The following is a 914,059-nucleotide window of genomic DNA, read 5'->3' as shown; positions in this document are numbered from 1 at the left end:
ATGAAGCCCCAGGCAAAAAGTGTTACTCCAGCTGGGTGATGTTTCATCCACAGTTGTCTCATCAAGGCTGTGGGAATACACAGCGTTTACTAACCTCGGGCCATGTGCTCTCAGTCCAGATAAAGGGTCAGGATCTTAGGCAATTGTTTGTGAAAAATCTCCTCTTTCACCGTCCTGGACTCCCTGCCTTCAGAATCCTGAGCCCACCTCCCTGCACCCTCGCCTGCATCCGCCAGCTTGAGTCGCCCAAGTATTCACATACTAACTCTACCAACCCCAATTCCCTTGCCGGCCGGCCCCCACGCAGATACCCCCCACGACTAGCAGACCGTTTCCTGGGCTTGTCAGCTTCAGGGTTGGAGTCAGGGAGAAATCCACCGAGCACCCCCTGCCGGGCAACAGGCTCCAAGGCAGGCCTGAAACCACTTTCCCAGCCCCGATTCAGCGCCGGACTCATTTTGAGACCGTGGACAAGATACTACTCTATCTAGTTTTCCTTTTCCTCTTTTGAGAAATTGGGTGTAAATATAGCTAGTTAACGTGGTTGTTGGGAGGGTTAGAGGAGATGTACGGGCCCCACACTTGTAGCAGAGAAGAAGCGTTCCGAACGTCTAAGACTGAGTGGATAGGAGGCGAAGACGATGACTCACACAAGGAAAGGAAGGTCAGCGATTTTGCCATTCGTTTCTAGAACTTTCTACCACAGTAATTCCCATGGTGGTTTGTGAGTCTCTGGGGTTTTGCTGCTCTTCCAGGAGGTGGGGGAAATTCCCCCAAAGCAGTTTCGTTGCCAGTCTCATTCCTAGTGCGGTGCCTTACACAAAGCTGGTGATCGACATGTTTAACTTAGTGGAAGCCAGGTTTCTAATTTCAACTAGATTTCCTGTCATATAAACACTAGATTTCCTAATACTAGAGTTGCAGGGATCAGTTCCCCCAAACTCCTGAGCCACTCAAGATTGTGAGACCCTTGAGGCCCCAAAAATGACCCAGAGGGGAACAGACTCCCTGGAGCCAACTCTTGGTTCAGGGCTGCTGACCAAGGCTCTTTGGGGAGGAGGAGGGAGTCATAAATTCCTGAATGAAGCAAACTTCTGGGTGTCAACTCCAGAAAAACACGAGATCTTCGTCCTCATCAAGTCAGCAGCTAAGCCCTTGCTGCCACTTGAACATGTGGACACTCGTCCCCTGTCCCTCCACCAGGAAATCTCCCTGGTGAGATTTCGTGCCAGCCACCTTCCTCCCAGCTGGCCAGTGCCTTGAATAAAGCAGCACGTGCCTTTGGACAGAGCCATTACAGAAACTGGTATGATGCCTATTTTTTCACCCTCTTTAAAAATAACCCAGCACATTTTAAACTTCCTGCTTCATAGGAAAAAAAAAAAAATAGAACTTGAAATCAGCAATCACATTGCACATGAGTTCCCATTCCTGATGAGGCAGTCAGATAACGAGTGCCCTGCAAAAGGACACGTCTCCAAGTTTAGCTCTGAATATGAAAAGACAATCTGTCTGCGTGAATAGGCAATTAAAAGAGATGCCCTGATGTCGCTGATGCGTTCTTTGGATGTTGCTTTCCAGAGTTAACCTTTGGATGAGTTCTGAATTTTAATGCCATTTCAAACCTCCGAGCCTGAGAGCTGCCAAGAGAAGAGGCAGGTGGTAAAACAGAGGGGCTCTGGGCCGGGCGCCAGATCTCACCTCTGGGCCCACTGCTGCCATCGGCTACTTGGGTGACCTTGGCAAGGCCTCTTCTCCATTCTGGACCTGTTTCCTCAGCTCTAAATGAGAGTCCTTCTGAGCTGATGTTCTGTCACCTGGACTGGCACATGCCACACACATCCTCTTACTACATTTATATATTATAAATATAGATAGATATTAGAATGGTGATGACACCATTTAGTGTGATAGAACATTCTGGATTTTATCCAGGAGGATTTAGGAAAAGGGACCTCAGTATATGACGATGTCTTCAGTAAAACAGGCAGGAAACCAAATAAAAGCCTATAACAAGGCTCCCAGAATATTTTATTATGAGGTTGCTTCTCACCAGATCATGGCCTCAGGACTGCCATCTCCTTTTGTTTTGGGGGATTTTTTTCAGTGTTTTTTGTATATATATTTTTTATTGAAGTATAGTTGGTTTACAATGTTGTGTCAATTTCTGGTGTACAGCACAATGCTTCAGTCATACATAAACATATATATATTTGTTTCATATTCTTTTTCACCGTAAGTTACTACAAGATATTGAATATAGTTCCCTGTACTACACAGGATGAACTTTTTGTTTATCTATCTTATATATAGTAGTTAGTATCTGCAAATCTCGACACATTTTGTTTTTCATAATCAGATTCACAAAAAGTTGCAAAGACAGTGCAGAAAGGTCCTGTGTACCCTTCACCCAGTTTCCCCCAACAGTAACATCTAAAGTACCTCTATAGTATAATATCATATCAGGAAATGGGCTTTGGCACAATGTGAGTTTGTAGCTCTATACCGTTTTGTGACGTGTATAGGTTTGTTTAAGCACTGCCACAACCACTCCTCCATCACCACAAAGATCTCCCTCGTGCTACACCTTCGTGGTAACTCCTACCCGCTTCCTCCACATGAACCATCCGTAAACCCTGGCAACCACTAACCTGTTTTCCATCTGTATAGTTTTGTCATTCTGAGCAGGTTATATAAATGGTATGTACAGTAAGTGGCTTTCTTCACTCAGTACAATCCCCTTGAGATCCATTGAGGATGTTGTGTATATCAAGAGTCTGTTCCTTTTTATGGCTAAGTAATACTCCCCCAGTGTCCCATCTCCTTTTTACCAAAGGCTTGAGCATGTCAGGAAGTATGGCAGTAAGACAGCTTGGCTCTGACAGCTGCCTCTCTGGTCATAGCTCCCAGGAAACAATTATGTCTCCTGAGAGCTGAACATGACTTCCTCATCCTGTAGCATCAAGGTGAGAATGTCCCCTGATGTCAGTCCAATAATTCAGTGCTGGTTATGGATCAGAGATCCATTGCCCTCACTGGGGCTAAATGGTTTCTCAGCCCTGCAGTAAGTTCCTTCTATGACTGACTGGCTTTTCCAAACACCTCACTCATGGTGTTGGGAAGTGCTTCCCAAACTTACTCTGTGTGCACATCACTGGGGACCTTGTTGACGTGCAGGTTCTGATTCAGTGGGGCTGGGTTGGGCTTGAGACTCAGCGTTTCAAATGAGCATCCAGGGTATGCTAATGCTTCTGGTCCAGGGACCACACTTTGCGTCACACAGGTGTTGCTTATGGAGGTCAGCCATTCATCTCAAACCCTTCCTGCCGCTGGACCAACCTGTGACTTCTGTCCTGTCATCTGGCCTGTCTGGAATTTCAACCTTGTGAATTATTGTGAGCCTTTCTTTCTGACCCAAATCATGAAGACATTTTAGCAATACACCTGTGGAAATCATTTCAAATTATATTTTTCTAGGCAGTTCAAACAGTCTGAATTACGCCAAAGGAATTACTCGCCTAAGGTAGAACTCTGTGCTACCCTCACTTTTTCCAGGTCTGCTTTTGGTCTAAATCCTTTGTATTTATTTCACAGGTGTTCACTGAAGGTGTAACAAAAGACCCACCTCTCTGCCATGGCATTAAGCACTCAACCTCTCCCCCTTTTATTTCCCCCTTTTCCTTTAGGGCTGGCAGTAGAAGGAAAGGAGAAATTTCTTGTTTATTTTGAGGCTGTTTTATTAGGCTTCTCTCTGCACTCACAGAAGCCCCATGGGAGTGGTAGGGACCCAGGAGGATCAAGAAGGGAACAATCAAAGACAGCTGTCCCTTCTGTGTTCGCTTCAAAACACTTTGATAGTGGAGAGGGACCGAGTGAAGCATCTGGTTCATATGGCTGCCGGGTAACCTTGAGACATGTCAGCCTGCGCTGCAGGGGAGGACACGGGGCACGATTTCACCCATAATTACTCCTTTTCCCTTTCCTTGTCAAGGGAAAGACTGCATTTTCAGCACTTCAAAGGAATCACTCTCATACATTAAATATTGTGCTTGGGGGTGGGGGGAAAGCTCAGACACCGTGTTCTGTTGAACAAGTAATAAGAAAGTACATTAAGTCTGTTTTCCTGGAAATTCCTTGAACCAGGGAATGAATCGCTGCCCCGGAAGGGTGAGGGTTTCAGTTGACCATTAAACTTCCTGTAAGTCAGGTGTGTGATGTGGGCACTTAGAAGAGTTCATTTCACTACCGTTCCAGCAATAGAAGCATGACCCCTCGAATGAGGCAGGGATGGTGCTCTCTGCACTGGAGGGAAGCCCTCTGGAGCTGTGCATCCAGTTCAGGGCCTGGATGAATCAGGGGTCCCAGCAGCCAGTCACTCTGGCTAATCTGAGAAGAAAGGGGATTTGTTCAGAGATAATAGATGATTCATACCATTGCTGAGGGGGCTGGAGAAACCATTTTAAAGGCAGAGCTTTTCCGAATAACTTACAAACCATGACACAGAAAAGGCCTGATGAGGTCATTGCTGTCAAGGCCGCCACCGGGTACTATGAAGGCAGAAATTAATAAGGCAATTCTGCAAGTACTAGGAGCTTGATTTCTGTGGCCGCTACAGCCACGAGCACCAATACCATTCCTGCATCAGGGACTCAGCCTGCCCCCAGGAGCTCAGTGCTTCTGCCTCCACCTGCAAGAACAGAGTTTCATTTCCGTGCATCCCACTGGCAGAACCTGGGTTACTAGACACAGGCGAGGCTGGGAATTTCAGTTCTTCGTGCTACATTAGGGAGACGGGACCTATACCATGGGATTTTTACAAATATAGAAAGATGATGCAAGACTGTGAACATGACACATGTCCCCTACAATTAATGAAGGTCACAGAGAAACTGTGGCCTCCTTAGAAGGAAATAACCAGAAAGTGAAAGAAGAGCTGAAGGAACTAGCATGTTTGGCCCATAGAAGGCTGGTGACCATCATGGTTGTCTTCAGAGGGAGAGATTTCATAGATAAAAGGAATGAGCCCCTTTGAGTACGGCCACAGGGATTAGAGCTGTTCCAGTGATAGACTCTTCAAGGATTCAGATGCCACCTAAGTATAAATAAGAACTTATAAAAGTCAGAGCAAAGCCTTCCCAAGATGGAATGAGTTCTCTCCGGGGTAGTGAGTTCCCCATCACAGGAAGCATTCAAGAAAATGCTGGTTAACTACTTGATAGAGACTCAAGCAATAAAGGGAGGGTATAATTTAAAGGTCTCTTGCAACTCAGGGATTTTGTCACTATTAGTTCTTTCCTTCTGATATTAATCATTCATTTGGCCACAGAAAAGAAATCAATCTTGAAATATCTGGCGTAGAATTTGTAAGGACCTTCTGGCCTTCACTTTTTTCAAGGGCTGCATTTTATTAAAGCCTGCCACCCTATTTATCTTCATCAAGTTAGTGAGGCAGCAGATCTATTCATTATTCTTACTTATCTAATACAGAAGGAAGAGAAATGTTCTACAAAACCTCACCAGCTGGGGAAGAGAAAAAGTAGCTAGAAGCAATTCAGTCACTGAAAACTGGGACTTCTTTTTAAAAAGGGGGAAAAAATGGATTTCAGTAAAGCAAGCAAGTTAGGGAGGGCCACTTTTAAGAGCAGGGAGAAATCCAGGTACATGAAATTGCAGGTGTCAACACTGCATCTGTTACGCTCTTTTTAAACCAGACTCAACAGAGAAAAACCATGAATGATGCATTAGTTTGGCCACAAGTGCCTGGTGAGTGAGCTCCCCTGTCAGCCTCAGTCTTCCCACCTACAGAATGGGAATGTCACTGCGTTGACAAAGTCGGTGGTGGAGAGGCCCTCTTGCAGCAGTGGGGGGAGGCGGGGGAGGGTTCCGTCAAAATGCAGAACACAGTGTTCCCCAAGGGCTGGGAAGCAGGAACAAGCAAGAGGGAAACCAGGGATTGTCCCTGCCCTGGAACTAGCTGCCTCCAGTCTTATCATTGATTGGTTAAATCTACCTCCCCCGCAGCCTCAGGTCCCCAAGGCCAGCAGTGGCTCCATCAACCATCCAGCCTGGGGCCACCTACCACCCCCCTACTACACTGTTGAGTTTGAGGAGTCACCCACTAGGTTCCAGTTTGATTCATGACAGTCTTTTGACAGCCTTACTCCCTGGAGCCCCCAGGGACTCCTTCTCTGAACTCTAGGGTAAGGAATTGTACTGTGTGACTGTCAACTGTTGTCATATTTCATCCCAGAGGTGATGGAAACAATACCAGAGTCTGGCGCCTCTGTGTGCATCAGAGATGCTTCTATGTGACTGAAATGCCATTTTCAGTGCATGGGAGAGTGGTGTGTTTTCCATTCCTTTATATTTTGTGTTCCTTCTTTATATCTTCAAGTGAAGAAATTGGCATGAAAGGACAGGATTGGTTTTAGAGAATGATTTCTTGACAGATAAGGGACCACAGATATACATGCCTGCCATGGAAAGACACTCTGCAATGTATATAAATATGAAAACCGGTAAAATCCAGCATTGCTCTAACTTGGACATCATGGTGAGATCTAACATTTATTGAGCACTTATCATGTGGCAGACATGGTACCAAGTACTTTATATGCATTATCCAGTCCTCAGCTTACCTGATAAGGATCTGTACTTCCATTTTACAGAAGAGGAAATTGGGGTGCAGACAGCAAGGCTAAAAAGTTAGTCAGTGCAGAGCTGGAATGTGGACTAGTGTTGGTCTGATGTCTAAGCAAGCCCTTGCTCTTTGCCACGCCTCTTCACTTACTGCCTCCCGTAAAGAGAGGCAAGAAAAAGAGGATGCTTCTCTTCTCTTCACCGCTTTAAAAAAACGACCACTCAGATAACTATTCAGAAGGGGAAGATACAGCCCTCTGGGCTACGACCAAGGTTAATCTCGTGTGCCTGTGGTGAGCTATCAGGCCAAGGTCAGCTTCCTCCAGATGTAGTTTCTGTTGTGAGTTTTGTGTGGGAGAGAAAGGAGTGTTGAGTGGTGGAAGGGTTCCATTCAGATCAGCCAATATTTAATGGGTATTGAGTTCACTGGGGACAGAGATGAGGAAGATAGGGTCCCTCACGGTGCTCCCTAACACAGCCACCTGGGCACTGAGTTGCTGCCAGGCCAACTCTTGGTGCAAAATGAGGTAGTGGGAGGTGGGCAGACAGCCTCTGAGGACTCGCCACCTCAGGATCAACCCCACGCCTCTTTGGCAGATGGGCCTGAGGTCACCAGTTGTCGTGATCATGGTCAGCTGGGCAATGGGTCAAACAGGAGACGTGATTGGCCCATTATCCTTCTGAGATCGCCCCTTTCCCAGCTCAGATTTTTGGCCTTTATTGGGCCAAGGTCCCACTGACCTGGGCCCTCAGCCTTGAAAAAGAGAGAAAGCATTGGGGAAAGTCCCCTAAAGGCTGACTCACCAGCAAACAGTGACTCTGCCATGGGCATCACTTCGTTAGGGGCACACGCCTAGAAGTCATATCCTGGCCTCCAAGTCTCACTCTCTGTGACCTCAGGGTACAGGGAGCAGGTGTGGTGTTCACACAAGGCTGGATTTATTCCTCTTTCAGGCACAGGGAACAGTCTGAACTTGGGAGGTTTGGTATTTAGTCTCTTGTTAGAACTGAGAAGGACTTCAAAGACTCAACTGCTTCTTAGAGCTTTTTATTTTTTTTTCTTTTTAAACATTTTTTATTGATTTATAATCATTTTACAATGTTGTGTCAAATTCCAGTGTTCAGCACAATTTTTCAGTTATTCATGGACATATACACACTCATTGTCACATTTTTTTCTCTGTGAGTTATCATAACATTTTGTTTATATTTCCCTGTGCTATACAGTGTAGTCTATTCTATAATTTTGAAATCCCAGTCTATCCCTTCCTACCCTCCACCCCCCTGGTAATCACAAGTCTGTATTCTCTGTCTGTGAGTCTATTTCTGTCCTTTATTTACGCTTTGTTTTTGTTTTTGTTTTTTTAGATTCCACATATGAGCGATCTCATATGGTATTTTTCTTTCTCTTTCTGTTTTACTTCACTTAGAATGACATTCTCCAGGAGCATCCATGTTGCTGCAAATGGCATTATGTTGTCGGTTTTTATGGCTGAGTAGTATTCCATTGTATAAATATACCACTTCTTCTTTATCCAGTCACCTGTTGATGGACATTTAGGCTGTTTCCATGTTTTGGCTATTGTAAATAGTGCTGCTATGAACATTGGGGTGCAGGTGTCATCCTGAAGTAGATTTCCTTCTGGATACAAGCCCAGGAGTGGGATTCCTGGGTCATATGGTAAGTCTATTCCTAGTCTTTTGAGGAATCTCCACACTGTTTTCCATAGTGGCTGCACCAAACTGCATTCCCACCAGCAGTGTAGGAGGGTTCCCCTTTCTCCACAGCCTCTCCAGCATTTGTCATTTGTGGATTTTTGAATGACGGCCATTCTGACTGGTGTGAGGTGATACCTCGTTGTAGTTTTGATTTGCATTTCTCTGATAATTAGTGATACTGAGCATTTTTTCATGTGCTTTTTGATCATTTGTATATCTTCCTTGGAGAATTGCTTGTTTAGGTCTTCTGCCCATTTTTGGATTGGGTTGTTTATTTTTTTCTTATTGAGTCGTATGAGCTGCTTATATATTCTGGAGATCAAGCCTTTGTCGGTTTCACTTGCAAAAATTTTCTCCCATTCCGTAGGTTTTCTTCTTGTTTTATTTCTGGTTTCCTTTGCTGTGCAGAAGCTTGTAAGTTTCATTTGTTTATTCTTGCTTTTATTTCTTCTAGGAGAAAATTTTTTAAATGTATGTCAGATAATGTTTTGCCTATGTTTTCCTCTAGCAGGTTTATTGTATCTTGTCTTATGTTTAAGTCTTTAATCCATTTTGAGTTGATTTTTGTATATGGTGTAAGGGAGTGTTCTAGCTTCATTGTTTTACATGCTGCTGTCCAGTTTTCCCAACACCATTTGCTGAAGAGACTGTCTTTATTCCAATGTATATTCTTGCCTCCTTTGTCAAAGATGAGTTGACCAAAAGTTTGTGGGTTCATTTCTGGGCTCTCTATTCTGTTCCATTGGTCTACATGTCTGTTTTGGTACCAATACCATGCTGTCTTGATAACTGTAGCTCTATAGTATTGTCTGAAGTCTGGGAGAGTTATTCCTCCAGCCTCTTTCTTTCTCTTCAGTAATGCTTTGGCAATTCTAGGTCTTTGATGGTTCTATATGAATTTTATTATGATTTTTTCTAGTTCTGTGAAATATGTCCTGGGTAATTTGATAGGGATTGCATTAAATCTGTAGATTGCCTTGGGCAGTGTGACCATTTTAACAATATTGATTCTTCCAATCCAAGAGCATGGAATAGCTTTCCATTTTTTAAAGTCTTCTTTAATTTCCTTCATCAATGGTTTACAGTTTTCTGTGTATAATTCTTTCACCTCCTTGGTTAGATTTATTCCCAGATATTTTATTACTTTGGGTGCTATTTTAAAGGGGATTGTTTCTTTACTTTCTTCTTCTGTTGATTTATCGTTAGTGTAAAGAAATGCAACTGATTTTTGAACGTTAATTTTGTAACCTGCTACCTTGCTGAATTCTTCAATCAGCTCTAGTAGCTTTTGTGTGGACCTTTTAGGGTTTTCTATATATAGTAACATGTCATCAGCATATAATGACACTTTTACCTCTTCTTTTCCAATTTGGATCCCTTTTATTTCTTTCTCTTGCCTGACTGCTGTGGCTAGGACTTCCAGGACTATGTTGAATAGGAGTGGTGATAGTGGGCATCCTTGTCTTGTCCCAGATTTTAGTGGGAAGCTTTTGAGTTTTTCACCGTTGAGTACTATGCTGGCTGTAGGTTTGTCATATATAGCTTTTATTATGTTGAGATATGTTCCCTCTATACCCACTTTGGCGAGAGTTTTTATCATAAATGGGTGTTGAATTTTATCAAATGCTTTTTCTGCATCGATTGAGATGATCATGTGATTTTTGTCCTTTCTCTTGTTGATGTGATGTATTACACTGATTGATTTGTGTATGTTGAACCAGCCTTGTGTCCCTGGGATGAACCCCACTTGGTCATGATGTATAATCTTTTTTATGTGTTGTTGGATTCTATTTGCTAAAATTTTGGTGAGGATTTTGGCGTCTATGTTCATCAGTGATATTGGCCTATAATTCTCTTTTTTTGTAGTGTCTTTGCCTGGTTTTGGTATCGGGGTGATGGTGGCTTCATAGAATGAGTTTGGGAGTATTCCCTCCTTTTCAATCGTCTGGAAGAGTTTGAGAAGGACTGGTATGAGTTCTTTGTATGTTTGGTAGAATTCCCCGGTGAAGCCATCCGGTCCTGGACTTTTATTTGTAGGGAGGTTTTTAATTGCTATTTCTATTTCCTTTCTAGTGATCGGATTGTTCAAATGTTCAGATTCTTCTTGATTCAGTTTTGGTGGACAGTATGTTTCCAGAAACTTGTCCATCTCCGCTAGGTTATCCAGTTTGGTTCCATATAGTTTTTCATAATATTCTCGTATGATATTCTGTATTTCTATTTTGTTTGTTGTAATTTCTCCATTTTCCTTTCTTATTTTGCTAATTTGTGCTCTCTCTTTTTTCTTCTTTGTGAGTTTGGCCAGAGGTTTGTCGATTTTATTTACTTTTTCAAAAAACCAGCTTTTGGTTTGGTTGATTTTTTCTATGGTCTTGTTAATCTCTATTGTATTTAATTCCTCTCTGATCTTTATTATTTCCTTCCTTCTGCTGCTTTTTGGGGATTTTTGTTCTTCTTTTTCTAATTCATTCAGGTGGTGGGTTAAATTGTTTATTTGAGATTTTTCTTCTTTTTTGAGGAAGGCCTGTATCGCTATAAACTTCCCTCTTAGCACTGCCTTTGCTGTGTCCCATAGGTTTTGAGTGGTTGTGCTTTCATTATCATTTGTCTCAAGGTATTTTTTAATTTCAGCTTTGATTTCCTCATTGATCCATTGTTTTTTCAATAACATATTGTTTAATCTCCATGCTTTCCTTTTTTTCTCCTTTGTTTCTCTGTTGTTGATTTCCAGTTTCATGGCATTGTGGTCAGTAAAGATGCTTGAGATAATTTCTATCTTCTTAAAATTGTTGAGGTTTCTTTTGTGCCCAAGTACATGATCGATCCTGGAAAATGTTCCATGTGCACTTGAAAAGAATGTATATCCTATTTTTGGGGGGTGTAATGCTCTGAAAAGATCCACCAAATCTAGTTTTTCTATTGTAGTATTTAATTTCTCTGTTGCCTTGTTTATTTTCTGTCTGGAAGATCTGTCTAGTGATGTTAATGCAGTGTTAAAATCTCCAACTATGATTGTATTCCCATCAATATCCCCCTTTATCTCTGTTAGTACTTCTTGTATGTACTTAGGTGCTCCTATATTGGGTGCATATATATTAACGAGTGTAATATCCTCATCTTGTATCACTCCTTTAATCATTATAAAATGTCCTTCTTTATCTTTCTTTATGGCCTTTGTTTTAAAGCCTATTTTGTCTGAAATCAGTACTGCAACACCTGCTTTTTTGGCTTTTCCATTTGCGTGGAATATCCTTTTCCATCCTTTCACTCTCAATCTATATGTGTCCTTCTCCCTAAAGTGGGTCTCTTGTATGCAGCATATTGAAGGTTCTTGCTTTATTATCCAGTCTGCCACTCTGTGTCTTTTGACTGGAGCATTTAGTCCATTAACATTTACAGTAATTAATGATAGATGTGTGTTTATTGCCATTTTGAACTTATCTTTGCAGTTGAATTGGTATATCCTCTTTGTTCCTTTCTTCTTCCTTTTGTGGTTTGGTAATTTTCCTTTGTATTATCATGGATTTTATTTAATTTTTGTGACTCCTTTGTAAATTTTTGGCTTGTGGTTACCCTTTTTTGTAAATCTATCAACCCATTACTATAACTGTTTTTATTAAACTGATAGTAACATGATCTCAAACCCATCCTACTGTTAAAAAAAAATTTAAAAAGAAAGAAAAAAATATTCTATATTTCCCTGCCTCCCTCTCCCACTCTCAGTGATTTGTATGTCTTCTTTTATAATTTCATGTTTACTTTATTTGTAATTCATGAGTTATCACCTTTCCAGTTGTGTGTTTCTCATTTCTGTAGCATCCTGCTGCTTTTCTATTTAGAATAGCCCTTTCAATATTTCTTTTAGCATGGGTTTAGTGTTGCTAAACTCCTGAAGCTTTTTTTTGTCTGTGAAACTCTTTATTTCTCCTTCTATCCTCAAGGATAGCCTTGCTGGATAAAGGATCCTAGGCTGCATCTTTTTTTCATTCAGGGCTTTGAATATATCTTGCCACTCCCTTCTGGCCTGTAGTGTTTGTGTAGAGAAATCAGCTGAGAGCCTTATGGGGGTTCCCTTGTAACTTACTCTTTGCTTTTCTCTTGCTGCCTTTAGAATCATTTCTTTATCCTTGACTCTGGCCATCTTGATTATGATATGTCTTGGTGTGGGTCTATTTGGGTTCTTCCTGTTTGGGACCCTCTGAGCTTCCTGTACTTGGATATCTGATTCCTTCTTTAAGTTTGGGAAGTTTTCAGTCATGATTTCTTCAAAAACCTTTTCAATCCCCTTTGATCTTTCTTCTCCTTCTGGGACCCCTATTATGTGAAGATTGGGACGCTTTATATTATCCCATAGGTCCCTTATGCTATTTTCATTATTTTTTATTTGCTTCTCTTGTAGTTCCTCTGAATGGGTGCTTTCTATTGCCCTGTCTTCTAGATCACTAATTCGTTCCTCTGCATTATCTAGTCGGCTTTGCACAGCTATTAGATCATTCCTCATCTCTGTCAATGAGTTTACCCATTCTACTTGGCTCTTCTTTATAGCTTCAATTTCATTTTTGACATATTTTATATCTCTAAACACTATCTCTTTTAATTCCTTCAGCAATTCGATCACTCCTTTTTTGAACTCTTGATCTAGTAGGCTATCGATGTCTATTTTGTTGATCTTTCTTTCAGGGGATTTCTCTTGTTCTTTTAATTGGGAAAGGTTTTTCTGCTTCTTCATCTTGCTCATACCTCTTTGGCACTGTGGTTTATGGAGTATCAGTTGTTTATTTTGGTCCTTAAGGATTTTATCTATCTGATGCCTATTTAGGAATAGAACTTAGGAAAAAAAGAAAAAAAAATAGAGAGAGAAAGAATTTTAAAAGAAGGGAGAAAGAGGGTTTGAAAACAGTGTATAATGAATAATAGAAGAGTGAGTTGAAGCAGAGTATTAATCGGGTTGAGACGTCCTTTTGAAACCTTTACAAAAAAAGGGGGGGGGAGATGAATAGATGTATTTGAAACCTGTGTCTAATCAATAGCAGGACATCAAAACCCAAGAGAAATAGAAATGAATTAAGAAGTAAAGATTAAGAGAGTAATAGAAAATAGAACAGGCAAAAACAGATTTAAAAAAAAAAAGGAGGGGGGTTGTCGGTGTTCTCCTGGAGTCTGTGTGCTTTTAATGTGAAGTCTTTCTGTCTTCATCCTGTTTTGGAAGCTCAGCTTGCTGTTTTCAGAGGCCCTCGGTTGGCGCCCTCTTCTGTGCTGCTCCCAGCACCTGTCGGCAAGCTGATCGCGCCTCCTCCTAACACTGGGTCAGGTGCAGCTCTCTGCTGTGGGCGGGCGGGCGGGTCGCTGCCCCTCCGGATGCCGCAGTCAGATGTTGCAGACTGGCCGGGTAGGAGGGCGGGTCGTGCCCCCTCCCAGCACCTCGGTCAGGGGCTGTGTTTCTGCCCGAAAGGCGGGGGCCGCTCTCCCTCTACCTGCGCCGCCGCTGGTAGCTCCGCTCTCTGTGCGGCTGCGCGCTCCGCCCTGGTCGGCGCTCCGCGGGTGGGCTCGGGGAAGACCGAGGGACAGCCCTGTCCCTGCTCCGAGCCAAAACCCAGCTCCTTGTTTGTCTTTGTGGAGCAAGTTCTCTGAGGGACCAGGATGGAAGGATCCTGTCTGCCCCGGGCTGCAGGCCAGTCTCAGTCTGGCCTTTGAGGCTGCTAAGCCCTTCGGTGCGGATGCAGGTTTCGCCCCTGCCCCTGCCTGAGTGCTCAGCGCTGAGGATATGGCGGCTGTGCCTGAGCCCCGCCTCTCTTCCCCCGAAAACTTTCCGCAGGTTTTCAGAGATGGGGGTGTGCACCCTTCCCCCGAGAGCACATCAACCTTGCTGTTTTATGGAGGGCCCAGGTTGTTCTGCCCTGTGCACCCACAGCCACGGCGCGCAGCCCCTTGCGTTCCCCCGGCGCTGCCTCCGTGCAGCCACTTCCGTCCTCCGCCCGGCTTGTGCAGCCTGGCCCTGCCCGCCGCTGCCGGCCCGCGTCTCAGGCTGGGTGTCGGGGGGACGCTCTGTGCCCGTTTAACTTAGTTCTGTTAGTCAAGGGCTGCTCTGTACAGATCCGAGCCTCGGAGGCTCCCCCTCCGTCCCGCTGGCCTCTCAGTTGGAGAGGGGAGACCCAGCGAGCGAGCGCCAGTCCTCCTTTGCCGCTCCCTCCCCGCAGGACCCGTCCCGCGCTGCTTTGCCTTTTGTTCTTTCTTTTTTCCTTTTCTCCTACCAGATTTTTGGCGTCTTTATCTTTTGAAGACGGCGATGTTCTGTCGGAGTTCCACAGGTGCTCTGGTTGGCTGAGTGGGTCTGTAGATGTGGGTCTTGGTGTATTTGTGGGAGAGGGTGACCTGCGAGCGTCGTTCTACTCCGCCATCTTCTCCCTGTTCTGAATCACTGCAGAAATATCCTGGAAATGAAGCTAATCTTCTAAGCCCATTTAGAAATACCTTTGAGAATCACAGAGCTCCTGTACTCCGGCTCTCCCTTCTCCTTCTCTGGTGCTCTTCTTAGAGCTTTTTAAATGGGTAAAGGCCCACAGAGCCTATGGTCTAAGGCCTCCTTTATTCCCTTCTGAGGTTGCGGGAGGCGCTTTGTGTGGCCCAGTTCCTGCAGTGCGGCAACCAGGCTTCTTATTTTGACTTCCACAGGGAGGACAAGAGATTTGTTTGCTTTCCATTGCTGAGACTGCTCTAAAAACGAATTTGGCTTTTAGCTGCAACCTTTCAGAAGCACCCCAAGAATAAACCACCAGAAACTCCTCAAGCGTGCAGAGGCATTATAGTTTCCTCATGGTGCTTGTTTGTGTTTTTGTTTTTTGATGGGCTGGCTTGAGCTGAAGCACGGTTCTGTTTCCCCCATTTCCTACTGTACTTACAGCATCTTCATCTTCAAAACGTCTGTATTCAGGAGAACAAGAGCAGATAGAGAAAGCCCAGCACCTGCTTTTTTAAGAAACATTTTTTAAAGCAAAATCAGGAAGTAAGTAAATAGCTGTGGTGTCGAGGCAGCAGGAAGTCAGGAAATGGAACACCTTTGGCTGTGGCTGTGGACTCAGGGCTAAGCCGCAGGGAGGGGTGCTCAGCGTCAGCCTTGGGTGGGACGAACTGGCCTTTGTTTCTGACTTTGTGGGGGGGGTCACTTCCCTACTTAGTGCACAGTTGTGCTAGGGGAGGGGAGTGGATGGCAGGCAGGAGGCAGCATGAACTGAGGATTTGTATTGTTGGGTGAAATCCTTTCATTGTCCAGTGAGGAAGTTACAGTCCAGCTGCTGCTCCTTCTGCTGCTGCTTCTACTTGGAGTGAGTGAAACAGCACAGGAGAGACTTGAGCGCCAGCTCCGCACTTCACTCACTCTGGCTGTTGTTGGCAACTTTGGACAAGTCTGGGAACCCTGCTCTACCACTGCTCCTCCATCTTTGTAAGCGTGTGTAGCTTTTTCTAAAAGAAGTGTTCTACTCCCTTGCTTCTCTGAGTGGGCTCCACAGACAGCAGGGTCAGCCTCATTATGTTTGTAGGGACTGCAGACTCTCACCCCCGACCCCAGACCTATGGCCCTGGAATCTGCATTTTAACTAGAGGTCCAGGTGACTGCTGAGCACACTGGGGTCTGAGATACTGCCCTAGTCTCCCAGGCCGCTGTGATTGCACCAGGCATCTTGCAAAGGTTGCTACAAAACATGCCTGAAAAGACCATCTATAGGTGGTCAGGATTTGGGGAGTGGACCAGGGTGGGACGTGGAAGAAGACCCTTAAAATGTTTTATCTGTTCAGCTCTAATAAGTCATTTTAAGACCTCCATGGTCTCAGAGACATTTTTTGATAGTCGTTTGTGCATCCTGTTACTGCCAATCACTTCTCCCCTAACTAGAGGTGTGAGATGTTTTTCAAGCCCGCTGTGAATGTCTGGTACATTACCTTCCCGCTGGGTGGCTTCTTTCCTGCTGTCTCTCACCAGGGGCACATTGTGAAGAAAGCTTTGGAATACTGTATAAGCAATTGTCCTTTCCAGCCACCTGTTTTCTGCTGACAACTTTAGGAATTAATTTCTTTACCAAGCATTAGATATAAATCACTCCATTCTGGGGCGAGATGTCACAGAAAACAAAGGGCATTTTATAAAACCACATACGCATGCATGAGGTTTGCCAAAAGCAGCTTGTGTCCCAAGTGGGACGGACAGGCCACTCAAGGGTCAAGAGCAGAGAAGGGGACTGAAGGGAAGGAAAAGTGAACAGCTTGAATGGGTATGTTTCAGTGGTATATGGACTGCAGTAATTGGGGGAAGGAGAGTCTGCAATCTGAAACGTCTTCCTTAGGAATGTCCTTTGAGAGTCTAAAAGTTATAACAAGAAACTGATGTTTGCAGAATGCCCCAAACTCCTAGGATTTCATAGATTATGTCTCTATATACCTCTTAATGAAACATGATCTTTTGCTTTTTGCAAAACTGCTTTTTTTGCAAAAGCAATTCTTTTCATCCAAAGGAGATCAAGGCCCTGCCTACAATGCAGCTTGGAGAAGGAAAATTGATTAATCTTCCAGATAATCCAAGGCCAACCTCCCAACCCAACTGCCTGCATACACAAACCATTACCATGGACTTTTCCAAAAATATCTGATCAAGGGCAATAACCATACAATTGGGACTTGGTTTAGCAAACCACCTGCCTTGTGACTCTCCATTTACCCTTTGGCGGTGGTTCTCAAAAGGGAAGGGGGCTGTGATGATGCCCCAGGGGCATTTGGCAAGGTCTGGAGGTGTCATAACTGAGGGAGCGGTGCTGCTGGCATCTGGTGGCAGAGCTGGGATGATGTTAAACGTCCTAAATGCACAAGACAGTTTCCACAGCAGAATTTTCTGGCCCTGAATGTCAGTAGTTGAGAAGCTCTGTTCTAGGGAGAGAGGTGTGAGTTTCCATTCACTGCTCAGCGCGGCGGTATGGAAGAGATCTGGGTAGTTCGTTGGATCCCAGGAAAATCAGCATGACAGACTTGAGTGATGAGTGCAGATTGCTCCATACACAAGAGCCAGGGCCGACCACCTCAGTTGTGTCACCATAAGGCCTCCTTGGAGAGCTGAGCCCCCTCATTTATATTTTAGTCTCCAAAGGAATTTCTGGGGTTTAGCTTCTTCCAATCCTGGTACTTGGCATAGATCAGATTTTCTGGAAGGTCAAAAGAAACCCAGGTCATGTCCATTCCAGAAGTTCCAAGTATAAAAATGAAGAAAAGTGAAAATAAGATTATAAAAATATCCATTTATTTTAAATATTTGTATATAAGAAATTAATACTTCCACCCCCAAATAATGGAACACAGTATACTTGAACCATTCACAACATCTATAAAATTCACATAGTACTTCATACTGCCCTATAGGTAAGGTTGTCCCATAATGGAATATGACCTTATAGGTGCACAGTGAAAGTTTTCTTCTCTTTAGTCTTGTCAGTGTGTCTTTGTGTATAAATATACTTTACTTGGAAAAATATTAAAGATCTAAATTTACAGCTCTGTGAGGTTATGTCAGGAGCAGCAAGAGTTCAAAAGCAGAAAATAATAGTTATATGTATATGCATAACTATATATTTATAGTGAAAACATATAAATATTTACTGGGTGTCCTGCATAGTATTCTGAGTTAAGTACATACATAAAGCAATATCCTTTGCTGCTGTCAATCCCATTTTACAGATGGGAAATCCAAAATGGAGAGAAATTAAGTGGTTTGCCAAAGGTTACATACTTTATAAGTAGATATGTTCTTAGAAGCAGGTAAGTGAGTAAAATCAGGATTCAAACTGAGGGGGTTAGCTTCAGAGGCCATACCCATAACTCTTGATACACAGCCTCTCAAAAGGAGAGACACAGGTTCAAGAAGACCATGGAGTGACTTTCAAAAGCACATGTGATACCAGCAGTACACACACTGGAGTCAGATGGATCTGAATTCAAATCCTGATTCTGACCCTCATTGGCCATGAGGACTTGGGCTCCTCACTTAATCTAAAACCAGTTTCCTCGGCTGTGACACGGGGTCCCTCCGTGGCCAGTGAGGCCATGTTGGGATCTGAGGATTAGTGAGGGGGTACAAGTGGTACACAGCTGTGTGATGATAAAACTGAAGCTCAAAGAGAACAAGTGCATTGCCCAAGGCTACACAGCTAACCAGTGATGGGCCTCTGGACACCTAGTTCAGCATTCTTGTCACAACATCCATGGCTCTAAGCCATTTCACACAACTGGTCCTGTCCATTCCCTTAACAGCATCTTTCTCAAATTGCCCATTTCAGAGCTGCAGATAGGCTCTGCTCACCTGCAGGGCTAGGCTGCATACATGGTGGTCTGTGCTGAACTGGGTGAAGTGGGCACTAGTAAGTAGAGAAACTATACAGTTCAAGAACAAGTGGGGGGGGGGGGGGTAGTTCAAGTTCCAGGTGCAATCCTGGAGTGTCCACTAGGTGGAGCCACACCCCTACATTCAGTAGGGGGGAAAAAAGTTCAAATTCCAGGCACAATCCTGGAGTGTCCACTAGGTGGAGCCACATCTCTACGTTGAGGGCTTTCTAAAATTGTTTTCAGAGAAGAGCGTGAATTTCCCTCCTAAGTGAGGGACGGACGGAGAAGGCTGACTCATTCACTCCCTTACTCATTCATTCACTAAATATTGACTGAGCACCTACTCTGTGCTAGGCTTGGTGATACAGCAATGAATATGTACTTACAAACCCTGTAATTAGAATCTGAAAGCTTCTCTGCGTCTGTGATGTCTCATAGCCAGGCGACAACTGCATCGTTCTACTCACTCCATCCTTAACAGGGGTCCAGCATTGTCATTCTTCCATTTCTTCCTCAAATATTTATTTTGCATGTATTCTCCACCAAGCTCTGCTAATACTAAGCTGAGCCAGGCACAGTCTGGTGTACTAGACAAACGCATGCGTTCAGCCTGATTTATGTGACAACAGACATTTGCAAAGGCTGGCTGGAGGAGCCTAGCTCGCGTCTTCAGGTGCCTATAAAGTCAAGTCTTTTCTCCACTGGCGTCCTTAAGGGGGAAATCATAACCTGTGCCCCACCAATCCTTTCTCTGCTTCTTGTGAAGAACTGGATTCTTTTCCCAATCCCTGGTCTCAGGAAAATGGAAATAAAGTTCCCTCTCTTCAAAAATCTCTTCATGCCACCTAGGCGGAGCTAGAGATGACAGGGATGTGATTGATTTCTTTCATCTGGGACTTTGGTGAAAGCATCACTCTTCCCTGGGCACACATTTCTGCCTTCCCTGCCAGAAGGGGCTGTGTGGGTGTGGGGGGAACCACATAAGACTGAAGTTGGAAGACTCAGGCTCTGACCCCCATTTTGACCCTTACATGTTGTGTGATTTTGGATCAGTCACATCCTCTGTCTGGGCCTCAGTCTTCTATGTGATAAATTAAATACAGCCACCAATTCTTTGCAGACCCTCCCATCAGGAAATGGCATCTTTCCCCATGTCTCTCCATCCCACAGTCAGCCACCCTCTAGTCCAAGTCACATCAACTCCCCCTAGATTAGCCTCCAGTACAATAGCCTCCTAATGATTCTCCCCACACTCACTCTGGCCCAATCACACATTCTACACAGAGGAGATCAAATGACATGAAAACATATGTGAGATGTGTCTGTCATGGCCCCCTGGTCACAGCCCCCAGCCTCCCTACCATGAACTGCAAGACTGTCACCCTCTGGCTGCCCACCACCTTGCCACCTGTCTCCTCGCTCACACTGCTCCAGCCTCATGTCTGGGACTGTGACCCCTGGGTGGCCACCCAGAGAGAAACTGGAGCAGAAAACTCAGGTAGAACTGGAGTTAGAAAGCTTATGGGATTGAAATTTCACTAGAAGACAAACACTGAATTTGTTCTCAGTGCTGCTCAGAAGCCAGGTGAGGCAGAACCACTACCTGAACCTGGGGAAAGGAGTTATTCTAAGAGGCGAAGATGGTGGTGGCATCAAGGAGGAGGGGACTGGGGAGATGCGGAGCTTCTGTTGGAAGTTAAGTGTTCAGAAACCTCAGTTGTCACTCAGCAACTGGACAGGGAACAGAGTGAGTCACCCATCAGGCTGCTGCAACCACATTTGCTTGCACATCTTACTTAGTTTTCCCTCTACTCTACACCTCTAATCCTCCATTAGAGAATAAAATCCTTGGGAGGCAGGGGAGGACATATTCATCTTTGTAGCTCACTGTTTCCCAGACAGAGCTCTGGGCAAGGATAGCAGAGAAAAGGTTTGATGAGTGTCGTGAGCTGCAGTTCTTCTTGCCAGCCCACTGCTGGGAGCAGCACCTCCATTTTCTTCTAAAGAACTTTCCCCACTCTCACCTATGTGCTCCGTTGAAGGTCTGACTCCTTCCCTGGGTCCTGAGCTGCACACATGGCTCAGGCCCAGCCAAGCAAAACATCACCTTCTCCTGACCACAGTGACTGGTTCAGAAATGGGCAAGTGACCATTCCAGAACTGAGGAGACAAATGACAGAAGCAGGGATAAAGGCAATGCTTTTCTGCTAGGACTGTAAGTAGTAAGGATGCTGTAAGCTGGAAGCTGCTGAAGGCCTGAAATTAGCCAACACATTGGAAGATGGAGACAGAAGATGGGAGAAAGGTCAAATCCTGATGACATGGGTTAAGCCCCTAGATCCAGCTGAGTCTGAAGCCATTTATGTCATTGCATTCTTGAGTCGTCAGAGCACCTAAATTCCATTTCTTGCCTATGGCAATTAGACTTGGGTTATTTGTCACTTGCATCCAAGAGTCCTGACAGATGAATGAATGAATGAATTTACCAGAAAATTTGCGGCATAGAGGAAAGGATTCTGTGCTAAAAGTCAGGACAGTATATTGCCATTTACTATGTGACACTGCACAAGTTGCCTGATGTCTCTGGACTTCAGTTTAGAACTTTGATATCGTTTTCTTTTATTCAACAAATATTTATTGGCATTTATTGTGCCAGGCACCACGCTACATTTTTACACTATTGTGGTTTAAGAAACAAAAAACCCCTTATGGTTCCTGTTCTCATGAAAATCTAAATAAAATTCAGTTCTAGAAAAATAAAGTTGCATTTTTAAACACCCAATTTTGTCACTGTAAAATCTGTTTGTAGTAGGAGTCTCTGGCATTTAGGAACTGGTGGCTATTGTTATTCCTTCCTCTCCTTATCAGCTAATACTGCAGGGTTAGCTGTAGGAGGGGCAAGAAACAGAGCCTTGTGTAATGGGGGAGGGGGGACCACATACTTCCCTTTTCAGTGCTTAAGGCCAATAAGAAATCATGTTTATGAGCCTAATTATACCTGGCCCTGAGCTCAACGGTGTAATGGGAGCCTGGCATCAGCCTGGGCCAATCCTCAGGGACTTTTAGCTCCAAGAATAACCAACATGCTACAAAGCACATTTTTTTTCTGGCCTCTGGCAAAGAGACTTCTTGGGGTTAAATATGCTCATCAGTGTTCCCAAGAATCAGGCTTAGAAATGGAACTACTGAAGCTCAATCTCTTTCAATTCGTGTTAGAAGGAACTAATAATGTCAACTGTAGTTAGATTTTCATTTTTAAGGGTAATTCACAGCTCAGGCTGAAATGGCAGAATGTCAAATATAAGCCCAGTAAAAGAGTATAAGTTTAGCAGGCCCAAAGTAACCAGCGCCCTGTTCCAGCTTCTATCATTTACTTCATTCATTTAATAAATATTTATAAAGCACCCACTCTGCACCAGGCACCATCAAGGACTCATGAGGGGGCAGCCCCCAGAGAGAACAGATCAGAGGCAAATACTCAAATACAAGCCCACTCCCACGTACCAGGTGTGCATCTGACTAAGCCCAGCCAGGTGTTAATAAATCAGCCTTTACTAATAAATCAGCTCGTGTGCTCTATTCTAAATATAGCCAGGGTTTTGCCTGTTCCAGTTATTACTGCTGCATTTTAAAATGACCTCAAAACTCAGTGGTTTGGTACTTAATACTACTGAACTGTACACTTAAAAAATTGTAAATTTTGTATTATGTATATTTTACCACAATAAAGAATATGGAAGGATTAAAAACAAACCTTAATGTTTTGAAACAACCATTTAACAATGCTCACAGGTTCGGGGGGTGGTCAGGCTTTTAGGGTAGGGCACAGTGGGGAGGGCTCATCTCTGCTCTGCTCCATGGTGTCTGGGCCTCAGGTGGAAAAATCAAAGGCTGGGGGTAGAGTCTGGGCACTGGAATCATCTGAAGGCTCTTTCATTTACATGTCTGAGTTGAGTCAAAAACCAGGATTGTCTACTGGAGCACCCACACATGGTTTGGCTTCCTCACAGCATAGTGGCCTTGGGATAGTCAAACTTTTTATATGGTAGCTCAGAGCTCCAAATGTGAATGTTCCAGGAAAACAAGGGAGAGGGCAAAACCTGCATTTCATTTATGACTTAAACTTAGAATTTCTGTCATACTCTATACTGGTCCAAGCAGTCATAAACCTATCCAAAGTCTAGGTTGGGGGTGGGTAGAATGAGGAGTATCAAGACCACATTGTGGAAAAACATGTCTGAAGGAAGCTATTGTTGCAGCCATTTCTGAAAAATACAATCTGTCATACTACCTTTTGAAATGGACCAAAAGCAAAGAAGCCACAGAAGAATCCATTTAGAGAAACAGAGCCCTGAAAGAGGCCTTAGTGAACACACAGTGCGTCTACCCTAAGGATTAGCAATTCACTCCTGAGAGGATCCCTCCACAGGCTGGGCAAGTGCCAAGGACATCAGATAAGTATAAGGAGTGGCTGGTGTCTAATTGTAGTTCTCTCAGTCCCCAATCATGTGTAATTCCAAGGTAGGAAGGCTTTTCATCACTGAGCTTCCTCACCTTTAAAATGGAGGTAATTCTTGATCATGTTTCACCAGTAGTGTTGTGAGAATCAAGTAAAATATTGTGAGGAAAATTCGTGGCAAAGTTGTCCACAAACTGACTCCTCCGGTGGACAGCACACTTCGACAATGCAACTGGGGTGGACCATGTGCTGCAGATTCATCTTTGCCACCACTCTTCCCCATAGCAGCCACCCTCCTGTTTTTGCTTGCCTATTTCAGAAGTAGGAGAGACAGATGGAAGCTCAGAGAGGGCACATGACCTGGACAGGGCAACACAGACAAAAAAAGTAACCAAAACCTAGATCTTCAGGCATTGCTTAGACTTTCCATTCTAAAGCCTCCAGGTGACTCTGACCTTAGCTGAGAAGCCTGACAAAGATTATACCCAGCACCTGGAGTCACACTGCCTGGGTTCATATCCAAATTACCTACTAGCTGCGTGACCTTGGGAAAGATAATTAACGTTTCTCCATATATTAAATGGAAGTAAGACCTCCCACACAGGTTTAAAAGGTAACCAAGTGAACAAAAGGCACTTAAAAAGGTGCCTCCCACATAACAAGCACTTATTTGCTGTTATTACAAATACTATTGTATATTTAGTATATAATAGGTACTAAACGTTTGAAAGTGAGAAAGTAACATCCAAAAATGTAATGAAATGTAATGGCGGAGGAATTCCTTGAAATGATACATTCATTTTGGAGAAAACTTTAAAAAATAAACCCCAAATCTCTACCATTTGTCAGCTCTAAGTCTCTGGGGGCAAAATAAAGGTCGGTGGAAACTGGCCTCTGATGCCTACGATTCCAATTTCATTTATTTTATTTAATCATTGCCTCCACGAAGCCCGCAGACACCATCACAGGCGGGACAGTCCTGTAAAGCCCATTCAAGTCAACCCACACAGCACAGCCAACGCCACGTGGATTCCTCGCCCAGCTGCAACCGCTTTCAACCCTCTCCCCACCCTTTCCTATTCGGCGCCTTCGAATGACGTCAGAACCGGGCGCCGACGCCACGGGAACCAGTGTCTGCGCCTGCGCTGCGCCCAGGTGGCGGCTCAGAGCTCGTCAGCTAGTGTGTTGGCTGGAAGGCCGTTAGGGTTCCGGACCCGCTGGGGCCCAGTCTCTACCGTGAGGCGTCGGTGCGTCGGGGACCATGAACCGCAGCCGCCAGGTGACGTGCGTGGCCTGGGTCCGCTGCGGCGTGGCCAAAGAGACGCCAGACAAGGTGAGGCCTGGTCGCCCTGAGGTGAGGGGAGCGGCCTCTTCGCAGCACCCTGGGTCAGCCCCGCCTAGGGGACCTGGACCCAGGACGCGCGGCCCAGGCGCGGCTGCTAGGACTGACCCGGGTGAGGCCGGCTGTGGCCAGACTGTCGTGACTAGGGCTGCAGCTTCTGGGGTCTGGGACTCCTGGGCCTAGGAGCAGGGGCCGCGCCTCCTCATGGTCCCTTCCCTCAAGCGCAGCCCCACCCCCTCAAAATCGCTCACACGTGGATTTCACGGGCTGGAAGGTGGGGGTGCGGCTCGGAGTGGGAACTCCCCAAAAGTCGCCTTGACGTCCGCGCAGCTTCCCCCACACCCTAGTGTGTTTTCAGGCATAACGGGAAGAGGGAGCATGTATGTGAAACTCCACTTTCCACTCCTTCGCTCGGCGTGTAGAGGAATAAACTGGATGAAAGCTATGGTGTAGAAAAACTGGTGTGGAGACAATGTCGTGAGTCTGGGAGATACATTAGGAATTTCTCGCAGTGAACCAAGTGAGATGTGGATGTGGCAGTGGGGATGAGAGGTAAACGTGACAGTTATGAAGAGGAAACCTTAAAGACTGAGCCGGTAGCAGGGAAGATTACTTAAGATACTTAGTGCTTTCTGTGTTCCAGGCATTGTACAGGATCCTGGGATAGGCATAAACAAAACAAGAAAAGTCCCTGCTTTTATGGAGTTGACGTGTATATGTAATATTATGTCATTGGGAATTAATGCTATGAAAGAAGAAAGGGAGTGTTTCAGTGTTACTGGGCCAGTTCCACCAGACACAGACGGTTTTATTTACCAGTTTTCTCCAATGTTTGGTTCACAATAGGCATTCAGTGCGTATGTACAGAACAGGGACAGGAAATAATCTCATATTAAAAATTACTGAAGGAGGTAAGATTTGTTTAAAAAGGGACATCTCGCCTTTCAAATAGTTGAAGATGGTGATTTCTAAGCATGTTTATAGTTTGGAACCACCTGGGGAGCTTCAAAAAAATACCAATTCTGAAGTGATTTAATTGGTCTGGAGTATAGCCTGATTCCCCCATGTGATTCTAATGTGCAGACAAGTATGGGAACCATTGCTTTAGGAGTTTATAGGAAGAAGAGATTTAATTTATTCTACAAAGTCCCAGGAAGGAAAATTCAAACAAATAAGAGAAATTAGAAAAACAAGTCTCTTTTTATTAAACTAAGAACCTTTTAGGTTGGGTAGGTGTGGTTTTAATTTGGTATTTAAAATATATACGTTTCAAGTCTTGGTTCTATTTGTGGACAAATTTCCAAATTGCTCTGTGATATTTTTGTTACTCTGTGTTACAAAATGAGTTGCTACAACTGGAGATTGTGATGGTGGAGACCTATTGACACATGGGGAAAAACCATATGTGCAATTAAAAAAGGACTTTTAGTTTCTGGAGCTATAGAATGTCATCACTGTAGAGGATATCCATATTATCAGAAGCGTTTTAGTACAAACTGGGTGATTGATTGGCTCATCACCTATCATCAAGCATCCCTACCATGGGCGGAATGATAGAAGCTTAGTTTAGCAGTGATAGAGGTGTTTTAAAAGATACTGAAGCATTGATTAGGTAAGGAAGGCCAGTTTTGAAGTAAAGAGAATGACTTTAATTTTAAATCAGAATATCCAAGTGGAAAGTCTTATGGGTAGTTAGAAAAATGGAACTGGATTATATGTGGCTAGAGAAGAGAAAGTTTGGAGTGATCATTTCAGAGACAGTGGTTTTACTCTTGAGAATGAATGAGCTTTGTGGGGAAATGAGAGCATGATGAGTGAATACTTGGCAGTGATAGCAAGGAAAAGAGCAGGGGATGAAGGCAAGGGTGGTTTGTTAAGGAAAATCCACAGGGAAAACTGGGAGAAGCAGCCAAGGAGTCTGAGTAATTGGAAGAAAATAAGATGGGCTGTCATAGAAGCCAGTTTATACAAGTCTGTCTTTTTTGATAAAGACTGGAGAGAGGTAGACTGAACATGATTTTTGAACAGTTCTAGGTTAGAAGGGATCTTAATTATAAGGACCTGTGAAAACTCCATTTACATTAAATTTAGAGACCCTGGATTGATACTCGATTTTTTTTTTTTTTGGCCTGTTTTTTGTGTTGAGTTTTTTTAGGGGTGGTGGTGGGGAGAGGTAATTAGGTTTATTTATTTATTTTCTAATGGAGGTACTGGGGTTGAACCCAGGACCTCGTGCATGCTAAGCATGTGCTCTGCCACTGAGCTATACCCTCCCCCCTCGATTTCTTTTTAAATTGAAGTACAGTCAATTACAATGTGTCGATCTCTGGTGTACAGCACAATGTCCCAGTCATTCATATACATATGTATATTTGTTTTCATATTTTTTCATTAAAGGTTATTACAAGATACTGAACATAGTTCCCTGTGCTATACAGAAGAAACTTTTTTAAAATCTATTTTTATACATAATAGCTAATGTTTGTAAATCTCAAACTCCCAAATTTATCCTCTTCCACCCCCTTTCCCCAGTAACCATAAGACTTATTAAGTCTGCGATTCTGTTTCTGTTTTGTAGAGATGAGTTCCTAGTGTCCTTTTTTTTTTTTTTTTTTTTTTTTAAGATTCCACATATGAGTGTTAATGTATGGTATTTTTCTTTCTCTTTCTGGCTGACTTCGCTTAGAATGACATTCTATAGGTCCATCCACGTTGCTGCAAATGGCATTATTTTATTATCTTTATGGCCGAGTAGTACTCTATTGTGTAAATATACCACAACTTCTTTGTCCAGTCAGCTGTCATTGGACATTTAAGTTGTATCCGTGTCTTGGCTATTGTAAATAGTGCTGCTATGAACATTGGGGTGCATGTGTTTTTTTGAATTAAGGTTCCCTCTGGATATATGCCCAGGAGTGTGATTGCTGAATCATATGGTAGATTTACTTTTAGTTTTTTGAGGAATCTCCTTACTGTTTTCCATAATGGCTGCACCAAACTACTTTCCACTAGCAGTGTAGGAGGGTTCCCTTTTCTCCACACCCTCTCCAGCATTTATCATTCCTGGACTTTTGAGTGATGGCCATTCTGACTGGTGTGAAGTGATAACCTCATTGTAGTTTTGATTTGCATTTCTCTGATAATTAATGACATTGAGGTTTTTTTCATGTGCCTATTGGCCATTCATATGTTTTCATTGGAGAATTGCTTGTTTAGGTCCTCTGCCCATTTTTGGATTGGGTTGTTTTGCTGTATGAGCTGTTTATGTATTCTGGAAATTAAACCTTTAGGCTTTCAGCTTTTCACCATTGAGTATTATGCTGGCTGTAGGTTTGTCATAAATAGCTTTTACTATGTTGAGGTGTGTTCCCTCTATACCTACTTTGATAACAGTTTTTGTCATAAGTGAGTGTTGAATTTTATCAAATGCTTTTTCTGCATCTATTGAGATGATCATATGGTTTTTGTCCTTTCTTTTGTGGATGTAGTGTATCACATTGATTTATTTGCGTATGTTGGACTAGCCTTGTGTCCCTGGGATGATTCCAACTTGATCATCGTGTATGATCTATTTTATGTGTTGTAGGATTCTGTTTGCTGATATTTTCTTGAGGATATTTACATCTATGTTCATCAGTGATATTGGCCTGTAATTTTTTTTTTTTTTTTTTTTGGTAGTGTCTTTGTCTGGTTTTGGTATCAGGGTGATGGTGGCTTCATAGAATGAGTTTGGGAGTACTCCCTTCTTTTCAATCTTTTGGAAGAGTTTGATGAGGACTGGTGCAAGTTCTTTGTATGTTTGGTAGAATTCCCCAGTGCAGCCATCTAGCCCTGGACTTTTGTTTGTAGGGAAGTTTTTTTTATTGCTTATTCTGTTTCATTTCTGGTGATCAGTCTGTTCAGGTGGTCTTCTTTTTTTTTTTTTTTTTCTTGATTAAGTCTTAGTGAACTACATGTTTCCAGAAATTTGTCCATTTCTTCTAGATTGTCCAGTTTGTTCCCATGTATCTATACATAGTATTCTTTTATGATATTTTGTATTTCTGTGGTATTGGTTGTAGTTTGTCTGTTTTCTTTTCTTATTTTGTTTGTATTCTCTCTCTTTTCTTCTTGGTGAGCCTGGCCAAAGGTTTGTCAATTTTGTTTACCCTTTCAGAAAACCAGCTCTTGGTTTGATTGATTTTTTTTCTATTGTTTTTTTAATCTCTGTTTTATTTATTTCCTCCCTGATCTTTATTATTTCCCTCTTTCTGCTTACTTTTGGTTTTGTTTGCTCTTCTTTTTCTTATTTTAGGTGGTAGGTTAGGTTGTTTATTTGAGATTGTCTTCTTTTTTGAGGAAGGCCTGTATTGTTTCTTTGGACTGCTTTTGCTGCATCCCATAGGTTTTGTGTGGTTGTGTTTTCATTGTCATTTGTCTCAAAGTATTTTTAAATTTCTTCTTTGATTTCATCATTGCCCCCCCCCCCCCTTTTAAGTAGCATGTTGTTTAATCTCCATGATGTCGTTTTTCTCTCCTTTGTTTTTCTTTGGTTGACTTATACTTTCATGGCGTTATGGTCAGAAAAGATGCCTGAAATAACTTCTGTCCTCTTAAATTTGTTGAGGCTTCTTTTGTGCCTGAGTACACAATCTATCCTAGATAATGTTCCATGTGCACTTAAAAAAAGGATGTATATTCTATTTTTGGATGATGTAATGTCCTAAAAATATCAACTAAGTCCAACTGTTTTATTGTGTCATTTAGTTTCTTGTTGCCTTATTGATTTTCTGTCTGGAAGATCTATCCAGTCATGTAATTGTGGTGTTAAAAGTCTTCTACTATAATTGTGTTCCCATCAATTTCTCCCTTTATATCTGTTAGTATTTGCTTTATGTATTTAGGTACTCCTATATTGGGTGCATATATGTTAACAAGTGTAATATCCTCTTCTTGTGTTGCTCCTTTAATCATTATATAGTGTCCTTCTTTATCTTTCTTTCGCCAGCAGTGGTGCCTCTGATCTGTGAAGACAAAGGCTATAGCACCCCTCCCCCCTAGCATGCACCAGCAGTGTTGCTTTCTTTTTTCTTTTTTTTTTAAATAGGGCAGTCTGGCTGTTCTGTTCTGTATACACTCCCAGCCATGGTGCGCAACACACTCCAGTCCCCTGAGGTTGCCTCTGTGCAGTCGCCCCCATTCTTGGGCAGCCTGCTCCGGCTCACCCCTACTGGCTCGCCTCTAGGGCTGGGGATTGCAGGGACCCTTTGTTCCCATTTTACTTAATTCTGTCAGTCAAGGGCTGCTGTGCACAGATCTGAGCCTCAGAGGTTCCCCCTCTGTTCCTGCTGGCCTCTGTGTTGGAGAGAGGGGGAGTCCCAGTGTGAGAGCGCTATTCCTCCTTTGCTGCTCCCTCCCTGCAGGACAGGTCTTGCACTAATATTCTCCTCCTCATCCCCCTCCTCCCCCTCCACCCCTCCACCCCCTCTTCCATCTCCACCAGATTTGTGGCAAATTTTGTCTCTTGAAGAAGGTGATGTTCTGTCAGTTCAGCAGATGTTCTGAATGGGTGGGTCCGTGGATGTCTCTCTCGGTGTATTCATGGGAGAGGGTGAGCTAAGAGCGTCCTACTCCATCATCTTGGCTGCATCTCTCCTGATATTCGATTTTTAATGTCTCTTGAGTTATATTTTACATTAGTTTACAAACTTATTTTTAATTCAAAGACTTTTGATTTCCTAAAATATATCGTAATGAAATATTTGCTCTCTTCCAGGTAGAGCTTAGTAAAGAAGAAGTGAAACGTCTCATTGCCGAAGCAAAGGAAAAATTACAGTAAGTTACAGAATGTTGATGCCTGTAGTAAAGTCAGATGAAATGTAAATCTTAAATAATGATGACGGGATGGTCTTGTTGTTGAATGGTGCCTTTTGGGTGATGTCCTTTTACTTTTCTTTTTTCATTGGTGTAGAGAAGAAGGTGGTAGTGATGAAGAGGAGACAGGTGATCCTTCAGAGGATGGCATGCAGAGTGCCCGTACCCAGGCACGACCGAGGGAGCCCTTAGAGGATGGCGACCCAGAGGATGACAGGACCCTGGATGATGATGAGCTGGCCGAATACGACCTAGATAAATATGATGAGGAAGGTGACCCAGGTGAGAACTCACTCACTTCTACTAGTTTTTAGTCACAAATTCAGTGCGTCAGATCATGCTTCTAGTGTTCCAGAGCTTTACTCTGAGGCTTTGTTGTCCTTTATGTCAGATAATCTGGTTCAAGGCTTGGGCAGACAGCGTGCTTCCTAAACTGTTTCCTGAATTGAAAATCAATTCAACCCACTAATATAAAATCTCAAAAAAAAAAAAAATTAGTATTATATGCTTTGTTGCAAGTAGTGATTATGATAATCTGTAATTCATCTTTCTTTGTCTGCAATAATTAGAGAGGAGTTATTACCTCTATTTTACAGAAGAGAGAACAGGCTTACAAAGATGAAATACCTTTGCCAATGTCACACAGCTGGTGAATAATGGAGCTGAGGTTTTAATAGTCTCTGGCCTTCATGCTTTTTCACTGTACTTCATTAGATGCAGAGGATAGTTTTTTTCATTGGACTCTGGGTTGTGGGCCTCTGAACTTGTTACCATCCTGCTAGGACAGAGTACCATGGGAATACAGAGCAATAAGAGCTAAGCAGTCTACAGAAATGGCATTCAGAAACTGCTCCCTGACATTCTCCACACCCTGCAGAGTATTGGTCCTGTCTTTCTCATCTGGTGGAAATTCCCATTTGTTGCCTATCAGGTGTTATTAGTCCTGCCTCCTTAAATATCTTTAACCTTGGCTATCTTGATTATAATATGTCTTAGCGTTGGTCTATTCGAGCTCTTCCTGTTGGGGACCCTCTGTGCTTCCTGTACTTGGATATCTATTTCCTTCTTTTGGTTTGGGAACTTTTCAGTCATGATTTCTTCAGATACCTTTTCAATCCCCTTTTCTCTATCATCTCCTTATGGGACCCCTATTTTGCATAGGTTGGCACACTTTATATTATCCCATAGGTCCCTTATATTGCTTTCATTGGTTTTTACTTGCTTTTCTATCTACTGTTCTGATTGGATGACTTTTTTATGTGTCTTCTAAGGCACTTATTTATTCCTCTGCATTATCTTGTCTGCTTTCGACTGTCTTTAGCTCAGCTCCTATCTCAGCAATTGAGTTTTGTTTTTAATTGGCTCCTCTTTATAGTTTCAATTTCCTTTTTAAAGCATTCTCTGTCTCTATTCATAGTCTCTCTTATTTCTATCAGTGCTTTTATCACCCCCTTTTTGAAGCCATGATCTAGTAGACTGTTGAGATCTGTCTCATTGTTCGTTCTTTCAGGGGACTTCTCTTGTTCTTTTAATTGGGAGTGGTCCCTCTGCTTCATTTTACTTATATTTCTCTGGCTTCTAGGAGTATCAGTTATCTACTGTGGTCTTGAAGGGCTGTTTTATTTTTTATTTGTTTTTATTTAAAGTGGGAGCATTCCTATGTAGACTGTGTGCGTCTAATAGTTTTGTTGCGAGGGCTGTTCTTAGTATGGATGGTTGCCACCTCTTTCTTCTGTGAGTGTTGGCTGTTATCCCTTTGATTGGAGGTGTGGTTGGTGGTGTGATCAGAGCCTGCCCTGATTGTTGTTGTTGAGCTGGACCTCCTTTTTTGTTCTGTGGTTGTCACAGCCTTGACAGGGGCCGGGTCTGCTCCCCTGTTGCTGGAATAGAGGCTTCTAGACCCGTTTCTGAGCTGTGACGTGTGGTAAGCAGGGTTGGAGCGCTTCATCTGGAAAGAAGTATCGCTGAGTACCTCCGCAGGAGATGTCCCATTAGGAGGTGCTCTCCGTGGTGTTGTCTGTCACTTGTTACGTGGGCGGGCTTACAAAGTATTCTTTGTTGACGCTGCCTTTGTCCCCACCTTAGCTGCGGGAATGTTGGCCACCTGCTCTGATGTCCCCCAGGTTCTGGCCCCCAGGACCACCAGTGCAGATTCACCAATGTCAGGTGATAGGACCCAGCGTAGCAAGCATGTAGTCACACACCTGAATCCGTGGTGCGCCACAGGGTCAGTGCAGTCCCCAGCCCTGCCTTTGCATACCGTATGGTATGCCAGCCTGTTGTAAATACCCGTAGTCACCCCCGCCATGCACCAAAATTCCGCTCACTGCTTATTCGTCCCAGAGGGATGGGTCCATCAATGGTCCAGAGAGAGCAAATCCACCCTCTCTGCCTGGGGTTATAAACAAATCTTAGTCCCTCCTATGAAGTTGCAGGGCCACTAGGTATAGATTCAGCTTTCAGCCCCACCTCCGTGCAGCAGCCTTGTCTATGACAGAGCCCCACTCCTCTTCTCGCAAGAACACACCAACAATGGAGCCAGGCAGAGAAAGCAGCTGTGGTGCAACTGCGTTGTACCCCTCCCCTCCATGCACACCAGCAGTGGTGCTTTTTTAATGGGGTCCCAGGCTGTTCTATTCCACACACACCCCCAGTCAGAGCTCACACCAGCCTCCAGTCCACTGAGGCTGCCTCTGGGCAATAGGCCCCAGCCCTCTGCCCAGGCTCCTCACTGATCTCCAGCAGCCAGTCCCAGCTTGTCCCTGCTGGCTTGCATCTAGGGCTGGGGATCACAGGGACACTTCATGTCAGTTTCTATTAGTTCTGGCTACCAAGTAGCTGCCACTTTCTCCTCTGACCCTCAGAAGCTCCACTTCTGTCCCCACTGACCTGGCTGGAGATGGGGCATCCCAGTTTGAGGGTGACTTCCTTTGCTGCTCCCTCCCTACAGGACTGGTCCTGCACTGGTTTTTTTCTTTTTTCTTTTTTTCTGTTACTGAATTTTGTGAGAATCCTCCTGTATTTCGAAGCGAGAGACACTGCCAGAGTTCAGTAGGTGTTGTGTGCAATTCATTGGATTTGTAGATGTAATTCTTGGTTTACTTGTGGGAGAGAGCGAGTTGTGAGTCTGTACTCTGCCATTATAGCCTGTCTCTGTGTTTTATTCATTTCGATTTATAAATTCTTACAGATACTGAAACTCTTGGTGAATCTCTTTTGGGTCTTACAGTCTATGGGAGTAATGATCAAGATCCTTATGTTACTCTGAAAGATACGGTAAATATTCGCATGGCTTTTCTAATTCTGCTCCTTAAGTGTTTGAAAAACCTTATCAAATATCTGATTCTAGTCAATGACTTTTTCTCTGTCCACTTAGGAGCAATATGAACGGGAAGATTTCTTGATTAAGCCCAATGACAATCTCATAGTTTGTGGCAGAGCTGAACAGGACCAGTGCAATTTAGAGGTACATGGTAAGTGAAATACATCCCTTACTAAAAGGTTCTCTACTTTAGTGATATTAAAATAACTATAATAGTAACTATGATGAATTTCTAAACACCAGGTCCTGCTGTATCTCATTTAGTTGGGTTACCTGGTTAAATTCTACATGGTCTGCAGACTTCCTGGTTATTGTGCCTGGGTATGTGTAGTCTGATGTGTCATTTTAGTATCTGACTTTATTTATGGAAAATGATCCCCTGGAAAGTTCTAATAGGGGTTTTTTATCTTTTATTTAAACACTTTTGCTAATTTTTGTTTTTCTTTCTCCCTTCATTGGAGAAAATGGAGAAAACCTAGAGGTAAAACTATTTTTAAATGCAAGAAAAAACTATAATCTCTTTATCCCAAGGTAACTTGTTACCTTGGCTTTTTACTCCAGTTCACTTTCTGGCTCCTTTTTCTTTATATGGTGAAGGTTATATTCTATATAATTTATCTTGCTTTTTCACAAATTCATTTCAGATATTTCCCCTTCTGCAGAACATTTTATTTTCTTCATAAAAATTCAACTTAGAGGCCCACAGGTTCTCTTCAGGAACCAAAAGGTCATGGTCACTTTTCCCAGTTCAGGGAATGTTTGCATTAAAGCCAGAGGTGAATACAGTTAGTTGACCCTTGAACAACATAGGTTTGAACTGTGAGGATCCACTTATACGTGGATTCTTTTTCAGTAATAAACACTGTAGTGGAGAAACACTGTACCAGGGATATGGAGGGTGGTCTGTAAGTTATACACGGACTTTCCACTGCATGGAGGGTCAGTGCCCTTAACCCCCCACGTTGTTTAAGGATCAGCTAGTTGGAATCTGAAGCAGACAATGATTCACATTTTTCTTTTTATTGAATTTTTAAATCAAATATCTTAAAGTTGATATTTATTAATTCAACAAACATTAATTGAATGATTATTTTCTTAAAAACACCTTCAAGATGTCTGGAATATTCTGCCTCCACATTTTCCCTTTTGTTTTTCTTGCCCCTTTCCATGCACGCAGATCCTCAGACAGGTCTGTTTTTGCCCAGATACTCTCCTTCCCCAACAGTCTTCTATTCATTTGCCTTAAAATTTGGAAGCTTTAAAGAGATGATTAGGCTAATGCCTTTTATTATAGGAAATACAGTTGCATAGTGTGAAAATTAAAACCTTTAGATTTAATGTTTATTGGCATCTTTTAGGTTACTTTGTCACTTATTTCTTTTATTAACTTGGATTTCTGTAACTCTTCACAGTTGAGGGCTGCCTGCAGGAAGCCTAATAGGCCATCTTTATCCCATGGCCCGCTGAAAGGCTTTAAATAGCAAATACATGTGAAGCTATTCTCCTAATTATCTTTGAACTTTTTATGTATTTCAAATGAAAACTTTGTTCATGGAATTTTTAAAAGACCAATTCTAATTTCAGAAAAATTGAAACTGTTACAGTTTGTCATCATTGATTTTTATGCATTTTCGTGTGAGAATTTATTGTAGTCATTCCTTTGAATCTAGTGAGTATCAGAGTGGAGTTGAGAAGTTAAAGAAAAACAGTTGTCTTCCTATTTTGTTCTAAGTTAGGTTATTAATGATATATTTTATTTGGATTTGGTCTGAATCTCCAAGTTACCCAGTGTATCTCTGTTCAAGAATAATTTCAAAATTGCATTCTGAATTAGATCTGAATGTTGATCTGACGTGGTTAAAAGAAGATTAAAGCATCGTCATCAGGGGGAGGGTGTAGCTCAGGGGTACAGTGTGTACCTAGCATGCACTAGGTCCTAAGTTCAATCCCTGGTACCTCCACTGAAAATAAATGAATATACCTAATTACCCTCAAAATAAAATAAATTAAAAAAAATTAATTAAACTCAATTACAGCATCATCATCATTTTTATTTAAAATGTAAGCTGAGTACATTGACCATAGGTGAGGTTCTTGCAGGACCACTAACTAATCATTTTGAGCACGCATTTTAACCATGAAATGATGTGCTAGAACATTACAGAGAATCTGCTAATCCCAAGATCTATCACAGGTTTAGTGATCTGAGGAATTTTAAAAAATCATTTGCTTATCTTAACATTACTTCTTTCTAGTAAAAGACATATTTGAGGGAAATCTGTGATTTCTTGGGCTCTATTTTATCAATGTTTCACTGTATAATTTTTAAAGTTCTCCTTAGTTATTGATTTTAACAATATTTTTGTTCCTTAACATTGTAACTGTGAATGATAAAGAGCTAATTTTTTTTAGTTGCCATATTCCAGAAGAGTGTTCTCAAGATCATTATTTACTTTGCTGGTCTTCATAAACTTTTTTTTTAATTGAAGTAATTTTTGACGAGCATTTAGATTTCTAAATGAGTTATTTCTTTCCAGTGCTGATTCATTCTTGACTTATAGCCAGATAGACCTTTAAAAGATAAAATTATATTGAAGTACTTCTTATGGAGACATCATGAGCATTTGTTTTCTGTAATAAATGAACCAGAAAGTAGGACCATTGTAGCTGGGGAACATGCGGATCGAGTATTCAGGCAGATGTCAGTTCTCTTGTCAGTACTGCTGTTCCTCTTTGGAGCACACCAGACAATGGGAATATGTTAGACATGCAAAACTTCTGCCTAGTAGTAAATACTTTGGAATCTCTTTAGTGCCATCAAATATGTCTCGCTTTAAGCCTATGGCTCCCATAGGTTTAGGGAGAGTTTGTTCTTTTGAGCTGGATGTGATTTCTTATTCTGATATAATAAAGTCTCTTCCCAATCTTTTCAGTTTATAATCAAGAAGAAGATTCTTTTTATGTACACCATGATATCCTGTTGTCTGCATACCCTCTGAGTGTGGAATGGCTGAATTTTGATCCTAGCCCAGATGATTCGACTGGTAATTAGAAAACTTAAGATTACTCAATGCTCTTATTCCTGTGTTTTTCCTAGCCCACATAAGTTACCTATTTTGTATGAATGTTTTCAGAATTGTTGATATTTTATGAAGTTAATGTTCTTTTATGAAGTTATAGAGTTCTCAAAACATAATCACTTAATTGTTTGGGGCTGTATGTCTCCAGATTTCAGACAGGCTGAAGAGGTAACTTCTCCACTGTAGGCAGAAGGACAGGGCCTGAAAACCATTTTGGGCTGCACAACTGTGCAAAGATCCCATAAAAACCCAGTATAAAATGGCGTAATGCACCTGATGTTACCAGCTAGAGTGTAGTGCATGACCCTTTTCAGAACCCTCAAGTAAAACCAAAATGAAGAGAGAATTGGATATCAACTACTATATATAAAAATAGATTAAAAAACAGATTTTTTCTGTATAGCACAGGGAACTATATTCAATATCTTATAATAACCTTTAATGAAAATGAATATATGTATATATATATGTATGACTGGGATATTATGCTGTACACCAGAAATTGACACATTGTAACTGACTGTACTTCAAGTAAAAAAAAAAAAAAAAGAGGAGGAGAATTGGGCTTTCATGTTAGTCACTGTAGCTGTGCTGCACACTGCTAGTTGTCCCTGTCATACTAGGGCTAAAAACTCTTTAACACTCAGTCCCTCATCGCAGCCTGTGAAGGTGGAAGGGATTTTCTCATTACATGTGTGAGGACCTGGGGACCAGGGGCCTGAGTCTTTGTTACTCAAGTGTGGTCTGAGGGCCAGCAGCACAGCATAGCCATCACCCAGGAGCCAGCTAGAAATTCAAGGCTCAGGGTCCCAACCCAAGGCCTCTTGAAACAATCTGCATTTTAACAGCATTCAGGTGATGTACATGCATATGAAAGTTTGAGAGAAACTGCTTTAAGCCATTACTCAGTGTGTCATTAAAATTTATTTTTAAAATCATAAGTACATCATTTTCTCCTGTAGGAAATTATATTGCTGTGGGAAACATGACCCCCGTTATTGAAGTGTGGGACCTTGATATAGTGGACTCTTTAGAGCCAGTCTTCACACTTGGAAGTAAGCTATCAAAAAAGAAGAAAAAGAAAGGAAAGAAGGTAAGCAAGCTAATAGATATTTAAACTCCAATGACAAACAGAGAGGTTTGGTGGGAGAGGGGACAGGGGATAAGAACATACACTTTTTCAGTTAGATAGTTTTGGTGGAAGAGGACAGGTAGTTATGAAGTTATTGTAGTTTCTAGTTTCAAAATGCCCATCCAAGGAAAAACTGATTTCTGATTACATAAAGCCTCCATTGTTACATTATTCATCTTTACACAAAACAGATTACTCTCTGGTCATGATCCCGCTTTATAGATAGTAGCTATTCACACTAATAAGCTATTTTTGAACTTTTAAAATATTCATTTAGCCTTGAGTATGTTGAAATCTAAATATCCCTCTATTAATTCCTATAGCTTTTAGAACTGTTCAGTTTTGAAAGGGAGGGATTGATTTGTAGAATTATAGCACCCACATTAAGAACTACTATAGTTTTTTTCCCTGAAAAAGAATATCATGTATCTCTATAGTAACAGAGAGACAAGGTGTTTCCAGATCTTTGAGCATGTGCGCTCAAGATCAAAACATTAATCTTAAGGTTTAAAGAATCTTTCAAATTAGTGTTATCAGTTTTGTTTGGGGAGGTAATTTAATACCAAAAATAATTAAACTGAACAATCATTACAGAATTCCTCAGCAGATGGGCATACTGATGCTGTCCTTGACCTTTCTTGGAATAAATTGATCAGGTAAAAAGAAATACCATTTGAAGGATTGTTAAAGACTAACCGTTGTGGTTTTTCCTCATGCCTGCACTTGTCTCCCTACACTGTGTGTTTCGAGTCTTTGTGTCCATGTCTTATCTTTTCCTGCAGTATATACTGCTTGAAGGCAAGAGCTCTGCTGTCTGTCCTTGCATACCCCACATCACCTGCCAGCTTTTTGCTTAGTAGAGGCTCATTACATATTTGGGGACCAAGTGCACTCCTCTCCAGCACCACTGGGAAAAACAGGATGTACCGCAGTGCCAGTGGTGCAGTAGAATTATTTCTTCACGGAAGGCAGGCCTTTTTCTCACTTCATTTAGTTTTCTCAACATATCCACATGTTTTTGTTTTTGTTTTTTTTAAACTGTGGTGAAATATATATAACATAAAATTTACCATTTTAATCGTGTTTAAGTATACAGTTCACTGGACACTGTTATACATTGTTGTGCACCACCATTCAACTCCAGAACTTTTTCATCTTCCAAAACTATAACCACATACCCATTAAACAATAACTCTGCATTTCCTGCTCCCCCCAGGCCCTAGTAACCTTTGTCTCTATGAATCATTCTACTTTGTCTCTATGAATCTACTCCAGATACCTCATACGTAGAATCATACAGTATTTCTCCTTTTGTGACTGGCTTATTTCACTTAGCTTAAGGTTCATCCATGTTACAGCATGTGGCAGGATTTCCTTGCCTTTTAAGGCTGAATGATACTCCACTGTACATGTATACCGTATTTTGTTTATTCATCTGTTGGTGGGCACTTGGGTTGCTTTCACCTCTTGACTCAGTGAATAATGCTTCTGTTATTTACATAGATATAAATAATGTGGACTTACATGTACGTTAGAGTCCCTGCTTTCAGTTCTTTTGAATATATATCCAAAAGTGGAATTGCTGGACCATATGTTAATTCTGTTTTTACCTTTTTGAGGAACAGCCATACTGTTTTTTATAGCAGTTGCACCGTTTACATTCCCATCAGCAGAGCACAAGGGTTCCAGTTTCTCCACATCCTCTTCAACACTTGGTACTTTCTGGTTTTGTTATTGTTGTTTTTATAATTGCCATCCTAACTGGTGTGATGTGGTATCTCATTGTAGTTTTGACTTGAAATTTCCTAATGATTATTGATGAGCATCCTTTCAAGTACTTATTGGCCATTTGTACATCTTCTTTGGAGAAATGTCTATTCAGGTCCTTTTGGCCATTTTTTAATTGGGTTAGGATTTTGTTGTTGTTGAGTTGTGGAAGTTTTTTTATATATTCTGAGTTTTGATCCCTTATGAGAGTTATCATTTGCAAATATTTTCCCCCATTTGATGGATGGGTTGCCTTCAACTCTCTCATTAGTGTCCTCTGATGCACAAGTTTTTCATTCCGATGTAGTCTAATTCATTTTTACTTTTTGTTGCCTGTGCTTTTAGTGGTATATCCAAGAAATCATTGCCAGATTCACTGTCATGAAGATTTTCTTCTAAAAGTCTTACAGTTTTAACTCTTAAGTCTTTGATCTATTTTGAGTTAATTTTTGTATACTCTGTAAGGTAAGGGCGCAACTTAATTCTTTTGCATGTCATCCACATATTTTTTATATTTATTTACCCTTAAACAACAGTTACCCCAGAAGGCCATTTTCCAAATAGTGTAGTTGGTTTGAGGGACTACTGTGGCAAGAAGGTAAGCACTAGGTTGAGTACAACTTATCTGGAGGGGTGAGAACAAGCTGGATTACCCAGTGCACTTTTTTTTTTCCAAAGCATTTCTGTCACACTGGACACTTCGTAATTATGAGCATTCTAAGGAAAATCCCATAGTGCTGGCTTGCCAAAGAATATGTTTGTGTTCGGACCTCTCCAGAGTTACGACCATTTGGGGAAATGCACCTGAGAAGGTTGTTTAGGTAGTATTTCCCAAACTTAGCTGCAAACCAGAAACTTCTGGATAACCTTTTAAAGTACAAGTTCCTGGAAAAAAAAAAAATGAAATTTTGCCATTTACAACAACATGGATGGAAGTGGAAGTTTTTATGTTTAGTGAAATAAGTCAGATAGAGAATAACAAATACTGTATGTTATCACTTATATGTGGAACCTAAAAAATGAAATAAGCAAATGAATATAACAAAATAAAAACAGACTCTCAGATACAGAGAACAAACTAGTGGTTATCAGTGGGGAGAGGGAGGAGAGGAGGGGCAAGATAGAGGTAAAGGTTTTTAAGATACAAACTATGTATAAAATAAATAAGCTACAGGTATATTGTACAGCACAGGAAATGTAACCAATACTTTATAATAACTTTAAATGGAGTATAACCTATAAAAATAGTGAATCACTATGTTGTACACCTGAAACTAAAATAAACTATAAATCAACTATACATCAATTAAAAACAAATAAAATGCATCCTAAAAAAATAAATTAAAAATTAAAAAGTCAGAAAGAAAAAACTACAGATTCCTTGGTTCTAATACCCCAAGATTGAGTCAGTAGTTCTGAAGCAGGGGCCCAAGAATCTGTTGGTGTTTTGGTTTTGATTTTGTTTTTAAAGCTTCCCCCAGATGAATCTAATGCTGCCAGGCTATAGGTAATTGGGTTTTGTTTGAATTGGGCCTGATCCTGACTAATGGGCATATAAATAAGAGATCTAATAATGAGTGCCCTGTGCTTTAGAAACCCACTCATATTTACAAATCTAAACTGTCACAATGATTACATATATTAAGTTCTCATCGTATAGCAACTGTTACTTTGATTAACTGAAAGGTCAGTCTAATGCAACAACCTCTCATCAGCATTCCAACTGATTCATCATTCCCTTTCCCCAGCCACAGTTCCCTAGTTCCATTTAGCTTCTTATTGGCACCTGTTCTCCCATCCTTCCGCATCTGCACTCACATCTGTTTGACTCCAGTGGCACACGTTTCTTTGCTCCTTAACTCTTATGTCTCCATCTTATTTTAGATCTTGGTTCTCCTTTCCCCTTTCTTTACTGAAAAGGTGCAGTATGTCTTGAAATATGTCCCATACGCTGGGTGCATAGAGTTTGGGACTGTGGTGAAGAATAACATGTTGGCCTTGTTACTGGTGGGACCTTGGTTTCTAGTAAAATGCTCCCAGTTAAAAAAAAAAAAAATGTCCTCTGCTGATTCATTCTCTTGTTGGAGTGCTCTTCTTGCAGGTGTAGTGTTCAGAAGTTTTGTTTTTTGTTTTTGATCTTACACAGTAAGAAATTGAATGTGGAAATAATTTCAGATATTTTTGGAATGATTAAAATGAAAATGTACTATGAAATTTTAATTTTTTGCTTTTGGGAGCCATTGTTTATTAATAAACTGATTATTGGGAATTTAAGTTAAATTTAATGTATAAAATGCCAGGGGCTTAAAACATGACCTGTATGCAGGACTTAATGGTAGAAAAAGCTAGCATGACCCAAATATACATGATCTTCTTAAGAGACATTGCATATATCAGTAAATATATAGTGACTTATAAAATGACTTATAGAACTGAAAGTACTTTGAAGTAACTTCTTGAGGAAATAATACCTAAAAATGGACCCATCAACATCTTATTTTAACAGTATGTTGATTTTCTGAACAAAAAGATTACTGTCACTAATGATGTAATTTTGTGTTGAGCCATTTTAAAGCTAGATGTTGAAGAATGAGCTTTCAATTTTAGGAGTGTCTGTATTTTTTAGACAGCATCTAACATTTATCAAGGGCTCACTACGTTCCAGTCACTCAGCCAGGTACTTGGCATAGCAGCCCTTTGAGGTTGGTTGTTTCATTCTCATTGGCAGGCAAGGAAATGTAACTTAAGTCTTAGAGCTGGTAAGAGGCAGCACTCAGGAATCCATTTTAGGTTTTCTGGGCTCTAAAGCCTGTGTTCTGTTGTGGAACTACATTATTAGCTCTTGATCCCTGACAGGTAGACATCCTGGGTTTTTTCTATTAAAAATATTTAATGCTCTTTTTTTAAGGGAAAAAAAAAAGTTGAGATGTATTTCATACTATATGACCTAGCAAATACACGTATCAAAAAATTCACTTTAAAAGTGTTTCAGTGATTTTTAGTATATTCACAGAGTTACGCAACCATCATCACTAATTCCATAATATTTTCATCAATCCAAAAAGCATGCTATGCCCATTAGCAGTCACTCTTTATTCTCCTATCCCTCCAGCCCCTGGCAGCCACTAATCTACTTTCTTGTCTCTGGATTTGCCTGTTCTGGATATTTCCTAGAAATGGAATCATAATAAATGGCCTTCTGGGTTTAGCTTCTGTTCCTTAGCATAATGTCTTTGAGGTCCTTCCATGTTGTAGCATGTATCAGTACATCATTCTTTATTGCCAAATAATATTCCCTTGTATGGACGTACCACATTTTGTGTATTCACTCACTGGATAATGGACATTTCCTTTGTTTTTGCTTTTTGCATATTATGAATAATGCTGCTAAGAACACTTGTGAACAGATTTTTGCAGGGACATATGTTTTCATTTTCTTGGGTATACACCTAAGAATATAATTGCTAGTCATATGATAGTGTCTTTGCCATTTACATTCCCACCAGCAGTGTAGGACAGAGGGTTCCAATTCTCTACATCTTGTTAGCACTTGTCTTTTTCATTATAGCTGTTCTGTGTATGAAGTGGTATCCCATTTTTTTTTAATTTCCCTAATAACTAATGGTTTGAGCATGTGAAAACATGCTCATTGGCCATTTGTCTATTCAGATCCTTTGCCCATCATTTAATTGGATTGTTTTATTATTTAGCTGAGAGTTCTTTATATATTCTAGATGCAAGCCCTTTATCACATACAATTTACAAATATTTTCTGTTCTGTGGGTTGTTTTTTCACTGTCTTGATAGTGTAATTGCAACACAAGTTTTTCATGTTGATGATACCCAATTTATTTTGTTTTATGTTTTTGTCATATGTAAAAAACCACTGCCTAACCCAAGGTCATGAAGATTTATACCTATTTTCTCCTGAGAGTTTTATAGTTTTAGCTCTCACATTTAGTAGCCCTGTGATCTATTTTGAATGATTTTTTGTATAGTGAGGAAGGGGTCTAAACGTCATTCTTTTGCTGGAGAATATCCAGTTGTCCCTGAACCATTCGTTGAAAACACTGTTCTTTTCCCCACTGAACAGTGGATAATCTTGGCACCCTTGTCAAAAACCAATGACTATAAATTTGAGGGTTTATTTCTGGACTTTTCTATTCCTAAAGTCTGTACTTACTGCCAGTACCATTGTTTTGATTACTGTAGCTTTTCAATCAATTTTGAAATCAGGAACTGTGAACTTTCTAACTTTGCTCTCCTTTTTCAAGATTATTTTGGCTATTCTGGGTCCCTTGCAGTTCCATGTCAATTTTAAAACCAGCTTTCAGTTTTTTTGCCAGAGCCATCTGGCATTTTGAAAGGGGTTGGTTGAATCTATAGATTAACCTGTAGATGGCAGTATTTCTGTCTTAACATTAAGTCTTCCAGTTTGAACATGAGCTATCTTCCTATTCATTTAGATACTCTTCAGTTTCTTTCAACAATCTTTTATAAGTTTTCAATGTCTTGCATTTCTTTCATTAAGTCTATTCCTAAGTATTTTATTTGTTTGAATGCTATTATAAATGGAATCTTTATATGTAATGCTTTTTATTTTTAAAAGATAACCTGATTTGTTTCCTTTCTCAGAAACGTACTGGCAAGTGCATCAGCTGATAACACTGTAATTCTGTGGGACATGTCCTTGGGGAAACCAGCAGCTAGTCTTGCCGTACACACAGACAAGGTATGGTGATTTAGTGGGTAAAGGGGATTCTAAAAAAATCTGGGAAGCATATTGGCTACAAATAATCCGAATATTTATATATGGCTTTTTGTGAATTACAAAGTGCTTTGACTTGGTATCTCACTGGATTGTCATAGAACCTTGTGCTTTACAACATGTTTACATAGGCTCCTAAAAAGGGCTGAGGGTGTGTCAGTCACCAAATGGGGTTAAAGAATTTAACAGATGTTACTACAGAACTCAGGGATCTAATGTGCTGATGCACCTTGTGAAAATTCCAGTGTTTGGAGTTGCCCAGTAAGTTTGATCCCCCCCCCCCCTTTTTCCTTCTGATTATACTTTAACATTTTAGGGACATACATATTCTCCAAGCACAATTTGGGGAATACTGCATTGTGTCTTTCAGGTGTCAGCCTTTACTGGGAAGCATGTTTTGCCCTTTTGATTATGCAGTACATTTATGTTTCTTTAAATAGTAGAAACAGTGCCAAATTGATTCTCACCAAGTATTAGGCAGTTTTACCAAAACCAAACAAACATTGACCTGTTCATTTATGTTTCCTCCTTTTAGGTACAGACTCTTCAATTTCATCCATTTGAAGCACAGACTCTAATTTCTGGATCATATGATAAGTAAGAAAATATCTCAGGAGTTATTGCTGTTTTTATCCTCTTGAACTAATTCAGAAAGTATCACTTGATACTCAGGTAGAATTTATTACTGAGGCTTCTGGGTGTTTAAGTTTTTAGTAGTACTTTTTCCCTTTCAACTTGATCCTTTCAGCCTGCAAAGGAATATCGTTCTATCATAATAACATAGTTCCTAACTAGCAACTGCTGTGATTTTTAGAGGATGTATGAGTTAGCCACTGCTGTGAAACAAACCATTGCAAAATTCAGTGACTTAAAGCCATGAACACTTATTGCCTGTCCTCTGCAAGGTTGAGCTGACTACTCTGGATTCAGCTGGCAGCTCTGCCAATCTTGGCTTGTTTCAGCTGGGCCCGGAGACCTGGCTCTCCTCGTGTTTCACATCTCCTGGGACCAGCAGGCTAGCCCAGGTTTGTTGTCACAGCAAGGTCAGAATTAGAAGCAGAGATACCAATGCCTCCTAAGACCTGGGCTCGGAACCAGTACGGTGTCTTCCTCTCTTGGCCAAAAGAGGTATCACATGGAGTTGGAAATGGACTATGCCTTTATGGGAGGAACTTCCAAATCACTGACAGGGGCACGTATATATAGGGAGAGGGGAAGAATCGGGACCACTGCAGCCCCCCACAGAGGGGTTTCCAGCCACATGTATGGGTTTTTTTTTGGTTTTTTGGGGTTTTTTTTTGTTTTTTAACAGATTCAGTCTGAAGGTGGGAGAGGTAGCTAGCAGAAACAGAAACCAACTTGCAGTCTTTATTTTGATTCCTTATCCTTTTGAAAAGTACTATGTTTATGTTTTTCAGTTGGGATTCATTCAGAATTAGAGAAGTATATCCATCAGTTCCCCAAACACAGTAACCTGCTTACAGAGAGTAAGCATGGGTGGCTGAGACATGAATTATCAGTCTCAGCACTGCTGGGGAAGCAGAAATTAGAAATTGGCCTGTTCTTTTGGAAATAGAAAGGATTCATCTTGGAAGTAGAGGATTCATTCTGGAGGTCAAGGCCAGAGCCACCAGTGTCTTTAGGTGACAAGACCCGAGTCTACCAATTATAAAAATCAACTTGTCGTCTCTACTTTTAGAACCTTAAAACAGGCTTTAAATAATTGGCTCTTGATTTCACAGTCTTATTACCATGTCATTTTAAATAAACTGAAAATACAGGAGAATTGAAGTCTTAAAACCCTGACTGTGCCCATATCTGTCCAGGTCAGTAGCTCTGTATGACTGCCGGAGTCCAGATGAAAGCCATCGAATGTGGCGATTCAGTGGGCAGATTGAAAGAGTGACTTGGAATCACTTTTCACCTTGTCATTTTTTGGTAAGTATGCATATTATTTGCTTACCCAGGTTGCTAATGACTTAGACTCTTACACTGCATTGTAGAGAGGATCTCTGAAAAGCTTTTTCTACGTTAACAACGTGAAGTATTTGGATTGGAGTCTTTCTGAAAAGGATTTTTAACAGAACAATGGATCCACCACAAAAAATAGTAAATATGTAAACACTTTTATTAACTTCCAACCATCCCAAAGTGTGCCACATTTTTTTAGTTGTAATAATTAGGTGATAATTGTAAAAATTATTTTGAAATAGAAAGCATGGCTAATATTGTTTTTATGCTTTTTTTAATGGTTAAATCAGTCCAAGAAAATAACCCTTTTTGTTTAAATATTAGTACTTAACTTGAGCTGCAGTGATGCAAAGCCTATTTAACAAATATAGCAGGAAAAAAGTGTATGATCTCTTAATCCCCTTAATATCTGTAAGATAACAGTTTTCTATGTAGCATCCAAAGATGCCACTGATATTTCAATCCATGTAGAAGTAAAAGCCCAGCTTTTATCCAGAGGGGAAGGTTAATTAAGGAAATTGTTATACATCCATATACTTCCTAATTTTCCTAAAGTATGTACGGAGTGTTTTGTAAAATGAGGGAAAGAATCCTTAAAAGAAAAAAAAAACTCTCTTAAATATGGATAATTTTATTAAGTTTCTTGCCATTTTGATTTTGAGAACATTTAATCTCAACTCTGCACAGAAGTGCATGCAGCTCCCCGCTGAGCTGTGTGAAGCCAGATTCCATTTTATAGTTATCAGGAGTGAGGTGCCAGTTGTATTTGAATGTGGTATTGTACTTTGGCTCTCAACAGGCAAGCACACATTTCCTGAGGTTATTAATAGATGGTCATCAGCACTAAAATCACAAATATTTAGGAAAATGGAAAGTAATCAAAATAAAATGGTTTACCTCGTTCCCCCCAATCTCAAAGGATGAGACCTCCCTCTTCAGTTTCTGTCCCCATCCGCAGCCTGGCTTCAAGACCACAACATGTGTCCTCCCCGTCCTGGCTGTTCCCTTGGCTGTCTATAGGCTCAGGTCTCTCTCCCCTCTTTGACTAGGTCTCTCTCTTAATTCCTTCTGTTTCCTCTCCCTTTCTTCAGTGTTACTGTAATCTGCCTTTCAGTTTTTATCTGATTAAATCTCTGCCAAAATATCGATAGCATTGGCACTCCTTTCTTCAGAACCCCTAGGCTTCCCTGATATTCTTTGTAATTCCCTCCTCCCTCTTTGGTTCTTACTTCTTCCTCAGCCTGTACCTTAAGTGGCTGTGCTCTCCAGGCCTTTGTCCCCAACACACTGCACTTTAATTCTGTGCACCTGGGATGTGTCCTCTCTGTTCTCATGGATGTAACTTCCACCCCTGTGCTTTCATCTCTCTAACCCTGGCCCATACCATGGCCACAGCTTCATATTCATCCTCACGTTCAGCTGCCTAATAGACGTATCAGCTGAACTAGAACTTGTCCATGTTAATTTTGTAATGAGCTCCTCAGGTAAGTCAGGTACATGGCTGACTTTCACTATGATTTATACTACTTACCAGTTGCTAAATTTTATTGTCATGTAGCGTCATGTCCATCTTTTTACTCTTTCCAGGCCAGTACAGATGACGGCTTTGTATATAATTTGGATGCACGTTCAGATAAGCCAATTTTTACACTTAATGCACACAATGATGAAATCTCTGGTGAGCAAGAATAGTGTTTCATTTCTATTATGATGAAGTAAATCTATTTCAGAGTGAGTCTTTGAGCTAATCTTACCTTCCTTTAGGTCTTGATCTAAGCAGTCAAATCAAGGGCTGTCTTGTGACTGCATCAGCAGATAAGTATGTGAAGATCTGGGACATATTAGGAGACAGGCCAAGTCTAGTTCACTCAAGGGACATGAAAATGGTAAGAATATCCTTGAGCATCTTGGTTTTTTCTGTTTCTGACTTATGTGTTTGTCTTACTCTAGGAATCACTGCATTAAAGAATATGTATTTGTTGGGAAGTTAATTTTGGGCTTAGTCAAATTGTGGGAGTTTTACAACTCAGGACAGTTTTGGGAGAAATCAAAGACTGGTTCCTTTTCCAACTCCGTAACAGTTGCCTTGTAAAAACAAGGATGATAAGGACATGGTTTCTAGGACACAACTGGAATAGCCTTTTTTTTTTTAAACTCAGGGCCATCCCAGGAAACCCTTGAACCTTTAGGGCACCGTATCTGTTGAGGTCAGTTTTTCACCTGCCTCTTTTTATAACTAGTTCTTATCACACTGAAATTGATCACTACATAGTAGCAAAAGTTTTAAAAATGACTGGAATTCATTCATCAAATATTTATTGAGCACATACTGCAGTCAGGCACTGAACTCTAAAACTGCAGATATATTTGTGTGTATGTATGTATATATACATAAATTTGTGGAAAGGCAGCTTACAGAACAATTTTTATATTTAAATACTTAATTACTTGGATGCTTATATTTAAATCTAGAAAACCCTGTCCCAAAACATGAACAGCTGATTATCTTACTGATTTTATTACATTTCCTTATTTATTACTAGATAACATATGCATCATAGAAAATATAAAGGGGAAGAATTAAAAGTTTAAAAAAATGATTTAATAGTGATCTGTGGTATCAGCATAATTACGTAAAAAGAATTAAAGTTTCTGGGACTATTGAGCAGGTTAGACTTAATAGGAAATCTCTATTAGAGGGACCTGAGGGTCCTACCTGTCCTCACAGAATGTCCATCGTGTTGAACTTGGCCAGCTTTGTATTGTAATGATAACCCTTCCAACTTGACTGAACTTTGCAGGAGGCCTGAAAGAGATACTGGTGAGTTAGTTTTAAGTAACCATTCAAATCATAGGTTCTTGTAGACAGGACTAAGGATCAAGGTTGGGGCTCTCTGGAAAGACTGGAATCACTGACTTTGTATTCTCTTCTCAGGGAGTTCTCTTCTGTTCTTCCTGTTGTCCTGATTTGCCATTTATTTATGCTTTTGGAGGTCAGAAAGAAGGGCTTCGGGTCTGGGACATAAGTACAGTCTCTTCAGGTAAGACTTAATTTCCTGCTTTCTCTGGATGAGTTCTGTAAGAGCTAACGTAGAAAGTGTGACTTGAATACATTAGAGAGTGAGCAAAGGTAGATCCAGTGTTCATCCCCTTAGTACAGCCTGCTTAGGAAAAAAGATCAAATGTAATTTGGAAATGTTCAGGTTCACAAATAAGTTTGTCTTCACGCTTTTAAATGTAGGTCATTTAAAAAATATCTTTATGGTAAAATTTGAATTTTAAAATTAAAAGATCTGAAGAGCAGCCCTCCTTTCCCAACAATGACCCGTCCCAGTGTAAATATATGTGCTTCCCACTCCCCCAACTATTTCCTATAAAATCCAGCTTTCCTGAAGGGGCTACTCTGCTGGGCTGTTTATTATTTTTGATGTAATCTGGAACAATAAAGCCCCCCTATCTGATTGATGAGAAAAGGTCCTAAATCCAAAAAGGCTCTATTCTGCTCATGATGCAGAGAAAGATGAAAGTAGGAAACAATTCTACTCCTGCATAATAAGGGAGGGACAGAGTCACTGTTATCATAGATTGGACATCTGTTAATCAAGGTGAAGTGGATAAATCCAGGACAAGGCAAAGAAAGTTTTTTTTTTTTTTTTTAAGGGGACCAGCTTAAAACAGTTAATGTTCTGATTGAGGTTAACTTTATTTTGAGTTGGTTACTTCCCATTTATAAAGTGCTAAATATATTTTCAAAACAAAATTTCCACCTCAAGGTAGAGAACCTCATTGCTCATTTCTACATTTTAGTCTCTTTATATTTTTATAAGCTAATTTTTTGATCTGGTAGTTTAACTATTTATTTATGTTTTTAGTAAATGAAGCATTTGGAAGACGAGAGAGGCTTGTTCTCGGCAATACAAGAAATTCATCTATTAGTGGCCCCTTTGGGAGCAGAAGCTCAGAAACACCAATGGAATCTTAAAAAGCTGGCCTAAAAATGTTCCCTGTGTAGCTGCAACCATGCACACAACAAACAGAACTGCCAGACATTCCTCTCTGCAACTGCGGGGGCAGCAGACAGGGCTGGTCGTTGTGCGTACCTTTCAAGCTTGTGATATGTATGCTCCACCTGCATTTCTTGAAAGGGATAATAAAAGTTTTTTTTTTTTTTTAAGTAATTCCTTAAACATACCATCTATCATAGGTCATCGAGGTTTGTAAAATAGTTACTACTTGATTGATAGAATTTTAAAAGAGGAAAATTCTCTAATCTTAAAAGATGGTGAACCCAGGCCTGGAAACTGGGTGATTAAGCCAAGACTGCACTTTCCTGAATGACTGTTCTCCAATTAATGTTCATGATTTAGAAGTGTTCTAAAAGTGGCATGCCTTTTTTTGTCCCTATCATGGTATCGTGTTATCAAACGAAACAGGCATTACATAATGATAAAAGGGGTCAGTCCAACAAGAGGACATAACATTTGTAAATAAGTATTTTAGGTGCCCCTATATTGGGTGCATAAATAAAGCAAATGGTAAAAGAGCTAAAGGGAGAAATAACAGTACAATAATACAACCCTACTTTCACCAATGGGTAGATCGTTCAGACAGAAACTGTATTATAAAGCTATAGTAATCAAAACAGAGTAGAGAGCCCAGAAATAAACCCATACATATGGTCTGTTTATGACAGCCAAGAACATACAGTGGGAAAAGAGCAGTCTCTTCAGTAAATGGTGCTGGGAAACTGGACCACTGTCTTACACCATACAGAAAAATTAACTCAGAATAGATTAAAGATTTGACCAGTAAACCTGAGACCATAAAAAACTTAGCAGACAAAGGAATTACCGCCTATAACATTGGGTATGACACCAAAGGGAACAAAAGTAAAAATACGTAGGACTACATCAAATTAAAAAGCATCTACACAGCAAAGGAAGCCATCAAAAAAGAAAAGGCAACCTATAGAATGGAAGTATTTACAAATCATACCTGATAAAAGGTTAAAAATCCAAAATACATAAAGTCGTAGGACTCAATAGCAAAAAAAGCCAAACACCAATTTAAAAATGGACAGAGGATCTGAATAGACATTTTTCCAAAGAAGACATACACATAGCCACAGGTACATGAAAAGGTACTCGGCATCATTAATAATCAGGTAAATGCATATCAAAACCACAATCAGATATCACTTCATACTGCTCACTTGGAATGACTCATGAAAAAGATGAGAAAGTGTTGACAAGGATCTGGAAAAAAGGGAACCCTCGTGCACTGTTGGTGGGACTGTAAACTGCTGTAACCACTTTGGAAAATGGTATGGCGGGTCCTCAGAAAGTTAAATATAGCACTACCATATGATCTGGCAATTCTACTTCTAGGTATTCATCCAAAGGAAACAAGAATACTAACTCAAAAAGGTGTGCACCACCAGTGGTCACTGCAGCATTATTTACAATAGTTAAGACATGGAAACAACCAAAGTGTCCATCAATGGATGGATTTTAAAAATGTGGTATACACAAAGTAATATTAGCCATAAAAAAGAAAAGTCCTATTATTTGTGACAGTGTAGAGGTACCTTGAGGACATTATGTTAAGTGAAGTAAGTCAGAGAAAGGCAAATATTGAACCATATCTCACTTATGTGTAGAATGAGACCCCTCCCCCCACCCCTCCTAAGCACATAGATACAGTAAACAGATTGCTGGTTGCCAGAAGTGGGGAGAGTGGGGTGAAATGGGTGAAGGGGGACCAAAAGGTACAAAGTTCCAGTTATAAAGTTAAGTCATAGGGCTATAAATGTACACCATGGTGACTACAGTTAATAATACTATATTACATATTTTAAAGTTGCTAAGAGTAAATTTTAAAAGTTCTAATCACAAGAAAAAAATTGTAACTGTGTGTGGATGGATGTTAAACTTTGATAATCATTTTGCAATACGTAGAAAAATCTAATCATTATGTTGTATACATGAAACTAATACATCAGATCTCAATTAAAAAAAAAAAAATGAAAAAGTAAAGATGTGCTCCCTTTAGGCAAAGACAGTATCTTAATTGGCTATGTCATAGCCTAAGTACATTACTTACCCTAAATGTTGTTTCTCCCAATGCTTAACTTCTTCCCCAGAATGAGTTAAATATCGCAAAAAAGGAATATGATTGTATCAAAAGCAAAGTAAACAGACTCATAAATGTGGTTTCCTAGAACTCTGCAGTAGATTACTTGGAGTGCTCTCTGAAACAAAACCTGTAAGGAAGTAGGGGAGCAGAATTATACAGAGGGAGAAGTTGAACTAATGGAACTTTCCACAGATGTTCCATTCAGACGCCTACCCCTAAAGCTGAAATGACTGTTCACACAAGTCCTGACTGAGATACTGTGGCAGAGCCTCTGTAGCAGTGTATCAACCAGTCATCTGGTTTAGGCTACCCCCAGGAATGAAGAGTCTTGAGCAAGGCAACTGCCAAGAGCTAAGAGCCTTCTCCAGAGAGAAACTAAGCTGTGAGCAATCAGCAGCCAGCACCTCTGGAAACAGCTTCTTACTCAAACGGATTCAAAGTGGTACATCCCAGCATCCATTACATGGTTCACCGTCTCCTACAGAGCCAGACTGAGGAATCCACATCATAGAAAATCCAGAGGAACTAAGGAAACAGTGCACCAACAGCCAGGAGAAAACAAACCCAGAAAGTTGAATCGTTTGGGACTATTCGTTCCCTAGAACATCTGTTCTGTGGACTCCAGAAAGGTGTTAGGGCCTGAGAAGGGTGTGGGTGGGGGGGGGGGGGGGTGTGTGTGTGTGTGTGTGTGTGTGTGTGTGTGTGTGTGTGTGTGTGTGTGTGTGTGTGTGTGTGTGTGTGTGTGTGTGTGTGTGTGTGTGTGTGTGTGTGTGTGTGTGTGTGTGTGTGTGTGTGTGTGTGTGTGTGTGTGTGTGTGTGTGTGTGTAGCATATATAGTATTTTAAACAGTGCTAGTGGGAAACAGCTGGTATTGAATAACCTCCCAATGTTAAGATTGAAAGCCAGTTTTGAATCATCAGAATTATAATTCATTAAGGTAATCCAGTATTCCTAATACCCTTAGCTGCCTGCCAAAACCACAGATTCTCTCTAGAGGAAGATAACATCCTATTGGGCCACATTTTTATTATAATTTGATATATAATAATCAGGGCATAAAAATAACCAGGTGCAAAACCAATAAAACATAATTGATAACTGAAGGGGGAAAAAAGGCAATAGGAAAAAGCAAGAGATCCAAATAAAGGAGTTATCAGAAATAGATTTTGCAGTACCTATCTTTAATATGGTCAAGAAAATTTAAAAATTGAGAATTTTGGCCAAGAACTAGAAATTGTATTTAAAATGTAAAATCTGGAACTGAAAGATGTAACAGAAATGACAAATTCCATAAATGGCTTTAAGAACAGTATAACTGAAAAGAGAATAAACGAAAAGATACATAATTCTCTAGAAGAGAGAAAGTGAATGTGAGACAAAAGCAATACATACAAAAATGTTAGCTAAAAAGTTTCCAAGACTAATGACATCAAACCACAGATTTGAAGGCACCACTAACAAACCTATGCAGAATACACCAAAGAAAATCATATCTAAGTACATGATGGTAAATTGCTGAAAACTATAGCTAAGGCTAAGGAGGCAAGGCAGGGAGGAGCATTTATCTTTAAAGGAGCAACAACTCAACTTATAGATGACTTCTTAGCAAAAATAATGGGAGCTAGGGGATAATAAAAATATATATTCAAAAGTACCAAAAGAAAATAGCAGCCAAATCTGAATTCTATACCTAGCAAAATGATTCTTCAAGAACAAAAATGAAAATTATTATCAAATAACACTGAGAGTGACCACACTAGAATAAATCTAACAAACAAATATTAAAATACACAAAAATAATTGTGAAGAGAAACCTAACCTAAGGAATGAAAGTGCCTAGAAAGTACTGGTCACATTTTTATTGTGATTTGATATGCAAAAATCAGGAAATAAAAATAACCAGGTACAAGATGGCCAATATGTACATAAAACAAAAGTTCAGTATTGCTAATTATCAGGGAAATAAAAATCAAAACTACAATGAGGTATCACCTCACACTAGTCAGAATGGCCATCATTCAAAAGTCTACAGACCTGGAGAGGGTGTGGAGAAAAGGGAACCCTCTTAACACCGTTGGTGGGAATGTAGCTGGTGCAGCCATTATGGAAAACCGTGGAGATTCCTGAAAAAAACAAAAATAGACCTACCATATGATCCAGCAATCCCACTCCTGGGCATATATCTGGAAGGAACTCTCATTTGAAAAGATATATGCACCCCAGTGTTCACAGCAGCACTATTTGCAGTGGCCAAGATGTGGAAGCAACCTAAATGTCCAACGACAGATGACTGGATAAAGATGATGTCATACTTAAACACAATGGAGTATTACTCAGCCATAAAAAATGAAATAATGCCATTTGCAGCAACATGGATGGGTCTAGAGATTATCATACTAAGTGAAGTGAGTCAGACAGAAAAAGACAATATCATATGATATGACATATGTGGAATCTAAAAACAATTTCACAAATGAACTTACTTACAAAACAGTAACAGACTGACAAAAAACAAACTTATGGTTCCCAAAAGGCAAAGGAGGGTTAGGGATAAATTAGGAGTTTGGGACTGGCAGATACATACTACCATATACAAAAGGGAGGAACAAGATCCTACTGTATAGCACAGGGAACTATATTCAATAGCTTCTAATAACAGAACTATACTCATTAGCTTGAAAAATAGGAAAACAATGTATATGTAACAATCACTATGCTATACACCAGAAACTTAACACAACATTGTAAATCCACTGTACTTCAATTTAAAAAAATGACCAGGTACAGAAGGAAACAATAGTAAACCATAACTGAAAATATTTAAAAAGCAGACAATAGAAAGTGCTGAAAGACAACAGTAGTCAAATTTGAATTCTATACCTAGTAAAACTACCCTTCAAGAACCATAAGGTGTTTTTTGATCACTATAACCTAAAATGCGAGTTGGCACAGTTTCAAAAAAATAGCCAGATGGTAAACATTCCGGATAGCTAGCTTGCTGCATCTGTCAGAACACTCAACTTAGCTGTAGCATGAAAGGAGCCACAGACAATATATAAATAGACATTAAAAAGAACAAGGGACTGAGTGTGGGTGAGAGACAGAGGAGAGAGGGGAAGGAGAGGCAGACTGTTCCTTCATCTTCAAACACTGAATGCCTGTTCTGTGCCTAGTGCCACACAGGCATGGGGGAGATTCAGTGTGAAGAAGAAAACTCTGCTCTCCACCTAATGGGACAATTCTAATTACAGATTAAGTCCTCCTGTTAAGTGTGAGTTTTCACAAGTGGTAAAAATTAGTTTGATTTGAGACCCAATCCTAAAGCGGCAGAACAGAAGAGCTATCAGTTCATGAACCATTAATGTTTCCTGTGAAATTCATGAATATGACTTCAATCGTTTTAGATAATTCCTGCAGAATGTCATTCCAATTCAGACACTGGTATAAAGGTACAGCAACTTGGGTTCACCAAAATCTCTCTAGAAAGGACAGCAGACTGAAGGATGAAGTGCCTATTTTGGTTTTCTTGGTTTTGATCTGGCTTTTAATTAGATTATCAAAACAAGCCCCAGATTAGTGACAGCCAGAGGGAGACTTCTGATAGGTTTAAACTCAATAGTTAAGTGTCTCTCAAACTTTATATTCTTCTGTAAAAAATAGCTATAAAAATGTATCTTTCCTGGATCTCAGGGAAGGTTGTATATAAAAGGGAAAGAACTTGCACTGTTTTTATATAGACAAGGCTCTACCCAAACATATGTATCATATAAAGAGTAAGAACTCATGTTTACTGCCTATAAAAACTTTAATGCTAAAATGGAGTTGACATTTCTGTTTCCAACTTGAAGGTACCAAGTCTGAGGAATGCTAAGCAGGGAGGTGAATTCAAAGTCAAGAGAATTTGCCTCCAAGGCTATTCATGAGAATAGCTCTGGGCACCTGGCATCCAAGAACCTAGGCTTGCAGTTACTGCTGAAAGCCAGCACAGGCAGGGGGTGAGACATCTTGAGTAGACAGGCAACAGAGGTAGTCAAACCTGGGGGACTGGGGAACATGGGGGTTCAAATACAGGTGAGGACTGCAGGTTTAAAAGGAAGCTCAACAGTGCCATACAGACTGAGAAAAGGGTTCCCCATTGCTTCCTACCATAGATACACACCACTCCTAAATGTGGGCAGATCTGAGCCCAAAGATTTGAGGCCAAGAGAGAGTGCCTACCTGGCATGGAAAGTGGGAGAACAAAATGCAGCATTATTTTCATCACTGGTAGTCTGCTGGTGACAGGTGTTTTCGTTAGGTAGTGTGTGGAGAGGCAATAGGGTTGACCATGTCTGTCAAATTATTTTATAAAGCAGAATCAACTTATTTGGGGGAGGTGAGCATTATACAGGAGTGACCATAGGCCTTATAATTGTTCAGGACAACCCCAACTGCATACACACGACATATTAAAGATGGCACATAGTTTTTTTGCCCTGGTCTTTTCAAGACAAGCAAATTAATAAAACAACAACAAAAAAAATTGTCAGAGCAAACATCCAGAATTTGGGTTCAAAAATAACTGGTTTTATATTTCCACTTCTAGCTATGACAGATTAGATCATTATGCTCTTCCAGTGAAAACACAAAAGGCTGAACAAAATGCACGCAACATCTATATGAAGTCATTGGAGAGTTTCTAAGATAGCCGAGCCTTGAGGGAAAAAGAGATCTGTAGAAGTGACCTAGACTGGTTTTCTTCTCAAGCATTTAATAATTATTACGTTATGTGAGGTGAGAAACTAAATGGGAGGAAAATGCAAGTGAAAACTACAGCAGAGCATTCAGCAGTCTCATGATGCCAGAAAAACAAAATCTGAACTTAAGTATCTCAAGGAGGGAGGTTTCCAAAAAACACTTCAGGCTTTCATTGTAACAATACCCTAGAAGGAGACGTGAGCCAGAGGTAGAGCCAGCTGTATAAAATCAGAAGCCTAGACTTGAATAAGCTCAGTGCTTGACTGGATTGAGATGTTCCTGCTCTAGTTGTTTGCGAGGCTACAGTGAATCCTCTCTGGAAGAGAGTAATTTTATCCACAGCTTCCAGTCTTTCTTATACAATCTCCAGGATGCCATCAAAAATCACCAAGCATACCAGGAAACAGGATCAGAAGAGAAACAACTCTGAAAGGAATTCACCCAATCGACTTGCATTGGACATGGACTTTGAAATAGCCAAATAAAAGAGAAAGTAAGATTGAATATGTCACCAGAACAATGAAATCTATAAGGAATCAAATGGGGATTCTAGAACTCATATATTAAACAAGGAATTTTATATATGAGATTAATGAAAAAAATTAGACACAGGTGAAGGATTAGTGCACTTGAGGGGAGGTCAGTGGGAAATATTCAGAATAAAGTACAAAGAGAAAGTGTATTATAAAAAGCATAAGACACAGATTGGACATGATGCAAACGTCTAAAATTCATGGAACTGGAATCTAAGAATAGGATGAGAGAGAAGGCAATATTCAGAGATTATAGCTAAGAATTTTTCCCAAACTGATGAAAGGTATCATGTCAATAAGCACTTGGAGGGAAAAATGCTCAACACAGGTTATGAGGGAAACACAAAGCAAACCCACAACTGGGGTGCCTCTTCACACCGTAGAAAGGCTATAATCAAAAATACAAGTGTTGGTGGGGATATGGTGAAGCTGAAAGCTTCAGATATCACTAGTAGGAATGGAAAGTGATGCAGCCACTTTGGAAAACAGTTTGGCAGTTTCTTTAAAAGTTAAACATCAATTTACCCTGCAAACCTGTAATTCCACTCCTAGGTATGTACACAAGAAAAAAATACGTCCACACAAAGCTTGTATGCAAATGTCCAGGAGCTTTATTGATAACAGCCAGAAAGTGTAAATGATCCAAAGTCTATCAACTGGTGAATGAATAGTCAAGACGTCGTATATCCTTACAATGAAATCTATTCCGTGATAAACAGGAGTGTTTATCATGCAGCATGAGTGGGCCTTTCAAACACACTAAATGAAAGAAGCCAGACACAAGAGACCACACACTGTCTGATTCCACTTATCGTATCAGAAAAGGCAAATTTATAGAGATAGTGGATTAACGACTTCCTGGGACTAGGGATGGAAATGGGAGTGACTGCAAATGGGCACAAGGGATCTTTCTGGGGTGGTGGAAATATTTTAAAAGAGGGTTGTGGCAATGGGTGCACACCTCTGAACATACTGGAAAGCATTCAATTGTACACTTTAAATGTGAATTTTATGGTAAGTAAATTACCCTCAATAAAGCTTTTTAAAATTTATTTTACTATTTTTTTTTAATAGAGGTGTTAGGGATTGAACCCAAGACCTCATGCATGCTAAGCATGTGCTCTTCCACTAAGCTACACCCACCCCTCCTAAAAAAGCTGTTTTTTAAAAAGATGAAATAAAGACATTTTAAGACAGAATGTCTTACAGAGAATACAGACTTGTGGTTACCAGGGGGGTGGAGGGTGGGAAGGGATAGACTGGGATTTCAAAATTGTAGAATAGACTACACTGTATAGCACAGGGAAATATACACAAAATGTTATGATAACTCACAGAGAAAAAAATGTGACAATGAGTGTGTATAAGTCCATGAATAACTGAAAAATTGTGAACACTGGAATTTGACACATTGTAAAATGATTATAAATCAATAAAAAATGTTAAAAAATTAAAAAAAAAAAGACAATGTCTTACAATTAATCTTTGACAAAGGACGCAAGAATATACAATGAGGAAAAGACAGTCTCTTCAGCAAGTGGTGCTGGGAAAGATGGACAGCAACATGTAAATCAGTGACGTTAGAACACTCCCTCAACACCATACACAAAAATAGTCAGAATGGCTTAAAGACTTAAACATAAGACACTATAAACCTTCTAGAAGAAAACATAGGCAAAACATTTTTTGGCATAAATCTTGGCAGTGTTCTCGTAGGGCAGTCTAACCAGCAATAGAAATAAAAGCAAAAATTAACAAATGGAACCTAATTAAACTTAAAAGCTTTTGTACAGCAGAGGAAACCATAAGCAAAACAAAAAGACAACTTACGGAATGGGAGAAAATAATTTGCAAATGATGTGACAAGGGCTTAATTTCCAGAATATATAAGCAGCTTGTACAGCTTAATAATAAAACAGCAACAAAAACCCAATCCAAAAATGGGCAGAAGACCTAAACAAGCAATTCTCCAATGAAGACATACAAATGGCCAATAGCAACATGGAGGAAAAAAAAAAAAAGCTCAGTATCGCTAACTATTGGAGAAATGAGAAATGCAAACCAAAACTACAATGAGATATCCCCTTACTAGTCATAACGGCCACCACTCAAATGTCCACAAATGATAAATGCTGGAGAGGATGTGGAGAAAAGGGAACCCTCTCATACTGTTGGTGGGAATGTAGCTGGTGCAGCCATTATGGAAAACAGTATGGAGATTCCTCAAAAACCAAAAATAGACTTACCATATGACCCAGTAATCGCACTCCTGGGCATGTATCTCGAGGGAACTCTCATTTGAAAAGATACATGCACCCCAATGTTCATAGCAGCACTACTTACAATAGCCAAGACAAGGAAACAACCTAAATGTCCATTGACAGACAACTAGATAAAGAAGTTGTGGTATATTTTATAGAATCAAATACTATTCAGCCATTAAAAAGAAAACGCCATTCACAGCAACATGGATGGACTCAGAGATCATCATTCTAAGTGAAGTAAGCCACAAATAGAAAGAAAAATACCGTATCATATCACTCATACATGGAAACTTAAAAAGAAAAAAAAAAAAAAAAAGACATAAATGAACTTATTTACAAAACAGAAACAGACTCAGACATAGAAAACAAACTTATGGTTACCAGGGGGGAAAGGAGGTGGGAAGGGTTAAACGGAAGTTTGAGATTTGCAGGTACTAACTACCATATATAAAATAGATATACAAGTTCCTTCTGTATAGCACAGGGATTTATATTCAATATCTTGTAGTAACCTAGAATGAAAAAGAACATGAAAACAAATAAATGTATGTATATGTATGACTGAAACATTGTGTACACCAGAAATGGACACATTGTAATTGCCTATATTTCAATAAAAGTGTTTTTTAAAATGTCTTAAAACAGAAAACTCATTGTCTTTAGACCTACATTAAACTTAAGAATGAAAAATTATCTCAGATGGGAACATGAAACTGCAAGAAAAAATAATGATCGATACAGGTAAATTTAAACAAACATTATAAAACAACAACAATAATGTTGTGTAGGACTTAAGATGTCTGTAAAATTAGAATGCCTGACAATAACATAAAAGGCTAAAAAGAGACTAACAGTGGAAGGTATTCTGCAATACCAGTATTCTTTTGAAAGAGGTAAAAGTACTAATTGGTATTACAGTCTATTGAGGGTGCGTGGTGTAATCTCCAGGCTGACTACCAAAAGAACAGTGACAGAACACACACCAGCCAAAGGGGGGGAGGAGGACTTAATAATAAATACTTCATTAATCCAAAAGAAGGAGAGAAAAAGGAATATGGAACGAATAAAAACAAAAATAAATTGTAGGATGGAAGATTTAAACCCAAATATATCCCTAAGTATAATACATATAAATTACCTAAATAATCCAAAGGCAAATTATCCTAATATATAAAAACCAAAACAACTATATGCTGCTTACAAAAGCCACACTTTAAAGATACAGAAATGGTGAAAATAAGAGTGGAAAAATATACACTATGCAAATATCAAAATTAATGTGATACAGCTATTTTAATATCAAAATAGACTTTAAGGAAAGACATTATAAAGACGGTGTCCTTTTTATAATGCCAAAAGGATCAACATGAAAGATACATTTCTAAATTTTTAAACATCCAGCAACATAGCTCCAAAATGTATAAAGCAACAAGGACCTACTGTACAGGTTCCTTGTAGGTTCCTACTGCATAGTTCCATAGGAAACTATATTCAGTATCTTGCAATAACTATAATGGAAAAGAATCTGAAAAAATACATACACACACACACATATATAACTGAATCACTTTGTTATACACTTGAAACAACATTGTAAATCAACTATACTTCAATTTAAAAGTATATATAGAGTTCCGATCAAGATGGCGGAGTGGTAGGACCACGAGCTCGCTTCTCCTAGTGACTGCAATGAAACCACAATTGACCGCTAAACAACCATCGAGAAAAGACTGGAACCTAGCAAAAGAGATCTTCTGAAAACATAAAAAGGGAACCACAGCAGGACGGTAGGAGGGGCGTGCCTGCGATATAACTGGGCCCCATACCCACCAGGTGGGTGACCCACAAGCTGAAGATCTGTTAAGTCGCAGAGGCCCTCCCACAGGAGTGAGAGCTCTAAGCCCCAAGTCAGGCTCCGCAGCTCGGGTCCCGGCATTGGGAAGAGGAGACCCCAGGACATCTGATTTTGAAGGCCAGGGGGGCTTGGCTATGGTAGCCTCACGGGACTGGGGCAAATGGAGACTCCATTTGCTTGGGAAGCGTACACAGAAACTCACGTGCACCAGGTCCAAGGGCAGAGGCAGTGATTTCACAGGAACCTGGGCCAGACCTGCCTGCTGGATTTGGAGGGTCTCCTGGGGACTTGGAGGATGGCTGCGGCTCACACGGGACATAAAAGCTGGTGGCGGACATTCTAGGATTGTTAATCTACATGAGTTGCCCTGGAGGCTGACATCTTGATCGGATCATTAGCACCAAGACCCAGCCCCGCCCAACAGCCTGTAGGGAAGCCTCAGGCCAAACAACGTACAGGGTGGGAACACAGCCACACCCCATCACCTGACTTCCTAAGCCACAAAGGCCTCTAGACACAGCCCTACCCACCAGAGGTCCAGGACCAAGCTTCATCCAGCAGTGGGCAGGCACTGGCTCCTCCTGCCAGGAAACCTGCACAAGCCTCTAGTACAGCCTCATCCACCAGGGGACAGATAACAAATAAGAAAACAACAATCCCAAAGCCTGTTGGAAGGAATCCACAAACACATAGAAAGACAGACGATGAGGCAGCAAAGGAATATCTCCCAGGCCAAGGCACAAGATAAAATCCCAGAAGAAGAAATAAGTGAGGAGATAGGTAATTTATGTGAGAAAGAGTTTAATGATGGCCAAGATGTTCAGAGAACTCAAGAGGAGTACAGATGTACAGAGTGAAGTTTTTAGCAAAGAGTTGGAAAATATAAAGAATACCCAGAGTTGAAGAATAAAATCACTGAAATGAACAATACACTAGAAGGAACCAAGAATAGACTAAATGAGGCATAAGAACGGATCAGTGAGCTAGAAGACAGTTTAGTACAATCACTACTTCAGAACAGAAAAAATAAAAAATAAAAAGGAATGAGGATAGTTTAAGAGAACTCTGGGACAACATGAAGTGCTCTAATATTCACAATACAGGGGTCCCAGAAAGAAGAGACCTGAGAACATTTTTGGAGAGATAATAACCAAAAACTACCCCAACTTGGGAAAGGAAACAGTCACCCAAGTCCTGGAAGCGCAGAGAGTACCACACAGGATCAACCCAGTAAGAACACACCAAGGCACATAGTCATTAAATTGACAATTAAGAATAAGGAAAAAATAACAAAATTAGCAAGAGAAAAGCAACAAATAACATACAAGGGAACTCCCATAAGGTTATCAGCTGATTTTTCAGCAGAAACTCTACAGGCCAGAAGGGAGTGGCACAATATATTTAAAGTGATGCAAGGGGGAAACTTACAACTAGGAATACTCTATTCAGCAAGGCTCTCATTCAGACTTGATGGAGAAATCAAAAGCTTCACAGATAAACAAAAGTTAAAAGATTTCAGCACCACCAAACCAGCTTTACAACAAATGTTAAAGGACCTTCTCTAGCCATCAAACCATAGGAAAAGAGAACAAAAAGAAAGAGAAAACAAAAAAAAGAGAGAGACCTACAAAAGATTACTTTTTCTGTTAGGGGTCTTTTGTGGTTCTTATAAATTCTGGAATTGTTTGTTCTAGTTCTGCGAGGAATGTCGCGAGTATTTTGATGGGGGTTGCGTTGGATCTGTGGATTGCTTTGGGTAGTGTGGCCATTTTGACAGTGTTGATTCTTCCAATCCAAGAGCACAAGAAATACTTCCATTTCTTTGTGTCATTTCAGTTTTCAGAGTATAGGTAACCTCCTTGGTTAAGTTTACTTCTAGGTATTTTGTTGTTTTTGATGTAATGGAAATGTCTCTGCCAGTTATAAAATTCTAGTTTTTGAGGTGAAAAAAAAAGTGAAAGAAGGGCTGCCACTGGCAAAATATCCTTCTTTTTTATGGTGAGTTGTATTCCACTTTATATATTTATACACACACACACACACACACTACATCTCCATTATCTATTCAGCTATTGATTTGCACTTACGATGCTTCCATATCTTGACAATTATAAATAACGTTCCTGTTAATAGCAGGGTGTATGTATCTTTTTGAGTTAATTCTTATTTTGTGGTTGGTTTTATTCCTTTGATAACTATGTAAGTTTAAAAAGCTAAAGCTCTAAACGTTCTTAGAAACAACGAACAGTACATATATGTAAATTATATGTGCAGTAAAAAGAAAAAAGATCAAGCCATGAAAGACATAGAAGAAACTTAATTAAAAGACATATTACTAAATGAAAGAAGCCAGGCTGAAAAGGCTACAAACTGTATGGTTCCAACTATATGACATTCTGGAAAAGGCACAGCTACAGAAACAATAAAAAGATCATTGTTTCCAGGGTTTAGGGAGAGGGAGGGAAGGAGGAATGAATAGACAGAGCACAAGAGACTTTCAGGGCAATGAAATTACTCTATATGATACTATAGTGGTGGCTACACGTCATTATGCATTTGTCAAAACCCATAGGATGTACAACATCAAGAGTGAACCCTAATGTAAACTATGGACTTTGGTTGATAATAATGTGCCCATGTTGGTTCATCAATTGTACCAAATATGCCACACTGATGAGGGATGCTGAGTGTAGGGGAGTATGTATGTGTGGGTGGGGAGGGCTATGTGCGAACTCTGTATTTTCTGCTCAATTCTGTTGTGAACCTGAAACTGCTCTAAAAGAATAAAGTCTATTAAAAAAAAAACACACTGGAAGAAAAAAAGTATATATATACTTTTAAGTATGTATATGTAAATCAAAAAATATATATAAAGCAAAAATGACAACTTAAAGAAGCAGAGAAATCTACAGAGTGGGAATGTTTAATACAACTTTCTCAGTAACTGACAGAACAAGCAAGACAAAAAGTTCAATATATAAGCTTAATTAACGTGATTATTGAGTTGACCTATTTGTTATTCACAGAACTCTGTACCCAAGAATAACAAAATATACATTCTTTTCATATGGAACATTTTCCAAAATTGGCTCTTATACGCAGGGCCATGAAGCAAGTATCAACAAACTGTAAAGAACTGAAATTGTTCAGCGTGCTCTCTGATCATCATGGAATTAAGCTAGAAATCAATTAGAAAAGATCAACTAGAAAAATTCTCAAAATTGCTTAATAGAAATTAAGCAATTTATTATAAATGATCCATGGGGCAAAGGAGAAAGCACAACAGAAATTAGAAAATATTTTTAACCAAATTACAATGGAAGTATGACATAAAAAATCTTATAAGGATGCAACTAAAGCCCTATTAAGATGATTTTATAGCCTTAAATGCATATTAGAAAAGGAAAACAAAATCAGCTATTCAAGCAGCCATCTTAAGAAAAAGAACAGCAATTTAAACCTGAAAATGTGGACAGGAAAAAATAACAAAGTAGAAAGTAATGTCACAGAAAACAGATACAACACAGAAAACCATCAAAGCTAAAAACTGATTCTTTCCTAGAATACTAGGAAAGTCGATAAGCCTATGAGCCTTACTGTCGTAAAACACACACAAGTTATCAACACCAGGAACAAGAAAGGGGACATTGTTAGAGATCCTACAGACATTAAATAGTTAATAAGATATGAACTTCATGTGACTAAACTTAAACATATATAAGATGCACAAATTCCCAGAAAAACATAACTTTCTAGAACTGATACAAGAAAAAATAGAAAGTCTGAATATAGAAGTACACAGTATTCATATCCAATTGCCTGACACACACACACAAGCTGGATCAGAGAACCATGGAGTTCTCCATGACTGCCTTGAAATAGTACCTTCCCTCTTATAGCTGATACAGTGATAAACCAGCAGCAGAGTCAGATCTGCAAGTTAGTGATTTACAACACAGTGTGAATTCAGTTTCAGCAGGCTTCTTAAGTGAAAATTGTAATATTTGGGGGGAAAGACCATAAATCTGAAGAGTAGACTGGTGATATCTGAGAGGACTCCAACAACTCTAAGTCCCTCCAAACCCCAAAGATTTCCCTTATCAACAGAAGCAGCTCCTTCTCTCCTAATGAGTACGGTCCTTTCTTGCATACCCTGTAATGACCACACCAAAATGAAGTTCCAGTTTCCCTCATTTACTACTACTGCCTCTGATCTATGACTCAGACAAACTCAAACTCTCTATATGTCCAAAGTCAAACCTTGGAAAATAAAGCTTACATATTAAAAGAATTACAAGAATTTCCTAACTCTTGAGGAATAAGTGTCCAAAAGATTCTAAGGGTGCTAGACAAGAAGAGGAGAAAAACAGTTTTGATCAAGTTGATTTTACTGTTTTGGGCATTTCCTTGTAAGTGGTCACAGGTGATGAGCTAACTCATGTTCCAGCCATGAGTGTCAGGTACAATTTTGTGTCCCAATCTTCTAAGAGTAGCCAGATCCCCGGTGCCTTCAAAACCCAGGCAGGTCAGACAACTAATGCAAGATCCCATTTCCTTGAGGATCTATTTCCTGCAATATTTCTGGATACCAATTATTTGATCAGAATTCTTATTTTCAGAGTTTAAGCAAAAAGAATTTATTAAGCAGTACAGACAGCTCACAGAATTGTTGGAAAGGTTTTAAATGGAGTCTAGGTTGAACTCTAGGAATGAACCCCAATCCCATACTGCAGAAGTGAGCTTGCAAGGTATAGCTGCTACTTCTACAATCAAGAAGCTACCTGACACATCCGAAAGCCTCCATCCAGCCACCAGCTCCAAAACCACATCACCCTTGGTAAGATCAACCTGCATAACAGACACCTCCGGCCCTGCTTCTCCCCGTACATAACGCAGTTCTAAACCAAAGTTTCACACAAGTGCATCTGATCAGAGGAAGTCTGGTTTTGTTTGGAATCTTAGCTCTAAAGGAGTCTGGGAAGCAGTTTTTAGCTTTCTAGATTCTATAGCACAGGAAAGCATAAAAGGGAATTGACAAGTAATGGTATATTCTTTGTGCAATTCATGTTAATATATTAGACACAGACAGGTAACAGGTGATCAGACAACGTGCTTTTTCACTTTACAATATGTCTTGGAGACATTTCTATGTTAACACATGGAACACCTCATCCTTTTTCAAAGCAGCACTGTATTGCTAAGCATGCACTCTACCACTGAGGTATACTCTCCCCCTTCCCTGTATTGCTTTGGGTGAATGCGTCATAATTTATTCAACATTTCCTTTCTGGGGGACACTTAGGTTTCTTCCATCTTTGCTGTTAAAAACACTGACGTATCCCTCCATCCTAACCACACACCTGTAAGAAAGGACTAGGATCCCGAACATATTTTTTGCCTATGTGTGTGCTTCTGGGCTTGAGATTGGATTTCCTGGTCACAAGCCACTGTTCTTCATTTATACATCTCCCTCCCCTACTCTCCTTAAAGTCTAACATGTTCCTTTCTCAAAGAGAGTAAATATATGCCGAATGCATGGATCATCCTGCTTTTCTTTTGCCTCAAAACAGTTTGCATTTGGGAATTTCAGATACACAATAGCCTGGTTTGCTCTCCTTTTGCTACAGCAAATCTGCATCAGGTCTCTTGAAAAAGTCCCTAACAGGATATTATGTCATCTCCCACGCTTTTGACTAATTCATTTTTCATAGCTGAGTCCAGTTGTCTCCAATAAAGAGTAATGGCCCACAACAGTGTTCTCAGCTTATAAAAAAATGTACCTCACAACCCCAGTGCAAATGCACAACTACTACAGGTAGCAGTGTAACGCACCCTGAAATGAGATGTCAGAACAGCAGCATGTGGATTAACATGGAAGAGATACCTGGAGGAGACATATATACATCTTAAAAAAGTGCTCCCAGAAAGCAAATCACTGAATATGAAATATGGAAAACCTTGTAATTTTTATGAACTTCAATAACCACAACATGGGGGTAAAACCTACTTTTATAATGCTCTGTGAGGACTAAACAAATGTTGAACTGAAATACACTACTGCTGTTACAGATGACACCCATGAACAACTATGTCCTAGAACATGGTAGCTAAGAAGGGGCTAGAAGTTGTCTACTGACCAGTGATGGATCAGTCAAGAAGCAGCCTTTCCCAAAGTCAGCCCCTTTATCCCTAAGTGATTTTCTCTCCTCATTCTGGCCATCAGCGGACCTCCATGTTTGTCCTGCCCCAAGGCCCATCTCTCCAGCCTGTGCAGCAGCACGAAGGGCACTGGGGGCCGCAGCAGGGCAGAAAACAAGGACCACAGCTTGCTTTCCACAAGCTCCCTAATCCACGTCTATAAATATGCTTTGTCTAAATGGAATAGTTCAGATGTTGTGCGTGACTGCCTTTAAAGACCTGTGGCCTGGATACATGCCATGGAGAGACCCCATGCGAGGCCACTACTGAGGAATCAGTAAGGCTCGGTGGGCTACGCGCAGACCGCCACTTACCATCTGTGTGACCATGTGCCAATTACTTAACCTCTCCTGTACCTCTGTCTTTCTACTAGGGATAAGCACAAGGCTACTGTCCAGATTAAATATGCTATTTATAAAGCATTTAAAACCACACCTGCCACAAATAAACACTAGCACTGTAATTAAAAATAAAATAATCAAAAAGCAGCTATTGACTTGGTAAACTAGTCATTCTAAAGTTTTCAGCCCTGTATCTCCAATGTATTGCACCAGCTTAATTCACTACATCACAGATCCAGGCTTGACTTACCCACTTTTCTTTACTATCCTTCTCTTAGAGTGACACTTTCACTTCTGCTCCTAGATTTTTATACCACTTGTACCTGTAACGCTTGCCATGGTCTGGGTCGTCTTCGCTGCAGTCATCCGCGTCTGTATCCTGTGTGGTCCCCAACATGACTCCTGTGGACGACTTCAGGATCACCCGGGAGCCCAGGAGGCATGTCAGTAGGCCTGTAGCTGACCAGGGCGCCTGACTGCTCTCATTTGCTCAGGTGATCCAGCTGTGCAGCCAGATCGCTGCAAGATTCTGAGTTTCCAGAGGGCAAGGGCATAAGCCCTGGCCATTTTTCTGTTCCCCTACAAAGCCTTAAACTGTGCCAGCACGTAATGACTGGTTTTTAAAAGAAAGTCCTTGTCTGAGGACTATACAGGCCTAGGGGCTTCATGACTGTCAAGTGTGTACAGGCAAGAGAAACAAAGGCGCAAAAGCACAGCTGACTGATCACATCCCTTTCAGTAGCCCAGACATCTGCCAGTGGCAAAACACACCACCACCGATTGTTACTGCCATTTATATCGCTCATGGTTTGTAAAACTGAGGTTAAACTGTAACCACTACTCTGGAAGCTGCTCCTCTATAAGCAATCATCATGAAGATGGTATATTCGGTTGGACAGCGTTTAGTTTTCAGGGCAACAAAGTACCACAGATTGAGTGGCTGGAACAAGAGAAATTAATTTTCTCACAGTCTGGAGGCTGAAGTCCGAGATTAAGGGGCCAGCAGGGCTGTTTCTTCCAGGGCCTCTCTCCTTGGCTTGCAGACAGCGATCTTCTCCCTGTGTCTTCCCGATGTCTTCCCTCAGTGTCTGTCCAAACTTTCTCTTCTGAAAGGACACCAGTCACACTGGATTAAGGTATGTCCTAAGAACCTCATTTTAACTTAATCACTCCTTTGAAGACCTTATCTCCATATATACTCACCTTTAGAGGTGCTGGGGGTTAGAAATTCAATGTATGGGTTTTGAAGGAACACAATTCTGCCCGTAACAGATGGCGTCACTTACATATTTTTGAATGTTTGACTAAGATGAAGCCCAGTGATCAGATAGTGTTAAGTTTACACAGCTTCTGGCAATGTTTATGCTCCTCAAGACACAGTTAAAGGAATGTTTACTAAGAAGTGGTCAACAGGCTGAAAAGGTTGAAGACTAGTTCTTTGCTCTCTGATACACTGAGGACCTCGGCTTAGCACACACATTCGAGACCACTAACAACTCGCCTTTTAAGGAAGAAAACACCAGGCACATACTGATCTACAAGAAGACTGCAAACCAGGTTCTATGCTTTGGCCTTGAAAACTCAAATCATGGCAGTTTTACTTGTATAACTAAAATCTAGGGCTTCTGGGGTCATCTATAGCCATTTTTTTTAAGGATAGAAATCTGTGCTAGGCTAATCTAAAACTAAAGAATATTAGCCAAAGTTGTTTACTAAACATTAAGCACTGTGCCAGCCCTTTATGTGAATTAACATCAAACAATATTATGAAATGGGAATTCTTATTTGTCTCTATTTACAGTTAACAGAGGCGCAGAGAGACTACGTAACTTGGCTAAGCTTACAAACCACCACGCAGCGAAGCCCAGACTGGAGAACACTCAGGGCTCCACACGCATAGCATCCTGCCTCTGAGTATGACCCTTCACTCAGCGACAGACGAGGCCACCTGCGACAGACAGAAAAGGTTCACAGTGAAATCTGGTCAAAGAGGTAGTTACTCATTTACTCACCTTCTGAGAATGGCTTAGAATGTGCCATTCAGGTCTAAGAGGTAAAAAATGGAAGACACAGTTGTAAGCAAGCAGTAGCAGCTACAGTCCCACTTCAGTTGTTCCCCAGAATCCCACTATTGTTTTGTTTGGGTTTTTCTGATAAAAGGTTTAACTATCTCATTCAACCAGCACTAGGAAATAAAATTAAGCCCAGCATGAGCCCCCGAGTTACAGGGAGAAAGGGAGCTTTGTAGTTCTAGCACTGGTGGTTTCCTGAGGACAGGGGTGGCTGCTACTAGAATGCCTTTACCACCTCAAAAGGCTGAGCTGAGAGCTGCCTCAGTCCCACCAGAGCTGCCCTGAGGAAGGCTTCACGACCCAGCGTTGGCAGCCACCTCTAACCACCAACACCTCACCCACTCCCTTAACTGCAGACCTGCCACAGTTCTCCAAGGAGCAGGCAAAGCAAAGGCACCACCTTTCGGGGGGAGAGGGCAGATGAGAGCTGGAAACACAGGAAGCACAGTCTGTCTAAGCACCATTAGGCAGATGCACATTAAAATATAATTTCAAAGCTACAGTACTTAGGAAATACTTTATCCACTTCTAACCTTAGAAAAACTAAAGTTGTACCTGGTTTTTCTCTAAAAAACATTCCTCTCCTCCCACAAAATAAGGTAAGAAGAATCTTTCATTTTTTAAAAAGTTTATTTTAATCCTTCCTAGAGGAATAGAGATTTGAATGAAATACATTCATTCCATAAATACATTAGCAGCAAAACCTCTCCACCAGAGTCTTCTCTCCTCCAGCCCAGAGGTTGTGACTTAAGAGCAGAGAGCATGTTCCATCAACCGTCAACTTAAAGATGTGTTTACTTCTTGCTGAAAGCACAATATATACGAGAGACCCGGAGAAAGATCAGATGGGCAGACGAATTAAGTGGAGACCCTGAAAGCACATCCATATGGTGACCATTAAGCCTTCTGCACCTTCCAAATCCTTTGGCATCCACCATGCTGAACCGATGAGATGCTTCACCAAAGACAAATGGAAAGGCCTAACCTTGCAAATGCACCGGTGTCACCTGTCATTCTGAGTTGGCAACATTTTAATGGTGTCTTGATCCTTTTCAGAGGGCAAGCCAGACAGAATCGTTCCCTCCTTCCTTCCATGGCTGAGATACCACTTTGTCAGCTGAGTCCACAGGTGCTTGCTGTCAGGAAACAATCCAGCAGGCATTCCTTGGCTTGCTACACCTCCGGTCCCCTTTGTCTGGGGGCTGCAGGCTTCACTAGAGACAGACAGACATGTCTAAACCTACAAAGATCTCTAAGGAACTACCACCAGGTCTCTCACCCTGGCTTCCATCAAAGCTAGTTTCTTGGACAGTGGCTCAGACATCTCTCCTTTTCTTCTCTCCATCAGGGCCTGCGGCCTGACTGCTCCTTTTTTATCTGCCCTCTAGGCACCTGTTGAAATTTTTGGAAGCAAGATCTACCCTAAACTCCCAAGCAGCCAGGAGAGATTTAAGGCAGGTGGTGCTTTAAACGTATTAGCTATAGTCAGAATAACAAGCTTACACTGCTATGTTCCAATCCACTCCAGGATGAGCTTAAGCCACCAGTCTGCATAAAACAAAACACCATAACCACAATCAGCAATCAAGACGACTGTGAGGCAGGAACCAAGTTTAGAGTGCTACCAGATCACTGTTGGGAAGAAAATGGAAAAACAAAATAATTCAAAGTAAGTATGATTTGTTTGGGCAGAGGGCAGCTCTGACTCAGGCATAAATGTATCACCCAGATTATCATGTAGATAAAGAACAGAGCTCAAAAGATGACACTATTCTCCCCACACAGCACTTAAAATTAGGACTCATGCTCTCTTCCCAAGCTCTTCTAAAGTGTTTTCACTAGGATACTCTTCCATAAGTGCTTTATCCATTTCCATTTAGTCTGTTTTGACTGTTGGCTGGAAGGAAATACAGAAAACATTTTACATAAAAATCATTGTAGTGGATAACTAACTGGTTATATGTGTTTTTCCCATTTTGCATTTTCCATCCAAAATGGGTGGCTGCTTTGTCTTCTATTTATGTGTAGAGAGAGATTCATCTGCTGAATACACAGCACTGTTAATCCGACAGTCTTCTGTCCCCACAGAGTCTGCTAGTTCTTCCTCCTCTGAGTCCTCTTCCTCCTCCTCCTCCTGTGCTGATGAACTGGAGGTGGGCCCTTTGCAGGTCTTCAGGTGGCGGGTGAGATGATATTTGGTTAGATAAGCCTTTGTACATTTTTCACAGACATAATCCCGTTTTCCTTCATGTGAATTGAGATGTTTCTTTAAGTGATTTGTTCTCAAGAACAGCTTATCACACTTGGGACACTTGATCTGGCGTTCTCTAAGAGACACAAGAAAAGCATTTGATTTGGGGTTACAAATGACAACTGAGGCACACGCTTATTCTTCGTAACTTCAGGCCTCTCTCAGAGAAGCTCTACCTGTTTAGAATCTAACTTTTTTACAGGAGATACACAGAAGAGTCATAAAACATACACATAGTTTAAACAGCACAAACTGATTTAGCCTGTTTGGGAATTCTACGTAAATGGGATCACGCTGTATGTATCTCTTGTGTTTTGCTTCCTTCACTCAATATCATGTTTCTATGCTGGTGTGTGGGTTTGCACATGCATCAGTTCCTCTAGGGCATCTACTCAGGAGCAGCACAGCTCCATCAAAGGACATGCACATCTTCAATCTCACTGGATAATGGCTAAACTGTTTCCCCATATGGTGGTTGTATCAATATACACATCCATCAACAGCCAACTGAGAGTTCCTCTTGCCCCAGATTCTCATCAACAACTGAAGACTCAAAATTTGAAAACGTTTGCCAACTGGCCAATACGTAACAGTATCACACTCTGGTGTCAATGGCAGCTGCTACAACAAAAAATTATCTGGCTCAAAATGTCAACAGTGTCAAAGTTTGAGTAACCCGGGCCTAGACATTTTAGAGCTGAAAAGAAACTCAGAAATCATAGAGAGCAGAAATTTTTCAACTCCTTTTTTGAGCAGCTGAACCCCATGTCTTAATAAAAGTTCAATATGTGAACCAGATCAAGGGGGGTTAAAACTCTTGACGGAGTGGGAGGGTGCCTGGCCTCCTTAGCATTTCTACCACCTACTCCCAGCAGGAGAGGGCTCAGAAGAATTCTGTGGAGCTACAGGACGTGGAAAACTCATTGCCTGACCTCGTGGAGCTTACCTTCTAGTGGAGGAGTTATACCATAAACAAATTAAGAATATATAACATGATATCAGGAGGTAATAAGTACTATGAAAAAAAGAAAAAAAAAGCCAAGTAAGAGTGATGGAGTCCTATTTCAGACAGGAGTCAGGAATAAAGATCCAGACTCCCTGGATATTTTAGGGAGGGTCTGGTTGCACTATGATTACGAATCAGATAAAAGAGCCGATATGAAAGCCAAGTATTTATCTAAAACCCACAATAAGAATATAAAGTTTCCATTGTTGATGGATTTCTAAATAAGAATACAAGCTAATGTTTTCTCCCTCTTCTAACACTTGCTGAAAGCTCAGTACCACAATATCTGTTCTCTTCTCTCGACTGTTACTGTGACTAACACAGGCTGGGCAATTAATTACACGTGGATTCACACAATAAATTCCCAACAGGTCTCCCTTCAATCACTCTGTCCTGCTGCCAGAGTAATCTTTATAAGGTGGACATTTCACCATGACAGTCTCTCCCTTAAAATCCTTCTTCATTGCTTGTACAACGCGACTATACTTAACATTACTGAAATATACACTTTAAAATGGTTAAGATAGTACATTTTGTGTTTTATGCCATAATTAAAATAAGACATGTGCACACACATGCAAGGCACAGAACAGCTCCTGGTACACAGGGAGGAAAAATGATTCGGTGGCTCTCCATTATTTCCAGAATGAAATTTAATTTCCTTAGCTGGATAAAAGGCTCTTCATGATGTGGCTGCTGCCTCTCTCTCCATCACTCTCTCACATGCACATGATGCAAAAAGGTTCTTTACAGTTAGCGCATCTATGATTCTAAATACACCATTTCCACGTCTAGAATACTATTTCTATCCTTTACCCTTCTTTGTCTGCCTGAATAATTCGAGTTTATCTTCTTCAACACTTAGCTCAAACTACCAGGAAGCTTTCCCAGGACACCTGCAGGCTGGCTTAGATGACCCTCTTCTATGGTCTTTCACGATCCGGTGCTTACTCTAACAGCTGCGACACAGTATGGTGATTATTTACTGTTCTGTCTGGTCTCAGAGCTCTTTAAAGACAAGGAATGTCTTCAAATCTCTGTATCTTCACCACTTAGCACAATGCTGGGCATCAAGGACATACTTAAAAACAATTTGCTTAATTAATGAAATTACGTTTTGAAAATATGAAAAAAAGTAAATATAGAGCGTAGAAGTAAAAAATAAGGAAAACAAAACAAACAAGTAAAATGTTTCAGGATAAACCAAAACCTTAGTTTCCTGAACTTTGCTTGGCTATGCGGCCCACAGGAGGCAACTAATGGGCGCCAAGGCAGAAGACAGACGAGGAGCCAGCACTAGGCCCTTGTTCACTGCCCGAGTGTCTGGGCTGTGGTAACTTACTGTGTGTGGATGAGCACGTGCTGCTTGAGGTCCTGCCTCCGCATGAACAGCTTGTCACAGTAATCACACTTGAGATTCTTCTCACCCGTGTGGATAACCATGTGGGACTCCAGGTGAGCCTTCTGGGTGAAAGACTTGTCACACAAAGTACACCTGTAGTTCTTCTGACCTGCACATTATCCCAAATTATCACACTGAGTAAAAGCACCACTAGCATCCTCAAAAGAGGCACATTGTGTGGTATGTGGCAGAGGCAGGAATGAAATAGGCCTGACTGGTAACCGTAACTTCACTTTCTAGGACTGTCTACCACAGAAACACTCAGAGACCCTGAATTTAGATTCTGCAACTAAAACTAGTGAAACGAACACATCTCAGCTCCTAGGATTGCTTAGCTACACATGCACATTTTTTTTTAATGTTTATAGCTGACATACAAAATCAGGAAAAATAACCACTTATAACCCCAGTGCCCAAATTAATTCAATTATTATTTTTAAAACCTCATGAATTCTAATACTTGTCTACAGGCAAACATATTTTTACCATCTACATTTTATAGTTTTCTTTTTTAAAACATACTATATGATCTCTAAACCATGGATGAAAAAAATCCTTTTAAGAATGCAGAAATAAGATTACTCTAAGTCAGGGGTTAGCAAACCTTTTCTTACAAGCGAGTCAGAATTTTAAGCTTTATAGGCCAGTCTGTTGAGCCTACTGTCTTAATGTAAAAGGATGAGGAAGAGTTTTACTTTTAAAGATTTGGAGAACAAATGACCCAGACAAGAAAACTAAATTAAGAACAGTTATTTTGCAGTATATATGAAAAAATAAATAAGTGCTGAGAGGAAGGGGTTGGTTGGCATGGAATTTAGAACAGACACTCAACAAACAAATCTGGGCAGTGTTCACTGGGCAATATTCAAAGGAGAGAAACTGGCTCCGGCTGGTGACCAGGGGTGAGCTGTAATGGGAGGCTCAGCTGTTTCTATAGAATCCCCTTTAAGTCCAAACACATGCATCAACTTCTTGATCACTAACTGCATTTTCCCAGTCACCTTCAAGCTTTGGTGGGAGCATCTGGAAAGGGGAGCATCTTAATCACTGGAAGTAATACTCTGACGAAGTGCAGTCATCCTACCCAATGAAGTCTTGCTGACAGCAAGCTGGATTCATTCTCTAACATCTTATCTCAACCCTACCTGCAAGGCAAGTCTTACTACGGCAATTTCTAATTTTGCAAAATTCCGTTTTCATGGTCCAACATAACTTACCTGTGTGTATCTTGAGGTGAGTACGCAGGTTGCTGGGATCACTAAAAGCCTTGCTACAGAAATCACACTTGTGGGGCTTCATACCCATGTGACCCATAAAGTGGACATGAAGTTTGGAAGGGGAGATAAAAGCTTGGGGGCACATGGAGCACTTCCACTTCCTTTCTTTGCTGTGGCTTGGCCCATGGCTGCTGCTGTGGCCCTGGCTAGGAAGATGGTTATGGATGTGGCTGGTCAGGTGAGCTTTGAACTCTGTATAGGAATTGCACTCCTTGCCACAGTTACAGAGGTGCACATCTGGGTGTTCGGGAACACCTTAAAAAAAAAAATTACTCAATGTCTCCTGGTACTTAAAATTTAACATATGTTGATACTAATAACTGTTGCTTACAATTCTCCCTTTTACCAAAATTGCCAGCTTGCCCCACTACCTGTAAAATTAAAACATCCAGTTCAATGCTCTAGTTCCAGCATCTCAAATAGTGTGCTAGACACAAAGGAAGCACCTGGCAAACTCTGGATTATAAGGCTTCTTTCCTAGGGAAAAAAACTTTAGATTCTGTAGTACACACACACACTCTGAAACATCACTTGTCATCATGACACAGTACAAAGAAAAAGCCTACCAAGGTTAAATCAGTTCAAGAGCTCTGCTTCCTTTATGAACTTAAATTCCAATGATACTGGCTCAAAAAGGAACTCAGGAACTTGAAGTTCCCCAAATCAAAGTCCTAACACAAAAGTTCATTTCATATAAATACTGCTTGGTCAGTAACATTTAGCTTGTGAAGAACCTTACAGATTTTAACATTTTAACGTAGGGAGAATATCCTGCTTTTATATACACAAAGGTATACAATTTGCTTCAGTTGACGTGTAAATCAATTACCAAAACTTTATTCCTGGTCTGTGGCGTTTTTACTATGCTAGATTAATGACAAACATGTCTTTATACATAAACTTACCAATCTGCTGAGCATAATCCCGGCTGTAATAAAAAAGCAGTTCATTTTCAGGAGGGATATCCTGTGAGGTGCAGAAATAGATTTTTCCATCATGGGGATAAGCCACCAAATTCTGTTCTTCCCGATTCCTAAGTTATCACATTTAACAGATCAAGCATATTAGTTTTGAAATACACACTTAATACATCATATCCCTATAGCAAAATCCTGTATGAAAACTTAGATGTAACTACTTCTCTCGGTCATTTCTCTAATTCCCTATACTACCTAACAGGAGTGACTTGTATAGAAACAGAATTCTTACTTCAATGTATTAATTGATTGCCTTTTATAGTCAGAACACTGGAGTCTGCTACTGGAAGCAAGAAAAGTAAATAAAATGAAGTCTTAAAACAATATGACAAAGACAGACAGAAGCTGAACAAGAATTAACCACCACAGCAGCCTGAGGGATCGACTAATAGCCAATATAAAGATAAGGTACCCATTTGCAAATTCAATGGTGACTGTACCACTCCTTACTGCATTGGTAAATTGATTAAACTGTTTATAAAAAAAGGATGGTTTTATATGTTTTGATTTATAATCACCAAAAGTCGACTACTACTGGTGAAGAAGGTGAAAAGCCTTAGGCCTTACGTAGGTTCAGATATCACTGTCATTTGGATTCTTTGGCTTTCCCCTACTTTATACGGAGCTTCCTATTGAAAAACATCTGAATGGTACTATTTCTTTCATCCAAGTCTACTCTTACCTGGCTTTGCGCACAAACATCATCCAATTACATTCATTTTCATCAGTTGTAATGATGCAGAATTCTAGGACACCATTGTGGTATATCTGCCAACAAAAGGCAAGCATACATATCAAATGAACTGACCAGTGACCCAAAGTGCTACTAAATTTAGTCTAGCAATGGTCTCATTTACTTTGCAGGAGACACCAGCTTTCCTAGTCAGTGTGAAAATACACGGTTGTCTTCACACATATTTGTCATTTCACCATCCCAGTATTTCTAGCAATGTAATTAAGACTGTTAGAGACCTACAGTTAGTGCTCAGTGGATAGAATCATGTTGCTCTTGATTATTCACATTTTGGCTGGACTAGAAAAGACATGAAAAACAGTCTACTTGTCTTCATCATCTACCACATGAATGGGTATAAAAGTCAGAGGACAACCTCTTCTCATGACTTCTCAATGCACCTAGCGCTCCTGTGTTCTCTTCTGGATACAATTCAAGCCCCAATGCCAGTGGCACTCTACCTTTCCAATTATCACAAGACCCATATCTCCCTTACTTCAATTTTGTAAGCATCATTCCTAATTTATTGGCTAAGATTCTACACAAACATGTTACAGGAATAGCTGTTTACATCAAAACTGTATGTTTCCAGCCCCTCACATTAGAAAACCAGAGAAATACTCTTAGCTTCTAATTCTAGAATTGCTTCCCAAGCTAAACATTTGAGGAGTGTTTCAGCTGATTACAAAATAAGACTTTTATCATATAAACAAAATCTATGGCCTCAGCTGCCATAAGTAATTAAAATGAAGAATTATTGGGTTATCTAACAAAAAAAAGACTAAAACAGTTCACCTTCTATATTCAATACCTGGTGTTTTACTATGTATCATAATTTGGCTACCAAGAACAGAAAGAATGTAATATTAAGGAAATGACTGAGAGGCGAATGGCACTACATGAACTTGACTAATTTTGACTTTTACATTGCTTTTAATTACCTCATAATAATAAAAACACCCAAAAGTCACAGAGAAGTTTCATAAACACTGACCTTCCAGATATGGTTCACTGGCTTATCTGTCCATTCTGCTACTTCCATGGAGTGACTCTGCTGGCCAATGAGAGGCCCAAAGCACGTCCGCACAGGAATGGTTTCCCCAGTCCAGACACCTAACAGCGAAGGACACCAACTACACAATCAGTCACTTAAGCAACTAATAAGATAGAGAAAAGAGCAGCTTAACGCATGCAAAGAATCTTATTTCAATGAACCTAAGAACCACTGATGTTCCAGCATTTCTAAGAGGTAGGTAAGTCTTATAGGTTCTATCCTGTAAATAAGGAAAAAGTAATGAACAGATTAGATGGGGACTCAGAAGAAATATGCAGAGTAAGAAGTGGTATCAAATTCCTGAACCCATTTTTATACATAAGGACTCAAACAATGTCCCTCCAAGTATGTTACTTTGGAGCTAATATATAAAAAAATGTAGAGAACATTACTTTAGTATAAAAACATTACTACAAAATAAATCAAACTTCTAAAATTGTTTGTGCTTAATGCGTTGCTTTTTATTATCTAAGCTGTTTAATGTTTTCGATTGACTCATGCCTAAGCTACACCCGAAAGAATAATGAACCTAGTTTCATATTTTCACAGAATGGCACAGTAATTCAGACACCAGGTTAAATTCAAACATGGATAAGCACACTTTGGCAGTCTAAATTCCTTACTCCTTTTTCCTAAGGAGTATTAGACAATTTGCAAACATTTGATCTAAACATCTTTTGTGATAAAAGGTCATCAACGGTGAATTTTCCATGTTTTATAAAAGAAACCAAGTTTCCATGAGTGTTTTGTCATGATATTTGTTAGTATATAATAGAGCTGAGAATAAAAGTCAAGTCTTCAAAGACTCAGAATTCTCTCCTCTATTCAATTCTAAGACAGGGGAACTTTCCCAATAAAGTTTTCAACCTGATTTATTGCTATCACCACTGGATAAGACAAATATTCCCTAAAAGGATAAATCTTCAGCCATAAATTAACTTTTGGATCAATCAAATAATGACTAAATTATAAACATCTACTTTTACAATACCCTACAAAAGAAGAAGAGACTCTGCAGGGGGCTTTACAGTTCTAAGGTTCTTACCAACTTCTGCTCCCACAATTGACTGGCGGAGAACAAGCTGCTTTGGGAGAGAAAGTCTCGCTCTGCTCTCTATTGGTGTGTCAGGAACAAAAGTCACTGGTCCATGATCGGGGCAGTCTGAAGGATAGGCTCGGTCACAGAGAGTGCACCCTGCGGATGGGAAATTTGAGACACAAATGGGGTCAGTTCAAGCAAGTGAAATGAAAGAACACCTGCTTTTCTACTTAAATGTGAATTACTAAAATGTACCCAGTACGAAGAAAGGTTCTAATAGAAATACTCTGATCACAGAACCACTTTCTTACACAAAAATATATATACACTTACATATCTCTCTTAAGAGTTGATTTTTCTTTTAATCCAACTGGACAAGTGTCCTACTCAGTGCATAAGAGAAAGACTGATCAAAAAATAACAATACATTATTTCTTACATTAAGAAGATAAGTAATACCTTCAGATGTGATGTTTCAAAGTCCAAAAGATTCCAATTCTACTAAACTATAAGAGGAAATTGAGTTGAAATGCTGTTAGTCATGTAAAGCCAAAACAGAGGTGACAACATAGCACAAAGGAATCAGAGCCAGCTGCACCACTGCTCTTCTCTGCTTCACTGTAAACAAAAAGGTCAAACCAATTTTGGTGACAGATTCTTCAGACAATTTCTTACTGTTTGCATGGTCTTTCTTTCTGCATTGTCAGAAAGGATGCTGCCTACATATACTGTTCTCTATGCTTACTGTAACTTCACTTTTACAAGCTCAGGAGTGTCCTCCTTCATAAATCTTTTGCTCTTATACTTTCCTTTCTATTAAGGAGTAGTACTCATAACCTTATTTAGTTAATGACTGTGTTCAAACTTTCCACATTCTTTCACAAAATAGTTGTAGTACATAAACTTTAGAACCATGACCTTCTAGGTGTCTTTTTTCCCTAAGTAATCCATTAGAAATTACTACTTAAATAGCATGAAATATCAGTAAGTTTTCATACTAAGGCAGAATACTACTACTTCTTCAAGAACCTCTTGATTAAAACTTCTCTGAATATCAGATTAGAGATCTCTTATACTTTATGAGAACTTATTCTCTGATGCTCTTAACAAGAAACATGTTAAACCTTCAAAGGAGAGTCAGACTTCATCCTGCAAAAAATGCCTACAGGTTTCCTTCAAAGATATATAAATGGCCAATAAGTACATATAAAGACGTTCAACATCATTAGTCATGAAGGAAATGCAAATCAAAACCACAATGAGATGCCACTTCACACCCACTACAGTGGCTATAACCAATAAAGAAAACAAGTGTTTGCAAAGAGGTAAAAAAAAAACTGAACCCTCTTACATCGATGCTGGGAATGTAAAATGATGCAGGCACTCTGGAAAAGTCTGGTAATTCCTCAAAAAGTTAAACACAGAGCAATTCTGCTTCTAGATATATATCCAAGAGAATTAAAAACATATGTTCATACAAAAACTTGCATGTGAATATTCATAGCAGCATTAAATGTAACAGCCAAAAAGGAGAAAGAGAAAGTTCATAAATGATAAATGGATGAACAAAATATGGTATATCTATACAATGGGATATTATTCATCCAAAAAGAGAAATGAAGCACTGATACATGCTACATGGATGAGCCACATTATGCAAAGGAAAAGAAGCCAGACACAGAAAGCCACTTATTGTAGGATTCCATTCATGAAATGTCCAGAGTAGGCGAACCCATAAAGTAAATTAGAAGTTGCCTAATTAGTGGTAGGCGGGGGTAGCGAGAGAGGCATGAAGAGTGACTACCAATGCTATTTCTTTGTAGGGTGATAAAAATTTTGGAATTATACAGTGGTTAAGTTGCACAACCCTGCCAACATACTAAAAATCACTAAACTGTACACTTTAAAATGTATATGGGAATTATATATCGTTTTTTAAATGTTTTAAAAAACACACTTAGAAGCAAGAGGTTTCACTTGCCCTATTAAAAAAGGATCAATAGGCTTATTTAAGCCACCTCTTCTGCTAAATTAATGAGCCTACATTAATAACATTCCTAAATTTAAATATTTTAAAATTATAAATCTAAGACTTTAAAGGGTTAACACAAAAGGTCTCTCCACTGCTTGGTGGCCTCAGAAGCTTCCTCCTGCTTTCATGACCATCCTGTTCAATCTACTTTAGAAGCTCTTCCTCTGCCACTGTATCTTAACATCCCTCGCCTTCTTGTCATTCCACACTTCCTAGAAGTTCTTGCCCCACTTCCATGGCTATGATTAATATCTTAATGCCAAGGACCCCTAAATATTTCCAGACAGATCTGAGCCCCAGATTCAAATTCTCACTAGACTCTCTAGATATCATTAGACACTGAAATCAACATGTCTGAAACCAGATTCACCATCATTCTGCAAAAAATAAAAATAAAAATCTACTCCTCCTCCACCATTCCTTATCCAAAGGAATGGTCACTATCCACCGAGCCAGAACTTCATCCCTCCCCCAACTTCACCCAACCAATGAGTTTGACTGAGTTCTCTGTAAATATCCTCTACTTTTTTCAACTGTATTACCTCTACTCTGGGCTGGAAAACCAACCATCACCTCTCACTTAAGTTATGGCATGATCTTTACCCATATGCCTCTAACAAACTAGTTATGCTCACATTGCAGCAGAACTCCCCATCCCAACCCTCCCTCCTTAAAACCCTTGACTGGTCTTACAAGAGCCTCTGTGTTCTGGCTCCTATTTCTCTCATTACAGATCCCTCACTCCATCCTCATTTTGTGCTTCAGTAATTCCGAACCACTCATGATTCTTTCAGTTCTAGGAAATCATGGGTACCAACTCCTGTCTCGGACACTGTCCTTCCTGATACTCAACTGCTGACATCTTTCTTGTCCTTCAGGTCTGTGCTAACATGTATGTTGCCCTCCCCTTCCCTGTCAGTCTTCCCTGCCCCTTGCATGGCTTGGTTAGCTGCTGCCCCTCAAGCTCCTTTAGCACCTCGCACCTAATCCCATCTTTTCACTTATCATACCATACTGCAATAGCCTGTTTACTTGCCTAAGCCTCCCATCATGCTATAGCTCCTTAAAAGCATGTGTTCTCTCTTGGAGACTGTTCTTCACCCTGTATCTAGCACAGAGGCTGGTGCTTATTTCCTGCATCAATGAAGCATGTAGTGACACCAACAAATTAACTGTTTTTATATTGCCTTTTGTTATTATTGCCCCATAAAAAGAGAACTTTTACGTGCTCAACTATGGCAATTTATACACATTCTGAGCCAAAAAAAAAAAAAAAATCATTTGTATCCAGCTACATTTTCCCATGGGGATAAAACAAATATGCATGATCTTCTAAATTTGTCTTATGTTGAAAAAGCACACAGCATGTCATACAGAATACCTTACTGAAACATACTTTCCTAACTCTATGTAACTTTGGAAAATATCCTAAGTATATTAGGCTAAGCTTACCTGTAAAATATAGAAATGACTATGTTTCCTTACTTCAGGAAAAATACTGTAAGAACCCACAAAATGTCTATACATCACTTGATTTACTTGAGGAAAAGGCACCACATTAATATAAAGGACAATAAAAAGGCAAAGAAAAGTTTCAAAGTCTAGTCGCTTTTTATACTCCCTTAACTGACACCTGACTTTGACCAACTCTGTTAGGGATGATGGCCCTTTCTACCAATATGTCCAAAAGAAAAAGGCTAAGCACACTCACAAATTGTAAACAAGGTTGCCATATTTTCCTTGTTTGAATTGGAGTCTTCCATTTGCAGTGAAGGTGGTACAAAAGAAAGACTGTCTGAAGATACATCTACATGACCTGTCCCCATAGCAACCTCCTGGGTGATGGAGGAGACAGCCACAGGTTCTAGGCTTAGGCCAACTTCATGGAGGGAAACAGATTCTAGGGAGGCGAGGTTGTGTGAGGTAGAGAGTGCCACGCTTACAGAGTTGGTGCTCATGGCCACGGTGTGGATGGAGTCACTGAGGGCACTGTCAGACATCCCGTTGACCCGACTTGCAATGTGGTCTGTCTCCATGACCACAGGGAGCTCCAGTCCATTCCCATGAATGGGTATCACTCCACCATGTCCTACAGTTTCTGCTGCAAGGTTGTTGCTCACAGAATCCACAGACAGAGGTTCATGACTTCTGGAGCCATTTGGAATTTGGGTATGCTCTCCTGCAACACCATCCATGGTAAGCTCTTCTGCCATTCCATCTGTAGAGATTGGGCTGGTAACCCTAGAGACGTTCTCCATAGTGATTGTTGTATCCAAGGCCACCTCATGGCCATCACTGGGATGAAGACTTTGGGCACCATGTGTTGTCACAGATCGAGAGTCTATTGAAACAATGCCTGGTTCTAAACCAACATTTCCATTGGACTGATAGGGATCTAGTGCTGAAGCGTTATTGGCGATAGATAATGCTGTATTACCATCAACATTTATAGAGTTAGGGTGGATATACTGAGGAGGTGGTCTGTCGGCTAAATAAGATAAAATGCCTGAGAAAAGGAAAAGATAAGATATCAGGGACTTTTCAGTACTTTGCTAAATATAAAAAATTCCAAATGCTAAAAGCTATTTTCTTTACAAATACAACTAAATTAAAATAATCTCCCACTTATTTTTTTGGTTTCATACATATATATATATACACATACTTTATAAATAGCAACATACATTTACCATTCAGTTTTTCCTGTGAAACTCAGAAATAAAAAAAATTAACTATATTCCTTTGAAGTCACTAGAAATTAAACCATTTACATGCTGTCTTTAATAAACACATGGTTGGAATTCTTGAATCGTAAAATGATGAAATTTGCTCTATTAAGAGTTAAAAGGTAAAATGATTTAAAAGCCAATCTTCCAAGTGAAGAATAAAATTTAATTAAGTTTTAACTTATTAAACTATCATAAAACATTACTCTATTCAAAATAAGTCACAATTATACCTGCTTTACTAAAACAGAAAAAAATATTTGAACAGTCATGCCTGTGAGGATGTGGTGAAATGGTACTTGCTGCACTGCCAGCAGAAGTATAAATTTCTAAAACCTCTTTGTAAAGTATATAGCATAATAACCTCAAAAATGTTCATACCTTCTTGCACAAGAAATGCCACTTACAGTAATCTTCTCTAAATGTATTTTGTAAATATTATACACAGAACATTTATATAACAGTAATTTAAAAAACTGGAAAAAACTAACCAACAATAAAGGTTGATATAATAAACCATGGAATATCCATTCAACAGAATATAATACATCATGAAAAAGGGTAATTATGAAAACCATGTAACAGTTGGAGAAAAAAACTATGTAAAAACAAAAACATTAAGTGAAAAAAGTAAGGATACACAATTGAATAGAAAGTAATATAGTAATAATTATGAAAAACAGTAAAAACCTATACACAAAAATGGGGATATAGCTCAGTGGTAGAGTGCATGCTCAGCATGCACGAGGTCCTCGGTTCAATCCCCGGTATCTCCATTAAAAAAAACAAAACAAAACATACACAAAAATAAAAGACAGGAAGGACACCAAAAAGATGGATGGAGAGACTATGAGAGACTGCCCTCCCTTCTTTTTTGCTAAATTTTCTGAAGTGAGTATATAATATTTTTAGAACAGTCAAAATTTAATAAACTTTAATTTATAATAAACAATGACACTGTAGCAGGACATGTAGTTGGTAGGAATCACAAATGCAAAATTATAAAAACTGAACCAAGGAGGCACTAGAAGAGAAAAGATTAAAACTGTTTATGTGCCATTAAGAAATTAAGCTTAGTCAAACTGCTGTATCAATAATAGGTTATCTATATATGTTCTAAGAGGACAGATACACAAACACAAAGAAAAATTTTTTCCCACATAGATCAATATGTAATAGTGACAAACAGAAAAAGTGTTACTCAAATCTTTTAAGAACTGAGATTAATACCAAAACCAGGCAAAGACACTACCAAAAAAGAGAATTACAGACCAGTATCACTGATGAACATAGATGCAAAAATCCTCACCAAAACATCAAAAAATCGAATCCAACAGCACATAAAAAAGATTATACATCATGATCAAGTGGGGTTCATCCCAGGGACACAAGGGTGGTTCAACATACGCAAATCTATCAGTGTAATACATCACATCAACAAGAGAAAGGACAAAAACCACGTGATCATCTCAATCGATGAAAAAAAGCATTTGATAAAATTCAACACCCATTTATGATAAAAACTCCTACCAAAGTGGGTATACAAGGAACATATCTCAACATAATAAAAGCTATACATGACAAACCTACAGCCAGCATAGTACTCAACGCTGAAAAACTCAAAAGCTTCCCACTAAAACCTGGGACAAGACAAGGCTGCCCACTATCACCACTCCTATTCAACATAGTCTTGGAAGTCCTAGCCACAGCAGTCAGGCAAGAGAGAGAAATAAAAGGGATCCAAATTGGAAAAGAAGAGGTAAAAGTGTCACTACATGCAGAAGACATGATACTATATATAGAAAACCCTAAAAGGTCCACACAAAACCTACTAGAACTAATCGAAGAATTCAGCAAGGTAGCAGGTTACAAGATGACTATTCAAAAATCAGTTGCATTTCTTTACACTAACGATGAATCAACAGGAAAAAAAAGTTAAGAAACAATCCCCTTTAAAGTAGCACCCAAAGTAATAAAATACCTAGGAATAAATCTAACCAAGGGGGTGAAACACTTATACATGGAAAACTATAAACCATTGATAAAGGAAATTAAAGAAGACTAAAAAAATGGAAAGATATCCCATACTTCTGGATTGGAAGAATCAATATTGTTAAAACGGTCACACTGCCCAAGGCAATCTACAGATTTCATGTAATTCCTATCAAATTACACAAGACACATTACACAGAACTAGAACAAATCTTTATGTGGAACCACAAAAGACCTAGAATTGCCAAAGCATTACACTGTGCTCTACACTGGAATTTGACACAACATTGTAAAATGACTATAACTCAATAAAAAAAATAAAAAGAAAAAAAGATAGAAAAATACCATAAAAAAAGACAGCATGGTATCGGTACAAAAACAGACATATGGACCAATGGAACAGAATAGAGAGCCCAGAAATGAACCCACAAACTTTTGGTCAACTAATCTTCCACAAAGGAGGCAAGAACATGCAATGGAAAAAAGACAGTCTCTTCAGTAAATGGTCTCTTCAGAAAACTGGACAGCAGCATGTAGAACAATGAAGCTAAAACACTCCCTTACACCATACACAAAAATAAACTCAAAGACTTAAACTTAAGATAAGATACAATAAACCTCCTAGAAGAAAACATAGGCAAAACATCTCACGTACATCTCAAAAATGTTCTCCTAGGGTAGTATGCCCAAGCGATAGAAATAAAAGCAAGAATAAACAAATGGGACCTAATGAAACTTACAAGCTTCTGCACAGCAAAGGAAACCATAAGCAAAACAAAACAACAAACTACGGAATGGGAGAAAATTTTTGCAAAAGATGAAACTGACAAAGGTTTATCTCCAGAATATATAAGCAGCTCATATGACTTAATAAGAAAAAAACAAACCACTCAATCCAAAAATGGGTAGAAGACCTAAACAAGCAATTCTCCAAGGAAGAAATACAAATGACCAATAGGCACATGAAAAAATGCTCAATATTACTAATTATCAGAGAAATGCAAATCAAAACTACAATGAGGTATCACCTCACACCAGTCAGAATGGACATCATTCAAAAATCTACAAATGACCCTCCTACACTGCTGGTGGGAATGCAGTTTGGTGCAGCCACTGTGGAAAATAGCATGGAGATTCCTCAAAAGACTAGGAATAGACTTACCATATGACCCAGGAATCCCGCTCCTGGGCATATATCCAGAAGGAACCCTACTTCAAAAAGACACCTGCACCCCAATGTTCGAAGCAGCACTATTTACAACAGCCAAGACATGGAAACAGCCTAAATGTCCATCAACAGCTGACTGAATAAAGAAAATGGTATATTTATACAATGGTATACTATTCAGCCACAAAAAATGACAACATAACGCCATTTGGAGCAACATGGATGCTCCTGGAGAATGTCATTCTAAGTGAAGTAAGCCAGAAAAAGAAAGAAAACACCATATGAGATTGCTGATACATGGAATCTAAAAAAAAAAAAAAAGAAAAGAAAGAAAGAAAAAGACAAATGAACATAAATACAAATGAGAAACAGACTCACAGACACAGAATACAAACTTGTGGTTGCCAGGGGGGAGGGGGGTGGGAAGGGACAGACTGGGAGTTCGAAATTTGTAGATACTGACAGGCTTACATAGAATAGATAAACAAGATTATAACGTATAGCACAGGGAAATATATACAAGATCTTGTGGTAGCTCACAGTGAAAAAGAATGCAACAGTGAATATATTTATATTCAAGTATAACTGAAAAATTGTGCTCTACACTAGAAATTGACACAACATTGTAAACTGACTATAACTCAATTTAAAAAAAAAATTTGAGGAAGAGCTAGCTGTATTCTTTCTTCTGACTTCCCAAATAACCATTAACACTTACCAGGTAGAATGGTTCTGAAGTAACTGCTCTCAAGGTGGGGGTAAGGTGGTGGAGGTAGGGCATAGTTTCTCTCAGGTAACCCACACATCACCCCTCGATCCCCAATACCCATTGGGAGCATCAGAGACAAAGCAGAAGGCAGAGAGCTCAGGGAGGGACCCAGGTTTGGAATTGCCACTGGCAGGCCTAAGGAAAAAAAGTTTTCTTCTCAATTAAAAGAAAGCAAGTACTTAAAAATTCTCTTTATAATCACTGGTTAAATTCCTAGGAAGGTTTCTGCAATGAGCAAAATTCTCACCTAGTAGCCCTTTACATTCCCAGATAGGCAGTATTGTGCAGACATCCACAAACAGGTCTATATTTAGTTCTTAGGTTAGTTTTAAAATGCCAACTTGATCATCCAGTTGTCTGTACTGCTCTTAAAACATTTAATTATAATTAAAAACTTAGTTTAAATACAATTTAAGAAGACAAATCATTTATAGATAAAAATAAGAAGAAACATACCAAAGTTCAAAGAAATATATCAACATTGAGAGTGGTCTCTGAGTAGTGACAGTACAAAAAATTTTTTAATGTATTTTTTATTTTACTGTATTCTCTATTTTACATGGTGAGAATACTTCACTTATAAAAAATTTAAAGATATGCTTCTACCTAGAAAATAATTTACAGTTAGATGCAAAACTGCACATACATATTTTCATACAGCCTTTTGTATATATGCTGTACTTCATGTTTTTAAAAAACTTGAGCTTTGTATCTACCTTGGATTATATCTATCTGCAAAGTGTTAAAATGACTCTAACTGTGCCTAAGTATCACAATGAACACTCATCAACTTGGGCAGTACTGATTCGCATTATCTTTGCCAGCTGCAATACTTTTTTTACCAGGTTTCTTCTCCTTAATAAGAGTGTCCATTAAATGGAATGACTAAGAGATTAAAAAAAAATTTATTCTTAACTCATCTGATTAATATCTTTTGTGGACAATAAAAGGCATGTGAAGAGACCCTAGTTTAGATGAATCTTATTTTACTGCTGCATTTTAGTAATTAAGCAGGTAATTCTCTATAGAGAACTATTTAAACAACTTGCTGATTTAAAATACTCTTAAACATTTTTATTGTGATAAACAAAGTCCATTACAACGTCAGAGACCTTTAGAATCACTAGCTTACCATTGTGAGACTCAATAGCTTGTTTCTTTTCTGTTTCAGTAAAAAGAAGAAATTAAACTAGGCAGATAAGAAGGTTTTAAATGCACAGTGATGGGGAGAAGCAAGCTGCCTCTTTTGCACTCTTATTCTTTCCGACTAGAGGCTCATGGGGAGCTCCATGCAGGAGCTCCATCTCTGAAATCTCCTCTTTAACCATAATTCTAGGCCTGGTGAATTTGCAATTGTTGCCAGTTTCAGATGTGATAGGAAATAAAGCTCAATTCCTCATGTTTTCTAGGAACAGCTATTAGAGTAACTTTGATTCTCTTCTATTAACTCCGGGACAGAGTGCCAAGGGAATGAACCAGATGCAAAGGTAATCCTAGATAAAATGCCAAGTCAACTTCAGCACTAGACGAAAGACCATTAATCCAAGGAGAGGACCATCAAAAAGAAAGGCCACTCCTATCCACTACAGCTCCAGTACTGTACAAAAATGGTTTCTTCCATTCTGCTTCCACATATGGAACCACCATTTAGACCTGCTTGGCTTCTCCCTTCCACTCTTAAAGGGGCTCTAGACCCCCTCTAGGCTCCATTTAGAGTTGTTATTACAACTGAGTGTTGAAATTCAGTCGCTCTCCCTTACCACTCACCTGGGGCAGGGATGGCATTATGAGTGGGTGAGGCAGCCAACCCAAGGTGACTCCCTGAGACTGGCAGGGCATTGCTAACAGAGGATGAAGTCAGCTGCTCCATCCCCACTGGGCTCAGGTTCATTTCATTCATCCTAAGAAAGAGCAGACACAATTAGTTATGCAAAAACTTAGTGACTGTTAAAGGGACTGAAGAACATGAAACAATAAGGGTGGGGAAATGTGCCTCGACCAATTACTACTTCATTTTTATGCCCACAGCTCTCTGATAGCCAGGTCATATTCTTTCTACTGATAAGGAAACTGGGATTCAGAGATGTTACCTCGGATGTCATATAGCAGAAACAGGATTTAACTCAGGTCTGGCTTGCTCCAAACCCTAAGCACACTATCTAAAGCAAAACCTGCAATCCTTTGAACACTTTGGCAATCAGGTTGTTGTTTTTTTGTTTGTTTTTTTTAATTCATCTAAGTTTTTTCTTCACAATATTTATTTTCTACAACTGGCTTATTACTTCAAACCAGGACTTTTACAGTTTGCTTTAACTTACTCAAAGAACTTTTACTAATTCTTTTTATACCAGGAGTTAAAGTGATACTGGGCCTGATTTAGATTATCAGTGCTGTGACAGAAGTACTATATTTTCTCCACGGACCAGCATTTTATTAAAATTCTGCACAGGTATCTTAATATTTAATCAATAATCTTAATACCATCCTCCATAAATCAAGGTTCATTATGTAAGCTTTCCTAGATGTTTTATTTAAAAAATTATCTCATATTCTCTCACCAATTCTTCAAAATAAGGTAACCAAGGAAATTAAGGCTCAAAGGGGGCTTGCCATATGCCCCAAATCACACAGCAATTAAATGGAGGAACACAGATCATGCTGCAAAATACTGGCAAAAGTTTTTCAATACACCCCTTTTTTTTTTCTTAATCATTTTGCCATTTTTGGCAGGCTGAAGAATCTGAGAATTGCCTTTTCTATGCAGTCCATCTTGTAGTGCCATTGACAACCTTGTTAAAATAAGAGTAACACTGATCTGAACAAGACACTATTGGGGGTTGCTATCAATAAGTATTAGTTGCTATGTCAGAATTTAGAGACTGCCATATTATAAACAGAATTTCAAGAGGCTAGCCAATAGGTATCGAAAGGAGGTCACTAATGACCTCCAATCCTATGGCAAGTATCAGAGTGATGCAAGTTCTTCTGTGTACCTATGTACATGGGAGGGGTGAAGTACAGGAAAGGAAATCAAATGGGTCTACACTGCCCTAGCAGGGAAAGCAAAACTTAACAGGTTTTTAGTCTGAAAAATGGAAATATCGGCTATCAATCAACACAAAAATAATAGTAACAATTAATACTTCCTTACTATATGTATTAGGCACTGGGCCTAATGATTACATGTAATTATCTCACCTAATCCTTATAACTACTGTGAGGAGGTATTATTCTTCATCCCACTTTAGAGATGAGGAAACAGACTCATCTAAGTACTTAACCCCAAATTACATAACTAGTAAGGGACAGAGTTGGGATTTAAATCCAGGTATGCCTAATTTAAGAAACTAGTAAATCACAGAATTGGTGTTTAAATCCAGGTGTGCCTAATTTAAGAAACTAGTAAATTGGCAGAATTGGGATTTAAATCCAAGTGTGCCCAATTTAAGAAACCCAAGCCCTTAACTATGATTAGAAAAAGACAATAAAAGAACCATTTTGCCTTTTCTAGTTCCAACACTTTAGGGTCTGTGTATTTATATTGTGGGCCAGGTTTAAAGTCCCACACAAACCTATTCCTGCATTATTCTATATCCATAGGCTTCAACCTTACCCTGGGCAAGGTAGCTCATAAAACCAAGCTCCCAGGCATTAAAAGTGTTCAAAGCCAATTGAGGACAGTACCTTGTACAGAGTAGGTACTCTGAAATATTTATTTGGATGGAGCAATGCAAACACATCCTTACTAGAAAGACAACAAGAAGCACATGGGAAATAAAGTACATCTTATGAAGGACAGCATAACAACACTAATTATGTTATAAAAGAATGCAAAAATCCTTATAACCAAAAGAAACCATAGCTATCTTAATTTTGAAAGTTTCTGGGTTTGATTTGGTTTAAAACAGCTTTTCCTGTAACTTTTTTTTAGATACAAAGATAACTAAAACTTTACAATCACTAGAGTAGTACTGACCTACAAAAAAACTGGTTACAATAATTTTTAAGTACAATTACGTTTGCAGCTTCAAATACCATGCTGAAGAGTCCTGAGTATTAATCTGTGCACCTAGTCTCAACATAAAAATCAAAATGGTGTTTCTAGGTTGACTCCTAGGCCTTCTCAAACCAGTTTAAACCAGAGATTAATGTGAGAGGCTCAGCAGATTTCTGCTTTGTTGTGAGTCACTAAAATGTGATGCCCTCAGCAGCCATAAACCAAAGGTAACTAGTATCCCACAGAAAGAAAGCAGATGAAGGGAATTCACAGTATGATCCTCTTAAGACTCTCCCATTCGAAAGTGCAATTCCATTCCAGCTGCTCTTCTGAGATTGCAGGAAGCAGTCTTGGGAGAAGGGCCAGAATAAGATACTAAGCTCTCTCTTCTCCACGCATTCATTGTAGAACCATTCCCCTCACATTTCTCTAGTTTACATGGTCTCTGCGTAAACGATTTGCCTGCTGCTGACCTTTATACTTTTTCTTAGAATGACATATACGAAGCTAATGGAAACGCAGCCACTTTGCAAGTAAAATGGACAGTTTCAGCAATTTGAATGGAAGTTTTTATCTTCCTTATCCTCAAAATACACCCTATGAAAGGTCCCTTCACACTTCTGTACTGACATGGTACCGCAAAGTACTTTAAGCATTAACACGAAGCCTACAAATTAAGAACCTCCTTCTCTACATTACTAGCCAAGCCAGACGGTAACCAGCAAAATTCAAAGCGAAGCATGGTGATGACCTAAAAATACACTTCAAAATCCAGATAAAAATGTTATTAAACGCGCAAATAATTCAAAAGTAATGGTAAATATATCAACGAACCAACAATCACAGTACAGCGATTTGAACTAGACACATGTGGAGCTAATCAGGTTTAATGAGAATATATTCAACTCAGCACTAGCTTCTGGATTTCTCGTTCCCTCTGGGACACAAATCCATTTACAAATCGCACCTGTAGCCTGCCCAATGGCACCAAAAGCAAAGGCACTCTAAAGTCCCACTTGCCAGATATTTTCTAAAGATATCACGACCGCTGAGCCCCACAACCTTCTTACCTGTGATGCATCTGCTGGGGGCCAAGTGTCAGAGAAAAGCGCACACGGGTGGCGGGGAACCGGCATCAGGATTTGCGTTCCAGCGTCACGTGCTACCGCATCTTGCTTACAACCGCTGCACAAGCGCGGCCACTAGTCCCCGGGGCCGTCCAGGGCCACCAAACTTCTCCCGAGGGTCGGCAGCCGCGCACCCTGCCGCGAGATGGGGCATGCCGGGGAACACCCGGGGCCTTTCCTCCAGAAGCTTCGGGAGGGGGGGCTACCCAACCTGAGGGGGAGGAAAAGGGCGGTTACCAAAATTCGGGGAGGATGCAGCCCCCGTCCCTTCGCCGCCGGCGAGCCCAGGCCTGCGAACACCACCTCCCAAGGGCGACTAAGTCGCCCGCCCGCGGGCATGGGGCCCGCACGCCGCCCTCACCCCGCCCAGCCCGGCCCGGCCCGGCCTGCGCACAGCCCACCTGCCGGCCGCGCGGGGAGCGCACGCGCCTGCCCCACCGCTTTTTTCCTCATCCGGGAAAAACTCGCCTAGGGGCCCTCCCCGCCCGCACGACCCCCGCGCCGCGAGGGCCGCTCGCCTAACGTTTCCCGCCGGGCCGGGCCCAGCCCGCACTCTCCTCCCGGCCGCACCCTCTAAAGCGCGTTTCCGGCTCCTGAGCCACTCTTGGCGCCCGCCGCTCCGCCCCTCGTGCGTGCGCCCCTCCCCACCACGGCCCGCAAGCGGCGCCTGCGACTGACTTGCGACTGACTGGCCCCTCCGCAGCGCTCCACCTTCCACGCGTGCGCATCGCGGATAACCGGGCCGGATGGGGCGGGGCCGCGAGAGGGGCCGCGTCTCAGTCCGGCCGAGCCGAGTGGAGCGCCGAACGATCGACCCCGTTGCTAAGCAACCAGGGCTGACGTGCACGCTGGGAGTGGGTTCTGAGTCCAATAAGTCTCCCAGACTTCGGGTTTCAATCTTCAGGGCATTCTCCTATTAGGAAAGCGTGGTTCTACGCAAGCCCGCAAGATTAGAAATACGGGACTTAACCCAGAAATGTTGGGGGTGTTGCCCAGGAGGAATTAGGATTGTATACCAAGTATTTGTCATCATATGTTACACCTGAAGGTTGCTCAGCTTCCCAGCTTGAAGTCATAAAGGGTGGTGTTTGGGACTTGAACAAATTTCTTTTCGCTTCTCTCTTTGCCCTTCGTTCCCTACTGCATGCCAGGCACCGCGCTAAGCCCTAGGCAAATTGAGTTGTCTTTAAAGGAAAATGGTCCCAAGTTCATGAGGATTGACATTGAAACTACAACACACTACCTAGTAGTTTCCTTAAGCTAGCAAAACGGCAGACACCCAGGAATTCCTCTTTTCGTTAAGAAACCACTTATTGAATTACATCTCAAACATAGGGATACAAAATAACCTACAGGACTTGACCGTCTACAGCTTGCAGTCTAGTGGGAACTAGTGAGTTTTGAAAATTCAATCTCATGTAAAAGACAGGCACATAACAATGTTTTCGACGAAAACCTGGAGTGGTGTCAACTCACAGAATGTTTCTCTTTCTTCTCATAAGGAGAAAGCACATTCCAAACTGAGGGAACTAATCACTGAACATTGGCAGGTCACGCTGGTTTTGCTCTCGTTGACAACAAATGGAAATCTAAATCAAAAAATCATCATATCACAAGTAAATAAGGGACAGTATTCCCTAAAATGTCACATCAAACCTGGGCCTAAGGAATGACAATGTGTCTTATAAAGGCTAAATGATTTCATTCCGGTTTTCCATGCCTGTTCTTTTGAACAATTTTATTGATTTCAGATGTGTATGTAAAATCAGGTCAGACAAATGTAAAAGCTAAAACTATAATACTTACAGAAGAAAACATAGGAGAAAATCTTTGTAACCTTGATAGGACAGAAAAATCAGGAACAACTAAAAATTTGACAAATTGAATTTCATCAAAATTAAAACTTTTGGTCTTAAAAAGATACTGTTGACAAAATGAAAAGTCAAGCCAGAGATGAGAAAATATTTGCAAAACAAATATCAAGTGAAGGACTTTTATCTGGAATATATTTTAAAAGCCCTGTATACTCAATAAGAAGGCAAACAGCCCCCCTTTTTTTCAAATGGGCAAAATACTTGAACAGCCACTTCACCAAAGAAGATATATGCATGGCAATTAAGCACATAAAAAGATTAGACTTTGTTAGTTATTAGGGACATGCAAATCAAAACCCAATGAGCTAACGTTACATATGTCCTAGTGTAACCAAAATTTAAAAGACCAACTATAAAGAGTGTTGGTGCATATATGAAGCAACTGGAACCTTCACACTTTACTGGTGGGAATACAAAATGCAATAACTATTTTGGAAAACAACTTAGCAATTTCTTATACCATAAGATTCAGTAATTACATGTCTAGGTGTTTACCCAAGAGAAAATAAAAATATATGCACAGACGAAGACTTGTCCATACAAGATTTATGTATAATGGCATCAAATTGGAAACAACCCAAATGTCCACCAACTGGTGAATGAATAAACAAATCCAAGTGTATCTACATAGTGGAATACTCCTCCACAATAAAAAGAAATAATATATTGATACATGGATGGATCTCAACAGCATTAAGCTAAGTAAAGGAAACCATACACAAAAGACTACATACTATGTGTGTCATTTATATGAAATTCTAGAAAAGGCAAAACTATAGTAGTAAAAAGCAGATAAATGATTGTCAGGAGTTGAGGATGAGCAGGAGGAATGAGACTGCCTATAAGGTGGCATCAGGAAACTTTTAGGGATGATGTAATTATCTTGATTGTGGGAGTGCTTACATGACTGCATACATTTGTTAAAATTTATCAAATAGTACACTTAACATTGGCAAATTTTACTGCATGTAAAAATACCTCAAAAAGTTGATTTAAAAAAAATGATGTTAGGGTGACCAAAAATTGAAGCATCCTAGCCCCCACTCCTCAGACTAGATTATGGTTCACTGAATGCTCTCTCATCGCTCTTATTTTTATTGTAATTGTTTAATTTTCTGTCCTGCTCAATAGATTTTAAGTTTGGGGGACAAGACCCATGTCTACCTGACTTAATGCTACATGACACAACACAATACCGAGCACGTATTTGGTTCTCAGCAAATATCTGATGAATGAATGAAAGTCAAACTGACGTAATTTGAAGCTATGCTTATAGACCCATCTATCTATTTCCTTGGAGACTTACAGCAAAATGAATTACAAAAATTTGCCTAAGGAGCTGATTTAGGGTGACTTACCACTTTAAGGAGACATCAATGTACAACTGAGACGATGAAAACAAAGGGAGAATTACCAATTAGAGGAGAAGAAATCAGAGTGTAGTGCTCTTCTCGAATCCAAGTATTAGGCTGTGGAACAAAGGTGTAGGGTTGCAATCAAAGATAAGCCTTAGAGATAATTGTATATAAGACAAACCAAGGTGGAGGGGTGTGTGGCTCAGTAGTAGAGTGCATGCCTAGCATGCACAAGGTCCTGGGTTTAATCCCCAGTACCTCCATTAAATAAATAAATAAACCTAATTACCTTCCCTCCAAAAAAAAATTTTTTTAAAAGACAAACCATTAATATTTTTGCTGGATGGCAAAAACTGAAGCAGAGAGCAAATTACTTTTAAACATTATTTTCTAGCCCTAAGGACAAAAACATGGGTAAGGGGTAAATTTGGGCCGGACTGGGTTTCTCAGGTTATCTTTCTTTCAAATTGACTCTACTTACGGTTTCAAATCCTTCTTCTGATCTCTCATGTTAAGGAGGGTCTGGAAATACTACTTTTTACATTGGTAAGCCTGTTCTTTGGAATTCTTGGGATTCTCTTTCATAAGCCTGACTTATAATCTTTTACAATATGTTTATAAATCAGGCTTATTGTTAGAATCTGATACAGTAAGTTATAATTATAAAATATAATTTAAGCTGACTCATTTCTTTATTTAATATTTGCAGAAAGGTCTGGAAAGGCTAGAGTCTGTTCAAACATATGCTGAGTGCCTACTATGTGCCAGGCATTGCTCTAGGCACTGGGGAGTCAGCAGTGAACTAAACAGGCAAAAAAAAAAAAAAAAATACCAGGACTTACGGAGCTTGCATTAGAGGAGAGAAAGAAAGATAATAAACAAATAAATAAAATATAAAATACACCAGAGAGCAATAAATACCATGAAAAAATTATGGCAAGGAATATAGATAGAAAGCGCTCAGGAGTAGGAGCTGAGATTTTAATAGGGTAGTTAGAGAAGTCATCATTGAAAAGGTGACACTTGAACCAAAGGAGGTGAGGAGTGATCCATGTGCACATCTGGAAGAGTGTTTCAGTCAGAGGGAAGGGCAAGTTGCAAAGGCCAGAGACAGGAGAATCCCTGGCAGGTCTGAGGAACTGTAAGGAGATTATTGACACTAGAACTGGACAGTCCAATATGGGAGACACTTGCCACATGGGGGTTCCAGGGGGCTATTTACTGAGCCCCTGAAATGTTCCTAGTTCAAATTGCATAATTATTTTAGACTGAGGAATTGTGTTAACGGCCCCAGTTCCTCCCTGCTCTTGGTAACCATTCCCTTTGCAAGGAGACTTTATAGCTCGTCCTAGGAAGAGGTGGAGACTTTTTCTGCTCCTTGACTCTGACTTTGCCAGGTTAGAAATATGCTAGAACTCAGCCTAAACCACTGCCCCTCAGGCTCAAGAACTAAATAAACGCTTGTTATCTTAAGCTACTGAGTCTTGGGGTGGTTTATTTGATGACCATTCTGAGAGGCTGCCTTCCTTTTCTTGGATACCACTGATTTTCTGATTTGATCTTTGGAAACTATTACATGGCTATAAAAGATTAAGTGTTAGTATTTGGAACATTATTTTTCCTGGGTTAAGTTCTAAGTATTTGATTTAACTTCTCTAAGAGCTGCAGAATGGCTTGTTTTCTAATGTAGTGGATATGGGACCAGAACCGGGATAATCTTGTGCGTTCTATGAACTTAAAAAGCAGAACACCGGTGGTGTTGGACTAATTCAATTTCTGATTTGAAGAAACTACACTGACTTCAGTGGAAGATCACCTCAGACACAACTACTGAAGGAACCCTGACTCTGCTCAGGTTTGGCAGTCTGATCCCTCTGCTTGAGACTGAGCAGAATAAGAAATTGGGAGGAATGATCTGTGGAGTTTAACTAGAAAAATTTTGATGTCGAGATCTTTGAATTTAAACCTATAGGGTAAGGTTATTTAAACTTTGGATTTTAATTTATCCTCAGCAATTTGATAATGGGAGGTATATTTTAAAATCTGAAGTATTACTCTACTGATAATTTGATTTGTATAATCTCTGGTCAGCTATATTAAAATGGTTTCCATTAGAGAAAGGAAAAGACTCAGAAATGAGTATTTGACCTAGGGACCACCAGGCTTTGAGGTTAATCTAATGTACTGTTCTGATCTATTCTACAGATTTTAATGGGGCAAAACTAAACTGGTGAAACATTAGAAGCTTTCCTATAAAAAATACAAGGATGCTAGCTAGCATTGGACTAGAGAACTTAGGCATTGAAATTCAATAAGAAAAAATAAATGAGTTATATTAGAAAAGAAGAAACAAAACTATCATTTGAGACAATATGTTTATAGTTTATGAAATCCTAGAAAGTCATCTTTAAAAAATAAATATTAGAACTATCTTGAGGTGGTGTTTCACAAATGTATACATGTATCAAATCTCATTAAATTATATATTTAATATATGAACATTTAACTTATGTAGATCTTTCAGTTAAAAACCACTAGAACTGGTAAGAGAGATCAGTGAAATGACTGGATTAAAAATGAACATGAAATAAATCAATAGCTCTGGAAAAAATTCTATTCACAACAGCAACTGAACTGTCTTGAGATAAACATAAAAGCAGCATGTAAGAACTACATGAAAAAACCTGTGAAATTTCATTAAAGGGCAAAAAAGAAGACCTGAATAAATGAGTTCTACTATGTTCATATAGGAGAGATTCAGGGTTAAAAAAAGTTAATTCTATCCAAATTAATCTGTATATTCAACATGATCCCAATTAGAATCCCAAGGTTTTCCTCTTTCACGGATATTAAAAGTGCATGTTTCTTTCTGCCTCTTTTCCATATGTGGGCATCCTTGCCCTGTAGTTATTCCAGATGAATTGCAGAGCCAGCCATTTAACTCCAGTGGGCCTGATCTTTAGTGAATCCACTTCCCTCTTTACAAGCTGACCTAAATAGGACTAGACAAACCTAGTCCCAAGCATTCTTGGGTACAGTATATCTGTAACTTGATCTAGCCAGTCTTAAGAAAGACATCTTTAAAGTTGGAGAGAACATCTGTCTGGATCAAAACTGACTGGGGAGGGATTGAGAGAATCTCCTCTTTTGATCTCCTATGTAATGAAGAAAGCAGTCCCCCACCACCCACATCATGCCGATAAAACTGCTTGTCTCACTGGAAAAGCCACTTATTTCCAATGCACATGCGCCTTCAAAAAGTGTAAGAAAGATGGTCAACACTGCTTGTGACCAAGTAGATACATCATAATATTACTTGGACCCTGTAAAAAGACCACTATACGATCAAGATCTGACCATTTTTTGCTGCAGTATTAGTAGGGGAAAAAATCTGTAGATATTTATTCATCAGAGACAGAATTTATAAGAAGCTAGAAAACCTGGTCCAAAACTTTAAATCATAATGATAAATATTTCGGTTTGGCCAGGATTAGGGCATTGTTCGAGTTTTCCATACATTTTATCTTAGTATTTTAAACTTCACTAAATTAAAGAAAAGTAAAAGTAATATGCTTTTTGTAATATTTTAAATAGTAGAAAGATCCATAAAGAAAGATGAACAACACCTCCCTCCATCCCTAGTGCCACCCTTTTTAGGGTCCAAACCAATGACAAAAGTTTAGTGTGTGTCTTTCCATTTCCTTCTCTGCATTCACACCAACATGTATAAAGACACACACATCACGAAGAATAGTTTAAGTTTGTGCTGTGTGTGTTTGCCATTTCCTTTTTTTCACTTAACACATTATGGATATCTCTGCAAGTTTTTATACATATAGATCTAAGTCATTATTTTTAATAATAGCATAATATTCTAAAAGTAGTAGCCCTTTTCCTATTGATGGACATTCAGGCTATTTCCATTTGTTTTCTTGTTTTAATCACTACAGCCAATGTTGCAATAAATGGTACTGTGCGTATAAATCTATACCAGTGCATTTATTTTTGTGGGATAAAATGGTAGGGATCACAAAGGATATGTGATGTGCACTATTAATTTTAACACTTTCCCAAAAGCTTGTCACAATTTATGCTTCTGCCCCTTCCCCATATCCTTGTCTGCCCTGGATATTACCAATCTTTAAAATTTTTGCCAAACTGCAGATAAAAAAATGATATCTTTAACTGTTCTTCCTTTTGATCCCTTCCAATCTACTCTCCACTCTGCAGACAGTGATATTTTAGAAAAACAAGTCTTACCATGTCACCTCTCTGCTCAGAACACCTCATTTATTTCCCATCATTCTTAGAATAGTAGCCAACATTTTTAACATAACCAGAAAAACTCCTTGTGGTCTAATTGTATGCCTCTCTGGTGGGCTTTTCGCCCAATGGTTTCCTCCTGATAGTTCTCAACTCTACTGAGAAATCAAGATGACATATTAGTTTGTTTACCAGTACAAGCCTCATATGCCTTTTAAAATGTGACTAAATTATGCCTGAAAGGAATAATTATTTCTAGTTTATTTGCCTTGATGTAAATGCTTTTCCAGTTGCCTTGGGCAGATAATTTAGAGTTAACAGGAAGTGTAGGACTTGTCAAAAAAAAAAAAAAAAAAAAACCAAACCAAAAAAAAGAAAAAAAAAACATGTTAGGGCGACACCTTGGCTCCCAAGGAATAAGCCAAAAGTCTGATCATATACATAGGGTTTTTTTTTTTTTTTTTGCTTCTCTTGTTTTTAAGTTGGTCTTTTAAAGTAGAAGCTGCCTTTAATGTGCTGGTTTGCAGAACAGGAAATCTGATTTTCAGTGTGATAACACATTCTTTGACATTAACCAGTACAGTTGGATTTTTAATGACACTTTCATCTTCAAAGTCCTTCACCAACATGGTGGATTAATTATTCATTTTTTGGTTGTGTGTTAAAAAGACAAGTCTTCAAAGCCATCATCATTTCCCCTTGGAACTGGGGCTCTCCATCTTTCAAATGTTGCTTTCTTACCCCCAAGGTAGAAAATTAATTACATCTTTTTTTTTTTAAGACAAAAAGAATACAATAGAAATATACTCTTCACACTACGGAAAGATGATGTCCTTATATCCTGGGTGGGATTAGAAGTGGTCTGGAAGCAGTGTTTAAACTGTGTTTACAGTAAGCACTGTGAGAAATTACTCTGGCTGAAAGTTTGTTACTGCTCAGTCTTTTGATGTGCTCTTAAAAAGTAGCACAAATACATCACGCGCCCTGCATTCAACATAATAATATGCAGATCCTTATATTCGTTGCTAAAGTATACTTTGTTTCCTGTTCCTTTCAAAAAATGTCTACTTGGGTTTTAAAAAGGTTTGGTTTTGGAGAAGAAAACCCTCAAGCCTTCCCTAGGGTCTTCCTTGACACATTTTATAACCACAAGGGAGCAGTCTTCCCTTTGATGAGGTCTTCTCTCCACCTCCCCAGAAATGAAAGAGCAAGTGTAAGTCTGCAAACAGTCTAAAAGCTCTTTCCATTAGCCCTGGACGCCGGAAACCACAAAGGGCAGTCAAGTCTTGATTTTCAAGGAGAAAGCCTCTGATAAACTTTCGCTCAGCCGCCAGGAGATCTGCTGGTTCCTGGGAGGAGCTCTTCTGAAACCTTGAAGATTCATATGCTCTTGAAGACCCAGAGCTGTGGATTATAGTAATTGAAAAGGTTTGGTGGTTTTGGAAGATTACTCTGTTTTTGGTGTGCTCTCACGTTTCCAGGCTAGGGCACCGAGCAGAGAAACCCCTTTTGTTATCTTTTGAAATAAGAATATCAGAAGGGAAGACAGGTTTGAACTGTGGATTGGGGTTGGGGGTCCTAAATCTTTGCCTATCACCTCCGCCTAGATCTTTATAAAGAGATCGAAGAGAGCAATGAAGTTAGGAAATCATGCAACGTTTCCTTGAAGCCTGTTCTGGAACCTAGCTTCCGGGCTCAGAAACTTCTCCAAAAACAGACCAGCTGCGTCGGGCAGTCTGAATGGACCAGCATCTTTGCTTTGAAGATTTTCAGTCTCATCTGCTGAGAGGGTCATCTCTGCAAAGATCTGTTTGCTTTTTGGCAAGTGATGGAGAAACGTAAACAGGCCGGATTACTGACCTTGCCGTACCACCTGCGCCCAGTGCCCCTGGCCGTGCCGGGGTCCCTGCCCCGCCTCCCTCTGCGGGACCCGTTCAGGATCTCCTTGCGCCTGGACACCGCGTGCTGGGAGAGGGCGCCGGGTGGCTGCGCCCCAAGACGGCCCTACCTGCCCCTGTCTCTGGACGGTGCCTTCGAGCCCGCCTTTCTCCGCAAGCGCAACGAGCGCGAGCGGCAGCGCGTGCGCTGCGTTAACGAGGGGTACGCGCGCCTCCGAGACCACCTGCCCCGAGAGTTGGCCGCCAAGCGCCTCAGCAAAGTGGAGACGCTCCGCGCCGCCATCGGCTACATCAAGCATCTCCAGGAGCTGCTGGAGGGCCACGCGCAGGGGCAGGAGGGCGCCAGTCCCCCGTGCAGGGCCGAATGCAACAGCGACGGCGAGTCCAAGGCCTCGTCGGCGCCCTCGCCCAGCAGCGAGCCCGAGGAGGCGAGCAGCTAATGAGCGCCCGGCCCGCCCCTCGCTGCGCCGCGCGCCTTTTCGGTCGGGTCTAAGGTTCTCTCCGGAGGTGGTTTACATTTGTAATCTGGTTTTTTACCTCCAGAACTAAATCTTAAGAAAAAGAAATGAGTGCCTTAGAGGGGAAAAAAAGATTTTGACATTCTGGTTGTTTCCACCTCCCACCTCACCCCCCTTACTGGTTATGTGCCTGTGACTTAAAGGCGCTTATTAAAGAGAAACTTCCTTCTTCTCAAATACAAACTGTACCAGATTCTGAACGCCTCAAAGGGTGAAAACAACAGGAATTTGCCACAGTCAGCGGGGTGGGTAAATTAAGGACGTAAATACTAAAATAAATACAACCTTAAACAAAGAAGAATTACCCAAACTAAATAAACGACAGCCCTTAAAATGAGAGGAACGTTTTCCTGCATCCTTCCTTTGGGAATTGAGGAATTTGATAGACACCGTGCTTTGGATGAAGGTGACTCCAAGCTGACACTTGAGAACACATTTGCCAGAGCGCGTTGCTGGACCAGCCTGTGCTGCTGAGTGTCGGAATGGCAGTGCTAGAGAAGACAGTTCATATTTGAAAGATCCTCGTTTATCAAAAAGTGGTCATTTGGAAACTTCATAGCATTTAGCAGATAATAACATGGTAGTGTCAGTGACCTTTTTTGGAAGAAAACTCAAGATTTGTACGAAAACTTATTCCTCTGAGTTCTGTCCGTTGTTTTTTCATTTTCCTTTTCTTTGCATACCCCCTTGTTCTCACTTCATGTAACATTTTGTTAAATGTGACCTTAAAAAAGAAAAAAAAAAAAAAAAAGGAAACGCTTGCATGGTCGAATGGGAGGGATTGAGGTTGGTACATTCTCAAACTTTTATCACCTTGAGGCCTTCCAGGTATATACTGAACTTGTCTAATGACTTTGGTAGTTTTTTTTTTTTTAATACTTAATTCTGGTCATTTTTTTCCCTGAGAAACAATTATAAATTCAGTAGATAAGTCAAATGCTTGTTGACATGTGAAGATAAGCTTCCTCTCTCTAAAGTTGCTTCCTAATGTGCTGAATTTCCCTTTCCACGGAGACGCTTTGGTATGGGGTGAGAGGGTATAGGGGTGCTGGGAAAAGGACAAGGAGAGAAAAGTTACAATGGTGAGAGCCGGTTCCAGGTATTATTTCACTTAACCCCTACACTGAGGTAGGTTTTATTACTCCCCTTCTACAGATGTGTCAACCCAGGGAAGCTAATGAACATTTTTGATGTGCCAGAAGTTTTGTTGTGTGCTTTACACATTTTGTCCTATTTAATTCTCATTAATCTGTGAGGTATTATACATATTTTGTGGCTAAAAACAAAAAACAGAGACTCAGAAAGGTCCCTTGCCCAGGTTAGTGTTGATAGGATTAGCTGAGCTGAAATCCAGTCCTAAGTCAGCCTGACCCCAAAGCCCAGGCTGCTTTCTCCCTGACCATGCTCTCCCTTGCTCTGTTATTTGCTAGCTAGGTGACAGCAAATGCTACTTAACCTCTCTGCAACTCAGGTTCCTCGCCCTCGTCCATACTATTTCACAGAAGTGTAGTTGAAAGGCTTGGGTAATCTGCAAGATACAATCCGATGATTGTTTGTAGTGTTACTGTTTGGAAAAAGTACTGTTAAAATGTATTAACTGCCAATATTTATAATGATGAATACACTGGGGTTCTTTTGTTTCTGGATGCTCAGTTAAATGCTGCGCAATGAACGATTCACCACCAAACTACTTTTTCTTAAGAAGCAGGCAGAGCCTTGTGGTTTGAATAAGCAAGATGTAACAGCTATTTTCTCTTACTCATTAGGTAGTTACATCCTCACAAAACTCCATTTTGTTCTCCAGGCAGGTTGTTATTCCAAATGGGGGTTTCAGTGAAGCAAGTATAAGTGACGTATATTTACTAATTAGGAAAAAAAAAATGGGGAAACATTACCTTCCTGGCTGAGTTGGAGGAGAGGCTAAATGACCAAATTGTTAATTGGGGAATCTTGAGAGACTTTTTTTCAGGGGTCTTCAATAGGTGGTAGTAACACTCTCCACTCCTTTATTCTGCTCCAGCCAAAGGGCAGTCAACTTGACATTCTCTTTTCTGAAGCAGGAATAATAAGAATAAAAGAATGTATTTTGTTTAGTCTATACAGACTATGTGGTTTCTTTTTAAAGCAGGAGAAAATGACCTTTTCTTCATTTACTTCTTTGAAATATGTGTATAAAATGTGTGAATAAATATAATGTACTCTGCTGACATGGGTGGTTTATAAAGAGAGGACAAAGGCAGTTTTAAAAGAGAACTTTATTCTGGATAAAGTGCCTTGAGAGACTTTTAATGTGGTTTTGTTTAAAGCTCTATTGAGAATAAGGCAATGATTTTAAGAAATCTTTTGGAAAAAAATCAATAAAATCCCAACCCAATCATGTAATTTTTTTTAGAGAAAAAAAATCAAGCAGTTTTCCTGGAACTTTCCTGATGGCTTACAGGAGGAGCCCCAATCCAGGAATGAGAACTTTTAAAATATTCAGGCTTCTCTTTTCCTGTGATTGAACACTTAATTAACCATAGAACAATCTGACTTAGGGAAGAACAAAATTAATTACCAAGAAGTTATGTAGAAGCAACGAAATGAGGAGAGTTTTATGGAAATAATGAATTCATTAATGGAGAAAGATTTACATGTCCTTCAAGATCTCTCCTGGTTTTTTGGACACTCAGCTCAGACATATCCATTGATTACACTGTATTGCTTTTAGAATATTCCTTGTGGTTCATGACAATGATTAATAACTCTGACACCCTACCTCTACCCTGAGGGTATAAAGAAGGAGCTGTGGGAGAGTGTGCCCTACAGCTTGACCTCTCATCTACCTGGTGACCTTGGGTAAGTCCCTAACTTCAGTGACCTCAGTTCCCTAACCTAGGTCATGTGAAGATTAGATTGCATGATCTTTCAGGCCTTCCAGCTAGAAAATGTCATTCTTCTCACATGTGCAAAGTCCTCAACTAGAGGAAACAAATGTTGGTAAGGCCTGCCCACTTCCTGCCACACAGCGCAGCAGTGGCTCAATGCGTCTGTATCATTTTTTCCCACTAGAAAGGTCCAGTCCCAGAGTTGCAGCTTACTCTTTTTGAATCCTAGTTGCTATTACAATGCTTAATTTTTAAGAAAGGCAACGTTCATAAATTTTTGAAGAATCTTACAGTCTGGAGGGAAAATGGACCGATTTCACCTCAGTATGAGGACAAAAGGTGTGTTATAGCTGGGGTCCAAAATAAAAAATACTAGGAGGATATACAGAAAGGAGGGACTTGTTCTAGCGTTAAGTGAGGAGGGGAGTAGGAGGAAAGGCTCTAGGGGATGCAGCATTGGGCAGGTAAAACTGGAATGGTCTGGCCACTTGAAGCAGCAGACCAACAGGGTATTGCAATCATTAAGAAAGAGGAAGTAAGGACTTAAACTAAGGCAGTGGCAGTGGCAATGGGAAGGAAGTAATGGACTGGGAGATGGTGTGGGAGTAGCATTGATAGGTTCTGGACACTGAGAGGATGGGGTTGGGGATAAGGAAGAGGGAGAAGTTAGAGACAACTCTAGTGAGTTCCCATCAACTGAAATCGGGAAGCAGAGAGAGAAGCTGATTCACAGGGTACCAGTCTTTCTGGAGATGCTTGCTTTAAAAATAGCAACAGGCTACTCCTGTCCATAAGCATTTGAAATGCTGATGGCACAGTCCGGAGGGAAGCCAAGGACAGCTGTAGATTGAGAGGCAGACACATGTAAGTAGTAGAGGCAGTAGATGAGATCTCCCAGAGAATACTGATGACAACAAGAGAAGAGAGCTGGGGCAGGCCTATGCTGAAGGAGTGGCAGAAGAAATGTCTTTGAAGAGGACTGAGAAGTTGGAAGAACCAGACTGGTGTGAAAGCATGGCAATTAAATGCAGATATCATTTTATAAGAAGGGAGTGGTTAACAGCATTATGTGAATCAGAGATGTCAGCAGGGAGTTTAAGTGCGATAAGGATCCATTGGATTTAACCATTAAAAGACCACTAGAGACCTTTATAAGAGCATAAAAGGGATGGGATGAGAAAGCAGAGGATGAAGACTGCCCTTTCAAGATGCCTCACAGTGAATAGAGGAGAGATGGGATGATATAAAGGGACACCAGACTGAGAAGATGGGATATCAAAGGCAGTGCTGAGCCTGAGGTCTCACAGGTGAAGCGGCTCTAGTGGATGACAAGGCCTCAAGGAGTGTGAAGTCAAGTGGAGGTAAAGATCCTAGGAATTGGAGAGATTAAAGAACTGGGAGGGCAGCAGGTTGGAAGGTAACCAACTAAGACTGAGGTGGGTGTTTATGTCACTGAAAAAGATAGAGCAGGGTCTGCCATTTGCAGACAATGGCAATGAAAATGAAAAGAGGGTTGTATGAAAAGTACAACTGTGTTGGTTTAACAGTGTTCCTTAGGTGCCATCTGGTTTCAGAAGCATTGAGTTAACAGTTCTTAATGACTTGGGCAAAAAGTTGCACTAAGTCCTCTGTGATGACACAAAAATTTAATGACATTCATATTTATTTCATATTTTACAGTTTCATGACTGTAAGTAGCTCTCGAAGTTTGCCAGTGTTTATTATATGAGGTAATGATAATATACACAACACCCCTTGCCCAAGAGTCTGGCAGCAAATAACCTATTAAGCATCTATTTATTAATATCCTTTTTCCCCCTGTGGTTTCTGGGGCTAAAAAAAAAATACTCTTCTCATATAGAATAGTTTTAACACAGCAACCAGGATAAAGTAGATTTGCAGTAGGTTAAGAGCTGGAAAGAAAGAAGAAAACAGCATTTTATTTTCTTCCCTTTGTGGAATTTTTTCTAGAGACAGGAAGAGGAATAAAACAACCTAGGGAAATAGAACAAGGTTTGGAGGCGAGTAGAATTGAGATGCCCTTCCGTTATCTGGATCTGGAGAGATGGGGTCTGTTCCTCTGGCCTAACCATTTTTGACCTGTGGGTAACATAACGTTAACTCAGGACACTTGAACATTAACTCTCATCCTCCTAACTCCAGGTGCTATTAAGCCTTAAGTGAATTTGAGAGCAAGGTCTCATCAGGCTAGGGAAAGCATTTCACAGGATGAGTCAGGACTACCCAGCTACAGCCAAGCCAACTGAGGGTCAGATGGTGTATTTCAAAAGGTTTCTGAGCTGTTTCTCTCTAGACAAAGGTTTTCTTCAAGCTCCCAAAGTTATCATTGTTTTCTCCCCAAATGGACAACAATCCTACCCTTTGCCCTGGGAATGACACTTCTGATGGAGATGTGGATAAGCAGAATCTTTCTCTGCAGAGTGATCACTGAAAAGGCAGACTCTACCCCTTCTTGCCCCTCCTCTATCAGCCATCACCAGCCCTTTCATCTCCACGTTGGCAGACAGGCTGCTGGGAGAGGGCAGAGAGCCTAGAGTTACTTTATATTTTCCTTATTGGTCCATGAAACAACAGAACTATCCCCAGCTCTTTGATTATCATGGCTGAGTTGTGTATGTGTTCTACGCGCAGGCCCTCTGGGTGGTGAGATCGGTTTTTAATCCTTTCGTAGCTATTTAGCTGCGTCCTTTGGTGAAAACGTGTCAGCGTCCTTTTCACGTTGGGTTACTCACTGTCATTAATCATGGCTTAAATGAAACCGCAGATGTGGCAGAAGGAAGTGCATCCAGACAATGAAACTCTCCAAACTGGTTTTTGCCTGCAGAGCAAACCTTGAGGGGACCACTCCTGAAGACATTTCTCATTTCCCTGAAGTGGAAACATCCCTGAAGAAGGAATCTTATCTTGGAGTCATAGGACAAGAAAGGGCCTTGGGAAATGACCTGGTTCAACCCCAGGGGTTTTAGTGAAATGAAGGATTAAACCATGCAGGGCAGAAGCGTATCTTCTCATTTTAAAAGACCTCTAATGACAGAAATTCTCCACCAGCAGACATTTCCTGAGGGCCTATCAGCAGCAGGCTAGCCCTTATATGTATTATTCTCATCTGATCTTCACAAACATCCTATGAAGTATGTATTACATATCACTTCCTTTTTTTTTTCACTTTCTTTTTTTTTTTCCTTTTTCAAATGGAGGTACTGGGAATTGAACCAAGTACCTCGAGCATGCTCAGTATGCACTCTACCAATTACGCTATACCTCCACCCCCTATATCACATCCATTTTAAAGATGAGGAACTGAAGCTTAGAGAGGTTAAGTAACCTATCATACAGGCAGGGGAGAGGTCAGAAAGGTTCTAAACACAGAAGCTTCTGTTGTTACGGAGTTTGGAGAGTGCCACCCTGTCAGCACATGGATGCTCACCAACCTGGAAGCTCTCTGAACCCCTTTTGGGTTTTTATGGAGGCGTCTTTACATAGCCATAATTGATTAAAAAATTGGTCATCGGTGACTGAAGTCAATTTCCAGCCCCTCTCCTTTCCCTGGAGGTCCAGGGTTGGGGCTGAAAGTTCCAACCCTCTAATCACTGGTTGGCTCCCCTGGCAACAAGGGACCCCTCCTCAGGGGCTTTCCAAAAATCACCTCACTAATATAAACTCTGATGTGGCTGAAAGAGGCTTGTTATGAATAATGAGGCACCTTTATCGCTCTCATCACTTAGGAAATTCCAAGCATTTAGGAGCTCTGGGCCAGAAGCCAGGGGTGAAGACCAAATTTATACCTGTTATTATAAATCACAATACCACCCAAGGACACTACCCTGAACAGCCACCAAATCAAGAAACCAACTGCTGGCCAATTTACAGATTCTATTCAAGTTTCACCAACTGTCCCAGCAATGTCAGTTTTTCCTTTTCGGCCCAGGATCCTATCCAGGAATATACATTACCTTTAGTTATTGTGTCTTTTCACACTCCTTCAGTCTGGAACACTTTGTCAGCCTTTCCCTGTCTTTCATTTCCTTGACAGTTTTAAGTGTACAGGCCTTCACACTGTACGATGACTGTCAACCTGGGTCCTTTTGGTGTTTGCGCATGACCAGACTCAGGCCATGCGTTCTCGACAGGAACATCTCAGAGACGGTGCTGTGTTCCTCTCTACCTCACACCAGGAGATGCAAATTGTCCCACCACTGGCCACGTTAACCTTGATCAGTTATGCTGGTGTCGCCAGGTTTCTCTACCTTAAATTCACCATTTTAGCCTCTGTGACTGATTAGTATCTGAAGGAGAGTGAGGTATTCTGATATTATGCCAATATCCTTTTCTTCATCAAACTTCAACCAACTTGCCTCCATATTCATTGACAGCTCTCACCTGCAACAGTCGCCTCCACAGTGGTTGCCAAATATGGATTCTCTATTTCCCTTGGTCCTTCCATATTTATTAATTGGCATTCTCCCATAAGGAAGAGCTTTCCCTTCCTCAATTCATTATTCACTTATTTTTATTAGTATGGACTCATTCAGTAGTTTGTAACCCATCAATATCATTTTTGATATTGTTCCTAAGTGCTCAGATTGTCTCCAACTTGATTGGGGGTGGGGAAGTCCCTTCAAGCTGGTTCCTTTTACATGTCCCACCCCCATCATTCATTGAGCATTTCATTATTTTTCTGGCACAAGAAGATGTTCTTTCTCTCTCGCACACACATCCTTGTGATTTATCAAGAATGATCTCAGTAAACCCCGTGAGACTTTTGTGTAATTGTACATTTTTCTGCAGAGAATCTAGCCTAGCTTTTATCAGATTCTCAAAGAAGGTCCCTGCCCTCTGAAAGTTTAAGGACCATGACTAACACTTCAAGAAATGCCTAGCGGTTCTTTCAGATTTGCCACTTTTCAGGTTCCTTATTACTGGGTACCTTGGAGGGGCTTTAGCCTTCTTGCTATCTCTATTACTTCCGTCCTAAAACAATTTCCAGCTTATAGGAAATGCTCAATAAATGCTAGCTGTTAAGATTATTATGGAGGATTCCCATGCTCTGGTGCTAGATCCTTCAGAGTCTGAGCCCGGAAAACTCTCATTTTCTCTGAAATCTAATGATCCATTTAGAGTCTCTCTTCTGCACTCCTGCAATGCATCTTCAAGTTGCCTCTTCAATGGCCTGCAGCACCTTAATTCAAAGTGTCTAATTCCAAGCTCATGACCCTTTCAAAATCGTTGAAGTTTTCAAAATTGCTAAGTTTTCCTTAGCACTTCTGTTTAGCTATCCTTTCCATGCCCCAGGTGCAAAAAGTGTGGATTCAGTTGACTCCTCTCTTTCCACGTCCCTCCATCATCTTATCACTGTGCCAGCCAGGAATCTTATGGTCTTAAGAAAATTCAAATCAAAATGACCTAAGCACAAAGATGTAATTTTCCCCCCCTCATGTAACTGGGAAGTCCAAAGGTATCCTTTTGGGCACAGATAAGTCCAGTTCAAATCTTAACATCACAGGGACTCCTGCTTTTTCTACCCTTCAGCTCTGCTTCCCTTTATGTGAGTTCCATTTCTCAGACAAGTTTGCTTATGTGGCAAGATGGCTGTCAACAGGCCCAGGCCTACATCTTATCTTCTTATCAACACCAGAGGAAGAAGGCACCTTGCTCTTGGGAAACAGAAAAGCTCCCAGGATTAGCTTTTATTCTAACTGGATCATGTGCTAATTCCTCAACCAGTTCCTGGGGCTGGAGGCTTGGGGTGGAGGCAGTGATGCTGAGTATCCAGGTCTGAGTGGCGTCAGTCCACCCAAACCACACAAAAGAGAATGGAGATCGGATGGTTCTCCAAGAAACATGGGTTCTACTGCCAGAAAAAGAGGATTTACGCAGGGCAGACTATCAGCTAATGCAAAGTCTGAGAAATGGCAGCTAAGGATCTGAACAGGTAAGTGATGTAAGCACTGAAATGAAGAGAGTGAAGTATTTTAGCAATATCCAAGATTTAGAATTGACAAGACTTGGTTGAAGGTGAGAGAGGAGGAAATAAAAAAAGACACTAATTTCTAGCTTAGGTGATTGGCCAGTAGTAGTGTCTTCCCTGAGAGTGGGAACAGATTTTTAAAGAAGGAAGAATAATGAATTGAATTTACATGTTGATTCTGAGATGTTTATGGGAACTTTAGGTGGAGCTGTCCAATAGATGTGGGTTGGTCAGGTGAACGTGGGGTCACCAGCCATGGGTGATAAGCCATGGGAGTGGGTGACAATGAGTCATGAAGAATGCACACAGTGAGAAGAGGGCCAGGATGTGGCCCAATTAAAATGTTTTCAGGAAGTGTTCTGAGAATGATTAATAGTATCAAATACTACAGAAGGCAAATAAAAACTAAAATTGGTCCACCTAATTAGCAACTACAAGGTAACTGGTGATGCTGGTGAGGAGTTTCCTTCGAGTGGTAAGGACTCAGCCGGGATTAAGAATCAAGGATGGGATGGGAGCTGAGGAAGCAGAGGCTTAGGCTACAGACACCTCTCTGAAGTAGGGTGACTATGCACAAAGATGGGCTGGGATTCAGTGTCTTTTCCCTATAACATATATTCTTCAAGGGGTCTTCTTCCCCCAGAACTTGGGCAAGTGTCTTGGTGCCTGATTATACACAGGTTTTCTCCCATTCTGGGAAAGAAACACATAGCAATGGAGGTGAGGCAAACTCCAGAAGTCTTTCTCAAGCTAACACTCTAAAGTGGGGTAAATGATTATAGGTTCCTGGGGTCCCTGGAGATGCTCAGTGTTTTGAGGGCTACCTGTCATTTACTGATTTGTGGACTAGGACACAAGGCAAAAGGAGAAACCTGTTTTACACACATTCATCAAGCAGAGTAAAGTCTTTACAGTTCTTCACAGAATCCTTACTGGTGGTCAAGATCTCCGATCTGCCTCAGCAAGGCCAAGCAAGATGACTAGTCCCGTTTAAAAGAAATTTCTGTGAGTATTCCAAATGAAAAGTTCTAGACTGGTCTTGGCTGGTTCTTGGGCTGAACAGAAAAAAGCAGCACAAGATGGCTAAATGAGGCAGTGTGACATCAAGAAAACAGCATTAAACTTGGGCATCAAAGCGCTTGGTTCTCTATGCCTGGCTTAGTCCTTGGGCAATCTGCCAGACCTTTGAGGCTATATTCTAAATTGTAATGAGGCGATAATACCTATCTTGCCAACCTCATTAAATTTCAGTGAACAACTCACATAATCCTCCCTCCCTCCCTCATTTACTAAGGACTAAAACCATATGTAAAAATGTTGGATAAACTGCAAAGCAAGAATGGTGATTTTTAATGTATTAAGCACCTACTACATGCTTGGCATTTCATTCATTCACTTTATATCTATCAGCAAAGTACAAGTTCAGTCACCACTCAATTCTCTGTGGTATGTCCCCCTTATAATATCTTTTCCTTGGATCATTGGTGTTTCAGTTATCAGTTTTAGAGCAAAAGCTTTTAAAGATCAGAATCTACTGTAACAACTTGGTATACTCCAAGGTGCTTAATTAATAATTAACAGCATCTTCATACTCAGCTGATCCAGACAGACACAAATCATATTGTCTGGACAACATGAAAATTCCATATATTCAAGCAATGGAGCAGATGCAAAACTAAGGATATAGGTATGAAATAAGGACAGAACGAATTGTGCGAGTTGTGTATTGGAATATCAGGTACAGAGAGTTGTGAATGTTTCAGCAATATAGATGATACTTACAAGTGATTTTCAGAAATAGGAGAAAGAAACTCTAATGAAGATGAGGGAAAAAGGCATCTTAAGCGAAAAAAATTGGAAAAGCTAAAAAAATGTTATCTTGTGGTTAAATTTTCAAAGGTTATATGAAGATCAAAATGGGAGCATCTTAAGATCTGCAAGATTTTATTCAATATTTAAGTCTTCAGTTCCTTGTTGCTCCAGGAAATATTCACAAAATTAGAAAATTAGTGAGTATTTTTATTTTGTTTGTCTCTTGAATTGGTTTCCCCAACCATATGCTGATGACAGGAATGATACAGCCCATCATCAAGGTGTGAATGTCAGTGCTTTTAAAAATATTAATGATAAACCTACTGACTGTAGAAGCCTGAAAAAGGGACCAAGATGTTGCACAGTAGTAAGACTCATTTTCATGCCTGGAAGAACCAGACAGTGTCTTATCAAAGGGCTTTCCAGCTGCGTCCATGTGCACAGGCATGGGGTACTTTTACTCACAGGAGTAGAAACAGCTGCTTACTTTAGCTTCACTTGAACATTCATTTTTAAGTGGCTTTTTGCCTCAAATGGAAAAATAACATCTTTAGAAGAAAGAAAACAATGTTTGTATTATTCTTTTTGAACTCAAAATATTAACCACTACCTTCTATGGTCATTAACAGGGCCAAGTTTGACAGAAATGCCACATTTAAGAGAAGCTTACAAAACAGAGACACCATTGCACAAACCATTCCTTTCTGTTTTTCTTCCTCACCTACTCCCTTCTCCCCTCCCCTAAGAGTAACTTTCAAAACATCCAATCAAATGTAACATATGTATTTAAGATGATCTGCAGCATTTCTTGCACTGACATCAGTTGGTTTTTGGAGGGGACTATGCTATGAACTGGTTTCAAATGACTTATCACTGGGGAAGCCCTGATAAGGAGGAGCCCACACAGATGCTCACTGTTGCCTCATCTCTAGGGAATCTAGCAGCACCTGCCAGAACCCTGCTTCTCATCTTTCACCAGCGTCCCAGTGTTCATAGGTAACATGCATCCTTAAGTCACCTGAGCACAATGGTCATTGGTCCAATGTAAACGCTTAAGCAATATAATTGTTGTATTAAGATTCTTAACTTACGGATAACTTTCAAACTCTACCATCAGATGACATCGGGCACGTTCAGGCTGGTATGGCCGCAGGCCAAATTCTACCATCAAAAATATTAATGTTACTAAGTGCTCTTAGTAAAGACATGCTATGCTATTTTATATCATACATCTTTCAGAGGAAGTTTCCTTTTCTCCAGCCTTCCAAATAGCATTTAGAAGATACTCCAATGAGGGGGTTTTACTGTAAGTTGAGGGATAAGTTGTAGGAAAGAATATTTTTTAGGCATGTCTCTGAAAGCAATCAGGGAGGAAAATCAGAAAACAACAACACTGTCCAAAGTGAATCAAGTGAAAATACTAACTGTCCTAAGTTTTAAAATATTAAGCACAAAATATAAACAACATATTATAATTTTATTAGATTTTTCGATTTTACTGGCTGTTTGGACTCAGCCAGGGCCTTAGTAACCTATTACTTTAATATCTTTGGGTGTCACAGTACATTAACATGAAATCTGATTAGGTGGCACAAGACTAGTCAACCTGTCAACAGAGAGTAACCATTAACATCCCAGCTGTGGCCATTTGATCCATTTATAATAATTCTATCACAAATGTAAAGATAGTCAGTATTATGTGAGGGTCCTCTGCTGCTGCTGTGCAAGTTATTATTTAAGAAAACTCTACCAGACCAGGCCTAACTAATGATAGATACCAGCTGATGCCATTTTTACAGATAAGTCAAAACTCTGCCTTATATTTAGAATGAGGAAGGTAAGCACGCTTAGGAAGAATTATTTTCTCTTCTGGGTCCCTATCCACACAACCCCACATGCATTCCCTCCTCAATCTCCTCCATGTGTCCCATTATCCACCTGTCTAATATCCTGCTATGACCCGTGGGTACGCTCCAAGTAAAAGTGGTACTGAGGGTTTTGCTCAGTGCAGGGAAAGCAGGTAGATGTGTGGACAAAGTGACAAACGGATGGCAAAAGGAAACATTCTAAAATCTTTCCATTTAATAGAACATTTTTCCTGACACCTCTCAGGATGGAAACAGAGCTTGGTGCAAAGACCTTCAATCTGATGCTTAAATGACTAAGGCAGTTTACTGACTTATCCCCACCCCCAACAGATTTTCCTAAAAATCAGTGGGACAATCAAGGAGGAAGTACATATATCCCTTTTCAAATGGGGGCAACGTGACTCCTCCCAGAAGGCCCATTAACAACACTGGCTCCTAAAGCAGGAGCCTCCCCCGCCAGCCATTTCGGAACAGGTAACTACATATGCACACCTTAGAACCTGTCAGATCTCTTGAATCTGATGTCTCAGGAGCATTCAGTCCACTTCCACTTCAGTGCGGGTCAGTGGTGTCTGGTGGCTGCAGTCAGGGTTCTATCCTTTGATAACAGCAATTGGTCTCAGTTTAATGGTCTTCTTGCTGATTCCAGCATCATGGCAGGTGTTCACCACATCGGTCACATTTTTATAGGACTCAGGTGCCTGCAGGGGAGGAGTTAAAACATTGTAAAAATCTACTTAAAATGGAATCTTTAAAGCATTAATCTTTACTTGTAATTAAAGAAATGCACATTCAAACAACACTGAGGGTTTTTTTTTCCCTATCAAATAAGCAAGATTTACAAAATGATTAAGCTCAGTGTTGGTAAGGGAGTAGTGAGATAAACACTCTCATCCTGTTTTATATTTTTTCTGTATTTCTCAAAATTTCCCCAAAGAACATATATCACTTGTACAAGTAGAAAAGCAATAAATGTAATTGAATAAAACAAATACACCAATACTCAACTGGAAGGAAATGAACAAATCATCTTGTTAGTGGTAACTGACTTTGGATGGTTGAGTTATTGGCGATTTAGAATTTTTTTCATTATGTATTTCTGCAGTTGTCAAAATTCCTGGAATAACTAAGCCAAATGGTACTTATTCAGCATTTCTTATACCCAGGCCATGATTTTTAGCCTCAGAACTTTTGCATGTGCTGTTCCTGTGGCTTAAAATGTAGGCGCATCTTTGCATGTTCAAATGCTACATATTCTTAATGGTTGAGTTCTAAGCATATGATTCCAGTGCAAGTTTTCCTGATCACCTTTTCTCCTACCCTCCCCAGATAGGGTTCACTTTCTTTGAATTTCCAATTAGGTTTCATTTGCCAAGATAAACCTGGATTTATCTCCCTTGAATCACAGTTGTGCAGTAAGATGCACTCTTCTGCTTAACTACGAGATCCTTGAGGAGAAAATCCATGTCTGACCCTTTATTGAGTCTTTCTACAGCAACCAGTACATACTGGAGACAAATAAATATATATATATACACACACACGCACACATACCCAACTTATTTCTGTGAGTTTCTAGTAGAGCTCCCCCTTCCTTCCTACCCACGCTCACTGTCTTGCCACCACTAGAACAAATCTCATCACACACATCTATGATCTCCATTCATGTCAACACAGCACAGCAAGCTTAGGCTGCTCAGACTTATTCCCACGGGGCTCTCTACAAACCCCTTTTTAGCCCATCTCGCATTCCCTTCCGATTTCTGAAATGTTTCCATGGTGGCCTCTGGCACTCCTTCCACTGAGTCAAAGGCAAAGAACTTCTTCCCTTCTTTAAACAATCTCTTCACTTCCTGTTCTTCCAGAAACACGGCTCTTCCCTGAGGATATTACCTCTGCTTCCAACTTTCTCAAGTGTCAGCTATTTTCTCTCCCAAACGGGGTCATGTCATTAGGTTGAGAAATGGGACAGGTGTCCTTGCTCTTCCCAGTTCCTTCCAGATCATTCTCTCTCCTTCCTCCCACTGTCGAATCCTGCAGTCATCATTTATACCACCTACTACACATCTGGTTGCAATTATCTGCTAGAGTCTGAATCCCCATTGCTACTTGACGATTTCTAGCTCCTGGTTCACTGACATTCTCTCCTGCTATATTTTCTGAATGATTTTAATATCCAGGAAGAGGATCCTTCCAGTACCTTGGCTTCCTAGTTCCTCGATTTCTGCTCCTTCAATGCTTCCCTCAGCCATTCACTTCCAGAGTCACACCCTAGAACTTGCCATTACCAATGATTACAACTCCTCCACAGGCTCCATTTCCAGCACCCCAGACTGGTGATCACAGCTGAGGTTTCCAGCTCACTTACCCTTGTGCTCCACCTTCAGCAATTCTTTAACCCCATGAGACTTACAATCCCTTTGCAACACCCTCAACAACCTTGTTTCCTTTTCACTGTTTCTCTTAGGTGATGATTTCATACCTTCTGCAACCTCACTTTCAGTTCATGACCCTACTTCCTATTACACTGAAAAAAAAACAGAAACAATCAGAATAGAATCTCCATAAACTCTCTCCATATCTTCCTTGACTATCTGCGTCCATACCTTGTCTCCTTTTATTAAGGATGAATTAGCAGACCTCCTACCAAAGACCAAGCCCACCAGATTCCATCTCCATTCATCTACTCAAGGACACTGCTCAAGGAATCTCCCCCTCACCCTTTCCCGCATCATCAATATCTCTTCTGGTTTCCTCTCAACAGCACACAAACAAATCAGTTAGCTCATGTTACTCTTCTGCTCAAAATTCTCCAAAGTCTTCCCCTCATCTAACTCAGAGTAAGAGCAAAAATCCTTTTGTAAAGGAAAAAACAAGGACCCATGTGATCTGGTGCCCCTACCTCTCTAGCCCCCTCTCCCTCTTGCATGCTCTACGCGCGCTGGCCTCCATACTGTTTCTCGAACATTCAAGCATAATCTGGCCTCAGGGTTTCTGCACTTGTCATTCTCCCTGCCTGGACAGCTTACCCCTAGATACTGACATGGCCTGTTCCCTCACTCCCCTTAGGTCTTCACTCAAACACTAACCTCACTGCATGCTATTTAAAACTGCATCCACTCCTAGTCTCTCCCTATCTACCTACACATTTTACTTTGCAGCACCTACTATCATTTTACACACTATACATCGTACTATTTGGTAAGTTTCACTGAAAAGGATTTATGTTTGTTTTGTTCACTGCAGTATCCCTAGCACCAGAACAGTACTTAATTATGGTGGCTATTTAATAAGTACTAACTAGATGAGTGAAAAAAAAATCATATATAAAATGTGCAAGTAAAAAAAATCCAAATAGTAACAGTGGTTATCTCTGGTTGATGGAATTCTAGATGTTTTCTGTTTTCCTCTTTATATTTTCCAAAACTTAATTAAAATTGGGTGAAAAATTATTAGTTATTAAAAAGTAATATTATACTTAATCATACTCTAACTTAGTAATTCTGCTTTTGGGGTTTCACTCTAATTACTAAAACATGGAGAAAAGTTTCATGCATGAAGACACAAATTACAACTTAACTTAGAGAAGAAAAGATTTGGAAACTACTTAAATGTCCACGATGGGCAGAAACTTAGCATATCTGGCAATCATTAAAAGGTGACACTTACAAATAATATACTGTGCTAAATTAGAAAAAAAGTATAAAGTGTAAACTATGATTATAACTAGTTTAAAAAATGGCAATAAGCATCTTAAAAAAGGAGATAATTGTGTTAGGGAACTGAGTTTCTGGATGACTATTTTTCTTTTCTCTTAAACTTTTAAAAGGAGTTACGGTGCTTCTAATTTAAATATGTACATATGTGTACGTATACATACAGGTCATTTAGACATAATCTTCGCTCCCTTTTAAATCAAACAAAACCGTTTCCTCAAACATTTCCCCCCCTGCCTTCTCAAAGTTGTTTTCAAATTTAAACCTATGTATGCAGCTGTGCAAGAGAAAGGTGAAAATGAGTCAGCTCAAACTATTTTTAAAGCTTGATATGTAGACATGAGATTATACACGAAAGGTAAATTCTTATGGACTTGCCTTGTAATTGATCTCCAAACAAAAGAGAAGACGATAAAGTATAACTGAGGTTATTTTTTAAAAAACAATTTCTACTAGCAATACTAAAAATTACTATCATTGTGCACTGGCATAAATTATAAACAGTTTTATGCTCCAACATTCATTAAAATTTCACTTACCTCTTCCATAACCAACTTGGGTGAGGCAACACGGATTGCAATTCCCATATCTGCCAATTTGTCTAGGACATCCTGGAAATCTAAATTACGTCTTGATTTTGCTCGGGACAGTGCACGGCCCTAGATTGGGAAAGAAATTAACTTCACTTATAAACTCTGAGCTCCAATTTATGTCTAATCCCAGAAATTATTTAAACCCTTAGGATTATATGGTTTTTCTTTGACTTCTTTTTAAACTAAAAAAAGAATTAAGAAACAATCTTTTTTTATCTTATCAACCTTATAATGTGCCTTTTGTTATAAGCTTCATCATATCCTTTTGGAAAACAAATTGCATCTACATTAGTTTTGTGTTCCTAATTACTATTAATGATCAATTCAATATAAATAAATATACTGATTTTAAATTGTAAACACTGTATGTATCATCACAAAAACTTTGTGCTCTTTGTGATTTAAAACAGTTTCTCAACCTTAGCACTTACTGACATTTTGGATGAGGTAACTGTTGTAGGGACTGTCCTGTGCACTGTAAGATGATCAGCAGCATCCTTGGCCTCTACCCACTAGATGCCAGTAGCAAAACCCCCTACCCCACTGTGACAATAAAAAAAATGCCCCCAGACATTGCTAATGTGTGTGTGGGGGATGGTTTTGACGGCTGGGTTAAAATTAGGAGTTGGGAGGCAGCAAGAAATGAGAAGGTATGAGAGGAAAAAGTAGAGTTAATATACTTGTGAGGGTTTTCCTGCTGAGAAGGTATCCTAGACAATTTCTATTTTCTATGCAGTCACTAGCTAAGCACTCTGATGGCTTAGAATAGTGACTGGTGAACTGGTCTGCAGGCCAACCCTGGCCTACCATCTATTTTTGTAGATAAAGCTTTACTGGCATACAGCAATGCCCATTTGTTTATGTATTATTTATGGCTGCTTTTTCACTACAACGACACAATGGAATAGCTGCTACAGAGATCCTATGGCCCCCAAGCCTAAAAGATTTACTGTCTGATGCTTTACAGAAAAAAAGTCTACCAACTCCTGGCTTAGAGGAGGCAATATGTTGAAATAGGTGTGCAGTCAACACATGGGTCCTGATTTGCAAAACAGGGCATATCCTCCAAATCTTGAGTGGACTCACCCAGTAAGGAGCAAATTACGATAGTGACTAGGTCCATGAATCATTGAGATAAACTGTGATGCTAATTTGCATAGGATAAAGTTGTATCAGTTATGCTAGTGTGACAATTTCTTAGTCTGGATTTTGTGGACTTGCAGAGTTGAGGAACAGTCTCTGGCCCTACAATGACCCCAGGAAGGTCAAGATACTAGGCGACCTCAGTTAGTTCACCAGACAGTATATATATTATGGGAATAAATTCAGGTAAAAGACAAGACAGACCCAAACCTCAACTTTGTTAATGATCAACCAAGTGTGTTTGCCTGTCAAAATACAAAACAGTAACTACAGTGAAGAGAGCATTTCTCAGTAAGTTGCTGTTTTTGTAACTTACCGCTCCATGACAGGTTGTTCCAAAGGTCTCAGTCATGCCCTGCTCAGTGCCAGTAAGAACATAGCTACAGGTTCCCATGGTGCCACCAATGAGCACTGGCTGTCCAGTGAGCTGAGGATGCACAAATCAAACATGTTAAAATTCAGAAATGCATGAACTTAAAAATTTATGCCTGAGGTTTAAATTCCCTCTTGCATTGGAGGATTGTGGGAGAAACCCAGACTTCTAAATGCACTGCTCTCACAGCTTTATTAAGACATTATTTTTTGATAATTGAGAGAGGAAGGAAAATGTTAGGACCAGGAAGGCACCAGAAGACAGACTAAAGGTAAGAGCAAAGCAAAACTCAAATGTGTACTTTTAGGAAGAGCCACCCTGAGCAAGGCACCTGCCCTCTCAGGTTTGTTGGTCTGCTCATCTGTGAAATGGCAGTAGGCTAAAGGGTCTTTCTAAATCCATCACAGCCAGGCACCAAAAGGAGAAGAGGAATGAAACAGACTGAGTTTAATCTTAATCCCGTCTTCTAATCATTTAAAGGCCTTACGAAAATAATCTTAATGTATCTTAATGGATCAGAATATTCTCCGTGCAGCACTCCACGCAAACACAGATAATGGGCAGAGTCATTACTTCAGAGACGACTGGAAATCACTGTTCTTGTGGATGACAGATTATTTTCTTTTCACAATTGCTGCTTTCCTGTTTAAATTTATCCATGTTTAGAACTGTCTAAATCATGCCCCCACTGCTTAAAACCACAAATGGCTTAGTACGTACTTGGTAATCAACAGCAATGAGGGGATGGTGAGGAGGGAAAGCACGGGTAGACCCCTTCCTGTGTACTAAAAGAGTCCGTTCCTTTCCGTCCACCACGTGCTGTTCTACTTTGGCAATATTGTGAGAAACATCATAGATCACATGCAGGTCCAAGTCATCAGGGGTTGTGTTGAAGACCTTGGCAAAAGCCTAAGAGAAAAAGCTTACATTAATAGCAGCCAGAACTGGCTCTTCAGAACTTTACTGATTTCGGCTAGTCTGTTCCTGAAGGGAGTGAGGGACTTAAGAGCTCAAAAACAGCAGTATTATTAATCCTCATGTAAAGGACAAAAACTGTCTTTAGACCCCATAGCAAATTCCACTCCATAAATTACAACTTTGGTTGAAAAGCTGCTGGGCTATTCTTGTTCCTACTCTCCAGAGTTGCTTCTTCCTCTGCATTCTGAATCTTGGTGAATGGCACTTCTGTCCTCTCCACTGCTCAAGACAAATTCTAGGAATAATTTTGGCTTCTCTTCTCCCCTCCCTGTCCCCTACTCCTGATACCCTGCTGATTTAGTTTAAGGAGACACCAGAAGCTTGGACACTTCACCAATATTTTGAATATTTATTACATACATTTCCAAAACCAAGCTTTATAGGCTCTGATTTGACTACATTATGTTTTAAAGTGCTTAACTTCATGGGAACAGAAGAGCAACTTCAACTGTACCTGGCGGGTTAAGAAGGTCATGGAAGAGCGGTTGACCCAGGCATAGTTCCCAGCTGCTGCCATTCCCTTCAGGTAGTCCTGACCCTCTGGGGAAGCAATTCGAGCACAAGCCAACTGACGGTCATTGACTATAATCTTGTCTCTCTTCATGGCTTTTTCCATAGCCACCAGTGCGTCTGGAACAAAAGAGTAAGTTCAAACCAGCCAGCTTTCCCTTTATAACTCAGATTTATTGCAGAAAGGTAGGCTACATTCAAATCCATTCTAGAAAAAAACAAGTAAAATATAACTTCCCCTTTACAGTATTTCTGAGTTCATCTATATTTACTGAGAATACTCTGCGAGAGCTGTGTGACACAAGCTATGCAGTCTCCAAAGAGAGTATCTGCCCTCTAGGAACCTGTACGGGGAGTGAGAGGTGTACAGAAATAGCAACAACATGGTCTTAGTTACTCCTTTCCTGGCATGTGACTCAATGGGAACAGAAGTAGTAAGTTCATTTTATTACCATCATGGTTTTAAAAAATATCTTCGGTGACTTAACCTAAAAGAACTGGAGACAAGTTGCTAGATCTTCTGCAGGAAAATCAAATCCATGATAAAGTGTAGAGAAATACTCAGTAGAAAGTTCAGAAATACTAGTCAATGCTCCATATATTTGCTAGACTAGAAATTCTAACAGGCCAGGTTGGCACAAATTATGAGATCCCCCCAAAATGAAATATACATACAAGAATGAACTGTAATTGCAAATTAAAGTTTACGATAATTTCCATGTGCTCATTATAACTTTTCATATATTCATAAATCCTTTCACACATCCTACAAATAGTCCAAAGTAACCTTTCTGCCACTTCCCTTCCTCCTGCTTTTGTTCATGCTGTCTTTTGGTCATGAATGTCCTATGGGTGTGATTGCCCAAACTGCAAATGTTACTTATGTGCCCATGAAGTCATCTCCAAAATCTTTTCCCTAAACACTTTATTTTGTCTATTCTATAGGATTTTAACAGTTACCACCTTGTCTTTACTTTTTCTTTTTAATGAACATGACATCTCTCTCATGAGACAATTTGAGGGCAGAGTCCCTACTATATCATCACTGAATCCAGTGTAACATCTAATTTTGCAGTACAGCTATCCAAGACATATTTGCATATACCATAATCTCTACAATTTAAGGTCTTTATTGCCCTTTCTTGGCCAGATAGTAAGAGTAATCTGCAGAGTAAACATAATAACTGGAACCTCTGACAACACCATATGAAATAATTATTATTCCCATTTTTTTCAGACAAGGAAGTTAAGGACCAATGAAGTTAATTTGTTAAAAGTCACACTGTTCGGAGAACCAGGAGAACTACATGGTACAGTTCCAGAGCTTCTCCATTAAATCTATATAGTTCCCATAAAATGTATGTTTTAACATCAAGCCAAAAATCAAGCCCAGAACATACCTGTGGCTACTTGGTGGCCCAAGCCTCTGCTTCCACTATGGATCATCACACACACCTGTCCCTTATGGTCGATGCCCATTTTCTTAGCTGCGTATTCATTGAAAATCTCATCCACAACCTGGATTTCTGCATAATGGTTGCCTGCTCCTAGGGTCCCCAACTGCAAATGCGAAATTAATAAAATAGATTTTACTCCAGTTAAAAAAACATTTAAAAAGTAAATAAGTAAAAACAACCAAAAAAACCCACACACAAATAGTGTTTTATTAAAAAAAATTTCTAAGCCTTAGAAATGCTTCATTCATTTACACTAATATTCCACATAATTAAAATACTGTAGAGCAGTTTCTGAAGTTTATTATATCATTATCTGCTTCAAGTACAACATATTAAAAGCTTCATAAACCAAAACTCAGACCATCAAATAGCTCAAAGGACAATTTAAACATCATGGAGGGAAGGGTCAAATTTTGGGATGAACTCTGATGAATACTGATTCTTACACAAGGTTCAAGTTCAAACGATTTTTGAAATATCTATGAGTTCATTGACACCTACCACTATCCATCATTGAAAAAACATACCCCATAACTAGAGCTAATAGATGATTTAGGGACCCAGAGAATGGCAGAGCTGGAAGAGTCTTTAGAGTTTGTCTAGTTATAACTATCTCAATTTTCAGATGAAAAAATAAGACCTATTCAGGTGAAAGAAGCTTGCCCAAGGTCACAGTGATTAGTGGCAAAGCCATCACAATTAGCTGTAAATTTCAAATATCTGGTATATTTTTACCTCATGAACACTATGAACTGACAAGGTATTTGTTTTCATCTCAGATGCCAGAAAACTTTCAGCCAAATCTGTAGATTGTCAAAACATGTACATATGCAATTCTGGCATATGTTTTAATAAGCCTTATAATCATAACCCATTTCCCTCCCATCCACTTCTAATTCATATCTTGTTTTACTTTATGAACATCTGCAAGCTCCTGATAGCTTTTTGAAAGAGTAAGAATGAAGCATAAACAAATTTGTACTGTTTTTGATGTACTTTGAAAAAACCTGGGGATACATCTGCCACATGGAAGACACATTTCCCCCTGCCCCAACAAAAACAAAACATGAAAAATATGAACATGTTTCCCATCCAAAGTGAGTGTTACCTGGGGAAGGCCTCGTTTTTTGGCCCTGGCAGAGACCTTGTTGGGGTCAGCTTGCAGCATCCTTCCATACTCCTCACAGTGCTCCTTGTCTTCAGCCCAGGCATAACCTTCCCTTAGGGACCAGTCCACACCCATCTCCAAGGCCTCCTCCAAGTCTCTGAGTAACAAGGTGCACATCATTTCACAGCCAAAGCAGATTAAAACCTAAGGATGACCACATCTCAAAGGACAGAGGAAAGCACTACATCTACTGACTATTGTCTGTGTATCACACATCATGCTAGATACAGATCATGCTCTCAGCAACTCTAGTTTTTCGAGGAAAGCAGTTACAAAAATAACTGCAATATAAAATAAAAAATGCCATATCAATAATATAGTTCTTGAAATTATACAGCCCCTCATAACTTTCAAATCTTATTTACAACAGATTTGCTTCTCTGATCCTGAATTCTATGAGGTAGTGATTAAGCAGTCACAGAAAATTTATAACCATAATCAAATGTCATTACCTGCCACTAACTTTACCAAAGCCACACTAACTTTTCATAAGTTATTATAATATATATGCTAATTATAATATATATCATAATGTATATATTATTATAATATATAATATAATATATAGTAACTTATGAAAAGTTACAATTAATAAATAAAGCTATCTTTAGTGTTCTCAGACAACGCAGGTTAAATTTTAAGGTCTATTCCCACCTTCACAGAAGTATTGTGTAGCTTTATCGCACCTGCATTTTGAAGCTTAGGTACATACACATTAAGTACCTAGAATGAAAAAGCTCTGATCCTCACTTAAGGTCCAGCCCTCTTCTAAAACACTATGAGATTACAATGATCAACGTGCCCTCCTCACTACAACTTATTTCAAACATTACTTATTAGGACAAAATTGTTATCTAAAATATATGTAAAGATGCTTGGAATTTATTTAGATGTTCCAGGTATTCTTTTCAAAGTGGGACTGCATGTCAGGGACCACATAAAATCCCAGAATAAGCATCTTCCAAATGTATCAATTTTACTCCAACTTTTTTTTTTTTTGTAAAGGGGAGTTATAGAATAACAGGTAATAGCTAAAAATATTTTAATATTAATGTCTGTACGTGTTTGAATAGAATGCAAAATTCACATGAACCTTAAACAGTAAATATTAAAGATACATACTTCTTAAGTACACCCTTCTGCAAAGTGTAAGGTGCACAGCTTTACGTGAGCTATGACACAGTGCAACAACGGCCATCTAAAAGGCAGTTACGCTGTAGACTTACACTTAATTCTCTACTTTGGGAGTACATGGCATCTTATGTAAAGAACATATTCAGTGCTATCATTCAAAAAGGAAGGTCATTGATAAATACTGGTTCACTAACAAAGGGCAGTGGGGTTCAGAATACAGCCTCTGAAGCCAAAGGATCTTTGGTTTGAATCCTGAGTTTACTTACTAGCTTATTTACTATTATCTCTTTAAACTTGTTTCCTTTATTGTAAATTAGGGACAATATTAGGGTTATTATCTAGACAAAATGATACATATACACTACAGCACAGTGCCCTGCATATAGGAAGTGCTCAGTAAACATGAGTGGAAATTACTCTATTATAAATTCTACTATATGTCAAAGGCTGTCATGATAAACAGGAGTTGACTAATGTGTCTAATAAATGTTCTGGACCTCATGCTTGAAAAAAAAATTCATTATCACTTCTGAAAAGTTACTGAACAACGCCCATCTCTTAAGTATCCTGCATTGGAAATGGATGTGAAGGTTATGTGGTTATTATCTCCCTCACTCCATTTATTGGAAACTTTTGCTCTTACTTGGCATTCATTGGGATGACACCTTTTGATCCCACCCCAACAGGAATGTGGTCAAACATAGCTTGGGCAAGTTGCTCCTTCACAGGCTGGACATCACTTTCATCTAAATTGGTTCTTAGCAAGCGGACACCACAGTTGATGTCAAATCCGACACCACCTATAAAACAGAGAAAAATTAGCCAAATATTAGCAAGACCAGGCAGTTGGGCATTGTTACCTGTGGTTTCCCACCATTAATATACGGTTTAAAAGACAGCCATTCTTTTAAAGATAATTATGTTTTAAAGTAGCCAACAAGGCTGCTCTCCCTTCTGAAACAGACTGCATCCTATCTATGGGATGTGTATCTTTCTAAATAAACTCGCTTTCACTTAAAAAAATAGCCAACAAAGTGTTTCTCTGTGGGTAAAGTCTGATGACACCAAAACAATTTAAATAACTTACATACTGAAGGTACTCTGTGGGCCAGGGAGGCAGTAATGAACAAGTAACATCTGGACTAGAGACAAAAATGTGAATGATGTGCTTCTTTTTTCTTGATCACTCTTGTCAGGGGTTTATGAATTCTACTAGTCTTTTGAAAGAACCAACTTTTGGCTTTGTTGATCCTTTCCACTGTATACTGTTTCATTAATTTTGCTCTTAATTATTTCCATCTTCCTACCTTTTCTGGGTTTAATTTGTTGTTCTTTTTCTAACTTTTTGAGATGGATGTTTAGATCATTGACATTACAGCCTTTGTTCTTTTCTTATTTGTGCATTGAAGGCTAAATATTTCCATCCAAGTATGGCATTAACAGTAACCCACATTTTTAGACAGGTATTTTTAAATTAACATCAGTTAAAATTATCTTATAGCTTCCATTATGATTTTTTTGACCCATGGGTTAAATGTATATTGCTTAATTTATAAACGTGTTTTTTTCCTGGTTATTATTGTTGTTGTTAATGACTTCTAACTTAATTCCACTGTGACAGGATACTATCCTCTATATTAGCGGTTCTTAGGTGTGGTCCAGAGATCCTTTCAGATCTATAAGATTAATTGCGTAAGAATGCTAAGACATTTTTAGCCTTTTAAACTTACTTTCTCTAGTGTACAGTGAAGTTTTCCAAAGGCTACATGCTATGTGATAACATGTTTGCTCTATGGATAATGAAACATGTACTTGTATATTATTGTTTTAAAAATTTCTGAGTTTTAATTTCTAATAAGGCAAACATTGATAATAAAAGCCTTTGAGATCAACCCTCAATAACTTTTAAGAACATAAAGGGGTCTTGACGTCAGAATTGAGAATTGCTCTCTACGATTTCAATTCTTTGAAATTTGAGACCTGCCTCATGGCTCAGCACATGGTCAAATTGCATGAACATTCTGTGTGTACTTGAAAAACAAAAAGTGTATTCTACAGTTCTTGGATGCACTGAAATGTGAGTGCACACACAACCACACATGTGTATTAGAGGTCAAGGTGTCGAGTTTGCTAACTGGATTGTTTAAATTATCTGTATCCTTACTGATTGAAATCTGCCATTACCTCCAGAGAAAAACAGTTCTAATAAACGCTGGGCTCATGTATGTCCATTTTTCCTCTGGATCTTGGCCTCACAAATTTTTACTGTTTCAACTGGTATGTTTTTGGTTTTTTGTTTTGTTTTAAAAATTTCACACAGCCTTTCTCATTATTCTTGGCAGAGGATTGGTCTGAAATGACTTTGTCTGCCACTGCGGAAGGCAAAACTCTCAAGATATTTTAAACTTTTGTTTTTTTTTTTTCTTCTTCCAGATTCTGAAAACAAAGATATAACTTCTGGTGTGAAATACTTTTCAGTGAAAACACTCCACAGCAGAAGAGAAGTGTACAACCAGAAGTGAATAATGATGATACTGAGAGCAAACACTTACCAAGTACCTCCTATGTGCCTAGTTCTAAGTATATTAAGTATATAATGTATTATAGTATATATAATATATTAAGCACATAAGTATATGTACACTGTTCTAAGTATAATAACACAGCTTATCTCATTTAATCCTCACAATAATGCTGTGTGGTAACATTATTAGCTCCAGTTTGCTCCAGAGGTAGCTGAAACACAAAAAAGAAACCTAATTTGCCAGGGAAGTGTTTCAGTTTGTTTTGTAGCGAATGTCTGAACAGTACCTGGCAGGAGTAGGAGCCCAAATAATTTTCAATAAATATATGCTTTACTTGATATTTTTATAGCCTCTGAGTGTCTACCATTAATTCTCTCAGCAAATGAGGAAAAAAAAATGATAGAGGATGATGAGGCTGACATGCATACACAAAAAGCATCTGTGCTCTATTTCAGAAAGGCTATGATTCAGAGGGAAGCTACACATCTGACAGCAGACATGCACAGTGACCTTACCTGGGGATACCACTGCTTCAGGGTCATTCATATCAAAAGCTGCCATATTCCCAATAGCAAACCCATAGCCTGAATGGACATCAGGAAGCCCAATGGATCGCTGAAAGAGAATTAGAAAATGATATACAGCTTTCTGAACCTGGCACTCTGGTTGCCTAATGGATCTGATACTAACACTCAAATAGGCTGGGGGCTGAAGCCTTTCCCAAATTAAGATTTTGTTTTTATGAAATCTTCTCTATTGGTGGAAATCAGGTGTAAAAACTTCTAATCATAAAGCTAAATATAGTGAGAAAAGCCTTTAAATAAAGTCTGACCATTAACTAAGAAAATTGAAAACAAAAAAGCCTCAGTACAACATGATACAGGAGGAACACATACTAACTTTAATATATTATTACATTTTAAAGATGATCTTTAGACACTGACAAATTGTGGTTGTGTCAGGTTGACAAGAGTTAAGTACCCAATCTACACAGGGTCTTAGTGTTTAAACAACCATAGACAAAGTAATCCATTTGATGGTATGAAAACTGTACACTTTCTATATCTGGGGCCTACAAAAGGATCCTGACCCAGGAATAATGGAGGCCAATCATGGTAAGGATATAAACAGTCACCTAGACTCTGAAATATCCAAGCTATGTCTTTTCATTTCTTCTTCCAAGTACCCAGGATATCAGCTGGCATAAAGACCTCAAAAAAAGTCTGTTAAATAGATTTAATGTCTACCTCTAATGGTGGAATCTGAATGTTAGACTGCGGTGGAGGCCTCACGTGTACCATTCAGTGCTAACCCTGTTACCACCACAACCCTCTTTTTCCAATCATGTTCAGAACAGCTATACTGTCCTCTCTCCCTCCCCTCAGTTTTAACCCTTAAACTTTTTCTATTCTTTCTCAATCACCCTCTGGAATGGGGCCACAGTGAAACCTTCAATGGTTGATCCAGGAACAATGTGTACTACAATAAGAAACAAGAAAATAAAATCTTCAAAGATTCTCAAACACATGGATTCCAGCCAAAGGCAACTAGAAACTGAGATGTTACCTGGACTCAATTATTTCTTTTAAATCCCATGGTTATTTCTAGATGTTTGAAGGTCACTGTCTGAATGACCACTATCAGTTAGGTACGGCTATTCATCCATTTAACAAACTTTCAGACTAAAAAAAACTGTAAGTGACAGAAGCTCTGAACATGGACTCACATGAACAATTCCAGGCAGGGCTGCCACATTGCCAATTTGTTTCATGGCTGGCAGGAAGCCACCAACACCTGAATACAAAATTTCAATATTAGCAAAGTGGACACAATTGATTTTTAGTGAAGTATATTCATAATTTTCTAGATCGTGTTAAATAAAGGATAGAGGTTAAGACTACCAAAACAACAAAGCACAAAAGGGTGCTTGAGATGAAGTGGGAAAGAAGGCAGCATACGCACAGAAAGGCAGTGAGGGCAACAGACTAACTACAAATGTGCTGTTAGTGCTCTGTGCATACCACGAGAGGGGTGCTTGCAAATACTGTACTGGGAGATATAAAACATAATTATTACACCTTGTGTTGTCAATATAAAAAAAGCATTCTTTCAACAGTTCATATTACTTATCAGAAAGAATAAATACTGGTTTTATACTAAGTGACAAAGATGGGCAATGTGGAAGAGCTGGAGAAACACTGGATTGAGAGTAGGGGATGTGGGATTCTAGTCTCAGCTGTTACTTGGTTGCATGTCATTTTAGACAAGTCAGCATACCCTGGTAGGGAGGGGAGTGGGATTTAATTTGTTGACCTAAAAAGTTAAAGGGTTAAAACCAGATTTTTATTCCACCATCACCATTAGAATGTATCAGAGTTTTATACATTTATCTCTAAACTTCTCCATAGTTCTGCAAGATAGGTGTGATATACTCTCTTTAATAGATGAGAAAACTGAAGTTCAATGAAGCTAGTCAGTACTGACTTTGTAATCAGACACTCTTGGATCTTAATCCTGGTTTTGTCACTGAGAAGCTGTGCAACATTAGACAAATTAAAATGACTCAATCTCTTTGAGCCTTGACTTACACACCTGTAAAATGGAGATATATTCCTCTTACAGTTACTGTAAGCATTACACAAGATAATCTACGTAATGTAGCTGACACATAGTAAGTGCACAACAAATGGTAGCTCTTTTTATTATTGTCTAAGGTTACATGCAAAACCAACCAGGTACACACAGCTCCAAAAGCTTTCTACAAGGCCAAGTGGCTAACAATATGATCATAAATAATTAACAGGTTTTTGATCTCATTTCAAATCTTGATTATTCCTTGACAATATTTTTGTAATTTTAAATTATAATTATTTGAATTACCATTCTTCAGGCCATAGGGTAGACAGACACAACTTGCACTGCCACATGTAAAACTCTAATCTACTTACCACCACCTCGACATGCATTCCTTAATTCTTCAAACATTAATTTTTCCAGAGCATCATTCACGTAGAAAACTCCTTCAACCTGGTAGAAAATAAAAAGAAAAATTATGTCTGAGCACATGTACCTGATATAAAATAAACACTGCATGCAATATTTATTTTGCTTTACTCTTTATAAAACACTTTCATGCCACCTTAAACAAGCAGAAAAGTTCCTATCAAAAACTACAAGATGTTCCCATCTTTAAATATATCTTAAAAAATGTGTTTTGCAATGTTCACAAATCATTTTATTCTTCTACTTTCAAAGCCATATTTAAGAGTTCAATAGGTAAAATATTTTTGGGGTGTGTGATAAAAAAAAGTCTTCCAACAATGCTCTCACTAAGGCCAAAGGTCTCAGTATTCTTGTACTTCTAAAATACCAGTAGGTTTTGGGGGGAGGGTACAGCTCAGTGGTAGAGTGCACGCTTAGCACACATAAGTTCCTGGGTTCAATCCCAGTTACCTCCATTAAAAAAAAATTAAAGTATCAGTAGGTTTTGAAAAAAATAAATGAATCAAAATCTCAGATCTAAACATAAAAATGCACTCATCTGACTGAAGTATACTTTTGCTGTGTCTGAGACAACAGCACACTACACTTCACTGTGTCCTATGCTGATTTACAAATCTGTACTTAGGTAAACAGTGAGTAAAAAAATTTTAACAGGTAGCTATATGGCTGTGTGCTTAGTTTTATAATACACATAACTTTAAGAGGATAAAAAAGCTTGATAATAGACGCACACAAAAGGTAATGAAAGGTACAATTACGTAACATCAAAGGCCAGAACATTTTCATCAGAGACCAAATACTATGTAGGATCGGCCTAGCAATGAAGAACCAAAGATTGGTCATCTGGACAAGGTCACTTATTTATCAGAAAAATGACATCTGCTTTTTACCACTCCATGAATAACAACACCAGTTGATGGAAAGTGTCTTCAACACAATTTTTGAAAGGGCCACATATATTAATTCACCATTTACTGAGCACTTATTATGGGCCAGGCAACATGCTGGGCAGCAGGGGAGACACAGAGAATAAGCAAGATCTTGCTTTTGAGAAGCTTCCAGTCTAGGATGCAGCCCAGACTAGAAAATGTAGAGTGCAATGAGGCGAGTGCTGTAATAGAAGTGCTAAGGAAGAATCTGAGGAAGAAGGGGTGTAACAGTCTAGAAAAGTGGGGCAGTCGGGGAGTGCCTTCAGTTTGTTCACTTTTTGTGAACACTATTTGTGCTGGCTCTTTAAAGGCAAGAGACATTACTGGAGCAGCAACACATTTAGGAGCTGAATGCAAAGATGGGAGAGAAGTGCTTTTAAGGAACAGAGAGGAATTTTTTAGCACAGTACATGGGTCTTACGGGGGAATGCAGATTAAGTAAGAGATATATGAGCACTATAAATGTGAAATTCACTAATCTTATGAGAATGGGAATACAACTCAAGCCTAGCATCAAAGTCAGTAACTTTTTAAGAGCCATATCAAGATTTCAACTCTCCATTCACAAGGGAGAGGTGGTAGTAAAGTGTTGTTCAAATAGTTAAACCAGAACTGTCTAGCAATATCAGACTTGCTCCTATGCAGAATTAGCAGTACGGGCATCAAAAGTTAAGCCAGAATTGCTGCAAGATCATGACAGTGTGAGTTACAGTCCTCTCAGGATGATCATATGCTTTTTATTTTCTACTCTTTCATTCAGGGAACCAGATTCCATAAACAGAAAATGGCCAAATAAAAAACAGCAGAAGGTAGCTTTACGACTATGGGCTTTTTTCGCTCTCAGTGTCTAGCTTTGCTCACAGGGGACACTCAACAAATTTTAATATTGAGTGAAAGGGTGGGGCAGTGATCAGGAACTTTTACCAAGACACAAGATTACAAACCTTCAGTACATTTGCAGGGCACCTTAAGGGATGTCAAAATCTATCTAACAATGTATGCACCAAAATCTCACAGATGTCTTCTTTCCTCGCTTTAATGGAAGATAGTGAGCACAAATGGCAAGGAAGCCCGAGAGATACAGTGAGCCCAAGCTTTCAAACTCTCTGGTTACTGAGCTCCCAAGTCTCCATTGGGAATACATCATCCTGTCAGAGAAAAAAGAAGGGAACTGGGCCTTAAGTCTTAGTTGAGTAGAGGAAGCTGTGTGACTGATCTTCAAGGCCCTTCTACAAAGTGCATACTGAAAACAAACCCTGCCCTATGAACTTTCCTTGTTGCCGGAAAAAAAAAAAACCCACCGTTTTATTAAAAACCAACGTGTCAATTAAAAAAAACAACAACATGGAGCAGTGAACGCTAAAAACTTAGTTCAGCGAATACAGGTCCGTGAACGTTACATAAATGACCAGCATGACTCAGAGGAACGGAGCTCAGTCCCAGCACCTCTACCTCGGACTGGATGTGCCACCTAGAAAAAGACCACTAACGTCCCTAAGGCTTAGGAATGTAACACATCTCACGGTGCGTTTATGAGACTTATATGCGAAAACACTTTGCAAAGGCCAATTTCATATTTACTTGGATTCCCTAGACTTGCTCCGCTTTGCGTGTTCTCACGGTTCAGGGACCGCTCCAGCGGGGAGAAGCGGCGGGTAGGGGTTAGCCATCTCCGGAGGCGGGAGGGTGGGGGTGGAAGTTGAGGGATGAAAGAAACTCTACTCGGGGCAGGGCGGGGTAGACCCCAGCGAAAAAGGAGTCAGGAGGGGTCTGAGGAGGCCCGGCCAGGCACAGCCGGGTGAGGAGGGAGGCGCCGCGGGCCCTCAGCCAGGAAGGCCCCGGCACCGGGTCCCGCTCCCCCGCCTCACCTGCATGTTGGGCACGAAGCCCTTCTTGATTCTCCAGCAGTTTTTATTGATCTTTTCCAAGAACTGCAGCTCATCGTTATAACTGCGACTCATGGCGGTGACAACGGTGGCAAAGACTCCCGGCTTCGCTTAGAAGAGCCGCTGCCGCGTTGTCCCGCTGACTGAAACTCCGCCTTCCAGAATTCAACGCGCAGGCGCGACCGGCTTCGCGGCAGGGCGGGCGACGGGAAAAGCCGAGGCTCAAAACTCGTTGCACAAATCGCTTTTTTCTTTTCTTTTCTTTTCTTTTTTTTCTTTTTGGCGTTAAGATAGACTGCCTCTAGTGTTTACATTTTTGGAAATTTACTAGTTATTCTCTTCTAGGCTAAAGCTAAGCTAAATTCAGTAGTTTTAACTATGATCTAGTTATCGTTTTGGAAGTGCTTTTCAGCACTGAAAAGCACATTGAATCTGGATCAAGTCCAACTATTCTTATGAATACAACTGCTGGTAGTTTACACCCCTAGCCGTGAGGGGAAAAAGATGTCCGCAGCCGAAAACAAGATTAAATAAATACCACTACGGAAAAAAAAAGAAAAAGAAAATAAATACCACTACGGAAAATTTGTAATGTTTCAGAATGAATTTGTGGATACACATTAAATAACTTTTATGTCAGAAAAAAAGCATTCCAAAAAGAAAGAAAGAAAAGAGCATTCCAGAGAATGAGACGTGACAGTTTATCATTTATTCCACTAACACGTAACAGATGGGGGCATCTATTATGTCCAGGTGAGCAATACAAAGATAAGTAAATCGCAGTCCCTATAGATAGTCAGGGCTTCCCAGGTTAGCCCTCTTTGATGACTAAGTACTCCATGATCGCGCTTTTACATGCAGTGTCTTTTCTTCACAGTAATGAGTGAGCTTTAACTGCTCTCAGGTTCTGCCTCATGTGAAGAACAGCGATTTTGGGATCAGAAAGGCTTGAACTGAATTTGTACCTCTGCTGTTTACCAGCTTTGTGTGATTCATCTCTTTTAATCTTTGTTTCCTCTTCTATGAAGTGGGATCATAAATCTCCACAGAGTGGCTGTGAGGATTCAGTGAAATGACCCTTGGGAAGTAATCAGCATAGGGCTTGGTAAGCCCTCCAGTAAACAGCTCTTCCACTCACTCACTGGATTGTCAGTGTCAGTCACAAAGCAAAGTTTGTGGTTTCTGTTCATTTCTTACATTATCCATACCAGTTCCCCTTTCTATCTCTTCTGTCCCAATTTTATCCCATTGATTAGGTGCTCTAACAACATTAATCAACTATGAATTATCTATGTTTAGTATTCTGCACTGCCATTTCACTTAATTTGGGATGGAAAACAGCCTAAAACTTAAAGAAGTAATACAACTTCCAGAGTTTCCTGGGATCACCCTGTTTCTCACTGGAAACATCTTGAGAGATAACATATTCCCTTTAAATTAATCCTAGAAATCTGTACAACCTCAATTTGTGTTAACATTAAGGAGATTAAATTCTCTTCCTTTTCCCCTATCTTATTTTATTTAAAAAATCAGGGGCAGGAAATTTTGCAAATAAAAAGACAAAGCTGACATTGATAGAAAACAATTTTAAATACATGGGATAGTAACAGTAAATATAAAAGATAAAATCAAGTATGCAGGGAGAGGGGAACCCTAGAGAGCTGAAAGGGCTGAAGGAATCTCCACTGATAACAACCGATAACAAACCTGTACTTCAGAGTTTCTCATATACCTCCTTGGAAGTATATGCCTCACTCTTGGCCCCAGAATCTTATGGACACAGGAATACACAACATGCCCTCAAACATGAACACACATTCAAATATGTGTTCACCCTCCACACAGATGGGGACACACACACACACACACACACATCCCAGTTTAGCTCTTTCACCCAGTTTGTCATCCTCTTTGTCCCTGAGGGCTTGAAAACAGAAAACTTTCAGCAGTTTGCAGGGGCTTTACAATTCCAGTGTGTACTGTTTTCCCGCTCTGGGTTGACAGGAGCTGTGGGATTAAGGGCTTTTTACTTCCTGGAGTGGACTCCAAACAAACAATCAAGGGGCTGGCTTCCCCCTCCACCGTCCACTCATCAGGTTCAGACCTTCCCAACCATGGAAACTTGGCTGCTGCTTTAAGGACGTTTCATACTTCAGGTCGGTAGAAATCAAAAGGAAATCCTGAAAAGGAAGAAGATGACATCAAACTTGGGGCGCTTGCAGCCATAGGATGCTGGGTTTGCCTGAGAGGTAAGGGGGACATGGTTTCTTTACCAGGTCCTACTGTGTCACATCCTCCCTTAACCCTGACCCCTTTGTGAGTGCCTCAGACATAGGAACAGGCCATTTTGGATTACTGACACGTTATGTGACTTAGTCAATTATAGAAGGGGACATAGGGAGCAAAGAGGGAGTGCAGAGTAATATATAGGATTGGAGAATTCCATCAGAATCTTATGTCCATCTCCCCAAACCAAAAAGCATCAGAAAGGAAGAAACAAGGTATTCTGAAGCTTGTAAATAATGATTAACCGGGAGACAGCTCACAACAGATCCCTGAACCCAGAGTAGGGTCTTTGGTTCAGGCAAAAGTTTGCTGAGAGAATCAGAGGAACCAGTCTGATCTCAGCTATACCCTTTTCCAGCTACATAAGCCACTTTACTTCCCTGAGTCTTACTTTCCTCATCTATAAAATGGGACTAGGAATCCCAGCCTTAAAGGTTATCTTGTGGAATGAATGAAATAAAGCACACCAGTGCATCTTCTTGTGCTGTGGGCTGAATAAATTTGGTTATAAAGGAAAATGAGACCTAATCTGATTTTTAAACTCAAGTTTAAGTGCTTTTCATTGTTAATTGTGAGCTTTAAGAGCTAAACATCTTGTTTATAAAATTCCTTGGGCTGGGAAAAAACAAAGCAGAACAAAATAAAACAAAAAGTAAGCAAAATAGGAAGAGGCACATTCTGCTATGAAAGGAAATGGGGCAATTAAGATAATCCTTACCTCAAGAACTTCAATATCTGAATTGACGAGTGAGATTTTGTGTGGGTTGGGTAGAGGAAGTCCTTGCTGCAATTTTGCTAAAATATAGAACAAGATGTAAAATAACTGGGCACAGGCACAGAAGACTTGATAATCTTTTTAGGAAGAGACTAACAAGCAGCTTTTTTATAATTAATCTTTCTATTCTTCCTGGTTCTGTGTTTTCAGTCTCTCTGATATGTCCCTAGCATCTCCCTGACAGAATGGCTAATTAATCTCTACTTAATAAAAATGCACCTGCAATTATGTGCATTTGGATGGCAGAAAAATGCTGGCAACTCATCCAATTTGTACTTTGAAAATACCTTAATTAGTGGGTCCTGAGAATATTTTGGTCTCTAATATAAAACATATTTTAACCAAGCCAAACTCAAGATGCTACAGTTTGTGAATAATTGCGGTGTAGGGAGAAGGCCTAGGATTGTCATTCATTAAAACCATGTCTGTCCAGATAGTGGTCTTTGCATAAGAACCACAGAGACACCTTCTAGGAAGCATAATCTCATTTCTAGCTGACCCAAAGGAGACTTGACTGTCTAAGGAGAGTGGTTTTAATCTCCTTAACTCAACCAGGGTTAGCCAGCCATTCTTACTGCGTCTGTTAAGTAGATTTGTTAAACAAGGCTTAGACCTGGAATATCTAATTCTGAAATCATAGTGTAGATGGTAACAAACTTTGTAAATTCTGGCCTGGATTCATAATTACTCGTTAAAAGTATAAGCTTCAGGATGGAAAGTCCCAGACAATCCCCAACAGTTAGCCAGTGTCAGAGTCACATTGTTTCCTAGGAGTCCCTTACCGTTGGCCAGTGGGAGGACACCAAAGTGGAGAATGGAGGACAGAATATTCTCAAACCTCAAGACCTAAAATGAAAAGGGAAAATGAATCAGTTACTAAATCAGGGCATTTTGAAAGTACCATACCTGGTTTGGACATGCACTCTCCCAGACCTTATCAGGATTGAGAGCAATAATTAGAATCTCCCCATAGAGATGTTCTAGCTTCCCAGACACTGAAAGCTATTTTGTGGGAAACCATTTTACAGAGTTTCCTAATCTTTTTTCCTCTTTGAGGATGGACATTTCTGCTCCTCTCTACACAAGATCATGGTGACAACAAATGCAGAGGGACCACATGGCAGCTTAGATATCCACCAGGTTAGACAATCTAGAACAACTAACAGATATCTCAGTTAGTAGTCTTCCATTAATTTATTGGGAACCCTGACCACAGTAGTTTCCTTGTATTATGTGACTCTCTATAGTTAATGGCATCACTGGAACATCCAATTTATTTTTAATAAACTATGGTAGTTGTATAATCTCAGCAAAGTGCTGGTCCTTGGGAAGATTCAGGTCTTAAAAACAAATAGACTATAATGAACATCAATTCATTCAATGAATATTTTTTGACCATCCTATTTGCTTAGCAAGAATAAGAACCTCTTAGCAGCTTAGCAAGGGTGGCTCTGAAGAGGTGACTTCCTAGGTTTATCTCTTGTTTTTACTACTTTACTGGATGATGTTGGGAAAGTTCCTTAACCTCTCTGTGCCTCAGTGTCCTCAACTACAAAATGAAGATAATAGTACTAATCTAAAAGGGTTGTTATCAGGATTAAACAAGTTAATATTATGTAAAAAAATGCCTGGTATATACGATTGCCATTTTTTCAAAAATGTCTTCAAACATTGCCAAATGTCCCTGGGAGTGGGGAGCAAAATTGACCTCAGTTGGCCCTTTGTTGAGAATCACTGCTCTAGAACATAAGCAGCACAAGAGTAGGGGCACCAATTAGTGATTTGGCTGATCCTCCTGATGCCTAGGGGGGTGGTTTCCAAGTGCACGTTGGGATGACCTTTTCTAATCAGGAGGTCACCAGGCTGCCCCTCCCCAAAGGCATCTACACAATCAGCCCTGACCTAATTTTAGGAGACAGGTAGAAAGGTTTCGAAGAACAAACCTAATCACAGCCTAATAATTCACATATAGCATCATCCTTTGGTAGTCTGAATCTTAAGTTTAACTCTAGAGGATTCTTTTATCCAAAAAATGAAATGTCCTTGAAAATATCTGTATTTTTTCCCAACATTACACAATGTCTTAACGGTCTTTTGAGTTTCTTTAAAAGTCTTTTTGAATAGGTAAAAGTGAATTGGAGAGTTCCCCTTTTGTTTAATAGTTAATGGGGTTGGTGGATGAGTAGCTACATAAATAATTTTAAAGTTAAAACCCATACTCAGAGGGCACAGAAAACAATCACCCAGTTACTGTATAGGAGAATTCTCATTTTTCCCTGAACGGGAAACTCAGAGCTCTGATTCCTACCTCAATATTGCTGCGATTGGACTCTGGCAAAGAGAGGCGGAATCTGAAAAGAAAACACAAAACAAAACCCAGCAGGAAAAGATTAAAGGAGGGAAGACTGAAAAACAACTGTATCAGTAGAAAGGAACAAAAAGGAAAGGGAACTTTTTTTTTTCAGTTCAATAAGCTGTTATTTTAAAAAAGCCGCACAAACTTGTAAGGACGTAATGTTCTGTTACATCTTTACCCCTATATTTGTTGCTTCAGAAGCAGAGCAGGAATAGCAAAAAGCTTGGATTTGTAACCAGGATGTGTTCCCCAAGTGCATTTACTATATGATACATACTGTTGGCATTTGGGAATGCAGAACATTCTTAAGAAACAGTTTTTAGGTCTTCCTGCTTTGAACTCAACCTTATAACTTCCCCAAGTCAAGCTGGTCCCTTATTAACAAATATCACAATAATGATCATGATGGTGATGACGCTGTTAGGACATCTATTGTCTTAGAAGCTTTACAAATATTTTGAGATTTACTCTTCACAATGACCCTGTGATAGATGCAATTGTTATCGCCTCTGGCAGACACAAAAACTGATGATCAGAGAGGGGAAGTAAATTTCCCAAGTCACAGAGTCAGCAGCTGATAGATCCAGATGACAACTCTCACTCTATTTGACTCCAAGTTCTATGCTCAGTTGAGGCCACACCTCTCAGAAGGCTGTATTACCTGTATAATTTTTTTGAGCTGCTCATCAGAACACATAAGGGAAACGTTAACTATGATGGCCATCTGACATGAAAGGCACTAGGGCATAGTTATTTAAGACTAGAGACTCAGCAGAGTGCCTGAGTTTGCACCCCATTTCTGCTTCCTACCATGGAGAATTACTTAATCTCTCTGGATCTTAGATTTTTCATCTATACAATATGAATAAGAATGGTACATACCTTACAAGACCATAGTGAAGACTGAATGAAATAATGCACATAAAATGCCTAGAACTGTGGCTAGCAAATCCTTAGCACTCTATCAATGTCATTACTATTACAAGAAGAAATGCTAACAGTTAGGCCAGCACTTAATGTCCTTGGTAGTCTTTGTCAAATACTAACAGAACCCTTGATGTAGGTCCCAGTAGCAGGGAACCCCTCCATCTCCCCAACATAGCCTGTCTTGATGCTTGATGCTCTGTGGGGAGCTTTCATGAGAAAGCTAAAGGCCAAGATTGCCTCTTTCCCTATTTTTCTAAGGGCTGATCCATAGGTACTCCTCCCAATACTACACACTTGGTTTTCGATGCAATAGTAAGAGAAATGTGAAGCAACAGTAATCAACAGGGAGGATCCTCCCATTTTACACTTGGGGAAACTGAGGTCCAAAGAGGGGAACATTAATGACAGATTTGGGACTGGAACTCAGATCTCTTGATAGCATCCCAAAGCTCCCTTCTCTTCTAGGACATTGCCTCATTTTGGTTCCCCCCCTTAGCTTTCAATGGCTCACTTCTGCCCAGGTCTAGAGCCTTACTTCCACTTCATCCCTCCAATGGATCTCCCTGTCCCCAGTCTTGATTCCCTCCAATCCATCTCTACACTATCCCTGGAGTGAGCTAGGTTACACACATGTCTGATGAGGACATTCTCCTGTTCAAAATTCTTTAATGGCTGTGATAATGTCTAAGTGACTTGCACAGCACATGAGGCTTTTTGTATCCTGGCTCCCAGTTGCTTTTCTGCTCTCTTCTCTCATTCTCTACCTTGAATTTTATACTTGATAACTCTGAACTGCTTAGTGCCATGTTTTATGTATTTATCAGGTACTAGATATCTGAGGTTAAAGTATTTGGGCTTCAAAACTCATTACCAAAAAGTCCTGAAAAATTAAAATTAATGTCTACAGCAAGTAACATTAAGGCCATCAGTCACTTTAACTCAACATGACTCAAAGTTAAATATAAATTATATTTACTGTGGAATGCATCTGAATATATGCAATATATTTTAGGATGGATTCTCCAAAAATTAGAGTGGATAAGGCCATAAAGATTTTGACACAACTATGAGGTATTTCTTTGCATATTTTATGATACTTCCGGCCTCCCTGCTTTGCTCATGCTGTTCCCTCCTTCTAGAATTGCCTTTCCTCTTCCTCTTTGGTTAACTCATTTTAATTGCTGAAGACTTAACTCAGGTGTTACCTCTTCTAGGAATCTTTCTGTTATTACATTTAATGAGCAGATATTCATGGAAGAGGTAAGTTTATTATCAGCCAATATCAGGTCAGTAGGAATTAGGTTTTGAGATTTCTTCAAAGTGACAGCTAAGAGTAAAATCCAGAAAGGCTGTTAATTCTGACAAGGATGTGATGGACAATCTAGAGCAGTTTAGAAATTCGGCTTCCATAAATGTGGAACAAACTTGTGAGTTTCCTTTCTTTTCTTTCATCATAACCCCAAGCCATGATTGGTAACTTAATGACCACCTGAGTTTCCCAGGAACCAACTATCCTTTCCTACTAAGGCCATATTACTTCTATCTATCTCCTAGTTTCTAGGCATATTTAGCAGGTTAGTTTACTAATGGACAAGTCTCACTAACTGCAGAGAAATAGGTGGAGCCAAGAACAAACTCTTCCTCTCCTGGTTCTGAAAAATACACAGGCTCAACTCAGACCACTAGGTGGCGACCAACTTCACTCCTTTTGTTCTCTGCCTGGCTCCTAACCTGTTACTTAAAGCCCTGCTACTAAGAGCTAATTTTTATTACAGAACCACAGAGTAGTTGGGGAGAAAGGAAGCTCAAATGGCCCTTCCTTGCAGACATATAAAAGTATAGCCTAAAAGACCTAAACAGACATTTCTCCAATGAAGACATACAGATGGCCAAAAGGCACAAGAAAAATGTTCAACATCGTTATTCATCAGAGAAATGCAAATCAAAACTACAATGAGGTATCACCTTACACCAGTCAGAATGGCCGTCATTCAAAAGTCCACAAACAACAAATGCTGGAGAGGGTGTGGAGAAAGGCAACCCTCCTCCACTGTTGGTGGGAATGTAATTTGGTGAAGCCATTGTGGAAAACAGTATGGAGATTCCTTAAAAAACTAAAAATAGACTTACCATATGACCCAGCAATCCCACTCCTGAGCATGTAACCAGAGGAAACTCTAATTCAAAAAGACATATGCACCCCAATGTTCATAGCAGCACTATTTACAACAGTCAAATCACGGAAACCACCTAAATGTCCATCCACAGATGACTGGATAAAGAAGTTGTGGTATATTTATACAATGGAATACTACTCAGCCATAAAAAAGAATGAAATAATGCCATTTGCAGCATCATGGATGGACTTAGAGATTTCCATACTAAGTGAAGTAATTCAAAAAGAGAAAGAAAAATACCATACGGTATCACTTATATGTGGAATCTAAAAAATGACACAAATGAACTTATTTATAAAACAGAAACAGACTCACAGATATAGAAAACAAATTTATGGTTAGCAGGGGGGAAAAGGGTGGGGAGGGATAAATTGGGAGTTTGGGATTTGCAGATACTATTATATATAAAATAGATAAACAACAAGGTCCAACTGTATTGCACAGGGACCTAAATTCAATATTTTGTAATAACCTATAATAAAAAAAATATGAAAAGGAATATATATAAATATAACTGAATCACTACGCTGTACACAAGAAGCTAATACAACATTGTAAATCAATTACACTTCGATTAAGTTTTTTAAAAAAGGAAATTAATAGAAAGGCTGGGACCATAAGAAAAAAGTATAATCTATTTTTTAAAGTTTTGGAGAAGGTTTATTGCCCTGATTGAAAACCAGAGCTAAAGTGCAAACTTTAAATTATGGCAAAAGATCCTTCATAATCTGGGTCAATAAAGCTAATATGACTTAATGAAGGCCAAGTGGACCAAAGCACAGGCACTCACAATGCCATTCCTCCAACCCCATGGCCATGGCAGACACTGAAAATCAATCCCTGCACTCAATCCCCTATAATAATTGCTTATTTCTTTGCTCTCTGACTATAAACTCCTTGTGGGTAAAGATCCAGTCTTAATTCCCTTTGTATTCCTAGGACTGAGTACAGAACATGGGACACTTAGCACTTAGTGTTCATTCATTTACTCATTGATCCTTCCACAGGTATCTATTGAACATCCAATATACGGTAGCCCTAGGACAGGTACCAGAGATACAGTTGTAAGAAAAACCAAACACAGCCACTGATCCCATGTAAGTTACAGCCTACTAGGGAGGCAGACATCATCCAAATAACGACACTGACGAAGGTTTAATTACAGGTTAGATAACAGTCTACAGGAAAGAAATAAGTTCACTGATGCAAATGACAATGGAACCTGATCTAACTTGGTGGATGCATGAAGGTTACCAAGGAAGGGCTATGTCCTTGGATATGAAGGATGAGCAGGATTAAAAAGGCAAAATGGGGAAGGAATAGGGAAGGGGTCTGGGTGGAGGTTGCAAAGGCCCCTTGGAGAAAACAGAGAGTTAGGGAGAGAGTGCCTAATTAGAGATTCATTAGAGATGAATCTAGAGAGACAGATCAGGCTGGGTTTCTCAGGCCATGTTAGAATTTTGACATTTATCAAAAAAGAAAGGAATCTATAGAAGGTTTCTAAGAAGGGGGAGGATGTCAGTGTTTTGTAAAGATCACTCTGGCTGCAGTATGGAGAAAAGACTGGCAGGCCCAGAAGTTCCCATGTGCTCCTTCTATGCTTGGTAATGTGCTAGGCAATGTGAAGAATTTTATTTATATCTATATTTATGAGGGATGGAGAGAAGCTCTGTGTACAGGAAGCAATTAGAGAACAATACAAAGCAGCCTGTATTCAGGTGTTTCTTTGTGGGTTTACAGCATGTACTACTTGTTGCAGGGATCCTGAGAAGATGTGAAAAGGTGATGAGACCAGGGTGGGTTGGAGGTGTGTGTGTGTGTGTGTGATATGGCAGGAAAATAAACTGCCCTTTGAGCAAAGCACTTTGTATACTACATGTCCCTTAGCACCCAGTGTTATAACTGCATGTTAAGTGCTACCCCCTCACCAGGCTGTGGACCTGGAAGGTAGAAACCATTGTCTTTCTCTCAGCTTTCTGTATGAAGAACAGTGCAGAGCACGTAACAGGCACTCAACAAATTCTCACTGAAGAGATGGATGGATAAGTGAGCAGATAAGGGATGGGTGGGAGAGTGTCTATTAGAAGTGAGGTCACCTTGAAGGTGAGCCAGCTAAAGCAGAATGTTTATTTTAGGGGAGCTTTGGGAGGTAAGATTGCCTGGCTTGAAAGATAGGACCGGAAGTTGAAGAGCTAGAAAACCCTAGGCTGTGGATTTAATTCAATGATGGAAAGTTTGGAAGAACGTGTTGAGACTGTTCCAGAATTAAAAGACCCTCTTGATGAGAAAGAGTTCCCCAGTGTCTTAACTTCATTGCCGCCTGCAGTCTAGAAGTGCCTCCAACAAGTCTGGAAGAAGGGGAAGAAGTCATTCGGGTTCTTCCTCAGATGGGGGCTCCTGGCTGTGGCATTCCTCTGCCCTGGCCTCAACAGTAGCTGGAGGGAGGGTGGAGACGGAGGTCAGCCCAGTTGCCAAGCCTAACTCTGCGGACCTGTCCAAGCACCATTCCAACGGAAACTGAAGCCATTCTTCCCAGACCTGTTTTCCTTTCTGGGTTTCTCTCCAGATGGCTCACGTTGGGAAATGCTTATCTGCCTAAGCTGTGAGAAGTGGAGTTAGGTGGTGACTCTTCCTGTTTGTAGTCAGCTATATTTGCATTCTCTGATGGTGCTGCATGGGAGGGGTTGTAGGGTGTGTGCACGTGAGTGTGTGTGTGTTTGTGTGTGTGAGTGAGTATGTGTAGTAGTGGGGTGGGTGCATTTTGGAAGCATCCAAATCCTCAATCATGGGAATATTAAAAAGAATCTTCCAAGCTCTTAATGGCTGAACAATAACGAACATTTGATTGCACTGAGCTTTGTATACGATTAAGAAAAAAGGTTAGAATTAAGTCATCTGTATGGAAGACTGTAAAAGGGAAAGTGCTGTTTAATCTGGTCTCTAAATTAGTCTCAACGATGCCTACTACGTGGATCAACCAGGATTGGAGCTACCTCCAAACAGAACTGTGTTTGGAACAAAAGCTTCAAATGTAGAAACAGCTGTAAGATCCGGTTTATGAATTTGAGGGCCAACTCCACAGCTTTTAAGACCGTCCCCTCCCCCCGCCTTCCCTTGTCCCTTGGGACCAATTTCTCCCTCTTATTTGGTCAAACTTTGATCTTACAGTGGAGAGAGAATGAAATACTACTACTAGTAGTAGCAAATATTTCTTAAGTGCTGATTATGTGCTGGGCGCTATGCTTTTCATACGCTCTCACCTCTACCCAGACAACACTCTACAGAGGTGCTCTGTTTTTCTCAGGAGGAAACTGATACTTAGAGAGGTTAATTAACTTTCTCAAGGTCACATAACTAGCAAATGACAGGCAGAGTTAAAAATCAGACATGCCTGACTCCAGAGCCTGTGCTCTTAATTGGACAGATCCAAAGAGGTCAAGTTTATTACAAGTACTCCCAGCTTTTGCTTTCTTTATTCTTTCCCTCACTCAGTTCCTTCATGCATTGAGAAAAGGGCTCTGAATTTTCCATTTCAGGACACCCAATGCCACTATCTTCTCTTCTCCTATCAATACTTAACATTGAGAAAGGACATGCTGCCTGTTTCAGTTTAGCATGACTCCCTGCTTGTGGGTTTCCTCCTCTAGGCAAGGATATTAGTAAGTTGTAGATCTAAGCCTCATTTTCTAAGTCTTAGCTACTCACCGCATCAAAGGCAGTATAAAGTAGTAGATACACAAACACACACAGCTTGGAAGAGTCTCTTAGGTTCAAGTTCTGGCTTTGCCATTCAATACTCTGACTTGTGTAAAAAGTTATCAGTAAAGAGAAAGCTCAATTAAATAGAGTCAGGAGACCAGAAAGGGGAACTCTCACACCCTGCGATAACAGCAGAGCCCAACAGAAAGAAGGAAAATGCCTCCTCTTTCCTGGCAAGGACTCAGCTAAAGAAAAGCCATGCACTCTTGGTTTACTATAGCTGCCCAACTTCCCTTTCCCCTCTCTAAAAGGGTTCTCCTTCCCTTGCCATGTGGAGACTTGCACGTGGCTCACTGTACCTGCAGACCTTGAGCTGCAATTCTCTGTGGATCCCAGTTAAACCCTTCTTTGTTGGAGAGATATCTGGCAGTCCATTTATTTTGGTCAACACTTGAGTTATTTGACCTCTATAAACCATAAAGTAGGGATAATAAGCTACCTCCAGGACTATTCATTCAATCTATAGACATTTATTGAGCACTGTGTCAGATCCTGGAGATACAGGGCTATGAGATTTAAATGAAGTAATATATGTGGGGTGCTTGGTACAGGACCAGCAGATAGTAAAGGCTCACTAATAAAGAGTAGTTATAAAAAGTAGAACAAATGCTATTTCTCTAATAGTTATCACTGGGCAGGACACAGAGGAGTGAAGTGTTTTCTGAATAGAAATGATCTAGTATAATTGAGCACATCCTTCCCTTGCCTGAGGCCAGCCCCCAAATTTTAAATAACAGCCATAGTGGATATTTCTTGAACACTCAACATGCACTTGGCATGAATTAACTCATGTATTCCTCAGAACCTCCTGAAGTAGGTTTTCTTATATCCTTATTTTATAGAGAAAGAAATTGAGGCCCAGAGAAGTTAAGCAACTTGTCTGAAACATCACAGCTAGTAAATCTGGGCTGAGATCTGAACCAGCTAGCCTGACTCCAAAGCCAGTGATCTCATCACCTCTCTAAACTCACCACCCTGGATTTGCCTCTGATTTCTGCATCTCATGTCTGTGTAGAAGCCCTAAGCAGCTCCAGAAGGAGACACACTCAGGCAGGGGATGGTTAGAAAGGCTGTGGTGTTCTGGGGAGATGTCTTTGGAGACCCTATGTTCCCTGGGTCTTCTCAGAGGTATTTCACGGCTCCCCACCCACTTTACACCTCTTCCTGCTGTGTCTCTATGTTGTCACCTAAGACCAAACCAGCTCATCCTGAAAAGCAGAGCCCAGGAGTGGAGGCATTGGCAACCCCGGCCTGTGTGGGAGGCGGGGCTACGGCTCTCGCTGCCAAAGGCTAAGGCTGCTCTTTCCACACAGCCTCTGCTCCTTTGCAGTCTTGCTTCCAGGTTTGGCTGCCTGAGGCCTGAGTGATGCCAGGCCCACCTGCCTTGCCCCGAGTCTGCTCACTGCCTGATGTGTGCAGGCTGCACCTGCTGTGGGAGCCACCCTCAGACTAAACACACACAACCTGTGCAGTGCCCAGTTTAATGCCCTGCTGTCTCCATCTTGAAATTCATGATTTTTGAACAAGGGGTCTGCACCGGACCTCACAAATTATGCAGCTGGTCCTGCTGAGACCCAACTCAGGCCTCAGGGAGCAGGATGCCTCCCCTGCACATGATTCTGAAGGGATTCACAGGGGAGTCTGGAGGAGACATCAGGTAGGCAGGAGTCCTAATTTCAGGCTTGTGTTCACAAGGTCAAAGCAGACTTGTGGACCGTAGGAAGCCAGAGAATGGATTCAAATGTTTCTTTGGATGATGTGAATTTATCATCAATTTTTCCAGTTATTCCCATATATAAACATAATGCCCACTGAACGTGCAGTTTCTGAGTAGGAGGAATGCTGGAGATAAGGGTCAACCCAATTTAAGCAGAGAAACAAACCTGGTGTCTCTATGTCTTAAATTCTTTCCTACCTGCCTGCCACAGCCTGAAGTCCCATCCTTCTTAAATCCTTTCTTCCAATCCTGCCAGTACACCAGACCCCTGCTCAAGTGCAAATGTTTCTGCCTTCTCAGAGCTTGCCGCCTCAGTTAGCAGCCCTGCCCCGTGTTCCCCATCACTCTACATCTCCCACCTCCCCTTTCCTATTAGCCCTTTCCTCTCAGTCTTCAGATGGAGGTCCTGCCTGTACCCACGATCCTGCCACTCAGGCAAACCATGTTCTAATTCTCTCCTTTCTCTCCCGGCTTTGCTCAGCTACTGCCAGCTCCTCACCTTCCGACCTTTCCATCCTCATCTCCTGCTCTCTGGCTCCATCGTCTCAATGATTAAATCTGCCACCTTAAAGATTACCCATGGAGGTTCAGAATTTCATCAGCCTTGATCTTCTAGAAAGAAGGCCACATTATGACTTCTGGGGGCCCGAGGCCTTCAGGAGCCCTTCCTCCATTAAAAAATAAACATTAAAGATTATCTCTGAAGACTGTATTGTTATAAAGATAAGCATAATCCAGTCAAGATTGTTTTCATTTTTAAAAAATTCCTATTTTAAAGTATATTAAAACATTTTCATGGGCCCCTAAAGTATTGCGGGCCCTGGGCACTGCCATTGAGCTTAGTGGAGAAACCATTCCTGCTGTGAAGGCCAGGGTGACATTGAGGAAAAAGCCTTCACAAAATCTTTTACCTCTGGGAAACCATATTACTTTTTGTTTCTACTGTTCCCTTTATTGGGAAAACAACAGTTATAAACAAAATTTGAAGAAAACAACTGACTCATAATCTCATAGTCTGACACCATGCTTCATCTGTAATTCACCTCCTTGTCCAGATGCAAAGCTATTTTACACAGCTGACCGTTGTGTTTACGCAGTTCTGTTTTCTGCTTATTCCACTTAATGTTGCTTTATTGAAAATATTTTCCATGTTTCTACAAGGGTCTTTCTAACCATCAAGTTGACTTACAGTGATTGACTTACTTTACCCCCTCTGTTGGTTTCCCATTCTTTTCAGACTCTGCTTTCTTTGTCTGTTTTTATAGCTTCCTCTTCCTCATTTCACAGATTTAGTCTGACCCACCTGATCATTCTGTATATCCTCCCTGCTCCAGGAAGTCTGATTCATGGCTGCAACTATTGGCTTTATAGGGCTGAGGAAAAAGGGCTTTGCAGTGGCAGTTAGTGTTCAGTGATCTGTGTATGTGACCCGCTCAAGCCCTTTCACACTGCACGGCTCGCACGCGGGAGCCAGCCAGGCCGTGGGGCAAGGTGTTAAACTCTGTACTCTAGTAATGGGGTCAGAGTGTCAGAGCCTGAAGGTAACAGATGATTCTGTCCCACTTCATTATTTTATAGATAAGGAAACTGAGGTTCTAAGAGGTTAACAGACTTGATCATGGTTCTGGAACCAGGGAGCAGGGATTTGGAATTTCATTCTGTGACTTCAAAGTTTCATGTTCTTTCTTCAACAGCATCCATTCTGAATTTGTTGGAGAGGAATTTTATCTTATATTCACCAGAATGAGAATTGATATTATGGAATTACACTTACAATTATTTTATTGCCAAATTTATCTGAATATTGTCTAATGTCTAATGGGAAGAAAAAGACGTCATAGCACAATTTTCAGTTAGGCCCATACTTTGAAATTGCCTGGGCTATCACAGGAGAAGTGCTTTAGTGTTTCACGTTCTGTCTACCGTAACTTCACTTGAATTGCTAACATTCACTTTGTCGCTAGTTGATTCACTTATTACTACTATCCCACAGTCATAAAAGCTGAGCTTACCTGTTCAGAGATAAAGAGCAGATCAGTCTTTGTCCCAAAATAACCAGGCCAACACTGGTACTAGCAACCTGAGGACAACAAAAGCATTCATTATTAGGATGACTGAATTTGTCCATTTTAGCCACTAATAAATTTCCTGCAGTGGAAACATAAACTTCAATTTCCCTCTCATCCCAGGAGATACTGACTATCTACAAAGAATTTTTGTTTGAAGATCTCCTTTAAATTATGTTTTCTTTCCTCCCAATCTCTCTTTTCCATGTACTGCGTATGTGTGTGTGTGACATTTTGCTTATGTTCATTGTTCCAGTCATTTTCTGCTGGATTGCATTTGGTCATCGTCTTCTCAAATAAACGCGAATTCCATCTCGATTGACTTATTTCGAGAAAAAAAGGAAATTTGGTTATCAATGTAACTGAAGCAGGGGGAAGGGCACACAAGAAGCGGAGAAGGGTGGAGAGCTATTTTACATGTTTGGGGGTATGAGCACTGGCCTCCCATACCTACCCTGTCTCCTCACCCCTAACTGAAGTATCAACCCTGTCCTCACCCCTAGTTGATATATCATATTCCACCCCTCCCAACATTTAATAGGCCCTGCTGGTAGGCAGTCTACCACAGGAACCAGACTGGTATCCATGGGAGCCCTCCAGTCCCTGTAGACTTACAAAGTCCATGGAAACGATGGTTTCAGCAGTCGAGTTCTTGGACTGGGTGAGTATCATGATGGAGGCAGGGATGTCTAGGGTGAAGTTACCTGGTAGTAAATTGATCACAGGAGGCTCTGTTGCCATGACCTGTACCATGAAGGGCTGGGACAAGATGTAGAGCTCTGCAATCTGCCCACATTCAGGGAAGGAAACAGAGATTGGGAGTCATGAGTTGAAGAGGGGAAACCATAAATTTGGGGTGGCTGGTGGTGATTAAATCTTACATCATGCAATCAGAATAGAAAAAAAAACTCTTTAATAATAATACCAATAATAGCAAAATAATAATAATAACAGCTGACATTTACTGAACACATACAGTATGTCAGGCACCATGTCAGGACTTTCAGTATTATCTCATTTAATCTTCACGAAAATCCCTGAGACAGGTTCTATCAGAATTCCATTTCACAACTGAAGAAAGTGAGTCATAGGTTAAGTAATTTTCTCAAGGTTCCAGGTGAGTAAGTCGTAGGACTGGGATTAAAATCTAGATCTGTCTGACTCAAGATCCTTCTTCTAAACCCAAGATGCTACGGGAGCACCTTTGTCCTCCAGGGCAAACCTGAGCCTTTCAGTTACTGTTTAATACTCAGGTGCTGTGACAGCATGATACTAACAGCTGCTTTACTAAAGTCACAGATGTGGGCACTATTCCTTCCTTTCCCAGTTAAGCTAATTATTTCAAGTGTGGTGGAACCTTATGGAAGGAACAGATGATTTATTTTGTGAACTTACAACGTCTTTACTAGTAATGTGTACTGTTCCGTAAATATTTGTGGATCTCTGATTAAAAGAAAAAACTCTTTAAGAATGGAAATATGGACTCCAGCTTGGACCAAAAAGGAATATAAAGAACCTACAGTGAGGAGGGTATAGATCAGTGGAAGAGTGCATGCTTAGCATGCGTGATGTCCTGGGTTCAATTCCCAGTACCTCCTCTAAAAATAAATAAATAAACCTAATTACCTCCTCACACTCTGCCAAAAAAAATTAAAAAAAAAAAAAAAAGAACCTACAAGTATTCCAGAAGTAACTGCAATGAAACCAAATACACCATCAAGGAGTCAAACCCTGTGCACTTACCCGGGAAAGCACGTTGCCAAGACCTTGAGAGTTTTGAATCAAATGGTTGGAAATCTGAAACATCAATATCATCATGTCACTATAAGGTTTTTAGCAGGGTTGTCTTTTTAGGGAAAACATAGCATTCCTTACAGTTTTTATAAATCATGAAGCTGTTGCCCCCAAAATGCCTAATGTTTGAAGGTCACCGATCATCTTATAGCCCAACCACAGGAAATCTGAGGCCGAGAGAAGTGACGTGACCTGCCCTAGGTCACACAGGAAGTTACACTGCTTTTCAGAAAGTGCCTTTTAACCTTGGGAACACAGTGTATGCTATACATATATGACCCATGTGTAAACATTTTACAGTGGTTAACAGTAAGTCTTGTGTTATTTTCCTCATTTTCAGAGATTACTGAGACATATGTTATATAAGTAATTTATCTTCACAGATGAATGGTTTTCAAGTCTGAAGCTAAAAGTGTCTAATTCTCAGCATTTATGGTATCTGGTGTTGCCATCAGTATTTCGAACATAAGATTTACAATTACCTGTATAATTAAGACCCAGAGAATGAAAAGATTCATGAGGGATGCTCAGCAAAAGTTGTGGTTGACTGACTGGAGGGAGAGTGTTCTCATTATAAAAGGGAGGGCATGGCAAAGAGAATCATTGGGCATCTATGCTATTTACTGGTCACTGTAGATGTCAGCTGCAATTACCAACAGGAGAAATCTTTATGTTGGCCTACCACAAATAATGATAATAATAATAGTAATGAACACTTACGGGGCACTTACTCTGTGGCAGGCACTGGTCTGAATGCTTTATATATATTTAAACCTTTTTAATACCTATAACAACTTTATGAGTATGGAATTATTATTATTCCCATTTTCCAAATGATGAAACTCTTGCACAGAGAAGTTAAGTACATTGAAACTGCCAGATTTTCACAGGTATTTGTCACAGGTAATAAGTAGTGGAGGGGGTTCCTGGCATTATTTAAGATCAGTCTAGAACAGTGGCCCAGTATCATTAAAAAAACTGAAACTAGCAGAACTGGAAACCCAACAACTCCCCAACTAACAGCAACATTCATTCCACAATCCCTTCATTCATAGTCCTGCTGGGAGTGATAGTCTACAAAGGCACAGGAATAGGGACTATGACATAAAAAACCTCATAATTGGATACTTATAATAATATTAAATATTGGTGCTGACTGTCCTCATCCATTAACTCTCCTCACCTCTTTCGTGGTGAGAGTGACACCGAAAGCCCCCGCTGTAAAATAAGCATAGGATGCAGATTTAAAGAAATACTTGGAGATTCCAATGTAGAGCATAGAGTCACTGCCCTCTGGGAGCACAAAAGGAACTGATGGGAAGGGGGGATCTGCGAGGTTTTCCTGTGGGTAGAATACGCCCTGTGGGAAAACAGAAAGAAAGACCAGTGTATCAGGTGAAGACTCACACGTGCAGGACTGAAGAAGGCAGACCACTCAAGTCAGAATAAGGAAAACTCAAGAAACTCAATAGGGATGAAAAAAACCATGAATCCTCTGACTCCTTAATTGGGTAGGGACTATGTTTCAAAGCTCTGATGACTTCTTGAGCGTATTTGAGTGTGTCTGTCCACCCTGGGGTGTAATCCAGTGAGAGGTTCCTTGTTGGTCCTCTTCTCAGAGAAAGGAAGGCGGGTACATGTTGCTGGAGGGGACAGCTCTGAATAGTTCTTGAGGTGCCATGTAGAGATGTCAAAATCCATGACTGTTGAGCATCGGGGGCATCATAGAAAGACTCAGAAGGACCCAGGACTCTAAATGGCTCAAAGCATTTTTTGTGGCATTCTTAATACTGCCCTTATTAGCTATAGGTTGTTATTACAAAATGGTGTCTTGTGTAACATTTAACTGATTTTAATGACTCTTGAGTGATTAAAATATAAACCAATATGCATTAAAAAAATGACATTAACTTTGGGGCAAAAGCACAGCTAAATCACTTTTCCAGAATCAGCAGACATCATTATCATATGCTAATGGTCCTGAAAGGTCAGTAGCCCTCAGTTAAACTGACTAACTATAGAGTTAGGAATAGAAGTATCAATAGTTACAATCTACTGATCTGGTGAGTTCTAATAAATGCAGACTATTCTACTTGCTGCCTTCCAGCCTCAGACCTTACTCCCAGAGGCAGACACCATGATGCTTTTCTTGAAGAAGGCAGGGATATGTTAGGTAATTCAGTCATTTATCAATCAAGAAAATGTTCAAGAGTCTTTTAAAAGAGCATAAACACAAGAAAATTGCTTGAAAGAAAATTAAATTATTGGAAGAGAATGTAGTTAATACTTTTTTTCTGCAAATAATATTTGTTCCTTGAATACTGACTGTTGATAGTCAAGATTAGGACTCTGGTGATGATAAAGTTACCTTCAAGTTCAGTTCAATGTAATTCTCAGTAATTTCTGGAGAACTGATTAGGGAATAATCCAGCAGAGTATAGTTGTCAATCTTGGTAAAAACTAAATAACAAGCAAAGAAAAAAGAAAATTTACATTCATTAAAGACATAGAATAACACACTGTTAATGTTTATCCAGGACAGTATAACTTTTTTTATTGTTGTATTATATTTACTCATTTCAACCAGAATACAAGTCTCTTCAAGCAGTTTATAGAATAGTTCAGGATTGGCTTTTATTTAGGAGGTTTGTTGAGTATCTTCTCAGTTCCTAAATATTCTTAGTAGCTAACTAATTCATACATGTTCTAACTTAATTTATTTTTATTTATTTATTTATTTTTACTGAAGTATAGCTTGATTTACAATGTTGTGTTAGTTACTGGTGTACAGTAAAGTGATTCAGTTACATATATATGTATATATATATTCTTTTTCATGTTCTTTTCCATTATAGATTATTCCAAGATGTTGAATATAGGTCCCTGTGCTATACAGTAGGACCTTGTTGTTCATATATTTTATATATAGTAGCTTGTATCTGCTAAGCCCAAACTTCTAATTTCTCTCTCCCATCCCTTTTCTCCTCTGTAAGCATAAGTTTGTTTTCTGTCTGTGAGTCTGTTTCTGTTTTGTAAATAAGTTCATTTGTATCATATTTTAGATTCCACATATATGTCTTTCTCTGTCTGACTTAGCGTCCCTTAGTATAATTTCTAGGTCCATTCCAGAACAATATAATTTTTAATCTTCTACTATTTAAAACAAGAATTAACCATTATCCTACTTCATAAGTAATACATGCTCATTTTTCAGAACCCAGGAAAAGTAGGTAAGTCAAAGAAAGTAAAAACTCTTCTTAATTACATTGCTCTGAGAGAAACATTAGTTAAAATATCGGTGTACAGTCTTTTTATGCATGCATGCACACAAACACACACACATATACAATGCATATATACTTCTTTTTTCCAAAAAGGAAATTAGACAAACAAAAGTCACTTATCAATATAAAGCTAACTATATCAGGTTAGTATAATGAGACACTTTCAAGTCCTATGTGACAGCCTTCTACATCATTATTAGAACTTTATTTTTACAATGAGTATGTATTACAGTTGTAATTAAAAATAATTTTTAAAGAGAAAGACAGATAGACAGACAGGAATAAAATTCCCTAAGTTGGAGAGGCCAAGAAAATTCTCATGCACAATGCTACTAATTTAATTCATTTTTTGGTATCATCATTTTCAAAGCAAAGCAGAAGTCCAGGGGACCAGGGGACAATAGGTAGGGTTTGCAGGAAGCGTAGATTTCTGAGTCTGTGGCAGGTTGTACATGCAGTGGTGCACAGCTTTGGTTTCCAGCCTGACCTAGAAGCGCTGCTTTCCTGACCACCACCATGTGATATGATGACTTCCTCCCTGTTCTAGAGGAAGGTACATCACTTTTTGCATCCCATGTTTGGTTTAATCCATAGACGGTGATGAGAAACAAGAGATGAAGTGACTTGCTAAGGTGAGAACAATACTACCCCGTATCACTATAGTTTTTAAAAATGTTTTCAAATTCACAATCTCAATAGATCCCATCACTATGCTGTGAGGGAAGCAGGACCATGAGGGGAGTGAGGCTCCCAGAGGTAAAGAAATTTGCCCAAGGCAAACTGGATCCTTGACTGGTTCTTTATTCACTACATCTTCTTTCTCTTTCCCTATGTCCCCAATCCATTCTTTTTTTTCCCTCATCCATCTGCATCCACTCATTGATCCATTTGTCCAGCCACCATCTCCTTCCATCCCTTTATCAATCTAATGTTTATTATGCTAGTGTGGGTTAGTGCTTGGTGTTGGGGACACAGAGAAGAGTCAAAGGCTCTGCCCTCTGGAGGAGGAGACAGATGTATAAATAGGAAATTAATACAATGTAATCAGAGCAGATCTAAAACTGAACTCCTGACAGTCCTACTACAAACCTATTCTTACAGTCTTCCCCATCTTGCTAAATGGTAATTGTATTCTTCCAATTTTCTTGTTGTTCAGTGTAAAACCTGAGGTCATCCTTGACTTCCCTCATGACCTGCACTCAATGTGTCAGCAAAAGCCACTGTCTCTACTGTCCAGGTACATCCGAACACATCTCACCACCTCCATCACTCCATCTAGGCTGCTGTCATCCTTGCTTGTAAGGGTCACTGCAGTTGCCTCTTAAGTGGTCTCCCTGCTTCTACTTTTGACTCCCTGCCTATTATTAATAGATAGAAGCCAGAGTGATCTTCTTAAAACCGAAGTTGGATCATGCAAGCTATGCTCGAAACTCTCCAAAGGGAGAACATCTCAGATGAAGAGCCAGCCTCCGTGATGACCTACAGAGCCCTGAAGACCTAACCATCTGCTTTCCCCTCTCTGACCCCATCTCCTATTACTTACCACCTTGCTTCCTCTGCTCCTGGTATGGACTCCTCCCAGTTCCTCCAACACATTTGGCATGCTCCCACTTGGGCCTTTGAGCTTACAGTTTCCTCTACCTGGAATGTTCTTTGTGCAGATCTAGGAGCGGCTCACCCACTACCTCATTCAGGTCCTTACTCTTAATGCCACTTGCTCAGGGGTACCTCTGCTGGCCTTGCTGTTTTAGACAAAAACCTCTCACCAGCTCCTTCCCTGCTTTATTTTTCTTCTTACAATTTACCACTGTGATACCACAGATTGACTTATTATCTTGCTGTCTGTCTCCTCTCACAGTCCCCTGAGGGAAGGGATTTTTATCTCCTAGGCTTGCTGTTCTATCTTCAGTACCAAGAGCAGCACCCAGACTATTACCAGTGCTCAGTACACCACTGGGGGATGAGCAGACGGAGTACAAAGAAAGAGACCCTCCCGAAGTATCATGTGAGTAATGAGAAAGTGGAAATTTGGGGTGTGGGCTGTCAGGGAAGGTTTCTTGGAAGAGCTATACCTGAGCTGAGCCTTGAAAGATAAAGAGGAGTGAACAGGACAGGGAATGGCTGAGAGTTAGGGAGAGGAGGGGGCTCAGCATAGTTCTGGCAAAGAAATAGGTATTCAGTAAATGTCTCTTAAGTGAATAGATGGATGAAAGGGAGAGAATGCTCTTCTAGGTGGAGAGGGCAGCATGACTGGAGGCAAGGGTGTGAGGCAGTAGAAGCAGTTTGATGGATGGAGCAGAGAAAGGTGCAAGATGAAGTCGAGAGAGGTAAGAGGGAGCCACAGCATGGTGGGTGGAGCTTGTAGTCCATGCTAAGGCATTTGGACTTGACCCTGAAGGCAGCTGTAGGAGCCACTGAAGAGGTCAGAACCAAAGGATAACTGGTTAGGATAAGCATTCATCATTCTGAATAGGATGGATTTAGTGCCAGAGCTGGATTCAAGCTCGTGAGAGTTTAACTCTCTGCCCTGCATCTAGTCTCCTGAAGCTACCCCCTCCTGCAGAAAAGAGCAGGCCCCACACACGGGCTGCATCCTTCTACACAGGGTGCTAGTTGGCAGAGAGGAAAGCAGACTGAAGAGCTGGAGAAAAGCAAACCTGGAGAGCCCCTGAGTTTGAAGGTGGGAGGAGAAGCACCTGGAAGAGACAGTTCTGGTACTCACCCTGCAGCATGCTGAGGTTGGCATTCAGTGCCTCCACCTCATGTATGATGATGGGACAGAGCTGGCCACAAATGAAAAAAACAAAAAACACCGCAGGTTATCACATTGTACTGGGAACCTGTAAGGGCCTAGGCCCTGCCAACAAAGGCCTTTTGGTTAGGAGACATTCTTCCTTTGGTCATCAAGACTCTCTTAAATTAGCTGATGTCTATGGGCCTCAGGTTACGTGTGTATGGGTAATGCTGGAATGCTGGCTCAACTTCCTAGCAACCTGGACTACACCCAGTTAGCCCCATAAAAGAACGAGCCCTTGGTTTTTCTTTCTGTGGCAGGACAGGACATGCGCCCCAGTCCACGCTGGTGCTGTGACACCTGGGGAACCTACTGTCGGCACAGCTGTGCCTCTCCTGACTGCAGGGATGCTGCCACCTCCCACCTCCGCTGCCAAGGAGGGTCAGAGCCCATGAGATCAGACGTCTATTTAGAGCAGAACCCCTTTTTGAATTAGAAAATCAATCTTGAATCGGACACAAGCACACCTTTAGGAAGGACAAAGAGCACCAACATTGATGCTGTGTGCCAGGCATGTGTTAAGCACTTAGTATGGTGGTTCTGAGCAGAGGCTCAAGAGCCTGGCTGCCTGGGGTTGGATGCTTTGGCAAGTTACTCATGCTGTCTAGCCTCAGTTTCCTCATCTGCAGCATGGGGTAATAGCTGTATCTACTGTATCAGTTTATTGTGAGTAGAAATTGAGGCAATCCACATAAAGTTGCCCAGCTCATAGTAAGCATTCAGTAAATGTCAGCTGTTGCTGTTTTAACCTCATTTCATCCTCACTACAGCCCTGAGAGGTGGGCACTACTGTCCCCTCTTTACAGATGGGCAAACTGAAGCTTAGAGAGGTTAAGCGAGTTGCCAGGGGTTACATCAGCAGGATCTGAAGTCTGATCTGACATGGCTAGACAGCTGTGGTCTGAGCATTCTTTTCTTTTTCCAGCAGCATAGAGGGAATCCTAGAAGCAAAGCATCTATGATCTGTAAATCATATACAGGCTTCAGGCAAACTTAACTATTGGCTTCTTGTCATGGCCAAAGAACCATGCCTTATTTCAAACAAAGGAATGATCAAGTGTGGGGCCCTTGAAGGTGACAGCACTATTTCCCAGTCACTCTTTAATATGCACGTTCACTGGCACTCAGTGCCTTTCAAGTAAGGATGGAGAAACACTGCAACGCTTCAGAGACCCCTGACCAACTGGGCAACCTTGTTGGACAAGGTGCTTGATGTTATTGTACGTTGATTTCCTCACTGACATTCATTGAACATCTACCACCTCCCAAGCACTGAATTGAGCACAAGGGAGATGGAGACAGCTGGACATCATCCTTGCCCCCCTTCTCCAGAAATAAATCTCCTTCCTTTTCCCATCCTCCTCACCCCTCTCCTTGTCTCTCCAGAAATATTAGTAAAGTGTTCAGGGAAGATAATGTCAGGATTGGAAAGAGGGCATACAGCCAATTCCCTTTCCCTTCCTTGAACACTGACTTCTGGAATTGAGATACTTGGAGGCCATCTTAACTTACAGTGTTTCAATTGGCTGGAAATATCCTTTCTTCTTTCTCATTCCTTACCTGTCAAAATCCTACCTATACTTCAAGGCCTAGTTCAAGTCCTGCACCCTCCAAAAATACCTCCCAGGATACTTCCAGGCTCTATTTATTTAATTTTTCCATTTCTCTGAATCCCTTCAGTTCAATCTAATTACCATGGAAGTATGTATGAAATTCAGTTATTGTTTCATAAGCCTGAGTTGGGTTTTCTTAAAAAGATAATAAGTTTATTCCTTTTTCATATCCTCAACAGACTCTAGCCTAGTGCTGGGCACACAGCAGGTACACAATAAAAAAACTCTTTTTGGCTGTTTGCCCACCTTATGGTGAGGACTTGAGGGAGCGCTATTTTATTTACCTCTGCATCCCCAACACCTACCATAATGTTTGGCACACAGTAGGCACTTGATAAACTATTATTAAGTTGCAAAGGATAATGTGTGTGAAAGTGCCTTGGATGGTGCTCACAGTACGTGCTCAGGAAAGGTTTACTGACTAAGAATTAATGAAAGCATGGCAGAACTGCTGCTGGCATGTTACTGTGGATGTGTATCCTCTAAAGACTTACCATTTCATTTAAGTTCTTTAAAATGGGTTTCTCCATGGGCTCAGCAAAGGAGTTATATAGGACACTATGGAAAAAAAAGATTTAAAAAGGGCTTACACAGGATGATATCTGTCAGTTAATAACCACCCCAAGGTGCTGCCTGAGACTCCAGCCCTGGACTGACCCCTGTGCCCCATGACACTCTCCCTCACCTGAACTCTCCGGAAAATGAGACGTCGGCGTGGCTCACTTGGGCATAGCAGTCTTGGAGCTTCAGGACTGGGTGACCAAAGTTATTCCGGGACAGGATAAGGATACCGGTGAAGTAGACCTCAGAGAGAAACAGGTCAGCTCCTCCTGTGTCTTGGCTGTTGAGAGAAAAAGTGCAAGGTTACCCAGGCCTGGGCAGGGGTGGAGATGGATCGTGTTTCTCTGATTACCCACAGGCTCTAAGCTCCTGGAGCTCAGGAACTTTGTCACCTCTGGATTCTTGGCATCCACAATAGGTAGGAGCAAAATTGGTGCTGAATGGGTGGATATTCACTGAGCAAATGAGGTAACGAATATGTGAATGGTGGCAGCTCTAGGGATCTTGCAGTAATTTCATCCTGAGTCTCTGGTCCTCATAGTGGTTGAACATGTATTGAACACCATTCATATATAATGCTTGTTTGGAGAGAGGACATGGTGGGGAAAGTTGACCACACCTTATTTAGGAGGGGGATGGACGGGGAGGTGACATTTAGATATAGTCTGTGAACTCCTTACAGGAGTAGTGTTATTCATCTCCACATCCCGGGGTTTAGCTTGTGGCCTGACACAGAATAGGCACTCAATCTATGGTTGATGAGTCAGCGAAGAAATGAATAATACATGAATCTACGTTTCTTACGGGGGAACATGTCATTTCTCTACAGTCTACAAGACTGGAGTTTTTGAGATGGGGATGAGTGGTACTCGGTATCATTTATAAATGGATACAGTAGGCACTCAATAAATGGATGCTGAATGAGCAAGTGGATGAATGAATGTGTTATTATGGGGCATCAACCAAAGCAGACCTAACATTACACCCAGGACAGTGACTTGCACTTAATAGGTGGTTTGTAAGCATACCTTGAATTTGATATTTTCCTTCCTGTATGAGGATGCAAAGCCCTTTTGGTAGGGAGAGAAATGGGTTCAAGCTAACTACCATCCTCCAACCTCCCTGTGAAGCCGGAAGGCTCCATTTCCCATCAGTTGGCCCTACAGATGGGGAAGTGTGTTCAAAGACTAGCTCAAGATCAGACAGTGACTCACTGGGGCTCTAAAATGTCAAGCACATGTCCATGCCCCTAACAGCCAGGAGCTTCTAGCTCTTAGGAAATCTTAGATGACATATTGATCAGTGGCTCTGCCTTTAAGGGAAGGATGCTTTTCAGCCCCTTACCCCCTGCCCTCAGCAGAGATATTCTGACTTAAATCTGTCCTGGAAAAATGCTCTTAAGAAAGATGGTTAATGGCAGAGGGAAAGAAGCCAAAAACACTGGCAAATTTATACACTTTAGATTTTTGCTCCCTTTCCCCCCAGAACAGCAGCAGACTTTTCAGTGGAATACTCACAAAAGTGGAGACTTGATATCCCAGTCTGTGCTGATGTTGGCAATGCCGTGGTTGGTCAGTGCCCTGATTCCCACCCCAGGCACAAAGGCTAGTGAAGTATTTGGAAATGAAAAGGCAGTGATTTTTATACTGTAAAACAAGAAACAGAAGAATTAGTGCAACTCTTCTAGCACATCTCTAAGTAAGGCAAAATCAGAAATGCAGTTGGAGAACTCTCGAGGTGGGCAATTGTGAATTCCTGTAGAGGAAGGACCCTCAGCGCTACAGTGCAGCCTCTGGGCACCACCCTCTAATTCCCCTCATGTCTCTCTCATACCTCTGGCAGGAAGTCCCTTGCATCTAGTTGAGGGGAGAAATGAGAAAGTTTAGAAACAAATTTGCAAATAATCAATCTGCTTCTTCAGTTTCTTTGAAGACAAAAAGAGGTACAACTTTGCTATCATTATTTTTCCTTTTGGCTGTTACACTTATTTCTCAATGGGAGAAACATTAGTATTTTGGATGGGACAACTGTTTTTTTGTAGAGGATTGTTATACACATTGCAGGATATTTGGCATATGTACCAACTAAATGCCACCCTGTCCCCATCATCAGGACAATCAACAGCATGCCTTCCTCCCAAATGCCCTCCATGTGGACAGTATCTCCCCTAGTTGAGAGATTTATTTTAGAACATTAACTCTCCCTGGGATTCTTTGAGCTGTCAATCACGTATCTAGGAGGTAGTCAGTGGCATACAATGTACATAGGTCGATGGCCACATGCATTATGACAAGCTATATGACCATTGATTGAGCGATTACTACCAGCTAGGTACTATGATAATACGTGCATTAGCTCATTTTAACCCTCACAATAATCCTATGAGACTGTTGCTGTTTTTGCAATCTGCAATTCAGAAATGAGAAGAAACAAAACTTGGCTGAAGTCATATATCAGAGGTAGAACCAGACCTAGAACCCTCCTCAATCTGTCTTTAGGCTTCTTAAACACTAGGCTATGGCATTTCATGAACTGAGCAAAGGGCACTTGACTCGGAGCCAAGTTTTGTGCTAGCTGTAAAACCTGGGGTAAGGCCCTTAGCCTCTTTCAGTCAGTCACTCAAAAGAGGTGTTACTCATGGGTAGGCTGGGGAGACAAAATGAGATCATCTGTGTGTAACTGCTGCACAGGAGAAAGCATTGCTATGAACTAAGATTAAGAAAAATTTTAAATGTTACAGCACATAAGAAATGATTATTTGCTATTCCCTCATTTCTGCATCCTTTCCTACCTCTTCTCTGTCAAATATCCTGAGTATCGCTCTGGGGAGAGGATTGTAGAGATTAACGTATCTTGGAAATATTTTCATTTTGATACATGTAGGTCTAACCCATTCTCTGTAACTGCTGCAGAGTAATCTAAGCTGTAGATGCATCATTAAAAAAAATCATCGCTTTGTGGGCGGACATCTAGGTTGTTTCCAGTATTTCTGTTTTATAAACAGTGCCACAGTGAACATATTCGTACATGCTGTTTGTGTATATGTTTCTCTAGGGAAGATGCTGAGAAGCAGAATTGTTGGGTCAAAAAGCGTGTCTTTAAAAAATCCTTGTAAATCACCTTCTAACAGAGCACTGTCTAATAGAAATATAATGTAAGCCACATATGTAATTTAAAATTATCTAGTAACATTAAAAAAGGAAACATCATTTCAACATGTAATCAGTATAAAAATTGTTAATGAGATGTTTTATTTTCCTTTTTCCAAAATAAGCCTTCAAAATATGATACATGTTTTATACTCATGATGCACCTCAATTTGGATACTGGATTTTCATCAGATATACTTGTCCTGTATTTAGATTGAATAACATTTTCAATTGAAAGAGTAAACTTACATATTTGAATTGTTCCAGACTTAAGTTTTTCAGTAACTGAGTCAAGCATGAGCTTTTAAAACTGAAATTGAAATTTAAAAAATTAAAACTTCAGTTCTTAGTTGCACTAGTCATATCTCAAGTTGCTCAATAGTCAAATGAGGCTAGTGGCTCCTGTTTGGACAGCACAAGTCTGAAATTATTATACCGGTTTATCTGCTTCCCATAGCAATGCATGAGAATACCTGTTTCTCCTCATCTTTACCATCACTTGATATTACAGGAATCACCCTGGATTTTTCTGCTGTGGCACTATTATCAGTGTAATTAGATCATTAGTTTTGTAAATATATATTTAATGTTCGTCACTCTCACTGGACATTAAGGGTATATCTGTGTCCTTCACTACAGTATGCCTTATGCCTAGACCAAAGCCTTAGTACACAGTAGGTATTCAATAAATCCTTGTTGAAGGGTCGACTGTATTACAGATTAGAGTATCTGCCATATTAAACCATGAGGCAACTTTAAAGCCAGAGGCCAGATTTAGGAATGGTGGAGCAGAAAAATACAAGAAGGCTGTATTCTGAGGAAAGTGTGGGGTTTCCATAGGATTCTTCCACTGTTTCCTAAGAGCTTATTATTTGTGAGACAAAAATGAACCCATATTTCATTTAAGTCACTGTAATTTTCTGTTATATTCAACTGAAACTTTTTCCTAACTCATACAGTCACCCGTACATGTCCTAGGGAGCTAAAAGATCTCTGCTTTAGCCTGTTTCTATTCTTGTTCCAAAACACATGATGTTTGTCAAAGATGTTTATCAGTTACACCTCAAAGGAAACTCAACGGTCAACCGCCCTGAACTGGTCCTAGCCTAACTGCAAGAGCAGCACCTGTGCCAAGGAAACAGAAGTGTCCAAAAATTGCTTCTGCATCATTACCATGCTAAGATCACTGTCCAACGAGGGGACGTGTACCTTGCTAGACACATTTAGTGCTGGGTGCAAGGGAGCCTGAGGGACTGCACATGTACGGCTGTTCCTTGAAATCTCTGCCCTTTCCCCAGTTTCTGATGATAGACCTGCCTCTTCCCCTTAAGAGTCCTTCCTCCACTTTCCTCCCATGGGGAGAAGGGGTCTTTAGAGAGTGAGCTCTCCCTTCTCCATTCCTTGATCAAGGAATAAAGTTTCTGCTCTGCAGAACCTGGTCTTGTTCAATTGGTGCAAGCGACACTGGGCAAAGGAAGGACCCAGCTGGTGTCCACCCAATCTGAGAGGTTGGCAACAATCCAATCAAAACTCTAGGTTGTGTGAAACAAGGATCTGAATCAATGTGGTAATTCCATTGTTCTTACAATGATGGCCTTACGCTGTTATCAAGGCTATCAACTAATCCATGTTTGGCAGCTTCAGTTTTATAAAGTATCTTCACATTTCTTACATCATCTGATTTTTACTGTTTACTGATTTTGACATTTGATTTTATTGTAACATGGTATAAAAGATTATAGCTGCCCCAAAATTCTTAGGAAGAGAAGTTTGTTGGTTGGAAAATTACATGGAAAAACATTTAGAGTATAAAGGAAGATTCTCTGGTACCCAGCTGTAGGTGGAACCCCTATGGATGAGACCAGGGGAAGAACTTATGTTGTGCCAGAGAAAGAGGGAGGGTCTAGACAGCAAGAGGGCAGAAGGCCATGTGCCTTGTCATCCATTTCTGTGGTCTCTGAAGTCTTGACCAAACTTTACTAAAATAAGACAAAACTTGATGAGAGTAGATTTGTTTGTGAGACTGAGATTGAATTCTATGTCTAGGTTTATGGGGGTGGGAGTAGCAATAGGATGAACATGAATTTCATTTAGAATTCTGAGGGCAACATGGCCACAGCTGATATCTGTGTTGAATCAGAATTCTCATTTTAGGAATGAGGAGAGGATACTGAGACTCTGAGCAGATTTACCGGGTGCACACAACTAGTGTGCAGCAGAGTTATGACTTGGACCCATGTGTTCTGACCCAAACGCCACACGCTTTGTCAATTCTATGAACTCTCTTTTTTGGGTGATTTATCTGATAAGCCTCTCACCAAAGGTTGGTTAACTTCTACTCTGCATGTCCTGATGTTATACCAGAACACGTGGTGGTATATCCACAACCCTGAGATTTAATTTCATTGCTAAAAATGTTCTTCTCTTTTACTTACTTTGTAAAATTGTAGTTCACATAATCAATCTTCAGAAATTCAAGAGATTCAGAACCTTTTAAATCTGAGATATTTCTTTCCTTGACCATTTGCTCAATTATTTCCATACCAGCTTGAACACCTGTGAAGCAACCAAAAGTAAGTGTTTTCTGATAACAAAGATGATGATGGTGTAATATCATTAAACATATAAGTGAAGCTTACTAAGTAAGCCATGCTCTTAGATACTTAGAAAACAGGATTCTTACAAGGGGGTATTACTGTCCCTGCTTTATAGAAGCAAACACTGGTCCTCAGAGAGACTAATGAAATTGCCCAAGACCCCAGGACAAACAGCATGAAAGATTTCATTATGTGGCTGGGCTAAAGAATATTAACACAACAGTGTGATAGGAAAAGTACAAAGTGTAATCATTATTCATCTTTGCAGATGAAGAAACTAAGCCTCAAAAGGTAATTTTCACCTATGTCACACAGCAAAGAATTGGGGTAGCCAGTATTCAAATCTGGACAATTGGGCTCCATAGTCCATGCCTGACAGCCAGTTTCAGAAAGTTATTCCACCTTGTCCTTTTCCTCCCTCAGATTCCTTAAGTTTGGGAGTTTTAGACCTGAGGTCCATGAACTGTTGGGAACTCTTGAACCCCATTAAATTCTAGTCAAAGATTGTGAGTGGGTTGTGTGTGTGTATCTATCTAACTTTTCAGGGGAGAGGATCCACATTTTCATCACATTTTCAAAGGGTCCAGTACTCCAAAAATGTTAGCAACCACTGCTTGTGTTTAATCCTGGGCTAAACCCACCTTTATATGCACCACAGAACATAGTTCTCTGAGCTCGTGGGAAATAGAGCTCTCTTCCACATTAAAGAGCTTGAGAAACATTAAGTTACACAATAAAGAAGAATGATCTTTTCATTCCTACCTTCTCAAGGAGGAAGCTTTGCCTTTACCCCCTGTTTTGCAGCTTAAGCTCATTTCCACTTATTCTACCCTTGTTGGAGAAGAACAAGAGCAGATTTTATCCTCTGCAATACTGTGAATAATACTGTAATGTTGAGATGTAAAGATAGACTGTAAAGATGGGAAGATGGAACCAGAGGCACTATCAGACTGCTTAGGTTTGAATCAACATTGTCACTTACTAGCTTGTGTGACTCTGCAAGTTACAAAATCTCTCAGTCCCTCACTTTCCTCATATGTAACATGGGGACATTAGTAACTGCGGAGGGGTCTGTTCACACATGTGAAAATAATAGTTTCCAATACTGGTTGGGTATTTGCTCTTGTCAGATTCTCTTCCAAGTGCTTTATACGCTCTGGGATGTTCACTGTATATGCATGTGCAGGAGACAGAGAGAGGGAGAGGGATTATGAATCTGTGGCTGTGTTGGATACGTCTATTGTTCAATGGGATTATTTTTTAGACAACACTTTTTTCCCCAGCCATCCTAGCAGCTCTGGATTACGCCACTAGAGCTTGTCTCAGTCATGAGACAATCCAACATAAGCTTCTGGATTTGGGTCACAGATTCCACCAAGGGAGTTTGCAGCCTGGCCTCTGAAAGCATCCAACTCACCATAGTCCAGAGCTCGCTTAGTAGCCCTTGCCTTGATTCCAGGGTAAATGGTCTCTGTGGATGAGATGTAGAGATTGCACAGGAGGAGACAACCCCAGAGGACTTGGACCATCTTTGTATGCATCTGCAATTAGCCAACATTTATGGTTCCTTTATTATTCTTGACTTTCATTAATCAATTCGATCTAGCATTTCTAGGCTTTCTCACTTTCATTGCTCGCTTTCAGAACTCCATCCATCCATCCATCCATCCATCCATCAAGTAATCATTTATTGAACATACCAGGACATATTCAAGGTGCTGAGGATGTAGAGATGACCTACATGTGGCTCCTGGCCTTTGCTTCCCACAGACTATTGGGTCAATCAGACATACACACACAGGTGATTATAACACAAGATATAATGTGATGCAATACAATGCAAGAGACTTACATTAAATGTAACAATTTGTATGCACCTTGGGAAGGATAATGGGGTGGAATGGGGGATTCTTGACAGTTTTAGAATAAATGAATCAGTAGTTTAGAAAAGTGGCCTCAGTGGATGTGAGGCAACCACTTATTTACTTAAAGACCCTTGACTCTCCTTTGCCCACAGGATGGGTTTAAGCTCTTAGCATGGCAATCAAGGCTCACAACTGGCTCCAAACTTCTTTCAAGCTCCTATCCCTTCTTTCCTGGCCAAGTGGTAGTGCTCTGAGCTGGTCACACTGAGCTATTTGCTATTTTTCAACTTGTCAGTTCTCTCATAATCGAGGGCTTTTTCTTTAGCCCTCCCAATGTAAACACGCATGCACATACATCTGTCCCTTGGTCTCTTTGCCTCTGGGTCACATACCTACACCTGTATGGTGAATGCAACCTCCAGGGCCAGCTCCAAGGTTCCCTCTGGGAAAGCTTCCATCACCATGCTATTTTGAACTGGGCTCATCACCTTCTCTCTATGCTTCCGCTGCACTTTGTACAATATGTATGAATCCGTGCTCATTTGACACATGATGAGCTTGCAGGCAGGCTCATCACTTCCTCCACTATACCTCCAACTTCTACACCAAGCCAGCATCATTTCACATGGATTTTTACAAATGTCTCCTTACTGGCCTCCTCTGTTTCCCTTGCCCCCTCCTAGCTATTCTCCACACTACACCCAGAGTGGCCTTTTAAAATGAAAGTCATCTTGTCACCCCTATTCCCTACCCCATTAAAGCCCTCCAGTGGTTCCCCATCTTACTTGTCATAAAACCCAAAGCCCTTCCACCAGCTGCAAGGCCCTGCTCTGCTCCACACCTCTACCTCCTTATTGACCTCTTTCCTTAACACACATGCCTGGCTCACCTGGCCCCAGCCCCACTAGCTGACTTGATCTTTCTTGATCACTCTAAAAAGCCTGTATCCTGGGGTCTTTGCACTTGTTGTTCCCTCTGCCTGGGAACAACAGTCACCCTCCAGATAATCACATGGCTGGGCCTTTCACTTTCTTCAGGTATCTCAAGTGTTACCTCGGTGAAGCCTCTCCTGACCACTCTATACAAAACACCCTCCCCCATGACCCTGATATTTCTCATGCCTCCCTTGCTTTATTTTTCTCCATAGCACTTGTCATCATCTAGCATTGTCTACAGTTATTTATTTATTTATTTTCTGTCCCTCCTACTGGAACTTTTAGGCTTCTCGGGGAAGAACTTCATTACTGCAGCACCTTGAACTGCAAGTGGCACATAGTAGGCAATCGGCGAATATTGGATGATTGATTGAATGAATGGATGTCTCTTCCTTGAGACCATAAAGTGGACCAGGTATACCTTTTGAGTTCCCACAGTACTCAGGGCAGTCCTTGATCTTAATATGTACCATCCTGCATTGTGATGTCTTTACTTGCCTGTCCCTTCATCACAAAGATTGTGTCTTTTCCGTAACTCCAGAGTCTAGTACAATGCCTCGCATGTAGTAGATACTCACACAAAAAAATCCTAAATAAATATCTTCTCCCAGGAGAGGAACCACATCTTATTCACTGTTATATTGTCAGCACTTGACATAGAATCAATGGTCTCAATAAATTAATGCCACACCGTTTTCCTGATGAATGAGGCATAGATACCAACAGCAACAGTGACATAGATTTCTTTTAAGGATAGTTGAGTGAGTAATCCATTTACAAGCTTTGTTTCTAGTTCTGGAAGTTTATAAGCTGGGTGAGCTATCATTACTGCATTCACACAGATACCCACTGAGTTAACACACAAACATGAAATAAATCAGGGAAGCATTTGTGGGAGTGGCCAAGGAAAAGAAAGTTCTAGGGGTCATGTATTTAGACAGAGGGAGGAATTAGGCCAGGTGGCTCTGGGAAGGATTCAAAGAGGGACTGGGATTCGGAAGCAGTCCAGATAAATGCAAAGGTCTTTGTAAGAGGTGTGTGTGTGGGGTGCGGGGGAGTGTGGAGAGAGAGTCTGTGCGTGGCCAATATAAGCAAGAGGTTGGATAAAAGGGTGTTGTGTCGGCTCTTGGGTAACACCATACAGGTAGGAATGGGATGATGTAGACAAAGGGGTGTTCCAGAGAATTTATTTGAAAGGAACAGAGCAGTCTGACCAGGAAAGGGAATGTTCAAGCAGGGTTGTTGCTAGCTTATCTTCGGCTTTTCTGTGAAATGGGAAAAGGTGCCCTTTGGAGATACACCAGCCTTCCAGCACAAAGTGGTGCCAGTATAAAGTGTTTTAGGAAAACCCCACACCAGCATATTCAGCTTGTGGGGAAAGAAAGGTCTGCTCCCTCACCCCTTGTGCTGGTATTTTGTTTAGTGCTCAAGCTGCCCAACTCATACAGTGGAACTTTGCTCAGATCAGTGAATGCTCATGACGGTGTTTTGCTAGAGGACCATACAGCTGAGAATTAGGTGCCTGTTCTGTAGTGTATAAGCCCAACTTTAGGTATGAGAAGAGGCTGGCTCAGTCAAGCATTCAACCATTATATTTCTCACTTGATTTCCCAGGAGCCCCCTCTGTGTACTTCCTGTGCAGACAAGTTCCTAAACTCATACCTTGTTTCCTGCCTAAAGCCTATGCTTATGCCATTCCCCTTTCCTTAGGCCTGCAGAAACCCTGTGTATCAAGGTCCATTGTAAACATAGCCTTCTTTCTGAAGCCATTTCTGACTCCCCGAAGCTAATCTCATTTCCTTCTGAACCCCTGGTAGAAATATATATTATTCATGTGTATGTTTATTTTCTTACTTATTGTCTGTCTCCTCTATAGAATGTAAGCGCCATGAGGGGAAAGGCCTCATCAGGTTTGGAGGTGCTAGAGCCTGGCTTGGTGTCTTGGACACAGTGAGTGATTAGTAAGTGTTGGTAGGATGAATCAATGACTCATAAATGAAGGAATTGCCCTTTCTCTGATTCTACATTGTTTATGGTTCTCTGCAGAGATGGTTAACGAAGCATTTATACACTAGGAGAGCATGTTCACTCATCAGAACAGATGTTGGCCACAGTCCTGGAGCAGGGTCAGGGAGGTTAGGTATTGGATCATGGGCAGGACAGGGGTAGTCTTTGAGGAGTGGCCAGTATGGTTGGGGTACTGGAGAGTGGGGTGGGGGACTCAGAGAAGTAACTATTTACTGTTAGATACTGAGGTATTTCAATATTTTAACACTTACTATGGCCTTATGCCTTCAGTGTGATGTCCCAGCCCTGTGGAGTTGGTTTGGGTAACACAGGAGAATCTACAGGAAGAACCTGGGCAGCAGTGCTGGGTGCCGGGCTAAGGGCGGGGGCCTGAGGATGATTAGGGTGAATACAACACTAAGGGGAGCACAGAGGAATGAGACTGAGAGACAAGGGGAAGGAATTCCAGTAGGAGAGGAGGGTCTCTAATCAAGCAATGAGTAAACTAAGGAGGAAATGTGAGGAGTGGGATAAGCAAGTGTGAAGTCCTCTACATTCTGGGAGGCAGGTTGATATTAACAACATTTATACTCAGGATGGATACAGCAGTTACACCCAGTTGCCATTTGTGCTAGGCCTTCCTTGCTCCTTTAGTTGTCTTGGGTGGGTGGTCCAGGGATCCCGAAGAGGGGGATAGGCAGAGGTGGATGGGACTATGGGAATGAGAGGAACACTCCTGGGGCTTAGATTAGTGGCTATTTATCAACTGTGCTTCCACATTTTAACAAATGGTGGAGGCCATACTGATGTGTAGTAATGCTAGTATCACTGTAGGCAAAGAATTGTAAATGGATATGTCATGCCCAAGCAGGCATAAGAGGGGTTTTTAAAAAAACTGAAGCATAGTTGTTTATAATATTGTGTTAGTTTCAGGTGTATAACAAAGTGATTCAGATCGATCGATCGATCGATCTATCTATCTATCTATCTATCTATCTATCTATCTATCTATCTATATCTATATATATACATCTATATATATATACAGATTATTTCCCATTATAGGCTATTACAAGAGAGGGATCTTTTAAAAAAGGAAGACATATACATAGTAGTAGAAAGCAATGGAAAAAAATGTCAGAACAAAAAGTCTATATCCACTAGACTGTATGCAAAGTAATGTAGAAATTATATCTCTGCCTGGCACATAGTCAAAGCATCAAAGTGCAAATCCCTTTGTATTTTTGTTGGGCACAATAAATATTTGCTAATTGACCAACTGACTGGCTTACAAGATTCTGGTTAACTAAGGAAGGTTTAAAAAAGATTGAAAAAAAAAATGAGACAACCAAATCATCACATAAATAGCTCTCCATTTCTATAGTTAAAAAGCACAATAAGCCAAAGCAGAGATATTACTTGTGAATGGAATAACAATTAAAATAATAAATTTGTGTTTCTCTACCATTTACAAAACTCACAACCATCTTTTGAGGTAAATGTTACTATTATCCTCTCCCCATTTTAGACATCTGGACACTGAGGCTTAGAGAGTCTGAATGACCTGCCCAAGTTCACATAGTAAGTCACACCTGGGAATCAAACCTGTTCTTCTGGCTCCTAATTCTAGTGTTTATAATTTTTTTCATTTAATGACTTGATAAGCTTTAGATTTTTCATTTTCATCTGGCAATTCATTTAAATAGGAGTTGCTTGATGTCATCTTAAATGTGGAAATATTCATTAAGCATCTGGAAATTTTCAAGCATCAAAGTGCAAATCCCTTTGTATTTTTGTTCGGCACAAATGGAATTTTAAATTCCCTTCCAACAGCAGAAACCTGTTTTCACTTCTTGGTTAAAGGAAGTTTCTGAAGTGGTATACTTGGAGAGCCAGGAACTCAAAACTGCACATAGAAAACATATTTTTCCTCTAGAAGTTTTACAAGTGAATTAAATTACTGGGCTATAAAGAGAGGGACTGTACGCACCTTTCACTTGAATTGTTTCATTAGGATGCTAATTTATGGGCAGGGGAGGAATGAAACCTTGTCAAGTAAGGAGATGATTCTAAAAGGTTAAGTAATTTGGCCGACAAGTAAGGGCAGAGTGAGTTGCCTGTTGAAAGAAGAGATCCAAGATGATTTAAAAACCTGCCAACAAGTTACCTATTTTGTTGCTTCTGAGGAATTGTTTCTTTCCAATATTCAAAACCACAGAAGTTACTACATTTCCATACCAATGTCTGGACAAAACAACACTTCTAAATTAGATGGCTGTTACCCGAGCCATTCTGATGACTAGAAATAAAAAAACTCAAGCACTACTTAGAAAATTCCTGAGACAGATCCACTTACCACTCATGAAGGAGAGCTTCGATAGACTATGGAAAAATTGATTAAAGGCATGATGAGTGAATGAAATGTAACCCTTAAAATAGAGGCAAAGTTTGAAAAATTAAGTTCAATTGGCTTAAAGAAGCCTGTTCTATAAGAATATTCCAACCTAATGGTTAAGATAAATAATAAAATTGGTAAGAAGTCTAAATCAACAAGTATGGAATATGGGCAGAACTGGAGAATATTTCAAGGGATTCAGCCCACACATCTGGTTTTGTACCAAGATCTCTAATGACAAAGGCCTTGAAAATTTACACCAAGTCTTTCCTCCCCAAATTCCATACTTCACACAGACCAGTTAAACAATCCAGGCAGGTGGGGAGGTCATTTGCTCTGGCAGGATCTAGGTCACTGATATGGTTTAAGAGCTGTTCCCAAAGCATGGAGATCACAGCAGTTCCTTAATCTTAACCACATCAGCTGAAAGACAAGTTAGAATTTTCTGCCACCATACTGAATTCCCCACAGGAGTGGAGGCAAAAATAAGTCCAGACTATTGAGCATTGCTGAATGATGCAAAATTAACATGTAGTCCAAACCAACTCTCATTTCTGTTTTAGAGCTGTTCACAGCCTTCCTGGTGGGCATGAGTGACATAAAACACAGAACACAGAAAAACCTAGGCAGACAATAATAATTCAGCAAATGTGACAGCTGGCTTTTCAAGCTGTTCTACCAGATCTGGGATACCTCCAGTGAGAGGGTAATTCCCACTGGGAGACTATGCACAGACAGAGACCTGAAGTTTGTTCGTGATTCTTACCTCAAGTAGAGGAAGTGTCCAAAGCTGGGGAGCACCTTCGATTCCCTCTGCCTTTGAAGTCGATGTGTTCTCCACTTGAGCCTTGAACTCAGCTGCTGCAAGGACGAGATAATTAAGTCTGAATCATCTGGTGGTGGATTTTTTTTAAATGCCTCTTTCAAAATGTGATACATAATTGCTTCACTTCAATTACCCAATGACATGAAGGAACACTTCAGTCTCTACCTAAATGAGCAGACAATGCCACCTATGCAATAATTATCTCCCTACATACACACACATGCGCACGCACGCGCACGCTCACACACACACACCTCTGTGAGTGTTATGGCTACTTTACCAGAATGGCTTAAGTCAAGAATTTCAATGTATTGAATAAGATGTTAAACTGTATTGAATTGGAAGAGGAAGAATTTTCCTTTCTGGGATAACAAGTCAGTTTCTCCTGGTCAGGGTGCCTGCAGTGGATGGCTCCACTACTGCCCAGAATATCTTTTGGACTTTTGGTGGATCAGTTTAATTCTGAAAGCATGAGGCTTGATATCTAGGCTGACCTAGTTACCATCTTTATCTTTCAGGGTAGGACCACAGATGGCATCTCTGAATGTCTGCTCCTTTTCAGGTTATTAATGACTTCCTCTCCAAACATGCCTTTGAAGTACGTTAGATAGGTTCATCAACTATTATGTAACTCCTTCCCATTCCCATTCCTCATGTTTTAGTCGTTGCATTTCACATGGCCAGGGACATGGTTATATGAAATGTCTAATGTTTTATTTACAATTTTCTGGGTAAGACAAGGTGACCAACTGTCCCGGTTTTCCCAGGATGCAGGATTTTCGGTACTAACCCCAGGACAGTCCCGGGAAAACTAGGAAGAACAACAGGCACGTTCACTTGGCATTGTCCGCACTTCTGACAAATTTTCAGGTTTCTCATCTAACGTACCTCTAAGTTTATGTACCTGTTTAACGTGAGTTTCCTTAGGGGAAGAGTGGGGATAAAAATAGTACTTACCTTGATAGGTGCTGGTGAAAAAAAGATGTTGATAGCTGTCTTAGTCTGTTTGGGCTGCTACAACAAAATAACAGGCCAGTCTAAGCTAAGCTAAGCTTATAAGCTAAGACCACATAGCTTATAAACAATAGAAATTTATTGCTCACTGTTCTGGAAGCTGGGAGGTCCAAGATTAAGGAGCCCGCATGGTCACGTCTTAGTTAGGCTCCTCTTCCTGGTTCATAGCCAGATCCTCTGGCTGTGTCCTCACACGGTGAAAAGAGCTCAAGATCTCTCTGGAGCCTCTTTTACAAGGCTTTAACCTCCAAGCCCCACCTACTAATATCACTACCTTTAGGGGTTAAGATTTTAACATATGAATTTTGAGGGGACACAAACATTCAGACCACAGCAATAACCTATGAGAATGTGCTTTTAAAACTGTGAAGGGCTGTACAATTTTTATTGATTAGTATGTGGTCATATCAATGGCGATATGAGCCTGAAGACACTCTCCTCATAGAATTATTTACTGTCAGTCATCATAGATTAATTCATTCATTAAATCCAGATATTGGGCACCTATTATGTACAAGTTTCTCTTCAGCAAAAAAGATAAAATTCATGTCCACAAGGAGTTTATCTTCTAGCAGATAGAGATATAAAATAAACAAGCAAACAACAAGACAAAATTAAACGTGTAGACTACAACGTGCTACGAAGGAAATAAGGGTGTGTAGTTGCTGCGGTGGTCTTGTAATTGGGAGGGCAATGTAACTGGGGGAAGTGGGCTTCCTCTGTTAGGATGGTCCAGGAAGGCTTCTCTAAGGAGGTGTATTTGAGCTGAGATCTGAGCATTAGAAGCCAGGCAGGCAAAGCACTGAAGGGAATGGGTGGAGGGAACAGCAAAGGTGGGCCAGTGTGTCTGGAATGTAGCAAGGGCAGAAATAATGATATTAAACATCTAAATGGCTATATCAGGTGGGTAGTTGGAGTTTCGAGGAGCTGGCTGGAAATATGAATTTCCAAGTCATCATCCTAGAGGTGGTATTAAAGCCACAGAGGTGGTGAGATCACCTGAGGCTGTTTTCCCTGGTGCATGTGCTACAGGAGGGATGTGGGATAATTTCAGGTGCAACACAGATAAACACTTGAAATTGCATTGTGACTATTTTTAGTACATTAGGGAAAAAAAAAAAAAACAGAACCAGACATGGAAGAAGATGAATGACATGACACATCACATGGGAAAAATTCATAAAGTATCTCTAAATATTTCTGTCCTTTCCTCTGAATCTTCCCCGGGTGGCAGCATCACTCCCTCTCTTCTCTCCCTCTTCTCTGTCTCTGTCTCTCTACCTCTCGTCTCTCCTCCCCAGAGCAGCTTCTTACCTCTACCCTCCTCCCCTGCTCCCCAACTCTCTCCCCACCCATTCCTTTTCTCTGTCAGAAAGACTTAGGTCTTGCTCAGCCTCCTGTTTTTCACATCCATTAACCAGCTGCATAAAAATCTGCTAGACTTAGAAGAAGCTGAATGTTGTAAAATAACAGTATTTTTCCTGGTGCACATGTTAATTTTTCATTTTGGGACACAAGGCCTGAAAGTCTAACCATATTTGGTGAAAACCTGAGTCGTTGTGTATCCTTGGGCTTTTGGCGCAGGATTTGGGGAGAGATCTTGGAAAGGATGGCCTGGATGTAGGATGAGGAGAGAGAATGAAACAGGGGGACTCCAACCCTGCAGCCCTTGAAGGGCTGGCCTCACATGGACCTGCCTGTCCACTCCAACTCTGGGACCTTGGGCAATTCACTTCATTTACTTGGGTTTCAGAACATCATCTATAAAAGCAGGGATCACATTTACTTTGAAGAATCATTATGAGAATTAAACTAAGTGAGCCAGCACATTTAAGTTTCTCCTACAGTGTCAATAAGTTAGAAGCATGGTTACCTGTATTTCCTCTATTATTATTTTCAATTATTAATTTAAAAGTTATTTTGAACAGTTTTTATTTTAAAGAAACATACAGAGCTTAATTTTCATGGTATTTATTTTTTACATTTACCCTCTATTTGGAAATTAATAAAAGCTTTCCCTTTTAAACAAATTTATATACATTTTAAGAAGGGTTGGGTTGATTTATGGGGAAAAAAAGCAAATAACAGTACAACTCATGTGGGATATGGGATAATTTTGGAAAAAGGGGCTCAAATAATTGGAGTTTAGGGAACAAAGAAGAAGAAAGTACAGATAGTTTTATTTCATTTGGGGCCTTAGAAATCAACTGAAGTCTTCCTTTCTGTTCAAGGAATCATTTCAGGGAAAATTTGCCAAATTCATCATTAAAAACAACAACAAAAGCCAGCATCACTATATCCAGTTTTGCTATTTATTTTAGTTTTTCAGATTTAACTAAAGATTTGCTGGGAACTCCTATCTATCCAGCCTACACACGATGGCAATCTAGAATGCAAGATTAATTATTTCACTTACTAGTGGCTGACAGTGTTAGTCTCTGCAGATCAAGGGACACCTTTAATTAAAACTCAGAAAGAAAAATCATAACTAGCTAGAATAATTGTTCGTTAAAGAAAAATGTCAAGATACAGTGTTAAGGAACTGAGCATCCTAGTTCTTGGTTTCTAGAATGTCTGGGCTATGCCCGTATAGAAAGAAGCTATCTGATTATGACTTGTTTTAAGCTTGGAAATGAATTATGTTATTCTTTGTGGGAGACAAAAGTGGGAGGGAACAGGGATTCTGTGTATATGGAGGGAAGAGCCAGATAAAGCAGTTTGAGGGCAAAAGATACTTTGAGCTCTTGTCCCTCACCATCCTCCAACATTTTGTAGTTGGTGAAATCTTGTTAAAAGGAAAACTTGAAGAGGGATATGAGAGGAAGAGAAAAATAAGAGCTAACATTTATTGAGCTTTTGTTATGCTCTGGGTATCATCTGTATATTGACTCATTGAATTCCCATCAAGACTGTTTGAGGTAATAATATTATCTCCATTTTATAGATGAGGAAACTGAGAAGTTAAATAATTTTGCCTAAGTTTAGGCATCACAGCTAGTTTATGGAGCCAGAATTCAGGATCCAGGTGTTCTGCTTCCGAGAGTCACTTAACAACTTTGCTAAGCTGCCTTTAGGAAGGTCATTAAAGGGCAACCCACAGTCTAGGGGATGTGGAAGGTGAGGAGAGAGAAGGATGCTGTTGTTAGGCAACACATTTGGTTTTCTGAGCTGCTAATTGAATCTGTGATACATGTGTTTGTTTGAAATTGCTAATTTATTCCTGACCAGAGGAAGCTGCCTGGAATTAGCATGGCTCTTAAGAGAGATGACCTTACAGTTCACTCTGGAAGAGCTGGAGAGACATCTGGTAGAATCACCCTATTGCCTGGCAGCCTCTCTCCCTTTCTCCCCAGTTTGGTCCCAGACCATACTCCCATTACGTCTGTGTGATGACATTTCTGGGTGGACACTGATGACTGACTCAGATCATGGCCTCCCCAACCAGTCACACTCTGGAATGATTTATGGCAGTGACTCCCTCCTGGTATGGAAAAGTAAACAAACCTATTTACCCAGTAACCTCCAGTTATTGTCAGTTATCTAAAAGGGAGTTACTTTTTTTATTTTTTGCAGTTCAAAGTGAATTTATATTCATGCAAAAATTTAAATGTACATTCATATAACTTTTATGAAACACGAGGAATATTGTGAACTCAAGCAAACAAGACAGTGTGATACAACTCTGAAACGTCTGAGAATCACTGGTGTGAGGCCAATTCAACTAGACAAGGATTTCTCTAGCTAGGCATTACTGACAGTTTGGTCACACAATTCTTCTATGCAGGGAGCTGTCCTGTGCATTGTAGGATGTGTAGCAGCATCCCTGGCACCCTGGTGTTAGCAGCACCACTCCCTTCTACTCTAATTGTGACAAAAATGTCTCCAGACTCTGCCAAATGTCTCTTGATAGGCCTTTGTTGAGAATCAAGAAAATAAAGTATATTAAACTATTCCATCTAGCCCTTGCAGTAGAAAATATCGCTCCTCTTAAGGATCAGATTCTAGTATCCTAATGATACTTTTCTTAATTATCCAATAAATATGTAAATACATTTTCCTGGTAAAAGATTCAAACAATACTGAAGTTTACAGATCAAACCTGAAAATCCTTAATGTTCCCCTACCCACTTTGCCCCTGTCTCTTGTATGCCTCCTTCTTGTTTGCTTTCCAAGAGTATTTTTATTCTTTCCTTTTAATAGGTTCCAGACATCTTCATTTGGTCCACAGATAGGGTCTTAATCATTTCAACAACTACTGAAGATTTTTTTTTCTAACTTGCATGGATCTAATTTCAACTCACAACATTTTAAAAAGCCCATTTCAATTTCTCACCAAGCACAGCTACCTCAAAAGTCTTTTCCAAGTGTGAAAAACAACCACAACCACAGCAAGATCACATGGTATAGACCAGTTCGTTCCCAAAGTGTGGTTTATGGTAGCATCACATGGAAATCATTAGAAATGCAAATTCTCAAGCTCTTGTCCAGACTTGCTAAATTAGAAACTCTGGAGGTAGGGTCCAGCAATCTGTGTTTTTAACAAGCTCTCTAGGTAATTCTGAGACACTCCAAAGTGTGAGAACTATTGGTATGCAGATTAAAGCTCAAGATTCAGGAAAATGGATTCTATTTGTAAGAAAATATTGAAACTAAGGCCAACCTGACTTTCTCTGGTAGAGACAGAATGAAGAGCTTACTTTTCCAAGCAGGTATATCAAGAATTCTGAGATAAGCATGAGTATCTTTATGTCATTTTAAATCTTGCTTAAACATTGGAGGTGGGGGTTGAGAGTTGTTGAACATGGATAAGACGTGCATTTTCTCCTTGAGAAACTCATAACCTAGGATTGGAGAAAGTCTGGTGTGCAAATAATTGCACTATGGTGTGATGGATAACATTGGAAAGTATGTTCCAGGTGCTCCTGGAGCAAAAGGAAGAAGCAGCATACTCTGCTTAAAAAAAGGGTAGGAAAGGTATTCCAGGTAGAAGGATCAGCATGTGCAAAAGCACAGAAGCAAGCTGACTTGATGGAGAGGATGTAAAGGGGAGGAGGAGAGGCTTTTTGGAGTAGCGCAGTGTGAGCAGTCTATATGTGAGGGGTCACTAGGAAGACTGAAGAAAGTGGTTTCCAGCTGGATTATAAAGTGTTTTTGTCATGTACAGAAATTTGATTTATATTTAGAAAACTAAAGGAAACTCAACAATAAGAAAACAAACAGCCCAATTAAAGAGTGGGCAGAAGATGTGAACAGACACCTCACTGAAGAAGGTATAGAGATGGCATATAAGTATACGAAAAGATGCTCAGCATTGTCATTAGGTATTTCTGAATGCTTTGAAAGTTGCAGTGCCTGTTGCTTGCAAACATTAAGGTGACATCCTTCAAAAGAGAAATAAACAAATTCTCAAGGAGGGAGATAGTTGAGAGAAGGGGTATATAATATTCTCATAGAACTTCTTTGTTTTGGAGGATCGTCCTCCAGTGTACCTTAAATCTTGGCTGTGTTTTGGAGATGCTCTGGTCCTCTTCCAGTACCCTCCTACACTCCTGTGGTTGGATTACTTCCTCCATCCCAGTGCTTATACTCTATTGGGCAAAGGGTTGAGACAAGGATTCCAGGTGGATTAGTTTTCTATGGTTGTCATAACAAATTACCACAAACTTAGTGGTTTAAAACAAAACCCAAAAGATATTATCTCACTGAATCTTTACAGCATACTTGTCTGGTATATTTTTGTTACCATTTTCATTTTTATAGATTAGTAACTTATCTAGATTTATGTAGTACTCTGAGGTGAACTGTGGTAAATGTTCTCCAAAGATGGATATCATAGTAGCCTTGCACTACTTTCTCCAAGAATTTATTTCAGAGAGAAATAAAGTTATATCTTGCTTAAGGTCACTATTATTTCAGATCTCTGTTAGAGCAGCTGACGCTGTATCCTAACTGATACAGACTCCAAATATAACCATTTTCCAAGTTCTATTATTTCTACTTCTGAAACACCTTCCCTTCTCATCCCAATGTTTTCATTCCCACTGTCATTTCACTAATTTCTTTCTTCTCCCAGTTACCAAAAGAGCCTCCTAACGGGGCTAGTCACTAATCCAGTGGTTCTCAAGGCAATTTTCCTCCTAGGGGATATTTGGCAAAGTTTGGAGATATCTTTGGTTCTCACAACTGAGGGAGGGTGTTCTAGTGGCATTTTGTGGATAGAAATCAGGGCTACTGCTAAATATCCTACAAGGTCCAGGGTGGGCCTCCACAACAAAGACTTATGAGGCCAAAATGTTAATAGTGCTGAGGTTGAGAAACCCTGATCTAATATATCCCCCACATTCTACCAGTGACAGATTTACATTTCAGATCCGACACATGCCCCTTGTGGTATACACCTCTCAGACTCACAGTCTCCTATTATCTTTTGGACAGTCTTCCAACATTTGGAGAAATACAAATATAATTCTCACTTCCCCAAGGAAGGATTTCAGACCCTATATTTCAGTCTCCTTTGCAGCCAGGGTTCAGTCTCCCTCAAACAGATGTGTCCTTTTGAGCCTTTGATTTAGAAGAGAACAAGGTGAGAAAACAGGCTCTTTTGGAAGCTTGGCATTTTGCTGGTGCAAAAACATTGGCATTTGAAGGTGGCACCCATTCCCCAGTGGTTCCTGGCAGCAGTGAAAGCAGTTTCCTCCAGTGTGGGGTGGGGTGGCAGCAACAGTCCCAGTCATGATAGTTTCCTCATCAGGCCAGTTCTTCAGCATGGATCTGGGCATCACTCCCGGAAGCTTAAGCGGGTGTCACTTCTCCAGCCCTCCCAGAACTCCTCAAGCTATTCAGTATCCTTTTGAATATGCTCCTTTTCTGCTTAGTCAGAGTTATGCTTTATTGCTCAGAACTAAGAACCCTGGTAAAGATCCCCATGCTTAAAACTCTTCAGTGGCTTCGCATACATTCTAGAATGTGTCTCAAATCCTTTGTTTAGCTCAAGGCTTTTCTTTATCTGGGATATACTCATTCTGTCCTCATTGAGCCACTGTATCCACTCTGGCCACACTGAGCCACCCTGGTCCTGCCATCCTTCCTCAATCCCATATTGCTTGCCACGAAAGAACCCTACCAACACAACAATCCTTCCCTGTGTATCCCAACCCCCAGGACTGTTCTTATCTCTATCGTAAACAGGAGACTTTTAATGCTCTACTACAAGAAGGTGATTCACTTACCTGTACACACTGCACAGGTAGGAACATGGCTTTTCAGCACTTAGGATAATATCTGGCGCAAAGCTGATGTTTATTTAATGAATAATGTTTATTTAACGAAGGTCAGACTGTGGACAAGTACTGCCACCTATTGGGAGGAACGTTAATCAACTCTTTTATAATGATGTGGAAAATAGCTATTATGCAAGGATGAAACTTGATGATACTTTCTCATCTAAGTTATCGTTATCATTATTGCCAGACCCTCTGTGGTAGCCAGTCTCCTCCCGGCCCCCAATGGTCCCTGTCTATTGGTACTCATGCCTTTGGGTTGATTCTACCACAATGAAGAGTTTTGTGATCAGTAGACCACAACTGAAGTGATGGTATGTGACTTCTGAAGCTAGATCATTAAAGGCATTGTGCTTCTGCCTTGGTATCTCTGGGATTACTTGCTCTGAGGGAAGCGAGATTCCATGTCATTGGGACACTCAAGTGGCCCCATGGGGAAGTCCATGCAGTGAAAAACTGAGGCTTCCTGCCAGCAGTCATGTGAGTTAGATCGTCTGGCTCGAGTCAAGATTTCAGGTAACTGCAGCCTTGACCAACTGAGTTAAATCTCACGAGACCAAGCCGTGCCCAATTTCCCGATCTATGGAACTTGTGGGACGATAAATGTTTGTTGTCTTAATCTGTTCAGCTTTGAGGTGGCTGTTTTGCAGCGAGAGATTACTAATATACTCTCCGACACAAATTTTGCTCTAACAGGGGGAAACTACCAGAGCCCGGGCTTGGTTTCTCAGAGCGGATGGTGCTGGAGCTGGGCGCCACAAGAAAATGGGGTAAGAACCAGGCACACCAGGGCTTTGCGGAGTGGTGAGCAGTACGGTCTGCAGCATCCCTTCCAACCCTAACGCTCTCTATGCACAACTGTAAAGAGGCGCACACAGTCACCGGCCGCAGAGCGGCGATACCCGCGCCCCGCGGCAGCTCAGCGCCTGCGCAGTGCGCTCCTCGCGCTCCCAAGGGGCGCCGCTGCATGCCGAGTCATCGATCGCGAGTTCCCGAGCGGCCTGGCTCCGCGCAGGCCGCCAGCCGCCCGCTCGCGGGGTGGGCTCTAGGGGGCGCCCTCAAAAGAGGGGCGGAGCGCTCATGTTCCAGAGACCGGCAGGCAGAGCGGCTGCCGCGGCGAGGCCTGGTCCATTACTCCGCAGCATCCCCATAGCTCCGGTAGTCGCAGTTCCGGGGCCGCCGCCGCTTGAGCGGGAGCTGCCCGACTGCTCCGTCGTCACCGTCGCCGCCTCGGGGTCCGGGCCACTGGGGCCTCTTGCCGCCGCCATGAAGCTGCGGGTCCGGCTTCAGAAGCGGACCTGGCCTCTGGAGGTGCCAGGAGCGGAGCCGACGCTGGGGCAGCTGCGCGCGTACCTGAGCCAGGCCCTGCTACCCACCTGGGGGTACAGGTACGCGCCACGGAGAGGCGGGGGCACGCCGCGGGCCCTGGAGGAGGGCCGGGTGGCGCGGGCACGCCCCGGGCCGTCACGTGTGGCCGGGCAGGGAGCGCGTTGTCACGGGGCCCGCGCCCCTGGGACTGTGACGCGAGCAGGCACTGGGGTGCAGCTCACCGGGTTCCGGCTCTGGGAGATCATGGCCCAGCGGCCCGGAGGCTCCGATCCCCTCCAGGGTGAGCCTTCGCTTCCGCTTTTGCAGTGAACGAACCCAGGCGATAGGCTAGGATGCAAAATTCTCACGCCTTTTGAAATGTAGAGTTGGAAATTATGGGCTTGTCTTGGGTTAAACCTTTCCAGGCTTTCAGCAATTTAATTAATTTTAAGTTCACCATCTCCAGCTCTCCAGCTGTCAGAGCATTTCAGTGAAAAAGTTTGGAAAGTACTGGAAGAGGTTAGAAACCCGCCCTCCATCCAAGACCACCTGTAACTTGTACCTCTGCGGTGAGGCTGCAGTAACCTCAAGACTCCGTTAAGTGCTGACTTACTAGGCGCCGCGGTGAGCACTTTGCCTTCCCCACTGCAAAGTTTTACAAAATGCAGTGTGTCGGTCTGTTTTAAATAATTTTATTTTCCCGGGGTAGATGTTGCGCCTTTTTCTTTTTAAGCTAAAAACTAAGGTAAACGTTGGCTTATGATGTCCCTGGAGAGCTTGCACTTTGGGGGCAGTGACACTGAGAGATAATGGATCAAATTGTTATTAATTTATGGGGCTGCAGGAGGCTGCTTTCTTTCCAAAAGAGATTCTGGGGACAATTATTTGGGAGTAGAAGAACAGAAGTCAGGTGGTCCTCTTCAAATACTGAGCTAGCGAATTTGAAATTTGTGCTGAGAAAAATACAAAAGATGAAGTTCCCTGGGGCTTTTTAGGTGAATTATTCAAAAGAAATCTTTCTGTTAATTAAGTGACTCCTTTCATAAGACTTTTATAAACTTACATTTTATTTTCAGTGAATTCAGTAAAATGAGGGCATATTATGAATCTCTCTTTCATTTTTCAGGTTAAGACATTATTATGTTAAAAAGTAAGCCTGTTTTCTTCCAAATTAAAAAAGTAAAAACAGGAAATGAGGATTGACATAACTCCTTTTAAACATTATATTAATTGATGTGCCTATTGTTTTTTCCTTGGTATTGAACAAAAATGAACTTCTCTTTAAAAAAATTTTTTTTAAGTATAGATTTACAATGTTGTGTTAGTTTCTGGTGTACAGCAAAGTGATTCAGTTATACATGTATATTCTTTTTCATGTTCTTTTACATTATGGTTTATTACAGGTTATAGCACCCTGTGCTATAAAGTAGGACCTTGTTTATTTTATATATAATAATTTGTATCTGCTAAAAAGTTACTTCTCTTTTTAAGGTATTTTCATACATATATGTATATATGTTTTATTATTATTATTTTTCAATTAGGCGGGACAGTCTGGAAAGGATGTGAAACCGAATATGACACTTTGTTTACCCAGGAACTCAAGTTAGTTTCTCTTTCAGGTTTGTTTTTACAGTTGAGGCTGGTTAACTGGAAGGAATGTAAGCTTCAGCTTGTGAAAGTAAATTCATTCTGAGTGTGTTCATTTTTAATAAATGGACAGTTTTAAAATGTGTCCATATGACATTATTACTTTTTAAGTGTCTTTGCTGAGCAAGTGGATCTAGGTTTGCCATAAAATAATTTTCGAAGGCCTGGAGTTTCTAGGATGGCATTCCCTGATGAAGTTCATTTTTTTTCAGTTTCCGAAAACAAGTCCATTTTTTAACCCTTCTCCTGGAAAACCATATATTACTTCAGAAATAGCTCTTCCTTTTTCCTAAAGGGAGAGGGAATGCCTACATTTTATTAAGCAGACAGTCCTTTACCTTTTTTATGAATAGATATTGAATAGACATTATACTAAATACAATGAAAAAAACAAAACTTTTGCTGTGACAAATGATCCATAAACACGTAGTTAATTTGAGGTAGGTTTTTTTTTTTCCTGTTAAAAATGGGATGGTGTTTTTCAGGGTAGTTGGCAGGTTTTCAACATTTTATCAAAACATTTGAAAACAGAAGCATGGCTACTTTTTTTCTAATAAGCAAGAGTAGTTTCTAAAACTTCAGTAATTTCTCTATCAAAGACACTTTAATTGGTAAGAAAAAATGTATTTACATGCAGAAGAAAAACATAAATGAATTATTGGGAGCACTTTTGAAAATGTAGCATTGTAAGAACAAATAAACAGAACATGATTTTCAGAGGACTTCATCCTTTGTTAACCTCTCAAAAAGTTAATGAAGTCAGCATTACTGAGTGTAAATATCTTATAAAATGTTCTACAATGGTTTGTTAATTATTCCTTACCATTATGTGATGAAATGACAGTTATTCTCTCAAGGTCAGATAATCTGTGCTGCAGAAAGAGTCAGGGTTCATTGCTTCTGACTAATTTGAACTCTTAGCTAGTTTAGCACTGGGTTTTTGGATTTGTTTTGTCTTCCATGTAAAAGACATCATAACTGGTCATCAGTAAGGAGGATGAACTTATCAGTAGGACGGATGAATTTATACCCAGCCATCTACATGCACTCATCTAACTTTTTGTGATTATGAATATTCATTTAGGACATAGGTCTAGTACTTTGGAACCGCCAAAAGCTAACTATCCTGGAAGGATATTGAAGGGTAGCCCTGATTCCAGCCTCATCTGGATTTTTCCATCTAATGTTTATGGGTTGTGTCTATTCCACAAATACTTCTTTTTGCCAGGTGCTGGAGATACAGTTTTGAATTAGACAGACAAGGTAGCCAATCTTATGAAACTTAAATTCTTGTGGTAGAGGTGGGGAAGAGAGATGATAAGCAAATAAATACGATATTTTCTAATATTGGTATTATAATGAAAATAAAACATGAGAATGGAATAGAGTGATGGAGGCTGGATGGAAGGCATCTCTGAAGAGGTGACATTTGGGTTGAGACCTGGATAGTGAGAGTCAGTCATTTAAAGGGCTTGAAGAGCAAACGCAGAGGCCCAGAGGCTGCAGTGAGGTTGATCTGTTTTTGCGGAGTGAATAGAAAGCTCATGTGAACAGAGAAGAGTGAGTGAGAGGATTGATGAGGTAGGAGAAGTAGGTAGGGGTCAAATGTTGGGCTTTGGAGGCCCTGTTAAGGATTCTATTCCAAGGTCAAATAGAAGCCATTGGAGGATTTTCAGCAAAGGAATGATGTGATATAATTTATATATTAAAAAAAACTATTTCCTTGAATCTCATTTGCCATCAATCCTAAAATGCACGTCCTTACATCACACTAAATGAAAAAATGCTGTCCATTAAAGTTGTGATATGTCATCGATTTTAAGAAGCATCCCCACATGCTTAGCATGTACGAGGCCCTGAGTTTAATGCCCAGGATGTCCTCTAAAAATAAATGATTTCCTCCCCCCGGCAAAAGTTAAAAAAAAAAAAAGAAGACTATAAAAAAAGAAGCATCCCTATTTTGAAGATGACAAAATATAAAGAACTATGTGTTTTAGACGTGATGGAAACATGGATTAACGATAGAAAATGCTAATCCTATCCCCCCCGCTAGAATCTATAACCTAGGTATTTGGTGATAAGAACAAATAATTTTGATAGTTTTTTCCAAGATTTGGCTTTCTTCTTATTTTTGTTTTGTTTTGTTTTGATTACTTAGTTCTGCTGGGTCATACAGTGTACGTTATATATGTTCCGAATGTATTATTGAGGGTAATGGTAGTAGGTAGCTCTTACTATCCTTATCCGTCTTTCTTGGCAGTTCTGATACCCGGTTTGCAATTACATTGAACAACAAGGATGCCCTCACTGGAGATGAAGAGACCTTGGCTTCATATGGGATTGTTTCTGGGGACTTGATATGTTTGGTTCTTGAAGATGCCATTCCAGCACCTAACTTACCTTCATCCACAGATTCAGAGCATTCCTCACTCCAGAATAATGACCAACCCTCTTTGGCCGCCAGCTCCAGTCAATCCAGCATACAGGATGAACAACTGAGTGATTCATTCCAAGGACAGGCAGCCAAATCTGATGTCTGCAATGATGACAGTATGGTAGGTGTTAATATCAAGACAAGAAATAGAGTAGTTGATAAATCATACTGAATAGCTCAATTGAATTCTGTGCCAGTCGGGATAATTATCATTAGTAGAATGTAGATAATATTCTTATGGAAAATTTATTTTTATTTTAATTACTTTTCTTTTCTTTTTATTGATGTATAGTTGATTACAGTTTATTACAGTATATTAGTTTTGGGTATACAGCATAGTGATTCAGTTTTTTTAATAGATTATACTCCATTTAAAGTTATTATAAAATAATGGTTATATTTCCCTATGCTGTACAATATATCCTTGCTGTTTATTTATTTTATACATAGTAGTTTTTTTAATGTTTTGAGAAGCCTCCATACTGTTTTCTGTAGTGGCTGCACTAATGTACATTCCCACCAATAGTGCACTAGGGTTCTCTTAGAAAACATTTTTTTAAACTGCTAAATGCCTGGACCAACATAGGTCTGGCATTTGAAGAATCCAGTTTTTACATATTTATTTTGTTTACACACCCACTCCTTCAGATGTATAATCCCTTGCCTTCTGTTGTTGCCTCTAACCTCATGATTCCCAGCTTTGTTTCTCTGGTCTACTCCACTCACTAAGGCTATATATAGTTCACTTATTTCCAAATGATTTGCAGGGCATTTATACCTGAATTTAAAAATTGTCACCTCAGACTCTAGATGCTAACATAAGTTTGAAAATATGTGCACTGATGGTTTCTTCTTCCTGAATCGGTGACCTTCTCTGTCAATGGCAGAGCGTAAAACCTTGGAATGATTTTTGATTCCTTATATCCAGCCCCTTAACAGGCTTTGTCCGTTTTTCCTTTCCATTTCAGGCTTCCAGTGTGTGTTTTTCAGTCTACTTTTGTGGGTTCATCTTCTCTCTGCACATTTTTGATTATGTTATTCCTCTGCTCCCTAGTAACTCTGTGTCATGGATACACCTGGGCTCATAACTTTTGAACTGAAAAAGACCAGATATCTCTAGTTCATGTCACAGAGGAGGAGAATGTTGTCTGTTCTCCTGAACCTAATTTTTAAGGCTTTCTGAAAGGTAGCCCACAACCTTTCTGGAGCTAGTTTCTGCTCTTCCCTCCTGTAAACTATCACCTCCAGTTAGACTGGACTGGACTCCTCCTCATTTTCTATCTTGCAGCAGCACATTCACCTATTCGCATGTGCACATGCACACACAACTTAGTGACTGCTTCGCTCTTTGCCCTTGCTGTTCTCCCAGCCTGGAACCCACTACCTTTCCTCCCTCTCCTGTCTACATCTCTGCCCACCTTCCAAGGCCTTGCCAACCACAGCCCAATGGTTTCCTTCAATTTCTTTTTGTTGATTATTGCCTTGTATACACTTCATTATTTATTATCCTTCCTTTTGATTTCTTGTATGGCACAAATAATCACTTTATTACTTAATATTTTCATACCAATACATATGCCATCTTGTTAGTTTTGTGTGTGTATACTTATCACTTCAACTTAATTTTTTTTGTGGGCCTTAAATATAAGTATTCACTGTGCCTATCATGTTAAGTGTAGACAGATATTAAAAAATACTTTTTAACTGATTGGTAAATTATAAAAATCATCTATGTTTAGGTTTTTAGTAATAGTATCCAGAGAGATTACATTAAAAAAGATTTTATAAACCTCAAAGTATTTTTGTGAATTTTTTTCCCCCAGGACTCATTATGTATCTCTGAGCTTCTGTCTCATAGAGGTAATCTAGGGAATGAGTAAGAGTATTTAGCCAGATATTTAAATTACATTTCTGAATTTTTTCTGCTGATAGACTCATTCAGAGATTCTGATAGAAGGACCCATTCCCTTTATTTCTGTGTACTCTTAAAATCATTAAGATGGAATTTTTCATAGGGTATATGATAGTTACTTCACTAGTTTCCTTTTGGAGAATTTTGAGACATTAATATTGACTCAAGTTAATAATTTCAGTTCTAAAAGTATGTTGTTTTGTATTCTAAGACTATAGGGTAGAAACTTTTTAGTGTGGAAACTGAGCTTGAAATCTCATAAATAATGCTTTAAGCACTTGAAACAGTATGATTTGTCAATTAGACGTAGAATGGGGCATTGGAAAAGAAAAATAGGTGGGTAATATTTGAAACAGTAGGAAAATTTTGCTCTTCTGATTAAGTGTAAATTAATTTTCTTATTTCATTATATTTGGGAATTCATCTAGTACCTGTTGAATCTTCAATGAGAAACGCATAACATGGTATCAGATCCTAATATTAGCTGTAAATTGCTTTATAGTCAACTTGTTCCACTCACTTGTAAATGACATACGACAAATGATCTATTTAGAGAGGTGGTGCTAAACTTTTTTTTTTTCATTTCCACATACATGAAGAGTATGGTAAGTATATCATATCAGGATGGCCCAGAGAATGTCAGTGGTTCTCTTCGAGTGGGTGTGAGGTTTGATAAGCTCACCAGGGGATTCTGGTATCTTCCTCCCATGTCATTATCAGTCTAGGGTAACCTTCTAATAGATTTCCCTCACATGTATTCTCTCCCACACAACTGTCAGTAAGTAGTAAATGGCCAAAAGTTAGGCACAAGAAGCAAGAGCATATATACAGGCATACCTCGTTTTACTGCACTTAGATAGTGTGTTTTTCACAAACTGAAGGTCTGTGGCAACAGTGCATTGAGCAAGTCTGTTGGTGCCATTTTTCCAAAAGCATTTGCTCGCTTCTGTCTCTGTGTCACATTTTGGTAATTCTCAGAATAGTTCAGACTTTTTCATTATTATATCTGTTATGATCCATGATTAGTGATCTTGATGTTACTACAGCAAAAAGGTTACAGCTCACTGAAGGCTCACATGTTGGTAAGCATTTCTTAGTAATAAGATATTTTAAAAATAAGGTTATATACATTGTCTAGACATGCTATTGCACACTTAATAACTACAATATAGTGTAAATATAACTTTTATATACACTGGGAAACCAAAAAATTTGTGTGACCCTGCTGTATTGCGGTATTCACTTTATTGCAGTGGTCTGGAACCCAACCTGCAATATCTCCAAGGTATGCCTGTAATTCATAATGTAGTTGGGTGTTAAGTTGTTTTAATAAATAGTTTCTCCTTGCTCAAAAATATGTCAGAGCCATGTTTTTAGATAGTGTGGATGGTCATTGGCCTCTAGGTTTTAACAAGTGAATCTGGATCTTTTCCGAATTTGGATTAATTTCCTCTGCTCCTTTTCTAATGAAAATACGAACTTAAAAAGAAGAAACATGTGCTTTGCATTAAGAGTTGAGCACATACCTAGGAAACAGTCTTTCTGAGCAAAATTAATATAGGTAACCTAGTCTTATTGAAGCAATATATGATGTCCAAACATTGGGTGGCTATAACATTTCAAATTTTTATTAGCTGGTAACATTGATTATGTTATTTAATCGGAATCAAAATTACAGCATGTATAAAAAGGCGACATCATCTGTCTTGCCTATTTTACAGAATTTTTGCATGGTGCAATTTAGGAAACACTGAAAACAAAAACACGAAATTTTAAGATATTTTCCTTCAGTTCAACAAACATTTATCGAATACTTACTGTGTGCCAGGTACTATTCTGGTGTTACAGAAATGGGTGATATGTGATCTGTTCCTTTCTAGGCCTGTGGTCATGGTAGGATATAGGCATGTAATCAGAAAATTGCAATACAGTGTAATAAAATCATCCTGCAGTAATCAAGGCCTTGGCAAAGCAGAGAGGTAGTCTGTATTACCTGGAGGGGTGGGGAATTCTAGAATGGGAAGGAAGGGACTGCAGAATTTGATACAGAGTCAGGGATCAGGTGATGAAGGGCCTTGAATGCTAAGAAGTTTAGGAGTTTGGACTTTATTTTGTAGGCCTGAATTTCTCAGCATGTCTTTTATGAAAAACTTGTCTCATGAGATTGTAAGTGTTATGGGGATACTGTGTGTTGAGGAAGGAGGAGGATAGTGTTTCTTGGTTAAATGTTATGCTCACTTAACTATTATTACTGAGCTTCTCAGAGCTTTATAATGCCAAAATGTATTTTGTGAATGTGGAGGGTGAGGTTGGGTGGCTGTAACATGAAGCATTTCCCAAACTTACTTGCTTACAGACTTCTTTTTTCCTAAGAACACTTAGGGTCACATTCCAAGGCAATGCTACTGTCTGCATTGGGGAAATACTGGCAAGTTTAAGCTGAGACATGACCAAATTCTACTGTCAAAAAATTGGCAGCAGTGGGTGGAATGTATTAGAAGTCAAGGAAGAAGAGTCAAGGGATACCTGGGGAGGCTGTTGCTGGAAATTAGGAGCTAAATGAGTCTGAAGTACCAGTGCAGTAGGGAGGGGCAGATTTTAGAGATATTTAGGAGATAGATTCAGTGGAACTTTGAGGACTGATCAGATTGAGGGTGGGGTTTTATAAGGTAGAAAGGAAAGTGGAGGATGATTTCCATGTTTTTGGCATATCAGCCAGAATTAGTGGAGATAAGGAATTCAGGATGGAGGAGCAGATTGCAGGCTCATTTGTTTAGAAGAGTTTGCTTAAAATGTGTCCTGTTTCTGAACCCAATAATGTGCTTTGGCTCTGAGCACTAATCTCAGTTCACTTTGGGATACAAAATATAGTGTGAAAAAATGAGAGTCTAATGAATTCATTACTTTTGTTATCTTTTTCAGTCAGGGCCCAGTCAGAATTTTGAAGCTGAGTCAATTCAAGATGTTGTGGATATGGAAGAGGGCACAGGTTTCTATCCCTCAGAACCAATGCTCTGCAGCGAAGCGGTGGAAGGGCAAGTGCCACATTCATTAGAGACCCTGTATCAGTCAGCTGACTGCTCCAACCCCAGTGATGCCCTGATAGTATCGATACATCTTCTCATGTTGGAGTCGGGTTACATACCTCAGGTAAGAGTACAGGCAGAAAACAGACATGTTAGGGTTTAAGTTTCCCATTAGAAAAGAGGTGGTGCTCTAGACTTCTTTATTAAATGTATCTGGGTGTTAATGTAAAGTGCCGAACACAGTGATGGGCATACAATAGGCAGCCAGTAACTGTTCCCTTCCCTCTTTTTCTTCTTTTTTTCTCCTTCATTTCCTTGTCATTTTTAGTTAGTACTATAGAATTAATGACAAGTATGGTTTTTAAAGAACCCAAAAGATTACATATACTAATACGTAGATAAAATGTTCTCAGTGGGTGTGGATTAGGCATGACTAGACAGAGGACTCACTAGGTTATTTTTGTTGTTGTTGTTGTTAATAGCTCTATGAGCCAGTAACTTAATAGGATTCCGTTAGAAAGAGGGACCTTGTTCTTATGCTGTAGTTGCTTACCTTCATTTGTTCGTTCTTTCATTCATTCCTTATCCACTTGATAAATGTCTGCCAGTGGCAGGTACAGTGCTTTGCCTCTGCTCTTAGGTAGCTTACAGTCTGAGTCAGACAGAGAGACAAGTATATAAACCATTATACTGTATTGGCTAAATTGTAGGGGGAACAAATACAATTATAGGATGCCAAAGATTCACAGAGGAGAACATTTAGAAGTTTTAAAAACTTTAACATACATAAGCATACCTGGGGATCTTACTAAAATGTAGATTTTGTTTTAGTAAGTCTGGGGTGCAGCCTGAGATATTATGTGAGCATATTCCCACATAATAACAATGCTGCTGGTTTGTGGGCCACGCTATGGGTAACAAAGACGTAGATTCAGTGATCATTAAATATGTTCACCATGCCATGCACTGAGTCAGGAATTAGAATATAAAGACATTGGGACAGTCCTTGTCCTCAAGGAGTCCATAAGTAGGGCAAAGAAACAAATACAAGGAAAATATATATTATTATAATGTATTATGATAAATAACATCATAGAAGTATGTGGCGATAGAAATACAAACAGAATGTTAGAGGGTAAAATAGAGGGAATGACAAATAGGATTTTTTTTTTGAAAAAGGCTTCACAAAGGAAGTGGTATTTGAGCTGGGGTCTTGAATAATGATACGGCTTTGCTAGGCAGAGAGAGAAATCTTTGATGAGAGAAATCAGTCCCTATCTCTGTTGTTATCTATTTACACAAAAATGTTGATGGTGGATAATGTATTGTGACATTGTTTTCTATCAAAGTTTTATTACTAGAAATATTAATGATTTGGTAAATTTTATTACCGGGACTGTATGGAATGCTTATTTGTAGACAGGTTAGAGGCCTCTTGGGTTTTTATTCTTTTTGAGAGTAACACCTTTCTTCATTATTTGTTTCCATTTCATTTCATTCCCAGGGGACTGAAGCCAAAGCTGTGTCCATGCCAGAGAACTGGAGGTCGGGGGGCGTGTATAAGCTGCAGTACACACATCCTCTCTGTGAGGGCGGCTCTGCTGCTCTCACCTGTGTGCCTTTGGGAAATCTCATCGTCATAAATGGTAATGGGACGGCATGGTTTATGAATACTTACAAGTTTCTTTCCAGACATTTTATAGCCACTTCAGTGATTGGCTATCATGATATAGTTATGAGTCTTTCTCAACTTTGTTTAATCCTGGGACCACTGATAACATGGGTCTGAAAGGTTGTAGAATGCAAGGCAGATGTTTAGGCTAGCATCCTTCACTCTTGGGACTTTTGCTTTCTTAACCTTGTAATTTTTGTTCTGGGGGAGTTAGTGATAAATAGGAGTGAGATGAGTTTATTACATATGAACTCTTTGAAGAGTACTTTTTCTTTATGCTGGTGGATGGCTTTTTAATTTTTGTTTTACTAACCCAGGTTTTGAACTGAGAGATGGTGAGAGGTGAGATTGAGCTGGGGTCACTTTTTATCTAGGTTGGCATCTCTGAACACAAATACTTGTTAGGGTTCTGAGGTCTCGGTATGTGTGTTTTATCCCTACTTCTCCACACCCTCAAGAGTCACTCTGAATGGAATTTCTTTTTCTAGTTCTCTTTCATACTAGAAATGTCAAGGGATACGAATACATTCCATTTTTGTATTTCATTTTAGGTCAGATGGCCACACAGAGATCTATACCAACTACCAGTGATCTGTGGAATAGTTCAGTCACACATTCTGGAGATCCATTTTGAGTGACTAGACTCTTTCATTTTTGTTCTGTTTTGATTTTTGAGGTTTACCCTTTTAGCTAGGTAAGATAGTATGGTAAGATTGGAATGACTTCATTTTTTATTTTTCATTGATGCTCATCTTTTGTACCACAAAGACAGGTGCTTTGATGTGCCTTAGCTTAGTGTTTTAAGATGTTCTTCAGCTACTAGTTTCTGCTGAGATGGAAGCAAAGAGGAGGCTTAATAGAACCCCTATTGCTACTTAAACCTTGAACAGCAACATGTTTGTTTTGTTTAGTGAGATCCCTAGTAAGATTTTGTTGGAAAATGTTTTTTCTGTTAAAATTTATTTGGAAGCCACTGACTTATACTGCCTTGATCTTTGAAATAAAATAGTTCTAGGTCCCTTTTTATGTAATTTCTTCTATTTCTTTGTAATCACTAGATTCTTTGAAATGTTATTTAAGAGCCTCAAAATTTTAGCTTTAACAGCTTTGGTGGTATTCCACATTGGTCAGTTTGTGACTATTTGATGGCACTGGGACCCAGCAGTGTCTCTTCAACAATTCATCACAATTAGCAAATGTAACTTTAGTTGGGCATTCTTACTCACAGAGAGTCAGCAGTTTCTGCCTTCATCTAATATTCTGCTACATCACATCATAACTTGCATGGTTGAAGTTACCGAATAATAAATGTGAGGTTGTAATTTTGGCTTCAGTTTCTTATAAAGGCACTTTAACAGCATGTGTATCCTAACCTTTATTTACTAGTTTTAAGATACTTAACATAGAGAATAGCTGCTGAATGTCTTAGTTTTTGATGTTTTGTTCTTCACTAATTCTTGGCAAATCAGCTACTTGTGGACTTGGGTGGCAGACAGCTATTTCAGGCTTAGTTCTTTGAAAAGGAGCAGTGTGTCCTTAAATCTTTCCTTCACCCAAGACATGTGCACAGGCACATCACAGGCTCTTTCATGGAGTGAGATGAAGTGTGCCTTTGTATATATGATTAAAAATGAACCCCCTGGCAATGTCAAGAATATTAGTCCTTTGGGTCTAGAGAGAGATGATACTGTGAAAACTGGAAGGATTCTTTTAATAAACAAGGGAAGACTCTTTGCCAAGGGTTAAATAAAAAGTGGAGTTTTTAGTGACCTCATTAGAAATAATGACTGCACTGTGTTTAACTGTCTCCCTTTAACCTTGTTGCATATCTTTCAACTACTAATAAACTGCTGTTGGTAATAGTTAGTGGATTTCATATAAAGGTGCTTACTGTAGTTTTTAAAAGTGGTGTTTTAGAGTGATTTGATTTAATGAGATGCAGGTTTGCACTTTGGATTTTGCCGTGAGGAAAAGAAATAAGCATAGAGCAGTTTGTTTGTATAATGTGTCCTTCATGTATATTGGGGGCAAGGGAATGCAAGTCCATACTAAAAACTGAAGGCAGTTGATGAAATTACAAAGCTTTTTCATCATCTTTCTTTTGCTTATTTACAGCTACACTAAAAATCAACAGTGAGATTAGAAGTGTGAAAAGACTGCAGCTGCTGCCAGAATCTTTTATTTGCAAAGAGGAATCAGGTACTATAACCATGATTTAACTTTTGGGATGAAGCTTTGAGAGGTACACTTTAAAAAAAAAACAGGAAGGTAATGTTCAAAAGACTTACAGTTTCTGAATGAGATTAAAGAAGTTCAAGATAATGTTACAGAATTTTGGTTTTCCTGTTCTTCTGAGGGTCTTGGAATGCTAAATTATATTTATATTGCCATTATATGATAGTATGTAATGCTTCACATACCATTGATGGTTCATAATTTCTGAATTAATCTTTGTGGATTTTTCTAGCATTGTATTTAACCAGTATGGAGAGGATCTGTGTTTGTGGAAACCACACAATACAATTTCATTATTGAAAAATATTGAAGGAAAAACTACACTCAAAATGTTTGCTTAAACTTATATAAACTTGGTTGTTATTTGATACATTGGTATCAAAGATTGAAACTTTACCAAAGTTTTCATTCTAGGCATGGTTTTGCTATATTCTATGAAATTAATAGATGTAAAGAAGACAAAATTTCTTTTTTCTTTTTCAGTTAATCCCAAAGGCAGGTAGGTAGTTGAAAGAGAAGAGATGGGATGGAGAGGGAATTAACTTCTTTCAAGTGCTTGTTTTTTGCTGGACATGTGCCTTTACTGATGTTACTCCATTTTATTCTCATAGTAAACTTAAAATACAGATAGGGAGTGGTGTGGTTTATATAGTGGGGTGATGGAATTTACACCAGTGTCTTTTAAGAGAACGCTACCTAGATCTAGATCTTTGCCTTTGGAAGCCTAGAGGTTTATTCTTGTTAGCTCCCAGGGGAGATCAGGCCCCGATAGACGAATTTATATAAACTAAAACTGATAGGAAAAGGAGACATCAGAGTGCATATTAATAAAAGTCTCTGAATATTTAATGTCATACTAGACCAGTGTTTCTCAACGCTTTTTTCATTATCAGTCCCTTAAGGAGACTTTCAACACATTTCTCCCCCCTAAATCATTCTCCCTATGAAATTTTAATTCCATGGATATACTGTATAGTTTTTTTATACTGTGGCCCTTTGGAGGGTTACAAACCAGTGTAATAGCTAGGATTTTTGCTCTGTTGGGGACAGTATTGCTTCTGTTGAGAATGTCTGAACTAGATTGATAAATCTGTAAAGATGGTCTTACCATTAACACCAGAAAAACTTGAAATTCCTTGGCTAAAAAACTGTATATTCATCTCTATATTAGGGAGGACCTTGCTATCGGGAGTAGATACACTCTACATTCTACGCAGTAGAGGTTATCATGCCCATTTTGTAGATCAGGAAACAGGTCTAGAGAAAGTTAAATTACTTCAAGGTCACAGAGCTAATAAACGGTGTAGTTTATGATTAGAATAGACTTTACTCCTGAGCCTTTTTTCAAGAACAACTTTTATAGGACTGTAGCTCAGATGATCTGGTTTCTGTTAAATAAGGAAAAAGGAAATGAAAGGGGAGGAAGAAAGTTAATACTGTTAGATTATAAGCTTATGGATTATATTAATTGACTGTTTTCAATATGTACTTTTTATATTGGGTAGGAATATGCTGCTCATTTGACAAGACATCTTAATCAGTTTTTATTGTGGCTCATAGTATAGTACCTGGTATATACTAGGCACTGTTATTTACCCTTTTATTTGTAAGTTCCTAATTACTTCTATAATAGGTCCATGAAGGGGAAAAAATTGTTTAAAGATGTTTCAGTTTTCAGAGTCACACACTGTATACTTCTTCTAATCGAGACTTTGGTTCGTTTCGTGTATGTAGGAATTATGTGTGAAAACTTACCACTTTGATTTGGTTTGGCAGAAGCAGAGGACACCATTTCGTTTTTCCACTTGATTTTGTGTTTTGATTTTTCATTTCAAAAAATATCCTAGGGGAAAATGTAGCCAAGATATACAAAGATCTTCAGAAGCTCTCTCGCCTCTTCAAAGACCAGCTGGTGTATCCTCTTCTGGCTTTTACCCGACAAGGTGAGAAATGATAAATCATCACAGGTTGAATGGCTAGAAAGAATAGTAAGTTTACACATGTTTAAGTATGAGATATGACTCTTCCCTTTTTTCTCCTCCTCTAGACTGATAAATCTGTCAAAATTTTGCTCTTTTAAGACTAAGCTTAAATGTTAATTCCTTAACTGCTATACATTTCCTGTTTTATTTCCACTGCATTTTGCACATATCTTTATTGTAGCCCTTCTTCCAGTGTATCATAATTGTTGATATGATTTCTTTCCACCTAAGTTTGTGAATACCTTGAAAACAGGAAATATGTCATTTTGTATTCTCATGGCCTAGCACAGGGTCTGGCCCATAATAGGTGTTCAGTAAATACATATATAAATAATGTATAGCTTGTAAATTGGGTCTTTTTAAAAAAAACTATTTATTGGGACTCTTCTAGGTACTTGGGATATTTCACATGCATTCTTATTTAATGCTAACAACTTTGAAGTAGATTTTATTCTCATTTTATAGGTGATGAAACTGTAATTCAGTGAGGTTTATAATTAACTCAATGTCCTTGTATTAGTCAGCTTTCTCTTATGTTGTAGTAAAAAATATTTTCAAATCCCCATGGCTTAAAGTATCTCTCACTCATTACATGTTGTGTGTGGGTTAGCTCTAGCTGAAGGAGTAGTGAGTAGTCCTGACCCAGGACTTGCACTTCTTGTGGCACAGGGAAAAGAGGGCCAGTGGCCTAACCTTGTGTTGGTTATTAAAGTTTTTGTTCAGAAATGATGTACCACTTCCACTCATACTTCATTGGACAAAGTAAGTCAAAATGGCCAAACCTAATCGTAGTGGGACGGGGAAGTCTAACTATAGGGTAGAAAATGATACAGTAGAATCATAATCTACCACAGTCTTTTAGCTGGTAAATAATTTCAGATTTATGCAGATAGATATGTGGCTTTTATCTGCTATCTGTATGTAGAAAAATAATTTTTTTAGGTCTCAAGTTACATGGTACAAGGCTATTGTAACTGTAGTTTTCTTTGGTTGGTGGTGAGGGAAGAAAATAATGTGAATTTTAAAACCCCTTGTTGGATTTTGGTTATAGCTTTGCTAGTAGAAAATAGTATCCCATATGTTCAAAGGAGCTAATAATCAAAAAATAATTTTCATTTGACTTTGGAAAAAATTATTCTTTTCCTTTTATGGTTTTGCTTCTGAATTTATCTACCCCCCCCCTTTTTTCAGCTTACTAGACATCAAATAATAGTAATCTAACACTTGAGTGCTTATTATGTACCAAATATTATTCTAAGCACTCTACATGTATTTATATGTTTAATTCTCAACTCAGTGAGGTGGGTAATATTAACCTATTTTATAGATGAGAAAATTGAGTTAGAATTTAAATAACGTATCCATAGGCACACAGCTAATAAGTGGCAGCATTAGGAACCAAATATAAAAGCCAATGAATTAACCATTTTCTGTAGTTGAATAGAGAATTTTTTGTTGCACTGAATATTGCTTGAAACAAAACAGTCCATTGGCTAGTATTTAGAAATTGTCATAGCTATTTGTTTGATTTGTATTAAGAAGTAATTTGTCTCTCTACTAAAACATAAAGGGAATTGGGGGCTTAGAGTTAGTAGTAGTAATATAGTCAACCTGGGGATAAAATTCTGTTATAGATGACATACTTAGATAATTGAGAATACCATCTAATTTATCATCTCTCTAGAAAGTTGGCAACTTTGGTTTGAATATGTGGGGAAAAGAGGATGTTCTCTACTTAGTGATACCTATTCTTTTTTTCCTTTTAGCACTGAACCTACCAGATGTATTTGGGTTGGTAGTCCTCCCACTGGAGCTGAAACTAAGGATCTTCCGACTTTTGGATGTTCGTTCTGTCCTTTCTTTGTCTGCAGTTTGTCACGATCTCTTCATTGCCTCAAATGACCAACTTCTGTGGAGGTGTTTATATCTGCGGGATTTTCGAGGTGATTTCCATGATAACATGTTAACAAGAAAAGGGTTCTTTCTTACTGAGGTCTTAATTACCCAGCTTCCCAGAAGTTTTAAGTTGTGGGCTCTTTTTTTTTTAAGAGTAGGAACTAATCATAACATAGCCTTATTGTAAAGGGATTCCAAGCTTTATATACCTTTGCCTGTGTCCTGAAAACTCTCCCCATTCAGTTTTGTGTTCTCTCCAATACAAATAGCGCATTAGACCAAGTAGACTATTTCAGGATAGGAAATGGAAGTAAGACAGGCTTAATGCTGGATGAGTAAAGCATTTTTAAATCTTTATTTTTTATTTTTTCTTTGTAGATGGTACCGTCAGAGGTCGAGACACAGACTGGAAAGAAGTAAGTATTTTTAAATATCAGGGCCAATGCTCATAGCACAGAAATAACTAGTGAATTAATACGTGAAGGGCATATTTTCCACTTTTATTATGATATAATACAATCAAATTTATTGCTAATTTTTCAGTAAATGAAAATGTTTTCAACTTTTACCTTGATAGTAAAATAAATAGTCCTTATCTTCTTGTAATTACACAGGAAAAAAATCTTAACACAATGATGATTTTTACCTTTGCTTAATGTAAAATATTCTTCCTTCTTCTATTGTAAAAAAAAAAAAGAGTTGTTTTTGTGCTGGAGTAGTCTTCATCTGTTTAGCTAGTTAAAATAGTATGCTATGAAAAGAATAAGTAACGTTTTATTTGCAGATGCCTACTATAAAAGACATTGAGAGGACTGAGAAACTTGGGATGAAGGACTAGAGATAAATTTCAGTGAGAGTCCTCAGATATGTACAAAATACATAGTACTGTTCTTTAGGAATATGTTCCATCCTCTAAAACAGTCATCTTTTTGTGTTGTTATTTAAATTGTGATCTATTAGGGACATAATTTAGGTGAGAAAGTGAACTTAAGTGCTGACCGCCCCTCCTACCCCCCCCCACCAGTACCTTAACTTTTTCTATTTTGTGGCATGATATTTTCAACAAATATTTAAATTTTCTACTTTCAAAAAAGGCTGACTTAAAATTGCATATCAGCTTGAGAGCTCTAGAATGCAGTCTTGAGAGTATATGTCACTCAGTTATCCCTCTATTGGATGTATTGTTACTCCAAGTTGTCACAATTGCTCAGTTGCAGTGTGGTTAGAGAATATAGTTCATTTGGCGTTGTATTCACAGCTACTACCTTATTCATGAAGATAGAAACTGGTAAGAGTTCTCTTCTGTGCATTGGTTTCTTTGCCTCCATAGTGTGGGAAAAGTATAGATAGATCTATACAATGAAAGCAAATTGGAACTTGGGGGAAACAGCCAACTCACTTACCATATCTTGTTCTTGTTTTTCTATAGCTGTACAGGAAGAGGCACAAACAAAGAAAAGAAGCTCAGAGAGGGCGGCATGTGATGTTCCTGCCATCGTCACCCCACCCCATTCCATTCTATCCCAACCCATTGCACCCCAGGCCTTTTCCTCCTAGTTCTCTCCTTCCTCCAGGAATTATTGGTGGTGAATATGATGAAAGACTAACACTTCCCTATGTTGGGGACCCAATCAATTCACTCATCCCTGGGCCTGGGGAGACACCCAGCCAGTTCCCTCCACTCAGACCACGTTTTGATCCAATTGGCCCACTTCCAGGACCTAATCCCATCTTGCCAGGGCGAGGTGGCCCCAATGACAGATTTCCCTTAAGACCCAGCAGGGGTCGGCCAACTGACAACCGGCTGCCATTCATGTGACTGATTTGTAATCTCACTCTGGAGCTTGTTCTGGTTTTTAAAAAAAACTACAGGTGTCATCTTGTTGGGGTGTTGATCTCTAGTGTTTTCTGATTGTGGTGGTGAGAAATGCACTCACAGAAGCCTTTTGGTAGATATATTTAAAGCTCCAGGGGTGACATGGCCCAAAGGGCATGACAGGGTTGGCCCTGGGAATAACAGGTTACTGTCATCTCTCTTCTGAATTTCCCTCTAGAATGAAGGTTGTTCACTGATAGTGTTCTACACCAGAATAAAAAAAAAATCAAGTGTAAATTACATAGCAGCCTTGACTTTTATTACAGAAAGATAAATATAAATATTCAGAACAGCTTTACAACATTACTTGGACATTTCAAAATGATGAGAACCTATTCATTGTCATCAGATGGTTGCAAGAGATTATCTGTATTTTGCAGTGGCATCCTTTCTTCAAATGAAATCGTTTGCAGACTTGATTTATAAAATGGATAAAAGCAGAGCTAGTTTGGCTGAGCTGAACTTGGGGTGAGAGCTTTGGACACTCACCAGCAATTGAATCCACCTCCTCTTTCTCTCTGCAGCTGTTCTTAGGCTCCAGGCTGAAACTTCTGTGCTCTGAAGTGATGCTGTTTGGCTGCCATTGGGTTGTTAGGGACTCTTGTTTCTGACTTCTTCTGGAGTGGAGTTATGGGTTTTTTCCCCTTGTGTTTTGAATACTTGGTGCCTAATTTGTAATCTGAGTAGATGACATCTTTTAACAACAAAGTTAAACTGCTTTGGTGCTGCCAGATACTTGTTCTTCAAAGATAGCCTCGTTATTTGAAGAACATTTTGCTTTTAAGACTTAAAATACACAAAGTTCAAGTTTTATTTTTCCTACAATAAGAAAAAGGCCAAACACAGATGTCTTAGCATAATGCAAACAACCATAGAAACATGCTATAGTGACAAATTAAAATCTGAATCACAACACAGGAATAAAACACTCAGTATCTGCAGAAAATATTTAGTAATATTGCCAATATCTTCCTGCTTTTAAAAAAATCTGTTTTGCATATAAGGAAATGGCTTGGAATGTTATGTGCTGCAAGAATATTTAGAGTCCTACATACATGTGATTTTTTTTTTTTGCTACACATCATAGTCTTTTTTTATTTTTTCCATCACAGTGAAGAAAATTCAGTCAATAATTTATTTTCCAGAGGCCATGTCACCTTTATTAGCTTAATGTATAGGTAGAGTACTGGGGCTGTTAACATTTTTTTCTGTGGTATTTTGTAATGTCTGAGCTATAGGACAGCTTTTTGAAAAGTGTTCACCAGAGGCCACATGGCATTAACTGGGTCTGGGTTGAAAGAGTCACCCTGAAACTTTGATGGGTCCAAAACATCCTGGTTCACCAGTACACCTCGTTGTGGCCGTGTAATGTTAGGTTGTGCTGTGTGTATGTGGCTGTGTGTGTAGTGGGAATGGAAGGACATAGTGATGACCAGAAGCACCATATACTATTAAACAGTAGTTTTCAAAATGCAGTCATTTTTGAGTGGTCCTTGAGAGGTCTGTGAATGGTGCTGGTGTCTTGCAGATACAGGTGCTACTTTCTGACCTCACCTCAGACTTACTAGCCTTTGTGACAAATCTTAGTTCAGGATACCAGCAGTGTGTCATATACCTAAATTTGCAGTCCTCTTGCAATAGTTTACTCTGAATTCTTAAAACTACCGTCAAAGCTTTCCTCTGGAATAACTTAATTTATAGTTAGAAGCTTGTAAAATGTACATTCTTTTCATTAGACAGACTATTGAGCTTTAATATGTGCTGGTGTATAATGAGAATGAACTCATGGTTTGGTCGTAGCCTGTTCACTGCATGACATCCTGACATCACTTTGTACTGTGACGGAAGATAGAGTGCCGTGGTGACCATGTTAATAAGATGCAGCTCCACATCACTAGCTTGTAACCTTAATGCCTTCGTCTGGCTCTTATTTTCCCCTTTCATTATTTTTGTTAACAGAACTTGTTGTCCCCCTGCCCCCCACCATTTATAAATGAAAGCTATGGTTTGGCATGACTGGAAATCAAATCATGAGAAGTGTCCTCTCTTTCCAATGTAAGATTTTGTGATTCTCTAGGTACAAGCAGTTGAATTCTGTCCCCTCTCGCTTAGCTCTAATTCCTGAGATCACTGCTTAGCTTAATAGCTCTAATTCCTACACTTTCCCTTTGCTCCCTATACTTGGCGCCCCAAGCCAAGGCTTGTCTTTTTCCTACCTTGGGCTGTAGCTGCCAAAATACAGAGCCTCAGGGAGGAGCCAGGCAGGTCCCAGTTTGCTGCTGTGCTGTAAGCATGGTTAATACCTTTGGGCAACTTTCTGTTGACTGCAGAAGATGTGGAGTGGATAAAATTATTGGGAAGTAGTAGGTAGGTGACATGACATAAGGTTTAATCTTAACTAACTTAAATGTCTCTCCTGGGATTACCCAATAGGTTATAGCACCTAACTTTCTGCTATTCCATAGCAAAACAGGTAAAATGTTAATTGAGAGGCAAGGAAATGTTAACTTGCTTCTCTAGACTCAACAAAAGACCATAGAGAGGAGATAGTTAAAATGTCAGAGTTTGGAAATTGAAATTGTAAGTGGGAGGACCAATCAGAACAGAAATAATGAAAGATATTTAGGATTTAAAGGATTCTCTCTCATACACATACATACACACAACTGTAGAAGGAATATTTAGTTTTAGATTGGTATTCCCTTAAAGAAAAAATCTTTTAAGTGTTCATCTTTTCCTAGGTCTGCCAGTTGAGGGCTCTGAATACACCATCTAAAAGCCCCATCTATTGCAGCTACACACTGGAAACACGAGGGAGCCTCTGTGCCCTTTATGTGTTGCGTCTGGTTAATGGACTGGTTTGACTTGCTTGTCACCCAGCCTTCCAATGTGTCTCCAACCAAATCAAAAGTGCCTTCTATTCCAGTCTCAGTATTAGACTGAAACTGAATCTAATCAGCGACTGCTTTGGTGTGGTTAGGAAGCAGCCCACTTGCTGTCTAGGGTAAAGAAAAACATGCGATGCATGTGCAATTGCTCTTGGGTCACGAGCTATTCCTCCAGCATAATTAAGTTACTGCTTGTGTCTGCAAGGCTGGCACTGTGACTCTAACCTGCATCCTTTCACCAATTCTAAGCACACAAAACCAAGTGAGCCACCAACCTGTTCTATGAAGTTGAATGAAGCACAAGAGCTGGGAGAGGCGGGGTTCTGAAAGGACACTGTGCCTGTGTGGTGGCTCAAGCTGAGCTCTGCTGTTCGGAGAGCTCCGCTGTGGTCCACTGGGTGGTGTGCGGTCTGGATGGGACCCCTGGGTCCTGGTCTCTGTTGGACAAGCTTTGGTACTGTCCTGGTCTGCTCACCATACCTCCTGACTGATCCTGACAATGGCACCTCATCCCTTCGGCTCCCAGCCATGGCGGCCCCATGGTCAGCTCACCTCTGTGGGGTCCATGCTCACCACGGGGGAGTCTCATGGCCCCTGCTTCTGCTTGTTCCATAGGTTTAAAGAAAGGCTACAGATTTTCTTCAGCTTCTTATCTCATTTTATTAATCTCTCTGTTGATTTGATTCTATTGATTCTGTTCCTGGGCAAGTGACTTCCTCACATTGATACTCTTAGCCTTGACTCGACGCTTTGTTTACATTTGTTAATATCATAGGTTTCTAGGAGGGCCAACCTAATGCACACCGTGCACACCTACTGTGTGCCAAGCAATGTGCACTGTGCTGTGCCCACATAGCTTGTTCACAAGGTGCCTGCACCTGCTTGCTTTCCCCTCCAGCTCCTTTCACAGCAAATTCAGATGAAAACTTCCAGAAGGTGGTTAATGTCCAGGCTTATGGGATTTGCTACTGTATTTGTTACCATGGGAGTGAAGGCCCATTACCCTTGAAATTTTGGAAAGGTAAAGCTAACTGCCCCATCAGCAGGGACTGAACTAGGAAGCAGTGTGGTAATGATGAAGAGAACACAGAGGATTGATGAAAGAGAAAGGGTATGTATATTCCAGTGTCCCTTGAAAGCTGATTTTACATTAAATTACAGTACCCTTTTATCATGCTGATAGGAAGAAGAGCTGTAAGAAGATATTTTCCCTGGCTGGTAGAGGTGTTCACAGAGGTTGCGTTTTAAATTCCGTTCACTGAACTACATGTTAGCATAAACCAAGTGGATCTTTGTTGTTTCAGCCTCACCAAGTCAGCTTGGAGGGAAAACGCTAGCCTTTTTTGGGGTCAAAATTGTGAAACAAAGCAAAAAATAAACAACCTTTCAGAATCTCTACAGAGTGACTCCCCTCCCCTCTTCTTTTTGTTCTTTCCCATTGAAAAACGTCACAATTATGAACGGGTTAAATACCTGGAGGGAACATGTACTAGCCTATGTGAGGAAACAGTCCATTTGGGGGGGTTAACGGTCTCCAAAAGACCAGTTCTTGGTCTTTACATTCACACACAGACCAATGGGAAAATGCATCTCAATGTGTTCGTTGTCAACTTGTCTTATGTCATGGATCGTCTGTGCATGGTTATAAAAGCCAGGGTGCCTCCTGGCCTGATGTAGGAGTTTGCGCTATTGTACTGGAATATCTGGGAAATACGGTTTGAATGCTGGGATGTTTTTAGGGACAAGGGACAGAATATAGGAAAGTAGGAAAATTGAAGCCATGTAATCATTGTTTACGGAGCCACTAGTTTTACTCACCAAAGGAGGGAGCCCTGGCTGTAATGCTTCCACACCAGGACTGCTTCTCATGCAGCAGCCTTCCCACACCGCTCAGCCCGGGGCTGCTTGTCTAGCTTATCACCACTTCGTTGTGTGTTCTGGGGCTGTATTTTGTTACTGAGAATCGGGAGAGTTTGATTTCTTCTTCCAATCTTAATTTCCAGTGTAGAGGAGTGACGATTGCCTCACGTATTTTTCCGTGTTCTTCATTTCCTAAAATGTCTGGCTTTGTGGTGTTACACCCTGCCCTACAAGTTTTCTTCACTCTTTTATTCAGAATATAGCTCCAGGCCAGGGACACTTTCATTTTTACCCCCTTTTCTCCTTTCCCTGTGAACAGTGAGGGGAAGACATGTCTCAAGTTGCACAGCGGGCTATAAGGGGCTAGCATGGCTATGTTCTAACAACCTGGGCTCTTTCTGGAAACAGGAGTCTGGTTCTGGCACCTACCACTGTTTCTAGCACTAGGTGCTTGGTGATTTGGGACACCCCTGCACCCCATCTGATCATGAGAGGAGTCTAATGTTGGGGAAAGAGCACTGGAAAGGGACTCAGGGCTATGTTTTCCAGTTCTGCAGTTAAGTTGGTCAAATAAGTGTGAGTTAAACAAAATTAAAGCTAATTTCTTTACTGTGGAATTTCTAAGAGCCTTTGACATGCACTATCAATCTAAAAAAATTAAATATAAACAGTGTTTCCTAAACACATTTGACCAGGGTACCCTTTTATAACTGAGTAACCTATCAATGCCTTGCTGTACACAGTCTGAGAAGCGCCGAGCTGGAAGTTACTATCACTGCACTTTCTGATCCTGTGTCATCAATCTCCTTGTCTCTGGTTTCTCATATATCCTTGAGGAGGAAACTGCATTCCTGGTGAGAATTCAGAGAGACCACATGGCGGTATAACACGGAATGGGTCGAGGAGCCCTAACCTAACTCCTTCCTTGGGAAGTTGAAGGCATCTTCCTCCTCTGGGGTCTAGTAATGATTCCTAAAAGAACCTGGGGTCTGCTCTTGGCTGTCCAATTTAGGAGAGCACTCTGGGTGTGAGCAGCACTGCAAAGTCTCCCCTCTGTTTCAGTTGTGTTCTGAAAGGACCCGCGTGTCACACAGGATCTGGATTCTTTCCATGGCCCTCAAGATCCACCGGTGGCGGGTGTGACGGGGCAGCTGCCTGCATGGTCTGCGGGGCTGTCTCTTGAGCCTGGATGTTACTAGCAAGGGTAGGCGGTAGGTTCCACTGGATGGGCTTTTCTCCTCTTGTTTGCAAAACACTGTCAGAAGGTTATTGCCTCCTGCATTGCTGAGGTCCTACTACAGTGTCTGCATTTGATGGAGGTGGGGTAAGGCTCAGAGGGGGCCTTTCCCAAAGGCAAGCAAAACACTACAAAGAAATGTCAAAACTAGCCACACACAGGCATCTCACTTGGTTATCTGAGGCAGGAAAGCAAGCATCTGGGGGCAGGTTGACGTGATGCCCACTTTGAGGCCCACCACTCAGTCAGACACTGCTGGAATGTCATGGCAAAGGGAAGTGGGAAAGTTCCTGGATCAAAGGCATTTAGAAAGTATTTTCTCAGGCCCTCCATTCTGTTCCCATCCGGAACCAAGGCTGAGATGGAAGATGGTGCAGGAGAGGTGGGGAGGGTAACAGAGCACTCCCTTCCCAGCCTGGGCAGCATTAGTCAGAGAACAGGCTGGCGAAAGACTTCCTCAGGTTGCGGATGGTTTCAGCCTTGGCCTCGTCTTCGCTTGGGGTCCCACGCTGGGAGGTGTCAGATGTGCTGAGGCTGTTAGTCAGGGACTGGGATTTGCTGAAACAGAAAGGCAAGGGGGTTGGGGGGGACAAGGCCTGGACTCCCCAGGAAAGGACCTGCAGAGGCGAGCCTGGAATCCAGCTGGGTGAGCCCCGTCACTGCAAGGATATTAAGACCAGAAACCAGGGCCTCCTTTCCCTCATGGGTGAAATGGAGGGTTGGTCTAGCCCACCCTTAGGCCTCTTCTAGCTCTGACATTCCTGGGATTCAATTCCAGCTCTTCCCTGAAGACTTTATTGCCAGTTTCGGAACTCCCAGGGTACGTACTGTTTGAACAGCAGTGTCTGAACATTCGTGCCATCCTAATGCTAGGTGACAGAGCTGTAGAGATGAATAAGGTTCAGGCCCTGCCTTCAAGGGGCTCACAGTCTAGTGGAGGTGAAAGACATAGGAAGATGCCATATAAATGTCACAAATTTCAGAGATCCACACATGGTCTTGTCTTCACATTAAAAAACTGAAATCTCTTCAAAGCAGGGACTATCTTTTACTCCTTGCTTATTCCACCTGGGGTGTTATCCAGGACTAAGTTCAGAGTAAGCCATTGGATAAATAGCTGCTGACTTGAATTGAACCAAATAATACGGTAGAGCAACAACCCAGGAGATTCAAGTATTTTTAGCTAGATTACTATAAGGTCAGTGTCCAAACCTGGCTTATGTCCCAAAGCCCTGGTCTGTCCTGTGATTAGCTGGGCTGTATCTTTCCACAGGTGAGAGGCTGTCACAGATACACCTGTATACTGCCAGCAGCATTCTAAGCACTAACTGTGCATGAACTCATTTTAATTCTTACAATAACCCTGTGGGGTAAGTACTATTGTCCCCATTTTGCAGGTGAAGAAGTTTAAGCACAAAGAGGTTAAGTAACTTTTCTGAAGTCATGCAACTTTTACGCAGCAGAGATGAAACTGAACCCAACTGTTCTAGAATCTCTGCTGTCAACCACTATACCTACTGCTGGAGGACCACTTGCTAATATCTATAAAACTAAAAATGCATTTATCCCTTGATCCAACAACACATTTCAGGTATTTTCTATACAGTTGATCCTGCACACATAAGAAACAGCATGTTTTTTCAAGGCTATTCACTGCAGACTTCTTTGTAAGAGCAAACCAAATTTCTGTTTATGATGGATTAGTTAGATAAGCTGTAGTATAACTATACAGTGGAATACTATACAGCTGTGAAAAGGAGAAATGTCAATGAACTGAGTGGAAGAGCTCCAGGACTTACTGTTAAATATAAAAGTAAGGAGTAGAATGGTATAGATAGAACTACTGACTGTGTAAATAAATGGGAACATATATTTTTGTATTTGCATGAGGAAACACTGGAGGAACAGCCAAGGAACTAATAAAAGTGGTCACCTCTGGGGAGCAGGGGGGCAGGAAAGCACTGGATGGGAATGAAGTAGGAGTAAGGTTTTTCAAGAAAAACATCAGTATCTTTTAGATCTTTGAACCATGTGAATGTACTACCTATTCAGAAAAATTATGGTTAGCATAACCCATGGGCTGGATGTCCTCTGTTCAATTCTAGCTCTTGTACTTTCTAACAGTGGAAACTTTGGCAAGTTATTAATCTCTTTCTCTGTTTACTCATCTGTAAAATGGGGATAATAATAGTTATTAACTCCTAAGCTTGTGAGAATTAAAAACAAATCAACCAGGTAAAGTGCTTGGTACGCAGTAAGTAGACAATAGATGCTTGTGATGAAATTACGATTATTAATATTAGTGTTTGGAGTTGAAGGAAGGGAGAAGCTTTCCAAAGAAAACACATTTGGGATCTCTCTTTCTGACCTCAAACCAAGAGATGGGCTTGGGAGGAAATAGGAAAGAGGATGTGTATGTGTATCAGGATGGATTTTTTACAAAATGGCAGCAACCCTTCCTCCTGTCCCTGTTGTGTAGCCTTTTACAATGTGACTTTGCAGGTCCTCCTATCAAGAGTCTATTTCCCTGGCAATAAGAACATACATATCAATAATTACCTTAAATGTAAATGGAATAAATGCTCCAACCAAAGACATAGACTGGCTGAATGGATACAAAAACAAGACCCATATATATGTTGCCTACAAGAGACACACTTCAGAGCTAAAGACACATGCACACTGAAAGTAAGGGGATGGAAAAAGATTATTTCATGCAGACAGAAACCAAAAGCAAGCTGAAGTAGCACTTGTATTAGACAAAATAGATTTTAAAATAAAGTATCTATTTCCCCACCTCTTGTTTCTGGGCTTCACCATGGAACTTGTTTTACCAAAAGCATGTGATGGGATGAAATGACATTGTGCGGCTTCTAAGGCTGGAACTGAAGAGGCCTTGAAGCTTCCACTTTTGCCCTTTTGGAATGTAATTCTACCATATGATGAAGCTGAGCCCAGCCTACTGGAGGATGAAGCGCAAGGAGAGACAGAGGCACAGCTGACAGGCAACACCAAAAACTAGATGTGTGTAGGAGGCCCTCTTGGACCATCTGACCCCATTTAAGCTGCCGGGTGACTACAGCCATATGAGTGATCCCAGTAGAGTTGGGTTGCTAGATTTAGTAAGTAAAAATACTGGATACCCAGTTAAATTTGAAATTCAGATGAAAAACAAATACTTTTTTAGTATAAGTATATCCCATACAATATTTGAGGGCATACTTATACTCAAAATTATTCACTGTTTATCTGAAATTCAAATCCAACTAGGCATCATGTATTTTATCTGGCAGCTCTACAGGAGAGACCAGCAGAAGATTCTTCCCAGCTGAGCCAAACTCAGAACAAATTACTGAACCAAAGAATTATGAACAAAGAAAATCATTATTTTCTTAAGCCACTAATTTTAGGGTAGTTTGTTATGCAGCAAGAGATAATCGATACATGTATGTATGAAGGATCACAGTGGGGCCTAATCTATGCTCTCATCTTGCTGGGCCCTGCCTGCCATCCACGTTCCATCCTCTAGGCCTCCTTCTACCCATTTAAATTCTGAGTGAGGCCTCAGGGGGTCTTCCTCTGGCTCTGAGTTCCTGAGCCAGAGTCAGCCCAGCTCCGCCCACACCCCAAGTCCACCCCATACCCTTCCCAATTTCCAAAGCACTTACTTGAGATGGGGGTGGGGTGGTGCTGGCTTCTTGGACTCTTCACTTTGTTGGGAAGTGCTGCGGCCCTGCACAGGTGGCCGGGGCTGTGAGGTAAGGGTGGTGCCCGGCTTGGAGGCCTGGTTTGGAGAGCTGCCTCCAGATGCCCGGGATAGCTGTGGAGAGCCTGGTGATCTCTGCTGCTGTGGAGATCCAGATGAGGGGCTCAGGGGCTGCTGGCCTTGTGGGGAGAGCCTCTGTTGGGAGGGGCTTCCAGATCTTGGGGGCTGAGGAGACTGAGCTTGGCGAGGGCCCCCTACAGGGAGAAAAAATTATTACATTCAAAATTCTTTCAGGATAAATATGGCTGTGCACAAATAACACTTCAAGGATGTTCATTAGAGTGTTCTTTAATAACAGAAAAACTGAAAACAATACAAATGCCTAACCATAGGGGAACTGATTAGGAGCATTAAGATACATTCACATAATGGAATATACCATGGTCATCACATATGATATGGCAGAATAATATTACATGACCTGGGATATTGTTGATAATATATGTTAAATGTATACTATTACTTATGAAACAGTATTTACAGTTTAATTCCATTTTGGCATATATATATATACATACATACACACACACATATAAAAATCTATATAAAAAAGAAAGACTGGAAGGTTATACATTAAAACCAGTGTGTCAAACTTTAATGGCATATGAATCACAGGGGCATCTTGTCCAAATAAAGATTCTGATACAGTAGGTCCAAAGTGGTGTTTTGGATTGAATTGTGTCCCCTCACAAAATTTATATGTTGGGGTCTTAAACCCTGGTGTAACTGTATTTGGAAATAGGGCCTTTATAGGAGGTAATTATTGTTAAATGGTGTCATAAATGTGGGGCCTTAATCCGATTGGACTGGTGTCCTTATAAGAAGTGAGAGAGACCAGGGACCTGCACACACAGAGGAAAGGCCACGTGAAGATACAGCGAGAAGGGGCTGTCTGCAAGCCATGCAGAGAAATTTCAATCCTGCTGGCACCTTGATCTTGGGTTTCCAGCCTCCAGGGCCATGAGAAAAATAAATGTCTGTTACTGAAGCCCCTTGGTCTATGGTATTTAGTCATGGCAGCCTAGCAGACTAACACAGGTGGGTTCTGCATTACTAACAAGCTCCCAGGTGATGTTTCTGCTTTCCATGCTCTGAGGAATGTGGCACCGAGCAATGGTTACTAAAGTGGTGGGATTGTGAGGGATTTAAATTTGCTTCCTTTTGCTCACTGATGTTTTCCACAATGAAGACATACTACCTTTGAAACAATGAAGATAATTACTCCTTACTTTTGAATAGCTCTGTAAACTTCGGAGAACTTTTAAAAGCAATATATCATTTGATTTAGAAAGAGGCCAGTAGGGAAGATACCTTTGTTCTCATCATATCGAAGTGGAAACAGACTCGCTATGGTTTCACAGCTGGAAGGGGTAACCACAGAAAGCCCACAGAAGAGCTTGGCTTCACCCTGTTGCTGCACGGAGCACACAGGTGTTCACCTACAAGCCAAGAGGCATCACTAGCTTGGGGACATTTTGGCCGCACAGAAATGACTTTGAGTGGAATTCCAAGGCCCCAAGTAAGCAAGGTACACTCTCCTCACCCTTGAACTCTGGTATCAGGACTGCTGATTGGGAAATGTATTTTGCCAAAGCAGACTAGCTGCCTGCTGGTCTCCTCTCCAGGATAAACCGGCTCCTGGGAGAGTGGGATGCACCATGGTTATTCTCACCATGCTTTGTTGAGAGGATAAGAGACTGAGAGGTAAAAAGGGTTGGGGCCCATCTCAGAGCCCTTTCATAATGTGGCTTCCATTCATGTGAGCTCCACAAATATCTACTGTGTCCTATTATGTCCTGGCCTTGGGCTGGGCATCCTCACAGCTCTGTCAGTTAAGCATTATTATCATCCCCATTTTTACAAAGAAACTCAGTCCCAGATATACTGTGACTTACTCGAACAGTCACTTCTAATAAGGTGAAGAGCCTAGGTTCAAACCTACGTCTCTCTGACTCAAAGCTCTGTTTTCTTTTGTTCTTCTTTTTTCTTTCTTTTACTATATCACACAAGGCAGCAGCATCTTTGTGCAAATTGAGAAAGGTGCTTTCCTCCTGTGGCGGCAGCTCTGAGCCAGGTGCAAAGGGAGCAAGGGCTAGATTTCAGCCGACTTCCCCCTCAGACAACCTTAGCTGGGCCCTCTGCAGATGACACAACTTGTGTGTCTGGTGGCCCTGACACCGAACTGGTACCATAGCCCCAGCTCCTGACTCAAGCCTTGCTGTTAACTTGCTATGTGACCACGGGTAAGTCACTTCTTCTCTCTGGGCTTCTGGGCTCTCATTTGTAGAATGAGGTTGTTGGAGTATACATCAAACATCCCTCCCAATTTGAATATTATTGTGAGTCTATGCAACACTTTCCAGGTTGGATTGAACTGTAGCACCAATTAGCAACTGCTTGCACGTGGCTTGATTCATCCTTTACCTCTTTCATGACTATATGTCCCAGTAGACTGGAGAACCCACTGACTGCAAAATTCAAACACCAATAGGGCCAGGCAGATACACATGTAAATAAAGCAGGTGAGTGTCAGAAAAATCATGTGGCTTTCAAAATTTTCCCACTTGAGATACACAGTTCAGAGACCTATCTCTCTAAAGAGGTACACGCATAAAGAAACTGGCCATTGACATTGTGTCACTGTTTAAGTGACAAGAGGGAGGAGTAGGGCCTGAAGCAAATAGAGGAGTCCTTGCCCTGTCCAAGGGAGCAGCTGTTACTAAATGTCAGCAAGCAGTTGCTACGTAGCAATGCAGGCCCATTGTTTCTAGAGCTCCTGCTCTACCAGGAGATGCTGGAAATCTAGATATTTATGTATAAGCTTTTGATTGATTGATTGATTTATAGCTTTTGATTTTTAAATGTTGGTTTACTTTTTTATTTTTGAAACCCCCTATAGGTCCAAAAACCCATGTTTTCTACTTTTATCTTAAATCTCCCTTCCTTCCCCCTCTGCCTCCCAAGGCTGATAATATCTTGAAAAATCTGGATGCTCATTCATTCACTTATTAACTATGTGTTCAGCACCTATTACACAGCTAGGATTCATCAAGAGACACTAGTTATTTCTTTCAGCTTTTTGGCAAAGCAAACAATTTAGTATTTTTTGTTTGAGCACATATAAAAAATATTAACTCATATGTGGAAAGTATTTGCCTAAGCACAGGATTAGTGCTAAAAAATGATGAGGTTCATTAAAAGAAAACTTTACTTTTACTGAGTTAAAAATGAGTAGTGAGTTCAAAAAACAAGTTAATGTGACCTTATTATTTTGGGAACTCAAAGAAAGCATTGTGTTTTAATTAGCCTTGTTATTTTTAATCTGAATATAAATTCAGTGAGCATTTTCTTTAATTATCTTAATTGGTTTTAAATTGATTGTTTTTCAACTCAATAAAAGTGTGTTTAGCCTCATGTCCCTTAAAATAATATCTCTTTATCAAGTGTGTCTCTACTCTGGGCCAGAGAGGAAACGGGAATACAGTAGCTCTCTGTTTTAAAAGTACTCTTTTAAATGTGGTTTAGAAAGTAAGTCCTGGGACAGAGTGGGAAAGGAGAGGGTAGGGCAGAGGCAAAGCCAGAGCCTGGCAGGGTGATGAATAAGTCGTTTTTGAATATTTATAATTACAGAATTATCGCCAGGCAGGAGGGCAGTAGGGCTACAGTAGTCATGAGGATTGTTAATGATGACAAACATTAAGAACAACATGTATATTATAATTGTTAGCAAGACACAAATTATTAATAGTGAGTTTTTAATAGTGAAGGTTATGTAAATATTATTAACAGTAAATCACCAGTAGTAAGAGCTAGCACCTACCACGCACGCTACCTCCACGCCCTGACACCTAGCTAATTGCTTCACTGCATTATCTCACGGGCAGCTGCCCATAACTAAACAGGGCAGCTGTTATTTCCTCCTTTATCAGAGGGAAAACTGAGGCTCTGAGAAATGATGTAACTGCCTAAAACTGCCAAGGTATGGAACATGGAAGTGGATTCAAACACGTGTGTGTCTGCCTGAAGAAGATAGCAGTGTTCCCTGGTACACAGTTGTATAGGTCATGCAACTTCTCTTTTCTTAGAGCTTTCTGCTTTCCCAAGAAGAGAAGCATAGACGAGAAAGATGAATGGGTTGTTTTATCTAAGACCTGTTGAAGAGGAAGCCATTTAGTGCCCAAGGTCGATTTTCCCAAGAAGCAATGAATCTGTTACTTTGATAAAAGCGACTGGGGAGGCCGCAGCATGTTATTAATGCTTTCTTTCTGATAGGTCTTAAAGCAGATCCTTAAAAGATCACCGTGCAAATGCCTGGACTGGCTTCTTGATGTGACGCTGCCCTGAGGATCCAAGCTGGCACTAGAGCAGTGAGTGTGCCCGGGATGTTCTGACTGTGGGGCCGATTTTCTCCCCAGGCCCGAGCGTGAGAACACCCGACCTGCTGGTGTCCTGAGAGAAGGTTAGTTATTGCCTCGAGTTCTTTTCATCTTGTCATCACTGATTTATCCATTCTCTAATAAATGGTGGCATTTACGTAGTAATACTATTTTTTTTGAGGAACAATTTCAATTGACAAGTTTACGTATAACGATCCATTTTTCTTTCTCACTCTAACCGGTTGGCTCATAAATCTATAATCAGGCACTACTAGCGGTTGGGAAACAGACACTTTGTAGAAGATCCTAAAGGCCAGACTTGTAAACCTGCCATTTTCTTTTGCTTCCTTGGACAAAGCCTAAGCCTCCACTTCTGTAAAAAGGAAATACTGTTGTTTTCACTGTTGACAAGTTGGGAGGCTGAAAATGAGAAAATAAACGGGAAGTCCCTAGCACAGTGCCTGGCACGTATTAGGCACTTAATATATTTGCTTTCAGTCTTCCTTTCCTCCTTTCCTGACTTTAAAGGGGTGACAAACCTCACAGTCTCATTCATTCTGCATATAGAGTGAGTACACATATGTGGGGATAAAGTATTAAGATGGAGTTTTCCAGAGTGCCTCCTGGAAGTCACATGCAGATCCCTCAGTGCATTTTAGCATCCTTGCTGGATGTTTTCTCTCGGTGGGTGGCTCCTTGTGGGTCCTACCTTGCGTGGGTGGGCGTGGCTGGGACTGTCCCAGCGGAGGCCCCAGCTGGGGCCTGCCCGGGGGATTTTGCTGGTTTAGTCTGAGGAGCCTAGAGCAGGAGAAGAGAGAAGAAGCCTGTTGTGATCACCACACCACTTACTTTCTGGGTGGGAGGGCAGGATTTATCAACATCAGTTCATTATTAAGGTAAAACTTACATGATGTGCACAACTCTTCAGTGTATAGCACAGTGAATTTTTACACGTGGATACACCTATGTAACCACCACAAATATCAAGACAGAGGATTTCCAGTGGAGAAGGTTGCCCAGTGCCCTCTCCCAGCCAACAACCCCCTTGCATATAACCATTCCAATGTCTGTTATAGGTTTGTTTTTGTGGGGAAAGGCGGGAGCAGGTTTCGAAACCTGCTTTTCCAGAAAGCTGGGGAACTAGCAAATTCTTTAGAGAATGATCCAGTAATCCATGGTGAAGACTGTGAAGGGGAGGAGCCCTGTGGAAGCTTGTCAAGGTTGGAGGAGGGGGAAATGGGACACACAATAGTCTCTATTGACGGGAAGCACACATGGGCACACACACACGCACACACACACACACCCTGCTCCAGCCGGATGTGCAGGGCACAGAGGGGACAACTGGCTTCTTATGTTAATAATCTCTGCCCACAGACACCCAAAGCCCAGTTGAGACAAGATTTTTCTCCCCAGGGTGGTAGAGGGAGGAAGGGACCTTCAGAGCCTCCCAACCTCCCCAGTCAGGAGCAGGAATACCAGCCCCATGTCCAGCCTCATCATACCACATTCCTTTCTCCCCAGGTTGGTTCCTCCCTGGGGACATCTCTTCTGGATCAGGGCTCCCACTCTCAGACAACCAGGTGTTTCTCATGGCTAAAAAATCTCCCTTGCTCCCAAGGACCTTACCCAAGGCCTCAGGGGAGAGGGCACTGTGCCCCCTGGCATCAGGAGTTGGCTCATTTTGGAGACAACTAGGTCGGCCATCAGCTGTTTGTCTTCTTCCACGTGCTCTCCAATCAGGGGCATTGAGCTGTCCATAACCTTCGGGAGAAAAAGGAGTCCTGAGGGACCCTCACGCCAGGGTAGCTGGGCAGCTGGGTAGCACATCCCAGGGCAGGCTCAGAGCTCAGGACAGAAATGACCACTAGATGGCAATGTTCTCCATGCAAACACCCAGCCCAGTACCTCCCCGGGGAATGAGCCCCATGGAGACAGTTTTCCTCAGCTCAGTCTAAATCAACTCCGTGAATTCAGTTCAGTTCAGTCTACATTTGCTAGACCTCAGACATGTAACCAAGGGCCAGGAGCCTTTGCTGACCTTTCTTGCTCTTTTCTTTGGGGGAGCTGGTCTCCACCCCTCCTTTCCCATCTTGGCCCCCACCCAGGATTGGGGTTGGCTTCCTGAACCTGGCCCAAGGTCAAGGTTTTCCACAAGGCCAGAAGCAGTGAAAGTGGGCACTCGATTATGAACAAAAAAATGACATGAGTTGGAGTCGTCCCAGGTTTCAGAGAGAAGAGGGAAGAGGCAAGGCCTGTTCTCTAGGGCTCCGGCAGAAAACACTCCTGGAGAAAAACTCCTTCCACAGGGAGCAGGCTGCTTCTCAAAGGAGTGCTTATACTGGGAGGGGGCCTAAGAGATCATATTTCAACATCCACTCTTTTTGCAGATAGGGAAACTGAGGCCTAGAGATGGGAAAGACTTGCCCAAAGTCACACAGGCCAATGGTCCAGATGATTCCCCAGGCACAGGCAGCTGTAGAAGGTCTTGAAGGGGAGTGAGGCCTTGGCTGGCCCTCTGTCACCTCCCCCACTGTAGGAACCAGCCTGTTCACCCACCCAACCCCATCAAACACACTGTCTTGTTTCCCCTTTTCCCAAGCTCTGGACTCACCAGGTTCTCTCTCTTGTCCAGGTCCTTGTGCATGTCATTCCCTCTGCCCACTCCTTACCTACACCCCCTTCTCATCCACCAGGGAACACCTAGCCAGCCCTTCCTCCGGGAAGCCCTCATCTGTTCTCCTGCTGTCCTCACTTTGGTAGTCCCATTGGAGAGCTTACCCCACAGTGCCGTCATCTCCTGTTTATGTGTGTCTCCCCAACCAGACTGTGAGCCCCTGGGTTGGGGATGTGCCCTGTATCCTGTTAGACAGGTGTGCCCTCAAAAAGTACCTGTTGAATGGAGGAATGAAAGGTTCTTGCAGTAAATCCTGCTCCTAACGATAAGGATACTAATAAGTGCTATATTTTATTACTATGTGCCAGGCACTGTTCTAAGTGCTGGGTGTGGATTATTTCACACAAATCTCAGAATAGCTCTTTGAGATAGGTATCATTATTTTCCTTATCAAGATGAGAAAGCTGAGGGTCAAAGAAGTAGCAAGTTCAAGGACAGGTTGCTAGCAAGTCATGCGTGGTCCTTCCATGTCTCACCAATCACTGAACAGCTCCCTGTGCTAAGAACTGGGAACACGAGACCTGGATTCCAGTCCTAGGTTCTGCTACGGACTTGCTGTGTGAACTTGGGCAGGCTACTTTTCCTCCGTGGGCCTGCTGTTTTCCTCAACAATAAACTGAGGGGTTTAAGCAGCTTCGAAGACCCTTCCAGCTGGGACTTTGAAGGAGACTGGGAGTCTAAAGCACCTACTGTGATTGGGAAGCTGAAAAGCAAATGCAAAGATGTGAATGCAGATGCTATCATGGTCCTGAAAACTGCCCTCAAATTGAGCTCCTTGTGGGTTTACCCTGGGTCCTTGGCATCACGGATCCCAGTGCCCAGCACAGGGCAGCCTCTCGGTCGAAGTGGGCTGAGTTAAGTTATGACTGTGGAGTCTAAGTGCACACAGGCTTGTCCTTTCTCCCCCTGACCCTGCCCACCCCTTTTTGTTCTGGTTTCTGTTTCCTACATTCCCTGCAGTGGAAAACAGCCGCCACAAGGAAACTGAGGTCATAGCATTTTGGAATCCCCATGGTGGACGCAGCCAAAGGAAGTGGACACTCTGGTTTCCCCAGGGAAACATTTTTCCAGTGAGCAATGTCGTTCTCTGGACAGGCCATGGAGGGCAAGTTCAAGGGTCTTTCCCCTGAGTATTTCACTGTGAGGATCTTCACAAAACATGTCCCACAAATTTTATGTTCTCACCATAGAGGTGGCTGAAAAAATCAGTATTTTTGGATCTCTTCTGCTTTCTTTTCCTGACTGGGGAAAAATACCTTTTATCTTCCTGGTGAAAAAACTCCCCATCTCCCTTGGTCCCACTCTAAACTGAAAAACAAGGGAAACAATTCTGCAATGTTTCTGAGAGAAAAAAATATCTGAAAAGCCATTTTCCCCCTGGAACATTTTTGAGAAGTTTTTTTCTTGTTTTTTTGAAGTCCAAACCCACTTTTTTTTTTTTTTTTTTGTGAAAGGTCTTTCATCCCTGACCCTCTCAATGTCTGGAGGCAGGGAGCCTGGGCCCACGAGTAAAATTTTTGTTTCCTAAGAGTGAAAGTTGAGAAAACTCAGAGAGGCAGGAGCTCTTGGGGTCAGAGATAATGCTAAAGCAAGAGAGAAGGGGCTATACTCACAGGAGGGGCAGGGAAGGGAGTCCAGGAGTCCTTCATCAGCTGATTGCCAATCCTCTCACTGAATGGAAGCTCTAGGAGGCAGGGTGCCTGCTACAGTGTCCACTGCTCTATCCTCATCACCTGGCTTGGGGTCTGGTGCCCAGAGTAGGGACTCAATAGTGAATGGATGAATGAATGAATGACTGTGTGTGTGCCAAAGCTGAGTTCATGTCTGGTGGTCCTGGTGAGGAGAAGCAGAGGCAGGAGGGCCAGGAAGGGTCTTAGGAGATGCAGTGTGCCAGGCATTGATCTGAAACTCCCAGACATCCTCAGGAAGGTGGGAGCCTTGTCCCTCCAGGAAGCAGCCTGGCTCTGGCTTGGAAGCATATGTACAGGCCAGTAGTTCTGCTCCAGATCCCTTCAAAGTCCTCTGAGAAGGGGCTGCTGGGGGGATTTCAAGTACAGTGACCACTGGGCTAGAGGGGTGAGCTGTTTTCTAGAGCAGAACTTAACCTGCAAATATAGATGCAACTCATCCTTGGAAACTACTTGGCCTTTCTGGTGGGGAGGGGTTTGAGAGTTGGTAGCAGGACTGTATCCACCCTGGACTCCCTCCTTTTCACCTCTAAGCTGGCCGCTCCTAGGCTCAAGTGTGAATGCCCTCCTGGCATGGCTGGAGGAGAAGAGCAGGGCTCCCACCCTACGAGTCATCTGGTCCTGCTGCGCTGTGGGTCCCAGGAGTGGTGCAGACACACGGGGCTGGAGGACTGGCTGGCTCCTGCGGTCACCCGGGCCATGTGCTTCCCATTAGCCGCCCACACCCCGGGGAGGGGGCAGCCGCAGGGCTCTCCCTCACGTGCCTTGGCCTTGTGTCAGCACCACCCCTCTGCTGTGGTTTGAGGAGAAAGCCACAGAAAGGGAGTGCTGGAAGGGGCTCTGGGGGGCCGTGAGCATGGAGATGTGAGGTTGGTGAGAGAAGGGAGAACTCCAAGCCAGAGGGGCATTTTCAGGGGGAAGCAGTGGAGAGTCATGAGTTGTGGTGGGGGGCAGGGAAAGGGAGTCAGGAGGGGAGAGGGAGATTGTGGGACCAGGAGAGACATGGGGAGCCATGGAGGGGAGAGAGGGACTGTGGGATTGGGAGAAGCATGGAAGAGGAAGTTGTGTGTTGGGGAGTGGCAGGAAAGGAAGGTAATGGAAGGACTACAGAGACCTGTAGGCTACAACCCTGAAAGGGTTCTTTGGCTTGTGAGAGGTATGGGCTACAGGAAGGTTGTGGAAGAGATTCTGGGACTCAGAGACCCTCTGACTGTCTCTCTTACAATTATATTTCCTCCATTTACACCCTTGCACGTCTGTGTTCCCTTTCCTCATGTTCAATGCCCTGCCATTACTTGTTTACCATCCTTCCCTGCTAGCCTGCATACTCCATGTCTGTCTTGTTCAGGGCTGTGTCCCCAGAGCCACCCTCATGCCAAGCCCACAGGAGCCCCCAAGTACATGTTTGTTCAATGAACAGACAATGGAATCTCTGCATGGTGACTAGGGAAGTGTGCCCTCTTTACACATTTGTACACTGAGAAAATTTAAGAGGCCCGAGGGGACAGAATCTTGCCGACTCTTGGCCTGATGCTCTTCCCCTACTGTTAGGCCCATGGGTTGCAGAAACCTGTCAAACCTCATACGCAGACCTCTCAAGGCCTTGCTCAGAGCCCCTGGACATGAAGATGTGGCCAAGAATGGGAATCAGGCGTATGTGAGGTTAGTGGGTAAGGAGCCTCTGGGAGCTGCTCACCAAGGCCTGGGCTGCATGTGCCTCGGCCATGGACAAAGACACAGCTGACCGTGCTGGAGGCCACACCTGGACTCATTCCCTCTGGCATGCCTGCCCGGGGGTGGGGGCCAGACCAGGCCTGCTCCATCTCTTACCTCAATGATGTAATCTCTTCCATCTTTGCTGTGGACGGCCTTGACAGCACAGATGTCCAGGCCACCAAACATCTCTGAGCAGCTGTCCACCCATAGCCTATACCTGCAGGGATGGATAGACAGAGAGTGAGCATATGGGACAGGGAACAGGGAGAGGGAGCAGAAGGAGAGAGAGGCAGAGACAGAGGGATGGAGAGACACAGATAGACCACAGAGAAAAACAGGCTATGAGACAGATAGTGAAACACACATGTACTCATTCAGAGATGGAGACAGACAGTAAGACAAGAAACAGAGACGCAGCAAGAGAGACAGAAAGACAGAGAGAGACAGAGACACAGAGGCAGCGGGAGAGACAGAATGGATAAAAAGGGAGGCAGAAACACAGATGGACAGTGAGAAAGAGAGACAGAGAGAGGGAGAGAGACTAGAAAGAGTGCCAGGAGGGCAGGAAAGAGGAACGATGAGGGGGAGAAGGAATGAGAGTTGGGAGAGATCTCAGAGATCTGACCCCACCCCACTAGGACTTTGCTGGCTCCACAGTATTGGGGAGCTTTCCCTGACCCCATCTGGAGCCATCCCAGACACCAAGCTGCCTCCGAAGTCCTTTTCCCTTGAGAAAGCTGCTTGAAGGGCCCCAGAAATCCCTTCCAGGCCGCCCTCCCAATCCCAGCCTGCAGGGACAATGGGTGCTTTCTCCCCCTGCCTGGGGTGCGCAGGCAAGGGAGCCTGGCAGGACTGCTCCCGTCTGGCCCTGGGGGCCTGGCCCTCTGGACCCACTGCTTTTGTTCTCTTTCCAGCCACTTGATGGCTGCAAGGCCCGTTTGCTTTGCAGAAGATCTCAGTGCTGGACTTTGACCCTGCAACAAGGGGATGGTTGTATCTGGAGAGGTCTTCCCGGCCTTGCACTTGGCTTCCCTCGTGGTGACTGGATTTTGAGTCACAGGGGACTTTGTGTCAAAGTTCTTGCTTCTCTCCCCACTCTCCAGGGTCACACGGGGCACGCCTGCTCTGAGATCTATTTGTGTCTCTGAGCCATAAGGCCTGGAATGAGGAGAGATCATCGCTGAAGTGTTCCCAGAACTTATCCGCTAATGCCCCTTGAGGCACTGAGGGTACTGCCCATGAATTTGCAGAAGGGAAAGTGAATTCCAGGCCTGAGCAGACCCACTCCCATGGTAGGCTCCTGCAGAGATGGCCTAGGTGGCCTGGGGTTGAACAGAGCCAGAGAGATAGTGACCTGCTGCAGACATCTGTGAGCAGCTTGTGAGACACTGGGGAAGGCCGGGCTCACGTTCTGGAAAGGCTAGGAAGAAAAGGGCCATGACTGTCCCATGAATGCCCGCTAGGGGAAGGTTATGACTGCCCAGACCAGGTAATTCAGTTGTGCCAGGTAATAAGCACAACTCCCCTGAGTCTCGTTAGCATAGGTGGGTATCCAGATTGAAGTGCCACCTGGGATTGACAGGAAGGGAAGGAAGCCAACATTGACAATGCCCCTCCCTGCCATGGGCCAGCACTGGGTTAGGTACTGAACATCCCTCTCTCATTCAGCCCTCTGACTTTAGTATATTACCTCCAATTTAAAGAAGTTAAAGAAGTTCAGAATGGGTAGTTAACTTACCCTGTGTAACACAGCTTGGAAGGGGCAGGACCGCTCACTTTCAGTCATGCTGCTTCCTCAAGCTTAGAGCCCAGAACCAGAAATTCCATGAGGACAGTGACCATGTTATATCCTTCCCCTAAGTCTCATTCAGTCATTGTTGCTATAGCAGGGTGGGCCCAATCCAATCTCTAAGGGGAAGAGACATGGCATAGGCCTACCTAATTGCAGCACTGCAGCTTTCTGGGTCACAGTGATTGGTCCAGGGATGGTCATGTGACCTAAGCCAGGCCAATCAGTGAATAAGAAACTCAATTCCAGGCTTTATTGAATTGGTTGGGAAAGAAGTCTCTTTCTGCTGGACTTGACACGGTCAGGATGTAAGCCTGGAGCTGACCGGAATGAAGTCAACACAGAAGCAAGCTAAACGGAAGTGGGTAGAATAAGTTTTAAAGTCCTACCTGGAGCTATAGCTCTGGAGTTTTCATTGCCACAAGCCAATAAATCCCCTCCTTGGCTCAAACCAATATGATTTGTGTTCTAAACTTGCAACTGACACAGAGTTCTTAAAGGGAAGGATTAGATCTTTTCATCTTGGCCTCTTTAGTGCTCAGCACAACATGGCATGCAGTAGGCACTCAATATATGTTCACTGAACAGATCTTTCTGACCCCAAAGCCCACATTTTGTCCACAGTCATTGAATGCTTGCATGCAAGGTCACTGGGCACGCAGGAAAGGATGTCTGTGTGCTGCTGGCCCAGAGCAGGTGACTAGCCCTTCTTGTTTAAAGGAAGGAAGACCTGAGGGCCCTTCAGCCAGAGTGCATCCCTGCCATATTCATGATTCATAGGAAATCCACCTCTCCCTCCTCGTATTGAGACAGGAATAACTCTGAGAGGAGTAGACACCCCAGTAGCCCTGGTGCCCTTACAAGGATGCTTCCATGCAGCCGTCAGAGCAGAAAGAGACTGGTGAGGACTTCCTGCTCTCTTCCAGCAGCTAGGCAGGTCCAGAAAGACCCCTGGACTTGGAGACAAGATATCAGGGTTCTGTTCTCAGCTCTGTCATTGATCAGTTCTGTGACCCTGGACAAGTCAACTTCCCTCTCTGAACTTTCTTCCCCATCTGTAAAATGGGGTTATTATAAAACCTTCCTTGCAGACTGTTATGGGAAGTAAAGGGGATCATGCCTAGGAACATGCTCTGTTGGTGGTGAGACACTGGCCAGAGGGTGAGATGGCATTACTTACAGGGTCCTTGTTGTATCCCTATCCACTTCCCATTATGGCTGGTGCATCTCCCTAAACACATTCTTTGTCTCTTACCTCTCTGTCATGGCCACCTGCTCCAGCATGGCAGAGCCTGTGTTGGCCTTCCAGTTTCCAGAGATGGAGGTTCTCCTGTATCAGAACAAGTAACACAGTGAGGGCATTAGGGATGCTTGTCACTGATATGCTTTCATTTTTTGTGTTGGCTGTTAGGAGGCTCTGATTCACATATCTGGCTTACATTATGACATGTATTCTTAGGTACACATTCTGTCCTCAGATTTATTTTTTTGTTTGTTTTTATTTCCCTTTATGTTGATTGCCTTACTTGTTGGATCATAAGTATCTTTTTCTTCGGCATGTTTAAAATCTAAAAATTAAATTAAAAAATGCCTACACCATCAGATTAAATCCTTCAAACTTTGGCCTTCTGTTTTTTTCTGAGGGGGAGATAATAAGGTTTCTTCATTGATTTCCGCTTTGTGGTGGTACCAGGAATTGAACCCAGGACCTCTTGGGTGCTGAGCATGCACTCTACTGCTTGAGCTATACCCTTCCCCCTGGCCTTCTGTGTTTCAGACGAACTAGGATAGTAGAGCTCCTGGTGACTCTGGAATTTTGTTTTTGAGAGTCCCATACAGTAGGGAAAATGATCCATGGAGAGAAGTGATTATTTTCCAAGGTGAAGAGCCCTTGCCTTTTCTGCTCCAGGAATAACTGACCTCCTTTCAGGTGCTCCAATGCCTATGGCACTTTCCTGTGTTTAGGCCTCCATTCACCTTCTTCCCTTTGCCTGGTCCAGTCTTCATCTCCATCTTTGCCTCCCTAAGTCCTACTCATCCTTCAAGTTTCATCTGAAATGTGACTTCTGACAGCACACCTTCCCCAATAAGAACAGACCCTCCTCCACTACACCCTATACCAATGTTTAATAATGCTTATCTTACTTGTAATGACTGTTTTAGTCTGCTGTCTTCTCTGAGGGGAGGGAACATATTTGACTCATCCTTCTATAACTCTAGTATCCAGAAGTCCCTGGCATGCAGTAGGTACCCACTAATTACCTACTGGCTAAGGGACTGTGTATGCTGAAGAGAAACCCAGACAAACTATCTCTAATGGATTCAGCAAACGCTGAATGGATTTAAACAAAGTGGCAGAGGTAAAATGATTTGTTTCATGACCAAGGAAAGGCACGTGGTTGAAGGGTGAACCAGGAGAGGAATTGCTATAAAAATGTCTTTCTAAAAGAGAAAAAAAATGTATCTGAGGACAGCAGAAACTAAGAATAGATGGTGGAGGAGTCCTAATGACTAAGGATTGCAGTGACATTGATAAGATTCATGTCAGTTCAGTTCAGTTCAGTTCAGTTTAGTTCAGCTCAATGCAATGCAATTCAATTCAATTTGGCAAACAATCCCTGGGCCACCCTATGTTCTGGGTACTGGACTAGTCTAGTGTGCAGTGATGGCCCCTCCTCTGGCTGCCCACTATCTTGAAGGGTAGACGATCCTAAAACCAGAGTATAGGCATGGTAGGGTTAGCAGTACACACGAGGCATGAAGCACTCCAGGGAAGCAAAGGAGAAACCAGTCACTTAACGTGACCCCAGACGGCAGTAGTTGAGATGTGCCTGGGAGGATGAGAAGGATTTGGTAGAGTGGGATCTGTATGGTAACAAGGGAAGGTAAGAACTGACTTGAGTCAGACGGATGTGAATTTGAATCTTGGTTTCAGCATTTTCTAGATATATAACCATGGACAACATCTCTGAGTCCTTATTTTCTCATTGGTAAATGGGAATAATTATAGTACCATGCTTATAAGGTACTGTGTGGATTAAAGGAAAGATTCCCAGAAATCTCTTAGTACAATGGATGCTACTATTATTTTTCATTAAGTGGAGACAAGAAAGCCTTCTAATGCCAGAGGCAGCAGGAACACAAGTCAGACTGATCTTCTAAGAAGATAATGATAGTGCTTTCTATGTTCGAGGCATGGGTCTAAAAGCTTTTTAAGCACTGGCTTATTTCAGCCTCACAAAACTTAATGAGATAGACGTTATTATTATCATTCCCACCGAACGGCAGAAGCCACCAAACCATATCTGAGAAACTCCATGCTCTTAACCATAACTCTCCACGGCAGAGCCCATCACAGATTTGAAGGAGTCAGCTGGCCCAAATGTGATGCAGCTGCTGGGATGTAGGATGGCATGCAGACTGGAACAAAAGACTTCACCTTTATGACAAATGCATGATGTTGAAGAGGGAGGGGATGAATGGAAAAGTGCTGACCTAAGTAACTCTGGAAATTAGTGAAAATGGTATGAGTGAGTACAAAAGGAACTGTAGAAAAGTCCTGTACTGTACTTGGTGAAGCTGTTTCTCATGGGGATATGGCTTAACAGTTCTGGAACTGTACACATATACTGGGATTAAACAAAGACGTACATGGAAGGGGGATGGTGGGAGCCAGGTTTTCCTCTGTTGGAGTGGGAAGTCACAGATAAGCAACCTGGGAAGGCTAAGATGAATCATGCAGTACTAGATGAAAGTCTGAGACATCAATATGAACTCTGTTTAGCTTTAGCTAAAGATGGATATATATAGAAATAATTACAGACATGCGTGTATATACAAGTTGAGATACACACATATTTCCTAGCTCTGTCTGCTGAGAGAACTTAGAAACAATGACACCCAGTAGCAACAAGCCCAAAGGCCCAAGTGCAGGGCAGAAAGTGGGCCAGAAAAGACGCTGAATGGTCAGGGGCGGAGAGGGCATTTTACACTGAGGTCTGACACAAACCCCCTCCCTCGGACATCGGCCAACCCAGGGTCCAGGAAATGTCATAACTAATGACAAATTGGAGCTGTAAGGGCAGAAAGGCTTAGCATAAAGAATGTGGCAATGAGGTAATCTTCAAGAAGAAAAACTGGGACAAGGTGTCGTCAATGTCAAGTGGAAACGCTAACAATGAGGAGAGGAGGGAAATGATATGACGGATGGTGGAGGCCTCAGGAATGCACTGGACCATGCACTGAAATGTTCTCCAATTCAGAGGGGCTGGGGTTGGGGGTGAGGTGATCTTATCACCCAGAGGGCATCTGAGAGCAGTGACAGGTCTGCCCTGGCTTGTGAGTTGGAAGAGAGCAATTGGCAAGACAGACCAGAAGTATTTCTTGGCTCCATCCCTTTCCTGGCATATTTCCTTAGAGGTCAAGTGGCTGCATCTTCTCCAGTTTCCCAGGTAATGGCAGAGTGGAGTGGTTGCAACAGAGACTGTGTGGCCTATAAGGCCTAAAATTACCATCTGGCCCTTCATAGGAAAATGTTTGCTGACCCCTCATCCAGCCAATCCAGGTAGTGTAAGAGCAACCCTAGATAATACAGATATGAATATGTATGGCTGTGATCAATAAAACCTTATTTACAGAAACAGGTGGCAGCTGGATTTGGCCTGTGGGCTGTGGTTTTCTTGCCCTGACCTAAAGCACAGCTCCATCACACAGAAGCACACAGAGAGACTTTCCAGAGCCAGCTGTGGCAGTCCTCAGAGACGGAGCCATGCAATCAGTGCTCTGTATGCTTGGAAACAGAGCACTGGTTGCCTCTCTGGGGTCTCATCATTTCAGTGGAAACAATAACATTCCAAAGTGAGACAGAGAAGACTTGGAGCAAATAATACTTCTCTGAAGACTGAGCCCTTCACCTAGTGAAGAACTCCTACTCATCCTTGTAACCATACCTCCAGTGTTAGTCATCCTTTGCCCGACCCACCCCTGGGATGAATGCGTGTTGGATTTTCTGGCATTCATTCCTTTTATTCTAGTCACAGAATTTCTATGTCCACTGGATAATGACCCTGCCCATATTGCATACCACTTTGGTGGGCCTCTTCCTACTGGTTGTCTACCTTCCTCTAACCAATAAATATGTGACCACAGTGGGACTAATCCATACTGTTTCCATGAAATCACAATCTTGAGTTAAGCCATGAAAATGATTTGGGCAGACTGACTTCCTGATGGAATGCCACGATGATTGTCTATTACTTCTAGCTATCCAGATTCTTGGGGCTTCCCTGGATCCTAATATTTCTGAAATTGGTAGTTTGGGTTTTTGTTAGTTAGTTTTTTTTTTTAGGTTTCTAATCATACGTAGGTTTCCAATAAATTCCCTTGAAAAACTCCACCAAATTAGATGTGGTTTCTACTGCTTGCAGCCAAAGAAAGCTGATATAATCTCCTACCTGATCTTATTTGTCCCAGAGAAACCCTTTTGCAGCCCATGGCACCAGAGCCATCCTTTTTTTTTTTTTTTTTTAAATAATAAATACAGGTCAGATAATGCCACTTCTTTGCTCGGAAGGAAAGAGAAGGAAATCCAAAACCCTTAGCAAGGCTTCAAGGCCCTCCTTGATTTGTCCCCAAGTCTCTCTTCCACGTTTGCCTCCTATGACATACATCCCGTATATACTTGCAAACATGCCAAGAGTCTTTCTTTCTCTGGGAGGAAATAGCCCTCATTTGGGTAGACAGATTTCTATGCTGGGATAAGCTATGATGGAACATCAGCCTTCAGTTGAACTGACCAGAGAAGAAGGGCAGTAAAGGAGACAGAAAGGGAGAATAATGATGTCCCTACGGGATCTCTGCCCTGCTGGACATGTATCTATACTCTCTGTCCCTCTCACACTCTGCTCCTACCCTTCCCCCCAGCTCCCCAGCCCTTGCCCAGGGACTCACATGTAAGCCTTGTAGTTTGATCCAATTTTCTGGATGCGAATGTCGTACTTGGAGTCGATGAAGGCCTCGGTGGTAGCATAGGTTTTGGCCATAGCCACCATGCTTGTGATGTCCTGGTAGTCATGCTGGTTTTCTACTTTGATCTGTGTGGGAGGATGAGGGGGTAAGTATCACCCACCCAGCGTTCACTAAGCACCTACCCAGTGCTGGGACCCAGAACTGCATATATAATGACCTTGAGAAGGTCAGATGCCTGGCAAATAGGAAATAATTCACTCCACTACTTCCTGTGGAAGAGAAAGGCAGCATTCCACTTGGGGGAGTCAAGGGAATCTTTATAGAAGGGGTGATCTTGGAACAGGGTTTGGAAAAATAAATGTGATTCTCAGATGGACTACAGAGTAGGTGCACTCTGTGGAGAGCATGGAGGCTGGACAATGCAGAGGCAGGAGGAACCGGTGTGGGGGGGTGGGCTAGTAATTCAGACTGGCCAACATGGCAGGAGGGGGATGCCTGAAGGGAGTCTTCATGGAATAGATATGGAGGGCCTCAGCAGCTTTGGTAGGGGCTAGGATGCTAGCCTGAAAGCTCTGGAAAGCCACTTGAAGGAGAAGAGCTTAAACAAGAAAGTCGCCTAATTTGTGTTTTAGAAAAATCACTTAAGCAGTTGCGTAGAGGGCTGGATGGAAGGGTGTGATATGGGGTAGAGAGAGACCAGTTAGAAAGAAGAGAGCGTGTATGTGTGTTTGTACATGTGGTGTGCATGTGCAAGGTGTGTGCACGTGCGCTGCATGTGTGAAGTTTTTGGAAGATTGTGTGGGGTATGTGGAAGGTATGGTTTGTGGTTTATGTGTGTGGTGTGTTTGCACATGTGATGTGTGTGGTGAGTGGTGTGTTTGTGTGTGCAGTGAGTGTGTGTATGTGTGTGTGGGAGTGTGTATGCACTGGACACAGCCAGCTCTGCTAGACCAAGGCCTGGGGGAGAAACTCACTCATACTGTTTACTGGGCTGAGGCCAGGAACATGGGGTGGTGCCCTGGGGTCAGGTAGAGGTCTCAGGAGAGCTTCCAAGGCCAAGTGCAGGGGACGAGTCCAAGACTCCGTGATAGTGATCTCAACACATAACAGAGGCTGATTCCCAGCGCCTCTGGACAGCTGGGCGGGTGCCCCCTCCCCTGTCACCCTCACCCAGAAGGCAGAGGGGTTCTGATGCTAGGCCAGCAGTGAGCAGGGGCCAGATCCCCTGAGGGCCTGGGTGGGTGCTGAGCAGCCTGTTTGGGAGGCGGTCCTGTCCTTACAACCTCTTCTATCCCTTTCCTGCCTGCTCTTCAGTCTCAGCAGTGCCCTGAATACACCATCCCTCCATGATGATGCCCATCCACATCTGCCACATCTTCACAACTTACAAAGCATCTTCACAGCTTTCCTTTGGTACCTGAAACAGAATTGTGAGGTAGACACGGTGGGCATGATTATGAGCATGTAACAAATGCAGAAACTAAGATTTCTTACTTGTCTAAGGCTATAAAACAGCTAAACACAGAGCTGGGAATGAAACTCAGCATTCCAAAAGTACAGCTGTTCTTTGAACCATCTCAGGGTATCTACAAGTGCATGTCTGCTATTCCACCCAATAGACTGTAAACAATGATGGGGAGGGAGGCTTGGAAAACCTCTCTTCTTCACTCCCTGTGCATCCCAGTTTCAGTGGCAGGGTGCCTCCTCCCACTGGAGGCTGACCCAATCCTTTCTTCTAGGTCCTCTAAGGCTATGACTGCTTGTTCCCTCCTTCCTCAGTAATAGGACCCTTAAGTTTTATCTCATCATCTGGTCTCTCAGCTAAAGATTACTTTGTCCCAGTCTCCCTTACAGATAGATGTAGCCAAGTCTCCAAGTCTAGCCAATAAAAAGATGAAGAGACATTATGTGAGCAACTTCTGGGTGGTGACTTTAAGATAAAGGGAATCTTCCCTTTTCCTCTTTCTTCTACCTGGCTGGGATGTGTACATGATGGTGGGAGTTGCAGCAGCCTTCTTGGACCACAAGATGGAAGCTGCATGTTGAGGATGGCTGACTATTAAGGTGGAAGGAAGCTGGATTCCCAACACCATGGAGTCACCGATCAGCCTTGACTGTGTGTGCTCTCAGATTCTTATGTCAGAGAGAAGTAAATCCTAATCTTGTTTAAGCCACTGTTATTGTGGTCTTTGTTAAAGCAGGCAAACTGTATTTCTGCCATATATTTTTAGTCTCTTGCTCTTCACTGATTATCCTTTGGATCAACATGATCAATGAATCCACTAATCTCAAACTGTTCCTGCTTTTCAATACCTCAGTTACCCACTGCTCTCTCTGTCTCTACATCCTCATTTCCCACTCACTCCTAAACCCACTCTCTGGATTTCACTCCCCACCATTCTAATGAAACTGATTTGATAAAGGTCATCTTTGACCTCCTCACTGATAAATCCAATAGAGTTCCCTTTGGTCCTCATCTTGTTTTGGCTCTCTGTAGTGTCTGAAGTCACTGAACTTTTCAAAATTTGGTTTTCACCCCACTATTCTCCTCTGGTTCTCTTCCTTTTTTTCCTGGCAACTTCTTCACAGTCTCTGTTGCCTCCTCTTCCTCCAGTTTCCCCTTGGGTGATCACAGTGTTGTATTCTCAGCCAACATTTGGGACCCGTAGAGAGAGTTAGACTGACCGAAATGAAACAATGTGGGTGAGAGCTTGCGGGGACAGCTTGTCTAATTTAGTTTTGTCACTGGGTGGATGTGGAAAGGACCAGAACTACTTTTGCACCTTGGTTTCCTAGACAGCACAGCATACACTGCAGGCTGTCTCAGAGATCTGGCTGTGTACAACATCCACTCTCTTCTATAGCCATGAAATGCTTTGATCTAGGGGTGCATGCCTACCCAGAATAAATACTACACTTCCCCATCTCCCTGGCACCTGTGTGTGGTCATGTGATCATGGTCGTGTAATCATGTTTTGGACAATGGGATGTGAGCAGAACTTCCAGATTTGCCGTTAAAGGGAAGTGGGTGGGGAGGTGCTTTTCACTGCCTCCTTTCCTGTCCTGCTGGCTTGAGTGGGCATCATTGTAAACCTTGTGTCTGAAGGGCAACACTCCACAACAGGATGATCAACAGGATGGAAGGAGCCTGTTATGTGACAGGGAAAGTCTTAGCTTATTTAAGCACCTCAGGTCTTTGTTATAGCAGCTGTACCTTATTCCTAAGTAAATATTTGTTAAATGAATCATGCATATATTCATTTATTCACAGGAGAGACAAAAGGAAGCAACGAGAGAAAGTATAGATGTATGGGTTTAATTAATTAATTAATTAGTGCTGGTCTCATCTCCCTTTGTGAGCCCTTCTTTCCTACTGTAGTCAGGTGGTTTGGGGGTGGGGGGCACTCATCCTGCCCTCTCCAGGACTGAGCATGTGACCCAGGTTTCTCATACATAGGCTAGTAATTTTACTCTCAAATTGTATGATGTCCAAGTCCCATAAAACCTGGCTTAACCTCTGGCTCCACCCATGTCTATCTCCCCGCTAGGCTGTGAGCTTCTAGAGGACAGAAAATGTGTCTCATTCCTAGTTGTAACACTGGTGCCTGACATATTGCAGATGCTCCAAACATGTTTGCTGGATTGATTTTAAGAAGGCTGGATAGAGATCTGCTTGTAAATTGGAAAGGGGCAGAGAGATGGAAGGAAAAATAAGGGAGCCTGGGAAAAGGCAAAGAAAATGTGTTTCAAGGAAATGTGTTTTATAAGGTGAATTTTTCTGTAAATGCTCAGGCTGGATTCCACACTTACAGCTTCCTATTGTAGCTCCAGTGGCGCAAGAGGTTAGTGCATGATACAAGAGGTTTACAGCTTCCATCGTGAACCTTGAGAACCTGATGAAGTCAGGGACCCAGGAGAAGGGAGCAGGTGGCCTGGTGAGTCGGGGCTGGAGGGGACTTTGGGCTGGTGCTCAGGCCACAAAGGTAGGTGGGGTGAGAAGGTATTAAGGACAGGCAGTCACTGGGGATGGGGGATGGCTGCTGGCCCAGGGCGGGAGTTGTGGCACCTCGCTTTATTTCACCTCGCTGGAAATCCCTGTAAGTGTTCATAGAGACAAGCTGAAAACAGGAACCCCTAAGTGAGCTGTGATTCAAGATTACCCATTTGCTGCTTTGGGGACCTGTGCTGAGGTCCCCGTGGCCTCCCTCACTCGAGACTCAGTTTCATCCCACCTCCCTCTCTCCTCTTCCCTATCTCCCCTTCTTTGCTCCTTTCTCCACCTTCCTTGACTTTTCTCCCTCTCCTCCTCCTCTCCCTCGTCCTTCCTCTCTCCCACATCCACTGCCTTCTCTCATCTTTTCCCTCTTACTTTTAATGTCTTCTGTCTCCTCTTTGTCTCTTTCCCTCTGCATTTTCCCTTTGTCACCTCTTACTTCTGTCTTTTTCCAGTCTCTCCCTTTCACTTCTTTCTCTCCCTTCATTTCCCCTGATCCCTTCTCAGGGCCCATCTCCTTCCTCCTGCTTTCTTTCCATTTTGTCTTCATCCCTGCCTCCCTGTCTCTCCTACCTCTTTTTCCTCACTGTCTCCTCATTCAGTTTTGCACACTTTCCTCCTCTCCTGCTTTTTGAACTGCTTTCCTTTCTCATATGAGTGTGTGAGTGTATGTGTGTGCACACATGTGCTCCATCTGCAGGGTGAGCAAGCAGAGAAAGTGGAAACAGAGGTAGAGGAACTGGGGAGAGGAGTCAGGAGACGATTCTAAATTCACCTCATAGGTGTCCTATTCCAAATCCCAGTCTGGGATGGGAAAACCATCTTCTACAGCCTCGGCAGACTATGCACTATTTGCTTGAACAGGATGCTCACTACTAGGCAAGGCCACTCATTCCATCTTAGGGAGCTTGTTCTACTGTACATTCGACCAAGAGTGAACAAATGGCCCCAATTATTGATCATGCAGAGTAAGTCTTGGCCCTCTGCCTTGTGTCTGCTTTTCATCCACTGGAAGAGGGCCGCCCAGGTGTGTCTAAGTCCCTCGTCCCTCTCTTCTTTATACATCCCAATGTGAGCTGGTTCCAGATCCTCTACTACCTTGAAATGCTCCCCTTTGACATGCTGTTAAACCATGTGGTGTCCAGAATTATACACATAGTTCAGATGTGGTCCTACCAACTGAGACTGGATAAGATGTCACCTCACTTTATCTGGAATACACCTGGCTTAATCCTGCCTCAGAGCCTTTGCACTTGCTACTCCTTGATTGCATGGCTCACAGTCTTACTTCATTCACGCCTCTGCTCCAGCCTCACCTTCTCAGAGCTGTCGTCCCTGACCACCACATGTGAGGTTACTCCTCCCACCCAGCACCCCTCATCTACCTTACTCCATTCAATTTTTCTCCATAGCACTCCTAATATCACTTCATTATCTATTTATTTGTTTGTTGTCTTTCTTCCCTACCATTCCACTAGGATATAAGCTCTGCAAGAGCACTGCTGTATTTCAAGCACCTATAATAGCAGGGAGCAACAGGCACTCAGTAAATTAGCTGAATGATTGAATAAATACATCTAAATATTTATAGATATATATCGAGTGCCCATTATATTCAGAGAATTACTGATCATTTTCCCAGATACTACGCTGGGGGCTGGGATGCATTTAGGGAACAAGATTCATAACTCTTATCCAAATGGAGCTTCGTGCCTATTAATTATCTTGCTCCTATTAATGCAGCTAAATAAAATATTAGCTTTTCTAAGGTCCACGTGGAGCTTGTTCTAAGCCAATATCTCTAGATCATTTTTAAACACAAGATCCTGATCTCTCCAAGCTTGGACTTGAGTGGTTTTAATACCAGAGCAGGACTTTGTGTTTATCTTTTCCAGTCTTGACTGGAATCCAATATTGATTCTGTCATCTAACCTGTTAACTCTCCCTCTCAGCTCTATGTCATTCAAGACTTTGGTGAACTCTTCCTATACCCAATCCAGCTCTTTGACCTTATCTAAGTTACTTCTCTGAGCTTTAGTTTCCTTACTTCTAAATGTGACTATAACAACTATCTTGCAGGATTATTATGATTTTTAAATGAAATTACAATGAATGTCTAAGGACCTACCTAGCATAGCACCTGGTACCTAGTAAGTGCTCAGCCAAAGTTGTTTATCTTTAATCGGATAATTGTTGAGATTCTTTGCTGACATTGAACCATTAATCAACACTTTTTTTTTACAGTTATTTATGCAATTATTCATCTGGCACCAAATCTATCTCCTGTATAATCATCCAAATTGATGAGGAAAGGTTCTTCTTTTTAGATAAATTCCAGCTAATACAGAAGGAGTAGGAGAATTAGAATGCCATCCTTCTGCAACAATTAACTTAATGCAACAATATATCTAGGCAACAGTGATCAATGCCAAGACCACTGGGAAAGACTGATGGAGAACTTCCTAATATGTAGATCAGGCAGACAACACCTCAACTCACAGATCAGTCTTAAATCCTAAAAGAGAGACAGTCAGATGTGATCTTGTCTACAGATATGCAAAGAGAAACACCCACTATCACCTATGAAGTATTTTTGCCAAAACCCAGAACTTGAATCAGATCAAGTCTCTATTTCCAACCACCAGTTATAAGAAATGCAGACAATGGTGGAACACTAATCAGCCAAATTCAGAAGGCAGAAAATTCTACTGGAAGATAAACTTTCCTTCCAACAATAAAGTGATGAGAAAAATATAACAGAAGGAAGGGAACTGTTACAGATCAAAGAAGACTTCTGTCATACCAACCATGTGAAATATGAAGGCTTTATTTGAATACAATGAAGAGAAAATCAATTAACAGAGGACTATTGAATACTGACTATGTATTAGATATTAATGAGTTATTACTAAGCTTTTAGGTGTAATAATGGTAATTGACTATGTTAAAAAAGAAGTCCTTATATATTAGAAATTCATGCTGAACTATTTACAGATCAAATGATGTGATTTCTGGGATCTGCTTTAGAATAAACTGGTGATCCACAGAGACAGAAAGTAGATGAGTGGTTGCCAGGAACTGAGGGGAAGGGGGCCTGGGAAGTGACTGTGAATGGGTGTGGGGTGATGAAAACGTCTTGGAATTATATAGTGGTGATGGTTCCTCCTTCTGAATACACTAAAAAGCCACTGAATTGTACTTTAGAAGGGCTAATTAATCCCTTGAGCCAATTCTTTAAATAGATCTCTTTCTCTCTATATATACATTTCCTATTGCTTCTGTTTCTTTGGACAACCCTGATGAATGCACCATCTCAGCAAGAGCTAAAGTGAGAAGACAAAGCTGTGACAGAGACCACCATGGCCAAGAACTGGTAGACTCACCCACTGATATAACAAGGTTGGGTTACTGGAGATCAGAGGTTCTGAGATGGTGCTTTCTTAGGAAAAAATTATGCCAGCCTACCACTCCTCCCTTGTTCTACATCTGGTAGGAGCTTCAGTGGGACACCCAGCAAGACTGATATGTGCCTGGTGCTGAATCCTTCCCAGGCCATTTGCAGGTGAGCATCCTGCCTTTGGTTTATCCAGGCTAAGGATGTGAGTGGCTTCCTGTGGACCACAGGTGGGCTGTGTGGAGAGAGCATGAATTTCTGGCTGAAGTAGAGATGCTGCCATCTGCACAGCCACCACCCTGGTCCAAGCCACCATCATCCCTCATTGGACTACTGCAATCATATCCTTTTGCAATTCCTCTTGCCGAAGCCAAACCTCAGACTAATTTCCTCAGAATCCCTGGGCGTGGGCCAAGGCATTATTATTTTTGGAAGTTCCCAAGGCAAATGTGTGCAGTGCAGGTTGAAAAGTTTCTATGATCTGGTTCCTGGTCATCTTTCTTTTGCACTCAGCTGAACTTGTCCCCGCTTCACTGCCTTTGTACTTGCTATTCCCTCTGCTTGGAGTAATTTTCCTGAATACTTTCCCACGGCTTGTTTCTTCAGGTCTCAGCCCAGAGGACCCCTCAGAGGCTTTTCCAACTACCTGATATCAAGTAGTTACTCCTTCCTGCTCACTCTGGGAAGTATCTAGTTATTATTATTTTTTCTTACCATCTTTGACTATCTGAAATGACTTATCTGCTAATGTGTTTATTATCTCTCTCCTCCACTAAAATGTAAGCCAAATAAAACCAGGGCCTCCTGTGTCTTGCTAGGGAGACAATATAACAGAGTGCTGAAGAATGCAAGCTCAAATCCCAGCTCCATCACTTACTAGCTGTGTGACCTTGGGATGTTACTTAGCCTCTCTGTGTCTCTTTCTTTGTCAGCAAAATGTGGGTAACTTGTTAATGTAAAGAAACTACTCCACATCAAATATGCATGACTTGAATTTTTGTTGAGCATTAAATGAGATACATGTAAAAGGTTTAGAAGAGCTCATGGTTCATTATAGGCATTCAGTAAATGTTAACTACTATTATCATTCCCTTTTATACCCTTAACACCCAGCATAGTGCTGGGCAAACAGTAGATCCTCAGTAAATATTTACTGAAAGAATGAATGAAGGGGTCAGTCAATGGGAATATCTGGGTGAAGAGAATCCAGGCAGAGGGGAAAGGAGGTGCAATGGCCCTGGGACTGACACTGCCTGTTGAGAAGAGACTCACAGATATTAACTGAATACCGAGCCTTGACATCTTTTTGTGGAAGCTGAGGACTAATAGGGATTTATGCTTAAAAAGGGGCAAACCTACCTCCCCTCAGAGGTGAACAGTGAGAATTGGGCAAAGATCCTTCCTAAGAAAATGGTTTGGAATCAACCTTGATACAGAGACACACAAGCAATTGAAGTCCACTGCCCTATTTCAATAGCCTAGAAAACATTTTAGGCGAGTGTGACCAGCAGCTCACCCCAGCCAAATTTATCTCCATCAAGGTTCTGTAGAAAGCTCAGTTTGGAGCATGCTCCATCTGGTGTGATGGCAGAGACACATTTGTTTTTTTCAAAGATAACTACATGAGGCAATGTACTGAATCAGGTTATTTACGAATAAGCTAAAAGCTAGGAGGAGATCTACCCAAAATAATAACTGTAGCTTCAGAGTACTTACTCTGTGGTCTCTCTTTCTGGCAACAATTAGCTGGCTGAGCCAGCTGGATATTCAGGCCACTCCTAGTTCGAGATAATAAAACCATAACCCTGGCACACAAATAGATGCTTGTTTTTCTGTTTTTATAACAGGAAGGTGTGCATCCAGCTCATTCCAAAGTGGTATACGCTTATTAAGAAACTAGTAAAATGGAGTGAAGAGATGGGCTAAATCTCTGTTTTACCTTCCAGTAAAATTTTCCCAGTCTTGCAACTCCTAGACTTTCAAGGCAGGTCTAAGTATAGATTCTGTGCTTATATCAATAACATCAGGCCAGGCTCACACAGTTTAGCTCTGAATCAATTCCTGAGCTCAGCATCAAAAGCTTTAAAGAGGTAAGTGGGAATTGCAAATGACCTAATGCAGAAGTTCCCAAACATTCTGGATTTATGACGCTCATCTTAGCAATTATTTCACAACATTCCAAAGCCGAAAGAAGTACCAAACGGCTTCATTTGTTAAGTAGTTAGAGCTACACAGCTTAATAAATATTTATGTCCTAACAACTTAGTAACTGAAAAAAAAATGAAGCACAACATATTTTTATTTCATTCTTAAAAAACTACAATTACTTACTAATGGGATGTGTGTGCTTGCTGGGCACTGCACAAATTCCCGAACCTTAGGATCAAATCAGACCCTTCACCCACATTTCCTGTTCCACACTGATTTTCATATAGTACTTGCTTTTTAGCATAACCACACCAAAACCTCAGTTTTGCAAAGATGTGACATCATTGAAAGGAACATGTTGTGATCTAATGTTGAAACTGTGAACCACTTTGGCTAGTAATTTGCATGATGTCCGACAGATGCCGAGAACTGCTGTTTTCCTCTGAAAATTTAAAATACACTCTGCTGCCCTAGGGTATTGGGTGCACGGTTTAGGATCTGTGGACCTAATGTTATTACTTTTGGCATTCTCCCCAGCAGTGAATAACACAAGCCTCTGGTGCAACATCCCTGTCTGTTCTTCATGTGAAACGTAGGTCTGAGAAACCCATGGGGGCAGGACATCCAGTAAACCAGTCCCTACTTTAGGAAAATTACAAAGATACTATGCTTTTTAAAATGATATAAATTCTATTCGAGATTGATTCATCAGGACCATGCTCTCAGCTCAAAGGTGGGTTAGTTAATGAGAGTAAGCAGACAACTTTCACTAGTCCCTAAACATATCTGAAATCAAATAAAATGTTGCCTAAGTGCTGCATTAAACAGATAATCACGGCACAGTCCCTGCCATTGAGGAGTCCACAGTCTGTGGGAAAGACAGATACATGGGCAGACAATTCAATAGATGGTGACTGATGCTGTGACAGAGGCCAGTGCAGGATGCCAGGCATGTGGCACAGGGACCCTGATGTACCTGGGGTGGGTACCAGGTTTCCCAGATGAGGCGATGGATTCTACTCCAACTTTGTTTGTCTTGATCGTAGAGGGGAGGATAAATTCAAACCCAAAGCTTCTTTTCTTTTTTAAGTCACAAAGTTACAGTTCACAGTGGGTGTTGGCATAAAGCTCTACATATCTCATTATTTTCACATGTACTCTTTCAAGATACCTATTTCTTATTGAGCACTGACTATGTGCCAGGAGCTGTTCTACACCGTTTACATATAGTATTCCATTTATTCTTCACAAACAACCCTAAGGGTGTCTAGCTGTGATGTACCCACAGAAACCCTGTCTCTGCAAATAACTATAAAACTGGAAAAAGTTAATGAGGTACCTGGTTTGAGGCAGTGGGAATAGGCTGAGACAAGGGACATTCAGGAAGTGACCCCCATGTGCATCTCAGGCTTTCTGCGCTTCCCTGGGACACTCCCACCCACTGGTCTCCTGGCACTTCCTCAACTACCCCAGCTCTTTCCTGCCTTTGAGCTTCTGCATGTGCTGTTCTCTCTCTCTCTGGAAGGTTCTTCCCTCCTGTTCTTGCATGGCCAGCTGGTTCTCATTCTTCAAGTCTGCTTACCTGTCACCACCTCAGAAGTTTCTCTAACAGCTCTCCCATGCTTTTCTCTCTTTTAGCAACCTGTTCTTCTCCTGCCTGGTACTGAGTAAAGCTTATGATTGTACATTCATTTGCTCATTTATACCCCCATCTGCCCCTCCTACTAGCCCATGATTTCAATACCCAGTGATAGCACCATACTTGGCATGCAGTAAGTCCTCAATGAAGAGCTGCTGAGTAAATGGAGGAAGGAAGGCTGTATTAGATTGTGGGGAAATGGGGATTTAGGGGGAAATGAGGAGACAGGGAATTTCTCCTCTCCAGTAAATGAAAGTTACAAAAAACCCAGAGAACACATAGGGCAGATCAGAGAAGGCTTTGCGAAGGGTCTGGGACTTGAAGACAACATATGTCCACTCAGTCAATCCTCCCAGTAACCTTGAGAGGGAGATGTTATCCTTCCTATTTCACAGATGAGGCTCAGAGAAGTGAAAGACATGCCCAAGGTCCCCCAGCTGGTAAGTAGAGGGATAGAGAATCAAATACAGCCTGGTGAGTTCAGAACCCCATGAACTGTTTGTGACACTGCCCCACTTTGAAAGCAAAGGATTGAGGCAACTCTCTCTTTCCTATCTTTTTCCTTTCCCACTTTATCCTTGTCTGGCTCTTTTGCAAGCTCTACTGATGGATGGACTTTAGCTGGCAAAGGGCAGTTTCTGAGAGCACAGTGGAGCAGGTGCCCAGTCTCTTCCTGGAAGGACCTGGGGAGGGCAAACTCTGCCAGCCAAACTCCACAGCCAAGGTGTCCCCCAGCCGGAATTGTGGCATTGATGACTCAACCCAAGGGCCCCTTGGCCAAGGCAGCCTGTGCCAGGGGACCCTGGCATGGCTGAGGCTCAGGGCTGACTCACAGGGCAGGCTGCCACCACCTGAATCACCCACTCCTCCTCTGGCTGGAGAGAAGAGGCTGGGGGGCTGGGGTGGGGCACTGGGCTGGGACCATGTGACTCATCTAGTGAATAAATTATAAGGATGATTGTAATAACAACAATGATGGACAATGACAGCTACCTTTAACAAGTGGTTTTTATGTGCCAGGTGCTATTCTAACAGCTGCATATTAATTCATGTAGCCTTCATAACAATCCTATACAGTAAGGACTATTATTTCCCCATTTCACACATGAGAAAACTGTGGCCGAGCAAGGTTATGTAACTGGCTGCAGGACTTAGCACTGACATATGGAAGCATTGAGATTCCAACCAAGGTTTGTCTGACTTCAAAGCCCAGACATTCATTCAATAAATATCGAGCCCCTACTATAAGTCAGACACTTAGAGGCACCAGGTATACAATGATGGGGTTGGGTGAGACGTTAGTAAACATATAAATATATGACATATTAGGTGGAGATGAGTGTTACGGAAAAAATAAATTAAGCTAAGGGGATAGGGCTTTCTAGGGGTTAGGGTGGGAATGTGATTTCATGTGGAATTTGTTGGAGTTTTCCCTAATAAGACGGCATCAAGCAGAGACCTGGAGGACTAGAAAGCAGAGAACTGGAGGATGTGAAGGAACGAGTCACAGGCCAACCCCGGGCAGAGAAGAACATGTGCCAAGGCCTGAGGTTGACCTTGGATTTCTGAGTGTGTTTGATGAGTAGTGAGGAGGCTGGGGTGGATGCAGCAGAGTGGACCATGACCAGAGGGGTGGCTGCGGTGAGAACGGTGGGGGAGGGGCACAAGTCATGTAGGGTCTCAGAGCCATTGGGAGGACTTTAGCTTTTACTTCAAGTGATGTGGGGAGCCAGGGAGGTCTTGGATCAGGGGAACAATATGCTCTGACTTATGATTTAAAAGGATCCCTTTGCTGCGAGAAGACTAAAGCAAGGGCTAAAAAGCAGGGAAGCCACTTGGAAGGCTAGTTTAACAACACAGGTGAGAGAAAACAGTGGCCTGAACCAGGGCAGTAGATTCTAGAAATATTTTGAAGGTAGAACTGAAGGGATTTGCTGATGGGTAGGTTGTGGGATGTGAGAGAAATGCAAGAGTAAAACATGACTTCAGGGTTTTTGGTTGGAGAAATTGGAAGGATGGGCACCTCTCCCCTTATGCCCCTTCCCTATATGGGAAAGGCTGTGGAAAGAGCAGGTTTGGGAGGGGCGGTGAAATGAGGAGCTCAGTTGTGTCCACTCTCACGGGTCCAGGTGGACATTTGGTCATACAAGTCTGGAGTTCAGAAGGGAGGGCTCATCTGGGGATTTGAATTTAGGAGTATGTAGATGGTTTAGAAAGCCATGGAACTGAATGAAACAGCCTATGGAAGGAGAGAAGGTAGAGGAGGGGTCAGAGGATTGGGCCTGAGGTGCCAGACTTTAGAATTTGGAAGATTAGATGCAACCAGCAAAGAGGACTAAGAAAGGCACAGCCAAGGAGGTAGGAAGAGACACTGTCCTGTTTGGAAAGGCAGGTGGGTATAGGCTCCCCAGAACTCTGGATTTTTCTGTGCAGGAGAGTGGGCCTGGGTGGTGGTTCAGGGGGCACACCATTGCTCTTCAGCCCTCTTCTCATCCCATTCTCTCTCCCCTTCTCCTTCCTTCCTTTCTTCTGGCCTGACTTTACCAAATACAGACTCACACCTTCTCTTACACCCCACTCGGGCCTCCTCTGCACCAGAAAGGAAGCATGTTAGGCACGGGGGTGAATGTAGTTGAGGAGAGGGGCAGACCAAATACAACTTATAGAGATCAGACAGGATGAGAAGTATAGCAAAAGTGTTCCGGGAGCTTAGAGGCTGACACAGAATTTCTTGTGCCTGTGCCTTCTACGAGGCGTCTTCACCTTTGGTTCTCTCTTGCTGAGGGGAAGGTAGGGGTGTTCATCATAGGAGGGGCTGCACGTCACCCTAGACCCCATTCTGAGTTCTCAGAAGAGACAGAGAGAGGCCAAGACAGCTCCTCTAGGATGGTTGCTGTGCTCTGCAGTGGATGTTGCGCCATCTGGATCCCCACCCCAACCCCATAAGGACAGAGGCACCCATTCCCCCAGCTGCCTGGAGTGGAGGCTGCTGAGGCTCATAGCTTCATTCCTCCCCATGAACTGCCCTCAGCAAAGGGGAGATGCCTGGCCCAGGTTTACCCACATTCCTCGGGCAGCCCACATCCAATGACTGACTGGTGCAGGAGTCCAGCGGCCCAGACCCTTGCCTTGATTTGGGACAATTCTGAAGGGCCAACTCAGCTTTGGAACTCCCTAGGAATCAGCTGAGGTCCCTGTTGTAACTACATTCTAAATCAACTACTCCTTCTGCCTAATCCTACTTCCCTTGCCTCCCAAGGGCAGGTCCTGACACATATCTTGTAGCAAGCTCCCATCTCAGTCTACTCAACACCTATCTCCCTCTTCCTCCATCCTGATAGAAGCCCAGTTTTGCTTAGGTATTTACCTACCTCCACCCAACCATGGGCTTCAGGGGAATTGAAGCTACATCCCACTCCAGAGGTGGGTCTTGATTATCTTAAGTCAATCAGAACACAGCACTCTTCTCACAATGGCCCAGGGCTGGACATATGAATAAAATGGCCCAGTCAGATGGAAGAGAACCTCTAACCCCATGATGGATGGGAACAGGGAGGCATGAAGTATATAACCCAGAATGCCACTAGCAGCCAGTGTAGGACAGAGGAAACTGCCCAAGAACAAAGCTGAGCCTGAGGCCAGCCAGCAGGGACACAACAAGCCTGGGATCTCAGTGACTTCACTGAGACCCTAATCCCCAAGCCTTCAGAGTGTTTAAGCCAGTTTGAGGTGGAATTTTTCATTACAGCCAAAATAATCCTGATACAGGGTTGATGCCCTTACTGGATACTGGCCGGCTAAACCTGCTTTGCTGGCCCAGGGGTGTGTCTGCAGGGAGGTATTCTTGCTGAGGCTCTTGTCTGAGGCAGAATTTTTCCCTCTGAAAGGAGCTGGGGGCTCCCAGTCCTTTTCTTTGGCAGCAGAACAACTTTAGGTTGGGGGTAATGTATCAGAGGAAATCTCTTATTTCTAAAGTCCTGTAGTTTCTTCCATGTGGAGGGAGCAACACTGCTGCCCTGTCTGCCCTGCATTCACTCCTCTTCAGAGGGTGTGACATATTCAGATCAGAAGGTTTGGAGGAGAAATGGGGCAAATGTAGGAGCGCAGCCCACTCTGCTCTCCCTTTTCTTTGTCTTTCCCACAAACAGCATGTAATCCGTTCTGCTTCTCAGATTGTAAGTTTTTTGGGTCAGGCTCAACATGGGGAAGCTGGAGGCAGCTCAGCAGTGCCTGTGTTTGATGGATTAAGTCTGTCTAATTCTGGGGTTCAGTATTGAGAAAACTATTTGCCTGCAATAGCTAAGCCACATTCTTTAAGACGTTTATTTGTATTCACACATGTGATATTTCAAACTTCTTACTCTTACTACACCCAGCACCTCCCATAGAGCCTACAACAAAGCCAACTGGTGAAATAAGAGTATTGCAGGAGCAAAGTCAAGCATGAGGCTGGTCAATGACCTTCAATGCTTCTTCCAAACCCAGACCCATTGATTCTATGATTTGACAAGTGCACCAGTTGTATTGAAGAGACAATGTGTTTTGTCCCCTAACACATAATTCCAAGAGGCATTTATTCAGTGGTTCTTCATAAGAGACCTTTCACCATGAATGAATAGCAGGCAGCACCTTTCCTAGTGGTTTTATAGAAGTTGCTGGAATCTTTTCTTGACCCACTGGAACATGCTCTTTTCTACCTTCCCTGAATGACCCCCTGGCTTTGTGGGCTGAAGAGAGGGCAGCAGGCTTTTTGCAGAGCTCATTAAGGTTTGCTTTTTCCTCGCCTGAAGCCATCCTTAGTAAATCTCCTCTTTGGGGTCTGAGAACTCAACCTTCAGGCAAGTCACCATCTTGGTTGGCTTGGAGAGGTATGACTCACTGTGGAATGATCATCCCCGCTCCCCCCTCCACCCGAGGGACAGGCTCTGACAGTGAGCCCATTTCCCCTGGGCCCCTGCCTAGCACCCCCTCTGTCTGGGCTTTTTGGGGAGTGTCTTGACCCTGGACTTGACTGGCTCTTCCTCCCTGTCAGCACTTCTTAGCTAAGCTGCTCCACCCCACTCTCTTTGCTGCCCAACAGAAGAATAAAGGAAGCCTTGGAGCCTCCCAGGCGGGATCAGATTCTAGACCATCTGAAATGAAAACACATCAAGCCAAGCAAACAAAGGGAGATGTTCCCTCAGCCAGGCTTATTATTTCAACCCCTCTGTGGACATTTCACTGCTTCAGGCCATGTCTGCCCGAAAGCCGCCTGGGGTCCCTCTTTCCCGTTGGGGCCATCAGCCTGTGCTTTCATGGTATGGGCATGTGACCAACCAAAAACAAGAAAAAGAACACTGAAGGCCAGCAGGTCTGGACTCCAGTTCTGGCTGGGAAGGGACCTCACTGGGTGACCTTGGGCAAGTAACCTTCCCTCTCTGACTCCTGGCTTCAAAATTAACCATGCTAGCTTGGTTATAAAAGTAAATCAAGGGCAGCATTACTCACAATAGCCAAGATATGGAAACAACTTAAGTGTCTGTCAATGGATGGACAGGCACACACACACACACACACACACACACACACAAATATTATTGAGCCTTGAGAAAGAAGGACATCCTGCCATTTGTGACAACATAGATAGACATTGAAGGCATTATACTAAGTGAGATAAGTCAGACAGAGAAAGACAAATACTGTATGATCTCATTTATACGTAGGATCAAAAAAAGCCAATCTCACAGAAACAGAAAGTAGAATGGTGGTTACCAGGGGCTGGGGGGTGGGGGAACTGGGGAGATATTGTTAAAGGATATAAGTATACAACTAGAAGATGGATAAATTCTGGAGATCTAACACACAGTAGAATGATTACAGTCAACGATACTCTAATATAAATTTCAAAGTTGATAAGAGAATAGCAACTTAAATGTTCTTACCACAAAAAAGAAATGATAATTATGTGATGTGATAGAGGTTTTTGCTATGCTATGGTAGTAATCATATTGCAATACATAAATGTATCAAATCATCCAGTGAATCCCACTCCTGGGCTTATATCCAAAGGGAACTCTAATTTTAAAAGATACATGCACTCCAATGTTCATAGCAGCACTATTTATAATAGCAAAGTCATGGAAGCAACCTAAATGTTCATTGACAGATGACTGGATAAAGAAGTGGTGTATATATACAATGGAATACTGCTCAGCCATAAAAAAAGAATAAAAGAATGCTATTTGCTGCAACATGGATGGGCCCAGAGATTGTCATTCTAAGTGAAGTAAGCCAGAAGGAGAAAGAAAAATACCATGATATCAATTACATGTGGAATCAAAAAAAAAAAAAAAAAGCACAAATGAACTTATTTACAAAACAGAAACAGACTCACAGACATAGAAAACAAACTTATGGTTGCTGATGGAAAAGGAAATGGGAAGGGATAAATTGGGAGTTTGAGATTTGCAGATACTAACTACTACATATAAAACACATAAACAACACGTTTCTACTGTATAGCACAGGGAACTATATTCAGTATCTTGTAGTAACCTATAATGAAAAAGAATATGAAAAGGAATATATGTATATATATGTAAGACTGAAACATTATGTGTAAACCAGAAATTGACACACAGTAAACTGACTATACTTCAACTAAAAAAAATTCAAAAATTAAAAAAAAAATTTAAAAAGGATATGCCAGTAAATACATATCTAAAAAAAGGTATCAAATCAGCATATCGTATACCTTAAACTTACACAATGTTATATGTCAATTATATGTTAATTAAAAAAAAGTAAATTGAGGTTGAGAGTGTGGTCTCTGAAGCCAGATCACCTGGCTTTGAACTCTGGCTCATCAAATGCCAAAAGGGGGTTACTCTACCTCTACCCTCCCACCTCCCTCAACTGTAAGGTGGTAATTAGTACCGAACTCAGATGCCCCATAGGTAAGAGGAGTAAGTTAACCCTCAGGCAGTGCTGGTGCATAGCATGCTTTCAGAAAGTTTATTACCATCAGCGTTATTCCTAAGATGCTCATGTGCTGTAAGGAGAGTCAGACATGTAACTGAAAGTGCTCTAGTGGGTTGCCAATGGGGCAGCGGAATTCTGACAGGCAGAGTATGGGCACAAAGTTGGGGTTTACATCCACTGAGGGGTCAGGGAGAAGTTCAGGGAACTTTTGAACTTGAGCTGAGTCTAGTGTTGATGAGGCTGACATGGTGTGCGGTGATCATGGAAGATGAAAGAGGGAGGGAAAGGCAGAGGAGCATGGAACAGTCTGGTACATTTGGGAACTGGAGAGGGGATGGGTGTGAGGAGCACTGAGTGTGAGGAAGCCACTGCTGAGAGAGGACCCTGGAGGGTCTGGTAGATGCTGGGGGATCCCGCAGGCTTTATTCATGGACAACATGGAGCCACTGCTGGACTTTAAGCTGAGAAGCAATGTAGCAGTTCTGGGTTTTAGGACCCGAGCTTCAGCAGACACTATGGAAAATGGATGGGAGAGGCCAGCCAGGAGGCCAGGTGAGCATTTAGGCAGTGATTGCTGCAGTTTAGACCAGAAGTGATGCTGAGCCGACGTGAGACAGAGGGAAGAGAAAGGTAGGAAAAAGCAGGGAGGCTGGTGGTGGATGTGAGGGGTCCAAGGGGACAAGCAGTAGAACTGTGTGGTCAGAGCTTACCACACAGTGGCCAGTGCTGGGAGTTCTTTACAAAACTGGGATTCTGGCCGTGTTGTAGTGAGGCCCAGGGTGGGTTGAGTAGCTTCAAGGTCACACAGCTGGTGAGCAAAGCAGAAGGATGCCTAGCCATAGTCTGGTTTCAGAGTTCTGTGCTGTGACGACTGTGCATGGCTGCCTCTCCGTAAGCATGGCTCTCATCCAGCGCCCTCCGTGCTCCAGCCATTGTTCTAAGTAACCTGCCTAAAGTCACCCAACTAGTAAGTGACACAGCTGTGATTCAAACCCAAATGGCGGGGCTCCTGAGTGGCACTCCTTATCACCATGCCAAATTACTCCAGGTGTCACTGTGATTCAGGTGAGACCACAGAAGTGGACACAACTGTCTAAGGCATTGCTGTACCTAGAGCCACATGTGAAATTCTAAATTTCCCAGGAGCCACATTTAAGAAGGTGAAAAAAGGCTAAATTAATTTTAAGACATTTTATTTAACGCAACGTCTAATTTTTTTTATCATTTCCATGTGTAATCTTTATAAAAATTATGAATGAGATATGTTTTCTTTCTTTGTACTTGAAATCTTTGAAACTGGATGTATATTCCACATTCACAGTCCTTCTCAACTGAGCCACATGTCAAGGGCTCAGCAGGCATGTGTGGTTGGTGGCCACCATATAGAACAGTGCAGGCCCCAGGAATCACATACAGTGAGGACAAAGGAGAGGCCAGGATGGAAACCCAGGGCACCTGGACAAAAGAGGGGAAGAGGCAACTGCAAAGGACGTGAAGAAAGTCTGGCTGCAGAGAAAGGAGGAAAGGCAGGTGGGAATGGTGTTCTAGAAGGTGACGTAGATGGGTCAACAGCGACAAACAGCCAAGGAGCAAAACAAGGGGCTTAGGCCTTTATCAGGCTTGTCTATCCGGAGGACATGAATGATCTTAGCCAGAGGAAGTTTCGAGGAGTACTGGGAGCTGATTTAGGGAGCTGGGGAGTGAATGGAGACAGCAACCACAGGCTCTTCTATCAGAAAGGTAGGGTAGGAGAGGCACACAGGCTCTACAAAGACATAGCCATTCTTTTCCAATCTAGTAAGACTTGAACATGCTGAAGGGTTGGGAAGATGCCAGTGGAGAAGTAGCATTGAAAACCAGGGGTGCAAAGGAATGGACAGGTAGCCAATTCTCAGAGGATATGCACGAAAGTAAGAACCAGAGCTCAGAGGGAAAACGAACTCAGAACAGGAGACAAGACACCACTGAGACAGGGAAGACAGGTGTAGGGGAAGGCACAGTGCAAGAAGGTGTATACATAACGTGTGAGGGCAGAAGGGGTGAGATGATTCTGCCAGCATCAGTGAGCTCTGTGGCAGAGGTGTGTGTCCTCTTTTTCGGGGGAAGGATGTGGGGCTTGTAGAGAGCATAGTGCAGTTCTGAAAACACCACTATGGGGATGCGAAAGGCACTGACCAGGGAGGTGTAAAAGCTTTGCCGAGACCACTGGGGGCCCCTGAGGCTGGAGACCATACAGTTGCAGCTACAGCAGCAGCTGCAGCATCAGATCAGTGGTCTTGGCTTAGAAGAGATGAAGGTCCCATGGCTGGATTGACCAAGGTTGGGAGTTCTTAGGGAAGGTGTGACAAGAGGACTAGGGAGCTCACTCATTCATTCAGCAAACACGTATTAAGTGGCTACTCGATGCCAGGTACTATGCCAGGTGCTAGAGATCATACACAGCACCAAATGAGAAAAGATTCCTGCCTCCATGAAGCTTATGGGAATGCTTTTCTCTAAACTCTCAGTAGGTTCCTAACATAGAAGGGAAGAAGTGTTCTGGGTTGGGCCTCAGCATGTTTGACAAAAAATTGGGAGGGACTGAAGTTTAACATTCCACATGTGGAGCTGATGTGCTCCACTGTGTGGCCCAAGGAGAAAGTAGCTGCTCTGGACAGTGGGTACTGATTCTAAAGTCATGGAGTTAGGGATACCATCTCCATATGCCTGGAGGGGACAGATGAAGCTCAGAGAGGGCAGGCGACCAGCCTGAGATCATACAGCCAGTAAGTGGGAAGACTGAGCCTGCTGAGCCCAGAGCCTGCTGTTTTTACTTTTTCATATTCCCCAATTGATAAAGCCTCAGAAAGAACAGACTTGTCGAGCCCCTTGTGGACATGGGTTCCCTACCTCCCTCCTTCTCTTGCCAGCCCTGGTTTGGGCCAAAGCCATGGTCATTTTATACACAGATGGAGTGTTGTCAGGGGAGGCTTGCTAATGTGGATGGTCCCCAGTCCCAGAGGGGACTAGAGAGTCAGAGATGAATAAACTCCTTTGGGTGACTTAAGGTCCTCAGGGGAAGGACAAGGCTGTTAGGAGCTTCCTGGGGTGGCCAGGACAGAAGCACAGTCAGACTTTGCTTCAAGCTGTTTTGAGGCAGCTCTGCTTCAGGGTCCTGGGTGATGCCAGCTGGCACTCTCTGTGTCTTTGCTCTGGTCTCTTTTTTTCTGGAATGCTCTCCTTGCTCCTCTACCTAATACCCACTTACCCATCAAAGTCCTAAAACCTGTCACCTCTTCCAGGGAGCCTTTCTGGTCCACTCCAGCTCATAAGGGTTCTTCCTCCTCCTCTGAACTCCTGCAGGGCTCTATATCACTTGGGTTTTACTGTTGACTTAATTATAAGCATGTGCTCATTGACTTAGTTGACAGATATTTATTGAGGGCACTGTGCTTGGCACTGAGAACATGGTAATAAACAAGACAGATGCAAGGGAATATTCTAGTGGGGGGAAGTGGAGAATGAGCAGACAGATAAAGAGGAGGTTGGGTAGATGGAAAGACAGATATAAATAGGTAGGATACAGCTAGTTTGCAAGTGCATTGAAAGACACAGCAGGAGAGTGTGATAGACGATGTATTACTGTGTATTGATTGAATTTTTAGGGACTTCCAGAAGCTGATCAATCGGGCCAGGTGTGTAGAATCCCATTTAATAGGATATAGGCTCTACTACACCACCCTTTTTTATTCTCCCCACACAAGTCACAAAGTTTGTTTTTTTCTCCCTGAAAGGCTAGTTTTATTTTTTTAAATTTTTTAAACTTTTTTTATTGAGTTATAGTCATTTTACAATGTTGTGTCCAATTCCAGTGTAGAGCACATTTTCTCAGTTATACTTGAGCATACATACATTCATTGTCACATTCTCTTTCGTTGTGAGCCACCACAAGATCCTGTATATATTTCCCAGTGCTACACAGTACCATCTATTCTACATTTTGAAATCCCAGTCTGTCCCTTCCCACCCCCTCTCCCTGGCAACCACAAGTTTGTATTCTATATCTATGAGTCTGTTTCTGTTTTGTATTAATGTTTTTTTTTTTTTTTTAGATTCTGCATATGAGCGATCTCATATGGTATTTTTCTTTCTCTTTCTGGCTTACTTCACTTAGAATGACATTCTCCAGGAACATCCATGTTGCTGCAAATGGTGTTATGCTGTCTTTTTTATGGCCGAATAGTATTCCACTGTATAAATATACCGCTTCTTCTTTATCCAGTCATCTGTCGATGTACATTCAGGCTGTTTCCATGTCTTGGCTATTGCAAATAGTGCTGCTATGAACATTGGGGTGCAGGTGTCATTTTGAAGTAGGGTTCCTTCTGGATATATGCCCAGGAACAGGATTCCTGGGTCATATGGTAAGTCTATTCCTAGTCTTTTGAGGAATCTCCATCCTGTTTTCCACAGTGGCTGCACCAAATTGCATTCCCACCAGCAGTGTAGGAGGGTTCCCTTTTCTCCACAGCCTCTCCAGCATTTGTCATTTGTGGACTTTTGAATGATGGCCATTCTGACTGGTGTGAGGTGATACCTCATTGTAGTTTTGATTTGCATTTCTCTGATAATTAGTGATATTGAGCATTTTTTCATGTGCCTATTGATCATTTGTATTTCTTCCTTGGAGAATTGCTTGTTTAGGTCTTCTGCCCACTTTTGGATTTGTTTGTTTGTTTTTTTCTTATTAAGTCATATGAGCTGCTTATATATTCTGGAGATCAAGCCTTTGTCGGTTTCATTTGCAAAAATTTTCTCCCATTCCGTAGGTTGTCGGGCCAGGTGTGTAGAATCCCATTTAATAGGATATGGGCTGTACTACACACCCTTTTTTTTTCTCCCTCCACAAGTCACAAAGTTGTTAATCAGATGAAATTATGCAGGCAGCACAGTGAAAACACAGACTATGGGGTCAAATCTTGGCTTAGGCACTTGTAAATGCCGTGACCTGGAATGAGTTCTTAAATCTTTCTGGGGTTCAATTTCCTCATGTATAAAGTGGAGATGATAATATTTATACCCATTCTCACTGAACTGGGAGACTATAAATTGTATTTCTGTCTCTATCTCTACCTATCTATCTATCATCTATCTAATCTATTAATCTATAATCTATCCATCTATTTCTCTAAGTGATGGTTATTATTAAATGCTTTAGAGTTCTAAAATACACAAAATGGCCCATATATGGAAGACATTGCTTTGAGCATGGGTTTGAGAATCAGACTTTACAACTTACTAGCTTTGTGACCTTGGGAAATTTCTTCTCTTTTCTAAACCTTGATTTTTCTCAACTGTAAAATGGGGTTTATAATAGTACATGCCTCATAGAGTTACTACAAAGATTTAAATGTTTCAAATGTAAATAGGTGAACCATGCCTGGCACAAAGCAACAAATGTAAGCTGCTTGTGATTAACTGTAAATGCCTTTATGGATAAGGTATCTAGAGATTTTGTAAAGTTGATATGTACAAACTGAACTCAAGCTATTTCCTATTTCCTGGGGGCTTATGTTTTCTGGGTGTGGAGGCCTCTCCCCCAGTCTGTAGAGTGATTTTAGTAAGGGAGATGCTGAAGGTGCGTTAGGTATAGCAAAGCCATACCTAATTTTGCTCATGTGCAGTTTCTGCAGTCCATTAAACATTGTATCTAACCCCCTCCCTCCACTCACTGCCCTTTTAGGGAGGGTTTGAAAACCTGCTGACTTTCCTCAAGGACTTGGGTGTTTGTCTCGGGCCAGACTGTGGAGGAGGACGCTGAATGCGGGGGTCCTGCCAGGGAATGGTGAGACTCCTTGTCTGTCTGGCTCCTTTGTGAAATACTGAGATAGTAAAGGCCATCATAAGCATTTTTCAAAAACAATAGAGAGATTTCTTTTGTGTGGGTTGGGATGTGAATCCCTGGCAAAGAGTATTATTCACTTCATCAAAGTTGAAGGAGTAAGAGTACTGCGCTGAGGTCTGAAAAAAATCAAAGTGTTTTTCTTCCAATTAAAACACTTAATTTTCATTTTAAGGGATCTATGTGGGCTTCTCTCCCCAAAAGATGTGCTTTGCAATAGGGAAACAGGTGAAACAGAGTGGCGGGGGGAAGCTTTGGTGGCAGGGGAGAGATAGCAGGTGCTAAGAACTCTGTCCTCAGTATGCTGCCTTCAATAACTGCATTTAGTCAGTGAACAGCTCAGACCCTTTGAATATAAAGGGACCTGAGAAGGCATCTGGTCAACCCTCTCATTTTGCAGATAAGGCAGTTGACACTTAGGGAGGGACAGATGACTTGCCCAGGGTTGCTCACAAATCAAGGACTGAGACTGTCTCCAAGTCTGTTTAGCACCAGGGTTGTCAACTTCTCTCTACCAGTACACAGCAGTGCGGTGTGCATGATGTTGGTGGTCCACAGGATGACTTAGAGGGTACACAAGTGAACATTTAAAATTTAACAGTTAGATATTCATTTCAGTGTGTATGAGGAAAAACTATCTGGCCCATAGAACTCACAATCTATGATAGTGATATAAACTGTCATTAAAAAAGACATTTATTTAACCAAAAAGAGAGGGAGTGTGTGTGTACGTGTGTGTGTGTGTGTGTGTGTGTGTGTGTGTGTGTGTGTTGTTTTAGAAATGTTGGATAAATAACAGAACAGGTGACCTGTAGGTTTGTTATAAATCATGACTACAGTCCACCCCATCTTTAGGGCTTATGGTGCTACATGGCGAATACCGGGGAGGTCCTTCTAGGTTCTAGAATTTGGTATTTTTAGTCTGAGAAGAAGAAAACGTCTGCTCCCTCAATCCCCAGCATCCCCTTTCCTTTACCTCATCCTGTCATTCGACTTTCTTTGCAATTTCTCCATTCCCTTCCATTTGTCTGTCTGATCCCCAATGCCCAGAATAGCCAGCAAGCAGTGGCAATGGCTGCCCTGGGCTGATCTGTGAGCTCTCCTCATCCCAGGAGCTGGGATTCACCTAGCTGCTGAGGGGCAGAGTCTGGGGCTTTTTTCTCATCCTATCTCCAGGAAATTTCAAGCTTACCTCATCTATTTGCCTTTTTCTCAGAGCTGCCTAACCTGTAAAGAAAACCCAGCCTAAGATATGAATAGTTGACGGTGAATAAACATGTCACTAGCAGCCTCCTCTAACAACTCCTGGTCTATGACAATGGTACGTTAATAGGCCTTGGGATATCCCAAAGTCATAACTAAAAAGCAAAATCAAAAGACTATGAAGCTACAATGACACATCATTATCACCCAAAGTCTATAGTTTACATTAGAGTTCACTCTTGGTTCACTCTACGGGTTCGACAAATGTATAATGACATGTATCCACCATTACAGTGTCACACAAAATACTTTCACTGCCCTAAAACTCCTCTGTGCTCTGCCTATTCGGCCCTCTCTTTAGCCCCTGGCAACCACTAATCTTTTTACTGTTTCCACAGTTTTTTTCCATTTTACAGAATATCATGTGGTTGGAATCATATAACATGTAGCCTTTTCAGATTGGCTCCTTTCACTTAGTAACATGCATTGACATTTCCTCCATGTCTCTTCATGGCTCCATAGCTCATTTCTTTTTAGTGTTAAATAAACTTCACCAATTGTAACAAAAGTACCATGCTGGTGGGGGATGTTGATAATGGGAGAGGCTGTGCATGTGTAGGGGAAGTGGGTTTTTGGGAAATCTCTGTACCTTCTACTCAATTTGGCTATGAATCTAAAACTGCTCTAAAAAATAAATTCTATTCAGAAAAAAAGACTATAAAGGGGGGCCCTGTTTATGTGTGGATTCTGTGCTAGGGTTAAAATAAAATAAATGAAAGCTCTCCTCTCCTAGTCTTCTTAAGAGTAGTGACCACAGGGGAAAGTCTATGAGATAATAATTTAATATGTATTGAATGTCTTCTAGAATCAAAATCCTAATGAAGGCAGGGATTTTGATTTGGTTTCCACTGTATTCTCAGTGGCCAGAACACTGCCTGGCACTTAGTAGGCTCAATTAATATTTGTTGAGAAAGCAACAAAAAATATCAAGCCTGATGCTAGGCACTGGGGCTCCAACTGTAGTTTCTCCTCTCAAGGTTTGACCCAGAACATTGACAAGCATATGTAGCAGGACAGCACAGTAAGATGGCGCAGTGAGAAGAGGAAGCTGGGCTAGGTCCAGAGCTGGCTCAATGGAAGATAAGAGGATGAAAGTCTTTAAAGGGGAGAAGTTGCTTCCATTGGGTCTGCAAGAATGAGTCCCAGGGTAAAGATACCCCGAGGTATGCTTTGAGGTGTGTAAAGGGCAGATGAGTTTGGGAAGACTTAGGTTAAGATGGTGTCACCATGCCTGTCCCTAGGGTCACACTCTGGCCATTTCTGACAACAAACCCACCCCTGGACTTAAGGATGCCAGCTCCTGGGCTTCTGCTCCTCTGCTCTCCAACCCATTCTGTCTCTCCCTGGCTCCAGTCTATGGTCTCAGGGCCTTGTGTGTCACCACAGGTGTCAGTTTTTGGGTGACAGTATTCAATGAGGTTTTACCCAGAAACACCAGCTACAGATGAGGGCTGGAAGCAGTGGTGTCCTGGAGCTGTCTCATACTGGCTTATAAAAGACAGTTGTCAAATATTTAGAAATTTTGTGAGCTTCAAATTATCCACAGTGGAAGGATTACACCCTAGAAACTGGCAAACACTACAAATTAGGGCACTCCCCGCCGCCCAGAGAGTCAGTTTGCCAGAACCACTGGCTGGAAGACCACTTATCCTGACTGTTTTTCAGTGTTCCATGGAAGGATTTGAAGTGTTGCAACAAAAATTTGATTATGTTTTGTTAAAATAAAATGTTTAAAAGCTTGATTTTGGAGCATCCAGAAAGCACACTCAAATGTTTAAAATACATTAACTTGGGCTTCCTGGGCAATCCTCTTCTGTGCAACACCCCCAGAGTAAGGCTTCTCCTTCCATCTTGGTTTAGAGAATACCTGAGATTGCAAAGCAAGTCAGTAAAACACTAGCGATTTTCTCAAAACCATGCTCTGCAAGGACACAATACATAAAGGTAGGATGGGTGCTGAGACTGATACAAGACCAAGTTCATCAAAGGAGCCCCAGTGTTCTCCCAGTGGACTTGACAATAAATGTTGTAAATTAAAAGTCACGGAAAAATCACAGGAAATACAACACTACTTTTATGTCTGTTATAATTTCAAGTTCCATGTAGTATTTCACTGGAAAGAGAGTTCTGATATCTCCCAGGCAACTCATGCTGCAGAAGAGGAATCTGAAGCCCCCCAGAGGGACAGGTGGTAAAGTTTCTGGAAAGGAAAAGGAAAGGAGGAAACCTGGAAGGAAGTAAAAGGACTTTCTGAAAGTTAGAACTCCTAGCTCCCCCATCCAGTGCCCTTTCCTCTATGAAGGAGTAACGTGTCCAAATTTCATTACAGATCATCCTTGACTTACAACGGGGTTCCATCCTGATAAACCATCATAAATTGAAAATATTGTTAAGTCGAAATGCATTTAAATCACCTCACCTACCGAACATCATCACTAGGCCTCGCCTACCCTAAACATGCTTGGAACACTTACATTAGCCTACAGTTGTGCAAGCTCATTTAACACAAAGCCTATTTTATAATGAAGTGTTGACTATCTCATGTAATTTACTGAGTGCTGTACTGGAAGTGAACACAGTGGTTGTCGAGGTACAGGCTGGTGGTAAGTGCATTGGTCATCTACCCTCTTGACCGCGTGCTGACTGGGAGCTGTAACTCAATGGGGCTCCCCAGCATCACCAGAGAGTATCACATTGCATGTCACTAGTCTGGGAAAAGACCAAAATTCAAAAGTTGAAGTATGGTTTCTACTGAATGCATATCACTTCTGCAACATTGTAAAGTAAAAAGAGTTTAAGTCAAATAATCCTAAGTCGAGGACCATCTGTATTTCAGCAGGGAACAAAATCACCATAATGGTGGGTGCCCAAAATAACTGAACTCAACCCACGCCCACTGGGTTTCATGAATGTGCACTGACAAGGGCCAGCACATCCTGGTCCTGCTGATCTCTCTGACCTCATTTTCTATCATCTACCCCCTCACTCTCTTTCGGTTCCTAGAACATGCCAAGCTCAATGCTGCCTCAGGGACTTTGTACTCATCATTCCTTCTACCAGCAAAGCTCTTGCTGCAGATGGTCTCATCGCTGGCTCCTTCTTCTTGTCTTTGTTCCGTTGTTCTCTGTCCTTCTCAGAGAGGCCTCTCCAGATCCAATTCAAAGCAGCTCTTTCACTCCCCCATTGCATTCTGTGACATCACCCAGTCTCCTGTTTTTTCGTACACTTATCTTGGTCTCTATGTATCTGGTAGTTGTCTATATCCTCCACAAAAATATAAGCTCCGTGAGATCAGGCACTTGTCTGTTAGATTCACTACTGTAAGCCTTGCTCCTTGTACACAGTAGGTGTTTGGGAACTATTTTCTGAAGGAATAAGTGAACAGAAAAACACTGACCAAGATCTTTGGGCACTTTTTTGACCTAAGGAATGGTTTTCAACCTGGATTCCATGTAGTCTTAAGGGACCTTGGAGAAGCTTGAGGGGTCCTTCTTTGTGGGCGTAGACCCATGGAAGGAGAACAGCTGAGTGGGACTTTAGATCTCCTCCCTCCATTTGAAGCTGCTCCACATAGATCTGGTTATATATTGACTGCTTTTATTGTTCCTTGGACAGAGGGCTCAGAGACCAAAGAGTAAGGTCAGGTCATTGCTGAGAAAGCATTGAATGGGAGCTTGGGTTCCATACCTTCAACTGGATACTTAGGAGTCCATGAGTGGGACACAGTTGGAGTAAGTGTTGATACTGAGGAGTGGTAGCAAGAAGAGTAGGGCCATGGCAGACATATCATAGTGGGGGGTGGGTCTTCAGGCATGAGGATAGGGCCTTTGGGAGAGTGGTGACCCGATCCTACGTTTTCCTTTCAGCTGCCTCAGCTATTTGCCCCTGAGTCACAAATTAGTGATGGGCTGGCTGATGCTTTTTGCCGAGGCCACATGTGAGACACTGGCATTTTCTGACCCCGACTTTAAACATAATGTTTGCTTCTGCACTCACTAAGAGAGCAATAGCTTTGCTCTCAGTGGCCTCATTAAATGGGACTGTATTTTCATAGCACTCATTTTTGGAACATTCTGATTTGCTGTTCCAAGCTCTTGGAGAAACAGCCCAAGAGGCTCTGCTGATAAAATGACTCTGGGCTCCATAGAGATGAGGAGATGCTGAAATGAATAGCAGCTTTGTTTACTTGGCATTGGAACAGGCGAGAGGAATTACATTTTAAAAAAATAAATAAAGTTCCCCTTCTCTCCACAAGAAAAAATCTACTCTGGCTGCATGGTCAGCAACACAATTTCTGAGATTACCAACACAAGACTGAGATTACCTTTGGGAGAAAAATTAAGGAAATAAAATAATTATGGGGTGGGCATGGGGTAGGACTAGAGAATAAGTAAGATCAAGAGGCATTTGAGATGCCTAATTAAAGAACCAAAAAAGAAAAAGCAGCAACAGATGGAGTATAGGTCTAGTGACATATATATACACTAAGGCATTTAAATATACATCTCTACATACTATATACACACATGTATACCAAGTATATATGCATCTATATAGATACACTAGGCTTCTAACTAGTTCTCCTCCCTGCAGACTTGGCCTGTGTTTTCTTCCCATGGTGGAAAAAAGATAACAATAATTAATATTACTGCCATTTTCTCAGCATTTGTCATGTGCCTAGCTCTGCAAAGTGGCATGTGCATACAATGACAGATACTGTTATTCTTCCCTAGCTTCTCCAAGCCTCAGTTTTCCCCTCTGTAAAATGGGGACAATCAGATATCTACCTTACATAGTTGTTGTGACAATTTAGTAAGGTGTATATAAAGCAAGGAGCACAGGGCGCGGGACCTAGCAAATGCTCAATAAATGGCTTGCGATTATTATTATTATTGTTTTCTACAGGTACCTCCAAGTCAAAATGTTAAAAACCAAACTGATTATCTTCTCCCTCAAGCCTACCCTTCTTGAGCTCATATTTCACTTCATTTATAGAATCATTATATTCTCAGTTTTCTTCTGCTCAGCATCCAGTTAGTCCCTAAGTTCTTTCAATTCTGCTTTCCCCATATCTCTTGACTGCATCCTTATCTCATTCCTTACTGCCTCTGCTCCTGCCTGGGTGAAAACACTTATTTCTTCTCTGAAAAGCTACAGTGTCTCCCTAATAGCTCCCAGGGGCTCTTTTCTCCCCGTCCTCACTCCTACTCCTCTCCTCTCCTCTCACGCTGCTGCCACAGTGCTTTTTCTACCTTATAAAGCCAACCATGCTCATTCTTTGCTTAAAACCCAACAGTGGGTCTCTTTCTTACCTAGAAGATAAAGTCTAAATTGTAGAGTGTAGCATAAAGTGCATCCATGATCTACCCTGACTCTTGCCTATCTCATCTACTCTTTCGGGTCTCCCTCCAGCCCAGAGTTCTGAAATACCGGCCTCTCATTAGCATCACCTGGGGATGAAAAAATGCCAAGTGCCTGGGCCCTTCTCCAGCCAATCACTGCAGAGTCTGGGGATGCGTCCTGAGTAGGGGTATAATTTCAAAGCTTCCTGGGTGCTTCTAATGCCCTTCAAGGTTTGAGATTGACTGTTCCCACCACACCTGGTGGCTTGAGATGTTCTCTTGGGCCTTTACACTTTTGTGTGTGCAGTTCCTACTGCCTTGAATGCCTTTCTCAGCTTCATCGACCTGCAATATGTCTCCTCATCCTCTGAGATGCAGCTGAAGTTTCCTGTCATGTGGAAGTTTTCCCCAGTTCCCCACAAAAGGTGATCCGACTCCCACTGACATTTCCTTCTATCACAATTTATTTGCTTGCATGGTCATTATCTCTACGAGAAAGAGAGCTCCTTGAAGGAGGGCCCATGTTTATTTGTTGCCTCAGCATAGTGCCTATGCACACTTAAAAGACATGATCTTTGGACTGATGAATTTATCAGTGGAGATTCCCCCTCCACCGTGGTTCAGTTTTATCTGGACTCCTTCTCAGCACTTGGCTTGGATTTCTGCTATAGGGCTTACTTCACTTTTCTCTGATTATGGCCGGTTGTCTACATGATCTTCTTCCACCACCTCTCCCCAGCTCTCCAGCCTTACTTCCTATCACTCAAGCACTCAGTCCTGCCCCAGGACCTTTGTGTGTGTGCATGCTGTTCCTCCACTTGTCCACATGGCTCACTCTCTCCTTCCTTCACATGTCACTTCACAGAAAGGCTTCCCTCATCAACCCCCCCATCCCCACTCTGTCACTCTTATCCTGTTTCAGTCTTCAGAACCCTTCTCATCACCAAACTTACTGCAGTTTAATCTGTTTATTCTTGTATCGTCTGCCTCCTGCCACCGGGTGCAAATTCCGTAAGGACAGGGACTTTGTGATGTTCAATATCGCATCTCTGGTGTCTTGACTATTGCCTGGTGTATAGAGAGCACTCAATAAATATTTCTTAAATAAATTAATGAATGAACCAGTATTTTTCAAACTGTATGTTTAAAGTGGGTCATCAAATCAATTTAATGGGTCACAGCCAACATTTTAAACAGTGAAATAGTCTGGAACAGAACATATCTGAATGTCTCGCACATGCAAAGGGCCCAAGTATTCATCTTTCAAACTTGCCTCTCTCTATATATTTAATATCTGGGAATCAGGTAGCAAGACAAAATGTATTACTTATTGTGATGTGCTATACAAATTTTTGGAAAAACATTACAGTAGACCATGGATTGGCAAATTTTTGTTAAGAGTACAGTGGTGAATATTTTAGGCTTTGGAGGCCATAAAAATGACTCAACTCTGATCTCATAGTGTGGAAGCAGCCATAGACAATATGTACACAAATAGGCAAGGCTGAGTTACAATAAAACCAGATTGGGAACTGGATTTAGCCTGTGGGTGGTAGTCTGCCAATCTCTGCTCTACACTGTAGTCTAATGTGAGATTTCATGTGTAAAGTTCCTGCATTCAGGAGCCATGTCTTTTTTATGTCTGCATCTTAACCAAGAGTCCTCCCTCCCAGGGTCTAGTCCACTCCCTGCACATAACAAATATTCATAAATATTTGCCAAAATACTTAATAAATATTTACTGAGTCCCTAACTCAGAACAGCTGAGCACCAAATCCATTAATGTTGGTTGAATGAACACAAGGGCCCTTGGCCTCAAATTCCCAAAGCCCTTACCCTTCCTCCAATCCATCTGAAAGCTGAGACTCAGAGTCCAAAGGATATCCTCGCCCGGGATGCCTGGGTCATGTGCTGCCAGGGTCAGAAGGGGTGGTGGGAAGTGATGGGAACAACGGAGGGTTTGATGGACTGTTTAGGGAACTGCCTAATAATCCTGCTTATCAGCTTGCTGGTTCCTTTCCTTTGCTCTTCCCCTTAATAAATCAAAACTCCTTCTGCTGTTATTGAGCTCCGGGTCACTGATTCTTTTGCCCGCATGTTTATAGAGTTACAGTGTGACCGTGAGATTGAATGGAAGGGAAGGGAGGCACCTGACAAGTGTCAGCTCTGAAAGGCAACACCTCAGCTTCCCAGGGCCCTGTGCATTGTGCAGGGTGAAGGAAGGGGCTTCCCGCTGTCCAGGGCACTGGCCAGGTCGGGAGTGAGGTTGGAGTCTGTGGGTGCAGCTTGTGCACCCAGTGAGTTTACAATCTAGTGGAGGAGTCTGACTGCCGGTTTTTGTGAGGCCCATGAATAAGAATAGTTTTTAAACGGCTAGGGGAAAAACTCAAAAGAAGAGCGATATCCCATGACACATGAAAATTAAATTAAATTCAGATTTCATTGTCCATAAAGTTATATTGGAACATGGCCACATGCATTCATTTACCTCTTGCCTAGGGCTATTTTTACATTGCAGTGGCAAGGTCCAGTAGTTGCAACAGACCATTTGGCCTGAGAGGTTAAGATGTTTACCATCTGGCTCTGTACAGAAAAAGTTTGCTGTTCCCTGACCAGCAGGACTAGTAAGACTAGCTGACATAGGCCAGCAGCAGCATTGATATCACCTGGGAGCTTGTAAGAAATGCAGATTCCCAGGCAGGCCCTCTCAGACCTAGTGAATCAGAATGTGCATTTTAACGAGATCCCCAGTTATCTGTAAGCACCAGAGAGTATAGAAGCATTTAGGATCTAAAAGAAGTGAATCAGTATCTCTTAAGTATCCAGAAATTTTTTAAAGTGCTTTATCTCAGTCAGTCTGTAGGGCAACTCCTCACCCATTAGGAAAATTTATTACGGCCATTTTACAGATGAGAAAACAAAGACTTCAAGTGAAGTGCTCACCCAAGTTTATATACCTAGGAAGTAGCTGAGCTGGGATCTAAACTCCCTGGGCTATTGTACAACCTGTGGCATTAACCACCAGGCTCCATGACCTCCTGTAAAGAGAGGGCAAGACCACACTCAGGGTCTGGAGTTGGAGGCACACAACTAGTGCCCCGGGGTGTTCAGTGGCCTACAGATGTGTTTTATTTGGCCTGTACAGTGTTTCAAAAGATTTTAAAATTAGTTGTCAATATGTTAAAATCAGGAGAATTCATATCAGAGATCCAGAGAATTGGCTTCTTATGAAAGAATCATATGATCAGGTCTGCGCAGTCTCTCAGGGTTTTGTCTGGCTGGGGCTCAGTTGTGGCTGCCCATGAAGACAGACCTGGACATTCCAGGTCATCGCTGTCCCAACTGGAGCTCTTGACTCATTATGGTAACTACCTGGACCAGGTAGGTGTCTGAGTTCACGTCCACTGGGCATGCAGAGCAGCATGCGGGTCACTGGGCATCTTGTTAAAATGCAGCATCTGATTCAGCAGGTTTGAGGACATGTCTGTATTCTGCATTTTTAAGGGGCTCCCAAGCTGCTGGTCCTTCTAACAAGTTCCTATTTCTTTTTAAGCTAACAATAATTCTTTAATAAGGCTCTTCTCTTCAGCTGTTGGCATCCTCCTCCATCGACCCCACTCAATCCTCAATACAACAATTTTCCACGAGTGTCATGATGTGGAAAAGCCTGAGCAGCATTCGCTGTCCCACATGGCCTCCCTTGCATCTTCTGGCCTCACTGGAGGATGGGGTGTTGGTGTAAAGGTTTCTTGGGGCTAGAGGCCAGGAGTGGAAGCGAGAGCGTTCATCTGTCTGGAGGCTTGATAGAGGATGCTGATAATTGTGTTTAAGACATCTGCTCACCCTGCCCCTAAACACATGGACACACACACACACACAAAATGTAATAAGCCCACTGTTTACATCCTCCTCTGACTTTCTCTCACACATAACCCTGCTGCTGACACCTGTCAGCAATGATGCCAGCTGCCTCCAAGCGGATTTATTTCCAAGAATCCAGAGATGTGGCTGGTCTCACTTACAGGAAGCTGGGTGGGAAGCTGCCCTGGGCCGTGGCCACAGTGAGGCAGGTGGCATCTGCTTGTTTCAGGACATCACTTCTCTTGCCTGCTGATAGTAACAACAGGCTGTGCCTGTACATTTCGGCCGAGCAAGGCCTCAGTGGACATAGGCTGTGTTCCAGATGGGTTGGCAGAACTCTCTGGAGGCTTCCCTCCTCTGGCATGGGCTCCAGGACCAGTGGAAAGAACATGCAGCCTTCACAGCACACAATGTGTGACTGTGTGCCAAATCACTTTGCCTCCTTGTCTCATCTGTTAAATGGGTATCATGATAACAATACCCTCATCAAAAGACTGCTGGAGCCTGTATAAGCTCCCAGCATGGATGTATTTTATAAATTGTATATGACTATTAAATGCTGGGGGAAAAGTATGGAGCTGGTCATCAAATTGTGGGAAATTTTACAGTGTGCCCCACCCCAACAGGCAATGTGTGCCCCCTCCTCTCTCTGGGGGGCCCCTAAAGGGATGACTTCTCTGGCTTTTCTTGCATACGATGCCAGGATGGGTCAACAGACATTGCCAGGAAAGCAGAGAAATAAAAAAGGAAATCTTATTACTTTTCAATGTTTGTCAGTTCAAAAATATTCTGTTTTCCATGTAGGAGTGGTGTGGTCAGTGCACACAAGAGCAGGTAATTTATTCTTTCTGGATGAGTCTGTTCCTGTGTCTCTGTCCCTCTTAACAAAATGGGGCCTGTAGGTGGCTGGGGTGTACACTGTTTTAAAAACATAGTGCCAGGGGATGATAGTCTTCTTTTTCTTCTTCTCATTCTCTTGCATGAGTGTTCTTATTCTTGGCTTCAGGCCTGGGGTGAGGTCAGCCCATCAGACAACAAGAGCAGTTCATATGCAAAGGTCAATGCTGGTCTCCAAAGTACTGACATGTTTCTTGGGTGGAGCCCTGTGAAATTCTTTATAAATCAACTCTCCAATTAAGTTGGCTGGTCGCCTTATAACAGGAAGAGATGATTCCACCAGGGCGTTCCTGAGGGTCCCAGGCAGAAGGAAGAAAACGGCTGAAGGACCTGATGACCTCAGTTTGAATCCCATTTTTGTCACTTTCTTGTGACTTTGGGCAAAACAACTCCAGAGACCTCTGCAAAGCTGGGATCAGAAATATCTCTCAGGTGCCTCTGAGTGTTAGAGGAGATGTTGAAGGCACTCACCCTGGTGCTTGGGCGCTCGGGAGCTGTTAATAACCTCCTTCTCTTCTTTTGGTCATCTCATCTGATCTGGAATTATCCCAGAGAAGGCAAGGAATTTACTCCAGGTCACGAGGCCAGATCAGAACCCAGTGAGTTCTAAGTACAAGTTCACACTCCCTCCTTTGCTTACCTCCTCTTCACATATTCACAGGGCCTTCATACTTTTTAACACACTTCTACTCACTAGCCCTTCCAAGTGAGTAGTGAGAAAAATCATATACATGATATCTGACAAACTTGATGTGTGTCAAGTATGCATTTACATGTTTCAATGACTTGCTCAGGTGGATACTGAGAGCCCCAGGAAGTGCGAGGCTGGTAGGAGGACCTAGGTTTCCTGAATCCAGGCCAACCAAGGACAGTGCAGGGATGTGAGGGCTGGCAGAAGGAGTGCCACCAGTAGATCTCAGCCTTAAGTCTTCATACAAAACAATGAGTTGATGATCCAGGTGATGTCACCATCAAAGTGACAAATGTCAGGCTGGACAGATCATAAAATGACTGTCTCATTTTGTTTCTGTTTGTGCTCAGATTCGTGGCATTTTGGCATCCAAAGGAAGAAAAAGACCCTTAGGACTCTTTACAGAATATATGTGTTTGTGTGTGTGACATATACACATATGTACAAATACTATACACACACACATAAGAGTTAGTTCTCCTTATTCACAGTAGTCATGTTCTGTAACATTGCAGCAAATAGTGAATTAGCGAATCCTGAACCACTGCTCCTAGCAGAATACAGAGTTAGGTTCCTGCAAGCTTCTGGTCACATTTTTATCAACTGATCAATATATAATCTTGTTATGTATGTTTCCTTTTACAGACACCTTATTTAACATATACAGTTGATTCATGAACATTGAACTCATTTCCAGCAGCCCTATAATTCATGCCTGAATGAAGCTTATCTAACACATGTATTTTTCTCCAAAGGAAATATCATAGCATAGTGCTGGAGTGCTGTCTAGTGTTCTTAACGCCAAGCAGGCTGTGATGTTTAATAAATACAGAATTCATGAATAAGGACGACCGATGGTATTTATTGTGCTTATAGAGAGGGCAACCTCATGCCAGAGACTTTGAGAAGCAGAGTACAGTGTTTAAAATTTTCACTAAGGTGTAAAGGATGGATGAAACCCTCTTAAGGGCCCAGTTTGCTCAAGAGAAGTAGAGAGTAAAGCAGGCAGTGGTCATCTAAGGGGAGAGGGGACATGGGGAAGGTAAGAGTTGAGAGGGAGTGTGGTAGGCAGTGCAGGGAGTGTGGCTCCCTCTCCCTTCTACTCCTTCAGAGCTCAGAAGGGAGCATGAACACTCCTTCCCCAAAACACCTTGCAGACTGGAGCCACTCCTGCTCTTACTTGACTTGGCTTTTGATAAACATGAAACAGAGTGACTTTCCTTTCCGGTGGCCTCCCACGTGCTGGGGAGCATTTTTTTTTTAGCTATTCCCCTGGGTTCCATTCCCCCATTGGCTCATTTTCTAGTCTTTTCTCTCCATTACCTGTGTTATCTGACCACCTACTCCCACTTAAAAAGCGAACAGTGCCAGGAAGGCTCATTGAGTGAGTCAGCCCGAGAGGTGAGAGCAGAGTATAGGTCGCTGGGAGCTGATGACAACAGCAGTCGTTGTCAAGAGGGAGTGTGCAAGATCCCCTGGGTGCTGAGAGCAGTGCATTTAGGAGCTGCCACCTGACTCCCTAGAACAGACAGGCTGTCTGCTGGGGTATCTCAACTCTGTCCCTCATCACTCCAGGCTCCTTTTAGTAGAATAACAGGGGGAAGTGTTAGGGTACCTGCATTTGGACTTATTAACCTGTGAACATGGCAATGCCCTTCACCTCTCTGAGCTCAGGTGCTAGAGCCAGACTGCCCACTGGTTGAACCCCAACTCTACCACTTATTCCCTATGCCTCAGCTTCTTCATCTGTAAAATGGGGATACTCATAGCATTTTCCTCATAGGGTGGTTATGAGGATAGAACACAATGAATAATTTATATAGCATTTACAACAGTGCCTGCACACAGTAAAGTCTATAAAGTATTAGCTTTTATTATTATTTTAGCTATGATTATTACTACTGTTCTTATCTCCAAAGTATAGAATGGGATTGAATAACCTTAAAGGTCTTTCTTTCCCTTCCTGTACTGTTACTGGGAATGCTTTCTTGCTGTGTGGCCCTGAGCAAGACCCTTCTCCTCTCTGGGGCCACAGGTTCTTGTAAGTGAGGTGCTGGAACTCAAGTCCTGAAAGTCTGTGAATTTATGAAATAAGGATAAGGCGACTCCTAGGGTGGGGTTTGCTTGTTATTTTGGCCTCTCCTGAGGATGCTGGAAATCTGTTTTCCTTACCTTAAAAATTTACTCAGAATTTAATCCTCCCATTTTTGTCTATTATGAGCAACTGCTTATCTCATCTTAGCTGAGACAAACAGTTAAGTAACCAGAATAATAGTTTATATTCCTAATGAGTTTTTAAAGCTCCCCATTCACTGAGTGTTGACCAGGCACCTTCCTAAGCCTGGGCTGATTGGTTCCATCATCATTACAACTCCAGGAGGGAGATTATTGTCCCCATATTAGAGATGAGGAAATTGAAGCACACAGAGACTAGGCAGCTTGCCCAAGGACACACCATTAGTAAACAGTAAATCCAGATTCAAAGCACAAACCCTGATTTCAGATTCTACAAACATTACCCCCACACTACACTGGCAGTTGGCCTTGAATTTGACTTCTGTGATGATAACAGATACCATGTTATTCCTTTCAATGAACTGCTCAGAGTACTGATTAAAACCACAGACTCTCATCATTGAAAGATATTCAGGGTGTGTTCAACTTTGGGAGGGTCATAGGGCCCTGTGAAAAGATGAAAGAAGCTATGAACCCTTCTCCTCCACTAAAAACATTCATATCACATCCACACATAAACATACACAGATGTGTCTCCATTTCAGAGGTTCAAACGTCTTAGGCTAAGAATCTCACATAATGCTTAAATTCTCTTGAAATTCTCCAGTAAGTGTTCATCTTTGCTCCAGTTTTGCATTGACGAGAACTTCCTACCCAAAGGGGTTGTCCGTTCCATTAATGTTCCCTCTGATTGTTAGAAAATTGCTCTCTCAACACAGCTGACATGTGTTTCCCGCTAACTTTGGTCCCATTTTTGCCTCCTGTGTGTTATATAGAATCAGTCCTGCCTATCTTTCCATGACAATTCTCCACATTTCTGAGGATGTTGGCCACCCTGTCTCTAGCCCTTCTAGGCTAGATGCCTCTGCCTGGCTAGATGCCATTGCTCAGTTCATTTTCCCTTGACATTTGTCAGTAGCTCTCTCAAATACCCAGAACTGGTTTATAGCCCAGAACCTAATACAGTGTTCTAGCTATGGATGGACCAGTGCAGTGCAGGACTCTCACTTTGTTTTGGATATCAGATCTCAATTAATATGTCCTCAAAGTAAGTTACATTTTTAACCTTATTTTATTTTTGAAATATAACACACATATGGAGAAATTGCCCAGTACAAAAACAAGAGTTCAGTGAGCTATCACAAAGCAGACATCCACATAACCACCACTCAAGTCCAGAGCTTGAACTTGAACTGCTGCATCCCAATGACCACTCTTCCTTCCTCCACAAAGGTAACTTATATTTTTTTATGGTAGTAATTTGCTTGCTTTTCTGAAAAGTTTTATCACCTAAATATGTATCCCATTTAACACTATAGTTTAGTTTCCCTGGTTCCGAATTTTATATAAATATAATCATATAAATAGGCATTCTTTTGTATCTGACTTATTTCACTTAATGGTTTGTTTGTGAGATTCATGCATGTTGTTGTGTATAGTTGTAGTTCATTTATTTCCATTGCTGGAATTTTTCCATTTGTCTGAATATACTGCAATTTATTTATCTGTTCTATTACTAATGGGTACATGGGCTGTGTCCAGGTTTTTAATAATTATGAACAAGATGCTGTAAACATTGGAGCACACATGCATCCATTTAGGTTGGGTATACTTAAAAAAACTGTGTAACTTCAGCTTAGTAGATAATAACAATCTGTATTCCAGAGTAGTTGAATCAATGTCACTAGCTCAGTGTGTGTGTTCCAAATATTCCATGTCCTTCCCAACACTTAGTATTATTAATCGTTTTAATTTGAGCTATTCTAATGGTTCATAGTGTTGCCTCACTGTGGTTTCCATTTGCATTTCCCTAGTGACAAATAAGGTTGAGTGCATTTTCATCTATTTATTAGGCATTTATGGATTAGGGATTTTGGCAACTCCTTACTCATCTGACTCGTACTGAACTTGGAGCCAAATGGAATAAAGTCTCTGACAAAGAATGCTGTTTAGTCATCTCTTCCCTATTGACTTCAATTGGATTTTGGGTTCCCAGAGCAGGTCCAAACATTCTTAATAATAATGACAGCTAATATTTACTGAGTGCCTACTTGTTCCAGGTGCTGAACTATGTGTTTGACATGCATAATGTCTCTTAATCTTCACATCCAGCTCATTAGGTTGATACTATTATTGTTCTTTTACATAAGACGAAACTAAGGTGGGAGAGGGTAAGTAACTCACCTAAGGACTCACCACTAACAAGTAGATTCAAATTAATACCCTTAGCCACTATAACATATTGCCTCCCAAAGATGGAAACACTTGACTATAATTTTTTAAAAAAAACTTTAAAAATGGTGAAAAACTGGATTATAAAATGGACATGTAGCAGTCAAATGGAGAAAAACCATTGCAAAGTATGACATAGGATAAATGTTCTTAATGTGTGAAGTGTTTTTACAAATTAATAAAAGGACAAGCATCTCAATAGATAAACAAGATTATACTGTATATAGCACAGGGAAATATATACAAGATCTTGTGGTAGCTCATAGCGGAAAAAAAAAGGGACAATGAATATATGTATGTTCATGTATAACTGAAAAATTGTGCTGTACACTGGAATTTGACACAACATTGTAAAATGACTATAACTCAATAAAAATGTTAAAAAAATTAAAAAAATTAAAAATGGTCAAAAGTTTCTTGGGTCAGGTAAACCTGGGAAATGCTACATGAGTTGTTATGTTCTTCTACCCTTACAACATATATGAACACATTTATGACTCTGAGAAGTTCTGCACTAAAAACCTACTTTAAGATGGAATTTTTGGCTTTGACTAAAATAGACGTTAGCATACTGGCTAATTATAATTTTTTGGAACAGATTTTAATTCTCTGATAACCACTGCTTCCTCTGGTTTCTAGTCTGGCAAAACTTTCAACAAAGGAAATGGAATTAGTTTTGTCCACGCTTTCTCAACCTTGATGCTACTGACATTTAGGGTTGGATAATTCTTTGTTGTAGAGGCCGTCTTAGGCATTTTAGGGTGCTCAACACCAATCTTGGCCTCCACCAAGTAGGTGCCAAATGCCAGTAGCACCTTCCCCACCCCCAGTTATGACAACTGAAATTGCCTCTGGACATGGCCAAATACCCCCTGGGGGAAGAATCCCACCCACCCCCTTAAGAATCATTGGTCCAGGCTTACCGGTTTCTTAAGAACTCATGGTGTGCTGCATGGTTACCTCCTGACTATTCAAGTGCTCCCCAAGCTGCACAGCATTTCACATAGTTTGATTTCTGTGCCTTGTGACGTTCACTATTCTTTCTCCTTTTTTTTTTTAATACAAGAGAGTATTGGTACATCTCTTGCCTTCAAGTCTTTCCTGTTTATTGGAATTCCTTAAATCTCCAGGCACACCAAACCACGTAGTACCCCTGTCGTGGAACTTCTCTCCATCTTTCCAACCCCTGGGTGGAATTAAGCTTCTTCCTTCAATTTCCATATACCCTGCACAGCCTTCTACCAGCCCCTACTCCCAGCACATATTATACTTAACTATTTATATGGCTGTGTCCCCAGTTCCTTAAGAGCAGGAATTGGGTCCTATTCATCCTCTGATTCTCAAAACAGAGTAGGCACCGATTAATAGGTATGAACAAAGAGGCAAAATATAGTTGTGGAGGGGTCAAAAATTTCAATCATGGGGTCCTGGATGTATTTCCAGTAAGACTGAGTTAATTGACAGCCTCTTCACCAGTTTCTTCCTAGAACATTTCTCTCCAGACAGACTTTGTTCCTTCTGGAGAGAAGGCAGAAGTACTGTAGAAGGTATCAATTTTGTCTCCCCCTCTTTCAGCCATGAATATGACATCATCTGCTCAGTTGGTATTTCCAGGCTGTTCCTGATACTTTTCTCATTCAAAACAGAAGGAGAAAAGCCCTTTTCCCTTGATCTCAGCATTTTTATAAACCCCAGTTTATTCCAACCGGTAACACTTTTTACCCTTGGAGATGTGTCCTCCCTTTCAAGTTTTGGGAATCCCTTTTGGGCCTGAGCTTCTCAGAGGCACCCCTCCCTCAAGCATTGCGTCAGTCTCTTTAAGTATTTCCTTCTTTTTGTTTCCTGTCTGGAATTATTTTAAGATTTAGAAACAGAATTTAACTCTTGGGAATCCTCTAACTTTACCAGAGCTGTCCAAAATGGTGGCAGTGAAAGAAAGGGACAGGTTTGAGAAACATTAACAAAGGGCAAGTGACAAGACTTGATGACCATTGGGACATGGGGGATGGGAGATGATTTCTGCCCAGATTTCTGTTTCAAGACAACGGAGGGACTGGTGGTTCCTGCTGTAGAGATGGTCACAGGAAGAGAAGGAGGATGGAGATGAGGAAGGGGAGTGAGCTGTTTGAAAAGAAAACAGGCATGGTTTGGGGTGTTGAGAGTCTGAGGTTTCCATGGGGGATGCAGTGGAGATGGCGAAGGGGTACCTGGATGTAAAAGCCTGATGCTCTGGATAGGAGATGCGACTCGGGGGCTGTTAGTGTGTCGATGGGAGCTGTATCTGAGAGAGTAGATGAGCACTCAGATGGTGTGTGCTGATGGAATAGACGTGGCTAAAGATGGGGCAGGAAGGGCAGCACTTGAAGGCGGGGTCAGAGAGAGCGCAAGAGAGCCAGGAGAGGGGCATGAATTTGAGTCCACTGGAGAAAGAGTTTCAGAGCAGAAAGATGGCCAGAAGCTTTAAATGATATAGAGAGGTCAACTCAGATATGGACAAAGTGCCTGCTGAATTAGAAGGGGAGGATCATTGGGGACCTTGGGGAGAAGAGCAGCCTCAGCAGAGTAGAGGGGGCTGTAGCCAGATGACAGTGGGTGGAGGAGGGGTTAGGAGGAGAGGCAGTGGGAAACAGACATAGGGTGGCACCTGAAGAGAGATTCATTCATCCACTCAACTAACAAACTGAGGGGCTATGGTGCACCAAGGACCATTCTGAGACATGGGTACAGTACAGGGCAAACAGGTAAAAATCTCTGCCCTCACAATGTGTACTTTTTAGAGAGAGGTAGTATGGAGGGAAGGTTTTTTAAGATTTATTTTTTCTTCCAGTTTTATTGAGGTATAATTGACAGAGGTTCATTTTAAAGATGGTTATAAGAAGTATCATCATTTGCCAGGTGAGGAGGCCAAGAGAAGTTAGATGGTAACTTGCTCCAATTCACACAAGTGTCTGAGCTGGGGTCATGCCCTGACTTGTCTGACCCTTTTCATTCTGTGCTGCTTGAGGGGGATGGAGTTTAGGTGGGAAGAGGTGAAACAGAAGGCATAATGAAGGGGAAGAACAAAGGCACAGGGTGCAGGGTTATTTATGGCTGGACTGGGCTACACAAAGCAAGGTGTCTACTGGTTCCTGCAGTCCTTTATCTAGGACCCCGTGTTGGGCCACGTGCTTGGGCTCAGGTCCCTCCAATGGGGATGGAAGGCACTGAGATCCACATGTTCTTACACAGTTCTACTTGAATGAGAAGCTTGAGAGGTGGTCTGTGGAAGCGCCCACCACCACCCACCTTATTTAGAAGTAAATCTCCAGAAGCTCAAGCACTGATCAATATCCTTTCATGAAATCTATATAGAGATGCTGGAAAAAGTCTTTCTTCCTCTGGGGCAGTGATCTTAGGGACCAGAGTGGGCCACCCACAGCCATCTATCTTGACTATCTGAAGAAAACACCAAGTAGAGAAAAACAGAGATGAGCTGATGATGTCATTTGAGCTCCTGGACCCAGCTCTGCCTGAAGCTATCAAGAACCATCCCATATTCTTTTTCACCTATGACTGAAGCATTATGCTGTACACCAGAAACTGACACAACATTGTAAACTGACTATACTTCAATTAAAAAATACATATGTACAACAACAACAAAAAAGAACTACCCTAGACTTCCTGATGCTGGAACCAACAAATTACCTTTTGCCCCTCCATTTGAGTTGAGTTTCTACACTTGCAACTGCAAGAATCTGATCAGCATAGTTTGTCATAATACATCAGCTGTGACTATGTAAAGTATGTTATTTACTTTTAGGAAAACTAACTGACACCTGGGGCTTCCTCCACGGAGCCCTATGCAGTCACCACCTTCTAAGTGCTAACCCTGCTGGTGATAAAGAGGTAAGTAGGACATGGGCTTACACATAGCTGTGGTGATGATGGGGGAACAAAAGAATCACCATCTACAAAATGCTTTCCATCCATTTCTCTGAATCCACAATCACAGGAACCAATTAGCTAGTAATTCCAGGTAGGGTTTGGTAAATGCAGACTGAGCTGGAGAGATGTTCCATGGGAGCTCAGAGGAAGGTGGGTAGTGGAGGGGAGGGAATGAATGTGGGGCTCCTCTCACATTCTGTTGGGGAGGCTGGGCTAATGTGGGGTGGTAAAGGATGCAGGGAGAGGGGGACAGGTAGCCTGGGGAAGCTGTGTGAGTATTACTGGGAGCATAAGTGCTGCTTCTCATACCTTTCCCATCCCGGCATGGGCGTGTCCCAGCTTGACCACCACAGGGAAGTGTGGGGCTGTGAGCTGAAAGAGACAAGAGGAAATCACTCATTAGCATCCCAGAGCATCACCACCAAGACTTTGGGTACTGCTTATTTTGTACAAAGCTCCAGCCATCTGATTCACCAGGAATTCCCAACAAGAATGCTTTGACAGATGATCATCGTGCTGTGGCTTAAACACCCTAACTGCTGGTGCTTTCAGCTTCCAAAGGTAGCGCCAAGTTCTTAAAACCAGCCTGCCTGGGGTATCCACTAACCTGGGGAGACAGCCGAGCACAGCAAACCGACTGGTTTCAAATTCTGGCTTTACCACTTGTGCAACCTCAGACAAGCTACTCCATGGATCTGTGCTTTGGTGTCCTCATCTATAAAATGGGGACGAGGAGAATCCATCCCAAAGGGTTGCTGTGAGGATTAAATGAGTTCTTACATGTGAAGCCTTTACACTGTAAACACTCAGTGCAATATTCCTGTCTCGGTTCTGCCTTATGTTATTCCCCCTCAGCAACCTTCACATATCTGGGAACTCTCATTCCCTCCCCCAGCTCTCTCCAGGCCACCCCATGAGTCTTCTTTATAGCAGTGGTCCTGTCCATCACAGGCACAAGCATTCATGGGCTGCACTGTGTGGGCACTGTGCTGAGCGACTGCCCTGGATTATCTTCTTTAGAGAGAGATGGGGCAACAGCCTGGCCTGGTTGGTTCCCTGTTACATCCCCAGCTCCTAGAACCTGACCTGGGGAAGGTGCTTGATATGGAATCTGTGCCTAATCAGGCCTCTGAGCAAGACCTATGAGACATGCATGCCTCTTCCTATGATACAGAAGAGGAGAGGGGCTCAAGTGATCAGGTGCTTGTCCATGCACACTCACTCAGCTAGGAAGTGAGGGAGCCAGATTCGAACCTAGGCTGTACATTTCCTCCTCATGCTGTTCAAATTTTGCCTGAGATGTATTTGCTCGGTGTCTAGAAGTATATTGGGAGTTGCCTGAATGCAAAAGTTATCCTTTCCCATTATTTAGTAATACTCTTATTTTCCCAACTTGGAGAAGCCCCTGCTAGAGGTAATCAAATCCCACTCTATGCCGCACAGTTGTCTGTCCTGGTGCCTGTCCCTCCATCTTGGATTGTCGCCTGACACTCTGGACACTTTGAGAGGAGAATCCAGCTCTTGCCTCTTGGTGCCCAGTACCTAGTCTTACATGTAGGAACTGCTGTAGCCACTGCAGAAGGGTCTGCTGGGGTCACAATGCCATTCAATGGACCTCATTTCATTTTACCCTCTCAGTAGCCCCATGAGGCAAGCAGGGAAGGTATTCTTATTACCATTTCATAGATAAGAGAACCGAAACTCAAGGCAGCTTCTGGGAAGGGGTGGAGCTGGGGTGTCAACTTGGGTCTGTCAGACTCCAAGCTTGATGTGAATGGTTCCTCTAAGATCTAGCACAAGGGCTTTCTGCAGTAGATGCTGAATAAAACATTTCCTCCCTGATTGCAGGCTAAAATTTATCATATCCTGGTGCCTAAAGTGAACAGATATATCTTTAAAAAAAGGTAACATGCACTCACCAAAAGCAGTATGTACTCACTATAAAAGGTTTGGAAAATATAACGAAGTGCTATGTTGTTATGTATAAACAAGACAATCAAAATCACCCTCAAAGTTTTACCAGTTTTAGTGTATTACCTGCTGGTTTTGTTCTTTTAGTGGAAATTTTTTCTTATGATTTCTTCTGCTCTTACAAAATTGAGAGTATAGTGCATACCCAATTTTGCTTCTTGCTCTTCCCACTTAATGTTAAGCATGTTCTTGGTGGTGATTATTTGTCAGCTTAAGAGTTGTTATCTAATATTTCACATATGAAAAAATACTTAAAGAGCAATATTGTGGACATCACTTAGTTTAAGAAATGAATGATTATCCAAGCAGTTGAAGCCCGTGATGTACTTTTTTCTTATCACATTTTCTTCCCTCCCATCCCAGAGGTAACCATTATATAAATTCTGTGTTTATTATTCCCCTGTGTTTATTAATATTCTAACTATTACATATGATTCCCAATCAATATACATTACACATTTTAAAACGTCATGTAAGTGGCATCGAAAGAATCTAGTACAACTTTTGGGTGCGTTATGTTTGTGAGATTCATGTATATTGATATGTAGCTCAGATTCATTTTTACTACTGCCAAGTATTCCATTTATGAACTCATTACCATTTGTTCATTTTCTGCTGATGATTTCTATTTTTCCAATTATAAACAAGCAGGGGAGTTTCTCCAGGGCACATGCACAGGAGTAGAATTGCTGGGGCTGAGCTTTGTTAGATATGGCCAAATTGTTCTCCAAAGTGGCTGTACCCACTTAGCTCTCAGGGGCAGGAAAAAAGATCCCAACACTTGAGGCTGAAAAGACTTAAATTTTACCAACCCAAGGCATGTGAAGTGGAATGAATGGCTGCATTGTCACCAATGGCTGCTGCTCCCCAGTAGAATCATCCGTCGGACCTGCTATTCACTCACAGACCTTACACACCCCGCAGTCCAAGAACTGCCCAGGCCACTGTGGGGCTTCATCTCCATCTCCCTTTAAGGTAGAGCATGAAGTGAGGGGAAATGGGTATGTTCTCTTGTCCTCTCACTCCTCCCAGCCTGATCATTTCCCCATATACTGACAGGTACTGGAGAGAACTGGATGTCAGAGTTACACTTAATCTTTGTTTAATCATGGACCAGATATTTAACCTCTATGAACCTATTATTAGTTCTATAATCTGCAAGATGGAGACAATAATGCCCAACTCACAGGATTGTTGGGGGAAGAAGAAATAAAGAACGTAAAACTGCTTAGTGCCAAGTGGAGGTTCAAAATCAAAATGTGAAGTAGAATTGAGGAGAGGAAGGAGATAGTCCTGGCTTTGTGGGGTGAGGAGAGAAATAAAGGAAGGCTGGATGATGAAGGAAGGAGAACAGAGGCTCCAGCTTGGCAGTATCTGACTGATAGTATAAGAAGGAATGAAATTAAGTACAACAAAGGAAAATCAGGGGGCTACACCAGAGGGAGGAATGAGAGGTGATTAAAATTTGATAATTTTAATCTGTAAGAACCTTAGCAATAATCTTACCTATTTCCCCGTGTTCCCATGCTGTGGTATGTAGAATTTCTAGGAAGCTCCCACAGATGCCCCCCTCTAATCTCTGAAGCCTCTAGATGTGATGAAATTGTCACACAATGTCATACAATGATTGTTCTGTTATATGCACAGGTGACCTTAAAATAGGGAGATAATCTTAATCAAATCACATGAGCCCTTAAAAGCAGAGCACTTTTTCAGGCTGGTGGCAGAAGAGGAAGTCAGAGAGATCCAAAGCATGAGAAAGACTGAACACATATTTCTACTTTGAGATGGGGCAGCCACATAAGAAGGAATGTGGGCAGCCTCCAGGAGCTGAAGGTGGCCCCTGGCTGATAGCCAATAAGGAAACGGAGACCTCAGACCTACAGCTGCAAAGAACTGAATTCTGTCAATAACAAGAATGAAATGGGGAGAGAATCCTGGGCTCCAGCAGGAGAATGCGGCATGCTGGCATACTGATTTCAGATGGATGAAACCCTAAGTAGAGTAGTTGTGCCATCCCAGACTTCTGGTTTACGAAACTGTGAGATAATAAAGAGGTTTTAAGCTGCTAAATTTGTTAGAGCAGCAAATGTCCTCCTAGGTACTGAAGCCCAGAGAGTGAAGTGATTGTTTTCATGCCACACAACAGCAGAATTAGAGTCAAACTCACATGTTTTGACTCTTTTAATCAAGCTCTTGCTCTACCAAGGCACACTTCCCCAAAATGGCTCTTTTCACTTAATATCACACCATGTTGGGAAGGGATAAATTTGGGAGTTTGAGATTTGCAAATATTAGCCACTACATATAAAAACAGATTTTAAAAAAAGTTTCTTCAGTATAGCAAAGGGAACTATGTTCAGTATCTTGTAATAACCTTTACTGAAAAAGAATATGAAAATAAACATAGGTATGTATATGCATGACTGGGACATTGTGCTGTACACCAGAAATTGACAAATTATAATTGACTGTACTTTTAAATCATACCATGTGCACCCTTTCCCCATGTCAGTAGGAACACTACTGACCTAGTTGTTTTAATAGCTTCACAGTATTCCACAGGACACATGGGCTGCAATTCTTTGGCCATTTTCCTATAATGGACGTTTGTGTCATTTTTTCTCTTTCTCTCTCTCTCTTTCTCTGCGAGCAAGACCACTGAATATCTTTGTACAAATGTGCTTGTAAGCTAGTGTCTTAATTTCTAGTGGCCAGGCCAAGAGCTTTTCAAGGGGAGGACCAGCAGAATTTGGAGACATCCTGATAGGTTTCCAAAGTCATTTGTTAGCGCTCAAGAAATAAATGTGGGTGCCATGGTACTGTACACTGTCCACCTACCACATGCCTCCTAGGCTACTAACAACTACACTTATTGAGTGCCTTGTAAGGGCCAGGGATGGTTCTAGGCACTTTATATATGTTAGCATTCGTCTCTTCCCCCATGTGATAGATAAGAAGTCAGAGGCAAGACATTTGACCAAGGTCAGGCAGTTAAGACATGGAGGAGCATCTCCACTGCCACCCAGGCTTTCTCCTCATCCCTTCCCTTTCCCTTTCCAAGCTGTTCAATTGGGTTTCAAAGGCCATTCTCATTTCCACTCATTTGCAACATGCCAGCCCCTCCCCAAACACAGACAGGTCACAGAGGACAAAAAACATCTTGTCGGCTATTTTCTCTCTTCCTTTCCCAACAATAGCTTTATTTAGTTCCCCTGGGGATGGCGGGGCCTGCACCAGTCTCTCACGGGCTCCCTGTCCCCGCTCACATGCCCCCGGGTGCTCCAGAGTTCAGCACTGCCCAATGGCGTGAGAGGCCTCACATCCTGTTAGAAGGGTCAGATCAATTTTTGAAACCAGAGATCCCCACCCTGATAAGGGCCCTATTCAAAAGTCTCCCAAGAAACCAAAATAAGTGGGGGTGGCCCAGTGCTCATGCTGGGCGTTCTCTTGAGGGGCTGGAGTCAGAGCAGTATGGGCCACTGTACCAGCTCCATCTTCAAGTCATGGAATTGGAGATCTGGGACCTGAGTTGTCTGGTGCAGCTTCCCATAGCAGGAGGCAATTCCCTCCACATTTGTGACCTTCTGGAGACATAAATAAGTAGTGTCTGGTCCATGCGCATGAGGCTTTGCCTGATCTAGTTCTTGCCTCCCTCTTCTGTTTTGTCTTGTGTTTCTCCCTTCTCCCCACCCCAACCTCTGCCTACCAGTTACATCCCAACCCATAGGCCTCTCCATTCTTCACTGAATGGGCCACTCTCCCTCCAGCCAAAGGGCCTTTGCACATGCTGCCCCCTTTTTTTCTGAAACTCTCTACCTAGCACTCTTTTCTAGGTCAACCCCTTTTCATAGTTGAGGTCTCAGTTGAAATGCTCTGTCCCTAGAGAGTGCTTCTCTGGCCACGGGTCTAAAGTAGGTGCTTCTTGTTATCTTTTTATCAAACCCTGGACTCTCCCTTCATAGAGCTAGCCACTTCTGTAACTGCATATTTATTCCCTTTGTGTTCATCTCTCAACTCCCCTGTAGGTACTCTGACAAAACAAGGTGCTCTGCATGGTTTGTTTACCACTGTATCTCCAGGCTCCATCCAAAGCCTGCCATGCAATGAACTGTGCATGCAGTGTATTTGTCAGATGGGTGTAAGACAAAGCTTCGCATGACAGGGAAAGAGTCAGAGTCAGACAGAATTTGGGGAAAAGTTGTTAATAAGGTCGGTTTGAGCAGAGACTTGTTGGGGAAGCAGTGGGAATTGGGGTGAAAATATGGTCAGTAGCAAGCTTCGGGGAGCTTTACACCAGAGAAAGGAGTCCGGATATATATTCTGTGGGCACTGGGCAGCCGTTGAAGGTTTGGGTGCAGAGGGTAGACACAGACAAAGCAGGTTCAGGAAGACTATTCTGAAGGCTGTGTTAACAACAGCTCCCATTTTGGGAGCACTTATTTACAGTGTACCAGGCATGGCGCTAAGCACTTCACATACATCGCCTCATTTAAATCTCTTGACACTTCTATGAGGTAGCTCCTATTTCTACTCCCATTTTACATACAAGGATGTGAAGGCCAAGAGAGGTGAAATTTCTTGCCTAGGATCACTCAGCAAGAAAGTGGAGGAGCTAGGATTTGGTCAGAGCCCCACTGCCTTATTGTCACATGGTGTTGCTTCTGGGTAATCATGTTATCCATCATCCAGGGTTCCCATGTGCCCAGAACTATGTCCACTCACTGACTTGGTTGGAGAGGGTGGGTGGAGGACAGAAGACTCCTTTGGACAAGACCGCTACTGTAATAACCAAGCACTCTGGGGTACAGTGGAGGCAGCACATGCTGTGGAGCCAAAGACTCTAGGGTTCACATCTAGCTCCGACACCTATGGTTTCGAGCCCCTAGGTAACTCACTGGTCACTCTGTGACTCAGTTTTCTCATCCCCTAAATAAGAATATCATTTGACAGTTTGGAATTATAATAGATGTCCATCACTAAGTGGTCACTGCCAGTGAAGAGGCTTAAATCGAGTTAGGGGATGTGCAAGGCCTGGCACATAACAGGACAGCAATCTATACTAGTTTCCATTCCCTTCACATCTGTGATTTCAGGCACATGGTGAACAGTGTGGGTAGGGGGTTGTCAAGGGCTGATGGACAGGACTCAGTCACTCCTGGGATACAGGATTGGGGAAGAGAAGAAGGCAAGGAAGCCTGATGCCATGTTGTCAGCAGGGAACATGAAGAAGCCTTTGACAGAAATGGGGCAGCCCAGAAACGGGGTTTGTTACAGGAAAATCTTTAAGAAGATTCATTTGACAGAGAGAACAGAAACATCTTGACAGCTGCTTGATAAACCTTAACCTTGGTAAATTGTATCTGATAGAATCTCCTTGGAGTTAAGCACTGCACACCAAGAAAGTCTTGTCTGGAGGGAGGAGAATGGACAAGATGATCTTTGATAATTTTTTCCAATCCTTTAATGTTGTGACAAATCTATAAAATACCACCTAGGCGACTGAAACATATCAAGGCAAAAATACGTCAAGACAAAACTTCTGTCCACAGCTTACAGGGCTCTGTGAAATCTGGCCCCAGCCTTCTTCCTCAACCCCATCTTACCCCTGCTCCCCATCAGCTTCTTTACCCCAGCCTTACTAGCTTTCTTTGTGACCCTGATACTAACTTTGTTCCCTCCAGCCGTGGGGCCTTTGCACATGCTCTTCTCTTTGCCTGGAACAGCCTCCCTGTTCTTCCTATCCATGCATCAGATCACAGCTCCAGAGTCACTTCCCCAAGCAGCTGGCACTCACCTCCCTGTCTAGGCTTGCTCACTTCTTTCTCTTTCTTAGCACTTCTGCCATTTTAAATTTGTCTGTGTGATTGCTGGATAAATGTCTGACTCCCTCACTATCTGTAAGCTCCATGAGAAGCTGCGGGTCTGTGTCTACAGTTACTCATCACTGAATCCTCAAGTCCCTCCTGGATTACAGACCTGCCTCCTGAGCCCAGCCCCTAGATGGTCCCACAGGCACTTCCAACCCAACGTTTCCAAGCAACCTCATGAACGTCCCATCAAAATGCTCTCTTCCCTTTCTGGATCCAGACCTCAGTCAGTGGTCCCACCACCCACCTAGATGCCTGAGATAGAGGTCTCGCCTGCCTTCTCCCTTCTTGTATCTGACCTAGACCCAGGGCTGGCTTATAGAAGAGGGCCAGAAAATGTTTGCTGAATGAGGCCTGTGGCCTCACTGCCCAGCTTAATGCTCTCTGCCCTTAGCACCCTACCTCTGAACCCTCTGCATCACCTCTTCCTACTTTTAGTGTGTCTTGGAAAAATACTGGTAGCATATTTAGAAAAATTAAACTAAACCTGCCCTAACAAAATACAAACATTCCTTTCTGTTACATTTCCTGTTTCCCTGAGAAACGGAATAGTCAAAAATAAACAAACCGATAGGATGGCAATATTTGTCTGCAAATACAGTTTTCTTGTTCTCACCCCTGTGATGTTGATGGCATTGAACAGACCTGGGCTGCCAGCTCTCCTCCCGTGAGGATTCTGCTGGGTACTCTCCCAGGAAAACACCCCAGCAATGTAAGGGTCTGAATGATCCAAGGTGCTGAAGACCATGCTGAATCACATGGATTTACACAGCCATGAGATTTTAAGCCCTTTAGATTTGCCATCATAATTTACTTTTATTCACACTCTTATTCTAGCTCCATCTCTAGGTGGGGAAAAGCCTCCTTTACAATCAGATGATCCCTAACATGGGAAATTATTGTCCTTCTTAGTTACTTTAGAAAATAGCTCAATAATAATTGTGCTCCTTCAGTATATGCATTTCTTTGCTTCAGTTTATGTTCATAGTGTGATGTCTTAAGATTCGAGATAAATGTAAATTTTTGGTTACAGGTACTCTTGTTGATGTTGCATAGAACTTGCTTACTTGGGGCTATAAGCAAAGGACATAATTTCCTCTGCTTCAGGGAAGAGCTATTCATGGAATGCTGTAGAATGAGGAGGAAGAGCAGGTGGAGGCTTTGAAGCCAGACAGTCCTGTTTAAATACTGTTTAAATACTGTTGGGCAACTCAGTTCTTAGTTGTTTTTTCTACAAATGGGAATAGACACACCTGCAGTTAAGGTGATTGTGAAGATTTGAGTTTGTATGTAAAATACATGCTACATATAGCTGGATCCTGGGCAGAATTCTCTGGGGATAATTTGAACTAGCATTCACTTAAAATCAATCCAAAAAGTGTCAAATTACCACCTGATGCAGTTATGGACGGGTTACCCCTCCCCTTTTTTTGTTTTTAAAGTTTTCCTTTTTATATTATGTGTTATAAAAACTTGCTTTGAAATTATTTTTTTAATTATCATTAAATTGATGTAATGGATAGATCTGCTTTTCCTTGCCTTCAGAATGATTCTAGGCACTTATTTTCCTGTGCAGAAATATACTCAGACTCTGATGATTGCATGCTGCCTGTTTTTTTTTCCTATAAACCTTGTATAACCTTTCATTTAATACTGTGAAATCTGACTTACCACAGCTGCAGTGATAGTGCCTGCCTTAAAAAATAACAGCTTAATTGAGAGAAAATCCATATACCATAAAATTCACACTCTTTAAAGGGTACAATTCAGTGACTGTAGTAAATTCAGAGTGATAATTGTACAACCATTATCAGTATCTAATTTCTGAACGTTTTCATCACTCAAAAAGAAATCCATTACCAGTCACTCCCCATTTGTCCCTCCTCCCAACCCTTGGCAATCAACCGTCTACTTTCTGTCTCTACTGATTGGCATATTCTGGAAATTTCATATGAATGGAATCATACAATATGTGACCTTTTGTGACCGGCTTCTTTCATTTAGCCTATATTTTCAAGGTTCTTCTATGTTGTAGCATATATCAATACTCCATTCTTTTTTATTGCCTGACATTTAAATATACTTGAAATGGGCTAGGTATGTATTTCCAGTGACTGCAAACCATGAAGGCAAATGAATGTCTTAGCAAGTTTCAGTGAATAAAGATAATACTTTGGTCACGCCATGGATCTGAAATAATTATAATATCCAGCTGGGCATCTTATGAATTTGTAATACTTGGGAAGGAGTAGGATTTTTACTGGCAAACCGACACCAGCTTGCAGGTATTTGCATCCTGTGTGTGTCAAACCTTGTCTACTTCAGTCCCCATTGTTTCTTCAGCCCTTACAAACAGAGGGCCTGAACCAGGTCATTAGTCCAATTATTGAAGCAAGCAAGATCTCTGCTCCTGGCACATCCTCACTCAATTTGTCGTCCCATGAACAAGTTGATAAAGAGAAAGGCTAAGAGGGAAAAATGTCTAGGGACCAAAGAAGGAAGTATTAAGAAATACTGGTACTGACAACCCACGAGCAGAGTAAGAGAGAGAAAATGATCTCTGGTGCTCCCTCCCCCTTACAAGACCAAGTGCTTACAAGTGCTGAGGGCTACATAAACATTGGGCGCTGTTATTATTACCACCACCATCGTCGTTGTTATGTATAGACTGAGCTGCTTTTAGAGGTGCCTTCTCCCTTGTACTGCCATTCCAGGTGACTGGTTTTCTCTTGGTGTCTCTATCCATATTTAGGTCCCACTAGAGCACCGCCTTTCTTTAACTTCCTCCTTACCATTTCTTTCCATCTATGGAAGAGGCTGCACTGCATAGTGAGCATTTAAAACTACAGGTGGCCTGGGCTGAGCACTACCGCTGCTGAGCTGTGTGTCCTTGGGCAAGTTACTTCACTTCTCTGTTCCTCAATTTCTGCATTTATAATTAGGACAGTATGTTTTACACAGGTTGTCTTAGGATTTAAATGTTTTAATATACAGGAAGCACTTAACTGGCCACAGAAGGAGTGCTAGAATCATGCTGGTTATTGATATTAGTCATGTTAACACAACACTATTCTTGCAACTGCTGTTCTGTCTCCATCCCTCACTGCTCTCAGCTTTCCAAGAGGACACCTGCCAAGAGGAATCTGGGCTTCCACGTTTGAGGCTGGCAGGGGTATAATGGGTTATCCATGTGGCCATAAATCTGCAGTAGATGGATGTGTGTTGGAAACAGGGAAGGACATCTTGAGGTGAGGATTCTGAGCCCAAAAAGAAAGATGGATGAGGGTCATTCCAGCTCTTTCCTGGGCTAGGGTCAGGCAGCTCTGCTTGGACACAGGGGAGGGATCTGATGACCCTCAAGGGTCACCCCAGCTACCAAGATCCCCACTCTTCTTCATTACACTGTATCAGGGTCACCTGTCTGACCCAACAGAGATGAGCCCTGCCCTACCCGAGGCGGGCAGATGTGGGAAGGGAACCCCAAATCAGTCAGTAGAGTAGAGCCCTTTCATTGCCTACAGAGGGAAACTGAGGCCAGAGAAGTAGAGACCCTGTGCAAGTCCCGTGTCCAGCTAACATCTTTATAAATAAGACAACTGAGGTGCAGACAGAAGGCACTTGCCCAAGGCTACAGAGTCTGTGAAACCAAGACTTCAATTCCAGATCGAAGGTCCCCTTCTGAATCAGAATTATTTCTGTCCCACCATGTCTTCTCCACCCATGTGGAATACATTCTGTGCCTGCCTCATGGAAGTGGCCCCTGACTCCAAGGAGCCTTTTATTTTGCAAGTTCCAGAAAAATGTCAAAAAAAATTGTTCAATGAGAAAGAAAGGTTGGAAACTTAAAAAGTACACCCACCATTTATCGGTAGTTGACTGTGTGACACTTTGCCAAGTGCTGATGAATGTTTCCCCTTGGATGTACGGATGGGGAAGCGGGTGTACACACACACACACACACACACACACACACACACACACACACACACACACATAAAGCACGAGTAATAGGCAAGGCTTTGGTTCCGTCTCAGCTCTGCTTCCTTCCGGAGGAAGTGAGAACACCCACCAGTGGAAACATTGCTCTCATTCGGGGCACGTGATACAGGGGAAAGCACACTGTAATAAAGGAATAATGCTGGTCTCAAAGGCTTGCTGTTGCATAGTTTTAAAGCCAGCCAGAGTCACCCATTGTTCAGAGAAGATATCAGACAATCTTTTCCCCACTTGTCTCAGGGCATGGAGATATGGGGAGAGGAGGGCCAACCTGGGCTCATTCTCACCCTCCCTTCCATGCTGCACAGCTGGGCTGGATGGGACCCCTCTGGCAGCTGGGGGAGAAGGGGTGGGTGCCCAGACCGACTTGGGACAGCATCTCAATGACAAAGTGGAGGGGAGCCAAAGGGGCTTCCAGTCTCCCTAAGTTTGGAGTGTAGGCAGCTGAAAGCAAAGCTGGGAGACATACCTGACACCTGGTCATGACTGGCCTGGAAGATGAGACTTTCTGGGGACTGAGGTTTCCAGGGAATGCTGGGTGACAAGAACTGGGGGAAGAGAGAAGCACTCTGCACCCAGCTGCGAGGTGGAGGGGGAGGCAGAGGGTGAGGGGTGAATGAGGCTCTGGGTCAGCACTGCAGTGAGCTGGTCCCTAGTGCTCCTCTGCCAGGGCTCCAGCTCAGGACAGGCAGGGAAATTTCCATCAGCTCTCACTGAAGGGAAAACTACCAGGACCCAAACAGACACCAGGGCCTTGTGTCAGAGGGTAAGGCATGTCTCTGGATGTAGGGGCCCGTTTAAGGAAGGAGTCATGCTCAGAGATGATAGAGGCCAACTATTATGCCGTGTCTACACGTAGTGGGCTCCACAGCAATTGAATAGACACAGCTCATTGAATCCTCATGACAGCCCTGTTGTAGTGCTACCATTACACCTAATTTACAAATGAGAACACCAAGATTGAATTAAACATCCTGCCTAGGTTGGCCAAGGCCAGAGTCCATGCTTTGGGACCAGACTACCTTTCCCAGCAGCCCCAGGGACATAGAGAGGACCCAGGCCACCCTCAAGGGGCTCACAGGCTACTGGGGACAGCAGATCTATAAATGGATGATTTCAACAATGTAAACATTTAAGAGAATTATTTGAAGAAAGTGCTTTAGAAGCAAAAAAAAAAAAAAAAGTCAATGTCATCTGTCGGGGAGGAGAGTTGCTGAAAGAGGTGTCACGGACAAGGTGACATTTGCATCGGCCTTTGCTGGTAAAGCAGCAGTTTGCCAAGTAGAGGAAAAGAGCTTCCAAGGAGGAGTATCCACAAAGGAAAAGGCACAAAGGTGTGAAAGTTCCTGGAGGACTCAGGGAACATCAAGGGCCACCACAAGGCTAGAAGGTCAGTAGAGGGTGATCTTTGGAGAGCAGGGCTGTCAAAGTTTCACAATCAAGGACCTCAAATTTGGGCTGCTCCCTCCAAATAAGGATATACACACAGTCATTGTACTCTATGTGTGTGTGTGTGTGTGTATGTGTGTGTGTGTGTGTGTGTTGAAAACGTTGGTTTGTCAAATGTACAAATTAAAGCTATACCACAAATTTGGTTATCCTGTTTTGGAATTTTTAAAAACATTTTTGGAGTCTCAAAAAAATGAAGCACTGTCCTCATCTTTCAAAAATACATACTGAAGTGTTTTCAGATAAAAGTACCTGCTGTCTTAGATTTGCTTTAAAATAATTCCATGTGGGGTGGGGGTGCAGAAGGGACAAGATCAGGCACGTATTGAAGCTGGGTGATGGGTACATGGACATTCACCATTTTACAGTCTGTACTTTCATGTATGTTTGAACGTTTCCGTAATAAAAGATTTTTTATTTTAGAGAGGGACCCCTCACTCTGAGTGGTCCTGGGGAGCCCCAGGATGTTCCTTCTGGTGAGAGAAGGATGAATGATGGACAAGGAGGGGACACAGGGCTAAAAAGTGGGTTAGAGCCAAATTGTAAATACCCTTGTAAACTCTTCTGAGAGGTTTGGACTTAATCCCGCAAATAATGGGAAGCCCAGGAAAGAATTTTTAGTAGGGGAATGACACCATTAGATTTGCATTTGGGAAAGAACACTTCTAGCTGGTGTCTGGAAGAGAGTAGGGGTACGTGTGTGTGCTTGGGGAGGAAGGTTTGGGGTCAGGTGGAGGGCCCAGCCCAAGGCCTGTAAGTGGTAGATTTACCTTCCCCTCTACACTGTCGCTAGGCTGTGCCACCAGGGAGGACTCAACCTAAGACAGGGACCAGGGAACAGAAAGGAAGGATGGGTCTGAGCAAGACCTCTTTTATCTTTGTCTTCCTGGCATCACACTCTCTTGTGGTTCCTTGTCACAACGAGTAATTATTCAGTGCAATATGTCAATAAGGATTACTTACTGACGATGTCTTGGGCTAGACTAGGTGTAGCCAGACCACAGCTATCTCCCTCCCTCCCTATCCCCAGAGCTGGCCTGATGCCCAGCGGTAGCCAGCTGTTGAGTGAATGGATAAATGTCTAGCACAGGGCTGTCCCAGATCACCGAATCTCTGGTGCATGAATGAATAAACCCAGCACAGCACCCGACACATAGTAGCCCCTCAATAAATATCTATGAGTGGGAATGAACTCATGTGAAATTGCAGGACACCAATACCCAAAGTGGGCGAGGAAGGTTCAGATCCTCCCTTAAGGAAAAAGCAGGTTCCTCTCGGCACGAGAGCTTCCAAAAAGGCAGTGGTTTCTAAGCTGAAAGGGGATGGGAAAAAACAAACCAGGCGCAAGGTTTGTCCATTAACATGTCAGCCCTTGAAACTTATGTCTCCATTTCTCTCTTGGCCCCTTGATGAGGTGCTTCCTCCATTTCAGATGGATGGTGTTTTTTCCCCTTTCTAAAAAAAGCTTATAGATGCTTTTAAATTAGGCAAATGAGCAAGGGCAACGTTCATTTCTCCCCCCTTTCATTTTGAAAATGTGTGGCGTGCCAAAAGGCAGTTGGACGGAATGTTCAGAGGCCACATAATAGAACAAGAGAGGCTGCCAAGATCCTAAATCACTAACCAGACAGGACAATCTCAGCCCTCAGGACTTAGACACCGCCGGGCCAGCACCATGAGTCCTAGACAAGTGAAAAGATGGCCCACAGCCCAAGGTCCAAGCAGGAAGGGACGCCCCTACCTTGAGGAACTGGGAATTCACAGTGGGCCACAGGTCTCTGACCTCAACTCTCTGCAAGCTGCCTAGTAATAGAGGAAAGTGGGTCCCTTCTGTGAAATTTCAGGGAGTTGGTCCAGTGCCAATAACTTCTTTGTGAACTTCAGTTTACTCATTGGTAAAATGGGTCCCAGTGAAGGGCTGCCAAAAAAGGAGAGAGGATCTAAATGCAGGTGTCTACCTACCATCTCCTCTCCGCTGGCCCCTCTTTCTGGAATCTGTGAGGTCTAGAGCCATGATACTCAGTGTCACCTGGGCTCTTGTTAGAAATGCTAAATCTCAAGCCCACCCCAGACCTACTGCTCAGATTCTGCATTGTAACAAGATGCTCAGGGGGTTCGTGTGTCTGTTACAGTCTGAGAAACACTGGTCTCCCTAACCATATGATCTTGACCTAGTCACTCTAGCTGTGGAATTTATTCATTTATAAAGTGAAAGGTATTACTTTAAATGGCTTCTAGGTCTGAAATCATATAAAGTTCAAGGTCTGCTAATAAATACCAGCCTTTGATCCCAAAATGTACATAGGAGTTCTGTCTCTGTTCTGAGACACTAGGTTTTGAATTGGTCAGATAATCGATGAACATGTGTTCAGGGGCAGTCGCTGGGCTGGGCTGTTAGGGTGATGTGGAGGTACAAGTACGTCCATGCACCCTGGAGTTTCTAACACAACCCCATTTGAAAATACTGTGTCACATATCAACCCTAAGTCCCAAATTTTGTTTTGGAAAATACAGGCTCCAGCAGCATTAGACAGTCCCAATTCATGGTAGATTAATTGCAATGATAGTCCCAATTAATGGTTTCCTTGTATCCATGTCCTTTACAATGTGATTTTACAGCTCCTGCCAATAAGAGATGAAGTCCATTTCCCCATCCCTTGAATCTGGGGTGTCCTTGACTTCCTTTGGCTAAGACAGTGCAGCAGAAGTGATGATGCCTAGTGCCTGTGAGCACAGCAGGACAGCAGCAGGGAGTGCTGCCTTTCCCAAATCACTCCTTGTAGTGGGTCCCTCTTTTCTAATTCACTCAGCTCTCCATATATGTTCATCTCTACTCCAGAGAGAAGGACAAAGGGACTACAGGGTGGCCAAGAGGGGCCTGCAGCATCTCTGGGGTACCGGCTGTTTTGAGCACTGCCTACAGCACTTTTACTTTCATTTCCTTGTGTATCCTGCCGAGTAAGTCTTTAAGTTAGGCATTACTATGGCTATTTTGCACATGGGGAAAACTGAGGCTCAGAAGAGATTAAGAAGCACACCCAAGATTACCCAGCTCAGAAGTAGGGGAGCAGGCATCCTGACATCAGTTGCATGTGACCATCTGATGCCCAGGTGAGATTTGCCAGGGCTGAGAGTGATGACAGATAGGAATGTGTCCTGGACTCAGATTCAGCTTCACCTGCCTGACCTTGACATCTCACTGCCTCTCCTACAGAAAGGATGGAGTGAGCTCTGTAAGTACAGACTGGGAAGGGGTGGATTCTGACCCTCCACTAAAGGCCCTGTTTACTTATAGTCTCACAGCTGGGCTGGATTAGTCTAGCTTCGTAAATAGCTTTCAAAAACCAGTGGGCTGGAAAAGTCCAATTTGTCCTGGAGAATGCACAGAGGCCCCACCCACACTCACCAGTGTCCCCTGCCCTGTATCCTGGTGCCTGACCTCTCTATTTTGTGGCCTATCTGTACCTCCTTCTCTGGACCCCAATCAAAAAAAAAAAAAAAAAAGCTTAGCATTTTCCCCCACCTCTATCCCCACCTTTGTCAAACTCTTGAAAGACTAAATTGGAAAGAGAAGCAGAAAAGAGGAAATTCCTTTCAGGCTGAGTTGCCTGGATTTCCTTTTGCTTCCCACCTCATTTCCGTGAGGGTTACCTTTATTGACTTGAGGTTTGGGTATGGAGGAAACTAGGGGCTGTATTTGGGGCCATTAGTGAAGTCCAAGCTCCTTCATTCCCAAAGGGCAGCTGAGAGGGGGGCCTGGGGGCGCCTCAGAGGGGGGCAGCTGGAACGTGTTTTCTCACAGTCACGCTTTGGTTAACATTCCAGAAAGTCAGAGCTGGGAGGAACTTACAGATCAGCAAGTCTAAAAGGTTCTGACCCTGGGTTCCCTTGCTGGGCTGCAAGGGGACTGTGGACCTCCAGACACTGGATGCAAAAATGTTCCCCTCTGTGTGTGAGGAGCTGCATGTTAAAGGAGCTGTTCCATGGCTTCTTTGTTTCTAAAAGGGGTCTGAGACATCTCCCCCTAAAAGTCCAGAATATTGGCTACTTCGAGTTTATCTTGCATTTTTGGTAGAAGAGGAATCAGAGTCCCAGAGAGGGAGAGTGTCATGCTCAAGGTCATTGATGGGATTGAGCTCAGGTTACAGTCCAGCAGGAGTGGTGGTGGGGGAGACATGTACCTCCTGAACACTCTTGCCGAAGTGGGGCCTTTTCAGCAGTGTTTAACCACAAAAGCTTGACCAGATAGCTGTTACAGGTAAGATTAAAGATTTTAGCAGAAGCATGAAGAAAAGATTGTGAACCATGGGAAGAAGATAGTTGAGGGGTTTAAATATATACCACACACCTGGACCAATCCATGGCAGCCCCCACTATCCCAACCTGCCCATCCAAGCCCAGCTGGCATACCTGGATATGCCCCTGGATCCCTGGAACCCAGGAGGCTACTTCCCAATCCACGTTCTTTCCTCCTAGCTATTCATTCATCCAGTATTTATTGATTTCTCAACTCCATACCAGACGCCAGGATATAGTAATGGAACTTATTCAAATTGTGGAAACTGGTGACATCTTTATAATAATAACAGGAGACTTGGGTCCAGGGTGGAGTGGCACAACTTTGTTGGAAAGAGGCTCCTCCTTGAGCTATGAAGTGCCCCCTCCCTCACCAAGAGAGGGTTCTGACAGGACGAGGTGACACTAATGCTTATTTGTTTCAGATTCAACATCCTCCATCTCAACAGGGTCCCCGAGGTTTTCCTGACTCCAAGGACACTGCAGAGCCCCAGCTCATAACAAATGATGTTCATGAGCATGCCAACCCTTTCTTTCTATGAGGCAATCCTCGGAGACCTTTGCCAAGATAAACTGTTTGGCCTTCTGCCTTGAAAGTTGATCCTTTTCTGAGTCTGATTATTGCTTTTCTGAAACACAGGGACAATGACATCATTGGTCCCTCCCTGGCTTGGAGATTTGATGGTCAGCATGAAGTCAGGGTTTGGAATGGTGCCTGCTCTTTGCCAATGCCCAGGGAGGCCTGGGGTGGGGGCCCTGGAGTGAAGCAAGCTTGTGAGGGAGGAGTGGGCACCGTGAAGTCCACAGAGGCTGGGAGGGGGTGGTTTACTTTTCATTCTGTTGCTGGCATCTGGATCTGCCTAGCTGTACGCAGGAAGGGCAGCATTCTGATGAGGGCTGAGCTGACATTCAGTGGATACACACCTGCCTCCTATACCAGTTGTTAAATTTTGAAATACCTTCATTCCCATTAGTAAGTAATCATTTGCTGGGGTGCCTTCCTGCCACTCCAGCTACCCTGGCCTCTCCCTGGGCCAACTTCCCATAATTTCTACCATCCAACTCCTCCAGGACCTATCCAGGTAGCCCTCTGATGGTCAATGCCTGTGCCATACTGTGGATGAAGTGTGGTTACTACTCACAGAGGGATGTGAGAATTTTGGCTGGCCTATTGGTCAGACACCTGCAGCAAGCCACTGCCACATGAGTGAGGGGCAAGGTCTGCTTCTCGGACTCCCAGGCCATGGACCAGCCACCAGGAATTTCCTCTTGTCACTATGGGGTGTGGTCCTCACATAATCAAGGGTTAACACTTTCTTTGCCAGAGGCTGGAAGGCACTTCAAAAGTGGTCTAGTCCAGCTGCAGAGGAGAACATGTAGCTAAGAAGGGAAGTCATTTGTTCAAGTCATAGCAAGTTACTGACCCATCCAAGCCTTCTGACTGCCCTTTAGGTCTTAATACCCAAGGGTGGAAAGGACAGGAATACTGAGGTGGTCTATCTAGTCCATCCAGAGTACAACTCTCCCTGGAACAAAAATCAAGGCAATGTTATGCTGCAGTGAGAAAACTCTGGGCCAAGGGTAGCAAACTTGAATGTTTGGAGGGGCCAGTGAGTGACTGATGACAGTGGGAGGAGGAAGACCATGAAGACATCTGAGCCGTTCTCCTGTCCTTGTTGGCTCCTTTTCTGCATCATGTTAGTTTAGCAGAACAGCCATCACTTTCTCTAGTTTGAGTGGATTTCAGACTTAGCCTCAGCAAGGAGAGTCAGACACAGCATTACTCAGTAACCCGGCAGGTGCCTGAGCAGAGGTCTTGATTTGGCAGTGCATGGGCTGAATGTGGCCTGAAGATCTGTTTCATTGGGACTACCAGTGTTGCTGATCTTTTTAAAACTGGGTAAATCTCCAAAATTTATGAAGTGGGCGATTTATATAAAGACTTGGACACAGGGATTTTCCTGAATAATTGTTAGAGATCTGGCCACCTGTGTGCCTGTGTTTCTACAGGCAGGGCCAGTTCCTTTCAGATGGGGTGTGTATTCCTGTTTGCTACCCACACTCCCATCTCTGCACTGGCTTTGGTTATTTGCTGGCCCAGGGTTTGCCAGTCCCTGGCCCAGAGTCTTCTTGCTGCATGACACTGCCTTGCTTTTTGTTTCTTGGAAAAGTTGTGCTCTGGATGGAATAAGTATACCGCCTCAGCATTCACGATCTTTCTCCCCAACTTCAGGGCCCTTTGGGGACTGGTGATTTCAAGGTCTCAGGCCCGTCACGGTTGACCAATGCTATGATTTCTGAGGTTCCTCCTTTCCTCTCTGCCCAGCTCCCTCCCCAGCAATGCCACTCTTTCCACCCAGGCTACTACACTCCTGCCATCCCATGGCTGAGGGCTTCACCTAGACCACAGCATCATACAGACATTTGCAGAACACCGTGAGAGGTCATGCACGGGGATTCAGGCATAAGAGACACATTTCTGACTTTAAGTTTTAAGGATCTCAGTCATACTGTGGGGAATATACAAAGACATGGATGACTAAAAGCAAAGGCCAAATATGAACGGTTTCAAAAAAGCTCACACTCACTGGGGAAGGGATGGGAGGAATCAGGGAGGGCTTGATGAAGGAGGAAATGTTTGAGAAGGGCCTTGAAGGATGACTAGAAGCTCAAGGGATGGGAATTGTTTGGGAGTGAGGGGAGTGAGTGTTCCAGGCAGGTAGAGGGAAGGGCGTGAGAAGAGGCTGGAGTGGGGAGAGTGTGTGTGGAGCAGTCTGTATGGCTGACACGCAGAGGCAGGTCGGGGGTTGATGTGGGACCTCAGGTTGGAAAGATGGGTGGAGCCATGTCTGGGAGGGCTGGGAACCCCATTAAGTGCAGACTAGTGAGAGGACTTGTCAGTCATTTATACTTTCAAGCAAAGGATAACTGACAGCTTGTTTGCAGAGGGAAGGAAGAGAAGGAAGAAAGCAGATGAGCATTTGGGCAGAGGTAGGAGGGAAGGGAGTACTGCTGACATGCTCCAACTTGGGATGGCGGAGATGGGAGAAGTATGGGGGCCTGGAGTCATGAGGTTGCCTTACTAAGAATCATGGAATTTCCAGTCTGGAGGAGGCTTTGGAAATATTCAGCCCAACCTCCTCATGTTGCTTTGGAGGACACTGAGAGGCCCTGAGGTGGGGGTGGGGGGACACAGATAGGGATGAGAAATCTTTTACAGTGTCTAACACATTGTAGGTATTCAGCAAATTGTGTTGAAATGGTTAAAATGATGATTTCTGCCTAGAACCAGTCTGGTAAAATGAAACAGTAAGGTTGGTTGGTAATAATTTCCATGTGAAGGTGTCACCTCTTGTCTCCCCTCCCACCACTCCCAGGGAGCCCTCCTCTTTGGGGAAGCCCCCATGATACACTTATGTCCCCACATGGGCTCTCAGTTCCCATATAGGGGCTGATGCTAGCTCAGGAGTTGGGGTGCAGTGAGCTGGGCGGCTCCCCCTTCCTGCCCACCCTCCTCCCAGGCATGTTATGTAAGTGGGCGGTGGTAGCTGGCGGGCTGGTGGCTTCCTGCAGCAGCAGCCGGGCTGGGCATCCGAGCTGGCACCCTTCAAGTTCACCACAGCATTCTGAACATTTGGGAACACAGGAAGGGCTGCGTTTTTAAGCTCCCTTTGTTTTCAAGGAGGGTCCGGAGCCCACAGGGGGGAGAAAAACAAAACCAGGAAAACAGATGACTTGCTTTGCAAAGACTGTGTACATTTGCTGCTGCTTCTGTGAATCCTAATGCACCCTGGTCTCTGTACACATATGCACATCTACATATCCAGACACACACATCCTTTACTTACACATTCCTACAACACACAAAGATGCAGACACATCCCAAAACTGAGACTTCTGTGCACACAGACACCACCCAAAACTACCAGAGGGACATCTACACATGCAGACAGCAAACAAAAACATATACACAACCAGAAACAGAGAGATCCCTATGCAGAGACACACACCAACACCCAGATGCACATCACCACACTAAGACATCCAGACCCATGGACACATGCCAAGACACTCAGAAATTCTGAGACGGCCATTCTCATAGAAAGATTCATAGACTGAACACACACACACACACACACACACACACACACACACACACACACATCCCTTCTTACCTCTGGCTCCACCTATACAAACGCAGGGGAGTATTTTTCTAAGGAGTCAGGGAGCCAGTTGGCTCCTGGGGACTCTGCATTTTTAAAGGAGATCCGAAGCTCTCGGTCCTACACAGCCCCTCAGCCTGTGGCCCACTAGGCTCAGGCCCTTAGCCCTCTGGCGAGAGTGGCAAGCAAGACAGAGGCTCAAAGGCTCCATGGTGCAGAAGGCAAGTCCTTTTGCCTTTCCCCTTTTCCCTGGAGTTCTTGTGTTTTTAGAATGTTCCATTTAGTGTCCTCATTAATTTACAAGTTTGAATTCTTCTTCCACAAAGTAAACTCTTCATGATTAAGGAGAAGTGAGGGGAGAGAGGCAGGGAGAGGCCCAGGAGGAGGCATATGGGGCTGACTGGAGCAGCCGTGTCATCTGCCCACCCTGGGGATTTCCAAGTTGGTGCCCAAAGGGGCTGGAGAAGAGAAGTTGGAAGAGAAGATCTGCGGGAGGGGGCTCCACAATTCTTCTGAAAACAAAAGGAAAAAGGACGATAAAAAGTCACTTGAATCTTTAGCTACCAGCTGGGAGAGGCCTGATTCTCTCTCCTGTAACCTGTGCTGTTACTGGGAAAGTTTCCTTTGATGTGCGTTCAATTTCACTAATTGAAATGGCAAAGTGGGGGACTTTCTCTGGAGGAAGAAGCCCTTTCTCTCTGAGGAGAGGCCCAAGTGAGCTGTAGGGCTCTCTAGGGAGAGAATTAGACCCAGCTGGATCCTGGCACTTGGGAACTATGGCACTACTCTACCTGTTAGAGAATCTGTAGCTTTCCAAGAAATCTGGGCAGGGTAAGGGGCTTAGAGCCTGGGAGATGGAAAAGGAAGTCTCCAGGTGCAACGTTTTCCAGTGTGCTCCCCAAAGCTTTTGGTGAAATCCAGTATACTCAAAGGTCACTTCGGGTTCGAGTAGGGCACCCAGATCAGTGGTAGCAGAATAGCAGCCCTGGAGGTAGAAGTGGAGGTTTCCCGGTCTTGCAAAAGTCTCCAGGGAGATTGCGAAATGGATGAAGGTCCAAGAAAATTACTTCTAGATCTTAGAGAGGCAAGGAGGGAGGCCCAGTTGATATCTGGGCAACATACGTAAATGCGTTTGTAAACTCTAAAGCACTGCCCGATGCAACGAATCATTTGCTGCCCTTCTTATAATATATACAAACCATCATCAAAATGTTTGTGTTGAGTGGTTGATAATTATGAACGTAGCTATGAAAGAGCTGACTCCCTGGGTCAGATCCCCAGGACAGGCAGCACGAGGTGGGGGCATACTGGCAGGTGGGAGTTTCTTCCAAGAGCAGCTAACTTCCCCCTAATGGCCAGGCCCAAACAGCTCCCTGTTCTCTCAGTCTTTTGTGTCATCTACAGATTTATTTAAACACATTCTAAACGTTTTTCTTCATATTTTGCCAGAGCTGCTCCCTGGGAGTCTCTGTTGCACTCTTGCCTAGCTCCTTAGTCTAAGTATCTGTTTGTATGTTATTTTTCAAAGCTCCTGGAACCATGCTGGTGCCACTGACTGGGAGTGGGAGGCCCACATGTGGGCTGGTTAAGAGCATGTGCCCTGGAGAGGACCAGGGGCTGGATCATCAGGGCCGGGACTAGGGTAAGGAAAGTGAGGCTCTTGGCGCATACAAAATTTAAGGGGGGGGTGCCCCTAAATCAGTAATCAAAATACATGTTGTAGTGTAATATTTTTAAAAATAAAAACCATTGCGAATAAGTCCCTGATGAACAACACACCAACGTTTGAAATAAAGGCAGGATTTGACCCTGCACTTGCATGATCACGCCTCACTTGCCTCACCCTAATCCTGGCCCTTTGTGGATCTGAGTCTTGGCTCTGTCTCTTCTTAGCTAGGGCACTCTTTTCTTTTTTAAGAAATTGATGCATAGTTTACATATAGTAAAATGAACATATCTAAAGAGTATGGCTCCATGACTGTCTGCAAATGTGTACAGCTGCACGACCAGCACTTGATAAAGACAGCGGACATTTCCATCACCCCAGAAAGTTCCCTCTTAAGCACCTTTTCTTTCACCCCACCTTCAATGGGTTTTTCCTGCTGCCAGAAGAAAGATCAGGCCTCTTGTCCTGACTCCTTCCCAGACTGTAGGTGTATCCCTATCTTTCTCTACGAAGCTGGACACAGGTGAATTTCACCTGAAAACTCCAGTCTGTCTAGCACACCACACTGCTGAGCCTCCTGAGGCCAAACTTGACCCAGAATTTGACAGCAACATTGGCCCCAAACCCAATGCTAACCCTAGACCGAGAGGCATTTTTAGATGACTTCAAAGGTCAGATGATGTTTGAGGTGCCATTTTTTGCACTTGTTTTGAAATCCTCAGCTCTTCAGGCCCTTAAGTCATCTAAGCACATCTGCACAGCTCTGCTAAAGGCTTATGACTGGGGATCCTGAAGTTCCCTCAGGTGCAAGGGGAAGAGAATCAGAATTCACCTGGAGTCAAATAATTCACAGATCCTTAGAGCAGGAAGGGCCTTTGGAAACCACCTGATACAACCCTGGGCTTTCAAAGATAGGCAATAGAGGTGCTGTGTCTTTCCTAAGGTCTCAGCAGTAATTATATTAAAAAAAAATTGAACAGCTACTATCTGCCAGGCATCAGAGTGCTCTTCATTTAAACTTCCTACCACCCTATGAGGTGGGCACTGTTAAGATTTTTGCTTACTGGATGAAGATGCCAATGCCCAGAAAGGGTAAGTGACTTCCCCAAGGTCACACAGCAAAAAGTGGAGATGTGGTACTTGAACCTGGAGTAATCAGACTCTAGCACCTCTACCCTAAAGTCTGCTTTGCCCAAGGCAGAGCCCTTTTAATGACACCAAAGGCAGGGAATGAATAGTCTATGAGGTGAGGAATTTGCTTTTGGCTCTTACTTTTACTTCCTATAAAAACAAGTCAGATAGTGAAGGGCCAGAATCTTGTCGCCCCTTCTGTTGGTTCACCAGGAGCCAGAGTTGCTACAGATTGGCAGATGGGGGCTGCCATGGGCAGATGAAGGTGTTACAGCATCTCTTGGACCAGTGGCTTCATTGCACAATGCAGGGTTGTTGGGGTATGTGAATGGGAGTGCTCCCATGTCATCAGGCACATCATGGAACCCTGAGTGTTCCAGCACTGGTGGCCTGGATGTGGTAGGAAGAGAGGGTGGTGAATCTCTCAGGACCCTGGAGGCGGCAGCCTAGTGTTAAGAGACTTGAACTGGCAACTTGGGCATGGGGTTCTGCTCCCCACTGAGCAGCAGGCTATGGTGGTGGGAGCCCTTGCCTGGAAATTTAGGATCCCAGATTGGACATCTAATAGTTCTGTGACCTCAGGTGATTACTAACTTTTTTGAGGTCTTGGGGTCTCATCTGTAAATGAGACTGTGTTTGTGGATGTGCAGTATTTGAGTCCTAAATTAATGGGAAATAGCAGTGTGACCTTGGGCAAGACACCTTCCCTTTGGGGCCTTAACTTTTTTATGTGTCAGCTATCAGGTATGGGCCAGATAATCTCTGAAGTTCCTTCCTTCCTTCAGATATTTTGATTGTGGATTTGTAGCTCTGTGCCCATGGGTTTGGGGCAGGACACTCAGTGCTGGGGCAGAAGACCTGTAGGCATCTGTTTGGCAAACATCCTCCTTAAACTTCTCTTTCCTATTTATATTTCAGCTTGGCTCATGGGTTGATATATTACTGGTAGAGAAATAAACCAAAAAGCCAGCCACTTACTGCTTCACTGTGTTTTCTTAATCTCATTTTCTATTTATATAATGAACACAGGGTATGTAAGACCCAGGACAGCCATGGATGTCTTTGGCACTCATTTCCATTTGTTTACTGGGTAGTTATGGATAATAACATAATATACATCATTTGGCCAGCACTTGTCAGTTTATTCAGTGCTCAAGAGTGTTGGCTGTGAAGCTCCAACCCTTGGGTTTTATCCCAGCTCTTCCACATAGAGGTGTATGACTTTAGGCAAATGACTTTGTCCACTCTGTACTATAGTTTCCTCATCTATCAAATGGGAGAAATAACAGCACTTTGCCCCATAGGGCTGTTGCAAGGATGAATAGATATGACATCCTGTCAAGCACTTAGCATTAGGCCCAGAGTAATAATGCATTGGCTATTATTTTTATGAAGCACTTTGTATTCATTTTCTGATTTAACGCACCTATTCACTCTATCAGGCTGGTATGATTTTGTTTCCCCTATTTTTAGCTGAGGAAACAGGCTCTGAGGGTCAGTGCATGCAGTTAGTAAGCAGCAGAACCCCTGGTTTCTACCCCAGGGTTTTCAAAACCAAAGCAAGTCCACCTTCTACTATCACCCAAGGATTTGACTTCTCTGTGTAAGGCAGTATGATGAAGTGCCCCGCCTCTTCCAAGGCAAGACTAGTCCCAAATGCTTAGGCATTAGGGAAAGACGCCTTGGGTGGTAACCTGAGGACAACAGGTTTGGACATCCGTGGCGGAAGAAAGAGGAAAGTCATCGCAGTCCTTGAAAAGGACTTTCAGCTAAGATCCAAAATGTGTTTCCGATCACTTCACTGCTTTGTTAAATTCACTAGGCAGCCTCCTAGAAATACAAGTGTTTGTGGTTCCCTCTTTACCCCAAGGGATTTCACGACTTCCCGAGCTTTTGCTCATCTGTTCTCCTTTTACCCTCTTCCTCATCCAACTAATTCCTCTTCATCCTTCAGAACTGCCCCCAGGCATTGCCTTCTCCCTAGGAAGCACTCCTTGGTTTCCCCAGGCTGTGTACCATGGTCTCCTCTGTGCTGTCATTGAACTGTCTGCCCACCTGTACCTTACCACCCTAGGTAGAAATGATGTCTATCAGAAGTACTCACTCTGTGCTCCCTATTATCAATCAATTGTCTACCTCTCTATTTTCTCTCTCTCTATCTTTCCATCCATCTATCTATTTGTATCTATTTACTATCTCACATCTTCTTAATTTTTCAACTTCAGAATTTGGTACTGTATTTGGCATATATTTGGAGGCTCAGTAGACACTGGTTGAAATAAATGGATCAGAATTCCCAGTGATTATGATAGAGGGAGATATTTATTCACAGCTGAGACTGCACCAACCCACTGACTTCATTTTCTCAACCCAAATCAGGGCATATCCATAGATAGTGGGGCCAAATATTTGAAATAAGGACATCCAGGGAAATCAAGGCAAATGTTTGACAGAGGCTTTAAAGGTCCCTGGTATAATCCTGGATTTCAGCTGATGAGGAATTTCCTGGCCTCTGGCTCAGTGCCTGGCTCAGAGCACGTTCTCAGCAGGAATGGGCCGAATGGAGGAAAGAGTCACCTTATGTAGAAAACCCACTGCTTGAGGATTGTCCTCTAGGAGACTGCTCCCTAAATCACAGGAAGGTGATGGACTTAAGCAGACTCCCAAACAAGCCCAGGAAAATTCCTGAATCTCCCCAAATGAACCCAAATATTACCTTTGTTTTAACTGAGTTAATGCTTTTCTTTTTTTAAAAAAAAATTTAATAAATGGAGAAAGAAAAAGAAAAATCCCTACTGGTTACTCCCCTGTTTAAAACCATTAGGCAGCTCCCTATCACCGCCAGCAACACAAGTGTTTTTGAACTTGAAACACTGCCTACATATTTTTTTCCCTAAAAGTACTGATGTAGGAGGAATCTGGAATTTCTGAATATTTTCCTAACTAAAATGAGCCATCTTTTCATTCTGAGGGAGCCTGCTGAGAACCCTGACAAGAACTGTTAGAAAGTCAACATTATTTTGCTGGAACTGTTGTTACAACCTTCCCCAGCCACTGGTGAGAGGGAAGAGTCAATTTAAAAGTGGCTGCCCCTGTGACAGACAGGCCATTGCTAAATGGGCTTGACACCCTAACCTCCCTTTGTAGTGAAGTTCAGTAATGGTGAACTTGATCTTGGGTAGGCAACTATGGCCAAACACTCGATATAGTTGGAATTGGACAAAAAGCTTGGCTTAGGATCTTTGATTTCTTTCATTTTTCTTTTCCTTGGGTATCTGGAAGCTCTAAAAAGAGAAATGGGCTCTTTCAATGGGTGTCAGGAAACCTGGACCACAGGCTCCATTCTATCCTTGATTTGCTGTGTGACTCTGGACTAGTTGCTCAACATTTCTGGGCCTTGACTTCTTTACGTTAAAAAATGAGATGGTTGGATCAGACAAGTAGCTTTCCATTTTATTTAAAAGCAATGGTTCTCTTAAAAAAAAAATCAAACTGTACCCAGTGTTCCAGTATATAAAACAGATAAACATGGAGCTGCTCTTCCCTATCCAGCCCCCACCATGAGCCTGAGTCACCCTGCAGAGGCTGAAGTGTGTGGTCTGAGAACACTGAACTAGAAACAACAACAATAACAATAATTAACATTTACTGAACACTGTTCTATTCTGTCAGGAGTTTGGGGAGCCCTGAGGTTCTAAATCATACCAGAAGTAAAGTGAAGTGTTGGGGCTAAAGCATGAGTTCTAGAGTCAAACTGCTTGGTTTACATCCTGACACTCCTGCCTGCTTGCTGTGTGACCTAGGGTAAGTTTCCTAACCTCTCTGTGCCTCAGGTTCTTCATCTGCAAAATGAAACTAATGATGGCTCCATTTTTGTAGGGATGCTGTGAGAATGTGACCATATACTATATACTATGTGTTTATAAGCATGCCAGGCACACAGTCTGTGCTGTGGACATGTCAGGCATTATCACTAATCTCCACTGTCTCCCTGGGATTTCCTTGGCTTCTGTAACGTCCACAGATCAAGTTCTTTTTCTTGGAGAAGGACTGTTGTCACAACAGGTGATTTAACTAGCACCATACTGGCTGTTGCTTTGCTTGGCTCTCAGGTGGTATAAGGTCCCACCTCCTTCCCACTTGATCTTGATCCACCTCTTCTGTCTTCTGCTCTTTAAGCCTTTCCTCTCTACAAACCGTGAGTTCTAGAACCAAAAAAACCACTTGGTCTCCACAAACACGCAATCTCCCTCTTGTCTCCTTAACCTTGCACCTGAAATACCCTCTCCCTCCTCCTTCTTTGTGATGAAGGACCATTCTGTCTTCAGGTTTCAGTTCAGGCCTCACCTTTTCCAGGAAGCCTTCCGTGGTGCTCCAGGCCACAGTATCTGCCTCCTATGACCATACTCCCAGGTAAGTACCTCTGGTATCATGCATTTACCACATGCATTGTTACCTGCCTCCCTGCTAGACTATAAGCCCCTTCGGAGTAGGAACTCCATTTTTTTGGTTGTTGTTGTGTGCCCAGAATCTATCACAGTGCCTGGCACGAGGTAGCTTTTTAGAAATATTTGAGGAATTAATGAAATGGTATTAATAACATCTAGATTAAAAATCTTCTTGAGGGATGACTTAAAGTTCCCAGACCAGAGGTTTTCAAACTGTACTCTTTAGGCACTAAGGGTTCCACTAAGGGGCCAGGAGGGCCACTGTTGGGGTGAGAGAGGGGCTGAGCAGGTAGGATTCCAGTCCCCAGTCCCTCATAGTCTCCATAAATATACTTATACCTGACAGAGCACATGGATTCATCTTTGACTTAGAAAACAGAGTCAGAAGAGGTATTATGGATAAGGACTGGGCTTCAAGTCAGGAGGCCCTGGTTCACCATAAAGCTGACAGCTGGGTGAGCCTGGGTGTTGGTTCACTTGTCTCTCTGCAGCTATATGGAGGCAATCATATTAGCCTCTCAGGCTGATTGTGTGAGCTAAGTATGGTTGCATGGCATCATCTCATACATGAGAAAAGCCTAAATAAATGGTGCACAAATGGCAACAAATGGTGATTAAAATTACAGGCAGTCAGGCAGGGCTGGCCTCCTTCTGACTCATGATCTGATCAGTGGAGCTCACATGATTGGAATGAGCATTAGCTCCCTTGAGTCCAGTGGTTCTGATACTCGAGTGCACTTCAGAATCCCTGGGGAGGGTGTCAAAATGTCTATTCCAGGCCTCCTCCCAGAAGGGCAGATTTAGAGGGTCTGAAGGCCCAGGAATTTGCATTTTAAACAAGTGCCTTTGACCCAGCAATTCCATCCCTAGATATCTACCCAAGAGAAATGAAAATATATGTCCATTCAAAAAACTATGAAAGAGTGTTCATAGCAGCATTGTTTGTATTAGCCAAAGGTGGAAATAATCCAAATGTCCACTAATGAACGAATGGATAAATGATTATGGTATATCTACACAAAGGAATATTATTCGACCATAAAAATGATGAAGTACTGATACATGCTACAACATGGATGAACCCTGAAAAGATTATGCTAAATGAAAAAAAAACAGATATAAAAGGCTACATATTGTAAGATTCAGTTCATATGAACTGTACAGAATAGGCAAATCCACAGAGATACAAAGCAAATCAATGGTTGCTTAGAAGTGGGAGATGGTGGAAGAGGGAATGACAAGTGACTTCTTAAAAGGTATGGGGTTTCTTTTTTGGGTGGGGAAACTGTTCTAAAATTGAAAGTGGTAATGTTTCACAGATCTGTGAATATGCTAAAAACCATTGAATTCTACACTTTCAGTGGGTGAATTGTATGGGACGTGAATTAAATCTCAATAAAGATATTATTAAAAAAAAAAACCCTAAATGAGTCCCTCTGAGGGAGGTGGGACCCTACTGTTTGAGAAACCCTTTTCTGGTTTTCTAAGTTAAACCACACAGGATTCACAGGGGTGAAGACTGCCTCCCCTAGGCCTCCAAAGATGGGAACTCCCTCTCCCAGAACACTTCCTCTGGACAGCCTCACACTGTGCTTCTGGTTAAGGATTCACCCCATATTCCAGATGCCTAATCTGAGACACAGGACTGTGAAGGGACTTGACCCATGGTCAGTGTCCTATCAAAACATCTGAGGATGCATATCAATATATGATTAGTTATTTGTGTTTTCTATCTATTTAAAAATTATACTATGTGGATTCATTATGAACATGATAAAATACACACACAATTTATATTTTAAAAGATGGGCTTAAAAAAAAAAAAGGAACAAGAAATCCCTCTTTGAGGCGGTGAGAGTTGAGCAGAGATTGGCATGAAGTTTATTCTCACACTTTCTTTCTGCTACCTAATCTTGTCCCTCAGGGAATGCCTTTACATCCTCTGTTGGAGACCTGGGGAGTCCTTGAAATCATTGAGCAAGGTCTCTAATAACATGTAGGAGGGAAATTAGAAATGAGTGTATGGGTAGATAAAGCAGGCTCAAAAAAGGAGGACAAATGAAGAAAAGAGATGGGCTGGTGGGGTGGGGCGGGGGGGAGCTGTAGTGGAAAAAGATCACAAGGACCCATGTTCAAATCCCAATATTTCAAAGCTCCAACATTTTACTAGCTGGATGAAACTGACCTTGAGCTTAGCTTTCTCCTTTGTAAAATGGGGATGACAATGCCTGTTTGTTCACAGCATTAACTGAGAGAATGTGCTTAAAGAAAGAGAGAAGACAGATAGTGGAAGGAAAGAAATATTAAAGGAGGGAGACAGGAGGCAGCGTTCAGTTCCACAAACATATTGAGTACCTACTCTGTGCCCAAACTGTGCTAGGCAGAAGGAATGAAGAGGAATTTGAGTTGCTACCCTTCAGGGAGCCCACAGTTTACTGGGGAGACAAGAGACATAAAGAGAGGGTCCTACAAGCCACATATCCAGGGCCAGATACTGTGGAGTTGGGGGAGGCAGAGAGAATTGAGGAGCATGGGGAGGTGCCCCCATCACTCCCAGAAGCTATAATTGAGAATAAACGTCCTTCTTCTGGGTGCCAGGTGGCAGCTGTCCTGCCAGGTGAGTGTCAGGGGCCCTGGGGAAGGCCTTTTCAGGAGCTCAGGCTCCATTTAACCCTTCCAAAGGAATCCTTTCCAGTCCAAACAAGCAGGGAACTCACTAGGCCTGCAGACAGACACACACAGACACATGCACAGGAAACAGAGTGAACCGCTAGGCAGATTATTTTTGTTTTCCCCTCACCACCACCACCGGATCAATCAATGACATTCCTTTCCCTCCTAAACAAACACGTTTGTGTACTGCAGCCTGCCAGGAAGTGAAGAAATCCCCTTTGGAATAGCACAGGCGGCCTCTCTCCACCTCCGGTCTGGGTCTGCTCCCTCCTTCCACTCCTGGGGAGGCTGTGGGGGGCCCCTCCCAGTGTCAAAGCCTGAAGACTTTCTCTTCTTTCTCTGGCTGTTCCCGGAAAGTGGAGGGAGTTGAGGAGAAACTTGGGTCAGGTCTCAGTTTGGAATCACTGAGCCTCTGTACCTCCCAAGCCCTTCTCACCTCCAACCCCGGCTCAATCCTTGAGAATGATTTCAAACATCATGGCCTGAAGCAGTTAGGGGAGAGGAGGATGACAGAAGTGACATTGTCGGGGGAGAGGAGCAGTTTCCAGGTCTGAGAAAAAATACAGGAGTGCAATCAGGTGTTTTGACAATTCCTTCCTTCAGAGTATTTTTTGTAAAATGATTATAAATCAATAAAAAATGTTTTTTTTAAAAAAAGGAAGGCACCCAGCATCCTTCCTAAAGCCAAATAATATACTTAAAAGAGAGCTAAGGGTCTAGGAATGGCAGAAAAATACCTCCTTATATCTTAAACCTGGCTGTGTTAATAAATTGCTCTAAAAGAAACATGTGCTTTCATGCTTGTTTAATGTTTGTGAGCCTGGATGATGTTTCTGAAAAGTTAACAGGTAATTATTTTTTCACTCTGGTTTGTCCTTTCTCTCTTGAGATCCTCCCTGATTTGAACCACTTGACTATGCTGTCATCACTGCCTTAGGAAAGAGATGTGATGGTAGGCAGCAGAGAGGAAGAAGCACCTCCTAGCTTTTGAGTTTCAGAAACCTAAGTCCTTAGGAAAATCCAAACGACTGTTTGCTTAGAAGGCCACAGATTTGGGAGAAATACAGTGAGTGAGAGCAAAGCTTCTCATCTCAGAGATGAGAAAAAGGATTCCCTGGTCTAAGGGGAGAGGGGAGATGAGGAGGTAAAACTGTAAAGGTGGGTATTTTCAGGGGAAGGAGATGCGGATCTGCACCTGCTTTCAGGGCATGAGCCTTAGGGTAGGTAGCAACCCTCAAGGAGGTTTTGTGGGATTCAGGTGCAGAGGGAACCAGTGCACTATTTTCTGGCAGAACTGTATCACCAGGAAGGGAGTAAGACTCTGGAGAAGAAATGGCTACATGAAATGCCTTGGTGGACAGAGCCTCCAATAGAACTTCCTATGCCTAATGAGGTGTGCAAAGAGCAGAAAGTGCATCCAGGAGGGGCACAGATGCATCAGAGACCTGAAAGGAACCCAAGGATGGAATTGATTGGATTCAACCTGTGGACCAAGGACACTGACATTGACTCTTGCCTTTCAAACTCTTAGAACAAACTTAAGCTCCAAAATTTTGGCACAATTCTGGGAGAGGTGACGGGAAGCCCAAATTGACTGAGTTTTGTTCATGCTGGTGCCTAAAATAGGAAATAAGTTGAACTCTAGAAAAGTCCATTTCCACTTCTTCCATGAGTCCTCTTGAGATGATGGTGGACTGAGATTCCTACTCACATGCCTGCTTTGTGCTGAAAATTTTAATAGAGGTTTACATCTGAGTTTTAAACATTCCTTGAGCACTTCTCTGCACTAGATCTTATAGGGATGATAGATGAATAAAGACAGAACAGAATGTACTATAAGAGGTGCTTCAGGAGGGTTGCACATGCAGCATTACAGAAGCAGGAAGACCTTGAGAAGGCTTCCCAGGCACTGAAAACTCTGGGTAAGGTTTTTTCAGGTATGAGTGAAGGATTGAAGCACTTCTGATGGGACTGCCTTTGTAAGCAGAGTCTTGAGAAACAAAGAAACGGTGGGAAGAATGGAGGTGGATATTGGCAGGAACACAGGGACAGCAAATAACAATGTCTCCTCTCCCATTATGGTTCTGTTTTGGAGAAGACATGCTAATTGTGGAGCAATTGGCCCGAGTAGAGGTCTGCTGGACTTGTGGGAGGGATTTTGGGGAAACAATTCTGCACAGACAGTAAGAAGTCATCAGGATGAAAGACAAGGGCTGCCTCCCCTGGAGCCCCTTGTCCTGCTTGGCTGGGAACCAAGTGAACCTTTCTTGGATTGGAATTAGCCCAGGTCTGTATATCCTTGTCATTGCCATAGGCTTGGGGCTCATCTGGCCACCTGTTTGGTGTGTCTGGGTTTTTCCTCTTCCACTTATTCTCTATGTAACTAGAAAACTGGCCTTTGTCCTTGGAAAAATACTCTTCTTCAGGTCTATGAAGACCAAATCCAAGGGGTCCGCAGGGGAGGTACTCTTTTCTTAGAACTTACTGAGGGTTCTTCTTATAAGGCTGCAGACATATGAGGCTGGGCTGGAGTTTCTGGTGGTTTCTGCAATGAATTCTGGTGACACTTGGATATGGCATCAAATAGACTGAAGCACATAGTGAGAAGGTGATTCCCTTTTCAAGTAATTTTTGAGCCTTCAGATTCCATCAAGGAGAGTCTCAGTTTGGTGCTCTTGGAAGTGTCTTCCACACCTGCAAACTTGTAACTTTCTCTTGGAACCCACAGTAGGCAAGAGTATCTGGCACAAATTTCACAATGTTGCTTTGTAAACCTGTTTGTGGTTCTCTTCCTTTGTTTATGGCAGGAGACAATGGTTTTCCATTTATGATAGTCATACTGAGTTTCTTTTAAAATATATTTATTTAAGTTAAGGTGGATCAAATTTAAAGACTAATCAATAATTATATGAATTATGTAAACAATACTACAGATAATACATAAATGCGGTAAAAATTGTAACGTTGGTGATTGATGATTGAAGTCTGAGGAAATTTGGACTGGAAGTTTTGGTCCCAGTGAGAATACTGCCCTCAGGGGGTTAATGGAAAGAACATAGCATTGGTGCAACATATCTGCATTTGAGACTTGACTTTGTTAGGCCTTCTTTGGGACTTAGTAGCTAAGTGACCTTGGGCAGGTTGATTTCAAAGCCTTGGTTTCTTTAGCTGTAAAATGAGAACATATTGCTACCAGCCTCCTGGGGCTGCTGCAAAGATTAAATGATATAATACACAGAGCAGAGGCTGATCACTGAGCCTGCTACACAGTAAACATGAATCCTGGTTTTGCTGTTGTTAGAAAGGCACACTAAATGCTGAGGTGCTATCCCACAGTCTTTGGTGGCTTATACAATGTGTGTGAATTTTACATTCTTTCCTCACGGTGAGTCTTGGAGAGCATGAAGTGAAACCAAGAGGCCCTGGGTGTGGAGGAAAGTTGGAAATAAGGAAACAAATATTTCCCGACCATCTACTGTACTACTTTGATTCATTGTTCCTAATTCACCACCTTTCCCTGTAGCAATAACTTTTGGCGGGTAACTTTGTAATTTCTTTCACTAGAGGAGGAGTAAATGTCTGCTGTCCTTAACCTTGGGCTTGGCCATTTGACTTGCTTTGGCCAACAGGATACTAGTTGACATGATGCAAATAGTAGCTTAACGTGAGCTTGTGCCCTTGGGTGTGGCCCTCTTGTACTTCTGCACTTGCCATACTGAGAACGTGCCCTGGCTGGCTTGCTGGTCCATGTGAAGCCAAGCCCAGATGGGCCCAGTCTAGATCAGCCAATTCCTACCCAACTAGTGAGAGCAGGGTGGTTATTTTTTAAGCCACTGAGTTTTGGGGTGTTTTGTTAACCATCATAGTTGTGGCACTAGATGCTGATGGCTCTGGCTATGTACCAGTCCAGTTGCTTTCACTTAGGCTGTTCAATTTGATCTTCCAACATTCACATTTTCTGATGAGGAAACAGACTTCTCAAGCCCTCCTGGTCCAAGGTCACACAGAAAGGAAAAAGCAGAGCTTGGAGGCGACCTTGTTCTGTCTGACTCCCAAAACATGTTCTTTCCACTACATCATGGAAGAATGGGGTGGTGGTGGGGGGGGGGGTGGAACACCATGTGACTAGTTTCACAGCTGGGCTTCAGGCCTGGCTCATCTATAGTCATCCCTGAGCCCACGCTGGCCAACATAATAAATCTAGGATTGTGACATCACAGGATGACTCGAGCAGGAGGTGGCAGGACAGGGAAGCCCTGGTGAAGGGCTAGTCAGTTATAAAACCTCAGTCTAAATAGGGACAGGGTGGTAACAGTAGACAGGGCTGGGCCACAGAATTGGGTGGTTTGGGTCAAATAATGACTTGAAATTTATTTTGGAAAATATTTTCCCAAGTGTCTCACTGAGCCTTGTGGGAATGAGAAATCGATGGGGAAAGCCAAGAGGGAAGCTTCACAAGGTTGGAAAGGCATGATCAGCAGGGCTTGATTTCATAAAATTCAGGGCATCAGATATTCCTGGGGGCAAACTCTTGCTATAGAACTCTTCCTCCAGTTCCCCTGCCTTGTGAGCTGTCCTTGTCATAAGGCAGACTCAATTGCAAATACCCCTATTAATTCTTCAGTGATTATAATAATAGCCAACATTTAGTGAGCTCTCAGTAAGTGTTCTGATATGTCACACCTTTATTTACCCTCTCAATTTTCACAACAACCTGAAGTGGAAGATATTCCCATTTTCCCCATTTTACAAATGAAGGAGAAAACAGAGGCACAGAGAAGTAAAGAGAAAAACCCAAACGTACACGGTTATTAAGAGACAGCACTGGGATTCAAAATCTAGAGAATACAGTCTGAAATACTGTGCTGTGTGTTTTTTGCACAGCATTGTAATGATCTGATCCTATCATTAAGTGAGATAATGCACATTAAGTACCTAGCTCATTGCCTAACATTAGAGGCCAAAAATATTATTATAATACCAAATATTACTACACTGACATGAATTTGTTTTATTACTTTATAATAGCTGCTTCCATAATTCTCCTTAGGGTGGGAAGTTTTTCACGGGGAAAATACCTTGGTAGCTGGTTGGGATAAAAAGAGAGCCTCTTAAGGACCAGGGTCAGTTGGAGCCAGGGCCTTATGGGTGGCAGGGAATGCCCCGCATAAGAAGATGAGAAGAAATTGGAGATTTTGGTGAACTAGGAGCAGGGCTGAGGAATGGAGATTGGAGAGCAAGGAAGGCCAACAAGATGGATGAAGTCTGTGCTTCGTGAGATGAACCTCCTTCCTGGGACCTGACTAAGGAGGTCAGCAAGTCTCCTAAATGCACCATCCTTGGTGGGAGATTGTTGCTTGTTGCAGGAGAAGGAGAAGCAGCTGAACTTGGTGCTAGAGTCCATGTGTTGAAAGATGATGGCCCTGGAGGATCCAATGCCCCTAAGACTGTAGGTTCTGGAGAAGATGAGCCCACATGGGATCAGCAACATCTGAGGGAGGCCAAGGAATTTTCCTTGGATCCTAAAGGGTCAGGAGGTCTCCAGCTGACCTCTGGGTAAAGTTATCACCAGTGCCACCGTTAACATGCCTGTCTCTCTTCAAAGAATGCATGTGCTGGGAAGGCTGGGCTGTCTCTGCTCATTCATCTTGACTTCACAGGGCCAGCTAAGTCCTTGGAGCTCAGCAGGCCTTCAACACATGGTTCTTGAGTGAATGAATGAAAGGCTCTGAACTAAGGTCTGCTGGTGTCTGCTCGCATAAATGTCAACTCAGTCATTCTTGACATCTCATCACAAGAAGGTACTTTGGACATCTCAGTTTGTTAACATCTGAAGTCATGGAACTGCTTGCTATGCTTCCAACCTGCTCCATGCTTCCCTATCTGCCCCAATGCTAACCCACCTCCACCTCTGGGCTCACTCCTTGGACTTGAATTCGAGCATAATGTTGTACAGGGCCTTGTGGCTGCCATTTTATCCTCCTACCTTGGACTGACATTAGAGCAGTGGTTCTCACCTGGGGACAATTTTCCCCTTAAGAGAACACCTGGCAACATCTAGATGTATTTGTCGCAACTAGGGAGACTCGTACTGGCATCTAGTGGGTAGAGGCCAGGGATGCTTCTAACCATCCTACAAATGCACTGGACAGTCCCCTTTCCTGGTCTGCCTGGGCTGCCATATAACAGAATATCAGAGACTGGGTGGCTTAAGCAGCAGACATTTATCTCCTCATAGTTCTGAAGGCTAGGAAGTCCAAGATCGAGGTGCTGGCAGATTTGGTTCCTGGTGAGAGTCTTCTTCCTGGCTGGTAAACAGCCACTTTCTCACTATGCGTTCACGTGGCTGTTCCTAGGTGTGTGAGTGTGGAAAGAAAGAGAAATCTCTTTCTCTTCCTCTGCTTGTAAGGTCACTAATCCCATCATGAGGGTCCTACTCTCTCGACCTCACTCAAAACTAATTATCTCACAAAGCCCCCATTTCCAAATACCATCATATTGGAGGTTAAGGATTCAGCATAAAAATTTTGGGAAGACACATTCAGCCCATAACACTCCCAAAACAAAGTAATCCAGTCTAAAATACTAATGCCAAGGGTTGAGAGATCCTGCATTAGAGTATTGTGGTTAAGAGCATACTTACTGGAATGTGAAAGAACTGGTTTGGATCCTGACTCTGTCATTTACTTTAAGACACAGATGAAAATGCTATCTACCTTCAGGGTCATCAAGAGGATCAAAATTGGGTCTGACCAACAACTGGCTCCTGCCCTCTCCTCCCCTCGGTCCCCACCCCAACACATACACTCAGTGTGGACCAGACAGCTGGATTTCTCCATGACCTGGGGACAGTACACGTTCAGGCACCTCGAGGTCCATGTGTTACTAGTTCAGAGGCCAAGCCTAGAGAAACTAGTTCTTTATTCCATGAGCCATGACATGCTCCAGCCCTTCCATGCATCCAAGCCTGAGATGTGAGCACCTTTGCTGGAAGCGATTTTGATTTTAAAAGACTTAAGTTTTCCTTTGATTTTCTTACGCCCTGGGGGATTAGTTTTGGGGCATAACAAAATTGTGAATGCAAATGATCATATGCAACTAGGCAAATTGAGATTTATAGAAATATCTGGTTTTACTAAAGGAAACACTTTTTGGGTGGAGGTGGGGGTAACAGGCCACTCTGTTCTAAGACACAGAAGCTTAGTCTCACAGAATTTATGCTACAAAAATTTATCACACGTTGAGAGAATGTCAGAGCAGGAAGTGATGTCAGAGACCATCTTGTCAAACTCCCTCATTTTACATTTGAGAAACTGAGGCCCAAAAGGGAGGAGAAATTTCCTCAGGGTCACATGCTAGTTACTGACAGAGAACAAATTAGAACTGAGGGTTTCTGACATTCTGTCCAGGCTTGTTCCACCACACCATACTCTTCTTGCTAAAGGGAGTCCCTATCAGGTTAGAGGTCAAGGAATAGATGATTTCCCCACTAAGTGTTAAGTTCAAGCTTCACACTAAGCAAGAATTTGATTTTCAGAAACTTCTCCTGCAGTGGGGCTTTATTTGTATTTCTTTTTTCTCCTGTTGGCCTGGAGGCAATATTGAAGCAATTCCCTCTGTGGGTTCCTTGCTCCATACATAAACACATGTCTACCATATACACACAAGCACACACATTTGTCATTCCTTCCCAGAATGACTTAATGATTTCCATGTAACCAATATGTTGCAGCTGTTGGCTTCCTTCAGGCTGAAGCACTCAGAAAATCATCAGTTATCAAGTTGCCTTCCCGCCACTGATTTTCCCAGCCCAGATACATTTCCCCCTTTTTCCTTTGGGGAAAAAAAAGGTAAGAAAAAAGCAAGAAAACAAGTTAAGAAAAATACATTGGGACCCTACTTTCAATCAAACCCAGAGTTAGCATCTCTGGAGGGTCTGCAGGGACCAGGCTGTTACTATATTTGGGTGGGTGGGGGGCTTCCAATAGGAACAATTTTAGTTTGCCCATAGATGGAAGGCAGCTTCCTATCAGGAGACATAGGATGTGAAACATTGGGGGCCAGAGGTGGGAAATGTGTTTAGAGAAGACAGAGTGTTAGGTGAATGCGGTCAGAAAGCCCTGGGTGCAAATTCTGACTCTGCCTTTTACTAGCTTTGTGACCTTGAGAAAATTGCTCAACGTATCTGAGCCTTGATTTTTAAATCTGCAAATCCTGTACTCATTGGGTTATTGAGGAGTAGAGTGAGTGTTTCCTGCTTTCTTTCCTACCCCTTAATCTCTTGTCCATAGAATGTTAACAAGTGATACTTGTTCCATGAACAAGTGACACTGAACCATCAGCATGTTTTTGGGAACATAATAATGAAGAATGTCCTCTCGTTTGCATTTCCTTGTGTGGAATCTCCCTGTTACTTGTCCTGCATGTGCTCATTCTGGGGAGGGTGAAGAGTGTGAGAGCAGCGAAGTATTCCAGCTGCTTACATTTACTGAGCACTTACTATGGCCTGAGCATTAAATCTACATCATTTCATTTAATCCTCTCAAGAGCCTGTGGGCTGGTTTCCATTATTTCCCCATTTTACAGATAAGCAAACTGAGACTTCCTTAGTCCAGAGTCAAAAAGCAAGCATATGAGAGTGACAGGGGATCAATATTCAGCTGTAGAAATTTTTGAGTATCTTATAGGATCATAGTATCAAGTGAAAACAGACTTTTCCAAATTATTTTTGACATTATTGACATATGGGGAGTATGATGTAGAGTTTCTTTTAAGGGATAGAGCGGGTATCTCTTCTGCTTTGTAGGCTGAACCATGAGGTCAATGCCCATGAGAGGAAGACATGAGGTAGTGATGTCCATGAGGGAGTGGAGGAAGAACAAAGTCACCTTCCCCACTTCAGGGGATCGGAGGAGGAAGACAGGGAGAGAAACGCAGAGGGAAGGGCCAGTGAGAAGTAGGGTTTGCTGACATCGCCTCTGAGCTGAACTGTCAGCTAGGGGACCTTGCTGGGTTGAGGAGAAAGCTGATAAGGAGGGTGGGGGCCTTCTGCCCCATTAAGGCACCGTTGCAGGCACGCTTCTCCACACTCTGTCAGTCTCAGCCTGAGAGAGACTGAGAGAGACTGAGTTTGCTCTCTGGAGCCATCCTCAATTCTCCAGTGACATGGAAAGGAATCCGAGGCCTCTCTAAGTACCGAGAGGAATGTAGAAGTTAGCAGGACTCAGGACAGGGCTCTTGCAGAGGAAGACTGCCGCCATCCTGCCAAGGGACCCTTCAGCAGGAGCTGCTCATATTTAAGCTGCTCAGTCTGGACCTCAGGGCCATTGCAAGCACCAGTGAGAGTGAGGTGCGGCTTGGTCAGCAAAAGTGGCAGGCCATGCTCCTGGGGGCCTTGCGGGTGCTCAGAGGAGAGATGGCCAGGAGTCATGCTCCAGTGTCACTCATCATCCAAATGCCCAGGACAAGATCAGGGTGACCGCTCCTCAATGGCCAAAGTTCAGACCCACAGCCCCCCGGTGGAGACCAGCCAAGGACCATCGTGAGGTCAGAAGACCTCCACCCCCTCTCTCCTTGCCACCCCCAATGCCCCAAAGACATAGTTGGCCCAGACACCATCTTGGGGAAGAGAAGGAGGGGAGAGTGAAAATTAGAAAGACTGAGCATTTCTCTAAAGTAATCAAGCCATCCCAAGGAGACATCACTCAGCTCTGCTGGGGAGTTAAAACTGGGATAGACTGAATTTCTGAACTGAAAAGAAACTGTTCAAACCACAAGAGGCTGAGATATCATAATTGATAGGTCCAAGTTTCTCTGCCATCTGGGAATGAGTGTAATTATGAAAATATAGAAAATAAAGCAATGACATTTTCTTTGCACATCAGAGTGTACGTATAAGCCTGGCTCCCTGATACATACTGTTATAAAAGATGAATGATAAATCCTTGTGAACAGATGGATACAAGCATGAATACATAAGAGAATGTAAGATCGATTGTAAGACTGTTTCTTAGTTCCTGCTAAATACCTATAATACTTTCTTCAGGGTCTCAGAAGCAAACAAACAAAACACACCCAACCAGAATACAAATGATTTGTATTAGAAAACAACATGCACTAGAGTGTTAGCCAATATACAACATGAGATAGTAGTAGATTAACAGTGATATTAAATATAGATTAAGTACATATTTAGTCATAGACAGGTACTATATTTGGGAGCAGTTTTTGACAACTCCCTCACATGACATCTAATTTTTAAGTTCATTACTACTTTCAGAGTCCACTCACAGTTTTCTGTGATCCCAAGCAACACAGCTCAGTGGGGAAGTAGGAAAAAATTATCAGGGTCTCCTTAGAACTTAGCCCTATGTCTGTGTCAGGGACAAGGGTGGGTGTTGGAAACTAGGGGTATGTACAAAGATGAGGGCATAATTTCCCCTGGAGGAGCCATAAAAGGCTACATAGGGGACATTGGGATGGGCCTTCAAGAATGAGCTGTTGTCCATCTGAGGGAGGGGAGGGTAGGGCATTTCAGGTATAGGGAACAGCAAGTGCAAAAGGAAATATGAGGAAGTACAGTGTATTCAGTGATAGTAAAACACTTGGCGATACCTAAGAGGACAGACGCAACTAATAATTATGAGTGTCCACGTCATGTGCTTTACATGTGTTAATCCATTCTATTTTGATGATGACTCTGGAGGTAGATACCATTATTCCCACTCTATAGATGAGGAAACTGGGGCACAGGAAGTAACCTGTTCAAGGGGATAGAGCTAGAACGTGACAGAACCAGGAATCAAACTTAAATAGTATGCCACACTATGGTAACTACCTCTAACTTACCTCATTTAATCCTTACAGTGATGCTCTCGAGTGTAGGTACTGGTATCACAGAGAGTTTAGTTAACATGCCCAAGATCACACAGCTTGGAAGCAGAGGAACAGAGATTCTAACCCAGGCAAGATTCCAGAGCCCACTTCTAACCCTGTACCCTGCAGCCTCCACCAATGGCACTATATTGAAGTCGCCAGTTTATAGCTGATTCCCCCTTTAGGCCTTGGGCTATTTCAGTGCAGGGACTATAAATAATTGCTTATCATGAATCCCCAGCATCTTGCACAATGTCAGGCTCACAGCAAGTGCCCCACCCATAGAGTATTTGCATTTTAAACCATTAAGATGCAGAACAGTAAAGTTACCAGGAGTCCAAACTCTAGAGCCAGCCTCAAATCTCAGCTCAGCCACTTCCAGCTCTGTAATCTTGGGTAAGTTCCTTCACCGTGAGGTGCCTCAGTTTCCTTATCACTGAAATGGTAACAGTACCAACTTCACTGGCTTGTTGCATTAACTGAATTAGTACATGAAAATCATTTAGCTGAAACTCTCATGTATAATTCATTTTTTAGAAGTTTTTTTTAGCATTCTTGCTGCCATTCAGTCCCCTGGTGTCTGGTTTAGGGATCAGGGAGACATCTTACAACTAAAATGATAGATGGATTTGTAGTTCACCACAAGTTTGGGGCTGAAAAATACAGAAGGGATTCAGCAATCTTGGGCATGTGTGATGACAGCTGACACAGACAATATCTGGCTTCATATTGCCTTTAAAATGCCTATCACTGGGTTTTGGATCCCACTTATCTCTGTATTACATGCCTCTGTCTTACTGTGAGATATGTTGTGTGAGGGTATGGTTTAGGAGAACGATGTAGGTTTTAAATATCTCTACCATGTAGTAATGGAGTAACTTTAGGCAAGTTTCCTAATCTCAGCTGTGTACACAGTGAAGTGGGGATTATATACTAGAACCTACCCTAGAGGTGCAAATTTCAGGGGAATAACCTAAGTATTCGGCATCATGCAGGCACAGAGCAGACCCTCAATAAATGTTTGCCCCCTCTCCCCTCACCAGCTCATTGTTTGCTTCTTATTCATCACTGAATCTACCACAATGCCTTGCAGAGAGTAAGTGCTTCACACAAAGCTTGATGAGTGCTTGAAGGAAGGGTTGTTAAGTGCCCTGAGATGGATCGAGGACATTAAAGACAGCTGCGGGGGAGGAAGGAACGAGGGAGAGTGGGGGTGGGGAGCCAAGAAGGGACCTTTCCATTTTTTCTGTAAACACAGTCCAAGCTAGTCAGAGGAGGAATAAAGGCAGAGCCTGGGTGGAGAGGAAGACAGTGTGGGAGGCCCCCAGAATCCAGGAGAAATCGGAGGAAGGCGCTGCGTGAAGAGTAGGTGGGGGTTCCTGGGTTAGCTGTGATGGCAGCACAGCCTGGGCTCTGTGTGCTAACAGCCAGTTCGTGACCTACCTAGACTCCTCTGTGGGCAAGGAGCCCAGCTGCCAGCGCCTGGGAAACAAGTGTGGGTGAGCAGGGCTGCAGAGCACGCTTGTGTGTATGAGAGGGAGGGGGCCCTGCCCTGCTGGAGGGTGGGGCTCCAGGGACAGGCTGACCCTGCCTTGTCAGGTCAGAAGCCAGGCAGCTGACATCCCTTCTGTAATTTCAAAAATATACATGCCTCATGCTTGTCAAGGGCTTTGTAATTTGCACAGCCTGTGGGATGACTATGGAGTTGCCCATCTGATCCATGAAGCATCATGATCAACAGATGCCATTACCCTCATGTGAGGAGGTTCAGGGTGTCCGTGGGACTTCTGATGAACATGCAGTACGTGTGTGTACAAAGATGAGGGCACAATTAACTTCCCCTATGACTACAGGGGACATTGAGCTGTATCTTGAAGAAAGTTGTCCGTCTGAGAGAGAAGGCAGAGAAGGACATTTCAGGCACAGGGAACAGAGTGTGCAAAGGGATGGGAACATGAGGAAGCATGGTGGATTTAGTGATAGTAACAGGAACTGTCGCTAACATACTGAGAGCATACATGTGCCAGGCACCGTTCAGAGGGCAACACATGCTGAACTCAATTGATTCTTGCAACAACCCATCCCAGGAAATGCTATTGGGATCTCCATTTTACAGGTGAGGAAACAGAGGCACAGAGAGTTTAAGTGATTTTTTTAAGGTCACAATGATTATAAGCCAGGTCTGGAAGCCACTCAAGACAGGCAGACAGTGTGATCAAGGTGTTAAGAGCTAGGCAGTTGAGGATGAACCATATGGCTGGACAAGTGGAGTGGGACCAGATGGTAAAGGGAGATAAAGACATTTGGATTCTACCCTGTGGGCAATGGGGAGCCACCAATGATCTAAGCTGGGGAGTGTGGCACAGGGCAGAGAGTGAACTGGAGAGAATGAGGTCTTTGGGGGTGTGCTGGGGAGATGGCCAGACACTTTGTTCTTACACGTGGACCAGACTGCTCTCCATGTGCATAATTATTACCATTCTGAAGCTCAAGTTCATGCACCATCAGGACATGGGTTGTAGTATTTCACGTTTTTCCTGGGAGACACTTGACCCTATGACATGATTGTAGCACCTCCTGCATCATATTCCATGTGCCCAGTGCCTGTGTTTCAGCTCTTTCTATATATTCCTTGGATTGCTAGACATTCTTTACCTCTTTACTCAATGCACGAGATAGGATTACTTATTTCCCTAGGAGCACAGGCAAGTGTTAGGGCCCTTGGAAAGGTATTTCAGAAATCCTCAGTGGAAAGCTCTTCCACCAGGTATAACTCTAGAGAAAGTGTGAGCTGACCCTGCCAGGCAAGCATAGTGGCAAATCAGTCAACATGCCCGCAGGTCCCAGACCTGAGACTAGCTGAGTGACCTTGGGAAGTCATTGTACCTTTCTGGGATGTACCCAAGAAAAAGGAGGTTCTACTAAACAATACAGACAATATCTACATTCTCCTCCAGCAAACAATGTTTGCTGTTTCAAAAACTTAACTTTTAAGTGTCTGATTTCATTTCCTTGTTGAACATATATTTGTATGGCCAGGCACTGTTCTAGGTGCCAGGGACATACTGGTGCAAGACAGGGAGAGAGCTTGCTATCATTCTGGCTAATTATGTGCAGTAATTTATTCCATTTAATATCCATGTGCTGAGTACCTACTACCTGCCTGATCTTCCAATAGAGGCTATGAGACACACAGAGAAGGTTAAGATATGGTGCCTGCTCTAAAGAAGCTTCCTGTCCAGGTCTACCTCCTCAAGCGGAAACTTCAGTCAGCTGAATGTGGACAGAGGGATTTCTTAAAATGTGTTCCCCTTACCCCTCACCTATAACTACAATCAGATATAAGCAGCCAAGGCAGACCCTGTTTCTTTAGAAGATTGCTTCCAGGTCAATCCATCTCTGATAAGTGCCCACAGAGGCACTAGCTGTGAAACGAACAAGGCTCAGGGTGCCCACAAGGTGGCGGCATTCTAGCACATTCCCAACTGCTGGGGTTATTGGGAGACAGCGCCGTCTGTTGGCATGGAGGGGAGAAACCACTTCATCTCTTAGCAGTGGCTGTGAGTGGGTCTCAGCTCCAGTGTTCAGTCAAGGTACTGACTGGGAAGGTCCTGAAACTGGCGGATAGGGGGAGGGGGCTATGGAGGCTGGACAAAGGAGAATGGTGCTAAATGTTGCCTTATTCAATTCAACAAACCTTTCTGGATGCCTTCCCTGAGCTCCCCTGTCTGTGTCTGAAGATCTCCTCTGGGTCCTTCCACCACAGCACTTGCCACATTGAATTTGCATCACTGATTTACCTGTTCTTTCTCTTTTGTACAGCTGGGAGCACATCCATTTCCCCATGGAACCCCTGGTGCCTACACAGAGTGAGGATTAAAGCTCTGTCAAATGAATGAAGCTTTTTCTAAGAACTTAGAACAGACTCTCACTTGAGTCCCATCACCCTGGTGAGGGCATTTCAGGCCATTAATATCCTTGTCCTCAAAGATGGAAACTGCAAGATGGGAGACCAAGAGATGCAATCCAAGATACCCTAATATGAGTTATGGGAGGAAAGACCAGGATCCACTTTACATCTGCCTCTGCCCAAAAGATGTCAGCCTTGTCCACATCAGCCAGAAAAGTCAAGGTGGAGAAGATGGAAAATCCAGATCTGGCTGAGTCTGGTGCCCACTGGAGAAAACTGTGGCTTTTAATCTGAGTTTCACTTCACTTCCATCTCTGACCAGGGAAGGGGCATGAGTTTTAGTTCTGTAAGTGGGGAGCATCCACCAGTTGGAACAAGCCAGTTCAACCTGCCTCCTTCCACCCAGGCTTCTCCACCTCCTTTGGCTGGAGCTCCAACAAGGAGGGAAGTAATCAGAAGCACTCTGCTTCTTGCAAGGCCCAACCTCCTTGCATTCCAGCCCTGGCCAAAGCCAGCCCGGGAACAAGTGGAGAGCCTCTCTTGGAGGAAGTGATTCAGAAACCGCGATGGCCTGGCGGCCCGCCGTGACTCACAGCACATCAATGGGGGAATTGTCTGTGGAGGCTGAGAATACCAAAGCTCTTTTCTTTCCTTCCTTTCCCTTTTTTTTTTTTTTTCTTTCTCTTTTGCCCTCCCTTTGGCAGCATTGTGCAACATCAGAGCTGCCTAGAAACATGTGTTTCTCATCACTGGCTCCAACAGCCGCCTTGGAGGACTGGGGAGAAAACAAGACTGAGAGGGAAGAGACCACAGAGGGGAACACGTAGTGGTGAAAGTAGGGTGTGGGGGGGTTCTTTTTCACTGCACTCGAGTCCTGTTTCACCTTTCCCGTCAACACCAGCATCCCCAAAGAGCATCTGGAATGGCAGAGAGTAGAATTTTGGTTCCAGGAGAAAATTTAGAGTCTGTCTTTTCTAATATCTTTGTCTACAGATGAGGAAACTGAGGGCCCAAAAAGGGAAGTAAGTGGCTTGCCAAATACCTCACAGTCACGTTACACCTTGTGTTTTGCTTTAGCGAGTGCACTTTCCTGTACCCCAAATCAGGAAATGTAGCTTGACAAAGATGATTTTTTTCCTGAATAGTGAAAAATGAGAAGTCATACTCAGTTTCATTATAAATCTATCAATTGTCTCTTTCCCCTTATCTACTATTCTCAGGAAATGGTCTGCACAAGATCACTTGTGAGGTCATTTGCAAAATCTACAGGCCTTCTTGCAATCCTCATCTGACTGGCTATCTCTGTAGCCTGTGACATTGGTGCCCACTGGCTTCCAGGTATCACTCCTCTCTTTTCCCTCCCTACATCTGCAGCTTCTTTTCAGCATCCTTTGCTCCCTACTTCCCTGCCCCACCACTGACTCTCAAATTTCCAAGTTGCACAGGGTTCTGTCCTAGGCCTTCTTCTCTTTTTATTCATACCCATGTTCAAGGTTTCAGCAACTACCAGTTAGCTGATGACTCCCAGATCTTATGTATGGCCCATTCATTTTTCTTAGCTAAGGTGTGTATATGTAGCTGCATTCTCAGCATCTTCTTTGGATGCTCCAAGCTGAACTCACCATTTTCTTCCAAAGCTCTTTGACTACTTTGATTTTATTGCCAAGCAACTATGGGACCAGTAGAGTTAGTGTTTTGAAACACAAGCTTTGGAATCTTATAGGCCTGGGCTTGACTCGCAGATATGCCACTTAACTGGCTATGGGGCCTTTGGTTAAATTACATAACCTACCAATTTCCTCATCTGTAAAATGGGCATAACAAAAATACCAACTTTATAAGGCTGTCATTAAGAGGAAATGAGTTAATATAATAGCGTTAGCACAATGCCTGGCCATAGTAAATGCTGTAAGTGCTGAGCTGTTATTTTCATAATGAGTCTCAGCATCCTCCCTACTGAGCCACACTGAATTCCTACCAGTTCTTAAAGACAGGGCCTTTCACGATTCCAGGCCATTCTCCTGGTTTAGGATGTTCTTCATACTCTTCGCTGAAGCAAACTCCATCTCACCCTTCAAACTGAGTCCAACTGTCATTGCCCTTATAAGAAATTAACAGCTCCTTCCTTTGTTCTTATAGAGCATTTTGCTTGCACCACTGCCACAGCATTTATTACACCAAGTCCTAATTACCTACCTCTCCAGCCTCATCTCTCACTGCTTCTCCTATTACACTCTGCTCCAATGGCAAACAACTGTCCCAGATAGTCCTGTTCTTACATATCTTGATGCCTTTCCATATGTTGCTCACTCTGCTTGGAAGGTCTTTCCTTTTAGGGTACATTATCCTCCAAGAAGACACTTCCTCTGAGAAACTTTCCTGGAAGCCTGAAGCTGGGTTAGCTGTGCTTTCGTTGTGCCTCCACAGTGCCTTCAATGATTTTCTATAATACAACTCACTGTACTCCATTTTCACTGCTGAATTATCTGTGTTCTCCAGTAGACTTTACTGTGTCTTACCCATAACAAATATGCACTGATTATGTGCTATGTACCAGGTACTGTACTATGTACTGAATTGCATGAATGGATGAATGAATTTTCTGTTTCAATGTCTATTCTCCCTCTGGGCTGTGAGCTTCTTGAGGGGTATACTGAAGATAATGAATGAATAAAATGAGAGGAGATGGGAACTGTCAAGGGAAAGATCCACTCATGGCCATGGGCCAGGCATTAGAGAATGACTTGTTCTTATAGTAATATTCATCCCACCAACATTTAATGAGTCCCTACCATGTATCATGCACTGTGCTAGTTACTAGTGCTATAACTGAAAGAGATGCCTCACAGACTACTGGGGAATACAGACAAGGAAAACCAAGCTTCATGGGGTAGTGTGGTCAGTGCCATGATGGTGTTTGCGGAGGGAGACTGTCATTAGGGCCAGCTTCCTGGGCAGTACCACAAGCCTCACATTCAAAAGGGCTTCATACTTGGTTTAATTCTCTGCTTGTTGCCATCTTGAAAGTCTCAATAATTTGAACCTTTGAACTTGTGTTTTATAAATAATGATGATGGGACAGTGGGGCACGTATATGAGCAAAGGAGACAGGTGCCATATGCACGTCCACTGCTGTTCCTTGCTGCCCAATTTGCATACAGCCTCTTTGATGCCCCATGAGCACAGAATCCCAATGGACCTGTGATGCATAGGAATTCAGTGAACCTCAAAGTGAGCACAAGTAAGTGTGTTACATCTACAGCTAAGTAAGCAGTGAGTGCCAGCAGCCCTGAAAGGCCATGCTTTCTGTTTGAACCAGAACTTGATTTGCTTCAAATGCAGAAAAAGGCAATGATGGTCTAAGAAAAACAAACAACCAAGAAACCCTCTCATATTCTTTCTTACCAGTCAACAAGTTATGCTGCAAATGATGACACAGAAGGAATGGGAAAGATAAGGCAACCCATACCTCCTTTTTCCAGTCCTTTCTCACTCATCAGAAAGCCAAGAGTAGAGAATGATGGTAGAATGCATGCACATAAAGAAGTGAAATGAAACAGCTGAGTTAGTTTTGAGCTGCATTTCCGCTACTCTTACAAGAAGGAAATACATATGCACATATTAGCTATGAGAAATATGAATTGTGTGATTTCATTGATTCTGCATATGAGTTAAATGCTGATATATGTATTTGCACTTAAAGTTGGTATTATACAATGTAAATGGTAAGATTCATTCTAATAATTTTAAAAATTATTTTATTTTTGTACTTAGAACAACATAAGCAGTAAGTAAAAAACACCATGACAAGTAGAGAGAGAGACCCTGGAAGAAAGGAAAATACTTCACATCTTAATACCTTTAACAGCACTCACTTTCCCTTTGCATTTTGAACAAGGGATCATGCAAATTATGTAGCTGGCCCTCACTGTGAGAGATGGATGTTTCTGAATTTTTGACTTGAGTAGCTGAGTTGAAAAGTATCTCAGTGGCCCCTTGACCAAGACTTCCCTGTTCGCCGTCCACCATATTGCATGTGAAGAAGCTGAGAACTAGACAGGTGTCTCAAGATCACCCACGACATGAGTGGATAAGCCAGGAATGGAACCCAGGTTGCCTGACCCCATTCCTTCTTAGTCCAGTGTTCCCACACATAATATGTGCTCTTCCTTCTGTTAAGAATCCCACTTTAGCACTTGGAAATAACTCCTCTGTAAGTTAAACCACCCAATCAGTATATATGGGATGATGCGCAAAGTGATATGGTTTCCATCCAAGGCCAGGGAGGCATGACTAACACTTGGTTAAAAGTAATACATTGTGTTCAGGGGAAAATCAAGTAGTCAGCGTTCTAGTCCTCATCTTTCTTGACTTAGCAGCAATGTTTAATCTCTTGCTCCTCCTTCAAACACTTGCTTCGCTTGATCTCCTATGTTCTACCTCTGTTTGTCTCCATTGCAGGTTCCTCTCCAACTTTCTGACTTTGTAACATTGAAGAGTCCCAGGGGTCAGTTCTCAGACCTTTTCTCTTTTTCTGTCCATGCTTATTCCTGTAGTGATCTCATCTAGTCTAATGACTCTTAAAACTATCTACATGCTGATGACTCATCTATTTATATTTCTAGCCCTGACCTCTCCCTGAATTCCTTCTAAAAAATCTTGACAGCTCGACTCTTATGTCTGATAGGAATCACATGTTTAAAATCCAAATCTGAGCCCTTGAATGTTCCCCCAATCCCAAACTGCTCTTTGCCTTGGTTGATGGCAGTTCAATCCCTCCACTTTCTCAGGTAAAAACCTGAGTTGTCTTGATTCCTTCTTCTCTTTCACACCTCACAGGCAAATCCTTAAGGCTCTGCCTCCAAAACATATCCAGAATCTGATCATTTCCCACCACAATCACTACCTTGTCTTGGTCCAAGTCACTGTCCTCATTCACTTGGATTACTCCTGTAACCTTTGAACAGGTCTCCCCATTTTGGCTTACATGTCTTTGAGCCAAAATGATCTCCTTAAACTATAAGTCAGACCCTATCACCCCTTTGCTCAAAACCTCCCGATGGTTTCTCATCTTCCTCTGAAAAGCAAGCCAAACCTTACAGTGACCACAGAGCCCGACAGCATCCAGTCCTGGGCCTCTCGGACCTCAGCTTTCACTTGTGCGCCTTGCTTGCTTGCTCTGCTCCAGTCACATGGCCTCCATGCTCTTCTTCCAATTTCCCAGACACTCTCCTTCCCACCTTAGAGCCTTGCTGTCCCTCTCCTGGAATGCTCTTTCCACAGAAACCTGCAAGGCTCAACCCCTCACTCCCTACAGGCCATTATTAAATGTCACCTTCTCATGAGGCCTTCCCTGATCACCTTACTGAAAACTGCCACCTGCTCCCTCCTTGTGCACGTTCTCTGTCCCCTTTCTCTGATTGTTATTCCCTATAGCACTTATCACGGTCCAACATGCCATATAGTTGATTTTACAATCTGTTGATTATCTATGTCCCCCTATTAAAATGTAATTGCTTGTTTGTTTTTGTGCATTTTACTGTGTCTGAACCTGCCATGTTGAGGGCTGAGGCCTAGGTCAACTTTTGGCCAAGAATTTGCTAAGGTATAATGGACCACCTTCCCCACTCAGCCAAGCCCCAGGAGCCTCTTTGACTTCATATTCCAGCCTCTACCTGACATGTCCTTTGCCAGTTACTCTGGGTTGAAAATCATACCATCCCTCAAAGTCTAGTTTAACAGTGTTCTCCTCTTGGAAGCTTTCTCTGACCCCACCTTCCATGACCTTTATTGACCTTCACTCTATCAGAAAACTAAGCAAAATACAAGACAGATAAAACCCATTCTGTGACTGCTCATGGAGATGAAAATGAATACACACCAAAGTATACATTGGTATATATTTGGAAGGCAATTTAGCAAACTAAAATGTGCATACCCTTTGACTTAGCAATCCACTTCAAAGAACTTAGCCTATAAAAAACCCCAAGCAAGTGTACAAGGATGTATGTGCCAAGACTTTGCAACACTTTTGTACTGTCAGCAGAAGCTGGTTTAATAAAATTTTAATTCTACAGACTACCCCATGCTGATGGAAATATGTGTCAAGATATTTGTTAGGTGAAAACTAACTGCCAAATAGTTTGCAAAATGTTTTATCCTCATTGGCATTGAAGAAAGAAAGGATAGAAGGAAAGTAAGAAGAAAGGAAGGAAGGAAAGGAGAGAGGGAGAAGAGAAGTAAGGAAGGGGTTGTAAATTATCCTGGGATTTTGGTTCTAAAGCATAAGATAAAAATGATGCATATGGTGAAAATCATCCTTAAAAACCTCTAATACCACCTATAAAAGACAGTACAAATTCCACAGTCTCTCAATGTTTCCTCTAATATTAGATTAGATTTCAGGTTTTCCCATTTAGCACTAGATAAACTAATTATTACACTGTACTTTGGGGCCATGCCGCATGAAAAATACCCTCTGTGTTGTAAAACACTAGCAGTCCCCCAGGGGTTTATCAGTTCCTGAGGAAACGGCAGGTCCACATTTCTCTTCTGGAGCCTCCCCCGGAGAATATGCTCACTGAGGCGAAACGAGGGAGGGATTCCCTGCACTGTTCAAATTGCTTATCTCTGTCTCTCCATTCTGCCTGCCTTTCCTCTGTGCATATTAGCTATGTGTTTGATGTGACTCTACTGTACGCACGCATGTGCTACTTGCCTTTTACTTTATACACCTTTCCAGTGTTTGAATTTCATAAGGCTATATCTTACTTTTTATAATGAGTAATGAGATAAATATTTGGAAAAAAATCTCTGCATAATGTAGAAATATGAAGTATACATCAAGATTCTTAACTTTTTTTTTAAGTAACCAATTGTTTAGAACTGTTAATAAGAGACTGTGGAGGGGATTAGGGGGTACCAACTACTATGAATAAAATAAATAAGCTGCCAGGATATATCGTACAGCACAGAGAATATAGTCAATATTTTATAATAACTATAAATGAAGTGTAATCCATAAAAAATTTGGGGGTTTTTGGGGGGGTAATTAAGTTTGTTTATTATTATTTTTAATGGGGGTACTGGGGATTGAACCCAGGACCTAGTGCACGCTAAGTACACACTCTGCCCCTGAGATATACCCACCCCCTGTAAAAATTTTGAATCACTACACTGTACACCTGAAACTAATACAATATTGTAAATCAACTATACCTCAATTAAAAAAAAAAGAGAGACTGTGGAAGTTAAATTGTTATTGTCCTTTCAACGAAAATGACAACTGGTGTTTTCTCTTCTCCCTCCCTCCCTCCTTTCCTCTCTCCTTCCATTTCTGTGTTGTTGTTGTTATTGTAATTGTTGCAAGCTGTTAGTTTCAAGGAGGCAGCAACTGATGTAAAGGCACTGACTGAGAGCTTGGAGTTGGGACCATCCAAACTTCAGTCACAGCACACAAAATGCTTCAGGTGGGTCTCTGTGGAGACGAGGGCAAGAAAAAGGAAGAGGAAGCATGGTTTTTGTTTCGCACATTGTTCTGCCCTCCAGGATCCCACTGTCTGCTCCATGAAAGGTCTCCGTGTTCGGATGCTGCTGCTGATAGCCCCCCTGGATCCAGAGTGGGTCCCAGCTCATGGTGCCCTATGTTTCTAGAAACCACTAGAAGGACTCACTCTTGTACTTCCTAACTTCTTGGAACACAGCAGGCCTTAAATAAAAATAGTTGGCATTTATTGAGCTCTTACTATTATATGTCCGATCTGGATTATCTGATATAATCTTTCAATAATCCTATGAGGCAGGTAGGTAGATCTATATATTTTATGGATAAGGAAATGGAATCATAGACCGGTGAAGTGATTTCCCCAGGCTTGTAGTTCTGGGATTTGCAATGAGGTTCTTAGGACTCTAGGGCTAGTTCTTTTAATCACTACCTTGCCCCTAAAAACTATGCATCAAATAAATAAATGAATGATGAATACATCAGACTTGCCCTTATGAAGGTCCTGCCAGAAGATATTTCTGTAATAAAATGGAAGTGGGAGTAGTGTGTATAGGAACTGAGTCATTCACACTTTCTAGCTTGTCATCCCTTATGAGCCAATAGGCTGGATACAGTTAGGGCCAAAAGTCTTTGGGGAATAGACAAACTGAATCATGGAGTCTGTTCTGGAATTCTCTAACAGATCCATTTGGCCCCAACCACCAAGTGAGTTTCATTCTATTCTCCCCAGCTCTGCAAATCACTATTATGGAGTTATAGACACAGGTGTGTACAAAGGAGGCAGTGGGAAAAGGAGAAAGGTTTATAAGAGAACCACTCTTTCCATTTGCAACAGTTGGAGTAACCACTAGAAAGATGGCAGAACTGTTAAAAGTAAGAATGAAAATAACGGCAGGCACACTGTTTTCTAATATCCATTCTCCTCTTCTTCCATGGTTTAAGAACTACTACTCTGTAGTTGTATATGTGCCTGCCCAGAGTCAAGGCTATATTTCCCAGGTTCCTTTCAAATTAGATGTGGCCACATGACTATGTTCTGGCAAGTGAGATTTAAGTGGAAGTGTCATATGACACGTTCTGAGAGACTTCCTTAAGGGGTTTCTTTGTCAGGATATTTCCTGACACATATCCTTTCTGCCTCTTCTTCATTCTTTCCTCCTTCTAGCTGGCTGAAATGAAGATGTGATGGCAGGGACTAAAGCAGCCATCTTGGGCTATGAGGTATACATTTTGCAGGTATGGAAACTGAGAATGGAATGAAGGCAGTAAACTAGAAGAAGCTTGAGTCCTTGGGGCTTTCATGAAGCAAAGCCATCATACTAGTCCTGAACTGCCTTTTTCTAGGCTTCCATGCACAAGAAAATTAAACTTCCATCATATTTAAGGCATATTAATTTGAGTCTCTTTTAAACCACTTAATACATACCATCATGGTTTCTTTGAAGGAGTCTAGAACTGGTAGTAAGAAGACTTGTTTTATTTCTACTTTTGACTCTGACTCATTATATGATTCTAAGTTCTCTTGTTCCTAGTCGAGAAGTTAGAACTAGATATAGCCTCTTCACATACATTAGATTTATAGTAAAATATATTTAATTAGAAGCAGAACAGAGATTTAGGAAGTTAACACCAAAAAAGTTGAGGGGAATATAATTATACTGGTTTTTTGTTTTTTTTTTTGGCTTTGGGTTACAAGGGGGAAGAGACTCTACTTTAATCGATTAATTTAAGCACAAAGGAGAGTGTACAAAATCCAAGGAAGATTTAAACATTCAAGCTATAGGAAGTCCAGAGATGAAGCTGGGCCCAGAAAAGCTGTACATAGGGATTCTCCATGTCTCTTAACCCTACTGCTCTATATTTTGGGTCTGGTCTTTGTTGCTGTAGACTTTCTTCTAACATAAGGCAAGTTTCACATCTCAACATCTTCACAAAAGTCTAGGAATTTCTATTCTCCTTTGCTCTTACTCTCCCATCTGTCATAGCTAGTGGTAATGATTTGTCCTTTCATTAGTGGTAGAAGACAAAGTTCATTCTGTAGCCCCCTAAGGAGATGTACTTGTGAAAAAAGATATATACAAGCTCTATTTATATATCACATCCTGCCCCTCTATAGACATACATATCTCTATCTTTAAATATATGTAGATTAGGAATAAATTAAGATGTATGGCATCTGTTGGTTTGGGGCCATTTTCTGAATTAACAGCTACTAAAGTAAAGAAACTGATGTGTGAGGTTGGAGAGAAATTATGATTTATCACAGAGAAGGCTGGAAATAGCTGTTCCCTGAGTTAAGCTTTCAGTCAGGAGTGCTCTCCCCGAGGGCAAATGTGTGTCTCCAGTTTGTGTGTTGCTTGGTTGGGGCAGGGACAGTCCTGCCAATGCTTTGCTACTCCCTCTGAACCCGCTACAGGACATATTCCCTTCTGCCTGGTGAGAAAACAGATTCTCCCAAGCACAAAGCCTTGCTGTCTGGAGCTGGCACCTTCATTGTGGGAACTCAGAGCCACTCTCAACAGTCCTTTTTATCTCTCTGCAGTCCAAGAACCTAGGAGGCGGCCAGCCGGGTGGTTCTCACATTGAGAAACTGGGTGAGGCCTGGGGAACCCTTCGGTCTTGGACTAGGAGCCAGACCCAGGCCCCTCCCTGGGAATTCTATATAATGCAGAGATGGATAGAGAAAGAGAGCTTTGTGGAGACAGTCCCCTCCCATCTGGCCACAGACAGGTTGGTCACTGACACTGATGTGGGATGAGAAGAGTGGCTGGTTGTCTTATCAGGGCTTGCACTTGGCTAAGCTGGGGCCCAATCCCCTTATGAGGGTCCCAGATGGTGTGTAAGTGGGGGAAAATGGATCTCCAGGAGGAGTCTTACGTGGGTCCTCTTCTGGGGAATGTAAAGAAATAAAACAAAAACCCAAGTTTCTCAGTGGATAGTTGGTGGGGGAGAAAGTAGAGGGTGATAGCTATCCATGGTCTGCTGTGTTGGAAATGGAGAGGGAGGATCCAGGTGGCTTCTCCTCCAAAATTGTCCCCTTCTCTTGAAAGGGACCCAGCAGCAGAATCAAGAGTTGCCCACCCAACATGGCTGAACAGGACTCTCACCACCATAAGCCTTGATGCAACACGTTGGCTGCACATGGATGAAATGACCAAGTCTGTCTTCCATGCTCCAGGACAATAACAAGAGATTTCCCCTGACCGCAAGGAGCTCCCCATGTAGTAGGGAAGGCAGATGAACCAACAGACGAATAGGATCAAGCACCATGACAGAGGAGTGACGGGGGCTACAGAGCCCCCAGCAGGGGCACCTCACCAGGACTTGGGGAGCCAGGGAGGCTGAGTTGGGATTAGAAAGGGTGTGGGGGAGTGTTCTAGACAGAAGGAACTGCACAGGCAAAGAAAGGCCTAGGGGCAAGAGAAAGATGGTGAGCTCCCTGAGTTCAATATGGCTGATTTTATGGCATGTAGGTTGAGGAGAGATGAGATGATGTCAGAGAAGTTAGCCTGGGCCTGATCATGCAAGATGGTACTGAGGAGTCTGAATTTATCCTGGGCACAAAGGGACCCCCTGATGAGTACTGAGCTCAAGAGCAGCATGATTAGAAGTGAGCTTTGGAAGCCTCGCTGTGGCTCCCCTACAGACATTGGATTCACAGGGGATAAAACTAAAGGCTGGAAGGCCCCTGCTGAAGCCCAGGCAAGAGTTGGTGAGGATGGGAGCTTGGAAAGTGGCAGCAGGAGATGGACACTAGATGAGGATGAAGGGCAGACTGGATGTGGGGGGTGAAGAGGGAGAGAAGGGGTCAAAGGTGATGCCAGGTTTCTGGCTTAGCAGAGATGGAGATTTTCCAAGCTGGGAACCCTTAGAGCTTGGATGAGGCCAATTCTGCAGCCCATCTGTCCCTGAGGAACGTTCTGGAGTCAGGGTCAGGGGTAGGAGGACAGGGGAAGGGATGTTCCAATAAAGAGAGTGGCCCTAATGGAAAGACTAGACCATGGTTTGCATATTAACCTCTGTCTCCCCCAGTAGAATGTTCATGCTATGAAGGTAGAGACTTTTGGTGTTGTTTTCTATTGTACCCCAGTCGCTAGAATAATGCCTGGCACATGACTGAGGCTACAGACATAGGATCAGAGGATTTACCACTCCAATCATTTGGATGAAACGACTGAAACCCCTTTAAAATGTCACAGAAATGTCTCTGGTTTCATCATTCCTTTTATCACAGGGTGATTATGATTGTGGAATTGACCAGAATGGGGAGAAGGATGATGGCATACTATGCACGTGTGAATATACAAAGTACACACCTAGATAATAGATAAGTGAACACACACACACTGTACAACTTCATATCAATTGTTTCATTATCATCAGCAGCAACATCATCATCACTAGTGTAAGACCTTAATGTGCTCCAGAAACCAAACTCATAGGCACTTTATATATTTTATGTCACTTAATTGTCACTGAGACCTTATGGAGTAGACCTTGTTGTGAACACAGCTCTCTGTGACTCTAAAGCCATCTTTCCCTCATTCTAAGAAGCCATCTCAGGTAAGAAAAAAAAATATAGTTGAAACAGAGACTGTGGGCTGAGAGACTCTGTGATGTCCCAGGTGGCCTCTGGGTTTGTCAGAATCTGAATGCGCTGGAGAACTATTCAGCCCCAGCCTGGCTGGGCACTTAGGGAAACAGCATCTTCTTGGTTAGTTTCTTTGTCATCCACCCCAGGCCTTGTCATATAGTTTCCAGGCCTGACACAACACCTAACAGAACACTGTCTCCTGCAGGGTCTCTTTCCAGAACCACCCCCAACTCAGTGCTCCACCGGAGAGAGCCGGGAGCAGGTGCCTGTCATGTTCCCTGCGGGGATCACGGGGTGGACACTTGGAGTTGTTGTGGCAGCTTAAGCTGAGGTGGTTCCGGGGCCAGGCAATGGCTGGTGTCTGGGGTGCTGTGTTAACACTGGAGAGGTTAGGAACAGTGTGCTTCATGCAACTCTGCACCCCCAGTCCCAGAGCATTGAATTTCTTCTCTTGTGCCCAAGGGTAACCTCTACAGAGATGAGTCACTGCTTTGAGGGAGGGAGGTTACTATGGAACCCAAAATCAAAGACACTACATTTGTGAGTATTAAGCTAAAAGTCAGCTAAGTTAAGTGAAGGCTGACGGATTCACTTGCCTACTTGTATTCTGTTTGTTCTCACTGCAGACTTGATGAAAAACTCCCTGAGCTAGTGGTGAGGGGGAGACGAAACCACGGACAGGGACCAACTGAGGGAAACCAGACTGCCACCTTCACCCTGGAAGCTTCAGGAGTGGCCAGAAGCTGAATCAGGGCTGAGCTGTTCTGATTTTGCTGTTCCATGAGGATCGCGGGTGGCTTGTCCAGCAAAAAATGATGTTTGTCTCTAAGACTGTTCAGTTTTTATTCAGATTACTATTATGTCATTTTCTCTACACAGTGGTCTGAGACACTCTTAAGCCCTCAGAACAGACTCAAGGAAGAGATGGGGGAGTGAAAAGGGAAAGAAAAAGGGGAAGTCCAACTTTGATCAATACCTAATGGATATCTGAGATGACACCAGCCCAAGATCTCCCCTGATCTCCCCTGACTCCTACCCAACCACTGCCACAGTTGCACCTGTATCAAAAGCAATATTGAACATCCTTTATCAGGTTAAACCTTCACAGCACAGTGTATTGGCTTAGAGAGAAGTTTCGGGTGATGTCTACAAGACTTGCCCATCAAGGTGTGTCACAAGGAATGGAAGCCAGTCATTTCCACCTGGGAAGGGCTTGGGTACTTAGAAGGAGCTGGGTAGAGGCAATAGGTCCCAGACAGCTTGGCACCAGCAAGATTTATCTGGGCATTTGTCAGGGAAATGCCTGCCGGTTCTAGGGAGTTTCCCTATCTGTGAAGCCTGGAGGTGCATAGAAGGGGCCCAGTGCCAACCCAAAGTCTCGGTCTAGCCTCCTTCTTCAAGCACATGCCAATCACAATAGAGTCCATCCTCAAACACCACCCATGTGCCAGGCCAAGTGCTACAGGATCTCATTTCATCCTTCCAGCAGCACACAGTTGGGGATTTTTCTCCCGCTTTACAAAGATGAGAAAACTAAGCTCAGAGGCTAAGTGACACAGTAGTAAATGACAGAACCACGATGATTCGAACTCCAGCCAGTCTGGTTTCAAAGCCCAAATTCTTTGCAATTCAGTTAAACAAATACCTATTGGACACATATCTTGTGACAGGCTTTATGCTAGACTCAGGGGTTTCAGAGACAAACAGCACGGTCCCAGCCCTCAAAGACCTAACTGTCTAATAGACTTTTACTAGAAATTTGGATACACCCACTGAAAATGCTATAGCAGAGACGTAAGCACACAGGACCAGGTGGCATAGAGGAGGGAGAAATTCACTCTTTCTGGGTAATCAGGGATTCTCCCCGCACCCCCAGAAGCAAGATCCTTAAACTGACTTTTAAACAATGAGTAGGAGTGTGCCGGGGAAGAAGAATCTTTCAAATGCACTGGTATGTAAAACTATGTTCTAGGATGTTTCCTACAAGATTGTTTACAAAAGACTTGGGGGGCTCACTAGTAGGGGAATGGATGAATAAACTGTGGTCCATCCACACAAAGGAATATCTTGAGATGATTAAAAGGAATGCATTAGAGTCATATCAAAACGACGCAAGATTTGTTGAGTGAAAGGCAAGTTGAGGAAAAGTGTTTTGCATGTGCGTACATCTGCACACACACATCCATACATGACGTGAACGCAGAGAAGAAGATTCCCTGTGATAGACACAGCACGGTCAAAGTCAAGGAGGTGTAAACCACTGTTTGGGGAGCTATCAGGAGCTCAGTCCTGCTGGAGGGTCACGAGGAATGTGAGCACTCAAAGGGCAGCAGGAGGTTCCCAGAAGTTGAAAAGTGGGTGTGGTTGAAGCAGGGGTTTGATTTGGCAATTGGATAGGCACCTGCTGGCACCGGCCTGAGCTGGGGAAACTCAAGCCTGGGTTCCAACAGGGATTTGATGTTGCAATGGTCACAGCCATACAGAGGGTGTCAGAACTGAATTTGCTAGAATGAGACAGAGGGATGGAGAAATGTTGGGGGAATTCAGACATCTGTGGCCTGGTCCAGTTGAGTACAAGCTCACAGGGGGCTCTCAGAGTCCCTTTCCCTCTCCAGACCTTTCCCATCAGTTCCCAGCTCTCTCAAAGTGTGGGGTCTCAGATCCCACAGGACATCCTAGCCAAACTCAGGTAAGACAGCGAGCTCCAACCGTATCTCCTTCCCCACTGCTCCACTGAAAATGCTCTTGCTGAGATCATCAATGTCACCAAAAGACCTTGTTCTTCTTCCTACATCTTCCCTCAAAAGTGTTTGACTCAGGGCCATGCCTTCATTCACAAAAAGGCTCTTCACTCTCAACTGTGTGACAGGACTCTCTCCTGGTTCTTCTTCTCCCTTGCAGGTCTTTCTTCCTTGATCTTCTTTGCTGACTTCCCTTTAACTGAAATCTTAAAGCTGCCTGCTCTAGATGTGATTCTGAGCCCTGCCCCCTCTCCCTAGGGCATCCCATCTAGTCTTTTTGAAGGAGGGCCAAATAATATTTCTTCTTTATCTCTCTCTTGCTATGAGGAGAAAAAATTTCCAGAATATCCTGAGACTCTTGTCACACTCCTTACTCTGTCCGACCGAGATGGAGTGTGCTATCTCGCGAGCTTAGGAGAGGAACTTAGCCTCCATTGTAGTTTTCTTGGTGCTTATTGCTCTCCAGAATTATCTTATTTGTCTACATCTTTCTTTTCTGTCTCACCCATTAGAGTATAAGCTTCATCTTATTTATCACTATATCCTCAGCACCTTGATACCCACACAAAATTCAGTAAACATTTTATAACTGAATGAATGAATACATAATCCTCAATCCCTCCATCTAAAGGGTCCCAGGGAGGTGTCAGGATTACTTACTTCTAAACTACAGTTCCCCCTGGTTCCTGGTCCTCATTGTTTCCTGATTTTCTGTCGCTCTAGCTCAAACGCAACCCTCTCTGTGCAATCTTAATTCTTAATGGCAAAATTACTCACTCCCTTCTGAGCCCTTTGCCTCTGCCTGAATTCTTGCAATTGTTTAATTCAACATGATAGTAGAGTTTGTTGCTTTGTCTCCCTCACCAGACTGTAAACTCCTTGAGGAGAGAGCACCTGTTCTACTTTTCCCTGTATCCCTCTAGCACCAAGCTCAGTGTGTCTTTGACTTCAATATACCTTGTTGAATGGGATGGAATCTGGCTGATGGCACTCTCATAGCATTGTTTGCAGACTGACCAACTGGTTTATCTGCTTTTCCCACAAAGCCTTCTTATGTCTAGGTTGACTCCCTGTTCCAGAAGCAATACTCTCTATTTAACTTGCCAGATGGGTTTCATCCTTTTGGATTCAGATTTTCCTATCTTTTCAGAGTTGTAAATTTCAATGGCTAGGCTGCAAGTCCAACTCCATTCATTATTCTCTCTTATGCTCTTGGCATATTTCAAAATCAACATCTAAAGGATTACCAAACTTCTTTTCCTCTCTTGAGGTTCCTTCCATATAGCTAGGCTATCGCTAACACCAAATATCCCAGTTCTAGAAATGTAGGCTGGGCAAAGTTACTCTTTCCATTTCCAGAAGAAAGTTATGAAGTTCAGCAAAATGTGGTTCCTTGTTTTCTCTATATATCTTTACTTGTTAAATTATACTCATCTTTTAGGGTAGGCACAGTGTAATCTTCTCCATATTTCACTTACCACTTTTTTAATAATAATCTTAGCATTTTTAAGCACCTACTATGGGCCTGACTATCCCCTAGATGATTTTACCTACACAACCTCTAATCTTCTCAACCATGGAAGACATATTATCCCATTTGCCATATGAGAAAACTCAGAGAGGCAGAGGTGCTCCACTACAAGTTACCCAGCTAGTATGTGACCATGGCAAGACTGGGAAGACCATGCTCACCGTATTAAGCTGTCACAGATTCCGACCTCAATCCACTATTCTCAGCGGTGCATCACTTCATTCAACAAATATTTATTGACCCCCCTAGAACTGTTCTAAACACTCAGGATACATTAGTGGGTATAGCAAACAAAGCTTCCCCATTCATGGAGGTTATATTGCCATGAGGAGAGAAATATACAAAAATGGTAGAATTAAAAAGTTATGAAGTACCAGAAAGTAACAAGTGGTATGGAAAAAACAGTGAGGCAGACAGAGAATCCTGAGGGCATGGGTGGTAAATGCAGTTTCAAATACAGTGACTAAGAGCCACAATTAGACAGCATTTTTTGAGCAAAGACTTGAAAGAGGTGAGATGGTTGGTCATGTAGGATTGGGCAAAGAGTCTGGGGAACTCAGTCTGGGGAAAGAGCATCCCAAACAGGCAGCTGGTAGAAAGGCTCTGAGGTGGGAGCTCACCTGGAAGGATTAAGGAATGGCCCAAAGGTTAATTAGCTTGGGGAGTAAAGGATGAGAAAGTATAGATTAGATCACAGAGGTAATGGGGTTGAGATGGTGTATGGCAGTGGTTCTCAACAAGGGGAGATATTTGTCAATGTCTGGAGACATTTTTTGTTGTCACAGCTTTGGGAAGGGATGTTATTGGTATGTAGTGATGTTTGTGGCCAAACATCCTACAATGCATAGGCTAGCACCCCCTCCCCCACAAAAAAAGAATTATCCAGCTGCAAATACCAATAATGTTGATAGGGAAAGAATTTGGTATAGAGCCTTAAAGGATGTTGGCTTTTGCTGTGAGTAATATGGGACAAATTTGGGGAACCTGAACAGAGGAGTGACATGCTCTGATTTATATTTTTGAAAGGAGACTCTCTGGCTGCTGTGTTGAGAATAAATAGACTGTTGGGAAGGGGCAAGGGAAGAAGCAGGGAGACCAGGCTGAAGGTTACTGCCAGAACCCAGGTGTGCGATACAGGGTGACTCATCCATCTCTTGGGTGAAAGGTCCTGGAAGCCAGGTAGGAAGGAAAGTAGCATTACTGAGCACCTAGGGGGTGCTAGGCTTCCACACTGATTTTCTCTTTAGACTTTTTCTGGTTTTTGTTAGACCCAACACTTAGATTGGGAGCTCAGTTATTTAAGTAGTTTGACACCCCTGAAAGCAAACAAGGCTTTGAGTTGAAAGAAGAGAGTGTTTTCATTTCATATCTTCTGATCATTCAGTGTTTGATCTGGATGATGCTATTTCCTCATCAGTAGAGCAGATGCCTGGGCTGCAGGTTGGCACATGTCCCTCTAGAGGCACGTGAGGTGCCCAGGTGGATGGAGCTCTCCTGTGGTCCCCTTATGTTATCACTCAGTAAAGATGCCCTCAGAAAGTGCCTCAATGAGGTTGTCTGATACACATTCTGTTAAGAATAGATGCTTGCACTGAGCACCTAAAGCCAGGCAGCTGTCATTTTTACTGGTGGAGCCAAGCCCTTGAAAATGGCTATATTAGGGTCTTTCCTCTGAAGACTGGAAGGTCATCCATTCAAGAGAAAACAAGTAGATGTGAGGGGAGTTGCAGGAGAGCAAGAAGCTGAGCCAATAAAATTCCAGAACGGTGACTCACAGTGGGCAGCGATGAAAAGTGAACATGTCTCAGTTGTGCCAACAGAGTAATTCATGGCCACATCAATACTGTGGTCCTCTCGGCCTCTGCCAGGGAGAGGGTAATAAGTGCAGTAGATGCTGTTGGTGCACCTTCCCTCCATCTTTACTGCTATCCACATTCTCGGCGTAGGTGACCGGGCTGACCAAGCTGTTCTTTCTTGGAAACCTCTCTTCTCGAGGCTTCCATGACCATGCTTTTTATTTCTTTAGCCCTTACTTATACCACTTCTCCCACCTAGAATGCCTATATTAATTTCCTAGGTTCACCTGTGACAGACTGGGCTGCTTAAAAGAGCTGAAATATATTGCCTCAGTGCTGGAAGCTAGAATTCTAAAATCAAAGGTTGTTAGGGTCACATCCCGTCTGATACTTGTAGAGGAATCCTTTCTTGCCTCTCCCTAGCTTCTGGTGGCTTGCCAACAACCTTGCGTGTTCCCTGGCTTTCAGCTGCATCACTCTGATATCTCCCTTCATCATCACACGGTGATCTTCCCATGTCTCTGTTTTCACATGGCCATCTCCTTATAATGACACCAGTCATACTGGATGGGGTCCACTCCACTCCAGTCGAACCTCATCCTAACTTAAGTAATTAATCTGCAACAACATTATTCTGAAGTTCACATTCTGAAGTACTGGGAGTTAGGACTTCATCATACCTTTTTTTTCTGGAGGGGTTGTAACAATTCAACCCATAATAATGGCCCTTCTCTGCTTTCCCCTCATGGCTAGAAGTATATGAGCAAGACAAGATAGCCCTGCAAACTGGGGAAATTCTTAGGCTCTCTGGATAGATGGGCCTTCAGTAAATAGATGGATGTAGATCTCTTTAAATTGTTGATTCGCTGCATTAGTGGTCTTCTGGGAGTTATTATTTATTCCAAAGGGGAACATCCCCTTCCCCATCCCATGTGATCCTAATGCAGCATCAAGCATGGTGGTAGATTCCTTGACAACAGTGGTCAGTCTACATGTTCCTGGGCACAATAGTTGATCCAGTGGTGGGCACGTGACCCAAGAAGGGACAGAGTCCTTCTGTGAAACTGTGAAATATGGTGTCAAGAGGATGAGTCTCCCTTTCTTTTTTGAACACAATTATACCCGGAAGAGGCTTTTTTGTTTGCCACATAAAGACTGATGCAAGGACAAGCAGAGCAGAGAGAGGACAGAGTAATAGCACCCTGACGACATCATTCAGGCCATGGATCCAGTTGTGCCTGAAGCCATTACCCCTAGGTCTTTGAGGTATAGGACCCAATTAATTTCCTTTTTCTCTTAACCACTTCTGTTACTTTCAATGGAAAGAGTTTATTAATTCAGCTGCCTTCCACAATCATCAAACTCTTTTCAGAAAGAGTAACCACATCATCATCAAACATTGCTATTAAGACTAATGACATTGATCTTTTATTTAATTTTTTTGCATTTGTGGTTATTTGTTTAATTTACATTGCTATGCATTCATGAAAAATGGTTCATTATGCAGTAGAGAAAGCTCTAAATTAGGAGTCAGAAAATCTGGTTCAAATTTCCAGGTTTTCTAATTACTAGCTGCTTGGCCATGAACAAATTACTTGGTTTCTCTGAGCTTCAATTTCTCTATATAATAAGCACACTCATTCTTGCCCTACCTCCTTCAGAAGATAAGGAGGATGGAATGAGATAAAGCAGGGGTTGGCAGACTGTGGCCTGAGGGCTAACTCCAGCACACAGACTGTTTCTGTAAATACAGTTTTATTGGGACATAGCCACACCCCTAAATTTATGTATTTCCACAGCTTTCTCACAACAGAGTCGTTGCTACAGAGACGTTAAAGCTCAAAAGCAGAAACTAACATTGTCAGGGGCATTTTCTTATTCTGTCTGGTCCAGAAGAAATCTGCCAATCCCTGCTCTCAACAAGGCATGGTTTCTACTGACAGCAGGGTTTCCTCGTGTGCCTCCTGTTTCCCACCTGGAAAGCTCCTTGAGGGAGTGTTTCTAAAGTGGTAACATCCAGTACTGGCAAGATGTGATGGATGATGGATGATGAAAATGAGAACAAAATTTCTGGAGGGCAATCTGACAACTTTTTAAAATCCTTAAAAATACAGTAGTCCCCGCTTATCCACAGGTTCACAGTGCTTCTATTCAAGTACCTCTTATTTTACCTAATAATGGCCCCAAAGCACAAAAGTAGTGATGCTGGCAATTTGGGTCTGCCGAAGAGAAACCATAAAATGCTTCCTTTGAGAGACAAGGTGAAAGTTCATGACTTAATAAAGAAAGGAAAAAACCTGTATACTGAGGTCACTGAGATCTACGGTAGGAAAGAATCTTCTATTCATAAAATCGCGAGGATGGAAAAAGAAATTCTTGCTAGTTTTGCTCCTGTACCTTAAACTGCAAAAGTTATAGGCACAGCACATGGTAAGTGCTTAGTTAAGATGGAAAGGGCATTAAATTTGTCCAATGAGATATTTTGAAAGAGAGAGAGAGAGAGAGAGAGAGAACACATTCATGTAACTTTTATTACAGTGTAATGTTCTGTTTTATTATTGGTTATTATTATTAATCTCTCACTGTGCATACTTTATAAATTAAACTTTATCACAGGTATGTATGTACAGGGAAAAACAGTATAGACAGGTTCAGTACTATCTGCAGTTTCAGGCGTCTACTGTGGGTCTTGGAACGTATCCCCCGTGGAAAATGAGGCACTACTGCACAGCATCCCCCTTGACCCTTCTAAGAAGTTGTCTTAAGAAATATCAGGTTTGAGATACATCTACAAAGCTAAGAAATGATGGCAGAATAATTACCTAAATTATCCATCATATTATACATTCAAAATCTTATTTTCAAAAAATCTTTAATAGTATGAGAAAATGGCCTGTTATGATATAGTGAAAAAACAGCATCATGAAGAGATGTTATATACAGTATGATCCCAGTTGGATAAAACAGGGCTGGCAGGAAGCACATCCAGATTTAACGGTGGTTTTCTTTGGGTAGTGGGGTCATAAAAGACTTTTATATTTTTAATTATTTCATTTTTCTTTGAAAATTCGTTTCTTTTTTTAATCAGCAAAAATAATTTCGTGGATGATTATCATTATTTAATTAAGACCGGGTAAGTTTGAAAGATAGTGATTATTTACTTCTCCCTTATCATTACCTAGAAAAAGGGTGATCCCCTGAACTGGGCCAGACAAGGCATGCACTTAGGTGGGAGGGGGCTGGTGGGTACTCGCATGAGAGAGAGCTCTCTAAAGGAGCAGCTGCTACTTCACTCCCACTAGCAATTGCCATGTGAGGATGTGATTCAGACTCAGTGTTGTGGATCTTCTTTTTTTCAAGAAAAGCCAGAAATCTGGGTTGTGTTGGGAATTTACCAAGATTAGACTCTCGGTCAAATAGAACACTCAGGTGTCACCCATTTTGAAATGCCTGCTTAAGAACCATGTGACTTTAGGGCTGGAAGGGCAGTTGCAGGCAATCTAGTCTGACTGCTACATTTGACTTTAATGTGGTGAAATGACTCATCTGGGGTCATGCAACTAAATATTAGCAGGGCCAGAACTAGAGCAAAGGGATTCTGACTCTCAAACCAGAGCTGTTTTCTGCCATGCCATTGCTGAAGTGAGATTTCCCCCACCGTCCTTGCCCACCTTCAGCTTTCCCTGTCTCAGGGAACTGGCACCAGTGTCCCATCAGGTGCCCAGGCCAAAAAGCTGGGTGTTAATCTTGGTACTGATCAGGCATGAAGACCCATTAAGTCTACCTCCTAAATATATTTTGCATCCATCCTGTTTCTTTCCCTTCCCATGGCTACCACCTAAGTCCCACTGCAATGGCTTCCTAACGACTCTGATCACCATTGTTCTGCTTAAAACATTGCCTGGTTTCCAAAATGTATAGGACCCTGCATGGCCCCACCTCCCTCTTTGACCCCATCTTGTATCTCTCTCCCCCTCACTCTAGCTTTCAGCTCCTCCAACCTGTCATTTTCCTCTCCTCTAAAGGACTTTGTCCATGCCATTCCACTTGTCTGGAATTCTTTCTCCTTGTCTTTCCTTAGTGTAAATCTCAACTAATCTTCAGGATCTCAGAACAATGCTGGCCCATCCTAAGTGCTATATGTGTTAGCTATTTTTATTCTTATCATTTCAGCCCAAATGTCACCTTTTTGAGGAAACCTTCTTGGGTCAGGTCCTTCTGTGATTCATCTTCCTAGCACCTAACACAATCATAGTTCAATAACCGTTTTTATTTGTTTTCTGTCTCCTACCTCCATGAGACTTCAGGGAACTCCCAGAATAAAGACTGTGCCCATCTTGTTGAACTCTTCATATCCCCTGTGACTGTCAGAGTCCATACTATAGCACTCAATAAATATTTGACTGATGCTGAGTAAATGCTTGCTTATATTTGTATATCTCTATCTATCAGAACATCCAGTGAAGCCTCCAGAACCACTTCCATGTTGGTCATTCAACAGATGAGGAAACTCAGGGTTAAGTGGGGCAGTAAGTGACTCCATAGGTCTGTGAGAGTCACATGAGAACATAAGCCCCCATCCCTGAGTCCTTAGCCTGGGGTCCTATCCTGTGTTTCTGGCTCTGATGGCTGGGTGGATATCTGACCTCTGTTATTTCCTGACTGAGAACTGGTACACATATATATTTTTTAGTGGTAGGAAGTCTTGCTCGGGGTAATGTTACTTGGTTAGCATCTGGGGAAAGAGGAATATTTTTCTCTTTATTAGCTGGTGCTGGGCAGCCTGAAAACACTTTATCCCCACTGTCTGCTGCTTGGGACGTAATGACCTGCTTTCAATCCTTTTTAATTATAGGATTTCTGATAGGAATTTGGAAAACAACTTCTAAATCCCAAGGCTTGGATGGTAGCCCATGTTTCATCTCCAAGTCTCTGTACCCAGTTTTTCAGAAAGACTTTTTTATACCGGGCCCTCAGGCAAAGCCCCATCCTCCATTGCTCCCATTCCTCCCAAACTCCCCACCTGGGGGCCGTCTAGCTGTGTCTGTTTCCCAATTTACTCACTGGGTGGAAGCATCCCTTTGCCTCCAGTGCTGAGCTGTGTTTTCAGTTCAGAGGCTGTCCCGAGGCAGCCTCTGGCAGGTAAAATGCCTCGGCAGGTGTCCCTTGGGAGGCAGCCTTGGACAATGGCCTGGGAGTGAGCAAAGCCAGCTCTGAATCCTTGCTCTTCCATGTGTTAGCACTGGGGTCTTGGGCAGCTGACCTAAGCCCCCAAGCCTCAATTTCCTTGACTGTCAAATGGGAATAATAACATTTAGGGTTAATGGTGGAAGCACACAGCGAATAATAAGCACTTAAAAAATTCTTTTCTTTTCTCCTCTAGCTTTTGGTAGAACTAGGGGTAGTGGTGGTGGTAGTGGGTTAAGGTAGAAGATCTTAGAGATGGGTTAGGGAAGGGAGCTAAGATTGGTAGCTGAAAAGTCCAGTCTAGGGAAATGGCCAAAGCACCACTTTTGGGGGGTATTAGTATGAGTGCCAGTGTGGGGGTAGAAAGTGAATGGCCTCTGGGCCTTAGAGCCAGACAGACCTGGTTCAAACCCCAGCTCTAACACCTAATAGTCGGGTGACTGGATGACTGAACTACTTGTAGTCTCAGTTGCTGCATCTGTAAAATAGGAACAATGATTCCCATTTCACAGGGTATCATGAAGACCATCATTAACATATAGGAAGCCATTTATTCTGACTATAACCTTTGCTCCAAGATCTCCTCCCACCCTAAATGCCTGAAGGCCACCTGGTTCTGAGTTTGTTCCAGGGCATCCTCTGGCACAAACAGGAATTGGAATTCATACCTGCTTTCTCTGTTTTCTAAATAACAAAAATTACAGTATCTACCTTTTATTGAGTACTAATTGTTCTTAACCCTTTTTTATAGATGAGAAAATGAAAGCTCAGAGAATGTCACTTGCCCAAGGTCACCAAGCAAGTCAATGGGAGAGCTGGACTGTCTGGGCCAGATTCCATCCTGACCCTCTTCTCGTTGCTCTGGGCTTCCGCTTCCTGGATTCCTGAAGATTAGATGGATCCAAGATAGCTGTTACTACCTTATTTGGATTCAGGCCACTCATACAGAGAGCAGCAGTGTCACCCATTTTCCTGCACTCTAGCTGTCAGTGCCCTTGATTCACTTCTGCATTGTTCCCAGCATGTCAAGCAGGAGATACGGGGCGTTGCGGGGGGTGGGGTGGGGTGGGCAGTTCTCCACCTGCCCTGCATCCCTCTACCAGGTGAGAGCTTTGGCAGACAGAAGGCAGATGAGGAATTCCCAGGAAGGCAGGAAGTGAGAACTTAAAGACTATCAGGGAAGGGAAGGGTGCCAGGGAGAGTTCTGATTTTGGAGCAGAGGCCATCTTGCCTTCATTTCCTCCGCCCACGTGGGATGGCAAGGGCTCATGCCCTCGCTCCCTCCAAAGAGGTGAGAGAGGCCTGCAGGTACAATACTCCAGAGACAGAGACTGGACTATCAGGAAGGAGGAGGTGGCACTGAATTTGAATATCCCAGGATGGGGAGGATGTGCGCTCAGGGTGCAGGGGAAGCCAGAATGGTGATGAAGAGGGATCTTGGGGGTGATGTCTTGGTGGAATAAGCCCCTCCTTAAAGCTTCATTTCTCAGCCATGAGAAGTTCTCTTCCAGAACTTCCCCTCCCCCTCCTGCAGCCTCACAGAGCTGACCAATGGGACCCTGCTACAGGGGCCAGCCCCCCTGTCTATATTCTGGACTTGGTGAAACATCAACACAGCTTGATTCAAAATGAAGAAGAATTTGCCAGGACTGACTTGTGCTTGTCAGACTGGCCAAGAGGATGCCACCTATGGAGGCAGCTAGTGACGCTCCTGAGCTACTGGTTAGCTATGTGGAAGATCTTCCCTTTGGGGGTGAATCCAGGAATGAATGGCCATGGGTGCTTGTAGTCTCTTACGGGAGGCTTTAGAAAGAAGCCAGGTGCTCATGTGTCTGGCAAGGTTTAGGAAAAGTCATAGTCAATAGAAAAGAAATAGATGTTTGCATTCTGGGAAAGTGTGGGCATTTCTGCATCTACGCCTGACACAAGCTCAGGCATCTCAGTGAAACCAATGATGGTGGAGATGGGGATAGGGAAACTTTGCAGGAGCACTTTAGACCTGAGGAAAATGAGGAAGGAAGGTAGTCATGGGGAAGAACAGTGGAGTTAAGCTGCCCCCAGAATGCTGTGAGCCAGCCTTGGGTCTTAAAAGGGAAATGGGATGCTAAGTACAAGTGGGGCTTGGGTCAGAGAGAGAGGGACAAATAGAAGGGACATAGCCAGCTTTTACCATGCCCACCAATAGGGACAGAGTCTAGAGGACATCTTTAGGCCCTCACTACATTTTCCAAAAACTGTCCCTCATTTACGTGCATAAAATGGGCTCCTGGGACCATATTTCTATTCCCTGGACTTCAGATCCTTGACTATAGCCAACTAGACCAGACTGGACCCTTGACTCATACTGGCCAATCATATGGTCTCTCTTGAGAATTTGGAACAAAAACAAAAACAGCAAAACTAGTGGGATGATTTGTAGCCTTGCAGCAGGGATATGATGTTACCTTAGAACTGGAGTGGTCACTTTTTTGCCATTGGTACAGAAAAGGCAAAAAACAAAAAACAAAAACTGGTCTGCAGAGAGAGAAAAGAATGAAACAGACATGCAACCGAAAGAGTCTTGGCCAAATACACAAGCTGGTCGGTCCTTCCATTCAGAAACTGCTGCCAATACCTCTGCCTGCTCCTGAGGGCGGGGGTAGGGGGTGGGAGAGAGAGGGGAGGGGCAGTGCAGCCATGGGGGTGGGAAACCAAGCTGACAAAGCACAGGAGCCCTGAGAATCCACTTCTGCCTGCCTGACATCCTGCTGGGGCTCAGAGGATGGCCAGCCTTGGTCTTCCCTCTAGGAACATTCTCTTCTTCCTTCTGTTGCATTCTCTTCAGACTTCTGCATGGCTTGTCAATTAGCATGCATTCAGTCCCAGGGAGGAGTAGACCTAAGCTTCCAGCTTGCATGCTGAGAGCTCCCACCACCTCAGGAATACTCATCATTTCTGAAAAATACATGTGTACTTTTCTGCTTCTGTTGCCTTTCCCTTGTCTGCCCAATCTGTATCTTGAAAAACGACAGTGATTCTTTAAGGCCCAGCTCACATGTCATCCACTTTCTGAAGCTTTTTCTAATTCCTTCAGGCATAAGTAGCTCTTTCCTCCTGTCACTTTCCAGAGCCCTTTGTACATTCTGTGACTATGGCATTTTTCATACTGTATTATACTTTCTTGATACTTAAGTAACATTTTAACATACAGATGTAACACACATTTTCTGTATAAAGTGAAGAATAAAATCCCTCTCCCCCTCTAATCCTTCCAGTACCACCCTCCAAAGCTAATCACTATTAGCAATTTCTTTGGAGGGAGTCCAGAAATTTCTATGTATAAGTAAGCATATATGAGGATGTGGGTATATAAGTTATTTGATCCAAAAAAGGTCGTATAAAGCTGTTGTTCTGCAACTTGCACTTTTCACTTGTTGGGCATCTTTATATATTTATAGAAAAGTACTTTCTGTTTATATTAATGCTCTACCAATATGTTTGGCCTAAAACTGGTGATTTTATTTTATTAAAAAATAATGTTTACTACGTTTTCTGTATTTTGCTATGTCTCCTCCCTTCCTTCTTTTCTCCCTCCCTCCCTCTTTCTCCCTCTGTCCTCCTTCTCTCTCCCTCCCTCCCTCTCTCATTTTATTTATGAGGTTTCTTTATTTCTCATCTCTTCTAACAGTTTGGAAGTCTGTTTTCAGTCCTTGAAGTGATCACTCTTATAACTTGAAACAGTACACCTAAACACCTATTTATGGATTTATCAATTTTATTCTATGTCCAATTCATAGATTCTCTACCACGTACCATGTAAAAATTGAGGCATGTACACGTCTCCCCACATCCCTTCTTCTGCCATTGTTGTTGGTTAAGTGATTTCTTTTTATACAATGGCTGTGGTTTAGAACATTTACATTCTGGTTTGTAACCATAATCCCCACAGCTGCTTAGCCTTAGTTCTATATTTAAATGAGTATGATGCTCATCACCAATTCATGCATTTCATAGCTTCTCCATTCCTAAATTGGTAATTTTGATATATCTTTTGGGGGACTAGATTTCATTATTAAGTTCCCTATTCCTCTCACCCCACGCTGAACTTATGAGGGCTGTGTGCTATTTTCTCTGAGTGTTCGTGAATGGCCTTCTACTACTTTTGTACATGAAAGACAACCAGACTGGATTTCAAATCTGAGAACACACTCATTACCTTCAGAATTTTGTACCTATTGCTACCATGTCTTTTGGCATTAAAGGATAGTTTCAATGTTACTATATATATAGAAAACCCTAAAAGGTCCACACAAAAACTTCTAGAGCTGATTGAAGAATTCAGCAATGTAGCAGGTTACAAAATTAACGTTCAAAAATCAGTTGCATTTCTTTACACTAACGATGAATCAACAGAAAAAGAAAGTAAAGAAACAATCCCCTTTAAAATAGCACCCAAAGTAATAAAATATCTGGGAATAAATCTAACCAAGGAGGTGAAAGAATTATACACAGAAAACTATAAACCATTGATGAAGGAAATTAAAGAAGACTTTAAAAAATGGGAAGATATTCCATGCTCTTGGATTGGAAGAATCAATATTGTTAAAATGGTCACACTGCCCAAGGCAATCTACAGATTTAACACAATCCCTATCAAATTACCCAGGACATATTTCACAGAACTAGAACAAATCATAATAAAATTCATATGGAACCATCAAAGACCTAGAATTGCCAAAGCATTACTGAAGAGAAAGAAAGAGGCTGGAGGAATAACTCTCCCAGACTTCAGACAATACTACAGAGCTACAGTCATCAAGTCAGCATGGTATTGGTACAAAAACAAACATATAGACCAATGGAACAGAATAGAGAGCCCAGAAATGAACCCACAAACTTTTGGTCAACTCATCTTTGACAAAGGAGGCAAGAATATACAATGGAATAAAGACAGTCTCTTCAGCAAATGGTGTTGGGAAAACTGGACAGCAGCATGTAAATCAATGAAGCTAGAACACTCCCTTACACCATACACAAAAATCAACTCAAAATGGATTCAAAGACTTAAACATAAGACAAGATACAATAAACCTCCTACAGGAAAACATAGTTAAAACATTATCTGACATACATTTCAAAAATTTTCTCCTAGAAGAAATAAAAGCAAGAATAAACAAATGGGACCTAATGAAACTTACAAGCTTCTGCACAGCAAAGGAAACCAGAAGTAAAACAAGAAGACAACCTACGGAATGGGAGAAAATTTTTGCAAATGAAACCAACAAAGGCTTGATCTCCAGAATATATAAGCAGCTCATACGACTCAATAAGAAAAAAATAAACAACCCAATCCAAAAATGGGCAGAAGACCTAAACAAGCAATTCTCCAAGGAAGATATACAAATGATCAAAAGGCACATGAATAAATGCTCAATATCACTAATTATCAGAGAAATGCAATTCAAAACTGCAAGGAGGTATCACCTCACACCAGTCAGAATGGCTGTCATTCAAAAATCCACAAATGACAAATGCTGGAGAGGCTGTGGAGAAAGGGGAACCCTCCTACACTGCTGGTGGGAATGCAGTTTGGTGCAGCCACTATGGAAAACAGTGTGGAGATTCCTCAAAAGACTAGGAATAGACTTACCATATGACCCAGGAATCCCACTCCTGGGCTTGTATCCAGAAGGAGCCCTACTTCAGGATGACACCTGCACCCCAGTGTTCATAGCAGCACTATTTACAATAGCCAAAACATGGAAACAGCCTAAATGTCCATCAACAGGTGACTGGATAAAGAAGAAGTGGTATATTTATACAATGGAATACTACTCAGCCATAAAAACCGACAACATAATGCCATTTGCAGCAACATGGATGCTCCTGCAGAATGTCATTCTAAGTGAAGTAAGCCAGAAAGAGAAAGAGAAAGAGAAAGAAAAATACCATATGAGATTGCTCATATGTGGAATCTAAAAAACAAAAACAAACAAACAAACAAAAACAAAGCGTAAATACAGGACAGAAATAGACTTATAGACAGAGAATACAGACTTGTGGTTGCCAGGCGGGTGGAGGGTGAGAAGGGATAGACTGGGATTTCAAAATTGTTGAATAGATAAACAAGATTATACTGTATAGCACAGGGAAATACACACAAAATGTTATGATAACTCACAGAGAAAAAAATGTGACAATAAGTGTGTATATGTCCATGAATGACTGAAAAATTGTGCTGAACACTGGAATTTGACACAACATTGTAAAATGATTATAAATCAATAAAAAATGTTAAAAAAAAAAAAAAAGGATAGTTTCAGGACAGCCTGACTTTTTCTTTAGAATATTTCCTGATTTTACTATCTGAATATTGTCCATCAAAATTCTATGACATATTGAGGCTGTTTTTTTATTCCATAGATTCAAGCATTTTGTTAGTTCAGTCAGGGTTTTCTTCTGCAATATCTTTGAATACATTTGTGTCCCACTGTTCTGTTCTTTTCTTCAGGAATGCCCAGTGTACTTATTTGAATATCCTTTGTATTTCTTAAGTATTGTCTTCTCTTATTTCAATGTCTTCATTATTTTCTCTTTTCTTTCATTTTTAATACCTACTTTATACATTACTGAATAAATGCTCTGCTCTCAACTAAATAAATTTCATATCTTCCTGATGCTAAATTTCCCTATAAGAGATTTATTATTTTTAAATTTATTGAATTATAGTTGATTTATAATGTTTCAGGTGTACAGCCAAGTGATTCAATTATATCTCTCTATATATACACACACACACATATACATATTCTTTTTCAGATTCTTTCCCATTATAGGTTATTACAAGATACTGAATACAATTCCCTGGGCTATACAGTAGGTCCTTGTTGTTTATCTATTTTATATATAGTAGTGTGTATCTGTTAATCCCAGATTCTTAGTTTATACCCCTCCTTCCCCATTGGTAACCATAAATTTGTTTTCTATGTCTATGAGTCTATTTCTGTTTTGTAAATAAGTTCATTTGTAACATTTTTTAGATTCCACATGTAAATGATATCATATAATACTTGTCTTTCCCTGTCTAACTTAGTTAGTATGATAATCTCTAGATCTATCCATGCTGCTTATTGTAAGTGGCATTATTTCATTCTTACTTTTTAAAAAAGTTTTATTGTTTAAAAAAAGAGTTTTAGTATTATTTTCAATTTTTGTTACTCTGTGTTAGAACCTGCCTGCTTATTTGTAGTTTTACTTCGGAAATGTTTTACTCCGGTTTGTTATTTTCTCAGGGATGCAATGAGGTGGAATGAGGCAGTGACGTGGAGCTGCCAGCAAATTCCCCTTGAGTTTCTTATCTCTGAATCTGTTATCAAATATGTTCTGTCTAGGTTTCCAATATTTTACCAGGAATGAAGTCAATGTGGGTCACAAGGGAGACTCCTAGCTCATGGGCCCTCTGATTGGTCATTTAACAGTTATGTGTTATCTCTTCTGGTTATTAGCTGTGACTCTGATTGTTGCTTCCCTCTCTCTCCTACCTCACATCTAAGACATTTAAGGAAGGGGAGTCAGGGTTGGAAAAAAACACTAATACGTAGTGCCTCCTTTGCCCTTGTCTCTCTTGCCCTCCCACCTTGTGGAACTGAGTCCCACTACAAAGAACCTCACTCTTCCATGGCCCACCCACACCCCTGCTCCTTTGCTCTTCCAGCAAGTGATCATTTATTCAGCCTTTAGGGAGCCTCTTTCTTACTTTCAAGGAAACCTGGCAATGTATTTGACTCCTTTTGTTGTCTTCCTTTGATGAAATCCAAGCTCCACTGAATGTGGCAGATACGGGTTTTAGCCTGTTTTAGAGTAACAGCTTTGTAACAATCCCACCTCCAATTTTCAATGATTTAGCATAAGTTCCTTTCTCACTTGCATTAGAGTCCAATGCATATGTTTCTGGTCAGTGGGCAGCCTTCCATATGGTCTTGGTTCAGGGGCCTGGACTCTTTCTATTTTGTGGGTTCTTGGAGGCCCCTGTACCCAGCAAGAAACAAGTGGGGAGAGAAGGAAGGAGGGAGGAGGAGGAGAAGGAAAAGGTATACTCATCTATTAACCTTCTTGGCCCAGAAGTGGTACAGATCACTTCTGTTCACACTGTAACTATGAGAACTAGTCACATAGCTCAACAAAATGCAATGGGAGGCTGGGAAATGTGGTCCCTGCCTATGCAGCTGTTCCCTACCCACTCCTCTTTATTATAGAAAGACAAGAATAAATTCTGGTAAGGAGATAATCATCTCAGCACCATAGTAATTTCCTAGTTTTATTGAAGATGGAATTTTCTTACTATTTTTATTCTTTATGTTGTTTTTGGTGGGTTTCAGAGAAGGGAGTACAGTAAACATCTTTTAACTTGTTTACAAGCCTGTCTCTCCTACCAATCCGTGTTCTCCTCTAAATGGGGGCCATGACTTAACTGTTTGATATTTTCCAGTCCCCAGCATAATGGCTGACAAAGAGCAGATGCTCAATAAATGCTCCTAGGATAAAAGGATGAATGAATTTCTGTCCTGAGTGGCTGAAAACTGTTTTGCCCACTTTCCTCATTCTCGACTTAATCTTTCTATACCTTCTCTCTTCTCTCTTTAAGGGAAAGGTAAGGAGAGGGATTGTCAGGCCGGCTCAGTTCTCTCTTCTCCATTTCCCCTTTCCATCATAGTTTGGCTCAAATCTTGTATCTCTTGTCTCCCACACTGATTCAACCCTCTCCTGGATGAGATCAGGTTAGCGTCTGGCCCATGGCTCAGCAGGCTTCTTGCTGCCAAGCCAACATTTAACAATGTGTCTCCTTGTAGCTTGGCTGTAAGATTTGACACTGGGGAAAGAAATCTCTGTCTAGGGAGACATAACTCACTGATGGGGATGCCAGGTGCGCTACCACTCCAGCTGGTGTTAAAAGTCATGGACGTTAAGTGGGACTAGGGTGGGATCAAACGTGTGTATGGAGGGAAGGTATAGAGCAGTGGTAGAGTGTATGCCTAGCATAAAAGAGGTCCTGGGTTCAATCCCCAGTACCTCTGTTAAAAATTAAATAAACCTAATTACCTCTCCTCACCACCCCCCCCCCCAAAAGATGTGTGAAGGAGCCTGACCAAGGAGAAAACTCTTTCCTGCTTTAAATGCCATGAACTAAGTGGTCCACTAAATTCAAATCCACCTCCTGTGGCAAGTTATTCTTCCTGTGACAGTCCCCAGGAAGGGGCATCAGTAGAAAAATAGTAAAACAGAATAGCTAAGAACTTGATCACGGGACTCCAACAGGACTGTGTTTAAATCCTGTTCTGCCATTTACCTGCTGTATGACTCTGAACAAATTATTTAAGGAATCTGACCCTGAGTTTCTCCACCTATAACATTAAGATAATAGTATCTACCCTGCTGAGTTGTTATGAGGATGAATTGAGTTCAATCTTACACATACAAAGAGACATTCAATAGTTATTGAATGAATAAATACATAAAATTCTTAACATAGTACCTGGCACATTATAAGCAATCAATATAAGACGGTTATGTCAGCAGTAATTATAGGCTAAGTTTGTGAGGTTTACTGCAGTAACAAAACCCCAAAAATCTCTTATCTTAAAACAAAGAAGGCTTATTTCTTGCTCATGTCATGGAAGGTCAGGTGGGGACTTTGCTCCAAGTAATCCTCAGGCTGACAGAACAGCCACCACCTGAAATGCTGTAAATCACTGTCCATTAACAGGTAAAGTATATTTTCCACTCCTTGATTCTGAGTTTGGTCATCTTATCTGACTTACTCTGGCCAATGAGATGTTAAGAAAGTTGAAACAAGTAGAGACGTGAACAAGCACTTGCATTTGAGCTCTCATAACTCTGCCATCAACATGAGAACATGCTTGAGCTAGCCTGCTGGAGCAAGAGAAACATGTGGAGGAAAGCCAAGATGCCCTCATCAGTTAGTCAAGGATATCCTAAATCAGCCCACACTGAGGTGACCCCAGACATGTGAGCAAGACTAGTCACAATCAAAAGAGCCTCTTAGCCAACCCCAGCTGACCCCAGATTCACAAGCAATAAAGAATTACTATTATATATTAAAGTTTTGGGATTGTTTGTTACACAACATTATTATGGCAATGGATACACCCTATCTTGGCCTTAAGCTCTCTTGGACAGAGGACTCTGCACCTCTTTACTTCCCTCAGGGAAAAAAACTAACATGGAAGATTTTAGTGAAGACTTCTGGGGGAAGTCTAAAGGGAGTCTGACATAATATAATTTCATAAATTCCCACTTAATATGGCTTTTCTCCTCTGCTTCTTTGGCTGAGATGTTAACCAGGGCTTGTCCTTTACTCTTACTTCACACAGGACACTATTTTGCCTTCGTATATCTATTCTGTTCCCCATCTCTTCATTGCCCCCCAATACCTCTCACTCTTTCTTCCATATAGCAAATCAGCCTTGTTCCAGATATTCCAGACCCAAATACTCATCAAAGTCCTTCTATTTGTGAGAACTACTCTCCTTAGAAGCCAGTGGTTCATAAATAATAATAATCCTTGTTTGTTTTTCTTCATCATTAGAAAGTCCCTCGGGGGCAATGATGCAATATTAGTTTCATTATCCTTAATACCTAGCAAAGTGACTGGATCACCTTAGGCAATGGTTTGGAAATAATACTCATTGCTATTGGAAGAATTTTAGAGCATCCATACCCTTAATACCACTCTTTAATTGGTAACTGGGAGACAACTAGAGAGTAAGTGTTATTTATCCTTTTTGTACATAAGGAAGATATGGGACATTGGACTTCTGCAAGTACCCAGTGAATTCTATGGGAGAAAGTGGATAATGTGCTCCAAGATGGGGATGTGACACTGTCTCCATTTTATCTACACAAGGTCATGAGGCCCCAACAGGTCATCTAGGTCCAAGGTCAGAAAGCCAGTAAGAGGTTGACTGGAAACAAGCATCTGGACCTCTTTTTTCTCCACTGAACCAGACATTGAGATTTGGCATTGGACACTCTGAAACTTGGCCTGGCTTCACTCAAAGCTTGGCCCAGGGTCTCCAATGGCTCCACTGAGCTTGGTGGGGCACACTGAAAGAGCTGGCCCAGAAAGCCTCCAGTACAACACTCAAACTCAGCAGTGCCACCTCAGAGCACTTGTTTTGGGGGCTCTACAGAAAACACTATGTGGACAGCCCATGGCATGTAGATTGAAGTTGGTTATGACAATGCAGGGCTGCTGGCTTCCCCTGAGCCAAGGCCTGCTGGGCTCAGTTCAGGAGAGAGGCTACTGCCAATGGGCAGGGAGATTTAGCATTCCACCCCTGCTCTTTTAATCCCCTCTGTGCAGGAATGTTCCACCGCAGAGACAGCAGAGCTTGCAGAGACAGGAGGTGGTGCCAAAGGGGAAGGTGTGGTAGAGAAACAGCTTTGTGGGGTTTAGGGTGGTGTGTCGGGGGGAAGCTGGGGTTAGGTTCAACCATAGACTCACTGTGTCACATTGGACAAGTGACATCCCCTCTTGGGACCCTATTTTTTCATCTTTAAAAGATGAGGAAAGATTGAAAATACATATGAGATCCATTTCAGGATAATGTTCTAAGATTCTGAGAGCTTCTTTTCAGTTGTAAAGTCCAAGGTGGGATTTTTGTTTTTAAACTACAAGGCCTCTTCAGATTTCTATACAAGCATATTTGTAAGAAATAGAATATCTTAGTGGGATATCAGAAGGGCAATCTACCCTTCACTTCAATTCTAGGATTTTTAAGCACCTTAAGGCAGGGTCCATGATTCATACTGGTCAGCATATAGAATTCTTTGGAATGTCAGAAACGGAAGGGCACTTAGAGGTCACCTAGCCCAATCTCTTTAGATGGAGAAACTAGAGACCACAGATGGGAAGTTATTGTCTCAACACTATGCAATAAATCTCAGGCCCAGAACTCAGGTTCTCTGATCCTTAGAAAAAAAACTCTGACAATTAAAATTTTCTGCCTGAAATTTCACACAAGGCCTTTGAATTCCAAGGCTTTCAGATGCTTCAGCTTTTAAAATAGGCTTGGCTCTTCCCTTGTCTGGGTAGCTGTCAGGGTTAACTCAGGAATTTGTCACGGAGACTGTGAAAGTCTTAGGCTCATATAAAATCTGTGAAATCCAAAGGCATAAATGTCCCCTGGGGATCCTGCAGATTTCCCCCAAGCAGCCCAAGCCTTGGACAGCAGCCACCCTGGAAGGGACGTGGCCTTCTGCACAGCTGATCCCAACTCCAGCTCCAGGATAGGACATGAGACCCAAGTTGACATGACACAAGCCCATTTGTGAACGAGAGAGTCGTGACCCTCTACCGATGACTAACGTGCTAATTTGAAAAGTCTGCCTGCAACCAGAAAAACAAACAAGAACAACGAAACTTAAAGCAATCTTTTAGACAAACAGGAGGCAATGGGAAACTCAGAAGTATTAAAGGAGTCCCCAACAGTCAGTGCCCCTTCCACAAACGCTCCCTAAAATCACCTACCACGTACAACCAATGTGCCAGGCACTTTGGGGGAATACAAACAGGAAAACAAACCAAGCCTGTCCACTGAAACCTCACAATTTAAGGGGATTAGATAAACACTCATATGTCTAATGGTTATAGGCAGAAAGTGAAAAACATCTCATCCATCCTCTGTAGCTTTAAATACTATATAAAATTAATCAGCTCCAGCCTATATCTCTCTTATGAGCTCCAGACCAGAATTTTACACATTACTGCTTGAATGTCTCACTGGCAGCATAACTTCAAACAGAACTCATGGTCTTTCACCTCACATTTCCATTGTTCTGTTAGGATAAATGGCACTGTAATTTACTCAGTTGCTCATTCCAGAAATGGGAGTCACCCTTGATAACTACTTCACCTTCACTGGCCTCTCACATGTAATCAATCACTGAGTTCTGTAGATTCAGACATTTAAAATATGACTCCATTTATCTCATCTTAACCACTGCTTCCTTGAATGTAAGTCAACACAATCTCTTGCCTAAAGAGACTCAGAATTGGCCATCTAGGATCCACTATTGCTTCTAACTCAGTCTCCACAGAGCAGCAAGACTGATTTTTTTTTTTCAAACGCATGCTTGATTCAGTCACATTCCTGCTTAGGAAAGTCTCGAAGAAAACTTCTGATTCCACCCATGGATGATTTAACTGATACAGGATTTGCCCTATCACCTAAAAGAAAAAAAAAAAAAAAAACCAAGTAGAAAACTGGGCAAAGCATATATAACAATGGTTTTCAGACACTGGACAACAAGCAGGACCGGACTGGGGTCCCCATGAGAAAAGAAGCAAACAAGGTGAGCCCTATGGTTGCCCCAGCTTACTGCCAGTTTCAGGCTGCAGTATGTGAAGGGGAAAGTGAACAGAACCTGACAGTTTCACCATGTTAACATGAAGTTAGGGAATGCTGAGACGGCTAGAATTTGTGGGCAGAACACTGAAGAGGAGGGAACTGCAGAGAAAGAGAGAGGGAGAGAGAAACAGAAAGAGAGAGGTTTCCCAGATCTCCAAAGGGGTCCCCTTGAGTCTTTGACTGAATGCCAATCTGAGCATACATGAGAAGAAATTCTCAGACATTGGGGGGAAGACACTGGAAAGCAGTAGGCCAAATACTTTCCAGGGCTCACACAAGGATGGGAATAGTCTGTATTCCCCATAGCCACAGCAAAGAAATTTTGTAGTTTAGAGGCAATAAATAGAGTCTTTAGAAGGGTAACACCTTAATAATGAAGCTCAATTAGTTTCAAAATAAAGGCTGATCTCGATATGTCATAACAAAGCTTAAAAGAAACTCCCTAAAAGATCTGATCCAAAATTGTTTAATTGCTCACCAGCACAAAACCCAATGCTCTTGAAATATATAAACAAAATCCAGCACCTAACAACATAAAATTTACAATATCTGGCATCTAATTGAAGATACTAACAACTATATATAAAATAGATAAATAATAAGTTTCTAGAGTATAGCACAGGAAACTATATTCAATATCTTGCAGTAACCTATAATGAAAAAGAGTATGAAAATGAACATATGTATGTATATGTATGACTGAAATATTATGCTGTACACCAGAAATTGACACAACATTGTAAACTGACTATAATTCAATTAAAAAGAATTCATAAAAATCACCAGACATGCAAAGAAGCAGGAAAATATGATCCACAACCAGAAGAAAAATTAATTAATACGATTATGTCTAAAAATGATAGAGATGGTTGAATTAGTAGACAAGAACTATCACAAAGCTATTATAAGTCTTATATGTATGTCCAAGGATGTAAAGAAAAACATGAATGTGATGAAGAAATAAATGGAAGATGTAAAAAGGATGTAAATGGAACTCCTAGAGATGAAAAATACAATATCTGAAACTGAAAAAAACATTAAATGTTATTAACAGCACATTATAACTGTAGAAGAAAAAATTACTGAACCTGAAGACATAGCAAGAGAATCTATCCAGTATAAAGCAAAGAAAGAAAAAGAAAAAAAGGCAGTGCCTCAGTGAGCCATGGGACAATGACGCAACCTAAAATATGCCTCAGAAGAGATGAGTATAGAAAAATTTTTGAAAATCAGTAAACAATGTTTTCCAAATTTGACAGAAAATTTACACCCAAGCAGCTCAATGAACTTCAAATAGAAAAAAAAAAAACCCATAAAGAAAACCATACCAATAAACATATTATCAAATTGCAGAAAACTAGTGAAAAGGACATTTTAAAAGCAGCCAGAGAAAAAAAAGACAACTTAAATACAAAGGAACAAAGACAAGAATGACAGCAGATTTCTTGACAGAAACAATATAGTCCAGAAGAAAATGAAACGATGTATTTAAAGTGCTGAAACAGAAAATGATCAAATTAGGATTCTGCACTCCAAAAAATATCTTCCAAAAATTAAGGCAAAATGAAGACTTGTACACATCAACAAAAGCTGAGATAATTCATTGCCAGCAGACCTGCATGAAAAGAAATGTTAAAGGGAGTTCTGGCAGAAGGGGGAGACCAAGAGGAAGAAAAGAGAGACCAAGGGGAAGAGAGGGTGCAACTGAGGGGCAGATGGAGGATCTGAGGGAGACAGAGGAGGAATTCATTTGTAGCAAACTGATACTCACTTCATTGACTTAGAGCCCTCTGGTGCTGAGGCTCCCTTTGACCTCTGCCCAGTCATTCTCATCTGCACCCTGCTCTTCCCCTTTCTCCAGGAGAGTCCTGCATTTTGTCCCATACCTTCCCCGTCTTCTCCCCTCTGCTCCAAAATCACTCAGCTCAACTCTAATAGTCCTTCCTCTTCCTCCCTGGCCCTTGTCAATCCTTGGAGGGCTGAACACTCTTGGCCTCCCTGCCTCACTTTTCCAAGAGACCATCTTCCTCCTGCTGTTCCTATGTCATCGCACCCTCATTTGAATGTCACTCTCCCTTTAAGATGATCTCTTTCTGTGACTTTTTCATGTCCTCCCTCCAGTATCTTTCGAATTTTTAACATGAGCATATATTACTATAATAATAAAAAATAATAATATTGATAACAACTCATGATGGGTAATGAATGGATAAACAAGTGAATGAAGATTTCCAGTCCCAGACTCTCTCAAGGGATGGAAACTTAGAATCCATGAGCAGATGCGGACACGCTCCTTTGTCTCCCTAAGGAGCCATGGCACTTGCCACCCAACTGATCAGGGATTCTCGTTAGTGTAAGCCAGGAAAAACCCAGGCCATATGGAGAATATTTGAGTCATCTCTTTCACCCCGAGACCTCAACTTGGAACCACTAGTGAGTCTGAGAAGCATGGGATTCAGCATTCCTTTTCCCAAACACTCCTTGCTCAGAAGCTCAGAATCTTCATCCCCTTCCCTGTCAGACATGCTGTCAAGTCTTCCTTCTGCTCAAGGCCTCTGCGATAAGAGAGAGGTGAGGGGTATTAGTCTCAAAGTGACCAGCATTCACTTTTAGGCTCTGCATCTTACTTGTCCATGTGCTTCCAGGTAAGTAAACTTTATCTTCCTGAGACGTGGTGTCCTTTCCTGTGAAGTGGGGACAATAGTACCTGCCTCTAGAGGCTTCTGAGAGGCCCAAATTAGATAAGAAATGAGAGTGCCTGGTATGAAATAGGAATGTTTCCCCTGTCTCTTCTCTCTACTAATTAGCTCCAAGTGCTAACAGTTTGGTCTGTTCTCTCCCTCCCAATAATCTTTGGAGACAAAGCTTTAAGCCCTGGGCTGGTGGGGAACAGGCTTGGAGGCATTGTGTCTAATTTCTGTAAATGCTCCTGGGCCAGTCACTCTACCTGCCCAAACCTCTGTCTCCTCATCTGTAAAATGGGCACAATAGTACCTACCTCGCAGGGCCAGTGTGAGAATATGTCTGTGAAAACATTCTGTAAATTGTCAGTGCTCTGCACACAGATGAGAAACTACAGTGTAGAGATCTGCTCAGGATCTCCACGTCTATATTACAGCTTAGTACTCACACCTGAAGAATGGGTTATTCTTGTATATGAGCTAATTATATAGAACTGTTAACAACATCTAATAGTACAAGAGCAGTATCTATCATTGATGGATGTGTAATCTGTGGTCGGCAATGGTGTGTCCAGGCAAGGGGTGGTTGGAGGGGTCAACATAAATGATGAAGAGTATATATCACCAACCCTGTTTAGGAATGTTGATGAATGGGGATCGTAAACAATGGGTTTTAGTCAGCTTGATAATGGTTTGTAAATTATCTACAGGCGATGCAGCCCTTTTTTGCCTGCACCCTATGTGGGCCATTCCCATCGCCCTTGAGACATCACTGGAGGCAAGGCTGTGCAATAGACAATTTCAGAAAGATTATTTCTTTTAATATTCATGCTGACCCTGGGAGGGAGGCATGCTTCTCCTCTCTTTGTTCACAAATAAGAAACTGAAGTGTGACTGAAAACCCTTTCCCAAGGTCACCCACCTAGAGATTCCAGGACAACACAGCTCTAAAACCATCTCAGCTGAGGCTTAGATAGTCTCTAGGAAAGCATCAGGGAACAAGGTCTTCCAGGGCTTTGGGGGGACCGTGTCTGGTGGCTGGAGTGGGTGTACTGCCCCAGCTCACCTCGCGGAAGCAGCTTGTCTGAGACAGGAACTAACCTTCATCATGCTTGCCTCTCTCTCATCTCTACATCTCCTAAGAGAAGAGTATTAAGCCCTCCACATAGTCAGGAGCACACCTTAAAATAAAAACTTTTAAAAGGAGCAAGATGCATGTTTTGTTGGTAAGGAGCTCCAGTCACCACTCACGCCATCCTCAAGCAAGCAATTTCCTGGCATGACAGCTTTGGCTGAATGATTACCTCATGCTGCAGGAATTCTACCAAGGATTGCACAGCCCAGATCAAACTGTTCTGGGTGACCACGCACAGGCCTGGCATGGAAGAGGGAAGCCCCAAGTCGTGCTGAGCAGTGGGCCGGCCCCTGTCTCGTGAGACCAAGCAGAGTTAACTTAAAAGCTGCAGTGGAGCCAAGGAAGGTCCCAGGGCATTGTGGTTCTGGGCACACCATGGTCAGGGTCAAGAGGCCTTCTGGAAATGTCTCAGCTGTGGCTTTTGTTCTGTGCCCTGGAGAAATGGCCACTTGCAGGCTCTTCCAGGCTGAGAGACACAGCAATTTTCTAGATAATTCAGGCTATAAACCTCTCTGCCTTTGCTCCAATTATTCAGGGTTATTGTGGGAATTCTGAGGAACGACTTGAACTCCACCAAATCATGAACCAAGAATAGGAACCAACCGCTTAACTGCTTGAATCCTAAACCAAATCCCAATATTAATTTTCTATAAATGCAATTCAGATGGAGTCAACGTTTCTGTTTTTAAACAAAACCAAACTTGAGTGGATCAGCTGGAACCTGAATCAAATCCCTATATGTTCTCAAATTAATGTACCAGAACAAAATTGGAAAATAAAAACATTTTTTGAATGAAAACACTATTTCATTGGGTTTGCGACCAGGATTTTTTATGTGTTTAAAAAATGGGAAAAAATACAAATATGGAAAGAATATTTTACTCATGGCAAAACATCCAGGAAAATCAAAGCAGTTTAAAGATGAATGTCATCTGCAATCTTACCCTGGGATATTTCCACAACTGTTTTCAATGCAATCTCCCCTCCCCCATTTTACATAACTGTGACGATTTTTTGTAAAAATAAATATTTAATCATCTCATTTTCTTGTTAAGACTATATTGTGGCAAAGTTCCATATCAATCCCTAGAAAACCATATTATTATTTTTAATGTGCAAAGTACTCATTGGATACAGTCTGTTTATTTTACTAATTCTCTACTGGCAGTTTTTAGGTTACTTTCATTATTTCACTTTTATGAATAATGCTTCAGTGAATGGCTTTGCACATGAATCTTTACACCCTGGGCTGATTACTTTGGATAAATTATCAAAGTGTTCCTAAGTCAAAGAATACATGTATTTTTTACTTTTCATACATATTTCCAGATTTATCCCCCCAGAAAGGTCCTAACAATTTTCAGTCCTACTGTTAGTGGATAAAAATGCTGATTTCCCCAAATCCTGGCTACCACTGAGATGCCAAAGGTGTCCGTCACTCTATTTGTCCTTCCAGAACTCCATAGGGAACTGTTCCACCCAAAACTGTAGGGTGACTAATTGTCCCAGTTTGTCCAAAACTGAGGACGATCCTAGGACATGAGACTTCAGTTCTGAAACCTGGAAAGTCCCAGACAAATGAGGATGAGTGGGTCACCCAACACAACCCGTGATAGTTGCGCAGCCAGGATTTTTATGAGAACTGCACATGCTCTACTGCAGAGTTTTGATCTAGCTGATTGGCCCAGGAATGAATTCCTGGGCCAAGCATGGCTAATCACATGGCACGAATGATGGTCTGAGCCTATCAAATTTCTTTTTTTGGGAATTTGCTTTGGGAACAAAGAAATAATTTATCAGAGAGCAGTGGGAAATAGGTCTAGAAGTTCACTACCAAGAGAGTGGACAAAAGGGGTCAGTTAGCCAAGCACCAGCCAAAGTAATATGGGAAAAAAGGAGTAAGGAAGAGGTGCTGGTTGTGAGACGAAGAGAGGAACAAAGTCACTGTGTTAACAGAAGCAAGATTCCTCAGCATTCCTGCACTTCCCTAGGGCTTTCCTGTTCTCTGGATTCTTGTGCACCTGTCCTCAAAATAATTGCTTATGCCCCCTCTCTCTCATTAACTTGCTATCACTTGAAGGAATCTCAGTTCCTTACAAACCAAGAGGCCTATTCAACAGTCCTGGGTATTACCCATAACTTTCCTCTTTGCCATCAATCTGAATGGCCAAAATGGACTTATCATGTAATTTTGTTAGAACTTGCATATCCTGAACAAGACCAAGTGTGAACATCTTTTTGGAAATTCACACTTTCAGGATTTAGTCTGTGAGCAGGTGCAGATGAGAGTGAGGTTCAGGACAAGACTTGCCAGATTCTCTGATAGAGTTTCTGATGCCTGCTCTTCAGCTTGGCAACCTGCCTCCCTTTTCCAGCATTGAATCTGGCCTGGTAACCTGACCATGGTCACGTGGGCTTCTGCCCTACTTCATGGCCTTTTTTCAGTCTGATAATCTTACCTAGACTGAACCCATCTCTATAGCTGAGAAGGAATGACTTCACCCTGACCCTCCAATCAAGATGCCTTTGCACTTGCTCTTTCCTTGGCCAGGAGAACTCTCTATTATTCCATGGCCAGAGGCTTCTTTTCATACAGGCTTCAGCTCAAATATCAGCTCCTTAGAGAAGCCTGCCCTGACTGTCTCATTTGATGCAGCTTCCTCCTCTCTCCACCTCCTGGTGCACTCTTTGTAACTATTTTATCTTCCATATAGAACTTATCACAATTTCACATTAAATGATTAACTTTATTGCTTGTCTTCCTCACTAGATGTTAGCTCCTTGGGACTTGTCTGATATGTTTTGCTCACTGGTCTGAGTCCAGGAATAGAATGCCTTGCATGTAAGCAGGTACTGACTGACTGAGTTGAATAATTAATGACAGGGGAAGAAAATTCACTGTAGGAAAGGTGTGTTGGCCCCTTTATCATGGTCAGCCTGAGGGGGATAGCTGATGACCTCCCTAGCTTATAAGACTCACATGTAATTTGGGGTCCTGATGTATGTCCCAGGACATCTGGAATGTTTGTCAGCTTGAAATCCTCCAGCAGCTTCCCACCTGCACTTAGAAAAAGGACTTGGGGCCTGACCTCTGCTGATCAACGCAACGTCATCTCCTTTCCATTGCCCCTTTTCTCACTCTGCATCAGCCTCACTGATCTTTGAGTTCTTTGAGTAAAGCTATGTCCTGTCTCTGGACCTTCACATACACCGTACTTTCTGCCTGGAATGTCCTTCCCTCTGTTTTATCTGCAGCCCAGAGATTTCTGTGACCCTCACACCAAAGTACCTTCCCCAGGCTAGGCCTCCATCACTTCCATTTGCTCGTTTTCTTCACAGCATGTGTCCACTAGTTTATTTCCTTATTCATTTGGTTATTTGCTTTTGTTGTTGCTGTTGTTTTGTTTTGTTTTCTTCTTTTGTGGGGGGAGAAGTTCTGTTTATTTATGTATTTTTAATGGAGGTACTGGGGATTGAACCCAGGACCTCATGCGTGCTAAGCACGTATTCTACCAATGAACTGTACCCAACACCCTGCTCATTTGCTTTTATGTTATGTGAGTACTCCTTGCTCCCCTCCCCATGGATTTTAAGCTTCATGAGTTTAGAGACCACCTTGCTTTTGGCTTATCACTGTATCCCCAAACCCAGAACAGATGCTCAATAAATATGTATTGAACGGGAGAATGAATGGATGAACAAGCTAAAGTCAAAGCCAGCCACTGTAATAGACCATCTCCAACATTTAACTGACTTATGGTCAATAATTCTGTACATCAAATTAACTCACTCAGTCACCAGATAATTTCCACTCTCAAATCACCTTCAAAAGTACAACCATTAAATTATATGCTCCAGATTAAATACCGCATACTTTACAGAAAATGTTTCATGGGCTCTAAACTTTACCTAAATTCAAAAAACTTCTGCTCCCAGTTTCCATGTTCTGCAGGGAGCACTTTCAGGGCCTTGTTTTGCCTCTCTTGCCTTCAGTGGGCTCCAGCTTATTTTTGGAGATCACCTAGGCCCTGTCTTTGAGATACCTGACCTTTTTTGCTCAGGTGGGTTGCCTCCATTCAGACTTAAGAGCGTGTCTCAGCAAACAAGTGTTCCAGGAAGCAAACAAAAACTGCACCAATATCAAGGGAAACCATACCATGGAAAGCAAGATGCTGCAGGACAAATCCCCATTGGGATGACCTCCCCAGTAACAGTCATTTGAGGCTGGGAAGGAGGCTTCCTCCAAGATGAGCACAGGGAGCAAAGAAAGACTATGCGGCCTGATTCTATATGCAGCTTGGGAGAATGGCCTCCTTGCACAGAAGAGCATGTTTTCCTGACTGCCCTTGGCTGATAAGGTTAGCTTTTACTTGGTGGACAAGTAACTGACACTCCTTTACCCAAAATGAGCTTGTATTTCAGCTGAAATAATCTCTTTTAAGCAATGTATTCTGAAGACCCTTCATGCTACAAGAAAAAGGAATCACCCAGAGGCCAGGAGGCCTAGGCTCTAGTCTCATGTTCTGCAGCTGACTCTTGTGTGACCCTGGATAGGCCACTTCCCATGTATGGGCCTCAGTTTCCCCATCTGTAAAATAAGAGTTAGTCTGCCTGGTCTGTAAGTGCCCTTCTCTTTCAATTTCAGTGGTTCCCAATCCTGGCTGCAGGTTAGAATTGCCCTGGAGAGAGGGTGAAGCTAAGGTACTGGCATTTTTTATAAAGTACCCAGGAGATTCTGAAATCTGGGATATTCTGCCCATGGCAGATGATAAGTAGGAAGAAGACAAGATGTGGGCCAGCTGAGATTCTTAGTAACTTTTCTGTTATTTTCTAGAAGGATCTCTGGCAACTCTAGATGCCTAGATTCTAAACACAGCTCATGACCTGTCTACTCATCATTTAACAAATTTGTCTAAAACTATTACCTAAATCTTATTGCAAACACTCCCCCATTAGACATTATAAACCCCGATTGAGATAGGCTTTGTGCTGCCACTTCTTGGCTGTGTGAAGTTGGGAAAATGCTTTAATCTTTCATTTCATTTGTAAAATGTGGGTACTATTTATATCTCTTTCCAGTGTCACTATGAAAATTAAATAATGTACATAAAGTATCAACATCTTGCTGTGCACACAGTAGACACTCAATAATCTTCCTCTCACTCTTCCCCCTTGGCATTTAGTTAAAATATCTTTGCATAGGACAACTTTCCCCAAAGGATGTTCTGTGGAATACTACTTCCTTCAAGACACTTCCCACAAGATGAGAAAGGAATGTTATGGTCAAATGCATTAGGAGAACTTGCATGCCATGGTCTCTTCTTGAAGTAGTATTCAGTGTGTGCTGGTAAGCCAGCTCTTTGAAAAAAGGGGTAAAAAAAGAAACCCCAGATCTGTAGTGTGTGCTGATTTCTGTGGTATAAATACTCCCATCATGGCTAATTTCAAGTTACCAGTGCTGCATGAATGAATGTGAATTGGGAAGAGATGTGCAGAACTGGCTCTCTCAAGCTGTTAAGAGCTGGCCTCCGTGCACCATTAAAGTAATTGTTAGCATGTTATATTCTCCGATATATCCTGTAATAAATAAACTTGTTTAGCTTTATTTAGCTTAGTGTTCCTCAAATATATTAGACTATGGAACCCTCTTTTCTCAAACACCTCTTGACATTCTATGGAGCTGGTGTTCCTAGAAACATACACTGGGAACTTCTGATGTGAAATATCTTATATATACTTTTTTTTCTGAAAATTCATCAACATGCCATCATTTAAAAACATGGAAGTGTGGTCTGCTCAATTAGAGGCAGTGTGCAAGGTGAGGAGTGCAGAGAAGAAAAGTCACAGCTCCCATCTTTAAGGAGGAGACACAACTGACACACACACAGTGATTGGTGAACAACAGCTGAGCTAGAACTAAGTAATACACTGAGGCTTTGATGCTCAGTGCAGAAAACAGACCTGAGGAGGGCTGGAGAAGCAGGGAGAGCCCTCTGCAGGCGGTGGCTGTCAGCCAAGCCTGAGAGCATGGGAGGGTCCATGAGGTTGTGGAAAGGATCAGAGGAGAGAAAGGCTTCGGCAAGTGGGCTGAGCCTGAGCCAAGGCCTGATGATATAATGAAAGTGTGGTTGGTCACCCCATCCCCACCCCATCCACTTTTCTTCAAGGTCTTACCTGGAGCAGTTGGAGCACCCATCTCCAGAGACCAAAGTTCTCTCCTAGATCATCCCCTCAGTGGCCCTTCCTGTCTGCCTCCGTGGGCATCTTTCTGTGAGTCCATCTCTTTGATATGTCTGTGTGTGTATGTGTGTGTGTGTGTGTGTGTGTGTGTCTAGCTGTGTGCGATTTGGAGGGCTCCCCAGGTAACCACATTCCTTGGTGAAACTCCTAGGAGACTGGAGCATTTAATTTTCTTCATTGGGAGTCTAAACTCAGTGTAGAATCTAAACTCCATGCTGGAGAAGACCCTTTCCTCCTCCCAGCTGGCCAAGATGCCACATTTACCCTAGAGCTCCATGAGGAGCTGAAGGTGGCCCCCTCAAGTAATAATAAGAGCTGTTACTTTTTAAAAATTATGGTAACATAGAAATAAAATGTATCATTTTAACCATTTTTAAATGTACAGTTCAGTGGCATTAAGTTGTGCAATGTCAACACCATCCATCTTCAGAGCTTTTCACTTCCCCATACTGAAGCTCTGTAGCCTTTAACTCCCCACTCACCTCTCCTGCTATTACTCACTGATCACTCCTCAGGTCCTAAGCACTGTTCTAAGGAATTTACTCGTATCAATTCATTTAATTCTGATATAACCCTAAAATGCAACTATCTCTTCTTTACATAATGAATGAAGAGATGAAGGAAAGGTTAGGCAACTTGCCCAGAAACATAGAGCTAAAAGCAGCAGAACCAGTATGTGAACTCAGCTAGATCTGATCTCCAAGCCCATGATTCGATACCTCCTGTCTACCTGAGGGCCAAAGCTGGACTCATCCCAGACCCAGCAAGGGGAAAGATTCTCCTGAGGCTCCTTGAGGCCCCCAGGTGCATGAGGGCTGGAACCCCTCGGCCTCTGGGGGACCAGTACCTGACATCATCTATCCTTCTCATACTAGAGGCTCAAGCACCCAGTAGAGCATATCTGGGGTACCTAGACCATACTGAGCAGTGAGGGCTGTGCATGCGGCTGGGAAAGATTCTGCCTCTCTGAGAGTTGTCAGCTAGAAACACCAGAGACAGAGTGTGACCAGGTCTGGCAGTCACAGCCTCTGGGGCGGCTCTCTATTCTGGAGGTATCGATGGAGGGTTAAGGGTGATGTCAGATTTGGGCAAGCTGAGGGCTGGGCCAAGGACAAGCTCTTGGCAGAGATGGCTCACTCTTCATTTGAAAACAGCTACCTCTGAGCCTCCACAAACACACAAGAATAGTCTAGATAGAGAGTGAGGACAGAGATGAAAGATTCTTGGATATGGACACAGATTTTTCGAATTATGAGGGACAAGGCCTGTCAAACACTCTCCCCTGCGGATCTGACTTGAAATTGAAGAATTGGTCTCAGTTCCTGTGTGGTGGCCTGTATGGCCTCACCCTTTTGGTGGCCTCGTCTTAAACCTTCCTGTTTGTGCATGCAAATATGTATGTATTTTTGTGGGTTTAAAACGTCTAATAATGTGTCTCTCTGTAGCTATTTCAGGCTCAATCACGTCAAGCCCAGACAAAGATCTAAGGCGACTAGCTTGTGTTGTTTCCTGTCAAATTCCTTGGCCTTCTTGGAATAAGACTCATAAGGTTAGTTTACACAGGCAGGATGTCTTTCCCAGCTGGAGCAGGGTGGAGTGGAAAGTGATTGATGCTGTACTGATCACAGTCTGGCTAGTGGGCAATTACTACAGAGGGGGCCCTGGCTGGAGAGTTCACAGCCTATCACCCACATTCTTCCACATCCCCTTTCTGAAACCCTCCTTGCTATCCTGCCCTCTCCATCACAATCTCTCCAGATTCTGCCCCACAAGTAAGTCAATCATGGTGTCCACTATGTCCCCATGCCCTTTGGAGGAACATTGCTCTGCCCTCGATGCTCTGCCAAGGAAAAGACTCTAGGCTATTTCTATGAGCAAGAGATGGTCACTGGTTTTCACCTGACCCAAAGGCAGTCAGGCATGCTGGAGACAATACCAAAAGACTGAAAAAAACAAAAGAAAAGCTATACAATTTAAACAGATTCACAGGTGAACCATATATAGTGGTGAAAAAATTGATTAATATGTTCAAGAAAATAGAAGAAAAGGTGGAAAATTTCTACAGAGAAATGAAACTGACAAAAAAGTCAACTGGAAATTCTAGAACTGTTAGATGAAATAACTCATTTTTAGTACCCAAAAGATACATTTAACACAGTTTAGACACAGCTATAGAAATGATTAGCAAAAAGGAAGATAAGTGAATAAAATACATGTGTGATTGGGTCACACTCTTACTTAGAGATCTCCTATGACTCTTCATTGCTTACCAGATGGCACCCAGAGTTCCTATAATACTCTCCAGTCTCATCTCTCCCCTACATTCACCCTGTTCTTCGCTTACATAAAAATGAGTACTTTGTTCCCAAATATGCTGCACATATTTTTTCTTTTATTTCCAGGAAATCTTTCTCTAGATTTCTGTCTGGTGAAATCAGTCTTATCTTTCAAGGAGAAGCTCAGATGGCACTTCCTCTGTGAAACCTTCTTCAGGCTTCTTCTGGTTCTTCCCTCATCTCCTCTTTGAGGTATTGGGGGAAATTCTTCCAAAACAGTTCTTAGCACCATATATTAAAATCATTTAATATATCTATTCCTCTTTCTAGATTAGGATTTCACCAAAGGCAAAGCACATGTGTCATTCATCTTTTTAATTTCAGTTCCTACATAATGCCTGGTACATAGTTGACATTAGATATTATAATGAATAATGCAAGAATAATGCAAATTACTTTAAGTATCTTCCTAATCTTTAATAAGCCAATCCCAGTGAAACTGTGACTTGATGTTTAATATTTTCCCTTGTCCATTTGTTTATTTTATCCCCCACCACCCCTTCCAGAATATAAGCTCCATGAGGACAGGGATTTTTCTTTTTCTGGTCTGTTCACTTTTATATCTCAAATGCCCAACATATAGTAGGTGTTCAAGAAATGTTTGCTGAATGAGGGAAACACTCCTTCTAACACTGTGGAGAGAAAAGAGGGCAAAGGGGACTGGCTAGGCATCCAGCTTGGACACTTTCAATCCACTGAAGACTGGGGACAGATTGAGCTCCAGCAGGCAGGCAGGCACTCAGAGGAGAGGGGAGAAGGCTACAAGGAGAAGGTTTGAAGGGTAGATGAGTGACTTAGCACATCTTCTGGAGTCCAATCTTCTCTATTTAAGTCCTGATTCTAGCTATTTAAGGAAAACAGTAGTACTTGCCCCACGTGCTTTTTGTAAGGACAGACTAAGATTCTGAGCACAGAAGATGGGACACTGCAATCACCGTACTACTGTTACCTTTATTGTATTGTTTGGCCATGGGTCCAGCCTGGATTTGTCTTTTGGTCATAAACCTTCAGGAAAACCAGGCTCCATCCTAGTCTTCAAGCACCTACTAAGTGCTAACAGTTTATGTATCTCTTCTCATTTAATTCTCATCCCATGCCCACGAGGTTAATTGTATTGGTGTTGGTTACAGATGAGGAAACAGGTTCATAGATGCCAAGTGACTCACCCAAATACTATCCACAAGGTGAGAAGAAGAGCCAGAATTTGAAGTTAGGTCTTTTTAGTTATCCAAGGCTCACTGCCCTAGCCTGCCTTGCCCAGGATCATACACCCAGCAGAACCAAGACTAGAACCCAGGTCCTCTGGGCCTCAACTTAGTGTTAGTTTCACTGCATGATGGACAATGTTGGAATTCTCAACGATCATCACCAGTGTGATCACTGGACAACTGAGAAAACTGAGGCCCAGAGTCCACAACCCAGGTCTCATGGCCTTAAAGCCAGTGGCCTTCCACTGTGCCACCTCACAGCTGGTACTTTGGAGCTCCCAGAATGAGGAAGTTATTGTTATTATTCGATATTGCCCAACTTAGCTTCCAGGCCTAAAAAGAAAAGACTGGGCATGATTGGAAAGCCCACAGCTCAAAAGCCCCCCTCCCCAAGGCCCCTCTCAATAGCTCATGTGGATTCTGCTCTTGCCCCCAATCCTACATCTCAATAACTTCTGTCCTCTGCTGCTGAGACAGCTCTGTGGCCCCAGAGAGAGGGGGAGGAGAAGGCCTTGCAGTGCAGGCGTTCAGATCCAGGTTCTTGGGGGCTTTCCTTTGCCTCCTGGGCTCTCAGAGCTGTGGTCAGAGCCAGAGAATCTGTTTCTCATTAGCTGTACTTTTGCTGTGAAATGAAGTGCTCTTTGAACCTGTGGGAGCAGGAAAGCCATTTACACCCCTGAGAGGACAGGGACGCCAGACTTGCCAGCACATTCCTTTGGTTTCTTTTATCTTCTGGGTGGAGCTCTCAGCAGGCGGCTGCTGCTGCCATCTCCCTGGTACAGCCATGAGGAAAAGTAGTCTAAGGGGTGAGCAGGAGACAAAGGAGGGGATCATGCCCCTCTCTCAACTGGGGTAGAAGAAGCAAACTCCCACTGGAGTTACCTGCCCTTTTTCCCTGTCCCCATCTTCTTCCTGATACTCCTTTATCCTGGCTGGCTTTAATAAAACCTCCAGAAATCATTCATCTGTTTGTTCATCTGTTTGTCCACCCAACCATCATCCATCCGTCTATCCATCCATTTATCCATCCTTGCAGGCATCCATTTATCCATCTATCCATCTGTCTGTCCATCCATCCATCTATCCATCATCTATCTCAATGAAAACTTGTGAGTCTAGAGTCAGAACCAGAAGAGTCCTATGATATTTCTCCTTCTCCTTCATTTTACTGATGGGGAAACTGAAGTGAAAGAGTTAACTTGTTCAGGTCACCAGCAAGTTTTTGGATTCATTTGACAAATACTTATTGAGTACTTTTCATGTGCCACATCCCTACTCCCACCCCCATTGGAGGTATATTGTAGATAGAGCTGCAAAAATATGCATGTCTCAGCCTTTATGATCATTCTAGCAACGGGGGCAGATAGTAAACAAGTGAACAAATAAATAAACACCATAATGTCAGATGGCAATAAATGCTCTAACAAAACCAACAGAGGTTCTCTTTAAGAGGAGTGGTTGAGGAGCAGGGAATACATACAAACAAGGTGGTCGGGGAAGTCTCTCTGAGAAGGCAACATCTGAACTGAAACCTGAATAATGACAAAGGGCCAGTCACAGGGACATGTGAGGATAGAGCATCATAGGCAAGGGGATTGCTGATACAAATGTCCTGAGGCGAGAACGAGCTTGGCTTGTTTGAGGAACAGAAAGAAGGCCAGTGTGGCAGGAGCAAATGAGCAAGAAGAGGGAGACTGGTACAAGATGAGGCCAGATTGTTAAGTACCTCCCAAAGGGCCTAGAAATCATGTAATGAGTTTAAACTCTATTCACATAGAAGTCTTGGGGAGTTCTAAGCAAGGGCTGATACAAAGTGTTTTGTGTGCTCAAAAGAACTCCTCTGACTCTGTCAAGAACAGGCTTAAGGGATGCAGGGGGCAAGGCATACACAGGGAGGCTGGCTGGAGGCTACTGGGGTAGACCACGTACAAGATGATCATGGTACCCCCACCTCCCACTGGCCCACGGTGGTGGCAGCAAGGTGGGCAGAAGAGGACAGAATCAGAAAACTTTGGGGGAATAGAGCCAATGAGTCAAAATAATTTGCTCATGGATTGGGTATGTGCTGTGAAGAAAAAAGGGGGATGGAAGATTTTAGCCTAAGAAACCTGGGTAGATGATCATGGCACTTACTGAGAGAGGGAAGCATGGGAGGAGCAGGAGGAAAATCTAGAGTTCTGTTTGAGTAGATTAAGTTGGAGATGCCCCTTAGATACTCAGGCAGTGCCAAGAATAGAAGATAGAATAGAATAGAATGGATAGAAGTCTGGAGGCTGCAGCCAAGGCTGGCCAAACAGGCTCCCATGCACAGGTGCCTGCACACAAACTCAGGGGAGTTGGGGGAGGCACCCTTCCCTCACAGGGCCATCTGCTCTGACTCAAGGCTGTCAAGAAGGCACTGCCCCTCCTCCCCACTCTAGGCCAGGGTAGGGGGCTTTGAAACTGTCAGGATTCCTACTGGGTCTTCCTGCTGGAGTCCCTCTCTTGTAGAATCAGATCTAGGTGATGGTGGGTAGAGGGTATGGAGATCAGAATTCTGTGGGAATAATAATAATAATAATAACAACAACAACAATAACAACAACAATAACAATAATAATTATTATAATAATAGCCTCTGTTGGGAGACTGTTAATCTTGTTTCTGAGCTTCTTGATGAATAATTATCACCTCAAATTCCCCACAGGCTCTGGGAAGTTAGCAGCCTAGGTTCAAAAGGCACAGTTTATAGATGAGAAAACTGAGGCTCCAAGGAATTTAGGGATGTCTCCAAAGTCACCCAGATGATGGGGCCAGAACTCAAACCTCGGTCCCCTGAGACCAATTTGACTGTGTTCTGCCCCCAGGGAGGTCTTACTTTGAGAGAGCTAGCAGGGTGGGCTCTGAAGCCAAACTGCCAGGGTTCAGATCCTGACTTGGCCACTTACAGGTAATGTGACTATACGCAAAGCAAATGAGCCAGCCTCTTATCTGTTTCCCGTCTATAAAATGGGGATATTTCCAGTGTTAAGAGAATTGATATTTATAAAGCACTAAGAACAGCACAGAAGGTGCTATATGTGTGTTGGCCACTACTGTTGAAATTGTCTTAATTTACACTGCACAGTCCAACCGAGAGACCTGGGCATGTCTAGAACCTAGGGGAGGATCCTCTGCCCTCATGTAACAGATGGGGAAACTGAGGCCTGGAGAAGGGAAGTGAGGCAGCCTTCTAACCAAGTTGGGTCCATGAACCTGGCTGGTGGAGGAACTCTCTCTATCTTTGAAAGCCACCACCCGCCAGACTATTATTTCTCCAGGAGACAGACTTCCAAGCTCTCTATACCCTTAATTCATGTGGAATTTCTGCTCTGGGCTTGGCTCCCAGGAGGAGCCCCTCCACCCCTTTGTGAAAATAGAGTAGAGTCATTCGGCAAAACCTCAACCTAATGCTCTTAAGGAACTGGCAGATTGAAATAGGAAACTGTTCTAACTAGAAACCACAGAAACAACATATGCTTGTGGCTGCCTGAGGCTGCCTGCTGCTGCCTGCATCCTTGCCTGAGGCCCGGGGGATGGAGAAGCTGTTGATCGTGCCACGTGAAGGGGCCTTGGGAGCCTGGCCCTGGTGCTGCTGACCATCAGTGTCCATGTGACAGCAAATGCCACGTGTTGTGGCCACATTTTCAGGTCAAAGCAAAGTGAAGTGGCTGGACAGGCCACCAGTGTTAGAAACACAGAAGGTTAGTGTCAGAGCAAACCTGCTCTTTTCTGTGTGAGCCCTTCATGTTGTTATCTGTTGAAATGGAAGCCCAGAGAGGGGAAGCAACTTTCCTAAGTTACCCAGCAAGGAGTGGTGGAGTAGGGAAAAACCCCACATCCTCTGGCACCTAATCCAATGCTCTTCAACAGTACTCACTCACCTCTTCCAGGATAGACTAACTGTTCCAGAGTATCAACTCTGATTCAGAACACCAGAGTTCAACTAAGGCTCTGCCTTTTCCTAGTTGGGTAATCTGGGCAAGTTACTTCTTAACCTCTCTGTGCCCTGGTGTCCACATGAAGCTCCTAGCATGGTGCCTGACAAGTAGTAAGAGCTCAATAAAGTTTTTATATTTTTAATGTATTAAATGCCCAGTAAGTGCCAGCCACTTTGCCCCCAAAGAGTTTAGTCAAGTGGGGGTGAAATTTGATATATTGCTAAAAATGCTATGACAGTGGGAAGCAAGGAGGCCCTAAACCAGGTGAAGGGCTTGACCTTGGTGAGGAGGAAGACACTGAGAGGATTGGAAGGGCCAAACATTCGTCAAACACCTACTACGTGGAGAGATTAAAACCCAGGCCTAAATTGCATCAGGTTTTTCACTGCTTTTGAGGACTGATGCCAGTAGAACATGCTTTGGTTTCCTAGGACGGGGGACACACTGCACAGGGCCATCCTCACTCTTTTGCCTGCCACCTGGACTGTTTGACTAGTGCTGGGATGCCATCTGAGGGCATGAGAGAGAATCTAACTATTTCTTATAAACCTTGACATATAATTTAGCTTCCAATCTCTACACCTGAAAACCCACTTACTTAATATGGTAGACAGAACTATGGTTCCCTCCCTCCAAAGATGTCCAAATTCTAATCCCTAACACTTTCTTACCTGCCAACAGGGATTTTGCAGTTGTGGTTAAGTTAAAGATCTTGAGATGGGGAGTTTATCTGAGATTATGTGAGTGGATCCAATGAGTGGTCATCATAAAAGGGATGCAGAGTCAGAGAAGATGTGATGATGGAAGCAGAAGTTCGAGTAGAGGAAGCCAAGAAATGCAGGTGGCCTCCAGAAACTGGAAAAGACAAGGAAAGAATTCTCCCCTAAAGTCTTCAGAAGGCACCACCTTGCAGACTCATTTTAGAATTCTCACCTCCAAAACTGCAAGAGTGGCTTAGACTATGTTAAGCCATTAAGTTTGTGGTCATTTGTTACAGCAGCCATGGGAAACTCATATATTTGGTCAATATTTGGCCTCACTCTGCTTTAATCTGACATTGGTCCTGTCAGCCCTGTCCTTAGATATGGGTAGTTTGGGTCTTATTATTTTTAGCCCAACCCCCAGATAGAAACAAGGGATCCTGAGCATGACATAAAATGCTCTGCTTGGCACTAGCCTCCTTTTTACCTCTCTCTTATCCTAGGACACAATCTTGGTGAAAATATGAGATCTACAGTAAAGTCTAGATTTCCCATAAATAATCCAGTGTGGATTCTTTTGGGGGTACTCAGAGGGGTTCTGAATTCTGTATCCATGTTGCCCTTAGAGTGTCATGCCCATAAGGTGTGATCTTTGCTGTCACATGGCCATGTATATGGGCAGACATGAAAGTAGAGTGTGTGACACAGGACTTGGAGGAAAGGTAGGTGACACCCAGGTTGACAATACGACATGGCATTATGGTTTGACTGCCGTTGATACATCCCACACTTCCCTCCCTCAACATATACACCTGTATCAGTCTGTATTTTCATATATGGGAGCTTATGTTTCACAAGGTGGAAGATGCTGGGGTTGGACCTGTTTAGAACAGAAGATAGAAAGGCTATAGAATGGCATCTGGGCTTGTCTGGTCTCTGTCAGGATTAGATCCTCAAAGGAAAGGGGGCATCAGAGGAAAAACTTGATGGAACTGTTTAAAGGCAACTTTGAGACTAGTGTCTCAAAGGTCACAGCAGAACTAGTGTCTTAAGTGGTTCCCCAGCTTCTTCTTTTACCATCCCACAGTATCTTCTCAACAAAGCATTCAGAGGAATCTTCTAAAAAGATAAATCAGATGAGGTCCCTCCCCTGTTTATCATTCTCCAATGATTCCATTAAACTTGGAATGAAATCCAAGCTCCCTCTCATGGTCTGCCCTCACCTACCTCTTGGACTTCATCTTCTACCAGCTCCTCTCTGTCCCAGTGCTCTGCCACATCAGCTCTCTCTGTTCCCTGAGCACACCAGCTCCTTTATACTTTAGGGCTTTGGCTTCTACTCCTCCCTTTACCTGGAAAGCATTCCCCTCCAGACCTTTGTATCTTGGTTGTTTGCTTGTATCCATCTTGCTTGCTTGGACATAATTTGGGTCTCAGCTCAAGCATCACTCTCTCAGTGAGGCTGTCCTTGACCATATATCTCAGTTTGGGTTCCCTTCAACCAGACACCAAAAGATACTTGGTAGAGATGGCTCATTTGCAAGGTGATCCCAGGAAGCACAAGCAAGGGAGTTGGCAAAGTGTAAGAGAGATGCATGTGTTAACAAGATAAGTTACTGTCACGGGCAAATGTCAGGCACCTTTGTGGGACCCTTGGGACCCTCGAAAATAGGGCAGGACTACACTGATGAGGACTGAGGTCCTACTACTACATGTTTGGAAACTTTAAGTCAGCAGTCATTCTATTAGTAAGAACAAAAATGTTCAAGGTTACCCCTATAATGACATCATTCTCACTGACTCACAATCCAGTCTACTTTCTTGAGTGGGAGAGAAGGGGTTGAATTTATAGTATGTACTTGCTCAGTAGGCATGCAAAGCATGATCCATCCTATCTCTGCTGCAGAGGCCAGTGTGATGAATGTAATTGGAATCCCTTCTCTTCCACTCACTTGGTGAGTGACCTTGGACAAGTTACACTACATCTTTGAGCCTCAATTTCTCCTTTATTCATGTGCATCTTAAGAGTGAAAACACCTATCACAATAGGATTACTGTGAGGATTTAATCAGATAATGTCAGTGGTGCTTAACAGTGTGCCCTAAATGTAGGCAGCAGTCCATAGATAATGACTGCTCTCCATAATGCTGCTACTAATGATGATGATGTTGATGATGATGGGGAAGGCTTAGCTTGTTCATGTGGGCAGTGTGCTCAGGCTCCAGATTATATTCCAGATTAAGTAACAGTTGCCTTTGGAATCATAGCACATTAGCACCATAAGAGAACTTGGAAGTTAACCTAGTCAAGTGTCCTTAGAGTGACTTGTCTAAAACAAAGAAGTCATTGTAATAGTGGCTACCATTTACTGAGTGCATAGGTCAACTATTTTCTATCCCATTGCTCCAAGTGAACCGATTGCAAGTGGCTGCATCAGATGTCTTAGTTTGATACTACTGTCAAATGTTCAGTTCGACAGATTTCCATTGCCCTGAGACTTGTAAGACACTTGCTGAACAGCCACTTGAGTATGCTGTTCTTCCTGTGTGTTTCTTCTTCCAGAGAGAGAATGGGCTGGATATGTAGATTCCAGGGTTTTCTCACTTCAGCTTATTTTCTTGTCATGAATTAGTAATTGCGTATTCTGACCTCAATTCAATTTCCTATAGATCTTGCAGGAGAAGATGAACTGGCATTGTCTTCAAGAGTGTTCTGGTCTAAGTGTTAACTATAGTTCTCATTTCACTTTTATACAATAATTTTGAGTCTGATTAACATGCATTCACCCCTGAAAGATATATTTGCTCAAGATTTGCTGATAAGTTGGGGTTTTGGCACCTCCTGACCCAGAGAAACTGTGATGTAATAAGTGGGTGTTGTCTTGAGCTTATAAATCTGTGGTAATTTCTTATGTAGCACAGAAAACAAATACAGACCGCAAAGCCTTCCTCAACTTGCCTTTGCCTACCCACCAGCCACATCTCTTGCCACTCTCCCTTTCACTCTCCTTTTCACTCTTGAGCAAGCCCCTTTCTGGTTGTATATGTAGCACCTCTGCCTGGAGCATCCTTCCCTCCCCTTCACCTGAAAAACTCTCCCTCACCCTTATGTACTACAAACACTCTCTAGAATAGCCTTTCTGATCTTCTGGACAAGGTAGGTCATGGTCCCAGAGGCCCCTGTGCTTTTCCCTTCAGGACATTCATCATAGTTGTAATGACTTGTTAACCAGCTGTCTTCCCTGCTGACCTGGGAGCTCTGTAATGGCAGGGTCACACATGTCTCATCCACTTTGGTGCCCCTGTTGCCTACTCAGGCACAAAGTAGGTGATCAACCAATATGTGCTTAGTGGAAGAATGAACGCAATGCCACACAGAGGAAAGGGTCTTAGATTAAGGGTCAGGAACACAGACTTTTCCCTGACCTCTGTGACTCATAGCTGTATGACTCAAGGTCTCTGGCCTTAAATACTTCAGATGACATGTTGGAACTGGGATTCAGGAAACCTGGGTGTTGGAGGCATCTCTGCACCGAACTGTACTAGGTGACCTTGAAAAAGTTAATTCCTGTTTCTGGGGCCTCCAGCTCCACAATCTATAAATCTGGGATGAGGCCGCCAGCCACAGTTTCTGGGGAAGTTGATAGAGGACAAGTGAGGTAATGCCCAGGAAGTTCTCAGAAAGATACAGCTTCATAAAAGCCTATGGTCAGGCTTTTAGATTCAGGACACAACCCAGGCTCTTGGCTTGGCCAGCAATGATGTAAAGGCCAGTGGTGAGGTAACTGTCAAGGCTGGGGGGCCTCACCAGTGAATGCCATGGTGCTCTGCTCCCCAGACCTGCAGGGAGCATCTGTCTTTATGTCTAAAGGAGGTACAGAATCAAGACCAGGCTTGACTAGATGACGGAGGCTTGTGGGCTAAATTCCCCACTCTTAATGATAAAGCCCTTTATAAGAGTTCCAGATGTTTCTAAATATGTTCTGAGATACAAGTAACCAGAAGCAGTAGCAAGATGCAGTAGAAGCCGTACGGCATGGTATTTAGGACTAGAGGCTCTGAAGGCAGACTGCCCAGGTTTGAAAACAAGCTCTACTGCTCAACTAGCTGTTAATTAACCACCTCTTTGGGCTTCAGTTTTCTCAAGTGTAAAGTGGAGACAAATTACGATGCCTACCTGCACTGTTTTGAGAAAATTTATGCAAAGAGCTTAACATAGTACCTGGCACAGAGAAAAATGCTTAATACATGTAAACTGTTATTGTTATTATTATTATTGTTGTTGTTGTTGTTGTTGTTTTTATTAAGTCCCTGCAGAGCAGCAGCAAGCACTTTCACTTGCTTAATACTGACAAATCTTTGTTTGGGAAGTACTTCTAAGCACACGATCTTACTCTCATTGGAGAGTAAGGCAGGGACCAGCTCCGAGACCAGCTCATGTCTCTTACTGAAAGCTCCATTCTCAGTACCTAGACACTACCTGGCACACTGCAGGCTTCCAACCACCACTTGCTGAACCAGCGGATCTAAAGGGGTCTATAAAGAACTCTTGAGGCAGAGGTTATATTTGGTGACATTTTGCAAATGAGGAAACAGAGTGATCTGCCCATGGTCCCCATCACTGTGAAATCAGAATCCAACCTACCTGACTCCAAATTCGACCCTCTTTCACCACCTTCTGCATCCTGGTGACTCCTCACACTCACTCAGCTCAGCAAGATGGTGCAGGTAGCAGAGTGAAGCGGCAAGAGCATAGGATCTGGAGCCAGAAAGGCTGATTCAAATTCCAGCTCTACTACTTTTCAGCTCTGTGGCCATGGATGAATTATCAATCTCTCTGTGCCTCTTTATTTTATCAGTGAAGTGGGGATTAAGAGTGCCTACATATCCTATGGGTAGATCCTATTGCTCTATTTACAGGTGGGGTTGTTTTGCACATGTGGGCCTAATCACCCATCTTTATAATAAAGAACCACCCATACTTTGTGATAGAGTTCATAACTTTCTTGAAGGTGGAGACCATGTCCACTTACTTCAACTTGCTTCAGACCGACAGACGGGAACCATGTTCACTGAGCATCTATCTAGCAGGTGTCAGGCAAAGCGCCAGGGTCTTCACTATGTTGTTTCATTTAACCCTGACATCAACTCTACAAAGGTGTTTCCATAAATCTTTGTTTACACATTGGACAAAAACATAACAAAACAAAAACCTGAGGTTCAGAGAGTTTAAGAAAATTGTCCAAGCCTTCACAGCTGGTAAGTGATTCAAACTCAGGGAAGTTAAACTTCAGAGGCTGTGCCTTATTCTCACACCACAATTGCCTTTCAATAGCGTCTATGCCAATTCACTTGGTGAACTGGTTGATCCCCTTACACAGAGGCAGAAAATAGGCAGTGAGATCGATGGAAGGAAGTGGTCCCAAGATTTCTAGCTCCTTGGAAAGCCAAATCAAGGCCACTGAAGGACACTTGATTGATGGTGGCCACAGCAGCTAAAGCATCAATAGAACTTTATCTTGACTGACCAGGATATGTCAAGGGGTGGGGCGGAATGAGGGCAGCCATATTACACAATTATGATGATGCACAGAACTTTCTTGAGCCTAAAATGCTTCCTGAGTCCTGAGGGGAATAGCATGAATACCTCATTATACCCAAGGAGGAGGAACTAACAAAGACTCCTTATCTTCCAGCTTCCTATCCCAGAATCAGAATTATCTCTGACATTCTGGGCTTTCGTGAGTTCTCCTCTGGTTGTCTGGACCCAGGAGAGCTGTTCCTTATAGCTGGCTCTTGGTTATTACCCAACATTTAATATGGCCATAGCCTGCCTGAGCTCCACCTTGGCCTTATCTGTGGTCTTCTTGAAAGCAACAGCCTTATGTGCTTCATCTCTTTATCCCATTGTCTGGCATAGGACTCGATGTAGAGTCCAAACTCACAGAATGTTGAACCAAGGCCCAAGAGCTTGGCCAAGTACAAATGACTAAATCCCATGTGATGTTCTTGAAATCTTCACCATGGGCATCTCAGACTGGTCCAGCCAGGCTGCTGGCTAACAAGAGCTGGAGGCTGAGTTTTAAGGCAGTGGGCAATGGCCTTCCTGATGACATTCTGAACATGAAGGAACATTACAGGATGACAGGGCCACGTTTAGTCAAAGCCTGGTTGAGAGAACAGAGATTTACAGTGTGGAAGCCAAGAACTGACAATTAATCTAAAGGGTCAGCTGCCAGGACTGCACTGAGCAAAGAGCCAAGACTCCAGAGGAGATGGCATCTGAGAAAAAAAGGTCCAGAAGTAAAGGAAGGCTGTCTAGGGCTGATGGACCATGGGTATACAGAGTGGTCAATTCTGCTTAAAGGGCTGGGCCTGGTGAACAGATTCAATCCCTCATCTGGTGTCTAAGTATCAACAGCTTGGCGGCATCACTGCACATGGGAGGAATATGAAAAATCCCTGAGCTCTGATTAGGCCAGTGACAGAGTATAGTAGATAGACATATGAGGCATATATCTCGAGGAGTGTTCTTAGCCTATGGACCAACAACTCCCCTCTCTCCACCATCTTAACTGCCCACCTTTATCTCCAATGGTGGGGATGGGAGGGGAAAGAGGATGGGCAGCTGCTGTTTTGTACAACACATCCCAGGCTGTCCAGACCTTCAAACATGTCAACTATGTCTCTGCCTTGGCTACCAAGCTCCACTAAGTCTCTGCCTGGGCACTTGGAATTGGTGGAGGAAAAGAGAAAGAGATTGACAGACAGATAGATAATTACTCTCTGAGGCTGCCCTGCATGGGCAGCCATACTTCCTGTTGTGTGAATCTGAGAAGCAAAGCAACCCCATCTTCCAGGAAGGAAAAAGGTAAAGCAAATGCATAGAGTGGAGCTGAGACCAGTGATAAAGGGGGAGTCCTGACAGTGTTTTCTGGTTCCAGAGCATTCCTAACTTATTGCTGCCTTTGGAGTCCACGAAACATTTCCCATATGTCTTAGGTTAAATCTCTGATTAAGCATGCTTACTTGCATTTAGTTGCTGATACTTCTTATCCAAGAGTCCTGCCTAATACCCCATGCACCTCTCTATGGCTTTTAACTCCTCCAGTTCAAAGCTGCCTCTCAGGGTAGACATAGTCCTCAGTATACATTCCATTCTCCTTCTAATGTGCCTACCTATTCTGAAAGAATCAGGAAAAACTAAAACTACTTTATTCCTAGACTTTTCTGGAGCTAGGGCTCCAGATGCAGTATAGGTTTCCCTGAGCCAAGTACATGTGTGCAAGATTTGGGAGGCAGAGCTGGGGAATGGCACACTCCTGCTGCCTCTGCTCCGCCACTGTGTTCTTCCATGAAAGTGTTTACAGAGGCCCCAGTTTCTGGCCATTTGCTTTGTGTGTGATGGGGGCAAGGACTCCAAGCAACTGCTTCCTGCAGGCTGATGCCTCCCAGGCATCAGGCACACTAGGTTCTAGTCCCAGTTCTGCCACTTCTAGCTGTAAGACCTTGGGCAAGTTACTTAACCTCTCTGTGCCTTAATTTCCTAATCAGAAAAATGAGGACAAAGGTGATATCTATATCAGAGAGTTCCTATAAGGGTTTGCTGAAGTAATGAATGCAAAGTGCTTAAGGAATTGCCCATGCATAGTAAGTCCTCAATTAATGCTAGCTATTATTATCACTATTAGTACCATTAGCACCTCAAATCTGTAACACCATAGTAGGAAGCAAATGAATTTGTGTAAATCACCTAGCACAGGCTAGAACATCATGCTGTCCCCTTTCCAGCTTCCTCCATATCTAGCCCTGGAATTTGGTGGCTCTGGGAGTTCTGATTACCTAAAAGGGGGGAGAGTCTGTCTATTCCCAACACAGTTGCTAATGACTAGAAAAAGAAGGCCAGACCGTGAAGTGTCACCATCAGCTGACTCCCCTGATGCCTTCCACACTGGCTTGTGAATCATGGTCACCAGACCCTAGTGGCTCAGGGTTCACTGGATCCCCCAGCCCAGTGAGGGCGGGGGTGTGGCTGCTGACATTTTCATCCCATTATGAGCCAATAATGGGCTCCCACTCCTGTCTAGGACCTTGTACTGCTCCAGCCCGCACTCTTATTTTGGTTTACTGACAAGGTAGAGAGCTGCAGTTGGCTAGCCTGAGGGTGGAGAGTGGGACCAGGATGTGCACAAGTGAGGCAGAGGCCCAGAGGAAGGGAGGACGGCACAATAAGCGCTCCTGGCCAGGAATTCTATTTGGTGGGTAGAGCAGACGGCCATACCTAGAGGGAGCTCTTAGAATCAGAGTTAGAACTCATCTATCCAATACTTTTAATTTTGTTGTTGTTGTTTTGTTAATTTTAAAATGTACTTTACCAAAGTATAATTTATATGCAACGAAAGCATTGAATTTAAGTGTTCAGGCCCAGGAGTGTTGACAAATGGATACACCCATGTGACCATTCTCACAATCAAGATATAGAACATTTCCATCACCCCCAAAATTCCATTGTGCCCTTTCTACAGCGAGACCCTGTGTTAGCCAGGGTTCTCCAGAGAAACAGAACCTACAGGATATACTTGAGGCGATTCATCATAGGAATTGGCTCACGTACTTAGGGAGGCAGGAACTCCCACATTCCACTGTCTGCAGACTGGAGACTCAGGAAAGCTAGTAGTGTAATTCAGTCTGAATCCTATGGCCTGAGAACCAGGGAAGTTGATGGTGTAAGTCCTAGTCTGAGCCTGAAACTTCAAGAACCAGGAGCACTGATGTCCAAGGGCAAGAGAAGATGGCTGTCCCAGCCCAAGTGAAGAGAGTGAACTTGCCCTTCCTCTGCCTTTTTGTGCTGTTTAGGCCCTCGGTGGATTGGATGAAGGGTGGTTTTTCTCTACTCAATCTACAGATTCAAATACTAATTTCTTTTGGAAATACCCTCACAGACACATCCAGAAAGAATGTTTTACCAGCTATCTGGAAATCTCTTAGCCCAGTCAAGTTGACACATAAAATTAGCCATTACAGACCCTTTCACTCCAGGCTTTAGGCAATTACTTATCTGTTTTTTTGCCACTATAGATTAGTCTTTTCTAGAGTTTCATAAAAATAGAATTATATGGACTGTACCTTTGTACCTGGCTTCTTTTGCTCAACATAGTTTTTGAGAGTCATTTCTTTTTGTTTTTTCACTATAATGGTATTTTAAAATTGAAGTATAGTTGATTTACAATGTTGTGTTAGTTTCAGGTGTACAGCAAAGTGATTCAGTTAAATATATAAATATATATAATTTGTCAGATTCTTTTCCATTTTAGGTTATTATAGTTATTGAATACAATTCCCTGTGCTATACAGTAGGACCTTGTTGTTCATCTATTTTGTAAATAGTGGTGTGTATGTATGAATCCCAAACTCCTAATTTATCCCTCCCTCCTCTTTCCTCTTTGGTAACCATAAGTTTGTTTTCTATGTCTGTGAGTCTATTTCTAGTTTATAAATAAGTTCATTTGTATCATTTTTTAAAGATTCCACATATAAGTGATATCATATGATATTTGTCTTTCTCTGACTTAGTTCACTTAATATGATAATCTGTAGGTCCATCTATGTTGCTGCAAATGGCATTATTTCATGATTTTTTATGGCTGAGTAATATTCCATCACACACACACACACACACACACACACACACACACACACACACCCCACATCTTCTTTATCCATTCATCTACTGATGGACATTTAGGTTGCTTCCACGTCTTGGCTATTGTAAGTAGTGCTGCTATGAACACTGGGGTGTAGGTATCTTTTTGAATTACAGTTTTCTCCGGGTATATGCCCAGAAGTGGGATGCAAGATCAAATGGTAACTCTATTTTTTATAGAAAATATGAACAGAATAATTACTAGTACTGAAATTGAATCAGTAATTTAAAATTCCCAATAAGCAGAAGTCCAGGACCAGATGGCCTTATAGGTGAATTCTACCAAACATTTAGAGAAGAGTTAACACCTATCCTTCTCAAACTATTCCAAAAAGCTCCAGAGGAAGGAACACTTCTGAATTCACTCTGTGAGGCCACCATCACCCTTTTAACAAAACCAGACAAAAATATCACAAAAAAAGAAAATTACAAGCCAATATCACTGATGAACATAGATGCAAAAATCCTCAACAAAATACTAGCAAACCGAATCCAACAATACATTCATACACCATGATGAAGTGGGATTTATCACAGGGATGTAAGGATTTTTCATATCTGCAAATCAATCATTGTGATACACCACATTAACAAATTGAAGAATAGAAACCATAAGCTCATCTCAACAGACATTGAAAAAGCTTTCGATAAAATTCAACATCCATTTATGATAAAATAAATAAATAAATAAATAACCTCTCCAGAAAGTGGGCATAGAGGGAACATACTTCAACATGATAAAGGCCGTATATGACAAACCCATACTCAATAGTGAAAAGATAAAAGCCTTTCCTCTAAGATCAGGAACAAGACAAGGATGCCTACTCTTGCCACTTTTATTCAACATAGTTTTAGAAGTCTTAGCCATAGCAATCAGAGAATAAAAAGAAATAAAAGGAACACAAATTGGAAAAGAAGAGGCAAAACTGTCACTGTTTGCAGCTGACATGATACTACACAAAGAAAATCCTAAACAGGCTACCAAAAAACTACTAGAGCTCATGAATGAATCTGGTAAAGTTGCAGGGTACAAAATTAATATACAGAAATCTATTGCATTTCTATACACTAACAATAAAATATCAGAAAGAGAAATCAAGGAAAAAATCTCATTTACCAATGCATCAAAAAAAAAAAAATACCTAGGGAGTAAACCTACCTAAGGAGGCAAAAGACCTGTATTCTGAAAACTATAAGATGTTGATGAAAAAAAAAAACTGAAGATGACACAAACAGATGGAAAGATACACCGTGTTCTTGGATTGGAAGAATCAATATTGTTAAAGGGGCCATACTGCCGAGGGCAATCTACAGATTCAATGAAATCCCTATCAAATTACCATTGGCATTTTTCACAGAGCTAGAACAAAAATCTTTTAAATGTGTAGGGAAATACAGAAGACCCCAAATAGCCAAAACAATCTTGAAAAAAAAGAACAGAGCTTGAGGAATCATGTTCCCTGACTAGTGACTACTACAAAGCTATATAGACACTTCTCCAAAGAAGACATACAGATGGCCAACAGACACATGAAAAGATGCTCAATATTGTTAATTATTAGAGGAAATCAAATCAAAACTACAGTGAGGTCAAAATGGCCACCATTAAAATGTCTAGAAATAATAAATGCTGGAGAGGGCACGGAGAAAAAGGAACCAACCCTTTCACACTGTTGGTGGGAATGTAAATTGGTGCAGCCACTATGGAGGATCCTTAAAATACTAAAGACAGAGATAGAGATTCATTTCTATTGTTGCTTGAATCAATAATTCATTCTCTTTTGTTGCTGAATAGTATTCCATAGTATAGAATACCCACCTTTCATTTTAATAATATTATCCAAATTATTGGATTCATGTTAGACAAACACAGTGTTAATATTTCATACAGATTTTCTCCCTGAGTTCCCACAACAACCCCATTAGGTAAGTCCCATTAATATGCCCTTTTCAAGATGGAGAAAGGCTCAAAAGAAATAATGTAATTGTCCCAAAACATACAATAGGTAAGAGTTAGAACCAGTATTTGAATCAAGGCAATCTGACTCCAGAATCTATACACTTTAGAATCAATCATGTGTTACTGTCTCCCACTTTACCAATGAAGAAACAGAGGCAGGAAAGGAAGCAATCTGATCAGTATCACACTAAAGTCAGAAGTAGAATATTTAGTATTTTGAGAACCCAAGAGCCCAGATTCCCAAAGTATCATGCAGCCTCCTTTGAAGGGAGCTCAAAGATCCTGCCAGCTCCTTCTTCACTTGTTTGTAGCCTGTGTATCCCTCCATATCAAAGTCAAATGCTACCCCACTGTTTATTCACCAAACATGTATTGGTATGTCATATGTCAGGGCCAGGCAATATGCTAGGCCCTGGTCACACCAGTAAACTAGTAGGCACAGCTCTCTGAAAATAAAACAATGGGTCAAAAAAATCAGCTACAGAAGCATAAACAGGGTAGAATTGCAATAACACTTTAGGGTTTTGCATGTGTTAAATTCAATACGTTCAATGATGTTTTAGACCCAAACAGCCATTTCTGACCTGAGCTCCTGATACAAATTGTATTTTTACAGAACAGTCAAAATAGGTCAGCCTGGTCCTATGTACAGTCATAGTTATCACCCAAACCTCAAAACAATCCTATGAGGTAGGTACTCTTAGTATCTCCGTTTAGCTAAAGAGGAAACTAAGGCTTAGTGGGGTTAAGTAATGTCACTGAGCCATTCTTATGAATCTTTTCTATACATGGTCTCATTGTTCTCAAATCCTTTTTGAAATGAAATGAGGGAGCAAATCTATTCCTACCTATCTAATAATTGTGGCAGAGATGGTATTAACCACCAAATACCCCACTGCTCCCTGACTTTCCCAACCTTCCCTGGAATCAGACTTGGGCCCTTGGACCAGTGCTGGCCAATGGACTATGAGCAAAGAGGTTAGGGCATCACTTCCAGGAGGAGGCAGTTAAGAGCTGATGTACCTCCTCCCCCTCTCCCTTCTTTCCTATTGTGACCATGGAGGCTACGTGTTCTAGATGGTGTAGTTACCAGATGGGGGAGGACTAGATGACCCACATTAGATGTCACATGAACATGAAATTAGCCTTTACTGTGGTAAGCCACTGAGATTTCAGGGGTTTGTCTGTTGTAGCAGCTGAGCATTAATTATCCTGACTAATATAGTAGTAATAACCACAATTACTACCATTTATCTGTTTACTCTGTACCAGGGGCTGTGTGCTAAGCACTCCACATCTGTCAATTCCTTGAATTTCTTCTTACCTTTTGAGCTTACCTACAGACATAAGAGATACATGGTCTCCAGTGGGCTCTGGATTTGTCAATGACCTACAAGGAAAAGACCTTCCCTGGGAGGCAGAATTCTCAGGCCTAAGCAACTCCATTATCAGCAATTGTACAAACAGTTGCACAAGCCTGAAAAATGCCTGCTTCCACAAATGTGGACACTATGTCACTAAATAGAATCTATACTTCATCCAGCAGAAGAAACCCAGAGCTCAAATGAGAAATAGAAACTGAAAGGCTTTTGAATATACTGGATGGGAAAGAAAAGCACATCATAGGTGGACTCCCTCTCCCCCTGCCCGTTGCAGAGCGCCGAAATGAAGCTCTAGCTGCATGAATGCAAATATGAAGAGTCCTTCTTGATGTCTGATTTCCTGTAAAAATGAATCTCATCAGGTTATTTGAAAGCTGGCTGCCTCTTGCCCTCAGGATTAAGTGTGACATCCAGAGACCCAATTTAAGCTCACAGGTAGGGTTAGGCTTTGGAGTAGGGGACATGTGAACTAGTATTAGTAAGTAAGTAGGAGTCTGTCAGCCAGAGAGGGGAAGACAGAGTGAGGCATGGGTTATCTGAGGGTTTGGCATGTTTAGAAATTGTCAGAAAGCTCAGTGTGGCTGAAACATAAGGTGTGACAGAGGTAAGGCTGGACCCTTAGGTGGTGACTGCACTGTGGGGGAGGCCAATCCTAGTCCAGTGCAGCCTTGACTTTGAAGGTGAGTGGGTTTAATCCTGGGTTCAGTTAGGAGCCAACTCACCTGCAGATACAGAGCCAAACCTTTCAATCTAAACTTCTTCAGGTAATACAGGTGATATTTTCATTCCGATCTGCTCATTATTTTTCATTATTCCCTAATTAGTTCTGAATTTTATCAGGGAAGAGGGGTGTTACTTTTGGTGTCCCTTCAAAGGCCCCAACCGTAGGTATTACTTTCAACTCTGCATCACCGATGAGGAAACTAAGGCTCAGAGCACTGAAGTCACCTGAATCTGGTTATAACCAGGATTCATAGCTATCTGGTACATACAGGTGTGGCTGTGCCAACTGTTAAAATATTCAGATATGCCTGTACTGCCCTGATTACATCCTCCCCACTGCCATTCAGTGATCCAAAAACTAAAGGGATAACACTAGGCACAGTAGGGGCTTTCTGATCTTGCTATAAAACCATAGTTGACTTGTCAACCCCTGGACCAAGTCAGTTGTTCAGTATCACTACTAGTTACATGGCTGATGGATACCAGAGTTAGAGTTTGAACCCACATCCAGCTGGTTATAATGCCAGTGTTCTCTCTGTGCTGTGAGCCACTTCATGCCCAGAATAAGTGGGCATAATCCCACTGCTCCCTGAACATGCCAGGCCACCATGGGGGCTCAGGGTGCCACTTTGGAAGACATACACTGAGAAGGATGAAAGACCTGAATTTGTCCAGAGGAGAATGATGGGGCTTAAGGTGGACTTGAAACCACATCATGTAAGAAGAGGCTGCCAGAACTGGGGATGTTAACTTGGAGAAGAGAGATTTCCAGGAAACATGAAGATTGTCTTCATATATTTGAGGGGCAGTTGTGTGAAAGGGGATGGAACTTGCATCAGTGTGTGGAATTAGTAGCCAATTCAGTTCTCCTGTGTTCACTGGGTAAATATTTTCTGGATACCTACTCTTTGCAGGTGTTACGCTGTGGACAATAAGGGGCTGCCACTATTCCAGTGCAAAATGAGAAGTGCTGGAGAAGTTTGGAGAATGGAACACTGAAATCCTGAAACACTTTAGGGAGCTGGCAAGGCTCCTGGAGGAGATGAGTTTTGATCAGTCTTAGAGAATGGATAGGAGATCGTCAGTCAGAGAAGGGAAGAGAGTGGGAACAGCATATGCAACATAATGGAGTTATAAAATGGTGTGCAACATTTTGAGACAGGTGAGCCCTGGAGTGTGGCTGGAACATAAGGCTTATGGGGAAGAGGTGAAGGGATAGAGATGGTGTGAGGGCTCTTGGGTGTGAAGGAGTCTTAGGAGTTTGGACTTAACCCTGGGACCAATGAAGAAAGAGCAGGATGTGATGAGTGCTTATTACTGGAGGCACTTGAGGGCAGGTAGATGAGCAATTTGAAAAGAAGTTAGCAAACAGACCCCAGTATCCAAAGTGTGAAATGACCTTGATGGTCCAGAGAGATAATGGTCTCTCAATGTGGAGGGTGGGGAGGGAGGGCAGTAAGCAAAAAGATAGAAGGAGAAGGTTTGGGACCCATTTGGGGGGCCCTGTAGATAAATGTTCCTGCCCGTTTGTGCCTCAGCTAACTTTATTTCCAGGTGGCTGAGAACAAGGGAGGCCCTGGCTCTCTATCCTGGGCATCAAGGACAGGTTCTAATTGTCTTCCACCAAACCACTGGGGAGGAGAGGAGAGATGCAGGGGTGATGTTAACAGGCTGGTCCTTACACAGGAATTGCTCTGAGCATTTTACTTTGGTCAGCTCATTCAGTCCCCACACAACCACATGCAGTGATATTACTGAACCTATTTTACAGATGAGGAAACAAGGCACAAAGCAGTTATACAACTTGCAAGTGCTACAGCTGGGATTCAAACCTGAGGATTCTGACTCTTGAGCCCAGTTCTTGACCGTTGTACTGTATTAGTGTGTATCCTTCTTTTACGGGATAGACTTTTAAAAAATTATTCAACAGAACTGTAAGCAAATCTTTGTTTGCCAACAGATAAAGTAGCAGAAACAGAATTTACTTTATGGGTGGATTTCTCACAGGGTCTCTCAAAGGTCTGTTATTGACCAGATTATAGCAAATGTCCCAAGCCAAAGTGCTCCAGGCTCCTACGGATACGTGAGATACAGCAGATATGAAACTAGTTTTTTTAACCCAGATGTTTACCCTTCTAGTTCAAAACTTTCCATTTTGCCAGACAGGAAGTTAAAACACCAGGCACTTGGCCACACAGCCCAGAATGGCTCCTGGCCTTGGCTTGGGCTCTCACAGGGTCTTGCAGAAACTCCCAGAAAAGCAGAGGACAGAAGGGCAGAAGACTTGGCTCAAATCAGAGGTTGGATACTTGCTGGCTGGGCAGCCGAGGGAAGAGGAGAAAGGTCTAGAGCGACAAGAAACGACGTGATAATCGCCACCATGGGAGCTGTTGTCTAAATGCCTGCTCTGGGCCAAGAGACGCAGACTCTAAGTCACTTTACAGATGAGGAAACAGGTGCAGAGGAGAAAAGCAATTCACCCAAATCCACCCAGTGAGGAAGCAGATGAGTAGGGATCTGAACAAAGCTGTGCCTGGTTGCAAAGCCCATTTCACCTCCTTGGGCTGATTTTCTCATCAGCAAAATGAGTCTCATTTACTGCCAGCTCTTCCACAACACACAGTGTGCTTTACGATCTTACATCTATTCATGAGATTAGCAGACAAAATACCAGGTCCCCACAACTGTTCGAAGCATTTTATATGTATTAGCTCATTTAATCCTCACCAGGACCCTGTGAAGTATGAAAACTTCCATTTATAGAGAAGGAAACAGAGATGTTAAGTAACTAACACAAAGTAGCACAGCCTATTAAATAACAATGAATAATTACAAACCAATCAAACCCTTTGGATTAATAAAAGACTTCTACAGTTATTAATTAGTTGATTGACATGAGATAACCAGAATTTCTAATGTTGGCTATTTCAGTAACCCCCTGCATGAGTATAAAGGTATGATTCACTGTGGCTCTGGGAAATATAGGAAATTACTAATGGATTCCTAAGGGCTGGTGGAGGGAGTGGGCCCATGCTGGAAGTCATAGTGGTCTAAGGCCAAATAATTCAGCTCTGATTCTAAACATACAATGCTTCACCAGCAGAACAGGACTTCAGGAATAATCCTTGGTTGGCCTCTGCAGACAATTCTGGGCCATCCCGGTACCCTGAGCCAGCTAGTAACCTGGATCTCCTCCGAAGCAGGGGTGGAGTGCACAGAGTAAATAAGACTGAAGGCTGAGGAGAGGGAGGGAGTATCACGAGAAGAGAGGGACAGAGGAGGGAGGCTGATGGCTGAGTCAGCTTTCATTGCTGTTTGTGCCAACCTGCTTGGGAAGATGAAAGTCTCATGGTTTCTGTGAATTTCACCAAAGTGGTTGCATGTGTGAAGATGAGAGCAGCAGAGATGAGTCACTTTCCTACCCCAGGCAGACTGAGTGGGCTGTCGGTATACCTGGGGCTCAGGTGACAAGAGTCTTCAATTCTCCCTCACCACGGGCTCCAATTAGTGCAGGTGAGCTTGAAGACCCACTTGGGCTATCAACCCCCGCCCCCAGCCCTGTGCTACCTCTTCCCTCTTGGAAACTGGGCAACCTGAGGCACCCTGGGGAGGCAGTGAGGTGGTCTTCCTGGGTCCAATCCTCCTCTTTAGGGTAATTTTTCTACTTGGTGTCATTCAAAGGCAGCCCAGTTCTGCAGACAGACCTAGGTTGGAATCCCAGTTATGGGCACCTCTAGTCATGTAACCATGAGCAAGTGAAGTTTTCGAAGAGAACAGGATGTACTTCCCCAGCTTGGAGAAGCTTGAAGGGATTATTAAGGAGATGACACATTTCATGCCCTTCCAGGCCACTCTTTGCTCTCACTCCCTCTCATCTGTGCAAACTTGCTAACAGAGGGCATTTTGTACATCACTACCTTACCCTCAGGAGTTAGGGATCAATAAAACCCAGATGCGATCTCCTCTTTGTCTTAATAGAGAACAAACAACTCTGTGAACATGTTTATCAGAAGTCTAAGGAAATCTCTTTCCCTCTTTGGGGCCTCATCTTTTCCTTCTAAATGTGGAAATGGGTGGCAGACCTGTGATTCCTGAAATCCTTCTGAGTCTGAGAGGCTTGACATCCCCAGGAGTCCCTGACCAAGCCGAACTGTAACAAAAAGTCACCAGCGGAAACAATGATTTGTGACAGCTGTTCCATTCTACTCCTCTACCTACTGAACGCCTAGCACTTTATACCAAGCCCTGTGCTAGGCGCTGCTGGAGCTAAAATGCTGTGTCATAATAGCTGGAAGTCAGTCCCTTGATTCACGGAGGGCTTCACAATGTGCAAAGCTCTTCATCATACTTAAACTTCAGAATCCAGTCTTGCACTTATTATCCTCATTTTATAGGTTAGGTCATTGCCCAGGAACAGAACTAACAAGCAGAAAAGGTCAGACCCCGACTTGGGTCTAGCAAACCGTAAAGTCCACACTTTCACCCAATATTCGATGGTGAACGCCTCCCTTTTAGTGTGAGACACTGTCATCAAGAAAGAGCGGCTTGCTGTGTCAGTAAGGAGACAGAGTATCAGCAGAAAGTGATCTGAGGACTAACAACAACAGCAATGGCAACAGCAGTAACAACAATGGTGCAGCTACTGCCCATGCAGAAAAGCAGCCTGGAGGGAGGACCGATGGGTGATGGGTCGACAAAGACCAGTAAAGTGCCGTAGGGAGCAGTGAGCAGGAAAGCAGTGGGAGTTGGGCTTGTCCAGGAAGACTTTCTCGAAGGTAAAGGAAGGCACCAGTGTGCATTGCCAACGTCTACCCCAGGCACTTTAGAGAAGTGACTATTACAGTCACTCTATGAGGGAAGAATCATGGTTCCCATCTGGCAGGTAAGGGATTAGAGGCCAGGGAAGGGGATCCAGTGGTCCAGAGGCACGCTGTTATAACTGGGAGGAGCCGGGACTGGAATCTAGCTAGTGAGGAGGAGGGGCAGGCTGGATTTCTATTCCTCTCTCTCTAACCCCCAGCACACAGCTCCCCATGCAGAGCAGATAGAGAGTGTGGACTTTGCTTTTCGTAATACTGACTCCTATTTCCCCATCCATGCCCTCTGCTCCCCCTGCTTAGTTCAGCTGTGAAGGCACTACCTCAGGCTGCATATCTGGAGGGCGGAACTCCACCCTTCTTCAAACCAGATGTTGAGGGGTGGAGGGCTGGGAGGGGGACTGTCACTGATCAATGCCTCCTGTTTGTCTCTTCAACTCCTCCTTCCTTTCTTGCCAAGGGAATGTGCAGTTTTGGGCAGGGGCTTGGTCAGATTTCTTCGTGGCTCCCTCCTCCCACTGGCCCAGGAACTGGAGCCTGGGAACCCAGAAAGTCTGCGGGAGGCAGCCATTGTGCAACCCTGGGCTGGTCAGAGCAAAGCTATGTGGCACCTTTGAGTACCTGCATAGGCTTCCTGGGAGGGGCAGGGACAGAAAGCAGAGAGAGGACAGACAGAGACTGATAGACACACAGAGCAGAGAAAGAGAGACAGACAGACAGAGGGAGAGACAGGTAGAGAGGGAGGAAGAAGGAAAGAGAGAAGAAACAGAGAGATGGAGACAGAAAGAGAAGGGCAACAGAGAAGGGATGGAAGAGAGAAAAGGGGAGGGAGACAGAGAGACAGAGGAAGACAAGGCAGCACTGGAGAGAGAGAGAAAAACACAGAGAGAAAGAGGGACAGTGAGCTATGCAGAGATGGACGAAAGGGGTGCCAGAGGTAGCACCAAAAGGCAGAAAAGATAGAGCCAGCCCAGAGACCACACTCCAGCCATGTGCCAAGAAATAATTCCTGCTTCTTAGATGGCAATTTTATAAAAGAATAATAAAGGAGAGAAGAGGAGAGGCCTAGGAAATAGTTACATTCTCCTAAGTAATAAAATTGACTTCCCAGTTTGAAGTCGAATCATGATGCTGACTCAGGGCTCCCTAACTTCTGAAATCAATTTCCCAATTTCGTATTCACATCGTAAAGATTTTGTCCAGGCTCAGCTTCCTTATCTGTAAATTACGTTAAATGATAGTTACTTTACAGGTTGCTGGGAGGACTGAGGGGCATGTGATAACCTGTATAAACTGTAAAGAGCTGTGCAAGGATGACGAGCAAAAGAAAAGATAGCTCTAAGAATCCCCCTTTGGATTTATTTTTAAGACCAGCTGGTGTCCTTCTCAGGCAGTTGCTCCGATTGGAAATGGATGCCCAAGAAGAAATACTGATCTTCACATAAAAGTTCCCCGATGTTTCTAGCAGACCTAGTTGGGTGATCTGAGAAAGTCACTTTAGGTCTCTGGGCCTTTTTGAAGTGACAGCTGGATGAAATAATACTTTAAAGCCTCCTCCAGCTTAGAATGTAGACAAATCTATGACCACCAGGATGAGGAGGTACTAGTGTGATGAAGACTTCACCATGGAGTAAGACTTTCATATTTAGACATAACTGGGTGAGGACTGGTTCCTCTCAGATGTCCCCTCCTTCAGGAAGCCTTCTTTGATTCTCCCATGCTGTGTACAGTGCCTTCCTCTGGACTCCTGGTCACAATGCTACGCTATCATATTGTATCATATTGTCTTTGTCTATGATGTGACTGTTTCCCCCCACTACACTATGAGCTTCTGAGACCATCTAGCACATCCCCAGATTCTCGGTGCCCAGGGCTTGGCACAGAGCAGATGCTCAATGAATGCTGGTGGACTCAAATGGGACTGAATTGCCAGTCTGCATTCTTCCGCATTAGGCCAGACATTTTCAAGGAGGAAGGGCTGTGGCCAGGCTGAGCCGCCCGAGGCTTTGGAAGCAACCTTTGGACAATTTGTGCTATGCTCTGAATCCTTTCTGGGAGCCGATTCCAGAGCAGCTGAGAGCCAAAAAGGGTGGGAAATAGACTTGCTGGCTAGGGAGAAACTGGGTGGGGTGGGGGACAAGAAAGGCAAACTATCTTAACACAATAGCTAACATTTCTCCAGCATTTTATGCTTTACGTAATATTTCCACATCTACTATTTTGTTTAAGCTTCATGGGAATCTTGGGGGCTAAGTAGGGAAGGCTCCAATATCACCACTTTTCTTTTTCAGATGAGTAGGACACAGCCACATTGAATGTGAATCTTTGGATTCCAGGTCCAGCGCTTTTCTTCCAAGAACAAGAAAAAGGTGGAAGGTAGTGTCCATGAGGTCTGGATTATTTTCGCCTTTCATTGATGGCTAAGTGAATTGTTCAGTCTTTCTTAACCCATGTATATTAAAAAATGATTATAATTAGGGCTGCCATTGATTGAATGCTGCTAAGTGCATTGTTCCAAGTACATTACCAACATTATCTCATTTAATCTGATCTATGAACTTATGAGATCATATTATTCTATTAGTAACTCCATTTTACAGGTGAGGAAAGTAAGGCTCAGAAGAAATGAAGAAACAACTAAAGATCATGCAGGCAGTGAGGAGCCTCAATTTGAACCGAAGAACTCAGATTCCAGAGTCTAAGCTCTCAATCATCCACCATATTGCTGAGATTTATTTCTCTGCACCAAAGCAGGAATCATGCAGTGAGTAGCCTCCAGCGACCAGAGATGAGCACATGAGCCATTGGTAGAGGAGAGGCATGTTGTTGGCCTTGTTTCTCGAGACATGGAGATTGACCTATACTGGGCCTTCCCTGGCTACTGAGTCCTGTGATTCTCCCCTGGGCCTGGCCAGAGTTTGCAGAACTGGGACAGCAAAAAGCTGACAGGTGCAAGGGAGATTCGAACTGGGGCCTTGCTCAGAACAGCCTTGGCTCATCACTAGGAGTCAACCAGACTGGACACTGCCTCAGGTCCTGGGCACTGTGGCACAGTAGAAAGAGCTTCATGTTGGGGTCAAACAAAGCCTGATTCCAGTCCAGTTCTGAAACATAGCAGCTGGATGACCTTGAGCAAGGAAGGTAACCTTACCGACCCTTGGTTGCCCCATTTATAAAAAGGGATAATATGGGTCTTATAATATGGGAATTACATAGAACAACCTACCTGAAGTGCCTTAACGCAGCAGCCTGCACATAATAGATACCAATCATTCTACGCTCAAGAGAGGGTGGCCCAGGAGGAAGGGGATGGATCTGTGGTTAGGCAGATCTGGTTTCAAGTGCTAGTTCTGCCAGCTATAAACAGTCTAACTTTGGGCAGATGACATCCTTTCTGAGCTTCAGTTTCCTCATCAATAAAAAAAAGGCTGACAGCAGTTAGGGAGAATTGTAAAAACAAGAACAAATCGGGGTATGATCGGGGTCCAATGAAGAGTATCTGCACCATCAGTAAAAAAGCTGATTCCCCCTCTTTCCTTGGAGTAGGGAATTGAGGTATTCATTTATTCATTCATTCATTTATTCATCCAACATTTAGGAATGCCGTCTATATTGCAGGCCCTGGGCTTATTCCTCAGGGTACCAAGATGAGCACGTGGGGCTCACTATCTTTGGGAAGGAGACTGATTGCCATGCAGATAATCATGATACAACCTGAAAGGTGCTTAGATTGAGCTGTGTGCCAAGTGTGCTTCCCAAACTGGGAACAGCAGTTATGGGCAAGCACATCCATGTCTTATTCTCCACCAGCAAGAAGGCAGCCCCTAGATGCCATGGGTCAACTCAGACGGAACATTAGAATTTGGATGGGAGTGTGAGAATTTCCACAAGTGCAGTGAGAATCAATGCTCACACGTGGAGTTTAAGGCAATGAGCCAGAATTGGAGGTGGTGGGGGTGGGGCTGAGATTTCAAGTGGTATCTTTCACAAATTCATTTTTTAAACACCTGCTGTGTGCTGGCTCTGTTCTAGGTGCTGGAGATACAGTAGTGAATATGTAGATAAGGAAGGAGACAGACAATAGACATACACATATGTCATTATATAGTCTTAGCTGGGATATGAGCTATAGAAAAAAAAAAAAGCAGAAGAGGGGGTTAGAGAATGCCATAGATTGGGATGGGCTCAAGTTTAAATAGTGTGGCCAGGTAAGGCTGTGAGAAAGTAACATTTGAGTAAAAATCTGAACTAGGTGAGGGACAGAGCCATGTGGACACCTGGAAGATCATTCCAGACATGGGAGAGCAAGGGCAATGGCCCTGAACACATCTGCTGTGTTAAACTTCAGCCAGTGTCTGGACTTCTTTGCTCTAAATCCCTTTCATGTAGTGGGATGAGGTTAGAGAAATAACAGAGAGCTGTAGAAACAACAGGATGTGCAGATCATGTAGCACCTGGTAGGACCTGGCAGTGACTGACTCTATGTGAGATGGGAGCCACTGGGCAGTTTGGAGCAGGAGAAGGGTGGACCCACATTTTCCAGTCTTATTCTGCTCTGTGAGAATATACTGAGAGCAGGCAGAGGCAGAAGCTGGAAAACCATTTAGATGAGCCAGGCGGGATTCTGGGTAGATTCTGACAGTAAGGATTATAGATTTGCTGATGGATTAGATTGGGGGTGAGGTGGAGAAAGAGAGAAGGAACATTCTAGGGAGACTCTAAGGTTTAGGGTGGAAGAGAGTTGCCTAAGTTAACTTAGGACGAGAAGGCTGAGAGAGAAGTGAATTTGGGGGGAAAGATTGGGAGTTCAGTTTTGGATGTGTGTACTTGAATGTCTATTAGATGTCCTCAGGAGACACTGCACAGTCGTCTTGGATACACAAGTCTGGAGTCCTGGCTTTTAAAACTATGACACTGGGTGAGATCAACAAAGGAGCAAAGGTGTGGGTATAGATAGAGAAGAGAAGAGGACAGCATTGAGCCTGACCTCAGACTCCAGCCAGAGTGAAGAGGAAGAGAGATGATTAGGGATAAGTACAGTAAATGGAGAAGGAACAGCCAAGGAGACAAGGGGAGGATGTGGCAAGTGTGGTATCCCAGGAGCCTAGTGAAGGAAGTGTTTCAAGGAGGAGAAAGAACCAACTGTAGGTCAAAAGAGATAAGACTGAGCGGTAGCCACTGGAGGTCACTGTGACCTTGAGAGGAGCAGCTGCAGTGGAGTGGTGAATGGCCAGAGCCTGGCAGGAGTCACTTAGGACCTCTGTTCTGGCCCTGAGAATTTAACTCAGACTTCTGGGGTGGAGGCAGGAGGGGGCATGTACTTTTTAATAAAAGAGCGGAAAAAAGAACAAAAAAACCCCCAAGATATGCTTCTCCAGTGTTCCTCCGGGATTGAGGGTGTCCAGGTGCTAGCAGTTACTGGGGGGACAGCACTCTGTCGGGGTCTGCCCCCTTGACTTAACCACTGTCAGGCAGCACATGGCCCTCGGTGGGCGCCCGGCAAAAGGAGCCTGTGGGCAGTTTCTGGTGCTGACCTTGACAGAGGATATTGACAGCAGTGGAATATCACCACCTTGAATCAGAGCGGAAGAGTCAGAACAAGAGGAATAATGGCACTTGTTTGCCAATAGGACAAATTCTGAGAGCCCATGTGACAAGTTCCCCAGTCAGGGGGTAAAATGCTAAAACAGTGAAAGCAGAGCAAGGAAGTCCTGCTCTGTGATGTCCATAGTGATTATTTACTCCCAGACTGGTATGGCTAGAGCTAGCTAAAATAATAGGAAACATTTACTGAGTACTTACCATGTTCCAGACAGACACAGTCTTAGTGCTTTATGTATGTTCTGATTTTTTTTTAAGTATAAATAACCCTTCCCCAAGGAAAAACAATGCATTTTATATATTCTTTAGGTTGTTTCTTCATCAGCTCTCTTCTACAATAGATGGTAAGCTCCTTGAGAGGAAGATGTGTTTACTGTCGTATCCCCAACTCCTAGAAGAGTGTTTGAAATTTAGCAGGTGCTCTAAAGAAGAACTGAATAAATGGAGAACTATCCTATTCATATATAGGAAGACTCAATATTGTCAAGATGCCAGTTCTTCCCAACTTGACTTACAGATTCAATGCAATCCCAATCAAAATCCCAGCAAGTTATTTTTTGGATATCGACAAACTGATTCTAAAGTTTATATGGAGAAGAAAAAGACCCCAAATAGCCAACACACTATGAAAGGAGAAGAACAATGTTGGAGGACTGACATTACCTGAGTTTAAGTCTTACTACAGAGGGGGAGAGTACAGTTCAGTGGTAGAGTGCATGCCTAGCATGCATGATGTCCTGGGTTCAAGCCCCAGTACCTCCATTAAAGAAATAGATGAATAAACCTAATTACCTCCCCCTCCCCCCAAAAAAGATAAAATAAATTAAAAAAAATTTTTTTAACTTACTACAAAGCTGCAGTCATCAAGGCATTTGATATTGGTGAAAGAGAAGACAAACAGATCAATGGAACAGAACAGAGAGCCCAGAAATAGCACCCCCCCCACACACCATGTATATAGTCAATTGATCTTTAACAAAGGAGCAAAGGCAATACAGTGGAGTAAAGTTAGTCTCTTCAACATATGGTGCTGGAACAACCGGACATCCACATGGAAAAAAGTGAATTTAGACACCGACTTTATGCCCTTCACAAAAATGAACACAAAATGGATCACAGACGTACATGTAAAATGCAAAACTATACAACTCCTAGAAGATAACACAGGAGAAAACCTGGATGAGCTTGAGTATGGCAATGCCTTTTTAGGTTAAATACCGAAGGCACAATCCATAAAAGAAATAGCTGATAAACTGGTCTTCATTAAAATTAAAAACTTCTGCTTTGTGAAAGATTATGTCAAAAGAATACAACAAGCCAGAGACTGGGAGAAAATATTTGTAAAAGATACATCTTATAAAGGACTTACTCAAAATATACAAAGAACTCTTAAAACTCAACAATAAGAAAGCAAACAACCTGATTGAAAACTGGGCCAAAGACCTGAACAGACACCTTACCAAAAAAGATAGACATGTCAAATAAGCATATGAAAAGATGCTCCATATCATATGTCATTAGGGAAACACAAATTAAGATGACCATGAGATACCACTACACACCTATTAGAATGGTCAAAATCTGGAACACTCACACCAAATGCTGGCGAGGATGTGGAGCAACAGGAACTCTCATTCATTGCTGGTGGGAATGCAAAATGGTACAGCCACTCTGGAAGACAGTTTGGCAGGTTTTTTTGTTTTGTTTTGTTTTGTTTTACAAAATTAAGCATGCTTTTGCCATACCATCTGGTAATTGTGCTCCTTGGTTTCCACCCAAAGAAGTTGAAAACTTATGTATACCCAAAAACCTGCACACAGATGTCTACAGCAGCTTTATTTATAATTGCCAAAACTTGGAAGCAATTAAGATGCTCCTCGGTAGGTGAATGGATAAGCAAATTGTGGTACATCCAAACAATGAAATATTATTCAGTACTAGAAAGAAAAGAGCTATCAAACCATGAAAAGATGTGGAGGAATTTTGATTGTATATTAGTAACTGAAAGCAGTCAGTCTAAAAAGGCTACATATTGTATGATTCTATCTATATGACATTCTGGAAAAAGCAAAACTATGGAGACAATATAAAGATCAGTGGTTGTGGAGGTGGGGGAAGTATGTAGAGAGGGGGAAGATGAATAGGCAAAGCATACAGGATTTTTAAAGCAATGAAAATACTCTGTATGATAATATAATGATAGATACATGTCACTGTACATTTATCCAAACCCATAGATTATACAACACCAAGAGTGAACCCTAATGTAATGTATGAACCTTGGATGATTATGATGTGTCAACATAAGTTCATCTTTTGTAATAAATGTACCACTCTGGTTGGGGATGTTGATAATGGGTGAGGCTGTGCATGTGTCGGGGCAGGAGTTATAAGAGAAAATCTCTGTACCTTCCTCCCAACTCTGCTGTGAACCTAAAATGACTCTGAAAAATAATAAAGTCTACTTTTAAAAGATTAGTAGGTGCTCAACAAATATTTGTTGAATGAGGCCATGAATGCAGGTCCCCTGGTATTGGACTTGATGCATCCTTACTAAGGGGAACTCCAAGAGTATCAGTAAGCTTTTATTATGCATTGGCTGTATACTAAGTACCAGGCTCTCTCATTATGGGTCCATGTCCCCCAGCCACCCTAGGGCTGCCCTTTCTGGACCACTGACTCAGTCTGGAACATCCCTTCTCCTCCTCCTCACAAGCAGTTGTCCTCCTCACCACTGAAACATCGCTCATTTATGAGCTCACTTCCTCCTCAAAGCTGCCTCTGTTTGAGCTCGCTTGTCTCTGGCCCCAGCCTCCCTCTGGTCTTCTCAGGACGGGGTGCAGTCTGAACTGCCTGATGGCAGTTCCTTCGGTTTTTTCTGTTCCTACATTTTTCTTTCTCTAGTGTCTCTCACTCTACTTCAGTAAATTACAAAAACTACTATTAAGGCTGTTGTTGCTGCCATACAACTACTATTACTACTACCACCACCAAGAGAACAACTACTACCACTACCGCCTCCCTTTGTACTGAGCACTGGCCATGTGCCAGGCCTCTGCTATTGCTTTCCAAGCCTCATCTCATTTAATTCTTACAGCAACCTTCAGAAATGCGCTAATATTTTTATTTTACAGACAACCAAGTAGTCCACTCTCTAGCCCAATAATTTATACTCCCTTTGGAGTCCTGATTCCTTTGTTAATCTCTCCTGCATCCAGGAGAGGCTCTGACACAGAGATGGCCATGGGGCAAGGCTGAAGTGCAGGGGGTGGCGAATGCCCTGGGGATTTGTTGAGGAAGCCTGAGCTGGCTTCTCTGACAGAAGGGATATGGGAGCAGAGAAATGGAAGGAGTTAAGCCAGAGCCCCAGGACCCATCAGGGCAGCTGAGGACTCTGGGGAAAGCCCTGGCCTCCCCTAGAACCAGGGCCATTTAGACCATGAGAAGGATCAAGGGTTGGCCCAAACAACATGGATTTCCTCCAGTAGGTGAGCCCAGCCCAAGAACCTCCAGCCGAGGTCAAGAGGAGCCTCAGGGCCCCTGAGGAACACACAAGTGATGGAGCGCTGCCCCGCCCAATCCCAGCCTGAGCTCTCCCCTCCTCACAGTGAACCAAATTCTAGAGCCTGGCAGGGTCAAGAGGCAACCGTGGAGGGAAGGGTCAAAAGTCATGAGTCCTGTGGGTGCTGACCCTGTGACTTCAAGTCAGGCAGCCATGTGTTTCATCCAAGTCTGGGGACCAACCCAAGGGGTTGGCATCTGGTCACCTCCAGAAATTCCCAATTTGTGACTTGGGCTGTCTCCAGGGGGCCTCTGGAAGACCCTGACCTCCTAGTGACAATGACACATGGGAAGCTTCCCTGGAAAGGGTCTTGAGGAGGAGGCCCTTCACCACAGGAGGAGCCCAGGCACAATCAGACTCTTCAACGAGGGTTTACATCTAGTGACCCCAGGGCTCACCAGAGACCTCCACTGTCCCCACTGCTGACATCCAAATTTCTGGCAGCCAAGGTCCACAGCACCATACCACTCTCATCTATGGAACCCCATGCTCTATGAACCCCAGGCTTCTAAAGCATCTGTATTTGTGAGCATCTACTTTGTGTCAGACACTTCACGTGCACTGTCCTTCACTCAGTCACCCATTCAGCAAACACAGATTAAGGGATCACCTGGGCCTGACATTGTTCCAGCCTTGGACTTGCAGGAGCAAACAAGAGATATAGGGTGCTAGCCCTTATGAAGATTACATTCTAGTGAGGAATTACCCCCATTTTACAGATGAGAAACCGAGGCTCAGAGAGGGTGATGAGCTGCAGGTGGCAGAACAGTGATTTGAACACAGGCATGTCTGACTCCGAAGCCGTTCTTTTTATCCCTCTACTTCCTACAACTACCTGAAGCCCGCAGACCACGGTGGTGGTCCACACTTCGAGAGCTTTGCATGAGCTGCTCCCTCAGCCTGGAATACCTTCTCACCTCTTCTCCAACCAGCAGATCCCCTTTCTTTATTCAAGACTCTTGTCAAGCTTCGCTCCCTCTAGCAAGCTTTTCCTGCTCCTCCTCCTCCCTAGGCTGGAAGAGGTGTCCCTCCCACTCCCAGACACCTCAGGCTCACGCAGATGAGTGGAGTCGCTCAAGCCCCTCTTTCACTGTTGGTTTCCACTGGGAGGTGGGTCTCTGTGAGCAGGAATGTGTCTCCTCAGGTCCGAGTCACCAGTGTCCAGCACAGTGCTGCTTAGGGTGGCCCAGGGCCTGTTGGCTCAAGCTCCCTTGTCCTAAGATGCTCAGCAGGCATAGTTGGCAAACCACTCCCCTGGAAGAAAGTTTTGATGCCTGTTGAAACAAAACGGCTTCTGGAAGAGCTGGCCTGAATCACTCGCATTTCAGTGGGAACAAGGCTTCCAGAGCTGGCTTGGATGTCAAGGAGATCAGGTCCCAAGGCCTTGCTGCCAAGGACTTGGCGGGGGGTTGGGGGAGAGGGCTGCAGGAGAAGCTGTACTGTGGCAGGTGCCTGTGCTTCCTCCCCATTCCCCACAGCTTGGTCAGCCACCTGCTCCTGGACTAGTGAACATTCATTCCCAAGAGAAATTGGGCCACCCTGTGCTGCTACAGACCTCCTACTACATGATGATTCGGGCCGAGCAAGGCAAACAGGCTCCTCCACCAGCTCCCCCTGCCCCTCACTGGGATCCTCATTATGAATCCCAGCAAATTTTCATACAGTTGCACACCTGATGCTCAAAGCAAAGGTGAGAGCATTTGCCATGGGCCAGCACTTGTGCAAAATCTTTAGGCTGAGAAACCACTCTCCTCTGCCTTTCCCAGTGGGTGTGGCCTGGGGCCAGGGCTGAGAGGACTCCAGAAATTCTCCCTGTCTTAGTCACTTTTCTCCCCACGGACCCCACAGCTGGCCAGAGAGGGCGGTGGAAACTCTCCACCATAAGGGGACTTCTAACCTCTGCTCTCTGTGTGAGGACAAGCTGGAAACTCAGCGTGACTCCACTTCCTTCCCTCCCCAGTCTGGCTCTGGATTCAAGGGACAGAGTTCAGGAACTGGTCTGAGGAGTTTGGGGAATATGGGGGAGGTTGGAAGAAGAGAACTAACATCTAACATTTATGGAGAATTATTGCGTTTCAGCACTTTTTGTACATGCTGTCCTGCTAAACCCCAAATGTTATCATAATCCAGTCAAGGTAGGACTCTTCTAATTCCTATCTTGCTGAGGCTAAACTTAAGGCTCAGAGAAATAAAATTACCTGTCCAAGGTGGCATATTCAGGTTCAAACCGGATGGATGCTCTTATCACTTCCACCCTCCTGCCTTCAGACCCACCGCATTGGCTGTTTTGGAAGCACAAGGAATCTTGAGAACCCTTGAAGACTGATCCTAGAGCCACGGGATGTTACACACAAGATCACCTTGTTCGAGCCAAGGGGCTGTGTTTACCATTAGGAACAAAGGCCAGCAAAATTTTGCCTGGTTTCAGCATCAGGAAGGGGCAGAATCAAGATTCAAATTCAGATCTTTTGATGCCAACCTCAGTGCTCTTTCCATTCAGTTATCTACTCGAACAACAAACAGCTCTCTTGGCCGAGAAATCACTCCCCAAGTCAACTTCAAGTCTCATAAGCACAGCTTCCACCCTGTTCTCAGCAGAGTGACAAAGAAGAGGTCACTGCTCTCCTGCTGTTGGTGACCTTTCACCTACAGAAGTGACCCCACCCCCCACCTTCTGACACCCAATGCCTGTTTCTATAACAAATATCCTGCAGTGTGCCTTGCACTATGTTGAAATAAAACTCATAGTTAACCTATATACACAATTCTAAAAAATTAACAGGATACCCTAATACAATATAGAGAAGAAATCAAAGATAAATAATTTATAACAAGTTAAATTTATAATAAAAAGTAAATAAAAATTATAGCAAAATAATGTGTTTCCATTTATAAGTACTCAATCATGACTATACTGGAAGACATAATGAAATAGTCTAATGCTTGCACTTATGCGCATAATCGGCATGAACTTAACAGATACAAATGTGGACTAATTTAGATGTTTCATCAGCAACTCGAAGGTCAGGAGTGGGATTGCCATGGATGACATGATTTCTTGGTAAGGTATTTGGATTTCTTGGAAACTACTCTTGGTAAGGTTCAAACAAAACAAAGTGCAGCCTTCCCTTAATTTATAAGGTGAATGCCTTGGGGATATGTATATTAAAACTGCTCTGCATCCAAATGATTTGTGTTTGTATTGAATGTGGAGCTAAGTTCTTGGTTTGGGTAACTATAAATGAGTTTTCACCTGTCTGGTGTCTGGTGGTATGGGGCAGCTCTTGGCTGTGCAGAATTTCCCAGGGCACATCACTGGCTCCTCCCACTCAGTGCTCAAGGTGCCCAGTGCTTGTGATGACAACCAAAAGTCTTCCCACCAGTTTCCAAACTGCACCCTGAGGGGTAGTACTGCTTCTGTGAAGAACCACTGGTCAGAATTTTAAGCTTTACTCAAAGGTTATATCTCAACTTCTCAATACCTTTCTAAGTTATTCAAGCCCTATACTTAGTTGCAGCATCCAGATGGAAGAGGCAGCAATAAGGAAGCAGAAGAGCTCCAGAATCAGTTGGAAACTCAGGTTACCTTACTTATGGCTGTATTTCCAGTTCTACCTGGCATATACTAGGTGCTCAACAAATATTTGTGAAATGAAATTATTAGGGTGGCCTTGGGAAAATTATTTAACTTTCTCAACCTTCAATTCCCTTACAGCAAAATGATGCTCATACTATGGGGCTCTTGAGAGGATTAAATGAGACTAAATATGAGAAAGCCTGGGACATGCAGAGTGAGCACACCAACAAGGAGTTGACAAATGGAAATCATGACCCTGGGATGATCTGACTGGGGTGAAATTTTGGATCATGGAAAAGCTAACAGAAGAGTGTTTTCAAATCAGCCCCTGACTAGACTACTTGACCTTTTGGAAAAGTGGTTCCTTTCAACCTTGAGACTCAGCAATTCTGAGGCCCTTGTCTAGAGCTGGTGGTGAGGAGTGATGTTCCCACCCATGCTTGCCTGCCTTGTCCGCCCACCACCTGCCAGCACCTCCCACAGCCCTGAGTCTCTCACAAGAGTCTCAACTTTTCATGAGAGAGCTCTCTCTGTATCCTGCTCCTCCACCCTGCCATTCAGGTGAAGGAGAAATGAACATTTGCCAAGCACCTCCTCTGTGCCAGGAGCTTTACTTTTCCCTAAACTATGCCATTAAATCTCTTCCTTCGGACGGGATGAAGTGAGGAACAGTATCCCACATGTGAGGAAATAGGGCTCAGAGACAGATAGTGACTCGCCCAGGATCTCAGAGGAAGTGTGGGGTAGCGTCTACCCAAGCTGCCTTCCTTCCACCCCCACGGGAGAGGCTGACAGAGGCACAGCCATGGGCATGTCCACCCCAGTCCACCCCCACCCCACTACCCAGGCTTTTGGGATAGGGGCAGTTCCTCTGTCCTCTACCAAGGGTTCAGAGGGACAGGGTTAAGATGGACTGGGAGAGAAGGTAGGGAAAATGTCACAGGCCTTAAATGCTGGGGATACTGGGAGTGACTGGAACTGAGGCAACAAAAGGATTTGGGGTGGGACAAAAGAGATGCTCAGTGAGATGCTTTAAAAAACTACCCACAGTGATGGACCAGGAGACTTTAAACAGGTCAGGCGGCTGCAAGGGGTCTCCTTGAGTGTTTCTCCCAGTCTCCCATTTTCCTGCCCTTTCACTCTAGCAGGGGGAGCTTCCGGAGCTCATAGAGACCCAGCCAGCTCTCCCATTCAGAGGACGGTGGCTGCTGCCAGCCTCTGGAAGTCGAGGTCTACAGAATCTCTGTCTTCAATTCCAAAGGTGCCAACCAACCCAGGATCAGCCTCTGCTGCTGTCTTGGTCTCAGTCTCCATGTTGGCAAGATGAGGGGATTAGACAAGTTGACTGTCTAGAGCACCATGTCTTTTTTATTTTTATGGAGGGGTAGCACACAGGGAAGTAATGGGACATGAATGAGAGGCAAGCAGTGGCTGGTGGAAGCCATGTGCACAAGTCACCAAAAGGGGGGGTGACCCCGAAAGGAAGCCAGGTACATTCACAGGATGTTAGGCCCCAGGGGCAGGTCACTCCTGGTTCTTCTCCTACCTCAGGGGGACGAGAGGACAATGGCAAGGCTGGGCCACCCAGAGCCCAGCTTGCCTTTGAGGGTTGGCCACCCAATTTCGAGCACCCTGTAGAGGGCTGGATGGATTCTTCTCTGGTGGGGGTGCCTAAGGATGAAGCAGAGTCTCAGGGAGGTCAGGTCCTGCAGATTCCTTTGGTGATGACAGCTGCTTTGTTTTTGGGGGGAGGCAATAGAATTCCTTTTAAGCAAGATTTCCTTCCTCCATTTATTTATTTTCTTTTTGCCAAGTGACTCAGCAAAGCAACCTCAAAACCAGTCTTCAATGGGAGGCAGGAAGAACCAAACCCTCAAACATCAGTGTCCCTGTGAGGTTTTGCCTTATGGAACTCTCCTTAAAATAACTGTATCAGGAGATTGTCAGGATAGGGGTGAGGGAGGGGGAAGACCTGGAAGCAGAGTCCTGTGGGGCTTCTGAAGGACACACATAACTGGAGTGACAACTCTCAGCAGCTGCCCTAGGACCTTTTCTCCACCATAAGGGTCTGGATGGGTGTCTTAGCATCAGTTTCCCCCAGCTCACCAGTTCCAGAGGGTGCTGTCTTCCCGAGGAAGGAATGAGACAGGGATTCTCCCGAATGCAAGAGAATTGACTTGAGTGACAGGCACTATGACTGTAGCTGTGGAATATGGATTGAACCTTCATGCCCCGTGTCCACATGCTCTTCACTCAGGCTGTAATACATTGCAATTCCTGATACAGTGATTTTGGTTCCTTTAATTCAGTGGGAAAAACAAACAACAAAGTCTTTCTCTTTGTAATAATGCATCTAAATTGGAAACAGGCCAATAAGATAAAAGGTTGTGGAGGAAATAGTGCCAGACTGGAATTCAGGAGACATGGGTTCTATTTTGGCTGTGGCGTGTTAAGCCGTGGGACCTTGCGTAGGTCACTTCCCTGAGGACATAGACAGCACCAGGGTCAGGGACCCAGTGTCTAATCAGGAAGTCGGGTAGGATCTGAGAACAGAGTTGGTGATGAGCGGAGCAAGGTAGGGTAGTAGCCCTTGTCCGAGAGTCATATGAGGCATGCCCTAATTCTGCACTTACTAGCTAGGAGACCTAGGGCAAGCCAACTCCATCTCTACAGCCTCAGTTTCTCCATCTGTGAAGTGGGGAGAGAACAGAAGCCACCTTAAAGTGCTGTTGTGATAACCAAAATAGAGAGAATGCATGGGAAAGTGCTTGGTAAACTGGAAAGTGTGAGTTAAATAAGGGAGATGATCATTACAGGAATACCTCATTTAATTGTGCTTCACAGATATTGCATCTTTTATAAATTGAAGATTTGTGGCAATCCTGCATCAAGCAAGTCTATAAGCACCATTTTTCCAACAACATTTTGCTCACTTTGTGTCTCTTTGTCACATTTTGGTAATTCTCATAATATTCATTTATTATTATTATTATTATTATTATTATTATTATTATTATTATTATTATTATCATCATCATCATCATCATCATCATCATCATCATATTTGTTATGGTGGTCTTTGACATCACTATTATAATTGTTTGGGGCACTGCAAACCACACCCATGTAAGACGGCGATGTGTGTCTTCTGACTGCTCCACAGATCATTCTCTTGGCAGCCATTCCCCCATCTCTCCCTTTCCTTGGGACTCCCTATTCCGTGAGACACAATATTGAAATTAGGCCAATTAACAACCCTACAATGGCCTCCTAAGTGTTCAAGTGAAAGGAAGAGTCAACTGATGCGGCAGACTTCATTGTCGTCTTATTTTAAGAAACTGCCACAGCCACCCCAACCTTCAGCAACCACCATCCTGATCAGGAAGCAGCCATTAACACAGGCAAAACCCTCTAACAGTAAAAAGATTACAAAACCTGCTAAAGGCTCAGACGATAGCATATTTCAGCAATAAAGCATTTTGTTAAATTAAGGTAAATTCATTGTTTTTTTAGACATAATGGTATTTATTGCTCACTTAATAGATTAAATTATAGTGTAGGAGCATAACTTTTATATGCACTGGGAAACCAAAAAACTTGTGTGACTTGCTTTATTGCAATAGTTGCTTTATTGCTGTGGTCTAGAACCAAATCTGCAATATCTCTAAGGTCTGCCTACATTCTCAGTACTTAGGAGCAAGGAATACTAGTCCTCGGAGGGACCAAAGTTAAATAATAATAGCCACTACAATAACAATAAGTATCATTATTGAGCACTTACTATGTGCCAGACACTGAGTGCTTTAAATGTATAAACTAATTTAAATGTATAGACTCATTCTTTTTCCTATGGATAACATGTATACAGTAAATTAATAAAGTGCTCTAATCTTACAAGTACTGCTTGATAAACTTTTACATTTGTATAGATCATCTGAACTCATTTGATCTTCACAAGAGCTCTACACTGTTTATCCCCATTTTACAGATATGGAAACTGAGGCAGAGCTAGGACTCAAATCCAGATAGTGTATCCGCATACTGTTAGCCATGCGGTACTGCCTTGAGGATCCAGCACACTGAGAGTGCGGCTGGAGTCACCAGTGGCTAGGAGACTGGGAGGTTTCCGTGAAGTGTGAGTTCAATGAAGGTTCTGCCTCAGCAGGAACCTTTTGTTTGCTTCCCCAGGAGAGGAAAGCCCAAATCCAAAAGGGAGGGCAAGGAAGTCAATGCCGCTGAAAGAGTGGAAGAGAACAGGGCATGAATCAAGTTCAAATAGTAGTGGAAGAATTTGAGGGGAGGGGACAGTTACTGCTATTGGCCACGGAAGGGTTTTTGATGACTGTTGCCTCCAAAATTTGGTGTAGAAGATCCAGTTCTTAATCAACTTTCCTGAAACAGAATTTCCCTTTTCTCTGTAAGTGCTCACTGTGCCCTGTCTGGGCCCACAGGAGGCAGCCCGCTCATTTTCTCAAGGACCTTGCTTTCTCTCAGAGTTTCCACTTCACTTCTGTAAAGAACAGGCAAAGGCTGTGCTGAGGAAGCAAACTGGGAGGGAGGCACCCCATGGCCCCACTGCTGATGGTGATGGAGGACTTGGTGACCTGCTCTCAAATGGACCAGAACCACAGCTGAAGGCAGCTTGGTGTCTGAAGGAACTCTGAGCTGGAGGCCAGGAGGCCCAGGTTCTAGTCTAGTCTGATTAGACTCTGGCTTCACATAACCTCACACTTAGACCTGACCTTGGGGAAGTCACTTCTGTCTCTGGGCTTTGATTCTCTGTGCTGTGGAATCAGAGGCAAGAAGAAGATGACATCTGTCTCTTCCGCTTTAAAATTCCTTTTTTTTTTTTTTAAACTTCTTGATTAGAGTCCAGTGCGACTCTGAATTCGGCCACATCGTGCAGGTAGGCTCAGGTTTACATGCTATATAAATACTGAGGGCACTGGGGTGGGGGCGACGGCAGGTGTCCGTCAAGCAGTCTTCATTCACATTCCTGCTTCTTCATCCTCCCTCAAAGTCTCTCTCTCAAAGGCTCTGAGCAGCTTGTGAGCTCATGACTGATGCCATAAACACCATCTCCTTATTTGGGAGGCAGGAAGTCGCTCCCCACCCGACCCTCTTTTGTCCTTCCAGGATTCCCATCCCACGCCCCCTCTATTCAGTTTCCTGCTTCCTGAGGGTCTTTGAGCTTGTGGGGGGACCTGGGTTACAATTACTCCTCTCTGATTTGAGTGAGAGCCAGAGACTGCGCAAGTGGGGACTGTGTGAGCCAGAGGCCGGAATGAATATGCTGGGCGGAGGGGAAAGGCGGGGGCTGGGGTCACTTAGAACAAGCCAGTCCCAAGAACCTAAAATTAGCTATGGAATGTTAGGGCTCCAAGGAACCGCAGCTGTGAAAGGAAAGCACAAGACAAGGAAGGAAAATGCACCCGCCTAACACCCACCACAAACTTCACCTGCCCACGCCATCTGCCCTGGGGTCTCCACAGCTTTCATCCCACCCCCAGAGTATCTCTGGCCAAGCCCACCAGGCTGGTTGGTAGGATTCCCCCCACCCCTGAATGCTGTCATTTTCCTCTCTGGCAACCGCAGAACAGTGTGGCCTAGGATTCCTGATAGGATGAGGTTTAATTGGAAACAGGAAAGCAGAGAAGAAATTTGGGACTAGGGTGGTGGTAATAATGAGAAAATGACAGGCCCATTCAGGCGAGAGAGCCTGGAGGAGGGTCACATGGAGAGGAGGGAGCGTCACAGGCAGGAAGGTCCCCTGGGAGTGCCACACGTGGGAGGGAGCACAGGCTTGCTGACAGAAGAAATGCCTGGGAAAAGGCTCAGGAGAGGTGGGGCTGGGAGGTGTGCACTCCTTTGCACAGATACAAAGATTTGGTGTAAAAAATCTACTGAGTGTGTGATCTTGTGTTTCAAAGTAACTGCAGCTCACGCATCAAACGCATCAAACACAAGCCATGGGGAAGATTGTATGGAGCCAAGCTGGAGGCAGGGGACCTCAGGAAGCCATCCCACATAAGTTGGGCCTGAGATACCAGTCCTGGAACTCTGGGGCCCCAGGACCTACATTTCCTCCTCCAGCTCTGTAACCAGATGGAAGAGATTGGTTTTCAAGGAATTTTGCTGAAAACTGAGGTCCCATCATTGTGGTATGGAGACTGGAGGAGAGGTACTCAGAGCCATATAATTCTGCCAACCATCTGGAGGAAGCCTGGGGATGTGGGGTCGGACGAGGAGCCTTTGTGGAAGCCACTTTGGGAAGGGGTAGGGTGGAAGTGATATCTATCAAGCACCATTTGTGCTTTTCATGCCCAGGCTCTGTGCTTGCAGCTTTTCTCACTCTACTTCTCACGAACATCTGGAGTGGAAGCTCCAGGAGGGAGAAACACGAACATTTTCTTTACCAAGGAACCCTTAGCCCTGGGAACAAAGCCTGGCACACAGTGGGCCCTCCACAACAACCTGCTGGATGCATGTGATATTCACAGAATGTCTGCAAGGGCTGTGTTATCATTCAACTTTATAGAGGAGGAAGTCAGTGCTCAGAGAAGTGGAACCATTTTCTCAGGTCTCACAGTGAACAAGAGCCAAGATTTGCACAAGATTTTAGCCAAGATCTCTGCAGCTCAGAAGACCATGCCCAGTGTGTTATGCGGCTGGTCCCACCTTTATGCAATGCTATTTCATAAAGTAACCTGATTTTGTCCTGGGTTTCCATCCCTGCCTTCATGTGGTTTCCCACTTTTGTCATGCCACTGAGAACCAAATGTCTTTATGCTTCCCCTAGGTGCCCAATCTAGGGCTTCCAGATATGCTTTAATTCATTCTTCCTCAAAAAATTATCAGTCTTATCATACTCCCTTCCTTCAGAAATCTGCTCTAGTTATGTGGCAATGAGTGATAACAGACAGCTCGCAGCTAAATGATGTGCTGACTGGGCTATGCTCCCAGATCACAGAATTAAATACACTTACACTAAAACACATGCTTTAGGTATGTGACTCTGATAACCTGTTGGATATCTGTAGCAAACTGTTTTCTCTCTCTCCTCCCCAACCCTTTTTTCCTTCTCTCCTCCTAACCAATCCTATATGTTTCTTTGCCTCCCAAATCCAAGCTAGTCAAACATCTGTGCCTTCTAGAATTAGAAGTCCTATTCTCAAATCATCAGCATTGATTTAGTCCCTACTGTATCAGGGCTGCCACACATTTGTACACCTTCCATGTCTACAACTCCTTTTCCTTGGCTTACAAACACACTTGGATTTTGCTTTATAAATAAAATCAAGTATTCCCTTAAATGATCTTCCCCTCTTGCTTTATCTCCATATTTCTTGAATAAGTATTTTCTGGATACTGCTTTTATATCCCCTGCAATCCAGCTTCTGCCCCAACTACTCTTCCAGGATTACTCCCCCAGAGGATTGCTGGTGGCTTTAAACACACACATACAACTTACACACACACACACACACAATTTACTTGCATGCTCTATCTTCCCTCATTTTGAGATCTTTGTTCTGATTGATTTTTCATTTGACTGGAGTAGATTCTTAAGTAATTCCCTCAGCAAGAGTATGTGGATGGTATTCTTTGAGTCCTTGTAAATTATAGTGCCTCTAATATGCATGGAATCATGGCTGGGTAAGAGAATCCTGAATTATATACATTTCTTTCATTAGTTAAAGAAAATTGTTCCATTGTCTTCAGACTTCCAGTGTTGAGATGAGTAGTCTGTTAGCAGCCTCTTTCTCTTCTCTTCATAAGTAGCCTGTTATCTTTTTCTTTTTTTTAAACACTTTTTATTGAGTTACAATCATTTTACAATGTTGTGTCAAATTCCATTGAAAAGCACAATTTTTCAGTTATACATGAACATATATATATTCATTGTCACATTTTTTTCTCTGTGAGCTACTATAAGATCTTGTATATATTTCTCTGTGCTATACATTATAATCTTGTTTATGTATTCCACATTTTGAAATTCCAATCTGTCCCTTCCCACCCCCCACCCCCTTGGCAACCACAAGTTTGTATTCTATGTCTATGAGTCTGTTTCTGTTTTGTATTAATGTTTTTTTTTTTTTTGATTCCACATATGAGCGATCTCATATGGTATTTTTCTTTCTCTTTCTGGCTTACTTCACTTAGAATGACATTCTCCAGGAACATCCATGTTGCTGCAAATGGCGTTATGTTGTCCTTTTTATGGCTGAATAGTATTCCACTGCATAAATATACCACTTCTTCTTTATCCAGTCATCTGTCGATGGACATTTAGGCTGTTTCCATGTCTTGGCTTTTGTAAATAGTGCTGCTATGAACATTGGGATGCAGGTGTCATTTTGAAGTAGGGTTCCTTCTGGATATATGCCCAGGAACAGGATTCCTGGGTCATATGGTAAGTCTATTCCTAGTCTTTTGAGGAATCTCCATCCTGTTTTCCGCAGTGGCTGCACCAAACTGCATTCCCACCAGCTGTGTAGGAGGGTTCCCTTTTCTCCACAGCCTCTCCAGCATTTGTCATTTGTGGACTTTTGAATGATGGCCATTCTGACTGGTGTGAGGTGATACCTCATCGTAGTTTTGATCTGCATTTCTCTGATAATTAGTGATATTGAGCATTTTTTCATGTGCCTATTGATCATTTGTATGTCTTCCTTGGAGAATTGCTTGTTTAGGTCTTCGGCCCATTTTTGGATTGGGTTGTTTGTTCTTTTCTTATTAAGTCATATGAGCTGCTTATATATTCTGGAGATCAAGCCTTTGTCAGTTTCATTTGCAAAAATTTGTTCCCATTCTGTAGGTTGTCTTTTTATTTTACTTCTGGTTTCCTTTGCTGTGCAGAAGCTTGTAAGTTTCATCAGGTCCTATTTGTTTATTCTTGCTTTTATTTCTATTGCTTGGGTAGACTGTTCTAGGAGAACATTTTTGAGATGAATGCCAGATAATGTTTTGCCTATATTTTCTTCTAGGAGGTTTATTGTATCTTGTCTTATGTTAAAGTCTTGGATCCATTTTGAGTTTATTTTTGTGTATGGTGTAAGGGAGTGTTCTAGCTTCATTGATTTACATGCTGCTGTCCAGTTTTCCCAACACCATTTGCTGAAGAGACTGTCTTTATTCCATTGTATATTCTTGCTTTTTTGTTGAAGATTAGTTGACCAAAATTTGTGAGTTCATTTCTGGGCTCTCTATTCTGTTCCATTGGTCCATATGTCTGTTTTTGTACCAGTACCATGCTGTCTTGATTACTGTAGCTCTGTAGTATTGTCTGAAGTCTGGGAGAGTTATTCCTCCAGTCTCTTCATTTTCCTTCAGTAATGCTTTGGCAATTCTAGGTCTTTTGTGGTTCTATATAAATTTTATTATGATTTGTTCTAGTTCTGTGAAATATGTCCTGGGTAATTTGATAAGGATTGCATTAAATTTGTAGATTGCCTTGGGCAGTGTGACCATTTTAACAATATTAATTCTTCCAACATAGAAGCATGGGATATCTTTCCATTTTTTAAAATCTTCTTTAATTTCCTTCATCAATGGTTTATAACTGTTATCTCTTTCTCTGAAAACTTCTCAGGTTTTCTTTTTATTCTGGAGCTCAGAACTGTCACCAGATTTTATCTTTCTATTTATTTTATCATTAATCTTTCTAGGACTCAGGATACCCTTTTATCAGATGACTCAGATCCTTCTTTAGTTCAGGGACATTTTCTTCTGTTATATCTTTAGTCTCTCTGCCAGTAACTTTTTTTTTTTTCTTTCTAAAGCTCCTATTATTTGTATATCACTCTCTTTGGTCTTTTCTTTCATGCCCCTTGTGTCTTTGCTCATGAGTTCCTTTTCTCTGCACTTCTGCTAAATGCTCTGAGATAACCCAGTACCAACTTCTTTCTGGGTAAACCCAGGGGACTTTCTGCTTCTTCCTGACCTCCCTGAATGATTTTCACTCTTTTTCTTTGAAATTCTCATTTCTAGGCTTCAGGAAAAAATGCTTCATCTAATTTTTCAGCTCCTTTCTCTGCCTCTCTTGATGGATCCTTTCCTCTTTCTACCCTCTAAAATGAAAGTGTTTCATAAATTTGTGCCCAACCCTCTTCTCTTTATACTTCCTTTCTTAGATATCTCATCTACTTTCTCAGTTTCAGTTACCACCTCTTTGCTGATGACCCTCACTTTATCCCAGACCATCTCCTGAGCTCCAGATCATACTTATAATCAGCTGCCTCCTAGCCATCTAATCCCACAGGCACTCAAGCACATGTTCAAAGCTGATCTTGCCTTCCTACTATAAATGTCACTTTGTTTCACTTTACTTTGCCCTCCAGTGCAAAGGTGATCAGAACATACTGCATGTGAACACGGCCAGAGAGAAAGATGACCATTAACTTCAGGACTCATCTGAAGCTCATCCATCCTATTATGCTTTCCTAGTCCATTCACTCTCCTGCTCTTTTAGGCAACTATTTAACATTGTATCCTTTCTTCTTATGCTTTTAAGTTGGCCTACTCCTCTAGATTCTCACTGACAATAACTTGCTTCATATTTTATCAAAAACATCAAAAACAATCAGAAGAGATTTGCCCAAGGTCCCGCCACCACATTTACCACCTTCCAGTATCTACTGCCATACACTGTGCCTTCCCTTGTTCCTCTGGATGAATTCTACTCCTACCCATGGGAACCTTTCCATTGTGCTCTAGATAGCGCTCCCCTCCCCCAATTCTAGGATATTACTCCACCAATTTCTCCTCTCTCTCCTGTATCAACTTTTCTTTTACTAATGGATCATTCCCATGATCATTCAAACATGCTATTGTAATACCTCCCTGAAAAAATTAAAAAGTCTTTCTTGACTCTATGTTCTCTCCCAATTACCATCCAATTTTTCTAATTATATTTATAGCAAAAAGTCTATACTTCTGAGCTCTACTTCTCTTCCATTCTGTCTTGAACTCATTCCTACCCCTTCACTTGTCAAGGTCTTCCATGACCTCCATGTTGCTAAATATAATGATAAAATTTCAACTCTCGTTTTATTTTACCAAGCAGCTGCATTTGACATAGTTGATCACTCTACTTCCTTGAAAAACTTTCCTCATTTGGCGTCTGGGACACCACTCTTGTTTCTCACCAACTGTTTGATCTCAGTCACTTTTACTGATTCCTCTTCATTGTCCTGACTATTAAAACTTGGAAGCACTCTGATCTCTGTTCTTGTCTATCCACACTTACTCCCATGGTGATCTCAGTCTCATGACTTTAAATACCATCTATGTACTGATGACTCCCAGATTTATATCCCAAGACAATCCTCTCCCCCTACCCTAGATTCAGTGACGTCTTCAACATTGCCTGGATGCCTAAAAAGCACTGCTAGTTAAATACATCAAAAGCCAAACTCTGATTTGCAACCCTACTAACTACTCAACCTGCAGACTTCCCCATCTCAGTCAATGGCAGCTCCTTTTATTTGATCAGCCCAAAGCCTTGGTGTCACCCTTGACTTTCCTCTTTCTCTTATACCCCACATCCAACCCATTGGCAAATTCTGTCCACCACACCTTCATAATAAAATCAGAATGGACCACGTTTTACTATGTCTATTGCTACCCACCCCGGTCCAGGTCACCAATACTTCTCTCCTGGATTATTTTAATCTCCTCCATCTGCTCTTTGTTTCTGCCCTTGCCCCCACCAGCCTCTTTTCCTCATGGCTGACAGAATAATTCTTTCAAATGTAAGTCAAGGGCCACTCTTCTGCTCAGAGCCCTGCAATGACTTCCCATCTCACTCTGAGCAAAAGCCAACTTCCTTACCATCAGCTATAAGGTTTTACACAGTCTACTCCTCCCCACCCATTCCATCTCTGACCTCATCTCCTGCCTACTCCCCATGCTCACTTACTGCTCCATGAACACACTAAGGATGCTCCCATCTCAGGGCCTCTCCACTTGATATTCCCTTGGTCTAAAAACTCTAATCCTAGATATCCACATGGCTGTCTCTCTCTTTGCCTTTATTCATGTGTCTGCCTCATTGGAGAAATCTTTCCTCACCTGTCCATATACTTTAGCAACTTCCTTATTCCTGGTACTCCATATTCCCCAAGTAATAGGTGTGTGGCCCTGAATCAAGGTTCTTAACTGCTCTGTGTCTCAGTGTTTTCCTCTGTAAAGTGGCTATAATAAGAGTACTCATAAGGATGCTATGAAGATTAAATTAGCTAATCCATATGATGCACATAGAAGGGTGCCTGGCTCATACTAGGAGCTCAATTAAATGGTAGGTGGTATTATTATTGCTGTTGTTGTTGTTATTATTATGATTATTATTATTAATTTTATATAAGCAGCCTGGCCCCCTGAAGTTGTCTACCACACAGATGATAAAATTCTGAAAATTGAATACCAGACAGAAAAAGTTCACCAACAAATTTAGTGACAGAGAAGACATCAGAATAGTCCCCTAACTCCCAGGCCAGGCTCTTGGCACCTTCCATGCCACCTTTGTTATACAACAGACTTCACCCAGGCTGTGGAAACACCAGGTAGGGAATGGGCTCCAGGACCAAATCTGCTACCTACTATTTTTCTAATATTAGACCAGTTACCTACCTGATCTTTCTGAACCCCAGTTTTCCTTCTTTAAAACGGAGAGAGTAACACCTGTCTGTCTCTCTCACAGGGAAGGATCCCATGACATCATGATCACCAGAACTTCAACGCCTATACCCTGTGTGCATGACTGGCCATTTGTAATACCCCACCAAAAGATGAGCAATGTCCTTTGTTCATTTTCAAGCTTGTGGACTGCAAAAAAAGAGGCACACTCTCCATGGAGGAGCTTACCTATGAGCTTGTGTGGTATTCATTCATTCCCTCAGCAAATGTTCATTTATTAGCATGTTTCTGCTAGTTTTACCAGCCAATGAGGACCTAGAAACTAACATAGCTCTCTTGCCACGATCAAACTTGGAAAGTGGAGGGAGAGTAAATTTCTTAGCTGCTGCTTGGAACCAGGTTTGTGCAAGGCCTGGGGAACAGAACAGTTCACCTCGGGAAGGAAGGTTGTTTGCATGATGCTGGAATAGGGTGTCAGGAGAGCAGTTGTAGACCAGAGAGGATAGAGCAAAACCCTCTGAGGACATCAGGAAAAACCATCAAGCCTGAAAAATAAGGTGAAGAAAGAATCCTACTCTGGAAAACAGAACTTCCAAAAATCTCTCATTCTTTTTGTCTCTGAGGACAGTGCTGGGCCATAGGGGAGATAAAAGCAAGACCAGAAGGTCAAGAAATGTTGCAGATGTTGGTGTTATCAACTTTTTGCAGGGGGGGCATGGGTGAGGAAAACATACACAGTCCTAGGAAGTGTTTAACAACAGGGAGAACCCTGGTGTGGGCCAGATGTAGATGCAGAGTGAGCCGAGGGGCCTCCAGAAGGCAGATTCAGAGGCTGGGAGCTGACCATTCTGGGAGGGGCTTCCCTATCCTTCTAGAACAGGAGTTGGCAATCTGTGTTTGCAAAGAGCCAACCATGTGATAGGCTGAAAAAAGATATCCACATCCTAACTTTTGAAACTTATAAATATTATCTTAATTAGAAAGGGTCTTTACAGATATGATTAAATAAGGATTTTGAGATGGGAAATTAACCTGGATTATTTGGGTGGGCTCTAAATGCCATCACATGTATCTTTATAGACAGAGAGAATTCACTCACACACACACACGTAGGCCATGTGAAGATGGAAGAAGGTGTCAGAGAGATGCAGCCACAAGCCAAGGAATGCCGGTAGCCATCTGAAACTGGACAAAGCAAGGAAGGGATTCTCCTCTAGAGCCTCCAGAGGATGCACAGTGCTGCTGACACCTTAATTTCAGCCCAGTGGTACTGATTTTCGACTTCTGGCCTCCAGAAATGTGAGAGAATAAATATCTGTTATTTTAAGCCACCCAGGGTGTGGTACTTTGTTATGGAAGCCCTGGGAAATGAACACACCCATTATCTCAATAAATACTCAAAATAAACTATGAGGTAATAAAATATGATCACTTACTATGTGCCAGATGGTGTTCATTCAATATTCTAAGAGCCCTATGAAGAAGATACTGTTATTGTCCCATTTTATAAATGAGAAAACTACAGCCCAGAGAAGAGATCTGGCTTTCCTGAGGTTATACGGCTGGCACCTGGTAGAGCTGGACTTTGAACACAGGGTCTGGCTCCAAGCCCCAGACCTTGGGCCACCTTGAGATGAGTTATCTGCCCCACAGCAGGTGTTCTTTCTACTGAGCCACATGGCCTGAAGTACTTAGTTACCACCTCCCTTTGCACTACCTTCAGTGGCCTCCTCTGGGATCCTGTGGAGATCAGATGGGACAGAGAACATGAACAGTGTTCAGTAACTGTCAAGTGTGGTCCTAGGAGGAGGCATAAGACTTCCAAGTTGAAGAAAATTTGCATGCCTGGCAGGCATAACCAGGCTACCCTGACCATTACTCTGAGGTAGGTGGGGGCCTCAGCAGCAGAAGCCACCCTTTCCCATCAGGCACACATAAGAAAGTTTCTAAAGCTGGAAGTGGCCACAGGTCACCTCACAGATGCACCACCCAGAGCAAACCCATGATGCTGATGGCAGAGATGATTGCTGAATGCCAAGGCGTCAGTTCTTCAAGCCTGAATCATCAGTACCTCCATCAGCTTGCACCAGCTCATCAGTACCTCCTCCTCTCTGCCTTCTCTGTAGGTTTCAAATTCAGAACCAATCCCTCCCAGAATCATAGAATTTCTTTTGCTGTAATGACTCCTTCATTCCACAGAGAAGAGACATTAAGGAACCTACTTAAGGCCACACAACTTGTATGACTTGTCCAAAGTGCCCTAGCTGTGGATTTCAGTATTCTTTATTCCAGGCAGCTGGAAATCCTGTCTTCTGGGAAGAATCGGAGGAGAGGTAAGATGGCACATTAGAATTCATTGCCGGGAGCTAGCCCAACCCTCCTTCTACCAATTATTATCACACAGAAACCTGTTTAGGAAGGAAAGTCCTCCCTCAGTACACTGTTGTTCCCAAGGCACCCTTGTTCCCGAGGCATTTCTGGGGTTGGAAGACCCCAACCTCAGTGGATTTGTCACAGCCCAAGATACAAAGCCTGTCCTGCCATTCACTCATCCATTCATCGTTTTTGTACCCACACATCCCATATTCACTGAATTTATTGGGCTCCTGTGTATCAGGTACTGTGTCAGTGCTTGGGATATAAAGAACAAAAGGCAGTCTCTGTCCCAAAGGAACTCACAAATTAATGGGAGGAGAGAGAAGAAAATAAATAATTGCAGCATTCCTAAAGCTCGCACATTAGCTTTTCACATTCATTTTTGCCATTTTCTATTAACAGTTTACTGTTAATATTTATTTAGTATTTTCTTTGGATTGACTTTTTTTTCCTCTTACTGAAGTGTCAGCTTTTATCTAAGCAATAATATCCACGAATTTGTGAATTTAATTTGCTAAATTTTTATACTACTTATTGTACTAAAAAGTTAACTATTAGATAAAAGGTTCATGGGGACACCACCAATCTAGTGAAAAACCCTAAATTATTGCAAAGGAAGGTGATATATGCTGTAATAGAGGTGTGCAGGCTGCCACACCAAGGAAAAAATGCTTTTCTCCTATCAGGTCCTGGCTGGTCAAGACACGTTAGGGTTAAAGGATTGATAAATAGCATCACAAGGCAGGAAGTTTTACGGCAGGAAGTAGATAATTCTGCTAGGATCTTAGGAGCATTAACTTTTCAATGTTCATGTCATCTGAGGGAAAGACAAGGCCATTCTCATTTCCAATTTTCTAGACCAGAGGCTACAGGCAAAGGGGACCTGTGACGTAATACCACATTTTTCAACCTTCTGTTTCTATCAAGACCCAATGACCAGATGACATTCCCATGGGAGACATTCTCATAGGATTATGCTGCGTGAAGTGTAATCCTCAGGGCTTGCATTGAACTATAGCCCTACCCAAGAAAACATATTGAAAAGCAAGCAAAAGAGGATGACATTATTTTAATTTTATTTTTAGTTTTTTGGGGGTTAAAAAAAAGTTAGGTTTCCTACAGTTTTAAGAATTATTATGCCATACAATGTTTGACCTTAGATCATTCTGTTTCCCGTGGGTCAGGACATGTGCTTTCAGGAGGGGAGTCAACTTTGCTAGAATGCAGTTAGGCCCCTCTGTGGCCTCCTCCACCAAAATCAAATTCAGAAAGGGACAGAAATCCCTTTATTTGTCTGGCTGTGCCCTGACCCTGCAAACTACTTCCTGTCTCCACTCTCTCAGGAAAAACACCACAGCCAAGAGGCAGAGAAAACCAGAAAGGCTAAATGTTGACATTGGCACTTATCAGAGTCCAGGTGATTTGTGAAAGGTTTAGGAGATGTTTCTGACAGTGAATGATGTTCAGTTTTGGGTGAAGTAAACTCCAGTGTCCAGGCAGGTGTACCTCACTGTGGACCATTTGGTTAGACTTGGGTGGGATTCCAGGCCCTTCTACTCACCCAGGAATATGAGGCTACAAACTTCTTTTCAAAGAGAAGCCCCTAAGGCTGAGCTTTGTGGCAAAAGCATGGGGGAGGTGGAGAGGCAGACAGCAGGAGGGGACCAGAGCAAAGAGCTGGCTTTCAGAGGGCAGGGTGGCTGGGAAAGGACACCAGGAAGGACACCTGAGCCATCTGACAATGCCAGGGAAGCTCCACATGCCTGAAGGTTCTGTTCTGGGTGGCCCTGACCCGGGCTGACCCAACATCTCCCTCTCCTTATCCTTTCCCAGGTGTGGTGTCAGCCATGGGGCTCAAAGCAGGTATCTGGCTGCCTGGTTCTATTTGTCAAGTGAATCTAATATAACAGGGCTCTGATCACCTGCATCCTTGCTTCTGGCAAAGCTTCTGTTAATGAGGATGACACTATTTTAAAGACAATCTTGAACATGCTTTAATTATTTCTTAAAAGGAAAATAAACTCAAGGACTCACTACCAAAACCAAAAACCTATTTGTAACCCTACCTTCCAAATAAGTGGAATACACCAGCATATTGAGGTACTACTCATTTCCTTCATTTACTCCACAAATATTTATTGAGCACCTATTGTGTGCCAGCCTTGTCTCAGGCATTGAGGTTACAGTAATGGCCCAAGACAGATACAGTTCCTGCCTCCATACATGGCTAGTGAGGGAGGCTAATGATAATCATATAATCATCCAAATAGATGTAAAATGTGATGTATGCTACAAGGAATTGCTACATATGCTGGCTTGTACCGGATTCTTATCTGGTCCTAGAGGTCAGAGAAGGCTGTCCTAAGGGAATGACAACGGTGCAGAACTGTAGATGTAACATACCAAGTTACTCAAATTACTCGTCACTCTTCATTAAGTTTCTTCCATGAGTCAGGTGCTGTCTCATTTCATCTTCACCGTGACTCTATGAAGTGGGCCTACTTCACAAGAAAGGAAACCAAGGATGCACAGCTGGCTAGTGGTAGAGATGGGAATCAAAACCAGGTCTGTGTGACCCTCGCGCTGTGCTTTTTCCCCCAGGACATACTGCCTCCCCAGGAAATGCATTACTAGGACAAATATGTTACCAGCTGTACGTGCTTTGCAGATTACAACTGTGATGCCATCTATATTAACTCCTTTAATCCTCTGTCTCAAGACTATAGGTTGGGCAGGTATTGGTGGCCCCATTCTGCAGCAGCATAACCAGGGCAGGGAAGTGAACCATAGTAGAGGGAGCAGGAACAAAGAGCTCCCTCTTTAGGGAAGGCTGAGCAATCCTCTGTGTTCTACCTTAGCACTGCCAAGTCCACATAGGCAAGAACCGCGTGCCTAAACTGAGCCTCCTGAGGCCTGCTGCCTTGATTTCTGTTTTCCTTTGCCTACCTGCCTGAGCACAAATTAAATAGCTGCCAGCTCATGAGTATGGGACACTGCATGTGGTTTGTGCTTTGCTGAACTAGGCTAGGATTTCATGGGCTGCACCTGGCCCTGGGCGGACGAGGCAGTAAATGAGATGGGTGTCTCAGGAGTGTGTCCTGGGGAGTAAAATTACAGATGACCAGAGTATAGCTGCATAAGACCAAGCTGCACCTGAGTGGACCAGGCCACCAAAGGGCCTCTGAGCAGTGCAGTCGGCTGGCCGGGTTTCTGTTTCACATCTCCACTTGCCTCGGCATTTTCCACCTAAGTGTTAGCTGAGAATCGCTGGCTGAGAACCCCGGAAATTTCTGTCCCCATCTCCACCCTTGGAAACCGCACCACAAAGAGTTTTGTAATCCACCAAGTACCCTGCATATGGGAGGGATTACACCTTGACCTCAAATATTTACTGTTTTTGTTACTAGCTAAGACTCTGGGTACTAAAATGACACTGCCTGTTTGGAATCCTGGCTCCTCAACTTTCCAGCTGTGTGACCTTGGACAAGCTAATGAATTTCCCATGCCTCAGTTTCTTTATCCTTCAAATGGAGGTAGTAATATTAACCATGCCATAGGATTGTTATTATGAGGATTAAACAATATGATGTGGGTAAAGCTCTTAGCAGTACAAACATTTGATAAGAGCTAGCTACTATTATAATGATTAGTTATTATTGCTTCTATTTCTTTTCTCCCTTCTTTCCTCACTCCCTCCCTCTGTCTCTCCTTTTCTCCCTCCTTCCATTGTGTTTTAATTGTATAAGGCACTGCAAGACCCAGTTATTCATAGTCCTGCCCGAGCTCCCATAGCCAGAAAGTGAACTTAGCCTACGAAACTCAACTTTTAGGGTCTTGCTCTTTCCTCATGCCTCTCTCCTCCTCCCTCTCATCCCCTGGTACCTAGCATGATGCCTTATCCACCTACCTGTTCAGTCAATCCGTGAGGGTCTGAGTAGGTGGAGGTTTTAGGGCACAAGTCTTAGAGCAAGACTATAAGGGTTTGAATCCTGGTTCTGCCTCCAATGGGCAGTGTGGCCTTGGGCAAGGCCAGTTACCTAACCTCTCTGGGTTTCAGTTCACACCTATCAAATGGGATTATGATAATCATGTTTGCCCCACAGGGCTGAGCTGAGGCTTAAAGGAATTAATAATAAAGTACTTACATCAGTCCCTGGCACATAGTAAATGCTATTTAACTGTTAGCTATTATTATTTTTGTTGATGATGGACTGAGGCAGGGCCAAGGCACAACTGCTATTTAAGGGTTTCCCAGATCATTTTCTGATGCATTTTCCTTTCTCCAGGGGCTGCATTGGGATTCTTGGGCAGAGTAGATCCACAGCAGGATATGCTTCTCTCCTCCCTTTTTCTTTTCATTCTCTTGAAGAATAGCTTTCTTTTAAAAATAGAACAAAAAAGCATCCACAAAGAACTCCTTACCTAACAATGAAGCTTTCCCTCCATGAGTCCTCCCCTTTCTATTTTCTCAAAGGGTTGGAATTTTTCCCCCTTTAAAAACTATTTCTGAAGGAAAATTCCACAATAAGAAGGAAAACAAATGGGTTTTCAGGTCTTGTAGTTCTAATACAAGGAATCTGGCTTCGCTTAGTCTATGGATCTGGGCCTCGAAGGATGTTTAGGGGTTAGTTAGTTCATTCTCCACGATCTCACTGGATCTTCCCAAGGGCCAGTGGGACCAGAAACAGCCATTGCCATACAGGTAAGGGAGCTAAAGACCCAGGGAAATGAGTGAGGGTCTTGGTCTCAGCTCACAGTGGAGGCTGACCTGCTTGATACTTGCATCCTTGTCCTATGGCTCCCCTCCTACAGCTGCTGAGCCTCTCACATAGTCACTAAGGCCCAGCTCCTCCTTTGCTTCTTCCTCCTGTGACCACAGGTTTATATTGCTCAAATGCCTGGCCTAGGAGTTCATGGTACAGTCTGAGAAATAACTGACCTATGGTCTCAGTTAAAGAGACAATAGGAAGTGGTGCAGACTGTGGTACACACAAGCATACTTGCCTAGTCTAACCTGGACAACTGCTCCTCAGCACTTGCTAATTATGCCTTAGCAATGAGGACTCAGAGTTTCTGGTAAGCCCCGAATCTACCACGCAATAGCTTTTACCCTTTGGTCTTTGATCTTTTAAGGGAAACTTAACCTTGTCTTCTAATGACTGACAGTCCTTGCTGGGCATAAACCCTGGAGGCAGACTGCCTGGGTTCAACTCCCAGCAGTACTACTCAATAGTTGTGTCAACTTGGCATATTACTTGAAATATCTGTGCCCAGTTTCCTTATCTATAAAGTGGGGATGGTAACAGTATCTACCTTATAGATATCTACCTTATATGACAGTTAAGCGAGCTAATATATAAAAAGTCCTCAGTTAAAGCATTTAAGTGTTTATTATTACTATTTTCCTCTTCTCCAGGTTAAAATTTTCAATTGCCTTCAACTGTACTCTGTACTCCATGCTTTCTAAGGCTTTTCACATTCTAAACCTTCTGTTCACTCTGTTTGAAGGGTAAGCTAATGTGGTCCCTGTGAGTCCCTCCTCTTGGTATTTACATCCTTGCATAATTTCCTTAACCCACATGCTTTCCGCCAGTATAATACAGCAAATGCGATGGGATCTATATGATTATGCATATATGATCACATTATATAAGACTGCAAGGCCCATCCTGGGAGGATACATTCTTCCCTGCTGGCTTTGAAGAAGCAAGTTGCCATATAATGAGCTGCCTATAGACAGTCACATGACAAGGAGCCCATAGCCAGTGAGAAACTGAGTCCACAGGAAATGGAATGTTGCCACAATCATGTGAGCAAGGAAGATGAAGCTACAGCCCCAGTCAACATCCTGACTGTGGCCTTACAGAGGACCCAGCTAAGCCAGGCCTGGACTTCTGACCCATAGAAACTGTGAGATTATAAAAGTGTGTTGTTTTAAGCCACTAAGTGTTTGGTAATACTGTCATGCAGGAATAGATAATTAATTTAGTCAACTAACCACAATGGTAACTCTCTCCTATCCATCCTACTTTGAAAACTCTCTAATATGTCAGTGGCTTGCTTAAAACAGGAGTCCTGAAATAGAACAGTTAGCATTATTTGCACACTGCATGAGGTGCGGCCATGAACAATGTCAACTGCTTTTCTAACTGGCGTTAAGAGAACAGTTGTATTTGTTCATAGAAGAGCAGGCTTGAGCCCCTACTGTGCACAGAGTACTAGGCTGAGTCTGGATGTTGTGAGGCAGGGGAGTCATCTTTCTCCTCCATGCCCCCTCCAAGGCAGGCCTACTCTCTGGCTCTCGATATGATTATTTGGTACAGGTGATATCTGCAGCTCATTTGTTTTCCTACTAATTCTCTTCCTTGTTTGCATTACTTTTCACTGTCAAAGAGGAGGCAGAGAAAGTAAACAAAACAAAACAAAACAAAAAAACAGGTGAACTCACCTGTTACAGCCGGAGCAAATGAGAGGGACCATTCAGTGTCATGAGGGTTACAGCAAGACTCACAGCTCATAAACAGCAGAGCTGGGGTTAGAAAAGTGCCTGTAACATCTAGCACAAAACTCATTCTTCAAATGAAAACCTGCCATTTTTTCCTTATGAGCAGAACGAGGCTGATGTTGTGGTTTTGGGTGGAGTTCTGATGCTACGTATAGTCAGAGGACCCCTTTTTACTTTCTCTTTGTTCTTGGGCAAATGAACTTGCTTCTCTGAACCTCAGTCTCCTCATCTATAAAATGAAGTGAATAATACCAACTTCACAGGGAGTCCAGGAAGGCTGACAGGATAATTTATGTAAAGTGCATGGCTCCAAGCAAGTTGTAGAGAAGTGCTTGTTCGCATGATTATGTTCTTTTGGGAGAATTTAAAACTCTCATGCATCCCCCTGTGCACACAATCAAGAGAAAAACATTTATTGAGCAACCAAATTGTGCCTGACATGCTCCCAGAAGGCATTTTCTCAGACTAAAAGGATCTACTGGAACTTTGATCTCCTCTGAGAAGTCATCTCCAGTTACCCCAATCAAAAGAGCCCCTGCCTGCTCCGTGGCTCCAAAGTCACTCAGTTTTCTCTTTTTCATTGCACTTATGACCCACTGAAGTGGTCCATCTGTTTGCTTCCATGCCCACTGTCTGTCTCCACCATGCTAACACGTTCTCTCAGGACAGGGGCTGTCTGTCTTCTTTGCTGCTTTGTCTCAATAATCAGAACAGGGTGAGATCAGACATTGGTGCTCAGTAAATAAGGGGTTAATGAATGACAGAACCTGTCTTGCTTTTTCCTATGAGAACTGGCCTGAAGAAGAAGGAGAAGGAAAAATCCAAGGAATTAATATCATTTCAAAGAAGAAAAAACATTGGCATTGCAGCAAAACATGCTCCCATTTACTTATCACGCACTTTCCACATCCCAAGCACAGTGCTGAGCCATCAAAAGGGGGGTATCTCATTTAATTCTTAGTTTGGCCTTAGAAGGTAGGTGCTCTTAGTGCCCCCAATTTATAGATGAGGAAGTAAAGAGTGAAATTTTCTGCATAAAAGCACATGGTTAGTAAGAGGTAGAGTTGGGGTTTGGAATGCAAACCCCATGGACTGACCCCAGGGGCTAAGCTGCTCCACACTGTAGAAGCTGATGGTGGCCTGTGTTTGGAAAATATTTATGGGTAAAGAAGTATCATGTCAGCAGCTGACTCGTAAACAGTTGTGTGTGTGTGTGTGTGTGTGTGTGTGTGTGAGAGAGAGAGAGAGAGAGAGAGAGAGAGAGAGAGAGAGAGAGCGAGCGAGCGTGCAGGCAAAGGAAGGAAGAGAGGAAATAGTAACATGTTAACCTTTTGGGCTAAATTCTGGGCAAAAGGTATCTTGTAATCCTTTGAACTATTCTTGCAACTTTTCTATAAATTGGAATCACATCAAAACAAAACACTTCTTAAAAAGCCAATGGTAAGGAGAAGATACAACTTGTGTCATAGTGAGGAAGGGCACAGATCCTGCCTGGCTAGGATGAAACCTGGGGAGAGTGAGGCTGAGGCAGACTCTGGGGCCAGAAGGACAGGCTGAGCAGCCAAGCTCTATCAGGGAGGCAAAGCGTGGACACTGAGAGGGGCACAGATGATGTTATTCATTTAAGTAAGTCTGCCCATCCTCGAGCACCCTAAAGACTTTAAAAGCCAACTTCTAAATCCAGCTGCTAATTCCCGAAGTTACCCACAGGCAGGGCACACGCACGTGGTCAGGAGAGCATCATTCCCCCACGATGTGGTTCCCATCCTAGTGATTCATGCAACATACAAGCCTCTCCATCTCAGGACAGGGGAGGCATTGGAATGCCAGGGCTTCAAACACTGACATGTAATTGTCCCTGGGGAAGTAGAAGCAGATACCCTTTGCCCGTCCAAAAAAAAACACCCAAAGAGGGTAACTAACTCATCCAAGGTAATATAGGTGGCAGAACTTGGACTAGAACACCAGCGTGGTGGGGTCCCATCAAGTGTTTACATTCATATTTCCTGGTACCACTATCATTATACTACTAAAGGGCTCATAGGTAGCCTTGCGTCCTGATTCTTCCCCTTGAAATGCAGGCACTACATTTCCACTATTTTCTAAAGTAGCTGTTCATGGGGGAAAGTTGTGCATACCCATCCCAAAGCATGGGCTTAAGAGGCAGAGACCTTGGGTACATCAGTTCCTATGAGATGATCTTGGGCAAGTGATTTGACCTCCCTGAGCTTCAGCTTTCTCATGGGGGAATATCAGGACAATGATGTCTAGCTTGTTGGGTTGTTGTGAAGATTCATTATCTTGACGTATATTTATTGAATACTGAGGCACTGCGGATGCACAAGAGGAAAAACAGATGAGGGCCCTGACCTCGAGAAGCTTCTATTCTAGGTGGAAAAGACAGTGAATAAAAAGTAAACAAACAAGTAAGTTTTTTTTTTCTTCTTCAGTTAGAAGTAAGTACTGAAAAGGAAATAAATCTGAAAAACAGGGCAATGGGTGGCATGAGTGACCAGGGATAGTTGCACTATTTCAGCCAGGGCAGACGTCTAAGAAGGTGACATCTGAGCTGGAAGCTGAATAACAAGAAGGAACTGACTATGGCAGGACCTGGGAAGGTCAAAGGAGGAGGTGGGGTGGTCCTGGAGCAGTGACTGAGCTGGGCTCAGTGAAAGGATGGAAAGGAGGCCAGCATGGTGGGAACACGATGAGCTGGAGGGAGAGTGGAGGATGTAAGATGGCAGGGACTACATATGCTGGAGATGGAAGGGTGAGGCATTTAGAATTCATTTTAAATGCATTATGGATCCAGAGAGAGCTTTGAGCAGGAAAGCGATGTGATCTAAGGGTTTTTCTTTTTTTCTTGAAATCAGATAATATATGTAATGTTATTAGTACAGGACCTGGCCCAGGGTAGATATTTAGTAAGGATAGCTCTATTATTGTTGACACAATTTTGTATACACAACTTTCCCCCATGGACAGCTACTTTAGAAAATAGTGGAAAGAGAGTGTTTGCATTTCACGGGGAGGAATGAGGACACTCATCATTATAGACTTCAGAAGGTGGGTGGCCTACGCATATCTTCTTTCTAGAGGTGGCGCACCTGGATACACCTGACTAGGAAAGGAGGAGAGCACTGGGAATATTCCTGACCCCTTTGACATCCTCCCTCCTCCCTGCCACCCTGCACCCCAAGGCAGATGCCAGCCTCCTCTGCCAGGCCAAGGGGCAGCCAGGGGAGGATCACTGGGCCTCCAGCTGGCTCCAGCTCCAGGCCTCTGAGCCGCCTTCACGTTGCTATAAAAATGCAAAGCATTCCAGCCATTTTAATTACTGGGTGTTGCATAAGCCAGCAACCAGTTCATACAAAGGAACAACAGACAAAAAATAATTTTTCAACATGCCTTTGGCCTCTCCCCTGAAATCAGCCTCTGATCATTGGCTCCCAGGCCTTGAAAGGCACTCCAGGTTTGTGCAATCTCTTTTAGAGTTTGTTGATGTAACATCAAGATCTTTTTTTTTTTTTTTTCTAAATATTTGAGGTAAAGGCAGTTCCAGCTACTTTCAAGCAGTTTGGAAAGTTACTGGTCATCTTCTTACTTAATGTGCTAAGACTATTATAGGGGCTTCATATTATACACACTGAAAACTTTGCTATAAAAGAGTTCACTGTGTGGTGGGTCTGTCTGGGCACCATGTCAGGGGGCTTTTAGTTCCTGAAATTCCAAAATGACCACATTACAAGGTACTCCCTAGGCATGAACCCCAAACATAATATTTCAGTAGTTCTTGGATGTGGAGAATTTCTTAAAAGCTTATAATGTGATTAGAGAAACCTCCAAGTTCCCTAATTCTGATTTTTCAGTAGCTTCTGAATGCTTTCCTCACTAATAACCTAACAGTTTGTTGAGGACATACTGTGTGTCAGGCAATATGATAAGTGCTCAGAAGAGAAAACTCAATTAGATTTTGTTAACTACCTCACTTCCTAAAGAGGGAAAATGATATGGAAACTGATAATCCCAGTGTAGTGTGATAAATATCAAGTCACAGACAATCTCTGAAGATAGAACCCAGCTTGGGTGGAAGGAAAGGCTACTTACAGAAGATGATGCCTAATAATAATAATATGGCCTTAATAATAATATTGACAGGGGCCACTAACTGACTCTGTGCCAGGTGTTCTGCTAAATCCCTTCCAAGTACCATTTTGTTCCTCACAATCCTGTGAGATAGGCACTAATGTTGTCCCTATTTTCCAGGTCAGAAAACTGAGGCACAGGAAAGTTTCTTCTTCAAGATCATACAGTTAAGAAATGGTATTGGTGTACTGGGATATACATAACAACTAGCTCCTCGGGACAAAAAGCCTGGTTTGTAGCATCTATTACTATGGTGTAAATATTCCCATCATGGCCAATTTCAAGTTACTGAATGCAGAGGTCACTTAGGAAGAATGTACAGCAGCATACAACTCTATACTATTTCAACCATACAGATACAATAGCTGGAAATAACCTCAAGAGCATAGATAAGAGTATGACATAATAAAATAATGAGGAAGTGACAAGCTTTAAGTAGTCATTACCTGTGTTGTTAATATAATTTGTTTGATTGTAAGTTTATATAATTACATCTTTAGTAATGGCTGTGTTTAACAACTGCCTGGCAAAATTCCAGAAAATTTAACAATCAGCTCTCACAAGCCAGCATGAGACAGTTCCAGAACACCAACTGGGGGCTCTGGAATCTTACTCTTCACCCCACCAGACAAGTGAGAGGTAGTCAAGTGAGAGAAGGAAAGGCACTCCAGGCCAAGGGAACAGCACGAACAAAGACTTAAGACATGGATATGAGAGAACAGACAACAATGACATTTAGTGTTTGCAAAATGTTTTCAACTGATCACTGGAGTGCAGAGAGGTGGTAAGAAGCACCGAACTGGACGCTGAACTTCTGATTCTGGTTCCATCACTTATTAACTGTGTGATCTTAACCAAGTTACTGAACCTCTCTGTGCCTTGACTTTCTTTTCCATAAAATGGGCATGATAATAACAACACCTACACTTGGAGTTTTGAGAATTAAATACATCTATATCTGTAAAGTATGTAAAACAGGATCTGGCACATAATAAATCCTCAATGTTAGTTATTTATTATTTCATCCTTAAAACTACCTCTGTGAATTAATGTTTGTCCTCACTTTGCAGAGGAGAAATATAAGTTTGCAGAGAAACTCAGTAGATGGAGGCAATAGGACTTGAATAAGTGTGCTGCTTCTAGCTCTGTGCTCATCCCAAGTCAGAAATCACATTGACCTCATGAGTATTATTCTTCAGTCAGGCCTGCTGATGTATTCAGTGCCCTACGAAGTGTCCTTTTGACAGGGACCACCGGTGATTCATGTTCTCACACACTTTGACAGGTGGGTGCAAGGCATTCTGGGAAGGAAGACCCATCCAGTGACAGACACTGGGCATCGGCCCCTTGTATCTTGCTATTTTCTGCATGTTCATTTTCCCCATGAAGAAGCAGGCTGGCTGGGTGGTTAAGATCGTGGGCTTTTGGGCCAGACTGCTTTGGATTCAAACTCTAGCACTGCAGTACCCTGGCCATGTAATCTTGAGCAAGTTACAAAATCTCTCTGTACCTTCGTTTCTATATTTGAAATAAAAAGGGATGGTGAGGATAATCCTGTCTTCCTCACAATTTTTGGTATAAGCGCTAGCACAAATTACTATACGCATACCACCTAGAAGAACGCCCTGCACCTAGGAGGCACTTTGTAAGAATCAGCTATTACTATCAAGTGTTAGTCTTTTTTCCTTCCTCCTTTCCCTCATCCCTTCTTTGGGTATTACGTACATAGTCAAAGGGGAAAGGATACGAGAATATGCTCTTCCCTAATAAACACAGATCATTAGTAGGCTACTTGATGGCAGGGGCCTCATTCGCCATCTATATCTCTGGGGTAGGGCCACACCCTGGTCCGTATAGGTTCTCAGTGAGAATTTACCATGTGCCAGGCACTGTGCCTGTACTGTATTCACTGTTCCATGAACCCAGACTCATGAAGATCCTATGAGGTATGAACTGCTCCTTCATTTTACCATTAGACATCTGATCCTCAGAGAGGTTAAGGAACTTGTTCAAGGTCACAGTGAAAAGGTGAAAAATGATCAAAACCCAGGTTTACTGACATCAGTAAAGCTTTGGTCCCTAACCCCCTTGTCAGGATATCCCATTGGGAGGGCTTGAGAGATCATAAAGTCCAAACCCCTGCTTTTACATTTGAAGAAAAGGAGTTCATTGATTTACTCATGATCACTCAGCTACTGTGTGTGGCAGAACTGAGACAAAAATCTGGTATATTGCCTCAATCTTATGCTTAAAATTTCAGGAGGAAATGATGCTATATTCAATAGCTGTTAAAATGTACTGATCACTAGTCTATCAGCTTGCCTCTGGATCATGGGCCCTGTTTTGGTAATATAAATGTAATTTTCCTTTGGCAACCATCCAAATTCAGAGTAAAGAAGGACCTACCCGTATCCCCAGATATTGCCCGCTGTATGATTTCTCCTGCCTTTTCTCCACTGCGAACCAGATTGAACAAGAGATGATGCATCTCATTTGCCTGCTGATAAATCTCCCTCAACAGCCCTCGGTGGGGGGTACCTTGTCTCCTTCTGCTTGGTTGCATCATACAATGATCAAGAGCTCTGAATATTCAATGGGAACACGAAAGATGAAGAGGAAATCACCAGCCCTTCATGAACCTATGGGTATAGTAACTTTGCGGTCTCCAGAAAGGCTGCTAGTTTGGAAAGAGACCTCTAGGTCTGAATCACAGCTCTGTCACTCCCTTCCTTATATGAAATTGGAAATGTAATTTAACTTCTGAGCCTCAGTTTTCTTGACTGTAGAATGGGCATAAATAATACCTATTTTTTAGGATTGTGAGGGGTGGAGGAAATACTGCATTGAAAGTGCGTCGTACATAGCAGGTACTCCACTAACTTGAGTTCCCTTTCCTTTCCCTTGCCTTAGAACTCTTCAGCTCATCATCCCAAAGTTGATGAATGTTACAGGGCAGGGAAATAATTATTAACTGTGTATCTCTCATGGGCCCAGCACTGAATTAGACGAGCCTAAAGTGATGGGAAGATGATGAGATACTAAGGGGTCTGACTTCTTGTCTCATGTTTGGCAATAATCCTGTGTGACCATATAAAAGCCCACATCTCTGGGTCTTTTTCTATATCTGTAAAATGAGGGGTTTGGATATGATGACCCACAGTTCTCTCCCATCTCTGACCCTCTGTCTTACAATAATCCAAACATCACGCCACTCCCTGGTTAGGCGGTCCAGCATCTCATGACACACTTGACCCTCCTGTTATAGTCCATACCACTCACTGTTGTTTTTGCATCTTTCTCTCCCACTAGACTGGGAACTCCTTGAGGGCAGTTCTGTGCCTTGTTCACTGTTACATTCCCAGCGCCTACTGGGTACTAGCGGAGATCGAGTCAATGTCTAAGGAAATGTGAAGGAAGAAGGGCAGGAAGGAGGCCCCTGCACCTTTCCTCCAAAGAGTCGATGATCACACTGACTTACAAGCTGTGAGGCAGATAGAGACTATCAGTGAAGCAATGATACTCAAGAGTCCCCCCACAACTTGGAAAGAAGGCTGTCTGTCTTCTGAGCACTGAAGCAGTAAGTTCACACACCACACATGGCCTGGCTGTCCGTGGCAGTAAATGAAGACGCAGTAAGGGGTAAGTTCAAAACCCAGAACCCAAACTTCTTGACCTGAGGGTCATTAGTGGATGGTGACTGTAACCTAAAATATAGAAACCAAATGGATATTCCCAGTGCAGAAAAAGTCTGGGCTAAAGAAGAGAGGGGTGGCAAGTTTGGAGCAGAGAAATGGAAAGACCAAAGGGGCCAAAGTCGGCAATGTATGTCCAGCCTTGTCACTGTCCAGGAAGAGGGGCTCTTGTCAGCAGGTGTGAGCACTGGCGCCCTCCTTGGCCAAGGCTTCCCCTCAGTGAGAAGGAGAATTCCATAGTATCTCAGCTGAAGATACTCATTCTTTGACTCTCTGACCTCATTCCCTGTGTTCTGACTCCATACATACTAAAGCAACTTTCTGATGAGAAACTAACTTCATAAGAAGCTCTCTATGGTTATCAGGAAAAGAAAATATAAGGTCATATTGACATGAATGCCCTACCCTACATGACAATTAAATATCTCATTGGAAACAAAGAAAATGGAATTTGGTTGGTGGGGATAGTCTCTTATGAATCATAGTGTCCCTGGGACTGTTTAACTCTGGGAGCTGCATCGAGCTGAGTTTCTGGACCCAAGAAGCTGGATTCCAGAACGTCTGTTATGGTAAATTTGTGAAGGTGATACACTGACTGCCCCTCCCCACTCCTTTCCCTGCCGTTCTTTGGTTAGTTTATTCTCTCAATGTTTGGTAAGTGCCTAAGATGTGCAGATGTTGTGCTAGGCACTGAAGACGCTCCTGGAATTGCTTGCTGTCTAAGGGAGGGAAAGATGTTTCAACCACTAGGGGCAACAGAGTGTGGGAGGCATGGAGTGGAAACCTGGGGGATATGGTGTGAGTGGGAGGGGAATGAGGGAGGAGAGGCCTCAGAGTGGTGGTCACTTCTGCTGAGGCAGAGAGAGGGTCAGGAAAACATCCATGAGGTGATGATTCAGGCTGAATCCAGAAAGATAAAGACTCTGACAGATGAGACAGAGGAGGGTTAGGAATACATTGGTTGAAGGTGGATTCCAGGCAAAGAGTGCAGCGTGAACAAGCGTCAGAGGCAGGAAACTGATAGTTGGAACGTAAAAGGTTGGGAGAGGGGAATGAGGGCATAGGTTTAGTGAGATAAGCAAGGACAGGACCTGCTGTTGTGTAACTGCAGGGGTAGAAATCACATCGTATTCTATGTGAATGGTCCCCCTCTGTGGGGCCCCAGGAAGAGTCAGATCACAGAGGGCCTTGTGTGCCTTTGTTTGGAGTTTAAGACTTTGTTCAGAAAGCCGTAGAGAACAAATGAATCATTTAAGCAGAGGACAGCATGATTTCAGATTTATATTTGAAAAATTTTACACAAGCAGCAGTTCAAAAGTTGAATTTGATAGAAAAAGACTTTGGATAGAGCAAGCAATTATATGACTATTGAAATTGTCAGGAAAGACTCTATGGGGGCCTGATCCAAGGCAGAAATGGTGGGATGGGGAGAAAGGGATGGTTAGAAGACATGTGTGGAATGAAAATCTACAGGACTTGATGAATGATGGTGCCTTTGGCAGGGATAGGTAACACCAGAGGGGACTGAGAGGAAAAGACAATGAGTTTGGACCCTTAGGGTCTGAGCAGGCACAGGACTTCCAGGTGAACTCGTCCAGGGGGACACTGGTTCTAGACAGGAGCTCAGAGGGATGCTGCTGCGTACACTGCTGATTCCAGTGCACACAGCAAAGTGGCAGGTAGATCCAGGGGAGACAGTGGGATTAGCCAGGGGGCATGTGGAGGCTGGAAGGGAAGGGAGCCAAGGACAGACGACTGGGAAACACCTACATTTCAGTGGCAGGAAGAGCCTGAAGAGTCTGCCAAGAAGACTGAGAAGGTACAGTTGGAGAGGTAGAAAGCAAAACCCCAGAGAAAGTGGAGTCTCAGCAGCCGAGTTTAAAGCAGGATGTGATCAACAGTGTCAGATCCTCTTTGGATGTCCACATTGCACAGGACAAGTCAGTTTCAATTCCAACAGGTTCCACTGAAAAGAGCTCAAGTGCCCTGGCAGAAACAGGATCTTCAGTTCAGTCTGACAGCAGACTGACCCTACGTCTGTTATCCGTCCTGTTCCCTCCCAAGCCACAAGAGCACCAGGCAGAGACACCTGTGTGTGTCTTATGTGCAAAGCTGAGCATGCAACCTTCAAAGAAACCACAAAGGAGCTACTCATTTTTAGAGGAAAAACACGCAAACTCCATGGGCATAAGGAAGACATTAAGACAGGGTTGAGGAAGGGAAGTTCTGCCTCCACTTCATATTATCTGTCACAGAAATAATCGACCAACTGAGCACACAGTCACTTTAAAGAAAGAGCAAGTGCTAAAATTTTAGCTCTGTTTCCCATCTCCCACCACCCCAGAAAACTGGGTATAAAATGTCTCCACTGTGCACATGTGTTTTCTGGCTTAAAATCCCTAGGAATAAGCTGCCCATGGAAAGAAATGCAAAAACCCTAGGATTAAGGTGACGGCAGCCAGAGACTCATACTAAGGGGTCTTCACTCCCTGGTAGGGCTAGGGGGAGAGCTGGGGCAAGAGACGCCCTGCAATTTTACTGCCATGAAATTGGCTCCATATGGAAGAGAGAAAAGGTATTTACTCCCTGCCGATGCCAGACAGAGAACCTAACGTACCTACCATCTTAGGTCCATAATTCCCCAGAGCTGGGCAGCAACCCTGCTGAGGGTCTGGCCAGGGCTCATGGTGTTGGGTGGACCAGGGCTGTCTGTTGCTTGGAAAAGGCTATTTTGAATGTAATGACTTTCAGATGGACTATGGGTTTAGGGGCAGGCACTGTGGCTGGGATCTGGAGGAGAAGGGGCAGGGAGGAAAAGAGGTGTTTGTCTTGTCAGTACCTTCTCCAGGTTTAATTTCCAGAGGCCAGCTCTGCCCTAGAAGAGTGAGACCACAGCATCCTCTCCTGTGTTCCCAGATCTCCCCAGTTCCCCCAAACCCATGATTCACAAGTATATAGCTTTCTGAGAGCACAGCTCTCCTTAGGTTGACATGTGGCCAGCCTAGGGGTGGAGAAACTGGGCAGCTGTGAACCCAGACGGGATGCTGACTGAGAGCTTTGTGGCCACTGCAGACAGGAGTAGTTAGCTTCACCCACTCAAAGGCACCCACACCCCACTGACTAGCGTGGAATTGAGCCTCTCCCACCTTCCCAGTGAAACTGTCCGGGGCTGCAGGCTGAGGGAATGGGTGTTCTCTGGCTTACAGTGCCCCCTAGCACTGGCCAGAGGGATAGGGCTCCGTGATCAATTCAAGGAGCTACCATCTGCCTACCTCAAAGCTGGGAAAGGGTCAGTGGGACCAATCAGTTTCATTCACTCAACCAATACTTATTGATATCTTTGTTACCAACACTGTCCTCAAGGGGCTTACAGTCCAGGAAGGTAAACAATCACTTTCCAGTCAGCCAAGTGATGTGAAAGAAAGAAGCACAGGGCAACACTGGAGGGGGCTGATGAAGACTGGGGATGGGAATCAGAGAAGGCTTTCTGGAGGAGGTGACATTTAAGCTGTAATCTGAAGGTAGTATAGGAGTTCAATGAATTTTTTAAATAAGGTATGTAGACAATAAAAGACATATTCCTGACCTTTCAGTATTATGACCCAGGAGAAAGACAGATAAACAAGTAATTATAATGGGGCTCTATCAGGAATAAGACCCTCAATTTCTCCTATTCCTTCACCATGACAATCTTTGTTTTCAGCATGAATCTTGAAGGAGGGAGCAGCATAGGAATTCAGTAAGTGTAAACTGAGAGATTGATGGGTGTGCTTCAGTTCCGGTCACATTCAATTTGTCTCAAATCTATTTAAATGACAAGATCTATCTTCTCTTCAGAAACATTCACCTTGCTGTTGAGAATTTTCCGTGGAATCTTAGACCTTCCAGCCAGAGGTATCTTGGAGATCACTAAATTACATCTTTCATCCAACAAACACAAAAACTGAATCTGAACAAGTGACTTATCCACACACAGAATTGTTCTGCAGCAACCTTTAGAACAAATCTCAAGTGTTTTTTTTTTTTTCACCCCAGCCTCTTTTTTGTCTCCCAGAAAGAAAATTTTCATAAGTCTTTTTGCAGCAATATGTTTGGAATGTTTTCAAAGGTATTTGATAATTTGGAAAGGGGAAAATAAACACTAGAGATAGACCTCTGAGGAGTACAGAGCTGTATTTGTTCTGATTGGCTCAGAGGTGATTATTATCATAACAGAGAACTATTTAGTCAGTGCAGGCATAATTCTCTACTTGTTGAGCACTGTACAGAGAGACCCTGAAACAAACTCATCTATAGATCTGAAATGCAGAATCAGGACTGTGAGTGGCTGCAGTTTCCACAGCAGGAGTATAAACATTAGGTCATGCGCTGCAGCTGGGGAGACTGAGGCCCAGGAGTGTGTACGAGCGAGCCCAGGTAAGGACTCAGGCAGCTGCAGCACAATCTTGGCTCTGTTACTAGCTTACCATGAGACTTTGGGCAAATTCCTTCACTTGTTTGTACCTTATCTTTCCCACCTATAAAATGAGGGTGGGTAGTCTCTGAGGTCATTTTTTAGGACCTCTAAATAACTACGAGAAACTTTCCACAGATTCCAGCATCCTGGAACTTGATATGCAGAGGGGTGAACATGGACTCATCTTTCCTAGAAAAGTTCGAGGAAAGGAAATACCAGGTCATCCTGGTAGGTTTGAGGACAGGCCAGACAGATTTAGAAACTTCTTCAATTCTTCTGGGGTTTATAAATCTATCATTGTTCTTAGCTGTCAAGAGAAAGTGGGGAGCTGGTATCTTCATTCATACCATTAGCCCCAGGTCCATTCCATCTAGCTTACAAAGTGGACTTGAAAAAGCAATTCTTACATATTATTAGGTCCATGGACACCAGGACATCCGATTGATGGCTGTAAGGTCTGCTCGCTGGAGGGGCTGACCCTGGCAGTAGGGCTCTCCTCTACAAGGATTCATGAAGCTTGCTCTTTCTCTTCCTCAGGGTTGAGGACTGAGCTGGCCTCACATGGATGGGCAGAGGGGAGTCTCCTTGGGTTAAACATTAGGGAGAACTTCCCAACTGAAAGGGAAGCTGACCTCCAAAGATGATGGCCCAGCTTAGGATAGGGAGTGAGAAGAAATAAACCAAAAGGCAACTTCATTACCTTTCAGCTGGAAAACCAATCAGGTTACTCTTACACATACATAATTAAGTAGCTGCCATAGTCAAATTCTTCAGATGCTTTCTATAAGGAATCAGCTCCTTGAAGTTCATCAAAAGTTATTTCTCTGATACTAATATTCTAGGCAAGCCTTCCCTTGGAGAAGCTACTGGCATTTTGGAAAAATCCTTAAAGTGAAAAGAAAAAAGAGAAGAGAAGGCCTCTATCACGTTAGACGCTTATCCAAAGTGGATTCGGTTTGGAAAGACTTTTAAAACCTTCCACATGACTGGCACTGTGCAGGGATAAATGAAACTCTCAAATCCCACCAAGTATGCCCTCATTCAACCTGGATCCTTGGCATGGCCTTCAGAGTATCCATTGCTTAAGACTCAATAGGCTGCTGGCCACACCCATACCCATGTCTCCTGGGACCCTATTTTGTGCTCTGAGGCCTAAAAAGGAGTGGCCAAATATCTCAGGCCTCAAAGTGTTTCCTGTGTGGTTGGGGAAATAGTACAATTATGTCCCATGAAACATGGAACAAAGTGCTGGAGTAAACATTTGAAAGAAGGAAAGAGCTCTCTGGGTCCAGCTGTAGTTACAGTTAAAGTGGGAGGGGTCTTAAAAGTTGTGAAGGGAACAAGATAGAGAAATGTGGGAACTAGATTCCCTTCCTTACAGCTTAAATTTTTAAGGGAAAAAAGGGAGTTTAAAAAATGTTTTGGGAATACCATATCCAATGAAGTTTTCTGCTCCTGCCATCCCAATGTCACTTCTCTGAGGTGTAAACAGAGGAGTTTCTGAGAAATAGGCTGAACTGCATTTCTGAGCAGTATTTCCAGTCCTTACTTTGTTCCAAACTTTTAGCATTTCTATAGCCAAATCATTTAAGTCTCTTTCCAAATGGGATGAGCTGGGATAGAAAGGAAGAGAGATGCAAGAGTAAAAAGATAAAAGACTCTAGCTGCAAAAGGGCATTTGCACTACCATTTGTTAAAGCTACTGGCTGCTAAAGTCCAGGGAAACACATGCTACTCTTAAGGTGGGAGTGAGTGAATTGTGTTCCTGGTTGGTTGCCAAGTCATGTCACATTTCTGCACCAGTTTCCTTATCTGGAAAGTGTGAATAATACTTTGTGATTTTCCTATCTAAAAGGATTATTGTAAGATGTAATGAGGTGAGGTATGAAAAATATAAGACAGAATCAAGATGTTACTGAATACTAAAAATAGTCACAGTTATTAGTTATTAACAGTTATGCATTGCAGCTAGTAGTCTCAGATCCTGGATAGTTTTCCAGGATTTCATTTTACCCCAGTTTTGGATCAGCTCACTCCCAAATTCTTTGCTGAAGGATGGAGACCTGTCTGCCCTAGGTGGGGTTACCGTTTCCTTCTGCCCTTTCTGCCTATTGTTTTTCAAATAAGCTCAGGGCCTTTGCACTTGGCTGTTCTCTTCTCCCAGGCTGACACATGGCTGCGCCTTCTTGTTCACATCTCAACCAGGATGTCATCTCATCAGACAGACCTTCTCTTACTATCCCATAGACAGCAGCGCCCTCCGCAGTCATTTCTAACCCATTATTCCGTTTTATTTTCTTCATGGTATTATCACCTTGGAAAATCACCCTATGTACTCATGTATTTACTGATATATTGCCTGCACGTTCCATAGGAGCAAGGAGTTTGTTTCGCTTATCCCAACATCCAGAACAGTGTTTGTTGAATGACTTTCACAGTTTACTCCAGTTGAGCCCAGGAAACATTTCACAGCTAGCTCCAAAAGGCAGATGGCTTCCTCAAAGTCTGGCGGGGAGGTAAGGTGGGAGTGTGTAGGGTATAGGTCATCTACTTGGTTCTTTCCTCTCTGACACTGCTCGCTCCAGAGAAGGTGGAGAATTAGCCTTTTCCCATTCTTTCCACCAGGCGCAGTCAAGGTCTCTAGGGCCAGGGCCGCCTCTGACCTGCCCAGGGGTTGGTGCTTGAGTAGGTGGTAGTCGATTCAGGTTTGGGTCAGAGGCTCCCAGAAGGCGGGGTGGGCGTATGGCGAGGGTGCAGGTGAAAGCGGGCACAAGGACGCCGCTTCGAGGGCCCCTGGGCGAGAGCGGGTCAGAGGCGCGTCCAGCCCACCCACTCGCGTGCCCACAGCCGCATTATTCCCTATAAGGATCTGAACAGTCCCGGGCGGCCCCGCCCCATCGCCCCGCGCCCCCGGCCCCGCCCCTTTTTGGAGGGCTGATGAGGTAATGCGGCTCTGCCATTGGTCGGACGGAGCGGGCCCCGCTCTCCCAAGAGGGGGTGCCCTGGGGACCCGCGCTATATCACTCGGCCGCCTGGCTGCAGCGCAGAGCGGGCAGCAGGCGGGCGGGCAGATAGCTTCTCCTCCTCCTGCTCCAATAGCTCCTCCAGCTCCTACTCCAGCTCCCGCTCCTTCACCCAGAGAGACTGCCCACCCGCCCAGTCGTGCGCCAGCGCCGAGGCAGCCTCGCCGCACCCCATCCCGTTCCACTGGGCACTCGGAGGGCAGCGCGCCCGGAGTCAAAGTTGCCCCGTAAGGCCGAGCGGGCGAGCTCAGGCTGCAGCGACCCCACCGGCGGCGCGCACCGCAACTTTGGGGAGGCGAGCAGCAGCCTCGGCAGCGGCAGCGGCAATGACTCCCTGGCTTGGGCTCGTCGTGCTCCTGGGCAGCTGGAGCCTGGGATACTGGGGCGCTGAGGCGTGCACATGCTCGCCCAGTCACCCCCAGGACGCCTTCTGCAACTCTGACATCGGTAAGCGCTCCTGATGTCCCCGCTGGAGCCCCGGCGGTGCCCGTTCGCGCGCGCAGCCCAGACTTGGGCGCTGCTCCGGATGGCATGGCGAGCCCCGCTCCTTTTCTCTGCCTGGGCTTGGGACGGGGTGGGGAGTCTCAGATTCCTGGGGCGGGGGCTCTGGCAAGACCGAGGTGGGGAGATGCCCTCCAGAGAGAACCACAGACACTGAGTGAACCCCTTGCATCCATGCTCTTCTAGGGCGTGAGGTCCCCATCCGTCCTTTTGACTTCTGGAAAATTTCCCTTTGCACTATTGCATGAGGAAGGGCTGGGGGAGAAAGGGAGAACGTTCCTAAAACTTGGGATGCCAACTAAAATGCTGGTATGTTGAATAGTTTTTTTCTTTAAGAAAAAAAAGTTGCCAGCCATGTGCATGGAAAGTTGCAGAAGAAACTTAAAGTTTTCTGAGTATGCATCATCTCCTGCACCCATGAAGTTCATTCTTTTCACTGAAACCCAACCCAGCCTCACACTCCTCAGACAAGTGCTAACCGAGCTTCTTGGACTGCCAAGTTTGGGTGGATTTAAGGGGGGAAATGAGAAGAAAGCCATGGGGTTGACCCTCCCCAGAGGAACTGTATTTGAGAGTGTTGATAGCAAGCAGGAGGTGGCGTGTGTGAGGGATCACTTATCACATAGCTGTGAGAATTCACAGGAAGGCTTTTTTCCCCCCTTGAATGTGTGTGGGGAGGGGGAGACTGAGTAAGTGGAAAAGAGATTTGTCACCAAAAGAACAAAGATGCCAGGAGTCACATCATGGTGACTATTCCAAACTGGACTTAGTATCTTGATTAGAGAGACTCAGTAAGAAGTAGAACCAGTTTTTATCAAGGGCCTTGAGAATGTCCTGGGAGAACTTGTTTGGGAGTGTTCAGGACACTTCTTGTGCTTGGATGGCCAGAGGTGGAGTAGCAGCTGGGAAACATCTCTCCTCTCCTTTACAGCTCATAAAGCATGCAAGTCCAGTGGCCCCTGCTGTGTGTGTGTTGGGGGGAAGGGTATATGTGGGCTGGGGGTGGGGTGGGACACAGCTAGCCACCTTCTGCCTGTGTCAATTCAGAAGTGAAGAATGAAGCGTGTGTGTTTTAAGTACAGTCATAAAGGGGAAGGAAATTTTCCACTGGGTCCTGGGTGAGGGCCTCCACAAGTGTGCTGCAAGGGAGGAGGGGGAGGAGGCAGGAACCTGGCAGGGGAGGCAGCTGAGGTTGGGAGGGGCTCTGCTGGTGGGCCTGGCGAGCCTAGGAGAAGTCAGGGAGGTGGCCGTGGTGACCAGAAGGTCAGTCCAGTTGGCCGGCATGGATGTTTGTGTGACCTGGGGTCACCCATGTTAGTGGTTTCCCGGGGCCTTTGTTGTGCACCCTTCCCTCTCCTTGAGGAACCTGACTGGCCCCTGGGTTTGTGGACTGCCTGGAAGGATTCTTTTGGGCTGCCCAAGGCCTAGAAGCCTTTCTTTCTCCTCCTCTGACTGTCCCCACCCAAATCCCACTTGACCTGTCTATGATTACCTCGTGGGTGTCATTCCCACGTGAGTAGTGCTAACGAGCTGCTGTTGGTGTAGCAGTAAGGTTCTGGTCCTGCTCAGTAAAGAGCACACACTTGGCGTCAAGAGTCAGGGTATCCTCCTTTGCTTGACAATGGCTCGAGTGTGTTCACTTGGATCTTTTGGTGTGTGGTGAGAGGGAGACCTCATGCCTTCCCCTGGCCCTTGGCTTTTTGGGTTTCTATCCTGGAAGTTCACCAGGGAATAGTAGAAACAAGAGCAAGGAGACCACTTCCAGTGGGGGCATTGCTTAACTATGCTCACTGCTTAGGTTTCCTGCAGTGTGTCTGGACTGATGCAGAAACTTTCTTGTAATTTCTCCAAATTTTTTCAAGAAATCCTTCCATATCCCCCTCCTCAATAGACTGCCCAGAGAAAAGCAGAGTTACCAGGAAGTACCCAAAGACCAGAACATCATGGTAGCAAAAATAAAAAAGATACAAAGAAATCTTCAATATTGCTGGCACCGATTCCAAACTGTTCTGTCTCGGTTTGGTGCACTGCACTAGCGGCAGGGATGAGATAATGCTTTTAAAAATGGGAGGTGTGGATGTCGGCTGCCTGCTTATTGACCTCCACTGCCTTACAGTACCCTGCTGGTGTCCAGTAGGTGGCTCCCAGTTTTCCTAGCTTACAGCCGTTCTGGTTTCCAATCTGGGTTGAAACGCTGCCTGTTCTCTCCCTGAAGGAAATGTGTAGACAATTCCATTCCCCTTGACCCCTACGACTCCACCAATCAATGCTGAAGCCCATGAATGATGCTCACACCAGCCCATCAGCTTCCTCTTCCATTACCTTCCTGGCTGTTTTCTCTTCATGGCCGGGTACCATGTTGCCCTCTCTAAGGAACCCTCCATGGCCTTCCCTCTCCTTTCTCCTCATCCACAGGTGTCTCTTTTTGCCTTTTCTCCCCCAAAGCCCTGGGGATTGGCACTGCCTTCTGGGTGAGGAGGAGTTAAAAGGTGTTTCTATGGCAACTCCAGGCTCTGCACCCTAGTGAAGTGTTTAGGAGAAGAATTAACTACATGCTGGCTTATAAAACATACTGAGGGGGAAAGGAAAGGACCTGGAAGCAGCCACAATGTCTGTGGCCCCCTCCTCACCAATCATTGCCCCCCAAACTCCTGACAAACCTTGACTCTGGAGGAGGGAAGCGAGAAGACTAGGAATGAAGAAGGCAACCTTGGCCTGCTTTCTGCTCCACAACTCTGTCCAGCTCAGGAAGGGGTGGGCAGTGCCAAGAGCCTTCTGGAAATTGGGGTATGTGAGTGTACATGAGTGCACGTGTGTGTGCATGCACACACAGAGGGGTGTGTGTGTGTGTGTGTGTGTTTGTGTGTGTGGTTTCTGCAGAGGCGGGGGCAGAAAAGAGGATTTTGCTTCAGAATGCCAAGCCCTCCTCTCGGCCTCTTTTGCACAGAAGAATGGGGCTGTGCAATGGAGTGCTAAGAGCCTGCTCCCCGAGCCTGTTGGGAATTCGAGAGTGAGGCTCGGCTTGAAGGCCCGCTGCCAGCCTTGGAGGATGGTCCCTGGATATCTCTGAGTTGTTTTGACAGGGACCAGTGCCAGCGGATTCCTTCAGTATCAGATCTGAGGTTGTGGTATTAGCAAAGAAGCCATTTTCAAAGAGGCCCGATATATCCCCTCTCACTCATAGACACACAATTACACTCCACACTGGGCTTTGTGACTTAAGGAAAATAAAAAGGATCAGACTTCAGAGAGGAGCCAGTCACTTGGGGAGCAGACCTGAGCTGTAGACATCTTAGTAACTTTGGAAAGAGGAGAGCTGCTCTTTGTAGGAGGGAAGGGACATCTCTCAGATCCTACTGGGTGCAGGCACTTCACAGACCCTTAAGAGTAGATATTACACCTATTTTTTTTCACTTGGAAAACACAGAGTCTGAAAGCGATTGTGCCTGCTCAAGGTCACCTGGCTGCTGCATGGTAAGGCCAACTCCATTCCTTAGTTATGCCATTCTTCCAAAACTTTTCAACTTTCATTTACCCTTGATATTCTAAGGCAGACGACCCCTCTTAGAACTAGGATGGAACAGACAGTTAACATTTGAAGAATGCTTTACTTATGGATTTTGGGAGTTTTCCTTAAAAATATGAAGACAGCCAAAATGGCCAGAGGTTTTAACATTATTTTATGGCAGTGAGAACTAATTACTATTACTACCACCATCATCATCATTATCACATGAGGGTATAAATAGAGAAAAATTTCTAATGTTCTTTGGCTATTAGAACTGGAAGAGACTCTCAAAGTAAAAAAAAAAAAGACTTGGTTTATCTCACTGGGGTGCAGGGAAAAGTCAAGCTAATGGGGACAAGAGATCTTGGGCAATACTCTTCCCCTTCTGGGTGAGGACGAGTGGAGGCCTTCTAGAGTGAGGTGCCCTTTCTATGCAGATGGCCAGTGTGGTGGGAGGCAAAACAGAGTCAGGAGACTGGGTCCTGGGCTGGCTGGAGAAGGCGCCCCTCCTACAATTCTGTGTCCCTTTCACAATCCCTGGATGGATAAGGCTAGAAAAGTGGCCACAGAAGTAGCTTGGGTGGAGGGACTTTTGTTTGTTTTGCAGGAACAGCAGGAACCATTCAGCTCCACTGCTGAATGGCACATTCCAACAGGTTCATTAATTAAAAACAAAAACAACAACACAATTCTCCATTGCATTTGGCTTTTACCATTCCAGCCAGTATGGACAAGGAGGCCCCTTCTTCTAGCCTTTGTCATAGTCAACTCCTGGGTGGCCTGGTGAGGCAGTGTGGGGTGGCGGAAAGGCCGTGGGGCAAGCAGAGCTCGCCTTAAATCCTTCCTCTGAGGCTTGTTGGCTGTGTGCACTTAAGCATGTTATTAGCTATCTTTAAGTTTTAGTTTCCTCATTTATAAAAGGGGAATAATAATCTGCACCTCCCTGGCCCTTTAATTTTTATCTACATTTTAAAAATTATAAGGATTATATGGATACATTCTATGTCCATGTATGCATGTATTTGTGTACACATCTGTATCCATTCATCCATCCATCCATCCAGATCGATCTGTCTGTCTGTCTGTCTATTTGTCTATCTATCTAAAATCAGATAAGGGTAAGGGTTTTGATCACTTCCTCTAATTCTAGTCCCTTCCCCAGATCCTTTCTTCCCTATGAATTTACATACATAGGTACCCACAGAAGTTTATAGTAGCTTTTTCCCCTTGGCAACACGAATAGTAGAACACTATAAATATTGGAATACCACATACAACAGTCTATTTTTTTTCAGTGAACTACGTGTATTAGAGATTATTCTCAGTTAATATACATACAGATCTACTTCATCTTTTTTACTGCATAGAATTCCATCAGATTGTAATTTTAAAAACTAATTATGGAGTGATTACTATGTGCCAGGCACCATTCTAAATAATTAACAAGCATTAACTCATTTAATTCTCTCAAAAGTCCTATGAGGCAGGTGTGCTACTGTTGTCTCCATTTTCCAGATGATGAAGCAGAGGCTTAGAAATATTAGCTAACTTGTTCTAGGTTGTATCAGAGCCTGTATTTAAACCCCTGCAGCCTGGCTTTAAAATATAATCAACTACTATACTATACATTACATTATAATACATTATATTACATATTATATTGTGTATCATAATATATATATTGCTATATACTATTATATTACTATAATAATATAATAGCCCTATAAGTTTAGGTATATATTTATTTAGCCATCCCCCTATTGACAGATATCTAGGTTCCTAACAGCCTTTCATCCCTACAAAGAACACTGAAACAGTCATTGTACAATTCTCTTGTTCACATGCACAAATACTTCTCTGTGGCACACATACAATTTGGAATTATTGGACATAAAGTATGTGTATTTTACATTTTAACATTTCCTGACAATGTGCCCTCCAGAGTGGCTGTGTTAACACAGTTCTTTTTGAATGTGCAACATGCAGAGATGGAGGAATTATTCCAGTCCTGTGCTGGAGATACTTCCATGCTTCTCTCAAGTGGGAAAACAATTTATGATCTTTATTGACTTTCTGATATTTTTATTTTTGATTTTCCCCTTCTCCTTTGAAAAGGAGCAAAATTAAGGCCACTCAGATCAAGCTGATGAGAGCGTTTTTGTAGGGAGAATGAGGCTTATGTACCAGGAAAGCCATGGTCCTTGAATTGTTGCAGATTTTTATTAACTTAGTTGCAGATGGTTTTATCTTTTTGCTTTAATAATAAACAATGAGTCTTTAATTACACTGAGTTGCCTGACTTTGGGGTTTGACATGAGCCTAGGTTCATGTTTTGAAGACATGTGCATTGTGCACAGGGTCTTGTTTGCTGATTCAAAGATGTCCCCTAGTTGACTGGCCCTGGCCAGGCTCAAGGTGGCAGCAAGGGGACCCATCTCTTTGTCCTGCTTCTCCCCTTGTTATTGCATTTGGATGGTGTCTGCATGGAAGTAATGGGATGGCCATGGGATGGAGATGGACAAGATGGACAGTGGTGGGATGGAGGTGGCAGGATGGGTCCTGGCCAAGAAAGATGCTGTAATCTCATCTAGATGAGAGGTAAAAGGGCTAGTTTAAAAGAGAATTTCACTGTCCTGATTAAAACCTTTCAGTGGACCCCTGCCTGCCTCCTCCTCATCCTCTCATCGCTGGCCCTTCCAGCTCCAGCTGTTCCTATTCTTTCTCTGGGTCTTGGCCCATGCTGTCTCCTCTGTTTTGAATGCCCCACATTAACTTTTCATTCTCTGGGTTTCACTTGGTTCCATTTCCCCGCCCACTCTCTGGCATTGTTGCAAAATAGTCACACCTTGCTCAAATTTTAAACATGTTGAAAAACACCACCTGTAGAGAAAAAACAATTCTCTGAAGATGCATGAGAAATTTCCAGAGGAGGTCATTTTCGGGCTGACCTAAAGGCTATACCACCCAGAGGACACATCTAACCCCTCTAAGAGGGGAGGCACTTGTTATACTCTCTGCATTACTTGATAAGCCCAGTTCCACTTTCTGGACATAACACTCTATCACCCTCCCAGAGGAAAAAATCTGGCAATTTCTAAATGCACCCCAGGAAAGGATCATCACAAAAATGATAACAGCCTTTCGCTGAAGTGCACTTACCATGCACCAGGCACTATACCAAACTCCTTTTTGCGTATCAATCACCCTGCCAGGTGGAGACTGCCCATTCTAGCTGCCTGATGAGTGATCTGAGGTCAGAGAGGTGAAATCATTTGCCCAAGATCACACCACTAAGAAACAGATGAGCTGAAACCTACACTTGCTTAGTCTATCTCCAAAACCTGTGTTCCAAATTAGTATAGACCAAGGGCTAGGACTCTGGATTTGAGAAGATGCCACCCCTTTTGCAAATTCCCCACGTTGGTTTTTTGACTCCCTGCTGTTGAGGGTTCTCCTTCGTATGCTTCTCTCTGATTTTCTTCCAGACCCAGCCTCTCCAGCTCCTGCGTCCCCTGCTGTCCCTAGTTTTATTACAGTATAGTCCCAACAAAACCAAGCTTTGCACACTATTTCTAACTCCTGACCCAGTGCTCTTTCCACTCAATCAGTGGTTCCCAGCCTTTTCAACACCATAGACTATATTTTATTAATTTTCCCTCAATGGACTTCATGTTGAGAAAAATTATCCATTACAACTTTATGTCTTGGGTGTTGATTATTTTTCCATTAAACAAAAAGAGTTAAACTATATATCTATCACTGCTGATACTAGTCAGTCATTATTCTGATTTAATCAGCTAATATAATTAATTGCAGTCCAAAGCAAAGGAACTTGGTGTTTTCTTATACCCAAGAAGCAGGCTCATGGGTTATTGGATGATGGCAGTGTATGATCTGGGCTGGCTTACTGAAGTGCTGAAAAGAGCTCACGGACCCCTTATAGATCACTGCTCTTCACCGTCTGAGAATGGTTCCTTTATACCTTCACCCCACTTTACTATCTCCCCTCCTGTGGGAAGAGCCGCACATCTACCACCCTTGCCATTTTCTAGGTTGTCCCCAGTGCTGGGAAAAGGGCTGGCGGGGGCAGCAGGTAACCACCGATCTGTCCTCGTTGAGTTGCCAACCTTTTCAGAGGAGGAGACAGGGGCTCAGGTATTTGTTTTCCTATATTAATCTCTAACAGGATGGAGCAGATGAGTATTGACTCTAGCTAAAGGGACTTATTAAATAGCATTTGACAGGAGATCACTGGGTGTCCATCCCAGCCATAGTGGAACTAAGAGGACTTTTTGCTTGGTTGCTAAAAAATTAGTATCTAGAGGAGGGGAGGGAGCCAGGAGAACCTTTCCTGATGCATTTAGAAGCCATCCGCAAGGCTGGCATGGTCTGGCTGCCACAGAAGTGACAGTCCATGCTGCCCAACACTCAGTTCTGATTTATGTTCACGTAAAGCCTATCACCTAATGGTGGCATGCATGGCGCAGAGAGTAGAGACCTTAAGTATTCCCTGGCTGTGGCCACCTGCTTTTTGTAGGGGTGGGGAAGGGAAGGAAAGCTGAAAGATTTGGCCTCAGAGAGCCCAAGGTAAAAGTTCAGCAGGTAGAAAAATAGAGTCCTTGGATGACAGGAGGTGGGGAGGGCAGAGAGAGGGGAAATTCTGAGCAGACCAGAGCTATTCTGGAAGCAAAGACCTTAAATACTGGCAGGAACTTATCCCCTCCCGTTCTGTATATCTTTGATCCCTATCAGAATGAGGGCTCCTGGCATCAGATAGCCCAGTTGCCTACAGAGAAGGACTGTTCCATTCAGAAATCTTAGGGCTTCTGCATCCTCCAGGTTAGGGCATGGGGAAGGCAAGCATTGCAACCTGGGTTCATGAGGACAGGTTTCGTGACGTGAGGGCTCAACGGTGTTTGGCTAAAGTGATTGTGGTTCATGAATTAGGATGGATCTCCTTTGGACCTAGACTTGACCCTCATGAACAGACCCATAGTCTTTGAATTTTGGAAACATAGTAGTTCTTATGAGCTCTGCTGCTCACCAAGTGTGAGTACGTTCTCCGACTTCAGTTTCCTCATCTGCAAAATAGGGGGAATAATAGTATGCACCACCTTGGGTTGGTGATTAAGTAAAAAAATTCAGGGAAAATGTTTAGTACAGAATCTGCCACAAAGCTCAATAGATATCAGCTTTTAGCAGTAGTGTTGTTATATGACAGAGTGGGTATTGTCACTTTGTTTTTGGTGAGGAAATTGGAGCTCTAAGAGGAGATGGGATGTTTTCCAGGGTCACCCACAGAGAACTGAGTTTCAAAATCTCAACTGTTTGACACCCTCTTTTGACCAAGTCTAACACTTTTCCACTTTATCACACCGCCTCTCACAAGACAGAAAAACAAACAAGTTCCCACCCTATATTTTCATGATTCTCTACATTTTAGAGTCTTAAGTTCACTTGATCTTATTTGATGATCACAACATTCCACTGAGGAAAGCAGGACAGTGGGGGTGGGGGTGGTCAACATTCCCACTGAACAGATGTGGACAGTGAGAACTGGTGTGGTTCAGGAACTCAGCCACACAATTGATACACAGAATTGGGATTGGAACCCATGTCTTTCAAGGCCGAGTCCTACATTCTTGTCAAAGGTCAGGTGCCTCCCTTCCCTCTTCAGACGGCTCCAGAACATTTGCCTCTGGTAGTCACAAGTGGTGGATGCTGGGATAGCCAATGGGAGGGTGTGGGAAATGGATCAGTGATACTGAACTTGGATGTTAAGTCTGCGGCTCCTGTGCCCATCTACCCCATCTATGCCACCTACCCCAAGGCTGGGAGATGTCAGTGTCCAGGAATAAGCATTGGCTCAGAGTCAGGACACTTGGGGTCTAGTTCTAGGTTACCTCCTGATTCTAGAATCACCTTGGTGATGTTAACTTCCCTGGATGGATTTGAAGCTCTTATTTATGAAATAGCAGGATTGGTTCTTTGTAGCAGGTATGCACTTTTCTCCACATATATTTATGGTAACTGATATTTTCCTGGATGCCTACTATGTGTCAAATTACTTCTGGCTCAAGTTTCCTTGGAAGGGGTTCTCTAATCTAGCTGAATAATTGAGCACCTAAATCCGTCAACAACACTTTTTAGGAGGTAACTTCTTTAGAAATATGGTCTATTAAGGTAAGAGCCAGGATCCCTGTGACTGTAAAAGCGGATGAGGGCTTCAACTGAACAAAACCACTAGTGAGCTGACATACTTTATCAGATGACATATTTGACCACCAGACTTCCTGTTGGAGGAAAGCTGGTGTGCCAAACAGATACCAAACTTGCAGACCCAGTTGATGGCTGGAATTAAAAATCAAGGTCACTTCAGTGTCTATCACTGATTGCTGGAAGACTTGGTAAAAATTCTTTTGAACCCCATTAACACCACTACTGAAGCTGACAGAGACGAGTTGGAACTGAGACTCAATGCTCATCAGAACAAGGCCTTCATGATCTACAGTCTACCTGAGCAGCCCCTTACTCCAGAAAATGTGGTTAATGGCTTGGCTCAAACATCTGTATCTGAGAAAACTCCCTTCATGGAAAACTAGTTTGGATGAAGACCTGTGATTAAGATGTGTGTCATCTGATGGAACCTTTGTTTAAATGGATGAGGTGGGGGTTGGAAGATCCAGCTCAAACATGTGCCCTATTGCATAATCACAGTCCACTCCCCTCTCCAACAATAGGCAGAGACCCTCAGAGATCCTGCAACTACGGCTTATTAATACAAATGCCCACCAGAAGGCAGAAGGATGTGAGAGAACCCAACATCCAGATTATTCTCTGGGATGCAGTTCTAAGCAAATGGGTGCAGTGGGAAAAGGCTGCACCTGAGGCAGGCAGGTGCAGGCATGGGTTCCAGTTCTTTCTTTGACTGATTCTCTCTTGGCCTGGGTTTCCTCACCTCTCATTCTAGGTCAGATCACAAACTCAAATGCCTACAGAGGCAAGTCACAGAAGCTGATGTCTGCATATTAAATATTACTGAATTATTATTCATGCCTACCAAAAAATACATATGTTTCCTCAGTCTCTTGTTTTCCAACTTTGGTGGAATGAATGAGTACTAAAAATTATTTCTCTGTTATAAGACAAAAACAAAACAGTGGGCAAATATGATGATAACTAGCAACAAATCTTTTGGCTTTGGAGTTGGGGAGCAATAGAGAATGGTGGAGAACTGAATAGCTCATGTCCCTCCCGAAGGGAACAGCTGCTGTCCAGCTCCAATCTATCAGAATGTGAGTCCAGTGCTGTCATATTTCCAGTCTCTTAGGATTAACTAGAAATCTAATTTTAAAATACTGGCACAATTAAAAAGAAACACACACACGTGCACATGCATGGGCCAAACAAAACATGTCCCTGGGCCAGCTTCAGCCCTGTGGGTCACCAGCCTTGTGACCCTGAGTCCAGATGATCTCCTGAATTTCCTTTGGGTTGTAGGATCTCTGAGTGAATAAGGCCAATTGCTTTTTCAGGCAAAATGATATATGTATCCTCTGTGTCCCCAGAGAACACTGCTTGTGTGCTTGTTATCACACTTTCTACACTTTTTGAGGTGGTTAAGACCACAGGTCTTGGAGTTAAGACTGCTTAGTCCAAACCCTGGCTCCATTTGTTGCTAGCTCTATAATCCTGAGCAAGGCAATCCCTCTCCTTTTTCTTATCTGCAAAGTGGAAGATGCCGTAACAGTACTCAACCTCATAGGGTTGTGGGAGAAATCATCGAGATGATGGGAGTCCTCAGCTTGGCCTGGCATGTAATGAGGGCTGGATAAATGTCAGCCACTGTATTATTATCACTTGGATGGTAATTACCCCCTAGAGGGTGAGCCAGCTGGAGTACAGAAGTCACATCTTACTCTCCAGCTCATTGCCTGATGCATAGTAGGCATGCAATAGAAGTATCTTGAATGAATGAGGACATTCAGGGAAGACAGCCTTCCAGTCTTTCAGGCAATAGTGCACTGAGCTTGTGTGTGTGTCTGAGAGGGACAGAAAAGGAAAGCCAGTTTTGACATGTTGGGCACTGACCAGTGCAATGAGAAAAAGCTGTTTTCAGCTGCTAAGATAGCATATAGCACGCTAAATAGTGGTGATTGTCTCAGAAAATACAACCAAAGCCATTGCCCATCTTCTTCCAAATAGAGAAGACAAGAAACAGTGTGGAAACCAGAGCGCAGACATCCAGCCTTGGGTGCTTACATCATGGGTGCTTTGGCAGCTTGACGGATTTTATTTACTCAGGGCCCCTTTAAGCCAGAGGAGATTCCTGGAGGCTCTTAAAATTTAATGCCCCACCTGGATAGTTAACATCTGTGTTTTATTTTGTTTAAAAAAGTTAATCCCAAATAGTTCAAATTCCTTCGGTATCCCTTGGAGAAGAGTTTCTTACTGGGCGACCCACAAGCAAGGAGGCCTAAAGGGTAAAGCTAGACCAGCACTTTCTGGGAGAAATAATACTGCCAGCCACAAACACGGGCCATGTATGTAATTTTAAATTTGCTTGTAGCCGCATTTTTTTAAAAGGGGGAAAAACCATGAAATTAATTTTAGTACTATTCCTAATCCGATATTCCAAAATATTATCGTTTCAACATGTCATCAGTTTAAAAAATTATTAGTGAGGTGTAAATTTTTTAATTAAGTTTTGAAATCCAGTATGTATCTTATACTCAGCACATTTCAGTTTGGATGAGTCACAATTTCAAGTGCCTAATAGCCACCTGTGGTTAATGGCCACCACAATAATAGGACAGTACTAGTCAAAAGAGTATTTGTGAATGCAAGCCATCTTTTTTTCTCCTTCTAGTTGTTTTATGAGATGTGTACAGAGAAGTGGGGAAACTGGGGGTGTGTCTGGGCTGATCAAGGCTCTGAGGCTACTGACTCAGCTTTGCTACAAGTAACTTTCAGGCCACATGGGTCCCTGTGTTGTGATACTGTAGAAGTCATCTGACTCATGCTCTCACTTGACAAATGGGGAACCTGAGATCCAGAAAGGTGGAGTAGTTTAGCTTAAGAAATAGATCTGGAAATGGAATAATAATAGTGGCATTTGGTAAAATCTAACATTTATTGAATTATTATTTTATTCCAAGATCTTTTCATGTATTATCTCCCAAAACTCTCAACTGTAATATTTTGCAGATGAAGAAATCTGGGCTTAGAGGAATTAAATATTAAAGTAGCCAATATTTATTGACAGCTATTCTAGGAACTTTATATACATATTATCTTAATTATACTATTTACCATAAAGTTTCATATTAGGAGTTATTACTATTGTCATCACCATCATTCCACTTTACAGATGGGAAAACTGAGGCTGACAGAGGCTAAGTAACTTGCCTAAAATGCAGCTAATATGTGGTGGAGTCAGGCAGGGTTTGAGCCCAGGCTGCCTGACTCCAGAATCTGAGCTCCTAATCACAACTTTTGTCCAACATCACCCAGCCAGACAATGGCACATCTGGTATGTGAGCTGGTATGTCTGTTCCCCGGTCCATGGTTTTTTTTTTACTGTTCCACTCTACTGCCTGGATCATAAGCCTCTTGATTCCTAGCACTTTCTGTCTCACTTTGCTGCCAGTAAGGACCAGAACAGGGAAGCTATGGACTGCAGCACTGATTGAAGGGTCCAGGCAAAACAGGCACCTCTCCTCTGGCTTGGCTGATTCCAAGGCTGCTCTAGCCCATGAAGGCCAAATTCCTGGCTCAGTGGAGATGGGTGGGAAGAACATTTGTCCTCTCTGCCTCCCTAGTTGGGCGAGGTCAGTGTACCAGGTTGGAAAGTGGTATGCTCCTAATTGCAGGGGGAGTAGGCTGAGAGGATTAACACTCTTTAAATAGACACCAGGAAACTAAGAATAGCCTTGCTGCCTGGAAATTGTTGGGTATTCCTGACCACAGGCCATCCCACTTAGTAGGTGCTCAATAAATGCAGTGAACTACAGGAATAAACAAATACTGTAAATGGGTCATTGGGAGAGCTCTTAACCAGTAAGCCTCTGTGCTCTGTGTAAAAAGAACTTTAGACTGAGGTTATTTGAGTCTTCCTGCAGGCTGGAGACCTCTGTTACCTTTACTTGTCTACTTTTGTAGTCTTGAGGCCAATGTCTTTATTTGTGGCCAAGAGAACAGCAGGCAGTTAGAATGCCAAGGAAAGACAAGTTCAATTTGCTATCCCCTTATGTCTTGTTGCCTGCTATACCACCAGGCTGGAAAGATAGACATTACTTCCTTTTGTGCTATTATGAAAATTTTGCTGCTGCCTAGAGCGCTTTGTAGATTCCAGTTCTTCAGAGAATTAAGATGGGAACCTCCAAATTTACCATCAGACCCTGATCCATCCTCTAACATAGAGCTACAGGGTCCTTACTGAAGGCTACCTCATTGTCTGGCTCAAAATAATTGAGGTTGCCTTCCTAGCAGAAATTCAGAACCGCCGCCTCTTGTAACTTATCAGGTGAGCTGTAAGGATAAGGACAGGGAAGATTTCCTTGTACTGTGGGGAAGCCTGAAGCAGTGATCCTCCCAACACCAGTTGCAAAAAATGTTCTTTCAGCCAACACACTTAGGAAAGCTGTTTACTGAACCCTCTCTTGAAGATACGCGCAATGACCATCAGCATAGGAAAGTCTCTGAGAAGTCCTGCTGCACGGTAACTTGTTTAGGTCTGTTTAACCCAGTGTTTCCTAAACATATCTGATGCAGGAACTGATTTTTCCCCAAGAAGCACCTATAAACCTCATTGGCGAGAAACTGCCCAGGTGAGGATTCTGAAAACTACTTTTGCCTGCTTGCCTACCCTGTGATTGCTGAGCAGGGAAGGAGATACTAAGAAATATCTGCATGGCATAGGAAGTTGCTTGTCTGGGGCTGCCAAATAGAGACGGCTGCATCCGTGTGAGTGGACATCTTATAAGGGCTGGAAGAGAAAGGAGGAAGGGAGGAGTGACACTCAAGGCCAAATGTTGACCAGATTTAAGGTTCCATCCTCTGTCCCTGACTTGTTCTATAATCTTACTTGGCCCAGTTCTAGGCACACATCAGATCTGTAAACCCTTGTATCTTGCTTATACCATTAAGGGCTTGATGGAAGGAAAATATGGCAGTGTGAGGTATTTACGACCTGAAGGTCCGTGGCACAAGTACTCTGGAGAGAAGGTAATAAGCAGTAAGGGGGACGTACCTATGTGCTCCCACCTCTGCTCCCCAAAGTGGTCTTAGCCTGAGCTCTCACCTCTCTGATCTATACTTCTCTTAGATGGTGTCCTAACCATTTTACCAACAGAAGCCTCTTTGAGATTCTGATTAAAGATACACACACAATTTTCTAGAGGTTCAGAGACCTTCCTGAAGGTCATCTATAATCTTCCCTCCTTCCACCCAATTCAGAGCACTTGTCTAGGGAATCATCGAGTTGGTGATGGTATGTTAAAACAAAACAACAAAAAGGGGATAACCTAACTTAAAGTGAAATTGTCTAAAATTTAGTGGCTCTGCAAATTCAGTGGTTACTTGGAATGTTTTGGTAAATGAACGGATTGGATGTTTTGCCTCAGTCCACACAGGATTTGAGGTGATCACCTGGGATTCCATCTTCTAGTTCGTGGCTCTGGGCAAAGCAAAGACGGACACTCCCAGCCTATGCAGTGGATCCAGTATATTTACACTGGTACCAAAAGAGCCTTGGCTAGCTAAGGTCCTGGGAGCGGGGGGAGCAGCATGGGATGTAGATAAAGGGGCCAGTATCCTCAAGAGATAGGGCCCCAGGCTTGGCTCTGCTCCCACTTGCTGTGTGATTCTGAGTCACCTCCCCTTTGAGGGTCCTTGATGCAGTGAATGTGAAGAAGTCTTGGATCCTAAGCATTGACCATTCCAACCCCAGCTTTCAAGAAGGAAGGAAAGAGCAGGGTGGGACTGACCGAGGTGAAAGGCTGGGCATTTGCTAGCCCCATCCCCAGGACTGGGCCCCCAGCTCCTAGACTATTAACTCCAGTCAGAAAGCCCACATGACTGGCCAGATTGAGGAAAAGCCTCAGGATGACATGGCATCTACCTGGGCCTGGGAAAGGGAACAGGGCTGGTGCAAGAGCAGCAGGTAGGACTCTGAGCCGGGAAGAATGTGGGCTGGGGAGGAATTCCCTGCCCTGAGGTTCTGACACCATGGGCCAGGCAGGCAGTGGATTCCCAGCCAGTGGCGTCACTTGGCCCCTGCCACTCCTCCTTGCCCCCTCCTTCATAATTTCCTATTTCCTGCCTCCTTCTCCTCTGACACGGTTATAAATAACCTCCAAGGTTGGCCTCTGGGCTTAAGCCTAGGTGAGCCAGAGGAAAGCAGAGGGGACGAAGATGGAGCTTTATCCTGCACTTGGCCAGGGGGTCATAGGGTTTCAGGTTGCTCAGGGGAATTTTGTTTTCTTGTTTTTTCCACTAGGGAGTGAGGTAGTGAAAGAGGAAATAATCTGTGTTGGCTTGAGGACACTTGGCCTCCCTTGGGCTGGTGCTGGGTTACGCCTGCAAGGAGCTGCTGCTCTGCTGGCTACAGATCCCAGGGCCACGAGCTGAGAGGCTTAGAGAGAAGGCATCTCAGGATACACAGAGGGCCGGGCGACAAGTCGGCAGGACCTGTGGCCTTCTTCCCAAGCCCCGGCTGGTTCCATATGGGAGGCTAATCACACAGAAGGCTGTGTCTCAATTTCTACCTTCCTCCTCAACCACCAGCCATGTCGTTCATTGAGAACACCAGGCACAGGCCTCAAGTACCGTATTCTCCCAGTTTGCTGCCTCTCACCCAGCTGGCTGCATGGTTTCCATGACTGTGTAAAGGTCAAACAACTACATTCCCTATGGACACATTCATTCCTTGAATAAAGATTTATTGAGCATCTACTATGTTCCAGGCATTGGACCAGGTGCTGAGGCCACAGAGAGGAAATGGCCATGGCTCAGCCTGTTCCCCTCTTGGCTGTGGCCTCCTTCCTCCACAATTCCAGCTTAGACAGGTGAAGACCTACAGAAAGCATACTCAAGGGCCCCCTTTCCCACCTCACCTTTTGTTTTCAAAGGTTAAGATGTGATGGCTTTCCCAACCTACCACATAGCTTATTTGGAAGCCCATTAGCTAATTTTTTTTCTGGAGCCCAAAAGCTTTGGGACCTTTTCCTGTATGGTGTGTGGTATAGGCTGCCAACACCTAGAGAGGGTATCTTTGTTTGATTCATTCAAAGATACAGTGTAGGTATTGCTCCGGGCTCCGCAAGAGCAATGAGTTAGACTTCTTGCCTGGCCAGGCCCTTTCTGAGTCTGCCTTTATACCCAAGGCCATCCTCATTCCCTCTGGACATGCCCATGGGTCACTTCCCAGAACTCCCTTCTTTTTCTCTGTGTGTGTGTGTGTGTGTGTGTGTGTGTGTGTGTGTGTGTGTGTGTGATCCCTGCTCTGCCATTCTACTGCAGCTCTTGGCACCACTTGTGGACCTGGAAAAGCTAAGCCTGGGAACAAGGCCTGGAATCATGAACCCAATAGCCACCCAGCTCATTGGCTTTTTTTTTTAACCCCATTTAATTTTAGGATGAGGGGCAGTCTTCAGAGTCAGCCTGAGATTTTTCTTGGCTCGTGTTTCATTGGACCATCTTGACTCTGCAACATGCTTGCAGGGATGGGCACAGGCCCCGGAGAATTCAAGTCCTGGCATCACCAGGACCTTGTTATTTCCAGGTGCCAGGAGACACCTGTGGGAGGGGCAGGGGGTGAGAGTTAGGGGTAGGAGGGTTGGGATACATTCCGGGATAGAGGATCCCAGAATCTCACTCATACCTATTTCTAATCCAACATCCAATAGATGTTCGTTCTTAGAAGGAGAAAAGGAGACTTACTGCTTACTTACTGTACAAGAAGTACAACGTGAGTGATAAAGAAGCCAAGCAGGTTTTGCCACGCGTTGTTAATTAATTCTCTCACTGCTTATTTTATAGATGATAAAAGTTAGGGAGAGACATATTAATTGGCTTCAGGGTCTCTTTGCCAAACATGACCAATCTGAGAAATCCAGATGACCACATGTTTTTCCAACTCTCAGCCCCGTACCAGAGAATAGTTCTGTGCATGAAGAATCCTTCTGGTAGGGCTGATTGGTGAGACAGTGGAGGGTGTTAGAAAGATATGAAGCTTAGAGTCAAATAGACTTGAGGTTGAATCTCAGCTGTGTCTTTTACTCATGAGGTAAGCCTGATGAAAATGTTATAAATTCTGAGCCTCAGTTTCCCAAATGCAGATGGGAAAGATCCCATTTATAATGCAGGGCTGATGTGAAGATGGGTGAGATATGTCAGCAATGCTAGGGGCTCTCAGCAAATGTTGAACTGAAGTTGGATTGAAAATCATGTCTTTTACTTTCTGCAAAAGATCTGCTCCCTCTCTCTCCTGCTAACCACTAAGAGGTCAGCAGTGCTATACTAATAAAAACAGAAGCCAAGAAAAGGTTGGTGTGGCTCTTCACAGAGGTAGAGTTTATAAAAATGGATATATTGGAGAGACCAAGGAAAGGTAAATGACTTTGTGAATGGAGGGAGGATGGGTGGAGATCTGTCTGCTCTGGTCCTAGGCTGGTTCTGGGATTAAAGAACAAAGAAAGTAAGATCAGATGGAAAAACAGAGGAACAAAGAGGTGATGACCTTTTCCAGGGTCACAAAGCTAGTTGGGGAGAAAATGAGGCAGCTTCCAGTGACTGGATTTCAAGGCCAGGAATTTATCACTGTCTTGAGTAGACCCTCTTGTCACCCTACACCCCACTCAGCAGAGGGACACTTTGGAAAGACAAAGGGACCTTCATGAGGCCCCTGGCACTCACTGCCCCGTGCTGCCTACTTCTGATTACTCTGAGAGAAGCTGGAGCCCTCCCATCTGTCCTTTCCTCACTGCCAGCAACTAGTTTGTTCCCTGTGCTAATGCTTTTGGGGATTTCCAGATAATGTCCCCGGTCTGGGAGAAGCTGTGTGGAGAATCCTGGCACTTGCATTCCCATCCTTAGGAGTTTGGTCTATCACTGTCATAGTTGGGAAAAGCATTTGGTGTAGCCTCTTTGGAGGACAGTCTGGCACCAAGAACCGAGAGCCTCAAAACTGTGCATACCCTTTAACCAGCAATCTCATTTCCAGAAATTCAGTCCAAAGTAATATTGAAGCAATGGAGTCCATGGCTGCATTGTTTATAACTACACACACACAAAGGATTCATCTAAATGTCTATCAGGAGTAGATTGCTTAAATTATAGTGTATTCATACTAGGTAGCCATATAATGGCTTGAATTAGTCTCTATATAATGATGTGAAGATATTCCCATGATTCATTTTTGAGTAACAGAAACCAGTTTGCTTAAAAAAATGAGATGAATATTTATATACATGCTTAAAGGAAAATCTGAATATCTATATACCAGAACATCAGCACTAGTTCTCCCTGGTTTATAAGATTTTAGGTGATTTTAATTTTGACTGGTATATTCTGGAAAATGAAATTTCACAATGGTGACACATTATTTTTATAATCAGATAACAGAACAATGGTGGGAAAGTAAGGACTCAGCGGATTCCCTGAATTTGGATGTAGAGTGCAGTTGTGGGAAGGCAGTAGCAGCCTGCCCCCTTTCTGGGCACTCATCTTTGGCTCCTGGGGCAGGGGGGACCCATGTGCTCTGTGGTGGGCTCCATGGCAGCCCCTGTTGCCCATCTGTACTGCTCCTGAGGATCTCAGCTGGATTTCCTCTGTCTCTGAGGGACCTGCTGTGGGTGGGACCTGCTGTCACTTGCCACAAGGGATGTGGGGTGGGGGGGGTGTTCCCATTGGGGGCTGTGGGTGGGGTGGGTTTCCTCTGCTTCTCTTCTAAATATGTAAGCCAGATTTGCACCTGGGGGATTGCCAAAGAGAGTCACCTCTGAGAAACCAGGATGCAGTGGGCCCTCCCTGTCCCAGCCCAGAAACAGCCAGGGTCCTGTGGATTGGTACAGAGCTGGTCAGGCATAGAGGGGTGTGGTCTGGGACTGGGTGAGCCAATACCAGTGGGAATAGCAACTGGAGGGAAGGAAAAGTGTCTCCAAGAGTAACTTGGGCCCCGAAGACTGGGCTCTGGATACTCAGCCTCGTGACTGGCTGAAGTCAGAAGAGACTTGGTGGGCTCTCTTCAGGGTGAGGAAGGAACTCTGAACTCACAGTGAAAAGACTTGGGTGGAATCCTCAGTCATCTATGCTGTCTTAGGCAAGTCAGTCCACCTCAGAGCCCCTGTCTTCACACCTATGAAACGGGCATATCCCTACAATTCCTTGTCACCTAGTGATTGTAGAGGAAGATCCAATGACACTTATGCATGTAAAGGTAATGGAGTGGCATCTTAGGAAGTCAGCACGTAGGAAGGCAAAAAAGTCACCTTTAAAGAGTCAGAGAGCCCTTAAATTCCTCTAAAATACAGTGCCTTCTTGCAATAACCCTACCTGAGCCAGGTCTTCCTTTTGCATCGGGACGAATCACTTTTTCTCTACTAGGCAGCCCTGGATGGAGCAGCTGGGTTGTTTTTGGAGAGGAGGGGAAGGCATAACCTAAGACAATCACATGCTGTATCTCTGAACCCCATAGTCACACAGGACTGAGACAGGAGGGTCTTGGCTGAAGCTCACTTGGGAATCAGGGGTGGGAGAAACTTGCCAGACCTCTCAAAATTGAAGGAAAAATATTTATAATAAAATATATGTAAGTTTATGCCAAACAGAATCACTGAGTTCAGACTGTTAGAGGTATGTGTACACAGTGCAAGTTCCCTGTACACATATAGGAGAAAGTTACTTTTATTAGTTGAATAGGTTATTATCATGGCTTTCTTCACAAGAAACCTTCTGGTCTGTTTCCTTTGCTTTCGATGTCATTCTTATGCTTCAAGACCAGTGTTTGAGGCAAATGCTTTGGGTAAGTCAGTTTGCATCCCCTCTTTGACCAAAATGGATACTCCCTATCTGTGCAGCAGACTAAAACTGCCCATTGCAAGTGGAGAGCTTTTATAAGTAGAAAGGCAGAGGCAGGAAGGAACCTTGTTTGGGGAAGTGGCCTCAACTAGTGACTTTGTGACATAAATGATTGTGCTCCTCTTGGCCCTGCCTGTCCGGGATGTTTACTCAAAGCTTGTAAAAACTCTGAAATAGCAGGCTGGGGTCCAATGGGACAGAAGAGGGATAGAACTCAGGCAGTAAGATATCTCTCAGACTTGATCACCAGCTGGCCTAGGTGGCATAAGGATAGAGGCTCTGGGTGGGAGAATGGGGGGAGGTAGGACTGAATTGTAGGACCTGAGAAACCATGCCTGATGCTTCCTTAGTTATGCTCAGTGTGAGGCTTAGGTGTCTGCAGAGTAGCCAGTTCAGGAGTGGGAAGGGTCTGCTGACTTGGATTCAATTAATATTAAAATGATGGGTTTAAAAAGTGGAACTTCTAGATTCAGAGGAAATAATCATGTAAGTATGCTAAGATGTGTGTATGTAAAGGTATACATGTTTGTATATGTATATAAACATTTATATGTATGTGTATATATACACAAATATAAACACACAAGGATGTTTATCACAGAGTTGTTTATAAAAGTGCTATATCTACACAACTGAAAACAATACAGCTATTCAAAGGGATGAGGCAGAGCCAGATGGACTGATATATTAGGACTGAAAAAACCCAGATCACCAACAAGTAAATTCTATATGATTGTATTATTGGGGCGAGGAGGAGACCTATATCCACAGGTTTATACGTGCAAAAGAAAAGGACTGAAAGTAACATAAACCTGAAGCATAGTTATAACTGGGTAGTGGAAGCTTAGGTTGTTTTAAAAAATTATAGTTTTCTTTTTGTTTACCTCTTTTTCCTCCAACTTTTCTTTAGTAAATTTGTATTAATTATATAAGAAAGAAATAATACAAGAAAATAAAAAGCATGGAGAAGATACAACATTGTAAACTGACTATACTTCAAATAAAAAAGAAAAAAAGCATGGAGAAATCCCCACAAAACTACAGGTAGTGTGTGGACCAGGAGCTGCAGCAGAAAAACAGATACCTTGATCTCATTTTGTCAAATTCCAACTGTGAGGCTTTGGGAAATTTCAGTGTCCCTACTGTACAGATGGCAGGCAGTTGAGGCCCGAGATGTTCACACTTAATTGCTTTTAACTGTATACTCAGTACACGTCATCCTATTAACTATTCTCTCTTAACTTCAGGGTATTTTAGCTGGAATATAATTTACTGTGCATCTTCAGATTCCCCAAACATTTACTAAGCACCAGCGTGTCCACTCTTCAGTCCCAAGCCTGTCACCCAGAAGGCCCATGAGTAAGTGAGTGAATGAAGGCAGGCCCTGAGTTGGGCGTCTTCACGTCTGCTCTCCTACCCGTCCCCACGACAGCCCTGAGAGGTTGCTGCCACTCTCCCTCTCTTACTCCACGTGAGGAAACCTAGAGGCAGAGATGGGATTTGAATCCAGACCTCTGGCTTCCAAGCCAGTGCTCCCAATCCCAGTGGAAGGAAGAGGGCTGGAACCCATGATGCCTCCAAGCTCTCCTGCTCTGAGCATTAGGACATTCTCTCCAGGTGTAGGGGCTTTGCTGATCACGATCCTTGCAAGGATCCTTACATAGGCCCACTATGAAATTAAAAATCCCTAAGTGAACAAACCTCCAGCTTTCCTGTTCTTTCCTTCTCAGTCCTGAAAGTGAGGCCAGGAGAGATGAGCTTCTGCCAGGAATTCAGCGAGTGCGTTTGCATGGAGTGTCAGCTTCTCCACATTGCTGGGTGTTAGCTTACCCTCGGTCCGGCACCAGCAGCAAAAGCAGAGTCAGGTGTGGCTGAGAGCAAAGCTCTCGGTTTAAATATATGAATTCATCTGGGCCTGGACAGCTGCATAGCTCAGGCAGGGCAGAACCTGCTGCCCTACCCTATTTCCTTGAAATCCACAAAGGGACACAGTTCCAAGTAACTGGTGCCAGTCTCTGCAAGCTCCTACTTGTAAAAATGGATTTTAAAACATGTGAGGATACATGCCTCCTCTTGTGCCTCTGGACTTCTCAGGTGTCAGAATGAATCTCATGGAAGCCTAAAGTGACCCTAGGAGGTAGGCAGGGAAAGTGTGGTAATGACTGTTTTAATTCCCTTGCTTTCACTGCAGCCCTCCCTCCAACTCCCTTCTCCAAAAATCAGCCAGAGTGACCTTTTTAAAATGTCATTCAGATCTTAGTAATACCCTGCTTAAAGCCTTCCAGTGGCTTCCCAACTCCTTAACAGGTTCTAGAAGGCTCTGTGGGATCTGGCCTTTGTCTCCCCTTGCCTTGCTGTGGCCACACTGGCCTTCCAGCTCTGGGCTCCAAGTTTGTCCCTGTCTCATAGCCTTTGGACTTGCTATCCCTTCTCCCTGGAACACACTGTCCCCAGATTTTCACTGGCTGGTTCCATCTTATCATAAAGGTGTCAACTTGGATGTCACCTCCCCAGAGAGGCCTTCCCTGCCCACCCTATTTTATAATACCACCCACCACCCCCATTCTCTACCTTCTTTTTTCCTAGCACCTGGCATCTTATTGGATATTTATTTATTTTTCTGTCCATCTCCCCTACTATTATTTAAGCACTAAGAAGAGTATAGAGGCCTCATTTGTCTGGTTCACCGCTTAGAACATACTTGCAACTCTAATATTTGTTAAACACAGCAATGAATGTTCTTTTGGCAGATGAAGAAATTGAGGCTCAGACAGGTGAACTGTCTTGCCCCAGTTTACCCAGCTGGCAAGGGGCAAGGCTGGACTCCAACTTAGCTCCTGTGCTCTAGCCTAGCGTGAGTGAAACTCAAAGAGAATTCTTACAGGGCCACTTAGAAGCAGACAGCCTCTCAGGACAACATTCTTCTCTATTGATGTGAAGCAGCAGATCTTTCAGAGATACAAGCCTCTGGGAGATTCTGCCATCTGTCGGCTGCTGTATTAGAGCCTCAGAGCAATCTAGCCACTGGTCGACTGGTGTCACCCAAGAAGGACCAGAATTTAAAGAAGCCTCTCCTGCCCGTCTAGACAAGCTTTCCAGACCACAGGAAGGGCCATGTGGACTCATAGATTTTTTTAAGGGCCATTATGCAATCTCTTTGCTTCCCAGTTGGGAGAACAGGCCCAGGGATGGGACTGACTTGCCCGTGGCTACCCCAGAGTTAGTGGTCCAGGTGGCTTGGCACAATGGTTTTGCGACTCAGCCGGGACTTCTTGCCTACCCACTGCAGACTTGCTAGACTGGCCCTGGGAGACAGAGTACATCACCCTCCCACACACATTGCTTCCATGTGTTTGGCTCACTAGCATGCTGGATTGAGCCTTTCCAGATTCAATGATGGGGCCAGCAGAGGGGAGTGGTGCTGAGGCCAAAGAGTCCACTGGCAAAGCTGTAGGAGATAGTCACATAAAGAAATGCACACTCTTCCTATCTTATTATGGGTCCCCATGATGGGGGAGGGCAGGACAAAAACAAGGATCTTGGGGGCCTGTCGTTCCTTAACCTCCCTACTACCCCAGAAGTAGCCTTGGGAGTGGGAAGAGACCACTGGCTTGCTCCCTATAGTGGACTTGAAATTGGCACAGGGGACCAGCTGAAACTGGCACTGTTTTCATGCTCCAGAGAGTACTGCTGAAGAATAGGGGGCAGAGATAAAAAAGGAACCGGGAAATTCAGCTCGGCACTTAACAGGCCCCTGCCCCTCACCATTGCTGACTTCAGTCCCAAGCCAGAGAGGCATGAATTGTGTTGAACACTAAAACTGGTGTTCTCTTTAATCTGAACCTTCCTTTCTTGGTCACACCTGGTGGTTCAAAGAATTGCCCCCAGCTTACTGTTCTGGTGGTGCTGAAAGAATACCCGTAATTGTTACCAAACAGTAGATGAGCATGGAGACGCCCTCTTTGCCTAGCTGGCTCCCAGTTGGCACTTCACTACAGCAGAGGCAGGGGAATGGGGCACCCTTAGCATTTCATGTGCACCCACAGCCAGGCACACTGCTTGACCTGGGGATCGATGGGTGCTAGATGCTCTATTTGGTCAGTGCCTGCACCACAGCAGGGCCACCCCTCTCCTGTTTCATGAAAAACGGCCCTGGTTTCTATCAGACCCTAATTGGACTGCATCTGGCCTTCGCTCTACCAAGGCCTCCCCACAGAATGCTGGCCGTTGGCCGTTCCTCCCTCCGGCCAGAACAATGCCGGGCTCTGGCCATTGACCCTGGCCCGAGCAGGCCTGCCAACTCCATGACTCTCAGTCCTCACTTTGCACATCAGGGCTGGCTTCCCATACCCACAGCTCCTCTGCAAGGAAGGTTTGGGGCTACCCACACACTATGACAGAACACTTTGGGCCCATCCAAACTCCCCGCCCCTGGGTAGAAAGGGACCAAGATGTGACCCTGAAGGACTTAATTATTCATTAGCCTTTCTAGCAATGCTTCCTCTCCCTGTCACTGGGCCTCTCTACACTGCTGTGCGGTGTTCATTCCACTTGGACTGATACCAGTTAATGTCCCTCATTTCAACCTGACCTGAAATCACAATGTCCTGAACAAGAGTAAGTGGGGCAGCCGACATCTCACAAGGGGAAGGTTGGCAGCTAGACTGTGAGTTTGCAATGCCCCATATGGATGCCAGCTAGTATTCTGCATTTTCTTTTCTCTCTTCTTGGAACTGCTTCGTTCTTTCTCCTACTGCCCTCTTGCCTCTTCACTGCCTTGGGAAAGGGGGCCTCTCACAAAGTAATAATCACCACCACTGTTTATTGAGAGGTTGCTGCAAGCCTGGCACTGTGTGAAGTTCTTTATGTTCAATGTCTCACTTCATCCTCACAACAACTTATGAGGCATCTCCATTTTCAAAGCTAAGAGGGGTTAAATGATTTGTCTAAGAGTCGGCACCTTACAGAATATGGAGCTGAGATTTAACCTAAGGTTCTTTGGTGCCCAATCCCCACTGCCTTGACCACTGTACTGCGGGTCCCTCTTTCACAGAAAATGTAACTTCTGCTAAACACTGGAGCAGACCCTTGAGAAGCTGCCTTTGGCCTTTCTTATTGAGTCCTCTCTGCACAGATCATGCACAGGCAGTTGTGAACGAATATGCGAGTTTAAGAAATTCCCAATGGAAAATACCAGAGGGATCTGCAACCCTCCCTCCTCCCCATTTGCGTGTTTGCCCTTCCGAGGGCCTAAAATCCCACAGCCATTTCCTGTACCCTGGTCTTGAGAGCCAGTCACACAGACCGGGTGTATCTGCTTTGCACTTCTTGGTGGCCTCTGCTTCTCCCAGTGGATTCTGCAAGGTGTTTCCTGTAGATCTTGCTGACAGTCTTTGCTGGCACGTAGCAAAATCCGCCCAGAACATCACGATCTGTTGGCCTCAGCCTGGACTGGGTTTTGTTTTTGTTTGGCCTTTTAAAATAAAACTTTTTTTCCCCCAACCAGGGGCATGACTGGCAGGACGGAGGAGGAGGGAGATGAAGGTAAAAATATTGACAGAGTGAAAAATATTGAATATTCCTTCTGTTTCAAAAATAGAAACTACCAGGGTTGGGATGCAGCTCGGCTGGGTTCAGGTTAGACTGAGGTTGAAGTTGAGATCATGGTGGTAGTTTGGCTTTTATGTCTCAAAGTATACCCTTCAGGGGGACACGGGGGCCTGAAGTTAGGTAAAAGAGAGGCTCCCTCTTGTTTTAAGGACAGCTTTTCTGATCAGCTCAAGGAGCATCTGAAATAAGCTATTCAGGGAAGACAGGAGTGTATGGTATGCTGTCCCACTCTATAGGAGAATTGGGGAGACCCAGAGAAGTAAGTTGTTTAAAGTTACTTAGAACATTGGAGTGTGTTGGAGAATCTACATGTCTAATAGATCACTGTCTTAGCTGCTGTCAGACTAAATCAGCAGGGCAAGAGGGACTGAATTTTATCTTCATGGATGTGACATATGCGCACTTAGTACATGTGAGGCCACTGGAGCATAGTCCCCATGAAGCATTTTTATTACCTTGGAATAATATGCAATTGAGAGATTAAAGTCAGAAGACTACTTCTCAGCATTTTTTAGAGTTCTTCTGTAGGTAGATATGGGAGCATTTAGAGCAGGAGACTCTATCTGGCATTAATGCCCAGTGCTCCCATAGTGACTTTAACCAATGAAATTATACCAGATTTGTTTACAGTCTTAGAAATATACTCTTTTCTCACTCTTTGCTGGACTGTCAGCCTGGAAAGTGGTATGTCACTACAAAAAATAAGATAATGGCTCATAAAGAAAACAGATCGGTGAGAGTGACTCAGTTTCTACAGCTGATGGACCACGTGAGGTGACTTAGGAGCTACTTCCACCCTTGCTATTGTCCCTAGTTTTCCCTTGCTGCTGTCTTCAGTTTTGGCAACTGAAAATTATCCAGACAGATAACAGGTCAAGAAGGACCTTTAAGACAAAGCCAGAAGAGGCACCTGAAGCATCATAATTAATCAAGTTTGATCAACTCTTCAGAAATGTGACCCTACACTCAGTAAACAGGGAGAACATGATGTCCTGGACCATTAGCAATGGAGACAGTAGAACCTAGGGGAAATGTATAAATTAGAGATATAAGGTGATGGTAAAATAATCTCACAACCTTAGCCCCTTAGGTTGTGAGGGACCCTAGAATATATCCAGTCCATCCCCTTCATTTTGCAGAAGAAGAAACTAGGGCTCTGAGAAGAAAGTGTCAGACGCACATAACAAATGAGTAGAAGAACTGAAAAGAGAATCTAGCTCCCAATTTCTGGCTCAGAGCTTTCTACTACTCAATACTTTCTATGTAATAAGACTCCTTTCCCCACATTTCTTTACTTTCACATCCAAATAAGTACAGTTATCTAGTAGAGTAGGTAGAGTTATTTATTAAATCGTGTTAAAGTTGGGAGACAGAATCTACTTTGAAAACACTAGGGGCGTTTAATGGATGGTGAAGTCTTAGACTTCACTGACAGCAGTAAAAGCATCCAGTGTGGGGAAGGTGAAGTCTCTCTCAAATTTGTACACTGATCAGCAGCCCCTGGGAAATTTGCATTCATCCTCTACCAACACAATTAGAGCTAAAGGTCCCAAGTGAAAGAGACTTAGAATCATGTCATAGGTGGGGAAAGGCCATCAAAATCCATGCAAATATTTATCCTGGAGACGACGTAGAGCATCTGACCATGCTCTTCAAATAGGCTGTTTTGTGTAAGCCTAAGATGTCAACTGGTTGGAGGAAGCCACAGAGAGGCAGTATGAAGAATTTTACAACAGTCAAAAAGAGCTCAAAATGGAACAGGCTGACCTAGGTCAGAGATGTTGCACAGCTGCCAGATTAACCCTAGGATGATGGGACTGTAGAAGAAATCCAAAAGAGATTCCACTGAGTGACTGTGAAGGTCGCACCCAACCTAGAGTTCGTGGCCTGTGAAGTGTGCCTGTCCTGCACTGTGGTCACACATGTGCTTCTGGAAGGGAGGTATGAGCCAGTCGTGAAGAGCAGCGGCTCCAGAGTCAGGCTGCCTGGACTGGCACGCTGGGTCCACCACTTCCTACTTTGATGACCATGGGAAAGTCACTTATTCTCTACAAGCCCCAGTTTCTACAAGATGCAGCTAATGACAGCCTTACTTTATAAGGTCTTATGATGCTCAAATGGGATAATCACTGAGCACTGAATGTGCACAGCAAGTAAAGCATTGAGCACTGAATGTGCACAGTAAGTGCTTGATGGATGATGGCATCTATTATAATTAATGATGGTATCACTATTAGCATTATAATTGATGACAACAGTATTCTTATCAACAGGGAAAGTTGGGCACTGCCTCCAAAGACCATTCTCCTGCTTTTCATGGCAATGTCTGGCCAAATGTGTTCATCTTTGATTCTCCCATTACTTATTTATTCTCTGAGAACACCAGCATATCAAGAAAAACTCTTGCTTTGTCATTCCAGTTGGCAACATCTATCAGCACTGGTTGGGTGTGTGCTTCAGAGACTACTTCAGCCAACCTTTTAGTATAAGCTGCCCATGTACAGGCAGAATAAGAAACTCTAGGTTACATGTAATAACTTTGAACCCCTGCCAGCCCTCAAATGTGTGGCAGAGGTGGTAGGGGGAGGTCACTTGTCCTGGGGATGCTCTGTGGCCATCCAGCATCCAGCAATAGGGCTAGCTGTAACCTGGCACATTCACTGTTTATTGGGCCAGCTCTCCTTCAGAGAATGCAGCCAGATAGATGCTCTGTCAGGAGAGGTGCACTCTGGGTGGTCCACACAACCAGAAAACATGACTGGGTCTGGTCTGGTGCAGGGTGCCATTTAGGCAGCTGGATATGGACCTACATAAAATCTGGTAACTGCCTCTGGGGTTATATCCACTTTCCTAATACTCACTGGTCCCATTTAGTCCCAGTCAACTCTGCTGGGAGGGAGTGAGCCTGCACATTGGGAAGTGACAGGGAGTTGGGTAAGGGCGGGAAAAGAGGAACTTGGGTTTATTTTGGAAAACTTGTGCCAGGTGGCTTCCATCTTTATTACTTTCCACCCTCACAAATGTGCTATTCACCTTTCTTCAGAATGAGGAAACTGAGATTTGAAAAGTTGCGTATCTTGCCAGGGTGGGAAAAGTCAGTGGGCTGGATTCAGAAGTCCATTCTCACTGATAAGCCTGAGGATGGCAAGTGTAAGGCTATCAAGACAGAACCATGTGGGGGGTCAAGGGGCTAAGGACCCGGGCACAGAGAAGCAGCATCATTGTCTAAAGACCCAGTTTATGGGACAGTCCTGAGAAGTCCCCCATTCAAGCTCCTGTAACCCAGAGAACCTGACATTTGGGTTGGAATGAGCTAATGAACCTCCTCTGTGTCTCTTCCAGCCAGGATTTTCACGGTCCCTTAGCCATGTGACCTCTGACACTCCAGGCTCAATTTGACCTCTGTGCCCTTGCTTGAACTATACCCCCAACCTGGAACACCCCTCTTCTTTTCCTTCCATGATTAAAACCCAACAAATTCTTCTTGGTCAGCTCCTGGCAGAGGAACTGGTTTTGGAAAGTTACAGCTAGTTATATGGGTGGAACGGCTGCACAGTAGAGGAAGGTGGAGTGGGAGACTCTCAGGGAGCCAGAAATAGGTGCTTGGTACCTATTCACCCAGCAACTATTTACTGAACACCTACTATGCTCTAGGCACTGTATGAGACATTGGGGAGAGAATGCTGAGCAAAATAAGACAAGATCCTAGCACATTTTAGTGTGTTTGTGTGTGTGTATGTGTGTAGGGGGCGGAGGAGGGGATGACACATTATGCAAATGAATGCACAGACATATACTTACAAATCAGGGACTATGAGAATATGTAACAGGAGTTCTGTTCTAATCTGATATTGGGGGAGGGGTCAGGGAAAGCTTTTTCCAAGGAAGTGTCCTTTGAGTTGAAATACAAAAGATAGATAAAAGGAAGTAGAAGGTCTTATGCAGAGGGAATGGCATGTACAAAGGCCCTGAGGCCTTGCAGCTGAGCAGAGTTAGACCAAAGCTGCTGATCCAGTGTCCATAAAAATTTGCTTGTTTCCTCCTTTTCACTCTCCTTGGTCCTCAGGCTGGTGTTCCCCACCCCAAACCATGGGACTTTAGGCTGACTACTGGACTTCTCTGTTTTGGGAAGTTAACCTCACCTCAAAGTTCTCACCATCTTGGCTTAGATGAGTCCTTCTCTGATAATTCAACCTTCAGAATTTTCCTTTACTCTGCATTTGATTTGTTGGCTGAAAGTTCAGATTTGTGAAGATGAGTGAACTTTGCTATCAGGTGTACGTGGATTTAATTCCTAGCTGTGCGACCTCTGAGGAGCTTCTTATCTCTCTTGAGTCATGTGTTCTTTGTCTACCCTATGGAAATCATGTTACGTATCTTGCAAGTTAGTTTTAAGGATTAGATATAACATCTGTAAGGTTTTGTTCCCTGTATGTTTCCACCACCTGACACAGTGCCTGGCCCATAGTAGTCACTCAAGAAATACTGAATGAACAAGAGGCTCAGGCACTGTGGATTGTATTCAGATGGTGTTCAAGGGGTAGATGGTCTTTTTCCTCTTTACCACTGACACCATCTCCCAATCACACTCAGGCCAGGGCAGATTTTTTAAAAATACCAAAGATTGGCTTAATAAGTCTGCCGTTACCCACTTTGACCAAAGAGGGCAGCAGTTAGCATTCTTTGCTTATTTTCTTTAAACTGGAATTGACCTCCTTACAAGGCACTAAGATCTTATCTCCAGCCATTCCTCCACACCCTCAGCATTAGCTGTCCCTGATAACTGTCTTGCAGCTTGAAGATCTATAGTCTGACTTTATTTTTCCTCGTACCTGTTTCAGCCTGTGCGCCCACTACCTGGGTACTGTGGTTGTGAGCTGGTGGGAAGGTTCTGAGTGAGCTGGGGCACGAGAGCACCTGCTTTCAATGGGAACTTTCAAGCTGTGTCCACTTGGTGTCCACAGCCCTTCAGGCTGAAATGAGGGAAGTTAAAAAGAGGAGGGGGAAGCCTTGACTGTTTTAAAAGCTACCCAAAGGGTAAGTTATAAATCTACCAGGGTCTTCTTGGCATCTGTGTTGTATAACCCTGAGAGATAGAGCAGAAAGCAGACACTGCTGCTTGTTCAAACCACAGGAAAGTCTCCTGCCCAGCCCTGGTGCATTTTGAGAACAGATTCACTGTCTGTCTGCAAAGATGCATCTGCAGGTCTGGAGACCTGCAAACAAGAGAGGTCCCTGGCTTAACAATTCCTTGGCTTTCCTGCTCCTGGACCTATCCTGGAGTCCCTCAGCTCTCCTAGCAAACAAAATCCCAATTAGCAGAAAAATAAAATAAATACTATAGACAACTCCTAAGATGTTGCCAGTTGTTCTGGTCTCAAAAAATAACCTGACCTGAAAGCTCCAAGTTCTGAGAACCATTCGTCGGCGCGGTATTTTTCTGGGCACCGCTTCAAAGGGGCCATGGTTGAAGACCAGGCTGCTATTCTGGTGGCCTCTTGTGTGGGATAAAGTTTCCCATGGGCCCCTGGGGAGGGCTGGAGCTCAGAACACCCCTCACCCATGAGCCTGCATGACAGTAAGCAGGTCGGTACCTCTGAACTGAGTGGAGTAGAACCTTCCAGAGGTTGGCATGCACTCGACTGTGGGACATGCTGTTGCTGAGCCAGCCAAAACACCCAAGGCAAAACTGCTGCAAGAGGTTAATGGGCTTGAGAGGAGGGTGTGGGGGAGATTCATTAAATTAATGAATTCATTAAATCTTAACTTTGAAGATCATAAACAGGATGTGAACTGGAATGGGATCACTGGTGAGCCTGATGCCAAGTGGGGCAAGTAAGACCTGCTCTTGTTTCTAGGGGTTTCTTGAGGCTTTGGGGACCTACCCATTTGGGAACATTTTATCCTGAAGGCTTCTGGCAGGGACAAAGTGATAAGTCTTCATCACTGCCTTCAAAGTGTAGAAACCCACCTGAGAAATGACATGTTGGAGCAAGACCTACCCTACAAAGCCAGGCATCCCTGCCTACCTCTTAGCTTCCATCGTCCCCTACCCTTTGTCGCAAACTGCTTTCTGTCACTCTAACGGGCTAGGCTCTCCAGCACCCAGACCTTTGCCTCTGTTCCATCCTCTACCTGAAGGCCTTTTCTTTCTCATTCTTGACTGACTCACGGTAAGTTCTCAGATGTCAGCTCAGGCAGATGTCTCCACCAGACACGTCCATAGCACCACCAGGGCTGAATCCAGAGCTGACTTACCAGGGGAGTGAGGACCATCTTGGAAGGGAGATGGTGTTGTGCGATCTGGGTTTCTAGGAGGCCAGTTAGGCGACTGCCCCAAGATGTTTACCAAGGATGATTAGAATCACTGAGGCTTTTGCTCTGCAAAGTGTGGTCAGCAGGGGAGCATCAGCGCCCAAAACACGGAGTGTGCCTAGCTTGGCAGTGTGTCTCCTGCACTCTCCTGTGGATCCCTGACTAGGACCACCTGCTTCTTGTCTCACAAGATAGAAATAAGCCTCCTGAAGATAGGGACTTTGTCAGCCTGCTGACTGCTGAACTCCAAGGCACAGCACAGGACCTAAGGCATGTGGTCTCTTCTGAATGAATAGCAGGAGTAAATGAATTAATTCCAAGTACTCATGATAGAAGGAGGAAGAGGAGGAGGAGGAGAAGTGAGAGGAAGGAGAGAAGGAGGAGGAAGGAGAAGGTGGAACCACCTTTCAGAAGCTGAGCCTTGGGTTTCTCATCTGTGGGTGGAGTTTGGGTGCTACTCCTTTGCAGAGACATGTTAACTAGGGCCTCCTGTAACAGGACCCCGTGACTCACCTCTTTGGATTTGAATCTTCAGTATTTGGGGATCAGGGTCCTATTTCAGCTTCTCTGTTCACATTTTCCCCTGCCCCTCCTCTTTTCTGGCTGACTCTTAGGAACTAGGACTCCTGACCCCCACTCCAAGAGCCTAAACATGAAACCATTCCTGTCTCCCTTTATTGTATTACCTTTAGTTTCCTCCTGCAGTATCATTCATTCCTTCATTCAAAAACATTCTGGGGGACCCCTGCGACATTCTAGGCACTGTGCCAGGTGCTGGAGTCCCAGATGCAGCCTCTACTGTCTAGTAACTCAGGCTAGTGAGCACCAAGGTACTGATCATTAAGAAATTTGTATGGGAAGAAAGAAAGCTGAGCAGAAGATAGGAGGGAGTAGCATGGCCTGGGATGGGCAGAAGGCTTCCTGGAGGAGGTGGCATTTCAGCTGAGTGGATCTTGCAGGAAGACAGATGTGTGGGCAGGTGCACAGGAAGGAAGTCATTCTCACAGAGAAAAGGGGCATCACAGGACAGGTCAGTGTAGTGGAGAGGGTGATGCAATGGAGGGTGCTGGTGGCTTTGAAGTGGTAGGACTTGAGGTGGGGCCTCAGCTCTAGACAGTCATGTATACATCACTGAGAATAATGAGAATAATACTGTAGATGCTGTGAAATCAGGGAGGCTTAGGTGGGCATGTGCGTGAAGTTGAAGTTCCCATTTGTTCCTGGGAGAATGAAGGGGCTATAGGAGAAGCACTTTCTGTGCTTCAGGGTGTTGACATTCCCCGCCTGACCACATTTTGCAGAGCAAAAGCCTCTGTGATTCCAATCATGCTTGGTGAACACTTTGAGCCAGGCTCCTTACTGGCCTGCTAGAAACCCAGTCACACAAATCCCATCTCCCTTCCACGATGGTCCTCACTCCACAGGTGAGTCAGCCCTGAATCCAGGAACCAGCCAGCCTTGGGATTTTGCCCTGTCCTGAGCCAAATGATCCTTATCTTTCTCCCAAATTGGCTGTGGCCACTGGAAGAAATTGAGAGTAGCCAACTTTACAAGTGGTTGGATTAGAAATGAAGTGTATTAATCCCAAGTCCAGGTATGTGCCTAGGTAGTAACTCTTAAATTTTGTTTTTAAAAGTTTAAAATTGAGGTCAACACTTTAAACAGGAAAGCAGGAGTGAGATGTAGATTTTGTTTGTGTTCTTTTCTGGATAATCTCAAAGTTCCAGGCAACTTGACCTTTCTGGGCCTGTATTCCGTTTCCTCCTTTCTCTGGCCCCTTCATTTCATATACAACAGACGTCAGCAGGGGCCCCTGTGTGTTTCCTAGCCTGCTCAAGCAGAAATTCAGTGCTTACAAGGTGAGGAGAGCTCGCAGCCCACACCAGCCCCTCCTGCCCTTTGCCAGGAGCCCCAGGACAGGACATCCCCAGGACAGCCTTGCTTGGGGGACCCCAGAACACAAGTAGGAACTGAGAAACAAGAGTCTCTGTGCAGAAAGAGATTTTAATATCCTCTGGGTTTTAATAGCTTTCCCTGAGATGGAAACTTGGGTTGAAATGATTTGCAGCTCTCCAGATTTTTCTGAGTGTGTGTGTGTATTTGGGTTTATTTTTAGCCACAAGGGTTCATTTCTTGCCAAAAAACCTGCTTAAATAAAACCAAGATTAATATTTTTACTTAACGGAAAGAGTTAGTCAGTCAGGACAGGCTTTGAACTGGAGACTCCCTATCTTGATTGGAAGTGCATCTTAAACCGTCTGACCATGGCTTTGACATCAACAAAAAGGGCCTTTGAAACTGACAGAGAGAAGTGCCCTCAGGGGACCAGGGCAGGCTGCAGGAAGAGCCTATTTGTGAGATTCCTCTGAGGAGCATTCTTCCTCACACAGGCTGCCCTGCCAACCCCGCACCCCTCTAGCTCTCCAGGGCCATCTTCCCAGAAAGGCAGAAATCAGCTCACTCCCAGATGCTTTCCTTAGCCCCTTCCCACCAAGTCTGGTCCCGATTTCTGCTTCCTCTGGATTCAGAAGAAGCAAACTGAGTCTCTTCTCCAGCATGGGCTAAGGCCCAAAACTGTTGCCACCTTCTAGGAGCTCCTGACACCCTTCCCTGGGACAACGTTCACCCCTTTTTGTGGCATACTGGCTCTTGGTCCTTGCTACTACTGCCGTGTTTGCTGCACTCAAATGCCATTCACCTGTTTACTTGCTTGACTTTCGTAACTAGCCCCTGAGTTCCTCTGGAGCCTCATTTATCTCGGGGTCCCTGGGAGCCTAGCGCAATACTTAATAAATGATCACTGGACAGATGTTTATCTGACCCTCTAAACTGAGACCTGTTATTATCCCCTTTTAATGGAATAGGGCTCAGAAAGACTTGGTCACTTGCTAGTACTTGCCCAGGAGGGTTATTTATCTATTTTTCAAATCTCTCTCCATGTGTGTGGCACTTTTAGCTTCATGTATTCAGTAAATACATATTAGGGGCCTGCTATCTGCCGGGCTCTCTTCTGATTGCTTAGATTATTATAGAACAAAGACCCTGACTACTTATGAAGCTTCCATTCTAGTGGGGAGAGACAACCAATGAAAAAACAAGGTCTGTATAATATGGCAGATGGTGGCTGGTGCTTTGAGCATAGTAAAGCTGGCCAGGGGATATAGGGAGTGCATAGGGGAGGCAGCTGGGGTTCAAGGAAGGACCCCTGACAAGGTGTTATTTGAAACCAGGCGAGGGAGGGATCCATATAGCTACTGAAGGAAGAGTGCTCCAGCAGGGGTGTTGAAAAAGCAAAGGTCCAGGGTGGGGTGGGATGTGGTGGTGGGGGGGTGGAGTGAGGATTGTTTGGGGTGAAGGAAAAGTAGGAAGGAGGTGGGGTGCTGGAGTGGAGCAAGTTGCCATTTCCTGAGATGGGGAAGCCTAGGTGGGGCTGAGGGCCATTATTAGGAGCTCGATTTTGGATGGGTTGACTTTGGGATGTCTTATTAGACTTCCAGGTGTAAATGTAGACTAAATGTAGACTCTTGGATATGTAAGTCAAAGGTCATGGGAGTTCTGGGTTGGAGGTTGCAAAGATGTGGAAGTTGTCTGTTGTGCAGGTCGTATGAGTGCCGCATGTTGGATGTGAATAAGAGGAGGATGAAGCACCCACTGCTGACTAGACTGAGCACCACAGAGGTCATGGGTGACCTTGAGAAAAGCTGCTTTGGTAGAGTGGGGGAGGGGCATTAGGTCATCATAAGAACCCTTTGGGCTTGATAATTATCACACCAATTTATAGTCTGGGATGGGAAGCGACTTTCCCAAGGTCCCACAGTGACGGGGCAGCGACTTTATCCAGGTCCCATGCACTCCATTCCAGTGTATCATGGCCACTACTCTAGAGGTTTCTTGATCTGACCTTTCAGCTTCTGAATCTTTTTAGAGGGGCTTTCAGGGTTTGAGGTGATGATGAAAAATGGGCTGGGAACCAGAAGGATCCATTAGGGTGGGCCTGGCAGGCCTCTACCTCCAAACCCTTAATTCCTAAGGCCCTTTCTTCAAACATGGACATCATCAAAGTGTCCCCAAAGAGGCAGCAGATAACTGAGGAAGAGCTTGAAAAGGTCACTGGAAGTGGATACTAAAGATCTTCAGGGGATGAGAAAATGCTGAATTGCAAGAATCGTTTTGGGTCCCTTGCTGCCTTCCTCTGATTAGTACATTTGAGAATTTACAAGTACTCATCATCAACAACATGACAGTATATCATCTGTTTAGCTTTAGGGTTATAAAATGCCTTTTTACATGTGCATTGTCTCATCTAACTAATCAGTCTAATTAACCTCAGGCTTACAGTGTTGTGAGAAACCTCATGATCATCAGGTTTTGTGGTGTCTAAGGTCTTTTTTTCCTTCCATGAAAGTCTTGCTGGGGAGCACAGGATGCTAAACAGATGATACTCTGTTATACTGCTGATGGTGATTACTTGAGGACTCTTATTACTAATCAGAGGGCTGTGTGAGTGACTGGAAAGAAAAGTAGGTGGTCAAGGGGATGGGGGAGGTCATTGGGGCATTATAAGGGGGTCTTCCTTCCTAGGGACCAGTCTTCCTCTCTGATTCTTAGCAGTGCTGACAGTGGAGGTGCAGAAGTGCAGAAAAATTATGAACTCTTTTGCAAGCAGAACAAATCTTACGGAAAGGTTTTGAGGCAGTCTGCTTTCTTGGGTGACCCACCAAATTTCTCCCCACACTGGGATGCAAAACTACCCTCAGGACATCTGTTCTTCTTTTCCATAGTTGGAAAACAGGGACAATCCTAGCCACCTCATAGGGTTTCCATGAGAATAATGAGATAACATGCACACACTGCTTGGCACATGGGAGGGGTTAACACAGTAGCTGTTAACCAATGCGTTCTAGCGCCTTCCCTCTTCCCTAGACTTACTGGTGTGATGCAACAAAAGGCAAGGAGCTAAGGGTAAATTGCCAAGTGGGCAGCTGGAGGAGCAAGAGAGCCTGGCTCTGCCCTCCTTGCTGAGGCTAAAATACGGGATCTTCACGGTACACAGTGGGAACTGCTTAGAGGCTGAGTCAGGTGGGCTGTGGACCTGCCTTGCTGTGAGGTCTCTTGCTTATTGCCTTTACTGTGAGTACTCTGACCTCAGAAAGGACCTTTCTTTTGCCATTCTGGGAGGATGACAACTGGGAAATAAACATCAAGTGACCATTAGACAAGCTGGATGATTGTAGGCATACCTCCTTCCTCATTTCTGGAGTGCTTCTATGGGAGTGGGCATCATTTTAACACTCCTAGATCCCTCTTTTCCTCCAATTCCAGGCACAAGGAGACAGGTGAGCCTAGGGTCCAGGCATTTGTGCCCACCTAGTCCTGCCTGCTGCTGTCAGAAGACCAGCCCCCTCTCTGGGACTGACACAAATAGTGACTTCTACTTTTGAAGAAATTCATTTTGTCTGCTGTCCAGATGTGCCTTACTTATCTTCACTGTCCTCCTAAAAACTATACTTTAAGCTAGCAAAATCATTCTACAGGGTCTTTGAGAGACACGCATGGGGCAGTGTGCGTGTGTGCGTGTGTGTGTGGCAGGGGTAGTATCTCATCCACTAGATGGCTGAATCAACTCTCATACAACAGAAGGGATCTGTACTGCTCTCAACAGGATGGTAAGATGGGCAGATCTAGAGTCTTAAGCTGATATACATTAATTCAGTTAAGTAATCCTTGATCCTAAACCCAACCAAAGTTGGCCTTCCAGCTGACTGGTAGAAAAGTCCAACAATCAGTTTAAAGTAGAAAGGTTTGGATTTGATTGAAGATGGTTGGACAGGAGGTGGAAGGAGAGGGTTAGAGGCAGGGGCCAGCTCATGCGTGTTTTATCCCTCTTTGAATATGCTGATGAACAGCAGATGTGCAATTGCTGGACACACCAATAAGCTGCACTGGAGCAGAATCCAACTGACATTGAAATTGGGTTTTGTTCAAAGTGTGTGCTGCTTTTGGTCTATATTACTATGAATGGGTGGAGGCAGATAGGACACAATTATTTCTGGAAGGGATGTGCCTTGCTTTGCTTTGTTTTTTTGCAAGCTCTTAATATCCTTCCTCCCAAAAAATTATTTAAAGGAAGAAAAGATAACTCTATAGAGATATACCTTTACACCTGGATCCTAAGGTGTATGATATATTTAAGAGGTCTCACACACATTCTTATATCCATGTGCCAGTTATATAAGCACACATAGCCAGGTAAATTTCTTCTTACATGCTTTTAAGTTAAAATACTGTTTACTCTGTTTTCTTTTGACCTCCACACCCCAAGAAGCCCAAGAGTGTAAGAGGCTCCAAGACTGAGATTCAGGCTGCACCTCACCCCCATTTCTCTGACTGGTGCTTCTGTACCTTGGAGATCAGCCCTCTGGCCATAAACTTTTAAACTTTGTTTTCCCACTAGACTGTACTCTGTGGAGGTGGAAAATGAGACTTCTATTTCTTGTTGTCACCTCCAACAGTACTCAACTCATTTTCCCGGACACCAACCCAGTTCACGCCCATGTTGGTTTAGCTGCTGGAGGACTCTGGAGAGACAATGTGAGGACCACTCTCCAGCATAGAGGAGAATTAAGAAAATCTGTGTCCAGCTCAGCCCATGTGTAAAGTTGGCTTCCAGTCACCACATCAAGGTGGTGGGAGCTAGCTAGTGGTGGGAGTGGCCAGCTCCAGGTTTGGAAACTGTCTTCTATTGCTGCTGAACTATATTAAACCAAACTAAAATTAAATAACGCTCTGATCTCCCACGTAGATTTGCAAAGGTGACCTCTCTGCACCTCCCCTGTCCATTCTGGTCCCGGTGCCAGCGAATGACTTGGGGGTACCCTGATAGTCAAACAAGAAAGTACAAAATAGCATAGATTTGAATTGCAGAGGAAAAACTGAAGCAAATAAAGACACATTAATTCACAGACCAAATAGACAGATTTGGGTTTGGCTAGTGATTTTACTTTGGAGAGACTTTGCAAATCTATTTGGGAGAGCAGAATGTTATTTAATTTATTTCAGTTTAATACAGTTTTGTTTTTGTAAGAAAAACACTGGTGTGGCCTCTCCACTGGGGCATCTCAGCCTTGGTCTTTCTGGACCCTGACCATGGGATCTTGTTTGGTCCTGGCAGGGCGCTCCTGGGTTACAAGTAGGGGATGAGATGCGACAAGTACCTGTGATGGAGTGGGTGCTCCAGGCCTAAAAACACTTTGTAAGTTTGTCCTGACAAGTTAATGTGTGCTCCCCCACCTCTCCCTGAAATTTTACAAGGCCAGAGTATTTTGGTGAGCTTGTCTTTCTCCTCATCCTAAGGAGAACCTCCCAGGCCTTAGCTTACAGTGCATGTTAGAACCTAAAGATGCTCAGGATAGACACATAGCAGAAATCATGACAGTGGTAATGCTAATAACTGTGACAACAAACACGTGGGGTTTGGGATGGGTCACACAATGTTCTCAGTGCTTGTACTACTTAACCCTCATGGCAACTTTATGAAGTATTGTCATATTTTAGGAAACAAAGGCACAGAGAGGTTTAGTAACTTCCCTAAGGTCACAGAGCACCAGTGCTGGGATTCAAACCCAGGCAGTCACATTCCAGAGACCAGGTTCTTCAATGCTATGTCATGTTGCTGCTCCACTAGTAATAAGTACATCATTTATAAGCCACGTGAGGGGCAGTGGGCCAAGATAATCAGAGAGATTTAGGAGGAAAGAGCACTGGGGACACAGGAGTTTGCCTGAGGCCACACACTAATGGTGGAACTCAAACTCAAATGTGGCTTCCTGATTACAAAAACTTACTCTCTTTTCCCTGAACTATTCTTAGATGAAAAGGTTCCAACCTCAGGCCATTTCAGGGTAAGAAGGAATTGGTTCACTGTGCATGCAGAAGCTTCCAGAAGTACCCAGCCTTACAGGACAGGTCTGCTTATGACATGTTATATCTAAATGAAGTCAAGCCACTTTTAAGCCAGGAAAGGGTAGACATTGCTATTTAAAGGAATCCCTTTTGCTTTTTTTCCTCCCAAGGCAAAGACTCATTCCTTGGTTTACCTTCTGTGTTAATGAAGCAGCAGAAGATGGAGCCAAATCAATTCAGGAAGAATCAATAGGAAAGTCCTGGCAGAGGTGCCTTCTGCTCAACAGTTAAGCTGTTACAACCTGCCTGTGGGAGTTAATGCAGAGGAAATAGTCCTTGGGGCCTCTGGGAGGATGGCTCCTTGCCAGCCAAGGATACTGTTTCGAAGCTAGACACAGAGGTGGAGGCAGAATATTGAGGGAGCTTGGCCTGGGATCTTGCCAAGCTCTCATTTTTACAGCAGACTTGGAAACAGACACTCACCTCCTCTCAATTTGAGCTGCCTCTGCTAAATTGCTAACTTTGCCAATGGGCTCTGTGTTTTGCCATTCCTGGCAGGTAACATCTGGAGGGGCCATTGATTCATCTGGGTCCTGACTGGGAGATTGGGCTCCAAGCTCATGTGGGGAGCAAGAGGACAGAATTCAGTTGAGATAGGGTAACTGGTTCCTAGTAAAGAAATTTTTTGAGATCAGAGGTGAATTGAGAAACAGGATGGAACATCCAACATGGGGAAGGATAACAGAGCTACCAGAATAGACAGGTGTGTGTGTGTGTGTGTGTGTGTGTGTGTGTGTGTGTGTGTGTAACAAATATTTAAACAGAGCACCTACAGTTTTTTGGGACTAAGAGCAACTTGAGGTAGGAAAGAGTAATAAGAACCTAGAGCTGGAAGAATTCATTTTGTGATTCAAAGCATGGCTGCTATACATGCAAAATCTATTCCATTCTGGTCAAAGTCCTAGCATGAGAGCATCCATTCCCCTTTGATGGAGATGCTCCCTGCCCCTATGACAACAACACCCCAACTCGCCCCAACTTTGTTGCTAGTTCTTGTTATTAGATGACTCTTTCTTTGGTTCAGCCAATGAATGCAACTTCTTTGCAGTTTTTAAATTACGTCTTCTAGACCTGTCCATTTTCTCCTCCATGTGCTGGTTTAACAAATATTTGAAGACAACTTTTGGTGCTTCTTCTTCACATAAACTAGAAAGAGAAAGTACAGCCTCTTATAATCTCTAAGTCAACCCCCCTCTTCTCAGTTCTTACTACATGTAGTAAATACCTCTCTTCCAGTCTGTGTCACACTGGGCCTGTCTAATTATTTTTGTATTCACAGTCAACTAATATTTTCTGATCAGTTCCTTCCTACCAGATGTTGTAGTAAGAAATTTCATAAGATCTCTTGTTTAATCCTCATTCCCTGATGTAGGTAAAGGTATACCTTCTTTACGGATGAGAAAATTCAAGCTCAAAAAGAGGAAGTGGTTTCACTTCTCAGTCGGTTTCCTTATCTGTGTAATGTGGATGCCAATATTGCCTTTGTAAGGCAGTTTGAAGAGTAAATAAGTAAGAAGTACTATTGCACATAATAGATGTGTGACAAACTGAAGCTATTTTTCTGGTAACAGTCTTTTCATGGTCAACCCATTTCATTTTTGTCAATGATGATGATAATAATGATGATATTAATAACATTTATCTAATATACCCTCTAAGACATGGTGCCAGAAGCGTCACACACATTATCTTGCCTAATCCCTTCAATTCAGGAGATTGGTACCATTATTATCCTGTTTTACAGAAGAGGAAATTGGAGGCCAGAAACAAAGATACTTGTCCATAGTCATAATAACCATAAAATCAGGGCTAGGATTGGAACAGTTCAGTTGGCTCCTGAGCCCCTGCTCCCAACTGTTCCCTCCTCTACCAAATCCTCATTGAGCTGCCCTCACTGCATCCCTTGCTGTCTAAGCACTGGGTGCCAAGGGCCCCATCAGAATGCCAACTGGGGCATGGAGGAAGCTGGGGTGCATCACAATCCTGCACGGATGTAAGGATGTGGCAAAATCTATGCATGTAAAGGAAAAGCCACAAATGAGGCAGAGCTCAGACAGGGGTCCTGGTAGGAAGAGAATAGGTCTGGGAGACTACGGGATTGTCAGATAGACAATGGAAGGAGGGCAGGAGGCTCTAACAGGAGAAGCAGATTTTGGATTATGGTGAAACCACAGAGTTAAGAAATTCCTACAAGGGTGAGTGCAGCCTAGGAATTTCTGGCTGACAGTTGTGAACATTTAGGGAAATTAACTCCAAAGATGTTTGCCTTCCCTTTCTCTTTCACTCCTCCCTGCCCACCCCATCCCGATGTCTCTTATCTGATTTCTTGCTCTTATAAACACAATCATCTTTTCTACTTGCCTCAAAGTTACTAAGAAAGCAATTCCAGGCACACTGTGGTCTGGACGTCCATCCTGAGATGTGGTGCCTGATGTGGTTCAGGCCTCCCTAACCTCCCTGTCTCCATCTCGCCTTTTTTTACAGTGATCCGGGCCAAGGTAGTGGGGAAGAAGCTGGTGAAGGAGGGGCCCTTTGGCACACTGGTCTACACCATCAAGCAGATGAAGGTGAGTGACAGTAGCCCAGCCTCAGGCTCCAGGAGAGATTTGGGTTTTTTTTTTTTTTTTTTTTTTTTTTTTTTTTGCTGGAAAGTCTTGGCCAATGGAGGCAAGAGGGGGTTGGACTTAGGGTGTGTGTTTGTTTAGTGTCTGAGCCTCAGCCTTAGCCCTTCCACCTGGCTGGAGAGGGCATAGCTGAGGTAGCAGAAAGGGATGGGTGGGGATGGGGGCAGCTGCTTCATCCCAGAGCCAGGGCAGGCAGAGTCCCTTGGAAGCAGCTGTTAAGAGGCTGGACTCTGGAACCAGATAGCAGATAGCCCTGTTACCTGGTAACTATAAAACCTTGGCTAAGTCACTGGCTCTTGATGGGCCTCAGTCTTCCCATCTGTAAAATGGGGGAGAGTGGACTATATCATCTCTATGGACTCTCTGGAGGTCTGACTTTTGGGGATTCAACAATGCCTACCGGATTTATGTAGTTGCTGAGGTTACAACTTAGGTTTAACCCTCAACTCTTTACATTGAACTTGTGCTGATCACAGGAACCTCAAGTCAGGGTAGGAACTTCATCCTCTTATTCCATTTTCCCTCCTTTAACTTCTTGCATCCCAGTAGTTAGCACTGTTTACTAAGTGTATTCATATTCCTGAGCATGTTAACATTATGAAGCACATTCAAGATGTACACCTTAAGAAAAAGCATATCGGATTCGAACCCTAGAGCACCTGCCTCCTAGTCTCAGCTCCATCCCTCCACTTAGCTTGCTTGCCTTACCTTGGAATTGTCCCTTTTCCTGGGCTCAGTTTTGCCATCTGTTAACAATGTGTGATTGGGCTGGATGCCCCAAGAGCCCCTCTGGCTGAGACATTTCAGGATTCTAAGTGCCCTGGGACACAAGCTATGTTACTTCTAAGCAGGAGCTGGTTTGGGTGCCTTAGCACAGAGGGCTGGGGCTCCACCCTGAATAACTCAGCAGATGGCCTATCACTACTCCACCTTTGTAAGCACCTCCTTACATGTAGCACGCTGTGCCAGGAACTGTGGAGGCCAGGAGGAAGATGTGGTTCCTATGTTTAGGGACTACAGTCAGGCCAGGAGAGGAGACACAAGTGAATGATTAATCAGAAGTTCGATACAAGGTGTGCCCAGGTTGCAGTGGACTGCCAGCCTTGTACTCAGTGCTCATATTTGCATCCTCAGCAGGTTGGGGGGTTGGGGGGACCCAGCAGGCAACAGGGACTTGGTGAATGCTTGTCCATCTATGAGGGAATGAAGGTGAGACTCCACTGGCCTGAAAACTCTCCAAAGAAGACAAGCCTTAACTACCTCAACCCGGCCAGGTAGAACTGAGACAAGGTGTGACACAGTCCACAGGTGGTATCCAACCATCTCAGAGGCAGACCTCCAGGTCTCATTATTCCTTGGTCCTGAGGCCTGAGGTTAGATGTACTGAGTTTGTGGAACCTGTTGCTTTGGATTCAATTTTGGAAACATCTACAGCCTTCTGATTATGTAATGTCCAGAGTCAGCCCTGGCCAACTGCCCCTGGCTGCCCTAGCTTGGTCATGGGACCAGCTTATGTCTTCAGACGGCTGTGGGGAGAGAAGAGTGGGCGGGGGGGGGGGGACCAACAAGTGCAGTAACAACCCTCAAAACCCACTGTGCAACCCCTGGCAGCCGGTGAGCGAATGCCAAAGCAGATTAGACAAAAGCAGAGGTTTAGGAGACACATTCCTGCCTGCTATGGAACAATCCTTCATATTTGAGCCACTCTGTGGCCAGCAGAGAGCTGGGAGGGGAAGAATTGGGGGCAGCGGTTCCTAAGCTTGCCGAGATTCTCTCCTTCCTTCAGGACCTGGATGCCAGGGTGACCCGAGGCCCCTGCTGTGGGCAGGATGTCCCATTCCCCGCTTGCTGTGTAAGAACAGTCATTGAGGGGTGTTGAGAAGCCAAATAACATCTGCTCGCCTATCCACCTCAAAGAACTCACACCAGCTCCCAAGATGCTGGTCTTGTGTTGTCCATTCACCATCCTTCACCCAGGTCCATGGATCAGGGCGCTGGGCACTAGGAAATAAAATTCCTTGTTTCACTTGTAACGGCGGCTCAAAGGGGAAATGAGTTGCCCAGAGTCATGCATTTAATTAAATGCAGATCTCATTCCCAAGTGACGTGTGTTCTTTATATGACTCCCAAAATCTCCCTGCCATCTTACTTTGATCATCAACCCCTATCTAATACCTTTTATTAACTCTGGCCCTGCTATCAGCCTAATATTAGATAACTCATAGAACTAGTCATTGCCCTTCTATCCAGATAGGCCACTGGATTCTACTGGCTTCTAGGCACCAGTCTACTAATCAGAGAAGGCACGGACTTAAGAGTGGGAATAGACCATGCCATCACCCTCCCTCTCTCCTTTCCTTTCTCTCTCCCTCCTTTCCTCCCTCTCTGTGCTGTGCACTGTGGTTTGAGCTGGGGATAAAAAGATAATTGTTAGAATGAATATAAGAGTCCATACAGGTAACAGTGAATGAGCATTTACTATGTACCAGGCACTCTGCTAAGCCTCTGCATGGATCAATCCTCACAATAACCATATGAAGCAGTACACATTATCCTCTACTTTACAGGTGAGACTTGGAAAGATTATACAACAGTCAAGATCATATAGCTAGAAAGTGGCAAACCAGAGCAAACTAGAGCCTTGCCTACAAGGAGATTACAGGGCAGCCAAGCAGCAGGCTGATTCATCATTCCCGCCCACTTCCAGGGCTTCCCTCACTTCATTTGTATCTAGTTCCCCCAGGGAACAAAAGGAAGTTAGTTTAAGTTTGTGGGTTTGTCATCCAGTATTGTAGCTCTTGACTTGCAAAGAGTGTATTGAAAAAAATCTTTGTAGGAGGGAAGAGGGAGAGGCCAGAGACGGGAGCCTGCAGGAGTGTTGGCACTGGTCCCTGAGCGCTTTGTTCTAGAGGATTAGAGAGTCTACCCCAGAGTCAGACGGGGAAAGTCAGGGCTCCCTTAGAGCAAGACTAAAGGAACTCTGAAAATGTGAGAATCTGTGCCACCCAGTCTGATCTCCCTCTTCTCTCTCAGGCTTCCCACCCCCTCCCCACAAAACTTCTTACCAAATGAAAGACAGGCAGAACCTCTCTCATATGCTAATTCCAGAGCCTCTGGTCCACCTCTCAGGCATATCTGGAGTGTCCAGAGACCCACAGGTGTGTGTAGCAGGCGGGGAGGGTGTTACAATGTTGGAGAAGCTTACTGCAAACCCAAACTTGGAGATTAGCTGGGGCTGAGGCATTGGGCTGTGGTGCAAAGGTGGAAGTTTCCAGAATTGGCTGCTCTAATCTTTGGGGACCTTATCTGCTATCAGGATCACGAGAAAGAGGTCTGCTTTGCCTGGAGTTGCTTTGTGCTGTGGAGACATGCTCTCAGGCTGACTGCAAGGGACAGCATGTGGGGGACATTATGTTTCAGCTGGTTTTGGGGAAGTCCCATGGGGAGGCCGGCTGGTTGTGTGCTGTGCATGTCCTGACTCTGGGCAGGACAGATTTACTGGGCAATCTGAATGCTTGGCCCCTGGGGACTTCCTTCAGGGCTTTGTCTAATCAAATGAGCAACAGCAGTGTCTCCAGCTAGAAGCCTCTCTGACCCCCTAGCCCATGGGGAATTTCTCTTCCTCTTAATGCCTATGACTTTTTATGGTCTGGGACTGTCTTTAGCCCTCTGCAGAGACTCGCTCCATTCTCATGTGTTCTGCCTCCCCATCCAAATAGCCCATTCTGTGAGAGAAAATGCTTGCACTCGATTCCTCAGTCATGTACCTAACGTCTCCAAAACTCAGTTGCTTACAGGAATAAGTTGAGGGTTTAAATGAGTTCATGATATAAAGCAGTATCCAGCACAGTGCTGATCTTTGGTAGTCATACCAGAAATATTTAACATAGTGGTGACATTTCATGCTGTGAATACAGAGTGAAGACCAGACATTCCATAAGAAATGGGTAAAACTCCCCAAACTGGGAAATTTCTTTCTCACATTATTTGTCCTTTTACCCCAAGGGAAGGAAACTTCCTGAAACTTTGTGTAGATACCATCATGAAGCAAGGCCCAGAGGCTTGTAGAGTCCAATATGGTATACATATAATACAATATTGCAATGGAATATTACAATGGAATATTAGTCAGCCTTAAAAAGAAGGAAGTTTTGTCATTGGTGATAACATAGATGTACCTGGATGACATTATGCTAAGTGAAATAAGCCAGACACAGAAAGATAATATTGCCTAATCTCACTTATTTGTGGAACCTAAAAAAGTCAAATTCTTAGAAGCAAAGAGTAGAATGGTGGTTACCAGGGTTAGGCAGGAGGTAGGGGAAATGGGGAAATGTTGGTGCAAGGGTACAAACTTTCAGTTCCGCAGGATGAGTAAGTTCTGGAGATCTAATGGACAGCATGGTGACTATAGTTAAGGACACTATACTGTATACTAGAAATTTGCTAAGAGGATAGATGTTAAGTGTTCTCACACACAAAAAGGTAACTATATGAGGTGGTGGATGCGTTAACTAGCTTCATTGTGGTAATCATGTCACAGTGTATACATATATCAAAATATTCTGTTGTACACCTTACATTGATACACATTTTATTTGTCAATCATACCTCAATAAAGCTGGAGGAGAAAAGAGCCATGTCTGAAGTTCCAACCCAGCTTTAAGTATTTGCACTAAGAGATGAGGTTGGGCAAGACATATAGGAAGAAGAGAACCAAATCCTTCCCTCTGCTCATTATGAACTTCAATATAACTGGCTTTAGGCTTTTACTAAATGTGTGCAAAGTGCTATTCAAAGGCATTTAATTCTCAAAAACATCTTATGAAGTAAGCGCTTTGCCCCATTTTACAGATGAAGAAACTGAGGCCCAAAGAGGGAAATAACTTTCCAAGAGGCTATTAAGTGGCAGAGACAAAATGCAGACTCTGTCTATAGAACCTGAGTTTACCATTAATCCTCCATTGCGTTGGCTGGATTAGATTAACATCCCTTCCATTTCTGAGATTCTATGATTCTCTAATTTCAGGAAATCAGGATTTATAAACCCATTATAACCCTCCTAAGTTTGTCAAACCAATTCTAGATCTCTACGTCTATAGATCTAATGATACTATAGGATCAATATTTAGGTCAAGCTGGATTATTATAAAGAAAAAAACAATAAAATGAGTAAGATCTGCCTTTACCGTACATTTACCATATTGTTATTTCCAGAATTGACCCTAAAAGGCAACTCTGTGCTTGTCAGACCCAGTCATTTTAACAATGTATTAAAATTTTGACTCTGCATGCAAATGCTAGAAACCATGTTAAAGATTCCTTCAAATTCAAAAGTAGTGGTGATGCCAAGCTGATTTCTATGAGTTGAATTCTCACTGAGCATGGGCTTGACTCTTGCCCATAAAACAGAGAGGAAATAAAGGTGCCAGACCAGCATGGAATGAACTGAGGCTCCAATAGGCTGGCCTGGAAGACCAGAGTGAGTACTGAGATGAAACATTTGCCAAAAAGTCAAGGGTCATCCACACCAAAATGAGAAGTTTTTGGGCCCAGGAATGAGTGCAAGAGGTGTTTCCTGAAGGCCACACTTGATGGTGTGCACACAGCAGCACTCTTAAAGTCAGAGAGGCACTATCCGTCACTGAGGAAGTCAGGGTACGACGTGACACCCCCTGCTTCCCCACAGCACAATTTAAAACTGAGCGAGGACAGCACCTCTTGTTACTCCTAGCTGCATTTCCTCACTCAGCTGGAGAGCCCCACAGGAGAAGAAGGTTAAGAAGGGAGACCAGGTAAATTAAATGCTTCTGCACCGATGGTTGCACACAATTAGAACAGTGCTCTCTTTAAAAAGGCAAAGACTCGAACTCCATCAGTCCAACAGACATTTTGTGGATGGCAGAGGGCCTCATGGACCACCCTACCCCCGCCAGCCAGTTACCACTTAAAAGAAGATGGGGAGAAAAAACACAGCCTATTAGACTGAATGGGAGGCACTTAGATGAGACACCAATGAGGTGATGTCTGGCTTTTTATTAATTACCATAAGTAAATTAATAACGCATGCCAGGAACTAAAGTAGAAACACTTGTCCTACTGGAAACCCTTGGGATAAGCCCAGGGACCACCAGCCGTCCAGGCCCTGTGTACTTTGAGAACTGGGGGGATAATGGGATTGGGCAACACCTTAGTGCCCCCCCCCCGCCCCCCGTCCCCACCAGCTCACACAGTTAACAGTTGTCTGGACAGATCCCGGCCTGTGTAATGCACATGGACTTGACCTGGAATCACCAAGAGGGTTCAGCCTCTGTTATGTTCACACCATTGGCTCTGAGCACAGGTTGATAAAGGAGGCACAATAGCCATAAATGGTATTTGCCTGCATCAAAGGCCCTTGGGCATGAACTTGTGAGGCTGCAGTGGGAGACAGCATAAGCTAATGGTTAAGAGTGTGGACTTGGGAGCAGGCATATTCCTCTGCTTGGATTTGTACCTCTGCCATTCACCAACTGTGTGGACTTAGACAAACCACTTAACCTGCCTGGGCCTCAGGCTCCTCATCTATAAAACAGAATGGGAGGTATGACTGGCTGGTTGGGAAGGTTTCTTGGGGAAGGCACCAACCACAGCTCAGATAAGAGGAGAACAAGTGGCCTGATCTGGAGTGAAGGCCCTGGGGTAGGTAGGTCAGTGACCAGCCACACCATAGCCTATTGGGGAATCAGATTCAAAAAGACCAAATGACAGCATGCTTTCTGAGCCCTGGTCCTCCTCTCACGATATTCCTTCTACCTACAGATGTACCGAGGGTTCACCAAGATGCCCCACGTGCAGTACATCCACACAGAAGCTTCCGAAAGTCTCTGTGGCCTTAAGCTGGAGGTCAACAAGTACCAGTACCTGCTGACAGGTAACAGCCAACTCTAGCATCTAGACCAGGGTTTGGCCAAAGTCCACTGTTCCTTCACTTAAGAAGGATGGAGTAGGAACAGTAAACCCAGCAGTGTCCTCAGGACTTTGGCCATGAGCCCACTGAATTGTACAGAGTATCTAGTGTTGAGTCCATCTTGCTTGACCAGAGCTGAGAGCTTGAGGTTCCTATAGTGAAGCTGGGTTTTAGCCTCAGCTCCACCACTGACCCTGGGGAGGAAATATCCTAGTTCTGCCTAGTGTTGCAATTTCTCAACTTTACTATAAGTAAAAAGAGATCGCCAGTACCTATTTCTCTCCACATCAGAGTCAAGTTACAGTAAAGAGTTGGTCTCAGGTCCCAGTTCCAGTGCTTACTGAGTTTGGGATGTTCTACAAATCACTTGACCTCTCTGAGCTTCATTTTCCCCATTTGTTAAATAAGGATACAATTCGTTCGAAAAGGTGTTGGGGAGGTTGAAGTAAAATCATGGGACTGAAGAGTACTTAGCATAGTTCCTGGCCTGAGGAGGTTACTCAGTAGATATGAATTCTTTCTCTTCTGGCTGGGTTCTGGGCAAAACAACTCTCCCCTTGTCATCCCTTTCCTCCTCTAGGCCGTGTCTACGATGGCAAGATGTACACGGGACTGTGTAACTTCGTGGAGAGGTGGGACCAACTCACCCTCTCCCAGCGCAAGGGACTGAACTATCGGTATCACCTGGGTTGTAACTGCAAGGTAAGACCCATGGAGTGCAGGCAGGGGAAGTGCTGGCTCACAGCCCCAGAAACATAAGCTACTACAGTCCTGGGCCCTGGGCTGTTGGGCTGGGAAGGGTGTGCATGTCAGACCTGGGCAGAGGGGCAGGTCCGAGCAGGGGTGGTGAGGAATGCTGTACCCAGGCTGAGCAGAGGAGAGGAAAGAATGCCTTTCTACTGTAACCTGCCACCTCTGGGCTGCCCACTTGGCAGCTGCTGGGTCATGAGGGCTCTTCAGCATCCCTGGCTCCTCCCATGGCTCAAGGTTGTGGCAGGTACAGGATCCTTACACTGGCAGGTCCTGCCAGGCAGCCCCAAGTGGGCTCACCTGGGCAGATGACTCGCTGGTGGCTCCCACCCGAGGCAGGCAAGCTGGCACAGAACTGTTGATACCACTTGCTGCAGAGGGTCTCTTCAGTCTGGCCCAACTGCTTGACCCAAGCACAGGGCCAAGGCACACAGCCTTGCTGCTGTGGGGAGGAAGTTGGGCCATTCTCTCAGTTATTCTCACAACAACTCTGTAAAATGAGGATAATAGTAATTAAAACTACTACAGTTTTAATTAAATAGTTTTAATTACTCTTTTCCCCATTTGCAGATGAGGAAACAGAGGCCCAGAGAGCTTAAGAACCTATCCCTAAGTCACACAGCTCACTAAGTCTGATTTCCAGCCTAGGCCATCTGGACTCTACAGTTTATGCTTTTATCTTTCAAATTCCTCAATTCCCTACAACAGCTGGGAGCTCTCATACTTGCCTGTATGACCTGGGACAAGTTACTTAACTTCTCTGAGGTTCTATTTTTTTAATCTGTAAAAGGGAGATAAATCTGTCATGAGAATTAAAGAGAATAACATAGAAGCACTTAGAATGTCTGATGCAGTAAGTGCTCAATAAGTACTGGCAAGTGTTATTTGTATTATTTTCACTAAGGGAGAGATGTGGCTGGGCTCCACCTGCAGTGGTCCCAGGTCCCAGGTTCTGAACTGAGACTTGGGCAAACATCAGGCCTAGGTCTACCACAGCAGAGTCCACCAACCTTTGGTTGTTATCTAATTGCAGATTAAATCCTGCTACTACCTGCCTTGCTTTGTGACTTCCAAGAATGAGTGTCTCTGGACCGATATGCTCTCCAATTTCGGCTATCCTGGCTACCAGTCCAAACACTATGCCTGCATCCGGCAGAAGAGTGGCTACTGCAGCTGGTACCGAGGATGGGCCCCCCCGGACAAAAGCATCATCAATGCCACAGACCCCTGAGTGCCAGACCCTGCCCCACCTCACTTCCCTCCCTTCCCACTGAGCTTCCCTCGGACACTAACTCTTCCCAGATGATGACAATGAAATTAGTGCCTGTTTTCTTGCAAATTTAGCACTTCGAACACTTAAAGAAAAATCTATGCTGTTATATGGAGTTTATTTGGAATCATCCTCCTGGCCCCACCCTTCCCCTTCTTTTTGGTTTTGACATCACCCATTCTACCCGGGAATTTTTGGTGCCATACCAGAAAGAATGAGGAATGTATACTCCTCTTCTTCGTGATAATATAATCTATATTTTTTTAGGAAAACAAAAATCAAAAAACTACCCCATTTGGGCATTGAAATATCTACCCCTCTTTCTTCTTCCCCACCTCACCATCTCCCAGACCCTCCTCCCATTGCCTTTCTCTTCCCCCTTCCCCAGCACATAAAGGACACAGACAAGGAAGCTGCTGAAAAAGCAACTGTTTCAAATCAGTCAAGGGCAACAAGCAGATAGACTCAAGGTACGCAGAAGATCTTATACACCAAGGAGATGCTACTGCATGTCCCTACCAGACTATGTCTGTCTGTGTCTGCACATGAGAGTGAGGGAGGGAAGGAAGAAACTGCAAGAGGGTCTGGATGATGGAGCACACACACAATTCCCCCAGCGCAGCGATGCTTGGTTTGACCAGGAGTTTCTGAGTCTGGAGCAAACAGCCAGGCCAGAATAACAGAACTTTCTTAGTTGGTGAAGACTTAAACATCTGCCTGAGGTCAGGAGGCAATTTGCCTGCCTTGTACAAAAGCTCAGGTGAAAGACTGAGATGAATGTCTTTCCTCTCCCTGCCTCCCACAAGATTTCCTCCTGGAAAACTCTTTTGTAGATTTGGCCAGGAGCTTGCCTTTATGTAAATTGGAGAAATACACACACAAGTACACTATCCACAGATATAGCCAAGTAGATTTGGGTAGAGAATACTATTTCCAAAGTAGTGTTTAGCTCACTTAGGGGGATGTGTTTGCATACACATTTGCATATACCCACGCGGGGACATAAGCTAATTTTTTTACAGGACACAGAATTCTGTTCAATGCTGTTAAATACGCCAATAGTTTAATCTCTTCTATTTTGTTGTCGTTGCTTGTTTGAAGAAAATCATGACATTCCAAGTTGACTTTTTTTTTCATTTTAATTAAAATTTGAAATTCTGAGCACCCTCAGCATCCCTCTAATTGGGGTCATCTGACCTCTGTCCCTCTCCTTTTCTCCTGCTTCATGTTCGGGGGCCTTCATTTAACTGCCTTACTGGCTTGGCTCAGATGGGAGATGAGAATTAGTGTGGGTCAGGGGCCTGGGCACAGGAAAGAAAGCTGCAGTGTCCTGCCTTGGTTCGACAGCCACTTTTCCTAGGTTTGGGGACAACTTGCTCCTCTTCCTCCAGTTCACACTGATGGGTGAATGCCACCTCCTGAGGTCTTCACCTCATGGAATTAAAATTGGTGGTTACTGAGAAAGCCTGACTCTGCAATCGGCTATAGGGTTTTTGCTGTTTTTTGAAATAAAACTATAATATGAATTCTCCAATTAAATAAAGTTATTTTAAATTTTAGTGTTGAAAGTGAGATGCCAAGAGTAGGTGATAACGTATATTTTACAGAATTGGGGCTGACAGGGTGGTTATATTTAACATGATTGCTCTGTCTCTTTTTTCAGATTATGAGTATTTACCCTCTATTAGTATTTGTATCTTCAGTCCATTTCACTTTAGGAAACAGAGCTGCCAATTGAAACAGGAGAAAAAAAAAAAAAGAAGAAGCAGACAACACATTGTAATGTCTCACAAACATACACACAAATGCCCAGGCAAGGTGTTTGGCAGAACCCCAGAGCAGGAAGGCAGTGTAGGCATCCAGTTTCCTTGGGATCGATTCCATTACCTAGTACTTTTCACCTTCATGGGTGTGATATGTGGCATGCAGGAAATGGGGAGCTTTGTCCTTTCAATGGGGCAGTGTGAGCAGAAGGAGGTGAGGTCAGCAGGCCAGTGGTTTTTAAGGGGTGAGCCCCAGACTTAGTGTTTTAAGAGTTTCTTTATTTCAACTTCAACTTCAAAGTCCTGCAAGGTGGAACCCCTGACCCAGCCTGCACAGGTGCCCTCCCACTATTGGACATCAGCGTGACCTCCACGAGGCATTTGGCCGTTCTTGGTCCCTGGTGGGGTCACCTCCAGTCATACAAGGAAGGACTTGGAGTGAGGTCTGAACGTGTCACTGGAAGTTTCCCTGCAGAAAAGTTGGTGGAACCACAGTCCCATCTGCCAGGTCCTGGCAAGGAGAACAGCAGGTCCTGGGCAAAGAAGGGTCCTTTGCAAAGCAATGTTGTCAGAGGGCGGTTTTTGAGCTTTCTATAAGCTATAGCTTTGTTTATTTCACCTGTTCACTTACTGTATAATTTAAAGTCATTTATGTAGCTAAGACACTTCCGTATTTCATTCATATCGTGAACATTTTATTTTGCTAAATCTTATGTCATGTGTAGGTTGTAATATGTGTACATTGTGTTTAAGAGAAAAAAAAAATGAAACCCACATGCCGCCATTTTCCTGAATCAAATTCTACATGGAATGGAGGGTAAATACTTCTGCTGTGCAGGCAGCTAGACTGGCAAATTGGGTAAACTAGAAGGAACTAGCACTTGAGATTTCCTCCAGCCTCCTCCCTATTGGCATCCTAGTGACTCCTGGAGTAGGAAGGAGGAGAGAAGAAATAGCAAGTATATTCACATCCTAGCTCTATATCGACTGGCCCTAGGCAGTCTACTGGTCATTCCCATTCCTTTTTCCCCCTCGTTCGTTTGCCCACCCCATTGGGAAGCCATGATTTCTCCTAAAAATCCACGGCTATGAGAGCTATGATTCCAAGACCGCTTGGCCTCCTCTGGCGATCTCTTCTGCCTCCCTACCCAAGCTCTCACCTCTCAGGCCAGTGTTCCATCTGGCTGGGAGGATGATACTGGAAGACTCCTGTGCTTTACCCTTACCCAACCCCAGACCCTACATCATGGTGGTCAAACTATGGCTCATGAGCATCATTTTCCATACTATGGTTCTTGAGCAATTAAAGAAACAAATGACATACTGGAACAGTTCAGTCTCAGAGCTTTATCACAGAGACACTGTGATCCCCAGGAGACAGTACCCTCCCCTGCCCCTGCCCTTCATGTGCTTGCCGATCAACAATATGGATTACCCCAAAATGATACCCAAGTGTTGGCTCCTGGCTGCTAAAGTAAAAATATCACTAAAATGGTTTTACACAAGTAAAAACACTTTAAAAATCTGAGAGTAAAAGCAAAACAAAATGGGGGGGGGGTTGGGGAGGCAGACATCAACAACTTCTAAACTGACTCTTGGGAGGCATGAGGAGGACTCATCCCCAAGGGGAGGGGCTTTGTAGATTCTCCCATGCCCCTACCATCCTCCTTAGCCGGTCTGCTGTCCTGAGACCCAGAAGTGATGGAGAGAAACCAACCAGAGAAAACCCTGTCTGGAAGGAATGTATTTGTTGCTAAATTTTGTAGCACTGTTTACAGTTTTCCTCCATGTTATTTATGAATTTTATATTCCGTGAATGTATATTGTCTTGTAATGTTGCAAATTGTTCACTTTTTATAGTTTGTCCTTTATTCTAAACAGTAAAGTGGTTTTATTTCTATCACATACCTGCAGTCTCTTGCCTCCTTGTGTCCTGACTGCCATTGGGGGTTATAGAGACCACAGAGGGCCTTGAAAGCCAGTCAGTCCTGCCTGCCTAGGTTCCTGGCCTAGAACTCCCCTCCCTCCACTCACTTCTACAGCGTGGACCCTCCAGTACTTTCACCAGGCAGGAACATTTCCAGGAGAGGCATCCTAGATTTTCCTCCTGGCTGCTAATCCAGACCTGACCTTGGTCCCTGATTTTATGGCCAGGGTTCTCCTGAGTTCTGTGGAATCTGGATCTCTATCTAATTACCTATTAGTGGTACAGGTATTCCCAGACTGGGGCCCTGACTTGGCCTTCTCTGTTTTCTTCCTAAGAATCTCAACCCAGTGGGAGTAGGAGGGGGAGGCTAAAACAGCAGTCCTTGATGCCAAATGCCTGCCTGAAAATCCGAGTATGGCTTGGCCTAGTTGGGGATGCCAGGAACTCACTAGAGCAGTGAACCCCCCCCCAGAACTTACAGCTGGGCCTGTCACCCTCAGTGGGTTGGGTTGGCTTCAGACCCCTCACTCAACTTTTATCCCATTGTTGACAATGTTCCAGAGCATAGCTTTTGTTCCTATTTTAAAGATACTCTACTTTGAGCACCTATCATATGCCAGGCACAGCACCCTATGTATATGAGCACATTAAATCTCAACAACCCAATGAGGTATTTCCACTATAATCCATGGTTTTCAGCTGAGGAAGCTGAGGCCCACCAAGACCCAAGACCTACTAAGTAGGCAGATCCAGCATTCAAACTCAGCCTGGTTTGATGATAAACCCTGAATTTTCTCCACTGTGTTCTCATTTCATTGGAACATGCTGGGTTCCACAAGCCCTTCTTATTCCAACCAGCATATCTTGGATTCAGTGACTCTCACTAGATCAGATATAAGGGAAAGCTAATTAATCAGATATGCCTCTGCTTGACTAGACTATCCCCCACCTGGAGACACCTATCAGTGTCTCCAAACAGAATTGTCCAGCTCAGCAGCCCGAGCTTGGGAGTCCACATACAGGCTGTCATCCCCCAGCTGGGATTATCGGATACTCTGTTAACCTTCCTGTTCCCCAAGACTCACAATCCTTGCAAGGCATGCATGGGGCCATGGCCCTACATTCCTTTGACCCATTTAAGAAGACCACTGACCATGCAAGCAGGCATGTCACAAGCTATTTCCAGCTGCCCAGAACTCTTTCACACAACTCCTTCTGGTTGTAAGATGGAGAGCTCTCCACCCCATCCAAAAAGACTCCGAGTGGGAGACAATCCCACATATGCCAAACTAGGCTCCAACCACTTCCCAGAGACAACCTTGGGTATGTTCAAAAGTTGGAATGCAAAGAGTACACACAAGGAAACTTCCTTTCGATGATCAATGCAAACAAAATACTATTGCTTTTATTAAAATAAGAATTGGAGCCCTGAGGTCCCTCTCAGGGCTCAAGTGAAATAACATCCTACCTTTGAAACATCTTTCACCTTTACTAACAACCTTTGGTTCCAACATGCCAGCTTAAGTTGTCTCCTGATCTTCTGAACATGCCCGAGGAGTGCTGTCCATCTTTGCCATTTGCTTTACTGCCTGAAATTTCACCTGAAGACCTGATTCTCCCTAGGAAAGCCAGGTATTCCTACAGGATGTCATGGCTCTACCTTAGAGTCCAAGTGCTCAGGGAAAAGCCCCTGAGCCCACCTCCTCCATTCAAACAGATAGAGAACATGGACATCAGTGTTTGCTCCATATCACAAAAATAAGCAAAGTTAAAAAAAAAAAAAAGAGGCACTCACCATTGGCTTATGGTTGGGGAAAAACGTTTGCTCCACAAGCGGGAACTTCTCAGGACCCAGAGAATGGAAGATCTTAATGAGCTGAGAGAACTAGGACAGAATACAAGAGAACATTGGTCAACCAATGTTACCCAGTATGGTGAAACCTCCCCCTTGATCCCAGGCCTCAAGCATCTGTCTGTTCTGAGCTAAGATCCAGTAGTTGTCCCAAGCCTATGGGATAGAGGCCAGAGTCCTTTGCTGAACATTCATCCTCTCCACCATCTGCCTGCACCAACCCCTCCATTCCTGCCAGGCCTACTAAGTTCAGCTCAACCACATTTAATAAGCACTTACTCTACTCTCAGCATTTCACACAAGCACAACCTGCTGACCTTCATGCCATGTCACCTGCCTGCAATGCCCTTCTTTTTTGAGACACATATTGTGTAGTAATTTATGGTGTAGATTCTGGGTTCAAATCCTCTACCACTTACTAGCTGAATGACCTGGGAAGTCACTTCAGGTTTCTGAGCTTCAGTTTCCCCATTTGAAAATGGAGAAAACAAGAGATCCAACCTCACAGGATTGTTGTAAGGATTAAATATACAGTGTATTAAAAGCAGGGCCTGGTCCGTAGGTATACTCGAATATTGAATAGTATTAGTAGTAAGCTTTTCTCTGCTTTTACAACCCCACTTGTTTCCAACAGCATGAGCTGCATCCCTTCCACACTGTGCTCCCCCACTTCAGCACTATCTTCTTTTGCCACAGAGATAGCTACTGTCCCCAGGACTAAGGGGTAAGCTCCTAAAAGGCAGGCCTCAGACTTACAGTCTCCTCCCCACCCCACTCAACATCTCTGGGAGCTCGCTCTGTGCCCAGCACTGAGCTTTAACACTGGGGCAGCATGCTGAACGTGCGGACCAGGCCTAGGAGAAAGACAGTCTGTGGGCAGATGATTGAGATAATAATGTCTTTCTAGAGGGATGCAAGGGGGATGTGGGATTTGGAAGAGGGCAGAGTGTGGCGAGGATGACACCCTAAAGCAGATGACAAAAGAGAAAGAAGAAGGGTACTCCAAGCGTGCAGTGAATCTACTGTGCACTGGAGACACTCGGTGGCTGCTGTGGCAGTGGCCCTCAACATGAGGGACAGTGAGAGAGGAGGCTGGAGAGTGATCCATCACAGACCACCAGGAGCCTTAAAGTCTGGACAAAGAACTGAGAATTCACCCAAAGGCAAAAGGAAGCTGCTGGTGGATATATGCAGGGAAGAGCAAGGTAGATTCTGTGCAGGAAGAAGGAATAAGCCGCAATGTGCACCCTAACGTGGATGCCCAATGGCTGGAAGATGAGATAAGTCTTCTGCCAGATTGACTTAGAGGTTAACTCAATACTAAGAGCTCACACAGAGAGAACAGGTAACTTGGGAACTTCCTGCATCAGGCCAGGATTGGTCTGGAAACTCTTGGCCTGCAGCTGTGTTGCAACATGGTGTCAGCTTAGTGGGTTTGAGGGACCTCAGAAATATGGGAAATGACGGAGGGTACCTCATTTTACAGATAAGGAAACTGAAGTCCAGAGAAGGAGAGGAATTCCATGATCAAGAATATGAGTTTTGGCGATGCCCAGCTCCACGACTTTCCACCAGCTACATAAGCCTCAGTTTCCTCATCTGTACAATGGAGAAATTAGAAATACCTACTCATCAGGGTGGTTTGAGGATTAAATATAATATTCATGGTAAGGGCTCAGCACAGCATAGTTAGTGCTAATAAATGGTAGCTGCTACCATCACCATGACTATGTGGACAAACAAGTAGGGAGAGCTAATACTACCTAGGACCTTCCTGGGACAGTGGTACTTGAATCTGAGATGTTGTAGGCCTAAAAGGTCAGTTAGGACAGAATGAGGAGATCAGAGCCATGGTAATAGTGGTTAAAGACTATCCATATCTATTAAACTAATGCATGTATGCATTCAGTAAATATTGAGTGCCAACTCTGCAGAGATCTCATTCCTAACAACAGGGACAGTAACAGTTGTCACCATTTACTGAGTGTGAACTTAATATCATCCACCATTCTAGGCACCTTATATGTATTAACTCATAACCCTACTAGGAAGGCCCTATTTTATCATCCTTTTACAAATATGGAAAATAAACTCAGAGAGGTCAAGCAAGTTGCTCAAGGCTGCACAGCTTATAAATGGAGGAGCCTGGACCTAGGCAGTCTGGCTCCAGAGCCCATGTTCTCAACCACTGCCCTACCACCAGAAAACCATGCAGAGAGACAACAAAAGAAGAGATGAGATGGCTAAGAGCTTCACACATCATATTCTACATACCCCAACCTCTACATCTGTCTTTCCCTTTTCTGCTTTGTTTTCCCCTTGACCCTTTTCATATGTCATATTATGTATCTGGCATGTTTATTAACATACTGCATGTGGCCTTGCTCACTAGAATGTAAGATTCAGGGTTTTGGTCTGATTTGCCCACTGCCATGTTCCTAGGACTTAGAACAATCCCTAGAACACAGTAAGTACTCAATAAATATTTTTGCATGAATGGATTACTTCAAGTAGGGGAGCTGGATAATACAGATGAATGGATAAATATATCATTCTATGTGGAGATAAGTATTTGGGGGAAAAAATAAAGTAGGGTAAGACATTTGAGAGTAGTCGAGGAGTGAAGGAGTTATATGCTAAGAAAAACCTTTCTTCAGGTAACATCTGGATGTAAACTCAAATCAAATGAACGAATATGAAACTAATGAATAAAAGTGAGTGGGGAATCAAGCCTTACAGGTTGGAGAGAGTTGACTTCAAGTTCCATTTTCACCCCTCCCTGGCTCCCTGACCCTGGGGAGTTCCTTAACGGCTCTTAAGCCAATCTTCCTTCTCTGTAGAGTAATGACGCTCACTTCACATGATAGCAATAGCGTGAGCACCAGGCAGCACAGTTTTGTAGTACATAGTAAGTGCTCGACACACAGTGCCAACTTTAACAAAACTAGCTATATGCTCAAATATTAGTAAGAGCAATAGGGTACCCCCTTACCACTAATATTATTATAATAATAATAGTATTAATATAATAATAATAATAACACTGTATCATAATATCTGTTGGGTAATAATTATAAGAAGGGATTTGGGATCCAAGTTGTTTATTCAGTTGCTTTAAAAAGACTCCTTTCATTACTGGGCCACCATGCTGGGGAATGTGTCCACTTGAGGGCTGGGAGGCCGGCCACTGCCTCCCCTTCCTTCTGGGTCAGCCTGGCCCGGCACCTACCACCCAGGGCTTGCTGCAAAAGTTGTAGATGGAGTAGAGGGAGTTGATGGCGGGCAACCCTCCGTACTGGAGACCGATAACCAGGCTGCGGTAGTCTTCACCCAGGGCCATGCTGTAGGCATGCTGGCGGACAAGGATGAAGTCCGGCTTGAAGGATCTGCCAAGAGAGGGGCCGAAAGCAGTGTTACATACGTTACATTGATGGAAAAATCAAGGCATCAAGCCATAGCCTGCTGAGGATAGCACCTCAGTTTAGAATGGGGATGGGGTGGGAGAGTGTGGATGAGGAAGATCAGGTGCAAACACACAGCAACTACAAAGTAAAAGGACTGAAAACAACTCACACTTTTTCATTTATTTTTTAGGCTGCTTTCTAAATTTTCTACATTGAACAAATATTTCATCTGAATCAGAAAAAAATGTATCAAACAGTTCAGTGAATATACTGTGATTTTACTAGGCACTGTAGTGGATGCTCATGTTACTAAGTCCTCACAATGGCCTTAGGATGTGGGTATTGCAGCCATCAGCTCCATCTTACAGATGCACACCCTGAGGCTCAGAAAGATCAGGTCACTTGCTCAAAAAGACACACTGAAAGTAGGTGGCAGGGCCAATCTGTGTAGCCGCACAGCCCTGGCTCTCAACGACAGTGTAGCGTGGTTTCCTTCTGTGTATTTAAAATGTGTCTTGTCCTTTCAAGTAGCAGCCTCTGGAAAGCAGCAAGAGGACTAATGAGATGGCTGAGAACACACCAGGCTCTCTGCTAGGTCCCTCTGGAGAGAAGATCCTGATTAATGTTCACATGCAGATGTGGGTAAGGTTGGGATTATTTCTCCATTTTACAGATGGGGGGGGACACTTCAGGTCAGAGAAGTCGGGAACTTCCCCAAGTCACAAAGCTGGGAAGCAGGAGAGCCATGTTTGAACTCAGGTCATCTGGCTCCAAGTCCAAACACTTTTCCCTCCCTCACGCAGCTTCAGGTAGATTCACAGGCTGTTTTATTCACACTGCCAAGGATCCACCTGTTTCTGGATTCCTCACTTCTAAGACCCACAAGAAAATCAGACTCATAGTAGATAGGTGGTTTACACTCAAAATGGTGTGATCCATTTGGCCCATCCAGAGTCAGACATTTGGCTTCAAAGAAACTACATCTCTTTAAAATAGTTCAAATTCAAATTAAAATAACTCTCAAAGGGAAAGGACTTGTCCCCAGTGAAGACAGAGGAAAGAGTGCACTGCAAATGTAGCTGCTTCTCAAATCACTCTAAACTTGGGCCTCATGGTGCCCCCAGGGGCTGGAGCCCAGGAGCAGGAGCGTAACAAGGACATGTTGAAAGAATGAATGATGTACATAAACATCACCCTTTCGTTCCCAAAGGAAAGGGCAAGGGACTCCCCGGCTAAGTTGTAACTGGCCCTGAGGGTGGCCATGTGGATGGTGACATCTGGGTGTGGGTGGCATTGTGCTCATGGAAGCAATCAATTATGTCACTGTGGTTAGGATTAGGGTTGGGTTAGAAGCTTGGAAATACCATGCCTACATCCTCATTGCCTTCTTAGGGAGGAATCAGTACCACTAGTGCATTTTACAGATGTGGAACTGGAGCCCTGTAGCCAGGCAGTGACGTGGCCCAGGTCACCCAGCAAAACCATGGCATGGTAGGAGGTCTACCCACTTCCCTGCTCTCCTCCTGCCTTTGCACTCCACTTTCCTGGGTCTTACAGCAACAGAAGGAAGGGAGGAAAGAAGGGGGCACGTGTATCTCTAATAGGGACCTGATGACAAGAGGGAGCACTGACTTACAACCATTTTCTACTTTTATCTGATTTTTAAAATAGCATATGGAGGAGAAGCCAAGATGGCAGAGTAGAGAGATTCACAGCTCGCCCTCTCCCACAAATACACCAAGAGTCACATCTACAAACCCGCTGAATCACACGGAACACCTACTGAACTCTGGCAGAGTGTCATTTTGAAATACAGGAAGATTCTCACAAAATCCAAGAAACAACAAGTTTATACTGTATAGCACAGGGAACTATATTCAATATCTTCTGGTAACTTAAGGTGAAAGAGAATATGAAAACAAAAATACATATGCTCCTATATGACTGAAGTATTGTGCTATATACCAGAAATTGACACAACATTGTAAACTGACTATACTTGAATAAAAACATATTTTAAAAAAATAATAATAAAATAAAACAACATATGTTCACTGTGCAAAAAAAAAAAAAAAACCCTTGGAAAACACAAAGAAGTAAACAATATTACCTGGAATTCTCAACTCAGAAAATCCTAAAACTTTTCTATGTATTCCTATATATATAGTGATCCAATAATCTATTTTAATGTATCTAATATGCATTCATATTGATAAATGATTTCATGCTTTCTATTATGATTTTTCTGTTTTCCACATATTATAGTGTATCTTCCCTACCAAAAGATCTTCAAAAATACCATTTCTAATGGCTACCTAATAGTGCACTGAATGGATATACCATACATATTAAGCCAACCAATCACCTTCTATTATCAAGTAGGCTATTTCCAATGTTTCACACATGCACATCTTTGCACACATATCAACCTCTTCACTTGAAACTATTTCATACTGTAAGATAGATTCTAAGAAGTGGGATTGCTAGGTTAAAGGGTATGAACTTTTTTTTAAAGATGCTCAAACAGTACCCCTTCTTAAAGATGCACATCACTGTTACTACATCTCACTACAGCCTCACCAGCACAGCAGATTTTAAAAATGTTTTTCAATTTGATAAGCCACTTTTCCCAAAGAATACCCTGCATCCCATTGCTATTTTAGTTTGCATTTCTCTGATTTTAGTGAGATTGAGTACTTTTATTAACCATATGCTTTTTCTTCTCTGTAAAAGTCTGCTCACATCTTTCCCCATTAAAAAAAAAAAAAGGCGGCCTCACTGTTTCCTCACTGACGTGAGCACTGTGTTAGGATGCAGCCTTTCATCTGTCATGTGTGGTCATGTTCTTATTAGTTGCTTGCCCTTTTTTATGGCTGTGAATCTTAACAAAACATACCAACATTTTTCCATTCCCCTCGAGTCTCTCTGTTTTGATTTCTCTCTTTGCTGTGATGCTCAGAGAGTCCTCTGGGGCTTCAGTTCTGACAGTGCGATGCCCCCTCTTCCTGGCACTGTAGTTTCTCTCTCAGACAACACGGTACCATAGTTGGTGCCTCACTAGGGCAACTCTACTCTGCTCCAGGAGGAAATAATTAAAAGCCTTGTGTTGGCCAGCCTCATAGTTTTTCACTGTTTGTGAAGAACTCCTAAGAGAGACACATAGCCTGAGGGGTGGGGGAATCTGGCTCTCTAGAAAAAGAAGGTGTCCTTCCCAGACCGCCTTCCAAGAGGAGTATCTGATGGCCTGTCTTGTGATACTCTGACACTAGTCCCACATATTATAGTGTTCTTTCTCCAGGGCATCTAGAACTCACCTCTAAATCAGATCTTTCTTACTCTTTGAAATAAAGTAGTGGTCACTTCAATGTTCATAGAAGCACTATTTACAATAGCCAAGACATGGAAACAGCCTGTATGTCCATCAACAGATGACTGGATAAAGAAGATGTGGTATATTTATACAATGGAATACTATTCAGCCATAAAACCCGACAACATAATGCCATTTGCAGCAACATGGATGCTCCTGGAGAATGTCATTCTAAGTGAAGTAAGCCAGAAAGAGAAAGAAAAATACCATATGAGATCGCTCATGGGAATCTAAAAACAAAACAAAACAAGACATAAATACAAAACAGAAACAGACTCATAGACATAGAATGCAAACTTGTGGTTGCCAAGGGGGTGGGGGGTGGGAAGGGATAGACTGGGATTCCAAAATGTAGAATAGATAAACAAGATTATACTGTATAGCACAGAGAAATATATACAAGATCTTATGGTAGTTCACAGAGAAAAAAATGTGACGATGAATATATATATGTTCATGTATAACTGAAAAATTGTGCTCTCCACTGGAATTTGACACAACATTGTAAAATGATTATAAATCAACAAAAAATGTTTTAAAAAAATAAAGTAGTGGTCACTCCCTATTTGTACTCAAGGATTTGGGAATCTCAAGCTTCCAAATTCACAAGTGCTCTTTGAAAACTATACATCATGTCCCTGCTTAAAACCCTCTGAAGGCTTCCCTCTTTCTAATGACAGATTCTCACCTCCTCTCCATGGCTACAAGGCCCCTGCCCACCTCTCCATCCTCATTTCTAATTTCTCCCCTCTCTCACCTCCACCTGAGCCACACTGACAACTGCCCCTCCCTCTAACTCTCTTTTTAGACACTCTTCTCCCAAATTGTGCATTATGCCTCATTCTTATCACTTACTTGTTGGCTCAAATTCATTTCCTGAAAGATACCTGTCCTGTTCACTCTACTGAAATTTGCCCCAACTCTCATATTGCCTTATTTTCCTTTCTTCGTGGCTCTTGTGACAACTGTATTTCTCCTATTTATCTGTTCAGTTGTTTATTGTCTGTCTCTCCTCTCTAAAGATGTCAGTTCAGTGAGAAAGGCGATCTGCCCATCTTGGACAAAATTGGCCTCATTGATGTTTTCAAATGAACGATAGGGTTAATGAAGCATGTATACATGAAAGAACAAATAAACACAAAGCGGAATGGCCACTAGAAAAAGGCGTGACCTCCTTCCTTGTGGCCCTGGATAACCTAGCGCTGATGGCCAAAGTAGCTAGGAGATAACTTGTGGCCCCTAATAACCAGAGGGCTGCCTTATAAGGCAACGAGTCCTGTATTTCTGGAGGTATATTAGCATCACCAAGAAGGTTTTAACCCCAGGGAATTCAAGCTGGACCCCATAACTGCTGAAGAGTCTCAGATACAAGATGTGAACAATAAACACTTTCCATATGTAATGTATTAGGGCAAGCCAGGCATTTGTCATGGTTCAAATTCTGCCATTGGTTGATGCACAGAATACACAATATCCTTCCGGACAGCCTAGGATGTGAGGTATTTGCATGGAAGACAGAACAATTAGTGACTTCAGTACGTGGTTCTTCCCTCCGTAACTAGCACCCAAGGTTCTCTATATGGTCAGAGAAAAGCCAAGTCCACCATGTCACTCCAGCATCAAGGATGTGGCCTCCACCAGGCCCTGACAGGCGACCAAGCACCCCTGTAGAGGCTGAAGATCCTGAGATGATTGGGACATAATCCCTGCTTTCACAAAACTCACAGTCCTAGAGGAAGTAGGTGCAACACTAAAGGATAAGGATTTGCTAAAAGAACAAATGAATAAGTGAGTGAGTGAAATATCACAGGTATGTATGAGACACTAGGGTAGCCCAACTCTGTCTGGGGAGGGTGTCGAAGAATGTATGCCAGAAGGGACATTGGGTTTTGAAGGAAAAGCCTGTGGGCAGGGTTTTGAGGGTTTCTAGGCAGAGACAACAGTGCCTGCAACTGAATGAACAGAACCTCTCAGAGGGAGTTGTAGTGGACTGTGCTGGTTTTTGTTTTATCTGCCCAGTACCCACTTTTTTTGGGGAAACAGACCCCATGTAAAATCCTCTCCAATCAGAGAACCACATTTCCCTGGGCAATAACTGGTCTAAGGATTGTGTCGCTGATGTAAAAAAGGCCTGTTATAATCCTCCTGAGTGGCCAGCTAGGCCCAGTTATGTCACCCGGGGCTGACAGACATCAATTTTTCCTGCTCCATGGAGGGGTCTCACCTAGAATAGAGGTATCCCTGGGAAGAAGACAGGGAGGGAGACAAAATCCTATCTGCATCACTGAGTCCCTGAATCCTGCTGAGCCTTATACCAGAGCCATCTTTATCTTGAGTTATGTGAGCTATTAAGTTTTCTCTTTAGCCTACACTAGGTTGAATAGTGTCTGGTGCTTGACATCACTATTGCTCTGACAGATACTGGAAGGAAGTGGGAAGACTGCAGTTAGCTACATTGCTGGAGTATAAGGTCTGATGAGGTGATGGCAAGAAATGAAGCTGGGTAAAAATTCCCAACAACTCTCATGAACCCCTTCCTGCCCTTCTGTCTCCACAGACCCACTGGTCCCAAGCCCAGTCTTTCATGCCTGAGCAAGAAGGCCTCCTTCAATCCCACACAAACTGGCACATCCTGGCTGGAGGCTGTACCTGGGTTTTCTTGTTATTTAGACTTAATATGAGCCATATTGTTTGTTTCTAATCCATGGTCTTTCTCAGAAGTGGCAGTCGGCACTGGAATGGAAATCAAGGACAACATGTAATTGCATGGTAGAGATGGGACAGGTGATGCATTGCTGGGAGATTACTGGGTGCTTCAGGCAGCATCAAGAGGCAAGGGGCCAAAGGCTGAGTGACGTCTAACCATCAGAGAAACATAATAATTCTCTCAATATGCAGAAGCCTGTGGTACTAGAATAGATTTTGACTGGACTTTGCCTAGGACTTAGATTAATAAGCAGAAGCCTCACTATTCTCAGCCATTTGACTGCTATTTTGTAATGGTCCCCTGTTCCCCAAGGGCCAGGTTGACTAAGGGTGACAATGAAGCTTATTTTGGTCACATGCTGACCCATCATACCCAAACTTGACCGTAGCCAGGCCCGGGAAGGCTCCTGACTTCCCAACATCTGCGACCACTGGCAGAGACTTCAGATGTCCTCTTAACTTCTCCATACTTCTCACAATCCTTCTCCATTCCCCTCCACCTCTGAAAATTCAACCTTAGGTACCAAATCTGTGGAAAGGAGACCAAGAGAACTGAGCAAATCAGCAAAAACAAGTGTCCTGAGGAAAAGGGGAGGGAGGAATCAAGGCATCGAAATGGTCTCCATGCTCCTTAAGGCTTAAGGACCACGATCCTGCAGCAAGGACAGATCAGAGGAGATGTGCACACTTGGCAGGCGGAAGGCTTTGAATGGGCCACATGGAAAGACTTTGGGAATTAGCGATGCTTCCCGCCAGCCCGTGGACTGCAAGAAATTAGTCCAGGCTGAAAAGAAATTAGGTGGCAGCCAACCAAGAATCTGGCGAGAACGGACAACAGGATGCTGCAGTGAGGCCTGTGGGGCCCGCCCAGCAGCTGCCAGCTGCACAGCATGATGACGGTGGGGAAGGGGCCCAGCAGGGTTTACAAACAGCCAGGCTCTCTGATGAATCCCAGGGCTCTCTCTGTAAACTATCAGGGGGTTAATAAAACACAGACACTTGTTGCTGGAGGAAGTAGGCTTCCTCATCTCCTTTCTCAGCCTCAGAATCTCAGTCTCTTTATCCCAGTCTGTTCCTTCCCTTTCATTTCAGGGAAGGAGTCCTCGCTGCTCCACCCTCACTCCATCCTCCTCCTCCGTCACCCCCTTGGATCCCACATGTTGTCGATTTACTGATTTTATTTTTTAATGGAGGTACTAGGGATTGAACCCAGGACCTCGTGCATGCTAGGCATGCACTCTCCCACTGAGCTATACCCTCCCCCCTGACGTTATGGATTTAATTGTGTCCCCACAAAAGATTTTTTGAAGTCCTGAGCCCTGTTACGAGTCTCTGTGACCTTATTTGGAAATATGTCTTTGCAGATTTAATCAAGTTAAGGTGCGGTTATACTGGAGTAGAGTGGGCCCTACTCCAGTGACTGGGGCCTTTATAAGAAGAGGGAAATCTGGACACAGACACAGAGAGGAAGAAAAGACTGCCATATGGTGAAAGAGCCAAAGACTGGAGTGATGTGTCTGCATGCTAAGGAACATCAAGGATCGCTGGCAACCATGAGAAGCCAGGTAGAGACAAGGATGGATCCTCATCTAGATCCTTGAGAGGAACCACAGCCATGCTAACACCTTGATCTCAGACTTCCAGTCTCCAGAACCAGGAGAGAATAAATTTCTGCTATTTGAGTTGCCCAGCCTCTGGTACTCAGTTACAGCAGCCTCAGGAAACAAATTCACTGCACACCCCCAATATTTCCTCTTTCTAGCGGGTTCCTGGCTTCCTTTGTTCTTGTGTGTATCTATCCACGGCTCCCTCTTCACTTCCCAAAACAACCTGACCCCAACAATAAGAAGACCTTTGCTTCAAGGTTGAAAATGAATCAACAGTTAAGCAATGTGCATATTTACGTAAAAGAGCTAACAAATCAACACAGATAAATGCATGGAGATTTGTTTGGAAGGATGTTCACCAAAATGCTAAGCTGGCTATCTCTGAAGAGTGTGATGGGAAATGGGGTTTTTTACATTCTTCTTCAGACTTTCTGGTACTATCTCCATTTAAAAAAAAAAAAAGAGCACAAAGCATTTTTACAACTAGGAAAAAACAATGAGGTTATCTTCATTTTGGAAAAATGATAAATGTGACAATGAAGTAACATCACGGAAAATGCTTAGGGAGCAATTTCACATGACATAAAACAATAGAAAAGAGAATCTGCGTTATGACTAAAGCACTGTAAAAACGATAGGCCTGGAAGGGAAGATGGAACATTGCTAATCTGTTAAGGTACTGAGGCTGCGGGTGATTTCTTTTGCTTTGAAAATCTCCATTTTTGTTATAATGTGGTTTGGGCATTAACCAAAATTTTGGTTGGCATAAATAAATAAGTGAATGTGAAACAAGTCCCCTCCACTTGGCCTGGCAGCCATTAACTAGCCATTCCTCCACTTCCTTCTGTTGCTACACAGATTGGACCAGGCAGTTTCTGCCTGCTAGCCCCAGCTCCCATGTACCCATCTCCATAACCTCCGCATCTGGCTGCCAATCCCCTTCCTAACCCAGGGAAACCGCACTGAGGTCATCCCTAAATGCTGAACCCTGAGATCAAATAGGCTCTGCTATGCCTTCAACTTCCCTGACTTCCAGTAATAGCTAAGGCATGATGAGCTTCTGCTCTAAGCCCTCCACATATCTTCATTCATTTAAGCCTGACAACAGTCCTATGAAGCAGCTGTTTTCATCTCCATTTTCCAGATGAGAAAACTGAGGCAAAGAGTGGTTAAGGAAATTGCCAAGGTTACACAGTTGTTGGTGGTGAAACCCGGAGTGAAACCTGGAAGCTGCTAGCTCCAGAGAAGGATTTCACACTCTCTATAGTACTGACCTCTGGACCTGGATAATTTTTTGCTGTGGGAGGCTGGTCTGTGCATTGTAGGGTATTAAGAACATCCTTGACCACTAGATGCAACAGCACCCCCATGCCCAGCTGTGACAACTAAAAATGTCTCAAGACATTGCTGAGAGTCCTCTGGAGGGCAAATTCACCCAGAGAGAGAGCTGTACCTTAGGTTTCCACTCATCCTCATGGCCGCTGTGGCATAATCTCCGTTCTCCCTTCCTCAAAGACGCTCTCTACCCTTGTTTCCCAGCTGCTTCCTCCTGGACCCTCACTGTGCCATCATCTCCCCTCCTATGGCTCTTCCCCCAGGCTCACTGTTGGTTCCCTGCCCCATGAAATCACCTCCATTCAGTGGGTTCACCCACCTTGTCCTCACAGGTAATAGTGGAAATGACTCAGGTTTACAGAGCACTTCCTCTGGGCTAGGAATCCTTTTAATTATGTTATTTTTAATCCTCACAATGACGCTATAAGGAGAGTATCAATAGCCTTATTTTTCAAGAAATGAAGGCACCAATAATCCATAAAAATATTGAATCATTATGTTGTATACCTAAAACTAATATAATACTGAGTCAACTATACTTCAACTAAAAATAAATAAAAGTGAGTAAATAAATAAACAAATAATTTTTAAAAAGAAATTAAGGCACCAAGACATTAAGCACAAGAATAAGGTCCACATGAGACCTGAGTGCTTCAAAGCTGATGTGCATAACCACCGTGCTACCAGCACCATCCTCATCACCTCAGATTCACTGTGCCTGGACCCCAAGTCCTCAGCCTCCCCAAGCGTGGATCTCCTGATTTCTGTTAAAGTGCCCACCATGCTCCCAGGAACCCAGGATCTGTCGCTCTGAAGTCATCTGTGATTCTTCTCTTTGACCCCCCCATATAAGGAGCCACCACCTGGAGGACTCCTCCCTCCAGAAGTGTCTATAGAGTTTCCCCCCAACACTTCCCACTCCCCTCCTTCACCCTGGTTTTCCCTCCCATTGCCTTTATGCCCAGGACATCTCAACACATCCTTAGCACCTAACCCTGGGGTCACAAGTCCCACCTCTTGCTCCTCCCTGTAGCTCAAAATCCAGACTGCTGAGTCTGTTCAGTGTGAAGTGACTTCCCTGCCTCTGCCGCAAGGCTTCCCAAACTAAATGCCAACAGGGCCCAAGCAGGTAATGTCAGGCTGGGGGAGTGAGCCAGTCTTTCCTAGCAGAGTCTCCAATAGTTTTCTAATACCCACTGTTTCCAAATTAAACACGTCAATAGTCTTCATTTCCACAATGCTCTCTCTAACCTTTTTTAGATGCATGCACATCCCTTACTCTTTCATTTTCCCACTTTTGATAACAACTTGAGCACTAGAAACATTTCGTTTTCCTGTAGGGGAGCACAACCTCTATGACAGACGGCAGGTAATGTAGGCTTTTGCGGAGAGCTAGGAGCAGTGGGGCCCGGCGAAATGGAAAACAGCCTAAGCTCTAGCCGCTGTGGCCTCATAGGAAGCAGGTCCCAGGTGGCCCTAATGACTTTTTAAAGAAGCCTAAATCCAGATATTTATAAGAAATTATTACTTAAATGCTGATAGCTCATTCAAAAGATTTTTAAAAAATCACCATGCAGACTGGCACCAAAAATAAATAAAGCAGGACTGCTATGGGGAAAACTCTAATGAAACTCAAGGCTGCATCTAAAGGGGGCAGTTGTGACCCAACTCCAGCATATGGTAGCCACGTGGAAATACTTGGTCCAGTCTCACGAAATCTTCTGATTTTCAAATGAAGGCAGAAACCTGCCTTTTGTGTGAAATCTCCCCTTTTAAAAAATATGAGTCCACATTGTGTGTGCAAACCAAACTTGTCTGGAAGGGGGATGTGGCCTGACAGCAGGCAATGCATGGTCTCCAACTTGGGGGGTCACTCTCCTGCCCCCACCCCTGTCTGCATGCCAGTCCTGCACTAATCCTAAAATTCTCCTTTAATCCTTCGATTCTGCTGTTCAAAACCCTCTGGTAGCCTCACTGCCTACAAGCACGAGTTCATACTTCTTCCCTGGGGCTCAGTGCTCCCCACAATGTGGCCTAGTTCTCCCTTTAGTGCTATCTCCTCTGTGCTCCTAGGACATACTTCTGCCCAGGTCCATGGCCCTGCTGCCCTCCATGCTCATCTTCCAACCATTTATACTGTGTTCTGTCCATGCTCTCCCCATGTTTGGAAACTGCCCCTCAAAAATTCCAACTCAAATCCCCACTTCCTCACAGTTTCTCCCTGTTCTTCATTCTTGTCACCCTAGTGTGTCTTGCTCATGTGGAAATTATTCACACAAGGTCTCCTGACAGCTCACAAATTGTGGTCTCCTACTTAACTCTTCACTTGTCCCCAGGTTACCTCCATCTGGGGGCAGGGTTCTTGCCCTACCTCTCAAGTCTCCTCTCTATGCTGCCCAGAGACATTTTGTAGAATACACACCTGAGAGTGGACAAAGGATTATGGAGGCTGCCTACCATGGGCAGATTGAAGCCCAAATGCTTTAGCACGACACACAGAATCTTGCTTCTGGTATGGTTTTAAAAGGTCTACTTGTCTGGTTCCACCGTGGCCATCCATGGTCACACAGATAATATGCACCCCTCCACTCCAACCACATGGGACTCCAGTTGTCCCCCAGAAGCCACAATCTGCTTCACATTTGTAACTCTGGGAAAAATGAAAAGGACAGCAGACAATTCAGAGAGCACTGTGTGAATTAATAATATTTCTATGTATTCAATATGGAAAAAAGTGAGTCCAGGAATGCTCTTGTCTGTCTACCTGCTCTTACTGGTCTTTCAAATCTCACTCTTAATAAAACCTTCCCTGTAGAATGGGCTGGTATTATCTACTCCCTGGGATAAATGTTAACCAAGACACACACACACAGACACACACTTTTTGAAAACAATGAAGCTCTCTGAACAACCAGGTGCGGTATGTACATCTGGATAGATCACTACCCTGAGTGCTTGGCAGGTGTCCAGTACTGGTAGGTGCTCAGGAGATGCACATGGAAATGGAGTGTGCTCTGGCTTCCCTTCTCAGGGTCCTGGCCCATCTCAAGTCAGCAGTACTTCAACAACTACCAGGGATAGAGGATCCCAAGATATCAAAAGAGCATGAGGAGTGAGAGGTGGGGAGCATGACGTAGTCTAGTCCCAGCTCTGCCCCTGACTTGCTGTGGGTCTCTGACACTGCAGCTTCTCCTCTCTGGGCCTCATTTGCCTCACTGGAAAAAGAACAGTTAGGCTAGGTGACCTCCAAGGGTCCTTCCTGGCATAACAGCTTCCAATTCCAGACTTGGAACCAAGGCTTTCAACACCCACCTCTCTGTCGTAACTGTCCGAGTTCCCCTGTGACATTCTGTCATGTAGCAGTAGTTTATAAGATCACGATCACTGACTATTGGGTACTTGCTGAGTGCCAGGCACCTATGAGGGGCCTTTCAAGCTTTATCTTATCGAATCCTTACATAAAGCCTTTGTGAAGTGGGTACTTGTCCTGGGTCCCCTAAAAGTGGTGCCGAAAACAGGCATCCAAAAGCTCATGATTCATGGAGGGAGGGTGCGCTCTTGAGGAAAATTATCAAGGGTTGAGGACAGGAAGGGGAAGGGGCTGAGGACGGATGCAGTCATGGGTAAGGTCTAGCCTTGGCTTTATCCATAGAGATTTCTGGAGCATAAATAGTCCCATGTGTTGTCCCATCTTGAGGAAACAGTCCTGGGCTTTTGAGTCCCCAATATCAGTCAGTTACCAGCTCCTCTGATGGGAGAGGAAAATAATCTTTCGGTTGTCTCAGGGCTGCTGTTACCATACGTCAGAGGCTCTGGAGATGGCCAGAGGTATAGCCATTACCAGGAACTCACAGTGCTGGGGATGGGCACACTAGCTGGCAAAGGGGGTCTGAGCAGAGAGCTATAGCATCTATATAACACTGGCCCATTTTGCAGGTGGGAAAAACTGAGACCTGGAGTGGTTAAACATGCTCTCCAGATCACAGAACCATGAAATATAGAGTTTTGTACTATTAAGTGTAAATCACATCTCCTATAAACAGTCCTCACCCCTGTGGAGCAGGACGCATGGACCTGCTTCCCCAGCACCCAGAAGCATGACTGCACCCAAAGGGTGCCGATGTGCTTGGAATGGCTGAGTTTGTAAGGTGCCGGCTTGCCGTGGCTGTGGGGCCTTGGGATGGCACGTCTGTGGGGCAGAGGGGTTAGCCCTCACTCCACACGGGGTCCTGCTCTGTGACAGCTGCCTGGGCTCCAAGTGCTGTCAGCAGCCTGCTCCACACTGGGATGGGCCTCCTGCCAGGCTGCCACTGCGGGGAAGGGGAACATTATTCATCAGGGAGATAAGGCAGCTGATGAGAGATGTGCCTCAGAGCAGCTGTTCCTCAGCAGTGGCCGGAGCGGATGCTGGAGAAGCAGAGGGGAGGGGAAGATGGGGGAAAGCCAATTTTGAGATAAGAAATGATGGTATTGCTGGGGGGTGACGGGAGAACACATTTCCTATCAAGGCTGAGTGCTAGTATATACTTATACCCCAGGCCTTACCCACAAATACCCACGCCTGACCAACCACAAACGTGCTTCTGTCAGGTTCACTATGGCACACGTCAGGGGCTTCTCTCATCAGCTCACTCAGCAAGAAGTATCCACCTGGTGGGGTGCATAGTTCCCAGAAAGACTTCTTCCCCAAGCTAATTGTTCACTGCAAGAGACCTGGGGCCAAGGGAGGCTGAATATTCCAGCCTGGGCTAAAGCCCTAAATCACTCATTTCCTGCCCCTAGGGCACTCAGGTGGCAATGACTTTAGGGGGCCTAAACCCCCTTTCTGCAGCTCCCCTGGGACTCTCCTCTGCTCTCAAAGCTAGCTCATACAGGGTGGAATTTTCCAGACTGAGGAGCAAGTGTGGGTGAGGTTTCTTTATCTTTTGTTTTTAATTTTTTGAAAGGAGACACTAAAAAGGGCCCCAAGGGTTTCCTGGGAGAGAGGAAAGAGTTGGGTGGATTCTCTGGAGGGAAATGGGTTCCCAGGCGGGACTGAAGGAAAGTGCCTGAGCTCCTGCCAGTCTTCCCTGATGCACCCTGGCCACCTCTCCAGTCTCTTCCCCTGTGCATCGGTCACCTTCCTTTCTGACCACACTGGAGGGTTTCCTCAGAAGTCAGGCTCTCCCCTGCCCCGTGCCCTGTACTGGACTTTCCCACCCTGACCTCCTGGCTAACTTTTAGTTTTCCTTATCAGTCAGAACAGGGAGGCATGTACAGAGGGGTCTTAAAAAGTGTCTACGATGTTATACTTCTATTTATAAACATGTCTAAAACAAATGGGGCAGAATGTTAAGATTTAACAAGCAGGGTCACAAGCACATGAGTAACAACAGTTAATGTTTATTAAACACACAGTGTGTGCGAGGCACTTTTGACTTTTAAAGAGTTTTACCTTAATTAATCCTGACAATTACCTTTAAAGGTAGGTGTTTAAAAAAAAAAAAAAAGACAGAGGCACAGAGAGGTTAAGTCACCTCCCCAGTGTACCACTGCAGAGCCAGGTAGCCTGGCTCCAGAAGGGCACTCCTTACCACCTCAGCATACAGGTGTTTATTATATTATTTTCCTATTCTTGAAACAGCTTAGAATTGTTTTCTTAAAGGATCTGAAGTAAATATGGCAAAATGCTAATGTTTGCTAAATTGGTGTGTTCAACTCTATGTTTAAAATTATTCCAAACTTTAAAAAATATACATGAATATTTCAAAAGAAAAAGAAAAAAGCCTAGGTGTTGTTACCACTTCATCTCAGAAACTTTATGGAGCCCCCTTAAGCCCCCTCCTCTAAGCTCTCACTTTTCAGTAATATTCTGCATCCTGGCCCTTATCACATCATATTCCAGCTGTTGATTTACTTCCTGTTTCTCCCTCTGGGCTGTGAACTCCACAAGGGAAAGGGTGATGCTAGATTTATATTTGCATTTCCAGGGCCTAGCTTATTGCAAGGAATCTAGATGCTCAACACAATTATTAAATTAAGTGAATCTACTCCGGGGGCTCCCATGGGTGAGGACTGGTGGAAGAGAGGCTGCAGAGGGTAGAACAACTGTGGGCCCTGCCCTCCCTGCTGGAGACATACGGCAATAATTTTTAGGACTATCACGCAGTCAGGGTCTCCGGCATAAATGCTTCCAGCTGCACCTTCCACTGTGCACAGGAACTTCTTAAGACAGGATCTTGGCTGCTTTCAGCTCAGCGCACAGGCCCTAATCTAAGAAGTGGAGGGCTTTCGAGGAAGACATCTGGGATTTACCCATTGTGTTTCCAACTGTGACCCTTTGCTGGTTACGCAGTTGTCAGATGAACCCTCTGCAATGTGGCTTTTTCATTCTAGCTTAGGGCTTCTCAATCTTGGCTGCACCTTGGAATGACCCAGGGAGATCTCAAAACTATTCACACCTAGTCCATCCCCTTCTTCCCCTGTCCCCAGATATTTTGATGTGATTGGGCCCAGGCTGGGGTTTGTAGAAGCTCTCCAGGTGATTGTAAGGAATAGCCAAGGTTGAGAACTCCTGTTAGATGCTCTTGGCAAAAAAGACAGCTGCCACTAGGTGAACTGTGATGCCTTCTTCATCAAGAGAAGTTATTGAGCATCTATTACATGAAAGGCATTGAGGAAGGAAGGAAGGGGTTTGTGATCTCTGTCCCATGGATCAGCTGAGTTGAGGGGAGGAATTACTTGCCAGTTTTGGCATGCACAGATCACACAGCAAACCCATCCAATCCTTGATGCTTTTGCCCTAAGACATTAATCTTGTGAGAAGTTTCCATGTTGCTGGTCCGCCACCACACTTCATAGTTTTCCTGCTACTGCCAGCAGCATGGCTTCTTATAGTCCCACCATAGCTTACTGTCCTCATTGGGTCCATCCATGGTGAAAGTTCTTCTTAGGGTCTTGCATCCACCTACCGAATTCCTTCTCTTTCCTGTACCACAACAGCCCTGGCAATGAACTTCAGATGTTTTTCCAGGACTGTGTACTTCAAAGTCTTCTGTACACTGTTCTGACTCTTGTTTTTCTTAGCAGTATATACTGGAAATCATTTCATAACAGTACAAATGATATTTTGTATCATTTTATTTTTAATTGTATCTCATTACATGGCTCTACCCTAATTTACTTAACCAATCCCCTACAGGTGGACAGTTAGTTTTTTTTCTAATCTTCAGCTATGAACAAACATTCCTAAGAATGAAACTAATACCTTAACATTCACACAATGTATAACATCAATTGCCTGCCACCAATTTTGAATGTACTGTAGTGCACACAAGTGTGTAAGAATTGTATGTACCATGGAGTTGGGTGCAAGAAAAGCATTTGACAGTAATCTGCTTATATCTTCTGTATGCAAGATGATTTTGGCTGCAAATAACAGTGATGACTAAAGCAATAAAGAAAATGTATTACTGAACATTATTGAGCCTGAGATGGGCAGTCACAGGGGTGAGTGAATCAGAGGTTCGGCAACATCCTTAAGGACTTAAATGCTTTATATTCTTCTCACTTCTATTCTCAGGGTTGGACTTTTGTCTTCACACTGCCCCTTCGTATCATCAGTAAGTCACCTCAGCTCCCAGGGTCCTATCTTCATACCTTCGAGAAAAACCCCCTTCCTTCTGTTGCTTTTAAGAAGCTTGGTAGACTTTCCAGAAGCCCCTGGCAGATGCCTCTCAGGCCTCACTGTTATAACTGCATCTCAGACTCTTTCCTAAACACATCTCTCTCAGTGGGAACAGAGTGACCACAACTGGATGAAATGAACCAAGATTCATCCCCTGGCACTAGACGGGGCCTCTGTTTCCTTGAAGTATATGGCCAACATCTGGATAAACTCAGGATTTAGGAGGCAAGAAAGAAGGCAAGCAACCAACAGTATACAGCATACCTTCTGAAGCCTTTGTTTTTATGGATGACCATATGTTGTTCTTTTAAAGAAACAGCTCATAGGATTATGAATTTTAAGAGAACAATGTTGTTAAGTATTTACAATTACACATATGGATAAATTTTAAAATGCAATAATAACTCTTAAAATCTGCTACAAAGCTTTAATGAAGTCTAGCACACCTGGTGATACAAAGACTCTTGACTTGGAATCAGAAAACACAAGGTTGAGACTCTCTGCCATTCCTACAAGGCCTTAGGCATGTTTCCTTAGCTATCCAGGCAACCATCTTCTTCTCTGTGAAAGTGGCAGCTTGGAGGAAAATTAGAAAAGCCATGCACAGAGAAAGAGTGAACTTGCAGTTATACCTGGCTCCACTAGCTGTGTGACTATGGGCAAGTTTTAGACCTCAGTTTTCCGCAAAATAAAATGGAGACAAAAATGTGCAATTTGAAAGTCCATTTAAAAAAAAAATATATATATATATATAAAATAAAGGTACAATTTGCATAAAATAAAATGTACCCATTTAAAACGTACAGTTTGATGAGCTCTGACAAATTTATACACCTATATAACCATCGCACCAGTCAAGATACATTTTGTCACCCCAAAATTGCCTTGTGCCCCTCTACAGTCAACTCCCTGACCCATGCCCTTGGCCCTAGGCAACCACTCATCTTTCAGTGACTATAGATTAGTTTTGCCTGTTCTAGAATTTCATATAAATGGAATTATAAAGGATGTAGTCTTTTGTATCTAACTGCTTTTGCTCAACACAATGTCTGAGATTCGTCTGTGTTATGTGTTATGGAGGATGGCCTAGAAAGTAATCCACCTGACCCCTGCCTTCTGGTGTTCATGCCTTTATATAATCCCCTCCCCTGTGTAGGCAGGACCTGGGATTTGCTTCCAGAATATGGCAAAGGTGACAGGGTGTCACTTTCATGATCATGTTACAAGTCTCTATCTTGCCAGCAGACTTGCTCTCTTTCTCCCTTGTGTTTTGAGGAGGCAAGCTGCCATGTTGAGAGAAGACCTATGGAGAGGGCCAGGTGACAAGAAACTTTGGGCAGTCTCCAGGAGCTAAGGGTGGCCTCTGGCGGATAAACAGCAGGAAACCAGGGCCCTCAGTCTTACAGCCACAAGGAAATGAATTCTGCCAACAGTTTGCATGAACTTGGAAGTAGTCCCATTTGCCAGTCAAACCTCCAGATAAGAACCAAACCCCAAATGATATCTTGACTGTAGTCTTGCAGAAGACCTGGCTAAGCTGTACTCAGAGTTCTGACCCACAGAAACTGTCAGATAATAAACATGCATTGTCTTGCACCGATAAGTTTGTGGTGGCTCATTACTCAGCATAAGAAACTAATATGTATCTCTCAGCAGTTTTGTTCTTTTATATCACTGAGAAGCATTTCATTATGTGGATAGGTATATCCATATTTTGTTTATCCACTCAGCAGCTGAAGGACATTTCGGTTGTCTCCAGTTTGGGGACATTATGAATAAAATTGCTATGAAAATTCTTGTACAAGTCATTTAATTGACTTTTTTTTTCTCTTGAGAAAAAAATGTAGTAGAATAGCTGGATTATATAATACGTATACATTTAAATTTATTAAAAACAGCCAAACTTTTCCTAAGAGGTAGTGCCATTTCATACTACCACTGGCAGTGTATGAGAGTTCCAGTTGCTCCATATCCTTGCCAACAGATTGCATTGTCAGTATTTTAAATTTGATATCTTATTATAGTTTTTATCTGCATTTTCCTAATGATTAATGATGTCTGGTATCACTTCATGTGTTTATTGGTCATTTTTTATACCTTCTTTTGTCAAGTGCCTATTTATTAAATCTTAAGATATTGCCATCCCATAGCGTTGTTCAAAGAAAACAATACATATATAATGTGATTGGCATTTAATAGACATTATTTATATAATAACAACATTTATTTATTTATATTATTCTTTTTAAGGGAGAGAGTGCTATGATTCTATAAAGGGCCCACAAAATATACTTCTAATAATATATCCGAAATCCTTGTCCTGAAGAAGGGGAGGAAGAAAGAGAGAGAGAGGTTAAATAACAGAGGGGATGAAGCAGGAAGGCAAGAGCCCCCAGGATTTGAGCTGGAAGACTTCAGGAGCAAAAGGTATTGCCTGGTTAAGAGATGATCAGGAGTTGTGCCTTAGGGACACTGAGGTTGCAAGGAAAGCTGGCATCCAAGTGGCTTCACCACAGAGCCTTAAACTAGGTTGAGTGCTGAGGGCCCATCTCTGCCAGACCCACCATCCAAAAGGGTGCCAAACACCTCTATTTAAAGCAGCAGAGATTTCAAGCATTTTGTTGCAATCTGAAGTCTATTAGTGCCTGTGTTAGCTCTGTAGTTACTGGGGTGGGGGCTGGAGGACAGAGCTACCATGTGTGAGGGGACATTATAGGAATCTTGGAACAACTCTCTACCAAAAATGCTAAAATTAGCACATCTCCCTCCTCACTGCTCCTCTTGCCTCACTTCTACTTACTCACCTTTGCCCCAAGCTCCATTCCTTGGTTCTAAGCAGCCTTGTTTCAGGGGCCTCAGAAGCTTGGTTTTCTAAAGCCTCTGAAGAGGCGTAAGGGCAGTGATTGTGCCCAACAATAAATACATTTATTTCTAAATAAAATGGAAATTATATATCCATGCCATCCTGTAATCTTTTTTTCACTTATTATTTCACAGGCACCTTTGCATGCCAAAATGTAAACATTTTAAAATGTGAAACCTTTCTATTGACTACATAGTATACTTGGTGTCCATTTAGATTTTTTTTAATTATTACAAGTCCTGGGAAGAATGCCTCTATAACTATGTTTTTGGACTATTTAATGTTTTCCTTATCTAAAGTCTTCAGTAAAGAACTTACAGGGTCAATGGCTACAAACATTTAAATTTACACTGTCTTCCAGAAAGTCAGATTAATTTTCACTTTTCTCAATAGTTTATTGGAATGCCAGTTTCCTCCACTCTCTGCAACATTATGTCAATCTTTGTAATCATTTTGATTCTGAAAAAAAATTGTCTCCAGGTGTCCTTTATGTCTTCTATGATAACTATTGAAATTTAGCGTCTTTTTTTACCTATTGTGCAAGGCTGTTTCTTCTTTTTAGAGAATTAAATTTATGTAATATTTATGCTTATTTTTATACTGGGATACTCACCTTTATTGATTTCTAAGCACTATTTACACATGGGAGTAGTGATCCTTCCATAGTTTCAGTATTTTCTCCAAATTTGTCTTTTCTCCAAGCAGGCTTTTTTTTTCATATTGAGGGAGCTGGGATGGCAGCCAGGAGGTGTTCTAGTTTTCCTGGCTCTTACTGTCCCACTGGTGTGAGATGTATCAGAGCTTCTTTGTGCTTCCTGGGGTGCAACAAAGCTAACACAACTTGAAATTCACCCTCCTGCTTGTGTTTGTGTGTATCTTCCTGTCCTGTAGAAGGTGGAATGCTAGAAACTTCTTTCCCAGACTCCCTTGCAGCTAAGATTTTGAATATAAAGCAGATTCAACTGATTGGAAGGATTTTCTCAACTTGGGAGAGCAGAAGCGAGTTGGTGATCATCTCTCTGCCCTCTTTGGCTGTTTCCTGCTGGCAGACAAGCTTCTGGAGGTATGAGTGTGGTTTCACGAGGGGCCTTGCTCCAACTTCTTAGGTGCCAAGAGGCAGCTGAGGTAGTAGCAGCTTCCAGATCCTGGCCTTCTGAATCTCAGTGATGGCAGAGTGCTCTTGAACTGAGACACTTGGTCAGTCACTTCTGCAGTGCTCTAGAAGCTTCCTGGAGGCCCAACCTGGAGCCCACTTCTCCAACCCTCACAATGGCATTCTAGATACCTAAATCCCTATATGAAGATCTTTTCTGCTTAAAAATTCCAGCAATACTTTCTGCTGCCAATGATGAAGGTGTTAAGTAACCTTTCCTTGTATTAGTTTGACTCTGGGCAGGATTACTAAGCCCTCCAAGACTCAGCTTCCTTTTATGCAAACTAGGGACCCTCATAACTACCTCACAGAATTGCTATGAAGATCAGAGGAGATAGTACAATCAGAAGTAAATTTTATGTCTATATAAAAGGTATTGTTTGAAGATCAGGCATTGTTTTAAGACTTTTTAAGCTACGAATAAAAGCCATATTATGCATAGTATTTTATTTTCCCTTAGGGGAAAGCGTGAATGCAGTCCCCCACTACCACAAATTATGCAGTCGAGGTTCCCACATTTGCGGAAATCGCAGGGGTCAGCACATCCGGAGTGCAATGGATAAGCCTCGCCCTGGGAAAACCACTTTTGTGATCATGGTATCTCCCCTGCCAGGTAAGTATATGCATAGTCATTTTTAAAATTCAACAAATACTTGCTGTTTACCTTTTATGTACCAGGCACCATGCTGGAAGCTGAAGATATGGAGGTGAACAGGACAGATGTGATCCCTGTTCTTATGGGATAGCAGGATAGACACAGACAAAACCCAAGAGAACACACACACAATTACAAATTGTGATGAGTGCTGTAAAGGAAATAGCTTGGGGTTGTAAGAAGTGTAAACTGGATGCTGGTAGAGGGTCAGAGAACTTTCAGTTAAAAGATGATCAAGCTCTGAGGATGTAACATACACCATGGTGACTAAAATGAACAATACGCACTATATACCTGAAAGTTGCTGAAAGAGTAGATCTTAAATGTTCTCACCACAGCAAAACAGTAACTATATGAAGTGATGGAGGTGTTAACCAATTTTACTGTGGTAATCATTTCACAGTATACATGTATATCAAATAATCACATTCTACACCTTAAACTTACACAATGCCGTTTGTCAATTATATCTCAATATAGCTGGAAAAAAATTTAAAAAGAAAAGAAGTGGTCTAGGAATCATTTCAGAGAAATGAACATTTACACTGGTTCATCACAACCACCCTAAGCTCTCAGAATCGTCTCCCACTTTGTCTCTCATCTCTAAGCTTCTGACCAGAGTTTCAGAAAGTGGAAATGTTAAGTCTTGGCCAGGAAGATGATGAAAATCTCTTTGCCCTTGGATTACCAGAGGCTTTAGGAATGCCAGCTTGTTACAGACTGGAGATTATCTGGGAGAAGCTACTCATTTCTGGAGTGGAAGGGGAGAGATGAGAGAGTAGCAAGAACTTAGAGAGATGAGTTTAAGGGAAAAGGAGAGGAAGAGCTTAGAGAATATGAGAAATGGGAATTTAGAAAGAAGCTTGGGAAAAAGTGCAGCTGCTTAGGATACCCGGAAATGGCCAGGAATCCCGATAATTGGAATCTCTTCCTGGTCCTTAAAAAATGAAAAAGATGGGCCCCACATCCTTCTGGAGAGAGCAAGGTGGAGTAGAAAGAAACTGGATCAGGGTCAGCTGACCTAGGTTCTAGTCCCACTGTCACTTACCACACGTGAGGCTGTGGGCCTAACACTCTGAACCTTAGCTCCTTCATCTAGATATGGGAATAATCCTATCTGCTATGCCCACCTCCAGGGCTTACCAATTCACTCTATCCTCAGCTACCTATTGGGTAGCGACTAGCACCAGGCACTGTGCTGGGCCCTGGGCTGTGGAGATGAACGAGGCACAGTCTTCGCTCTCACAGAGCACACAAAGACTCACATAAACACAAACACTACCAAAATGATAAGGAAATGGTAGAGAAAACATAGGAGCAGAGAAGGGAGGCTTGTACCAGCTGGGAACAGTTTCTCAGAGGAGTTGGCCTTTGAATAGAGTCTTAAAAATGGGGAAAGTTGGACACTTAAGTGGAGGATATTGGAAGTTAAGGGTTTTCAGTGAGTGAATGCTTGTGTGAGCACTTTGTAACTTCCTGATTGTACCAGTGTGGAGAAGGAATATCTTCACTCCAGAGTCAGATGAGCCTGACTGGTTCACACCTTCACACTGCGAACGCCGCTCCCTTGGCCTGGAATGGCCTTCTCTACCAGGGCTGCTTATCAAGTACAACTCATCCTTTCAGACTTGGCTCAAGCATCGCCTTCTTCGTAAGGAACGCCTTCCCTGAGCACTGCTAGTGAGCCGGCCCCTCCCTTTGCTGTGTTCCACTGTTATCTCTTACTCTTCTCTGGCATGGCCCTCAGCCCCCAATGATGCACGTTTGTTTCAAAATGTAACTTTCCACCAGGTTGGGAACCCATCCAGAGTGCAGAGGGTACCTTCTCTCCTGCAACATTATCACAACCTATTACTGTGACAGTCAGAGAGTAGGCTCTCAATAAGAGAAGGAGTCTTGTTCTAGAGTAGGGCTAGATCCTGGGCCCCTGTCACTGGTCTGCTCATGTAGAGTTTATCCTGTGAAAGTATTCACCCTATACTTTTAGGCTAGGAGCTAGGGGCTGGTGAATCACTGCTGGGAAATAGAAACTGAAAGAACTGTGAAGTGAGGGCTTCAGGCACCAAATTATAGCCTAGAGAATAAAACATCATTTTCCTTTATATTATAAAAGGAGGTAAATAGTCCAGGGTCCTACTTCTGACTTTTCTGTTACTGATTCCGTGACCCTGCACAGGTGACAACGATAAACGTTGTTGATTGCCTAATCCAACACCTCAACCTTCTCTTTTGTCATTCCACTGTCAAGGCTGGAAAGACAGGTACTTAAAAGACAACCTCCCTTTAGCCATGTGACCACTTTTACCCAATGAGGCAAAAATGGAAATCTTCAAGGGGTGCCAGGAAAGCAGCTCTTCCTCCTGACCTGAACACTGATGTGATGCCTAAGGCAGCCCAGTTGGGCCATTGTGATGGTTACCTTTATGTGTCAGCTTGACAGCGCCCTGAGGTACCCAGTATTTGATTAAACATTATTCTGGGTGTGTCTGTGAGGGTGTTTCTGAATGACATTAACATTTGAATCAGTGGACTGAGTAAAGCAGATGGCCTGCCCCAGTATGGGTGGGCCTCAACTAATCTGTTGGAGGCCTGAATAAACCAAAAGGCTGAGGAAGAAAGAATTCTTTCTCTCTGTCTGACTGTCTTTGAGCTGGGACATCAATATTCTGTCTTTGGACCTGAACTGGGACTGGAATTTACACCATCAGCTCTCCTGCTTCTCAAGCCTTTGGACTTGGGTTACAGTCCATACTATAAGCTTTGCTGGGTCTTCAGCTGAATGACTGCCGACCTTAGACTTCTCAGACTCCACAATCATATGAGCCAACTCCTTGTAATACACAATATATGCATTTATATATAACATATAACATTTATATATAATATTTATAATATATTGTAGGTATTATAAAATGAAACACAATATATTGTATTTAAATACACAATATGTTTATAGATTGCTCCTATTGGCTTTGTTTCTCTGGAGAACCCAGACTAATATAGGCATTGAAGTGTTGAGTCTGAGAACAAAAGCCAATATACTAAGGACAGGGGAACAGAAAGATGAGTAGAGCCTGGATCCCTGAGAGCAACTTCTCTCATTGAACCTAATCTGGAAACACCTACATCTAGACCATTATTATGTGAGAAAAGGAAATGTCTTTTTTGCCTGCGCTGCTACATGTCAGGTTTCCTGTTACATGAAGTGAAAACATTCCGGACCCACCCAATTATCACACATCTCTGAGCCTCATTTCCCCAGGTTACACAAGGAGAGTAAGGACACAGAGAGGAATGGCCTTAAATGAAACTCATAAGCATTTCCCAGTGCCCCCTAGATGCAGAGTTCTGAGCGTGGGGCTCCAAGGTGGGCAGCAGAGTTAGAGCCTCAGAGAGTGACTCGGGCCAGATCACCTAGCCCCGAAACCCAGCTCCACCATCCACATAGACACATAGCCTCTCTGGTTTGTAAAGCAAGGATCATAACAGTACTGTTTAAAGGCACTTAGAACATTATCTGGCATGTAGAAAAATGCTCAATAAATGCTAATCATAGCTGAGAATTAGACATAGGTCAGCCCGTGGGAGTTTAGAGTCTAGCTTGGAAGTCAAGAAACACACAAATACATATATGACACTGAAAGATGTACATTTGTGATTGAAAAAAAGAAGAATCCTTTTACTTCTTTCATTCTAAAATGAACTTAGCAGCTCCTCGTCATAAGAGATTGGAGGCTAAAAACTTAACTGCCTTCAAGGAAGATTTAGATAAATCAGTGGATGACAAAACCATAACAATATGTTAAAGAAAGAATCGAGGCATTTGGGGAACCACTTAAGGATTTGAATTAATGGTACTAATATGAGATAGCTAAAGATAATTCCTTACAGCATTTTTTTTTTAGCTTCTATAGTATTTTCGTGAATTCGAACAACTTTGTGGAGAAGGGACAAATATTATGTAAAATTCATTACAAACCTGACCTCATTTTGACTCTCACCTCATCTAATAATGAACATAATTCTCATTTTACAGATGAGAGACCACAGGCTTACTGTGAGGCTCACATGAGATGATGCAAGGGAACACACAGTCTAATTTTTCTATAACAGTTTTTTTTTAATGCATGAGATTATCACTGCGTTAGGGCTCAGAAATCATATATTCTCCAGTGATGTCCCACCCTCCTCATCCCCGAGTCCCTGGAAAGAGCCCCATATTCCTCCCAAGGGCCCTGTTTAACCCACTTCTCTCTTGGGGGCTTGGGCTGCGAGAACTGCCTCTTAGAGAACTCTTTCTGACTCTCTGGGTCTCCAGACTCTGCATCTCTGAAGCTAGGAAGGCTGTCAAGGACCTGCCCCCAATCCCATATCGGTCTTGCCGCCTGCCCATTCACTGAGCCCTCGGGCCCTTCGGGAACGTGCACCTGGACCTGGCTCCCACTTCTGTGAGACAGATGTCGGAACGTTGCTTTCCTCTCCTCGGAGGTCCAGGGTTCCTGAAGCATGAATCTCCCCCTAGTTGTCTGAGATCTGAGGCCCACCCTTGGGAAGCACCACTTATTCAGGGAGGTGCTTTTTCTTGAGCCAAGCTGTGCTGCAGGATGTTGTCTGGGGGGCCATTTCTACTCAGGGAGGGGATGCTGGCTTCCCTGAAGCAAAGCTCTCAGTGACTACAATTACACAGTTACACATTCAGGGGGTGCCCAGGAAGCCCCAAGGGGCAGGGACTGTGAACCTACTTTCACTTCTCTCCTGCAAACACAGCAGCAGGGGAGCCAGTCACATCTGGATTCAAAAGGGTTGAGAACGCAAGCTTGGGGCCAGCCTGCCAAGGTTCAAATCCTGACTCAGCCAACTCCTGGTCCTGCAACCTCAGGCAAGTTACTTTCATGGTGTGTGACTCAGAGTCCTTTTGGGAAATGAAGAGAATAACAGTACTCACTTCACAGAGTTGTTAAGAGAACTGAAGTGAGTTCATGAAAATGCTTGGCAAGTAATAAGTACACAATGAATTTCAGCTATTTTTATTATTTATCCTGTGACTCTGAGTAAGTCTTGAACCTATGTGATCCTCAGTTTCCTAATCTATATAATGGGAATAATGACACATGCCCAGAGTCACTCTCATTTCTCCCTTTGGTAATTCTTATCACACTTGTAATGACTCATCTGATGTCCGTCCACCTATCTGTGCAGCGTATGCCTGCAGCTCAGTACAGTGCCCGGCACACAGTAGGTGCTCAAAAATATTCTCTGAACAAAGGAATGGTACTGTTGTCAGGACTGAATGAAGCAAAAATAGGCAGTTCAGTCTGACTGAAAGATGCTGAATTTGTTCTGTGTGTGAGAGTGTGTGTGTGTCTTTGGGAGGGAGGGATTTGGGCTGTCAAGCAATGTGAGCTGGTGTCCCAGCTTCGTCCTTACTACCTGTGTGACCACAGGGAGGTAGCTGACCTGAATTAGAGTGTCCTCAGCTATAAAATAGAGATGGTGGTATTGACCTGGTTGGGAAGATCAACAAGGTAAGTTATGGTTAGTATTAGTCCTGTGCATGGCTCATGGCAGGTGGGGCCCACAGCAGCAGCTCCCCTCTTCAATCCTCTGATATCTATAGTCTGAGCCAAATGCACAATGAAAACTATATTAATGAACATTTATGGACCCCTTACTGTCTGCAAGGCACTGTAATAAGAGATTTACTTGTATTATGTACAGTGCAGTGGTTTTGAAATGGGACTTAAAAGAAGAAATCTTTTTGTAACCAGGTGTAGGGTTAGGAAATTGAGGCAGCATTTATATGCATTTCCACAAGATTGAGAAAATGTTAATTGTTTCTAGCAAAGAAGAGTGTGTGTGTGCGTGTATGGAGTGGGGATCTGGTCCATGAAGGAGATTATGGGCCCACCACTGGCCCTTCATATGGCTTTATCCAGGGCAGCTTGGAGTTTATCCACATAAGCTTTCATTTGGGGGTAAAAAAGGGTTCTGCTGCTTAAAATAAAAATAAATAAATAAATTGAAATGGCTTGGAAACCCCTCATATAATGGAAAGAACATAGGCCTGGAGTTAAAAGCCTGGCTTCCTGTCCTGGCTCTGACACTAACCAGCCCGAGACCTTGGACAAGTTAATTCCACTATTGAGCCTTAGTCTCTTTATGGGTAAAATGAGCAGGTTAGATGGGACAACTTCTGAGGCCTCTTCCAGCTAAAATATTCTGAGAGAGTGTGCTCTTCTGGCTCTTTCTCAAATGGAACTTTCCAATGAAAACCCAGATACCAGCACATAAAGATGGACTTGTGTCAAGAGAGGGTGGAAATGGAATAAATAGATCTTAAGTTGCCATTCAGCCCAGGATCATCTTCATAGATCCTTGTTCTGAACAAGTACTCTGCCATCTTTCAGCCCTGATGGAATTCCTTTCATCCTGGTCACTGCCAAGTTCTAGGCAAATTTCCTCACAAAATTGCATTCATCCTTAAAAAAACCAGTGTAGATGTCATGGTCATTTGTTCATTGAATGACTATTTATTGAATAGCTACTGTATGCCAGGCACTCTTCTAAGGCATGTACGATGAACAAAACAAAATCCATACCCTAAACATTCAAATGGGGACAGCATTTGCTAACCAACCAGTCCTTGGCACAGACTTCCATAATTGTATGATTATGTTTTAAATTACATGCCAGCCTCCCTATTAGACTAAGCTCTACAAGGGCAATGGCAACAGCCATGCAATAGTGCAGCCCACCTCTTAGGAGGGGCCTAGAGATCCCTATAAGAACTGGGAGGCTGCACAGCTTAGTTGGGCCAGGAGCTGGGAGTCCTCCAACTCTACTCCAAATTCCCCACCAATAGTAAGGGAAGGATGACGCATTCCATGACACTCCTGGGTTGCTGTTGTTCCCAACACACATTTACTTTGCGTAGAACTAAATTCTTGAGTAAGACATACACAACCCTTGAGTCCAGGATGTTTTGGGGAGACAAGCAAGGATACAGGGCATCTAAAAATAATGTGATGAGTGTAGCCCCTGCAGTCCCCAAATCCCAAGCTGGGCCAAGCTGAGGGAAAACATAGCCCGGGCAGGCTTCTAAACCCAAGTGAGTGTTAAGAGGGACTCAGCAAGATGGTTGGAAGCTGGCCATGCCACTGATACTTTCTGGGGGTGAGGTGGCAAAACGGGTTTTCCAGGCAAGATTGGCCAGTACATCTAAATCACAACCTTATGGAAAATAGTTATTAGCCCATTTTTGGGGGGTGAGAAAATTAAACCTCAAGAAAGTACTTTGTTTAAGTCACCCCGCTAATAAGTGGTAGAATTGTTCATTACAAACCATTCACACACAGTTCTAGGAATAGAGGTTTTTACAAAATATGCAAATAAAAGGATGATGGAGCTAGTGGGCAGATTTATAGGCTGAGCTTCTAACAGAAGATCTGGTACCCTCATCTACCATGGAAAAGTTACTTGAAATTTCTAAGCTCCAACTGCCATATATGTTGGCATCTGCTGCAGGGTCATTTTCCCTTCCACTGGTAAATAGAGTCTCTCTGAGTATGCTTCAAGTCAGAGGTTGCAAACTATTAGCCTGGACTAAATATAGCCCTTGGAGGCAAAAAGAGCCAGTGATTTTAGACAAGCTTTACACATGAGGTTTTAAGTGGTTAATGACTTGCCCAAGCTTGCACAGCTAAAATGTAGCAGAGCCAGGACTTAAACTGTAATGGTCTGGATTCAGTGTCCGGTCTTAAGCAACACATTCTCCACTGCTATTCATGCACAGAGAAGTGGCAACTGACACTCAGTCTCTATGTCTGGGAGATATTATGGAGTAGCAGGGACTACAGTAAATTACAGAGCTCATGCCTTACCTAAGGAATGCTCCTGTAATTGATCTTGGGTAAGACCAGTGAATGTTTTGTGCCTCAATTTTCTTCTCTATAAAACAGGGACAGTAATTATGCCTGTCTCATAGGGTTATTGTGAAGACTACATTGGTTAACGTGCCTGGCACATTGGTAAACATTACCTAAATATAAGCTATTACTATCGTTACTATCTGAGGAGTGACTTTTGTCTTAGACATTCATAATGCCATTTAAATATGGTATGGTGAGCTGGGCACACCACTGAGGATCAAGTTCCGACAGTATCTCTGAGGCCTTTTTCTCCTCCTTCTGAACAATACTGGGGCTCATGGAGGGGTTAGGGAGAAGAAACAAGACCCTCAAGCCACAAGCCACAAGCTTCACGCATCAGGAGCAGACTCCAGAGCTGGCTGCAGCAGCCCATCAGTGAGCTCATGGTTACCATTGGCCTCTAGGCTGAAAAGAATGTGAGGTGCAATGGGCAGCCTTCCAGGGACCCAAGAAGAGAGGCCTCATCGTTTCAGGATGTCTCAGGCTTCAGATAAAAACCCTTCCTGTGTTCCAGTTCACAGCTGGTGGGGGCAATCGGCAATGACTGATCGCAATGGGTAAATTGTTGAAAAGATGTATGTGTGAACCAAATGCCAGCTAGATGAGGCAAAGCACGCATTCGGGAGGCTGGTAGGAAGACCACCAACTGCACAGTGGTTTGTTTTACACCTACTATGTACTTGGCCTTGGGCCAGGCATTCAGGAGGTGGTGAAGTTAATAATAGTAGCAGTTTACCTGTATTTCCTTCTTCTGAGCACTCTAACTGCCATGATCTCTCTTGATCTTTGGTACAATCCTATGACACAAGCAGGCCTCATTTCCTGCATTTAAAGATGGGTAATGGAAAAGACTTGTTCAAAGTTACAAAGAGTAGCGGAGACTAGGTACTCGGCCAAACTTGCTTCCAAACTTGTTCACCTGGGAACCCAGCTGGACAATATTTCCTAGCAGCCCTTGTGTTTGGGTGCAACCACGTGACTGAGTCTGGCCAGTGGGATGAATGAAAGGCTGGAAATGATGTTGTATGGCTCTGCCAGGCCTGGCCTGTAAAAACCCTCCCCATCAATCCCCTACCTTCTCTTTCTCATCAGTTAGTTAGAATCCTGCGGAGGAGTCTAAGGATCTCAGGATGATGGAGCCACAAGATGGAAGGGGCCTGGCTGGACTCCTGAGTAACTAACTCTGCTGAAGTTCTAACACATTGAACTCTTAAATGAGTAAAAAATGGGCTACTTTTCTGCTAGGGCATCTAGTTTGTTTGTTTTTCCACAACAGTTAGCCTACCTTAATACACTGAGAAAAACCAGAACTTGGGTTTTAAAGGCATTTTCCTCTACAGCTGGTAGTTTTTCTACCCTCTTCCAATCAAGCAGACAGAGCTCCTTATGGCTGTAGGGTCTTTGGATTTTACTGAGTGCTCGGACAAGTAATAGGGTTCTTGCTTTCATACCACTAGCCACTGGGATGTGACTCTCACCCAGTGTGAAAGCTTTCAGATAGGGTAAGTTGTCTGGGCTAGCCATAGCTCTGGTCCCCATTAGCTCAGCCCTTCTCGACTACTTCTGGGAGAAAATTAATCCCCAGTGTCCAAAAGCATCCCCTGTACGTAATGAGTAAACTTATCTCTTATCCATCTTTAATGGTACAAGTTATATACCATGCCTGGAAAAAATGAAAGCAGGTACTCACATCATTTTCTGCGTTCTGTGGTTCAGATAAGGACCCCCAATTGCAAGCCACTTCCCCTCTCCAAGCCTCAGTTTTCTCATCTATAAAACCACTGGGTGGAATCATATAATTTGGAATTTCTTGCCATCTATAATCTGCAATAATCTCATTTTAAAAAGCAATATTTTGGGCCTAGGATGGGTCAGATACTTTTCCAGGTTATTTTATTTAGTCATGAAATGCAGAGGGATGTAAATAAGGATTTTTTTTCTTAAGTAAAAGAGAAACTGGAATTCCTCACCATTTAGTTGCTTTCCACAAAGATGGTATTTGATAAATTTTAGGTGGGTGGCAAACTAACACAGAGTATTACGCTAACCTGTGACTTCATTGAGACTACAATCTAGTTGGGAGGTTAAAAACCACACCTGCAAAACCAAGAAATGTCCTAGAGAGTGGGGCACAGAGTCCAGATGGTCAGGGAGAAGAGGAGTGAGCTGACAGGAAGAGATCTACTTATCTCCTCCAACCCACCTCAAATCCCTGCTTCTCTACAGACACAGTTACACTTCACCACTTGCTGCGTGCCAGACACCAGCTGGGTGCTTTGTCTTCATACTCTGTTTAATTCTCACAGAAGCTCAGCCAGGATCTAAGAGGCACATGGATATTGAGCCACTATCTAAGGCCCCATGGTTTCTGCGGCTGCAGAGAATTATTGTAAAATTCTCCCCTTTGCTCTGCCCACCTCCTAGGCACAGCTACGCTCCCTGCTTCCAGCTGCCCTTGAAGGACATGCTGGTTGTCTTTCTAAGGACATCCTTCCCTTTGACAGTCAAGAACCACAGAGCCAGATCTCCTGGGGACACCTCAGCTTGCAGGGCACCTCCGTCAGAGGGGTCCCACATTCAGCTGAGGGGTGCAGCAGAGCTCTTGATATATGATCTGGGAAGTCCCTGAGACAAGAGGGCCAGAGGTTTGCACAGCTGGAGGCCCCGGGGAAAGGTCTGGCAGCAGTTGAAGCTAACTGACCCCATCTGGAAGCAGAGCCCCCTCCAGGGACAAGGAGGGAGGAAAGGAGACAGGAAGTGGCTGATCTGCTTGTTCTCAGGAAGCTGCAAGGCCTGAAAGATGCTGTTCCCTGAAAACCTAAGATCTGGTGTTTCTCAACGTGTGCTCCTGGGACCCTTGCATCACATTCACCTGGCATGTTGGAAAGGGGGTTATGGGGACCACAAACATAATGAATCCAAATCCCGGGGAGTGGGACACAGGAATCTGCATGTTAGACAAGCTCATCAGATGGTTCTGATGCTTACTAAGGTTTAAGAGTTAACAATTCTACTTTTCTGAAACAGTTCTGCCTAGTTCTTCCTTAAATGCCCCACTCATTTCTGCCATTTTGCCCATCAGTGACTTTTAACCCCAGGAGATAAATAATAAAGAGGCCAAAATCTACTGAGTGCCCATAATGTGTCCCATACTCTTCGTACTTTAGATGGATCAACTCATTTAAAAACCTCACAGCATCCTTATAAGGTACATACTATCATTAGCATCATATTACATATAAGAGAACTGAGCCACAGAGAGGCTAAGAAACTTAAACAAGTCACACAGTAAGTAGCTAGGCCCAAATATGTACCCCAGTGGTCTGACTCCCAAACTTGAGCTCTGAGCCCTTGTGGTACATAAACTCTATGAGAGCTTCTGTTTATCTGAAGAGCCACTTTGTGCCAGACCCTGTGTCCATGCACTTCATGCATTTAGCAAACATTAACTGAATGTCTACTATGTTCCAAAACTGCTCTAAGCTCTGGCCAGCCCAGGACTAGGGTGAGATAAGTGGAGCTCTCACTTTGGGTACAAAATTTGCAGAAGAGGGGACCCAAAGTTCAGTAATCAAGATAAATAATATTTTAATGCAATATTAAAAAAAAAATGGTAAGGTGTGGCCACCTGTTTTTGTAAATAAGTTTTATTAGGGAGGGATAAAGTAAGAACAAACACTAAAAAACCCACTCCCTAATGGAGCTCACGTAAATGACAACATCTGATCCTTACTACCCAAGGTCCCAAAGGGCAGGTACTAATATCATTACTCTTTTGCATCTACTACTCTCCCTGTGGGTGCCTAACGATGATGCAGGCTAACAACAAGCCAGACACTATTTTTTAAGTGCCTTACAAGTATTATTTTATTTCTCACAACCTTCCTATAAGGGAAGGATAATTATCACCACCATCTTGCAAATGATGAAACTAAAGCGCGGAGAAGTTGTGTAATTTGTCCAACGTCAACACAGCCAGGAAAGGGCAGAGCCAAGATTTGAACCAATGTAGCCACATTCCAAAGCCCATATTCTCAACAGGAGGTTAGCAAACTACAACTCATAGGCCAAATCTGGCTAAATCCAGCCTACCACATATTTTTGTAAATAAAGTTTTATTGGCACACAGTTATATACATTCATTTATGTATCAAATGTCCATTCTCATGCCATAACCACAGAACTGAGAAGTGGGGATTGAGACCATTTGGATTACAAAGCTGAAAAACATTTGTTATCTGGCCCTTTACAGAAAAAGTTCGCTGGCCCTTGCCCTTAACCACTGTGGAATACCCTGTGATAGGCATGAAAGCGCAGAGTGAAGTTATGCCCACAATCAGAAGGGAACAGAGATGGGATATGAACCCAGGTGTGTCTCTGAAGACTGTAACTTTTCAGCTCTGCCTGGTTATGTACACCCCACCCCAATGGGTGCCAAAGCCTCCTGCCTGGCCCAGGGAAGGTGGTGCATAAATGTTCACTGAATGAATGGATGGATGGGCCTTAGCATATCATACTGTGGTGAGGCCAGTCAAGCCAGAGAAACTATCAGATGGACCTACCTGGGAATATTCAGTCTTTCTGTTGCACCCATTACCAGATTCTTGGGGTCTCCTTGCCATGGTCACCTGCCCTAACAGCCTAAATTAATTGGTAGGTTTAGAGTGTTCTGAGGAAGTCTTAATTATCTTTGTACCTAGTAGGCTGCCCTCCCAAGTTAGAATACCTCATCTCCATTGAAATCCAATGGTTAGTCTCAACACCGAGGCTAAACTGCTTTTGCCCTTGATCCTGAGACAGTAGGGAAGGGGGCAGGGCACAACCATTAAAAGAATGACACAGCAACTAGGCCTAAGATGGAGGAAGATTCGACATCCAGTAGACCTTGAGTCTTATGGCACACCCACAGGCACCATGACAGGTCCCAGGCTGACCATAAAAGGCCAAAAAGTGAGCAGAGGCCCAATTCCTGGAAAGCCCCGCCCCTTCCCCAAAATAGTTGGAATAACCCTCCTACTCATTAGTGTATGAAATTACCCGGCCCATAAAAACTAACCACCCCAACGCCTTGTGTCTGCTCTTCCGAGTGAAACAGATTACATTCTGTTTAAGGAATATGTTATCTCCTAGGGCCTCTCTTGCCTTCTGAGATGGCCGCACTCTATCTATGGAGTGGGTATCTTCCTGAATAAATTTTCACTTTACCATCTTGCTCTTGAATTCTTTCCTGCACAAGACAAGAACCTATTCTCTGACCCTAGAGGTCAGGGTCCTAGGTTTTAGGACCCAGTCTTAATCAAAAGAATGAGGATTGGGGAATTGGAGAAATTTAGTTAAATCCTGGCTCCTTCTCCTCCATCAGCTGTGTGGCCCTGAGCAAGCTCCTTCACCTCTCTGAACCTCAGATTCCTAACCTGTGCCTTACAGTCTACTGCAGCGAGAGGATCCATGCAAAGCTGCCCAGCACACAATAGGTCTCAGTGGATGGTCCCGATTCTTTGTTATGATGATGGAGACAGTTTAGGAAAGCTATCTGCTGAAAGACCCCAAATCCATTATGCATCTTTGTGCTCCTAGGGTCTTGAATAAACAATGTCTCTAATCAGTTTTTAAAAGACACTAATTCCGCCTCAGAATAACCACCGCCTCCTACCCCAGCTGAAATTTGGCCGACTGTGCCTGGCTGCTGGCCTGAATTTCCAAACACTACTGGTTTAGCATTTCCAAATGCACCCCATTAACACTATGAACCGGTCAGCTCTTCCTCCTCTCTGAGCTCAGGTCTGACCGGCACAGTGAGAGATGGAGCCAGCAGTGTGAAGCCAGCCTCCCGGACTTGCCTTTGTGAAGCCGAGTGGTGCCGGGGTCGGTCTGCCTGGGACTGGGGGCACCTGTCAGCATTTGCATGAGGGGGTGCACCCAGGTCAGACACAGACACAGGCGGTGTGCTCGGAGACTGGGAGAAAGTGCACTGGAATGAGGGGGTCTGGGAAATGTGAACAAAATACATTCTCCCAGTTGCCACTTGAGGGGAAAAAACAAGACCTTAAACAAGGCTTAACAAAAAGCCACTGCTCTGGGAATCAGGAAATAGCTCTGCCCTGGCATGGTCTCTAACTTACTCGCTGTGTGTCTTTGGGCAAGGTATTTGCCCTTCCTGTGGCACATTTATTTAAAGATATGTGGGTTAGGCTGGATCACATTTTAAAACTCTTGCCTGGCAGCGGAGTTCTTTTTCAAATAAAATTTTACTTGGAATTTTAATATATAAATAGATGAAAGTGGAACTGATTCTCTGGGTGAAGGCAGTAAAAGGGGAGCTGGAATCCTTCCCGCTAAGCCCCTCCAACAACCTGAAATCCAACAATCTGAAAGAGACAAGGAGGTACCTCTGCGGAATATGGTTTGAGAACCACATGACATGGTAGATGATCTACAAAATATCTTGTGCTGGCAGCTTCCGATCCTGGTAGCTGCAGCTGCTACTGCTGATAACAGTAATGACTTTCATTTATTAAGCAGTTTCTTTGCACCAGGGCTAGACTTGACCTCTATGTGTTTGACTTTGAGAGTCAGTAGAGAACTCTGATTCAGAGCCCTGATTCAAATCCCAGCTTCACCAATTTAGCAGCTGTGTGACCTCGTACAAGTTAGTTAACCTTTCTGTGCCTTAGATTCTTCCTATGGAAAATAGATTATTCAGAGGATTAAAGTAATTAGTCTCCATAAAAGTGCCTAGAACAGTGGCAGGCACATAGTAAGCAACTGATGTTAGCCATTTTTATCATGACTGCATAAATTATTACATCTAATTTTTACAAGCACCACTGTTTCACAGATGAGGGAACTGAGGCTCAGAGAGGTGAAGTGAGCACTCCTAGGTCACACAGGAGGACCTGAATCCAGGTTTGCTCAACTGTGCAGCCCGTGGTCTTAACACTCAGCCCAAACTGCTTTGTTCTTGACCCTAGAGGTCAGGGTCTTGTCACAGTAATTTGCTTAAGGGGTTCCAAGCCTAGATGGAAGGGTAGTTAATGATGACTACAGTGATTTATGCTTGCAAGAGTTTGGTGTCAGCAAGGTCAAGAGTCTGGACATTTTACTGAATGCAGATTCCAAGCAGAGAAGATGTTTGGTAGCCAGGGCTATCTGACAATCCTTATTGGGAAAAGGGCAGAGACAGTCTCAAGCTAGAGCACAGGTGAGCAGAGAACTGGCTGGCTTTCAGCCCCCACTTGGAGAGCACCATATAAGCGTTTGGGCAGTGCACAAACTGCACAACCTTACACAACGACCCTTACTCTTCTCCTGCCTCAGCATTTGGTGGGAATAAGCTCAGGGACAGAATGAATCTGGCTGGATGAGAAACAAAGAATGGTCTCAGCCTTGTCCTGAAAGCACGTGGGAGCCCTGAATGAGGGGAAGAAGCATGGAGGCTTTGCAGTCAGGAAGCTCTGCGTGATCACCCAAAGCAAATGCAAGCCACACTGAGTCACTTTATCTTTTTGTGATTCTTCTCTCAGCATGAAGGGTGGTAATAAAAGATGGCTGTATGGCTCTCTCTGGGGAGCTGAACGGAAGCCAAACCATCATATGGTGAACAAATGCCGTGATCGCCCAACTACAGAGCCACTGCTGCACGTTATTAAATGGCACCAACCTCCTCCCTGACCCCTAATCCCTGGAAATGGGTAGCCACCCGCCCACCCACCCAGAAAGCCCCAGTACCCTGCCACCAACAGAGGCCCAAACACCAGCTCCAGCATTAAGAAAAATCAGGAGGCGTGGTATAGTTGTAAGAACATGGCTTTAAAATCAGACAGAGCTGGATAGAAATACCAGCTCCACCCCCATGAGCTATGGGACTTTGAGTAAGATACTGTACTTTTCAGAGCCTCAATTTCCCATCTATCAATATAGCTTATGTACTGACCACACAAGGAGGATGTAAGAATTAGAAATAAGAAATGCAAAGTGCTCAGCACAGTGCCTGAGACATAGTAAGTGCTTTAAATAGCTATACATACAGTTTCTTCACTTATTCAATGACTTATTCAGGCAAGGTGACTATCATATGGGAGGGTTAAGAGGTTTCCCTAAGTGACACTTGAGCTGAGATGTGAAGGATGAGTAGGAGTCTTCTAGGTGAAATGCGGAGGAGGGAACTTTCAAGGCAGAGGGAACAGAATATGTGAAAACCTGTGACAGGAGAGAACAGATGAGGGTTGAAGAACTGAGCAAGAGCTGATGTGGCTGCTGCAGAAACAGCAAGAGGAGGCTGGTGGGGTGGGTGGGGCCAGACCACACAAGCCACAGTAAAGGGAAAAAAAAAATATATATATATATATAAATGTATAACTGAATCCCTATGCTATATAATAGAAACTAACACAACACTGTAAATCAACTATACTTCAATTAGAGAACAAAAGAGTACAAGGAAAGCATTGAAGGGTTTTTAACCGATGGAGTGACATGATCAAATTAGATTTTTAAAAAGAGTACATATTGTATGATTCCAACAACATGACATTCTGGAGAAGGCAAAACTATAGAAACAGTAAAAAAGATTAGCGGTTGCCAGGGGGTTAAGGAAAAGGAGGCATGAATTAAGCAGAGCCCAGGGGATTATCAGGGAGGGAAACTGTTCCATATGATATGATAATGGGGGATACGTGTCATTACATATTTGACAAAACCCACAGAATGCATAACACCAAGAAAGAACTCTAGTGTAGACTATGGACTCCGGGTGATAATGATGTTTCAGTGTAGCTTCGTCAATTGTAATAAACGTGCCACTCTGGTGGGAGATGTGGATAATGGGGGAGGCTCTGCATGTGAGAGGACATGGGGCGTATGGGAACTCTGTGTACCTTCCTCTCAATTTTGCTGTGAACCTAAAATCTCTCTAAAAATATAAAGTCTATTAATTCATAAAAGAGAGAGAAAAACGCAGTCTGGCTGCGGTATAGAGAAAAAAAGATTGGAGGTGGGCAGGGGAGAGCGTGAAGGACTGATTAGGTTACTCTATTGTCTCGCCAGGTTCCTTGGGGACCAGTTACATAAGCTCTGAGGGCTTCAGTTTCTCCAACTGTGATACAAGGACAAGAATATAAAGTGACGTGTGTATAGGAAGTGCCTCACAGAAAGCCTGGCTCGAGGCAGGCTCAGTTCACTCTGGGGGAACGTGAAAGGATGAGTACGACACTAGAAGAAGGGCAAACAGTGTTAGGATCTAAAGCTCTTTGTTGGGGGGATAGTGGGCGTCCTGGTTAGCAAGTAAAAAGTCTCAATGTCTATTGGTAGAGGCAAAAGTACTCATAAGAGTGTATGGCCCAGGGCTAAAGCTGTATTTCGTACTTTGGGGGAAATAAATCATAATAATAGCTAAGATTTATTGAGTGCTAACTATATGGCAGGTGCTGCTGTAAGCGTCTTTTGTATTGAATTAGCTCATTTCATTTTTCATCCTTTCATCCATACCTTGGGTTAGGAACTATTATTATCTCTGTTTTATATCTGGGGAAACTGAGGCACAGAAAGGTTCATCAACTTGCCCCATGTAAGTGACAGAGCTAGTAAACAATAGAGCTGGTTTAAAAGAAAATCAAAAGACACAAACCCAAGTTAACTGAGGAAACAGGTTGTGCAAGCATAGAACAGTTACGAAATGGTACAAAATAGGCTGGCTGTGACCAAGGACTCAATCACGTGGAGGCAGTATGTTGAAGCCCTTAAGAGCATGGGTTTAGAGTTAGCCTTCCTGGGCTTAAATCTTGGCTCTTCCACTTTCTACGTGACCTTAGGCAAGTTATTTAGCTACTCTGTGACTCAGTTTCCGCATATGTAATATGGGGAGTGTAACAGGCCATATCATTTTGAGTCAATATATGTTTCAGAGCAAAGGAGGACAACAGGAACTTCTAAAAGAGCAAGACTGGGGCTTCAAACCGGGGTGGGGCTCAAACCTAGCACCCAACCCACAGCTGACAAGTACCACATTAGATGCCAGCTGGTTGCAGTGATGAAAGCAACATGACATCTGCCCTCAAGGACCTCCTAGTCTGCAGTGGGGAGATAGGTCCAAATTCAGAAAACAAAACAAAAGGCAGGATGTAAGAATCAGTCACTCATTCAACCAAAATGGTGCCTGTCACCATTCCAGACACCAGGGATGTAGTGATTTGCACAACAGACAAGATCCCTGCCCAAAAAAGCTTATGTTCTAGTGCTAGAAACAAGCAAAGAGGACAAACAAACATGGCAGCAGTGATCATGGCCGTTAAGAAATAAAGCAAGGTGAGGGTTTAGAGATCCATGTGGAAAGTTATTTTGGATAGGATGGTCAAAGAAGGAAGTGGTAGCACTAGAGCAAGGCCAAAATATCATGAGGGGGCGAGCCACCTTCATATCTGGGAGGGAAGTTTCCCAGGCTGAAGAAATAGAGAGTGCAAAAGCTCTGAGGAGAGGAAAATACACTTGACCTGTTTAAAGAACAGCACAGAATAGGAGAACTGGTGTGGCTGATGGGGAAGCAGGTGGAGAGAAAGTGGACATATAAACGACAGGGGTCCCACAGAGCATGGTCAGGACTGTGACTTCCACTTTAAGAGGAGTGGGAAGCCCTTGGCAGGTTTTAAACATGGGCTTGGTATCTGATTTAATTTTGAAAGAATCACTCTGGCTGCTGTGTGGACAATGAATGGAAGGGAGCCATGGTGGATTAACATGTCCTCAAATTCTTTGCTGCTCCTTTTGTCAACAGGTAGGGTCTTCTTAAATCTAGTTTTCCCCTGTGCCTGCCTCTGACCACTAGAATGTGGCAGAAGCGATGCTGTGAAACTTCTAACCCTGGCCTTTAAGATATTTATACCTTCTATCCCTCCTGTAACGTGTCCTCTTGAAAACCAGCTTTTATGTGAGATGCCTGACCATCCTGAGACTACAGTACTGTGAGGACGTACACTAGCCACGTGGAGAAAGAGAGACCACGTGCAGTGCACTGAGGTACCAGAGACGTGAGCCGAAAGGTGACATGATCTTCCAGCCCAGCCAAGCCACAAGCTGTGTGCAGCCCAGCCAACAAGGCATGCAGCAGAAGAACTGCCTGCCCCAGCCCTGCCCAGATTCCTGACCACAGACTGAAAGCAGATAAAATGACTGAGGTTGTAAGCCGCTAAGTTTTGGGGTAGTTTGTTAAACAGCAATTGATAATCGAGGCAGAGGCAAATAGACCAGTAAGGAGGATACTACAGAAATTCAGGTGAGGAAGAAAAGTGATGTTGTCTACGTTAGGAATGGTGGTAGAGAATGAAAAATGCTAATGTGAGAAAAAGTTACACACACATCATCATCATCATCATCATCATCATCATCATCATCATCATCATCATCAACTTCACCAGGGGAAACTCAGGGGTCGGGAGACCTGATATTCCCCAGGGATGGTGGCACCAGTTCCCTCCTGGAGGCTCCCTCTTTCAATGAAGGGCTGACTGTCCAAGGGTTGACTTCCTTGTCAGACACTTCACTGCTATCAGGACAGACACTACAGAAGGTAAAGGGCTATATTCCAGAGTGCCAGAAAATAGGCTTAATGGCACAGAAATACTCTTTATGAGATAAATAAAGACATATCCCAGAAAAAAAATTGTTTATCTTACTATAACATGTAACGTTTATACACCATGTCATAACTTATCAAGTATGTTCATACCTATTACCTCTTTTGATTCTATCCCCTGTCCAGCTGGAATTGCCATCCTCATGTACCAACGAGGAAATACGTTCAGAAAGGAAGCAATTACTGTTCTAAAACCCCATAGTCGGTAGCTAGTAGAGCTAGACATTGAAGCTGTAACTTCTCTATGCCAAGTTGATTTTATATGACTATTGCTAAAATGTTCACATTTATTTTAAAACTACATAGAATAAAATCAAGTAATGTATCATTCTGTGTTCCAGTTGTCTGCCTGCGGCTCTTCTTCATAGGCTAGTTGTGCAATGGATTTTAAAGTGGAGCTCTTGGACTCCTGGTCTGGAACTCTTGTTGGTAGAGCTTGACAACATGCAGATTCCTGCAGATTCCACCCAGGAATCAGACTTTTTGGCAATGGGGCCTAAGTATCTGCATTTTAGTAAATAGGACAGGGGGTTCTTAAATTATTCAAACTTCAAAGTTTGAAATTGGTGGGTCAACTGACTGAACTGGTGAATCAACCAGCCCCTGGGAAGCAGATGGACACACTTAAATCAAGAGACAGAGTCTGAAAACATTTGGCAAACTGTAAATAGATCACTCTTCTATGTTGTTACCTGGGGGGGGAGGGGGTCCTAGACAGTCTCTTCCTTCCCCTCCCTCTCTCCACCAGATTCATCCTGGGAGCCAGGAAAGAAAGAGTGTGCAGGACGAGTCATGGAGTGGGAGGGTGAGGAAGGGGGCAGGCTAAACATTTAGAGAGCACTCACTATGTTTCAGGCATTAGCAGACTTCCTCTTTCAGCCCTCTGAGTAGGTAATACTTCTAGTTTACAACTGAAGAACTTGAGAATCAGAGAGTGAGGTACTTGTGACGTCACACAGTGAGTGGGGAGCCAAGATTCGAACTCAGGACCACCTGCCACCAACACTAGTGTCGTTTCCAGTATCAAGCTGTGCCCACCAGGTCAAAGGGCGGTGTGAAATAAAACCACGGGCGTTTGAACCCCAGTCCCCTACTCATTAGCTGTGTGACATTGGACCTAAGCATTACCCTTCTCAGAAAGCATCCCTTCACTTTTTTCAAAAAGGGGATCAAATTACCTACTGCTGAGAAGTCCCCAGGTACTGAGTAGTCTTTTAGTAAAAAGTGATTGCTGTTGAATGAGAAACAGGATGCCAAAGTCAGAATGGTGAAGTGACTATTGGGGCAATTTCTCCCACAGTGGATTGTATCGGGTTGAGAGCAGGTGCCCTGGGGACGGCAGAGTGGGACCCAGCAATAAAGCCATTCCTGGGAGTGGCAGCAGCTCAGGGGAAGGAAGGTGTGCGCGGGGCAGGCGGGGACTCAGTGGCCTCCCAGGTCTCTCCCATCTCCAATTTCTATGATCCTGGGAATGAGGAGCCACACTGTTTTTCTCCACCAGCGAGCCGCTCCCTCTCCTGGGGGAGTTGGCAGATCTGCCGCTGGCCTGTTGGCTGGAGACGCATGGGCAGCGGAGCCTGGCATTTCTTTACAGACTCTCACTGTCTCTTTCTTGTGCTGCTTTCTTCCCGTTCCCACGCCCCACCTCTGCAAGTCCCCAGGGATCCTGCTTTCTCCTGCAGTGCTGAGGGCAAAGGCCCTGGGCGAAGAGATAGATCGGACCTCCCCCCGCCAAGGCTGCTCTGCTGGGACCCTCAATGCCTCATTGTCCCTGGCCTCCCAGACCCCGTCCCTTCCCGGGGAGAGAAGGCGGTGGGCGGTGTGCCGGTCAGCAAGTTCGCGCCTGGTGCAAGCTGGCTAGAGTCCTCTCAGTCGTGAGCTTTTTACTTTGCAAACTTGTGGGATTCTTATTCATTCAGAGTCGGCTGGGCCTGAATGCTTTCAGCAAAGATTTCGGCACTGTGCCAAGACGCTAGGGGTACAATTTGGAAAACAGCCCTTAACCTGATCCTAAAGGAAAGTCCAGTCCAGTAAGAGACATGAGAAGTAAATAATGATTATTGCCCTCCTGAATCCATCACAATGTAGGAAGAGCACTGAACACAGAGCCATTGGTTAAGGGCTGGTTCATTCCTTCAGGCACTGAACAAACAGTTACTGAGAAAGTGATATGCAACAGGCACTGTTATAGGGGGCTGGGAATACAGTGGGAGCAAAACAAAGATCCTGCCTACATGGTCTTCTGTTCTAGAAAATAATACAATAAAATAAATTATATAATAGCATATCTTATCTATATCTGTAATATAATAATATAATAATTATATAATACAATCAATATATAATAAAATATACATTGCAATTATAATATTATATTAATGTATATATAATACAATTACATAAAGCATATCATCTGCATATATTATGATATATTAGACATTAATATAATAATATTAATTACTAGATTTTGCTAATGTATCTAATCTATCTGTCAATCAGTCAATCATCCGTCATTCATCTATCTACCTATCTATAATTGCAGGCAGTGACAAATGCTTGAAGGAAGAAAATGCATAGTTGGGCCTCGAGTGTGGGGATAGTATAGTCTGGCAAAGTCTCTGTGATGAGGTGGCATCTGATCAGAAATTTGAAAGGAAATGAGAGGTTGTGATGTGTTAACATCTGCAGGGTGTTTCCAGAGGAGTGGAGAACAGCTGCCAGGACTGCCCACCAGACATCACTCTACCTACTTCATGCATATCACTCTCAGAAGTAATGACTGCTTCTTCCCACTTTACAGATAGGGAAACCAAGAGCTAAAAAGGTAGACAGACTAATCCAGGGCCTCACAGCTTGCAGAAGGGAGAGCTGGGAACCATCCCTGACAGCCTGCTCTGCCCCTACAGGTGGGCTTCCAGCTGTGAAGCCATGCTGCCTACCTGGGCAAGTCCTAGATGCTTTATGAGCACAGAGGAAGGGAGCCAAATTCTACTTTGGGGAAGAAGGCAGAGAAGGGAACATGAGTGAGCCAGGCCAAGGGAGGTCTCTGTCTTCTTTCTTTGCCTCTTCTGGCCCCAATGCTGCCCATTACCTGTGTGCACATCCACTCAGTAGAGAGAGAGGGAAGCTCCTCTCCAAAACCCACAGAGCTCATTCTGCTCACTTTATTTAGGTTTCTTTCTACTCAAGTCATTTCTTCAGGGAAGCCTTCCCTAATCACCCGGCATTGAATACTGGTCGCTATCTCTTCTTTTGCTTCAACCTTTTCTCACTACCTGCCATTAGAATATTTGTTTTCTTATTTGTTGTCAGTTTTCTTTGGCTTAAATCTCAGCTCCACAAGGGCTATTGTCTACTTTTTTCATTGCTGTATCCTGTGTGCCCGGCATATCTTTAATGAATGAAAGAGAGGAAAGTAGGATAAGCTCCGTGTGTGTATAACCATTTAGGAGAATAAGAGGGAATGCTTTTCCAAACAGACACAGGCACCAAGAAGGGAGAGCAGAAACTGAGCTCTTTGTGACTTGCTGGAGTGAGCCTAGCACTCTGAATTTGCTCAATAAATATTTGTTGAGTGAATGAATTGGAAATTCCAAGTTCAGGAAGCTCAGAAGACTCTGAGCAATTATTTGTGAAATAAACATTACTTTATAATATTCTTGATGGGATGTTTGGAGTTCTCGGGATAGAAACTCAGGATTGAGAGCTGATCCTGACACAAAAGCTAATGTGCTAGGAGGATTCATACAAGTCATCTTCCTCCCTGGTTCCTGGGCCACAGTTTGCCCATCTGTAAAATGGGGGCACACAGAAAACTCTAAGGGACTCTTCTAAGATTTTGTAAAACAACTTCTCCTCTGGGACAGGCCCACACAGCTCCATCTTGTCCTCAAAATTATCCCTGCAAACAGCCTGAGGTGGGCACTGGGGTTAGTTTTCGAGAGCTTTGATGCCTTTCCTCAAGGTCTTGTGTTACTTATGCTTTCTGGCTCCCTCTCTTCAACCTTCCCTGAGGCCTGACCTTCTAATGAGCAGAGACACATTATCAGCCGCTGTGGTTTGAACGGGTGCCTGTAATTTAGTGTTGCCTAATGCAGGACACTGAGAGCAGGGCTTGCGTAATTAGGCTAGGGCCTCATTAATGCCTGCCTACTTGGGTGTTTTTCATTCTTGGTTTCCCCTGTCCTGTATTTTGAATCCCATCTGTCTGTATGGACACGGCTGCCCTATTTTTTTTTTTTTTTTATTGCTCCATTGTGAAGCCAGGCTTGAATTTGGGCCCAGAATGGCCACAGCCATCCACAAAGCATGAATCTTAACATGCCCTGGAATGGCCCCTGCTCTGCTCTCTAAATAGAATTATGCAACTTTACTGAGAACCTGGATTGTCTGAGTTGCTCTTGAGCACCTCAAGCTGGCTGGCAGTTCACCCTTAGTCTGGGTTTTTGACAGAAACCAGAGTAAAGGGTGCCACCAATTTAATTACCACAATTACCCATGATTTAATCAACTCATGTGTAACACTTTGCCATTTACAAAGCCTTAGTAGAATGTGACCTTGAGGAGAGATGTGGTCTGTTTTGTTCACTGGTGATTCCTAAGAGAGTTATTCTCTTTTGGGGCCCTCCTGCCCCAACCCTACTCTTCTCTGCCATGCTCTGAGCCCTGGGAGGCTGACCTCAGTGGATAGCATTAATTGGGCTTTCTTGCTCACTGGTCTCTGCTTGGCTCAGCCAAAGTGAGGTCCCAGCAGGAGACTGAAGGGCAGGGATAGAGAAGGGTGGTGGTGTTTTTTCCTAAGTGCCCACCCTGCTTCACTGCCATGATTCTGGAGATAGCTGAGTTCCTCTACAACTACTGCTCCTACGGCATGGCTCTCCTGACCAAGTGTAGGTGAAATCTACCAGATATAGTCTAGTAACTACTTCCTCACCTCGTCCCTTCACCTCTAAGGACGATAACGGCTTCCTGCTGTTGCTATTGGATGCCGCGTGTTCCCTGAGCCCCAAACACTCCTCTGTAAGTGATTCCTTCATCGAAATATCCTGATTTAAACCATTTGGGGGTGAATACTGTGTTCTGCCTAGTCCCTGTCTGATTCAATTCGTAATATCTGAAATGGAGCCTGGAACGTAGTAGGCCCTTAATAAACATTTGTTCATGAACGAAAAAACTTTTCACATAACATCTCCTTTAATCCTTACAAAAATTATGTAAAATAACACTATTACCTTTTACAGAAAAAGCTGAGGTTCAGAGAGAAGCAGAACCTCAGGTCTGAGCAACAGATTTCTAAGGAAAAGCAACCTACACATGCTTTGTTATGCTTTGAATCCTTTCTTTTTCTAATTGTGTATTTACTATAGGTTTTTGCTTTATGGTTACCGTGAAACATACAGTTATGACAATCTATTTTAAACTGGTAACAGCTTAACTTCAATCACATGCAAAAACTCCTCTTTTACTCACCCCTCCCTACATTTTATGTTTTTGATGCCACAATTTACATCTTTTTATATTGTATATTCATTAACAAATCATTGTAGCTATTGTTACATTCAACTCTTTTGTCTTCTAACCTTTTTACTAGAGTTAAAAGTGATTTAAACATTATCATTAGAAATTATTCTTACTCTAACCAAATACCTTCATCAATTAGTTTCATACTTCCATATATTTCCATTTTACTAATTAGTGCCCTTTGATTTCACTAAGTTCCCACTGCCTAAAATTCATATTCTTGTATCCCCTCAATATTTGTCTACTATCTAATTTTATTTTTGCATACTACTCATTATGAGGAATTTACTGCCTCTTTAAGCAGCTGTGACTATAAAACAATCCCCCCTTGTTAAAGAGGCAGTCCAGTAAGTGGTGACACAAAGGCTCTGGGGCCAACTGCCTAGGCTTGAATCCTAGACTTGCCCCTTACTGGCTGGAGACCTTGATTCCATTATTGGTGCTTCAGCCTCTTCATCTACAAAATGTGGATTATTATAGTACACACCTTATAGGATTGTTGAAAGGATGAAATGAGTCAATACATGTTAACTCCTTGGAACAGTGTCTAGCACATAGGAAATCCAATGAAGTGTCTGTTGAATAAATAAAAATTCATGAATTCTGTATGTGCAATTCAAGCTGGCTTCACCAAAAAGGATTTTTTTCTGGCTCCAGTTTGGAGATGAGTCGGAATCTAGGGCCTTGAATAACATCATCAGGTCATTTACTCTCTTTCTCTCTCTATCTTGGCTGTGTTTTCCTTTGCCTTGGCTTCATTCTGAGCGAATCCTTCTCTCCAGGAGAAAGAACCATGGCCACTGGCAGCTCCAGGAGTCCATCCCACCAGCTTAGCAGCCCCAGCAGAACACATGTGTTTCTTACCCAAGCATTCGAGCAAAAGTCTCACGTGAATTCTCATTGGCCTGGCTTGGGTCCAAAGGTGATAGTCTTTTTTCCCCCTAGTGTGACATTCTGATTCTAAGGCTGGTTATGTGCTGTCAGCTCTGGATACCACACAGACTGCAAGCTGTGGAAGAAATCTAGCTGCTGTTCCCCAAGGCAGGAGGAATAGATGCTGAAGAAAACCAGCAGTGGTCTGCTCTACCACCCCTCCCGGTCATCTTCCCTGAAGATATTCCCCATGAGCAAAACTTGAGAGGATCTAGGCTTTGGTCATATTGCATACTTGGAAGCACCTAAGGGCATTTTCAATGCAACACCTAAGTCTCTTTGAAAGAATATACTACAAGTCAAGAGCATTGCTCAATATTCTTGCTTTGGGAGACCACAGCCAGGGCTTGGTATGGCACTATGTACCTGAGGATGATTCTACTGTCTCCTCACCTGCAGGACAGTGTGAGTCAGGCTGGGGCTATCTGGTTTGTGTGTATGTTCTTGCAGGTGTGGCACCTTATAACCTGTGGCTTGCTGAAACAAGCTGCCTCGCTGAGATTGTAAGCAACATCCTGGGCATGGATGAAATAAATCTTAAAAGCCCTATGGACCCTTGAACCCAGGGCACTGTCCTCACAGCCCTGGCTACTCAAGGTATGGTCTTCCACCAGCAGCAGCAGCAGCATCTGGGAGCCTGTCCATACCATTTGTGCTCAAGTCAAGGTCTGCAGGACTGGCAACAGTGGCTTCATCTGAAAGTATGTAGGAAACTCAGAATTTCAGGTCCAACCTGAAGACCTAGTGGATGATAATGCAATTTAACAAGTATACATGTTAAAATTTGAGAAGCACTGTTGTATTAGTTTTCTGGGGCTTCCTTAGCAAAGTACCGCAAACTGGATGGCTTAAAACAACAGAAATTTATTTTCTCATAGTTCTGGAGACTTGAAGTCTGAAATCAAGGTGTCAGCAGTGTTGGTTTCTTCTGACAGGTGATGAAGAATCCGTACCATGTCTGTCTTCTAGGCTTGAATCCTAGCTTTGCTAGGATTGCAATCCTTGGCATTCCTTGGTTTGTAGATGCAACACTCAAATTTCTGCCTCTATCACCACATGGCTTTTTCCCTGTTTCTGTGTTTCCCACTTCATATAAGGAAGGGCCCACCCTACTCCAGGATGACCTTATCTTAACTTATCACATTTGAAATGACCCAACTTCCAAATAAGATTACATTCTAGGGTATGAAGCTTAGGACTTTAACACATCTTTTTTTTGGGTGGTGGGGGTGGGGGGAACACAATTTAATCCATTACAACTGCCTTCAAAGTTTGCCATTCCTAAATGCTGGGAGACTAGCTGATGAAGAAGTACCTGGAATAGTTTTGTAAATTTAATTTTGTAAATAAACATTTTTATAAATTCTGGAAGAAGATGGCTGGTCTAGACAGAGCTTGGGATGCCCATTTTTGTAAAGTGATCTTGTTCAGGCAGCACATCCCCAGGATCCTCAGCTTTACAGACCACCCAGCCCCAGTACAGGGCCAATGTGCCAGCAGTCTGGGGAGATTCTCCATCAGGCTACCCAATGGAATCACTTGGAGAGACTTAAAACTATGGATACCTAAATTCTACCCTTAGAGTCTAGTGTAAGTGGTCTTTCCTATTGCCTGGGCATCAAGAGTCTAAAACATTTCCCAAGTGATTCTAATCTGCAGCCAAATTTGAGCCAAATTACATGGAACAGATGTTCTCATTTCTACATATTACAAAAGAAGATGATCTAGTCCCTTCCACAGATAGGGAAGCAGGACATAAGCACAAATAATCCCAAATAGGAACATACACAGATTCCTAAATAATGCATTTTAGGTTTTTTACTGTTCTTACGTGCAAAAGGAGGCTACTGTGAGAAGTAGATAAATGTATATATGTACCACCATTCTCAAAATCTCCCATGATGGCAGACTTATTTTTTTCCCTCTTTGTAGTTTTGCCAATTTCTGAAGTACATTTTGAGGCACTTTTTGGTGCCTTATAAATTTAAAATTATTATCTTCTTGGTCAATGACTCCTTTATCCTAATGCGTTATTTCCTTTTTCCCTCGTCATGCTTTTCACCTAGAAGTCTATTTTTGCCCCGATGTTAGTACAAATACATTGGCTAGCTTTCTTCTCCCCAGTAGTTACATGGTATTTATATACATATTTCTGCTAACTTTCAAACTCTCTATATTCTTATGTTATAGATGAATCTCTTGAATAGAATATAGTTGGATCTTTAAAAATAAATCCACTCCAACAATCTTGCTGTAGATGCTCTATAAATTAGGGCATTTAGTTCATTTACTTTTAATGTAATTACTGATCTATATTGGTGATATAAATATTTAGCAACTTGTAGTGTACTTTGAGGAAGTGCAGTTCTTACAAGTGTCCATGAGAGGGCGACTCTAGGGGACACGCAGGCAAACAGCCCTGAAGGGACAAAGGGAACCAGGCATTTGCTCTCTGGGGTTCCACTACTGCTGCCAAGGTTGTATCTCCCCTACAATGTCTGGGCATCTTCTGATCATGGGAGAAATAAGGATATGGGATGGGGGACAGAAGTGTGGTGAACTGGGAGACAAAAAAGCAGTCCAGTGGCCATGCCCATCCATGGGGTAAGGGTGGGCAGAGGCTGTTTATCAACTTGTATAGAAAGAATTTTCAATATTTAGTAATCATTACTGCTGTAGACACAATTCAGAGCATCAGCCTGTTTATAATATATAGATTTACGCCTATCATCTTATTTTGTGTTATTTATCACACTTGTTCTATGTTGGTTTTTCTCTCTTTTCTTATTTCTACTTTTCTCCCTCATAATTTTTAAGAACAAATTCTGTTTCCTATTTTAAGCAATTACCATAGAGATTACATTTTATTTTTCTTTAATTCTTTAATTTTCATCTTTAACTTTTCAAAGCCCATTATTAATCATTGACTATTATCAATACATTGGCTTTCCTCCTTGACAACACAAGGGCCTTCGATTTAGCTGCAGCCCCTACTAACTTACTGTTACGTATTTTAATCCTTCATGTATTTTTTAAATACACAAGACATCATTATTATCATTATTATAGTTTTTTGAAGACCATGTTTATAAGCAGTTCCACCTTCTTTGCTCTTCATATCTTCTTGCTGCTCTATATTATTTTGCGATCATTTTCCTTTTGCCTCAAGGACTTATTTTACAATTTCCCTTAGTGAGAGGCTTCTCTTTGTAAATGTTTTTATTTTGCCTTCATAAAATACAGTTTCATAAAATACAGTTCAGTACATTGAAGGTATTGTTCCACCCCTACTGCCTGGGAGCCAACTGTCAGTCTGTTACTCCAATCAAGTAATCTACCTTTTTCCTCTGGCTACTTTTTATTTTTCTTCCTATTTCTACACTTAATACCATTGTATTTTGGTGTAGAATTCTTTTTATTAATACTGCTTGAAATTTGTTAAGCTTCTGCTTTTGGTGGTTTGGTATCCTCCTGAAATACTCTCAGGCATCACTTCTTAATACACTGCCTCTGGCCCATTCTCTTTTCCCTCTCTTCTTGAAACTCTGGTTAAATGAATGTTAGACCTTCTCAGGAAATATAACCATCTCTTCTGCATTTCTGAGCTTTTTCTCTCTGTGCTTCTTTTGGGATCATTTCTTCAGCTCTACCTTTCACTTCATTAATAGCTTTTCAGTGGTGTTGAATGTGCCACTGAACACAACACTTTCAATTTTTGGTTATTGTAGGTTTCACTTCTAGAAGTTCTGTTTGGTTTTAATAAAATTGGTTGTGTCATTTTTTGTAATTTTCTATTCCCTGATCTTCCTACCTAATTTTTTCAACTTAATGTGTATGATTTTTTTCTTTTAAGAATCTGTGTCTGGTATTTCCAATATCTGGTGTCTTTGAGGGTCTCTTTCTGCTGTCTGTTGTTCCTGTTTCTTCTCATTCACGGCATCTGTACCTGGTTATCTTTGACTATGTGCTAGCTGTTGTACAAAAAATTATTTGAATAATTATTTGAAGACTAGGATGAAAGTGCCTTCCACTAAACAGGATTTGCTTTTACCTCTGGCATGTGTGGGATTACCATAAACTAAGTGTAATGCTTGAGGTTCCCTGGAAGGCCAAAGTGCAATTCAAGCTGCAAAGACTTGTGAGGGCTCATCTACCTATAATTCACACTCCCCTTGAGACGTAGTCCCTTGGGATCTCATCTTATTTTGGGGAAGGTCTACCATTACACCTTGAGTAACCCTGGGTATTGATTTCTGTCTCCTTTGCCCCTGGTAGGCCACCAAACCAATTTTCAAATTTGCTGAACTTAGCAAATACTCTCAGTAAAAAGGTAGCTTTTGTACTCATTTATCTCTCTGGATTTTCATTTTCCTATCATTCTCTTCTTGATAATTCTTTCCTGTCATATCAACTCTTTGAAAGCCTTGAAAATTATCATTATTTAAAACCAGTTTTAAGTTGTTTTCAGATAATCTAGAGTTGGTCTGAATAACTTAGTCCACCATTACTGGAAATAGGAAGCCACAAAATGTCTTCCTTAGTACATGGCAAGCACCCAGTAAATGATGGCTGAATTAGTTGAATTATCATAATTTCCCAAATGTACTCCTTTTTCTGCTTGTCTGTATGTATAAAGACTGTTTCCTATTCTTAGAACTCACAGAATTCCCATATTCTACCATTTTGACAAGGCTAAGAACAAATACCACTTTTTCCTCAAATTTCTTCCTATTTTCTTAACTTCCCCAAATCTGAATACTATTTCTTCCCTATCTAACCTCTCACAAGACCTAGTCTGTTATCATTCTCCAAGTGCTTAACTAGATAGAAATATTTTAATATACTATTTATTTCTCCTGTAGATTTATACTTTCTTTACATTTCTGGGCCTCTAAAGAATCCCCTCACTTCCTCTCCAGCTCAGCATATATTATAAACAGATTTTTTGTAAAATATTCTATCCAGTACTTTCAGGTGTGATGTCCCAGGAGGAGGGGATTCTCCAAACATTTATTCTTCCATATTGCTGGAAGCAGGATGTAGCCTATTCTAATACACTCTTACATTTGTACAGCACTTTAGAATTAATAGGGTGCTCTCATATACGTGCCTTCTACTTACTTCCATGTTGCTATCGTCAGGGTGCTTATGAGAATCAGAGGGCAAGAGAGACTAAATAATACACCTGAATAGAGCCACAAAGCCAGAAATGGAGCCCAAGCCTTCTTTCTTCAAGCCCAAGGCTCATTCCAAGACATTCAGCTGCTTCCCCATATTATTTGTGCCACTAGTCATTCCTACGCAAACAACCCCTCAAACTCTTTGGAAGAACACATGAAAGCATGGGTAGTACAGGAATTCAGTTGTAGGCAAGAGACAGAAGGGTTGGTCATGTGAGGTACCCCATACACAGCTATCAAATCTAAGTTTTCTGTATCTCAGTCCTCCTTACCTCACAACCTTGGTCCCATTTCTCACGACTTGCATGTCCACCATACAGCCTCCAGTAACATAGGCGGCTAGGTTCAACTCTGAGAATTCAGCCTGAAAGAAAAAGTAAAATAATAAAGATTCATCAAATACTAGTGGTGCCAGGCAGAGGATATAGCTCAGTAGTGGAGTGAATGCTTAGCACACACGAAGTCCTGGGTTCAACCCCTAGTACCTCCATTAAACAAACAAACAAACCTAACTACCTCCTCCTCAACAAAAAAATAAGATAAAATAAAAAGTTTAAGAAACAAACAAACAAAACAATAACTAAAAAAAATTGATGCCGATAGCTTCTAACATTTACTGGGTAGTTGTATGCGTCAAATACACATTTAAACCTCCTGAAACTTAGAAAATTAGTAATATTATTTATCTCCCTTTTTGAAATATGAGAAAGCTGAGGTGCAGAGAGGCATGGTGACATGTCCAAGGTTACATCACTACTACTTTCTACCCACTTGAAGGTGGAAGAAGCAACTCTAGCTCCAGGACTATAAAAGGCCAAATGCTATTGGACATATCATTTTCTTCAGAGTTCTTCAGCTTCATGATATGCAGTGATATGGTATCACAGCTAGGCGACCACTTATCACTGTTAACAGAACCCTCCTCAAATTATCTGCCCATTGTCCCCTGTTACGGTCATGGCTCCTCCCCTTACTCCATCCACATAGTTACAATGGAAGTACCATGTTTGTACACAGAAATACTGTTCCCCTGGTCACAGCTGATGGGGTTGGCAGTGACTCAGGGTGGAGGAATAAGATGCCCTCTCATGAGAATTTGAAATTACAGCATGATTTATGAGTTTCTTTCTAGGGGGCAGTGTCTTCAAGACACAAACCTGGGCACAACTGGGGACCATGTTTTCTGCTACCTAGATTGCGGAAGCGTAGAAAACCGGGGCCGGGAGTGGGGGAAAGAGAGAGAGAGAGGAGGGATGGGGGAAAACTTCAAGGTTACCAAGAGAGGATTCAGAAGCAAGAGATATAGGGAGTACTTTGATGTTTACATATAATTCTGTGCTTGAATTTTATTAGACCTTCTGTATCCTTATAAGTTTACTTTTTGTTGGCTTATTTGTTTGAGCAAGCTTTCGTAAATTTCTGTTGCTCGTGATCAGAGTCTTATGGAATACATCCCCCCTACCAGATTATGTGCTCCCTAGGGATAGTGATTCCCTGTTATAACCATGTTTCCTAGGGTTGCCATAACAAAGTACCACCACTAGGAGGCTTAAACACAGAAAACTATTTTCTCACAGTTCTGGAAGCTAGAAGTCCAAAATCAGGGTATGGGTAGGGTTGGTTCTTTCTGAGGGCTGTGCGGTAAGGATCTGTTCCATGCCTCTTTTCTTGGCTTGTAAATGGCCACCTTCTCCCTATATCTCATCACAATGTTTTTCCTCTGTGCATGTCTCTGTATACCAAGTTCCCCTTTTACCAGTTATACCGGATTAGGACCCACCCTGATGACCTCACTTTAACTTGATTACCTCTGTAAAGATTCTATCTCCAAACACCTACGTCCAAATAAGGTCACATTCTGAGGTACCGGGGTTTCAGCATAGAATTTTAGGGAGACACAATTCAACTTGTAACCCCACCCCAGAAAATGCATAGTACTAAACTGCCTTATTACACAGAAGCCAAAAGCCATTTCTTTGGATTTAATGAATAAAAATAACTGCTCACATACATGAAACACTCACGATGTGCCAGGTATTGTCCTAAGTTTTATATATGTATGAATGTATTTAATCCTCGCACTTGTCCAGATGAAAAATCGAGGCAGAGAGAGATAAAATAACTTGCACGATGACACACAGTGGGTAGCAGACCCAGGATTTAACCCCAGCCTGTGGTTTTAACTGCTGCAATCCATTTTCCCCACTGTTGAGCTGAATAAGTCATTAGGTGGATTACAACTGGGAATTTTAGGGACATAAAAATAATCCACTTAAAGAGAAAAACAAGTCTACATTGAAGGGAAATGTCATTTCATGTAGATTTAAATGTAACCCCTTGGAATCGTTTACCAGGAATTACGACCAATGACCTAGCCATCTCTCTGGATGGCATTCTCTTGCTCTAATTAATAATCTCATTATGCTGTGGCAAAGTGAAAAGCAAAGGGCCCAGTTAATGAGGCAGGTTACTAACCTGTGGTAATAACCTAGTTATTAAATGTAATGCCTTAAAAATTCAATCCCATCATATTTAAGATACTTCATTGGAGAGATTACAAAGAAAAATTAGCAAGAAAAGTTGTTGCTCATCTGTGTGGAGAAAAAGAAGTTAGAAGTTGCAACATAGGATAGCAAATATATGAAAAAAGAGAGTGAATCACAATCTTGGATGGTAGAATCTCCGACTCATAGGTGGCAAAGACCCAGAGGCTGTCTTGCTGCTCAAATGGAAAAATACCTGGATAAAGACACCCTCAGGCTTGGATACACAAAGTAGAAGTTCATCTTGTTCAGATCTGGGTGTCTATAGTTGTTTCCTAGTCATGATTTATGAGTAATTGCAGGAGGTAGATGTCTGAGTTATAGGGCACCAAACTTCCGTTGGGTCAAGCACTGGGAGTTGGAGTAGCAAAGAAAAGTCATTCTTCTGTATTTAACTGTCTAAAAATTTCAACAACCATGGAAATGAACACAGAGGTATTCAAACACCTCTCCTTCAACATAGCATGATGACCCTACTGGTAGAATCCTAAAGACCAGCCAGTTTTGAAGACCCTCAGAGCTCTCACAGAAACTATAGTGGGTTGAATTGTATCCCCCAGAAGATATGTCCAAGTCCCAACCCTTGATCATAGGTATCAAACCTATGAATGTGACCTTCTGTGGAAATAGGGTCTTTGCAAATATAATTAAGGCTCACAGATGAGATTATCCTGAATTAGGGTGGGCCCTAAATCCAATGACATGTCCTTACAAAAGAAGAGAAGGGGAGACAGAAAAACACAGGAAAGAAGCCATGTGAAGATGGAGGCAGAGGTTGGAGTTACACTGCCAAAAGCCAAGGAACAACAGGAGTCACTAGAAACTGGAAGAGGCAAGGAAGGAGCCTCCCTGAGAGGCTTCAGAGGAATCATGTTTGCTGCATGACACAATGGGGCGGTGGGTCAGTGAGCCAGTGACACGCGGTTTGGTAAAAGAATTTACCAGAGATTAAGTATAAGAATAGAAAAGAGTTTATTAGAGTATACTGTCATGGACAACAGTGGGCCACACAGGCGAGGGGTGACTGCATGAGCACTGAGGGCCGGTTGTTGGGGTGTTTTATGAGGTCGGGTCACAAGGTGCCTGATCAACTTGTGCACAAGTCTCTGATTGTTTGTAGGTGAGTTAGGAGGTTTAGAGTCAGTAAAGGGTGGTGGGGTTTGACTCTGATAAGGTGGGCTGAAGTAAACCTGAGCTATTGTGAGATTAGGCATTACCGAGGGCTATTAGTTTGTTAGAGGAAACATGCCTGGTAAAGAATGTATTTTATCTGTTGAGGGATCACAGGCAGACATCTGAGAGCCCAGAAATGGGGGCTGTTGGACTTTGCAGGATGTCAGTTGGCCCAATGATGTTGACACCTTGATTTCAGATTTCTGGCCTCTAGAACTGTGAGAGAATAAAATTCTATTGTTTAAAGTCAACAAGTTGTGGTAATTTGTTACGACAGTCCTAGGAAACTAGTGATTTGGGGAATTGGATGCAATTTCAGTATTGCATGCAAAGGCATCAGGGTCCAAAGAAGGTCACCATGGTTTAGGTAAAGTTCCTTTATTTACTTTGCCAAAAACACATTTATATGCATATAAATACTACCCCTCCCCTCTACACAGGCAAAGTAATACATGGGCTATTCACCTGTATTGTAAAACACTATTATCAGAGTTGAGACAGGAGGGAAGGGGGCAGGGCATAGCCACTCAAAGAATGACAGCAATTTAACCCCAAAATGGTGGAAGATTCACCAAAATGGTGGAAGATTCAACTCCCAGTTGGCCTTAAGGATTAAGAGGTTTAACTTCTAGTAGACCTTGAGCTTCATCATATGCTCACTGTAACAGTGTGTTAAATAACATGCCCGCAGGTGCCATGACAGTCCCAAGGCTAACTGCAAAAGGCCAAAGAATGGGCGATGGCCCAATTCCTGGCAATCTCAGTTGGAAAGGTCCCACCTGTAGGCGTGTGAAGCTACTGAGCCCATAAAAACTGACAACACCATGCCTAGTGGCCCTTTTTGCTCCCTCCTCTTCAGAGAAGGCCTGCACTCTGTCTATGGAGTGTGTACCTACTTTTACTTTAATGTGAGCACCCAATTCCCACATCTCTTTCCTTGCCTTTCTCTTGCTTTACACTCTATGCAGTATGTATCTCTCTAAATAAATCTATCTTTACTCAATGGTGGCTCACACTTAAATTCTTTCCTGCGCGAAGCCAAGGACCCACACCTGGTGGGGCACATCCCAGCAGCTCAGCCGAGACCTGGGACATGGCCCTCCTCACGCCCTACACCCGTTTTCCTGCATCAGAGTCACTTAAATTTTCTGCATAAGTTAACCTTTTAACCTCAAAAACATTTGGCCCCAACTGTTTCTGATGTGATGTCTCCTTAAATACTACACATTAGGCATTGTGGTACAGATAAACAAATATTCAAAGAAACTACATTTAAATGTAAGCTGTTCAATATACTAGCTGATGAGTTTGGTCAAGTTACTAACTACCTTGAATCTCAGTTTTGACATCTCTGTAATGGGTATAATAATATCAGTAATATCTATCTTTAAATTTTTTTGGTAAAGATTCAAGATAATATATGAAACATCTATCACAAGGCTGAGACACACATAGAAGAAGGATCTCTGAAAACAGCTGTCATTATTATGTTTAAATATTTCATTGTCTTAGAGAGTAAACCAAATGCATAAAAATTGTGTAACCAGAAAAAGAGCGACCCCTTCAAATATTTATAACACAAGCAATTTTTAAAATATTGAGGTGTAATATATAAAGTGTAAGGCTTCTGCTTAATGGCCACAATGAAGTAACAGAGACTACCTTAAACAATTAGAAATCCAGACAAAATATATTAAGTAATAGTTTTCAGACAGTGGACAACAGGCAATGCAGGACTCTGACCCCTGCAGAAAGGAAACAATCCCTGTGATTGCCCAACTGACTGCCTGGAGGCAGTTTCCAGGCGTGTGAGAACGCTAACAGTCTCACTAAACAGAGGAATCAGAGATTAGAGTTGAGGGAGGCCAAGGTGGCTGGAATTTTTGCAGGACAGAGTGAAGGAAAGATGCAAATGTACAGTAAAAGACCTCCAGGCAGATCTGTTAATCTTTGGCTGAGCACTAATCTGAGCATACATAAGAGGAAACTACTCAGGGCCAGTGAAAGAACCACCATTAAACAGTAGTAGACTCAACACTTTCCAGAACTTCCACAGGGCTGTGCATAGCACATTTCTCACCAGCTAGAGTGTAAAGACCTCTTAATATGAGTTCTCAAAAATTTACTAGTGGGACTAAACTAGCCCTGAAATGCAGCATGTTCAGGATCTAGGATGACCAATTCGTCCAAGTTTACTTGGAGCTTTCCCAGTTTTAAAACTGAAAGTCCAACTTCTCAGAAACCTCCTCAATCCTAGTTGAAGCCTCATGTCCTGGGAAACTCCTTAGTCCCAGGCAGGCTGGGATGATTAATCATTCTACTTAAATTGATCCTACGAAAAGCTTAAAAGGCTTGCCCTGAAGGGATAGAGCTTATTCCAAGTAAATTAACTGCATCCCAAAACAAAGCACAGTACTATTCAAAGGAATACATCAAAATTCAGCACCCAACATGTTAAATTCACAATGTAAAATCTATGGCATTCAATCATAAATAACCAGGCATGCAAGGAAGCAGGAAAAATGAACCACATGAAGGAGAAATCAAGAATGGACCCAAAAATGAGAGACATGATGAAAAGAGCAGAAATAGAAGTTAAAACAAAACAACTATTATAAATACGTTCCACATTCTCAAGAATGTAAAGGGAAACAGTAACATGATAAAGAGAGAAATGTAAAATTTAAAAATGAAAAAACAACCTTTAGAGATTAAAAATATATCTTAAATGTAAAATGTACTGTATGGGACTAATATCAGATTAGACACTACAGAAGAAAATACTAGTGCACCTGAAGAGAAAGCAATACAAATTTATACAAAATGAAGCCAAGGTACAAAAATACTGGAAAAAAAAAAAAAAAGAACCTCACTAAGCGATGGGACAATATCAAACAATTTAATACATGTGTACTTTCAGTCCCAGAAGGAGAAGAAGGAAGATCATAAGGAAACATTTAAAGAAAAATGACCAAAATTTTTCCAAATTTGATGAAAACTATAAACTCAAAGACACAGGAAATTCAATGAATCCCAAGTAGAAGAAACATAAAGAAAAATCAAACCAAGGCACACAATATTCAGCATATTACAGTGATGAGGAGAAAATTTTCAAAGCAACCAGAGAGGGGAAATATACTTTATACAAAGAGAAGGAAAGATAAGAATGACAGCCAATGTCTTGTCAGAAGATAGTACACTAAAAGATAGTAGAACAGCTTCTTTAAAGTACTGAGAGAAAAAAAAAAGTCAACCTATAATTTTATTTCCAGCAAAGTACCTTTTTAAAAAAATCAAGGCATACTAAAGACTTTTTAAGGCAAGTGAAAGTTGAGAAAGTTTACTGCAAGTCTAAGAAATGTTAAAGAAAGCTCTTTAGGCAGAAGTAAAATAATACCATATGGAAATTTGTAATGACACAAAATGAAGAATTCTGCATATGGTAAATATATGGGTAAGTGCAAAATATATTTTTTCCTGTCTTAAAATGTCTATAAAATTAATCAACTTTTTAAAGCAAAACAATAGTACTGTATTATGTGAGTTTATAACACATGTAGAAGTGAAATGTATAACAAAAAAAACACACATGGATGGAAATGGAAATATATTGTTAAAAGGTTCTTACACTATATGTGAAATGGTATAATCCTATTTAAAGAGAGATATTGATTAATTAAAGACATATATTGAAAACCTTAGAAGAATACCTCAAAAAAGAGGGATAGCTAAATTAAATACAGCAAAGCTCACAAATGTTAAGTTTACAGCTTGATGATTTTTAACTGACTTGTACTTGTATAATCAATATCCAGACAAAGATTGGGAAGACTTCCAGCTCCCTGGGTGCTCCCACATCCTCATTATAGCCGATATCAACTCTCACACCATGATGCTGTCACTTTCATGTCTTCTATTTCCATAGCTTAGCTTTGTGGGCTCTTGAATGTCAGATAAATGGAATCTCACGGTATGTACTCTTTGGTATTTGCCTTTTTTCACTCATCACTATATCTGTGAGATTCACCCATGCTGTTGCAGTTGGAAGCAATCATTCTTCTTTTATTTCTGTGTAGTGTTTCAATGTCTCAGTATGCAATAATATATTGACCCATTCTTCTGGTGATGGATACTTGGACTATTTCTAGTCATTGGCTATAAGAAAAAAGTTGTTACGCTGCACCTTTTTGTATATCTCTTTTGGTGGACATACACACTCATTTCTCTTGGGTATACACCTAGGAATGTAATCGCTGGGTCAAAGAATAGGCATATATTTAGTTTTAGAAAATACCACTGAAGAATTTTCCAAGTTGATTTAGTCAATTTAAACACCTATTAGCAATGTAAGAATTATAGCTGCTCCATGTCCTCTTCAACACTTGGTGTTGCTAGTGTTTTTAATTTTAGCTATTCTGATGTGTTTAGTGGTAGCCCATTGTAGTATTAATTTTCATTTCTCTGATAATTAGTGAGAATGAGCACCTTGTCATTTTCTAATTAGCAATTTAGATAATCTCTTTGATGAAATGCCTATTCAAATCTTTTGTTCATATTTGTATTTTTATTTGCACTTTTCTTATTAATATGTAAGAGGTATGTTAAAATATATTCTAGATACACATTCTTTCATTTGCAAATTTCTTCCAGTCTATGGCTTGTCTTCTTACTTTCATAATTTTTAAAATAAAGACTATATATATATCTATATAGACAGATATATAAATATATAGAGATATATATATATAAAATAATTTAACAATTTCTAAGTTAGTGTTTCTATTGTATTTAAATTTTTGCCTTTCCAAGGCATGTGAAGCTTTATTGTTTTACATTTCACACTTAGGTCTATAACCCACCTAGAATTAATTTTTTGCATAAGATGTAAGGTAGGACTCGAGGTTTCATTTTCCATATGGTTACTCAAATAACTTGGTACTGTTTATTAAAAAGATCGTTCTTTCCTAATAAAACTGTATTGGTACCTTTGCCAAACATCAAGTCACTTCATATAAGGCAGTCTATTTCTAAATTCTCTATTCTGTTCTATTGATCTATCTGTCTGTCCTTAAGTCTGTCTCAAGTTGTCTCAATTACTATAGCTTGACAGTGAGTCTTGACATCATTGATTCTAAGAGGGAAGCAATTCAAATAGACCCCAGTGATAACAGGTCCAAAGACAAGGAAGGATGACCACACCTCTTATCCTTTCAACCTACTGATGAGATAAAAAGTCTTCTTACCCACTCCAAAATACATACAGACACTGTGCAACCAGACAACCTCAAAGGCTCTGTTCTGAACAAATTGATTGGATGTTTCCTTAGTGATGTAACTGACTGGACAGAATGTGTTCTACTACTCCCTAATTCAAACTGCAACCTACCATTGCAGCCAGATCTCGCAAAGGTTCCTCAGGGAAATCCCCATCTCTCTTAAAAGTGAAAAAAAAAAAAAAAAAAAAAAAAAAAAAACATCAAGCACTCAACCCCCTCAGCTTCCCTGACAGAGAAAACAATTCTCATCAGTTTATTAGTATGACCTGCCCGCTGGGAGATTGATGAATGGAGAAGTCAGCACTTCTGTTACTTTGGATCCTCACCTATACTGAGGAATGGTAGCTGTGGCATTCCACAACTGCCATGCTTACCTACACCTACAAATTTCTCTTTGTTTTGTAAATGAACTTTTAATTCAGCACAGTTTTAAATACTCTCCATTATTTTAACTTTATACCCTGTTGAAGGCTTGAGCCCACTATCTCATCTGAATTATTTTTTTTACCTATTTGTTCCTAGTAAGGGCATTTTAAAGAGCTTCCTTCCCATATTTTTAACAGAAAAAAACAATGCCATAATCCATGGCTTTGGAAAATGAAAGCCACATATAACTTTGATTGGCAAGATCCTGTTTTAGAAGGGAAAACAGCCATGTTATATGTTTGCAGGGTATTACCTCTAGACATCATTAAAGACAGGTAGGTTTTCACATCAGGCACATATGGGGTCTTTATATTTTGCTACTCTTGAAAAGCATGTGTGGGTGATTTTCAACACTGATCTCGATGATACTTGGAAGTGCTGGACTATGTGAGTTTTCCTGATTGTTTATGAATTTTGTCGAACATGTACATGGAAGAATCAAAGAACAGTGGGAAAGAAATTGGTCCTGAACTCTGGGGACCAGGGATCTAAATCTTGTATTTAACACTGACCCCATGTAAACCCCTCATTCTCTCTCCACTTAAATTCTCTTCATTTTCAGAATGAAAGGGTATATAATCAATATATATCCATGGTCTCTTTCATTTTCATCTCTTGTTCTTTCTCAATCAGTGTCTCCCAATGATCAAAGTAGGAAAAATCTATTATCATAGCATACCTTATGAAAAAGGAATGCCAAGCAATAATATTTTTATTAGAAAGCTGTTCACCACTTCAAACCCAGCTCCTGGTACACAGGAGGTATTGAAAATATACTTGTAGAATGAAGTGTTATTTTTATATTTTATAGTTGAACAGACACCTACACATGCTAAATAACTCTCTCTCTGACACTCTGTGCATTGCCAGATCCACTAGACCATAACTATGAGGAGGGTGTTTCCAGGCAGAGAGAGGGAAAAAGGCTCAATCTAACCTTCCATGAACAAAAGCACACATGAGAACACAGGGATCTTGGGTCAGTGGAGTAGTGAGATGTCTTTTGTAGCTGGGGCATAGAGTATATGGAGGAACACAACAGGACAGAGCTAGAAATGTGGGTGGGAGACCAGTTCAGGATTTTTAATTCTCTGTGAAGGAACGTGAATGTCATTCTATAGCACACTACTATTCTACTGCTGTCATAACAAATCACTACAAATGTAATCACTTCAGACAACACAAATTCATTATCTGACTGCTCTACAGATTAGAAGTTCATGTTGTTAGTTCAGTTGGTTTCTCTGTTCTGAGATTCACAAAGCCAAAATCAAGGTATCAGCCATCTAGGCTCTTACTGGGAGGCTCTGGGAAGAATCTGCTCCCAAGCTAATCAAGTTGTGCGCAGAATCGAGTTCTTTGCAGTTGTAGGATTGAGGTCCCACTTCTTTGCTGATGTCAACTGGGAGCCTCTCTCAGCTCCCTAAGGCTGCATTCCTGTCACATTGCACTCTCCATCTTCAAACTAGTAATGGCATGTCAAGTCCTCATTCTTCAAAATTTTCTGACTTCCCTTCTGCCATATCTCCCTTTCTAGACAGAGAAAGTTCTCCATTTTTAAGGGCTTGTGGGGTTACACTGGCCCACTTGGATAATCAGAGATAGTCTTCCTATCTTTAAGTCCATAATTATAATCACATCTTCAAATCTCTTTTAAGTATCATTTTCAGAGTATCCAGGGATTAGAGTATAGCCATCTTTGGGAGACCATTGGGAAACACTAAAGGCTGCAGAGGAGGGCAGTGATAGATATTTAACCACAGATATTTATGTAGCACTTTACATACAGGCTCTGTTATCAGTGCTAGATATCGTTGGAGTCATATCCATTAACAAAAATCTCTTCTACAGCCCCCTAGATTAGAAGGAAATATAAACACCTGTTTATAATTAAACACATGTCCAGTTTCAAGAAACACGTGTACACATACCCATGAGCACACACACACACACACACACGGGAATGAAATGGAATGCATTCAGTTCCTGTAGGAAACTAGATCTGGCACCTGGCAAGTATGTGATGCCAAGCAGATAATATTACTGAAAGCATGGGGTATTCATGTTTAGTTACCAATAATTGCATTTGAGATGATAATGATGTTGATGACAGAATGGAAAATGGCGACTGCAATCATCATTATTATAATAAGTTGAAGGATGCTATTAGGCCAACAGATAAATGGGAAAGAAACTGAAATTGGGACTTGGAATTAGATGAGTGACTGACAAGAAACCAATAATGTGTGTAAATGTGAAGGTAGCAGCTATCAGCCTTGACCGTGAAGCCTAACTGAAGAAGGATTTCGACACAAAGAGATGTTGTCCAGAGTTTCTGAGAAAGACAAGATGCTAGCAGACAGATTTGTTCTGGAATCCAAGGGTGGCTGATAAGATACTGGAAATTTCTATTAGTTAGTGAAGACTAATCTGTTCCAGACTGTACCCTTAAACCCTCAGAGTGTGCTCCTTTTCATAGCCTTAGATACTTACTCTTTGTAATTTGCAGATGGGGAAAGAGAGAGACAAGAGAGACATGCAGATTGGTGGGCAGCCTCCAGTACCTTTCTTAATGCTAGGACAACTTCTCACCCTCTGCCCCATTCTCTAACCTTTCTCACTAAACCTCATAAAAAGAAACTGTGATTCTAGTGGTCAGGACATCACAATGCTGCATTAAACGGTGGGCAGGGTCATTACTGGGTTGAAAAGCCAGGCAATCGTATGTGATTCTGGCTTCCACATTCTGCGTCTCTGTAGCTGAGTGCCTGCTGATCTGGGTGGGTCAGCATGTTATGGTCCTCCCTCCTGCCTTGTAGCTCCTTAAAGAAGCCAACCTCCGGATCCACCTGTCTTTCAGCCACTCTCTCTTCCATGAGTTGGCAGCCATAAACTCTGATTCCAAGGAGACCCAGATGTCCTGTTGTCTCTTTCCATGACTGTGTTTGCTGTACCTTGGAACTATTTAGTAATACATATTTAGTAAGTAACATCCACAAATGGGATTTTGGCTTTAAAGGCAGGTAAGAGGCTGCACTGCTTTGGTCTGGAACAGATTCGGATAGCTTCAGGAGACAGCCCTGCACAGGGTGGCAGGGGGTGGGGATGGGGCTGGGCCAGCTAACACTTAGTGGTATTTTGACTCTTATTTGTTCTTCCTCCTTGTATTTTCAGCTACCTTCGAAACCTGGAATCCGGGGATGGGTGGGGTGGTGACTGTCAAGGTAGGATTAGAGCATTCCTGAGTCTTCTAGCAAGTTTTCATCAAAATTCCACCCTAATCCCTAACAGATTGTTATGTTTACTCTTGGGAAGCAAACTGTGTCATTAACAAATTCCTTTTTAAAAAAATCAGCATTCTGTATGTACTATGATCTTCTTTACTTCTTAAGTTCTTTCACAGAGGCTCACAGAGTCTAAAAGACTCATTAAAAGCATAAACAACAATAGCAATAATAATAAAATACTATTAAATACAGAGAACCTAAGCCCTACATGAGCTGTGAGGTCCTAGCGTGATTTAGACTCTTTGACATAGCCTCCCACCATCCTCAGTTCTGACTCACTGTCATCAACACACTGGCATCCTTTCCACTGTCAAACACACTGAGCAAGCTCCAGCCTCCAATCCCCCAGTCACTAAACCCTGCTTCCCAGAGCTGGCAGCACATCTCTGCTCCATGGTGCCCCCAGTGGTGCCTCCCCACAAAGCACTTACTATGCTCCAAGCTCTGTTTTTTTGCTTAATCTTCCCCCATGGCAATCATCTGCCTCTGACATAAATACTTATGTCCATCCCAATTAAATATTTAATTGTCCATCTCTCTCACTAGAACAGAAGCTCCAGGGGAGCAGGAATTTTGTCTATTTTGTTCAGGGCTCTATTCCAGCACCTAAACCAGTGTCAGGGCAAACAGCACTGGTGCTCTGTAAATATCACTGAATGAACAGATGCCTATTTTGCAGATGTCAAAGGTGAGGCCCAGGGAATCAAGGGGACTTTGTTCAAAGTTACAGCCTAGACCCAAACCCAGGCCAACACCCTTCACACTGCCCTGTAGCCTAAAGTGCAGAGCTCTCATTTCTACACCTTCCTGTGTCTTCTCCACATCAGTGAGCAATGTCTGCTGGTAAAGCCCACAGGCCCCTCCTTCATCACTCTGCCTCTTCTAACTGCCCCACTGATGGCAAATACTTGGCAGGTGGCCCAAGGCCTGCTGTCGGCAAGAAATGCTTCCTGCCTATTTCCCGGCACAGGCTGTGTTTTTAGCTCTGAGGGCCTGGTGGGCTCAGTGACTTCCTTGGCTGGCATCTTGGGGCTGATCTCTTTTCCACCAGTGCAGACTCACCTTGCAGACAAAAGAGGCTTTGAAAGCCTGCAGACTCATTCAGTGGACCCTTCCAGAGGAGAAAATCTTGTGCAGGAGAAGCACTGGGCATTTCAGTGAAGGCCTAGGCCACTGGGTCAGTGAGTGCTGCCTGGCAGTGCCGCCTGCCTGCCATGCCCAGCACCCAGCTACTCAGGCAAATGCAAAGGCACCTTCTGCTCATCAAAAAATCATAATATTCCTCTGGGTGTGTGTGTGTGTGTGTAAAAGGCAGGGAAGGGAGAGATAAAATACATTAAAACATGTCAAAATATACATAAAAATATAGAAAAATAAAAAAATAAAACCTGCATTCCTAACTGTTCAAGGAATGAAATAACCAAAATTAGGTGGAGTTCACCATATTATTAAAATAAAATCAACAGCAGTGATTTGCAGTTTACAAAGTGTTTTGGTATTTAACGGTTTTCAGAACCGCACCACATGAGTTTGAGTCTGCTCTACCCCTTACTTGCCATGCAATTTTAGGCAAGTTAGCCTTTCTATGCCTCAGTCTCTCACCTGTAAAATGAAGCAAAAAATAGTAGCTTCCTAGGGCAGTTGTGAGTATTTGACGAATTAATCCATTGAGAGCCCTTAGCAAGGTGCCTAGGTGAAAATAAGTGAGGAATCCATGTTAGCTATCATGGTTACGTTATTCAATTTAATCATTACAATGACCTCTTGATTGGATGGTAGATATTAGCGCATTAGCAGATGGGAAAGCTGAGAAGCAGAGAGAGCAAATGACTTGGCCAAGATCATAAAGCTACTGAGCAAGAGAGCCAGAACTCAAACTCAATTCATCCAGTAATTCATTCATTTAACAACCAATTTTTGAGCAACTACTATGCCAAGAATAGGGACTGATGACACAGCAGCAAAAATAACAGACAAAAATCCCGGTTCTCACAGAACTTGTTATCTAATGGGGAAGATGGACCGTTAACAATAAATAATATGTGAGGAGAGTGATATGATCAGTGATACAAGCAAAATGAAGGTGACCATACCAGTAAGCAGTCAGGGGGAGATTTCTAGGCAGAGAGAACAGCAATCACAAAGGCCCTGAGGCTGAAGCAAATGTGCAGAGTTGTGCAGAGTTCAAGAAACAGCAAGGAAGTTTTGTGCATGGAACAGAGCTAGTGAAGGCGTGAGTGGAAGGAGACAATGTCAGAGAGAGGACAGTGGCCAGATTATGGTAAGGATTTTATTCTGCATGAGATGGTAAAATGTGTGCACCACCAACATTCTCATCATCAACATCATCATCTTCACCAACACCTATGAAGATAATGATGAAGATTCTTCATCATCACCATCATCATCATCATCACATTTGACAATGCAAGAAGTCAAGAAGTTGAGTTTGAGAAAAATCACCAGTAGTTGTCTCATTCTGATTTTTAAGGGATTTCTTAATGGCCAAGTTTTACTCTCCAAAGCCTAGATGTACATTTGTTATGGGTTAAGGTAGGGTTCTGCTGGCTAGTGGCCAGAGGACCCAGGTATACCCTAAATCTGTCCTGCTAGTCACTCCTTCCTATTCAGATTCCCAAGAAACAACACCACCTGAGAATCAAAGTTAAATAAATATCCATTGCCCTTTTCCTTCTGCCAGGGAAAACTTCAAGGGTAGAGAGAGCTTTCAATAATGTCTTGAGGCTAAGAAGAGTATTCACTGAAGAAGGGGGAGGGGAGGAGGGGGGAAGAGGGGGAAAGGGGGGAAGAGGGGGAAAAGGGACAAGAGGGGGAAAGGGAGGAGGGGGAAGGAGGAGGAGAGGAAGAAAGAAGGGAGCGGAAGAAGGAGGGAAGGATGAGGGGGAGAGAGGGAGGAAGAATCTTTAAGGGGGACAGAGCAGTGGGACCACCAAATCCTCATCTCTCCCCATTTCCAGAGTTTTTATAAGGTTGAGAGACCTAGGAATGAATTTTGCCACCTGCAGCAAATTTTTGCTAACTGTGACAGATCGGGCAAATGTTCGGAGATTTTAAAACCACAGCTTAGCTACACAGGAAAGAATGATGGATCACGTCCCCAAGACATCTACTTATTCTCATTGTTGAGCGGTGTTCTGCAGGTTTAAACACCATTACGCTGAATGCTCAGAAAAGTGTGTTTACAGGATTAAGCAAAGCAGGCGTGAAAGTCTTCCCACATTTCTCCAAATGGATAGTGGACAGATTTGGGGGCTTGGAGATTGGAGTGCAGAAGTAGAGTCCACATTTGACAGTTGTATCACAGGTGGGTGCAAAATTGAAGGGGAGAAAGCGACTGTGGGACTGGAGCTTTGGGAGGAGCTGCTTGGGGTAGGACAAGGCACTCACAACCCTACGTAGTATGGTGAGGGGAGACACTGGAGGAGCTTAAAGAGGGCTGATGTACTTTACATTCTGTAGATTTTTTTTTCAGATTGAAACTTACAATGTGATGACAGGAACATTTCATCTGTCAAAGCTCTGAGAAATTAAAATGCCCTGTCCTACCTTAACACACTTTTATTCTATTTTATTTTTTCATTTTACAAGTCCAACACCACTTTCAGCATTGTAGGCATGAAAAAAGCATTCAACTTTTCTTTTCTACCTACTGCTACCCACAGTATGTGCCTTACCTTCTCTTCCTGGAGCTGCCTCCCAGCGGTCTCCCCTCTCACCTTCCCCTCCATTTAATCCCATCTGCACATCCAGGAGACCAAGATAAACCCTTGTGCCAATATAAGAACTGGCCACTTCCTCCACTTGGGCCTTGGGAAACATGGCCAGGTTTGAGGCCCAGACATGGAGGCCCTGCTGTCCTCCTGCAGCCTGGGCTTGGTGCAGGACACTCTGAAAAGACCAGTACGGTTAGCATTCATGGCGCTAACTGCTGTGAAGAAAACTGAAGCAGGTTATGTGACACAGAGTCACTGAGAAGTGTGCATAGAGGGTGCCATTTCAGAGAGGGTGGCCAAGCACCTCTGAAGAGGTGACATTTGTGCAAAGAACCTGAATGAGCCATGTGGATTCCTGGGGAAGGAGGGTTCCAGGCAGAGAGAACAGCAAGAGCAAAGGCCCTGAGGCGGGACGTGCTTGCTTGAATGTTTTAAGGTTTGTTTTCATTGTGCTAAAATAACCACAACATAAAATTTACCATTTTAACTGTTTTATAAGCATCAGTGGCACTAAATCAGTGGCACTAAATACATTCACATTGTTGTGCAACCATCACCACCATCCATCCCCAGAACTTTTTCATCAACCCTATCAAAAACTTTGTGTCTATGAAACAATAACTCTCCATCCCCCATAGCCCCTGGTAACAACCATTTTACTTTCTATCTATGAATCTGACTACTCTAGGTACCTCAGGTAAGTGGGATCATACAATATTTGTCCTTTCATGTCTGGCTTATTTTATTTAGAATAAAGTTTTCCAAGTTTGTCCATGTTGTAGTACATGTCAGAATTTTAAAGGCTGAATAATATTCCATTGTATGGATACACCACATTTTGTTTACCTATTCATTTGTCAATGAACACTTGGGTTACTTCTACCTTTTGGCTCTTGTAAATAACGCTGCTATGAACAAGGATTTACAAACATCTGTTTGAATTCCTGCTTTCAACTCTTTTGGGTATACACCCAGAGGTGGAATTTCTGGGTTGTATGGTAATTCTAAGTTTAACTTTTTGAAGAACCACCATACTGCTTTCTACAGCAGCTGTACCATTTTACATTTCTATGTACAAGGCAATGTACAAGGGTTCCAATTTTCCACATCCTTGCCAACACTTGTTTTCTGTTGCTTAATTTTAAGGAACAGCAAGAAGGCCAGTGTGGTTGGATCAGAAGAAGGACAGGGGCAGGAAGAAGGCCAGAGAAATCTAACCATAAAAGGCCTATAGTCATGGGAAGGACTTTAGTTATCACTGGGAGAGAGACTGGAGGCTTTGCAGAGCCATGAGCAGTGCAGGGTCATAATCCCATTTATAATAAGAACTTTAAAACCTAATGCTTCCAGTTCCAGAAGCTGGGGCCCCTAAGGCTAGTACAACCCTCTTTTCTCCCAAGCTGCCAAAGGGTTAAGTAAATGTAAACATGGGTAAATGCAGTGAAAGGAGATATTTCCTTCCCCTGGTTGACACACCTGATGCGGGAAGCAGACTCTTGCTCCCTGGGAAAGAGAGGCCTGGCCAGACTTGTGCTTCAAGAAGAAAATGAACATCGCCTGGACACAAGATGGCTTAGCACTTCTCATGTCAGTTTCTGAGAGCTACTGAACAGCCTAAGGCCCCATCTGTTTTCAATCTTGTTAAAAGGGCCTCGTGCGCTGGCGCCTATTTAAAATAATGCACACATGGAGTTTCTAAAATGAAGAAGAAAAAAGGCCCATGCTTTCCCTGCCGGCACAGCTTATGTGTTTATTTTGGAGCAGGCTCTGGGAGTTCTGAGACAAGACATAGCTAAATTCTCTTCCTGGGGTTGATTTGCAAGTCCCCACAGGCTTTTGCTCCAAACATTTAAGGCAGCTTGGTATGAACCGGTCACTCCTTCAAAAGTCCACTGTGAAATATCTCCAAATTAAGGCTGAACTCAGGAAAAGGGAGCCCAAGGCCATTTTCCTCCTTGCAGAAGGACTTTTTCCCCAATTCCTTTTCCTCAATAGAGACTTCAGTATCTAAAGGCCTAGTTCCCCTTTTCAGACGCTCATTTTCTTCCCAAGGGGCCACAGTGGTTCCAAGATAGCATGACCCAGATAGAGGCAAGAACCAGTGTGAACCTAATCCCCAAATGGGGACTGCAAGGGGCAGAGTCAGGGAAGAAGAGCCCCCTACAGTCAATACACTTCCGTGTCAAGAAGCAAAGGCAAGGAGGTTTCTCCGTCCATGTTCCAGAGAGCAGGCAGTCCCTATGAGCTGCTGAATCAATGACATTCTTGACTTACAAAGGCACTTGCATGTCCAGTGCCAAAAAGAGCCATAACGGGTCATTTCTGACCCTGCAGGTTCAGAGAAAACACCTCGTAAACGCAGAACCACTGCACAACCTCATCAACAATGGCCCCACATGTCGGGGGACTTTATAAATAACTTCCCCTAAACCCAGAGCAAGGGAAGTGCAAAGAGGCACAAGAGAAACAGGGTGAGCATGTGCGAGGCGGCCCAGCAGGGATGGCTCCTATTGTCTTCTGCACCTTCACACCTGCTTTGACTCTAAGGATGCAGCTGACATAGTTTTCACTTAGTGGCAGCAATGTCCAGTTGCAGTGGGGGCAATGGTTCTCACACTAGGAGTAACGGCAGAAGCAGCAGCAATAGAAGCAAAGGCAGGGGAAGCAGTGGTTGTAGTGTTTGGAAGGGGCAGAGACAAGAGTAGTGATGGTGCTAAAAGCACTAAGAGCACTACTCTGAGCACCGAGTAGTAATAGGACCCGTAATTGTCTGTGTTGCCTTGGTAGCTCCAGCAGCAATATAATTACAATATAGTGTATTTATCATACAACACCATTAATTATATTTATGTTAGGATTACAATTTATAATAGTTTTTTAAGCACTTACTATGTACCAGGCACTGTTCTTCACATGTGTTAACTCAATTAATTCTGACAGTAACTCCCCAAGTAGGTCCTGTTATCATTGTGCCCACTTTATAGCTGGCAGCACTAAGGTGCAATGAGATTAACTATAATTCCCCAAGGTTACACAGCTGGGAAGTGATTAGACCAAGAATGCAAACACAGGCGACCTGGCTCCCAGATCCCTGCTCTTAACTACTCCCCAAGGCTTCTTCCAACCCATGGCAGAACCCAAGACAAGGGGAGCAGCAGGATGGAGGTCGTGGCAGAATTACTTCTGAAGAGGCTGTCTAATGAGGGGCCTCAAAGACTTTTTTTGGAGGTTCAAAGTATTCAGGACCTTCCACGCTATGCATCAAACAGAGTAGTAATTTTTATTTTGTAATTTGCTAAAATATGGGTTTTATATGAGATTTAGTTCGAAACAAAAGGGTTCTGTTTTAAAAGATTGTTAAAAAGCAGCAATGCGGTAAGGCTTTGGAGTTAGACAGATATATTACCCAGGTCTTATTTTCTGTATTCTGTTGCTCTGACACCTTGGGCACTCGCTGACCCTGGATGGACTGCTTCTCACAGAGTTAGCCATACCCAGAAAGAGTAAAAGACTTGCCATAGAGAGTACCTGTACAAATGCAAGACAACCAATCCAGAGCTCAGGTGGCAACGGCCTCCTCTACCAGGCTTTCACACTCCAGGCCACCATGCCCCTGCCCCCTAACACCCCAGGACCAGGTACCAGATAACCAGAGACGGCCCCTGCACCCCAGAGCCCGCTGAAATTATTCAAATTAGCCAATCCTGAACCTGCTTGCCCGCCTCACCCTTTCCTTCCCAAGTAACCACAATAAAGGCTTTTGTCCACATTTTCCCCTTGTTCACCCTGCCTCCTGATCAGCCATGGTGTCTCCCCATGTGACCCCCACATCGTGGTGTGCCAGCCTCCTGCTTTTAGGGGACTATGAATATAATACACTTCTTTCTTCATGATGGTCATTTCCATGACTGCATGTCTTACCATACCCAACTAAAACAAATCCTGGGTATCTTTCAACAGGCTTGGTCCAGCCCTTCAGGGTTTCAGTTGGCTCCAGATCTCTGTTGGGCTGCTGGGTGCACAGCCAGGAGACACACTTTCTGAGGTGGGCTGTGTTGCAAAGATCACTGAGCATTCTGGAACTTCCTCACTGTGGGATTTTGGGGAAATCACAGAAACCTCTGCCTCATTGTCTCTGTCTATAAAATGACAGAGAAGGTCCCTGCCCCATCTCTGTCCCGAGGCCACTGTGATAACTAAAACGGAGAGTGAAGGTGAAGTTTATTTGGAATGGTCTGGGAAGCCCACATCATCATAAACTGGATTACTACCTCCTGTCTTTAGAGTATCACAGGGCTCCCTGCACATAAGGTATAGTCTTGGAACTGTTTCAGTCTAGAACAGGATTCCCCAACCTTGGCACACTGACATTTTGAGCTGGAAAATTAATTCATTATCGTGGGAGACTGTCTCATGTATTGTAAGATGTTTAGCAAAAAATCCCTGTCCTCTATCCATAGATGTCAGTAGTAACCCCCGGTTGTGACAAACAAAAACGTATCCAGGCATTGCTAAATGTCCCCTAGAGGGCAAAATCACCCCTGGCTGAGAATTACTGATACAGAAGGGATGAGTTAAGCTCTCACCCCTCTTCTCTTTTCCCCCTTCCACCTTTCCTTCCTCCTCCTCTTTTCCCTCCTTTCTCCCCTGCCCTCTCTCTTCTTCCAAAGACGCTCAACAGTTTGCAACCCCACGTACCCCTGTGGAACACCAGGGCTCTAAGGGACACAAATGGAAAACAGTTGCTCTGTTGGACAACTCCAGAGATCGCCAGAATAGAATTCAGAGTTCTATTATTGGTGGGTCTTGGTTTCATTCCCATCTTATATTTACCAATTCAACTCATCTGTCCAGGACCAAACCATCTTATCCATAATTTACCATCCTTTTTAAGTAGGCTCATATCAAAACCACAGAATGTGAGAACTGAAAGTTCCTTTGGGGTTACCCAGTAAGTTTCATCTGGCTGCTAGCTCTGGTTGCTGTGTGAAGAATAATGAGGCTGCCCTAAGCTCAGCTGGAAAGCGTGCCTTCATTGAGCAGTGGTGTCTGCCGTGGCTGGGGGAGGGCTGGCAGGTAGACAATACTCCGTGCATTTGCCAGTTCCTCCTTTACAAATGAGTCAATCTAGTCCAGGGTCCACCCTATTTAACTAAAATGAAACAAATTATAGCAATGTGCTGAACATAGTAGTATTGTTGTTACTATCTCCATTTTGCAAATAAAAAAACTGAGGCTTAAAATACTGAGTCACATGCCCGAAGTCCCATTAGTAATAAGAGGTAGTGCCAGGATTCAATCGTTTGCTCTTCTGATCAAAGGTACAGCTCCATCCATCATATCAAACTGTCTTGAAATATCTCGTCTTTCTTCCGAGGCAACAAAAAGTTCTCCTCCACAGAAGTAAAATACCATAAAGTAGTAATCAGAATTAGTGAAATGAGCCTGTTTACTTTCAGACTCTAAATGTCATTTCCCAATAAATATATGCAAAGAGCAGTTAAAGTAAGGATTGAAAGAAACCAGAAGCCACAAAGAAGGGTGGCAGGGACAACAGATGTGTATCCCAGAAATGAGGGGTGAGTTAGCAATGGGAGTCAGGAAAATACAGTTTATAGAGTATGGGCTGCTTGGGAGCCAGGAGTTCAAATTCCAGCTTTGCCAACTGTAAGCTGCACTACCAGGCCTCTCTAAACCGTATTTCTTCCATGATAGTAATAGATAACTCAGAAGGCCACTGTGAGGATAAAGAGTATCAGGGAGGGGTGTGTGTGTGTGTGTGTGTGTGTGTGTGTGTGTGTGTGTGTGTGTGTGTGTGTGTGTGTGTGTGTGTGTGTGTGTGTGTGTGTGTGTGTGTGTGTGTGTGTGTGTGTGTGTGTGTAGCAAGTGCTTAATATTTGGGAATTATTTATTATTATTATCACTATTACTGGTATTATGAAATACTAAATTCTGTGAAGGTATTTAGCGAAAGAAGTCTAGTTCTAAACTGATTAGACACTCCTCCCAAAAAAAACGAGTGGGGAAAGAGAGTTAGGTTTTAGAGAGATGGGTAACTGGACAATCGGGTATACAGATAAATGGAAGAATGGATAAATGGATAGGTATTCACAGAAGCAATATTTTTGGGAACTAAGATGCAGAACCTAAGGGAAAGCCACTATAAAAGAGACCGTCTAAATTAAGTATTAATTTAAAACTGAGAGGAGAGATAAAAAGAGAGGTGGTGAGAAAGCCAGGATGGTGCCTGGCTGGGAAGGGCCCTGGTACTGCCTCGAGACTTTGCCTTCATCCCATAGACATCGAGAAGCCGAGGCCACAGAGACCAAAGAGCGTCAGAGAGAGACCAAAGAAGTTGTATAAGAATAAGCAAAGTGAGGCTAGTGATCAAAACCTGGTTCTGTCCAATGAATACAAAGCTGAGGTTCCTGGCACTTGGCTGGCCCAGCCATGGGAGGTTCAGCTTCTCTGTTTCCCCTGCTTTTCCTGGCAGCCGGAGTGGAGAGCTCCCTGTCTCCTCCTGGTCTGGACAGAATGTAGGCCTAGAGGTGGGGTGGGTGGGAAGTTCACCTGATTCAGTTCCATCTCAAACAGGCTGAGAATCCACCCAGAAGCTCAAGAACGGAACCTCAGGGCTGTTGTTTAGGAAGTAAAGAAAGTCCCAGAAACACAGGTAATGAATGGGAGGTCAGAAAACCTAGCTGGGCTGTCTGTGCTATCTGAGAAAACTGATCTCAAAAAGTGCTGGAGGTTGGAGGAAGCAAGCCTTTTTTCCAGCTCTGGCTGGGCAGCAGGTGAGTCAAGGGAACTGGGCTTTGGAACCAGACAGACACAGATTCCAACCACAAATCTGCCACTAGCCTCACAAATACCTACTTTACCTCTCCCAGCCTCAATTTCCTCATCTAAACAATGAGACTTATTCCTCAGGAGTTGCTGAAGAACTAAATATAGTAATATGTGAGAAGCATTAGCTCCATGAAGGGCACATAATTGACCTTCAATAACAATCTTTCTTCTTTCTTTTAATATGCACACAGAACCCCCAAAATGCAACTCTTGATGCCCCTGAATGAGACTCAGTTCCACATTCCCTCTGGCACTGCCCTCTTATTACTGCCAGGTTCTTCCCCTGAGAATTCCTGAAGCCAAACTTGGCAAGGAGGAGACAAGGGTGGGGAGTGGTTTGGCTCTACTGTAACCAGCCCCGTGATCATGGGCAAGGAATACCCAGCATCACGCCGAGGTTCTGGAGAAGAGCGAGAGCGGCAGTAAGAGCAGGGTCAGTGGTGTGGGCCCCAGGGCTTCAGGATCTCAGCTCTTCCACCAACCGATGGGTGGCCTCGGGTAGGACACAACCTCTTGAGTCTCAGTTCCATCAGCATTTCCTTAGTGGGGTCATGGTGAAGTTTAAATGTATACAGACAGCAGCTGGCATGCTGTGCTTACCTAATGTCAAGCATTCCTTTACCTTATTGTAATGTATCATTGCTTTACCTGTATCACTGGTGTCAGATTAGTGCTTTGCCTGTGTAGTTTCTCATGCAAGATGATATTTGTATGAGTCTGTTTCCTGGGATGTTCCTTTAAAAGACCCGTTATTTTCTCTATAGCTTTCCATTTTCCCCTACTTCAAATAAGTTAAACAAGTATTTACTGAGCACAGATTATGTATGTGGGTGCTTGAAGCACCTACTAAGTCCCTGAATAAGTGCCCAGTGGTAGCCTGTCCCCTGCATGCTACCATAACACTGTGTATCTTTTCTTCATGGCTCCTAATCAGTTTGTAATTATGGGGTGTGTGTGTGTGTGTGTTTGTGTATAAGAGAGAGACAGACACAGAGAGAGACAACTCAATTAGATGATTGACAACTATCTCCTCCATTAGATTTTAAGCTCTATCAGGCAGAGACTATATCTTTTTAATTGCCAATGTAGCCCTAGCACCTACCACACAGTAGGCACTCAGTAAATGTCTGTACGTTGAATAAACATATTGTGCTCTCTAAAAGCCCAGAGTCTAGAGGGAGTTGAGGTAGGTGAATGAGATATTTTAAAATAATGGTAGAAATATGCATGAGGTATGTGAGAGCACAGATTATAGGCATGTTGCCCAGCCTGGATAGAAGAGGTGGTGAGGGGAAGCACAATAGAAATAATCCCTGGCACTATTTACAACAGCCATGACATGGAAACAACCTAAATGTCCATCAACAGATGACTGGATAAAGAAGCTGTGGTATATTTATACAATGGAATACTACTTAGCCATAAAAAGGAGTGAAATAATACCATTTGCAACAACATGGATGGACCTGGAGATCATCATTCTAAGTAAAGTAAGCCAGAAAGAGAAAGAAAACTACCATATGATATCACTTATATGTGGAATCCAAAAAAAAAAAAAGATGTAAATGAACTTATTTATACGAGAGAAACAGAATCACAGACATAGAAAACAAACTTACAGTTACCAGGAGGGTAAGGGGGTGGGAAGGGATAAATTGAGAGTTTGAGATTTGCAGATACTACCTAATATATATAAAACAGATAACTAGTTTCTACTGTATAGCACAGGGAACTATATTCACTATCTTGTAGTAACCTATAATGAAAAAGAATATGAAAAGGAATATATGTATGTATATGCATGACTGAAACATTATGCTGTACATCAGAAATTGACAAAACATTGTAAACTAACTATACTTCAATAAAAAAAGAAAGAAAGAAAGAATCCCTGAGCTAAATCTTGAACAACGGTAGGCAGGTGCCAGCTCACAGAGGACTTTGTAAGCCAAGCTTGGGTCCCACAGACTAAGTCTAATGCATAAGCCAGCCCTTACACAGAAGAAGAAACTCACCAAGTCTTTTCAGAGAAGTTAGACTGAATTCCAGCTCTGTCACTTGCAGGCTGTGTGGCTTCAGGTAAGCTACATAACCTCTCTTAGCTTTCATTTTCTCATCTGGAGAGTGGGGGAACTCATAGTATCTACTCTTCATAGAGTTGTGATGAGGATAAATAAACTAATCTATGTGAAATGCTCAGCATGTGCCTGGCATTTAGAAAACATGTGATTAGACACTGGTTGTTTTCACTAATCCCTCCCAAGCCCAAGCTGCACAGCTGTCATGTACATGACAACACCATCTGTAGAAATTATCTCATGTCACTCTCTAAACTCCCTGAGAGAAGTGGTCCAAGACAGGTTCAACTCAGGCTGAATTCTATTCTAAAGGAAGCAGCGCCTTAGGAAAGCTCCTATGTGATGTTAAAGACAGACATTGTAGGGCATATAAACTCATTCTCAGATATCAGCCTCTCCTCTCTTTCCCAAGGTCTAGAAAAAGCAGCCAGACTGGGTCTGATCCAAAAGAGGCCATTTCAAAGCACACGTCCTGTTTATGTGTCGGCCCCACTCCCCTCCTCAGGAGATTCTGGTCAGGGTGGGCTGGGAGATTCCTTAGACAATCTAATAGATTAGTTTCCAGTTTAGCATAACAGCCAGACAGATTTTTGTGGTGAAGTCATCCAAGTCAATTAAAAGGCATTTTTTCCCTGCTGCGAGTTCAGAAGTCCCTTTGGTTTGTTCCAGCTTTCTGGGATGTTTCATAATAGGTTCCACCCTGGGTTAATTAATAACCCTTGATTCCTACTGAAATGCAAAGACTGAAATCCTGTGTGCGAGCACATCTGGGCAGGGGCTGCTAGCAGGGCTGGGGTGAGCCCAGCAGGGTCTCCTCTTGTCAGAGAGTGAGCCAGACCCCAAATGGTGGAGATGACAGCAGAGCTGGCAGCAAATGTAAAGAGTGACCGAGCAAAAGCTGAAGGTCAAGGCTGGAGAAGTGGTGTGGGGAGGGGCAGAAAGAAGCAGAGGAGGGAGAGCATAAGCAGTTGAAGGAATCACAAGGCCAGAGATTAGGTAGCTTGGGAGTAAGTTGGAATGTGGGTGTGAAACGGGTCAGAGCAAGTGGCTGGGAATAAGTTGGTGAATAAGATGCAGTTGACAGTGGTTTGCTTTTATGCAATGCCAGCTCGAACACACCTCGTGGGTCTGGTTCCATTCTCTCTGTTTCAAGGAAAATAGGGCATCTCTTCTACTCTCAAATGCAAGTTACAGGTATGAGAATGAAGCTTAAGCGGCTAAAGAACAGAGGCAGGGATGTACATGCATTTTATGAAGTTCTTTCCATGAACCTCATCCCCTAGTATAATATTCAAGGATAAAGTGTCTTTTACACTCAATACAGAGCTGAGTTTCTCTGCCTCCAGTCTCATGCTACCATTCCTACCCAATCCATCTTTTAAAACCACTAGCATCCTAAAGTGAAAACATGATCACAGCACTCCATGGCTTAAAAAGTCCAATAAGTATGTCCCCACTGCCTCTGGAACACAATTTCTAGTCACATGCCTTGTCATACAAAGCCCACCCTGAAGAGAGACTGTCCTCTATCCTCTTTTCCTGCTTCATCTTCCACTACCATTTTGCATGCAGCCTAGACCCTGTCATTTTCCCTACATGTGACAAGTTGAGATTTAAAACATGCTCTTTAGTGGGAAGGTCTTCCTGGCCTGGCACTCAGCTAATTCTCATCCCCAAGCCTCAGTTGAGCTTTTCTGGGAAGCCATTCCTAAGAGTGTCCCAAGGTAAAGTTGATGATCCCTCCCTCTTCTGTGCTCCACCAGGCTTTGCACGGATCTCCATGACAGCCCTCACCACAATGTATGACAGTCACTGCCCCCAGTGTCTATCTTTCCACCAGAAGAAGAACACTTTAAGAGTGGAGGGCTCTGTCAGTAAGGCCAAGTACAAAGCAGGTGCTCAGTAAGTGTTTCTTGAATGAAGGAGTAAGTTAAGATACGACAAGTTCTGTTTACTTTTTTATTACACATCCCTCAAGAAATTAAAGGGCTTACTGAGTTCTCCTTCAGAACATCTACTTAATTTCCACTGGAGTCTCATCTATCTACGATTCTAACAGAGGGCAGGGCAGATGTTGGCGGTGTGGGGTAGCAGTTAGAAAGGGTAAATCACCAAACTTGGCAGATAGAGGCTAAGGAACTGTGAGCAGGCCTTCTCAGTGCAAGAGGGACTAGCTTTTATCCCCGCTGGTCCCTTCTTCTCATTGCTGGTTAAGGTACAGTCAAGCATGGAGGTGGGCTGTGAAGGATAATTCCACTGGCAAAGCAATCCCTAAATTTTAAAACAGCAGGGGTCATCCAACCATGGCCTCAACACTTCCCCCACTGCACTCTTTGGAGTTCTCCGTTGGCTATCAGCTGTTGTCAGCATCCTTCCTAGACAATCACCCTACTGCCACCCTACTCAAAGAAGAAAGCCTCTTGTGGGTAAATGTGGAAAGTACGAACTTCATGACTAGAGAATTAGATTAATTTGTCTGCTATTAAAACCATCAGAAGGGACTAATGGGTTCTTAAAAGGGGAAGACAAAAGATAATATTGGCAAGAGGAGGAATGTAGTTGGGAAAACAATGACATGGGAGATGAGAGCCTCAGTTCTCCACAGTTTGAACTCCAACAATAATTTGATGTGTGTGCTAGGAATAGCCACTTCCCTCTCTGAACCTCTCAGCTGTTAAGGAGGTTGGATTAGATGATCTCCAAAGTCCTCTTCTGGCTCCAGTCTTCTATTACTGTGCCACATCATCCATCCACTCACACTTACTGAACATTCATTGGACACCTTGACCAGGACCTGTGCTCTCTGCTACTAAGGAAAAGTTGGAAATTCACACCAGGTACCAATTGAGTGCCATGTCTCAATAGAAAATATTATTGGATATATATAAATAATATAAACAAATAAATCAATAATAAAAAATCTATAAGCATGAACTGTTTATATTTCTTATCCCCCAACTACACAGCAAAGTTCTTTAGTGCATGGATTATATCCTTTTCACTTCTGAATAATCCCAGAAACTGAAACCTAGAAACTACTCAGACAACATGTGTTCAATGATGTGAAGGTGACTGTAAAAATAGCTACTAACATTCATTGAGCACTTTCTATATGCCAGTATCTGCTCTGTGTTCTTCACACATGGTAAATTATTTCATTCTCACAACAACTTTATACGTACATATTGTTGTTGTTGTTGTTATTTTCATGTTACATATGAGGAAAGTGAGGCCCAGAAAAGTCAAACTACTTCCTCAAGATCACTCAGGAAATGGCAGAGCTGATATTTAAACCCAGGTGGTCTGGCTCCAGAGTCTGAGCTATTAACACTATTCATGTAATCTGAAGACATATAGCTACACTTCAAGACAAATAGCAAACATTAACTCTTCAGGGAAAACAAAGAACAAGCAGAATCATTAACTATGCAGCAATAAGCCAGAAACATCAACTAATGAGTGAGAGCCAATAGGGTTGGTCAGGAAAGGAGGAGTCTTTTGCTGGAAGAACATCTCCTAAGAACTTGTAATTTATCCAGTAGATCAAGTAAGTCGGGAGAAATAGGAAGGGATGGTGGAATTATGTGCTCAAAGAGCCTGAACAAAGAGGAAAGGCAAAAACCTTGATGAAGGCAAGTTCAAGACCCAATATGTACGCTGATAGATCTACTTCAGTAAAGAAATAGGGCCATGGAGTTGGCTGAACCTGGATTCAAATCCCCCACATTCTTCCTTGCTGTGAGATCTTGCCTTGGTAATTTATTTAAGCTCTCCAAGCCTCAGTTTCTTCAGCAACAGGCATATCGTGGGGATTAAATGAATTCATGCATGGGAAGGACATAACATGCCCCTAGCATACAGTCACATTCAATAAAATTTTGCTACCATCACCATGATTATTTTATTATTTTTTTATCCATTTCCCTATTGCCTTCTTAAGTCAGTGAGCCTAAAGGCAGACCCAGGATGGCGATAAACCCACATCAATCAATGTCATGGTTAAGGAGAGAAACACTTGCTCCTCTAATGAGTTATGTTTCAGCTAATAGCTCTAGTGACCCACCTGCTTTTTTTTTTTTTAATTCCTCCAGCTGGTTCTTAGATTTGAAAAGAAAAAAAAAACCTCCATGGAGACCTGCACGCTTTTAAAAATAATACAAAACAGAACGTCTGAGGTCAGGGTAAGCCAAGCCAAACAAATAAATCTTGGAGGATTGTGTTAACAAAACAAGGCTTAGTGGATCAGAGCGGGTAGAGTTCTGCTGGACGCAGCCCTGCAGAGAAACTGGCAAGCTCTGGTGAATTTCAAATATAAGGAGGTCAAATAGGAAGAACAAATTATGGAGCACTTCAGACTTCAGCATCAATGCTTGGGCTGTAACCAAGGGAGCATTCTGTGCAGGATGGTCTCCAGAACCCATGGGTCATGTAGAGTCCTAGAAATCCAGATCCAAAAGATCCTATAGATCATCCATACAACTGCTATGGAGGGTAATTTAGCAATACCTATCAGATTTCTAAATGTCCGAGGAGGCAGACTCTGAGATGGATGTTAGCCTATGAGAGATACATTAGGGAGCACTCTGGGAATCACCACCACTGGAAGGGAAGAAAATGGAATGAAGCAGGACTGGGCATAGGGAGAAATCAGGCTGCACTGCTATCTCAGCAGAGGCTTCTGCCAACCCCACAGAGAGCTCTGAAGCTGGGATGGCCCTTCAGAGCTGTCTCAAATTGGAGTAAAGGATCTAGGTCTTTATATCTTGTATTAGTCAGGATCACAAGAGATGTCACCCTGAGTGAGTCACTTCTGAATGAGGGCTGACAGCTGATGGCTGTCTTTCAGTATCAATGCCAGCAGCTAGAAGAAAAGTCTTTTATTCCTCAAGGTGCATTATAGCACTCACTCCATGCAATACTTTTATAACCAGTTTTTCTATTCTAGAAAGGAAGCCTATGGATATTGCAAACAAATGTTTGAAATGCCATAGGTTTAGCATTGTTTATAACAGTAAAATTACGGAAAATAAATTATGGTATATCCAGATGATTACCCTCAACAATCATTAACAAGAATGAGGCAACTGTGCACATACTTTCATGCAATAAACCCTAAGATATATTAAGTGAAAAGTCAGAGTGCAGAACAGTGTGGATAAGCAGAAGGGTATGTGTGGATGATAAGCACCTAAAGGGATGGATTGTGCCTCTTACTGTCTACTGCCACACAGCCCCACGTCTATCCTTCTACATTCTCTCCTGCACTACAGGAGTGGAAAGCCTAACTCTACAATTTCCACGTTCTTTTGACATGATTCCAGTTAATTTCAACCAGTGGGAGATCTGCATGCAAGAGCTGATGTTAGGAAGATGATGGCAACCATTCCATTTCTGGGGGTAACAACAGAAGCTTCACTAACAGCAATAGCAGTTAGAGCAGGTTGGTGCAATTCCTGCAGCATCGGTGGGAGTGCAGGCTCATGGTTCTGCACTGGTGATAGTGGCATACCCAGCAGTGGCAGTGACAACAGTGAACAGAGAACTGCTGTGGCTCTGGGTTATATGATTTTCCCCTTTTGACCCATTTGGAATGAATCTTCCTTATTCAATACTCCTCTGAAATACTTACAATGCTTTATTTTTTTTCTGACCAGCTACCATGAATGAAAAGCAAAAGAAAATATACATATATGTGTATTTGACCACTGCATTTAAAATCTCTCTGGAAAGTTGCCCAAAGAACAAGGGATAATGGTTAAATGAACTGCCTAATAAACAGTGAAATGAATGGTCAAAGAAAACTAGATCTGATGGGAGCATGGCTGGAGGTAGGGTTTTCACCACATACCATTTCTCACTTTTTCAACTTTTGACTAGCTGAATATATTACCTTTATGCAAAAAAAATAATAAAAGTTATCTCCAATTAGGTACATAAATTTCCTATGAAATATTTCCCAAATTAACCATCTAGTTTCTGCTGGAGCATTTCCAGCACAGGGACTTCCTACCTACCAAAAGGATGTGGTCCATTCATCATTACTCAGCACTGCTGAAGTTTCTGTTTATACCAAGTTGAAATCCATCATGTTGTAAGATTATACCATTAGTCTGAACTCTAATCCAGGGAAACATTATAGGCTGGTGGCTCAGCACAAATGCAGATGAAACCTGGGTTCAAATTCCTCTTCTAGCACTTCTTTCAAACAGGGTTTTTAACCTTTCTGAGCCTTAGTTTCTTCATCTACCAAATGGGGAGTCATAGTACCCACCTCAAAGGGATATAGTAGGTTGGAATGAGATTAAGCATGTAAAGTGACTTACCCAATACACTTGGTTATTGTTCTTGATATCTGCAGCACTGGCAGAAAAATGTAGTAGATAAGAGGGGGACTCTTAATTCAGACTGTCTGGGTTCAAAAACAGGCTCCTGCCAATTATAAATCAGGCTACCTTGGGAAAGCCACTTATTCCCTCTGAGCCTCAGCTTCTGTAAGATAGAGGCAATGACAGTGTCCATCCCAACAACAAAAAGCATTTATCCTTATCTTGTAAGTACTCAACATATGGTAGCTATCACCCTTTTCAACCACTCATTCAGGTGGTAGATATTTACAAAGAATAGAGTGGGTCCTACCAAAGACCTCTCTTTCTCTGGACTAAACATCTCCAGTTGCTTACACTGATTTTCTTTGCTTCTCTCACTTTAGCCACTCTCTTCAGAAGTCATTCCAGGTTGCTACTACCTTCTCCCAGTAGGACGGTATAACTGGATCTCTCACAAGAGTCTAACTAGAATAGTGAGAGAGAGAGAGAGAGAGTGTGTGTGTGCCATCACCTTCCTGGACTCTAAATGCTGTACTTTGATAATGAAGCCTGCAGTGGCATTAGGTTTGGGGGGAGTAATAACCATAACTACAGTTACTGAGCTCTTAATATATGTGCCAGAAACTATGCCAAACAAAATACTTACACTGACTCATTCACTCCACACATTAACTCTAGGGGGTAGATATTATTATACTCATTTTTCAGATGAAGAAACTGATGCCTAGAGATGTTATAAGTGGAAGGTCAACACAGCTAAAATATGGTGGAGCTGAAATTCCATCTCTAATTTATCTTACTCTGGAGCCACAATCTTAACCTCCATACCATACTTCCTCTCACAAATATTAAGAATTTGTTCAACTCAAATTTTAGGTCTTCTTTTCCCTCATGCTATTTTAATAAGCTAAGTCTCCCCAATCCTGCTCCTCTTCAGCTGAGTTTTTTAATGGGACCTTATATTGTATCCCCATTCAGTTTGATCGCATCAGATTTAATCCAGTACTCTTGCTCCCATTAACTTCAAGTCATCGGCAAATGTAATTCAATAAATCACTGTTAAGAAGGAGAAACAGAACAGAGCCAAGGCAGACAGAGCTCGTTGGCAAAGCATTAGATGTATTTCTCTTAAGGTGTATTACTATCAAGTAGTCAGTTCCTGATCGGGGTGATGTCCAACCTGTTACCAATCCACAAAAATGCATTAACATCCAATCTCCATTTCTCTACCTCATTGACTATTGTTTCTTGAAATATCACATGGCCTTTATGTCAATATCTACAGTTAAGTCCACTCTAAGAAACGTTGCCCCAGAAAGAAATGTGGATGATAGGCTAAAGTGGGTATGAGAAAAAACATACACGGCGATCTTGAATGTTTAAAATATTTAAAGAGAGAAATTCCACCTTTGATTCCAGAAGACATTTTAGTTAAGGAAATAGATAAAGGGCAGAAGATGAACAGGACTCCAACCAACAGCCTTCTCTGGGATCCATACACATCTTCCCCACCCCATCTCAACTCCAACATCACACAAGGACAAGACTCCACTGTATGGAAATCTGTGCTTGCCCAGCTTCAAAAGAGAAGGATCTTCACCTTCTCTCTTCTTTCCCACCATCTGCTGGAGCAAGGCACTGTCATTCCTCATGCTTTGGTACCTCCACTAACACCAAGGAAAGACTGACTGTTGTAATTTCAGCCTTCTTTATTAGAGAAGCATGAAGCCCAAGGCTCTGCCCCACCAAGTCCTGCTAGTCTAAGAACTGTGAGTCTACTTGATATTAATCCATTCATCAATCTCATTGCCGAGTCCCACAGAGGGGTGACTTGTACCTGTGGAGAAAGAGACCCTTTGCCTCAAAAATAAACAGAGGAGAGCTTGACATGCCAACCACCCTGGCCGGAACCTCTCAGGCCCTTCTAGGACACAGCTGTGAGGCCCCGCAGAGCCAACAGGGCATTCTGGGTAATGGAATGCAACATGAGGCAGATCCCCCCACTGGCCTCCCCAGGGCTTCTTGATTTCTGGCTCTGCAAAAGCTGAGGCAAACAGTTTTTAAACTGGGGAAAGAGGGTGGAGAGAAGGGGCGGAGGCTTCCTCTAGGCCAACCACAACTAACTCATTCGTTCTGTCCAGCAAAACCCAGACAGTGCAATTATCTGGTTAATTTGGCCCTTAGTTGGGAGACAGAATTCCGAAATGTGAGGCCAACTCAGACTAAACAGTGGCTTCCATCCTAAGGCTTTTCCTAAGCACTAGAGGATGCATGTGAGATTCCTAGGGGGGATGCTTATGTGACCCACCCACTGATCCAGATGGGAGGAGACAAACAATTCAGACTCTAAAATGAGTTTAGGAAGGAATATCTTCCATAGAAAAATGCCCAAATGACCTGCTAATTGGTATCCTGGCTAATTTGCCTTCTGGGTGACATGGAGGGAGGTGACTGAAAATCAAGATGATTCTAAACTAGCCAACATTTTCCAGCTTGATTGTAGCCCTCATATACTAGCTGAGTGTCCCCAGTGTCCTGGGTGAGTTATTCTTAGAGCAATTCCCTCTGATGCTCCTGCTTATAGTTTTTGCACCCATAAGTTGGGCCAGGGGCAGCACTGATATTAAAAGGTAAAATTAAAACAAGCCCCTGAAGGCTTTCACAAATGTAATGAGACAGGGCTAGCTAAACTGGCAACCAAGCATTTACCAGATGGTTTATGGAAAACTCAAATTTTTGAATGGAGATTAAGGAACAGTGATTTATCTCCGTAGCCTGGAATCTGTGGAATCCATCAGTTATTCATTCTGCAAATATTTGCTTCCGTTCTAGTATGTGCCAGGCCCTGTGTTATTTAACAGAGTGAGATCTAAACAGCCATGGTCCCTGCCTGCATGCAAATCATCCCACATCTAACTATGTGGTTAAAAACCCAGATAAGGGCTAGAAAGGAAAAGCTGGGGTGCTATGAAAAGGGAATAAACAGGTTACCTGACTTAGAATGGAGTGGGAAAGCTCAGATAAGGAGACTTTGAGAAATGAATTTTAAAACTAACACTTTAAAAAAATCTAATTTGCTTTTTTAGAAAGGTCACTCTGGTTTTAGCACAAAAAATACATTGAAAGTGGATGAAAAGATGAAATTAGGAGGCTACTGATTAGGAAGACTGGATGAGAGCTGATGATGGTTCAGCCAAGGATGTAGGCAATGGGAGTGGAGAGAAGTGGATGGACAGAGAGATGTGGGGTGTGGAGACAGCAGCATCTGGCCATTGAATGAGTGCAGTGGTGGAGGGAGAGGGAGGTATCCAGGAGACCGTGCGGGTTTTTGGCTAAGGCAGAAGGTAGATGGTGGCACTCTTCTCTGAGAGGGACTCTGGGAAGATGTTCAGGTGCAGGCCAAGGAAAGACAGTGTCCCCACATCATTCCACACCTTGTACTTCCAGTCTCCTTATGCTGCTTCAGTCTCATACATTCTTTCCATTGCCATCTCCACTTATTGAAATCCTATTCACCCTTTAAGATCCATTTCAAATACCACCCACTCCTTGAAGCCACTTCTGACTCCATCAATTAGTTGTGGCCTCTGGTGCTTGTGGCACTAAGTTTGGACCCCTCTTTCCTGGACTCCACCTGTGTTGAGGTTCTGTGAAGACTTATCTTGCCTCCCTTCCTAGACCACAGGCTTTTTGGGACAGAGCCTCTGCTTCTATATCCTTGTTCCCCACATGTTAGTGAATAGCACAGTAGATGTTTGACAAATACTCGTTAAGTGAACAAAAACAACCTGTTCTTTGCCATGGAAGGAAAACCAGTAGACATTGGACTGACTTGAAAGCCACAGGATCAAATTGAAATTCAAGCTGTAGGTGTTTTAATACTAAGCCAATTCAAATTTGATGCCCAAAAAGGCTTTCTGTTCCTCCAACACACCAAACTCAAAGAGTGCTGGAAAAGTCACACCTCTCTATTTTCTTGTGGTGCTTTTCTGAGTTCATCTTAAAGCAGGGACCTTTTCTATCTTATTAACTGCTTGCCTTTGATAATGATGATTATGACAAATGGGTAACATTTATAAAGTATTGATATGTGCCAGGTGCTGTTCTAAGTACTTTTCATGGATGAACTCATTTGATCCTCACAGCTACTCTGTGAAGTTAATGCTGTGTTACCCCAATTGTAAGAAGAAGAAACTGAGCTTCAGAGAGCTTAACTATTGCTCAACCAACATCACACAGTTAGTTGGGATTTGAAACTAGAGTCTAGATCCAGAACCCATGTTCTGATGTGCTCTCTTCAGGCCAAGGACAGTGCTTAGCATTAAGTTGGTCCCCAACAAGTGTTAACTGAATGAATGGGAGGAGCCCTAGATCTGGAGACCTCAAATTCTCATCCTAATTCTGCAACTGATCTCATATGCAGCCTTGGGCAAGTCTGTGCTTCCTTTCCCACAAAATGAGGGGCATGGATGTTGATACTAGTAGTAACAAGAGCCGCTATTTGAGATTCTAATCTCTTTTGAGGCTTGACATAATTTAATCTCAACAACAACGACACAAGGAAAATAACACACAGAAAGAACCATTTGCCCAATACTTAGAAAATGAGGGAGCTAGGTTCAAACCCATTGTGTTCCTATATTGTGCTTCTTATCCCAAGTGGTTCCAAGGACCATGGTGGGGAATGCAGGGAGGCGGAACAGGATGGAGCAGACAGACTTTCAGGCTCCCTATGCCCATTTCCATCAGAGAAGCTCTACTTGTCTCTATTTTGAGAATGGGCTTCTACTTGAGATTTCCCTTGAAGAAAGGTTCTGTTGCTAAAACAAAAAGGTTGAAAACCATTGGACTAAATAATCCTGGATTTTAACAAGATTCCCAGGTATAAGCCAGGATTTTTCTGGTAAATTGGCTCATGACAGCCACATAGGATGGGGACCAAGGCTGCTGCTGGGAATGGCTCCAATTATAGAAAAGGTCAGGGCAATAGTGCTAAAGACTCAGTTCCAACCTACCTGTTCCACTCGGATCTCAATCTCTCCATTCATCTTCTTTCCATGGAAATACTTGGCCCTGTAAAGGAGAAGAAGAAATCCACTGAGTAAAAACTGCTTCACTCTTTTCTCCCTTCTCCCAAAGACCTTATCCCCAGAGGTGCACATTCCCTACCTTCCAGCTCTCTCCTCCCACCTAGACTGATGATTTTCCCATTATTTATATGTATTGTGCGGGAGAGGTGAAAGAGTACTGGATGGAAGGACTAGAGACTCAGGTTCTGGTTCTGCCAAGTCGCTTTATCTCCCTGTGTCTCAGTTATACCTTCCGTAAAAGGAAGACATAAATACCTGTGTGATATATTTCTAAGCATTATTTTAAGGATCAAAAGAGATAAAGAATCCTACATAAGTAAATAGTGCAGAATTATTTTTATTTAAACCCTATATAATTCATACAGGACTTATTAAATTGATCTATCCATCCACTCATTGCTTTATGTGTCCATCTGTCCAATGAAGCAGACCTCATCTGTCCCTTTGTCTGTCCACCCATCCATCCAACCATCCTTCTATTATCTTCCCTCTAAACCTCCGCTTCTGTCTTCCCATTATCAGTAAATGGCATTCCATTTACACATCACTCAAGGCAAAAACACAGACTTCATTCTTGTTACCTCTGTCTCTCTCCCTATCTCTGTTGATCCTACATTCTAATTATTTCTCAAATCCATCCACTTGACCATTTTTTTCTATAAGCACCCTAGTCTTTGCTTTAGTCATCTCTCCCCTCATATAAATTCTCTTTTCATACTCTACTTTTGTTTCACAGCACTTATTGCAATTACAATTACTTACAATAAGTAACTAGGTTTCATGCCTGTGTCCTATCAAAACTACAAAACAGCTCCTTCAGGTCATGAGCAATCTATCTTACTCATCATTCTATTCTCAACACCTATCAGAGTGCCAGGATGGAGGGATAAATTGGGAGTTTGGGATTTGAGGACACTAATTACTATATACAAAATAGATAAATAGCAAGGACCTACTGTATAGCACAGGGAACTATATTCAATACCTTGTAATAGCTATAATGAAAAAGAACATGAAAAGGAATATATATATATATGTATATGTATAACTGAATCACTATGCTGTACACTAGAAATTAATATAACATTGTAGACCAACTGTACTTCAACAAAAAGAAATTAAAATTAAAAATAAATAATAGAATAAAAAATATTTGTTCAATGAATAAATGATTGAGGAAATAGATGGGGGGAAAACACTTGTTGAGTACATACTCTGTGCTACAAATTGTACTATATGTTTTAACCTATAGTCTTTCTCATTTAATGCCTGCAGCCACCACCATGAGGTGGGTATTATTATTTCCATCCTATAGACAAGAAAACTGAAACCCAGAGAGATGAAATACATTGCCTAAGTGGCTTGAATCCTGGACTTCCACTTCCACACCTATGCTTTTGCTCAGCCCTGAGAAACAGTAGCAAATGTTGGAGTGCTCCTGGGTTTAGATCTTTTTCCTCAAAGCAAAAATAACACAAGTTTCCATTTGCTTTTTTTGATTGTTGGTCTGATGAAACTAATAGCTCTTTGTGACTTGCTGTAATCTGAGCACTGTGTTAAGCATTTCCATAAGCCTTCTCTGGGGCAGAGGCAGCTCTTTGCTCCCAACCCCCATTCTCCTCTTTTTCCACAGTAAGAGAGTTTATAGATTGGCACCAAGAAATGTATATCCCAACTATCCATTCAGCTAGGTGTGGCCATGTGATTGAGTTCTAATCAGTAATCTCACGGATTACATTCAAGAATCTTTTTCTTAGTTTCTTCTTCTATTCTTTTCCCTGGAACATGGATGTTGCTATCTCTTATTTCAACCTTCCATATACGAAAGAAAGTATCTTTGCTACAATTTCTCTGACCAAGCTGCAGTCTGTCTACTCCTGAAGGGTCTCTCTACTTCTGAAGGGTCTCTCTACCTACATTTAGCTGACAGCAGTGGAGTTCATCTCTTTCTAAGACTGCCCGAATTACTGCCTGACAGCTCTAATATTAATGCTACTTTTTCTTACAATGTTGACAGGCTTAGATGACAACTAGGTAGGACTTCAGTAGGAACAGGAGCTGTTACTGTGACTTGAAACTAAGATTTATTTTTTCTCCCAGGATGGTCTTTGACAAAATGTGTGTGCAGCCAGCCTCATGCAAAGGGAATCTTTTCACATAGTTTGTGAATTTTACTGTGAATCTTGGAACGTAGTGCTGGCAAACTCCAGGCACTGGAATAAGTTCACCTCTAATATTCGTAGAGCCTGGAACAAAAGAACAAATGGAAGCCTATGTATCATATACCTCATATTTAAAATTGATTAAACTAGCAAACATTTAAATAAAGCATGTTTGTCTTCCCTCTTTGACTAATACAACTTCATAATGACCTGGAAGGATCATAATTTAAACATCTTGGAATTCTTGGAGATCCACCCAGAATGTGGTGGCATGTGGGTTACCAGTTCTTGGTTCCCATCAACCTTCCTCATTCTCCTCTCACCTCCTCTCTGTCCTGCATCACTGGGGCTTCTTATGCATGCTTGTGGATGGCTCAGCCCATGAGGCCAAACTCCATCTCCTCGCCCACACCTATCAACGGTGTCTTGGCCATCCCTGGGGAGAATGAATCTGGGAACTGACCTACACAGGCCCTGGAACTGGGCCTGGGTCCCTATGGGCAGGGAATTCTACAATTCTGGTTACCCACTGCATGATCTAAGAGTGCAATCTGCAGGGTCCTCTTCTGCTGTCAGGAAGGGTATAGCTTTAAGGGCCAGAGTAGGACTTAAGGCGGAGGACCCTATCACCTGAGTTTAAAAGAAGTATTATATGAGCCTGGGACCTCAGGATGGCAACCAATGAGTACAATCACTGGTGTACTGGAAAAAACATGGATCTGGAATCACACAGGTTTGGGCAAAATCTTAGCTCTACAACTCACTCACTACATGTTCTAGGAAAAGTTACTTAACCCCTCCAGTCATAGTTTCCTCATTTTTCAAGTGGTGATAAGGTCTAACAGCCAAGGTGTGGTGAGAAATTCACTTGGTCCTCTATGCACAGGGCAGTGAGTAGAGTGTAGTGGACTCAGGGCCGGACCACCTGGATGCAATCCCAGCACCACCACTCACTCGCTGTCCAACCCTAGGTAACTCAACTCAACACTGAGGCTCTCCATGTGCCTGTTTCCACATCTGGGAAGTGGGGATTATCACAGTAACTATTCCACAGGGGTGTTGCGAGGATTAAATGAGACACACCATACAAAGTACTCAGAAAGGTTCCCAGCACGTTGAAAGCTCCAAAGTATACAGCCCAGGGCCCAAAACAGAATCAACAATGACAACAAAGAACCATCAAGTGTTTGCTCTGTGGCTATGGGTGCCATGTGCAGAGACCCACAAACAAACATAATCCTACCCTCTTGGAGGTTACAGATCAGAAATACCATTCACCTCACTTTGATCCGTCCCATCTGTGCAATAAGTGACTGACAATGGTGGTAAATAGGTGGCACTGGTACAGAAGGCCAGCAAGCCATTCACATCCCTCCTCCTGTTGACCTCGAAGTCGACCCTGTGGGGCAGTAGGGCCGGAAGTACTCCCGGCAGGCTCAAAGTCAAACAGAGCCTCTAAGTGGCAACGGTGATCTTGTGCTTTAAGATTTCTGGGATTCAGTCCAGACCCTCGAGGTCCTTCATAATCTGGACCCTGCTGACCTATGGCCAATTTCTTCTTCAGTTTTCTGCCCACCTCATGGACACACTCAACTTCCTGTGATTCCTATGCTTTTATGACTCTGAGCCTTTGCACATGCTGTTCTCCCTTCTCTCGCTACCTCTTTCTCATGTTCCAAGATCCCCACCTATTCAGTCAAGTTTTCCTTGAAAGCACCCCCTTAACAAGGCTGGGTTAGGTGTCCCTCCTCTGGATTCTCACGAGGTGCAGTACTTAACAACCATATGACACATATCACCCCATGCTGAAATTACACTTGTTTGCCTGTCCTCTGCCCCCATTACACCTACCTAGTCTGTGAGCTCCCTGGAAACCTGAAACCGTGTCTCAACACTCACTGGATCTCCAGCATCCGGCACAACGTGCCAGGGCACAGACGCATGTTTAACGAATGTTTGCTGACTGGGGAAATGAATAATGTCTTCCAGGGAGAGGCTGTGGGGTCTCCTGCGCTCGAGACGCTCTACTGCCATCTACTGGTACACTGTAGAAACACACCTACAAGTCCACAATGATTACGATGTGGGGGTCAGCGTTCAGGGTCCCACGCGCACCACCGGCAGCCGTGGTCAAGATTCTAACCCAGAACCCAGAACGCGCTGCACTACACCAATACCACCCAAGCAGCTCTGGCCTCCATGGGACTCACCTTCCCAGAAGAAACACTTGTTTTGCCCATCTCTGGAATGTTTACTGCAGGGCTTGCCAGACAACTCAGGCTGAAGATGAGGGTCAGGCGGTCCATCCCCCTGCCTGGCCAGGAGTCAGAAGTCTGTCTCCTGACAGGCCACACAGACTGTTGCCTCCTTGCTGGAGGCTCATTCAGGCTTCAGCTGCCTCTGAACGGTTCTGTCTGGCAGAGGGAAGGGTAGGGATGGTCTGGAATTCTAGATGCCTTGGGGGCTGGGGTTGCTGCCTCTCTAATTTCCTGGCCATTTGACCTCAGGCAAAATGGGTGACCCTCACTGTGCCCAAGGGCTCTGTCTCCCTAATGCGGACCTCTTCCTAATGCCCTGATATGTTTATTCTCATAATGAGCTCCCTGAATAAGCAAGCCAATCAGTCAAATCCTTGGCCCTGGGAAGGAGGTGGGGGAAGCTCTTGATTCCACAAAGCTTCCATCTCTGTGGGTGGTCTCATATTTTACTGCCACATCAGAGGCACCAGGAAGGAGAATATTATAAAACCAGTGCTGCCTGGGGTGGGAAATCCCTAGTTTGGGGAGGCGGGATGTGGTGTGTGAGAGAGATTTATGGGGAGCAGTACCGAGTTCTTTCATGGCTGCAGCAGAGGCAGAAGGAAGAGGAGAATTAGTACAAACAGGATCCACCTGTGTCCAAGCAGCATCCTTCTAATAAATCCATCTGGGATGCAGAGTCAGTGTAGCTGGGCCTTGGCGATGCCCCTCCCAGGGAGGAGGGGTCAGGAACATTCTGTATCAGGCACAGCCATGCCTGTTGGAGTAGTGGGAAGGGGGTACCAGGGAGGCCGGGTTCTGTCCCTAGAAACAGATTTTCATGTTTCTGATGAAACATTCCATTGCTCATTTGTGGCCCAAACAGAAACTGGGGGAGATGGATCACGGACCACACAGGAGAGCCCTGAAGGTGGACACACTCAGGGTTTTCCCAGTTAGCAAGATGAGAAGGGTCATGTGGCAGGTTGGCTGGATGGAGGTGTGGCAAAAGCAGGGCCTTCAAACACAGAGTGCCAAATCAGAGATCCAATTCTAGCTCCATTATTTACTGCCAAGAATAGCTAGCCCTCCAGATCCCCTCCCATTGCCAGAGGGGACCCTCCAATGATGGGGCAGCCTTGCTGTACCTCCTTGCAATTGGGGGGCTCCAATGAGTTAGGACAGAGGGACCCTCTGAGGGTGACAAGGACCCTTGCACCTGTACAAGGATCTGTGAAAGTAAAGAAGTGAGACCTACTAGGGCCCTGAACCATAGGATATGATAAATGTCCCTTCATAGGCTTCTGACAACAATAGGGAACAAGATTTGTGTGGGCAGGTCTGATCACAATCCGTATCATTTATTCACTCCGTCATTTAACCACTACTTACTGAGCCTCATATGGACTAGGCAACTTACTAGGCACAGGGGAAAGGCTGATACAGACCCTGCTCCTGTGGAGCTAGTACGTTCTTAGAAAAGTCAGGAAACTAACCTGGTGAAAAGGAAATGATGAGTACACTGCACAAGGTGATACAAGATAAGGTGTGGGAGCAGGGGAGGTCTGACCTAGGTTAGTCTGGAAGGCTTCTCTGGAAGACACTCAACACACTTATACTGATCACCTACTATGTGCCAGAGCCTGCAGGCTCTAAGGAAACAGGAATGAAGGCAACAGAGTTCTTTGACTCAGGGAGCTTACTACCTAACAAGAGGAAGGGACCCAGAAAGGACATGACCTCGTATGGCATTAGCCCAAAGACCAGGTCAGCCCACAGAAGAGGACCCAGGACAGTCTGAGGGCCCAGGCTGCTTCCCTGGTGAAGTGGCCCACTTCATCTATCCATCCATCATCCATCCATCCAACGTTTGGTACCTATCCTTAGCCAGGACCAAAGGCTGCAAAGATGAATGTGAGAAGGCCTGAATGTGTGTGTATGTGAGTGAAAGGCACAAAGACAAAAGAGTTGGGCAGGCACTGGAGGCGCTCATGGGGCTAATGAATTTTCCAGGGGCATGTCCCTAAATGTGCAGGAAAAATGAGAAACAGGCATAGAACAGAACACCTAGATTTGAGTTGGCAGCTCTGGCACCTGCTGCATGATTCTGGACAAGCCTCTGCTTCCTCATCTGCAGAACGGAGATGGGAATCATGATCACAGAGCCATGAGGATTAAATGAGGAGGCAGATTTGAAGGCCTCTGGAAACCTGCCAGAAATGTGCCAGCAAGTGGATTGCTCACTAGTGGGCTGCTGGGGTGGGCTTCACCCTCCAGGTAAAGAGGTGAGCGGGCACTGCTAGGGTTAGAACAGACCCAGGCCCTCTCCAGCTCTGCAATTTATTTCCCAGTGCTGCCTCATACAAACATCAACTTTCCCGAGCCCCAGTCTCATCTGCAAAAATAAGTACATTTGCCATAAGGCCCCGTGAGTGATATCCCTGACATGTGAAGGGTGTTTAATGTTCATCTTTTCCCTCCTGTCCTTCAACAACTGGACATGTACCTGGGGAAGTGACAGATCATTTCTTCTCCCCAAGAGAAGGAAGGGGGCAGTATCTCCCTTGCTCTAAATGGAACTCCTGCTTCATGTCTCACATGATGGAAACCTCCCTTGGCTGCCCTCTGGGAGCTCCTCTTCCTTCCAGCACTGACCTTTAGGGTAAAAAAAGTTATCAGCCATTCATTCACTGTGATCATGCTAGAATGTTATCTCCCAGTTCTTAGCTCTCTCCTCTCCAAAGAAATGACATTGTGTCACCCTCATTCCCACAGAATCCTGAAAGTCCATAGCCTTCACTCCACCAAGAGAGTTCACATTTAGAAAGGCAAGTTGTTCCTTCAGCAAACATTTAATGGGCATCTAATAAGAGCCCAATCTGGGGAAATGGCATGGGAAAGGTGATACACTGAAAGGTAATTTATATCAAGGTGCAAGTGACTAATATCCTGGAAAAGAGGTTTAGATGGTATAAGGAGGATGAGACGAAGGGGACCATGAGAATATTAAGTGATTTAGAAAGGGGGCATGGGACCTGCTGAAGTGAGAAGAGCAGGGCACAGGAGAAGAAGACTGAGAAAAGTCATCTTCCTTCCTCCCTTCTTCCCTTCTTCCATGTATCCAACTATCTACCCATCCATCCATCCACCCATCCACCCACCCATCCATCCATCCATATATCTAGGATCTACTATATGCTTAGCACTGTGCTAGTTCCTAGGAATTGTGCTGAATAAAACAGCCCCCTGCCATCCTGGTACTCATAGTCTAGCTAGGAGATAGACCCAGATGAGGAACTGGACTAAATATTTACACTGATTCCTATCTTCTCCATCAGAAGTTGCCAACTGGCAAATCTCATGGAGTCTACAGTCTTGTTATGTTGGACTTATATTACATTCTTTTAATTTTAAAATAGAAAATTCATATAAAAATTCAGATTTCTGGCTTTCCTTGAAAATCAATAACTTGGCAACACCAGACCTGTATTCCCACGTGGCAAAAGCTGGCTGAGTGGATGACAGCTGCTGCCTTCAGAGAAGCATCAGTTCTCACGCCAAGTAGTCCCCACAGCTCCCCGTTGTCTCTCTGCAGCCAGAAACAAGTGGCAGACACATTTGTCATAGAGCTTGTGCTTTTGTTTTCCTTACAGTGGGGAAATATTTCTCTGTGCCTGTGCCTTTTCCTAACACCTGCCCCTTCACTCACCGACTGCCTTGTCTCCTGTGAGCAGCTGCACAGGCAATCCCTAATTGAACTAATTCCATTCTGAAGATGGCAATTAGCTCAGTGCAAATCTTCAGGAAGCCCACACTCCTGCCCTTCCTGCAAACCCAGGGTGGGAGGTCAGGAAAATAGACACAAAGCACCATCCCCTCTCTTGCCATCACAGACAGCCTTCCTCCTGCCGAGGAAACATGTCCCAGGCAGGCTCCCACAGGTCCCAGGAGGAGAGACATTCTGTAATGAGGCTGGCACCTGTCCAGTGACCTGCTTCCCCCAGGGCAAGGCTGTAACTGGGTGGGTGAAGTCTGGAGGAACAGAAACAGCTATTGCTAGGAGAGCCCATTCACCTGAAGGACTCCTTTGAAAGAGGAGGACCTGGATGAGAAAACCACATTTTGGAGGATGAGGGAAGACTCACAAGTTGAACAGTTGAATGCTTCAGAGAAAAGCAGGGCAATGGCAGGAAAAGTGACTGAGACACAAAGCCAGAGAGGGAAGTGAAAAGCTTCAGGTCTGAGACTCCTTTAAGGGCTTGCAGGCTGACCCCTTTAGAGTCTGAGCCTCTTCTGCATCATTCCTCCCAAATGGCCAGCCCAGTTATGCTGGAATACCTACAAGTGACGGGGAGCTCCCTCCCTCACCGGGCAGCCCACGTGGCCTTTGGATGCCTTTCCCATTCTGTACACTGAGCTGACACGTCTCCCTCTTTATTTGCCCTGCTGGTCCCAGATCTACCAGTCGGAAAGCCACAGGAAACCAGTCCTCCAGCTCGATGGTTTCTAAACTTGACTCTTCATTATTTAAGAGAATAGTTTCCTGAGCTCTGCTCTAGATATTCTGACTCAGTAGTTCTAAGGGGACAGCTCAGTGCAGCCTGTTCTGCACCCAGTCTGACTTCTAGTAACAGCACCTCCATTTGCACTTGTGTTGATGGAACCAAGCACAAAGTCCCAGTGGGACTGTCTCCAGGTATCCCCAGGACACACTGTAGAACAAGCCAGGTTTGTTCTTGCCCAGGTATTTGATTTTTGAGCAGAGAGGCACAAGGCTGGGAGGAAACAGGCATTGACTTCTCCACAGACTGTCTCCAAGTCCCTGCCTCCTAGGTCCTGGCAGAGCTGTGGGTCCTGACCTCTCCGAAACTTGGGTCTTCACATTTTCTTTCAATTCTGTGAGCCTCCCACATATTTTCAATAAATGTCCATTTTGCCTAAGTCAGCCAAAGTTATTTCTTTTTCTTGCAAACAAAGAACTCTATCCAATACAGAAGGTACAGGGTGGTACCTGGTAATCTGAATGTCATTCTGATGGAAAGTCTCTTGGGGACTGTGATCTTAGTCCATTGTCATTGTTTGATTTATGATGAAACTGAGGCTCAAAGAGGAAAGTGGCTCCACCAAGATCCCACGGCATCAGCAGAAAGGGGAGAACCTAAGAAGAAACAGCATATCCTTCATATCCCTCCCCATATGCCCTTCTGCTCAAAGACACTTCCCCCAGATTTCCGAGCCACAGTCTCAGAGGGTGAAGACTCTACCAGGGCAAGAGACAACTCTTCACTGTTTTCCCCTCCCTCCCTCGCTCCCTGCAAGAACGGGGTAGGAAGCAGCAGGGGCACCAGGCCTCTGGATTGGATGGTGGGGAGACCTCACGGAGAGAGGTCAGCACTTGAAAAATTCCTCAAGTCAAAGGGCTCAGGGGCCTGGGTGCCACACAAGGCCCTCACTGTGTGCGTACATTGTCCCCCTGATAAAAGGGGCCGGGCCTGGGAAAACAGCGCCGGTGTCCAGGCGACGGGGCAGGCTGCTGGGGAATGCCCAAGGCCCCTCCTGCCCCAGGCACCAGGGTGGAGGGAGGGGGTATGGTAGGGGTGCCCAGAGTGGACAGACAAGTCCAGAAGTCCAGCATCACTCCAGCTTGAATGAAGGGAGTAGGAAGGTGGCAAGACCCCTCTCATCAGGTCTTTCCTACCTCCCTCTGCCTTCACCTCTGGATTTCCCCACAGCAAACAGGAAGGGCCTACCCATGTCCAAGGAGAGTCTTAGGGGTGGGGGAAGTGATGGAGAGAGGCATAAAGATGTCTTCAACAGAGAGGTGTATGTCCTGCCTTGAGCCCCTCAACCAACTCTAGGAGGCGGATACCGACTCTGGCACCCATCTTCCCATCTTTAGAGTAGAGTGTGTGCCAGCCTACCATCATACAGACACCCCTCCTCCAGGGCTTCTGGAAGACAGCCCTCAAGCTTATCCAGCTGAACTGAGAAGCATGCCAAGTGGCTTCCTTCCCCCTGGCTCCCAGTGCTATTATACTCACCAGCAATTAGTGATTGCAATTAATTGTTAATAACAGTTACCATTTCAGTGCCTGTTATGACAGCTAAGCCCGGTCATTACATTAAACACCTGCACCATCATCTCTAACTTTATGGCGATTCTTTGTGAAAGATGAGCCATGATCTTGCCTTCCGGCTGAGGAATGTGAGGCTCGGAGGTCGAACTTGCCCAAGGTCACGTAAGTGAGAGAACAGGGGCCTAGGCAATCTGCCTCCAGACTGTCAACTTGGTTTTGCTCCTGTTCTGCTGGTGACCGAGACTGTTCAGTCCTTGTCACAGGCAGGGAAAGCTGCTTCCTGGAAATGGGGTCGACTGAGGGACCTGGTTTGGCTCCCCAACCAGTAGACAAGGACATGCAAAGGCCAGCCTCTCACTGGGCCCATGTTAGTAGGGCTGGGCACTGTTTCTTGTCACCATCCTCCATAAATAGGGTGGCCAGATAAACTACAGGACACCCAGTTAAATTTGAATTCCAGATAAACAACAAATAATTTTGCAGTATAAGTCTTTACCAAATATGGCATGGGATATACTGATTCATTGTTTATCTAATTATTAACTGGGCATCCTGTATTTTTATTTACTAAATCCAGCAACTCAACCCAAAAGCCTCTGCTAGTGATGCCAGCTTTGAGTTAACTACCCCACCTCAAAGGTAGCACAGTAGGAAGCAGAAAGTCCTGGTCACCCTGGGGCCAATGAGGCCACAGCAAGGCTTCAAGGGACTGCCAAGACACCCTGCAGTCCTCATGTCTTCACTCAAGCAGCCTGAGGGAGCCCAGCCTCTAAGGTGGGGGTCAGAGCCTTGAGTTATCAGCTGGGCAGGAAGGAGGAGGAATCCTGGAGAACAGCATGGAAGTATCTGGTACTCTTCCTAAATTCCAGGAGAGCTGAGTGCTTTCTGAAAAAGATTCTCCCCCAGGGCAACCTCAATCCTAAACTTTCCCTTAATAATAACAACTGCCTTAGCAAGAGCATCCATTGCTTGTTAATTAGATCATCCATCTATCCTACTGTACCAAGTTGTAGGCACTGTGCTAGGTAGGCTCCAAGGAAATGGTGGTTAAACAATGAAGGTCTAAACTCTGCCCTCACTTATGTTTTAGAGCAGAACCATATCACAGGTAAATAAACCATCACAATGAAAAATGTCCATGAAGGAAAGGAACAGAGTGCTTTCACTGGAGCCTCATATCTGCCGGGGAGTTCAGCGGTGTGGTGAAGATGGTGGCATTGTGAGCCAACTTTACAGATGAGAAAATTGAGGCTTGGAAAGGTAAAGTGGCTTGTCCAGGCCCACAGAGCAGGTGAATGGCAGAGCTGGACTTCAGTCCTGACCTGCCACCTGCCAGCCCTGAGTTCTTCTGCATTTTATCTTCTTTCCCATTTTTAACTCTTTTGGGAAACATGTCAGCCATGTGTTAAAAAATCACATCTTTAATAACAAAACACAGGGGAAAAGAACAGAAAAGACCCTGCTGGAGCTCCCTTGGTGCTTTAAAAAGAGGAAAACAGTCTGAGGGCAATTTCTGAAAAGGGTCCAGTTTCCAAGCCTGAGCTCACAAGTGTCTGGATGGCTACAGGGACCTCCTTGGCCCCGGCACCTTAACATTCTGGCTGCTCAAGGGTGCCAGCAGGGCAGGGCCACCTGGCTTGAGGTGGGCACTTTCCTCTGAGGGTGAGGTCACCAGGATCCTGTGCTTGGCTATCGTGCTGTAACATGGAGTCCTGCCACCTATTCCCTTCTGCTGCCCTCAGACGCTGGGTGTGTGCTCCAGAGCCTTGCTCCATGAGCCAACACCCTCAGGAAAAGCACATGAGGGGCTGTGCTCAGGTGGGAGAGGGAAGAATGACAAAAGAACAGGGACCCCTAGGCTCATCAGTTGGATGGCCTGAGCTGATCCCAGATGCCACCATCGTGTGCTTTCATTCTGGGCTCAGACTCTCAGTTTTCCTTATTTATGAAATGAGGATAGTAACAGTACTCTATACAGTGGTTGGGAGGATTAAATTAGAGAACCTATGAAAACCATTGAGCAAAATGTCTGGTCATGGAAAGAGCACAAATGTTTGCCATATGACAACGATGAGGACATGACCTCATTTCCAAAGAGCTCATGGTTTATTCACTGATTTTTTCAACCAAGACTTCTCCGCATCTACATCATGCCAAACACTGAAGCCCTGGACAGTGGTCAACAGGAGGGAAGGCACCATCAGAAATGCTTTTTAAGAAGTTAGTCCCATTCAAGTCCCAGCCTACCACTCTCCTGTTTTGGTTTCTTGAGCGGATGTACAGTCTCCTGTGCTCCGCTTCCTCACCTGTAAAATGCTCCCCAGGAAAATCAGGAAGTGCAACGAGCAGTGATATGCTGGCAAATGCTTAACAACCGGCCCTCTGGGGAGACCTAAAAGCCCTGGTTTGTAGCAGTTGCGAATTTCCATGGTGTAAATGCTCTCACTGTGGCCACTGTGACTTTCTGCCGGATGGAGTAGGGTTTGAGAGAGGGAAAAAGAGAACTGAAGAATGCCACCAAGTTCATTCCTCAGTTTCACTGTAACATCTTCACCCTTGTCATTCCCAATAACATCACCTCCAAGGTCACTCATTCAATCAACAGATGTTTCCTAAGCACCTATTATCTGTCTGCCCTGTTCTAGGCACTGGGTTACAAAGACAGCATGCAGGCATGGATGGGGTGGTCGTGGTGGGGACACAGATTATCATACAGAGTTATCACTCTCAGTGAATCTAGAAATGCACAAGGTGCAGTTAACCATCACTTAGTACGCTGGTATCGCCTCACAAATTCCAGGCTGGAAGGATAGTAGCTAAGTGGTGTTTCAAACTAAGAATCCCCTTTTTGTTTGCTCCTCAACAAATAAAAGAAAAAGAAACCCTAGGGAAGGGTGGAGAATAAAAGGGAAGGTAACAATAGATCACTGATGAAAGGCAACAGCAGACATTCTGGGAACAAGGACCACTGGTGAGGTAAGAGGAGAGGAAGGTTCCGGAGGCCATTGGAAGGAGGGGTTGGGGGCCAACGCTTAGCTGCTCTATGGCCCCCCTCAACCCAACATCCCCCACTACCCAAGCCCATCCAGGCTCCTGAGACCTTGTAGGTGAAACTGAGAGCAGGGAAGTGCACCCAACCCCAATCCAGAAATAAACAACTTATTCTTTGTCATGTTCAATGTTTCGATTTTGAAAATCAAACTTGGGGTTCCAGTATATTATGTGGGCAATGGTAAAAAAATTTGCCAATTTTTTTTTACATCTCAAATAGCTGCCTTACAGTAACTCTAGCTACATACTGGAAAATAAAGAGCCAAGACTTTATACCTAGGTGAGAAAACCAGAAACCACTCAACAGTATGTACTCTATTGTTGACTCCCAAAGTAAGGTGAGTTTCAGGCCCCATGATGCCCCATAAAGGTTAACCTGATTGGACTGGGTCGGGGACAATGACATATGCTAATTGGAAACTGTGTTGAGCACCAGGGAAGAAAAAAGAATAAGACACAGATCTTGTTCTTACAGAAGAGATAGTCACCTAAAGCCAATTATAATACAGTGTGATGTGTGCTGCAGTGGCACAATGAAATATACTTAAAGTTATCAAAGGAGGGAGTTCTTAGCACTGTTGGCAGGGTAAGTGTGTCAGGGAAGACTTCAGAGAAGAAGTGACACCTGAGCAGGCTTTTAAGGATGAATGGAGATTGGCCCAGTGAGCACAATTAAGAAGGGTATTCCAAGTAGCAGTGAACAGTCTGTGCTAAGGCAAAGAGGTGTGTTTGAAAACTACAAGTTGTTTGCTGTTCTGCAGGATAAGCAGCAAAGCAGGAAGCAGAGCTGGAGGCAGAACTAGAGGGAGGGCAGACATGTTTGCGACTGTGAATTTGAACTTGAGGGCAATGATGAACCACCAAAGAGTTGTAAAAGGGGATACATGGTGAGACGTGGAAGCAAACTGATCAGATTTATATTTCAGAAAGATGATATTTTGGTGGTAACATGAAAGATAACCATGAGGTGAGGTCAAGATTAGAGGCCTGAGACCCATGAAGATGCTGGAAAGTTCTAGGCAAGGGCATGAGTGGGGAGGCAGTAGGGCTGAAAAGAACTGAGCTTGAAATCCATGTTTTATTTCTCATTTCCCTTGTGGTTCTCAAGACTGACTAATGTCCCTTCATCTCAGAGGACAGCACCGGCTTTAGTTTAGACTGAGCCAGACTTTATGGGGGGGTGACTGGTTGAATGCTCCCCAACATCCCTGCTCTGGCCAGGCTCACCTCTAGGTCAATCCCAAAAGGTGGTAGGGTCTTAAAATGCTTGTTCATGAATCCTTCCCAGCAAAGGTGACTGTGGAACCCTCTGGTGGGTCACCTCAGAAGATGAAAAGCCCTTTCCCCTGGGCCACTGGCCAGGTTTCAGATCATCCTTGGGGGGAGCCCAGGCTGGTTTAGAAAGACTTCAAGCTGGCCTCTGCCAGGAAGCAAGAGTGGGAGTTTCCTGCAACTCTCTCACCCACAAGGAAACCTGATTCTGCAGGAGGGTCTTGGACTGAGAAAGGGACGACAGAAAGAAGGATCTGGGGCCGACAAGGGAGAAAAGGGAGCCACATTGTTCCTGGTGGGTTCACTCTCAGTCCAGACGGTGGATCATCTCCCCCCCTCATTATCATCTCAAAGGAGGAAGAAAGGGCTGTGTGAGCTGGCTTCTTCCCCTTCAACAACTTCTTCCTCTCAGGAGACAGTTTGCACAATGAAGGAGGGGCTGGACAGGAGGCTGACCCTGAGAGAGCCAGGCTCTGCCAAAACTACCCGGGGACAGTGGGGCTGGCCTGCCACCTGCTGGCCACTCCTAGTATGGGGGACAGGCACCCTTCGGAAACTGCAGGGAAGGATTGGGGTTCTAAAGCAGCCAGCATCAATTTGGAGAAAGTTGGGAATGTATTTGGAGAGGTTAGCAAGTTCTTAAAGTATCTAGGATAAAGAATGGAAAATGGAAAAAAAAAAAAAGAATCTAGAATGGAGTTCTGTAGGAGAAGCTGACATGTCTACGGGTAGGAAGTCTCTGTCACAAACATCCAATGAGCGCAGAGCCAACTTCCAGGTGACTTAATGAGTCTCAGCTTCTCACTTTTTCACTTTTTCACCCGCTGAGAGGCAAGAAAAAGACTGCTGTTCTCAATACCTAATTAACCTGTGGGCATACGAGGCATGATTGAAACAGACTGGGAGAAATTTCTCTGGCCAAAATTGTGTCCCCCACCAGTGTGCACAGCCTAAAAGTCACACATTGGTCATACCTGCGGATTATAGAGATTGAAGACCAAAGTCAAAATTTAAACGTTACTTGGCTGAGGCCATTCATGACATTTCAATTCTGTGCACTGTATTCCACACCATATGGGCACTGGAGAGAAAGAGATTAATTAATAAGACCCAACTTTATCACCCGAGAGCTAACAGGGAAGAGTGACCAGTAGAAAACTGTAGCACAATGAGAGTAAATCCTAATCAACTCTGCCCGATACTGGGCATGAAGAAATTAAACAGGCATGCCTACAAGATGATTAATATTGCACAAACAGTCACAATAGTCTGCAATAATAATATACACTTTAATAGAACTTACTGTTTACTAGACACATCCTAAACACTTTTATATTAACTCAGATTTTAACCCTACTTACATATATTAACTCTACAGGAAGGTATTATTTTATTCCCACTTAGAAACAGTAACTTGTAAAGGTCATGTAGCTATTATGGGATACAGATTTGAATCCAGGTAGCTTAGCTCTAAAGTCTGAGTTCCTAACCACTGCACCATGCTGTCATTTATTAGCTCAACCTCCATACAGGAAATAACTTCCCCTGTAAATAACCCCCATCACCATATCATGGCAAACCCTGACTGAACCAGAGAAAACAGTCAGCAGAGAATACTCAAAATCAAGGTCAAGTGTTCAGTTAAAGAGAAACAGAGGACCGCAAAGACCATGCAAGCATTTTGCTTACCAGGCAGACAGATGGGCAGCAGGATTGGAAGCAACATCTCTGCAGAAATCAAACCCTTTGCTCAGAACCTAAAGATGATGCTTTACATAAGAGCATAAGCAGAGATGAACATCATATAAGAACCTTCAAGCAAGTAGCATCACTGAGGACAATTCAGACTGGATCAGAACAGAGGCCAGGCACATGACCACTCTGGTTAAGGTGAAGTGATTTCTTAGCAGGAAAATAAAGGCTGATGTCTGAACCTGCTGAACATGCTTTAATATTGACTATATTGAATATGTTATAAGCTATCTCCCACTTAAAAAGTATAGATTCAACCATTCCCAACCTGAGTTAACTTCTCAAGGAATGAATGTGAGTACACATATCCACGTTAGAATAACAGAGCATCTAGCATGCTCAGTGAAATGAATGCACTAATTTATTCATTTAATACATATTTACTGGGTGCCTACTCTATATCTACTCTCCGGCAGCTTTTAGAGACATGCACTTGCAACTTTGCCCTCCAGTCCCCACAGCCATCCATGGGTCCACTGTCAGATTTGCCCTGGATGGAGTGCTTTCATGCCTCCACATCTAGGTTTACTTCCTGGACTGCAAATTCTGTGTCTCCAACTGGACTGATAACATTTATCATTTCTCTCTACCAAAAATCTGGAGTAGAGACCTATTTTCCACCTGCAGCTACACGTGAGCAGAGCCTGTTCATTACTTACCTGAGCACCTAAGGCTGTTACTTGCACTCAATCCGTGCTCAGTAAACTACCTGTGGAACTACTGTTGCAATGACCTCGACACGTGTCCAGTCTCCGCCCCTCAGGGAGCTTACCATCTATCCAGGCGGGGCATGCCTGAGAAGAGGCCAGAAGGATGTCATTTCTGCCCAACTTTGCTGTTAAGAGGACAAGTTCTGAAACCAGACTACCAGTACATGGAAGAGCAAGGACCCAAATTCACTCTGGTCCCAAGGGTTTTGGATAAGGACTGTGGGTCTCTGTTGGTTTCTTTTACCCTCATAGGAGCCTCATTTAATGAGGGAGCATGGCTGAAGCTTAAAGAGGTTAAGCAACTTGCCAGAATTAGTGTAGATTTTAAAAGTTTTCCATTTCTAGAAAGGTAATATGATGCATATACCATATATTATGTAACAATTCCTGTGGGCTCTGGATAGCATCCCATATCTGATGTGTTAAGATGTTTGCAGCAAATCACATGAATAAGCAGTGAGTGGCACTATGAACACTATCACAGTCTCACTTTCCTTCAAATCAGGCTTTGCTGCCAAATGGGTTATAAAATATTTTCTAGTTTTCAGATCTTTTTGGATTTTGGATTTGCAGCTGAGAGATTGTGGTCCTGTAAACATAAAGCCCTTTGGACAGAGTGTGGCATGAAGCAGCTGCCATGGCGCCTGGCATGCTGTACCACATGATAAATGTTAATGTCCTTCCCTCCTACCAGACTCTTGATACCACGGAGCCTCTCACAGCTCTTATCCTCTCTCCTTTGCAAGAGTGAGATAAGCCCCATCTCCTCTCCTGCCCCTGCAGGAGGAATACCTGCAGATTCTTGCTTACCAGTCTGTGTGGGCATCATCGATCACCAACAGGACCCTGGGCCTTTGAACAACAGGCACAGAGGGACCCGGAGGCTCCATCAGCCCGGAGGGGGCCTGCGAGGTCTGCTTCATGGCACTGGAGAAAGAGCTAAAGAGGCTGGATCCTGGAGAGGAAAAGGAGGCTGCCAGGGGCTGGGGGTGCCTCCTCTCCATGGCCGGGGAGGCAGGAGAGCTGGTGGAACTGTCTGGGCGCTGCAGGTCTGTCATGTAGCCGTTAGGCAGGTTGGCCACAAAGCTGCTGTCGGAGAGGCGCCGCCGGAGGAAATTCATGGCTGTGATGGATGAGATGGCTTGTTCCTACTCAGACTGCCTAGGTGAGGCCCAGATCACAGGCTGCCAAGGAGAGGGAGTGGTAGGGGCTTGGGCCAGAAGAGCCAGGGGAGTCCCACACAAGTCGGCTGCAGCTTTTTTCACCTGAGGAAACAAGCCAACAAACACATTAGTGGAAACGACCTCAACCCCTTAAGAGAAAACAGATTAATGCCCCTCCCTGCCCTGTTGCTGGGGGCAGTATAAAATGAGACATCTTTTTGGCAAGGGATTTGGTGACATCTAATTAGAGCTTCACCTTTTAACCTACAATTTCCATTTTCTGGAATTCTATCCCAATAAAGAAATCTGAGTTACAGAAAAAGCCTCTTGTACAAATATATTTATCACAGCATTATTTACCCTAGCGAAATACTGGAAAGTATCTCAATGTTCGACCACAGAATAACGAACACATAAACTACAGCAGTCATTCAGTGAAACCTTTCGTGGTAATTAAAAAGAAGTATTTACAAAGGGATTTTAGTAACACAGAAAACATTTCATGCTGTAATTTAAAAGATCATGATACAAGATTATAGGTACAGAACGACTACAATCACATAAAAGTTGAAATAACAAAACTTTGGAAAGAAAAAGACATCAGAATGTTAACAGTGAGTATGTTTGGGTAATGTGACTACATGGCTTTTTTTTTTTTCCTTTTCTTTCCACTTACCTATACTTTCCAGATTTTCTAGAATATATATAGCTGTAGACTGAATTGTGTCCTTCAAATTGATATCTTGAAGCACTTACCAGCAATGTGCTGGTATTTGGAGATGAGGCCTTTGGGAGGTACTAGGGTTAGACGAGGCCATGTGGGTGGTGCTCTCATGATGGGATTAATGTCCTCATAAAAAGAGACACCAGAGAGTTTGCTCTCCCTCAGCCCCGTGTGGACACAAGGGGAAGGCAGCCATCTGCAAGCCAGCAAAAGCGCTTTCACCAAAAACCAACCATGTTGGCACCCTGATCTCAGACTTCCAGCCTCCAGAACCGTGAGAAAATAAATTGCTGCTGTTTGACCCAGTTTGTGGTATTTTGTTATGGCAGCCCCAGCAGACTAATAAACAGATATCTTCCTTTTCTGAACAGAAAAACTAAAAAATAATAAATTGTTCATTTGAGATCAAAATATCCCATTGAGAAAAATGATTGTTCAAATCATACAACTGGACCCCACTCATATTTTCTGTTATGATTGTATTTTTGCTGAAGTAAAATTTACTTAGAGTGAGACACAGTCTGTAAGCGGTCCAATTCTTGAAGGTTTGATAAATGTTACTGTGGTATAAGATTTATTATACTCCAATCATCTCAGAAAGTTCTCTTGTGCCCTTTTCTGGTCAATTCACACATCCTTATAGGCAAATGTTCTGCTGATGTCGATCATCATATATTAATTTTACCTATTCTTGAACTTGATATAAATGTGATTGTATGTAATTCTTTTATGAATGGCTTCCTTCCCTCAACATAATGGTTTCAAGACTTAGTTATGCTGTATGTATCAACAGTCATTCTGTTTTCTTATCTGCTGGATGAATAAACCACATATTGTTACTACATTCTCCTGTTGGTGGATGTTTGAAATGTTTCCAGTTTAGAGGGTATTCTGAAAAGACTTGCTCTAAGGAATTTTTATTTAAGTATTTTTGTGGAGAGAGAAAGGGGGAGGTAGGGAGAGAGACAGAGAGAGAGACTAAGAGAGAGTGACTTTTTCTTTGGGAAAATACATAGAAGTTAATTTTGTTAATTCATAGTGTAAGCATATGTTTAACTTTTGAAGAAACTATCCAAAAGTTTCCCATAATGGTTGTGTTATTTTGCACCCTTCATTTGAGAGTTCAAGTTGCTCCACATCCTAACCTACATTGGCTATTGTCTGTCTTTCTAATCTTAGCCATTTTAGTGGGTGTAAACAGTATCTCACTGTGTTTTTAATTTATATTCTCTGACACCTAATGAGAATAGGCAACTATCATGGGTTTACTGGCCATTGATATGTCTTCTCTGGTGAAGTGTCTGCTGAAGTCTGGTTCATTTGAAAAAAATGGGTTGTTCGTATTTTTATTGTTTACTTGTAGGAATTCTTTACAAATTCTAGATATAAGTATTTTGTCAGAAATGTATACTGTGAACATTTTCTCTCAGTCTTTGGCTCGCCATTTCATTTCCTTCACAAGCATAAGTTTGGCAGAAAAAAAATAACTCTTACAAAAAGCGTACTGTTACTTAAGATAAAAACATCCCAATGAGAAAAAAAATTATACCATAGGATGAGATCATACTTTCATATTTTGTTTAATAGGAATATTTTATATATACATACAGAAAATACATATCTACATGCATATGTATACACATTTACATATACATGTATGACATCTATTATCTATATATGCTATATTATCTATATTATCTATATATATATTATCTAGATATTTGGATAAACAGAAATTTAAAATTTTTATGAAGTCCAATTTACTAAACTTTTTTTTTGCATTCAGTCCTTTCTGTCTCTGCTCTTAAAAATCTTTTCCAACCCCAAGATCACAATGATATTGTCTTATAATTTATTTTTTCTTTTTCTTTTTAAAATCTTTATTTTTTTTTACTGAAGCACAGTCAGTTTACAATGCTTATCAATTTCTGGTGTACAGTACAATATATAATTTCTTAAAGAAGCTTTGTAGTTTTAGCTTTTCTGCTTAGGTCCACATTCCATCAAAACTTGATTTTTGAGTGGTGTGAGGCGAGGTTCATGTATCCAGTTTTCCAGCACCTTTATGAAAATATTTTTCCCCAATGAATTACTCTGGCGGCTTTGTTGGTATCAGTGGACTGCATATTACCTACTTCTGGACTCTCTATTATGCTCCACTGATCTTTTTATCCTTACACTGTCTTGATTACTGTGGCTTTATAGGAAGTCCTAAAATCAGGTAAAGTGAGTTCTCCAACCTAGATTTGCTTTCACAAGATTGTTTTGGGTATTCTAAGTCCTACTTTCATATGCATTTTAAAGTTAAGTTGTATGAAAGTCTGTTGAGATATATTGTTTGGGATAATATAGAATCTAGCTGAGTTTGGGTAGAAATAAAAATCAACAATACTGAATTTTCTATCTCACAAACATGGTAGAGCTCTGCTTATTAAATCTTCTTTAGTGTCTCTCAGAAGTGTTCTGTGATTTTCAATTTGAGGTATTGCACTCATTTTGTTAAACTGATTCCTAACAATTTCTTTGGAGCCTTTTTGCATGGTATTTTAAAATATACTGTTTCCTAAGTTTTATTTTCTATTTGTTTGCTACTAGCATCATATATTTGCTAATTATTGTCAATATATTGACCTGATAAATTCAATTATTACTACCCATGATTATTTATAGTTTTCTTAAGATTTCTATTCACGCTACCCACAAATAGAGACATGTTTACTCCTCCCTTTCCCATCTTTTACTTGTCACTTCCCTTATTACAGTTGCTAGTCCCTCCACTACTGAATAGAAATGATGAAAGCAGACACCTTACCTTGTTTCCGATTTTAGGTTGAAAATGTTCAATATCCCATGATAACACGATGTTAGCTATAGGTTTTTTGTAAATGCGTTTTTATCAGATTGGGTCAGTTCCCTGTAGTCTTAGTTGGCTGAGAGTTTTTATCATGAATGGATGCTACATTTGCCAAGTGATTTTCTAATTGAGAGAATTATGCTTTTAAAAGTCATTTATTTGCTTAATTTGGTGAAATTACAACTTATTTTTAAATTTAAAGCAAACTTGCATTCCTAGGATAAATCTCACTTGGTCGTAGTGAATTACCCTTTTTATATAACACTGGATTCAATCTGAGAATATTTTGTTGAGGATATTTGTGCCCCTGTTCATGAGAAATACTGCTCTGTAAGAGAATATGTATTTTGCTATTGCTGGGTACAATGTTCTATAAATATCAACTAGATAGTTGTTAAGTCAGGTTTCCCAGGAAGCTGACTCTGCCAGAATGATTTGGAAGCAGAAAGTTTATTGGAGAGTGCCTCCATGATCAACAACTGTGGGCAAGCATGAAAAGCAGGAATGGGCTGAAAGAGGGGTTGAACTGGAATATAGTTACCACAGAGGCCTCAGTTGATCTTATTGGGAGCATGGAGCTGGGCACCTCTTTAGAATTCCTCACTTTCCAGCCACTTTGTTACCCTGCACTCTATCTGCTACTTGTCAAACCAATAAAGCTGCAGCTTTCTGCTTTGGTTCTAGCTGCTCCATGCCATATGGACTGGGGAGTGCTTTCACGGGAAGAGCCACATAAATGTGAATCTCACTCAGTGAGTGCAGTTCCCATCTTTCAAGGGTCAAATCCCCTCCAGATTCCATCCGTTTTTTTATTTCTCTCCAGGAACCAAAAATAGATTATTTTAAAACTTTATCCAAAATTTATCTTTATTATCTATGAGAGGGTTAATCCAACACAAGCTACTGAGTTATTATTGGACCTGAACCTCTTCTACCTTTTAAATACTGAATAGAAAAATTAACTGTTAAAGTTGAATGGACCTTAGAGATTTTTTCAAACAATCCCTTCTTTAGGAATTCTGATCGACTGGTAGGAATCCCCCACCTTCAGAATATGGACCTCTTTATCTTTTGACCAACTCCAATGTTAGTCAAAGGCTCCTCTTGTAATTTCTTCCACTGCATGCCCCAGGGGGTTTTACAGTCTGGTAAAGGGAGACAGATAATGGACAAATATTTATGGACTGGGATGAGAGCTAGTAAGAAATAAACAGAGTGCCACTGTAGAGATTAACATGGGGGGTGGTCAGGGAAGGCCTCTCTGAGGAAGTGACCTTTAAGCTGAGATTAACATGGAGGGATGTCAGGGAAGGCCTCTCTGAGGAGGTGATCTTTAAGCTGAGACTTAAGGATGAGGGGAAAGAGAAGTACATATACAAAAGTCCTGAGGTAGCAAAAGACTAAAAATAGACTTACCATGTGATCCAGCAATCCTACTCCTGGGCATATATCCAGAGGGAACCTTAATTCAAAAAGATACATGCACCCCAAAGTTCATAGCAGCACTATTTACAATAGTTAAGACATGGAAACAACCTAAACGTCCAATGACAGATGACTGGATAAAGTAGTTTTGGTATATTTATACAACAGAATACTACTCAGCCATAAAAAAGAATACAATAATGCCCTTTGCAACAATATGGTTGGGCCTGGAGATTGTTACTCTAAGTGAAGTAAGCCAGAAAGAGAAAGAAAAACACCATATGATATCACTTATATGTGGAATCTAAAAAGAAAAAAATGTAAATAAACTTATTGACAAAGCAGAAACAGACTCACAGACACAGAAAACAAACTTTTTGTTACCGGGGGAAAGGGGGTGGGAAGGGATAAATTGGGAGATATGCAGATACTAACTAATATATAAAAGAGATAAACAACAAGTTTATACTGTATAGCACAGAGAACTGTATTCAATATCGTGTAGTAACTTATGGTGAAAAAGAATATGAAAGCAAATATTATGTATATTCATGCATGACTGAAGCATTATGCTATAACCAGAAATTGACACCACATTGTAAAATGACTATACTTCAGTAAATAAATAAATACACACACACATACACACACAAAGTCCTGAGGTAGGAAAGAGCTGGGCACGTTTGAAGAACAGAAGGAAGGCTGGCTCAACCAGAAAACAAGATTTTTATAATAAAATATTTAGAGAAGTAAAAAGGGATCAGATCATGAAAAGCCCTCCCACAAATAATTTGGATTTTATTCCAAGTGTGAATGCAAGCCATTGGATGGTTATAAGCAAGAGAGAGACATAATCTAGTCTGCCCGGCCACTGTATGGACCATAGAGCATGTGTTTGGAAACAGCCAGACAAGTTAGGAGGCTGTTACCATCATTTGGGTCCTTAGGTATAAAAGAAGGGAGTTGGATTATATGATTTTGCAGGATGTCTTCCTGTTCTGTGAGTCACTCATTTCTTATGCCACTAGACATTAGATATCCCTCCAATGCCAAACTTAATCTGATGGTGGGGCAAGGAAGGGTGGGAAGACTAGGATAGAATCCAGTAGGCCAGCTTAGTACTCAGCATCATGCTGCCCCACCAAGGGCCACTAGAGGGCAGGAGTGACCACACCAGACAAGAAAAATCTAAAACATTATAAAGCAGATTTGCAGGCTTGCTTCTTAGAGGCTGTTGCACAAGGAAGACTTTACTGGGAAGAACTTTTTAAAAAAAAAAGGTTGGAGGCGTCTCACTTGTACATGGAGTACAAGACAGAAGTAAAGTGTAAATCATAGGGACACAGGTTTTGCATCAAAGCGGGAACAATTCCATAAAATGAGAACCACCCCACAGCAGCACCAGCTACTTTGAGAAAAGATGAACAATTGTCCATGAACTGGACAAGAGAGGGGACATCTCTGCTCAATGTCTCATAGACACCCAGACTCATCTCCTTGCTCATCCGCATATGAATTTATGCACCTGGGTCCCCCCTCTTCCTCTGGGAAGTACCACTATCCATCCACTCACTTTGGCCAGAAACCTGAGTCTCGTGCTTTGCTCCTCCTTTACGCTCAGCATTTCCAGCCATTCAGCCATCAGGCCCTGTCCGTCTCCCAAAACATCTTTAATATTATCCTCTCCTCTCCATCATTCCTATCACAGTCTTAGTTCATATACTGCTAAAATAAAAAATGGACCAAAGACCTTAACAGAGACCTCACCAAAGATAGACAAACGGCAGGTAAGCATGCAAAAGGACGCTCCACATCATATGTCATCAGGGAAATGTGAATTAAAACAACAATGAGCCACCACTGCACAGCTATTAGAATGGCAAAAATCTGGAACACTGACAACACCAAAGGCTGGTGAGGATGTGGAACAACAGGAACTCTCATTCATTACCAGTGAGAATGTAAAATGATACACCCACTTTGGAAGACAGTTTGGTAGCTTCTTATACAACTTAACATACTCTTAACAGACTATCCAGCAATCATGCTCCCTGGTATGTCCACACAAACACCTGCACAAGGATGCTTACAGCAGGGTGTTTATTCATAATTGCCAAAACTTAGAAGAAATCAAAATGTCCTTCTGAAGTGAATTGATAAATAAACTGTGGTACACCCAGGCAACCAAATATTTAGTGCTAAAAAGAAACTGTTACTTGCAAAGCCTATTAGCAATTCCTGGGAAATAAAAATAGAACTTGGATAGTAAAATAAGGTCTAACCTTTTTTTTTTCCTTTATGCTTGGTCTAGTTTCACCTGCAAGTAGGATACACCACCTGCAGAGCCTTACACCTAGCACTTCAGACCGGAGTTCCCAGGGCAAAATGGCTATTCTCAACACTTCAGCTCAACTGGCCTTATGCAGAAGCGCCACCTCAGGGCTCCTCCAATCAAGATGGCGGTGGCAGACCGGGTGCAGGAGCGCCGCCTCAGGGCACCTCCACTCAAGATGGCGGCAGACTGTGCTCAGAAGCGCCGCCTCAGGGCACCTCCACTCAAGATGGCGGCAGACTGTGCTCAGAAGCGCCGCCTCAGGGCACCTCCACTCAAGATGGCGGCGGCAGACCGGGTGCAGAGACGTTGCGCTGGCACTTTGATCTGAATCACTAGGAGCAGCACTGCTGCACGACACATGAGAACAACACTCCCACCCTGCTGACAAGAACCCTATAGAGCAACCCCGCCAATGACGTCAGGAAAAGTGTGTGTTCCAGGGTGTGAGCTCACACCTCTCCGTTCTTCGATCAAAGAATAAAGCTTTACTTTGCTTCCGAACCAAACTCAGTCTCCTATCCAGTCAAAGGACGCTGGGCAGAAGGACCCTTGTTGGGGACGGACTTGGGAGGGTCGGTAAGAAGATGAGCTATCAAAGCCATGAAAAGACATAGACGAACCTCAAATGTGTATTACTAAGTGAAAGAAGCCAGTCTGCAAAGGCTACACACTGTGTAGGACATATCAGAAAAGGCAAAACTATGGAGATAGTAAAATGCTCAGTGGTGGCTGGAGATGGTGGGGGAGTGGGGGAGCAGGGGAGCAGGGGCACAAAGAGACCAAGCACAGAGGATCTTTAGGTATCAGTATGATACCAAAATGATGGTTACATAGCATTAGACATTTGTCCAAGCTTGTAGAATATACAACACAAGAATGAACCCTAATGTAAATTACAGACTTTGGATGATTATGATGTGTCAATTTAGATTCATCAGTTGTAGCAAATGTACCACTCCAGTGGGGATGCTGATTATGGGGGAGCTATGCATGTGCTGGGGCAGGGAGTATATGAGAAATCTCTGTACTTTCCCTCAATTTGTAATGAACCTTACACTCAAAAAAAAAAAAACAATATCTTACTGAAAAAAAACAAGGGGGAAGTTCTTTGAGCACAAAACCCCTAGTAAACCCAGATTAAGGATCACCATGGTCTTAGCACTCTGGTGCTGGACACAGTTGGGCAGAGGGAGTAAGCCTGAAGCTTACACTCATGGATTCTGGAACCCAACTGCCTGTGTCTAATCCCAGCTCTGCTACCTACTACCTACGTAGCCCCTGGTAAGTTTTGTAACCTTGTTATGCCTCAGTTTCCTCATCTATAAAATGGGGATAGCACCTATCTCATAAGGTTCCTGTGAGAAGTTAAGTGACTTCATATATGTAGTATCTAGAATGGTGCCAGCACAGAACAAGCAGTTAGCTGTTGTTATCATGAAGGAGGAATAATAAAATGGCTACATTTAGGCTAACAGATTGCTTATTCTTATGCTTGCCCTTAGAACGGTCAACAAACCTGACCGACCAGTTGCTACCCACAGCTCCAGGCCCATTGTTAAGACTAAAGTTATTGATCTTACTGTTAATCTAAAGTAATAATCACACTTGGTCTCAGAGTCGTTCTCCAAGGAGAAGTTCACAGAACTGTAACCTTACAAAACAGCCTGAATTACCAAGAAGACCACACCGTGGGTGCTTATAAGATAGAGATGAAAAGAGCGACAACCACTAGCCTCTATAGACTTGGTCACCTGGAGACATCATGACGCCACTCTGAGTCCTATGAGAAGAAAATAATTCTGTTGATTGTTATCAACGCTTTGTTGTTTGAGTGATGGCTATATAATCACCCTGTCCCATCCCCAAGATGGGCTCACAGTTTTGAAGGCACTAGCCTGCTATGAATCCCCTTTGCCCAGCAAAGTAATAAAGCTGCCTCTTTTCTTCGAAGCTCCAAGACCTGGTCTCTGAGTTATATGGCTCATCACGGACAGGGCCGATCTTTCGGCAACAATCACACTGACTGCTTTTTAGACACACTGACTGCTTTTTAGAAGGTCTGGCAATATGGTCAGTCTTAGCTTGGGATGCAGTGTGCGGTATTCATATGAGAACGGGCTTTGGATGGATCTGACTTTGAGACCCAGTCTGCCTCTTCCAGCTAACAGCTCAGCCACTGGTTCTTGATCTGCACAGTGGGGATGCTAATCTCTGCCCTCCCTACTCCACAGGTCTTTAAGCAGACCAAAATAAAATGCACTAAACTGCTTTTCAAAACGTTAACTTTTTTAAAGTTAACAAAAGGGAAAATTGGCTTTTTTGGTGTACAGTTTCATGAATTTTAACACATTCATGTAACCACGACCACAACCAGGGTACAGAACTGTTCCATTATCCTAAGGGAAATTGCTTTTTAATCTTTAAAGTGCTCTGCAAATGTTGATGGCATGGTTTTTCACAGGCTAACACCTGGCTCCCTTACAATGGGACATGAGGTAAGGAATATTCAAGCCCTGGCACATCTCTTAGAATACTCAGCGAGAAGATGAATTCCGATGATTGAACTTCCTGTTTGTCAGCTGCCTTTGCACTGGCTGTCCCTTCACCTGCAACACTTTCTACAGATACCTGCCTGGCTCACCTCTCATCTCCTTCAGATCTTTGGTCAAATGTCACCTCAGCAAGACCTCCCCTAACCACCCAACATTAAAGCATCTTGTTACTTTGGCTCTCTCCTACTCTACTCCACTTGTTCTATTTCCCCTGCATGCATCCATGTCAATAAACTATGTAATTTCCTTATCCGTTTTTCTCATTGCTGGTTCTCTGCTCCCTCTGATAGGATATAAGGACCCCAAGAACAGGGATCATTGATTTGTTCACTGATGTACCCCTAGCACTTAGAAAAGCACCTAGCATGTAGTAGGGGCTCAAAAAATACACATTGGATGAACCTGCTTAAAATAACAGGAATGAAATTAAGCCATCGTTACTCTTGTTTGTGAAGACTAAATGTGTGATTGTACAAGAGAAAGCATCCATCCCAGTGCCTGCATATAACCTGAAGTTAGAACAAAGTTGGAATAATGAGAAGGAATAACTGATTTCATTTTTTAACAAACTCCTTCCTCATGAAAAAACACCCAGACTCATAAATTCTCCATCTTTGGCTCAGTGAGCACTGGAAGAGTTTCTTTTTCCTCCCCCACTAGGAACTAGTGTTTGGGTAATTAACAGCTGCTAAAACCCTTTCTGCCGGAGCAGAAAGTTTAAAAATTCATGGAGACAACATGGGCTGAGCTTCATCCATATATGGATGAGCATAGGCAGGGTGGGAGGTGAGGGTGGGCCTGCGAACCCAGAGAGTGTGCCACTCAAGCTGCAGAGAGAAGAGATGCTTAACTTCCTGAGAAAAGGTCAAACACATATCTGCTGAGGGAGCAGCTCCATTTCCACATAACAGATCGGCCAGGTCTTTCATCCTCAGAGCACTGTTCCAGCCACATCTACATGAAAGTGAGCACTGTCTTTGATGAGTTCAAATCCACTCACAGAGGCCTTGTTCTCCTGTGAGTGGCAACCTTCTTGTTCCCACAGGTGGGACCTCAGCTAAGGATCCAGGCTTTGGAGCTAGGATTTGTAGGTGAGTGAGCTCTTGCACCAACAACTCCCTCCCTTTGTTGGAGAACACCTAGACTGTAAGGAAATTTCATGGGAGAAGGTCTCCTCGAGGTGAGATTTTTCCATTTATTAGAAACCACTCTCCCCAACTGGACATATATTCAAGGGAGAAACACCACAGCCAGGTCACAAAAAATATACATGCACATGAATATTTACATTTAGCTAATTAAAGCTTTTAACCTAAAATGATAAAGCAACTATAACTGCATTACCCACAAAATAATTGCAGGATTTATTTACAAACATTATTTATAAGGCTCTCCAGGGAGCAGCAGGTGGGATTGGGACACAAGCTTGGTGTCACTTGGCAATCATACTGGCTTATCTCTGATTTATCAAGACCTGTCTCTGAAGGTCATTGTCAAAAATCTAAACGGAAGCCTTTGATAACCTGAGGTCTGGAGCTCAGTGGTCATCTTCGACCCCTCTGATTGCTGCCCATGGTGGGCCCTTCAAAATAAATAAGGTCATTTCCAGCAAGGTTAACTTACTGTAAAATAAACCATATGTGGTTTGGGGGGGTATATTTCACAATATTATTTCTAGGATTTTTCATTCTAAACTGGAGCTGGAGAGGTGCCCACCTCGGTGATCATCTCAAACGCGGGGCCCTCTGGGCAAGATCCTAGCCTGAGGGTGAACAGCTCCACCTCGCTTACCCCCGCATATTCACAGCCATCAGGCTCAGGCCAGAAGATATCATTTCTCCTTCCTCTTCTCCCATTCCTCTGGTGCTCCATGGATTCTTGTTTCTTAACTGGCTCTGGAATCCAACCTCATCTCTCTCCTCCCCTCACTGCCAGGGCTACCTTCGCCGCTCACCTGTCAAGTGCTACAGCCTGCAGACCTGCTTCCCCCTCCAGCCCCTTCCCCACATTGTAGCCAATTGACCTCTTGGGCACTTCAGCTAGACATGATCACATCACTTTCTGCAGAAAACTTTCCTGTGCTTGGCCATGGCCTCCAAGGTGACGTCCTTCACATTCAGGCTTGAAACTCCAGCCCTCTCACCTCCTGCTTGGAACAAACCACTCCTGCCCCCAACCCCTCCTCATCTTGCTTTGTCAGCTAACTCTCACCCATCTGTCAACTCAGTCTTCAGGGTGCCTTCCCTGATCCTATGGGATTCCCTGAACATGGCCAGCCTGCTCTCAAGGGCAGCTGTTACACACGAAGCAACCTCTTCTTGGTCCCAGCTTCTCCCGCCACCGCGTGGTTCATTTAAGTCTCCCCCTCCTTCAGAACCTACATCACTTGCTCAGGACAACCATCCTGACCACCCCAGAATGCTCCAGGCTAGGTAAGGGGGTTTCTCTCCGTATAAGCTAATGGTTTTACTGATTTAAAGTCTCAAATTCTAATATGTACCCATATCACCTGGAACAATTTCTAACAATAGAAACTCTAGGCCCCAACCCTCAATGGCTCTGATTCTGTTAGGCTGGAAAAGTGGCCCAGAATCTTCACTTAACAAACTCTCCAAATGATCCGAGTGATTTGCTGCAGTTGGTCTCTGCATTACATTTTGAGAAACATTTCTCCAGACCAAAGTCTCCAAGGAGGCATCCCCTGGGACCACCAAGGAAATACACTAGAGGGCAGGGAAAAAATTGTTTAAAATTTTATTTCAAAATTTCCAATCTTATCCCTAAATTTCTTTTTTATGTGTACTTTCTATGAACACAGTTATTAGCGAAGTATTCATGATTTATAAATAAATATGCTTATGCTGGGGTGGGCAATTCTATTATTTCAATGATCAGTCACGATTCTTCACCCCTCCCAGGGTCGACACAGGCTGCCAAGTAACTGCAGTTCCTTCCACTAGGAGCTGAGTGACTTCCCCACCCATTGACTTCAGACCCAGCTGTTGGACTAGTTTTGGCTGATGGGATGAGGGCAGTCCTGACAGTGCAGTGGTTCTGAGCCAGACCTAGTAGACATCATGATGTTTTTCTACTTGCCCTCTTGCATCTCTGCCATTTCCATGAGAAAATGTTCCGTGGGCACGTTCTGTGGGCTGGCCCACGGATCCAAGGAGAAGGAGAGACACGTGGAGAAGACCTGGGCCCAAGCCGCATCCCAGAGCCACCCAGATGAGCCTAGCCAACATTAGTCGATTCTCAGCCAACCTGAATACACATAAGCAAAACAATGCTTATCATCTATGCCATCTGAAGGCTGTGGTTGTTTGTTATAGTAGTGGCTCCTTGTATAGCAATAATTGGTTTAGATTTTAGGCTCACTGAGAGTAGGGTCTGTATTTCAGTCCTGTATCCACAGCACCTTGTAGCTCCTCAGTAAATGACAGAATGAATGAATGAATGGATAGATTCTCTATTTCCCAAGAAAATCCTCACCAATATTCTCTGTGGCCTTGTTTGAAAAGATTTATGATGAACTCACGTTTACAAAATGAACTACAAGGGCTGGGGCTTTTAGGGTTCCTCAGGGCACCTTTCCTGCCAGTCAGACTAAGAACTTGGTGTCCAAGGGTACCTCAGGCTTTTGTATAATCCTGAGATCAAAATACTGCCCCTATTAACTGTAAAATTAAATCTGAGTGGTCCAGGGCCTGACCTTGGCCCCTGTTCTTCTCTTGGACCAATTAGGCTCTCCATTTCACCAGCCCCCAGTAATCTAACAAGACCCCAGTATCTAATCTCTGCCTTGAATACACAGCTGTGCCTGTTGCCTCTGGGAGGATCAACTTCCCAAATCCTGGGAGAACATCTGAAACCCCTCGAACTATGGCAGCCAGGTCCTTCTACGTGGCTGAATGCTTTGCTCCCTCTACCCTTGCCAAAGAAAACCCAGAAAGCCACTGTGCCCTGATTTTGTTGAGAAAAACTTGGCTATTGTATACACTGGGAAAAATTGGGAAATCCAAGGGAACATCTGAGTCTCTCGACACAGGGTGCATCTGACTGGAACGGCCTCTGTATTTCTTTATGCTGATCACAGCTCCTTCCTTATTAGTGTCAGGCCCAGACGTCAGCTGTGCAATGCTAATTTGCACTAGGGTCCCCAGTGCCCAAGTCTCTAGGGAGGGATCTGCCTGAAGGTCCTCTTGTCCACACTTCACTCTGCGGCAACAGGCCAGAAAATAGAACATCTGGATTGTCTCTAAATGAAGTCAGGAAGTTCTGAGGTTTGGGTTGGCCACTGGGGTCCCAAGTGTGGCTGCGAGTAGGGGAATGCAGTGGGGGTCCCTTGATGATCCGCAAAAAGGATCTGGAGTCTTCCCCCAGCAAAGCTCTTCGTGCCTCATCTCGCGTGTGGGCCTGCTCAGACAATGCAAGTGGGGCAGCATCCAGTCCATCTTTTTGTTTTTATCCCATATACTTCTGTGCTTTCTTCCCTTCCCTCTTCCCTCCATCACTTCTTCCTTCCCTTCCTCCTTCCTGATTCTTTATCTTCAATTCCTCCACTTTTTCAGGAACTAATTTTGAATTTGAAAAAGATCTGGGAGTTGATACTATCTCTTACTCGCACAGAATTCCCTTACTGTAGTGTTTCCAATTTAAAATTAATTGCCATCATTCACTGAGCACCTATCAAGTGCCAAACACTCTGCTAGCAGATAGATATTATGTATCTGTACGTATCTATATTCTGATTCAAGTTCTAGTTAAAACCCATCATGTAGGTATTTTCATTTCCTTTAAACAAATAAAATGAAAACCTCAGGGGGTTGAGTTACTTTTCCAAGATCAAACAGCCAGTCAGTAGGAGAAGCACATACTGCAATGCCTAAAATTCCGAAGTGGAATCTTAAAAGGATCAGCTCAACAGCCTCAATTTATGAATAAAGAGTCAAGAGCCTAGCAAAGAGAAGTGAGTTTCATTTTACTCTGGTTCATTTAATCATTATAACAACCTTATGAGATATAAACAATTTTTACATCATCTCCATTTTATAGATGTGGAAACTGAGGCACAGGCAGATGAAGTGACTTGCCCAAGGACTTATGTCTCCTTAAATGATGGCACTGGGATTCAAAGCTAGGCAGTCTGAGTCCTAGGTCCAGTCTTAACTACACTGTGTTGCCTTCCCAAGACGCAGACTGCATAAGAAACAGACAGGGACAGAGCACACAGGGAACCCAGCTGTGACACCCAGAAGCCTGCCCTGTCCTCTCCAGTTTCATCATGAATGGTGACTACAGGTGGAAGTCAAATTCCATGTGGGTGGAGGAAATAGAATGGCCTCAGGATTTCCCCATGCTGATTATAGCTCCATCTCTGTCAGTGCCGGGCCCGGAAGTCATTTGTGCAATGCTAATTTGCACCAGCTTCAGGGAGGGCCCTGCTGCTGGCCTTTCACATGACTCGGGGGAAAGATGACAGCACAGCTGCCAGCATGGCCAGAAAAGCATTTGAATCACTGCTGCCCAGCAAAAGGCAGATAGTCTTCTAGGGCAACTATGGGCCGATTTACAGCACTTAATTCCCAGTTTCCAGGCCCGTGATCTGATGCTTGCTGGACAGAGGGAAGGAGTAAGTGATCAGGGACTCAATGCCAGAACAGCCAACCCAAAAGTATAACAACCACCATGATAATGGCAGTGCTGGCAGTGATGGTGTTGGCTACCATTTGCTGAGCCTCTGTGAGGAGTCAGGGACTGTACACAGATGCCTATAGATAGTCCCCAAGCATCACAACAACCCTGCCCAGAAAGTGCAATCCTCTCATTTTACAGAGGAAGAAATTGAGGTCCAGAAATAATAAGTAATTCACTCAACTTGTAAATAATAATTACAGTTCTGTCAGGCAGTGTTCTAAGCACGTGACACCTATTAACTCATGCCATCCTTTCTCCAGCTTTATGAAGTAGGTGTGCTATTCTTACCTGTACTGTATGGATGTGGACACTGAAGCCCAAAGTTACAGGGCTGATGAGTGGCCAAGCTGCGGTTCAAACCTAGGCAACTTGGCTCTGGTGGGCATGGTGGTAACTACTGGGCAGCACTGCCCCTCTGTGGCATCGGTCTGTCTGGTTTTGCATCCTATTGATTTTCCACCACACTGGGCTGCCTCAGGCTTCCATGAGCCTGGATTTATCTTCTTGGGTGCCTTAAACTTAGCTCAGTTTACACAGAACTGCTTCGGGTTCCCCATCCCCTATGTCTTGCCCCCCACACAAGTTTCACATCTCCGTTCCCTCTGCCTGGTATGACCTCCCCTTTGCTCTCCTACATTCTTCAGTTGTTACTACTGTCTCAGCTCATCTCCTTCTCTTCTGGGGAGGCTTCCCTGACTACTCTCACCAAACCATTAGGACTAAGAGAGCTGTTCTGTGGCCTGCAGAGCCCTGTCACTGCAGGTTTTGGAGAGGTACCAAGTCTGGCTGCAGACTCACTGGGCTGGAGATGGTGGCAGACAGAGCTGGGCACTTGGGGTCAAGGAGAGATGCCAGCATCGCCAAGGTCTGGGAACCAGACTTGTCATTCCTGTCTGCTAGGTCAGGAAACACATAGAGCCAAATTAATAACCTTCCTAGAGACAAAGGAGACCTTTGGGATGCTTTCTCAAGCCTGCAGTGTACCTGAGGATGCATAGGAAGGGCTGAAGTGAGGGGAAACACCAGCCACTTGGAATACCTGAATAAAGATATTCACAGGTGAGGAGAGAGACAGAGAAACATAGAGATAAAGAGAGACACACACAGAAACACAGAGACAGAGAGACACAGAGACAGAGAAACACACACAGACAGACACAGAGACAAAGATACAGAGAGTCCCAGAGGGACACACTAAGAAAGTGACAGAAAGACACAGAGAGACAGAGAGAGATAGACACAGAAAGACAGGGAGAGACAGAGACAGAGAGACAGAAAGACGCAGAGACAGAGAGAAAAGAGATAGGGAAAGAGAGACAGGACAGAGATAGAGAAGAGAGAGGGCACATGGCTATGAGCACTGCAGCATTCTGTCTTATACTTTCAGTTCCTGCAGCCTCTGCCTAAGCTTTACAGGGCAGATGGCCAGCCTGGCGGTGCTTCTCGTGTCCAGGTGCGCCCTAATGAGGAATTTAGCAAGTTCACTCTGAAGAGCAAAGGCAAGCTACCAGGCATCTTAAATGTATCAGGTCCAAAACAGAATTCCTGATTTCCTGCCACCTCCCTGACACATACTGCCCCTTTTTCCATTCTCCCCATCTCAGTAAATACCCCATGCAGTGGATTAAGCTAGAAATGTGGGGAGATGCTGTGATTCCCCTCTCTCTAGCCTACCACACCCAGACCACCATCAGCTCTTTTATCTCCAACTCAGCCTCTGAATCCACCTACTTTTCTCAACTCCACGGTCACCACGAGTGTCTGAGCTACCACCATCCCTCACCTGGACCAAACCAGAAGCTCTCCTCCAGCCTCCCTGCCTCCCCACCTGCTCCCTTGCCCTAACTCCCACCCTTCAATGGCCCCACCGTACTGTGGATGGCACTCAAGCTTCTTTCATGGCCTGCAGGCTGACATCATCTGGGCCCCTCTCCCTCACTCAATTTCTACAGCCAAACTGGACTCCCTTCGACTTCCCTCCCAAAGAAGCCAGCCTCCTTCCCTAGCACCACTCCCTGCCCTCAAGCCTTTGCACCTGCTGTTCCCTCTACCCGGGATGTTCTGTGAAATCACACAGAACCATCCACTGTGGCATCCTTGCTCCCACGGCTTTGTTGCCTGATGAGGAGACGAGGTACAGACAAGGAAGTTACTTGTCTGTGGTCACTTAGCAAAGTAGAGGCCAGGCCCAGAATGCAGGTCTCCTGAGTCTTCAGCCGGTGTATTTTGTTTTGTTTTGTTTTGTTTTTTAATAACTCCATAATTATCAAAATTAAAATACAAGATTCTTAGGATGTCAGTGCCTCCTAGCTAGTCACTCACTGACTTCACCCTCTCCGGGGAGCACTTTTCTCCTAAATAACAAAATTCTAGTAACCACTATATGGCTGGCTGCCTACTCAAGCACTGAGCTATTGACAAGGATCATCTCAGTAATCTTCACACAACCCTTAATCCCATTTTACAGATAAGGAAACTGAGACTCAGGGGGTTTCACAACTTGCAGAACTTTATGTACCAGGTAAGTAGCAGACTTAAATCTTGCCTCTAGATCAGTCCAGCCTATCTCTAGATATAGCCCTTTAACCACTGTGATACCCTGGCTGGCTGGCCCCTCTGGGCATCAGTATGAATGGGGTACTCCGCGATGGCCTGGCACCTACAGGGCAAGCACTCTGTGGCAGTCTCTGCAGTGTCCTTCACCTTGGAGAGCTTGAGTCTGGGCCCTGGCTCAGAAAGGTCCAAGAACAGTGGACTCAGCTGCAATTATGAGAACACAGTACCCTCTTGCAAGCTAGGGAGGCGGGCTGCCTCATGCTCACATAAAAGAGCAGGTGTGGTGTGGGCAAGGCTTGCATGCAGATTTTCACTATAAGAGGTGGGAGCTACCACCACTGACTCGCTGTGTGACCCTAAACAATAATGATGATGATGATGATGATAGTGGCAATAATAACAATAATAACAGCATTTAATAGCAATAATATTAGCAATATAATAGCAATAGTATTAAAAGCAATATAGCAATATAGTACAGTAATAATAACAATATAGTAGCAATAACATTATATATATAATATTTTATAATGCTTCCTATGTGCTGGGTACTGTTTTAAGCCCTGTTTATATATTAAATCAATTAGTCTCAATAGGAATCCTTCATTCTTGTCCACTTTCCATATAGAGGAAACTGAGGACCAGAAAGTTAGAGTAAGTTGCCCAGTTGTCAGTGTGACTCAGTGTGGAGTCAGGATTTGGCCCAGATGACGTGGCTCCTCACCCTACACTATCAGCATCCCCCTGGGCAAGCCATTCCGGCACCCCTCCACAGATGCGCTTATTTGTAAAAGGAGGAGCTCAGACCTGAAGGACTCAGGTGCATATCTTTGAGTCTCACTTTCAAGGGAAAGAACCAGACACAGAAAAAAAGTGGTTTCTTTCTCTGTCTTCCTTTATCCTGGTTTCTAATAATACTTGTCAGACTATATTAATAATAACAACATGGACTGAATTCTTGCTAAATGCCAGACACCCAGCTAAACACTTTACCTGCACCCTCACTCTCTCCCGTACTCCTAGCAATGCTATGAGGGAGGTTCTAGCATCCTGATTTTAGAGCTGACTCATCCGAGGCTCAGGAAGGTTCAGTAACTCACCCAAGGTCACACAGCAGGCAAGCTGCTGAACTCTAACCAGGCTGGTCTGACTCCAGAGTCTAGGCCTTTAACCACTAGTTTCATCTGCTTCTCCTTCTCCCTATTCAGGAGCAACTGAGCTCGGGAAGTGGCCAGCCTTAGCCAAACAGCAGTAATGCCCCCTTAGGCCAGCTGCTATAATACCTCACGATCGATGACATGTGACAGGCAGAGGGAAGTGCCCACGGGAAGCAGAGCTTTCCTATCCTGGCATCAGATTTCCACCAAAGCATCCCCAGGCAGCTACCGTCAACTCCTTCCAGAGGGCGGCCCTCTGGCCCTCTCCAGCTGTCACTTGCAGGCAAGGAGAGGTTTTTGCACAGTCGGGATGGAGATGGCAGAGGTGGCAGCGGCCTCCTCCAGACCCTGCAGAAAACAGCCATTTCTGCTGCACTCGCTAGTCAAACTGCTGAAGAAAAGCCAGACTTACCTCCTGCCCACCAATGCTCTCTTTCACCTCCACTCATTCTTTTTAATTACAAAAAGTTTTTCTCACATCCTTTTCCAGAGGATCTGGACTGGCCGGGGGACAGAATCCATCTCAGAAAACAAGGAGACCTTCAAGGGCCACAGAACGTGGCGTAACATCAGCCTCATGGCTCCCCTGCCCCCAAATGCTGCAGCTCCTCCTTTATTAAAGAAGAAGCAGGAGTGGAGGGAGGAATCAAGTGATCCTGTAGCCCCTGAGACCTGATCTCAGGCAGCCAGTCATCCCATTTTACAGAAGAGTCAAATTAGGAATCTTAACAAGGAGTCAGGCCAGAACTCAGCCTTTCTCCCTTCCCGGGATCGTACAGCAATTAGCCGAGGTGATGAAGGATCCCTGAGCTGCTGGAGGAAGCCTGGGGCTGTTCTGGGACTCTTCCTCCTCATAGACCCAAGGCCCCAGGACCCTGTTCTGCAAAGAAGGCAGCAGCAGAGTAGAGTCCCGGTCAGGAAATCCTGCTCCAAAGAGTTCAAAGACTCCCTGGCTCACCTCCCAGGGCCCACTTCTCATAAAGCCTTGACAATGGCCGCCAGAACCATCTCCACGACCATCATATGAACCACAGAGTGGTGTTTTCAGGGTGCCAGGCTCAGCTGAGCAGTAAGGGTCTCTGTCCAGCCTCATGGCAGTCCTGTGGGATGGGCGTCACCAATCCCATTATAAGGATAAAGAAGTCCATGTTCACGGAGGTGTGATGACACATCTAAGGTCACCCAGCCAGCATGGGATAGAGCCAGGATTCAAATTTAGGTCAGCCTCGCCCCCAAGGGCCATGCTCAAAGCTGCTATAACCGCAACACCTCCAGGTAGGTGTTTTAGCTTCTACATGTTTTATGATAATTTTCCCTTGCCTCCTTTAGCTCTTTACTCAAATATCTTGTTTTTTCAATTGCCCTCAACGCTCCTTTTCCCCTTCCCTGCTTTAGTTTTCTCTGCAATACCCATCATCATTCAACATATTACTTATTTTACTTTTGTACTATATTGTTTCGGCCCCCTCAGTTTGAATGCAGTCCCCATGAAATCACAGACTTTTGTGTTTTTTTGTCACTGTCACATCTCCAGCATCAACTGAAAAGGGTTGGCCCATGGCAGACATTCGAAAGATATTTGTAAGTCAAAGATACTGAGTGAATCCATCTCTCGTATTGTCAATGGCTTCTTGGATGTCCCTACACTATAAACTTTTTGAGGACAGGGATTGTATCAAATTCACCTCCACACAGCCCCAGAACAGAGCAAAGGGGTTTATTCTGGGCGTGGGGATGAATGAAAGGGATGCTTTGACATTCCTCTCATCTCCCTCAACCTCTAGCTCAGACATGCACAATCTCCTTCATGGTCCACTGCAAAACCCTCCTCCCTGGCCTCCCTGTGTCCAAGTAGGTCTTCTCCAAATCCATTTCCATAGCATATAGTGTCAGAGACTTTTTTTTTAAACACAGATCTGACCACATCACTGCCCTCAAACACAGCAGTTGCTCCTCGATGTATGTCCAAGCTCTTCCTCGCAGCCTTGAGACCCTTTCTGCCCAAGCCAGCAGCAGCTCCAGCTTCCTCTCACACCGTGGTGCCCTTTCATAGTATCTTCACTAACTCTCATCTGCTTTCCTGCCACACGGTCTTATATCTTTGCCCATGCTGTTCCCATGTCCTGGAATTCCATCCTCTTTCAGTCTCCTCTAAGCCCTGTTCCTTATCCCATTGGGTTAGTGAACTTTACTCATCTCTCAAAACTCAGCTCAGATGCTCCTCATTCAGGATGCGTCCCTCAAACTCCCTCTCTCCCTCTGCCAAAGGAAACTTCAAAACTCTCCCAGATGACGTACCTTCTTCTGCATTGTTTGGAGGTCTTTTGCTCAGCAAACTCAATCCCCCGACCGCTATGGACTGAATGTTTGTGTCCCCCCCCCCCAGATTCACATATTGAAGCCCTGACCCCAATGTGATATTAGGAGATGGGGCCTCTGGGAGGTGATTAGGTCACCAGGGTGGAGCCCTCATGATGGGATTGTGCCCTTTTTAGAAGAGACACGAGAGACAGCTTGTGTCCTCTCTCTCTGCTTTCCACCATGTGAGGACATAACAAGAAGATGGCCATCTGTAAATCAGGAATCAGACTCTCACTGGAACCCAAGCACACTGGCACCCTGATTGCAGACTTCCCAGGTTCCAGAACTGTGAGAAATAAATGTCTGTTGTTTAAGCATTCAGTCTACGGTCATTTGTTACAGCAGCCAGAACTTACTAAGACAACCACACAGTTGAGAACCTTGAAATAAGTGGAGAAAAGGCCCCAGGCCCACTAATTTACAGCACCTTTTCTTATACTTTACAAAAGGAGAAAAGCCCTTTAGTCAGGCCCTACTGATTCTTCCTGAGGAAACAATGCATTTACATTTGGTCATTTGCCTTCCCTGACTTCAGCCAAACAGACACAGTAACTCAGGAAGAATTCTGCAGGAGGAAAGTACACTGGCTACTTGAAGCAGAGGAAGTTGGGCAGAACGACAGATTTAGAAGAACTCTAAAAACATAATAACCTAGGGTCATCTAGTATAAGGGCAAACAGTCCCACATATAACAACAACTTTTAGGGGCATCATGTATTATAATATTTTATGTTGCTCTTTCAAACCTCAAAAAAGGTGTACCATACAGTTATTAACTAGACAAGAAAGAATAAAAATAGCAAGTTTTAACCCAAAGGCTAAAATCAGAAAAGAAAAATGTTTGTAACATAAAGCTTTATTACTGAAATAATCCCTACATAAAATAACCCTAAGAATAATACACAATGGTGACACAGTAATTTTGCATGTGTGTTCTTGCTGCTATTACTACTTCTCCTCCTCACACTCTGCAGATGCCCTGGAGGGATTATGCAGCATAATAGTTAAAAGCGTGGGCTTTGAAGTCAAAACTACCTGGGTTAATATCCCAGCTCTCCTATTTCCCAGCACTGTGACCTTAGGCCTGTCATTCATCTTTCTGCATCTCACTTTCCTCATCCTAAAACAGGGATAATAATTCTATCTCATTCATAGGCTTGTTGTGAGAACGAAATGGGTTAATTCACATAAAGTGCTTTGAACAAGGCTTGGCACACAGCGAGTGTGCAATAAGTTAGCAGTTTAGCCACAGGAAAATGTGGCTCTAGCATCCTAGGAAAGCAGGTAGGTGATGTGCGGGAAGGAGATGCAGAGTCTGAGCTCTGAGGAAGGCCTGTAGTAGGACTGGGTATAGGGTACCCTGCAGCAAATCTCTGCACACTCCACCCAAGCCAGCACAGCAGGCCCTCTGCACACTGGCTCTTGGTCTGCCTGGTACATTTCACCTTGATAGGCCTCTGGTTAGTAACAGGGGAGCAGATGAGTTGCTGCAATTCCTTTAGACTCATGGAGCACAGGAAGTCACATGACTTCACCCATCACTAAGCAGACATGTATCTTTGGTCAATGATCACCATCATCACCCAACCTATATTTCCTCTTGGCTCCAGCCATTCTTTATCATTCTTCCAAGCTTCTGCTTCTGCTTTTCCCTCTGTCTGACTGCCCTTTCCCTAGCTTTCTCCAAGTCAGAATTCCGACTAAACACTGACACTCCACCTCAAACACCACTTCTTCTTTCTGTGAGGTCTCCCCAGCTAGCTCCCCCGGGATTTCTCATAGTTTGGTAGGCCAATCACCTACACAGAATGATTTCTGGTGCTTGCTGACCACAGACTTCCTACTTTGGAGGGAGCCCAGCCAACTGCACTGTTACCAACCTCCCCAGCTGACTCCAACACACACTGAAGTTTAGAGCGGCTGCCCAGAGAGCTGGCCTTGCACAAGTTACACTTAGCAATTTCTCTGTCACCTGGGGTCCCCTAGTACTTTCCATGTGACCTCTGGGAGCATACCTGATCATGTTCCAGATGAACTGCTTATAGTACATCTCCCCTCACTAGACTGTGAGCTACTTGAGGGCAGAAACCATGCCTAGATTTTATTTAAATTCTCAGTGCCTCCAGCAACGTTGCCATTCTTGACTCCTCTTTTCCTTCACATTCCATCCATCACCAAGTTCAGATGGTTCCACTTTCAAAAGAGTTTTTTGGATCACTTCTAACCTCTCCCACCCCGATGACCTTAGTCCAAACTACCGTCATTTCTGCCCATGAACTACTGCAATAGTCCACTCACTGATCCTTCTGTTTCACCCATTCTCTACAGCTTCCTTTCCACACAGCATTCTGAATGATTTATTAAAAATAAATCACTTAGGTTGTTTCCATGGAAACAGAAAAGAAAAGAAAATAGAACTTATTTACAAAACAGAGACTCACATAGAAAACAAACTTATGCTTACTGGGGGGTAAGGGGATGGGAAGGGATAAATTGGGAGTTCAAGATTTGCAGATACTAACTAATATATATGTAATAGACAAACAAGTTCATAGTGTATAGCACAGGGAACTATATTCAATATCTTGTAACTTATGGTGAAAAAAGAATATGAAAACGAACATATGTACATTCATGTATGACTGAAGCATTGTGCCATACACCAGAAATTGACAAAACATTGTAAACTGAATATACTTCAGTAAAAATATATACACAAATAAAAAATCAAACATATACAAATCACACGTTCAAGAAAGCACCAGTATCCAGAAGATACAAAGAACACTCAAAATTCTAGAGTAAGAAACACAAAAGCAACTTTAAAAATGGGTAACAGACCTGAACAGACACTTCACCAAAGAGGATATAAGGATGGCAAAATACACATGAAGAGATATTTAACATCATCTTCCATCAGGGAAATGCAAGTTTAAACCGTGGTGAGATACCACTAAACTATCAGAATGGCTAAAATAAAAAATACTGAAAATGCCAAGTGCTGACAAGAATGCAGGGTAACTGGAACTTTCATACATTACTGATGGCATTGCAAAATGCTATAACCAAGCTGGAAAATAGTTTGGCAGTTTCTTATAAAATTGAATATAAATTTACCATATGTCACAGCAATCCAACTCCTAGGTATTCATTTACCCTAAAGAAGCAAAAATGTACGTTCACATAAAAACCTGAACAGAAATGTTTATAGCAGCTCTATTCATAACTGCCAAAATCTGGAAAGAACCCAAGTAAGTGTCCTTCAAGAGGCGAATGGATAGACAAACTGTGATACGTCTATTCAATGGAATATTAGCCAGCAATAAGAATGAACAAACTATTGATATACCCAACAACATGGATGAATCTCAAAGACATTATGCCAAAGGAAAGAAGCCAGCCTCAGAAGGTTACAGACTACATGATTCCACGTATACAGCATTCTTAAAAGAACAGAATGGTAGTGATGGAAAGTAGAGCTGCAGTTGCCAAATGTAAAGTTGGGAGTCTGTGATTATAAAAGGACAGCAGGAGGGAGGTGTTTGGATGAAGGAACTGTTCTATGTCCTCACTGAGGCATCAGTTCCATGCATCTACATATCTGTTAAAAGTCATAGAACTGTATACCAAAGCAAAGTCAATTTTATCATATGTCAATTAAAAAATAAAATCAATTAAAAGAATAAGCTGGAGAGGGTGTGGAGAAAAGGAAACCCTCCTACATTGCTGGTGGGAATGTAGTTTGGTGCAGCTGTTATGGAAAACAGTATGGAGATTCCCCAAAAGACTAAAAATAGACTTACCATGTGATCCAGCAATCCCACTCCTGGGTATATATCCAGAGGGAACCTTAATTCAAAAAGATACATGCACCCCAATGTTCATAGCAGCACTATTTACAACAGCCAAGAGATGGAAACAACCTAAATGTCCACCAACAGATGACTGGATAAAGAAATTGTGGTATATTCATCCAATGGAATACTACTTAGCCATAAAAAATAATAAAATAATGCCATTTGGAGCAACATGGATGGACCTGGAACTTGTCATTCTAACTGAAGTAAGCCAGAATGAAAATAAAACTACCATATGACATCACTTATACGTGGAATCTAAAAAAAAGACAAATTAAGTTATTTACAAAACAGAAACAGATTCACAGACACAGAAAACAAACTTATGGTTACCAGGTGGGGAAAGGGGTGGAAAGGGATAAATTGGGAGTTCAAGATTTGTAGATACTAACTAATACATATAAAATAGATAAACAACAAATTCATACTGTATAGCACAGGGAACTATATTCAGTATCTTATAGTAACCTAAGGTGAAAAAGAATATGAAAATGAACATATATGGGAGGGTATAGCTCAGTAGTAGAGCGTGTGCTTAGCATGCATGAAGTCCTGGGTTCGATCCCCAGTACTGCCATTAATAAATAAATAAACCTAGTTGCCTCTCCCACAAAAAAAAAAAAAGAAAGAAAATGAACATATATATGTTCATGTATGACTGAAGCATTATGCTATACACCAGAAATTGACACAACATTGTAAACTGACTATACTTCAATAAAATATTTTTTTAAAAAGAGTAAGTCAAACCATGTAATCTCCTTGTTCAAAGCCTCTGCCTTAGAAAAGAATCCAAATCTCCCTCCACAGCCCATGAGTCCCCACCAGATCTGGTTTCAGGTACCTCTCGGGTCACATCTTCTCAAACTCTCCCTTCTTGTGCCTCTCCACCTACCCTGAGACTCACTCACTGTTCCTTCTGTCTGGGATTCTCTTCCACAGATATTTCTGAAACCTACTTTGAAACTTCCTTCAGGCCTCTGCTAAAATATCAACTTCTCAAAGAGATCTTCTTTAACTGGCTTTGCTATAATGGCATTTTCTACGTCCTTAAAACTGTTTCATTTTTCTTCATGGCACTCATCACTAACTGACGTTACACAATGTATGTGCTTTATAGTTATTTTCTGTTTTCCCACCAGGATATAAGATCCATGAGGGAATGCAGCTTGTCTATACTGTTCATCAATATACCTTCAGCATCTAGGACACTGCCTATCAGAAGATAAGAGCTCCATAAATATTTGTTAAATGGATGAATGAATAAATCCAAGAGATGAACATTCAATGATGAAATTCCCAAAGCTCTGAACTTGGAGACATACTTTGGCTTCTTTGTAGCATCCGTCAAATCACCTGCCCACTTGGTCCCTGAGTAAAGCAACCCTAGCCCAGAATATTTAAGTCAGTTATTGGTGCTTTAAAAATGAATTAAGCTCAATATTTCCCTTCTAAGTGCAGTTTCCCAGTGTTTGGTTAGGTAACTGGCATAAGGATGGGCTAGGATGGAGCAAGGCTTCAAGCACACACATTCTTAAGAGTAATGCCACTTGGGGTTTCCTAAGGGCTCGTAAAAAGCTGTCTAGAAGTGCTACAAACGTGGGCAAAGAAGTTGGAGGTGAGATTAAAGAAAGAAAAAAAGATACCACCTCTCCTCAACACCTTCCCAAGGAGAAGGAATAAATTAGCATTTATAGGACACCCACTCTACATGTTCCAGGCACCTTCTAAAGGTTCTCATTTAATCCTCCATCCACTCTTCAAGGTGGGGTCTACTGATATCATTTTCATAAGTGAAAAAACTCAAACACAGAGGTTAGGTAATGTGTCCAATGTCATACTAGAATAGGTAATGTCTGGTGCTTTGAACTCAAGTCTGTGTAGCATCCAGTCTCATTCTTTTTCCACCTTGGGTTTTAGAAGCAAAATTCAGAGGCACAAGGGTGAGCACTGTCTAGAGGAGCCAAACAGATATGCAACCTGTAGTAGGAAACGCCAACCTGGACACAGCTGTCCAGTTTCTTCACTAAAAGTTTTCAAAGACCGGCACTGACAAGTCTGTTAAAGCAAGACACTGATTACCTTCCAGTAAAAGCATACTGAGCATCTACTCTGTATCTGGGTTCAGGGTATCCACAAATATTATTTCACTTCATTTTCATTATCATTAAAAAGGGTTACATGTATGAAGTATTAGAGGTTGTTTATCCAAACACAACAGCATGAGCCCTGCAAGCAAACAAGAACACCTGAGAATTCTCTACTCCCTACTTTATGCCAGTTAGAAATTTCGCAGTCATCTTAAAAACAGAGCAGTATGAAACCCAAACAACTGCATATAAATTTCATTTTGCTACTTCTTTTAGTCTTGGTCAGCGTTTTACACACTAGTTAGCATAGGAATTATTGTTCAGAGCTGCATACACAAAAACTGTATATAATGCAATTTTTTGGCAATGAAAACATTTTCAAGGGTATTTTGTCTATGAATGATTTCCACCCCTACTATGGCCCTGGGATCTAAACATGAGTAAGATGCAGCTCTGCTCTACCTCTGGCCTCCTCTCATTTACTCCTGCTTGATAGATAATCAAGAAATCTTAGATCTAGAAAGGACGTTAGAGACTAATAAGTGCTATTCTTTGCCAGCACACCAATGCCTAAAGGTTACCACCCACCTCTGATGACAGGGGCAAGGAGGGCAGACTCCTACGCACTAGACCATCAACACAGCCTTCCTCCATTCATCTGCTATCTGCTCCCCTCCAACTTCCACCCACTGCTATGAGCTTTGCTCTCTAGCCCCACAGATTAATTATAACCCCTCTTTCCGATGATAATTGTTAGGATATTTGAAGCCTTTTATTAGGATGATTCTTAACATTATCATGATCAAGAAAAGAGTCACATATCTGCACTGTGCTTTTTAATAATTATTTGATGGTTTTTATTTCTGGGTGTACCTGTCTGCACATGCAAGATACTGACACCCACCTCCCCACGAGGCAGCTCCACCAATTAGGTTCCACATTTTGGGGGCTGTGCCCTGGAAACACGCAGCCTAGTTGGGAAGACAAAGAACAGAGATCACATGTTATGCGGTGTGTTGTTACAGTGGTACAAATTAGGTGTCAGCTACATGCAGAGAGAAGGAGTCAGGGTTGCAGCCCCTCCACTGGGAAAGACTGCTGACCTGTGAGCTAGACTCTCATGAAACACAGCTTGCACCCTGCGTCTCAGGGAAACTGACCAGGTCTCACACTTAGCTTGCTTACCACCCCATCCGTGTCTCAGACACCTGCCACAACGCCAAGCAGGGGCTCAATGAGGCTGACTCCAAACCTCTGGCACTTCACAAGGGCCTGGAGGTAAGAATAACTAAATTCAAATGATCCCAAAGTTCTCACATGAAGGTAAAAAAAAAACTCTTTAATAATAATAATACAACTTTAAACACCTAATGCAAGGAGTCTTGGTCTCCATCCCCTGCCATCTATCGACTCACTGAGTGATACAGAACAGGGAACCTAATTTCTCTAGACCTCCATTTTTCTGGCTATAAATTGAGGGGTCTGGTCCAAAGGACTGTAGGTCCCTTTCAGATCCAGGGACCATCTGCTGTCCCAGACAGTACACTGGACAGAAAATCTAAAACAATCTGGCTGAACTAGTCGATCTGAAAAATCAGTGTGTGATTTCTAATAAAATGAAGAACATGCAAGAAAGCAAAGGTAGATAAGGATTCCAGCTCCAGCCCTTCTGTTATTCTGCCATGTACAGCTGCCCCAGCAGAGGGACCAGCACAGGTTCAAATACCAGTGTCGACATTACTGAGTGATAATTTTGGGACAGTCACTGAACTCCTTCAGCCTTGATTTCCCCATGCATAGATTATTAATTCCACCTCCTCCCAGGTTAACTGGGAGGGTGACATGAGTTAAAACATGTATAAAGCCCCAGCACCCAAAGAATACATGCTCCATGTCCCTTTATGCAAACATCCTTTACGCATTCAATCCACTCAATCAACAGACTCAGATTCTGAAGGCTTCTCATGATCCAGAGCACAGAAAGCCAGGGCAGAAGGGCTCTAAAAGTCAGTGAGTCCAACTCCCTCCTACCTCTGTGACTGACAAAGTAGGGAACTGAGGATCAGAGAGGCACACTGACTTGCTCAGGAACCTACACACACTTCAGCAGCAAAGCTTGACCCAGAACAAAGGGTGGCAGAAGCCAAGGGTCATACAAGACAAGGCTCTGTTCTCCCTAAAGAAAGTGGGGACACTCCATTCATAACCAAATTCTAAAAAATAAAAGTAACAGAATCTTTTAATTATATATTTTTTGGAGGGCTGCAAGAGAGACATAGCATCACAGTTTGTCTACAAAATGCAAGGTTTCCTTGAATTCCTTGTGAAATGAAGGGCAGAGTTTCTCGCTAGCAGCCCTTCCGACTTACTCTGCTCCCCTTTTCCCTCCCCATTTTTACTTTTTTTACTTCGCATCTTGAGGCCAACATGCTGCATCAGCAACCTCTGGGCAAGGTGAGAAGTCTCAGGTTGGGGCAATAATGCAAAACACAAACAGGAAAATCCCACAACTGCACTGCTATTAATACAAAAAGGATCCCCCCCTCACCTCCTAGAACTCCAGCATGGGACAACAAGGATGTGCCCAAATTCACCCATAACTCAAGGGTCAGGGATCCAAAGGTTCTCCCTAAAAGACACGATCAAAATCCCTGAGACCATTTAGGTGTTTCTAGAGAAACCTCAGACCAGAGTCCACCAAGAGCCACTTGCTGATTTGGGAACACTGAAGAGAGAGCTCAGACAAGATAAGGAGGGGCCTGGGTTACAGCTGACTCCAGGGAGAGAGTACTAACCCAATGTTCCCCCTCTGCCTCAGATTACCAGAGAAAAGCATTTCCCTTCCAGAAGCACTGGGCTGAAAGCTACACCAAGAGCATGCTTGTGGTTAACTCCAGGACAGCACACTCCCCAGCGAGTGCTCCCTAATCCAAGCTTCACACTGAATACTGGAGCAAACAGACACAGAGAGACCCAGCTCACACCGCATGTGGGGGCAGCTTTGCCTGACCTATTCCCTCCCACTGCCCCATGGCTCCTCTCTGCCAGGCCCACTCTTCTTTCCAAAACCCTGGGCTCACCTCCTAGTTCAGAGGATCCCGCCAGGTTGAACAATACTCAGAAGCAGGTGGCCATTTAGTAATTCATCCAGTGGGACCTCTGTAGGCCAGAGTAGCTGAAGCTGTGCCAGTCCCCAGTGGCAAGGAGAGACTGCAGTGTTGAACTTTGAAAGGGTTCTCTCTTCTCTGAGCAATCCTGATCACCCTCCTCCACCTCCTCCTCCTCCTTCTCTCCCTCCTCCTCCTTCTCTCCCTCCTCCTTCTTCTCTCCCTCCTCCTCCTCCTCTCCCTCCTCCTCCCTCTCCGTAGTACTATGGAGACATGTGCTCCGCTTGGGAGGAGGTAAGGAGGAAGGTGCAGCTGTTTATTGAAAGAAGGGCAACAACCAGCTGAGCCATGCTACACACTCACACCTAGCAGCAGAGGAATGGAGGAAAAATAGCTCTATCTGCTACCACAGAGTATTAACCCTTGGGCTGCAGCTTTGCTCCCCACACAGCTGAAGCGAAAGAAACAATACACTTAACCAATGGAGTGTCAGCCAAAGACATTACATCATCGGTCAGCATCGTCATTGGCTAATAATTCCTAGAAGACAATATTCTGCTTCTAGGTGCTTAACTCTTTCATGCACATCATAGCAAAGACACAAGCATTTGATCTAAACCAATGGCTCCTGGACCTTGCTTTTATCAGGACCATCTAGGGTGCTTTCTACACATACAGATCACTATGTCCCAATCCAAACCATTTAAATCAGATTCTTCAGAGGGAGCATGGACTTCTGTATTTTAAACAGGGTACAGAGTACAGAGACCACTGGTCTACTCAGAAAGTCTTCCTTCCCAAAAGATAAAAGAGACAACATTTTTCTGAGCATTTATTATGTGCCCAATACATTGCTACATCATCTCATTTATTTCCTGCACTAAACAGTGGATGTGACTGGCTCCATTTCACAAGCATAAAAAGTAAGGTTCAGAGAGACTATCATTTACTCAGAGATGGAGCCCGGCTTTGAAAGCCAGGCTATTTGCACCGAACCTTGCTACTCCTTTGAAGCTTCCACTTGAAATAAAACCAAGCTATTTGTCTGCTTATTGCCTCTGGGGTTACAGAAAAGACAGATGCTCTGGATAAGCTGGAAAATGCCAGTAACATCAGAAGAAATGGGGAATGAAGAGAATGGGGAATTCCCATAGCAGGTGTTCAGGGATCATAAACCCTCCAGAGAATTATTCTGTTTTTTAGGCTCAATCCTTCTGCTTCTGCTGTAAATCTCTGCTTAGCTGTCACTATCTCTAGGAAGCTTCCTCCCACTTCCAAACCTGGGATAGATGCCCCTGCTCCAAGCTCCTGTAGTCCCCTGTATCAGTTGGCTGCAGCTGCTTGTTTACTAGGTAAATTTCACAAGATTAGAGCCATTTCTACCTTCACCAACATATACCCAGCTACAGTGCCTGCCACATGTGAGTACTCAATTAGGACTGTGGAAAGAAAGAAGAGAGGGAGGGAGGGAATGAGGAAGGAAGGGAAGGTCTTTGCTAAAGTTCTAAATAGCATCTGAGGTGGGAAAGGCAAAGGATTGGAAGCCAGCAGAACCACATGAACAAACTGTCTGACCTTGGGTAAGTTCATTTCTTGGTTTCCTCAACTGAAAATGAGAACAGCAGCACTCTTCTCATAGATGGTTATGAGGATCAAGTTACAGAATGATCCTGGGTTGGATTGCTCCTCTACACTCCTCCCCTAGAACTCACCCATTTTGTTGGCTGACATCTGCTGACAACTCCCTTATTGATCTCTTCAGCCTAGATGCACCCCTTAGTCTCCATGTGGATGTCTTCTGGGCATCCTTAAGAGAGCATTTGATTTTTCTCCTCAACCACAATCTGTTTCTTACCCAGGATCCTCCACTCTGTGACTGGTACTCCATCCACTCAATCTTTTTTTTTTTTTTTGATAATTGAGGTGAAATTCATATAACATAGAATTAACTATTTTAAAGTATACAATTCAATAGCATTTAGTACATTCCTAATATTGGGCAAATACCACCTCTGTCTAGCTCCAAAACATTTTCATCGCTACAAAAGGAAACAACTTACCCTTTAAGCAGTCATGTCCCATTTACCCTGCCTCTTCCCCCACCCACCAGAGCCCCCAGCAAACACCAATCTGCTTTCTGTCTCCATGGATTTGACTATTCTGAATATTTCATATAAATGGAATCATATAATATGTAACCTTTTGTGTCTGGCTTCTTTCATGCCACATGTTTTCAAGGTTCATTCACATGGTAGTATGTATCAGTATGTCATTCCTTTTTATGGCTGAGTAATATTCCATTGTAAGTATTTACTACATCCATTCCCTTGTTGATAGACATTTGGTATCCACCCAATCTTAAGCCATACACCTGAGGGTCATCCTTGCTCCTTCCCTTTCCTGTACTCCTGATATCTCAACGCATCAGTAAATTCTGTCCATTTTACACCCAAAATACAGCTCCAGTCCTTCTACTTTTCCAACACCATTGCTACCTTGCAGCGAGGACACCAACATCCCTCTCACCATACTCCTAATTTGTGACACGATCCCATTCTCCCTAATCCATTTTTCACCTGGTAGCTACATAAACTACATCATCCATTCACTTCAGCAACAGTTACTGAGCACTTTTCTTCATGGAGCTTGTCACCTAGAGGTATGACAGACAACAAATAAACAAATACATATTATAACACCAGGTCATCACTCGGCTTAAAAATCCTTCACTGACTTTTCATTGCACTTTGAGTAAAATCCAGGCTCAGCATGACCTTCCAAGGCCCCATCTATTTCTCCAAACTCATCTCGGGCTGCTCCCTAATCATGCTGGGCTCCATTCCCTGACCTCATGGTCCTTGAACAAGCTGTTCCCTCTGCCTCCTGATCTTGGCATTGCTGGATCTTTCTCATCCCTCAGATCTCAATGTAAAATATCACTTCTCGGTTATATCACTCTGTTAAGCATATCTACCCTTCATTCATTTCACTCACTCAAGCGATATGTACCAAACACTGTGCTGGAATAAAGTGATATATGATCTCCTGGAGCCTTCAGTCTAGTGGGGAGGAACAATGACAGGGAAATATATAAAGTGGATAAGCAAGTGAGATGAAGGGGGCATAAAAGGGAGGGGGTCTGCTTTGTACAAGATGGTCCAAAAGGCCTTTCTGAGGAGGTTATATTGGAAGTGAAGGATGAGAAAGAGTCAATTGGGAAGGGGGCTATCACTCTCTATCACACTGTAGCTATACAATGCCATGTTCCACCCCTCAAACTTTGCTTTGAAGGAATCAAAGCATTTAATGTTGGTCTCTGTCTCCCCTAACAGACTGAACTGTATTCCCAGCACCTAAGACAGTGCCTATCATTTAGGAGGCACTCAGTGAACAATGGTGAATTAATTATTGATAAATAAATTGATTAATTAATCAATCCACCAATGAAATCACTTCTCAGAGCATAACAAGTCATATGGTTTTTGCTGTTATTGTTACTGATATTATTTTATGACAAAAGGACACCTACTCTGTTGGGTTTTAGAAAACACTGGGTTGACGTAAAATAAGAATAAAAGTACCTAACTTGGAGTATTACTGGATAACTAGGAAAGAACACATATGCATAACAGACCCTCAATCATAGTCATTGTGCCCATTATTATGAAAGATTCTTTCCTCACAGAAACTGATTTACTCAACTAAAACTCCAAAATCCATTTTCAGATGCAGTCAGGAAGATTAACGCGTGAAAGAAATGAATGCTTTTTAAATGCCTGTGCCCAGTGCAAAGTACTTTCTGTCAGTTATTTCTTTCACTTCCCAAACTCATCCTGTGAGGTGGCTGCCATGGTACAGCTCTCAATCTCCCTCCAAGACCAAGGCACCTCTCACTCCCCCATGCCAGCTGCCAGGACTGTTGGCTGCGCACAGCTCACAGCTGAGTTCCTCTTCAGGAACTGTCCTGCTGAAGGGACACCCAAAGTTATGTCTCCTTCCCTGGGGGGCAGCCTGCACCCACTGGCTGGTCAACATGGGGTTTCAAAGGCCTGGCCCCCTGCTTCAAGAGCTCAACTGAGGTCTCCCTTGCTCTGCATCACAGATCAACTTCTCCCTCTGCCCCGTCCCAGACCATGCCCCAAGAATCCTCCTACACACAATTCTCAGAGTCTCCGAGTCTTTTCCAGGGAACCCAACCCTCTGGGGATGATGATTTCCTTTTAAATCAGAAAACTGAAGTACAGAAAGGTTAATAATGTCCCCAAGGCACAGGACTAAAGGACTTTCTGGTCTGATTCCCTGGCAAGACTGCTCTTCACCACAGCCTCTAACAGCTGAGGCTGTGTCTCTGTGAGGCAGAAAGAGGAGCCTAGGAAGAGAGGAAAACCAGAAGATCAGAAAAGACAAGCACACAACCCTCCATAGGCCATCCCTGATGACAAGGTCAAGGTCAAAGCCTCCAGGAACAATATAAAAATGACCTGCAGGTTGCAGAGGCAAGCGTCACATGGGCAACATCTCCCCCCCTAAATGATCCATGCCTGGAAGCCAAGGAGCTGGGCTCCTGGGCAGATGGGGCTGCCTTTAGGGGCCAGAGTATTTGTAGCCACATGCAAAATATTAACTACAACTTATCAGCTTTCTACTGCTCCAATCTCCATCCATTTTCCACAGAGCTGCCAGAATTCTTCCACTGTTCTCCCTGACCCCGGGTCAAAATTCTAAAAAGCCTAAGGCTGCATTTTAAGGTCTGTGCATATTTTAGCTCTTGCCATGTTGACAGCTCATTTCCTACCCACAAAAGCCCTGGTCCTATTTGATTAGCTGATAAGAGGATTGTCTGATGTTCTAAGTCAGGATACTGAGGATACTGGACTTTTTCAGTTTCTTTACCTTTGCACAAGAAAATCTATCTGGAATTCCTGCTATCCCATCACCCCACCCCACCTCCCAATCCACACAGCTTTCAGTCTGGCTAACTCTTCTACTCTCCTAGTCCCCACTCAACAGTCATCTCCTCTCTGAAGCCTTCCTGTATTGCTCATGGTTCTCTCCACCTCGTGTCCCCTGTACTACAGTGCACTATACCTATTCCTCCTTTTGTCCTTCTTAGCCCCAAGGGCTCCTGCAAGGCCCCTCTTCCTGACGATAGGGCTTAACTCAGTTTCTGGCACACAACAGAAGCCCAGTAAATGCTGAATAAATACACAGGGCGCTGTATCAAGTGCTAGTCTCTGCTCCTAGTTTGGCCAGGGAACTGCTCTGAGACTTTTTTCCCCCGGAGCCCCAGAAGGCCTGTAAATACGAAATGGCATGACAAATCTGACCACCAGCCCCGGGGCAACAGGTCATAAAGCGCCTGAAGGCCTAGGCAGAGCAGAAGTCCAAGCTCTGCAGTCGCCAGCTCCCTACAAGCTCTTCCCGGGCCCAAGCGCAGGGTGATTATCTTAGAAGCCACTGTACTGAGCCCCTCTGGCTCCCGGGCTCCTCAGGCATTCCTTCACGCGGACTTCTCTGTCCTAGCGTCTGCCCCAGGACCGGGCAGCAGCACCCGGGGTTCTGAAGAAGGGAGGCGCCGCGGCTCCTCGCCTCCCTGCAGGGCCGCTCCGCGCTCCCGCATCCCGCGGGCACAGAGCCTGAGAGCCCAGGGACGCAGCCGGGAGCGAGGACGCCACCAGCAGCCCCGGCGGGTGGGGCGGGGACTCCCCGCTGCTAGAAGCCCCACAAAGTCTACTTCGCTTCGGGGTCTGCTTACCGTGCGAGCCGCCAAGAACCCAGAGCCCGGTGAGTACGCTGACCGCGAGGCCCGCTGACTGAGCCGCTTCGTGCCGGAGCTCAGCCTCTGCACCCTCAGGCGCACGAGCTTCTCCCCTAGCGTCCCGGGCTCCCCGTGCAGCGGAGCCCTATTGGCTCGGGCAGCCAGGCCCCGCCCACGGACGGCCCCGCCCCTGCCGCCCCTACCGCCCCTGCCGCTACCCCCCCACCCCCACCCGGTTCCTCACAGCTTCCAGCCCGGGAATGTGCTTCTAGACTCAGCTCGTACCTGCCTCAGGCAGCCGTGAAAAGTAATAATTCTCGATCCCAAGAGCGTCTTAGACGCGCCTCGGGGAGTGCGAAGAGTGCAGTGTCCGTGGAAGCCAGCTTTGAGAAAATCACCTGACCTCCCTGTTCCTCAGGAGGCTTCTTCAGAAATCCCACAGCAACTGTCTGAGGCCGTGTGCGAGGCACTTAGCGCCAGGGGTGCATCAGGGAGCAAGGCAAAGTCTATTTTTCCCTCATGGAGCTTGCGTGAGGTGAGGGTCCGGACAAATAAACAAGATAATGCCAGGTTGTTACGAGCACGGAGCGCGGGAGGTGATTATAAATAAGAAAGGGGCCGGGAATGCTATAAGTGGGATGGTCTCTGAGGCCACTTTGAACTAGGAGATGAAAGGGCTGGAGGGAGAGCGTTACTGACTGGAGGCAGCAAATGCACGGTCGTTCTGAGGCCTGAACCGTAAAGACTAGGGTGGCCCAAGATAGCACGCGGAAAGTGAACCACGGCCAGAGAGGCGGACGGGAACTAAACCTCCCAGAACCGTGTGGGCCAAGGTGTACAGCTTCAGTTTTGTTGTAAGGACAAAAATAAGCCCTTGAAGGGTTGTAAGCGGGACTGTGATAGTTTGAAAAGACCACTCTGGCTCTTGTGTGGAGAATAGATTTTAGAAGAGAAAAAATAGAAGCAGGGAGGCCAGTCAGGAGGTGTTAGTCTTACTCTGCTTGCACTACCATAACAATATTATAGATGGGGTGGCTTAAATAAAGAAATTTATTTTCTCACAGTTCTGGGGGCTTGAAGTTCAAGATTGCGGTGCCAGCATGGTCGATTTCTGATGTGAGCTCTCTTCCTGGCTTGTAGACTTGCGTTCTCCCTGTGTCCTCACGTGGTGAGGAGAGAATGAAAAAGAGCAAGCTGTCTGGTGTGTCTTCTAAGGGCACTAATCCCATCATGAGGTCTCCTTCCTCATGATCTCACGGCCAGATCCTTTGACAGTTCTCCACCTCTCCATTCCCCCAAATCCTTCAGGCAGAGATGTCATCTATGTTGGGCCAATTAGATGCTCACTCCTTTGTCTCTCCAGAAAACAAGGATGGAGAGATAGCAGATGGCATGAGATTGATCAGTGATGGTGGCAGCAGCAGCAGCATCCTTAAAAGGTGGGACCAGTAGTTACTACTCTGTCATGAGTGGTGTTGGCCAGCCTCCAGAATTCCCTTGGTTTCTGCCAGTTTCGTAAGCCTATTCCTTCATGCCATCCCTGTCCCCCATCTAATTTTATTTTGTGAATCTCCCATCTCTGCTAAATTCCCTTCTTGTGTTAGCAGCCCAAATTGTTTCTCTTACTTTGAACCAAGGAACCTGATAGATCCAGGAAGGAAAAAACATCCTGCATCATAGGACAGTTTCCTCCAGGGAACAGTTCAGCACAGGAATTTGCATACATATGGATGCACATATGGTGACAGGTATACACGTTCTCTTACTGCTCATTAAGAAATCCAACTTAACAAGGCAGTGGAAGTCGTGGTTAAAAAGGATATTTGTTTTTGATAAGAACCTAGATATGTTATTCTTTAATAGATCAAAAAAAAAAAAAACCTCATCAAGCCCTTATAATAACCAAAGCAACTGCAGAAATAAGCCTTCCTGTATAAAAATTTTGCAGTTTTCAAAGTCCTTTCACATAAATTCCCTTATTTTATACACCCTCCTGTAAGGTAGGCAGATTAGGTAGTATTCATGTTTTATAGGTTATATTAATAATAGCTATCATTTGTTGAACACTTTTTGTGTGCCAAGCACTGTGCTAAAGGCTTTACATATCCATATACCAATCCTGTTAAGGAGAGGTTGTCCCCATTTTATAGGTGAAGAAAGTGAGGCTTGTGCAAAGTCATATAGATGATATGTAGTTGAAGTGAGAACTCAAACTCAGTTCTGTCTTGACGACAAAGGCCACATGTACTTTTAACACACACAGCTTGGTGTTGTGTAATATAGCTAGTGAGAGACATTGCTGTAACTAGAACCCAGGTCCTGAGTCAGGAAAGTTTCCACTCCATGGGTATGGCTTATTCAAACTTGTCAACAATGGCAGCATTGATTTGGTTGTCCACCCATGGTGAGATTTTTAAGGTCATAGAAAAATCTTTTTCTATTTCTCACTCTCTACCTATTACGATGCTTAAAAGTCCCATAGTCAAAGATGAATTACTGTGTTTAAAGATAGATCAAGGGGCACAAATGCAAATATGCCTGTGAGGGGTAAAACACTGTCTTATCAGCTAGAGGAGTAAAATGGCTTTGGAGAGGGTTAAGGTAGTAGTCATTTCACTGTGTATATTCATATCAAATAATCATTTTATAACTGCCTTAGGATCCTTATCTGTAAAATATAAAATGAGACAACAAATAGTAACAACAATAATAATGCCTTCTGGAGTTGTGGTAAGGACAAAATGTATTAAGAGATAGGAATTTTTTAGAGCATGCCTGGTATATATTAAGTACTCTTCAGGTGTTAAAATGTAAATTAATTTTAAAATTTTTTAAAAGTTTGGCTTACAAAAAATTATAAATGTAAAAGTGGGAAAACTTTTCCATTTCACCTGTTTCCTCTTTGGATTAAAAAAATTCTTTAGGAAGATGTGAAGGTGGGGCATAAAATAAAAGAAAACCTGAAAGTATTAATTTATTCCTCCACATGAAGCAATTCATTTCAGCGCTGAGCCCTAGTAAAATGAGGGGAGTGTTTAGAATGTCCTAAAGTTGATGGTTCTTTTTCAGAATCCCTAAGAAAAGACTCAGAGGTTACACGGCCTAGTCTGGAGCTAAAGCAGATTCTGAGCTAAAAAGATTTTGAGAAGATACTGAGCTAAAGATTTCATGCTTGCTTGTTTGTAGTGTAGAGCATTTTTGCTGACGTTGCAAAAGATTGTCATGGCAACTAGAAAAATATGCTTCCAAGTCCTTGGAGTCCCGGGTAAGGGGAGACAGATGTCAAGGGGTGTTCCTTTGTAGTTAAGGGTGCTTGAAGGTTTTAGCTGATGAAGCCACTTTCAAGGTAATATTCTAATACATCTGCCTCCACAACTCACTAGGAAGCAACTGCAGCAAAGCAGAAAGAACAGCCTCCATCCAATGGGATGGATGAGCATTGAAAATGCCTAGGCAGTGGGTCTCACCACTGGTTACACATTAGAATCACCTCTGGAGGTTAAAATGCACCAATGCCTGGGCCCTTGATGCCCCAACTAAATCAATTGACAGGAGATGGGGACTGGTTATCAGCAGGCATTTTTTTTCAGCCTTCTAGGTGACATCATTGTGTAATCGAGGTTAAGAACCACTGAGCTGGAATCTGAGTCTCAGATCCACAGTTTCCTGCCTGGCTACGTGGTCTTGGTCCTGCCTCTTCACTCCTCCAAGCTGTGGGTTCTTCACCTGTAAATTAGGGTGACATAACTAGCTTTATAGGATCATCATGAGGCTTAGACATGAAAGTACTGGCAAATACCAACCATGACCTCATTATTAGCTGCTTTTGAGTTAAAACCAGCATGGAATTGGGAAACCCAGAGCCAGATATTTTCCAATCCCAACCAATTATCCAGCTTAAAATTTATCTGTTCTGTTCCTTATTTCTCTGAGCCAATACTAAAAACTACATTATATCAAGTATATCTTTCAAAAGTATTTGACTTCACAAAACTCTCTGGTGTTAGAGTTATTATTGTTGGAGATGTGAACTTGTTCTTTGTTTTTTGTTTTTAATGGAAGTGTTGGGGATTGAACCCAGGACCTTGTGCATGTTAGGCACATGCTCTGCCACTCAGCTATATCCCACCCACCCCCACCACCCCACCACCCCACCACCCCCCACCCACACCACCCCCACCACCAGGAGGTAACTTGTTTGCTCAAATTTTTACACCTCTTTGTTGGGTAAACTTAATGGTAAATTAATCCATGCTAGTGAATTTAGGTGTCATCCTTCTAAGATAAGATATTTATATTTTCACAAGAGCTTTCTGGAGACAATGCTTTTTCCTAAAGGAGAGCCACTCATAAGGGGACTCTCAGGCACTGTTGCAGGCTGTGCTTCAGCCTGGGGTTGGGACTCTGGGCACCTTTCAGTTAGGGCACCTTTCTCTTACACATCAGCTTCCCTTCTGCACATTCTGTATTTTCCAGACCCATCTGTTCCTGTGCATGTGGTGTTATTAACTTGAGAAAATATTTTCTCTCATTTCCTGTTTGGTGTGGAAGGAATAATTTGGTGGGAGTGCCCTCAAGAGACTAATGTACATCAATAGAAAGGACTTGAGGCCACATTAAAATTAATAGTGCTTGTATCCCACAATCCAGCTATTTCATCTCTAGGACCCTCCCCTATGACAGGTCCACTCATGTGCGGAAGAAGGTGTATAAAGTGCAAAGACCTCCCTCGTGGCATGATGAACCACCTAACTGTTCATCAGTTTCATCAGTAGGGGGGATGGCTAAGTATAAAATGGCATATCCATAGATGTGTGATGTTATAAAGTACTAAAAAGAATGAGGTAGATCCATACTAGTATGTGCTAATAATGGTCAAGAAAAATTGCTTAGTGAAGAAGGCAAATTGAAGAAAAATGTTACAGGATATGTATGCGTCTATCAATCTATCTGTCTAGATATAGAGAAATAGATACACAATATATATAGATAATATATCTCTATATAGGCATTTTTACACATCTTATTTGTAAATATATACACACTATCTATCTATATCTATGTACACACACTGTGCACACATATATATGTATAAATACACATGTACTGTAAGAGCACAAAAATGCTACCAATAGTTATTGTTAAGGTTAGCAAGGAGACAACCTCATTATATGTGTGTTTGTGTGGGTAGGTTTCAAAGGGGTCTTTAGCCTTATCCATAATGTTCAAATTTGTGTAAGATTACATTCATATTATTTATATAATTAAAACATAATTAAAAACCCAAATCCCAGTGCCCTAGTGTTTCCAGAGGTGGCTCAGGGGTCATTGCAAACTGTGTGTATGTGAGGGAAAGGGTTGTGTAGCAGAGCTTAGAGAGGAGTTGGGGAGAAAAGAGAGTGAAGGGCAGGGAAGAGACAGACAGCAAGAGAAGGAGAGATAGAGAGAAGGAGCGCAGGAAAGAAGGAGCAAAGGAAGGCGAGAGACAGAGAGAGATTAAGAAAGGGAGAGAGGGAGGATTTCTAAGATTCCATTCAGCTCAGCTATTCTAAGCAGAAGCAAATAACAACAGAACTAGTTCTGTTTCGATTGGATTTAAATCTTAGTGTGTGTGTTGGGGGAGGCAGCAAAGAGGCTCCTGGCCGGATATTTCTACCTTGTCATTAGCAAGAACAGATTCAGCCTGGACTCCAGACATCTGGCTGTACAGCGGTCCCTCCATGCTGGACTTTGAGTCCTTTATGCTGGTCAGAGCAAACAGAATAGAGGACTAGCTGAGTGACCCTTCTATGAGTTCATGAGCCTGAATGCTGAGTTTCATCCCCTCAGGTTGGCTTAATGCATTGGAGGATGGAGCTTTCAAGCCCCTAGGAGAAGAACACAATTTAACTTTCAGAGGAAGACAATTGCTTTTCCCAAAACTATCTCTATCCAGACATCAGAGAAGTCAAGATCATATTAAGAGAGAGGATGCACATGAAAGCACTGCTTGGCCTATTAAATGCTATATAAAATTAGGTAGAATTTTCATCCTCATCACCATCATGTAGTGGCATATAATTGTTTATTCAAAGAATACATTCTTATAGCTTTTCCTTTCAAAGAAGGTATGTAGGAATGACAAAAATTTGCCATGATATTACTAGAGGTCTGGGTTTCAATCTCAGCTATATACTTAAGTGGTGTGTGTGAAACCCTAAGCAATAATAATAATAACAGTTGTGCACTTATGCACCAGCCTCTGTGTGAGTGTTTAACCTCCTTTATCTTACTTCTTTCAATGACACTTTGATATCGGTATTATTATTCCCATTTTATAGATGGAGAAGTTGAGACTCAAAGAAGCTAAGAAACATATTTAAAGTTGCATGCTTTGGAAGTGGCAGAGTCAGGAATTGAACTCATATCTACATTATTTCAGAATTACTGCTCTTAATCTTTCTAAAGTTTTCCCTATCTGCTGATTTCAGTTCTGCCTGTTTTGCAGGGTGATCATGGGGATCAACTGGGCCAATTTATATGACCTGTTCTGTAATCCAAACACTTAAAAGCAGGTGGAACAAAAGAAACAGTAGAAGGAAGCAGGAGGAGACTTTCTATTAGTGCCACTAAATGACACACCTGTGCTTGTGATTTTTGTGACAGAGTCACCTCCTTGTGGACAGGTAGAGTTGTGCATGAGAGACTGTGCACAATCCCCCAAGACTGTGCATAAGGATTTTACCACCTCTAGAATGAAAATTCTTTTTCTCTTCCCTACCCCACCAAATACTTCCCTTTAGGCTGCTCTAGCAGCATGATGAGAAAAGCACATTCAGGACAGGTGGAGTTATTAATTCTGCAGTGTACTGCTCTGGCCGTGGCCCTGTTTCTGTGTGAATATCTCTACTCATTCATTTACTGCTCTTCTGGGAGCTGGCAGGCTCCATCACTGTGTTGCCAGGCAACCAAAAAAGCACCTGCATCAGGAGATGAACAAACCAATCAGGACAGTCAGAGGAGGAGCTTTACCTGGTTGGCCTCCAAGATAGAAAGAGGGCTTTCCAGGTCGATTCAGGACTGTGGCTGCTGGAATCAGCATCAGAGCTGCTGGGACCTCAGGAAATCTGAAACCTCCCATTTTGCGAGGCCTGGTTGGGTGGAAGTGAAGTCTTCAAGATCACACAACAACTCTGAGGCAGAGCCAGGAGAACAAGTCAGATGTGAGCCCCAGGCGAGTGTTTCATCCCTTATACTTCATTGCAATCATTTCAAAACTCATGAGTAGGGCTCCATTTATGTATCAGACTCCCTGCTTGGTGGTGTAGGAGCAGAAAGCATTTAGACACTGTTCCTCAGTCATCTAACAGTTACTTATTACACCTCCATATTCGAGGGCATATAGCATGACAGTTAAAAGCACAAGCCCTCACAGTCAGACAGAGCTCAGGCACTTACTACTTATGGGAGAATGCAGGTTATTTAACCTTTCTGTGCTTCAAGTTTTCTCAAATAAAATGAGAAAAATTAAATAGCTTATTGTGTTGTTGTTATGCCTAGCACAAAGCAAGGTTTGATCAGTGTTGTCCATCCTTGGAAATAATACATGGGGCACCTGAGCTTGGATTGGGCTGCTTGGGTTCAGTTCCTGGCTCTGCCTTGTACTTGCTACATGATCATTGTCAAGTTACCTACAATTTCTATGATTTAGTTAGTTTATTTGTAAAATGGGTATAATAATAGAATTTCATAGAAGCTAAAGTTATTTAATATACATAAATGTGTAGAATAGTTTCTGGCACATAATAAGTACTCTATAAATTTTAGCTAATATGGTATATCAACAAATATTTATTGGGCACTTAGTATGTACCAGGCACTGTCCTACAAGCTGGGAATATAAAAATAAGCAAAATAGACAAGTCTGTCTCAGCCTTCATGGAACTATGATTATTATTACACTCTTAATAATGTCTGTTTACTTCTCAGTTCCTGCAACTAGATTAATACATTTGAAGGCATGGTCATGTGATTGTTAATAGTTATATTACCTGTGCTTAGGACAGACCCTGAAGTAATACCTGTTCAGTAAATATTTGTTCAATGAATGCCTGGCACTGTGCTACATACAGGACACTGGTTCTCAACCAGAGATGATTTTGTTCCCCAGGGAATATCAAACAGTGTCAGGAGACACCTTTGGTTCTCACAGCCTGGGGGAGGGGAGAAAGGTGGTGGTGGTGCTAGAGGCAACTGGTGAGTAGAGACAAAGGATGCAGCCAAACATCCTACCATACCCAGGACAGCCTCCCACAGCAAAGAATTATCCAGCCCCTAATGTCAACAATGCCAAGGTTGAGAAACTCTAGTGTCAGAGATCAGAGAGAAACAAAGCCTTGTAAAAACAAACACTCTTGGTCTAGTGAGACAGTGATAGCAGGCACACTGAATGCTGTGTGTGAGGCCAAGGAGAGAGCACTGTGAGGACATAGCGAAGAGGCACCCAACTGGCTTCTGGTGGAGCCAATGTCTGAGCTGGTTCTTCAAGGACACTCATAGCCTTCGGGCAAATTCTGTGAGTGGTGGGAGAAGTTGTGAGGCTTGGGGAATGTAGGGGGTGCATGAACAGAAGCTTGGAAGTATGAAGAGATGTGGTTTTGTAAAAGTGCAAGCATGAGAGTGAGGAGCAGAGGCTGGGGCAGGAGCTCATGGAGGCCCGGGGGAGGCATAATATCGAGTTTGGGCATGATACAGTCAGCCAGAATTTCCCAAAATCTCTTCTCTGAGAATTAATTTTTCAAGATGTACCCAAAAAGGGCCACAATGAAAGAAGACTGAGAAAGTGCTGAATACCTCTCCCTCCCCTTTTGGAGATTTACGAGGCTCATTTGTGTCACAGTTCCTGATAATTCCTACATTAAAGAAACTTGAATTCTTTTATTTCATTTATCAGAGTCTTCCAAAGTTATCTGACCATGAAAACTTCTTTCCCAGACATCTGTCTGCATGGAGCCTACAGACCCCTCTTGAGGAAGAGGAGACACAGGAAAACTATTGATGGTCTTGAAGAAATATCATGGCTGGATTTGTATTTTAGGATAATCTCCTTGGCTCCCGTTTGCGGTGGATTCAGAAGGTAAGAATTGTTTATATATGCTCTTTAAGCACTTGTCATGCTGCTGTGAAACAGCATGTCTGCCCCACTAGACTTGGTGTAGGGAGCATATTTATTAACCACTTTTGTCCCAGTGCTTAGCTCAGCCTGACAGAAGGTAAGCACTGAACATGTTTTTTGAGTGAATGGATGTGTTTTTCAGTCATTATGTTAGACACTGAGTCTGAAGAGAACATGCAATCCCTATTCTCATGTAATGAACAGACTGTTGAGCACATAGTAGGTACTTCATAATATTTATGGACTGACTGAATGGTTAACATAAATGACACAGTACGTGGCAAGGATCAGTAATGGGACAGGGCCTGGGAATGTGTATTTTAAACTGGTTCCATGGCTACTTCTAATGTGCAGGGGCTGGCATTTGGAAAGCACTATGTGGCAATCAGAGATGATATCTCTTTGATTGTCCCACTGAGATCAAGGCTCCAATTTTCTTACAGTGGCCATTCCTAATTTTGTCACTTGGGACCTTTAAATCTCTGGACCACTGCCCCTGAGCCACTACCCTGAATTCCTGATCTTCCCTGGACCCTCTGAATTGAGCTTAGAGCCATACAGGTCATTCATAGCCCAGACTCTAATGGGAGCCATATCTACTTCACATTGAGTGAGATGTTTGTTTCTGGTTTCCACCTCTCTGCACGCACCCCACCCCAACACTCACGACTCCCTCATGGCCATAACACTGCATTCCTGGCTATACAAGAATGTTTCTCACGATCTGCTTGAAGACATCTATGAGGCAAAGCACATTTATATTTTAATGTAAGCTGTGTACACACTAAAGTGCTCTTTGGTGTTTGATGTGAAATCTTTTTAAAAAGAAGATTGCATGGTCTTTTAAGAGAGACTGTAAGCATTCTCCTCATTTTGTCCTATGGTGGAGTGAAAGAAAAAAAGTCCCTGGTTGACTAGTTTGTAGCAAGTGGAATCATTTTCTTAATTGGTTAGTTGGCAAGAGAATTGTTGTGGTTGTCTTAACTAGTAGTTCTCTAATTCTACCTTGTGGATAAGGTTCACTAGAATCATCTGAAAAGCTTATGAAAAAGTCCTGCCTAAGCCTCACCTGAGATCTTCTGAATCAGGGTCTCCACAGATAAGGTACAGGAATGTGTGTCTCTAAAAATATTCCTTAGAGATTCTTATATACAGTTCAGATTGGTGGATAGAATGGGTGGTGGACCACTTCTCAGCTTGCTACAAGCTCATCGTTTCATTAAGCCAGCTCTGACTCTCTCTGTCCCAACTCTAAGTCACAGCTCAGTCACCTACCCTAGGCCACAGTGCATAGCCCCAAGATCCTTCCTCATCAGTTCTTGGACCCAGTTTAAGCCAGCCAAGGCTGTTCAGTCCTGGCTGTCAAACCCTGGCCTAAGAAACCCCAGGGCTGGCTCCCATTCCAGCTGCACCCCACCCCTGCCGCCTGTGAGTCCTCAGCACAGACATTTCTGGGCAAGGGAGAAAACCAGTTTTTCCTGCAGCTGTCTCAAGGAATATCCGTTGCCTCTCATTAGAGCTGGTAATTTCCCTGATGATGCGAACATCATGCCAGCTCTCATCCAATTTAAACAGGTCATCTATTGACTGGCTCTTCTTCCCCACAGAGAACAGGGGCAGGAGGGAACTGCCTCCTATTTCTGCTCAGGAAAAGACTGAGGGTTTTGTTTTATTCTTTTTAAAATTTATTACTAATGTTTAAATAAATTTTGCTGACATTTTCTCATTTACCTTCACCAACAGTTCTTTAGGCTTGCAGATCACAGCCCTGTAGACAACCACTGTAATAGTATTCCTGTAACCATTTCACTGCACCATGAGGGCATTCGGACCTCCTGTCTCTTCTAAGTAGTAGCTTCTTTCCTGGGTCTCACTCCTTTTCTTATCTTAAGCTCTTCCAGATCCATTTAGCTACTGATCCTGGTGATTCATGTTGTGTTTCTGTGCTCTGAATTTATGTTAACAGGAAAAAGGATGAACTGGCTGGATCAGCTGAGGTCTAGTTTAGCATTTGTAAATGTTAGGGGGAGAGAGCATAGCTTTGTTTCCTGTCTTCTTCCTCACTCTTCTTTGTAGCCTTGTCTCTTGCCCCTTCACCGGGACCCCCTTTCATCTCTCCTTCCCTTCCATAGAACTCCCCTCCTTCATGCATCATTGTAACATAGAGTAAATTATTTTTGATCTGATTTTCCCCTCATAATCATGATCACAGTATGAGTCATCATCTTAAGAAAAATAAGTAAACAAAAAATAAGATATGGTTTCATAATAAGCAGATCTGCAGAGGAGAAAGGATTCTCTGTCTTTATTCTTCTATCTGGGAAGTGAGTAAAAGGAGTACCTACCCCAAGGGCCTGGACTACTTTATGTCTGGTCTGGCATATTCTCTATATATCTGACATTTATTGAGTCCTTATTATGTGCCAGATACCGCTCTAAGTGCTTTGCACATATTAACATTTTTAATTATTATAACATCCTCATAAGATCATTGTTGGTATTATTCCTATTTTACTCATGAGTAAATCAAAGTTCAGACAGATTAAGAAACTTGTCCAAAGTCACTCAATTTGTGAATGGTGGAATCAGAATTGAAACCCAAACCACTGCTAGAGCCGGCACTGTGCAACCACTATGCAACACTGCTTCTCTACCCTTTAATCCAAGTAGTTAGTTGGATTGTTTATTAAGATATAGTAATAACCATATTCCAGTAAAAGAATTACATTTTTGTAGCCTGAAGAAGTTTGGGAAGGGGGAGGTATGGTAGCTAATATGTGATAGGGATGGAATTTGAGGTCAGTTCTTACTTCAAATCTCATGGCTTTTTAACATTTGGGTAGTTAAAGAATTTCATTTTAGAGACAAGGAAAATCCTTATGCCAATCATGAGGAAGATTTCCTTCATTCTTTTTCTCAAAAAATGTATTTAGTTCATTTAAGTGAGTTGATCATCTGTGCCTCATTTTCTCTGCTTCTGCTTCCCACTATTCTATACCAGTGGTGGCAAATTATCTCATTATTCCCCCTAAAGCCCCACTGAGGAACCATAAGTAAAACAGTCCTCATTATTCAGAAGAAGTGCCTGAGGCTCAGAGGACTTTGGTAACTTTCCATGATTACATAACTAGTAGGTAGTAGAACTTGAATAATGGTTGAAAAGATCTTGGAAGAGAAAGATATATGGTGATCTTTCTTTGTATCTGTAGAGACTTCCTTGAAGAGCTTTGCACTATTATAAGAAATATAGTCTTGAGTGATTAAATCTATAATTCTATATTCCTTCACAGAATCACATTCTTTTCCCTTTCAGCCTCTCATAGCTACTTTAATTGAATGGGACTCAAGAAGCACAGTAAATGGAAAGTTTTCCTTTCATGAGCTCTGGGGACTATCCACCTAAAATGTATCTTCCAGACAAGGTGATGTCATCCAGATTAGACATGTCCTTAGAGACTGATAACACACTCACCGTGAGTGAGTCACTTTCCTTTGGGATGTCAAATTAGGCAGTGTCAAATCTAATAAACATCGATAGGCCGGAAAGAATTCTAATGTACTCAATGAGGTCAAAGAAATTCGTCTAAGGCAGGGTCAGTAGTAATTTGGATCTGTTTCTCCTCTAATGAACCTTGAAACTTCTTTTCACCCATGCTTTCAAATATGTTAGGAAATGCACAAGAAATAGGAAATAATAAATAATAATATTATGAAATAAGTCTTCCTGACTAAATAAGGAATCTTTAGAGCTTAAATCAGAGTACCTGATTTCTTCCTTGATTATATTCAAGGAATTGTCAAAATACCCCACAATTATGTCACTGAATGTAGACACATTTCTTCTGCTTTATGGTGACAGTGCACTTGAGATGGGATGAATTATAAATAGACTAGTTCTAGGAATCTAGCTAGTTCTTGGCTTCAGCTGTGTGGCCTTGTATATGCAAATTTCCCTCTCTGTTTCAGGGATTTGTGTTCAGTAATTCTTAGGATTGTTTCTAAGATCTTTTGAATACCTAATTGTGTGTATGTGTGTGTGTGTGTGTGTGTTTATTCTGAAGAACCAGGTTTTTCTGAATTCTGAAAGAGAAACTTGAGATATATTCTAGTGCCAGTAGGGTTTGCTGTCCCTGGTGCTGAATTGTACAAGGCATTAAGGTTCCAAATGTGGACACTTTCCACTAGAGAAAAAAAAAGATAAAATAAACAAAACCAAATGTTTAGACTTCATAAAGACCTATAGACCTGGTAAATATTATTCATCAGTGTACTTCTGAATAAAATGAACATGGACAAGCATAAAAGGAATAGTACAGCTATATAAATATTTATTAAATATATTAACTTTTTGTAAGGGAAAGACCTTATTTCTCTCTTCTTTAGTAATGTATCTCAAAAGCCAGAATGTTACTTTATCCAAAGTAGATTCTCAGTGAATTTTTTGAGTGAATTGTGAGTAAATTCAGTCATAATGCTCAAGGAAGTGAATATAGACTTAATGCTCAAGAGAGAGGGCTCTGGAATCAGACTATCAGGATTCACATCCTGGTGTGCTACTCACTTCTCACTAGCTGTGTGTCCCTGGAAAAATCATTTCACCTCTACCCAGTAGGACTACCTCAAAGGCTTAATATAAAGGTCAAAGGAGTTTGTATACAAAAAATTGCTAAAAGCTGAACCTATAATATTGAAAGTGCTCTGTATTTTATTATTATTATTATTATTATTATTATTATTATTATTATTATTATTATTATTATTATTATTATTATTTCTTTACATTTTGTTAAGGATATTGATTAAATAATATATCCAAGACACATAATAATTATTAAAATATATTGAGAGCTTATCATGTATGAGACATATTAATTTACTATTTCCTTACAACAGTGCCATGACCTAGGTACTATTATTATTTTAATTGTAAAGTGAGGAACCTCACAGACAGAGAGCTTAAGTAACTTTCCCAGGGCCACATAGCAATTTTAGATCTAAGATTTGTAACTAGGTTATCTAGATCCAAAATCTGGACCCTTAAACACAGCATTTTGCTGCTTCTCAATACTTTTGACTTTCTAATATTGGTGATGTAGGAGGCAGGCTGGATATGGAAGGAGTATTTTCTATAGATGAGAAGGTGGTGGCTTAAAGAGAGTTCACAGGCCCAAAGAGAATTTTATGTTAAAAATCTCCTTTCAGTATTGGGCTGTAAGAGCCTCACATTGAGCAAGATAAAGTTCCAAAATTGTAATCTTTTTCCTTGAGGTAATAGGAAGAGAAGGGATTTTTTTCTCTTTCATTTCCAATTAGCGCAGTTAGCATGTAGATCCTAAACACATGCTATGTATATTTTATCATTAATCTTAATGAAGAGATTAGAATATGTTACGCTTTTTGGTTTACTGTCTTCACCTCTGATCAGTCCCTTAAATAACTTTTATAATCCATTTTGCTTATTGGATCAATAGTCTAAACTTGAATACTGAAGATTCTTCACTTGAAATTCCACTTGCTGTCTGAGTATAATAAACAGTAGTTCATGTCCAATCAGGATGGATGTGCTTATATACCACTGTTTTGTTTACATTTCTTTTCAAAGCTAGGCTTCTTTTCAGAGATATCTGAAGTGCATGTACTATTTTCAATTTGCAGTAGGAGACTAGCATATAAAAGAAATAATAAAAGTTGCATTATTATGGTCCCAGAAAATAGCTGGTCATGGTGTAATTGATTTTCTCAGGGTTATTTCTTTTCCTGCATTTTTGACTGCTCAACTTCGATCTATCTGAATGGGAAAAATATTAAACATATGATGATTGCTATTGGGCATGGACTAAATTACTAAAGTATAAGAGCTTTACAGATAAATTGGGATTTATACCTCTCAGTCTGCCATGTTGTCATCATTTGGTCATGGTCTTTTGAGCTGTTTTCTAATTAGTCAGTGCTAGGCATAGCTATAATGCATCTTCAGTGTGAAATGTGCCAGGATTTTCAGGCAGTAGAAGCTAACATTTATTAAGCATTTACTATGTGTCAGGACCCTGGCTAAGTTCTCTGCGACAGCATCTCATTTAATCTATGCGATGACTCATTGACATATGTACTATTATTGTCCCCGTTGTATGGATAAACAAACTGAGGAACAGGAAAATAAGTAAACATGCCCATGGTCATACCTGTTAGTTATGGAAATTGGTGGCTGGGATTTAAAGCCAGCCTATGCTCTCTGTTGCTATGTTCTGCTGCTTTCTATATACTCATATCCATATTTCAGATCCTTACGTATCAATTCAGTAATATTGAATTAGTCTTTATTTGTACCAGGGGCTGTGCAAGACACAAAGGGTGCTAAGATTATTAAGATGTAGTCTCTGCCCCTAAGGTACTCATGGCTTAATGTGAAATTTGTTGTAATATAGGCAGAGAGGGTCACACAGAAGAGAAAGAGAAAAACAAAGCGGAGTGTCAGAGGAGAGATCAGGATAAGCTCCACAATGAGATGGCTCTGGATCTAAGTTGTTAAAATTTAGAGGAAGCAGCAGTGTGCCAAGGCTTGGAAATGTGGAACTACATAACACAAAACAGATGGTAGACAGTACAGCATAGTGAGCCAGACTGCTTGGATTTGAATCCTGGCTCTACCTGGTGACCAGGGGCAAGTTTCTTGGCTTCTTTGTAGTTCAGTTTCTTATCTACCCAATGAGCATGGTAAGATTGTTAACTCCCTGATAGTGCAGTGAGGATTAAATTTGAGGGTTAAATTACACAAATCACTCAGAGCAGGGAGTGGCATTTTTATTAACAGCACTCCACTGTAGCTACTTATCACTCATATTACCAACAATTTTTATTATTTTGATGCTTATTAATTCCTCATTGTTATATTAGAGATAATACCGACTGGACTGGATTGCACACTAATTTTCTTTCAAGCCTCGCCAAGCTTTCTAGAAGCAGTTATCAAACACAGTTATCAAACCTGGTTTCCTCATAGAATGAATTGGCAAGAAATGGCCTTATCCTCCTTTCAAACCTTGAACTGTCTGTGCTGTTGAGAAGAGCCTGGCCATTTAGTGCTGCTTGGAAATTTCCCCTCAAAGCATAATTTTACTCTGGGCTCCAAGGAGAGAAGGAAAGGGAAAGATGGGCAGGGATGCTCTGCTGAGGAAAAAACCCATGAAAATGGATCACTGCCCTTCTCCCCAGACAAGGAAATAGTTGGCCAGAGTGACCTTGCTCTTCCATGTGCTCAGGAGCCTATTTTAGAAGCAATCATTCCTTCCAGTGCTGGGTTTCTTAGAACCAGAGGCAGCAGGCATGTGAGGGTGAGGTTTCTGCTCATCTTCTTTCTTCTTCCTCTCAAGTGTTTGGAATAACCAAAATGCAGTAAAAATCACATCGTAATAATAGCTAGGAATCCTGGGTTCCAGTCTCAGCTTTGACATTAACAGGGTAATGATCATTTCATCCACTTGTATAGTGGGTTATAAACTGGGTTATGCTATGATAACAAATCACCACCAAATCTCAGTGGTTTATTTCTCACTCATGCTGTATGTTCATTCTGGATTCATGGGAATTCTGTTCCACATTGTCTTTACCCCAGGATCTAGATTAACAGAGAGGCCAACATCTGGAATGTTTCAGATTTCATGTTGGGGAAAAGCAAAAGACAAATCACACATTGACTCTTAAAAGCTTCCATGTGGGAATGACACAGTCATTCAGCTCACATTTTATGGCTATACCTTACACTGAGTGGGCATGTAAAAGATGTCTTATTGTCTACCTGAAAGAAGAGAACCAGAATATTGGTAAACAGCTCTCAGGCTGTCATAATATACTATTATTATCAGCATTTTACAGATGAGAAAACTAAAGAACAGAAAGGTTAAGTTGCCCAAAGTTACATAGTTTAGAAAGTGGCAAAGCTAGAATTTGAACTCAAGTGGTCAACTCCAGAGACTGCTCTTAATCACTGAGTGTAAACCTTTTCCAAGGCACTGAACCTGTCCAAGTTTGTTTCCCCATATGTAAAAATGGAGGGGGAAACCTCTTTCTTGTATTCCTCACAAGGATACATTTAGACATTATCCAGCCAGCCAGCCAGCCATCCACTCATCCCCTTTTGTGGTAATTGGCAAACCTACTGTGTGCCAATTATTGTTCTAATTGTTGTGAGTCAGTACTGAGTGAGACTAAGTCTCTGTGCTCATGGAGGGCATATTCTTCCATGCCTCATGAGACATTGGGTAAATAGTAAAGTACATAAGGGAATGAATCAGTGGACAAGGTAAGGATTAATGCTCTGGGATCAATAAAATATAGTGATATTGCTATGGTCTCAATTGTGTCCCTCTAAAATTCGTATATTGAAGGCCTAACTCACACTCTGATGGTATTCAGATATGGGGCCTTTAAGAGATATTTAGGGTTAAATGAGGTCATGAGGGTGGGGACCTCATGATGGGATTAGTGGCTTTATAAGCAAAGTAAGAGAGAGAAGTCTCTTTTCCTCCACCATGTGAGGACACCGTGAGAAGATAGCCATTAGCAAACCTAGGGTTCTCACCAGAAACTGAACTGGCCGGCACTATGATCTTGAACTTCCCAACCCCTAGAACTGAGAAATCAATGTATATTATTTAAGCCACCTAGTCTATGCAGCCGTCTATAACAGCCTGAGTAGACTAATTACATATATGATAGAAAGTGACTAGGGGAGGTTCTTTAGATTGAGAGAACAGGGAAAGACCAAAACAAGAAGTGACATTTGATCTGAGTTTAACATGTGAAGATCTAGGGAGCAGAGTGAATGATAGGCAAAGCAAAGGCTCTGAGGCAGGAGTGAACTTGGCATGTTTGAGGAACAGAGAAGGTTAGATTAGTCGTAGTGCAATGAATGAGAAGGAAAATGGTAGCTAATGAAGGTACAGAGGGAGGCAGGAACTATACCATAAAAGAAAGCTATAGACCAGTGATTTTATAAGGTTTTACAAGTGATAGCCTTGTTTGGGGGTTAAAAAACCCTTTTGGGGATCTGCTGAAAACCATAGACATGTGTCTCAGTAAAGACCCCCATGTCCATACAAACCTCAGGTTGGTAACTTCTGAAAAATATAAAGATATTTTGAATAGTAGAGAAAGAGAAGAGAGAGACATTGTTTGCAAGCTTTTTCTATGCCAGAAACTTTGCCAGTTATGATAAATTATTTAACATGTTTTTCATAATCTCATTTGATAAATGATGAAATCAAATATCAGAATGGCTAAGCAATATGCTTTAGGCCAAACGAGTAGCAAATGACAAGGAGTTTGAATCGAGGTTGGCTTCATTCCAGAAATATTATTATTATTAGATACAGGGTCTAGCTTCATCTTGCCGAGGGTATTTTTATTATTAGGTGAAGGGTCTATATTTTAAATCAGCTAAGGCAGTATCCATTTCCTTTTCACTGGCTCTAGCTAAACAGCGGAGCAGCTCAGATTCTAAATTTCCATTTCTTTGCTGCCACACTGGTTATAATGTCAACCTTTATTACTCCCAGCAGAGCAGTGAAATATAATCCCTATACCAATATCAATTAAGGCAGCATCAACTTTATTCATATATGCTCCCTCTGAGTGAATGCCAGAAGACCTCCTCCAAGACTTCTCCAGTGGTTTAGTATTCTGCTCAAAGGAGTCAATTGCTAAGCATCTTCCTTCTTAATTAGAGACCTGATGTATTGCTGCCAATCCTTTGAACAAGAGGAGGTTGGAGACCTAAAAAGGAAGCGTGACCATTCACTTCAAGGCAATCAGCTTTGAAGCTGCTTGACAATGGATATTGATTTTCTAGTGCCTGGAAAACCTCCTGAAAGAGGTTTCTGATCTCAGCAGCCTGGGCAATCCATACATTTCCTTATTCACTCACCATACGAGGCCACAAAATGGCCTATAATGCAATGAGCAAAGAAACTATTTTCTCTGAAAAAACCACATGCATGAAAATGATTGGAAGACTCCTCCTTGACCAAAATGAAGGAGGAAAAGTTGGCAATAGACAACCAAACCCCTCCTCTCTATTTACTTATCTCTTATAGCTTTATATATTAGGTAATACCAGCTATCCTTCATAGCACACATTCTAAATAAATTACTTCCGATGTCAAAACACTGCTGGCTTTACTTCCCCTTTTTAAAAATGAAGAAATTGAGGTTCATAGATGTAAGTTACTTTGCACGGTTAGTAAAAACCTGAGCTAAGAATTGAAACCCATGTTGGTCTGAGTATGAAGTCTTTATTCCGTCACTAGGCTGCCTCATTTTTCTAGATGTGAATTCTCCTCCCTTGACTTGCTACTTGCTTTAATTTTTAAAGCCAGTTAAGTCAGCATGATTCAGAGATAATGATGCCATGTTGGTGGAATTTGACTTCCTTAGGCATCTTACCCAGGTACCTACAGATAGTGATAAAGCCAGGTTGCAATACTCTATGTTACCAGTAGGTGTCACCATCTTATCTAATGTGTTATTTATTCAAAAATACTTACTGAACACCTACTGTACGTAAAGCTCTGTTGCAGGTGCTAGGGTTACAGCCATGAACAAGGCAGAGTCTCTGCCTCATGAAACTTATATTACAATGGGGAAATCTGAGCCACAGACAAATATACAATATTCTATCAGACAGTGATTAGTGGAATAAATAAATTCTGAAATTTAAGGCTTTGGGCTCTCAAAGCTGTGTTTGAAATATGTTATATGGAGAAAGCCTGAATCTAGTGACATTAAATCAGCTGCCGTACAATATATAAGAGCTCATCTCTCAAGAAAGATCCCTGCAACTAACTCTGTTCAACCAACCAGTGAAAATGATCAGTGTTCCCACTCCCCCAATGAAACAGATTAGGAAAGAAAAACTTCCTGGGCCCAGAGTTTACAGAGTTTACTGCCTTAGTGTTCAACTTAATCCATTTACCATCACCTACAGAATAAGTCCCAATTCTAGTATGGTCTACTAGGCCTATCATAATCCAATTGACCTTTCCAACATAATCTCTGGCTATACCCACCTCACACTTTACACCCTAGTAAGCCAGATCTGTTTTTCACTTCCTACATGAGAATACTGTTTCACCCCTACAGGCCTCTGCTGATAATAACCACTCCATTGGAAAGTCATTTTTATTATTTGCCATTTATTAATCCCCACTGCTCTTTTAAGGCTGTATCCTATTATCACCTCCTCCAAGAAGTCTCCCTTGTTTTCCCCAATCTGAGTTAGATGCTCTGTCTGATACTTCTTCCACACCTTTTGGATTCTATCACTTGACTTCCACAATGAGATGTTTATGCTTAGTTTTCTTTTGAGGGAGGAAACTAGGTTTTATTCACCTGTCCTCTTTGCCTAAGTCAGCACTGCCAGTAAAAATGTAATGCAAGCCATGAATGTAATTTAAAATTTTCTAGAAGTCAGTTTAAAAAATAAAAAGAAACAAATGAAATTCATTTCCATAATGTGTTTTACTTAACCCAATATATCCAAAACATTACCATTTCAACACTTAATTGATGTGGAAAATAATCTGTGAGATAGTTTATATTCTTTTTATTACAAGTCTTCAAAGTCTGATAGGTATTTTATACTTACACATCTCAACTCAAAGACCAAAGTTTCATCAGAAATATTTGACCTAGGCTTAGAGTTTACAAAATTTCTTCTCAAAAAATACAATCATATGCTCAAGCTGTTCCAAACATGCTAGAAGTTTTCTAAAAATGGAATTAAATACGAAAAATATAATTTTCCTTTAATATTCAAATCCACATGGACAAAATTGGCTCCTCATTTTTAGAACAATTAATTTGACTTTGAAGCTAAATCATAGCCATTTCAAAACTATGTCTATCCATAACAGATTGACTAACTCTTGTGTAAACTCAGTATTAACATAAGGTGCAAAAAGATATTGTATAAATTGAAAAGCAACTCTAAATTTACACCAAAAATGTTGTTCAAATTTTTCATTTCATTTTTACAGCCGAAGTACATAATTACATTATTCTGCATGTTAATTCACATTAGAAAAATGTATAAAATAAGTATTATTGATCTGTGTAATGGAATTTTTAATTTCAGCAAATTCTCATACTAGTCTTGCTGGGTCACAAATAACTTTTTCTTATCTATTAAACTTCAAGTTTAGCTCACTCATACGTAGTATGATATTGGATAGGAAAAGTAAATCACACTGATATGTTTTGTCTTTGACTTATTGAATTTTATTTCAAGAAAATCTTCAGTTGGAATGAATAATACAGTAAATTTTTACAAAACTAGTCAACTGATGAGCACTGGCAAAAAAACCCAGAAAATCATTGATCTCATTGTCTTTGATTTTGTTGAACAGATCTGTAAACTGGCAGTGATTCACAGCATTTACATGTATATACAAAGAATTCTAATAACTGCAAACATAATACTTTTCATGAAGTATGCTTCAGAAACTTAGTCCACATACTTTTCATAGATATCACACAGTGAAATGAAACAATAAACAATCAGTCTGTTGTTTAAAATTCAAAAAAACCCAGGATTTAAAAAATCTAACATAGCTAGAGCATCATGTGTTGTGACTAAAACATTTTTTTTTCTATTCTAAGTGAAATTTTTCTTTGACAGATGTAAAAGATTCAAAAATATCTACATCGCAAGTTTCATATGTCAGGCCAGGGCTTGACAACATTTATTGTAAATTTGAGACAACATGTACCCAATTATTATTTGGGCAGGGTCGCTTATATTTCCCAACTCATTGAAAGCTGAAAAAAAACTCCCAATTTTTTAAATTTGGATTAATTGATCTTTGACGTTGTTAGAAAGGTTTTGTCATCTATAGGCTATTGTTTGATGGCTTAATTGAAGGTCTTTCTTTTTTTGTAAAATATCACTTTCACTATTTTCCTCATAATTTTCTTAAAATTTGTAGTAAAATAATAATTCATCTTATTATCTATCAAAAAATGGTTCTGGGTATGTGTGCATAAGAATCTAAGTCATTTTATAGCTAGCCAAAATTACAAATTCAGCTTCTGTTAAAAATATTTTAAATTTTTATTAGTTGATGTTTAATTGTGATATCAGGTGACTAACTTAGTCAGTTATTTTTTGACTGTTGAGGAGGAACTTCTTATCAAATTCATCATATTTGCTATAAATGTCTCTAATGTGGTCTATTATCTTTTTAAAAAACAAAACAGCTTTTTAATTCTGCTGCAGTAAATTGCAATTGCTATTCATTGTAAAATTTACGATATGTTTTCTTCCAGTCTCTTACTTTCTTTTCTATTCTGATCATAGTGTTTGCTCCTGCATCTCCACTCAATTCTGCATCAGTAATCTGCTTTTGTTTTAAATTTTAGAAATTTGTCCATACTTATTTTTATACTTAAAAAATAATTTAGTTGTATTACAATGAAGTATTATCAAGTATTTCCATTTAATTATCAATTAAAATTTACACAGTTATCACAGTGACTGAAGCTGTCAGAATAAAGTATTTCAAGAAACATATTACAATGTTGCATGCATAGAAAAAAATTATTCATACTGAATCAATCCATCAAGTCCAGCTAGATCAGTGATGTGTTTATGTGTATTAGTGGAAATATTCACATAAGTGTATTACTATCCGATAGTACTAACTTTGCAATGCCAAAGCTAAAGTGAAACGTACTTCTTCCAAAACAGTAAATCCATGTGAATACAAAAAATATTTTACATTGCTTCCATTTAAAATTTTAAATATAAAATAATAAAAATTAAATAATATTAAAATTCATTTCCTCAGTGACACTAGTCCTATATCAAATGCTCAAAAGCATACATGGCCAGTGGCTACCACACTGGACAGCACAGGCCTATAAAACACAATCAACAAATATCCTTTGAATAAATAGACCCAGATGTATATCTTTCCCCAACTTTACACTGAACCTTGAAAATTAGAGACCTAATCATAGTTGCATTATACTCAGCTCCTCTCTAATCTAAGATCAACGGTACACAGACAATATCCAATTTTTAATAGACTAGTGAGGTTGAAGTGGTATAGACAACCGTGTGTGGTAACGGCAGCATGGTGTAACGGAGAAAAGTGCTGGACCTTGGACCGAAGAACTGGGGTTTCAGTCTCCACTCAGTAGCTCATTAGCTGTGTATGTTAGATTTCTCCTCTTTAAAAGCGATTGCTTATAACACTTCACATATTTGCTGTGAAGATCAAATTAAAATATTTCTATTTATAAGTTTTAAAACAATGTCCAAATGTTAGTGTTTATGGCTTATCTGTGCCAGTGGGAAATCTGTCTCAGGCTGAAAGCCACTTCACTCAGAAACTATGCTGTCATAAAAGCAGGGCAACTTTGTTAAGTAGTTGGCAAAGCCCAAGTTGCTGGCAGAGACTACCTGGCTTTGACTCTCCAGCTGCTTAAGGGATTTAAGATTTAGGATTTAGGATTTAGCAGCTGTATGACTTTGGGTACATTAATTAATTTGCAACGCCTCATTTTTCTCATCTGTTAAATGGAGGTAATAGTAGGGCCTATCTCATAGGATTGATTAAAGAGAGACAGAACCATTGTAAGGTGTTTAAAAGAGTGCCTGCCATATAGTGAGTTCTCAGTAAATGGTTAATGACTTATCATCTATGCTGAGTACACCATGGATGAAGCATCTACAAATCTCCTTCTTTTTATTTCTCTCTGTCTACTTTCTCTGTCCTCCATACAGTACCCTGGTTCTGGCTTAAGAAATCACAAATCCTTAAGATCCAGCTCATCAGTGGAGAAGATAATAAGTCTTCCATTTTCTGCAGAATGGAATATCTGTTAAAATGACTCTTCCTGCTGACTGTGGCCATATTTCACAGCTGAATGTAGATGTGCTGTCACGCTTGGCAGTTTCTACCTCTTCACTTAGGCTTACCAAAGAACCTTCCCCCAAGGAGGAGAATGTGAATGAAAGGAAATCTCATTCATTTATTATTGCCAAAAATATTTATTGAGTACTTACCTTATGTCAAACACTGTTTATGTTCTTGGGAGTCAACAGTGAACAAAATGGGTAAAAAAAACAATCCTGCCCTTTTGGAGTTTGCATCTTAGTGAGGGGAGATAGACAATAAATAGTAACAACAAATAAGCAAATTGTTCAGTATGTTAGACAATTATAAACACTGTGAAAAAAAATTGAGCAGACTTAAAGGGGATTGGAGGTGTGGGATATAGGGGTGGGAAATAATTTTAAACTGAATTTTCAGGGAGGCTTTCACTGAGAATAGAGCACTTGGAAACTACATGAAGGAGCCAGAGAAATAACTACAGGGGTATTTGGGTGAATAATTTGCTTAGAGAGGGAACAGCTACTGGAAGGGTCCTAAGGTGGGAGTACATCTGGCCTGCTCAGAACACAACGAGGAGACGGCTGTGTCTGGAGTGGAATGATAGAGGTGGGGCCATCACATGTAGAGCCTTGTGGGACACTGTAAAAACCAGGGCTTTTACTTCCAGTGAAGTTATTTAGGGGCACAGTGTATAACTATGGGAATAGTTACTAATTGCATAGTTATTTCAAGTCCTGTTTGGGCACTGAGAGTATAAATAGACCACAAAGCTAGATTCTCTGAGCCATCAGAAGCCTTTAAGAGAACTGAGTCCTCTTGCTCATCAATCCTTGAATTTTCTCCACAGCATTACCACCAGAGAGTCAACTTGCCTATTCTTGGGCACTCTGGTGACAGGGAGCTCCCATCTTCCCAGTGCAGCCCGTCTTTCTAATTCTGCTTAGTGGAAGAGTCTCTCATTTATTGAGCTGACATCTGACTGCCTGTCACTGCCATCTATCACCTTTATTTCTACTCCCTGGAGGCCTTTCAGAATAAGTCTAATCTTTCTTTCTTCCTCATGACAGCCCTTCAAATATTTGAAGACAGTTGCCACATCCCTAGAGTGTTCTCTTCCCCAAGCTGATAGACTCCGGTTCCTGATATCTTGTTTCATATGACAAATATGTATCCAGCATGTACTCTCTCTCCTCTGACTTTGCTCCAAGTCTACTTATTTAATGCCCAGAAAGGAGCCCAGAGATGCCTGGCTGGTAAAGACCAGGCTAGAACCATCCCATCCTTGGCCTGGACCAAGTTCCAAGCTATAGCTGGGTGAGGGGAAAGACTTTAAAACCGATAGTTATGGATTCAAATCCCAGCTCTGCCCATTTAGTTTTGTGTGGCTCTGAAGAGTGGTTTAATTTCTCTGAACCTTTGTTTCTATGTCCATGAAGTTAAGATGATAATACTAATACCATGCCTTATTTTGTAACAAGTAAAGTGAGTGTTAATTCTACATCCAGGAGAGAGAGCTCTTCCTTTGTAATAGGGCATAAAGATGTAACTAAATTTATAACTCTCTCAGAGGATTATAGACACAGCTCTGCAATAAATATGACTCTCACAACTCATCTGAAGCTGAGGGGTCAGGGAAGACACTGTCCCTGAATGCTTGTAGCTATTCTGATGTGGAGAGTTAAGGAGAAGGCTGTGGTACATCTGGGTCATTATAGGACTGGCTATTTGGCCAAATTAAGCCTTTCTCTCCACCATCCTGGTGGAGAGGCTCCTCGTGTCTTGCATGGTCTATTGCACAAGGCAATCTCTTAACCAGTGCTCTGCCTCCAGTCTCAACTCCATTTATCTAGCTGTGATCTGATGATGACATTATACTCAAAGGCTCCCCTAGCTATCAGGCTCCTACATACTTCATACTCTAGTCTTAGTCAAACTTCCCAACCTCACATCCAGCTCACTCTTTGCTGTGGCCTTTCAAAATTATTTGCCATTCTCCTAAAACACCTTTCAGGTTCAAGCCTTCAATACTTTGCATGTGTTGTCAACTCTGCCAGAATTGCCTTTCTCTGTTTTTTTTTTGCTTAATGAAATCTCATCCATTCTTCAAGATCCACTCAGATAGCACTTCATTTATGAGGACTTCCCTGGTTTCTTCAGGAAGAGCTTATTACTCCCTCCCCTGTGCTCTTACTGCAACACTTGGCACATACCTGCATTGTATTATAATTGGTGTATTGTATTACAATGATTTGGTAATGCATCTTTCTCCTCCAAAAGAGGAGAAAGACTCAGCGTATTACTTTCCCAGGGGATGCCATAACAAAGTACCACAAACTGGCTTAAAACAACAGACATTTATTCTCTCACAGTCCTGAAGGCTAGAAGTCTGAAATAGAAGTGTCTGCAGGGCCATGAACCTTCTGAAGGCTCTAGAGAAGGATCCTTCCTGGTCTCTCCCTACTCCTGGTGATTGCTAGCAATCCTTGGTGATCCTTGTCTTGCAAGTGCATCACTCCAATCTCTGCCTCTGTTGTCACATGGCCTTCTTCTGTGTCCAAATCTCTCTCTTTTCTCCAGTCATAAGATTAGGGCCCACCTTACTACAATATGACCTCATTTAAACTTGATTACACCGGAAAAGACCCTATTTCCAAACAACATCCCCCTTTTAAAGGTTGGGGCAGTGTTAGGACTTCAAAATATCAAAATTTGGGGTCACAATTCAACTTACAACAGTAGGTTTTCTATGTTTGTGTATTGTCACCACCTGGCTCCTAAGTGGTGCATAAAAACACTCACTCAGTGATGAAGGCATAAATGGTGAATGAAAAGAAGAATACGTTACCCCAATACACGTTCATTCTCTGTGTGCTGCCATCTATGCTAGGCCCTGTGGAGGTGCTGAGATCACAGAGGGGAACAAAATGTGGCTTCAGCCATCATTTGCTCCCCATGAGGCACTTGAGCTCCCAGCCGTGCTCTTTTGCAGTCCTCAGCTCACCCCACATTCTTTAGTTTTATTTTTTATTTATTTATTTTTTTGCATTCTTTAGTTTTAAATAGACCTAGCAGTGTATCTGATGCCAGGGTGTTCATGACTAATTCAGGACCCTCCTGGCAGTGAGTTCAGGGGTGTGGGAATCCAGCTGGGACCCCCATTCCCCAAAGATCACTGGGTCCTGCTCCCACAGCATAGCTGTGGGGGGTTTACTCTCTGCATCTAAACGCAGAATAAATCTGTAGGCTCTTTTGAAACGAATTCCCACTTCTCCACCCCTCTTCTGCTCTGGGTTTTATTTCCTCACCTGTAAAGGGGGTTAGTACCCAGTTTCTCAAGGTGGCTGAGATAGTGGATCTGGAAGTAATTTATTATGCTACTTATTAGTTATTTAATACTCAAAATGTATTTTGGCACACATTCTTTCTATCCCTGTATTCTCACCCCTTGTCAAGTTGACCTTGCAGCTCCTCCCACCAAAATGTGGAGGCAATTCTCTTACTCCTTCATTATACCCTGACCATGTGATTTGCACTGACCAATGAGAGAGTAGTAAATATGATGCAAATGCATGTTGAAAAGCACTTGGATATTGGTACTTGCTCTGTGGTTCTTGGTAGTCTTTTAAAAAAATTCCTTGGGATCCTGAAAATGCTGGACCCCACTTTCCTTCTGAATAGTCTCCGGAGTTCATAATTCTGAACTCATAATACGTCCTTCTCTAGAATTTCATAATGTATATTATGTGACAATCTCTTCATATAACAGTGATTTTGTAATATATCCTATGGGAAATGGAAAGGGAGTTTAGTCAGTCTTTATACTAGAATGGCTGATCAAAACTTATTTTCCTGCTACTAAAGATACCAAAAAGAGTTTTAGTTTCACAAAATAAAGGTAATTTCAAGTAAATGTTTAGAGTGGTGATCAAATTTGACACTTCTATCAGTTTTTTTTTTTTGTAAATGAGCTGTCAGATTTCAGGGCATTTCAGAATTTTCTTGTGTAATGACTAGTTTTAAATACTCAGTAACCAGCTTTTCACCAATGTCCTTGTTTTAGTGAATTTTGTGTTATCTTTGCAGATGTCACTACTTTATTTCTTAAACACAGACAAGAAAGAACATTAAGTGTTATTCCGAAGTGTTAATAGTTGTGGCTATTAAGATTTTAAAGCAAAAGAGAGAATTTCCTTTCAGACGTCATAATGAACGGTGGCATTCTTAAATAACAAATATTTCATAGGATTTATCAAGATAATTGCTGCTTTTAATCCATGAGCATTGGAGAAAATACTAAAATGAAAAAAGCAAATTTAACATTTATCCAAAAGATTTTATTAAGAATTAATCAAAAGAGAAAATGTGTATAAAATTAGGTGGTAAATAAAATAAACAAATCAGGCAGCAAGTAATAGTCCATTTTTGGAGATTTTATTTCGGATATGACAGTCCTGATAATTTGTTGTTTTAGAGCAAAAGAATCCAGTTTACGCTCACATATTGATCTTTATTATCATGTCTCTTTAGTTCTTTTTAGGCTAAAACAGTTCCTTAGTCTTTTCTTGACTTTTAAGACCTCGACAATTTTGAAATCATAGTGACTTATTTTGTAGAAATGTCCCTCAATTTCAGTTTGTCTGATTTTTCCTCATGACTAGATTCAGGTTATGTATCTTTGGCAGGAGTATTACAGGTATTAGGCTGTGTTCTTCTCAGTGCACCATATCAGGTAGCACATGGTTTCCATTCGTCCCAATGCTGATGATAATCACTTTGATCACTTTGATTAAGATGGTGTCTACAAGGCACCTCCACTGTAAAACAAATGTTTTCCCCTTTATAATTAGTAAGTACTTTATGTGGAGATATTTGAAACTATGCAAATATCCCATTCCTTATCAATTCACCCATAACTTCAATTTATTTGTTTATATCTGTATAAGTTCATGCTTCTTATTTTTACAATGTGTTAAAAAATCTTTTATTATCACTTTTTTTTGCAGTTTAAAAAACTGTGGTAAAATACATACTATAAAATTTAACCTCTTAAGCATTTTAAAGTGTACAGTTCAGCAGAGTTAACTATATTCACATTGTCATGTAACAGGTCTCTAGAATTTTTTCATCTTGCAAACCTGAAAAGGTGACACCTATACCCATCAAAAAACAACTCTCCCTTTCTCTCTACCCCAAGTCCCTGGCAACCACCATTCTACTTTTTGTTTCCATGATTCTGACAGGAAATTTGGAATCATGATTTTGACTGGGGACTACTCTGGATGTTTCATGAAAATGGAATCATACAATATTTGTCCTTTTGTGACTGGCTTATTTAATTCAGCATAATGTCCCCAAGTTTCATCCATGTGTAGCATGTGACAGGATTTCCTTCTTTTTTTTTTAAGATTGAATAATATTCCATTGTATGAATACATCACACTTTATTCATCTGTTGATGGACATTTGGGCTGCTTCCACCTCTTAAAATACTGCGAATAAGTGCTGCAAAAAACATGAGCGTGCAAAAGTTTCTTCAAAATGCTGCCTTCGATTCTTTTGGATATATACTCAGAAGAGGGATTGCTGGATCATATAGTAATTCTATTTTCAGTTTTTTAAGGAATTTTCATGCTGATTTCCACAGTGGCTGCACCGTTTTACATTCCTACTAACTGTACAAGAATTCTATATCCTTGTACATATCCTTCTGTATCCTTACCAATACTTATTTTATTGTTTTGGGGTTTTTTTTTTTTTTGATAGTAGCCATCCTAATGGGTATGAGGTGATACCTCACTGTTGGTTTAATTTGAGTTTCTCTAATGATTAGTGATGTTGAGCATCTTTTCATATGCATGTTGGCCATTCATTGAAGAAATGTCTATTCAGGTGCCCGGTCTTTTTTTTTTTTTTTTTGCTGCTAAAAGCTTTATTGTTTCTGTTTGGTCCAAGGCTTGGGACAGGGTCCCAGGGTAGTTAAAAAGCTGCCTGGTGACTGCATAGAGAGGCTTCAAGCAGAAGCCCTGACACCAGAGGGGCTCCACAAGGGCCGCTGGGTTGCAGATGCTCCTAGTCATGCTTGAGAGTGAGCCTCTCGAAGAGATAACTCACCCAGCCTAGCCTGGGGACCAGCCAGCCTGCAGAATTTAGTCAGGTGGTCGCCCATCTTCTTGATGAGTTTCACCTCCTTATCCAGGAAGTGGCTCTCCCAGAAGTCACAGAGGTGGGGGTGTCTGGGCGGGCAGAACCCAGGGCATGCAGACCAAAAAGGGCCTGGTTCAGGTTTTTCTCCAAGACAACAGAAGCTTCCATAGCATCCTGAGTATCACCTCACTCATCTCCTGATGGCTTCTGCATGTCCTGGAAGAGGGCGCAGCCACCGCATTGGTTTTGCATTTTCAAGAGACGCCTGGTGCCCTGGTGCTTCTCCTCAGCCAATTTGCAGAAAAGGGGGCCCACACCCTCCAGGGCCACATTGTCGTGGTCAAAATAGAAACCCAGAGAGAGGTCAGTGTAGGAGGCCCGCAGGTGCATGTTGACCAGGCAGTTCATGGCAGCCTCCATCTCAGGGGAATAATTCTGACGAATCCGGGAACTCGTGGTTGATCAATAAGGAGTTAAGCTCAAAAAATGGTGTTGGCTGGTCCTGGAGGCCAAGGATAGCTGAGTGCATGGTTCTGAAGTTTGCGACTGGAAAAAAGGTTGAAGGGTGGTCGGAGGCTGGAACAAGGGGCGTCCTTGGGTTTGTTCTGTCCAAACACTGTTGAAGCAAGAGATCCGTGTGACCGCGGAACACACTGCCCCTCTGCCCATTCTTTAATCAGGTTAATTGCTTTTTTGTTGTTGAGCTATTAGAGTTCTTTACATATTCTAAATATTAACTCTTTATTAGATATATGATTTACAGTTTTCTCCTATTCCATAGTTACCTTTTTGCTCTGTTGATTATTTCCTTTAATGTGCAGAAGTTTTTAGGTTTGATGTGGTACCACTAATCTATGCTTGCTCCTGTTGCCTATGCTTTTTGTGTCATAGCTAAGAAATCATTGCCAAATCCAGTGTCATCAAGTTTTTCTCCTGTGTTTTCGTCTAGGAATTTTGTAGTTTTAGGTCTTACATTTATGTCTTTAATCCATTTTGAGTTAAACTTTATATATGGTGTTAGGTGAGGGTCCAGCTTTATTCTTTTCCTGCTGGATATCCAGTTTTTCTAACACCATTTGTTGAAGAGACTGTCCTTTCCCCCATTGTGGTCTAGGCACCCTTATTGAAGACCATTGGACCCTTTATGTGAGGGTTTGTTTCTAGGCTTTCTATTCTGTTTTGTTAGTCTATGTGTCTGTACCATCACTTTTTTGTTGCCCAAACTGTCCCCAATTTGACCAGGAGAGCACCCATTCTAGCTGGCTTCTGGGTAGTTTTGATGTGTCTCCATCATTCTTTGAGAACTTCCTTGCTTTCTGGCATGAGATGTTCTGTTCTCACCATTCACTTTGCCTGTGACAACCTCAAAATCAGCCACTTCTCTAGGGAGCCCTGATTCCTTTTAGTGGATGTGATATTTAAAAGCCAAGATCTAGATGCTAAGCATCCTCTTGGTATTTAAGTGTCACTGTTCCCAGTCCCTCTCAGTGAATAGAGATAGGAAATGTGTATGTACATAAAACTCCAATCCAAAACCACAGGGTTAATTCTAGTTTTCATCCTTTCTGTATTTTTAACTCTCTTCTCAGACAGGGGAAACCTGTCTTCTATTTTCCTTTTTTTTTTTTTTTTTTCCCAGTCTTTCTTTCCCCAACTATTTGGGCTGGGATGGGGGGATTGATAATTAGGTTTTTTTTTTTTTTAATTTTCTTATTTAATGGAGGTCTGGGGATTGAACCCAGGACTTCATGCATGCTAGGCGTGTGTTCTACCACTGAGCTATGCCCTGTCCCCCCACTTTTTTCCTATTTAATCAGCCCCCTCCCCAGTATAACCAGTCTCCCATCTCCATTGCTACTCTGTTACCCACACAGATACCTCTTCTCTCTGATTGGGCTCTACCACCCCACACAAGGCCACTCCCTGCATGTATGCCCTCCTCACACCTGCTTAGCCTCTGGCTCCTCAGGCTAGATTATTTCCATACATGGATACCCTCCTCATCCTACAGGCTTTGGTGGCCCACAAAGGTATTCTTCACCTTACTCAGGCTCTGACTCCCCATACGAAGATGCAACCCATCAAGGACCCCTTCCTTATTCACTTTGGGCTGTTCCTCCAATTGGACACCTTGGACTTTAATGTCTCCCTTCCCATCCTGCACCATACACACACACACACACACCCCAGACTACCCCTTCCACAGCTACCCTGCTCATGTCATTTGGGCTCCAAAAGCATATGTAAGGCTGCCCCCATGTGGGCAGCTTCATCACCCAGCTTGGGCTCTGACATACCACACTAGGCCAGCTACCTGCACGGCCTTCCTCTTCACCCTGCTCAGGTGGAGCCAGGTCATCCTTTTCTATTTTCTGGTAAGTATTGTGTAATTGGTGGCATTTCTTCCTTAAATGTTTGAAAGAATTCACCTGGTGGTTTCTTTGTGGGAATTATGGAATTTGATTTCTTTCATAGACACAGGGCTATTCATTCACTTTTCTTCTCATGTCAGTTTTGGTAAGTTGGTTTTTGCCCTAGGAGTTTGTTCATTGCATCTAAATTTTCAAGTTTATTAGCATAATTTGCTCGTTAAATCCTCTTATATTTTAAATTATGCAAACCTTGTATTAATTTCCCCCTTTTCATTCCTCCTACTGGTTTTACCTTCCCTTGTCAGTCTCCTTATCTCTCTCTCCCTTTGTCTCATTAGGGGTTTATCTATTTTAATGTCTTTTCCAAGTGCCAATTGTTGGCTGTATTGATTATCTGTTGATTCACTAATTTCTGCATTTATCTCTATAATTGTCTTCCTTCTATTTTTTTTAAAATTTTGCTGATGTTTTGGTATCTTACTGAGGTAGCTGCTTAGACAGGGGGATAGCAAACTTTTTCTGTAAAGGGCCAGATGGTAAATATTTTAGGCTTTGTGAGTCATACAGTTATCTGTTGTTACTATGCTGTTAGAGTAAAAAAGCAGCACAGATACACATAAATGAATGGGTGTGGCTACGTACCAAAAAAATCTTGATTTACAAAAACAGGGAGAGGGCCAGATTTTGCTGACGCTTGGCTTAGAACAAGAGATCCTTTATAAACTTGTTCCCATATCTATTATTTCTCTTGCCTTTTTGTTCATGTCTTGCCTTTTGGTAAATCAGGTTATTTTTGATTGAGTTCCAGAAATGCATTTGAAGGACTGTAGATAACTTGAAGCTCTGAATGATGTTAATCTTCCTCCAGATAATTTATTTTTGCTACTGCCAGGCAGATAGATTAATGTCACCTGTAGTCCCTTTAATCCAAAAAGGGATTGAGATCATTTGAAGCTGGATGAGTCCTTTTGGGTCCTAAATGAAAATTTGAGGTGTATATTTTTTCCTTGCAGCTTGACTCTAATTTTTGTCACTTCAGCACCATGAATCTGTTAAAAACTGTATTTAGCTTCTAGCTCTCTTGACTTCTACTTTCAGAAGTGGCAGAAAGAAACGATCTCAAATGCCAGACCCATATCTCCTTTCTGAGATTTCTAACCCTGAGATTCCTCATACATTGATTGATTTCTGATGCTTTCTAACAGATATATAATTTCTCCCACTTTTCCAATTGTTTGTAGTGAGAGTAACTCTAAACCATTTATTCTAAAAAAACAAAACAAAACAAAACAAAAAAAACCCACCATCTATTCTGCCATTGCTGGAAACAGACTTTCTTTGTACTTCCGAGTACACAATGTGTCTTTTCAATGTATAGATTTGAGTCTTCAGTTCAGGAAACTGTTGATTTTTCTACTTAGAACTCCAATTATGAATGTTAGGCTTTTTTTTCCCCTGCCTTTCTCCTATTTCTGTAATTTAAAAATCCTTTTTAAAAAGCAATAATTCTTTTTTTTTTCTAGTTGAAGTATAGATGATTGAAAGCAGTAATTTTTAAACGTTTAAAAGTACACTTTTCCATTTGCAACAACATGGATGGACCTAGAGGGTTTTATGCTCAGTGAAAAAAGTTAGCCAGAGAAAGACAAATATTCTACATTATCAGTTTTAAGTGGAATCTAAAAAATAAAACAAATTAACATATATAACAAAATAGAAACAGACACAGATATAGAGAACACGCTAGTGGTTACCAGTTGGGAGAGGGAAGGGGAGAGAGGTAGAATGCGGTAGGAGATTAAGAGGCACAAACTACTATGTATAAAATAAATAAGCTACAAGAATATATTGTATAGTGCAGGGAAATATAGCCATTATTTTGTAGTAACTTTAAATGGAGTATAATCTATAAAAATATTGAACTACAGTGTTGTCTACCTGACATTAATATTGTGAATCAACTAAACTTCAATAAAAAAATTTTAAAATAAAACATAAAAATAAATTGAAAACACTTTTACCTCACTGTGCTTTCAATTTTATTTTCATTTCTGTTATGATTTTGCTTTTTCTTTTATTTCTTTCCTCAGCCTGTCATTTCATATTTCATCTTTTTCTGTTATATGGCCATCTATATTCTCGTATTTTTGCATTGATTTTTTTCTACTATAGCAGTAACTGTCCCTTGTCTACTGATTTTAATTCATGGCAAATGTTTGGCAGACCACTCTTGATGGACCAGTAATGTTTGCATACAAAATAAAAAAGCACACATATTTTATAAGTTATATTACTTATTCCATGAATTTTATTTTTTGCCTTTATTTCAGCGCAATTACTAATAATGTTGTGCTATTTTCATATAATTTGCATTCCATTGACAGTAATGATCTACAAGATTACAAATTTAAACATAATTTTATTCAAAGTATACCAAATTTGTACAGAGGTGTATAAACTTTGGTATATTTTGAAAACAAAAAGAAGAAAATCAATGCCTGGCACTTAGTGGGAAACAGTACTTTGTTATGCAGGAATCTTTTGCGATTTGTGCTGAGAGGAAGAATTTGACAAGTTAATTCATCTTTTCTGTTTCCTAAAACTTCTGACACTCAAATCCTCCCTGCTCTATGAAGCAATGTCAGTAGCAGTACAACCCACAAACCTGTGTGGTATTTGGCACAGTTGCCTTTTGTTTAGAAGATACCAGGCAAAGGATTTGGATAAGTATTTCCCTGGGGCCTGAAAGAGCTTATTCACAAGAACAGAAATTTAAAGTTATTAATTGCAATGTGCTGGCACTGATCCAAAGTGACAGAGGTGCCTATTTGCTCTTTAATGTATCCATGTGCTTGTGGTACATGGTTCACTGTAAAGTGTGGGACCCAGAGCAAAGGCCTCTTTCATCTGACTCTAAATGTGGTACTGGTATTTGGTAATAATTTTCATCTTCACTATGAAATGTTTTTCTGGTTACGTTTTTGGCTGATACCAAGTTTTACTGCTCTTCCTCACTGTTTGTTTCTTTGTTTTGTTTTATTTTTCTTTAGTATCTTTGTATCAGTGCAATGCCAAATACTTCACAGCATGTATCATCGCTGGCTCTTTCTAAAAGCTGCTACTTACCCCTCCTCCCCCACCACTCCAATAGTCCTCCATCCATTTGCACCTGTTTTCAACACTCCTTCCGTATTTTATCATTTGTGGATTTTGATCTGTAACCCAGTGTTGCTGAAAATAATTTGCAGGGTGTTAGAGGTTGAATTGTGTCCCTGCTCTTCTCCTCCCCGAAAAAGGTATGTTGAAGTCCTAACTCCTAGTACCTCAGAATGTGACCTTGGAATAGGGTCATTGCAGATGTAATTAGTTAAGACTAAGTCATACTAGAGTAGGGTGGGCTGCTAGTCCAACATGACTGATGTCCTTATAAACAGACTGCAATGAAAAGTCAGAGATACACAGGGAGAGCACCATGCTATGATGAGTGCAGAGATTGGAGTCATGCAGCCACAAGCCAAGGAATGCCAGAGGTTGCCAGCAAACCACCAGAGCTGGGAGGAGACATGGATTGCCCTAGTTTTCAGAGGGAGCCTGGCCTTACCTACATCTAGATTTCTAGCTTCTAGGTCCCAGAACTGTGAGTCAATTTGTTGTTTTTCTGGTGCACTGTTACAGCAGCACTAGGAAACAAATACACGGGGTGTCCCCTCTGTCCCCTTTTTGCTCTGGTTGGTTTCTAGAAGGTGAAAGGAACTTTGGATCTAAGTTGTTGCCAAATTCTATTGCCCACTATTCTCCAGCTTTACAAAAAAAATTCTGTTACTAGAATTGCCTACATGATTGCCCCAAAAGGAATGGGCTCTTGTGCCATATGATAACTCACAAATGATCCTGAATAAATAAATATATATCACCTCATACATGGATGCAAATGAACTTCTCCATAGCATACGTGTGACTGAAATATGAAGGCTATTGAGTTATTGTGAGTTTGTGTCTTTTCTATCTGGTTGCATTGTTAGAAACGGAGACTCTTTGTAAGTAGTACACATCAAGTTCTGGTAAAAGTTCATTATACCCTCTGAGTCCTCTGTGAGGACACAGGCTTAACTATGTGAGAAAAATGGGAAGCTCCATTGTTAGGACTGTGAAGGCCTTAATGAGGTCACTATCCCAGATCTTTATATACTCACTACTCCCTGATCAGTAGTAGCTCACTGGAAGATGGATATTTTGTAAAAGTGTGTGCTTCTTGGGGGCTTCAACTTCCTATAAGGCAACAAGTGGAAGATGGCATTTCAAATGTGGCTTGGCCATTCTGAATCTAATCATGACATTTCGTTTGTGTAAGACCCCAGACATTTATTGATTCATAATAACATCTCCTCCACCTACTTCCTCATTTCTTACAATATTCTCTTAAAAGCTCTTTACAATATTCTTTTTTTGTATATATATATATATTTTTATTGAAGTATAGTCGGTTTACAATGTTGTGTCTACAATACTGTCTTGAAGACTATCTCCTTTGTCTCCTCCCTTTCCCTCCTGAATTCATTCCAATCATCCTTTTATCCTCAACACTCCATTAAAATCATTTCACTCAAGTTACCAATGAATTCCAGGGTCAAATCACATGGTCGATTTATCTTATTTAACCCCCTTAGTAGCATGTGACACACCTCACCCCCTCTTTTGTGAAATTTGGATTTGGAGACACCCTTATTTTCTTTTCCTTCCTTCCTTCTCCCCCCGCCCCCTTTCTCCCCTTCTCTCTCTCTCTTTCTTTCTTGATCCTCTTACCTCACAGGCTGCAGCCTCGCTTGTCTTTTTGGTTGCATCATTCTATTTTCACTATTTCTAGGTATAGGAGTCTCCCATAGTTCAGTCCACTGATCTTTTATCACTCTCTTGGTGATCTCACCTGATCTCACTGCTTTAAATACTGTTTCGACACTGATACCTCCCACAATTGTATCTCCAGCCCTGAAATTGTCCCTGAATTCCACATATATATATCCAAATGACTACTTGATATCTCCACATGGTGGTCTAATTGTTTTCTCAAACTCAACATACCCAACACAAAACTTTTGATTTCTGCTCCCACCAAAAAAATGTTCCCACCCCATTCTACAGTTTTCTTCAACTGAGTGGAAGATAAGTCCATTTTTTGTTTGTTTGTTTCTTAGGTCAAAAACTAGAGAGATATTATTGATTTCTTTCTCTCATTCACTTCTTGTCCATCACAAATGAAGTTGCTCTACCTTTAAAATATACTCAGAATCCTACTGCTTCTCCACTGCTATTACCTTAATCTAAACCACTTTAATTTCTCATCTGCACAAACGCAAACATCAATCCATTTGGTCTGCCTGCTTCCACAACTGCTCCCTAACAGTCTCTTCTTCAGATAGCAACCAATGATAAAATGTAGGATTATGTCACTTCTCTGCTCATATCCTTCCAGGTTTCTGTCACACCATGAATAAAAGCTAAAATCCCTGTAAAGCCCTACACAATCATGCCCCCATGTACCTTCCGAAACCCATTTCCAGCCATTCTCCTTTTCCCTCATTCTACCAGTTTTTGCCACTTTACTTACCCTTTAAGGCATTTGTACTTACTATTCCCTCTGCTAGAACGGTCTTCTTGATATCTACCTGGCTGACTCCCTCACTGTCTTTGGGTCTCTGTTTAAACTGCCCCTTATAAAAGCCTTCCCTGATGAACCTGTATAAAATTGCCCTGCTTTATTTTACTTAACATCAGTTGGTATATTTGACCATTGTTGATCTTTCCTCACTAAAAATAAGCTCCGACGGGGATGTTGTCTGTCACATTCAGTGCTGCATTTCTAGCTCTTAGATGTGTGGTCAGCATATTTGTTAAATGAATGAATGAATCCTACCTGAGAGAGATGCTAACTATACAATGTCCTGATCTGAACACCAAATTTGACCTCACATAAACCCCTCTTCCAAGACTTCCTGAATACTGCAGCACCACCTTTTTGGGGGCTAACCCTAAAAACTGCATACATAAAATCACTCAAAAAGAGAAATTCCTGAGCTGTATCTTCTTCTGTCAAGTTATCTCCAACAAGAACTCAGTTACAGTAGATTGAGAATCCTCCAAATTAATTAAAATATTTCCACTGCTTCAGAGAAAAATTACCTTTTCATTTCTTCACTAATCTTGAGATGAAGGCGTTTTTTTTTTCATTTGGCCCTAGAACAGTGTCTGGCATCTAGTGGGCAACTCAGTAATTCGTGAAAGAATGAACACACAGAACCCATTGGTAATTAAGGCCTTTCAAGTATTGGAAGACACTATTCAGCGCCATCCCCATACAAGCTTCCCCAACCCATCTTGGCCTGCCACCTAGTGGTAGTTGCTTCCAACACTGTGCTGGGACCCATTCTGTCCCAAGGATACTCTGGTTCTGGTGACCTTCATCTTAGCTAATTTCTTCAGGAAGCAAACTCCAACTGAAGTCATCAACCCAAGATTTGGGAGCCATTAGCACAAATAGCTGTTTTTCAAAACAGTTTTTGACAAAAGGAGGCACCACATACCATAAGGAAGGCAGAAATGGTTTGGCACAGGTATATTACTATCTAAGTGCAAAGGTGTCGGGCTGAGATATAGGCGCATCCAGAGTGGCTCTAGGAGGCATAAAACTCCAGAACAGTCTGCTCAGTAAGGGAGGATGGCAGTTCAGTCTACATCCAAGTACATTACTCGTATCAATCACTGCATCCCATCCAAGACAATGAATACACGAAATACACTTTCGTGTAGCCTCACCTGCAACTCAGAGTTTCTGAATCTTTATCTTGTTACTGACCATTGTTGGTAATTTGCTTCTCCCAACACCCACTCCAGTGACCTTAGATACTGTTGACCAAGCAGTTGGCTTCCCTTTGCCCAGTGCTGTTTTAAGACTAATTTTAAGGCTGTTTCAAGAGAAAGTAGTGTCATGAGCTCACTTCTGAAAAATATAAACCATATGCTTTAATTTGATGTTATTTGAAATTTTGAAATAAAACACATTGAAACAATGGTAGTTTTAAAATACATAGCTCCAAATTACACATGCCTCTTTCTTTCATGTTGCAAATCTGATAGAGCAGGGGACTATTTATAACATCTACCTGCTATCTCCATTCCCTCAATGGAATGTGCTGTCTCCCACTACAAGTCAACTGTACTCAAACAAAACTTCAGATATAAATAGGAAATTGTTTTAAAGTAGCATTTGTAATGTCTTTGGAGAAATATCTTAGGTATTATCCTAAATATTTGTTAGCAGCGTTATCTAGATATAACTGTAACTTGAATGATCTAGAATTCAGTTAGATTTACACAACAGAAAGCATATTTCTATCATTGCAGTTTTATTGTGTTAAATAAATCAGATATGGGTGTGTTAAAATGTGTATTTACAGTTCAACGAGTAAAAACACACAAATATCAACCATTCTGACTAACAAATACATTATGACACCTGAGGAGCACCGTCTGGCAGGCTTCCTTGATTGTATTCCTCTACCTCCCTGCCCCCCATAACTACTATGCTGAATTTTGCTCATGACTTCCTTGTACTACTTTTCTATTCTTTTCCTTATATAGGAAAATACACATTCAAAATTCTGCCTATTTTGGAACTTTATGTAAGTGGAACAATACTGTGTGAATTCTTCTGACTTGCTTCTTCCAGTCAACATAATTTTAAGATTCATTAATGGTGGTATGGGCAGCTAGAGTTCTTGTATTTTCAGCCTATACAGTATTTCATTGTATGGATGTCCTACTATTTATCTCCTCTATAGTTGGTGGACATCTGAGCTGTTTCCAGGTTTTTGCTATCAGAAATAACACTGCTTATTCTCCAGTGAAGACATACAAATGGCCAACAGGTACATTAAAAAATGCTCAATATCACTAATTATCAGAGAAATGCAAATCAAAACTACAATGAGGTATCACCTCACACCAGTCAGAATGGCCATTATTCAAAAGTCCACGAACAATAAATGCTGGAGAGGCTATGGAGAAAAGGGAACCCTCCTGCACTGTTGGTGGGAATGTAGTTTGGTGCAGCCATTATAGAAAACAGTATGGATATTTCTCAAAAGACTAAAAATAGACTTACCATATGATCCAGCAATCCCACTCCTGGGCATATAATCAGAGAGAACCTTTATTCAAAAAGATACATGCACCCCAATGTTCATAGCAGCACTATTTACAATAGCCAAGACATGGAAAAAACCTAAATGTCCATTGACAGATGACTAGATAAAGAAGTTGTGGTGTATTTATACAATGGAATACAACTCAGCCATAAAAAATAATAAAACAATGCCATTTGGAGCAACATGGATGGACCTGGAGAATGTCATTCTAAGTGAAGCCAGAAAGAAAGAAAAATACCATATGATATCACTTATATGTGGAATCTAAAAAAAGAAAGACAAACGAACTTACTTACAAAACAGAAACAGACTCACATAGAAAACTTATGGTTACCAGGTGGGGAAGGGGGTGGAAAAGGATAAATTGGGAGTTCAGGATTTGCAGATACTAACTAACTAATATATATAAAATAGATAAACAAGTTTATACTGTATAGCACAGGGAACTATATTCAATATCTTGTAGTACTTATGGTTAAAAAGAATATGAAAACAAATATATGTATGTTCCTATATGACTGAAGTGTTTTGCTGTATACCAGAAATTGATACAACATTGTAAACTGACTATACTTCAATAAAAATATATATATTAAAAAAAAAAAAAGAAATAACGTTGCTTGGAGGCATCTTGTAAATGCCTTGCACCCAAGTGCAGAGATACAGTCTACCTGGTGTATATATGCATATTTACTCTACAAAATAATGCTAAACTGTTTTTCAAAGTGGCTGTACCAGTTTACACTCCCTTCCAGTATTCATCATTGTACTATATCCTACCCAATACTTAGAATTAAAACTTTTTTTTTTCATGTCTTGTAGGTGTGAAATGGCACCTGTGATTTCAGTATGCATTTCTTAGATTACTAATGAAATTATCATTTCATTTATGATGATATGGGTATCCATATCATTTATAGAATATTTATTTTGTGTGAAATATCAGTTCATGTCTGTTGCCCATTTTTCTATTGGGTTTCTGTCATTTTCTTATAGATCTGTAGCTTATTATATATTCTTGATATTAGTCCTTTTTCAGTTCTTTGTGTTTCAAGTATCCTCCTCCAACTTGAGGCTTCTCTTTTCACTCTGTGGTGTCTTTTAATGAACAGATCTTAATTTAATGTATTCACATTTATCAGTCTCTTCCTTTATGATTTGTAGTTTTCTTAAGAAATCTTTCTCTAATCCAAGGTCATAAAATCATCTCCTGTATTTTCTTCTTAACACAATCTAGCTTTGCCTCTCCCATTAAGTCCACATTTAATCCACCTAGAATTGGTATTTATGTATATAGCATTAGGTAAAGACCCTATTTTTTTAATCTCAATATAGTAATTTCCATTTTAGCATAAATCTACTTTTCATATATATGTGGTTTCTGGTCCCTCTACATTGTTCCATGGTCTATTTATTTATTCCTGTACAAAGTCTGCACTATTTATTACAGGTCTTAGTATGTGATAGGGCAATTCTTTCCTCATCTCTTTTCTTGGTTATCATTTGCTTTTAACTTCCACATAAAGTTAAAAACCATACTGTCAGGTCCCATGAGACTTGACAACTCTTGAAATTTTAAATGGATTTGCATTAATGCTGGGGGTAACTGTCATATTTACAAAATTGACTCTTCCTATTTATGAATATGACATGTCCACTGATTGAGTCTGTTAATGTCTTTGGTTAAAGGTTTAAAACTTTCTCCAAGAAGGCTTGCACATCTTTTGTTAGATTGAATACTAGCTACTTTATATCTGGTTTCTATATTGATTTTGTCTTCACAGAGCTTTCTAATCTTTTGATTCCAATAATTTACTTGTAGAGTCTTTCATACCACATCCTCTGTAAGAATGACCATCACTAAGAAGTCTTACTGTCGCACTCTCTATAGATTGGCTCTTCTGACTCCAGAATAAAGCTGATTACTGCTTTGCTACTGAATCTTCCTAAATTTGTTCCCTCATCTGTAAAATGAGGAACCCCAACAGAATTGTTTTGATACTTACATGAAATAACATGGGGAAGTGGCCAGCATATTATTCTTCTCTTCAGTTGCTTGCTTTCAGACAGCATGTGGTTTCTTTCTTTGTATGCTCACGTATTTTGCACATTGCAGTCACTTTGAGTACTGAGAATAAATTATTTTACTTCCTGGGTCTCAAAGGGCAGAAAGAATATTTCTTGGCTTATTATATCCCCTTCCTGAAGGCTATATATAGCAGAGTGGGCTTGAAAAAAAAAAAAAGATAGGTTTTCACCTCGGGTTAAAAACAAAAAATGTATTATATAGCTAAGTAAAAGTAAACCCACTCTCTTACACCTACCACAAGAATTCTGAGAATGACTTTAGGACACTTAAATATATTCTCCAAATAATCTGTGTATAAATACAAAGTATGTAGATACAAAATTCCTTCCCTTCAAGTGATCCTTATTACGTGCACTGAGTAAATTTAGAAATATTTTCAGTATAAGGATAGAAACAAAGGCTTTACTAGCTGATTTTATCACAATAATCAGGATATTATTATTGTCACTATTATTTTGATCTGGTTTGACTGTACTGCTGTGACTTAACAGGGACAATGGATTAGAAAAGAATCTTTCATATTTTTCTTGGGTATCAGAGCTTGGCTTGGATTCTTCCGTTCTTGGATCTGCTTTTACTGGTTATATTACTTTAGGTCTGAATGCATACTACACTGAACTGTTTCCTTCAATTATAAAATGGAATTACTAAATTATGACTTACCCTTTTATTTCTTACATAGTTATCACTAGGTGGCAGCACACTAACATTTAAAAATATTTTTAAACACAAAGTATTTTTAAATGTTAAAGCATTTAAAACTATTTAAGCCACGGCAAAAAAAAAATCACAAAATATTTAAAAATAAGATACCAATTTTCACTTCCAAAATCGATCATTTTTAAAGCATCCATTGTTGATTTTTTTGTGAAGAAATATGCATTTTCACATACAGCTGTGGTGAAGGTAAGTAAGAGGGCAACTTGTGTCAAAAACCTCAAATGTTCATACTCATTGAATCAAGCACTGCATGAAACTACTTTTGGAAGAGATGTGCATTAGGTTTACTTATAAGGATATTCAATATAGTATTCTTTATACAAGCCAAAAATCTAATGAAATAACCTGAATACCCAATAACAAGAACTGATTAAAATACCCTCCACATAACCCACCTAAATAATCTCTGAATAAAACTGACTTACTCATGCAACATACATGTCCAAGAACTTCTGCTTACTAATTATGTTTACATGTTTACTAAGACTCAGTGTGTTCCTAAATTATATCATTTTTTCCTGTGATTTCATGACTTAATATTATGTAAACCAATTAAATATGGGTACAGAGTTGATTCACTGAAAACTAAGTTAAATGCTTTGGAAGAACTGAATAAGGATGTCACTTTAAAACTCAGTTGGGGGGGGGAAGGTATATATAGCTCAGTGGTAGAGTGCATGCTTATTAGCCTGCACAAGGTCCTGGGTTCAACCCCTACTACCTCCATTAAGGTAAATAAATAAACCTAATTACCTCCTTCCCCGAAAAAAATTTTTAAAAGTCTTAGAGGTTAAGGTTAAAAAGAAAAAAAATCACAGTTGACAATCACATACTTCACACCCAATAAAATAGCTATTATCAGAAAAACGTAAAATAACAAGTGTTGGTCAAGATATGGAGAAATTGAAATTCTCATGCATTGCTCGTGAAAATATAAACATAGAATTACAATATGATCCAGCAGTTCTACTCCTGGATATATACAAAAAAGAACTGCAAGGGACTCAGATACTTGTACACCAATGTTCATAGCAGCATTATTCACCATAGACAAAAGATGGACACAGCCCAAATGTCCATTGACAAATGGATAAACAAAATTTGGTATATGTATACAATGGAATATTCAGTCATAAAAGGAATGAAATTCTGACACATGCTACAAAATGCACTTGGACACATTAAGTGAAATAAGCCAATCACACAGGACCACATATTGTATAATTCTTACATGGGGTACCTAGAATAGGCAAATTCATAGAAGGAACAGTAGCAGTTGCCAGGGAGGGGCTGGAAGTGGGGCAGGAATGAGGAGTTACTGTTTAATGGGTACAGAATTTGTTTAGGATGAAAAAGTTCTAGAAATGTACAGTGGTGATGGCTGCACATTGTAAATGTACTTGGTGTCACTGAAATGAACACTTAAAATGGCTTAAATGGCAATTTTTGTTATATACAATTTGAAAGATGCTGAATTAGCTCTTACAACTGTGGTTGTATAAGCTTAAGCTAACAAGATAATGTGGTAGACCTAAACTTTAAGGACATTCACTCAAGTGTTTGTTGAACATCTATATGCTACACGCTGATGTAGGCACTTGGGACTTAAAACAAGATCCAGGCTTTCATGGGCCTTATAGTCTGACAACCAACATATATTGTGCTAGGTAATAACATATTATTGGGTAATAAATAATTGGAAAAAGGAAAGCAGAGTAAGGGAGATAGCGGATTCTATTCTTCAATTCAAAGGTGAAGATAAAAAATCTCACTAAGATAACACTATCATGCAGACATCCAGGCAAGGGAAATGGCCCAAAGGCTACGAAAGGGAAGCATACCTGGACTGAAAAACAAGGCCAGAATGGCTGGAATGCAGTGAGCATGGGGACAGGTACTGGGAGGTCTGGTCAGATAATAGGGGCCAAATTATGGAGGAACCTCTTAAGGACTGAAGCTTTACTCTAATACAAATGGGGAGCCATAGCAGGATTCTGAACAGACGTGATTGAACTCTGATAGCTGTGCTAAGAATATGCTAAAGGGAGGCAGAGGCAGAAAGCATGGAGACCTGTTATGAACAGGTAAAGGATGAAGGCAGTGGAAACAGTTGTCAGATTCTAGGTAATTTCTGATGGTAGACAAGATTTCCTAATGTGCTGGATGTGGAATGTGAGAAGAGTTAACAATTTCAGTTTTGGGTCTCAGTAATTGACGTTATTTGTTGGGGAAGACTGGGCTGAGCAGGTGGTGAGGAGCGGGTGAGAGTAAAATTCAGCCTTGGCATGTTATGTTTGAAGTGCCTATTAGATAATTCAAGTAGAGATGTCCAGTAGGCAGTTAAATCTCCATTTGTTGGGCGGAGGTCTGAACTGGAAATGTAAGTTTAGAAATTGACAGCATACTAATACTTAAAGCCATGAGACAGGAAGAGCAACAAGGAATGAAGGAAGACTAAGCCTCCTGGGAATACCTCACAATTCAAAGGTTAGGGAAGAGAAAAAACAAAGGACACTAAGGATAATAAAAACTTAAATTTAAATCCTCATTTATGACTCCTCGTTTTATCCGCCTATTTATGCTGATGAACCGATTCACTTCGCTAAGAGGGCATGTTCCATCCTAAATATTCACATATTCAGGAGAAACAATTGGTGAAAAGGCAACTTCAGATAGATTACCACCCAGGGATGAGTTGTGCCATTCATCTCCCTCCTCCCTTTTGCACCCATCTATACACTCAAATCATTTAGAAAGGCAAGGACTATGGAAAACTGACCACTACAGAAGTTTATAGGATAAAGTTTTTAGGAAGGCAGTTTCCCAGTGTGCAGATAAACATAGTGTATTTACAAGTAATGTGAAACATAAAAAAGCTTAAAGGTAGAATGGTTGCCATCAGTCTGAAACAATTTGAGATGTGTAAAAATGACTTCAACAAATGCTTACGTTAACTGTGAAAAGCCAGCCATCACTAAATTCAGTGAATAATGATCAGCTCGTCTCCAGTCTGTAAATCACCTTCTAATAAAGTGAGCGTGTTCTTAGGATAGTTAGATGCTTAGTTAGATCTTACCATTTTGTGTTTTCATTTAAGGTAACTTTCCTCCTTACTTGGGGAAAACTGAAGAAAGGATAATGTAAAATGACTTACCAGATTCAGGGGAAAAAAACTGAAGTGGTACAGTGATACTCACATTTCTGTACTGTACTGGGGTAGGGCCCAACTCCTGAGTCAATACCAAAATTTCCCACAAAGTTAAATTAACATTTCCACAAATGTTATATATACCCATCTATCTTATCCCTAATAGGATAACTATAGTAACTATGTAGGTAGAACCTGTGCTATTATTTATATGAAATGCTTTTTGAAAAAATAACAAGATACCACTAAGTATCTAGCATATTATCTTTTACAGAGTAGGTATGCTTGATATTTCTGGAAATGATTATTTTAAAGTAATATATTCCTAAATGTTTAGAGTTCAGGTATCAATAAAGCCTTTTAAGTTAGCACTTATGGCAGTGGGAGGCTTAGTTTGATAGCCATTCAGCACATAATCTGTGTGAATTTGGGGTCCTAAACCCTAACTTCAACTCCCCATTCTGTTAAGTCATAACCCCTCAGAGCCTGTTGGCTCACTTGTAAAAGAATACTCTTACCTATCTTACAGGGGGAAACCATTTCTAATAAAATTTCTTGTTTTGTTTTAGAAATTAAAACTAGGAGACTTGGTAAACTGTCTACAAATCTTTAATTTAAAAGCTTCCTCTTTCACCTTATCAGGCCTTGACTCCTATGGAGTTCTGTGTAGCACTGATTAAAACATGTTCCTAATAATCTTTTCTTTCAAATACTCTGTGCAAGAGTCTCAATTAACTCAACAAAGCGAGGATCAATGAACACAATCTTCTTTAAAATTTAAGTATATAGCAAAGAGTAATAGGGAAACTAACAAAAATCTGTACCACAATTTTAATGGGGTCATGCATGGAAAGGGATCCCAGTAATGGTTAACTGTATCCTATAGGGTTCTCAACTGTTTAGAATTGCTACCTTCAACATACACTGAAGCATACAGGTGAGAAATCTAGGGCCTGATTTAATACCTGACACACAAATCCGAACTGAAACCACAATGTTACTGTTTTAAAAGCACTCTAATTACTTCCAAGCTAGCTGGTGAAATATTTTTGTTGCAATCTAGGAACATTTTTACTTGATTAAAGTCTAGTAAGGTTAACAATCCCCTAAAATTAGACAAATGTTTTCTGAATCTTACATTTCAAAATATAATAGCATAGAAATCTTTCAGGTTTCTAAATCCTAATTTTAGTCAGACATCATGTGCTTTAAAGACCATCAAAATGCCAATACAAGAAAATAACCACTATCTAGGAGGCTGGTTTAAAGATAAAATATAAATGGTCCAATTTCTGTTATACTGCATATTGCCAATGAATATGAATTATTCAAACCATACACAATGGTTAACAAATCATAAATCCAACAAAAAAGGCAAACTGCAAAGTATTATAAAAACTGTGATTTATTTTCAGTACAAGATAAATACCATGCTTGTTACTAGTGCAGTTTAAAGGCCAACAATGGCCATATAGCAAACTGCTGAACAGTCACCTAAATGCTAAAGAAAGAAAAGACAGAAAGTAAACATTAAACACAAAATTTCAATTACAAACATTTTAATAAAATGGAATGAGCTTTTTAATAGAAGCTAATATGGAAGTCTAGTTCTCATGGACACCAAAAGAAGATGTTTATTTGATCAAATATCACCTTACCTTTTGCACAGAAATCTTATTGTGAAGTCACCATAGAGTCAATAGCTAAAATTTTAAGACTTTCTTTGGCCTTCTGGTATTAGACAAATTATTTACAAACCGTGGTTCAGTAATTCATGGATACTGGTAATATGATACAATTTTTTGTTAAGGGCTTTCCATTAAAAATTGTAAAACAACTTTGTAAGGCTGTACAAGGCTGTAAACTACTTTGCTAACATACCATGGAATGAAGAGGAAGAAGGAATAAGAATAGACCTTTTTTTAAGGCTAAAGTATCAATGTTATAGATGCATTCCTTAGAATACATTATGATTTACCCCAAAGGATCCTTTCCCATTAAATACCACCTGAGTACTACAATTTTCAAAGTAAAAAAATAAACATGAATTTACCATTGTATTTTAAAATAATTTAACTTACAGAATGCTGAGAAGTGTTACGCAGTAACAATGCGACAAAAAGAACACATCTTCAAAATGAAATGTTTTTACTAAATGCAGGGTCTGTCCAATTATGAAATTAATGTAAAACATTTACACCCATGGAGGAGTTTTAGGATACTCCCACATGAAAAACTCTTGGTAGTATTTACTATCCACAGATACAATTTCAAGATTTGTGTGACTTCAATTAAACTCTAATATTTTAAAAGACTCCCATTACAATATGTTAATTAATATAGCAGGAAGTCTTTAAAACATTAAAACCTGTCTATACCTAACCAAGTGTTTATATGTTCCATACAAATACCTAATAGTAGCTGCATACTCAGAGTGAATGCCAACAACCTGAAATTTTAAAGAAATTGGTTAAGACAAACCTAAATCAATCTGAACAGGATACAACTGCTTGAATATTTTGAATATTCATAAAAATTCATATTGCTTCTTTCTAATACCAAGAAAGAAGAGTATAAGAACTTCCTCCCAGAAGCCTAGACATTTTAACATTTTCTATTTCAACTTACAATAAAATACTTTAATCCTGAATCTTTATTTCTCTAAACCAAAAATCTCACATTACAAACACAAGGAATGCTATGTGTAAGGCCACATTTAATAAATTTATAATTTTTGGTTGAATATTTATTAAAAAAATTAGTCTAAGGCTTCTAAGAGTCAAGTTGCTAAAAAATAAAATACACCAGTGTTTAAACTGAAGGTTAATGTAAAAAAAACAACATACACACACACAGTAAGAACAAAAAATAGAATGTTTTGCTACAAAAATCCCACTTAATGTATTTCAGCACAAAAATGTCTAATATGTACAATGGATAAGCGTGCATTTAAAGTACATACAACTACAGGATACATTTACAGATAGCTATGGGATGCAAATGAACTTAATGAAAAAAATTTAAAAGGCAATTATCTGTAAAACAGCTAGTATCTCAATACTGTATTCTCAGTAAAAAATTAGAACATAAACTTCCTCTTAAAATAACAAGCTGAAGCTTAAAACACAAAAGTGAAGCCATCTTATAAGATACAGAAAATGCAATGATCACTCAGGTATGAAAACCAAAATGTTGAGAGCACTCCAACAGGAAGTCTTGTAGTAGCATCTCATTGTATAAAACAGTATGTATTTTTAGGTTATTGGCACATTTTAAATACATAGGGGAAAAGAAAAGTCTTTACCCTTCCAACAGTTTTCCCCTTTCACTATAAAGTGTTATACAACATTCACTGAAACCTCCATGTTTACTTTAAGAACTGACCTTAACCTAGTAGAAAACAAAGCAATATTCTCCACAGGAGAATTAACTGAAAATAATACCTTTAAGCTACAATCCATAAATTTTTTGTGAACTCCAAATTGTAGTTAACTGCTCAAGAATATTCTAGGTTAATATGCTAAACTATGATCATTAGCTACTGCAACTTACTCCATATCTTGCTTATGAAAACTGACAAAATAAACACTTCCAAATTTATACTGGAATATCCTTTCCACAACATATGTCCTTTAACTAAAAGCAGCACATTCAATTCAAAGCGTTGCTTCAAAAGTGATACCATTCAAGTACTGTATCACTGATTCATAATTTTACTGGCTGAAAGGAATTTGACTAATAAATGCTATGGTTTAAAATTAAGCTCAAGTTTGTTTTCATATCCACTAAAATTATTATTAAGAAATGAAGGGATCTCTGGGACTTTTTTTTTTTTTTTGGTGTCTAGGTAAAGATTTATCTCTTTGGATTGTTTTTAAACATTAAAAAAAGTTTCCAAATAACATCAGCCCATTAAAAAAAAAAACAAACAGAAGGGATATGAAGAATAAAACAAGGCTTGCATTTTCACCTTTACTGCTATACATTCATTTATCAGAGAAAGACTTTGCAAAAATTAGTCAAATCAAGTTATTTCCTTCTGACAACACTTAAAAATAATGGACTAACAGCAAACAATTCTAGTACACTCAACATTGTCTGCAACAAGTCACATAATGAGATCAGCCAAGAAGGAAGAAGAGTGATATAGAACGAGCAATTAAAGGGTTCCACTGATAAAAAATGAAAAGGTGAACGAAGGATTTAAATAGTACAAAGTTTCCAGTTTTCATTTCAAGTTCAAGCACAGTTAAAGATTTTATGACTCCATTTTTAAACTGTTCAGAGAAAATTTTATCCTCATGGACATTTACTTACCTTTTAAGCTTACTATTAACTAAATTCCCTTGTAATATGTTTATGTCCACACTTCTTCACATTACGGCATTGTAATATAAAAAAAGCTAAGACATGACAAAAACTAACAATACCTATACACAAAGCAAGAGAACAGATTTTGGAACAACCTCAAATAATATTAAAAAGGCAACTGCATTTTCAACAAGATAGAACACTTAAATCTGAGAGCAGACAGTTCTGATAAACACCAATGATCCCATGCAAATACTCTAATCACAGAATGTTTTAAAATAAAACTGGCAATAATATAAATAATTTGAAACAGCTAATTTTTTAAAAACTAGCGTGATAGTGGACAATATGAAAGAGAAGAACTGCAGTTCCCTGGAGGGCTTCTACCACCGCACGTTACATAATATCTAGGGTGCTTAAATACTTTAATAGCACTGCTCTAAAATTCGACAATATTTTTTTAAAAAAACAATGTGTATTATTAGAAGATCTCTCAAAGATAATCATTTTAAAAACATTTTAAAAAATTAACTTGCTTAAGGATTTTAACTCAAATTTCTGAAGTGGTGATTCAGAATGACCTTCCTATAAAAATGTCTAATCAACTTGACACTGCCGATGCTAATTTTACAATGAAGAACACATGCTAACCAGGTGCTTTTAATGTGGGCTTATATGCAAGGCAGGTTTGAAAACAATCTTTGATTAACTTCAGCATGAATTAATAGGTTTCATGAATATACAGAATTCCTTAAATTGTGGAGATGGGTACACCTATAATCTCCCATTACACATACAGGAGAATACAACCCAATGTTAATAAACATCACACCCTTCAGAAACGTACTTCCTGTTACTGGTAAATAAAACTAAGGCTTTCTTTACTCACATCTGTGTGCTGCACGGCTGGCTATATTTACATTGCCCATGGCTTCAAAAATAAACCATAAGCACTATCAATACAAAACAGCAAATAAGTGCCGCATCAAATCAGAACTGTCAAAATATTTCTTCAATGCTAGCAGTTTACAATTAGTTTCAGCACATGTGTTGTAATTAAGCTGCATTACTGTAGCAAATCATGTATGGGTTTTTACTAAAATGTTAAAACCACAAAAATTTTGACCCCTAACACATTGACTGGATTGCTACGTCGTGAAATTTCAGTTTTTACAAGTTTACATATCATTCAGCAAAGTCACAAGCTTAACTAGGTAAAAACAGCTAGAAAAGCAGAATATAGAAATATTAAATACCCATGTAATCACCTATTCTAATATCAAAATTGAGGGCAAGAGACACTTAATTAGTATGTTTAATTCACTGAACGCAAGATTAAGAGTGATGCATATCCAAAAACGCTATTGCAATGCTTTTTTAAAGGACAGTATAAATGTCATAGTAACATTATCTTTAGATATTGCTGAACACAAGACTTTCCCTGAGGTGTAAACATCAAATAACTTGAACAGCTTTACACATCAGCCCCATTAAACAGTTTATTACAACACTACATCTACTGTAATCAAAGTGGTGCTGTTTACAGACATTATCATATGAACATTTTTAACAAGAACAAACTACTATAAAACAAGCATTTACTTGACTTTTTTTTTCCAATTGCTTGCACATTATAATGGCCAAATGTAAATAACCAGTAATAAAGTTGCAAAAGCTATAACTTTTTAAATCACACTGGTTTCCTTCAAATAAAACAGTTAAGCAACATAAAAAATAAAAGTAGAGCTACTGGTTACCATTTATGCAGATTTGCTTTATTCAGATCTATTCCTGTTCATTTTATCCATGAATCCTTACAGGTTCAGTTCAATCACAAGAAGCAAACTGCTGGACAAGCGTCATTTTTCCCCCATGAAGACTGTTTTGTCTTGGAAGGTGTTCCTCTTCCTTCAGCTGTAATGTGTCAAAATTTATGATGTAGATTTTGCTATTCCCCATAATACACAGAAAAACGCTGGCTTAACTATACATATGCAAGTCGTGCATCTACTTCACTGATACGTATTCTAACACAAAATAAGAATTAACTGAAACAGTAGCTGCCTTTGTGGTGGAGAAATGCTCCCAATTTATGTGGTGACTAAAACTGAGACATTCTGACTTCATTCTTCTTAAGTATTACTGCCTTATAAATTTAATGACTGAAACAGAAATCAAAATGTAGCAGCTACTGTTTCAGTGAAGATGGAAACATTTAAGTCATTTTCTAAAATATGCATACTACAAAAATAAATGGAAAATGCTTGGATGATTTTAATGTAAATATTTTTCGTTCACCCACATAAATTCTATATAACTCATTAACAATTAAATGTGAACTAAATATAAATGCAAGAAATTATTTTACAAATTAGTTATTTATTTGACAGCATACAGGAACTTCTGCAAATGATATAAATCAAATGGTCCTCAATGTTACAAATTTATGAATATATAGCTCATTAGGCACATTTAAATAAATATGACATCCACGTACAAATCTTTAGACATAATACAAATTTAAAACATTTACTTTATTTTCACTCTATTCCACCTATATAGAAATATCTACCATAGTATGTAAACTAACCCAAAACAAGCTAAACAGGAATCTACAATGATAAATTTCATTGAAAACTCACATAAAGGAAAAAACCCCAATAAATCAGATAAAACTAAAATTTCAAGAATACATAAATATGCAAACTTCAGGTAGAGGTTCACAAAAGAAACATTTAATTAATGTGGATATAAGTGATCACTCAAACACCAATTATTTAAAATATAAACTCCAAGAGAACGTTTCAATAAGATGATGTAAGAGGCAAAGGGCACAATGTTTAGTGATAATCTTCCATAGAAGTAACTGAAAAATACGTTTTGCTCTACAATGAAGAGTAATTAATACTATGTCACAACTATAAATTTTATCTTTTATGTCCTTTCCTCTTCAATTAGGCTGTAAGCATCTTAAGAGCATCAGTACACATATGCATTCACAATGCCTACCAGTAGAAACCTAAATTTTACAACTGCAAAACGAGAAAACAGGTGTTATGTAACCCTGGACTTTTATCTTTTAGTTTCTATTTGCCCACATTTTTCAAAGAGATACTTAAGCCATTTCTAATGTTACCTTTTATTGTACTTTATCTTATGCTGGTGAAGCTTTTGGTGGAATTATTTCATGGAAAAAGAAAGGTAGCTTTCATATATTTTATCTTCACTACTTGCAAAGAACTTTAAAAAACTAGTATTGAAGTATTAAAGAGAGAGAAGGCATATGTTCTAATCTGAAAAATGGGGATTACTCAGAAATTCATAAATCTTACTGCAAAAAGATGCTATATCCCTAATTATTCTGTCATGTTGGAAGGGATGAATAATAGGGGAAATATTATTTTAAGTCACAGTGAGCAAAACAAAAATACCCAACCCTTCCAAAAAACATATGGTATACACTGCAATTTTATATCACTTATCACTCCAATGGAGAATTTTACTACTTTTTATGTAGAGAATCCTGTTTGTGAAATTACAACACATATCTTTAGGATGAATGCACTTATCTTTTGCTTGAGTATACTTTATAGATAGATCTTTACTATTAATAAGTCTCTAATTTTCATCATACAGACATAAAATCTAGGGGATAATCTGACAGTTTTTATTTCTATTTCTAAACACTTTACATTTATCCATTTGGAGATACAAATTTTACAATCTCAAAAAGAAAGCAAATTTGAAGGCAATACAACCCATTTCCAATAATCCAATTCCATATTATAGTCTCAAATTTCTAAAGTAGAAATCTACATAAACAAAGATAGCAAAAAGAAGCTTAAGTGACAAATATGACAAACAATGCTCATGTTTTCAGAATACCATGTGGTCAAATCTGTAATGTCAAAGCCACACAATTTCTTGCTTTATCTATCAGTTATAAAAGATCTATGTAGACAGTTGTTTAAAAAAAAAATAAGACATATGGAATCTATGGCTCTTTAATGAAGTCTGTAAAGTAAGCACTAAATTAAAATTTCAAACAGAAAAGCACCTGTATTTTGAGACAATGTAAGATCAAATCAATACTAACAACTCAAATTATGACTGTTTCTGTCAGAAACTTATCTAAGCAAATTTACTGGTATCAGTATCTCTAAACTCATGGCAAATTCATCTTTCAAATAAAAATTCAAATAGATATGGATGTTTTACAGGTTGTGAAATAAAATATTGAATTAAAAGGATTCTAATATAATTTTAGAGTACTTTTATTAACTCAGTAAAATAAAATTCACTTTTATCTGAAAATTTTTTCTTAATGAGAGGAATGGAGATGGGGTGGGCAAAAGAAATAGAAGTAGCTAAATACAAGTTAACTCTTTTTAAAATCAAAATCCCTTCTTGCATTGACCAGAACACATTACACAAAATTCTTTTTACTATATATGTTTACAAAAAATTCCCTTACTATGAAAACATTTCATACTTTCACCTTTCTACTTCTGGAGATAGTACTTACCTCATTTTAACTAAAGCATTTTGTTACACTAGAAAACATATACATGATTGTTGCTCTAGGCAGTTCACTAAATAGTAGAAATAAACTTCGCCACAGTTAAATACTCAGTTTTGCCCCCCCAAAATTCACAAAACGGACATTTCAAAATAAGCTGCTGTGTAATTTAAAATTCACTGTTACAGTTAAAACATGCTACCACAGGAGGCAAATTAGTAAATCTGGATAGCATATATGACACCCTTACCCCCTTTTTGGTTATTAGGTTTCCTTTAAATAATGCTTAACTGTTCATTCAAACCATTATTAATTCAAAACAATCTAATTTACAACCTAAAACAAAGGTAGTAAATTTCACACTGAGATGAAAGTGAGATCAAGGTGACTCACATTGGCACTGGACTTTTTTTTTTTTTTTTTAAACCAGGGAACATTCATCATTTGTAAAGAAAACCATATTCTTAAACCACAGTGAGCAAAACACACACTATATACATCCATTCAAGAGATCACTTCCTACCCTCTTATCACATAAGATAACTATGTAGTCAGACAGGTTTTGCAAATAATACTAAAAGCAAGGAAAATTAGAGCAAAAAAAGTGAGAGCTGGCACATCCAGGTGAGGCAACAGGGTTATACGGGAAATTGCAAAGAAACACAGGACTAGACAATATTAGGCAGATCTCAGATGACTAAGAGTTGCAGAAATAACTTTTAAATCTCATTACCACCAGTATAATTCATCAGATAATTAGAATTTAATTTTCACATAAGACTCAAAGTAACACTAACTCTTAAGGAGATAAAACATCTTAACATGTAAGAAAGAACTTTCGATTCTTTTGGGGTTTTTTTTTTTCCCAAAATAATACAAAGCTATAAACTGAATAAGGAATGCGAAACACCCTAAATCTTGTGCAATGACAACAAAATTGAAGATCATGATGTTTATGATTGAAGAAAAGTAACCATACAGCAAAGGAAAGTATAGTTATTTAACCCCCATCACGTACATGATGCTTAAAAATCTGATCAAAGAAATGGATGATTTGAGAATGTGCAAACATCATGTCAGGGACAGGAAAAGCATGAATAAATAGAGAGTATTTAAAAAAATAATTTGGTTTCATCACTCTTCAGTATACAAAGAAAAGCTGAACTACTGACAGAAATTTGCTGAGTTGGTTTGTTCCAAACAAGTAATAAGAGGAATACAGCTTAAAATAACTATGAAAATAAAATTACTTCTATGAGAAGTATATAATCTTAAAATTAAAATACTGATCTACTTTTGTTTTGCTCAGAGTGGTCTGAGAATAGAGGCAGAAATTACAGAATAAAAGGCACAATGTATTTACATGCTGAAATTTACAATACTGATATTCCTATTAGAATATTATCTATTTGAACTTTGATATTAAATACTTTTAGAAAAACTAATACATTTTTTAAATGAGAGAATGTAATTAACATTACCAACAGTTCAAACACAAAAAAAATTAAGATGGGACAGACATTAACAGCTTGCCAACATTAAGTTTCCAGTTAAATTAAGAACTTGCCTTTTTAGCCATTCATCATCACTTTAATGATAGATTACATTATTGTTTTACTTGTATACAGATTTACTACTGACATTCACTTTAGCTTCCAAATTACTCTCATTCCATTTAGTCCATTTAAGATTTACATGAAAGCTCAAAAGGACTCATAGTTAAAAACTTCTAAAAAGGTCAACAGACCTTATTATGATGGTGATTAAATGTGCAAATAATTTGTTTAAAAAAGTTTTTTTACTTGGATATATTTAATTCCAGTCCCCACCCATTTATTCACGTCTACATCCGCAATAAATACTGTTTGGTATAGCAAAGGTACAATATTCCAGGATAACAGAATTTTTTGTACTGGAAATGCTTATGTAAAATTTTGCTTGGATGAAGGCACATAACAAGATTACAACTCAATTCTGATTAATGTACAAACAAAACATGGGAATTTTGGTATGGTACATATCAGTGATTAAGAAGAAATGTCAACAATAGTTTGCAAGTTAGGAATTCATAGTTAATGTCTGAATGTAATGAAACTCAAACCATGATACAGTTAGGTGTACCCATTACTGGAATGTAATGTTAGTTAATTCAAAGTATTTAAAATTAACGATGGACTTTTTAGGAGTTTACTTGTTGACTATGCTAGTCTAACTAAAATCAGTAAGAAAACTCATTAATTAACTCTGGGTATAAACTGGTGGAGAAGCTCCTTGATGGGGGGAACATCCAATCTAGGAAATGACTGAAAATGTATGCAAGTTCCATTATCACGTCTTCAGTAACTAGAAGTTTGCTGATAACTGACAAAGTCTAAATAAAAATATAACTTGAAGGACTTGTACCTTACTATACATGAAATGGCTGACATACGTTAAGCACTTCAGTAAGTTGGCCTCAGTTCACCTTAAATAATTGATGGACACTAACAATTCTTTAAGATGGGATCAGAGCTATTCAACTCAGGGGGTGAAAAAGCTACATCTTTAAAATTTACTGTTTAGTTTTACATGATGTAACATTCAATTCTTACATCCAAAGAGCTGTTTTCAAAAAGCTTAGTTTTAAAAGTAAAAAATGTTTTGCCTCATATTAAAATAGTGTTTTGAAATTTATATTAAGTTCTAAAATATAGTACATGGAGAACTATTTTAAAGTTAAAGTTTTGATAAGTATTCAAGATGCATATTCAAAATGCAAGGAAAATATTAAAACTTGCCTTTTCACTTCAAAAACCCCTTAAAACTATAAATGTAATAGCTTACTTGTGTACCATAAAAATAAGACTTACATGCTTATTTTCTAAGTGATATTATTTTAAAAGGATCTCATTTGCTAAAATATACCTACTTTAAAGAAACTGCTATTCTATCACAGAATTATATACAAGTCTTTGATTTTGCCCATAACAATTTAAATACTAACAATTACCATAATTGAATTTTTATATTTCCCAATTTTATTTACGGAAAATAATCATGTAAAGAGTAGCTACCTATAAGGAGTTTGTTTTAGCCTAATTTAATTTGGATATGCAACCAACATAAGAAGAAAAATTTGTTTACAGAATAACCTTTGTGTCACATGCACAAGCCTTCTGTGCCCTCTCCCCACTTTTCACATAAATGCTGTTCACAAATATAAAAATAAAATTACACGTGAAAATGAAGTATAAACAGACAACTCGTCCCGCTTTATGAAAAATGTACACAAGAAATAGTTTTAAAATACAGAAAAAAAGACACAATGATTATGGCTTATGAATGAAACATCAAAGAAAATCATTTCAAGGTTATTCTAACCTGGGATGTATGATCTGATACAATTTAAAATTCTTTATATGGAATACCCTGAACCCATTTTAATTGAGTAACTTTCATATCTTCTCTGCAAATTAAAGAGTACTAATTCTTTTCTTTTAAAAACAAAACCCAGATGGCAGGAAAAGCGTCTTTTCTAAAAAAAAATTTTTTTAAGTAGAAAAGCTCTTTCAATGCTGAGAAACCACCCTCCTCTATTATAAACTATTATAGTGTTAGGTTTCTTTAAAAAAGTTTTAGGGATAAATAAAGTTAGTTCAAGGAGAGAAACTTTAAATTTATTTTTTAAAGTCCAAGCACATTGTATCTATGAATTAACCCCCTCTATTTTATATTTTACATCACATGCAAAATATGTATGTGATTAAGAGAATTCCAATTTTTAGATTTTAGAAGTAGGCAATGAGTCCTCTTGATTATTTTCTTGATTCTTAAGACCATTAATAATATGAAACCTAAAAGCTGTAACTCAAGCAAGCAATACAATAATCAAGGATAAGAGGTATCAAAATGTTTACCTGGCATTACTCACCTGTCATTTATCACAGATGTTTCCAGAAGATTTAATTCTGAACAAGTAGTTGGACCATACATACTGTATAAACAACAGCCTCGGAGTTATTACTGTTAATAATACGCATGCTAAATATAACAGGAACAAGGAATACCCACCTTCTAACGATGACGATACTCGCGCTCTCGGTCACGCTCTCGGTCCCGGTCCCGGTCCCGGTCCCGGTGTCTCTCTCGTTCTCTGCTTCTCTCTCTGTAATAATCATCATGACGATCTCTACTACGGGATTTATGACGCCGACTCTTTTCTCGTGATCTACTATGGTCCCTTTCTCTTGATCGTTCACGTCTTCTAAAAGAAATTACTGAATTAATGTTCTCCGTAATTGGATGGCCTTTAAAAAGGTATTCAATATTTTGATGTTTAAAAACACCTAAGAAGGCAAAAAATAACTGACAAATCTAGTTTAGACTAACTATATCCTGAACTGCCAATCATGATTTACAAACTTACCTACAAGTGTGAACTAGAAATCCCATTTTAAAAAATATTCACACCAAAATTGGGAACCAGACACACCATGGCATTACATCGTATCATCTATTATACCTATTATAACAGGTAGCCTAAAACAGACATGCAGTGTTTACTGAAAGAAAAGCAGAAAGGAAAAGGAGAGAAAATTTCAAAGGACCTGTGTTTCAAGCTAAAGAACATGTAAGAGGTAGTTTTTTAGACATAAAATTCATGAAATCGTTCAATATACAATGGGACTTAAACATAAAACTACCACTGATTAACACAAATTACCTAAACCTATATGTAAATATCAATTTTACATTTATAACTTACCAAAATATGGTTCATCGTTAAGTCCTACCCCACTAAGAAACTTTATAATGAAGTACATACACATGTATGCTTGGGGGGTTGGTGTTGAGGGGCATGGTGGGAAGCAGAGAAGAAACAGTAAATACGACCACTAGAAAAGACTGGGATACTATTCAGTGTTTCATGAGCTGCCTTTAAAAGAAACAAAAACAGGTACTTTGGTAACCAAAGTGTAAGCCTTATAAATCCTGCTATACTCATTTCTGAAATTCACAATAAGGAAATGCCTATTAGTTTAATCTCTATTTTGTATTTATGCACCAGACACCTAGACTTAGCAGACATTATTAAGTGCTAAGCTTCTGATCAAGGTAGAAGTTACTACTTTGGACTTTAAAAATTAAAAGAAGACTATATAAGATTTGGTCTTTAGCTATGACAAATTTGTTCAAATCCAAAGATCCTTATACTAGGTCAAAAAGATAGCAGTATAAAGTTGGGGACCATGACAAAGACAAGCTCCTTTTCCTAACTTAATGAAGAAGACTCTACCACCAGATAAAGCATACTAAAGACAGATCTAAGAATACTATAGGCAGATTAAAGATCTACCTTGCAAAAATATGGAAAATTTCATGGTTAGCAGTAATGCCAAAAAAAAGGAACTACCTAATTAAAAAAAAACCCTAAGAAATAGATCATTCATTAACTTTCTTGTTTAAGAAATACTTATTTAGCACCCATTCTGTACCAAGCACTGTTTAGTCATTACAAATATTGTAGTGAACAAGACCAGTAAGAGACAAGATCACTTCCATCTTTCCATGTGTTCTAGGTAACAGAAATGTGCTTTAGTAATATTAAATAAGAATAAATTATGTTAAGTATTATGAAAGCAATAAAGAGAACAAATAGACAAAATAACCTGGGAGAAGACTCCTAGGAAATTAGACTGAGTTGAGGCACGAAGGATAAGGAGCCAGCTAGGGAAGAGCCAGGGAAAAGGGCTCCCAGCGGAATAAATATCAAGTACAAATACAGTGAGGTGGTCGAGCGCTTGATATGTTAAGAGAAAGAGAAGGGAGAACAACATGGCTAGAGAATAGTGAGCAAGGAGAGAGGTACACAATGATGCTGAAAAGACAGGAACTATATCACACAGTATCTCAATGTTTACAGTCTCAGTAAGAGTAACTGGAAGGCTTTGAGGGGGTTTAATCAAGTGAACACCCGACATTTGACTTAGAGTTTAAACAAAACCAAAAATCACTCTAGCTGCAAATTAAAAAGTAATAAGTAAATCAAAGTTTTGTAAATCTCAAACACACAATATTTTTCTATTTGTAAAATAGCAGTTTTAAATAGGCATGAGACAGGAAAGTTTTACCTTGATCCAGAACCGTAAGATTTGGATTCAATTCCATGAAGGCAATCTTGCAAAGAGCTAATAAGAACTTTGCAACGATCATCAGCGGATACTTTGGATTGCTTAATTAAAGAAATTGCAGTTACCAGTGTCTCAATAGCACTCCCATAATCACCTGTGAGCGAAAGGAGAGAGACTGAAGTCAAATTTTGTTTTTAAAACACCACCAAATCATTTGGACTAAACATTTTACAAAAGGAATGCACTTTAAAATGACTAAAGATGTCTTAATTTTTTTCAGTGTTTCATTATCTGGGAAAGGCATTAATATACATGAAATTAACAATAATCTGTTCCTATTATACACCTAAAAATTTTATATTAGGGGTCTTTCCACTACACTATATATACAGATCCATTCAATGCTTTTTAAATATAGGTAATGATTTGGAAATATAAAAAAATAACTCCTGCATGTAGATAACCCCTCTTCAAGATTGTACTTAAAAGTTTTAGGTCACTCCTAATAGCACAAATGAGAAATATTAATACAGAAACAAATATACAAACCAGCACTGGCATCAGACACAGCTCTTGAAATAGCACTGCTTGAGATTGCCCTATTTCTATTCATGATTTCTTCAAACTCAGCTTCACTCAATGGCGTTCTTGCAGTATCCATTTCCCTATAAAATCAAAATAAACCTTAACTTGTACTCAAATGATTTCCTAAATTAGTCATAACAGTGTAAAGCAATTCTGAATAGTTGCTTTTGACAAGTGCCTTACAACTCAGTACTTACTTTGTCAGACTGAAATATGCTATTTTTCCTACAAAGAGAGTAAGTCAAAGCAAAATTATCTTGCACCATTACCTTTCAGCTGAAATAAAGTAGCAACTTAAAAACCTCATCTTTCTGGAGACTAGAGATGATCTATTTACAAATCTAAAATACATTATTTTTCAAAGTCATACAAAAACAGATACAATAAACTGTTCTGCTGTCTCTGTCTCTCTCTCTATATATATACACACATGTATATATAAACAAAAAAACGCTGAATGGAAAAAATACATCCCTACACAATCAAGGGTGAGAATTTAGTTTCACTTATGTTTGGATCCTCTAGGTGCAGAGGCCAACTCACAACAGAAGGATAATAAATGTCTGTTTAATAAAATTTCAGGAGGGATGAGATCTTAGACTTATCTTGTTTGCCACTGAATCCCTAGAAGAATATCCAGCAAATAAAGGGTAGTCAGTACCTGTAAATATTTGTTGAAAAAAATTAAATCCCAAGATTTTCTAAACCTGTTGGACAACTTTAAAAATTGTGACTACATGTATAGCACAGGAAAAGGTAAATTTTTTGCCATCTTAGTTATTAGGTAGGATGCTGAACTGAAGCAAGCAGTAGCAGCTCATTCTAATGAAATGAGGAAATAGCTAATATAACCTTATGCATGTTTTAAAAGATATTACTGTTATCCCCAAAACTTTATAAACATCCTGATGAAACTACAAATTGTTCAAAATCCATGTATGATTTTAACTAAATTCTGTGACATATACCCATCCTACCCCCTTTAAAAAAAAAAAAAAAACTTATGTAGGATGTGTTCCCCAATTTTCTTTTTTTTCAGTATTTCTTTTATTGAGTTACAGTCATTTTACAATCCAATTTTCTATTAAAAACTACTCAATAATAACAAAAATATATACATACACATATTTTTAGAAAACCTGATACTGTAGAAATTCTATTATGTTAAGAAAAGGATATGAAACTCAAATTTTAAACTGTTGAACCAAGCCACCTAACCCACTCCTATACATTAAGGGTGAACACATGATAGGTAGTTGTTCGCTGGAATTAAACTGCACAGAAGAAAAGTTGTGCTAGCCTTGCAGTTGTAACATCTTTCAAGCATTTTTGGCAGTCATAAAGACACAATGTCTATGAATAGATAACTGTCAACAGACTTTTCCAAACTCATTTCTCTGGCCCTGTGCAACTGTATGGAATTAAAATAATGCTCAATTCCATCCCTGCAGGACAATATCAAACAAACTGAAATACAAAGTAGTTCAACAGTGATAAAGAATACAAATTCAAATGATAAACTCAAAGGAAACTGAAGGGGCAAATTTAAATAGTTCTTAGAAATTAAGAATATAGCTCTCCAGATTATGATTTGAGTACAGATAGTTTTAAAATTATTTCAAAAGAGGGCTTAGTGATCACTTAGTTCCACTGTGCTTTCCACGCAGCTTTTCTCTAACGATTACCATTAACTATTTTAATTTCCATAAAGTCCGTGTTTTACAAGTCTCTGTAAATTACTTAATGTTCCCATTTTAATTAAAAGTTAATAATTTTGCTACTCAGGACTCCTGATGAGCATGAGATAATCAATAGTACCTATCTAATAAACTGATCTAATTCCTAAAATAATGAAGAAACTAGCATTCTATGTAGTGGTATCAATGGTAAATGCGATTCAGATTTTAAAATCTTAAAAATGGCTTAAGGATCCCATTTGCTCACTTAAATTATCTTTAGTAACCTCTTTTAATTTAAAAAAATGATAGAAATGAAGTGACTGGCCCTAAAAATCATATGGCTGTGTAAGTGGCAGAGCTGGATTATTCTCAACCCTGTACAGTATGTTTTTCACCATATCATACTGCTTCTTCTAAGGGAAAATAATACAGAAAATTAAGGATCTAAGGGGAAAGGTCATAATTTTTAAGAAAATTCAGTGTGAAAAATATCTTTTGCAGATCAAATACATCAAGTCCACTTTCATAGATAAATACTAACTTACCTTCCAGGAGGCCCATAGTCACCCCTATCATATGGCGGAGGCCGGCCATATGGATCTGTTGGTGGTGGACCTCGGCTATCTGATGTAGGCATGCCGCTGTTAGTTGGTGGAGGAAAAAAAGCCGGGTTCACATGTGGAGCTGGTGGTGGGGCACCTGGAGGTGGTCCAGGAAGATGCGGAGGAGGAGCAAGTGTAAGGGGTGGCCCAAGAGGGCCAGGTGGGCGAGGTGGAAAGGGGCCTGGAGGTGGAGGTGGTCCCTGTTGTGGAGGTGGTGGACCAGGAGGGGGGCCGTAGCCTGGAACTGGAGGTGGAGGACCAGGAGGAAGCGGACCCAACGGAGGCTGCCCAAAAGGTTGTCCAGGAAAAAGAACTGGTGGTGGAGGGCGATCTCCTCGATTAGGAGGCCCTGCTAAAGGAGGAGGCAGAACCTGACCAGGAGGTGGAGGACCTGGTGGACCGGGTGGGCCTGGAGGACCTAAGGGTGGACGTGGTGGAGTCTGTCCAGCTATAGAATAAAAGGGAGAGAGAGAGAAAAAAAAAAAAAAAAAAAAAAAAACAAAAAACACTTCAATAAGATTTTAATCTTCATGCCAAAATTATACTTTTAAAGCATAACTCACAGACCAAGATTCTTTCTCTTTAAATGAAACCCGTATATAAATGCTACACTAACAATTACAAAGGTGAAGTATATCCTTACACATTTAACTAGCTCAATTTATGCTTAAGGAAAATTATTGAAACAAAAACTTTAATAGATTACAATGCTTAGAGATAGTTTCCATCTTTCAGCGTACACACACTTCTTACAGTGAAATCACCCACCTTATAGTCTACTCTGATGCCAAGCTAGAAAGTGAAACAAGGAAAAATGGTCTTGAAAGGATTTTTTAAGAGGTAAGAAAATAAGACGGATGTAAATATTCTATATATAAGTCAAGCAAGTTTGGAGAAAAATAAAGACCTTTTAGGCCAAAAATGGGTATTTCCTCTATGCTGTGCCCCATATGCCATGGAATCCTAGTTTCCAGGAACAAAGGCCGAGTTCCTTTAACAAGATGCTTGATCAAATTTCCTGGATTCCAAAAATAGCATAACAAGGAGAGTAAGTCACATTAATAATGCATTACTTGAAAAAGAGAGAAAAGGAAAAGAGGTATTAGGTAGACACATTTTATCCATGGTAATTTAAGAAAAATTTTACCTGGAAAAGGTGGAGGTGGCCCTCCTGGTCCTGCTGGCCCAGGAAATCTGTCCCCACCAGGAACAGCCCCTGGAAAACGGCCCCGTCCTCTACCACCTTGTGGAAATGCTGCACGTGAACTGCCTCCTGGAGGACCAGCTTTACCTTCCCCAGACATTTGTCCTGATTGCGTAGCTGCAAATATTCAAATACTCATAAATAGCATTTATTAAAATAGTTCTCTGATATGTAACCACTGTTATTAGAAACAACTCTATTTTAAAGTTCATTTACACTATACACTAACTTGCAGATGCCTTGTGCCTGTCCAAACTACGTAAGAAGTACCAGTCAGGAAAACATTCATATCTCTTTAATTTCTTTTGAAGTCTCAAAAGATCCAGGCTTAAATGTATTTCCAATAAGCAAATATGAGTTACTTTCAAAATACCATACTCTGCAGCAGCCAAGACCAAAATTCTCCAACAGAAATCTCAATTTCAGTAAGCATAGATAATTTAAATTTTATAACATATTATCCATCAGTTAAGTGCTAAAACATTGAAAGAAAAACCACTTGAATTTCTGTTAATTACATGATCATCTTATTTCTTTAAATGATAACATTCACAAGTGTATTATGGCAAATCTTTTCTATAGTCACTTTACCAAGTGGTGAAAGGTCTTGGTGCCAAGCAGAAAATCAACGAATACTTTCTGGTTATCAGTGGTTTCTCCCCCACCATAACACACATCCATATAACTTTCCTTCAATCTAGGGATTAGAATGTAGCTTCTTCCTTTCTCTGGGATGGGAATGACAGAACAAGAACGGCAGACCTACAGAACTTGCATACTGTAGTATTATGTTGGGTCTGTGACATCTGGAGAAAAATGGGAGTAGGTTTCCAGTACACGGGACCACAGTCATAATCAGTAATTTAAATCAAATTCAAAGCATGGACTCTCTAAGATGGATTCTCCAATTAACTAAATATAAATATTAAGATGATTTCTCTAGTGTAACATCCAACAAATGCTAGCAAGATTGGTTAAAATGCACATCTTTTAATAAAAGCCTCTGAGGGGTTGCTTACTTTTCCTGGACTGCATTTCAAACTGACTCAGGAACTGTTTATTGCATGGAGTTACAACAGGATTCTGACCATGAAGTTCTCTTTTAGGCAACAGATCCATTAACTTTTTTGAGGATGCTTCAGATCCAACACCAACAAGGGCAAACCTAAAAGATGTTTAATGGGTTGAGGTTAGAAAGTGAGGACAGATTAACAACATTACCATTATTAAAAACGAAATGGTCTGAATTTAATTTTACCTAAAAAAACAGAAAACATGTCTTAGAATTATACAACCTCACTTTCATCTTTAACTTTTAAAAATAACAACACATATTATTCACTCACTTATAGTGTATATAATTCAGTGGGTTTTCTTAGTAACAGAGAATTTTACAACCATTGCCACAATCAATTAAGAACATTTTCATCACTCTAAAAAAACCCCCACACCCATTAGCTGTCACTCCATTTTTTCCATCCCCCAACCCTCATTAATTCATTGTTTCTATGGATTTGCCTATTCTGGATATTTGAATGGAATTATACAATATGTGGTCCTTTGTGCCTGGCTTTTTTCACTTAGCATAATGTTTTCAAGGTTTATACACGCTGTAGCATGTGTCAGTGCTTGATTTTTTCATGGCTGAATAATATTTCATTATATGGATATACTATATTTCCCCAAATCTGTTACCTGATGGACATTTGGGCTATTTCCACTTTTTGATTATTATGAATAATGTCACTATGAAAAAATGTTCTGTATCATTAGCCAACAGGGAAATGTACCACAACGATACCACCCTACACACACTAGGACAGCTATAATCAAAAAGACAATTAACAACTGCTGGTGAGGATATGGTGAAAATTAGAACCCTCATCCACTGCTTAATGGGAAACGTAAAATGCTGTGGCCATTTTGACATTCTGGCAGCTCCTCAACCCTACATGGTATGTAGGGCTAACATACAATGCAATAAATCTTCTCCTGTGTGTATGTATGTACCCAACAGAATTGAAAATACATACTTATATAAACTGATACACAAATATTCATATGGGCATTATCCACAATAGCAAAAATGGAAGTTTGTATTAATTTCTTTCATGAAAGATCTGAGAAAGGGTGGTTTTGGAACAGTGGCAAACCATATAGGGACTATGGTGTAACCTGTTTAGATAAAAGAAACCATTTTCTTAAAAAACAAAACGAAAATCTATGCTCATACAAAAACTAGTACATGAATATTCATAGGAGCCTTATTCATAACAGCAAAAATGAAAACAACCCAAATGTCTGCCAAATGATAGAATTTTTTAAATGTGATGTATCCATATATTACTGGAATATTCTTCATCTATAAAATTACTTAGCTATAAAAATATTATTTAGCTATAAATATTACTTGGCTATAAAAAGAAATTAAGTACTGATACATGCTACAAAATGGATGAACCTTGGATGAACCTTGAAAATACTATGACAAGTGAAAGAAGCCAGTCACATGGACCACATTCTTTATGATACCATTCCAGAATAGGCAAATCCAGAGACAGATTACTAGTAGGGTATGGGATTTATTTTTGAGGTGATGAACTGTTCTGGAATTAAATAGTGGTAATGGTTGTATAACTCTGTAAATAAACTAAAAAACACTGATTTGAACACTTTAAAAGGGTGAATTTTATAGCATGTGAATTATATCTCAATAGAAAAAATAAATTTAAAACAGAAAAAAACAAATGAGTATCAGTTCATACTGTTATTCTAAATTATTCTCAGAAGGACTCTTAGAAGCCTCTTCTCTCTAGGATTCAAAATGGCCTTTTAATTAGATCCCTTCTTCTAGTCAACAAAGTCTTCTGTTACACTCAAGATTATCTTGGGTCACAATATTTAGAAACAATTTAATGAATTCATTAATTTAACAAATGTTTATTGAGCACCACTTCCTATATGCCAGGTATCATTCTAGGGTGAGGGATACAATAAGTGATCAATGCTTTCATGGAACTTACAATCTAGTAGAGACAAGACAATAAACAAGTTAAATACACTATAATAAGGAAAAATTAAAAAAGGAAAGAGTGATGGGAGCAGAAGGTTCTATTTTTGCACAGGGTGGTCATGGAAGGGAACTCTTACACAGAATCCTGAACGAAGTGAAAGAGAGCTCCAAAATTTGGATATTTTGGGAAAAAGTAAGCCAAGAGGAGGCCCTAAGTAGGAATGTGTCTGAGGAACAGCAAAGAGACTAATGTGGCTGAAGCAGCAAAAGGAAGGTAAAGAGTAAGGTTACAGAGGGAGTGGGGAAACAGATTTTTACATAGCGCTTTGTAGGCCACAGTAAAGATTCTCACTTTCACTCTGGATAAAATAGGTGGCCATTAGAAGACACTGAGCAGACAAATACTGATGTCACTTTTCCCCATCCTCTACTGTACTGCACTACTTCTAGACTGTAGGGGATTAGAGTGAAAGCAGGGTAGGAGGCTATCATAGAAATTCAAGTAAGAGATAATAGTGGCTCAGACCAGGTAGCAGAAGTGAAGTTCACAAGAAGCAGCCAGACTGCACATGTTCTCAAAATATTCCTAGTGATTGTAAACTGATACACTTAGCACATTAGCATATTTTTTACTTTATCATTCTGCATCCAGCAAATTATCTTTAAAAGAAATTCAAAATCTGCACCTAAGAATTATATAAAACAAAGCCTGCCGCAACATCATTTATAATAGGCAAAACCAGAAGCCCAAATAATCAAAAGAATGGTAAAATAAATTACAGTAGCATACAAGGTATGGTGAAAAAATTAATACATTAGAGAAGATATATATTTACTGTAAATATTTGTTTTACTCCGTGTATCAAACATACTATAAAATATGTGAATTGTAATCCTATTGTCTTTTTGCAATAAAAATATAAGCACTAGGAAAAAACCTTAGAGGATATTCACTAAAATGTCAAGAGCAATCATCTATGGATGGTGAGATTGTGGCTTTTTATTTTCCTACTTTTGGACATCTGCATTTTATAATGATCCTACCTCATTTGTATAGTTTAATAGTTTAAAAAAAATAAAGCAAAACATGTTACATCATTCTCCAGTTGTCCATCTTCCTCCATCCCTAATCACAGGGATAGTAATACTTCTTCAAATTGTCATTTCAATAATCATTTCAACCACAGAGGGAGAACTCAGGAAAACTGGAGAGGAGATCTAATCTGTCCACACTCCCAGCTCCTCTAACTGTAGTGAGCTAGACAACAGGCTATGTGATTAAGTATGAATCGTTGTCCAAGAACCTCTTGCCAATATAGGGAATAAAATACCTTACACGTTAGTTAGCATTAACTCTAAGGAAAATTACCCCTAAACCTGTAATCAGTAGCTACTAACTTACATTAGGGAAAAAAAAAATTTAAAACAAAATTCTTACCCCTTTGACTGGCCATTTGCCCGATTTTCAAAAAATTTTATCTCCAAAATATCATTTACTCCCAAAGAATGAACTGCTTCAGTTAAGTCTTCATCTGTTGTCCACTGCAAGACATTTCCCCCTCATTAACCATCAAAACATAGCCAAGATATTTAGTTTCAATTTACTTTTTAAGGGTAAACGCAGGACAAACAAGAGAAAATTAATGCTCAGTACCAACTAAGTGCAATTACTACGAGTCAGTCTCCATTTTTAAAATAGCACAAAAGCACCAGAGGACTTTTAACTTCATTCCTTGATAAGAGTTTTGGAAATTAGAAGGTATACACTTAGGGATAATAAAGATTTTTTTTTTAACTCAATTAGTTTTTGGTCTCTTCCAGCTTTCAACTGCTATGACTTTAAATTTGCAATAAAACCAATCTCACTTGTCGTTTCCTTTCCTTAAAGGAAATTATTTTAGGAAATAATTTCCACCTGATGTTTCAATATAAAATGGGGGGAAAAATCCTAGCATATACTCAGTGCCTACCATATACTTTATATCAAGGATATTTAACTCTTAAAACATAAAAGTCCTGTATCATTCCCATTTTACATATGATGCAACAGAGAGATTAAAGAGCTTGTCCAAGGTTATAAAGCTAACATAGGTAGGAGGTAGGAGCTAAGATTCAAAGTCTTACTTAGCAACCACACTCTTTATAACTACATTGCTACTATCTCCAATATAAAGATCACTTAGCCTGGATGGCAGGAGATTGATCAATTAGTTTTTTAAAAATTTAAACATTAAAAAATGCTATTAAGGAAGTGGAATGGTGACAAGTTTTGACTTCTAGACAATTTTTAAACTTTCAAGTATGTGTAATAAATGCTTCTAAGTTGAGCTACAGAAATTCTATAGGACTGTTTTAGTAAATATTTAAGACTTAATGCTAATAAAACACAGATAACACTGAACATCCAGCTAATAAAACTCCCAACCAATAATCCTATGGCCTCATAAACTATTCAAATTAAAATACAATGTATACAGCAGCATTTCCACGAATGAGATTTCAAATTTAAGAGCGGAAATAAAACTTAACATGACTGTAACGTGAACTAATAATGAAAACTTTAAAAACCAAGAGTTGTATTGTGTCTCTCTCCTACACTTCTGAATCCTGGTTTGAGATTTTATGTGAGCACTTTTCTTTGTAAAACTGAGACAGCTGAAGTATAGGAGTAGTAAAGTAAAAAGAATTAATTAGAAGACAAAATAACTGAACTATATTTGATAGGAATATCTACCAAAACAAGTTGAATGACTACAAAATTCACATGTAGAAAATTTGGAATTTATGATGTTTTAAAGGTACTTGTATTTCCTTCCTCAATGCATATAGAACCAACCTAGTAACTTCAAATTCTTATTTTACAAAATTGGAGAAAAATATTAACTACTGGAATGTTTCAAAATCAATCATCAATAACTTAATTCACATGCCAAGTTTACGTACCCATGTTAGATTTCCAATATACAATGCAATTCTCTTTCCAGTATACGTATAGACAACATTTGGTGCTGCTCCTTTACCCACATCATCACCAACAGTTGGTGGGAGAGTATCCATGTAGTCCCGGTCTTCTGGGGCATCTCCATTATTTGCAGATGGAGAGATGACATCATCATACAAATCTATCTGATCATGCCCACCATATTCAGCTTCCTGAGATACAGAAATAATGCTCTAGATTATACAGCAGTCAGACTACTACTCAACAGATTTGAATGCAAATTCATTCAACTACTTTGTTTTAAAAATTTGGTAAAAGAAAAAAGCCTAAGATCTCAGTACAAATTTCAGTTTATGCCATAGACAATTCTTCTTGAACAGTGCCTATAAAGTGAATTTCTAATCAGTGAATTCTGTTTTCCCAGTGATTATTTATTATTATATAGGAAATAACATTCCTGTGGGAAAAGAATGACATGTAGACAAAATAAATAATACAAAACTTTCCATGGAAGTAAAATACTCTACAAGTAATACATGAATACAAACAGATGGGCTTAAAAATTTTTTTGACACAAAAATATCACAAACAAAAATCAGAGCCATTACAAATCCTTAATATTTATCTGCAAAAAAAAAATACAACTATTATTTTCCATGGAATTCAGGATCTTGTTTCCCAACCCTGTGAAAGCTATTAGTTTAAGAAAAAGCAGTGAGCTAAGCCATAGGAAAGGGATAAACAAATGTGGATATTTAAATGATTCTGAATGTCACAACAAATGAAGAGAAGCAGTAAACAAAATATAGGTTAAACTATCCAAATTAGTATCTATTAATAGTTTCATTATTCTCAGTCAAAAAACAGTTAATGCTTACCTGACTTCTTAGTCAATTAGCAAGAGATATCTACATGGTCAAGAGAAAAGGGATATGAATAAGGACCTAGTAAAGCTTTGCCATTAAGTGTCACCAGCAGAATTAAAGCAATGCTAGCGGATGCCACTTACATGCATGCCTAAATGATACGTCAGTAAGAGGAAAATGGAAAAAAAAATGTGAACAGGAAAAAAATGAAAAAGGAGGATTCAATTTGTGAAAAAAAGCACAAGAAAGGTACTGGCAGAACACTGGACACCATTTAAGTTGCCTTTGGTAACCGTTACTGGGCCACAGACGTGACTAGCTAGGATCAGAGGAAAAGCTCTACTTTTATCTTCCTCCCTTTCCACCACTAAGTACCTAAATCTTGATGTGAACTGTTTTATTCTTGAGGTAAAATATTTGAGAAAATAAGGGAAAAGAGGCAATTACATTTACAAAAAAAACAAATTTAAAAGAGTTCAGACATAACTCCTATCCTTTCCCATTAATCCATTTTATTAAGGATGAATACAAATGGCACAGGAGAAACTAACAGTTTTAAGGACTAACTACTATATGGATTTAAAAAATGACACAGAAGTTATTTCTAATATGACTGTGAACAGATCAACAAAATATTGTTACTATAGGTCCCAAAGGAACATGGCTATTGTTTCGTTATTTAGAAGAGAGCCAGAATAAGATATTGTTAAAAAGAAAGAGAAAAAGAAGAAAATCTAGAAGAGGAAATACCACTTATACACATAGCCAAAGGGACCTGAAATTTGTAAAGTCATCTTCAGATAATTATCTAATTTACTAATTATTCAACAGCATCTCTACATAACAATACTGTTAGGAGGTTGAACATCTATAGTAAGATCTCAAGATAAATCAAAAACAAAGCCATCTTTAGCAATGGACAGAAACTAAGAACACAAATCACTGAATAATACTATAATTTAATTTTGTTTGTACAGCAATACCAAAATAACCGTTGAAAATTGAGTTTTTGTTAAACAAAGTAACATGATCAAATTGCGGTGACAGTAAAAATTAGAAAAAAGGAGGGTGAGTTTTGTTATGAAGTTTCAGTGTAGCTGAAAGCTTCAGGTGGCATGGCTGCAGCAGTGATTCCACACTCCACACACCTAAGACACTAAAAAGGTTCCCACAGGGGGTAGTGGGCACTTTAAACTCTTGCAATCCAGTTCTGTACATCAAGTAGAATTATTATTACTATTATTCAAAAGGAGTTGTGTTTCCATCCTCCTCAGCAGAGACTATAATCACAATATATGGTCTGAGGGAGAGTAAAAAAGAATGCAAGGGTTATTAACAGCAGCACTAAAATAAAAAGTATTTAGATTTACACTTTCATGAAATAGGTTAACACATCATTTGATTTTTTCATTAGTTGTAAATCTAGGAGAATGTTTACATAAGTAGACAATTCACAAGCATAATTGCAGCTACACTAACCTGGTGAATCACAATCACTTACTATTTTTGTCCGTCCATGAATTCCTACGTTGACACCAACCAATTTTCCATATTGATATGATTCTACCAATATTTAGCATCAGCCATTTTGTCTGGTAGCTGGACTGCTTCCAACTGGTTGAAGTATGATGCTAATTGAGACCATGGTCCTGGGGTTTGATCTCCATGTGGACTAGTTAGCTTCACTCTGTTCCAAGGCCACAGCCTGTACTTCTAGCCCCAGTGGTATGCATTTGGACTTGGTGAAAAAATATTAATGAATCTGAATACATATGCCACCATTACTAAAATGCAACTCAAAACACACACTCTTTTGTAGTATCAGTAATCTTCCTCTTCAGCTTTAGCATATCACACCTATCCTCCAGATTAAATAAAAATATATATATAGAGAGAGAACATATCCTACCTTCTGTTCCCACTCTAAAAAGGGGGAAAACATGCATCTTCTGAAATTATGTAAAAGGTATATCATAGGTCATATATAAAGAAACTGAGCCCTGAAAGTCTATTGAACAAACTGTCAAAGAGAAATGGGCAACAATGTCAAGTTCTACTATGTAGAGTCTTTTCAGTGATTACCTTTAGGAAATTTTAATGGCATTCAAAAACAAGAACATGTCAACATTAGCCCTCAAATTATTTATAGTATTTATACCAAATACTGCCTAATTGTAACTATCTACTTTTCACAGCAGCTACTCACCGATAGGGCTGCACATTAAATAACTTCCAGCAGGCAACAACTCTTAGGGTTTGTAAAAAAAAAAAAAAAAAAAAAAAATTCACTTTTCTTTTTTCATTTCCTACATTCTAATCACTATAATCATTTTAAAGGCAAAGTATCCTCTCAATATTTTACGCTTCAAGATTATGTTCCTCGTGATATATAAGTAGCTGTTGCCAAGTGAAAGAATAACCAAAATTCAATTAGCTTCTTTTTAAAGTAATATTTCTCAACTTTTTTTCATTATTACCACTCCCTGCTTCCAAACAGTTATTTTTAGACATATTTTCCCTATCACCTCCGATAAAATTTTAGTATTACAGATGTACTGTACACCCTTATTGGAATGGCTGTGGTACAATTGTATTATACACTTCATTCTCCCTTACAGGCCTAGCCCTGCCTTTGGTGGTCCTAAAATGTATTCTATACCATGGAAGAGAAATATACTAGCATGCAAAATCCAATAGCATATAATCTATTACATATTATCTTTTTAGAAAATATTTCACTTTCTGATTTTGTTTATGTTCCAAGTAGATAATTAAAATTAGTTTGTGATCTCTATAAAAAGCTCAACTGATGGTAAGGAAGACAACTTGGTACTAAAAATATGCCACATAAACCACAAAGTGGACAATTTATAGGCAGCTCAATGAGCTACTCAAATAATTAAACTGAGTAAGAAGGGTTTTAGTGCCTCTTAAATATTTCAACCCAAGTTTCTAAATTAATCTCTACCTACCTCAGTCTCCATCTTACAAGACTTATCTTACAGGATTTTCTATTAAATATAAAATTCTTAGAAATAAGATTTTACTGATATTTGTCTAATAAACTTATCTTCCAAAATTAGCTAAACATTGGCTAGAGTAAATACTTAGAAACTAAATGTAAAGTATAATGACTTATGAAATAAAGGCAAGTTGACTTATGAAGATGTCTAAACCCATAACTTCCAAATGAATTTTTCCACTACATTTTCATTTTGGTCAGATTACTAAATGAGCACTGCTATCAGTGACCTGCCACCAGATACATCAATAACTAAATTCTCCATTATGAGCTTTTACTCCCCAAACAAGCAAAATACACACTACTTCAATGCACATGGTATAAACTTTCCTAAAGTTCAGAAAATTTGACTTTCCTCTCCACTGTCAACAAAAATTCTAAGACAGAGATACGCATAAAGGAGTGATTTCTATAATACATTACTTGTCAGTGTTATAATTAGGTAGGTGTCTCTCAACCCCGCTACAGTGCACTGTATGGTAGAGACTGAAAACTTTGTATCCCTCCTTGTTGGCATGTAACAGATACTCAAGAAATGTATATTGGACAATTGAGTTTAAAATTTTTTATTTTAGTTTTGGTCAAAATACAAGCCTATAATTATTAAATATTAAGCTACCAACTACTACATTCAAGTACAAATACCATTTCGAACTGAACTGATACACAGTACAAAGGCTGAAACGAACCACTTTCTTCTCAATTCTAAATCCAAGTAATGTACAGGGTTGGAAGTAGTTCAAATTCTTCCACTGGAGCAACTGTTCTCAATTTGGTTACATCCAAAGACCTTCAGTTTAAGAACTAAGAAGCACCTATAAAGAATAGCGAAGTCCCTTGTGCCTTCTCCCCTTCTCCACTTTCATTCTCCATTCTTAAATTCATCTAGTGAAGAAAGGGAATGATACTATAGTTTGACTAACTTATTCTCACATCATTCCCAAATTAAAGTTTATTCTAAGACAGCTGAATGTGTCACGCTTTTTGAAATAGGTTTATACTGTGCTTTACCAAACACATTTTTTAAAAAAAGCATAAAAGTATGACCATTTAAAATAGAAAACACATAGACCACAAAGAATATCAAAGTATACAGTGCAATTTAAACTGCAACTCACAAGAACAAATTTTTTAAATGTCTACAGTTTAGAAGCCAAAATAAGACCAATTATATTTTAGCAAAACATTTTACTCAACCACCACAAGTAAGAGTTCACAGTTTACTGTAAGAACCAGTAAAAACAGTCACCAGCTAATAAGAGTCCACATTAAATCAATCAGCAATAATTTTGTAGTTGCCTCTAATTCTGATAAAATTTCAGAAAAATATTTGATGATAGGAACATTTTAAAAAATGAAGGATGAACCTTAAAAACCACCAACTATCCTTTTGTGGCCATATTTTATATAGGAATTACCACAACAAGCAGTATATTACGAAAGCCAGTCATATGAAAAAATAACAAAAACAAAGCCTCTATTTAATCCCATTAATCTATTAAAAAGTAAAAAGATTTTACTGTAAAAATTATACAACTATGTGTAAGATATAATGCTACAGGTACAAGTCAATAAAAAGGCACATTTTTTAAAAAAAGATCCCTATAAAGCAGTTCCTCATGAAGGCCACAAAATTTTAAACTCTTCTTACCTCCTCCTCAGTCAGCACTAGTTACTTACTGCACAGGGATAAGCAAGTATCACTCCATCCAGCTATACAGATTAGAGAAATGCCCACCCCAAATAAAGTTATATGAAAGTCTAAAAGATATTTCATTAAAAGGTTCTGAAAAAAGTTCCAACTTCTAAAATTGTAGCCCAATTATTCCTTTATTGTGGGAAGAAAAACAAAGTAAATATATTTTCTGGTAAGAAATCTAAGACTGTCTTGAACATTTAATTGTTCCTTTACTTATAGATATGGACATTTTCGATGGAATGTTATACTCATTTGATTGATAAAAAGAAAAAAAATTTTCCTAGAGGTCTTTGTCTACAGATCTTAAAAAAGCATTAGAACCTGTGTAGCACTCAAGGTAATTTTCTAAATTATCATTGACACAACTCAGGCATCACATATCCAAAATGTAAACACAATAAAAAGAACAAAGATTTTAAAACTTAACATTTGACTACAATGGGTTACATTTAGGCATGTTGAGTCTTGAACGGAGTAAGAAACATTTAAAGCTAATTGAATTTTTTTTCTAACATTAAACGAGGAGCACAAATATTTCTTTTTAAAAAAGGTTTCTAGCTTTCCCTATTTTAAAAAAACTTGAGCCCCTAGTCACAAATAAGATTCTCAACGGAGGAAAAAGCCCCACAAAAACACATTAATTAGCTAGTAGAATTTTACTAAGCTTCTCATAGAGACCTGGAAAATACAAAAAATAAAGCTTTTAAGTGTACTGCAGTTAGGGACAATTTGACTTTTTTAAACGTGTTACTACAAAGAAGGCAGTAAAGATGTGAGCAGTAGGCTTACAGCTTAAACGTCACTACTCTAGTAACAACCTTCTCCAAGGATGCCCAACATCAGAGATCACAGCTCCGCGGCTAAGTTCTTCTAGGCAACTGTGGCCTATGAGATACCGGAAAAACCTTACATTCTCTTTCTCCAGCCTTTCAAAATCCCTTGGAGAACAGTAAACGTTTTGCTTTTGGAAATCGGGTCATAGCTACAACCCTTTATTTTAAAACTATACGGTAAGAATTTCGAGTGAACGTTCTTTAATCACTCCTCTGATCTCTAAGTGAGCTACCATCTTTTTTCGTTCCATCCAGTACCGCGCTTCCAAGTAGTCCTTTCGGCCCAGGCCACCTATCTTCATAGGTATTTCCATGACAAAGGCCGAGAACGACTGGGCCTCAAAGGCAGTGCAAGCCCTCGACCACCGACGCTGGGCCAACCGACTTTTAAACTCGATCTTTAGGTCCAAAAGTCAGAGGACTTGTTGCAAAGTGCCTGCACCTAAGCCGCCTTTGGAAAGTGTGAGGGGAGGAGGAGGAAGGCGCCACGCCGAAACCTGTCGCAAACGTGAGCAGGAGGGCCCAGGAAGCTGGGCGCGCGGGATACAAAGGGCCGTGAACGCGGCCTTCCATGCGGCGACCGTGCGCCGACAGGGAGACAAAATGGAGCGATGGGAGGAATCGGAGACCGAGCGGCAGGGCCGGGGGCGAGGCGGCCAGCGCGCGCCCCGCTGGGCTTCCTCCCCGACACGGCGGCGGGGGAGGGGACGCAGTGGCGGCCTGTTCTCCACGCCGCCCCACCGCCCCGGCCTAGCGCGGCGGGAAGCGCCCGCCGGCCGCCGCCAACAATGGGGAGCGAGGCGGCGGCGAGGGAGGGGCCCGCGGCGGCTGCACGGCGGCCCGCGGCCGCGCTCGGGGCCCCGCGGCGGGTCGCTGCGCCCGCAGCCCACGAAACGACGCGGTAGAACGAGGGGCGAGGGGGCGCCCCGACGCGATCGGGCGGCGCGGCCCACAGGCGCCAAGGACGCACGGTCTGCAGCGGCGCCGGCTCGCAGCCCGCGGCGGACCCCAGGTCCACGTCCCGGCCGCAGCGCCGCCCACTTCGGCGGCGTGGGCCTAGGTCCCCACGTACCTGGTTGAACTCTTCGCCCACATCCGCGTAAATGTCTATGTGGTCCACACCGTCCGCCATCTTCCCTCGGCCTCGGGCGCCGCCGCCACCGCCGCCGCCGCCGCCGCCGCCGCCGCCTCCTGCAGGTCCGTCCGCCGCGGCAGCAGCAGCGGATCTAGCGGTGGGGGCGGGGCACGCTGCGTCACTTCCGAGGCCCGAGGGCCGAGGCGGGGGAGGACGGGGGCGCCGGTCTCCTCCGCGGCCGCCAGCTCGCCGCGGAGAAGAAAAACTGCGCCTCCGAGGGCACCAGCGGATTCTTTTGTGTGTCTGGGTTAGGCTTGGGGGGCGGGGCAGGGGGTGGTCTCAGTTGTTTCCCGACACTGTTTTCACGTTATCTCAGCTACAGTCAAACGTTTTGTAATATTTTCATTTCTCAGTTTTTCTTGCATTTCTCACAGCCAGGGATTTTAGAAAAGTGGGAGTTTGAGGTCCACGATTAAATACAAAGTGTTACCCCAGCTTTCTGTGAGCGCCTTGAGAGCGAGAAGAAAGTCTTACCCCTGCATCCTCAGAGACCAGCAGAATTTCCTTTGCCTTGTAAACGCTAGATACCCGTTGATGGTTATCTTGAGCTATTTGTATACATGTCATATGCATGTTATTTATCTTTCCATCTGTATCTCCGGCATCTTCTTTCATCTCTTTCTTTTCTGTCGTTTATCGTCCCATTCATCGCCCTTCATTTTTCCTTCCTTTGATTTGCAGTTGGTTCTCTCTCGAATAGTTTAAATGCCTCTAACTTGAATGCAGTCCTCCAGAACCAACACAGTAAGGTGGAGGTATCCTGAGGCAAGGAGCTTCTCTCTTAGAATCATGGAATCTCAGAGAGGGAAGGGAACTGGTAAAGGTGTAATTAGGTCCAAACTGCTCGTTTTACAGATAAAGGAGGGAATTGAGGCCTAACAGACTCTAAATGATTTAACTGGGGTCACATAGTTAATAAAGAAAGCTTTTGCCACCAATATATTACTCTACCCTTAAAGAGGGTTTCAGTTAAAGGGGATCAACTGCAGTCCAAAAATGTTCAATGGAAAATTTCAGAAATAGTTCATAAGTTTTAAGTTGCTACCATTCTGAGTAGCATCATGAGATCTCTAGCAATCTGTAGTTTCTGGCATCTGTTAGGGGTTTTGAAACATAGCCTCCCCCAGGTAAGTGGGGACTGCTGTACTTTGATCAAAGATGTCTCTCCAGTTTGAAACCTTCTCCCCTTCTTTATATCTTTTTCACCCATTTAAAAACCCACCAAGTCAGAGTGTCTTTCATAAGATATATACTACCCAGAAATTATTCATAAGCCAAGCAATATCTGTACTTAATATACTAAGAAAAGCTTGGCTGGAGTCATAGAGACCAAACTGGTGATCTGGATACAAATTTCTAGTCAAATACTCTACCAGCTAGATGACCTCAGTCAAGTTACCTAACCTCTCTGATGTTCAATCTCAGAATCTTTAAAGTTGGGACAATAATATTTACCTCACCAAGGCTGAAGGTTGATAGTGTTTTAAATGAGATAATATGAAAAATGCCTATCTGCTTCTGCTTCTTGGAAACACTGATTTCCTTTTTCCCATGGGGCTTTATAGAAGAAAAAAGTCACTCATGATAAAGGGTGAGAGCATTTCTTAGATTGGTGATATGGTAGGCACAATAATGGCCCATCGTAGATGTCCACATCCCAAAACCTAGAATCTGTGACTATGTTACCTTACATTCCAAAACAGACTTTGTAGATATGATTAAGTTAAGGATCTTGAGATAGAGAGATTATTCTGGATTTCTTGGTGAGTCCAAAGGAATCACACGAGTCCTTGTAAGTGAAAGAGCAAGAGTCAGAGGAAGTGTGAGGATAAGAGCAGTTTATGTTCTTTCAGTACACTTAAAAATCATTCCAGGATTCTGACTTCTGTTGTTACCTGTGAAAACTTAGCTGTTAGTGTGACTGTTTTTTGAAGGTCACTGGTGTTTCTTCCCCTCTGGCTGCTTTTAAGATTTTTTTTTTCTCTTGGATTTTGATTTTCCACTCTTGTTCTATATATGTTTGGAAGGGTAATTCTTTTTATTCATGATGCTTGGAATTTATTGGGCCTCTTGAATATATCAATTGATCCCTTTCATGAGTTCTGGAAAATTCTCAGACATTACCTCTTCAAATATTACTTCTGCCCCGTTCTTTCTTCTCTCCTATAACCCCAATTAAAAGTATATTAGATCTTCTCTATTCACTATTTCTCTTACCTTCTCTCTTTTATTTTCCATGCTTTTATTTCCCCATGCTTCACTTTGAGTAGCTTTTTTTCTGTTTCCTGGATTGCTAATCTCTCTCCTATAGTGTTAAACTCATATATTGAACTGTTAATTCTTTTTAAATTTTAGGTTCTAGAATTTCTATTTGATTCTTTTAAATATCTATTACATTCATTTTTATAACATCAATTTTTTTTTTTTTTTTTTTTTTTTTTTTTTGCTGGAACTGTTGATCTTAGCTTTTATCTCTTTGAACATAGTGGCATCATTGGTATACAATCTTGGTCTCTGATAATTCCAATATCTGGAGTCTCATTGCATCTGTCATTGGTTCTTTGTTCTAGTTATTTATTATGCATTGTTTAAGCTGGTTCTCATTCATGTTGTCTTGTTACTTGATTGTCTTTGTAAGCTGGACATCATAATTGAAACACTTGAAGAAATAATGTGAGACCTATGATGATTTTTTTTCCATAAGGGATTTTCATTTTCTTCTGTCAGGCACCTTGAGATACCAACAAACAGGATCACCCTAACCCAGATGATTGGGAACCTTGGGAAGACTGCTTTAGTTTGGTTTGTCCTTACCTCTCAGAGTTCTGTCCTGAGAACCATCCCAAAACATGGTTTACCAGAATCACCACTTTCGACGAGTCCTAGACTCCATACTTCGTTCCCTTAAATGTCAAAAGTGCAGTTGAACCTCTCAGCCATCTCTTTTGAATCTGAAAATGCATACCTCCCCCTACCCCAGGACAAAAGCACTCTGAATGCGTAGACCCTGTCCCTTTTTGCTTCTCAGCCAGGTAATTCCTCATTCCTTGGTTAGTTTTTTTATTATTTTATTTTTTTTAATTTTTTAAAGTAGTTTATTAAAATTTTAATACAATTTTTAAAGTTTACTTTCCATTGACAGTTATTACAAAATGTTGGTTATATTCCCCATGTTGTACAATATATCCTTAAGACTAAATTACACCCAATAGTTTGTACCTTCCACTCCCCCAACTTTTTGATGATTTTAAAATGTTGTTTCAGGATACCTCCTTACTCAGCCCCAAAATGAGATATTGTAGTAGATTACAAAGGTAAATGCATAATAATAATGACAACAATGACAAACTCTACTGCTTATTGAGTACCTTCTACATAACAGTCTCTTTTGACATCTTACACTCATTAACATACATAGAAAAAAGATGGGAGATTTGGATTCTTGTTTTGGCTTTAAAACTGACTAGCCAGGTAACCTTGGACAAGTCTTTTACCTCAAGTCCTTTGCCTCAAATCCTCCATGAAGGTCCCTGTCAGTTCTGAAATTATATTGTTCAATATCTACATAGACTTGAAAGTCCAAGGTGCCTTAGGAGAAATTCCACAGTAGTATGTTAAATACTGCAGAGGCATTTCCCTTTAGCCCACCTGCATTAGTTTCCTGTTACTGCTGTAACAAATTACCATAAATTTAATGACTTGAAGCAACACAAATTTCTTGTCTTACAGTTTTAGAGATGAGACGTCTAAAATGGATCTCACTGGGCTAACATCAAGATGTTAGCAGGGCTGTATTCCAGGAAGCTCTAGAGGAGAATCCATTTTCTTGCCTTATCCATCTTGTAGAGGCTGCCCACATGCTTTGGCTATGGCTCCCTTTCAGCAATCACATCACTCCAACAATATAAGCACTATAAAATCAAAATATTTAAGAAGAGTAGCAAAGAGTCCATCAACAGGTGACTGGATAAAGAAGATGTGGTATATTTATACAATGGAATACTACTCAGCCATAAAAACTGACAACATAATGCCATTTGCAGCAACATGGATGCTCCTGGAGAATGTCATTCTAAGTGAAGTAAGCCAGAAAGAGAAAGAAAAATACCATATGAGATCGCTCATATGTGGAATCTAAAAAACAAAAACAAAAACAAACAAACAAACAAAAACAAAGCATAAATAAAGGACAGAAATAGACTCACAGACAGAGAATACAGACTTGTGGTTACCAGGGGGGTGGAGGGTGGGAAGGGATAGACTGGGATTTCAAAATTGTAGAATAGACTACACTGTATAGCACAGGGAAATATACACAAAATGTTATGATAACTCACAGAGAAAAAATTGTGACAATGAGTGTGTATATGTCCATGAGTGACTGGGGAATTGTGCTGAACACTGGAATTTGACACAACATTGTGAAATGATTATAAATCAATAAAAAATGTTAAAAAAAAAAAGAGTAGCAAAGAGATTGGAAAGGAGATAAATAATGTTCTAAGGTGCTCTATACATCTGCCTCTTCTCTGTATAGAAGGACTTTCTCTCCTTTTCCATGCACATGGCTGTGCAACAATGGCAACCTCAGCTCCAGAGTTCCAATAACCACCATTCAAGAAAATGGCCATCTGGCTTAGTTTCAGTTACAAAACCTGAGGAAAAAGCAACTGATTAGCTCAGTTTTTATAGAAGTTTACTCCTAGTCCAATCAAATTTGTCTAAGGGAGTAGGGTCACAGAGTAACAACTTGGCTTACAGCTTCTACTCTGTGAGTTAGGAAAGCATAGAGAATTATCAGTGAACGATGGTTGCTTTGAACTAAGGAGACACTCCAAAGGTTATCTAACACGTTCCACCTGCTGAATGACAACACATAGACAAATCCTGATGGTTGGGGAAGGCAAATCCAAATTCATAGATATTTAACACATGCTATCATTCTGACTTACTCTATATAAGTCAATGCCACAATCTCTGTAGGAATATGACTTTGGTTCTAACACATTACAGGCCATAGTTTAGCCTTATGGTCCCCAAACTTTGTAAAATACTTAACTCTCTTAGTATAACATTTTAAAACATGCAGCTGTAATATGTATGTGTAAATACTATTTTATTGAGGCATTATATGTTAACATTCTTATACCATGAACATATGTATAAATATAAAATTTTAGAGGGTGAAACAAATAAGATTTTAAAATGTCTTGCTAATAATACTTAAAGACCTCATATTATCATTAGTGAATGTTAATCCATATTTCAAATTGTCTTCTTGAAATTTGGGGGCTTATTCTTGTCAAATCTGATTATATCATCACTTTTTTTATCTATTATGTGGCTGACAAGAATTCATAATAGAAGTGGGTAAGTGTTGGCTCTGCTAATTTCTTGTCTTTTGCTTTTATTTTCATTATTAGTGTTAACTATGAATCATGGTTTCTTAGGAGTCTTTTTAAGACAACTGGGCATTTTGTGATGGTTAGCTTAGTTAAAGCTGGAGAATATAATCTATTAGTCTATGTAACTGGGCTTTCATAAACTGCCATGTATTGTAATACACTGCAGGTGAATCGTATTAAGTGCCTGTGTGAGGGAATCCTTTCGAATCCTCTATGTCGGAGAGGAAATCCCCCTCTTTTGCTCAGGATTGCCCCCAACAGGAGGGACTATGTAGGAAATGAAAGACGTTAATGATTCAAAGCGCCTCACCTTCATGGGTGCTTTCTGCAATTGGAGACCACGGTTCCTTTCCACTCAACTTTTCTCTCTCTGACACATGCCCACTTCGTGTTGGATAGGGGTTGGGAGTGGCAGCAGGCATCTTTTTGGATCTAAGTGGAAGTTGATTGGGGAGGTACATTAAGTTTGGGGTTAATGGGGCTTCTGTGATACTAAGATACAAGGCTAAATGTCGTATCATGATCTGGGTATGTCCGACTGTGCTAGGCTCTGGAGGTATGTGGGTTATGGAGGAGAAACAAAGTATTAGATATTATTCTTTGGAAAATTAATCTAAAGAAACATGAAAAATTGTAAGTGGAAGATTTGGTTCTCATTAATGCATAGTCAAAATAAAAGTCTTTACTGACAGGAATATACTAAATAATGAGACATATAAAATTATTAACTTACTATACAATTTTTTCTCTTTATGAGAAAAATCATGTGAAATTGAAATTCCTGTATTTCTTTTCTTCTTCTAAACAATTTGTTTTCATGCCTTACTTTGTATTCATAACCTTTTTGTCCTTTTTCTTTTTGAAAGCCCCCCAAATACAGACATTTCAGGCTCCAGAAGACCTAGATTCATGCCTTCCACATACTTTAGTGATATAAAACCATTTGACATATGAATTGAGTGAGGACACTAGTGTCAACTCATATATTAAATATTAGTTCAGCTTAGTTTTTCTATTTTTTTCATTATTTAGAGAATACTTTATTAGTTTCTGTAATCAAACCCATGTAGTTAAGACTTTACATATTTAATACAGTGTATTACCCCTGTACAAATGGAAAAAATTAGGTTCAATGTTTCTATTTTTAAAATAACCCCAATATTTATATTTAAAACAAAATATTTTTATTTTAAAAATAAAATTTTTAAAGTAAAAAACATAATACTACATGATCTAATATCTTTCCACATCCCAATGAATAGATTTGTGTACTGTAAGTCAGAGACAATTGGTTAAACCACCTATTTTGCTATGGCTAAATAAAGACTTATTGCAAGTCCAGGAAAGTGGAGCATTGCCTCCTTGAATCAGTCCGTTCCACATGTCAAGTACTGCTGTTAACCAAATTCTGTTAGACTGAATCATCTAAAATTGCAGTTTTTTTAGGTCAACAATGATCAAACTTTGACAAATTCATAGGTTCATACTAATATGCTATTTAGGATGGATTCAGCTTTAAGTAAAAGAAAGAGGACTCAAATTGACACTAACAATAAGAAAACATATTGTGTGGGTATCAGTAAACACACAAAATTGACTATGAGGCTTGAGAAACAATTTTGGAAAACAGGCAGAAAAACCAAAGGAGGCAAAGTAGAGTCAGGATCCTGCTGCAGAGATAAATTGCCTAGGAAGCTTCTACTAGCATTGTCTGCAAGAGATAATTGCTGTAACTCTACTGGACTCCACCGTTAATGGTTGCTCATTGCTAGAATGCCACACCTTTAACTGAGCTGCAGCCACCTCATACAAGCTCTAACGGTTGTTCTTTTGTACATTCCCTCAAGATTCAAAGTCCAGGGCTGGAACATCAGGCCTAAAACAAAGGATTATGTACACACTGCCAGGATGATCAGATACTGGCCAAAAAAAAAGTTAATTTTGAGTACATATAGACAAAATACTGGATGAAAATACTTCCAAATGTTAATATTAGTTTTGGGCAGTAGAATTGTGAGTATTTTTCGTTTCTTATTTATTTATACATTTCTGTTTTCAGTATTGCTAAATATGTTTACTAACTTTATAATAAAAAATTTTTAACTTTCATTTTAAAAATAGAAAAGCATAGAATTAAGATTCTATTATGCAGTATAGCTATACATTTGTACTCAGGATGGAACTTGGCATTTAGAAACTTGTAATCATAATGAGTTCACATACCTGATTAAAAAAATAAAAACATCTGAGGCTATACTGTAGTTTGCCATAAACTTTTTCAGCATTTGTGTGAAAATATGTTTAAAAATTAAAGTTTTTGCCATGATTTTAAAGTTAGTTGTTTGTTACCACTGGTCATACTTTGTACTTTGTACAATGTATTTGTCTTTGTGTTTTTGATGATTTGTTTCTGGAGATTACTGAAGGTGAAAATGGAAATATAAAGTCCATGTGAAGGACTGGACTTTGGCAAAATATAGTAACATTAGTATGAGTGGAAGACAGACAGACATAATAGGTAGCCTTCACACCAGGGAGAAAGAAGGTGGGGAGGTGGAAAGTTTTTTCTCATCTAAAAGGAACTAGGAAAGGAGAAAATAAAGAAAAAAGAAGTATAAATAGAAAATACAAAATAACATGATAGTTTATGTCCAAATACATTGGGACACAGTCAATGCATATCAAACTAAGCTCACCAATTAAAAGACCTAGGTTATCAGAGTCAGTTGCTCTTGAAATTATAGAGGAGACGTACCTAAACAAAGACTTACAGAAAGGTTAAAAATAAAGGGATGCAAAAAGGTGGAGCAAACAAGTGTACAGCTGAAGCAAAGCTAGCATAGCTATATTAATATCAGATAAAGGAAAATTTAAGAGAATTTAACTGTTAATAAAAATAAAGATAGCAATGCATTTCTTTAAAGAATGTTGGAATGCATTAAAAAAAATAAGGTAAAAGAAATACCACTGTCTTGGGTATTTTCTTTGAGTAGTTTCCTCTGCTTTTTTCCCCTGCCTGAAAGTAACTGTGTATTTTTATATGCCATAGAAAATTAATATATGGTAATTACAGAAAAATGTAGACAATGCTGAAAATTAAAAAGGGCAAAATAAAAATTAATCTTATAACCAGAGATAATCCTATTACTATTTTATGTACATCCTTCTGATATTCTGATGCACATGTATAAATATACATTTTATTTTTTAAAATGGCATCATAATATATGCCACTTTTCACCTAAGGATATAATGTAAATGTTTTACCATACCAGTAAACATTCTTTTATGTCACTTTAATGTGTGTGTATTATCCATTGTGTGACTTTACCCTAGTATTTCTCAATGTATATTTTTACAGTTGAAATAATACTGTGTATCATTTTTCATCTTGTATTTTTCACTTAATATAAAATAAGCAACAATAAGTTATTAAGATTTTTTCCTTACATTTGAATGATCAAGTAATATTTTACATCTGTGCAAAACTAACTTAGTTATTGCTCTACTGTTAAATTTTTAAGATGTTCACATTTTTTCACTTATAAGGGCTACAATAATAATTTTTCAGAAAAATTTTTAATGAAATTTGGCTCCTCTAGATTTTCCCTCAAACTTATTCTAAATACAAGAAAGGCATCAGCAAAGCATTAATAAAATGCCTAATTAGTAATTAATATTGGTATATTTAGCATATTTGCCCTAGGTAATTCAAATCTATGATTAAATAATGTTAAATTTAATATGCTGATTGTATTCCTAACAGTGTAATCAGTCTTCTTAGGGAGTCTATGCAGGTAGAAACTTTGTGTCTGTTTTATAAAACTTGAGCAGTTTATTACAATTTTTAGGTGTTAGAAACTTTTCAAGTTGTTTCCTTGCTTTTTTTGATATTTAATGGATCAAATCTGTGATTTATGTGATACTAAGTCTTTGGTAACTTTGGTAATTGAGATGTCCCTATCACAAAGTTATTCTTCCCTGAACCCCTGCTTCCCTTAGTCCAAAGGGCCAGCCAAGACAAGGGGTGGGTGTCTGTTGCCTGAAGCTGTAAATGTCACAGGAATCAAGGGCATGTGCAAAGCGTAGAGTTATCTAGAGAGCTGAGCTGATGAAGTTGGAGAAGAGAACTCTTCTGGATCTTCAGACTGAGGGTGAGGGGCAAAGGCAGATATTAGAAGTCAGAGAACTGACCAGGAATAGAAAGTCAGAGGTTTGAGAACTGAAGAAAAAGATAGATTCGGTGAAGAGTCTGTAGTCTGGGCCTGTCCACCTACCTGGTTGGAAGCAGTTACTGCTGGCTTTATTGTGTTTATCTCTCTGTGGCCCAGGAAGTGTGTTCGAAGAGACAGGAGCAGAGCTACCACCAACATGCCCTTCCTCACTCCTTACACATACCTCCTTCCTTGGGTTCAGTTGTATCACAGCTTCCCTATGTTACCAAACAGAAGGTTCTTGTATTGGTTTCCTATAGTGTCCTAGAATTTCATAAACCTAGTGTTTTAAAAACAACACAAATTTATTATCTTACAGTTCTGAAAGAAGTCTGAAATGGGTCTCGGTAGGCTAAAATCAGAGTGTTGGCAGGACTGTGTTCCTTTCTGGAGGCTTTAGGGGAGAATCTATTTCCATGTCTTTGTGATAAAAGATCAGTCTTCAGCCTTAAACAATATTTAGTGATAACCTTTGGCTGTGTGATTACTTGCACAACAGCCCTCAAGCCTGCATCATGGAAGTCCCTTTTGAAAATTAAGCAGTCCCAAGTAGAGCACATTCTACAAAGCCTACTTCAGATGCAGACCCAGAGAAGAATGGACAGGGAGAATCTCCCATAGGACAAAATTTGGGGTCATGGAGAGAAAATGGCAATGATTCAGGAGAGAGATCTCCACTTCCCACACCTGTCCACCCCCAGGCAGCAATAATAGCAACTGCCATATGGGTAACCTAGGTCCACTACCAGGGCAGGGAGTCTTTGCAATTCCTGATCTTTAGGGTTTGTTAACTACTATGAACCAGAAGCTGTTATGTCTTTCCCATTCTTCTTTTTTTCAAAATGAATGTTAAAAAAACTATATATATATATTTTTTTAAATATGTATATGTGTACATACAAATAGTCAATGCTATTCTTGTTTTACAATTTGTAACAGGATGATTGGAGGCAGATAACTTTCTTTTAGTTTATAGGCTATAGATTGTGAGGAATTATATGTGGATGTTATAAATAGAACTGAGAATTAACCATTGATTGTGAATTTAGAGCTGGATGCAGGAACTGGATGGGAATTTGGTGGTTTATGCCCCAAGAGAGGAAATAAATGTGTGGAAAGAAGGGTGTACATGGATATTTGGGTGACTAGAGGGGCAGAATGGGCCAGAGTTTATTGGTTGCCCCTCAATATGTCTCCTCTTCTTTATTAGTATTAGAAGTCTTTAGTTTGGCAAATAGTTACCCAGGAAGACAATATATTTCCCTTTAGCCTTACTTGCAGCTAAATTATTCGTATAGTTAAGTCCTGGGCAAAGGGATCTTAGTGGGAGTGATGTTTTGGGCTTCTGGGTTGCACTCTTAAAGGGAGTGGCACACTCACTTTCTCTTTTCCTTCTTGCTGGTTGAAATGTGATAAGATACGGAGTCATCTGAGACCATGAGGGCCAAGAAGACACCATAGGGATAAGGAAACAATAAGATGAAGGAACTTAGGCTCCTGACACTGTGGAGCGATATACCAGATTTTCACATGAAAGAAAAATACCTTTCTTCTGTAAAGCCAGTATTATTTTAAGTCTTTATTTGTGTGGCTGAAACCATAACTTAAGTTTCACAAAAATGTTGAGTTTGAGGTGCCTTTAAAAAAATTCTTATGAAAAGTGTCAAACATACACAAAAGTAGAAAGAATAGTATGATAATCTCATACTCATACTCAACTTTAACTTCAACAACTATCACTTCATCTATCTGATTTGAGCTAAACCCACACTTTTCCCTCTTTCCACTGAAGTGTTTTGAAGCAATTCCAAACATCATATTTCTTCTATAAATATTTGAGCATGCATCTCTAAAAGACAAAGATTCTTTTTTTAAAGAAGAATTTCAAATGCTTTTGAGTAAAACAAATGTAGATATCTAGTAGACAGTTGGGCATATCTCTTTAACATTCAGGGGAAAGTTCTGGCCTGAAGGTACTGCTTTGAGAGATGTCCTCCTGGATGGTATTTAAGGCCTTGGCAGTAGATGAGATAACCAAGGGAAAGTGACCTCCTGAGTTGAAAAGAGAAAATGTCTATCAGTTTAGATGAATAAAATTTCTTTCACTGGTGTCAGGTAGCATGGGGTATTGTGAAAAATAGGGTAAATGCACGTGGGTAGGAAACTTGTAGAGACGTTGCTTTCACTGCCCCAAATCCATTCCTCATCTTGCTTTTCTTTGGGGTAGAAAGTTCCAATCTTATTTCCTCAGTACCAGTTATTTGCTCAGGGGTGGTCATATATCTTAGTTGCAGCTGATGAGATCCAAGGAATGTTTGCTGGGACTTTTAAGAAACCCTCTCAGTTCTTCAGGAACTACTTGCATCTGCCTGGATGGTGTGGTGTGATGGAATCTGCTGGAACTGCTGTAGCCATTTTGTTATCATGAGAGGATTCTAGAACCACTGAGGGCCTTGGTGTAGAGTCTAAGGATGAAGTCAACACTGAGTGGAGAGAGAGAAAAGCAGTCCTTAATGACACAATTTGTGCTGCAGCTTAAGCCTCTTAGAGCCAGCCTTCAATGAGCTACCAATTTGCCGTCATTGTTTAAATTGTTTGAAATTGAATTTTCTGTCACTTGTAATACAAAGTGTTCTGACTAGCAGAGTAGGCCATCAGGTTAATGTTTTTTAAGACCTGGGAGAACACCTGTGCTGGTCATCTTAGTTTTATCATCGGGAGGCAATTTGTTTGTGTAAGAAAAATAACTAGATGACATCTTCCACTCAGTATATTTCCTTGACGTTCAGTAGCAATAAACACAGATTGCTTTTTGGCAGATAGCAGGATTTCCTGCAGGCTTTCTCTAGTGGCTTACACCTTGTACAGATACTGGCCAGTTGACAGGGGTAATGGTTGTACTTAAAAGTATGGGTAAATAGCAAATGTGGAACCAGCTCCTATGAAAGAAAATGTTCTGCATAGAGAAATACAGTGAGTTGTGTATAAAATTTGCTTTGGTTATGTGATAGACCTAGTTCTTCTCTGTAGAAAAATAGCATGGAGTATTGCTCTAAGACTTACCTAATACACCCAACCAAGTGGACAGGAGGAGGGAAAATTATATCTTTTTGAACCATATCCTTCAAAATTGCAGCCAAAGACAGCAATTCTTGGAGGTGGACATTTCTTTGACAAAATATTGGGAGGAGGGAGGGTGGGATGGTGTTAATGGAGGGCTAAAGCAGATGAAATGTACTGTACTGATGAGGGATGACCTCAACCTTCAAGAGTATATTGAATTCCTAGGGCCATCATCAACTGAATGTGGTTTCATTCTGCAGCACTGACACTTCAAGTAATCATAAGCAAAGAGTGCTCAGTGGCAGGTGATGTGGACAATCACTAAAGTCACCTTTCAATGATTTTTTAATATGCAACAAGGGGGATCCCTGTTCCTTTTTCATGCTCCATTGAGAAAAAATGGCAGCCCTAGGACGATTTTCCAGGAAGAGTATTCACACTTTTTGACAGTGATTTGTGGGGGAAATTAGCTGAGGTGACACATCTCTTACTAGGTAAATGGAAGACAGCATATGAATGTTTTAAAAAAGCAATTTACATCTATTTAAATTTAACTGAGAGGACTACAGCTTGTTAAAACTCCATAGACAAGGGCCTATAGAGGACGGGCTTATTTTTATTTTTGTTTTTAGTACCTAAAACTCAGCATGTAGAGAAGCCAAACTGGATTTATTATTTTGTTATAAACTATGTATGAATATTTGCATTAACAAATCAAGTTTCTTCTTTGGAGTGCAGATTCTAGGGTGACAGGATTAATAACCTATATTTGCCAATGTTAGAGCAGGGAGAGGCAGCTCCCTTAGAAGAGAGCAAAGTATCTCAAGTGTTTGCCAGAAACTCCTGGAGACAAGAGTACAGACCCCCCTGCTGGCAAGGACTAGCAAAGAAAAACAAAGGCCAAAAAAAGTAGACGCATTCATGGAAATAGTGTGAAAAATAATGAGGTGAGTCAGACCTTGAAGGTTTAAGATTGACAAGATTAGGCTTATTGTCATCCTTGGCAGGAGAAGCTGAGAGTTTGCAGGGTTGGAGGACCTTGGTGTGTCCTGAGATATAGGTGTAAAAGTTGACCCAACTAGTACAAATGAAGATGGCTGAGGACCAGAGTAGGTGTTAAAGAATTAGTAGAAAGGGAGAAGTGGCAGCCAAGTCACAAACCAGAGCTACAAGTGTTGGTCTCAAAGGGTAAAAATGAATTGGTCAGTGTAGAAGTGGCATTTCAGCTCCAAGGGCAACTTTAGCCAACAATTTCTCTAGAGCTGGAAGGAGTTTTTGAGACGGTAACCTCTGGAAGTTCCTGGCCAGCATCCTGCAGTTCATATTCACCTACTATCTCTCTTCACCCTCCTCCTCCAACACCCGCCCCTGGGACCTATTTGTGAAAAAGACTAGGAGATCTCGCTTTAGGATGACTGTGGAACCTCAAAGAGGTTCCTATTTGAAATTGCTGCCTGAAGCTATTGGGCCCTAAACTTCTGGGTCACCCCTAAGCATTCTATTTCCCTGAGGACAAGGACTGTGGGTTTTCAAAAAATCTTTTCAGCCCCTCTCCCCCCTGATACAATGCTTGGGTCATAGTAGTTGTTTAATGCATATTTGTGAAGTAAATGAATGAATCATTAAACCAGACCTGTGGGAGGCCTATAATGTGGTTAGGTCTCAGAAGAGTAATTCATTTATAGGTTCATTTTCCTTTCACTTTATTTCTATTGTGTTTTCTTCCATAAGAGATTTGCAAAGGCTTACAACAATACATATGATCCAATAGAAAATATAAATGAGGCAAGGTTATGGCTCAAGTGTTAGAGTGCATGATTAGCATGTACAAGGTCCTGGGTTCAATCCCCAGTCCCTTCTCTAAAAGGAAATAAACCTAATTACCTCCCCATACCTGACAAAATAAAATAATTAAATAATATGATAATAAATAAATATTTAAAAATATATATATAAATAATAAATAAAGCCAAGATCATTAGAAATATATATTAAGCAAAAACAAATCAGTGAAACGAATTGAGTTATACAAGCAATAGGATTCCATATAATTATCTAAGCTGAGCCACAGATATGGATTTGAGTGTTCTGCTGAAAAAAAAAAAAGAAAGTCAATCATAATTTTCATGACTACAAAGGCAAGACATTCTAGTTTCTCAAGCTTTTACTGGAACTTAGTTCTAAAATAAATTTCTGGTATGGAACTTTATATCTGAGACATTGAGTAATGTGGTGAGCAGTGTCCTTAACGATATTCTTACAGCAAATTCAATTGGGTATTTCTAAAGCTGTGTCTTTTTTTTAAAATACATTTTTATTGAAGTATAGTCAGTTTACAATATTGTATCAATTTCTGGTGTACAGCACAATACTTCAGTCATATAGGAACATACATATATTCATTTTCATATTTTATAACCATAAGTTACTACAAGATATTGAATATAGTTCCCTGTGCTATACAGTATGAACTTGTTGTTTATCTATTTTATATGTAGTAGTTAGTATCTGCAAATCTCGAACTCCCAATTTATTCCTTCTCACCCATTTCCCTTTGGTAACCATAAGTTCATTTGTCTTTTTTTTTTTTTTTTTTTTTTAGATTCCACATATAAGTGATATCATATGGTATTTTTCTTTCTCTTTCTGGCTTACTTCACTTAGAATGACATTCTCCAGGTCCATCTGTGTTGCTGCAAATGGCATTATTTTATTATTTTTTATGGCTGAGTTGTATTCCATTGTATAAATATACCACAACTTCTTTATCCAGTTATCTATCAATGGACATTTATGTAGTTTGGTGCAACCATTATGGAAAACAGTATGGAGATTCCTCAGAAGACTGAAAATAGACTTACCATATGATCCAGTAATCCCACTCCTGGGCATATATCTAGAGGGAACCTTAATTCAAAAAGATACATGCACACCAATGGTCATAGCAGCACTATTTACAATGCCAAGATATGGAAACAACCTAAATGTCAATCTAAAGCTGTGTCTTAGTAGGGTGTTTCTAAACCTGGCGCATGACCCATAGTGCAATTCATTGAAAGCAATTTTATGGGATACCAAGGGAATATGGTTTGAGATCAAAACTTTCTTAAATTTTAGCTAAATCAAAATATATCTAGAAAATCCATAGGAGTACAAGTCCTTTAAACAACACTCCACTAAGATCATCTGTCTGAACCAGACCTCTTATAAGGGGTGGGAGCAGATCATTGGAGCTTATATCTTCTCTCAAGGCCTAAAGGATGATTGTTCATTTAGGATGGTAACATATACTATAATTATCAAATAAGATTTTTACAAGCTTTTATGAAAATTGAGGCACCTAACTAAAGCCTTTTTCAGGATGGATGACTAGGTCTCTTTCTTGGTTATCTATCACTGCCCAGCAAACTATCCCAAAACTTAGTGGCTTAAAACAACAATGGTTACTATTAATATCTCTCATGGTTATAGGGTTCCCCTAGGCAGTTCTTGCTCTGTTTTTCTCATGCAGTTGCAGACAGTGTCTGCAGCTGGAATCACCTGAAGGCCTGCTCACTCACATGTCTGATACCAGGTTGAGAAGACTCAGTCAGCTGGGGGCTGGAACATGGGATCCTTGGGCAACTCTATCTTTATGTAGTCTCTACATGTGGTCTCTCCAGCAGCATGGCTTTAGGATAGCTGGACTTCTTATATGGTGGCTCAAAATTAGAAAGAGAGAGAGAGAGACAGACAGAGAGAAGAGAAGAGAAGGGAAGAGAAGAGACTTAGATAGAAATCATACTACCTTTTTTGACCTAGCCTTGAAAGCTATTTATGTAAAATACAGTCTGCCACACCCTCCTCATTTCAAAAGTCCACCAAAGGAGTAGCTATAACCACGACAGAACTGTTCTTAAGAACCTATTCCAGTCCTTCAATAAATGAGCAAATTCAAGTCCCCAAAGTTTGTTTTTGTTTGTTTGTTTGTTTGTTTTTAAATCATCATGGAGTATGGATGAGGTGACTTAGCATGGAAGATTTTTAAAGAAGCTTTTTAACCGATCACTCACCACAGACACAGAAAAAGCTGCATGATGTTCTCATGAAAGTCCAGTTTTGAGCAACATTGAGCCATTCCTAATTCATGTCTCCAGCAGGCAGGAATGTACCCAGGTCATCCAATGGTTTTCTGTCATTCAAAGTGCAGGTAATAAGAAAGTGTGGGAGGGAGGAGAACATAGTCCTGCTTTAGACCCTTCTATGTAGTTATCTGGTTTGCCAGGAGACAGTGCTGTCAGGAAACAGATACTGATTCTTGCTAATAAGGTAAAATGCAGCTGTTGTGTGCAGCTTTTGTATAAGTACCAACAACTGGGGGTTAATACTGTGCTCAGGAACCTAGAGTCACTCTAGTTCAGGGTTAAAGGCAGCGGAGAGATAAGTTAAAAAGCAAACAGGAAAAAAATTCTATAATTCATTTACTGCATGTAAGTTTTTAAGTTGTGCCCATTTAATTCCAAGAATGTGAGGCCACTAACAGTCTATTATATTATTTTTGATATTTTTTCCATAAGGTAATAGTGGGGTATCTATGCTTGAAACTTGTATAAAATATTGATCCAGAAATCCTCAGTCTGACATATCTTAAGGAAGAAATAGACATCAAGTTTAAATGAAACATTTAGCAAAGAGGTCTATATTTTAGAAGACATCATTTAGAACAGACTTTGAATAATTTTGATAGCAGAAGGTCTTCATCTGCTATGTTATTTAAATTAAGCCTCCTAACCAAGTGAAATATATGAGGAGATATTCCTGGGTACCAATGAAGACCTTAGGGACTACACATTTCAATGTAGTCTTAGGAGGACACTAGCAGGAAGAAAGGGAGCCCTCCCAGTTGTCAGCTAAGATTTGTGCTTTTTTGTGCTTACCATAAATAATTGTCTCCAGATCTATCTTCATTATTGGTTCTGGCAGTAAAAACCCAGGCCTCCCACAACATTCACGAAACTGAATTTTAAGGTATAGGTTTAAATTTAAGGAGATGCCGTCTGATTCTTCCGTGGAAGGATCACTGCACCAACCCAAGTAATGATGAGAGGAATACTGACTAGAATTCTGAACTCCCAGGACTTCAGCTTCCACCAGCCTCCCAGGTGATGTCCTCAGAAAGTGCTCTTCAGACCCTTCTCCTTCGGAGACTCCATGGGAAATGCACTCAGGTAGTGTAGGGAAACCAGGAACCTCTGTTTACAGACCCCCTGGAGTGTCTCTAGCAGATACTGGTCATTGTTTCCAACAGTTCTTGGGAATAGAACCCCCTAGTGTTTTTCTTTAATTTTTATGGAGAGGTAATACCCATACACCAAAAGCACCAATTCTAAGTGGATAGCTTAATGAATTGTTGCATCTGTATATACTTGTGTCATTACCACACAGATCAAATTATAGAAAATTTCCAGCATCTCGAAAGATTCTCTCTTGCTTCTTCCAAGTCTGCACCCCAATACCATGGAGAGGAAGGGTGGGTAATCACTATTCTAACTTCTATTATCACTGATTAGTTTTGCCCCTTCTTGAACTTTGGACTAATACATTATGTATTCTTTTAAACTTGGCCTCTTTCATTCAACTTAATATATATGAGCTTCATCATGATGCATGTGCCAATAATTTGTTCCTTTTTATTGATAAATAAAATATATTATATTTTATGAAAATACCTTTATTTATTTATCTATTCTTCTGTTGATGGGCATTGGGTTGTTTCCACTTTGGCTAAGATGAATAAGGCTGTGATACAAGTTCTTATGTGTGTCCTTTGTGGACATGTACACTCATTTCTCTTGGGTAAATTCCTGGAACTGGAATTGCTGTCATGTGGTCAGATGCATTTAGTTTCAGTAGAAACCATCAAATTGGTTTACAAAGTGTTTATACTGTTTTACATCAACAATGATTAGAATCCCAGTTCCTTCACATCCTTGCCATCATTTGGCACTGCTGATCCTTTTAATTTTAGCCATTCTGGTTGATGTCTAGTGGTATTCCATTGTGGTTTTAATTTACATTTCCCCAATGAGTAATGATGCTGAGCATCTTTTTGTATGCTTATTGGATGTTTGCATATCTTATTTTGTAAAATGGCTGTTCAAATCTTATGTCCACTTTTAATTGGTTTATTTTTTCTTATTGCTTTGTAAGAGTTATTTGCATATTCTGAACATAAATCTTTTGACATAAATATGTATTGTAAATATCCTTTCCCAGTGTGATTTGTCTTTTTATTCTGTTAATAATATCTTTAAAAAGTATTAAGGAAGTCTAATTTATCAATTTTTTTTCTTTTTAGTAGTGCTTTTTGAGTCTTGGTTAAGATAATCTTTGCCTACTCCAATGCAATGGTATAACTCAAGTTTCAACTAGAGAAAGTAGAACCAGTAGGAGATTTATATATTAAGAGATTTATTTTAAGGAATTGTTTTATGTGAAATGGGGCCTATTAGGCAAGTTTGAAATCTGTATGGCAGACTGTCAGGAAAGACAGGATGGAACTCTCAGCATGGGCTGGAGCTGATGTCCACAGGCAGAATTTCTTCTTCATCAGGGAAGCCTCAGCTCCATTCTTAAGGCTTTCCATTGATTGAATCAGGCCCACCCAGATTATCTAGGATATCTCCCTTTCTTAAAGTCAATTGGTTATGAATTTTAATCACAACTACAAAATGCCTTTACTATAACACTTAGGTTAGTGTCTGTTTGTATGACTGAGGACTATAGCCTAGTCAAGTTGATATCTAAAAATGTCATCATATACAGAACAGTATGGAAGTTTCTCAAAAAAAAAAAAACTAACTAAAAATAGAACTACCATATGACTTAGCAATTCTACCCCTGGATAGATTAAAAAAAAAAGAAAATACTAATTTGAAAAGATACATGCACCCCAATGTTTGTAGCAGCATTATTTACAATTGCTGAGATATGGAAGTAACCAAAGTGTTCATCCACAGATGAATGGATAAAGATGTGGTATACACACACACCACACACACACACACACACACAATGGAATACTACTCAGCCATAAAAAAGAATGAAACTTTGCCATTTGCAACAACATGCATGGACTTGGAGGGTATTACGCTAAGTGAAATAAGACAGACAAAAAAAGGCAAATACAGTATGTTGTCACTTATATATGGAATCTGAAATACAAAACAAACTAGTGAATATAATAAAAAAGAAACAGACTCACAGATATAGAGAACAAACTAGTGGATACCAGTGAGGAGAGGGAAGGGGGAGGGGCAAGGTAGGGGGAGGGGATTAAGAAGTACAAACTACTATGTATAAAATAAAGAAGCTACAAGGATATACTGTACAGCACAGAGAATATAGCCAATATTTTATAACAACTATAAATGGAGTATAACCTTTAAAAATTGTGAATTACTATGTTTTACATCTGAAAACTATATATGTACATCAGTTATACCTTGATAAAAAAAGATCTTCATAACATGTTTTTCTGTTTTTTCCAGAGGTTTTATTGTTTTACCTTTTTCATTTAGTTGTATGTTCCATCTTGGAATAATTTTTGTACATGGTGTGAATAGTCAAGGCTGAATAGGGTATGATTATGGAGCAACAATATGTTTAAGGAAGATGAGCTCTGGCCCCTGCCTCAGGGGATGAGTCACAGATCTATCTAAGCCAGTTATGGTAATTCTATGTCCCTTTCAGTCATCCAGCAAGTATTTATTGAGTGCCTATTATGTGTCAAACATATTCTCAGATCTGAGAATACAAAAATAAATATGGCAGATAAAGTCCCTGCTACTGTGGAATTTCTCTTTGCAAGTAATTGGTTAGAGATTAAGTATGTGACCTGGTTCTGAGCAGTGGAGCCTGAAGGGAAGTATGCTGTGAACATCTGGGGAAGGTGTTAATTCTTGATAAAAGGGACACTTACAAAGAAAAACTCCCTATCTTGCATATGGGATCACATGACATTTGGTGGTACAGCAGTCATGTTCTGACCCTTAGGGTAATACCCAGCGAATAACAGAGGACCCAACCCAGAGCCCTGGCATCTTTGAACTCCTTTATTAACCAGTTCTGGAATGGCCCATCTCTGGTTTTTTTTATGTGACATAATTAAATATTCTTATTGTTTAAGCCACAGTTGGGCATTCTACTACATGTAGCCATAGATTCAGAGATTTCTTAGCATGACACCACTGTTCTCTAATACTTGTGCCATAACTCACCTCTGTTTCTTTCATCATCCAGCTCCAGTCTTAATTCTGTCTTTATTCTTAAGTCTTAAACACTTAGAATTCTCCAGCTCCCATTCTAACTTGCTTTGGCCTCTAATGAGCTAGGTCACTCTATCCTAAATTTTCCACATCAAAAAAATATCCACCTCAATTTTCCTGCCACATTCATCTTCCCTTTCTAGTTTGGCTTCTATCTCCCGAAACCCCACACACACTCAGCCCCATTTAAAGGGGTAGGCACTAGATGGTTATATAGTATTTGAGCCACATAGTTGGTACATTTTTTGATGCAAAGCTACATGAAATATAACTTTATGGAGAAGCAGAAATTAAGTGCCTTGCCCAGAAGCCAGACTTCAAAGATCAAAGGGGACCTAGAGCAGAGTTGAGAGAACACATTGTCCTAGATAGAGAAAGACAGAGAATAGCTGTCCAGTGATTCCTGGATACCATATGGTCAAACTCTACTTACTGCAATTGAGTTCCTTGGAAGTCCCCTGTATTCTCACACTAAAACTCTTTCCTTAAGCCACCCTGCAAGGCTTTCTGTTTCTTGCAAACAAATCACCTAGACTAGTGGCTCTTGCAGTCCCCAAAGGGGCCTTATTCTTTCAAACGTACAATTTCCTCTGTTAGAGAATGTTATCAAGCCTTTGGGAGGTAAGCCAGGCACCTGTTTAGCACACTTACAAGCTGCACCAGCAATATGTTCTGCAGATTCTAGCTTAGGATTCTATAACAGGAAACAAATCCTTCCTCAGAGGAGGTTCCTAAATTCCTAGAATTCACTTTCTTGAGAAGCTGGGGGTGAGTATTTAACTCTTCTGTCTTAATTTGGGTCAGTTTATTTGGAAGGTGACACAAGGAAGCAGGAAAGTGAGAACAAGCAGAGAGACTAAAGGCAGGAAGAAAAAGTCAGTAAGTGGTACATTATTGGGCTGGTTACCACTGCAGGTGACTGGGGCTCAACTCCACTGGAAATGTTATGAAAACCCATGTAGGATGTGCCTTAGAATCCACCTACTCTATCCACCATTGGTTGAGGTTTGTCCCCAGGGCATTAATTCCTGTATATTTTTACTGTCCTGCACAGGCTGAGGGAACTCTTGTGACTTTAGGAAAAAACCCAGAGGCAGAATAACAGAGTTATAGGGGCACTCATTGTGGACACAGGCAGTAAGTATGGGAGTTCAACTTCAGCCAAAATCAAAGGTGGGCTGAGGGGATGTCCCCAAACCATCTTCTACAACCTGTCTTTGGAGTGAGGGTTTTATCCTAGTATCCTTAGACCTGACTGTGGGTCCCCAAAAGCAAGGACCCTAGAAGTACATATGGTAATTCTTTGAGACAGAACTGCTATCTGCTAACCCAAACTCCATGTGGTTCTCTTCTTCTGGGAGCCAACTGACTGAGTTCCAGCCAATGGGATGTGAGCAGAAGTAATGTGCACCACTGCCAGCCCTGGCCAATAGAAGTCCTCCCATGGTTACTTCTCCATGTTCTTTCCCCTCCTGCTGGCTCGCTGTTGATTCTCAAGTGACCTTTGAAACCACATGCTGAAGGTGGCAGAGTCTCTGACCACCTGGGTCCTTGAATAACTGTGTGCAACACAGCATCTCTTCCTCTCCCTCCTCCCCTTCCTGCAGCCTCACCTCACCCACCTAGAACTGCCCTGCTCTGAAAGAGAGGAGGAAACTTCTATGGTGTTCAGGTCATTATACATTTGAGGATTAATTTTTTACAGTAGTTAGTCTACCCTAACTAATTTATCCACCACAACATCTTATCATTCCCCAGGTATAGAAATGACTCTTCTGGTGTCTCTGAAAGACTTGAAAGTTTAGAAAGATAATGATAAAATGAACACATACACAAGGTAAAAAAAAATAATTAAACACTACCCGAGAATCTAAAATCAAAATAAAAGTCTCCTGTCTCCCTTCTTACCCCATTTCCAGCCCCACTCCCATTAGGTAATCACTTAATTAATTAATTAATTAATTAATTTTCATGGATACTAGCTTCATTCCATTGTCAGCTGTGTGTTCCAATACTGCTTTAATGATCTCTTGGTGTCTCAGCTAATTCTGCCTGAAAATCTACCGCAGGTACTTGCTGCTGCTGCTGCTAAGATCACCTGGGGTTGAGCTGACACTCCTGGCTGCTAAGTGAGGCTGTCTGTCCATATCTGACTGGACTTCCACCACTGGTATGTGCTGTTCCACAGTCCGTCTCAGGTGTAAGCGGTCCCTGGCCTGCTCCGTTGCACCGCTGGCCGCTCCTCTGAACAGTATGTCAGGCATCTCCGGCACCTGCTCCACTCTCTAGGTAATCACTTTAAACTATTCCGCCTTTATTTTCCAGATTGTCACTTCTATATAGTCTCCTCTATTTCTGGTTTAATCATCATTAAAAAATACTTAGTGGCATCCCACTATGAAAGATGAGTGGTTACCAAAGATTTCTTTTAATGTTGGAAAGTGAGAAAGAGTATTACGCAGGAGAAATAATATGGTGGTAGAAAAACCTCACACCTGCTTTAATTATATAAAGGAGAAGCAATGTGGTAATGTGGGAAAAATAAAAAACTCAGTTTTGTGTGGAGTTTAGCTTCTACTACTTATTTGCAATTTTGTGTGGAGTTTAGCTTCTACTACTAATTTGGAGGTTTTTGTGAGATGAAATAATGCATCTGCAGGTGTTTTGCTGTGGGTTCATCCCTAGAAATATTTGCGGGGTATTCACACACCACCAGACTATGTGGTGGGTGCCAATTAATCCTATTGTCACATCTTACACTCAAACTGTTCTGGAAGGTACCCTGTATGGACTCAAGTGCCTTGCCCATCTCTTACTAGAAACAAATACTAAATTAGCAGTTCCGCCCAAGCCAGCACCTCGTGCTCCAGCCAATAGAGGGCAGTAAGAAACACAGTGCATTGGCTTTAGAGCATGGACTTGCTTATAAACTAAGCCAAATTCAGATTTGAATTGTTGTCAACCTATCAAAGTGTTGGCCAGCCAGAAGACGAGAAGTATATAAAATGGTCCTTCTCAAATGACAGGTCAATCAAAAAAGACTTTAAAAAACCACCATTTTTCTTAAAACATCATGAAATAATAGAAATTCCATGTTAACTTAGAAATAATCAAGATACATATTTAACACATTGCCTAACCATCAGGTGTCAGCCATGAGAAGGTTATGATTTTGTGGGTACGGAGCTCCTATTGAGGAAAATAGCTCATCTTCTTGTCTGAATTACGTCCTAAACGGTTCTTATGCTGATTCGTGTTACTAAACAAATGGTATCGTCTACCACAGAGTGCTCTTTAGTGAAACTCTTCTCCTTCAGTCTGATTAAAGGTTACACTATGGAATTTTTTAGATTGAAACAAACTCCTAACTGACTTCTCAGTAATGGGAATTCTCAGGAATCCTTAAATTACATGGGTAAATCATGGAGGGAGTCTGCCTTAGTCAGCAAGTGCTACCATGGATTAAAAGACAGATGTCAGGCTTTCAGACGTGGATAAGTCACTTTTTCCACTGCTATTTGATCTTAGAATTGAGATATATTTTGATTAATTCCAAGTTTAGGTGGGAGGGTAATGAGTGGGTGTAAAGGGAAGAATGACAGTGGGAATATGCTTCTTATTGAACATCATTCTTGGACTTCTTTATCAGAAATAAGCCCAGAAGAATAGCAGTTTGGAGCCTCATTTTATAAATAGGCATTAGTTGCCAGAACAATAAAATGCCAGACACACAAATGAATTTAATATATAAAATAAATAATAAATCATTAAAATGTATTTTAAACACCTCTATATAATAAGAGAAATAGTGTTCATCAGAAATTTTCTTAGTTGTACAATTTGTTCTCACTTTTTCTACATGTATTGCTAGACCTTTGATTGAGCATCCTTGCTGACCCTATGGGTTTGCATATTTAAGTAGAAAAGGATAATATCATCTTTCAAATATGTAGAATTTATTTGGCATAAGTTTTAGAAAAGAAAGTTTCCTTTTTAGGTAAAACTCATCAGGAGGCAGTATTGTGAAGTGGTTAACAGACAGACCTGGTTTTCTTTATTACTGACTAGCTGTGTGATTATGGGCAAGTTACTTAGCCTCTCTGTGCCTTAGTTCCCTATCTGAAAAATAGGGACAATGATAAAATGCTCAACTCATAGGGTTGTTGTACTTGGAATATGGTAAGTATTCAGTAAATATTAAGTTTTTATTTTAGTGTCAGAGATAATTTTTTGAGTAAATGCCTAATAAATAGCTGCCATCACCATTATCTTGAGCCGTAACTTCAGTAAGTATTGGTTATTTGATTTTAAAACCAGCCTTAGTTCCTCTACTACTTGCATCTGCAAAGCTAGGACCATCCACACTCTGATGCTTGCTTTTGCTCTAACAAGAAATTTACAGCATCTGTCATAATTACTGGTCCTTGATAGGGTAGGACCAGTAATTATGTGTAATCAGTGTAGACTAGAGAATCTAAGTAGATTCCAGGACTGGAATGTAAGATTCATGATTAAGCCTGCAAGCCTGAGCATGGGAACAATGGTGAGAGACATGTATTTGAGACTGAATTTGGGACATTGGCTTACATGGGAGATGAAGGTGGAGGAGTGAAGGGAGAAAGAAGTATGGTGATATCATTAACCAATTATTTATACAGACTCCAGGATCCTGGGTCCCCAGGACTAGACACAGGCAATCAATGGGACTTAAATCATCAGTACCTGGAAGATCTTTATATACAGGTGGCATTCAAGAGAGTCATCAACTGATATTATCACCACAATCATGAGAACATTGGGTTTTAGAGGCAAGAAATCCAGACTCTGTAGAGAGTAAGATACCTGAAGGAATTTGGTTTGAGGGAAGTTGAAGAAAGGAGAAATTATAGGGAACCTGGGCAGATGCAAGGGTTTATTTCAAGGGAATGAGTCAAGATTTTGCGGGGGCAAGACCACCTCTGGGTGTGTGGTTCCTGTATATATTAACAATTTGTGTCACCCAAATCAGTGTGTCAGTACTATCCTAGTATGACTCAGTTTTACAGGACTGAGAAGGAAGAAATGTGCCTGCTGGCCAGTGGAGCAATCTGTTCATCAGTTCATCCTCTTGGAACTGGAGCCATCCACAGGGACCCAGGGTAACTCCACTAGGCACAGAGCCTAGAGCTCTTTGGGGCATCTGATTGACCCCTCTGTATGAGTAGGGAGTATTGGGGGGTACAGTGTTGGAAAGTGCCCCAAAAGAGAGAAATGGGGACCAGGGGCCATGCAGATCCTGGCCCAGACTCAGATCCCAAGCACCAGAGGAGGACTAGAACATTTTGTGGAAGGTGCTCCAAAGAAAGAGGAAATGTGGGGCCTAGCTTCAGGACCCTGCTTGCCCAGGTCCAAGGGTGGTAATCATCTTAGTTCAGAGTGGATTCAACAGCACTTATATATTAACTTATTTAGCTAAAGTAACTGTATGGGAATAGGATTGGTCCAGGGAAAGGATAACCCTACTTATGGCAGTTAAATGCACCTGCCTATGAAAATTAAGCATGTTGGTCCTTAGGAGTCATAACTAACCTAGACCAGTGGTTCTCAATGCTGGCTCCCAAGTAAAATCACCTGAGAAACTTTAAAACAGAGCAAAATACACCCACACACCCAGACACACACCCACACACCCAGACACACACCCACACCCACACCCACACCCACACACACACACACACACACACACACACACACACACACAGAGTGCTCAGGCTCCACCACAGACCAATCGAATCAAAATCTATGGGGTGATGGCCTGATATGATTTTTTTAACTCTCCCCTGGGTGGTTCAAAGTACAGTCAGAATTGCGAGCCACTGCTCTAGATGTTCCTCACCCCAGGGTCAGAGTCCCATCATCTACTTCTCCAGTGATGGCACTTGATTCCTAGGATTCCACTTGATAATTATTGACCACAGATAACTGTGCTCTCCCATCAAGTCTGGGTTATCAGCAACCGAGGAACCCTCAGCTCTGATAGACAAAACAAGCAAGCTACCAGAATACTTTTTAGCTTCACAAATCTGATTTTTATTAGAAACAGGTAGAAACTGCAGTTGCAGTTGTTTTTAAAAGTGATTCTAATTCCATTTCATTCAAAGCTATGCTTTAGCTCCGACAAAATCATGAACGTTATAGGTACTTATTCATCAAATAAAATCAACATGGAGATAAGAATGCTGTATGACTGAGTCCATAAATAGAAATGTGAGAGTCTATTACATGGTCAGCATTATACTGAGAACCATGGTAGATTGCAGATATAGTTTGTGATACTATCCTTGCACCAGGGAACTTACCGTCTGTTGGGGAGGAGATTAGCATATAAGAAATTCTGGTATGGCATGTGAGGTGCAGGCTACAGGTGGCATTACCAAACAGAAAGGGAGGTCAATGAGTAAGTCTTACTCTAAAAAGGAAGTAGGGCTTGGGCTGGGTTTCCAAAACCAAGCAACCAGCCTTCCAAAAATGGGAAGAATTTGGACAGACAGAGGCAAAAGAGGAGGACTTTCCAGGCCAGGGAGGAAACCCAGGCAAGGATAGGCAAGAATCATTTGCATGACAGTGAATGGACCAGGCAGATATGTTTGGATAGGTGAGACTGCCAGTAGAAGAAGGCAAAATAAAAATTGTATTTAAGGAAGGGATCATCTGACAGCAATGGGAGGACAGATCGGAGGCAGAGTCTCAGAAACTAGCTACCCCTTACCAAGTGTCTGCTATGTGCCGGGCTCTGGGATAGGATTTTATATATATTATCTCAAATAATTGTAACAGTCTACAAAGTAGATCTTATTATCTCTCAATTTGCAAATAAGGAAATTCAGGCTCAGGAAGATTAAGAAATAATTCAAGGCCAACTAGCTGATAGGAGGCTCAGTGAAAATTTCAACCCAGTACGGTCTGACTCCTTAGTAACTCCTTATTCCACCAGCCAACACTGTCCCTCCCAGAACGTGGAGGCTGCTGCCAGTGCCATTCCCCTATATTAGCCCAAACCTGATCAGTTGCTGGATTTTGCCACTGGGGCAGCCAGTTTCTGATCAATTGATTATCTTGCCTGGCAGTGATCCAGTTTAGTTGCTATGAATGTCTAAATAACTTTTTCAGCCATTTTGGGGTCTGTCTTGAGGACAGATTTTGATCCAGCGTGTGGCACGAAATGTGACTGAGGACAGAGAAGGCAGACTGGTGGCTGCTCTCCTTATTGACTCCTAGAGGCAAACTGTGGAGGCAGTCCTATGAATAGCTGCTGTAATCACAAACCAAAGGACAGTCCTGTATTCATGCCTCCTCTTGGAAAAACCAGTGGTCACACACCCATCGTTTCACTAACACCTGCACATTCTTGGCTTTTGAGCACATATTAAAAACCAAATTTGAATTCAGACACTGAAGTTATTTCCATGAGCTGCTCTATGATCATACAGAAGATCAGGAGGAGAGCCACATATACAAGTTATTTTTAATTCCATGTATCTTTTGTTGGTTTCCTAAAGAAATCAGAAGAGGGCTGATCAAGTGTGTCATTGAGGGGGGAGGAAGGGATTCTATTTCTGTATAAGAATTTCTTTTAAATTGTATTATAAAGACCAATTATTGTATAAACCTTAGTTCTAGAAGAACTAAGTGTTTTCTTTCTTTAAGAACAGAGGTGAGGAAAGTATAGCTCAAGTGGTAGAGCACACGCTTAGCATGCATGAGGTCCTGGCTTCAATCACCAGTACCTCCTCCAAGAATAAATAAACCTAATTCCCCACCCCTCCTAAAAAAAGAATAGAGATGGTACCCCACGCCCCACATCATTCATGCAGTTCAACCCAGACATAAGCAGGCTGATTATGTCATGCTGCACATCTAGCCAGCTTCTCTACTGAAATCTTCCAAGGTATTTATTGCACTTGTGAATTATTATTCTGAGCCAGGCTCTTATTTTCCTCTTGAAGCTTCTCTTTACTAAGTTTTCTTGAATTGGTTGATGTGGGGACACTGTCAATGCACATTATCATTCAAAACATGCACAATTGTTTTTATTATGCACTTTACCACGAGGAATGGTATACATGGAAAAGTCATAATCCACCACTTATTCCAAAATTCTGTTTTCATTCTTTGATTATAGTTCATTTGCATGAGTTCAGAATTTTGTCAGGTTTTCCTTTTTCTTTCACATTCTGAAATCTAAAATGAAAGCCACGATGGTTTTAGTCTTTACAGAAAGTGACTTGCTTCAAAATAAGAATATCGATAAATATTTTGCATGAGTGCTTTTCAAAAGCAGTATCTCTTCTTTGCCTCCATGTACATTAACAAAGCTCTTATAACAATTTCGCCATGATAAAAATAATTCAGGAAAGCTGGTCATTAATATATCAAGATGAAGATATATAATTCCCCCTATTTTCCAGAAGTTTCTAGTGCTGGAACTAGGGGCTTTCAGTAAAGCTGAAGGGGAGTTGCTCCTGTATCTTGGGAACCAGTGGGAGTCAGCAGGCATCTAATCAGGATAAGGTCTAGCATTTGGCCTAGAATCCCTCACTGGGGTGAGTCAGGTGCTGGAGATGCACTTACAGATGGTTGAGGTCCTAAATGACAGGCTTGGGTATTCAGTGGGTTCTAGTCTGGGTCTGGGGTTGGAAAAGAGAGAACTAAGATACAGAGATTGGAAACAGTTTGATGTTTAGCAGGTACCCACTTTTCAAATAGATAAAATTTAAAAAGAGTCTACTACTTTTACTCTTCCATCTGTCCAATATACTATTCACATAGAATCCAGTGGGGTTTTACAAATGCAAATCTCATTTTGCTGTCACCCTGCTTATCACCCTTCACTGATTTCCCACTGCTCTTAGGAAAGAGCCCAGTTCCCAAGCATAGTCTCCAAGCCAAGCCAGCTACTTGGTCTCCTTTCTGTTCCTCACGCCATACTCTTTGCCACCTCCTCCCAAGACTTTCCTTCATCTCACTAATTTCTTCTCATCCTTCTGCTTTCTGCTTATGGGTCATTTCCATGGGAAATCCTTCCTTGAAACCCTGCTCTCCCAGGCATTGACTCTAAGAGCATCTTACGCTTCTTTTTCACAGCATTCTCCCAGCTTCTTATTCCTTCATTAGTATTGTTATTTGATTAATGTCTGTTTCTCTAATCTGACTTGTAAATTCCATAAGTGCAGAGAATGTACCCATTTTGCTCGGTGCCTGCGACATAATAGGAGCCCTATATACATGATAACTTAGCTCAGGAGTACTCCAGGTACTAGGTCCAGTAGTGAGAACTGGAGCAAGGAAAGGACTGGAGGGCCTGGAAGCTTGTGAACTAGGCAAGAGTCCAGTTAGGAGAACTGGGGAAGAATGAGATTAGAGCAGTTTGACCCCAAGACCCAGAGAGGCAGTCTGGTGGGGCATAAGCCTTTCCTGCCTCTGCTCTGGAGGGGCCTCACTTAACTCTCCCAGCAATGTTGAAATTAGGTACAGATGAAGAAGTTATACCTTGTCCAAGTTCACACAGTTGCTCAACAGAAGACCCAAGATTCAAACTAGCATTACGTTCAGGTGTCCCCTTTCACACCAAGGAGCTACTTTTCTTTTGTGTGAGAACAATCAGGTAGCAGATAAATTATTATTGAGGTGTTTGCCTGGGACATCTCCTGTCCTGCTTCTGCCTGGCTCACTCTGAGTAACAGCAGCATCTGTGTGACTCATTTATTCTTCAGTCGTATCCAGCTAGGGGATCGGATTTTGATGGATGTCACCTAGGGGTTTGTGCTGAACATCTGGCTTCCAGACTCTGCGGTGGTGATTGTCTTCTGCCAGTCCCTGGGGGCTCTTGTCATGCCCAGCATGCTGATGGAGCTGCTCAGGAAGCCAGCCGAGAGCTCAGGCACACTGCAGGGGGACTGGTGGCAGACACAGTGGCAGAGCAGGCAGCAAGCAAGCACGCAATATGGAGGTTCCTGTCCTGGGAGAGGCTTTGGACAGCAGCTAAGGAGCAGGCTCAGAAAACGGTGCGAGAGACGGGATGTGCAACTACAGATCAAATGACAACCTGCCTGCCGGGTGCAAAACAACACCAGCCGCATTCCCACCCAGACTGGGGACTCTAGCAGAAGAAAGACACTCCATTTTGTCACTTACTTCTGTGTGAAAGCTTTCTGTGAGTGAGGACATCTGTGGTGTCGGGGGAAGGCCCTCCTGTGCGTATCGTATACTACTAATGCTATTTAGAGGAACTGGTAACTTAGAGCCTACCCACTTTTTATACAGTTGTGTTTCTATTGATTAAAGGAATTACCTCTGCCATCCTTTTTGGTTAGCTTCATTAATCCATATCCTTGATTTTAAATCATTTTGTAAAACCTGATTGTACACCGAATGAGAAAACCCTTCATTTTGGATGCAGTTTCTCTTGAGCTAGTTAGAAATTGAAAAATCTTGTCTCCACTTCAATTCCACATTAAAAATCCACTCTATGCAATGAAGTTCTCAGGAAATGATGATACTTTTTGTCTTTCAATAATGTACCTAGAATTCTCATTTCTAGCTGTGCATGCAAAAATGAGTTTTAATACTTTTGTCCCTTTTTGAACAATTCTACAAGCTTTATTTCAAATATCTGGGCTAATTTCTTATTTTATTTATAAGATTTTGTACCAAATGACACATTTCGGAAAAATGTCTTAAATGAAAAAAGTAAATGGCTATAGAAAGATAAAGACAAACTGTCCCTTAATTTACAGGCTGTGGACTGTTCTTCACGTGTCCTTGGCATTCTTCAGTGAGTTCTGTCTTTGTATCTAGATAGGCAATATCTGCAGTGATACGTGAATGTGTTTAGAATCAACCTTTGAAACGTTGAACTACTGCCTATTTTAAATACTAAATCAATCACATATCTGCGTCACTTTAGAAATGAGGGTTACATAACACACTTATTCCTCAATACTATATTTTTGGAAGCTATTGCAGATTTAAGATGTTCTTTAAGTAAGGTACTGTATTTCTCTCAAGCCATCTTTCCCCTTAGTTGTGCATATTCTTGAAGCATGGATCTTACAAACATAACACTGGTTCACTGATTTGAGGGATTTTATTCATGAAATGAAAGCTTGTACTTTCTCACAGTCTTGCAAAACTTTTGGCCTGACAGTTACTATTTAAATGAGTGGCTTTTATCTTAGGGTCCGAAGGGCCCTTTTGGAACCTGTCTGAGCAGCATAGCTACCCTCTGCTCAGGAATTTGACCTTGGGCATCAGCGAAAGGCTCTCAGCCCTGGGATGGGACCTCTTCATACCTCCCTCTGAACTTGCTTCCTATGTCTGTCTGGCAAACACTAGACTTCCTTTGTTCTCACTCCTGTCTTCAGGAATTGAAGCTTCAGGCCTTTCCAGCCTTCCCAGGGGGCATGAGTATGTATTCCATTCACCTGTGCTGTATCCAGCTTCAGCCTGATCCCAGACTGTGGTTCCCTTTGGCTCCATTTCTGCTCTTAGGCCAGCCCACCCCACCTCAGGAGGGAAGATGGGACCAGATTTTTCTCCTGAGTGTGAAACACACCCATCATCTAATCTATAAATATTTTGATCCTGGTTCATTTATTCAACAGATGTTTATTGAGGTCCTACTCAGTGCCAGGCCTGTGTGGAGAGCTGGGTATAGTGCATAAAACCATCAGGGTCCCTATCATCATCACCTGGCTGAAAACTAGTAGGGGAGGCAGACATTAATGTAAAAATCATATAAATGCCTACATCAGTAATTAGAGACTGATAGAAAGAAAGGTATAGGATGCTTTGAAACTGTATCAGGGTGACTTAATCTGTCCAATAATGAATGTGGAGAGGAGAAAAAGCAATGGAATGATTTTTAAACACAGTCCTGTTATGCAGCTCTTCTCAATTCTGACTGCATGAAAAAATCTCCTGGAGAACTTTAAAAACAATCCCCAAGCTTGGGCTTCACCCCCAGAGAGTCTGATGTACTTGGTTTGTGCATCAGCATTTTCTCCAAAGCTCTCTATATGATTCTAAAATGCAGCAAGGTTAAGAGCATACTGGGGTTTTTTGTCTGTTTTATTTTTGATTTATAGTTGATTTACAATGTTGTGTTAAGGAGCTTACTGTTTTATACCTACATGTTGGTAGTTTTAGGGTCCTACACTCTATTATGTTCAAATGCAAATCACCTATATTGGAATATATCTAACTAAAAGTTTCAATAAGGTTAAAAACAATTCTTGTCACTCCTTATTCATTTGAAGTAACTGCCAGTGAATACTTTGCAAAATATATTTTTGTTGTCTTTAAAATAGTTTTCCTTTTAGAAGTAACATGAGCATATTATTAAATATTTGAAGAGGAAGAAGGAAGCAGAGAAGAAAAAGGGAGGCACACTCATCAACTCACTAGCCTACTGCCAGCACTGTGAGAATTTTGGTGTATTTTCTTCTCTCCTCCCCCATGCATCTATATAAACAAAAATTAAATAGTGATTTAAGACCTACTAATAGTTTCAATAAAAATTATATATTATATAATATATGTTACATAAATTATATTTTTTGGACCGAGAAAAATTCTTGAATTTTGTGATCACCCCTCAAGGCCCCCCTTCCCAGCCAGCTCAGCACAGATTCCCATCCTCACCTCTTGGTCAAGCTTTGCTCTCTGGCTTAAAGGAATAAAACTTGGCTTGGTCAAGTTCACCTTCTAACAGAAGATAGACTCTTCTGTCCCTATTTAGCTGCTCTCTGTAGCATTTGGCACAGTAGAACACTCTTCCCTACTTGAAACCTTTGTTCCTTGACTTCTAGAACATTTGTCCCCCCACCCCCACCCCCCGTGCCACTATGTTTCTTCCTATTTCTCTGAAAACTCTTCCTGGTTCCCTTTAGAGTTCCTCTCTCTGGTCCTAGATGTAGGAGGTTCCCCAGGGTTCCACCTCTGGCTTTTTCTTTTCTTACTCTACCAAATCTTCCTATGAGATTTCATCCAAGCCCAAAGCCTGAATTACTCTCTGTATGCTGATAACTCCTTGGGGGAAGCCTGATATACTGAAACCTCCAATAGGACAATGGTAAGGCAAGAAACAAAATGCAGAAGTCTGTTGCTAGGGTGCAGCAAGAGAGTTCTTATATGGAGACAAGCTGGACGTTTGAATGATGACTCTTTTCACCTTCCCAGACTCCAAGCCCTGCCTAAAACAGAATAAAAGACAGCAGACTGAGCCCCACAATTCTGCTTCTCCTGACCTACAGATTCCTCACACCTAGAGACTGTCGAGATCAGAACTTGGGCCTAGGGGACCATGTTCGTTCCACACATCCAGGTAACCTCAGTTGGTATATATCTTTTGCAGGGTTTGTTTGGAAGTAAAACAGAATAAAAAGTAGCCTCTGCTGAGTCCCCAGTTGTCATTCTCACCAATCCTCAAACCTGGACCAGCCTCAGTGGCCTGCCTAGCTCGCTCCCAAATCTCTAGTTCTAGTACAAGTCTCTCATCTGACCAGCTCACAGAACAGCCTACTGACCTCCGCCCAACTAGGCCATGGGCCCCAAGTGGGATCTCCATCGTCTGACATAAGCCTTCTCGGGTTAGATGCCCTAACTCAATGGTTGCGTGCACCAGCCCATTCTTCTACCCACTGACTCATGTCGGAAATCTGACGACCAATCTAACTTTTCTCTCCTCTCCACCCCTGATTCAGTCATGGATGGATTCCATCTTGTAAATACCTTTCAAGTCTGCATTCCTCCACTCTAATGTCCACTATCACTGCCTTGATCCAGGCTTCCAGGATCTGTTAAGGCTTCAGTGTAGAGCCAGTAGTCCTCTTCAATTTGAAAAATATAGATACAACCAGAAAATGAGATAAATTTATTCCATTATTAAGAAAATTAACCTAATTATAAAGGTAATTATATTTCAGAAAGTAGAAAGGGTTATATAAAGAAAGTCACCATTTATTTTTATTACCTGAGCTACTACAGATTTACAATTTTTAAAATAATGATTATCTCACTTTTCCCAAATAATCAAGAAATTAGAGAATTTTTATTGGCTCATTTTCTTTTTTTTCTTTTTTTAAATTTTCTTTTCAATAAGTAGGTTTTTACTTCCCACAACTTCTTAAATTATATCAATCATATATTCCCCAACGATGTTTTTCTTTGGTTGAGGGACTTGAGACCAAGGAAGCAAGTTCAGTTATCTTACATTGAAACAAGAATATGACTGGAAAATAGGGGTGTATTATGGGGCAGGAGAGTGCTTTTAGGGGGCTGAGAAAGTAAAGATAGTGTTCCTACAACATGCAAAGCAAGTACCAATGTTTAAAACAGCATTAGGTGGATTGAAAAGCCCTCTAAATTCCTTACTTTTTCTATATTCTCTTATATTTCTAAATATAAATTATCATTAGCAAATAATTATGATGAATAATAACACTGTCACTTAATTTCCTGCCAGCTGAGGGCTGGCAGAGTTGAAGCATGCTGAACTCAAGAGCGTGCAATTTTAGAATTGAACAATTAGACTCAGAAAAGATGAGAGCAGAGGTTACCATGGCAACCTGATCCCAGGACCCTGTGTGCGGCCATATTGTTTCAGTGTTTGAGTCACAGAGGCTCGTTATTATGATTTAAAATCCAGGCAATGTTTGGGTACAGGTAGAGAGCTTCCCTTGTGCAAGTTTAGAAAGGGCAGGTACTTTGGAATCTGCTAAAGAGAATTATATTATCTTCAATGAAGTGACAATGAGTTAATGGAAGTAATTAGTTGCAGCTAATAGTGATGTTTAGTTTTAGGCTGTATCACAAAAACATTGAAATCATGGGCTCTGTAAAAATAATTGCATTAAAATTTAATAGTTAAGTGTAATTGTATAACTAGTTTTCATTCATTCAGTAATACTGATTAAATCCTAGTATGTGCCAGACCTTGCTGTGGATGCTGGGATTCAGTGAACAAAATAAGGAAGACGAACAATATAAAGTAAATAGTTTATGGTATTTAGTGAATTCAAATATGGTAAGGACTATAAAGACAAATAAGCAGGACAAATAAGGGGGGCAGTAGGGCTGTGGTTTGGCAATTTTAAATCAGATTGTCAGAGAAGCCTTCATAGAGAAGATGACTTCTGAACAGACTCAAAAAGGTTGAGATGTGAGCCATGCAAATGGTCACCAGGGGGTTAGTAATGGAAGTGGGGAGAAGTGGTCAGATTCTGGATTTGAATTGATCCCAGGGACAGTTTGAGTCTAGGCTAAATAGGAGCATTTGCAGGTCATGTGCCACCTGGAAGGTCTACCCTCTTGGCCAAAGGACAGGATGGCTGTAAAGTCCTGCAGCATCACTGCTGCCCAACACAGGCAGAGCTCATACACCAGCAAGAGAGGGGTGTGCCTTTTGCACAACAGCAGCAGCAGCTGGCTTTTGCAGGAAGGCCCAGGGGAGCAATGCAAATGTCTTTAGAGAGATAGCAGGACGATGCTCTTGGGAGGTGAGCTCTGAGAAATCTCTTTCCGAGTGTACAAAACCCCCGTTGCTGGAAATGGCCTTTCAGAAGCTGACAAGGAGAGTGTGAGGCCCAAGGGGTGAGTGAGTGGCACCCAGTCAGACTTAACAGAGAAGAGGATCCATACTGCATAAGGAATGTGGAGTTTTCCTTGTGCTGCCCATGGGCCTCAGGGGGTAGAAAGTTGAGTTAATCATGTTCCTTGGTTTGCTTGTATCTCCCTCCCCAGCCCCACCTAATCATCTCACCAATGCCTCCAGAGTGGCATTATTTACAGTTGTGACAAAACATACACACACACACACTTTAAAGTTAGCTCGTATTTATAAAACTGTGCCAGAATATAGCTCTTATTCCATTGTGAGTGTTCAGCCTTTAATCTTGTCAACCTAAATAAAAGTAAACTGAGGGAAGTTCACACTACAAGAAATTGCATTTATTCTGGACTAAGAGGAATTGCAATTAGGGAAACACTCGCTGTGGCAAGTTGCTATGGTGAGTCTCTTCAGGGTTTGGGGGGTGCTGTATTTATGAGCAAGGAATACAGAGAGGGGAGATCCAGCCAAAGTCCAAGCAATAAGTTGACTGGGTTGAGGATGAGGAGAGTCTTGGCAGGTGTCCATTGGTCAGGAATCTCAAGTCTTCTGTAAATCAGGTATTTACGGAAAATCAGTTTCTCAGTTTTTAAGTTCGGTTCTCCTGTGGGCACAATTGTGAGATCCTCCTTTCATAGCCTCAGGTTCCATTTTAGATTTAAATGGTTTCATATCCTTTTGATATTTTCATCAAGTCGTGAGTTAATCCCACTCAGGTATGGTTAAAGGTGAATCAAAACTGGATAGAACCAACTAGCAACTATAGTCCAGATTTTTGTGCGCAGAGTGAGCATCTGTTTCATTCAGTAAATATTTACCAAATGTCCACTACATGCTAGTATCGTTTTTATTTTTCCTTCAACTTATAAAACTACTACATTTATCAAATACCAACCCAGGCTGGTTTTCTGACACAAATGAATTCTCTGATCCCAGTGAGGTGTCCTACAATTAAGTTCAATACTGATACTAACTACTCAGAATTAACCCACAGGTTAAAGGCTCAGGCCTAAAAGACTGCCCCCACTTCAGACACCAGGTTTAAGTCCCAAGCCATCTGTACATCTGACCAACTGGCTGTAACTCAGAGGCTCTCATGACCCTCTCCCTAAGCTCACAGAACTCAGGAACACACTTTACTTTGTTTATCACTTTATCATAAAGGACACAACTCAGGAAGAACCAAATGGAAGAGATGCATGGGCAAGAGAAGCAATGGGGGACCCAGAGCTCCCCTGCCCTCTCTGGGTGTGCCACCCTCCCAGCAGGCCAGTGTATTCACCAACCCAGAAGCTCTCTGAATTGCATTCAAGAGTTTTTATAAAGCTCAACCTCCCCCAACTTTCCTTCACCTCTGACCTTCCACCTCCTTCCTGGAGGTTGGTGGGTGGAGCTGGAAGTTCCAACTCTCATTACTTAGTCTTCCCCCAAGGAGCCCTACCCTAAGTCACATTATTAGCCTAAACTCATGGGTGACCAAGGGGCTTATTATGAATAACAAAAGATACTCCTATCACCCAGGAAATTTCAAGGCTTTCAAGAGCTCTGTGCCCAAAACCAGGAGCAAAAACCAAATACATTTTTGTATCCTGCCACACCCCCATTTGTCAATGTCTCTGAGATCCCTGCCTTAGATCTGAGCTTCTGTCCCCCAGCTGCTGGGAGTGTTGGCAGCTGACAGCTCTCAGCCAAGTTGCTGTCTGGGCATCGCCCATAGCTGAGGACAGTCACCTCATCCAAGGTTACAGACCCTCCCTGGGAGAAGTTGGCATTCAGTGAGTGGCATATGGAGGGCAGGGCAGAGTGAGTCTGAAGGACCTTCCCATGACTGCACTACAGTTTAACTTTGCTCTCTGCCCATTTCTTCATTCCCCCAGGATGTTGCTCCCAGGTGCAGTCCCTAATAAAACTCCTGTGCACAAATCTTCCTCTCAGAGTCAGTTTCTAGGAACCCACCTAAATAAGACACTGGGCATTGTGCTTGGAACTTTACATGTAAGCTATAATTTAATTTTCATAACCCCACAAGGTAAACATTATTCACCACTTTAGAGAGAAAGATATTAAAAATTAGTAAAGTTGAATAACTTTCCCAAAGTCACAGAGCTAAGGTGGGATTTGACTCAAGTCTGCTTAACTTTAAAGCTATGCTCTTCTCATGGTGACACCTCAATCTACTGGCCGTTTTAATTGTTCAGGTTCCACCCAGAGCCTGGGGCAACCTGGTGGGAACCAGGGGAAAGGGAGGCACTAGGGGTCAGGTCAGGATCAGAGGGTGTTAAGAATTGCTGAGCTGAGAGGGAGAAATGACAGTGAAGAAAGTCAAGGAGAGAGGCTAGAGAAATGGACTCCTCCACCCAACTAGGGGGTCCTAGATTGAGACTCTGGAGCTGGGAAGAGTCAGAAATGAAGGAGAGAAGGCAGAATGAATTAAGGAATCAAACAAGTAAAGCAATTCTGAGTCTCAATCTGCAACCCAGAATTACTTCTGTGAGGGTTCTGGAGTATGTTGCCGGGGTGGACACAATTTTCAAGGAGCTAAATTAAGTGTAACATCGGCTGCATCCTATAATTTCTATGTATATTTGTCATTTATGTGTATCTGTCACCTGAGAAATTATTTTGCATCTAGGAGGTATAGGTTAACAAGTACATCTATATTTTTATCTCTTCTTGCCTTCCTGCTGGTTCAACCTTCCATTAAGCCTTCAAGGAACACTTATTACATTAGACTGCGGGCAAACAAAAATCAATAAAGCACAATTCCTGTCAAGGCATTAACAGTCTCAGGAGAAATAGACATCTAAACAACAGCAACAAAGACAAAAAGGCACATAAGAAGCCCTGAGCACCCATTGGAGGGAGGCACTAACTTTGACAGGGATAATAGTCCTGGAAGGGGTTAAGGGAAATGTCTGCTAAACTGGAAATCAGGGTACACTGAGAGCAAGGCCAGAAGAATCAATTCACAATGGATAGGATTAGCCATCAGGAAGAATTATCCAATATGCTGTCTATAAACGTGTGTCTCCTTTGCTTAAACCCTTCAATGGCTCTCTAGTCTCCTTGGGAATAAATTCAAACCACTTACCATGACCCTCCATAATCCCTGCTTGCTTTTCCATTTTTATCTCAGATTCCCAGTGATTAGTAAGCACAAGAAGTTTGAGAATCACGTGGGATAATACATTAGAGATTTAGTAGGGGGCTTGGCACTTGTGCAAGCCCTTTCAGCCCCTAACCACCTTTTCTATCAGGTTTGTGATGCTGGGGCGGGACTTTGCAAACCACGTTTCTGCTCAGCTGGTTGGCTCTCTTCTAGGCTCTACCTATAGGGGGCACCAGAGGGAGGCTGCAAGGCTGGAGGAGGAAGAGTGGCTGGCTCCCCCCAGTGTCCTTCCTTGCATAGAGCCTCATCCTACAAAGCTTCTTCCCTCCAGAAGCAGTCCTTTTCCTGGCAGCAATAGAATCCAGCTGGCAGTTTTCCCCACTCCTGCAGCACCAGCTTCATCCTGCCCCCTCCTCAGAGAGCAGCGCCAGCAGAGGTCTGAGAGGTGAAATGTCCCTCCCTCTACATTTTTAAGTTTTAATAATTCCAGCATCTTTCTTTGTCCCCCAGCCCTAGGGGTGGAGCTGCCTTAGAGCAGTGTCTCCCAACCAGGGGTAAGTTTGCCTTCCAGAGAGGTCAGGGATGCCGCTGAACATCCTACGATGCACAGGACTGCCCTCACTGCACAAAATTATTCAGTTCAAAACGTCAACAGTTGAACTTGAAGAACTGCATTAGAGTCTTCTTTTTCCCTTTTCAGTTAATTTTATACATAAACAACTCTTTATATTAAATTCTCTCTGATCAAATAATAGTTTTTGACTGAATCCTGATGGATACAGCTCTCAGTAGTGTTAAAAGAAATTGGATGACTAGGGGAAAGTTGAAGAGACCCAGGGTTGAATCTAAAAAACATAATTAACTGTCATGTAATCTTCATGTATCATGGTATGAATTAAATACATATAGTCTAAAATGGATAAATCAAGAGCCAGTGGTATTATTTAGGAAAATACAACTTTTCTCTTGGGATGGGGTCTGAGAGAAGGGGAACAGAGGATTGCTGATTTTCATTTTAAGCTCTTCTATACTATTTTGTAAAACTCATGCATTATCTTGATTAAAATATTTTAAGAAAAAAAATTCCATTACATATGTACCGTGCTATGAATATTACAGAACTGAAGCCTTAAGTTGGTGGCTGACAGATGTGTTTTGTTGGCCTTCTCTGTATTTTTTAAACAGCCAATATTGCAAAAACACAATATTTTGCATAAAAGGACAGTTTAAAAATTTTTCCTGAGAAATAAAAATTTGGCAATAACAAACCTTCATTTTCATATGGTAACTATCAGCTGTGTTTGTGTGGTTGCCCACTTTAGACAAAGTGTGTGCTTTCTATTTTGCCACGGTCCCCACCGCTCTCTGCTTCCTTCCTGAGTATTCTTGCCCATGGCCTGCTTTCTTCATTTAGGCTTCTGGCTTACTCCTATAAGCATAGGAGTTTGCAACCCAGATGTACAATAATAAATAATCCTTAGTGTCTTCAATCATGGTGTTATCAGCATACAAAGTAACAAGTGGAATTTACATAAGAGTCGCTGGTTCAAGACTGGCACAAGCCTGGTACCATTGATTTTATTTTATTTTTTTTAACATTTTTTATTGATTTATAATCATTTTACAATGTGTCAAATTCCAGTGTTCAGCACAATTTTTCAGTCATTCATGGACATGTACACACTCATTGTCACATTTTTTTCTCTGTGAGTTATCATAACATCTTGTGTATATTTCCCTGTGCTATACAGTGCAATCTTGTTTATCTATTCTACAATTTTGAAATCCCAGGCTATCCCTTCCCACCCTCCACCCCCTGGTAACCACAAGTCTGTATTCTCTGTCTGTGAGTCTATTTCTGTCCTGTATTTACGCTTTGTTTTTGTTTGTTTGTTTTTGTTTTGTTTTTAGATTCCACATATGAGCGATCTCATATGGTATTTTTCTTTCTCTTTCTGGCTTACTTCACTTAGAATGACATTCTCCAGGAGCATCCATGTTGCTGCAAATGGCATTATGTTGTCAGTTTTTATGGCTGAGTAGTATTCCATTGTATAAATATACCACTTCTTCTTTATCCAGTCACCTGTTGATGGACATTTAGGCTGTTTCCATGTTTTGGCTATTGTAAATAGTGCTGCTATGAACATTGGGGTGCAGGTGTCATCCTGAAGTAGATTTCCTTCTGGATACAAGCCCAGGAGTGGGATTCCTGGGTCATATGGTAAGTGTATTCCTAGTCTTTTGAGGAATCTCCACACTGTTTTCCATAGTGGCTGCACCAAACTGCATTCCCACCAGCAGTGTAGGAGGGTTCCCCTTTCTCCACAGCCTCTCCAGCATTTGTCATTTGTGGATTTTTGAATGACGGCCATTCTGACTGGTGTGAGGTGATACCTCATTGTAGTTTTGATTTGCATTTCTCTGATAATTAGTGATATTGAGCATTTTTTCATGTGCTTTTTGATCATTTGTATGTCTTCCTTGGAGAATTGCTTGTTTAGGTCTTCTGCCCATTTTTGGATTGGGTTGTTTATTTTTTTCTTATTGAGTCGTATGAGCTGCTTATATATTCTGGAGATCAAGCCTTTGTCGGTTTCACTTGCAAAAATTTTCTCCCATTCCGTAGGTTTTCTTCTTGTTTTACTTCTGGTTTCCTTTGCTGTGCAGAAGCTTGTAAGTTTCATTAGGTCCCATTTGTTTATTCTTGCTTTTATTTCTTCTAGGAGAAAGTTTTTGAGATATATGTCAGATAATGTTTTGCCTATGTTTTCCTCTAGGAGGTTTATTGTATCTTGTCTTATGTTTAAGTCTTTAATCCATTTTGAGTTGATTTTTTGTATATGGTGTAAGGGAGTGTTCTAGCTTCATTGTTTTACATGCTGCTTTCCAGTTTTCCCAACACCATTTGCTGAACCATTGATTTTAAATGAAGGAAGAGAAAGGCTCCTCTTGCATCAACTTCCAGTGATCTAAGTGACTTAAGTGAATTAACTCAGTTAATCCTTACAACAATCCAATGACATAGGTAATGGTATCCACTTTACAGATAAGGAAATTAAGGCACAGAGAGGTTAATAAATTACACAATATCACATAAGTACCCTTCACAAGTCATCTATTTTTAACCAATATTAAAAGAAAAAAAAAAAAAACCCATGCAGTTTGTTCAGTTGGTTTCTGTATTCACCAGGGGACTTTCTACTCCAGATATCAGAAAGCCAGCTCAAAACAGCTAAACAAAACATTTAAAATGTGGATTAATTGGCTCCCCCAATCAAACCACAGGATGCTAAGATTGGAGCTGGCCCTGGGTGACTGCATCCAGCCAGTTCTCTTTTTCTCTGTCTTTCCCTAATTCAGAGTCTCTTTGCATACTGAAATCACCCTTTCAAGTTCCTCTTTGTGGTGGGTGTTGCAGGCTGGAGAGAAGACCTTGACATGGAGTTTAACACTCAGGATGTTTATTCAGGAGCACCCTTGGGATTAATAACTGTGGAAGGGAAAAGCAGAATGGGGGACTGGGCAGAGGGAAAAGATGAGCTGTGATGCAGGGCGCAGGCCTAAGCTGACCCCATAAAGCACTGTGGAGTTCGGATGGCTCTTCAGCGTTGTCCCGAGTTGGACGGAGATGGCCTGGCTGCCTGGGGCAGGGGGTGACTTTGGGTGAGGAGGCTCTTTGTAGCTGAGCAGTCCCTGAAGGCTGACAGCCAACAATACTCCCCAGAGCTGGGGCAAGTCCTTCACTGAGGGGAGATCTTGGCTGTGTATCCTGTGAGGAGTGTGTCTTTCAGCCATTCTAAGGTCACATTCTTATAATATTCCACCTAAAGAAAAAGGAAGATCTTTCTTGAACTCCAACAAATTCCAGGGAAGGACTCTGCTCTATCTTGGATCACATACCTCCTTCTCGGGCCAGCAATTAGGCCAGCGGGTGAGGGCTGTGTTAGGCTCATTCTTGGTCATGCCCACCCTTGTCAGCAGGTGGGTGTTCAGCAGAGGACTGAGGCTGGCAATTGCACAAAACCCCATAGAGTCACGGAAGAGCATTTCCCCGACAGAAGGAAGGGGTGGTGGTCCTATAACCTCAAGAAGAGGGAGGGGTGTATTATTCATTCAAAAACAGTAGCTCTCACCAGTTTTCCCTTCATTGTTGCTCAGTCAGCCTTTTGGCCTTGGCCTGCTCCTCAGTGATATTGGCAGCTGTACCCTTTACACAGCTGGAAACCTGACATGGGCACACAGCTATATACTTAGGGAGAATGAAAGTCAGCTGGCCACTCCAAGCCCACGAGAATAAAGGATCAGTGTCATCCCTCAGTTTCTGACCTCAACCTAGCCTCACAACAGAGGCTCTGCATTAGTTCCCAGCTTTTGCAGTGTTCCCCATCCCCGTTCAACCAATGAGAACATGATGAGTCGGGAGTTTCATAGCCTGTCTTGATCCTAGGGCTTTAACCCCTCTTGATACGTACTCCAAACATCTACCAACTCATCAAGGTAAGGTGCAAAACCCCACCTGTATTAATGGAATAGTATCCCAGAGCCTCTTATTTGCTCTTACACTGCCTCCTCTCCATGCTGGTCTCTGTTCCATTCCCCAGTTTTGTCTTCATCTTTCACTTATGATCCTCCTGTTCCTTCACCCTGGTGCTTGCTTTGGATATTTCTGATCCTACTTTTGGTTCCTAGTCAACAGCCCTCTCTTGGGTTCATTGCCCACCCTGTCCTGGTCAACCACAGGGTCCTCACTAACTTGACAGCCACTCTCCTGCTTGATCCCCTATAAGTGACACACAGAGGACCTCAAAATGCTGCACTCTGTACACCCATGGGGTTTTAATTCTTCGGAAGAAATTCAAATGGAAAAGCGTGCAGTGAATAAAAATGACAGTCATGGAAATTGGAAAAACCAGAATCTGCCAAGAGACTCAGAAAGTAATAGCTGACTGATGGGCTTCCCGTGGTCCAGGGTTTGACCTTGCCAGAGTTACCACAGGTGCTCTTGTCGGTGCAGTTAGGAATGTTGACTTATCCTACTGAGACTCCACAAGAGATTGAAAATTATAAATAAGAATGACAGTGTATTATTTTACAGAGGAAATGTACCTATGAAAGGGGACCAGATACTTGACCCTTCTTGCCAGCATATTCTCTTCTTTATGGGAACTTCCAATTTTTGCTCAATTTTTAAGGTAATAAGGAAAAAGACAAAACAATACATAAATGATTTAAGGTGTGTGTAGAGCAACAAGATCGACGTCGATGAACTGAACTATTGGCTGGCAGACAGCGCCATCTTGTGGTAGCTCCAAGAGTCCACTGTTCAGCTGGGTTAAGAAAGGGCACATTCAGGGTGTGAAATGGTGGTTGGGTTGTCTTTGCGAAATATAAAAGTGTAGTTTGTGTAACAGACACAGGAAAGTCAAGGACTGCCTCTACTTTTTGTAATGTATTCACATTTGTTTAGCTCTTCTTAATGCCCTCCCTCTTCAAGTCTTGCTGGCCTCAGAACCATTTTGTCTCTCTGAGCTGCCTGCTTAACTCTGAGCAGTTAATATAATGTGTTTACATCTCTGAGTGGGAATTTACTTCCACGTGCTTGACGGACATGTTACCATCTCCCTTGTGTACAGATCATGTGGCTTTGTGTGTTGCTAGCGTCCAGGAAGGAGGACCAGGCCTCACTCTTGTGATGCTATTGGAGGCTGTACTATGTCAAGCCCCCTTCTTCCTGGGTCTCTTGAATAATCCATGTGGTTCTGCTCTGCCATTTTCCACTCTCCTTCTGCCCCCCAAACTACCTCCAGAGACCTCCTTCTCTCTAGGGGATGTTTCCTGTTCTTGTTTTCCTTGCTTCATTTGAAATAGTTGAATTACCTGGCTCACCGCCATTGTGATTTCTCAACAGGTGCCACCTACCTGCTGTGTGTCCATATGCCCTGCACTTGAAGATCCAGTTTCTGTTCAGACTTTGGGTGGCAGGTTGAAAACTGGACTGAACGTCTTTGCCTGTATTTGGCCTTTGATCATCTGTCCTGGGAAGGGTGCCTGGCTCTGACCTCCTCCCAGTGTCCCTGCTTATTCCTCTCCAATTCCATTTTCCTGCTTCTCCAGACATGCTGTTGGGTGTTCCAAGTAAAAGACTCCAAACCCTTGCTGGGCAAACTCCATACAGTCCTAGAAAAAAAGATTATCCTTCAAGCCAATCTGACCTAGTATCCCTGTACAGATGCCACTTCATCTCACAGCATGATTTTCCAGTGCTGTGTTTAGTGTCAGGGAGAAAGTCACGTGCATTTTCCTGTTACAATAAAATAGGACATGAGATGCCATTCTTGTGTGAGTCATTAGGAGATGTAATGCACTCAATTTATTCTTTAATAATTTTGTTCCATTATTGAATAAATGATGAACAAGATAAATGAATAGGGTACATTTCTGGCATTGGAGAGGAATATTAGGGGAAAATTATGCTGAGAGTTTTAATGCATTCAAATTACACATTAATTTGTTACTTCTATCCACTGAGCACTTTTGCATGCTCCGTTTAATTTATTTCCCATAAATGTATTCTGTAGTGTAGGAAATTCTGATAGAGGTTCTCCTGTATTAATTGGCTTCCCTAGCTTACATTTAGTCACTTCCCATGTCAAATTCTGTGCCCCAGCAATACTAAATGCCATTTACTGTCTCAGATATGCCATGCTTTTTCTCACTTCTGATTCTTCTCTTATTATGCCCGAAATAGTGCCTTTAACTCCTCCCCACCTCTCATCTGTTGGTCCAGTAATTTCTACCATTCCATTACATTTTTATCCAGCAATGAGGGAAAATATCCATAAACCTCATGTCCAGGTAGGATGCCCTCCTTATGTGCTCTCCTAGTCAAAGCTCCCCAGGGTGCCCCCGTCTGAGTGCGCAAACAACCCTGGAAACCCAACGCCTTATGTAACTGAGGAGACTGGCCCCAGGCCCACTGAAGCAGGCAATGCTCTTGAGTGGAACATTGTTTTAAAAATTAAATACCTCTCCTCTTTAGCACAGACCTATCTCTAGTACACATATGCAGTAGCAGTCAAGGTAGCAGAAATTCTGAAACTGACTAGCTAGGTATAGTGATATTTATAGTGAATGGCTGATTTATTCTATTTTCTAAATTTTTAAAAATATCAGTGTTGCTTCCAAGAATGTGTGGGGTTTGGAAACCCAGAGGCAAACTTGGGGAATAATTATTAAAAAATGAAAAATAAAAATCTTTGCAAGATTTTTCAGAAGTTTGATTTGCTTGGATGTTCAGCTAGTGGAAGTGAATTAAAGTAAATATCCCTAAGGCTGTTTTTAGTAATAGAATATTTATTTCTCTTAAAGTGTTCTATAAATTACATGGCATACATACATACCTACGCAGTAGAAATGTAAAGATGTGAATGGAGGAAGAAGGAATACATGGGTGGTTTCAATTGCATTTGTAGTGGGTTTTCCCCAGTTTTACTGAGATATAGTAGACACATAACATTGTATAGTTTCATATACAATAACTTGATAAATGTATATACTGTGAAATGATCACCACAGTAAGTTTAGTAAACATCTGTCACCTCACGTAGTTACAAATTTTTTTCTTATGATGAGAACTTTTAAGATTTACTCATAGCAATTTTCAGGTACCACATTGTTAACTCTTGTCACCGTGATGTACATGACATCCCCAGGACTTATTCATCTTATGACTGAAAGTTTGTACCTTTTGACCACCTTCACCCATTTCCCCCATTTATCTATAGTGTTTTATTTCTTAGGTGGTGTAATGAATGAATCAGTGTTTATCATAGTATTTTAAAAAAACAGATTTAAAATCCGTTTTCCTTACTCCTCACTGAATAGATTTAAAGTAGGGTTCAGTTACTAGCCCCCCAGGAAGCACATGTCTGCTCTTGCCACACCCGTGGCATTTTGTACTTGCCCCTTCTTGTTGCTAATCTTGCAGGACTGTGTTTTGACTAAGTGTGCTTCTCTTGCTCTGTCTCTCCCAGTGGACTATGAACTCTGAAGGGCAGGGGTCGCTGATTCCTCACTGTTGTCTCCCTATCCCCAAGCACAATGCTAGCACAGAATTGGCACTCAGTAAATTTGTGGGATGGACAGGTGGCTGGATGGATATAGGGTGGGGTTCTGTCCTCAAAGGCAGCCAGCTAAGCAGGGGCAAAATTCTAGTCCTCAGGTTTCTGCCATTGACTCCTTCTCTCATCCCCCTTCCTCCTAAAAAAATTCTCAAGGGGCTGTGTAAATAATTAAGAGGTCGCATAGGGAAAATGCATACATGGCAAAGCCTCATCCGCAGCTGCAATTTCCTAAGAAAGAACTCCCCTGGGGCTCAGAGAGACTGTGGGCCCCTCTCTGGGTGACTCTGGAGAGGAGGGGCAGAGGTACTCCCATTTAGTCATTACCTAGCATCCGCTTAGAACAATGCTAGACACTTTCACATATAATACTCTCATTTTTAGTTCTCACAACCACCCTGGAAGGTAGGTATCACTAACCCCATGTACACAGAGAGGAGAAAACAGCTTCAGAGAGACAATGAACCTTGGTCAGCCTACATGCAGCAGGAGGTGGAGCCCAGGCTTACCTTCAGGTCTCCCTGGCACCAAAGCTCAAGTATGTTCCTTTTACCACGAACTCCGTGCTGTTGGAGACATGGAATGCTTTGACTTGAAAGGAACCTTAGAGGTTATCCATGTAACCACTTTTTGCTATTAAAGTAATTTTCTTTTAAAAAAAAGAGTTTTCGAACATTTCTCTTGCCAAATGAGACTTTGCAAATTATGATTTTGCCAAGAGAAACAAAGAACACTCAATTATCCCTTAAGTCTGTAATTGATTGAGCAACTCTTAAAATTAGCCAGGAACTTTTTTGGCCGTATTGGATGAGGGAGGCATGGCCTGTCTTTTTACCTACCTGGGGCATGAGTTCTGGCTTCGATTCCCCTAGCACAGGGATTACTTTTGTTCATCTCCAAAGGTAGCTCACTGGCCTGCTTCACCAATACGTCTAATGTCAGGTCAACTCATTTACTTATTAACCAACATTTATTGCACACTTGCTATTTGCCAGCATCAGGGCTGGGTGTTTTACCTGAATTAGCTCGGTTACTCCTAACTGTTATCCTATGAAGAAAGTAATATAATTAACACTATTTGATCACTAGGAAAACAATTACTTGCTCACAAAGCCTATGAATGGGGATCCAGATCAGTGTGAATCCAGAACCAGTGTTTTCACCTGTTTATGAGCTTGCCTCATGGGCAACAATGTGGTCGTGATGTTGTGACATCGTGCATTGCTCTCTGAACAGCTTGCGTTATTGCCTCCCGCTGGTCAGCATTTCCCAGGGGTCTGAGTTGCATGTGACAGGTTGATTTTTTTTTTTCTTTTTCAGTAATAGAGCAATGGTTTGTGGAACTATCAGGCACATCTCCAGAATCACAAATCCCTTTCATAAGTAGAAAGGATTTCCTTTGTCTGGATTTTTAAAAAAGCTTTCCTTAGAAAGACCCTTTTTGTTGAGCAAATGCAGAGAGTGCTTTCTGTTTTCAACACAGCACTTGAAAAAAGGGAACACAAATCCTTTAATGTTAGTGGCTGTTTCCAGATGGCTCTGTAATATAAGCAGAATGGTCGAAGCTGAAGCCACTTTTCGAAGATCTTTGTGAACAGGATTAATTTGTTGAGATTTATATCACATCTAGAACTTTGCCATCACACATTGTTTATTTATTTTTAAGTTAAGAGGCTTTATTTCTTAGGTGACACAAATAAAAACAGACAGTAGGAAACCCCCACAGGACAGAAACTGGAGAAGTAGTGGTGTAATGGAAACAGCTGTAGGAGAAATTTCTTGAAGCTCTGTTTATGATCACCTCCTTTGGGAGACGAGGAAAGGAAAGCAGATGTCAGCCTGTGGGATATTTTACAGAGAATTGTTTATGGTTATGTCATCCTGAGTAGAAGAAGAAGGAAAAGAGAAACAATGTTTAATGTGGAGTGTAGGATCAATCGGGGATAATTTAGTGATAGTGAGCAAGACCTGGCCACAAGGACTATTGAGCCAATACCAATTAGAGGTGGGGGAGTAGTGAGAAACTGACCCTGCTCATACGGACAGGGGTGTGTGTGTGTGTGTGTGTGTGTGTGTGTACACAACTTCCCACATAGAAAGGGCAACCATGAAAAAGCAAACTCAGTATCAGTCCAGGCTTGTCTAAGAGGGTCACTAATAGCACATCCACCCTGAGGAAGAATACCTAGCCTGTGAGGGTATCTTTGCAGCCAGGAGTCATGGAATGTGTGTGTGTGTGTGTGTGTGTGTGTGTGTGTGTGTGTGTGTGTGTGTGTGTGTTGTGGAGTGAGGGGATGCGCAGGGAGAATAGGGCATGGTGTCAAAAACTTCTATTACATCTCTTTTAGCTAATCAGTTTCTTTTTAAATAGTCTCTTGTTTTTGATTAGATCTTACTGTATGGGTGGGCTGAGAAGGATTTTTTGATTTCTATTTCTATTTGATATCTATTTCCTTCTGCAGAAACATCGCCAGCTAATTTGGAGATGCTATCTGTAGTATAGCACCAGAGAATTTAGGAGATAGCGGACTTTCTACATCTGCTACTAACTAGCTGTGTGACCTTGAGCAAGTCACTTAAACTCTCTTCAGATGTGTTGGATGATTTCTAAGGTCCTTCTCAGTGCTGAAATTTACAGAGTGAACTTTCCTATAAAATTCACTTGAGGTTTCCTATGTCTGTTTGTGTGTCCTATTTCAATAGCCATGAATGAAACTTGGTAAAAGATGGTATTTCGGTTATGGTGGAAAACACGTGTCTACAATGAATGGTTTCTTTTTGGAAGATTTCCCCACTTCATTTCACCTTGCCTAGCAAAGAAGAAGTTTCGACATTCTCTAAGCTGAGCCTTGACAAACATATACCTAGCTCCTTAAAAGAAACATTTGTGGAGAATTCCTGAGGATTTGAAACATTTTTGGAGGATTCTTAAAGTTATTCATCATTATAACTTTAAATAGCATTTATTAAGTAGTCTCATAGCCTTGGATAGTCATTTAGCTCTTACTTCATTTTAAGGACATATGATACTGAATGGAACCCAAGTCTTTATCTAATCACTTATTTCACTTCATTATAACTTCTCTGTTTTTAAATCTGCCTTGCCTACTAAATCATGAGTCCCTTGAAGGTAGAAACCATATTTTATTTATCTTTCTATTCCCTACTGCTGAGTATAGTATTTTGACTCAATAGTTGTCTTTTGAGTAAAAGATAATTAACTCATCACTGTCAAACCATATTTACAATTCAGATTTGATTCATACCATCTTCATGCATTGTGTTTAGATGAGCACAGTTGTGAGGGACTCACAGGTTCACCCTGAAAGCTTTCTCAGGCTGCCCCTCCCTCCCCATTCACACACCTGGTGGTGGTGGAAGGGGATGTATTTTGAAAAGGCTTCCCAGATGAGCAATGAGTTGGGGTGGAGTGGGGACAGATATTTTTCCCACCATGCAAGTCTGCATAGGGGCAGAGAGAAGAAAAGTAAGATGCTCTTCTCTGAAAGCCTGCTCTCCTCCTCATCAGGCAAGGAAACTATACTCACCCAAACTGAAGCCTCATGCACCAGGAATAGGCATGTTTTTAAGGCCACCCTGTTGATGCAGCTGACACAGACATACTGAGAAGGAAAAGAGGAGTAGAGAACTATTTCACATCAAAATAAATCTTAGCAACCTGCCTTTTAAGCATCAAATTAATTTAAAACTGTTCACAAAGAAACCTTGCCAAAAGGAGAAAATGTCAAATATTTGGAAATACTAAACCAAAGCAATGAAACTGCAAAGTTGAGACATTTGGATGGAATGTGCAATGGAAACAACCTTGCTGTGTCCAGCGCAGCTCGGGATCGTGTCTGAGGACGGGCGACACAAGACTTAAGAAACAAAGAGACAAAGTAAAGAGCAAAGATGGGACCAGGGCATTCAAGATCTCGTGGATCTAGAGTGCTGAAAGCCTGGTCGACATCATATTTATTAGGCGTATACAGCTCAGGAAAAAATGCTATCGAAGAGGTGGGGCTTTAGGTATTCCATGCGATAAGCACTAAATTCTGCTTGCTGATTAACTGATTAATTTCAGGCCTGTCCCTTCCAGGAACAATCACCCTCTTCCGGGGTATGCAAAATTTCTAAGTCTATCCTGTTATTGCCTCTGGGAGATCTTGAGATTGCAAATATTTCTCCTGGGTTAAACCGCATGCTTTCATGCCAGAACAAAGTTCTGTTAATGGATGATCTGGCTTTCCAGGACTATCCTTTGTTTTACCCTAAGGAAATATCTGCCCACCTTCGTGCCCTTATGGTCAACCTCAGGATTGCCCCTCACAAATTTTCTTTAGCATAATACGTGTTATAGGTCATCTACTGTGTAAAGCATTAAAACAAAGCAAGCATGTGCATTTTAAGCAAGTAAGTGTGAATATAATATTTTAAGCTCATGGAAATTTAGGTGCGGCTTGTTTTCTAGTTGCTTGTTTTCCAGCGACTTGTTTTGCAGCAGCTTGTTTCCCAGCACAACCTGGGGCATCCCTTTAGCTTTATTGGAAGTTTAAGATCTTCAGCTCAAAGACTCACTCCTCAGAGGGCCTTCCCTGACCACCTGATCTCAAACAGTCTCCTGGTTCTCTGTCACTCACTCTGTTTCCTGTCACTCTGTCTCATCATAGTGTGCCCTGTTTAATTTGTTTCACAGCACCTTTCATCTAAAATTATCTTTTTTATTTATTCATTTCCTGTAGAATGTGTGGGCATCCCCTCTGTCTTATTTACTACAGTGCCCAGCTCCTTGGCAGGAGGAGGTGCTCAGTAAATATTTATTGACTAAGTGACAGTATTAATATTATGCATGGCTCATTGAAGATACTTCCTTAAAACTATTTTTCAAGATGTAAAAACTGTTAGAAAAAAAATCACTCTGTTCAGGATTTGCCTCAAAAAAATGCTTGGAGAGTTGCCATAGCAGGGTGGTTAACAGCACAGAACAGAGTCAGAATACCTGGATGTGTCTCCTGTAGGACCCAGAAACACCTACAAAAGACTCATCTAGTGAGAGTTCCAGGATTTAGTTCAAGTTTGTGCTCACAGCATTAAGAACACATTATTTATTTTGAAACACTCACGCAGTGGGGCCCAGAATGTAGCAGAAGAATGAGATGTGAGATTCCTTTTAAAATAAATTCCATGCTTAATCTAAAAAAAAAAAAGAAGACACCGATGAACTTATTTACAAAACAGAAACAGACTCACAGACATAGAGAACAAACTTATGGTTAGCAGTGGGGAAATGGGGAGGGAAGGGATAAACTGGCAGTTTGAGATTTGCAGATACTAACTACTATATATAAGACAGATAAACAACAGGGTCCTACTGTATAGCACAGGGAACTGTATTCAATATCTTGTAGTAGCCTAAAGTGAAAAACGACATGGAAAGGAATATATGTATGTACACGTATAACTGAAACGTTGTACACCAGGAACTGATGCAACGTTGTAAACTGACTGTAACTTAATTAAGAAAATTCCAATCTTAAAGCATGCCTATATTTACTAACCTCTAAAAAATATTTCCTTCTGTCTCCCATGAAAACATAAAGCTATTAAAAGTCTTTGAAATCAAACATGGCACATAATTTGTCCTCTTGGCTGCTTTATGCAACGACAGAGAAGGTGGAGTCAAAGATGTTAGTTCTGACTCAAACTCTGCCATTTACTAGGTTGAGTAAGTCACTTAATCCCCGTGAGACACACTTTCTTTATCTGTTCAAAAAGAAAAAGGCAATAATATGCACCAACATTCTTGCCCCTCCCAAGGTGGCTGTTATACTCCTGGGATATAACCTATGTGAAAGTGCTTAGTATTAGTGCTAAATGTTAAGGGTTGTAAGGATATTAGCTATTTTTTACATTAATGATGGAAGGATGTCAGCCTAAATAAAGAGGTAAACTGAGGTGAGCTCAAATGACCAGATATTGTGTTTATTTGGGAATAGCAGAAAAATTGCAATAGGAAACACATGTTATAAGAAGCTACAGGTGAGTCTGTGAAGGGTTTGGTCTTTTGAGGGTTTGGAAGGGGGCTGTATTTATGGGCAAGGAATACAGAGAGGGGAGGTCCAGCCAGAGTCCAAATGAGACAGGAGGGAAGGGGGCAAGGCACAGCCACTCAAGGAATGACAGCAACCAAAATGGTGGAAGTTTCACCTCCTAGTTGGCTTTGAGGATTAAGAGGTTTAACTTGTAATAGACCTTGAGCTTCATTATATGCTCATTGTAACAGCATGATCAAATAATATGCCTGCAGGCATCATGACAGCCCCAAGGCTAACCACAAAAGGCCAAAGAATGGCTGGTGGCCCAATCCCTGGGAATCCCAGCCCCTTCCCCAGGGCAGTTGGATTGATCCCACCTGTAAGCATGTGAAGCTACTGAGACCATAAAAAGTGACACCATGCCTAGTGTCCCCTTTGCGCTCTCTTTGGAGATGGCCCGTACCCTGTCTGTGGAGTGTGTACCGACTTTTACTTTAACCTGAGCACCCAATTCCCACACCTCTTTCCTTGCCTTTCTCTTGCCTTATAATCTATGCAGTATATATCTCTAAATAAAATCTACCTTAACTCAACAGTGGCTCACACTTGAATTCTTTCCTGCATGAAGCCAAGGACCCACACTTGGCAGGGCTCGTCCCAGGGGCTCAGCCGAGACCTGGGACTTGGCCTCCTCATGCCCCGCATCTGTTTTTCTGCATCACAAACAGTGACTTGACTGGCTTGAGGATGGGGAGAGATCCTTGGTGGGTGTTTACTGGTCAGAAAATGAGTCAGTCTTCTATAAATCAGGTATTCAGTTCTTTTTCCTTTTTTTTTTTTTTTTTTGAAGTTTTAGGATTTAGAATACTTTTATTTTTCTCTTCTCCTTGTCTTTTCTTCTTTTGGGGGGGAGGGGTAGTAATTAGGTTTATTACCTTATTTTTTGGTGGTGGTACTGGGGATTAAACCTCGGATCTCGTGTGTGCTAGGCATGTGCTCTACTGCTGACTTATACCCTCCCCCGGCTTTCAGTTCTAAAGTTCAGTTCTTCTGAGGGTGAATGCATGAGGTTCTCTGTTTCAAATCATCCAGTTCCATTTTAGATTGAAATGCTTTCACAGATGTTAGCGTATTATAACTTTGTGACTGGTGGAGGATATAATTCTATTTCACTGTTTATAGCGAAACACTCAACTGCCTAAACTAGCTATACTGTTTGCCTTCAAGAACAATGAAGTGGGGAGTGCAAGAAATAATGACAGAGTAGAAGCTGAAGTTACAGAGTCATTGCTGTGCTGCCTGGGCCAGATCTCAGCAGTGTGTTTATCAGAAATTTAGCAACTGGAATAGAGATCTAGAGATCTAATTATATGTTCTCTTATCTACAGTAAGAGAGCTAAATTGGAAAATCATCTCCTGATCCTCCTACTTATTCCACTAACACGTAAGTAGTTAAATCTTTTCTTACTCCACCCTTTCTCTTCCAGCCCATCAAGACTCCTGTCTCACATTCAAAAACCCTCATTTCCTCATGAAAAAAACTTCTCATTTTCAGAGCCAGCATCCTCCACTGTTTAGAAGGAAACAGGCTAAAATGTTAACAGTGGTTACTTCTGGATCATAAGATTAAGAGTAACATTTTCTTATCATATTTTTCTGTACCTACCAAATTTTCATAATAAGCATTTATTCTTTTCATGCTAAGAAGAAAAACAAGGAAGCAGATTTATTTAGGCAGCTTTACTCAAAGAGTATTTTATTTTAGATAATACTAATCCTAGGAAATACCCTGCAATAAGTAAGAGCGCTGACAAAATACCTTTGGCAAACACTAGACACTATCTCCTTTTGGGAGAGTCCCAAAACACATAGTACATTAAGCACTTGAAAGATCCTTCAACAAAGAAACCTGTTTAACTTTGTTTAATCCAGAATTTTCCATATTTTCCCATAAATCATGACTTTCCTGCAAAATCTGTAATTTTTTTGTGAAGTTAGCAAGCCACAGAATATCTTTCTGGGAAACACATGTGGTTGAGAATGACTTTCTTTGGCTGAGCAAGTGGGTGACATGGCTTTCTCGACCAGGGTCCATGCATCACTAGAGGGTCCACGTGTGGGCTTCAGGCAGGTACCACAAACCCTACAAACTATATGAATGATATTAAGTGTTTGTACATATATGTGCTTTCTTCCTGGAGGCAGGGTCCACAATCCTCATTACATTCTCGGGCATCCACATTCTGAAATCATCTCAGGCATTTTCATTCTGAAAAGACGAAGGACCATAGACATAAAGTAAAATCAGCTTCTCGACATCCATCACTTTTGCCTAAGCAACACTTTGCCATCAAAACAAAGCAGAAAGATCAAGAAATCTGTTGCCATATTTAGCAAAAATAAAACAAAACAAATAAGGCGCCCAGTTAAATTTTAGTAATTTCCAATGAACAGTGGACAATTTTTTGGTACAAGGATGCAATGTCTGGGACATCCTAATGCTAAAATTATTTGTTGTTTATCTGAAATTAAAATTAAACCAAGCATCCTGTATTTTATCTCACAGCCTTAGTTAATGAAAATTTATTAACAATGGGGCCATGCAACACCGTATGAGAAATGCCTTTCTATTCAGAGTGTGGCCCACAGCCCATCAAATCACCTGGAAGTTTACTAAAAATGCAGAATCTCAGTCTCCACCAGCAGGGCTCAGAGTCTGCCTTGTATCAAGATCTCTAGGTGAAATGATCTCTAGGTAAAGAATTTCTGACTTGGTTTTTGACTGCAGTTGCACATTGGCATCGCCTGGAAGCTTTAAACCTACTCCCACCGGAGCTTACTCTCAGAGCATCAGGTTTAGTTGATCTGAGGCACAATCCAGACTGCAATATTTTTAAACAACCCCTCACTTCGACCCCAAATGATTCTAATGTGTAGCTGCAATATTGTGATTTATAAGAAACATATATTTAGTCATTTAGATGACCAGAATATATTCCTCATAAACATATTTGGTCCTTGCTCATGGTTCCCGGCTCAGAGCTCCGAAAACTCCTGGAATTTCCTGAATGAAAAGAACAGTGGGAGCGTCTCTTGTTATAATATTTGCAGACTTGTTCCTGAAATTGCTCCAGAGCCATAAAGGTGTCTTAGGTGTTATTTGTAACAAGCTCCTTTTTGCCACAATTGTGTTTATGTTAAGGAGGTGATGTTTGGAACCCACAGAAGGATGGGGGCTGGTTGCTAGGAGAACCAACCATGGGATTAGAGGGTTGGAAATTTTGGTCCCACTTTTGATCTCCCTAACCTCCAGTGGAGAGAGAGGGGCTGGAAGTTGAATTAATCTCCATTGGCCAAAGATTTAATCAATTATGCTTATGTGATGAGGCCTGCCTGCGTTAAAAACCCAAAGGGAGAAGGTTTGGAGAGCTTCTTTTGGTGAACGTGTGGAGATAGGGAAGAGAGCCATTGCTCAGAGAGAGAGCATGAGCCCTGAGACCCTTCCTACATACTTTGCCCTGTGTATCTCTTCTGTTTGGCTGTTCCTGAGTTACAGCCTTTTATAATAAACTGGTACTATGGTAAGTAAAATGTTCCTCTGAGTTCTGTAAGCTGCTCTGGCAAGTAAATTAAACCTGAGAAGGGGATCATGGGACTTTATAGCCAGTTAGTCAGAAATACAGGAAACAACCTGGACTTCTGACTGACATCTGGGGTGGTGGTTTGGGGGCTGCAGTCTTGTAGAACTGAGCCCTTAACCTGTGGGATCTGATGCTATCTCCAGGTAGATAGTGTCAGAATTGAGCTCAATTGTAGGACATCCAGCTGGTGTTAAAGACTTAGTGGTGTGGGGACCCTCCTCCACCATCGGTATTGGGTGTGGAAATTTGAGTAGTCTAGTGGCACCTTTATATAAAGTTGAGGACCCAGCCAGGGTGAGGACTTCATCAGAACCACCTGTGGAGAGTTTCCCACACTTTCTGTGCCCAACCCAAATCTCCAGGTGTGGCTGCAATTTCAGAAAACATCTGGAACAATACTGCCGTATACTCTCCCTGCAGTTGAGAACCATTAAGGTTGAGGGCACCCTAACGTGGCGTTATCCAGCTGCTACCAGGCCCCCAGGACACTGAGGGAAGAAGGTCCACCCATAGGAACTCAGCATTCAACTCGAGTTAAGTTTGGTTTTCCCCCTGTTCTCCTGGCAGCCACAGAACCACAAGTGGGAGGACACAAAAGACAAGGCAGGATGGAGGGAATGCCATGATTGTTCTAATTTCTATGGAGAGTTGCAGTGGTGCCTGAGGATGAAGGTGTTCACTGTCTCCTGCCAGATTAAGTCATTTGTTTCGGCTCTTGGGTTGTGAAATGGCATCCCACAAGTCAACTTAGAATACTAAATGAATTATGAAAATGGTTCTAGCAGAAGTGGGGAATGATTTAAATAATTCTGAGTTATATTACCCAGTGCGGGTGGTGATTTGTCTGCCTGCAGATAATGTGAAACACAGCTGCGGAGAATGACATAAAGCGATTGTCGGGGGTGTTGGATCCCTGGGCTGACAAATGGGCTAAGCAGTAACAGTTAAAGAAATCTCAGCCTTTCCTCCTGAGCGCAAAGCTTGATAAGGAGCAGGCAGATTTAGTCAAAGAAAAGAAATCTCTGTCTCATTAAATCTTACGTATTTCATCTAAGGGTGAGCCTGCACGATGTCTTTGTCTTTTAGATACTTATTTTGCAACTTCTTTTGGAAGAAATTTAATATCAATTTAACACTTTCTCAGCCTTGGATTTATTTTCCTATTGGTTAAAAAAAATAAAGAAATGCTTGATTTTCTTGAGGAAGGATGAGAAATGGGGTGTAAATGCAGTAAGAACTGAGACAGAGGAACAAACAGGCCTATTTCTGGGCTTATGACCACTTGGTGGCCTGCAGGCTTAATGGCAAGTTCATTAAGTTGATGACATTGACACAAGGCAGTCAGTGGGCTTCTAGTTCAAAGGAGGTCAGCTGGTGTTTTTATTCTTTTTCAAAAGTTCCAGGGCGGGTCTCCTTTAAGGCCAAAATGTTGAAGAATTTTATTCAGGTAAAATGCACGTGGTTCACTATCTTTGCATTGTGTTAAACCCTCCAACTTTAACTGGCTTAGGGATCTTCTGGGGATCTTGTTAAAATGCAGTTTCTGACTGAGTTAATCTGGTGTGTGGCCTGAGATTGTGCGTTTCTAATAAGCTCCCAGCTGATGTTGACTCTGCGGGCCTGCAGACCACTCTGTGAGTAGGAAGGCTGTGGAACTTTTGTTAACCGTGTATACTAGTTAGGGTTTTCTAGAGATAGAACCAACAAAATTGATAGAGATACACATATACAAGCATACCTTGTTTTATTATGCTCTATTGTACTTTGCAGATACTTTTTTTTTTTTTAAACAAATTGAATGCCATGATTGTTCTATTATGTGGTAAGTCTATCAGAGCCATTTTTCCAGCAGCATTTGCTCACTTTGTGTCTGTTACACTCTGGTCATTCTCACAATATTTTAAGCCCTCTACCAGCAAAGATTTAACTCACCGAAGGCTCAGAGGATGGTTAGCATTTTTTAGCAATAAAGTATTTTTAATAAGGTATTTATATTTTTTTAGACATAATGCTATTGCACATGTATTAGACTACAGTACAGTGTAAACATAACTTTTATATGCACTTGGAAACCAAAAAATTTGTGTGCCTTGCTGTCTTGCGATACTCATTTTATTGCAGTGGTCTGGAACTGAAACCACAGTATCCCTGAGGTCTGCCTGCACACATGTGTATTGAGAGATTGTGTTTATTTTAAGGAATTGGTTCATGCGGGGGGCGGGGGGCAAGTCCAAAGTCTGTAGGACAGACAGGCTGGAAACTCAGGCAGGAGTTAATGCTGCAGTCTTGAGGCAGAATTTCTTTTTCAGGAAACCTCAGTTTTGGCTCTTTTTTTTTTAAACATTTTTTATTGATTTATAATCATTGTACAATGTGTCAAATTCCAGTGTAGAGCACAATTTTTCAGTTATACATGAACATATATATATTCATTGTCAAATTTGTTTCTCTGTGAGCTACCATAAGATCTTGTATATATTTCCCTGTGCTATACTGTATAATCTTGTTTATCTATTCTACAGTTTTGAAATCCCAGTCTATCCCTTCCCACCCCCCGCCCCCTTGGTAACCACAAGTTTGTATTCTATGTCTATGAGTCTATTTCTGTTTTGTATTTATGCTTTGTTTGTTTGTTTGTTTTAGGTTCCACATATGAGTGATCTCATATGGTATTTTTCTTTCTCTTTCTGGCTTACTTCACTTAGAATGACATTCTCCAGGAACATCCATGTTGCTGCAAATGGCATTATGTTGTCGGTTTTTATGGCTGAGTAGTATTCCATTGTATAAATATACCACATCTTCTTTATCCAGTCATCTATTGATGGACATTTAGGCTGTCTCCATGTCTTGCCTATTGTAAATAGTGCTGCTGTGAACACTGGGGTGCAGGTGTCATTTTGAAGTAGGGTTCCTTCTGGATATATGCCCAGGAGCAGGATTCCTGGGTCATATGGTAAGTTTATTCCTAGTCTTTTGAGGAATCTCCATACTGTTTTCCACAGTGGCTTCCCACAGCAGTGTAGGAGGGTTCCCTTTTCTCCACAGCCTCTCCAGCATTTGTCATTTGTGGATTTTTGAATGATGGCCATTCTGACTGGTGTGAGGTGATACCTCGTTGTAGTTTTGATTTTCATTTCTCTGATAATTAGTGATATTGAGCATTTTTTCATGTGCCTATTGATCATTTGTATGCCTTCCTTGGAGAATTGCTGGTTTATATCTTCTGCCCATTTTTGGATTGGGTTGTTTGTTTTTTTCTTATTAAGTCGTATGAGCTGCTTATATATTCTGGAGATCAAGCCTTTGTTGGTTTCATTTGCAAAAATTTTTTCCCATTCCATAGGTTGTCTTTTTGTTTTACTTATGGTTTCCTAGAACAGTCTACTCAAGCAATAGAAATAAAAGCAAGAATAAACAAATGGGACCTAATGAAACTTACAAGCTTCTGCACAGCAAAGTTTTGGCTCTTAAGGCCTTTCAGTTGGTTGCATGAGGCCCACCCACATTACTGAAGGTAATTTGCTTAAGGTCAACTGATTATAGATGTTAATCACATCTACAAAATACCTTCACGGCCACATGTAGATGAGTATTTGATTAAATAACTATAGCTCAGCCAAGCTGGCTCATAAAACCTACCATCATACCTTGAACTCTTTAAAGGAAAGTTTCCACTCATGTCTATAAGCAAAATAGATAAAAGCAGACATGCTCTGGTTAAATTAGGAATGATGGTCCTGGAGCCTGGCCTCTCATTTCTCAGGCTCCTGTCCCTTCGCAGCTCCTACCACCTCTGCCTGAAGGAGCTTTAAGGAGCACAGTTTCAAGATCTTTGTCTTATATTTCTCCACCTGTAAAATGAAGATAGTAGTACTTGACTGGGGAGTAAATTAGACCACCTGAGAAAAACCATTCAGTGCAATGTCTGGCATATTTGTAGGAATTTTATATGTGTTAGCAGTTTCTAGTATTATTATCAATCAGAACAATTGAAAGATAACCTTTCTTGCAAAGAAAGGAGAACTTGCAATATTTTGGTGTAAGGCTTGGTGTTTCATAGTGAACTCACGATGTATTTCTGCCTCTACTTTTGCTGCTTACCTAGTGGCAAGAGAACCAGCTTCTGTATCCTGCACCCCAGCTGAGCTTCCAAATGGATGATGTCTTTGTGGGCCCAGCATTGGGACAAGCTCTCAGACCTGAGGAGGAAAAGATCAAGGGTTACTGCTTTGTTCTCTTTACTGCCTCTTGACCTAGAACAGAACTGTGATTTGCCTCACCTGGTGGCTGAAGTAAGAAAATGCTAGGTCTTCCTTAACTTCAACTGCAAAGAAATAGCACGGCTGCAACCTAGCAATTTTCTGTTATGTGAAAACAAGCACAGTTCTCTCAATAGCTTCCTTAGAAATTAGAATTTGAAAGGCAAAAGAAGCTACATTTTATAGTGCTCATTTTGCCTACAAATAATTTAATAGAGAAGGGGACATGTGTTTAAAAGGAGAATACGCTGAAGGAAAAATGTCTGAAGTGTATAAGGGGCTTTGAGTGCCATGAGTTTAAAAAGTGGTGTGGAACAACAAAGAATTTTCCTTCTCAAAACACTGGGCTAATAAGCTTACGAGATTGTATTTCAAGTGCATATTTTATAAAGTCATCCTGGGCCTTGGAAACAAAATTATATGCTTTCTGCTCGTTTCAGTAACAAAAGAAGACAGTATATTTTCTTTGATTTCTTTGACGGTCAGTATTTATGATACATGGGATAGAAGAGCCTCCAGCTCATTGCACCAAAGCTGTATTGGCTCTTACAGTAAGAAAAGCAGTGAAAAAAACCCCTCAGCTCCATTAGTAACATGGCAAATACAACTTGAAGACATTCCGGGAATAGTTCCTTTGAGTATGATATTACTAGTTTCCTGATGACGGTCATAGTTCACATGAAGTGGCCTAAGAAAATTTCCATTCAATGTAACAGATATTTCTTACCTATATTCAATATTAATTATTAGTACAGTTAAGGTAAAAAAAAAAAAGGCAGCCAACATTAAGGCAGGGCAGAGTGAGTAGTTATGAGTGGTTATGCCAACACTTTGGTTTTGGGTTTTTTTTGGGGGGTGGGGAGGTAATTAGGTTTATTTATTTATTTAATGGAGGTACTGGGGATTGAAACCAGGACAACGCATTCTACCACTGAGCTATACCCTCCCCCAAATCCCAACACTTTGATTTTAGACAGACTTAGGTTCAAGCTCAAGTTCCAGTTGGTTGCTGTGTGACCTTGGGCAGGTCCTTGAATCTCCCTAAACTTTATTTAACTTGTCCATAAAGTGGAGTAATACTTTATAGGGTTGCTTTGAGGATTAAAGAAAATAAAGCGTGTAAGCATTTAATAAATGTAAGATACAACTATTAGGTTAAGAAAAGAGAAATGGGACATAGCCAGGGCCAGTCCCTCTCACAGATCATCAGGCTATGATGTCCATACGATGCCACAAAAAAATGTTCTAAGAAATTATGAGTGAGTCACACGGGAATCCTGTGTAAATCGTTCTAGGGGCCTATTGGGATGAATCCTCCTACAGCTGTGATACTATGAGCAAGGTAACCTCTCTAAACTAGAGTTCTCTGTAAAATAGTCATAGGACCTACCTCATAGGGCTATCTCCTTAATGAACTTTTTATTTTAGAGTAATTTTGATTTACAGAAAAGTTGCCAAGATAGTACAGTTTCCCCTTAGATCCTGGGCCCAGTTTTCTCCATCATTCACGTCTTACATTATCATGGTACATCTGTCTAAACTAACAAACAAATGTTGGTACTACTATTAATTAAACTCCTGACTTCATTTTGATTTCCCCAGTTTTTCCATTAATGGCCCCTTCGTGTTCCAGGATCCAATCCAGGAAGCCATGTTGCATTTTGTTGTCTTGTCCCCAGTTCCCTCTGGTCCGTGGCAGTTTCTCCATCTTCCCTTCTTTCCATGACCTTGACAGTCTGGAGGAATCTGGCCAGATAACCTGTAGAATGTCCCGCAGTCTAGGTTTGTCTGCTTCTCTCAGGATTGGACTAGGATTACGTCATTGGGGTTTTATGGGGATTTAACGAGAGCATGTGTAAAGCACTCAGGACCCTATTTGGAAGGTGTTTTATGTTATCAAGGTGCATTTTTAATGCAGAGGAGTGAAGATGAGTTGTGGTTGAGAGCAGAGGCTCTGCAGCCGACAGCCTGAGTCCAGGCCCTGATGCTGCTGCTTTCTGGCTCTGTGACCCTGGACACGTTTCTAACCCTTCAGTTTTCCTCACCTATAAGTAAGGATAATAGCACTTGTTGTGAGGACTGCATTGATGTCCATGTGAGTTTATAGATGTTAAGTGCTTATTATATTCTCATCACCTAACAAGCTCCCTTTACTTTTTGCTATTTGTATCATTCATAATAATAGCATGAGGCCATCCCTCCCTGTTCAACTTTGGGGCAATTCTGAATCTTCATGTAGCCGTTCATTGACAGTGGCTAAGCCTGTGTGAGACACCATGTGTCCTGAAGGCACCTGATCCCAAGTGTCATTGTTAGCACAGGTCCTAGGGCAGGTTTTGGAATCACAAGAAACATTCTTCAGTAGCAGCCCTCACATAGCTGAATTCCCTGCTTCCATGTCAGTCCCATCTGTGGCTAGGGCCAGGTGAAAAGGTGGAGACCTCGCCTGGCAGGGAGGGTCCCGAATCAGGCAAACAACAGGAGGAGCCTGGAGTGGGGCAGTGGTGTAGAGCAGGGCCTCTTGCAGGACTGAGAGCCTGGGCTCCGCGGGGTTACCTCACATCCTCTGATATCATCAAGGTCAGGTTTCCCTTGTTCAGCATACATGGAAGATGACTCACTTAACCACAGTGTGGCTTAACTAATCTGGAACAACCTTCTAAAATTATGTAATTAAAGACTTCACTAGGATGAAGTGTCTACATGATTTAACAAAATGGATCAAAAGGAGTATTAAAAAAAAAAAAAAAGAAAGGAAGAAAGCAGGGGGAAAGAGTGAAACAATAAGCCTGGGAAGAAAAAGAAAATTGAAACCCATAACCTCCCTCTTCTCACTTCCTGCTGTCTTGTTCCTGTGGTGCCTTTTTGTCTAGTCTTATTTGTCTTACACGATAATCCCCCTGGCAAGAAGGGTGTCACCTCGGTTTCAGGGCAGCTCTAACACTGAGCAATTCCTTGGATGTTAAAATAGCAGTATATTGTTATAACATCACACTCGGTTACCTCCTAAGGGGTCATCCTTACCTCTCAGTATTTTACCCATTTATGAAACACAATTTTGAAGTGTTATAAATTTGGAGATTGTACTCTTCCTGGATATCTCATTGAGGGGGTGGATAGCAAGTATTATATTCATTTTATAGCGTGCCTACCATGAGCCAGGCACCATTCTAGACACTTGGGCTATCTCAGGTACAGAACAAAACAAGATGCATGCCCTTATGTGCTTACGTCTTAGTGAGGGAGACAGCACTCACAAGCAAAGTAAACAAGTATATTGTATGGTTAAAAGGTGGTTAATGCGATGGGGAAAAAAAGAAGGGAATTGGGAGTGTGGGGTTGGAAGGGTGGGGTCTCAATGCTCCCCATTTGCCAAAGGAGGGCTGCATTAGGGGACAAGCATTCCCCTCTTTGCCTAACTTTTACTAGCCTCTGCTCTAAGTTTTGTCTAGCTGTCTCTGACCCGTTTCTATAGTCCCCTCCTTTTTTTTTTTTTTTAAATGGAAAGAATTTTAAATGCAGCTAAGCCCTCTGTCCTGGAGCCAAAGTGTCTGGAATTGATTCCCAGCTCAGTGGCATGCTTCTCTATGGGACCTTAGACAAATTAACTTTGTTGTCACCATCTATAAGATGTATCCACCTCCCAGGGTTGTAGAGAGGGTTAAGTGTTGTTGCTATAAGGTTCTTAGAGCAGTGTCTGGCACAAAGTAGGCACTCAGATATTGGCTTAAAAAGTGATGTCTGTGTGTTGGGGGGTGGGGGAGGGTCATATGAGTAGGAGAATCTCTGCTCCTTGGAAACTGATGGGCAGCCTGAAGTGCAAGATCCGTTTCTACCCTTAAGCACCCTGAACATCTGGAAACCCAGCTACGGGGGGCTCCCTCCCTCAGGAGCCCACGGCATGAACTGGGCCTCTCCTGCCTTATACATTCAATAACTTTACCAAGACATTTTAATACCATGTTTAAGGCCAGAGTCTGCTTCAAAAATGAGTAAGAATGGGTCCTCCCATATCCCTTGGTTCATTCTCAAGGAATGCTCTTCTGATAGTTTTTTTTAAATTTTCAAATTCTTTCATTTCAGCTTAAGTTTAATCACACCAAAAGTTAGGCATTTGTTCTGTTTTAAAGCTGCCTGAAACACTCGACATTTTGGTCTTTTTTTAGGCCATCATATTCTGATGTTGTTTGGCCTGTACTTTGCTGCTGTTCACAACCACACTGTGTATCCTACTTTCATAAAATTAAACAAATAACAAAACTTAGAATATTGAAGAAGGGTGAAAGGAGCCAAACCGTTTTAGGTTGGAGAAAATACAGTAGCCCACTCTTGGGGATTTGTATGAATCTAGTCTTCTCTAAAGAAGAGAATGCAATGCATTGAAGGCAAAACTCAAAGGGGTGGCTGGAGAATTAGCACAAATACTGCCAAACATACTCAATATATCTAGGCAACTTTCCTGGGGTAACTTAGTTCCTGAGTGTTGGGTCTGATGGACTCTCCCATAGAAAATTATTAAGCTTAGTTCAACATCTAACGTCAAGATAAAAGAAAAAGAATGTGACTTAAAGTGGAAGGTCAAACACACTTAGTGCATCTCCATGATCTGGAAATCTATTCCATCCTTTATCACAATGACAAGAACAAGAAGTTGGACAAACAAAAGGTAGCCCTATAGTACTTTTGTAACCCTCTAGTACTCACATCAGTGCTTAACCTTGTCTCAAGTTCAGGAAGGGTCAGAAGGGTCTCTTCTTCGTCAAGGGAGAGAGAATTAAGGAGTTTCAAATTTTCAGACCAGGTTGCATAGCGTCTGATCAGTCTTGCTTAAGACTTTCACTGAACTTGTACCCCATTTTCCAATAACTGGATCCCTACCTTGGTTTCTAACTTGGGACCCCAGTTCCTCCCATCCCCTCCCAGAGGCTGGTGTCCTGACAGTCCTGGGGAAGACCTCTGGGACTCAGCCTGCCTAGATCTAAACATGATGCAGATCTCCATCACTGTTCTGTCCACCTGTCAGGGCCTCCTCCTATCCTGGACCTCTCCAGCCAACACTCTGCCATCTTGGACCACCTCCTGCCACTCTCCAGATAACACACTCTGCACTCTTCCTCTATTGTACCTGTGTCTCAGCTTCTCCCATTCTAGCTGATTCTTCTGTTCACCAAGTTCCTATCTTGACCTGAGCACAGGAGGTGGTTGGGAAGACAGAAAGAAATCAGGTTATGTGTGTTAGAAGTTCAATTCTGATCCAGAATGTCAGTACATATTTCTCAGGAGTTTGGCATGAGGATTGAATGAGTATATGCTTCTAAATGACTCCTTAGATGAAATTTGAAGCATGAAGACTTACTTAGAAAGGGAAGAGGGGTGGAAACATTCCAAACAGAGGGAACAGCCAAGTAAAGCCAGACACCAGTGTCTACACTGCCCAGAGTCCCCTGGGTGTCCCACTGGACCAATGAAGATGTCTATTGCTGTGGACATCAGGGTCCTGGAATTCAAAGTCTCCTCAGAGGAGTCTCAGCTTCAGGATGCTGCTTACCAGCATTTCTTCTCACCTCCTTCCTCGCCAAACCTAGACATTTTGATTAGACTGTAAGGTGCTAATTAAAGTCACTAAGCAAACCATTTCTCATTTACTCTTAATTTTCAAGCACCACCATAATGATGCATGTTATTAAATGTGTCAGATTAGCTTGGCTCTAAATTTTAATTCACTGCTATGTTGAGTTCCATTTATATAAATTCTCCTTTTCAGTGGGCTATTCACATAGAAAGGTGATATTTTGAAAAATTGTGAGCGTTGGTTAAACATCATGAGTCCCATATTTAGCTATTCATCGTCTTGTCTGTCTGCTTACGAGTTTAAGTAATTCTTTATATAACCATAAAAGTGCCATGAAACAGAGTGATACCTCTTTAATCCATATCTAATCTACGTGCCTGTTATCTGCCTTTTTCCCCAGGAGCCTCTTAATTGATTTCCCTTCATTGTGTTTTGTCTTATGCATGTTTTAGAATCTAATAAAGGGAGGAGGGATGTTCAGCAGGAGAAAGTTGATTGTGTTTGATTGTTTTCAAACTAATTAGCTCACACACCTAGTAGCCTTTTCACCATTCTATCCAAGGATAAATGAACAAAAGACTAATCTGCATTTTTCAACTTGACTCTTTACCTTTTCTCTCTATGCTTTAACCCCTAACATATATTTGTGTTGCTGCAGGATTAAAAACTCACTTCTGATTAATTCACACAGGGGCCCGAGGGCTCTTGTCAACAATATGCAGCAATGGAACCCCTTGATAAAACTGACATTAACCACCTCTTAGGTTGAAGGGTTATCTCGGCCTTGGAATATGTAGAATTGGTATGCTTTTGAGAATGTGACTGGATTTGTATTATAACCATGTTCCAGTGGGACATGAAAAGTTAAAAGATAATAAGTTGGGGGAAATAATTCTATGTTGTACTGACAGGCAAGATTAGTATCCTTATTATATAAAAAACTGTTCTTGAGGATTCATTTATCCAAGTCAGTCAGTCTTCATGCATTCATTAATTCAACACAAATTTTTAAAACACTTCATGTGTTGAATTATGTCCTCTCAAAATTCATATATTGAAATGCTAACCCTCAGTATCTCAAAGTGTGACCTTATTTTGAGATAAGGTCTTTACAGAGGTAATCAAATGAAAGTGACGTCATTTGGGTGGGCCCTAATACAATAGGACTGGTGTCCTTATAAAAAGGGGAAATTTGGATACAAGGACACATACAGAGGGAAGATAATGTGACGAGATACAGGGGAAATATGGCCATCTACAAGCCAAGGAGAGAGGCCTGGAACAGATTCCTCCCTCAGAGCCCTCAGAAGGAACCAACTTTGCAGACACCTTGAACTTTGACTTCTGGCCTCCGGAGCTGTGAGAAAATCATTGTTGTTTAAACTGCTCAGTCTGTTGTCCTGTGTTACGGCAGCCCTTGTAAGTGAATATAAGCACGCACTGGGTGCCAGACACTGTCTGGCACAGTGCTGGGAATATGGCAGTGAACAAACAATGTCTGTCTTTCTGGAACTCACAATCTAGTATGAGAAACAATAATTAAGAACTTAAGTTGGTATAAAATAACATGTCAAATCAAGATCTGTGCTGTGAGGAAATATAAAGCAAATTAAAGAGACAGAGAGTGATGGAGTATGTTATCTAGATCGGAGGGGAGGCAGTTCAAAGAAAATTTCTCTAAGGAGGTGATATTTGAGCAGACACCTGAAAGAAGCAAGGGAGAAAACTATGTGGTTATTTGTGGAAAGACGGTTCCTGGCAGAGGGAACAGCAAGTGCAAAGGCCTTGAGGCAAATGACCTTCTTGCTCTTTCTTGAACATGTCAGTGTGTTTGGAGCACAGCAAAGGAGGAAGAGGAGTCACAGACAATGGAGTCAGAAAAGAAGGCCAGTGTCAGATGCTAAAGGACCAGGCCTTGTAAGGGTTTGGGGTCTTATTCTGTGTGATAAGAGCCATCAGAACATGTTAAGCAGGGGAATGATAAGATCTGATTTTTTTTTTTAAAGGCTTGCTCTGGCTGCAGTGTGAAGAGTAGATGGTAGTGATATAAGAATGGAAACAGGGAAAAAAGTTACACAGTAAGAGGCTGTTGCAATAGTTTGAGAGAGAAGTCCTCGAGGCAAGGACTGAGTTGGCAGCAGGAGAGATGGAAAGAACTGGTAGATCTTCCATCTATTTCATAGTTAGGTCTACACGATTTGCTGAGAGATGGGATGTGAGATGTTGAAGAGTCATGAATGACTTTAAGGTTTGGGGCCTGAAAAATTATGTGAATCCTGATGCAATTTTTTGAGATGGGGAGCACTAAAGGAAGAACAACTTTGGGGAAGCACTAAGAGTTCTGTTTTGGGTACGTAGATTCAGAGGAGTCTGTTGAACACACAAGAGGAGTTTAGGACAGAGGTCTGACAGAGAGATGTAAATTGGTAAGTCTTTAGGATAAAAATAATAGTTCAAGCCAAGATCCTGGCACCTAGAGAGTGATTGTAGAGAAAAAAGAGGTCTGATGCCAGAGGTCTGAGGCCAGAGCCCTGAGGCTTCAGGGGAGAAATAGAAGAATGAAAGAGGGGAGATCCAGCAAATGAGCCCAAGAATGAGGGCCGCTAAGAACAGGGGAGCAAGTTGTCCTAGAAATCAAGGATGACAGCATTTCAAGAAGGAGGGAGTGATAAACCCTGTCAATGGCTGCCCGTGGGTTTAGTAAGATGAGGACTGAGAACTTTGGTTAGGAACCAGGAGACCATTGGTGACCTCAAGGAAAATGGTTTTGGTAAAGTGGGGATGTGACCACCACATTGGTGTGGATGCCAAAAAGAATGGATGGTGAAGAAGGAGAGACAAAGTCCTTTCATCATTCTTTCAGGGAACTTTTTACAGAGCAAAATGGAGCAGCACCCTGAAGAGGTGGGCTCTACAGAGGTTTTTGTTATTGTTTTCATTGTTGTTTTAAGCGGGGAGCTATTGGGTCTATGTCACATGCTTCAGATGTTATGCTAAAGGATATTGTCTAAAAGAAAGGGGGAAATTGATGATGTAGGAAACAGGATTCCTGCAGAGCTGATGAGGGAGATGGAATCCATGCACAACTGAAGGGCTGGTCTTAGTGGGTTATCCCGGTCCTTCACACTCAGGATGATTCACCCAGTGTTGTAGGAGGGAAGGCAGGCCTACAGGAGCCGATGCAGAAAGATGAGGATGTGAAGGCTTAATTTCCTCAGTGAAATAGGAAGTAAGGACATGAGCTGAGGATGAGGAGAAAGGTGGGCATGTTGAGGGGGTTGGAACACAGAGGAGCAGATGTGAAATAGTCTTCTTGGGGAGTGGGTGAGTGGATGGACTAGGAATGTGTGTTGACTTGCCAGATGGGGTCACTCAAGGTTTGAGATTCTCAATTTAAAGTGAGACTAGTTGGCATGGTTGTATGTTTTTTCTTCACCTGTGTCTGGCTGCTTGAGGGTAAGCAGGAGTAGGGAGTAAGTTAGATTTAACCAGTGTTATGGAGTTATGGACTGAATTGTGGCTCCCCCCATCCCACGTTCATATGTTGAAGCCCTACCCTGCAATGTAACTGTATTTGGAGATAGGACCTATAAAGAGGTAACACACATTGAATAAGGTCACAAGCATGGGGCCTTAACCCCATAGAACTGATGTCCTCATAAGAGGAGGAAGAGACACCAAAAGCCCTCAGTTTCCATGTGTGCATGGAAGAAAAGCCATGTGAGGACACAGGAAGAAGGTGGCTGTCCACAAGCCAGGAAGAGGGCTCTCACCAGAAACCAACCCTGATGGCACTCTGATCATGGACTTCTGGCCTCCAGAACTGTGAGGAAAATGAATTTTCTTTTGTTCAAGACACTGGTCTGTGGAATTTCGTTGTGGCAGCCCAGGCAAATGAATACAACCAGTGATGGAGTTTTCCCAGGCAAATGTTACAGGAGATGGAACAAGGACTGATTATAAAGGTGGGTTGAATGAGAAAATAGGTGTATGTGACTAATGTGTGGACCATGGCAATTACTCAACCAGTGGTAGTTGCTGCTGGCCGTCTTCTCAGTGCCTGACTGCCTTCTGTTCCCACTGTGACCGTACTAGGGACCGTACTAGGAAAACAATCATGTAAGCGCTCCAGGGCTTGCCCTCAGGGGGCTCACAGCCAAGTAAGGGAGACAGACATGGTGTCAGTATAACGTGATCGGCACTGGCATAAGAGGTTGACAGCATTCTGATCCAGAAGAGATGTCACAAGAGGAGGTGACGATTGAGCTGAGCATGGGAGCTGAGTAGAAAGTTTGCCAGAAGAGAAAAGGCATTCTAGGCTGAGGGAACAGGAAGCTCAGAGGAAGGCAGGACACTTGAGAGAGAGCAAAGCAGTTACCACAGGCTCAGTGCAGGAGGTAGGCTGTCTGTCCCACGGTCATGGGGAAGGCATGAGGAGGCTTGTCGTAGCTAGGATGTGAAAGGTCTGGAGTTGATCACAAAGCAACCAGAGGAACGGTATCACAGGTTTTTTTTTTTAAAAAAGAAAGATAAAATTCTGATAGCATTGTGGAAGATAAATTAGAATGGAAAAGAACTTAGCAGGCAGTTAAAATACCGATTTGGTGCTTAAGAGAAAGCTCAAGGCTGGAAAAATCTGTTGATTATTTCATACGGGAATTGAAGCCATGGATATGGTTGAGAAAAAGACAGCTTTCACTTACTGAGTGTTCATCACATGCCAAGCACCGCACTTTATGTGGATTAGTTCATTTAATGCTGATAGCAATTTTATTTAGAGTATTGTTATTGCTGTTTCTCAGATGAATCATCTGAGGTTTAGAGATTAAACGTTTTGCCCAAATTCACATAATTGATAAGTGGATTTGAATTCAAGTGGTCTGACCCACAGTCCCCTCTCTCTGCCCTTTGTCATGGAGATAGCTATGTTTAAGGGGCAAGCAAAAGTGAAGTCTGGGCAGGAAACAGTTTTTACAAAATTTGACAGAGAACCAAAATACTATATGATGGGCATCAAAGACTCAAAAGCATTCAGAGGGAGGTTCCTAAAGATGAGGTTGAAATTGAAGCCCAAATCAGGTAAGACCTTGGATACCTACACCTACTGAGAGCAGACTTAGTGAAGGGCAGGGCTGGGGACTGACTGCAGGTGCTGAGGAGCAGGTGAGGCAGTGGTTTGCCATCAAAGCCATACAGCAGATCAGCTGGCACCTGAGGAAGGCGGGAAGGCTGGCCGCCCAGACAGGTACACAGGTGTTATCACCTTGACAGACATCTCCAGTCCTCAGTCTGGCAGCTCAGAAATGGAGCTGGCCAGCACAGGGCTCAGAGTCCATGACAGCTTATGTTTAAAAACCAAAATATTGATTGATTAACTGGTATTGAGCAATAAGCAACTGAGAAAGCCAGATGTTCCTAGTTTTCCAATGAGAGCATGGTAACTTGTCAGCAAAGCCTAATTATACTCAAAAGGTTGCTGGGAAGTGTGAACTCAGAGCAAGAGGAATCATCTAGAGAATCTGACTGGTGTCCTCGGCCTGTGATACCTTGTGTATCCATCTCCACCAGGGACTAACTTACCATGTAACCCAGGTGCTCGTGCTTACGGGCTGTGGTTCTGTCTCCCTTGGGCAGCGGTGGAGTCTCACTGACAGATTTTATTTCTCTGGAATTTTCTCTTAGAGAAACCACCCCTTTCCTTTTGCTTCAGTGTTTCCCAAGCATGATCATTCTCATACTATCTTCATTTGCCATATCCACGTGTCACCAGGATGTGGTATCATTAGCTTAATTTCTAAAACTTAACCTACTTAAAATTCATAATAAAGATTCATTTTAAAAGAAATTCTTATGCTATGAGCATAAATAGAAAGCCAGTATCCCTTGCTACAAATAGCAGGGAACTGTAAAGACAAAGACACAGCTTGAAAAATATTGATTTTTTTATTATCCCCCCAGATCGTGAATACTAGCAATGATATGCTTACTCCCCCTGGGAAGCACTTTTCTCCAACAGCATAATGCATGTACTAGGTGTATGTTTTCTCAGTGACATTCTCCATCACGGGAATCGCCCCACACTGTCCCTGGGGTAGGGGGATATCTGTGACAGTAATAAGATTTGGGCTTTTACTTGTCCCTTAGAGGCCTTGTATGTTGGTACCCAAGTTTGTGTTCTTTTTACAAAGAGAACCTTACCACTACCATCTTGTATAAGGTTTAGGCCCCAGACCTGTATCCTCTCCTACTCCTGGATCATTCCAGAGGTGGCTGAGTTCACCTCATTTCATACTGAAGGAGGAAACTTTTTTCAGGTGCGATGATGTCCTGCAGTTTATCCCTGCACCACCTTTGTAAGGAAAGAGAGATTTAATGGGTAGCTTGAGGGTGGGCCAGTGGGAGGGGAGGAGGGTTATATTTAGAAAAACTTCTACATGTTTATGAAGAAGAGGAATGGGTGGAGGGAGACTAAGTTTGTCCAAAAGAGGAGGAAATTGATGGAGAGGATATTTGGCACACAGGAGAGGGGCTTGTCCTTCGAAAGGAAGAAGGACCCCTTTCCCTCTAACAGAAAGGCAGGAAGGGATGTATTTTAGGTAAATCAACAAATGCGGAAGAACTCTGATGCATGTGGCCTCTATTTTCTCTTTGGATTCTGAGAGCATGTCACATACCAAGAGTGAGGGATATGGAGGTTATAAGTTTGTGGAGGGGTCTCTGGAATTTTCAACATGGAGCCTGCAAGAGGGAGTTCACGAGAGGCAGGAGAAGTCCCTGTGGAGTGGCGTGGATGGACCAGCTGGTTCGGATGCCAGGGCAGAGCAGCAGTAAGATTCTTTCCTGCATGATTTTGAAGCCCTCATGATTATGCCAGGGCCTGGGTCACTAAAGAAGTAGAGAAAGGTGGACAAAGAGGCAAAGGAAATGAAGTTGCTGATAAACACATCATGGGAGGGATTAACCAGAGAGCGAGTGGTTTATCGATTGATATTTGGGGACTCAGGCCTTGGGGAAGTCACAGAGCATGCTTAGTGGAAAGAAGTGGAGACCATGGTCTGAGTAGGATTTCTGAAGAGCTTGAGGAGACACAAATATGAATGATGACAAGGCCCAGGGTTGCCAAAAGAGAGAGACCTAGAGGGATAAAGCAAAGGGCACGGGGACCTAGGCTCGACGTCATTGAGGACAATGGGAGGTTGAAGACAGAGAGCTCTGCATCAGGGGATGCCTGTACAAGGGGAACGACTGGGCTTTCTGGAGACAGGAAGTACAGGTGGACAGAGGTAGAATACATGTCCATGTCCTCATCCCCAGAACCTATATATACGGTACCATACAGAGCAAATGAGATTTTGCAGATGTGATTAAGTTAAGGATTTTGAGATGGGGAGATCATCCTGGATTACCTAGCTAGGATCAACGTAATCACAAGAGTCCTTAAAAGAGAAAAAAAGGAAGCAAGGGTCAGCAAAAGAGATGTGATGACATTGGAAGCAGAGGACTGAGTGATGTGATTGCCAGCTTTGAAGACAGAGAAAGGGGTCACAAACCAAGAAATTCACGTGGCCAATTGGAGGTGGAAAAGGCAAGGAAACGGATTCTCCCCTGGAACCTCCAGAAAGAATGCAGACCTGCCAGCACCTTGACTGCAACCCAGTGAAATCCATTTTGGGCTTCTGACCTCTAGAACTCTTTAGACAATAGATTTATGATGCTCTTTGCCACTTAGTCTGTGGTAGCTCATTACGGCAGCCGTAGGAAACTAATAGCGATGGGAAGCTGGTTGATACGAAGTTTTTCAAAGGGAGAGCTTTTGAAAAAATGTGAAAGAGCAATATTCTGAGGGCAGAAGCCTAAAGCCAGGAGAAAACTACCTCTGGCCGTCAGATACAGCATGTGTGCAAGGATGAGCCATTTCCACATGAGAGGACAGCAAAGGACACAGAGTCCTCCAGGGAAACCCAGGTTTCAGGGGAAGCCAGGAAGAAGAGGAGGTGGTGAGTGAAGAGTGTAGAGGACTATTTTTAATATTGGCAATAGATCTAGACTTTCAAAGTGTACAAGGTAAATAGTTAGAGGTCAGGTTCTGGGAGAAAAGACCAAACTGAATAGGAGTTAGAATACTTCTCAGGATTTGTAGCCTCCATGGTAGCGTGCTGTGCACACATGTAAGCCATTGCTGAAAATCACAGGGAGAAGGGAGGCAGGGCCTTGAGAGGTTGATAGGACTGCCAGAGATGGAACTTCATTCAAGCAGTTTTATCCAAAAGCTTTTTGGCTCCCCCTTCAACTTAGCTGGCTAGTTTTGATGCAGACTGCCTGCCTATGTGAGTCTTAGTCAAATTCCAAAATCAAATGGTTGCTTTTTAAAGGACTGAGACCAATTTTGTGCAGACCACATCACGTGCAATGCCGACTCATTTATAATTGTCATAAACGAGTCACAATAAACTTGTTTCTTCACAAGCTATAATAAAAGCTTGTTTCTGATTTAGAGAGGGTCTTGCCTATTTTAGGCTCATAAGTGCTCATTGGATTTAATTGAATTAAGATAAATCATAAAGTGCTGGAAATCTTGGATTTAGCTCCATATGAGAGCTAAATCAGAGAATCACAAAGGAGCTTTATTGAAGGGACCTTCTATGCAAATGTCAGGTTTATGACTATAAGACCTCAAACCCTTTAGCCCCGTTAGCTGGGCTCAACCAGGTGTAGCGAAGGCCTAGAACAAAAGCAGGCTGAGTTTCTTTCTACTAGATCTACCCCTGAATCCTGGCCTTTAGATATTACTGCGTCCATGAGAAGAGGAAGCAGGAAGGGCAACCCCAAAGGAAAGAACAAAGGAAGAAAGCATTTCTCTAGAGGAACCGGAGCAGAACTGGCCTTGGCCACCCACCCTCTGGTCCACACCAAGATAGGCATCCCTCCCAAGCAAATGGTTGCCTCCAGGTCTCTTTTACCAGACCATCTACAAAGATATGAAAGAGAATCCAAGAGAGGCAATGATAAAAAGAGATAGGAATCCAAGAGACCAGTCATTTCCAAGGCAGAGTCTTTAATCTCTTTGTTGATCATATCAAAAGTTCCACCCCTTCACACCATGGCCCAGTTATGTCCTTGGCTCTCACAGCAAACACTCCCCTCCTTGGGATGGGGAAGAAGGTGGGGAGCATTGTATTTCTCCCTACAAACCAACAAATAGTATTGCCTTTCAAACTCCAAGCTCTTAAATGAAAAGTTATTGGTATCTCTGTTTGTTGTATATATGTTCATCCATTTGTTCCTTCTTGTGTACAAAGTTAATTACTTCTTTAATTAAGCACTCTTCACTCTTATTAGAGCTGTTATCACATTCAAGAACATTTGCTGCTCTTGGTTTCCCAGTGGACCAAGGCATGCATTTTCAGGGAACCAGCTGGTGGTATTTATTTGTACAGTGTGTTTCAGGTGCAAGAAAGATAATTTACTGCCTTTCAGATACCTGTTTCTTCCCTTTCAAATGGATGAACCTGCATCATCAGAACCAGGCATGTCTGCAGTCAGTTATCACGGAAGACCGATCTCAGCTAGCTAACAGTTTCCAAAGCCAGGCACAGAATCAGCTGTCTTGGAACTGCTTGTCTGTGAATCCTGAGGAGCTGTGCAGGGAGATGTAGATGAGGACCCTGTAGAGTTTGGGGCTGTAAAAATAGGATTGAGACATTCAGAATCACTCTAGGGTCACATGCTGGGTCACCACGACACTGTCTCATAGTAACATTTATCCTTGGTGCAGGAAATGCACAGTGTTATTCTGAGTTAACTGACCACTTCTCCTTTTGTACATACTGAACTGGGTAATCTCAGGGCTGATCCTTTTCTTTCTGGAGACCAGAATCTGCAATAGAGCCAGTCTGATGAGCATGCAACCTGTATATTTACATAGGGTCCTGCACGTAGAAGGGCCCCATGCTTGGTTTAACACTCTAGTGCTGCTGTCTTGAAATTCTTAACAACTTTTAAATAAGGAGCTCAGCATTTTCATTTTGCACCAGGCTCTGTAAATTATGTAACCTACCTTGGTCTCCAATATGGTTTCTTTGGTTGAAAGCCCTCTAATTTCAGGGTTATTTCTTTAATAGTCTGAAACTGTCTTTTGTATGCATTATTATTTATGTGCTGGTATTCAGTTTTGGGTTTCCCAAGGGCATGGTCTTTATTATCTCTCTTTCTCTAAGGGTTACAAGAGTGCCTGATATATCGTAAGTGGTCAGACAATGTTTGTTGAATGACTGAATGCTTGAAAGCAGCCTCTGGGATGTTCCCGTGGCCAAGGTAACAAGCAGACTATTGGGATAGTGTCACATTTGGTATCAAGTTCACCATAAAAGGGGTCATTAATTCTGGACACTCCCTCTCTCCCTCCTCCTCAACCATTTCTCTCTGAGCTGTAAGCTGCTTTAATGCCTGATTGCCCACACTGATTCTCTGTTTACCTGATTCCTGATTCTGTAAGCTGAGCAGGGAACCTTGTACTGACTCAGACAACCATGTTAATGAGCCAAGCTGAGTTGCTGTTGTCAGGGTTCAGGGAGACAGAATTTTGACATGGGGAGTGGACACACCTTCACCCTGGCCAACTGAGTTATAAGGTCTTAGAGAAGTAAATGTGAGAGCAAATGGCATGACTTCTAAGACGGTTATATAAAGAGGTGCCATCCTGCCCACTCTTGGCAGCTGGACCATGAATCTGGTAGATGTGAGCAACAGCATCACCATAAGATCTACATCTGTGCTGTGGGTTGTGGTGGAGGTTCTTCCCTTGGAACCCCATTTAAGTTGCCCAGTCCAACAATTTTTATTGCATTTTAAATAAATTAGAGAAGAACAATTTAAAGGAAATACCTATGTCTGGGGACCACAGGTGGGATTCATTTCCAATGACTGCTTGTGACTCTGTGTTGAATAGTGTTCTAAGACAGACCAGAGTGCAGTGATGAATTAGTCACGCTTGCGTGGGCACTTATACTTGCATTTATTGAGAGTTTAGCACAGTACTGAACACATAGTAAATGCTTATACGCATTTGTTAACTGAATAAATAGATCTATGAAGATTTGCCATTGAAGGAGTGGTTCAGAACATGTCACCCCAAATATGCCAATTTGGCATATTGATTGCCATTTTGAGCTGAAGACATTTGAGAAACAGAAGATGTAAGGGCTCTCTGACCTCCCCCTTTCTACCTAAAAGCAGGTCATAAAATTTCCCATGAGGAAGATGCCTTCCCTGCACTAGGAAACTAAGAGCATTACTACAATTTCAGATATATATATATATATACACACACACACAAACGTATACACACACACACACACACACACACACACAGGTAAAGAGACTAGAATAATTAACCCACATGTACCTATCTTTCAACGTCAACAATTATCTGCTCATGGACAATCTTGTTTCATTTTTACACCAACAGCCAACCTCCCCTACAAACTGGATTGTTTAAAAGCAAACCTCAGATAGCAGATCATTTAATACATTCAAATTTCAGTATAATGCCTCAGAAGATAAGGAATCCTTTTAAAAAACACATTAAGAATTCACTTTTTTTCTTAATTTCTAAGGCAGCAAAATATATAGTATATTTGTCATAGAATTGCCAGAATACATTTCTTTTGAATCTGGATTGTGGCAAGTCCAGACTGGAACTAGTGCTGAGAAATGGGGATTTCAAGAATTACATTTTGAAGTGACCGGTGTGACTTAGAACCCAAACTCACAACCTGGTTTATTTAATGTTTTGTAATCTAAGAGATGTATGTCCTCTCCAGAGACATGTGACTCTTCATGGTAAAAACTGGAAACAGACATTTGCTTTTGACTGTGGCTTCTATGGAGGGGGCTCAACAAAGAATATAATTAATTACTTACTACAGTTTTCTCTTTGCTCTTCCCAGTAGCTGTGCCCTATCTTGCACCTCCCCCCAACTCATACACAAACAAGATGCTCCCTCTTAACTTCAAGAGAGGCTGCCCAGGGAGCTTCTTAGGAAGTTGACCTGCAGAGTCAGATAACCAGAGAGGGTATCTGGGGGGAACAAGGATATGATGGATTTGCCATTATTTTGCTTGTTTATTCTGAATCATGAAGGAATCAGGGAGTCACTGGGATCATATTGTGGGGCTGGCTTGGTCTGCCTGCATCAGATGAATTGTCTAGCTTAATTTATGAAAAGCAACAGACATCAGGAAAACTTACTGACCGCGTAGGTGCTCATGTGTGGAACTGACAGTTGCACACGTTGGGCAACTTCCAGAATGCTGGGAATCCCTCCTGATCCATATGATTTCCCCCTTATCCTGCCTTGATCTCTGGATAGCATCATTAGAGATTCATTCTTTGGAGTTAAGGGCTTGTTCCCTAATTTTAAAAAAATGCTCATGGGAGAGATAACACATTGAATGACTGTCAGCTATTAACTATCAGTCATCATTTTTCAAAAGTTTGTTTTTATTGCAAAAGCAATATGCTTTTGTTTAAAAAAAATAAAGCTCCCAAACTGAATAGCACAGTTAATGCTAAACATTCTTTAACTAGGACCACAGTGCTGCACAAGTTCACATTGACTTTTCGCACAATGCGTTATGTGATGTTGACCCGAGACCCTGCCCTTCTGCGACCACTACTCATTTATCCCAACTCTATCTTCCTGCCAGAGGGAAATGTTGTTATCAGTTCAGTATAAATCCTCTAGACTTTTCCCTGTGCATTTGCATAAAAACATATATATGCACAGAACACAAGGAACTATTTTGTGTTGTGTTCCATTTCATATAAATGATATTATAATGAATATATCATTCTGAGATGTGCTTTTTTAACAATATTAACAATATTACTTGGAGATCTTCCCATGTCAGTGTAGATATTTTTATATATTAAAACATTCAACCAATTTCACACATGGTAAAACACAGAAGACATAAAAACAGCCATCTTCCTTCTTAGTACTCTTTCCTCTTGGTCCTATATCTTGGAAACCACTTTTAACAACTTCTGCTTTAAATTCTTCTAACAGATATTTTTATATCTATTTTAAAAAATTCTTTTTCTTCTTTTTTTTATTGAAGTATAGTTCATTTACAATGTTGTGTCAATTTCTGGTATACAGCATAATAGTTCAGTCATACATATACATACATATATTCATTTTCATTTCTTTTCATTATAGGTTACTACAAGATATTGAATATAGTCCCCTGTGCTATACAGAAGAAACTTGTTGTTTAACTATTTTATATGTAGTATTAGTATCTGCAAATCTTGAGCTCACAATTTATCCCTTCCCTCCCCTTTTCCCCCTGGTAACCATAAGTTTGTTTTCTATGTCTGTGAATCTCTTTGTGTTTTGTAAATAAGCTCATTTGTCTTTTTTTTTTTTTTAGGTTCCACATATAAGTGATGTCATATGGTATTTTTCTTTCTCTTTCTGGCTTACTTAATTTAGAATGACAATCTCCAGGTCCATCCATGTTGCTGTAAATGGTATTATTTTATTATTTTTGTGGCTGAGTAGTATTCCATTGTATAAATATACCAAAACTTCTTTATCTAGTCATTTGTTGATGGACATTTAGGTTGTTTACATGTCTTGGCTATTGTAAATAGTGCTGCTGTAAACATTGGAATGCATAATCTTTTTGAATTAGAGTTCCCTCTGGATATATCCCCAAGAGTGGGATTGCTGGATCATATAATAAGTCTATTTTTAGTTTTTTGAGGAATCTCCATACTGTTTTCCATAAAGGCTGCACCAAATTACATTCCCACCAACAGTGTAGGAGGGTTCCCTTTTCTCCACACCCTCTCCAGCATTTATCATTCATAGACTTAAAAAATATTTCTTGATTTAGCAATTTGAAACATTGCCTGCTAACTTCCTGTTATGATGAACAAGAAGTTAACTTCCTCCCACTGCGCGCTGTGTACCTGCTCTCCCTCCAGACACAGCATAGCACCAATTTCAGTTCCTCCACTGGCCGCACCTGTACTGTCAAACCACCAACTCAACCTGCACTCTTCTTTCTGTCAACATAGATGATGCCTCTCAAGTTTCTGTTTTGAAAGACGCTAAGGTAATTTAGCATGTCCTCTCTTCCACAGCAGACCTCCATCAAATTTTTTCTTGCCAAGACTGATACTGTGTCACTGTAATCAATTTTCCATGATTGATCTGTGGGTTGGTTTTCAGCTGAAAAACAACCAAACAGCATGTGCATTATAAAACCCAGGTGAGCAGTGTTCCCCGACCAGCTCTGCCGTGCTGCCATTGTACTTCTGTTCTTCAGATCTGTGGTCAGAGCTCTCGTGCCACTTGGGAGACAATTCAGGGCTTGAAGTAGAAGTGAATTCTCCTTTCCCCACCCGCTCCTTTGGATCACCTTTTAAACTCACATTAGTCTCTTCCACTGGACATCTTTTAGTCACACCTCCTGTTTTAGGCCCCTCCCCTGTCTCCCACTCTTCTTTCCCTGGTTCCACCCAGATGAGAGTCTCTGCTGGATTCAGGCTAGCTGTTACCAGTTCTGGTTTCCTCTGCTCCATATCAGCACTCCTCTCTCCACTCTCTGTTTTCTAGAACTGTTTTGAGGACTCTCCTATTTTCTCCATTGTTGTGGGTTTATATACTTTTGTTTATTCCTTTGCTGCTATTTTAATGGTGTCTTAGGTAAGAAAGAAGATAAAAGCTTGTGCTCAATCCTTGAACCTTGAACCTAGATATTAATATCTTACGGTAAAATGATTGATCTCCTTTTCCAAAAGGAGAACAATCTAAGTGAGGATTTTTGAATGTGGAAAACACAAAATAATCACTAATATTTTCCAAATTCTCTTTATTTTTTTAGGCATATGACACTATTGACCACTCTCTTTTTTGAACTTTCTCCTTCCTTAACATTTGTGAGCCCATCCTTTTTGCTTTCTTCTCAACCTACAAACACTTTCACTAGCTCCTTTTTCTCTATTTGTCTCTTTAAAGATTCATCCTCTTTCATCTATTGTCCCTCTCTTGTTATAATACGCATAAGCCAAAGTCTCTCCAGGTCTTTATCTCCAATGCCCACATCTCCCCTGAACTCCAGACCTTCATTTCAGGCTGCCAACAGAACACCTTTGTCTGGATGTTACATAGGCATCCTGTGCTGAGGCACTGGTCAGGCATCAGGGGGAGTGGATGTGGGAATTCACCTGAATTAATATCTCACTAATCCTGGGGTGAAGATGCCATGCAGGACCTGGGCATAGCTATAAAGTGAGAGGTTCCTTAAACTTCCTGTTTGCCCAGGGGAATATCTTCCCTTTCTCTGTCAGACTCATTGCCATAGCACCTGTGGAATCAGCTGTTGCCTAGAGAGCATCCCTCTTGGGGCTTCAAGATTAGTCTTGGGTCTGCTCATCTCCATCTGTTATTTCCTGCTCAGAAAGCTTACTCATTCTTGTAACTTTAGTGATCACTTCTCTGCTGCCAACTTCCAACCCATTTCTCACTCCAATTCTAGTCTCCTTGATCCTGCTTCCTACAGAGCATCCACCCTTTGTCCATTCCCAACTGGCTTCTTTCTATGGTCCTAGTTTGCCTTACTCTAAATGGATGCAAAATGCCAGCTGTTGAATCTGCTCTCAAAGATTTGCAAAAATCACCCCCTGTTTTCTGCCTCCAAACCACTGCTGTCTATTCTTACCTTCATTCATCACAGACCCCTATTTTGTTCCACTCCTCCATATCCTCCTCTACTCCTGACTCTTCCTACTTTTTAACCACAACCCAAATTTTAGATACATATCCCATGAGTTGAATTATGGTAGCTGCCCTCTTGGCCCAATCACCACAGCCTCCATAAGAGAAATTTTCATCTTTTTTCCTGGATCACCTTTCTAGGTGGGGCTGTCTTACCCAGCCTCTCCACGAAGGTAAGAAGTTCAGATATACCAAAGGTCTCATACTCTCATTCCACAATGTCCAAAATCAAGGTCATTGGCTCCCTCCAATATTCCTCCCATTGCCAATTCTCTGCTTCTAATTGCCAAGGTATGAAACTTTAAAGACATCTTAAAATCAGCCTTTTCTTTTATGCTGTAATTTCACTTAGCATCAAATCCTAATATTTCTGTGTTTCTACTTCATTTCTCTAATCCCTCATCACCACCCACACAGTGGTTTCTACTCCACCTCCTGCCTTTGCTCTTCACCTTCCAGCCATCCTGCATATCACAGCCGTATTAATCTTCCTTAAATACATCTTCCATCTTGTTATCCCCCTATTGGAAAGACTTTCAGGGCTTGTTGTTTCCTAAGGCATCCTGTCTCTATTTTATGCTCTGTTGCAGAAGAGGGATCATATGCTGAGCTGGGATATGGTTAGAACTCTACCATATATTAATATTAGCCCTAGAAGTTGAGCAAGTTAGTAAGCTCCCATGAACCATAGTTTTCTTATCTGTACCACAGTGAAAATGTAAAAGCATGTTTTAAAAAATCTATAAGCCCCTATATAAATGTGAGATATAACTGGGGTATTAACATACTCTTTTGTCTAGGCTTTAAGATTCCCCATGAACTGGTCCCCAGGCAGTTGGAAGATTTCCCCTAAATCCTGGTCTTCAAATTTCCAAGGCATAGGCTCCCAGGACATAGCTGGAATGCACTGAATTATCTCCAGATATTGAGTTTGCTAAATTATAACATTCCCTGTTGGTATTATTCTGGGTTAGTAAAGTGGCTATAGTCTGGGGAGAGGTGTCTTTTGGATCAGAGATAGAAATTTTGTGTGATCCTTACGTTCAAAGGTGATAATTAAAAGCCACTGCAAAGTGCACAGAGAGAGTGTGGAGAGGAGATGGAGGACAGAGCCTCTGGCAATACCAGCCCAGTCTAGATCATTTATTAGATTTCCTAGAGCATCGCTCAGTGCCTACCAAGTAGCAGGTACATAATCATTTTTAAAATTGCAAACCATTAAATAGTATGTATGTATTTTATTCATTCATTGATGCATTCACTCAATAGGTGTTTATTAAATACCTAGAAAGGATTGGGTTATGTACTGAATATTGAGAATACATTGATGATCAAAATAAACACTGTCCTGGGGGCTTACAGTTGAGTGGGAGGTTGGAGAAGGACCTTAATCAAACAATTCCAACAATACAGTCACCAACTTAATAATGTATAAAGTAGTCTAGAGTGTCAGGGAATGTATATCTAAGAAAGTGACATTTAAACTAAGCTCTAAAGACTGCAGAGTTGTGAGATGTTCAATAAATTCTTACCAGCATTGATGGATGGCCTCTGCTAGCTGACCCAGTGAAGGGACTGATACGGAATTTCTGGGAAAGAGGAAGCAAGGGCTGTACCAGATGCAGGATGCTGGGCAATCACAGCCTTTTCTGCAACTGAAGCCTAGTAAGGTATTTCAAATCACTCTCTGCAGGTTGTTCCCCACTGGGTGCATAAAGTTGCCTTACTTAAGGAGGTAATATTAAAAAGCTGAGTTTGAAAATTACTTGGAAGCATATTGCAAAGTCACACACGAAACTTAAGCCCCATTTACACAAATTACAAAGTTGTTCTCCTAAGTTCACAGGCTTGGGCAGGTCTTTGGGATAATCTCAGCAGAGACCCCTATGCTTAGAACCCGTCTAACCCAGTAGCTGGCTCCGTCCTGTCTGGGGAGAATAGTACACACGTTTGACTTCATGGAAAAGACTTCAGCCTGTAGCTAACACATCCCCTTAATATTATAACCCAGCACGGGTTTTTATACTCTACAATGTTATTAATTCTTTTTGCCACTTGAAGGGTACAAAGCTAAGTAGGTTAAGGATTAAAGGGAGTACAGTGAGAAGAGCATGTTTCTTGTTTCACTTTTGTAATTTTAAAAGAAAATTAGGCTTAGGAAGATGGGATGAAATTTCCCAGTAAATACCACAGGATCAGGTGGCAATGTAATTGAGTGTCATGGTAAATGAAGCAATATGCTTTAGGAGGAGCTCACTGAGTTCAACCCTTAAAAGGCTGCTTCTAGTGGAAGGTGAGTATAGCTTAGTGGTAGAGCATATCCTTAGCGTGCACAGGGTCCTGGGTTCAATCCTCAGCACCTCCATTAAAAATAAAAATCTAAAAGGCTCCTTCTATTGGTTGCCAGGACTTTCCTAGGCTAACTGTGAGGCTTTGCCCTCTTCTCCTTTTATATCTTGCATAAAAGAATATTCTAATCACAAAGCAGTATGTACATGCAGGGATTAAAAGATGAATTAGGGAAGCAAATATGATATATGTGAGAAAAACAGACCATGCTGCTTATGTTTATCAGCTATATTTTCATCTTGCCTTTTTTTTTTTCTTTTTAATTCACGTTTTCTTCTCATCTGTCTTTGAGCACATCACAAACCTTTTGGGAAGCTGTCTCTTCATACATCTTTCATGCTGCTTCTCAGAGCAATTTCATATTTGGTACTTTTTACATTTTATAATATTGAGGGGGACAATTGTATTAAAGTATTAATCACTTCATATAATACAGAGCTGTGATGTTTTCTAAATAAATATCTGGGTTACAGCTAGATTACTAAATTAGTTAAATAGTCTGAAAGGGCATTTCTCTTAACATTTAAAGTTATTATTCTGGTCTTTTGGCTTTCATTTCCTGCTCTTTATTACCAGATTCTTCTTTTTATTTAGCAAAGAGATTTGACCCTCCAGTCTTTTTTGTGTTTGCACATCTGTAAAATCTCTACCAAGTTGGAATGCACACAGCTCTGAAAACTGGGCTGGACTCACACAGGGCCTGCCTTGTCCTTGATCTCCATAGTTTATAAACCCTCATCCCAGGCACTTTTTCTTTAGTCAGTAGTTTTTGTGTGTGTGTGTGCTCCTAAATCTCATAGGGATACTTAAGGATACAAAAATACAGCACCTCAGGGTTTAGAGAACATCATCTTCAAACCAGAATGCTTTTGCTCTATGACTGTCCTTGCTCTGAAAACAGCATGTCTTCAAAAGGCAGGAGACTCAAACATGGGAATAGAAGAAGACACGTACGTGGTAAAGTAGAAAGAAGATACCACTGACCATGATCAGAGAAGAAAGGAGGAAAGGAAAAAGGCAACCAGGACAAAAATTAAACGGGAGAGCCCATGGTTTCTTATTTTTAGAGCTTTCCAAGTTTGATTCTCTTCCCAATATTTGTTGGATTTAGACTAAAAATTTTTAGCATTTGTAGAATCAGCCTGGATGGAGGGTCCTTGCATGGAGCAGGTACAAGCCACATGGAGTTAGCCTCTTTTCAAGAGCTGGACATGTATTCCTTTACTCTATGACTTCTGTGGACAAACAACGAAAGTGTATTTAAACTAGCTTCACTAAAAATGGGAAATTCACTGGAATAGATATTAAGATGTCCCCCAGCACCCAAGGCAGTCTGGGTGAGTGTCCACATGGATGAAACCAGGAATCAAGGACCATAGCAGCTACTCTATATCGGAACCCACCTGTTTATTTTCTAGTCTTTGCGCATCTCTGCTTCAGTCCACTCACTTCCTCTGTAGCCTAGCTTTCTCTGCTTCTCTGTGCACCTGGCCCCTCTCTATGCCTCTACTCTCAGTTCCAGGGCCCCTGGTAAACTGATTAGCATCTCAATACACAAACTAAAGAATGCTGGGGGATAGAAAAGCTTTTAGGCTTATGCCAACCAATGAAGGGCCTCCCTCTGGATCAGGTGTCCCCTCTTACCCAGTCAACTGAAGCCAGTGGAAGGGGCAGGTTCACATCATACAAATTTGATGTTAGCCATGTGGAATCCTTCTCAGAGAAGGGGAATTTGAGAGGCAGAATTTCCAAAAGCTATCCATTACATTCTAATGCCTTTATTTTCACTTACTGTTTCAGCTCTGAGGAGAACTCCAGAGGGGCAAGGGGAAGTGAGTCTGGCTTGTTTACTGAAATTCTGACACAAAATATCTAGACACTGACAAATATTTATTGAACAAAATAGAAAGGTGGTGAGGTGTAGGAGAGGAAAAGCAGGAGGGTGTAAGCATGGATGACAGTGTTTCATTTCATAATTGTTTTCTTGCAATAGTCTTCTTAAATTATTCTCATTTGGAAATGATTCCAAGGTGGCTGCTGTACTCATACATAACACCACTAGATTTCAGGAAAATGCATATTAAACCCACCCTGAATATCATTTCACACCCAGTAGAATGGCTAGAATGAAAAGGATTTACAATTCTAAGTGAAGGTGAGAGTGTGGAGGAATGAGAACTCTCATATGTTGCTGGTGGGAGTGTAGATGGTACAACTTTGAGAAACTGTTTGGTTACATATAAACCTACCCTATGATCCAGGAATTTCATTCCTAGGTATACACCCAAGAGAAATGAGTGCCTATATCCACCAAAAGACGTGTGCAAGAAGGTTTATAGAATCTCTCTTCTCCTCCTCCTCCTTTTTTCCCCTACCCCACCCCTCCCTCCTCCTCCTCTTCCTTCTTCTATCTGTTCTTTATATGAAAAATGACATCACAAAATCACTGTTATATGAGGAGTATAATACATTTTCCTATTGCTGCTGTAATAATACCATAAACTTGGTTGACTTAAACAATACAAAATTTAACTTACAGTTTGGATGCCCAAAGTCCAAAATCAGTATCGGTGCATTAAAATCAAAGTGTTGCCAGCCTGGTTCCTCCAGGCAGGCTCTAGGGGAGAATCTGCTTCCTTGCTCTTTCCAGCTTCTAGCTGCCACTTGCATTCTTTGGCTCATGGGACCGTCTTCTTCCATCTTCAAAGTCAGCAATGTAGCATCTGACCTTTTATCCATCATCACATCTCTTTCTCTGACCAAACCCAGGACATTTTCTCTGATTTTTAAGGTTTTCTGTGATTAGATTGAGCCCACCTTGGTAATTCTGTGTAATCTCCCCATCTCACGGTCTGTACCCTTAATCACATCTGCAAAGACCCTTTTACCATTTAAGGAAACATTCACACATCCAAGGGATTAGGATGTGGATATCTTTCAGGGCCATTATCCTATCTCCCACAGAAAGAAAATAAAAAATATTATAGAGGTGTATTAGGCAATTAATTAATTAAAATGTTAGCACTATTACTCTGGATTGTGTGATGTTTGTAACTTGTCCTTATAATATTTGTAATTTATTGTGATTTCCCTTCTCATTCTTTCTCACAAATATGAATTATCTTTTGTACCTAATTATATATTTGTAGTTTTGTATTCTTTTTATTAAAGAAGACTCCCCCAACTGTGCAATCCTCAGACTTCACATAAGCTGACTAATGGCACTTCTACTCACCCATTGACTCAACTGAGATCTTGATGAAATTTCTCCAGCTTCAAGCTTGGGAGAGTCTGCTGTTCGCTGGGACAGGTGACCCGTGGGCTCATGGGCCAGCAGGGGACCCAGGGGAGTGTAGAAGTGTCTCACACAGTGACCCTCCTTCTGTCTGTGACCCTGGAGAGTCACTTGCCCGTAGGTTTATTCTTTAAAAAATTTTTTTTTCTCTATTTTGTTTTGTTTGTTTGGGAGGGATTAGGTTTATTTATTTATTCTTATTTATTTATTTTTAATGGAGGTATTAGGGATTGAACCCAGGACCTTTTGCATGTTAAGCATACACTCTACCACTGAACTATTCCCTCCTCCTAGAAGCTTTATTCATAATGACCCCAAACTGTAAGCAACCCAGCTGTTCAACCATAGTACAATGGATAAATAAACTGCAAAATTTATAAATGGAATGCTATAGAGCAATAAAAAGGAATGAACTACAGCTCCATGCAACACTGATGAAGCCCATAGTTATAGTCTTGATTAAAAGAAGCCCAAACCAAGAGTATACGCTATAAGTACATACAGCATAATTCTATTCCTATGAAGTTCAAGAAATAGATGTCAGATTCATAGTAACTTTTGAGGGGTTGTTGCCTGATGTGGTATGAGGGAACCTCATGCAGTGACAGAAATATTCTACATCTTGATCTGAGTGTAGATTTCTGTAAAAATTAATCAAACTGAATGCTTAAAAACTGTGGGGTTTTTTTTTTTTACCTAATGTAAGTTATACTTAAATTTTAAAAAAATATCCATTTTGTTCTCTTCATACAGAAAGACCTTGACAGGATTTCTCCAGGCCACAGAGAATGCTGTTAGGTCCTTTGGTCCTTTCTCTTGTGGTACTCAAATATAGTCATCTTGTTGCGGAAAATTGTGTTACAGCTCAGTGTTATAGCTCAGTGTTACAGCTCGGTGTTATAGCTCAATTGTGACAGCAACCTGGATCGGGGCGAGAGACCAAGTAGCACTCGGAGAATTGGAGAACTCAGGTTTATTACGCCAGCAGGCCCAGAAGAGTTAACACTGCAAGCTCTGGACCCCATCTGTAGGTTTACACCCGCTTTTATAGGCTGCCAGTTTACACTTTACAACATCATATGTAAATGAGGTATAAGGAAAGTTGACTAATTAAGAACAAGCTTTGTAGAAATGGACCAATCAGGAGTGAGAGAAATAACCAATCAGGACTGAGCTCCATGCAAATTAAGTACTACAAATGGACCAATCAGAAGTTAGGGAAATGAACCAATCAGGAGTGAAGGAAATAACCAATTAGGAGTGAGCTCAGGGAACCAATAGAATTTTAGGTGTAAGTAAGCTGTTTCAGAGGCAAAGAGTGAGATAGAACATCTGGGCCAGGGAACCGGATGGTGCTGGCAGGAGAGTAGTGGCCCTGCTTGGGGGTCCTACCGGTGTTTTTATGGGGCTTCCCGCCTCAACTGATGCCATGACTCTCTTCACAACACTGCTTCTAAATGTGTTAGTTTTATGACAACAAATGAACAAATGACAGCAGGACTGTCCCTGGAGTTTGCCTGGAGGGGTGGATGAGGCACAGAGGACTATTTTGGTGTTTGGCAACATGGCATGCAGATGGGGGGGGGGAGATGGGGTACAGCACATTTGGCCCACATTCCACTCCATGCCTTGGGAATAATTCACAGAAAAAGATTTCCGTTGGCATGTTAGTTAGCTCAGAGCTTGTCCTGGCCTCAAATACTGGCATTTCTACCTTTCTCATCCTCTTTTTTTTGACAGGAGAATGCTTTGTGCAAGGAGGTAATCAAGGGGTTCTGGAGGTCAGCAGGGCTCTTCCTCATTGTCAGTGCCTTTCCCTGAGGAGATAAGTTTGTAGCATCCATTGTGGTGCAAAGCTAAGTGAACCCAGAGGTACACAATCTCCCCTTACATTCCATCTCTGCTGGGGCCTTCCTCTGCGCCATGTCATGTCCTGGACAGGCGCTTATTATGCGTTTCTAGGCCCTGGCAAGATTTAGCCTTTCTTTGTGAACCCTAGGGTGGGCCCTTTTCTTTAATTAATCTCCAAAGCATCTGGATCCTATTTCTCAACAAAGGTTAAATAACTAAGCTTCTTGAGCCCCTCTATCTAAGCTCCATGAGAATGAAAGAGTGAGCTACTTTCTGAGGGATTTGTCTCAGCGCCAGAAGATCTTCCTTATACGAGTTGACAAGGTGCTGTGTTCCATTCCCAGGAGTGGATGTCACCACAGAGTGGGGGATTATTTTAATTTCTGAAATGGGATCAAGCAGAAGCTTGTGTGAAATCTCTTTGAGATGAACTTGGAGGTTCTCTCCTCTGTTTTTGATGGCCTTGTGTTTGCCACTCCCTGTATTGCTCCCTGCCCCCCCGCCCATTTCCTCCATGTCCTTCTCTGAGACACCCTTCCCACTTTCACATTGAACTTTGCTATTGATGCCCTCCCATCGGTTGCATCTTCTAGCATCCTTTCCTGCGGCCTCACTTTTTTATAGGAGAGCTGGACCAGACCACCCCACACTCTGCACACTTCTATTTCCCCTCCTCTCCTGCCTCCTTTTCACAATTTGACTAAACAAAATACGTAGAATTTTGAGAGCCATTTACAAGGATACCTTCATTTATTTAAATCAACACATGTTTTGTTAGAAACATGCAATCTGCTTTTCATTTTAAACAAAATGCACCAGCAAGATTGGTTAGATGACCTTCTTTTTATGCCTTCCAGTTTAAGGAGTGTCTGTTTATTTATATTGAAGTATAGTTGATTTACAATATTGTGTTAGTTTCAGGTATATAGCAAAGTGATTCAGATATATATATATTTCATGTTTTTTTCCTTATGGGTTATTACAAAATATTGAATGTAGTTCTCTATGCTATACAGTAAATCCTTGTTGCTTATTTATTTTATACATAGTAGTTTGTATCTGTTAATCCCAAACTCTTAATTTACCCCTCCCCTCTCCCTTTCCCTGTGGTAGTCATTAAGTTTGTTTTCTGTGTCTGTGAATCTGTTTCTATTTTGTGTATATACTCATTTGTATTACTTTTTAGATTTCACATATAAGTAATATCACATATATGTCTTTATCTGTCTGAGTTACTTCATTAAGTGCAATATTCTCTAGGTCCATCCATGTGGCTGCAAATGGCAATATATCACTCTTTTTTATGGCTGAGTAATATTCGTGTGTGTGTGTGTGTGTGTGTGTGTGTGTGTGTGTGTGTGTGTATCACATCTTCTTAAGCCAATTGTCTGTTGATGGGCATTTGGGTGATTTGTCAGTATGTGACAAAACCAACTGTCTATTGATGGGCATTCTTCCATAGCTTGGCTGTTGTAAACAGCACTGCTTTTAACATAGGGGTGTATGTATCTTTGAATTAGATGTTTTGTCTTTTCTGGATATATACCTAAGAGTGGGATTGCTGGTCGTATGGTAAGTCTATTTTTAATTTTTTCAAAGAACCTCCATACTGTTTTCCATAGTATCTGTACCAATTTACATTCCTAACAGTGTAGGAATATTCCCTTTTCTCTGCACCCTCTATGGATTGTTTTTATGTCAATTCTTTATCAGTGAAAATTTTCCGTATCTTTCACTTTTTTTAATTTGGAAATTTCAAACAAATATAAAAGTATGATGAACTCTGATGTACCTATCACCCAATTTTGACAATTATCTATAATTTGTCAATCTTGTTTTATTTATCCACCACAGACATTTTCCTTTTCTTCAGTGTTTTAAACAAATCCCAGATACCATTTCATTTCCTTGTCCGTATTTCGATGTATTCACTGAACTTTGATGTTCATAAAGAAACCCAAGGATAGAGGGTATAAGAAAATCATTAAAATTTTTCATAAAAATTTTGTTGGTAAATTTGTTTGGAAATGTAAAGAGCTGATTTATTTATAGGATAACAAAGTTTGATTGTGTTTCATATTATGCCAGAGCCTCAGAGATAGGAATTCATGATAAAAGACATCTATTTCTCAGCTAGAATTTATTCTTAGTGTTTCCCAGATATATCCACTTGCCACATGTTCTTACCCTTCTTGAGAGCCATGGACGGGAACCAAAAAATGACACTTTAAATAATAAGTGAGAAGGAATGATGGCCATCACACATTGTACTCTGTGGTTTACAACCAGTATGGCAATTTATTTAGAAGTCTAAAATATCTTCATTTTTAGAACATTAAGCTCACCCAGTGCCAAATGGTTATTTGATGTTACAACATTCAAACAAATCAGAGACAATGGGAGGCACAGTAGGTCAGAACCAAAGAATAATGATGGTGGCTTTTCCCTGGGGTATATTCTCATTCCTAAGCTCTTCTGTGCTTCCTTTTCCAGTTGAAGTGAACTGTTTATTAAACAGGACTGCTGCGGTCCCAGAATGAAAGCCTTGTTAGCTTAGACTCTTCTGAGTTTTGTGAAGAGAGCCAGAGAGGTCTCAATGGTTTATACTGGAGGAAAAAAAAAAGTTTTACTCTGTGAATTCTTTCCTCTGGGAATGAATTTGTTAGCTAAGTTGGGAAGTTGGCCACTGTTTTGCCTCATTGCAGCTCTTCCTTTGAGGGAGGGGTAGTAGAGAATGGCCCATCTTCATGATAAGCCTCAGGCCAATGGTGGAGGGTTGTGAGTTCAGCTTTCAATCGGTGACAATGGCAGCTCCCAACATTTCTATATGGTAGGGGCTTAAGAGGCAGTCATCTTGGGGGTTTGTCTCAAAATCGCGTTTGTCTAGTCTTTTATGTAAAATGTGGAAAGTGACAGGTGTTCAAATCAGAGACTGGGGGCACCAATGGATTACTAGGGGTCAGTGGGGGAGCTTGAAGAATTCTGCCACTGCTTCCTGTCTGCATGTGAGTGGAATCCCGTGGTCTCTTCTCTCCAGCTAGGTTTCTGTAGCAAACCTTCTCCCAGCTATTTCTCTCAGAGAAGTCTTAGATGAGCTTTGCATATGAATGAAGCCATAGAGAGGTACAATCATTATTACCATTATTATTAATTTACTCATATACTTCTTCTTTCCAATAATTTGAGGTGCCCAGAATATTCAGTTGTCCTCAGCTGATGTCCTTGACGTTGGATTGTAATCTGTGTGTATATGTGTCATTGACAGAGCTAATTTAGGGTCACTCAGCTCTCATGGGCTGTATTTTCTTTGATTCAGGGGTCTTTGAAGCTATCAAAAAGGTCTATCTTATTTGCCATTCTTCCTTCTAGATTCCTTACCAGGAAGATCATTATTGCCATGTTCTTAACCTGGCAATGGGCATCAGAAGTGTCTGTGGATCTCCTGAAATTGTAGGCAGAATTTATTGGGTAAAGAGTTCTCCAGGAGAACCCACATTTTTTTCATTAGATTCTAAAATGATTCCATCACCCCAAAAAGTTAGGTTTCACTCTCTATTATCAAGTTTTCTAGGTGGAATTGAGGGGAAAAACCCTCAAAGTCTGCCTTCTCTGCCTTCAATACGGGTCTTCACTCCTCAGTCAGCATTGTCCCATTACCTTGAACCATCTTAGAGGTAAGTCATCTGTGCTCGAAGCCAGCTTTTCCGTTTGGTTGGTAGAGCGATAGGAATCCTATAAGGGCCTTCTTGTCAACATTGTCAGAAAAGCCACGTACTAGCTGTGAGAAGCTGAGTCTGATTCTCTCCCAAAGGCTTGTCAAAAACTCTCGGTGAGCCCACTGTCAGAGGCACTACACATGAATTTAATGGCAGAATGTCTACTTGATGTAAGTGAACTGCAAAAGGTTGGCTCACATCGTCCCTTTTATGATCCATGGATATCAATCATGTTGAGGTATTTTTAGCAACATGGTCAGGTGGACTCATACCAACTGTCATTTTCTGTGAACGCTGAATTCTCTTTTACCAAATACAGACATAGTGAGTAAGCCAGCAATGTCCCTGACCTACTTGGGCAGACGAACAGCATTTTAAAAATTATCCACGATAATGTTCACCTCCATGGATGTAAATAATTGAGAAGTTAAGTATCATTAGGAATGACAGGCTTTTAATTATAGAAAAGGCCTTTCATCTGAAAAGCCGAGACAGGGACATGCTATTAGTGCTGTTATGAAGTTACACAGTTTGCCTTTAGAGTAGGTATTGTTATGCCTAGAATTTACAGTTCTGCCTTGGTGTGGTTTTTGTTTTTTTTTTTTAATTTTCTGCTTCTTATCTCTTGAGTTTCATTGTTGTTAAACTCTGAATATAAAAAGGACACTTAATCACCATCCTTCTGAACATCTTTTCAAAAAGTAACTTCAGCACTTGCAGTTGAAAACCTCTAAAACCTTGGACAACTACTGTTCACAAACCTTTAGTGGGTCGTGAAATCAATTTACTGTGTTGCAATGTGGATTTATTTTTTTAATGAAATAGGATACAGAATGTCAGAGGGCACCAAATATAGGAAGTATAAGTATTATTTTATAAGGTTTTTGTTTGCATTATTTATATGTGTTTTGATGATATTTGGTGAATTGGTAAATGTATATAACAGCTGGCTCTCTGAGAAAATGTGTGTGTCCATAAATCTATTATAAATTTTTCTGATATAAAGTACATATCACTTACAATTTACAAATAATAATAAATATCCATACTCTTTATTGTGAATTTCATATAGCCAGTTGATTTTCACAGGATGCTTTCATTGAGTTTTGCCAAACTTTTGTACCCATAGTCAACCCTATGATTGCAATGCAACTCTAATTTGACAAAATCAGCTATGAATAAATGCTTGATTTCTATCTGATTCAGCAAAAGTCACTCACATTGCTGAAGAATTTATGTATCTGCCATGAATGCTGGTTGACAGTTTCATTTACATTAATAAGACAAAAGTGAAACAATGAAGATATGTCAGAACTTCACTAGTTCATCGATCACATGAGTAAATCTTTGTTAAATCAGATCATAATCTTCAAGTATGTGTAGAATATTTCCTCAGTTTTTTGGTTCTACTCACAATGTAACAGCTGCAGACACTTTAAAATTTAATTGGCATTATGACTATTTTCTCCATCACATTCATGAGTAGATTATCAACTAAACAATAAATCAAGCCCTGATTTACAGTGCTTGCCAACTTCTGTGGTGTAACTATTCCCACTGTGTCTATCTCAGGCCACCAGTGACATCACAAGACAAAGAGTTGGGAAGAAATACTTAGCACGTTGTTATATGGCATTGCTAACACAGAGATGCAGGAGACAGCCTCATGAGCAGAGAGAATAGTAAAATGTCCAATAACTAGGAAGCGATGAGCCTTATTTCTTACTTTTGTCTTTAATAGAATTTCACTAAAAATGTATGTAAATTTAAATAGTGACTGCATTTAATAACCAGCTTACAAAATTTATGAAAATATAATAATCAACTCTCTTGAGAATACATAAGATGGCCCCAGCACGCTACTGGCAGTCATAGTTAAAAACAAGTTTAACAAAAGCCGTTCTAAAAATCTGCTGCTAGTGCTATAGCTGACAGGCTCAGTGGCCAGGTGGTTGGCACTGAACTTCACAGAGTTATCTACCTATTAGAAAAGAACTGTAGTTTTGGCCATATCCCTCATTTTCCTGAATCTTCTTTGGTATTTGATTCCTTAACACCCATATTCAGATGTTTCCCTTTGTCTTGCTTTTAGTTCAGAAGAAGAATTTTACCCAAACACTCCAGATCAGATTCTTTTTTAGTGCTTGTTTCCCCGGTGATTTTTTTTTTTAATTCTTATTTTTTATTGAAGTGTAGTTGATTTATAATGTGAGTTTCAGGAGTATAGCAAAGCGATTCAGTGATATATATACATGCATACATTTTTTTCAGTTTCTTTTCCATTATGGCTCATTTCCCCAGTGATTTTAAATCTAGAGGGGAACTACTAAAATTCCATGAGTTTGACTTCAAAGGGGCCCTCAGTTGTGTGTGGCAATCCCATTACATTTTCCCTCGGATGACTATTTACCATCTTCTCCTCTTATCTCAACCGTCTTCCTCCATCCTCACAACCCAGAGGTATCAGAGTTACCATAATTAATATTTGGATACAGCCTTCCAGCTTTTTCTATATGGATATATGGACTTTTAAATATAGAGCTCATAACATACAAGAATTGCTCCTTTTAAAAAATAATATAGTATTTCTAATTTGTAAGTGTGCAAGCAATAGAATCTCAATTTGAAGTGACTGAATATTGGCTCACCTAACAGACAGTCCAGATGGTTGATGGCGTCCCGGAGGAGCCAGGTCCTCCCTGTTTTCATGTGCTTCCCAACACAAAGTTGGCTTCACTCTTTGAGTGGTTTTCCCCTTGCTCATGGCTGCACCAGCAATCCACTGTGCCTCTTTGTTCACATCCAGCCAAGGTCAGAGAGATTGACTATATGTAGCTTCTTTCCAGAAGACTCCAAGAAGGCTCTCCTCATCTCATTAGTCCAAATGGGCTAAGGCCCATTAATCCTTGATCAACCAGGGATGTGCGGGGTAGGAATACCATGATCAGCTCAGACTAGCAGTAAGGGGAGAGTGGGCATGGAGGAGTCACCATAGGCCCTCTTGATAGCACTCAGGATGTTTTTTAATCCTACTTTGTCACCCATTTTTCTTAACAATATCTTGTGAACGTTTTTCAGTTTTTCTTCTAAATCGTGGTGTGCAATAACTGCATTATTTGTTTATTCAATATTCAATATAATTGGCATCCAACCTCACACTGTCTCATGGGACCTAACAGACACATGACTATAGTGTATATTAAAAAATAAATAATTTTTAAAACAATAATAGTGGCTGATATCTTACACACATTTACTATTTGCCAAAGACTATGCCATGTTATTGTCAGTGACCTCCCTACTTCCCACATCCTGCCTTCCATCCTCAATTCCCATGAGCACTTTAACTCAGTCCAGCCTAGCCTCCACCCCATCATTCCACAATGAAGTGTTTGACAAGATCAGACTCCATACTGCAAAATCCAGTGGTCCCTGCTCTATCCCCACTCTCCTCCATCTTTCAGTACAATTCAGCCCCCTGCTCTTTCCTGTCAAACTGAATTCTTTTGTCTTTCAAGATCCAACACACTTCCGATTTTTTTCTTGTTCACTGGCCACACTGTCTCAGCCTCATCTCTGAATGTTGCTGCATCCCAGGGCTCGGTCCTAGGCCCTCATCCCTGTCCATCGATGGTCTGTCCCTAGGTGGCTTTATCTACTATCTGTTTGCTGAGGCTTCCCAAATTTATATCTCCAGATGGGACATTTTCCCTCCCTTTCTGATTGTCTAACAGCAAGCCATGTCCACATCTCTGCTGGGACACCTAGCAGGCATCTCAAAACGTTGTAACCAAGGCAGAACTTTTGATCCCTTGCCCTCATTCTCCCAACTCTTCCTTCCCCAGTCTTCCTAATCTCAGTAAATGAAACCCTAAATGATCACTCAAAGTCCTGTCAGAAGACGAAAATCACCTCAGTTCTTTGAACATAGAATTGTTAACTAGGTATAAAATTGTTAACTAGAAAGTAGGTATAAAGTTGCTAACTGAAAAGATAAAAAGAAGACTTGAAGGTATGGTAGAGGTAGCAGGTGCGGGAAACAGCTATGGCCCTGAGGGCTGAAGGAGCATAGGGAAGAGACTGGAATTTTTAACATCCAGACATGTATTGGAGGGCCCCCTGCAGAACAGAAACTCTGACTTTTGAGTAGAGGGCTCTGCTTGGCTGGTGTCGCTGTCTCTCCAAGGAGGGCATGATGAAGTCAGCTCTGCAAGTGTTGGGAAAACTACAGCCCGGATTCAACTGCTGCTACCAGAAGGAGTAGCAGCTGTAGGTGGAAGAAGCTCAGCTAGGATGTCCTGCTCAGAAACTGGAAGCAGAAGGGAGGAGCAACGCCTTCTTCCTCCTCAGCCCTGCATCTCCCTGAGCACCTGCAGTTGTCAGGGCCCAACAGAGAGCCAAATGGCAAAGCAGAGATGTGGTTTGCAGAGTTCCAGCCCTGGCGTCACAAAGCAAGAGTATAGAAGGGGAAGTTTAGAGCTGAAGACAAGAAATAACCTAATAACTATCACAGCCACCTGCCTGGTTAATCAAGACAAAAGCCTGGGAGTGACCATTGTTTCCTCTTTCTATTCCTTGTATCCAGTCCATCACCACATCCTGAAGTTCTGCCTCCAGAATATCTTCTAAATCTCTCCCTTCTCTCTATCCAGACACTGCCACCTCGTAGCCCAAACCACCACTGTCAAGGGTGGATGAGTGCAATGATCATCCTGGTATTGCTTCCTGAAATGTATCGTCTCCTAGTACATAACTTGAATGGACTTTTAAAAACATAAACACCCTAGTAGCTTCCCACTGCACATGGAATAAACCCAAACTCCTCACCATGGTCTGGATTGCCTCTCTCACCTGGTCTGCTATCCCTCTAAGCCACACTGGTCTTCTTTCTCCTTTGAACATGCCAAGCTGGATCCAGGCTCAGGCCTTGATCTTGCTCTTCCCTCTGCCTGATCCCTTCCCCTCACCCCACCCTCTTCAAAAAACTGGCTCCTTAATATTCACAGCTCAGCTCAAATATTACCTTCTCAGAGAGGGCTTCCCCTCTAAAGTAGTGCCCTTTCGGGGCAATTACACGGATCGTATTCCTTTATTTGTTACTATGAGCCGTTCTCCCCACTAGAATGAGAGCCTGAGCATACAGGGACATTGCTCTATTTGTCCCTCTGTCCTCAGCAGCTAGGACAATTATCTGGCAAGTAGATGGAATTTCATACATTTGTGTTAAATTATGAATTTCATCTAGTTCTCAGAACAATTTTTTGCTATTATACAGGTGATGAAATAAGGAAATAGAGAGGATAACCAAAATTGCCCAACGGCAGGACCAAAAAAAAATTTTTTTTAACCTATATAAGTTTAACTACAGCCTAAACTCTTAACATTAATACCATATTTTTGACTTTAATTTGTATATGTAATACCTGGATTGTATGCTCCTCCAAAAGAACTATAATGTGAATAAATTTTTCTCTTCATCTTCTGAGCAAAATGTTCATGCTTATCTCCTCCACTGTGAAGCAGACCTTTCCTTGCAACTTCTAAAAATCATGGAGAAAATGGACAGCCAGCCTTTTTGAATGAGCAGGGTGGATTATTTTAAGAAGATATAAATTTTCTAAATGCTGCCATCCACGAATAGGTTTTAGGAAAGAACACCATAGGTGACATAAATCTTCCTGTTTTGAAAAGGAAAGCCAAGTGTTGGATTCCAATTAGTAAATGGAACACAATTGGCTCATCCAAGCTTTCATATCAGATATTTCGGCTGATCTGAGTTAGCTGCTCAGAGTCTAACTGATCCCAGATTCTCTGTCACAACTCTCTAGGTCACATGATGAAATAAGAAAAATAATTCTCAGATCTTGTATCACTTAAAAAAAATTCAAGTTATTACTCTGGGAGGGTTTTCACAGAGGTAGAATCAGGATTATCTCAAATTTCCCATGACTATGCCAACCATAATGAAAGGTTGCTAAGAAATACTTTACTTCCATCAAAGAACCACTTTGGGGAAATGCAGCCAGGGGTGTTTCCCACTGCCCTAGGCCCTAAAGCCCTTCTAAACAGGTTTCTTTCAGTTCCTTGGGTATTAGTTAGAATCATACTGGAAAATCTCTACAACATGAAATAGTAATATGTTCCTAAATTATGGGATTATTTTCTGTGCTTCAAGCTTTTAAAGGATCTACATGAATTAGCCATGAGCAAAAATTTCCAGATATATACACTCATTACCTTGCTTCTTGTTAAGCTGACAATCCTTCAGATTGCTAAGATTTTCCACCAATAGATATCTAATTTACACAGCTCCTCACTTGCCAGTAAGTCCTTCCACTAGAAATTGGCTGAAGAGAAGAGGAGAGCGAGGAAGACTGGAATGCATTTAATGAGACACATGAGAAAATAAATTCTGTTTATGTTAGGAAGAAAATGTAACACACTGCAAACATGTTGAACATGTTCTGATTTCCAAATCCTATTTAAAAGTTTCCTGGCTTTATGCCTAGCAGAGGCAAAAGGTATAGGATGGTAAAACTGTCTTTCTCTTCCTGCAGAACTGTGATTATCTTGAAGATCAGTCACCGCATTCGTCCTAGTGCCAATTTTCTCATCATGACACGAAAAGCCAATAACTCTGGTGTTCTCCTCATACCCAATGCCAGGATTGCAAAAGGGTAGGCATTTTTTGTTTTAACTCTGTTCTTATGTCTTCCTAGGACACACTACACTGCAGCATTTCACTTATCAGATTGGCAAAGAATAAAAGCCTGACGGTACTGAGTGTTGACAAGGATGTAGAAAAATGAGAACATTTACACAATGCTGATGGAAATATAAATTGGTCATTCCCCTTAGAAATTAACTTGTCAACATTTACAATAGTTGGGGATACATATAACCTCTGACCTAGTGATACTACTTCTAGGAATAAACTCTGAACATTTATGTAAGAAAATACTTAAAAGAATGTTTGTTACAGTCTTATTGGTAATTGTAAAAATTGGAAACAGGACAAATTTCCATCAAAAGTAGAACAGATAAATGGTGGTGTACTTAACATAGTAGAGTACAGCAATTAAAACTCATTAGAGCTGCATGTTTCAACATGGATGCATCTTCAAAATATACTGTTATAAAAAGCAAGTTGCAGAAGGTTGTATACAGTATGATAATATTTGTTACATTTAAAAGCATGCAAAACAATCATCTGTGCTGTTTACAGATGCAATCTTTTACATATCTATCTATCTATATATATAAAGAGTATAAAAATGTGAATGGGATTAGCAAGCACCAAATTCAGGGTGTACAGAGAAACTGGGCAGAGAATACAGGAGCTTGAAATAAATCCATAGTTCATTTCCTAAAACAAATACAGCAAAATGTTAAAATTTTAGAGTTAGGCTGTGGATACATTGACATTCTTTATACTTTCCTATTTTTAAAATGTTAGCGGGGGAAAAAACACTATCTCTGTGGGTGGTTTATTTTTATTCAGTAAACATGGGTTGAGCCTCTTCTCTAAGTCAGGCACTATGCTAAGTGCTAGGAGTCAAACAGCCCCAGAGGACTTAGAATCTAGTGGAGGCTGAGCCTAAATCTACCCCATCTAGTGCCATGGCAATTACTTTGTACTTCTATTATCATCTTATATTTTATATTATGGTTTCAGTTTTAATTACATATTTCTTTCTATAGTGGAGCTATTCAATAGAACTTTCTTCATTGATCAAAACATTCTATACCTGTGCAATCCAATATGGTAGCCACTAGCCACCATGTCACTGTTAAACACTTGAAACGTAGCTAGTGTGACTGGGGAACAAAATTTTCCATTTTAATTAAATTTAAATAACTACATGTGGTTAGCAGCTACCATATTGATAGCACCATTGTAGACTTTATGCCCTTTGAGGGCAGGGACTATGTCTTTCTCATCTTTATAGCTCTACCTTCACCCTCAGGGCACCAAGTCGGATACTGTAGCTCATACAAGACATTTGATAAATATCTGTTGAATTGAATCCTGGAATTGGGTCCTTTCAGTGCCATTAACTAGCATGAGCTCCAAGGAAATTCTCTTAACCTCTGTACATTCATTTATCTATTTATCAAACATGAACTGTATACCAGTTCTGTTCTAAGTTGAGGAGATAAAGAAGTAAATAAAACATAGGCCTTTTCATTGAGGAATTCACAATCTTATCTGGGCAATAGTTCTTTCAGAAATAAAATGAGAGGGTTAATCCTGAGGATTTCTAAGATCTCTTCCAGTCCTAACATTCTATAAATACAGTCACTGAATTGTCCATTTGTGGCTATGATCACTTAGAGAGTTTATGCAAATAGGCATTAAATCGATAAAATGAAGATATCTAAACTTGTCGAGAGCTCTTTGGTCTCATTTGTTTATTTATTTAACAAATATTTGCTGAACTCCCTTTATGGATGTTATGATTGCTTCCTCTTTACCCCACAGATGAGGAAGGGAGTCTTGCTTTAAGATTATGGGGATGGCCAAACACACAATACCCCCACTGGACAGATGAGATTGAGAGCAGTTTAGTAATCACATATAGTCACAGCCTGGGATAGGAGGACACTACAGACCAGGCAGGGCCACACAGGGGTTGCACTCAGGAACAGAGTGAACTACCAGGTGCTGTGAAGGCAGGCTTTGTAGTTTCAAGAGGGTGGTTCCTCTGGAGGATGTAATTGACTCATCTGAATAATTCCATGGGCTGGCAGGGTAACCCCTACTCAGGAATAAGCAGGAACTCTTCCTGGTGCATTTGATAAGGAGGGTTGTCTGTCTAGGGTACCTTACCCATGCGAGCAGAATAGGATGGGCAACTTATAATTAGGCCATCTGAAGCCCTCCTGACTTTATCACTGATGTCAAGGCAGCATACTGATGTTAAGTCTTAATTTTAGGGCTTACACCACAATGGGCCAGGCTCTATCCTAGGCACCCTCATGTGCAAGATAAGAATTAAGCAGTTCCTGGGTCTTATGGGTCTTATGATTTAATGAGCATATTGGTGGAATTAGTGAACTATAATGGTCTTCCCATCTCTCTAACTCTGCTATGGGTCCGGAGCCCAACAGAATAGAGAATGGAGAATGGCTTCCTTTGGCCACTAGAGGGCATTTCCTGCTTTCCGCAGAGGCCCCTGTTTCCTTGGGGTTTAGCTTCAACTGTGCGTTTAGTGCACTGTTTGGTTCTTAACTTTGGTATATGTCAGAATTACTTGGGAAAATTTTTAAACAGAGGTCTACCCCCAAGATTCAGATTCTGTAGGAACAGGACTGAGCTTGAGTCTCTGTAATTTGAGCATATTTCCCAAGCACTTTTGACAGGTAAGCAGAGATAAACTACCAATTTGGTGAGATAGCCTACATTCCAATTTTCAGGGGTTCCCATTTTATTTTTTTCCAGCTTTCTTGAGATATAATTGACATACAACATTGTGTAAATTTAAGCTGTACAACATGTTGATTTGATACACTTAGAAAATAATTACCACCATTACACCTCTACCACCTCACATAATTACCATTTCTTTTTTGTGGTGAGAACATTTGAGGTCTACTATATTATCAACTTTCAAGTATATAATACAGTCTTAATTATAATCACTATGATACACATTAGATCCCCAGAACTTATCCATCTGATAAATGGAAGTTTGTACCCTTTGACCAACACCTCCCCATTTCCCACCCCTACCCCCACCCCAGCCCCCAGCCCCTGGTAACCAACACTCTACTGTTTCTATGAGTTCAGCTCTTTTAGATTCCATGTATAGGTGATAGCATATAGTATTTATCGACTTCTGTCTGACTTGTTTCACTTAGCATAATACCTTCTTAATGCACAGGCTCCTTAAGCACGGTGCACTTAGCATAAGGCTGCCCTGAGTCTGGATGCAAAACCACATTGAGATTCGAAGCAAAGTGGAGGTAGAAGGCTGACTCTACCTCCAACATTTGCTGTGCTTGTCATCTGGGCTTCTCCTAGAGCCGCGTGCTTGGAAATCACATCCTATGGTTTCTGGCTCTAGACCAGCCCCTGCCAGTGGAACCTGTGTGAGTTGAGGTGGGTGGGGAGGAAGCAAAAGGGACAGAGGATATTATTCCTTCCTTCTTTATTTTCCTCACCAACCCTCTGTCACCTCTCTCCCAAGCCAGACACAAAATTCTTCTCTTCTCCCTCTCAAAAAAATCAATGCTCTCAAGTATTCTCTTCTGCAAGTAGATACCTGAAGAAGTCCACAGCCTGCAGACAGCTAAGAATGAATAGAGTGAAGACTCCGGCAGGGAACCCTGCCACAAGCAGATACATACAGGTTATCATCCTCATCCCCCGACTTGTTCCCAGTTTATCTGACTCTGAGAAGCACGAAGTAAGGGGCTATAATAATTGGAAACAACCTGATTTTCCATCACTTTAACGCTGCATCACTGGGTCTTTAATTGTCCTCTTTTTGTTAAGATTTTATCATGGTGATTTTTGTTGTTATTGTTGCTTTGTTTTACGAGTGCAACGGGCTCCCCATTTCAAACCTCCAGTGAGTTCTTGAGTGATATTTTTACAGTGGCTTCTTTTAAAATCACTGTAATTACTTGATTATAATATTCCTTGAAAAAAGTTGAAAGGAAGACTCTGGGCAAAGAGAACCACAGAGTTATTTGAGGATTATAGACTTCCTTTCAAAGCAGTTATGCTAAATTATGAAAGGCATACTCCCTGGAAGATAATGCGAGTTCATCTAGAAAAAGCAAGTGTTCCACTTTTAGGTAAGCTGAGAATTCATCCCTGCCCTCCAGTGACTGTAAACCACCCCCTCCACACACACTGTTCTATTTATTAATTGTCAGGATTTTTTTTTAAAGCTCTCAGGGCTAAATTATAAATATCCTCTTCCAACTGAAATGATTAAATAAGGGAAGATGGTATGTATATCTGGTCCTAGGAGTGGACATTGGAGTTGCTGACAGAGCATGCTGAATCCTTACATGGCCTAAGAACTACTCGACAGCTCTTTAGCCTTTTTTTTGCAACCCAGCCTAGGAAGCTCATTTCCATGCCTATGCAAATTAGACATTCCTTAGTGCTGTCTCCTGAATTACTCACTTGTATCACTCATTCTACACACAGGAATAGAACAAGAATTCACAGAATAACAACTTGAATGAGGTTGTCTGTCCTAATACCCAAGACATCCAACAGAATTGGGAGTACTCTCCAGAAGCATAGGTGTGTCAGGGTGTGGACTTGTAAGTTGCCCTTTCTTGAACTAAACATGTAATTAGAAATTTCGTGTCAGATATACCTACTTCAGGTGGTGCAACCAGAAAGAATGATAACAATAACATTTACATTTAAATGATCTTAGTCTATTATAATCAAGCCTCTCTGTTTCATAATTGTCCTCCATTTACAAAATACATTTCTAGGCAAATCAAACTTCTCAGGAGAACGTGAAAATGGTGGGCTTTATAAAGCCAAGTCACAACTCAAACAACTAAGAACAGCTACCACTTTATTGAATGCCTGTGACTGTGGGACAGGCACCGTGCCAGGCACGGTGGTTTACAAGCTGTAGCTCATTTAACTGCTTAACAACTTTTGAGGTAGGTACTATTATTTTGCCTGTTTTATAAGTTGGGAAACCGAGGCTCTGAAAGGCTAAGTAACTTGTTCAAGGCACCCACCTGTAAGTCTTTCATTGCACACAAAAGCACCCAGAGGGGATATAGAGGCCACAATCCAGCCTGTGATCCACTTGCCAAGCCACACACCAGCAGGGCAGTGCCTACCCAGAGGGGACGCCTTTCCTAATATGAACAAAGGCATCGTGTGGGCCATCGTACTACCCTGGCAACAGAACTTAAGAGTCAAAACTATTGATCCGATTCCAGATCCCACGTGCTTCACGCTATACTACCTTGCCAAGCACATTTTCCTACCTTGAAGGGTCCCATAAAGGTCACAAATATCCTGTTCTTTCCAGTGGCTGGGCTTGGGAATGGGCATAAGGGGCAAGGATGAGTAGATAGATGCCCTGTTAGTTTTGAAGTAGCCTGGTTTTCAGGTTTGATGGGCTCGGTAGTGACTGAGAGCAGCAGCAAAGTACTGTTCTGGAAACTGCCAGTGGCCTGATCCCTGGTAAGTTTTCTTGGCTGGCTTTATGAAGATCACTCAAACCTGGGACTCAAGGTGACTCTGCAGGAATGGATGTAAGTGCCCTCATGAGAGACATCGCTTCAGTGCAGTGACCCAATAGACAGGAATTCTTGGGCAACTCTACCAGGGCTGGCATTTTGACCTTGGGCAGTCACTTAACCTCAGTGACTCCCACTTCTCATCTGAAAATGCAGACAATGACAACAGTGCTTAGAAGTAACACCAAAAATGTTTTAAAGCAGGCAGAATTTCTCTCTGGTGTTTACAGTCATCTGTGAAGTTCTTTCCTCCCCGTTTCTCTTTCCCTGCGGCATTACCTTCCTTCCTAATATCAACTTTCCCCAAACTATCTTTATCTCAAAGAAAAGGCAAGGAAGAATTTACAGAAAGGATCAAATCACTATTGGGTGAATTTTAGCAGCAGGTGAAGGTTTGGGGTTTTCCCAGAGCCTATAAATCATAAAGGTAAGTGACTAAGGATTAGGCTGTCCTGAGAAAATGTCATAAAGTACATTTTAAAAAAATCACCTGCATGTATCTACATGGTGGAATATTATGCAGTTGTTATAAATGGTCATTCAGGAAGATTATGAGGCAACATCAGGGAAGTCTCCCAGATATACTGTGATATGTAAAAAGCAGGAGCCCAAAACATATGTATGAGCTATAACTACATACAAATAAAAATTATACATATAATTACAATTAAAAATTGTGTACATATACAGAGTGAGCCTGGAAAGTAATATAGAAAAATAAATAATTGGTTGAAGTGGTGGGATAATGAGTGATTTTTAAGTTTTTCGTGACTGTTATTACAACAATGTGAAGTATATTTAGAAATACTAAAAAAAGAGGAAATTTCATCATTTTAAAAACATCTGTAGAAAACTGGCCACAGAGGTATTTGAATTCTCTGTTGTCATAATTTCAGGCTGGTGATTTCTTTTACTTGGTACAAGATGTTTTTAGGACTTAACATTTCTGTAAAGCTCTTAAATATTGGTTTTTGCTAATATAAACACAGTGTCATCAACCATATGCTTGAGGATCTTTGTGTTGAGATGTTCTGTTTGTACAAGAATTTGCCAAACTCTGTTTAAAAGAGAGAACCTGGTTAAATAATATATAATAATGTTGTGATGACTGAGCACAGAGGTCAATATGGGCACTGTCACATCTCAGAATTTTACTTAGAACAAGTCACAAGTATGAGCTTCAGGAATGGTCACTGAATAGACAAATGGCTTCTTTCACAACAATGTTTAAATGAATCTAAAATCTCTTTTAGGTTAATCACCATCTTTGCAGGAATCTCTGGATGAGCACTCTCAAGTACCTGCTAGATAGAGAACTCCTACCTATAACTCATTCCCATTTTCCAAAGAGGAGATAAGATGTTTCCTATAAATGTAATTTATGCTCTAATCTAAAGGAAAAACAACAGTAGAAGTTTCAGATACTGCAACTAGCTTTCTGTGTGATTGACTCTACAGATTTCTTCCCATATACACACCTGGGAGCTTCTGATCTTCTCCAGGTTTCTTATAACCACCTTCCTATTCTTCACCCTTAAAAAGCAAACTTGTTGAGGCATAGTCTGCTAAAACTAGAAGGAACTTACAAATCATTTGGTTCAACTGGCCCATTTTACAGATGAGAAAACTGTGGCTCAGAATGTGAGATAAATGACTTGCCCAAGGTCACACAATAGGTTAGAAGCAAAATCAGGACCCTTTCTTTTCTCAGAGCAATTATCTTGCTTTGAGATCTTCCAGCCATGGCATAGATATACATCGATGGGGTTTCCCCTTGATTACAAGTGCAATATATGCATGCTATGTAAAATATGAAAAATATAAAAATAGAACAGATGTTCAAAGAAGAATATAAAAGTTACTCATACATAATTCCACCACCCAGAGATAACCACCATCAACATATTGTATATATATTTCTGGTCCTTTAGGTGTTAACTTTGGATGGACAGGAGTATGAGGCAACAGGTGTGCAGGGAGTGGGGACACTAGGCACGGTTGAGCTCTGGTCACGTGGTAGGATTGTTGTGTTGTGTGACTCTGCTTCTCCCAGGAAGCTTCCCCATGGGGCAACCTTGACATGTGGAGCCCAGAGTAGTCTATGAGGGGGTAATTGCATCAGAGCCATCTCCAGCATATCCATACGGGGAGAGAATGCCTGAAATGTGAGAGCATCCAGTTCGGGACCAGAGCTGTCCCTTTTCTATCCAATCCACTACACCTAATAAATAGGCCTCTGTGCGTTTCAGCATTAAAAGCACTCCTTTCAATTGACACATTGTAATTGTACTTCAATTAAAATTTTTTTTCTAAATAAAAGCACTCTTTTCTATAGGCTAAATTGCATAGGTCAAGAAGGGGTTACTTAGCTTTTGATTCCTCTAGCTATTACTGAGGCTTTCCCCAAAATTTACTTGCCTATGAATTGTGAATGTTCTCCCACAATGGTAAGTATTCTCCTATAGCTTGATTTTTAGTCCCTCTGGAAGAGCTCAGAAATATGTGAATCATCATTTATTTATCCTCTGATTTTTTGACATGTAAGTTGTTTCCAAGTTTTTACAATTATAAACAATACTGCAGTGAACATCCTTTAATAATACTTAAATATTTGTGCACATCTACTGTTTCTTTAGGATAAATTCTTAGAAATAGAGTTGCTGGATGAAAGAGTATAAAAATTTGAAAGATATTTGTTACATATTGCCTAATTAACTCCAGAAAGGTTGTTTTAATGTTCCATTCTACCTATCAGAGTTGGGGCTATTTTGGGTTCATCATTTAGAGCTCACCTCCTTCTTTGATCTGTGCTTCGACTTGGTTACTTTAGTTGCCAGGAGACAGAGGTCTCAGATACCAGGAGATGGACGTTTCAGATAGGATGAGATAGAATCTAGTCAAAGGGTTTTTCTTGTCCCTTTATTTCCTCCTCAAGATGGAGTGAAACAACATTCAGACCCTCCCATGGCTGGCTTTCTGCCAAGGTGACACTACTCTGAATGCCTGAATAGTCCAGGACTTCTGGGCTCACCCAGTTCACTTGGACAAAGAGTGAACTTCTGAGCCCTTTCATTACCTCCCCTGGGTCAGAAATGGTAGACTGAACAGACATCCAAGCATAGCCCCTTTCTTTTTTTCTTTTTTTTTTTTTTTTAAGACAGGCTCAATACCAATTTTCTTTCCTTGTCTGAGGCCCTCTTCTCTAATAAAGACATTAAATGGCAAGTAAGCCAACTTTCTGGATAAGAAGGGACTTTACACAGGAATTTGCAAACATTGTATGCTTTTTTCTTTCTCCTATTGTTCCAAATATTTAAATATTTTACCTACCTTCAGGGAGAAGGATTCACAGATCTCAGTGTAAACTGCTTACTTTTCTCTTCTTTGGAAAAGAGACTGACAATGGCTTACACTTAAATAGCACCTACTATGTGCTAGGATTGTAGTAAGTGCTTTACGCCTGTTTGTTTACTTTATCTTCATAATAGTCTGCTGCTGTAGATAGTATCATTTTCATCACCATCACCATCATCATCATCATCATCATCTCCATTATGCAGAAGAAGAAATTATGGTACAGAGAAGTTAAATAATTGATGGCTAGTACATGACAGAGCTGAAAGCAAAGTCTGGCTCTAGAGACCATGTCCTGAAGCACTACCCCTTCGTCTCCAGCCTCCTCCCGCAGTCTTGACTGACATCTCTTGAAACAAGCCCTTTATTTTTCGCTAATAGCAAAGCAGACGTACTGGAAAGGGTCATCCCCAATTATTGCAGTGGCTTATGGATTATCTCTATACCTTTGTCCAAATCTTTCCTTTCTACCCCCTGTTCTCTTTTCTTGGTTATCTAATTTCATCTATTTAAAACATTCATCTTCTGCTCTGGTCTGCATGTGGTTTTAGGTTCTCGTGCCCTGTGCAATCAAGGTGGCTCAGGGTGGCTCAATCTCCTTCCCTGCCTCTCAGCTCAGTTTTCAGACTGACAGTGGTTAGTCTATATTTTAATTGCAGTTATATTTAATTATGACAGTGACAGTGGTAGGTGTGACATTCACAAGAAAATAAATAGAATCAATTTAATAAACATGTTTTGACACCCATGAAAGGTATTTCCCTTACTCAAGTAGACAAAAAAGGACTTTAACTTGGAGGCTTAAGGGAAGCTAGGAACAGAAAATACATTGTGTCACTGGCGTGCTTGTATTAAGGTTCTTAATGAGAATTTCTAGTGTGTTTGCTTGCCCTTCCTCCAAGGCACAAAGTACGTGCTCTCTTTTACAAGTGGGATTATTGAGACTTGGAGAGGTTAAGTGGTCTGACTCAAGTGAGTCTGAGTCCGCAATGAGGCAGGGCCAGGTGTGTCACAGGGCTGCTTACTGCCGGTTCAGCTGCTGGTCCACAGGCCTGTGCAGTCTGGTTTCTTTGCTTTTGATGTCCTAAGATAGAATGAACCAGACAATCTAGACCTGAAGATTAACATCTTCCTTACTGCTGATAACCATGCCAAGATGTGGGCTATAAATTTCTTTAAGAAACGTCAGTCAGCTTGAAAAGAAAAATCTTCCATTTTACCTGCATTTATCGGTGATCTCTGATAGGAGCATCAGGTACTGAAGAAGTAAAAGATGAGTCTCAACCACACTCTGTGCTGCAACTCTTTGTCATTTGCTGGTGGCTTCACACACAAGTTACCCAGTCTGCCTGAATGCCCATCAATCTGTTCTTCTTTTTCTTATAAAACATTCTCTCTCTCCATATAGATATCATAAGGTAGACTTATAAACTGTCATAAGATACACTAATTTATAAATAATATATAAACTGTGTACACACATACATATATTGTATATACACACACGCACATATACATATGCATAAATGCAATCATGGTTTTTTTTGGTTTTTTTTTGTTTTTTCTTGGATCACCCCTTTTCCCCTCCTCTTCTTCTCATATGACCTACCCTCTAAAAGAAACCATGTTGTTTCATGACTGTATCCTTCTGTAGTTTTACTAATGCTCATACAGGCCTACTTAAATAAATATATACACACACGTTTATACAAGTGTATATTTTTTTTTAAACAAAGATGGGATAATACTGCATGCACTTTTCTACATAATGCTTTCCTCACCTAGCATTTTCTGGTAGAACTATCTTTAGGTCAACTTATACAGCTGTAATTCATAGCTTTTTAATAGCTTCATACTATTTCATGGTAAGAGCAGTTCCATCATTTACTTGGCCATTCCGCTATTGATGGACATTCACATTGTTTCCACATTTTTTCTGAGAAAAAGAGTGTAATAAATATCTTTGAACTTACAATTTTATGTGTTTTTAATTTTTTATTTCTGTAGGCTAGATTCCTGAGAATAAGATTATCATCAAAGTATATAGCCAATTTTGGTGTACGTTATTTGATGGCTCTCTAAAAGATATTTTTCTAGAAAATTTAAAATAAATATTGGTGTAAATATTGCTAACATTAATTTTTAACCATTACATTGCATTAAAATATTTCTCTAGATATAAAATTTTCCTATTAATCCTGTTTATTATTTCTTTTATGATATGAGTTAATTTTATATAAACACATCTATATTTTCTATGGTAAATTTTTTTTAAATTGAAGTATAGTCAGTTACAATGTGTCAATTTCTGGCATACAGCATAATGTCCCAGTCATGCATATACATACATATATTCATTTTCATATTCTTTTCCGTTAAAGGTTATTATAAGATATTGAATATAGTTCCCTGTGCTATATAGAAGAAATTTGTTTTTTATATATGGTGGTTAACATTTGCAAATCTCAAATTCCCAGTTTGTGTTTTCTCTTTCTGTTTTGTAAATAAGTTCATTTGTGTCTTTTCTTCTTTTTTAGATTCTACATATGAGTGATATCATATGGTATTTTTCGTTCTCTCTTTTGCTTACTTTACTTAGAATGATGATCTCCAGGTCCATCCTTGTTGCTGCAAATGGCATTATTTTATTCTTTTTTTTTATTGCTAAGTAGTATTCATTGCATAAATATACCACAATTTCTTTATCAAATCATATGACCACCTCCTTATTTTCTTCTTTACCTGTCTCTCACCTAATCCTTCTGACTAAGACTTACTCAACTTCCCAGAACCAGAAGTCACCTCCTGTGTATTCACCCTGTTCCTTCCCTCTAGTCAAGGCACAGGTCATTCTGTCTCCCCTGTACAAACTTGCTTAACACATTGTGTTATACTTGTCTTGAGTTTGTCAGCCCTACTGGACTGCAAGTTTCTAGAAGTCAGAATCAATGCCCTATTCACCTTTATTAAATGCAGCACCAAACACTGTACTTTAATACGGAGCTACTCAACATTTAGTGGACAAATGACATTTTTAAGTCATTTTATGTAAATTCTTACTTTATATCTGGTTTAAATGACTTCATTAGTGCCCGTAAAAAACAGGCTGAGAACAGAAGATTGGGTTAACTCAGTATTCAGAATGAGATGAGAACAATGCATATTTGTGATGCTTAATAGATATTTTAGAGGAAAAAAAAAACATGTATTCATTGTACCACAGACTCTGGATTACAACACAGAGGGAATAAGAACGCATATATGTTTTTTGATTTTTGGATAAGGACTTATCCTGCTTGAGTGATGTGCATACCTTTGAGAATATAAAATGAGGTTGATACTGACATAATTCTTAGATGGCCACGACCCTTGAAGCTACCCTGCTGCTTTAGAGAATTTTCACTTGCTATTTTTCTGTCAGAAATATCCTGTATCCTATTGAGTAAAATTTCCTGTTGAATGTATGTATAATGTAGACAACAATATGTTATTAGATCTTCTTACTTTCTTATTTTCATCTTTGTCTACTTCTTTGATTATTGGGGAAGAAAATTTTAAAATATAAACATTAAAAATGAGAGGCTTGACTTTGCATAATTCTTAATCAAAATCTTTTTTTTTCTTAACAGAACCAGTCAACTTGAGAACTACTGGAGTCAAATATAAAGAGGTGATTATCTTGAAACCTAGTGTTTGTTTATGTTTCTGTAATATTTACTGTTCAGAAGGCAACAGTAAACTCAAATTTATCCAAAAATTAAATTTGACTTAAATCAGCATGTAGTTCCTGGCAGATAATAGGTGCTCAATAAATATTTATTGGATCAAGGACTGATGAATTGTGGTAACAGACAACCTCATTGGTAACTTTTTATATTTAGAGTTGTTTTTATAGTACTTACACCCAACATTCTCTAGCTGATGGCTCTTAAAAAAGAAGGGTAATCCCAAAAATGTGCATTTGGAAGAAACTAATATTGCTCAAGGACTTCAACAGGAAATCTATGTTTGGCTTCTTTCCTCTTGGCAATCTAGGGCCAAAATCTAGCTTCTATGGACAAGCTTCTGGCAGTGTTTTTTGAGCACTGGCTCATGTAAATTTTTTTGTGGTTTTGGTGCCAAATGTAAACAAACTAAAAAAAAAAAAAAAAAAAAAAAAAAAAAACTAAAACTGAATCTAAAAACAGACATGTCTCCAAAATTTGACTTAGGAATACAGGCCTTAGTCTATACGTTATTGGGCAAATGATAAACACATTAAAGAAGTTTGGTGGGCAGCAGTTCTAAGAAACACAAAATGATTTAAATTTTGTGGCACCATTCTAGGCATTTGGAAGAGAAATCAGAGAACAGAATTCACTTATAGAACCTGTTAAACAATGTATCAATTCTTTAGCGATAAATTAAAATATAAAATATTGCCCAATCTTCACCTTAGCCAACATTCCATTCTCCCAACATCTGGGAAACTGGGCAGGGGAGGAAACAGACTGCTTCTAATTACTCTATGTCAGCCAAAGATTGCTTAAACTTTTAAAGTATGAGATGGAGTAAGGGAGAATACTAAAAATAGTAAATAGTTTTTACAAACCTTTCACAGATTGTTAACTTGAAAAATAAATGAACACAGACAGCTCTAGTTTTCTTCTTTTGCCCTTGGCATCATTTTCCAAATATTTGACCTTGATGGAAAATTGTTATTTTTTGACAATCCCCATCAGGGTTCTATGAACCCTCCCTGTGTACCAAAGAAAGAAACTGGTCCTACTGGTCTACCCCACAACAATGTGGTTGAATCACAAAATGGACACAGACACAGAGAGAAGAAAATCTGGCTCTCAGAAGCATCTAACTCAAGTGACATTTGATACAGTCAATTTAAAGGCAGTTGGAGGGCAAAGATGAATCAAAGGAAAGAATAACTTTCTAGAACCCTCTCTTCTTCCTAAATCTGATCTCCTTTCACCTGGCCAGGAGCTAATCTCTATTTAAAAAAAAGACTGCTGGACTAGCCTACCATTCAAAATCTTGTCTTTTTTTTTTTTTTTTTTTTTTTGAAACAGTGAATTCAGATCATACCAATTTTTTTTTTAAGCTAAGAAATTCTAAGGCTGACTAATGAGTTTCCTCCAAGACTTTCTAGATCTGAACAAATTGTGCCGCCATCAGGTTCTCCATGAAGCTTCTTCCCATACTTAGCTGGAAGAACAGATGAAAACAGCACAAGAGTGAACTGGAGTGGACAGTTTCTCTGGTATAATAAGCCAGCAGATGGGACCAAATGTAATACTATATTAATGTCAGACTTAGAAAAATCTTAGTCCTCATGTACAGTTATACAGACCATGCATTTTGAACTTTAGATCCTTCTGATTATGAGCCATAAAGAGCCTCCTAGGAAAGAAAATTGTCCATAGATAAGACTTCCCATGTGTTTTTGGTCTTTGTGACCAATGATTAAATCTTACCTAGTCTTCTGTTGTCTTCCACATCTCAAGTAGACTCTGAGATGAGGATTCATGTGCAAGTTATGTGCTGAGAAAGTGCCCCCACAAAGAGGTCATGAAGTGGATAAGAGAAGCAGGACAAGGAGGGGAAGAATCCAAACAAAGCTACAATTTCAGGTAGAGTGCTAGCTTCTGCCTGATCTTGCAGGAGAGCAGCTCAAGAATGTAATTTATACTTCAGAGTTTGTCCCAACTGGAGGCCAGTAGTTCATCTTTCATAAGCCCATATCAGTTATCCACTGGCCACCTAGGAAGATATAAACTCCTAGGCACTTGGACAGTTTACTGAGTGTGGGTAAACAGCTCTAGTAGCCAAGGGCAGTTCTCAAAGTTAATTACAGATGCAGGCCATTTAGAAGTAAAGATATGAAGAAGCCCAACAAGAGGTACACAGAACCCATAAAAGGGATTCAGAAGGATCTGGGTGGAGCATCCACAGGGTTGCTGTAAGTACTAGTTGTCGTGGTAGATACACAAAAGATAAAGGGGTCAAAGCATATTGCTACAGAAACTCATTCACATAGGCAGGTAGAAAGAGAGAAGAGAAGAAAGGAACAAGGGAACTACAACATAGCCAGAAAACAATAATAAGTAAGCCAGAAAGAGAAAGAAAAACACCATATGATATCACTCTTATGTGGAATCTAAAAAAAAAGACACAAGTGAACTTATCTACAAAACAGAAACAGACTCACAGACAGAAAAAAGGTGATTTAAAAAATCTTTTTAAACAAGTGTGGCTGAAGTAACTGTAGAGAACTAGACGAAAACCTTGAAGGATCCTGTACTGAAATTGATTGTAGGTTTAGTTGTTTTGTTGAAACCCAAACAAAAAATAACTCCAAACCCCTAGAACTATAACTTCTAAGAACTATTCTGTATAGGGCTGTGGTTGATGTAATGGAAAGTAAGGGAATCTCCAGTTATCAAATCTGTACTCTAAATATTAGCAAACAATTGCATATTTATATGCTTTATGTTGAAATAATATTTTCAAAAGGTATGGGTCTTATTTTTATCATGATTCTCCACTTTACATAACTTTATTCAGCTGATCAACCAACTAATCCAAAACTCACAGGCAGAAAAGAGAAGGAAAGTCTTACTTTTGGGAGCTGAGATTTTTCTTTCATGCTTTGATGCTCACTTCCCTCAAGTTTGGCACTAGTTGACCTCTGACACCTCCATCATCTTCACAGCTTTGACGTCGCCTTCTCCCTCTCCTCCATCCCTGGCTTCTATTGCCTGTGCTGCCATCTGATTCCAAACTTACTTTTCATTCACCTAGGTGACACCGTGGGCTCATTCCTCTCTCTCACCACACCCAGCAGTTCCATCCTCCACGCTCCTGAGACATGGCACACTTTCAGCATCCTCAGCGAGGGAGCAAATGGTGGAGTGGATAAATGCAGGGAGCACAGGGGAACCCCTTGGTGGTGGGCACCACCCCAGGTGTTCACAGCGCCCGAGGCCCCACTCTTGACGCTCTCCAGTGCTCTCACACAAAGGTGGGGGCCTCCGTGCCCACTGGACATATCCTGCCAGAGCCGCAGAGCTCTTACTAGGGACAGGTCAGCTACAGCGTGGCCAGTTCACTCAGGAGACTTCAGAGGACGGCTCTGCTCTTCCTGAGAGAGGCTGTGGTGCTGGCCCCCCATTTGCCCAGCCTCTAATCACCACGAGGACTCAGACAATTGGCTGCAGCTGAGGGCCCCGCGTGCCCAGCTGGGCTAGTCTCTTTCTTCCTTCCCTGAAGAGCTGGACTAGTTCTTGAGCGCAGAGAAATGATCTGCTGTGAAAATGCAGGACAGCCCTTCCCTCACCCTTCTGGAGGCCTCTCCTCAGAGTTCATCCAGAAAAAGTCTAACTGGAGAGAGAGAGACAGGCAGACATCTCAGTCCTGGGGTGTCCTCCCCACTCGTGGCATCTGCCTTGCCTCCAGCATCTGGGTTGTCAAGGGTTCAGGCCCTTTAAAAATGCCATCTTTGTGGAAGTTGAGTGTTGTACCACGGACAGCTGATGCTTTTTATATATGCTGGAGTCCAGGAGAACTCTGACCAGGCTGTGAGAGAAAGAACATCTGAAGGAGCTGTACACACAGCCCACACAATGACTCACATGCCACAGATACATTCAGCAAAGTGGACCGGCTGCATCCCAGACCATTCCTTCTGGGAGGAGCCCTGTGTCTGTTGGAAGATGCCTTGGAGCACCCATGGCCGGGATCTGCTGGGGTCACAGCATCTAAGTGAGTAGTTGCTCTGCTAAAGCTGAAAAGACACTTTATAATCTTGTGTTTAGATGGGGTGAGGGCAGTGGTGAATCAAATTTGCAAGGTTTTCTATGCTTAGGGCCTTGGGTTTGGGCGCAGTGAAAAGATTGGTTGTGGGAGGTGCCACCCTAGGGGGTGGTATTTAGGCTGAGGCCTGGCTGGAGAGGTGGGAGGAGAGTGTTCCAGACCCTGAGGTGGGGATGGGCCTGGTATCTCGTGAGAGGACAGAAGGCATCGGTGTGGCTGGGCTGAGGAAAGGACTATGTGTGATGAGGTGCAGAGGGAGGGCCCTGTGGGTCTTGTTGGCCAGTGTTTGGGCTCTGGGAGAGACTGCCCTGGACATCTTGCATCCTCTGACTGTCTTTGTGTACTCCCTAGCTGCATGGACATTTCCCTCACTGTGAGTCTCACTGTCCTAAGGTAGAAATGACACATTGGTTTTCCAGCCTCCTTTGCAGCCAGGGCCTGTTATGTGACCCTGGATGCAGTCATGTGACTCAGTCCCCACCAATGAGAGTTCTGGGGATCTAATGTACAGCATGGTAACTATGGTTAACCATACTGTATTATATAATTAAAGCTTGCTAAGAGAGTAGATCATAAATGTTCTTACTGAAAAAAAAAAAGAAAGATGATAATTATGTGAAATGATGAAGTTTTGGTATCTACTACTATGGTATCATTTCACAATGTATAAGTGTAATCAAATAATCATATTGTACACCTTAAACTTACACAATGTTATATGTCAATTATATCTCAATAATGCTGGGGGGAAAATCAGGGAAAGAAGTTTGAAGCCAGATTTTTGGGCCTTGAATATCCAGTTAGGGTGTTTTTTCTATTTAATTATTTAGGTATTGGCTGAAAGTTTTTGAGAAAGCAAATAATATGGTCACAATCACTTAATCCCAGGAATGAATAGAAGCCTGACACATATGAGACCTTCTATAAATGCTAGTTGAGGAGAATTGGATATCTTTTCCAATTCCTCACATGTGAAAAATGAAGATAGTTGACTAGAAGTGCTTTTAAATTAGAATTTTGTAAATTATTATCCTAAAGTATTCAAAAGATCTTTTTAACAAGAAAAACTCACAACTGTTCTGAATCTAAAGATGTCAGATTCTATCTCAATCTATAGATGCCAGAGTAGGAAACAGCTAAAATGAAAGGAACTATTTTAGTAATTCAAAAGAATTCAACCATCAAGGAATAAAAGAAAGCATTGGGCTCCAAGGGTGACTAATGAGAATTAGAACAAAATTATAGCCCTCCTATAAAGAACTTTACATGGCAAATCAAAGATGAAGGCTCATAGAGAGTTCTGCAGCAGAAAGTATCCAGGAAATACTGTGCGAAGGAGACAGAGCCACACGCTGGCCCTGAATGCACCAGAGCAAAAGATCTTTGGAATTATATGTCCAGGAAAATTGAAGGCATCTGCTATTTCAGCTTTGTTTATAGGACCTTATAAGAAGGAAAGGCAAGGGGAAAAGAACAAAGAATCTCCAAGAAAAGGACTCTAGGTCAATAATGACTTGTATGTAGTTGATACTCTATCAATATTTATTGATAATAATTGGTGCACAGAAATGGTGACACACACAACAGCATTTTAAAAAAAAGAAGTAAAGTGTCTTAAAGAATAACTGTTTGTGGAAATTTGGTTAAGGGGAGATGCTGTGTAGTTTAAAACTCCATCAGACAATCCAGGAAACCCATGGTGCCCACAGACCTCATCTCATGAAGTGAGTGCAAGTGATCCTGCCTTCACATTTTTGCCACAGCATCCTCTTCTCTGGTGCCAGTGATTGGACCAAGGGTTAGTTCTTGAGCAAGGGGAGGGTAGGTCAGGTGCCTAGGAAACAGTGCCCAATGGGCTTCATATTGAAAGGTGACGAACAGAGCCTATCAGATACAAGATGCCCACAGAGAAAAGAGGAGTGACAAGCAATACTAGAGTGAGACCCAATGCTTGGGACATCTGGAGCTACCACTGTGTCCCAAACAGTCAGAAGCCACTGTTTCTGATTCCTTGAGCTGGTTCTACACTAACGCTGCAGTTCTACAGGACTACACGTCTCCCCTGATAGTTCCACAGTCTTCCTTGATTCCTTGTGTATTGTTACAGTACGTCCACGTGACCTGAGGATATCTCAGCAGGTCTCCCTGCATCCTGAAAGAAACTATTATAGACTTCAGTTGTAAATACATATCGTATGTGCAACTGTTGGGTAAAAAAGGAGAACTTACTCACTCTAATAAACCAACTTTTAAAATTGTTATTACTGTCCCAGCAAATCTGCTCTGTGGGTTAGCTCTTCCCTACCCCTTAGATAAAATCCAGGAAAGGATGTATAACTTTTCCGGTTATTCTTAAGTAATAGAAGTCTTCATTTCTATCAAAATACCAGTCTCTGGTATTTTAATATTACTATACTAGGTTGGTGTACTTAAAGTAAGGCAATAGACAAACAAAACCTTCTAAACACGAGTTAAAGTTAAAGGCGCTCCTCTCCCCGAGCTAGGCCTGCAGCAGGCAAGAAGCAAGCTGTGGAAAAGGAGCTGGTCAGTGTCTCCTTTGCTTACTCTCCAACTCCAACCTGCCCATTGATCAACTCCACCAGGGGGAAACAGGGGGTGGGGTCAGGAAAGATTTTACTTGAACGGCACCCATATGATGCTAGTTTTCTTCAGCCTTGAACGGTATTTAAAGGTGGCTCTCCTGTGGGTACTTTTATGGGTTCTTCAGAGACTCGCCTCCACCCCAGTTGCCAGGGATCTCTCACCTGGGGTTTCTAGATGTGGGCACTGTATTTGTCAGGGGGCTACAGAGGACTCCTAACTCAGCCTGTGGCCAGGGACTGTGTACCTTCAGCATCTCTCTCTGCTAAGCAGTGTCTCCTCGGCATTTCATGGAAGCATCTAAAATAGCAGCTCTCTGGCTGTCCCTCCTGGTCCACTAGGACATTCTGCCCTGGGAATACAGTCACTACTTACCCCATAGTGCATTCTAAATTATGCTACTTGGGTGAGCCTATTGCCCTCAATGTTCCCCAGGTAAGAATCAGACCCTAGTCTGTTGTGCACCCCAATTACCAATCTCTCCTTGAAACCCTCCTCTCTAGCCTTGAAGTGATAAAAAAGCTCTCTCAACACCTCCCTGTGAGGGGAGAGTTGGGGCTATGGGACTCACACTTAAATCCTCTCTCTGAAAAAATCCTTCTAATCTCCAAGTTTTTAGCCACATCAACACTTTTATATCCAATTTTAGGGCAGCTTCTTTGCAATCCTGCATAGCTAGGCTGGAGTCTCACTTCAAAATGGAACAGTAATCTTGGGGCCTTGGCCAAAACGAATTTGAAATAGTTCCATTTTAATATCCTGTTGCATTTGTAAAGACCTTTCTATAATCCAGGAGACTTACAGATTTTTTTGTCATTGTTTTACTTTTTTAAAAAATTGGCAACAATCTATCCATTAGGAGCCTAATTTTTTAAGTCTAGAGAGTACAGTCTAACAGAACTAATGAGATAGCCAATGTAAAGTCCTTAGCACTTGACATATAATAAATGCTAAATAAACACTAGCAAATATTATGATTATGATTATTAGATATCCTTTCACCTACAAGAAGAAAAAGAAGTGGATTTGAGCATCGCAGTTGTTTTAACACTTTAATAAATATTTGAGGTCCATTTAGCCCTTTTGATCTCCATGAAGTTGATGAGTATATCTGAGGTAATCACTCTGTTGAAAGCCATCTTAACTCCTCTTGGCACACCCATGGGGAAATCCGCTGATTAATCTAAGAAGTGAAGGATAATATATAAAAATATACATTCCTTAGAGGACAAGCCATCATACAACTCCTGAATTTGAGCTGTTCAACATCTGAGATAGAATTCATGCTTGAGACCTCTGCCCTCAAGAACATGGAGTTTCATAATCTTTGTTCCAAAAATCTCATTTCCTTTCATTTTGCATCCTACAATGTTTCCTATGGTGTGTTTTCAAGTAATTAGTTTTACATTATAACCAACACATCTTGCTGTCACCACCAGAATGCAAAATAGGCGTGTACTATTTTATGATGCAAGTAACTCAAAGCCTCACCTATTACAGGAATAATTTCTTTCCTTGTAGAGTTTTTCCCTTAGAAGCCAAAAGCCCCAGGGGGTTATTCAATGTAATACCTGTCCTGTTGCCTCTCAGAAAACCTGCTTGGTATGCTGGAGTTCCTCATTCTCTATGGCTATTGCTGAGGTTCCTGCAAAAAGAGCTGGTCCAGTATATGGACATTCTGTAATGCATGTAGAGAAGTGTTGAAGAACACATATGATAAAGATCTGTGTAAGAGTACTGAAAAATAAATAAATAGGTAGGTAGGTAGGCAGATGGATAAATAATAAAGTTCTCCTACCCCAGGGAAAAGAGGGGGTCCTGCACTCCACCCAGGGCCTCTGCTTTGATAATAAAGGCACAGGTAGTAGTTTCCCTGAAGGTAGCAGGGACATGAATGCAAAATGAAGTGGGCCTGACTCCCAGATTATGGTTCTTTAGTTACATAGCTCTTTCTGATTGCATGCACTCTTCATCATTTCCCCAAGGCCACTCACTGTGACACAGTGGCTGGGAGAGGGGGAACAGGTGGAACTATCTCTAATGACAATCCAAGCCCTGGGGAAAAAGCACTACAGCAAGAGTAAGCTTTTCTTCAGGGTTGAATGCCCTCCTGCTTGGTGGCCTTGAAATGTGACCAATTCAACCCATTAGAAGCGTTATATTAAAGTTAAGGACAGGAGGTTAGCACCCCTGACCTTCTCCTTTGAATCTCCTTGTCCCTTACATCAGTTTGCCCATTTGCTCCCAGCAATATCTGGGCCTCTTACTCAGAGGGGCCAAGCAGGTAGAGCTTCCTAGGGCAAAGAAGACCTGTGCAAGGCAGCTGGATCTAGCCCCAGCTAGAAAGAAATAACATTCATTAAAATATGCCCATTGTTTACATCTGCATGGCAGTTTCACTTAAAGGGGGTGGGGGAAGGAAAATTAATATTCTCTCACATTGGGCATCTTGCTATACCACTTCAAAGCTTCAAAACTATGGTGGTTGATGTTAATATTGGGAAGATCTAAACTCCAAAGTAGACTACAACTCACCAGGAGTTAGACAGCTAAGAAGCTGGCAGGAGAACAAGTCCTGAAGGCCATCCATGCTGAATGCGCTGGAAAAAAATTTAAAACCTGCATCGTCTTCCAGGTTGACTAACCTCAGAACAGGTCCGTATTTGCCTACTGCAGCACACACAGTGATTTGGTGGCAGTTTGTACGTGTTGCCTATTATGGCGGCAATACCTCAGCCATCAGTTGAGAGAAATTTCTGACCCAGATGCCAGATATACTGAGTCACCTGTAATCCCCTGCCACCCACACCTCCCACTTCTGGCTGCACAAATATGGACATGTGGTTTCAAGAGGTGATTTAAATAATTTGTCTCTGGGAGGTGGTTTGTACCACATGTATAAAAAAAATCCCATCAACACATACAAAGCTGACCATTCTTTTGCCCAGAACAAAAAGGATTTTGTCTGTTTGCTGATCTATCCTTTACTTGATAGTGGAGGGCATGATAGAGAAACTGGTTAAACTATGCTATTTGCCTTTCAGATTATTTTTGGTAGGTAATCTTGTATTAAATGGATGGAACATGGCAGCAATGTAAAATTTTAAACATAAAAAAAACATAGAAACACAAGAGAAAGTCTAAAATTTCCATTTGGAGTCTGGCTCCAATGGAGATTTGCAAAATATCAAAGATGACAAAGCTTCGAGTAGTGGGACAAACTGTGGCTTCCCTAATTAAAAACAGCTAGTATAGCATTTGTCTTTCCACATTCTCTACCCTTTTGCATCCTCCACTGTTTTCTACGGGTAAAACTTCAAATTCCTTAGCCTGAAATACACAGACCTTGACAATTCAGCCCGAATTCTCCTTCCAAATTTATGTCTCACCCCACCATCCCTAGAATCTACAACTCCAGTCTCATCCGACTTCCCGCCATTCCCTATAAATAACATATAACACAGCCCATACTGTTCACGGGATGTCTCTTCTTTGCAAGAGGCTCTTCCTACCTTCTGAAACTAAAAAAATTTAGGTCAAAGGCCACCTGTTACATAAAGTTTTAAAAGTGGTCACCCCTCCTTTGTGCTCCTAAAACGCTTAGCACTTAATTAAATTGTACTATTTTATCACATGTAATTATTTGTTTATTCATCTGTCTCTTCTCTCAGACTTGAGCTCCTGCAGGGCAAAAGCAATATTTCATTTTCTACATCTGCTCTGGGCCCAGCAATGTCTTGGCACAAAGCATCTACTCGACAAATGTATGTTCATCAGTTTTGGCTATTGAGAATCAACAACTTGCTGAACAACCCTTCTTCCTGACCCAGAAGCAAAGCACTCAGCACTGTGCTTAGCCTGGTTGGGTCCTGAGACCAACCATGTAGTTACCTAGGAAGATATGAAGATAATCTTACTCAGGTGAATCAAATGGATGTTGATGCTCAACCTGCTCTGAAGTTATGTCCCAGTTACAGAACATGGGCTTTGGTCTTGATCTGGGAATCTACCCTCAACTCATCACTACATCCACACTTTACTCTTGTGTGTCCAAGTTTCTGTTTCGATACATGCTGTCCCAAGGACTACAAAAATGAGATTCTTCCCTCTCTTCATGCAATGAAAATTGCCAGATATCAAGAATCTAGACCTCGTATTTCACCCTTAATTCTCTATTAAGCACAAAGCTAGGAGCACCCACACCTATTTTACTTCTAGTCCTTGACTTGAAGGTGAGATTCTTAAAGTGTCAAAGCCATTCTAGTTCGGACATGGCAAACTTAGCAAAGGGGGCTTTTCCTGGAGACACAAGTAAAGAGGAGTGATGTAGAGGGATTGGGATCTTTCTAAATTATTGCTACAAATATTTGGACACTTCTCCCATCTAAAAGTGGCATTTAGGTCTCCACTCTTTCAGCATGGGTGGGTATGTGACTACTTTGACCGATAAAGTATGACAGAGATGTTGCTGTGACTTCAGAGACTAGATCATGAAAGGCCAGGTAGCTCCCCACTTGTAGACTGGAAGACTGCTCTTGGAGCCCTCAGCCATGATATAAGAATTACAACTTCTCTGCGGCCAAGTATAGGTGCTCCAGTAGACAACCCAGCCTTCCAGGCATCCCTACCAGGTGCCATTTTGTACTCTCTACACCAGTCACTCCACCAGCTGAATATTACTAGCTGACCTCCGTGTCACTCCAGATGTCATTTAGAACAGAGAAATCACCTAGCTGAGCCCAATTCAAATTGATGACCAATACAATCATGATATGTAATAACATGATTGTTTTTTAAGTCACTAAGTTTGGGGGTAATTTGTCATGCAAAAATAGATAACAGGCACAGATATAGACAATGAAATGCCCTGATTCCTTTTATTGTTTCCCTCAGGGAAGACACTGAATTTCTGTAGCATTATTAAGATACTGATAAACACATTTTTCTTTAATTTTTTTAATAGAAACTGAAAAGCAAGCAAGTATCATTTCTAAAATTAAAAGGGACTATTGCCAGGGGATTTGCAAATGTCGTATTCCTCTTTCCTCATTACAGACTTGGAGCCCATCTCTGGGAATAGATACACAGACTTGTGTGCTTTCTTAAATATAATAGACAATAGTCACAGTGTCTGTTAATCCCATGTGCTTCCCTGGAAAAGGAAAACTCATTACATGAGCCTGTCAAGAGGTCTCAGGACCCATGTAGGGGATTTTTCTCTATATCTCCTATAACATAAGCCCAATATCTAATTCTTTCAAGATTTGCATAGTACCTAATCTATATTTCTAGTAGCACTACCCCTTTCTACTTCGCATTTTAGTTTATTACTATAGCAATCAAAGTTGAATTGCAAATACAGAATGTAGTTTAAGCAGGAAGAAATCTTCTGCAGGTTATTAAGTGATTTGTCAAATTATTGGATAAAAGAAAAAAAAATTTAGATTGAACCATACAGCAGAGCTAAGCCACTAAGTTTGCTACCTCCTCTGCGATCAAAAAACCAGTGACTCAAATTATATCACCACTGCCATGATTGGGAAGCCACTGTGATCAGGAAGTCACCATGATCTGGTGACTGTGCCAGCCCCAGAACTACATCATTTGGGCTGCAATCTGCATCAGCAGAATAGATGTCCTAGACTCCATCTCCAAACACCCACAACCAACAACTCCATGACCATGATCACTGGTATAAAGAGCAGAAGGAGAAGACGTTATGGCTTCCAGTTTGCTTCTGCTTTCTTAATTTCTATCAAGTACATAAGAGTGGTTGAACCTAAATCACATCCAGAATCTGGCAGCAATAGAAACTAGGAAATGCAAGCTTTGCTTTTGGTTTTATTTTATATATATTTTTTAGTTTTCCAGGCTTTGTAGCATAAAAAGGCACACTTGAAAGGAAATGGGATGGATGTTGACTATCAGTCTACAGTATCATAATGTGTCATTTCTTCTACTGGACTATAATCAATTTGCATTTACCTTTATGTCCTATCCCCTAAAGCATGTAGCAATTTTTAGGTAGTCAATTATTTGAAATAAGGAGTGGGGGTTAGCGAGGGAAAAAAAGAGGGAAGAATCCTGAAGTCCCGTATGCCTCTTTCAAGTCCCAACCAGGAAGTAGAGTCTTTCAGGGCAGGATAATGTGACCTTAGTTGTGAAATTGTCTGTCTTAGATATTCTCCATTTCTCCTGCCCCCTCCCAGGTCCCTTTTCCACTCACCCCACCCTACTTTGTGCCCTGGAAGGCTGACCTCTGGAGATGGCTCCATCTGGGTTCCTTGCCCTCTGACTTATGGTTGGGCTTTGGCAAGGAGAGAATGTCAGGTTACTTGTTCCCCTTGTTTCTTCTGTACCAGACTGTGGTTCAGCTACAGCTATTTTTCTCTGCCTAATGTAATTGAGCAAGTGGGCTTGTGCTTGCTATGCAACAAAAAGACCAAATACCAAGGCAATGGTGTTTTGCAGAGGGAAAAAGTCTTTACTACAGGGTGGCCAAGCAAGGATTCAAGGCCATGCTCAGATCTGTCTCCCCAAACAGCTGTTGAATGGGATATTTATCATGGAAGAAGAGGAGGGGATGGAAAATAATTGGTGGAAAATAACTTGTAAGTTTCAAGAGTTTTCTGTGGAAGCACAGTTGTTCATACCTCCCTCTGGGTTTCACATGCAAAATTGGGGAGGGTGTATATGTAACTTATGGTGGATTTTCAGCCTGTGACATTTCAAGTTCACTATCTTTCTTCTTTCTCCCTCTATGCACCTGTGCAGTGCTCAGTTAAAGGGGCTGTCAGAAAGTTGTTTCATCTGCAGTTTCCCTGGAACTCTGCAAAACAAGCTTGATGTTTTCAATATATTATTTTGTTTGCATTTTGTTTCTACCTTATGGGTCTTGAGTTTGTAAAGCACCAGGTATGTTTGTGTCACTAATACCAGTACCCAAATCCGAGCACCTGTCAGGTGGCCCCAATCCACTAGCCTCAGCTCTCACTGGGGTCTGATAACTGCTCCTTCTCTTGCCCCTGCAGGGCCTGTAGCATAGGTGACTTCCCACTGATGCTAGTCACAAAATGCATCACCATCCTTAACTCTTGCAAGGGCACTGGTTAATGAGTGTCCTGTGTGCCAGCTGCTGGGACACAGACTTCAGTGATTGTTAGTGTTTCCAAAGACCATCAGCCTGCACACTCTCCTACCTCTTTACAGCACCATTTATTCTACATCCCATGCTCGACCTGTCTGGTCAGACTTTCTTTCCTTGGCTAAAGCTGGGTCGGCTTCCTTTGCACTGGCGCCCCCCATACACGAGACAGTTTGGGCTCCCCGTAAAGTGTGTTGCAATCAAGGGAGCTGCTGGGTCTGAGAGGACAATGATTGCCATTTGGCTGGATTTAACTGCTCGATTTCATGTCACCTGTAAAGAGGAGACCAGCAATCACCTGTCAGGACTGGTGCAGGGATTAAATAAGGTTATGTATGTTAGACAGCTGAGTAAACTGTGGACAGTTTTACAAATATTAGCTATTTCCACAACTTGGCACTCTTCTCTTTCATCTTTGCGATCACATTTTCCCTTCTGCTAATTAAATTTCTTATCAGTATTTGTATTTTAACTAGTACTGCAATCCTGGTGGTCTAAACCTTTGTTCCAAGGAGAGAGGAATGAGGGGGGAAAAAAAAAGGCAAGGCAGAGGTGGCATATAAAAAGTCATTTTCACTCCTAAATAGAGAATACTACCCTAGAGGCCCTAAAATTTCTCACTTATTAACTTGGGATAGAGAATTGGCAGAAAAAGTCATTACTATAGTTTGCGTCTGTGGAAAGTCAGCTGGGACTATGGCCCTGGGCTGAAATAGATGGTTTAGAGTAATTGTGACAGGATGAAACCAGAGTCAAGTGTGGCCAATCTGTGATTTCCACGGCAGTTTGCACCCCAGTTGTCCCAGATCTCCTCCAGAGCACAGACAGCTTTTAGGATTTTAGCTAAAAGAATAGCCAGGACAGCTGGACAGCCTGGCAGAGTTTTCATAGGCTTGGAATCCTGACTTTCCATTTTACCAGACAAAGAAGCTTTTAAAATATTTAGGAGCTCTATTTACAAGCAACAATGAGAGGCTTCTTAAAGAAGGCAAGCTTCATATAATTATAAAAGATTAAAGTCTTTAAAGAATTTACAGGTTTAGGGAGAATGATTTAATTGTGTCAGAAAGATTAAAATTCAGTTATACAATCTAGGTAAAATTCATCAAAATTTTCCAGGAGACTATTTGAAAAATGACTGTCTATACATTGAACTGTTTCAATATAATCAAATATCCCAAATCTAAACTGAGTCATATTAAGCCCCAAAAGCAAGTCCTATCTGGACTAAAAATCATAGCATTATTCCATTATGATAAGAATTTTATGCCTCAGTGCTTAAACATAAACAGTTTTAAGAGAACAATGAAAAAGGTATCTGTTTCCTGATATAGCTGTTTAAGGTACACATAAATCTTCCCAGTAGGGAAGGTAGTCAGAATACTTAATAACTGGAGAGTATAAGCTCCAGCCAAGCAGAGCAGACTTCACCATGCTCGGCTTTATGGCTGAACCAGTGAGTCCCACCTGAGTACCAGCTCCACCTGCACCCCAGGCACCAGCTCTTGTTCATCACCTGCACTGTTTCCTCAGCCTGCACCAAAGTAGCCCACCATTCAGAGCATTCCACATTTTCCAAAATGAAATCCAGAGTTTTTAGGGTAGTTTTATTCTTTGCTGTCTACCTTCTCCATTCCGCTACCAAAGGCAACTTACAAGAAGGTGGTCCCTTAAGAAGGAAGAGCACAGCTCCACAGCTCTTGAACAACATCTGGCCTCAGTGAGTCATTGCTTCCATTTCTTGATGTCTGTGGCTGTCCTCACTTTTCAGAGGATGACGGTAGGTGTGGGCAACTGAGAAGAATCAAGCCTGTTGAGATGTCACTCACCATCACAAGCCCGGTTGCACTGGCCTCCATCCCAATCAGCCCCATAAAAATTCAAAAACAAAGAGTTCCGGTTACAAAAGTGTTAGCCAGCTCAGTAGCAAGTAGGTTTTTCTGGGGTTTTTTGTTTTTTGGGGTTTTTTTTGGTTTTAAATTGAGTAGCTCTTCCTTTAAGCCCCTTGTCTGGGTGTTCCTAGCTCCCTATAGTTAGCTTTATTTGCAGTGGGTTCAATCCATACTGGATTGAAATCATCTACTTTCATGTCTGTCTCTGCTGCTACATCTCTTTAAGGGCCAGTGGTTTGTCTCATTTTCTCTGTATCCCCAACAACTAACCCAGTGTTGGCCATGGCCATGCGCTCAGAAACAGTTTGTTGACCTGAACAGAATTAGTCTTAGTGTGAAGTGAAGAAAAAAATTGAAACAGTGATCTCCCTGGATCCACTTTGTGGGTCATCCAATGTAAGAAAATAATTATTAATTAATTAGGTTAGATTTAATGTTTCACAATGATCTATTTCCAGCCTAAGAATTTTAATACCTGGTGAGAATGAATTTGAAACCCATGGGCTGAAGCTCTTAAAGTATACCTTTAATGTTAGGTATAAGCACTAATCAAAATTAAACTAGCACAGAGGAAATATCCTTTAAATTGCTTAGGATTCTTTTTTTTTTTTAAATATCCTATGGCAAAATAGCAAAATAATCATTTTAGTGAGTCTTTTTAAATTATCTCAGATTAAAGTTTTCCAGAAATGAAAATTATAACTATTATAGTTTTAAACAGAGATGTGAATTATAGGAAATAATTTTCCCTTTATTTAAAAAAATTACTATTGATTTCTTTTTTATTTTAAAAGGAACACATATTCATTGATGAAACCTGGAAAAACATAAAAAGGGTTAAGAAAAAATCATCATAATCTACAGTCCATAGTCAGTGTAAATATTTTGATTATTTCTTTTTAGTCTTATTTCAATGCATACACATATTTTTTACATGGTTGATACTGTCTTATGTATATGGTTTCATATCTCTTTTCTACTTGACTTTCTACTGTCATAGCTTGACTTCATTTAAAAAATAAAATAGTGACACTGCTGTGCTCTTGGTCAGGAGCCCCTCAGCCTTACCATTTTCATGTTGGTGGGTGACAAGCTGAATGTTTCATCCTTGTCAGCTGTGCCCTCCCCTGGGCAGAGATTGGCTAGGTTGCCCTACGGTCTCTGGCTTTACAAACAACTGGGTTTTATTTTTGTTAAATCTGGTTTTCTTTCAAAATCTGTAACTAAACTTTACAAGAAGCACGAGGAGAACCCAGAGGAGAGCAACAAATGTGATTAAAGGGACATCTGAATACAGAGGAGGATAGTGACTATGAGGTTCCAGTGGAACCAGGGAATTAGGATTAACTTGTCCTTCGGTCTTATCCTGGGGATCTCCTGTGGCCACTCTTGCGCCCCCATCCCCCTGCTCTATTGGTGCCGGTCCCTGAGACACACCTCTTCCGGCAGGGGCACTCTTACCCTCTGACTTCCGGTTGGGTTTGCCCAAAGGCAAACTAATAGGAGATGGGAGGAAAGGAGGAGACTGACACTGGGATCTTCATGCCCTAGTTCCCTCCTTGGGGAGTCACTGCAGGCTGGCTGTGCCCCTCCATGGAAGGCCACAGCTCCTGGGAAGAGCCCCCTCCATGGGGCTCTCCTTTCTCTGGCTTCTGGTAAGCAGACCCCATCCCACCCCTCCAGTCCTGGGCTGAGGTGTAGGAGGAAGAGTTAAAGTACTCTGCTGTTACTAATTTGGGGGCACCATAGTACCCGTTGTGATTTCCTTATATTCTGCTCATCTTTTAAATAGTCCTCTTATTAAACTGTCCTCAAATTACCCAATTTGAGGGGGCCTTTGTTCCTGCCAAGACTCTATTGATAGAAATATTTAAACCACATGTCCCTTTTCCAAGGCTAGAGTGCTTCATTCAGTCTTCAGAATTAAACTATTACCTGAGTTTCCTTAACAGGGTCATTTGGGGATAATAAACGTATAAATAACCTTTCTCCAGTTCCAGCAAGTGACTATTTTTAATGACCAGACTGCTGCTGGTGGTGATGAGGATGATGAACACAGTAATAATAGCCATTGTCATGCTCCGGTTCAGTGCCTGGGCCTGATCCTCAGAACAAATCAGCAGGGAGGCTTTTGTTCCCATTTCAGAGTTGAGAAAATCAAGTTTATCCTGGGGATCTTCCGTGGGCCCTCTTGCTTCCCCCTTCCCCTGCTCCACTGCTCTGGTCCCTGGGACACATCTCTTCTGGCAGGGGCTCTCTTTCAAATTTAGAAATTTTGGTAACTTTGCCTAATATCACATGACTAATGCATGCACGTCCAAAGCCTCACCTCCTTCAAATCTTGTCTTGAATGACATTTTCTCAGTTAGATCTCTCCTGATTAGCTGATTTTAACAGTTTCTACCCTTTCCCCTGCTTTGTCTCTTCAGCACTTTTCACCAGCTAACATTCTTTTTTTCTCATTTATCGTGTGTAATGTCTACCTCATTCCACTCAAAGGTCAGCTCTGTGAGGGCAGAGGTCTTTGTTTTATTCACTGCTTTATCCAAGCACTTAAAATGGTTCATAGCATATAGGAGAGCCTTCATAAATATTTTTGAATGGGTGAATGATAAAGCTGGAGTTCAGAGCCAGGTCTGTCTGACTTGAAGGTCTTTGTTTTTCTACAATATCCTCCTTAGAAGTCACCATCAAAGTAAATATGTAACAGCTTCAAGGAGGAAAAAAAGACAATAGGATTATTTTTTAACTAGATGCCACCATGATGCCACCTGCTATGACTAAGACAACTACTGAAAGAAAACAAAACAATGCTCACCTATTTGTTTTAAAAATATGTTTACTCTCAAGACACCCAGACATGTGGTCAGGCCGTGTGGGCTTTGCCAGAAGTGAGGTGCTATTCGGAATGCCACAGAGAAGAAAGGAATATTCTTCAATATTGAGCAATGGGTATGGATGCCCCACTCACTGTTGGCTCCAGGCAGGTGCTCGTGGATTGAATGGAGTCTTTCTTCAGGGTCTGGGGAGCCGGTTGGGGCAGGCATGCTCACTGAGCAAGCACGGCCCACTGCAGGGTGCATGGGTCTGGAAGAGGCAGCCGTTCTGAAATTGAATCCTGAATATTGCCTTTTCCTGGCTCTACAGATACTTTGTGTTTCATTTCCCATGGCACTTACTTAGGAAAAGGGGAAGGAAATAAGAATTCATGAACAGACTGATGGTAAGAAATAAGTGCGGCAGAGAGCCCATGATTTCCTAGTACCTTTACACCAAGAAGATGATTATTACCAGGTGATTTGAGCATGAGCAGAGATCTCAGACATACATGGTTTGCCCATGTGCTCTACCACTCACTTTGACCTTGGACAAGTTAATCAGCCTTTCTAAGCCTCAGTTTCCTCGGTTCTACAGTTGGGTGATTATGGTATTTATTTCATTGTTGTAAGGATTATAGGAGATAGTTCTTGTACTTGGTACATAGGAGATGCCTGCTAAATCTGTGCTCAAAACCACAGTTATAATATACTATAACTGGGTTCTAATGGAGTGCTCTACTAGCCAGAGGAAGTTATCATTTTCTCCAGCACCAGGTCTCTCATCATAATAGGGAGAGGCAATGCTGATCAAGGACCTCCAGAAATTCCCCCACACAGGTTCTGGGACATGGGACATCAGCAGGTGACAATGTTTCCTTGTCAAAGGAAGCAGGTAGAATTAAGAGACTGGACTGTTGGTTCTGGTTTTTAAGTAAAGCGCTAAGTTCTCTGGGGCCCCTTCCCAGAGCCAGGCTCCATATTGTTCAAAGTCATCTTAGAGATTATGCCGTCTTGCTGTTTTACATTTCTATTAGAAATGTGTTGGGACTTGCCCTTCAGTGTCCCAAATGAGACGGGAAGATTATGTGTGACTGTCCCCAAGAGCCTATAATTTATTCTCTGGAAGAAAATAATACAGTGAGTCAGAACACCTACCCCTTAGGAATTGTAGCCCTCCAGGCCCCCTGGGCTCACCTGCAATGCATGAGTCCTCCCTGTCTTGTCTACTCCCAATAATCTAGACATTCGCTATTAGCATGTGAGGCATTTACATTTAAGTCAGTTGAACAACATGAAAACTTCAGTTCCTCAATTGCACCAGCCATGTTTCTAGTGCTCAGTAGCCGTATGTGTCTACTGGCTACCATATTGGATAGTGCAAATATGCAATATTTCCACCATTACAGAAAGTTCTCCTGGAGTATGCTGCTCTAGAGGGTAGTGTCAGCTCAAGGCCCAGATCCATTCAGTCAAGTTAAAAGTCCCATTTTCAGGCCAGGGCTGCAAGTGGTGGGGTTAAGATTTGAATATTGCTAAGCCTTGAATTTCAAGAGGAAAATAAAAGATCATAAAACCCTTTCAGTTGGACTCTTAATGTCCCTGAACTTCCATGTCATTGTGATTTAAAAAAAAAATGAAATATGAGTCCAGAGAGGGGAATCATGCCTGCATTTCACCAGATCTTAAGATAAGGGTTCAAAATTTCCCCAAAATACCATTTGACCGTTAAGCAGTAAGTCAGGTTCACACTTGGAATCCTGAAAAATGTTCACTCAATTCCTGCTGAAGGGTCAAACCTTGTTCCAGATAAGGAGAAGGAGATTCTGGACATTCTTAGCCATAAGAACAGGGCTGTGGTCCTAGACACCTTGGTACATCACATGACTTAGCTCGCCACATAGTACCCTGTGATCCTCTCTTTTATGTCTTCCTCTCCCCGAAGCACCTGCCCTTAGTCATCTTTAACCCTTTCTGTTTTACTCACTGCCTTGCCTCCCTCCTTTCATATCCAACCTCCAGCTTGAGCTGTGGGTCATTCTCAGCCATTTCAGGCTCCACTGATGGTTGGGAAGGTCCTTCGTGCCTTTGAGGGTAGAGCAGGGTAGTATCAGAGACCCCCATGGTAGTCTGACTGCAGGGCCACAGAATATCTAAAAACCAATCAGGATGTTTGCACTGTAAAATGAAACAATCAAAAACAAAACCTCCCGCTAGCATTTTGCCAGTGCCATATTCTTAGTTTCTGTCTCTTTCCCAGTCTTGAGTTAAATTTTAAAAAGTTCCCTTTTGTTACTTTAGCCTCAGCAGTAGTCAAGTTCTAGGAAAGAAGGCATAAACAGACTTATTCTACCACATTAGTAACCTTGACTAACCCATAGGTTCACAGTGGTAGAATGCATCCTCAGAGCCAAATAAAATGGGAGATTTCTGAATAGAAGCTTGGAAGAGTCTTGAATTATAGCAGCAAACAAAAACAATCTTATTTCCAAATAAAACAAGTTAAAAGGAAGGTGGTTACCCAACAGTTTAGTTAAAGGTCTGGTAACCTCCCCAAGTCAGTGTTTGTGAAGTTCTTTACTTCTTAGCAAAACAGACAGATCAATAGTCTCACACCCATCTCACTGTGTAATTTATATTTTTTCCACTTGGGCCTTGCCATCTTCAGAATGATGTGTGCTCACTCACACAGTGCTGCCTCTGCTTCTGTGGCCCAGTGATTTTCAAAACCTGCAAAGGTGTGGAAGCTGCTTTCACAAGTGAAATCCATGCAGACCCTCAGTATATAAAAGAGATAGGAGTGAAGCCACTCTGGCTGAAGAGGGGACCCCCCCCCCCCCAGCAATCTCCTCGGAGTCTCTCCAGAGCTTGAGGGCTTGCAGAGCCCTACTACAGCCTCACGACTCCAGATTGGCTCACTGGGAACCTCCCATTAGATATTTCAATGTTAAGGATACTTGGCTTAGGAAAGATCATCTTCTGTTGCTTGCAAAGTTTATAGAAGAGATTGAACACCATTATCTCAAGGACAAAACAGCCTCAAGGATCTGAGGATTAAAAAGAATCATTCACCCACATATTTATTGTTCTTCTGCTGGACTCATGCGGAAGAATGAATTCTATGCAACATTAGTATTATTTTAATGGGTCATTGCCACACCATTACCTTTATGGCATGAGAGGGCGGCTTCTGCATGTGTGTAGACAAATGTCCATAAGACCAGTAAATGACCACAGGAAAGATTTAGAAAAAAGCGAAATTTTCATTTTCAATTTACAAAACATTTTACAAATTAGTACTTAGTATTGCCTTTGCATTTACTTTTAAAAGGCATAGTATTTTCATACTAGGAGAAGGAAAAGAAGATACTGGTGCCAAGGGCAGCTGCAGGACAATAGAAAAAAAGAAGAAAAATGATCATGGGAGTTTTATGGTGTTCTTAGAGGTGATTTACATGTCCTAAAAAGATTGTTCAAGACTCTTCCTGTCCTTCTTTACATTTAAAATTATAACTTAAAAAGCTTTACTCCTTCTTAAGATTAGTAATCACTTTTAACAGAGTTTATACAACTTAATTAGATAATCTTTTAAGCATTTAGAATTGTTTTTGTAATTTAAATATATTTAATTTTTGTACTTTAACTGGTTATCAAACATTTGTCATATCTTACATAATTCTTATATGTCTACCAAATTAAATTTATAAAAATGATTAAAATTAAGTTCTTTTAATTATCCAATTATTGCTTATAATCCAAGTAAAATTATCTTAATCCTCTGAGGTCTAAATCAATTAAGTCAATTAACTTTTTCTAAATTAGAATCACAACTTGCCAGGTACCTTAGTATGCCAAATTCTTAAATTCTCCTAGTAGTGCTTAAAACACCAAGTATACACAGATTATTTTAAACTTAACATAAAAGTGTAAATAATTTGGATTTTATTTATGTCATCATTTCTATATTTAATTATAAGTCTTTCCAATGAGGAAATAATTATGTCAGCCCAAACCACAGTGATGTTTTATCCTAGTGCACTGAGGTTTCCTATTGCACCAAGAAAACTTCTCTCCAGATCACAGGACTTGATTCTTTTTTTCAATCCTAATGGGTCACATGGAGCCTGAACCTTGTTAATGGTGGTCATAACAGGGTTCCATAACTTTCAAAAAGAGCAAGTGTTGTAGAGCCTAATCCTGCGTTTAAATCATATCTTTACCTAATTCTGCCCTCAATGATTGGAAATCTGTAACTTCACTAAAATCATAACTAACTCTGTATATCTTTGGTTCTCCTGAGATGTAAATGCCATTTAATTTAATTTTTCTTTTCTTGAGGGCTGGTCTAATTGGTCACAAATAAAATCATGATAATAACAAAAGGCCAAGACAAAAAAGTTTTAGAGGACTGAAAAGAGTTAAACAAAAAGCCTTAACAGTGAAGCTGTGAAGTTAAATACAATTTTGTGGAGATGCTGTTAAGCCCAAATAATTTTAGGGGCTAATGCAGTCACAGATAGAGAAAATGACTGAAACTTTGCTAGTTAAATGAGCACTATTTAAGACCACTTAAACCAGGGCAGATGACCTAGCAGAATTGTAAACATGGAACTAAAGAGTAAGGAAGAAACAATGTTTAATTCCGATGCACTATTACCAGAAACACAATTTTGTCAACACTGCTAAATATTTAGCCATATAAATTTATAGCTCTGTTACCTAAGCCTGACTAAATCCAAACAGGAAAAGTCCTCTAGGCTGTTATTAGAAAATCTCAGTCGCTATTTAGAGTACAGACGTTCTGTTTTTTCACTGCATACTGCTTTCACTAGAAAATGCAGATTTTATGTATTGAATGTACCATTCATTTTTATTCATCTACTTATTTATGCATATTAATTACTACCTTTCCCCAGAACAATCAGTGGCTTAATACAATATAAGTTGAATTCGCAGTTATGTGACAGTATAGTCCAATGTAGGTTGGAGAGGGGTTGGGTTTCTCTTCCACACTGTCATTCAAAGACCCGAGTTCCTTACATCCATAGTCCTTTGTTGAATCCTCTGTGTTCTGCCAGCAGAAAAGGGGCAGGAAGAGAACCTGGAGAACTCCAGGAAAGCTTTTATGGGTTACACCCAGAAGTGATCTTTCTGCCTTCTTCCTATTGGCCAGAACTCAATTATATGGCTTCACTTCCCTGAAAGAGCGGCTCTAGGACCAAGGAGAACAATAGAGCATAGTGAACAACTAGCCAGTCTCTGCTACATTACATTATAGCTGTAGCTTAGTATTTAATGTTTCATTCAGTAGCAATTAATCAAACAGGCAAAATTATGGAGTACAAATTGATACGAAGAAACAAAACTGGTGTAATTTTATCATGCATAGTCATACCACAGCAAAAAAATAATAATGGCCATACTCCTGTGTCACTTAATCTCTCATGTGCCATGTTTTCACAACTTTCTACACGTAGAGAATATATACAATATTGAAATAGATCCTTGTCAAAGTGAGCTTTTTTTTTTTAAGAGGATAATTATGGTCATTAGAAAATTCTACCAGATCACAGTGAGTACTTGGTAAGAGCTCATCTTTATATTATGATCCACTTTATGAAATACAGGTTTACTAAGAAGGGAGATAATTTACTATGAGTTATGTTTTAGGAATAAAGCCCTTAACTGGGTGAAGCGCAGGGGAGTAAGAGACTGAAGATGTGGAGGCTTCTGCAAGTCTCACTACAGGTCTGAGTCAGCATGGGTTTGGCCAGTAAGACCTAGTTTTGAGTCCCTGATGCACCCCTTGCTAGCTCTGAGACCTTGGACATATTAACTAATCTCTATAAGCTTCAATTTTCTTATCTTTAAAATGGGGATAAGACAGCCCTTCAAAGAGATGTGAGGATTAAATATCCATTTCCTTCACTAGAATTTAACATTGATAAAGCTAGAAACCTCTTTCTTAATGTCATATTCCTGGTACATGCTAAGTTCTCAATACTACGTAGTTTTAATGACAGTTTAATAACAGTTTACTCTTGGAATTATCCATATAAATATATCCAAGAGGCAGCTAAAAATTAAAGCTTGTAATTCAGGAGTAGTATACCCCTTAGATCCAGGCAAGAGGGTACCTGACCCTAGGTCTGGGTTTCAAAGTAATGCTACTCATGAGGTGGTCCAGGAACCAGTCAGTCCCAAACTGTTTGTTACTGAACCACATGGGATAAGTATAGAAACTGAGAGCAAGTATTTAGGAACTTCTGAAGCAATTTGACATTGGTGCATCATCTCATTAAACAGGGTATAGACCAGTTAGGGTATGTTTGAAACTGAGTGGTAAGTCACATGTGGTGTAAACTGCAGACTCTCAAGGACAGTACGACCACTTTTCAACATGATATTTTAAGATTAGTCACCTATACCCCCAAAGTGAGTAAAATATAAGTAAATAAAAACATTTCTTTATTTTAGTATTATTTTTATTATAATTTTCCTCTTTCATTATAGGCTACTACAAGATATTGAATATGGTTCTCTGTGCTATACAGTAAAAACTTACTGTCTATCTGTTTTATATATAGTAGTTAATATTTGCAAATCTCAAACTCCCAATTTACCCCTTCCCACCCTCTTCCCCCTAGTAACCATAAGTTTGTTTCCTATGTCTGTGAATCTGTTTCTGTTTTATAGATAAGTTCATTAGTATCTTCTTTTTTCCTTTTTTAGATTCCACATATAAGTGATATCATATGGTATTTTTCTTTCTCTTTCTGGCTTACTTCACTTAGAATGATGATCTCTAGGGCTATCCATGTCACTGCAAATGGCATTATTGTATTTTTATGGCTGAGTAGTATTCCATTGTATAAATATACAATTTGTTTATCCAGTCATCTGTCAATGGACATTTAGGTTGTTTCCACATCTTGGCTATTGTGTATAGTGCTGCTATGAACTAAAAGTTACTTTATACCTTTTTAACCCTAATTTACTGATTAGGAAACAAGTTTTACAAGAGTTCTTTTTTTTAAGAAAAGACACATTTCAAAATATTAGCAGTAGTAAACTACTAAAGTAGTTAGTACTAACTAAAGTAGTAGTTAGTAGTAAATGATAACAATAGAAGTGATTCTGAAAGAGTAAATGCCAAAAGATTTTGTACTAGTTTTACTCAGAAATATGAGCCCTCCTGCACTGAGTTCAATTTGTAGCCATATTGATGATGATGTCCTAAAACTATAGTGTATCGGCTGTAGAAATGTACTGACTAATGAAGCAATATAACCATCAAAAACTTAAGTGGCTTTCGTGTGTCGAATGTAAGAAACAAGTGAAAAGAGAATTATTAGAAAGAAAGAGTATTGAGTTAAAAAACTGACAGAGGCAGATGTTAACTATTTTCACATAAGCAGCTTTGTAGGCTTCTTATAAAGCAGTATTTGGGGTTTCTAAGACATGTATGAAGACTACCAAAAATGTGGGCTTAGAAATGTTGAGTGATGATGTGGCAAAGGAGGTAGCTCACACACCATTTTCCAGAGAAACTATAGTTGAATATATTCGGGAACTGACTCATGATATGGAAGACAACTCATAGAGAAAAATGAAACTAGCAAAGTATCTTTCATTGAAACTAGATGAATGCACAAGTCCTTTTAAAATGGCCATCCTTTTAGTGTATGTATGATTTAAACATGACTGTGATAGGAAGAAATAGTCCTTTTATTTTCTCAGCTTCATGGCTAATAAACACAACTGTGAACTGTATAAAACTAGAAAGGATTACATTGTCTATAAATGTGTCTGGAGTTAGGATTTTGTCTAGGATTATATTCTGATGGCACAGCTGCAATGACTGGAAAACATTCTGGATTAGTTACCCCGTTTATGGAACTTGTGCCAGAATGTAAATCAATTCTGCTTCCTTCAAAAGTTTCACTACAAAAGTCAGCTGAACTGAACAGAAAATTCATGGGTCTCAAATCCCTGACTTGTAGAAAAATAATTTAACTTTCATTATGATTCCAGAGGATGAATTGTTAGAACTGACTATTGATGAAGGATGGAGGATGAATTTCGCTCTATTTTATATAAAAATTTGAAATGAAAAACCTAAGCTTGCTCAAATTACTCTGAAATATCTTTTTCCATTCTGTCAAAATACCCCTGTAAGATTAGTTTCCCTCCTATGAGTGTTATTAACACAAAGCACGGAAACAGTTTAGATGTACCTTGCTCCCTACGGGTGGTGTGTGATCATCAACGTGCTCAAGATTGGAAGGTTAATTAGCAAACTCATTTGTCTTATTGAAACCTTTAAATATTGATATGAAGGGTGCTATCCAAAGTGTGCATGCAGCATTTAATAGGGGAAATCCTCTTTCATTCACAAATTTTTGCTTACTTATGACCATGGAATAACCAAGGGTTATAAATGTAGTAATGATTGCCTAGGTTAATCGTTTGTACACACACCTTCAAGAGCAATATGCTCAATTTTTGTAGTTTTCCCCCCTTTTATTTTCGTTCTGATTATAATCATATTTAACAATATAATAATGAATGAATTTAATAATAGTGAATGAATCTAACAGTAAAAAACTTATATTTTGTATGTCTTTGTTTTTATTTCACTTTTCTAGTAATTCACTTTTATTGTATTAAAAAAAGTATTGATCTGTAACAGATTGGAAGTGGAAGAAAGGGGGAAAGATCCTTCTCAACAGACTGCTGCTGTGGAGAGTCAGTCTGGCACATAGGATCCATGATGCAGAGGGAACATGCTTACCCAGAGCCCATGGTCCTAGGACCCAGAGAATCCAGCAGCCCAAAAGGCCCTGAGCCTGTGTCCAGGACCTATGCAAGCTTCTTCCTGGGAGCACATTGCTGAGAGTGAACGGTGCTACCAGGGGATGAGTGTGGGGGGGCAGGGCACAGCGAGGATGTGCAGGCCACATGTGCACGAAGGCCCTTACAGTATGAGGTGGGAAAGACGCGGGCAGGCCAGGGCTAAGAGCTGGTTCATTCAGTGCCATCACGTTCCAGTGTGAACTCCAAGAACTTGAAATTTGGCAGATTGAGAAGATGGTATGTTTGTCAAAGCAGGATGATAAAATGTATTTATTCAATAGTCGACAGCTTTGTTTATAACTTTAAGTTTCTGGCATTTTGAAATATGGGTCTCAATTTTGTTGTTTTGTCAGGGCCCCACAAATGTTAGGGGACCACCTAGCCAGGAGATACACCAAAACCAGAGCCGCAAATTTGGCAGTCAGCATGGAGAGGGTATTTGCAACTGAAGAAGAGGCAGTCAGGGGTAAAGAAGGCAAGTCCTACATTCAGACTACCTGCCTTGAATTTCTTATCAGCAACCTACTAGCTATAGAACCCTGGGCTATCTTTCTGCACCTCAGTGGGCATGTTGATAGCACCTGTTTCATAGGGTGATTTTGAGGATCAAATGAGTTCATCCATGTAAAGCACTTAGAGTAGGCTAGGCATAGAGTAAGCTCTCAATACCAAGGAAGTGAATTGCCTGGGAAAGAAATAGAGAGCAAGAACAGAAGGGTCTCAGGAGAACCTTGGAAAGAAAGTCTAGAGATAGAGAGAGTCTGGGGAGCATGTCCCAGCCCCTACCACAGGGCCTGGCAGGTGGTATGTGCTCAGTAAATGTGGATCCTGGAAAGGAGACTGAGGAGAAGCACGTAACACACTGGATGCAGCAGGAAGTTCAAATAGGGGGTGAGGGGATGAGAAGACCTTATTGGATTAGGTCAGGAAATACCTTTAAAAGGATGTTCCAGTTCACAGGAAGTCAGACTGCAGTAAATTAAAGAATGAATGGGAAGATATTCTTTTAGTTCAGCTTTGTAACTCTAGTGGAAACTACCCTTTTTAGAAATTCATGTAGAGGGTGAAAGAGATAAAATAGTACCTTGAGGGGTATGCAAAGTTGAAAGAAAATTCTTTTCTGTTCAAAGAACCATGGGCAGACTTGTTGCCAAACAAGAGGAAGAGATTATTACTGGAGCAAGAATCTAGGAGAAGGATTAGAAGAGATGGAATCAAGAGAAAAGACATGGGGGTGAGTCTTACAAAAGAATATTCTGCCTAAGAGGGAAGGAAACAGGATCATCGATAAGAGTATAGAAGAATGTTCAGGACTGATAAATTGATGTTCTTGAAGTCTGTGCAAGGGAACTTGAATATCCAGAAGAACAAGTAAATAGAGCTGACTAGTAGGGAGCATATTCCTTTACCCTACTATGGCAGATCGGTGAGATGGCTCATTCACTCTGGCTGGCTTATCTCCCTACACTGCAGAACAGTAGTTGGCAAGCTACCTACAGTCCACAGGCCAAACTGAGCCTGCTGTCCCCAAACTGAACTTGGGTTTGTTCACCCAGCCGCACAGCAAAGCCAATCTACTGACACCGGGTTGCGGTGAAGGAGAGTACAGTGTTTATTTGCTGGGCACCAAGCAAGGAGAACTGGCAGCTAATGCTCAAAAGATTCAAACTCCCTGATGGCTTTAGGGAAAGGATTTTAAAAGATCATATTAGGAGTGAAGGTCACAGGATGTGTAATCAGCTTGTAGACATTCTTCTGATTGGTTGGTGGTGAGGTAACAGGGTGATATTTTGGGAATCCCAGTCATCAGTCTTCTGGTTCCAACCAGTCTGGGGTCTACGTGCTTGTGGTCAGCAGTTTCCATTCAGTAGGGGTCCTGGTTTCAGAAAAACTACTCAAAGATTCTCATCAGATTGTTATCTGTATCCATTGAAGAGGAACTAGGAGTTCTGTGCCTCTGTTTTATTGCTGAACTATTATTCAATCTATTATTACTTTTCTTGCTTGGCTGCTTTTCCTTTGTTCCTCTAGTCATTAACTGCTTGAGTCTGCTCTTTGGAACTCGGGGAAGGCCTAGGAGACTAAAGCTTCTTCTACAAATAAGAAGCAGGAACATGGAGGGACGTGTACCTGGGAGGGCCCCATAAGGTCCTACTCAGTTTTACTACTGCCTCTTTTTCTATACCCTGTGAACTAGAAATGGTTTTCATATTTTTAAAATTGGGGTAAAAATCTGCATAACATAAAATTTATTATTTTAATCATTTTTAAGTATACATCTCAGTGGCATTAACTACATTCACATATTGTACCTCATTCATCTTCAGAAATCTTTTCATCTTACAAAACTGAAACTCTCTACCTGTTAAACAATAACTCCCCATTTCCACTTTCCCCCAACTCCTGGCAACCATCATTCTATTTTCTGTCTCTATCAATTTGACTTCTCTAGGTACCTAAAGTGGTCTGATCCCCTAATTCCTGGCTTTCCCACACACATCCAAGCAATTCTCGGGCATCAGCTCAGTGTCCTGAAATTCAACTCAGTTCTGACACTGTCTACCTGGAGACAGCATCAGATCCCACAGATTAAAGTTCAGTTGTACAAGTCTGCCAGCCTCCTTCAGACACTAGTCAGAAGCTCAGGTCGACACGTGTTATGCTTCTGACTGACCAGATATAGATGGGAGGTTCCAAAGACCCCTCCTTGGGTTTAATTAATTTGCCAGAGTGCCTCACAGAACTCAGAGAAGCACTTTATTTAGTAGAATACTGGTTTATTTTGAAAGAATATATAACTCAGGAAGAGCTAATAGAAGAGATGCATAAGGCAATGTATGGAGAAAGGTAGGAGTTTCCATGCCCTCTCAGAGTGCACCAGTCTCCCTGAATCTCCATGTGTTCACTGATCAGGAAGCCCTCCAAACCCAGTTCTTCTGGGTTTTTACAAAGGCTTCATTGCAAGGGCTGATTGATTACATCATTTGTTACTGGTGATTGATTCGACCTCCAGCATCTCTCCCTTCCCCAGAGGTCAGGGAGGTGGGACTAAAAGTTCCAACCCTCCAGTTACATGGTTTTCCTGGCAGCCAGCACCCCCTCCTAAGGGGTGTTCCAATAGTAGCCTCATTAATGTAACAAAAGATACCTTGACCATTCTCATTTAAGAAATTCCAAGGGTTTTAGGAGCCCTATGCCAGAAACAGAGATGAAGACCAGATACATATTTCTTATTACAAATGACAATAGTACAATATTGCATGTAAGTGTAATCATACAGTTTTTATTCCTTGTGACTAATTTTATTAGAATAAAGTCCTCGAGGTCCATCCATGTTGTTGCATTTCTCAGAATTTCCTTTCTTTTTAAGGCTGAATAATATTCCATTGTCTGTGTATACCACATTTTGCTTATCCATTCATCTGTCAATGAATACTTGGTTTGCCCCCACCTTTTGGCTATTGTAACTAATACTCTATAGATATGGATGTGCAAATATCTGTTTGAATCCTTGCTTTCAATTCTTTTGAGTATATACCCAGAAATAGGATTGCTGGATCATATATTAATTTTATTTTTAATTTTTTGAGGAACTGCCATACCATTTCCCATAGCAGCTGCATTGTTTTCCTTTCCCAGCTGTGCACAAGATTCTAATTTCTCCATATTCTCACCAATATTTGTTATTTTCTGGGTTTTGTTGGTTTTTTTGTTTGTTTGCTTTATACTAGCCATTTTGTTTCTTTTACTAGGTTTGAGGTGATATCTCATTGTGGTTTTGATTTGCATTTCCTTAATGGCTAGTGATGTTGAGCATCTTTTCATGTCCTTATTGGCTATTTATATATTTTCTTTGGACACATGTCTATTCACATCTTTTGTCCATTTATGAACTGGATTGTTTGGTTTTTTGTTGTTAAATTTTAGGAATTCTTTATATATCCTGGATATTAACTTCTTATGAGATCTGTGATTTGTAAATGTTTTCTGCTATTCTGTGGGTTGCCCTTTTACTCTATGCACAGTGTCCTTTTCCACAAAAATTCTTAATTTTGATGAAGTCCAATTCATATATTTTAACTTTTGTTGCTTGTGTTTCTGGTGTCATATCCAAGAAATCATTGCCAAGTCCAATGCATAAAGACTTTCCCTTATGATTTCTTCTAAGAGGTTTATAGTTTTAGCCCTTACACATACAATTTTTATTCATTTTGAGTTAATTTTTATATATGATATAAGTTAAGGGTCCAAATTCATTCCTTTGCATGTGGATATCTTTTTTCCCAGCACCATTTGTTGAAAAGACTATCCCTTCCCCACCAAATGGTCTTGGTACCCTTATTGAAAATTGATTGATCATATATGTGAGGGTTTATTTCTAGGCTCTTCACATTTTTAAACGGTTGGAAAAAATCAAAAGAAAAATATTTTGTGACATGTGAACTTTTCATGAGATTCAAATTTCAGTGCCCACAAAAAATGTTTTATTGCAACACATCCTGGCTCATTTGTTTCTGTATCATCTATGGCTGCTTTTACATTATAGCAGCAGAGTTGAATAATTGTGACAGAGACCATATTCTTGAAAATCCTCAAGTATTTACTATTTGGTCCTTTAAAGAAAATGTTTGCAAACCTCTGTTATAGATAGGGGATAAAGGGCTGTAAAATGCATTTCTCAGACTCTCACAGCTAGGAGGTAGGCAAAGGACCCAGTTTCCACAATCAGATTTATGCACACAGAGTTGCACGTGAAAATGACTCACAAAGAGCAGCCACAGTCAGGGAGATAAAATTTTCTGTTAAGTAAAGTAGTGGGGCATCCCGTTCTTCCAGTGAGGTTGTTGGAGGGTTCTGGCCCCTGGTTCTTTATATCATGAGTGAAGAATGGCTGAAGATGGTACAGTGGTGTCCCATTAGAAAGGTTCTATGGTATGTTGAGGCATTTTTCTGACTATGCTTTTCCTGGCCTCTTTATTCCTGACTGCATAGCATCAAATCTTAGTTCTCTGTCCAGTTTGGAGAGTCGTGAGCTGCCTAATGTTGCTTTAATAAATCTTCACCTGCTTCAACAGCTAGAGTGACCTCTGTTGTCTGCAGACAAGAACCCTGACTGATGTATTCAGTGAAGACAATCGTATTAGACTCAGTAGTATTTCCTCAAAAGGTAGAGTAGTGTTTTGTGAGAAACTCTTAATTCTAATTGTGACTTTTCTACCAATTTTTATTGTCCATAACCTTCCAATATCTGTAAAACTGGTTTAATGGAATTTATAAGTCACAAAGGGGGTATAATGGAGATTATCCAAGGAACAGACACAAAATTTAGTTGTAAAGAAATCAGACTCTGAGTGAGAAACCATAATTGAAATAGCACATTTAATTGTAGGAACTTCACTCCCCAGACACTTTCATTTCACTACAACTGAAAGAAAAAGAGATATGTTTCTGAGAAGAAAGCAAATTGTTTCAGAACTCTGACTTTGTAGAGCAGAAATCCTAAGAGTATCTCAAAAAAAAGGAAGATTGTTTATCATGGAAATGAACACACCTTGGAGGTGATGGAGACGACAGATAGGGTAGGAGGGGATGCTCTAGACCCAGGGGTAATAATTCAGAATTCTAATCTCAGTTATTCCACTTAGATGCTGAGTAAATCACCTCATTCAGAGCTGCTCCCATTTCTCCTAGCTGATGATTACACTCTTGAAAAAGCAAAATGCTCAAATTAGAATGCTTGTTTTATTGTTATTTATGCCTGTTCTCTGTTTTCCCACATAGTCGTGTGGGTGAGTAATAGTGACATCACCACAAACACAGAACTTCTTACATGAACTCTGCTTCAGGAATGCACATGGTTTTCAGACCCCTGCTTTTACCTCTATATGATTTATCTCTATTATTAGAGATTTTCCCTTTTTCTTTCTAATTTGAATATACTGGTCCTAATGAGACAGTGATAGTTCTCTCCCATGTTCACCTCTCCCATAAAAAGGAAAAATTTCCAATTCTACTCCATGTGAGAAAAGTCAAGAGAAACAAAGAAAGCAGTTTAAAATGGAATAAAGTAAAAAAACCATACACATCCTAAAAGTTGGCAAGATGATTCTTGAAGAAATCAGAACAGATGAAGAAGCAAGACATAGAAAGTAGGTAAGCTAGTACCACATGAAAGGTTGATAGGGAAAATAAAAGATCTCTTCAGAGAAAAGCATGCTCAGGCAGAAATAAGAAGGGGATCTTGAAGGCCATGCTCAGTGGACGGTGTCACTGGGCTTTCACCTTTTATGGGCAAAGAGCAGCTGAGACAATAGCTAGCGACCAGCAGCATCAGACATCTGGGAAATAATGAACTGCTTGCCCTTCATTTTCAGCCTACAATTAGACAATTGTGGGTGCAATTATTTGTGTGTGCAATTTTGTAACAACAGATAATTGTGGCTAAAGAGTTACCTGTATTGTGAAAAGGAGATATAATTGGGGCCCCCTTTTAATAAGTCCGTGTTTTACATCTAAGCAAGTGTATAATTTGATTAGTGGAAAGACACCCATGACTTTTTTCTGATTACATCTTTATGTTTTCACAAGTGCTTTCCCTAGCCCATTGTGGGCCTCAATGCAGCATCATTGGCATAGAGCAATCATTAAATTACAAGGAAGAAAATGCCACATCACAAATGGGCCAGCCATGGATACTATCCAGACCACATAGGTATTCTATAGTCAACAGTGAAGGTACAAATAAAAGACCCAAAAGCTGAAGCCAGTAATTTGCATCATGCCTGAAATATAAAGAAATAGACCAAAGCATATCCAGCTCAGTGCGCAACACATGGAAGTCACCCAGCGAGGATTTCCTGAATTGATGCTGTTAAAACTCCCCTCCCTTTGTGCCCCACAGCATTTAAAACATGCCTCTACTTTGGCCCTTAGGGTTTTGTATTTTTTTGTATGTCTATCTCTCCCCACATCTTGCAGGCTATTGCAAGAAAGTGTTTGTGTCTTTTTCATCTTTTATTTTTCTAAGCCTATTTCTGTCTCTGGTGGCAGAAAATGAACTTAAAGTCAAACAAAACAGAACAAAATGACTGGCCAACAGAGGTAGGCTCTCAGAAGGGTTCTCTTTCTTTCTTTCATCCCATGAGTTGGCCTCTTTTAATAAAGCGGCCTCATTCTCTCTACTGTGGGTAGGGAACCTTCATGTGGGAGGCAGGATAAGCTGATGGCTCTTCAGTAAGACAGCCAAGCCTTGGATACAGCGCCACCACTTACCTAAAAAAAGTTATTTAAACTGCTTTGAGCCATGGCTTCCATATCTGTAAAATGAGAGAAATAGTAACACCTACCTTATTAAGTTGTTGTAAAGAGTAAATGAGATAACATATGTATGACACATAGAATGTGCTCAATAAATGTAAGCTTTATTAGTCGGTTTTTGTTTTTAATGGAGGAAGCAGGGCGATAGATATGATTACAGACAATTCTAGGTTTATAATATCCTAACTTAGTGACCCTAAAAGAAAGAGGGAACATTTATATCCCCGCATCTGTAACAGTTTCTCAGCGCACACAATTTCGGGGAAGGATTCCGATTAGCTAAGATTTACTGAGGGTTTACGGTATGCCAGGCACTATAGTAAATGTTTCCACGCATCATCTCAATTAATTTTCACCACAACTCTATGATGTAAGTGCCATTTTTATCCTCATTTTACAGACAAGCAAACCAGGGCTTAGAAAAATTTACTACAGAGAGCACACAGGTTGGCAAGCTTTTTTTTTTTTTTCTTTGATAAAGAATCAGATGGTAAATATTTTAGGCTCTGCAGGCCACATGATCTTTGTCACAACTACTCAGCTGTGTATTGTAGCTGGGTTAAAAAACAAAATTCAACTGAGTAAATTTTAAAGATCAAATCAGCTTTATTGAACAATTCGTGAATTGGAAACATCCCAGCTAGCAAGTAGAAGGGAACTCCGAAGGGCTACTGAAAGGCAGGACAAGGAAGTCATTAGTAAAAAGGATTATTTCAGATTAGGTCATTTCCCTTTGGGGAAAAAAGGGTCTTCTTAGGTGAGTTACCTCATCTTCCTTTGGAGGATGGAGAGGGCCCAAGTGACAGATTACCTCATTGGTGCTGATGAGAAAATTCCTGACTGACTGGTTAAAACTGCATTTCTGGGGGAGAGTGAAGCTTCATAGAGTAGGTATTAAACCCTGATTTGGTGGCATGGTCTAGCAAAAGTGACTCCATTTTGGGCCTAGGATTTTTTTTTTTTAAACAATGCCCTTAGCTTAACTGAGAAATGTCATCAAAATTCAAGCTGTTAGGGCCATTCTCAGCCACTTCTCTGAAATTCACCCAGTTTTCGTTGTTGCTTCATGTGGTATCCGTAGATTATGATGCTTTTGCTTAATCCCTGCAACATTCACAGGTCACAGCTTCAGGCTCACAATCTTTAAGCTAGTCATCTTCATTTCTTTTCTGACAGCCCAGTTTTAGGGAGATTATTTGCTTAGTGGTTAAGTGGCTGCGAACTAGCATTTAAAGCTTTTGAGAAAAATACAGTGTACCAGGGAAACTATTATGATTATAACAAGCAGGATAATCCCCAGTGTCCGGAGACCCAAACTGATCAAAATCAAATAAGTCAAAGAAAAAGCCCATTGAAGGACTCACCTTTTTAAGCCAAATGGCTTGCTCACTAATCCTCTGCAATTGAGTTTCAACTTCCCCAGAAGCATAGCAGGTAGTGTTGACCACAGAATACTTCTTGCTCAGCTGAAAGTTAATCAAGGGCCATCCTACTATGGAGAACAATTTTGGCCAGAGAGTATAAGGATCTTTGTTGGGCAGCTCTTGTCTCAGCAATGGAATCTGCAATATCTTCAAGAGTTAAGGAGGAAGGGAGATATAATTCAGTGGTAGAGCATGTGCTTAGCATGCATGAAGTCCTGGGTTCAATCCCCAGTACCTCCATTAAAAGATAGATAGATAGATAGATAGACAGACAGACAGACAGACAAACCTAATTACCTCCCCCCACAACAATAACAACAAAAAGAGTTAAGGAGAGATTTCTGATCACATCCTCATTTGCATTTACTCCTAACCGGGGAAGTATGGTTCTGCCAAAGGAGAAAGATCCTTAAGTGCCTCTCAGTAGGTTGTTTCTAACTCAATGCTGTAAATCCAAGGGGATCAACCAATAAGGTGTCTTAGTTTGCTTGTGAAAAATTGGGAACACTGTTGGATAACCCATTGCCCAGCTGTGAGCCAACCATCCAGGCATCCTTGGCTGAAGAAGAATGATAACCACCGCAGATAACAGGGACACAACCATTTCTGTTAAGGAAGTACTGTTAATGGATTCATTCCCAGGGATTGAGATCTCTTAGTGGGTGGGCAAATCTGATCCAGATAATCATGGGAATGTAGGGGTACAAATGTGCTAAGATTTATGTAGGTTACTGTGTCTAACTGAGTAAGATCAGAGAAAGAAAAAACAAAGCACAGTTTCTGGCCGTAAAAGTTGAACTCGGTAAGAGACTTCAGATGGAAGGGAGAGTTGATTGTAGTTTGTGCTGACATTGGGAATAGAAGAGAAATTGGTCACAGCGAACATCAGGGAATCTCTGGCATCATGGATAGATCGGAATCTTTGCAATCTGAAATTTCAGGTTGCAAATCCAGCAATCTGAAAGATTAACCCCCCTTAGCAATGAATAGACTTGGAGATGCAAATGAGGATGTTATATTTCCAGGCTAATGTCAAAGTAAAGTGAAGAAAAAGAAGGAGGAGAATTTCATGTTTAGTTAAAGTATGAAGTCTCAATCCATCATCTTAGGTGGAAGAAATCTTTTCGAAATTATCTACTTCTCTTCTTTTTCAATTTGATTCGGAGTCTCCAGACCGTGACCAACAGGATCCTTTGTTTAGAGTTTTTTTTTTTTTTTTTTTTTTTTTTTTTTAATTAAGGGAGGTACTAGGGATTGAACCCAGGACCTCATGCATGCTAAGCTGCCACTCAACCACTGAGCTATATCCCACCCAGCAAGAGCCTTTGAATTGGGACTAGGAAAGCTTCTTTAACCTTGATGTTGATGATAGGCTTTAACATAAGACATTAAACACATACAGAGGCTGGTCATACTAGCATGAGACAGCAAGGGATCAGCAGAAAGTTGAATACTAATCAACACTGGTCTACCAATAACTATCTCAGGTGGAGATATGAGTTTATGTCTTCCAAAGGGGATACTGCCTACAGTCAGCAAAGCCAGAGGCATTACCAAGGGAGTCTGGTGGTTTTCTCTTGACCTTGCCTGATGATTAAGGGTGATAGAGACAGTGTAATCCCAAGAAGTTTGCAGGGTTTTCATTAAGACTCATATGATTTGTCCTGTGAACTGGGTCCTCAATCACTGGAGATAGTGGAAGGTATACCCCAGGTGGACATTTTCTAACAGTTTCTCTGCACTGTGAGGGCATCAGCCTTGCGGCAGGGGAAGGCTTCAACCCATCTGAGAAACATACATACAATAACAACATATTAGCAACCCATGCTAAGTGGCAGTTGAATAAAGCCCAGCTGCAGGTGCTCAAAAGGTCCAGAGGGAGGAGGTCTGAGGCCCAAATAGTTTTTTAAGATTATGGATCTGACAGGTCAGATACTGCTATTTTTGCAATTTTATCAAAGTCTCCCCACCAATGTCTGTTTATAGTTTGAGTCATCTTAAATGCAGTATGATAGGTGAAGGAATGCGAAAGCTGAAAAACGGCGTCTGCCAGGGAACTGGGAAGAACCGGAGCCATCTTGGGTTTCTCATAGCCCTGACTGGTCATTTAATTTACTACCACTGTTTGCCCATCTTAATTTCTCTGATTCAGGCAGACTGTTGCCATGTTACAAGGACATTAGGATGACAAAACTCTGGCAGTGAGGGGTTATTCTGCAGAAGTAGAATGGACTTCATCCACATGAGCCATAATATTTATAGACTTTGTTGCTGCTGTCCTCACAGGAAAGTCAGCTACTACATTCCCTTGATACTGACTCGGCTTTAGTCCTTTAAGTGTGAGTCTCAGTTGTGATGACAGCAATTTCAGAAGGTCAGAAAACAGCAGTAAGAAGGTTGTCTACTTGTTGCCCATTGTTGATTGGGGTCCCAGAGGATGTAAGAAAACCTTTTTGTTTCCATAACATCCCCAAGTCACAGATGACCCCAAAGGCATACCAGCAGTCAGTATAAATATTAACAGTTTGTCCTCAGATAACTGCTGTGCTCTGGTAAGGGCATCTGATTATTGAGCTGATTTAGCTTATGGGAGGTTTTCTCTTTCAAGTAGTTCATGTTGGGTAGTAATAGCAAAACCAGCTTGGAAATTTCTGTTGTCATTTCTACAGTATAAACCATCAACAAACAGGATTAACTCAGATTGGTTAAAGGGGTGTCTCGTAAATCAGGAAACATCTCAAAGTCATGGGGCTCACCTTCATCAGGTAAAGGATGTAACGTAGCAGGATTAAGAACGTTGCAATATTTAAGGTATAGAGGTGAAAGCAGAAGAATCTCATAGGAGGTTAGCCTGCTAGCAGAGAAATGTGGTCTCAATTCAGAGTTAAGCCGACTCTGGACTGCATAAGGACTTTGTACATAAACATTATTTCCTGGAGTTAGGTCTGCTGAGGCTTCCACTAACTTCCACTAACATGCAGGAGCAATTGAATCAAGTTGCATGCCACAATAGGCAGTTGGTCTGTGTTTATTACCATGTCCTTGAATGAGCACTCCCAAAGCCTGGTTCTCTCTCCTGTACAAATAAGGTGAAACGGGTAGCCCTAAGGCAGTGGTTCTTGCAGAGCTTGTTTTAGTGTTATAAAAGCCTGCTCATGTTTATCCTCCCAAAGAAGGGATTAAGGGACTGAAAGTTTAGTAAGTTCCTAAAGTGGGAAAACTAAAAGGAAAATTAGGAACCCACAATCAGCAATAACCAGCCAAGCCTATAAATCCAGAAAGCTCTCATTTGTCATAGGTCTAGGAAGTTACTGAATTAGCTTAATCCTTTTTTGAGAGAGTAGATTTCTTCAGTGCTTAGGTTATGACCTAGGTAATGAACAGTATCTAAGGATAATTATAATTTTTCCTTAGCAACTTTACATCCCTCTTCAGCTCATCTTTTATGAAATGCCTCTTTGGTAACTGAACACAGTAAAAGGTCATCTACATATTGTAAAAGGATTGATTTCCAGGAACTGGAGGGAGATTTCATCTTGGGGGAGTACTTGGAAGAAATAAGAAGGGGCCTCAGTGAACCCTTGAGGCACAACTGTCCAGGTAGATTACTGATTGTGAAACTGAGTCCCCCTAACACCGAGTTCCTCTGCTGAGTTTTTGATTAACCTCTCTATCTAAAACTTTATTCCCTTTCTTGTCCTTCTCTGTACCCCTCAGGATTGAGAAATACCAAAGAAAAGGATGGGTTGAAATCAAACAGGACCCTCCAGGGCCCTCCCGTTACAAAAGCCCCTCTGTGTTGCCCTGTTTCTTATTTGTAGAAAAAGGCTTTCGTCTCTCAGGGCTTCCCTGAGTTCTAAAGAGCAGACCCAAGCAGTTACTAATTAAGGAAGTGAGGGAATGCAGAAACAAGGAAAAGCAGTCAAGCAAGAAAAAAAGCAGTCAAGTCAAGCTTAGACAAGAGTTCAGTGATAAAACAGAGTCCTAGTTCCTTCTCAAGGGATATATATACCAGTCAGATGTATACCTTTGAGTTGTTTTGCAGAAACTAATATTCCTTCTCAGGTGGAGGATGGTGACTCATACTGACCACAAGCACACAGACCCCAGATTTGTTGAAATCAGTAGGTTGATAATTAAGATTCCCAACACATCACCCTATTACTTCACCACCAACCAATCAGAAGAAACTCCATGAGCTGCAACCTTCATCCCAAATGCTGCCTTTAAAAACCCTTCCCTGAAAGCCATCAGGAAGTTAAGACTTTTGAACATGAGCTGCCCATTCTCCCTGCTTGGTGCCCTGCAGTAAACGCTGAACTTTCCTTCACCACAACCTGGTGTCAGTAGGTTGGCTTTGCTGCTCATGGGTGAGTGGACTTGTCAGTAACAATTGTACCAAGTAAAGGCAAATAGACTTTGGCTGTTGGGGTCTAGGAATGCTGAAAAAGGCTGAACAAAGGTCTACAACAGTGAACCATGTTGAGTCTGGTGGGACTTGAGATAAAAGGATGTTCGGGTTTGAAACAACTGGGAAACTGGGAAAAACTGTCTTCTTAATAACTCTTAAACCCTAGACAAGTCACCATCCCCATCCATTAGGTTTCCTGACTGGCAGGATCTGCGTGTTGCTGGGGCTGGTGCAGGGAATGATCAGCCTCTGGGTGATAAGTTCTTCTGAGATGAGTGAGAAACCTAGTATGGCCTCAGGATTCAGTGGGTATTGAGACAATTTAGGAAGAGGTTTAGTAAGATCTACCTAAATCTTTATAGGCTCTGCATTTTTTATTCTCCCAATGTCAGTACTAGAAATAACCCAGAGATTTTGGGGCATCTCGATTAATTTAAAGGACTTTTGTTGTAATTCTTCCTCTGCTGTATCAAGGGCTGATTGCATGAGCATTCAAGGTCAGGTTCAGGTTAGGTAGGAAATTCTAAAGTGAGGTCTTCATTGAAGTAAAACATGTTAGCCCTTTTGAGTTAGAAAGGATTTCTACCTAATAAATTGACTAAAGCTGTGTCAAATAGAAAAAAAAAAATCCTTTTCAGTGAAAGATCCCAGAGTTATTTGTACTGGTTGAGACAGAAATCTCTCTCTGAACTTTATTAGATGCTCCCACTATGGAAACTTCTTTTTTCACTCTGAGGTATTTGGTGGCCTATGAGAGTGGGTTTTAAAGTAGCAAGTGTAGCTTCCGTATCAACTAGAATTTGGCAAGGTTCCCCATTAATTTTAATTTCAGTTCCCCCTTGGCCATTTTAGGGAATTGCTGGTAATGGTTTACTGGAGAATCCCTCAGAGTCCTGTCAGCTCTGGGAGCAAACCATATGGGAGTCCTCCCTTGAGAATAGATATGGGGGGCACTCAAGTTGAAGACTGTGCATGGGTCCTTTGAGGACAATTTTTCTCCAGTGTCCCAGCTGATTACAAATGAGACAAAAGTCCTTGGGCCAGCATTTTGATGGTGGACCCCTAGAAGGTTGTAATACGAGAGGCCGGGGTATTATTTTAGGTCTCTGGCCTTGGAGCTGTTATAGATGTAAGGCCAACAGCTTGGCAGATGTTTGTTGTGGTCTTATTCTAAGGTCCTTTCAAAATGCTCAGCTATGGTCATGAACTCAGTCAGACTAGTGGTCCCTCATCCTACTTTCTGTCTTTTTATCAATCCACTAATCTCAGGAGACAATCATTTATAAATAGAGCAGCTAGAGAGGTTGGGTGACCCTACTTATTATATGGAACGTGTAATGCCATAGGAAGAGGGCTTCTACATGGGCCTTAAAATCTGCCACAGATTCATCTTTCTTTTGTTCACATGACTGAATAATAGACCACTCAGTGAGGGCAGGGAAAATTCTAGGAATGGCTTATAAAAGGTCAGGTGCTATTTTGCAGGCTTTTTCTGGCCAAGGATCTAGAATATCATCTTCAGGTTTTTGCCATTTTGCTTCCTGCATCCATTTTGGGGCTTCACCAGGACCTACGAACATGTGCACAAGCTGATAAAGATCTGGCATCCTGGGAGCATAGGCCTCAAATAATGACTCTAAATTCTTCAAAAAAAAAAAAAAAAAAAAAAAACTTTGGGGGATCCTCTGTAGGTTTAGGAAAATTCTTAACTATGACCAAGGGGTGAAAGTTACCTGAGGAGGTTTGTCTGCAACAGCTTGTATTTTTATTTTGAAAAGTAATGGTTTAACAGTCTCTTCAGAGTGGAAGGGCAGTTGAAACAGAGAATTCGTCAAACATGAGGTAAAGAAGGACGGAGAGGAGCAGTGTCATGTCTGTCCTATTGTCTTTTGTTTTAGGTACTTCTTGTGTTTTCAATTTTTTATTTAGCCTTTTATAACAAGTCTTCTAATGAAGCTATTTTGGAATCTTGATGCCTTTTGGAGGCTTCCACATACCCATTAAAATAGGTATCCCATTCTGTTTAATTCAGGAGACCTTACCTTCAAATGCACTTCCAAAATGAATGATTTTTTCTACTCAGAACATCCCTCATAATGGTCATTGTAATTCTAGGTTGTTTTAGTAATATTTTGCCATTTGTGTAGAATAGTCACAGCTTCCAGGATTATAGTTCTTGTACATAAAATAATCTTTAGAAATAAAAGATTCAATTTCTTTTAGCTAGCCTTTCTCTACACAAAATAAGACAAATAAATACGTGTACCTTAATGCAAAAGTAGTCACCTCCTTGGACTTATCTAGAATTTTCAGATTCCTTTTTTGGCTTTTATCAGTGGGTTTAAAAGTGTGGTCCCTGGACCAGCAGCTTTGGCATTACCTGGAAACTTCTTCGAAATGCAAATTCTCAAGCCCACTGCTATCCTACTGAATCAGAAACTCTGGGGGTGGATCCCAGCAATCTGTTTTAACGACCCCTCCAGGTAACCATAGTTTAGGCTCAAATTTGAGAATCACTGGCCTACAGCATCTTCAGTAAGGGGTAATGAGGTCTAATTCTGCTCCTTGTACACAGCTGAGCTGGTGTCTTGGGCCCCTGGTCACAGTGGTGATTGTGTGGTTGCTTGTCAGAAACCAATTATTGTCCTTAAACAATGAGACAGCCAGTTATTTCAACAGCAAACTGGGTTTATTTGGGACACAGCAAAGAATTGCAATTTGGGACATACATTCTATGGTGAACCACAGGCAAGTCCAGAGAACAGAGTGTTACTGGGCCCTTTCCAGATTCTTGGACAGCAATGCCATAGAAATGAATATTGCTTCCACAAAAGCCTTAGGCAAGCAAAGCTCTTTATTAGAAGAGATAATTTGTGTATAAGGAAGAAGGTGGAGGAAAAGGCCAGCTCCCCAAGTAGAAGGGGCCAGTGCTCTTATAACAAAAGGGAAAGTTTGTCTTATGATTACTGATCATTTCCAGAAACCATCAAACTTCTTTGATCAGCCATAGATGGCTCCCTGGTGATATGAGGAATAGGTAGTGCTTCCATGGGGGGAAAGGAATGCAGAAGGATTTTCTGCAAGAAAGCATGGGAACAGATGAGGTTAAAATTTCTAGTTCAGCTTCTTGTGGCAACTAGGTGTACTCTTTAGTGTTAACAGAGATAAAGTTAATCTTTTAAGTCTGGTTTTTGGTTTTTTTGTTTTGGTTTGGTTTTTGGTTTTGAGTTTTTTTGTCTTTGGGACTCAGGTCCCCAGGGCTTTTGTTCTCTAGCTTGCAAGGCCTGTTTTCACAAGGCCATTCCCCTAGTCCTTTCCAAAATGGCTGTACTCTTTTGTCTTCCTATCTCACAAGGAGAGGGCCATTCTTTTATAGAGGAGAAAGGGGAGTTGGATGGGGCTGTTATAAACAAAGATTCCATTGGCAGAAACTGGGAGATTGATGTGTAGTGGCTTTTCATTGGCTGAACTGTTGCTGTGCAAGGAGAAATTCTTCCTTCCTCCTGCTGGGTAATGAAATTGTAAACCTTCTATTGGAGTTGCAAGGTATATTGCTTCCTGTTGGGTCTGCAATTGAGGTCAAGTGATAAGGCATGAGAACTCCCCTTTCTGGCCTTCTGACTCCATTTTAAATGAAGCTTCTGTTCATTAATTTTCACACTGCCACCTGAAGCCTGTTAGTCTCTCCTCTCCTCTCCTCCTGGCTGGATTTCCACTTTTTCTGTTTATGAGCAGTGTTCTGACTGGACTGCCCTCCAAGTTCCTCTTTCTTTTCTAAGGATAATCTCAACACTGGTAGAAAGCGGAGGTGATGCACACACCCTGAGCGGAAGGAAGTCCTTCCTGAGCAAGCCCTCCAGCTCTGCATATCCCAAGAGACATCCCAGCCCAACTGTGCTCTTGTGATATTGTGATATAATAAGAAATGTATATTTGGTCTTCCTCCCCAGTTCCTGGCACAGAGCTCCTAAAACCATTGTAATTTCCTAAGTGATAAGAGGTGAAAGGAAGATCTTTTTTCATAGGATTTAGTTTTTGTTCCCAATTCCTGAAATAGTTCTGGAGCAATAAATGTGGAAGGACCGTATGTTGTTCTTCATAATAAGCCCCTTCCAACCAGAAGTGAGTTTACGTTAATGAAGTGACTTTTGAGAAGCCCCTAAGGAAGGGAGCTTTTTGCCAGGGGAACCAACCATGTGATTAGAGAGTTAGAACTTTCAGCCCCACCTCCCCACCTTGAGGGAGGGCAGAGAGGCTGGAGACTGAGTTAATCACAAATGGCCCCTGATTTAGCCAATCACACCTACATAGTGAAACTTCCATAACAATCCTAAGCAAAGAGGTTTGGAGAGCTTCCAGGCTGGTGAACACATCCACACGCTGGGACGATGGCATAACTGGAGAAGGCTTAGAAGCTCTGAGCCCCTTCCTGCATACCTTGCCCTATGCATCTCTTCCATTTGGCTGTTCCTAAATTGCATCTTTTATAATAAACTGGTAAATGTATTTCCCTAAGTTCTATAAACTGTTTAAGCAAATTATTGAACCCGAGGAGAGAGTCACAGAAACCTCCAACTTGCAGCCAAGTAGGACAGAAGTTGTGGATAACCTGGGGACCTACTGCTTGGGATTGGCATCTAAAATGGGGACAGTCTTGTGGGACAGATCCCTTCTCCTGTGGGGTCTGATGCTATCTCCAGGCAGATAATGTCAGAATTGAATTGAATTATAAAACACCCAGTTGGTATCTGCAGAGAATTGGAGAATAGCTCAGTGTGGAAAACCCACATGTTTGGTATTGTAAGTATGAGTAGAAAAAGAAATGAAGTTTTCTCTTTCATCCCTTCTTCCCTCCCTCAGTCCTACAAAATAGGACAGTGCTTCAGAACTGTCTTTTTGGAGTCACAGACAAAACAGGAATACTTCCTTATTATACATTTCTATGTTTTCTGGTCTCCATACAACATGCATAGATTTTATTTATAGTTGGGGGGAAATGGTATTTTTATTAAAAAATCAGAATTAGACAGTGATCCCAGTTTTGTTAAAATATAAAAAAAACAAGAAAAATGAAAAAAACAGTGTGTGTGTGTGTGTGTGTGTGTGTGTGTGTGTGTAAGAATGCTACCCAACACTGTGAGGCCAAACAAACTGAAATGTCAGAGTTTGGAGCAAAGAAAGGTTTATTGCAGGGCCAAACAAGGAGAATGGGTGGCTTGTGCTCAAAAACCCCCAAACTCCCGGAAGGGTTTCAGCTGAGCATTTTTAAAGGCAAGGTGAGAGAGGGGCATCCCAGGGCATGCTATCAGTTCATGCACAATTCTCTGATTAGTTGATGGTGGTCAATCCTTAGGCACCAGAAGGTCTGGGGGCTATATGTTCATGATCATTAAGTAGTTAATTTCTTCCATTTAGTGGTGGTTTTAGCATCTGAAAAACTCAGGAAATATGCATTAGGTGCTATTATCTAGGTACTTCAGAGAGGAGCTAAAGCAGAAGATATGGGGGAAGAGTCTGTCTGGGGAAGGCCCCATAGGGTCCTGCTCAGTTACACGAAGACACTGGCATTCATGATGATCACTGCCCTTGATAGGATTACAGGTGATTTTAATGGTTCATTTGTCTTTTCATCATTTTCCAATTTATTACAAAAATAATACAGATACATCATGCATAACATCCTCATATTTTTTATTTTTTCATGATGTGTCAATGATCCACCAGATTTTAAATCTCAGCCTTCCCCTTTCAACTATGCAACATGGGCATACATCTACATACTAACACACTAGGAATACGGGGGAGCTTACCATCCAGCCTTGAGGCTCTCAGGGGTACTTTTTTCTCCTCTGTCAAATGGAGCTGGTAATTACCATGTAGGGTTGCCTGAAGCATTAAATGAGACAGTGCTCAGAAAGCACCTAGATACTTGGCAAACATTAGCTGTTATTATTATACTTTTTGTTGCCGTTGAGTTGGATTTAAAGATAAATGACTATCCTATAATGTTTTCTGAAATCTATGTTAAATTAACAAACATCTTAGCCCTTATTGTATTCCAGGCACTGCAACAGGTAGGAACTTCTAGGATTAGGAAGGTAGGTACAAATCTGTTACTATGCTCATAGAAATCATTATCCATATCTTTACAAAGGTGATCATGTTTTCCTTGACAACACCAGTCCTAGGCATAAAAATTTTCAAAGGTACAATCCTAGAGTTGTATTTCTTAGGTTCTGTCCTACCTAACCAATCACAGGGACCCCAGCTCTTCTCAGCCACATGTAAATCAATGAGGTTAGAACACCCCCTCACACCATACACAAAAATAAACTCAAAATGGCTTAAAGACTTAAACATAAGACAGGACATGAACCTCCTAGAAAAGAACATAGGCAAAACATTCTCTGACATAAATTGTAGCAATGTGTTCCTAGGTCAGTCTACCAAGACAATAGAAATAAAAGCAAAAATAAACAAATGGGATCTAGTTAAACTTATAAGCTTTTGTACAGGAAAGGAAACCATAAACAAAATGAAAAGACAACCTACAGACTATGAGAAAAAATTTGCAAATGATGTGACTGATAAGGGCTTAACTTCCAGAATATACAAACAGCCCATACAACTCAATAAAAACAATCAAACAACCCAATGAAAAAATGGGCAGAAGACCTAAACAGACATATCTCCACTGAAGAATACGAACAGCCAATAGGCACAGGAAAAGATGCTCGACGTTGCTAATTATCAAAGAAATGCAAATCAAAACTACAATGAGATATCACCTCACACCAGTCAGAATGACCATTAAAAAACTTCACAAACGATAAATGCTGGAGAGGGTGTGGAAAAGGGGGACCCTCCTACACTGTTGGCAAGAATGTAATTTGGTGCAGCCACTATGGAAAACAGTATGGAGATTCCTTTAAAAACTAAAAATAGACTTACCATATGATCCACAATTCCACTCCTGGGCATATATCCAGAGAATACTCCAGTTTGAAAAGACAGTGCCCAATGTTCACAGCAGCACTATATACAATAGTCAAGACATGGAAACAACCTAAATGTCCATCACAGATGACTGGATAAAGAGGTTTGGTATACACACACACACACACACACACACACACACACACACACACACACAATGGAATACTATTCAGCCATAAAAAAGAACAAAATAATGCTATTTGCAGCAATATGGATGGACCTAGAGATTATCATACTAAGTGAGTAAGTCAGACAGAGAAAGACAAATATCATATGATATCACTTATACATGGAATCTTAAAAAAAGGAGACAAATGAACTTATTTATAAAACAGAAAGAGACTTACAAGCATAGAAAACAAATTTATGGTTACCAAAGGGGGAAGGATGTAGGGAGGGATAAATCAGGAGTTTGGGATTAGCAGATACAAACCACTATAAATAAAATAGACAAAAAACAAGAGCCTACTGTATAGCACAGGGAACTATATTCAATAGCTTGTAATAACCTATAATAAAAAATGCCAGAATGCCAGCAAAAGAGTAGTACATGCCAGGATGAGAGGCTACTTTGGTCAGCAAAGGACACAATGAATTTAGATGGAACTTTTTAACTGAAGTATAGTTGATTTACAATGTTGTGTTAGATTCTAGTGTACAGCACAGTGATTCAGTGAGATTCCCTTACAAATGGAGATGTCCCTTGCAAATGTAAGTGTTTCTTACAAAAAGGTAACTCCTACTAGATTTTAGAGCTCTTCCCAGGTCAACTGTTTCTCAGAAAATAACCAGCTTAAAACAATATGTCAAAAGAGACATATTTTAAGCTGGCAAATTCTGCTCCCTTATAGCTCCAAGTTGGGAAACAAGAACATGCCCAACCTTCACACCACGAAGGCCATTCACTCTCTCAAATGACGAGGCTATGTGAAAGAAGAGTTTGCCTGAAGACGTTTCTATTGGTGCCTTACCAAGGAGGGTATCCAGTATCTCTGTGATTACCTCCACCTGCCCCCTGAGCTACAGCTGTCCTGAGACTGGCAGGTCAAGGCCCAAAGGTCTGGAAGGAGAGTGACCTGCAAGACTCACGTAAGGGGAAGCCTACAGAGACACCTACAGATGTCTGTGTCCCACAGAGATGTGCTGTGCCCCACAGTGTGGACAAGAAAGCCGAGGCTGGGGCAGGGTCAGCAACCAAATTTCAATTTAGAGGTGGATTTGGTCATGGACATGGGCAGCCACCTCAGTAAAGTTGAAGAAGATTGTTTTGTGTTGAATAAATCTGTAGCCAGAAAAGTGTGTGTGTATGTGTGTGTCTCTGTGTGTGTATAAAACAATCAGGACCTACAGGACCCTCCTTAGTACAACAGCTCTTCTGTGTTCTCTGTTTCTTATTTGTAGAAAAAGATTTTGGTCCCCTAGGCATTCCCTGAGTTCCAAAGAGCAGAGTCAAGCAGTTACTAATTAGGGAAGTGAGGGAATGCGGAAACAAAGGAAAAGCAGTCAAGAAACAATAGTTCAGCAATAAAAACAATTTTAGTTCCTCCTCAAGGGATATACATAACAATCTGACGCATCTCTTTGAGTTGTTATGCAGAAACTAAGACCCCACCCCACCCTTGTGGAGGATGATGACTACATGCTGACCATAAGCATGTAGACTCAGACTGGCTGGAATCAGGAGGTTGATGATAAAGATTCCTGAAATATCATTCTGTTACCACCAACCAGTCAGAAGAAAGTCCGCAAACTACAATCCTGACCCTAAATGTTGCCTTTCAAAACCCTTCCCTGAAAGCCTTCAGGAAGTTTGGGTCTTTTAAGCACGACTTGCCCATTCTTCTTGCATTTCTTGCATGATGTTGTCGACTGAAATAAATGCGCAGCCTTAAAGTTGAGAGTTATGTTTAATTTAGCGGGAGGACTTGAGCAGGGATGACAGCCTCTCAGATTGCTCTGAGGGACTACTCCAAAGAGGTAGGGGAGGAGCTAGGATATATAGGAGCTTTACAACAAAGACCAGGTAGTTGGAACAATAAAAGATTACTTGTTATCTGAAGAAGCCAAGCATCTCAAGTTAAAGAATGTAGTGCTTTTCTAAGTACAGGAGGAAGCAAACTTTTGGGCTCATTGAATTCATTCCTTTGACAAGCATCTAGCTATCTAGGGCCATTATCTTGTCCTTTATTATTCTGAGTCCCCTCAGAGTGCACCATTGTGAGTGGCTGCAGAGGTTGGGCTGCAGGCTTGTCTTCCCTGGGGGGTGGCAGGCAGCAGCTGATGACTTGATGGCTTCAGCATTCTTTGTTTACTGATATGGTTTGCAGTATTTTTCATTCACAGTGCCCTGAAGTAAAAACTGTACTTTCCTTCACCACAGACCAGTGTCAGTAAATTGGCTTTGATGTGCAGTGGGCAAACAGAACCAAGTTTGGTTTAGTAACAGTATCAACCTCCAGTTGTCTATCAGATAAAATCCATCCACTTTTAGTACAGCACCGTAAGCTCACATAATGAGATCAATTAGTTTGAGTGAATTCTCTCATGTAGGGGAATAGGATTTGCCACTCCAAAATATGTCTCTTTGGCATATTAATTATTCTAAGCTGGTTATTTTCTGAGAAACAACAGACATGGGGAAAACTCTGAAAACTAAGAGTCACCCTTTTGTAAGAAATATTTACATATGTATAAGGGAAATCTCTATTTGTAAGGGTGTCTCCCTCACTGTACCAGGAAAAGGAGGATGACCAATACTCTAGAAACTCAGCAGTGGAGAAGGCAAAGACTAAAGTCTGCATCACAATCTTACCCCTGTTTACTGTGCTTTTCCTGGTAATCTTCCACAACTTACCCTCCCCATCCTCAACATCCTCTTGTCTTTAGACAAAAATTGTATTTGAGACCATTTTGGTGAGTTCCTCAGTTCTTCTGGATCTCTCCCATGTATATGTGTTATTAAACTTTGTTTGATTTTCTCCTGTTAATCTGTCTCACATCAATTTAATTCTTAGGCCAACCAAAAGAACCCAGAAGGGTAAAGGAAAATATCTTCTTCCCCCACACCCATACTTGAGAATCTCAGGGTCAAATCCAAACCATCTGCCCTGCAGTGGAGACCTGTGAAGTTGTATTACTCAGGATTCCCCAGAGAAACAGAACCAACAGTATGGATAGAAAGAAAGATGTAATAGGAGATTTATTATAAGACCTGGCTTATGAGGTGATGGAGGCTGGGAAGTCTCCTGACCTGCTGTCTGCAAGCTGGGGACCCAAGAAAATGGTGATGTAATTCAATTTGAGTCCAGAGACCTAAGAATTAGGGTGTTAGTGGTGTGAGTCCTGATCTGAGTTCAAAAGCCCAAAAAGCAGCAGCACCAATGTCCCAGGGCCGAGGATAGATGTCTCAGCTCAAGCAGAGAGAACTGATTTATTCTTTCTCCACCTTTTGTGTTCTATTTGGCTCCCTCAATGGATTGGACGATGCCCAGTCTCTTTGGGGAGAGCAATCTGCTTTACTATGTCTACCTCTTCAAATGCTAATCTCTTCCAGAAACACCCCTGCAGACACAACAGCTATCTGGGTATCCTTTAGCCCAATCAAGTTGACACGTAAAATTCACCATCACAGGAGTGATGGAGGAGAACCCTACGGGGCCTTCCCAGGACAGACCTCATGCCTCTTGATTTCTAATACCTTGTATAGTCATCTCCAAATAAGTTTTATGTTATATCCTTCAATTTTTCTCATGTTCTAATTCATTTCTTTGATAACTTGGTACAAAGTTTCCCCAACTTTCTCCATTTGTGGCATTCTTAGTGTCTTGGTAATTTTTCTAGGGTCACTAGGCCAAAAGAAATACCTAACGGGTCCATTTATTAATTAGCTCAAATAATAAGTATTTGTGTATGAACAACTTAATAGCTGTTTGGAAAAAAATTATACATGTAAATTGAAAGAAAAAATATAACTTCATTCTTAAATAACCAAAATTACTTCTGAATGGATATGTAGCCTGTTGGGCACCAGAGAGCTTCTCAAACCTTGGGATCAGACTTGTTAAAAATGATTAAAGGAGACAATTTAGGTGATACAAACAACCTTTATTTAACACTTCACTGCAAAATAGGGCAGATGGCAAGAAATTTTTATAGGATAAAGAATAAGGAACGAGGAAAAGGAAAATAGAAAAGGAACAAGGAAATAAGTATAGAGCCCAGTGTTGGTTTGTTGTTTAGGGACTGGCTGGACGGATATCCTGTAGTTCTGGTCAAGCAGAGCATTTACAGGGACATGACAGTTTTCTCAGTTTTGGTTTGCTGATGTGGCACCCAGGGTAGGAGCGGCTCCATTTTGGGTCTAGGAATTTATTTCAACAACCATACACCACCGTCCTCATTCCCTGTTTCTCATTGCTTTGCACAATACTTCACAAGTGTATGCCATGGTGAGAGAGGCTGCACGATGTAAAGCTGATCCTGTGAACTACCTTGAGCTTACAGTTAGTGCAACATCTGGACAGATGTTGTGCTTCTCTGGAAGTTTTCAAATGTCCTGGGGCATCCCTGTGAGTTTGCTGCAGCACCCCAGGGCTCCCTGGAGCACAGCTTGAGAACCATGGCCTTGGTAGGTATTTTAGCCCTTTTATACAAATATCTCTGTGGACGGGGCATGTTGGCTGCCATTCCCATAAACAAAGAATATTGCCCACCATCCAGTTCTACAAGGATCAAGCATTTAGCCACTGCAGCTACCCTCCAATGGTGCACCCGGAGAGGAATTCAGGATGGAGAAAACAAGAAGCCTTCTGTGCTTTGGATACTGGCCCTCAATAGTTAAGATGCAAAGCTAAGGAATAAGTTCAAGGAACCCAGATTCTTGCATCTCCCCATTCACAGAAATGCACTAAAATTATTAACATGAAATGCCTGTTTTTTGTGATTAGCAGTAAACTTTTGATGTTCAACAACATGGTTTTTTTTCCAGCCAAAAAAACTCCTATATATCCTGACTCCTCCATAACCTTTTCAGAGCAGAGCCTCAGAGCCACCTGAGAGGCTGTCTCCTGGCTATACTTCTCAGTAAGGTCCCCAAGTAAAACAACTTACAACCTTTAGGTTGTGCATTTTACCTCAGTTGACAACTCTGTTTCGCTTAAAAAAAATTTTTTTTTCTCCATTTTCTTATCTGAAGTCTTATTGGCCTGAGTCATTCAACTACTGGCGTATACTGAGTGTGAACAGCACAAAAAGAATATTTTGGCTATCAGAAGAAAATGTTAATGAAAATGATGAAAAATGGGGAAAAAAGGAAGTCTTAGAAAATGAGACAAGAAACCATGATCTTACTAAATCATCCAACACGTGTCAAAGTGCATCATAAATCAGGGCCAACTTTGGTGTTTGGCTTTGGTTGAGGGATAGACTAGAACAGAAGGGAAACTACAATCCCACAGCAAAATGTAGGGTTTTTTTGTGTTTTTCCAATATTTAAAAGCCAAGTGTTAAAAAGAAATAATAAGCCCCGAATGGAGTCTTTTGCCCCTTATTGCAGCAAGCCAGGACTTAATTATGGTTTCAACCCCTCCCTGAAATGTGACCTTTAAAAGTCCACCTGAAATTTCCTGATCAACACCAGTGAGGTGATCTGTGTGATAAAGATCTCTCCCTATCCCACCCCCCTCCCCTCAGAAAGAAAAGAAGGTGTCCTGGCCCAAAATGACTCTTTTTCCTTTTTTTTTTTTTTTTTTTTTGCTAATGACTTCTTTGCCTCACCCTCTTTCCAGAAGAGCCTTCCATCTTGTACCCTCCTCTGAGCGCCCTTTCAGTTCATAGATGGGATGCAGCTCTTTCATGAATCACCGAATAAAGTCAATTAGATCTTCAAATTTACTTGGATGACTTTTGTTTTTTTAGCACAAGAAGAAGAGGAAGAAGCACAAGGAGAGGAAGGGAAGAGGAAATTGTCGCTCCCCTCACATAATTTTTTTAAATTACTCTTTCGGCAATCATCTATATTCCCTCGCCTAGAGGCAGTCACGTTTGCACCAAATGGGTTAATGCAAGATGTGAAAGAAACTATGCCTGGTCAGAGCTCGGGCCAGAAAGGACTAAAGAAACTCTTGACCTTGCACAGTGCTTCCCGCTGGCCCATTCTGTCCCAGCCTCGGTGAGGCGGTCTTGTCCAGGCCTATTCAACTCTTTCTTTTGTTCCATTTTAGGTATCTTTGTATTCTAGTCTCTGGGTCCATCTGGACCAGAACAAGATGAAGCAAAGCCCCACAGCGGGAAGACTTGGGTTGTGCTCACAGTTGCTCAGATCTTGTGGAGCTGTTAAATTCCCAGTCCTTCCGGAAGTGGGGGCTATAGTTCTTGCCCCAGGAGGAACTGTAATTATCCAAGTGAGCAGGCCCACATGGGTGGTTCCTTAAAAACTGTGAGTCATACAGTCAAAAAATGGAAAAAACAGATCCTGAAATCCGTAGTATAACAGAGAGCACTGTTTCAGAATCAGGGGTACATTTTTGCTTTTGCTTCCAGATTCCTGAACTTAGGTTTCACTTTATAGAAATCTGAGCTGGTGGTAAAAGGAGCAAAAATGAATATGTTACGAGCCCCTTGGTTCATAATCGGAGTTTTCTTGTTGCCCAGCCTTAGAACAAGGAGCAGCAGATAGATTTTGTTCTCATCTCACAAAGCAGCTGCGCTGACGCTTCAAGCAGCCAGCTGTAATGTCAGCAATCGACTTGACGTTGGTAATTTCACAAGCTAAATTAAACACTCCAGGCTGGTTCTTAAGCACTGGCAATAAGGGAAGTCAGTGAAAAGAACCAGCCCCTCAGTCCCTGGAGGAAAAAGTTTCCCTTGTTATAAACTAAGAGGGAAAAAAGGCAAGACATCATATTTTAAATTACTAATTAGCTATTTCAGGCTGCAGCCAAAGCACTTATCTGTTGGACTAAATATATCACTGTAATGATTTTGCTTAATGTTGTTTGGAAAGTTAAAAGTCGACAAAGTGAAATATTCAACTCATTTGCACCATCATTAAGAAATGAATGAAAGCCATGGCATTTAAGAGTTGAATGTGGTGCTGTTAACACTAACAAGAAGCATCCTTTGAGCCTTTTCCCAGAGCCCAGGCGGGCCTCCAGATTTCATGAACCAGGAATGACTAAATAAGTGGGATTACAGAAGATATGGAAATCAAAACATCTGCCCACAACTGTCTCCTTTGACTTCAGGAGCTGTCAATTTCCAAAGCCAAACTGAAGAATAAACATTTTAAAAAAAGGCACAGAAGACAAATCGCTTGCCCTTAACCATGTCATTACACAAGTCCACCAATGAGATTCTTGGAAGAATCACAACTACACCATTAGAGAAAGTGGGAAGGTAGACCTGAGGCTTCAGGTGGCGTCTAGTTTAGACTGTGTAAGAAAGTTAATTTAGGAACAGGGAAAATGGAAAAATACAGGTGCCAGGGCTATGAAATCCACCAAAGAAGAGAAATAAGAAAGGAAAGTATGGTGCAATTATTGTCTAAACCACACAGAACTCTGAGAGTTTGTGGAGGAAGCCAGCAACCACAGGTGTTTCCACTAAGTCAAATGGACAATGACCCTGAGTGTTACCCAGACACAGATTGGGGAAGAAAGAATGAGTAGAGACCTCAGATTTGGGATCTCAGGTGCAGGTTCTGCTAACAACACAATAATGGCAGCACACAAATTCTTTCTTCCCTCATGGTCTTTGAACTTGCTCTTTCTTCTACTCCAGACATGCCCCCCGTTTTCACATGGATGGTTGCTTATAGTCATTTACCCCTCTGTGAGCTTTCTCCAATCCCTAGTCACTCTCCACCATATCACTCTGCTTTAACGCCTTCATAGCACTGACCATCACCCGAATTCATCTTATTTATTATCTGAGTGTTTGTTCAGTCTGTCTCCCTCGTGGCCATAAATGTTTAACAACCAGCTGTTGGGGAGGAGAAATGATAGTAAATACATGTAGCGCACAACTTCCAGATAATAATAAAACATGCAGTACTCTTTATTGTAAATTCCGTATCGTCAATTGATTCTCACAGGATGTCTTTGAGGACTTTTGCCACACGATTGTATCTGTAGCCAAACTGTGGTTGCAAGTCAACCATGATTTGACAAATAGAGTTGCAGCCCAATCTTCTCATTCTTTTCCCAGTAGAAATATTGTCATTAAATCTGATATGTCATCAGCTGTTGAACCATTTCTCACCCTCATACAAATTATATTCACTAAATGGGCACCTCTTTCAGCTTCCACATGGTTGGTTGCAACAGTGCTAACCATGGCTTTAGATTTTTGTGCAGTTACAAGGATTGGAACATTGTTTATTATAGCTGGCAAAATTCCTGACAATGTAATGAGGCACACTCCTGAGTCAACCCAAGCTCTATGCCTCTCCAGCCTAAGGTAGTAGTAGTAGTACAAGAGGGTGAAGGACACCTGGAACATATCACATGTACACAGATCCTTTCCTAATACAAAACATAGTACTATGGGGGATGGGTATAGCTCAGTGGTAGAACATATGCTTAGCATGCAAAAGGTCCTGGGTTCAATCCCCAGTATCACTATTTAAAAAAAAGGAAGTAAAGAAAAAAAAATTTTAAATACTAGTATGTTGGTTTTGACTATCTTAAAATCTTTCTGTACTTGATTCTTAGTCTTCCTGGGATGGAAAGACTGGGAAGAATGCTCCCATCCCAACTCCCGATGGCCAGCTATTAAGGATGATAATTACAACCCTAATTATTAGAAGATTCTAATCAGAGATTTTGGTCAGACAGAGAACCTGGAACTGCAGACATCCAAAGCAATTCTTCTCACTGTCAGACCATCTTTTTATAGATGTTGTGTCATGGGTTTCATCTTAAAATCTTAAAAGAGTTTTGGTCTCCTGACTCACACTGTTTAATTCTGCCTACTCACTGAGGTCTGCAACTTCCCCCTAGGCTGGTCATGTGAGTGGATGTGGCATTTCTCTAGCTCTTAGGCTATGGAGATGTATTTGTTTGCTAAGATGTCATAACAAAATACCACAAACTGGGTTGCTTAAACCACAGAAATTTACTATCTCAGATGTCTGGAGGCTAGAAGTCTGAAATCAAGGTGTTGGTAGGGTTGGTTCCTTCTGAGAGCTGTGAAGGAGAATCTGTTCCAGGTCTCTCCTTGGTTTTCTGGCTGTCTTTGACCTTCCTTGGCTTGTGGACACATCATCTTGATTCCTGCCGTCACCTTCACGTGCTATTCTCCCCGTGTGCCTGTGTCCAAATTTCTCTTTTTTATAAGGACACCAGGCATACTAAAGTAGGAGCACCCTACTCCAGTTTGACCTCATCTTAATTATATCTGCAATGACCTTATTTCCAAGGTTACATTCTTAGGTACTAGGTTTAGGACTTCACATGAATTTGTAGTGGAGCACAGTTCAAGCCATAATAATAGGTGCTTTTTTGGGGGGTCTAACTCTAAATACCTTTAAACTAGATAGGATTCTAGTTTAAGTGTATTTTCTCTCTAATTAAAACATTTTAAACTTTATGGGATCTTTCATTCTTTTGTGGCTTTAGGACCTTACAACTTTTAGAGATATTTAAAGATACATCACACAGCTCTGCCTGTCTTGGGATCAAGAACTCAAGAGGTCATTCTTCTGACAATTTGATTTGAGTCAACAGTGTTCAGTGCTGGATAACATGCTATGAGCGTACATTATATCTTTGAAATCCACTCTGAAATCTCTACTCTGTTACTCCCATAATCTGCCTAGAAATTCAACAAAACAGTTCAGTGAGTACTTGGCTACAAATCAGTTCTAAGATGAGCATTTCCCCCCACATTTTAACGTCTCTGAAATCAGAATTTGTGTATGATCTCTGGCATGTGATAGTTAAATTAGCAGCATTTTTTCTTTTTGATAGACATAAAATAATGATACGATCTTAATTGTGGTATCTTAATGAAGTACAGTATTGAATATGTTCTATTTGCAGACACTGCTGAGTATTTAGAATCTACAGAATAGTAGAAGAAAGAAGAGATAGCTGCCTTTACAGTCTCTTAGGAGAGACAAATAAACAACAAACTTCAGTGTAGTGATTTGAGGGGATAATTTTTTTTTGTGGACTCCTGATTCTCATTTACCCACTGCCCTTTTCATTCATACTGCATTGTAATTATTGGTTTCCTTGCCTATCTTCTCCTCTAGCATCTTGAGGGCAAGTGTCCTATCTTAATCACCCTTATATCCTCATTGTCCAGCACTGAGCATGGCCCATAGTCAAAGCTAAATGATTAAATGAATGAATGTATCTCTAAGCCAACATTGTGTTGGAAAGTCACTAAAGAAGACTCAGAATTTATCCTTAATTATGGAAACCAAGTCAAGTTTAATTGTTTACTCCAACAGGACTTTCAAGCAGGACTGCCCAGAATGCATATCATTAAGTGAGTTTTTGCCATGGTGGTTCTTGGTGTTGGAAAATTATGGTAAAGTGTAAGAATTGTTCTGTGGTTTGTACTGATCTCACAGACATGTGTCAACTGGGCTGTAATATAATTCAGAAACATGGGGGTGTGGAGTGAGGTCTTCCCTCTATTCCAGGGAGGAGTTCTGCCACCTTCAGGGTCCTATTTTGCTCTACTTTGTTCTCAAGTTCAGACAAAATTGAGCTTAGGTGAGCTTTAACTGGCATTTTGAAGAAGTAAATAGGTGCAGAATCAAGGAACAGAGCAAGATTAAGACTTAATGATGCAAGTGCAAAATAAGGCATGGGTGTTAGTTTTCTATTGCTGCATAGAAAGTTATCATAAATTTATCAGCTTAGCACAATAATTTTTATTATCCCACAAGTTCTGTGGGTCAAGAGTCTGGGCATGGCTAGCTGGGTCCTCTGCTTAGGGTGGAGGCTATAAGCAAGGTGTTAGCCAAGCTGTGTTTTCATCTGGAGGCTCAAATGGAGAAAGATCTGCTCCCAAGCCCCTTCAGGTTGTTGGCAGAACTCAATTCCTTGTGGTTACACAACTGAGATTCCTGTTTACTTGCTGGTTATGGCAGGTGGCTGCTCTCAGTTCTGAAGGCACCTGCAGCTCCCTGCCATATGCCCTTTCCATAGACTCATAACATGGCCCTATATTTTAAAGCCAACATTGGAGAGAGAATCTCTGACTGAAGGGAGAGCCCAGTCCTCTGTTAAAGACATTTATCTGATTAAATCAGGTCTGCCCGAGATACTCTCCCTTTTGATTAACTCAAAGTCAACTGATTTGGGACCTTAATTACAAATGCAAAATCCCTTCCTCTTTGCCATATTCTGTTGACTAGAAACAAGTGACCAGCCCCATCCAAACTCAAGGGGAGGTGATTACATAGGTAGGAACATTAGGGAGGAAATCAGAAGACCCATCTTAGAATTCTGCCTATCTCTGCATAGATAACCCCTCACTTCAGCTCAAAGCCATGGAAAAATCATAACTAGGAAGTTAACTTCATGGAATTCCAGGATTGGAAAGGACCTCTAGAGTCTTTAGTTATAACTAGACCTGGAAAATGAATACTTATCCCTTTATAGATCTCCACAGAAAGTGAGTCTGTTTATAATCAGTCCTTGTGGATAATAAAAGTTAGTGCTTCCAGAGGGGAGATAGGTTACTTATCCCACACCAGGTCCAGTTCCTTAGTAGTGGCTTTCTAGCTTTCTAGGGCATGGAGTTGGGAAGGTTATGAAGCTAAGAGTCAGTGGAAAAGAATTCTGGGATCATTTACTGATGTCTGTCTAGGAAAGGATAGTGGGAACAAAGATATGATGTAGTTGCCAATGTCGTAATGAGAGGAGGACCAGAACAGAAGATCTCTGTTCTAGTCCCAGCTCAAAACGAGCAGGTGACTTTGAGTAAATCACTTTACTTCTCAGCCCTGTTTGTTCACCCATTTAAAAAAAAGGGGAAAAAAGCTGCCTCCTAGAGTTTTCTTGACAATTAAATGACATAGCTCAGATGAAGTTGTTCTATAATTGTAAATCACTAAACAGCCATAAGAAGTTATTGCCATCTAACTTCTTGAAAGAAATTATTCCTGTACATCTTCTGATGCAGCCTTTGTCTCCAGCACCTTATTTCTGCTTTCTTCAAATCTCAGGTAGGAAATAGCTTTCTCACACTTGCACTTGGCTCCCTGGAATAGATGTCTGCCTTGTCAAACTGACAAACAGAACGACAAGACCGTCATGGCCAGCAAGTCAACCCTAGTGTCTTTTAACTCCTTTGAGTTTGATATGTTAAGATCATGGTTCACCTAAACAAACTACCAACGTTACTTTAAAATCGTGGGTAAACCTTCAGATTGTTGAAAGTTTGGACTATACAGGTACATGGAGCAATCTTGGGATCAGAAAAACAAATATTTATAAAGTCAATGCAGTGCAACTGCCCTGAACTCTTTTTACATGTAGGAAATGTCAGTTCAGGAGCTCATACCTACGGGCCCAGCTTGTGTCCCTCTTCAGTAACTGGTTTTTCTGGTATCAAGCAGAGTATGCAAGAGAGGGAACAGTTACCACCCATCAAATCCTAGCTCCATCAAAGTGTGGTCTGGGGACCAGCAGCACTGGCATCACCTGAGAGCTTTTTAGAAATGCAGACTCTCAGGCTGCAACTCAGACCTGTCGTATCAGAATTCACATTTTAATGAGCTCTCCAGGTCATTCACTTGCATGTTAAAATTTAAGAAGCCTGTACTAAACTTTCCAGACTAGTGTACCTCAGACCTCTCTAAACAGTTTGGGATATCCAGCCTCTATCAATTGGTCTTTATTTTGCAGGCATTACTGTCATTTTACTTTATTTTAAAATTTTTTCATCAGTTACAATGTGTTGATTTCTGGTGTACAGCACAATGTCCCAGTCATGCATATACATACATATATTCATTTTCACATTCTTTTTCATTAAAGGTTATTACAAGATACTGAATATAGTTCCCTCTGCTATACAGAAGAAAAATTTAAATCTATTTTTATGTATAGTGGCTAGCATTTGCAAATCTCAAACTCCCAAATTTATCCCTTCCCACTTCCTCTTCCCTGGTAACCACAAGATTGTTTACTATGTCTGCGAGTCTGTTTCTGTTTTGTAGATGAGTTCATTAGTGTCCCCTTTTTTTCTTTTTTTTTAGATTCCACATATGAGTGATATCATATGATATTTTTTTTTTCTTTCTGGCTTACTTCACTTAGAATGATGATCTCTAAGTCCATCCATTTTGCTGCAAATGGCATTATTTTATTCTTTCTTAAGACTGAGTAGTATTCCATTGTATAAATATACCACAATTTGTTTATCCAGTCATCTGTCAATAGACATTTAGGTTGTTTCCATGTCTTGGCTATTGTAAATGGTATAAATATTGTAAATAGTGCTGCTATGAACATTGGGATGCACATGTATCTTTTCAAATTAGAGTTCCCTCTGGATATATGCCCAGGAGTGGGACTGTTAGATCATATGGTAAGTCTATTTTTAGTTCTTTGAGGAATCTCCTTACCGCTTTCCTTAATGACTGCACCAAACTACATGCCCACCAACAGTGTAGGAGGGTTCCCTTTTCTCCACAACCTCTCCAGCATTTATCATTTGTGGACTTTTTAATGATGGCCATTCTGACTGGTGTGAGGTGATACCTCATTGTAGTTTTGATTTGCATTTCTCTGATAATTAGCGATATTGAGCATTTTTTCATGTGCCTATTGGCCATTTGTATGTCTTCACTGGAGAATTGTTTAAGTCTTCTGCCCATTTTTGGATTGGTGTCATTTTATTATTATTTGTTATTGTTGTGATTCTATTTTTAAAATTTATTTATTTACTTATTTTCCAGCTTTATTGAGATATGATTGACCTAACACTGTGAAGTTTAAGGTGCACAACATAATGATTTGATATATGTTTATATTGCAAAATGATCACTACAATAAGGTTAGTTGACACATCCATTACCTCACGTACTTACGTACTGTGTGTTTGTGTGTGGCAAGAACATCTAAAATTGCTTTCTTAGCCATGTTCTAATGTACAATACTTTATTGTTAACTATGGTCACTATGTTGTGCATTAGATCCCCAGAACTTACTCATCTTATAATGAAGTTTGTAGCACCCTTTGAGCACCCTCACCCATTTCTCCTCTCTGCACGCCGGCATTTTAAACATGACCCGCAGTCTGTGCTCTAGCTGCTCTTCCACTTCGCACATGGCAGTGGGCAATCTGATCTATTAGCAGTTTCTATGTAAGATGAGAGAGCACATTATTAGGATTTTGCCAACTTATTTTTTAAAGGTTGCACTTGTGACCTGTTTGTTAGAAAACAGTTCAATTACGAACTGATTTGGACACACTCTGTGACAGTCCAACACAAATTTGGTGGTGTTACAATGACAGAAATGTCAATATCCTTATAGATCTAGTTATACAGAAAAACAGACACACATCTGACTCTGACTCTGACTCTTTGCTTCATCCAAAGGATATATGAGACTCCAGTGAACTCCCAGGGAGCCTTATCATGTTCACATCTAGATCCTCTCTAGGGGCTTTTAAAGTTTTTGTAGCGGAAGCTGAAGTAATAACGGCACATGCCTGAAAGACAAGGCTGTAGATGTAGAAGAGAAGGAAAATGGTGGGAAAAGAAGACAGGAAAAGAAGGTCTGGATCTCATTAATCTGTAACCCAGGTGTCCTGGGTTCTTGTGAACTGTCTCTTCTCCAGCTTTGAAAACAGGGCTCAGTTTACACAGAGCTTCAGAGAACATTATCAGTCTTAGTAGAGATGCTGTAGAAGACAAAAAGAAGGCAAATATTGTATCTTAAGCTGCAAACACCCTAGTAAAACTCCTCAGTAGAACTTTCTGTTATCCATCAGCTGTGGGCTGCCGTACAACGTCTCTCTCAATACATTTTCCTCCCAGACCCCTAACTTTTCCATCTTCTTGCCCTGAATAGACATTCTTTCCAATGGAACAACATGGCCCTGTGTCAGATCTTCCCATTTTGTATAACTGCGCATTGCTTACTACTCTCTTTAAGAAGGATGATTCCACGTTGTACTCAGGAAACAAATGTTTCTCCAGTGATGGGGCGCTAACTTCCTTATGGGGCTGCTGGGGATTATGAATAACAATCAATCTGCAGTCTAATCTGCTGGGTCAGGGTTTGGGTTTTGGATTCAAAATTCTGCTCATGTAAATTACTCAACCCCTCTAAGCCTCACCTTCTTAATATGTAAAATGAAGTGTGGATCCTGAACATTGCAGGCTGTATTACAAACAATCAAAGCAATGCCTACCTTATATGTTTGGGGAGGGTCGTGTCAGATATTATATGAAAAGTATTTCCCCAATCCCAGTGCCTGACATCAAATGATAAATGGGTTATAATAGTAATGATTAAATCACCCAAACCTCCAACACTCCAAGTATATGAACGTCTACCAAATTAAACTCTAAATACTCATTTTAAAAAAATTTTTTAAAATGAAATATAGTCAGTTTACAATGTTGTGTCAATTTCCAGGTGTACAGCACAATGCTTTAGTCATATATGAATATACATATATTCGTTTTCATATTCTTTTTCACCGTAAATACTCATTCAATAAGACTATTTAATGACTAGTGCATGCATAGTACTGCAAAAACAAAATAAGGAAAAAGGAAGTAGGGGATACATAACCAGCTACTGAGACCCAGCTATGTGTCAGGTAAATCATCTTATTTATTCCTCCAAGTAATGTAATGAGAGAGATTAGTGTCCTCGTGTCCACGGATAAGGAGACAAGAGCTCTGAGAGGTGTTGAAGGACGGAGGGAATGAAAAGTGCCCATGGTACTAAGAAGGTATCCTGAGACTGAAAAACGAGGCAGGCAGCTCAATATAATCAATGGATGAATTTATTATAGGGTCACTTACTCTCACGCTGTGATGGGGCAACAGCCATCTGGAAGCATTTGCAGCTGCACTCAGCACCACTGAGGGGCCATTGGGACAATTTACAGTTAGCCCAGGGTATGGGGGTTGGTTCTTGGAAACAGCACGCATTCCTGAGTCAAGATTTATGAACGGGCAACTAGTCTCGCGGGTGCCAGGAAAACACCAGTGAAAGTTTTCATCACTATTTGGGGACTAACAGAGCATAGCGGCTACCTGGTCCTAAAGATTATTAAACATAATCTATTAACTACAAAGCCCTGGTTGGCAGAGAGGTGATTTACTGCACAGTACAGTCCTGGGTAGGGTCAGCAGGAGGACAGGAGAAACTGTAAGGGCCCAAGATGGCATCAGTTATGCTAACAGCCATACAAGAGGTTATATAACTTGTCCAAAAGGCACAAGTCTGCATTTGCACCCAGGTATGTGAGGCTCAGGAGCCCTTTCTCTTCTATAAATTTCAGACCTCAAAAGTAGAATATGTGATCAAATCTTAAATTCTAAGGAAAAAAGGAGAAGAGCAGTGTTAGATACTAGGAGAGAAGAAACAGAAAGGTAGAAAGGGGAAGACAGGAAAGAGAATCAGTTGTTGAAGGAGGGATAAGAGGGCAGCAGAATAAGAATATAGAAATGAATATATGTATATTTATGTATGACTGAAGCATTGTGCTATACATTAGAAATTGACACAACATTATAAACTGAATAAAAAAAACTCGATAAAACTCAATTAAAAAAAAAAGAAAGAGGGCAGCAAAAGGAAGTTGGAGGCTGACTCCTCTGGTCCGGTCTATGACAGTGGCTGGTGATGAGCCGGCGCCTGAAGCTCACTTTGTCACCTTCAGTGATGTGTGAACTAGCACCAAGAGGAAATGCATCACTTCTGTGGTTTACCAACAACTGCAGCCAACAACAACTGATCTTGCTCTCTCTGTGGAGAGGCTCAGACAGAAGTATTTTTACTTTCTATTACAACTTAATTCTCTGTCTTATAATTTATTTTTGTACTACCCAATAATTGTCTCATGTGGTTTCGTCTCATGCCCATAACAAGACTATAAAACACTCAGTGCATGTACCTTGACTTACCTTTCTGAAAGAAAGTAGTCACTGATGAGGACACATTCAATTTCATGAAAGTTTTCCAAGGAGAAACTGAAAAGCAGAGCTGGGCAGAGAGTCATTTTAAGAGTAAATAACAGAGAACAGAATAGAGAGTCCAGATACAAACCCATGCTTATATGCTATAGTAATTTTTGACAAGGGTGCCAAGAATACACAAGGGGAAAAGACAGTCTTCAATAAATGGTGCTGGGAAAACTGGATATCCACATACAAAAGAATAAAATCAGGACACCTATCTTACACCACTCACAAAAATTAACTCAAAATGGATCAAAGACTTAAATGTAAGACCTGAAACCTATAAAACTCTTAGAAGGAAATATAGGGGAAAAGATCCTTGACATTGGTCTTGGCAATGATTTATTGGAGAAGACAACAAAAGAGAAAACAAGTGGGACTACATTAAACTAAGGAACTTCTGCACAGCAAAGGAAACAATCAATACATTGAAAAGGCAACCTACAGAATGGGCAAAAATATTCACAAACCATGTATCTGATAAGGGGTTAATATCCAAAACACATAAAAAACTCATACAACCCAATAGCAAAAAAAGCAAATAATCCCATTAAAAATGAGCAAAGGATCTGAATGGACATTTTTTTCAAAGAAGACATATAAATGGCCAATAGGTATATGAAAAGACACTCAACATCACTAATCATCAGGGAAAAGCATATCAAAACCATAATGAGGTATCACCTCACACCTATTAAGATGGCTATTATCAAAAAAGACAAGAGATAACAAATGTTGGCAAGGATGTGGAGGAAAGGGAACCCTTATACACTCTTGGTGGGAATGTAAAATGGTACAGCCATAATGGAAAGCTGTATGGAGATTCCTCAAAATATTAAATATTGAATGACCCCGTGATTCAACAATCCCACTCCTAGGTATTGCTGGATACCCAGCAATCGAATTGAAATCGGTATCTAAAACTGAAAGTAGAGACAAAGCAATTGAAATCAGTATCTTAAACAGGTATCTGCACATCCATGTTCATTGTAGTCTTATTCACAATAGCTAAGATATGGAAACAATCTAAGTGTTCATTAGTAGATGAATGGATAAAGAAGATGTGGTGTATACATACACGATGGAATAGTATTCAGCCATGAAAAAGAAGGAATTCCTGCCATTTGCAACAACATGGGTGGATCTTGGAGGCATTATGCTTAATGAAATAAGTCAGACACAGAAAGACAAATATGGTAGGATCTCACTTATATGTGGAAACTAAAAAAGCCATAAAAACAGAGAGTACAATGGTGGGTGCCAGGAGCTAGGGGGTGGGGGTGTTGGGGAAATATTATTTAAGAACACAAACTGGCAACTAGGAGATCAGTAAGTTCAGGAGATCTAATGCACAGTATAGTGATTATAGTCAACAATATTGCGTAATAAAATTCAAAGATGCTAAGAGACTAGAACAATCTTAATTGTCCTCACCACAGAAAAAAAGGGGATGGTAATTATGTGGTGTGAGAGGTTTGAGCTAAGGCTACCATGGTCATCATACAACAATATAAAAATGTATCAAACCAATACGTTGTACACCTTAATCTTATAGTGTTGTATGTCAATTATATCTCAATTTCAAAGTTCCAGAATGACAAAGAGTAAGAAACAGATTTTGGAAATATACTTCCAGATGTTATAAACTTAGCTTTTTGATCCCAGGGAAGTGAGGGTGTCCGGAAGGGAGAGACCACTCATCAGCTATCCTGGGAAGAGGTCGATTTGAGAGGAGGGAACAGACTGGGCGAGGAGCATGTGTGGTAGGGGTAGCAGGGCAACAGGTGGCCCAGTCTCAGGTTGTGGAATTGCCTGGAGCACTTCTGTTGATGAGGGGTGGCTGCCCCTCATCACTGGGGGATAACCCAGGAGGGCAGCAGGATTGGGCAGAGGAAAGGGCTCAGGTTGGGTCCTGACTGTGCAGTGTCTCTGAATCATTCTCTGTGCCACATGCCCCTGCATCATGCACACAGCCTGTTCTGCACTGGATCAGGGAGGGCCCACGCCCACGCCCACGCCTGGGGCAGAGTGATGCAGGGAAATGCTGGGTCCCCTCCCTGGAGGCCAGAGGATGGTGCTAGCAAGGAACCAGTGGGCTCAGCCAATGCACTCCTCAAGGGCGTTACTTTGAGGAAGACACTTAACCAAAGCGCTGTCTCAACTTCCCATGTGTAATAGGAAAAGAAAACAAGGTTTACCTCAGAGTTGTCATGAAGATTGAGAAAATACGTGTGGAGTAATTGGAATTTCTATTTTCATTCTTTGTTTCTTCATCTCACCCCCTGTTCTTGTAATGACTAAACACCACCAGGCCATAGGGGTAGGCGGCAAGCAGACAGATCAAGCTTCTGTTCTCTTGACTTTAGATTCTAGTGAGGAAAGGAGACAGATCATCAGCAGACAAAACATCATCAGCCTGAGGCTGAGATTTGGGTGCACATGATTTATTCAGGAAAAAGTCCATAAAGGCTGAGGGAACCAGGATGGAGATGGGGAGGAAACTGAGCAGGGGAGTGCTCAGGTCAAAGCCCACCTCGGTCTGATCACCGGGTGCCTGGCATGCATCTCCCCATCTGATCACTGCATCATCCAGTTGCACTCTGAGGCTCTGATGAAGCTTATCTAGCCCTGTCTCCATCAGTCCTTGGCCACCTCAGGTGAAGGGGCCCTGCAGTCAAAGATGAGTCGGCCGAGATGGTCACAGGTGTAGGCTGTCAGCTGTGCCGTTCACAGGAGGTGGGGTGCAGGCTCACCCACTGGTAAAGGGGCTCTGGACAGAGCATCTACACCTGCTATGTATATTCACAAGGGAAAGTGTCAGATGGTGTAAGGGCCAGGAGAGAATGAACCTGCAGTGTCATAAGAGGAATCTGTGTGATTACTTTAGATCCGGAGGCCATGAAACAGGGGGTATGTTCAGATTTTTGTGGAACCTGAAACTGACAATGTAGGGGGACTCTTCTAAAGTAAAAGAATACAAAGTCATAAATATAAAACTAGTGCAAACATGCAGATTTATTCAAAAGAAGAAATCACAACAAACTACAATAACAATTGCGACAAATAATGAAAGGTAATAAATACCTCAAACATGACAAAATCCAGGAAAAAATAACATGATATTTATATTAACTCCCTGACATACCTCTATAATACCTTTTCCTACATAATTTGACTGCACATTTTTGGATTACCTTCCCATGTGATAATATTTGGTAGTATCCTCTTTATTAAGAGCATAAAGGCATTTTGATCATTCCCCTAAAAAGATAAATCAAAAAAAAATTTTTATTGATATTATGTTAAAGTTTCTTTCAGCTTCAGAACTTGTTATTTGGTAAAATCACAGGATTGAGGGTTATTGTCAAGTTGGGAAAGTCTGTATTAAGTTTCTTTCATAGATGAGCTGTAAGCTTTGGAAAGATGTACCGCAGACTGGCTTCCAACTCCACGCATTTCAAACTCACTCTCCTTCCATGCTCCCCATCTTCTGGTCACTGGGTGTTGTGGGCATAGTCATAATGAGATACCTGTATATGGCAACAATAAGCAGTCCACAGCAAGTGACAGGAGTATTCCAGGAAATCCCTACTGTGCGGAAGGACACCTAGCAATAACGTACCTACACAAGGAAATGATTGCAAATCACTTAAATATCTTCCCTAAACTCAAATGAAATGAATCCTGAAATCAACTTCCTCTTAGGCAGGTCTCCAAAATGCCCATAGCCACTCCAATGCCACCTGATAAGAGGTAGCATGAGGGTGGGACAATTGGAGTGTAAGAGAGAGTAACCTTCTGTTTTACTGACTGTGCATAAAAGATTTCACGTTTGCAACATTTATAAAAACACATAAGCATGTGAATAGATGGCCAGAGTCCGTCCCAGCACTCAGAAAGGGCCCATGTAAATGAGGAGCTCTGAAATGTTAAGTAAGCCTCTCTAGCGTCAGCTTAGGTCTGCCTTTGTCAGTGAGGGCCTCTTGGAAGAGGTGACACAGAAGCCAAAAACACTTAGCTGACACTCAATAAATTATTATTAACTGGAGTCTTGGAGTGAATTCACTGTGGTCTTTGAAGACAGGGATGCTTGGCTGTATCCTGAGCCTCAGACCAAATGACAAAATGACAGGAACTTCCTTTAGCACTTCAGTCCAATAGCACTTCCCCAGGAAGGCCTCTTTTAAAATAGAAGTGGCCTGCATTAGAAGTCCTCTCTAAATTACACCATTTATGGTCTGTAGCCACCCAGGCATACAGTCAATGAGTGGTGGCCGTCTAGATGTCTGTGCAGTGTTGGTTGGATTCAGTAAGGATTTAAAAATCAGTGCATTATTTTGCTGTGATTTGTATCTTTCTTCCCTTGCTGGCTTTGAGTCTCTGGGAGGGATGGGGAGTGGAGTGGGGCCATCCCTTGTGCCTGCCAGGTGTTCCTGACTAGGGCATGAGTCTCCCCGCCTTGGAATTGTTTGTTTACCTGCCTGCCTCCCTTCCAAAACGGAGCT

At 41.8% G+C, this 914,059-nt stretch overlaps 9 protein-coding genes, 2 long non-coding RNA genes, 1 other non-coding gene and 1 pseudogene across 20 annotated transcripts; 5 read left to right on the top strand and 8 right to left on the bottom strand.

The window, feature by feature from the left end:
- The first annotated feature begins 24,302 nt into the window (after positions 1-24,302).
- Positions 24,303-50,957, top strand: PWP1 (PWP1 homolog, endonuclein). The gene is made up of 15 exons (XM_032493385.1): positions 24,303-24,512; positions 30,277-30,335; positions 30,472-30,656; positions 33,565-33,650; positions 33,751-33,847; positions 36,630-36,740; positions 37,739-37,869; positions 38,503-38,564; positions 44,311-44,407; positions 44,979-45,040; positions 46,270-46,381; positions 48,002-48,092; positions 48,179-48,300; positions 49,350-49,455; positions 50,287-50,957. Exons 1-15 carry the CDS (start codon positions 24,441-24,443, stop codon positions 50,394-50,396), a joined length of 1,503 nt encoding a protein of 500 aa, XP_032349276.1. The 5' UTR covers positions 24,303-24,440; the 3' UTR covers positions 50,397-50,957.
- A 20,203-nt stretch (positions 50,958-71,160) lies between these two features.
- On the bottom strand, positions 71,161-94,844 carry PRDM4 (PR/SET domain 4). 3 transcript variants are annotated; one of them, XM_032493384.1, is made up of 12 exons: positions 94,778-94,844; positions 94,043-94,310; positions 90,743-90,876; positions 88,925-89,110; positions 84,032-84,826; positions 80,295-80,444; positions 79,190-79,308; positions 78,145-78,230; positions 77,391-77,518; positions 76,426-76,740; positions 75,149-75,317; positions 71,161-72,876 (listed from the first exon to the last, which is right to left on the bottom strand). In XM_032493384.1, the coding sequence occupies exons 2-12, from the start codon at positions 94,051-94,053 to the stop codon at positions 72,564-72,566; spliced, it is 2,406 nt and encodes an 801-aa protein (XP_032349275.1). In that variant the 5' UTR covers positions 94,054-94,310; positions 94,778-94,844; the 3' UTR covers positions 71,161-72,563. The 3 variants fall into 3 exon arrangements, with proteins under 3 accessions (XP_032349275.1, XP_032349274.1, XP_032349272.1); XM_032493383.1 differs by having other exon boundaries at positions 94,670-94,787; XM_032493381.1 differs by lacking the exon at positions 94,778-94,844 and adding an exon at positions 94,501-94,661.
- An 8,479-nt stretch (positions 94,845-103,323) lies between these two features.
- Positions 103,324-105,756, top strand: ASCL4 (achaete-scute family bHLH transcription factor 4). The gene has a single exon (XM_032493380.1). The coding sequence runs from the start codon at positions 103,420-103,422 to the stop codon at positions 103,927-103,929; it is 510 nt and encodes a 169-aa protein (XP_032349271.1). The 5' UTR covers positions 103,324-103,419; the 3' UTR covers positions 103,930-105,756.
- Positions 105,757-116,131: 10,375 nt separating this feature from the next.
- On the bottom strand, positions 116,132-136,122 carry RTCB (RNA 2',3'-cyclic phosphate and 5'-OH ligase). Its single transcript, XM_006189666.2, has 12 exons — positions 135,941-136,122; positions 133,089-133,167; positions 131,867-131,934; positions 130,656-130,755; positions 128,259-128,415; positions 126,422-126,578; positions 125,257-125,416; positions 123,801-123,976; positions 123,089-123,277; positions 122,312-122,422; positions 120,799-120,918; positions 116,132-117,244 (listed from the first exon to the last, which is right to left on the bottom strand). The coding sequence occupies exons 1-12, from the start codon at positions 136,031-136,033 to the stop codon at positions 117,137-117,139; spliced, it is 1,518 nt and encodes a 505-aa protein (XP_006189728.1). The 5' UTR covers positions 136,034-136,122; the 3' UTR covers positions 116,132-117,136.
- Positions 136,123-136,635: 513 nt separating this feature from the next.
- On the bottom strand, positions 136,636-184,956 carry BPIFC (BPI fold containing family C). 2 transcript variants are annotated; one of them, XM_006189667.3, is made up of 18 exons: positions 184,085-184,956; positions 182,345-182,443; positions 175,782-175,876; positions 169,231-169,354; positions 167,652-167,772; positions 163,585-163,713; positions 162,192-162,347; positions 162,001-162,064; positions 159,822-159,882; positions 156,184-156,275; positions 154,999-155,175; positions 153,765-153,818; positions 152,637-152,807; positions 151,968-152,035; positions 141,328-141,370; positions 139,802-139,865; positions 138,963-139,039; positions 136,636-138,138 (listed from the first exon to the last, which is right to left on the bottom strand). In XM_006189667.3, exons 4-18 carry the CDS (start codon positions 169,352-169,354, stop codon positions 138,016-138,018), a joined length of 1,524 nt encoding a protein of 507 aa, XP_006189729.1. In that variant the 5' UTR covers positions 175,782-175,876; positions 182,345-182,443; positions 184,085-184,956; the 3' UTR covers positions 136,636-138,015. The 2 variants fall into 2 exon arrangements, with proteins under 2 accessions (XP_006189729.1, XP_032349270.1); XM_032493379.1 differs by lacking the exons at positions 182,345-182,443; positions 184,085-184,956 and having other exon boundaries at positions 175,782-175,921.
- A 142-nt stretch (positions 184,957-185,098) lies between these two features.
- Positions 185,099-204,366, top strand: FBXO7 (F-box protein 7). Of its 2 annotated transcripts, none has more exons than XM_032493377.1 (9): positions 185,099-185,523; positions 189,354-189,648; positions 194,362-194,589; positions 195,970-196,111; positions 198,253-198,336; positions 200,220-200,315; positions 202,121-202,297; positions 202,629-202,666; positions 203,680-204,366. In XM_032493377.1, exons 1-9 carry the CDS (start codon positions 185,216-185,218, stop codon positions 204,067-204,069), a joined length of 1,758 nt encoding a protein of 585 aa, XP_032349268.1. In that variant the 5' UTR covers positions 185,099-185,215; the 3' UTR covers positions 204,070-204,366. The 2 variants fall into 2 exon arrangements, with proteins under 2 accessions (XP_032349268.1, XP_014418948.1); XM_014563462.2 differs by lacking the exon at positions 185,099-185,523 and adding an exon at positions 185,609-185,744 and having other exon boundaries at positions 189,506-189,648.
- A 3,288-nt stretch (positions 204,367-207,654) lies between these two features.
- On the bottom strand, positions 207,655-652,038 carry SYN3 (synapsin III). Its single transcript, XM_032493378.1, is given in 15 exon segments — positions 207,655-210,669; positions 213,780-214,071; positions 218,963-219,011; positions 219,013-219,051; positions 219,883-220,017; positions 224,449-224,551; positions 227,379-227,453; positions 232,073-232,215; positions 276,864-276,926; positions 504,239-504,328; positions 507,525-507,681; positions 560,514-560,605; positions 596,949-597,006; positions 615,095-615,549; positions 651,918-652,038. Coding segments are annotated over 14 exon segments (1,740 nt in total). The 5' UTR covers positions 615,406-615,549; positions 651,918-652,038; the 3' UTR covers positions 207,655-210,536.
- TIMP3 (TIMP metallopeptidase inhibitor 3) lies at positions 446,172-502,421 on the top strand. The gene is made up of 5 exons (XM_006189669.3): positions 446,172-446,632; positions 489,645-489,727; positions 496,586-496,697; positions 497,314-497,435; positions 498,517-502,421. The coding sequence occupies exons 1-5, from the start codon at positions 446,512-446,514 to the stop codon at positions 498,712-498,714; spliced, it is 636 nt and encodes a 211-aa protein (XP_006189731.1). The 5' UTR covers positions 446,172-446,511; the 3' UTR covers positions 498,715-502,421.
- LOC116667862 lies at positions 528,857-529,020 on the bottom strand. Its single transcript, XR_004324916.1, has one exon. It is a non-coding gene; the product is annotated as a U1 spliceosomal RNA (small nuclear RNA).
- Positions 652,039-681,867: 29,829 nt separating the features above from the next.
- Positions 681,868-684,471, bottom strand: LOC102505401 (annotated as a pseudogene).
- Positions 684,472-700,031: 15,560 nt separating this feature from the next.
- CPSF6 (cleavage and polyadenylation specific factor 6) lies at positions 700,032-731,281 on the bottom strand. Of its 5 annotated transcripts, none has more exons than XM_032493373.1 (11): positions 731,099-731,281; positions 723,609-723,818; positions 722,104-722,207; positions 718,672-718,817; positions 717,596-717,769; positions 717,356-717,466; positions 716,392-716,896; positions 714,132-714,247; positions 713,583-713,736; positions 711,523-711,715; positions 700,032-711,445 (listed from the first exon to the last, which is right to left on the bottom strand). In XM_032493373.1, exons 1-10 carry the CDS (start codon positions 731,156-731,158, stop codon positions 711,526-711,528), a joined length of 1,770 nt encoding a protein of 589 aa, XP_032349264.1. In that variant the 5' UTR covers positions 731,159-731,281; the 3' UTR covers positions 700,032-711,445; positions 711,523-711,525. The 5 variants fall into 5 exon arrangements, with proteins under 5 accessions (XP_032349264.1, XP_032349263.1, XP_032349265.1 ...); XM_032493372.1 differs by having other exon boundaries at positions 700,032-704,867; positions 731,099-731,278; XM_032493374.1 differs by having other exon boundaries at positions 700,032-704,867; positions 711,523-711,712; positions 731,099-731,274.
- Positions 731,282-787,029: 55,748 nt separating this feature from the next.
- Positions 787,030-848,349, bottom strand: LOC116667676. The gene is made up of 3 exons (XR_004324643.1): positions 847,738-848,349; positions 792,808-792,905; positions 787,030-787,331 (listed from the first exon to the last, which is right to left on the bottom strand). It is a non-coding gene; the product is annotated as an uncharacterized LOC116667676 (long non-coding RNA).
- Positions 848,350-848,825: 476 nt separating this feature from the next.
- LOC116667810 lies at positions 848,826-893,684 on the top strand. The gene is made up of 2 exons (XR_004324888.1): positions 848,826-848,879; positions 893,239-893,684. It is a non-coding gene; the product is annotated as an uncharacterized LOC116667810 (long non-coding RNA).
- Positions 893,685-914,059: the final 20,375 nt, after the last annotated feature.

Source organism: Camelus ferus, chromosome 12 (genome assembly GCF_009834535.1).
Source record: "Camelus ferus isolate YT-003-E chromosome 12, BCGSAC_Cfer_1.0, whole genome shotgun sequence".
NCBI classification, from domain to species: Eukaryota; Metazoa; Chordata; class Mammalia; order Artiodactyla; family Camelidae; genus Camelus; species Camelus ferus.
This window is presented reverse-complemented; position numbering and strand designations above follow the sequence as displayed.

Coding starts and splice junctions, on each gene's coding strand:
- FBXO7 (XM_032493377.1), top strand. CDS start 185,216: ATGTTCCAGAGACCGGCAGGCAGAGCGGCTGCCGCGGCGAGGCCTGGT. Junction 194,590..195,969: donor AGTCGGGTTACATACCTCAG/GTAAGAGTACAG, acceptor TTTCATTCCCAG/GGGACTGAAGCCAAAGCTGT. Junction 196,112..198,252: donor AAATCTCATCGTCATAAATG/GTAATGGGACGG, acceptor GCTTATTTACAG/CTACACTAAAAATCAACAGT.
- BPIFC (XM_006189667.3), bottom strand. CDS start 169,354: ATGCATACAAAGATGGTCCAAGTCCTCTGGGGTTGTCTCCTCCTGTGC. Junction 156,276..159,821: donor CAACCTCAGCATGCTGCAGG/GTGAGTACCAGA, acceptor CTTGTTATTTAG/TTTTTACCAAGATTGACAAC. Junction 152,036..152,636: donor CCATCGTTTCCATGGACTTT/GTAAGTCTACAG, acceptor TGTTGTCCTCAG/GTTGCTAGTACCAGTGTTGG.
- ASCL4 (XM_032493380.1), top strand. CDS start 103,420: ATGGAGAAACGTAAACAGGCCGGATTACTGACCTTGCCGTACCACCTG.
- CPSF6 (XM_032493373.1), bottom strand. CDS start 731,158: ATGGCGGACGGTGTGGACCACATAGACATTTACGCGGATGTGGGCGAA. Junction 717,770..718,671: donor TGAAATGCAGTCCAGGAAAA/GTAAGCAACCCC, acceptor GAATATTTGCAG/CTACGCAATCAGGACAAATG. Junction 713,737..714,131: donor TGTGTCTGATGCCAGTGCTG/GTTTGTATATTT, acceptor TTTCGCTCACAG/GTGATTATGGGAGTGCTATT.
- RTCB (XM_006189666.2), bottom strand. CDS start 136,033: ATGAGTCGCAGTTATAACGATGAGCTGCAGTTCTTGGAAAAGATCAAT. Junction 128,416..130,655: donor TGAAGCAGTGGTATCCCCAG/GTAAGGTCACTG, acceptor TCTGTTTTATAG/GTGGTGTCGGATTTGACATC. Junction 117,245..120,798: donor CCAAGTTGGTTATGGAAGAG/GTAAGTGAAATT, acceptor CCTCCCCTGCAG/GCACCTGAGTCCTATAAAAA.
- PRDM4 (XM_032493384.1), bottom strand. Junction 89,111..90,742: donor TAATGCCATCCCTGCCCCAG/GTGAGTGGTAAG, acceptor TTTTTTCCTTAG/GCCTGCCAGTGGCAATTCCA. Junction 75,318..76,425: donor TCACCTCAAGATACACACAG/GTAAGTTATGTT, acceptor GATAATGTGCAG/GTCAGAAGAACTACAGGTGT.
- PWP1 (XM_032493385.1), top strand. CDS start 24,441: ATGAACCGCAGCCGCCAGGTGACGTGCGTGGCCTGGGTCCGCTGCGGC. Junction 46,382..48,001: donor TTTCACCTTGTCATTTTTTG/GTAAGTATGCAT, acceptor TACTCTTTCCAG/GCCAGTACAGATGACGGCTT. Junction 49,456..50,286: donor CATAAGTACAGTCTCTTCAG/GTAAGACTTAAT, acceptor TTATGTTTTTAG/TAAATGAAGCATTTGGAAGA.
- TIMP3 (XM_006189669.3), top strand. CDS start 446,512: ATGACTCCCTGGCTTGGGCTCGTCGTGCTCCTGGGCAGCTGGAGCCTG. Junction 489,728..496,585: donor ACACCATCAAGCAGATGAAG/GTGAGTGACAGT, acceptor TTCTACCTACAG/ATGTACCGAGGGTTCACCAA. Junction 497,436..498,516: donor ACCTGGGTTGTAACTGCAAG/GTAAGACCCATG, acceptor ATCTAATTGCAG/ATTAAATCCTGCTACTACCT.